The 959603-nt window shown below is 39.1% G+C and overlaps 10 protein-coding genes and 1 long non-coding RNA gene across 12 annotated transcripts in view; 5 read left to right on the top strand and 6 right to left on the bottom strand.

The window, feature by feature from the left end:
* The window catches only part of pola1 (polymerase (DNA directed), alpha 1), a 61466-nt gene extending 51450 nt beyond the window's left edge, over positions 1 to 10016 (top strand). The window contains exons 36-37 of the mRNA XM_036558754.1: positions 724 to 811; positions 9877 to 10016. Of these exons, the coding sequence (XP_036414647.1) occupies positions 724 to 811; positions 9877 to 10016 (228 nt within the window). The remainder of the gene's footprint in view (positions 1 to 723; positions 812 to 9876) is intronic.
* Positions 10017 to 15067: 5051 nt separating this feature from the next.
* arxa (aristaless related homeobox a) lies at positions 15068 to 23675 on the bottom strand. The gene is made up of 5 exons (XM_036558440.1): positions 23397 to 23675; positions 21025 to 21598; positions 19514 to 19559; positions 17434 to 17759; positions 15068 to 16287 (listed from the first exon to the last, which is right to left on the bottom strand). The coding sequence occupies exons 1-5, from the start codon at positions 23572 to 23574 to the stop codon at positions 16011 to 16013; spliced, it is 1401 nt and encodes a 466-aa protein (XP_036414333.1). The 5' UTR covers positions 23575 to 23675; the 3' UTR covers positions 15068 to 16010.
* A 19788-nt stretch (positions 23676 to 43463) lies between these two features.
* On the top strand, positions 43464 to 54988 carry hgd (homogentisate 1,2-dioxygenase). The gene is made up of 14 exons (XM_036557946.1): positions 43464 to 43680; positions 45642 to 45713; positions 45806 to 45894; positions 47004 to 47109; positions 47380 to 47439; positions 47546 to 47637; positions 48404 to 48438; positions 48798 to 48877; positions 48963 to 49062; positions 49226 to 49350; positions 51416 to 51520; positions 52932 to 53058; positions 53160 to 53341; positions 54551 to 54988. Exons 1-14 carry the CDS (start codon positions 43657 to 43659, stop codon positions 54692 to 54694), a joined length of 1341 nt encoding a protein of 446 aa, XP_036413839.1. The 5' UTR covers positions 43464 to 43656; the 3' UTR covers positions 54695 to 54988.
* Positions 54977 to 60173, bottom strand: ndufb4 (NADH:ubiquinone oxidoreductase subunit B4). The gene is made up of 3 exons (XM_036557947.1): positions 59946 to 60173; positions 58737 to 58883; positions 54977 to 55123 (listed from the first exon to the last, which is right to left on the bottom strand). Exons 1-3 carry the CDS (start codon positions 60120 to 60122, stop codon positions 55061 to 55063), a joined length of 387 nt encoding a protein of 128 aa, XP_036413840.1. The 5' UTR covers positions 60123 to 60173; the 3' UTR covers positions 54977 to 55060.
* A 581-nt stretch (positions 60174 to 60754) lies between these two features.
* On the top strand, positions 60755 to 74628 carry ropn1l (rhophilin associated tail protein 1-like). Its single transcript, XM_036558585.1, has 6 exons — positions 60755 to 60898; positions 62289 to 62429; positions 63485 to 63608; positions 63705 to 63866; positions 65430 to 65605; positions 74413 to 74628. Exons 2-6 carry the CDS (start codon positions 62299 to 62301, stop codon positions 74468 to 74470), a joined length of 651 nt encoding a protein of 216 aa, XP_036414478.1. The 5' UTR covers positions 60755 to 60898; positions 62289 to 62298; the 3' UTR covers positions 74471 to 74628.
* Positions 74629 to 85382: 10754 nt separating this feature from the next.
* Positions 85383 to 112415, top strand: ankrd33ba (ankyrin repeat domain 33ba). The gene is made up of 4 exons (XM_036558385.1): positions 85383 to 85935; positions 103724 to 103853; positions 109631 to 109771; positions 111004 to 112415. The coding sequence occupies exons 1-4, from the start codon at positions 85510 to 85512 to the stop codon at positions 111849 to 111851; spliced, it is 1545 nt and encodes a 514-aa protein (XP_036414278.1). The 5' UTR covers positions 85383 to 85509; the 3' UTR covers positions 111852 to 112415.
* A 4917-nt stretch (positions 112416 to 117332) lies between these two features.
* On the bottom strand, positions 117333 to 148106 carry LOC118798494 (death-associated protein). Its single transcript, XM_036557872.1, has 4 exons — positions 147892 to 148106; positions 146999 to 147101; positions 125120 to 125162; positions 117333 to 117906 (listed from the first exon to the last, which is right to left on the bottom strand). The coding sequence occupies exons 1-4, from the start codon at positions 147944 to 147946 to the stop codon at positions 117787 to 117789; spliced, it is 321 nt and encodes a 106-aa protein (XP_036413765.1). The 5' UTR covers positions 147947 to 148106; the 3' UTR covers positions 117333 to 117786.
* On the bottom strand, positions 141581 to 146991 carry LOC118798496. The gene is made up of 2 exons (XR_005006067.1): positions 142526 to 146991; positions 141581 to 142289 (listed from the first exon to the last, which is right to left on the bottom strand). It is a non-coding gene; the product is annotated as an uncharacterized LOC118798496 (long non-coding RNA).
* A 30311-nt stretch (positions 148107 to 178417) lies between the features above and the next one.
* On the bottom strand, positions 178418 to 725428 carry ctnnd2a (catenin (cadherin-associated protein), delta 2a). The gene is made up of 22 exons (XM_036558377.1): positions 725268 to 725428; positions 671799 to 671935; positions 563452 to 563567; positions 469176 to 469210; positions 463361 to 463477; positions 450609 to 450805; positions 446185 to 446704; positions 433882 to 434073; positions 399923 to 400163; positions 344347 to 344479; positions 326641 to 326854; positions 300358 to 300541; positions 268681 to 268798; positions 260509 to 260694; positions 253132 to 253305; positions 246103 to 246253; positions 222057 to 222288; positions 215953 to 216037; positions 202536 to 202662; positions 191042 to 191173; positions 187819 to 187895; positions 178418 to 179514 (listed from the first exon to the last, which is right to left on the bottom strand). Exons 2-22 carry the CDS (start codon positions 671925 to 671927, stop codon positions 179254 to 179256), a joined length of 3621 nt encoding a protein of 1206 aa, XP_036414270.1. The 5' UTR covers positions 671928 to 671935; positions 725268 to 725428; the 3' UTR covers positions 178418 to 179253.
* A 46668-nt stretch (positions 725429 to 772096) lies between these two features.
* On the bottom strand, positions 772097 to 786029 carry zc2hc1a (zinc finger, C2HC-type containing 1A). 2 transcript variants are annotated; one of them, XM_036558236.1, is made up of 10 exons: positions 785922 to 786029; positions 783861 to 783931; positions 783357 to 783473; positions 781130 to 781165; positions 778515 to 778656; positions 778272 to 778420; positions 776207 to 776303; positions 774783 to 774885; positions 774582 to 774689; positions 772097 to 773225 (listed from the first exon to the last, which is right to left on the bottom strand). In XM_036558236.1, the coding sequence occupies exons 1-10, from the start codon at positions 785935 to 785937 to the stop codon at positions 773090 to 773092; spliced, it is 975 nt and encodes a 324-aa protein (XP_036414129.1). In that variant the 5' UTR covers positions 785938 to 786029; the 3' UTR covers positions 772097 to 773089. The 2 variants fall into 2 exon arrangements, with proteins under 2 accessions (XP_036414129.1, XP_036414130.1); XM_036558237.1 differs by lacking the exon at positions 781130 to 781165.
* Positions 786030 to 789958: 3929 nt separating this feature from the next.
* On the top strand, positions 789959 to 807794 carry pkia (cAMP-dependent protein kinase inhibitor alpha). Its single transcript, XM_036558444.1, has 3 exons — positions 789959 to 790076; positions 801935 to 802112; positions 806785 to 807794. Exons 2-3 carry the CDS (start codon positions 801962 to 801964, stop codon positions 806865 to 806867), a joined length of 234 nt encoding a protein of 77 aa, XP_036414337.1. The 5' UTR covers positions 789959 to 790076; positions 801935 to 801961; the 3' UTR covers positions 806868 to 807794.
* The last annotated feature ends 151809 nt before the right edge of the window (positions 807795 to 959603 follow it).

Here is a 959603-nt window from a genome sequence, read left to right as displayed (position 1 = left end):
GTGGCGCTGGAGGGGAGGGGGCGATGCGGTGCCTAGTTTTGGCCAATCAGACAGATTTTGCAGCTTATATGACTCTAAACTTGGGGCTTGCCTGAGCGACTGTGTTTGCCTCTGTCTGTGACAGTGGAGAATATATGACAAACACTACCTGTCTCTCCAGCTGTAATTAACGCAGGTGATTCTCCAGCTTTCCCTGATTGAATTGCACCAATCTCATTACGCTCCAGCCTTTCATTTTCCCCAGAGAGAGGGGAAAAAAACAGTACTAACCGATGTGAGGTAAACATCAGTGTGATTATAGCTAATTGTTTTCCTTTCAATGTGAATGAGCGATTGAATAATCGACCACCACAGCGTCACTAAACAGTTTGAAGAGGATTTGCGAGAGTGAATTTGAGCTTGTATTGACTATGCAACACTTACCATATTGGCGGTATGGCTGTCACTGCACTTAAACACTATGTTCCAGGCTAAAGTGCGACCGGTATTTTTCCGGCGAGCGTCTTTTGTCAAAAGACTTTTGACACTTTGTTAGAATCTGTGAAAAAAGCAGCCATGCATAGCAATTTCTTTCCTGCTGCATGCATTGTGGTGCGTTGCCTTTTTTGTGTTGGAAGTTTTGGCTTTGCCACATCCGTGATGCAGCAGTTCTGTCACATTTGTGTGATTTGCTCCTTGAATAATGCGTTTTGTGCTTTGTGTTTTTTTTTCTCTTTTTCGCAGTATTCTGAGAAGGCCCTGTACAACCAGCTGAGCTTCTACAGGTTCATCTTTGATTGGGACTACGCCGTGACCAAGGGAGACGACAAACGTAAGAGAACATGGCACCTGCATTTCTTACACCAGACATACATCCATTTTTAACTCCCGACTAGAAGCATGCACGTTTGGGTGCATCGCACAGGTGCGCGCACACACACACACACACACACACACACACACACACACACACCCCTCACATGGCTCACACAGGCTGGAGGCGGTCAAGGGGTTGGGGGGGGTTGGGTTAAGGATGTGCAGCTCCTCGAGTCGACAGCCCTAATTCAAGCGACGGATTCAATCACGGAGCGGTGCGGAATGCAAAGCGCTCCAATCAGTTTGAGGGAGAGGGAGAGAGAGAAAAAGCCTCCTCTCAGGGCCGGCAGGCACTCAGTAATAGCGTTGGCTGTGTTGATTGAAAACAGTTTTTAGATTTTGGAAAATGATAGGGAGAGTAATTGGCGAGAAGGCAAAAGGATAGGCCTTCATAAATAATGGGACATGGAGCATATATTTCCAGCGGCCCAGTGGAGGATCCAACCCCGGCGCGACCGGAGCTAGCCGAGCCGCGGCTACTTAGCCGCCAGCCTCTGTGATTGATGTCACTTGATTAAAAAGGACCTCTTGGAACAGACTTGTATATTTATTTATTTATTTCTACATGTGCCAATGAGGTCCGGAGCGAGAGCGAGAAGCGTAGATAAATATAATGTGTAATCAATAGATGACCACTCAGAACATGAAGCAAGCCGAGTGGGTCTGGAAGGGGGGGGGCGTTGGGGGGCTAACATGATTATAGACTTGGCTTCTCTCTGGAATTTTTATTTCTCTACTTTTCGCTACTGTTGTTTCTTTGAGTAATTGTGGCCAATCTTCAGAGTTCTGACAACTACTCTGCCCGTCACTGCCACCTTGCCTCTAATTCCTCAAGGAGTGATTTTTTGCTTATTTCTCTATCCCTGATTTTCTCTTGTTGAGATTAGACGTAAACATTCACAGGTTAGATTGTTGGGGCTGATGTCCGGACATTTTTGCTGCGCTTGCTTCCCATCGCCCTTCCTGGGTATATCTCACTTATAACCTGCTGTTCACTATCGCTCGAATGTTGTAAAATGAAGTTTTTATTAATAGAAATATATTAATAATTGCAGATATATGTAGAAAATGATTCAAACTTGATGGTGACCTTCAAATCCTTAGCCTTTCTATCATTTGTAGGAAGCTATATAAAACTTGACATAGTAATTAAAAAGTATGTAAACATATTGTTTGTGCCTCGCTAATATGACTTAAATCTGCACTCTATATTCTGATGTGTATGTCTGATTCTTCCGTTGCTCGTCCAATGCAGTGTTATCACACCAGGGCTTTTCTTGGTGTTGGCCTGGTAGGGATTAGAGGACTCCTGGATGTACATCTTACACGAAGCTCTAAAGTATAGCCTTTGTCATCACCCCCACTCCACCCCCCCAACCCTGGCCCATCACTGTAATACCGTGCATTACTGTATTACAGACTGCAGGGCTTAGTGGGGTCTAGGGGTGAAATTACAGGGCTGGATGCCTGGTACTGTCTTTACCTGGTATAGGTTCTGATTAAGACCCCAGGTGTGCCTCTGCCACGTTGGGGGCATTAAGTCTTGGCATTTATGTAGGATATATTTGGCCGCACTATGCCATATCCCTGGTATCCGTGCAAGATGATCACTTTTTTAGCCCTTGGAGCTCTGCTTTAGGTCATGGCCCACAGTCTACAGTCGTTTTTGCATTGGGTTTAGGTGGAGCACTTTCAGTATACGTTGGGTACTAGATTGTGGGTCCTTCACCAGTACCTTTGCCAGTTTTAGTATTGAGGAGTGGCGTAGAACCTCCCAGTCTCCCAGTCTGGGATTTCATGCATGCATGATCCATCAGCCTTTTGGTCTAGTGTAGATCTGTCTGACTTTAGAGAGCCTACAGGTAGAGGATTTTAGTGAAGATAACAGTTTAGATCATTTGGGAAAGGCAGTTTGGCAAAATAGTATTCATAGTACTAAGATGTTTTAACAGTTAACAATATTTGTGTCTGAGATTTGATTGGAACACATAAAATGCACCAGCAAAAAAGATGAAATTCTTCTTGAAGATGTTTCTGAGTTTTGTCCTAAATGGGGGTGTTTTGTCCATTATGCACACTGAGGGACCACCCTACCGGTTACCACAAGCAAAACAAAAGAAATAACCATATTGAAGTTGTCAGTTATGGTCTCTGTGCGTCTTTCACAGTGCCGTTTAAATTCCCAGTTTTCCATCAGATTTAGTACACTACCTTTGGCTCCTCTGCACAGGAGAAAACACCCTTGACCAATCCAGTGGTCATTGATATGCAAAATTAACACATTGCTTTAAAACAATTGGCCGTGTTTGTTCTCCAATTAAAACCTTGAAACCTTAGTTTTAGCAAATGTGGCCAACATAGCCTGCTAACACAGTTAAGGAGCTAATTTTAAATCCATTAATGTTTAAATAAAACATGAATTTTGGTGAATGTCCAACAAGGGACTTTATAATTCTATGCTACAGTTTTTTTCACATTATTTGGTTTGTTACTTTTTGACTATTCTTCTTGTTGTGACCCTTCAGCTCAGTAGCTAAAGATCTGTATATTATGTCGTGTCATTTTACTAGATTTCTGTTGTTTATTTTAGAGATTTTATACATCTAATGGATTTATCGAGTGCTGTACTGGTTGTCTTTCAAACAAGCTGGTTGTGATAAGATTCAGGGCCTGTTTATCTCTAGGTTGATTTGCTTCATGCTGGTAATATGCACTGTCCAGTTGTAAATATAGTAGTTAAGTTTTAGCTTTTTGCTTAAATTTGCAGAACGATGCTTCATCACTGGTCATAACCTTTATACCGGTATGACACAAACAAGCACCAGCATGCATATAATGCATAATATGCAATGGTTATCCCCTTTAGCTGATTGGCTATAATAAATAAATAAATAAAACAGTATGTTGTCAAGGGGGGGGAATCAGGAAATAATGATTTTGTATTCCCAAAAACTTTAGGTATGATTTGTCATTAACTGATGATATCTGTTAAACCCAGTCTGTGCTCACAAAAGGCAGCATCACCTAAATTATGGACAGTCAACAATATCTCTTCCAAATACGTCCAACTTGATGTATTGTGCTATCGAGCCAAATATGTTTGCTAGTATTGAGAGGAGAGGTTTGAATAACTGCCAACGGATCAAGGTTTAAACGTAGTCAGCCGAGCATTTTTGAGAAACAAATCATTTTTGAATATTAAACCTTTCCACTGCATTTTGTTCCTAGGCGAGAGTTCAAAATGGACATGGTTTGCTAAACTACATGCTTTTGCATTGCGTTTAGAGTGTTTTTCCTGTGCGTCAAACTGGAACACCTAAACAGGTATAGGAATTTATTTCATGTTGAAACTTTCCCTCTCTCTCTGTTCCTGGGGTCTGATAGGGCCCCATTTTTTTCATCTTCCCTCTGCAGAGTCTGAGGGTGAAGATTCTTTTTGAGGCTTATGGTTTATTCTGCTGTTCAGTTGGCAGTGATGTATCCTTTGCTCCAGTCCATTTACTCCAACCACCGGTGCACAATGGGAAGTAGCGCGGGGTTGAGCTCCGGGCTGGAGCGCGCTGAGAGAAAGGCGCCAGCGTGGTAGGCATGATGGAATAAAGTGCAGTTCAAGAAACTTTTAGCTGCCCCCTTGCAGTACACACGCAAACACGCGTGTGCGCGCACACCCGGCCAACTGTAATTTTACTGAATTCGCGCAAACCCCCCACCCCCACCCCCCCCAACCTGGGACGTTTAGTGTCGTATCTGGCAGATTTTCTGTCTGTCTCTGATGAGCGAGGAATTGCTTTTAAAGTGGGCATTATGCCAGCTCGGCGGCACAATAGAAAAACCAATCTTCCCCCTATTCTGTCGGCTCTGCTGTTATTGTGGCGCTTTAGATAACTGCGGCCGTACAGTGCTGGGAGGTGGAGCGAGACAGGGAAGGGGGCGGCTGGACGCAGGGGCCGGAGGTGAGGGAGGCGATCCTCGAGGCCGCCTCAAGCCTCCGGACTCTGGCCAGCCGCGCGAACAATAAGGCTGGATAAATGGGCCCATTGGTCAGTCTTGGGGAGTTAAGTCCAGAGAGACATTAAACTTACTCACCGGCTGATAGAGTCTCCGGCCTGATCGACCGAGGCACGTTCTCTTTTTCTCTTATTCTCTCCGGCCAGGGGTGGCGCTGCGGTTCGGCAAACAGCCGCTCCAGCTGTTGCTTGATGATGAAATTGCGGCCCGACGCTTCGCCCATTTGCCGTATTTTCCTCTCTAGATTATCTGATTCCTCCTGCGAGGAAAAACTGATGGAAATTGCCTCTTTATTCTCGGACAAGGAAGGAAAAAAAGTGGGAAAAAAACGTTCACCAGCAGTATATGCTGCCCAGAGATTTAGCAGAGCAAAGTAAGAGTTAGATTGTCCTCCTTCTCCTTCCCTCCCCCCACACAACCTCTTTTTTCTCTCCGTGGTTTGATTCAAATTACTGCGGCTGATCGTCTCTTACCATGCGCTCGGTATGGAGGAATCACAGTAAATCACACTATTCATCAGGTTATCGTCTTAGCCGTTAGCGGCCCGTGCTTATTTCGGAGTGGGCCTGCAAGAACCCCCGTCCAGGCCTGTGATTGGTCTCCGGACCTGCCTGGACAGGAAGCATCCCGACTGCTTAAATGCCTATCTGAGCTGCTGCTTCATACTAGCTGACTTCATCAATGTTCTCAGCTGGGTTTTAAAAGCGATAGAGTTGCACGCGACGTATAATGTGTGCCCACAGTGGAAGTGGGGTTCTTTTTTAGCCATGTGTGCGAACGGAACGCGAGACATTTTCGATGCAGACTCAGAATCTGATCTACATGTAGACCACAGTCGTCCGCCTGATTGCAGCAACTGAGGTAAATGTGGAGGCAATTTCAGACACGGCAGGAGTCCTTCCATAATAAAACATTTTCTCTCCATTTTTTGAAATATTAGATATCCTGTATCAATGACTTCCAAATCATGTTGAACTCTGATTTCATTCTTTTCATGAAGAGCAATTTATTTCCTCTTTTAGTCATCCCTTTGCTTCTCATACCCACCCCCCTCACCCTTCTTTCTTTTATTGCGCACTCTCTTTCTCTGCCTCTCTCTTTCCCTTGTCTCTTCTTAAGTGTGGGCAGTGTGATTATGCTCACGCCGTAATGTAATTTCGCCGCATTGATAAAATAAAAATTGTCCTTTATCAGTGTGCAGCTAATGCTCAATTTGCAGGCTATCTCCTCTGCAACCTCTTCAGGGCGCACAGCACTCGCCCTCCCCGCCCCTCCTCCCCCGCGCTCTGCCAGCCTTGAGCTGCTGGAAATCCGCGGGTGCGATTGTCAAATCAATTATTCATTCTGTGCAATTACACTCGCACAAAGAACTTTTCCCTGCTCGCAGTGATGATTAAATTAACAGCTATTCCAGCTGCCTGATAACATCTAATAGAATATTCATAAGCAGCCCAAATGGAATGTATGATCTCCATTAACTTCATCATGCTCACTTAATTACATGCTTGTTATTGTATTTACACCTAGTTAGAGCGCATGGAAGCTGATACACTCTCCCTGGACTAGCTTACCCCTTCCTCTGTCACGAGGCAGCCTGCGCCAACCCCTGCCTCCTGTCTTCTCTCTCTCTCTCTCTCTCTCTCTCTCTCTCTCTCTCTCTCTCTCTCTCTCTCGCTGTCTCTCTCTCTCTCGTTCTCCTTATCACCCCCCCCCTCCGCTGCCTTGCCTCGCTCTGCTTTCTCAGTTTCCCCCTCTCGCTTCTTTTCCTCTCTTTTGCTCATGTCTCCTGTCTCTTTCCCCTTCTCTCTGGCTCTCCTCGTCTCTCTCTCTCTCTCTCTCTCTCTCTCTCTCCCTTTTTTCGAAATGCTATTTATTTTAAATACGACCCCTGCCGGGCCGAGAGGGAAAGCGGGGGTCTCTGACAACCTTTGTGGCTTTTAAGTTGCTCTTTTTTATCCATTCCCCACACAATGATTGAGGGGAAGAATGAAGAAGAGGAGGAGGAGGAGAAGAGAAAGAAAGAAGGGGGTGAAAAAGAGAGAAGGAGAAAAAAAAAGAATTATTTTCTCCCACCTTTCAAAAATGATGACATGATTGCTTTCGCTTGATCATGCATCATCTTTCTTCTCCCTCCTCTCTCTTTCTTTTCTCAGGTAAATAGTATTCTCCCCCTCGCTTTGGTTCATGTGCCAGCCTGCTTGTGTCTCTCTCTCTCTTGTTCTCTCTGTGGAGGTAAAATGTATGTGTGATAATGGTAGCTGGTGCTGCTGATATGTGTATACATACATACTATATATATATTTGTGCGGTATTCCAGTTTCTCTCTCCGTCTCTCTAGAAGGTTGGACTTGGCCACTCTCTTGTGTGTGTGTTTAACCTTTATTCCCCACAGGGAGTTCAGCTTGTGTTTGTGCTACACCTGCTAATAGAGTCAGACTGTGATTGAAATCTGGACCCCAGAGAGGGTGACAAAACAATCGGCCAGCAGTGGGGATTGTATCATCTGGCATGTGTAAATGTTGTCCTCTCGTGGTTCAGCAGTGTGAACTGTCGTTTAATTGTTATTGCGACATTGGACTTATACATAACGCTGCAATGTGCAAAACAAACAGGTTGTTTTTGCTGGGTGTTATGAGTATATTGACCAGAATTTCCCTTCAGCATAGGAAAGGGGCAAAAGGGGCCAATTTTGCCCTCAATTATGACCTAATTGGTGTCATAATCGCAATATGTGCTAAAATTCAAATAATAAATTCAACAATTGTGTTTTTTAAGCAAAAATCAGCTGATTCCAGTTTTGTCAGTTCAGATTGTGCATCCATAAAAGTTGCCTAATCATAATACTGGCTGCTTCTGGATAGATTCAGTGACGTTTTCATAGGTAGAGAAAATAGTGCTATTAGTAGGGGTATAAACATTTCTGATGAAGATGCTGATGGTGGGGCTTCAAAACATGGCATCTCCAAGGCACTTATTGTTGAATTTTAAAAATCTTTATTATGACATGACACATATTATAAGAATGTTATAAGAAAAGAATTTAGTCCAGTAAGGAGTGGCATAGAGATTCACTTGTATTGGTGCTATTTTTGCTGTTTTTATTTTTTTTTTTTTGTTTTGTTTTGTTTTTTTTGGTCAAGCTAATGAAGACCAGTCTTTAACCTTGTCACATTATTGATTCACCAGTGTTTTTAGTGTGTGTATGTATATATATATATATATATATATATATATAATATATATATATATATATATATATATATATAATATATCAAAGCATATCACAGTCACATTATGTAGCAATATAATCACAATACTAGGCTTTTGTCTACATCATGCCCTAGTATAAGCAAAAAGAGCTGAGCTTATGTAGTGACATGAGCACAAACCCTTTAAAAGACAGACACTACACGTATGGCAGCTGGATCGCCTTTGCATCAACTGCGGCTTTTTCCACGCTGCCCCACTTTGGCTGGAGGACTAATTGCAGCTTCCAGCCGGAGGATTCCATGCTGCAGCTATCGAGCATGCTTATAGACATGCAGATTTGTTTTCCTGTACAAAATTTAGACTTACTTGGAGGTGTAGAAACCTCTGGCTCGCTCTGCTGTAGGGTGCAAGCCTTTTGCAAAGACTTGGCTTTACAAAAGACTTTGGTTAAAGGCTTTGACTCTCTCTGTAATTCCAGTTCAGTCCTGCTAGCCTGCCGATGGCTCCTCCATCATCTCCTCTCTGTTATTGAAGGCCCTCCTGTTGGGATAAATGACCTAGGATATCGACCCGATTGCCTGACCCCATGGCTCCCTGGCAGTGCAGTCTATTTAGCCTCCAGACTTCTGTAGACGCCTAGCCCCTCAAACCACCGTACTACCCACACAACGCCGGATTACTGCAGCCTTATCGATTCTTTGGGACTTTCATTTGAAATGATACTTGATAAACCTCTCCAAGCTTCTGTCCAAGAGCAGAGTTCGATATTATAACTGATGGTTTTTTGCCTCTGCCTCAAGTCCATAGAGATCATTTCTCCAGCCCTGCCTGCAAACGGACCATTTGCTTGTAGATGTGGTGCCTTATTTTATTCAGATTTTCTAGCAGAAATTCTCTTCTTTGGGTTTGGGAACTGTGCCACCTATTTCTTATGCTAATGTGTGTTTTTAAACCAGGGGTTATATTTCTAAAATATATTTGAATTTAATTCTAAATTTCTTCTCAAGTTAACTTTTCAGTGTTTACCTTTGAATTATTGAAAGGACAGTTTTTCACTTACCTCAAATGTCAGTCAGTCAAAACATGTTTGGTACCCAAATTTTGCTTCTTTAGTTTAGTTCCGAAACTACAAGGCCAACTTCGCTAAGGAATACTAGTCAGTAGTCACCCAAATCTTTTCCATAAACGTCTTCCCAAAACTTCTTTCAGCCCACTCAGACCAGAACCAGGCCTTTATTGAAGTTTAGGACAGTGTAAATATAAAAAATGCATAAAATTGTTTTGAATAGCCAATTTAGGCAACATCTGTTGCAATTCAAATGCCCGTTGTTGCACGCGGCAAACAAGCATGCAAAATACATTGACAGTTGTTTGTAATAAATAACTTAATGAAGGAGTCAGATTCATTATCTGAACACCGTTGTCTAAAATGGCTGCCTGCAGTGTTTGGTAATGCAATATTTTATGCATCTTTATAGTCAACAGTAATGCTGTATCTTAAACTACATCGACAAGTCTGTGCAAGCATAATGAAGACCTGGACGTGGTTTGAGCAGATTGAGATGTTTTAGGGATGTATTTATGGTAAAGATTTGGGTTACTGTTGACTCCTAGTGTTTATTAACAATGTTAGTGTCGTAGCTACAGTGCTAAACTAAAGTAGCAAAATTTAGACACCAAACATGCCTTGGCTGATCAACTATTACCGGGCTAAGTGAACAATTGTGTACATTTGATTTTTCACCAGATGTTTTTATCTTCAACGTTACTGGCATTAATGTATTGTATTCTGTCTCTCCACAGAGAAGTTTAAGAGTGGCTGGAACAAGGAGAGAGAGGTGTACAAGAAGCTGAAGGGGGTAGTGGACCGTGTCCTGGTGTCCAGCAGCTACTCCGAAGTCAACCTGTCTAAGCTCTTCCAGGCCTTTACAACACTGAAGTAAAAACCATCAGTTCCTTCAGTAAAGACAAGTTCAGACAGCGGAGTCAGTCGGCTTTCCCCGTAGATAAATCTCTTAACAGCCAGAGACCTCAAGTGTTTGAGCTTTTTTGCTGTTGAGTGGACCAATAATTTTTCTAATAGTGATTATTTTTGTAATCTATCGTGTATATAATGGTTTTGTAATGTATTGAATGTTATTTGCAGTTATTACATGCCCCCCGCTTGAATTTCTAAGAAATCTGTGCCTGTATCCCCCCACATCTATATCGCCCTCCAACACACTGCTCTTGTGCGCTGATGGTGTGGTGTGAATTAAGGTCAGAGGTGAGGAGAGATGATGGCAGAATTGTGTGTAACCATCAAGCGCTGGCTTGATTGACCGACCTTCCGTCACTCACTCTGACCCAAGTCTCTCATCACAGCCATTTAGCCCCGCATCCAGGTCTTTAATCGATCCCGATTCGGTGGCAAAATGGGCAAGAAGAGGGCCTAAAGACCTTTAGAGACACCACCACCCTCAGCCTCTCCTCCCAATTCCACTACAACACAGAGGAAAAAATTTGGAGGTAACCGTCAGGGGTATTAACTTCTCTCTACCACCACTGGTCCTTGACAGCGTGGCGATTAGCCAATGATACAGACTAGGCCAGTGATTTCTGGAGTTGGAAGCGACTGGACGTTCATTTGAACTGTGCCTCGTTCTTAATGCTTGGTGCACTTGTTCAACAGGCAGTTTGACTCGGACCCAACCAGGGGAAGGTTAGCCTGTGCCTTAGAACCAATGTTATCGGTTAACTTCTATACGTGTGGTCTTTCTTTTCTGTCTTCTTTCCCTCCACATCTTGCGCCATATACTGATTGTAGCTGGGCTGAAGTGCCTGAATGGCCAAGTCTTGGTTATTAAGTGTTTTATTCTGAAAGTAAAATAAAGCGATACAAAAGAGTTACAGGTTTCCTGCTGTTTTTTTGTGTGTTTAACCATTTCACCTAGACGTTGGCCGAAAGAAATGGTGACTGTTCTACCAAGACATGGAAAGAAGGGGGGGAAAGTCTGAAGGCTGCAGCATTGGAGCCTGTGAAAAACGGTGCTCGCCTCACTCTGCTTGTTCTATGTGTTTATAATGACAGGTGAACGATGATTTTTTTTTTTTTTCTCTTTTTCCATCTCTCCCTCTCTCTCTCTCCCTCTCCTTATACCATTTCATCACTGCAAATGCCAATTTCCATAAATACCGTGCTTGAAAAATCACTTTAGACGACAGCCACTAATGGCACCGACCTAAGAGACTGTACACTTTAAAGAGTGGCTTTATGCCCCGGGTTTAGCCCGGACTATGATCGACAGCGTTTGTGTGGAGGCCTGCGTTGCCAATGAAGTAAATTTATATATTTATTATATCACATCTGCTGCGCGCCGAGTAAAATACTTTAACTGAGGGAACGGTTAGCTCTGACTGAATGGCTCCCTCCTTTTTTTTTTATATCGCACTTTACAAGATTAAGTCATCAATGCATGGTCTCAGGTTTCAATGAGGCATTCCTCAGACTCGGGCTGAGGCATTATCGTGCCAGCAGAGGCTTGTTTTCAAACTGGGCCGCTCAATGGCGGCGAGGCTTTGCATTCATTCCGCCTGCTAAGCTAATAAGAACGATTCGTTTTTGTTAGGCTATGCTAAGCTTTATTGCCTCTCTCTCACTTTCTTCTCCTTTTTTTCCACTCCTTAAAAACCAGAATAGTGGTGTTGAGCAAAGCGGTGGACAAGGTTCCCTTTGATGAGGGGAATTAGTGCTCCATTCTCTCGCCATTATTCATGGCGCTGCGGAATATGTAAGTGGCCGTGGGTGTCAAAAGGAAAGCGGCTCCCATTGCAGAGCGCCCCCCCTCTCCTTGTTTGCGTGAATGGCGGGCTATGAGATGATAAACCGCTTAATACACCAGGCTAATTGGATGAGGGGTAAAAGAGACGGGGGGAATTAAGGCGCGGCGAAAAGGGGCCGGAGTGCCAGTGAGCAGCCATTCAGACCCCTTTTTCCCCGAGGTTTTCAACTCCTACAACTCCGAAAAAAGGGGAGAGAGACTCATCAGAGCTGCTGCTGACCCCGCAGTCTGGACGGACTGAACAGCAACTCGGCGACACTTTACAATCAGGCATCAATAACAGCCGTGAGGGGTTTGGGTTTTTTTAGTCATACATGCACTGTTAGACGCACTTTGGGCTGTTTAGTTAAACTGCACTTTGCGTTTAAAGATTTTTTTCCAAAATTTCTCAACAATTCAGTTGTTCAGAACGTGAAATTATACATTGTAGAGAAACTTGGAGACTCTTCACAGTGGTGGTGAAGGGAACCAGAGTGGCTCCAACACAAATATAGCCATTTTATATTTACTACTCAAACCACCTGTGAACCTACACGTGTCTTCTGAGGTTTTATATGTGATGTTAATGATGGTAAAATAGTGGAGAATCTGTGTAAATACGTCTTCTTTGGGGACTATTTAGCCTCACAACGCCCTGATGTACCCCTCCGCCACGAAAGGGTTAAAATAAATGGATTTAAATATATTTTAAGCCAAAACATTGTTACAAAACTATGTCTCAGAAATCAGACAGTGTATTTATAACCATTTGATGTAATAATTTCTGTGAGGGAGCTTTTAGAGGTGGACGTCTGGTTCCTATCACCACCACCGTGACCAGTTCTGACTCGCAGGTTTACCTAGAACAGAGTATTTCACACCAAGCCACTCTGACTTTGTTTACATCTCAACATTTTAACTATGTAGTTTTTTTTAATATAAAAATATTGTCCATATGTGAAATGTTAATGTTCTGAGTACAGATGCTTTCCACGTTGATCAAAAAATGTCACCAGAAATTACTTGATTTATCATATTAAATTGACTCATTTAACTGCTGATTGTGAATAAACGGAAATGTGTGTGATCAGATTCACTTTGGTAGTGTTTGGCGTTAATTCAAGGCACGAATATACAAAATGTCGTCGCTTTAGACCAATTAGAAGCGGCTCTATGGCCTTTTTTGCTTATTATACCAAATATAAATCAGTTTTATTATTTGCTGCCATCAACAGTTGAGATCTCTGCCCATTCCGGTAAGAGGGGACCCGTCATAGACCCCGAATGGCAAAGCCATATTTATTACATTTCCCACTAAAAATACAATTGTATTCGAATTTGGTGTATTTATGATATTATAATATCATAATGTTGCTCATTTGGAACGAATACGTACCTTTGAGTATTGAAATATCACCTGGGGGCCTAAAATATCTGAAAACCACAAATGTTAGACAGTTTGCAGAACTTGCGGTTGTTCTTATTGTCAGTTCGCGTTTAACACGAACTATTTTTAGAATTTATTGATATAAACTAAATAATTCTGGCGCGCTGCCAATAAAAAAATACAAACTTTTCTCTTATCCTGTATCGGCCTGTGCTGTTGAATTATGCGATAGAGGAGGCAGGGAGGGGGGTGGGTGGGTGGGTGGAGGTGTGTGTGTGTGGGGGGGGGGTTGACCCAAAGCACTTGAGAAGAATTCCCCCAGATATTAGAAGTAAATTGGGTTGCCATTCATTAATAATGTTCACAATAAGATTAGGGAATTGTGGAAAATCTCCTCTAAAAGCCCCCCAGAAGTGGTGTGGGCTCTGCTCCAGGTGCCTCTCTGGAAATAAACTCGTCACCGAGGGAGAAAATGGGTTTCTCTTTTTTTTTCTTTCTTTCTTTCTTTGCTTAATGCTCCTTTGAACATGTTCTTGTCATGCGCGACGTGGAACATGTTAAATATGGGACTTGGCACAAGTCTGGAGGGGGGTCCTTAGTGCACGATATTGGTGAGAATAAATTATGTGAAGAGTTAGAACTGCTCCAGCTGGAGAGAGAGAGAGAGAGAGACTCCCTCCCCTCCTAACCCATCTTCATCTCGCTTTATTTCCATTTTCACTGATCCTGCTTGTTTGTGGCGTCGAAATGAGTGGGATTAGCCGGGTGTAAAACAAGGAAAGAGAAAATCTTTTCACCGGCGCTAAGCAATAAAAGAGGGAAAATTAATCCCAGAGGTAATTTCACGCGATTTGCCTCGGCACCATGGACGGGTCAAACGGGGGAAAATGACTGGGACTGAAAGGAGCATTGAGTGCAGTAATGGCACCGCGGCTCGGGAGATCCAGCCGAGAGGATTTAAGGGGGGAGTGTTAGAGGAGGAGGAGGAGGAGGAGGAGGAGGAATTAAACCAGGACTTGGAGAGAAAGACATTCTGATCAACTGGTTGTTACTTCATTAATGAGAAAGGCCTCTGCCTCGACTTAGCCGGCATTACAGATGTTAAGTTGAGTTCAGCTGTGAAGCTCCTCCGCCGTGTTTTGTTAGCGGCGCCGTTTTGTTAGAGGCCGCACAGCTAATGGAGCTAACAGCGGCTCCTTTCAGGCCTTTTCCTCTCAGAAAGGCGATGTTTCACAAAGCAAACAGACCCCAGAACGACCACGACCGCTTTCTAATGGCTAAATTTATCAGTTTCACCGAGGGGCATAAAATCCTTCTCAGTTAAAGCAAGACGAAGGGAAGCTAAAGATGTAGCTTCTTGTATCTAAGCTAATGAATGTTAGCGGGTAGCTGTCAGTGTTTCGGAATTTACGTTAAAATCCGTATGTTTGCAAATGAGTGAAAAAACCCTTATGTTGATGTACAAAAATAGGTAAACAACTGCTCATCATAAAGGTATTTTAGAGGTATATTAAAGGTATATAAAAGTAAAAGCATATATAAATAATATATATAAATGTATATAAATAATAGCTGTTTTAACAGGATGCTAATATACTGGAAAATTGCTGTTTTATTTTTTGTGCATGCTGTACGCTCTATGCATATTCATTAAAAAATATTTGTGTATAATTAAAAAAAACACACCATATATATATATATATATATATATATATATATATATATATATATATATAAATACACACTTTTTTTGGGATTTTTTCCACCCCCATGCACCGTTTCAAAATAAAAGCTGGAGTGTACAGACTTTTTCCACCAGATTCATTTATTCATCTTTCATCTGGCCATGCCAAAAAGCCAGGCAGCTCTCTCACTGAACAGTGAAGTGTCTCTCACTGTCCACAGCGGAGACATAAATAATCATCTAAAAACCTAAGATTTCATAAAATCAACGTAGGTTGAGTTCTACTTGAAAACATTCATACAATACTACATCAAGAGAATCTTTTCAAAACGTTGTCAAATGTACACAGCTTTTCAGAAGGTTTTTTTCCCCTCCCTCACCCCACATCTTCATTTTTACAGTGCTATATATATATACAAATAGGCTACTCTTAACAGATCAGCGAACAAGCTATGGTTCCATTCTGAACTCTTCACTGTCAGTCTTTTGAAGAAACAAAAGAACCTGTTTGTTAATTTTCCCCTAAACAGCATAATCAACAGAAGGGGTGAAGGAACTGGAAGTGAACACCAAGGAGTGATCTTCAGACAGGATGGGTGGAATTGAGAGGGGTGGGGGTCGGTAACAGTGGGAGTCGGCAGGTTTATGGCAGTTCCCTTTGGCATATTGACCTCTCCTCTGGTGCAACACTGGAACCAGGTCAGGAAGAGCTGATGTGCTCTGAATGTCTTGTAGAAATTGTTGTAGAAATTTCGTGTGATCGCTTCACCAGGGCTTCTTTCTGGCTGGAGAACGTGAAAGCAGACTTGGGTAGATTTGCTAGAGTACAATCTCACTGGCATGCCCTTTGGCAGTGTAGCTACATTGCAGACTATGGAGTTCGTGGTTTTATGAGCATGCCAGGTGGATGGAGACCAAGAGAGGATGTCCAGTGGAGGAAGGGGGCACTGCTGTGACAGCTCAACGTCGCGACTCCAGCGCTGGGGCAGCTGGCCAGGGTGCCACTTGCTGCATGGATTTGGTCGTGCTTTTTCGGTAAGGGCTTCGTGATTCGGGAGTGGAGGCTTCAGCACACCTCCTTCCCCGTGGCACTGGCGGGCAGGATGTTCAGCTGGGTCAGCTGAGCCGAGTGTTCTTTCGCTTTGAGACGAAGGGCAGCGATGCTGGAGGCCCGGCGGTCGGCGGCCGTGGAAGGGGAGGAGGAGGAATTGGAGGATGAAGAGGAGGAAGGGTCTGGCAGGCCTGCTGGGGGCTGCACTGGACCTTCCACCGTGGGAGCGGTTTGGCGCAAGAGAGCAGCAGCCGTGGAAGCACTGGTCAAGGGGCCCATGCTGGAGAAGAGTCTGAGCAAAGATGGACAAGGGGACGCGATTAGGTTACGGTTGGAATTCCACTCCGAAAGTAATCTTTCAGGATTGGCAGCAAAAATCAGATGGTTAAGTCTGGTCCTAGAGACCCATCAGCCCCAAGAGTTTAGTTCCAGCTATAATATATTACAACTTATCCAGCTTATCAGGGCCTCCAGGAGCACACTCTTAAAAAATTAGGGTTCCTAAATGGTTCTTGGCTTGGATGTATGGTTCTAGGAAAAACTTTAAAATAGTAAACAACATTTACTTTGTGTGTGGGTTTAAAAAGGTTCTTCACACTTCAACAACTCATTTATAAAAGTGTTGTAGCAAAAAAGTCCTTTAAGTGACCAAAAGTGGTCCTTCTAAGGCCTGGAGGCTGGTGTCCAGCACAGTTTGGTCATCAGAAACCACCTACTAAACCTGGCAATTAACAGATGAGTTGAATCAGGTGTGTCTGACCAAAAATCACCAAGCTGTGCTGGACACAGATCCTCCAGCTGTTGGGGCAGCTGGCCAGGGTGCTACTTGCTGCATGAATTTGGATGTGCTTTTTTGGTAGGGGTTTTGTGATTCAGGCATGTTCCTACATCACCATCACCTGCCCTGTTCTAAGGCCTGTTCTATTGCTCTACTGCAATGGTTCTTAACCCAGTCCTCAGGGCTGCCCAGCCTGTCCACCTTTTTGTTCTAACCCAGCTTCCCACACCTGAACCAGTGCTCTTAATGGCTTCAGGTGTTTTGAGAGCTGTGACAGAGCACAATATGGGCCATCTGGGGACTGAAAAACAAATAACTGCTCTATAGAACCACATATGGAAACTTTCCTCTTAAAAAAAAACCTTAAAATATTTTCAATCTAAATATTAGAGCCAGGTGGGAACAAGACTGTTCAGGGAAGTAGATCTCCAGGACTGGAGTTAGGCACTGCTGGGATACTTTTTTTCACAAGTGCTTGCACTTGTTGTTTGGCATAGATAACTTAACAGTAACTTCATTACTCTGTCTTAGCTATGTTAACAAATTTTACAAAACAGGTTCTACTCAGGATTAGTAGCTATGACCGTAAGCAAGAACCTTTGAATGGTTGTTAGCCCAGTTGTTTGGTACTGATAATGATAAGGTTAAGTCTTGTCCTACCTGCCAAAAGTGGGCCCGATGAAGGCTGGATGTCTGAACATGGCAGTGCCCAGGAAAGTACCCAAGCCCAGGGGCGTAGCTGGAGGGAGGGCAGAACTGTTGTGCGGAGGCGCCAGGCCTGGAAAAGCTGCGGCCGCAGCAGCTGCCGCCGTCCAGGCTGACTCCAGGGCGGGGTGAGGGTGCGGTGGGAACGGGCCTCCCTCTAGATAGTGGCTAAGGGGGTGCGCGGCGGCCAGGGGTCCGGGGAACGGTAGACCCGGAGGGTGAGTCTGAACTCCTGCCTTCTCCCGCTTCCTCCATTTCGCCCTGCGGTTCTGGAACCACACCTGGAGACAGAGCGTAAGATTCATTTAAAAAGTGCACCCAACAGGAGAAAATGAAAACTTCATTTCCTGGAATCACCAAGACGTCGCTCAGTCATGTTGGATGCATCTTAAAGGACAATTTGAAGACATAAGAATTTAGCATTGTATTGTTTGCGATGTAACTGGGTCTCGTGGTATCCTTGATGGTTCAATTTGTATTCTGCATGACACTCCGCATGCTTGTCTGAGCATTGACACTTCAGTCCATGTGCAATATTTGGCTCTCTTTAATGAGGTGACAAATAGGCGGAAAGTCAAGGGTAATTACATGACCCCTAGGCCCACTCCCTCATGGTCCGTTGGCCTAACTTTTGCTAATTAAAATCTGGTTTGGGCCGCCTAAAAACAGGGTGGAGCGTGGTAATTAAGAGCCTCGTTAACAAAGGATTTCGGAAGAACAGCTCAACGGAGTCCAATAACAATTAATGCGCTTTAAATGAAATTCCTTCAAATGCAAGTGACTCTGAAAGGGACTATTTAACTTTCCCACGGCTGCCACCGCCACCACCTATGCACCCTTGCGCTCAGGTTGGCCGGGGTCTGCACACACAGCGAGGACAGTGTCAACAGCGGAACAGTGACCCTAGTGCCACCCCCCCCTACCAAGACACTGTTGGCTGTTTTGCATCACAGGGCCTCTGGGGAATTTATGAGTTTTTATCACCTCCTGATCGAGCCCATTAAGTGATTTGTTCCTTCCCAGTCCCAAACAGACATCTGTTGTTTTATGTTGGCAATAACCCCCGGAGCTGCCATGTGTTTGTACTGTCTCTTTGGTTATGGGAGCTGGGCTTGATCATGCAGGCCATGCTTTGAATAGAGGAGAGGAGGAGGAGGAGGAGGGTGGTTTGGGGGGGGTGGCAAACACCTTTAATAGTCTCTCACTCCGTTCCAAGTGCAAAGCATCGGATCAATGCTGGTCTATTGCAATCACAAAATGGGAAATCAAATAGCATTATCCTCACCCTCCCTCGCCCCCACCTCCTCTCCCTCAGCCACCCCCCCCCCTCCACCCCCACCCGCTCAGGCGATGAGAATTCAAACAGCATTTTCTCCGCGCTGTGAGCCTGTTTGCTCTCCGCTAAGTGCGCTTTTATGAAGCGCGCCCGCGCGCGTAATTGCCGTTAAAATGTCCGCTCGATTGGACGCAATAACTTTCGATAACGGGAAAAGATCTGGCCGTGACGTGCGGCATCGTTTAACAAAGTTAAAGACCCCGAGACTGCCGCTCTCTAAATGAAATTAAAACACACAGCCATCAGAGAACGCGCACGTGCGTCCTCACGTTCTCACATCCTGCAGTTCAGCTCTGAATTGGTTTCTCACCGAGATGTAGAACCGTTTGCATGCTTACATGGTTCTTTGCATGGTGAAATGGTCCTTCAGATTGATGGAGAGTGTGTTGTATATGGCAATAAAAAGGGTTCTGCTATTGTTACGATGTCAGGCATTTTGGTGTTGTATAGAACCCTTTCCAAAAAGGTTCCATATAGAGCCATATACAGCACGTTCTCCATCAACCTGAAGAACGATTTCACCATGCAAATATCCATTTAATCATGCAGAGGGTTCTTTGGGTGTTCATGGTTCTAAACAGAACCACCTTTTGACTAAAGAACCCTTGAAGAACCATCTTTTTTAGAGAGTACAGCTATGCGCTCTCAGTGAAGCCTCTGCTCGTTATTATGCAGTAAACCATAAACAGCAGCTCTCACCTGCACGCGCGCTTCTGTCAGGTCCAGCCGCATCGCGAGCTCCTCTCTGCAACAACAGCAGCACGCGACACCGGGTTACACACTTACTTACACACACACACACACACACACACTGCAAGATCCCTGCTGTTCTGTCGTAACGGAACCCAACTGAAATCGGTTTAATACAGTAGAGATTAAACCGGATCACACAGCCCTTTATATTACTGATAGATCATAAACAAGTATTTTAAAATACCGGTTTGATTCTGTAGTCTGAATATGTCCCGTTATGATGTCAGTAACGTCGAGCATTTGTTACTAGTGCACGTGCACGAATTAATGTCTGTTATTTACCGCAGAAATTAGCGTTAAAAATCGGGATGAAATACGCACCAATTTTAGGCGAAACAAACAGGGTTGTGATAAAAGCAGCGCTCTGGAAAATCCAGCTCATATTATATTTAATCACGGCGTATTTTACTATGTTTATGAATGAGATGAACCTGTAAGAAAGGATTTTTAAAAATATAACTGAATGAATTTTGAAGGAAAAATAAAATCTAATTTGGATAATGTAGCCAAAATAAATCTCATATTATACGTTTGAAAACTACATGGTATGAAAAGTGTTATATTGTCATATATATATATATATATATAAATACAGTGGTTATTATTGTAACATACAGTTGTTGTTATTATTAGTACAGTACAAATACTGTACTAATACAGTTATAATTATTAGTAGTAATAGTTATATCTAACTACGTATTATTATTATTACATTTCTCTTGATATTATTGTTATTATTATTTATATATATATATATATATATATATATATATATATATATATATATGTGTATATATATATATATATATATAAGAATAGGAAGAAGTATTTTCTGTGATAAACGCTGTTGAATAGATGGACGCGGGGTGTTTAATCTAAAGTAAACTGTTGCTTCATGCAGCCATAAAGCACTATACATATATACTATACATATTAATAATAACTATAATAATAACAATCCCTGACGTTTTTGTTTTGTTTTGTTTTTTTACAAAAAAAATCATATCGTTTTGTATATCATTTTAAAGGTCTGAGAAAATGTAGACAGATATTACAATGAATATGTTTATTATTATAGTTCCATATAAATTCATGTATTAATTTTGTTATCATTATTGCTATTATTGGCACTGTTATTGTTATTAATGTTATTATTTTGTTATTATCATTAATCTGTGTGGTTAATCACTAGGTTATTTTTAAAAATCAACATTCAGTTCTATCAATTGTAGTAGGAATATTTATGATGCTATCGTTGGTATGATTTGTTATTATTGATATTATTTCATCTGCTCTGTTTCTGAATTCTTGAATAATGATTTTGATCGTTTTTGCTTCGTTTTTTTTCTTCTAAAAATCCTATGAATTAAATAACCCCCCCCAGTGCCCCTCACCTCCCTTTACAGCCCCCCCCCTCCCTCCCTCCCCCAATGCCCCTCCACCCCCTGCGCGTGTACCTGGTGAACACGTCCGGGTAGTGGGTCTTCTGGAAGGCCCTCTCGAGCTCCTCGAGCTGGTAGCTCGTGAAGGTGGTCCTGTATCTCCTCTGCTTGCGCTTCAGCACGCCCTCCTCCGAGTCGCTCCCGGCGGACAGGCACGCGCTGTCCTCGCCGTCTTTGGCGTCTCCGTCTCCGTGGCTGCTCTCCTCGTCCTTTGGCGAGGGCAGCAGGCCGGACTCCGCGTTGACCGCCGCCACCGCCGCTGCAGCCGCCCCGGCCGCCTCCTCCCTCGCGCTCTCTTCCTCTTCCTCTTCCTCGAACTTGAGCGCGCTCAGCTCGCCCAGCTCGTGCGCCTCCTCCGCGGGCCCGAACGAGAGCGCGTGCTCCCGGTACGACTTACTGCGGCTGATGCTGACCGGCGGCGCGTGGCTGATCTTCATGCCCTCGCAGCTTTGCTCCAGCAGCCGCTCGCGCTCGCCCTTCTCGCTGGGCTCGAGGAAGCCCCGGCCTGGCTCCACGTATTTGCCCCCGGGGCCGTAGAGGCGCCGCAGTTTGGGGGGCAGATGCACGTCGGAGTTCTCTTTAGCGCACACTGAAGAGAAGGAAGGGAAAAAAGAGGAACAGAGTCAGAAAAGAGAGGAACAGTTAACAGACACAGAGGAAAAAATCCAGCATGAACACCTCCAGTGGTCATTTAAGTTCAGCTGGACGTTTCGACACTACAAGACTGAATTTAAACCTGTGCATAAGAATGAATAAACTCTGTAAGAAAGAATGAAACACCTTAAGAGTGGATTCACCTACATAAGAATGAATTCAGCACTATAAAACTGAATAAATACTGTAAAAATAAAGGAAATTCTGTAGAAGTAAATTCAGTGTCATAAGAGTGAATAAACACTAAGAATGTATTAAACACTGTGACTGAATATACACTGTAAAATTTAATTCTACACAGTGAATTAAATACTATACGGGTGAATAAATACTGTATGAAACACTAAGATTATTAAATGAATATTGTAAGAATGAAACACTAAGTGTGAATAAATACTGTAAAAAATAACCATACACTGTAAAAGTGAATAAAACACTACAGCAGTGAATAAACACTAAGAATGTATGAAAAAAATAGTGAATGAAAGACTATAGGAGGAATTTCAATACTGTAACAGTGAATATACACTGTAAAATTTAATTCTACACTGTAAGGGTGGATTCATCTATATAAGATTAAATGCAGCACTATAGGTCTGAATAAATACTGTAAGGATGTATGAAATACTGTGAGAGAATAAAAGACTATAGGAGTGAATTCAATACTGTAACAGTGGATAAACACAGAGTGAATAAACACTAGGAGTGAATATACACTGTGAGAATGTATAGAATACTGTGAGTGAATAAAAGACTATAAGAATGATTTCAATACTATAACAGTGAATAAACACTAAAATTGAATGCTACACTGTAAGAGTGGATACAACTATATAAGATTAATTGCAGCACCACAGGACTGAATAAATACTGTAAGAATGTATGAAATACTGTGAGTGAAAGAAAGACTATCAGAGTGAATTCAGGACTGTAACAGTGAATAAACACTCAGAGTGAATAAACACTGTAAAATTAAATTCTACACTGTAAGAGTGGATTTAACTATGTAAGGAAAAATTCAATACTGTAAGAGTGAATAAACACTATAAAAGTGAATGAAACACTGTAGGAGTGAATTCAATACTACAACAGTGAATAAACATTGTCAGATTGAATTCATCATTAATAGAGTATTTTAACGCCGTTAGTGTGGATTCAGTTGAAATCAACACTAATAGTGAAAATTACTGTATCATTTAATTCTACACTGTATATTTTGCTGTGCGTGTTTTTAAACAGCTGCACTCTAATCTCCAGTATGTCGGTCTTACATGGTGATAAAAACTGATTTACAGTCCTCACGAGCTCACAGTGCTTTCAGCAGGTCCTACAGTGAGTCCTGAGCTCCTCAGTGTTGACCCGTTTTTACAGGCCTCTCAAAGAGTCTCTGAAGAACAACCTGGTAAACGATGGAAACGATAGACTGATGGAAAACTTTTGCAAGTGCACAAAAAATCCGAGTGTGGACACACACAGTGTCCAGTCTGGACCCGAATGGACACTGTAAGAGTTCAGGAGCTCGGCGCTGGAGTTTGCTTGTTTGTTTGTTTTTTGGGGAAAACTTTTTTTCAGGTTCGCGTACAAAAAAGTCCCCAGTGCTGACCGAGACGCAGTGTGAGGACACTAAGTGACTTTTAACTACTTTCGCGCGTGCAGCTAAATCCGCGTGCGTGTCAGTCAGTTCTATATCGTGTGTTCAGCTGTGTCGTGCATGTGGCGCTCGTGCTGCTTACCGTCCGCGGCGTGCTCGTGCTCGGTCGCTCTGGGGAAACTCTGCGCGCCCAGCAGTCTCACTTTGCACGGGCTCCTTCTGCCGAGTATGCTGTCGATGCAGTAGGAGGAGAGCACGGGGGGAGACTTACTCTTACAGTCGCCGCGCTCGCGCACCTCGTCCTCCAGCTGACTGCTCATTTTTTAAGCTCTTCACTTTTTTAATAAATAAAGTTTTTTTTTTCTCTTCCCCCTCTCTCTTTCTCCTCTCTCTCTCTCCCTCTCTCTCTTCTCCCGAGGAAAGCGAGCGTTCTTCCTCTCTCTCCTCTTTCTCTCTCTCGCTCTCTCCCTCTCCCTCTCTCTCTTTCGCTCGTCTCTGCTCCCTTTTTCCCGGCGCGCGCTCTACTGTCACACTCCGCTCTCTGCGCTCTGCTGCATTGACGTGCAGCGCCAATCTGATTGGCTCCCGGAGGAGGGGGGGGGAGAAAGAGGGGGGATCTTTATTTTTCCATTAAAGTTGAGCGCGCGCAGTGTGGACGGATTAATGAAGCAAAAGAGCCAAGAGCTGCAAGTGCAGATTACAGATAAAGATAAAGATAAAGAGCAGCGTTTAGGATAAATAAAGGAAAACACGCGCAACACGCTACACACCTCATATACACAATTAAACTAGGGCTACTTTATAGTCGCCAACATTAGTGGAGCACTGATAAAATAAAATCAAATATTAAACAATGAAATGACTTACAACAACAACAATAATAATAATAATAATAATAATAATAATAATAATATAATAATAATAAACAAGAAAGAGATAAAGGAATGATTGAGGTGGAGGAGGAGGATAAAATGAAATTAAATAAAATAAAAAATCAAGAATATGAAAAAAATAAACGATTATAAAAAAATTATAATTTTGAAATTATTATAATGCAAGGCACAACAACAACAAATATATAATAATAATAATAATAATAATAATAATAATAATTAACAAGAAGAAGGAAATGCAGGACAAAAAACAAACATTAACAAATGAACTCATGAACATAACCAAAAAATAAAAATAAGTATATAATAATAACATCAGGGGAAACAACAATTATAATCAAGAAGAAAAAGAAGGAGGAGAAGAAGAAGAAGAAGAGGAAGAAGGAGAAGAAGAAAAAGAAGAAGAAGAATTAGAAGAAGAAGGTGTAGAGAAGGATAAAATAAAATAAAGTAAACACTCTGAACACTGCATAACCTATAATTTAGAACTGATAACTGATCAATTTCAGTATTTATATATTTGTCACTGCGCATATTTATCTATCTATCTATCTATCTATCTATCGATCTATCTATCTATATCTTTATATATCTATCTATCTATATATATATATATATATATATATATATATATATATATATATATGAACAGCGCAGTTCCGTTCAGTCCAATCAGTGTTGCGCTGAAACTGCGCCAGTTAGATGCAGCATGAAGCCGCACACTGTTATTTCAGAATCAGTGTCATAGCACAGCCTGTGGACGAGGCCTGAGTGGGAGAAGCCTTCAGTCGAGCGCGTGCAGGTACACACACACACACACACACACACACACACACACACACATACACACACATACACTCACGCACGGACGCGCGAGCTCGAGCTCGAGCGCGCTCTAATTGGCCGTCCTCTCAGAAACAGCCGGAGCGATCAGACAGGCCTGATAATGCTGCTGCTGCAGGTGAGCCGGACTCCGCGGCCTGGAGAGGCGGACTGAGAATGTAATTTTAAACGAAAGTGTATTTAAGCCGCGCGCGGATGGCCTGACCCCGCTCACCGCCATCACCGCTAAAAGGATCATTTTCAGAATTCAATCCCAAAAAACCTCAACAAGCTACAATTTACTCTCTCTCTGCTCTCAACGGGCCGCGCGGACCCGCTCAACTCCGTTACCGTGTCAGAAGAGGCGCGTAAAAAAATAATTACGCCAGATGACCCACCTGAGGGAAAAACGTGCGGTTTGACCTTAATTTGGCTCCGACTCTCCGCAGATGGAGGTCACTTTCTTATAATAATGAAAAAAGGCCCTTATTACCAAAACGAACTCTAGAGTAAACACCGCAGGTCTATTTTCTGGCGGAGAGTTACAGCTTATTCCGTTTACAATATCATTCCCATCGTGCCATTTACAATTATCCACCAGCCCGGTGCGGTGCATTGTTATTAATAACGAGAAAAAAAAAACTGCGCGCGTGTTGCCACAAATATTCCATTGGCTGAAACTTCTGCGCCATTTGTGAGGAGATCAACACACTAATGACAATAATAACAATATAAACCGTTTTTCCCTCTCTCTCCACACTCCCAAACAGGCGCGCGATGCAGACCCGTGTTTAAAGTCGCTATGTAATTTGGGGGCCACAATTTGATTCATTTGTACGCACTCTGTTATTAACCCAAGAAAAGAAAATGTCAGGCACTATTACCGCCAGCAGGATATCCGCGCTTTGTTTAAATGCACTAATTACAAGCGCCACACTTTCGCAAAAAAAAAAGGAAAAATGCAATTTTCACATAGTCAGTTTTTCCCCCAGTAGTTTCGTGCTCTTCTTGTTACCCGATGCTACCTAATGTCATATTTTCACAACAAGCCTAACTTGATAATTTCCACAGTCGTCTGGTGTGTTTTGTGGAATGCGTGAACACAAATCACAGGGGGTTCGGATCGTTTATGCGAGGAGTGGTATCGGTTTAGCGGCGGCTTCGTTTATTTATTTTTATTTTTTTACACGGAGACTGAGAGCTTATCGAAAGACTCGATCAGCCTGGTAGTCGTTGTTTTTATTTCCACCTGTTTTAACACTAGCCCCGCTAAGATTGGCTGGACTGCTTGTGAGTGAGAAATACTAGCCAATCCTAGCGCAGAAGCTGAGCTGCTAGCCAATCGCAGCCCAGGAGAGGCGGGGCTGGGCGGAAAGCGGGCGGGAAAAAAGAACGCGCTCGAGCTCTTCCCGCCTTTTCTAGAGGCGCCATCTTCTGGCAGTTCTCGCTAAAAACTTTGACTGAAAAGGCTCTCAGTGCTGACAGAAACCTGCCAGTCGTTAGGTCCAGAGCTTCAACTTAAACTTATTAAAAATGTCTGCATAATTAAATGGTTTACATGTAAACAAAGTCATTCAGGGTGGTTTGGTGTGAAATGCTCCGTTCTAGAAACTTACGGAGTCAGAATTGGTCACAGTGGCGGTGATACGAACCAGCTCTAAAAGCTCCCTCACAGAAAGTTACTACATACAGTGCTTATGAATACACCGCCTGGTGCCTTATGGTAGTTTTGTGATAAAGTTTTGGCCTAAAATGTCTTGTTAATCCATTTATTTTAATCCATTCATGGTGAAGGGATACATGGAGTGTATGCTAAGGAAAAATAGTTCCCAAAGAAAACTGATTTTTTCAGATTGAACACTATTTTAATATCACTATAGCACATATGAAACTCAGAAGGCGTGTATAGGTTCACTAGTGGTTTTGGGTAGTAAATATAATGGCTACATTTGCATTGTAGACATCTGACTCCTGGCTCCCATCACCACCACTGTAAAGAAATCAGAGTCTCTACAATCAGAATCAGAATCAGAATCGGAATCAAGCTTTATTGGCCAGGTATGCTTACGCATACAAGGTATTTGGTTTTGGTTACAGGAGCACACAGTGCACAGTACCAGACCCACAAATACATGTAGTGAATAAAATAAAATAAATATAAAATATAAAATATAACAAAATAAAATATAAATAATTAATATAAATAATAATATATAAATAATATATAATAAAAATAAAACATGCATTCCTACCATCACTCACTCAAACACACACTCACACACACAGTCATACCTGTAAACCTTACATTGTGCAAAGTATGGGTCTAACGTTAAAGTGCTGAGTGCAGCAGCAGTTAAAGGGTGTGTAGTGGCAGAGAAAGCGATCAGTGGGGTAACAGTCCGATAAGTGGGGTAATAAGGCAGGTAAGTAAGATTCTAGAATAAACACTGGTTTGAGGCGGCAGTTCCAGAGGATGGAGTTGAATTAGATACTATATACCAGTATTTATGAAGTGCAGAAGCTGGAAACCAATTCACGCCAAACCACTCCGAATCACTTGTAGTACATCTGTTTCTCTGCATACTTTGTTAGCCCCCTTTTACCCTGTTCTTCAGTGGTCAGGACTCCCATGGACCCCCACAGAGCAGGTATTATTTGGGTGGTGGATCATTCTCAGCACTGTGGTAACACTGACGAGGTGGTGGTGTGTTAGTGTGTGTTGCACTGGTACGAGTGGATCAGACACAGCAGTGCTGCTGGGGTTTTTAAACACCACGTCCACTCACTGTCCACTCTATTAGACACTCCTAAATTGTCAGTCCACCTTGTAGATGTAAAGTGAATAATGCAGAAATTCTGAAATATCAGTGTAATTCCCCTTAAACTTATGTGGACGTTTCTGATGACCTACTATCTTTTTGTATTTTTCAGATATGAGCACTAACTGATTATTTCACATCTCACATAAAACTGTATGCTATGCTATGATGCTATTATTGACTCTGTTAGTGGTAAAATACACTCTTAAAAATGATGGTTCTTCCAGGGTGCTTTAGTAAACAAAATGGTTCTATATAGATCCATTAACACCGAAAGAACCCTTTGCTTGATTAAAGAGTCCTTTGCATTGTTGAAGCATTCTTCAGATTGATGGAGAATGTGTTGTGGATGGTTCTATATAGATCCTTTTTGAAAAGGGTTCTATATAGCACCAAAAGGGCTCTTCTATTGTTACAGTGTCAAGCCTATAACAATAGAAGAACCCTTTTTGGTGCTATATAGAACCCTTTTCAAAAAGGTTTTACATATAACCACACACACATTCTCCATCGGTCTGAAGAACTGTTTCATTATGCAAAGAACCACTTAAATATAAAGCTGTTCTATATACATTCTTAAAAGAAGATGGTTCTTCAAGGGTTCTTTAATAAAGACAATGGTCCTACATAGAACCATGAACACTCAAAGAACCATTTGCATGCTTAAATGCTTTTTTGCATGGTGAAATATTCATCAGATTGATGGAGAATGTGTTGTGTATGGTTCTACATAGAACCTTTTTTGTATATGGTTCTATATATCACCAAAAAAGGTTCTTCTATTGTTATGATGTCAAGCTGGTAACAATAGAAGAACTCTTTTTGGTGCTGTATAGAACCATATACAACACATTCTCCATCAATCTGAAGAACAATATCACCATGCAAAGAAGCATTTAAGTGTGAAATGGTTCTATATAGAACTCCTGGTTCCAAATAGAACCATTGCTGTTACTAAAGAACCCTCGAAGAACCATCTTTTTAAAGAGTATAGTGTTGAAACTTTTGTATATATACATTTTGAAATGAAACTCTTTATACGTAACAAGCAAGTAACAGTTTTCCCAAAACTGAGTTAATTTACACTCAAATAGTAAATTAACAACAACAGAAGTGTATTATTATGTTATCTGAACAACACTGGGGTCTCTAAGTTGATGAAAAAGCAAAAAAGGTAGATTCAGAGTGATTGGATCAGTGGCATATCAACTGAGGTGGGAGGGGAGGTAATGTCACTGAGGCCCACTTAAGACCCTTCTGAGCCCCTCATATAGATACTGACATAATTGTACACCCATGAACAGCATACATCACCAGTTCACTTCCTTCAACACAGCCATGCCGTCTATCTATCTCCCCTTAATCATATTGCATCTCATCCATTAGCATCCTTCACAACCTGCAACACGATGTGTTCATACTCTAATATCTTAAATAGGCAGTCTAAATGTTCTGCTAGTGGGTGGAGTTTTTGAAGGTTCTAGTTACACACCCTGTGGGTAATTCACCTCATCCTGGTTAAACCCCAGAAAACAACACTAGGCATCCTTATTCAACTAAAACAGACCTATTGTCAGAATTAGGGCTTGGCAATATGGCACTATAAATCGTTATCGTGATAAATTATATCACACTACAATACAATATGCTGCTCTGAACATACCGTGGATTGTAGAACACAGACCAACTGCATGCTTCATTGTAAAGAGAGCAAAGAATTGTTCCCATTTAACTGGATTTAGTGGAACACAATATGCCAAGCATTGAATAAAAACCTTTGTGTTCACAGTTTTTGATAGTATTTTTTAAAACGAGGCCCTACTATTTTTTTTTTCTCTGTTCCAACTGATCGTTAATTCATTCATCTTCTAAGCCACTTATCCTCCTGGGTCGCAAGGGGGGTTTCGAGGCATATCCCAGCAGAAGGCAGGAAACACCCTGGACAGGCTGCCAGTGCATCACAGGGCAAACACATAGACATACACATTCACACCTACGGGCAAATAAGCCTATCCAATTGGTTTGATCGTCTTTGGACTGAACCTACCCGGACATGGGGAGAACATGCAAACTCCACACAGAACGGACCCCAGTTGCCCGGCTGGGGAATCGAACCCAGACCAGATGCCACCGTGCCGCCCTCTCCAACTGATCAAATATCTGAACAAATAAATATATATGTTGTATCTAAAGCATTGCAATATTATATTTTTGCCACATCGCCCACCTCTAGTCTAAACCAAGCAAGCCAGTGCTGAGTCTGATTGGACAACAGCGCTACTTCTATATGATGCACATCAGTGAGGCAGCATGCTATCTGCACGAATGAGGGGAACACATACTGGACAGCTCACTGGGAGGGTATTAGCAGAATCTTTTCCAAAGGCCTGGCCAATAGCTCCGTGTCTCCTCTGGACGCGCGGGCGCATTGAGGAGTCACGCTGCTGACAGTTGTGCTCCGGTGGCGCCGCGTCTTCATTCCAGTCGCAGGGACTTAATTGGATGCTGCTCTGCTTTAAAAGGGCGAACAAAAAAGACGAGCAACGTTAATTAGTGGTTATTAACACCCCGCATAATGAGAGTGCGAGGGAGTCAATTTAATGACTTTGTTAGCCCAAGTTTAGAATGACAGGCGATGATCGCAACAGCAATAGCAATCCTGAACGCAGTGATCATCCGTAATTTTCAACAGCAATAGGCTCTAATAAAAACAAAAGGACTCTAATTTCGCTCAGCTGACTCGATCATTTGAATTTAGCAAAAAAAAGACGACTCAAACATTTAAACTCAAGATTACCCTTTCCTCAAAGACAAACAGTCCCGCACAGCCAGGCTCCACGTGTGCCAGCAAAGCTCATTTATTTATTTACTCTTCACATTTGATGACACATGTAACGTGCTGCTCTATTAGCACAGTCTCCCTGTAGGGTTCACCACAGCGCTGCTCTCTCTCCATCACTCTCTGGATTTGTATCTTCTGTTTGGGTTGGACATCTCCAAGTCAGAGCCTGCGTTCATACAGGGGCCGCCTTTGGACTAGGCAAAGGTAGGAAGCTGCCTGGGGCCCCCAGGAGCCAAGGGCCAAGTCAATGTAAGCAAACTTTTTTACGAATAATTTTGGGCTGTTTCTTTTGGTCCATTCATCATGAAATTTACACACAACGTAAAAGGCCACAGGCATTTTAGAACTATGTAAAAAACTGAAATATGACAAAAATAGAGACACAAGGTTTTGTTCTGACAGCATTAAGTTAAATAACATTCTACATATATTATAAAAATAGCTGTTATTTCTGACTGTAATGATTCTTTTCAGTAATTTCAATGCAGCTCCACAGGCTCAGCAGTACATAATGCTAACAATAATGTTGTAGACAGCACCAGTGTTGGGCTAATTACTCAAAAGAGTCATTCATTACAAGTTACTAATTGCTTCTCTCAAAATGTAATGGGATTATATTACGTATTACTTCCTGGATTACTGGAGTGAGTAATCTCACTGCTCACCAAATTATCTCATTATACTGGCAGATAATTTTGCTTGTTTCAACCATTATGTCTTAAAACAAGCAAAATTATGTGTCAATGTAGTGAGAAAATTTCACTTTTACCCGTAAAAAAATATTAAGTAATGTTTTTCTTAAATTAATCTCAAAATTAGAAATATTAGATGTAGATTAAAGATAGTTTCACGTGTCAAGATTTATTTTGCTTTTTTTAATCTTTTTTTTTGTATTCAGACAGTTGTGCCACTTGGGAGCCAAGAACCTCAAATAATTTAACAATGTGCATCCAGGGGGCCCCATTCCTGGCTTTTGTCTAGAGCAGGGGTGTCCAAACCTTTTTTCAAAGAGGGCCAGATTGCGCTGTGTTAAATACCTGAGGGCCGACATATTATTTACAAATGATTCAAAATATATACGTTTTCAAAATATCAGTGCATGGAATCTGAGCTTTCTGTGAGTTACCATGTTTCCTATCACTGTATAAAAGATGCACAAGGTTTTTTTATTGTTGGATTGCTCATTCAGAACAGTTTGGATCGATAAGCGCTTATAATAAATAATTCAATTGTTTGAGAGTAACAATACAACATGTCTAATGCGTTAATCGTGTTCCTATTCGAGTGCTTACTTGTTGAAAAATATAAGAAGAACTGCAACGTACTGGCTGGCGGGCCACTTATAATACACTGTAAAACAGAATCTGGGGGCCAATTAACATCTGTCCGTGGGCCTCATTTGGCCCTGGGGTCAGACTTTGGACACCCCTGGTCTAGAGCCCTAGAAGAACCCCAGAATCACAAACTCCATCCTCTTGCATTCATATATCTTTTGGTCACCCATTGATGACCATGAAAATAGCAGATGTTAAAAAGGTGAGTTTGTAGGACGAACGCTTAGATTGGCATAGAACCTTTACATTGTCTGAACATTCTTTAAACCTTCAAAAGATACTTTACACTCGCAAATTTTTCCAGCATGGTTCTCTAGGGAACCAAAAGTGACTCTAATTGCATCGTTATGACACCTTTTTTGTGTCTGCTGAATTTATATCCACCCACAGTCTTCTAAACATTATCTAAATTATCCTGACAGTTTCTTATCACACAGCACAGTTTTTACTTTGAATTTTCGACACAACTCACCTGGCTTGGCTCCATCAAAAATAAAGGTCTACAAAAGTGTTCTTTGGAGTGATGCCACTGAAGAACCACATTTGTTTCCCTAAAGAAGCATTTTCTGAATGGTTATTAAAAAAAACACATAAGGTAAAGGTATCATACCAACCTAAGACTTTTCCCAGAGTTGTATGTCCAAGCCAAGAACCATTTAGGAACCTTTATCCTTTAGATATTTAGGAGTGCAGCCAAGACAGAGAACTGCTGAGATAATCAGTTCATTCAAAAGACTTGACAAGCTGTATGTGGTGTGTTAAATGTGGTTTGGAGCTGAACTGTCAAAGTTAGGTCCAACCCCGGAAGCACAGTTTCTTGCAACATCCCCTGCCCCAACACACCTTACCCAGCTCATGAGCGTCGTAATGAACTAATGAGTTAGATGAGGGGTGTTGGGACTGAGAATACATTAAACTATGAAGGCCTTTGGGGTTACCAGAACTTGGAGCTGAGCAGTTGCCGTTGGTACAGTGTAGAGCAGTCATCACTAACCCTGGTCCTGGAGATCTACCTTCTTGTGAACTGCAGTTCCAACCATCTGCTCCAGCTAATTTACCTTGATTGGCCGGATCAGGTGCATTAGTGTAGGTTGGGGGAGGGCAGCATGTTACATCTGCAGGAATGTAGATCTCCAGAAGGAGGCTTGGTGACCACTGTGCTGATGCTACCTCTGTGACATGATTAAACAATAAGTCCTTCTGTGATGTAAATGTCCAATGTGACTCCAGACTGACACACAAACCAAAGTGTATTTCCAGATCCTCACAATAATAAAGCCATACCAGTGTCATACCTGCTGCCCCACAGGAGGTAGGAGGCAGTTCTCCCACTCCATGGGAGGGCATGTGGTGATCAGCCTCCCTCTTGTAATATCCCTTTCACCTCACCCAGTGCTTAAGAGCTGCATCTGTAGACTATTTGTACTGACAGTCTGTGGGACAAGTTTGGGTTATAGCCGCTACATGGTTTTAGTTCCTGCTGCTATGAGACCAGTTGCTGGTAATTATTTCACTCTAGTTTGTTGTAATGTGAAAACTCCTTAAATGGGCCAAATATATTTTTCTTTTGTTTTATTTTTCCCTGGTGTCATGACGTTTATGGTTTTTTTTTGTGCCAAACGCATCATAATTTATTTTCACATGACCATTTTTCAACCTCTCTTTATCCCCTGAAGGTAAGAATACTATTTCTGTTATTGTGTCTTTAGGACTCATATACGTAAATGATCTCTATTTTGATTTGCTACCCGGGATTGTGCCTCATTCAAAGCAATCCAGGCTGAAACACTTCTTATAACTTTAGTGCAAATGGGCGGGGCTAAACTGCATTCAGCTGAATAGGTGATATATGTAAATATGTTGGTTTTTGTGACATAACGAAGACAGTGAATTCCAAACAGGCTGTTTTTGCAGCTTAGTTTCCATTCAATATATGAGTGGAACTGAATTGTTTTATTACTTGGTACATTCTACATCAGACTCTTAGTAATATGGACCCTTCAAAATCTATTCATCTACAGTGTAAAGGTTGCTGCAGTCACACCATGACTAAATCTAAAACAATTCCTTGTCCTTTGTTGCAATTCTGTATATTTTTTGTACATTGAATTTTAACCAGCAATCAGTCTGATGACTTATAAAATCCATATTATGAATGAAAAGAGCCACAGTAGGTTACAGCTCTTGGTAAGTGACTCTTACACAGCAAAATCACCAGTCTTACAGTGTTTAATTCCCACTTGTAGTGTTCATTCGGGTCCAGCTGGACTCAAATGACCACTGTAGGGGTTAATGGATTGTATTCTCATGTTATCTACTCTTTTAAAATGGCACAGATTAGCTACTGCAGGTCAATTATCCAGTTAATCAACGTCTTTTAAATGGTAGGTTAGGCTGCATGTAAACAACACATGGACATAACTATCCGCAGTATTGGCTGAGTGGACTTAAGCTCAGAAAAATGTCAGATATATTCTGCTGTGTTCGGACATTCTGCTCAGTGACACCGGAGAAAGGACACTACTTATGCCAGTGGCCTTTATTGATTAGTGATGATAACAGGCCTCGAACGGCCACATTTCAAAGATCACAATTCTTTATTAAGTTAATCAAAATAATACATGCAAATTATTCTTCTTCTAGCATGAGCTTATCAAACCCCTCCTTACCCACCAACACCTCTTGGATTTGAAGAAGTCCGTCTATTAGCGTCAATATCGCGCACAAATATCGCAATGCAAATGAAAGCTGATTAGAGCAAATGAGGGACTTTAGCTGCTGTTTGACCTTGTCTGAGTTTTATGTAAATTTCTGAAAACGACACAATGAAGCAAATGGCATTTAAAAGATATTCATATTGAAAAAAAAGATTAATCAACGCATTTTCCTAACGAAGGGAAAGACTGCAGTCAGATTTTTAAAAAGTAGTTTTTAAAGCCGCCCTAGTGTCTGTGGTCTGTATATTGCTAGACATAATACCGTTATAGATATATTTCACAAAAACATACTAGGCTGTATAGTTTGGAAAAAAACTGCTTTTTAGTTCATAAATGTAGGCCTGTAAATAAACATTTAACAGTGGTAATCAGTACATATAATCAACATAATGTAATCATGTAATATAAATAATGAATATAATGTTATGATGAGTGATACCCAGATAACACAAATAGAGCTCCTGCACCCAAGAGTCAAATTTGACTCATTTGAACCCATTAATTTTTTATCCATCCTTTCTAGTTAACAAAGAAGGAGGCCATAGCCGACAAATGAATGAGATCAAATGCACCAATCTATTTTTACAGAGGCTTTACTGACATCTAGTGGATTAAAAGAGTGATATAGATGCTGGAGCACCTCATGTTTTGTAATCAGGCCTTTTAGCAAACAAATAAAGATCACCTTTTAAGCGCCTAACTCAATGAGGCCCGGGAGATGTTGGTAAATTGTTGAAATGGGCGCCTTGGGGTGTTCTTTTATGAAACCCACGGATACTTATCAGGGATAATGTACCCAGCGGTTCATCAGGGACTTCATCTCAAATAAAATTAGCTTCCTGCGTGTGAGCAAGATAGCTGTTCTAGGGTTCAGCTGTGACAGTAATGGCTGCTGTGTTGGTGGCTCTATCTCTTGGGTTAGTCCAGCACTGCCCCTGCCTCTGAGATCACCCTCCACATGAAGCCATTTATTCTATTCTTTCTCTCTGTCTCTCTCTCGCCCTCTCTCTCTCCATCAAGACACTGTCCCATCGTTATCATATTTATTTTGTCTTTTCTGCAGCTGGCAAGGAGTTGGGGGCCATTCGAAGTGAATGGAAGAGGTAAATATGGACATTTCGGTTTGTTTCTCTTTGTGATGGGCAGAAGAGGTACAAATTTCACATCTGTTTGCTGGACCAGCACAGTGGAGAGTCCGATGGGCATCCAGAGAGGGCCGGACATGGCTGGGTATTTTATGGGAATAAAGCGGAGGGCATCATTAGGTCCGTAGCGACCCTGCGTGGAGGCGGACAACTCCACCTGCCTCTGATGCTCTCCGGACCAATTTACGGAGAGAAAAACGTTTAGATCCTCGGCCGCAGGTCTGAGTGACCCAGTGGGGGTGTAGATGGGGAGGTATAGTTGAAACTGTGCAATCTATATTGGATTTATTCCTGTTCTGACTCCAGGTGTTCAGTGTCCCTGTGGTGAGGAAGTCATAACAGTAAATTCTGTGTATCTGCGGGAGTCATGCCACAGTCACACGCCAGCCCCCTGACAGAGGAGATTTAGGAGCCATCCTCCAGCTCGCCTCTTCCTCTCTTATTGCCTCTGTCTTGTCTCAATCTCACCCGTTTTTCTCTCCCTCAGTCCCCCTACATTTTCTCCCCATTACATGCCAATAAAACCATAGGATCACAGCTCTAGATGCTCATGCAGCCTATGAATATGACCCGAGGTCTTTCCGTACAAGCCCTGGGAGTGAATCACAAAATCATCTTTGCATCCCTGCTGTTCCCTGATATTACCTTTGACCAGAGCTTTGTGGCTACATCACACATGAGCCACAGAGGCCCTCTGACTGGAACTTAGCCTGATAATGCTGCTTTGTATTTGGAGGATTGGGTTGGACATTGGAAAGTAAAGCCCAGAGCACTACAAATCTCACATTCTCCAACACCAACAAACACAAATGTTGGACAATAGCCTCAACAAACACTAACTCTCTAAAAGCCAGAGCCCACTGACCCAAGAAACACCAACATTCTGAAGGCCAGACCCCAATGACCCAACAAACACCAACATTCTGAAGGCCAAACTCAGATGACCCAACAAACACCAACATGCTGAAGGCCAGAACCCAATGACCCAACAAACACCAACATTCTGAAGGCCAAACTCAGATGACCCAACAAGCACCGACATTCTAAAGGCCAGAGCCCAATGACCCCACAAACACCAGCATTCTAAAGGCCAGAGCCTACTGATCCAGCAGACACCAACATTCTAAAGGCCAGAGTCCACCGACCCAACAAACACCAGCATTCTAAAGGCCAGAGCCTACTGATCCAGCAGACACCAGCATTCTAAAGGCCAGAGCCCACCGACCCAACAAACACCAACATTCTAAAGGCCAGAGCCCAATGACCCCACAAACACCAGCATTCTAAAGGCCAGAGCCTACTGATCCAGCAGACACCAACATTCTAAAGGCCAGAGCCCAATGACCTAGTAAACATCAACATTCTAAAGGCCAGAGCCCAATGACCTAGTAAACACCAACATTCTAAAGGCCAGAGCCCAATGACCCCACAAACACCAGCATTCTAAAGGCCAGAGCCTTCTGACCTAGCAAACACCAACATTCTAAAGGCCAGAGCCCACTGACCCAACAAACACCAACATTCTAAAGGCCAGAGCCCAATGACCCAGCAAACACCAACATTCTAAAGGCCAGAGCCCAATGACCCACAAAACACCAATATTCTAAAGAGCAGAGCCCACTGATCCAGCAGACACCAACATTCTAAAGGCCAGAGCCTACTGACCCTATAAGCACCAACATTCTAAAGGCCAGAGCCTTCTGACCCAGCAAACACCAACATTCTGAAGGCCAGAGCCCACTGACCCACAAAACACCAAAATTCTAAAGGCCAGAGAATACTGACCCTATAAGCACCAACATTCTAAAGGCCAGACTCTACTGACACAGCAAACACCAACATTCTAAAGGCAAGAGCCCACTGACCCTACAAACATCTGGCAAAGTTATGTGCCAAGATTTTTTCTTATCTCAAACAATTTATTGTGACTTAATTTGTCAAAGTAAGTATTTATTTTCTCAAAATATTGAATTAGTATTCCTGACATAATTACTTATGTTCTTGAAATTATAAACTCATTTCAAAATACTGGAATATAAGTTTAGAGAAAAAAATAATAACTTTAAATAATTTTTTGCTCTCTAATTTTGAGTCTCTAGAATGATCTTCCACGTTCAGACTGGTTCATTTGGCTTGTCAGTTCTAAAGCTTGGTGGCTACATCACCACACCTGAGCACAGAGATGTTCTGTTAAAAACTCCTGATGCTGGTGTGTTTTTGGTGTGTGGGCATGGTACATGGGAAAATCAAGCAAGAAACACTAACAAATCCAAGTCTCCAATTTTCTCACTACTCTCAAAGTTCTTGAATGTTCCTATTCACGTTGTTCTAGATTATTATCCTGCATTCATACTGGTTCATTTGGCTTGTCGTTTATGATAGTGGAACAGTATAAAGCCGACTGCTAACATTAAAATGTTGGAGTTGTTGGAGAATGATGTTACCTCTGACCTTGGCTGCAACATCATACTTGAGCCACAGAGGCCTTCTAGTTGGAGCTTAGTGCCTAAGCATAATAATGCTGCTTTGTATTTGGTGTATGGTGATATAAGATCACAGCATAACAAATGAAAATCTTCTCTACTGTTCACAATGTTCTAGAACGTTCTCTCCCATTCATGGTGTTTTAGGAGGTTCCCCATTCATATTCGGTCTGTCATTTGCTATCTGGAATGGAATAAACTCAACTGCCAACATTAAAACACTGTAGGTTGTTGATGGAATGGAGGAGAATGATATTACATCTGGCCATCTTGGCTAAATCATCACACTTGAGCCCTGGAGGCCTTCAGGTTAGAACTTAGTGCACCTACACACAGTAATACCGCTTTGTATTTGGTATATTGGGACAGATATTGGAAGCTATAGGAAAGATATAGGAAGATATAGAAAAATATAGGAAAATGTTCTGGGCTTAATCATTCACTCTCTTTAGCCATAAGTATACTGACATACAGATACACATGCACACACATTCTTATGAACTCCTCTGGAGCAACTGATAAATCTTCTGAGCAGGCAGCAGCAACAGCTGGTCAATGAGATTTCCATCACAAGTAATTATGTTTATGTGTGTGTTTATGTGCACATGTCTGCAGATGTGTATTTATTCCTTGCTTTTACCAAAAAAAAACCCTCAAAAAAACCCACATCTTTATAACCAAACGATTCCACAGCAATTTTCTCTGTGGGAAGAGAGTGTAATTTTCTATTTTGTGACATTCTGATGTGTAAGAAACCAGGAGCTGGTGATAAGAGGCAGCTCGAAAGAGTGTGTGTGCATGTAGAGTGTGTGTACAGTGCTTTAATGGCCAGAGTGGGCGACGGAGGGGGGCGATGTCAGCGAGGGCGCCGTTTAATGACTCCAGAATAATGCCTTCCTCATTAGTGCAAGCTCGGAGGATCTGCTAGGGCTTGAACCACTAGAGCATAGCATGCAGCAACAGTCTTTATCTCCATATTATTGCATTTGCATAACATTATGGCCGCTGCGGGAGAGACTCCACTCCGGAGGCTGTCTGCACTTCAGTTTAAAAGGGTATAGTGGACGTCTCTGCAAATCTAATCAGAAGTAAGTGGACATAGCGGCTGGCTGGTGTAGTAGGAGGTGAGTAGAGATTAGGCCACAATATGACATGCGGAGGAAGAATCTTGCGGAGTTATTACAGTAATTGCACCATTTAAGTTGGATCTCGAAGTATCTCTGTATCTCAGTAAGCTTCATACACTGTTATAAGTATCACTTTACCTCAGTAGGCTTCATACATTATTGCAAGTATCTCCATATCTCAGTAGCTTTCATACGATATCACAGGGATCTCCATATCTCAGTAGCTTTCATACGATATCACAGGGATCTCCATATCTCAGTAGGCATCATACACTTTTGCAAGTATCCCCACATCTCAGTGGGCTTAATATATTATCGCAAGTACACTATATGGACAAAAGTATTGGAACACCTCTCCTAACTATTGAGTTCAGGTGTTTCAGCCACACCCATTGCTAACAGGTGGATAAAATTGTAAATAAAACATAGCCTTGCATTCTCGATAGATAAACACTGGCAGTAGAGGGTCGCACTGATGAGCTCAGTGACTTTAAACATGGCACTGTCACAAGATGCCACCTTTGCCACAAGTCAGTTTGTGAAATTTCTGTCATGCTAGATCTGCCCCTGTCAACTGTAAGCGCTATTATTGTGAAATGGGAGCAACAAAATAACTTGTACCAGCTGTAAAGTTTGGTGGAGGAGGAATAATGATATGGGGTTGTTTTTAAGGGGTTGGTCTAGGTCCCTTAGTTCCAGTGAAGGGAAATCTTAATGCTTCAGCATAACAAGACATTTTGGACAATTGTACGTTTCCAACTTTGGGGAAACAGATTGGGTGAAGAACCTTTTCTGTACCAGCATGACTGAGCCCCAGTGCACAAAGCAAGGTCCACAAGGCATGACTGGGTGATTTTGGTGTGGAAGAACTTGACTGGCCCACACAGAGTCCTGACCTCAACCCTATCGAACACGTTTGGGATGAACAAGGATGGAGATGGTGAGCCAGGACCCTCTCATCCAACATCAGTGTCTGACCTCATAAATGTGCTTCTGGATGAATGGGCAAAAATTTCAACAGACATTCCAAAATCTTGTGGACAGCTTCTCAGAAGAGTGGAAGCTGTTATAGCTGCAAAGGGCTTTTGTCCATATATTTTCTCCATATCTCAATATCTCAGTAGGCTTTATACACTGTTGCAAGTATTTCCATATCTCAGTGGACTTCATACATTATCACAATCATCATATATCCCAGCAGCCTTCACATGATATTGCAGGGATCCCCATATCTCAGTAGGCTTTCAACAAAAAGCTGCCTGGATACCATTACCATTTCTTTCACTTTGTCTTTGCTGTTTCACCTGTGGTACTGACTTCAAATTCTTTTTTCATAGTGAGGCCACAATCCAAGCGCAGGCCATTATCTTGATCTGATGGCCTTGGCTATTGAGGCCCCATGATAGAGAAGCGAGCTATTTGAAACAACATCTTCGGAGACTTATTTCAAAGCTATTTATCAAAATGTAGTTTTGCCCAAATGAGGCAGAACCGCCAAGGTGTGTGTGTATATATGAGCTGCTCTGGCCTATCGTTGGGCCTATCTTGAGGCATTTTGCTTCCCCACACTATGAACAGCTCAGCGTAGCCTGTATATATTTAAAAAGGAAAGGCGGTGACGGAATTAAAATCAAGTCATTTTTTTCCCCCCGAGAAGCAGATCGATTTCCGCAGACTGGGTCGAGATATTTTCCGGCATTAGGCTTTCTCGTCTTGAGCACAGCACCTAAACTGGGTGCCAGCGGGTGGTTCGGCACAGCTGCACGCTTCACTGGAGAGCAGCTAGTGCAGTTTATCTGCCATCATTTACCTCCCAAAACAACGAGACAAGGGGGACAGTGTGTGGAATGAGAGAGGCAAATTGATTCTGCATGATCTTCTGTCTGCTTCTTTTTTTTTTTTTAAGATATTAGCTTAGGGAAAAAATGAAATTGCATAAACAGAGCATTTCCAGGAGACACAGGAGAATTCAGTTCATAGCCTGACCCATAACACAAATGCTACACATGCAGCATTAAAATCAATTCCAAATAAAGCAATTCCACAATATTAAGTTTATGCATATGCGCTAAATGACACTGTAGCCATTTCACCACAGGTGGGCAGAGTAAGCTAAACCAAGTTAAGCCAAGTAAAAGTGATTACTTTCAGTGTTACTTCAATGAAATAATAGCTACGTAAAAATAAACTTTAGAAAAAACAGCCTAAATTCAGTAAAGTTTCAGATCACAAAACCTCTTAAGAATGTAGCTGCTTATAAAACTGCAGTGGAATTACTTCCAGCACATATCAGTATAGAAACTGAAGTGTACTTGGCTTAATTAAATAAATGAAAGAAAAAGCTAACGTGCCAAAGTGTGAGATGTGACTGAAACAGTGCAGGAGCTAAATAACAGATTTAAAAGACTAAAATAGATCTAAAAGGAAAAGTGAGAAAAGTGAGATTATTTTTTTTCTACCAATATACAGGAAAAATAAATACACTGTTGACCTATTTTCAATTCATGAGTATTTGCATTTGGAAATACTTAGAAGTGAAATACTGATTAAGGTAAACAGTGAAGGGGGTATACAAATATTGTAGGCAACATATAGCATGTAACATATACTGCCCTAAGTTTATAGACAAGCAGGATATTAAAAGCATAAATATCTAAAGCACGTTTACTTCAAAGCAATCCAAAGTTTTAAGTGTCTAGATGTCTTTTCCCATAAGTTTAGTTTTATTTGGAGTCAGAATGTAAAACTGACCCCTTTGGAGAGATGAGTCTCTGGTTTTTACCTTCTTTTCTTGCTCTGAGGTGTTATATGGTTGCTGGTTGTGATGATGGTCAGTTTGCAGTTTAAAGAAGTAAATGTAGTGAAGAATCCAGGGAGTGAAGGCGGTGTATGTTGAAAGCCTCAGAACATACCTTGCTATATATACTCTTTATGCTGTATTCCATCATCTTTATGATCAGTATGGAGTGCTCCAGAATTATTGGTATTCTTCAAAAAGATAAAAACAAAGGTAAAAAATGGCACTGAAAACTGTCTCTGTAGTTTACCTATTATGCCGTTCAGCCTAACCTTTCAGTGAGGAAAAGAAAATAACTAAGGAAATCAAGATTTTTTTTTCTTAAAAAATATATGCCAACCATATCTATCTATCTATCTATCTATCTATCTATCTATCTACAGTCTTATGCAAAGGTTTAGGCGCCCTACAGAGAACACACTTCTGCACATTTTGATGCATAATTACTGTTTATTTGCTGATTTTAACAAATTGGGAAATGTATTTTTTTTATATATCTATAGTTTTGTTTTCCAATATGTTAAACTCATCTATCTGAACAAATATATACATGCAACACTTTTGGTTTTGCTCCCATTTTGCTGCAGTTTGATAAAAAAAAACGAAAAAAAACGGATTATTTCCTTGAAATGTGTTACGCTGCTACAGGCAAATAGTGTTCACACCAGAAATGAATACAGGAAAATTAAAATAAAATCTTAAAATTGCAGTACAGGCTGCTAAAATGGGGTGTGAATGTTGTTGGAAAGCTACTTTCAACATTGGGACCCATATAGAAAAAAAAAATACTTGGGCAAGTATTTTTTATATGTGAGAGACATTTCAAATACATTGTTTCATTCCAGAATGTATTCCAAACACTGAAACACATTACATTAAAAAATCTTTTTTGGCCATTTTCATATATATTTGATAAATACACTTATATATTTACATATATTTCTTTTCTGTATGGGGCCAATGAAGAGGCAGAGAGACAGTGAGGTAATAGAGAGACTGACATCTATCTACATTCTGGTTCTATGATAACTGCTAAACCATTTTTCCTGCAGCTCCACTCCAGCAGCCTGTATCGTTGAGGTCAGCATGAGACGTGACTTTAATCAAGCACTGTCTGTTAGAAACTTTCATCAGAGTTTGTTCTGGGTGACCGATTGTTTGCACACTTGTGCACAGGCCATCTCTCCTCCCACTCCACACAGAGCTCAGACAGCTGGTGACGTCACGAGCTCGCTCTCAGTTAATTAAACCCAGATTGAGAAAAGGATAAATTCAGCCCGAGTCTCTATTTCTCTCTCTCTCTCTCTCTCTCTCTCTCCCTCTTGCCCTCACTCACTCTCTGATCACAGTGACTCGCTGGACTCCTGGGAAAAGTTAACTCCACCTTGGAAAAGTTAAAAGACAACTAACTTGCATCAGTTCTATGCACAGAATGGCTGGTCTGAAGGTGAGTGGAGCTAAACATGCTTTTACCTGATCACTAAATGTGCTCTTATAATGCAGCAGCATAAGCTGAATTTATAATGTTGTAAGGCAATGCACTCACAGCGTGCGTCCATATGTCATTATATGTGATACTGCATGTCAAAATAGTTCACAACAGCTGTTGTTCTCATTAAAAAAGCCATTTGATACAGTTTGCATGTTAATATGTACCTGAACTATGTAATGGTTGAGTGACACTGGAGGTGGGTTATTAAATTCGACTGCGTTATAACAGCAGTAGACACTGCTGTTTCCTGCATGAAGGATCTTGGGGGTGTTCCTACCCTGACCAATCAGATCGCTGCAAACAGCAGCTACCCAGATGTTTCCTGCTGCTGCTCTGCAAAGCACCGCAAGAATGTCTGTTTAGGTTTATTTCAAATTTGCGTATTATTTAACTGAACTGATGCTGTTTCTAATGAGTTAATACAAGTGAAAGAAGACAGTCATGGTCATACTCAAGTATAAAAAACTGACCACAATGTTTGGAAAGCCTCGTCTCTTCGTGTGAAGCCCTTGTGTGCATCAGTGCATTCAGCAGTCTTACTCTACACACTTAAAATATGGTTCTTCAAGGGTTTTTTTAGTAAGGAAAATGGTTTTATATAGAACTATGAACACTCAAAGAACCCTTTGCATGATTAAAGGGTTCTTTGCATTGTTAAATGGTTCTTCCGATTGATGGAGAATGTGTTTCATAAGGTTCTATATAGAACCTTTTTGAAAATTGTTCTATATAGCACCAAAAAAGGGTTCTTCTGTTGCTACATGCTTGACATCATCACAATAGAAGAACCCTTTTTGGTGCTATATAGAACCCTTTTCAAAAAGGTTCTATATAAAACCATATAAAACACGCTATCTATCAATCTGAAGAACTGTTTCACCATGCAAAGAACCCTTTATTTATGCAAAGGGTTCTTTGAGTTTTCATGGTTCTATACTGAACCATTTTCTTTACTAAAGAACCATTGAAAAAACAGAATTTTTAAGAGTGTAGTGGTCATTTTTCGTGCCGTCTGTCCTCAAAGTTCACTGGTTTACTGAAAACAGCTTGGTGCAACTGCAGAGGCAGGATGACTCAGCGCAAAGCTAGACTACAGCCTAATTTGGACCTCTCCACCCCCTCCCCACCCTCCAGAGAAATGTCGCTATTGGTGTAATTTCATATTCAATTCTAAATGAATCGAAGCCTGCAAGCTCTTGTGGATGTAGCATATACGTATATAAAATAATAAAGAATGTTAATATGGCAAGTTATTCTAAACTTTTGAACAGTGCACCCTTAAAAAAGATGGTACTTCGAGGGTTATTTAGTAAAGGCAATGGTTCTATTTAGAATGGTTAAATGGTTCTTCGGATTGATGGAGAATGTGTTATTATGGTTCTATATAGACCCTTTTTGAAAATGGTTCTACATAGCACCAAAAAGAGTTACAATGTCAAGCTGGTAAGAACAGAAGAACTTTTTTTGGTGCTATAAAGAACCATACACAACATGTTCTCCATCAATCTGAAGAACGATTTCACCATGCAAAGAGCATTTAAGCATGAAATGGTTCTCATGGTTCTAAACAACAACCATTGCCTTTACTAAAGAACCCTTGAAGAACCATCTTTTTTAAGTGTGTAGTGTACAGATAAAATGCCAAGTCAGTGTATGGTCAGCTAACCGCTGGGCCAACTTTCAGAATGGACCCCCTTTCCCACCCTCCAGAAATGTAGTTATTGTATGCAATTTCATATTAAATTCAAAATTAATCTCAGCCTGCAGGCCCTAGTGTAGGTAACATATATGTAGTGTGTGTATATATAGTGTATATATGTTCTTCAAACTGAAGTTCTTAAATTACATTGCACAATGATAGAAACTAGATTATTATTATTATTATTATTATTATTATTATTCATTTCTGCTTTTAGTATCTGAGTGGCTTTGGCAATGAGTTTGCCTCTGAGGATCCTCGCTGTCCTGGCTCACTGCCTGAAGGACAGGTAATGCTAAGGCCTTTTACAATCTTACACATACAGTCCTAGGTTCAGCATCGTTATACATCCTGCACTCATTCAACACTGTTTTATTTCAGAACAGTCCTCAACTGTGTCCATATGGACTGTACGCCGAGCAACTCTCTGGCTCCGCCTTCACTTGCCCACGGGCAACCAATAAGAGAAGGTATACCTGCCCTATATGGCCACCACATATGCACCATATACTCTACCATTCAGAAGTTTGGAATCAATGTTCTCAATAATAGAAAAGCAGTTTGAAGGCAAATGTTTAAAATGATTTTAATATGTCAATCTTCAGCAACTTCACAGGACACTAAGAAGCTGTAAATACATTTAGAAATGTAATGTTCAGAGATCTATAATTATATTACATTATAGCTATAATTTATTATATTATACATATATGTGTATTATTATTACACTTAAAATGATTGTTCTTCAGGGTTCTTTGGTGAAGAAAATGGTTCTATATAGAAACATGAACACTCAAAGAATCCTTTGCATGATTAAATGGTTCTTTGCATTGTGAAAGGGTTCCTCAGATTGTGCTGTATATGGTTCTTTATAACACCTTTTTGAAAAAGGTTCTATCTACAGCACATTCTCCATCAATCTGAAGAACATTTTCACAATGCAAAGAACCTTTCAAGCAAAGGGTTCTTTTAGTGTTCATGGCTCTATATAGAACAATTTTCTTTACTAAAGAACCCTTAAAAAAATGTCATTTTTAAGTGTGTATGTAGCACCAAAAAGGGTTCTTCAACTATTAACATGTCAAGCCTGTAACAACAGAAGAGCTCTTCTTGGTGCTACATAGAACGCTTTTGAAAGGTTGACAAGGTTCTGTAAAGAACCATGTAAGATACATTTTCCATCAATCTGAATAAACCTTTCACAATGGAAAGAACCCTTTAATCATGCAAAAAGATAGAGAACCCCTGAGAGAAACAGTTAATATCCAGAGTTGGAGATCAAATCTCTTGGCAAAAAATGAATATCAATAGCGGTGTATTATTTACTATTAATAACTTCCTGTTAGCAGAATCCTTGAAATATTTATTAAAATATCTAAAAATTTCTTTTGGTGAACAATTTGCAATATTTAAATCCACACTGTAAGCTATTATTGTTTATAAAATAATAAAGATTTTAATACGGCAAGTGATTCCAAACTTTTGAACAGCAGTGTACAGAGAAAATACCAAGTCAGTGTTCAGTCAACTAATCACTGGGCCAACTGTCAGAGTGGATAAGGTATTTCTGTGCTTTCAGCTGGCTGTACCGCATACTGCCCTCTGTACGGCACAAACCCTTCACTCCGGTGAACTGTGGAAACCTCTCAGAGAACTGGAATGAAGTAGAGCCTGACCCCAACCAGGTACTTATAAGAACTTAACGACGTACTCTTATAATTAGCCAAAAACTTCAGTGGTTCAATAATTCTGTAGCATATTTGCATTTTTCTCTTAGAATTAGAATGAAATGGATCTTGACCCCAAACATGTACTTATACAGTGTAATGTATTCAGGTACTTATGTAAAAATTCTAATAATTAACCAAAAATTTCAGTAGTTTAGAAAATGTGGTAATGTGTGTATGAATTTCTTTTTTCAATAATCAATAATCAATTAATCATTCCTCGTTGAGCTCCGATGGATGCCATTCACTGTCACCAAAGTCTCTGAGAAGAAAGTGGATTTTGTATCGGTGAGTTTCAGCCAAACACTTCCCTCTTGTGGTCTAGTCACACAGCAGTCTGTCTTAACTTTGTAAAGGCCAGTGGTCTCCAACTGTCAGCTGTCTGGTGTTTCAGGGTCTGCACACAATCTGCGGGGCTGGAGATTCGAAGTCTCGCAGTGGGATCGCTGTCCACATATACACCTGCAACACTTCTATGATCGATAGGTCAGTGTTTACTGCATCAGGAGCAGTTTGACCGATGATATTATCGTTACGCAATGTACAATATGCTACAATCACTGGTGCAAATTCAGGGGGGTTAGGGGGGTCATGTTCCTTCCACTTTTAGAAATTATGCAAGAAAATTTTGTGGGTTGTAGGAAAAAGATGCATACATGGCTGAGTTGTAAAAAAGCTGTCAGAAACCAATTATAGAGGTGTCAATTATATTATATTACGATTATATAATCACAATAACTATATACACACACACACACACACACATCCACACACACACACATCCACACACACACACACACACACACACATACACACACACACACACACATATATATATATATATATATATATATAGATATATATATATATATATATATGTAGTGTTTGTTTAGTTATGGTCAGTAATGGTTTGTTGACTTATGCCATAACAGTTATTAGTAGTCCTTCATTATTTGTCTTAATTATTATCATATTCATTTTTGGGGCATATAGAAAAACGTCATTGTATTAGGCAACAAAACTGAATCTCTATACTGAATATGTACAATATAATTATTCCTGTTAATATTATTTGTTTTTGTGTTTTAGTATTGACATACAAAGCATGAGATATTAATGGTAATCGTAATTGTATACATACTTTGTTTATACAACTTTATGTTTGAATTACTATACATAAGCTTTAGCCACTGGACCCCTCACACTAAAATAAATATATGATAAAAATCATATGAATTTTATCATATTCTAGGTGCTTCCAGAACTCAGATGGTGATTTCCTCATTGGTAAGTCCCCACAGCCATACTGTGTTGCAGTTTTATTTTGTTTTGTTAAAGCTAGTCTTTTGCAAGAGCCTGATAAAAGACTTCTTCTTCATTACTAAATACTGTTAGCATGTTTTAAAGTATGGCTGATATCCTATTGGCTTATTCCACCCTAGCTTACCAAGGACCTGGCAGATCATGTCAAAAAAACACACAAAAAGTCTTCTGAGAAATTCAATTCATGCAACCATGCAAAATTTAATCTGTGCTCCAAATATTTTTTTAGATATGATTTTTTAAAGTTTGTCAAATCATCTTCTAAATCACATATTAAGTTCAACTGCTAATGGACCAGTATAAATGCCATCTGTATGTTTTAGTGCCCCAAAAAGGTGAAATCCTGATCACCACAGAATTTGGAAAGATGATGGTGGAGCCAAATGAGATCTGTGTCATTCAGGTGAGTTTACCACATATTCTTTCACTTATTAGCCACTAATCTATTTTCATTACTTAATTGTTATATCTTCTGTGAAATGTTTCAGCAAGGGATGCGCTTCAGTGTGGATGTGTTTGGTGAGACCAGAGGTTACATCCTAGAGGTGTATGGAGCTCACTTTGAGCTCCCTGACCTGGGGCCCATAGGTACGACTTGGTCTACACTGTATTTGTGACTGCACTTCTTTTAATAGACACAGATTTTAAAGCTCTGTTCTTCTATGATTGTTTCCTATTGTGTGTATTTTCTATTTAAGCCACTGAAGCATTGCATTATCTGCTAATTATGATGTCTTGTGTTTTATGTAAGGGGCTAATGGACTAGCGAATCCCCGGGACTTCCAGATACCTGTGGCTTGGTTTGAAGACCGCACAGTGGCCAGTGGTTACACCGTCATCAACAAGTACCAAGGGAAGCTCTTCTCATGTCAACAGGTACACTATGCTAATAATGCTCCAGTTGTTATATGTCCTGTATGAGACTACATGGTAGAGCTTGACCACATCTAGGAGAGTTTGTTAACATTTATTTATGTACTGTAAGGCCATGAGGCATAGGAAAAGGGCCTTGTACATGGACCGTGGTGGAGATGCAGTTTGTTACTCACTATTAGTGAGCTAATGTGCACTTGAGCAAAGAACTTGACCCCAAGTTGCTCACAGTCCCTTTTGCCCCCTTCTTCTTTCTCCCCCTACACTACTGAATATAAAGGTTCCTTAATGGTTCTTGGCTTGGACATTCAGTACTGTGCAAAATCAGAGACCATCCTTCATTTATATGATGTCCAGTCGAAACAGCCATTATGTTCGAGTTGTGCAACCAACTTCTAAGACTGAACTGTGGAGGTTCCCTGCAGATTTCTCGAAAAAGCTGAAAGCAAGTCTCCCAAAAAGAGTGGAAAGGCAAAAGGTGGACACACTTAACATTGAAATAAATGATATTATTTTTACTTTTTGCAGCTTTGTGTAATTTTCTGTTACATAATGGCAATTTTGACTGGACATTAAATCAATAAAGGGTGGTCCCTGACTTTTGCACATTGATGTGTAGTTCTAAACATATTAACTTGATGTATGGAGGTTCATTAACCTTCAGAAAGCTCTCATTTACAAAAAAATGTTTTTTTGTAAAGATCCATCCTTTGTAAGGTTCTTCAGGAAACCAAAAGTGGTTCTTCTATGATGTCACCCTAAAGAACCATCAAACCCCCTTCTCTTTTTAAATAAGGCTTTACTTCCCATCCACATAACCCTCATGTCTGCTTCTTTGTCATGTTTCCTGTGAGTTCTCCAACAATAAAGCCACAACCTGCCTTGATAAGGGATCCGCAAGCTTCCGTCCCTGCCAATCTTTAGGTCATAATTGGGTTTAATTAGTTAACATCCTCTGCATTTTCACTGCACAAATCTTTTCACCTGGAACAGATTTCCTGAGTTACGCATTAATTTCGACACATTTTGCTCCGCAATGATTTTCCTGAGTGCCCTGTTGCGTGTCTAATTGGACTGACTTGCGATGGCTTGCAGGAGAAATTTACCATCAGAAAACTGCCACATCAGAGCAAACACACCATGAGGGTGGTATCATTCTTCATTATAATACATCAGATATGTAGGGAGCACTCTTTTTTGCCCGCTCCTGGGCAGAGCTAGCCCACTATCTCTCCTCTCTTAAAATGTAAGAGGTTGTCAGACCCCCATCTCGAGGGAGAGGCTGCTGCTTGTCCTGCTGTTCTGATCTCCTGCTGAGTGCTGAAATTGCTCAAATTAACTTATTATTTGCTTGACTGGGCCAATCTGTTTGTATTTTGTGTGTACGGGTGTTTTCTTTTCTATTTTAATCAAGTCTGGTGGAGTTATCCTGCGAGCAGTAATGTCTGTGAGATTACAAACCTTGGGGTCCAGGAGGCCCCCAGGGTGCATAGAGTATGTCTTTGTGAGAACGTATGTAACTGTATAAAAAACACGCTGTTGTGCGTCTGAGTTTGTGTTTGTGTCTGTTTGTGCTTTAAGTTGTGACTTGGGATGTGTCTCACAGTATGAGCTTTGTCTGTCTAGTGAAGCAGCGGGGGGAGTATGAGGGTCAGGACTGCAGGCAGTCTCGACTGTAATGAATTATATTGATTTTACAGCCACCATTCAATGTCTCTTCACTGCAACATTATCAACAGAGGGCTATATAAAATTGCTGTGTTTTTAACGATCAAAATAAAGAAATTTCTCCACTCTATAACCACTTCACAATTTTGTTCTCTGAGTCTGGGAGGAAAAATGGAAAAAGTTTGAGAAGTTTTATCGAGGGCATTAATTGGACACATTGAAAACATTGTGAGGAATAAATAGGCAGAGCAAATTAAAAATCAAATTCAGGTCATTGTAATGTTCATACTCAATATTCCTCTCCCTTTGCTGTTAAACACGGGGCAATTTGCAGTGATCATTCCAGGCCAATCCAAAATGTGTTACAATGCATCCTTTTTTCCTTTTTTGGCTTTTACAGGACTTTTCTCCATTTAACGTGGTGGCGTGGCATGGAAACTACACACCTTACAAATACAACCTGGAGAACTTCATGGTGATCAACTGTGTGGCATTCGATCATGCAGTGAGTATTGCTGCGTCTACGTCTCCCTACTACAGATGTTGTCTGGCTGGAATCAGATTCATTCCATGGATTAAAGGGCAACTCACATCTGCATAATTCAATTGATGAGATGTAAACAGTGTCGGTAACACTTTATTTGGATGGTCCACCGTAGATGCTTTGTAGATGCTTAGTTTATCTTTAACTAACACTCAACTAAATATCTATTACATGCAAATGAACTTGAAGTTGCATGTGAAAGAGTCTATTAAATCAGTCCCCAACCCTAACCCTAAACCTAACCACAAGGCAAAACCTACACCTACTCCTAAACCTAACCCTGACTTCAAAGTTGTTGATAACCAGCTGAGTATCACCAGAATGTTTGTAAATAATATACGTATTCGTAGATCATCTATAGGGGACCATCCAAGTAAAGTAGGGTTGCGACGTCTGCCTTGCAAACATAGCCATTTCATTTACTATCCCAAACAATCAGAGAACCTACAGGAGTCTTTTGAGTTTTTATATGAAATGTTGATGATAGTCATAAAGCTGAAAAAATACAATTTTCTTTGGGGACTATTTCGCCTCAAAACACATTGCATGTATCCCTCCACCATGAATAAATTTGAAAAAATACAGTCCTATGCAAAATTTTTAACACCTCTGATCAAAACACATGCTTTGTTGATTTTCTAAGTGAAAATACGTTAACACATCTTCTATGAGGAGGAAATTTAAATATATTTTATTTTTATTAAATGTATTTTTTTCTGTAAAGTTTAGTGAACAATTTCTGTTTATTTGCTTAGTTTAACACATCGGGGAAAAATAAAGCATACAAATATTAAAGGTGCCCTAACTTTTGCACAGGCCACATTTTATGTTTTTGTTTTTGACACCAGCATGTTGAATTAAGCAAACACACAGTAATCATTCTCTAAAATGTTTCCATTATTTTCACTTAGAAAATCTACAAAACTTCTTTGACCAGGGCAGGGGTGCCCAAACTTTTGCATACACCTGTACATTTTAGGCCAAAACATGATCTCAAAATGATCGTGAGACAAAGTCTCAGGCATCAGGCAGTGGACTCGCAAGACTTTCATGCAATAACTTGCCTTTGTATGTGGTGTACTAAAGTTCACTACCCATGGTTTTATACAGAACCATTCCCTGCTGAAATGGTTCTTTTCATGGTGAAATGGTTCTTCAGATTGATGGAGAAGTTTATGGTTCTATACAGAACCTTTTTGAAAATGGCTCTATATAGCACCAAAAAGGGTTGCGAGAAGAACACTAGAAGAACACTTTTGGTGCTATATAGAACCATACTCAACATGTTCTCCATTAATCCATTAAACCACCGTTTGGGTGGAATTCCCCTTCAATGCTGCAAATTCAGAAGGTGTGTGTAAACCTGTTTCAGGATCCCTCCATTTTCACTGTGCTGACCGCCAAGTCCACCCGGCCAGGTGTGGCTATTGCCGACTTTGTGATCTTCCCTCCTCGCTGGGGGGTCGCAGACCACACCTTCCGGCCCCCTTACTACCACAGTAAGTCTGGAGGTTTGATTGACACACATAACCAAAAAATAATTCACCATCCTCCCTACAGATAGACTGTTGTCTTAGAGCTCCCCCTGTCTGTGTTTCAGGGAACTGCATGAGCGAGTTCATGGGCTTGATCAAGGGTCACTATGAGGCGAAGGAGGAGGGCTTCCAGCCTGGAGGAGCGAGTCTCCACAGCATTATGACCCCGCACGGGCCTGACTTTGACTGCTTTGAAAAGAACAGCACAGCCGAGCTCAAACCAGAGAGAGTTGCTGAAGGAACCATGGTACACATTCTATCTATCTATCTATCTATCTGTTGATAAGTAAGCTTATCCACATATAGATAGATAGATTGGTGGAGTATAATAAGCTTATACTCCACCAATTAGCATCATGCAATCTGCATGCCTAAAACACACACTTGTGTTTTCTGACACTGTGACACACTCTTATGTATAAAATATTACAAATGTATATTGCATAACTGAAAACAGTAGCAGACGCCATATTTAAGCCTGTATTCTGTTCATTTTTATACATAGCAGAGTGTCATAAATGACAGTGACAGGAACCACATAAGCAAGTTTATTTGGTGCTTACTTAAAGGGCCCATATCAATATTCCTCTTTCCTGATATAAATTAGCCGGAGGTTATATGTAAATATTATTTAAATTCCAAAACATAAGATTCATTCCTAAAGTCCATGCAAACCCTGCAAAAGCAGCCTTTTGTAATTTCTTTGTGAGATCACAAAAACTATTTACATATCCCTCTCTAATGAGCCTACAGCAGTTTAGCCTTGCGCATTCATTAAGATTAATGAACCCTTATTAATCCCCCAACGGGGAAATTTCACCTCCGGATTATCCCATCCACGCAGTGAAACTCCACATACACACTAGTGAACAAACACACTAGGGAGCAGTGAGCACTCATGCCTGGAGCAGTAGGCAACCCTATCCGCATCCGGGAGCAGTTGGGGATTAGGTGCCTTGCTCAAAGGCATTTCAGTCACATATTGTCAGCTCAGGGGATCAAACAGGCAACCTTCCGGTCACAGGGCTGGTTCCCTAACCTCCAGCCCATCATGCTGAAGTTACAAGGAATGTTGCAACCCTGACTGCTTTTTGAAGGAGGCACAATACAGAACATCAATCAGAACAGCAGTCTTTTACATACAGCAGTCTTAAAGGCTCAATCTGTTCAAACACAAGAAACACAACAAAAATATATGTAGAATATGAGCCTTTTATCTTGACACGGGTTCAGGCAAGTGTGGGGTGATTTAGGCATGCAGTTTTCATAGTGCTAACTGGTGGCTTCCATCTTTTTGTCTTAGTCTTTTATGTCCAGTGCAAGAAACTTCAGACACTCTTCTTGGGTGCATCTGTGTTAAAGGAAACATCGTATGAATTTGATCTTTCATCAAACTAACGCTTTACTGTGAAACATTCATCCTGGGTATAACCTATTCTTCTTCTGGTTGTCATAGGCCTTCATGTTTGAATCATCCTTCAGCATGGCTGTCACCAAGTGGGGACTTGAGACGTGTCAGCGTCTGGACAAGAGCTATTACAAATGCTGGGAGCCTCTCAAGAGTCACTTCAATCCAAACTGGAGACCCAGCAGCAAGTAGAACCAGCCATGGTGTATGTGGTTACACTTTGCAATACTGTTTCTCAGATAGCAGGTGTGGAATGGGTCTTCCCTTACATTCGATTATCCTCTCAGCAAATATGTACTGAAACTGAAAGCATTAAATAATATTATAGCTTTTATTTCTCAAGAGGTAAATCTGACCCACAGTAAATGGGGAACTATATTAGGAATGGAAAGATTACAACATGCTATTGGAACTTAAACTCTAATAAAAATGTACACCGAAGAACTTGTTCAATAAACCTCTCTCTCCTGCACACACTTTCAACAATAGAGGATGTTTATTTATAATTACAGGTACTATTTGACACAAAGATTTAAAGTGAAATACAACTGTCAGCCATCAGTATGAGAGCCTGAAGGGGCGGACGTAAGTTCCATCCTTCATCTGCTGCTCCTTGTTGTCCTGAAAATACATAAACATACAAGAACATCAGGCATTTTAACATCAACCAGCCAAGAGTTTGTGTAAAATACACCACAGTATGAACAATCATGAAAATCTTACTTCATGTGTACAGGTAAACTTACCGGATTTATGTTAAAGGTGCAGTGTGTAATATTTAGTGGCACTGCAACCCAATGAATACCCCTCCCTCACCCCTCCCTTTCCAAGTGTGTAGTAGAACCTATAGTGGCCATCATGTTTTCGCTTCTTTGATGACGAGGATTCACCCTCCTTTGCCTTTTCTTGTGCTAAATAATAAGTATGATCCTCCATTTGTCCAAATTTGGGTTCTTAAACTTCTCACAACACAAAATGGTTAGCAAGCACCGGCAGCAACCACTGATTCTTTTATCTACGTCTTTCAAGCAGTGCTATAGTGCCTGATTCAAGCTGTCACATCAATGTAAAAAATGCGAAAGCCACTCTCTAGAACCAGTGTTTGGTTCATCAGTTCTGGGCTACTGTAGAGGCAGTGCAACATGGTGGCCTTTGTTAGAAGAGGACCTCCCACCTACGTAGATATGATGGATGCATTCTAAACTAAAGAAAACACGATTCGTAGTTACACATGATTATACACTGTTAGAAATAAAGGCAATTTAGAGGTCCAACTGTGTAAGTTTTCCCTGTTGAAAAGTACATGTTTGTACCTTTTCATAACCGAATGTTTTAAAACAGAACAATAAAATAAAAAGCCTGGAGACGAGACGGGGTGTGTGGAGTCAGTACAACTTAGAAAATATCATTTCAATGGATTATGGTACAATTATGTTCCCTAACTAAAGGTACTGAGAGGGTACCACCCCAGTGACAAGAGGGGTGCCAGTGACAGTTTCGTATCTATTTTTCTGAGTGTACACTAATAAACAATGCTTTGTATACTGTATTCCATTTATGCTTATCTAAAGCATAAATCTTACACAATGCACCTTTAAACTGGCATACATCAAGTACATAAGAAACTTCTTAATCCACATAAAATAAGTTACTATTGTTACAATTGTACAGTTGTGACATCCACCAGGCAGAAGATCAAAAACTGATTCAAAGAACTCTGGCAAATTTAGAGCTGACTATGAGATTAAAACTCAGTTTAGAGTTTCAAATGAAGCCCAAGGGTTTAACTAGGGCCAAGTTTCAGCCCAGACTTAGATACTCAAGCTGTGATTAATTCTCACATGAAAGTTTGACGTTTATGAAAAGCAGCCAGTGAAGTGACGCATGAGGAAGAATCGAGCAGCTTATTTTAATTACTGAATGAAAAACTCATACTATATAAAGAAAATATGAAGTAAAGCATGTATAACAAAAAAGTAATGCAGTCGCCACTGCCACCACGCTGGTGCTTATTGAAGTAATAACTGCTTTTTTATTCTTGATAACATTTCCTCGGCTAAAAGGTGATATTTTTCATGTGACTGACACCACAAATGGAAAAGAAACAGGAAAGTGGAACAGAAAAGTGATCTGAAAAGGACGAGAGGGGTCCACCTCCCTCAAAAGGCTGTTCCTAATTGGTCGAAGAGGTTTTTAATGAGCCAAATCCAGAACTAACCTGCCCTACAGCAGACATGTAAGTTGCCATGGTGATGTTGCCTTGTAAAAAGTGATCCACCATCATAAGGAGATTGAGCGTTAGATCGAACTAAGATTAAAGTTAGCTGGCTCAGCCATAAACCCTGCCAGGCCCCTGGGCACAAACTCTCCTCTCATTATCTGGGTTTAAAGGCTCCAAAGCTGCTAAAGCTGCTACAGAACCTTCAAACATGATCCACAAGAGACCTCATATCATCAGTTCTTTAACTGCTAAGTCGTCTGAGACCATGCCTTAGGACTGGGGTATTCAACAGTACCTTGATGACTACATTCAAATTTATATATATATGCCAGTGGTTTGTTCTCAGGAGTGAGAACATTTAGGCTTGACATTAATTTTATAAAACACTCATTCAACTCATTCAATGAATCTTCGATATAAAACCATTTTTCCTGCACTGCCACGAATTGAGACAAAACTGTTGCAATATCAGGTTCAGCTCAGCTTTTTCATTATTTCAGTGCTTGCCAGATTAATCTAAATGTCATTTTGTTCCACCTGGTCTGTAAATCATTTTCATCTTTTCCGCTGAATTGTATTCATTTCTGGCTTATTCCTGTTTGTTCTGCTGTCACACCTGAAAGCTTAGGGGCAATGATAGGTCTGGAACTTAATCCATGTTAGTCCTGTTGTCGTACTCTTCTTCAGAATCTGACCAAACAGGGCGCAGGTAAAACACTACCTTACTGAAATGACCTATTGTATTTATTTTCTATGTTTGTTGTGTGGTAAAACAGAAACATACTGTTAGTCACAAAGCAGTCATTACTTAGCAACCAGTGCCCAACAGAATTATACAGCTGTTGTGAAAAAACATGCTGTAATCAAACAACAGCGCAGATAAAACACTTAACAAGCAATCAGATGTGCCACCGGAACTTACTGTCGCAGAAATAAAAGGTGTCAGATATCGGCATCCGACCAGAATTACCATACTGGTGAATCACTAATGCAGATCTTGTGCAAAATATGTGGTCTATAGTAAATACATCTCCAGTGTAACAGCAGTACACAGATCCTCCTAAAACAGACATTACTTTCCCACAGGCTCTGGTGACTAGAACTTGCAAACCACTGGCTAAGAATACATGTACTCATTAATACATGAGTGTATTTGGAGTGCACAGTGACTACATTACAGTCTGCCTGCTACACTGCTTATGCTTCTATTGTGTAAACCAAGCCAACAGATCCATAAAAACAGTAGTTTCTCAAGTGTACCATAAAAGCTAGAGGACCTATGTTTTGTTTGACTCTTTTAGATTCTCATATCGCTGTTGTCGGAAGAAAACCTTGTATCTCCATTTTTGTCGTTTTTCAGTTTTGGACATAATTTGAAAAAACCTGTTGCCGTTTACAAAGTGTGTAAATTTCATGATGATGGACCAAAAGAAACCGCTCAAAATGACTTGGAAAAAAGTCTGCTTCCATTGACTTACATTAAAAATAAAGTAGGTTTTTTTCCTTCTCCTGTAAAGTTATCAGTCTGGAGATACAAGGTTTTCTTCCGACAACAGTGATATACACAAATACAGCAATAAGAAATACAAAAAGGTATAGGAATGACTGAATGTGTCTAAACTGAAAAAGTCATATCTTTTCCAGGTCCTTAGCCCAAAGTCACCAAGTCGTGACATTTATTTTGTCTGGGTAAACAAATAATTCAACCAAACATGCTAACATGGTTAGCAACAAATGAAAGGTGGTAGTTCTGTTGTTCTGTTGAGGCAGATTTTGGAAGCATTAAACTCTTCAGACGTCTGGTTTCTATCACAACTGCTACGAGCAATTCTGACCCTGTATGTTTCTCTAGAACAGAGCATTTCACAAAGCCATTCTGAATTACTTTTTTTCCATCTAACAATTTACTTATGCACAAATTTTGAAAAACAGACAGAAATCCCCTTTAACCCCTCAAGGCAGTGGTGCACAACAAGCACACCACTGATATACTGAATTATCAGAACAGCTTACCCTGTTAGTCTTCAGTACACAGAACAAGATGAACATTGGTACGACTCCAAACAAGCCACCGAGCAATGAAGTTTTTGCTGTTGGTCTGAAGTTGGGGTAGATGTTGTTGGTGCGAGCAAATGTCCAGCGTGTAAGAGCAGGATCCTCCTACAAGAACAAAAAAATAAACATACTGAACATTAATGCCTGCCAGCTGACTACAATTAGCCATAATATTAAAATCACCTCTTGTTTCTACACTTCCTGTCCATTTTATCAGCTCCACTTACCATATAAGAGCACTCTGTAGTTCTACAGTTACAGACTGTAGTTCATCTGTTACTCTGCATACTCTTTTAGCCCCCTTTTACATGGTGACGTTGTGGTGGTGTGTTAGTCTGTGTTGTGCTGGTACGAGTGGATCAGACACTTGCACTGATGGAGTTTCTAAACACCTCAGTGTGGATGCCACCAAAAATACCCAGCCAACATCATCCTGTGACCACTGATGAAGGACTAGAGGATGACCAACACAAACTGTGCAACAAAAGATGAGTTACTGTCTCTGACTTTACATCTAGAAGCTGCACCAACAAGGTAGGAGTGTCTAATAGAATGGACAGTGAATGGACACTCTATTAGTGTGTTTAAAAGCTCCAGCAGCACTGCTGTGTCTGATCCACTCGTTTCAGCGCAACACACACTAACACACCACCACCACCACCACCACCACCACGTCAGTGTCACTTCAGTGCAGTTACTTTCTAGCTGTCAAACTGTAGACAGACATTCTGCTTGTTTACATGAGGCTGAAGCTGCTTCCTTATCGACAGTTTCTTCTTTGAATTTTCCCGTTCCACCTTAAACGATATAGCAGTTACATTCTGGCTCCGTTAAGGTGGAATGGGGAAATGTGAACAAGAAATTAGAGACTAAGAAGCGGACTTCAGCTTCGTCTAGCTTACTCCACCAGCTAGCTAGCTAACGTTAGCATTAGCTAGTCTTCCAGCTATCAAGGTCACTCACTGATTAAACAGCCTGGTTGTTTTACCGCCCGATTGACAAATATCAGAAGTCATCATTCATAACAGCAACGTACAGTTTTGTGTTAGAATGACTGAGAACTATAACGCCACTCATTTTAGATTAGAAGAGCGGTCATTCCGCGTCAGCTGTGCTGTGCTAGCTAACCTAGCTCACCCACAGCGATTCGTCAGTAACGTTACTCACAATCAGCTCCTTCCTGTGGGGACTGTTGAGCTGCAGCTGGTACTGCCTCTTCAGCTGAGCTTTAAGTGCAGCTCGCTGCTCTTCGGCCCGTCGATGATCAGGTGAGATGTTAAAATACTCCGCAGGGTCTAATGTTTTTGGCCGAGTGGCCAAAGGCGCCTCTTTGTACTCCGCCATGTCTGCGGGCGACCAGAGAGCAGACACGGAATGATTTAACTGCTGCACACGGACAGCCGTCAACACAATAAAAGCCCTTTTTGTTTTCTGTCTGTAAAACTGTAACAGCTTTCTTTGTTTACAGAATTATTTACGTTAGAATCTAATGCGTATATTATTACACATCACTGTCCATTATTCTGTTAATATATAGTGAGAAAGACAAAAGGAAGAAAAATGTGTATATATATTTGCCAATTTAAAAATATATGTGCAGTGTATATGCATTGTTTTTAACTTTTCTTAATTTTAAAATCTATCTATCTATCTATCTATCTATCTATCTATCTATATATATATACATATGTACAAAATATATTGATTTGTGCATTTTTCAAATGCTGATGTTGAAATGCTTATACATATATAGATTAATTTTATCTAACAGTGATGTTTTTTTATTTATGTATGTCAAAAATATATTATAAAATGTATCACAAACTTGACTCACATTTTGGAAAATATATGTATATATATATATAACAATGATAAATAGCACGCGAAGCACAAATCTCTGTTAGTATGCTGTTATGAGCGATGAGGGACCCTCTCGCGGGAGCCTAATGACGTAATCACCTGTTTCTAGGTGACCGTACACAAACACTGCGCTGCTGTGAAATCGGGGGACTGAAGATAAAGACAGCCATTTAACTTATTATCTATCTTTGTTTTAATGGTTGTTTAATATTAGCTAGATTATCTCCTGCAGCCTCCGTCTCCGAGCTGCTGTAAGTCCGGTAAGTTTTTCAGAAGTTGTTAAATTCTGCCTTTATCGCGATATATCTGTCTTAACGGCGACTGCCAGTGAGTTTATTTGATACTCAGGTTTTATTGCAGAAAGCTGGATTCATAGAACCAAACAGTCACAGTTAAACTTAATCGATACTATTAAAGCGAGTTAAATGAACTCAAGGAGCTGCTGAGCCGGTGGATAAATAACGGTGCTGCGCATGCGCACAGCGAACTGGTGTTTCCACAAGTTTATTCAGTGTAAAAAAAAAGGGAAAGTTTCTGACTGATTCAGTCCGATAATGTAAACAGGGTCATTCGCAGTGGTTTGGTGTTAAATTGTAGAGAAACCTACAGATGTAGTCATTTATTTACTATCCAGTGAACCTACACGTGCCTTCTGAGTTTTTATATTTGGTTAAATATTCATAAACCTGATAAAATAAGTCTTCTTTTGGGACTATTTTTCTCTACAACACCCTGTATGTATCCCTCCACCATTAATGGATTAAAATAAATTAACTTAAGTATAAAAGTTTATCATAAAACCTTCATTAATCAGTGTCTCAGGCATCAGACAGCATATTTATAATAACTTTCACTGAGGGAGCTTGCAGAGGCGTTAAACTTTTCAGACGTCTGGTTCTTATCACCACCACTGTGAACAATTCTGACTTGGCCAGTTTCTCTAGAGTGGAGTTTTTTGCATGAAACCACTCTAAATGATCCTGTTGATATCTCAACCATTTAATTATGTAGATGGTGGAAAAATGGTGGAGTTCTCCTTTAACCAAATCCAAGCCACTATGCTTTTGTGGAATTTGCTATCAATTCAACTGTTGAGAGATTCTGAGAAGAAAAGGATCAATAAAAACAAAGGTGGCAGTAGATCAGTCTCAGACAACAAATAACGATTCTTCTTCTGTTTAAAGAACACACTGAAGTGAGCCGATCAATTTACTATTCAAATGTATGCATCGTTTCCACACCACATGCAAAAATTTGTGTTGATGTATATATTTTATATGTGGGAATTGTATACACTTTTTAATCAAGTAAATTCAATCCATTACATTTTCCTTGAAGGCGAGAACTAAAGACTTCACATAGTCCACATTCGGTCCATTTATGCTACACTCATTACAGCTATGACTCATAAAAAGTCATCTATAACTTTAGCATCATTATATTGAATTCAGTATAGCAAGATGAAATGAAGTATTATTGATCAGAAGTCATATATATATATATATATATATATATATATATATATATATATATATATATATATATATATGTTTTTAATGATGTTTTTGCCTGACAAAATGAGCTGAGAGTTTATATTTATCACACATCTCTACTGTATGACTCTTTACCTTTCTCATTGTTTCACTTCAGTACAAAAGACATGCCTCCTCCAGATACCATGTACTGCTCCCAGCAGATCAACATTCCCCCAGAACTGCCTGATATCCTCAAACAGTTCACTAAAGCTGCTATTAGAACACAGCCGCATGATGTGCTGCAGTGGGCTGCTGCGTAAGTTATATTCAGTGTTGTGTATTTGGTGTACTCTCTCATTCACTCTGGAGTCAATTGTGGCCACACAACTTTGCAATGAATACAGAAGCATAACCTCCCCAGATTAGTCTAGTCTAGGCCAGTTTTTCTTCTGATAATGTGATTTCATATGGCCTTCATGAAAAGTGTCATCGGTGTCTCTCCTACCTGAAAAGGGCATGAGGAAGTTCAGTCATTTTGGACAGGGCCAGATAAAGATCCTGTGGTACCCCTGGGCATTACAGCTATAGTCATTATTATAATATTATATTACATTTATATTTGCAACATCTATATTTTTACCACTCTACCATCCTTATTTGGACATATTGTAACTGTCGATTGGTTAGATGCTAACTGCATTTCATTGGCTCTGTACCTGTACTCTGCACAATGATAATAAAGTTGAATCAAATCTAGTCTAATCTATAGCGCCATATCGCTACAAACCTTCTGATAATAACATAAGATCATTTGCTGAAAAGGTATTAGTTTTACTGAAGACTCGTTCTATTAATTCTTCATGGTTAATAGAGTTAATAGAGGTAACTCTGTTCCATCTAAGACCTTGTCAAGATTGGTCAGGTAACACTATAAAGTGCCAAAATGATCCCGTCTATGTTTTACCCACATAGATGCCACTATGCTTTTTTGGATATTCACGGCTGGATTATGAGGCTGACTCTTGTGGTGTGTGAGTGGATTTGAAGTAGATTGACTGTTTCAAAAAGTGTTATTTTAACAGATTATAGTAATTTAAAGCCATGCACTTTTTTGGAGTAACCTTTTGGTGCCCCTTGGCATCATGTGCCTCTAAGCAGTCTAGTATGTAAGGGTGCAGGATTAGCATATTTAAAGGATGCTTATTAGGTAAATTATAACAAATCAATAGAAATGATCACCTGTGTATCCCTTATGTTTCTCACCGAAGCTCTGTGAGAAATGACTGTCGCACAAGACAACGTGGATTTAGTTTAAATGGATTTGTGCCAGTTGTTTGTTGTTTGTCTTTGAAACATATCCCCCTCTTTCAGCTATTTCTCAGCACTGTCAAAAGGTGAAACTCTTCCGGTCAAGGACAGGCTAGAAATGCCAGTAGCAACACAAAAGACAGACACTGGACTGACTCCAGGCCTTCTCAAGGTCCTTCATAAACAGGTTTGTGTCAGCCAGTTTAGCATAGCTACAAGGCTATGCAGCTATTATTATCTGTATTTACAGATAAACACCGGTGTCATTTGTTTTTCACTGTAGCTTTCACCTAAAGAAACCGTAACGAAAGAAGAGTTGCTGAAGAAGTGGAAAGGTTTGTGCTTGCCAGTTGAACAGCTTGATACTCTCCTTGTGCTCGGTAATTTTGAAGCACAAATCAACTGGATGCAGTTCTTTACTCTGGGCTGCAGTGCGTTGGGTGGGGTGAGTAGCCAACTAAAGCAGAAATTAACAAGCTAATTTTGTCAGTGTAGATGTTTTAAAGTCTTCCCCCTTATACACTGTAAAAAAGTGGCTCGTCAGATCTACTTAAAAATTTACTTCATGTAGTAACAAGCAACTGAACCAGTTTTATTCAATTTAAAATACTACACTGATTAAAAGAATCGTTCATTCAAAGTATTTATTCATGTTAAGTAAAACTAGTTAATTTACTTGTTACCACATGAAGTAATTTTTTAGTAGATCTGACGAGCCACTTTGTACAGTGTAGGAGAATTACGCTGATGATGACGTTAATATGTGAAAAGCTCTGTTCTAGAGAAACTTGCAGAATTGTTCACGGTGGTGATGATAGGAACCAGACGTCTGAAGGGTTTAATGCCTCCCTCACAGCAAGTTATTACATGAAATGGTTAAGAACATGCCGCCTGATTTTCACCTAAGCTTATTTCAAAAATACAGAATTCATATTGTTACATAAGGTGTGTTGTGAGGTGACTAGTCCTTAAAGAAATGTATTTATTTATTTATTTTAATTCACCTTTATTTTACCATTAACATACATTTACATATGAAAACACAGAAAATACATGTAGGCTCACTGGTGCTTTTGGATAGTAAATACAATAGCTATATTTGCCTTGTAAACATTGCGATGCCTGGTTCCTATCACCACCGTTGTAAAGAAATCGGTAAGAAATAGTTGGTATGTTTCTCTAGAACAGAGCATTTTACACCAAACCACTTGGAAAGACTTTTTTTTTTTACATCCCAGCCAATGAATTATGAAGGACTTTTGATAAATCAGTGGAGGTCCCCTTTAAATAACAGTTGTAGACTTCTTGTGCATCATTTAAACCAGATGAACTGCATTTGATGCACAGTGTAATACCTATGAGGCCCTCATGGGGTCAGTGTTGGACAATAAATCCCATTGAGGGCAATCAGATTAAAACACAGTAATTTGGATTTGTTTATTAATGTTATTGTAATTGTAGTGAAGTCTTATTCTTAAAACAGTAAATACATGAGAGTTCTTCCAAATATTCCTGCCCTCAAAATGAAACGTGTAAGAATGCTGAGAGACTTGTGATGTGTTTTCTAAATTGTGGCTGTTTTGAAGACATCTAGCTATAGAGACTTTTGTAGTCCAAGTTAATTAGTTAATTAATTAATTTATTGATTTATTTATTATTATTATTATTATTATTATTATTATTATTATTATTATTGTGTTGCTTGATACTGCTGAGTACTGGCTATTTATGCTTGTATGATGCCTTCGTGTTTTAAAAAGGTTGAAAAGTTAATGGTACTTACATAAAAGCGGTTTTATATACTCAGTAGTTACCGAATCAGTTTGAATGAACAAACAAGTACAGTTTTGGTTGATGACAGTTAAAGCCAGTTTATTATTACTTGCACTATGGGGGGAGCTGAAAACAGTAACTATAGGGTTACATTATGGCAGATATGTAGCTAAGTTTGGAGTAAGGTAAAAACCAAAAGCTAGAAAGAGCCTAATTTTCAGCGTTGTGTTCACAGACTATTATCAGTGCGCTGAAACACGCATGTGAAATCCTGACTGAGGACCCAGAGGGCGCGGCCGCTCGGATCCCTTTCGACACATTTGTGACTCTCTACACATACCTGGCACAACTAGATGGAGACATTCCTCAAGATCAGATAGACAGTTTCCTGCTCAGTCTACAAGAGCCTGTGTGAGTAAACAAGCTCTCCATCTATCTTACACACACACACACACACACACACACACACACACACACACACATACACACACACACCTCACAAATCATGGTCTGACTCAGAGGTTCTCATTCTTGGTCCTTAGAGCCTGTGCTGTCCACTATTTTTAGCTTAAAGGGAAATTCCACTAATTTTTCAATTTACCCGCATTTTCAATCTTTTTTTGTAAAATTCAATCTTTAAGATGTAAACAAAGTCATTCAGAGTGGTTTGATGTGAAATGTTTAATTTTAGACAAACGTACTGCGTCTGATTTATTTATACTGGTGCTGATAGTAACCGGGGTTTGCAATATCTATAATGCAAATATACTTTCTGCTAATTGTTTTGCCTTATAATCCTGTGCATGTACCTCTCTCCTCTACCTGTAATGGATTCTTTAAAAGACATTTTAGTCCATAATTGTTTATATAAACTATTGTAAAACAGTGTCTCAGTCATCAGGCAATGTTTTCATTGACATATTGTGACCTTTTAGAAACATTAAACTCATCAGACGTCTGGTTCCCATCACCCAAGTTTCTCTAGAACGAAGCATTTCATATAAAACCAATTTGAATTGACTGTTTACATCTTAACCATTTAATTATGGTTAGCTAATGTAATATGTCAGATTTAGTTTAGCTAATAATTAAGCACATCATGAAATGGGTCTAAAGTCTAAACACTACTCTACTATCTAGAGCCTGGGTCTTTGTAGGGTAGTATTATCTCAAATCAAACATTTTGCACCACATGAAAATAATGAATTATCACACAGTACCTCACATTACTGAATCATTCATAGATTTAAAGTTAGCTGTAATATAGCACGCCCAGTGAGCATCAAACATTTTGAAATCATTAGATGAGTATGGCAATTAGCCTGACTTAAAATAGGCAGAGTGGGGCACTATATAATTAGGGCTAAACTGTAATCAGGATTTTTTTTATGTTGGATGCTTTTTGCCATTTTCTCAACACCACCTGTGAATTATCATGTCAATTGGTCAGATATTTTCTGCAGACTTTCAGCAACTGTTATATAGTTATATAGTTATAACATTTGCTGTCACATCACGTTAGGCTGAATTGTTCATAAACAGTAGGTGTTGGAAACAAAGTTTATGTCTTTATTTGTAGCAGAGATGTGCACCCATATGGAAAACAAATATATGGACATATATATATTTATACATTCATACATTAATACATTGCAATTCATGCTAAAATGCATTTCAGAATATATTCCCATATTAACCAAATATATTTCAACATACATTTTTAAAAAAACCAATGGGGAAATATTACATATAGAAATGTACTTTACAAAATAAGTGTATGTAAGTGTATTTATCAAGTACATTTTAAAAACAGCCAAAATACTGTCTAACACACTTTACTGTTTGGATACCTTCTGATATGAATTTGTGTTCCAGTATCTTAATTTTTTTTGCAGGTATTAGCAAATGAATCTTTAACAAGGCAAAAGCAAGTGTTGTAGGTATTGATACTCTGTGAAAATGCAGTTATGATTTAATATCTTGTTTATTTGAAATACATTTTGTGTGAGCGCTGTCTTACTGCATACATACATGGCTATTTATGTATATTTAGTTGTAGCTGCAACCTTTATTAAAACTACATAAAAAAATATAATAACAAATACAAATAAATGCATTTAATAAATGCATTTTTGGCCATTTTCATACATTGCAAAAAATATATTTGATAAATACATTTGGAATATATATTTTTTCCACATGGGTAGGTTGCTTGGGTACAAAGTTCATTAATCTTGACTTAATTTTCAAGTGATTTAGCAAAAAACATGATAGGATGTGCCTCATGCTCCACTTATTCACTTATCAGAGGACCAAAGCAAATGACTCACATTTGAAAATTGCCCAACGGTGTACAACACAGCTCTAGTTCATCATTTGGTTCTTAACGGTAAACTATATTATGCTTCATTTACTTGTGTAAACATCCTGTTTGCACTAAAAGTCTGTAGTACACTGCAGAAGTACTCAGTCTGAGACAAATGTGCTGATGTGTCTCTGACTGGAATTGGAAACTGCTGGTATGACTGCTGTCTACTGTAAATGCTATTACAGTAGTACATTTTGGTACAGTATTAAAGAAGACTTCTACTGACTTTTGAAAACTGCTGCATAATTCAAGCAATGAGATGTAAACAAAGGCATTCAGTCTGGTCTAATGTGAAATGGTTAACTGAAGAGAAACTTGCAGACTCAGATTTCTTTACAATGGTAGTGATAGGAACAAAATATAGTCATTTTATTTACTATCCAATACCACTAGTGAACCTTCGTGTGTCTTCACTAATTAATAGTGATAAATCTGAAATAGAGAAGTTTTCTTTTTGTTCTGTTTAGCCTTACATGAACCTCCATGTACCTCTCCGCCATCTCTGGATTTAAAAAAAATACATTTCAGGTCACAGACATCAGGCAATGTATTCAAAACTATTTAATGTAATAACTTTCTGTGAAGGAGCTTTTAGAAGCATTAAACTCCTCAGACCTCTGCTTCCTATCACCACCACTCATTACCACCACAATTCTGACTCATACGTTTATCTAGACGTTTTTGTAGCATTTCGTATCAAACCACTCTGAATGACTTTGTTTACTTCTTAGTTCTGCAGAAATGTTTAAAAAAATCAGCAGAATTCCCCTTTGAGGCTCTAATCAGGATGTTTTCAGGGATGAAATAATACTTCATTTTGAATTATGGTTCATTTAATTCTTATGCACTCTCCATAAACTAAGCCAAGCCTTAAAAAGCAGGATCATAATAAAATCCTGCTCATGCTGAATTCTGCTCCAAAGAACCAAATCAATAATGTCCAAGCTTTGGCTCCCAGTCACACAATGAGAAGCATGATCATTTCCCATCATCCTTGTTGAAGCTTTCACCAAAAATGTAAATTACACCTGAGTGAGTGAGACATTCTCTGCATATGGGGATGAATATCTTACTAATCTTAAGAAGTAATCATTCATCACGTTGGCTGTGCTCCTGTGAATCTGTCAGCTCAATTTAAAACTATTACGTTCACTTACATCTTAGAAGTGAGGTAGATACTTACCCTTACCCTGTCATTATTCCAGTCTCCTGACTGGGTGATTAATGTGCTGTTTCTGAGCCATCAGAACCTGCTGGGAATGCTAATTTCTCTTCCACATAAATTCAGTCAGAGATGAAAAATCTGAATTAATTCGTAAAGCGTTATTTGTCACTTCATTTCAGTGTACTTTGGAAAGTATTCATATATACTCCATTTGGAAAAGCTTGCTGGACATAAGGTTTTAAACCATTTAATTTTTTTTATTGTTTCGTGTGACCCCCAGGGCCAAACAGAGTGGCATGATACAAGCGGCCAATTTCTACAGTCGTAAAAAATAGGCAGAGACCGACTCCACAAACTTTTGGAAGAAATGAAAGGGAGAGAAAACTACAGGATACATAAAATGAATTGAAATTAAACATTTTGCTTTGGAGATGTTCCTTTTTATTCCTTTCACTGGAGGCAAAATTGAGCTCTCTCAATTTTAACCTTGAACATGGCTCTATGTAAAAACCTGGAACGCTGTAAATAATAGATAATCTTTACCACAGAGGGAACAAAATCTCAAACCCATTTGTTACGAATTACATGCAAAATGTTCAATATCTTAATAAAGTCAGAGACCACCTTTCTTTTATTTAATTTCCAGTCAAAACAGCCATTAAATACAAGTTGTTCATTTTTCAGGAGATATTTCTGAAGAGATCAGAAATAGATAACTGGAGTTCAAAAAACGATTAACATGGGAGAAAATGGGACTCCTAACAACCACCTGCAAGACCTGGTAGACCACCAAAACTGCCCCCATCAAATAAACAGCAGCTTTCATCTTTGAGAGAGAGGAGAAAATCAAGCTGCTTCAGATCTGAAAATATCCTCAGGTGTTTCTGTCCATCCTTCCACTGTGAGAAGACAACTCAGTGCTGTGGGTCTGAAAGGATGTGTAGCTGTTGTGAAGCCTCACTGAGAAAAGGAAATGTTTTAAAAAACTGAACAAAACCTCCTGAAAAAATAGAAGCTGTAATGAAGTCAAAGACATGAAATACTGAAAAATCTGGCATTTTGTTTTTTGAGGCTTCTGTATATTTTTCTGTCATATATGTTTTCTGATTTTTCCCAACACTGAAAAATGAAATACCTGACCTTAATTTTGGCTGGAGGGTCTCTGACTGTTACACAGTGCTGTATGTAACATAACATACATCATCTTCAGTGCCACAAATCTGTTAAATCTATGTCAGGTAGCCCAGTAAAACAATTAGTATTGCCTTTGGTAATACTTTATTTTGAGTGGACCTTTGTAGATGATTAATAAACTCTTAACAGATTATCAGTAACACATCAACAACCTATCAGGGAAGTAGCAGTAGTGAAGCATCTGAATACATTGGAGTAAATATCTTGTAGACGTTCTGTTGATACATTACTTACATTAGTAGATGTGTTGTTAATATGTTACTTCCATTACACAAAACCTAACCTTACTCAACCTGACCCAAAACCTAACCCTCACCCTGGCCCTAATCCTAACCCTAACCTTAACCTCAACCCAAAACCTAATCCAGTTAAGATCCAGTTACAGAGTGGTCAGCAGTGCTACGTTCACATTACAAGCCTCATCCGATTTTTGCTCAAATCCGTTAATGTGAACAATGTCCTGAAATGAACCACATGCGCACATCCTGCTCAGTAAGTGATTCATTCAGTCACGTGAATGAATCACGTGCATCATCATCAAACAAACTAACGAGCAGAACGAGCTTCGCTGAGAAGATAATTAGCTCTGATCAGCTCTCAGCTTCATTATCAGAGTGAGACGAAGGTGAAAAGGTAAGATGTGTTGCTTTTCCACCGTTTACAGCCTTTAACTACTGTTCGGCGCTGCTGCCATGGTAATGCTAAACGATGGCACACACGCAGTGGAAAAAAAGCACATGAATTCCGATCTGAACATTCACATTAAGGTTGCATGGCCACAAATCACATACGTATCCGATCTAGAACCACATATAAAAGTGGCTCAGGTCGGATTTGAAAAGATCAGATTTGTGTGTCGCATTAGGGCAAAAAATCTGATTTGTGCCAATTCAACCTGGTAATGTGAGCGCATAACAGCTTGTTGAGGATGTTGAGATGGTCTGTATTAGACCTGTTACATGTTCAGTGACCTCTCAGGTTTACATCTACAGATATGAATTTGGACCCTCCAAACAAAGTGATAAACAACTGAATTCAGCAGATTATAAACAAATCTTATTTATGCAGTGAATTAAAAGTCTCAGGAGATCAGTTGATAATCTACTGAATCTACTGCTGCTATATCATTGATATGTTGTTGATATGCTACTGAGAGTCTGTTTAGTGTTTATTTCATCTAAAAAGGACCACTCAAAATAAAGCGTGACCTTGCCTTTTAACAGCTACAGCATGATTTGTTGAAGCATGGGCCGGTTTTTCACCTTCTTCGGCTTGGTGGCTGGAGCCCGGTTGTTTTATGGCTCTCTGCATTTTTTAAAAACAAAAAACAGATGTGGACATCTCTGTGTTGCTTAAAAGGACCTCACATCATGGCATGTTTGTTCTGTATTTTCTTCCAAAAGCCCACACCCACCATTGTTTTCACTCTTGGCAGCGCCCATCACTCAAATACTGCCAGCATGCAGCTCAACCTCGAAGATATTGAGGAGCAAAAGAGAGAAACTCTGTTCAAAAGATTTATCAGTCTGTAGCTTTCATTTTGTCGCCTTCAAAGATACTTTATAAGATGCTGTCTTGTGTCAGAGGGTCTGTTGCTGGTTGGTTTCGTCAAACAGCTCCTTCTGGTGGTAATATTTAGCCATAGCAGTGGTATCGGCAGCAGTGCGGTAGGTGTTAAGGAAGGAGAACCTGAAGTAAACTGTAAATCCTTCCCTCAATCCCATTATTCTTATCTGATCCACTTCACTCACACCCAAACAAACCACAACCTTTTTGAGATTTTCCCCATTATAAATAATAATTAAGCAACAGAACAGTAAAGCAAAGACGGCCCAGACATTGTTCTGAAATATATGGTCTTATATTGGCTGATTCTTCCACCAAAAAAAGTAGTTCCACAAAGATTAAAGTGAAAATTGTTGTTACTTGTTAAAAAAAACTGATAACAGAAAAAACAACATATGTAGGTTAAAAATATCATAATATGCAGTACTTGCAAAAGTCAAAGACCACCCTTTCATTAATGTAATTTCCAGGCAAAGCAGCCAATAAGTACATGATATTTATTTTTTAGCATCAAGAAAAAAGTGGAAAATATATTTAACAGAAAACTACCCAGAAGCCTCAACAATTAAGTAAATTTACTTTTTTTTCAGTGTTTAGCGTGACCTTTGCATTCTTTTTAGAAAACTTGCTTTCAGTTTTGCATGGATATTTTTCCACACCTCCAAAGTTCAGTCTTAGAAGTTGGTTTACATTTTTTCAGTCATTGCAATCACAAATTCAGACTCATCAGTTCATAAAACCTGGCCAGTAAAAGTGACACCAGGGTGCAGAAAAATGAAGAGCGAACAAACTGAGTATGGATAGATTTGATATTATACTTACACTGTTAGAAATGAAGGTTCTGTGCAGGTACATTCTTCGTTCACTGAGGTACAAACAATGTAAAAGTACCTTCAAAGGTACAACAGCGGTTTTAAGGCCCAACTGTGAACCTTAAATAAGTACATACCTGTACCTTTTCATAACGTACTGTTTTAAAACTGAACAATAAAATAAAAAGCCTGGAGACGAGACGGGGTGTGTGGAGTCAGTACAACTTAGAAAATATAATTTCAATAGATTACAGTACAGTTATGTTCCCTGACTAAAGGTACTGAGATGTACCCTTGAGGGTACCACCCCAGTGACAAGAGGGGTACTGCCCCAGTGACAGTTTAGCACCTTTTCTTCTGAGAGTGTAGTGTTAAATATAAGTGTTTTGTATTTTTTATCACACTGGTAAAATAATACCTGTACTTGATGGCTGTTTTCACTAGAAATGAAATAAACAAAGGGTCTCTGGCTGTATGAAGCACAAATAAATGAATGATAAATATTGTTGAATTTTAGTTTCTAAGGTAAGCTTGAATGCTCTGAATCCTTCAGTGTAGTCTGAATGTTTTAACGTGCAAAGCATCTTTTCAACCTCCTGAACTTGTAGTTTCTGGACTTAGAAAACAGGAAATGAGGTTGCTCTGTGAGTGTGTGTGTGGGTCGTGTTGTAAGACGTGCCAAGCCGACACCATCAAACTGTCATCAGCTCCTTAGGAAAAAAAGAACAGTGTGCAGAAACACAAATTGCGTTACGGTTCAAAATGATTTGTGTTATCTGGAATTCACCGCTGTATTCTCTACATTTGTTTCGTTCCACATGACCGTGAGTGTTCTGAGTAGACGTTTTCCCAGAAATGGGGATTCTAGTAAGGCTGAGAGTGTGGAGCGTAAGCTTGGAGAGAGTGTGAGTGAGATAATGCCGCAGGGAGAGGTGAGGAGAGAGAGCCAGTGACAGGCTAAAGAAGGAGAGAGCACTCAGGGCAAGGATGGCTCAGACGTAGGTATGCAAATTACACAAGGTATGCAAATTAGGATGCTAATGAACACAAATAGGTATGCTGCTGAGAGCACCAAAGATTCACAATTGAAGAAATGGTAGGCCAAATTCAGTTCACACTGTTTTTAATCCCCGAATGTTGATCAGCCAAGACATGTTTGGTGTTCTGTGTTGTTCTGTGCCTCATAGCAGAAATGGCAGTACACAGCCAACCTGCGGCATGAAGACATGTAAATGCTGCCGTGCTGATAGCATTACTGCTGTTTCTGCCCATGTGTGGGGTGATGGCCACTATTTTATCCTAAAAATATTTTGATCACTCTGATGTTTCTGACAGTATGAACAGGTACACCTGGACTTCGAGTACGAACATTTAGCAACCGTGTTTCCAAAAACCCAACATCTGGTTTATTTCACTGCTGCAGTTGATGGCTAAAGTTGGGAGAATTTAACTTGTGATGGAGTGTTCTGCTTGCTGCAGTCAGTCACCTCTGCTCCATTAAAAACAATGAAAGATCACGTTTGTCGTCATTGTTATAAACTATGATTTTGCTCAAATGCTCCATATTAACCTTTTCATTTTGGACTCACTCAGGAGCGCCCTCTAGCGTTTGAGAAACCTGGAAGACCTTACAGAGCGGTAATTCTCCTCTCTACAAGTTCTCTGGTTGTGTCATCTTGCATGTTGCTCCTTTAAGGCAAGAACAAATTCCATGCTGGTCTAAGCTTACTCGTGCTGGTTTATGCTGGTCTGGTGCTGGTTTACAGGCATCCAAAACACAACATATGCTGGAATATGCTGGTTTTACTAGCAGGGTGTGATAATATAGGCAAGCAGTTTGCACTATGCTAGCCTGACAACTATATGTTTCCATTACCTTTTAGCTACAATAGCCTTGTAGCTCCAGTGCAAAATTAAAGAAGTAGACTTCAGACACCAAATGTGTCTTGGCTGGTGGATGTTTGGAGAAAGGGGATAATTGTATTTTTATTTTTTTTATTTTTTTGGCTAAACCATGGCGCTTAGCACACATGGTGCTGCACTTTGTTTCAATTTTGTACTCATGTGACATCTCACGAAATCCTAACTAGTGACATTATTTTCCTTGTTTTAGGGAACGCCAAGGAGGCATGGTGCAGCCAGCTAATTTCATCGGCCTCAGCAGTGCATAGAGGACCGTGTAGAAGAGAGGACAGATGGCCCTCAGATGTGCTCTTTCTACTGGGCTGTATTGGCTTTATATAACTGAGCTACCAAGCACAAAAAGAATGCCTTATGTTCATCATGTTTCCTCTACAGAATGTACACTTAGGTTTCTAGTGTGTTGGATATTTTGTTTTATTTAAATAAAGGTTATCAGTGTTGATGGTGGTTGTGAATTACTTTCTGTCGCCACAAACAGTTAAAAGTATTGCTCAGTGCTTTTTAGTTACCCCGGTAGCTTACTAAAGAGAAGCTGCTTTCAGGTTTCAGTTTGTGTGTGCTCCCTGAGAATGTCATCAGTCATGCAGTGAATCATCACTGCTAGTAAATGCAGTAAATGCTTGACTGTATTGGAGGGGGAGGTATACAGATATAAAAGTGACTATTATTATGATGTTCTCACATGATATTAACCACAAACAGCACCACCCCCAGAACAAATCAGACCTGAGCACTAAACTTAGCAAGCCTGGAATAGTGAGCTGCCTATGTTAGATACAGCAAACAGTGAAATGTTTTGTTAGACATCAACTATAAGGTGCAAAATAGAATTGAGGATCAGTGAAGAGATAAAAACAAACATCAGGCGAGGCTGTAGGACAGAACCACTTAAAACTGGTTCCATACAAGGAAACTGAAGAGAATAGTACAGGGCATATATTTATATGTGTATATATGTACATTGTGATACTGTAATTGTCGGAATGTGTGTGTATACATATATATATATATATATATATGACTATGGCATTGATGTTGTCCGTATGGCTGGAGGACGTCATATTGAGCACTTGTAAAATGGAAAAATGTTATGCTCGCTTCAACCATTTACAATTTACTGCATTGTTCTATAATGATTTACAAGTGCAATAAATCATTTTGAATCACCCTGTACATATATATATATATATATATATATATATATATATATATATACTTATTTATTTATTTATTTATTTATTTATCGGTGCTCCAATTTTTGTCATTTTTCAGTTTTTGACATAATTTGTAAGTTCCTGTTGCTCTTTACGTTGTGTGTAAATTTCATGAGGAATGGTTCAAAAGAAACGGCCAAATCAGTTGGAAAAAAGTCTGGTTTCATTGAAGGTAAAGTATGTTTTTTCCTTCTCCTGTAAAGTTATGTGTGCTGACAGCAGTGCTATATATATATATATATATATATATATATATATATATATATATATATATATATACATACATACACACACTCAACCAAACCACTATCCGCAGTGTCTATAATCAGTAGCATGTATTTGATTATCATGGAATCATTTTCAATCATTTTGTTTTCTTTCATTGCATTTAGAAAAGAACATAAAACCCGTTGACCTCAATGGACAGTTGCTTCTAATGTGCTGTAGTGGTTTTTTGGGTCAACAGATATTATGTGTTTGTAAGAAGTACAGAGAAACATCAAAATGAATTTCTGTGTTGATCGACTATGCAGCAGATGTGGCAGAGATTTGGCTGAAAAACTTCCATTTACATGGACAGTCACTCGTTTTACATTCTGTTTAGCTCATCATTTGTTTGCTATGATTTGCAGTTGGAGGTAAACCTTGCCTGCAGCACATAATACAGCCATTTACTCTTTCATTAGCTCCTAATTGCAATTCAGAGGGATGAACAGCAGCTAGTGACTAATTGTGACTGAATAAGAGGTACTCAGGCCCTGTTAGGAAGGTCATTCGCAGAGCTACAAGTGATTGTTAATTAACTGATTGACCTACTGTGCTGAATGAATAAGTTAATTATTAGCCTATTTTTATAAAGCAGTTAGTCCATTTTTGGAAAAAAAAATGAAAAAAAAAATTTGTTGTGATTTATACCAATATCAACTCCAAAAGCATGTTGATAGTTTAATAAAATTAAACATAAAATTAACAAAATCCTTCATTTATTTTGCAGCCATTCTGACTTTTAAGGTGTCCTACAATCCAAATAAGATTGCTTAAAGTTATCAAAAGTTAAAATGTATGACCAGTTCACTCACGCCTGCAACAAAATGTTGTCTCAACTGTTTTGTAAAGTGTAGAAAACAATAAAGCAAAGAAGCCTTGAATATTGCTTCTAATATGTATTGTAATACTGGCAATTTATTCCACCAAAAACATAGTTCCAGTCATCAAGACCAAAGCAAACATTGTTCATACTTTCTCCTAGAAAATAATAAGTAAAAGAGACTTTTGCTTAAGTCTCCTTAAATGTTTCTCCTGAGCAAAAAAACCTCTTGAGTTTTAGTGGAGATCTCAATAAAATCACACATTGTGCTCTTGTTTCCAAGACAAATGAGGAGATGTGCAGGATCTCAATTAATGTATGGAAGACTGCATCGCTAAACATTTCCATAAGGAGAATCAGCCAGCATCAGCTCCACTATAGCGAGTAAGTCAACAGCCAGCCAACACTGGATTAGCCAGCCAAATACAAGGGGGTATTTCGTACACTGATAGCAATAATATTGCTTAACTATTTACTTATTTACAAATGCTCACTAAGAAATGGTTTACTCCAGTATCACATGAACTGCACCACATGATGTAATTTCCCTAAAAAAAACATACTTGAATGACTTTTTTTTCCCAAATATTGGTTAAGAAAAGCGTCTGAATCAATGGAGCGTTCACTGATGGGAAACAGTGATACTGTAGTAGCTTATCTAATAATCTTACCTTAAATCTTACAGCCACGATTTAATATAAAAAATATTTGAGTAAAAATGATGTAATGTTTTTGGAAATGCAATTACAAAAATAGCATGTTCTAGCTCTTACCAGTGAAAAATAAGCATAGGCAGAAGAGTATTTTTGGCCAGGCCTGTGAAAAAGTTCATAGTCCAACTTGGTAGATACAATTTCCAAGCATGCTGTATCTTGCAATGTCATAGTATCAGGATATCTACGCTTCTGCCCTATGGTGATACAAAACAGTAGCAAGACTGTGCACACATCAACCAGAATTCTGGAATATTAAAACATATATGCTTTACAAAATTTTAGATTTTGCTATTTTTTCTTATTTTACCATTTAGAGTTCCCACTGATCTACTAAGTCACAAGAATTTGTTCATCTGTATTATGGTTGTTGACCTAGTCTGAGGCTGTTTCAAGAGAATGACCAGGCTACACCCCTTAGTAAAGGTAAAGTAGTGGACTTAAGGTGTGTCCTCTCTTTTCTTTGCCTCTATCTGCTACTCTATATCATCCATCCATCTTCTAAGCTGCTTATCCTTCAGGGTCGTAGGGGGGTGCTGGAGCCTATCCCAGCGTTCATTGAGCAGAAGGCAGGAAACACCCTGGACAGGTTGCCGGTCCATTGCAGGGCAGGCAGACAGACATATACATTCACACACACACCTAGGGGCAATTTAGTGTGTCCAATTGGCCTGACTGCATGTCTTTGGATTGCAGGAGGACACCAGAGCACCCAAAGGAAACCCACGCAGACACGGGGAGAACATGCAAACTCCACAGAGAAAGGCCTCTGGTCGCCCAGCTGGGGAATCGAACCAAGGCCCTTCTTGCTGTGAGGCAATAGCGCCACCATTTTCATTTAATAAAATAAAATGATATGATAAAGTAATTGTTGATAAAAATGCACTAAGGATACACTGTGTCCAAAATATCTTAACCCCTGAGGTAATTAGTGAATGTAGCTACTGTAAGGTGAACGTGTTACTAACACAGGTGTTCGACTGCACACACAGGTAGTATAATCTCCACAGAAAATCATTGCCAATTGAGCCTAAAGTCACCATGCCAAGTGGCACGTGCTGGCTCCCCCAGCATTGGGCTGTGGAGGTGTGGAACTGCATTCTCTGGAGTGGTGAAGCTCCCAACATCAGTACCTGACCTCACTGATGCTCTTGTGGCTGAATGAAATCCTCACAGCAATGTTCCAACACTCTTCTGGGAAGAGTAGAGACTGTAACTGCAGCAAGGGGTGCAAACTCCCAATGTGTGAGCTGGTGTCTACAAACTTTTGGACATATAGTGTATATTCCATAGACATGAAATGAAACCTCAATTGTAGAATGACTGACTGAATATTTTTTGAGAACTCTTCTTTTGCTCTATAGCAACATTTCACTCCTAGACAACATAAATCCAGGTGGCAGTATTTAAGTGGCTCACGCTGTAAGCCCAACCCAGAGGAACTTTTGCTTGAGAGGGATTTCTTTTCACCTGATTGGCTGTCTGAGGGATTTATTGAGCTGGGCAGCTCAGAGTGCTTAGTTAATGTAATTGTCTAAGCCAAAGTGGCAGGGGAGTAGAAAAGCTCTGGCAGTGTTTAAAAGTCTCTACACGGCCGTTTGCTCCCCGCCCATCCCACAGTCACATACGCCTTAATGAAGTTAGTTCTCACAGGACTGCACTTCCTCTGAACAGCCCTCAAAGTCCATTCTGTCTAGAAAGCCACTACTCCAGTACTGAGGCCCTTCTGGGCCATCGCAAAAAGCTCTCTTTTAGTTTTAGCACAGCATATGATCCACATTAATTAGTATGACTGATTATGAATATGGTCGGCCACTTTATTAGAAACCCCTTGTAGTTCCACCTTACTAGTGTACAGTTAAAGACTGTAGTCCATCCGTTTGCCTTGGAGTTTATATTAGCCCTCCTCTATCCGTTCATCAACGGCCAGTTTCTGACCACAAAGCTGATCTTGACTGAATGTTTTCAGATCACTCTAAACTGGTGGTCTCCAGTTCTGGTCCTGGAAACCTACACTATATGGAAAAAGTATTGGGACACCCCTCCTGATTATTTAGGTCTGGTGTTTCAGCCACACTCATTGCTAACAGGTGGATAAAATTAAACACATAGCCTTGCAGTCATGATAGACAAACACTGGCAGTAGAATGGGTCGTACTGATGAGCTCAGTGACTTTAAACGTGGCACTGTCACAGGATGCCACCTCTGCCACAAGTCAGTTTGTGAAATTTCTGTCCTGCTAGATCTGCCCCGGTCAACTGTAAGTCTTATTATTGTGAAATGGAAGCGTCTAGGTGCAACAACAGCTTAGCCACAAAGCGGTAGACCACACAAACTCACAGAGTGGGGCCGCCGAGTGCTGAAGCGCACAGTGCCTATCCTCTGTTGAATCACTCACTAAGTTCCAAATTGTGTAGCTTCCCAGAAGAGTGGAAACTGTTATAGCTGTAAAGGGGGACCAACTCCATATTAATGCCTATGGATTTAGAATGGGATGTCATAAAAGCTCCTGTAGGTGTGATGTGTAGGAGTCCATATACTTTTGTCAATGTAGTGTACATTCCTGCAGAGCCTAGTTTTAAATGCAATTTGCCAAACCTGTTCAAGCAAATCAACCTGTTCCCAAGTGCCTGATGTGTTAAAGAAAGCTTATTAGATACAGGTTGGGACTAAACTCTGCAGGGAGGTAGCACTTCAGGATTAGGGTTGGAGATAAGAGTGTGTATAAACTGTATATAAACTGCTGTGCCCGATATACTCATTCCAGCATTATGCATACTATCATGTCAGTGTCACTGATGTGCTGAGAATAGACCACCACCCAAATAACATTTGGTCAACAGCAGTCCTGTGGTCAGAAACTGACCAATGATGAATGAATAGAGGGCAGATGACAAATTTTGCTGAAACAGTTACACTGTGTAATACTGCAGAAGTCAAAGATAACATTTAATTTATTTCATTTTCAGTCAAAACAGCCATTAAATACATATAATTCATTCTCAGCTCTAGTAAAAAAACAGAAAACATACCGTTGCTGTCTAAAAAAAACCCAGTATATTCATTTGCGATTTTTGGTTTTCTGGTTTTCAGCTCAGCAGCTGTCCTTTACATTGTGTGAAAACTCATAATGATTGGAGCAACAGAAATGCTTAAAAATTGCTTGGAATAAAATCTCTTTACATTAACTTGCATTGAAAGTAAAGAATGGTTTTGCTTTCTCCTGTGAAGTTACCATTTTAGAGATACTTGTTTTTCTTTGGACAGTGATGATATATTTAACAGAAAACTATGCATAAGCCTCAACAACTAAACATAATCTAAAATTTTTCAGTATTTAATGTGCCTACCATTTGCTTTGATTATAGCTTCTGCAGGAATATATCTCCACACCTTCAAAGTTCAGTCTGAGACGTTAAGTGCATTTCCTGCTTTTTACGATCCAAGTAATCTCCATTACAAACTTTGACTCATCAGTCCATAAAAGCTGACGCTACATCTCAGAAGAGGACACAGCTGTAATTGATTAGTTTCAAGATTGGAAGGAAGGAAGAGCTAAAGTGGCAGTTGGTGCACAGAAGTTAAGAGGACTTTAAATTTAATTTGAACCTATGAAAATTTCAAATTTGAACTTTAATTTTGAAATTTATTTATTATTTATTAAATTTGAAATTTAAACTGAACCTAACAAACCTCCACTATTGTATTGCAATATAAAGCCTTCTGCAGCATAATGCTTATTTGCACAATGGTACAAATGTTAAATTATTGCAGATGTTCATATGGTTCTATAATATTGTACCAATATTCACACATCTCTTTAGCTTCTTTCACATTGGCCATTTATTATTATTCTATTTATTGTATTTTTTTGTCCGTTAATTAAATGAAGGGTGGTCTCTGATTTTGGACAGTACTGTTTATAGTGGGCCTATAAGTTAATTGGACCTCATGAAGTAGCCAGTTAGTGGAAGTTCTAATAAACTAGACAGTAAGCACTCTGACTTTCGTTGTCATCACCATCATCATTACTTCATGATATTGCTTATATAATTCATAAAATAATTATTTAAGTCTCTTATTCATAAGACAATCTCATATCTCTGGAATGATAACTTTATATGAGAGCAAAATTGTTCTTAACTTTAATGTATGCTAATGCAAGATTATATTCCAAGTAATTTGGATCATTTTTATTGCTCCATTCATCATGTAATGTTCACACAATGTAAAGAGCTGGTATTTTCAAATACTGTTAAAAAGTAGAGGTTTGCCCATGACAGCGGTACATAACTATTAGAACAGGGTGATACTCCAAAAGTATGCTACAGTAGGTCTCTTTCATGGCTTTTCCTGCCTTTCAATTTCTATTATAATTTAATTTGGCAACACAGATGCTCTGTTTATAGATACTGAGCTATCTTTGATACTTTGTCACTTGAAGACGACGCAGTATGTGCCATGCAGGAGTGATAAACTTCAGCTGTAGACTGGAGGGAGCCTGTCCGAGCTCCAGCTGTTCAGAGCAAAATGCCTCACTAATTACACACAGCAATTACAGCTTTTACCTCTGAGCTGTGAGGAAATTGAAGTGTGTGCACGCTGTGTGAGGAACCAGCATTTACAGGAACAGGAGACACCAGCTGATTTAAGAAAAATATATGAAAGATATAAATATATATTGAACTTATTATTCTGATTGCAAAGACAAGCAACGAGAGGTACTGTAGGTTAATATACATCTGTTTAAATGAAAATTCTCAAATAAATAAATAAGTAAATAGACACATTAATAGAGCACATACACCTTGTTACAGTTGTTGTTAGCTTTTACAGGGAGATTTAACACATTTATTTTCTTTCTTCTTTGCACTACTTATTTCCTCTTCAGCACATGCCATCTTGTGTCAGGAAAATATGGGCTGTATAATTACATAACTGCATTAAACTATGGGCATATAATTAGACATAATTACATTCTACTGAAACCTCAAGCACTGATCCACTTAAGCTAACGTAATGAATACTGCTGACACAAACAGAGCAGCAAAAGACATGTAGCCTAACTGTTTAACATTTACTTACTATTGTGTCTACAGTGTGTGTCTTTGGCAGTTGGGAGTAATTTGAATTTGTGTCTTGCTTTGAATAGCACTATTTCAATTTCACTAATCCAAATGGCTTTGGCACTTTCATGACAGTGTACATGAAACCATTCATACAGGTTTCCTGAAGGACTAAATGGTGCACTCTTAAAATCACCACACCCTCGTACCATGACAGACGCTGACTTTTGAACTTTATGCTGGTAACAATTTGGATGGTCCTTTTCTTCTTTGGCCCAGAGAACACAACATCAGTTATTTCCATAAACAGACCACTATACTTCAGATTACTTCAGATACTTCGGATTATCTCAAGCCCAGAGAAGTTGGTAGTGTTTTTGGATGTTGTTGGATGGCGGACTATGTAGAACCCTTGAAGAGCCATCTTTTTTATGAGTGTCAATTAGACCGCTTGCATTGGTCATTATTATTAGATTCTATTTTCTAATACATCAGCTAGCAAGATGGAGGCCCTCAGAAATCCTGCTTAGGGCCCCTAAAAGGCTGGGGTCAGCCCTGAGAATAATAATAGAGCAAATCTCAGCTTGGTTGTTAGTGAACGTTCCCACACTGATTGTGTCATTATGCTATGGCATCCATCTGAAGGTAAATCCATATTTTGCTGCCTGTGTCCTGTGTTCCAGCTCAGTGATCTTCTCTGGAGATCTACCAGCACAGTTCTGCTCCATCCAGGTCTTTTAAAGGGATTAATTAGTTGGAACAGATTAAAGTTGAGCTCCTCCACTTTAAAATGCCCAGATAATTAATTGGTTAAGATGTAAACAAAGTCAGTCAGAGTGGTTTGGTGTGAAATCTTCTGTTCTAGAGAGACTTACAGTCAGGATTGTTCACATTGTTATGTAAAAAAGTTACTTAAAGATACCACAAGTAATGTATTTAATGTCAACACATTTTCAGTTTGTAAGTCCAACAAATGTGTTGGCTATTTGAGTGTAAATAATGCTTTGTGGACACTGTGACCCCTGGTTCCTTTCACCACCTCTGTAAAGAAATCCAGGTGTTTCTCTACAATAAACCATTTCACACCAAACCACTCTGAATGAATATGTTTGCAACTTAACAACTGAATTATGTAGATATGTTAGATAATCAGTGGAATGCCCCTTTTACTAAAAACATTCACGCTAGAACGCTGCTTATTATACAACTTAAAGGGGAATTCCACCTATTTTTCAAAATTTCTGAATAATTCATTCTTTAGGATGTAAACAGACATTCAGCGTGGTTCAATGTGAAATGTTTCACTGTAGAGAAACTTACAGACTCTGATTTCTTTACAGTGGTGGTGATAGTAACCAGGGGTCGCCATGTCTACAACACAAATATAGCCATTTTATTTACTACCCAAAACAGTGAACCTACAAATGTCTTTTAAATTTTAAGTTTTTAAATGTAATGTCGATGCCAGTAAAAAAAGTCATAAATCTGAAAAAACAAGTACTATTTTGCCTCACAAAGCCCTGCATGCATTAATATAACATCACAAAACTGTCATAAAACTATGTGTCAGACATTATTACCATTTCATGGAATAACTTTCTGCGAGAGAGCTCATTAAACTCTTCAGACGTCTGGTTCCTATCACCACCACTGGATTTCACACCAAACCGCTCTGGATGACTTTGTTCAACCATCTGATCATGTAGAATTTAAAAAAAAGTTGGTGGAGTTCTCCTTTGAGCATTATGGATGCTTATGAACAGTCGTACATGAGCAGCTACAATTAATCTTCACGCGAAGGGTGAAGAAAAGTTAATAACCACTCAGAGATGCCTAAAGGGGATCTCCACCAATTTTTCAAAAAAAAAAAGTGTGAAGAGTGAAGTTTACTCATGTTGGTTTTGGAACGTCAGATCTACTCTGAGGGGTGTGGCGCGGGGGGATTCCCGCTCGTGAGGGGTATACCCAGCCCTGATCGGCTCAAGAGAAGACAAAAAACCCAAAAAGATAAAAACGAAACTGAAATCGCGCTCAGAGAGCAGCGCGGTACAGTTGACTGACTTCGTGCTGACGGTTTTGCTCAGAAACTGCGCTCATTTCAGAGGAATTACGGAGAAAACAGAGGCGATCGCTGCTGTTCTGGACAACTACGACAACCAGCTGTTGAACGTGGACATGCCCTGGACGCTCTAATCCCAGAGAGACATGAAAACAGAGCGACTGAACGAGGGAGGGAGTCGGACAGCGGGAGGTGGAGGAGGAGGAGGAGGAGGAGAGAGCATCTAATCGGATTATGGAGCTTCAGCACAGTGGCCCAAACTGCTGTTTCTAGCTACAGTGGAGCAGCAGCAGCACTTTTGCTTTCAGTCCTGCTGGTGGACGATTATTTTTACTCTGGAACTGCTCGCCAGTCACTTTTTGGGGGATTTCTCTTTCTGTTTTCGTGTCTCATTCGCGCATGGTACTTCCTACAGCACTGCCAAGAAGAGATCACACCACATGGAGATGTGAGAAGATCGACAGGATGGAGATAACCAGCGATCTCGGCTTAGACGGTTCATATTTATTGGGAGATATTCAAAATGTTACTAATTAATGGGCAGAGGTGGGTAACTAGTTCCATTTCCTCCGTTATATAAGTCAGATTTTGATTTGTGCTTTCCTTTCAAGTGCTAATACTCATCACTCCTACTCAGTCTACTTCTTACTCATTACCCTGTTACACTGGTGACAGCACCTGTATTGCTTTGCAGTTGGTCACACCACTGACTTTTAAGGTTTATCCCTTTTTTTAGACCCCAAAAACAACAGAACATCTCCAAATTTTAGTTCTCCTAATACATTTTAGATGTTCTAAGAAGCTCCACTCCAGTTCTTCTCACTACTAGTGTTTTTTGACCTGCTACTTTTGCACTGCTACAACTTCTACGCTGGAAACTTCTGACTAAATCATTATTTTACCAAATTATCAACACTTTTGCTTGAGTGTTGATTCACTCTACCCACCTCTGTTCATGGGACATTAATCCTTACCAAGCACCCATCAGAGTTCTGAGCAAAGAAGCAGCCTTTTCTGCTCACTTATCTTCTCCACCTTCTCTATCTGTATGACTTTAACGGTTCTTAACGTTATTAAAGGCGTCCGAGTCATCGTGCAGCCTCATGAGTCGCAATCCTTCCCTGAAGATTTTGACCTAGGGGGTTAAATGTTGGTGACACCGGATAGTAGGAATGGTGGAGGCTCCTCTATGGCCAAAGCTCAGCTCGTCCACCGCGCTGGAGCTGCTTCAGCCCGCGTGCAGCCCTCCATACCTGAAGAGCCGGCCGATAGCACCGATGACAATCACGATGAATACCTCGGTTCTTGCAATATCGAGGATGATGAAGAGGGGGACTATGAAGAGTACGACGAGTTCTCCCAGCTGCCCGACACCAGGAGCATCACCTCAGATGACTCCTTTTATCCGCCGGAAGACTTTGACGACTCGGAGAGGAGCCCGTCTGTGGAAAGCGAGACGGCGCCGCTGAGCTTCTTCCAGGCATGCTGCAGCAACCAGGCGCTCACGGTGAAGTTCATGATACGGCGGGGCGTCACGGAGGACGAGGTCAGGGAGACGGACAAGAACAACAGGGTGAGTGGTCAGGGTGTGTGGGACGGGGAGGGGGGTTTTGGGGCTGCTGATATTGCTAAAATTCAATATTGTGATATAAAACCAACTTGTCTTTTCATCTTTTTACACTTCTCACTTTAAAGTGCTTTATAAAAAACTCCAAAATGGTAAATTTACAGGAGAAGGAAAAAAACTACTTTACTTTTAATGTAAGTCAATGGAACCAGACTTTTTTCCAAGTAATTGTGGGCCATTTCCTTCGGTTCATTCATCATGAAAATTACACACAATATAAAGGGCAGCAGGCAATTATAACAGTTCTGTTGTTTTATGTACCAATTTACATTATTTACATTTACATGATCGTTTACCAACATCTCTTTCTCTCCATAGAATTAAACAGACCATTTTTGTTACTGTGCCTTTAAGACTGATATGTACATGAGAAAAAATGGAAGGAAGTTCATTTTTGCACGTTATGGGCCGTTAATGTTGCTCATGGGAGGTTACAGATATACCACATAGGAAGTGATGTAATAACTGTAGCTCTTCTGCAAGGCTGGATCCACGTGGTTGTTATTTTAGTCGACTCTGTTTACACATCAACACAGTTATTACCAAATGTAAGGAAACTGAAAGAAAATTTGTGTTGGATGTAATCAAAAATTGTGTTTATGTAATCATTTATTTGGAAACACTATCAGTGGTGTAAATTCAATGGATATCTTGCATGATGCCAAAAGCAAAGAGATCTCAGGGCAATACCATCTGAAAACCATCCAGGTTTGGGACCTGCTTTATGAGTGAATTAACCCCTTGTGGGAGGTTTTTATTACGCAATCCTGTAACCATAACTCAGTGACTAAGCATTGTTTTCAATATAGTCACTCAGTAACAGGCCTTAGGATGTGGATTAATGGGTTAAACAAGTCTCACTGGCCTTTACTCTTTGCATATTCAACGAGCACTTTAGCTCAAGAAGAAATGGTGTTTTGTAGATGTAATAGGTTGTCCAGCAACTTTGTTGAACATTGTGCCTGTTTACTTAAAAGAGCCTCAGTAGCCCAGACATACCTGCTGATGCAAAAGCAATTAGTGACCAATGTCTATGACTTTTTACTTCATGTATAATCTAACTCAGGGCTCCCAATAAAGGGCAGGTACTTGCACAACAGAGTGGCCTAAATACTCCACTTATTTGGTGATTCACTGCAAAAGAAATGTCATAGTGGCACAGAAGAGCATCCATAACATGAGGTGAATGTATGGCAGGAACAGTGCAGTCCAAAGTGACCACAGAAGACTTGTGATGGATTTTATTAACCCCTTAAACTGCCAGGACCTCAATTCCTCACTCTGGTAACTACATGACCTACATATTAGTTATATAGAGGTAAATAAAGTTGGTTAATGTATAATTCATAGAGGTTTATGAATAACAAGTCTTAAGATTTACAACTGAATAAATCTGCAGTGCAAAACTGCAGAGGTCCTTACAAAACTAAGCTGAGCAAGCAGAAAATAGGAAGCTGCACTCGTCCAGTGGAGCGCACAGACTTTGACAAAGGCCAGAGCTGAAGTGTTTCAAAGAGGCGTTTTGTGGGGGAAGATTTAGCATGATTCCAGGATTTTTTAAGCATTAGACAAAGTTATTCTAATATTGTGTGATGCTGTACGCTGATTTTAATTACACAAAGGAAATTTATATTGAGGCTATTTTTGTTGCAAGACACAAGACTAGACCTAATCCTTATAAATGTCTTATTATGTAATTACAGTGACAGTGTAATATTATTTAAATTCTTTATACAACAAATCATACTTCAGTAAAATGGGCTTTTATGATTATTATTATTATTCAGACAGAGAAAACTCTGCACTCTACCTTCATCTTTTCCATCTGCTTTTTGCAGCCAGCTTGTAGATGGGGCTCTCAACTCAACTGTAAATATTAAAACATTCTCAATAATCGGAAAGATACGTGACTTGATCACTAACCAGATTTGAAAAAATTTCAAATGGAGATAAAAGCCATTAAAACTGCACTCCTCTGCCTGATCAGTGTGCATTTCAGACTGCAACTATGGCAGCGTAAACAACCTGCTACAACAGGCCGTTTTCCTTTATTTCCATTTCTTTTCAAGCTTTTATTTTCTGGCAGGAGTCAGAATTCGAATTGATGTAAGACAGCAGATTAAGGAGGTAATTTGTTTGACTGAGAGTGTCTGTGATAACTTCGACCAATCTCAAAATAGCTTCTTCTTTGCCAGTTTTTTATTCCAATTTTCCACTCCAACTAAAATGCTGTACCAGTTACATTCTCGTGTACAGGTGTCACACACAAGCGTTCGCCAAAGTATAGCACGCTGGCTAGGTGGCTGAGATCTTGTTTCGCTCCCTTTTTGGTATGCTGGGAAAAACATATACATACTGCAAAGACACACACTAAAAGCCAGCCCATGCATAAACACTGTGTGATGATAGCAGGTAGCTTGCCAGGAACGTTTTGGCCCAACTTGGATATAAGATTACTTTAAAACTTGGTTTTCAATAAACCAAGACTATCAAAGCATATTGTCTTGATATTAGTATCAAGCTACATTGCTTCTATAATGCATACGTTTCGTTATGACTTAAATTTATTGCATAGCAAATACATAATGATAGCGACGTACCTTACAGCAGTGTTCCTCAATCCTGCTCCTGAAGGCCCCCTGCCCTGCACATTTTAGTGTTTTTTTCTGCTCCCAACACACCTAATCCAACAAATCAGCTCATTAACAACCCCTTACTGAGATGAAACAAGGAAAATACTAAAGTGTGCAGGGAAGTGGGCTTCCTGGACCAGGAATGAGAAACACTACCTTAAAGCATTACACACTATGACATTTAAGCTAACATAACTGGGTGTTGTGAAGTCGGACTGATCTGCTGGCACTGCTGTCTGACCTAAACTAAAAGGGGCGAGGAAATAGAAGTTATTTTATGATCAGGCTGGTGTTTTAAATCCCTTTATAAATGTATATAACTTTTACACAAGTGCACTGTGGCATATTAAGCATTAAGAGCTCATCAAAAAGCTGCCAATGCACTAATCTAAACATCCATTTTAAACAAACATTGAGTTCAGATGTGAAATTCATCACAATTTAACATGTACAGTCGTATGCAGAAGTTTGGGCGCCCCTGGTCAAATTACGTTTTGTTGATTTTCTAAGTAAAAGTAAGTGAACACAACCTCTACAGAGAACACACTTCTGCACTTCTGTATTTTAATACACAATTATTGTTTATTTGCAGAATTTAACATGTTGTGAAAAAATGATACATAAAATGTGGTCTGTACAAAGATTTTAGCACATTTTATATTTTATGTTTTATTTTTTTTTCAATATGTGATAGAACCTGTGCGCTATAATTTGTAGAAATATGTCAGAGAGCAGGGGTCAACAACCCAAACGTTGAGAAGAGCCATTTTGTCCTTTCAACAAAAATCAAAGCACCTTGGGAGCCACAACACTTTATGTCCATTTTGTTGAAGTAACGTTTTACCATTTTGGCTGAAAATATGTCTTAATATGTTCTAGCTAATGTCCTAGTATAGACTAAATATAAACGAAAACAGACTCACTTTGCTCTGCTTTAAGCTTTAACTCAGATATAGTTGCTTAGCTTCTTGCCCCTCAACGTTCAACTTTTTCGAGGCTGAAGTCGCTTCTCATTCGCCAGCTTCTCTTTCGAATTTTCTCATTCCACCTTAAATGGCGCCTGAGGCACCAGAATGTAACTGCTGCACCATTTAAGGTGAAACGGGAAAATTCGAAAGAGAAGCTGGTGAATGAGAAGCAACTTCAACTTGGTGACTTTTTAGTGTTTGACAGTCTCGATGCAGAGTAAACGTATCAGGAAGCCAATTGAGTGATTATAAATGCAAATAAGTCCATTCGTATCCAAATTATCGATGTTCGTCTTAAATCTTTATCTTTACCTTTTCGTTAGCTACTAGCTCTGCGAGACTGTTGTCTTTGTTGCTATGGTGACCTGTAGTCGGTATGCCAACCTTCAGGGTTAAAGGGTGAATTAGCAGTTCTACATTAAGTCCAGTGTTAACTCCATTTATTGTAAAAACTGTGTTGAACGACCAGCAGAGCTTTATTTTACCGCAAAGGAGGATTATTTTATTTTTACCTTAAAATCTAATTCTGCTGTGGAGCCACAACAGGACAGTAAAATAGCTGCATGTTGCTGACCCCTGTCATAGAGGATGTGTTAACTTATTTTCACTTAGAAAATCAACAAAACATTAATTTGACCAGGAGTTTTCATACTTTTGCATATGACTGTATGGATTTAAGTTGTGTTAACAGCCTGTGCAACACTTACAAGACATTTGTGTCTGACTACAACTGCAGCGAGAGAAGCTGCTGTCTCGCTGTCCACTTATGATAAGATCATTCAAAACAGATGTTAATACCAAGTGTGAACAGGGCCTCAGAATCAAGAATGAGGCCTGCGGGATAAAGTCTAGGCCTGCATTCCATTCTACAGGGTCCCCAGGCAGTACTTCCCAAATTAATCAGCTGGAATTCACCGATCACACGATGCCAGTTAAGTTAACTTCAGCTGATTAAATCCCTTCATTCAGAAGGTCCTACAGTGTCATTTTCAAACAGGCATGCAGGACTGACGGCTCATTTCTGAGAAATGATAACCTGTAGCTCGGTTTTTCTCTTTGCAGTTTGAGGTTTCTTTGGAACAGAACATTTACACTCCCTGTGGTTTGGAATCTCCCTTAAAATATGAATTTCCCGGTGTATTCCTCTTTGCAGGGAACTATTAGTGTGTTTGGAATACACCCTGGCTCCTTCTGCTCCTCAGGGCATTCCATTCAGAAGAAATAATGCTTACTGTATGCACTCCTCCTTAAGAGAGCTGCACCCTACACAGTGCGTAGGGCTTGGAAATAAACTGCATTTTTAATGCACTTCAGTGTAATGTTTTCATTTTTTGAAACCAAAGGCTCTTTAAGTGTTTACAGGTTTTACCATTAGTGGCTGTATTCTAGTTTGAGTTTTAGTTATGATTAGTTCATTCCACCACACCAACTTTCAATTTAGGCTAAAATATTTAGTCTATAATATTAATTGGTTAATATTAATATAATTCAGACTTGCCCAACAAAAAAAAAACTGCTGTTGTCTAAATCTTTTAGTTCAGAGTAAAACCAACCTCAGAAAAAAAGTCCCTTCAATGATCCTTTCAAGCAGCTGCCACATACAAAGGCTTCATTTATGTCATTTAGACTGCATTGTGATACTGTATGTTTACTTCCTACACTGAACCATCAAAAACGGTCACTGAGCTCAGTTTTGTGGTTTGGTCTTAGAAGGAAAATACTGAAGCTTTTACTGTCTCAGTAAGAAGAAGTACTGAAATAACCAAATCATGACTCATATGATTCAAATTCAGTATTAAGACTAATCTTAGGAACAAGAGAAGAAAAATACAATTCTCAGAAATGAGTTTGGTGACTGGATGAATATTATTAGGCCTTAGAAACTGCTGGCGTAGGGCCACATTAGTAAAACTCCCATGCAACTTTTGTTGCTTGAAACTTACATGAAACTAAATTGAACTTCAGTTGCATAATGTAAATCGTCCTGCAACTCACTTGAAACTTAGCTGTGACAGATGCACTCGTTTCAAATTCATGGAACAAGTTTCATGAAACAGCCAATCAAAATGCTGGTAGCACATCACATGATCATATCAAACATTTTATTTTTACTGATCAACGGACAAGAAAATGAAACAGAACATGGGCTATTGGACGACTGAAAATGATGTCCTACTTGATCTTGATCTGATCTGATGTAAGATTGGTAGTTTTGTGTTTGGCAGATTCCTGAGCCACAATGACAAACCTGACTTTATCGGGGCTAATGTTTTGGTAAACAGCTGCATTATCTATCTTGCTAAAGCTAACAGCTGTTTAAATGGCTGCTACTACCATTTATTCTTCTTCGTTAGCCTGCTTTTATAATGATCTATGAAGCCAGATTCATTTCACCTCTTTTGACGCCCCCTAATTTTATACAGAGCTTAGATTCTGTTGAGATACAAATGATAAAAATATCATAGAGAAGGAGAACAATGAACTTGATGTGCTTCTAGGACAGGATTAGTGAGGCATCAGTACGATTGTAACGGCTACTTAAACATCACTTTTCAAAGGTTCAACATACACAGATCAGATTAAACACTCAAATATGTACTAAAGAACATTAGATCAATAAATATATATACGGAAAAGAACAGCAGTGACAGTTCGACAAATTAGAATATATGAAGGCTATAAAAATGCTGCAATGTAAAAATTACATCTTATGGCTGAAGTTATTTAGCGAAAGCGATACTGTGTAACAACAGACACAAGCTGCTAATTTAGCCAACTAGTGGAGTAGTCAAATGTGTTGCATGCAACTTTGTTTTTGAATTGGTTTGGTTGACTATCAAGTTGCACAGAAATTAAGTTGCATGCAACTCACAACATGCAATTAGTTGCATGAAAGTTTCATCAGGTAAAGCCAATCATAGGCTCTTTTTCCACCTAGTTTATTTGCTCATGTTTGCCAGTTGGTAAGGAATTTCTCTGACTATTGCATAAAATCTATGATTCTTGATATATATGTAGTATCTTTAACATTAAAAATGTTAAAGAAAAATAATTTACAATGACATAGAATTTAACCAATCAGGTTGCTGGTGCCTGTCCTGCCTAGAAAAAAATCCATTCTGCAGTCGCGTTCTCATCTGTTTTTTGTTTTCATTCCTAGGACCAGTTTTGAGCTTGTATCATCATACAATAATATTGAGCCACGGCCCCCAGCATGCCCCAAGTTTTACTACACACTTCTATAACCTAAGAATAACTCAGCTAGTTTGCATGTAGTCTGTGTATCGACTGAATAATAAGCCCTGGTATGTAATAAGCCTGGGATTTTAAGGGGTTTATTTGTTCCCAAAGTGAGACTACAGCTCATTCTAGACAGATGGCCCGTTTTAGAACTCTACAACTGAGACTGTATGAATGGTTGAGGCTTTATTAGTAGTATTTTTGGTGCTACACCTCTACCTCTGCTAGTGTCATGTAACTGTGCAGGCCAAAAGGCTCTTTATTTAAAAGCAATCAGATGTTGCTCGGCACACACTAAGTGAATTACTTGCTGATATAGCTGATCTAAGATCGTTCCATAGCTAATTCAATCCTATTAGCATGTTATTAGCGATAAGGCAGTGTCCCAGGAAGAGGAGTAAGAAGATTGCATCACAGCATTGCATCTGGCATCAATGTGGAAGCACAGCGGTACGGCTTCACAATATGGACATACAGTTCAAAGTCTGGCGTAGTTCTTGGATTTCACAATAATGACATGAGAAGTGATTAATTCCCTTAAGGAAAAGTCACATTTTTCACAGGTGAAGAGTGCAGAAGCCACATGTTTATAAGTAATCAAATATTTTTTTGAAGTGAACACATTTTTCCTTGTGATCACATGAAGGCGTTTTTCAGGGGGTTATGATTGGGTGTGCGTTTTTCAGGGGGTGAGGGTTATGATTGGGTGTGCAAGTACAGACTTTTTTTGGTGTGTAAACAACAGCTACTCATATCAGAACTGTATGCACATTTCATGTGCATTGTATGTAAGGCATCATAATAGGCTTAGAAACGCATTGAACAAATGAAAATATATTAATATCCTTCTAAAGCTTATAAAACAGGAGAACCGCAAATCCAGCGCAGGAAAGCACTTTTCTTGGCTGGCTTTACACTCTGAACCCCTTTTTTTTTTTCCCTGAGCTGAGTGGCTGCCTGTCTTAAGAGGGTCTGACGTGACTGATACTGTTTTTGTGTCTGTGCTGTTATCCGGTGTCAACCAGAGGAGGATGGGTTCCCCTTTTGAGTCTGGTTCCTCTCAAGGTTTCTTCCTCCTGTTGAGGGAGTTTTTCCTTGCCACTGTCACCAAGGCTTGCTCACTGGGGGCATGGACCCGGATTCTCTGTAAAGCTGCTTTGTGACAACATCTGTTGTAAAAGGCGTTATATAAATAAATTTGACTTGACTTGACTCATGCATCTCGTTGCATATTGTGAGCTGCATAAAGCATAATTTCAGTAAAACTTGACAGTTACATGAAGCAGTTCAAAAACAACCAAAGTTAAACACAGCACATTCCCTTACTCCACTAGTTAGCCATATTAGCAGCTCAAATTAGTTTATGACATCAAATCGTTTACTATGGCAGTAATAAAGGTGTCAGGCAGGGAGTGTTAGCTCACATGTGCTTCTTCAGCATGAAAATGCTGCAAAAAGTGATGCAATGAAATTACTAGATTCATGTGTATCACAGTTTCGCATTAAATGTATTAGCACAGCACATTTTTTTCAGTTTACTTACGTTCAGCAATTAATTTTTTATTCAGGTGGAAATGATGCACAGTTGAGTCCAGTAAATTCAGCATTACTTTTTTCAGTGAGAATTTTCTCCTTAATCAGTCCAGCATGTGCTCCGCTCATCTGAGGCTTACATATCCCACTCTGCATTGTGTAATGCTGTAAAAAAAGTTTCTTAGTGCCAAAGCCAAGCTATATTACACCCTTTCCTGTGGTGTAACGCCATAACACGGACTGCAAAACAGCATGAAGGAAGAAAGAAAGAAGCAATGTGTTTCGAGCTTGTTTTCAAAGCTTTACTTCAGTTCAGTATTCATTAGTGAACGTTAGAGGTGGATGATATGGCAAAAATATATTGTGATACTTCAAGATATTTTCACTATATTTTCAATACTCGATATGTCACGATATTTCTTTTTTTGGCCATCTGATCAGTTGAAACAGAGAAAAAAGAACCAGTAATTCTGCATTTGAAAAAATACTATCAAAAATGGATGATTTTTATTCAATATTTAGCACTAAATCCAGTTAAATGGGTTAATTTTGATCTCTCTATAATGAGAGATGCAGTTGGTCAGTGTTGTGCAAGTACTGATGATATCCACGATATGCTCAGAAAAGCATACTGTATTGTACTGCGACATTTATCATGATAACGATATATACTGTCATATTGCCCAGCCCTAGTTCACACTAGAGCCCATGTGTCAAACACAATCCTGTCTGGCCCACAAACATATTTTAATTTTCTATTAATATTAGCCTGTTTCACAATGCACTGCACTACAGTCCCCAGCATACACTGCAATGTAATGCGCTCTGACTATCCTACCCCAACAATAGTCTGTGGGACAGCAGTTACACCTCAATTCTACACAATTCCACACCAGTCATATCACCAAACATCTAACTGCAGTTCAGCCAATATAAACACTTAATGTCAGCTCAGCAGCTCAGAAATTGAGCCCAAGTATTAATAAACTTGCAGCAAAGAAAGGATGTCAGGTGTCTAGTTCAAGCAAATAGGTAGATTTAAAAGACCAACATCCTGGGGACATTTACATTTTAAGTATTTTAAGTATTCATGTAATATTTCAAGGTCTACTACAAATGCCTTCATTTTACTGATGAAGTTTTTGCGTGTTTTGAATAAACAATAGTCAGTTCAATTTACAGCAAAATGTTAAATAAAAATAAAATAAAACACAGGTGTTCTCTGGCCCACGGCTTTGTTGACATTTTTTAATGTGGCCCTTTTAGTGGTTAAGTTGACACCCCTGCTCTAGAGCTTTTATTGGAAATCAGGTCTCATCTACTGTATCTGGGCTTCTTTTACTAGACAGGCTTTTACCAGCATGTACAAACTGCTGTGTAAGCAGGACCTTTTTGCCTGATGAGTGCGTCTGGGTAAGGTTGTGTAAGTCCAGTCATAGCAAGAAGAACTAAATTGTGTCCCACTGAGCTGCTTTCAGTGTCCTGCTTCACAAGCAGACAGACACGTTATTACAAAACCCAGGTCAGTTATTCCCTTAAATAAGACAGACTCTGATGACTCATATCTACTCTATCAGTCTCAATCACACAAAGTAACAAAGACATGCATATTTCCTGTTCATTTCCAGAATGTGCGTATTTGTAGTGAATATTAGGCCCTAACCGATATGAATATTTTGTGACAGATACTGATTTTGATTTTAAGGAGCTAAACATACACATAAAATGAATTTAACCCCTTATTACATACTAAATATTACCCCTTATTACATACTAGGGCTTATTATTCAGTAACTACAGGCATTTCAGTGCAAACTGGCTGAACTATTCTTAGGTTATTGAAGTGTGTAATGGACTTTGGGCCTGCTGGTGGGCCCTGGCCTTTTAAGGGGTTTATATGGCCAAAAATGATGCAATCTTTAATAGATTTAGATAAACAGCGGTCAAATATGATTCAGGTCTGAGTTATCATATTCGTACAACTCGCAGCAGAAACTCAGTCTTATATAGACTATTCTGCTAAATTAGTTAATGTTATGATAAATTTAAACCTAAGGCATAAACTGAGATAGAAACAAGCTAAATTGATACAAAATCATCATCAGTAAGTTTCTCTGAAATACATCCTCATATGAAACCTCTCTGAATGACTTTGTTTACATACAAGTCATTTAACTATGCAGAAATTAAGAAGAAAAAAGTGGAATTCCTCTTTAAGAAAATTGACTATCCACTAACGTGGATGATGTCATGTTCAGACAGATGCCAGTGTTTGTATGTTCAGAAGGCTTTTGCCCTTTAGACTGGGAGAATTTCATCTATTCAACCAACAAAGCTAACTAACCTGCCCCCATTGACTTGTTTTCCATTTAAGATCAAACAAGTATGAGAAGAGGAGGAAGTACTGCAGTAATATATAACCACCAACCCGCAAACCACTCTACCCACATCACACCGTTCAGTTTTAGCTCAGAAAACACTGCAGCGGTACAGTAGCCTGTACCTCTACCACATACCACCATACTACTGAACATTTCTTTCTTAATATTTTTTCACGTGAGGTGCATTTTCAAATAACACTAGACATCCCATGACATTTTCAGGATAATTGATCCACTATACATTTTGCATTTAATAATAGAAAGTAATTCGATGGCTGCTATATGTAAGTTTTGGGGATTTAGAGACCTCTGTGGTGGAAATGTGTAATTGCATGCAATGTGTGGAAGAACAGTTTGTAACGTGGGTTGTGCTTCGGACCCCTTCCCCACGCAGAAGAATCTGATGATTGTGAGTGTGTTGAAAGAGTATTCAAAGAGAACTTGAGGATGTGACTGAATTATCTACTGTTGTCATCACATCTGTATCCGTATAATGTTGATTTTAAATTAGAGTCTGTGCGTGTGGCGCTAAAACGTATGATGTATAACGCGGTCCAAAAAAGTCCTGCGAAATCTGACCTGATAGTGACTTGCAGCAGTGCACGCACAGCATATTTTATTGCATGTATCAATACTCTTTGTATCTGTTTTTTTCACTCAGAAGTACGGGTGGGCAATATGATTATGATAAATTATGTCACAACACGCTTTTCTGAGCATATTGTGGATATTGCCAGTGCTTAAAGAACACTGACTAGTTGCATGTTTCGTTACAAAGTGAGCATAATTAGGCCTGTTTAATTGAATTTAGTGCAGTTTGTAAAACACTGAATATAATTCATTGTAGTTATAGGTTTATTATTATTATAGTATTTATTTAGTCTGTTTGGTCTGTTCCAACATATTAAATCTCAGAAAAACTAAATATTGTGATGCATATCATGCACCGTGAAAATGTATCGTGATATTTTGGTCATATCGCCCACCCCTACCCTGATCACCATATGTTGTATCAGTTTTTTTCTCCTACCCCAATGACCAATCAGAATAATATTAATTTTAACATCAATATAAAGAACGCTTTTAATAATGTGGTGTCAAATATGTAATTCAATAGGGACTGCATCCTCTGAACTAGAAAGCAAGTGCAACAACTCAATGGCTCAGTCAATGGCTCGCAAGGCTAATCCTTTCTATTTTAAGAGCTGACTAGGCCACAGATTACTCCAGCATGAGACACATATCTCTGTCCAAGCTGAGAGGGGGGAATAAAGGTCCTGCTGCTGGAGAGACACTCAGCAGCTGATGCCCCAAATCACACCAGCCTACACAGGGAAGGGCAGTATGACTATGTTTATCATTATCATGATAACTTACACCATAATAAGCTTTTCAGGTATAACATGGGTAACAACTAAGTCTATAACACAGCATGCATAGATCATAAAAAGGCTTTAGACCAATTATAGGGAGCCTGGAAACATCAAATGTATAGTAACTGCATAGTAACAAGTAGTTGATTGGATGTCAGTCCATTATGACATCATCTTATTTCATTGATTTACTTTTACCAGTTGTCAGATTTTGTCAGAATTGTCAGATTCCCCCATTTCTTCTCTATTTATCTATATTTGCAAATATTCAATATAAAACAATTATGGTTCTGCTGGTCCATTTTTACTGTTCCAACTTGTGCATATTGTTCATTGTGATAATATCCTGTTATGTTTTTGCTATATTGCACACCCTTAAGCATTCATGCCTTAAAGGGGAATTCCACCAATGTTTGTGAAATTTCTGCATAATTCAGTAGTTGAGATGTAAACAAAGTCATTCAGAGTGGTTTGAAGTGAAACGGTTCATTGTAGAGAAGCTTAGCAACTCTGATTTCTTTACAGTGGCGGTGATAGGAACCAGGGGTCACAATGTCTACAACACAAATATAGACATTTTATTTACTATTCAAAATCACTAGTGAATCTGCATGTGTAATGTTCATTATGGTCAATGATGGTGGTCAATCTGAAAAATAAGTTTTGTCTGGGGACTATTTTGCCTCACAGTGGCCTACATGTACCTCTTCGCTGTTAATAGATTTTAAAAAGTACATTTTAGGACAAAATCTTCTCTCAAAACTGCTGTGCAGTGCATTCATAACCACTTTGCGTACTAACTTTCTGTGTGAGAAACTTTAGAGGTGTTAAACTCTTCAGACGTCTGGTTCCTATCACCACCACTGTGAACAATTCTGACTCATCAAGTTTCTCTAGAGCAGTACAATTTTACACTCAACCACTCTGGACAACTTTGTTTACAAGTTACCAGTGTTCTCAAACATGCAAGGAATTTTGAAAAACTAGTGGAATTCCTCTTTAATGTGCTTAATTGTATTTTATTTAAAAACAGTACTTTTTCTTGAGAATAGGTTTAAGTCTGCCTGTGTTTAAGACCCTCATGATCACAGATGTATTGATCTACACATGCATTTTATTCAAATGCATCAATCAGCCGTCAACCAGTTCTGACACCTGTGTGACAGGAGTCAGTCTCAGACACACTGGAGACTTGCTGACAGCATTGCAGAGCGCAGAAAGCGCCTCATGCGCTGATCGTCTTGGCCATGTAAATCGCGATCGTCTGGGGTTATTTTTAGGCAGCTGCCTACAGCTGTGTGTCGGTGATGAGAGGCTGCTGACATGCCGCTCCACAATACACACTGTTCACGCTTAACTAGGACAGACTGGCTGGAAAGACAGCAAGAGACATGCCAGCGGGCTCAACAAACACACACAGTGGTGAGCACAGATTGATAAGGGTATATTGCTCGTCCCTGCTGTATATACACTGTTCCACTTAAAATTGTACAGGACTTCTCCAGATCCTCACGCAGGCTTATGAGGACTGTCCGTCTTATTCAACTTCTACAAAATGAACATAAACTGTCCAATATTAGATACACTTTCAAGGAACGCTTTATTGTAGTCAGATTTACACAATTTTCCTTAATGTAGTTCAGAGCGTACCCAGAATGCTAACAATGGGGTCAAAGGGGTGGCCAGGAAAGACTCACTATTTTTAGTAGGGTGGCAAAACAAAATGAAACAGCAGTTAATAACATTCTTCTGTGCTTGTATTAGGCCTACATTACTAACATGCCTTTTCATTAACTGGTTAATCACATTTTTAAAATAATGGAAATTTATTTTTTCCTGTATTGATATGGTTCAGAGAAAAATATTGTTTGTTTTGTTCCTTGCGTCATTTCTACAGCTGAATACTGTGTCATTGGAATTTAAAATCATCATTAAAGTCATGTGATCCACAGCATGATGATCTGCTATATTGATATAGAAATTTATTTAGGTGACTTTATGATGTTTCTCTAAGGCTAACGTTAAGGTTCTGACCAGCAGTCCGTTTTCTCAGCCAAGTAGCCTATCAGCGCAATGACCAGATTATTACTACAATATCATCGGCCTCATAACATGTCAGTAACATTTCCCTGGTAACTGCTTTATTGATGATGGCTGACTGTCTGTGTGCAGAAATTCCCACAGACACACTTCAAAATCTTGTAGAAAGCTTCCCAGAAGAGTGGAGGCAGTTACAGCAACAAAGGGGGACCAACTCCATATCAATGCCTATGGATTTAGAATGGGATGGCATAAATGTGTAATGTGTAGGTGTCCCAATACTTTTGTCCATATAGTATATGTATGTCCAAGGTGTTAAAAACAAGGAGTTCTGGGACCCCCTGTAAGTCTCAAAGTTAAAATTTAGGTCCCTGGAAATAAACTGAGTATGATGTTGTGGTGTCCATTAGGAAAAATACAATACAAACAAGGGAAAGGTCATTGTTTGGTCTCATACGCAAAACAGCCAGCTTCAGTCTTCAGTGTTCTTAACTTTCTAAAGATGAAGCACTGGTGATCTGCCTCACTGGTTCACCCAGCTGGTCCATCATAGCTTAGGAACTGTAACTCTGCCCAGGACACCTCTGAAAAAAAGCCTTGTGTGAGGGGACTTTGTGAATCTAAAAACTAGCCTGATTTACTAAGAGTTTAGTGGAAACAGTGAACTGTTACCCAACTGTCACACACCAAAGACAGAAGGGAAGATCTGTAAACTCTCAGTGAATGTGCGGGGGACCACATTACCAAACTAGAAAAGAGCTTTTTAAAAATAAGAATTGTAAACCAAAACATTTTGCTGTCTATAGAGTTATCATCAGCAGCGTTATGGTGCTAGACAACATGGGACTTCCCGATTACCAGAGGGTATTTCTCACACTGAAGGTGTCATACAGTGTCAGAAACCACAGAAGCAAGACTACAACTCAATGCAGTTTGCAGGAAGGTGTGATGACTTAGGCGCTCAATTCTAACCTAATGGCTATAAGCGGGAATGTCCCTGTGTTTCCAGGGTTTTACATTCCAATGGCCCTGTATTCCCTGATACATTAACCCTTGAGTGGTGTTGGGGTCTGTGGGACCCATTTTCAACGTTTACCAAAAGAAGAAATGATGTGATTTATTATTATTTCAACCTCAGATTCCTTGGCCTTTGCTCATTTTCAGTGACTTCACACTGCTCACCCCCTACACATTTATATTACACATGTGGTGTTGGGTGAACCTGTGGGGAGTAACAGTGTGGAGGTGCTGTGTCCTTCACTCTGTTCTCCTCCTACATGGCCTGCTGTTAGTGTGTGTGTGTGTGTGTGTCTGTGTGTGTATGTGTTTGTATATGCGCGTGTGTGTGACACAAGGGTTAAGATGAAAGCGTTCCTAAGGTCATGGTTTGGGTCCTGGTCTCCCTTAAGGTCACACAGGGGACATTGAAGTGAATGTTTCCTTAGGAATGCACTTACCCTCTGCTAAGCTGGCCTCAGTGAGCTAATTAGCTGGGTTTTTTAGAAGACAGATATAAGCCAGATGGATTAGTTTACTACATAAAGCCTAATTTTAACATAACAAATTGAATGTTATAGTCTTGAAATATTGATTAATGGATGAAGTGGACGATACGTCAATGGCAGCTATTTCTGGGCAAGTTCTGCTCCTGAAGTCTATATATTTATATTTACTTGATCTGTCACTGCTCTAAGAGATCACTTGAACTGATACAGTAATGGAGCCTCCCATAAGATGGCATCAGAGATTCCCGAAGGGGAAACGGTGAGGGCAAGCTGATGATGTTAAAAACTGTACTGAAATGGAGGGTAGATGTTCTCACTAAAGAGGAACTAAAGGGGAACAAACTTTTTCAAAATTTCTCAATAATTCAGCCCTTGAGATGTAAACAAAGTCTTTCCGTGTGTTTTGATGTAAAATGGTTCAAGATTTCTTTACAGTGGTGGTGATAGGAACCAGGGGTCGCCCACACCTCTTTTATAGAGAATGTTGATGATGGTGAAATAGTGGAAAATCTAGAAAGATTAAGTATTCTTGGGGACTATTTAGCCTCAGAATGCTCTGCATGTACCCATCTATCATGACTGGATTAAAATAAATGGATTTAAATACGTTTTAAACCAAAACGTTATCACATCGTAAAACAATGTCTCAGACATCAGACAGTATATTCATAACCATTTCATGTAATAACTTTCTGTGAGGGAGCTTTTTAGTGGTTCTTATCACCACCACTGTGAACAATTCTGACTTGGTAAGTTTCCCTAAAATGGAGCATTTCACACCAAACCACACTGACTGACTTTGTTTACATGTAAACCACTTAGTAGAATTATTAAAAAATCAGTGGAGTTCCCCTTTAAATGCCAACTTTATGGTTTGTGATGATGCTAATGTAATGTAATGTTAAAGTAAGCCATAAAAAGTTTTTTGTTTTTTTTTCTGAAAATGTATCTGAATAAGAGTAAACATTCAATTTCAATAACACTTAAGTATAAAACTTGTGAAAATTGTACAGAAATATAGTAACAAAGTACAATCACTCAAGTGTTTTCCATCCATGTTGATGATAAGTGGAGGTGGTGGAATCAAGAGTTGAAATATCATAATGTAGTTATGTTATAACTGAAGTTTGGGGGGGAGAAACCTGCCTGAAACCCCTCCTTCTTCCAATCTAACACCCAGTAAATTCCCATCCTTACCTTCCGTTCCGCTGCTTAGCATTAACCATTCGAAAATAGAAAAAAACGATGAATACTTTGGTCAGATTTGAAAGAGGCGTTTGACATTAGCAGGTCAAATCCTGAATCTGTCGTTGCCCCATTCTACTACTTCTACTTCTACTTCTCTAGTGGAAGAAAGTGACAATTTCAAAAATATTTGGAACATTGGGCCTCATTCGCCAATATCCTCCTAGGTTTTTTCTTAAACTTGTTCTTGTGAAAGGTCCTGAGAAAAAGTCTGCGTCAGAGTCATGACGTGTTCTGAAAGCGCAGAACTGTCCTCACCTTTGTGCTCTTGAGTGTGTGTAGATTCTGTTCTTACCTAAGAACAAATCCCAAATAAGAAAACACTGGTGATGTCAGAATCTTCATGAAAACTGTAAAAGTGGGTTCTAAGAAGAAATTGGTGAATGAGGCCCAATATTGAGGCCTTAGTTGCTCTACTTTTTTCTTTTTGCAAAACTGTCGTACAAAATCAATAGAATATTTGAAGTTGCATGTTATTATAAATAGCAGTGATACGAGCCACACTCTCCTGCTTATTCAATGAGCGACAAGTGACATCAGCCCAGAGGATCTGCAAGCATTTTACCACAAATTATCAGATAAGACATTTCTGCAAACATATACGATCATGTTGGCTCTGCCATATTTAGTTACATGATCCATAAAGATACATGAAGCAGGTCCAGACACGGCCATGCAAGCCCAAGGATGACATAACCTCTGACAGACAACTGTTTAAACACCCTGCTTTATAATATACATAATAAGGAGGTAATCAGTCTGATCCGTCATTCTCTCAACATAGTAAAGCCTTGATTGTGTGTGTTGGCTCCGCAGACTGGTTTGATAGTGGCCTGTTATCAGGGGTACGTGGACGTGGTCATCGCACTCTCTGCGTGTCCTCATTTGGATGTAAACTGGCAGGACAACGAGGGCAACACAGCCCTCATCACAGCTGCCCAGGCAGGTAAGCACCACCCTGCTCTCTCCGACAGGACCACAGTGCCCGTATTTCATCAGTGTGTGATAAATGATTATGAATAAAAATAATAAAACACTTTGCTCTATTTCACTGACATGATATTTTTGCATACTATCAGTTTGTTTTTGAAAAATAAAAGTTATTTAAAAATAAACAAAAATATGTTGAGAAATATTCTTGATTTTCATGGTGAATAATTCACATAGACATATATCACATAGACATATAAGACAAATCAAAAATGTTGAATGATTAATAAGATAAAGTTTTGAATGCGACTTTTTCTGGGTGTTTCATTTGGGATTTAACACTAAGTGCTTGGACCCCTAATAAAAATATTTGGTTACAGTCGTATGCCCAAGTTTAAACACGTCAAAGAATGTTTTGCTGATTTTCTAAGTGAAAATAAGTGAACTTATCCTGTACAGAGAGCACACCTGGTATTTTTCTGCTCATCTTTGTGCATAATTTCTATTTATTTGCTGAGTTTCACAAATTGGAAAAAGACATAAAATATTAAAAATATCATTTTTGCACAGGCCATTTATTATCCAAAATGTCAAATTCAGCAAAGAAACTGAAGTTGTGCATTCAAATGTGCTCTCTGTGGAGGATGTGTTCACTTATTTTCACTTAGAAAATCAACAAAATATATTTTGACCAGGGGTTTCAAAACTTTTGCAAACAATTGTGTAAACTGCGCTGACCCACTATAAGAAAATCCTTCATTTGCTTGAAATTGTATTGCTTTTGAGATGTTTCTGACTTCGGCCTCCATTGCAGCAAAGTAAAATATGTGCTTCCTTAGAAACAAACTGACAAATCAACTTGGGCAGTTCAGAACTTTACACAACCAAGAAACTCCCCTGGTGAATTCCTCTGTTACCTTGTTGCCGTGTTGCAGGTCATTATCTTGCTATATAGTGACATCAGCCCAGAGGGCCTGGAAACATTTTTCTATGAATTATTGGATGAGACGTTTCTGTAAACATGTAGGATCGCTTTGGATCTGCCATATTTAGTTACATGATCAGTAAAGCTACATGAAGCAGGTCCAGACACAGCCATGCAAGCCCAAGCTATGACATTATCCCTAATGGGTATCAGATACGATGTAGTACGCTCTGAATTGAGCATGGTTGGTTTGGTTTATCAACACTTAAAGTTACCATCATTCTAGTAGAAGGTTTACCATTAATAAATGCAACACTCAACCAGCTGAACACAGATTTGCATCTAGTGGTGCAGCTTTCATAATTCTGCTGTTTAAACATGCTGTTGTCTCTGAGCTCTGGTGGTTGTTACTGATTTTAGTATCAGTGTTCTCAGTTTGTGTAAAAAGCTGCTATAAGCTGCCACTTTTCCTCAGACAATCTAGTCAACCTAGTATCTCAGCAGTTTCTTCACTTTTCAAGGCATTTCTTAATCTGCTGGAATTCAACATGCATTTAAAGGGCCCATATCCTACTCTTTCAGTTATTTAATTTTTTCCCCTGTGGTCCAATTCTAATATTTTATGTACCAAAAACAGCTACAATTAATTTTCACATGACCTTTTTCCAACCATCTCTTCATCTCTTAGAATTAAACAGGCTTTTTTGCTACTGCACTTTTAAGTCAAAAAGTAGTCCAGACTGAAAAACATTCCTCATAACTTCAGCATGAAGGGGCAGAGCTAAAGTGCTGCAGGGTAAATAGGCAGATATATGTAAACACATTGGTTTTCATGGCATCGCAAAAACAGTGATTGCAACAGTGATTACTTTCCTTATATGGACTGTTGACACTTTGAAACTTTGAAATGTTAACAGTTTGGACAGACTACATCAGAAAAATAAAAGTTATTTAAAAATAAACAAAAATATGTTGAGAAATATTCTTGATTTTCATGGTGAATAAACATTAAGTCTACCTGTGTTTTCATATTTTAATGGCAAAATAGTAAAAATATAAATAGGTTTGCTGTATGTCACTCGCTAGATTGGATGCTAAAACAATAATTCACATAGACATATAAGACAAATCAAAAATGTTGAATGATTAATAAGATAAAGTTTTGAATGCAACTTTTTCTGGGTGTTTCATTTGGGATTTAACACTAAGTGCTTGGACCCCTAATAAAAATATTTGGTTACAGTCGTATGCCCAAGTTTAAACACGTCCCGGTCAAAGAATGTTTTGCTGATTTTCTAAGTGAAAATAAGTGAACTTATCCTGTACAGAGAGCACACCTGGTATTTTTCTGCTCATCTTTGTGCATAATTTCTATTTATTTGCTGAGTTTCACAAATTGGAAAAAGACATAAAATATTAAAAATATCATTTTTGCACAGGTAGTCCAGACTGAAAAACATTCCTCATAACTTCAGCATGAAGGGGCAGAGCTAAAGTGCTGCAGGCTAAATAGGCAGATATATGTAGACACATTGGTTTTCATGGCATCGCAAAAACAGTGATTGCAACAGTGATTACTTTCCTTATATGGACTGTGGACACTTTGAAACTTTGAAATGTTAACAGTTTGGACAGACTACATCAGACTTATTTATTTAAAAAAAAGCAAGTCATATTGACGTCAGGGTTGTCTTCGAAAACCAGGCCCATGGGACTGCATGATTATGTTGACCAGAAAAAGATGCGTTGAAAATAGTTTGCCAGAAAGTGGAAATGTATTAAACACTCAGGGATTCAAGCAAGGCTAACAGCGCCCAGTAGTCACTGAAATGATCCAGAAATTATTCCAAAAACCTGCCCATTTTACCTCCTCAGAAAGTTTGCCACTGTTCTCACTGTCGTGGTGTACATTCCACCCAGCGCCAGCATGGGGGATGCAATGAACGAACTCTATGGCCAGTAACCTACTGACTGCGCACCCTGACACATTTTTCATCTGCACTGGGGACTTTAATCATGGAAATTTTAAGTCAATGTTATCTTAAGTCTACCAGCACATTGATTTTGTAACTCGGCACACAGACTGGAACGTGTTCAGGGAGGCTGCTAAGATTAAGAGACCCTTATTAGTCCCACAACAGGGGAAATTTCACCTCCGCATTTAACTCATCCATGCAATGAAAAAACACATACACACTAGTGATCACTCACACAAGGGGCAATGAGCACACTTGCCCTATCCGCAATGCCCAGGGAGCAGTTGGGTTTAGGTGCCTTGCTCAAGGGAACTTCAGTCACGTACTGCCGGCTCAGGGGATCGAACCAGGGACCTTCCGGTCACAGGGCTGGTTCCCTAACCTCCAACCCATGACTGCCCACATTGCTACATATAATGATTCACCTTTAAACCAGTCTACCAAGGATGCCATATCCTGTGCCATTCACCTCTCATTGACCCACCTGTACAGAAGGCAATTATGTGATACTGCTATTCATAAACTTTAGTAAAGCATTCAACACAGTCATACCACAACAACCTATTGGAAAGCTAAGCTTGCTGGGCCTGAACATCTCCCTCTGCAACTGGATCAAGGACTTCCTGACTGGGAGACCTCTGTCTGTCAGGATTGGGAGACCACCTCCAGCACCACCACCCTGAATACTTTTGCTCCCCAGGGCTGTGTTCTCAATCCCCTGCTATCACGCTATCACACTGCTGACTCATGACTGTGCTGCAGAGTGTACCTCAAATTACATCCTCAAGTCTTCTGATGACACTACAGTGGTGGATCTTATCAGCAACAATGATGGGTAAGCATACAGAAAGGAGGTGGAGCTTCTTGTAGACTCATGCAAAGACAACAATCTGTGTCCTGATGTTGTTAAGACAAAAGAGATGATTGTTGACTTCAGGAGGCCTCACAGTGATCACTACCCACTGCATCAATGGTTCAACTGTGGAAAGTGTCAAAAGCTCCAAGTTCCTTGTGTGCACATCAGAGATGACCTCACCTGGACTCTCAACACCACACGCCTAGCCAAGAAAGCCCAGCAGTGACTTCACTTCCTAATAGGGGTGCGGGAAAACCTTGATTCTTAGATGCATCGCGATGCGGACGTGAACGATTCTGAATCAATTCACAAATTCCAAAAAATGATTTTCTCAATGTTTAATATATACCGTAATGTTGACGGAATGCAAAAGGCAGAACTGGAAGTGCGGAAGTGCAGCGCCCGGACAGTCTGTGGCGGCACATAACAAAGACACAACTGGATGAGTGAGAAATCCGACCGGCACCCTCTGCATTAAAGCCAGGTTAGATCAGGAGTCACAACACGAATGTTAAGAAGAGACATTTTGCCTTTCAACAAAGTCAAACCACCTCGGGAGCCGCAACATTTAATGTCCAGTATGTGTTAATGTCGTAGTATGGGCTAAAATATAAACGAGAGCGCAGATTTACTTCGCTCTGCTTTAAGCTTCAGCTTTAGCCGCTTTCCTCCCATCTCCGCCAGAAAACTTTTCTTCAAAACTAGAAGAGTTTCTTGTAAAATGTCTGAGCATCCGGCTGTTTTACGAGGCTGAAGTCGCTTCTCATTCGCCAACTTCTGCATCCGCAAGATCACCAGCATTGTGGACGACCCCTTCCACCCCACTCTTGGACTTTTCTGCCATCTGGCAGAAGGTACTAGAGCATCCGTTCCACCTCCTCCAGACTCTGCAACATCTTTCACATTGCTGAATGCACCTGGACTAATCTAGAATCTTTCCAATATCTCCACTATAAACTGAGCGCACACTCCTTTAACACCACCATTGATCTAGATAAATATTAAGTCCAAAAAATAAAGGTAATAAAAATAGTTCAGAAATACCACTTTTGGTTCCCCAAACAACCTTTTAGTTGATGTTCCTTAAGAATCTTTAAAGATCTAAAAGTGAATCTTCTATGGCACTGCTCCAAAGAACCCTTTTAGGCACCTTGATTTTTAAGAGTGTAGACCCTGTGGATTCTAATGATAGACATTAAGTGAAGAGAGGCCTGACCACGAGCACAGTCTACTTACCTTTACTTTAGATTAAATAAATTTACAGTAAAAAAAACAAACAAAAACACCAAGTACTAGAACACCAAGCTACAAAATGCTAGAACCATACTATAACCAGAGGCAACAAGCTAACAAAGCTAAGCTATGAATTAACTTGATGTACTTAATAGCTAATCCATGTATTTTGATTAGTGCTGACCACGAAGACTGAATGCACTTAAATTTCTTTGTGTTCTACTGCACCTGTTAAGTCTGTGGGTTGGTTTGTGCTTAAAAGGAATCTTTCAAGACATAAGCAAAGGCTAAAAAAACAGTGCTAGCTAATTCCCATGACAACTACAGATGCAGCGGTGAATCCAGAACATTTTGGCTGGGGTGGCAAAGGTGGGACACTAAGTTAGTTTGGGGTGGCCTTAAAATAATAACACTTAACGAAAGCCCAGCGATCAAACATGCATAATTCAATAAATTGACACATTTCATGGTTCAGCCAAAACCCAAATAAATTATAAATTCATTCCAATACTTAAACCAGAGTAATTTGTGCCTGGTCTGGTTTGTTTGTAGTGTTTTTTTAATTATTTAAATAAATAAGTAATACAGATCAGTCTGGAGAGTAAGAAATAACTGATCACGCTTCCTTTCAGAAATACTACAGAAGAAAACAATACACACACAGAATATTGGAAGTTTCTGAAATGACAAGAAAATGTGCACCTTCTAAAGCCTAGCTTATGTAAGCTATTGTATTAAACTCCAAATGCTGCCTCTTTACTGTGACTTGTAACTTTGTGCATGATTCTCCTTGATGATTGCAGGGCACATCACAATCACAAACTACCTACTCAACTACTTCCCTGGCCTTGACATTGATAGGAGGAACTGCCTTGGTTTCACTGCTCTGATGAAAGCTGCTATGCAGGGCAGAGTGGACTGCGTCCGGGCTCTGATGATGGCAGGTACTCCAGCCTCCTGCACACTATAATTTCTCCTCGCCTGATCCTTGCTTCTTTCATGATACATTTCAACTGAAGCTGCTGTGTGCCTTTCTTAAACACCAAGAAAGGCAGAGTCTTGTTCACTCCATTTCACCTACGAGCCTAATGCTACTACTGAACGCCAGTTTTTCATTCAGAAGTTTGGAATCATTGTTTTCAATTATATAAAACCCATTTGATTGCAGGTAAATCTGTCCCTGCAGGAATTTGCAATTCTAAATTTATGCAAATTCAGTCAACCCTCACAATATTTGCAATAGCTTGCATTATTTCCACATTAAGTGTATAAATTGTGTGCTCTCACAGGCTCAGTCACACTTGCATTTGGCAGCTTACTTTTGTGAGTGTAATTACATAAATTTCATTGTTATTTGCCATGATGAGAGATTTCGTGTCATGGATTTCTGCATTGAGCTCAACGTTGGTGAACTTTGATATGCAAATTTGCATCGCCTATCAATAGCACTACTACCGATTTGACTTTGTTGACGGCCCTTCTTAGCACTGAACCTCAAAAAGAGGAAACTCTCATTTAAAAAGAGTCATAGCTCAAACCTTTTACCATTTCTTCCCCACTTGCATAAAGTAAATGCAAGATAGAGAGACTATCATATGCAATCAGCAGGGAGATTGCATTATTATCTTTACTTTGGTAATTTTATAGTTCTTTCATGAGTTATGATCCACTCTTATCGGCACAACACACACTAACACACCACCACCACATCAGTGGTACTGCAGCGCTGAGAATGATCCACCACCCAAGTAGTACCTGTTCTGTGAGGGGCCATGGGGGTCCTGACCACTGAAGAACAGGGTAAAAGGGGGCTAACAAATTATGCAGAGAAACAGATGGACTACAGTCTGTAACTGTAGAACTACAAAGTGCACCTATATAGTAAGTGGAGCTGATAAAATGGACAATGAGTGTAGAAACAAGGAGGTGGTCATAATGTTGTGCCTGATCAGTGTATATATTTATTATTAATATGTTATCTTTCCCAAAATACTTGAACTTTTGAATAAAACATCTAAAAATACGTTTGTTGTCTTCAATACAATTTAGATTTCATATTTAAAACCTAAACTGTTCGTATGACAAGTGACTACAAAGTTTTAGTTGTAGTATAATACCTGCAGGTAAATTAATTTGTCTCTGAAGAGAGCTTGTCTACTTTTTATTCTTCTGCTAGGAGCTGATCTGGAGGCTCGAGATCACGGCCGTAAGTTGACCCCTCGCGAGTGGGCCTTGTACACTGGCCGCAAAGAGACAGCCTTCGTCATGCTGCGCTTGATGCAGCGTCCTTGTCCAGAGCAGTGTTCCGAAGCCTACAGGCCTGAGTGGCCCTTGCTGCCTGCACTGGTATCCAAAGCCCAGCAGCCCAAAGGCTGCATCCAGAAGATCTCAGAGGCGATCCGGGAAGCCCTTGACATCAGCAACGTGACGGAAGCCACAGAGGAGGGGGTTCTAGATCACATGGTGCGCATGACCACATCTCTGGGCAGCCCCTTTATCGCTGTGACCTGCCGAACAGTGTGTCCCGGTAGCCCCCCTTGCGTGGGCAAACGGCAGTACTCTGTCCAAGAGATTCTAAAGAAGCAGCGGATACAACAGCTAAAGGGTCTCGGGCCGGTACATCTGGAGAGCTACAAGCATCTCTTCCAGAACTCTCAGGTCACGCTGGTGCCTAAGCCCAAGGACCGGCGGGCCAGCCTGCAGTCTCAGGGTCTCAGGGACTCCTCGGACTCATCAGCTGCAGCGGCACGGAGAGCCAGCCTCCTGCCGCTCCACCTGGTCAAGAGGAGCAGTGTGAGGCCTGGCCTGGTGGTGCCCAAACTCCGCATCACCAAGGCCCCCCCGTCCACATACGAGCCTGAGAAAGAGCGGAGGAAGAGTAGCAACAGCAGCGGGCAATTCCTGCAGATCCCTAAGTGGAGGTACAAAGAACTGAAAGAGGAGAAGAAGAAAGCAGAAGAGGCTGAGAGGAAAAAGCAAGAGGCCCTCACCAAGAGAAAAGCCTCCAAAGGCAAACGGAAGTAATTGGGTGTGATGAGAATAACTGACGCTGCGATTTATGCAGGATGTGTAAAACTGTCCATGTTAAAAGTTGACGGTTCACAATGATGGTTGCATCTTCCAGAATTTACCTTAGCTTGCTAGTAGGGATGTAAATGATTAATTGTTAACCAACAAAGAGTTTGATCAACGCTATTGGTCAGTTACTGGTCAAAGAATTTACATCCCTACTTAATAGCAACCCATTGAGGATTCAAGTCATTGATCCTTTCAGTGATCTACAAAATATATTATATGAACTGTATCATTGGACACTGGCTTGTGCACACTTCTGCATACATATTAATCAGTCAACTTTTAACAGCGTCAGTTGTTCTCTTTGCACAGGAATTGTACACACTACTCATCTGAGGCTGGGCCGAGCCACAGATGGCACTCAATACTTGAAATGTATTGTGCTTATTTATTTTCATATTTATCATTTTGAAAGCACATAATAGTGTTTTTTAATAATACTTTAAGCTGTGGCATGAAGGGTCAAACAGAATTCAAACACATTTCATTCATTTGTCGAGGTTTGGGTACTAGAATCTTGTTTATATGTACACTACCACAAACAGAATTGAATGTCCTTGATATCCCAGAAAATGTGTTCAGTGAACAGCTTTTAACAGGGTTCTCCAAAGACAGAGCTCATCTTAGATTTAAAAAGCGTTCTCAGATGAATGTATGGAAGTATGGAAGCCCATTCCTGGCAGGTAGAGGAGAAAAACAATAAAAAAAATCTTCCCCACAATCTTATTCTGACTGCAGCATGTACATTTTCTGACATATTTTCTCCAAACACTCACTTACTATGCCAAAATAATGACTTCTTTTCTTGAATTTTTGATTGTTTCTCAAAAATAAATATTATCCCAAAATAATTACTTACCTTTATAAAAAAGTATCAAGCGATTATTTTCACACAGTTTGTCATTTTGTCTTAATTCAAAATCTTATTTATTTTGAGAAATTAAGTCAAAATATGACAAAATAAGTCATTGTTTTATGATTCTAAGTCACTAACTTGGCAGAATAGGTTTAAAGACTTCCACAGGAAAGGTAGAATGCTCTGTACCTCATGAAAACATTTTTTTTTTTTTATTATTCCATTTTAATGTTTTTTGCAAGAGTGCTACTGTTTGGCCAGGTGTTTTTTGTAATACAAATATTTTTCTAAACTCATACACATCTCAGAAACACTGGTTTAGTAGAAAAGCTGCAATAAATCATTTATCATATCTACGGGTGTCACAGCAGGTGCTCATGCGACACAGAATTTGGGAGGGTATTGCAAAATCCATGAATTTACATTATAGACAAATATCCTTTTTAAAACCTGCAAGGACAGTTAAGCAAGCACGGTGAACCTAACAGTAAAGGAGATGCTTTAGAACCGCCTTAAAACTAGATATTAAAAAACTGATAGATACAACACTTGGGTTACTGAACAAACAAACTATTCTCTAGCTTGAAAGATGTGTTTGAATTGAATTGAAAATGAACTGTTAATAAGCAAGTGAATGATGATAAAGAGCAAGCAATATGTGAGAATTTAATCAAATACTGTGATATCTAGGGGTCGGCGATATGGGCAAAAATTTCTCGATACACAAAATGCATCCTAATATTTAGTTATAATGAGGTTTGAGAGGTTGGAACAGACAAAATGAATCAGTGGAGGCACGTTAAAAAAAAAAACAGTCATAAAGCGAATTAATACAATTTTTGTTCAACATTTTACACAGTGTGCTGCTCAAAATGCAATTTAACAGGCCTAAGTGCTCCACAATATGCTCAGAAAAGCATACTGTAACATAACATCATGTAATTTATCACAATAAAGATAAATATCATCATATTGCCCACCCTTAGAAACCTCCCTAAATATATCTTAACCAGTACTGTCATCTCAGGTCTTAATAGATCATACAGTATGCAGGGTGTTTTATGAGAAGTGCAAGACACCCATTACTAATTTGAACTACAGAAGGTACATTTGGAATGTGCCCCTTTCTTATCATCATCATCATCATCATCATCATCATCCTCACCACAGAACCACAGTGCCTCTCTACCTTCACATACACTTACATACATAAGAACATAGACACACCTGCACCAAGGCTGGGCCAACTTGGCCTGAGGTGCGATCATCTCAGACTTATCAATCTGTGTTTACACAACTTAAACCAAATTTGATGACCGACAATGCTTCGGAAAAAAATAAGTGAAATAAAGTTTGCAGCACTGCACTGGAAAAATTGTTGCGGGCTCCTTGCTTTCTTTTCTTTTATAGAAGAACAAATACCAGCAGTATAAAGAAAGAAGCACAGCTTTTATTAAGCCCTCAGGTATATTGGGGTCACTGGTGTGGGTCGACAGCTGCTCAGGGACTTAGCTTTGCTGCAGGGTCAGCATTTCTCCTCTGCAAATCTCTAGCAGGCACGGGGTACACAGCACCTTCTAGTGGACACTCTGGGCACTGACTTGGTCACAGTGGACTATGTGGTATCAAAGACAAACAGACAAACAGGCTTTAGGTCAGGTAGTCCTGAGGCTATAGCAACCCTGGACCTACTTCAAACCCGGTGCAGGTAAACACCAGATAACGTGCAGTGGAACAGCAAGACCTTGACCTGAATAAAAGTGGCTTTGGTAAGACTTTGCTCAGGTATGAGCTGGTCTGAGGCCTGCAGCTGAAAGCAGCTGGAGAGAACACCTGAGTCTTGTTCCGTGAGGATGACGCATGACAAAGGGAGGGAACGAGGGAAGAAGTGAGACAGAAAGAGCATAACAGCATGAGTGGGGTGGAACACTTTTGAGAAAAGTAGGCCAGAGGCTTACCTGTAAACTTCTGCTGAGCCGAGAGTGTAGCAGCCTGTGCACAGCGCTTAACCTCTGTTCTACTAGCCCAGCACAACTGGCCAGGTGGACTAAACCATTCAGCGTAGGGTTGAGTGATATGGACAAAGTATCAAACTCTATTTCCACTATGCACTGTTGTACATTGACCAGCCACTTCATTAGATACACCTCCTTGTATCTCCACTCATTGTCCATTTTATCAGGTCCACTTCGTTAGCCCACTTAACTCTGTTCTTCTGTGGTCAGGACCCCTACAGGACCCTGACAGAGCAGGCACTATTTGGGTGGTGGATCATTCTCAGCACTGCAGTAACACTGATGTGGTGGTGGTGTGTTAGTGTGTGTTGTGCTGGTATGAGTGGATCAGACACAGCAGTGCTGCTGGAGTTTTTAAACACCTCATTGCCACTGCTGGACTGAGAATAGTCCACCAACCAAAAATACCCAGCCAACAGCGTCCTGTGGGCAGTGTCCTGTGACCACTGATGAAGGACTAGAGGGTGACTAACAAACTGCAGCAACAGATGAGCTGTCGTCTCAGACTTTACATCTACCAGGCTAACCAACAAGGAGTGTCTACTAGAGTGGACAGTGAGTGGACAGTATTTAAAAACTCCAGCACCAACTGTTATGTCTGATCCACTGTACCAGCACAACACACACTAACACACCACCACCACATCAGTGTCACTGCTGAGAATGATCCACCACCCAAATAATATCTGCTCTGACCATTGAAAATATAAAAAATATACAAAGAAACAGATAGACTACAGCCTGTAATTATAGACCTGGCCTGTTTTATTCTGACCAAAATAATTTATGTTAGATCACTTTGTTTGTCCATGATTGATCAGGATGCTCACAGCCATGGGTGCTGGAAACTTTCTATGTTTTAATGGTTCTTCAGTCTGGATGCCATGAGCTTCAAATCTCTTTAGACTCCAGAAATTATTGCTCCATGTTTCACACATTCTACCTCTGCATGGTGTGAGTTTTCTTCACTGCACTCATAGTAACAGGTTTGGGTGTTCACACTGCCTGTGCAAAAAATAAATAAATCAATAAATAACAATAATAATAATCATCAAACTGGATAATTCATGGCTGTTATTAGTTCAGTGCTACAAACACATTTTCAGGTAGGTGTAAAAGTTTGATACAGCTGCCCAATTACAAGCCTGCGGGTAAATATACGCAACATGCTCTTTTATTACTAACTGATTTGGGTATTTGTCTATTTGGGAAAAAGTCTCTAGAACTTAAAAGTGACCCACTGTACTGTTAGCCAGTGCAAACACTAAGCTAGGAGTGCCAAGGAGTGCAAGCTATTATTTCTTTTTTTTTTTACTGTACATTATAGTGTGTTTATTTATTTAAGCAGCTGCCTAATTTGCCACATGAGAGAAAAGCCCTGTTCCTCTTATTAAATTAGTGCTGTGATTAAAGCACAGAATACATTTCAAACATGTGTCACAGTTCACTCCCACTCAGTTTCCAAATTACTCCTACGCCCTTGCTCAAAGCAATTTTGTGTTTAGAGAACTCATTTGTATATTGCATCCTAATTAAGGTGCAAAATACAGGGGGTCCTGGGGGTGCAGGACTCCCTAATTAACCTCTTAGACCCCCTAAATGTCTCAAAATCAAAATTCTGGGGGGTCCCTGAGAATAAACTTATGACGTTATGCTGTCGGTTAAAGAAAAACAGACATGTAACTACAAATTCAGGGAAAGCTCATTGTTTAGCTGCTTCTCTCACAATCAGCGAGCTTCTGTCTTTGGTATTCTTAACTAGAGACGCAGCACTGGTCGGCCTCAGGGTGGCGCTGTAGCAACTTGGTTCACTCAGTTGGTCCTTCATAGCCTAGCAATTATAACTATGCCGAAGACACCTCTGAAAAAATTTACAATATGCTGTAGTACAATATAAATTTGAAAACCTGCCCAACTTCCCAAGAGTTTGGTGGAAAGACTGAATTGTTACTCATTTCTTAAACTAAAGACAAACGAGGAGATGTGCAGGATCTTTTGAAGTCTGTGACATTTGCAAACTAGAAAAGAACACTTCCAGAAGAACTCAAACATTTTGTTACCATTGAAGCCAGCATCAGCACCCCTATGGCGAGTGAGTCAGCAGCCAGCCAACATGGGACCTCCCAGATGGGCGAGTTTAATTTTTTGCACACTGAGTCTTCTACGATATCAGTACTTCAAAGACTAATACCACAATAAGATTTAATGAAAGAACCCTAATTCAGCACTTGAAGAAACTGCAGTAAGTCAAAATACTGACTTAGTATTTTGAAACAATTATTTACCTTCTTAAAATAATGTCTTATTTTCTCAGAATATTCACTTATCCCAACTTTTTTTCTTGAAATACTAACACTAACATTTTCTTGCGACTTTGAGGTACTAAAATAAATTTTAAGAAAGTGTGTATATTTCAGGAAAATAAGTAATTATTTCAGGAATTTAAGTCAATATTTTGACAAACTGCTGCCAGAAACAGAAACTTCAATACAAAATGAGTTGGTGGAGTCAAATAGTCAAATATGAAAGAATAAAAATACTGCAAGCTCAACACAAAGAGGATTTTATATTAACTCTTTATTCAGACAGCCACACCTAGTGCCTAATGCCTAATATCAATATATCTTCCACTGATGTCACAAAAGACATTTATACAATTTACATAATTCCAGAAACGATTGGTCTAAAACAGAAAAAATAAAGCTCAATTGAACCTCTCGTTAAATACACCCACAGAATTAACTAGGCAAATCTGCGTTTGGTGATGAAGCCCTCAAAATTTAGTGTCGTAAGGATCTATGAAAGGGAACAGAATAGGGCGATATAGTAGAGCAGTTTGTCATGATATTGGTCAAGGCAGGATGCTTGCAGGCACGAACATATGGGGTCTTGGGAATGCTTGAAGCCAGGAGGTCCCTGGTAACCTGAGCGCTGGGTTGGGGAGGGTTGGCAGGTGTGGTCCTGGACGCGGCCGGTGCGCTAGAGCCGGTGCGAGAAGAGGGGGGCTGCGGCCTCACTTGCGGGGCTGGTGAATGTGCTGGTTGATGTGGTGGGCCGGGGGGAGCTTCTGCACCGCTGGCACAGGTTTTGTATGGGCCACCTGAGCAGCAGCCGGGGTGAAGTCCTTATCCCCCTGAGGAGCATAACACCAAGCAGTTTGGGTTAAAGCAACAATACAAAAAAATGGGAAAATGTTCACAATTTCAGACTTCAAGATTGTTAGGCCACTGATTATGTGCCCCTCCAATTAACTGGTTTACCTGAGCTTCCACTGCTTATTTGCTACATTAGCCTTGTAGCTCCAATGCAAAAACTAAAGACTTTGGACACTAATCATCTTGGCTCATCACCAACATCTGGGGAGAAAATTGAGTACATCTGATTTTTTTGCACAGAGAATCTATGAAGTGTGTGAATGTCCCTGTTCCAAGAAACTGACCAGGACAGGCTAAACTGATTTACAAGCATACCTACAGAATGAGATTAACCTGAAATTGACCTATTTTTAAATAATGTTACGTCAGAACTCTAATGCTAATTTGTTCTGATGAGAAAAACAGCAAAGGAAGACTCTTCCTTTATTAACCCCAACAGGAAGAAAGAAGGCTTTTGTAGTGTGAAGATATTAAGGTAGACTTTCAGGTGGCTCATGATACAGATGGTGAAAGTGTTCTGAGCAGAGATTAGACCTGAGCTCAGCTGTATCTGTTAGTAATACCAAGGTTACATTTTCACTAAGCAGCTAAATCTGCCCACAAGACAAATATGAAACAGTAGAAATGGATGCATTTTCAATATATTGAACACAGGTGCCTAACAGAGACAATACAATAAGGGGGATAATATTATATGCACGTTCTGTTAGTTCTTAATACTTATAGTGATGTTCTAAGATAAGCTAACTTTCATTAATCAGATTTACTGACCATTTCAATGACAGTTTTAACAACCCCTTCATCAGCGATGACATGAGGGATCAAGTGATCCCTTGCTAATTAGCTGAATCACGTGTGTTCAATGAGGCAGTGTCCTGAAGTCTGCAGTGTTTTGGCCTGCAAGGACAGGAGCCTGACACATATGGACCTTTGTGAGAAAATGGATGCGAGGAAAAGGACACAGCAAATCAATTCAAGACAGTACATTCTGGTGCAGCCAAAAGGATGTCTAATTTGTATGAAAAGTGTTTTGATATTGTATGTTTAATATGTTATATGTAATATTCTATGTACATATAAGAGCTCAGTGTGGACAGGTTATCAAGACTAAAAATGTTTTTCCAAAAGCACTGTTGGATTAAAAAGAAATTTCAAAGCAGGATTTAAATTCAATTTTGTACAGCCTATTAATTTATCACATTATTTCACATTTAATTTGTGAGTTAATGAAAGCTGTTGCTGTTCCTACATGGTAATTTACCAGCACTATAATTGGAAAGCTGAGGCTTTATTTGCATGTTTGATGATGGGCTGTTTTGGGCAAGTTTCAGACAGAATTTTGCTATAGGGTCAGTTTCTGATGCAAAACTTGACAAAGTGGTTCATGTTGGGTTTGGATATAATTTTCTTGGGCTCAGGTCAGGTTCGGACCGTCTTTCGGGTCAAGTCAAAATCAGACAAAAAACTATTGGGCTGTATTCAGTTTTGGACCAAAACTTCAGGCCTGAATTAAGCTCTACTCAGTCATGAGAATTCGGTGAGAAATGCAGGGCAATGTATGGGGATACAAATACATTAAGTGACTCAGGAAGGCCATCATGCAAGATGTTCCATGAGACAGAAGCGAGTCAAAATCTGCGAGTGCATTCTGATCATGCTTGTGTGGTGTAATTGCAGATCAAGACACTTCAATACAAGTGCGGATTTAGATCTCCTCTAAAGCAAAAGGTGCTGATGGCCCAGAGCAAGGCCACGGCTCATAAATGTTCCCCAAGCAAGCAAACAAACACACATACACACACGCACACACTCTGGTGGAGCCCGATTAGCCTCAGCCTAATTAATACCAGCACTCTGCTGGGCGGGAGTCACAGGTCCTCAGATAAATAAAACATGAAAACCCTCTGAAACACAGCAGGAATACACAATGCAACCTGAGCGCTCACACACAGGCGCAGCACAAGAGGAGGACAATCGCAGCACGACTCAGACAGCTTTATTTCACTATCTGAGTGTGCAAGTTAGTGCATGTACGTGAAAGCGTGTCAGACAGAGTTTAACAAAGGTTATAACGCCTCTTCAGGACATTCAGCTATTCATATGTTGCCAATATTTGCTAAAACATCATTTTACTTACGATCAAAAGTATTGATTCATTAAAAATACAGTAAAAATAACCATTATTGTCCAGTGTTCATAAGAAGAAATGATACATGACAAAATATTGCTATATAAGTGCTTACATGGTAAACATCCTTAAGGTGCATTCTGGTCCAAAACAAAAGTTTAATAGGTTATTTGTTGTGCTACACCAGGGGTCACAAACCAAATGCTAAGAAGAGCCATTTAGTCCTTACGACAAAAATCAAACCACCTTGAGAGCCACAAAACATTATGTCCGTTTTACCATTGTGGCTGTAAATGTGTCTCAGTATGTGCTAATGTCCTAGTCTAGGGTAAAAACATTATATAAAGAAAACCGCAGACTTACTTTGCTCTGCTTTAAGCTTTAGGTCAGCTAACTCATAACGCTTTTCTCGAGGTGAATTAGCAGTTCTAGGCTACATTAACTCCAGCGACCATTTACTGTTAAAACTGAACCATCAGCAGAGCTTTATTTTACTGTAAAGGAGGATTATTTTATTTTTACCTAAAAAACTAATTCTGCTGTTCAGCCACAACAGGGCAGTTAAAAAGAGCCGCATGCAGCTCCGGAGCCGACCCCTGTATTATGGAGTATTCTGTAGCACAGCACCGTATGCCTCAGCCTCTGCTGTGGTTTTGGCAGAGTTCAGTGTTTTATATAATTTTCATGCTTTTGTTTATCGGTGTTCCACCACTTGGAATACCTGTGGTGTCAACCTGGCATGACTGCTAACCATTGATCTACAGGCTCATAAACAGAGCTAACAATAGTGCAACTCTTACTTCAGTCGTCAAACAAAACTCCGATTCTATCTTTCAACACAAAATGCAAGAGTTAAGTTTTTTACTCATACAGCACAGGAAAAGAAGTCAAACTGAGGTGAGGTATTTAGATAACCAGTCTCAGGAGCTTTAGCTTTTAGCTTGTCCTCCTAAGTCATTTGCCTTTTTAGTGATCCATTCTCTCCACTGTAGTGAAGATTTAAAGGCAGTACCTGCAGATAGTCGTACGCAATTCTTGAACAACCCTGTTCAAATTACATGTTTTGTTGATTGAAAACAACACATCCTCCACAGAGAACACACTTAAATATGGCATTTCTGCATATTTTAGTGCATAATTTCTATTTGTTGAGTTTAACATATTGAAAAAACATAAAATATGAAATGTAACAACGTTTTCCCCAATATGATAAATTCAGCAAATAGTCAAAGTCAAGTCAAAGTTTATTTATATAGCGCTTTTAACAACAGGTATTAACAAATAAACAGTAATTGTGCATCAAAATGTGCAGAAGCAAGTTCTCTGTGGAGGACAATTAATTATCCTATCATCCTATTATTCATTTTCACAACAGAACACAGAGTTTGACTGAGGTGCCTAAACTTTTGCATATGAGTGTACAGGGTTGCAATAAGATTATCATAGCATACTAATCTTTCTATCGTTAATGTTTGTTATCTATCTTCCTTCTGCATTCACCAGCTAATTAAAAAAGCCTCCAAAACTTCACCTCAAAAAAGTGGTTATTTTTCAAAAGAAGGGGGTTTCCGAGTCTTTAAAGCTGAAAACCTCACTCTAGAGACTAATGTAGCACTGCTGTAGGATGAGAGTGAGCATGTTTACAACAGAAATAAACGTTTTATTTTGGCTGGAGGGATATGCGACTAGCCTAGTACTACCCTACATATTTGAATATATATTTGAGTACATACCACACATATTTAAATCTCTTCTAGTTTTGCCATTTCTCTTAATGACGATTTTGAAAAAGGCCTTTTTGGGTTTAACAGCTACATCTGATTTTTTTTCCACAGTACTGTTGTTGATCACCGACCCTCTTATTATAAAATTGGGGCCTATTTTAAACTGAGTGGTACACTGTAATTTTCTACAACAACAAGTCTGCCTAGCAGCCCTGCAGTGGAGGGACATCCTCTGAGGTTATGGTCTAGTTATGAGACGGTGGTTCAAAATGAAAGTGAGTGAGTTCTACACAAAATCTGGCACATCATGCGCCAGACAATACTGACATTATTAATAGATGGGGTGGAACAAAGTGTGTACGTGCCAAAACATACACCCTCACTCCTCAGCCTCAGGCTCAGGCTTGTACTGTTGGTATGGGGATATAAGGCTATTTGACAGGAATCTGTTGATGCTCTTAACTATCTATTAGAGAAAATACTTGCTTTAAAAATAAATAAGTAAAAGACAGTACAGAAGCCTACAGAACAGGAAGAGATCTGATATTGATCAGGCTACAAGGCAAATAAGGAAATAACCTAACCTCCCTTACATCACTGTTCTTTGTGATCCTATGCAGTAAAACCTTTTTTTTTGCAGCTATGGTTTGCACTAGATACTCATCTAAAGCAGTTCTGAATTGCTTCATTTTACAATATAGCTTGTCTGGAGTGCAACACAGTGAGAATTCACAAAGCAAATCTACTGTTAACTCCTGTATTGACATAATACAAGCAGTAATGCAGTTGTTTTATTTTTTTTGATCTATTACAATCGTTATTTCTTAATCTTAATTTTTGCTGTCAATTTAGTTTTGCTCATTTTTCCTTTCTTTATTTCTGCTTTGTTTGTGTTTGATCCCTGTCTACATGCTGCATTGTATGTCTGCACGTTACATTGTTAAACAATAAAACAATATTATTAAAAGAAGTTTAAAGAACGTCCGTATAATGCAAAGGTTCTATATTATTTAAAGTTTCTGTTCAAGAATTTTTTGTTCAAGCCAAGAACTATTTAGGAAGCTTTATTTTTATGAACGCAGCTCAGAATTAAAAATCTTATCCAATTCTAGTGAACCGCAGAAGTGTCAGACACTAGGGCTGCATGATATGTCATGTTTTTATCATTATTGCGATGTGAGTTTCCATGATAAACACCCTGTTAAGGGCTGCGATGACAGAATGGATCACATTACTTCACACCTGCAGTGGCAAAGTGTTGTAATTCGATTGGCAAGAACGTACCAGTAGAAGCCCAACAAGTGGTTCCCTGTGCTGAACCCTGCCCTCCCATTTGGAGGAGTAACTGAATCATGCAGCTAAACGCCCCATTACACATGCACTGCTCAAAACTACTCTATCCTGAACTACTAGTCTGTAAAAATGCTTAAAAATATGATGACTGTTCTGACTATCAGTATTGTGTGTAAAATTCACAGACTGGAGGGTAAAATGTACAAAGCATTAATAGCTACTGTCACAACAAACCTGCATCACCATAAAGAGCTCTTACCATTTGTGTAGGTCTATATTGAAAATAAAAATGCACACATTCATTCAGGCTACAAACACGAATAAAACCTGTTCAATGAATCTTGACTGTTTTTAGACTGATAAATCTCAGCACAGAGCCGTGCAATATCTGTAGAATAACTGTGGCATACTGAGTCATACTGGAGAGCTCAGTGACTTTAAACATGGCATTGTCATTTGACGCCACCTCAACCACAAGCCAGTCTGAGATGAAAGTGTCTGGGTTTCCATGGCTGAGCAGCTGCACAAAAGCCCAAGATCACTACGCGCAACACCAAGTGTCTGCTGGAGTGGTATAAAGCACGCGGCCACTGGACTCTGCAGTGGAAAGGCGTCCTCTGATGAACCACGCTTCACTATCTGGCGGTCTGATGGATAAATCTGGGTTTGGCGAATGCCAGGAGAACGTTACCTACTGGAATGCATAGTGCCAACAGTAAAGTTTGGTGGAGGAGGGATAATGGTCCGAGGCTGTTTTTCAGGGCTTAGTTCCAGTAAAGGGTTAATGGTGCAGCATACAAAGAAACTTTAGACAATTACACACTTTGTAACAACAGTTTGGGGAAGACCCTTTCCTGTCCCAGCATGACTGAGCCTCTGTGTACAAAGTAAGGTAGATAAAGAAATGGTTTCACAAGCTTGGTGTGGAGGAACTCCAGTGGCCGGCACAGAGCCCTGACCTCAACCTTACTGAACACCTTTTGGATGAACTGGAATGTTGATTGTGAGTGAGCCAGGCCCTCTCATCCAAAATCCACACCTGACCTCGCTTATGTTCTTTTGACTGAATGGGCATGGATTCCCATAGACACAGCCCAAAATCTTGTGTAAAGTCTTCCAAGGAGATTGGAGGCTGCTGTCACTGCAAAGGGGAAAAATGTATGCCCAGGGTTTTGTAATGGGACATCCAAGAACCTCATATAGTTTATGATAATCATGTGTCAACATACTTTTGGCCATACAGTATGAGTAGCTATTATTATTTTCTTATTTTATTTTGCACAAATATTGAATGGTAATTTTGTATTTTTTGCCATTTTCTTACGCTAGAGGTTAGTTAGATGTCCGTTTACATAATCAAAAAAGACTTTTTTGTCTGTTTACACAACAAAGAAGTTATTTTGATGTCTAACAGCTTTATCGAACATCTCATTGTATGTCTGTATTATGCAGCCCTTTTAGAAACCTAAGCAACTTGCATAGGTTTTTTAATTAACTTAAAGTTTGCTCTCTTGTCATTTGGATATATTTCAGAATCAGCAGTGTGGGTTAGCTGACTACACCCTTGCACACCACTTCTCCAGAAAAGCTGAATGAGGGTCTTCACTGAAGCAAAAAACAACTAGAGCTTTGCAATGCGGCCCTGACACTGAGTATGTGTTTCCGAAGCCTTCCATGGGCTTTCTTTGATCCTCCAAGAGAAGCACAGCCTCTCTTCTCTGTTCTTTCATGTGAGCATCTGGACTCTCCAGAGAGACGAGGTGAAACACGGTACCTTACCTGTACATACGCACACACACACTCTCACGCAGAGCTAAGACATTTACAGAGACTGGCAGAAACCCAGAGGGCACGTCACACAGCATGTGAATTATACATTATGTGCAGTTTCTGAGCATATGTCTAAGGACATTCTGAAGAAAGTGCAAAGCCTGGTAAAGCTGGACCACCTGCAGAAATCCAAACCTTCTAATCACATCAGACATTCGATTATACTGGTGTGCAGTAGATGATTTATATCACTGTGAAGGGATAAAGGTGGCCTACCTTAGTCACCACTCCAGAGACCACAACCACTGGCTTTGGTGGGCTGGAAAGAGAAAAACATTGCATATGAAAAACAGACATCACAACACTGCAAATGAACACATACAAACAAACAAACTTAAATAATCTGAAGACTTCACAAACTACTATAAATTATTTAGTAAACACTATGAAACTAATATATGCATATATAGGCATATATTTAAGCCTGTCACTACTGATCATATTAGCAATCGAGTAAGCTACTGATTGACAATTATCAGTAATCAATGTTGAAGAAATAGTCAATTAATACAAACAGACCATAACAAACCATGTACAGCTTTTCAAAGTTTTCAACATATTTTGCAGGGAAAAAAAAAAACTTGACAACGATGCACATAACGGGTCAGTTTCTGCCTCCCTGCTGTAGGGGAGACCAGTAAGACAATTTAGAGACCTATAGGACAAGTATTACTATGCAGGCATGAGGCATGAGGCAGCCGGCTAGTGAGAACATTATTGCATGATTTCAAACAGCATAAAATGTCACATTATGAAATCGGGCTGGGTGAATTTCCAGTCTTTTCAGGGGGAGGAATCTAATGTAGAACACAATAAAAAACAACAGAACAGAAGCTGGTCAGCTCGTGTGAGGACAGCGATTTTGTCAGAAAATTTAAATTTATTCAAGGAAATAACAAATAACACAGGACCCCTTCTAGTTCAATTTTGTCTCTCTTATGGGGGTCCCTTTATATTTATTGGAAGTCCAGAAACCTCCTCTCCATCAATTTGAACCCTGTGCACAAACATACACACACACACACAGAAACAAAGACACACACACAAACACACACACACACACACACACACAGAAACAAAGACACACACACACACACACACACACACACACACACACCTGCCTTCTCTAAAAAAAATAAATAAATAAATGCACAAAAAAGAAGAAAAAGGAAGAAAAGCTGACAAATGTGAACATTTGAACAGATTAACCTCTACCCACTTTACTACACTCATGAACTGACCAATTACAAATCAGTAAGGGGCTGCACCACTTGAGGAGGGGACCGATGATGTACACCCTCAATTACTATCAATGTAGGCTTAGTTGTAATGTTTACAGATTGGCCATACGTTCACGTGTTTCTATGTGCAGTTTTTATACATTAGCCCGTAGTAACAAGCCCATAATGTTACCGGCACTCCAGGAATTATCCCAGGAATCTTCCTATTACTCATTAACATCATGCCAACTGCCAATTAATTCAAGCTGATTCACTGAGAATTGATTGAGACCATTAATTTTGTTTTTAAATGATTGCTTGAATTTAATCAAGCAATCAATGCAGCCTTAATGTAGTTACAACAGTGAAAACTGAGACGTAGGCCCACCTACAGGCTTTGGCTTAAGGGCCTAAATAAAATTAACCAACACATATTAAAAATACAAAAATAAATGCACAATAAACACTGTTTATCTCAATTAGCTACTGATTTCACAAATGTAATGGCAAAGGATGTGCAAAACTGCACTCTCTTCTTGGCTTTAAACCAAACTGAAATGGCTGCTTCAGCACGGTCAAACCTGAGATTTCATTATTTCCATCCACACGATGTAGACAGAGGCAGAGCCACAGCCAATCACACAGATACACTTGCTGATTACGTCAAGGTCAACAAGCACTGCCATCCTGGCTGCTAGGTTTGTCTTGTGAGCGCTCAATTAGGGCCTTCTCCCATTCCCCTGCAGAACAAGCTCCCCGCCTAGCTCCGCTATCAGCAGCAGGAACGGCCATTTGCACGCTCAAGTGTAAATAATGGGCCATGTGGACAGGATGCTAACGCAAGGCTAGCGTTAGTGTGACCATTACCAGATCAGGCTAATCTCAGATTCAGCCCATGAGCAAGGAAGCATATTCATTCCACCAAAGCTAATGGTCGGATTATTATCAGCGTAATTACAGCTACACCTAAAAATAGCCTGAGAGGGTGTACAGTCCTATTTGAAAGCTAAGCAAGGTAGTGTGGAGTTTTGCCAGGGCATGCGTGAGGATCCAGTGATATGAAAGGCAATTACAGATAGTAGAAAATAGCACTGAGTCAGTTCCTCAGCATTTAGGTGAAATGCTGTAGTATGGTGGGGGGCCTGCATGGGCCAGGATACAGAGAAGGATGGCTTTATGTTAAAAATGCAACGATCATTCAAGGGTCCATATTCTACATTTTTCTTGTATTTTATTTTTTCCCTGGCATCTACTTATGACGCGTGCTCTTGGTAGAGCAGCACAGTCATAATTCATAATAACTTCAATGAAAGCACATGTACAAAATAGCGCTGCACCACAATAAAAATTTCTGTCTGGAACCAAAACCGAAACCGAAAGAACTTTATTTACGCTTTTGATTAAATGTCATAAGCATTAGATTAAATCTGCTTTCAACAGGATAAATCTGAGCTGGGAATAAATAAACATTTTACATAAAATAAACTTGCTAGAACCATTACAGTGTTTAGGCTATAGTATGTGCCTATGAAATCCAGCATCCTGGACAACAGAGAACAACGGTTCAAAAACAGTTAGTTTAAAAACTGTGCCTACAAATGCTGCTGTCATGCTAGCAGAGGTTTCCTTTCTGCTTCTGCTGTATTCTGCATGTTGAGCAGGATGTCATGTTTTCAAGTTGTACCACACCTTAAGCGGAGGCGTTCTTGGGCGCTGTACCTCTCTTGATACAGCATTAACATAGATTACAGTGTCCCTCGTAGAAACCATGAAAGTTTTCCACACGGTTGCCTTTTTCCCCCCCTACTGTTGATCAGCTGCGCTGACTGGCACAATGACAGCAACTCATTTTCATTACCATTCAAATTATTTATCGAGAGTTAAACTTTGACCTACTTAGTTGTAGACCTACAAAAGTTTACCGTAGACTTTTTTTCGGCCAAACGTTTTTTACATTTTTCTCATTTGGATGAGAACCAAAAATGCCACCTTTGAACATTTTCAGCTTAAATGTTTTGGACAAACTTTTAGTGCATTCCTAGTCCGCAAGTATAGCAACAGCAGCATATGTCTGCTTAGCTGACTCACAATATTTATGTCATAAAATTGCCACAATGTCCGTCCAAAACAACAGAACGCTAAAGTTGTGACGTCATTCTGTGGTTGCAGTCATTCTCATACTAGAGAATCCAGGTCTAAGCTGGTTCTCTTTATGAGAAAAATGAATGGCGTTTTTCGAAAATTGTTGCTCATGGATAAATAAAAATTTTCCAAACCCAGTATTACAATATAACCCAATTTTTTGCCATACAGACATTTTCCTCTCATGTCACTGGATCCTCTAAGTTATGAGGTCATTAAGGAGCTGAAATACAAGTGCTGCTACATGAAATAACAATAGCCATAGACAGGCAAACAAATGCCAGTTAGCTTTGTCAAATGTGGTAGTTAAGCTGCTTAGGCAGTAGCAGCCTACAGTCTCATGTAGAAAAAGATATATGGACATATATTTTTGTATATATGAAATACAATTTATTTATACACAATAAAATTGTCAAATACATTGCAATTCTTGCCAAAATACATTTCAAGCACTAAAATGTTTATTTTACTAAAATATATTTTAAAATACATCAGTTTTAAAATGCATGGGGAAATATTACACCCAGAAAAAAAGAAATGTATGTAAATCAAATGTATCAAATACATTTAAAAATTTTAAATACTGTCTAATGCACTTTACTGTTTGGATACCTTTTGAGATGAATTTGTATTCCAGTATCTTAATTTTAAATAGCAGCTAATGAACCTTTAATATGGCAAAAGCAAGTGCTGTAAATACTGATACACTGTGAAAATGCAGTCAGATGATTTGATATCCTGTTTATTTGAAATACATTTATACATACATCTTACTGTATAGGTACAGTGGTTTATGCAAATTACAATGCAATACACAGAAGTCAGTATCATTTATTTATACATGTAGACTCTGCTGAAACCACATACCATTGAAAAAATATAATAACAAATACAAATAAAGGCATTTTAAAAATATATTTAACAAATGCATTTTTTGGCAATTTTCATACATTACAAAATTACATTTGATAAATTTGGGGTATTTTTTTTTCCACACATTGGGTTTGAGAACCTGGTGTTATATAACTGCTAAAGTTTAACAGTAGACCTAATTTCATGTGACATTTCAATGCAAAGGAGAGCTGTCTTATTTGTAGTGTGCATGTAACGTTATTTATGTGTTAGTGTTTTGACTCCTTAAAAAACCTGTAATTCAGAGGATCACTTGAAGGAAATGTACACATGAAAAACATACCAATTTTTGGAAAACAGCATTCATTTAAACAGCAACTACACAATGACGTATGCCTTCAGAGATCTGTAACAAATTGAATGCAGATCACATGTTAGACGTGAATACTGGCCAATTCACCACTGACCGATTCAGATCGTGCACCCCTGTATGTATATGTGTGGGGTGATGTTAAACCAGGTGTGTCAAGCTGCAGCCAAGGAACACAATGACCTATAAAAATTCCTGCGGGACGAAAAGTAGCCTACCTCCAACCTGAGCGCTGTGCCGAACCATGCCTCTGGGTCTAAGCAGCCGTCAGCTCCTGAAATTACTCTCATTTGTTTTCCAAGAGGAAACATTCCCCTCAAAGCAGCGGCCACAGGAGAGGGTCAAGAGTGATAATTGACCTTGACGTGAAAAATGATCCTTGTCTCAGTCCAAAATGAAATTATTATGTCTGTCAAAAGGCAGAACATCTCAAATCTCCTATTTTTCAGGGAGGCTGTTGGGGCCACCTGCTCAGTCAGCCGTCCACTCTTTTGGAGGAAAACAGTGAGTCTGCAAATGTCCACGTTACACTGAAAAACACTCCACTCCAGGTCCAGCACAGTGTAGTGATTTCTGAACAAATACATGACACCTATTATTCCTATTAAGGGAAGAGTTTGGCAAAAAAAAAAAAAAGCATATCTACACAGGTTTCCCCCTTAAACCAAATGTATTCAATCAGCCAAGACAATTTGGTGTATGAAGTTTGGTTCCAACAAGTGATGGAAGATTATATCCCACCAATTAGCACTGTGCAAACTGCATGCATAAATCATCACATACTTACTTCAAATCATGTTGAATTAAGTACTTTCAAATTTAGTACAAAAAATATGTATAAATTAATCAATATAATATACAATATACAGCTAACCAGACACTTTATTAGGTAAACCTACCTTGTATCTTCACTCACTGCCCATTTTATCAGCACCGTGGAGCACTTTGTAGTTCTACAATTACAGACTGTGGTCCATCTGTTTCTCTGCATACTTTGTTAGCCCTCTTTTAACCTGTTCTTCAGTGGTCAGGACCCCCACAGGACCATCAGAGTGCAGGTATTATTTGGGTGGTGGGTCATTCTCAGCACAGCAATGCCACTCACGTGAGTGGTGTGTTAGTGTGTGTTGTGCTGGTACAAGTGTATCAGACACAGCAGTGCTGCTGGAGTTTTTAAACACTGTGTCCACTCACTGTCCACTCTATTAGACAATCCTACCTTGTTGGTCCACCTTGCCAGAGATGATAGCTCATCTGTTGCTGCACAGTTTGTGTTGGTCATCCTCTAGTCTTTCATCAGTGGTCTTAGAACGCTGCACACAAGACGCTGTTGGCTGGATATTTTAAGTTGGCGGACCATTCTCAGTCCAGCTGTGACACGCCACCACCATGTCAGTGTCAAAACACCACCAAATCATACCTGCTCTGTGGTGGTCCTGACTTTTGAAGAACAGGGTGAAAGGGGGCTAACAAAGCATGCAGAGAAACAGATGGACTACAGCCTGTAATTGTAGAACTACAAAGTGCACCTATATAGTAAGTGGAGCTGATAAAATGGACAATGAGAGTAGATATAAGGAGGTGCACATTAGTGGCCAGTCAGGGCATATTTACAGTCTACTATACTAAACATAACGTGTGCCCTCAGCATGCACTATGAGTGCAAATCAAAATACTGTGAAATAGCAGCTAAAGGGAGATAAACAGAGATAAACAGAAACTGAATACTTGGTGAAGGATATGTATTCGGAGAATGTGTGTAAATTATCTACTATTCTATCATCACATCTTCATCAGCATAATGTTGATTTTGCATTAGAGACCTGAACATTTAGCCAGATCTTCTTGAGTGTGTGCGTGTGACGTTAATACTTCAAAATCCATGACGTGGACTGAAAAATCCGACCCAACGCATCTAAATTGTTATTTCAGGCTTTACAGGGTGACTCACAGCAGTGCATGCACACCATATTTTACCTTGTTTTTCCATCTGACTCAATAATGCTACTTCTTTTAATTTTAACAAAACAACAACACCACACTATTCCCTAAATTAAGGAGTAGGCATGTGGCGATATAAAAATGAATATCATAATCACTCATTCTTTAGTGGTTTTATCATGATATTGTATTAAGAAAAAAAAAACAACAACACAAAAACCCTTTTGCATACAGTTATATTCAAAAGTCTGGAAACTTCTGAATGGTCAAATAACTTGCTGAGTTAATAAGTTACCACATCCTCTACAGAGAACACACTTCTGCACATTTTAATACACAATTACTGTATATTTACTGAATAACATATTGGGGACAATTAATCCATAAAATGTGGCATGCGCAAACGTTATGGCACTTCAGCAAATTCAGCAAATGAATAGAAATTGTGCGTGAAAACTGTGCCATTTTTAAGTGTGTTCTCTTCTCACAAAACACAATTCATATTTGTGTTTAATGTAGGAAAATATAAAACCTAAAATTTGTCCAAACCTTTGCATATGACTGTACATGTAGTGTTTTAAATAGCAGTGATGCATTGGTTGGTACACGTTTTGGAGATTTGTCTTTGAAAAAAAGACAATATTTCTTGGAACACTTTTTTATTGACAGTGTTAATGGCTTCAGGTCTTTGGTTTTTCTTCGCTTGAAGAAAGAATAGCACTTTATCTTCAGTCTTTATTGTGAGCTGTGAAGGTGCCCAGCCCAATAACACTAAAACAGCTGTACAAACAGTAAACAAAGCATGATATCAATGTGACAGCCCAGTGGGAGCCTGTGCAACAAGAGCTACTCTGATGCTCACATTCAGTATTATTACCAAATATCAGCATATCAACTAGGGGCTTGACCAGGTGTGTTTGAACAGAGAAATCTCCAAACTGTGCTGGAATCCGCCCACTGGGACGAGAGTGAGGCTCCTCTACTGCACTATTTCAGCACTTTCAACTGTCAGTGTAAGGCTAGTGTTATGTGAAAGGAAAATGAAATGGCTACTACCGCGAAGCACATCTTAATATCTCAATGCACTCCAAAAAAGTGCATAAACATGAATGTATCAATGTGACAAGCAGAGTCTGTTACTGTGACACTGTGAAATCCGGCTTGTGTCAGGGGTTTTGGGTCTTACTTTTGTGTGACGGGGTAAGAAGGCTCCAAAGACAGCCGAGAGCGAAAGCGAGAGAGCCAGAGAGAGTGAGAGAAAGAGAGAGTTGCCAAAGGGATAATCCCCTGCAGAAGCATCAGAGGGCTGCTCGGCTGACAGAACCTGTCTCAGCATCGTAGCTTTTTAATGAGTGGGCTGTGTAATCTCAGATTAAGCTGCCACTTTTTCTGCTTGTGTGGGAAATCTTAAAAAGACCCTCACGTCACATTCTTTACAATCATTTCAACACTTAAAAGTGCCATCTTGATCTCCAGATCAAAGACCATGCCACTGAACCATATAGCCGCAAAAATGGTCAAGATTAAGATACAAACCCAGATTTTTTAGTAGCTAATTGGTGGATTTATTTCTATATGGCCATTATTTGAGGGAGATGGAGGAAGAGGCTGAGGTAAGCGTGGTAATATAACCTCTTACGCAGTTCAGACTGTAATCTATGTCTGATATCTTCAGGTATGTATAACATTATTTCTTTACACTGATGTCCCAAAATACGGAATAACGCTTGAATTATATTACCCCATATGAAAAATGCCATTTCATGTCTGAGGGGGGCAGCAGTGTGCTAGCTGTTTGCTGAAATATACAGGCCACCCCCTGCTCCACAGCAGAGCACAAACCCTCTTCACTAATTTTGGCAAATTCAGTGGAGAAAAGAAAAACACTGAAATAATGTTAATGTCAAGGTTAATAACAAGGACGGTTACCTCAGGGCTCCATGTGAATTCTCTTCTTGGAAAAAGAAAAGAAACGGGCCGAGGAGCAGGCCGACTGAGCTGCCGTTCTCAAAGAACAGCATTTGGAGCTGTGAGACACGAGAGATGGGACTGAATGACTGGGGAGAGCAGAGCCTGTCTACAGAAAGCTAATTAGAAAGATTCCTGCACAGAGATGATATATTTGCATATTTTTGCTCTTTCACCGTGAGGGAAAAGGGCAAACACGCAGAGAGGGAGGCCGAAAAAAGTGAAACCAACTAAAAGAGGGAAAGAGAGAGGGACAGAAATTTATAGCTATAGCTTTTAAACAGCATTCGGAATCACTTGTCATATCAATAATTGTTATTCGATAATAATTTATACAATGTATATGGAAATATTAAAACTTGTAATTAATTCGCATTTTAAACCACTTTGGAAACAATAAGAAGTTATGACATAGTAAAAAATAGACAATGTCATTAAATAATTTATTGTAATTATCGTTTTATAGGCTAAGATGATTCTTGTCATAGAATTATTATGAATAGCTAACTGATCAGTGAGATTTGGGCATGGTTTTTCAAATATAAGGCTTTTGGGAGATTCATTTTATTATAATCACCATATTAAAAACTTTTTTTATGCATGTGCAGTAGTGTGCAAAAGTCACGGACCACCCGTCATTTTTATACTTCCAGTCAAAACAGCTATTAAGTATGACCTATTCATTTTTCAGTGTGGGGGGAAAAAAGAAATCATATTTAACAGACAATTACACAGAAGCCTCAACAACTAAATATTAAGTTTTCAGTATTTACTTGCGTTCTTTTCACAAGACTTGCTTTCAGTTTTTCAAAGAAATCCACAGGGATTTTTTTCCACACCTTTCAAAGTTCAGTCTTAGAAGTTGGTTGCATGTTCTGCTACATTAAATGATGTTGAGGTCTGGACTCAGGGGTGGCCAGTCCATTGTTCTGAGAACACCAGCAGCTTCTTTGTCTAAGCTTCTTGACAGCTACACGTCCTTTCAGACCCACAGCGCTGAGTTGTCTTCTCACAGTGGAAGGATGGACAGAAACACCTGTGGATGTTTTCAGATCTGAAGCAGCTTGATTTTCTCCTCTCTCTCAAAGATGAAAGCTTTAAGTGCTGTTTATCTGACCATAACAGTTTTGGGGGGCTACCAGGTGGTGGGAGCCACTGAAAAATCTTCTGAAAAATAATAACTTATGTTTAATGGCTATTTTGACTGGAAATTCAGCAAATGAAGGGTCTCTAAAGGGTGGGTCTCTCTACATACATATGAACGAGAATGTGATAGAGGCTACAGAGAAACTGCTAGAGAAATATATGATCTACATACATAGATACAGCGAGAGAGAGAGAGAGAAAGAGAAACAGGGAGAGATGGATAGAGAGAGAGGCTAGGCTGCTTCTGGGTCCAGCTTTAGGGAATGAGATGATTAGCAATTAACAAGCGAAGCGCTGACCCTAGCAACCTGGCAACACCATAGCAACCGTTGGCTCGGTCTTTATTTACGATCCGCATTGCTGCTTAGAGCTTATTGGTGGAGAAATCAAAACAAGCCGTATGTGGGATTGGTGGGAGTTTGTAGAGCTAACAAAGCTAACAAAGTTAAATTGGACTGAACCCGCGCACCCGCAGTCGTCTCCTACTGCTACTGAATGAGTTTCACCTTCCTCTGGACTACGCTGAGCCTCCCACTCACAACGGACAGCACAGCCCTCAATAAGGTGTGACAGCATCAAGGCTGGACCTGTTGTGGTTGTTTAGCTGTAGGGAACTTGACTCTTAACTGCTTATTTGGCTCAGCAACGCATCGCATTTGATTGACAGGCAAACCCTGCAAACGCTTCTGCTGCAGTAATGAGAAAGTTACTCAGGAAGGGGATTCGTCCTACACAGCACCAATGCAAATGTGAGCAGATTAGCCATACCACCATGCAATTACTCCAGCGGCATGAACACACTTCACCACACAGCTCATTGGGGGGAAACTGGCATGGAAATAATGGTCATCAAACTGTCAGTTAGCGTTTCTCTCCTTCGCCCCTTATCGCACTTATTCCATCCCCTCGAGAACCTAAACACTTCTGAGTTGAATTCACAAATAGAACAAGGCACGGCTGCACAATTCATTGCGTATGAATCAAAAGCAGGGCTCTGACCTCCACAATTAGCAAAAGGCTGAATTAATTCATTTCATTTATCATCATGCCCGATGCATCATAATTAGGATTTATTAGTAACGTCACAGACTGGCCAGGTTTAAAAATGCATGCTCGTAATCACAGACATTGTCACAGGCATGAACTTCAAAACTATGTAGTTTTGATTTGAAGTTAAAACATTAACCCATTCATGCTCAACAATTAAACTGCATAGGATTGGTCTAAAGTGATTACATTTTCCAGAAATACACCAGAAGACATCCGGCTGTTGAATTAATGATGAAATCACATACGTTTAATCTATGCTTTATCAACTGAAGTGTAGTAATAGTAGTATTAGTATACAAGTTTAAGTGAAAAGCTACATGCTAAGTAGATTTGTACTTTATTGGTCCTACAAGGAAAATCTGTTATTTTGCTGCTCAGCTCCGCTCAGTCTAAGAGCGCCACAGTATTGCTGGCAGAGCGGTGCTGCCTTGGGCAGTGGTGGGGGGGTGGGGGGTTAAGTGGTTCAGCACTGACTCACCTCTCCTATGACGTCGCTACCAGCCATGCCATATATACACAAAAATGTATCTTGACAAAGTATTAGGTTCTCAAAATCAAAACATTGGAACGACAAACTGACAAACACATTTTGGTCGCACATCGATGTTAGTAATAAGTCACCAATGAACCAACTTTTTAAAACAGTCCATTGATGTTATAACTAGATCTCCAACAAGCAAAACTGTTCAATGCATTTTGATGTCTGCTGACGTGATCAAATGTGTCGCCAGCACTGTTTAAAATGGATTTTGGAAGTACATTAACATTCACAATCTGTCTACTATAGTTAATGTCTAACTAATTTTTTATTTTTGAATTTTCTTCCAAAGTTAGATGTACCCAAATCCACTTACTAGTTACAACACCCCCAATCACACGATACCACCCGCGCTAGGAGGGCTAACGCTAGCACAGGCTTCCTCCGAGACCTGTGAAGCGAGGCACTGCATCTTTTCAGACTGCTGCTAACGCAACATCATTGCAGAGTTTGTGAATTGGGATCTGGAATGAACCTCTAAAGGCAGTTACACACACAACACAAATAAACGACATGAAAATGCAGCGTTTTCTGACACGATTTTTTTCAAATCAAAACTAAATATATTGGATCCAATGCCTGCAAGAGTAAATATCAGTGTTTATAGGCTTTAAAAATACCCACTTGACAAAACACATGGAGTAAATGAAATACAAATTTTCAGTGTTTATATATCTGACATAAACACAATACTGGTAAGCAGTCTGCTTACAGTCTGCTTCAGAACTTTCCCAGCTTGTGCTTTTCTTTGATACACATTGTGGATTCAAGTCTGCAACTCCTGAGCTTGCTGTAAAGCTTAGAAATCATTTTGGTAGACCCACCTGAATCACAGGCACCACAGAATAATTATATAAAACTGTTCCTATGTGGCTCGACTCTGATATTTGCTTTAATTTGTAGATTGAAATTGTAGAAATGATTTGTTTTCTTTCAAGCTTTGGGAGTCTTGACATTTGTCTTTAGCAGCCCACATTTTAGAGAAAAGTGAGGCTTTTAAAGGCAGCGATATAGAGTTTTATAAGAGAGCAAAAGCGCTATAAAGAAGGCTACAGGATACAGGAATGTTAAGCTTATACAAGATTTGTACAAAGACAAGCTCAGATGTTTCAACCTCTTCTTTTGTCATTAGGCAAAATCTTTGTTCTTTAGACAGAAATGTATTTTCCTGTATGTGCAGTTATTCTGAGCTGGTCTTTTAAGTCAATGTAAAGTGATGGCATGGTTTATATCTCACATTAATGTCGGTGTACCATTGACATCCAAGGTAAACTGCCTGTTTGCAGGCCAGTGGCATTTACGTCTAGTATGAATGATTCTGAAAGGGTTTTCAAAGGCTGGTCTTACTCTGAGTCAGTGCTAGTTAAATAATTGCTCACCAGCCTTTCAAAATGCGCTTACTGGGCCAACAGATCTGTGGACGATGACGTATCTCTCTGCTTACACTCAATGATGCAACACCTCAAGGGCACAAGCACCTATATCTGCGCACTACAGGTTACAGCCTCACCTTCAATGCTATCTTGCCACTGAGAGTTCATGATAAGATGAGCGGGCTTAAAGCTGAGCAGTCTGTTTGCCTCTGGACTTTAGACGTTTTAACCAAGAGGAACCGGCACCACTGACTGTGCGAAAAATTATGCTTTTGCTGATCATAAAATAGCACTACAGTGATGACTCAGTATACAGAAGTGAGGTGGTGCACTGCAAACAAATAGAACTTCAATGAAAAGCAGAGAAATTGTAGTAAGCTCTAAAAGACGAAAGGCACAAAAGGATTCTTTGGGAAAAATATCCATCCATTGAAACGTTCTTCAGGGAACTGAAAGTGGTTCTTCTGTGGCAGCACTCCAAGAAAGACTTTAAAGCACAATTAGTGTTTGCTGAATTTAACATACTGGAAAAAAGTCAACCATAAAATATGGCATGTGAAAAGGTTATGGGACGTTTTATATTTTGTTTCCACAGTTGTTAACAAGAAGTAGAACCTAGTAACCACCAATTAGCATGACTGCATTTGCATAATTCTAACTAGTTAATTAACCGTTAGCAACATTAGTTGTGCTGACTGAACTGATCCCTAAATACTGTAAAATTATGTGGACTGGGTCTTGATCGTGTACTGATTAAGCAATAAAATACTGAACCTGCACTAAAATTCACAGTCTGCAGGTTCTGTGCACTAAAACAATGTAGGAAGCTGTGCTAAGGACGAGTACCTGCAGTGAATAATCTCAGCTCAAAATAATCATAATAATCATTTCTGGCGAAGAAAAGCGCAATGAGAATGCATTTCATTTCTGCAGAATGGGCGCAGTGGGAGCAGTTGTGGATTGCCTTCAGGTGGCCAAATTGAGAGAACTGTGTAGAGCGGATTTCTCTGCAGTGGTAGATGAAGCTTGTTGAACAGAGCCAGTGAAGCAGCCCTGGAGCCGTGCACTCACTCACTCACCACTGCTGCAGGGTTCAGCTAATGACGCTACCCCGACAGCCACTCACCCTGCACACTGCAGGGGGTGTTTACTCTCACACACCCCAAACACTCCATTTCTGAGACGTATTTGATTGAATTAAACTTCTATGTGTGAGTTTGTATCATGTGCAAATAAAAGAATAATATTATGCCAACACTGTATATTAGTAACATTGAGAAACAGCTTTCCACCATGGCAGTTTTTATTTTTATTCTATGCTGTACTTTTTATTGACCCAGCCAGCTAGTGTACTCTAACCCTGTGTGCACACCGCCAGCGACAAAAGCGCCAAGGCAGCCATAAGTCATTCATTTTGAATGAGAGCCAGCGACACTCAGCAGAGGCATGACCACAAGCAACGCGAAGAAGTTCAGCACTGCTCAACTTTATCAGAAATCATGTTCTCACGTCCTGTGGAAAACACCACACTGACCTTGGTTCCAGCTGAACATTTGTTCAGTTGCGGCAATGTGACAATGTAGGGAAAGCAGCTTGCAGTGGAGTGTGATTTACTGTGCTATATGAGGGCGGTTTCGATCTAAGAACTCAAAATAAGAAAATAAAAAAAAAGAGGTGTGGTGGAAGGAAGTGTCTTCCGATTTTGTAATGATTACCATGACAAACTTCAGAAAAGTGATAGCATAGAGTCTTGGTGAACTGAGCTTACATCACACATACATACATACATATATACACACACACACACACACACACAAAAAGATTCAAAAAGATCCAAAAGATTCAAAGTGCCATATTTTTACAACTGTGAGGCGCCTAGTAACCAATCACATACCTGTTGAAAAGGGGGTCATAGAGTTTCTGACCGTCAGTATGGCAGTGAACCTCCAACAGCTCAGAGCATTCATCGTTGGTACCAACAGTTCCAAGAAAAAGGTCACCAGTATCACCAGATCCCACGTCGTGTGACCTTTTTTGTGGGGGTACGTTAAGGATTCTGTTTATGTGCCACTTCCAACAACGTTGGATGATCTCCGAAATCGCAATGAAAGAGCATGGGATGGGACTATCAGGTTGATGTTGTGGTTCATATTGAGCACTTGTAAAATTACATAAACTTTATGCTGACTTTAACCATTTACAATTTACTGCATTGTTCTGTAATGATTTACAAGTGAAATAAATCATTTTGAAATTGGATGAATCTTTTTCAATCACCCTGTACGTACACACACACAGACACATATACATATATATACTGATCAGGCATAACATTATGACATTATCCTTGTTTCTACGCTCATTGTCCATTTTATCAGCTCCACTTACTATATAGGTGCACTTTGTAGTTCTTCAATTACAGACTGTAGTCCATCTGTTTCTCTGCGTACTTTGTTAGCCCCCTTTTACCGTGTTCTTCAGTGGTCAGGACCCCCACGGACCCTCACAGAGCAGGTACTACTTGGGTGGTGGATCATCACTGCAGTAACACTGATGTGGTGGTGGTGTGTTAGTGTGTGTTGTGCTGGTATGAGTGGATCAGACACAGCAGTGCTGCTGGAGTTTTTAAACACCTCAGTGTCACTGCTGGACTGAGAATAGTCCTTACTCCTAATTACTGCAGCGCTGAGAATGATCCACCACCCAAATAGTACCTGCTCTGTGAGGGTCCATGAGGGTCCTGACCACTGAAGAACAGGGTAAAAGGGGGCTAACAAAGTATGCAGAGAAACAGATGGACTACAGTCTGTTTCATTATGTTGATAATGGTAAAATAGTGGTAAATTCTGGGTATTATTTTGACTTAAAACAAACAATCTGAATTACTGAATGTAACTTTCCAACATGAATGAGTGACTTTATTGTGAGGGAGCTTTTAGAAGCATGTTATCCTGGTTAAGTCCTAAAATTTGTTCAAATGGTCAAATAACTTTTTATTCATATGACTTTTGTTTACATATTTTGATTCAATGTCAAATATGTGAGTGTGAATGCTGAGAACTAAAATTCAAAAATGTATCATTTTGTGCTTCGGTGAACCGAACTACAAATATAAATGCACCCTCAGGCTATTTGACTGATCTGTCACTTGCCAGTACTGCCTTGTACTAGTCACTAGTTACATGCTGAAACATCTCTGAAAGATTCAGCGTTTGCCTCTGCTCTGCCACTGGATACTGCAGCTGTCGTTACAGTTAAAGGCCAGAGAGAAAGTGGTGGGTGTTTCAAGACAACAAAGCTAAGCAAAAGTTAAGCAAAAAGCAACTTTCCAAGTGTTTTCCAAGTGAAACAATTTCCATGAGTGCAAAAACATGAGAGTAAGTCACTCATGTTCTGTACCATATGTTGTCGCTTTCCAGCACAAGCCTCTCCCGGGATTACAACTGCAATCACAGGCCCTTGATGCTTACAACCAAAGCTGGAACATGTTGTCTGCGTTCTTGATAAAAAAGGCTGAAACTCCTCAGCCAGACCGTTTAACATAATAGCATTACAACTACAGTAATGAACTGAACTGAATGTGTAATTATAACAGTCATTTCAATGTTTGTAAAGAAAGTGCAAGATACATACGAAGTGTTTTTTCTATATATATTCTCTATATCTCTGTGTATACACCACTGTGCATAAACCATTAATCATGGCAATATGCGTGATTCTGCTTATAAAAAAAGACATAACAATGGAATTAACGTAAACAAACAGCTATTGCACAGTTTTGTTCAAATCCACCTCCAGCACTTCCGACTGAACATAATGAAAGATTGTATAGCCAAACCAGTTATTGGTTGACAAAGAGTACTGGGCTTCCTAAAGGAGAGGTTTGGAAATTATTTAACAAAAACATTGACATGCATAAAATTACTACTAATTCTGTTGTAATCTCGTTTGTATTCCTTCTAATATTAGTGTTTTTTTGAGCAAATAAATGCTTATTACCCAAATGAATAGCTTTTTAAGTATAATTTTCTTAGGTGTCAAACTATTTTACAATATTGTCATTGAGTTAAGAAAACCTCTTAACAGCATTTTTTATTGTTTATTTTTATATACCACTGCAAATTATGAGCTCCTCTATGGCCCAGGATTTCTTGGAATAAAATGTTCTTACATTAACTTTAACTGAAAGGTTGTTCTCCCTTCTATAAAAGTTACCTTTTCAAAAGTTTATGAGAGTGATGATATGTATATAACATCACTTTTCAGTTTCATTCATTCCCAGTGAAAATGGTACAGACACAAACAAAAACAGGCATTGACATTTTCACGACACATGATACGTATCACAATGTTGTGACACAAACATACAATACCTAGTAGGGCCCCATTTAAAAACTACCAGTAGGGCTCCTGAGTGGCATAACCGTCTAAGCGCTGACCCTATCATCAGGATCCCTGTAATGCTACAGACATCCGTGGCTGGGAGTCCAAGAGAGAACAACTGGCCTCACTCTTGGGTGGTGGGTCGGACAGATCCCCTGTCCCCTCCCATCACACACCGCAACGCTAGCCAGCGCACACATCTGTTAGCTGATATAACAGAACTAGCAGTTGGCGCTTTCCTCAGAATGCAGTCAGCTGTCCAATGACACTGTGTTAGCGGCAGTTCGAAAAGATGTGGTGGCTTCTTCATCTCACAGAAAGCCTGCGCAGGCTTTCGCCCTCCTAGCGCTGGTGGTATCGTGTGATTAGAGGAGTTCTGACTAGTGGGTGGCACTGGATATGTCTAAATTGGGCAGAAAATTGGGGAAAATGTTTTAAAAACTACCAGTACAATGATTATTATTCAATATTTAACATTTTGTATTGAACATATTTTGTAGAGAAATAATTCTTTGCCCTGCTTAATGACACATGCAGCTGTTTAGTGTTAAGTACTAACAATATCCATGATATTCTCAGAAAAGCACACTATCACAAGAATAAAATTCATTACAATAATGATGCTGTCATATTACCCACCTAAAAATCTTTATTGTTAACCCAAACCACGAGAGCCAGGCCAGTCCACCACCGAGCAAGAGCATGCTGCCATCAGACAAGTCAGTGAACCTGAAACCGGATTAAACGCTCCGGCCTGTTTCCGAACAGCATGGAGTCTTCTAACAAATCACTCTCTGTTACAGGGTCCGTTTCTAGGAACAGGCCAACACGACTGGCTGAGGTACTGGGGTATGGAATGAAGGGTGGGTGGGGGTCCCTGCACTGCGGGCAGATGTCAGCGGCACGGCATGAGCCTGGCCTGATGGCACATCACATCAGCGTCTCTGAGCAATTCCATTTCGGCCTTCCATCCACCTGAAGAGCCCAAATTGCATCCGGCAGGTAGTCCCCAGACTATCCTGTTTGACGTGCTGCAACAAATGCGCAATTTTTCCACTAGAAGCCACCTGCTTACCACTCCCACACTGGGCATGCTCTGCGTGAGCAGAGATGGGTGGGGGGTGGTTGGGTGCTGAGCATGTGTGGGTATGAGTATGCATGTGTGTGAGGGGGGCAGGTGGTTAGGCATATGAAGCACGCTCTGGCACCCACAGGTTCTTACCCAAGAGAAAACAAAGACTGATGCATGACAAGCCCTACAAATGACATGGAACACTTGCTGAGACAAAGCTGGCCCCCTTGCTGAGACGTCTGATGTGTCTATCCTTATTTGACACATGAGTCAGCAACTGGATTTCCCTGCATTCCTCTACATTACCAAAACTATTTTCTCCCTCCTGCACTGCCCATTACAACAGCATGCTACCATTTCAAATTAAACCACAGGGTTGGTTAAGTTTCCATGGTAATCTTGGGCTACTATATTTAGAGCAGAACTGTTGGATGTATGAAGGAAAATGCTGAAGCAAGGTTTCAGATGCCAAAGAAAGCACAACTGTACGCATGTGGTACGGAAGCAGGCTGGACGGATCCTGTTACAGTAAAAACCACGTTCACCACCCTAAACCCCTATGCATTTCCTGATTCAAACCAAGCTTATAGAGTCACGTACATAGCGCCAACACAGGAAAACTTCCAGTTTCCACTCTGTTTGCCAATAATCTCAGGCAATGCCAAAAGCAGGGGCATTCAGGGGGCCATGTACCAAAATTTAAGGTGCTCTTCTGTTTTTTTGGCCTTTCCTATAACCCCTGTTGCGTCTTCCTTGTTTTCTTTTTTATTTAAGCTTTGTTAATAAACTGAATATACTACCATTATACTAGGTAATCTAGGTGAACTAGAAAAACATCACTAATAAACAATTACTGTCTTAGCAAGTAGCATAACATGTTAATCCAGGGGATTAAGACTGACATTAAAACCTAAAATTAGAGCTCCAACACATACAGTTAGGAACTTGTACCTCTGACTATTGCAGAGATATCAACATGGCAGGAAACAACTTGCTTTGACAAGAAAGGACCATTTGACTCACGTGGAAAAAGGCCCTCCATAAACCCGTTTTGTATGACGTGATTCTCTCGTTCTCTTTAAATACATTGCTATATGGGCTACTAGTGACTGGCTGGAGTTTAGCTTGATAAACTGAAGTTTGTTTCCCATCACACTAACAAAAACAGGTGCACGGAGAAGAGTGGTGTCTTAAAAATGGGTAAAAGTTACTCTGGTTATTCAAATGGCATCCCCCCTTTTTTGAATTTGTAATGATCATGTTCATCAAATTTTATAGAATATTCATTACAGCCCAACTCAGTATCAATCAAAGTGACAGAGCAAGGCTGTGCAACATGGTTACTAAACAACTCATGTGACATGCTTTGCAATATACAAACTGATGAATCTATAATGCAACATGGTTTAGCCAAAATGAGATTAAGTCCAAAATAACCTCCACTACAATAAAATACTATCACTATCAGTATTGCAAAGGCTAATATCATGATAACGGTTAACCAATCAGACATTGTGCAGCCCTGTGAGAGTTGTCAGGGCTTCCAGAAGGCTGGAAGGCAGCTATCTTGGGCACTGATAAGGCCTCACCTGCAAGCTTCACTAGACTGCAGATGTGGATCAGTAATCAGGCAATGAGCCAAAGGGGCAGGCAGACACAGCCTGGTCTACAGCCACCCTGCTCTAATACTGACTTGCAGCCTCAACTCAATTTTATGGAAAAAGAGAGAACCTGCTAAAAATAGTACTGCCAGATTTCAAAGTGCCTGAGACGAACATAGAGATCTAAACGGTAACATGTGACTTTCTTTTGAAAGTGCAGCCATGTTCCACCTTGAAAAAAAGAGAATCAATACAGAAAAGGCCTTAGACCACAAAAAAAATAAAAATAGGAAGATGTGGTCATATCCGGCAGTCGGGTGGGGAGGACACACCCTGTTCTGCGCCAGCGTTTCCTTCACCGTCACCAAACGAAAAAAAAAGAAAAAACTAAACGCCAGTCTAGTACCAACAGCAGAGCAAATAGAAATCAGTCTTCATTTCATGGTCCCGAGACGGCCTGAAATATTCATTAAGCTGAATGGCAGCAGCTGGACAGCACGAATGTAGCTGTGGCGGGAAATGTTCTGGTCGTTTTGGTGTGTCAGTGAGGAAACGCTCTCCGTCGAATGCAAAATGAGCAAGATGGGGTTTATTTTTGGAGCTGTGCCACTCAGACACATGCACACTAACACCTGCCTACACTTCTACAATCCGATGAGAACTGCACACCTGTGGCTGGGAAATTGCACAATGAGGACTCATATTCCACATGTGGAGCAAAGAGTTTTGTTAAGTTGAAACTTTCACATTCGCAGCCCACTTTATAAGGTACACCTAACTGGTATTAACTCCTTAAATAATCTTTTTTTCGGTTTATTAAATGTGCTTTTTTCATATCTAAAAAAGTTGGTACCATTAAAAAAGGTAGATGTTATTAAGCATTATCAAAATGTATCACGGGCCAGTAGTCACCAACTCTCCTCTTGGAGATCTACTTTCCAGAGTTTAGTTCCCATGTGTATAATAAGCTGTACCCCAGAAAAACTCGCAAAAAACTCCTTGTGCAAGTTAGTGGAACGTTTTAAGCACTTACATGTTCAGATTTGTCACAAATAGCCTGGCCAGTACCAGCCTGGACCGCATGTTTTAATTGGACTAAGCTCAGGTCAACAAAGACCTCAGTTGGACTACAACAATCAAACCACACTGTTTGCACAATCATAGCTCAGTTAGACTATCACTTTCAGCTAATATCGAACCATCTGTGTGCACCAAAACGTAGTTGTTGTTCATTTTATCAGGTCTACTTACCATATATGTGCATGTTGCAGTTCTGCAATTAATTTCTTTCCATAATTTGTTAGCCCCATTACTCCTTTCATCAAGGGTCACAACGCCCACAGGACCACCACAGAGGAGGTATTATTTGGGCGGATGATCATTCTGAATAACACTGATACGGTAGTGATGTTAATAAGTGTTAAGTGAATAAGTGAATAAGCTTTCAAACACTGTGACCACTTACTGCCCACTTTATTAGACACACAACTTTTGCTGCACCTTGAAGATGTAAAATTAAAGAAGACCGCTCATCTGGTGCTACACAGTTGGTGTTAGTTATCCTCTAGTCTTTCATCAATGATCAGTTTCTGGCCATAAGATGCTATTGGCTTTATATTTTTGGTTGGTGGACTATTCTCAGTCCAGCTATCAAAAAAATCCAGTAACACTGCTGTGTATGATGCACTTTTATTACCATGTCACTACCCTGTCAGTGTCACTGCAGTGCTGAGCATGATTCACCACTCAAATAATACTCTGCAATAGTCATGTGGCGGTCTCGACCATTGATGTATAGGCTACCAAACAGACCTTTCAATTTGTGCATCGTTCTGGAGATGGCATCATGCCCATATGAGGAGTTGGATTCTCTATAACAAAACTGAACGTGATTTTTGAAAATCACTGCGATCGTCCTATGTACATATGTCCACTGAATGTTAAACAAGCCTCTGAACTACAAAGGAGCCATTAAGAAGCCAAAATATGATTTTGCCACATGTGAGCGAACACTGCCATACAATAACCTGACATTATGAGACTGATAACCTCACCGAATTACCCTAAATAAACGAGCAGGTTTTGTGGTAGTAATGTTGCTTTGGCAGGAGCAGAGTACATTTGGAGTAACTAGTGTTATTACATAACAGTGTTAATGTTTAGTAGTCGACTTCCTTTATGTGAAAAAAGTAGTCGACTTCCTTTATGTGAAAAAAGTAGCTAGAGTGCACCTGACCACACTCAGTGTGACAGCTGCACAAACACGCTGAAATAAATCATATACAACTGGCTTTGATAATAAATCTGCATGAATTCCAAGATTCTTTACCACACCGACAAAGCTGACACTGATAAAGAGATAGAAAGAGAGAGCGTAAGAGAGAGAGAGCGCTTCACTGCTGTGTGCAGTGAGAAAAGGTCAAAGTCAAACTTTCTTACCTGCAACTCTCGAACTCTTTACTGTCCTTGTCTTCTTTCCTGTCCGCTGCTGAATCGCCAGCAGACTGGTGTTTCTGGACTATCCTCATGCCTCCTGCTTTGACTGTTCCAACACAATAATGAGATAATGCAACAGATAAGAGCTGAGCAGGCAATGATTTCTAAATTATCTCTAGTAATATCTAATAAGCAATCTAAATCACACTAGAGTCCAAAATATCATATTATATCTATTACACCAACAACTTTTAAGCTATAAACATGTTTTTGATTTCCACCAAGGAAGCCCGTGCCCTACTTATGAGCCCACATATTCAGTATATCATCAGTTGTGCATTTCACACAGGACAGGCTGACAGGTTGGCAGTGCAGGTTTATGAGTAAAAAACTGCAGCACCTTGTTCGAATCTGCCCGTTCCACCTTAAAACGGTGCAGCAGTTACATTGGGCGCCTAAGGCTGGCCTGGGCGCCAGAATGCAACTGCTGCACCATTTAAGGTGGAACGGGAAAATGCGAATACAGCCTCGAAGCACCAGCTAAATCTTATTCTGCAGGCACAATCTGATTACTGACTTACTGACTCATCGCATGAACTCGAAGACAAAAAACTAGCTGACCTAATGCTGTGAAAACAAATGAAAACAAATGAAAACAAATGGCTACGTTAACGTTAGCTAGCCAGCTCCTTCGAGCCTTTGGGCTATTTCACAAAGCAGAATCTCTCATTAAGTCTGACTTCAGCCAAAAGCGAGTATGACCCGGTACGAATGTTCCTTAGCTCGTCTTCTTCTGGAAACGCTTAGGTTTTATGGTTAACTGAGGAATCCTGTCTTCTGCCATCTTAACTGCAACTTACAGGAGAAAAACAACAACAGCAGCATTGTGTTAATACCTGCAGGGGGGTGTCCAGCTCGAGTTTCGTGTTTCTCTTTCGGCGGCGATGACATGGCTAACGTATCGCGTCTCTAACGAAAAGGCCAAAGAGCTGCGCGCTGCAGAAGATAAACACTTGTTTTCGCGAAGAAAAAATCAGGCAGACTTCAACCGAGTTCGTCAACGTGGCTTTTTCCTGCCCATTGTTTGGCATCGGTACGTCATGACGTCCGCACGCGGCTCCGACAAATAGGAGCGGACCGAGAGCCGTGACGTCCCTCCGCTTCAGTATGGAAAGTCGCACAGACCAAGAACTGGAGTTCGGAAACGGCTCCCGGTCTGCGGTGGGCAGGTCAGCGGCTCACTGGCTCACTGGCTCACTGTGGGCTGCAGTGATTTCAGTGAGTTTGAGTCACTTTATTAAACAGCGGCTCACTGCAGCCCAGACACTGCACAGTACACAGTACACAGTACAACAGACGGTTCTACAGGGGCTCTTCATTAAAGGCAATGGTTCTATTAGAACCATGGGTTCTACACACTTAAACAGACGGTTCTACAAGGATTCTTTAGTAAAGGAAGGGGTTCTATTTAGAACCATGAGTTCTACACACTTAAACAGACGGTTCTACAAGGATTCTTTAGTAGAGGAAGGGGTTCTATTTAGAACCATGAGTTCTACACACTTAAATAGATGGTTCTAAAAGGGTTCTTTAGTAAAGGCAATGGTTCTATTTAGAACCATGAGTTCTACACACTTAAACAGACGGTTCTACAAGGATTCTTTAGTAAAGGAAGGGGTTCTATTTAGAACCATGAGTTCTACACACTTAAACAGACGGTTCTACAAGGATTCTTTAGTAGAGGAAGGGGTTCTATTTAGAACCATGAGTTCTACACACTTAAACAGACAGTTCTAAAAGAGTTCTTTAGTAAAGGCAATGGTTCTATTTAGAACCATGGGTTCTACACACTTAAACAGACAGTTCTACAGGGGTTCATTAGTAAAGGAAATGGTTTGATTTAGAATCATGAGTTCTACACTCTTCAAAAAAAGATGGTTCTTCAGGGTTCTTTGGTAAAGGCAATTGTTCTATTTCAAATAATGAGTTCTACACTCTTATACAGTTCTTCAAGAGTTGTTTACTAGAGGCAATGTTTCTTTTTAGAACCATGAGTTCTACACTCTTAAAACAGATGTTTTTTTTTTCATAACAATAGAATAACCCTTTTTTGGTGCTAAATAGAACCATTTTAAAAACATAGATGAAAAAGAAAAAAATTCTTCATCAATCTGAGGAGCCAGTTCACCATGCGAAGAACCATTTAAGCATGAGATGGTTCTATTTAGAACTCATGGCTCTAAATAGAACCATTGTCTTTACTAAAGAACCCTTGAAGAACCATCTTTTCCAAGTCTGTACTATTAAACAAGTTTCATTTTTAATCTGAGAATGAAAAAAAACCCAGATAATTGAAGAATGAGAGGAGGCAGGTTGAGAGGTCAGTGTGAAAGGGGGATTATTCTACACTCGACCTCTTAGGGAAACTGAAAATAAACAATAAACCTTAATCTGTCCGTGCTGCACTGGGTGACTGTCACTGTGTGGTGAATAAACTAAATACACTGTGTTCAGTCTGGCATAGTTTACCTTCTCCTTTTTCATAACAAGGCTCTATTATAGCGCCCCCTGCAGGATGAGCTGTCAATAACATGCACACTTTTTACCAAAGAAAGAAAAAAACCCGTCATAAACACGTGACAGGGCGTGGCATATCGATTACATTACAGTGACGCAATGTCGTCTCGGTGGGCGTGGCCTGGCTGTGACGTCATAATGGGTGAAGTTCTCCCAGTAGTATATATTCTCCTGCACAGCTACACAGTTTATCAGTCTCAGAGTTCCATGATAGAGGAAAGGTGCTCCGTTTGGACTGTACTAGTAGGGTAAGTCTATTGCACTGTTCTTTTTACAATAAAGTTTAAAAAAATTATAAAAAAATTACTTTATCTTCTAAATGTTTATAACGCTGTCATAATAAACGACCTTAACCTTTGGAGTTAAAGTATAACTGCTAATTCACCCTTTAACCCTCAAAGGTTAAAGGCTGTGTGCAGACTGCAGGTCACCATAGAAACGCAGACAACAGTCTTGCCCAGCTAGTAGCTAATGAAAAGGCAACGAGAGAGAGATTTAAGACAAACATTGACAGTTTGGAGACAAACGGACTTATTTGCTTTTATAATCACTCCAGCTGATTTCCTGATACATTTAATCGGCATCGAGGAACTGTCAAACAGTAAAAAGTTGTGAAGCTGAAATCAGATTCTCGTATAAATTTCCCCTTTCCACCTTAAATGGTGCAGCAGTTACATTCTGGCGCCTCAGGCACCATTTAAGGTGGAACCGGGGAATACGAACAAGAAGCTGGCGAATGAGAAGCGACTTCAGCCTCGTAAAAAGTCGGACATTAAGAGACATTTTACAAGAAACTATTCTACTTTTGTGTAAAAGCGGCTACAGCTGAGCTAAAGCTTAAAGCACAGTAAGTCTGTGTTTTGTGTATTTGTTTATTTGGTTTTTAGCCCATACTAGGACATTAGCACATACTGAGACATATTTATAGCCATGATGGTAAAACGGGCATAAAATGTTGTGGTTTGATTTTTGTTGAAAGGACAAAATGGCTCTTCTTAACATTTGGGTAGCGACCCCTGCCTTATAGTTTCAACAACATTCCCAACAGCCCGATCTCCATAGCCCCGTTGTTTAGGCTAGCATTTGTGTTGTGGTTCATTTTTCCATATTGTTTGTAATTGTGCTATTATTTCATTTAGACCATGTGGTTTTCTTAGATTCCAGTGTGAAAAAAAAATATTATTCCATTTTCATAGCCCCACATTCTTCACAGCCCCCTCCCTGTAGCCCTGTATCTATTCTGCCCATATATCTCCAAACTTGCTACTTCCTGAAGTTTGCCTCTTCACTTCTTGGTCTAAATGGTTCCTTACTTTACAAGACTGCAGTGCTTTCTTTTGTGCCCACCCTTGCAACCACTCCAATCTCTTCTTTCCTGTTTGCTTTCCTTGTATTCCCCCTGTAGAGAGGTGGGATCTTCAGCAACACAACCCCAATATCTCTGATTTAACCCTGACCCCCCACTGTCGCTTTATAAACTCCCTGCCTCTCCATTAACCGTTCCTGTGCCATTTCTAAACTAGTGTTCTCTTGTCTGTCTGCCATATAGATTTCAGTGTTAAGGATCGAGGACTACGATAAACATTGACAGAAATGATGCCTCAAAACAGTGAAGACAGAGACCTTCTGTCAAGAAGAGGCAGGATGCAGAGCACTGGGAGAAAAGTAGGTCTATTTCACCTTTTGTCAAATGAAAGCATGCGTTACTTTCTTGCTCATGATTCTGGATGTGATGACCTTCTGATTTTGTTGCCTTCTTTTTTTCCCTGAATCGTCCCTTAATTTAACCCCACTTGCTCTCTATGCTCTGATATTGAACTTTCTTGCCATGTTTGCTAACCTGTACTTGTGTATTAATTGGTAATTCAGTGTGTTAACAGGTTATTAACATGTTAACTTTGACAGCCCTTATACTGCATTTTCCAACAAACAATGACAAAATCATTGATAATTGACCTGTGTTGTTGTTGTATTACAGAAGGACACAGTGACAAAATTTCCCCTGATTGATTGCCGAGGCATGACTGCCAGTAACGTAACACCCGCTGACAGAAAAGCGAATTTACAGAAGACTGGATTTCAAAAGCAGACAGAGGCCAGGTAAGTTCAAGTTGAAGAGGCTTTATTGTCATTTCAGCTATTTACAAATACACAGTGAAACAAAACAGCATTCAAAACAATACAATATACACAGTGCAGACAATACAGTGCAATAAATACAAAACAGAACACAGGCAGTTCACGGTACTGAAGAATATGTGGAGCTGTGCAAAGGAGGATGTAACATACTATGACATATTAGCAGATTAGTAGATAGCCTAGCACATACAAGCATAGCAGTGACTGAGGTTGCAGCCAGAACAGCAAAGGAATAGAGTACTTTGTTAATACAGTATTCTAGCAGCCAATATTGGTAAAATAAACTAGAATTACTATGATGATTATGTTTAAGTCAACCACAGTAGAAAGGCCTACAAATAATTTTCTCAAAGCCACATTTTTAAAAAACAAGGTGCTTCGAGGGTTCTTTGCATCATGAAAGGGTTCTTCAGATTGATGGAGAATGTGCTGTAAATGCTTCGATATAGAACCTTTTTGAAAATGTTTCTATATAGCACGCAAAACGGTTCTTCAGTTGTTACTGTAACACCGTAAATAGAAGAACCCTTTTCAACAAGGTTCTATATAGAACTGTCTATAGCACATTCATGCACATTTTCCATCAATCCAAAGAACCCTTTCATGATGCAAGGAACCCGTTAATCATGCAAAGAGCTCCTTGAGTGTTCATGCTGCTATATAGATCCATTTTCTTCACTAAAAACCCTTGAAGCACCAACTTTTTTAAGAGTGCAGTTAACATTGTTGTCATACTTTGACTTTCTGACAGGCTGATTTTGTACATTTGACAAAAATAATCAATTAGTAGAATTAGAATCTATTTTTTTAAAGCCTTATTTAAAGTCTGCCTAAATATCTGTCTGACTAAACAAGTCTTTGTGTTGTTTGTTGTGAAGATCATGGGGCAGAGGAGTCGGCCAGATACAATTCCCAGACCTGTATAACAGAACTAGACAGCAGGACTTAAACATCTACCCTGGGTACCAACTAAAGGTAGGACCTTAACATGCACCACAGACAGGTTACTGTAGACGATGTTCAATTTGGTCTATCTGAGTCTGATCTCATAAATGGGCATTTGGTCTATCATAGAATGATGATTGTAATTTCCCTTTTAAGGTGTCTCCCATTAAATGTAACCCTTTGGATTTGGTGAAACGAAAGGGAACCTTGCCAGCCCTCGGCACAGTGAAACAAGAAAGCGCAGACTTTGCGCTTTTAATGCAAGTAATTCCAGCACAAGATAGAGGTAAGAATTGAGAATGAGCTGTACATTCTATAAGTTAAATTATTATATACAGATCACTGTCACTGTACCAAAAGACATATAAGTCTACATGCGTCACTTGTTGTTTATTGCAGCAATAAAACCTGCAGAGAGGAAACCTGCAATATTACCACCTATAGAGAAGACGCCTACAGTGAAGAAGCCTGCAGAACGAAAATGTAGAGTGCTGCCACCTGCTGAGAGGAAGCCTGCAGTATTAAATCTTACGGAGATAAAACCTTCAGTGAAGACGTCTGCAGTGAAGAAGCCTGCAGTATTAACGCCTATAGAGAAGACGTATGCAGTGAAGAAGCCTGCTGAGAAGAAGCCAGTAGTATTAACAGTTACAGTTACAAAGCAGAACTCTGCAGTGAAGAAGACTGTAATGTTAAATGTGTCAAAACCTGCACAGAAGAACTCTTCAGTGATGAAACTTGCAGAGGTGAAACCTGCAGAGGTGAATGCTGGGAATCTAGGAATCCTCCCAAGAAGACCCACAATGGATCAGCTTTGTCTTCTACCCACCAACATCAATACATCTAAGGAAAAGGCAAACTATCAGGTGGGGCAAATATCCAGTGAACACATTCCCCAACTTAGGATCTTCCAAAGTCTACATCCCAGCACTAAGCCTGTCTGGAAACTGCTTAATGGACACAAAGATTCTCTACAGTCTGACATTCAGACAGACACATCGTCACATGTGCTGGAAGATATCAGTGAGCTTCAGTTCAGGGACCGTTTGACATCTTTGACTAACAAAGTCCTAAAGGAGTCCAGGTCTGAAGTGATGGCTGAATTCAGAAAGCAGTTTCCTGGACCATGAAGGAGAGCAAAACAGCTTTAGAATTAATTGACAGCATCTTTGAAGATGCTCCCTATTTTAACTGTCCCTGAGCCAAAGATCATCTAAAATTTAAGAAGTGCTCCCCAAAAGCAGAATGACATCACCTGCCCCAAAATCTCCTCTATAGTGGACAATATACCTGACCAGTTTAACACATCATTCTTTAACACTGATGTGTGAAAGACACTGTCAGAAAACAATCTGATAGTTGTTGACAAACGTCTCCCAAAGGCTGAAACTTCTGGTACTGAGGAGAGACTTGGTTTCTCTGCCTCACACATAAGAAGCTTGCACCAGAAATGAGATGCAAGCATCTTCATCAGAGGAGGACGTATTAGTTGAGCACATGAATGCAGTGCTCAAACCGTTCATTACAGCAGCTCTTGATCAAGTTTAAGTAAAAATAATGTCCACGAAGGATCAACCAAGTGGGTTATTTCACCGAAGGCAGGCTTGACTGCTGTCAGTCAAAAGCATGCATGATAAACATGGAGTCTTTTGTTAGGACCAGCGTTGTTTACTTTGCTGCTCCAGTGACTGAACCATTCCCAAGGAAAGACGTCAGTGCTGTTCAGATTGCGCAAAGTGTCGCATGCAAAGTAATGAAGGAACATCCGAGGATGTGAATGATATCTACTTCAAACCTCCTTCACGTTAGCGCGACCACCAATGACTGTACTAGATTCAAACGTTTCTGGACAATTCACGTGGAACTCTACCATGTTTGAATATTTACACTTCGGTCTGTACCTGTCAAACACAATCACTGTTCCACCAGAGCTTTTCTGACTCTGATTGAGCTGATTGGCTCTCGAGTCTTGTCCTCTTTCTATTTCATGTCACTATCCGGTGTCAACCAGCAGAGGATGGGTTCCCCTTTTGAGTCTTGGTTCCTCTCAAGGTTTCTTCCTAATGGTCTTAGACTGTCTTTACATGATGCCATTTTCATGCAACTAGTTGCATGTAGTGAGTTGTCTGCAACATCATATGTGTGCAACTTGACCCACAAAGCAGTTTGAAAACAAAGTTGCACTGAACGCATTCCATTAGTCCACTAGGTAGCCAAACTAGCAGCTCATAATTTTTCAGGATTTTGATAAACTGCATCATTACTGTTATAAAGTCATCAGGCAGGTATAGTTTACACATTTGCAGCATTTTTATCACCGTCATATGTTTTTTCCAGTATCTTTCAATGTCTATACCTGTCTTTTCTCTATCTATTTGGGTTTTTTATATTCCAGTTTTATCTGTTGTGTTTAAAGAGGAAAAAATTAATCTCACTTTGTAGATCAGTTTAACAGCAGGATAAAGAAGAATAAATGGTGGCACAAGTAGTCATTTAAACAACAGTTAGCATTATGGCTTGAGAAACTGACAAATAAAAAACTACAAATCTTGAGTCAGTAGTGGGGGGGGGGACTTCTTTTAAACCACTCAATAAACCATCTTCTGTTTTATTTTCTAGTCCATTGAATCAGCAATATTATTGGTTTTAAAGTACATCATTTGATGTGATCACGTTGTGTTATTGCCACTTTGATTCTCTGTTTCATGAAACTTGTTTCACGAAGTTGACATGAGGTTTAAGTGAGTGAATTCAAGTGATCTGCTGGATGATTTACATTATGCAACTCAAGTGCTATTTAGTTTCATGTAGGTTTCAAGCAACTAAAGTTGCATGAAAGTTTCACCATGTAAAGCCAGCCTTAGGGAGTTTTTCCTTGCCACAGGCTTGCTCACTAGGGGTCTGGACTCGGATTTCTGTCCACCTTCTTTGTGACAATGACTGTCGTTATTTAAGTTAATTTATGAATAAACTGAAGTTAAAATTGAGGTGAATTTCTCCCGTGTTTTCTTGAGGTCCTTAAGTTTTGGCTTGAGAACATCTTTAAAGTGAATAAGCACTCTCATTCTCCTTCTAGCTTGTCTGAAATACGTTCTGAAAAGCTGCTTTAGAAATCAAAGTTGCCACCCTCATTATTTTCATAATTCCCCTTTAAAATTGTAGATATTTTGTAAAATCCAGTTTTTTTCATCTTGTACTGGGACACAAGCTGGTCAAAAGCAGTCTCCACTGAAACTGTCCTCAATTTACACAACTCCTGGCCTGACCCAATCTGCTCAATTTGAAGTTATGCCTAACAGAGGGCTTTCTAGTGACGTTAAAATTCAAGACTGTTATCTGATGAGCAGCACTCCAGTTTCCTTGGCAAATGCTATTACTGGATATTTTAAGGTTATCCCACCACCTGTCTATGTAGTAAAGGCCTGACTCGGGAATGTTTCTTCTCATTTAAGACTCATGATGTGGCCAGATCTATCTAGTACCACAAAATATTCTAAAAGATGGTGTCACTGAGAAAGCATACTGATGCCAGTCTACTCTCACAAGACCATAGTTTCACACAGCCAGAGGATGTCTATGGACAACTATAAGACATTCTGGAATAAGTGTAGGTGGGATGTGGGCTTATTATGGTGGGAACAAAATAAGTGTGAAATTTCTAAACTTATCCAATGCCTTGTGAAGGGAGAACCAATAACCCTGTCGTTAGCCCATGCATGTGACATATGTTAGCAGGCTAAAAAGTCCCGCCAAAAACTCCATTTAAGCATGTAGATGTGTGCTGCATGTACGGAGAACATACTGCATGGTGTAAAATCAACCTCAGCTACTTTAAGGGAAAAACATTTTTTGTTGCTACAAAAAACTTTTTTTGTTTTTGTTATTAATTATAGTCCAGATCTGGGGTGTTGGCTGGGCGTGTAAAGATCCAAGGGTCTGCCCAGGTCACTGTAGCATTGTTTCGGGATGTCATCTTCCCAGAATTTTTATAAATTAACCTGTTTATAGTTGCTACTTTTTTTTTAACTATGTGTATGTTTTACACATCAATAAAATGTGCATTGATTCAGCAGCGTTGAATGGAGTGTCTTATACACAAAACCATATAAAATGCAGAAGAAAAGAAGAGTGAAAACATTATTTGTAACAGAAAATTAAAAAAACACAAAAAAACTGATTTCCCCAATAATGACATTATTAAAGTCCTCCGCACATTTCCTCTCTCTTAACATCTATCTCTTCTACATAACTCTTAAATGACTTACAAACACAGAAAAGACATTTTTATCTGTAGTTTTTGTATATTTTCAAAGCTAAACAGTCATTTAGTGAAACTTTTTTTGGTTTGGTTTTTTTCCTAAAACCAAATAAGAAACAATATTTTAAATATAAAAGTTTTGGTTTTGGTCATTTTCGTGTTTATTGTTTATTGTACTATATTTTGTATTTTCTGGTATATTTTTTCACAGACACATCTCAGCCTTAAATTTAGTGATTTGTTTTTCTAAACTGAGAGAGTAAGAAATTATTATGAGATATTAAGTCATAATTATGAGTTACTAAGTCATAGCCTAATTATGGAAAACCCTCATTATCACGACTTACTAAATGGCTTTATATTTTTCTCCAGTGGGGAAACACACTTCTATTGTCTAGCATGTGCTCTCTGTCTTTCTCTTTTCGTTTCTCTTTCTCTTTCTTCTGAGGAGTGGGTCAAAGTTTGGTGCTGGAAGCCCAGGCCAGGCGATGCCCCTGGTATGGACCTTAAAAGAGCACAGACAAGAGGAATCTGGGGGTGAGTTTTAGAGGGGGCTCATCCTTGTCCTTTTTCAAAAGTTTAACAAGTTGTCCCCAAATGTGTTTTCTCATTTCGAGCTCACTCTTGCAGGATCAAGACTGGATTAAATTTGCTCAACATGATTTTGAGAGAAGTCAGTGTTGGCGCAGTTTGATTGATTTGCTCAAGTAGGATCATTTTTATTAAGATTTTTATTAAGATTTATTTTATTAATGTTTCCAGTGTATGAGTTTTAATCAGTTTAGCAGATCAGCATCAGAGGAGATTTGTCTTTGTTAACAAGACCTGTAGTATGTTTGACTTGATCGTGGAAAACTGTCTTCACTTTTTATTAAATAAAAAGAGTTTAATATAGTGTGTAAACATTGAAGTTTCATAACATATTATTCACCATCCACATATGAAACTTAGATACCAAAACAACCTATTTTGAATTTGTTGTTTATGTGGTGGCACAGAAACCAGTAGGTTTGTGTATATCTACCCACAGCAACAAAATAGTAGAATAAGGTCCCATTAATCTCTGCAGTATTATCATTCTGCCTAATTGTCATCGCCAGGGGATCCAGAGCAAAGTGAAAATGAGAAGGGAAAAGAGACAACCCCATCTTGTCCCTCTCTAAAGAGGAAATAATAAAAATCCCTCACATTATTCATCTCTGAAGCCTTGGGGTCAGTATAAAGCAATTTAACATATAATGAATGAGTTTCTGAGTTCAAACCTTTTTCTAGTTTGAGAGAATAATCCAATTTGATCCTGTTGAATGCAGCCTCTGCGTCAAGAGAGAATGCCAGTATACAACACGTATATTACTTTTTTTAGTCTGTCACATTAATTCAAGTGATGTGTTCATTATCAGCTGAAGTTCTATGTTTAATAAAGCCCACCAGATCAGGGTGGATGAGCTTTTGTGTGCATTTCTCAAGCCACAGTCATCCCACCAGAGCTCTATCATTTTTTTATTTATTTTTTTTTACATGCTCTTTTTTTCAACTTCTCTAAATTTAGTTCAAAGTAACTTAAATAATAGAAGTAATGCTTAATTTGAGGGAGGTATGTTTTGAGAAATTTGATGTATCTGGATCCTCCCAAATGTTAGTTGAATACCCTGCTGTAGACTATGCTGTACACTTATATGAGGGATGGCTTGCTGAATGTACCAGATATACATTTATACATCTAGTATTATGTCTAATACTTAACGCCTGATCTAAATTTTAAAGTACTCATTAACTTATATATTTTTCAAAATAGAGCGATGGTGGGAGGTGATGAGGCAGGATGCAGGTGCACATTAACTTAGATCAGAATTTAGTAAGTCAGATCAGAGTTTACATCATCCAAAAGCTGACTGGAAGAAACTAACAAAGCAGATACATCCGTGAAGACAAGAAATAAATCAAACAAGAACAAAAGAAAGCTAAAACCTCAGTCATATCACCAAACACACTAGTTGCATTTTAGCTGCTGTTCATCCAATTTAAACACTTAACACCTCAGAAATTGATCCCAGGAAATAATGAGCTTGCAGCAAAGAAAAGATGCCAGGTGTCTGTTTTAAGGAAGTAGGTAGGTTTAAGCTTTCATGTAATATTTTAAGGTCTACTACAAGTGCCTATATTTGTGGCTGATGTTTTGGCGTATTTTGAATAAACAACGGCCAGTTCAGGTGATAGCTACGTTATTTAAAATTTATACTAAAACAGGTGTTCTCTTGCCCACTGATTTGTTGAGATTTTTTAATTTGGCCCTTTCAACAGCTGAGTTTGACACCCCTGTTTCAGATGCATTAAACTCTTCAGACGTCTGGTTCCTATCACCACCATTGTGAGCAATTTCTGGTTCTGCAATTTTCTCTGCGTTTCACTTTGTTTACATCTCTAACATCTAATTACGCAGAATTTTGGAAAATCAATAGAGTTCCCCTTCAAGGCGTTACCTGCCTTCAGCACAGAGACAAACTGATCTGAAAAACATTACTTGACGTCACTCAGTTTGAGCGGGAGATTCGACGCTCAGCGGCGGACGGTGGAAAAGGTAAGTCCGAAAGTGTAGTTAATAGTGACCTTTCTTCAGGTACTTTAAGCATTTCCTGTCCACCTCGAAAGCCACATTTCAGAACTGATCAGAAAACAGTTTCTCAGTGGGTGAGAGTCCCATAGTTTAACATAAGCTAGCCAGCGCTGGGCCAGCGTTAACTGATTCGGTTAAAAACTAGCCCTGGCCAGCTAACCTGACCAAGTCATCATTAGCCAAACTTCATTCTTCACAGGATTTCTTCACTATCAGTCCATTTGTGCTCAGGTTTAAGCGACAAATCTGTCCTGCTTCATCTTTTGAGAAACGGAAAACTTATGAAATTCACCAAAAAAATTAAACAAAGCCAATGCTAATACGAGCTAGCGTTAGCTAAGACGCAGTCAGGCTCAGGCCTGAATTCCCGCCTCACAAACGGTACCGTTAGCGTTCGTTAGGTAGCGGTGGCATGGAAAAAGATGTGTTTCTACTTTTAAAGTATGTAAGTTTATTTAAAAATATACTTTAGATTTTTAAAATGAGTTTAAGCCGGGTTGCTAACACAGCAGGGTAAAAAAACGTAGTGAACCAGACTCCCCAAGTCACCGCTACACCGTGCTTAATGTTTGCTTAACGCGCTGCAAAAAGTAGTACGTTATCTGCTTATTCGAGTTTTCCGTTCCACCTGTAATGGTGCAGCGGTTACATGTGGGCTCATGTAGACACCACAATGAACCGGCTGCGCCATTTAAGGTGGAAATTCAAAAAGGAGGCGAAGAAAAGTAGCTAGTTAGCTAGGTAGTTAGCTAGCAAACTTCAGCCAACTGCCCATCAGGAGTGCTGGGGAATGTTCAGGGTGGCCTGGTCTGATGCTGCTGCTCAGAAGTTCCTTGATCTGTGTTCAAGTGGTTTTGGTTGGAAATACGATAGATACCCTGAAACAAAGTTTTTGGTTTACTTTTCATTTCTGCCATTAAAGAAAGTGTGTATTTTGCGTTACCGCAACGAAGTGAAGAGCAGAAGATGCTTATGAGATGAGTAGTGTTTTTATGCTGTTAGATGCATCACATAACGTGCTTATATCTGTATTTCCATGAGTGGATGGTTCTAGTCTGCAGTCCTGTGATTGGTGAATAACTGAAATACAGCCAGCTCGTCGGGGGCTAACATTGCTTTTTTTTTGTTGGCACGCCCCAAATCCGAAATTAGGGCCTCATTGAAAAATCCGAGTTTCCCATTAGTAAATACGACACAGTGGTGGCGTTCCTGTGCATTCATCTCGTAAATCCGATATTTCCGACAGGACTTTGAAGGCAGCGTGAGAGCTGGCGTCTGCCAAATAGTTCATTACGCGATTGGTCTAAAAACGACATCTTAAAGCGTCATCAGACCAGAGAGGCTGGGAGCTTACTTGATTAACGAGGTGTTCACAACAAAGCGGAAGAGAAGAGTATATTGGGGCTAAGAGCGAAAAAGGACGTGTGTAAACTGTGCAGTAAGGGAGGAACAGGTCAGTCACAAAGAAACATAACATTAACCAGCTGTACCCACATAACCACTCTGACATACAGCTAATCTAGCTACTCAGCTACTGCTGTACCAAAAGCTTAAGGTCAAACAGCAGATTATCTTACTGGCATACTTCATGGATGGGCATTATTGCTAGGTGCGATATTTGATATTGCAAAATATGCTGTTTAAAACGTTAACATTTTCAACTTCTTGAGACCACCGGTGGTTCCAAAACGCACTTCGTCATATTCTTCATAACATTCATATTTCATAAGCTACATTCAAAAGGTGGGGGTCATATGAGAGCTGTAACTGTCTTTCTTCCAGTCAAATAGATGGGTGATGTAATTTTAAAACTATAATAAAAAACTATAATAAAAGAAGCTAAACTCACATTTTTTATCTACTGAAAGTCGACCCATTTTTCCACAAATCTGGGCTATAAACTATAAACATTTTGGCTTTCAGCAGTAAATTGTAAGCATATAGCAATGTGAGTATTATCATAAAACACTGGTCCTGTTAATTTGAGGGGAGCTTTTACAAAAAAAAAAATAAAATAAAATAAAAATGTACATTTACTGAATATTTTGCCTTACAACTTGGTCATGTAAATTCAGATAAAAAAACCAAAATATACCCAGGTGAATAAGAGGTTAAAATCCTTTCTCATAGTAGTTTTATTAATTTATTTGATAACTTATGGAGTGTGGATTTAAACACTTTCAAGTACAAACAAAAGAGTGTTTCTAGACGTTTTATTAAGTCATTTTGGCACAACAAAAACAAATCGTCTACACCTCCATTCATCATTCTGGACACATTTCTTGATATTTTTACTACTACATGCTAGTTATTTGAAACCTATGAAATAGAATCGGTTTATACATACTATGTATGTACTATATGTATTTTTTTCCAAAAATAGTTATTTTATTGAAAATAATAAACATTAAACAAAAATTGTTTTAATACTATTACATATAAGACTAATGATTACATTTGCAGCTCTTTCACCAGGTGCAGTTTGCACAAGATAAATACATTTATACACACTCACCGAGCACTTTATTATGAAGACCTGTACACCTATTTATTCATGCAGTTATCTACTCAGCCAGTCGTGTGGCAGTAGTGCAGTGTATATAATCATGCAGATACTTATTCATCTGTTCTGATGGTTCACATCAACTATCAGAATGGAGAAAACGTGTGATCTCAGTGATTTTGACCATGGCACCATGGTTGGTGTCAGACAGGGCTGGTTTGAGTATTTCTGTAAACTGCTGTTCTCCGTGTGATTTTTGTGCACAACAGTTTCTAGAGTTACTCAGAATGGTGCAATATTGAAAAAACATCCAGTGAGCGGCAGGTTCCATGTCGTGTTCCTCTTCTGTCAACCAAGAACAGAAAGCTGAGGCTGCAGTGGGCACAGGCCCACCAAAACTGGACAGCTGTAGACTGGAAAAACTTTAATACTTTTTAATAAATCTCGTTTTCTGCTGAGGCACACAGATATATATGGGTCAGAATCTGGCGCCAACAGCATAAATCCATGGACCCAACTTGCCTTGTGTCAACAGTCCAGGCTGGTGGAGGTGGTGTAATGGTGTGGGGAGTTTTCTTGGCGCACCTTCACCATCAATCAATCATCGTTTGGATGCCACAACCTGTTTGAGATTGTTGCTGACCATGTTGCATGCCTTCTTGGCCACAACTTATTGTCTACATATATATAGAGAGAGAGTGAGCTTGATTTTTTTTTCTGTCCTTTGTCACAGATTGGTGACACAGTGGAAGTTCTCCAGCCCAGACCTTTGCAAAGGGGACTGCTTCTTTGCTAAGAGGTAAGTCGAAGATAAATTTTCTTGCATGCTGCTTAAAATGTTTTTTCAGGACCACCAAGTGGGCTGGCCTAGAAGAGACATTTTCATTTACTGACTGACTGATGAAATTTGTTACAAAAAAGCGCATGTGTGAGGAGTTGTAGCCAGTAGGTGGTGGTAATGCACCCTGAATTAGCCTGCTAACTGCCATTTGTCCAATGGAAGAATACTTGGACACCTCATGCTACACAGTGTTAGGTAAGCTTGCTTGCTGCGTGCAAACTGAGGGAGCTCTAAAGGCTCCTTGTCAGCTCTTGTTTTACTGATTGAGCATATTAAATTGCCATCAGCCGAGAGCGAGCTGCAGGAAACGAAAGAAAAAAAGAACATATAGTGTAGCCAACTTGAAACAGCGCTAAGCGAGAATTGGCATTTTTTTGCTCTTGGGGTCCCCCTATAGGTGCAGTATGCATTTCACATTTACAATACTGTCATAAATACAAATCATGCTGTGAGCCCCTCTCATGTACTTGTGCATTTGTTGATGAGCAGAAAGATGAATTCTGACTCGTGCGTCACGCAGGGGTATAAAATTGTGCCGGGGAGTTGGAATTCGACACAACTTAGGCAAAGACAACATCAGAGAGAGAACCATGTTGACTTTCAAGGTAGAGCAATATTACAGCATTTTATTACAGGAAGTTGCAAACTTTCAAAGCTTATTTGGCGTGAGATTGACAAAGACTGACCAAACATTTTGGCGTGAGATGAATTTATTTCTTTGGATGCCAACCTGAAACAGGACTGAGGTTAGATGAATTTTGACATCTGAAAAAATTACAAAACTCTGAGACAGGGATGACACAGATAAGGTTACATCCTACCTTGCAATCTTTTGTAAGTAACATTGGCAGTTATGTACACTCTGCTGTCTGATTTTCGTTGTTTTCTCGTTAGCCGTGAGACTGTCTTGCATCCTCTTTTTTAGCTCTCACCAACGAGTAAAAGTCAGTCTGAGATTTACTCTTGTTTGGTCTCTTGCTTGGTCATTCTCTTTTTCTATTCCTTGCTTCCTTCTTTGGTCTCTTTGCAGCTTCTGCCAAGATGTCCATGCTGGGAATACCTAGCTAGCTTCTTCTTATACATAGCTGAATACCTGTAGTTGTTGATGTGTGAAGCGGTGCCGTAAAGTGTTACGTAGTTTGTGCCGCTCCTCTAAAGTTACATTGCGCTATAACAGGTGTTCCAGGCCTGAAGTGAAGACAAAGATGCTGTTCTCTCTATTATAAGTCAGTGTACAATGAAAACAGCAGTTATTTTAAGGTAAAATTGTTACATAATGTTGCTTTAAGTTTTATCAGTAGCGACAGGCAAATGTAACAATTGCAGCGGCTGAAATGGTCCCCTAGTCACTATACCCTACATTTCAAAATCTGGATCACTATATAGTACACTGTTACAGGGAACAGAATTTGTGATGATAGTAAACGATGTCGGACGCTACGTTGTACGGGTTTGCTCATTACTGTGATTCTGTCGTATAAACCCTATGCACGTCATTCCACCAGTCCACTGTAACCCCTGAATCTGACTGCACACGTCAGAAGAGTTATGAGATTTATGAGTAATTATGAACTAAAAACAGTTGGTATTAATATTTTAATACTTAATACTTGACCTAAGCCAATGGCTGCTCAATATTTATTAAATAATAACAATTCGTTCAAAATAGAACAAATGATCAAAAAGTATTTGATAGGTAACTGCGTATTTAAAGGTAACTGCTGTCGCCATACCCTTATGTTATAAGGGTTATGATTGACATGCAGAATATACAGGACATACTGGTAAATCAGGGCCATTTGTAAAGGTTTAAGAGCCCTCAACCAGCCCAGTGATGTTTTGTTTCATAAATTAATACTTGATTGGTTTTTACTATAAAAAAGATGATTAAATGCTAAGTTAAAGACAATATAATGTTAACATGATGCAGGAGGCATTGAGGCAACATGCTTGTGAGAGTTAACATAGATCAAAGTTTAGTGTGGCGGCTTATTTCTCAAAGAAGGAAGAAACACATTGCATAATAAATATGTGGAAAATAAATCATTACTAATTAAAAAGCAACACTATCTTGACTCATTGGAGTAATAATTGTTTATATATGTATGTATATGTATGTGTATATGTATGTATATTATAAATATCTCCTAGAAACAAAAGCTATGTTCCGTAACTGATTGTCAAGAAGGTCACAAAGCAAAAAAGTGACTGGAGGGGTCCACCACTGTCCCTAATTGGTCAGAAACTTGTCTGATTGGTCCAAGAGCTGTTATTGATCAGAAATCCTAAACTTAACCTTCAGTGGAGCAGATCTGATGTGTAGCACAAGTTTCCACAGTGATGTAGCCCAGTAGAAAGTGATCCACCCTCATGAGACAGAAAATCCAGGGTTGGATCGAACTAACCTTAGTTAGCTGGATAAGCAATAAATCCTGCTGTGTGAGACAGGCCCCAGAACTGGCAATAGAAAAACAAGTGCAGACACAGACAAAGACAGAGCTAAAACAGGGGAATACATTACAGATAATTAACTATAGGGGAAGTATAACATTTCATTTCCTAAATAAAAGAAAAAAGGAAATACAATTAAATTAATTAATACAATAAAATTATAGCGCATGTGCCTCAGTTCATGTTTCTTGATTTTTTTTTTATTATGCAAGCAGAATTATCAGCAATGTCTTCATTTTTCTGTCAATATCATGATTAGCATAAAACATATAACAAAAGAAAAGTGACATGCTTGCAGGGGCCCTAAGTGACTGCTGGTAGTGTTAATAGTGATAAATGCCCCTGTAGTAAAGTATGCAATGTACAGTACCCAGTGTGGTACTTGGAACACAGTTACTATCTCTGTAAATCTGAATAAGTTTTAAATTTTAATTGTAATTTTGGGTAAAAAAAAAGAAAAATACTTTTGATTGCTGTAGTAAACATCACTGTGAGTTTGAGTAAACACTCTTGTTGTTCCTGCCTTTGTGGTGTCAGTTAAGTTAGGCATAAAAAGTCAGATAGTGGTAATTTGTGACTTCCTATGCAGTTCTTTCTCTTTAACTCTGACTGAGTGGTCATGTATGTGATCAAGCATGGCCACCAGAGGGGATACAGTTGCTTATTAAAATCCATAAGTACACCAGATAGTCTTGCTTTTGCTGGATTAGACATGTATGCCTTCCAGACTGCGCAGCGCTATAGCACACATACACAGGCTAAAACGTCTAGCTGAATATACACATCCTACAGATGAGTTTCAGTGGAACCTATTATCCTCAGTTTATTGACTCTTGGGCTTGTAGCCTTTATAGTGACGTCAGCATCCATTCTGATTTACACTCTGGAGATGGGACTGCAGGGTGTTCCCACTGCGAGAGAGACTTGCTGATGGATGCGCTGCTGTGGTATTGTCATCACTGGGGAGTCTACAGTAGCTGACAGCCAGACTGAAGTGTTGCCTCTTGTGGGTGCCTAGATGCGCATTCTTGGATGTGGCTGCACCACAGATATATAAATAATCACCTGCTGAATATCGACAGATCCAGATTGTTTAATAGTTTAGCTGGGGAACATGCAAAGGCAGTAATTCCCACTGCTTATGCCTATGTATGAGTGTAGTGTTTCAGCAATATAGGAGATATTTATCTCTTCAATCTTTTTTTTAGATTTAGATATTTTAGGGATTGTTCAGTTTTACTTCAGAAAAGTAATGCAGTGCTCTCCTTCTGGGTTTGATGAACATTTTATAATTTCATATTATCATAAAAATTAGTTTGTCAGTTGGAATGTTTGAAATTTAAGCATGTCTGTTTACTGAATAACACTGGCATAGAGTACTGCCAGATTCACACTCAGGTGAGGGAAGTATCAGGCAAATATTACCATTTATCATCTGTCTATTGGTTACGGGTTCGATGGATAAAAAATCTTATAGTTTATTCCAATACAGTGGAATAATAACAATGTTGATTCAATATATTTTTTAATGCAGCAAAAATTAGTACCTGAAAATGTGCCTTATTTTAATATGAGCCAGTCATACTGGTTTCTGTGCAACTCATGTAAATACTAAGCCAAAAATATGTAAGGGCCCGTATTTTACATTTTTTATTATCAAAGACAGTCAGAAATTATTTTTATGTGTTCATTTTCCAGCCCATGTTTATCCCTTAGAATTAAACAGGCTGTTTTTGCCACTGTCCCTTCAAGACCTATGTATGTAAATTACCTCTTTTTCTGATTGGCTGTGCTGTAATGTGCCTTAATCAAAAAGTAGTCCAGGTTATAACATTCATTATAACTTTAGAGTGAATGGGTGGAGCTAAGCTACTGATCCCAGCTGGTGACATCCCTTCTTAATAAAAAAAAAAAAGTTACTTAGTAAGCCATGGGAATGGGATCCTAATGCGTGGCCACAACAGTTAAGTCGTGGTCATGACTTAGTAAGGCATGGGAACGAGATAATGGTCATTCCCACAATTAAGTCGTGGCCACAACTTCGCTGTCTTGTTCCCATGCCTTATTAACATGTGGCTATGACATAGGTATTTCATTCTTACTTCTTACTAAGTAGGGCCATTTCTTAACTATCTTGTTATTTTAATAAGGAAGGGATGTCGCACTGAACTGGGGCTCCATACTAAACTGCTGTAAGCTGAATAGACGGATATGTAAATGGATTGTTCATCGCAAAATGTTTTTGCAGCTTAGTTTCCTTTAATGGGCTGTATGAAGTGGAGAGGGATTTTTAAACTTCAGTAATATCTCTGTCGACATATTTCACATAGTTAGGAAAAATTCAGTTTTCCATGTAATGGGCATTTTAATACTTTCCTCAGGGTTCCTTCCTCTTAAGGTTTCTTCCTCTTGCTCTTAGGGAGTTTTTCCCTTGACACTGTCCCGTTGCTCACTGGGGCTTGGACCGGGATTTTTTGTAAAGCTGCTTTGTGACAACACCTGTTGTAAAAAGCACTATATAAATAAACATGACTAATACGTTAACACTGATCTGACATTTTAGCCACAAGTTGAAATATTATATTATTATTATATTATAATATTAGGAGTGTGCCATCTTTCCCATTGTTATAGGCTTTGTTTTCTTCATATTGAGCTGACTTGCTATAACTTTTCTTATAAGTGCCTTGAGGTCTTCCACTTGTGTCATGTGCATATCGAAAGCTGTTTCGTCTCCCTTATCTCCCTGTCTATCTATCTATCTATCTATCTATGGTAAATAATTCTGGTTCGGCTGCTGTCGCAAGAACATTCACCTTTTTTTATTCACAAACTGCCTTTGTGCCAAACCCCTTAAGCCTAGAATGTCAAAGGAAGGAAAAGAGAGGAGTTTCACTTCCGAGCTGTATTTGTACGGCAGTGAAAAGAATTGCAGAGTTAAAGCGAATACCTATTTTCATGCCACGTTAGATTATGCTCCCACAGTGTGTGGCGGCACAGACAGAACTTTGGAACACAGTGCGAGCAGAGTCATTGTCAGCGTGTGAAGGAAATGGAGTTATTAGGTGCATATTCTAAATTTAATTTCACAGGCAGGGTGCCAGGAGGAAGAAATGTTGAGAAGGTCTAATGTCGACACCTGAGGCTTCACCTGTGTTTTGTGGAGGCTTTAGGTAGAAGTACCTTTTCCCCAAGGATACCAAGATTTAGACTTAATAGTAATGAGAGACATGTTGATTTCCAGGTTTTACATTGCTTAACATGAGAATGATACAGATGTACTTACGCAACACAGCTAATATGGGTTTTTTTTGTAGTGCAATATGTAAGTAATTGGACAGTGACACAGTGTTTGTTGTATTGACTGTACGAAGATACTTGTCAATTCAATTGTCCACCCTTCATTTATTTGATTTCCAGTCAAAACAGCCGTTAAGGACAAGTTATTTAGTTTTCAGGAAATATAATATTATATATATATATATATATATATATATATAATAGAATAGATATACGGTCATCCTCTTGCACAAAGAAGAAGAATGTCAAAAGACAAAAAGTAAAAAGGCAAGAGTTTCCTAAATTGGAGTTCAAAAGTGATTTAAAGATACAGAGAAAATGGGACCCCTTACAACCAGTCAAGGTCTGGTAGACCATCAAAACTGTCCACATCAGATAAACAGTACTTAAAGCTTACATCTTGGCGAGAGAGGAGAAAATCAATCAAACCGTTCTTGCTTCAAACCTGTAAAAATACACAAGTGTTTCTGTTCATCCTTCGACTCAGAGAATAAACTCAACGCTGTGGGTCAGAGAGGATATGCAGCTGTTAAGAGGCTCTTACTGAGAAAAGAAAATAGACAAAAAACCACAAACTACAACTACTAAAGAACCTTTGCAGTTTAAACAAAGAGGCTGCTGGTGTTCTTAGAACAATGGACTGACCACCCCAGAGTCCAGACCTCAACGTCATTTAATGTGTTTGTGAGTACTTGGATGGTAAGAAGCAAAAAATGCAACCAACTTCTAAGACTGAACTTTACAGGTGTGGCAAAATATTTCTGCAGATTTCTTTGAAAAACTGAAAGCATGTCTGCTGAAAACACTGACAAAAATGATATTTATATTTAATTGTTGAGGCTTCTGTGTAATTTTCTGTTAAATATTTTTCTGCTTTTTTCGCTGAAAAATGAATAAGTAGTACGTAATAGTCGTTTTGATCAAGTTAATTAAATGAAGGGTAGTTTTTGACTTTTGTGCAGTGATGTATATCTACATTGGTTTAACTATGTATGAATCACAGCCTTTTGTGTACAGAGTCAGTGAACCCTATGCAATTTGACAAGTTAGGGATTTTAAATTTAAATTTAAATTTAAATTTTTTTCTCTTTGGTACTTGATCGGTTACGTGGAGTGCGGCCCATAGACGTCACCACGTGCCTGGTATTTTGCGGGCATTTTCAATTCCTGCTTTGTTCCTGCAGTTTCAGAACTCAAATACCGGTGAGCCATACATGCCTATGCTTTAGGTCATAAGATTTTCACATTATATCACTCAGGTACAGGTTAATTTTTGTCTCTGTCCATAAGTCTTTGCCCTAGAAATGTAAAGGCTTTTTAAGAAAACTGGCCTGTATGTTCATCAGCCTTACCTTTGTGCATTTGGTGGTCAAATCTCTGAGGTCACGCTGGTGCGTTCTTCTTTTTATGTAGAGAATCCTAGATAGGATTCTTGATCTGTTCAATGGTTCTTCTTACTAATTTAAAGCATTTCCTCCTTGGTTGAAAGCATTCCTTGGCAGTGTCCTTCTCTGGTCTTCTGTTGTCTGTCTGGCTGTTTGCTAATGTTGCTAATCCCACTGATGGATTCTGAGGACTTAGCAATGTATCAAACATTAGATTTTGACATGCCTAATGCTTTAGCTCTGTGTCTGGCATTGACATTTCCTTAGTCCTCATATTGAGAGGCAACAGATGCAAATGCCGCATCTACAGTCAGCTGTGGACCTTTGTTAGCTCACTTGCACTAGAAATAATAATGCACAGCTGGTCAAAAAACAGATAAGCTGCCAATTTTCAAGTTATGCAAATAACCTCAGATTAAACCTGGCATGCTGTACTTTAACTTCATATTAATTGTTTCTCTGCTTTGTACTAGTAGTACTCTGCTTTGGACATTGTAACTTTGTGTATTGGTAACAATGCAAAACGTATCACATAAACCAATTACTGTTACTAATTTATAATTGTGCAGTATGCGTGAATGTGAACAGACTAAAGAGAACACTGTAGATTGCTGATGTGTGATGCCTAGTGTTAATCAGTACTGAATTACGTGTAATCTAGATGAAATCTAGAAATGCCACAGAGAGTGCAGAGCTTGTGTGCCATGGGAATACAAAACTGCCTTCTGTAATTTGAAATTCTTGTCTATCCACTGCATGGTTAAACTGAGAATACTTATAGGACTCAGATATCAGATGTCCAGATGTCTGTGGCAAAGCTAATGGATGTCACATTATTGTTGTGTAACTCTGGTGTGGCTACTTCGGGAAAAATAACTACGACTGGGTATGGTGTAACGCGGCTTAGGATATTCAAGCAGCCGTTGAAAGCCAACATCCTCCACAACAGAGAACGGCTGATCATCCAGAGCAATACATTCCATTTCTTTTGCTGTAATAGTTGTACCTTTTGGGCTGTTTTTCTTGTTTTTTTTTTGGGTTTCTGAAGGAACTAATCCATTGGCTGAGCAGTTGCAGGTTTTGCTGGTGTGCACGGTGCTGTGGGAGTCTCCTGTATATTTGTCAGGGTCTTATGCCTTCAGAATGTGTAGTATTGAAATTTCGTACTCTGCTCCCTCCGTATATAACGTTTGTTGAGCAAGTGTTGCAAACTTAATGCTTTATGCCATGCTCACTCACTTCATTCAAAAAGCACTTCTCACCCGATGCCGATATGATTCCGATATGATTGTGCCTCCCAAATAAGATTAGTTACTTTCCTAAGTGTAATCAGGCTACATTTACTTGCTTATGCAGGTTACAATTAATTTCTTACATGTAATAACAGTACAATAATTTTCCTGTGTGGAGATTTACTGTAACTTATGAAGTGTAAAAAGGTTACACTTACTTTCCAAAGTGTAATCAAGCTGATAATTGTAATCTCCTTATGCCTAGGAAAGTAAGGTTACAGTGACTTTTCTAAGTCCTGCATGTCATAAGATTAGTTGCTTTTCTGTGCATAATCAGTTTAGTTGCTTTGCTACACATAATCAGTTACTTTCTTAAGCGTAAACAGGTTACAGTTACTTTGCTACACATAATCAGTTACTTTCTTAAGTGTAAACAGGTTACAGTTACTTTGCTACACATAATCGGATAATTTCCCTGTGCATACTCTATTACAGTTACATTCCTTTATGTAATCAAGTTACAGCTCCTTTCCTACATGTAATTTATAGAAGTGTAACGATTCTCCAAATCCATGGTTTGGTCCAAAAAATTCTGAGTTTATTAAATAAACAATTTGGAGCACTAAGAGAAGAGCACTAAAAACATGGTATACAGCTTGCCCTAATTTTAAATATAATAATAATTTTGTGATTCATCTGTGTTATTGTAACTGTCCTATGCATACTCTTATTACAGTTACATTCCTATCAAGTTACAGCTCCTTTCTTACATGTAATCAGGTAACTTACTTTCCTGAGCATAGTCAGGTTTGTTACTTTATGTACACAATCAGGTTACCGACATAATCGGGTATTTCGACAACCTTGATAAATTCCTAATAGCATAGTCCCTATGGGCCTGTTTACACTTTGCATCAGCATGCATTTTCGGTGATCAGATCATATTCAGATTTCACTTAACTGCTGGATGCATTGTGATTGAATTACGATCAGATCACTCAAACCACATTTGGAGGTGTTCAAAGAGGATTCTTCACCACACTTAACACGTGTAAACAGAATGCACTTTTGATATCTATATAAAATTATTTGAACAAAAATGCATCTGCTGAATGCTTGCTAACGAGTGAGAAAATAAACAAGGAAACAAAGGTTGGAGTAATTTCACACTCTGGGCCAATGAAAGTGTCCAAGCCAAGCTTGTCGACATGTATCATAACGGGGAAAAGTAAACCAAAGTAAAACGGAAACGACATTTGAGATGATGTGCTTTTTACGTGGGAAAGCGAATTCGGATCTTATGAACAAACTAGGGACTAGAGATGAAACGATATAAAACTTTCATATCACGATTATTATGACCAAAATTATCACGATTATCGATATTATCATTATATTGTTCAAAAGCGTTGAAAAATAAAATAAATAAATACTGATACACAAACTGAAATTCGTTTCACCAACTTTTATATTAACACAAATAGAATTGGCAGCAATATGCACTTTTTGTTTGCATAAACATTAAAAAATTATAGTCAGTACATTTGTAGTATTACTTTTGTATTACTTACAATACTTTGTAAACAAAAGAATAGCAAATGTATTATTATTATTGTTATTACAATTATTATTATTACTGTTGTAAATTATTATTATTATTATTATTATTACTGTTATAATTATTATTATTACTATTATTATTATTATTGTTATTATTATTAATTACAATAATTAGGGATTTCCCTGCATAGAGAATTAAATCTCGACCAACTCTGAGGTGGGTCTTAATGGAAAATTACTACTTCTAAGAAGTGCTGTACTCGGGGGATTTCTGTCCGAACTGCAACTGCAGCATTATTGTGCCGTTGTGGCGCTGTACATTGCGTGACCGTGCTGGGAGCTGCAGACAGTGTAGAACTCACACAGCGTGTCTTCACCTGTGGAGCTGCTTCTCTAAAAGCATTTTAAAACTAAAACATAACTTAAAATTAATGCGCATCTGAGCTGCGGCAGAAACACTCCTGAAGTTTAATCTCTGAAACTCTGCTTTTCCTAAAAGCAGCACACAGCGTTTACTTGCGCGAGGTCCCGTCTCAAAGCACACTATCTTCCCTATGTAGTGCACTTCGTGGATCATGAAATAGCAAATCCTTCACCCAAAGGGTTCCTGAAACGTTCGACTAAGTCGTCTATAATCAACATTAACAATAGATTACTAATTCCCTATTTAAAGCTGCTTGTTAATGATGATTGTGTTTGTTTGAAAAATAGCGCACTATGTAGGGGACATTGAGTGATTTGAGACGGTGTTGTTCGCTTCTCAGACAGTAAACACTGCAAGCGAGACGAGAAAGGGGAGCTGCGCATATTGAACTGCAGCGTCTCGTTCCGGAGCTCGTGTGACTGTTAACTCAGAGCTCATTTTGGAGACTCTGCTCCACAGAAATGTGTTAAAAGCTTTAGTTTCGATTCACAGCTGATTCACCGATTGTTTTTTCTTTGTTGTTTTTTTTGACGCTAAAAGCTTCATTTTATATATTAACGAACCATAAGCATAAGTAAAACCACACAAACCATGACATTTCTTCTATTTCGAAGTACCCGCAGACTTCTACGTTAAAGTTAACCTCGCGTTCTCTATAAAGTAGTGGGTGGTGGTCGGGAAGATGACTCGTAAGGTTTGATGTGTTGCCCCCTTTCGCGCTATTTTCTTTCGGCCTGTTCTGCAGACAGGGTGGTCATCTGCAGACAGGGTGGTCAATTCAATTAACTTTCCTTCTGCATTCTTATAAAACCCAAAATATGACCAAACGTCAGACTTGGTCTTCTTAGAAGACTGAAATATCTCCGAATCTCTGTCACTACATTCCGCAATGTTCTCCCTTCTTTCCCTCTCCCTCTCTCTCCCCCTCCCCTCTACACACACACACACACACACACACACAGAGCTGCATCTGAGAGATGATTCTGCCTTTGTTTGACTCTGTACAGCGAGTTTTTCACACCGCGGTAATCGACTGTGGTTTTAACGATACTTTAAAGTTCAAACGGTACTACTAACCGTCATTAATTTTACCGTGGTTTACCATGAAACCGGTAACCGTTTCATCTCTACTAGGGACACATTTTAGAAACCGGCCAAAGTTGCTTCTAATGCGATGTGGACATAAAAACCATGTAAAGGCAAGTGGTAAAAATGCTCTGTGACTGAGTAGTTGTGTATGGTTTAGGGAGAAAAAAGAAAGGTTACAGCTTCAAACAGGCAAAATGAAGTGGTCAGTATTTGACCACTGGCTGCTTTGAAACAACTCAGGGGAAGAATGTAAGATTAGTAGCCTGAAAGTGAAAGATTCTTACTTTTAACATATTTAATCATGTAATTTGCAATCTGTACTGGATTACTTGTCATAAGTAATCTGGTAATGTTTACACAGAGTTTGTATACAACATTGCATCATAGCATCTCTGCTTCCACTGTGCGGGTCTTTCATTTCCTGTTTTAGAAAAGGCGCGGTGGAGGAGCCACGGTTCTGAAAGGGAAAAACTAGGCCTAATAATAATATCCTGACTGACAGGAAATGAGCAGATAGAGCTTCTCAAAGGGGCAGAATTTAAGGGCCCTGTAAACTTAATCCCCAAAAAACGCTTCCCCAGGAGGCCATGGTGAGAGAGGAAAATTCGCCGCTTGGGATTATTTGTGGAGAACTGTGCGGTCTTCTGCAAATGCATTGTGTGCTGATATAAAAACTCCAGATCCTTTGCTACGAGTACTCTGAGTAATAGGTTTCTCCTTTGTGCCTGCTTGGCCATGTGTGGATTGTGAGCCGCCTCAAACAGCATGGAAAAAACCTTGTCGTACATCATGCCGAGTCTACTGGAGACAAAATATTTAATGCCCTGACACTGGGCTCTCTGCTGAGCTGTGGATTACAGGAGGTGCGAGGCTGCCCTCCGCTGGCTCTGGTCCTTCGTTTAGCAGAAGACTCTGTGTGATTGGTGATGCGGGGTGTATGAACACCTGTGGAGCTGCTGCCAGCGAACACAGCAGGACAAGTAAGAGTGAGGTTAAAGAACAAAGGGTTGTGGCTACCAGTCGATAAAGACATCCCTGCAATGTAATTAACTTGTAGAACAGTTAATGTGATAGTCTAGTGACCGCTGCCCCTTACTTTAACTGTAGTTTATTACCAAATAAAGGTTTGGTGTCTGGAGCTATCAAGGCTAATGTAGCTACCAAGTAATGAAAGCTTATACTCAACCAGTTAGCACTGTGCAAACAGCTTTCAGTGGGCGTTTCAGATAGAATAGTGTAATAGTAATGTAAACAGCTTCATGGGAGAAAGCGGTAGATACTTTTTACTTTTTAAGCTTTTATTATATGTCAGAAATTGGACTTGTGAGATCAGTCCTCTGCCATCATCTCTGCACTTATATTTTGCGCAGTATTTGAAGTGTTCTTCTTGAGGTGTTTAACATCAAAAGTTATGATGTATTTTCGCCCCCTATTGGATCGTCATGCTGATGTGAGCGTTTTTAAATTTTTTTTTCGTGAAAATGCTCTTAGTGTGGATGAACAAAAGCGCATATATCCAAAACCTTGTATCTCCATTTTTGATTTTTTCAGTTTTTGACATAATTTAAAATGCCTGTTGCTCTTGACATTGTATGTAAGTTTGATGATGAATGGACCAAAACAAATGGCCCAAAATTATTTGGACAAAAAGCTTAAAAAATAAGATAAAAGTAAATCGTTTTTTTTTCTTTATCATTTTGGAGATACAAGGTTTTGTTCTGACAGCAGCGATATAGGGCTTCTAGCTAGAGCTAATAAAATTCATTTTTGTTTTGGTCAATGTATTTTAATCTCAAACCCAAACTTAAGAGGTGATGTACATCTGCATCTGTCCATTGGCCAACAGGGCTGCCAAAAATTTACATTTACATCCAATTAAGAAAAAGCTTGTATGCATGGTTAAAGCCCTAGTATGTTTCAAACTAAATAATTACTAACATTATAGATGACAACTACAAAATGTAGGAAAGAACATATCATAGTTGACCATAAACAGTGGCAGTTCTAGAAAATTTTACCAGGGGTGGCAAAGGAATGGCACAGAGTTTAGACTGGGTGGGAGTACAAAAGTGCGAGCAAGAGAGGTGGCAGTGAGCTTGAACAGTTATTCCACAGATCACCAGTTCGCCTCTCCTCTGAAAGGTGCAAACACCTGCACCACAGCGAGGTGCAAGTCAGTGAATTGCCAGAAATTCTGGGGTGGCATCTCGGGTGGCCAACCAGCCCTGGCCACATCGGCCACCCCATTGAAACAGCGCATGACCATAAACAAAACAGCAGTGATTTATTTTGGCTTGAATTGTTTTGGTTTAGGTATATTTGCAAATATTCAACAGCTTTTTAGCAACTCATTGTGAACAAAAAGTTCTGACACACTGACACTGCAAATGGGGAAGCTTTATAGCACAGTGCCCACGTTTTCAGCACAGGCATCGTCCTTAGCTTATAATACAGCAATATAAGTAATTCTTAAATATAGAGTAAACCTGTGTACCTTTATTTGACAACCATATCACGAGTCATGACCTTTAGAGATAGAATCACTTGATTAAACGCCATGTGCTTTTGGGGATGCTTCATTGTGGTGAGTGCCCCCTGGTGGATGTAAGCTACATAACGTTTACCACCCGTGCAAGAACAACATACTACACACATAAAAATCCTTGGGCAAGACCCCTAACGCTACATTCACCTACCTTTGTAACATGATTAAAATTGCAATTTGCTCTGGATTAAGAGCATCTGTCACGTATATAAGTGTAAATAGCACATTTGGTGTTTATGGCAATTATGTATGCTGCTTATTGTCTTTGCAAAATAATGTATTGATGTTTTTAGAAAAAAAAGGTTTATATTCCAATATTGACAAACAGAGAAGGGGAAAATTCAAATTTGATATCTGATCCCGTCTGACAGCCCTGCTGGCCAAAGCCAGAGATACAGTGTACAACAGAATAAATAGAAAAGAAAGCCAGAGGATGGATCTGAACATTAACAGTTGTATTCAGACACATCTCTGGTGTTATGTCGTGTGATGGTAATAGTCAAACAGCGCTAAAGATTGCAAACAGTAATTTATTGTCCTGGCACCAGAACATCATCAAAATCCAGCCTGATTATCTATGTAACTCGGTAACAACACAACTGAGACCGGGGGTCAACATTGCCAGTGTTTTTTTTTGTTTGTTTGTTTTGTAACATTTTCTCAGAACATTTAGGTGAACAGAATCCTTTTATACAAGTCTTTTCTTGCAAGTTTGTTGCTTTTAGTGACACCGACATCTGCACATAAAAATGATATAGATTTATATTTATATGTATATTTATATATTCATCATTCTCTATGAACATTTCAGTCTAGTAGTTTTACGGTGTTTTGCCAAGTCAAACAGTAGAAGCCACCTGTTAGAAACAAACATCGCCTCTCGTTTCAAACATCAATCAACATACAGCACGCACTCAGCTAACATAGAGAGAGATTTTGTACATCTTTGGAGGGAATTAAGCTCACAAAGATTTTGCCCTCCTGGTAGTATTCCAGTGTTGCCTAGATTAGTAGCTTAATTCCAGAAAAGAAATCAAATCAAATAGAACACATTTATGAACAAAAGAAAGCAGTTACAGATAGTACTAGTAGTAAAAACTCATTAAACTCAAGGTTAAAACATCTCCAGTGCTAGTTTAAGTTTGGCACAATGTCTGTTATCTCTTCATGTTAGCACAGAGAACCGAGATACACATGGAACAAACATGTTTTCTGCAGTTATGGATGACAAAACAGTTTAATATTACCTCCCCCGTTCCCCAAAAAGAAAAGAGAGAAAGAAAGAAAAAGGAAATCTAGTTTAATTCAAACCCAAAGAAATCTATTTCAAATATCTACATCTATTTTTTTTTAGGCAGTGAGAAAGCACTTTATCGACAAGTAGTGTGGAATGATGTTCTCATAACTGCTTTTAAAACGTTGCTTTAGATGTCACGAACATACTCACATTATCGGAACGAACAATACTGCTAGATACGTCCTCCTTGCTCTTGAAACATATTCTGTTCTGAAAATGGGACACTGATAGCTGTTACATCTCTCTAAAGTGGTCTATTTTGTCTTTTTAAGTACCGTAAAACAAAACCCGAAGCCACTGGAGGCTCCGAGTGGCAGCAGTGTAATGTACACAATGTACTCGTATCTCTGTAATGTACACCAAATACTTTACATTGACAAATAAAAAAAGTACAAAAAGAAAAGGAAAAAAAAATAGATAAAAAGGCTGGAAAAATCTAATATGCAATGACATTCGGCAAAAATCAAGATGAGTCACAATGAAGTGATGGAAGAAAACAGAAACAAAAAGTGGAAAGCTGTTCCCAAATCTCTTTCCAAACTCATTTTCCTTTACTTATCCTTCCTCTTATCAACTGTACTTTTTAGTTTCCTACCTACGACTTTGCAAAACCCTTTCAGTAAAGCTTCTCCCTGTTCTAAAGGCCAAACTTCTGCCTTCCCCTTCAACTGCCCTTGTCATCTTTTTTGGATTCTTTCTTTCACCTTTCTCACTCTAAGCCAGTGGTAATAACCCTGCTCCTGGAGATCTACCTTCCTGAAGACTTCATGTCCAACCCTGATTGAACACATCTGATCCAGACAATCAGTCTTCTTAATTAGTTAGGTCAGATGTGTTAGATTTGGGCTGGAGCCGAGTTTTACAGGAAGGTAGATCTCCAGGAGCAGCGTTAGTGACCACTGCTCTAAACATTCTTTTCTTTTGCCTCCCTGCCACTGTGCCTGTCACTTCCTCAATCCCACGCTCTCCTGCAGAACCAGCTTTTTTTGGACAAGTAAAAAAACTCGCTGAAGAAATGTTTAGTGGTATTCATGCACATGCACAGTTTTCCAGCCTTTCCGCAAGTGCCCCCCCCATCCGTCAGGGGGTCACCGAGTCCTACACCCAGGAGTCGGGTGAGGCCGGGTAATGACTCGTCTCATAGTTGAGTTCACTATAGGGACGGGCAGCGGAGTAGAAGTCCACGTAATTGCCGGTGGACTTAAGTCCCAGATGCATACTGAGATCGGTGGTGGGAGCGGGGCGATGGACGGCGTCCTCGAAAAAGGGCTCCTCAAAGTTCCTTGTTGAATTCTGAAAGGGAGGAAGTGCCTCATAGTCCTTGCGCACACTCTCCTGTGCAGCTGGATTCACTGGGACCTAAGGACAACATAAAGGTTGAAGAACTCATATCCTACATTTACCTGTTATTTTTTCTCCCTGAAATTCACTAACAAGGTTTATGTACCAAAACAGTTCATTTTTTACAACCGTTTTACAACCTCTCGCTTTCTTTCTTTTACAGTTAAAATGGATGTTTTAGTTACTTTAAGACTGATATACAATTGTATACAAAAGTTTGAACACCCCTGGTCAAATGATGTTTTGTCTTTCAGTGAAAATAAGCCGACACATCTTCTGCAGGGAACTTGAATATGGCATTTTTCTGCAAATAGTGAAAGTTTAGCGCACAATTTCTATTTTTTTTGCTGAATTTAATATATTGGAAAATAATAAAACATAAATTACATAATGTGCCATAACTTGCACATGCCGCATTTTGCTGAATTTTTTTCAACATGTTAAATTCAGCAAATAAACAGTAATGGTGCATTAAAACAACAACTAAATATGTAACTTGACCATGGTGAGCTAAAGTATTGTAAATGACTATGTAGAGCAGGGCACCAGATTTTCAGCTGAAAATGGTAAAAATAAAAAGTCACTTTCAGTTTTTGGCCAAAAGGCTAAAAAATGTTTTGATTAAATAAAATAAATAAATAAATAAGCCTACAATGAAGTCAGCGCAGATGCATTCAAACAGTTTGAGCAGCAGCAGATGAACAGTGAAAAATGGCAGGACTATTTTAGGGTTTATATGAGAGGCATTGAACAAGTCATCTATTCTCACTGTTCATGCGAAGCATCAAGAGAAGGTACAATGCCCAAAAACATATCCACTATAGGTTTGATACAATTTGAAAACACAATATCTTACTCCATATGCAGAATACAGCGAAACAAAAGAAGCAGAAGGGAAAGTCCCTGTGAGAACAACAACAGTGCAAAGTATAACTAAGAAATTAGGAATTAAATGCCTTGGATGACTGTTTTCTGTTGTTAATGTTGGATTTCATGGCCCATACTGTGATCCACATACTGTAATAAGTTTAGTAAGTTTATTCTATGTGTACTGTTTTTATTTATTGTCCGCTTTTTTCACTTTCCACTTTCATTTTTCAATCGACTGTCCTGAACATTGGTATTAATTTCGGCCAAGAATTTTCACTTTGCTGCAACACGAGGTTACAAAGTACATTAAATGCGTTTATTTAAAAAAAGCAAGGAAAGTGTACTTTTCCATGATATTGACTCTTTTAACGAATCCCCAGCTAATGGCTACTGCATATTCTCATACCATTCATTCATGTCAGTCTTCCTCACTGATGTACATAGATAACCAGTGTGTTATCAATCTATATCTTATCCTCCGTTCCTTCTGCTGCTCTCAGAATGTGCTGGCCTTAGAAGACTGTTAGCTTTGGTGCCTTGAACTTTCTTGATGAAATCTCATGAATTTTGAATAAGGAAGTGTATTGGAATAAAAAAAATTAGATGTGACTAATTGGAAAAGATGTAGAGCGTCATCCTCTGTGGGAAGAGAAGCAGACATGCGAAAGCCAGGCATGCGTGCGAAAGCCAGGCTTATCAGAGGCCCGAGTGGCTGCAGCTGCCAGTCTGGGTAGCCATCCCTGTCATATATACTAACATACAGCCTCATGAACAGGGCCAGAGAAATGTGATAAATTCAGTACTACGCAAAATAAAGCTAAAGAGCAAAGCGGTCTTCACAGAGCAGCAACAGATATTCTACACTATTAAAAATGAAGGTTCCTAAATGGTCCTTGGCTTGGATATATGGTTCTAGAAAAGAAATTAATTGATAAAGAACACCTTTACTAGGGATGTCTTGATTCATTTTTGTGCCCTGAGATCTGCCCTGATACTGCTGTTTTTGTTGTGTTTTTAATGACCATTTCATGGCATGTTTAATACTGGCTTATGATCATATTTGATTGATCTCCCAGATGACTTGGCTACCAGTTACTTCAACCACATTGACCCATTGGGCCCGATGCTGGACCCACAAAAAAAATCAGCAAAGCTGCTTGCTTAAATCTGATGCCAGAGGAGTTACACTGGATGCGTGTAGCCACTGGCAACAGCACAATAATTTTATCAATTTTTGTGCTCCTTCCTTTTGGGTTTGAACACCAGCATGAACCAATGTTAGCAGAAACAATGAAGCAGCACAGCCGGTATAGCAGAATTGTTCCGCGATAGTTAGTTGTGAGCGAAATACGTGGAGTTACCCCATGTTCACACTGGCAGCGACTTTTCGTCTCTTGATGCCCAAATCGCTGATCGCTCATCTCGCTGTGGGCGTTTCTGAACTCCAACTGCCTGTTAATTGCCATGGTTTCACTGACGCTAAACACAAATCAGATGCGTTCCCTGCTTAAATAAAAAATCCTGGTGAGAAATCGGTTGTGTGCTTCTTTTTATTTAGTCTTTGTGTCTGTGCAGTCAGTACTGTTTGGTCTTTGCAATTACAGTCTATTTGTGGTGAAAGCACCGCCACCATTATTCCTTCTCTAGTAGGAACAATTATCTAGGAACTAAATACGGAGTGAACTGTTTCACAGTGGTGGAGATAAAGCGTGTACTACACTGCTGACTGCTCAATTCCTATGGGTAATTGCCACGTCACTTCACTCCTTATTTGCATAAAGTTGAACTCCGCTCAACTTTGTTGAGTCGCTGACTCCGCCCGCTTCACGTCGCTAATGTTCGTGCTGCCTTCTGTCGCCGGAAATTGCCAGCTCTCATTGAAAAAAATTACCTCGGGCACCTTGTCCTGTTGTGTCGCTGCTGGTGTGAGCGCAGGGTTAGTGTAGCTGTACATGCTTCTTGTGGCATGCTGATAGAAAGTAGGCTCAAAGTGCAAAAGCCCACTTGCTCACATTTTTCATGCTGGTGTTTAGACAAAATGTTGCTCAAATACAGTGGAAACATCTCTGCAGTTATTACAAGTTTTCATATTCCATGGTAAAATAGCTTGACACTGCAGACATTTATATCTGTTATCAGAAAATGTGTCTCATTGCTGCACGTAGTGAATAATGCTCCTTTACATCTCTACAGTGCGTAAGGAGCATAAGTAAAACTAAGGATCAGAACTGGATCGGATTTAATACAACCAATACCCCATCCGTTAAAATATGCCTGCTTTGTCTCCAATCCTAATCCTTTACATTATCTAGAGGTTTTTTAAACTTCAAAAATGTTCTTTACATGGTACCTCTCATTTACAAAAATATTCTTTGAAGGACCATCCATTGAAAGGTTCTTTAGGTAACAAAGTGATTCTTCTGTGATTCTTCTTCTTTTTTGTGGAACCCTAATTTTTAAGAGTTTGCCCCTAGAACTGAATAAAAGCCACTGTAAGAGGCATCTAAAAGCATGTGGCTGATGTTCATTATCACCAGTTCACAGCCTGCAGACTTAACAACAACATCTGACTGGCTTTAGCAAGGATAATCAGTTTGCAGCCTTGTTTTTGACAGCAAGTTAATACGCAGCAAGATGGACAGCTGTCTCTCTTCCCAACAACATGCATTAATTATGTTCATTTGCAACAGTTGGCTACGCTGTGCCAGCTTCATTAACTTTAAGGAAACGGGACCTTGGCGATTGTTTTGCGTCTTATTCCACCACTTTCACATTGTGTGGGGACTGTGTGGGTGTGAGATTAAATATTCACAAGATCGCGAGGCATGAAGCCATATGATACGAGACCTTGGGCTGCCTGTTCATGAAAACAAGCAGAGAACCACGAAGACAGTTAGCCAGTTAGAATCACAGGGTGCCTCAATATGAGACACAATTGGTTGGATGTGAAAACATCACCACTGAACCAGGACATATTAGCATGCTTGAGTTTGATATTTTGGACTAACTAGATAAATCACTGAAATTGGGATAGCAATTTTGGTAAAGTGGTAATTTGCGGCACACATATTGATACATGATTGTTGTGTTGATTTTTATGAATTTTACAACACTTTTACAACAGGGGAAGTATATGTGGGAGTGAAAGTTACACTGTGATATTTCTAACATCCAGTACGTGGAAGTGTGCTGTAATCATTAGGAGTTTTTTCCTGTTGTCTGCATGGGTTTTCTCCGCGTGCTTCAGTTTCCTCCCACAGTCCAAAAACATGCAGTCAGGCCAACTGGCAATACTAAATTGCCCCTAGGGGGTGTGTGTGTGTGTGTGTGTGTGTGTGTGTGTGTGTGTGTGTGTGTGTGAATGTGTATGTTTGTGTGTCTGCCCTATGATAGACTGGTGGCCTGTCCAGGGTGTTTCCTGCCTTCCACCCAATAAGGATAGGCTCCTGGGACAGGCTGCCGTGACCCAGGAGGATAAGCGGCTTACATGATGAATGCATTAATGTGTGCTGCTGTGTGTGTGTTTGTGAGAGAATGAAGTGAATATCCTTTCCGAGCACTTACGGTCCTTGTTAGTTGTACTCAAGTTAGTCTCACTTTCACTGGTCTGGTTTAGTACACGTCTGTAGACACATAGACCCTAGTTATTAATTTGTAGCCTGTCACGATTAGCTGTTTACACTGGTCATGTGTTCATAGAGCTGTTACATGGTAAGTGGATGATGTTACTGTGATGTATCTGATCTGTGGCTCTCTCATATACTAGATGCCCGTATACTGCCTGTTCTGCTGCCTGTGTTGACAAATGAAGAAAGTTCTTTTGTCTGTCTCATCCCTGCATTCTGGCCAGCACCTCATTTTCAACTAACTCCCCATAATTCTTTTAGTAGTTCCCATATCTCTTTACTGTTTGTTTGAAATCTTAGAGTTAGGGGTGGGAATCTGTAGGCATCTCACGATTCGATTCGATTACGATTCGATACGAGAGCTGCGATGCGATTATAAAACGATTATTGATGCATTTCGATGCATCTTTTTTTCTATACAGGACTTCTTTTTTTTCTCACTGTGTGAGGACTTTTAGGATATTATTTTAATATCTTGTATTAATAAAAACAAATGGAAGTGATGTGGCAAGTGAGCTAGAAGGCTCTCATTCACTGCTCTTGTTTGGAGCACATGAGCACATCACTCATCTGTGATAAAATGCGCTGTTACGGTGAAATAAGATTCTGTGGCAATGTGTGTCCATGCAGCACGTTACAGCTGTCCTACCTGTTTTCTTCAGTGATTCTATAACTTTGGTTTTGGTCTTGTTGGAGAGAGTGTGTGTGGGGGGGGTGGCCGCTGTGTCAGTAAAATATCTTTGAGACGAGACGCTGTATCTCATCAACATAGCGTGAAAGCCCAGGTTCTCAACGGCTGAGTACGGACGCAAATCCTTGGCAATAAAAGTTGCGATAGAGTTTGTAATTCGCTTCGAGTTGGGTGGAAGATTTGACATCGCTTGCTCGATGATCCTCTGGTTGGCAGTGAGTACACCCGGATGGAAACGGGTGTAAACATGTAATGTGGTTTCTCATATTGTTTCCAAAATATTTTAGTTTAGCGTGACACAAATTGCATACAGTGTGGTTCTTATCCAGGTCCTTTATAATAAACAGCTTTATTTTACTGCAGTTATCCTCCTTTGCAGTAAAATAAAGCTCTGCTGATCGTTCTAACACTGTTTTAACAATAGATGGTCTTAAACGCTGCTAATTCACCACCCTATAACCCTGAAGGCTGGCGTGCAGACTGCAGGTCACATAGCAACGCAGTCTCGCCTAGCTAGTAACGTTAGCTAATGAAACAGAACAGAGACGCGTTTAAGACGACATTTGGAGATGGACTTATTTGCATTTACTAGCACTGCAGTTGGTTTCCTGGTACGTTAAACCTGCAATGAGAGACTGTCAAACACTAAAAAGTTGTGAAGATGACGTCAGTTTCTCTTACTAATTTTCCCGTTCCACTTTAAATGGTGCTGCATTTACATTCTGGCGCCTCAGGCAGAATTTAAGGTGGAACGGGAAAATTCGAAACAAGAAGCTGGAGAATGAGAAGCTGAATTCATCCTTGTAAAACAGTCGAACCTTGAGAGACATTTTACAAGAAACTATTCCACTTTTGAGGAAAAGTTTCCTGGCGGAGATGGGAGGAAAGCGGCTAATGTATAGCTAAAGCTTAAAGCAGAGCGAAAGTAAATCTGCGTTGTTGTTTATATTTTTTAGCCTATACTAGGACATCAGCACATACTGAGACATAGTGGACATTAAATGTTGTGGCTCCCAAAGGTGGTTTGATTTTTGTTGAAACAACAAAATGTCTCTTCTTATCATTTGTGTTGTGACTCCTGACCTAACCTAGCTTTTAATGCAGAGGGAGCCGGTCGGATTTCTCGCTCATCCAGTTGTGTCTTTGTTATGTGCCGCCACAGACTGTCCGGGTGCTGCACTTCCAAGTTCTGCCTTTTGCGTTTCGTCAACATTACGTTATAAATGAAATATTTAGAAAATACATTTTTGACATTTGTGAATCGATTCAGAATCGTCCATGTCTGCACTGTGATGCATCTAGGAATCGATTTCCACCCCCCACCCCTACTTAGAATAGTGTTTGCTTCCTCGCTCATCTTTGATACCTATATTAATGTGACACTCCCTGCCTCAGACTCTTCGAGACTGTATTCTTGCCTCCTCTTTCCTGCCTTTATTCTTAGAAGTTCTCCCAATATTATTTTTGTATTTATTATTACTGTATTTTTAAACTAACTTCAGGGATAACATGAACAAGGTTAGAGTTTTCCCAAACTTCATTTATTAATTATTAATGTCTATCATACATTTGATGTACTGTCATCATACTGTTTTGTCAAGTTTGTACTGAGATCATACCATTGTATCATATCGTAAAGTTGCTGCCAATATGCAGTCCTGTATTCAACACTGTTTGGCTGAAATAGCTCAGCAGCAGTAATATACACAGATATTTTGCACTTGTCTTTAGGAATCAGCTGAAGTACAGATATGTTGTGTCGACTGTACTCCATTATTGTTTTGTGACCTCAAAAAAGACATTGTTGTCATTCTTGTCTGAAACTAAAATCAGGATTAAGCAGGCACTAAGGATGGGAATCGCCAGACAGGCACCACTGTACAATATTTTTTAAACGCATTGCAATTTATTACCTTTTTTTCAACTGCAGACACAACCACCAGCTTTTTGTCTGCCATCTCCCTGTCTTGTGCTACATTGTGTAGGAAGCAATATTTGCCCTGGTGTAACTTTTGTGTACTGCTCTAGTTTGGAGAATGTGAGATAGCAATCACCAGCCCTCTGTGAGATAATGCTCTGTTAGTCACCCAGAAATCCACTGCCCTCCACGCATCACATGTTAATACAGTCCTTTCTGCTGTACTCAAGAATTCCTCAAGTTTAAGCTTCACTTCTCTGGCTCGAGTACGGCTGTGTAGGCAAAGAAACGTAGCCACATACTTGGCACCTGAGACACCAGAATGTAACTGCTGCACCTTATAAGGTGGAACGGGAAAACTCGAACAAGTTGAGCCTTGTTCGCCGTCATTGCTGTCTCTGGATGGTGCCGTGTGAGGTGAACCCCCGTGTTTGTAGTATTCCCAGAGTATTTAATTTTCTTTTCTTTAGATAGTCTTTTACTATCTAATAGACTGAAAAAGTGATTGATTCTATTATTCTAGTACCAAAAAATTCATTTGTATTTATATAATAAAATATACTTTGTGTCTGTGTGGCAGTATCGATATTTTGCCCCACCCCTAGCACTAGCCTGAAAGTGGCTTTTTTTGCCTTATTATGCTTTTGAGTGAGAACTAAAATTCTGTTTCTAATTTCTATTTATTTGTTTGAGTTTAACATATTGGAAAAAACAAAATGTAAAATGTGCCATAACTTGCACACAACTTATTTTAATTTTATTTCCAATATGTTAAGTTAAAATGTGCAGATATTTGTTCTCTGTAGAGGATGTGTTAACTTGTTTTCACTTAAAAAATTAACAAAACATGTAATTTGACCAGTGGTGTTTTACATTTTGCATGTGACTGTATGTATACATAATAATGAGTCATTCCTTTTCATAGGATGGAAACAGTGTAAGTGATCTCCGTCATAGTTTTGTGCAATTTTCCCCCAAAAACAAATTTTTTTTTGGCCAAAAACTTTCAGTGGCTGAATTGCAGATGCCCTACCACAGTAATCACTCAAAACAACAATGATATGCTAAACTAAATAATAAAGCACTGTTATTTGCTGATTATCAGTCAACATCAATTGCTGTACTTTTCTTAACATTTCAAGTACATTCTCTATAAACATGCGTCTGATTGTTACATTTAACACTGTAGATGACTGTTCAGCTGCTGTCATTTTTACCTGGTTGTGTTTGATCTCTTCATTTGGAGTCACATACGAGTTGCGGAACAGAGTGGAGGTTCCACAGGAGACTTGCACTGTGGGAAGATTTGGGGGGGGTAGGTAGAGAGTGGGTGGACTTTTTTGGCAAAGGAAACAACAAAACTACAAAAAAAGAGGCATTTCCTAGCTTTGACTCATGCAGGAATGAAATAAAAACCTGTTGGAGTTGCACAGAGGAGGTTGATGAGAGAAAAAAAAACCTTCTGATTATTTGACAGTGTAGAGCATGTTCAGGGTGGCTGGAACATAATTAGCATCACACTGAGTTTAACACTATGTAGAAGAGTTCAAAGGGACAACTAGATCACTGAAAATACCTGCTGTGCACTTCAAGCTAACATCTATAGAGCCAGCAGCTATTGTACCACAGATCAAACATGTAGGAAATGATGACATCGTACACACTACGATCTTAAACCGTTTAAGCCCAGTGGAAGGTGATGCTGCTACAGTTAAGCCCCTCTTTTCCTTTTTATTAAAACCCAGCAGTGCAGCTACAGATTCACACATAAAAGATGATAGACTCTGGGAAAATAAACGTGGTACCTGTCTCACCTTTAAAAGTGTTAATCACCAACCTTAAAATTTATATAATTTACTTATTTATCAATTGTAGCTTGAAACAAGCAGAGAAATTCTGTAAATTGTTAACTTTCCATCCATCCCACATTTGTGTTCAGAGAAGAAAACATTTTACTGTGATTCGAGTTTGAAGTTATTGTTGTGTATACAATCTTGTTACACAAATAAAACTATCCATTAACTATATTTTGGCTAGATTGTACATCAAATGTGAGTGTAATTTACTACACTAAACTATGTAAAGCCGGCAACATCCTTCAAAGGAAACTTCAAACCAACTTCAAAGCAAAATTTTATCTTTCTAGTCAAAACAACACAGATTGAGCTTCCTTGGTGCAGTGTGCGCTGGCTGCTAAACAAAACTTTTAATCGCTATGTCGTCTGTCTTAAAGTACAACTATGACTGCATGTTTGGCAATAGATTGATTTCATTTTAGTTCTTTCATTATTTGAGGTACACTGCCAGCTTACCTATGTAATGATTATGTAAATACAATATAATTACATTTGGCCTAGAAAATAGCATAGAAAATAAAGTTCATAACACGATTTCTATGGGTTTAAATTGTTCACTGGTAGAAACGTGCATAAAATCAAAGGGGGAAAAATGGTACAAATTGGTTAACAGCAGTGGGGATCCTTTCTAGGCCTTCATAGAAGGTCTTTTTTATTTAACAGAATTATAATGCTTGTTGTATTTAACTAGTATCATAGTAATACATTTTTTGCTTGAAAACAAAAGGGTTAAAATATTTAAGTGCCCAGTGGAAAATCAATCCAAATCCAATCAGGATATTTTTTCCAGTGGTGGTAGATACCAAGTGAACTTTGTCATTGGTTAGATTTTCAGAAGCTGAACTAAAAGCCTTGCTTGTTAGATTACGTAGTACTTTCGTCAGGCACTCCACTCCAAAACATCCATGGGCCGTAGAACCATGGATGACCAGACATTATTTAGGTGGTGGATGATTCTCAGCACAGCAGTGACACTGACATGATTGTTTTTTAGACTTTATTGTTCAAAAAATGAACAAAAATAATGTTGAATAGCTTAACACGTTTACAAATTAAATGATAGATACATAAGAACTATAAAAAGCAACTTTATGCCAATGTTTGATGCTGAAATGTAAACTGATTTTCTTGTTGGCCTGTCACATTTTGTATTTTTGTATTTCATTATAATTTTTTATTATCACAAAATATATTAAATTATCATTTTAAGAACTTAATTTAGAACATTTAATTAAGATTTTTTTTATTATTATTATTATTTTTAAATTACAGTTGTTTCAAGGACAGTGCAGGCTGGTTCTTAGAAGGAATTAAGACCTGTTAATGTATGAAGTGTATAATCCAAAAAGCTTTAATGATCAGAAAACGGTGTCTAGTACAAAATCATTATTATATTAACGATGATATTTTTAAGTTGGTTTCCATCTATGGCAGTAATATGTTTAAGGCCCTATATTTAGCCCATGGACAAAGATATTGGCGTTATCTTTTCTTTAGGACACAGAGTATGTGTTTGTGCACAGTCAGTCTAAAGTTGACTACGTTCTGTATTTTATTTTCTGAAATATAAGGGAAATGTAAACTATGTAAAGCTGGCAACATCCTTCAAATGAAACTTCAAACCAACTTCAAAGCAAAATTTGAAGTATTTTTTTCAAGTTTTGAAGTATTTTTTTTTACATAATTTACATTTCCCTTATATTTCAGAAAATAAGTTTTATTTTCTGAAATATAAGGGAAATGCAGACACTCTCCCTTTAAGCCAGGCCTGAATTTGCACATTTTCTGGTTTTGGGGAGCGTCCTAAATATGAATTAATTACACAAATTTTGCAGTAAAATATTTTTATACAACCACCCATTTCACAAACTGGAGTTATCAAAGCTATATAAAAACGTACTTGTGCTTTGTTCTATCTCGGGTGGGGGTAAAAAGCTAAGGCCTTTCGGGGAATTTGTTCCTTTACTACTAGGAGTTCTGGAAACTGCAACATACAAAGTAAAATATAGACTAATCTCTGTTACACACTTCAGATAAAACATGGAATTTTGCAAGCTTGAAATGTCTAGGTTTAATCTAGTCTGTTTCCCCAGCTTAGCTCTAACATGCTATTTGAAATACCGTAAGGTGCTAATAGAAATTAGAAATACTGTAGATGTGGGTTTTTTGACATTTATAACCCAAACTGATGGCTTTGCTCTTACAGTCAGAGATTCCCCACTGATTATCAGTTCTCATGTTGTAGATGAGGAGTGTTGCAGTGAACTTTCGTAATCCAAAAGTGCATCATTTCCACGTGAATAATTACAGCAACACAGTTACTGCCAACTGTAAGTAAACTGAAAGACAAATGGAAGATGTGTTTTATTCATGTGAACAGACTGCACGCGTTTGAATCAAGTGAATTCAGTGCATCACTTTTTTTCAGTGCTCATGCTGCGACCAAAAAGCAAAGCCTTGGTCTAATGAGGTAAAAGAATTATTAGGTTAGAGGAGTCAGGTCCTCAGGGCTGTGGCTGATGCTCAGTCTCCCCCATCCTCCCCTCTTTTTCCTCCTCCCACCTCCTTCCCTGAGCAGCCCTACCTGCCATGGCGTCTTTCCTGGATGTGTGCTCGCCTTTGTTTCCATGGAAACTAGCATTGGTTCCAGTGGACTCATAGTCTGTCTTCCTCTCCTTGAGGCTGATCATCTCTCTGGGTGAGGCGGGGGCGCTCGCTGCAAATCAGCACATCACACACACACACACACACACACACACACACACACACCATTCTCCATGAGCATCTGGACTCACACCACTCTGTATTCTCACTCTAGCCTGTTCTCTGTGCTTTAATCTCTCTCTCTCTCTCTCTCTCTCTCTCTCTCTCTCTCTCTCTCTCTCCATCCCTCTGTGCATCTTCCTTCATCTTTCTTCCTTGTCACTAAGTTAGATTAAAGACATCAAGAGGTGTGCATCATTATTCTTCATTAGTGCTGCTGTTTAGCACGGCAGCGTGAACGTGATTTCCAAGAGGTCAATGGAAAAAGTCAGCTACAGCCTCTATAATTCCTACAAAAGATGCATACACTGATAATATATTTTAAGGTTAAATGCAGCCCTTGGCGTGCTGTCAGATTTTAAAAATGCACACAGATGGCCAAATCTCAGTGCATTTTTGACTGTGCTAACTTGTGCTAGTTTGATTCAAAGGTTTAGAATCAGTGTTTTCAGCCATTTAGTTGCAGATAAATGTTTAAAATTATTACAGAATGGTAGTCCTGCGCAACCTCACAGCTTTCAAATAATTAGTAGGTTTTAAAATAACCGAGAAAGCTGTTCAACACTGAAAATGAATTCTGGATGTTAATTTTATTATATCATATGTTAAGTGATCAACTTGCAATGCAGAGCAAGAAGTCTGTATAACCAGATAATTACAGTACAGCCGTAAGCAAAAGTTCGAACACCCCTGGTCAAATGATGTTTTGCTGATTTAAGTGACATTAAGTTGAACTTAAATATGGCATTTTTCTGCCAATTTTTATAGCACAATTTCTATTCATTTGCTTGAGTTTGACATATTAGAAAAAATAAAACATACATAAAGCGTTGTGCATTAAAATGTGCAGAAGTTCTGATGTGTACTTCTTTGAATTTGACCAGGGAGGCTTAAACGTTTGCATACAATTGTTATATATAATTTTATAACTTCTTGTACACATAATTCTTGAAATTAACATAAAAAAATACATTTTGGTGAATAATAATTAAAACATATAAGTTATTATTGTACATGCAATAACAAAAGTGTTGATGTTTTGAACAGTAGTGTAACAAGAACTAAGCATCACTGATGCACAGCACTACTCTTGTGAAGCATCTAAAGCTATTTGATTACTAATGGCAAAAGTTTTGGCCTGCTAAACATGAGTGAATGAGTTACAAGCCAGTTTCAAGAGGTTCTTTGCATCTAAAAATCACCAATACATTAAAAAAATTTGAATGAAAGTAGAGAGTTTTAAACTGCATGAAACTATATCATCCATAATTTTCAGCTATCAAATTTCTTAGCTTCTTAAAATCGATATGTATGATAATTTTCATATCAGATTGGTGCTACTGTCTAGCCAGTGCCATTGGTATGAACTGGGTCAGAAGTCCCCTTTTGGCTGTCAAACCTCCACTATCCTCAGTGCTAACCGGATCAGCAGCGGTCACCCTGCAGCTATCTACCCGAGAGTCCACATGGACATGCTATCTCTAGTGCTCACAGGTGCTCCAGGGCTCATCGACTCCATAAAAGACCTTTGAGCCCAGCTGAGTGGGACTTAGCACAAAAATCTCCACTGCACACCTGTATTGCAGATCGCTCTGTGAGCAGGGCCCAGCTGTGACACACACACACAGACAGTATGCCCAGCAATTATAATTATGATTTCTGAGGGTTGTGGGGTATAATCACAGTATAGTGTATTTAGGTATTATTCTCCTGAAATAAAACCATTTTGGATGCTTCAGGCATGAAGTTTTGGTGATTTGGAGACCTTTCTCGTGGAAATGTGTACACAACATGCGGAAGAACATTTCATAATGTGGGCTGTGCTTTGGACCCCTTCCCTGATCGGATGAATCTGATGATTGTGAGCGCATTGAAAGAGTATTCAAATGGAATCAAAACTCTGTGAAAGACATGTCGCCCGAGGATGTGAGTGAATTATCTACTACTGTCATCAAATCTTCATCACTATAGTGGTGATGTTGCATTTGTGACCTAAACATCAAGCTGGACATTCTTTGCTTGTGACATTAGTTTGTAAAGACATCTGAGTCCGAAAAACTCCCACAAAATCCGACCCCACGCCTCTGACTTTTAAATTACTATTTCGGGCTTTGCAGGTTGACCAGCAGGAGCCCACCATCTTTAAGCATATTTTTTTTTCATGACTCAGTAATACTACTACTTTCACTTTTAACAAAAAAATAAACGGTAACACTTTATTGTGACTGTCCTCTGTAGATGCTTAAATGCACATTCAGCTAAATGTCCATTAAATGCAACAGAACTTAAAGTTGAGTGTGGCAGATTCTATTAAATCTGACCCTAAACTGCACCCTATCCTTCACTTCATCCCAAAACCTACACCTACTCCTGAACCTAACTCTCACTACAATTGTGTTGCTAATCAGCTGTCGAATTAAATAATTTAAGCACCTATAGATCATTTACAGGGGACCATCAAAATAAACTGTGACCAAAAATCTTACATAGCGCAGCTTTGACTAAACCTTTTTTTCTACATCATTTCACTTTCAATAGGGAGTTGTTAATATTTAATGACTGAAGATCTAAAACATTTTAATTATGCAAAATAGTAAAGACATAACTAAACAATATTCTGGGGGCTTCTCAGGTCATTTGTTTTGTACATGCATTTCTTACTTGCAAGCCTTCGGCTGTGACTGCCAGACACTGCTGGAATTTGGTAAATATTATAATCATTCATGCTATCAGTTTTAGCTGAGAAGCTGCGGTGAGGACCGAGACTGCACCATCTGAAGCATCTGGCTGAGCTTGGTTTCCATACTAGGCCAAAGGCTAACAGCTGACCCCATAAAAACCAGGTATTCCTTCTACCCTCTGTTCCCTCTTTAACTCATTGCATTCTGATGTCTGCTCCTTCAACAACACACTGGACTAACTTCCCTCAGACTGCAACTCTACACAAATAGTGAGAAACTTAGTTTTGTACTGTATGTAAGTTGCGTTATGTGCACTTAATTGTGGCGTAGTATTGATGAAACTCATGCCTTAAGGAAAATTGCTATCAGTGTAATGAATAATTGACACTGTCAAATGTTGATGCAAGATTCTGGCTGAGTCAGCTTTTCACATGTAGAACTGTAAATGTTAAAAGTCAAACTAGTAGGAAAAGTTGACACTGTACAAAAGTTTGTTGCACATTACTATAGTTATGTCTCAGCGTTTCGCCTAACAACCTACTAGGTATTTTAGTCAGCGGCAAGTAGGTGTACTAAATAAAACGGCCAATAATTGTAAGTACAAGATAGACAGTATCTAATATACTGGCAACTCACTCAGTGTAGTGTCTTACTAACTTTTAAATAAAAACATAACTACTTAATTCACTTAGCAAAAGAAAGTGTACAGCCCTGTTGGTCCCTTATTTAGATAGATGACCAACTAGAAAGTGAAACTAATAAATTATTCTTATTCACAATGTAAACAGTATCCAAAATAATTATTCCAGAAGTCTTTTGTTCCATGCCCACTAACTAAATTCTTTCCAAATGGTCACGTCTTGCTATTCAGTCTAACTAGACACAGTATGTTTGGGCATACTGCTCTACAGACGAGCATCAACTTTTTATGCAAGGTTAGTCTTATGTACAGTGCGCTTGCAAGTTTGAGCTTAATTTGTCAACTTTTAGCGGCGTCAATGATTTTTTTGTTACACCAGTATAACAGATGAACGAGTACATCTCCAACTACTACAGATACCGTTTCCTTTTTTCCATAAAACTGTTTTTGTGCATCAAGATCACAACTAGGAGGCTCTTCTTTAGCAAAACATTAGCATGCTAATTACATGCTTGTTTTAAGTATCTAATCAGATAAACTATTAAGTGCCTCCTCTGGGCTCTCTTGTGCATATATATATATATATATATGTGTGTGTTATATGTAAAATATAAATATTGTAAATCTAAAATATACATCAACAAGCACAATCTTGCATAAATATGCATATAAATGATTGTCTTCATTAAGGAGAAGTTCAGAGCACTCTTTCCCCTTGAGTTAAAACAATGAGCTTAGAAAACATTCTTCTGACGGATTTCATATTTACTGTTGCGTCCCAAGAGTGATTCCACTCAGGACCAAAGAGAACCACATTTCAGAGAAACGCCAATCTAAACACATTTACTCCATCTGTGGCCTGCACTGTAATTCAGTTGTCTTCATTTGAAGTCACAAAACGGCCCGATGGATGTTGAAAATGAAAGCACTATGTTTCTCCAGACATGCTAGCGTTCGCACTTTATCCAAGCGAGGAATGTTACTTGTCTGTGACCAATGTATGTTCCTGCCTCAGACGCTGTTGAGTGTAAGAAAGTGTTGCTTTGTCTTCCACAGCGATCTGGAGAGTGTAACTCTACAGATGCAATATTAATGTACCTCTCCACGCCTGCAATGCAGACCGGGGACTAATCAGTAATTAATGGCCTTCAATGGTGTGATGTATTAAACAAATACCACCAGAGATACTTGCTGCGGTGCAGCCATGGATTCTTCTTTAACTTTTCATGCCTCGTCTTGGCATATTTTCAAAATCTTTCAACTACAGGACTCAAAGAGTGTTCACACACAGCTTTTAAGCTGTCAAAACTTCCAATGGGAATCTGTAATGAGAGTAATTAAAGCTTTTGCTGTCCTTAGAAAATAATGCTAGCACCAGAAATTTGTGGTGCATTCATCAAGAATGGATAGATAGTAAAATACTGTACACAGTATTTAAAAACCTCAGCAACACTGCTGTACCAGTGCAACACTCGCTACATGCCACTGCTGTGTTGGTGTCACTGCTATACTGAGAATGGTCCCTCATGGTAAACCCCACCCATAAAGGCAGGGGTTCCCAACCTTTTGGAACTCATGGCCCACACAACCAACCACCAAAGTCCCCATGGCACACAATATTTAACCGATCTGATTGTCTTTTCTGAGTCACCTAATGAGACCGTGGATGTTGTTTAGCAAGTGCTACATGTCAGACTGAAGAGAGCGAAGTTGCAAATGAAGGTCAGGCTCATTTGCCTTAGATGCATATTCATTATGTTTAGGCTTTAAGTAACGGAATAAAATTTTCAGCTTTAAAGCTTCATTTGACAAGATCTCTGAGCTTACAACGCAGTGGTACTTGCTTGTTTTCAGTCCCTGCACACATGAAGCCTAGCGCCAATTATTGTCATATCTAATCATCAGCCTGATGCAGATAATGTTTAAAAAAGCAAATATCGGCCGATACTGATATGATTCCGATATCATCATGCATCCCTAGTATCACTAACTTTGAGCAAGACACAGCCAATTATGCTTGATTAAGATTTTGAATGGCTGATGCTATTTAAAACCTAAAAACTCAGTTATTTTGCACCATCAGTAATTTTTATGGACTGTGCACTCCAGCAACAGTAAAAATTTCGGTGCTTTTTTCCCCCCTTAATTTTCTCCCCAATTTAGACATATCCAATTCCTCCCACTAATTAGCACTCCCCCAATCACACAATACCACCAGTGCTAGGAGGGCAAAGGCTAGCACAGGCTTTCTCCGAGACCTGTGAAGTGCCACAGCATCTTTTTGCACTGCTGCTAACGCACAGCCGTCTGCGCTCAGAGGAAAGCATCAGCCGCCAGTTCTGTTACATCAGCTAACAGACGCGCCTATGCTGGTTAGCATCGTGCTGAGTGATGGGGGCCATCAGTAACTGGAATATAATCACAAGAATTTATACTGTACCACGTAAAACTACTTCTTTACAGGAAAAAATAATCATATAACTAGCACTTTATACCCAACACTGCTGGCTAAACAATGGTGCAACAACTGTTAGGCTACAGTCAGTAACCATACATCTACAAAGTACACCTATACACAAAAAAAAAAAAAAAATAATGAACTTCCCCTGTTTTTATAATGTGGGTGTTATTTAAACCTTAAAAAATTTAAAAAGTCCACTTTGGATGTAAACTTTGTAAAATTAAAAGATGCCAAATGGGTTCTTTGGAGCAATGCCATAGAAGAAGCTGTTTTGGTTCCCTAAAAAGCTTTCAATGGATGGTTCTTCAAAAATAAAGAGGTTCTTAATCAAAGCCAGTCATGTTTCTAGCAAGGATTGGTTTTATCTGGTCTAAGGGGAGGTTTAACTATTATTCTCTATTCTGAATCACATTAAATAAACTAATGTGAAAATAATGCATCAAATTAATTAAAAAATCTTGACCAAGGTAAGAATGCAGTGAAATTTTTTTCTTTAAGGAGATTTACTGAAATTGAAGGTGGTGTCGTGGATTTTTTTTCTAATATAGAACAATCTAATTCCAAAGACTTGTATTTAACTGATTGACATCTCTCTTCTAAGATGTTGCAGATGTTGCAGATGTTGCATGCCTCTTTAAGTTCTTTATAATCCCTGACTTTATGAAGCTCAGTGGTAAAATAACTGGAGTGAACAAACAGTGTCTGGCTCTGTTTAACTACTCACTTTAGATGGCACTGTTTCACTGACAAGGCTCGAGAGCCTCGTAGCACAACCTCATCACTCTTGCTCTCTGTCTCTCTCTCTCTCTCTCTCTCTCTCTCTCTCTTTCTGCTAGCATCCTGACTGTCTGTGTTAGTGGTTCGGTATAACTCTTCGGGGAGCACATTTTTTGAGGGAAGAAGCTTCAGGGGAAAGGTCTGTCCTGTCCTAATGGTACATGGCCCTTTTCTCGAATGGAACTTTTCCTTCCTTCTACCTCTGGCATCCATTAATGGACAGCTTCCATCTTCTGTGCAGAGTAAGGGATAGTTAGACATGTGGGCCACAGTCTTGTCCCATCACAGCAATGCTTGGATATCAAGGCAACGTTGTTATGAGTGTCTAGGTACCCCACAAAGGGATATCTGGTTAAATTTGGAGACATCTCCTGCTTATTCTGCTGTTCTCTGGGGGGGCTAAGAGGCAAACTATTTAGGCTCCCTGATAACAGCTCTATTGCACCCCTCTGCTAAGGTTTGTGTGCTCAGCAGTTTGGCTGTTTACTTCTATCACTGTTTGCTGGTATCTTGACTGGTACTGGAGTTATGTGGAGAGAGTGCTCATGTCCCATATACTGCTCAATTGCAAGCCCTGATTCTTCTCATGTTCTACCATGTTCTTAACTTTGTGTTAGACACGGTCAGGCCTTAGAAGTTGCAGTTGTAATTTTTTAACTAATTTCTTTTTACTCATAGCTCACTTATCCCTTAAAGGATAAACGCTGTCCTGGCAACACGTTGTGTTTAAACTTAAATAACTTTAACTTTAACTGTATAATACAAGAACAAACTTTGAATTCCATGGTAGAGAAGTAGAGCTTTCTGATAATACACCGATCAGGCATAACATTATGACCACCTCCTTGTTTCTACACTCATTGTCCATTTTATCAGCTCCACTTACTATATAGGTGCACTTTGTAGTTCTACAGGTACAGACTGTAGTTCATTTGTTTCTCTGCATACTTTGTTAGCCCCCTTTTACCCTGTTCTTCAGTGGTCAGGACCCCCGTGGACCCTCACAGAGCAGGTACTATTTGGGTGGTGGATCATTCTCAGCACTGCTCCACACTTTTGAGGATTTTGTTCTTGAGGCTACCATCGCGCTGTTGTTAAGTCTCCAGTAAGCGGTAATGTCAAAACGTTTCTAGTGAGCACGAGAAAGACATGTAATGTCTGTGACACTGCCTGGTATAGCTCTTACTTAACTGACAGAAAGCACTTTATTTATAAAGGCCGACACAAATAACATACTATTATGCTCTCTCAAGGTGTTCCACAGGGATCTGTCTTGGATCCTCTTCGGCATATTAATTAAATTCTCCCCCTCTATTAATCGTCACCATGGTCTGCAGTTTCACCTCTGATCACACCCAGATTTACTTTAACACTCAACCAGCAACTTTTCTCATATCCTTATCATTCATAAAATGTGCGCAAGACATCAAGAATTGGATGGCAACTAAGTTCTTTATGTGGGAAGACAGAACTCAAGATAGTACAAGCTGCTCTTAGACAGGTTGTTGATCTCCGATTTGCCATAGATGGAATTATAATCATTCCTCCTGATACAGTTGGTGTTATTCTTGTGTTATTTTGTCACGTCTTCATTTTTGGCTGGTCTTCCTACCAAAATTCTTAACACTATGAAAAACATCCTTTACATTATTGCCACATTTTGTCATTTCTTGACTTCGATTTCTAAGGTTTATACTGCATTTATGTTAAATATAAATGTGTATACAACACTTAGAAACAGCTGACGTCTTTTCAATTTAAGTTCATAGACTGGTAATGCACCGAGAAAACATGAGCATCTCTGAAGCTCGGCATGAAAGACATGCATTTAATATTCATCTCTGCTTTCATAATCAGCAGTCAATTAGCTTAGTACTAAATTGTGAGGACAACACAACTCTTCTTCATTCAAGTGCTGCTCTCATCTTTCTGTATTTAGCATCTTATTATCAGTGAGATGTGGGAGGGGCAAAGCTCATGATAAGATCACTGGAGAACCGCATGTCACTCGCATTCTCAATTACAAATTAATAGCTATTACATACGTTTCTACTGTGGCAAGGTCAAGACATCATGAAATAATTGCAGTGCTGTGGCATGTAATTAATTTAAATGCGCACGTTGATTTTGAAAAGGCCCTTTTGGGTCTAGGCTCTTGTGTGTCTTATCAAATGTTAAATAGGCAGTGTGGATGCTGCCTCTGATGATGTATAAAGAGCAGCTTTGTATCACTGCTGATGTTTTTGCTTCTCCACCTGCACATTTCTGTCAACTTTAAAGATTCTATGAAAAATAGCTCAGCAGGGAGTAAAACTGAGAAACAGACACTGCGTCTAATATCAGCAGCTTCATACAATAAACATTTTAAAAGATTTGCGATTCTGAAAGGACTTTGAAAAATATTTTTAAAGCAGCTATTAAAAATCATTTTATACTAACAATAACCAAAGCATTTAAGATTTTTTTTTATTAATTATTTATCACTCATAGCTTCTTGAAAATCTGTGGAAAGTGGATAGTAAACTTTTTTCTGGCAAGAAAAACAATTCTTTCTTTATTTTATTTATTTTTGCTGGACATTGAACCAAATGTAAAAGAGCTGAGAATGCAGACTTGAACATACTGATAGTTTACAAACTGATAACTTAAAAAAAATGTTCATTGTTAAGTAATATGTAATTTCTGAAATTCAAGATAAAAAAATCTTTATTTTTAAGTAGTATTTGTTAGAAATTAGTTATTAATATTATTATTAGTAGTAGTTCTTTTCGGAAAACTTTAATTATTTGAGTGAATTATAACTTTAAAGTAAGAATTAGAAAAAGACAGCTGCAGATGGTATTGCAGAATTCAAATAATTTTCCAATTTCAAAAATGTAAAATTATTCTAAAACACAGTTATGAAAAAAACACACCAAATTCTTTTTAATCATGTCCCAGACCACCCTGCACACACTACATAATCAATAAATCATCAAACAGAAAGAGAAGGCGTTCTAAACATAAAGGTAGAAAGAGAATCCAATGATTAAGCTGTGATGGGCCCACCTTTAAAATCAATGTCAATGGTCCCATATACAACTATTCCAGATAACTAGGGGTGCACAAAATATCGGTAGCCGATTATATTAATTTCAGATAAAAGAAAAATTTGATTATTATTATTATTATTATCGGTCTGATGATGGAAATACAGTTGACTGCTTCAAGTGTGCTCATGCATGCATCGTCACTAATAGTTCGCATTTCCTTCCTTTTCAGCTCGCTGAAATGGCGCATAATGGATAACAACCCCCCCCCCATACCAATACAAGTGAGACTTAACACTTCTAACACTACATTTATCTACCACTGAGTATACCAGTGATTTTCAATAAGTATATCTGCTAAACACCATTTACAATAAGCGTCATGTCTGATTTAGATAAGTAGTGAATAAATTAATCAGTGCACCTTGATTAGCATTTTAACCAGCATTACCTTGCTGTTACTGAAAGTTTGGTGGCCCTAAGTGACATCCTGTTTTGTATGCAGGAATGGAAAGGAATTAATTCTTCAGTGATTTTAGTCAGTAAAAAAGACTTACATTGGTCACTGTGTTTTAAAAGACCGGAAAAAGCTCACGGTGTGTGTGTCAGAGCATGCACAGGCACTAGGGAAATTTAAAAAACTAAACAGTGTATGTAAATAAAATAAATATAGCATAGGTGACGGCTTATACTGCTTATAGCAAAAATAACCCTGCCTTCCCTGTACATCTGTTATTGATTTGACTGTCTAAGTTGTTTGACTAAGTTCTTTGACTGACTGGTTGTTGCTGGCTCAGAATTTAGTGCAATCCTACAGATAACCCAGTGGCTGCCTCACCCACCAATATACAACTGAGGTCTACAGCATCATTCAGAGTCTGTGCTTCAGCCATTTAAACTCCCATTAGCTCCCAGTCTCTCTGCTCCACAGCCCAGCCTGATCCTCCAGCATCACTTCCAAAAGCCAACTGCAGCAAAAAAAAAATCACTTTTCTGCTTCATCAGGATGCTAAGCCCACCGGAAAAGGCATTACAGGCATTGACCTGACAATGAATCCCACCCCTATAGCAGTGAGGGTCATTAACCTGCTGTGCTAGGTTCACAGAGGCACCTTGGACTTTCCATCTAATCACCACAGCCCTTAAAGAAACTCTCAATAGGAAGCAAAGCCAAAGATATGAATGAATGTCATTCATTCTTGACCGACTAAGATCCTTTTCTAAGGCTTCAGCACCACGGACAGCGGCACAATAGTATCCTTATTAGTAACAGCTTGACCAAACATGCTACCATGAGTACCAATGAAAAGCTAATAGCTGTTATTTTCATGAGGCCTGTTGTAAAATGGCAGTTGATGGCTATTCAATTGATCTGATGGTCAGACACATTCGCATTAACTCCTATATGTCTAAAGTTATTACTATCCTTTTACTATACAAAAACAAAGTTAATTACAAATTACATTTGAATCTACACTTTTTCCTGTTTGTCTCTATGTGAATAAATGATAAATATGACAAAGTTGTTTTCAAACTACAAATCAAGACTACGCACAACAATAACTTCATCAAATTTGAGTCATAATATTCCTCTTCCACTTACAAATGTAAATGTGGTATTAATTAAAAAATTAATTAAAAGTTTAGAATCTACACTTTCAAGATGTTTTAATTAATTAACCATTTCCTCTACATTTGGAGACTTTGAGGAGAAGGAACAAACTCACCTGATCGATTGTTGGGGGAGGTCCGAACCGGAGAGATGGAGGGTGTGCGGGAGGAAGAATAAGGTCTTTGTCTGTCCCTCTCTATTGTTGAGGCAGAGCCAACAAAGTGATACTGTGAGTAGCCATCCTGGAAAGGAAGAGATATGCGGAAGAAAAGTACTTCAGAATAAAGAGACACTATAAAAAGCTCTGGTTACGACAGTACAATACGCTGCATTCACAAGCATATACCATAAGGACAAAAGACCAGCCAAAATAGTTAAAAAGAACTGCTTTTGAAAGGTACAACAAACACAGAAACCCACTTGAACACAGGTTCCAGCACTCAAGAATACACTGTAGAAGTAGGTTAAATTGCATCTTGCATCTTGTGGGGTCACGTTGGACACATATACTATACTTTTCTATGACATTTGAGTGGATTCCAAACACAGTCGCAATTCATTTTTACGCAAAAAGTTTCAAATCACTTTTTATTCCTTAGAATCAAACAGACTTTTGTGTTACTGTTCCTGCAAGACATATATCGCTGTTGTCGGAAGAAAACCTTGCATGTCCAAAATGGTAACTTTACAGGAGAAGGAAAAAACATACTTTACTTTTAATGTAGGTCAATGGAACCAGACTTTTTTCCAAGTCATTTTGGGCCGTTTCTTTTAGTCCATTCATCATGAAATTTACACACAATGTAAAGGTCAACAGGCATTTTCAGATTGTCAAAAACTGAAAAATGACAACAGTGGAGATACGAGGTTTTCTTCTGATAGCAGCTGTATGTAAAAGACCTGTAATCTGATTGGCTGCCCTGTATTGCACTTCACTCAAAAAGCAGTTTTACTCCTCATCAGTTTGGTGTGAATGGGCAGGGCTAAACTGCTGTAGGCTAAATAAGCCCATATTAGGAATTCCGGGTCTAAGCTGGTTTTATCAATGCAAGAAATAAATGCTATTTTTGAAAATAGATGATGAATTTGCCCTGTGACAAAAAAGTACTCCAGAGCTGACACACTTTGCTGTATGGACATTTTTCCAGATTCCCTGATTATCAGGTCATTAAGGAGCTAAAATACGAATACTGCTACATGCAAGCTAACACTGCAGATTGAGTAGCTGGTTTTAATACATAAGTGTTGACATTCAGCAGAATATTTACTTCCATGTGATGTCAGTTCAGTGCGCTGTTACTGTTAGCTTGCTTGTCTGTAGCACTGCTCATATTTTGTCATGTTTACCCACTACATTCAACTCTTATTTCAAACAAGTGAAGAAAATCCATTTTCCAATGAGATGGGCCTTTTAATGTTTAATAACTGCTAAGAACTGCTGCCTGTGCAAAACAAATTCTTTAAAAATACAAAGTGGGCTCATGCAGGAAAAAGCTCTGTTAGTACAGCACACACAAGATGCTCACTATTAAAGCACTCAGCCTGTCTAGATAATTTAAAACATCTAGTATGGAGTCACTGCAGAAATCAATGGATGCATGGTGGAAATGGCTTCAGACCAGCAGACTGGGAGCCTGGCTGGCCAACTGAAAGCTGATAGGCTACTGCAGGAGATTTCAGAATTTGGCCATTGGCCACTGGCCTTGCCCATGTGGCCCACCCCATGAATCAATGGCACCGTTCTACTGAGTGATGACATAGCTCAAGTCTGCACAGTAGATAGAATGAAGGATCGTATTGCATGATGTCCTGCACAATAACATGCTGCATCATCATAGGCCACAAGGTCCTCTACTGAATGTTTAGAGAATATTCAGACTAGAAAACAACTGTATTGTTTAGATTCACTCTGCCAGACTCAAATCTGAACATTCAGGGAATTCAAATGATTTTAGGCCCAATCCACATGTATCTGTATATTTTTGAAAATGTATTTTTTATCTCTGAATTTTCTCAAGAAAACAGGCTTTTTAGTCACTGAAAACAAAGTTATTGAAAGTCTTATCCAGATGGAAGTTATATGGATATGTTTTGAAAACTGCTGCTGTTTTCATAAACTGGGCATGCAGGACTCTTTAACTCTTTAATTAAACTGTAGTATGGAGGTATCAGAACATACTGTGCTCAGTTCTTTTAAACTTGACGGCAAACGTAAAAATACTTCAGTAATTCTAAAGATATGATCAATAACCAAAGGCAGACTGAAAGGGAATCATAACTCCATAATTTAAATGGAGTGAAAAGTTAGAACAACAGCATCTCTTCATTACGCTTTTAAAAATAAAGGTTCCTAACTGGTTCTTGCCTTTTGATGTATTTTGATTTGATTTATTTTGTATACACCTTTTACATTTTGTGAGGGTTCTTTAAGCTTAAAAAGTCTTCAAATTTATACACCTGATTTACCAACATGACATCAACTAAAAGGCTCTTAAAGGGGGACCAAAAGTAGTTCTTCTATGCCGAGTACCCAATCCTGTTCCTCAAGATCTACCACCCGAGAAGCGCAGATTCAACACACTTGACTCTAATATTCAGATGCCCCTGAAGGCCTTCATTACCTGGATTAGTTGTGTTTGATAAGGGCTGGAGCTGAAGGGTATAGGGTGGTAGATCTCCAGGACCAGGATTGGGCACAAATGTTCTATGATGTTGCTCCACATGAGCCTTTTTGATGCTCTCATATTACATTTATATTTAAAGGGATATTCCAGCAATTTCCAGAGTGGTTAAACGTGAAATGCTCCATTCTAGAGAAACGTATTGAGTCAGAACTATTCACAGCGGTGGTGACAGAGTTTACTATTATCAACATTAAAAAGAAAAATTCAGAAGATGTGTAGGTTCGCTGGTCATACTGGATAGTACATAAAATGGTTATATTTCTGTTGTAGATATTAGAACTCCTGCTTCTTATCACCATGTTATGTCATGTTTCTCTACGATGCACCATTTCACATTAAACCAATTTGAATGACTGCTTACATCTCAACCATTAAATTATGCAAAGATTTTGAGAAATCTGTGGATTTCACTTTTAAGAGTGCAACACATGGCAGAGAATTCATTTATTACATTTGCATAGACTCCAATTAAAATAACTGCTCTCTTTTCCCTGTTTTAATTCCTAGACATCAACATTCCTCTGATTATTTCCTTTAATGATGTAAAGGCTGCGAGCATTTATTCCACGGAATTATGCAGAGTGGAAATGGATGCTGAAATGACTGGAATGTTGGAGAGGCTTATCACAATTGTTTGGCCGTATGCTAAGAGCAACAACTGTGACCATCAATCTCTTCGGTCATAGAATCTTAAAAGAAGTGATGTGGATGACCAAACCCAACAGAGTAGACCTCTGAGGACATGTCATCAATTTTTAGGTCACCAGAAGAGCCCTGAATCTAAGCCATTATTTTCTATGGATAACATTGGTATTTTTGAAACAAAAACATATATCTCATATTTGATTTTTTTCTGTCATTTGAACACACCAGTTTTCCTTTACATTGTGTGACAATTTCATGATGATTGGTCCAACAGAAATGCCCCCAAATCAATTAGAACAAAATCTCTTTACATTAACTTACATTATAAGTTAAGGGCGTTTTTGCCCTCTCCTGTAAAGTTACCATTTTAAAGATACTTGTTTTGCTTTGGACAGCGACAGTATATATGCAGGCTAACATTCCTGCACATTTAATTTGTGCTGATTGTCATCTGTGGTAATAGGGTATGGTTATAATAGTAGCCTTATTTTCACTTAGCTTAGTGATGACAAATGCGTATGTAGCATTATTTGTATTTTCACTACTTATTTAGTAAACCTTGAAATTCACGGGACTTTATTTGTGGGAGGGGCAGCTGTTGTAAATATAACCAAAATGTATTGGCTTTGGCTCTAGAATTAAAACTTTTACATTTTTGAACAGTCCTAAAAGTGTAAAAACTGAACACTAAATCACTGTTTTTGATAAACATAACTGTAACTCTCTAATATTATACAGTCTCACATGTAAGAATCATGAAGTACCCCACCAGAGGGCACTGTAGAGCCATACACTTATAGATTTAATAGAATACAACTACAAAACTTATCCGTAAACTAGGAAACGTGTCACGTTTGGTATTGTCTTCACTAATTTGCTGTTTTCAAGCTAAAAGATAAAAGACACCATATGGCCAAACATGTGGACGCCCCACCTAGTTCCTGAGTTCAGGTGTTTTGGCCACACCCATTGCTAACAACTGTATAAACTCAAGCACATAGCCATGGGTCATTCTGAAGAGCTCAGTGACTTTAAATGTGGCACTGTCATTAAAATGCCACCTTTGCCAAAAATGTCTGCCCTGCTAGATCTGCTGTGGTCTGTAAGTGCTATTATTGTGAAACAGAAGTGTCTAGGAGCAACAGCAGCTCAGCCACAAAGCACTAGACCATGAAAACTCACAGAGTGGGGCCATCAAGTGCTGGAGCACGTAAAAATCGCCTGTCTGCTGTTGTATGTCTTATTACAGAGTTCCAAACCTCCTCTGGAAGCAACATTGGCACAAGAACTGTGCGTCGGGAGCTTCATGAAATGGGTTCCCATGGCTGAGCAGCTGCACGCAAGCCTATGATCACTATGCACAATGCAGAATGTTGGCGGGAGTGGTGTAAAGCACGGCACCGCTGCACTCTGGAGCAGTGAAAATGTCTTTTCTGTTACCATTACATATTAATTCCTAGCGTTTTGCAATGTCCAACATGCTCATGTAGGTGTGATGGTCAAGTTTTGGTGAAAAAAAGTTATGCGGTGAGTAGGCAAGTAACATTAGCTGAGGTAACAGATAATTAGCATTTGCTTTAGCCTGACTATAAATTTTAAGCTACATGCCAGTATGGGTTTTAGTGTTCTAGTTCTGGATTTATTAAATGCTAGAAATTGCTGGCTGGCGATGCTACATCTTCAGCAATGCCAGCGAAACACCTTGACTATACCCTACAGTCTGGAATGAATAAAATCGCATGCTTTTTTTCCACAATTATAAAACTACCCAAAGCAAGTAGAGCTGATTAGAACAGATACTGTATAGGAATCAGAGAAGCGCCTGGCAGTCTGTTCATAAATAAAGCTATAGGAAAAATGTAAAAACGCTTCATCTTCTAAAATCAGATAAATCAGCTAAAAACTTGGCCCTGAGCCGTGGGTTAAGGGCTAGTGGAGAAAGAGTGAGTAAGTCTTCACACAGTACTTTGGCATCGGGATTCCTCTGACAGCCACCAGGAACATTCCCCTTGACATTCGCTTGCCCCTTCTGTGACGGGCCTGTGTCTGAAAGGGGTTTAGGGGCGAGATCAAAGGGTGGGTGCTTTCTGACGCCAAGCAGTTCAAAGCTGCCCCACTTTCCACACACAGTCCCTCCACTGCCGACACATACACACCTCGGCCGCGCGGCCCTGTTGGCAAGGAGACGCAGCTGTTGCTACGCGACTATTGTGCTTGTTGCAATAACGATGTCGGACAGGCAGCTGAAGGCCACGCGAGCCGAGTAGAAAAGGCACAAAGCGCTGAATAAACGGCATTTGTCGCCTGCTTCCTGCAGGCCTGGCCCACGGAGGAATCTGTTTTTAGTTGTGCCATTTTAGGCATCCCTAGTTCCTCTTTCTTCAACTTCAGACTTGAAAAGAACGAGGGCGGTATCTCTGCTACTTTATGGGAACAAGACAGCAGGCCTGTCACCCAGTAAAAAGGAACCGGTAAAGGATGGATGCTTTTCTTGATGTTGCTCATTCTCCTGAGGAACCAGCCACTTGAAAAAAAATAAGTTTAAGGAAGAGTGGGTTTCAATGCAATTAAAGGCTTGCGATTGCAATTATTCCACAATCTCATAACTCTTTGCAACCTCTTCATTAGCAGTGTCAGGCTAATGTGCCAGTGATTGATGGACTTTGAAGGACGTATTAAAGCAAGAGTTTCAGCTCTACATGGGATGAATAGTTAGTGCGGGCATGATTAAACGCTGTATCTTAATCCATTATTCAGAGATCAGCTCATGGCCCAAAAAGCTCATTTTTAACGTGTTACTTCCACCCTAATGCGTGGCATGCCTCCTAATTCTCATTTGTAGATAAGACCATGGACACCAAGCTAACAGTGCAGAGTCAATTGGGGAAGCTCCCTAGGCACTATTCGCTAACAATAGCAGTTAACACATACATGGCAAAAATTTTCAGAAATATGTGATTCGGCGAGCCGAGGGTAGTGTTCATTACTGAGTCCCCAAAGGCACCATGGCAGATGCTCAGCCTACGCAGCCATAATCCCTCAGGTATGCTAGGAGATTGACAGTCCTAGAACCCTTTGGAATGATCTAAGTTTCTGGATCAACGCCTCCTGAAAAGTAATCTAATCTATAAGCCACAACCCGAAAGTTTTTCTCGGCTTTTCAAAATTCATCACTGTACTTGTTAAGTCTGTCTTTATTTATTGCAATGATTTTAAGTAAAATCAGATTACACTTTAGTGAAATTTTGGAAAATCAAGATAATTCCATGAGTTCTGCAAACTTTTTCCTCACAGCACCAGCAAGAAAGGAGATATTTTTGAGGGTTTCTGGGCCTGCATCTAATCAGACAGCCTGGTACTGTATGTGCTAGTTTACCCAGAGGTTATGCTACTCGGTAGGGGACCATAAACATCTGTGTTATCATCGAATCTGGTCTGTTCTGGTATTATTTTTAATTAGTTGTTGTAGAACATGGCTGTCCAACCTTTGTCCTTTAGATCACCCTGAAAGTTTAGTTCCAGTCCTGATCTAACACACCTGATCCAATTGGTCATTGAGGTCAGGAACAATGAATGCCAGAGCATGCACTCCAAGTATTCTATATCAAACACCAATATTCTAATATATGCGGTTGTCTTTAGGATGTCCAGAAAACGGTTGTTCTAGAACTTTTAGCCTCTGTTGTAGAGGCTTCTTTTGCCATCCAGTTGTTCTGTCTCTGCTCCAGCTGTTCTAGACCTGTGTCTGGTTTTGATGTCTGTAAGCTGTCCCTGTTGCCTTGGTGTTCCCATAGATTTCTGGACTTTTTCTTTTTTTTTTATTTTACAGAATCATCATGCAATGGCTAAAAGAAAATGGCCCAATCAGGACTTTCTTTGTCTGTTGCATCATGTTAGATACAGCCAAGCTAGCTCTCCCACTGGTCAGGACATAAGAGCTGGACTGAGGGCCTTGCATGTTAGATTAATAACCGACATAATTAGAAAGTAACAGTGGAACTGTACAATCACGGTTTGATTTACAGTGGGTGGGACTAATTTTATGAGGAAAAATCACTCTAGGTCTTCTGGAAGTCCAAGATATGTCACTGACAGAATCCGAGTGATAACCTAACCAGGTTTCAGTTAGTTATTAGAAATTAAAAACAGCCGCATCCCTATGCCGGGGCTCATTACTGAAGGAGCCACTGTAAATCTGCAATATGGAATGTAACTGTATGATATCTGTTCCAAACATTTAATAAAGCATGAATGAAACGTCTTTACTGTGTTTTTATCTAGAATAGCCAAAAAAAGTTCATGTGCATGCAGTTGTTTAAGTTTAGGCGAGATCTAACAGTCATAGTTCACCACTGCTATATATTGTAGTTTACCCAGGTTAGAATTGCCGCGATTGTAAATTATCCTGTGATTGCTGTGTCTGCCTCTGTCATGATGCTTGTACCTCTTTCTGAAAATGATGACTAGAAATTCATTCACACTTACATCCAACCATCTCAGAGTCTCTTTTGTTACAAACATATACATTTGTATTAAAAGCATATGCCAACATTTCAGGACAATGTACATTTTATACTCGTGTTGAGATTCATTGGCACAGTGCACTCCCTCAGTTCCTCCTCTAGAGCATAGCACCCCATTTTTCACATCTGCTCTCCATTTTCCTCTCTTCTTCTTGGCTCACCAGCACCCACAACAGGAGCATCGCACCTCAGGTGGCATGGCTGTCTAATCGACACCTCCTGAATGAGGCATGAGGGGGGGAAGAAAGCCACGGCCACACAGAATAACTGTCATTACGCTGCAACGAGATGAGACGCAGGGGCTCTGCAAATGTTAATAATAGCAATCTGTATGGTAGCGCCCTTTCTTTAATGTCATCCCTAGTGACATTTCCACAGCTCAGACGGGCCGGTGCAGAGAGAAGACCAACTAGAGGAGTACTCAGAGGAGAAAAAGACCTGCAGGCCGTAGGAGAGAGTGGAGAGAATAGGAAGTGAGAGAATGAGAGAGAGAAGGTAACACAGGGAGGGTGAGAAAGCGAGAGAAGAATAGATGGAGACGAAGAAGAGAGTGAGAGAGTGAAGGAGAGGAATACATTTTGACACGGAGAGAAAGCGGGAGTAAGATCTAAAGAGGGAGAGAGTGAAAGAGAAGAGCGGAATAGATGGTGACGTAGAAGGCGAGACAAAAAGGAAGAGAAACAGGAAATGTGAGAAGGAGAGAAAGAGAAAAACAGATAGTGACACTACAGAAGGAGAGAAAGACAGTAAGTGAAAAAGGAAGAGAAGAGGGGGAGAGTCTGCTTGAATGGGACCTTCAAAAATCAATGTGAGTTCTGCTGGTAATAAACATGGGCTGAGATGTAATAACTCTGCCTCCTGTGTGTGGTGCGGTGATGGTTTGTTATGTCCTTCATGCCCTTGACCTGCTGGGTGACGTCAGCATGCCGTTCCCCCAGCCTCCTGTCCACATCACTTACAGATGATGAGCAGCAGTTCAATACTCAGCCTGAGGGGGCATTGTAACAGAACACTCTCTGCTCTGCTATCCACACTGGTGGCCATGCAAAATATAGAAAATGGATGTGTTCCAGTCTTCTTTTGTGCACCTAGAGCTAATATAACAAAACAAGGCTAAGTATGAAGAACTGAGCCAGCTGTTCTGGGCAACTTTGCAAAGGCAGAAAGAGTAATTGGTCTACATGGCATGTAAATAACCTCATATAAAGTCAATGTCATCAGTAAGATGAAGCGCCATTGCTAATTAATTTATGGAAACGCCACACTTCTCCACACAGGCTCAGCTACACTTCCTTCACAACTTATACTGTCATTTCCTCGGGAATGGAGAACTAAATAAGTCTGAACTAAGTCTAAATGTTACTAAATATTCTGATTAGTATATAAAGGTGATATTAGTGTAGTATACTTTAATATACTTTAGCATAAAGTATATGAAAATTTTGTTTGGAGTCTTCACTGTAGATGCTTTGCAGATGCTCACTTTGTCTTTACTAACATTAAACTAAATATTGATTAAACAACTAAAAGTTAAAGGGGAATACCACTGACTTCTCTAAATTTCTGCAAAATTCCATGGTTATGATGTAAACAAAATCATTCGAAGTTGTTTGATCTAAAATGCTTCATTGTAGAGAAACTTACAGACTTAGATTTCTTTAGATTGATGGTTATAAGAACCAGGGATTGCGATGTCTACAATGCAAACACAGCCATTTTATTTACTATCTATTTATTTACTAAAAGGAACAGTGAATCTACCTGTCTTCTTGGTTTTAAATGTAGTAATGATAATGATAAAATAGTGGAAAATCTGGAAAAAAAAATCTTTTCTCTCCTGACTACTGTGCCTACAACACCCTGCATGTACCTCTTCACTGTGAATGTGTTTAAAAATATTTTTGGCCAAAACATTTTATCTCAAAACTACTGTAAAACATTGTCTCAGGCATCAGGCAACTTATTTATCACCATTTTATGTAGTACCTTTCTGTGAAGGAGCTTTTAGAGGCATTAAACTCTTCAGACATCTGGTTTCTATCACCACCACTGTGAACAATTCTCACTCAGAAAGTTTCTCTAGAATAGAGCATTTCACACCAAACCATTCTGAATGACTTTGTTTACTTCACTCTTAATGACTGAAGTTTGCAGAAAGTATAAGCTGAATGTAAAAGATTCTATTAAATCTAATTCTAAACCTAATCTTAAATTCAACTAAAACCCAACTAATCTTAAACCTGACTAGATAGTTTGTTTACAGTTGAAGCATCTGTAGATAATCTATATGGGGCTATCAAAACAAACTGTGATCAAATTACCTTCACACAATTTAATTTTCTATTTACCCTAAATATAGTCGGTCAGCCAAAACACGTTTGGTGTGTGAAATTTACTTGTTTAGTTTTGCGCTGGAGCTATGAGGCTAATATAGCTAACAATAAGCTGAGGAAAGTGAACTTGCAGGCTTTTTGTGCATAGGACTGACACAAAAGGCCTGTGATCCAGGTGGTCATTCGGAGAATGTAGGGCAGTCATCCCTTGTATGGGACCAAAACCTGTGTATATGAACAGACAAAAGTCGTTTCTGAGACGAGCTGACTTATGGCCTTTTCTGGGCTCTAAAGGTCAGGAAATGTGGTGTCCCCTGTCTGGAGCACCCAGGCCCCACTGGACTGGAGTCTGAACAGAGGTGTCAGCAGTGATTCACATGACCTCTTCAGATGAGAATCTGGGACTACCGCAGGTCTCCCACCTCAGAGCTGGCCTGCAACTATCAGACTGCTGCTTGCTACTGAGTTGTCAGGGCCTGGGGGCTTTTTTTAAGCCCCAGCAGGGGGACACTGGCCTGTCACATACACTCGATGCACATACAACCTGATTAATCGCGCGCTCTCTACTTTTGTTTATGCTTGCTGTCCACTTCAGACTTCTATACTTGTTTTTTGTTTATTTGTTTGTCTTCAGATCCTCAAACTGTAAGATTTTTATTCTGTCACTAATCTTAAGGCTTAAGAAACTAATGTATAGGTTATGTGATTATGAGCATGAGGAATTTAAGTGTTAAGCCTTTTACCCCTAAAGTTATCATTGTCTTTTTGCTTTGATTTATATTGCATAATTACAAAAGTGAGTAGTGAATGACAGACATATTACTTACATACATATTAAAGCTTAAAAAAAATCCCAATCGTAAGGAGCCGAGGCTTCACTAGGATTTGAGCTCATGATCTCCTGAATATCAGGAAGGTAAACAGATGCGCCACTACAGATGTTTCTGTACTCTGTCTGAGCATAAGGAACTGTTTGACACTGCTCTGAGTAAATGCTTTTACAGCTCTAGGATGGTGCAACTCTCTAACTGCCTCATTATCAAAGGGTTCAGAGTCTGAATCCCAGTGACACCATAGCACTCCATAGTCAGGAGTCTCCATAGTGAGAGCAAGAAGTGCTTTCCCCCCTCCAGCTTAAGAGCCTAGGGGAAGCATGAATCTGCACTGTAAAACGTTTTGCTGACTGCTGGAGCATTTTTTTTGTTACCTGAACAAAAAATTTTAAACATTACTGGACTGGATTAAAATATAAATTTTAATTCGTCCAAAACATTTGCTTAGTCTGTATGCCTTAGTACTAGCAACACATAAAATAGTTATAAAAACGTAAATATCCAAGTTTTGCGATTGAATTTATTTGTGCCTGAACTAAAATTTAATATCACATAGTAAATTAACAAAACATGTCCTACGTTCTGTTATGTAAGTTTACTATCTGATAATATGATGTATTCTATAATTTCACTAAAGATACTATCTGATCTTTAATAAATGATGTATAATTTTACATCAGCCATGTTACTTTTTTAAAGTTAAAACAACATTACTTTTTTTTCTTTCTTTTTAACGGTGTATCAAACATTTTTCAGAACACATGGTTGGAAACTGTCGTTGCTTGCACATATTTAATAAGTGTGACGCTCGTGCATTAAAGCGATGTGTTTGGAAAATCAGAAAAGCAGTTATTCCTCGTGAGTGAGAAAGTCAATGCAGGATGTGTTCAGACTGTCAGCAACAACAGTCCATCCACAACTACCCAGAGGGGGAATAAAAGTGCAGTGCATAAACCCCTCGTGCACATTTAAGAGGTCTACAGAGATGTGGAAATAGCGATCTGGTCAGATTAGTGATCTTTTACCATATTCTACAAGTGGGCTAGTGCATGTGAAGTGTACACCACGAGAACAGTACAGACCTGAATGCCCTCACTGTTCAGAGATTCACAAATCAGATTAATCAAATTCAGATTATGTTTAGTTTTTTTTGGAATAACTCCTTACATTTTTATATATTATTACTGGAATGTTGCTGCTCTTCAGAATCAGCATGTATTGTGTTGACCATCAGAAGTAACTGGGAACCAGTAATTATAAACAGTTATTAACATTAAATGATCATGTCTGGCTGCCTTCAGAATCAGCACAGAGCAAGATTATCTATTCAGTGGGTTGAATGCTTGGGTGGAAATTATGTTTGTAGTAGAAATTTGATGAAAAAATGCTACATGATACAAAATTAAAACGCTTAAAACATTAAAAAAACAATAAAAACACTTTCTGGATTAAACATTGTTACATTTAGAATGAGAGTGGGCAGATCGTCCTAATTCAATTACTATGTTCTGCAGACTTTGTGTTTAGTTTTTGCACCCAGTCGTCCCTGAAGTATACCCGGATTTTTCCTTTCACTGTATGCATGATACATTTTTAATCATTTTAAAATCATCATAAAATTCTCCTCTTGTATTTGCACGTGGTATCGGTTGGTATTTATTGATCGTTCAATCAATATCAATCTGAATTCTGACATAAATTATCCACTTGTTAAAATGAGCTATGAGAATTTTTATAAAATTTAAAAAACATTTTTTTTTTGTTGTAACTGACTTCCAACCTTTCACTTGCCTGATTTTGCAAAAAAAATCTGACTCCTGAAACACTACACTTTCATTTGGATGCTGCAGCACATATGAAAAATTCTGTCATTCAATCGCTGATGTTTCAACATCTTACCGCAGTTCAAGTACAACAATCAAATGCTTTTCAATGCCAGTATGTGCTTATGTTCTCACCTTGCCTTTCAGCGCACACATTGTTCCTAACGAAGTTCGGACAGCACAGTTATGCATCTGCGAAGGCCAACCTTTCATTAGAGAGAGATGGTCTACATAATTCACGCAAAAGATTAGGTTTATGTGCTGAATGGAGCTGCACAACGGTGAACACATGAGGCACAACAAGCATTTATTGATTGGACATTTTCGGTAAATATCTCTGAGACTTGGCCATGTTATTTCTCAATAGGCCTTTCTTTCCTGGTGTCTGCGCTATGTCATGCTGAATAAAGGCTGAATTACACATCTCTTAGCCTTCTGAGCATTCAGACGTATATTTATGGCTTTCTCAGCACGAAGGCTATTTCTCAGCTTGAACGAATCACTGCAGGTGAAGCTGAAATGTTTTTTTTCTTGTTCCTGACAGCAGAAGTTCTCAGAACTAAAACATTTTCCCAGCAAGATTAATCACATACAAGTGGTCACGGGTGAATATTCACTAATTCAAACACTGCTATACAATGGGGTCATGCCAGACTAACAACAGTGTCACTGTTGGGAGACGATTATTTACCTTCTTGTAAAGGCTGCGCAGATCCCTGTACTGCCACATGCTGCTGAGGACCTGAGATGCTGCTTTCACCACCTTTGGTGAATGTCTGAAAGGCAGAGAGAAGAATAACTTTTAGAAAACAGGTCTGGTACTGACATCTGAAGTCAAGTGTGAAACCTTTATAATACTCTATATACACAGATCAGCCATACGATTAAAACCACCACCCATTGTCCATTTTATCAGCTCCACTTACTATATAGGTGCACTTTGTAGTTCTACAGTTACAGACTGTAGTCCATCTGTTTCTCTGCATACTTTGTTAGCCCCCTTTCATCCTGTTCTTCAGTGGTCAGGACCCCTATGGACCCTCACAGAGCAGGTATTATTCGGGTGGTGGATCATTCTCAGCACTGCAGTGACACTGACGTGGTGGTGGTGTGTTAGTGTGTGTTGTGCTGGTCTGAGTGGATCAGACACAGCAGTGCTGCTGGAGTTTTTAAACACCTTAGTTTCATTGCTGGACTGAGAATAGTCCACCAACCAAAAATATCCAGCAAACAGTGTCCTGTGACCACTGATGAAGGACTGAAAGATAACCAACTGTGCAACAACAGACAAGCTACTGTTTCTGACTTTACATCTACATGCAAGGTAGGTATGCTTAATAGAGTGGACAGTGAGTGGACACAGTGTTTAAAAACTCCAGCAGCACTGCTGTGTCTGATCCACTCAGACTAGCATGACACACACTAACACACCACCAGCACGTCAGTGTTACTGCAGTGCTAAGAATGATCCACCACCCAAATAATTAGTGGTGGTCCTGTGGGGGTCCTGACCGTTGAAGAACAGGGTGACAAAGCATGCAGAGAAACAGATGGTCTACAGTCTGTTATTGTAGAACTACATTGTGCTCCTATATGGTGAGTGGAGCTGGTTAAAATAGACGATGAGTGTAGAAACAAAGACGTGGTTTTGGATGTTATCAGTGTACACACATGACCAGATACATCAATAAAATAATTCCATCAAGTCATTCAGTCTGAAGTACTGAGGTTCTAGAGAAACTTGTGGTGGCGACAGGAACCAGACGTCTGAGGAGTTTAGCACCTCTAAAAGCTCCGTCACTGAAAGTTCTTTAATGAAATAGTTATGAATTCGCTGCCTGATGCCTGAGACGTTATCTTGCGTTAGTTTTCAGAGAAAGGCAAAACAGCACCCAAAGATTTTTTTTCCTCAGGTTTAGCATTTTACCATTATCAACATCACATATAAACCCAGAAGACACATGTACAGGGTGTCCCAAAAAAATTTACATCATTTCGTAGTCTAATAACAAACAATTCTCTCTTAAATGATCTCAAATTTCAACAAAATGTGTAAAAACTAACCAAGTTTAATTTTTTTTTTCAGGTTGAAGAACCTGAAGAAGGCGTTCACTAGAAACAAAAAGGCATATGTGTGTTATAAAATCTACATCCCTCTGAATTTCTTGTTTGAATTTTGATAAATAAATCTTGTATTGTTCAACATGAAGCCTATTTAATTTCGTTTGCCTAGGACATGTAGCTGTTAGCTATAAGATACTCACATCTCAAATGATGTCAATTTTTTTTGGGACACCCTGTATTTTCACTGGTGATTCTGGATAGATTTTTTTGTACTTGCATTTTAGACATTATAATCTCTGGTTCATATCACCACCACTGTATAGAAAACAGAGTCAGTGAGTTTCTTTACAATTAACCATTATATGAACACTCTAAATTGCATCTCAACAACTGAATTATCAGTGGAATTCCCCTTTAAATTCTGTATTAAAGTATATTATCGCCAACAGAATAAATTATGCCAAGATCAGAAAACATTTTAAACAAATCAAAACTATCTTCTGTTTCTGTTTCTTCATTGATGCAGCTTTACAGGCTCTTGCTTTTCTTACAAGCAACTTCATCAGGAGCCCCCTGAGATGCATTTTCATCAGGACTGAAAAAAACTCCACATATGCTGCGTCCTTGTTGGCTTCTGAACACTACAGTTTGTTTTAGAAATGAACATACATAACAATGTACATTCATAATAAACAATACATGGGCATCAACTTCACTATTTATATATTTTCAGAAACATATTTTACACAAATTGTCTAAGATTATAAACTGTGCAGTTCCTTTTTTAATTTGGCAGCCAAGTTCAGTAGACATTTTTAAGAAACATGAAACCATATCTTTTTAATTTAGCTTTCATTTCCATTTCCACATGCAAATCATTTTTTTCCATTATATTTATTCTCATAGTAAAAAGACACACTTGTGGGTTAAATAAATTTGTGTTTATTAAACATATTTCTAATGTAACTCATTTTATCTTTACATTTTATTTTTTGTTCATTTTTTTATTATTTTGTATTTTCTTGTTTTATTTGTGTTTTTATCTGTATTTATCGTTAAAGCACTTTTAGCTACTAAGAATATGATGTATTCTCTTAAGTATCATTGAACATAAATTTAATCGTGTGTTCAAACTACCGACTGGTCCTGTGAAACGCTCTTAAACAATATAATACAAAGTTGTGAAGAGACTAAATGAAAAAATGTGCCACATGATTTTAGTGTTTGAAAAGACAGTTCTACACATGACTGCTTTGCCTCTTCTGTAGTGAACAGAAAGAAATCTCATTATTGATGTGAATTAAACCCATTCAAAGCAAATGTAGAACAATATACAACAGTGACATTACAAGCTGGTGATATATTAAAGAGAAAAAATCTGAATTTACATTCTTCACATACTTTCAATCTCAGTAAGTCATAACAGTGGGTAGTGAAAATGCTCTCTCTCATCATTCCCAGATAAATGTTCCTCTGTATGCATTTGTGATGTTATGAAAATGTTTGCTTTGCATTCACTGAATACGATTCAGACAAACAGCAACCTTTTATTAGGACCAACAATGGGCCACAAACAAAAGAAGCAATCTCCCGCCTTTCGCTGATGACATGAATTGTGTGAGTTCAGCTAATGTGAGGGAGCATCTGTGTCTTTGTGTGAACCACAGTGAAGCTAATCCATTTCAATTTGGAAAAAACAGCAGCAGCAGAATCAATTTCAAGTTTGTAATGAGCGCAAAAGGTTCCCATCTCTTATCACCTCTGTCCACCCCTAAAAAAAGACGCAGTGGGACATTTATACTTTTAAATATAAGAAGATATAGAACAACTACTTCAGGTTACCTTTCAATGGTTCCTTTCAACTGAAATCACTCACCAAAAGGTTTTTTAGGTGCTCCAAAGAACTCTTTTTGGTGTGTTTATATTTAAGGGTTTACAGAAGGTTTATTATAGTAAATGTAGATATGAGCAATGTTAATGTGGCACCGGTACCAATAATGTATCTGCATCAGTGCCGATATTAGCATTTAAATGCAGTAGCAGTATCGATGAAGGGGAAACCAATACCTATGACTGACACCTCGAAGTAATTTCTAAGGTGCTGACTTGTGCAAGTGCACCAGTAGTCTAACATGTCGGCACTGTGGGTTGACAAGCAGCAGTAAAAATGTTCATGGCAAAATATGTAACTCCAGTATTTCGTGGGAAAAACACACTAATGGGAGCCCCTTACCTGAATGGCTGAGCCAGGCTTCTTTCAGTGGTCACTCATCTGCCACTGTGTAGTCGTTTACAGTCTGAGTTAAAGTTAGTCCAGGTTCTTATTGAAGGAGCAGAAGGAACCGCCGGACTCTCAGCATAATAATAGCCTTTAGTTGTGATTTAGTCTTTAGCATAGCAGCCTGCTAGCTGGGCAGGTGTATCCACTAGCCCTACCTGCAGTGCACCTCCTCAGCTGTTTCATTAAGCAGCGGGGTCTCGCGGCCCTATACTTAAACCCAGCCAGAAAAAACACTGAAGGTTGCTGCTACTGACCCCGTGAACAATGGTTATATTTACTAAACTCCGGCAGTCTGACGCTCAGAGAGGTGAGCACGAGTGAATGAGTATGTTTTAGTTGTGACACAGAACATAGATTTTACCAAAATAAAATACTTAAAAAATGTAATTGTATAAATATTAGGACTTACAGGTCAGTTAGGTTAGACAGAGTCAGTATCAGTACTGGGACTCTGTATCAGCATATATTTAAGGAGTAGGCATCCGAAGTGGTATCGGTGCATCTCTAGGCGATAAGATATCAGCACAATAAATTATGTGAGCATACTGTGTCATCAGTACTTGCACAACACTGATCAACTGCATATTTCATGAGAAAAATAGCTCTAGCAGAGCCTCTCAAGTGGCATAGCTCTCACAGGTTTCTGCAGAGATATATGAATCAAGAGAGCATAATTAGTTCTGCTTAATTGGATGTAACATTGAAAAACATGGATCCTTTTAAAAGCAATTTTTATGAAAGCAATTTATGCTTGGCACTACTGGTTCATTGCCTATTAAAATTTTCCAAACCTCAGAAACACAAAATATCATCATAAATATTGTACCATGAAAATCTTACGTTATCATGAAGAACTACACTTTTCAAAAACATGAAGGATGGTGTAGAAGTGGAGTCTTTCTGTGTCAAACCTGAAATACTCAGGGGATGATAATGACTTTGTTCAGTTTAGCTAGTCTAGTCTACTGTATTAGCATAGCGCTAATTTATCATTGCAAAACTCAACAGAAGGAAACAAAGGATTTAACTCGAACCAATTGGGTAGAATGGCCTTATAACCATTCCCTTTTTTAAAGACCCCTAAAGGAACCCTTTTCTAAAGAATGTACTCCAACATCCAAATGATTAAATGGGGTTGATGCTTTTGGCGCACCGCCCAGTCATCTGTTCTCAGTCATGCTGGTGAAGAAAAAGAACATGCACCTGTTCCTCAGATAACCTCACAGCAACATGGCTGAGCGATAAGAGGGAGATGTAAAGCAGCTGTGTGCCAGCGTCACTTTATGACAGGCATGCTAACGGGCTCGGCCGCGTGCATCACGGCCCACGTGAACGACAGAGCTGACTTATCATTCACTGTCATGTTAGCTAAGCAGGCATCTCCACAGCGGTTTATCAAAGGGACCAGAGTAAGAAACTTCTCAGCACAGAAAGCCTTGATATCTACGGGTGCCTCAACGTGAGTGGACCAAAATTTTATGAAATGCGAGTATGCTTGGAATATGTCGTTGAAAGCAGATGTATTCTCGTTTCATCTTTTCTCCTTATTCCACTTCAGGGAGCTTTCACAGAGCTATGCTCTGCTGAGTGCAATCCGCTCCCTGGTGTATCGAGGCAGAAGGCACAACTCTCCCATGTGGCCACTTTGAAGCATTTGTATTTGAAGCTAACAAAGCTCAATGCTAAAAGATGCCAGAATGCAAGATATACTGTAGAAGTAAAAGGCAAATACGGCTGAGTTCACTGTCCAAATCTTACAGTCATAGTCTGAACTACAGCTGGGTGGGAGTTTGAAGGGTTGTCCTTCAAGGGGCATTCTGGCCTTATCTGTTGTGTTATGCAGTGTTCTCTAGCACAGCATCGTATCCTTCAGCCTCATCGATTTGACAGAATTCATGATTTCACAATGTTTCATCATACAACCACTGGGAATCCCCGTGGTGTCAAACAGTGTATGCTGTCATAAAGATATATTTCAGTTTTTAAAATTTGGACAGCCAAAATGGTCAGAAGTTGCAGAAACACCTTTGTACTTCTGTCCATTTTTACTGACAGCAGTATGTCATACAGTGCCAGAAACATAAGCATGTTTATTTGAGGTTACTTAACAACTTGGCCCTGTTTAAAGTGATCGCTTAGGGATGTAGTTTGCAAAGTGCTAACAGAGTATAAGCTTCTCTTACTTAGCTATGTTAGCCTTGAAGCCCAAGTGCAAATCCAAAGAAGCAAACTTGAGACACCAAACACGTCCTTGTTGATTGACTATATTTGAGATGAGGGATAATTGAGCAAATGAGATTCACTCGGCCTGTGAGATGATTAAAATGACCTGTAGAAGCAAGAACCTTAAGGACTCTTGTAGATACACGTTCTCTCTCCGACTCTCGCCCTCCCGGTCTCCTCCTCACACATGTACAATACAGCAGATAACCTTGCTGACAGGAACTCACTTATCTCCTTTGCTCCTGGCGATACCGATGAGCTTCTCGATCCCGCCGGCATCTCGCAGGGCCTTGGCATTCTCCATGTTCTTGGTGATGACCTCGTGCAGGGCGCAGCAGATAGCAGTCACCGTGTCATCTGACATGGTTTTGCTCGCGGTGCTGTTGGCAGTACCACCACTGCTGCTAGCGTTGTTGCCACCCGGCAGGCGATGGACCAAATCCCGCATTGCATACTTTCCTACGAATTTGGAGAAGAAAAAATGTGAGATATGAAAACAGAACTTGAGCTGTACCAGAGTACAAGTGCAACAAGCAAAACATACTTACAGTAGTAAAAAAATCTCTTATATCTCCTTGAAATGTTAACTCAGAGGTGTCAAACTCGGTTCCTTCCAGGCCACAGTTCTGCAGAGTGTAGCGGTCTGCCTCATTCAGTTTCTCATTCTGCCTTGATTGAACTCATCAGCTAATTAGCAAAGGCTTTCATGAGACCTTGAAGTGTTAGAAGAGGGAAAACGCTGATCTCCACATAGCTGTGGCAAGAAAGGAACCCAGTTTGACAACTCAGTGAATTTGTTAACATGTTCCTGTAGGACAGTGTTCAATAGGCTACAGAACACCTACATAAGCCCTTCTTGACAACTGACACAGACTTACATAAACACACGTCTTTCATCATAAAGACTGCATTTGCCAGGTGACATTGATTTTTTTCTGTTTGTAAGCTGTTATGACAATTCCTAGGGTGAAATGACAGACTTCGTAGCTCAGTTTATGTCACAGTGACACAATGCTGATACGACACAGCTTGCCAAGACAGACTGGCTGAACAAAAGTTAGCGTTACTGTACCATTTATAAGATATAAGCTATGTCACATCATCAGCATTATGTCACTGTGATATAACAACTGATGTAGCATGTGCTGTCAGTTCACTAAAAAACTGACAGAACCCAGTATCAGAAAAAAAATGATGTCAACTGACAGATGTTCTTGACATAAAAAAACAACCTTTATAAATATTATATAGTTTTGGCAGTTGTCACGACAACTTGCATAGTTGATCATGTAGCCATGTAGCCTAAAATTTATAGAAGGAAAGCATGATCTTTACTTAATGAGTAACTTCAAAACCTCTAGTTTAACTTTGAAAAATGCTAAAAATTGTGAGAGACACTTTGGACCATTTAGGAGGGAAAGAGGGGGGCACTACACCACAAAAAGGAAACAGATATGTAATGCATCACTGTCTCTGTCGCCTTAATTTAACCGTGACCCAAACATAGTCTGGTAACATGATTACAATAATTCCAATGAAACACGTTTTTTTACAAAATGCTACAAAAGATGTAAACCTTTCTTATAGTCTCAGCACCACAAACACAAACAGAACATTACACTGAAAACCCCAGCTAGCAAAAATTAGCATTGTTACAGTAGTGGTCATTTCTTGTATAAACAGTCACAAAAAGGTGAAAAAACATGTAACCATGCCTCAGTATTTTTCCAGACCGTTTGTGTGATTTTCTGTGGCAGTTTCTCAACTAAGGTGGGAACCTTGATTAAATTACGATCCTGTGTTCTCATATTACAAACTCATTTGTTTAGGGCAGTTTCAAAAGAAGTGTTAAAACTTTCAAAAGTCTGATGTCATTTATAATTACAAAGGAGTATATTTCAGTTTTCAAAGAAAAAATATCAGCGTCATGGTGTAATGATTCTTTAACATCTGCTGGAACTGAAACTTGAATGCTTTGGTTTTTTCTAAATTTTTTTAAAAATTCTATTGTCCATTTGTACCATGAGGTGTGTCCCACTTTGGACTGGTACACGTAGACTATGTTCTCTGGAGTGATGGAGCTTTATAACGTTGAGATGAGTTGGAGTGCCATTTGAGATCCAGAACAAAGCATCCAACATCAGTACCTGACCTCAATAGAGCTCTTTTAGCTGAATGCAATCAGATCCTCACAGCAACGTTCCAACATTTAGTGTAAAACATTCTCAGAGGAGTAGTGGCTGTTACTGCAGCCAAAGAGGACAAACTTCGATTAATGCCTGTAATTTCAAGAGAAACGCTGGATGAGGCGTCTACAAACTTTTGGACATATAGTGTATAGATACCAATTTGTATTCTGTATGCTTGGAATCAAGTGTATAACATTACAGAAGACAGAAGTTTTGTGAAAAATAAAGTATTTTAGTACACGTAAGACAGGGCATGTGCTCTACTGTGAAGAGGTACTTGATCATTAGCTGCTATTCTAAACATAATGCACCCAGTATGCTGGGCTTTAAGAGAGTAACCTTCTGTAGAGAGCGGATAAGCTTCAGGAGTGTCAGGCTCAGTGTTTTGGGATGATGTTTGGAGGAGCATTGTGCTGAATGCAATAAAATGACTCGCATGGTATTTGAGAAAAGAACATGTTGTGAGAAGAAAGCAAGCAGAATCTGACATTTAAGGAACAGAGGAGGAAGTGTAATTAAAAATGACTTGGTGAGAGACAGACCTGATAAAGTAGTTAATACCCCCAGTGTTGAGCTAGGATATGATTTTCATTACAGTCAAACTTGTATTAAAACACTTTCATTAGAACTTCACAAATCTGGCCCTTAAAAACACTGCAGCATAATAACAATAACGGGTAATGGGTTACTTGCAGGCTACCAACATAGGGACTTTCTGAATATTTATGAATATTGCGTCAGTATTCGCAAGACGACATAAGATCTTTTATGCAGTAAAGCTATGACAGTCATGAGGGGGGCATTAGAATCCTCCATAGACCTCATGGGATTCTTAAATAGGCTTCTGCCTTTTAAATCCAGTTACAGGGGAATGATGCTTCATATCAGTGCTATAAATGGAACAAATGTCTGTCATTTTAGTTTAAGGCCCCTTCAGTTAAGTTAATGCAATGTCATTTACTTCAAAAACATCTGATGACTTGTGAATACCGACATAAGATGTTTGTGCTCAAGTATTTTTAAATACACTGTTCAATGCTTATAGACGCATTATGAAGTCCATATGTAGGCAGCCAAAGAAAGTGTTATCCAACAATGTTTAAATATCTGTGCCAATATTAGTGCCATTAAGAAAGTCCACTTAGCATAAGAGAAAGATAGGACAACGTACCACACATTCACTGGCCACTTTATTAGAAACACCTACATCATAGCTCCATTTTGCTGGCGCTCAGACTCTAGCCCATCTGTTGATGCCCAATTTATAGTTGTCATCTTCTAGACTTTCAGTTTCTGACCACAGAGCAGCTCTTGGCTGGATATTTTCGGGTGATAAGGAACTGTTAAGCAGAGTGTAAAAACCCCAGCAACCACACTGTGCCTGATATAGTTGTACCAGCACTGCACACACTACCATGTCAGTGTTACTGGACCTGTGGTCAGAAACTGACCAGTGATGAATAAGGTAGAGGATGGCTGACAAACAGTGCAGAAACAAATGCACTGCAGTGTGTAAATATACACCCATAAAGTGGACCTATACTGTATGTAAAGTGCTAGAAAGATAGGGGTTTCTAATAAAGTGGACAGTGTGTATATTTGCTCTACTGTCTGTACAGATCAGCATATTGTCACAATCCAGAGAAAATATCTCCAAAACAGCAACTTCACAAGAGAAGGCAAAATCGTTCTTAATTTTTAATACAAGTTAATGCAACAAGATTTTATTCCAAGCAATTTTGGAGCATTTCTATTGGTCCATGCGCTATAAAATTTTCACAGAATGTAAAACACAGCCGCCACGTCAAATTATATTGACAAAAAAGTATTTTGTGGACAGTGGCGATATAATTCAATATTCAGTCAAACATATGGGCAACTGATATAACTGCCTTTATCCTGCTCCCACCCATAATCCCCCTTCGTAAGCTCATGACACAACTGCAAACTAAGGGCGTTTAGAATTGTGTAGTGTACAAAAATAAAAAAAAAGTCTTCAATTAGGGTGCTGCAAAAGGCATACTTTTGTATAAATAAATAAAATTGAATATACAATTTTCAGTTCATCCATATAAATTCATTTTAGTTTCTTTTCACCTCAAAGTGTAAAAATGTCGGGTGGTGCAACCGTCCAACCATGTATGTCGATTTAGTAATATAACTATCAAAAAAGGTAATTTAGTTTTGTAAAATTCTAAATAAAATAGTTTGGCATGATTTTATGTTGAAAACTTTAAACAAAAAAACCATGTTGCAAAATAAGACAACTCACTGAACTTCCACAATAACTTTTATTTTGACATGCTTTTATGAAAGATGGGCCAGGTTACTGCATCATAAAGAAGACCCTAAGAGACTTTTGACATATTTTGGAAAAAGTCATTTTGATTCATGGTTAGAACGGTTCAGTTTTCCATGTTTGGTGGTTTGACCTCTGGAGAGCCAAGAACATGTGTAATTATTATAATAATGTTTATTTATTTTGAAAAAAAGTATAAATATAAGTGAGTTATATGAGTATAAACTCAGCTTTAAGGACAAAGGTTTCTACGGGTGTCTAAGCAGATGCCTGTTTAATTTGAAATTAGTCTGAAAAGTCAGGTGGCACAACTAGATAGATCAAAGACCAGTACAGTTTTAATAAGAGAAATAGGCAATTAAAGCTTTGATAACAATAAATATATTGAAAGAATTTATTGTGAAATGTGCTGTGTTGTGTATGTATGTGCAGAATTTGTATTTTAGCTGCCTATTTTTGTGTTTCTCCTTATATGGTCATGTTGTCACACCTGTTACTTGTCCTGTATAAGCTGGGTCTAATCTTGGCATCAGTCCAGCTATAAAACTGTGACAGCCCAGTGTCTTACGGGCTGGCTGGGTGTCTGAAACTTGCGCACACAACCAATAACCTTCACTTTGTCCAGACAACAGATCGAGTCTCCAGGGTTTGGATTCTATTAATATTTACACTGCATTATAACACTATATATAAAATGCACAAATATAAATCCAAATAAATATGCTGATATAAAAATGCACATCACGTCTTTAATTTTTCTCTCTGAAAAGCACTTTATGAAGATGTGTTAAACATGTGCTATATTTCTTTATTATTACTATAATTAAGAAATGTTTGTGGTGCTTTTTAATCATCCTGACATTCATATACTGACCACTGAGACTTACTGGCCTCTGTTCTTCTGTCCACCTCATATTGAAGGGCACAGCTAATGAAATTAATCTAAGATGGTTACATACTCACTCCTAATTCCAAATGGGCTCTGGAGGAGAAACACAGACATCATTTTCAGCACATGGCATACTAAACGGAGAATTTTTAAAAAACGGCCTCAATTTATCATCAGTGAGCTCCCAGTTAATTGGTGTCTGCTTATCTTGTTCCTGCAGGCAAAATGGTCTTTCTTGCCTAAGAGGACAATATGGAGGCACTCATCCACCGAGACATGATATTTCTCCCTGACTGAAGCTTGGTGGGGGAAATAAAACATGGTATTTAAGGAAATAAATGTCTAGAAAAATTGATCTGAGAAACATCCATACAATCATACAATGGTCTTTGCCGCTCTACATTGTTAGTGTACTCCGCACAGAGACCCTGACTAACTTACACTGCCTTTAATCCATTATTTCAAGTGTTTCCACTTAGATCAAAGAAACATCTGACCACTAAGGTTCTTTATGCAAAAGAATTTAAGGTTGTATTTTAACAACAGAGGAGGTAAAAGCAATTACCGCTCCAGCTTTGTATCCAAGAGGGAGCTATACCTAATAAGGCCAGACTGACATGAAAATTGTCACATTTACCAATAACCTTTGATATAATTTATATATGACAGTCACTGGAGAGTTTCTTAGTCTTAAATAACAAATTCTGATTAGTTTGGTGGTGTTGTTTTTTTAGTGCGTGAAAGTCAGCTGTAACCCTTTATTAATTTTTTTATGAGCAAAGAACAGTTTTTAGTCCAAGCTGTTTATTTTCCGGAGATATTTCTGAGGACACCGTGCAAGACCTGGTAGACCAACAAAAATGTCCCCGTCAGATAAACAGCACTTAAAGCTTTCATTTTTGAGAGAGAGGAGAAAATCAAGCTGCCTCAGATCTGAAAACATCCACAGGTGTTTCTGTCCATCCTTCCACTGTGAGAAGACAACTCAGCGCTATGAGTCTGAAAGGATGTGTAGCTGTCAAGAAGCCCTTACTGAGAAAAGAAAATAGACAAAAAATTGCAAATCAAACAAAAAAATTGCTGGTCCAGACCTCAACATCACTGAATGTGTTTGAGATTACTGGGATTGTGAGAAGCAGAGAATGCAACCCACTTCTAAGACTGAACTTTGGAGGTGGAAAAACATCCTAATTAATTAATATCTTTTGAAAAACTGAAATCTAGCTACCTGAAAAAAATGGAAGCTGCAATAAAAGCAAGGACTGGACACAAAATCTTGAAAGATGTGGTATTATATTTAGTTGTTGATGCTTCTGTGTAAACTTCTGTTAAACATATATTTCCTGTTTTTTCCTGATGCTGAAAAACTTAATTTACTTAATGCCTGTTTTGACAGGAAATTAAATACATGAAGGGCAGCTAAGCACTGTATATAATTTTTTAATCATAATTATACACACACACACACACACACACACGCACGCACGCACACACACGTCATAACATAATAGTTCTAACTAATAGTTTTCTTATGTTTCCATCAGTTTGTTTTTTTTTTTTCCAAATAAAGTCTTCTTTCTTTTACATGCGCTTCAGTTTTGTTTGGTAAGAAAAATCTGTCATTTCTTTCTCTGTAACTTAGAAACCTGGAAAACACTGCATCACTATAGCAACATTTTATGAAGTATTTAACACAGTGCATCCTGTAGAGGCTCGGCCTGCTCTGCTCCAGCCTCATTTAAAAATGTAAATACGGTGCAGAGAGATGAGATGCGATCAATATCTGGATGGAAAAGCTACACTGAAAAGGGCAAGTGTGTCTTGACTGTTGATGATCTGGTCATTACGATCAAATCACAGTGATCAGATATTAATATCAAGTGTACACGGGGCCTTATGCAGCCTTCTATTGGCAGGGGTGGATTTAGTGATTCTGGGGCTCTGGGCAAAAGGCAGTAATGAGGCCCCCTGGATGCACATTTTTAGTTAGTTGAGGGTCTGTGTACACAGCGAAAACGAGTATCCTGGCAAGAGAAATCACCATAGATCTAGTCAGTATGTTCAACATTTCTTGATTCAAGATTGTTACTAAATATTATATGACTATTTAACTTCTGGACATTTTTACTTATGAAATTTTGTGAGTGAAATTCTCTCAGTAGCTCATAATTCTGCTAGTTTTGAGAAATATGCTTGAAATGGGCAAAATGATATACCAGTATAGTGAGATAATTTGTTACAGAGTAACACAGAAGTAATGAGCAGTGAGATAATTATTTCCAGGAAGTAATACGTAATGTAATCCCATTGCATTTTGAGAGAAATGATTATAACTTTTATGGATTCACTTTTTGAGTAGCTACTCCAACACTGGAGCTGTCTACACTTACATTAGCACTAGCAATATTTAGGGTCTTCTGAACCTGTGCAGCACTCTGTTCTGACGGAAAAATAAGTTAGCCTTGGGGGTGAAGCTCTTATTGCATTACTGTGCTGTACTTGAATAATTTTAGATTTTCTCTCTCCCAGAAAACACCCAGAAAATCACAATCAAGACCTCCTCTTCAATATAGATTATCAGTCAAGCATCTTGTTATAACCAGTTGGTTTTAAGAAATTACTGAAAATAATAACTGCAATTGCGAATATTAGCTATTTTTAAAATGTATAGATACTTAGCAATAAGCCATTTAACATCTACATGTACAGTACATCTAATTTGTTTTTCATGGGTCCCTGGATCATGGGTGTCCCTAGGCGACTTCCTACATCTACCTAGTGCAAAGATCACCCCTTTTAGAGCTCAGATCCTTTGCAAGACAGTCTAAGAAAAACTACAAGACAATTCAATAAGCTTTAAGTTTCAGCATTCTGGGAAATTTGAGAAGTATGCTATGCCAAAATGCTTTCAACTCTTGCCCAATCATCAGAACCCCTACCTATCTTTAGCGCCAGATGGGGTGAGCAGATTTCACTTTAGTTCTACTGTTACTATTAACAGATATATAGATGACATTCACATCTATACAGTGTGACAGAATGGTGCTTGAGCTAGAAAAAAAGGCATCAGAAGTGCTTTTAAAATGTCTCTAAAAGGCACACAGGATTCATATCCCAGTCATAGCTCATAATTATCAGTGATCACATGACTCTTCCGCACTAAAGCTGTTTCTCAAAGACAGGAAATGCTTCACACTTCAGAATTATCTGCCATTTCGGAAAATCACCTTGAAACATCTATACACGCATCCAAGTGAACGCAAGTGTCAAATATAGAAACAATATTGGAGCTTGAGAAGGCTGGAGTGCTGTGGATGACCCATTTGCCCTCATCGTGATTGATGTGGAGGGTCTCTTTATGGGCCAAGCCTGATGGCTGCAGTGCATGATTATGCAGGCTGGGTGTTGGATGTGACTCTTTGGCCAACCTTGACTTTTTTGGAGTGCCTCATCTAGGGTCTCTCAGAGATATGATGGCTGTGTGGTAATCAGAGGTGAGTGCTAACCCTCCAGTGTATAAAAGCCCATCCTACCACAAAACAGACAATCAGAGTACGCGTCCCCGGGTCATCATGGACAACAGTACAGAGAGCTCCCGAAATACACTTACGCCCATCAGAGAGAGGGAGGAACAGACTGTGACATACACGACAGACTAAAAGTATGGAAGCAGATATTTCTTCCCAATTATCCAACAGTTCTACCCATAGTTATGTTGAGAACTAGACTGATGATGATGACGCAATGTACACAGTGAAGTAAAGCCATTTGGCCGCCATATTGGTACTCCCCCTCTGCTCTGTAAAATGAATGCTTGTCTATGGAAAAAATGTCCCCAAAAATTGAAATAAAACAAAAATGTTGAGGTATTTTTGCTTTTTCCTGCAACAATATCCAATTGATGGGCTGTGGTAAGATATCTAAATCATTATTTCATAGGAATGTGCACAGCTATTTGAATACCTGGATACCCACACTCATTTTAGTATTCGTATAGCTTACTTAAGGTATCTGAGGCATGTGTAGTAAGTAAGTAAATAAGTAAATAAATAAATACTGCACTAATTGCTAAACAGGTATCGGACAGTGCTTGCAAACTAGATTTGCAGCAAATGCAAAAATGCACAGAAATTACATATCTGCAGTCACAAACTACAAGTAAATGAAGTAAAATGACTAAAAAAATATACTAAACATATTCTGTGTAACAATGTAGTTAAGGTCTTGGCTGACTAGCTTGACAGAACTGAGAGCAAGGTTTTAAGTTGAAGTATTTCCTGAAAAATTCACTAAAATAACAACATCACAGCTGTGCCAATCTACTCTATTTGCCTTGAGCTCGTGCCTGTGGCTGAATCACAGACTTGTTATCTGTGAAAGCACACTTTCACGCTTTTTCCTTCAAAAACATTTTACAATTAAATCTATTTGCCAATGACCAATATGCAACAAAATTACATTTTGTTTAACCTTTAGAAGTTGAAGTTATTTCTGGCGATAATCAAAGCATTTCAACAATGCACTTGAACTCTCCTACATAACACTGACGTAATCATGGCATAAACATGTCATGACATGGCAGATGTCATATGCTGTTTGATGTGATCAAAGCTAACTAGGGTACCCAGCACCATTTTTCATGTGACGCAGGCTGTCATGACATCAAACATTACGGCATCTGTCAGGACAATTAATGGTTAAGGTAACAACACTCTTTATAGCTTCAGTGTGAATGGGAGGCTAAACTGCTGTAGGCTGAGAAGGTGGATATTTGTAAATATGTTGGTTTTTGTGACATCACTAACAAAAATTGGCTGTTTTTGCAGCCTAGTGTCTATATATGGGCTGTATAGACTGAGAAGTGAATTAAACTCTAACAGCGTTTGCATATGAGAAACAGTGTGAAACATTCAGTTTTCCTTCTTTTCCATAAATGTAATGGACATTACATTTACATGACATTTGCTGCTTGCTCAGTGACGAATTGTAGATGACCAGGTCAGTGTGGGCAGATAGAAAAAGGCACTGAAAATACGGCTTACATGCTTTCCTCGGATGGTAAACCAAGACCAGGTGTCTAGTTGGGCCTATAATGTCTTCAAAATGGTGGTTTATACAGTATATTACATTGAATCCCAGCAAAATAGACTACATTAATATTCTCAGCAAGACTTCAAAGAGAGTTAGCAAAATGTTCCGTGAAGGCCTAGGGGTCCGCAGCTGGGTATGAAATGTCACTCAGCGGTAAACGCCTTGGGGCAACTCCGATGCAGGCCTTCACTCTACAGTTGCATTTAAATGGATACTTTCTGAAAGCTAATGCTGGACTCAGAGCCGGTCAATATGGAGCTGTCTGCTTGCGCTTAGGTATAAAGCACAAGAGGTATAAACACAACACTTGATTTGGTGACGGACCTTAAAACAAATCTATTAATAAAGGTTAGGCGGTGAGTTAAATTGAAAATCGACTGCTGCTGGCCCCGTCTGAAAAGGGAAGGTAAGGCAATGTGGATTTCACACCTGTAATATCTCTTTCCATTACCGCCTTTGATGTCCGTCACACAGGATCAAAAGAATAAGTTTGATAAGCCGGCGTAGAGAAAAACTCATCCTCTGAAGACCTCTGAAGCTTCAATTAAATTGGAGCCACCTGGTGGAGGCTGTGAAAGAGAGAGTGGCGACTGGCAGACAGAGGAGAGATGGAAGAGGCTGATAATGAGTGAGGGAATATTGCTTTAATAAGGCTGGGTTTAGCCACGCTGGAGATAAAGTGGTATTTCCCTAAATGTCATTATTATGACACATTGCTTTTGCTCTGACATACCTCTGGCTACGCTCTGATAACACTGAGAAAAGGGGGAAAAAAAAAGAGGAGGGACAGCAAAATGATGGCTGACTTGCTAAACGGATGGACACACACACACACACATGCCTACATCTGTACACACTCACAGGACTAATGATGCTATCATACGCTGCTATCTATCTTTAGCACTGCACTAGCACTGTAATCTCATCTGTCCACTAGGCCTCGATTACCAATCAATGTGTCCACTGACTGATTGAGCAATCAGAGATTTTTAAAAAGGCCAAACAATAAAAATGGGTTTGAAGTGAGCAACAGAAACCAATTTAAAAATATAGCAGACAATACCATCATGTTTGACTAAAAGCTGTTGATTAATCAAAAAGTGCATCGTTATTGATGATTAAAAACCATCTATCAATCAAATAATTAAGAGTTTTAATAACTGAATAATAACAAAACAATTTAACATATGCAGAAAACAGGAAATACTATCATGTAAACCGCTGTCTAAATCACTGTCAATCAAAAAGTGCATGTAATCAATTATTAAACATGTAATTAAGTAATCATTTAAAAAAAATCATATATAAAAACATCAAAATCATCATATAATCTGCTGACTAATCAAAAAAATTTTAATCTAAGATTAATCAATTAATCAAAAAATCATTTTTAAAAGGCCGAACAATAAAAAGGATAACAAAACGATAACAAAACGATTTTAAGACAATTGAAAACATGCAATATCATGCAAATTCCTGTCTAACCACTGTTATTCCATAGAGTTAACATCTGAATCAATGTCAAAAAGCAAGCAATTAATCAAATGATTCTCTTTTTTTTTTTAAAAGGCCAAAATAAACGTATTTATCTGGACAATAATGAAACAATTTAAAATATGCAATATTGTCATGCAAACTGCTGACTAATCACTGTTGTTTAATCAAGAAAGCAAGGTTTAATCAATGATAAAGTAACAGGTTAACTGATGAATTGTGACGGCCCTACAGTGAAGTACAAATATTGAGTCATATTTTTCAGTAATCATTGGGAAGGTCAAGCATAATCAATATTTATTTAATTAGAGTCATCGAGTTTAATCCGGTAATCAGGACAGTGCTACTGAAGGTTAACCTCACTTAAAATTTTCTTCACCTCCATCTCTCCAGGCCTAAATGGCTGCCAAATATGAACTTTTGCTTACTGCAGCCAGTATTATGCTTTCAATGATGGATCATATCACAAATTCCTCTATATCAGCTCAAATTCCGGCCATTGAAGACAAGCAGGCCAAATCCAGCAGCTAACAGGACCACAAACTTCAAACATTCCTCCAAATCCTCCAAACTCTGCTGCCAAGACTTCAGTACGTGCCTCTGCATGGTCAATTTCTTCTCACCAGTACTCACCCTGTTTGAAAGCAATACCTGAGAAAGTTCTGCTGAAAAGTTTGAGATGCTTTTACGTTGCAAAATGAGCTCCAGTTGGCTGTGGGTGTTTTGATTTGCCTGAACTTGCTGAAGTTCCATCTCTAACTCCTTTTAGCTCGCTCTAAAGTCTGTGCTGGTTCATATTCTCTGTGTTAAATCAAGCAAGCTGGGGGATTAAAAAATATTAAAGTGAGCAGAGAAACAAGCCAGAAACTATTTAAGAACTTGCATGCCTAAGGACTTGTACATATACTCCAAATAGCACTCAAATACATACTCATCCAAAGATATCCCATTTTTCTCAACTTCCCCGACATAATGACTGGAACAAATCTGTTGGTTAATTTTAAAAAGGGGCTGTCAACGTATTTCCTAATCCATTTCGCTGTTAGCAATGGTGTCCTATATGCATGTTTTACATCTGAGCCCCTTGCCGTCCCCCCGGCCCTTACAAAAGCAAAGACTTTTGACCAGCCACCACTAGCTAGCATTTCAAGCATTTTACAGGCTATACCTTTTACAATATAATTTGATTTCAGCACCCTTTCCTTTATTCTTCTTTTATCATACCATTGCTGTTTGGGTCCCTGGATGTTAATGTTGCTTGAATAATCTACTACCTATAATAACCACTTAGATACAGTATTATAATTTAGCAAATTGTTGTCAGATCGAAACCTCATAACTGTAATTTTCCTTTATAATTTGAAAATGCCAGGTTCCCAGCTGAATAAACCAACAGACATGAATGGTTTGAAATGGTATTAAAATACCACATATTACAGCTATAAAAACAACAATTGGGTCCTTCTGAGAGGTGCAACCATCTAAGTGTTGGCCTGATCATCAGGAGACTGCAGAACAGTTCAAGGCCATCTGTGCTCAAGAGTCCAGAGGAGCATAATTGGCCTTCCCTCTCACCAATCATGTGTGATACTAGCAAACATGGCCGTCTGTTAGTTGACACAACAGAACTGGCGGTTATCATTCTCTTACAAGCATGTTGAGCTGTCCAGAGATGCTGCCTGTGGACTCGGAGGGAGCGTGTGCTAGCCTTCGACGTCCCAGCTTGGGAGCATCTAGGTTACACGTGATCTTGTAATGAGAACATCTGGGAATGTCTATGAGAAATGATGGTGGCTACATGTAGGTGGGAATGTTGACCTAACAGGGTGGGAACAAAACCAGTCTAAACCAACAGTTAACAATGACTGTCACACATCTTTAGGGTCACTGAGACATTTTGTAGTATTTGCAGTCGGGTTGGCAGCCCCTTTAGGGGCTAAGTAACTCAGACACACAATGCAGCGGTTTGTAGCACAGACGATCTAAGTCACCCTGTCCTTCAGCAATTCGGACAGTCAATATGGCAGCTTTCTCTCCCTTTTTTCTGCCCTTTGCTCTCTTCCACTCTCCACACTGGTGCATTTCACCTTCCTGCTGCACTCTCTCCTCATCCCCAAGGAGAATCAGATGCTGTATTGCTTTATGTACTCTGGAACCCCAAATTAACAGAGCCCTCAAGCACTTCTCTCACTTCCTCTCTTCTCTCCCCTAAAAGCTGATGTCATCATCTGCAAACCCTGAGAGAGCGTGCAGCTGGGAGGTAAAATGCAGAAATGAAGAAGAGAGCAGGTCAGAGAGAGTCAGAGAAAGAGACAGAGAGACAGACGTGCTATTAATACATTTAAACCTAAAAGCATCATATTTACCAACATCTCCTAATTTGTTTAAACCCTTAAAAATCACAATTACTTGTAAAAGTAACACTTGAATTGGCTTTGTGAAGTTAAAAACCTTCATAGACTTTCCATGTGGTTGTGGAAGTAGCAAGATGCTTAAGAGAAGCTAAATGAGATAAAATAACTACAGGTAGTTAATTTAACTGACAGTAAAAATCTATAGTCTTCACTGGAAACAACTTTTTACAAGGTGAGGAAAAGTGAGCTGATAAAGTCTCGCTCCTGAAACAGTCAACAAACATTAATCCATTCCATGTAAAAAGCAGCTGATTCTCCTGTGAACAGAACTTATTTCTCACAGGAACTTTGCAGACCTTTGCCCAATGACCAACAGGGGAGTCTGAACTGTAATAGCTGCACAGCTTAGATTAAGAAGACTCTGAGCTCATAACATTAAAATACATTCTGAATATTTTAATGGGTTTTCTCACTAATGGCTGTAACGGACCAACTATAGTAATGTGCAAAAGTCAGCATACAGGCTTTCATTTGTTTCATTTCCAGTCAAAAGGCCTGTTAAACAGAAATTCACACAGAAGCCTCAACAACTAAATATAATTTAAGGGTTTTTTTCAGTGTTTAGTGTGTCCTCCAGTTTTTTCAGGAGACTTGCTTTCAGTTCCTCAAAGAAATCAGAATGGATATTTTTTCTCACCTCTAAAGTTCGATCTCAGAAGTTGGTTGCATTTTCTGCTTCTGACAATCCAAGTAATCCCAATTACATAATTAGATTTGTCAGTTCATAAAACATGACTCCACATCCCCGATGCCCAGTTTTGGTGTTCTACAGCTGGTTTTCTCAGTGAGGGCTTCTTGACAGCTGCACATCCTTTCAGATCCATAGCACTGAATTGTCTCCTCCCATTTGAAGCAAGAGTTGAGCTTGATTGTCTATTTGAGTTTCCTTCATATAAAACAAGTTTGCATTGTGCAAGTTTTCATTTACAACACTACAACACAACAAAGGCCCAAAGCAAACCATATAAACATATAGACATTAAATACACTGACCAAAGATGAGGATTGCTGTCCTATACAAATATGCTGATGATAAATGAATACAGCCTTCACTGTAGTATCTGGCGGTCATGTGAAGTAGCACTGTCAACAGAATTACTTAGATGATTATTTATTTCAGTCTAGTCCAGTACGTTGTTATTGTAACGTTATTTAATCTCATTCATATGGTTTCCTTTTAATTACATGGTGGCTAAATAGCAGTGGGCCTGTCTCACAAAGCTTAACTTTAAGTTTAGTGTGATGTAACCCTGGATTTTCTGTCTTGCAACGGTGGATCACTTTTTACTGAGCTGCCATGGCAACTCTATTCATAAACAGCTCATGGCTGGGCTCCTGACCAATCAGGGAAAGCCTTTTGAGAGGCTTTGCTATGTTTGGGCTGTCAGTCATGTTAAAAATATCACTATCGGCAACAGATATCAAGAAGTACAGTTAGTAAAATTAAAAAGGATTACTCCAATAAGCAAAATGATTTTTATTATTGGTTTATTTTCTACATACTTGTCCTCCTCATGTTTCATAATAACAGGTCTTGAATAAAATCTTACATATAACTGCAATGAAATAAAAAAAACACAAAACAAAAACAAACAAAAATGTAATCCGTGCTAGACAATATCTTTAAAAACGAATTTCTATCTAATGGCATCCAAGGCCAATTGTGAACATTCGGGGGCCTTAAGTGACAGACTTGGAGGGTCCTCCTACCCACCACCATTTTCTTTTGTATTCAGAAATAGAAAAAAGATGAATTTTAACTAATTTTTATCAGGGAAAAAAAAGAAAATCTCTGAATTCACTGTGCTTTTTCTACAAACAATCTTAAATATAAAATTTAAAGGGGAATTCCTCTGACCTTTTCTAGTTTTCCAAAATTCAATGACTAAAATGTAAACAAAGTCATTCAGAGTGGTATAATGAGAAATGGATCACAGACTCATTTCTTGAACCAGGGGTCACAATGTCTTTGAAACAGTAAAATAGTAGTAAATCCAAGAGCTATTTTGCCTCACAGCGTCCAGTATGTACTTTTCCAACATGATTAAATTTTAGTTTTGAGATAAGATCAAAACCTTATAACCTTATTGTGGCATGAGCCCATCCCCAAACTCCGAACGCTGCAAAGAAAGTGAGGAGAGGATGAAATCTGCGAATGAGTGTGGGACGGCGCGCAAGACCCGAGCCCACCTCCTGGGTACCGCCTCCGGTTCTGCAGTGAGGTCACTTTAATTTGCCTCACGTTCGATCCCAGGGGTGAGCCAGAACGCGGGGGTGGCGAAGGAGGCGGTGCAACGAGTTCTCTTTCCCTCTCGGCTCAGGTGCTCACGCTGCTCTTAATGAGAGCCAGCGGATGTGGGCACCTTTTAAAAACAAAACTGAACAGAGGGGGAGAGCAAGAGCAGCAGCAGAAGAAAAAAGATTAAGGAGCTGAAAAGCTTGGTTTTCAAGGACTAAGAAGTTTAGTTTTGAAGCCACTCAAAAGTGGCCAGCTTTGGTTGTGGTTTTGTTTTGGTTGTTTGGAGTAAAAATGAAGTGAAATCGCAGCTGCAAACATTTCTCCTGTCTCCAGTGTCCTTCCTGAGCCGAGGGTAGCAGAGGGCATGCTACATTTAACTTAAAACTATTATAAAACAGTGTCTCAGACATCAGGCAGCGCATGTATTCATAACCATTTCATGTAACAACTTTGTGTGAGGGAGCTTTCAGAGTCAACTTTTCAGACGTCTGGTTCCTATCACCACCATTGTGAACAATTCTGACTCCGTAAGCTTCTCTAGAACAGAGCATTTCACACCAAACCACTCTCAATGACTTTGTTTAGATCTTTACAGTTGAATTATGCATATGTGTGACTGCTAAGCAGCTGCTAAAATGGGTTATAGCCAGAACTGGCTCTAATGGTATCACCTAAACATCACCAGACACAATACAGACAAATGATCAAATATAGTTATGTGACCAGAGAAGAGCCACCAGTTGTTTCAGGCAACTTGTAATTTTTAAAACATGAGGGTCAGCGATGCCCCACGGCAACTCAGAGACAGCTCACTCTACGCAAAGCATGCAAAACTGAAAAAAGTTTGACCAATCATTTTTATACACAAGTCAGTAGACAGGTCATCTGCCTGTGAGGCATGGCTCACTGCCAATTAGAGAAAAAGAAGCTCCAAATTATTGTGGGTAGAAGAAGAGCCAAAGCAGTTTTTTGCCCTAAGGATGGAGTAAACAGGCCAGACAATAAACTGTTAACATGGAGAGTCAAACTCATCTGCATATAAAAGTATGACTAAATTCTGACCTTTAGATCTACAAAGAACACTCTTTAACATAAAAGTTGCTATATAGTCGGGCAAACATTTCTAAGAAAAACCTTCAATTGGTATAAACCCATTTTATATTATGTGGATATTCTGTAAACTGTCAACAGAAACAAAAATGTTTCTGTAACCCATTTATGTCTGTCTTTTTGAATTTCCTGTACTACAGAGTTCTTTTAGAGCTCCACTGAACACAGATCTGAAAATGAAATCAAAACTGGTCAAACAGTTATAGCATCTAACTTTCTTACTGTACTTTGTTTTTATTATTATCAGAGTCAGATTCATAAATGTGTTAAAGAAACATTCAGCTGAAGGTTCTGTAGAACCAAAAGTGGCTCTTCTATAACAAAGAACCTTTTCTGGCACTTTCGATACTGTGTAAAAGTCAGAGAACACCCTTCTTTTATTTAATTTTTCAGTCAATATGGCCATTATGTACATGCTTTTCAGGAGGTATTTCTGTGGATATTATATATAAGGTAACCCACCTGCATAAGGAAGGGAAAAATCAAAGGAAAATAAATGAAATATAGACATTTCTACATTAGTGAAGTTAAAAAAGCTTATTAAAAGAAAATTGAGAAACTGGGACTCATAACAACCGTGCAAGACCTGGTAGACCACCAAAACTGTCCACATCAGATAAACAGCACTTAATGCTTTTACCTTTGAGAGGGAGGAGAAAATCAAGCTCCACTTTTAATTCCTATCTGAAAAAATCTGATTGTAGCAGAAAATGCAACCAATTTCTAAAACTGAACTTTAGAGGTGTGAAAAAAATATCCCTGCAGATTTCTTTGAAATGCTGAAAGCAAGTATCCGGAGTAAAGCGTAAACTGTAATAAAGGTGAAGTGGGACACACTAAACACTGAAAAATCTTTTATTATATTTAGACTATATATTCATCTCTGACTTTTCAACAGTTTGTGTATATGGTATCTGGTTGTACTATATACTTTTTCCATACCAAGAAGTAACAGAGAGCCTCCATCTTTCTTAGTAGTGTAAATCTCGTCCTTACGTAAACCCCCTTGCTGTATTGTAAAAAAAGACTTCAAGGCCTTCCGCCCAGCTCAGGTAGATCAGAACACACTCCCCCCTGGTGTTAACTCACTCAAACAAATCCTGCTAGCATCCTTCCTGCAGAGAAATATTCAGCTGTGTTGATGTATAGACAGATAGACTGATAAACAGATGGAGAGGGGCCTTATGAAGTAGTTTACAGCTGAATTTATAACAGAGCTCAGTGAATGGAATAAATATAGTCAAAGATGATCAAAACAGCATTTGTTCTTTATTTTAAACTTTCTTTACAATGTCACACCAAGCCTTTGAAAGCACAGCACATCCATTTCAAGGCAGGGGCTGTAGGTCTTATAGACTGCATTGCTGCACATGAGTTGAATGTATAAAGCATGACACGTTCACTGTTCAAAGGCTTTTTCATCAAAGGATCTGTACTGAACACAGTACTTACATACTATATGCTTACGTACACACATACTTTCATTCCCACACTTTCATTTTGAACTCGAGATGACTGACAGACAACAACAAATTCAATCAAGGATGTGGATTTGAGGAACAAAAGGGACTTTGCTGTGGTTTCATAACATCAACATCAAATAACATCACATAATCCAAATTCTGACATAATTTTGAGTTTATTACAGTAGCAAGATTTTTATATGCTTTTTTGAGGCTCTTGGTTAAGTTAAGCATAATCACTGCCTTACTTCTGTAAGAATGTTATACAAAAAAATTCAATGTATTTATACATTTTTTAACAGCTTAGTAATAGTTTTATGTTGTGAAATCGTTCAACTGGCAGATAATTTAGTTTGTAACACTCACATAAATGGTTTAAATCTTGTAATATAGTTCAGTAATCAAACACTGCATTCAACTAATGTTCTAAACTTGTAGTTTCTGACCTTGGGGGCTGGGGGGCTGGTGAGGTCTCAGACCTCCCGTAGGAATAAAGAGACCCCCTAAGAGAGAACTTTTGGGGGTTTCGCCTTCGCGCTCAACATTAGATTCTTCTCTCTGGATAAACTGAAAACTCACTCACTCCAGTTCAAAACAGGAGAATATTAAAGCTTGAGCGCTTTTCCAGCTTTAGATACTTTTGACTTTAATTCAGCAATAGACATGAACATGGAAAAAAATGATAGCACCCATGTCCTAAGCTAACAAATATGTTTCTGTTGGCAAAAGGTTACCATTTTCGGCTGTTCGAGAACATGTGATGGGTAACACTAGCCTATCATGTCAAGTGAAAATATGCGTTTGTGTGTAAAAACCAATATATGACCATAATTAGACCCATCTGTATGGCAAACTGAGTTTGGTTTTACTTCTTACGGGACCCATCAGACCTGCCTGCTAATGACTAAAGCAGTTTTTACTACCTAAATAAAATATTTTAATAATTTAAGAAACCTGACTAGTAATACTAGTGAAAATATATTGTGAAACATAATATATATTATTATATTATTACACAATATATAAAGTTAATACTTGTTTTTTTCAATTACTTACATTTTTTGTATATAGCTATAGACAAAAGTTCGAAAACCTCCATCAGTGTATATGTTTTGCTGATTTGAAAGTAAGTTAACACATCCTTTACAGAGAACAAACTCAAATATAGCATTTTTCTGCAAACTGTACACAACTTGACAACTTCAAATTATTTGCATTTGTGTATTTATTGCGTTTGAGTTTAACAAATAAAACAATGTGTTAAATTCAGCCAGTACACAGTAACTGTGCATTAACGTACAGACGTGCGTTCTCTGTAGAGGATATGTTTAACTTATTTTCACTTAAAAAAAAACAAAAAAACAATCTCACTGTTTACCCAAAAGCAAGGAGAGACTGCAGCGCTGCACAGGGAGAATGGGCAACTCTCAGCACAGTCCATGACAGCTTTAGACAATGTGCAAATTTAGTTGGACTCCAGGTGGTAATTATTAGCCAACTGATTCAGGAGCTAAAAAGCTCCAACCATGAGCGCTCGCAGCCATCGCCCAGAGGGCCCTGAAACCAACAGCCCGAAACCAGAGAGCCGTCGCCATGGAGACGGCGAGGCCCACCAGGAAACCAAGTTTATTATGGAGAGATCAATAGTCTGTTAGTGATGTCACTGGGAGAATTTCAAGCAGAGAGAATCTCAGGGAGGAGGAAACGAGAAAGCCAAGAAGAAAAGAGATACAGTCTGAGATCAGTGCAGCGAAGTGAACGTGTATAAAATGACAGAGTCTGCTGGCACTACAGATACATATTACTGTAAATGTCCATTTTCATGGGCCTTATATACAGCATTTAACCAACCAAGCTGATTTATAGAGGAATCGTGATTCTCAAATCAACAGTGTGGCTTATATATAGAACTTATATGTTCTTATAATCTTTAATATATTTAATACATCTGTCTCTGGGTGTCTGTTATGTAAATAATCTTGATCCTGGAAGTCTGATTCTATCATTTCTGTCATGTGACAGATGGCACACGGTTTGCTTATGTGATATAACACAGTTAGAGGCCATACATTTTCATGTATTCTATCTTTATAACATTTGTGTGCGTTTATGTATCAAAAAAGGTTTGAATTCATTTTACATGAACTGTATCATTTACAATTAATGTTTTTGATACTTACATAGGTAAATGAGCTCTGTTCTGATTGGCTTTGTATTGTACCTCATTTAAAAAGCAGCAGTGCCGAAACACTCCTTATAACTTCAGTGTGAATGGGTGGGGCTAAACTTCTGCCGGCCGAACAGGTGGATGTACCTAAATGGGCTGGGTTTTGTGACATCACAAAAACAATGTGTTCAAAGGTGGCTGTTTTGCAGCCCAGAGTGAGTATAGAGAGTGAACAGTATCTTTTGAAACTTCAAACATCTGAAGTGCACTTCACCACTACATTCAGTCATTCGCAAAATTTAAACACTCTTGGTCAAATTACATGTTTTCTCAATTTCCTAAGTGAAAATAAGTTTACACATCTTTTACAGAGAACGTACTTTTGCATATTTTCATGCACAATTACTGCTCATTTGCTAAATGTAACATAGTGGAATTTTACATTTTATGTTTCATGGAAAAATGTCAGATTTAAGTATGCGCCCTGTAGATAATGTGTTAACTTATTTTCACTTATAAAATCAACAATATGTCATTTGACCAGGGGCACCCAAACTCTTCCATATGACTGTATAGTTCAGTGGGCTACAACAATTATTTAAGGTTATGTTTCAATTTCACAGTGTCTATCCCACTTCTGATACCAAAACTATGCTCTTAACTAGAACCTTCAGCACTTTAGTCACATAATGAATGATATTTAAACAATTGGAAAAGCTCCTCTTTTTTCTTTCATTTTTACATTTTTACATTTGTTATAAGCTGGATGCATGTTGATTGGTCAGGCAAAGAAGTTATATAAGTAACTTTCTAAAACTGGGGATTAAAACAATGTTCAGCTCCAACTGTCGGTGTCCAATGTTCTAAAACTAGACAGTTCACATTGATCAAACTGTCTTTTAAAACATTTTAAAAGCATTTCATCTTGTGGGATGAGCATAAACTGGGCTTTAGGAAACCTGAGGCTCTTTCAAGCTCTTCTCTGTAGCCATGGTTTCTGTCTATTCCTTTATTGCCATGTGTCTTTCTGATGGTGCAGTCAGAGAAAGAGAAAGTCTGAGGGGCTCTTTTAGGTCTGATCTTAACAGACTTGGAGAAATTTTAGTACCGTCTCAGACAGGTTTTAACAGTGCTTTAGAACCTTCTAATCTCCTCTAGATAATGTGTGTTAATTTCACTTCGGGCCAAAGCTAATCATATTTATATACAGTCATATCCAAAAGTTTGAACACCCTGGTCAAATTACAAACTCAATTCCAAAAAAGTTGGGACAGTATATGAAATGCAAATAAACACAGAAAGCAGGGATCTGTAAATCCACTGACCTATATTCAAACAAAATAAGTACAACAATGAGATGTTTAATGTTTTATCTTATAAACTTTGTAAATATATTCTCGTTCTGAAATCAATGCCTGCAACATGTCCAAAAAAAGTTAAGACAGGCAATTTAAGACTGGAAATGTTGTTAAACGTTTAGAAAACATTTTAGAAGATGTGATATATTCATGCTTGGGCATAAAAGAAGCATCCAGGCAAGGCCTAGTCCTTTACGAGCAAAGATGGGTCGAGGCTCGCCTTTTTATCAAAATAATGCACTGCATTAAAACTATGATGGATATCATGGGCTCAGGAGTACGTAGACAAACCACTGTCAATAAACATTGTTTACTACTGCATTGAAAAATAAAAGCTGACTATACTATACAGAGTGAAAGTCATACCAACAGCGTACATATTTGGGGTAAGTGTATATTTACAAAAAAAAAAAGGTAATTATAAGGTAAAACATCAAATATTGTGTTTTTTGTACTGTTTTCAGGTTAATACAGGTCAAACAGAATTTACTCACTGCTTTCTGTTTTTTTTTGGCATTTCACACTGTTCCAACTGTTTTGTAGATTTTCTATGTCAAAAAAGGGCACATTCTCTGACAGAGTAAACTTTAATATTTTGCTACAAATTTTAATGCACAATTTCTATTTGCTGAGGTTAACATATTGGAAAAATATAAAACATAAAATAGAAAATCTACCATAACTTTTGGAAAAAGATGTATCTTGTTATTAGAAAATCAACAAAATTTGCATATGACTGTATTTAATACATACAGAAATACAGATAGAAATATAGACATAAAAACCTGAATGTCTGAATGCAGAGCTCAACAGCAGCCCTTAACTTGGTTAACTAGAGGTGGCAATTATATTTTCACACCTGATGATGGCTGCATGGTTTAATTAGCCCACAAAGAAATGACTTTTTGTCTTTTTCCGCGTTTAATCCTCTTTACCTCTACATTTTTCCAAGAAGAAAATTCAAATATGAGAAGCGTAATGTGAGACATGCAAATGTGAGAAATTCAAAACTGGTCAGTTGGTCAGTTCAGAACAGCTCAGTGTTCTTTTGTAGCAACTGGTGCTAGGTTGGACAAGTATTACAGAACATTATCAAAATCCTATTCTACTTAATGAGAAACTGATGTGCCAACCCAGTTTCTATCAAAATATGTAAATTATTCACACTGGACCGCTGTGATGTTTGCTGCTACATAACATTGAATTTCCAGTTTAAAATGCTACACTACTTAGCTGGACTGTGCTGTTTTAGGTAATTAAAACTAGGCAGGTTGGAAACCACAGCAACGCAAGATTTGCCACCAGGCTAACCTGAAACTAACAGCATACTCAGAATTTATTTTTCCGTTGTACTCTACAATTTCCAACAGATACTCTGAAGCAACGCGTCTGTGGGTGGAGCATGGAGAGGTAATATGTTGTGTAGTTCTGATGCACTCAATGGTCTCTCTGATTTAAATATAGGATATTGTGCGGCACTGAATCAAATCAACAGAAAAAGAAAATGATGAGCCACACAGTAAATCAATCAAATGAATCAGGAGAACTGGAGTTACTTACCAATTAACTCTTTATTTCTCACATCTAAGGCCATGTTTCGTAATGCTGTAGCCACTGCACACACCACCCGGTCGTTGTCTATCCTCAAGAGCTCGACAAGAATGGGGAGACCCTTCTCTTTCCTCACCGCTGCACGGATATAGACTGACCACTGAGGGGTAAACAAACACACACAGAGACAACACACTTTTTACACAATGTCAAGACATGGAGTCATACATACCTTCCATATATGTAAGGTGAACATGTCTAAGCTGGGCATTCTCTGCGGTGTACCACAAGGCTCTGCTCTTGGCCCACTGTTATTTTCTTTTCATATGCTGTTGCTTGCTCAGACTTGTAAAAAGCATGGAACCAGTTTTCACTGTTATGCTGATTATACACAGGTATACATATTTGTAGCGCCTGATGGTATCGCTACTGTAGATAAGCGTGCAAACTGGTAATATGCACTATATGTATTACATATATCCATGTACAACAAGAACAATAATAGTAGTTGTAATAAAAATATAATAATGTGCTACATTTATATTGTTTATTTAGGTGCCTATATATAATACATCCCATACTTCCATTCAAAATAAAGGAACAAGATACAACATGCAACTTTAACACACTGCAAAGGGCAGCTGGCATGTAACACAAAGAAAAATAAAAAAATAAAAATATATAGATAAATGGTTTTATTACAACAGCACTAATATATATAGTCACTGTTATCAGAAATCTTATGTTTATCTCAAAATTGATCTCAATTCTATGTAAAACATGCAACTTTGGTTAAAATGTACTTCACCTAGTCAGGACTGTTATTGTTTTTATCTGTGAAATCAGGACATTCTTTTCTTGAAAATGTACAAAAACAGACAGACGCAGAACATATGAAATATTCGACATAAATGCATTATATGCAGTGAACATACAAGCAAGTGGCCTAAACACATCAATGGGGTTTTTAAGTGTTCTATTTTAAACAGAGCACAAAGGCTGCATGTTCATGTTCAGTGACAGAAGGGCAGTGCAGTGAGAACCTGCACTGATCTGACACTCAAACAGTGTGCATATGTGTCAGCTCTGATCAGATACCCCCCTATAAAACACTCACGTGACAGGAGAGCCGACCAAAAACACGCACACACAGAGAGAGAGAGAGAGAGAGAGAGAGAGAAAGAGAGAAAGAGAGAAAGAGAGATGGGGACTGCTTGGCGGTGCTACTGTTCTGTGTTTTATGATACCATACATGTCAACTTGTACACCAAAAGACATAAAATCAACTGTTTACAAAAAAAAACACTGTTTGAAATAACTTTCTCAATTTATTTGTTCAATGAAATTCATTCCATGTACATGCACTTTTTACCACATTTTAATGGTAACGTTACTGAAGAGCAGCATTTATAATGCTACACGACACCTACACAAGCCTTTCACGACAACTGACATAAACCTATACAGATATTTACAACTGCTTACAAGTGTTACTGAGATGAAATGACACCAAAGGTGACAAAAGCAGCCTTTATGACACAAGGCACTTGTTGGCATAATCCTTTATAAATGTTTATGTAGGCTTATGTCAGTTGTGAAGAATGGCTTGTATAGGTGCCGTATAGCTTTACAAATTGTAAAGTGTCACCATTTCTTTTAAGGCCTAGTTTATAATTTTTCTTATGAAAGTATTGGAATCTAGTTGCGGCTTGTTGTTGTTCAACAAAAACCCATTTTATTGTTCAGGCTTTTTTTAAAATAACTCTGATTACTAATATAATCCAGTGTACTTTTTAGGGTTAAAAAGCAAAGCCTTAGACTCCATCTGCAAATACAATATGCGTTTGTGAAAACACAATACGGTAAGTAATCCTTGTCTTGATCAAGATGGACTCCAATCCAATGTGAATGGTGGGCTTACTCGAAAGCTGGTTGGGTGGGTCTGAATGGCTGCTTTGCAGATGAACGAACACAGGAGCCGATTACAGCAGCTGGACAAAACAGGCAGAGTTTAATTGGGGGAGTGCACTCGCTTGCCATTTCTGTTTTCACACACTCACTCACATCACCAATGGTGTGGACGTGGAGGAGGGATTGCCGCAAGGCCTTTTTCATTTAACCTCAACCATCAGGCCTACACAAAAGCGTGAGCAAAGGCAGTCGCAGTTATGGGACTTTTAAAGCCCCATTCCATTCGAAAGCTTCTATCTCCAGGCCTCACAGTATTGATTTAGCTGCTTTTTGGATGGATTATTGCTTTGATAATGGAGAGCAAGCTATTTTCCAGTACTGGGCAATGCTGATGAATTCAATATCTCATTAAGTATAAAACATGAGAATATTATGGTATTATAATGTAAGATGATATTTACATTTGCATTAATAAAGTTGATGAATGTTTCCTGAGTGCTGCTACTCTTATAGTAAAATAATGCCAACCATGACATACAGTACTGTGAAAAGGCAAAGACCACCCTTCATTTCTTTTATTTCCAGTTAAAATGACCATTATTACAAGATGTTTTTTGTTTTAAAGATAAGTTTTTGAGGAGTTTAGGAAAAAAAAGGCAAAGGAAAACAGAAATTTCCAAAACGGGAGCACAAAAATTGATCAAAAGATACTGAAAAGATGTGACTCCCAACAACTGATCAGATGAACAGATAAATAGTATTTAAGCAATACTTAAACAGTAATAGTACTTACATTATTACATCAGATAAACAGCACTAAAAGCTCTCATCTTTGAGAGATTAACTCTTGCTTCAGATTAAAAAAAAATATGTTTCTGTCCATCCTTTCAAAAAGCCATTACTAAGAAAAGGAAAAGTACAAAAAGGAAGTCTGAAAAGTCTGAAAAACCTCAACATCGTTGAATGTGTTTGGGATTACTCTGATCACAAGAAGCAGAAGGTGTAAATCTGGTAAATGGTAAATCTGAACAATTAAGAGCACTTTTGCCCTACAACACTGTTCTCACATATCTCACCACTATTAACTGATGTAAAAGTATGCTGTACGCAAAAAACGAATCTAAAAAAATCTACTGTAAACCAAAATCTCAGACGTCGGACAGCGAATTCGTAACCATTTCATGAAACAACTTTCTGTGATGGTATTTCATGCATTAAACTCTTTGGATGTCTGGTTCCTTTCACCACCACTATGAACAATTCTGATTCAGTAAGTATCTCCAAAAAACTTACTGGTTCACATTAAAACACGGTGAATGACATTGCTTCACAAATTTTCCAAGTTTGGTATTAACTTTGCACCAAACTACAGCTACATTTGGCATCCTTAGTAATTTGTAGACTATTTGTATATTTTAGTGTTTTGTTTTTTTCCAGCATATTAAACTTTGTTATGACAGGACTGACACGCTGTTTAGTTCTTATGTAAGTTAAACTGTTCTTTCGAAACAACCTTAACCACCCAGTAAATGACATACACTGCAGTTAAAAAAGCTTTTGTAGCCTATCAGTATGTCCAAAACTAGAAATCAATAGAAATCAATAGAGACAGAGAGAGAGAGAGAGAGAGAGAGAGAGAGAAAGAGGGTCAATCATTTAGATTCTACTGGTTGGACTGGTACATCTATGAAGAGCGAGCGATTCCTGGCCAGGAAAAATGTGATTTCACACTTCCTCCTCCAAACCCGTGCCTAACAGATAGCAAACACACTCTATTTCTCCCTTGACAGCAGAAAACACGGGCCACACTTGCTTTGAGTGCGTAGAGCAAACACAAATGCTGAAAACAGCCTTCAAAGAGTTATTTTAAGCCCTTCTACCTGCCTGTGATCAGTCTGCTTAAATCTGCAGACACGTATGAAGGATTAGCTTGGATTTGGGCCTATAGATAAGGCTTAAAGGACGGGTGACAATAGAATCAGGCTACACATACGCTCCCTAATAGCACTGATGTGACAGATAAGAGCAGGCTGGCTGACAATAATGTGCCTGGCAGATATTCTTTCATCCTTTTAATTCACTCTTTTTATAACCAGACACAAGGAGTTTATTTGGGAGAAGAAAATGCCAGTTGAAAACGCACACACAGATAAACACACAAACCAGCACAGGCCTGGCCAATATGAACACACTCTCACACACACACACACACACACACACACACAAAACACAAAGACACAAACACAAAGATACATGCAGTGGCTCGATCTTACACACTAGAGGTACCAGTCAAAAGTTTAGATACACCTGTTTTTCAGAACTGAAGACTTTTTTTGATTGTAATGTTTGTGTTAAAATGCTTGAAACCTGTTTCTAATGCTGTGGTATGTGACAGACGGCGACATGAAGCCAAGCAAACGCTAGCATGATGACAGCATTACAAGCAAAAATGGATAATTATCAGAGGAGAGCTTTAGCAGTGCAGTTCACATATTTAAGGTGGATAAAGGCAGGAGAACGCTGTGGGACTATTTTATTATTTGTTGTAAAATACTGGGTTTGTCTGGAATTTAACAACAAGACCACACAGCATGGCATCCACAGCTCCCCAAAAAATATCAACATGGCGTTTATTTCCTCGCCGCAGTCTGTGGCAAAACCAGGGAAAATTAAACTCTTGACGGAACGTTCCACTTAAGGCTGTGGTCTGCATAATGTCATCCAATTTGGCGTGATATGTCTACTGCCAACATGTAATCGCAGCATAAGATACAGCATAAGCTACAGTCATACGTAAAAGTGGTGCAACCATCTAAGCATTGGCCCAATCATCAGGAGATCTTGTGTTCGATCCCTGGTGATGCTACAGCCAGCCATGGCTGGGAGCCCAGGAGAGCACACCTTCGCTCTCTCTAGGTGGGTAGGATGGGCCCCCTTTCCCCCCATCATTTAGCACGATGCTAGCAAGCGCAGGCACCTGTCAACTGATGTAACAGGACTGGCGGTTAGTGTTCTCCTCCAAAAGCGTTCAGTTGTCCAAGGATGCTGAATTAGCAGCAGTTCGAAAAGCCAGCAGTGGCTGGTTTCACATGACTCGGAGAAAAACTGTGCTAGCCTTCACCCTTCTAGAAGTGGTTGGGGGAGTCCTTATTCATGGTTGGAATTGGACATAATCAAATCAGGGAGAAAATAAAATATATATATATATAATAAAAATATTTATTAAATAAATATTAAATATTTATTAAATAAAAAAAAAAAGGAAAAATAAACAATGTTTCATAACTTTTGCACAGGACATCACAGTTTACATGTTTTCCAATATGTTAAATCACCAAATAAACAGTAACCGTGCATTAAAATGTACAGAACGGTGTTCTTTGTAGTGTTACTTTCATCAGCAAAATGACATTTGACCAGGGACACTAAAGTTTTTGCAGTTTCAATATTAATAATGAAGTTGATGAATTTATTTCCAAAACAAAAACTCTAAATTTAGTTTTTGAATTGCACCTCAAAATGCAGTCCAGTGATAAATTATAGCCATTATACATACATACCTACATCATCTAAACCACTTATCCTTCTGGGTCGCGGTATAGCCATTATATCATCCTAAATATGTTGTGCGTCTCGTTCTGTCAGATGTGCTGTGACACGGGTCCTATTTGTCAGAAGGCCAATATTTCTGGTTGTGATAATCAGAGATGGGGACCTGAGCCAGCTCCTCAGACTCACCCTTAAAAGAGAATTCCACCGATTTTCAAAATTTCTACTCAGTTCAATCACTAAGATGTAAGATGTGAACAAAGTCATTAAGAGTGGCGTGAAATGCTCTGTTCTAGATAAACTTGGTCAGAGTTGTTCACAGTGGTGGTGATAGGAGCCAGACATCTGAAGCATTTAATGCTTCTAAAAGTCACAACACAGAAAGCTATTAAATGAAATGGTTCTGAATACACCACCTAATGTGCATTACCTTAACATATTGTTTTACAAAGATTTTAGCTTTAAGTCCATTTATAGCACGGAGGCAAAATAGTCCTCAGAGAAAACTTATTTTTTAGGTTTATCATTATTTTACCATTATTAACATTACATATAAAACTCAGAAAACAGGTTAAGGTTTACTAGTGGTACTAGAGTCTCCACACTGAACCATTTCAAATCCAACCACTCTGAGTAACTTTGTTTACATCTCAATGATGGAATTATGGAAGATCAGTGGAATTCCCTTTTAAAAGACGTGTGACTCAACTTAAGACTTATGACTTAAGACATTTCTGAAAAAACACAAACTATTGCAGTAAACAACAAAAAACCCTTTAATTTCCAAGCTTACTTATGTGACTTTGTCTGTCAGTTTTGCTACAGTTGTGAGCACTCCTTACTGCAATGCTGCTCTCCTGCAGTGGTATCAGGTTTGATGCAGCTGCAAGTAATAAGCCATAAATTATGAAAAAAAACCATCAGTTTGATGGACAGAATGAAGCACTACACAAAGTAAATGTGCTATTTAATGGACAAAAACAATATGAAATGGTTGGCTAGCATGTAGTTTGGATAGCAAGCATGTTAGCTAGAGCAATGGCTTATTTAGCTGAAGATGTCAGCTCATCTAGCCTAGGTTTTAGTAAGCTGCAGAGAATGCACATTTTTTTTTGCCCCCATGCAGAGGAGGATGGTTATAGAAGTAAAAATTCCTGTGAGGATCATGGTTGGAGATTTGCAGAAAATTAAGGCATTTTGGAGTCACCAAGTCTCCAAAACTACAACCAGACACTGCCTCCATGTCACCAATTGAAAGGTGTCCCAGAGGAAAACTTTTTCCTTCATCTAACCACAAATGTAAGCAACTGGAATTCTAAAGATGTTACTAGAACTTTGACTGGAAACAGTTTCTATGATCGGATAAGACTAAAAAAAAGAGTTTTGGACCACAAATATATCTATATCTATATATATATATCAATCTTTATGTGTTTTTTCTGTATATACTTGAATTACTTGCTACCATTTGTATTCAGTAATGCCTATTCACGTTTGCACCAATTCCACCAAGACAAACCTCTCAGACACGAAAGAGTACTCGACATATACAGCGATTATGCTTTGCATTTTCATTACCTTCCAGCTCCCGGCAGCCAGGTTCTGCAATGCCCCAGCTGCTCCCTCCAGCGTGTCCGGGTTGGAGCATTCAGACAGCAGGGTGAGGTAGGGCTTCACTATGGAGGGGTGCCATAACATCTGGATCCCTTTGGGGGGCTCTGACGTGTCCGGGAGAGGGCCAACACCATCCCACTGCAGGAAAAAAGGAGGGGGGTGGTGGGAGAGAGAGAGCGAGAGAGAGCCGTCAAGTCAAGAAGGCAGAACGCAAGAGAAAAAGTGTTTGAGAAATATAAAGGAAGTCAGAGAATAAAAGAGAGAAAAGAGACAAAAGGCACAGCTTTCAGTATGAAAATACAACCACGGTTAACATTGAAACATGTATGCAAACTCAAGACAGGCTGCTGTACAATAAACTAATACTGAGTTTTCTTTTAATGGCTGTCTGTCATTCATTGTGTAACAACTCAGAGAGGATGAGGAGAGAGAGAGAGAGAGATGAAGAGGCACCAGAGCACACCAGGGAGCCTGTAGGCTCCATGCTGACTTTCTGACAGGAATTACAATCTCCACAACACAGGAAATGCTAACATCGCTAGTAAATCCACATCTGTCTTCACTAGAACCATCTATAACCCTCCAAAAACACTACTGCAATACCCAGCAGCTGTACTCGCATATACATGATACTCGAGCTAGCTGTCCAAACGATCCTGAATCAGACAGGAATGGTGAGAAATAACTGCAAATTTTGGCCTAGACAGACGAGGGAATCGGTTTAAAATAAATAAATAAATAAAAAAAGAGCTGGGCTCACAGGCTGACCTACTTTCTGCCAGAGCAACTCATGAAACACCTAAGCATCATGGAAAAAAAAAAACTCTCCCTCCATTATTAATGAGTGTGCGTTCACCACCACCCCCCGTTCCTTGCTCCAAGGACCAGCTCTGTCGTTCAGTTGACTGCTGGAGGGAGGCGGAACACCCAAGAGGCCACGCTCGCTTTCTGTACTTGAGGTGTGATAGAGAGAAAAAGAGTGAAAAAGTGAGAGAGCTGGGCAATGTCAGCCCCTTCGCTAAGTTCTGTACCACTGGAATGCAAGGAGTTTAACATTTAGCATTCATTCAGCTGCTGTTGGTGCTCAATCAATCAGACACCTGTGCTGAAAAGCTGATTTGTGTGGTATTAGGAAATCCATTTTTCATTAAATCTGATGGACGCACGGCTTCAGGCCCAGCAGCCACACAAAGCGTTATTTTTACAAGGCCTCATCTCTTGTAGCGGAAAACCGTTGCTAGGCACTTTCCTGGTCCGACTATTATCTGCTTGCTAGCAGTGTTTATGTTTCATATATTAAACATCCAATATCTTGTTCATATTTGATTATGATATAGAATGTTATTTTCCCCCAGTCCACCGCTGTCTCATTCAGGATTCGTCCTCAGGGGAAAAATGCAGAGCTAGCAAATGCTCAGCTAGTTTGAAATACTTTGAAATACATCGAGTGGTCTGGAGAAAAAGCAGAAGGACGTGTTGGTCTGCAGTTCTCTTGTACAGCAACTACTAAAAAAGTGCTTAGGTTTGAAAATCACTTTCTTTTGACATAGGGTGCTAAAGTTTACTGCTTCATAACAGCCCAATTGTGTAACTACACTTTAGTACATGTGTAAACACTATTCTGTGCTTTATATACATTGTTAAGGCAAAGGTTCACCAAGGTATTCTAAACAGCCACAGTCTGGATGCCCTAAGGAAAGTGCGGCATGCGTTACTGAAAGCCAGGAAAGATGATTTGGCAGTAGTAGCCTTATGTAAAGTAAGCTATCAAAGCTAATTGAGAGTATACTGTTGAGAAGAGGTTTGTTTAGCCCTGAAAGCAAAGCTAATTATCTGATCACTGAATGACATCTGCTGTCATGTTGCTATAATTATAGAAGTGCTGAGTAACTAGCATCTCATGGTGCGTGTTGCGGATGAAAAAGTGAGAAGTGCTGACAAGCACAGAGGAGAGGAGGGATACTTGGACAGGCTAGCTAACGCTCCTTTTATATAAAGTCACAAGTGCTACTAATCATTTCATTATCGTAGGGGGATCGCTTTGATAGGAAAAAATCATGACTTTGTGTGCTAAATCTGACAGTATCTGCTCTGTACTACTAAGGCCTGAATCATGTGAAAATTTTGTCACTGTTACTGATTTCAAGAAGCTACGGATTGTTTGTAAGTTTAGGCCATGACTTCAACATGGTGGTAGTATGAGGGAAGACTGATAGAGGGAGGGGTAGAACTCTAAGAACTTGGGCTGGAGTTCTGGGCAGCTTCTACCTGTAGCTAGAAGACCAGACCCCCCCTTCAGAGCTGTAGCAGGACTGATGTAGGACTGAGGCACAGGGAGGAGAAGGGGTGGTGGTGGGGGTTGCGAACGTTTTGTCACAGGGAGGGAAGATGAGAATGTGAATTTATAGGGCGTTAGACTGGAAGACGGAGGGGTTTCAGGCATGTTCCTCCCCCCAAACTTCAGTTATAACATAACTACATGAATAATATAGTACAGGAAAACTTTGCTAAAGTGAATGAATGAGTACTTTTTCAAAATCAAACACAGTTAAAAGTGGAAATATGGAGGCAAAAATATCAACATTTAAACATAATAAGATGGTAACACCACTAGAACACTATTAAAACTGTACTTCATAACATTGACATAACCGTGCCATGAACATTTCAGACGTCACTTGCCATCATGAGTTGTCATTACAGATTTTGTTCAGTAATATAACAGTGTCATGAAACCATTTCCAGTAATTGTCATGACAAATGCTATGATGTTTGATATGACTGCTTATGTTGCATGCTAATTTCTTGAGTATACTCTAGTTAGCCCAGTTAGTCATGACATCAAACATTACGGCATATGTCATGAAAGTTAAAAGTTAACAGTAATGGTAACATGACACTGTTAAATTTCTGGACAAAATCATGACAAATTATTACATCATATGACATCTGCAATGGCATGGTTATGTTAATGTTATGTAGCAAGTAAAATGTTACTGGAAAAAGTATATAATAGTTAAAAGTGAATGTTTTAACAAATAAATGTAAGATTTCCTTGTGTTGTGGTGATGTGTGTTGTGGTGTTTGATGGGTCGACAGTGGCTATGCACAAACACAAATGAGCAGTTTTGGGTGGTTCTGTTTTACACTGATATGAATCTGCCTGGATATTTTAATAAAAACTTAAAAAAATAAAACACAACTGTATGAGAATCCAACTAATGAGCAAGAGAAAAAGTGAAAATCTGGTCTTTGAGTTCTGCTGAAGGTCAAAATAAAAATGTAAGAAGGAATTTTTTTTTTTTTTCTGGGAAACATAATTGACTAAAAGTATATAAATAAAATGGTGCTATACAAACTGACAGAACTGTCGGTTGTGAAATACAATTGTCAGTTCACGACTGTCAAACTTCTTGACTTCATGGTCTGTGAGATGAACTTTGCTCTGAGAATTTTGTTTTTAATTCAAATGAAGATGCAGCCAAAAACGTAACTTTTATGCAACTTTAGTTACTTGAACATAAATTTCATTAAATATAACGTTCATCACATACAGTGTATTGATAGAGACTCATACACTTAACAGATAAAAACACAGGTTATGATAGCTGTAAAAAAAAAAAAATAAAAAGATGCTAAAAATGCTGCAAATAACACCTTGTGGTGATTGTAGCACTTGGTGCATCAAAAAATACAAGCTGCTAATCTAGTACAGTGATTAAATGTGTTGCATGCAACTTTGTTTTTTTAATTGTTTTTGTGTGTTGTGGTTACAAATTAGTGTGTAAAGCCAGCCTTAAGGTGGCTTTACTTGAAAGTGAAGCTGAGTGCAATGTATGCTGAGGACATTCTCTAGCCTCTGCTATCTTTTGGCTGGGGTAAAGTACGAACTGAAACCAAAATATGTCCATTATTCTATAACTAAATTTCATGATCTATAGGTGGATAAGCGAGTACGCTTGAGGGCTCTGAATGCTGTATCTGTCCTGTACTGTTCAGTTCATTATATACAGTGTATAGACAGGCACTCGTGACCTACTCATAGTCTGCTGTTCACAGTTTGCTGCATGCTGAAGATGACAGCAGTTGGAATTATGGAGCTATAAATAAAGATTAAGGTTATGAAAGTTATGGCACGTTTTAAATTTGAGAGATTCCACTAGAGTAAATGAAGTAAGGCAAGGAAATATTGCAGTGTTGGGGCAGAGCTCTGGTTTCTGCTAATTAGCTCATATTGCTGTTATTTATGATAAACTCTTTTCACATGAAGATTTTTTATTACATGTTAGGCTCATGCTAAAGGTTCGGATAAGATTCATTTTACGTTTAAATTGATTTTACTTTATGTGTTTACTTGAACCATGTACTGCAGAATCCTCAGAAGTATCTGTTCAACATAATATAAAATATATCATTAAAATGTCAATGTTTTTCTGATACCGATAAATCCTCCTCACATTGATGTTCCTTCAGATTTTAGAGCCTCCTTTGACTACAAACGTCGGCATCCACTTTGCATTACTCCTCCGCTCTTAAAAAACGTATTTAAGACCTTTTGGTCTTCAGCAGCTATTCACATTTTGACAAAATGCTTGGCACTGAGCTCTTTGAAAAACACCTTTTTTTTCCTGAGAGGAGAGAACATCCCGCTGGCTACAGAAATGCAGCGCTAGCCCAAGGCCGTAGCCAAACAATGCAGGAATGGTTCCAATGAAAAGAGATAAATGTACTGCAAATAAAGAAAAAATTAACTTTCCACAAGTTTGACGTGTCAGAAACACACTTCAGATGAGCTGTGCATGTGTGTGCATGAGCGTGTTTATTCCCCAATGCTAAATCAGACGAGGATTAGAGGCTGCTGGGTAGCAAACATTCTTGTTTACACACACTACTCTCTCAGTCAATTAGCCACGCTAAACGCTAGCAGCACTGACCTGGAGCTTGCCCGGCATTCGCCAAACTAGCTAGCTGCCACTCAGCGATAAATGATTTAACGGAGTGCATTAGGCTTCTCTTGCCTGCAGGCCCCGGTGTCCTCTTTCAAAGTGGCTTCTTGCGGACAGAGGAGAATGTCCAGCCACACAGACGAGGGCACCCTCAGTAATGTGGGCTAACAGCCCTTGACTACATGTCTTAGAAACACAGCCATCTGACCAACTTTAGCTAACTGCTGCAAACAGAGGGGACTCTAGAAAGAGACTGGAAGAGGTACAGATCAAGTGAATACTTAAATACAGCCCACTAACTAATACATGAACTGGCAAAATATTCATAATGTCTAGTCATACAAAGGAGGAAAAAAAACACAGGCATTGTTTAATAAAGGAGGCCTGGCTTAGTGCCCTCAGTGGAGCAATCGCTCTGATGTATTATTTGAACCGAGGGATTTTACCATCGTGACAGCATGCCCTCTGTGAACACTGTAGGCGTAGCTACAGGAAGCCTTTGTGAAGGATGGACATCTGCCTTTGAGTTTAATTTAATTTGGGCTAATTTAGTTAGCATTACAGCTACAACGGTGCCCACATCTATCACTTTTCATTAGGTGTACTGAATTCGTTCCAGATTGTGAACAGCACCTGTGAGAAATGAATGAACCTGTGCTATGCAGGGGCAGACTATGAAAACAGATGCAGGGTTCTTTCTCAGCCAAAGTTGTTCAAAAACATTGTGATTATCACGTCTGGGATGCCACAAAAAAAACATCCATTATCTCAGCTCTCATATTTCCTTTCTTAATCCACAACCAGTTGACTGCAGATTCAAATTCCAGATTCAATTTGATGCCTGACGCAGCAAATAAATAAGACTGACTTGTGGAGACCTGCAGGTTCAAATATTCTCAGCGCTCCACTGCTACTCTACCACTGCACTGTTAAATAGGTTGGCAAACAGAGCTCTTTATGCCAGACAGAACTATAGTTTTTTTTTTTCCACAGTATATCATCATAGAATAAACAGTTTTGGTTCCTTAAAGAAACAAAATGCTCTTTGGATGCTTGTTTAAAGAACCATTGTTTGTATATAAGATGTGCGAGTATTGGGAACCTTCACAAAGATGCACATAATGTAAAGGTTCTGGGAAGAACAGGTACATTATGTAAATTGTCCTAAAACCTTTAAAAGGTTCTAAAAACTCACACATCTTTTTCCAACAGAGAACCAAATGTCATTCTTCTGTGAACACTTTGTGGCACCTTTATTTTTAGAAGTATAACACACTCTTACAATAAGTGTTTCTAAAGGTTAGTGGCTTGGACATATGGTTCAACACTCTTAACGGTAAAAGTTCCTAAATGGGTCTTGGCTTGGATGTACAGTTCTAGAACAAACCTGTAATTGGTATAGAACCTTTACGTTATGTGGAGGTTCTTTAGATGTTAGACCCTTACAGCGTGATGCAAGTAGGTATTTCTGCTGTTTTGTCTACTTTGATAAAAAAAAAAAACATCCAGTAAAGGGTTCTTTAGGGAATCAAAAATTATTCTTCTAAGTCATCACACTGAAGAATTCCTGTAGCATTCTTGTACTTCAATTTTGTCATATCACCCAGCTCTAGCTACACAGTTTGAGAACCCCTGACCCTCACTGACCCTAACTGTTGAAACATACAGTAGTATCAAGGCAAATCACACAGAATAGGGGTGCCATTTAAGGGCCCAGAAATACCAACAAAGTGGACAACAGTGAAGGCACTAATAAAGGACTTACTGCCATAAAGAGGGAACATTTTCACCTGCTAATCACTTCATCCTAAATTGATACAAACAGATCCAAAACGTATGACACTAGCAAGGTAGCTAACACCTGTTTTTGGGCAAAGGACATTACCCTGAAATTGTCCTAGATTTCACCTTGAATTATGAGAAACTTTCAAATCTACAACAAGAGGTCTATTTATGTACAGAAAGTCAGGGCCCAGTGGTTTCCATTCCTGACCGACAATGTTCCCAATAGCCTATGTTTCCAGTCCTAGCTTGCCTAGTCTTGTTAAAGAGCCAATAGCAAATATATCTGAATAATCATCACTAAATGCAGACTAAGTGCATCATCGTGCAAAGAAAACTTTCAAAACTTGAAAAAGAGGTTCCTCTTGAAGTTGCCTGAATTCAACAAACGCAATAGACCAAATGATAAAAATCAACATTAACAACTAAGTAAGGTTAAAAAATAGCTTTTCACAGAACAGAGCTCTCCTTAAAGCAGCCAGTCTACTTCTTCCATAATTACCTACCTACATCTGAGCTCTCTCTCATCTCTGTGTGAAATAAGTGGACTGTGGGAGCACAGTGTGCTTATAATGACAATAATTGCCATTAAGCTGCTGCAAAGATGGCCCACCTGATCCTGGGACTTCTTTTTCTTCTTCTTCTTTCCCCAGCAGCCCGAACTCTCTCCATCTTTGCCGTTGGCATCACTGCATAGCAGGCCGTCTAACTCATCTGTGCCCATCTGCTGTCCCTGAGAAGTTTCTGCTGCGAGTCGATATGAGAGGTTCCTCAAGATACACACACAGTTTTCTATGGTCTGAGGAGAGAGAGAGAGAAAATGGGAGCAAGACAGAGAGAGACAGAGACAGAGAGAGAGAGAGAGAGAGAGAGAGAGAAAGAGAGAGAGAGAGAGAAAGAAAGAAAGAGTTTTAGACAATGGTTCACAAACTGTGGTATATGGTCTATGTGTGGTACCTGAGGTGTCCCATGCTAGTATGCGAGATTGTCGTGACCACAATTTTCATGTTTTCTGTCTTTTTGGGGGATTTTTTTCCCAAAATTGCCCCTAAATTAGTCATATCCAGTTCTAATCCTGTCACACAAGGTGGGAGTGTGAAGGCTAGCACGTTGTTCCTCCGAGACATGTAAAGCTCCACTGCTAATGCAACATCATCGGGCAGCTCAACATGCTTGGAAGAGAACACTAACTGCCAATTCTGCTATGGCATTTAACAGATGTCTGTGTTGGCTAGCATTACTTTGAGAGACAGGAATGAAGCAGGGCCAGTCTACCCACTCATTTGCAAATATTTGACCATTCATATTACTCCTTCAGAGATTAAGTGCTTCAAAATGGTAAGTCTGATGTCTAGCTCCTATTAAATCACTAGTATATGGTACTCGGATGTTTTCCTTTGATGGTGATGATGCTTGGTTGTTCTAAAAAGATTGAGAACTACTGGTTTAAAACTTTGCAAGGCCCATACCCTACATTTTTCTTCCTGAGGTCCACTTATTATTGATGCACTAAAAAAGTCACAATTCATTTTTACCAACCTCGCTTTATTCCTTAAAATTAAACAGGCTGTTTGTCACTGTAATATCTAAATGAGCTCTGTTGTGATTGGCCACTCTGAGCCGAGTTTTCCCTCATTCAAAAAGATGTCAGGGCTGAAACACTTCTTATAACTTCAGCGTGAATGGGCGGGGCTAAACTGCTGTAGGCTGAATAGGTGGATATCCACTGATAAGCCAAAATATTATGATCAATATGCCTAATATGCTGTTGGTTCCCCCGCATGCTGCCAAAACAACTCCGTCTCGTTGAGCCATGGACTCTACAAGGAGCCCTGTGGTATCTTGCACCAAGACGTTAGAAGCAGATCCTTTAAGCCCTGTACGCTGTGAGGTAGAGCCGTTGCATATCGGACTTTTACAACACACCCCAGAGATGTTTGACTGGATTGACATCTGGGAAATTCGGATGCCAGGGCAACACCTCAAACTCTTCATCATGTTCCTCAAACTATGTCAAACTAAATCACTGTGCATTACCCTGCTGAAAGAGGCATCTGGAATACCACTGCCATGAACAGACATATATGGTCTGTAACAACGTTTAAGTAGGTGCTGAATATCAAATTGACATCCACATGAATGCCTGGTTTTCCAAAAGAACACTGACCAGAGAAACACTCCCTCCACCAGCTTGTCTTCTTTGCACACTGCATGCTGGTGCCATCACCTCCTCAGGTAAACAGTGTGCACGTACACGGCTGTCCACGTGATGTGAAAGATAATGGGAATCACTGGACCAGGTGACCTTCTTCCATTGCTCCAAGGTCTTCGATGAGCCTAGGGGCGCCCAACACCCTGTGGTTGGTTTGTGGCTTGTACCTCCTCAGATCACTGTCGGGAGGTACTCACCATTGCTGACCAGGAGCACCCCAGAAGCCAGGCCAGTTCAGAGTTGCTCCTACCCAGACGTCTGACCATAACGATTTGGCCCTTGTCGAAGTTACTCAGGTCTTCAAGCCTGACCATCTTTTCCAAATCTAACATGTTGATAATGAGAACTGACTGTTTGCTCTCCATTTAATATATCCCAGACCTTGAAATGTGACGTGTCACTAGATAATCAACATTATTCACTTCACTGTGGTCATAATGTTTTGGCTCGTCTGTGTATGTAAATGTGTTATTTTTTGTGTCATCAAAATGGGCTGTTCCTAGAACTTAGTTTCCATATATGAACTGAGGAATGAATGTATGTTTTGATACTTTAACAATGTTCTCATACCACTTCAAACTCAAAAGTGAGGAAGAGTTGTTTTTCCATTATATGAGCCCTTTAAGGAAACATTTAGTAAGAAACAGAGAAAAGTATTGGTTATATGTTCGCACCAATTAGTCCATCTGGCTAAAGTGGGGAGCTATCCACTCCCCCACTGTGGGTCTAGAGGTCAGAGCTTTTCACAGACTTAAAAACTCGGCCGATGACCTGTCGTAGTTTAATTTGTTGCTGCCAGTGAGCCAAATACTCATCAAAAGCATTGAGAAACAAAGGCAGCTATTACAGAAACCATTGACTTGTCCACTGCCCATCAAACAAGATAAGGTTATGTCCTGTGTAATACCACAGCTTAGACTCTATCTCTCTCAGTCTGTCTTTCCCTCCCTCCCTCTCTCCTCCGCTGTCGACTGAGAGTGACAGAGAGGGGTGGATGGGTGCTATTACGCATCCAAAAGTGCTTAATTATATCTCTGCCATGGTCTCCCATTTAAATGAGATTAAAAGAAAATCTGTCCGATGAGAGAAAAACAACAAGCCAGATCCACTCCATTTAACAAGGTATTAAAGGGAGACACAACAGCGGAGGAAGAGGAATGCCTGCCAGAGGAGAAGGGGGAATAAATGCGGGGAAATTACAATGAAAAATGAGTGACTTGCTGCGGCTCCTTGTTTTTGCCGTTGTGGAGCGTGGAGGACTATCCTTTCTGCAAACAAAAATAATGACTGTAATCAAAGAAACGCTCTCGGAATTATGCGCTGGCATTTCAGATGTAATGAAACATATTGACTTACAACGGGCGCTCGACGTGCCAGGCATGGCTGACCTTGCTTCCACAAAAGCGTGAAGGGAAGGGGAAAGGGGAGAAAGAAAGTTCAGCCCAACAATTACAGCCTGGAAGTTTTGTACTAGTCTAGAAGCTGAATTCACAAACGTATATTACAAAATAAGAAAAACATGTTTTTTGTCTTAAGAGTTAAAGAGTCCATATCACAGAAAAACAAATTTACCTCACATTTTGAAATAAGAGAGTTTAATGTAGTATGTTGTTCATCTTTCACAACAGCGTTCACTCTGCAGTCTATATATGAAAAATAAGCTGCCAAAACAGCCTGTTTAAGTGTTTTCATGATTGACAAAAGCAGCTGAATGTTACATACTTACATATTTTTTATGTTAAAAAAATCTGCAAATTCAGTAAATAAACAGAAATTGTGCCTTAAAATTTGCAGAAAAATTAGATTTTTGAGTTTGTTCTCTGTAAAGGATGTGTATTTATTTTCATTTAGAAAATCAACAAAACATGTAACTTGACTGAAGGTGTTTGCAAACCTTTGTGTTACACAAACTTTTGCATACAATTGTAAAATTAATTGTAAGTGCTGTTGTCAGATAAAAAGGAAGGAAAGGAAAAAGAAAAAAAGTAAAAGGACACAACCCTTCTAAAATGTTATTCTTCAAACCACATTTTTAATTTTTAAAACATTTCTTTCTACTCTTGAATATATACATAAACTTTTTTTTTTATAAACTTTATACGAGACACTGCTGTTGATAATGTACCTAACACAGCTGACTTGTACACGGATAAAGCAGGCAGTTAGCAAGATGGCTAACAAAGTTTCCCAAATTCTACAGTCTCATAACATGCATTACTACTCTACTCTCACTTTACCAGCTCTTCTTTACAAAGGATTTTTGAATGTTTGGTTGTTCTTCCCTCCACTTCGATCATCAGGCATTAAGCTGAGCCTGATTAGTAATATGTGCAAAGGTTAAAGCCTGTTCAGAATGTATTTTGCACTGTCCATGATAGACTGCAATTGACAGGCTACATGACAAACAGCCTACAGCCTTCAAAGAAGAAAATAATAAAGACTTCTTAAAAAGTTGAGAGCATTTTGCCCCCTTTGTTGTCTCTTCGAATTAAACAGAATGTTTGTGGTACTTTACCTTTAAGACTGGCCTGTTCTGACTGGCTGCTCTGTATTGTAACTTATTCAAAAAGCAGTCCAGGCTGAAACACCCCTTAAAACTTCAGAGCAAATGGGTGGGGCTAACCTACTGTTGGCTGAATAGGTGGATATATAATGCACTGCAAAAAAAAATAATAATAATAAATAATGAACACAAAGCAGTCTGTTTTTGGAATTTCCTTCTATGAACTGGGCAGGGAACCTGTGGCCTACGTTTTGAAACTTTTAACTTCGTTTAAATACTATATCAAACAGAGTTAATACAAAAAAGTGATGTAAATTCAGTTTTCCTGACATGGGTCCTTTAAGAACATGAACTTCTCAGTGAAAAAGTTTTGCAAACGTAATTTCAACGTCATGATCAGTGACTGCAGGACATGTCTCATCAGTGTCCAATCACGCTCACCCATTTTCCTTTTTCCTCTTTGATCTGAGCTCCAGTTCCTCAGATCAGTGGCCTGCAGCATTTTAAAGTGAGCCATTCAACAGGTACTGTGCTGACAGCTTGGAAAGTGCGCTGCACGTTAAGAGAGCTGATTTGCTAGCAGCTGCAGGGGGCACGCTTGCAGCAATTATAACTCCGCAGGACAGCCCTAAAACGGCCCGCACACTGGCGGTTAGAGCCCGGAGCAAACGGTTGACTGATTAGGCCGACTGCTCTTTCTAAAAGGCCAGCAGTGGACTTGCTGTTACGTTATTAAGAGCCTTTTATGTATTAACAATGCATACCACAGGTTGCTAGCAATCATGTCCTCATTTGCCTCCTCTAATTTTTCAGCAAAATGACAAAACTAAATATCAAAGTATGTCTCTTTTATAGTTGTTTTTGACAGTTTTACGCTATTGTGTCAGCTCTTGGATCATTTCAACATTGGAAGACATTCTGACTTTGAACATTTGTCAAAAGAAAGAAGTTTTAGTTTTTGTTATTCTTGCCACTACACTGAAAAAGAGACATTAAACTATGAGAAAAACCTACCAGCTATTTCATACACAAATAAATTTCAATTTCTGTATGCTTTCTTTGTTTACATGTCAACCATGTAAGGACATAAGATTATATGAAAGGACTACAATCCAAAGAATTGGTAATATAGTAGTAATAGAATCATTAGAATAAAAAAAAAAACACTTTTATAAGTAAAAAAATAAGTGATTTTGCAAGAAATAAATGTATAAACTATTTTTCACATAGCCTCTAGTTGCACTTAAAAAAGTATACTTTTATATTTTGTCAGTGTATTCATTGCCTCACAGCAAGAAGGGCCTGGGTTCAATTCCAGGCCGGGCGATCAGGGTCCTTTCTGTATGGAGTTTGCATGTTCTCCCCATGTCTGCATGGGTTTCCTCCAGGTTCTTCAGTTTCCTCCCACAGTCCAAAGACATGCAGTCAGGCCAAGTGGACATGATACATTGCCCCTTGGTGTGAATGTGTGTGTAAAATGTGTATGTCTGTCTGTCTGTCTGCTCTGCGATGGACTGGCGACCTGTCCAGGGTGTATCCAGCCTTCTTCCCAATGACAGCTGGGATAGGCTCCAGCATCCCACAGTGACCCAGAAGGATAAGCGGTTTAGATGGTGTGTGTGTTTTCATTGACAAGGAATCTGCAGAAATAACTTATGTGGCTTTTCTATGTATATTTTATTCCATTAAAATGTCAAAGGCACAGAAAATGTCCTCAAATGCTTAAATGACCCTCCTGCAAATCAATCACTTGTTATTTTAAGCTCAAACAGCATAGCTATAATAATTTTGCGTTGCATTTTCTACCTTGAGATTACCAGCTTTTCTGGATGTTAAAAGGTTCTGCGTGATTAAATAGTTAGATCAGAGTGGTTTGATGTGAAATTCTTGTTCTAGAGAAGTTTAAGAAGTCTTAAATAGAGTGCAAGTGTAGTGAGGTGTAGAAAGCATATCAGTTTGCTTGGCTCTGCCTGACCAGACAGAGTTTTAGGCACCAGCAACTTTTCGTTATTGTTTTAATAGGAGAGAAAAAAAGTTGGCGCATCCACTAAACCGTAACACCTCATGTCCACTTTTTGCCTGTAGAGTGTTCATTCTTTCTGAGCCCAATAGGCTCTGCTGAGCCTTGGGTAAACAGGGCGTTGGGTCTGGTGCCAGTGTGAGGAATCATGACGCGGCGCTGGCCGCAGTAAAGATGAGATAGAGGGGGCAGTGGGAGTCTGTAATGAGCTGGAGTTTGAAAATGACCAGAGGCAGAGAGCTGGGCCACGTCTGTAGCATCAACACTGGCCCGCCACTCAATTCTCATTACTGTGAACGCATCCCCAACCCTGCCATTACTGGGCTGAGCCGGCCGAGGAGGATAGCAGTTAAATCATGATTAAAGAATGCCATTTAGGAGATAGAGGCCCAGCAACTTGAGAGAGCAGCCAAGCACAAAACTGTTTATTTATTATGGAGCATCACACACACAGACAAGCTGTTTTCTAGCAAAGAAGGGGAGAGGGAGAGAGAGGGGGAGGAAGATAAAAGAAGAGTGAGAGAGTGATCGTGAAGGGGGGTGGAAATGAAAGAGTGAGCAGGAGTAGGAGAGAGAGAGAGAGAGAGAAAGATCGCACCAAAGCAGGAGGTGGTAAAAAGAGAGAGAATGAGAGAGTGATTGAGAGGAAAAAAGAGAGACAGTAACAAGAGGAAAGAGTAAGAGAGAAAAACAGAAAAGAAGGAGAGGAGGCGAGAAAGGTAAGGTAAGGAGAGAGAAAGAGGGGGAAAAGAAAAGGAGAGTGAGCGTGAGAGAGTGAATAAGTGAAGAAGAGTAGGTGTAGGAGCAACAGTGAAAGATAGTAAGAGTGAACAAGAGTAGGAGAGGAGGGCAAGGAGAAAGAAAAAAAAAAAGGACAGGGAGAAAGGGAGAGAAAGAAAAGTCAGAGCAAGCAAGGGGGGGTAGGGGAAGAGAGAGAGAGGAAGAGTGAACAGGAGTAGCCAGAGGAGTAGGAAAGGAGTAAAGGGGGAGAACGAGAGACTGACAGAGAAAATAAAGAGAAAGCAAGAAAGAGAAATAGAACACGGAAAGGGAGAGAGATGTTGAGTCAGAAAGAGAGAGAGAGAGAGAAAGAAGAGGAGATAGAGCTATGTGTAATAAATGAAATATACCTGATTGGCTTGGCAATTATTATTATAACAATCATCATTATAATTAAGGTTATCATTATCATTACTGCTATTATTGCTGTTATTGTTTTTAATATTGTTGGCTCACAGCATAAATAACCCAGTACCTTTAACCAATCTTCACTCTACAGAGCCCATTAAATTAATAGCTGCTCTGTATGCCCAAAAAGTTTGTAGACACCTGCTTATCCAGCGTTTCTTCTGAAATAAAGCGTATTAATAGGGAGTTTGTCGCCCCTTTACTGTAGTAACATCCTCTACACTTCTGGAAAGGCTTTACACTAGATGCTGGAACATTGCTGTGAGGATGTGATTGCATTCCTCCACAAGAATGTTAGTGAGGTGAACGAATGTTCTGCTGTGTTATGCTTTTACTTATGATGCTATATGCTACTATATTCAGTATTGTGCCTGTAGTATATTCTTTTTCTGACATTCTGTTCAGCCTGTTTCTGTCTGTCTCAATATGGTCACGTCTGTCACTTGTCATGTATAGACTGGTGCCTAATCTTGGCATCAATCCAGCCTGAATAAATGTGACCGTCCAATGTCTGAATGTCTGGTATCTGCACACAAGAAATAAAGAGCGATTCTCCTGATTTGAAGAGGGTTTGGATTCTGCAGTGGTCAGGTACTAATGTTGGATGGTCAGTTCTGGATCACTCCAGCTCATCCCAAAGTGTTGGACGGAGCTCCATCACTCCAGAGAATGCAGTTTCACTGTTCCACAGCCCAGTGCTTGGGGGCTTTTCACCCCTCTAACTAACGAGACCTTGGGCTCAAGTGCGGCTGCTCGTTAACTTGTATTTGATACAGTCACGCCAAAGAAGCTATCCTGAACTGAACCGAGAGAGAGAGACAGAGAGAGAGAGAGAGAGAGAAAATAATAGATAAAGTCAAACCTTGCTATCAATCTCAGTGCTCCCCAGTGCAGTCTGGATGACAAAAAGTAGAGCGTCAGTCAGCCCCTCACACTCTCTCATCCGCCTCCGCGCCTCCTCCCCTGCCGAGCTCACGTTTCTGAGAGAGAGAGAAACATGTAAAATAAATAAATAAATAGAAAAACAAATATATTTTGAAAAAAGTAAGATGATCTTGGGATACACACACACACACACACACACACACACACACACACACACATATATATATATATATATATATGGTGAAAATTAGGTTTTGGGTTGAGGTTAAGGATTAGGGCCAGGGTTAGGGTTAGGTTGTGGGTTAGGTTGGGTAAGGTTAGGTTTTGTGTAATGGAAGTAACTTATTAACAATACATCGACTTAATGTAAGAACATCTACAAGATATTTACTTCAACGTATTCAGATGCTTCACTGATATGTTGTTGATGTGTTACTGATAATCTGATAAGAGTTTATTATTGATTTTAATAAATAGCCTCTTTCTTCTTTTTGCACTGTGTATTATAACTTTAAATTGATGATATATGTCTGACTAATTGAATTAACATGGCTCAAAGTTTAAACAGTCAGAATTTCACCATGTTCAGGGTTTCCATAGACCATCACATGTGTACATTTACTGTGAATTACTGGCAATAATGTAACACACAAACAAGTTAAGAAAATGAGAAAGAAAAGGAGAGAGAGAGAGGAGAGTACAGGGCAGGAATGAGTGTGTTAACTAAAGGCCCTATGCTCGTCACACAGGTGTGGGTAAACCATCGGGACTTGTCTGCTTCCTCCAATCCAACAGTGACAAACATTAATCTGCATATCATATGCTCCTCTATAATTCAGGTGACTCACTGTGAATCTCCCAGCCTTAGAAACATATAAATATTTAGCCATTCCAGGAAGAATGTTTGAGTTTTACACAGGTTTTAAATATTAAGCATTTAGAGCTCATCAAAAAGGACACTATTAATTTTGAGGCGAAAGGAGCAGAGATGCGTACGCCAGTGATGACATAAGATGTTTTATGAAGTAAATTATGTAAATGTTCATCACTTTAGTTGAAGACCTCTTATATCAGTACCATGTCATTTACCTTATAAAACACATTGCAATTAATGACATAAGCTGTTCAGAATTATTCGAGTATTGCTTCACATATACACATCATTCAAAGATGTGTATATGTGAATGTACATGCATGTGTTATGAAGTCCCCATGCAGGTGTGAAGCGTTATTCTTATCTGAACGTCAAGCTTTTGCAGGAGGTGGCGTACTGTTAGTTAGAAGTCCTCTGACAGTGACATTTGTTTCTGGCTATTAGTTGCTGCGGAACAGCTGCATCCACTGTCAACGGGGCGCTGAAGAGACGTCGGGCCAGTCCTCCAGCTATCATAGCTTAAAATACTATCACAAGCTCTACTCTGTATGTGACCAGAGTGATCTTTATCTGATCTAATGACCAGGACTTAATGTTTCCACAATGAAGACGACTCATTGGAATTTTAAACAGTTCCTCTTTAGTAAGCTTTCTTTTTATTTCGCCCATGGCAAACTTTGTTGTACACATACAAGACAATACTAGAGAGAAAATGCGTGAGCAAACCTTACCTAGGCATATTCCTACAAATTAATACATTAAAAAAAAAAATTAAATCAGTCATTGTAAATAAAATTTTTAAAAAGTTTTATAAAGATCATAACAAACCCTCATATCTCCAATAACAGCACCAGGAAAAATATTCATAAAGTGTAATTCCACTGATCTTTCAAAATTCTTGCATAATTCAAACCTTTAGAGGTAAACAAAGTCATATAGAGTGATTTAATGTGAAATGCACCATTCTAGAGTGAGAACCATTCACAGTGGTGGTGATAGGAACCAGACATCTCAAGAGTTTAATGCCTCTAAAAGCTCCCTCACAGAAGGATATTGCATGAAATGGTTATGAGTGCACTGCCTGAATCTTGAGATATCACTTTATGATAGTTCTGCAATAAACGTCTGGCTTAAAATGTCATTTTTTTTTTTACAACATTTGCAAGGTAGAGAGGAACATGCCGGGCATTATAAGACAAAACAGTCCCCAGGCAAATTCTTTTTTCTCTTGATTTTCAATTATTTTATTTATGTGAATTTAGTCATTCTGGGGCTCTGGGCAAAAGAAAGAAATGGGGCCTCCTGGATGTACATTTTTAAAATAGTTGAAGCTTTGGGCTCCTGAGTGGTGTAACCATCCTGAGTGGTGTAACCATCTACACTGCAAAAGATGATATCTTAGCAAATGAAATCGTCGCAGTTGATAAATCTAACTCAGTTGATCTAATTGGTAAATCTATAACTACTCATTTTGTGATTATAAGAACATTCTATTTTATATAACATTATATTTTATATAACATTATACGATTATTATGTATTATGTAGGGTCTACAAAACCTACATTTTTCTTGTATTTGATTTCTGTCCCTGAGGTCCACTTATAATGCTTGTATGGGTTTATATACCAAAAACAGTCATAATTTAAGTTTACATGACCATTTTCCAACCTCTCTTTATCCCTTAGAATTAAACAGGCTGTTTTTGTTGCTGTGCCTTTAAGACTAATAAATGTAAATGAGCTCTGTCCTGATTGGCTGCCCTGTATTGTGCCTCAAAGCTGTTCAAGGTGAAACACTCCTTATAACCTCTGTCATAACCAACCAAACTGTTGACTGGCACTATATTGATCATTCTACTGAACTGGTTCAAAGTCAGAGCTAAAAACACATTTCAGATGTTTAACTGATTAAAACTTTATACTTTTTTTTTTGCTTTGAGTGGCCCTGTGACTTAATTATGTTTATTTTATTGAAACAAATGACTGAGCATTCCATTTTATCACTACTACAATAACAATACTGAAACTTCAAGAGTTTCAGTAAAGACTGTTTCAGTAGTGACAATTTTAGCTCATTTTGAGCAGAACTCAAAAACGCTAGTCAGAACATGACTAGCAAACACAGCTTTGAATAGCTGTACACACACAAAAAGCACAAAAGGGTTTAATTAATTGCAAAAAAAAAATGTGTTTCAGTAGTGACCATTCCTACGGTCACACTCAGACTTTGGGACACTTTTACTTCAAAACAATAGGATCTAACTGCTCATCATGTGGCCATGAGGGACAAGGATACAGTCTCACTTCCTGCTCTAAAATGCAGGGGTGGGGCTAAAATAATGTTCCACCTACAGACTAAAACTCAGTATGTTTCGGTAGTGACATGAAAATGTGGAACAGCATTTTTTTAATAAAGTTTTTTATATAAAAATTAAACTCATAAAACAAATCATAAATCTACCTTCTCTATTTTTTGATGTTTTCCAATTTTCTCTTCAATTTGGTCAGGTCCAATTGCAGTCCAAGTCCACTCCCCCCAATCACAAGATACTACCAGCCCTTAAGAGGGTGAAGGCTATATGCTTCCTCAGAGTCATGCGAAACCAGCCAGCACATCTTTATGAATTGCCACTAATGCAATGTCATTGGAACACACTTGGAGTAGAATGCCAGTTGTCACATCAGCAAAGAGACGTCTGCATCGAGTCATAGTATTAATTTAAAATCATATAAGACAATGACACTGATCAAAATAAAGATAATGCAGTAGAATGGTCCCTATATCAGATACAATAAAAGGCACAAAAAAAAAGCTAAAAACTAAACGCAGTACAAATCAGTGCTGCTGTACATGCATAAGCACCAAGCTCCTTTTAAGAAAACAACAAAAGATGTCTTTGTAAAATTAATAGCTTGAGAACGTCAGTCTCTTTCAGTATGAATGCACCACATCACACTGTGCAACACTGTACAACGTCCTTGTAGGAACTGAATAGCGCAGCAGAGAGGCAGCGTCACGACATCATTCAAAGCTACTGCTTATCTGTGTCCACTGAACTTAACAGCAAATCAAAGTCATATTCGAGATTCCATTACGATTCATTAGGTAACGTGTCACTGCAGTCTGATCTAGGCTAAAGCCCCCCGGGTCCACGGCCCAGACAAATGACACACATACGTCTATGCCACAGCACTGTGAATCACCCCAGGGGACTCATACAAGCCCTTCTAAACAAAATGCAATTTCACACACACGGCTTGGAATGGGAGACGAGACGTTCTTGGCTAATTTGCTCTCGCTTCATTCAGTCCCACCTCAATCGATGGCTACATTTCATTTTGTGCAATTGGTAGATGAGTGGGAAACGAAATGATGACATTTGCGCTCAGAAAACGCTTCCCTTTCAAACGCATTAACTTGGCAAAGGCATTAGAGATATATCATTTAGCTTGTGCTGATAATACGGGGCATTAGCAGCATAAACTCCACGACTTCATTTCTTTCATAGCCTCGCCTTATTAGGTTATTAAATATTCAACGTGGCTGGCAGTGCCGTCTTCTAATTCACAAACTTACTTTAAATATATGTGCTGCATCTGATTTGGTGTATGCTAATGCTCATCAGCAAAAAGTCTGGCTGCCAGGACCTCTTTCTAATGACTAAAGTAAATATGGATGGGACAACAATGCTGTCGATTATTCTTGACCTGCAGTGCCATATATGTCATCAGTGCCCAGTGTTGTGTGTTAGCAGGAAGCTGAATAAATGCTCACTGAGTTAACTTGAACCTTATCAACTCCAGGAGCAATTCAGGGACTGGATTCACAAAAGCTTTCCAAAGAAAAATATGAAGGACATTTGAACAAGCACTGCAGGAATGAGGAATTTGTGATAATGTTCATCCCAAAAATCTTTTCAAATATTCTCTTATGAAAGTTGTAATGATTTTCTTGCGTTCACCGTTGTAAATCTTTATCCATGCCAAAGATAAGAGTCAGGAGGACACAGAAATAAGCACTCCAATCAATAACTGTTTTGAATTTGGAGCTAGACGAGAGTCAATATCTGCACTGAAGATTAAAGGAAAATGGAGACACAACATTGGCACTCAGACTAGTCACATGATCAGACATGAGTGAGCTTTGCAACTTCAGAATAAAAAGAAAAAATAAACATTTTCCACAACACTGTTGCATACATAATGTAACATAAACCATTACAATTCACAGCATGTCACAGTGCGGAACGTGGAATTATCTTTAGTGCCAGGTTTCAGAAACATTTCAGAACATATTTCCAAAAACAGTACTTTGTCAATGTTGTATGTGCCTCATATCCAACTTGTACTATATGGCTGAAAGTTTGTAGACACCTGCTCAGCTAACATTTCTTCGGAAATCAACAGTATTAATCGGGAGTTTGCCCCTCTCTGCTGAAGTAACAGTTTCTACTCTTCTCGAAAGACTGTACACCAGGTGTTGAAACATTGCTGTGCTGTGTTTTAAATAAATTGCTGTACAAAATGGTAACTTTACACGAGAAAGAAAAAACAGTTTTAACCTGTAATGGAAGTTAATGTAAATTTTTTTTCCATGTAATTATGGAACATTTCTGTTGGTCCATTCATCACAAAGTGTGTAATGGGCTCAAATTACACAAAAAAGTAAAAGAAAATCACAAAAAAATGGAGATATAAGGTTTTTGGTGACAGAGATGAAATATACAGTAAAAACAGACAAGAAACAGTTTTTATTTTTTTTTTTAAGAAGTTCACTTTAACTTTATAACTTGGAAGTTAATAAAATCAGCACTTTTTTATTGTTGGTTCTGAAGACTCCACGATGCGAGGCGTTTTTCTGAAATACTTTGATTCTTCATTTAGCAGTAAACGACAGACACCTCTCTCCTTTAAATGATAAATAACACCCACCTTTTTCACACAGAAAGATCCTCTGAAACAGTCTTTCACATTAAAAGTTCTATCAGTGATTTGTGAAAAGTTGATGTGCTGAAGTGTCTGCTGCCGGCACACCATTAACAGCGTTATTGATGCTCGGCTGTTCATATCGGTGCAGTGGCTTCATGTGGCCTAATAGTGATTGTCCATCTCTCCTTGATGGGGCTTTGCTAGAGCTGGGGGCTTATTGATATCCATTTCTGCTTTTGTGTTTGTGTACTGCACTCTGGGCAGTTTGTAATGAGTCTCTAAACAAAGGCACTGATCAATCTACATCACTTCGTCTCTTATGGGAAGTTCAACTGCACGCGCATGTTTTATACAGTGGTGAGAAAAAGTGTTTGTCCCCTTCCTGATTTCTTATTCTTTTGCATGTTTGTCACACATAAATGTTTCAGATCAGCAAACAAATTTAAATAAGACAAAGATAACACAAGTAAACAAACACAAAATGCAGTTCATAAATGAAGATCTTTATTATTAAGGGAAAAAGAAATCCAAACCTACAGGGCCCTGTGTGAAAAAGTGATTGCCCCCACCCATTAAGACATAAATTAACTGTGGTTTATCACATCTTTGGAAAGCTGAGTTCAATTTCCCTAGCCACACCCAGGCCTAATTACTGCCACACCTGTTCTCAATCAAGAAATCACTTAAATAGGACCTGCCTGACAAAGTGAAGTAGATCAAAAGATCCTCAAAAGCTAGACATCATTGCTGCTATCCAAAGAAATTCAGGAACAAATGAGAAGCAAAGTAATTGAGATCTATCAGTCTGGAAAAGGTTATAAAGCCATTTCTAAAGCTTTGGGGCTCCAGCGAACCACAGTGAGAGCCATTATCCACAAATGGTGAAAACATGGAACAGTGGTGAACCTTCCCAAGAGTGGCCGGCCAACCAAAATTACCCCAAGAGCACAGTGACGACTCATCCAAGAGGTCACAAAGACCCCACAACAACATCCAAAGAACTGCAGGCCTCACTTGCCTCAGTTAAGGGTCAGTGTTCATGACTCCACCATAAGAAAGAGACTGGGCAAAAATGCCCTGCATGGCAGAGTTCCAAGACGAAAACCACTGCTGAGCAAAAAGAACATAAAGGCTCGTCTCAGTTTTGCCAGAAAACATCTTGATGATCCCCAAGACTTTTGGGAGAATGCTCTGTGGACTGACGAGACAAAAGTTGAACTTTTTGGAAGGTGTATGTCCCATTACATCTGGCGTAGAAGTAACACAGCATTTCAGAAAAGGAACATCATACCAACAGGAAAATATGGTGGTGGTAGTGTGATGGTCTGGGGCTGTTTTGCTGCTTCAGGACCTGGAAGACTTGCTGTGGTAAATGGAACCATGAATTCTGCTGTCTACCAAAAATTCCTGAAGGAGAATGTCCGGCCATCTGTTTGCAACCTCAAGCTGAAGCGCACTTGGGTTCTGCAGCAGGACAATGATCCAAAACACACCAGCAAGTCACACACCAACTGCCCAGACTTTGGAGTGGCCTAGTCAAAGTCCTGACCTGAATCCGACTGAGATGCTGTGGCATGACCTTAAAAAGGCGGTTCATGCTTGGAAACCCTCCAATGTGGCAGAATTAGAACAATTCTGCAAAGATGAGTGGCCAAAATTCCTCCACAGCACTGTAAAAGACGGATTGCCAGTTGTTGCTGCTAAGGGTGGCCCAACCAGTTATCAGGTTTAGGGTGCAATCACTTTTTCACACAGGGCCCTGTAGGTTTGGATTTCTTTTTCCCTTAATAATAAAGACCTTCATTTATAAACTGCATTTTGTGTTCACTTGTATTATCTTTGTCTAATATTTAAATTTGTTTGGTGATCTGAAACATTTAAGTGTGACAAACATGCAGAAGAATAAGAAATCAGGAAGGGGGCAAACACTTTTTCACACCACTGTATATGTTAAACAGTGCAGGAAAAGAGTGCAAGTTTACAAGTGAGACAGTGGATACAGAGGAGGCGGTAGGGTGGGGTGCCACAGTAAACACAAGGGAAAGATGGACTGCCCATCAAAAGTTTGGAGACACCTGTATTTGCTATAAATGAGCATATCACATATGTAAACATTTGTGACAGTATTAGTAACCGTGCTACCTTGGGAATAAAGCCCACATGTTTAATCGCCTTGTTGTGATGTCAGCACATAACCACCTTTGGACCAATATGTGCTTTAAAAAAAACAAAAACCTGTCAAATAATTATTTAGGCAAAAACATATTCTCCAAACCAAGGAAGACACTTTGATGGACATGAAGTGTTTGAGCAAAACATACCCAAAGTATTAGCAAATGGTTGTTTTAAGTTAACAAAACCTTTGCAGGGTAGCATTCGTAAGTTTACATGACTATCAACACAAGTTAAATAAATAGATAAAGCTAAATAGATAAATAAAGCTAGACAAAATAAAGATAAATAGATAATAAAACAACTGATCACCTTTATTTCACAGATATTTGACATATGATAAAATACTCTAAGCCAGAGCCATCTGTAAGTAGGTAACCAAACGGACAAAATGTCTGATGGGACTGCGTCAGGTGAGCCCCAGCGAGTGGGGAAATGTATTTACCTAACTGAGAGGGAGAGCAAAAACATTAAGAAAAGTTTTGACTCAACTAAGTTTGATCTGGGTGAACTCTGGTGTCCCCAGGTTGAGTTAACTTAAAAGCAGTGTAACAAGTTACTGTGTGATTTTAAATTGGGTTGATTTTCATTTTTAACAGTGTAGCTGAACTACTGTAACTGCTGAATGACCGTAAAATATATTTCTAAGAAATTAAATAACTAATTTTGCAGATATGTACCAACACTGAGAACGCCTATTTTTACTGTTAATTAACCAGTTTTGTCTGGCATCCCTGCTGTAAGACCCTTTACCGTTGTTTACAGAATTTTTCTGTTATAAAGGCCAACAAATATTCCAACAAATGCCTGTTGCCAAAAAAAGGATGCTATTGTCAATATTAATGTCATTTCACTTCATAAAGTGTTATGACAACTGATGCTTGTTGGAATAAGCTGTTATAAATGTATATATAGGTTTGTCATGGAAGTCTCATTTAGCCTCACTGTTACTGAAAATATCAAGATAACTCATATTTAAAAAAAAAGTTAGGTGTCCTTAAAGTTCTGCTATGCGGTGTACGTAGGAAGTTAGACATGTTTTTTCTTCCAAACTTCAGTTAATTCAAAACTCCATTATGTATGGATGAAAGGGAGAGTAAAGCTTGCAGCATGTTGCTTGCAGAGACAATTTTTCACCCAGCTCGAATGAAGAATCAGGGAGAATAATAATTTAAAGAAGCTTTCAAACTTTGCTCTGGCACTGCCAGAGAGAGTGGCAGTTCCAGTGGTGTAACTACAGGCAGAGCAATCACTGGGGCTTGGAGCGCAGCGGGTGTTGAGCGAAGAAACAAATTTAAAATTAAATGGTTAAGATGTTAACGACATCATTCACAGTAGTTTGATGAGAAATGCTTGGTGGTGACAGGAACCAGACATCTGAAGAGTTTAATGTCTCCCTCACAGAACGTTATTACATGAAATGGTTTCGAATACACTGCCTGATGTCTGAGACATTGTTTTATCATAGTTTTGAGATCAGGTTTATCTATTCATGGCAGAGAGGTACATGTAGAGTGCTTATATGTGCATATGTATATCGCTGTTGTCAGAAGAAAACCTCGTATCTCCACTTTTGATGTTTTTCAGTTTTTGACATAACTTGAAAGTACCTGTGACCCTTTACATTTTGTGAAAATTTCATAATGAATGGACCAAAAGAAACGGCCCAAAATGAGTTCTTTTTAAGTCTGGCTCCATTGACTTACATTAAAAGTAAAGTAGGTTTTTTCCTTCTCCTATAAAGTTACCATTTTGGAGATACGAGGTTTTCTTCCAACAACAGCGATATATGTGTGTGTGTATGTGTGTGTGTATGTATATATATATATATAAAAACACACATACACCCACACCCACACACAGATTTGCTTACTCAGGGATGGACAATACTGTTTGTTAACCATTTTCGTGATACTGGCATTTGCAATTCTGATATAGCAGCTGATATCACACATTTTACTGTGTGCTGTTAGCATCCTTACCAATTCCCAGATGTTTTTGTGAGTATTTTTAATGAATCAAGACACCCACATGATCAATTAATGTGTTGCAATGTAGAGTAATAAAAGTAATGTAGGTCAAATTAATCCATGTTATATCAAGAGTTCACTAATATACTGTAAAGTATATCGCAGTATCAAGCAAAAAATTGCAGTTATGGAATTCTGTATATATATATATATATATATATATATATATATATATATATATAATGCTTTTTTTGGTGAATAATTGGTGCTGACCGTGATAAAAAAGGAAGAAAAGGGATAGGAATTTGGCAGAAATGCCAGCATGGAGACACTGGCTGGCAACAAGCACAAAGAACAGTACAGAGAATGTGAAAACGTGCTTGTAACGCTGTAACCGAGCACCCATGAACACCGGTGGCAAAAAGGTGAGAGACAGCGTATGCGAGAGCAGACAAGATCTAAAGAAAACGATAATTTGTATTAGTAACAATTAATCATCATCAACAGTTTTAATCATGAAAGTGTTTAAAAGTTAATGAGTGAAAAAGTGAGTGAGATACAGAGTGTGACTTCACAACATCTTAGCTCAGTGACACAACAAATCTAACAAATTTTTAAAACCTGTCTTAAACCTGCTGTTAAACTGTTTTATTAGAAAAGAAAAAAGCTGATAATTCTGCTGGAATAAAATATGTACAGTAATTTCACTGATCTGATTTTATTTATTTATACATAAACGAGTAAAGTTATATTTCATTGTTTATTCTTTTTTGTACTAACAACTGTTATTCGTTCTTCTTTTCCATGCTTGCATTATAATGGAAACAGGGCCCTTGGTTCCTCTCAGCCTTTCTTCATTATGTTCTTCCAGAGTGACTATTAAACTCATTCGGGGGCTGGATCCACATTTCCGGAAAGCTGATTTGGGATAACATCTGTTGTAAAAAGTTGCTTCATAAACAAAACTGAACCGAATCTTTCCAGTTGCTTGTAATTACAAGCACTGTGACACATTCTGATGTCATACTAATGGCCTGTTTTTTCACCTTCCCTCTAGACAACTCGAAATGTGCTGACAGAATGCTAAAGGACTTTCCATCCATGACATTTGTAACCAGTTATGCAAAAGCCAACAAGGTGAATTTTCACTCTCAGGAATCTTACCTTACTTAACCTTCAGAAGCAAGCAATGACAGATTTTTAAACTGAATACTAATAATTTCTCAACCATAGCTCATTGAAATTAGCCAAGAAATTCTGTCACAAATGTGGATTCTAGGCTTTGATGCCACCTTTGTGTTAGTAGGTATTATGATGTTATTAAGTTGGCTTGAAAAAGCCAATTTACTGTTCTTTATAATCATCTTCTTCTTTTTATTCTATGCTTAAAATACATTGTATTTTTCTTGCCCTGCTGTTTTCGAGCTAGAGGCACCAAACTTTGCAGGACTGCAGGACCTATACCTGATTAGGTTGCTTGTGCTTTTCTAAGCAATCCGAGGTACGGTTTTCATAAAAAAATCGTTCAAAGACGATATATTTTTTCCCTATAGGAAGTCTAACTGCCAAAAGTGATGTCACAGTGCACATTTCTCACACAGACACTCATACACAGTACACACAGACTCACACTCGTATAGCCTTATGCACATATATATTAGCAGAAATATTGGATTTAAGGTGGCACTGCATTTAAGGTAGCACTGAATTTAGGGTTGCGGTGAATTTAAGGATTTAAGTTAGCAGTTTAAGGTAGCACCCAGCAACACATTATCATCCACCTTGGATGGTATCACCTAGCAACATTTAAGCAACACTTTAGCAACAATCATCCACTATTTTAACTCAAAGTAATTAGCTGGCTTTTTACAGCCAACTTAAAGTTCGTTCACAGACTTTACCTTTCTAGTTATGATTTGAATTTGATGGAAAGTTTTTGTTGTCTTTATAGTCAGAAACATCCTTCACATTTTTGCCATCAAAACAAAGAGAACGGTTGCAGACTCGATACAGACTGTAAATAGAATGCAAATATAATTCACTATGTACTCAATCAAATATGTAATTATGTCAATTTGATTAGATAACAAAATAAAAGTAAATACTATTAACAGAAGAGCATTCCTTCACATAGTAATATCCATAATGTTCTATCACAACAACTGCAGGATATAACTCATCAGGTCCAAAATGAGTATTCTGTGCTTGCAGGCTCTGGCATAAGTAAAGAATGTGCACCCAGCTCCCCTAATGGAACTTTCACTGCAGCCCTTTGTGTGGGAAATTAAACACCAAGCTCTGCTGGTGCCATATGGGAAAACAGTTAATCAGAGGTTATGCTAATGTACGTCAGGGTGTGGTGCAGAGCTCTGGGCACGGCAGGCCTGGATTCACTTCATATAATACAGCAAACATCTCCAGCAGCCTAATGGCAAATGAAGAAAGCAAGAGGCCAGCTAAGAGCAGATGTAAAAGGCTAGTAGTATAGGTTTGACACTAATCATCTCTGATATGCCCTCATGCCATGTCCTGTTACAGTCATTTTCATGTGAATTGAATGGAATATACTCTGCTGTTCTTGAAGGAAAATCTGTCCTGGCCGAATGCAAGACCAAACACAGTCAGACAAATGTGCACGTATTAACATATAGGTACAAACATCAACCCAATCAGAAATGCAGAGCCATATATGCATGCACTGCTCATCATGTAGTCACTTCTAAAGTTTAAGAAAGTTCAAACAGCAGACCAATATTGAAAAAAAAATAATAATAATTAAAAAAAAACCATTGAAAAACACATTGAAAAAACAATTTAATATTCAGACATTTGGATTATGTTATGGTCTATTTAAACTAAAGACATTAATTAACATAGTAAAAATCGAAATATACACAAAATTATCATTTATAGGGTACAGTGGGCAGTGGCTGTCCTAAACCATAACCCCTAAATGTACACTTGTGAACATAAAACGTTTTGTTTTTCTTTTCAGTGTTTTTTTTAAATACTTTTTATTTCTTTTAAAGTGAAAAATAAAGATTTAGATTTATTATGAGTTTCTTTTTTTTAAATTATATTTTATTCAAAAAATGTTGTCCCATGTTTTCATGTCATTACCTAAACACAGTATTTGTCTGTAGGCGGAGCCTTATTTTAGCCAAATCCCTGTACTTCAGAGCAGGAAGTGAGACTGTATCCCTGTCCCTCATGGCCACATAGTGAGCAGTTAGATCCCATTTTTGTAAATGTGTTCCGAAGTCTGAAAATCAGTGAAGATTCATCACTACTGAAACACATTTTCTGTAATTAAGTAAATTTTGCACTTTCATGAAAGGTATTATGTTTTTATGTGCATAAACTGTTCAAAGCTGTTTTTGCTGGTCATATACGAGCCAGCGTTTTTAAGTTCTGCACAAAATTTGCTAGAATTGTCACTACTAAAATGTCTTCAACTCTGACTTTCAACTACTGAACTTTGAATTCAGTAGAATGATCCATATACGCATAAAAGTAATCACTCTAAACTGATTCTCTCTCTCTCTCTCTCTCTCTCTCTATATATATACATATACATATATGTATTGCCTTTATAAATAACTTTTATAATATTGTAAATATACTATGATCTCATATTACTCTAACGGTGCTGCACACTGTCAGAAAAATGCTGCTGTGCAGGTACACATTTGTTTAGGAAGGTACAATGTAAAATACAATGTAAATTTAATCTCAAAGGTACAAAAGCACAGACTGTTCTCTGTGTTGGCACCCAGGTGGTGGAACGAACTCCCACTGGCTGTCCGTACAGCAGAGTCTCTCGCTGTCTTCAAACGCAGACTGAAGACACACCTGTTTATTCAGCACTTAAATGAGCACTGAATTAAGTATTGATTGTCATGTATTGTAAAGCACTTATGTATTGTATTGTATTGCACTGTTCTGTATTTAACTCTGTTCCTTTTTCACTAGGTGTCAATGACTTTCTCATTCTAGCAGTATCTGAGCTCAGGACTGGCTTTCTCTCTAACCTATCGTTAACTAGCGAAGATACTTTCTCTGGATAGACAAAGCACTTTTTGTAAGTCTGCTAAATGATGTAAATGTAAACATTGGTTTTAAGGCCCAACTGCATACCTTTTTCCCCAGGAGAGACATATTTGTACATTTTCATAATCTAAATTTTTAAAAGCCTGGAATCAAGACAGGGTGTGTGGAGTCAATATAACTGAAAAACCAGAACTGCAGAAGGATATGATACAATTATGTTTCCTAACTAAAGTTACTGAAGACGTGCCCTTAAAGGCACCAACCCAATGACAGCTAGGTACCCTTTTCCTGAGAGTGCAGCTGGTCTTTTCTCTCAATTTTGAACATGCCCTTTCTGCTAGCTCTCATTTATAACCAGCAGTGAGGCTAACAGAGGAGAATCTCTCCATAATAGTTTTGTTTTCAACCGGTTGCAACATACAAGTGAAAGACATGGTTCAGACAAAATGTAACACAAACAGTGGAAACACTGGTGCTGCAGATATTACACGTTTTCCCTTTCCACCGTAAAACAGCTCCACACTGCAGACATTTACATCTCTTTGTTTACCACTGCTGCACGTTGTGAATGATGGCCGTTCACATCACCTCTACAACAGTGGTGTAAGTAAAACACAAAACACAAGAAAGGAAGAATCAAAAAAGGATAAAATACTGGGTATATTGCTCATTCTTAGTTCACAGAGTAGGATGTATCACTCTAAATCAGTATTAGGTTTGAGAAGTTACAATCCTAACGTATTAGGAGGTAAACTAGACACTCCAAAAATCACATCTTAACGTGCTTCCGACAAGCAAATTGTGCTCATCCATCACGGCCTCAGCCTGAGTGAAACGGCCTGCTCTGCCAAAAGCAGGCCTGCACATGTGGTGCCGTGGTTAAATGAAAGATCTCTAGCCATTAAATAATCAAATAAGGCCTCCAACAGCACGGGCAGGAATTTAAAGAGGACAGAAGAGACCTGTGGGTTTGAGCCCCCCTCATCAACACTCCACATAACTCGCTCCATCCACTTACTGCAAGCTGCAAGGGACTTTACAAGCACCAATTAAAGCTTTTATTTTCCCATAAGCCTAGCTCTCCTCCTGATTAGGGCTAATGTTCTACAACTGGCATGTAAAAAGTAGTATGCTTAAAGGAGAAGTCTGCCAATTTACAAATTTTCTACATAATTAAATTGTTCAGATATAAACAAAGCCATTCAGAGTACTATTATGTTAAATACTCTGTTCTAGAGAAGTCAGAATTATTCTCAGTGGTGGTGATAGGAACCAGATGTTTGAAGCCTCTAAAAGCTACCACACAGGAAGTTATTATAAAAAGTGTTTATTAATATGTTGCCTGACACCTGAGACATTGTTTTGTGATAGACTAAAAATAGCAGGCGCTATCGAGGGCACCAAACCAGTGACAGGTACCTTTTTTCCCTGAGAGTGTAGCTGGCCTGAGAAGCTTTTGACGGCAGAGCAATACATGGAGGGTGCTGTAAGGCAAAACAGTACCTAAAGAAAACTTTGTTCCAGATGTACCACCATTTTACAATCATCATCATTAAACTCAGAAGGTACTTAGGTTTAGTTGTGGTTTTTGATAGTAAATAAAATGGTTGTTCTTGTGTTGCAGACACTATGACACTTGGTTCCTGGAATAGCACAGCAAAAAACCTAGCAACACCTTAGCCTTAGCATCCACCTGGAACACCATTTCATTGACCTAGCAACACTTTAACAACCACCTGGAATACTATAGTAAAGGCTTAACAACACCTTAACAAACACCAGGGATATCGCAACAGTAGCCTAGCAAAACCTTAGCCACCACCTAACAACCATCAAGCTTCACTCTAACAAGCTGGAATACCATAGCAACCTCATAGCAACACCATAGTAACCACCTTGTATCACTATACAACTCAATTATCAAAAACAACTAGTGTTTTGCAACTTCTTCAACTGTTAAAGCAATATCATCTGACTTTGTCAAGGCAACCTAAAGTTACTTACTCGTTCTACTAACTTATATAAATACTACAACAAAATGACAATGATAAACTGATCCAGACCTCTAAGCGTTAATAACAGCAGAGTGATTATTCGCAGCTAATCATGTGTGTGAGGATTGATGGAGGACAGCTCCTCTCCCACAGCTTGGCAGGAACACCAGGCAAAAGAAAAAAAACACAGAGTGCAGCCAGATTTAGTGAAAAAGAGCAATGCATTACTGGGACGTTTCATTATTTTCCACTCTTCTGGAGCTCACTGTGCTAGACTACTATCAGAGGCAGGAGGAGAGGGCGGCAATTAGACTACAGCAGGCGCTTGATATATCAGGCCATCATTATGATGGAGTGCCAATCTTTTGACAGGGTCTACCCAATAAGCAGGAGCCCTCTGTCAATATTCCAAAACGATAAAATTATTTAATAAATGTGCAGAGGAGAGCTGGGAGGTAGTCCTGTGCTGACAAAGCGGAATAGCAAGCCAGTCGCCTGTAATAAAGCACTTGGGTGTGAATATGAGGCCTGTGGAGAGCAGATATTTGCTGCTTGCACTCTTAAATATAAAGGTTCATAGGAAGTTTTGGAAAGTACAGTTCTTGGAAAAACTCTGAAAGTCTTTTAAACTTTAACAAGGCCGCAGTGTCACTGATGTGAAGCACATCTTTTATGAATCATCAAAAACTATTTTACAGCTAATGGTGCCCCCTTCAGGACAATCTTCAGCCTGCTAAACATGATTGAGTGCACATTTCTTCTGCACATTTTAATGTACTATTACTGTTAAGTTACCGAATTTAACATAATGGGTTAAAAAAAACAAACATAAAATATGGCCTGTGAAAAAGTTTTGGCACGTTTTATGTTTTATTTTTTCTCAGCACATGAGGTTTGTTCTCTGAAACATTCATTATGAAGAGTGTGAATAAGCAGGCCAAAACTTCTATAGGCTGAATATGTGTAAAAATGTTGGATTTTGTGACATCACAAAAACAATGGATTAAAAAGAGCTGTCTCCCAAGTTCTTGGTAACAACAAGGTAAGTGTGAGTTACAAACTCCAAATTCTAAGTAATTATTCTGGGGAATATATCAGTTAGTTAATATATCATCAAAGAAGGCGTTCAAGGGTAAGTGTAGTTGGAGGCCTCAAAATCTCAACTATGCATCAAATGAATCTGCGGAGCTGTGCATCCAGCGAATGCTGATTGTCTCTTCAGTAACGCTGGGGCCAAGATGAGATCCACACTTTGCTTGACACAAACCAGCGCTAGTGTGAAATCAAATAGAGCAGTTTGAGGACTGACTGGAAGAACAGATGTAAAATTGCGAACATTTATACGTCACATCTACAAAATATTATAAAAACAGTGAAGTGAATATTAATTTTTTTATGCTATTGTCAGGAATTCCACAAAAAATACTGATAATAATATTGTTTGCATATTACACGTGCAAAGTACCAGTTTATTTCAGCATAATATTTTTTGTTGCTCAACTCAAGTGTTTAGTAACAAAGCAAAGCACTGTACAACCATGCATGTAATAACCCTTCAGACCCCAACAGAAACTGAGAACACTCTTGTGGATTCTTGACAATTGTCAGAGATTTCATGCTTATTTATTACTGCTTAAATATTTTGCTTGATTATAAATCATTTAAAATTACAATTACAAGTTGAGTTCATTTTAAAAGTGAGTCCCACCTCTTTAATATGGAAACTAAACCAAGGATAGAAACCAACAAAGAGCCGCCAGTTCAGGCCTGAAGGGGAAATGAGCACTGCAGAAACTGTAGTACTAATAATGTATAATAAAATTTAGAATATTGAGAAATAAAAAACAGTGATATGAAAAGAGCTGACTAAAACAGCCAGTGAAGTTCTTTATCATTTCATAACGATGAGCATGATTTAATCACATCATATCACATAGCTCAAAGCTGCAGAATTAGTCTAAGAACTCTCTCCAGCTACAGTATCACAAAGCAGTCCTGTGTCTTTGAACTGAATGGAACTGAGGACTGCAGTAACAGATATTAAGTAGTAAGTAGAAGTTAACCAGCATTTACACCAAGGGAAATAATCAAATATAAGTTCATTTGATATTCATTAAGCTAACTGTTTGCTCTAGCTTTCTCTGCTGTACAAAGATGATTGTATCTTCAGTCTTTCGTTTGGTCAGTGTAGCTGACAGACTGAGACTCACTGGGAAGTGGAAAACACAAAAGGCCAGCTAACCAGTTTAGCTGATTCGTAAAGGCTATGAACCGTCCCTATAAATGAAATATGTAACTACTTTGAAATCTCTAGACTCTGTATATCATGCTGCCTTAAGATTCATTACTGGTGACCCCTACACTACACTTCACTGTATACTATATGAAAAGGTTGGCTGGTCATCTCTGTCTGTGCGTCGGGAGACACATTGGCTTCTTTTTATCTATAAAGCTCTTACTGGCCATCGTACATCACAGAAATGCTCAGTGTAAATAATGCAGTTTATCAGACTTGTTCTAGTGATTGGATCACCCTTCAGGTGCTGAGAGCTTTTACTGAGCTGGGAAAATCTGCTTTTAGCTACAGCACCAGTGAGCTGGAATTTATTACAGGAAGCTCTAAAGCTTTGCTCTCTGGTGTCACATGAACATTTTAAACTTTTAGTCTCTAACCACCTCCAATCAACCTGCAACTGCTTGATTTTACTTCACTTTTAATATGATTTTTGGTAAGTTTTAGCTACGTGTCAGCTATTGTTTTACTTTTTACTTTTTTACCTTTACTTTTTTTTTACTTTTTATTATTCTTTTTATTCCTTTTATTAATTAGTATTCTTTTTATTTTATTCTTTTTATTTATTTTGTCAATTTATTGTCTTACATCTATTTCTTACTTAATTAACTTATGTTTTTTATTATTTCATTATTATCTGATCTGTTATTTGTTAAGTTACTATATTGTACAATATAGTACTATATTATTTTAATGGTTTATTGATTTAACGGTTTATTGGTACTTTCTTATTAGTAAGTTTTACTATTATGATTTTTATTATTTTATTATAACATTTGATTTATTTTTGCTACTTAACTTCTCAATCCCTGTTTTCTGCATTGCTCAGCTACATTGTAATGAGAGTCTCCCTCAATGTATTCACAGTTTAAATAAAGATAATTAAATAAATAATTGACTGATTATCAAACATGGAAATAATGTGTGTCATCGCACTGGACAAGATTTACGTTTGCCTACTGAGGTTTTCTCACTCGTGTTGGAGCATGAGCTTGGCTACATGTTCAGTAAAGCAGCTAAAATAACTGAAAACTTTTCACAGATTTTGAATCACTAAACAAAGATTTGCATCTAGCAGAGCCAAAATCTTGTCATAGTCTTCTGTCTGTGAATCTGATAAACAGAACACTTTTGCTTTGAGTCTTATTGTAGGGGGATGACATTGTAAAAAGCGATGTATAAATTTGGAAAAAACTTTACAAATTAAAAACGGATATCATCAAAAAATAAAATATCTAACAATCATGTAATGTAATGTAATTTGTGTTGAAGATCCCTGTAACTGTTGTGATTTCTGTCAGAATTCACTTTATTAAATCACAGCTATCCACGGCCTTTACAGTAAAAAGCAGAGCAGTCAGCAGAAGCCGCTGAGGGGTCCAAAGGGGTAAAGTGCGTGTGAGTGGGTTTGGGTCGGGTTTCGAACTCACGGGTACAGGTCAGGTTTGAGCTTCAATTTCATACCTGTGTAGACCTCTTTTGTGTGTGTACACTTACACAAAACTCACATGTCACATAAGAAGTGCGCAAAAAACACGTTTACAAGTAACCACATGCTTTTTCACGTGTGAAGACATTTTATCACATGTAAACACGTTTCTTCACATGCGATAATACATTTTATCACGTGAAGTTTGCAAAAAACATTGTTCACGTGAAATTGATGTGACTTTTTTGGTAAGGGTAGGTGTGCATTCATGTTCAGAGTGGCAGATGTTGTGTGACAAAGTCAATACTGATCAATATCCAGCTGAAGGGTGATCCACTGACATCATGATTAACTCAGTGAGTGAGGTTGAAGTCTAACAAAAGCAGCTCCTGTTTGAGGTTCAAGTCAGGCTAATGCTAATTTTCCACGGTTAATGAGGCCCATCGCGTTTATTGCTTATTCATGTCATTTATTTTCTGTCACTCTCGATAAACTCCATCTAATCAATAAACATCCTTTGTTTGCTAATTACTTATTGAACACAATTAGCGTTGTATTTCGAGCACACCTTAAAACCTTTTTACAAGGGAACTGCCTTGTTCTTTCAGTTTTTAATAGTCATGGTTAAATAATTCCTCAAACTGGTACAACGCTGGCTTATAAAATCTGATCTTGAAACATGAGGAACACTCAATGTCGCGCACCCAAGCAGACAAGTAAGCATTTCATGGTGGTTAATGGAGAATTGAGAGCGGGCCCAACTTAACGGGGTAAACTGAAACAAGGACATTTTGAGCAAATAAACAGGTTCCAGTAGAGCATGCTTTTGGTCATCTTCTCATACTACCATAGCAACTTCATCTGCCAATTTTAACAGCAAACTGACAGACACTTACTGAGATTCAACCTGAAGACTGTTCTGTACCATAAAACAACTTTCTTCATCATAAATATTTTTTGATTACTGAACTGTGTATAAGTCACAGAATTAACACCAATATTAATGTAACTACTCTCTTGGTAGCTTTAACACAGCCCCCTTTTAAAGCATGTACACAACTCACAGTGAGTGCCAGCATGACTGTCCATTAGCCTCCACATGGCAGAGTTAGTTTTAACACAGTGTTGCTCACTAAGCTTCCCTAAATAAACAATGAGAGAAGTCCACACATCTCCATACAAATTCCAAGTTACACTGTCAGACGTTTTTATCTGCAAATTAATTAAAAACATACTACAACACTTAATTTGCCACATCTGACACAGACTCTTTTCGTTGCACATATTTATTTTGATGCATATCCCCCTATGGCACTCATTAGGAGAACAATGTGTAAAAAATGTTTGAGTCACTTTTCTTGAATAAAATGGGTCTGATAAATCAAAAACATTGTTGTTATACATGTGGGTGGTGTTTTGCGGTATGTTGCCTTGAGGCAACACTGTGCAACAATGGAAAGAAATGACACAGACCTTAAGATAGGAAACTGGATTTTTCATGTAAATATTTGTAATAAAACTGAGTAACTATATTTTTTGGATGATTTTTTTTTAACAGTACAAATTATATTTAATGCTATTTTCAAAGGAACCATGTTTACACAACAAAAGCGTTTATTTTATAGTGGTTTCGTTCATAACATCATAAACAATTATGAAAGTTTACAAAATAAAATATGGAATCGAACTAGAACTGCGTGTCTGTTACAGTTAACCTTGCCTATGGGGTAAGTTGTAACATTTGCACTTCCAGCTGAATTGTCCATAAACCATACATACTAGAAACAAAGTTTACACTGCTATTTGTTGCACAGATGTGTAGGTTGCTTTTACAAAAAAAAAGAAAGCTTCCTCAAATGTTCAAAAAACTCTGCTATTCCTAGTAATTTTTTGTACATAAACACTTTTTCTGCAGCCAAGTCCTTATAGGTAAGTCTGTCGACTCAACATCCATCTTGGCAACGCCCCCAGGCAGTTATTTCCAGTCATACAATATAAACCCAAAACTAAAATCCTTATCAATGTTTCAAAACATACCTGAAATCACTGATAAAAGCTGACAAAAACAGCATAAACAGTGTTTGGTTCTAACAATGCACAAAAACATATTTTTTGGGTTGTTCGGGCTGCTGTGCATGTGCATATCTCCACACTAAGGGGGGAGCTTTTCTCACCTGTGGCTTTACCAGCAAGCCAATCTTTTTGAAGAGCAGGACTTTCCTTGTTCCAATTCATATTCCGCCTCCTCCTTTATAACTTCTTTATTTCAACTGCTGTCCAGTTTTAACTCATTAAATCCAGTTCAACAGTTTTCATCTAGCTGAAATTGCCACCAGTTGCACTGACTTGTTGGCAGATGGTCAATTTGGAGTGAAGTCTGTTCTGGAGTGAAGCACGCTTAGTGAAAGATCCAACAGCCCACAGGCTCTGGACCTTCATAAAGGGCAGAAAGTGACATCCAAGCAGGACTACCTGCCCAGCATGGAGATAATTCAGCTCCGTGAGTGCTTCCGTGTTAGGAATGCCAATAAGCCTGTGAGCTTAACACAAGGATCTGGAGATTTCAGCATGGTTACTAGGGGCCACTTGGGAAGTACCTGGGAATCTGGGGAACATGCAGAGTTTCTCCCACTATCTCCAGCATGGACCTCCACAGCTGTTATCCCACCATCAGCAACTTGCTTTTAATGAACGCAATTACCTGCTCTCAGTGAGGAGTTGCTCCCATGTCGTCTAAGGCAGATGGGCCCATAATTCAGATTATAACCACCATCTCACATTTGCATTTAGACTGAACCCTGCCATCGGTTCTTCTGAATTTGCATTTCATCCATGTCAGCAATAGTTCATGAGGCTGATGAGCATTCCCTCAAACACAGGGAACATGCAAGGCCTTACAGGTAGAAGGCAATTCAACTTTCATAATAAAATTCTGAAAACATTCAAAATTGTATTATGTTTGAGAGAAAAAATCAATACAGCAATTCATCATGATAGCTTCTCTTGTGAGACATCATCGAAAACCCAAACTCCAAGTACTGACATTTTTATTAAAGTGTTCTAAACAGATTTCTTCACACTGTACCTGTTGCCACTTTGATTTACCAGAATATCATTACTGCCTAACTCCGCAAGGGGGCGCTAATCTAATTGCAGTAAAAGCAGGGTGAACAAAAATTAACTTGTGGTGAAGAAGAAAAACCAGCAGTAAAGATAGCAGATCTGAAGGAGAAGCAAACAAGAGGCACCAGCATCCTTTAAATCAGAAGTCTGCGCCCACTTAGGATTTTAAATACTGATAAAACTAACAAACTTGCAATCTGAAAAAATGAATAATTTGGGGTAAATACCTAACTGCAATTTTTCTGACCATTATTATGACTGTAATTTAAATTGCTATTATATTTCTATAAATTGAGGTCCATGCTTGTTACTTTGGCCATGAAGACCAGAACATCCACTTTTCCTAGCTTGAAGCTATCATCCATAGGTGGTTCACAAGCTCTGTGTTATTAGGTCAAATTTAAGACAACAGTGTTGTTAATATAGACTATAATTAAAATGTCAGAAAATAGAAAACCCTTGATAGAAAACCCTTTCATCTTTCAGCCTTAGTACTCTGCAGTAACCATCACTTAGACAATGAATATGTAAAGCCACCTGTTTCATCATCGTGATCTTATGGACAGACAGCTAATTCCATAACTCTTAGAATTGGTTTTCCCAGACAGGGATTAAGCCTAGCCCTGGTCCAAGCAGCATTCTGAATAGAGATTCTCCACTGAAAGAAACATGTAGGCTTAATCTCTGTCTGGGAAACCGACATTTACCGTGCATTCACATCAGCAGGTGAGAGAGTGACAGGCGAACAGTAATTTCCTGTGGAAGCAGGCCATTTGTAGCTGCAAATTAGCAACAAGCAACAAGTGATGCAGCGTCATGGCAACAAGCACCAAGTCATGTTCAGATTTTCAAAACTTTATGCAAATTAATTATCAAAACGACTGGCTCCAACAAGTTCCACGGACCAATAGTAGACACCGGCAAGGGCATCGCCTGGCCTGGGCTTCTGGGACCAAAGCCCTGAATATTTTTTAACTAGCCCCGAACCTTATAACATTGACACATCATATTTCACCCCAGCTCGTTTACATACATCATTCTCATCATCCATGGCTTTATTCAGGGCATATTCACCCACCTCTCAGCGTGAGAGAGAGAGAGAGAGCAAGAGAAAGAGAGGCACAGCAGAGAGAGAGAGAGTGTGGGAGTGAAAAGGAGAAAAAGCATGTGTGCCTGAAATGTCTGTAAAAAGGAAAGTCTACTACAGTAAAAAACAGTAATTAATTTAACTTAGAAAAGTAAGTAAACTTGCTGTTATCTAAGTTCAGTGACATCAAACAGTAGGTTAAGAAAACAATGTATGTTATATTCTGTTTCTGTTCAAATTTGAAGGCAGCAAGATTACTTACTCACTTTTTTAGCTTCCAAAATATGCAAAAACTATAGATGAAATGTTTGTGTTAGCAGGACATTTGAGAGAAGACGTGTAGAAGAAATAAGCAGACTTTTTACTCTTCCTTCGTTTTCTTTAAATGTTTTGTTAATAAGACCAATTAACACTGCTAAGTTGCTGCATGTTTTGTTGATGTGTTAATCCTCATATTAGATAAAAAGTAGCAGCTACACATTTTGCAGGTTAATTTAAAAAAGTCTGGGGGGACAACATTCCAAAACAATTCTACTATGAACCGGGCTGAGACCCGTCATCTTTACAGGCCTGGCCAACGCCACTGGACAGAGGTCCCCAGCCCCTACTCTCTGAACTTTTTATTTTTACCAACGTTTCTTCCCTATTCACAACAGTCTCATACAAAAATGGATGAGAAACGTATAAACGTGTAAACTTACCGCAGTGGTTCACATATTGTGCAAAGCAGAAATACATAGACAGTAGACAGTTTTTACATTTTCTTGCCAGAAGCTGGACAGTGTAGATGCCCACAGGCAACAACAAGAACAGCCTCAACCACACCCACAAGAGACAAACTTAGTACAATGTTAGCAACTTGTTGCCTCCTAATGTGAATGTTTGGTCAGTTACAATGGATTAGGGCTTGGACAAAGAACTGTATTGGAATATGTTGTGTATCATCAAAAATACTGGTATCGCAGAATGTGATCATTATTGTGAGCGATGTTTATCATGAAGGTAGTGTATAGCAATTCACTAGATTTCCACCTTTATAGTGTAAACTGTAACTGTATGAGGCGTAGAACAAAAAAAACTGCACAGCAAGAGTTGACCTACAGTCGAAAACCTTCAAAAGGTGCATGTATTTGGTGGGCGTTTCTGATTAAATGGCCAGTGAATGTCCCTGCAAGGTAGATGTACCTAGTAACCTGGCAACCACTGTGTCTTAGCAGACTGTCATGGAATTCAGTTTGGCTGTTATGATTAAATTAATTCATTACAAAATCAATATTCTTCCAAGAAACAGTCCTGAAAAGACTGTGGTGTTTTGGTAACATCCAGCAGTGCTCATCCAGTAACCAGTAGCTCAGCGGGACCTCTTTCCCCAACACGACTGACAGACCCTGCACGTCTTTGCAAAGGTTGTTCCAGTTGGGCCGCACCACTGACAGAGTCATTCATCAAAGGCCTCGGCTCCCCATGCCTATCTCCCTCTGCTTATCACTGGCTGATTGTGTACTCTCTGCTCCTATCAAAGGAGACATGGCGCCTCCCCTCCAAAAAAACAACCCCCCTAATCAAGCAGCCCTTGGGCTAAAGGCCAACTCGTAGACAAACGAGAAGGAAGGATCCCCAAGATGGCCTCTGATAGAGGCCGGCAGCTCCGTGCCTGATTGGTTGTGAAGCCCTCCGCCATCATGATGTGCTTTCTTATCATCTATAGCACTTGCTGAGATATTTAACAAAAACAGACGTTTTTCCCCCTGCACTAAGCTTGATGGCTGGTGCTTGAGCTTGAAAGAAAATGAAGAAAGAGCCTAACTCTATGATGCCTATTTTTTGGGGGGATGCCATGAGGGATTCTGCTTTGTGGCTGTGAAAACCTGTTTCTATTAGAGAGCTTTTTTCTTGCCTAGGAGACCTAGGAGGTTTTAGAAATTTGATTTCTGCTGGTGGAAGTGATTTACAGAGAAAAGTGTGTCAAACTCCCAGTGGGGCGGGGCTCAATTCCAAAAACACTGCTTCACTGCTTTTCAATGGCTCGCCAGAGTGTTCCCCGGCACCAAGAGCGACTGAGAGGCACTCTGACAGATATTCAGCGTCTGAATTGAGATATTTGGTGCCTGAGCCACATCTTGCTGGCTGCGAATTATGACAGAAAATTACACATTCACAGTGCCAGAAAATAAAGTAAGAAATAGCACAACAGTGTCAGGCACTTGCTTCAAACTGTAACCTCTGTGATCCTCAACAATTCCGTACAATTTCCTCAGCTTGTACAGTCTCAATAGAAAGGCACTACCAATAGAGTGAGATGCTCTGCACCTGCCGAATATGACATGCCCACTTCCAAACATCAACTAGAGGGGTATAAAGCCCCCCAGCACTGGGCTGTGGAAAAGTGGAACTGTGTTATCTGGAGTGTTGGAGCTCCATCCAATACCTTTGGGAGGAGTTGGATTGGATCCACAACTAAACATCCAACATCAGTACCTGACCTCACTAATGCTCTTCTTATTGAATGCAATCAAATCCTCAAAGCCATTTCCAACATTATGTAAAGCCTTTCCAGAAGAGTAGAGGCTGTTACTGCAGCAAATTAAGACTCTTGATTCCAAGAGAAATGCTGGATGAGCTGGATGTCTACAAACTGTGACATACAGCACACTACTCCTACCACATGTTTTGTTGTGGTATCATTAAAGTGCAGGCACACTAGAAATTTACAGTTTATATGCAACTATAATTATTCACAGTTTATCATCATTTATCGTTAGTAAAGGTCTTACGGTCCCCAAAACATAACATTGAATAGAACATCTAAAACGCCTTCTGCTCTTCACAATATTTAAATCTACCCATATAAGTTATTACTGAACAACTGAGCCGATTTATGAGTACACAGATGGGTGTAGAGGTGGGTGTGGGCGTATGAGGTTTATTCATATGGATGCACACATGACTCACAAGTCAGTACAGGAACATTCAAGAACATTCATCCTGATGAGCAGCGTGCCAGTGCACTGAACACTCTGTGGATCAGGGGGTGATTAGAAAGAAAAGGGCATTTTGGGAAATGTAGTGTCTATAACTGTCACTCCGATAATTAGCATCATACAAACTGCATGCTAAATCATCACATGCATGCTTCAAACTGCATCAAAGTATTAAAGTGGAAGTCCAGCCAGCATGAAAAATGTGACCATGGTCATTTTAACCTGCTCTCTCGAATCCTACAGTGGGGCCACAGTAGTCTCTGGAGCGAGACTTTCAAGTTTAACCACTAGGAAAACCCCCTCCTGATGATGTATATGGAAGGTGGGAGGAACTTTAGGAAAACAACTGTTTGAGGTGGAGTTTTGGACGCAGGCTGATTTAAAATGTTTTTTTTTTTGTTAGCTGGTGAACGCAGGAGGAGGGCAGACGGCTAACATTACTGCTAGGTAACCGAATACATTGTTGCAGTCACATAACTGCAGTAACTGTCTTTAAATCATTATTACAATGAAGAGAATGGATTACTCCAATGGAGGACAACAAGCTAAACGTTAGCAAGTTAGCTACCTAACTATTTAGATACCTCAGTTTTGCTTTGTTTTTTTCTAGCTGAAAAGGTAAAAACTTGTCTCTGGCATCCATTTTGAGTTGAGTAAAGATAGGATCACTGTTTTGTTATGGTTTTGTTTCCTTTATGACGGCTTATTTATTTATTACAGTAATGCTAGCTTGGTTGTATTTATTATCCTATAGATACATCAGTGAACAGACTAGTAGTCAATACAGGTGGACACCACAGGGATTCAAAAGCTTTTTGCACAGCTAAAGCGCAAAAGCTGTACCAAGCTTGGAGTTTTCGACATTTCCAGACTGCACCCCAATACAGGCAGGGAAAAGAGAAAAAAAACTGTTCAAGCTTCTTAAAAAATTCATAACTCATTAATTATAATTCATTAATTATGTGCTCTCCTAAAACTACCAGTTATGGTGCATTTGCAAGCATATGAGGCATTAAAGAGCCACAGCAGATTTATCTGAGGGCTGCATCCTATTTTGTTGTCATGTTTTCGAATGCTTTTTGTTTTTTAATTAACATACACTGAGCAGTCCTCAATCATCGAATTAGAATTAGAGGCCCCTTTCAGTCGCGGTTGTTCTGCAGCTGACATCACAAGAAGCTGTACAAAGAAGGCGGTAATTACCTGCACGCAGTGCACCTTCCGAGAAGCCTTTGTTTGGATACAAGACAATGTGTCATTTACTCTAAAGGGTAATTTACAGGAGGAACTGAGGGGAAGCTTTGCGTTTCGAGAAAATGAAAGCTAGGAAGTGTGCACGTGTGCGTGCGTCTCCTGGCAAAGGCGTTCTTCTGAATGGGAATTTGCCAAAGGGTTCAAAAAGGAAGAAGAGAAAGTATAATTTACACAGGCAAATTTAAAACAAATTTGTAAAATCCCCTAATTACAGGTGGCAAAAGACGGATCATTTCTTTGGCAAACCTCAGAAGAAGTTATAAGGCCAAACAAAGGTGTGCGAGAAGCTGCGCGGAACCCAGTTTAGTATCAGTTGCTATGGATACAGGACAGAATAAAGTCTTAAGTTGGAGTAATATCGAGCCCTAGAGAATCATCACATTCTTTGTGTTATTTTTCATCCAGGGGCAGGAAAAGGGCTCATGCATAAATCATAATATTTTAGAAATGTACCTTATGAACACTGCTACGCACTGTTGTACTGTACAAATCACAAGCGCCTGATTACAAGTGAAAGTAGGGGAGCAATGTGTGGGGTGGTGCCTTGGGGCAGGCTACCTGTTTGAACTGTAGTTCAGTTCAAAATTAGTTGCAGACATAGTAATTAGTGGCATAGCTGAGTATAACACAAGCCACTATGTGTAGCTTCTAAAATTAGAAGCTATAAAATTCAATTTAATATCTCAGGTGGTTGCTAGGGTGTTGCAAGGTTGCTGCTATGGTATCCCAGGTGGTTGCTAAAGTACTGTCAGGCCATTGTGATCCCAGATGGTGGCTAAGGTGCTGCTAGGCCATTGCTATGTCATCCCAGGTGATTGCTAAAGTGTTGCTAGGAGATTGCCATGTTATCCCAGGTGGTTTCTAAGGTGTTGCTAGGGTATTCCAAGTGGCTTCCAAGGTAGAATAAGGCAGAAGGTAATAATAATAATAATAATAATAATAATAATTGGGCTAGGGTAGCATAATAATAAAACAAAAAAGATAAAGAAAAACAGTATGTTAGCTTTGTCAAGCCAACCTAATTAATAGAATCACACTTCCATTACCGACTTAATAAAATGTTTACCTGCGCTACTCATATGTTTCTAGCTATACTAATTATGCACAATGCATTTAATACATTTGTGTACTGTGCCAGCTGACTGTGTTGCTTCAACTGTGAGCAGTGAAGAGCAGGCATAGGAAGCATCATGAACTCTGTAAGCAATATATCAGAAGCATCTAATCATGGTAACATGAAAACTGATTGATAAACAACCATCTTGCTGTAAAAGAGAGAGCTCTAACCTCACTCGACTTGATTTTCATTCAGAAATAGCTCTGTAAATGTTACAATTTATTCTAAAAGATGTCAAGGCAACGGTTTGTGAATTTTCCAGTAGCTACTTTCCTAGGTTTTCAAATTGCTTTAGCCATTCCTAACTTTCATAAAGCATAACTAGCTGAACTGAAAATGACTAATGGATTTTCCCTTTTATTTTCCAAATTGTACCTTAGAAGTAAAATACTGAGTAGTGAGATTACTTTTTTCCAGGACTTGCAATAAGTAATCTCATTACAGACTGACAAAAGTAACTGGTAATTTGTAATGGACTGCTGTTTTTGAGTAACTACCCTAACACTGATGCTGGTTGTGCGTGAGCACTGTTTAGGTGCTAATGTTTATAAATACGCCTGTTGTTCTCCTCCTGTGTTACGAAATAGGCTTCCAACATCTATCATTTGTCCTCCAGCATCTATCATCTATCTTTTCTTTACTTCATTGTAGGAAGGCAAACACGCAGAAAAGATCAACTATCTCACATTCTCTGGGCTGAAAACAGTGGGGACCCCAGCTGCTGATTTTAGAACAGGTGCAGCAGCGGAGAGTAGCCAAACCCAGCCAGGTAAATTGGCCCCTCATTTTGTCTTTTTCACCTTTATCAAAGGACTGATCTTTCTCATGCTGCTCTGCCAGACTGCGCTCCAGAGATAAAATGCAGCCATTCTGTCTCTGCAGAAGTGGGCTGCTTTAGAAAAGACAGGGAAAGCACATAACTGCATGGCTTTGACTTGGTATTAGTGTTTTTCATCATAAAATGACAGGTGTTCAGTAAAACAGAGTCTGATCATGCTGAGGGGGTGAAATTGACATTCATTGTATGCGTTTACAATGTTATAAAAAGATGACAAATTTTAGGTGCCAGATTATGCATGTCCAACAGGGACTGATCTTGAATCAAGTCATGATGTGTTGCGATGTCCACACCAAATCAAAAGCATAAAAACATGTTCTAGCACAAAGATAATGATACAGACATGTCAGGGCAGGGTACTGCCAAGTAGTTCATGATACATGATACTGTGAGATACAGAGTACTGTGCAAAATTCACAGACCACCCTTCATTTATTTAGTAACAATGGCAAATAGGTACACAGAACTCTAAACGACTAAATACAATATCAAGATATTAAGAGTGTCCAATCTCTACCTTTATTACAGCCTCCATTCTTTTCAGAAGACTTGCTTTCAGTTTTTTCAAAGAGGTATTTTTCCACACCTCCAAAGTTCAGCCTTAGAAGTTGGTTGCACTTTTTTCTACTTCTCACATTCCAAGTAATCCCAAATTCGATGATGTTGAGGTCTGAACTGTTCTGAGGACACCATCAGCTTCTTTGTTTGGTTTGGAATTTTCCTCTTTTTCACTCAGTAATGTCTTCTTAACAGCTACCCATCTTTTCAGACCCATAGCGCTGAGTTGTCTTCTCGCAATGAAAGGATGGACACAAACACTTGTGGATTTTTCAGGTCTGAAACAAGAGAGGAGCTTGATTTTCTCCTCTCTCTCAAAGATGAAAGCTTTAAGTACTGTTTATCTGAAGGGGACAGTTTTGGTGGTCTACCAGGTCTTGCACAGTTGTTAGGAGCCTCATTTTCTCTATTTCTCTCTCTCTCGCTTTGGAAACCTTTTTCATTAATTCTCCCTTGTCTTTCCTCTTCATGCAAGTGGATTATCTTATATCTCATCTCCTTAGTAATATCTTCTGAAAAATAGCTATTTTGACTGGAAATAAATAAAGGGTGGTGTTTGACTTTTGAACAGTACTAAATGTTAAATTGTCATAAAATGCATCTTAGTATCGCATTTGCTTACGAGGGATAACACTTGTATCTCCATCCTGGCAAATGTGTAGCAAATATCAAGCTAAAGATGTACAGGCCTTTCGTTGCTACTGCCTCTATAGGTCATAAGGAGGTACTACTATCCACAATGACTGAGCTGTAGTATTGGATATAAATACATGAATAAATTATAAAAATGAATGATATTAATACTGCTATGAATTAAAAAATGAATAGTGAATTAAAAGTGAGTGTTTAAAGTATGAATGTAAAATGAATGAACGTAAAGTCTCATCTAATCTCACACAAAAGAAAGGATAAAACATTTTCTAATTATCCAACAGAAAAAATCCAAAAAACAAACAAAAAAACACTTCACATAAGCACACTTACCTCAGGCAACCAGTGGCATTACGGAGGACCTGGGATGTGTGCATCTGCAGCTTGCGATCTTCCTGGTGAGGAGAGACATCCCAGGCAGACAGAGGGATGATGACCGTGTTGGTCAGAACGGCCAGAGCATCCTGAATGATGGGCATCTTCAAAGCGTCACACGAGGACAGGTTCCACAGCACCCCTGCACAGAGAGAAACACGGAGCTAGCATCAGGCTAGACTGACCAAGACAGTGCTGTTATATGAAGCTCTGCCCATTCAGAAGTCCGAGTAGTTGTGCTATAGGTCGACGAGAGGAATGTGCATCAAGTTCATCAACGTAACGAATCGCAAAATGTGTTTGTTCTGAAAGTGTGCAAAGCGAAACTGTTCACTGCACTGTTCACAACTGTATATTAAAAAGAATAGAATTACACTAGCAAAATTTGACAAAAAGCTAGCATGACTAGGCCTTCACCATTCTTCAAAGTAAAGAAAAAATACAATATCCAAGTTCGAGGTCTCTCAGTTGAACTATGCTTTTTTTTTTTAATAACGTGGATCTGGAGGTCAGATGTGTTTATACGCTATTTTTATTGTGCTGGCTATAAAAGATTTTTTGTAGTGGCTAATAATATTTTTCATTACAACACAAAAACCTTTACTTAATTGCAGAAAATGCGATTCCATAGTAACAATTCTTAATGTTCCACACTGACTTTCTGATTTTTGGACATAGCAATGGCCTATTAAAATAATAACAAAAATTAACAATGACAATAATTAAAACAACTGCATCGAACTGCTCACCATGTGGCCATGAGGGACAGATATATAGTCTCACTTCATGCACTAAAATGCAGGGATGGGGCTAAAATAAGGCTCTGCCTATGGTCTTTTCAGTAATGACAAGAAAACATTTTTACTTAAAAATGTAACTCATAATAATCTTTCAACTTCACTTTAAAAGAAATAAAAAAAGATAGATTAAAAAGAAACACTGAAAAATGTTAAGTATTATTTTCACAAGTGTAAATTTAGGGGTTAGAGTTTGTGACACTTTCGGTAGAAGGTACCCTATAAAAAATGATGATTTTGTATAGATTTAGCTTAATACTATCTTAGTTTACACATTGGGTTAAAATAGATCATAATCTTGGTAAATTTCAAACATTTGGATACTTAATTGTTTTTTTCATTTCCATTTGTGTTTCCATTTCCAGGTGCTTGCTGGGAATCTCAACTTATGTAAGGCTTGTTACTGAGCTGATTGGTCAGGTGCAACAGATCAGGGAACAGAGAAAATGCCAAAAGATGCAGGGCCAAGGGTACTTTAGGACTAGGCTTCTAATTACTGCTCTACTGCATGTAACTACCAGACATTTTTACAAAAAGGAGTCCAACTTTTGGGGAGTAAACATGAATGGTGCAATCATGGCAACACAACATAAACAGTTCAGAATTCACTGGTCCGGCTGATGGTGATGAAGCATTAGAGAGAAGCATTAGACAGGCCCTGCTTTTACAAGCGCTGAACTTGAGAGTTTAGGGATGAAATCCAGCTGTCTGAGTGATGACTCTATGAGAGCTGTTGACTCAAGGCAGGTTGTTATCATTTTAATTAAACTCCAACCACACACAGATCCACGACTGAAGCCCCACATCAATGTCAGAGTGATAGAGAGAGTGAGAATGACTCATTACTTCACAGCTCTGTGTTACTCCATCCTGGCAACGCAGTGCTGATGAAACAGAGTGAAGAGCATCAGAAACGCACTGTGTAAGCAGCACTAAACCCTGTTTATTAAAGGAATAGTTCAGCAAATGTGTTTGATCATCTCAGACATATTTGGTGTCTTAGGTTTGCTTCTGAAGTTTTGCACTGGAGCTATGAGGCTAATGCAGATGAGAAACAGAAGCTTACGTGGTTACTGACACTTCATGATATGAACAAAAGTAACTAAAGAATTTTGAATTTTGGATGCACTTTTGTCTATTTTTATACACAACAGATAAGATGATTTTAAAATGATGCCATTTACTCAAAATACTGACTTCCTGTGTCGCATGACTTAGTATTAGCGATGCACCGATATCACTTTTTCCTATCTGACACCAATACCCGATCCTTAAGTATTTTCAGCTTTTAAATGTTTTTTTTTTTTCATCAAGTTTCACAATTTCTCAAGTAATATGTCTCATGCATGTGTCCCGTTCCCACAGCAAAGAGCGTTTTTTACAGCTTGGTTGATGCATAGGGCCATGAGACCCCGCTGCTGCGTGATACAGCTGACTGATAAAGGCTCACTGCAGGTGGGGCTTTTGGACAGGCTGCTATGCTAAAGGCTAAGTCAAGGTTAAAGACCATCATAACGCCAAGATAGTCCAGTGATTCCTCCCATACTGTCTCTCTCTAACTTTCACTCCCTCAATAAGAACCTGGACTAACATTAACTCAGACTGTAAATGACTACACAGTGGCAGATGAGTGACCACTGAAAGAACCTTGGCTCAGTCATTCAGGTGGCTCCCGTTAGTGTGTTTTACCCACAAAATACAGGCGTAACATATTTTGCCATGAAAATTTTTACTGCTACTTGTCAACCCACAGTGCTAATGTGTTGTTAAGCTCCCTCTACTGGTACGCATGCACGCATCACCATATGTGTGCATCACAAATTGCTTTGCTGGTGTCAGTCATAGGTACCGGAATCCGTCACAGGTATTGGTCCCCAAATCGCCAATACCAATACTGTGTTTAAGTGCATTTATCTGTGCAACACTATTTAGTATCTCGTAATAATGACTTGCTATCCTGAAATAATTACTTGCATCTTAAAAATTTAAAAACATATTTGAACATAGTATCTCCAAATCTTGAGAAAATAAAGAATTATTTCCAGATATTAAATCAGTATTTCAAGAAAGCTAGTCATTGTTTGAGATATTTAGTCAATATTTTGACAAAATAAGTAATTTCTCTGAGATACTAAATCAATATTTTGAGACAATAAGTCATTATTTCAAAGTATTTGAGCCACGTTAAGCCTTGTGAGGCCCCCGGCAGTCAGAGGCCCCAGGGCAATGGCCCCATTGGCCCGGTCAGTAATCAATCTCTGGTGTAATCATTCCAGCATGCTTTTTGCACAGTGCTAATAGGCTGTGTATGAGCATCCAATAGTTGTTAGCATTAAGGTATAGATCTAGAGAAAAACTAAAGTAGTAAACATGACACATCAAACATGTCTTGGGTTACTGATATTTAGGATAAGGGGAAATTGTGTAAATTAGATTTTTTGCTAAATGATTTCTTTAAACAAATATCTACAGTAAAAAAAATATATACTGTTTCAGGCGTAAGAGACTCAAACATTGCTAGCAATGAATGTATATTTAGTATGTTAGTCCCGGTAAAAATGCACAAGTGCTAAACTGGGGTTATAAAAGGACAATGTAAGACAACCGTGCTTCAATACTGATATTTTCTCCAAATATGATAATACATTCAGCACATTCTCTCTAATAGTGACTGCTTCTTAGGGAGACAACTCTTTCTCATTAAGAACATAAACTGTGATGGGAAAATACATTTCACTCCAGGCTAAAAATAGAGCTGTCTGTTACTTTGCCACTTGCTCTGAAAAACAAACAGGAGTGCAGATTTAATTAGAAGTCAGCTTCTCTGTCTCAACACTGCTTGCTTCCAACATGTCTGTCAGTGGTCAGATCAGAGATGTGAAAATACAGTTTATCAAACCGTAGTGCACATGATGAAATTATCTACTCAGTGGCCATTTTATTAGCACCATGTTGGGTAGGTGCACACTGCTAGTGTACAGTTTATGCTAATCATCACCTAGCCCTTTGTAGTCTGAACACAAAGCCACAACGGTGATAGACCACTATCAAACTAGCAGCAAAACCAGGAACACTCACACAAAGTCTGTCTCACACACTCGCACTGACAGTGTTAATGGTGACTAAGCCTGACACACTACCATGTCGGTGACACTGCTGCGTTGGGAATGGTTGACCACCAATGTAATATGTGGTCAACACTGGCCCTGTAATCAGAACCTGATCAATGATTAATGTGGCTAACAAATAAAGTGGCCAGTAAGTGGAAGCACAAGGTAGGTGTTTCTAATAAAGTGGCCAGTTAGTGGAAATACAAGGTAGGTCAGGAGTGTCCAATCTTATCCACAAAGAGCTGTTGTGGCTGCAGGTTTTCAATGGAGCACAATGGATTCTAACTGTTTAATCAGTTGGTCCCAGTCTTTAAACAACTGATCATTTGAGATCCTGCTTTGTTGGAACGAAAATATACAAGGCTGGAAATACAAGTTTGGAGTTTTTAAATAAAATCATGCTATCTGGACTCAGCTAACCTTCTCTAATCACCCAAATCTGTCAGCTGCTTCTATCGCTTTCAACAACATTCATTAACATCAAAAACATTAAAGAGGTTGGTAGATCAGTAAGAGGAGCAGAATTTAGGGTTAGTGTCTGTGGGTGGAACAGAGCTATGTGAACTCCTGCTTTAATGACTTTTTCATGACCAGTGCGTGAACCCCTGCATTAGCAAAAGGCCTGGCATCGTGGTCAGATGGTTGAGCAGCTGTCTTCTCTCAGAACGGTGAGAAAAGTCGCAGCTTATCTGCAGACCGGCTTTGACAGCCAGCATTCCAAACACGCTAATTACTGCGCCTCTTTCTCCAGGCCCCAAAACACAACTTATTTCACAAAATTCAAAGAGAGTGCGAAAAAAACAAAACAAAAAGAGAATCGTGAGCTCAGGACAGCTGGGGTGCTGGATTGTCAGAGATGTTGGTAAGTTATTTTCATCACTCCCAAAGCCAGAGATGGGAAGTTCGACTTTTGTTTTTGTGTTTTTCTGTAACAGCACTGTTAAAGTGTAATGTCTAATGACAAAACAACAGCAGAGAGATCAGCAGCTTGAGGGACTTTATTATAGCCACAATGCATCAACTTCAGGGCCATAGGACCTTTATCAGGTGAGTTTAGAGAACGTGTCACAACGAGCCTTTGCATAATGTTTTGTCTATACATTTACATAATGTCTATGTGCCAAAGGAAAGCATTATGTTTGGCACAAGAACTAAACATAAGGAGATGTAAGGAATTGCGAGTACAAACAATATAAATGTACCCTCAAAGGTACAACGTGGCAAATCCCTGTGGCCTAGTCAAACTCCACCATCATGATGTGAAGCCTGTAGCTCATGCCCTTGTCAAACTATGCCTTTCGCAGTGCAAAGTCCCTGCAGCCTGGTCAAACTCCACTGTCACTGTCAGCAGCTCACTGCCTAGTCAGACTCTGCTACTGCAGTGTGAAGTCCCAGTCGTCTAGTCAAACTCCACTGTCACAGTGTGAACTCGCTAGCTTGCAGCCCAGTCAAACTCCACTGTCAAGCTGCAAAAAGGCCCCAGCTTACGACCTAGCCAATCTCCGCTGTTGTGGTGAAAAGTGTCCCAGCTTGTGTCCTAGACAAACTCTGCTACACTGCTAATGCAAAGTCTCTCAGTCAGTTCTCAACTGGCGATGGGAAACACTCTTGGAACAGAGGGGAAAGCTGGAACAAACCACAAACATAACAGAAACAATACAAAATAAACAGAAACCGTCTGTAAAGCAGCAGCCAAAAGGGACACACACACACACTCTTACAACACACACACACACACACACACACACACACACACACACACACACACACTTTCTCTCAATTATGTTTCTTAACTAAATGTACTGAAAACACACCCTTGAGGGTATGGTCAAACCAGAAACAGGCAGGGTACAGACAGTAGGCTCAGACATGAGAGACTCAGAGGCTTAATAAACTTTAGTCAAGTTTAACCATATGATGATACATCTAGGTGGTCTTCAAAGTTGTCAAACTGTCATGCCATCAAATCCTAACCTCAGCAATTGATAAATGCATCATGTGAACAGTAGATCTGAATCAATGACGGCTTTCTCTACAGTGATTTAAAGTGTCAGAGAATGTACTGGCTGGTGATACAGAGGTAAAATGATATAATTCTTGTCTGGTGCAAAAAATAGTATCTTTATCCATATATTTCCATTACATATTTTTTCCAACATTTAAATCTCTATTTCTTTATATTACTTTACTTGTACTCTACAAGTATCTGATAATCAAGTATCTAATAATCTTTGCTCTACTATGTTTTTGGTGGAGATGGCACAATACCACTCAATTTCTGACACTGATATTGAAAACTTGAGTATTGGCTGATCTGATATTTCTTTTTTAAAAACAACTAAGCCTTACAAAGATTAAATTTATATTATTTTAGATTTTTATATTTAAATTTATAATTTAAGACTTCACTTAAGATGATCTAAAAGTAGGCCTGGGCACAACAATTAACCTCCTTGTCCTCCACCTGTTTCCAAGAGCACAAGAATACCTTTCAGTTGCTGGTTCTCCTCTCATACCACTAGTATATCAGCCACTCTAACTTTATGCTTTTTTGAGTTACTTAAAGCTTTAAAAAGCAGTTCATTTTGTCCTTGTCTCTTGGCTTTTATAATCATTGCTAATGCAGAAGCACACGGCATGGTTCTTGTGCCTAGGTTTGGCTGGTGCCACGACCACAGAGCTGATGATGCTGCTTCCAGACAACATAGTCAGTCCTGTGAAATTTCTGTTACTGACTGAAATTTTAGTGGCAGAAAAAAGTCTACATGAAGCAAAGATGGTGGCGTCCAAGATGCATTCAGTACTTCTGAGGTGAGTAAATCTCACTAAAATTAACAGGCTGCAACTTCCATGTTTAAGAGCACCTATAATATTTACAATAAATTCCAACAATAACACTTCCAAGAAATCTTGTGTGATGAAGGGATGGTACAAGGTCAGAGTCTGTGGTCAATAGGCTGACCTAGCTGAGCACCTGTAGTCTGGGAGTAGGTACAGTTGACCGTGGAACTAGCGTGTTGATATCTTGTCCACTGACAACTACTAAATGCAAGGCAAGGCAGTGTTGGTGGTGGCTGTGAATAAGTAAGGACTCACTGTCTTGCTGCTACTGTGCCCCTCAGCCAGCAATATGCTGTTCCCAAGCCCTGAACTTTTTTCCACTGTGAAAGCAAAATCTGCACAATTCCACAACATGAACTGCTTACTTCATTGTTTTTGACTGGACAATAGCTTGTGCAAAAAGTGCTTTGTTCCAGATTAGTTACCTAAGCAGAATGAAGATCAATAAGCCTCTCCAACTTAGAAACTATATATAATTGTACATGCAGTAAACCCCTTCTAACATGTTTTTGGGAATATCACAAAAAAGCCAATAAACTGTCATCTAGCAATGTTCAGCAGTGCTGACAAGGCTGTCCTGTTATACTAACAGTTACGGGTCTAGAGTGGGTCAAACTTGTCTGGAAACAGGTTCTGAAAATGAGAAAATATCCAATTTAGCCATGCCAGTGTAGCAGCTTAATATGCTAACCCAGACTCATCAATATCTCACCTGAGAGCTCCCTGTCTGGGAGGCTAATTTACTCCGACAGATGTTACATCACAGTGGAAATGTCCAGTCTTTCCGCTCGTAAACACACTGCAGTTTGATACTGGCTGCAGGAAACAGAGGCAGCATTTTTTGTGTCTCTTGAACACTGAGCAATTTCTATCACATCGTACAGAATCAATGTTTCTCTTACAACTCAAAAACACTGGGCCAGGCTAAGAAGAAGGCTTGCTACTCGCAACAAGCAAGTGAATGAAAATACATCATTTAGAAATCTGACATGAAGAGAGAGAGGGGGACAGATGACAGCATAAACTGCAGAAAGAGAGAGAGAAAGAGAGAGAGAGAGAGAGAGAGAGAGAGAGAGAGAGGAAGGAAGAAAAAAGAAAGGGAAGACAGAAAGAAAAAGTAAAAGAGACAGAAAGAGAGAGAATGTTGGCAAGAAAGAAAGGAAGAAAAAAGATAAAGAGACAGAGTAAAAGCTAGCAAGAGAAATAAACAGTGAAAGAGAGGAGGAGAGAAACGGAGTTAGAAAAGAGAAAGAGAAAGGAAAAGAAAGAATAAAAAAACTAAGAAATAAAGAAAGACAAGAAAAGAGAGAGAGAACAAATGAAAAAGTAAAAGAGAGAAGGAAAAAAGGAAGAAGGAAAATGTAAAAGATAGTGGGTGAGAAAAAGAGAGAAAAAAGTAAAAGAAAGAAAAAAGAAAATAATTGAAACGAAGGCAGCGAGAGAGCAAGGAAGACAAAGAGAAAATGGAAGATGAGCGAGCAAGAGGAGACAAAAAGAAGGAAGATCTAGAGTGACTGAGTGAGACAAAGAGAAAGTGAGAGAGAGAGAGAGAGAGAGAGAGAGAGAGAGATAAAATGTAATAATGACAGTGTGAAATAATAGTTAAGAAAAGTATTCAGTGCATTTGCACTTTTCTCCTTTGTTGGAATAAAAGGCCAAACAATGGCAGCTGCAGAGAGAGAAAGGTGCTTCCAACCACTGTGAACAGCATGCTGATAAAAACCTGTTCCACAAGCTCCGATTAGCTAAAGCTGCACAAAACCCGCCATACGGACGGATCAGAATTCAGAACGTACTTCTCCACAATCACAATAAAGCATGTCAATTTTTTCAGATATTTCACTGTAAACAAAACACACAACAGAAGCCAGATTTGTCCCTCTGACTGAGGCTCGGGAGGCCTCGATCTGATCTGAACGATCAATATCAGAGCCCTTCCAGACATATTCTTAACGCAGCGATATTAGCCATATTGAGCCTCAACCAATTCATTCTTTTGTTAGGGCTATTTTATCCCATTATACTCTACTAAATGCCTGTGGAACTAAGTTTAAAATGGAAACAGTTTGTCAGAACACAGTTAAAGTAGCTGCACATACAATGAAATTCTGCAGCTCTTAATGGAGTTACGAAATCAGTGAAGTTACTAATTGCTAAATTACTAATGCAGCACTGCTGTTTTGGATGGGCACAACAAATTTGCAGGTGGACTTAACCTTGAATTTTACCTGCGCAGCCGAGGCAAACAGAAAAATGAACCTGACGTACACTAAACTCTAACATTACTTTACAGAAACAAGCTATGATGTCCCATAACATCAATATGCTTGTGATTTGTCCCTATTATTTTGTCATTCATGTCTTCAGATTTAATAGACCATGTTGGATGGGTCTGTAATTATTGTATTAATGTAATGTTACATGACCTTATCATACAATCTCCTTGATACATGATGTGCTTGGTTACTTTTGGGCTTTGAATGCAGCAGTGATGATTTTGGAAGAGTTTTGAAGAGGGCCATGCTCCTTCTAACCTAACGAAATCTAGTGAAAAGCATGCCAACACATGCATTGTTTTACTTTTGTATTCTCTTGTCCCCATTACAATATGAGTGACAGATCCATCTCTGACCACCAACAAATGCTGTCTGATTGATCCGATCGGAACCTGCTCGCTATGAGTACTAGGGGTGTTTACACCTGGCCTCATGTGGTCAAGCTAAATCCGATACCGTGATCTGATCACCGAAAACACGTGTTAATGCAAGATGTAAACAAGCCTATAAAATTTCAGCTCCTGCATGAAGTGACACAATACTACACACTACTTTCACTAGCCTACCTATGCCTATGCTACCTACTGTTTGCCGTTTGTTCTGTGAGATGCACCGGATGCTTTTTCACACTTTAAAATATTATGCCTGTTTGTTGTAGTTGCCAAATTCCCAAAAAGGCATGTTGTGTCTTTTGAGTATAGAGAAAAGTAGTACTATCAGAGAACTTGTAGAGAGGAGAATTACTACTCTTATATCTTCCACGTTTCTCAAACACTAGATGGTGCTCCTGAGCGAGTCCAAAATGAATGGGTTAATATGGAGCATTTGAGTAAAATCATAGTTTATAAATGCTTAAACATTTTTAAGATAAAAGAATGCGTTCATATCCTGAACAGACAACAGCATAAAACATTTTAGCACTACTGTTATATTTTTAAACACTTTCGAACTCAAGTTATAGGAGTATTAAACGGCGCATCATTCACGTCCATGACGTCAGTAAGCGCGAACGGCCAATGTAGCGGCTCAGGTTGCCAACCAATCAGCACTCAGTAGCAGTAATGCAAGCACTGTACTGCCAAAAACCCGTTTGCTGTAGAAAAAAGGAAACATACAGGTGAGTTTTCTTTGCATTTTTAGTGAAATAATTTACTTTCTAAAATTGAATACAGGTTCTGGGCGAGGGATTAGAGACTATTTTAACTTTTTTTTTAACTCCTTTCTCTCCCATTCATCAGGGACTCACTCATGGGCACCCTATGGCGTTTTGCAGTCCTGTTTTTAATATAACGGGGGAAATAGGAAGCAGCGAGGCTCCTCATAAACCAGCTCTGGTACTTCTTTGTGTGCATAGATCAACTTGAAACCCAAGTAGACATAAGTAGCGTATTCAAAGTTTTGTTAAATGGTCATTTCAAAAAGGTTGTACCGAAAGCAAAACAGTTCAGAGTGTCATACTATGCGAATACTAAAACTGAAGCAATTTTGCTGTAGTATTTTGTATTATTTGCAAAAATAGTATCTACATTCATACTAATATTGGATCAGACTCCATATGGGTGAAAATACTATTCACTACTGCAGTATTTTCTATATTATATATTTTTCTATATTTATTGCACAGATATATTAGATCATTCAAGTTTGCATTAATAATAAAGTTAATCCATTTTTTCAGAGTGCTGCTACTCTATGCTAAAAAAATGTCTTCAAAAACTTGCCTGTTTTGATTGCACTGTGTTCTTTTTTTGTTTCTCTTAAAATTCCACAAAAGGAAACCTTACACAGTGCTATAAACGTTAAAGAGGAATCCCACCAATTTTTCAAAACTTATTTCTGATTAAATCATTAATGTGTAAACAAAGTCATTCAGAGTGGTCTGATGTTAAATGCTCCATTCTAGAGAAGCTTATCACGTTGGAATTGTCCACAGTGGTGGTGATAGGAACCAGACATCTGAAAAGTTTAATGCCTATAAAAGCTGGCCTATAAAACTGACTACACAGAAAGCTATTACACAAAGTGATTATTAACATGCTGCCTAAGGCCTGAAACATTGTTTTACGGTAGTTTTGGCCTAAAACATTTTAAAAATACATTCATGGTAGAGAGGTACATGCAGGGCCTGTAGGGCAAGCGGTCAGATTTCAGATTTACCATTATTTTACCATCAACATTACAGATATAAAACACATATGTTCTAACTTGGTTGTTGCGCAGTTTTTTTCTTTGCAAAACAATCTGACGCACTTATCACATACGCTGCAGTTAACTACATTTTAGACCTCAATATCGCTAAAACTAAAAATCAGTATTATTGCTTCACACTAATACTGATATAAACAATATATCGGCCAACACTGGGCTTCTGTTGTATCTGCATTTTAAATCCTTTCTTTCTCCTCCTCTCTCCCTCTATCTTGCTGTCCTCTTGCTCTGCACCTGATTCTCACGCATGAGTCACTGTGGAGAGGACAAGGAGGCTTTAGAACTGATGAAGATGCCATTCTCTTTCTCTCTCTCTCTCTCTCTCTCTCTCTCTCATGAACACATACTCATCAGCTGTTAGACGTTAATTCCGCCAGCCTGGAAAATCGTCCCTGGCTGACTGTAATCGCTTGTAAAAGGTGTTTGGTCCTGATGAGCTCGCTTCTGCTCCTCTGCTGCTTCCGAATGAGCAACGTTTGTCACCCAACAGTGCTGTTAACATAGACATCATGCTCCGCAGAGATTAATGACAAATAAACAGATTCCTTTTCATTCTCTTTTCATTTTCTACTGATCCTATGACAGTAAGAAAGGCAATGGCGTTCCAAAATACTTATGCAATGTTTACTCTGTACACACACAAAGACTCATGAGCAAGTTCATGTGTTCTATTGACTTCAATAGGTGCATAATGCTTGGACCCCGATGGTTGCCACTTGCAATACAGACAGTTGTTCACAGAAATAAATGTGTTTATTTATGTCTCAGTTTTAGATGCAAAATAAATGGAAGCTGATTATCTTGGTTGCGAACAATGACCATTTACACATTAACCTTTTTATAGGTCACCATTTGAAAGCTACTGAAAAAAAAAAACGAAAATGAACCAGAGTATATTCTGGTTTTGGTTGGCCAATAAAAACCTAAATACTGTATCTGTGGACTGGCTAAATAATGGCCATGAATTGCTGCTGTGCTGTGTTTGGGAGGGGGGGGGATTCTCTTTCACAGATCTCTGTTGGCAGTAGTCCCCACTTGATGGCCAGTAATTCGCTAATTCCACAACAGTATCATGTCCTTGTTTTCAGTTATTCAAAAGTTTAATTGTTTGTTTTTTTAAAAAGCATACAAATACAAAAATGATCGCATGTCATTTTTAAACAAAATAAAGTATGCAAAGAGAGACACCAACACATGAACGCTGAACCGAAGGCCATCTAATCAGCAGAGAGAGTGAAAGAGAGAGAGTGAGATTGAGGGGCAGGCAATAAGCTGTCCCCTACACAAACTATTGCTTTTTTGTTGATAATGATTTTGTAAAAAACATATTCTGTTATTTCTATTTTCTTGAATTTTTCTCTTCCCCTTATGTTTAGGCTGACTGTTAATTGTTTATTACGAGAGAGAGAGAGAAAGAGAGGGGAGGATTTAGTGAGTGAGTGAGTGAAAGAGAAAAAATAGGAGTGACTGAGTGTGAACGAGAGGGAGAAAAAGAAAGCTTAGGCAAGAGCGAGAGGAGACTGAGAAAAAGAGAGACAGAAAAAGAGACAGAGTGACAGAGCGAGACGACAGTGAGAAGACAGAGTTAGCAAGAGAGAGAGGAAGAGGAAAAGACAGAGGAAAGAGAGTGAGAGAGAGAAATAGGTGGTCACACTACAAAAAACAGTAAGAGGGAGAGAGTGACACAGAATAACAGAGACAGTGATGGAGAGAATAAGAGAGAGTGACAGAGAATGAGTGACAGACAGTAGCAGAGAGTGATAGAGAGTGACAGAAATGGAGTGATAGTGTGACAGCGACACAGTGACAGAGAGAGAGTGATATAGAGTAACAGAGTGATAGAGTGACAGTGATAGAGTGACAGTGATAGAGAGTGACAGAAAGGGGAGAGTGATAGAGAAGGCGTTATAGAGAGTGACAGAGATATAGAAAAAGAGTGAGTGAGAGTGAGTCAGAGCAAGAGAAAGAGAGTGTTAGAGAGTGACAGAGTGATAGAAAGAGACAGAGAGAGAGAGAGACTGTAGGGAGACTGTGTGAGTGAGAGGAGACTGAGTAAGTGAGAGGGAGAGAGACAAAGAGTTTAAGAGAGTGAGAGAGTGAGCCACTGAGAGAGTAATAGAGACAGCACTTGAGATTGAGAGGTTGAGTATGAGAGAGACAGATTGTGGGGGTGTCGGAGAGAGAGAGAGAAAGAGAGAGAAAATGGGTGACAGGAGATTGAGTGAGAAAGTGTGAAAGAGTGAGAAAAGAAAGTGAGAGTGTGATAGAGAGAGAGAGAGTGAATGAGGGATTAAGGAACCAAGATGGAGAGCATGACAGAGTGAGTGAGGAGACTGTGAGCAAGAGAGAGACAGACAGAGAAAGAGAGCCAGAGAGAGGGATAGTAGCGCAATGGCTGTCAGCAGTGACAGTGGTCATAATCATAGCTCATGGCTGTAAAGGCCGTATAGAGCCCTGTGACAAACATTGGGTCAAATGAGGATGTCTCACATTCTGCAGCTGTAACTTTACAGCCCCTCTGACAGCTCTTAATACATCAGCATTAAAACGACTGAAACAGGCGCATTAATCCGGCGCTAATGGCCACTTTCAGGTGGCCGTGTTTTACTAAGCAAACATTCATACGTTGATCCTGCTGCAAAACATTTTGCCGTTGACATTTATTGCCTTATTCATGAACCGGACGGCAGGAGAGGCAAATGAAAATGTATATTTCCAGTGACGTTTATAGTGCAGACTTTATAATCAATTCTATAATGTATTTTGTCAGACTAAAGACAAAACAGTACGAATCAAGATAGTCCAATTGATTCATTTAAGGTAAAGGGGTTATACTCTGGGCGGATGGATGCGTGTATGTGGGTGAGTTAGGACGATGCAGCATCATCACAGTTAGCTTCAAGTCCTCTCACTTTCTGGAAGCTGCTGTTGCAGGTCCTGGACTTGATGGCCAGTAATTCACTACTGGCCATCACTTCAAGCTGTAAATGTAGCGGTCTCTTGCCTCATCCAAATATATCTACATTTCCAGCCTCAATATATGAAAATATCACAGATGACATGCTTGTCACACCACCTGACAACAAATAATAGAGTGTATGTAACTTAAACGCTGTGGATTTCGTTTGTGTAATGCAGAGTTGCATCAGAGTACTACAGGACTATGGTCCAGTTCTTGTCCAGATGGCTTGTGGAGCACTCTATTCTTGGACAGTTTAGTTACTTTGTTTTTTTTGCAGCTACCCAAGTAGATATGTGTCCAGAACAAACTGGGCATCCACTACACTTTGACTTACAACGGCACTATGACAATGATATAAATTGTACTCAGTAGTGCAGCAGTGTCATGTTTCCATTACTCTTAATTATCATAACAGATGCCATAATGAAGTTAAACACTGTGGCATCTGTCATAACAATAAACAGTAACGGTAACAAGGCATTTATATTTCTGGACATTGGCCATGCTATGTTTATGGCGCGCTTATGTCAGTGTTATGTAGCAGAGCTCAAGAAGAGTTTGATTTATTTGGTCCACACCAATGCAGAAAATAATGCTTAGTTGCATTTTAGTTGTGTCGCAACATATTTGACGTCAAATCAAAAGATGTAAACAAAAGTTATATGTGTAAAAACAACACTGAGCAGATTTGATGATCTAAATTGGTGCTAATAACTGCTCTGGAACACTAACTCCAGTCATGCTGTGCTCTAGTTTAGCCGAGCTTGAAGGTTTTATTGGCATCTTGTTTTCTGTATGTTTTGTGATATTCTAAATCAATAAGCCAGGAGAGGCCACACATTACCATAGTTTTTCCTGGCCATGAAGTGAGGTGAAACCTGTCCAGCAGGAGCAACCTCCTCCTCTCTTTTCATGCATTTCAGCTTTCAATAAACCTAAAGTCAGCTTCTTTTTCACCATCTTCTTGTTCGAATTTTCCCATTCCACCTCAAAAGGTGCAGCAGCTGGACTACATTCCAGTGCCTCAGCTTCTTGTCTGAATTTTCCTGTTCCACCTTAAAAGATGCAGCGATATGCAAGTTGTGTGGGCAGTTTCTGTCTAGGGAGGGCAAAACAAAACATGGGGAGGGCTGACATTTTCACAGGGTGGGATTAACAAGCATGTGTGGCTGGACCAGCTATGAAAACAAAAAACAGAGAAACTCAAATTACACACACACAGAGGTGGCGTGACTTAATTCTCTGCACAGGATTCCATTACACCACTACGTCTTTACATAGAAAATACTTGATTGCTACTATATTAATGTTTAAAATGTCGTATAAATATCATTTTGAAGCACTTTAAAAAGAAATAATACATAAAACTAAATGCAGCAACAACAAAAAGGGTTGTCAAATGCTTAAAATAAGTAATTGTGATTAACCACATTTGTCTTGTTTGCTTAAATGTAACCCTAAAGAAATTTACATTTTTGAATGAGACACAGTCATTCATTTATATATCAGTGTTAAAGGTTCAGTAACCAAAACAGCCTGATTCATTCTAAGAGATAAAGAAAGGGTGGAAAATGGTCATGCAAAAAATTAATAATGACTCTTTTTGGGACAAAAAAAACACACAAATATTATAATTGGACCTTGAAGAAAAATAAATAAAAGGAGAACACAATGAAAATGTAGGACATGGGCCCTTTAAGCTGTTTAAAGCACTGAGTTTAAACATTAAATACACACTAACTCCTTAAATTGCATGGTCCATTTGTCCCACTTCCTCATTCTCATAACTTCTATATATGTTTCAGAATAAATCATCGTAGTTATTGAGTAGTATGTCTTATGATTAATATCTAAATAATTAGCCTGTTTAAGGGGGTAAACACAAAAAATACAAATAAAACAGCATATAATACTGTAAATATGAAAGTAATAAACTGATAAGCCAAATTGAAAAGTCTGTTTAAAGCTTCTTTTTAAAATTGCTAACTGAGGATGCTTGAAGCAGCAAAATCACTACAAGTTAAAAGGATGCCAGCATGTATTTCTGTTGAAATTATATGCGGTGTAAGAGAAGCGTGCGCACAGTCTACACACACATACACAAGTACAAACACAAACACAATGTCTCTGCATTCTTTAGAGATAGCGATTTTCAGCTATCAGTCAACACAGCTGCACCGCATTCACCAAAAGATGGGAATAACCTCAGATGCTCCAGTAAGCATTTGCAATTTTGACAGGAATCCATTTCTCAAGATTCAAAGCTTACTGCAGTGTATATTAAACAGGAGGACACACGCAGAAATAAAGGTCAATACACGTAGCTGCGGGCTAGAATAGTGGAACTGCATTCATGCAACTCATTCCACTCTCCCCACTGACAACAACAAATCGAATTAGCTACAGCAGGCTTGGGTGCTTTTCTAGCCAGAGTGTACACTGGAACACAGCATTGATCGTAAAATGTTATTTTCACTACCACATTATTATCACAAACATGCAGTAATGTTCTCACAATAGCAACGTTTATCATCAGTGTCATAAAAAACCCTGGGAACACTTTACTGTAATGCAGTATACACAAGGGTATATGACACCTGCATATCGCTGCTGTCGGGACAAAACCTCATATCTCCAAAATTATAACTTTACAGGAGAAGGAAAAAACCTACTTTACATTTAATGTAAGTCAATGGAACCAGAATTTTTTCCAAGTAATTCTGGGCCCGTTCTTTTTGTCCATTCATCATGAAATTCACACACAAGGTAAAGGCCAACAGGCCTTTTCAAATTATGTCAAAAACTGAAAAACGTCAAAAACGGAGAGGTTTTGTTCCGACAGCAGCGATATGCTCTTCAACTGATATATACCAATGCTTTAGAAATTATAGGGTGTCATATGACTTACACAATACCTTATAATGCCTAGCGTAAGCTTGTATAATTGCTTATAAGTTGTAATAGTTACATGCATATCACTTTCAACAAGAGTATATAGCTATAATGTCAGGTTTCATAATGCATTATAATCTGTGTATAAGAAAATTGAGTAAGAGCATAAGGATCAATTTTTGGTGCTGATGAGATAAAGGTGTGTTAAATACTGATCATCAGTTATATATGTATGTTGCTCTGCTAATCTGCTAATTTAGGACTGCAGATGACTGCAGTTAGCACAGCTAGCTAAAAGTTATCACCAATGCTAGCTATCTTTGAACTGTATTATTCCTACCAAAATGAAGCAGAATTAAGCCCAACTTTTATATGTAGTGTGAATTTGTTTACTTACTTTAACTAATGGAAAACTGTAATGCTAGGCTAGCTGGCTACAAGCACTAGACTGTTAGCAATTAGCAAACAAAGCTAAACTGTTAGCAGCACAGGAAGCCACTTTATGTTAGCCAGCAGACAAAAATATAGATGACAGCTGCCTTGTTTGGGAAAATGGTTAACTTTAGCAATTGCTTTAAGCTAACTTTGCTAATTCAAGCCTCAAACAAGAGCAATTATATAAACTTATGCCCAATAATACATGTTATTCATGGTACCTTATAACACCTTATAAATACATTTATAATGCATTTGTACTCATTTTGTACTCATTTTCATGCCAATAAAGCAACATATCGGTCAGACTTTATCAGATGGTCCCCTATAATCTACAGATACTTTCATTTTTACTTTTATTGTTAACAAAATTCCAACATTATGTTTAGGGTTAGGTTGGGGAGGAGGTGCTGATTGTGTGCTGAAGTTAAGGTTAGGTTTAGGACTTGATTTAATAAAATCTTTCATGTTTAACTTGCATTTAATAGATAGAAAAAAAAAAAAAAAAACATACCACAAAAACATGAGGTTACAAGGTTTTCCACTAGTGATGTTATGTAAGTCTCCTTCATTTTCTGTCGCAATTAAAGCTGAGTTTTTTCTGTTCCTCATTCACTCTTTCTTCACTCAATAGCAGAATTTATGTAAATGTCTTTCATCCATCTTCCTTTATAACAGTAATGTGGTAATATTATTGAGCAAGCTGCAGTAAAAGTTAAATGTCTGGAGATGTTTTGTGCTTGAAATTGGTTTCTAAACTTGAAATAAGTTCCTAAGACAAATATAAATGTGAAGTTGAAGTATGAACTTTTAAGGTCAAACATTTAAACAAACGTGAGGTCTGTCACAATCATGAAATTTTAGCTGATGATTAACTGACATATAAATAATTGCCATTAACAAAACAATAGTCTCTCTTATTTATTGTATGCACCCATTAAAGTCCAAGCTTAAAGCAGTCACATTAGCTGCTTAGCTATCTTGCTTGCAAGCTGTTGATAATTAGTAGCTCCCAAGTAATGACAGAAACAGCTGAAGCTCAAACAAAGACCTCTTTTCCACTGTCGTGCCAAATGGTTCTCAAGACCAAACCGTGATGTTCTGTGTTGGCCCAGACTCATGGGAACAGTTATGTTTTTTTCCCATCTGTTGTGTCGCTAAACTACACAAATGAGTGGCTACCAGCAGTGGGCAGTACCTATTGCAGTGGGTTTCACCTGTAGCTGGTTAACTACACTAGCATTAGCGTAGTCTAGAAGGGTACAGCTCAAAGCACCACAGAACAAGCCTATTTTTTTATCTTTCTGTCACTTTAACAGCAGACATTCAAATTGATGATCTCAGATACGAGTCTTTACCTTTTAAATGGGTGTTTTAAATCATTGGTTTGCTGGAATCGAGCCTGCACTGCAGAGGGTACACTCGTGTTAGCTTAGCCAAGCAGACTACAGCTTAAAACACTACAGAACAGGCTTTCTGTCACTCCAACACCAAGTAAGTCAACTTTGTTCACACTGTTATAAGTTTTTCTCATCTATACTTGTAATAGCAGAGCACCAGTTGGTTGAATCGACCCTGCACTGGGGTGTTTGGATTCTTTAAGTTAAGTTAGCTAGGAGAGAGGAGCTGGCTAGCATTCCCTTGCTAAAAGGCTCCATCTCCAGACACCACAGAACAGGTTTAATTTCTGCTTCCTGTCCCTCTAACATCAGCAGCTCAGCTTTGCTTCCCCAGACTTGAGTCATTATCATCTACATTTGTGTCAGAAAAGCTCTTGTTAGTCAGGATCAAACCTGCTCAATGGTGAGCACAGCCGGCAGCATGATAGCTAAGTTAATGCTAACCAACTACTTTCTCCTGGTTAGTAGCACCAATTAACATTTAGAAATTGGTGTTAGATTGAAGCTTTGATGTTTATTGAATGGTTGATTAAATCTTGCACTGCTTTCATTTATTTGGTGCCCGTGTGAGCGAACTGAACCTATTTAACTGTTACAGGTTTGAAATAATGCAGCAGGATGTGGTGCCACAATACTGACATTCAACATAGAATCAATCACTGAATAGCTACATTGTTATGTCATCCCACTGAAGAGTTCTGAGTACAGTTAGCTAAGCATGCCTAAAAAAAGGTGCTGAGCCCGGTTTTTAAGTGTTCCATGTTGAACCGTGTCTGTGTGGAAAAGCCACTAGAATGGTTACCCTCAGTGCTCAGAACCATTCAGCCCTGCAGTGGATAAGAGGCCTTCTACTCTCTTTACTCACTGCTGTCCTATAATGGTGTTAAAGCACCAGTCAGATGTCAGAACTTTACATGCTTTCATGAGACTGAAGACGCGTTATGCTGTGACATAAATATATCGTTGCTGTTGCAACAAAATCTTGTATCTTCAAAATGGTAACTTTTCAGTAGAAGAAAAAAACGTTATTAACTTTGAATGGAAGTTAATAAAACAATATTTTCCAAGTACCTCTGGAGCATTTTCATTGCTTCACTAATCCTGGAATTTTATATAATTTCTAAAGGACAAATGGCATTTTCAAATTCTGTAAAAACAGCAAAAATGGAAAAACAAAGTTTTGTTCTGACAGCAACAATATAAATGTGAAAGCTAACAACTGTGGAAAATAACTGTAATCAGCTCAAATAACTGCGGTCAACTCAAATAAGTGTGATCAGGCAATTTTGTAATAACTGTGACAGGCTTAACACAAATGCTTCTTCAACAAGTAGTTTTCAGCAGCCAACAAGGTCTCTTATATGTGAACTCAATCCTGTCTCAATAGCATCTCAGGTGGCTCCTCATGAAGCATTTGTAATTTGTTTGTTTTTTGGTCACTGCATAATCCCATATGTGTCATTATACAGTTCTGATATCGTTGCTATTATTTTGGTGAAAATGAGTAAAAAAAAGTAATAAAGAAAGAAGAAAAAAAACAATGTTTGGTGTGTCCACTTTTGACTGGTAATGTATGCCACTGCAAACACCAGGCTTAATAGCACCACATACTGTAGTGCTGAATTAGGTTTGTACTTGGCTCATGTACTTCATATAATCCTCAAATGTTAATTTATAGAGTCACCATGAGTTTTATAACAAAATAACAATCAGTAATGAAAGCCAAACACTTCTTTCTGCCAACGCGTTCGGCAGCTTCTCCAGGGACTCGTCTGACTATTTTTTCTTCACTTCCTTCCTGAGCGTGGACCGCCATTCCATCTGCTCAGCACGGCCACCGTATATCAATTAATGTGTGATTCATGTGAACACCTACAAACACACACCCGTACTAGGTTGGCCCCTGAGGACCTGCGGCACTTCCTTTAAAAGCAACAGTATATGTGTCAAAATGTGCTTTGTCCTCACTGCAGCAAAGGCCTCATTCTTTCAGTGCATCCCTAAAGGAGTAGGTCAAGGTTTTTAAACCTCACAAAACCGCTTTCATAGAGGACCAAGGACTACAGTTCAATAGAAATCAAGAGCAGTCTAACTCTGAGATCCAAAAATGAGAAAAAACAAAACAAAACAAAAAAAACAAGATAGTCAGTAGACACTTTGCTAAACCATTTCCCTAAATACTGACTTTAATTTAGTCAATACTGACTAAATACTGACTGTACCTGTAACTAGACCCAGGAACTATTACTGAATACCAAATATGAGTTGTAATATTGTAAGTAATGTTATATGAAAATGTGATGTATTGAGATTTGTGGCGTTTGACATCTCCAAGCTTACTCTGTTCATCTCAATTTCATCTTTTTAATTACTGCAAACGAGATATACCCTCTATTAATCTGGATGACTTAAAGAAAAGTAACATTCAAAACTTTAAACTTTACATAGTTAACAAAATATTTTATTATTTATTTTTTTATTGTCTATTCATTTTATTTTTCAACTCTATGCTCTACTTTTTTTTTCACCAAAAACTGCAAGACAAGACAGTTAGTCTCCTGCTGTATTATGTAAAGGTCTCTCTCTCTCTCTCTCTCTCTCTCTTCCACACTCTTCATGATGCATTGTTTAGCCATGAATGCTGACTCAGCTCAGCCTGAACAATGACTCAGCTTAAACAGAATAATGAATAGTGACATATAGGGCTGTACCTAGATCTATGCCTCTGCACCTTTCATGCACAGAGATGGAGTGAAAAGCAAAAGCGTTTCTCTCATTTACACCTCGCTGTGCTGCTCTATGATGCTCTCCCGCCGTCTCCACCAGGTGGGCTCCGCTCCTCTCCGGAACAAGCGCTCCGTAGACCCATTTTGCTCCCCAGCAGGGCTACAGCCAGCAGCATCCTGCAGCCAGCGTGTAAACAGGCAGTAAATTCACACGGCTCTATAGAGGCAGGCAGAATGTGACTCTGATTCACTGCCTTATTAGAGGCAGAGGGGCTGAGAGTCTTCAGGGCCGAGATACAGCCATTAGCAGAGACGCACCACCATATGTTACCACAACTCTAGGCCATTGCTTTTTAGCCAGCAGTTTCAAGAGCGATGTGTATATTCTACAAAGCTAACGCTATAGGTAGTGGCGTAATAACTAGTTATATTAATTTGCCCACTTTTCCATTTTTTAGCTTCTCTTTCATTGTGTTTCAAAACATTTCAAAACAAATATAAATGTTCTAAAATTTATTTTATGTTTTATTCTTCCTCTGTGTATATATATATATATCACTCTGTCCTGTTGGTGCAGCTCCCAGCCTACTTTACAATTGCTCACACCTTTCATTTTGGAGCTTTGCGGCACATTTACCAAATGAGGCGCTAAATACCAGCAGCTGACCAACACTTTCTGCTGCTCGGGTGGCCAATATAGTGGCTTAACTAGAAAGAACATTCAGGCAAATGAACACAGGCACAACTTTGAAATTAATACATAACTATCAGAGTTTATATTAAGCTGATTTATATTAAGTCCTTAATATGTCAAAACAATAACCAAAGAGAAAAAAAAATGTATTATTTTTGAGAAAATAAGATAATATTTCAACTTACTAGCTCAGAAAAAAATGAAACAGATGCTCATTTTCAGCTGGTGGGATGAGCTAAATTTCCATGCCAAGCACATGAAACCGTGTGATACTGTAAAATGCCTATTTATTTTCAAAGTGCACGTCCTGGTTGTTCGTGAACTCTGTTTTTGAACTTGTGGTGAGCATAAGCTCCACGCAGTGCCTCAAAGTCTGTAACATTTCTGCAACAGAAGCCCCAGAAATGAGTAGCTTTAGCACGACAGGTAATACACAGCCTAAAGAGTTCCAATACGTACTTTTATCAACTTTTTGGAAAAGAATCAATACTTAAGCAAAACCTGCTCTTAAGACACTTTGATCGTGTAAAATATACCCAAAGTGTTAGGAAATAGCAGTTTACAACAGTGTTTTACTAAAACTTGGCTTTTTTATTTCTTTCATCAAATTAAGAATATTGTTATATGACATTTTCTCTGTCTCTGAGCACAAACAACAGCAACCATGGTGTCAACAATAAGAAGTGCTTTTCACAGGCATTAAACAGCACACAGTCAGTATTTACTATTAGCCTAAGTAAATCACAGTAGGTGCCTCACTATAATAATCTCCTCCTAGTATTTTGCACTTTAAGGGAAAACTCTTTTTTTCAGAAAGGATTTGTGATGGTGCAAAATGTTAGTAAAGCTGCCCCTTTTTATTTCAGACTAAAAAGAGCAGGCTAGGGCCTAACATCATCTCCAATGCTGACAGATGCTGGATACACTTAGAAGTTCCACTGCAGTTTAATAGTTTTTGTTCTGGGCCTGCTGATTAATTACTGACAGCGGCCACTCTTAAGTACCCAGTGCTACGTGGTGTTCTAATTTATATGGTAATCTTTGTTCAGCTGGCGAACAGTAGGCTTCTCCAGTACGGCTGTGTCTTTAAGCCTTCGCATCCAATGACACCCATGTACTGTCATACCAGAGTGGTAATAAGTAGAAAGATTAATAAAGGAAAACTCAGAAATATGGTATATTGTATTATAGAGTATAGTGCACCATGAGTTAATTAGTTACTGTAAACTATTAAACTTGTGGGGTTCTGCATTATTTCCTTGAACAAAATTAGAAGTTTCTGACAATATGAAAGCCTTCTCAAAAGGTGGTTGTCTTCTTTTCCAAGTTTTTATTGTGTTCAACGTTAGATTCCTCCCCTGAACAAACTGTAAACTCATTCAACGCAAATTCATAATTTCATCATGTGATCTACTGCACTGAGCCGGGGTGGGAATCTCTAGGCACCTCACGATTCAATTCGATTAATAAATTAAATGGAAGTGATGTGGCAAGTCAATTGGAAGGCTCTCATTCACTGCTCTTGTTGGGAGCACATGAGACGCAGGCTGACACTCATCTGCGATAAAATGCGCAGTTACAGTGAAATAAGATCCTGTGGCAAAGGATGTCCATGCATCACGTTACAGCTATTCTACCCGTTTTCTTTAGTGATTTTAGAACTTCGGTTTCGGTCTCGTTGTAAGGAGTGGGGATCGCTGTCAGTAAAATATCTTCGAGACGGGACGCTGGATCTCGGCTCCAAAGTGTGCAACACAGCGTGAAAGCCCTGGTTCTCAACAACTGAGAACTGGCATGCAGACTGCAGGTCACATAGCAATACAGACAGTCTCGCCTAGCTAGTAGCTAACGAAAAGGCAAAGAGAGAGATTTAAGACGAACATTTGGAGACGGAAGGACTTATTCACATTTATAAGCACTGCAGTTGGTTTCCTGGTACATTAAATCTGCAACGAGAGACTGTCAAACACTAAAAAGTTGTGAAGATGAAGTCAGCTTCTCTTTCGAATTTTCCCATTCTACCTTAAATGGTGCTGTATTTACATTCTGTCACCAGGCAGAATTTAAGGTGGAACGGGAAAAATCAAACAAGAAGCTGGAGAATGAGAAGCGAATTCAGCCTCGTAAAACAGTCGAACGTTGAGAGACATTTTACAAGAAACTATTCAAAGGAAAAGGTTTTCTGGTGGAGATGGGAGGAAAGCGGCTATAGCTAAGCTAAAGCTTAAAGCAGAGCAAAGTAAGCGCGTTTTCGTTTATATTTTTTAGCCTGTACTAGGAAATTAGCATACTGAGACAGATTGGATATAAAATGTTGTGGCTCCCAAGGTGGTTTGATTTTTGTTGAAAGGACAAAATGTCTCTTCTTAATATTTGTGTTGTGACTCCTGACCTAACCTAGCTTTTAATGCAGAGGGTGCCGGTAGGATTTCTCGCTCATCCAGTTGTGTCTTTGTTATGTGCCGCCACAGACTGTCCGGGCGCTGCACATCCGCACTTCCAAGTTCCGCCTTTTGCGTTTCGTCAACATTATGTTATAAATTAAAATTTAGAAAATCGATTTTTGACATACATGAATCGATTCAGAATCTTTCACGTCTGCATTGCGATACATCTAAGAATCGATTTTTCCCCCCCACACCTAACGTTATAGCTTGAGTACATCTTAAACTACCGAGAACTTTAGATATTTTTGACGTAAAGTCAGCACCAGCAATGATCATAGGTTTCTATCATTTGTTAGCTACATTAGCATTGTTCCTCTAGCGCAAAACTAAAAAAGTAACCTTCAAACACCAAACAAGTCTTGGCTGAACGAGAGCCTTCAAGAGGCTGTTAGACACCAGAGTAATTCATGGAAGAAGAAGCGAAAGCAGTAGAGATCGCCATGCATGAGATCAAGATGGGCCTCCATTGTGGAAATATCACATAGCTCCAGTAATAATTCCCAGCAGTCTCTGTTGTGTGCTCACAGCACTGGTGACCTACAAAGGACAGGTTTCAAACCAGTAGGCCCAAACAGCAAGCAATCACTGTCTATCACTGCAAGTTACTCCTGAATAGAGTGAGGCCTTTACTGGCAATATAATGAGATCACTAAATCCAAGAAGACAAAGAATATAACTGAAGCACATTAGCTAGACTCCAGCCAATCACCAGTCCACTAGTAGACAAATTATGCAGTAATGAAGTTGAACTGCCCTCAAGCAGGAGACTCAGACTCAGACAGTGTCCTTGGAAATGTGTCATTAGACAAGCACGTTTAACGCTCATTAAAAGACAATGGCATGTCCACTGCCATGATTAAAGTCTCCAACTTCCAACAGTCCAGGGACACATTTGCCGTGTCAGAAACTGAGTACTGCACACTAGGAAGTTACTGTCAGAAGATATGTAAACTTCTGATGATGAATAACTCGGCTCTACATAATTTAGAATATATTTCACAAACTACAGACAGTATGAGTGTGTAGTTTGACTGGATCTATAAGGAGTTTATGCTTTGCTCAGACTTGACATGTAAAAAAAACGCAACAGGTTGGAAGCGCAGATACTTTGACGGATGTAAGACGTTGGATGTTGGCCTTAACAAGAAGGGGTCATTTGACTGGCATGCAAAATAACCACCCACACCTTTAAAACTTTGACTTTTCAATGGGATGCTATGACCTAACTAATATTTTCAATCTAGTGGATGTATTTTGCTTAACGGATAAAAATGGTGCAAAGTACAAACACAGAAGTGTGGATAGCCAGTAACAGTGTAACTGGCACAATTCTGATATCTGTGGCCATCTTTACATACAATACACATCAGATGGGTCAGTATAAAAACAGCCATGCACTGGGATTCTAAAGTAATGGGTAACATTTAACATTCAGCCATATACCGCATCTTACCTGTGACAAGCTCTCTGATGTCCACGTCTGAGGTCTTGCGCAGCAGGCGGACCAGTGCAGGGATGCCTCCACAGTTCTTCAGGGCAATCTTGTTATCATCGTTAGCCTTGCCGTAGACCAAGTTCCTCAGAGCTCCACAAGCGCTCCGGTGCACCTCGGCCATCCTGTGGTCCAACAGGTCCACCAGCAACGGGATACCCCCCTGCCTTCGGATCTGAAAAGGGGAGGAATTGTGGATTTAACACATTTCACATTTTTGGCAGTGAGAAGAAAAACAGATGTGTGCAAGAGAGAAATATGTATGAACTGAAATGTACAAATTTGAATTGAAAATTAAAAATTTCAAATTTTGACCTTTAAAAAAAAAGAGACAACATTGATTTTGACCGTGCTTCCTTTCCCTCGTCAAGCATGTAATGCAGCTGTAATTCCACAAAAAAAAACAAAAGAAGCAACAAATGCTATTTGCAGTTCAAAACAGATGGACTATAGGGTACATTACTTCAGTAGGCATACCATCTTCTGTTGTCTACAATGTGTGCAGGAGAGTTGGATATGACTGTGTAGTCATTCAAGGTATAGATTATTAGTGTCTACAATAGTGCTTCTCAATCCTGGTCCTTCAGTATTACTGCTTTTAAGAGTTTCCCTTGCTCTCAACACATATGACAAATTAACTAATTAATTCCACCATTTTTTCAAGATTTCTGCATAAATCAATTGCTAAGGTGCAGACAAATGAGGTCAGAATGATTTCATGTGAAATGCTACATTCCAGCAAAACGCACAGAGTCAGAATTATTTACAGTGGTGGTGACAGGAATCAGATGTCTGGAGAGTTCAATGCCTCTAAAAGCTAACTCACAGAAAGTTATTACACAAAATGATTACAAATATCTTGCAATTTTGAGTTTTAAACAAAACTTTTGGCCTTAACATGTTTTTAGAATATTTATGGTGTAGTAGTACATGCAGGGTGTTAAAAGGCAAAATAGAAAAAAGCCCAAAGAAAACTTTTTTTTTTTACAATTACCACTATTTTACCATCATGAACATTACCTATACAAACTTAAAAACCTGTAGGTTCATTGGTCATTTGGGTAGCAAATAAAATGGTTTTATTTGTGTTGTAGAGGTCGCAACCCCTGGTTCCTAAAACCACCACTGTAAAGAAGTTTCTCTCTAATAAACCATTTCACATTAAGCCACTCTGAATCGCTGTTTATATCGCAACCACTGAATTATGCAATAATTTTGAAAAACGGCTGGAACTGTTCTTTAACAAGCACTTCCTGATGTGCACTGGGTGTAGAACAGTGGTAATCCAGGACCAGGACTGGTAAAGAAAAAGTAAAATCAATCCAAATAATGACATTACCTCTTAATCCATTTTTATATGAGCTTTTTCCAAATCCTCTTTATCCCTTTATGCTCTAGTTACAGTGACTTTAAGACTGGTATGTAAATGAAACGAGCAATCAGGATATTCCTAGAGGCTAAATGGGCAAATATATGTAAATTATTTGTTTTTTCATGACATTACAAAAACAACAAATTCAAAAAGGGCTGCGGTCGCAGCTTGCGCTCTATATTTGGACTGTATGGACTGTGGGGACATTTCTGGACATTTTGAATAAAAATTACACACTACATCACATTATTACTTAAAAAAGCAAGGAAAAGGTCTTTTTCCATGATATGGGCCCTTTAACTGAAGAATCTATGGAAGCTTAAGAAAAGAGAAGAAAAAAAGAACTAAGACTAAAGAGGCATCAATTAGTTAACAATTCATTCAGCATCCATGAAATGATGTCAAAACTAAACAATTGTGGAAAAGTTCAGTTAAACTACACTGAAGTTAACTACTTCATTTAAGCTCTACACTGAAGCAGTAATTACTGTGATCTTTAGAGAAACTGAATGACAGTTAATCACCACTGCAGTTTCAATGATAAATTAACTAAACAGAACTGTTACATCGATCAGAAACATAGCAGAACTCCTTAAAGAAGAACCTTCCTGTATTTGAATGTTTCTTAGGCCAGCATTTTCAAAAACCCAGTGCTAAAACAAAACGTGCCAGAGTATGAATCATCCTTTTGAAAGCTACTGAGAATGAAAAGCATGACTAAGTCTCTGTCAACAGTGCCTTTATGTTCTGCACCAGTCAATTAAAGGCGGCCAAGTTCATTAAAAGGCCCTGGTACAGAGCATAATTTGCCAAGTGTGCCCAAGAGAGAGAGTGTGCTGCTCTAAATCAAAGTGATTGACACCAACGCTCACTCCTCATGTACTTACTCACTCCAGGCCCTCACGCCTTCATAAGGAAAATAAAGTCAGACGGCGGGATACTTTCCCCTAATGGTCACAGCACTTCAGCTTTCTCTTATCACTGGTGTTGATACACTCCACAACACTCAGGCTAATACACTCACAAAACAAGAGGCTGTGCTTAATAGAGGCATGCCTGTGTTTATATGCACATTCATAAAGCGCTGATTTCTCTCAGGATCGGCTTTGTTGCTGTTATGCTCCTCATAAGCACACATAATGGAGAGCCGCATTAGAACAGGCCAGATGAGCCAGAGCTGGATAGCAGGAGGCAGCAGATGTCCCTTACCATACAGTCAGTCTGTTTTGCTGTTGGTCAGTCCTGCTGCATTCATCCATTAAGCAAATGGCCCTTATAATATGTCCACTCATAATATGTCCAATTTGTTGGTGAAAAACTAAACTTGCAGCCATTAAGGATGCACAGGTATGGAATTTCTAGGTCAGTGATGATCACCTATCCATGCTCCGTGCTTGAGCTAACATTAGCATATCATTGTCATTCCCAGCATGCTTAGCTTCAGTTAGCTGCAACAACAGAGTCCAGCTTAGTAGTTCAACATGATCAACTGTATACTCAATGATGTGTATCAACTCTAAACAAATGTTGTAGTGATGTAATTTGAATAACTTACATATTCTGACAAAAACTAATCAACAGATATCTAGTTGTGGCCAATACTAATGCCAATAACTAATAATTGGTCACAGTTAACAGGAGGGCAGCATTCGTAAGGCTACAAGGTAAATCTACATAAACTTTTATAAAGGTTATATATATGTAACATCTATCTATCCATTCATCCATCCATGGATGGTGGATCATTCTCAGCACTGCAGTAACACACTGATGTGGTGGTGGCGTGCTGGTGTGTGTTGCGCTGGTACGAGTGGATCAGACACAGCTTGTTTTATCTGAAGTTTGCAACAGACATTAACATGTATTTTACATTGTATGTATTGGTTTTACAGACTCTTTTAGTAAAGAGTACTTATGGCTGATAATACAAATTATGCTGGTTGTTAATCTGTCTAGCTCCTGAAGGCCTAACCATTGGGAGAGCTTGTTTGGCTGAAACTACACAGATAACACTGGATAATTTTTTCTTAAGCATTTCAAGATTTAATCCCTTTTGTTTTTCAACTAATCCATAACAGTGAAATGCATATTACTACAATACTTGCAGTGTTTAAATACAACAAGCTTGATGATACTATTAAATAAAAAGGAACTCATAATTCGACATGAATTTCCCAGAAATTATCAGGCCCTCTCTGAATGTAGGTCCTGTGTTTCATAGTGTGTGTGCAAGCAATGGGTGAAACGTCAACGGTTGTAATTCCAATACTGAGCCTGAAATGATAATTAAATTTCTCTGCAACAATATATCAATTGGTAACATATTATGCACCTTTAGGTACCATTAGTGTGATCGAGGAGTTTACAGATGAGACAGAATGACACATCATTTACATGAAATGGGAAAGGAGCAGAATCTAATGGCCTGGCTCTGCAGAGTGATGGGCATTTTCCTTGGGGGGAAAAAGCTACCCTGGCTTTGTCAGTGTCTCCTGAGGGCCTTGTATAAATGCAGTCTTCCAATCTATGGCTGGCGGGGAGACAAAACCTCAGCCTGTCCTGAGGAGCAGAAGTAATCTGATTTTCCGATTGGTGTGCATCAATAGACAAAAGGCTGTCTGGCTCCGAAAGCCAGCCATGCATTGAGAGCACCACTTTTGAGAAAACTCCCTCCCTGAACGCAATGCGTCAGCAAGACACATCGTAGCAGCAGCGGCACGATTAATTATGGTGATCGGCAACTGCTGGGGCGCAACAGATGTTTTTGAAGTGTGCAAATAACAAAGCGAAAATAAAGACCCCCGACCGACAGATTGGGAATGAGACTCCAACAGGGGATTCTTCCGGTATGTTCTGCTGAAGGGCCTGGAACACTTATTAGCGACAGCACGGGCGAACTAAAGCGGGCACTCTGTCTAGTTCTGTGAAGACGAATGTAAATATGTGGTTCCCAGTCCTGGTCCTGGAGCACCCCTGTCTTGTTTTTCTTTGCTCCCAAAAGACCCACTTCAGCTCAGAAAAGGCTTGTTAACAAGCTGATTAGCTGAATCAGGTGTGTTGTAGTAGGATGATACAAAGATATATAGGCTAATGCTGCATTTCCATTGGTTTGGCACAGCAATAGACTGCAGTGAATCCCATTACTTTTTAATTGGAAAGTTTGTGTCTGTCTGATGTGACCACGAAATGCATGTTGGGACCAGTGCGAATTTGCAGGATGCAGTGCATCCGAAAGTTGGGCAGAGCTGAATGGTATGCAAATGAATCTGGCCAACATGACGCACTTGCCCAATCAGAAGGCAGGTGGTGTTTAGGTGATTAGTGTACACATCACAGTTTATTCTGATTACCAAACATTCCTGTGTGATTCGCAAGAAGAGCAGCAAAAAACTAAATATCAATATAAATATAAATAAAAAAATCATATAGTCAGATTTTTTTTGCCTCTCAATTAACGTAACACAGATGTTCATAATCCAGGGGTGTACACCACCAGAGACATTATAAACTAGGAAACGACAGTTCATTTGTTGAAAAACGAACGGTAGTTCTTAACGCTCAACATGGTGTTGAAAACAGAAAAAATCTAACTGATTTTTGTCAGATTTCACCAGTGACTTCAAATACGTTTTTGAAACGTGGCTTTTAGTTTCAGGTTTGTCTCTCCTCATTCAAAGAGACAAGAGCCTCGCCTTATATGACTGGAAATACAGGTACAAAAGTTTGGACACCCCAGTTAAATTACATATTTTGTTGATTTTGACAGATCCTCTACAGGAAACAAACTTCTACAACCCCGTTTCCAAAACAGTTGGAATGCTGTGCAAAATGTAAATAAAAACAGAATGCAATGATGTGCAAATCATTTAAACCCTATATTTAATTGAAAATAGTACAAAGACAACATAAATTTTGAAACTGGGAAATTTTATTGTTTCTTGAAAAATACAAGCCCATTTTGAATTTGATGCCAGCAACATGTTTCAAAAAAGACATGTTTACCACTGTGTTTCATCACCTCTTCTTTTAACAACACTCTGTAACCTTTTCGGGAACTGAGGAGACCAATTGCTGTGGTTTTGAAAGTGAAATGTTTGCTACAGTTCAGGGTCTCCTTTGTCAGATTTGTCATTTCGTAATGTGTCAAATGTTTTCAATGGGTGAGGGGTCTGGACGCCAGGCAGGCCAGTTTGGCACCTGGGGCCATATTACAGCAACTTTTTGTTGAAGTCTGAAATCTTATCTTTTCTTCTTAGTCACCATGACAACTTTAGTTAGGACTGAATTTAGGACTGAAGCTATTACAGAACAACAGTTCTTAAGTTCGTAATCTGATCCGTTAACTCCACATAAGAAAATAGTATTAGAGAATTTAGTATTAGAGAACTATTGTTTTGTGCAGTGACAGGAAGCATAGTTCACTATAACTAGCATAGTGATGCTACATTTATCTACACTGAAAACTGTGCTTTGACTTGTGAGTTTGACCGTTTTTAAAAACCCCAGACGCTGCAGACACGATCTCCACCGTCCCCTCTTATTACCTTTGTGCGTTAAAGTTGATGAAAACTCATCAGATAAAATATTACAGTGATGGTGGTGAATAATGAGATAGAGCATGTGCCTGAACGGTGTCTGTTTATGAGGAGGAATAACATTGGTGCGCTCGGCCAAAATGTTTGGGAAATGAAACTGAATTTGTTGAGCGGTGATGCGCTGATAAACAGCACGAAGCGCTGTAACAATATTCTTAACTTTCAGTTTATGACGCTTTGGTTTTGTTTGACCAACAGCAGCTAGCTCTCTGGCTAACTAGCTTGATTACGTTTTTACATTTTAGCTGCGCGCATATGGTCGGTTGCTAGGTAACAGACATGACAACTCATTGTCGAGTTCGACTGAGTAAGTTAAGATTTCTTAACTTGAGATGAGACAAGATGCTGCTAGATAAGATTCTTAAATTAAGGTAAGATTTGCTTCTGTAATACGAATTTGTGAAAAATCTTATCTTGACCTGTCAGATCTTAGGTTAAGACAAAAAGATAGGAAGTTCCTGTAATACGGCCCCTGGACTTTTTTTACAACGAAGGCATGCTGTTGCATGATAATGTGTTTTGGCATTGTATTGCTGAAATAAGCAAGGCCTCCCTTAAAAAGATGTTGCCTGGATGGCAGTATATGTCACTCCTGAACATGTATATATCGTTCAGCATTACTGGTGCTTTCACAGATGTGCAAGTCACACATGCCATGTACACTAAATGCACCCCATACCATCAAGGATAATGGGTTTTAAACTGTGCACTGATAACAAGCCAAACGATCCCTCTCCTCTTTAGCCTGGAGGATGCAGCATCTATAATTTATAAGAAAAGGTTTATACACACACACACACATACAGGACACTTTTCCACTTCGCCTCAATCCATCTTGAGCTTGGGCCCAGAGAAGGCGGCAGCGTTTCTGGATCCTGTTTATATATGGTTTGTTCTTTGCATAGCAGAATTTTAACTTGTGGATGCAGCAACAAGCTGTGTTTAGCTTCTCTGGGATGCTCTTTTTATACCCAATCATGTTACTGACCAGTTGCCAATTAATTAACTAATTAACTGTAAGATGTTCCACCAAGTGTTTTTTGCTTACAAACATCAACATTTGATATGTTGTCACTGAACTATTTTCAATTAATTATAGGATTTAAATTATTTGTGCATCATTGCATCCCATTTTTATTTACATTTTGCACACGGGGAACAGGGTTGTAAAAACGTACACAATTTATTTGCTATGTTTAACACTGGAAAAAAACTGGAAAAAAAACTAAATAGAAAATGTGCTGTAACCTTTGCACTTTAAATTTAATATTTTATATTCAGCAAATAGACAGTAATTGTGCTCTAAAATGTTGTCTAAAATCGACAACACGTCATATGACCAGGGCGCCAAACTTCTGCATACAACTGTAACTGTCCAGCGGTGTTGCCAAGATAGCTGTCAAGTGACAAACATTCCTGTCATGCTGGTCAGCCACTTAATCTGGACAGATCAATGAAAACTGAGAGAAGTGACTAAAGCAAGTAAATAGAGAAAAGCAGTAACACAGGTATTCACATGTGGGTTTTTTAAGTAAGTGAGTTTATGCGACAAGCATTACTGCCTGTACAATGTAAACACTATAGACTACCTGTCTCACATATACAATCTCGCACAATGTGTTCTACCTGTTTTTTCATCTCAAACACGGGCAAAAACAGCAAGTAGCAATAGCAAACTGTTATACTCCCATTTCAATTTTGCTAAAATTCTGCAAAACCCAGTTAATGTCAGGTCACCAGTTTTATTATTATCATTAGGATTTGTCTTGCAGTCAATCCAAAGCTTAAGACGTGCCTTCATTTTCAACGACGTTTTGCAGTGCAATGTAACACATACCCAAATAGTCAAATGTAGGCACCTGGAGCCGTCAACTGAGTATTTGATTACTTGTGCACGCCCCTATTGGGAAGCACTGAAAAGAGTGGTGACTCCAGGATCTGGATGGACCGGAGACATAAGGTGTTCAATTAGAGGCGCAGGCAGAGCACTTCCGCCCCAGTTCATCCTCTCAGCGTTATAGCACCCACACAAATGGAAATCGACAGATTAGATTTCCCGACAAAAACGGCTGATGAGGCTGAACTTAAGCCAGATGCAGACTGCTGCCGGAGACAGAGTAGGGGAGATGAGGAGGGGGCTGGGACCACCTGCTATAAATAGCGACTGGCTGCAGACTTTCCTCAGAAGAGCTTCCTCGGTTACTGATTGTGTATCCAAGGATGAAGGCTACAAACATCAGCACAAGGTTCCTCCAGTTAATATGCTGCCCTAATCACTATTCTGCTCACTTCCTCAAGCCATGGGCTGCAGCTCTGTCGAATGATGGCCTTCAGCTGAATGCTGGGTCATCTTTTTCACCTTTCTCTCCAGTTCTCTCTGTCTGAAGACCCTCTGGCTCAATGGTTCCCAATGTGGATCCTGGAGCTTTTCTGTCTTGCATATTTGGTCTTTTATTACCCTACTACCCCTATCAGAAGTAAGTATTTTTGATTATTAAACACATCATATGATTTCTTATCTCACACTTAACTGGCTATCTTTATTTACCATAACAACTGACAGCATATCATGAAGTTGAAGTTGACGTCTTCTTTTTTTCCCCATTCCACATTAAATGGTATAGCAGTTAATTGTTGCACCACTTAAGTGCTGCACCATTTAAGGTGGAATAGAAAATTTAAAACAACTTCAGCCTATAGAGCGAATGGTTGAAGACTGACACCTTTTCACAGTACTGAACTTTTTCTTTACTATGGTCAACTACTGCTAGTCACTAGGTAGGTATGTAGCCTAAAGGAACTAGTACAACTCAGCCAGGATCTCATCATCAGGAGAAACAGTGGAACAAGCTAATGCTATGTTTACAGGTTTAAAAAAAAAAACGCATTTTTACAAGAATCGCATTTTTCTGTGCCCAGTGCAAGCTTAACAACAGCCTGCAGCTGTGTTAACACTGCTATGGTGATAGTGTTTCTATAGCTAATTACAGCTATACTACAACCTACGCTAGGGACTAGCACAGCTTAGCTAAATAGCTACCTTATTATAGCTATACTACAGCCTACACTATGAACTACAGCAGCTTTAGTTACCTAGCTTATTATAGCTATACAATAGCCTACGCTAGGGACTAGCATAGCGTAGCTACCTAGTTCATTATAGCTATACTACAGCTTACGCTAGGGACTAGCACAGCTTAGCTAAGTACCTAGGTTATTCTAGCTACACTACAGCCTATGCTAGGAACTAGCACAGCTTAGCTAAATATCTGTATTATTACTGCTATACTACAGCCTAGACTAAGAACTAACACAGCTTAAAGCTAAGTTTCCACAATGTGCAGAAACTGTCTAGCACTGTAATGTTATATTCAGAGACATAGAAAAACATTATATTTTCATTGGCATCTGCAGTAGGCTTCCAAATGAGAGTGCCTAGGCCCCTTCAGGCCACACTGTAGCTACACCCCTGACTACAGTAAGATAATTCTACCATTGCAGTGGCAAATGGAGTATGAATGTTATGTAATTCAAATGTAAAACGTAGTATGTTATATTGAACATTAGTAAAGCACCACTGACAAAACTACTCAAACCTTGCTTTTCTGAAATACAGTCCACTACCAATTTGGTTTCAAAGTTACATTTATATAGACAATAACAAACATTGTATTTTGTTTCAATTTTTAAGCTTCATGAGTGACACCACCGACACAGTCTTTCTTTCTTTACATTTTATGTTTCTGTAACACCACTGAGCAAAACAATATAGACAGAAACAATACTTTTAATACATCTTTACATTTAAACATCAAAATGGTAGTTTCACATAAAAACAGTACTCCAGCATCTGTGTCATGCTGTTTTCAACTATACCATGACTAAAAATAAAAAAAATAAATAAATAGAAAGAAGCATTTATGGTTTTTCATTGACTAATTTAACAAAGAACAAATGATACATGTAAATTAACAATGCAAATGTACATTTTCTGTATTTTATACTTATTTTGCTCTTTATTTACTTATTATTTTACTTATTTATATTTATCAATGGTAGAATGACCCAGCACACAGTGCATGAACTGAGGAACAGGAACCTCTAGAAACAGGAAACTAATCTAGACTTTGCATGTATACCCCAAGTTCTTTTCACCTATTTCTAGCAAAAGGGATGGTCAAAGCTTTTGTCTTGAACACGCTGAACTGCAGGAGGCACCAAAACCCCGGGGCTATAATGTAGTCCAGTGAGTACAACAAGCAAGGTGTTGAAAACAGCATTTCTGAAATGCCTCTCAATGGCCCTCAGTGGGGTGATGCGGACTGGTGTCATTTTTCACCATCCGTTGGCGTAATGTGAAAGGGCCTGTGTATTCATGCATTCTGGGAATGAATGGCAGTTGTGAAATAACTTGTCCAGGGCTCCTCAACCATCTGCCACAGCACTGTCACAAATAATTAACTCTTCCATTTCACCACCTGGCCACAAATTCACACACACACACACACACACACACACACACACACACACACACATCGCACCATGGCAAATGTCCCTCCCTGTTCCCTATAACAAACTGACATTTATAGGATGGAGATGATGTCACTGGCGTCACCGTTGACCCGTCAACGTTTTTCCCCATTGCCTCCCTTTCTCCTATTATAGGGCAGATCTGCTGCACGGTAAATGCGAGGGAAACCTTGATAAAGGGCAGTGTGGGATTGAATCATTCCATTCACCAAAAGCAAAGAGCAAAATTATTAGGTAAGTTCAGCTCTGGTCCATGTCAGTTTGAATAGGCAATCACTCACTGCAAGAATGGTTTGCCTTGGCTTTTGTAATAAAGTAGACTTCATGGTCACACTGTACTCAAAAGCAAATACTCAACACACAGTTATGAATGAGACAGCGCTTCCTTTTGTCATTGAATCATCATACAGTCTGAAATATAATGTACTTGGAAAATCTGTTTCTGAAAGAAATAAAGTTTAAAGTAATAAAGTTTTTTAGCCACTAAAACTCAAGGTAAGGATGTATTGTACAAAAGATTCCATTTTGTCCCTAAATGCATCCTCAGCGTATTGTGTGTGAAAGTTTTATACTTTCAAATAAGAGTGAATGAAGCCCTGAATCTACTTTCATACCATTTACCAAGACACATCAAGAGTAAAGATGCAGCAATCAAGAATTTTTATGGCCTATTCCAATTCTGATATCAGCCAAATTGGCCAATATTCATAAGCCTTTTTAATAAGAAGCTCACACTGTGTTGGCTAACTGAATACATAAAACACACTAGCACCTTTCCAGTACTTCTATTGGCCAAAGTTGCAATATACAGAACATTATTTGCTCTTTAATGGGCCAAACTGATATTTTTAAATTTGTTAATGTTTAGCACAGTAAGTTGTGCTCAGTTAGGTTATGGAATTTCGGCACAGGTGTAGCAGAAGCACTCAAACACAGCACAAGTGCACTTACTTGGCTCACGTTACTTACAGTGCTGTGCAAAATTCAGAGACGACCCTTCATTTTTTATATATTTCTATTCAAAAAAGCAGAAAACATCACGACCAGCCTCAACAACTAAAACTGAATTACATTGTTCATTATTTAGTGTGCCCACTCTTTGCCTTTATTACAGCTTTCATTCTTTTCAGAAATCTGCAGATATTTTTCTCCACATATCCAGAAGTTCAGTCTTAGAAGTTGGTTGCATTTTCTGCTTCTCACAATCCACGTAAATTCCAAACACATTCCATGATGTTGAGCTCTTATTTTCTTTTCTCAATAATGGCTTTTTGACAGCTATGCGTCCTTTTAGTAGCATTGAGTTGTCTTCTCACAGTGGAAGGATGGAAAGAGTGGAGCTTGATTTTCTCCTCTCTCAAAAATGAAAGTTTTAATTACTGTTTGTCTGATGGTGACAGTTTCAGTGGTCTACCAGGTCTCGCATGGTTGTTAGGAGTCCCATTTTTTTAACTTCGGTTTGAAAACTTCTTATCATTTGACTTTCCTCTTCCTTATGCAAGTGGATTTTACTAATCTCCACAGAAATCTCCTCCTGATTTTTTTTTTCCATTTTGAAAATAAAATAAATGAAGGGTGATCTCTGACTCTTGCAGTATTGTGCACTATAAAACTGCAGCATAGATCGGCCAAAATCAGCTAATCCTTTTCTTGGCGCGCTTTTTTTTAACTAAGGGGGACCTAACTAAACACATTCAGCGTGCATCACACGTTATATAAATGTTAAAGCAGCAATCAATATGTTTCAGCGCAACACAACTTCACACCAGAAAAGCATGTCACTGCAAAATAGTTTAAATGCAACTAAAACTATAATGTGTGCCTAAGAAGATTCTGCTACGTTTGACCAACAAGTGTAATGCTCAAAACTTCTTTTGTAAGCCTTGCACAACACTTCACCCTTAAAAATAAAGATGCTGAAAGGGTTCTTTGGAGCGAAGATATAGAAAACCCACTTTTGATTAAATAAAAACCCTTTAAACAGTTGTTGGCTCAAAGCAAGCTTATAATAGAAACCAATGGTCGGTGTTTTTGGGTCAAATTTGTCCACAGAGAGAGATCGACCTTATGCTACAGATGTGACAGACAGAAATTAGGCTGAAAAATGCTGAAGTATTTGTTTAAAGAACGATCCACTAAAAGGTTCCTAAGGGAACCAAAAGCAGTTCCTCTATAACATTGCTGCAAAGAACCCTTTTGGAGCTTTTTATTTTACTGTAAGACAACAAAGGACTGTGATAGGCCACATAAATATATCAAGCAATCCTGGAGGACAAGCTTGCCCCATACATCAGCTTTTCAGAATGGAGGTGAGCATGAGCTTAATTTGCTGAAGGTGAATTATAAGCAGGCCATGATGAGAGCATTGTGAGAAATGAGGTGATGACACCAGGGTCAGCATCTCCACTCTGGGCGATATTCCCTGGGATTTTTAATGACTACGGGGTTTTGGATCTCAGTTTTATGTCCCTTATGAAAGACGGCTTCTTTTTTTTTTGCAGCAAGGCACCAATCACTGCACTGGGCTGTGGGGACTAAACAGTCTGCAGGGTGGCCCAACTACCAAAATGTTCCGGCAGTAATGTAAAATTTCCCCAAGAGATCTCTCAGCTCAGGTCCAAACCAGTTTAGCTTCAGTGAAGAGCCAGAAAAGAAATGCAGTGAGGCATAGCAGAGAAAATGATTTGCTTGTGACCAGTGGTTCTCAAACCAGTCCATAGGGGCCCACAGACAGTCCAGAATTTGGCTCTTAGCCAGCTCACAGGACACCTGTACTAGGTATTCAGTGTTGACCAGTGATTTGTCTGCATATTTCCATTGTTAAGATATAAACAAAGTGAGTGGTTCAAATGCAGATGTGAAATGATTCATTGTAGAGAAATCAGCCAGGAGGAAGCAGAAGTCACAATGTCAACAATGCAAATGTATATAAAAATATTTAATTTGCTATTCAAAACCACCACTGAACCTACATGTGTACCTTCTGAGTTCTTATATGTAATGTAATAGGCATGGTACAATAGTTGTAAATCTAAAAAAATAAATTTTCTTTGGGTAATATTTTGCCACATCAGGCTACATATTCGAAATAACTTTGTGATGTAGCTTAAACAGGCATTAAATGCTCCAGGAGACTGGTTCCTCTGATCACCACTGTGAACAACTCTGATTAGGCCATTTTCTTTATAATGTCTCTACAGCATTTCACTTCAAAACATTCTGAATGACTCTGTTTATATCTTAACCACTGAATTATACAAAAAATGTAAAATCTTCCCAAAGGAGTCACTGACAATGTTCCCCTTCAAAGAGACATTCACACAAGCAAATACCCAAATACACCTTAGCTGCTTTACAAACATTTAAAATGGCTAAATAAGGAGAGATTTCTGAGGAGATCAGACATAAGATAATTCACTTGCATAAGGAAGGAGAAATGAAAATAAATGAAAACACGGGAGTTTTCTGAAACTGGAGTTAAAAAAAAAAATCATTGAAAGATGCAAAGAAATTTGAACTGCAACCAACTGGTCAAGACCTGGTAGACCATCAAAACTGTCACTATCAGAGAAACAGCACTACCAGAGGAGAAAATCAAGCTCCAGTTTTGCTTTAGATCTCAAAAAAAAAAATCTGTGTTTTTGTCCATCCTTCCACTGTGGGAAGACAACTCAACACTATGGGCTGGAAAGTCATTAATGAGAAAAGGAAATAAAAAAGAACAAAATTTGCACAAGAAACTGAACATCTGAAAATCTGATCATGAGAAGAAAATGCAACCAACTTCTAAGACTGAACTTTGGACCTGTGGAAATATCTTACTGCAGATTTCTCTGAAAATCTGAAGGTGAGTCTCCTGAAAAGAATGGAAGCTGTAATAAAGGTAAAGAGTGGACACACTAAATACAGAAAAACTGGTACTTAGTTGTCAAGGCTCTGCTAAATATATACTTTATGCTTTTATTCTGATGCCGAAAAATAAACAGCTTGTTTACAGCCATTTTGACTAGGCTTTAAACAAATGAAAGGGTGGTCTCTGACTTTTGCACAGTTGCACATCTAAATTATCCTTAAAAAAACCTTTCTGTAATGTAACCTGTTTACATTTCTTTTTATTCTTTTTTTGTCTTTGTTATGGTTTCTACTGCATGTTAAACAGGGCAAAACAGAAGAGTGTTGTGTTTACTGCTTCATGATTAGACCTGACCTTCAATAATGAAAAGGAATTCATTTCTATTCTAGTGCTTAATAAAAACAAACACAATCTCATTTCTAGTCTAGTGCTTAATAAAACCAAACACAGTTCATTTATGCATTTTGTAAAACTGCAAAAAAGTCTGAAAAACAGAAGATGAAGATTATTTCTGAAGCTTGGCTTAATAAATATGACAGTTTATGAATGCTGAGGAATGATGGTCCGATTGGCTCTGGTAAACTAAACTAATTTAAGCTGAGCTGTTTATTTTTTTCCCCCCATTAAATAACATTTAAAAGTTTGTCTCACTCTTCTTAGCTAGCTTTGTTCTTTCAGATTTATTCCCCCAAATTTAATTTTCTCTTCCTCCCAGCCTCGCTTAAGCCTCTGGGACACAATTATGGGGCCGCTTCGAGCGGAATGGCTGTCAATACATCGCTTTCCTCTTATTGTTTGTCTGCGCGTGGTATAATTACTGTGGCTATGCAAAGGCCCTCTTTACAATTCTACAAACTTACTGCTGGGAAATCCAGAGGCAGAGATCCAGCATCAAATTTCAATAAAGGCTTGAATTATGAATTATGACGACGTGTACAAGAATTAATTTCATAGAACAAAACACATTAATAAACTGGCTTCGGTAAGTACTTTGAAAGAAGGGTTCCCACAGGACGCCGCAGTCACTGAGAACAGCCGTCATGTCTCAGCATGCTGATGTTGAGCATTAGTTTGATTGCCAGTTACAGTCTTTAGGTAGCAGTAAGTGTCTGTGTCAATTACATTACACAAGGACATTCTGACCTAAATGTTTATGCTTAAATGATTAAAGTTAGTGTGTGTATGTGTATGTGTGTATGTGTATAGTAGGGCTGGGCTCTCACACCAGACAAACAGAATCCTCCTTTTTGGTACGTTTAAACTGAAATCGGTGCTTTTTGGTCTTGTTTGATCTACAGTAACATCAATTCAACGGGCTGTGTGAGTGACGGAGCGCTGCTTCAAGTTAGCCAGCTGCTAAAACAACTAGCCTGGAAAGCTAACATTCTCCCACTCTCCAATGCCTCACACAGCATCTTCGGTTTACTTCGTTTAAATCAGTGCAGTGCTCTTTCTTTCACTTTTGCTGCTTCGGAATGCAGTAATATTAAAATATGACTGTCTGAGCGCTGTAACAGCGCTGTAGTTGTGTGGAGAAGATGTGATTTAACGCTGCTGAAGCTTGTTAGGATATTAGGAAAGAGGTGAGTTCACTGTAGGACAGTAAAGTTACGCCACTTATTTCGTCACTCACACTTGGTCACAGGAGAACAGCTCGCCGTTTGCTCCACTCAAACAGGGTATATATAACTCCGCGTTTCAGACATTGCTAAAGTATATTTCCCTCTCCCTCTGTAATCATGTCGAAAAACCCGGAAGTACGCCCTCTTGTGGCGACAGCAGAGTAGTGTCGCTTTCCTTGCAGTAGAAAATGCCACCAGGACTGTCGCTAGAACATGGAAGTGTGAGAATGTTCTATTATATCGAGCATTCATTGAACATTTCTTATATTCCCATTGAGAAAATTTAGATCGCGATAATTATCATTATCGTTTTATTGCCCAGCTCCAATATATAGTAATGTTAATGCTTGTTTATGAACCTATTGCTAAAATGCTGAAAATGTACACGTGTACATGTACAAGGCTAAGGAGCCCACATCCTCCATTTTTCCTGCACTTTGATCGGTCAAACTGTATTGTGCCTCACTCACAAGCAGTCTTAGCTTAAAAAAAAAACCTTAATTAATGGGCAGAGTTACACTGAACTATGCTGCATAGATACATTAGTTCATAAGAGGATGTTTATGCAGCTTAGTTCAACACATGCTTTGTTGATTTTTTAAATGTAAAAGTTAAAACATCCTCTACAGGCAACAAACTTAAACAAGGCAATTCTGCATATTGGTGTACAAATTCTATCTAAAGCTCAGTTTAGCATATTGGAAAAAACAAAACAAAACATTTGAAATGTGCCATAATTTTTCACTGTGTCGTTACTTTCGGGGCAGCACGGTTGCCTCACAGCAAGAATGGCCTGGGTTCGGTTCCCGGCTGGGCGACTAGGGTCATTTCTGTGTGGAGTTTGCATGTTCTCCCCGTGTCTGCGTGGGTTTCCTCCGGGTACTCCGGTTTCCTCCCACAGTCCAAAAACATGCAGTCAGGCTGACTGGACATGCTGAATTGCCCCTAGGTGTGAGTGAGTGTGTGATTGTGTATGTCTGTCTGTCTGCCCTGCGATGGACTGGTGACCTGTCCAGGGTGTATCCTGCCTTCCGCCCAATGACAGCTGGGATAGGCTCCAGCACCCCACCGCGACCCAGAAGGATAAGCGGTTAAGATGATGTATGTATGTATGTATGTACAATAAAATGTGCAGAGGATTACAGGATGTCTTATATTCACTTAGAAAATCAAAAAAATACGTAATTTGACCAGTGGTGGCAACATTGTGCATACAACTATATATATATATATATATATATATATATATATATATATATATATATATATATATTCTATATTCTGGGGAGTGAATGGTACATTTAGAAACATTGACAATACTGACAATTATACTCATATTGAAAACTGACAAAAAAATCTTTTTTCTATTAATCTTTAACAGTTACATCCCTGCATCCCTGTACTATTTCACAGTTTTGATTTCTTCATATTTAAAAAAAAAAAAAAATGAAATAAAGAAAAAATAACTGTTGTTGTGTCCAAACTACTGTCTTGTACTGGTACTGTACTTGATATACTTGTAGAACTTTTGTTTTGTTCTGACCTTGCCAAAAGCAGGGCAGGGAATATCAGAGAGAAAAGGTTTCACTGAAAAAGTCTGAGCACAGTTTAGTGTGTTCCCTTGCACAGAGGACAGTGCTTATGCTAGCAGAAAGAAGCCGTTGTCTTGGGCGGGCCGTAGAAAGGGGGGCTTACCTCCGCTTTAATCTTGTTGTCTCCGAAGCACAGGTGCTGGAGGTACGCAGCAGCATTGGATTGAACCGAGGGGAACTGATGCTGCAGCATCTGAATAACTTCAGGCAGCTCAGGATCTCTCCAACCAAACTCCCTACAGACACACGGACAGAGACAGAGAGAGAGAGAGAGAGAGAGAGAGAGAGAGAGAGAGAGAGAGAGAGAGAGAGAGGTTAGTAGGTTTCATACATTTGTGTCAAGTGGGAGAAGGAACAAAACATACATAACCATTCAAACGCTCAGAATCAATGTTTTCAATAATATAAAAGCAATTTGGTTGCAGATAAATGTATAAAGTGAACATTCAAATCTTATAGGTTTTAAATAATTAGGCTGGGGGTCCCTTGTCAGAAGCTGGGAAATTTTTATGCAGAAATAGGTTATGACTGTTTTTGATACATAAATCCATACATGTGTCATGAGTGGACCTCAAGGCTAAAATACAATGCAAGGAAAATGTACAATATGGGTTCTTTCATTGAAAAGGCCTTTTAAATTACCTACTTAAAATACTGAATAAAACAACATGACAAAGCCTTCTGGCATCTTCTTTATAATGTATAATAAGTTCCTCATGTATATACTCCATCAAAATGTAATCTATGTAGAATAATGAATTGTTTAATATGTATATATTATTTTCATGCTCATGAAACTACTAGAAATGGCACAGAAGCTTCCCTAAACCTTAACGCTCATTAAAAATGCACAGGTTTATGAATATGCACAATTAAGCATATTGCAAATGCCACCTTGCCTTTCAGTTTCCAAACCCCACCCCTTCCCCCTCTACCCTCCACCCTGACGAATGAGGTATACAGCTCTGTATGTTTGGACATGCTGAGCAGATGAGATGGGGCAAAGAAGAAACAAAAAACAGCTCCTGCTGTTATGTTATTAATTAGAAAATACATCAGAGATTCCCAGCTTAGCACCCTATAAATGTTAAACCTTAAGTTGAACAAGAATCACTGTAAGAAAGTGAGGGGAGGTGCTAAAGAGAGCACAGTGAAACTGAATATGTTTGTGCTAGCTGAGCAGGTTAATAACACGCCATAGATACTGTCTTTCTGTCTTTCCAAAAGAGTCAGTCGACTTCACCTCAGTTTTGTGTCTTTATCTTCTGAACTTGCTATGGCAACACATTTGACTCAATACCAATTTCATATAATCATGCAGCACTGAAAAGGAGTTAACCAACTAAAAAAAATCATGAAAGTCATTCCATGTTTATACTGTATGTCCTCAAATGTCTGGAAGATACACTTTCTCAGTTTCTTAGCATCGTTAAAAGTCGCCGGGCAGTGAGAAATAAAAGTTTTCACTGACATTGTTACAGAGGAAATGTTTCCCTTTATTGTATTACTGTTCTGAAACAGAGAAAATGGAAAGATGGTGGAAGTAGGAATTGTGTGTGTATGTGTGTTGTGTTGCTACAGCAATTCTCTTCTGTGCCGTGGCTTGACCCAGACTGGATTTGTTCATTTTCACTGATGCTGGGTCATTTGAAATAGATGAGAGAAAATGGGTGCAGTTGGAAGACTGATTGTATACAGTGGAGCCTTCAATAACAATGCAACTACACTTATAACTTTGGAACAGGATGGTAATGGCAGTAAAAAATACAGGATTCTACTGTTACTGGCAAAAAACCTGAGCAGAATACAATATCACAATCCACACAACTCGTTTCTACCTCAATCCCCCAGAGCTCAGTTAAGAAAGAGATGGAATTCTCAATGTGACTAGCGGAGTTCAAAAAGGATGAGTAAACAGATATATAAAGGAGCCAACCTATGTGCTTTCATAAAGCTGCATACTCACCCCTTGTCTACACTCATGCAGAATGTATGGCATGGGATATTCAAACTGATCTCTTTCAACTCCTCTACTGCCTTATGCAGGATTCTCTCCTTACGTAGGATTCCCATCAAGTCCAGTCAAATCTTTTCTTCAAAGCATTGGATGATTGCTGCAATACACAGATTTACAGAGACCATCGCAGAGCATGGCTGCCAGTGCTTCAAAATGAATGCTTTTATCAGCAAGAGATACCTGTCTGATAACGATCAAGGGAACCAGAGGCTGGACGCAGAACGGTCAGAGGCTTAAAGGAATAGTTTGACCAAAAGTCAAATTCACACTATTTTCCCATTACCCCAAATGCAGCAGATCATCAAAGCATGTTTGTTGTGTAAAAGTTAACTTCTTTAGTTTTAAACTGAATAATGGAAGCTCAACACCATATAAATCGCTTGCCAGATTATCATACATTTGCCTCAGACCGTATTCAGTGGTTAAGTAGGGATGTATATTTGTGGCTAATTTTTATATTCAAATAAAAGTTCATGAGCAGATATCTGGTTAAACACAGTGAAACCAGTGGCAAAAAAAAACCCAAAACAAAAACTTTGACTTTGGCTGAAAATTATTTTTTATTCATCAAGGTACAAACAATGTAAATGTACCCTCAAAGATACAACAGTGGTTTTAAGGTCCAGTTGTGAACCTTAAATAAGTTTTTCCAGTTGAAAAGAACGTATTTGTACCTTTTCATAACCCAATGTTTTAAAACAGAACAATAAAATAAAAAGCCTGGAGACGGGACGGGGTGTGTGGAGTCAGTACAACTTAGAAAATATCATTTCAATGGATTATGGTACAGTTATGTTCCCTGACTAAAGGTACTGAGATGTACCCTTGACAAGAGGGGTATTACCCCACTGACTGTTTTGTATCTTCTTTTTTTCTGAGAGTGTAGGTGACAGCACTATTGTTTCACAAAAATACAGCAGCACACAGAGGAACATATATGGGGGTGACTTCTTCAGATGACCTAATGATCTAACAGAGCTAACAAGTGTCATGTTGGAGGCTGATGAGGACTCGTCTTGTACATAAGGTATTCTCTCCTCAGTGGACGACGTGCCAACAAGTTGTCAAAGAAACATATTGTAGTTCATTCAAGAAATGTCTGGTATGTTAGTTTTGATTTATGTGTTTTTTAGCATTTACTGCACTTGGTTTGTTTGTAGAGGGCAGAGCTAGAAAACCTTGGGGGAGTGTGTATATGTGTGTGTAGGGAGAGGTAGTGACAGAGTGAGAGATGTGAGCTGAGTCAGAAAGCGAACTGTTAGAGAAAAACTCAGCTTATGTTCACCATGGCTGTGGCCGACAACAGCTGAAAAATAAAGCACCATGACTTTATTTACACCATGAAAGCAGTGTCTCTTTTAATAGCGAGCGTTATGATATTTTCACTGTTTCCAGACCTAGCTAACATCACCTAGAGTAGCTAACCTAGTTAGCAATACAGCCACACTGTTTGCCTTTCAGCCACATCCTTAACAACACATCCCTGGTAACACGCTCACGATCAGGCACTCTTGTTTCAGAGCAGCAAAGTATTACATAACTACTCGCAAATGCGAGAGAAACTACTGTGTTTCACTGAAACGTTAATCTGTAAACACCCAAGTAGTGATTATAGTATTCCAATACTAGCACCTCAAACAGTTAACGAGTACCTGAGCACATACCTACTGTTAAGTAGTTTCAAACAGACTTGCTTATGTGGTTTATGACATTGTAAATGATACTTGTCTATATTAATGGACAGATGTACGCTACATAGCTAAAACTGTAACAGAATCTTGAAGCTGGATTTTTCACACTTTTGTCCACTTTCAGAAACCAGCAAGGCTTTGAGATTACTTAAACACTGATACAGAACCAAACACAACAGTGTGAGTGGAGAGAAATAAGTGAAACTAGCTCTACATATGCAGATGGTGTTGTAGACCCCGCTGTGCCCACTCACTGAAAAATGTATCCAGCTTTTATGTGGTGATGTCTTAAAGAAAGTAAGGTTCTTCAAGATTCAATTTACTGCTGAATGTGCATCCAGTAAATGTACACGCATGGAACGCTGTCATGCCACTTGAACAAACGGATGAATGAATGAACAGAAGACAAGCAGATGAACATATGAGCTCACTTGATAGCTCACAGTTATGAGTGCTAGGTTAGGTTTCACTTGGTACTTTTCTCTGATTCGAACGGAGACTGTGGGCCATCCCAATAAGAATCTCCAAAACTCTTATCAGATTAACTAGGACACTGTTGGCTCTCTGTGTGTGAAATGTTGTGACTGTGTTAAGCAGCTAGTGAGCAATGAGGGGTGAAAGGGGAGGGGTGAGTCGTTAAACTGTAAATGCTAATATGCTTGCTTACCTACAATGAAGAAAATACAGCTTGCTTCTGTTTTTTAAATCTCTTTTGTAAATTTCAATTGAAATATAATATATTAATGTTATTGAGGCAAATATGCATAGTTAAACTAAGGGACCTCCAAAAAATCCACAAACTGCATTTTTTAGCTTCTGTGAAAAAGGCTTTACCCACGACTCTTGGTGTCATTTAGTGGACACTGGAACACTTTTCATAGGGCATACTTTGTACATGCATAATGTTTGGCCACAGGAGCAAGATTAACCTAATTAGGAAGAAAACATGGATTTAGGTTCCCTGAGGCTTTAACAACTCGACACTGTTTCAGGCAAGTGTGTGATTATTTAGACATGCTGTTTGTGTGATGCTAATTGCTATGATCTGAGCTTTCATTGCTTGTTAGCTACATTAGCCTCATACATGCAGTGCAAAACTAAATAAGCAAACTTCAGAAACCAAATATGTTTCAAGTGACTGATTTTGCATTTGGATTTCTGGACAATCACCTAAGGCCCTAAGTGAAGGCCTAAAGATGAAGACAACCCCTTATAGAAGGTTCTGGCTGGGTAGATAAACATCAGCTCTAGTGCAGGCCTCTTGCTGTCGGGGATCAGCCTCAAGGCCCACCGAAATGAAAACGATCGGCTGACAAGATAAGCGCTATGCTTTTTTCGATTAATTAAAAGGTAGCAGGGAAGGAGGAAGGCTTTCAAATTGAACGTCAATCATGCCAACATGGGAAGTGAATGATGCGGAGATTGGAGAATGGTTTCTGTGCTAAGTTGTGTAAAATATAGTTAAATGACGCAATTAAAACCCTTTTTTTTACCTCATCACATCACCACAATGCCCAGGACCATCACTGGCAACCTGACAGAACTGGGACGCCACATTCCAGTGCTGTTTAGAGAACAAAGCGCTCACGCACATACGCACAGGAGCACTGTAACTTCTCCATGTCCCCTCTTAGGATCACACATTTTCACACACTGCAAAACACACCTATGCTTTCTTCCTGCACACCCAGCAGGAGAAGTGCGAGAAGTAGACCCCAGCGGAGGTGACGAACTCAAACCTGAGCACTCATTCCGTCAACTCCTCTATCTTCATCTCAAGCATACCACACTCCCATGTTAGGCATGCAACGGGACAAAAAAAATCTGAAAAATGAAAAGAAAAATTTGCGGCACGAAAGCTGTGTGTGTGTGGGCCGTGACGTATTGCATGGCAGATCAGCGCAACAGAAATAAAGCTACACAGGACGAGTCAAGAGACACAAACGAGTAAGCAATTCACTGTCTATCCCATCTTGTCCATCAAGACAGTAGCATCCCAGCATGGGGGCGTGGTCAGTCAGGAAAAGGTTAAATGGAGATTTAGGAGGTGGGGGAGTCCATCTTCTGTACGTGCCATAAAAAACTGACTGCACAACAATTTGATTGAAATGTAATTGTAAAGAAACTATTAAAAGCATCATAATATCTCAGTATCTCATGATTCACCACAATTAAGTTTGATTTTTTGGTATGATCCAGAAGTAGTTTTTAAAAATACACTGAACACACAAATAGGGTTGCCAGGTGTGTGTGGTTTTGAGGTTCTTTGTCCAGTTGGGTTTCAACCTAAATGCATCATATTACGTTATGTACTTTATAGATCTTACGAGCGAAATTGTCATTTTGCTGGCTAACAATGCCCAGAGAGCAGGTACATACAGTTAGACATGGGATGTGAACGCATGACCTTCTGGTTGCTGGCTAACCTCTCCTACCACTAGGATTCTGCATAGCTTCGGTGTAAAAAACATAAAATCATATGAAACAAACCACACAGTTTTTAAACTGCTCTAAAACATGCAAAACAAAGAAAAGAAAAAAAAAAAAAAGAAAAAAGGGACGTTTTTTTAACAGACTCATCCTCAACAAGGGCTGTCCACTTTTGACACAGCTGAAATCTGGCAGTACAGAAACCTAAACACTAATGTAACTGAAGAAAATGTATTTATACAGTAGCGGAATACAGACAATAAAAAGGACAGCGGTTTCCATCCACCTCTTTTATGAGAATTTTGAAAATGTAAAACTGGATGGAAAGTAGTGGTTTCACGATACGCATGTTAATATTATTATTTTTTTTGATGGGGGGGTCACAACACAACGCATGCTATAAATCAGATACAGCTGGATTTCACGTTATGAAATATATCAGGACATCAGGAATGGACTTCGATCCATTTCTATTCCATTTACACAATCTTTTTATTCCTAAAAAGTTTAACCATGAACACAATAAAACTTTTCTTGGAACTAGAAATACTTGTTTGGTAAGGCTGCCTTGGAGGAAACTGAAATTAGCTTCTAATTCGCCAGCTTTAAATTTCCATTCCAACTTAAATGATGCAGCAATTTCATTTCACCGTCTGAGAAAAAATTCAGATTTCTACCTTGGATGGTTGATTAGCTGATCTGTTTGAAATGGTGAGCGGAGAGCTCTCCAGTTGTGGGAACACTTTGGTTTTAACATTGCCAAAATGAGAAGCAGACAGAACAGTGACCATGTGTCGAGTACTGGTGCTAATACCTGGAATATATTAACTCATTTGTGGACACTGAGTTACCGGAGCCAGGAGAAAACGTGAGTCGCAGCAGCTACTCCTCCACACAGGATTCAAACTGCTGGCAAGTGCCGATTCCGGAATAATTAACTCGGACAGGGATGTTTATAGCATCTGAGAGCTATTCAGTTGTAGAGTACTGGATTCTACCGTTTGCTAGGAGTGACTGAGCCATATTAGAAAATCCCCCTCACTCACTTCAGCCAAAAGCTAAGAGCCACACTTTATATATAAACACAAGATCTGACTGCAGATTAACTTGTAAAAACTGCCAAACACAACATAATATACATCTTGCACTTTTGTTTATATACTTTATGAATAAATACGTAAATGCCCAAGTTATGGTAGCATTTCTTTTCTGATTCTGTATTGAAAACATATTGTATTATAATACATATTGCATAGTAAACGTTGTACATTTGTTGTACCTCTAATGGATACAAAAAACATCACAAAAGATATTTTCACATTTGGATGAGGAATAATTTTGGGTCATCGATAAAGAATAAATGTGAAAAGCGTGATGGAAACAGATTTTTCAAAAAAGGGACGACATACTGTGGAATTACAGTAGATGATGGAAACGCTGATTAATTAGCGTAAAGTTTGTGAAATGTTTAAATGGAACCCCCACAACCAGTAACATTACATTTCACCTTCCACCATCCCCACATATCATCAAGTGAAAAACGCTCAGCTAGCTCAGAGACCCTCCCTAATACCATGTTACACGCAAAAATACGTCACAGTACGAAAGGAAAATGTGTCATGATTTACAAATAACGCTAATCAAGTGCAACAATTTAGCAACAGCCAGCTGGCAAAGGTAAATATTACAGTTACAAATTCACTAAAAAATTTCAGAAAAATCTGTTCACATAAAATAGGTCTACTGTATGAAGACCTGTTTGATTTGGTTACCTCAGTGGTGAGAGTTTTATCTGGATATGCAATCTAGGCTAGCAAATGAGGAAGATGTGCAACTTTTCATAATGTTTAATGTTAAGTATGTCATAACGTTTTATGTCATGATAGCTAACTAAACTACATAGCAAAATTAGCATTTGACATAGGCTGTCATGGCATCAAACATTATGACATTTACTGGAACAATTACCAGTAATGGTAACATGACACTGTTATACTGATGGACATCATCTTCCATGACAACTCATGACAGACCTGTTTGTGCCATGATTATGTCACTGTTATATAGCAATATGAAGTACTACCCAAAACAGTTCAATGCAATATTAAAATTTCAGATTCCGAATTATTATAGTAGAAGAAATAACAGACCTTTTTTTTTTGGATTTTGGAAAAAAAAATAGCACATATTTTATTGAATATTACTTTAACTGATTCTAACATTGCACAATCAATGTGGTTTAATCACCACCTTCAAAACAATGCATTAAGATGCATTAGTGCATTTTTTACATCTGTAATTAGAAATGATTTACATTTATATCAAATTATAGTGCAAGATCTGCTATTTGTTCACAAAAACCAAAGTGGCCAAAGCTGTGGTCCAGTGTGCTTCAGCCCAGGAGGCTGTGGCCAGGGCAACATGCAGCAGCTCAGTGGATAAGTGCCATCCCAGCCATTGTCCAGCAGGCTTCTGCCTCCCCTCTGCTGCACAGGGTGTTATTTATAGCAGATGTTAATTATGGCTCTTCAGTCATGATCAATTTGTCCGTGTGTGGCCATTTAAGTGCAGGCCAGCGTAAACCGAAGCTGTCTGCACAATCTCACTAATAGCCATTAACTCAAGCAGCAGCCACATGGCAATGCTGCCAGGCCACTGCGATATACATTTAAAAGCCATTAATACGAATGCCATGGTACATAAAGCTCAAGCTAGTTTGTGGTTTTACTCTATGGCCACTGACGGAGCTAAATTATCCAGCTTCGATCAATATTTCCAGGCTTACTGTCTTACAGTTGCAGGAGCCGGTAAGCAAGTGGACACAAAAGAAGTAAATAACCCAAGCTTGTTAAAAAGGAGCCTTATTTAAAGCTGAATCACAATTAGGACTTGCAAAAACAAGCACTGTGTTGATGGCCATGCTGGCAATGGGGCTTGCCAGAAGGCCAGAGGGAGAAAAACAGTCTGTTTAAAGGTGAGAACAGGGCAAGTGAGGGTAAATTCTTGAGGGACAGCAGGTAGAGTGATGGAGACATAAACTGAGATGTGTGTGTGGTGATGTGGACACCAGAGCCCTGGGGCTACAGACTGCCCCGCTATCAGCCCCTGTCCTTCTCTATTCTCCTGCCTCATATGAAGAAGCAACAGCAGGAGCGCAAGCCACAGATTCACAGCAAGACCTGACCAGAGTTATTATTCTCTGAAATAGACAAGTTTTAAATTTTTATTTACTTTTAGTTTTAATTTCGTTTTTTAGTATCATGGTGAATAATTTGTCAGACACGAGGGCTCAAAGTATTTCCAAATTGCTAAATTAGCACAACAGCAGACTGAGCCTGCAAGCTTGACTCAAAAGCATCTCCATCTCTTGCACATTTAAATTGGCATTCTGGCCTAAAAGTAGAGACTAATGCATCATTTGTCATGTTATACAGGATTCTGTAGTTCAGCCTCATCAGTTTTACAGATTCCACTAGATTCATGTATTCCTTCATCAGTGTTTTCTCACTACATTACCCAGGATGCATTACACAAATACATCACACAACCACTGGGAATCCCTGTGGCGCCAACCACTCCTGAGTGCTGAGTACTGATCCTTAGGCTAACAAATAAGCTAGTTTTAGTCTAACTCTGACCTCAGTTGTGGAACAAAACAGTACAGAAAACAGCAATTCTATCTTTATTCAGCACAAAATTAATGCCAGGTAATAAACACATTTTTACTCTTTTACCCAAAAGGAATCAAACTGAGGCACAGTATCTAGACAGCCCGATAGCTACCTCACTTACATTAGTTTTTAGCTTCTTGTCCTCCTCACCCGACGGGTTATTTCTGTCATTTCAGCCATCAGTTATCTCCACTGTAGTGATGATTTGAAGACAGTTAATGGCTTCCTAACAACTATGTTAGATATAGTTTTTCTGCACCTGCCAAAACCCACACAAAACAGCCCACCACCAAAAATCCACCCAAAGCAGTGTTTTTCAAAGGTTTCAAGATACATCATTAGAAGGGGGGTTTCTAGTCTTCAACCCAGAAAATCTCACTATAGAGACCAATGCTTACAACAGATGTAGCGATGGTTACATTTGCTTCTCACAAAATGGGCAAACTACAACATTGTGCAGGACACTTTTCATTTTGGAAACGCAAAAGGACAAAGAAGAGTTTCTCTGCCTTGTTTGGGAGCTCAAGTTTTATGAGCTCTTTCACTCACAGCCCAGATCTCTGTAACTCAGTTTTAGCTGATTTTGGAGAGGCATAAAGCAAATGGGCAAAACATCTAAGAGCAAACACGATCTTCTTCGCTCTTCACAGAAAAGGGAAACAGTGACACTGGGCTACTGTCTGTTTTGTTAAAGTGAAAGTAGCGTGGAGAACGCTTCATTCAGAAGCTGAAACTCCGAGTGCTTCCACATACAACTCAATGTTTGTAGCCCAGTCTGAGACCCATTTGAGCTGCTTTTGGAGATTCTAATCCTTTTAGCACTTGGAAGAAGTTTGCTGGGACACAGCCAATTTGTTATGATTGCTGTTGTAATGCCAACACCAGAGACAACTGTGACTGGTTAGAGAGTTAATGTCACTGACGGCAGTTTACAAAAACCAAACAGAGGAGGAATTAAATAATGATGCATTTGCATCATATGAAAAATTGCGTTTGGTGTACAAGAAATTGTCACTTACACACCTGACTAAATCTATTTGTTGTTGTCCAAATAAATAGCATGAATGTGATGTGTTTGGTGTGTAAAGGCCTTAAGACTGAACTTTGGAGATGTGGAGGTGCAGATTTTTTTTAGAAAAACTGAAGGCAAGTGTCTCGATCGAAGCTGTAATAAAGGCAAAGAATGAACTGAAATTTTCTTAGTTGTTAATCAGCTTCTGCATAATTTTCTGTTAAATATGCATCTTCTGCTGAAAATGTATGTCCTGAAAAATGAATGGCCATTTTGGCTGGAAATAAACGAATAAAGGGTGGTCTCTGACTTTTGCACAGCACTGTAAACTCCATGCACTTAATCATTTTTAATCATGGAGTTCTACAAGGAAGTGGTTGGGTTCTCCTTCATAACGCTCTGAAAACCGGTTAGATAGTCATAATGCTATTGACCTCAATTCACTCAGTCACTCGCACTAATCTGTCAAGAACACAGCTGGAAATGAATTCTAGTTCCAGAATCCACTGCAAACACAGTCATAACTAAAATCTTTATCAATGGGTTTTTAATGAGATGAGAGCCCAGCACTCCTCCTCAGGCTCCGCGCTTTATTGATAAGCCAAAGAGTGCTTAAGAAATAAGATAGCAATCAATCGTTACTCTCAGTGCCCTTACGAACATGAGGCTGTTCTCCTGAGGAATGATTGTTTTTTTTCTTAAGAGCTGGAATGATGTAATTAACAGGGCAGAGGATCCTCACAGAATTAGTCTTTCAATTGTACTAAAGGTAAATAACATTGAAATGTGGGCTTTCAAAGAAGGAAGAGTTGCTGGTAGCAAGTTTTGGCTCTGCTATTATCAGAGACTGTTTCAGTACAGCGTTTATACGAGGTCACAGTGCATACTGTGCTGAATAATATATTAAAAGCAACTTGTAGCTGTAAGCTATGCTAAAACTTTAAAGGGGATATTTTGTACATTTTTCTTCCATTTTATTGTTCCCCGAGGTCCACTTCTAACGTTTGTGGGTTTAAGAAGAAAAGTCAGTCATGGTTCATTTTTACATTACCTCTTTTATCCCCTAGAATCAAGCAGGCTGTTTCTGTTACTGCGCCTTTTAGACTGATATGAAGTACTGTGCAAAAGTTAGAGACCACCCTTTCTTTAATTTGCAGTCAAAACGACTGCTAAGTCAATCTATTCATTTTCCTGATGAGATTAGATGTAAGACAGTCCACTTGCATAAGCAAGGGTAAAGTTAAAGGAAAATAAGTAAAAAGAAAAAAAAAACAGGAGTTAGGAGAAAATCAAGCTCTGCTCTTCTTGCTCCAGATACGAAAATATCCACAGGTGTTCCTGTCCATCCTTCCATTGTGAGAAGCTGTTACTGTGAAAAGGAAATAGACCAAAAAGAAGAAACCCAGAATTGTTGCAAATCCAACAAAGAAGATGCCAGTGTTCTCAGAACAATGAACTGACCACCCCATTTAGCTGTACTGAAGGCGAAGAGTAGACATGCTAAATGCTGAGTCAAGTCAAAGTTTATTTATATAGCGCTTTTTACAACAGAAGTTGTCACAAGGCAGCTTCACAGAAAAAAAAATCCAGGTCCAAGCCCCCAAGAGCGTCACCAATCGTGACAATCTCAAGGAAAAACTCCCTAAGAGCAAAAGGAAAAAACCTTGAGAAAGACTCAAAAGGGGGACCCATCCTCTTCTGAAAACAGGATAGCAACAATAACAGCAGAGAATGAGGTTTGACCACCAGTATAAGATATATAAAAGGGGAAAAACAGGAGAAGCAATATCTATGATTAAAAAATGCAGCAGTATCATCAGGAGGGTCAGTGATGTGCAGGTGAGGTTTGCACAGCGTTCTAAGCAGAAAGCTCCATGGTGGCCAAACTGGTCCAGAGGGCTGGCGAGCAGTTGGCACCCAATCAGGGCAGATAAAGCAACATCTGATATTAAATAAATCATTTTTTGAGGCTTTTGGGAAACTTTGAGCCTGACTTTTGCACAGCACTGTATGCAAATGATCTCTGTTCTAACTGGCTGCCCCATTTTGTGTCTCAAACAAAAAGTTACACTTTGATCGTGAATGGGTGAGGCTAAATTGCTGTAGGCTGTAGAGGCAGATACATGTAAATGTGTTGAGTTTTGTGATATCACAAACAATAGAATTCAAAACACTGTTTTGCAGCTTGGTTTACATGTATGTACTGTACGGATTGAGGAGTGTGAGGTACGTTTAACAGTGTTTACTTACTACATCTCAGCTTTTATTTCAAAGCACCAAAGAAATTTAGGCTTTCCATGTTACAAGCCTGCTGAAATGTTCATGCAGACATACTGAATGGATGGGTGGGAGAAAAAGTAGCTTCTCTCTCTGAGAGTGATGAGAGCAGGGAGCGTGTGTGTGTGTGTGTGTGTGCGTGTGTGTGCATGTCCTCTTTACAGTAAATGACTGAGGAGCAGAGTGTAATTAGCTGAATCAACAGAAAGAAGCCCGGAGATGAGCAACTGCATCATGGCAGTGAAACAGGTGTTTGTCACTCACTAAGAAACACTCCCACCGCAACAAAAGTGCTGTGGCACTCGGTGCACGCAAACATTCCTCCCCGTCCAACTCAGCAATTACCGCTTCTTCACAAACTCTGTCGTTTGCTGAGCTAATCCAGCACTCAAACAGCAATTAAACAAGGTAAACATGACCACAACACAGGACGTCTTGGCAATCTCGCTTAATTTTGTGCAACAGCAATTAGGCTGCTGAAACTAATGAGGTCAGACATGAAAGGATTACTGAAACTGTTGCTATAGGTGGTGCTGTATAGGCAATGGTAACCAGCCTGCATTGGGGAACGCTCAGGTCCTTTTGTTTCTGGCAACTAAAAAAATATGTCTGTATTTTTTTAGCTCACAGAATCATCATGCACGGTGTATTTAAACTCTGCAAGTTTTGTAGTAATACTCTTATTTCATGTTCAAGGTTTTGTTAGAACTAAAGAGTTAAGATCTTGAAATGTCCAACAGACAATTGTCAATATTTTTTTTCTGTGGTGTCTAGGTAGATACAGCCAAGGAAGCTCTCCCATTGGTTCGGCCTTCAGGAGCTAGATTAAAGGCTTTACATGTTAAAGGCTGTGTAAAGCAGAAATAAATAAGTGTTCTGAGTTTGTCACACCCTAAAAATGTGTTTTTAACCACCCAGCCAAATTTGAATGAACAAAAAAATAAATAAATAAATAGCTGAGTACATAAATAAGGTATCAAAATCATGAAAACATAAGCAGCATTCTCCACTCTGAAACGCTGGGGGCGTGTCCACTGAAGGTGCTGAAGCCACATCCAATCGCAGGGAAAGGTGTCTCTCTTCAGCTTCGTGTTCACCAGAATGTAACTGCTGCGCCATTTAAGGTGGAACGGAAAATTCTGATCAAGAAGCTCACCTCAGCTTCATATTCACCAGAATGTAACTGCTGCACCATCTAAGACAGAATGGGAAAAATCAGAACAAGAAGCTGGCGAATAGGAAGCCAACTTTAGCTTTATGCTAATGTTCGCATATCCATTAGCTCGCTAGGTTAGGCAGCAGAGAATGAAACTTCAACTTTAGCTGACACAAACACAGAGAATTTTCTCCATCTAGCAGCTTTGCTGGATCTGTACAGCCATACTTGTTAGAGCCACCAGAGCCAGAATCCAACTCGGAGCCAGAGAACACTGACCTACCTGAGAATCTTATTCCTCTCAGTCTGCAACAGAATGCTAATTTTTTTTCTCCCATTTATGCAAGTTAATGACTAACATAACCTAGCCAAATAAAGTTAGGCTGAGAGAACCACTGATGCTAATGTGCTCTAGTTTTTATAATGTTTTAGTGCTGAAGGAGGGTTCGTTCTAAGTATGGCTCCAGTGCATCATCAAGAAATGATTTCAGGCCCACCCAAAACATCCTGAACACAAAAAAATGATGAAAAAAAGTTTAACTGCACAGTTTAGTTCTACACAGTTCACGTTTTCAGCAATTATTTTCTAACATGTATAGTGTTTAGAAACAAAATCTCTGAATTTACTTTACACAGACTTTACCTATGAACATAATTAAGAGCTGACAGAAGAAATCAACCAATCACCTTTTGATTTCCAATTGGTAGGACCAATGTCATGAGAAGAAGCGCCACTCTAGGCCTTCTGGACGTCTTGGATATGTCTCTAACCATGAATATAAGCAGTAGTCTAACTAGGTTTCAGTTAGTTGGAAAACAGTAGCAGCAGCTCTGACAGGAATCTTTACTGAAAGACTCACTGTAAAACTGTGTCTTAACAACTGATAAATGTCCTCAATACAGATAAATCACATATCTCCAAAAGCCTGTAATTGAATCATCAGCATTCGTGGCATGCGATAGCAAAACTGTGGCAAGTTCATTAGGCTATGATCTTGAATTAACCTAGAGGCACCCAGCACTTTCTTATTCAAATCATGGTTGATAGTGACACAATTACAGAGGCAAACCCCTTGTCGGTAATTTAATTAATCTGGGTGTCGAGCTGTGTTGCATGTTAAGTGCGGCCAGCTAGGTGATGTGACTTAAATGAATGTGTGCATGGCTGACGGTTGATTGAAGGAGTGAATCCCCAAAGACAAACAAGCCTAAGCCTGCTTGCCTGCGACAAGCGAGGAAAGCGCTGACCGGGTGGGTCTAAAAACCACCTCATAGTGTCAAAATGGAAATAATTACTCTTCCATCAATAAACCACAATACTTCCAAAACTCAGCAAAATTCAGCAGCTCGACTACGTACATGGTAATTTACATTAGTCTGCCAATGGATGTGATCTCAGCCCTTCATCCTCATGAATGATAGCTCCATGAGTGTTACAGAGACATCCCCTCTGAAATCCAACTGAAATTAAGTCCTGCAAAATCAGCTTCATGTACAATGTGCTTTTAGTCATGCTCTCGTATTTCAATAGCTACATCACCTGTGAATTTTAAAAGCAACTGGACAGATATTTCTGAATCCTGTTTCCGTAACTTTTTTATTGTAATTTTTTTTTTTGATTACTGAGTCGTGTGTTTAAGTCAGAGACATCATCACACCTATGTTAATTACTCTCTTGGTGATTGTGATGTAGCACCTTTCTGAAGCATATAAACTTCTCAAAGTGAGAGTTAGCAAGACTGTAATACAGCATGGGGAGTTTTAACACAGTGCTACAACAAAGCCTCCCAAATAAATAATGAAGTCCTTAAGTCCACATATAAGGTCAAAACAGTCAATTTTCTGGACATTTTTATGAACAGATTCATAAAAACATTCTGTAGATTTTATGTAAATAAAATGTACTTCTACTTTGTCATCAGAAATCAGTCTTGTTCTGATACAGATTTCTTTTGTATTACGATTGGAAAGCTTGTCAGGTTCAAACAACGTATAATTATTTTGAAATATTTGTGTTTTGCATCAATTTACCCCCTTTTAGCGACTGTTAAACCTGCTCTGCCATAAGTTACAATTATCCTCGCCTTTGGGGTAAGTTGTAACATTTGTACTCTTTTGGCTGAATTGTTCATAAATGTTAGGCTCTGAAAACAAAGCTTAGATTTTCATTTGTAGCAGAGATATGTAGGAAATGTAGGCATTTAAAAAATGATTAATTTATCCTGGTAAGACCAAAATGTGTTAGGTTGTACCCTACTCTCCCCTACGTAGCATTAAATGAATATTTCCTGAATGTTGATTTGAAGCCCAAAAATAATAATAATAATAATAGTGCATGAGAATTATCAGTTGCACTTTAATCAAATTGTTCTGATGTTGCATAACAGTTTCATGAATCAAATGTGAAGTAGCTTGTACATCATAGGCCATTAGAAATTTTGGATTTCTTAGCAGAACCTGTCACATAATTAAAATGTTCCCACATATCATAACCCCTCTCTTTATTTTGTTACAGCTCCACAATTCCGGCTCATACTCAGCATGCAACAGGCTGTGGATATGAATAAAAAGCATGACTGCATAACAATACTGTACATGACTTCAAAAGTACAGATTGGCTGTCAAAGCAAAACACTACAATAATAACTGTTTTAGGACAAATACATTATTCAACGTCCACTAACGTCTCCACAAACACTGTCCAGCTACAGATTATGAAACTCAGTGGTGTAATAATGGAGATATTCATACACACAAAGAGAGGGTAAACTACTGATTTATGAGGGGAAATTTGCAGTAAGACATGAGGTTTAGTTTGGACAGCTCTGTCACACCATTTCCATTTGAACAACTGTAGTTTCTACAGCATAAGCCTTCTACGAACAGCTCCAGTGTATCTTCATAACCCACATTCACTTGTAAAAAACTGGGTGGAACATGACCTTCTCAGTTTTTCCAGTTCTTATTTTTTAATTCTTCCCGTGTTTTTGAAGGACTGATTTGTGTTTTTTGCGGCATCTTCGTTTGAATTAAAAACTAAATTATTGTTTTTCGTATAGACCATAGACCATGATGGGGCTAAAACAATGACCGCTGACATGCATAGGTCCACTGGAGGGGTGACAGAATGCAAGATGCATTGCTGCTGGCACTGTAACAAAAACTAGTCCTGAATTACTATTTAATGAATGAAGTGTTTCAGTCAGAATCTCTCATTAAGCCTAAAAATTACACAAAAAAGTACATTTTTGTGAGTCCCTGTTTCTTCACGATTAGGGATTATCCTCATCTTCCACCATGTTTTGGAGCCTCTGGTCACAGGTGCTCCAATCTGCACTCATTACTACAAAACCTTAATGTTTAAGGGCCATAAATGGTAGGAATCTATATAAATTGTGGCTCCACTTGCTTTTTTAACTCACCTCACCTCCCAAATTCAATTCACCACCTCCATTATGCATTTCAAGGCCGCTCATGGTGGAACCACTGTTTCCCATAGATAATGAATGGGATCTGTTATGGCACATTACCAGATCAATGTAAATGCCCTATTATAATCTTGCACATATTACCACCTGGAAACTTCCGTAAAGTCAGTAAAAGAAAATGCAAATTAAGCATTGTTTCCATTAACTATTGTTATGCTCAATTCCTGAAGATGACATGACACACCTGTGACATATGGCGCAAGACAATGTGTTCGCTCCATTTACCTGTGCTGGCTCACTGCATTTAATTGGAGTGTCACTGGCACTTAAACTAGGTTTTAGGTAAATTGTTGTGTAGTATATCTACAATTAAAATAAAACCATCACTAGAAACTGTTGCAGCTTGAGTGTTAGTAGATTCTGTTCTTACTTAAGAACAAGTCCCAAATGTGACTGCGCATGGCCAGTAGCGGGATGCTACAGTACTATTACTCTTGGTAAAGAGAATAAAACTGAGGGATTATCAAAGAATGGCTGCTCTTTATTGTATGTTTTCTTACAATGTTCCATCAACAGTGCAGTAAGAAAGCGCAGGATGAAGTTTGCTTCTTAATGAGCACAATTCAGTACGGAGATAAGTGGGTGGCATTTCAGCAGCGCCAAAACATATTACCTTGATGAAGCTTCATTTTAGTAAGTGAATGGTATCGCTAGAAGGTCAACTCGGACATTACGGAATGCATTATAGGAGGCTCGAGTCACATTTGTTCTTTTCATCTGCACAGAAAGAACAATCAGCACAACTGAGGACTAGAGAGGGCACTGACTCGATACCAGGTATTGGTATTGGTCTGATATCAGCAGAAAAAAACAAAAATGAACGAATCCAACCTTGTAACAAATCTATCCTGAAATAGCCACAATCACATTGAGTGATGTTGTTAGCTGCATATTTCCTCCTGTTGGAGTGTCCGACTCATTTGAGCATGATTACTTTTAGCTTACTTTTAGATGCTCATCTAAAGCTACACAACATAAGTTTGGGGGATTTGGAGACCCCTCTGGTAGAAACGTGTAGTTGCAAGCGAACTGTGGAGGAACATTTTGTAATGCTGGTTGATCTGATGATTGTGATAGCACTGAAAGAGTATTCAAAGAGAATTCAGTCAAAACTGAAGGACATGTATTGTGAGGATCTAAGTGAATGTTGGTTGATGTTGGTATAGAAAAAGAAAAAGTGGTAATATGCCATCTTTACTGAGGACATATAAAGATCAAACATGTCTGGGCGATGTCAACAAACATATATCACTCAATATAGATCATTACCTAATGCTCAATTTTTCAGTCTAGATAGTATTTTGTCCTTGAAGCTAGGTCTAATATACAATAACAGTTTGCTTTATGTGAAAAAATATAAGCTGTGTTGAACATATCTGTTAATATAACTTTGTAAGTAACATTTTTAATATAATAGATAAAACTTAGCTTTAACTAGCTTTCCTCACTGTTCCAAGCGAATGGCTAGACTTCACTTTCCCTGTTTAGCAAGTAAAAACGGGATATTGAATTCTGGTATATTAAGGTAGGAACTGTTTAAACCTGTGCTGCTAATACTGGATTGACGAAGATAATAACAATGGTTTTCTGACAATACCTCAAGCATGAATGATGAATAATAATTATAATTTTGCAAAAAAAAGGCTTAATTATGATAATTATCAGTATCATTTTATCAACCAGGCCTACAGTCAAGACATCTCTGGCATCCCATATTGGCTGAATGGTTCAGAAAGCCTGGTATAGACCTTCTCTGGGGAAGTCAGAACATCAGCTCTGCTTAATCAGCCCAAGGTTGACGAAATCAAGCCAGTGACATCACTGCAGGCCCATCGGATGGTCATGTAAGCTAGACCACCATCAAAGCGGACAAGCAGAGTGGTCAGCTGCACGTGGCGGTCAGCCTGTACCTCTCAGTAACTCAAGAAGATTTGAAATGACAGCCATATGCAAGACTGCTGTGTGATTTGCGCTGAGGTGAGAGACCATCTGGGTCCAGATGTGTCAATTAGAAGTGGAGGAGTATAGGGATAAGCAAGCCTGCGGTTGAGGCAGAAGAGCCATCAACACCAAGGGAGATGCAGAAAAGACAGGATGGAGAAAAGCACGCAGGTATGACATGAAGTGTGGGCGATATGGCAAAAATATAATATTACAATACTTGAAGACACGATGTGTAACACAACATTTTGCTTTTCAGAGGTGAACAAGTCAGGTGACAAAATCACCAGCAAAACACAAGAGTCACATTAAAAAAGGGCTGAAAAAATACAACTACACTGACTTTTTATACAATATTTATTTTTTAATTTGAATAAGAGCAAAAAAATTAATGTAGGCTAAACTGTACACTGGATTCAAAGTATACTGGTTGTTATTGTTTACTGATACTCTCTATAATTGGTCAAATTATAGCACTTTTTAAAATTCCCCATGCACTTGTTCAGTGCTCAGTAAGGTGTTTAGTGATGTAATTTATCACAGTAATTATAACATGTTGTCAAAGAGTGGGGAACTCTCAGGATCTCTTCAGCCTTAAGAGAAGACCTAATGATTTATGTGAGAAAAAAAATAGCGTCTGTAATATTTAGTTCATTATTATTTGATATAATTATTCTTGCAGTATTAAACTCTGCAATTATTGTAGTATAAAACAAAATGGTTAAATTCTTTAAAATGTTCAACAGATATATTTTTTTTTCAATCAAAATTTTTCTGTCATGATATCTATATACAACTATGTGAGCTCCCCCACTGGTTAGGAGCAGAATGCTTTATTTGCAGCTGAGAGTTGCAGCTAATTGGGGTGGATTTACAGCAGTGAGTACAGAAGCTTCAGTAGTACATAAAGGAGCATGCTGGGTGGATTAATTAACATGTACATATACACACACAGGGACACATGCTAATTGCTAGTTCCCACAGTCCGTTATCCATGATTCTTAGCCGTTATGCACAGAATAACAGAAAAATGCATGATAGAAAAATGTCATGCGTATCTAATTATTACAATAAGCTCTATGTGAGGCTCTCCAGCCTTTAAAAAATGTGAAGCAGACCATTTTAGAACACTTACAAAAATGTAACCTACATCTCTTCTTGCAGCATGCAAGATATTCAGTGACGTCTATAAATAACCTCCCTCTTCACTATAGATATGAAAAAACACAGTGGAAGAGGGTGGATTCTGTAACCACTATGAGAAAATCCAAGATAAACAAAAGCTATGGCTATTTCCAATTGAGCCCCTTTTCAGGAATAAGCTGAAAATAGTACTGGCTGATATATTTCTATTACTAGAGGAACCTGCAACAGGCTCTCATGGGCAATGCATCCAAATTAGATGAGAACAAAGTCATATCCTTTGTGACTATTTCCGGCTTCATATAAAGCCTGTACGACATGCAGGGAAAGCATGTGTGGCCATGTCCAAACTAGGGATGTGTTTGGTTATTCAAATATATGGATATCAAAACTCATGTTCACATTTGTTTACTTAATTTGGTATTTGAATAAAGCATGTGTAATGTGCAATTTTAAAAATGAAATCAATTGTGAATTATCTTTATCGTATGCATCTAGCTCAAAAACGTTTGTAAAAAGCAGCGAATATGATGCAAAAAAAAATTATCGAAAAAATCTGTTTAAATAGGACTACAATGAAGGGTCACAATCTAAGACCTGAATAAGTTAAGTGGTAATGAAAACGAGAAAGTGATTAAAAATATTTTTTCCTTCGCTCTTCCTCTCTGTGGAATTATTTCTCGATTTCTATGAGGGACATCTGACAATTAATTATTATTATTATATTTATAATCACTGTTTTTTTTGTTTTTTTTTTGAGTATCAAGACTTCAAAACACTACAGGTTTGATCCCACTTTAAAACACAATATCCAATAATGAGGCTGAAGATGACTTCCTATCTGCCAGCTTCCTGCTTTAACTTTCCATTTCACCCTAAACGGTGAAGCAGTTTAAAAAACTGGACTTTGTTGTGTTGGATGACCAAACATCCTCGGCTGTCAAAGATTCCATAGCACGTACTGTAGCCCAGATACTGTAATAAAATCATTAAGTTTATTTTATGTACTGTACATTTTTATTGATCATCAGCTGTTGTAGATTTTTGTTTTTGGTTTTCGAGCCAAGTTCGTTCTGAATTTTGATTACAGGTGAAAACACATAATTCACAGTCTTTTTGTTGCCATGTCAACTGTGGAAAATAATTAGGACCAGCTTAAGTAATGGCGCACAGCTCAAATAATTACTAACAGGCGATTATGTAATAAATGTGACAGGCCTACACACAAGCAGATGCGCTTGCTGAAAAGGTCTTTTATTTTGCAGAGTGTTTGTAAAATGCAGTGCCCATGTTGTCATTTTGATGAGAGTTTTCTGCGTTTGCAGCTTGTTTTTTATTTCGCAGTTGGGTCTTCTAAGCCGCCATAAGCAGCTGATATTGCGTCAAGGCAAGGTTATTTGTATAGCACCTTTAATACAGAGTGGCAATTCAAAGTGCTTTACACAAACTCATAATGAAATTATGAGATAATAATACAGCTTATAACATTCCTGAGACCTTGCACCTCAGAAGGGCTTTTGCAAAGATACAAAGACATAAGAAGTAAGAAACGCAACTCTGATCATACTAGAGTCATTTCCAGCACCCTAGGTGAGGATGTACTCTTCAGTCGCCATTTCACTTGAGATTAAAGGGAAATGGCGACATCGAAGGAGCACTGGAAATTTCTGATACAAAAAAGTCAAGTCAACCAAGTGATCAGGTGCAGATGACCTTTTACGATAATTACACATAATGTATAATAAACAATATAAAACATTAAATTACTTGACTTTTTTGTGCTTTGCTATAATTTTAACTGTTAATTGGTTTTAAATGACTGGTGTGCAAGAAATAAAAACATTATTTCACAGCGTTTTATTGTGGTAAAACAACTTTTATTTTTTTAAATGACCTTAAATTAAGTTGGTGTCTCGACTGCCTTGGTCTTTCACTCACTGACTGAACGACTGACTGATGCACTTTGTTGATCTTGCCACAAAGCTACCAAAGATATCTGCTGCAGAGACAAGAGGTAATCTTAGGTTAACTAAAGTTGTGTCGTTTCATGGGGGTGTGTGTCCTGTGAAATATTACTGTAGAGGTGTGAAGACATACTGTGGCATGAATGAGTCTGTCAAACACTGCTGTCTTAGTGCAAAATCCCTGGCTTGTGCCTTTGTCAAACTCTGCTACCGTGGAGAAAGCATCCCAACTCGCACCCTAGTCATACCTCGCTAAAAGTTAGCATTTAAAAATCAACAAATTATGTAATTATGTTATTTTTTCACATCGCACTCTGTATCCTGTCTCACAATGATGCCTCAAATAAAACGTACCCCAAAGGGATCCCAAAACACAATTTTTTTTAAAGACGGTTTTTGATTTTAATAATTAGGTCCATTCTATGCAACAAAAGTGAATCAAACATTTTCTTTAACACTGTTCTCATAATGTGTGCAATAGAAGGCAAACAGTGTAGATATTAGAGTGAGGAACTGAAGTGTGGGCCAACATACAAGCCCTTCAATGGGGTTTCAAGAGGTTAAACCTGTTGCCCAGTCATCTTCCATTGGAGACTGGGTGCAGGGGTCTAGCCAGCACCTCTCACTGCTCTGTGTTTGGCTGCGCTTGTTTGTAACCCATAACAATACGCGCCTCCTTGCCGGAAGGGAAGAAGCCGTGGGTCGACAGTGTCACGCCGTGTAAACACTGGTGATTTGTGAAGCTGTCGGCTGAAACATCTCTCTCTCTTTCTCTTCATCCCTCTCGCTCTCAGTCTCAGTAAGTGCACTCTTAGGCTTATTCGCTGCAGTACAAAAGAATCGAAACAGATGGTCCCTCACTTTGACAAAGAGAAAGCTTGAGGAAAGGAGAAAAAGAGGCACTGGCCGAGGTGACAACGACGCTCTTGGGAGCTCTAAATGGAAATAATGGAGGGGTAATGGGTGGAGGACAAAAAGAAGAGGCATACGTGGAGATACCCCCGTTGAGATCTTTAGTGGAGACGATTCAAGCGAAATTCTTGCACTTACACAAACAGATAGCTACAAAATTGAACCTGCAGGGGATCCCCGGCATCCCCAGAAAGCACAACAAGGATACAGCTCCTCCGTAGCATCCTGCAGAGATATTATGGGACGCCCACAGTGAGGTGGGTACAGACTTACAGGCAACGGATTTAAGCTCCATTCATACGCTAAGACCAAGCAGAATGTGCCTTTCCATTTGACTTTTGTTTTGGCCTCCTCTATAACGCTACATTACGCCACTCTGAGATTCTGAAAAGATTGCAAAGACAGAAGAAAGAAAAGGGTATGTAAGAGATGAAATAGAGATAAGTTAGACTAAAAAAGGGAGACTTAAGTCAAAAGAATGATATATAATTCATAATACCAAATCATTTCGATGCCAGAATACTTACAGTGAGCATCTAAGACAGAGCTACAAATGAATGCTCAAAAATTCTCCAAACAGGGCCTGACATTCTTTACTGTGAGAAAGCCAAAATCAAAGCTAACAGCTTTTCAATTATAGAAAATAAACTATGGCTCACAAAGCCACAACTGAAACAAATTATGCTGGTCATTTATGACACCATAAAAGTACTGTAAAATTGATTACATATAAATGTTATGCTACTTGTGGAAAGAGCAGCATAAATCGAGTAAAGACACGCTCAAGTCCAAGTAATGTTTGGGCAGAAAGGCCAACTGACCTCGTCCATAGCAGAGCACTGGTGTGAAAATAGCTCGCTTTCAGTGCCAGCCATTGCGAACACGTTTAAGAATTCAGTCCAGCATAAAATGAAACCATAAAGGCAGAAATTGTTGTGAAAAGAAGCAGTGCATTAAAGTTTAACAGCAGGTCCATTTGGGGTTCAAAATGTCATGGCTAACAACCCACCCCTTCTCTTTTTTTAGTTTTTGGAGCCAAACAACAGCAGAACCCAACAAATGTCCACAATATGCAAGTACACGCTTCAAAATAAAGCTGTCAAAAAGGGCTTAAGTGGGTTGAAGAACCATTTCCCTGAAAAGTCTTTCAATGGATGTTTTTTTGGAGAAATCTCCTTATGAATGAACGGTTCTCCAAAAAAGAGTGAAGGAATTTTTTTAAGGTTTAAAGAACCTCCACTTAATGTAAAGGTTTTAGAAAGAACTGTAGAACCTTTACATTAGTTACCAGGATTAGTGGGCATGTTTGAGCGAAGAAATCACCAAACCGGGCTGGACTTTGGACCTCTAGGATCAGAACTGAAAACACCTGATACAAAATATATGCATAGTCAAAGCAGAGGATCAAAATCCAAAAATATAATATGATAATTACACAAAACAGGACAGTTTTGCAGTGCTATCGCATTTTAGAGCTCTAGTTTTCTAGCTAAGATCTACAATCAGCAATGAAGTTGCTTCTAAATCTCCTCCACCCAAAAATATGACGGCTCTGTTTACCTCACAGATTGAGGCAGCAACCACTAGCATGGGTAGTACAGAGGCTGTTGTAGGGTAAAACGACTCCCATAGGCCAAAACCACTACAATCACGTTCATGAATCCCAGAGAAGCCATGGCTTAAACGTCACCTCGACAGCCGTTCAAATTTTGCTGCGACTGACATAATAAGGCTAAACAAAGGCTTCACACAGAACCATTCCATTCTGCATTCATGCCATCTGTATCAAATGGTGACTGTGATTCCTCCTCGGTGTTAAATATGTGATGAACTGGTTAAGAGTAGAGAATCTAGGACCCTATGGAGAACAGTAGAAGGAGTAAGCTCAAGAAGATCAAAACGAATATCTTAATTCTGGAGAGGCAGTGTGTATAGTGGTGAAACTCCAGTGTCTGGAGAGCTACAGAATCAGTCACAACTGAGGCCTGAGTAGTTCTCCAGCAAACATCAAATAACAAGGACACACAGTGTCACTGACGTAAAGCACCACTCTTTAATTGCACCCTTGCTGCATGTCTTGTCTGTGACCATCCACACAACCTAGCTGAATGTGAAGCTTCAGCAAACCAAATTTGGGTGAATAAGTGCATTATAATCAGGTCCGTTCCTGTGTTTCAATTCTGGAAAAGAAAGGCACCCCCTGAACATGTCCTTGGGCAACTTAGGGGGAACTGTACTTGTTCTTTGGGGATTTTAAAAGGCATTCCAATTCTTGAAAGGGTTAAAGGAAGTGTGTACTGGCAGCACCTTGAATCCTTAATTTCACTGAAAGGATGGGACTGTACTTGTCCTTGGAGGACCTTGAAGGCCATTTGCATTTTTGAAAGAGTCCAATGAAGTAGTCTGCAGTCCCTTTGAATCCTTGATTCAACTCAAAGGGGGAACTGTCCTTGTCCTCAAGAGACCTTGAAGTGCATTTCAATTCTCTAACGGGTCTAAAGAAGTTTCTACCTGCAGCCACATGAACTGACTCAAAGGAGACAGTCTAGGAAACTTTAGACTTCAGACAGTGTTATGTCCCGAGAAACATGTACCATGGCAACCCCCTTCAATCACCAAAGACAAAGTTTCAGCTAATGTTATCTAGCCATGTTGACGTGTGGTCTTCATAGCATTTCTACTAAAATACATGTCAGATATCCATAAATAATGACAATGAGCGGTACACTCTGCTATCAGGGTAACTTCTAGTTAGCAAAGCACAGCTTGAATAGCTGTTATCAAGGTTAGTTAAGTTTGCAACTTATTGTACAATCCTGGAGTCAATTTGTCAAGTGTTTCCAACTGTTTAAGGGGTCAGTCATTTCCCAATTAAAAATTTACAGCACCATATGCTTCCTTCAAGTTTGTGGTCCTGTAAGTTTTGAAGTGTGCAAATGTGTATTTATGCTACATTTGCAAGATGAAGATACACAATTCAGGACAGTGGAGGGCAAGTCAATGAAAAATGAAACAGTGTTGAGGGCAAGAAGTGCTTTGCATCTAAAAACAGAGCGAGAAAGGATGGATGGATTTGAGCAAAGGAGCGCACAGTGCGTTTGAAGCGTCGGGTCACGCTAGTACAAGTACTTCCCACAGCTTCACTTACAAGCACCGCTGTGGTGCTCTCACGTGGCTGAAGTTCTGTTATTTGATGTTTAACGAGACGGAAATGTGGAGCACGTTTGAAGTTCGTCTCACATTGACTCGGCCGCCGCAAGAGCTGGGGTGGAACCAGAAAGAAGAGATGGGAAACGCTGCACTGGGGGACGCTCCATCACTGTCTCACAAACAGGCAGGGAAAAAAAAGCCCTCCCTCCTCTGCCTTTGCATATTCCGCAGAGTGCGATGCCTCACTAGCCCGCTGTACCCGGCAGCTCCCAATTATATTTTCATGGCTCTCCTAATGTTCCCCAGGGACGCCTCACAGCTCTTCTCGTCACACTCGCCTTGTCCTCTCCCCAAGACATTTCACACTCCACTCCTCGGCATTAACACCTGTGTGTTTGGTGTGTAAGGTCTTCCTGTTTCTCTGATTCTGTTCCATCAAAACCTTTTCTGTATTTCAGTTTGTTTTAAATAAAACCATCATTAGTTAGCATGCTTAAAAGTATACTGCCTTTGTCACAACAAACAGTTTATATGTTCTTGACGTTAACCTCTTTCTGCAGGTCCCCTAGTGGCCATTATGCAGAATGCACATAAACTCTGATATTTTTAATCAAATTAAATATTTTTTCCCTGTAACTCTGTCAGGTTAACTAGGACACTGTTGGCTCTCTGTGTGTGAAATGTTGTGACTCTGGGTTGAGCTGCTAGTGAGCAATGAGCAATGAGAACCTCTTGCTATGAAAACTGTTCACACCTCTCCACAAAGATAGCCATGCCGAGGCCAAACTGACAGCACAACCTTTTCATATCAAAGAATTTACAACTGCCACAAAACAACAAAAGTACTTTTATAAATGCTGACTTGCTAGCTAAACTACAAAGACAAAACCCAGTTTGCTTCAGTTTTGTAAATCATACACATTTCACAGAAATTTATTCCACTAATATTACTGCAGAAAAAATGCACAGTGCAAAAACTGACCTCCAAAGCAAGTGAAAATCACGGCTACTGTGAAAAGAGGTTCATGTACGTTAATGTAATGGATGATTTTATTGGTCAAATAATTTCTGGTTAAAATCCAGAAATGTTCACACAATAGAAAAGATGGCTGGCATTTTAAAGCTGTGTAAGAAAAAATTAAAACAGAATAACAGTCATATGCAAATAATAAAAAACATTTATTTGATTTGATATTATTTGAGATGTGGCTCGGACAGAGCTACAATACCTCTTTATCCGGTTAAAAACTTTGCATGTGAGATTTACCTTAGCTGCTCTGAGAAATAGCAGCAGAGAAATGTCTGTGAATACAACAAAATAAACATTTTTGATGCCAGCAAAACGATTAGCTCATCTAACCTCCAAATACACCCCCAAGAACATCAAAGTCACCTAACCCTCCAATAAAAATAGTAATATGCATTCTGGGTTCTGTTTTTGCTATACATTATAAATAGGCTACCTGTTGCCACTAATGGTAACTGTCCAGCAGAAAAATGTTATGAATCAGTGCTATTGACAGTGCATAAGAGATTGTACTGGCTGGTTGTTTTCTGTGGGAGAGACGCATTTGCTTGCTGTTTCTGTACACCTCTCCTTTTCAGCCTTGTCTGCTCTTGTAACTGCACAGAAAATGGCTATATTATTTTATTATATAGTGCTAGAGGTGGGCAATATAACAATATTTTAATAATAACGCGATAAACGTGATATGGTTTTCGTGATACGGTTTTCTAAGCATGCTGTGGAAAAAACACTGACTAAGTGCACGTTTAATTACAAAAAGCATAATTAATCCTGATTAATTGGATATACTGGAGCAAACTCAAACAAACAATTGTACCAAGATAGCAGTTTTTTAGAATCTGGCACTACTAGTACATTATGATATATATTGTGTATTGTGAAAATGTATGTTTGTGATTGATTTATTTTTATTATTTTGCCATACTGCCTGCCCCATACACAGATATTTGGGAAAAAAAAAGATGTGAATTAGTTTTAGTCAACATTCCTAACAGCAGAGACAGTTATCTTGTTTCAGAGGAACCTACTGTTAAAAGTTCTTAACAAGGCAGCCTAAAATAACAGCATTACTGCCAAAGCAGAATTCGAACCCCAATCTCCTGAAAACTAGGCTGTAACATTACACAATATGCTCTCTCATTAGTATAAACTGGTGAGTGATAGCTCTATTTAAAAGCTCCACAGTGCCTGACATACAGCTGCGTTTTTCTTTTTTTTTAACAGAAACGTCTGTAAAAAATAACATTATGCAACGTGATGCTATCTTAAAGAGATTATCAGTGCTTTCCAGCACTGTGGTGATGCACATCCGTGTCAGGTTTGAGTTCTTGAGGTAAATCTCTTGGTACTGCACCAGAGGGGGTGCCCAGGAGTGATAAAGCTTTAGGAACCTCTTTAGGTGCCCTATTCCTGTGTCTTGAAGTATGGCCATTTAAACCTAATTATCATATATGCTGATGTTTAGGGAAGTTTAACAGTGCGAGGGTAAAAGAGCAGGGATTCACCCCCCTCTGGGGTCTATCACATCCCTGCAAAGTCCTATGCCTGTTTGTGTTGTAGGCAAAATTACATGTAAACACTACTGTAGTTGGTTCCTATAAGGAAGCCCCTTTAAGCCCCTCTGCACAAAAGTGAATACTTGTTCAGCTTGGGTTCAAAACTAAAGTGTAAAAAGAAAGAAAGCTAGATATCATATAATAACATGGTTTGAGCTGCATAGCTAACATTTAGAATTTTTCTCCTCGTTGACCATAAATGTAAATTCAATACAAATCAATTCACGCTGAATATTTCCATGAGCTCCTGCACAAATCATCTCATCTGCGGCGATGTGAGCTCTTACTGTAATTTCCTTTTAGTTCGAGACCTAAAGAGGGGGAGGCTCGACTCCAGCTGTGAGGCATTTTTGCATTTAAACCATCTTTTTAAAGTCATTTGTTTTCTGCAGTTTTTAGAGGGAAAAAAGTGAAGCAAGCGAATCGGTTAAAGAAGCAAACAAATTTTCATCGCCTTGGAGTGTGTGAGAGTGTGAGTGTGTGAGTGTGTGAGATAGTGTCCTGTCATTAATCTCGACAGATGCAGTGCGTGTGTGCAGAGGGATTTGCTTAGTAACAGAGCAGCCTCTGATGAGGCACACTGCCAGAGACACAGACAGTATTTCAGATGCAACCATATGGACGGCTGTCAATATTGGAGTGTCTGTCTCGCGTCTCCCTGCAGCACAAAACAGACACTGTCATCAACTGACCCATTCCACAGACTCACGATTTGCAATAGAAATGACATTTTCTGTCCACATTACTACAGACCTACGCATTTCAGGACTGGACGAGCTGACCGAAGGTACGGTAAATAATGAGGAAAATGCATGGCGAAGGATTTTTGTTTGGAAATTGAAATTAATATATTGCACAGTGGCAATAAAAAGCAACTTCTGTCTGTTTCCCACAACTGAACTGTGCCTTTTTGTCTTCAATAACTCTGATGATGGAAATGTGTATGATTTACAAATCAAGAAGTAACTTGAGTTTTCATCTTCATAGGTGAGTAAGCAAGTCAGCTGTCTTTATTACGTTTGAATGCTATTTTTATTGCGGCAGTTGTGACGTTTTTGATATCAAAAAAGCTGCAGAAAGTCTTTGAGGAGAGGCATGAATTGTTTTCATAATAGGGGGTTATGACTCGTCCCCTTTTACCCCTCATTGCTAACTATCAGCTCAATACAGAGAGCCAACAGTGTCCTAGTTAATCTGACATTTACAGTCTGGGTTTTGGGGAGTTACGTGGAAAAATATCTTATTTGATTCTATTTCCATTCCGCCAGCAGAATGGCAACTAGGGGGCCTGGAAAAAAGGCTATAATTAATAAAATAAAGAAAAAGAAAAAAAATCTTTTTACATATTATTATTAATGGTTATTATTTTTTGTAATGACACGTAATAACCATACGTGTCATTACAACCATAACCATAAGCCATCTTTATAACATGATCTATTTGACATTAAATGTCACTCCTCACTGGCACTCTCACTTAGAGGAAGAAAAAAAGCTTTGACACACAGCAATACCAAAATGAGAGGGCGAAGGCTAGCATGTCCTTTCTGTGTGACATACAATGCACCATCACATCTTCTGCTTAAGCAATGTCAGCTCAACACGCTTTTTTAGGGGAGTGCTAACTGCTAATTGCTAACTACATATCAACAGATAAGTACAAGCACACCAAGCACTCTGGGGGCAGATTTTTATCAGTTAAAAGAGACAAAGACAAAGCCTCTGAATGTATCGCTGATTATATGTTAAGCATGATAGGATTAACACACTTTAAGTACACTGAAACACATTTTGTCCTACAATTTTTGTCCATAAATCTACCAAAACCCACAACATTCTTCTGCAGCTTTTAAGTCTAACAGCAAAGTTACGTGATCAAAGCATTGCATTTAATTCCCGGCAAGGGGCCTGTGCATTAACAGAGTGAGTGCAGGGAAAGCCGTCTCTGAATGAAGGACTTATAACTGTAGGGAAACCTGGGCTTGTGCAAATATGGCTTTGAGGAGGATAAGCGGAGGCTAAAGCAGCCGTGTCCTTCTGACGGAAGGAAACGTCACTGTATTCTCTTACCACAGGGAATACACCAGTTAAGAAGTTTGAATACCTTAGAAAACAATTAGCATCCCTCTCATTTCAGTTGGACATCCTTTAAATGAAAATTTAATTAACATCATTCATGTGAAAACGTTGTTTAAAAGTTTACGAGCATTGTTACTTGTTCCACTGATACTTAAGGCAAACTTAAATCAGTCAGACCAGCCGTCCAAGCACTGGAACGAAATTCCACACTGTATTGAAAACTTAATTAGTGAGAGAAATGCTGTTTCCTGTAAAATGTGAGATACAGGGCTTACTAGAAAGCTCTGGTTTTACCAATTCCAGACCATTTCTTTCCAATCATAAAAAATGCAGTGAAAAATGAACAGTCTGTACTGCTGCCTGCACTGATTTGTGTACAGATGAGTTTTGATCCCATCTTTGCTGGTGACATTTCAGTGTTTATTTTTAATCTTAATATTATTATTTTATTATTATATATTATGTGCCATTATAGTGATGTCATTTAAGTTACGACTTAAAACACACATACACACACACACACACACACACACACACACACACACACACACACACACATTATCTAAGCCGCTTATCATTCTGGGTCGTGGGGGGTGCTGGAGCATATCCCAGTGTTCATAAGGCAGAAGGAAGGGAACACCCTGGACAGGTTGCCAGTCCATTACACGGCAGACACAGATCTATAATTACACACACATTCACACCTAGGGACAATTTAGCATGTCCAATTGGCCTGACTGCATGTCTTTGGACTGTAGGAGGAAACCGAAGCACCCAGAGGAAACCCACACAGACACGGGGAGAACATGCAAACTCCACATAGAAAGTATCCTGGTCATCCAGCCGGGGAATCAAACCCAGGCATGACTTAAAACATGTAGCATTTAGCAGAATCCTAACTACTTTCTTATTACTTTTGGGTTATTTCTGCTTATTTCGTGTCATACTGTATACTGTAGGTATGCTAAAACATTTTGTTTTAGAAAATATTAAACCTGTAAATAAAAAAAAAACATTGTTGTTCAGCTATTTAACAGTATAACATTTATTATTGGTTCATTGCTTTCACTTCAAAATAGGCCAGACACAGCCCCAACATCCCATCCCCTTTCTTTCTATATTGTAAGTATTATTATTCGTTATGAGAGAACTATTACGCAGTTTATGGCCACATTGAGAAAATTAGGTATTAAATGAATTTGTTGAAGTCAAAAACCTAATCAGAAATGTAATCCTTAACTAGAGAAACAATCAGAAAGTAGCTGTAATCTGACATTTTCAAAGATAACTCCAAAAATTCATTCACATTCATTATTATTTAAATGTATCACAAAAAAAAAAAAATCTAAAAGCAATATCACGATATATCAATATAAACAATATATCAGTAAAGCATTAATTGGAAGCAGTTTTTAGAGAATCTCAGTCACTCAGTCAAGGCCAAGGCTCGTCTTCTGTCTGGACAAAAGGTCCCTATGAGTATACCAATGACTGCACTACCACACAGCCTGAGCTTATGGTTAGCTTCTCCAGTTTCTGCCGAATGCCACTTACCGCCAATTCCATGAATACCATTTTAGAGTGTAGGGCCTGTTTCTGCACTTCACTGGGCAGCAATCTAACCCTCACACGCTGTTATTGATGACCCGGGACTGAATTAAAGGGTGTTATTTGAGGTGGTGTTGTAAAGTAATACCCCAAAGTGAGGGGCGAGACGGCCTTCGGGTCTGAAACACACACTAAGTCAATAACCATCAGGCCTAAATGCATTATGGATCAGCTTCTGTGATGTAGCAAGGACCTGCCTGAAGTCAAATCGTGTTAGCGTATGCCGTGCGTGTGTATATATGGGTACACCACTGCAGCGCTTCTGTCCTGCAGTAATATGTGCCTCGTAGAATCACCTCAGTTAGCATTAGCTTCTTGCTCAGTGCTGCAAAGACGTGAATGCCCTTGTATGACTTACACACAGCTTATTCTAATGCCTCGTACAGTAGCCGGGAGGAGAGTTCTGTAGGTGGAATAATTACAGCCGCAGGACTACAGCACTCTGGGCTTATGCACACGTCCCTGCCAGCATTCACATCCTGTCCGCTCTGCTAAGCCATGCTGCAACATCACCTACAATCCCAGCACACACAAACACGCTACAAATGCATGATATGGATGGATTGATGATGTGTAATAAAGTATACAATTTCATCTATTTCTAAAAATGAACAGTTTGTTTTTACTTTGTAACCATTTTGTAACCAAATTTACTCAACAGTAGATAGTAATAATGGCAGTATGTTGTAAACTGCAATGAAAAAGTATTTGCCCCCTGCTGACTTCTTCTATTCTTGCATATTTGTCACACTTAACTGTTTCAGAACTTTAAACAAATTTAACAGAAGGCGAAGACTAAGTTATCCAAGACAATTTGGCCTAGTGAAAAAGTACTATTGCCCTCTTACTAAAACAACCAACTAACCAATTTAAGTTGATAACTGGGATTGATTAAACTAAACACACCCAGGCTTGAACAAGCAATCCTGCTGAATTTAAACATCACTTAAATAGTACATTTCCAGAAGCACTCTATGCACACTACGCCATGACCAAGATTCTGGAAAAGATGACAAAGAAAGTTATTGAAATATATCAGTCGGGAAAGGGTTACAAAGCCATTTCACTGAGTAAGAGCCATTATCTCCAAACAGAGAAAACTTGAAGCAGTGGTGAATCTTCCCTGAAGTGGCTGGCCTATCAAAATTCAAAATATCAAAAGAGCACACTGACAACTCACCCAGGAAGTCAAAAAAGAACATCTAAGGAACTGCAGCCCTCACTCGCCTCAGATAAGGTTTAAACATTTTGTTTAATGTCTCGTCATGTTCTTCTTATATTACATTTTGCATGAGGATCTGAAACCATTTAGTGTGACAAATATGCAGAAAGATAAGAACTCTGTATATTATTCATGTAGCCGAAGAGTCATATCAAATCTCACAGGTCCAGTTTTTATGCCATTTGAAAACTCCAGCTGCCCTTTACATTGTGTAACACTTCACAAAGTGCAGAATGACTTGAAATAAATCCTTACATTAACATACAAAGCTAATCTAGATCGAGTATTTGTGGAAATGACAGTGAATATGCAGCAATCTGATCCAAGATCAGTCATGTTTTGTGAATCCTGTCTGAAATGGCATTTTTTGTAGCTCACAGTAAGTCACACTGTGATGTAAACCACATTGCAAGTTTGTGCGACCTAACGAAGACCTGGATTCAGTTTGAGAAAAGTTTTAGGGATGTATTTTTATAAGAAAGTGATTTGGGTTATTTGGGTGACTACTGAGTTCTCGTGTTTGTTAGCAGCTTAGACTCATAGCTCCAGGTCTAAATTAGAGAAGCAAAATTTGGGCTCCAATCATGTCTTGGCTAATCGTCAGGTAAGTACTCACATTTAGTCCCTGAAAGATTTCAATCCAGTGCTATCTGTGGCTAAGCTAATTTGAGTAGTACTGTTGTTTTCAACTTTCAGACTTTATCAATTTCCGTCATTCCATTATCACAGCCCTTTAGCGTGTTACGTACGTAAACAATGTAAACTCATTCTGTGATTGGCAGTGAAAATAACGACACATACATCCACAAACATATGCATACGTAGCCACCCTCATCACAAACATTTGAGTAGAGCGAAACAAAAGGCGAGAGCAAGATGATTCATGTCTGAGTACGGAGCATCCTCCCAGCAAACACTTACTTTTCATTTCAAAGCGGGTCAGAGCGCTGTCGAGCACTGATAGAGAAGAAGCCTTTGAAGATATTAAAGCAGGACGGGTACGGCGCACTAGCGCTCAGTAAACAGCCCCACCTGAGTTTAAAAATGGATCCTCACGCTCTCCCCAGATGAGGCTTTGCTTTTTCTTTCTCCACCACCAAGGGAAATGGCCAATTTGAGCAAGCACTTGGAACTAAATAAAGTGGTGGCACAAATAAGAGCCGGTCTGTGTGCGGTCAGCTTGCAGAACAAAAAGAGAAGGCTGACTTGATGGAGAGTGAGCAAAGCTTTTGGGGAAAGAGGAAAAAAAAACAAAAAAAACAAATCCTGAGATGCACACTGGGTGGGGGAGAGTTGGGTGTTACTCTATCCAGCTGGAGAAATCAGCCTGCAGTCTCCAGCACCCAGATTAATCCCATTAGATGTTGGTAAACACCAGCACGCGTTCAACTCCCTCAAAACGAGCTGCTGGCAATCAAGCCTAAACTGTCCCATTTGCATGTTCAAGGCGCAATCAGCACCCATGCATTCCTCTGTTGTACCTTGTGATTAGGGGCATGGCAACAAATATAAAGAAGAAAATCTGACAACAAAAAACGCCGTCTCAATCTCCAGATGGTTCTGCCTCTTTGGACTGTATGCTGCATTCAAGTGGTCCTCAAAAACTCAGTCTTTTTTATTTGCCAAAATCTCAGAAACAGAGTTATGTGCATGTTTTAGGCCCTACCCTCCATCAGTTTTGCCCAAATTTATCGCTACAAGGCTTACAAGTTTGGGCCTTGATTGGAATGCAATTCGGTAAATCAGCTCTAAAAAACAGCTCTATTAAAAAAGAGAGGTCTGATTTCTTTGGCCGAGCCACTGAAAAGTACAAGACAGCGGACGCAAACGTTTTTTTTTTTGGCTAAAACATTTTTTTTAAAGTATTTGAAGAAGATTAAAATAGGTTATGTAGTAAACATAAACTTTCCTACACTTACCATGAACAATTAAGTGAATGTATGTATGTATGTATGTATGTATGTATGTATGTATCTATCTATCTATCTATCTATCTATCTATTACTAACCCTTGCTTTGTTAATGCATGGCTTTTTGTGTATTTTACATTAAAAACATCAAAACTTGGAAAACAATATTTTCTCAACCAGAAATTCAGAAGCTGAATGCACCTTCCAGGATGTCTTGGAAAATTCCAGCATGCCTTGAAGCTTCACCACTCCAGATCAAAATGTTCATTCTACTGTATACTTGTATACGGAATAACAAATTTCTTTCTGATCTTCATGAGAACACAGATTTAGCATGTTTACCCCTTTTACCCAGCAAACATTTAGAGTTGCTTTTGAGGCCTTTTTAACCAGCAAACCTTGTACAATACCAAGACGCTAAAAGACCAACAGAGGAGACCTACTCTCACACATACATTTGGTAGAACAACATATATTTTCAAGATGTCCTCTAACAACCAATGCCATTTTCAATTGAGGTTAACAGGAGTTTGAGTTAGGGAGAACACAAACTAAATGGCTTAGAAGCTCTTCACTGAAGCAGAATAAATGCCCACTACCGTTTTTCCTTTTTTCTAACCATCTATTTTTTTTCTACCGTGCTATTCTCAGGCCACTCCCAAGCCCCACTGAGTCAAGTAATTGATTGTGAATGCTTGATTTGGTCCACGTCATTGGTAAAGGTCAAAATCAAGACGTGAATGCAGATATGCAGAGGCTCATCTCTCTCTTAAGCAATTCTGACCACAATGTCCTTTCACATGGCGGCTCTGACGGATCAAACTCTGCTTTCTCATCGCAAAAGCGCCACGTCAGAGAGAATGGAGGCTATAAGGAGCCGACAATGGGGCAAAAGGGCTACGAACATTAAAAGATATGATTTTGCTTAGGCGGCATGTTCCAGTAATCCGTCTTGGGAGCTTTGAAATGAGCCTAAAGAAGCTGACACATGCAGCTATGCATTAACCTTGAGTACCACACACACTCCTTCTCCTTCATTGATTCGGTGATTCAGTGCTAAGGGGGCTGTGCTTGCCTCCGGCATCCATACCGTCTTCACTTCACTCACTTAACCAAGATATTCAACCAGTCCAGCCGTCAGCACATCAAGTATGACTATATGAACCAATGTGAAGGTATACTTTCCGTAGATTAAAGCACATCTTATTTTGAGCTGGAGCTACAATGCTAGCGTAGCTAACAAGTTATGGAAGCTTCTGCAAAACATGGCAAACTGTGATTATTAGAGCTAGACCTACAGATCGGGCCATAAATGTCAAAACTCAACCAGAAACAAGGAAAAAACACAAGTCTACGATAATGTTAGTTTCTGCTAAAGCATGTCCCAATGAGATTCTAGTAGTATGTTAGCGCTAAGCAAACAGCAATTCATATGAACACTGGCCGCTCTAGACTAATTTGAAGCATGTAAATGACATTCTATGCTTTATTTAACAGACCAGAAGACCCAGAGTGCCCTATTTTCACACAAAACTGGTCCCACCCATTAAAAATCAAAACATGATTGGGTGATTTCTATGGAGTTTATTTTGTGCCAAAATGTTTGAGAGAAGATCCTGATGTTTGAGAGAGGAATGTTCCGGTTTGAGAGGACAGTGGTGCGCATTCAGACATTTTACAGCGAGCAGATGTGAAACTTGGAGCGCTGTGGAGCTGAGAGCAGAAATTATTTGTGCGCACATGTGAGTTTTGAAGGTGAAGAGCACCACTGAGCAAGTTTTCCAGTTTTGAGTGAAAACCGGAGTGTTTTGCACGTGCGAGTTCTGAAAGGGAAATGTACTGTTGTGCAGATTTTCAAGTTTTGAATGAAACCAGAGTGTTTTGTTGAGCAAATCCGAGATGTTTACCTGCTGCACTTCGTGCTGACAAGTGCGTTCAAGTTTAGTAACTGCGCGCTCAGAGCGCCGCTGTCCTCTCAAACCGGAACATTCCTCTCTCAAACATCAGAATCTTCTCTCAAACATTTTGGCACAAAATAAACTCCATAGATTTCTCTCTCAGTTATTAACTATGTTAGTGGTTAATCTGACAAAGTAGACAATTAGTTCAGCTCCTGAAGTCTTAACCAATGGGAAAGCTCGCTTGGCTCTATCAATGTTTATCTATCTAGGGGGTTCCCACAATGAACTCTTTTGTTTCCAGGCAGATCTTAAAAAAAGAAATAAGAGAATTACTACAGTATTTCTCAGTACAGCAGAGGTTAAATGCAACAAACATAAAGTCTCTATCGAATAACAATAAACTAAAAATTACCGACTTTTCCTTTTTCCTTTTTTTTTATTCATCGAAATCATTCGGCATTCTCAATATACCTTCTAGGCCCTGAGGGTCCGCTACTGTATTTTCATTGCTTCTGATAAATTAAATATCTCTCTTTTTTGCAACTCTGAGCACTACCATTCTTAAATTACCGAATAATTATGTCACAACTGAACTGTCATGACTAGGATCATTCATTAATTTCATACAGAACACAAATATTGCACATAATCTAATACTTCTGTCATACACAAATGAGTGCATTCTTACACGCATATTCAATATTCTAAACTAATTCACTTTTTTCAGGATATTACAAACTACATTTAAATGAAAATACATGCAAGTAACCTCCAAATTGTTGGGTTTTAGCTGTTTTAGGTGTTTCACAGTGCATTTACCAGCAGATGTTTCAAACAAGGAATCATTTTCTGAAGGTACTGGTTCAGTTGGTTCAGCTTCAAAAAGTGCAGTTTCTTCCACCACTACAGCCAAACACAAAGAACACAGGGGGATCCATAACAAAAAAAGGACAAACGAAGAGAATGCAAAACACGAAGCTAGAAAAGACAACAAGAGCTTACTTACAGAACAGAAAGAAAGACCAGCTGGCTAACAGAATTGTAAGACAACAATATAAGACCAACAATGCACAGTGGAGAACAAAAGCAAGCAAAGAGGTATGAATACACAGAAAAATGAGGAGACATGGCTGGAAACCAATGGGCAGAATTGCAAACAGAACACAGGTGGGTACAGTAACAAGGGGGTGGAGCTAGGGAGAAACAAGGAGGATGAGACAGGGTGAGATAAGCCCTGGGTACATTACACAACCTTTGAAGTCATAACCGATTAGAAAAAGACTGGGCACCTCACACTATATGACTGGTTTTTGCAGATCTATAAACAAACACAAATAAATAAACGTGGAGCTGCTGCTGTTTTCCATGCCGTTTGCACTGACACAGTAAAGAATCAGCAAGTAAACATGTTTAAGTGAGGATCATGCATTTTAAAATGAGATCAGTGTGGTAGTTTTAGAGTTTTAAATGTACATAAATTCGATTGTGCTTGTGCTTTAAACTCAGCTCATTAAAAAGCTTTGCTTCACACGTGAGGGACTTTTGTTTACTTGCTGTATTTTCTTCTTTCGCGCTCTCAGGCTGTTGCAGGAGTCCGCTCAGACTGAGTTGTTGACCAGATCACGCTCAGAGTTGGGTCAAAAAAATCAAACGTTTGATAAACTCTGACTGGTTTGAAAGGCCAAAAATCTGAGTCTGCGCCCCTCACACACGACTCGATTCTCTCTCCAACTGTCGACTCTGACTGACTCAAAAATCTGCAGACTAGAGCCGACCAGCACAGACTCAGCCAGACTGAGAACCGGGGCTAAAATCAGGGTGAAAGTTGTGTAGTGTAACCCAGCCTATTGGGAAAGGGGCGGAATCTGACCAGGGGATCCGTAATATCCGGTTCAAAACCAAAAAAAGCAAACTGGCTGTGAGGGGAAAATTTAGTAAATTTTTTTTTTGCTTAATTATTCCTTTAAGCTGAATTTCCATGTGGGGGTTTCCACTCTGCAATCTCTCAATAGCTCAGGCCAGTGTGGTAGATGATAAGGGCAACAATCCTTAATTGCAAAAAGAAAATACACTAGGAATTTGCGCCATCATTGACTAACGGCAACCACAGCAGGCTTGATAACTGTTAACAAAACTCCTGACAGCGACTGTAATTACCGTAAAGACCAAAAGCAGAATTGGTCATACAACTCAATGGCATGACAACTCAATCTCCCATTCAGAGACTATATACATGGTGGCAGCCGTTATCTCGTCAATATAAACAAACTGGTGACAGAAGCTCCCTTTCACAATAGATGCACCAATTACTTGGCTTGTCTTGCTTAGCAAAATATCCCCCCCTCCCTCAAACACCCAACTTCCATCATAAAGCACTTGGCAGCAAATCTCACAAAGTCATGTGTACAAAATGCTTCTCATTATACCAGAGACAAAAGACCAACAATGGAACCGCAAACATAATAATTCAGGATCAGTCTCTTGTGCATGATGCACGCTTTATAGATCAAAGTCAAATATGTTTGTCCACGGCCACGTCTCAGACCTTTTATTTAAAAGGCCACAGATAACAGTCAAATGTTGAGCTGTGTTTTATCCACTCTGCCTGTTTTTAAAGGAGTTCTACCATTAAACGGTCACTGACAATAGAGGGAAATAAGCTAGGGGTAATTTGCCAAGAACAGGCAACCCTCCTGGCCAAAGATGCTCAAGAGCTATGTGTCATTAATTACTCTGCACTTGGGACTTATAAGGTAGCACAATAAAGCAAGTACTCTACAACAGTGGCCTCAATTATATTTTTGCAACCTCAACCTCATTCTCGTCTTGAGGGCAAAAGGGTTTTTTTATCATTAATTAATATTTCCTTTAATAGCCTATAATCTATTAGTTTATTTCACATTGCATAAATATGGTTTATTTAACATGTCATGAGTATTTGCCATGTGTTTTCAGACTAAATTATTGAACACAGCATTTTTAAGAGCCTACATTTCTAATGTTCGTAAGTTTACGTCATTAACAGTATTTGTTCAATTCGACTGAAAATGTACTTGTATGATTTTTACAGTGGTCGTTGTCACAAATCTTCTTTACAGAAATCCACATACAAGCCCCAAGTGAGCAAGCCAAGTGCAACAGTGGCAATGAAAAACTCCCACAGAGAAGGACCCTCGAGAGCAACCAAGACTCAATAGGGGAACCCGTCCTGCTCTGGATAGTAAATAATAACACAAGCAATAAGAGTTTAACCAATAAAATCCAATGACTAACGTTAGAAGCCTATCTGAGATTATTTATAACAGAATTCTGATGAGAATCAGTTCACTACATTCTCCATGACATTCACCCAAAGCTTTCAATTATATCCAAGGCTGAATCAATGCCGTGGGTATTCAGGAGAGTCAGGAGAATTCCTGTTGGGCTGGTAGCGTTTTGGGCCAGTTTTTTGTGAGCTAATGTACAAACTCCTGCATATAAGCAAAAGAACGCTGAGACAAACTAAATGTTACATCTAAGTATATATCTGCTGCAATTTGGGTTTAAACCAGCAGCCCCCATCTCAAGTGGTACAGCCCAGGTTTGCTGATTTGTTTGACTGACGATCATACAGTGGATAGAGATTAGATGAAGCTAAAGCTAGCTTCTTATTCTCATTTTCCATTCCACCTTAAATGATGTAGAAGTTACATTCAGATGCTTGGACGTTCATTAGCATGTATCTGTGGCACCAATTAAGATGGAACGGAAACTCGAATTAGAAAATTCACCGCAACGGTGCGAGTCTTACACAGCAAGCAGTGCTTCGCAGCGCTTATTACTTATTTCCGCAATTTTCGTACATGAATCATGAAAAGAGCAGCAAGAACTCCACAAAACAAAGTGCCACCAAGAACACAAAAAGAACAAGGATGAGGATCCGAGCATTGGGCTGTGAGAAATGTCGTTGAGAACTTCATTTACTAAGGTAGTTTGTTTGACAGTCACGATTATGTCACATTTAAGAGAAAAGTGTTCGCCAGTTTTCATTTCATACAACTACCCACATTAATTTTTAAGAGTATCAAAATGAGATTTTAGAAACAGTTATTTTGGATGAAGGCAATGGTGTGTGTGTGTGTGTATGTGTGTGAGTTGGGGTGGACTGGTCCACTCTCGATATGAAAATAAGTCCCACTCCAGCTCTGGGTGGGTGGACGGTGTACGCTTTCTGTGTTAGCAAATTATGGAACCAATAGCTTTGCCACAACAAGGTAATGCGTCCCTTTAGATATGGTGCTGGTTCTAGCTTAGCATTAGCTAAAAAACAAACTAACCTAATTACTAACCTAGTTATTGTAACCTTAACCTGCAGTTAAGTAAATGCAACATTTATCTGCTCTAGACAAAAAGGTTACAGTACAAAATAATTTTACCATTGTGGCGGCCGAATGGAATATTGCATCTACATTGTAAACAACTAGATTTTAAATCTAGATGATATAACTAACTTTTCTCATTCTGAGATTGTTGATTGTTGTATTATAGCATCATTCAACTTATTTCTAGATGTTTTATTCTTAAGTAATTTTATCTAGAGAAATAGTTATTTTATTCTAATTATTCTATTGGCAGATGATCTTGCTTATTTCATTAAATAATTCTTAAATTAAACAGATATAATATATAATTTATATAATCTTAATTTTTTTTACCTGATAAAATACTAAAAATAAGTAAAATTGACTAGAAAGACATTAAATAATCTATTTACTAAAATACTCAAAGATGAAAATGAGAAAAATTAGATACAGGTGTATGCAAAAGTTTGTACGCCCCTGATCAAATTAAATATTTTGTTGATTTTCGGTGAAAATAAGTTACAAACCCTCTACAGAGAACACAATTCTGCACATTTTAATGCACAAATACTGTTTATTTGCTGGGGAAAAATAAAACATAAAATGTGGCCTGTGCAAAAGTTACAGCACATTTAATACTGCATAATAAACATAAAGTCAGCAAATAAATAGAAATTGTGCACTAAAAATCACAGAAAAATGCCAAGTGTGTTGTGTTGAGTGTGTTGCGGATGTGTTAACGTTTTTCACATAGAAAATCAATAAAACATGGTATTTAACCCAGGAAGTTCAAACTGTATATCACTGTACATAAACAACTGTATATCAACTAGATATGACATGATTTCACTTTGCAAAATACCATTTTTGCAGTGTATTTAGCACAATCATCTATCAGATAAGGCTATCATAACTAACTACAGCAGTTCAGTGACCTTTAGAGTTAATGCTAAAGCTTCAGCCTCGAGACTAAGAAGTACGATGTATATAAAGAGATGCATTACCTTGTTTTGGGCTCCATTATTTATGTTACTTAAAACATGAATTAAATATATTTTATAAAAAATTCACTTTTATAAAAAGGTGATTGAATAAAAATAGCAAAATTCATTTTTAACCAGATCCCGTATTTATACATATATCTTGCAGAACGATCAGCAGGCAACCTTTCACATCTCTAGGCAGCTCCTAGCCTTGTTCATGCAGCAAAGCTTAGCAAGTCCCCATTTATGAAACACAATGGTTAAAATAAGGCACAATATAATGAGCACTGTCTGGGTAAATACGCACTGATTATAGGATTGCGAGTGCTATACTGGGACTCCACTGTAGCCTGTGTGTGTTACAGCAAGAGGAATTCCAGATCAGCAGTGATAACGGCGTAGAGCACCACGACAAGCCTGATTCCCACTCATAGAAAAAATAGGAGAAGATCCCGACATCAATAAAACATCAGAACACCTTCAGCTACAGACCAAAGACAGCACACTCTGTATAATCATGGCCTGATATGCTACTGACACACTAGCAGGGCAAAGGTCCAGCTCCTGTTCTTCTTCTTCTGTGCTCTGCCTGGCTCTTTCTCAATCCCTTGAGAAATCATTTTAGGTCTTTCATGTACAGCTCTGGTCAGGGAAGTCCCACAAAACTAAAGATACGCCATTGATGGAAATGCTCTACAATAACGACCACCGAAGAACCAACATGTCGATGATGGAAACAGACTCTCTACGGTAGAAAGCCACAATATGGTAATGCTGTGGCAATTTAGAGATGAGCATTTGCTCAGTATCTGGAGGGTTCATGACAGGAGTCTTGTGTGGAGCACTGAATAGCTCTGATTGATGCACAGATTCTATTGGCCATGATGTAATTCTAATGATTCAATGTAGATCCACATTGTGAAGCTACATAGTACAACACAGAAGCTGAACGTTGCAAGATGTTACCCAGCTCATGTCTACCATCAATCTGACATTAGTGGAGTGTACTGCGAACTGTAAAATTGTAAAAGAAATTAAAATTAATTTGACAGATATAATAGGGAATTGGAAAACCATTCTTTACATTTTTGCAATGTTTTTGATATTTTTTGACATGGAAACAAAAGGAAAAACGTCAACATGAACTGTCAATACATTGAATGTACAGCAATGTACTGTGGAAAAGTTTTTGGATGCCAGAAAATTATTTCCTATGGCAGTATACATGTTTTCGCCGGTAAAAACACTGCATAACATTAAATACATAAATATAAATATACATAAATATAATAAAACGTAACATGAATTTTATGTTTTAAGAAAAAAATTAAATGAAGGTTAGAAGAACACCGGTTTGGTTCCTGACTTCTTGCTCCACTCCAGCCATTACATGGATTTGTTAAATGACATCAGCAGCAAATCTGATTTAATTTAATGAAGCACTGATTAGGTAAACCAGGCGCCGGATAGTAACTGGAAATACTTGGCTTCCTTGAGGGGAGCTTTGGAAATGGTAAAGCTAACACACTTATACACTTAAAATCACAATGTATTTATACTTATTCTAACATTACTACTCAGATAAACTTTATATACAATTTTCACAGATTCCTAAGCTTGTTGCACAGCACTGTAGACATAATTCATTATATAACTATGTAAATTATGTGATAATGTAATAGCTGAAAAAGTAAATTAAATGCATAGAAAAACAACAATAACTCTACACATACTGCCCTGCCTTGCCCATGTCTTTGCCTGTTTACCTTCCCTCATGTTTCTAGCCACACTCTTTTGTTTGTAGCTCCGCCCCTTTTATCATGCCCCTCACCTATGTCTTGTCTGTAGCCCTGTAATTGTTCCCAGGTGTTTCAGGTTTGGTTTCACCAGTTCAGTGGTCACAGGCCACTGTGTGTAGACTGTAAACACTGGTGTTTGGATTATGAATGTGTCACGTTCTATGGTTTTACAGTGTGGGCATTTAAGGGTTAAAAGCAGCTACAGCATTTCACTCTTTTTGCTCAGCTCTAGCGAACTGTCTCTGGCAGCGGTGCGAGAGGCAGGTATGTATTTCCGTGTTTAGGATATGGAGCCGACGTTAAGGTACTCTGGAGCCAAAGTGATAATGACTGTGTTTAAAAGCAACTCCCAGCCCAAGCTCTGAATCGATAAGACTGAAAAGGCGAAGGGCTTGGCGCCTGTGTTTGCAGAAAGTGCACCCCCTTCCCCACCCTTTCCCCCACACCCCCCAATCTTCCGCCCCCCCCAGCTCTGCAGGTTTAGAGGAGCAGATCAATAAGCTCCACTCAATCACATTCATTTGTCTTCATTGACTCCCCTTCCTGACGCTCCAGGCCTCATGTACACGCTCTCTGGAGCGCACCGTGCGGCTCTCGCGCCTCATAATTCTGTTTATGCCCCACACCGGCGTCCGTAATGCGCTAATACCCGATGATGGCTTTCCCTCAAAGCAAAAGCTTTTTCAACACACACCACAAAGGCCGGGACACCACCGCAGCTCAGAGACCAGCAGACCTGGCTGTGGAGGAGGGAGTTTTATAGCTCACAGTGAACATTAGTTTCAATTTTTTAACGGTGCAATAATCATTAACAAGGCTAACAAAGCTTGCTAATGTGTTTTAATGTGTTTTAATCACAGCAGACTGCAGACAGGGGTCCTCAATGGAAATTTTCATTCATGTCTACTGTTCTTAGAGGCTGAAACGCAGTGTTTCTTGAAACAAGTAAAGTTATTTGAATGTGGAATTAGATATTTTTACAACAAACAAGCTTACAAATATAAAACATACAAACATAAAATCATGAATGTCTAGCTGTGTGCTTGGAACTCCATAATCAGTAATAAAAGTGGTGTCTTGTTTTCTAATTTCCCACAAACACTGGCAGATTCGTTTGGATATGTATTCTACTCAATGTAATTAATAGTATTTCATGGTTTATGTCAGTGGTTAAAATGTCCACCGTAAACTCAAATATAAGGTTGTGTAATGACTGATACCCACCTAGCTAGCCTGCTAATGTCAGTCACTCTTTGTAAGCAAGGTATCTAAACATTAATATGGGCCTCATTCACCAATATCTTCCTAAGTTTTTTCTTAAATTTGTTCTTGAGAAAGGTCCTAAGAAAAAGTTTGTCAGATTCATGTGTTCTTAAACCGCAGAGTTGTTCACACGTTTGTGCTCTTGAGTGTGTGTAGATTCTGTTCTTACCTAAGAACAAATCCCAAATAAGAAAATACTGGTGAATGTCAGTGGGTTTTAAGAAGAAATTTCTTCGTAGGAATGGTCGGTGAATGAGGCCCAATGTATTTAATGTCGAAGTCACTGCACAATGAACATTTCTGACAGTCTAGATCACAAAATGAAAAAAAATAGTTTAGTATTTCTGGTTCAGTAGTGGTTGTTTTGACAAGCATTTGATCGACAAGCTTGTTTTGATTCCTGCATATTATGTTGCAAGTTAACAACAGTTTGAATGAAAGCATCATTCACGTTTAGGAAGTGTGTTTCTATGGTGGTGTTAGTTTACTTTATGAAAACGTCTATATGTGTTACCTTATGAACAAATTCAGTGATGTTAATAAACAAAGAGCCAGATTACGAAATAGCAATGGTATCATGTGTATTTAGGAAAAAGAATGTTAAATAGGTGGTTTAAGCTGCAAATAAACTGTGGGGGTAGGGGCATTTCCACCCCTGGCTACCATCACCAGACAGAAAAAATCACTGAAAATGTACACGTAACACGTGACTGCTAACCTCACATTTAAATTGCCCAGTTACTATAGCAACTGACATCACATCATGGTGGGTAAAGTCTAAGTAACCACACGCCTACGTTTTACATCACTAGCATAAATGTCTGGTGCAAAGAACTGGAGACTGCAATTTACTTATAATTTTTATCACAGTATTGAACTTTGTTTACTTTACCATGGTCAACTACTCCACCTGCTAACTAGGTACATAGGAACTACCACAGCTCAGCAGAAAGAACTGAGCAGGGTAAAGGGACCACTGGGCAAAAATGTAATATTGCTATATGTAACACTTCAAGAAATTTTAACAAAGCATGATATGTCCTGATATTTATTTTTTTCAGACATCTGATCATTTGGAACAGAAAAAAGAACCAGTAGTGCTATATTAAAAAAAACCCTGCCAAAAATTGTGAATATATCATTTTTATTCAATATTTTGCATTCTGTGTTGCACTATATCCAGTTAAATGGGACTAAATTTGCTCTCTTTATAATGAAACATGCAGTTGGTCACTGTTCTACAAATACTGATATGTTCAGAAAAGCATAATGCATTGAATTGTGGCAAAATTTATCACGATAATGATAAATGTTTTCATACTGCCCAGCCCTATGCCAAGGCATCATGTTTTGCCAAGTAGCAAAATATTGTGTATCTGAAATGGTAGCTTTATAAGGAACATTAACCCCTTAAAATCCCAGGCTTATTACATACTAAGGATACTAAGACTACGTAAGTGTGTAATAAAATCTGGCGCGCGCCGGTGGGCCCCGCTCATTTAAGGAGTTAATTCATGTTAATGTAACACAATTTTGGACCATTTATGTTGGTCGATCCCTCATTAAACTTTCAGACAATGTAAACGATATTTGTTGTTTTCAAATGGAAAAAAGGAGTTTAGATATGATAGTGACAATATTCTATACAGTATATTGCCTACACTGCCCTACACTATTACTAGACTACACTAAAAAGAGTTATACAGAAATACAAACACAGAGAGTTACATCAACTCTATTGTATGCTTCTCTCACCAACTTCCCCACTTTGTCAGTACACCTCCTGTGCTTTGCTCAGAGGAAAAGGTCAGAAAATGTCATGCTTTATCAGTCCACAACGCTAAACGGCTCACCTGAAGGCTCTTGCTGGCCTAACAAACCTTCATGTGAAAAGTCAACACTTTCACAAGTGCTGCAGTGCTAAACATGTGCCACGAGCTGAAAGAGCCTCAAAGTAAACACAAAACTGCTACTGACAACATACTGCCAGCAAACGCTTGTTTACTTTGTTCTTCTCAGGCCAGGAGAAGCTAGAACTTTAGGTCACAAACCGATGGGTGTATATTTTCGTTTAGGATTTTCTGAGAGCAGAAATCATGGTTCCATCAGTTACAAAGTCATACACAGGCAAAGCAGACCCCAGACTATCACACTACCACCAACATGTTTGACTGTTGGCATGATGTTCTTAGGGAGGTTATAGTGTTAAGCTTTACGCCAGATGTAATGGGACCCATATCTTCCAAAAATTTCCACTTTTAAGTCTTCAGTCCACAGAAAATTATTCCACACGTCTCAAAACATCTAGATGTTTCTTGGAAAATGCAAGACAAGCCTTTGTGTTCTTTTTGGTCAGCCGTGGTTCGCACCTTGCAACTCTCCCATGGATGCCATTTTTGCCCCGTGTCTTTCTTATTGTGGAATTGTGTCCATTGATCTTAACTGAGGCAAGTGAGGCCTGCAGTTCTTTAGATGTTCATCTGGGTTCTCTTGTTGCCTCCTGGATGAGTCGTTGACGCGCTCTTGGTGAAATTTTGGTAGGCTGACCACTCCTGGGAAGGTTTACCATTGTTACAAGTTTTCTCCATTTGTGGATAATGGCTCTTGCTGGAGTCCCAGAGCCTTATCAACCTTTTCAGACTGGTAGATTTCAAAGACTTTGCTGCATCTGTGTTTGAATCTCTTCTGAGACCTTCTAGTCGCTTCACATTGCCAGACAGGTTCTATTTAAGTGAAGTTTGGATTCAACAGGTCTGGCAGTGATCATGCCTGGGTGTGGCCAGTGAAATCGAACCCAAGAGTCAACTGACTTTGGTTAACTGGTTAATTTAATAGCTAAGGGGGCACTTCCTTCTTTCCTACTTCACGTGCCAGGTAGAGCAGAACAGCATTTTTCCTTCAATAAATGAAATCATTATTTAAAAACAGCATTTTGTGTTTACTTGGGTTATCTTTGTCTAATATTAACAGTAGTCTGATGATCCGAAACAATCATATATTTATTCAATATTTTTATCAATATATCAATCAATACATTTTATTTATATGGATCATTCTACCGAACTGGTTCAAAGTCAGAGCTCAAAGCACATTTTGAAATTTTAGCAGACCTGCAAGTTCAATTTGCTTTGAGTGACCCTATACCTTAATTATGTTTATTTTAGCCACCTTCCAATAGAAAGTACCCTATAAATCATGGTTGTGTGTATATTTCGTTTATTACTATCTCTATTAATGCCTTGGGTTTAAATAGATCATAACATAAGGCTTGTAAATATGTAAGATCTGACTTCTTAATTGTTTTGCTTTTCTTTAGCCACTCATGATGGTTCCCGTCATACCGAGTGCTGCCATGGGTGCAGCGTTGTACTGGTATACCCTAAATCATGAGCAACGTTTGTCTTATTCCTTTTAAATTATTAATGTTACACATGTTTAGGTTCCTGTGTCGAATGATATAACTGTTGTTGTGGGAAGAACATAAACTTAGTCGTTAAACAAGGCTGCACCATCTTTCGAGTTTGCAGATGCTAGCTTTAACTAGCCTAGAAGTGTCTAAAGGGATAACTAGGCTAGCCATACTGGTAATGGAAATAAATTGCTTAAATATCTAATGTTAATTAGTAATGTAACTGTACTATTGTGAAGACAGTGATTTAGACCAGCACATTCTGTAAACGGGCTTGCTAAAATAGATAGCCCACTGCAGTGACTGACACCGAGGGATTCTGTGGGTAGAAACAAGAAAAGGCGGACATAACAGCCCTCATAACCACCAGAACGCAACATCCATCCACGACATGTCAACTTTCCCACTGTTTACTATGCTTATGCCAGTGCTATGTTATTTTCCTCAACCCACAGCACTGCAGATCCAACGATTTCCTGCCCCACCAAACCTGATCCAGCTCATGAAGGGCTCAGTAATCAGTTAATGAGCTGCATCAAGTGTTTTAAGGTAAGGAACAGTTGAAACCTTGCACAGATGCAGTTCATCAGAAGCAGTGTTGAGAAACACTGATTTAAACATTTGCAAAGCTTGCTTAGTTAGGCCTTTAGCAGACACTGCTAAGCTACTTTGCGCTATCATCTGCAAACCCAAGAAGTGGTACAGCTTTTACCTAATACACCTTTTACCTAATGTATTGTATTACAATAATAAATATGACTAACATTGATCATAATGTTGGGCATACTAGCATAATCCTCTCTACACTTAGTACAATGTGCTTTACCATGTTCTAGGCAGATCACTGCTCTCGGAGTGGGCATGGCTATGAGTTCAGAAGGCCTGTAACTCCAAATCAGTTGACCAATAGACTTCAGAGTACATTAAACAGCAAAAATAGGTGTCTTTTTTAGCTTGGGATTTAAGGGTTAAATAAATAAAGAAAGAAATAGCACAAAGATGAGCATGGAGAATGTCATTTTCTGAAGAGGCCAAGCCTGAACTAGAATTGTGTAACATATGGAAACAAGTGGCACTCGAAGTTGGTGGCGCTAGTTCGCTCCCAGATCCATTACAGGCTAAATGACTACCATCATCACCTTTCTGTAGCCCTCGTACTTTAATATAGCAGAGAGCTCTTGCCTTTACTCCACTTTGAACCCAGTGCTTTACACATTTCCCACTCTTCAGCATCAAGAAGAAAGAGAAGGAGACCCAACAGAGCAGAGACAGGCTGGATGATCAAGAACAATCAGTGCTAGCTATCAATGCTAATTGTTTCTACAGCATTATCATACTTTTCCTCAATTTCTAGCATATAATTGATATAAATCAAACTGCAAAGTTAATGAAAGAAAAGGCAGACAGTCATTAATGGCTAAGCTAATTATAGGTAAACAACCGATTAGGTGTAAACAAAACGGCTATGCTGTTTGCTAGCGGAGCAGGAAAACATGTCAGTAGGCAAACAGAGCTCCACAGAGACTAGCATTAGAAGACTGGCTACTGAGAACAGACATCATTACGCTGGCTCTCGGCTCCAGCCTTCATCAGACGAGTCGTCCTCAGCTTTCACCACCACCTGCACCGAGCATGACCTATCAGCGCTAATTAGCTACAGCGTTTCAGAAGGCCTTAGAAGCATCCTCCAGTGTGGCATGCTTCAGATGGGGGGGATCATGGTTCTGTCTGACCCTGATGTGGAAACACTGCACTCCAATTAAAAACCAACTGCAGCTGCAGATACCGTGGAGTATGATTTAATTAACGATCTTGTGACAAAATGACAAAATACACTAATGTATAAAGAGTACAACTAGAACTGAGTGGGTACAGAAGAACTCAAAAGAACTCACTGCATGTGCTCACGGAGCACCAGAGTCATCAGTGCCTGCTTGCATAAAACACCTTCAGTTGGATTTTCCCTTAAGATCACCCATAAGTGTTTCCTAAGGTTACGTGTGCTGCACAAAAAACCTTTAGAGTATTACTTAAGGGTCTCCATAAATGAAATCATTATACACTCTTACATTTTTCCTTAACGTTTGACTTTAAATAATCCCTCAAGCACTGCATAAAGTTCCTAAACTATTAGTTGCTTTAGTATAATTTAAGGTAAGGAAAATGATCCCTTGAAGTTCTTAGTCAACATAAGAAGCTAAAGAATTGGCTTTGTTGTGTAATCAAAACTGTTGTAGGAGAATCAGTTTTAGTTTTTAGCTGCAAAAATGATGGTTCTTCAAGAGTTCTTTAGTACAGAAAATGGTTATATATATATATATATATATATAGACTGCATGATTAAAGGGTTCTTTGTATCATGGAATGGTTCTTTGGATTGATGGAGAACGTGCTATAAATGGTTCTATATTGAAGCTTTCAGAAAATAGTTATATATAGCACCGAAAATGGTTCTTCTATTGTTACAAGCTGATGTCACAAAAATAGCGGAACCCTTTTCAAAAAGGTCCTATGTAGAACCATCAACAGTACATTCTCCATCAATCTGAAGAACCATTTCATGATGCAAAGAACCCTTTAATCATGCAAACCATTCTTTGATTGTTCATGGTTCTATACAGAAATCACTTTCTTTACTAAAGAACCGCTGAAGAAGCATCTTCTTTGAGTGTATAAGCTAGGTAACCTGCTAATCGTCAGTTCCGTTAATGAGAGAATGCGGTCATGGATAATATGGAACTTCACTACAACCAAACGTCACTCACGTTATAAACCCCTCAGTGCTTCCCATTGCTAAAAGAAACATCTGAAGAATTTTACGCAACACTCATAAGGAATTCCCTAAAGGGAAAACTGACCCTTAACTTTCAAACTTATGGGAAACACTTGAGATGTTTCATGCAACCGGGTAATGAAGATTGATTTGTTTAGTATATAGAATAATCATAACTGTGAAGTCCATTAAAGGTCTTATACCCAATATTTTTAGTGTATTTTATTTCATGCCCCTGAGAATGCCCTTATAACATCTGTGTGGTTGTCATAATTAATTTTCACGTGACCATTTTTTAGCTTCTATTTATTCCTCAGAATTAAACAGGCTGAGCCTTTGAACTGATATATGTGAATAAGCTCTGGTCTGACTGGATGTCCTGATTGTGCCTTGTTTAAAAGGCTGTCCAGGCTGAAACACTGATGACACTTATGACTTCAGTGTGAACGGACGGGGCTAAACTGCTGGCTGAAAACACGGACATATGTAAATGTGTTGGGTTTTGTGACATCACAAAAACAATGAACACAAAATAGAGTGTGTTTTTGCAGCTTAGTTTTTATATGTGGACTGTACAGACATGTAACGTCTGTCATTATTAATGTTTTTTACTACATCAAACTTGGTTTTGTCTGTGTTATGGGCCCTTCAAAAACAAATATGCACAGGCAGCCTGTATAATGGAAAACCACATTCCCTCAAAGCTTTGAAATAAGAGTTTGATGAAGTGTGTAAACACTTAACATTTGCAGACAGCCTGTTTTGAATTTATTTTTTGTGATGTCACAAAAATCTGTATACACACACTGTATATCTGCATATTCAGCCTAAAGCAGTTTAGCCCCACCCATTAATGTTGAAGTTATAAGGAGCGTTTCATCCTGGACTGGGCAACCAATCAGAAACATTTACATATATCAGTCTTAAAGGCACAGTAACCAAAACAAATGATCATGAAAAAATGAACTATGACATAAAACTACACCAACTTCATGAGCGGACTATGAGAACAATGTAGCATATGAGCTCTTTAAATATCCCTTTGTAAATCTAACCTATCAAGTTGAACATATAGATTTCAGATGTTTATTTCTAAGTTTCTGGCATCCAAACATGTACAAGAACCCCTTTTCTAAGCGAGTGCTGTTTACTTATCCTGATCTAAGTTCAGTCATGTAAAAAACTTTTGGGGAAAAAAAATCAAAGAGGCAGCTGCTTTTATCTTTGCCCTCAAAACCAATCTCTAGTTTTTCTGCATCGTCATGTCCGCACAAGTTCACTGCTGTAGCGAGACAGATGGATAATTAACACAGAGCCAGTTTTCTCACTAATATTGATCTAGAAAGAGAAATATTGAGAAAGATTGCAATCCCCCTCCCTCCATGGTAATCACACATGAAATTGCTTATAGATCAGCAACTACATTGCATAAAGATTAAGCAGACACGGCACTCTTCATCAAAACATGAAAAAAATCTATGTTCCTGGAACTCTGGTAGGACCCAGTGATTTTCACCACATGTCTACAGTTCAAAATGGCTGTAGTTTGTTTATGGTCCAGCACAAAAGATACAGAAAACACTCTCAAGCTTACAGAACATAGACTGCGCTATTGACATCTCACAACAAAACCGAAAGACGAGCAATCTGACAGGACGTCCCCTCCACCATCAACAACCAACCACAGGTACACAACTGGGACGCATCCTCAAAAGCCACTTTGACCATCTAGGCCATGCCACATCCTGCTGAGAAGAGATCAATATGTGCACAGTTAGTCTTCAACAACAGCACAGGCCAGCAGGGAAGTACAGAGCGAATGATGCCTTGAGCCCCTTTTTTAATGTAGGGTCAAATGGGTCTGACCATGGAGAGTAATCATTCTAGTGGCATTTCCACTAGAACATTTGCCTTTATTCAGTTTTTTTGGAGAAAACATCTCTAAAGTTCAGTCTTAGAAGTTGGTTGTCATTTTTTGTTTCTCATGATACCAAATGCAAATTTAGACTCACCAGTCCAGGGAACCTTCCTCCTGTTTCAGTGTTCTATTGCAAATTTTTTTCTTTTTGATTATTTCCTTTTCTCAGTTACAGCTTCTTGACAGCGACACATCCTTTCAGACCCATGTCACTGAGTTGTCTTCTCACAGCGGAAGGATGGACAGAAACACCTGTAGATATTTTCAGATCTGTAGCAAAAGCAGATCTTGATTTTCTCCTCTCTCTCAAAGATGAAAGCTTTAAATAATGTTTATCTGATGGGCACAGTTTTGGTGGTCCACCAGGTCCTGCACAGTTGTTGGGACACCCATTTTCTTTTCATCTTATAAACGGCCCACTGCATCGCTTCCTGTTGTAACTAGTTTTCTTAAGTACTTTCTCGTTCTGATTTAGCAGCAACATAAGATGGGAATAGTAACCATTCACACAGTGCTGCTGTGGTAACCGTTTGGCCCTACAATCTCACATGTAACATTTGTGGCTAGAGAGCGAAGGTTTTGTTGCTCAACATTGACAAAAATCACATACTTTGGAAGCAAGTGACCATTTCACTGGCAAGAGAACTGACCGACCAGATTGTTTTAGCATGTTGTCAAAATGGAGTTAAATCAAAAACAGAACAATCAGAACTCATGTACTTTATAACTACTTTAAAGACGTTTTAAAGGCAGAATGCTGGGAAAAGTAACTTTTTTCAATTCCCCAAAAAGCTCAGTGCTGTTACGACAGACAAGGCAACTGCTTACAACTAGTTATTAGCTAGCATTCCATTTCCTACTGGACTGAAAACAACCAGTGCACAGAAATGAGTACCCATGGCAGATATCCAGTCACTGTCAACGTAATTGACAAGATTCTGACAGATGTGGCCGCTTCAGTGTACCTCATAAGCGTGGGGGTGGAGTTTCTGTGGCTGAGACTCCTACAGCGGAAAAGCAACTGTAACTGCAGACTCACCTGGGGTCCTTCTGGATGCTGTCAATGGAGGGAGAACGGGCCAGGTTGCCCTCTGGAGGCAGGGCAGGGCCGGACTTGCTGTAGGGAGACTCCACGGAAGAGCAGTACTGCAGGGTCCGGTAGGGGTCAGCGTAGTTGGCGGCTGGGCCGGACGTGTAGCCGCCCCGCGGGTACGTCCCAGTGGCATTCTGACTTCCTGTTCGCTGCAAGGGTACGGAGTCAACACCGGGGGAGGACGGGGCTACGGCAGGAGAGTAGGGACAAAGCAAAAAATTCAGGACCTGCTCACAGAACTGGTTGACTAGTTCTAAGCAGAGGATGCAATGGCAAGACAATGAATGAGAACAAAATAGACAGACAATGATGGAGCGAGGAGAATGAAAGCGAAGGACAGAGGGGTAAGAGGGAGGCAGGGCAAAGTCAGAACAGATCAACGGTTATGCAAGGACAGAATTTTGGCATAACAAGGCTATTATAACCAGAGTGTTTTTCCCCCCACTGCACATTCAAAAACTGACCCGAAAAGGAACCAACAGGAATACAGTTCTAGTTAATTTTTCACCTGCTTGAAAACTGTCATAATAACTGAATAACTGGACAATTCAATTGTCTTTTTGGTCAAATACACACACACACACACACACACACACACACACACACATACATATACATATATATATATCTATATATATATATATATATATATATATATATATATATATATATAAACACAAAATCATGTGTAAAAATCTTAAATTTACCCGTTTGTGTGCGAAAATATGAGCACAGAACAAATGGTAGCACTTCTTAATGCACAAGTAACAATTACACACTTATTATCATTAACAAACTGTTAGATAATGATTAAGTTGCTCTTTATGGCGACCTGTTATAAAATGTTACCACTCATTTTGTGGAGGCTAGCATAAATGCTAATAATGTCAGTGCCAGCTTGCTATCTAGCCCATGTCACCTTAGTGAACTCTTTATAAAGTAATAATTTTAACAAAAGCCACATAACATACCACTCTAGTTCAAGTTACAGTTTCCATTCTACTGGTCATGTAACAGTGCTTGGTGACTTCATCCTCACCTGGGAGAGAAAAGAATTTGCTAAGTTGTGATTATCCTCAGCTGAAAGACCTAAAGACTTCAGTCTATAAATTTTTAGAATACAAATATAAATAATGACAATGCCCATGTATGAGTTTATATCCAAGATATATTTTAAGAAAAGCATCTCAGGGGGTCTTTATGAAGCTTTTTGAGAGAATGGCAATAATGTCATCAAGGCCAGGTGGGGAATGGGGTGGGGATCTATACGTTTTTCTAAACTTTTGACTGGTACCGTACATGCAAATTAGGTTTAGCTGTAACAATAATCATTACCAAAGCTATTCAAGAGGAGTTCTGAATATTTATTTTCTCAAAAAAGGCATAGAAAAAAACAAAACAGCCTAAAAATAGAATATGACAAAGCGAAGAACTTCAGTAAATGGGCCAAAATGAAAGGAGATGACTCTGCCTAGTCACAGTCATGTGTGACATTAATTCAGCTTACTGCTAACTCATCAGTAACTGCCAGCAGGAGCACAAAACAGCACTATTTTTAGATTTTAGTGTAGCTAAGTTTAGTGTAGCTGTAGTTTCATTCCATCTTATTTATGTTCTCAGTGTTGCCGTTATCAGTGATAAATTAGTGCTAATATCTGAAGGCAGGCCAATTGAATATGGATGACCCAACAATCTAAGGAGTAAACTCACACAGATACTATCATAGATCATCCCTCTGCAACTTTAGGTCCTGTACAAGACAAACTCCTTATAGACCTACGTCTGAAATGAGAATGATTCCCATGAGGGTTTGACGCCTTTCAAAGAAAACCATGGAGGCCTGAGATATTGGACAGTATTCATTTCCCTGTTATGGTAATGGGGCAGTCATTGTCTGGCCCGCGCAGACAGCCACAGTGCTAGAGCCCATAAATCTGAATGCTGAAGCGATCGATAGGAGGAAGCTGCTGTCTTCACCACAACACACCCTGCAGAGTGGCTGCACTGAATAAAGTGATGCATTGAATATACTGGATTCAAACATCATTTCCACATAGCAACATTATTATTGCCAAAAGTAGCCTGAAAAAAAGAAAATGATAAGGATTAATCATGATTTATCGCATTTGCCTTTTGTTTGCTGAAATCTGACCTTAAAGAAAGATTTCTTTCCTTTAAAAAGCAGAGCATGTCATTATTGCAAAATGAGTTGATAAAGTAAGCTTCATCAGAATGTATGTTCCACCAAGTGACTGTATACATTATTTATTTCAGACATACAGCCAATGGTTCCAACTTGCTCTCGTTAGTACATCTTATGGTTTCTTGTTACAGAGGAGGCTCTTCAGGAAAACTGGAGCTTTCCCCTTTGTTAGTTTGCTGCTTGTTGATTTATCTACAAGTCTCCTGTAGGCACTGTCCAATGTAGGCCAGATACTCTTTAAAATAAAGAATCCTAAACAGTTCTTGGCTTGGATGCACAGTTCTAAGAAGAACACTTTACATTATGTGGAAGTTTCTTAAACTTTAAAAAAGAGATCTTCACACTTACACATCTTATTAGTTATACAAAACGTAAGAATCATCTACTGAAGGTTCTTTAGGGAACCAAAAGTGTTTTTTCTATATAATTGCTCCAAAACACCCTTTTTGACCCTGAAATCCCAGTGTTGGTCCTAGCGTCGGTGTGACTGCTGGTGACGCAGCCATCGACAGCTGGAAGCCCAGGGCAGCATAATTATCCTCGCTCTCTCTGGGCAGGCATGATGCACGCCGCTAGTCAACGTGGGCGTCTATTAGCTGGCAAAATAGAACTGGCAGTTAATGATCCCCTCCAAGCGTGCTGAGCTGTTTGATGACGTTGCATTAGCAGCAGTTTGAAAAGATGTGGTGGCGCTTCATGTGACAAAGAGGGAGCATGTGCTAGCCGTCACCCTCCCAGCTTGGTAGCACTGTGCAATAGGGAAAATCTGAGGTAGCAGGCGAAAGTGAAGATGACTAAATTGGGGATGAAAATTAAGTAAAAATTTAAAAAGAGCACCTGCATTTTTTAAGAGTGCAGAATGGAGTAAGGGGACAGAAGATATCCAGCAGACCATCCATACATTTTCAGCTTGTATAAGGCCACAAATGCCCAGTCTAGGCTAATGCTAATTGGGCTAGAGTGTAGCTGTGGAGAGTTGGATGCAAACATTTTTTCTATTCAAATGACATGTTTTGTTGGCTGTGAAAATAAATGAAATAAATAAAACATGGCTTTTTTTATTTTAGTGCACAATTTCTATTTTCGTTTCACAAATCAGAAAGAAATAAAATATAAAATATAAAATCTGTCACAAATTTGCACAGGCCACATTTTATGTTTTATTTTTTCCCATTATGTTAAATTTAGCACAGGACATGTTCACTTATTTTCAGTTAAAAAATCAACAAAACATGTAATTTGATCAGGGGTGAACTTTTGCATACGACTGTATATTAACAGCCCTAGAGAGCTCAACTATTCAGATGGCATAAATTAAAGATTGCAGAGAGTGTACTTTTAGCACTTTGAAGTCTTGATTCATGAATGTCTTTAGAGCACGTAGCTGATTTTAGCTGAGGTAGTGCATTAATATGTGTGACACACAAAAATGAATTCCACCTGTAAAATATGATGCCAAATGGGGTAATAACAATTAGCTAACACATTTACAATGCAAATATAAAAGAGGAAGGATGTTCAAGGCTTGCAATTCTGACAGGCCCGTCACTGATTGTGTTGACGCTTACACTTTAAGAAAATTAGATATGCAAGCAAATTAGAGCGAATAAAAGTGAATTAACACAATTTGAAAACTATTAACAAAATATGAATATCACTGGTGAATAATAAACTGATGTATCAGTGAAATGCTCCTCGGATAATCACATAACATTTCAGATGACAGTTCAAATATGAATCTGCCTCTGCTTAATGGGTTTTTACCTGCCTAATCAGCCTAATAAAAATCCCGCCTCATTCCGAAGTCTACAACTGTTTGTGTGAAGCCCCACTACACCCCTTAGGATTACTACAGTGTTGTCTCTGTGACTACTTTGCAAGAGACTGGACTTTCTGTCACCTTCAGAGACCATTATCTTATCTGATGAAGTCAACACAGCATGACCTAACCTTGGGAAGACGTACGAGCATGGTTCTCGACACAACAGTACTCATACACAGATAAGCATATCATGCTGCATATAATCCTGTATGCTAACTTTACCTGCTGCTGGATATCAGTTAATGCACATGCAGTGACGATCTGATCTCTATGCCATAACCATCCAAACATACATTTTATGTCATTACTATAAATTGATGGTGTGCCCTGACCTATATGAAGATCTGCTAAACCACTACACACTGCACTTTTACTTTTCTGCCAATTTATTGTAAGTATAGTACTGTGCGTAAGTCAGAGACCACCCTTCATTTGTTTAATTTCCAGTCAAAACGGACATTAAATACAAGTTTTATTACATTTTCAGCATCAATAGAAAAAACAAAAACATATATTCAATAGAAAATTACTCAGAAGACTGCACAACTAAATACAACAGAACAACAAAAGCAGTGTGTCCACTCTTTGTCTTAACTAGTGATTGCACATTGCAAAGCATTGTACAACACGACTGTTATCCGATTTATCTTCTTCTTCTTTTTCTGTCAAATTTTTGTCTGTTAAATCGTCCTGCAGTTTCCGATATATCGACACAGTTCCAATTCCAGAATGTTCGGTCTGATTGGAAATGGTGTGCTTGTATACAGCTTTTTGATATGACGAACGGTTTCCGTACAATCTTCGTTAAATTACGATTTTTTTTCCCATAGGAATTAATGGGGTGAAAAACTGCATGTCCATCTACTGTACTTCTGCTCGACCGAAAGACACCGTTTTGCATACACAATCTTAGGGCAGGCCACCGAGCACGAATTCAATGTTGTTCTGACCTGCACTCATCTGTTTGTCTATTTTTTCTCATCCCTCGTTTGTCCCATAAACTCCTATTCATTTCTGCCCCCACATAAGCCCAATTATTTCTTTGCCCGACAGCCACCAAACTGCATGTGCTCACTCAGGGCAGGTCCGCAAACTTTACTGCACAGCCATACTGACCCGCACTCCTCTATGCGTCATTTTCTTATCCCTCGTTCCTCCCATACAGTCCCATTCGTTTTGGCCCCCAAACAAGCTCAATTATTTCTTTGCTCGAAAGCCAGGAAATTGCATGTACACACTCAGGGCAGATCCCCAAGCTCTAATTCACAGCCATACTGAACCGCACTCCTCTATGTGTTGTTTTTTCATCCCCTCTTACTCCCAAAGACTTCCATTCATGTTTAACAACAACTACCAAGCACTTGGCAACCCTCTAACAACTCAGTTTACACCCCTCATGTCATAACAACTGCCTAGAAAAACCTTACCAACTGCCTAGCAACAAGTTTCCACTCTGCATTTTCTTCAGGAAATGCACTATTCTAGTTACAACTTCCATTCTTTTCAGAAGGCTTGCTTTCAATTTTCAAAGAAATCTACAGGGTTATCTTTCTATATTTCCAGAGTTCAGTCTCAGAAGTTTGCTGCATTTTCTGCTTCTCTTCATGTTAAAACTCATCAGTCTATAAAGCCTTACTCCACATCTCAGATAGCCCGTTTCAGGGTTCTTTTCTCAGTAAGGGCTCCTTGACAAGTACACACCCTTTCAGACTCATAGTGTTGAGTTGTCTTCCCACAGTGGAAGGATGGACAGAAACACCTTGATTTTTTTTTTAGATCTGAAGCAAGAGTAGAACATTTTTGCTGTTTATCTGATGGGGACAGTTTTGGTGGTCTACCAGGTCTTACATGCTTGTTAGGGATCCTACTTTCTATATTTTTAAATAATTTTGGGGACGCTTTTGAAAACTGTTTTTTCATCTATTTTCTTTTGATGCTCTCTATCCTTACCACGAATTATCTTATATCTAATCTCATCAAAATTATCTTCTGAAATTAACCTGTACTTAATGGCTGTTTTGACTGGAAGTTAAATAAATGAAGGATGTTCTGTAACTTTTGCATAACTGTATAACTCTCACATGCCAGGCTCTGCCTCCTCCCACTCTCCAGTAATCGACTTTGCTGGCCTACCGATCACCGGCTCTCCCAACCCTCCAGCTCATTCCCTTTCACACCTGAAGTTCATTTCACTCTCCCCTTTAAAAACTCTCATTAAGCTTTCCCAGGATGTGAAGTCTCTCGCTTCCCAGCTGAATTTCTAAACTGACTGAATCTATTTACCTTTTCTCCCTGACTTTCCTGTTTTTTTTCACCCTGGACTGTGTTTCTTGTTATATTGCACCTCTCTGCCCATTGTTTCAGTACTGTTTGCTGGCTTTAATTATACGCTTTAGAATTCGCCTTTTGTCATTAAAGTCTTTGTGCATTTGCATCCAGTCTCCATCTCATCCCTGACAACACCTAACTGTATATTCATTTACCACTTTACCAGAAACACCTACCATATAGGTGCGCCACATAGGTAGCCCATCTGCTGCTGCACAGTTTATCACACTCTACTCTGTTTGTCATTGAGGAGGGACCAACATAAGACCACTACTGATCAGATATTATTTGAGTGGTGGTCCATTCTCAGCACAGCAGTGATGGCACAATGGTAGCAGCATGTTAGGGACAGTCACTGCTGGGTTGCAAAGCATCCACCAACCAAAAATATCCAGCCAGCAGTGGCCCAGTGCTCCGAAACTGACCACTGGTGAAGGGAAAGACAACTAATACAATCTCTGCATGGAAAAAGGTTTTACGTGTGCACTGATAAGGTGGACAACCAAGGTAGGTTTCCAATAAAAGTAGTGAGTGTAAACAGTGTTTAAACATTCCACCAGTGCACCAACCAACACAAGCTAACACATGACTACCAGTCACATCCAAGAATGGTTCTCTACCCAATTTGAGTGGACAGGATACCTACAAAGTACATCTATGTGAAACCTGAAAGGCCTGTGAGTGTAGGTACCTAATAAACCAGCAAACAGGAAACCTCCAGTTTAAGTTTCAACTAAACCTCTCTGGCATGAACTTCCAGCACAGTCTAATGACTCTAAAGTTTTAAGGGGAGTTCCACCAAGTTTTCAATCTTTCTCTATAATTAAATAGTTGTAATGTAAACAAAGTCATTCTGAGGGGTTTGGTGTGAAACGCCCTGTTCTAGAGAAACTTACTGGTGATAAGAACCAGATGATTAAAAAAACTCCCTCACAGAAAGTTATTACACGAACTGGCTTTGAATATGCTGCTTGAAGCCTGAGACATTGTTTTATGGTAGGTTTGAGATCAGTTTCAGTCAAACTGTTTATTGACTTCAGCTCTGCATTCAAAACCATCATCCTGTCCAGACTGGTGTCCAAACTAAACACTCTTGGAATAAGTCACACATTGGGCAACTGCATTATGGACTTCTCCACCTGCAGACCACAGTCTGTTAGAATGGGTGACCACACCTCCCCCTCCCTCGCACTCAGCACAGGATGCACATAAGAGTGCATCCTCTCACCCATGCTCTACACACTATGACCGCAAAACCTAGAGGTTGATGGTTGACTTCAGGAGGGGGAGCAGAGTGTACACATCACTGAGCATCGAGGGGATGATGGTGGAAAAGGTGATCAACTTCAAGGTCTTTGGTGTCCACACAGCCGAGGATCTCAACTGGTCACTCAACACATCACACATTGTCAAAAAGGCTGAAGAGTGTCCACCTGTTACAACAGCTCCTCTGCAACTTCCACCGTGGAGAGCATCCTGACAACCTACATCACGGTCTGGTATGGCAGCGCTACTGCTGCTGAACATAAGGTCCTGCAGAGGGTGGTGAAAACTGCCCAGCACATCACCGCAGCTGCCTTCCTACCCATACAGGACATCTACAACAAGACGTGTCAGAGGCAAGCCATCAGCATCTCCTCTGACCCCACAAACCCCAGCTACTCCCTGTTTCAGGCTCTGCCATTCAGAAAGAGGTACCGGAACATCTGAGCAAGAAACACCAGATTCAAGAACAGTTTTATCTGCGAGCTGTTAAACTGGTCACACCAACACCACCAACCAGAACATGATCACACACACCACAGACTGTTACTGATCTAAACCTTAATCATCCCAGTTTACTCAGCATATCTACACACCAAGCTCCACTAGCTCCTGGGACTGTATGTACATGCACTTTAACTAGAACTCACTATACCTGAACATCTAACCTGTATACTCACTATACTGAATATTTATGCAGTAAGCTGCATACTTGACCATTAAGCTGCTAATGCTCATTTACCTGCACTGTACACTCTGTGATTATAACATCTGTGATGTTGTTTACAAACACATAATTTGCACACCAGACCTGGTTTGCCTCAGTATACTGTACACTTCTAATTAAAAACACTATAAACACCAAAGCTGTAAATCACTCAAGACTGTATATGTATTATAGTTTATTTATTATAGTATAGTACCTACAGCTTGAACTTTAAACTCTACCTATCTTTTTACCTACAGTTACTGTTCATGCACATATCTGTATTTACTGTTTATGCACCTACTGTCTTTGTACTACTGTCTCTTATCTATTTTTATCACTGCACTAGAGAAGTAGCCTGACAGTGTTTCATTATAAGGTATGACCCTGTATTGGTATAATGACAAAGTTAAATTGAACAGAGCTGAATTTAACTGAATCAGGTTTTGGCCTAAAATGATTATTTAAATGTATTCATGGTGGAAGACTACATGCAGGGCCTTGTAAGGCAATATAGTCCCCAATGAAACATTTTTTTTTCACATTTGTAACTATTTTACCATCATCTACATTACATAAACTCAAAAGACACTGTAGGTTTGCTAGTCATTTTGGATAATAAATAAAATATTTGCATTGTAGACACTGTAACCCCTGTTTCCTATCACTGTCACGTTTCTCTAAAATGATCCATTTCACATAAAGGCAATCTAAATGAGTTTTTTACATCCCAACAATCAAATTATGCAGGTATTTTTTAAAAATTTCACTTTAAGAAACAACAGACTTTCATGTTGCTCCAATATAAGTGCACTTTGTCTGAGTAAATGAGGCCGCAGGCAGCATTGTGTGTCTGACACTGTTAGTTAGCGCTCTCTCCGTTCTCGCTGACAAGTCGACAGACACCGCTTATTAATTTCATACAGAGGCTCTTAAGCATGCTAGCTTGCCGATAATGCGGCACGGTGCAGCCTGCTCATAACAGACAAGGGGGTTTATTCTGACCTTGTAATTCTTTAATTAGCACCCATTCTAAGCCTTTTTACTGGGTGTGAGCTCCCTTCGGAAAGTCCCGCCAGCCTCTGCTGTCGTCAGCTTGAAGGACACTCGCGGATAACTGGCTACTTTCAATTACTGTAAAATCTCCCTTCCCTACTTTCTTAATCGTGTCTTCTCCTCTCAGCCCTAATCGGTCCGCTGGGCTACAGATAAATGCTGGAGATGTCAGGTAGAGGATGAGATTGATCCTATTTTGTATACTGTGATTGTACTGCTTAAACAACTACAGAGAGTCTGTGATTTACTGTCTCTCTGATGGCTGTGTGCGATCTGCACTAACTGAACATTTATCTTTGGTCCAGACCAGAAATATAGATGGCACCACTTTTTATTTTCCATTTCTATGTTAAAATCTTGAGTACTGATATTAGTACTACTTTGATACTTTTGTACGCTTTTCTTCTATTTGATTTTTCCACTGAGGTCCCCTTATGAGGTTTGTATGGGCGTATGTGCTAAAAACATAAATATATGTAAATGACCTCTGTTCTGACGGGCTATTTTATACAGCGCTTTATTACAGTCAACTTTATTGATTTTTTATAAGTCTATGCTAATTATAAATTTGGTGCCTCCAACATACCCCAATGATCAATAAAACCTGTTTTGGAACTTTCCACAGGTAAATATAGGTAACAGGTGATTCCATCATGAGGACAAACAGACTCTGTTGCCACTTAGTCCAACAGTTTAAGAACCACGTTTCTCAACATACAACTACAAGAAATTTTACATTATAGAATACTATTAAAAGATTCAGAGAATCTGTCGTTCATTGCTGCATCTACAAACGCACATCAAGACTCGACTACACAAAGTGGAAGCCATACATCAACAAACACCGCCAGCGCCTCTGAGCTAAAGCTTATCCAGACTGACACAAAGTACAAACATGCTGTGGTCTGTCAAGTCCACCTTTCAATGTTTTTTTTGTTGAAATAATGGTCATTGTGTTCTCTAGGCCAAAAAGGACCAACCGAATTGTTACCAACACAATGTTCAACAGCCAGTGTCTGTCATGGTATCGAGACGTGTACCTGCACGTTACAACAGCTACAACAATTGGTGTCCTCAGTTCCCAAACAATTAGTGGATGCTGCTAAACGGAAAGGTGATGGAACACAGTTGAAAACATACCTCTGTCATAACTTTTTTGGAACATGCCACAGGCATCAAATTTAGAATAAGTGTATAAATACAAAAAATGTTTAAAGTCACTTTAATGAAACATTAAATATCTTGTCTTTATACTGTCATCAATGGGACACAGACCAAAACTGCAAATCATTGCTGTCTGTTCTATTGTCCCAGCTTTCTTCTTTTTTTGGACTGGGTTTGTATGTAAATCTGTTGTTTTTTGCGACATCACAAAAACACTTAATTAAAAACCATTTTTTTTGGCTTCCATATATGGACTGGGGACTATATATGAAAAAATCTGAGTGTTGCTTGTGCAAGTGTTTCATTAAGTCTTTCACACTAAACATGTCCTTTACATGCATGCTACGCTGCTGCTTTACTTTTCTCCTGCTTTGTTGCAAATTATTTCCACAGACCCAACATAATAGCAACTCCAAAATGTGTGCTTTGCTGAATAGCCACTTGTTGCTACTTATGTTAACAATAGGCTACATGTGGCCGCTGTTATCGTCATATTACATTATGTTATGCTGCACTACAAGCAATTATGAGACATTTCAGGCTAGATTTTTGGCAGAGCAGGATCAGATTTGTTCTCTTATATCTCCTTTATTCAAACCAGTAACATCACAAAATTTAACCCTTTTACACAGTAACCATAGAATACAATTTAGACTTGTTTTGGAGGATGAATTACGCCTTTTTTTGGCTTCATTACACTGATGGAACACATTCCAATGGAGATGTGTATAATTTACAAAATGAGAAGCAAACTGTATTTCTGTTCAAGTCAACATTTATGAAAGTGTTTTTATTGTGTTTAATGTGACATTTTTATTGTGGCAGTACATGATCTGTGCTTTCCACTTTATCTTGGCATGGCTGTCTTTTCACAGCAGGAGGTTCTCAACCCTCCTCTTTCACCCAGCACTGTTCGTTAGCAGCTCCACACAGACACAGAGAGCCAACACTACCCTTAATAAGAGAGTTATGGGGAACAAATATGTTATTTGATTGTATTGATTAATAATATCCCAGTTGTTTTCCATTCTGTGGGTGGAATGGCCACTAGGTGGCCTGCAGTAAGTGGCTACACTGCATTCTGAATCAATGCCATTTCTAGCCAGAGATATTACTTATCAGAAATCATAAGTTTGACAAAACATCAGCAGTGCATTTTGGACATGATGTTTGTCTGAATTTTGCATCGTATAAAGCTGAGCATATTGTTCTGACAATCAATGCAGATTTCTGCACGGGGTCTACAGAAAGCATACAGGGAGCACTGATTCACATGCATGCTTGATGGAGGTAAATATTAGCCAGCGTCCTCCATCGTCTGTTTTGTCTGACCTAACTCCACCCCCCACCCTGCCCCCCCCAGGTCTGCCTCACGCTTTCTGCATCATTTCTAATTCTAATCTCTTGTCGCATTGAGGCCCTCGACTGAAGCTGAATATTCTATTTGCTCTGATAATGGGATGCTCTTTCAAATTACTTGACCTTTCAGATACAAATCAGTGGACGCCGCGTCTCTCGGCTGTACCAGGAATGTGTAATGCTATCATAAACAAACAAGGCCTTCTCTATCCCTGTTGCTTTCGTACAATTATCTGCTGGGAAATCAGATCTGTCTAAGGACATCTTTCAATTGAAGGCTAAAGAAAATGGTTCTATCTATTGCAGCCATGTAGAACATATCATATAATCATCAGATGTCCAAGCTTTGTGCTTATTAGCCTCCGTCAAATGGAAATGCCATTTCGGAAATCTCACCTTACCTTACCTAATGTCTTGTCAGAGATATATTCAGAAATCTTAGGGCAGATTTATTAAAAGAGGCGCTAATTACAGAAGGCGTACCAATACTTTGCACTGGAGGAGGTGGCCAATTTAGCCAGTTATCTACTAAGAACCTTATTGTACCCATTGAACCCATATGTTTTTTGAATGTATGCTATACAAGATAATATATACATACACACACACACACACACCGATCAGGCATAACATTATGACCACCTCCTTGTTTTTACTCTCATTGTCCATTTTATCAGCTCCACTTACTAAAACTCCAGCAGCACTGCTGTGTCTGATTCACTCGTAGCAGCACAACATACACTAACACACCACCACCACATCAGTGTTACTGCAGCGCTGAGAATGATCCACCAGCCAAATAGTACCTGCTCTGTGAGGGTCCATGGGGTCCTGACCACTGAAGAACAGGGTAAAAGGAGGCTAACAAAAAAAGTATGCAGAGAAACAGATGGACTACAGTCTGTAACTGTAGAACTACAAGGTGCACCTATATAGTAAGCGGAGCTGATAAAATGGACAATGAGCATAGAAACAAGGTGGTGGTCGTAATGTTATGCCTGATCAGTGTGTCACTCTATAAAAGAAGCTCCATACTGCCTTTACTTTCTACACGATGCACTGTGATAGTTTCTAGTGAGCGTTTTTAGAGCACAAATTCAGAATGCAATTCACAGGACAATGGAAAAACCCACAGCTGATTTGCTTCATCACTGTAGCAATAAAGGATAACAATATGAAATGAAAGAACAAAAGCTTACAATGTGAAGTATGCACTAATGCCTTCGCACATTTCTGGCTTTGTTAGAAACAATCACTTTATACATCAAAAAAATGCAACAACTGCACTTAGAAATCAAGTTAAACATGAAGAGTATCTTAAAAGGCTGAAATAGTGGCTTTTTTGCCCGGATTAAACTCGTGCTTGAAACGTCTGAAATGTTATAAATCCTCCTGTGCCAAGTCATTTCAAGGCCATATTTAGCAATATAAAAGCTGTGCGTGTTTGTCCAGTGAAGCAGAAATGAATTTTCCCTCAGAGCAATAACAGAGGAAACATTTACATGAGTTCAGAGAGTGAGCCTTAATAGCCATATTGCCTTGTAATGGTCCTGTATTGTGCGGTATGAAGTTGAAGATCTATTTTCCATCAAGGCTCTTTTGGGCCCAGAGGCGTTCTGGCATGTTAAACCTGCAGACATGCATCGATTAAGCAAAACATCCAGCCAGGGCAGTGCTGATCTCCGCGGAAGTCAATTTAAATGACTCCTGAAAAAAAACATTTCATTCTTCTGTAATTATGTCTCCATCCTGGCCGCTGTTACACTGCTTTTGATGTCTGTGCACACGCTTTTGTATCTCTGCAGAGCAGAGGTGGGCAGAGGAGCCAAACACCACCCTCAAGTAAAAGCGCTGTTACTTCAATGACTCAAGCAGAGGTCAAGAGGCTACCAAAAAAACAACCTGAGTAATAGTATGAGTCAAAGATCTTACGAACTGAGTTCCTTACAGAACTGCAGTGGGACTTCTTAGTATATCCAGCATCTATCGGCATAAGAAGTGTGTCAGGATCACATTTTCATTTATCTCCTGTTTGAGACAGTAGGAGCCTTCACAATAACTGCAATTAACACTTTAATTGTCTTTGTGGCCATTTTAATGCCACTTTAAATTGTCCAATCTGGTTAACTGGCTACCTTGCTTGCTAGTTTGCTTAACTTATTAGCAGATATTAAATAATATACTGTACTGTTCTGTGCGTACACACTTACAAAGTGCATCTACACGTGCATTGAAGAATGTGTAGAATCAAGCAAAGCTCGAGTGTGTTAAAATGAGCAAAAATAAAGGTGCTGCGGAGTTTAGCATAAATGCTAACAGCATCGTTGTTAGCTTCATAACTTCTAAGAATGGCAATCAAGACATCAACATACCATTCTAGTGCACCTTCGGCCCGAATACTGTAACTGTGCTTTTTCCATTGGTCATTGGTCCTTTACTACAGGTTCCGGTCTTACAGGTTTGGGTAAAACAAGACTGGCACCAACAGAACCTAATGGTACTCTTTGTCTTTGGTAACACTTATAGCGGAAGTCAAGTGAAAATAAAGCAAAATTTTTACTTTTCCCGGCAAAGATAAAGTCATTCAACAGGGAGGGTGACATGGCAAAAATATGATACTGCGATACTTCAAGAAAATTTCATGATACACAATCTATCACAGTATTTATTTTTTCAGCCATCTGATCAATTGGAACTTACAAAAAAGAACCAGAAGTGCTATATTTTGAAAAATACTGTCAAAAACTGTGAACACAATGATTGTTACTTAATATTTGTTATACTGTGTTGCACTAAATCCAGTCAATTGGGACTTTTTTTTGCTCATTATAATGAAACATGCAGTTGGTCAGTGTTCTACAAGTACTGATGATAAGCACAATATATTCAGAAAAGCACACTGTATTGTGCCATAATTCATCACAATAACAATAAATATTGTCATATTCTCCAGCCCTATCATCAATCACTGCAACATGGCCAATAACTACATCAAAATGAAATCTAGAATGGTAAACTGCTGCATTGTTATTTTTAGAATAATTACTTTGTAAAGAGTGTGTTAATGTGAAATAAACTAGTTAGGACGCTAATGCCATTAGCATTTACTACTATTAGAATTAGTACTTTATAAACCGTTTGCTAAGGTGAAATGAGCTAGTAAGGCGCTAACAGGATTAGCATTTATGCTAGCCTCCACAGAACGTGTTTTTCTCATTTCATCAGAGAAAATTATAATCTTTACTTCTTCACAAGATTCTGTAGACATTATAGACATCTGTGTGAATGTGGGAGCACAGAAAAGTGCACTATATTATTTATATACTTATATTTCTCTGTACAACTAGAGTTAAGCTACAGTAAATAAGACAGTTACTGGTTCAGGTCACACTCTCAAGAGAAAAAAAACAATGAAAGCTCTAATTGACTCATCTAAGCCTGTATACGTGTATATATTTTTGTGTACGTGTGCAAAGAACAGTGTAGTATATTGTTTCACATCAGCTAATAAGTTAAGCTAGCAATAACTAGCAAGCAAAGTAGCTAATTAGCCAAATTAGACACTTTAGAATGGCACAAATTGGACAATTAAACTGTTAAGTGTGATTATAAGACAGTTCCATCTGTTTTAGGCAGGTGGAAAATGAAAACCTTCTAGAGTCCTATATATTGGATGATGGCCAATGAGACAAACACAGCTCCAGTTTTCTGGAGCCAAAGGTTCAGACAGTTTGTGCGGTGAAAACACGCCCTTGGTTTAAAATGAAATGCTGACGCTTCAAAAGTGAGAGGTATAAACAGCAAAGCAGTCCAAGAGCTGAAACAACAGAACAAGATGGAATTAAACAAAATAAATTGTAATCAGACTTCAACAGAACTGAGAAAGTAAAAAGATTTCTCATAAATATACTTGACTAGAAGTAAAACGACTATCTGGAACTACTCAGAAAGGTACATATCCATAAAAATTGTACTTAAGTACACGGAACTGAGTAAATGGAACTTGTTACTAGCCACTGCTGCTCCAGAGACAGCAGTTAAACGCCTGCAGTTCAAAAACAATGTTGTGTCAAAGACGCAGTCACTGCACGCTAACTAACAAACAGCATCAATGACACTCTTGACATTTACTGAAAGGTGGTTTGTCAAGGGATCTTTTTGCGCCCAAGTGCCACCGCATTCGTTCAATTAAGGAGCATTAACCAGACATGCACAGCATGCCGCTTCAAGCACGTCACGATAAACACTCTTAGCACCTTCTACCACAACATTGGACACATCTAGGTCACTGAGATGCACGCTAGCTGCTAACTGTCTCTAGAGAAAGAGGCCTGAAGAAAAGACACAAGGTGAGAATCTACTTCAATCAAAAGCTATAAAATGTGTAAAAATGCATCTGAAGGTAGGAATACAAATGATTTAGAAATGTTAGGATATAACTAATTATTATAATATGTACTATTCGCATTTACTTTATTTTCTGAGCAAAATAAAATAATTTCAAACAAAAAATGCCAGAAAAAAACGGTATGTACTGTTCCTTATTGTCTATATTCTATGGCTATGGGAATAGCTCCTTGAGTCATATTTGTTTACTCAGTACACTTTCAAAACAATTATGAACTGTAAATAATAATCAGTTGCAAATACAATAATCAAATAGAAACATGTGCAGGTCTGAATGAAAAGATGCACTGAATTGTTTTAGTTAGAATCATAACTGAACTGTGAAATTTGAGATTTCATGAATCATGATCAAACTGAAATGTGGTAAACTAAGGTGTCGTGATGCACTGAACTGCTTCCTAAAGAATAACAAGCAAATAAAATTATTAAAAATGTACACCTTGTAAATGCTACATTTCTTTTTCGGTTACGCCACTCAGGGACGTGGTAAGTGGTGGTGCTGAGGGGACTGCATCACCCCCGATTAAAAATTGTTCAATTGCAACTGCTAATAAATAAAAAAAAAGAACATTCATGAATACTCAAATAATACGAGCATATTAAAGGCGTGTTATTGTTTTAGGTTGGAGTTTGCATTTTTATTTTATGTTTAATGCATATATTTTCAAAATCTGCAGTAGCCATGCACTATTACTGTATCCTGTGAGCTGAATTACATCTTCCCTTGCCAACTGTTGGCTGCTTTGCTTCAAACACAAGCAAATTCAGGAGTCCAGAGTAAAGTATATGTGCAATTGTAGGCTATTTGTGAGCACTGAAATTATCTATTATTACTTTTTAAAATGAAAAAAGTATCTAACTTTTAAATGCACCACGTTTGGAATACATTCTTTGTTTTTCATCCACTATGTCTTCTGATCTGTGTACATTTGAGTACTGAATCACAGTGTGTAGCTTAATTGTGGGCGTACTACAATGGGTCACCACGCTGCACACCAACAATCTGATTGGTTGCTGCTCTGCCTGTTTTGCATCCTCAAACTTTTGATTTGTGGTTTGACGTGTTAGTTATATAAATGTTGTGCTTGATGTAAATTATCAATCAAATTACTCACTCAAATTAGTCACTGTGTATGCCACCTATCTTCAGCCTAAACATCTTCCCATGTCCCTGATGGCATTTTTGCCCCCTCAGCCTCATTGGCTTGACAGAATTCACAATTCTGTATCAGTTTAATGTTTTCCTTCATCAATGTTCTCTCACTACAATACCCAGCATGGATTACGCAATACATCAAATAATTATAAGGAATTCCTGTGGTGCCAACCAATTCTGACGGCTAGCTAGAGTCCGTACAGTTACAAGAGTTATCCATCATCATGAAGTGAGTATGTACTGCAGGAATATGTAATTGGTCATTAGTCATGCTACAAAAGAGCTGTGTTCATGTTCGAGACTAGCCACCCCCCCCCCAACCCCCACCTGGCCTGCATCTGCCTTTTTATTGGGTGCCCTCAGAACGGTGATTTACAGAGAGGACGTGCACTCTAAAGGCCAGCAGCCAGAGCAGCCCAAATCCCTCCTAATGGAGGAGAAGCAGAGGCTCTGGATCACTGGCTTTATGTCGGCCTGTGCTTTATGGTGTGGACTTTTAGTACTCGTTTATTGCACTACTCCACTTTTATAAGGTGGTTTTTGCTGCCCGTTCCTCTGCCCTTACACAGTTCTCTTCTGCAGTTTCTTTTCTGATTCATTTACGAGATGGGGAATTACACATATATAAAGGGTAAATGACATTGTTCTCATGTGATTTGATATGCTAGGGTTTCGATTAGCTTAGACTGTGGGATTTCACTGCTTCACACTGGTGTTTTCTCGGTTCTTTTCAGTCCAATACATTTACAAGACAAGAAATTATACATATATAAATGGCGAATGGTATTGTTCTCCTATGATTTGATATGCCAGTCTTTTCATTAGCTATTTCACTGCCTCACAGTGGCGTTCAAACAAAAGCTCTTGTCACTGACGACCTAAAACTAACCTCTTCTTTTATACGAAGAATACATTTGCTCATTTGTTCTTCGCCTGTCTTTTATGCCATCTTTAACTCTGTACAGCAATGAGTGAGACACATTGAGGCAGAAGGGTCTACACAGGTGAAACCTGTTGAATAATGTATTACAGCTCCAGTCTGTCTGAATAATGTGAATGCTAAAGTTATATGTTAATGTCCCAGCCTTTGCCTCAGCTGAACCAAACATCAAGAAACTCTTCGGGCTTGGACTAAGCCTGACTCAGAGCTTTACAGCCTCCTGTGGGGTTTGCTAGGGAATTCCAACCCACTTCCAGGCAAATAACCTCATATTTATCACTGAAGAGTTTAATCCAAGAGCAAGCACCTGACGGGCAAACAATAGCAGCTTCTCCCACACATCATCCAAGCTGCCAATGAATGCCACAGGGACCTAAGCATAGGGAAAGTGCTGATTTTCTCCTAGGTTTCTCTTACTAAGGAAGAGGGGAAAGCTCTCGGTGGAGAATTCAGGCCCCACTCCCTGCTGTGCTTAGCTCTGAATGAGCTGAAAGAGTTCTGTTATGAGGACGGTGAAGGGAAACAGCTGGAACAGGGCACGCTAATCAGGTAAGGAGTTAAACATGGCAGCCCAGGCCTTCTCGCTAGGGACATTTCTGCTGATTCCTGGGGACATTCTGGGTGGTGAGAGTAATTAATGTATCCTGAAGGCTCAGCACAATAATGTCTTTATTACAAATGGGCTCACATTACATACCGTAGCTGCCATGAGAAAACCCTTTTTTTTTTTTTACATTATTTGAAAATACTGGCTGCCCATTCTATTGCATTAACGTTTTATGATGAATGGACCAACAGAAATGGTCCAAATGTACTTGGAATAAAACCGCTTTACATTAACATAACTGTCGTGTTATGCAGCTTTCTGTAGTGCAGCACTGCATCCCTCAGCATCATCAAATATGTTTTCAAAAACGTTCTGCACAAATTGCAAGCTATAAAATTAAAAGGCATTTAAAAAAACTCAGTTGTTCCTGCCCAGCAGCTTGTTTCAGTAATACATGCTTGTTGTGTGACGAAAATGTAATAATGCCATTTCCTGCAAAAACTGTTGTCGCATAATGTTTTATTTATCAAAAAAAGTTGTATTCAACGTTTCCATTGCTAATGTTGTATGTTGCTAATGTTGTATTAAATCTATGCATAAACGCATACTTTTTCTCAAAAAGAAAAAACAAAAACAAAAAAACACTTCCAGTGAGGTTTCTGTGACATTTAAACAATTTTTCCACTAAAGCTGAAAGGAAAATGTTTTGTCGGCATTCACAAAACACTGCACGATGTCTGTTTTCATAGCTTACACCTTCGAAGCATTACAGCATTTTTCACAAAAAAATCCTTTGGATGGACACATAGCTAGTTTAACTAAACTCATGATTTTATATTGTTTTCATGTTTACATTTCTATATCACTGCTGGCGGAACAAAACCTTGCATCTCCAAAACGATAACTTTACAGGAAAATGAAAAACATACTTCACTATTCATGCAAGTCAATGTAACCAGATCTTTTTGCAGATAATTCTGGGCCATTTCTTTTGGTCCATTCATCATGAAATTTACAAGTAACATAAAGGAGAACAGGCATTTTCAAATTATGTCAAACACTGAAAAATGACAAAAACTGAGATACTGGGTTTAATTCAAATTAGCACTGGAAGAGGTTCTAAACAGGGCTGCTCAATGAGTGCATTGTTATTTGCACTCACCATGGAACCACTTGCCGCAAATATAAGGGAGAATAAGGACATTAGAGGTATAACTCTGGGGCTCGTCAGCACAAGATTTCATTGTATGCTGACAATGTTTTGATTTATTTAGATTCTCCAAAGTGTTTGATTCCTATATTAATAGGGCTAATTAATGAAAACGATATATTCTCTGGATATAAAAAGTGGAAAAAGTCCTAGTGGAATTTCTATTTTCAGCATGCGTTTTTCATTTGAATATTGGCCCCCAAGATCATGTTTGATGGTAAATTGTTTATCTGTATGTGTGTTCAACTGTATCGTTGCATAGGATGTCCATGAAGCTCCCACTGTCTTTTCTATTTATCTATTTAAGTATTATTAAGGTTTTTTTTGTCTGTCTTGTGTTACTCATAATGGTTTTGTTGAGAAAACAGTGATTCTACCTTCAACAAACACACAACAGAGAATGAAGTTTTAACTCTTTGGCCAAAAATAGAAAGTGAGAAATCTGCATAACTTATTAACTCTACTAACTTTAGCTGTGAGCTTGTTGTCCTCTTCATCTGACAAGTCATTTCTGTTATGTGAGAAACACATTCTCTCTATGGTAATGATGACTTGAAGACAAAGTTACTACAGTGATACAGCTGTAATGAAATATCCTAGCAGTAATGTTAGCTATCGGCCTTCCTCCTGAATTCACCAGCTAACAAAAAAAAACCCCAAAAAAAACAAAAAAAAACAGCCTGTCCTCAAAGAGGTTGTAGTTTTCCAAAGGTGCCTCCCACCTTCAAGATACATCATTAGAAGAGGGTTTTGCTAGTCTTTAAACCAGAATATTTTGTTTTGCATCACTGTAAGAGGTGAGTAAGTATATTTAAAGCAGATGCAGTGTTGGTTACATTTTTTATTTTTGCCAGAGTATCCCTTTAACAGCATATGCTTGTACATAGCTACCAAGATTTTGTTAAAATGGCAATGATATGTCATGTAAAGCATGTATTTTCATTTCACAAAAATACTGTGTGCACATCTATAGCTTTGTAACAAATTCAAGTTCAGAATCTGCACTTTCAACAACATATCTCTACTTGTTTTAATGGGCCTTGAGTGAGAAATAGTCAGCGATAACAGTGATTTCTAAAGGTTAAGCTGTGCTTCTTGTTGGTTTCATAACATAGAGTTAAGCAACACTGTTACAAGCTCTTTACTTCTTCGTCCTTCATCTTCAAGAGCCAGACTCTTGAACTGAACTTGGCTGATGGGGTAAAATCAAGTCCCCCCCGTCGCCAACCCGTTCTTTCTCCTCCTTTCTGAAGCAGCCAAGCCCTTATTCGAGTGTCAGACTCTATTATTTAGCATATATAACAGATTCAGGGAGAGAGGAGAAAAAAAAGTGAATTGGCTTAATAGGTTTATGCAAAACAGCCTCCTTTTGAAACGAGTCGTGTGTCATATTAGTCGTCTTTGATGAAACAGTCGTATAAAGAGAAAAAAAAATGGCAAACATACCGGCTTGGCACTCTCCTTCTCACTTTGGAAGGTGCTAGTGTTTGAATGGGAGATGGGGGGAATCGGATGGTGGATGGGGGGGTGGCTTTAAGACAGCTCTTCCTCCAGGGCTGGGTTAATCCCTCTTTCATTTTCAAAATGAGACTTTCCAGCACGTTCTCAGCCTCATGTGCCAGTGTCCTTGTGCCTCACACATCAAAGCCTAATTGACTTGATTGAGTTTGAATTTCAGAGACGTGAAAAGTGCAAGTCCTCCTCACAATGACGCAGGCAGAATGAAGGGGAGCCACATGAAAGGTGCTATTAGTTTAGCGCGCAACTGAAGCTTTAGTGCAAACCTGTCATTAATCTGCAAAGCGGCTAACCATGACAAACGACACTCGAAGAATAACGTAATAATGGAATTCTATAAGGTGCTAACATCATATGGTGCTGTGATTGAAAAATACAGTGTTCAGTAATGAAGAAGTGCGTACGACTGCAGCTCAGGCTGAAAATCAGCTGCAGTGATGAAATCTTCATAACCAGACAGAAATACACAAGATTTACAGTTCAGTACACAACTGACTGTAGAGGTGGGCTTGTTTAGGATTTTTATGTTTCAGAAAAGCCAGAAATTTGTATTGTATACATACTTCACTACTTAATTTTGGCCAAAAAAATTAATACATACTTTATTATGTCCTATCATTCCAAAACTGAACACTGAACCATTAGATTTTTATACTCTTTATATATATAATTATACACAGCATATTGTCAATGTTAAAAAAAACAACAAAATGGTAACTTTAAGTTTAATATAACACCGCTGTCCAACCAAATCTTGTACATACTTGAACACACTTTACTTTTAATGTAAGGCCCAATCCCATTTCACCCCTTGCCCCTACCACTTAGTCCTTAGCCCTCTGTTTTGCGCGTTCACGTCTAGGGGCAGGGTGTCCCAATTTTTGTTGAGCTGGAAGGGCAGGGCGAAGTGTTAGGGCTACATCGCCCTCCAAATGGAAGATTTTGAGAGGCTCATTCCAAATGGAGTGTTATGAGGAAAAAAAAGAAACAGCAAGATGGCTGCGCGAGCGAACAAAAAAAAACACACAAATGTAAGAATTTTCTCCGTTAAAAAATTAAGATAACTATTGTATTACTGTAGCATCTGTATTACTGTAGCTAGCTAAATTTCCCGTTCCACCTTAAACAGTCCAGCAGTATTGACACCTGAAGCACCAGAATGTAACTGCTGCATCATTTAAGGTGGAACGGAAAAAAACCTGGTGAATATCTGACTTCAGGTTCGTATCACCAAAGAATTAGCAGTGGGCGATAATAAATAATTGCCCCCTCTTTGAAGGCATATGATGCCCTAAATGTAACTAAAGCCCAGCAGTGAGATTGCTGCACCTTTCCCTTCTCTGCTATCACTGCAAACTGGCAGGGTCGCCTACAGAGCACCGCTAGTAGCCTGTTAATGAAGTAATGTTTTGTTTTATTTGAGGGTCCCATTTCATAGGGCAAGATTTCAACCATGACCCCTTGTAACAGAGTTACAAAGGGTTAAGTTGACACTCGAAAACAAGGGGTGGGGTAAAAAGAAGAAATGGGATTGGGCCTCAATGGAACCAGAATTTTATCCAAGTCATTCTGGTTTGCTTTTTTTGGGTCCATTCATCATGAAATCTATACATAAATATAAAACTTTATATAACGTTAATGTAATGAGATTTTGTTCCAAGGTGCACTTTTGGAGCACTTCTATTGATCTACTCATCATGAATTTTTACAGAATGTAAAGGACAGCTGCTGCGCTCAAATGATGCAGAAAAATAAAAAAAGAATGAAGATTTTTTTTTTGGATGTTACATCTCTGCACAGTACTGAGAAAGTACCTCAGAAAATTATATTAAAACGCTACTTAACCAGGCAGTAAGCATTTATTTGCACAAAGCACTAATATTAGAATAAATATGAATAACATTATTACAATAAGTATTGAATTTATGCATGTTAATGTGTTATCTTAGTCTTTTCCAAACCTCTCCTCGCGCCAGTCCAGTAATGTTTGTAGATACTATCCAACACTTGGTTTATCTAATCAATCCTTCATTATTTTTTTCCTGTTACAGGTTAGAGGATTCTATTTTCAGATGCTCATCTATAACAAACACTTGAAGGGGGGGACACATACATGCAGTGATCTATAAAAGAAATGCATTTTTCTTTTTTCTTTGGCTCCTGACTCTAGCCATTCAGGTTTAAAATGAGATAACACTGTTATTTTATGCATTCATTCTCAAGTTTTTAAGGTACCCATCACAGAAATAATTGGGTGAACATGAACGCAGGCACGCATGCAAGCTCAAGAAGGAAACGGTTCAAAACCATAAAAACTAGCTTTATCATGGCATAGTCCTAATTTAACGAAAATAATAACAATATAAACATTTGCATACAAATCCCAATCCAAAAACATTGGGACAGAAGGTAAAATGCAAATAAAAACAGGAAAAGGTGACTTATAAATCTACTTTGACCTGTATTTGAACAAAAACGCACAGCTAAAGATTTGTACAACTGAAGAAATTCAAAAAATGTTGCTTTCAAAACTGGATCAGTTTGTGTTTTCAGTCCCCAAATGGTTATTAAACTTTGTTGAAAGGAAAGATGATAAAACACAGTGGTAAACATGCTCCTGTCTCAACTCTTTTGGGATGTGCTGGAGGCTTCAAGGTTAGAATAAGCATATATTTACAAACAACAATGAAGTTCATAAGGTAAAACATCAAATGTTGTGTTTTTGTATCGCTTTCAATGTAATACAGGTCAAACAGAATTTACTAATCACTGCTTTCTGTTTTTAGTAGCATTTCACATACAGTCCAAATTTTTTGAAAGCTTTTTTTTGAAAGCTGGCCTTCCTTATTCTTCAGTGAAATCATTCACATTCATTTTGCAGCACATTATTGGACAATCTTCACTCCATCCAAAAAACAATCTATTAGTTTTAGTTTGGTCCCAGACATGGTACCATGCTCACCAGCATGTTTTCATGTTCAAGGCCAGATAAAACATGCAATTTTACTAACAGATGAGAAGATTATGATTCCTTGCCCAATCACTTTCTGTATTACTAGATTTGTGCAAGCAAAGTCATTCTGCACATACTAATGGTTTTTGTAAATCAGTCCCTGGAGGCCCAGAGGAGTCAGAAGTCGATTAAGGGCAATGTTGCTGCAGAAATCACAGCGGTTAAGATGGAGACTAGCCACCCTGCTATCACATACATGGAGCTACTGCCCTGCACTGTCCTGATTGCCTGTCCATTTCCTCCAGGGGAGAAAAAACTGGCCAGCTTTTCAGAAATAGCATCTATCCCACAGAACATGGAGCCATGGTTATCTCTTTGTGTATCTGCTTCGATCCAGAGTATCAGTGTATACTGATTTAAAACAGGCACTGCAGCCTTGTGTTCAATCTGTGAATCCATTGTCTTCCTGCTTTATCTAACAGCTTAAACAATGGCTGTGCAATAATCGCATTTTTACTGTCATCATGATACGAGTTTCTATAACACAACATTAAGGGCTATGAAAGAGTAACAAAATTCACATCTAATATCAGATCCAGTTACATAGGACATGCATGTCCACAACTCAAAATCAAAAACAGTTATGGTTACTGTCACAACAAACTTGCATCACCAAGAAAAGCATATTAAGGATTTAAATAAATGTAATGTAAATAAAAAAATACACAAATTTCACTGGCAGCTTTGTTATTCATCACTTTCATCTCTGGCGCATCTGTGCATTCATACTCACTTGTAGGAGTGTAAATTTGAGCACAGTAGTTAAACTACATGAAAAATGCTTGATTAGTGGTTAACTGACTAAAAAATATTATGAATATCATCTGTAATGCCAATAATATGAATGCAAATAGAAAATAACAACAATACTAAGAGTTTGTGTGCATGGCGATCCAGTACAAAAGTGGATATATGTATTTTACAAGCACATTGGTATAAACTAGGGGTGCGGGAAAAACTCGATTCTTAGATGCATCGCGATGCCGATGTGAACGATTCTGAATCGATTCATAAATGTCAAAAATCGATTTTCTAAATATTTAATTTATAACACAATGTTGACGGAACGCAAAAGGCGGAACTGGAAGTGGGAAAGTGCAGCGCCCGGACAGTCTGTGGCGGCACATAACAAAAACACAAAAGGATGAGTGAGAAATCCGACCAGATCCCTCTGCATTAAAAGCCAGGTTAGGTCAGGAGTCACAACCCAAATGATAAGAAGAGCCATTATGTCCTTTCAACAAAGTCCAACCACTTTCGCGCTATGCTGCACACTTTGGAGCCGAGATTCAGCATCCAGTCCAATCCCCCCCTAGTGTCTCATATACTGCAAAACTACAGCGTTTAAATACATTGTTTTAGACATCACACTGCTCAATCACACATCAACACATCACTCTAGCATCTTACAAAAAGGAAGATGTTTTGTTTATTTCACATTTTACTCTTTCCAGTCATTTTAATTTTAACACTATAAAGTTTGGTCAGAGGGGTGAGCAGGACACTCACTGCTCAACATCAAACTCCACCTCCAACCACAGCCATTGGCTCACAAGCCACTGAATGCTGTCGTTTCATTGTTCCCTGCAGAAAGTTTTGGATGAACTAGGGCCTCATGTAAATGATATGTAAATGTCACCCTGATAGGCTGGCGCTTGACTTCACGCACTGATTTATCATTTGCACTCAAATCCATGTTTCGTCGTATGAAAGTCTGATCAATCAGCCACAGAGTAGTAGTTTCAGCGTAGCAGATGGTAAAATCTGCACTCTTTTTTACAAAATTTTGGTAAATAAGAGTCATTGTCATTTGTCACTCACAAAAAAACAAGTAAACTAAAACCACAGAATCCCTCCCAAACCACATCACATAAGTACTGATGTTTAAAAATGGTTTGGTGTGACTACAGCTTAATATCTGCAGTTAAATTACTGAAATTCATTAATTCAAACAAAACATATTAGTGCCTTTAAAATGTATAGTATATTTAACAATAACATGATAATAGTGAAAATCAATGCTAGTTAAGCGCACTGAAATTTGCATACAAAACCATCCCTAGTTGGCATGTTACACCTGCACCAAACTGCGCAACATTTGATTTGCTTATAACTTCTTTAAATGCTTTATATTTCTGTCCTGCACTCAGGAGTTCTATATAAAAGGCCGTGAGTAACAACAGAAAACTGGAAGATTTCAACAATAAACAAGCTGTAATTTAAACATGATTACACTGCCTGGTCTTGTCTGAGTCCAAAAAATTTACTCCAGCTTTTAGCTTCAGTTTAAATTAGGAGGTTGAAAATTTTATTCTAATCCATTTATTGTGATCACACTCTTAAATTAATTTGATCATTGATGGACCAGACTGGACATATCTGACAGCGTGCGATGGTGCGGCCAGGTTATCATGGTAGATTAATTTTCAACAAAGTGGGGAAAATAACCTGCAGTTCATGTGTAGTGTGTGAGTGTGTGTGTAACTAATCCTGATCCAGAATTCTGGCAGTGCTTCAGTCAGCGCGTTGTCTAAACTAGGCCAGAGGAAGTCACTCACCTTACTCCTCACCTGCTCTGTCTCTTGTGCAACACACTGGCCCTGCCAGCCCTGTCAGCCTCCATGTGGGTTTTTAGGTTAAAGAAGAGATGCAATGGTCAGGTAGAGTAGACCAGAGACAAGGGCCACACCATATGGACAAAATACACCTGGAGTACCTGGGATCATATAGGTCATCATACAAAAATTAAGTTCAATTAATTAAAACAACTAACAATGTAATTTGCGTGTTTACTCACTATATCTAAGTGTCAGCCACATTAGTGCTTTGTTTAGGCTAATAGCTGAAGAAGCTATCTATGACTCATGAGTGTAGCAATAGAAAGGGTTCCAATTAAGACATTGGAGACCCAGCTGCCCTACGCCCTGACCCGCACCACAGGCCCCTGTGTGATTGCCCCACCTACAAAGCGAGTAGATACAGCACTGACAAATATATTATTATATACTGTGTGATGTTACTTGCTGTATAATAAAACACACTAATAAACCCGTAGTGTGTGACGTAGTTAATAGTTGGCCTGCATTATTTTGACCAAAGCTATTTACAGTTGTTGGAATCCCTTGTATTCATCAAAACACCCACAGAAACACATCTGGAATGTCTGAGATTTGGTCAAGATGTTCATAATATGCCTAATATAAAATGTGATCGGTTAGAGGCCTTCTGTGACAGTATCACAAAGTCCAAAAAGTAACAGATGACATGAGACTGCTTCTGTTATACTGTGGAATTAGCAGAACTGGTGTGTTCAACGGCTCGCGGCCATTGCAGGCATGCAGACATGTACAGCACTGTGCAAAATTCAGTGACCACTGTTAATTTATTTCATTTCCAGTTTCCAGTACAGGCAATAATTATTTTTTAGCAACAGAAAAAAAAACACAAATAGAAAAATACAAAGACGCCTCAACAACTGTATATAAATATAAAATCAAATGTGTCATTACTTAATTACAGCTTCCATTAGTTTCAGGACACTTGCTTTCAGTTCTTTGAAGAAATCTGAAGGATTTTTCTACACCTCCAAAGTTCAGTCCTAGAGGTTGGTTTCATTTTCTGCCTGTCACAATCCAAGTAACAAGTTCAATCATGTTGAGGTCTGGACTCTAGGTTGGTCAGTCCATTGTTCTGAGAGATTTTTTTTGCTGATTTTTGTCTTTTTTGTCTATTTCCTTTTCTCAGTAAATGCTTCTTGATAAAAATTAAATAAATGAAATGTGGTTTCTGACTTTTGCAGAGTACTGCAGATGTTGTTTTGAGCACATGCTAATGTTTTTTTATATTGATGATTGGCTTTTAATGTAAACAAATGGTAACATCTATGAGCATTCAACAGACATGTTTCCAAAAAAAGCAATTCAATATTAGATTTATTTAATGTAAATTTAGCATCATGTCAGTTGGGAGGGCAATGAAGGAGCCTTGTTTCTATGCACACATTAGGGCTGTACAATACTGAAATTATACAGTATTGTGATTATACAGCTACAGCAATATGTCTTACGTAATCTACTGAAAACATCACTAGCAGAACAATGACTGATGGTTTTGAGGCTCATTTGCATGATGCAGTCTTCTGCAGTATCAGTACTGCACATGCTTATTGCAGCAACAAACAAACCTAGCAAGTATTTTATGCATACAAACTTGTTTCTGTACTATACGTCCTCTGTGAAGGCACAATAAAGGTTCAAGCATAAGCTCTGTCCTAGCCAGCGCTCACTTACATCAGCCCTGAGAATAAAATCTCATGTATTTGCCTAGAATGGCCTTCCCTGCCTTGGGATGGCTCTCATGTGCTGTTACTCACTGAACTGCATAGGGAGCCTTCATTAGAAACATAATAGAGCTCCAGAAATTCCACAAGTGACTTATAACTTTAATCAGACTAAAAACGAACCATCATAATGGAAATAATGGAGGCATAATGAGTACCAAGCCCAGATGAAAAAATTCAACATCACTTATGACAAATAATCTCCATGTCAGTAGCACTCCAATCTATTCACCAAATGCTAGCAGGAAACTTATGCATTATAAATTTCCATCCATAATGCAGGCACTCGTGTAGCACAGCACGAGGCGTAGAAATTCCAAATCTTACATTCCCAGCCTTTATTTTGTTTAACAAAACAATGAGTCATGCACCAATGACCATCTACTTATCTCAGAAAGCCTTCAGCTTCAGCATGCAAGTCTTCTGCAGAGCGATTTATTTGTAAAAATGTTTTCATTTTAGACAATTACAAAAATTGCGCACTCTGTTTTATGCAGACCGCCTGTTTTAACTCAATCAGTCAAGCTGGTCAAATGATCTGAAGGAAGTGTGAAAGAGAATCTGAAGGGAAAGGGAGGGAAAAAAAGAATCGTCTCCCAGTCCTTGCCACCCGGGGAGGAGAAAACAATGTGAAGAAAGTCATTTTGAACAATTTTTTTCCGATGCTACCAAGCCATTAAGCAAAGGCAACAGTTTTGAAAGAGAATCAAATCTCAACGGCACATCATAAGCTCTACTTCACAAAGGTCACAGAAAGACACTTGGCCATATCAAGAGAGGAAAATTACTACTGCGGACCCCTATTAAAACTGGCTATATGGATTTTTATCTGCACAATTGAGCTAGGTGAGGGAGAGTTTGACATTTCGTCTCTGGGAGTGCTGTGAGATTCCATCACACTGCCTGTGTGCCTCAACCTCCCGACACTGAGAGATACATGAAGAGAATGAGATGTGCCAGTCTGATGTGTTCTTCATATACTGAGTTAGACTGTGCATACCCACGGGAACTGAAGCCACGCTCTATTTCTGCTGCGCCATCTCTTCTGTTGTAACCTTGACCCAGTTTGCTAATTTGTTTTATTGCTAGATTAGCACACATCTGTGTGTCTAATACAATTAGTAGGGTAGTTGTGGTTTCATACACCTACTGACCTATGGTCAAATGTGTTCTATTGTAGTAACTATTATGAGAAAGTTTTACTGAACTTTGATAAATATTCCATTCAACCTAATATATTTAGGTCCAATTTTAAATTCACTGCATAGCATTAAGTTTCCTGTTCAAAATGCTTTGTTAGCAAGCTGGACAAGAGCAAGTTTAGGAGGAGCCTGGCCACTTCCTATTTCTCCCATTATACCAAAAAAGACTGCAAAACACTACAACGCACCCGTAAGCGAGTCCTCAATGAATGGGGGGTGAACGGAACTTAACAGCTAATAATGAAAAATAAAAAATGTTATCAATTTATGTGGGAACTTCCTTTAATTTTAGGAAGTAGAAGAATGTATTCCACTAAAATATCAAAGAAACTCACCAGTAGCTTTCCACTTTTCTACAGCAAAAGAGTTTTTTTCAGTAGCATTACCGCTTCAGAGCGCTGACTGGTCGGTCAACTGATCAGCTCGTTAGCTGAGTGAAGCTGTTTGTGCTCATTAATGTCATGAATGTACATGAGGCGAGGTTAGAAAGTCTTGTAACTGGTGTTCAAAAGTGGTAAAAAATATCACATCAGTGTTGAAATATTCTGTGCTGAGAAAATTAGCATAAAAATCATTAAGCATTTATAGCTATGATGTTGCACAAAAACTCCATGTGAAACCATTAATTTCTGGAACGAAGGCTGGACAAGGACATTTGCCATTATGCTAACGTTAGCTCGATTCAACGAAAAACACTACACCAAATACTACCTACATGACCTTTCACACACATAGAAAATAACCTTCATTTGACATCAATGGCTTTATACGGATTGAATTAGTTTATCAGGGTGACATCTTTGATACCGCAACCTGGATAGCATTAAGATTACCACTAGCGAGTTTCTAGTGGGTTGTATTTTCTACAAACCCAGATGCAGAAAACCCACATACGGTCATATACGCATAGAAAACTACATGTTGATGATACTGTGAAAATAAAGTAATGCTTTATACCTGCAGCTGGGATCTTTCCTGATTAATTTGTTTTCTTTCTCCCCTAGCTAATGCTCTCCCAGCGTAGAGAAGATGGGGACCAAGTTATACCAACCAGGCCAAGAAAACAGTTGAATGATTCTTCAGAAGCATCCATCATTTCACTATTTGGGAAAAGATTAATATGGATACATGTGCAAGGAGACCAGATATGGTGAGTAGCAGCGGCCTTTTTTCCAACATAAGGTGACATGAGCAGTTGGGAAATTATGAAGATGTGTTTTTAGGCCGGACTAAAATAATCAGACCACCGCTGCTAAGAACACGGACATGGCTGATCTGGACAGAATCAACAAGTGGCCCTTGTAAAAGAGGAAATTATCGCAGGATATGATGTCTAATAATGCCCTTAGTTTCCATAGTTTGAGTCATGAGCTACAGTTTCTCATTAGGTTCATTAGGATGTTTGCTAACGTTCTGTAAAGCTTGTCCAATCTTCTAACAGTTGCTATAAGAATGCATTTGTAGGCAAAGTATGGATAGATCAACTGAAGTGAACAAAGTGGGGATTACAATGACTTCAAATGAAAGTTCTGTGCAGCGTGTTCTATAAGACTTAACAACCCCAGTTTATTTCCACAATAAATAAGTGGCTGAAATGCAGCAGTTGCGTAACAGATGCTAATGTTAGCACGAAGACAAGTTCAGAGACTTAAGCTCCCAAAAGGGCCCTAAAAACACTGGGAAAAACACATAACGTAAAGATGATTTTAATGTTTCTCACTCACAGGAAAGCTATATCATTTCAATTCTCCTAACTAATACCTTTGAGGAAAATGCATAATGTGGCATGACTGAATTACCAAAAATAATAAATAAAAACATAAATAATTAGCATCTAATCGGATTAGCATGCTTTACCTGACCTGAAATCAAGATAAGCCAAACGGGGTGCTAATATGAAAGCACTGAGGCGGTTATTGTGAAGTGATACAATGAGGTGAATGCTTCTCACAGCAGGCGTACACACACACACATAAATACACACGCACACACATTTTAATCCAGCCTAGCTCTAATGAGGTCACCACTCAGCTGTGGGCTAGCGTCATGGCAGATTGGCTTGCCAAGGATTTGATGCTGTTGCAGAAATCCTAAAGGTTGGTCTGGTGGGGATTAAAACACACAATATGCACACATCCACCCAAATTTGTATTCCCATCTTTGTGGGGTATTTCTATTGACGTCTGTAAGATTGTAGCTAAATGCTGCTGCGCTAAAAGCAGAGCGACTTGGACTAGAGTCACACCTACATAAAATCAAAAGAATGAGATTGAACAACTTGAAACTGTTGGCTAGCACATAGCTTGCATAGCAAGTACACTCATTTTAGCTAGCGCACCAGCTATTATAGCTGCAGCTGTCAGCTAATCTAGCTAAAGTTTGACCAAGTTACAGATCGCATTAAGTCTTGAAAACGTACTTAAATTTCATCTAGATTAGTTATTATGCTAGCTAGCTAGTTTACATGCTGTAAATAAACAGACTAATCAAATGTTTCAAGCTGTTTCCTTCAAACATTGCATTTGCTGCATGTAGTGCTTCAGTTCTGTCCTTCAGAATGATGGCTTTTCTATAATGAAAGACTTGTTGTTTGAAACTGTCCATTCTAAAAGATTATCTAGTAGACGTTTGCTTTTGTACAATGCAATACCTGCAGCTAATAAAGACTCAAGACTCAACTTGCACTCATACCCAGAGGCTTGAGGCTCAGCCTTGCATGATAAATACTCAAGAATCACGACAAACTCAGACCCTAGGAAATCTTTACACAAACTGACTTGAAGCTACAAGTAACCCAACCCTAACTTACATTTACACAAAAAAACATTACTCCATCACAAGTCTGTATTTCTGTATTTCTATCTTTATGGGATTTTCCACTGACTACTGCATTGCTGTAGCTAAATGCTGGTAACCCTGATGTTCTCTTTAGCTCAGTAACCACAAGGAAACCTTTAAGCTCATTTTCTTTTTTTAGATACAACCTACATCTTTGTATAAAAAAGAGAAAAGACCCATGTGACTAGTGGGGACTAGTCAGGTGGGGCCGACGTGATACGTGTACATGCACAAGCGAACGCTGTAATGTCCAGAGTAACATTACAATCATTTAGCTCAAATACAAATCTGATAGCTTGTCTTTTTCCAAACGTAGCTGCCAATTCTTACCACATACATGTACCCTGGTTGTATTGTCACAACTGTGAATGACAGAAGTCACATACAAGCATTAGTAACTCATTGTCAACCAGCCCAAATCTTCTAAAGTTGAAGTATAGTCTGGTTTAATGGAAGTGTTTTCCCTTGCAAAAGGTAATGTCATTTTAACCTCGTGTAATGTGTTCTTTTGAGGGGGAGGGTGCCATGCTAACTTACGTTACATCCTTTGGGTAATGACAGGCTTATCGTTCATTGGACAGCACTGATGAGCACCACTTACTTTAAGCTCCGCTTTTATGAGGCATTGGATTGGTTTAGAAATTTCACTTAGTTTGTTTCCATCCTAGTAAGTCTATATTCCCACTCAAATGTAGTGCAGAATTTCCACAGATCTTACGAGATTACAAGATTACAGCTGGGGACCAGCCAAATGTCTCCAAAATGACAAAACATGTCATGTTTTCACATGCACACACACACACACACACATCAGTCTGCATCTGTGGACCTTACCTGTGTTGGTACGGTATGTCCCAGTGTGCCCTGGGGGAAGGGGTTCCCCCTGACTCTGACTCAGGCTTCTCATCTGTGCTTTCTGGTAGACCCTGTCCTCATAGATGGGCTCAATGTGGTGCTCGGGGGACTGCAGGGGCCTCAGCTCAGGGCCCAGGTGGCTGTGCTGGCTGCTGTACGAGCCCCGAGATCCTGCCAGGGGAAAGGAATGTGTCAGTAACTAGAACAGACCGACACTGCTGCAGTCTCAGTTGCAGCAGAATGGGTTACTGTGGCCTATTTTGCAAACAGCATGCGATCAGGCCAATATGTATGAGGCGTCTAAGTGAACTAGGGTCACCTCCTCTGGAATATATCTGAATATGACATTTCAGTAACAATATCCATTAGAATAGAACGAACAAGCACTGCTACAAAATCCTTCGCTGAGAACTTTTATATATGAAGCAGTAAAATCAAATAAGAGATAAGAACAACGGCCAACATCAAAGACTGGTCAGTGATCTTATCTCCTATTTGGCCTTGTTGATTTATACAGTTCTATTTATTTTTATACCGTATCTGGTACTGTGAGTTTTCCAGATGATGTCACCAGTCAGAGTGCTCGAAAGGGGTGGAAATGATCAGCAGCTAATATCTCTTTTCACTCTGCCTCTCAATAAAGTGAGCATGGAAGGGTTCTCTGGAGAGCAGTGAGCAGATGAGAGTGAGGTGAAGCGCTTGAACCCCACACACTGAGAAAGGTAGAGGGAATGGCATTACCATTCAACTCACACAACCACAAACTGCTCATCTCAGGCCTGCAAAAACCACACACACACAAACCCACACACGTACAAACACATATGCAAATTAGGGCCGTCCCTGACTCAGGGTCTTAATACCAAAGACTAAGAGGTGATAACTCTTAGCATTTTGGTTTATTAGGAAATTATAGCTTACATCTTGTATCATACTGGTTAACCATGATGTTATAACTTATGGCATCTTAATTAATTAAAAGACTACAACTTACAACTTATAGCATATGGATCAATCAAGAAGCTATAACTGACAGCTTATAGCATACCGCTTAATTAAAAGAATATAACATATAGCTTATGATATATCTGTTAATAGAGAGGTTATAACTTATCGTACTGATTCATTAAGAGTTCAGAGCATATTGCTAACAGTATATAGGTTTATTAAGAGGTTCTAACTTATACTGATTAACTGAGCGTATTAATTAAGAGCATGTAGCTCGTAACTTATAGCATATTGGTTAATTAAAAGGCTATAACTCATAGCATATTGGTTAATTATGAGGTTATAAGTTATAGCTTGTGGAATTCTGGTTAATTAAGAGGGTTTACCTTATAGCTTATATTTGTTAATTAAGTGGTTATTTCATAACTTTTAGCATATTGACTAATCAAAAGGCTGCAGTGTATAGCTTAAAGTATATTGGTTAATTAAGAGGTTATATAACATATCATACTGATTAATTGAGAGACTTTAGCTTACAGCATATGTGTTAAGTAAGAGACTTGAGCTTATAGAATACTGGTTAATTAAGAGGCTACAGCATGTAGCTCATAAAAACCCTTAGCATAATCAAGTACTAAGTTTAAAAAAGCTAACAAATGGTTTTATACTAGGTATTGTCCAAGCCAAGAACCACTGAGGAACCTTTATTGTTAACAGTACATGCACAGTACACAACATTTTGATATGTGCAGCTGCTCGGTAGTGAGTCTAGGACTGCAAATGAACGAAGAAAACAACTTTCTGAAACAGATGCAGGTGTAACTTCAAGTGTCGACAGTGAGATTCTCAGCGCAGTGACAATACAAAACAGGACCAACCATACACAGCCTAAAATCCACCCCACCTGCCAGGCTATGATGTGTATTGTGTGCATATTATAATGCGAATAACTTGCAGCAAGAAACTGAGGCTGTGTTTGGCTCTCTGCTCTGCAGAAGGCTCCATCAGCGCAGCTGCCGCTTTCCTGGCATAATGCAATTGTATAAATGTTCAGACAATGAGAAGCCGCAGTTAGAGTGGGCTCTCCCTGTAATCACCTTATCAGTGTCAGCCAGGCGACTGCATTCACTCCTTAACCCCATCCATTCCTCCAGGGCTGAGGGAGAGATCCTCAGGGATACGTGCAAAACTCACAGAAAAACACCTCTCATCCTCCGCTCTCCTGCCTAAAAGGTTCCACTCTGTGCATGCTGCTGCTTTTGAACTGCGAAAGAGCCTCAGCGAGTGTGCCAGTCAGCCAGTCAAAGAAATGCTCAAAGCATGTTGGGAAGCCCTCCTGAGCTGCTGACATGAATGCTTAACACGGACAAAAGAGTCGGGATAGTGATACGGTGGCACATGCGCTGAAAACAAATCAGGCAAAAGGAAGACTCCAAGACAGACACACAGACAGAAAGGGAGACAGAGAAGCAGACAGACATGCACTAGCTTTCAAAAATTTGGAATCACTTGTCATATAAACAGTTGTTATTTTATTCAATGATAAAGTTGTAGATAAAATATTATAAATTAGACGCAAGAAGGCGTTTGGTAACATTTCATTTGAAAGCTACCTACATAGAGACTTCACAACTCATGCTTAAGCACTGAATAATGTTTTTAAAAAGCAATACTTTTGTATTTAAGAACAGTTTGTCAGTACAAGATGACATAAGATGCTTTATTAAGTAAATGGCATTATGTATGTAATGTAATGATCCACAAACTTTGTGATACGATACATATGGTCATTTCTGCATCACAGCGCATTTTCGATACAGAATCAGAAAAGAAATGCTAACATTAAATTTAATTTTTTTGTATTTCTTCATTTTGGTAATTTTTGGTAATTTTGTTTTTTGTTTTTTTTTACAGTAGCTCAATCACTTCCAGCAAAAATCAGAATCCACAACCGAATAGAGTTGGACTCTGAAACCGAATAAAGGTGGACTCTTTAACCGAGTAGAGGTGGACTCTATAAATTAATAGAGGTGGTATTAGAATGGGTATCTGATCCTCTCATTAAGCAACATCAGCACTCTGTCACCATTCATTCTAGCAGTCTTTGTCTATCAACATTGTACTCGATTGAGTAACATTTACATTTCAAAAAGCCTGGCTAATCAACATCCAAGGGAAGCTAACCAAACCAGTTCCAGTTCCAAGAGCTGCACAATACAGTTTTTTTTATGTTTGTGGTTTATAACTTATAGGAATATACAAACATGGTATGTAAAATGGATATAATCTGATAGCTCATCACATCATGTGACATCTGCCATGATATGTTTATAGAATGGTTATGCCAATGTTATGTAGCAGAGTTCAAGTAAAGTGTTGTTTAATAATCTTTGACCATTATGTTGCTTGGCAACCACAGCCAGTTAATAAGCTACTTTTGCTGGTTGGAAAATTTGTTCACTGGGGAGAAGAGTAAATACTGAAAACTAAAAAAACTAAAATATATTGCTTTGTAATAATAAATGACATCCGTCTTCTTTTCACATTTCTGTAAAAACAGCATGATTATTCACAGTATTCAAGTACATCATTAAGAAAAACCTGTCACAATTTTGATAGGCAAGTTTTTACTCAGACTGTGCTCTGATAGAGCCGGTCTCATCACTGTTGCTGCAGCTACAACCCTGCAGGTGGATGAAGACCCAAAGCAAAATAGACCAGAATGACCATGAAAAACATGTGGACACTTTAGATAAAAGTCTCCAGAAAGCACTATGGGAAGAAGATAGATTGGTGGGCTGCGTTCATATAGTCTGCATATCTCCAGAGTTCAGAAAATGTGTGAGATTTTACAAAAAACTAATAAAAGTGGCTACCAAAATTGCTAAATCTCTTAAATAATAAACTCATACATATATATGAAGCTGAAGAAAGCTTCTTATTTAAACTTTCCAGTCCACCTTAAATGGTGCTGCAGTTACATAGAGGAGACGTAAAACGAATTTCAAACAAGAAGCTGGTGGATACAAAGCTAACACCAGCTTATCTCAATGAATGTGTCCTTAATCAACAAATACCTTAAACTTTGGCTTGGAAATGTTTAATGAGCAGCTAACGAGCAGCAGAGAGAGCTGTAATCAGACACTGGATCTGCTGAACTGCTGAATGCATCTCACCAGCTGATCTAATGCTGCGTCCTAAACAACACACTTCTGTACTTTGTGTACTCTACTAATAAGTGCACTTCTAATGGTATATGCAATAAATCAAATCAAATACATCAATTAAATATATGGGTCATTCTACAGAAACATCCACTTTTCTATCTCTTGATAAGTGTCACTGGTGTTACACATAAGAAAGGTAACACCAGTGACATTTTTAATGAAAAATGCATTTTACAAAACGGCTGCTCCACAGCATCCGACCACGTTATCAATCATGGAATAACCACTAAAATATGTAATATAATCCATCTGTATTCTATTTTTTCACAATTATCTAAGAATAAAGTCGGTCACACAGGTGACTTCAACTAAAAGCTTCATATGAAATCAGAAAAATGAGAAAATTTCTGATAACTGAAAAGACACAGTGGACTTGTGCTTTTCTTCATAGATCTTCAGAAAAAAGGTAAAAGGAAGTCAAGTGATGTCATCAGTGTGATTTTAATTTCAAAATTAAGAGATTGTTTTTTCCTTTATGTCATTTAATTCATATATTCCATAGTCATGTATAGATCATTGTAGTTAAAATGTGTTTTGTCTTTAAAATATGGCCTTACCCTTTACACATGACTGTGGGGACAAGCACTTTTGTGGTGCTTGGAATTCTAGATAACTGATTTTAAAACCAATACTGCTACATTGATGGCTCAAGAAGGTGCAATTGTTAAAATAACATTGTTTTATTTTAAAATATAAATAAATTGTAACCCTAACATGTTTCTGAAGTGTAACATATCTGTAAATGCTAGGGACACAAAAATGGATGATTCTGTAGAATGACCCATATAACACTCAAATATATTTTGGATAATATATATCAAAATAGATTTTAAACAGAGATTTCCAGGAAAAAACAAAGACGTCTTTTACTGCATTTGCTAGATTGGTAAATTACTTTATTGCCACTGCACTGCTGAATGAACTTGAGCAGTGCAACTGTGAAACGTCAGTGAAGTGAACTGTGGTCCTTTGCAGTGACCGTTTTGTTTATTTCTGCTATCAGTGTGCATGACGTACATCAGTGCTAGAGTACGAATCTAAGACACCTTATGCAAATCAGTCCAACAGTGTTATCGCATCCTGATGATGACAAAATATGAATATGATATATAAAACGTAAACTACAAGAACACAGTCGTCAGTTCAGCAAGTTGTCATCCTTCTCCTATATAACATAGTTAGGGTTATCTGTGTGGCCAACCAGCACAGCAAATCACGAGCAATTTGGAAAAAAGGAGGCAACAGAATATATCTTTTTCCCCTTTTTCGCCATTTCAAACCAGTAATTACCACCTCTGATACTGTCTGCTAGCTCATGTACAAGGTTTTATCGTTATATTAGTGCAATGGTGAATGGTGAATGTTGAGGCGGCTGAAACTAGGGGTTGTTTTTGTACTCTTTAATAACAAACGTAATTATATATGGAACATTGGGGAATTTTGTCACATTGTATTTTGTTGATGTTTATTATTTAACAATAAGAAACTGGAAGCTGTGCGATGCTTAAACATGGTAAAATCACTGTAACACATGGCTTCTTGTGGCTTTGTGGTTTACTGTAATTATCTAGTTAAATAAATGTCGTATCAAGTTATCTTCCTTGAGATTTTATCAGCACTATTCAAATATAACTCATTTTGGATTTTAATTTTATTCTCAATGTTGTATGGAATCATTTAAATGTTCCCACAAATAATTTGAAATCAGTAAACTTGTCAGGGTACGTATTAGAGCCATTTTATATAGGAATCTGCAACAAAAAGGGTATTATATTACTGAAAAAAGTGAATCCAAACTTTTGAAGAGTGTTGAAACTTTTGAATAGTAGAAATAAACAAATTTTACAGAAATGACTAAGAAAACTCTTCTTAGCACATTCTTGGAGTGGAGCTCTGCCTAGCAGCTTTTTCTTTTTTCTTTTTTTATATGTCTATTTGGAAGCTAAGCACTTTTGTCCAGGTGGAGGATTTGGGCTGACAGGCTGCTGTTTCCCATGCAGTTACCTGCGTTTGCTAACACAACTTTCCCTGAAGGCAGATTCCCTCAGAGGCCGTGGGAGGCATGCACAATGCCAGCGCAGCCTCACGCTACTATTCACATCATGATGAAACACCAAGATGTGAAAAAGCAATTCACAATGCTCTCACAAGTGTGGGGATACAGGCTGTATAAATGCTCCATATTCATGAGAACATACATGGGTATGCTTAAAGCAGTCCTGTACTTACTTACTTGCCACTGGCCTGCACAATATTTATATCTGATACTGAGAAAACTTTATGGTGAAAAATAAAACTTCACTGCGGTTGGCCTAATGGCACGTTGCATTTGTTTAGCAATTTTAGCCTCTTTCTGCAGGCCTTCTAGTTGCCATTCCACTAGCTGAGTGGAAATGTGATATTTTCACTTAATATTATCAAATTCTACATTTTTCCCATAACTCTGTTGTGACAGCACTGGCTCTGAGTGTGCGTGACTCTGCGTTGAGCAGCTAGTGAGCAATGAGGGTAAAAGTGGAGGGGTAACAGGGAACCCCCTGCTGTAAAAACAGCTCACACCTCTCCACAAAGACAAACAAGCTGAGGAGAAAAACAAACATCAAAATCAAAGTTTTCTTGATATCAAAAAAAGTGTACAACTGCAACAACAAAAACAGTATTAAACACAAAACAAACAACTCCAACTGCATCCACGGCTAATGTGAAAATAGGTTAAATATTGGTTCAAGTTATTATAACTTACTAGGCTAACTTAAAAACTATTTTATAGCTAACGCTAAAGCCACAGTCTTGAGACTCTCAGGGACATGCATTACATTTTCATGGCAATTTTAGATTCTATCATTTGCTTGTGTTTAAAATGTTACATTAATTTGAACCTGATTCTTGGTGATCACTGACGTAGCACATTAAGACAGTAAACCAAGGCTGAAGTGTGAGCTGTTTACTTTTCTTAAACTAAAATAAGGACTCTCCACTTTTGCTCTATTCTGAACTGCTATTACTATCATCACTGACCGTACATTCCAAATAATCTTGCGGAGTCTGTAATGCAGGGTTTTGTGGTGTTATTCGTTAGCCCACACCTAAGCATCCCTAGGACATAGAGTTCCCTAATGATCTATCAGGGCATAAATTACTTTAATGTGAAGAAAGTACACAGATCTATTCCAGCTCTATAAATGTAACCATTTTCAGGGGAAAAAAATCCCTTCATTTGAAATGTAAATTGTTTGCAACCCAGATTTAGCAAGTAAGCCTCTCACTCGAGGCAGACCATGTATTTCCACTGTATGTTTGTGTTGATGTCCACGTGAAGAGAAAAGCTATTTCAGGGCTCTGTTTAACATGCTAATCTCAGTGGGCCATACTGTCTTACATCAGCAGGAAAAAATTAATGCGATGCGTTCCTGGGCTTCTGCTGGCTCCCTCCTGGCACCTTGCCCAAAAGTGCTAAGCGTTTTCAACATTCAAAGTGGTGCAACCTCCACCACAGGACAGCAGCTTTACATCTTTGTTGCTTTCCCTCATTGTATTTGTAATGTCAGAGGAAATCTGAGGAATACTTCAGGAAACCTTACACAGGTACCAAGTAAAGCCAGCTACTGACCTCTTGCACAACTCACTTCATCCTCTTTGGTAAAACATCACTTGGCATTCATCCAGGCAGCCTCCCGGCACTACATGACCAACTCAACTCCTCTCAATTTTATTTACATCGAGCAGCCAGTTTGTTCCATACACTGGACATTTTTATCAGAAATATCTACCATGTTGTCACTTTGTAGGCTGATTGTAGCTCATCTGTTGCTGCACAATTTATCAGCTACTCTCTAATCTGTCCACAAATGGAATAAGTGCCACCACAGGACGACTGCTTACCAGATGGTGGACCATTCTCAGTATATAATGTATAACCTACAAGAAATCTGTTTAACTATTCAATGTGATAAACCGCCCAGACAGATCTCTAAATAGCCACATATTCTTGTTTTCCAGAGTTTGTTATGGTATTCTTTTGCCACTGCATGTCTTCATGTCATTCTACCAGTTTTCAATTTTCATGAGTTTCCCAATTATGTAGTGTACAAGCCAGAGACCACCCTTGAACTATTTACATTAAAAACAGCCAATAAGTACAAGTTTTTTTTTACAGGACATAATTCTGAGACGATTAGATATAAGATAAGTGCATAACGAAGAGGAAAGTCAAAGAAAAATAAGCGAAAAACCAGCAGTCAAAACTCATTAAAATGTATAGAGAAATGAGGCTTCTAACAACCGTACAAGACCTGGCAGACTGTCCCTACTAGATAATCAAGCTCCACTCGTTTCAGGTCTGAAAAAATCCACAGGTGTTTCTGTCCATCCTTCCACCGTGAGAAGAAAACTCAACACCATGGGTCTGAAAAGATGTGTGGCTATCAAGAAGCTCTTACTGAGACAACAACATGTTGCAAATCAAACAAAGAAGCTGGTGGTGTTCTCAGAACGATGGACTGACCACCCCAGAGTCCAGACCTCAACAGTACTGAATGTGTTTGGGATAACTTGGATCATGAGAAGCAGAAAATGAAACTAACTTCTAAGACTGAACTAGAATGTTATTATATTTAGTTATACAGGCTTCTGTGTAATTTTCTGTTAATTTATATGTCTACTGCTTTTTTTTCTTGATGCTGAAAAATGAATAAAATGAACAACTTGTGGACATTTTGACTAGAAATTAAATAAATGAAGGGTGGTCTCTTTCGGCTGTAAGTGCAGTATAGTAAGTATAGAATCTTTGAATACTGGCCCTACATTGTTGACAACTACTGAAAAAATAGGGCAACCCACCTTAAGTTTACCCTCTGCTGACATGGTAGTGGCATATGTTTGTGACACTTGTAGGCCTTCGTTTATTTAATTTCTAGTCAAAATGTCCACAAGTTATTAATTTTATTAATTTTTCAGCATCAGGGAAAAAAGCGAATGACTTATGTATTTACCAAAAAACTACAGAGAAACCTCAATAATTAAATATAATATCATTTTAAAATTCAGTCTTAAATTTTATTTTAGTCTTCTCACGATCCAAGTAATCCAAAACAATAAAAAAAATCTCCAGTTAGAAGGTCCCATGGTCAGAAATTAACCACTGATAAAGGGTCAAAAAATCACCAACATAAAATCTGCATAGAAAAATATAAGCTATAATCTACAATGTAGATGTGACTAATAAAGTAACCACATGGTGGGTGGGTTCAGACAGAACTTTCTCCGGTTTTATGTCAGGTCAGATTCAAAACTTGTCACTGTGGGTTGAGTTGGATCGTGTCTTTAGCAAAAAATGTTATCAGGCTGCATTCAGGTCTGATTAAAACTCTATGCAGCTTGTGCCCTGAAAGGAGTCGAGCAAGTCTCAAGCTTTGCACAAGTTTCTCCCTCACTTCACTCTGTTTTGCCTTTGAGCATGACTGGGCTTGGTTCCCTGCACTTGAGCCCTGATCTGGGCCCTAGGGCCCTGGGCCAAACTCTGATGAGTGGGGATTAGTGGGCTAGGCTCCCGCTGGAGGCACAGCTGGGCGCTCTGGTGGAGGGAAGCATGAAGACACTGCAGGACACAGTGCTTTAATCAAAGTGACATGCAGGAGTGCTGCTGATGGCTGGGAGGAGGCCTGGCTCAGGCAGACCACTTCTCTGCTTTCGCGTCCCAGGTGTCGGCTTGTGGGTTTGATGGAAAGCTGACTGTGTGGCAGGTAATACAAGGCTGTAATCAATAGCACTGAGATCAATAGCACCTGCTCCGAATCAGCGTGTTCAGCTGCGGATTTAGATACGATGCTTCACATCTGAGTGAAGCCCTGCTTTGCTTGCTGGCTCTGTAGAATATAACCTGCTTAACATTTGTTAACATCAGGATGAGATTCTTCATTATTTCAGGGACACTGTTTGAAGACAACACATCAATCACAGACATCACTAACTGATGTACGTCATACAGCACTGGCCTGAATAATGTGAATGTTTGTTTACATATGTATTTGACTGTACAGTTAGAATCTGCCTTTTTTCAAACTGCAAAAATTATAGCCTAAACTACAACACATTTCATCAGCAAAGCAAGCTGAAAGAGTAAAGATGCCTGAGAAATGTGGGAATATCAGACAATAAGAAATTCATTCAGTGCAAAATTTAAAGAAAGGTTGGCACCTTTTTTAAAAGTGTTTTGAAGTACAGTGACCCTTATCCAAGTACCACTAGTCTCTGGTGAGAGCAATGCAAAACCGTGGACCTTAGAGCTTCAAACTTGTTTTTCGGGCTGAATTCTGGCAGTGGATGAGGAGGGGAATGGAGGTGCTGCTGCCGCTGCTTCCGTTTTCAGGGTGGCCATCCTTACATTCATATGGGCCTGTGGCAACCAAAGCTCCTCAATCCTCCACTCCACTCTCTGTAGCTAGGCCATGATTGAGTGGCTTTCCATCATTAAAAATGGGGAACTAGCCAAATAAAATAGCTTAATACATTTTATTTATTTATATTTAGCAACAAACTAAAACAAAAAATGAATATCATGATGACGATAAATAATATATAAAAAGTTCTAATTCCTTACAGCCTTAGTGTCTACGCAGCTCATAAAAGCCGTATTTGAAAGTGAGGGCTAAAGTCGTGGCATTTATAGAAACATATAGAATGTATTTATAGAAACATAGAAATGAACAGCTGGGCTTCAGCCTAATACATTGTTACCAGGTGCTGTATATTTTTTGAACCTGAAATAATGGTTAACTATGAAAGGTAAATATTATTGTTTTTAGGATGATTTTGAGAACGAATACTTCAGTACTCATTCTGAAATACCCTGTAAAATTCTGCTAGGGCCGGCCCTAATGCCATATAAACTTGTCTGTCATGTAAATCTAATAAACAACTTGTCATCCCATAGTACTCCAACCTTGTCACCTTCAATGTGCTACAGTATATGCACTTTTATTAGCTCTAATCTCCTTTCCTCTTATCCCACTGTGATGCGGCATGACTGAAGACGATAAACGTGTAGGGAGTTTTATTGGAGAAATAGTGGAACTAACTGCAGCAAGGGACAAATATCTCCATCTGAGCAAACTCACAGCTACACTCTTTGATATCCATCTGAATATCACAAAGACAAAATCAGACTTCGTATCAAAGCACTGAACTCTTTCAAAGGGTCTGATCTTGTCTCTAGACTTAAGGATTGCAAAGAAGGATGGGCCTCCCATGACACATAATACACTGAGGCAGAAAGCAGAGAAATGTTAATAAAAAGCGACTCAGATCCCTTGCTGCCTCTGTCCTGTTATAACTTCCTCTGCTAAAAATGGAGAGAATGTGCTCAGCGCTATGAAAACTCTGCGCAGAAGTGAAATGTGTTTATTTACCAGGTTCCCATGGGTATTTACCTAATTCAACGGAGAAGCCATTGATGTTTTCACTTTGAAGCTGACTAGTTAGCTTGTTTTCAATGTCAGAGCCAATCAAACTTCATCTACGAGCAAACACTGTGTATTTGTAGAAGTGGATAAAGAAACCACTCTTCGAAGACAGGTCTATGAGTGGAGGACGAGTGTATGATGAGAAGAGGTAAGGAGACTGGGGGCAGAGGTGAATGCAATTCCCAAAAGCCCTGACAAGCACAATCAGAAGTGAATCAATCCTCTAAAGTCTTGACTGCGCAATCAAACTGGTGTCAGCTCTAACCCTTTGGGGAAATGAGAGAATATTCTGCCAATTCACTCGTATGGCCATCACCAGCATGATTGAGTAGCTCATCACTGTACAAGTCTTGATGGCTGGGACTGACATTAACAACATCGAAAGTGGTCCCACAACTGGCCCTTGAGGTACTCCTTATAAACTACCATTCTACTGTAAAAGCCTGTTTCTCTAGTTCAAGTCAAATTAAAATTTTTGCTCAGACTGATTTGTCATTTGTGTGTTCTAAAAGGAACTTTTTAGGTGCACAAAAATCATGTCTGCATCACGTTTAAAAAAAATTCCACCCCTTTAATGTGAATGTGGCAAAAAGTACATCCACCCAGTGTATTTAATAACGGAGTTTCAATATATGGTTGTCACTCACCGGCAAGGCTGCCAGGTCTCTGCAGAGTAGCGGTAGCGTACAGGTCGTGGGAAATCTTGTACTGCTCGGAGGAGTGCACTAGTCGCTTGGTGGGTGAGAGAGTGGCATAGCTGCCCACACTAAGCTGGTGATGGAGAGGGGAGGCGTTGTTGGGCGGGGATGCCAGACGCAGGGGCGAGCCAGAGGCTGAGCCCCCAGTGCCCGCTGCGTTGATGGGCGAGCTGCTGCTGTAGGATTTGGCGAGCCGGCCAGGAGAAGGCTTGGGTGAGGCAGAGGAGGAAGAGGACGGCAGGCGCTGGTGCTTGGTGGGCGAGCCTGCACTGGCTGCGGCAGACTGCATGGAGCTCAGGGGAGAGCTGACACGCGGGCCAGGCAGCGTGGAGCTGGGGTAATAGAGGCCCGGGCCCGGGGCTGGACACGGCTGCTGTTGAGGTTCGGACAGATGCTGCAGGACGCTGCCATGGCTCTGCGGCTGAGCCGGGTCCCCCACGGCCAGCAGCGCAGCGCGGCTGGACGTCACCTGCAAAAAACTAGGTTGGTTAGTGGTAGGGCCTGGAATTGACCCAAGTGCTCCCAGCATTCAGTGTAAAACTGGCCTTAAACCCTAACGCTAAGTCGGTTATTCAGTTATTAACTTATAATCCAGTAACAACTACAAATTATTCTACACATACTGCATAAGAAATAAGTACATTATTTAGTCATTAAAGTTAGGAATTGAAACATGCACCCACATACAGGCCCCTAGCATTTCAAAGGAATATCAAAGTACAGGACTAGAGTACAGTATTTTAGACTATGCTAGACTACAGTACATTTTTAAAAAAAAATATGGGGAAATATGGGGAAATTAGAGAATATTTCTGCCAATTCACTCGAATGCCCATCCATCAGTATGAAGAGGTGAGCAGCTAATCACTGTACAAGTCTTGATGGCTGGGACAACATCGAAATTTGCCCCACAAATGGCCCTTAAGTTACTCCTTAGAAACTACTGTTCTACTGAGCAAGCCTGTTCCTCCAATTCCTCCAAGGAGAAAATTGTTTTAGAATGCAAACAGTAAATTTAAGGTGTCGTGAAACTATCCAACAGCAAAATATTTCATTACCCCTGAGCATTAATAAACACAGAAAGGTCATATTTTGCTTAAAAATACTTAGGAACAAAGAAGATTTCAGCCCACCTTTCTTTAAGCTGGAGTAGTACATATTTAGAGGACCATATGCTGCAATTCCTTATGGGATAGCACACCTTATGTCACTGACAGTAGTAACGCATATTTTTCAACAGGGCAACCATGCACAGATACACTCAGACATGTTAATGCTGGCCCCTTGCCAGCAGTTTAGCATAGTGCTTTGGCATATGAATAAATATCCTCCTTTTCTCCTACAAGATTTTTCATAATAAGCAGAGTGATTCTGGGTGATTACAATAAAGCATTGGTTCCACTATTACTCATTTAGGGGGGAGCCATGAAACATGATTAATCTTATTCTGAATGGATTAAGTTATTTTTAAAAAACGACATCTATTATTTTAAGGGCAAAAAGGAAAAGTTCTCTGGGGTTTGTGTGTTAACGCATGAACACAGGAAGCTTGCTTCATGGCATCGCGGCAAGGAGAGTTCGGGAGGACACTCAAATAGTTCCTGACAGGCGGGGAAATATGAATTGGAGGCGCTTGAAGACGAGGAGAGGGTGACTGTGCAGAGACAGAACTGGTGATGCAGAAAGACACAGGGCCAAATCCTGCGCTTTGTGGTTCTAACATTGCTCCCCCTCAGGCTGCAATGAGTGCGAGAATTGGCCACTCTAGAAAAACGCCTGAGTCAGAGTCGCTAACTCAGTCTATAAAGAAACATCACATAAGCAAATAGGAGAAGAACACAGGTGCTGGAAGTATTGATGCTACGCAAATGTGAACCATCGCTGTATGTATGCTGTATGCAAATGGGAAACAAACTCTCTCTTTTTCATGCTCTCTACCTCTCTCGCTCGCACTATTTTCCTTGCTCTCAGCTGAATCCCAATGTGGAGTAGAAAAAGAAGAAGCTACTTGAAGGAATTGTTACAGGTGCCAGATGTAGATGAATTATTTAAGGAACAAGAGGTTCGCAGCGTTATAAATATCCAAGCAGAAAGAGCACCTAACTGATGCATTGTGTTACATAAAGCTATCCTGAAGTAGCCTAGTCCTCTTCAGGCTGTTTCCCACAGAATCGACCTGACAGGCTAAAACACGACGCCAGTGAGCCTGATAAAACTTGCACAATGCAGAGACAGAGAGAGAGACAAAGGGAGACTGACAAAAAAGTATTCAAGGGCCCATCTAAAAAATGATGACAAATAAATGTAAAATAGTAATTTTCAGATAAAAGACTTTGATGTAGTATGTGAGCATTCTTAAAAGTTTCAAGTTTCATTCACACTCTTATCCATTTATGGAAATTACGCTGTAAAAAAGGTCTGTTTTGAATTCACTGCTTTTGTGATGTCACTAAAATGCATTTACATACATTCCGTCCATCTACTGCAGTTTAGCCCCACCTATTTACATTCAGATTATAAAGTGTGTTCCAGCCTGTACCATTTTTAAAACCAGAATCAAATGTGCAGCCAATCAGAACATAGCTCATTTACATATCATTTCTAAAGGGTCCATAACCTACATTTTTCTTGCATTTTCTTTCTGCATTTCTTCCCTGAATCCCACTTATGATATTTTTGGAGAAAAAACAACTGTTATCCATTTTTATGTGAGCATCTTCCTTCCTCATCCCATACAATTACACGTGTTGCTTATTGTGCCTTTAAGACTGACATATGTGAAAGTGCTGTGCTCTGTTTGGCTGTCTTATTCAAAAAGCAGTACAGACAGAAACACAATTTATAATTTCAGCATACATGGGTGGGGCTCAACTGCTGTAGGCTGAAGTGGTGTGCATATGTAAATGTGTTGGTTTCCATGACATCATGAAAACAGTGAATTCCATATAGGCTGTTTCTGCAGCTTGATTTCTATATACAGACTACTGGGATTGGGGAACGCTTTGAAACGTTAATCATGCTTATGTAAAACAAAAAACATGTAACATTCAGTATTCCTTGATATGGGCCCTTTAAAGGCACAATAACAAAAAAAAAACTCAAAAAGAGGTTGGAGAATGGTCATGTAAAAATGAATGATGTCTGTTCTTAATACATAAGATCGCAAACACATAAGAGGACCACAAGGAAAGAAATAAAGTAAAAAGAAAAATACAGAATATGAGCCCTTTACTACTGGACAGTAGTAATATTAGCCAACATGCGGAGAAGAAAAATCAGTTTAGCTCAGAAAAGTTTCTCTTTGATCTTATTTTCCCCCCATTATTACTGAGAAATTCGATCTGTTTAGAATGCGAGTGGTGCCACAGGAAATGAACGTCTTTTTCGAGCAATATCACCCCCTTGACTCTCACACAAACAAGACAAGAGGAGAAAGGACGCCAGGCATCTTTCATTAAAAGCACCACTCTGAGACGCCACAGAGAAAGAAGTGCATTCATTCAAACGCTGAAAGAGAGAGCAAGGGAGGCAGAGTGAGCGAGTGAGTGAGAGAGAAAGAGAGAGCAAGAGTGAGAGTGGGGCTGCGTGTCAAGCTCCACCTCTACTAATCGACCAGCACCTCTGTCAATTGCATGCCACGAATAAGGAACAAAAAAAAAGGAGCATTTCACTTAATTAGCAGCAAACGTGGAAAAATTTCCATTACAAAATGAAATGTTTGCCCCTAAACAGGAACAGTATCTTTTAATGAATGTTTCTAGCTGGTAGCAGGTATGCTAGACATGAGCTCGTTTAAAGGAATTGAAACTTGAGCGAGGAACGGCCCTGCAGGGCTCCTCATAATTGGAGTCTCATCAGCGGGGCAGGAATTAACTCCCCAGTCACTGCATGACAAAGTTTGAAGCCGTACATCTATCCCATGGCCAGGAAAAAAAGAGCTCCCACTGAAAATAGCAAGACCTCGACTACAAAAGCTCTCTTCTAGTCATAATGCATATCAATTGCACTGGTGCTGTAGCCTGGTTGCAGTACAGCAGTTGTTAAAGCTGCAGTCTATGAGCGGAGTGCAGCAGAAAGTGAAGGGAGAGTTATAGAAGCTTGCATTAGTGCAGTCTACCACTAGCGCTTAAGGATGTGGCGGCAAGAAGAGAGAAAGCGAGAACGGAGGTGAGTGAGAGAGAGAGAAAATCACGCTAGTACAAATAAGGTATAGCACTGGTTACCGTAAGAAAAGTCTACAGAGTTGTATATAAATTCATCAATCATGGCATCTATATAAAGATCACTTTACTGTAGTCTGTAAGGTTTTCCTGGACACAGAAAAAGAGACAGAGAGCGAAAGAGGAGGACGGAAGATGTAGTGCGGGACTGACCTGGTTGTAGGTGTGGACGGCTCCTCCTGGCTGACCGCTGGACCGCACTGGAGGCTGCGGAGGCTGGTTCTGGGGAGAGGCCGATGAAGAAGAGCCGTCGTTCAAGGCCAGGGGCTGGTTGCTATGGTAGCCAGCGGAGTACTGAAGGGAGCCCTCCGGGTTGGAGCCGAGCTGCAGCGAGCTCTGAGAGAGCAGTCCTGTGCGCAGGGCGAGAGAGGGAGGGAGAGAGAAGGAGAAAGGGAGAGAGAAGGAGAAAGAGAGAGAGAGAGAGAGAGAGAGAGAGAGAGAGAGAGAGAGAGCACTTTCAGCAAAGCAGAGCGATGCAAAGCCTCAGCCAGGCAGAACCAGCATACATAATTTATTAGTATGGGAGGAGTGAAATAGTGAGAGACGAGGTGGAGGGGGGGGAGAGCAAAAAGACAGAGTGAGAGCAGTGGGAAAAGGGAGGGGTGAAGTGGAAAAAAAAGATAAGTGAATAGAAAAAAAATCTAAATTGAGAACACAAGGAAAAAGTACTTGCATCATCATCATCACTGTGCAAAGGACCACAGCACAGCATACCACGCTGTATATCATACAGCAGTCGTACCAAAGCTATTCTCAAATGTTGTTGATTTGAGTGAAAATGCAGTGTACAGTCAAAAGTATGCATACACCTCTCCTAATTATTGAGTTTCAGGTGTTTCAGCCACAGCCACTGCGAACAGTTGTCTAAAATCAAACACTCCGCCATACAATCTCCATAGACAAACACTGCCAGTAGAATGGGTTGCACTGAAGAGCACAGTGACTTTAAATGTGGCGCTGTAATAACATGCCACCTTTGTCACAAATCAGTTTGTGAAATATCTGACTGTAAGTGCTATTGTTGTGAAATAGAAGCATCCAGGAGCAACAACAGCTCAGCCATGAAGTGGCAGACCATGCAAACTCAGAGAGCGGGGCTGGAGAGTGCAAAAGCATCACTACAGTTCCAAACTGCCTCTGGAAGGAACATCAGCAACAGAACTGAGCGTTAGGAGCTTCATGAAATGGGTTTCAGTGTCTGAGCAGCTGCACGCAAGTCTAAGACCACTATGCGCAATGCCAAACCTCGGTTGGAGTGGTGTAAAGCTGACTGATGGACAAATGTGTGCTTAGCGGATGCCAGGAGAACGCTTCTTACCAGAATGCACAGTACCAACAGTTAGGTTTGCTAGAGGAGGGATATTGGTCTTGGACTGTTTTAGGGCCTCTAGTTCCACTGAAGGGTAATTTTACTGTGACAGCAAACAAAGACATTTTAGACAATTAAATGCTTCCAATTTTGTGGGAACACTTTGGGGAAGGCCCTTTTTTGTTCCAGCATGACTGTTCCTCTGTGCAACAAGCAAATCTCCATAAGTACATGGTTTGACAAGTTTGGTGTGGAGGAACTCCAGTGGCCTGCAGAGCCCTGACGTCAAACCCAATGAACACCTCTGGCATGAACTGGAACACTGATTGTGAGCCATGCCTTCTCGTCTAACATCAGTGTCAGACCTTACAAATTCTTTTTTCTACAGACTTACTCCAAAATCTTGTGGAAAGTCTTCCCAGAAGGGTGGAAAGTGTTTTATTTTTTTCCTAAAATGTTAAGGAAAGGCCAGCTACACCCTTAAAAAAGGAGTTACCTTTAGTAAAGGTAATGGCTATATAAACAACCATGACAACTCATGCTTAAATGCTTAAATGGTTCTTTGCCTGGTTAAATGGTTCTTCTCAATGATGGAGAACCTCTTGTATATGGTTCTTCTTTCATCTTTGTTAAGTATGTAGCTGTGGTTGTCTGGGCGCTTGGTGTTTTAGCTTTGCCAATATCTCCAGTTTGCAATAATACAGTCAGGTAATACAACTGAAATAGAGGTCCCAGCGGTATCTGATGGCATTTATCCTATTGCTTCTATAATGGGAGTGTTTTCTCTTCATTTGTAACATCCATAGGTTTCGCTCCTGCAAACAGCATCATGCATTCCTGCACGGTTCCATAGTAACCACTACACCCATTAACACCGATTTAGAATCAGCTTAATTTTACTATGTGATTTAGATCTGATTTAATCAGCGTGTGACACTCAATCTGCAGGTGACACAAACAAATGATTTTTGTGGGTGGGTATTTAGAAGCTGAAGACTTTATGGCTGTGTCAACAAGGCCAGCCATAAAGGTAGAGCACTGGCAGCTTGTATGCCTGCTCCGAGCACGCCCGCTAGATCGCATCAGCACTTCTTAATTTGTCAAGAGCCCCGTCAAAATTGATGGAGCTTTCAGTGCGAACATGTTTGGACCATCAGTCTCAATCAGGCAGATTAGCCTCAGACTGAAACACGATGTGAAAGCAATGATTGGTGCTTCTCTCATACTTTCTGCTGTGCCATGGACGACGCTTCTGTAAGGTGCCTTGAGCTTAGACACCCGCGTTTGTCTCGGAAAGAAAAAGGCAGCGTGGGTTCCTCGCCCATCACATTAATCCATGGACCCTCTATCAGCTGGATGCATCAAGCTGCTCTAGGGAGATAATAAAACGAGCTCATTGTTATGGCCAGAAATGGCCCTGCTCTCTGCATCTCCTCTTCCACTGATCTACAATGGACGGGTCGACAAATGAAACACAAGCTCCCTCCCCAGGATTCCGGGCTTTTTTCCTAGAAGCCAGCAAGATCAGAATCCTAATCAAAGCTTTTTAGGGGTCCTAGTTATCTTTGAATGCACTGCAGAAATCACTATTGTCATAACATCAACTTGGTCACCAAGTCTCAGAACTGCCTACTATAATGGCTGATTTTCAAGGTCCACATCTGGGGTCATAGTCATGAATGTAATACATCAAACATGACATTCCCATAAAGATCACTTTGCTTCAACCAAGAATCCATTTGTCAATGGTGCAGTGAGGTTCTTCTCCAAGCAATCTGATCCCATGAAATTGGCAGGATTTATAAATTTACATAAGGCTATGTGACCGGACTGCTAGGCAGGTGACGCTCTGAGGTACAGGACAGTCAACCCTGGAAGGCAGAAGATGAGATCAAATGAAATGCAGGAAGAGATGTGGCATACTAATGCTGTGGTTCCTCAAGTGCTCATGGCTAACATCGGCCAGACAAGAGTGACCATTTGTGTCATATAGTACTGCGCCAAAGTCAGAGGTCACTCCTCACTTATTTCATTTCAAAACATTAAGTACAGGTTATACATTTTTATAGGAAATATTTGCATACGGAAAGAGAAAGTCAAAAGAGTGGCAAAACTGGGTTAAAATATTGCAACATATAAAGAAAATAAGGCTTTTAACATCTGTGAAAGACCTGGTAGAGCACCAAAACTGTCATCATCAGACAAACAGTACTTAAAGCTTTCATCTTTAAGAGATGTTTGGAATTACTGGGGTTGTGAGAAAACGCAACCAACTTCTAAGACTGAACTTTGGAGGTGTGGGAAAATATATCTGAATTCTATGAAAAACAAAAAGCATCCCAAGTATGCTAAAATGTATGCAGGCAGTAATAATGGAAAAGTGTAAAAAGAGTAAATACCGAAAAAATGGCTATATTTATATATTTATATTTATATATATATTTATATTTATTTTTGTTAAATGCATTTTACGTTTTTTTTCTCTGATGCTAAAAATTTAACTGTACTCAATGGCCATCTTCACTGGAAATTAGATAAATGAAGTGTGTATAGTATTGCATGACATGAGGAATATCCATTAATCAATAACAAAAAGATCTGAGTGTGTGTGTATACACACACACACACACACACACACACACACACACACACACACACACATATATATACACACACACACTCCCTGGGTTATATTACGATATGCCTCCTCAGTGAGAATGATGAATAGCTTCTTATCGCCTCACGTTCCTACAAAGTAAGTTCCAGAATTGCACAGAAATGCAAAGACACCCTATCTAATTAGCGGTTCTCAAACTGGTCATCAGGACCCAACAGATGGTCCACACTTTTTGCTCAATTCCAACTCCAAACACATAAGCAAAGAGCAAAAATGTGGACCATCGAGGGGCTCTGAAGACCAGCTTGAGAACCACTGCTCAAGTGATGATACACTATCCAAAGCCTTTCAGACAAGTTGAAGAAATAAAGCTCCACTGAACACTTTTGGGCTGTGCTGAGGCGATGAAGTATCGTTCAAATGGAGGTGGACCTCCATTTGTGAATCAGACCTAATCTACCAATGTCACTAACCTTAGAAATGCTCTCGTGCCTGGTGGAGCTGGGATTTATTGGTAATTATCGATAATGTTCATGAAATTGATAAGTAATCTTTTTGTTGTTGAACTTTTTGGCACTGGGAGACTGCCTGAATGGAGCTGTAGCTCTGCAGCAATACTGTGTTGGTATGTGTGTGGAGAGTTATAGGTTCTGCTTCAGCTCAGAGCTCTAGGCAACAAAACGGGGGAACAAAATACAAGAGCAACCATGATAAAAAAATGACATTAGTCAGTGTTTATGATTTCTTTATGCTTGCGTTTTTTTTTTTGTAAAACTATCTGAGACACTGTCCTCCAATATGCAACTGCAAAAGACTGATGGTTTTAAATAATGAAAAAAATCTATAGTTATCAATATTTATTGATAATTTTGTCCTGATTTATCAATTTTTCAAAGCTGCGTATAGTTCCATGCCTACTGAATGGCATCAGATCCCAGCAGCAATGTTCCAACATTTCCAGAAGAGCAGTTGCTTTTACTGCAGCAAAGGAAAAGTATGTTAGCTCCTCGTTACCACCTTTGATTTCTGAAAAGTAGGTGTCTGGATACTTTCAGACATATAGTGTATCTCACCGGTCTGATTTTCTTCAACCTATACAAAACCTGCCCTCAAGACGCGGGGTGTCATTTGCATGATTCGAAAATGTAGGACAGATTAGCCTAAGGAAGGATGATATCTCCATACAGGTAATGGACTGTAGCGGACATCAAAGGATACTGATGCATGATGTAGAATCAAGGAACTTGTCCCGTAACATCCAGCAAGTCGGAGATACTTCAAATACCCACTACGATTATAAAAAATTACAGTCAAGCTCATATAGCAGACCTCATATCCTCTAGTATTCTTATGATGCTAACTTGCTTAGTGGTGATGGTAATGAATGGCCACCATCATTCACATGTAACCACTTCTGTTTGAACTAGATGGTAGTAACTACGCATGTTGGAGGAAAACCCACTCATAGTGAATAGAGATCCTACAATTATGTAGTGGAATTGGTTCCAATGAGTTTTTGGTTATCGTGGTGATTTACAGCTGAACAAAACGTGGGATCAACTTGTCCAGAGTAGATATCCCAAAGCACCAGGTTTCACCTCATGTGGAAAAAGTCAGTAGGAGTTGCTTCTGCTTTCTGCTGGTTAGGTCGAAGATCCATGTAGCTTGTCATCCAGTAAGCTTGCATATTTCATGAAGGAGCCATTTTTTACAAGGCTTTTGGTAAACAGTGCCACGGTGCTGCCTCTGCACTAGTATTGTAGCACCAAAACATTGAGCTTTTAGCTACAGAGAACTTGACATGTTGCTCTGCTGTCTTACAGAGATTCGCATCCTTGACTTTCCAAAAATTCTCATGATATCATCCTCTTCCTTCCCCATGTGCAGGCCACTAATGCATTTTTAGGAGATATGTTGAGTAATTACTTAGAGAATAAAACCTTAAGAAAGCATTCGCCAGGTTGTCAGCAGAGGTACAAAAGCGCTGCTCCCATTAGATACTTCCACAAAAGCAGCAGCTATTTCATCTTGATTCCCTCCAACGGATGAATTATTGAGAGCCACTCTGCCCTGAGCAGAAAAGCACAAACGTCAGAGTTCCCTGCATTTCAGGCCCATCACAGCAAACATATTTACTCTCCTAGAAATGATTCATAGTCCTTTTGGAACGTTCTAGAGCTGTAGAGCCGCTATGATTTAGATCCCCTGAAAAACGTTAGTACTCTGGGATGTAAAATAGGTAAATCTTATCTATTTTTTAATCATTTTGAAATTGATTTAGAAAAAAAAATGCATTTATTTCATTCTTTTCAAGAGCCTTGACAGATTATACAAGGTCAACAGCTTAATTTAAAGTCCTGAATACTATATGCTGGAAAAACGATATGAACTCTTCTCATGGTGCTACCCAGTGAACTCAAGCACAGATGGCAGTGATTTGCCAATATTTCTCTAGTTTATGAGAGCTGATCAGTGACATAAAATATATGAGTCATATTTTGCAAGTTTATAAGCCGCATTTGTGTGAGGCCCCTTGGCCACAGGATCCTGCAGTTCCTTGTTCACGCACTAGATGAAAATACAGACCTTTTGACTACAGGACTAAAGGCCTATTCACACTGAAAACAATTTTTGCGGATGAAAAAAAACACATCAAGTTTTGAAAATGAACACACATATATTAATGCCGTTTTTCACACAGATTCCGAACTGCGGTGCTGCATACATTTTTAAGTGAAGCTGCTCTTTGTTCTGCACTGTATGGATTCAAAATCAGAGTGACCAATCAGAGCTTCACTGTCATGGCTGCAGCCCAAACATATGTGCATCAGGATGGTATCAGAACTTTTGCTTGTAGCAGAGCACAAAAGCTGACATGACAAGCAAACACTGACTAAGAAAACGCGGAGGTTAAGGACAATTTACGGTGGATGAGAGCTGAAATCTATGAACGACAGTGAGTACATTACAGCAACCGTATCACCACAGTTCATTTGCTCTTTTTGAGTGAGAGGAGCAACAAGCAGAAGGAGAGCCCTGAATTCCCTCATTGACCTATGGAATACCTGCAGAATGCAGCTTTAGCTAGGTCTAGTAAGAGGCGGTGGGACTCCCTGTGTTGTCGTCTTTTTTGTAGAATGGGATGTACCCAGTCTATGCACCATACAGCCGCAGTGCTTAAAGGAAAAAATGTTTTCAGAGTGTTTAAAAAGAAATACATCTCGGACTTTGTGTGAAGGTCCCACTACGTTAAAATCTCAAAAACCTGGTAGACCACCAAAACTGTAACCATCAGACAAACAGCCATTTCATCTTTGAGAGAGAGAAGAAAATCAACTCCACTCTTGCTTCAGATCTGAAAAAATCCACAAGTGTTTCTATCCATCCTTCCACTGTGAGAAGACAACTCAACGCTATGAGTCTGAAAAGATGTGCAGCCATCAGAAAGCCATTACTGAGAAAAAGAAGCAGACAAAAAACTACTTTACAAAAACTGGAAAACAACAATACTGAAACCAGACATGTAGAGTATAATTGGGATTACTTGGATCGTAAGAATAAAATGCAACCAACTTCTAAGACTGAACTTTGGGAGGAGGAAAAATATCACTGTAAGCAATGTAAGCAAGTAATCTTAATGTAAAGAGATTTTATTCCAAGAATTTTTGGAGCACCTCTCTTGATCCATTTATCATAAAATGCACAAGTGATGTAGTAGTTTGAAATTTTCAGGTCCCAAGTTTCAAGTATGAACATTTCAAGTCCCATAATGACTTTATAAAGTGTGAAGTAGGCTAAGCTTATAAATCCTTTATGATTTGAAGACTTTAACAGTTACTGCAACACCAATCTAAGACCTGAAAAAGTTTACTTGAGAAAAAGTCACCTGTTTGCATAGTAAGTGATTATTGTGGGAAACGTTTCACTACTTTTCCACTGCAAGTAACTAATGTAGAACTGCTGCAAGCATTCACAGCTCTTTTTAGAATACTGTTTGGCTCAGTGTTTCAAAATGTGATAAGAGACTGAACACGCTCTCTGGGCTGGACTATTACTGCCATGCGGACATTTTCAGAAACATCTCTAGATATAGACAGCACTTTCACAAGTACCAGCAAGTAATGGCAAAACCTCGAACAGCATGTATGCATTATGAATCAAGACAATTTTCCAAATATAATTAAATTACTCCCTCTTGACTTTTTCCAGACTAGAAAATGTGCGCTCAATGGGCCCATTTCATGCTCACAGCATTGTGGGTAATAGCACAGAACCCCCACTGACTTCCACTGAAACTCAAACAGACTTAAAATGGCATTAAAGTACTTTTTGGAGAAGATTATCTTTCTGTACCAATATGACAACCTCAAATAAGCTCCTCTTGCGCCATCAGAATTCACGGTCACATCCATTAATCAGAAGAAAAGTTCAATTATCACAGGTCCTGGATCAGTATGCACTTAAAACTCCATCTGTCTATGCTAAGCTTTTTCTCACAGTTTCTAAGAAAAACTGTCCAGATTGGGTACTTTGAGTACATTGGGTCCTGCTGTGAACTGAACTAGAGAAGATGAACAAGGAAGAGCGGGTCTCAACCTATTGTGGTGTAAAATGTAACATGGATTTTTTATGTAGTCAAACAGGTTCAAGCAGAACATGCTTGTGGTCATTTCGTCATATGAGAATTATCAGTAATGGGATAGATTTTTTTTTTTTAAATTCACCCTGAAGACCGTCTTTGTACTATGAAAATGATTTTTTTCCTCACAAGTGTTTATGTGAGCAATTACTGATCAATTACAAATACTAATACAAATTCTGTGTCTATAAGTCGCAAAATTCACACCTATATTATGGTGATCACTCTCTTGGTGGCTGTAACATAGCTAAATTCTCAAGCATGTAAATCCATTATATGGCCAAATGTATGTGGACACCTAAACCACACACCTAAATGAGCTACTGGGCAACCCATTTTAAAACCATGAGCATTAATATAGAGTTGGTTCCCCTTTCCACAAGATTGTGGAGTGTGTTTGTAGGAATTTCTGCCCATTCAGTCAAAAGAGAATTTGTAAGGTCAGACACTGATATTGGACGAGAACGTCTGGCTCACAATCAGTAATAGCTCTAATAGCTCAATTGGAATAGAGTATGTCCATGTAAACACCTCAATCAGAATAGACTAGTCCGATTGAGGCCATTTAGAATACAATTTCTATCCAACTGATAGAAGAAACAGAAGAGTAATAATCCTGTAAGTGCCTCTATCCGATTACATTCCCAATCAGAACGTTTAAGCACGTTCTATGCATGTGCGTTAGCTTCATAGTGAAAGTTTATAATGTTCAACATTATATATGCGGGAGCAGAAACTGGTCTGTAGAGGAGACAAAGTTTATGCTCTGATCTTTAAAAGACGGCGGTGGGACGGGCGTCCAGCTTATGTGTCTCAGAACACGACGTCTTCCTCTCGCCCTTCTTTAATAAGGACATGTGAAGCACGTTTTCCTGAGTCTGACATCATTTTAAAGTAATTAAAAACACAAGCACTGCTCACTGCTGCTTGTCTCACTCTGACTGGACTCATCTGATGCTTGTTGTCATGGTAACGTCTACACTAAGTGGTTTTCCATGCATGCACGTAATTTTGGGTCGGATTACTTGTAGTGTGCACGTAAACTGAGATTAGTTGATCAGATTGTTGAGCAAAGTGAGCATATAAGCAAAATCTTTGCATGTAAACACAGCCAGTCAGGGCTCTGTGCAGGCCATCGAAGTTCCTCCACACCAGACTTGCCAAACCATGTTTTTATGGACGTTGCTTCGTGCACAGGAGCACAATCATGCTGGAACAGAAAAGGGTCTGCCCCTGTTTCACGACGTTAGAAGCATATGACTAAATTGTCTAAAAATATGTCTAAAATGTCTTTTTTTGCTGTAGCATTAACATTAACCTTCACTGGAACTATGGGCATAGTGGTCTTAGACTTGTGTGCAGTTGCTCAGACAAGGAAACCCATTTCCTGAAGCTCCCGAGACACTGTCATTGTGCTGATGGTCACTCCAGCGGCAGTTTTGAACTCTGTAGAGAAGGTGCAATGGAAGATGAGGATTTTTACGTGCTACAGCACTTGTTGGTTTAGCTCTTTGAGTTTGCATGGTCTACCGTTTTGTAGCTGAGCTGTTGTTGCTCCTGGATGCTACTTCACAATAAAAACATTCACAAGGCAGGGCAGAAATTTCACAAACTGACTTGTGGAAAAGGTGCCATCCTGTGACAGTGTCACATTTAAAGTCCATTACAGTCCATTTGAAAAGCCAGTGTTGTCTCTAGAGATTGCATGGCTATGTACTTGATTTCATGAACAAGTTAGCAATGAGTGTACCTGAATCACCTTAACTAAAATTAGGAGGGCTGTCCACATACTTCTGGCCACACTGTTTAAGTCACAGTGAGAGCTAGCCTCCAGTGTTACAACTCCCTCCCAAAGTAAACAATGAGAGAAATCTTCATTTCTACAAACATTATTCAACACAGCTCAGTAAGTTTTTTTAATGCACAGATTATTTAAAAACATACTATAGACATCATGCATATAAAAAAGCAAACAAAATTATGGTAAAAAATAAAATGGAAAGCTATGTGGTAAAAATTAAAACGGAAGCTCACCTAGTTCAAACAAGAAGCTTGTCTGGTGTCTATTACAATTAACCACTCAGTAACCATTAGCTCCTCTTAGGGGATAAGCTGTAACCTTTGCACTCATGCTACTTTTGGCTGAATTGTTTGCAAACGTTAGGTGCTCACAACAAAGTTTACATTTTCATTTGTAGCAGAGATGGGTAGGTTGTCTGTATAGAATTAATAACTATCAATGTTGCTCAAACACTTTGTTTAGCTAGAGCCAAAATGTGTTGGACTGTGCTCTGCTCTCCCCTAGTCCTTGTGTAATAATTTCCATGGGATCACGCTCTGCCCAGCTGATTGGCACTGCACTAATAATGTAATATGGTGAGCACAGGCATTTGTTTACATGAATATAAAATAAAAATAATCAGCACCCAGCATAGTACAATGTCACTTCTGGAAACTGCATAGCTTTTAACTTTTATGTCTGAAATTGTAAATAACATATTTTGTCTGACAAGTGGGGTGGGCCAACATCAGGAGGCTACAGTTTACACTAATTTGCAGTTAATACATGAAACTAGGGGAACAAAGTACACCTACACATAGATTATCATACTGTCATTATATCTAAGGCTTTATGCATCAATATTAAACCACAGTAACAAACAATAATATTAACAGGAATAATTATGCCATATATTTTTGACACATTCAGTATAGAGATTTAGATAGTTTCATTGCCTATTGCAATGCTGTTTTTCTCTCTCTAGAGTGTCACAGACATTCTTAGTCTGATCTGCATTCTGTAATAATTATTTTAGCAAAATATCTCAATAATTATAGATGTGATAATAATTAAGCAGAGGGGAAAAAGGGACAGACAATAATAACAGGTTTCATGTGTCTTTCTTTTTGTAACTAAATGAAATAACTTTTCTAACTAACTGAAACAACGATCTATTTTGCGCTTAATTAGTGTTGACAGTGTAGTATCACTAATATGGGAAAATCATTTTCAAAACCATCCAATCTGTTATATGAGCTATGTACTTTTTGCGGGATCCATCCTGTGACCACCCAAAATTTCAAAAAGTAGGAGGTATTAGCAAGTGATTAGGAGATGCAGTTGCAGTGAACAACTTGGTTGTAGCTTCAGTGGCTCCCAGACTTTGATGGTTCTGCCTTTGTGCTTCACAGCACTCTCAGTGAGTGTCTGGTTGGAATTCTTCACCACACAAAGAATCAACCATTGATGTGCTAAAAGTGTTTTCCTCTGAAACAAATATTTTCTTTAACATTTTATGAAGTAACCAAAGATATTTAAAGCTCACACTAAAGTTCACCAATGAATAAATGGTAAAAGTGTCTCAATACTTTCTGAGGCCACTGTAGATTTAATTTCCAAATATTTAAAGACAACAAACTGAATGTGTGCTCTCCACACAAGACATGTTAAAAGTAACCCTCTCTTTGTCGTTACCAACTTTTTTCCAGGCCCTAAAAGTGGAAAAAATGGCAATAAAGCAATAAAACACAAGAGGCTGTGTGTAACAACAATAGCCTCAACAGACTGTGTGTTACACTGATAAGCAATGAGAGGCAGTGTGATACTAGGATAAGCCACAAGAGGCTATTTTACGAAAAGCCACAAGAGGCTATGTGATACAAGGACAAGGCACGAGAGACTGTGTGGTACAATGACAAGCTATAGGGGCTGTGTGTTACAACGAAAAGCCACGAGAGACTGTGTATAAAAAGAATATGCCATGAGAGACTGTGTTACATTAATAAGCTACGAGAGGCTGTGTGATACAATGATAAGCCACAAAAGGCTATATGTTACAATGATAAGCTACTATATGTTACAATGATAAGCTACTACAGGCTGTGTGTTACCCTGACAAGCAATGAGAGGCTGTGTTTTACAACGCAAAACCATAATAGGTTGTGTGTTACTATGATAAGCCACGAGAGGCTGTGTGTTACAATGATAAGCCGTGTGAGACTGTGTGTTACATTGATAAGCCATGAGAGGCTGTGCGTTACAGCAATAAGCTACGAGATGCTGTGTGTTACACTTCTCAGCAATATGAGGCTGTGTTACATTAATAAGCCACGAGAGGCTGTGTCTCACAATGAGGCTGTAAGTTACAGTGATTTACAGTGATTTTCCCTGAACAGCACAATAGTCTTTAATAACTTAATGCATATATATAGCATACTATTGCTGTATATATATATATATATATATATATGTAGCAAAGCTACTGTTAGCTTAACATTCATTACGATTTACAGCACAAAAAACAAAAGCACAATGTATAGGTAAAGTCTAAATCACTCACGGTCAGTTGTGGTGTATTCTTGGTGGTCCAGTATACCAGATTCCTGCAAGGATCTGATGCACGAGTCCACAAGCTCCAGCCCAGTGTTCAGTTCATCCTCTATGTCTTTCTGTCCATCTGTGGGGCAAGCAGAGATGAGGGAGGGAGGATCAGCCAATCTCGCTAAACAAACAGGTCAGACTGAGACGCTGGACAACACCTCACCAAACAGTGTTTGTTGACCTAGAGTCCACGCTGGCCTGAATAGACAGTTGTGTCAGCTAGGGGTAGGTGATGTGATGATATATGATTATCTGAGCATAAACAAAGTCACTCAGAGGGATTTGATGCAAAATGGAAACTTAAGATTTATTTATTTTTTTTTTTACAACGGTGATGGAAACTGGGGCTGTGATATGACCAGTGAACCTACACATGTCGTCTGAGATTTTATATGTAATGTTGATAATAATAGTGTTAAATCTGAAAAAAAAAGAAATCCACTGCCAAAATGAAAAGCATTTCTTAAAAAAAGGCCAAAACTCGATCCTAAAACTATCTTAAAACAATGTCTCAGTGGTCAGGTTCATAATCATTTAATGGAAAAGCTTTCTGTAATGTGGCTTTTAGAGAAATGAAACTCTTTGGTTCCTATCAACACCACAGTGTCCAATTTGTCAGTCTCTAGAACGGCGCACTTCAAATCACACTTTTTGGAATGATGATGTTCACATCTCACCATTTAATTATGCAGAAACACTGGAAGAAATTCCCCTTTAAAGAAAATTGTGTTGACTGCATTTTTCATTAAAAAGAGATTTTGATAGGCTTTTAGATGCTGTAGTTGTCTCAACCTTCACCTTATGGTCAGGATATCAAATTTGAATCCAGTCAATACCAGGAGTTCAAAAGAACTGACCTTGTTTACCTGCATGCAGCGCTGTGGAGTACATTAAATATTCAATAAAAAGCTGCCGTACTCACTAGGGGATGGGGGGGAAAAATTGATTCACAAATGTAAAAAATCGATTTTCTAAATTTTAAAGTTAATTTTAACGTAATGTTGACAGAACGCAAAAGGCGGAACTTAGAAGTGCGGAAGTGCAGCGCCCGGACAGTCTGTGGCGGCACATAAAGACACAACTGGATGAGCGAGAAATCCGACCGGCACCCTCTACTTTAAAAGCAAGGTTAGGTCAGGAGTCACAGGACAAATATTAAGAAGAACAATTTTGTCCTTTCAACAAAAATCAAACCACCTTGAGAGCGATAACATTTTATGTCCAATATGTCTCAGTATGTGCTGATGTCCTAGTACAGGCTAAAAAATATAAACAAAAACGCAGATTTACTTTGCTCTGCTTTAAGCTTTGGCTATAAGTTCAACTTCAGAAAACTTCTCCTCAAAAGTAGATCAGTTTCTTGTAAAATATCTCTCAACATTTAACTGTTTTACGAAGCTAAGGTCGCTTCTTACTCTCCAGTTTCTTGTTTGAATTTTCCCGTTCCACCTTAAATTCTGCCTGAGGTGCCAGAATGTAAGTGCGGAACCATTTAAGGTGGAATGAAAAATTTGGAAGAGAAGCTGACTTCATCTTCACAACTATTAAGTGTTTGACAGTCTCCCATTGCAGATTTAACGTTCCAGGAAACCAACTGTGGTGCTTATAAATGCAAATAAGTCCATTCGTCTCCAAATGTTCGTCTTAAATCTCTCTCTTTGCCTTTCCGTTAGCTACTAGCTAGGCAAGACTGGCAGTCTGCATGCCAGTTCTCAGTCATTGAGAACATGGGCTTTCGCGCAATGTCACACACTTTGGAGCCGAGATCCAGTGTCTCGTCTTGAAGATATTTTACTGACACAGCGATGCCCCCCACCCCCCCACATCAAGACCAAAACCAAAGTTACGAAATAAAAAAAAATATAAAAGAAAACAGGTAGGACAGCTGTAACGTGCTGCGTGGACAGCTATTGCCACTGGATCTTATTTCACCGGAATAGCGCATTTTATCACAGATGAATGGCAGGCTGTGTTTCATGTGCTCCAAACAAGAGCAGTGAATGAGAGCCTTCCAGTTCACTTGCCACATCTCTTCCATTTGATTTATTAACAAGAGATATTGAAAGTAAATTCATTACGGATCATTACAAATACTTTGCTTTAAAAGTACCAAGTCCTCAAACTGAGAAAACAGAAATCCTGTATAGAAAACAAAGATCATCAAGATGCATCGATAATCGTTTCGTAATCGCATTGCAGCCTCCGAATCGTAATCGAATCGAATCATGAGGTGCCTAAAGATTCCCACTCCCTAGTACTCACTAATTTCTTAAATGTGACACTTCTGCTGCATCGTGTCTGTTCCAATTCATTAAACCTTAGAAAAATGTATCACTATATGCATAAAGTATCATGATATTGTTACAATATCACTGACCCTATTAGCATAGCATTAGCATAAATGTCTAAAAAATAACAGTGCCAAAAAGGGTTCTTTAAAGCCACAGAAGAACCACTTTTGATTTACTAAAGAACCTTTCAATGGTTGGCTCTTTTCGTAAATGTGACGTGTGAGAGAGAAGAAATCTTTCTAGAGGTTTTATGAGGGCTCTGAACAAATTCAACAGTACATTCAAGCAAAAAATTATTAAGAATCCTTTGTCTTTAAAGGGACATTTTGGCCAATATGGAAAATTTTATCATCATCAATTCGCCAGTTGTATCACGTCTACTCGCTTCTTACAGCAGTGCCGCAGTGGTCTTGTCGGGCCTAAAAGCCTCTCTTCTGAGCCCAAGGCCTGTGGACAGAGATGGATTCATCTAGCGTGTTCTAATACTGTTACCTTAAGACCTAACTGCAGTATAGCTTCTTCTAACAAAATAAGAAAAATGTCTAAGTATAAAAGAGCAAAGTAAAATAAAAAACTTCAGTCGCTGAGTTCTTGTGGAAGGAAGGAAAAGGCCTTCTTCTTTATTGAGCTTGAATGGCAAGATGGTTCCCGGACAACCACAATGCAAAGAACATCTCAAAAACACCCATTTTCATATCCTGTTTGGGGTGATGAAGTAATTGCCCCTCCTTTTCTATAAAATTCTATACCATCTTCGTTCCCATCATTTCCAAACCTTACATTTCCTTGGGAACAGTTACACTTTCACTTGGGAACCCTTATTTCCAAAAAAACACAAGATATGTTTCTTAAAAATATCTCATTTTAGCTGTACCAGGATGTTCCACTCTCCCAATGACATTAGTTTTGACTGGTCGCATTGTAAATTCACCTGTTCTTATCTCAAGGACGGCTCCTCTTGCTCACACAGCAAATTCTCACAAGCTTCTGGAGGCCCCCTTTACTAAAAGGGGCACGCTGTGTCCAAGTTCTCATGCAAGTTAAGGCCTTACAGTGTGAAGATTACTGTTCTTTGGTTAATAACCACTACTTGTTAGATCTATCAAAGATAAAGATTATTTATTCAAAACATCCGTCATTTCCCTCCTTTCATGGTTTAGGAAACCATGACCCCATATTCAACTCACTTTCCATAAATAATGTTGGATATAATGCTGTAAATATTATTAGTAGAGTTGATACATAAACAGGAACTAATTGTACTTATAGGTCAAACTAAACTTAAAGTCATTCTTATGGGATAAACTTAGACCATAAAGATTAGTGTCTGATATTCACTACAAGCCCAAATCAGAATTAAATTGAATCTACATACAATTGTCAAAATTCAGTTCTCATGACGTTATGCAATGAATAACCCAGTTGAACGACTCAATTAAATGATTAGCACCAGCATATGCAATGAATAACTTGATTAAATGATTAGTAATATCTACTACTCATACCTATGAATGATTAACGAATGATTACGAATGTGTACAATTACTATGATTAATAAATGAGTACAATTAAATGTAAATGATTAAATGTCCACAAGTGATTAAATGTGGATAATTAAATGTTTACCCATCATATAATTAAATGTTTACCCATCAGTCTCCAGAGAGATTTTCTGGCTTAAAGAACAGAAAAAAATACTCATCTGATGAGGCATATTGAAGGTGGCAGTAAATTCTGAAAGCGCTTTGGGGTGGAAACTTAGGGGTGGGATGTTTGAAATTAGGCGGCTAAATATTCCTACAATCTCAAAAAAAAAAATGGTTCTCAAGGGTGTAAAAATGGTTACATATGAAACCATAAACACTCAAAGAACCTTTCGCTTGAATAAAGGGTTCTTCGCATCATAAAAGGGTTCTTCAGATATATGGAGAATGTGCTGTAGATGGTTCTATATAAACCTTTTTGAAAAGCGTTCTATATAGCACAAAAAAGGGATCTTCTATTGTTACAAGCTTGTATAATAACAAAAGCAGAACCCTTTTTGGAGGTATACAGAACCCTTTTCAAAAGGGTTTATATAGAACCATCTACAGCACATTCTCCATTAATCTGAAGAACCCTTTTATGATGCAAAGAAAGCTTTAATCAAGCAAAGGGTTTATAGAACCAAGAGTGTTCAAAGTTCTATATAGATCCATTTTCTTTACTAAGGAACCCTTAAAGAACTTTTTTAAAGTGTATAACAAAAAAAATCATGACAGCCAACTGAGGTTAGTGCTGTATCACTAATGCTTGCTAGCAGCACAGATGTATATTATTAGCTTATAGGTCAGTGGCTAGCAGTCATGCTTTGTTGAGAGTCACTGGGATTCCTAATGACTGTGTAGTGCACGCTGGGTACTGTAGTGAGAGGGCACTGGATAAAAACATGAAAATGACACAAAAACCGCAAATGCTGAGGGATTCAATATAGCACTACAGCACGCTGCATAACACCACAAATATGATTAAATGCTAGTTCCAGGCCGGCATGTGCCTTTAAGAATGTAGCTGCCCATGTTATGGCTGAGCGCTGACCCCTGACACCTTGTGGGGAGTGTGGTTTAAGTAGAGCAGGGGATAAAACCCTAACCAAGCTCTTTAAGACAACAAGATTATCTTCTTAACTGGAACGTCAACTAGAGCTAAATACTGGCATCAAGCTACAGCTGGCACAGACAGTACCAAGGCCCTGAAAGAATGACTACGAAGCAAAGAACACTCGGTACTAGACGTGAAGGTGGAGAGAGAGAGAGAGAGAGAGAGAGAGAGAGAGAGAGAGAGAGTTTGAAGAGCGAGAGTTTAGAGTAGTGGGCTAAACTACACTGAAATCTAAAGTTAAAATGTAATTAAAAACTTTAGAAACTGTTCACCTTCACTATTTTCAGCAGGTATTTTTTAAATCCTATTCTGTTGTATCCAGCCAGTGGGATTTCAGACACTAAAACATTTTTTGCCTTTTATGTCTCCACTTTTTTCCACAGGCATAATTACTCTTAATTGCTGTTGATTACTACTTTGTATAGAACGTTTCTTAAGGTTAAGGGCGTTTTAATGGCTTGAAGGTTGCCCGAAAGTTTCATAAGTCTGGAATTTTTTTATTTGCTGCTGCGCTGCCCTGTTAATATTCACCTGTCAGACCCCTGAAATGTCACATTATCAATCATAAGCAGCGTTTAATATGTTTCAAATTAAACCCACTCACTTCCTGAAGGGGAAGCCGCCCCCCACCCCGCAGGATGAGAGAGGCTTTACTCGCATTACAAATAATTTTTATGATATAATTACTGTGTGATGTGCCTGCTATCATAGCTGATAGGTGAAGGCGTTTGATGCATTTAGGAGAAAAGTAGTTTGTAATGTCTAAGTGAAAAAGGTGACGCAGCTTGAAGGATATGAATGAAGAGTGAAAGAATGGATTAAAAAAGTGACTAAAAAAATTACCTTCAGTGTTCCAGCGAAGATGTTCATCTGCTGAACTGTAAGAAACAAAAAGAGAATTGATAGGTAAGTAATAATAATAATAATAATAATAATAATAAACTACCATTTAGAAGTTTGAAATTACTTGTCATTCATTTTCCATTTTTATTAAAATGTATTCAACACAAACTAGACACCAAATGTATTTAATATTTCAAGAACAACAAGAAGTTTTTTCCATTATAAATAACACAATAATCAACAATCTAAAACACCCTTGGCAAAATACAGGTTTTGTTGATTTTCAAAGTGAAAATAATTAACACGTCTTCTACAGAGAGCACACTTAATTGTGGCATTTCTCTGCATTCTTCAGTCACAATTTTTATTTATTTGCAAAAAATAATTAGAAAATAATAACTAAAATAATAATTTCTTGATACATTATCTGCCTCCAAATTCGATCACCATTTTTCAAACATGAATAACTCTGGATGCTGATTTTATTATCATTTAATTCTCAGTGCTGTAGACTGAGATGTCTAAACTTTTTGTCTAATCATAATAATTATCTTAAAATTGTGTGTGGTGGGAATAAGGGTAAAAAATAATAAATGAAGCACTACACATATAAAGAAGGTAGGTAGGATTCAATGAATTTATGAGTGCATAAAATTTACTGGTAGTTTTTCCTGTAATGAATGTTAGGCCTATATTTCCTTGTTAAAACTATTTTAAAACATTAACAAATATATTAATAACATTTCTATCCAAAAAACAAAATTTTCATTATAATACATTTAGTATCTCGAAAATTACCTTTACAGGAGAAAGGAAAACCATTCTCATTTTTTTATGTTAATTAATGTAATGAAAATTTTTCCAAGTGTGTTTGGAACATTTCAATTAGTCCAGTCATCATGAAATTATTACAAAATGTATAGGACGGCTGCTGTGTTCAAATGATGCAGAAAAAATAAAAAAATAGGGAAAGAAAAGATCACTGTGGGCATATGTAACATTTGTTATTTTTTGCAGCTTTCTATAAATTATTTACAATTTATGGAGTTGCATAGTGGTTTCTATCATGGTAGTATCATTATATGCAGGTATATGCAACAAATTTGCCTTTATGTGACTGAAAACTGTGATTCCAAACTTTTGCATGGGAGTATATGCACCGTTGTATGCAAAACTTTGTGCACCCCTGGTCAAATGATTTTCTAAGTGTAAATAAGTTATCACACCCCCTACAGAGACACTTCTGCACATTTTAACACACAACTGCACTTTATTTGCTGTATTAAACACATTGGGAAACATAAAATGTGGCATGTTTTATATACATATTTTTCCCAACCTGTTAAACTCAGCGAACAAATATAAATTGTGAACTAAAATGATCAGAAAAATGCCATATTTAAGTGTGTCCTCTATAGATAATGTGTACACTAACTTTCACTCACAAAATCAACAAAACCTGTCATTTGACAAGGGTGCTTTTGTGTATGACTGTATGTTGGTTAGCTTTGAGGTTCTATAACCCTGAACCCTGATTTGGGCTGATTTGCTTTCACAGTGCACAAATTACTCAAGCCACAAAAAATATGATTTCACTTGAAACGCTGAATGGTCCATGTGTGAAAACACCCACAGTCTCTTACTGTACATATTCTACTACAGTGCCTCTGTGTAAAGGGCAATACAAAGCTGGAGTTCAGAGAGAAATCAATGTCACGGCCCAGGTTAGCTAAACAGAAGAAAGTGTATCACACTGGAGGGGCTTCACTCTCCGCTTTACAGCTCCGTTCTATAACACACCACAAACAATGCAGGAAAGCTTACAGCAGGGTTGCAAAATTGAGCACACCCCTACCGGCCATGCTGTGTGTCCACAGACAGGCCGCGTGTATGGTATAGATGAGAGCGCAGGTAGGGTGTGTAAACACAGCTTAACCAAAGGAGAACAAATGGCCCCGCTGGCCGCTGCAGAGTATTGGATTTCCAGGGTCATGATCAATGGTGGTGGAGCGGGACAGGGGCCATGGATCATGCCGATGGAGAGCTTTCGGGATAGCCTGAGGGGGTCAACAAAATCACATGAGCCGCTGCACGGAGGCTGCAGGCTCAGTGTGCTATCACATGTAGCGTGAGTCAGTCTGCAGGCTTGCTCAGCTTGACAAACGGCGGATGGAAAATTGCAGAGTCGTAGCATGTGTTAGCGGGCTGAGCTGTTACCCCTCCTTACAAAAGCCTATTTATCACCTGTGAGCTCAGGAGAGCCGTGCTGCTGCTGCGTCACTGAAGAACTGACTGTGTGTTTGTGTTTGTATTAATGCACTTTCAGGACAAAAATGTTAAGACTTCTGGAGTATAAAATGCATTGATCAGTTTTGGAACGTTAGAATTGATTATAATCAATTATATTAATCTTAAATAAAGTATATGCCTGTCAGGGATGTGACTGTACCAACATCAGGGGCTCATGGCCCATTTTACATGGTCACACTGTTGCACAGCCTGTCTTCTAGATTCCACTATAGACTGAAAAAACCATCTGCCAGTTCAAACAAAAAAAATTAAAATTACATCATGCTGTCTTCCTCTGTCCCTCATTGCCATCTCTCACCTTCTCTGCTGTCTCTGTTGCTTGTATGGTCAGTTCCTGTCCTCTCTCAGCTGCTTTCGTGTCAAGCTCTTCTCCAACCTCTCCTACCCTCCGATAATGCAACATTTAGTTAAAGGGGAATTCCACCGATTTTCACAGATTCTGCATAATTAAATGGTTAAGATGTAAACAACTGACAGTAACTGACTCAGAACTGTGAACAGCGGTGGTGATAGGAACCAGACGTCTGAAGAGTTTAACTCCTCTAAAAGCTTTGTAATTGAAGGTTATTACATGAAATGGTTATGAATACACTGCCTTTGTTCACGTCTCAACAACTGAATTATGCAGAAATGTTGAAAATTCAGTGGAATTACAATTTAATCTCTTTAATACTTAAAATACCATTAGCCAGAAATTCACTGTACGTGTAATCACCACCTGGTCACAAATACCTATATCTGTATGAACCGGTAACTGTTATCTCATTAGAACCCAAAAAAAAACATCTATTAATTTGTTCTGTTTTAGTTCTTAACATATAGTACAGTGGAAATAAATAATGATCTCTTTCCTGTATTTGCCTTTCGCTCGGTAAAAAATGTCTAATGTCTGTATTAAAAAATAAACTAACCCAAAACTGAAGAAGAATGCATACAGTAGTAGAATAACATTTAGCTAGCCCGCCTTACAGATGACAAAATACAATATAACTGAAGAATTTCATATAGAATTTTCCGTTCCACCTTAAGTAGCGCCGCAGTCACAGCAGGTACATTCAGGCGCCGGCGTTCTGCAGCACCATTTAAGGTCGAACGGAAAGTTCAGCTTAGACGCCAACTTAATAAGTTAACCTAGCTAACAAACGGTCAACAGGTAATTAGCTCACGTTACAACAGTGTATTAACCTTAGCGTATGGCGACGTTATGAGTTAAATAATGAATAAATACGTGAATGTGGGTTTTTTTCTAGCATAAACAAACGTTCACCTTCGGTTAGCCAGATTTACGTTAACAACCAAGTGAACAAATTAGCCTGTTTAACGTTACCGTTAGTGCTGCTACCAATATCGAGCTAACACTCTAATTTAATTAATGTTAGTCTACACTATTAACTCGACTAAGATGATGTTGAGCTGTAAAATAACATAAAACAGCCAAGGAGAACATACGGCTTACTTTTTTCGTTTCTTTTCAAAATTTCCTCTTCGCGGCGACGCTGTCTTGCTAAATTACCTGTTCACGCTACGTTCATCTCCCAGCTAGTAATGGAGAGTCGAATCCGAAAGAGTCGACTCTTCGACTCTAATACTTCTGAGAGTAGGAGTCGACTCTTGGCCAACGACTCTGATGCTTGGAGTTGACTCTTTTAGTAAATGCCTTTAAGTGATTCTTATTTTAATCGTTAAAGGATCTGGTGCTATATAATATATAGCTCGATATCCCACACCTAGTCACGCCCCAGTGCTCATTTTATGGTCAAATTAAAAATGTTAGGCCATTTTCAAATGTACAAAAATGACATATATAAAGAAATGAATAAATAAATGAAATAAATGAATAAATAAATAAATAAACAAACAAACAAAACCTGTTTTATTGTTTAGAAAAAATCTAAGACCGGGAAAAATGTAACATAACATACTTTAATTTCAAGTGATTTTGGAATATATTTCTATTGGTCCATTTATCATGTAATGTTCACACAGTGTAAAGGGAAATAAAAATAGTGAAACACCAGTCGCCATTTTTAAACTGAAAGAGCAAAACCATTTCTCTTGGTTACTAAAGCTAAAGTTAGGGGTGGGTTTAGACTGTTCTGATAACATATTGGCAAATACTTATGTATAATTTATATGGGGCATGTTGTTAATCCATATGGACACTTACATACAAAGCACTGTGCAAAAGTCAGAGACTATTTAATTTCGACTTAAAACAGTCATTACATACAAGCTATTCATTTTCAGTGTTTAATATGAAATTACATGACAATCTCCATGTATAGTATCAGATTGATCAGTATTTAATTGGTCCATTCTTTACTTTTATGCGCCAACTGCCACTTTAACTCGCCCTCCTGCGAATCTTAAACCAACCAGTGACAGCTGTGTACTCCCAACAAACGCTGTTCCCAAAGGAGTCACTGACATTATATTCCCCTCCAACATTCACACAAACAACCACCCAAACTCATCTCAGATGCCTTGCAAACATCTTTCTCATGTGAAACAGCTAAAGGAGATGTTTCTGATGAGATTACTTGTTAGATAATCCACTTGCATAAGGCAGGGAAAAGTCAAGAGAGTCCAGAGTTTGCAAATGAACTATTAAATCACACACACAGAGAAAACAGGACTCCAAACAACCGTGCAAGATCTAGTAGACCACCAAACCTGTAACCATCAGTTAAAATGCACTTAAACTTCCATCTTTAATCCACAGGTGTTTCTGTCCATCAGCGCTGTGAGTCTGAAAGGATGTGTAGCTGTCAAGAAGCTCTTACTGAGAACAGAAAAAAGAAAATTTGCACTAAAACACCAAAACTGGTCATCTGAGTCTTGATGAGTCTAAATGTGTAATTGGGATTACTTGGACTGTGAGTAGCAATAAATCCAAGCAACTTCTAAGACTGAAGTTTGGAGGTGTGGAAAAAAAAATCCCTGCTGATTTCTTTAAAAACTGAAAGCAAGTCTCCTGAAAAGAATGGAGGCTACAAATGGAGTGAACACAATAAATACTGAAAATTCAGATATATTGAGTTGTTGAGGCTTCATATCTATTAAATATCTTTTTCTTTATAGATTTTTTAATATATTTTTTTCTTGCCACTGAGAAAGGAATAACCTGTGGCCATTAATGGCTGTTAAATACATAAATGAATGGTTAGTGTCCTTTTGTACAGTACTGAATGACACATTGGGACATATTATTATTAAAGGTATTACTTATATAATTTATAGGACATATGTATGAACACATGTCCTTGCAAGTGTACAAAACACTGTGTGTGTTTGGGTATGTGTACAATGATTAATCAACATATCCCGCATCGTGCGGTGGGGGGGGCATCCACACTCCCTCTCGTCTCCCTGCCCTCCAATTTCCTTGCCACCGTCAGGTAATCACAATCATTTATTCATTGGCTCCGTCCTGAGGGCTGCATTAAACTCCCAGCCTCAGGGAGAAAAAGCAGTGGGGAAAGAGAGAGGAAAGGAAGTGACATTGGAGTGACAGCCCATATTTACAGCGCACCGACTGCGCTCAAGGACCGGTGGGTTTGAGCCATAAAAACGACAAGCAAGCAGACAAATCCGTTTACTTCCAGGTGAACCTGAGCAGACGGACACGAACAAGGTCAGAAACAAGGTGAAGGCCCGTCATTAGAGTATATACATATCCGACCGTGTTACATCGCTGCCCTCAATGTAGCCCCAGACTTATATAACCAAAGACAGACAAGATACACTCAGGCTGACCTATTTCATGTTTCTGTAAACATCTGTGAGCAAGAATGAGCAAATCCCCGCCAGGCCTCTCAAACAGTGCATGTCTGTCAGATATAAAGACATATCTGGACACGCTACCTTGTTGTATCTTGAATAAAACATGACAGCAACATAAATCAAATGTGTTGTTCAAGCCTAATCCTTAAACTCACAATTACAAGTCTAGAGTTATTACTGTTGTTTTGCTACCCTATTCAAATGTGATTACATAATTATTATATAGTTACTACATTATGAATTGCATTTTCTTATGATTAAAAGTCTGTATCTACTTTTTTCCCATTTATTAATGTCATGCTATAAGAAAAACATGTCATAAATGTATGTCCCATACTTACAAATTAAGGGCTTTGTGACATTTTAGGCAAAATAGTGATACATATCAAATTGAAGCTGTTAATGCCAAAAACATTTGTGATTTATATATAAATGCAGTTTTAATATGACTGAAGAATAGTAGAAATTAGTATTTGCTCTCAAATTTTGTATGAATTGTCAAATGTCATTTCCAAGCCCTCTAACTACAATAAGTAGTGAATGAAAGTTTAGAATTTTGACAAAATATTTTCCATGTTTCAATGAGCTTCTTAAAACTTAACTATTTGTAAGCAACTGATAATGCCCTAATAATGATAAACATATCATTTCTAAGCACACTTGAAAATGTTGTATAAATGTATTTACATGATGTGTTAATAATATCTTTATAAAGTAGTTATTAACTTTTTGTTGACTGAGTTAAACATTAATAAGTCACAAACTTAATGAATTATGTTAGTAAATGCTATTAAATGGTTTCAGTGGTGCTCAAGCGTACTCATACTTTTGATATGTTTAGAATATGTCTGTATGTTCCGTTAATTAAAACTCACTTAAATGACTAACAACTCATTTTACAACTATGTTTGAAAGTGTAATAATAAATTGCTGGTGCTTATAACACGGCACGGTTTAGTGAGCTGAAGACTGAAAAGTACCTGAAGAAAGCATCCATATAACTCATTTAGTAGAAATCGCCTGAAGTCATCTGTATGATCCCTGTAACTGTCAATGGAAGAGCTTACAAATATTTACAAATTATTTTTACAAAGTGTAGAAATGATCTTTATTAATTAATTTACAAGACCAAAACTAAAGTGTGTCCTAATCTTTCATGATCAATACTTTACTAAGTATAAATGCTTACAAATGACCTGGAAATAGCTTCCAAAGAACTAGTTACATTTGAAAATTTGCAAGACTGAAATAGAACTAAAGTAGAGCATGTTTATTCTTAATAACCACTGTCCTACCCTTGGGAAGTGCTTACAAATAATATACCCAGGCCATAAAAAGTTAAAAATAGGTATTAACTCCCAGACTTTACAGCGAAATATGATAAAATACTGCAATTTAAGAAAACAGTATGTTCCTGTGAACTGTATTGTAAATTACCGTAAAATTACAGTGTAAAATGTAAATCATATAGATGCAATTATAGCGCATTTCTAAATAGTATGTTTATATTTATATAATGTAAAACATCATATAAATACAATTACAGCATTTCTAAATTGTAAGTTTGTATTTATTAGGTCATTATTAACTGCTTGCTATAGTGAATTAACTGCCAAGAGGCAGGTAAAATGTTACCGGAATAATTCCTATAAAACTCCTGCTTAAATGGCAACACAGGAACTGTGGCTAAGGCACTAAGGGCTAAACTGTCCATACTGTCTTAACATGGCAATGCTTCAGACGAACAAGCTCTAGGAGATTGGAACGACTGTGGCTTAGCGCCGCAGAGGAAAAACAACGCTTATTTCATCACATTACTCTGTGGCACAGAAAGAGAAAAGGTCTTGACAAAATAGATTTTCTCAACGGCTTGTTTACACAAATGAATTTCCTTGCCTTAAATAATGCATGGGCCTTGCGTCTGAACAACGAAAAAAGAGCCAATGAGTTGTTTATGTGTAAAATGGCACAAATAATCAAAAGCCCTAATGGCAGAGTTGGGGAATCATGGGTAATCTATACATATACAGGTTAGACAGGACACAGTAGCTGCCGCACTGACAGTATACTGTGCAATTCAGGATGTCTGCTAGCAGAGGTTCCTGATTCTTGGGGTCCAGAGGTCTAGGTATATTTTGGCTCCCTTCCAGTTTCCAACACACCTGAGCCAAGTAATTATAATCTGACAGCCCTTGATTATCTGTCCCAGGATTGGAGCTGGAACAGAAAGAAAATGTGGTCTGGTAGGGGGTAGGGATGCCTAGACCTGCCTACAGATTTTGTGCTATGGAGTGGTACATCATCAAGACACTGCAGATAAGCAGCAAGTTTGAAAAACCATCCACCAGACACAGAGTTATGCAATACTGTGTCTAAATTTCAAACAAAGCCAGATTCTGGCCCTGGTTGTCCTTTGGTAAGGATGAAAGAAAACATGGAGATTAAAAGCCTGGATGCTTAAAAATTTACTCTCTTGCCATCTAACAGCAACATGAACCTCATCAGAGAGCTACACAAACACAATCAGCAATGTGAGACATATTTTAGGTTAGACTGTGGGGTACTGCACTGCAAAATAAAAAGGAATTAGTATCTTGCCATTTACAAAGTGAGCTGCTTCATGTGGTACAACTTTCCTTGAACCATGCTATAACTTTGACATAACCATGCCATAAACACGTCACGTCATGGTCATTTGCTGTCAGCAGTTTCCATGACAGATTATGTTCAGTAATATTACAGTGTCCTCTTCCCATTAGGGTTAAATTGTCATTGGGCTTCATTCACCAAACGTTCTTAAGAAGAAATTTCTTCTTAAAACCCACTTATGCAGTTTCTACAAAGATTCTGATATTCACCACTGTTTTCTTATTTGGGATTTGCTCTTAGGTGAGAACAATCAATGCCTTCGTGCTATTGAGGTTTAAGATCATGTCATGAATCTGACATAGACTTATTCTTGGGACCTTTCTCAAAAACAAATTTAAGAAAAAAACTTAGTAAGATATTGCTGAATGTGTTATGTTTGCTCTGCTCTGTCAATGGCCTCACTGAGGCAATGCCACTTATCTTCAAGCCCGACTTGGAACCTTTGCCTTAAGCAAGGTCTCCAAACCAACCCTCAGATGGCCCACATTTGTGCTCTACCTCTAAGCATAAAAGAGGAGTTAACACCGTGAGAGTTATCTATACAGTTATCTATAGTATGAGGTCAAAGTGTCTGGATCTGTGGTACAATCTTCACAACTTCTTTGAAACCTCAGGCTTAATTGTCAGAGAAAGTTCCCAATATTAATTTGAAATGATTGCCATGAAGGAGAGGCACTGAGGCAGGATGTATGTTCCAAAAATGTGTCAAAAACACAGAGCAAAAGAAAAACTTCAAAGAACAAAGAAACAAGGAACACAATGCCACTTGAGAAACACAGGACAAATGACGCAAGACCAGACAAAGAATCACTGAACATAAGGGGCTACTTGCACAAGAGACGAGACTAGAAACAATGGAAGGGAAAGAAACTAGACAGGTGGAACCAGGGAGGAGCCAAGAGAGGGAAACCATAGGCGGGTCTCAATGTAAATGCTGCAGCCATGGTAGGAGAGACCGTGCTAGCACTGGTACATGAATGCTCCTCTTCAGTGATCACTCATGCACATGGCCTGAGCAGGACGTACTGACACATCATGAGTCACTGAGGTAAACAATGCAACACATATGCATTGTTTGTCTACCAAATCTGGTAAGCTGCTATGAATTAAACTGAATTAAATCGATCAAATAAATCTTACATTTAAAAATGTTAAATTAAATCTTACATTTTATTACAAACTCTGGTATAACAGCAACTCAGCACTTGCAACTGTTTCCATCATTTTTGTCAAATGGTTTTTTGCTGCATGTGGAGAACTGTGGGACACTGGTGGTCTCAAAAGACACACCAGTTGACTTTTTTATTACTCAGAAATGAAGGATGCATTTCTCAGCCACATTCGGTGATGTAACAGCCAAGAAATGCAGCCTTCCTTGGCTGCATCTTTGGCTTTGAGACGATGCACCTTGGATAAATGGTGAAACATCTTCAAAATTGTACCACAAGTTGGGTTATTTTGATCTACTACCAGCATTTTAAATGAGTGGACAGCTAAAACCACCTTGGTTCAGGGGCACTGGGAACTGGAAAAGAGTAAATATGTGGTCCTTGAAAGGTTTGGAAACATTGCCTCAAGTTATTTCTAGAATATTGCAACACAACGTGGAATACACTTTTGCCTCTGACTCAGGATTCTATTTCAGACCTGTGTTTTTCGGTCCTTGTCCTGAAGTATCCCTGTTCTGGACATGTTAGTGTTTTTCCCTGGACCCAATACTCTCAGTTCAACTCATCAGCTAAATTAACAAGCCTCTCCTGAGTTGAACTGGGTGTGTGCGCTAAACTATGTAAGGCAAGTGGACTCCGTAACCCGCTGATTTAGCCAGCAGCTTTCTGGGAGGACAAATTAGACAAATTAGTTTTAAGCATCCTCGGCTTTGTCAGCCTAAGAATCCGGCCACTCTCCACGGCAGCCATGGAATCCGGCAGATGTGCATCGCGACGCTGAATAATCCCATGCCACACAAATTACAGCCATTGCACTTTCCCCCAAGCAACAATGCATGAAATAACCTGTCTCTCACACACTCGCTGCAGCAAGCATGCCATTTACTTTTTGCTCCTTCTAACACTCAGGCTCATTGTTTCACTTTTCAAGAGCTTTGCCATGTGCCCGGCTCATCGGCCGCTTGAAGTGTTTGTTTGAAACGCTGTCACACCTTCTGTTCCCCGAGAGACAGGTGCACTGGAGCCAAACACTAGCGCACGAGGGGCCAGGACAGGCAAGGCCCACAGACATGCAAAGGTTTTTAATTGCAACCTGTTGGCTTATGTAGAACAGCACATGTAGGAAAGCATGAATATTATGCTAATTATAATACTGAGATTTGGATGTGTTTTTGCATTTATCTTAGTATAAAAAAAAGATTTCATGAAACAATCAACATTTGCACAGTTTTCCCCTCACCCTACATAGAGTTGACCACCCAAGATGTGTTTGGTGCCCAACGTTTACTTCTTAGTCTTAGTTTTGCACCACAGCTATGAGGTTACTCAAGCTTATATACCACCAATTGGCATCATGTAAGCAACAAGCCTAGATCACCACAGACTTGTCTCAATTCATGGCGAGTTGAAGAATGCGTCAAAATTGCCGTATGAGTCAATTAGTGAGATGTAAACAAAGTTATCCAATGTGGTCAGATGTGAAATGGTTGATTGTAAAGACTCACCAACTCTTTCTTTACAGTGGTGGTGATAGGACCCAGGGGTCACAATGTCTATAATGCAAATATATCCATTTTATTTCCTACCCAAAATGAGCAGTGAACTTACATATGTTTTCTGAGTTTGATATGCAGTGTTGATGATGGTAAAATGTGGTAAATCTGAAAAAAGTTTCCTTTCAGGGAATATTTTGCCTTACAATGGCCTGCATGTACCTGTCTGCTATAAAAGAATTTAAAAAGTAAGTTTTAGGCTTCTAGTCTTCTCTCAAAACCATCGCAAAACAATGTCTCAGGCATCAGGCAGCATTTAGGCAGGAGCATTAAACGCTCCGGACGTCTGGTTCCTATCACCACCACTGTGAACATTTCTGAAATTTCTCAAGAACAGCACATTTCACATCAAACTTCCCTGAATGACTTTGTTCATATCTTAATGATTTAATTATGCAGAAACTTTAAAACATTGTTGAAACTTAAGTGCTTTCTGACCCCGGATGACATATTGTTAATGTATAATAAATGGACAAGAACTTTGCCGCATAGGACCAAATTCAGGCTTACAATATAGTGCAGACATGAAAAGTATAATTAATTATATATCTCACTTTTTCAGTGACATCACAGATTTAGGGCCACTCCTCCACTCGAATGGAGGCCTATTCTAGCTCTCTGTTCATTCTTTTCCCCATTAACACTGTTACATCCATAAATCACCACACAAAAACTAATCCAACATCCGCAGCCAAACAGATGAGATCAAATTAATTATGAGCGAACACAATCGCATCAAGACGGGTAACATTGTGCGCCATAATCGATAATAATTAGTGGAAAGAGGAGTAAGCCTTTGCAGTTCATACCATGCCATGCTACATTAAATTAGCAGTAAATAATTGCTCATTGAAGCTGAACAATATTTGGGGAAAAACTCAAATTGTGATATTTTATGTTTTTGCAAAGAAAGAAAAAACACACCTAAACTATCCACAAACGGAGAGAAAAGAAATATTTATAGGGTTAATTAAAGGGCCCATATCATGGAAAAACAACTTCCCTTTTTTCCCTAAATAAAAACGTTTGATGTTGTATGTAAACATTGTTAAAGTTTCAAAATGTACCACTCACTCCATAGTCCATACAGTCCATATATGGAAGCTGTTTTGAAATCATTGTTGTGATGTCATAAAAACCAATGCATTTACACTTACGCCCCATTCAGTCTACAGCAGTTTAATCCCTCCCACTGAAGTAATTTCAGCCCAAACTACTTTTACTACCGTAGGTTTAAACAGGTGGATAAACAAGCTGTTTTTGCTGCTTAGTTTTATGTATGTACTGTATAGACTTTGAAGTGGGTTTTTAAACTCAGCAAATAAATGCAGTCAGTGATTGGCTAGAGGCTCATTTGCATATTGCCCACTTCTGCAATATCAGTATTTCAAATGCCAAACGTTCACGAAACTACAGTGCCATCAACAATAGTGACAGTGGAAAAGTGGTTCTTTTATGGCATCACTCCAGAGAACTCATTTTGCCTTTTTTTTAAACTGTGCAATATTCACGCTGGAGAAGTACGTCCTGACGGCTTTGGGACGCTAGTCGATAAAGCAGAAGGGCATTACTTCTGGTTGGCAGCTTCTAATGACTTTCCAGCCACCAGTGCCTTGGCAGAGAGAAGGCGCTCACAGAGCGTCACAGATAACTCATTCTGAAGGTATGAATGAGATAACAAACGCTGTCATTCACTCCTTTGTGGGAATTAGCTCCGGTGGAGCGGGTCCAGGATGGCTGATTAGAGCGGGCTTCACCTTAAATATGGAGGCACGGGGCTTTAATTGCTCTCCTTTGCCAGTTCTGGTCATGGCGAGCGGGATTGCTGGGACGTTGCCTCATGTTGGCTTGCTCACAGGTCTTGAAGGCTGGCTAGAGTGCCAGCAGGGAGGGGGTTCCCATGGCTCTCAGACCCACTGACCCTCTTTCGAGATAAGGGAGCACAGACTGCCTCAGTGGGGGGCTTCTGCGGGATATACTGGGTTCAGTGCCAAGGAGCACACTTCAGATGGCCTAGCTAAACATCCAGAACTTCAACGTGTTATGAGCATTTTGAAGTCTGAGCTGTCAGAAAACACATTAAAGATGCAAAAAAGTGTGTTTGACTCATTTTTCAGTTAGAAGAACTTTTTTGTCCTCTGGGTCATTGAATTCTTAAAGGTTACCTTTAACTTTGCATTGTTCCTCATTTATGTTTGGGACAAAAGCATATATTTTTATTTGCCTCTGTACTATCGTACTCTGTACGATTCATGTGTTTAAAGTGCACATTCTCAAATTTTAATAAAGGGTATCACAACACTTTCTATACATGGCACCCCCCACCACCCACCCATCTGCACCATAACACTGGGGACATAGCAGTGGTAAGTACAGTAAATTAGTCATGATTAGTAATTTATTTCACATCCTTTGCAATGACTGCTTGAAGTGTCCCACCCACCAGGTATTGAATATCTTCTCTGGTGATTCTCTCTTGTCCTGCAGCCATTTTCAGCTCCTGCTTGTCTTGGGGGCTACTCCCCTTAAGTTTTTCTTCAGCATATCAAAGTCATGCTCAATAGATCAGTTGACTGACTTGGACGGTTAAGAATGTTCCAATTTTTAGATTACAAACTCTTTTTTGTTGCTTTGGCAGTATGTTTGAAATCACTGTCTTGCTTTGGGAAGAAGCGCCGTCCAGTGAGTTTGGAGGAACCTGAGCTGATAAGATGTTTCCATTCAGCTCAGAATTCATTTCGCATCAGCAGTTGCATCATCAATGAAGATGAATGAGTCAGTTTCCGTGATAGCAATACAGGCCCAGGCCATAATACACCCACCTCCATGTTTTATAGATGTGGTGGTATGTTTTGGATTTTGGGCAGTTCCTTTTCACCACCACACTTTGCTCTTGCCATCACTCTGATAGAAGTTAATCTCGATCTCCTCCGTGTGCAAGACCTTTATCGAGAACTCTGCAGGCTCCTTCAAGGACGTTTGTAGCAAAGTGTAACGTGGCCATCCTTGCTAACTAATGGTTTACATCTTGCAGTATAGTCTCCGTATCTCTGTTCATAAAGTCTTTTTTTGCGGACAGCAGTCACTGTAAAACCCACACTTACCTTCTGCACAGTGTTGATCTGAGGAACAGGAATATAAAAGAATATTTTTCTTCATTATGCTGAGCTGTCATCAGCTCTGAGTGATCTTCTTCGGCCTACCAGTCCTTTTACAGGTACTCAGCTCACCAGTTCTCTCTTTCCTCTTAATAAAGTTCCAAACAGTTGATTTGGCCTAAGGTTTGGCCGATGTCTCGTAAGGTTTTATTCGTGTTTCTCAGCCATATAATAGTTTCCTTGACTTTTATTGCCACAACTCTTTGTTGTCCTTGTTGTCCTTATGGCAAACAGTAAAAGCAGACTCCAAAGGGGATCAAAATCCTACAATCAAGACTAGATGCTGAAAGCACTCTTATACCTGCACTAATGAAGCAATTAAACATACTTTAGTAATCAAACACCTGCAAAGCCCTCTGTCCTAAACATTATGGTGTCTTGAAATGGGAGACTATGTACATAAAGTGCAGTAATTTCTACATGGTACAACTAAAATGTACAAAAATAGCCTTTATTAAAATCTGAGAATGTGCACTTTAACCACAGGTGAATTGTATAAGTACAAATTTAAAACTGTGGAGTACAGTGTAACGTCACAGACCCAGTCAGACGCTTGCGGTAAAAAAAAACAAGAAATAAGGCTTTAATTGAGAAGGGCTCGACAAGAATCGTAGTCAGTGAACATGCCGGGGTCAAATCTAAAAGAACAAAAAGACAAAAAAGTACAAACATAACCAAAACAAACAAAGGACAAAGCCAGTAAATCCAGAATCAGAGTCCAACACACGAAATGATAACAATAACAGACAGGAAACAGTCAGTAGCTCTACAAAGAGAAGAACCTCACAACTAGGCTAAGCTAAAACTCGGGGTTTAAACTCAACCAAACAGGTCATATGACATAGAAAACAGGGGCTACATATCAGTAATCCGGTGATTGTGAACGGTGATAGGAGGACTGAGGGGCGTATATGAGTCATGTGATCTCCAGTGGGATTCTGGGAAATGGAGTCCGAGTGCGAGTCTGACCTGGAGGGTTATGTGACTTTCAGAAGCTTTCCCCCAACATGATGGAGGGCTCTGTATTTAAGCTAAAAAGTAAAGCTTCTCAGAGCTTCACTATTTCAGACTCCCAGATTAGTTACTTCTAAAAAGTGTTAAATTCATGAAAATCTTGCTTTTTATTTTTCTGATCATAATAATAATAATAATAATAATAATAACAATAATAATTCTGAATTAAATGTAAATAAATATTCAAGCATGTGCAATCTGTTTGGTTTCCCAAAAACAGCACAAAGGTGATTCTCAAACGGTCGAGCCAGCATCAAAATGAACACTCTCTCTACCAGTGAATATGATCTTAACACTAAGAATCCAATTAACAGGCCCAAGATTCAGCCAACAGTCTCAGAAAAGTGAGAACTGTCATTGCCATTACATGCCATGACAATCACACGACTGGACACACACAAGATCAGACAACTGGTAATGAAAGAAAGAACAATGGAAAGCAAAGGCAATGACAACAGATAAGATGATGATGTGATCTTGATTTTGCAAACTCATCAGATTTTGGTACTGGGTAACATACCTGAACATGCCTAGAATTATTACAGAATTACAGTGTCTTACATTGATTGAGGCTGCCCATACAACACCTGTTAGGGTGTATTTCAAGCTTTGAGTAAAAAGGTAAATAAATAATGTTATTTCTTTTTAAAATTGGCCCAATTTGTCACTAAAGAAATCAAAATTGGAATCAGTCATTGAAATCAATGATTCCTGCACCCCTAAATAAACTGTAAAATGTAAGTTTCAATGTAGATAAAACAGTGTCTGAAGATGTTTCAGGTTTAAAAACTTCCCCACGTTATAAGCAACAAGTCTCCAAACAGCTTCAGTCTCCAAACCCACACTGAGAGTCTAAATTACACTGTCACATGCTCCATTATCCAACGTGTGCTGGTGGTACAGAGCAGCTTAACAGTAGATGAAAAATTAGACGCACAGTTTCTTGGTTAACAGTCTGAATGAAAGAGGCCTTACATCCACATGATGCTGACTAAAAACGGATGCTTCTGATGCTCATCACATGTACCATCTCACCATCCTGCAAATGAACCTGAATCATCCGTAGCTAACCCCAATCTGTCTGGCACGGTAAAGCAGTGGCGGTGAGCCTGATGTGTGTACAGTATTTACCAGCAATTAAAGTCACTCCTGTTGGGCTTTTTCAACAGCGGTGCAGAGAGCTGCACTGTTTCTAAACGCCGACTCTGTCCGATATTTCTACGCACCCATTATATAAGAGCCTCAATAATTCATAACAGCACTTCTGAGGAGTGAGGATACACACATACGCAGGCACATACACACACACAGACTACACATGCAGTACTGAGCAAAAGTCAGAGACCAAAATGTCAGAGTTTCCAAAACTGGAGTTCAAAAGAAAATAGGACTCCTAACAACCGTACAAGACCTGGCAGACCATCTGAAACCTTCTGTAAGAAGACAACTCAACGTTTTGAGTCTGAAAGGATGTGTAGCTGTCGAGAAGCTGTTCCTGAGAAAAAGAAAGATGATAATTTGGAAATCAAACAAAGAAGCTGCTGATGATCCCAAAAAAATGGAGTGAGTGAGAGAGAGAGAGAGAGAAAGACCAAGAGAAAGATGGTGGGGAAAGATAGAGTAAGGGAGAGAGAAAGAGAACTGGAGAAAGACAAAGAAAGAGAGAGATACATTTGTAATCGGATCGTGGGAAGCAGAAAACAACCAACTTCTAAGACGTCACAAAGCAAAAATGCTGCAAGGATCACGGAGTTGAAGCGGAGTTGATTTTGTGCTGGGAGTGATGAAAGCAGTGCAATCCATTCACATCCACAAGAAATATACATAATAAATCCCAGAGAAAAAAATATTAAATATTAAAAATATTAAAAGCCTTTATTAACACATGCGGCCCACATCAGGACACACACTGACTCACCGGAAGAGCACTAGGAGAATTTAAAACATGTATGTATCAGGGTATCTGCAGGTATCAGCAAAATAAATGTACTGCTTTTAAGTCATTTTTAAAACCACTTTGAGCAATTTTGAGAAATATTCAACGACCTGTCTGCACACACCTTTATACAACAGTTTAAAATGCAGAAATCTTCACTATAATTACTGCTAAGACACTGATCATTTTCACTTACGCTTCTCAAGGGAATTTCAGTGTAGCATGAAGCTGGTGTTGGTGTACCTGGGGTTTAATACTACTTAGGCCAGCTCTACTTAATTTTAAAGCTTGTGACAGATTCTTTGTAGAATTCAGTTAATTTAGCCTATTTAGCCTAAATATTATTGGAGGAGCCTGTTTACCTGTTGGCTGTCTTTATGTACGTATATATTTGTGTGTGTGTGTGTGTGTGTGTGTGTGTGTGTTGGGGGGGGGTTAGGTGTACATGAAATATGTAACTGCAAACATATTTGTGCACAGCCGAGATACACCCCCCCTCCAACGTCGGACCATAGAGAATTTGCTAATCACAAAGCCAATTTAATATTAATGTCAATTAATATTAAATCAATTTTAAACAATTCATTTTTTAATGGAGAAATTGATTTTAATCAATTGTGAAAGACACACACACACACACACACACAGAGTACTGGAGACTTGTTGTATTCTGGAAAAGCATACTGAAAAATAATAAACATTTCTAATACGCACTAATAAACCAAATCAGAATGTTTGTAAACATAAAGGGTTGCTACACTTCTGAGTGGATAATGCATCCAGTCAGCAGTAGAAGCAACTCGTTTTAAGTAGCAGTAAATACAAAGAGAACAGACTGAACCAAAATATGATCAATAATGGCAAAATAGTGTTGTGTTTGAGGCTGTAATGTCAAATGTTTTGGGGGAAACAGGGTCCATATGCTTTTAAGCAGTGTGATGGTGCCCCATTTTTTCCTACTACTGCCGAGAGAGAGAGAGAGAGAGAGAGAGAGAGAGAGAGTGAGAGAGTCTGTTGTGAAAACTACCTGCTTTCTGCTTTATCCACCCCACAGCTCCCCAAATCTCCTTATTTGATGTAAAGTTTAATTTCAGTACATGAAACTGCAAATAAACGCTGCCGTGCTCTGGAACTCCACTGTGCTTCAGAGTGATTTTGCTGCAGTGAAAAAACACGCTAAAGAGCCTATCACCTCAGAGCAGCTAGCTCTGGAGACTTTTTAGAGTACAAAAGTTCCCCTCATCACCATCTACAGCCAGGAAACAGGATCAGCTAACCAGCTAATGTGTATACCCAAAAACATACTGCTTCAGGTTTAAAGGGGAACTCCACCAATTTTTCATATTACTTAATCATTCAATGGTTTAGATGTAAACAAAATCATTCAGAGTATTTTGGTGAGAAATCCGCCAGTTTAGAGAAATTCACCGACTCAAAATTGTTCACCATTGTTGCTCTAGGAACAAGATTTTAACTGCTATTCAAATAGTAAATTAAAAAAAAAAAATGTGTTATAAGTTTGTATATCTCACACTGATAATGGTAAAAGAGCACTAAATTTGAAAAAAAATATGTTTTAACTTATTTTCAGTTGCTCACTATATTTCATTAATTTATTAATAATTTGGTTTATCAGGCAGCACATAACTTCTGTGTGTCACCGGTGTTATGTGCTTTAATGGCTGGGTAATTACATTTTTGTCAAAATAATGCCAAACATCATGTTTATTAATGATTTTAAATAGTTGCACAAGGTCACCTGACACCAATGAGTCAGCTGATTAACAAAATCCCCAGTTTTAACCAGAATGTCACCAGAGTCACAGTCACTGATGTTACACCACATTCATATAACACCAGTGACTGTAACATATGTTTGGGATTAAGCTCTCCTTTTTGCATACAGGATAACAGGAGATGTTAATGGAAATATTCAAATTATTTAGTTTTGGGATGAAAGAAATTGCTTTTTTAAAAATGTATCAATCTGAATTCCCACTCCAACCGGAGAATGAAAGTTCTTTGCTGCCGTGACGTGACGCTGATTTGTCTTATAGCTTAGCTACTGATTTCTCTGTGTGGATTTAACTGATGTGTTTATATATGACCTCTTCCGTGAAGCTTATAAGATTCCCAACACAACTCATTAACCTGTAACCGAGGTGATGCTGCTAAAATGTCACAAATGTTTCCATAACAACAGATTATGGAACATATTTCCATAACAACACACGCACACATTAATTCTCTGCAAATTTAACTACAGCCAGTTTCTTATTCTGCACAGCAGCTGCTCTTTCTGCACTGATAAAAGTAGTCAAAGCTCCGTCTGCCACTCTGCCTGTCATTACGCCGCGCGAGAGTGTATGAACGCAGAACGTGCGAGAGCCTCACGCTGAGATGAAAAATGAAATTTTAACTTTAGGACTGATCAGACAGAGGCGGATAGTGTAGATAGTGTACAGTGATGCATAGTGTATGTCACACATAAAAGAGGCCTATCTGGAAGACTCTCTCTCTCTCAGTTCTCTTTGAGACTAGCGGGAGTCATTACAGTGCTGACGAGATCACACTCCACACTGACTCACACTCCACACTGACTCTCTCTCTCACTGACTCTCTCTCTCTTACACATAAACAAACACAATCACAAACAACAGGGCAGATCTGAAGCTCAGCTGGTACAGCACGGCACCGGCAACATCAACATCAAGCTCACAGGTCAATTCCCAAAAGGGATGCGCACTGATAATAACATGAATTAAACTGTTTACCTTCCCTGCAATCTTAATATTTCAGATCTGTAAATTTTCAATATGCAGATTATTTTATATATGATTATATCGCAGTAATACTTGAGATGGTACAATCCTGTCCAATATGGAGTGAAAGAGACAGGGGGTGGAGGGGGGAGAGAGAGAGAGAGAGGGAGAGAGAGAGAGAGAGAGAGAGAGAGAGAGGGAGAGACAGACAGAGAGACAGAGAGAGAGGGAGAGAGAAGGAGACAAAGACATGAGAGATGAGAGAAAGATTAAAGAGAGACAGATGGACAAAGAGTGAAACTCTGAAGAAATTGAGAGCAAGAGACAGAAAAAAGAGAAAGAGAGGAGAGAGAGACAATGAAAAAGAGAAAGAGACTGAGAGTAAAGGAGAAAGAGAAAACTAGACAAAAAAGGGGTAGGAGTGAGAGAGAAAGAAAGAAACAGAGAGACAGATAAAGAAACAGACAGAGAGAGAGAGAAAGAGAGAAAGAAAGAAAGAAATATAAACAGTGAAAAAGGAGAGACAAAAAGAAAGAGAGAAAAGAGAAGAGAGAATGAGAGAGGGCAAGAGAGAGCATGGCAGAGAGACAGGGAGAGAAATGAAGAAAAATAGAAAGAAAGAAAGAAATAAAGAAAGAAAGAGAAATAAGTGGACAGAGAAAGACAGGGGAAAGAAACAGAGTGAGAGAAAGACAGATAGAGAGGAGAGAGAGAGAGGAGAAAGGGAGAGAGAGAGGGAGAGAGAGAGCTCTGCAGTCTGCAGTCATGAACAAAGCACTCATGTATCACTCAAAGAGTTGTGTTATGAGACTGACACGCGTATACTGACATCAGATACAGTCACGCGCTCGCTCTGCTCTGAGACACACACACACACACACACACACACACACACACACACACACACACACACGCACAGAAATATTTCTGCAAGCCCAACAGGACACACCTGCTCATTTTGGGTTCAGATGTCATTTTCCAAGGACCCTCTCTCTCAGCTGCACACACTTACATCAGATACAGTCATTCTTTCTATCTTACACAAACACAGAACACCCCCTCCACACACACCCACACACACACTTTGCGTTTGGAGCCCCTCAGCATGAGTGTGGATCTAGTTTTGTCCTCCACAGAGCACCAGGCCTTAATGAGTCTCTGGGGTCAGACACAGTCTAATGCAGGACCGTCCAGACAGTGTCCAGGGAGAGGCCGCATGGTAATTACCCGGACTAGATAACATGCGTACAACACAACTGTAGTAAAAAGAGTACAGAATGGGTGGAGATGTAAGACACAAGGCATGAGAGTCTCTGTGTTTGTGTGTCTCCTCTTTGTAACAGTGTTGTGTTCAGAAGTGTAGGGGTCTCTTTTTCCTCATGTGGGCCGAGAGAGCAGGCAGAGAGAGAGAGGGATGCAGCCTGAGCCTTATCTGAAGTGACTGGGGCAGCGGATGGAAATAAGCCACAGTGCTGGTTTCTCTCAGCCAGTGTATCAGCACACCCTCCAACTAGTCCTACCAGGTTTACGTAAAACTTAAAGGGCAAAAGCTACATTTTCTTTTTCTTAAAGGCCAACATACTGTTCTTCATTTCATAATTCTGCTTTTTTTTGCTGTTTTCATGGGTCGCCGTTTTCGATCTAGAACCACAAAACCTACATACGTTCATTCTAACATGATTTATTTTTCTATTTGTGGAAATTAGTGTCCACAAATGATGTCACAAAGGACACTGATCCTCATAGACGTTACATACAGAGTCACATACATACTAGCAAGCACCTGGGATACTATAGCAATGGCCTAACAACATCTTGGCACCCGCCTGGGATTGCATAGCAATGCCCTAGCAACACCTTAGCAACCACCTGGCCTGGCAACACCTTAGCAAAGGTGATACGCACAAATCAAAAATAAAATAAAGACTGTAAGATATTCCATCTGAACTATATTTCGAAAACTAGATATTCAGAATTTCATAGCTGAAAGCTGTGGGGCGATCCAAAGTTGCAAGACAATTTTCTTGGTAGCTGTAAAACCTGCCATCAGCATTCTTCACTGTATCGAAGAAAACTGAAGGGTTGAGCCTCGATTTAACAGACATAAATGTGACGACAGTGGATCACTGAAATCAAGTACTTTAGATAACATGTCTACTGTAGAGGTCCATACATCTGCTACTTTATAACAGTCCCAGAACATATGCATAAATGTCTCTCTATCTCCTGTAAGGCGTTACTCATGTGCCAAATTCTTAGAGGATAACTTAAATTAGCCCATATAGTGTTCCAATCCAAGGAAGGACCAGTACAGGAAAGCTCTCATTCCCAGAGTTGTTCAACTGCTTTATATAATAGTCTACCAAAGTATTAAAAATAAGCGATTCTCTGCCCTGTAGGTTGTCCAAAGGCCTTATCCAGTCTAGCAAGGGGTGAGAGTGCCAAAGGGAACTCCACAGGCTCGAAGTGCAGAACAGAGTTGTAAATAAACAAAGTATGAAGAAGCTGGAAGGTTAAAAAGCATCTGAAGCTCCTGAAATGACAGCAATTTATAACCATTTTATGCAATAACTTCATGTGGTGTAGCTGTTAGAGACTCTTCAGACGTCTGGTTTCTATCACCACCAACGTGAACAGTTCTGACTTCAGAATGGTGCATTTCACATCAAATCACTCTGAATGACTTTAAAATGACTTTGCATTTTAACAATTCAGAAAAATAGTATATAGTATTTGGTATATAGTATATAGTATTAGGGGTAGTATGGACAAGGGATGAATGTACTTAATGATCAAGACCACAAGAGTTCTTTCTTCATTTATAATAAAGTTAACCACAAATGTCTCTGTCAGTGTTTTATACTACCTCTTTTTTTCAAAAAGTGACTCAACCAATCACCAAAGATTTACACTGGCATTAAACAGAGAAGATCTATCAAACAAAAATCACCCACTTTAAAGTGCAGCTACTAAAGTGAATGACTAACGAGCAAAACAAATCATGCTGTCCCGAATCATTGTTCTACTCTTAAATCATTCGTAACGCAAAAAATGTTCAAATGCACAGTACTGTAAATTCTGCGCTCCACAGTAAAGACAGAACATCAAGGTCTTCAACTACAATCTCTGGAAAACAGGACATGCAAGATTAGGATTAAATATTAAAGAACAGCACCAAAATGTCTGAAACATAAATGGTCAGGACTGTACCACTGCCCATCCACTGTCTTGTCGCACTCAGCTAGGACAACGTTTAAGCAGATTTGCCGGCTGCCGCTCTCCCAGAGCCTCGTTAAGCGACACTTCCCTCTTACTCATCTCTCAGCTAAATGAACAGCACAGTTAAGATGGTAACTGTGCCCACCTAGGCCTTCCAAGTAAACATGACCACTGCATTATGTGAAATATAAGGCGAGCAGGCAGGCAGTAATGATGTTTACCAAGAGGCTTTGGGTCCTCTGCGGGAGCACGCAGTGAGGCTCATCGCTGTCAGCTCACTCCTAATAAAGCTCTAAAGGCACGAAGGCTAACACAATTTTACGTTTCGATAAATACAACAAAACTCATATTTTATCCAAGCTAGAGCTCAAAGTATTTTTCTGGACCCGACGGTACACGACCATTCATGTTCAGACTGTTCAGATATTGGTTAGGCTTGTGCTGGGTTCAAACTATGCGTAGAAGTTTCTCAAGAGTCCGTGTCCCGCCTTCTAATGGATTTTGGTCTGCATTTTTTGCTTTTCTTGCTTTTAGTTACAGTTGGGTTTGGATAGAATTTTCTCAGACTACAGACGGGTTCAGACAGAACTGTTTTGGATCCATCGGTTCAGACAGAATTTTCTCAGGCAACATCCAGGTTGAGCGAAAGTCGGGTCCAGACAGAACTGTGTTGGGTTGCATTCTGGTTTATTTGGCTTGAGACTTAACTTTGTTGGGCTACAGTGAACAGTAATTGTACAGAATGTTTTTGGGATCCAGTTGAATTTAGACTGATTTTTGTCAAGCTACAGGGTTGAGACAAAGATTTGTCCGGCTACACTCGATTTCAGAAAGAATTTTGCCCGGCCACAATTGGACTGGAACAGAATTGTGTCCGGCTGCGTTTGGGTTTGAACAGAACTTTGTCAGGATACACTGCTAGAAATAAAGGTTCTGTGCAGGTACATTTTTCATTCATGAAGGTACAAACAATGTAAATGTTCCCTCAAAGGTACCACAGTGGTTTTAACGTCCGATTTTGTACCTTGAAAGTTTTTTCCTAGTCGAGAAGTACATATTTGTACGTTTTTCATAACCCAGTGTTTTAGAACAGGACAACAAAATAAAAAGCCTGGAGACGAGACGGGGTGTGTGAAGTCAATACAACTTATGGATTATGGTACAATTATGTTCCCTGACTAAAGGTACTGAGATGTACCCTTGAGGGTACCATCCCAGTGACAGTTTTATACATGTTCATGTCAGTTTGGGAAAGAACTTGGACAGAATTTTGTTGGACTACAGTTGGGGTTGGATTCTAAACTTGCAATTCTGCAATACTACTACTGATTCATCTAGAATGTTTTTGAGCAAATGAGTTTAGATGAAATCTAGATCCTGACTAAAGCTCTAATACACACAGACACAAAGTATTTCATGGCTAACAGGACGCCTTCATTAAGTTAACAGCCTTTAGATCTAAATGTCTTCAATTATAGGAAAAACTACTGTAAACATGTCTGGAAAGCAGGCTAGCTAAGGTTTATCTGGGCGGAGCTGGCACGGTTCACAGTAGAGGAGAGGCTGATTTACTAGCAGGCTTGAGGATTAGGCTAGCTAGCAGGTTCAGAGAGAAATCAATGGACGTTTTACATTGCTCAGAGACCCAATCAAAGGAAAGTCTTTCCTCGCCTGGTCAGGGCATTGACAGAGAGATTAGCGAATTAGCGTGTCAATACAGTTTCACGGCAGAACCAGACAGGAGGAAAGACTGAAGTTGGGAATGAAAGATGAAAGAAGAAGAAATTAGAATTAGATGAGGTTAGAAAAACAACAGCAAAATAACGGGGGATGAAAAACAAATACAATCGAATAGTTGCATGCTGCACAAACTGAAACACTGCCCCTACATTTAAGACATGGAACTGCGGTCTATCTACATCTTTTGTTCAGCCTGACCAACAGGTTTTGAAATGTGTTTTAACTGGGTTTATAGAAAATACATAAATGGGATCAGCCTTTAATTCTCTAAGTTAATTTGTTGAGTACTGTTTGACATCAAAGGGTCACTTGCCTATTAATTCTAATGAAGAAAAGGATTAAATAAAACAAGATGCTATTTAAAATTGCCAAATTAAGCCTCTTTCCATTAAAACAAAAAAAAAAGGTTCACGACAGGTGAATGTCTTAAAGCGATATGCGTGAAAAAAAAGTGACCAATGGCTCCCGCATGCATAAAATACAAAATCCCCTTTTGTCATTGAGCCGTGGTGCATTTTAGCCAGCAAGTTTACACTGGTTACATATCACTGCATTTTTATCATTTTTCAGTTTTTGGCACAATTTGAAAATGCCTGCTGCCCTTTACATTGTGTGTACATTTGATGATGAATGGACCAAAAGAAACAGCCCAAAATTACTTGGTCTAATTAAAAGTCTGGTTCCACTGACTGACTGGTCTATAATTTTGGTCTATTAATCATGAAATGATTTGAACAGATAAAAAGTGAAAAAAGTGAGGTTTTAATATGACAGTAACGCTGATTTTCAGGTGAGGAAATCTTACTGCCTTCATTCTTTTGCAGAGAAATGAGATGATGATATATGTAATAAAGATGGGGCATTTTGTTCTATAAAAACACATCACTGCAGAGGCATGATCTAAAGCTGACGGATAGACATTACTGCCTTCACTCCAGTCCTTTTCAGTCAAGAGTGTGTCCTGATTGCACTCTATACAAATCCAAAGTGACAGTGCATGCTTCACAGAGATTGGGCCAGAAGTCATGTCAGCTGCAATGGAGACTACTGCACCGCCATTCTGCAAGAAGTGATATCTTGGTCAGAGAAATCAACTCAAATCTCATCAATATATTCCTCACTGTGATACTGTTCTAAGAATATCATAAAATTGTGTAACTTGTTTATAGACATTGTGTTTGATTTCAGTTGGGCTGGTGAATGATTAAAATAATCACAAATAATCTCATAAATTCGTGCAGTTAATGTGCATTTTTCTAGTTTGACCCTTCAAACCATCTATAATAGTCTGGGGTGAAGTCCAGCTGCAGAGCGCTATATGTTGAAATGAGCCTATGACTGTAGTTCTCTCATTCAAATACAGCTTTAAAGTGATACCTTCAGTGGGAGACCTATGGTTAAATCAATGAGCAGCAAACTAACAAAAGTGGAAAGCTACAGTCACCCTCGAGAGCCTCCATCAATACAAGAATAATTAAAAAGATTATTATTATTATTATTATTATTATTATTATTAGTCATTTGCAAATCCTGGCGACCATATGCATAGTGTTTCTCCAGAATATCCTGTCTTCAGTTTGGGTCTTCAGGTTTTTGAATAGCTGGTTCATGAGTCCTCTGATTGTATCCAACTATGTTGTTGCTGGTTGTCCTCTTCTCCTTTTACCTTCAACTCTTCCAAGCATAATGGTCTTTTCCAATGAAGTGGTTCTTTTCAGAACATGTTCAAAATGAAAGAGCTTCAGTTTGGTTATCTAAGCTTTGAGTGTGAGGTGAAAATTGATTGGGTGAGGTTCCATTCATTTGATTTCTCTGCTGTCCAACAAACTCTCAAAGGTCTTCGCCAACACTAAAGTTCAAGGCCATTAACATTTTTCCTGTCTCACTTGTTTATTATCCAACTTTCACGTCCATAAAGAACCACACAGAAGACCACAGCCTGGACAATTCTGATCTTTGTTTGTAGAGACAAATGGTTGCATTTGAAGATCTTTTCAAGCTCTTTCATCCTTGTTCTGCTGAGTGCCAATCTGTGTCATATGTCTTGAGTGCTGTACCCTCTGTTGTTAATAATTGATCTGAGCTTTCAACCATTTCTACATCTTCTCCATCAATGGTAAAGTTAGTGGCCTTTCCTGTCGTAATAACCTCAGTCTTCTTCATACTGAGCTGAAGGTCCATCTTTTTCCTCTGTTCTTTAACCTTCCTTACAAGGGACTTCAGGTCTTCAAGATTTTCCGCTGTGAGTGTTGTATCATCCACATATAAAAGGTTATTGATGTTTCTTCCACCAATCCTGAGTCCTTGATCATCTTCCTCCAGTCCTGCTTCTCTCATTATATGTTCTGCATACAGGTTGAACAGGTATGGTGATAGTATGCAGCCTTGTCTAACTCCTTTGCCAATGTGGAACTAGTCTGTTTGTCCATTTTCTGTCCTGACTAAGGCTTATTGATCAGTGTAGAGATTCCTCATTAGTACGAAGAGATGGTCTGGTATTCCCATTTTCCTGTGGACATTCCATAATTTTATGTAGTCGACACAGTCAAAAGCCTTGCTGTAGTCCATGAAACACATGTTGACTTCCTTCTTGAACTCCTTGGCTTTTTCAATGATCCAGTGTACATTCATAATAGCCATTGGTCATGCATGTCTGGCAGTTCTCTTTCAATGAAAGACTCTAGTCTGTGTTGAATGATCTTAAGCCTAATACTATTGTCATGTGACACAATAGTTTGCACACTTTTTCTTGTCTCCTTTAATGCATTGTTAAGTTTATCCTTATAAATGTAAATAGGTAAATGCTATTAATTATATTTTGCACAATGATGTAATTACATTGGCATTTCATTTTACTTAGAAGTAACAGAACAATAAAGAAAAACATCTGCCAGTGAAATGAGACAATTTCACTACATAACCTTTGTAAAACAGATAAAATGTCTAGAAATAGCCTGAATAATTTTATAATATTCTTACAAGAATCTCACTGTGAGAAATATTATATATTTTGGCTAAATTTAAGATGCTTTTCCTTGCCAAAATAATTTTATGCAGTTTTCTATCACCTAAAGCACATTTTTTGGACTATATCCTCTACTGAATATTAGTGTTATACTCGCTATTCACCAAAGCAATGACAGCTTGTCTTCATAATGCTACCCTGTCACTCAACAAGCAGAAGTCAGCCTTTGTTCCCTGTATGGGCCACAGAAAGAATATGCAAATGAAGTGATCCAACTCTCTCCAGTCGTGACTGCTGCTGCTTTTCTGTGTCCTCGGCCAGCATGCCCATATTTGGCTGCGAATGCAAATTCGAACACAACCCAATAGGCAGACAATCAGCAAGCTGTTCAGCGCACACTCCGCAACTTATCTACATTCAGAATTACCAGTGTTCTTGTAGAAACTTTTACTAATTGCTTTGCGCGTACTCAGTGCTAACCCTGAGTTTAGCACAGGATATGCTCTCTCTGCTAACAAACCATGCACAGATGGTCATTAGAGAAACACAGAAAAAATGCTTCAAAATCATTCTAAATATGGCTATGAGCATGACTGTTTGCATCAGCATATGAAATGTACAAAGTGTCCTTGAATGTTCTTAATAATGAGGCCTTAACTAAGTTTATCTATGACTAGATTGGCTTTAGATGCGGTTTAATTGGGGTTATACAGTTGTATGCAAAAGTGTGTGCGGCCCTGGTCAGATTACGTCGCATTTTCCTGTTTTTCTTGTTTTTCTAAATGACAGTAAGTTAACACATCTTCTGCAGAGAACACACTTCTGCACAATTTTATTTGCTGAATTTAATATATTGGAAAAACAATAAAACCTTCATATTTTAGGTTTTATCTTTTTCCAGTATGTTAAACTCCAAAATTGTGTACTACTATTTGAACAACATATTATATTTACATTGATTCCCTGTAGAGCAGGGGTGTAAAACTCAACCACTAAAAGGGTCATGTTAAAAAAATCTCGACACATCCACGGGCCAGAGAACGTCTATATTTTAATTTATTTTTAATTAACATTTTGCTACAAACCGAACTGACCATTGTTTATTCAAAATACACAAACACTTTAACAGTAAAATATAGGCACTTGTAATAGACCTTGAAAAATTACATGAATACTTGCAATATTTAAAATGTAAATGTCCCCAGGAGCTCAATTCTTTTAAACCCACCTATTTGCTTGAACTACTCACCTGGCATATTTTCTTAAGTTTATTAATACTTGGGCTCAATTTCTGAGCTGTTGAGCTCACATTAAGTGTTTATATTGGCTGAACTGCAGTTAGTTGTTTGGTGATATGACTGGTGTGGAACTGTGTAGGAACAGTCTATGGGACACTGTTACTGGGGTCACAGACTGTTGTTGAGGTAGGAGAGTCAGAGGGCACATTATGTTGTAGTGCATGCTGGGGACTGTAGTAAAGTGCATTGTGAAACAGGCTAATACTAATAGAAAATTAAATTGTTTTGCGGGCCGGATATGCTTGTGTCGTGGGCCAGATCAGCCTTGTGTTTGACACGTGAGCTGTAGAGGACGCGTTATTTTCACTAAGAAAAGCAACAACATATGTAATTTCACCATGGGGTGCTAAAACTTTTGCACACAACTGGATATGCCAGGAGGGCACCATTTTCTGATGATCTCTTTTTTACTTTATGTAATTGTTTTTGCTTTTGGAAAGTTGGGGAAAGCGGCAAATCAAATTGCACCAGGTATCTCCACAACCACACCATGAATACATCTACCAATTTCTAGCACTTTATATGATGGGATAAAGACCTTAAAGAAGTTAAACTGTATTTAGTGCATATACAGATTTCCATGTATTGAACTAGAGTGTAGTTTCATTTACATTCATCCAACTGTACAGATGAACAATTTTATAAGTTGTTCTTTATTTTGCTACAAATACTGCCAGGTATGTTGTATCTGTGACAAATTCATGCAAAATATTAGAGATAGTTGTGAAGTACAAATGAAACAGTAATAGAAACAGTGACCATTTGTTTTTTTCATCTTCAGAAACAGAAACCCTATAAACATGACGTGTTTCTTCCAAACCTGTACCCAGAAAGACACAGCAATTCAAACAGGAAAGGTTTTCATGTAAGCATGTCTGTTACACAAATGAAGCAGAATCCATTCATATATTTCACCATTCATACATTCACATATAAAATCGGACTTGTTATTGAGACTGAATGTCACACAAGGTTAACCAGATATAATGCCTTTGAAGGCTTCCCTGGGTGTTTATCAAGTATGCAAAGGTAAAATATACATATCAATTAAACAAGTGACCTTTCAGTGACTACTCTTACCTAATTCAAGCTTTGTATGGCAGAAAGATTTACAGGAAATGCCTGGAGATCTGCAGGAATCCTCAAATATGCAGATGTACCGTAAGTAGTAACGTAGGACGCCCCCTGGAAGTTCAAGGTTAGCTAAAAGTGGCAGTTTGTTGTTCTACAATTACAGACTGTAGTCCATCTGTTTCTCTGCATACTTTGCTCTTCTTTGTTCTGTTTTCCAATGTTCAGGACCCCCACAGGACCACCACAGAGCAGGTATTATTTGGGTGTTGGATCCCCAAATAACCACTGACATGGTGGTATGTTAGTGTGTGTTGTGCTGGTCTGAGTGGATCAAACACAGCAGTGCTGCTGGAGTTTTTAAACACCTCAGTGTCACTGCTGGACTGAGAATAGTCCACCAACCAAAAATATCCAGTCAACAGAATCCTGTGGGCAGCGTCCTGTGACCACTGATGAAGGACTAGAGGATGACCATCACAAACTGTGCAGCAGCAGATGAGCTATCGTCTCTGACTTTACATCTACAAGGTGGACCGACAAGGTAGGAGTGCCTAATAGAGTGGACAGTGAGTGGACACAGTGTCCACTCACACAACTCCAGCAGCACTGCTGTGTCTGATCCACTCGTACCAGCGCAACACACACCACCACCAGTCAGTGTCACTGCAGTGCTGAGAATGACTCACCATCCAGACAATGCCTTCTCTGTGGTAGTTCTATGGGGGTCATGACGATTGAAGAACAGGGTAAAAGGGGGCTGACAAAGTATGCAGAGAAACAGATGAACTACAGTCTGTAATTGTAGAACTACAAAGTGCACCTATATGGTAAGCGGAGCTGATAAAATGGAGAAACAAGGAGCTGATTAAATGGATAAAGAGTGTAAATGCAAGCAGGTGTACTTAATGAAGTGGTCACTTGGTGTATATCTGCCATCAGTCTGGACAGAGCACACTACTGAATTGACTCAAATGTGCAAAACAACTCCAAACCCATCTGGCATGGTCACCCAAAAACACAGCTGTCGTCCATGTTTCTTTAAGATTAACAGACTCCTTTCACGTGATGGGGTGGTGATGAGATGCAACGTTTTCATCACAGGAAACTAAAGGGAGAGGGGAGAATTTATAATGCATAGAATGCAGAGGGTAAGGAGTTTTATGCATGGTCCTTTTCCCAAAATTTACAGTTATTTCTTAACTCCATGTATCGGATTTCCATACCATATTTGAAAACGGCCCACATCAGAAACTGAGAACGTTAGATTCAATGTTTTGTTGCGGTTCACACCGTCGCACAAAAAAACAAATTTGTTGCACCAAAAAAAAATGGATTAGGGCTGATTTTCCTGCAGTATGAATGAAGCCCAAGAGAGCATAATTGGCTTCCCTCTCTTTCGGTGGCCCTTTCTCCCCCCATCACTCAGTGTGGTGCAAGCCAACATGGGCATCTGTTAGCTGAAGTGAATGAATTGGCAGTTAGCTTTCTCCTCCAAGCGTGTTCAGGTGTGTCAGCAGCAGTTTGAAAAGATGTGGTGGAGCCTCGTGTATCTCAGAGGAAGCATGTGTGAGCCTTCCACTTTGGCAGCTTTGCATGATAGAGGGAGACCTGGCTAGCTGGTAGAACTGGACATGACAAATTGGAGAGAAACACCCCCACCCCCACCCCCACCACACATCCCCCCCAAAATAGGGAGGCTGTGTTAGCACAGCGTGGCAGAAAATAAAATAATCATTCTGCTCACTTATTTGCTAACTGATGATTACACACTGCTTGCTTTGTATGCTGCTTCTTTTGAAAATGAACATGACTCCTTGATTGTGATTTAAACCTCTACAGTGGAAAAAAGCATGTATGAGTGAAGCATTTGCAAGCTTATTTCCAACCAATCTTCATCTATGTCCTATAAAGGCATGGAACATTCAATATTTTTGTGGTCATTTATGCAAGCCAACCTCTTCTTGCCTTTAACATGGCAATATATGCTGGCCTTGAATATCACGCTAACTCTGATAGTGTGGCAAACAGCCTAAGGGATGATATAAAGATATAGATCTCAAATGTCATTACTTGATTTTGGAATAAATGCACTGTCTGATCTTTTTTTTTTTGAAAACGCATGAATGCTGGGTTAAATTGTTGACATAGGGTGATTCACACTTGAGTGTTTTTTCCAGATTCAAGGCCGTTTGTCCTAAGAGTTTGGTACATTTGGTCAAGTGTGAGAGCTGTGTTTGTGCATGGATGCATTCAGCACTGTATTTAAAGGGCCAACATCCTACATTTTTGTATTTAATTTTTTCTTATACTTACAATAGAGAGAGTGGCATCTCTGACATTGCCACTCCAGGCCCAGAATACACGTTATAGCGCTATGTAACTTTGGAGGAGCGGGCATGAGACCTTTCGCAAGAACTTTACGACATCACACATCAACAACTATGGGTCTTCAGCTAGCTTTAAGAAGAAGCTCTCTTGTTTTCCCATTAAGGACATCATGGCAGAGGCTATGAAGAGACTGAAGAAGACGTTAGTGGCAGTGAGGAAGAGGAAAAGAGAGAGACTGAGCAAGAGACCAAACAAGAGTAAATCCTGGACTGGCTTTTACTCATCGGCAAGAGATAAAATGATGCGAGAAAACAATGACAACAATGGCTAAAGAGAAAACAACGAAAATCTAACAGCAGAGTGTAAATACCTTCCAATGTTATTTATGAATGACAGGCTATAACCTTATCTGTATCATCCCTGTATCACAGAGGTTTGTAGTTTTTCTGGATGTCAAACATCATCTAACCTCAGTCCCATTTCAGCTTAGTATGCAAAGAAATAAATTCACCTCACGCCAAAAAGTCTGGTCAGTCTTTGTCAATCTCACGGCAAAAAAGCCTTAAAAGGTTTGCAACCTCCTGTAATAAAATCCAGTAATATTGCTGTACCTTGTAAATCAACATGGTTCTTTCTCTTCTGATATTGTCTTTGCCAGTGTTGTGCTGAACTTCCCAGTAGAATCCGACTCCCCTTCAAGCACATGCATATAATGCAGGCATATGGACGCATGAGGTGTGCAATTGTAATTATGACAGTGGTATAAAGGTGAAACACACTTTGCAACAGTAGGGGGAACCCAAGAGCGAAAAATACCAGTTCTTACATATTGCTGCTTTAAACAGGCTGGTTTTGACACTATGTCTTTAAGATTGAAATATGTATATGAGCTCAGTTTTGATTGGATGCCCTGGATTGTGCCTCACTCAAAAAGCAGTTTGGCTAAATCATTTTTTATAACTTCAGTGTGAATGGGCTAAATTGAAATGGACTGAATAGGCAGATGTATGACATCACAAAAACAGGAAAACAAAGAATTGGGATGGCAATACTAGCTGATAATATCACCTAATCAACATATCAGTTGGGCACTTGTGGTATGTGGCATATAGAAAAGCTCAATTGTTCCATGGTTTGGAGGAAATTCTTCTAGCATGTCAGTCATGGTCCTCCCCCCTTCTAGCCCACTGAGCCCCAAATTGATCCTTATTGTGGGCTCAAATGTTCAAGCCTAGCACAAAAACTCCCTTAGAGAAAAAATACCACATAAAATACCACACATATACAAACACAGTTGTATGCAGCCTTAGCATGTTAGCTTCTAGCGTCACTTTCAAATCTAGCACTGCAGGCCATGAGAAGACCACGCCTGTGCTTTTCTCACAGTGCTCCAGTGCTCTCCTCTCACACATACACACTCATGATTTCCTCCTGCTGGGAGCCCTCTCGGGGCTCATTGCTAATCCCCTCAGCCATGGGCCTGCTGAGTGCTTGTGGGGAATATGGATTCACGCACATGCCATCTCTCTCTGATTCATAGCTCTCCAGCCTCTGCCCAGGCCAGAGCCATCACACACAATCAGTGGACTCATTTGAGCGCTGATATGCAGCTGTCAGGCATATGTGTATGTGTGTTTATGGGTATGACACAGATGGAGTCTTTGGACATCTTCAAATGGGTACCATGGTGATCTATCCTTCGCAAAATTACATTCTTTTCAATGGAAATCACCGCAGTCAAGTTTTTTGCAGGGCAGACTTTCAGAGTGACAAAATTCTGTGTGCAAAACTGGTTTGAGTAGAACTTTGACACATAAATTCACATCGCTGACTGTTATGACCCAGTCTAGGGTCAAGCCGTAACAGAAAAATGAGACTGGGCTCTCTCCCGAGACCTGTTGCCAGACCACACATTGGACACTATTTTCACAAGAAACCCAGCTCATGCTTATTTTTATCCTCCTAAAAGTTCTCAAATCTTTGAATTGTATTGTTCCACACTGTACGTTGAAAGAGCATGGACTAGAGAAATCTGGGGGCGGGTGTACCATTGTTAGTGATGGACTTTGTTGCAATCCAGCACCAAAAGCTGCACCCAGATATGTATCCTTGTTACAAGATCTCGTCTGGCTGTGTGAGACTAATGATTGGCAAGCCAGCTTAACTCAGACAGTTTCTTCATTCTCACTTCAACATTGTCAGCCACAGTTGAAATCAGTGCTGGGCGATAAGGCCAAAATTTTTTATATCATTCCATTTCAGAATTTCACATCATTTGATATTAATGTGTTTTTCTTTTGGTGTAAGTTTGACAAAACATGATATTGGTGTGACTTATACAAGTGTTGTGCAAAGTTTAATACCCTAAGCTTATCAAACACAGTGAGACAGTATTATCACCCAACACTAGCTAGAATGCTACAGTGCTGTGAAATCAGTGCTGCTTGATTTCTTTTTTTGCTATTTGCATTCTATTTTTTGCATTTTGACAAACTTACTTGTTCTGGATATTCAAACTAAATTTAATAGAAACCTTAGTAAACTCAAAAACTGTTTTTAAATGATTGTTTCATTCATTGAAGGAAAAAAAAGCTATCCAACACCAAATGGCCATGTGTTAAAAACTAACTACCCCCTTAGAAACACCATCAACCAACTATCAAATTTCAAATTTAGTTGATAATGGATCAGTTAAACTAGATGCACCCAGGCTTGGTTAATGCCAGCCTTACTGAATCTAAACATCACATAAATAGAACCTTTCTAGCAATGTGAAGTAGGCCAAAAGGTCTCAACAAGCATCTCACAATCAAAAGACAGGAAGAAACTGCAGACCTCCCTCGTCTCAGGTAAAGTCAGAATTCATGATTTGACCACTAGAAAGACACTAGGCAAAAATGATATCCACGGAAGACCGCTGCTAACCAAGAGGAGCATACAGGCTCATCTCACATTTTCCAAAAAACACCCTGATGACCCCCAAACCTTACAGAATGATGAGTCGAAAGTGGAACTTTTTGGAAAACAGTGGTCCTTTTACATCAGGTTTAAAGCTAACGCAGCATTCCACAATAAGACCATCATACCAACAGTTAAACATGGTGGTGGTAGTGTGAGGGTGTGAGAATGAAGCAAGTCAACAATCAGAAACACAAGAGCAACTTCACCTGAATGGCTCAAAAGAAACTAAATTTAGAAGTGGCCTTGTCAAAGTCTTGACTTGAACCCCATTGGGAACTTCACATGCTCGAAAGCCGCTCAGTGTGGCTGAATTAAAGCAATGCTGCACCAAAATTCCTCCACAGCGATGTGGAAGGCAGATCTCCAAGTATAGAAAGCAGTTGCAGCTGTTGCTGCTAAAAGTGGCACAACTAGCAAAGTTGTCAACCCAAAAAGTTTAGCTATTACTATTTCACATGGCTGATATAGGTGTTAAAGAACTTTTTCTTTCAATAAATGAAATTATGTTTTGTGTTTTCTCATGTTTTCCTTGTCTTATATTACATTTTGTAGGTACTGGAACCTCTTAGAAGAAAAATAGAGGGAATAAGGAGGGGGCGAACCCTTTTTAAAGCACCGTACATCACTGCTAAATTACTGCACTAAAATGTGCGAAATCTACTTCACAACGATAAACAATATCAAATGTCCGTTTGACTGTGGCTTAATTCATGCATGTAAATACAGCACATCAGGACACAAGTGGAGGAATGCTAAACCCCCCGTGGCCTTTTAAGTATTTACACAACAGCCAGATTAATAGAGATTACTTAGCACTTTGGAATCACCAGCATTACATTCCATTCTGTTAAGAAGAAGAATAGATTATAGTGGATTATGGTTGGGGCATCTGGCTGCTTTCTGTATGAGTGTTTGTGTGTGTACCAACATCTGTGAGACTGGCCCTCATGCTGACCCTAGCACTGCTCTACTGTCCAGATGGTGTCACTCGTCAATCTCTTTCCTTTATCTTTACTCCTTCTACCCATTCCTCCATCCCAGCATGTGGGCGTATGGTAATCTCAGCCCAGCCTTTCTAATGGGACACGCCTCTAATATTTAATATCAGACATGATTAATCCTGGTGCGATCACTGCTAATGTGCCTCCGCTATTACTCACTCCAGACACTCATCCCTCAAAGTCATCATCAAATCCAATAGCATCAATTGAGGCCGGGCTCACAGGGGAGCAGGGACTGTATTTAAAGTTTTAAAGTAGAAAGGAGCAAAAAGCAATTTGTCTACCTTCTTTCAAGGTTGGTAATGCATTTGCACAAGTAACGTAGAGCTTGAAATGTTTGTCTGGCTCAAACAGCATCTGACCTGTTGGACCATCTATTTGTCGGACACCATTTCTCTGATGTTTGTCAGGCTTGGTTCAGGTTCTAATTTTGAACTTTTCACAGCCTGTCACTCACAATTTGCAAATGTTTGCCTGCTTTCACCTTAAAATTGAGTTTTTCTAACTTGAACAGATTTTTAAATGCCCCATAACTTTCATGTATGTTATTTAATTATTTATTTTACTTGAGGTCTGTTTATAAAGTTTGCCTAGTTTTATGCACCAAAAACAGTCATAGTTCATTTTTACATGACCTCTTTTTATCCTTCGGAATTAAACAGCCTGATTTTGTTACTGTGCCTTTAAGACATATACAGTCGTAAGCAATATCTGGTTACCCCAGGTCAAATGACATGTTTTGTTGATTTTCTAAGTGAAAATACATGTAATTTGAACAAGCGTGTTCAAACCTTTTCATATGACCGTATGTAAATGGCCTCTGTTCTGATTGGCTGTCCTGCATTGTGCTTCAAAAAGCAGTCCAAACCGACCACGTCTTATAACTTCAGTGTCAATGGGCATTGACACTGAAGTTGACAACTGCTGTTGGCTGAATAGGCGGCTATATGTAAAAATGTAAATGTGTAGATTTTCATAGCATCACAAACACAGTTTTCTGCATGGACTGTATGGGCTGGAAATGAATGGCATGTTTTGAAACAAACCTTATTTTTATACCACATAAAACTAAAAAAAATGTTTTTCCATGATATGACTTTCATTACTTTTCCATGAGGCCAGTATAAGAACAGTGCATTATGTAGTTTAAAAACTTTTTTATGTCATTTAAAGGCACTGATTGATGAATGAATTCATTAAAGTGGAATTTAAACCTAATTTTGGATAGATGATAATCAGGCTACTCATTTTTTAATTTCGATGATGGTGGCTGTTATTGTTGCTGTGCTACAAGTTAACTTAACAGGTGCTAATATGAGGAACGTCAATCAGAATGTCTCCGGCTGGTGATAGACAAGTTTGGACCAAAATTTCAGGCCTAAAGCAGACAGGAGAGATGATGAGCTGGAGTCTGGGGGGTTGAGGCAGACTGAGTGTGTAATAGTTAGTGCTTTATCAAGTATGCAGGAGTAAAAATTCATATCAGTCAAACAAAAGGGGCTTCAGTGACTTTCTTCAGACAAACAGTACTAGGGGATCAAGCCTACTATACTCAGAAAGAAAGCTCAAAAGGGCAGATGTACTATTGGTACTAATCAAGTGTAACAAAGGGGGCTTACATTAGTGTGGTAAGAAAGAATAATGTTTGGCTACACTGTAGTGTTTCTCACTTCATTTGCTAATTTATTACTAAACTAATTGCTCTGCTTGCCACTTCAGTTAAATACAGCTGTGATTCACTTCTTGATTTGGGCTCCACTTACAGCCCCTGCAGGGGCTAAGAAAGCATGAATGAATTAGACTAAATATGCAGTATTGTACCATTTTGCATTATTTATCAAAGGTGTGGACTCAAATCATAAGACTTGGACTTGAGTCTGACTTGAGTTACGAATATGATGATTTGAGACTCAACTCGACAAAAAGACTTGTGACTCAGCTTTTACTTGAACACCAATGACCTGGACTTTCACTCAGACTTAAGCCTCATGACTTAGAAAGACTTAAGACCCAAAGTAAGAGAAATGTGGAGAGGCATCTAACCACAAACAGGACTCCACACATCCGCTTTCTTTTCATGTGAATGGATTCGTTTCCTGACATAAATCTGATATACAGCAGTATATCGACTTTTTATTCGCCAGCTTCATATTCAAATATTCTGTTCCGCCTTAAATGGTGCAGCAGTTTGGCGCTGAAAAGTAACTGCTGCACCATTTAAGGAGGTGCGGAAAATTTGAATTAGAAGCTGGTAAATAAAAAGTCAGCTTCAACTTCATACATTCACTACAATTTTGTGTTTTCTGTAAATTTGTTCAGCTCTGTTGTTTTGGTTTGACCTCAAATTAGCTGAAAAATTCACACTGACTTGGAACTCAACTTAAGACTTGCCTGTTCTGACTTAAGACTTGAAATGAAACTCGACTGCCTTGACTTGGGACTTGAGTGTCGAGATTTGAGACTTGAGTCTTGTTCCCATCTCTGATAAAAATAATATGATATCATAAAAAAGTCGAAAATGTACCCAGACAAACTATTTGCAAAAGGAGCAAATGATCATTCTAGTAACGGAAAGGTCACGTTTAGAGGAAGAATTAAGGCAGCAGTTCAAGACTCTCATTATTACGCACAATATGGATAAAATACCATTTTACAATTATGGTTGTACATAATGTGACTCCAATATGCTGTCAAATACAGTAAACACAGTATTTATCTATACACCCACTGAAAATCCGTCATTGGTCCGAATGCTCACAACACATAGCAAAACCAACTGTGATTGGTTAGAGGCCTCATTTGCAAAGGTGAATGTCACAATAACAAATTACAGATCATTTATTGTGCATCTCTGTTGAGTAACAGCTTGATTAGGACATTGCTGCCAGTCTACAGCCATATCCTAAAAAGGCATGGAGCGTTCAGGCAGCATTCAGGGAGTGTTAGGAAGGGATACAGGGTTTAAACTCAGTGGAGGTTTGTGGGGCAGGGCAGCAGCTGGTGGTCCACAGTCCTGGCTTATCCAGGGTATTTGGCCATATCTGTATATGTCGCTCTCCTGTGTCCATTTTATTACACACACACACACACACACACACACACACATATATAGCTGTAAAAAGGCTGAAAGGTAGATAAATGTGCAGAAGAACAGTGTTTCTCAGCCCTGGTCCTGGAGGCCCACTGCCCTGCAATTTTTAGTGTTTTCCCTGCTCCCAACACACCTGATCCAACGAATCGGCTCATTAAGAGCCCATTATTGAGTTAAAGTGGGTGTGTTAAAGCAGGAAAAGCAATAAAATGTGCAGGTCAGTGAGCTCCAGGACCACAGCCGGCAACACTGCAGTAGAAGATACTCAGCCAATCAGCTCTAAGGCCGTTATGACATTATCAATGCTGCAGTTGTCACAAGATTCTACAATACAAGTCTATGAAACAATTAACAACTTTTAACTAAAATATTTTAAAAAGTATAAAAGTCATGGATATGAAAACGCACACCTCACAATGAGACGATCTAATAAACTACAAAACTAACTTCAAAAAGAGTCTATAGTTAAGCATTTCGGCATGGATAAATTGAGTTAGGAGAAGAAAAAGAAAAAGAAATACACACACATATATATATATATATATATATATATATATATATATATATCGCTATTGTCAGAACAAAACCTCAAATCTCCAAAATGGTAACTTTACAGGAGAAGGAAAAAACCCACTTTACTTTTAATGTAGGTCAATGGAACCAGATGTTTTTCCAAGTCATTTTGGGTCGTTTCTTTTGGTCCTTTCATCATGAAATTTAAACACAATGTAAAGGGCAACAGGTACTTTCGAATTACGCCAAAAACTGAAAAACGACAAAAATCGTGATGCAAGGTTTTGTTCTGACATCAGTGATACATACATACATAACGAATAAGAAATAATATAAATAACAGGTGTGTGTTGTCTTGTGCTTGTGGCACTGGCTATTCAACAAATTTAGCTTTCATCGTGAGCAACTATACAATTTAGAAGGTTTATATTCTCAAACCTGTTTCAACTCCACAATGCCTGGACTCTCTCACCATCCCGAGTGCGACTGTGACACAATATTCTGAAAAGATATGAGCCTTTTGCTTTAATATCGATAGTAAAATGTAGTTAAAATGGTCCACTCATGCGTATACAGTCCCCATGCAGCTGTATTTCATATACTGTAAAAATGGAGCTTGTCTCAGAGTCAGAGGCTTAGGGGGGTTAAGTGGGACAATGTGTGCACATGCACTGTAATGCTAGATATAAAAATCACCACAGGCCTGAAACCCAATGTTTACAATGCCCGCTCTCCCCGGAACCAAGAAGCGGCAGAGCAATAACAAACATAAACAGGGAGAGACGGTGGAATAAGTGAACCATTTTCCCCAATGCAGAGGGCAAGGCATGGCAGAATATGAAAAATATTATGCCCCGTGGGTTCCACAGTGGAAGGCTTACTTTTTTTATTTGGAACGAGTATTTGTGGGTTGTCTCATATAAACGCATTTACGGTCCACATGACTTATTGTCTCGGAGTACAGTACAGTGGGCGTCCATTACCAAAAAGGCAGCTATCGCACTTTCCGCTCGGCTAGGCCGCCTGAAAACACTCCAAACTGGGAGTAATTGATAGCTGTTACAAGGGGTGGCTTATTTTTTGACTTATGTTGTAAGGTGGGAAAGGGACGCCGCCCCCAAGTCCCAAGGTGCTGCAGCGTTTTATTGTTGCATACACTTGAGAGGAAATTCAAGCGAGCACAGCCAGTCCATTTGAGTCGTTTTCAATCATGGGGCCCAAGCACCACTGCAATTTAGCAATCAATATTACTACACACCTATCATAAACTCTTCAGGCTACAAACAAATAAATTATAGGAAAAGACATCCCATTTCCAATCAAAGACCCCCTCACCAACAGTCACACACACTCATAACTGATTATGTTTTTGCAGGCTGGCTCAGAAGGATGAGCTTTTGATTTAGATGGACAGGGTACAGTGGTGCTGTTGCCAGCGAGCTTTTAATTAACTCATGCACACCGCGGGCCACAGTCACCACCATTAATCACTTTCCCTTTCATGTCCGTGCCACTTGCATGTTAGCGAGCGGGACCTAGCATATGTTTCTGATTGTGCGCGTGGGCCCCCGCAAACCCCCACTTATTAGCCGGGTCTCATTCACCAGTCCCTCCCCCAAGTCTTCGGATCTACCTTTGAGGTCATTTCCACCTTCCCACTCCCATTCGCATGCGTTCTCATGAGGGACGCCCATTAGCGCAAACAAGCCAGCCGTGCGGCTTGATGTTAGCGCAAACAAGTTATGTCCGGCTCCCATTAATCCTTCATAATGACGACAATGGCGGAGTTGACTCGCCACGTGGAATACAATTATCTTGTGGACTTCGAGTGTAGTCTTTTCAATGTCTGATGCAACGTAGGACCTTTTATTGCGATAAAAAGGAAACAGCTGCGAAAAACAGAAGGGGCACGAGCAGCAAGCGGCTTCTTGTTTCACATGAAAAAGAGGTGAGGTCACGGAATGTCTAAATAATGCAAATGAGACGTTCCTTCAGCCTCGCTTTAGAGAGGCTGTATGTGGTATGTCATGCATCCGTTTGCAGCTAAAAAAGGGTGGCATTTTACAGGGCAGTCGGGGATGTAGCGGAGAGTTATCTAAGGCTTCATCTTCCTAACAATTCCCCACAGAAAGCTCCAGAAGTGCCACACTTCAGGCTATTCCTTGCTATCTGCACAGGCAGAAGTGTAAGAGCAGTCGCCCCATCAGATCATACACTGCCTATCAAAACGTTGGTGACACTCTGCCATTTCAAATGATTATTCCCAAGGCAGTACCATCAAAAACATTAATACAAAGATTCATGTGTGGCATTGTTTTCTGCAAAATAAACCCGGATAGTCTTTGACACATTAAGTTATTGCAAACTGACGAAGATATTACACTCATTTGTGTTAAAACGCTTAGAAAAGCTAATTATGCACTTTACAAGGCGGTCAGGGATGTAGTGGCCAGTTTTCTAAGGCTACTGTCCAACTCCTTAACAGTTCCCTACAGTAAGGCCCAGCACTGCCACACTCCTGGCTCTTTTTACTAACAGCACAGGCAGGAGTAACGTCACATCATTCATCCAAGAAGGTTACGCCATAAGACATGACTAGAGAAGGGTTGCAGTATAAGGCTTGACAGCAGAAGGGTTACACTATAGGACATGACTGGAAGAGGGTTACACTACAGGACATGCCTCCTGGAGGGTTACACTATAGGACATGACTATAAAAAGCTTATTTGTGCTGCACCCATAAAGTGTCATGGAGTGTTACACTACAGGACATGACTGGAAGAGGGTTACAGTACAGAACGTGACTGCAGAAGGGTTGCAGTACAAGACATGACCGCTGTCAGGTTACACTACACTACATGACTGCAGTTTGGTTACACTACAGGACATGACTGGAAGAGGGGTACACTACAGGACATGATTATAAAAAGCTGGTATGTGCTATAGCCACAAAGTCTCTTTGAGTGTTACACTACAGAATATGACTGCAGTTGGGTTGCACTACAGGACATGACTATAAAAAGCTTGTATGGGGTACATCCACAGTCTCCCCAAAGCGATTTCACAACCAACACAGAATGTTCACCTAAAGCTACGTATTCTAGCTGTTGGTGCATTAAGACATCTCCAGCAATGCTAAGGAAAGTTTGACCACGCACACTCAAACCCTGACCCCTGTGTGACACCTTCAGCCAACAGTGCAGTCAGTGGGCCGTGCACAAAATCAGCGCAGCGTGTGGTAAAGTGGTCATTCCCTAGAGTGGGAGTGTACAGCTCTGAGTAAAGACAGCAGCGGACGTGAGGTCTTCCTTACAGAGAGAGAGAGAGCAAGAGAGAGAAAAAGAGAGAAAAAAAGTCTTTGATTGCTTTCTTCTCTACAGGCCTGTCCTCGCATAGATAGGCTTGAGGAGCTAGAGGGTGAAGCTGCACCTGGATCAGGGGCAAGGAGAGGGAGGGAGAGGGAGGGAGAGGGAGGAGAAAAAGGGATGGTAGCATGAAAGAGAGAGGAGAGAAACAGGACAAGAAAGACGGCCGGAATAAAGAAGGGAGCGTATCGGTGCGGCCATGAGGGAACAAACGGTAGCTGTTTCAGAGAGCCTTGAGTAAATCCTCCATTTCCCCCCATTGAGATCAATGTGGAAAGATCCTGAATGGAACTCGGAAAATAGGCAAAGACAGGTTCCCTACAGAAAGTAAAGACAGTTCAGAGAGAGAAAGAGAACACTAGAGTTTTCCACTGTAAGTCACCAGTCAACTAATCAGTCAGCTAACTGGAAAGCTCTCCATGATCCTAAAGATTTGAGACTTGATGGTCTTTAACTGAAGTCAGATTTGAAAAGAATAGAATGAGTGAACAAATGGAGCGAGAAACATTTTAGACCACGGAGCAACTGACAATTAACCCAACGACAGTACACATTTTAAATTTTATTTCCTTGTAACTTTTATTTGCTGGCAATTGCTAATGCAAGTAGGAATTTAGACAATCCTCCAAATATCATTAGCATTTGCTCCTTCATTTAAGATAGGAAACAAATCATTTAAGCAACATTTGTGGTCTCAGTTTAGCCACTAGAAAGACCTTACTTTCTAACCCTTAGAGCCCCATTCCTCTCTAAGGGATATTTTGCCACCTCTATAATTGACTTCATGGTGGGTCCATTTCTGACTGAAGTATAATCTGAACTAGATGTATGGATCATTTATATATCTTTGGGAGGCAGTATAACACACTGAACGGAAACAATTTAAAAAATTTAAAAAATATATTTCTTTAAATACAAAAACAGCGAAGAGTGAAATCTCCTGAAACGCAACATGCCAGGTCAACATTCCAAGTGCCAGGTCCTATGAACCTCCTGATAAAAGAACTGGAGCGTACAAATCCTTTTTCCATGTTCTTTATAGGGGTCTACTGGCGCTAGAAGCTTTGTTAGGATCAGGCAGTTTGAAAATGAAGATGTACTGTTTTTCATTCTCACTGGCTTCTTGAACCAAAGCAATGACAACAATAAAGTGAAAAGCAAGACCTCATTAGCTCATGTAATGTATGTACGTGAAGAGCCTGTGCTGTCTAGTTTTGCCTGGACCACTGAAAGCCAGCCATGAGTTCAAGAGAAATCATTCAGCACTCATCTTTTCCACTGAAGTCTCACACATTTTACCAAATCTCTTCAAACCAGAGAGTCCCTGCAGCGTTCTAAGGGTTAACACCCTGCCCAGCGGCTCAAACATCCAATGACTGTAGGCATATAGAGCTGCTCTCCAAAGCCCACTTTCACTTGTGTGACATAGAAGAACCAATCGTTTGTGAGGCAGCACTGCAGACCTGTTTCTGTTACAGTTACCATGGTTAAGGGGTGTTTTTGAAATGCTAGCTAGATCGTTCGCTCACTGGTCGTCAGCCAAGCGATTCTTTGGTTTGTGTGGGTTGATCAGGAGCTGCTGGTGATAAATCTGCCCTATTTCTGATTCCAGGGACCACGTGAGGTCAGCATCTTCCACTCAGGTCCCACCCAATTCAAATTCAACCAAAGAAACAACAAAAAGGCAGACATCTCAAACTGAAATGACCAATACTGGTCTTTATTTGGCAGTCAGCTGGAAGTTCATGGAGGAGCCTATAGCATAAAGCATAAACAGATTAAAAAAGAAGTTGACGTCCCCTCTAAATTTAATGTTAATGTACCGTCAATCTTTTATTATAATTATTATAATAACATCTTGTCATTGCATACATTTAGACATATCTATTTCTATCATTTGTATTGGTCCATTTATTATGAAATGTTCAGACAAAGTAAGGTGCAGCTGTCGCTTTCAAATGGTGATGAAGTAGAAGTTTGGACCGAGTGAGCGTCCATATATATTTAAATATTGTTCTTTTTTACTGAGCTTATTGTTCATGTGCATCAGTCATGTAATATACTGAGTACCGAAGTGTGAGGTGTCCTTTAGAGTGATGACTCCAAAAAGGTAGAAAATATTTTGTACAACTTTGAATATGACAAACCCCTTAAAATATAGCTGGACATGCTTCATGTTTTCAGACACCATGTTAAGGCCTTTCTAGGGGGTAATTAGTCAACCTTTAGTCAAAACCTGGCCTATTGGTCGACTTAGAGAACACAGACCATATCATTTACCATCCTTAATGTGCTTCTATGGCACTTCTACATACCTTACGATTCCTCTATGAGCACCGAGATGCAGGACAACACTTGCTATATGAAAAGGGGGAAGTGGAGAAGAGGGTCTCAGATGGTTAGTGAAAGTTCAAGTGACTCTTTCATGTTGGTAAAGGACACAGAAACTATCATCTTACATCTTTCACCCACATAACCCTGCTGCCATAGAAAACCAATGCCAGTGCATTAGGAGAAAATGGAAGAGGGTCTTGATGGTAATGATAAGCAGAGTGCGCGCGCACACACACACACACACACACACACACACACACACACACACACAGTCTACTCAAGGCTGTGGGTTATAAAACCGTCATGCAGGTGATCAGACTGGTGCATGAAGGAGACCATTTTCAGTTTGAGACAACTGAAGCGCACATCAATCACACAACAGTGAGAATGGCTATTAAAGCCAGCGCTAATTACTGAATGGCTTCAAAAACAAATGACAGTGAGGGCTAAATCCCTGCTGTAATTAATGACTTTTTAATATTCACACTGTGTACTGTCCCTAAACACATTTTAGCCAATTAAAGAGAAGTGTGATTGTTTTGGTGGACGTGATTGTCTTGCCTCATTAAAGACCCGAACAAGATCACTTCTAAATACCTGACCAACTGCACTTCTGAATACTTGAACAAGTGCACTTCTGAATACCTGAACAAAAGTGTGTCTGAATACTTGATCATGTACACTTCTTAATACCTGAACAAGTATGCTTCTAAATATCTGTACAAGAACACTTCTTAATGCTTGACCAAATACTGAAGTACTTAAGTGTACTTCTTCAGCATACTGAATACCTCATAAAGTATACTTCTGAATACCTAAATGATGATACTTCTGAGTACTTGAATAAGTACAGTTCTGAATATCTGAAGAAGAAGTGTACTTCTGAATACCTAAACAATGACACTTCTGAGTACTTGAATATGTACACTTCTAAATACCTAAATAAGTACACTTCTGAATACCCAAACAAGTATACTTCTGAATACCTGAACAAACACTTTTGAATACCTAAACAAGTACACTTCTGTATACCTGACCAACCACACGTCTGACTACACAAAAAAGCTTGACCTGAATACTGAAAAAGTACACTTAAGATTACCTGAACAAGTAAAATTCTGAACACCTGAAGAAACATTTTTGATCTCATAAGAGGTGACACCACAGCCATTTTTGTGTGTGTGTGTGTGTGTGAGAGAGAGAGAGAGAGAGAGAGAGAGAGAGAGAGAGAGAGACAGACAGAAAGAAAGAATCAAATAAGTACTAAGAAGGTAAGAAAGAAAAAATTAACAAGCAAGCAGAAAAGAAAGAAAGCTCAAAAACAAAAAAAGAAAAAAGAAAGACAGAAAGCAAACAAATTGAAAATTTAGCTAGAAAGAAAGAATGACAAATTGAAAGAAAGCTAAACAAACAAACACAAAAAATGAAACTTAGAATTAAGTTCAGAAAGCAAGAAAGAAAGAAAAAAGGAAAGCACACTAGAATAAAGCTAGAAAGGAAGAAACAGAAGCTGAAATAAAGGGCTAATAATGGTGACCTCAGCAGTGCTGTTTCCAGCCTGAGAGGAGAACTGACCAGCTGTGTCCCTCTGCCTCACTGTCATTATACACTGTTCATATGCACTCTCTCTCTCTCTCTTTTCTCACTCTGTCTGTCTCTCTCTCTCTCTCTCTCTCTCTCTGTCTGTCTGTCTGTCTGTCTCTCTCTGTCAGTGTGATGTTGTGTACAGCGCTCGTGCACTCAGCGGCGTATCCTGCGTGTTATTGCTGCATCAGTCACACTTATCAGCGCGTCACTCAGCCCTGTCAGACCAGCAGACTGAGCTGTTGTTAAGACGAGAGGATACTTACGGCAGCAGAATGCTGAGTAATACTCCATCGCCAGCATTTCATCTATGTCAACGTGAAGATTAACAGCAAGCGGAGTGAACTGAATGTCTACTGGATGCCTACTCAAAGAGGAGCAAGGAGGTTGATTAGCATTTCTTCAGTACATTCTATGTTTTACTGTATTTATTTCCCATGTTACCTCTTTTTATCCCTAAGAATTAAACAGGCAGGTTTTTATTTCTGTGCCTTTAAGACTGATATAACTAAATTACATTTGCTCTGATTGGCTGTCCTCATCCAAAACTCCTTCAACATAACTTCAAAGTGAACAGACGGATTAAACTGCAGCACAGTGAACAGGGCGGAGTATGTAAATGTTGTTTTTGTGGCATCACAAAAACAATGAATTCAAAATGGGCTTAGTTTCTGTATATGGACTGTACAGACTTAGGAGTGGACAGAGTATTTTGAAATTGAAATAATATTGACGTATTACATTCATCACTTATTTCTAAAGAGTGAGGAAAATGTGTTTTTCCAGAATGTGGGCCCTATAAAGGTAGAGAGAGATGGAGGCAAACAGAGATGTAGAGAGTTGTTGGACTGTATGGTTACTGTGTGTCCAGTCAGCAGTGAGGCCTGCAGTGAGCTTCAGCTCCGAACAGTGGGAGATGTGGGAAATACGCTGAGTCATAACCCAGACCAATCCAACTGCAGCCAAAACATCCCTCGCTCCCTTATTTCTTATTTATTTATTTTTAACCCCTTATAATCCCAGGCTTTTACATACCAAGGCTTATTATTCAGTAACTACAGGGAATTCAATGCAAACAGGAGTTCTAGAAGTGTGTAATAATCTTTGGGAACGCCAGTGGGCCTTGGCCATTTAAGGGGTTAAATGTTGGTTAAAGGATGGAAACTACAACAGAAACAGAGAGAAACCAACAATTATAACAATCTTTGCAAAAAATACAGACTGGTGTGTGCTGACAATGAGTGATAGAATATTTTTTTGTTGTAAACAATTTCTGTTATGGTGCAATAGCACAATAGAAGCTGCCTATGTAATTGTACATTTAAATGTAACTTTACGGTTACACAGTAAGGTGTCAGTTACTGTGAGATACTGTGTTAGACAAAATCCTTACATGTGCAAATATACTACTACAATCACATAGAGGTGCTAGCAGAAAAAAGAATTATTGAAGAACTCTATTTTTTTACAATCCCATTTCTAAAAAAGTTGGGACGCTGTGCAGAATGTGAATAAAAATAGAATGCAATGATATGCAAATCATGTAAACCGTAATTTTCAAGGAAAATACTACAAAGACAACATATCAAATGTTGAAACTGAGAAATTTTACTGTTTTTTGAAAAATATATGCCCTTTTTGAATTTGATGCCAACAACATGTTCAAGTCCAGTCTTAGAAGTTGGTTAAATTTTCTGCTTCTCACGATCGAAGTAATCTCAAACACATTCAGTGATGCCGAGGTCTGGACTCTGGGTTGGTCAGTCCATTGTTCCGAGAACACCAGCAGCTTCTTTGTTTGATGTGTCCGTCTCCTTTTCTCAGTGAGGCTTCTTGACAGCTACACATCCTTTCAGACTCATAGCACTGAGTCGTCTTCTCACAGTGGAAGGATGGACAGAAACACCTGTGGATGTTTTCAGATCTGAAGCAGATTTTCTCCTCTCTCTCAAAGATGAAAGCTTTAAGTGCTGTTTTTCTGATGCTGACAGTTTTGGTGTCGACCAGGTCTTGCACTGTTGTTAGGAGTCCCAATTTCTCTGTATTATTTAATCCTTTTTTAAACTCCAGTTTTGGAAACTCCTGTTTTTCCTCTTTTTTCCTCGTCCTTATGCAGCTGTTTTATGTCTAATCTCCTCAGAAATATCTCCTGAAGAATGTGTAACTTAATGGTCATTTTGGCAGGAAACTGAATAAATGAAGGGACTTTTCTGTATTGTCAAATGAAAGTTTGGGAAAATGTGTACACAAGGTACATGTTTGTGGAGCGGTTATTTATCCTTATTTGTCCTTCAGTGTGCGCCAGTGTGCAGTCCAGCGGCTGACCAGCTGCAGGCTTCACCTGGGCAGCGGGCCAGAGGGATGGGAGAACTATTCCCTCTCAGCGACTCAGACACACATACACAGATATTTGCTTTCTTCCTGGCAGTGGGGATGGCCTTATCAGGACTCAGCCACTATCTACTGTTTGGACAAGATAAGCATGCATTTGCATGTCTAATGAGATTGTGTGAGTGTGGACGGATGCTCCGTTGTCCACATCACGTGGGCTCAGGGGGTGCAGGAGAGAAAAAGGGGCTCACTGCTGTTTGGGGACCCTGCTGCACTCTTCCTACACATACACAAGCTTTTTTCACCAGGCTTTGGCAAAGCAAAGCAAAGCTGGAGCAGCCCAAAACAAGCCTCTGTTTCCAGGAGGATGAACTGCATCTCTGTCATCATTCACTGCACCAATTTCAGCAACAGACAGACAAGAGTCTGTTTGATTGATTAAAACTGTAAAAGATGCAAAGACGGCAATGTTTGATCATGAGCGGCTCAGAAAATGTGAAAATAATGCAGATGAGTGAGGTAGGGGAGAGCAGGGCTCAACCTAACATATTTTGGTTTTGGCTTAATATTTTACGAAGTATTTGAACAAGATTAATCACTTTTTTATACAAGCAAGCTACACATCTCTGCTACAAATGAAAATGTAAACTTTGTTTCCAGCACCTACCGTTTTTGAACAGCTCAGCCGAAAGTCCAGGGAGTGCAAACGTTACAATTAACCCCATAGGGGTTTCCAGCCTAAATACACAACACATATATTCATTAAACTAAATACAGTTAGTGAAAAAGGCTGCGTCAAACCTGCCATGAGGAAATGTCACTACAATAAAACAGAAATATATTTTATTGATGTGACATATAGTACGTTTTTGATGAATCTGTGCATGAAAACATCTGACTTGATAATGGACTATTTTGAATTGATATGGGACAGTATGGACTGTTCTCAGTTCAGTGTTTACTTTGGGAGGCTTAGTTATAACATTACGTTAAAGCTAACCCCCTCATGTGGAGGCTGTACTTTAGTCTGGCTAACTTGTACTGTAAGCTGCTTATATGCTTCAAAATGGTGCTACATTACAGCCACCAAGAGGGTGATTAAATATTATAATCAGTGGTGGACGAAGTACACAAATCATTTACTTGAGTTAAAGTAGAGATACCCAAGGTAAAATATGACTCCAGTAAAAGCAGAAGTTTCTCCCTTTAGATCTCTACTTGAGTAAAAGTAAAAATTAATTATGACTCTACTGTCCTATTACCACTTTTGTAACAAGACTCTTGCTTCATTAACTCATTTTAGGTGAAAATACTCTAATGTCACTCTTGGTAAACCAATATTTTAATAGAATGTCATTAATTAGTGACGCTGATGTCTATTAAAATTATCATAAGCACAAAACACTGAAGGCAAACAATTTCCATTAGGTAGAACTGAGTGGCTCTGAAATAAACAAGCAAAGTTTCAGTTTAAGATTTATTTGCAACTGCTTTAAACTCAGGTTCACAAATGAGTTTTCCTTTACTAAACTGCATCTGTAGGTCTCTGTTCATAAACATAAACTAGCCAAGATTATAAAATGAAATAATGTTTGTATAAATTCAGAAAAAAGACACGTCAGTCACAACTGCATATGTGTACATATTTCTATATTGTGGTCTATTTACACAAAGTTAGGTTAGCTCCATCATTTATGTTGAATAGACACTCCCAAAATTTTACGCTGCTGCACATTGAACCATATGCTTGCACTGGGTCGGTATGACCAACAGGTCAAAACAAGCTCAAAACAAAGTGCGCACTGTGCCCTGATTGGTGTACTTGATTCATGCTTCTTTCATTTTGACATTACGTTTTTATGCACACATAAGACAAAAGGAACGACAGATTTTGCATAATGTAGTGGAGTAAAAACTCAGATATTTGACTTTGAAATGTAGTGGAGTGAAAGTAAAAAATCACCCCAAATGGAAATACTTCAGTACAGATCCATGAAAAAAATAACTTAAAATAACTTACTTAAAAAAATAAAGTACAATAACAAATTACATTTACTTAGTTACTGTCCACCACTGATTATAATTAATAATATATCAGTGAATTCTGTGACTTATACACTCAAATCAAAACACACAATGAAAAAAGTTAATAAACAGTAATGTCGTCCCAACAGCTGTGAAAATTTGCAGAAGACATTGCTCTATAGGAGGAATAGGAGTTCTACTTTCATCTGTTTAACTACACTGAAAAATCTGTGTTACATTTTACCCCATGCTACTTTCTGCCCCACTCTCACCTCTAGCCAAGAATATACTGCCAGAATGATGGCGAATTAAAGCAGGGTGACTGTGGTTAACTTAAATGTGACCAGTTATCTACCATAAGCTAAAAAGAATCAGTTAATGCTGATGGTAGCATCGTTAAAAGGAAAGCTAGAGTGCTGAAACCTAAAGTTGCACTAGCATTACAGGAACTTAATGTCAGTGTAATGATTATACACTCTCAGGAAAAAAGCACCCAACTCTCACTGGGGTGCTTCCCCTCTCGTCACTGGGTTGGTACCCTTAAGGGTACGTCTTCACACCTTTAGTTAGGGAACATAATTGTGCCATAATCCATTGTAATTATATTTTGTAAATTGTACTGACTCTAAACAGTTTCTCTGGTCTCCAGTCTTTTTATTTTCTCGTACTGTTTTAAAATATTAGGTCATGAAAAAGGTACAAATACATGCCTTTCCTCTAATGATTTAAGGTACACAGCTGGACCTTAAAACTATTGTTGGTGTTTGAGGGACCATTTACATTGTTTGCACCTTGATAAATGAAAAACGTACCTGCACAGTAGATTTTTTTTTTCTCACAGTATAGAGTCTGAACAATTAACAAAGGAAATGTGAATGTAACACAGCTGCTGTGCAAATTCAGTCTGATGTCTAGTTAAATTTTTCATCATAGATTCTTTCATGACATAACAGCACCTTCAGAAAGGTAACACTTGAACAAAACAACTTTCTAGACACTGTGTCTATTTATTATTATTACTAGTGGCACGAGGGATATAACAATACACAGATTTTCAAGTCTGATATCATTTTAGTTTCTGAAATGAACATTTTATTCATTTCTCAGAGTTTTATATGTTAAAAATGTCTTGATTCTACAAACAGCTTTACAGATTGATTTGGCATCAAAAATGTAACATTCGTTTCAGCATGAAAGCAGCAAAGCAGCATGTCCTTGCCCAAAACAGTGACATTATAAAACATTGTGACTGAACTATAACTAATACAAAAATAGATAGGATGCATAGGACGCATATCGGTGATACAGTGTAAAAATGGAACAATATAATTTGTTTTTAATTTTTTGATATTGTATTGAAACTTTTATACCCTTAATAATAATTATTATTAGTATTCTGGTCTTAAAGAAAACATATTTATGGCTAAAAAAGTGGTAAAAAAGTCTAACAGGCTCTCAGTAACATGTCAGAAACATATGAGGGTTAGGATTAGGTTTTAGATTGAGGTTAGGGTTAGGATTAGGGCCAGGGTTAGAGTTAAATTTTGGGTAAGGTTGGTAAGGTTAGGTTTTGCGTAATGGAAGTAACATATTAACAACACATCTACTTAATGTAAATAATGTATCAACAGAACATCTACAAGATATTTACCTCAATGTATTCAGATGCTTCACTACTGCTGCTTCACTGATACGTTGTTGATGTGTTACTGATAATCTGTTAAGAGTGTTACCGTAAAATTTGTTGTGAGTAGACTAAAAAAGTTAATTTGCCGTCCTAGGCAGAACGCTTAAAGCTTCGAAGCCCTTTCAATGTCAAGGTTAAAATGAGAAAGAAAGAAAAAGCAGTTATTGCAGTGCCACCTCCCAGCCCCCCCAAGGTGATGCATCATTAGGTACATGAGGACCTCCTGCACATCACAATTCACTCTATTACCACCCCGTAGAGAGTGAGAGAGAAGGAGAAAACGAGAGAGAGAACGTTCTGCAACATTATAGCTGCAGGCAGGGACTTTCAAGCTTATTTTAAGCCATCAAACAGCATCACGTAATGAGAGTCCACAGTTACAGATTGGTGCTACAATCACCTCCGTAATAGTCCATTGAAAAAGTGCATTCGGAAAAAGGCACTCTGTCCTGAACTCGAAAAGCGCCGGCTCCTAAAATACTGTCAAGCTAATGTTGTAATGGGTGCAGCTATTGTCACGGAGGAGCGAAAAGCAGCAAAGCGGAGTTTCATTTTCATGGTAATGTTTGTCTACCTCCCTCAAATGCACATTTATGGAAACTTATTTCTGACTGTATCCATCATTTGCGGAGGGCAAGGTGGCAGGGTGATGTGCTTTCACATTGAAGTGTACATATATTGACATATCAAATGTAGATACACACACACACACACAGCTACATGCAATGCTATCAAGCACACACACATTTGTACTACTCTATTCATATTACTCTGTATTAATATGACTGTATCTGAGTAAGGAAAGAACTAGGGGGCAGGTTAATGCAACTGATTAAAACAGCAATTTGAGAAAGTGTTAAAGACAGATACGATCAATAACCATTTCAAAACTGAAAGAGATTTAAAGGAGTATTCCACATATTTTTCAATAATTATGCATAATTAAATGGTTAAGATGCAAATAAAGTCATTCAGAGTGGTTTGATGTGAAATTGAGTCAGAGTTGTTCACAGTGGTGGTGATAGGAACCAGACACCTGAAATGCCTCTAAAAGATCCCTCACAAAAAGTTACTACATTAAATATGAATATGTTGCCTGATGCCTGAAACATTGTTTTCTGATAGTTTTGAGAAAAGATTTCAGTATAAAATGTCTTTTTTTTACAGAGCCCCACTGGTGACATCCTGTATAAATAAAAATAATGCCTGGCCACAACCTAGTAAGGCATGGGAACAAGATCCTAATGCGTGGCCATGACTTAGTAAGGCATGGGAACAAGATCCTAATGCGTGACCATGACTTAGTAAGGCATGGGAACAAGATCCTAATGTGTGGCCACAACTTGGTAAGACATGATCTTGCTCCCATGCCTTACTGAGTTGTGGCCATCTCATTAGGATCTCGATTCCACACGTCGTGGCCACGCATTATTTTCATTTATATGGGGTGTCACCAGCAGGGCTCCGTACTTTTTTAATTGGTGGATGCAGGGTGTTAAAGGCCAAAACACTCAGAATAAAGGCAGTAAAACTGTCACTGGGGTGGTCCCCTCAATTGTACCGTAATCCACCGAAATTATATTTTCTAAGTTGTACTGACTCCACACACCTCGTCTCGTCTCCAGGCTTTTTATTTTCAGTGAGTCAGTGAGTTTCTCTATAATGAACCACTTCACATTAAACCACTCAGAATGACACAGTTTAGGTTGCAACAATTGAAGTACATATTGGGGAATTCCTTTTTGGGAAGAGGACAAGGCCTGAAGCTCCTCTTTCCAATCTAATGCCCCCCATCTTCATTTCCTGTTTTCTTTAAGGAGGGTCAGCCTTCTAGCTTTAAGCAAAACAAAACAATAAACAGAAAATAAAAAAGATTATTGTAATCTTAGTATGGTGTGCTGTTGTACAACTTGGTGTGTTTGAAAACAACCAAAACTAGCCTCCCCTCTATGTTGAATGAGTGACTGAGTGAAGGTATCCGTCACATTGATTGGTCAGTTACAGATGATGTAGGACACTCCTTCATAGATACTCAGCAAAACAGTTTGACAGTTTAAAAACATGAAGCATGCTGTGCATTCCAGAGAAGTGCTTTTCAACTGCAATGTGCTGCTCCACAGACAACAATGAAAGAGGGGCGCTTGAGAGAGTTTGAAAAGGTGTTATCTGAATGCCCCCCAATGTTTGGCTCTATTAGTTTATCCTAAAAAAAGGTGCACTTGTGGTGAAAGCAGCAGTTGCAGTAATTGCTACAGATTTTTAATTCTTTTCAATCATTATGAGCACATTTGGTCCTCACAACAGGGTAAATACACACAAACTCTGCTGCATGCAGTTCTATCAAATCCCCACACAAACTGTATTTTTGTTTTGTATTGCTATGTTTGTGAGGACCTCCACTGATTTCTGTAGTATTTTAGCTGAGAAATGATAACCTTACCCTGACGTAAACCTCAGTATCTGCAAGGCTATGTTTTAGCTATTTTAGCTTTTCCAAAAAAGTTGCATTTGTGGTGAAAAATGTATGTGAGTGTGCATATTTCTCCAATTTCTTCATGCTGTTTTATCATTATGAGCCCTTAGGTCCTCACATAGACCTAAATACAGGAACATACACACACTCTGCTATAGTGCAATGCTATCAAACACACACACACATGGCTGACAGGTGCTGAACAGGCTGCTATGATATCAGTCTATCAGCTCTCTCACAGCAGCCAAACTCTCATTCGTACATCATCATCAGAACTGATGAATCTGAATCTGATCAACAAATGTTTCTACATCTGTCTTCATCAGAAAAGCTAATTACGCACAGTGACCACAATGAGATAAGTAATGAGTGAGTGACTGTGTAAATGCAGGTGTGTAAAGTGCAGACAGGATGATCTGAGGCGTTACAGCGCTAACTGGAGTCCTTCAGCCAGTCACACAGAAAACGAAGGCCAAATTCACTCTAACTTCAGTCATGCATCAGTTTACAGGACTGAGCATGTGCCTCTGTGTGTGCGTACAGTAGAGTACATGTTTCTAACGCACTGTGCAAAAGTCAGAGACCACCCTTCATTCAATTTCCAGTCAAAATGATCAGTGCAAGTCATTCATTTCTCAGGAGATATTTCTGAGAAGATAAAATAATCAACCCACTTTATTAAGGGGAAAATCAAAACAAAATACGAGAAAAAAAACAGGAGTTTCAAAAAACTGGAGTTGAAAAATTACAATTAAATGAAATACAGCATTCACATCCCATCACCACCCCGTGAAAGGAATCTGTTAGTCTTAAGGAAACATGGAGGACAGCTGTGTTTGTAGGGTGGGCATGCCATGTGGATCGGAGTTGTTTTGAACATTCGGGTCAGTTCAGTAGCGTCCTTTTTTCAGACTGATGACAGATATACACCAAGTGACCACTTCATTAAGTACACCTGCTTGTATTTACACTCATTTTATCAGCTCCTCTTACCATATAGGTGCACTTTGTAGTTCTACAGTTACAGAGTGTAGTCCATCTGTTTCTCTGCATACTTTGTTAGCCCCCTTTTACCCTGTTCTTCAATGGCCATGACCACCATAGGACTACCACAGAGCAGGTATTATTTGTGTGGTGGGTCATTCTCAGCACCACCCCAGAGTCCAGACTTACACATGTGGATCATGAAAAGCAGAAAATACAATTAACTTCTAAGACTGAACTTTGGAGGTGTGGAAAAATATCCCTCCAGATTTCTTTGAAAAACTGAAAGCAAGTCTCCCGAAAAGAATGGAAGCTGTAATAAAGACAAAGTGTGGACAATAAATTCAGAGAAAAAATATAGTATTTTTAGCTGCTGAGGTTTTTGTGTAATTTTCTGGTAATGATTATGGTAATTTTTGGTAATTATGGTAGTTTTCTGCTTTTTTCTGAGTCTAAAAAATAAGTAACCTGTATTTAATGGCTGCTTTGACTTGAAATGAAATAAACAAATGGTGGTCACTGACTTCTACACAGTACTGTCTGTGTTGTGTGGATTTGTGTGTGTACTGTACATGTGAGCAGTGATTTCTGTACATTAATATTCGTGTCTGTTTGTGAAGAAGTCGTACAGAGCGCAGTGAGTCCGGGCTGGAAGGAAGTCTTTAGGATTTGAATTGTGTGTTTGCCCACTATAGCAGAAGGCCCAGAGCGACGGATCATTTTCTTCATCCTAAGCCTAGTGGGGCAAGAGTAAAATGTCACAGCCTAATTTGAATGTAAAGTCCAGTGGCAGCCCTGAGCATTCCCTCTCTCTCTCTCACTCTCTCACTCCCTCCCTCTCCCTCTCTGATTTGCTCTGTGGCGCTACGGCCTGTCTATATTCTGAACCACGGTAGGAGTCTCCAATACAGTTCATATATATATATATATAAGACATTTGGCAGTTGCTAGGTGACAGTGTATTTAAGTGCTGTTTAAAATACTTTTCCATACTTTTTTCATACATAGTTACATTTTTTGAGGATCAAAATTAAGATCTAAACAAAGTCATATGAAGTGGTTTCATAGAGAAACTTACAGACGTACAGAGTCAGAACTGTTCACAACAGTGGTGATAGGAACCAGATGTCTGAGGCTTTTACTGCCTTACATTACATCACTGAAAGTTACGTGAAATGGTTACGAATATACTGCCAGATGCCAGAGACGTTGTTTCTCATTAGTTTTAAGTAAACATTTTGGCCTAAATCACATTTTTAAAAATCTATTGGTGGAGAAAGTTACATGTAGGGTGTTCTAAGGAAAAATAGTACCCAAAGGTATCAAACATTTTAGGTTCAACACTATTTTACCATTAACATTACGCCTAAAAAAAACCCAAAACAAAAAAAAATATATCATTTTTTCTGATTTTTATGTTTATGTTTTCACTGCAGAAGTTGCTGCAGTGGCCAGTGCCTTTTCTTCCTTTTCTGACTGGCCAACCCATATGCCACCCTAAAACTGCCACCACGACATTGAGTCACTGGCTTCCACCTTGCTGTGGGGCCAGTGTTTGTGCCTCTAAGGGGAGAGCCGTTTTGCTGTCAGCGGAACAACTCTCCAACAACTCCCTTAACGCTACTCTTTAATATTGATATTAAACAAAATCTTCATATCTGTCAGGTCCTAGACTCCAGCAGGGCCTCTGAAAGCCCGTCAGTGTGCTGGCACCGCCTCTGGAGCTGACATTTTCTCTTCTCCTGTTGTAAAGGCAGCACTCCTCACGCACACGTCCTGTAACACTTTTCTCCTTTCTCACCTTGCCCACCCTTAGAGTGAGGACAGCCAATTAACGCTGCTAGCAGCACAACTCTGTGGCTACATTGATCGCAGCATTGACTGCCTGACACAGTAAAGGGTTGGACTCTCTTTACTGACTCCATCCCATAAGCTAATCAGAAGGAGATCGGTCAGGACCGCCCAGGACACACAGGACAACATGATGATGGTGCACTTCTCACAGAATCAAAGACGTGGATAGTATAGAGACTTCAGTACTGACACAACATGAGAACCAGACGTTTAATTTTCACTATTAGAAAATTAACAAATATTCTGTTAAATTGTATATTAAATAATTTATGGAACCCAATTTGAATTAGTTTTTCCAAGGTGACACACACTTTTATGTATGGTGTCCTTAAGGACCTCAATGCTGAAACTTTAGCATTAGCTGGAAAACAGTTGCTAATGTTGTAGCATTGTGCCACACAGAACGTGAGCCAAAAAAGTGCCTATAAGCTCAAACCCATTTTACACCTTATTCTTATAGATTTAATAAACATTTGGTGAATTTATCAGGATTGGAATCATGAAACTCTTCATAACTCTCTGGTTTCCAGCTAAAAATGTGTTAAGATGCATCTGGGCTCGTAGCTGAGGTGACTCTGACAGGCTATTAAAGACAAATTCAACTGCATAATTAATTTATAAAGAAGTAAACAAAATCGTTCAGAGCAGTCTGAAGTGAGATGGTTCATTGTAGAGAAACATACCAACTTGGATTTTCTTTACAGTGATGGTGATAAGAACCAGGGGAGCTGGATTTTAGCTCAGTAATCAGATTTCTCAGTGCATGTAAACTCTTACTCTTTCGGATTTCTCAGTCTGCGCATGTGCGAAAACATATTGCAGTACTGCAAATAAGCAGGTTGTGTTGCCGTGAGACGGCAGCGAAACACTTTTGAAGCGACGCTGAAACCATATTCTCGACCAAATGAAGGATTTAAATATTCTTCATCTTCTAAATGACGTATGTTCATAGTTTCAGGTAAAGCGGCACGATGTTTATTAAAGAACGCTGCGGCATGAAGTTTGAGTTTTACATTATGTTTACATCATGTATTCTTCTGTGAATGTATTGGCTGGTTGCAGAAGCAGAAATCCAATTCTGCCTGACTCATGTAGACACGGAGTTATTCCCATTATCTGATTACTCAAGTGCATATAAACGCGTTGATCGGATTACTGACAAAATTATTATTAAATTATTAAGTGCAGGTAAACACACTCAGTGTCTCAGGCGTCAGGCAGTGTATTCACAGTCGTTTCATCTAATAACTTTCCTTAGCAGCTTTTAGAGGCATTAAATATTTTCAGACGTCTGGTTCCAATCAACACCACTTTGAAAAAGTTCTGACTTGATAAGTTTCTCAGTAATGGAGTATTTCACATTAAACCACTATTAAATGACTTTGTTTACATCTTAACCACTTAATTATACAGCTATTTTGAAAAAAAATCAGTGGAATTCCCCTTTAAAGATGATCGAATTCAAGATGATAAAAAATAATAATTAAAATCTTCCTCGTCAGGCAAGGTCTAGGTTAAGGTTGTACCTGTTATAAAAATACATCATGTAACGCAGCTTTAAACCCAGTAAACCCAAATGTATCTTAATACACTAAACCCTGGCACCTGCTTTGCAACTAGATGCCAAGCACCTGCTTTCTCTGAGAAGGAATCACTCTGCAGCGGCTGGGCTGGTGCAGACTGCAGCCAAGCCACTATTTAATCTCAGCTTCTTCTACAAATACAGGCCCACTATAACAAATTAGTGATGAGTGACATTTATGAAGTTAGCAGCAGAATGTCCTTGACCCAGTGAAGCTAGTGACCTTTCTCCAGTGTGTGTTTCTTACTGCACAGGTGTCCCACTGTCGGCCACTAATAGGTCATTTTAATTGCTATGCTGGAGGTAATAAGATGGAGATGACCTTATGCTTATTGATTGGTTGAACTAATCTTTTGGCAGGGCACCCACACAATATGCCCAATATATTCTCTCTCACTCTCTATTACTCTCTCTAAATCTCTCTCCCATTCTGTATACCCTCTCTGGCATGCACTTTCTTTCAGATTTTCACATATTAGTACGACTATAAAAGATAACCAAAAAGTTTGCAAGGCTTTTGTAACTAAAACCTTGATATTTACAAGTCTGAGCTGACCAAAACTCGAAGCTTACTATAATACTACAACTACTACTACTACTAATAATAATAATAATAATGATAAAGTAATTGGACGCTCAACATGCTTGGAGGAGAACACTAACTGCCAATTCTGTTAGGTTCACTAACAGATGTCATGTGATGGGGGAGTGTGAAGTCCAACCTACCCACTCAGAGAGAGCCAAACCAATTAAGGCACTGCTGAAAAATCTCCCAAAAATAGGACCAATGTCAGATGGTTATGTTGCTGGTTGCGTTCCTGAAGCGTTTTTAAGCTGGCAGTTTACTTCTAATGAGCAAAGAACTAAACAAAATCTAACTACCGCTGAACGCAATGTTGTTGCTATATTAACCCATTTTCACAGCAGACATTACATGCAATTTCCATCAGTTTTGGAGGACCCTCAATTTTTGTACTAAGCATTTTTTCTTTAATAACACTGATGGAATATATTTCGATGGCATGTGATTTACAAAACTGGGAGCGAGCTAGACTTTCGTGTTTGTGGGTACGTAAGCATGTAAGCATTTATAAAAGTGCTTTCATTGTGTTAAATTGCTTTTTCTTATTGTTGTACACAATTATTTGATATGAAGAAAGTTGCAGTTGTTTCTGTCCATTTTATGTCAGCACAGCCGTCTTTGGCTGCAAATGCCTATACAAAGAGGGCAGCAAGAACTCTGTGGATGTCTCAGCACCACTAGAAAGTTCCTCCACGCAGAGAACCAATCACAGTGAGGGGGTAGTCTCAGAACAAATGACATAGTGATTAGAGCCAATCACGGTCAGGGGATGTCTCAGAAAAGATGATGTGGTAATCTGGGCCAATCACAGTCAGGAAGAGGTCTCAGAAAAGATGACTTGGTAATTAGAGCCAATCACAGTCAGGGGGAGGTCTCAGAAAAGATGACAGGGTAATTAGAGCCAATCACAGTCAGGGGGAGGTCTCAGAAAAGATGACATAGGAACAATCACAGTCAGGGGGAGGTCTCAGAAAAGATAACATAGGAACAATCACATGATGCGGAAATTAGAGCCAATCACAGTCAGGGGAGGTCTCAGAAAAGATGATGCAGAAATTAGAGCCAATCACAGTCAGGGGGAGGTCTCACAAAAAATGACGTGGTAATGCCTTGGTTTTAATCATTGTTTTAATTCACAGTAGATACGGCCAGCTGGACACGTGCTGTTTTAACCCGCTATAAAACTATTTCATTAGTAAAGAAAGCAATAGAAAAGCGCCCCGCCAGCTAATGTTACGGAGTTGAGCTGAAGGCAGTGTGCAGCGGACGCACAGTCACTTGCGCTTCACCTAAGTGAGGCTGACATGTCGTGTCTGGAGTGAATTCAGGGTTAGTGTCAGAGAAATGACCCTAAGTATTACTGTAACCCAATGGTAACCATGATCCTGACCATATCTAAATCCACCCCTTTTATTTTCTGCTTTTCTTCTCTTTTATTTTAAGAGTAGATTGTATAGTTTCTTTTAAATAACTGCTAAAAAGTTTCTTAAAGGCCATTAAATGCCTATTAAAGCCCTATTTTTAACATATTCCTTGGTGAGAGCCTACAAAAAATATTTATGGGAAATTTAGAGCTAGTCCTGCTATTCTGAGGCCTTTCTCACAGGCAGAGTAAAAAGGGCACACACAGTCTCTAACACGCACATATACCCTGCAGAGGTGATCTCTCACTCAGTGTCAGTCAGAGGCAGGCTGGTTTATAGGCTGTGGGCACAGCCAGAGCTGTACGGGGGCACAAACAGACATCTATCACCACACACATAGAATAGGGTGTCTACGCGCATGTGTGCGTGTGCGTGTGTGTGTGTGTGTCTGTGTGTGTGCGCATGTGTGTGTGTTTTTCTACTGCTTTACTGAACAGGTACAGGCTGATGAGTCAGGCTGAAAGCTGTAGCCAGTACACAGTGACTCAGTGATTCAGTATTAATGAGACACGACCTGCAGGAGCAAGTTTGTACAACAATAATGATAACAGGAGCTTTCATTTAATGATCCAACCTTAAGAGTTCAGGAGGACAGTGGTCATAAAAAGCTTACTAACCATGCATACATATTCAGTCTGAACAGGAGTTTGCTCATGGCTGTACTGGGCAGATACACAACATCTGCCCAATGCTGAAAGGCACTCATTATATTTCTCTGTTAATCCTGGGACAACTGATGCCCAAGTGTTTAACCCTTTGATGAGCAGTAGTACATCCATCTACTTAGAGCCATACATGTGTGAAAGCCCAAACAATGGCAATTACAGGACTACAGTTTCTGTCTTCTGCATTCAGTTAGAATCCCAAGATTCAAACACAGACAGACAGACAGACAGACAGACAGATAGATAGATAGATAGATAGATAGATAGATAGATAGATAGATAGAGTAGCAGCAAAGCTAAAAAGAAAAACAAAGATAGATAGATGGTAGATATAGATGCAGACAGACAGACAGATAGACAGACAGATAAATAGACAGATAGATGGAAAGCTGAAAAGAAAAAAAAGAAATAAAAAGATAGCTAGATGGATAGACATACACACAGACATACAGACATACAGACAGACAGACAGACAGATAGATAGATAGATAGATAGATAGATAGATAGATAGATAGATAGATAGGAAAGCTAAAAAGAAAAACAAAGATAGATAGATGATAGATAGATAGATAGATAGATAGATAGATGACAGACAGACAGATAGATAGAAGCAAAGCTAAAAAGATGGACTTATGCATTCAATTAATTTTGCACAATCCAGAGATGGAGAGAGAGAGAGAGACAGAGAGAGAGAGAGAAATAAAAAAGAAAGTATGAAATGTTCCAATATTTCAAAAATATATTCCAATTGATTTATAAATTAAGTTCTAGTCACACAGCCTAAAAAGAAAAACTAGAAACACTCAATGATTAAATTGACACCAGTTTTAGTTTTCTGCGTTCATTTAGAATAACACAATCCAGAAAAAAAGAAAGAGGGAATGGAGAGACCCAAAGGGTCTTCAAAGGGTTAAAAGGCAGTTTTCATTAATCCTGCTGTCGCAGTGGGCCCACAGGCACTGATCACAGTTCACTGGCCATTATCGACCAGAGTGATTTACTCTGTTACTCTGAAAGACCTGGATTTGCTCCCACTATACCACAGTTTAAAGCAGCACACAGGAGCCCGAAAGCTTCACAATGACACAGTTCACCCAGCCGCTGAGCCTGATGCTCCCTGTACACTGCTGCATACACATACAACAACAGCCTGTATGTGCCGTGTGTGTGTCCTACACAGTAATTACTAAAACCAAAAATTCGCTGGTTAGCAACGTTACCTTCATATCTTCGAATGTGGGGTAAAAAGAAAAGTTTAGTAACATCTAACATTTGCTTCTTTAATTTTGCACTGGAGTTATGAGGCTAATGTAGCTAACCAGCATCATGCCCAACACACCAGCCTCAAACCATGCTGAGATGTTAAACATCTCAAATAGACTAGCTTATGTGGTTTCTGACACTGTGTGATATATTTATCTCTAGAAATGAACAAAAGCACATAGCGCACCTAAAAACACTGAAGATTGAAAATATTCAGTGTACTTTTGACCATTTATATAAATAACAGTATGTCATACACATGGATGAGTGAACTATGGAGAACTACTTACATGTAGCGAGCGAGCATATCATTTCATCCCTTCAATCACTACTGTCTAACTATTTCATGTGAGCTGCACTGCACCGTTTCCTTTACTGCATATGCAGGGTTGGACAGAATACTTTGAAAAAGTAGTGAATGCTGAATATTGAGTACACTGCCCTAATGTATTCCATCACAATACATAAAATGTAACGTATTCAGAACACATTTGGAATACGTTCAGAATACATGTTAATAAGGCACATGGGGAAAACTCTGCTGCTGTGGTTTTTATTGAATTCATTCTGCTCCTTTCTGTTACAGGTTGGCTGTTTTTTTATCATGTAATTCTTCTAATAATGTGTTTTATAAAAAATTCACTACTTTAAATTAAGTTACAAAATTCTCTACATTATTTTGGCTCTTATTGTTTTCTTCAGTCCACTTCTGCTCCCACAATTTCACTGCTGCCTCATGAACTAAGCACACAAGTCACCACAACCCTGATAACAAAATCTTGCAAATTTGACTATAAAGTGGGTAGATAGATGATTTACAGTTAATGACATGGATGTAACAAAATGCATGTATGAGTCCAGTGCAACACCTGAGGTTATCAACCAAACATGTCAGTTGTGAACATTTTGACTACTGAGGAGACTGTTCATGTAAACATGTAAACACACTCATTGATGGTGTTTCTTTTAAGGGTAGGACATACAGGGAGATTCACTCGAAAGAGGCCCTGAATATTCTGTTGTAATTCCCATTAAGATAAAGCAATCTGAATGCGCAATGTGATGATCTCCGTTTTCTGCCAGACACATGAAAGGGTACGGGGGTATGCACCTGGAAGTTGCAAACAGAGGTTAAATGTGACGACGGCTGTCCAGCGCCTACCCCATTGCTCCAAAGCAGGGGCATCCTGGCTTGTCTGAAGCTCCATATACTAAGAAGAACATTGCACATTGTGTCGTTCAGATTGCTTCGTCCTAGCGAGACTTATTACAGAATATTCTGGGCCTCTTTCCAGTGAATCTCCCCGTAGCTTTTACATTTAAAAAACTAGCTTTTAAAAAACGAATGAGGCAAACTTACGAAACCTATTGGCCAACTACATTTTAGCTAAAAAAGTGGAAATTCTCCTAAAATTAAAAAAAATAACTGTATTCTGAATATTGCGTTTACAAAATGTGACTTGGACTAAATACAGATATTTCATTTCTGTATTCTGAATATGTGATCCCAATACTTTTACTCCATTACATCCCAACCTTGTGCATATGCTAGTCATTTCTGTAAAGCAAAGGTTTCAATATTTGACAACATCAAGTTATTATCTCAGTTTTTGTTTTCCAAGAAGAAACTGCCACTGACAGCATAACTGATAAAGCAATGGTCTCTTTGGCACTTTTAACATGTAGTGAATGGAACTGGGTTACTGGAACAGAACTGACCAGCAGCCAGTGAAAAAAAGACAGAAGCAGCAGTACTAGATAAGAAATTGCGGTAAGTTAGTAAATCCAAAAGTTAAAGAGAGTAAACTACATTTCCAATTAAAGAATGTAAGGAAATGACATGTATGCATGTGAACCCTGCACTATATTCCTGGTCATACGGTGTCAGAAACCACATAAGCAAGTCTATTTGACATTACTTAACAACATACACTGTTAAAGGAAAGTGCAGGATGACTTCGTTGTGCAGTCTGCACAATCCCCCGGTGGCTCTATAGTTCTATAGTCAGCATAATGACCAACATAGCAAGTCCAGGCCCAAGCTAGATTTCTCTATAGCTAAAATGTCACCTAAAATTGCCACTATTGCCACTATTTACTTCACTATTGCACTCTGTGGTTCACAAAAATGTTCCAAAATTTTTCCACTGAATGTCACTGGGTTCTCTAAATTACGAGGTCGTTAAGGAGTTGAAATATGAACATTGCTACATCTGTGCTAATAGTCAGCTAACACTCCTGAACTGACGTCACAAACTTCAACACCATTATATGACATTGCTATAAACTTCAGCATTGTTATATAATAACACCAGCTACTCCAAACATACTCTACTATTGTCAAAGCCTTTTAACTACCACATTAGACAAGGCTTGCTGGGTTGTTTGGGGTATTTTTGCACACTTGCCTTTATCATGATGTCAATTCAGTGCACAGCAGTGTTTGCTTACACATAGCAACATTCATATTTGGGCTCCTTAAAAATGTTTAATATTTCTTCATAATAAATTTGTTAAGATGTCATTCAGAGTGGTTTGATGTGAAATGCTCCGTTCTAGGGAAAGAGTCAGAATTGTTAACAGTGGTGGTGATAGGAACCAGACACCTGAAGAGTTTAATGCCTCTAAAAGCTCCGTCACACAAATAATTGCATGAAATGGTTAAACAGTTTAACACTATTTTATCATTCTCAACATTATATATAAAAAAGACACGTGTAGGTTCACTGCTCATTTTGGATAGTAAATAAAATGGCTATGTTTGTGTTGTAGACATGGTGACATCTGGTTCCTATCACCACCACTGTAAAGAAATCTGAGTCAGTAAGTTTCTCTATAATGAACCATTTCACATTAAACCACTCTGAACGACTTTGTTGACATTTCAATGATTAAATTATGCAGAAATATTGAAAAATCGGTAGAATTCCTTGTTAACAAAATCCTAATTCAGAGAATCCAGTGACATTCAGTGGAAAAACGGAGTGTGGAACAGTTTGTTTTGTCGAAAATCCCATTCATTTCTGCCATAGTGAGATCCAGCTCAGGCCTGGAGTTTCTAATATGGGCGTGGTGGTGACTACAGAATGACAACACAGATTCAACAGTTTATAAGCTTCTATTACTTGTTAGCGACATTAGCATCATAATTTCAGTGCAAAACTAATGAGGCAAACTCAGGAAACCACGTCTTGGCCGACTACATTTTAGCTAAAAAAGGGGGAAATTGTATAAATTGGATTTTCCCCAGAGGTTTTGGAGAGTCATGCTGGCTGGCGCAGCGTGTGTATGTGTGTAAACACTGGCTGGGATGAAGAGGAGTTAGGCTATGAGACATAAGCCAGCGTCATGGCTCATCCCACCCTATTCATCTGCCTTTCATCTATCTCACCGTGACAGACATGCTGCCAAATCTATATGTCCTGTTTTCTCTCTCACTCCCAAACACACTTCCGCTGCAGGCGAGCGTGTCTACAGCTAACTGCTACAGCCTCCAGACGCTAACACCCTGCAACCTGGGACAGCAGCCTCTTTCTTAAATGAGGATTCTTTTAAAAAGCTCCATTTGAAGAGGCTGATCTAAAGTAATAGTTCTGACAAAAAAAGCTAACGTTGCTAGGATACAAAAACAAGCTGCCACCAAATGACATCATGTTAACTCAGTGAACATTCAGCCTTTGAATAATGCTGAAATCATGTCCATGCCGGTCATTTAATCTGCACCTCATTATGGTTGAAAATGAAAGATGAAAAGATGTCTAAATGTGGTTGTTGAAAAGATGACTAACAAAGTCTAATGACGTAGATTTTTTTGGTTAAAAAGGAACTGAAAAAAAAAGTCAATTTAAGTCATTTTAACCGGTAAATCAGAGAATGTACCAGATTTCTTCAACATATTCTTCATTTGGACCAACAGTCTGTGAGTGTCAGTCAAACAGCCCTTTCCTGTCAAAGTAGGTGGTTCTTGTTAAGGATCTAAACATACCAGTCTTTCTAACGATACATGGAGGTCTTGTTTGCAAGACTACCTATGGACATTTTGGATGTCAACTGACGTTATTATAGGTCCATAATATAGGTCCAAGGACGTTTTTTGACCACTGATACCTGACCTATCCATGACCAAGCATATACCACTGTTGTTGTATAAAAATTACCTCCACTTTTTACTTTTTGCATAAATTGAAAACTCCAGTTACCCTTTGTACATTGTGTCAAAATTTCGTGATGAGTGGAGGAACAGAAATTTCCTGAAATAACAATTTTTTTGTTACATTAACTGCAAAAAATCCCATTGAACCTAATGAGAAAGTGTAGTGCAAATCAGACAGATACATTGTTAATGCTGGTACATAACATTAAATTTCTAATTTAAGATGCTAAATGCAAAAAATGAAAAAAACTTTTCACATTTTAAAATGGTTTGACACTTATTATAAGATTATCTAGCTTGTTTGAATTGTTTACTTGTTTTAGGTTGTTTTACTAGATAAAATTATCTCACTGTGCTGGCAGATAATTTTGCTACTTTCCAGCCAATTTATGAAAACAGGCAAAATTAACTGCCACTATAGTGAGATAATTTTACTTGATAAAATTTCATAAAATGAGTAAAAAATGTCTAGAAATAAGTTAAATAATCTTAAATTAAGCTTACAACAATCTCAACAGGATAAATATTAGATTTCTAGGCTATAATTAAGATAATTTTACTTGACAAGATACCATTTTTTACCTAGCTAGACTAAGTTGTTGTATCTGAAACCAGGTAGGTTGTTAACAGCAACAACAAATCGGCCACTATTCTAACAGCAGATCAATTTCCCCAACAAAAAACACTTGATTTTTCCTAACAGTAGTGAAAAAAACTTGAATATGGTTGAATAGGATCTTTGCCAAAGTCCAGGCTTGTCCAAATAAAGGCCTTCGTGAGCAGAGCATGGATAGGTCAACTGATGGCTGTTCGGTGCAAATAACTGTTTGCAGACATTAGCATGTTTCCTCAAGCTATTCCTTTAACGTGCTTCTGAAGGCCACAGGGACATTTTGGCATTGAGCTCCTGACCACATAATGGTCATTCTGGCCAAGCAGGGTGTAGATTAAATGACAATCATGCAGGGCCTCTCTCGTTGCTTCTACAGCCTGGTGAGAATGGAAGGACAAAACGCTGACCACTCTGGGCTTCGCTCGTGCTGACATTTGCCCTAGTGATTGACCCCATAGAACACTGTGTGTATTGTGTATATGGGTCTCTTTTTTCTTTCGGTCTGCCCCACCCTCCTTTTCTTCTGACCAGTGCACTCCATGAGTCCCACAAAAAAGGAAAGAACAAAGAAATCGATGCCCTGTTTTAAAGGCCAGCGCCAGGTAATGAAAGCCATTCGTTAGAGCTGCTGGTTCCAGCCACAACGCTTCACGTTAGAGCTCTAAACGAGTCATTAAAGCTTGGACCTCTTCCTTCATCCCATGCAAATGATTGTTTTAAATACAATAAAGCTCTAATTGAGAGGTCAGGTTCACTCCTCTGCCTGCATTCCGCTTACTTTTCTTTTGATTTACATGCTAATTGAGGTCTTGCATGTTTGGGAGCTCTTGTCGACACTGCCTCAGCAAAATTGTCTTGACTCGTCCCGCATTAACCCTGCACACACGGTCAGCTTTTTTTTCAACCTGCTGTTTTTATGCATTCACAGTGTAGGGCTGTTTTTTTTTAGGTATAATCACAACAGGAGCACTGTGGCACTCCTGTACTTGGAAATGCATAATCAGAGTGAGCTATGATCTGAATACGCCAGGATCGTAATAATATTTGCTCGTAACGTGCTTGTCAGAATTACATTTATTTTGTCTAATCAGTTTTGACGATTTAATTCGCAGTGAACAAGTTAAGTACACGTGTTCTGGGTTTGAATGGTGTTGCTATACTTAATGGTGCTGAAATGTCAGCTAATTGGAAATATTTCAGAATTTGTACAGAGGATGTCAAGACTGCAGTCAGTTATGTCTACAATTTTAAAAAGTTGTTTTGAGGAACTACAGCAAAGACTTTCGGTACAAGCTTCAGGTAAAGAGCAAATCAACATTTGTTGCCTTTTGCTTTCAAGAAATCGGAATCAAAATCAGCCATAAAAATGAATGATCATTGCCTGATAGAAAAACCAGCATAGACTAGCACAGCTGGTCACCAGCTGCATGTCTGCAGCAACGGAAGTTAATATGCTAATTAGTGGTAAAATTAAACACCAAAACCAGCACCAGATCAGTGACCAGCTAAACTACCGCCTGACCAAGACGAGACCAGCATAAACCAGCATAAACCATACATACTGATCTGTGCTTTTATTCAGAAGGGGGCATCCCTATTTGCCAAAATTTTAGAATAGCTGCTTCCAAAAATGCTGACACTATGCATTTTTAACTTCACTGATGCTGATGAAATATGCATTTTTATTATTCTCTATTCAAAGCAGAACTTACTCAAATGCTGCAATAAGCTAAATGCTAGGCTGCAGCTAGTTTTTTAAGCTAGTAGCTGAATTACATAGCAACACCGAATTACCTAAATCCTAGATTAATGCCAATGCATGCAAGATAACAGCCTATATGCTGTGTTCAAATGAAGTGAATGACTCAGAATTTCCACTTCTGACTAGGAAATACCAAAGAAAACACTGTCTCAACTGGGAATTCCTATTCGGAAAGTTGGGATGCTGAGCGAAACTCTGAGCTCGGTGTATGATGTCAAGTAAACATGGCTGCTCACACTGTCAACAGTAATAAAGAACCACTTCTCTACTTTTAAATGATATTTGCTTTACATCAGTCAATGTACAGACACAGCAGTAAGAAAGTGAGGTAAATACCTCATGAACATCTCATAAAGTCATCACTAACATTAGATGTCTAGCTTACTGCTAACAGTACTCACTTTTATGGAGGCGTCTACATGCTTGTAAGATAATAATCACAGCATCACCTAAATGCTAGGCTTATGCTGGTGCTTAACAATCATACAATTACCTAAATGCTAGGCTAACGCTAGCTTCAGTGTGAGATCAGCATTGTTGGTTACCAGCATGGCTGGTCACCAGCAAGACCAGCATATGTTGTGTTTTGGATGCTGGTATACTGGTCATCGTCAATGCAAGTGAATATGCTTATTACCAGCAAAACAAGCATATGGTGTTTTTTGGATGCTGGTATGCTGGTCAACCAGCATGGACTTGTTGGGTGACCAGCATCAGACCAGCACTAGACCAGCATAAACCAAATTAAACCTGCATGGAATGCATGGTGGACTGTGCTGTTTTTTTCAGTAGGGTTGTAAGTTATCAGTCTTAGAATTACAGCTGCGCTCAAAATTATTCAATCCCCTCAAAGTGCAAGGCAGTTTGGCCATATGAAAAAATAATGAAAACATATCAAACAAGGCTTTAGTAAACAGTCAAAGAAGGTTTATTACTACATGCTCAAGCAATTTTGAGAACATCAAGTTGAGTTTACTGCTAACAGTTTAAAAACATCATTCTCTCCACAAATGCCCATGTGCAAAATTATTCAACCCCTGAAGTCAATAATCCGTGGGGCATCCATTACACTTTATAACCTCCAATGAATGTTCCCGGAATGTGCTCACAAGCTTCTGACATCTCTCTATTGAAATCTTCGCCCATTCCTCATGTGCAAAAGCTTCCAACTCATTAATGTTCCTTGGTTTCTGTGCCGCCACAGCTTTCTTTAAATCCCACCAAAGATTTTCAATGGGATTTAAATCCGGGACTGAGATGGCCACTCAAGGACATTCCAGGACCAATCCCTGAGCCAAGCTTTGGTCGACTTGGATGTATGCATGGGATCAGTGTCTTCCTGGAAAGTCCAATGATAACAAAGCTTCAATTTAAGCACTGAACACATCACATTCATCTCCAAAATGGCCTGGTATTTCAAAAAAATCTATCATGCCAGTCACATGGTCAAGATTGCCAGTTCTTGCAGCAGCAAAATACCCTCATAACAGGACTGACCCACCTCCAAGCCTGACTGTGAGGATGGTGTCCTTTTTATCATAAGCCTTGCCTTTCTTACCAGACATACTGCTGATCCAAATAGCTCCAATTTAGTTTCATCATTCCACAAAACTGTCTCCCAGGACTCCACAGGCCTGTCCAAATCTCTTCTTGCACATTCAAGTTGACTTTGTAAGTGCTTTTTTGGTCAAGAGTGGAGTGCAGTGAGGTGCATGTTTGTGTAGTGTCCTTCTTATCATGTTTACAGATGCTTTTGTTCCTGTTTTCATCAAGTCATACAGCAAGTCTTTGTAACAGTAACTTTGTGACAACAATACAGGGGATTTTCTCAACTCTTTTACTCAAATGTCTGATTCCTCTTGGTGAAATTTTGCTCTTTTTCCACAGGTAGGTTTGCTGCTGTAACATGAGTTTTAAACCTATGTATGATACTGGAACTTTAAAGGTCTCAGCGTACTTGCGAAACTAAATTCTTGAGGGTTACAAGCTCACCTACTTTCTGAGGCTTCGTTTTGCCGGTCGCGGATGGTCCACTAATGCAGGAGACACTATGACATTTTATGCTAAGTTCCATGACTACTGGAAAACTCTGCTATCACAGTTCTCACAATGGCGACATGCGTTTCCTGAACACTGCAAGTAAACAAGTAACTTGGAACAAGAAGCTGGCAAATAGGAAGCCAACTTCAGCCTCGTCAACTTGTGAACCAAACTATAAAACATAAAATAACCTATATGTTTTGGTGCTCACTACTAGTTAGTAATACTGAATAACAGACTTTACATCTTACATTTAGGAAGTATTCATTATTTGCTTAACAGAAAAATATTTGTGTCTCTGCCAAAGCACTCATCGTACTTCTTCCAAAACTAAGCTCCTCAAAGTCGTCCATCTTTGTTTTATGGCACGCCTCTTTTTTACTGACCAATCACAGGCTTTGTCACATAGTGTTTCCGCCCAAAGAGTTCGCCCAGCTGCCATGTGTGCAACACACAAAGCCTCAGCGTGACGTCTGCAGGTGTTCGTTTTCTTCATATTGTTCTCTGAAGCCAGGCGAACATCGTCTCCGCAAGTATGCTGAGGCCTTAAGTGTCTGGGATATCTTCTCGTAGCCAATGCCTTTTTGGTGCAATGAAATAATTTCTTCTCTTAGTTTTTGAAAAACTGCTTTTATCCAGAAATATGACATCATATATTTTAACTATCAATTAGGTCACTCAACTGATACACAGGTAATTAAAAAAAATCTGGGTCTTCTTTAAAGCTTGAATTTGTAAATCCTTACAGTCTCATCAGGTGTTGAATAATTTTGAGTGCAACTCTACCTAAATGCTTGGCTAATGCTAGTGCTTGTACGCTAACATCAACTTGGACTGGAAGTGAGTCTGCATATATCAAATCAGCAGCTGTGCATTATGTCAGCGATGAGTCATAGCATGTGCTGCAATCATGTGAAAATCCATAGCATAGCTAGCGCTCAAGATGGCTCGTGGCAGAAATTGCTGGACTGGGAAATAATGTGGGGAATCAGTCCTTGCACACAAAGACATGTTGCATGATCTTTTCATTACTCAATCCTTATTCTGCACTTTAACTGTTTGCCCTCTGCCCACACATAATTGAGTGTGCATTTGCGCCTAGCAAAACTGAAATAGCTTTGACAATATAATTTGGCCTGTAATGCCATTCTTTAAGCAGTGGTAATACCGTTCTAAGTCATTCCCTACTCCCACATGCGCCGCATCTCTAAGAGGCTTATTACCCCACCATAAAAAGAGAGATCCAAATGGCCCTCCATTTGGCTTTTTTCAGCCATGGCCTGTCGTAGATATGGACGTGAATGGTTGCATGCAGGAAGCTCATGGAATAACAGGAGAGGACAAAGCAAGCGTAAATAATTGTGAATTGCGGAGACAGACTGGGCAAACTTAAGTGCCCACTCGCAGTACATCAGCAAAGACCGAAGAATGAACTGCTATTGAAAACGAGGGTTGATATTTACAGCAGAATTTTGACTTGGTAGTGATTGGTACTGAATCGTTAGCGATACCAAATGTAGATCTGCAGTGCTCACTATAAAAATAATACTGTGGCAAGATATGCAGTTATAATGTCCGGGGAGGTCCATGTCCTGTGCCACTACACAAGGAAAAAAAAGTTTTTAGCTCATTGTAGAAAGTGAGATGCTTGATAGATGGTATTGCGTCTTGTTTTGTTGCTTGTTGGCTGTTTTCATCAGCAAGGTAAAAGTCAAAATATTCCCAAAATATTCCCACATCAGCCTGGGACATGAAAGGACTTTTCTTATCCATAGCTATGTAAAGAAAACACTCTGCATTTGAGCTTTAAAAGTGGCATGTGTGAACTGCTTTCTCAACTCCCATCCGAGCCAAGTTAGCTGTTTCTATTAAGGTATAGATACAATACGATGTTAAAGCAGAGCTATCCTTGGTAAGAAGGTGGTAAGATCAGTACTGATCAGTTGCAGGATGGCACAGCTGTGAGATCAGTCAGCTGGTTTTGTGGACAATACAGGGCGGAGAGCAAAGGGTTAATAATATTATGATTTAATAACAGACAATATGTGCAGCACAACATTTTAATTTACTTTCAATGATGATTAAAATCAATTTAGGTCTATAGGAGAGTCAGTCTCTGGGGAGTCAGTCTCTGGGGAGACTGACTTGGACTCTCCCTGGCTCCGCCCACTCTCCTTCTCTTCCACACACCTGCAGATCATTCTAAGGACGTTAAGGCTGCTACATGTACCCCTGTGTTTTCATTGTGTGTTTGCGAAGTATCTGTGTTCAATACCTGAGTTCTGAGCCTTTTTTGTGTTTGGTTTTCCTGGTTTTGACCCCTGCTACTCTTTTTGTTTTGTCTGATTATAGATCTGCACACTTTCTTCCCTGCGTGTGTGTTGACTCCTGCCTGCAACGACAATGAGTAGAATGCCCCTAATAAAGTCACTTCACACTTGTAACCTGGCTCAGCTCCTACGTTACATAGTGTAGTCTCTTTCTGTGGACCCTCTACTGGTCATTCTGCTGGTGGATTGCAGATTAACTCAGATATATTTGATCAGTACAATTAAAAACAATATTTTTCCCTTTAACTCTGTTATCAGGTTAACTGGGACATTGTTGGCTCTTTGAGTGTTAAATGTTGTGACTATGTGTTGAGCTGCTAGTGAGCAACAAGGGACGAAGGAGTTGTTTCACTGGTGTGAAAACAATTTACACCTCTCCACAAAGACGTCTGTGATAAAACAGACAGCACAAACAGCAGTTTTATCGTGTACACAACAAGAAATAACATTTAAACGCAATAAAAGAAGGTTTGGAAGTGCTGACTTGCTTGCTGACCTACAAAGATAAAAATCCAGTTTGCTTCAGGTGTAGATCATAAACATTTCAATAGAAATGTATTTCATCAACAATACTGAATAAGATAACTTTTAAGTGGATTATAAGGGATAACTTATAAGGGATTTCCAAAACCATGGAAAATAAATTCATGGCTACTGTGAAAAAGGGTTAAATAAAGTAGTCAGAGTACTGAATAGTTTATTACACTGTAGTATTGAAATAGCACTGAACTTCCCATACTTCCCACAGCCTTGTTCCAGCGAAGTATTGTACTGGATACTCACAATCGCAGGTATTAAAGTAGGTATTTCCCACAAATCCCGAGTCTACTGGAACTCTCCATCCAAGAAATGAATCACTCTCTAAGGGATGTCCTCCTCTTCACTGTAGGTCTACTCCCATTCAGATGCAGCGGCCGCACTCGTTTCGGACAGCGATGTTTTCAGCTTTGTGCGCCAAGGCAGCCCAAGCTTTACCGTTTAACAGATATATGTAGAATTTGGGCAGGTGCACAATAGGCAGTCATGCTTTCAGGCGAGGCAATTCGATACAGCACATTACTGCACAGGAGCATTCACCGCTAACCCATTATCCAATTTGAATAATAATGTATAGCTCTTGCCTGAGAGCAACTGAACGACGGGGAGCTAAAAATACAGAAGCGGCGGCAAGGGGAGAGGAAGCGCTGGCAGGAGAAGAGAAGAGCGAGACAGCTTTGCCTTAATGTCCTCTCACCAGGCTCCACAGTCAGCGTTTAGAGAAGGAGAGCAGCACTGAAGAGGCCGACCGCACGCGGCCCACTGCGAGAGCAGATGTTCTAGGGAAACACCCCGGGCAGAGCAGAGCACGCGTTCATGCACTCACACACACACACACACACACACACACACACACACACACACACACACGCACACACACACACACAAACACACACACACACACACACACTCCTCAGGTTAGGTTAATTGTCTTATACACTGTCTGGGGCAGGGGCATGCAGGGTAAAGACCACCTCAGAGAAGGGCCTACAGTATACATTATCATTACATTAGTGTATATTACAGTGCAGTATATTTTTATTATACTAGAGAGATTCGTTTGTGGTATAATGAGTGCCAAAACTTTTGAATGTTAAATTACATATGTTTTACATATTACATTATTTAATATTACTTTTATATTAAAGTATATTACATTTAAATATAATAAGCATTTATTTCTTTTAAGTCTATATATATATATATATATATTATATATATATATATATATATATATATATAGCAGTAGGGAATGGAAAATAATATTTTATTTACTATTACTTTGATATTAAAATATATTACATTTAAATATAATATTCATATTAAAAAATGTAATTAATATTTAAAAATTATAATAAATCTAATTTATATGTGTATATTATTATTATTATTATTAGCAGTAGTAGCAGTATAGTTAATAATATTTAAAAATTCACATTATTACATAACTACTGTTGTGTTTAACATCAGACATAAAATACATTCTAAATTCTCTTAATATTAATCAAACATTAATTATCAAATAATATTACAATTTTGCTTACTGCAGTTAAGATCAATAAAACAAAAAAAGTAACTTATTAAATCCTAAATTAAGGAAGTTATTCTGAGAGATGATCATGCGGTCATTCACTCTCAGCACAGCTGTGACTCTCCACACAGGCCTGAGTGACTCCCATTATAACAGCTAAAGTACAGTAAGGAAACACCAAACGTGTGTTAGTTGGTGAAGAGCCATTTTTGCCTGCAGTGGACAGATTGGCCGTCACAGCCACCTCCCAGACCCAAACTGCTACATGCTAAGCAGTCAGACATGTCACGGGCAGCCAGCCAGCAAAATAGCCCTACTGGACACGTTACACTTGCTGTACCAAACCAGCTCAGCTCAAGCATCAGCTCTCATATACAAAGAATGTGAGATATCAAGATGTCACTGGCATATGTTTTATTCGCTGGTAGCAATTTAGTTATTCAATGTTGGACAGAAATGAAAGAAATCCAAAGATATTAATAATGAACAAAATCAAGACATTTTTAAAGTACTATGCAAAAGTCATACAGACTGCTCTTCATTTATTTACATTCCAGTAAAATGGCCATTTTGATAGTGTTTGGAAAGCCTCAGCGACTAATTATAATATCAATTTTCTTCAGTATTTGTCTTCAAAATTCAGTCTTAGAAGTTGGTTGCAATGATGCTGAGGTCTGGACTCTGGGTTGGTCAGTCCATTGTTCTGAGAATGCCAGTGGCTTCTGCGTTTGATTTGCATTTTCTGAGTAAGAGCTTCTTGACAGCTACACATCCATTAAGACTCATAGTGTTGAGCTGTCTTCTCACAGTGGAAGGATGGACAGAAACAACTGTGGATGTTTTCAGATCTGAAGCAGCTTGATTTTCTCCTCTCTCTCACAGATAAAAGCTTTAAGTGCTGTTTTTCTAATGGGGGCAGCTTTGGTGTCTGAAGGTTTCGCACGGTTGTTAATAGTCCTGTTTTCTCTGTATCTTTCAAATCTTATTTAAACTTCAGTTTTGAAAACTACTGTTTTCCTTTGATGCCCCCCTTCCTTACACAAGTGGATTGTTTTATATCTAATATCCTCAATAACATCTGAAAATGAATGGTAACACTTTATTTGGATAGTCCACTTTACTTTCAAGTTACATTTAACTGAGTATCTACTAAACTGACCATAATTTAACTTTAACTCTAAACCTGACTCTAATCCTAACCCTAACCTTAATCTCAACCCAAAACCTAAACCCAACCCTCACCCTGGTCCTAGCCCTAACCCTGGTCCAAATCCTAACCCTAAACCCACCACTATTTAGAGTTTCAACAGATCCAAATAAAGTGAGATCAAATTAATAACTACTAGTAATGGCCATTTTGACTGGAAATTGAATAAATGAAGGGTGGTCTCCAAACTGACTTTTGCATAGCACTCTGAATGTATACAGCATGTGAAAGCCTGGATATTGGTTCTGTTATAAACAACGCAGCCACAGTCGCCCTATGAATTATTGCTGTTGACATTTTGTAGAGGTACATTAAGGTAATGACAGTGAAGAAGCTAAATATACTGGAAAACACTAAGTAACTGTAATCAAACAGGGAAACAACACAGAAACACAACAGCTGTTAAGCGATTGCAGTGGTCTAGATGAAGTATTTGGCACCAGTATCAGCCTTCAAAATGAAGCTGCACCCTCGTATAGGTCTAGCTTGAGTGGGTGCTTTTATCGTATCACACCCAACAATCGATTTCAATTGAAATGAAAAGTGCTCTGTTACATCTAAACCCAGTGGAATCCACTGGATGTCTTTTAGCCTGAATTGCTTTGGGATGAAGGTGAAGGTGGTACCGGTTAGTAAGTGAAGGCAACTGCAGCACAGCTTTGGATTCACATTATCACATGAAAGTGACAATTTTAACTCCTCCCTAGCACATATGGACACTCGCCAGTCCTCTCTCTGTCACACAAACGCACACACACGCAGAGCTATATGCCCTCAGAGCTGTGTTCTGAGGGGGATTGAGCGTGACGAACACATATGGCTCTGTGTGTTACTCAGAGATGACCTTTACTATAGCAAGCCTGCTTTCAGCCTTTCCCTAGGAGGAAGAAAGGAAGAGATAGAGACAGAGAGCGAGAGAGAGAGAGAGAGAGAGAGAGAGAGTTCCCAAAGTACACACCTGCCAGTACATGCTTTCCCCAGGTTTATAGAGAACAACTACAGTGTTTACTTTGAGAGCAGAAGGTCAGGGTATATAGTACTGTACAAAAGTCAGAGACCACTCTAGACCACTCAACACTATGGGTCTGAAAGGATGTGTAACTGTCAAGAAGCTGTTACCGAAAAAAGGAAACACTGAAAACAGACATCTGAGAGATTAATGAGTCAAAATTTGTCATGTTCACGTTTACATGGAGTCTAATAGTCCGTTAATAATCGGACTAATAGCTCAATCCGAATAGAATACGTCCAACACACTAGACTAGTCCGATTGAAGCCAATAGGGATGCAGTTTCTATCTGATTGAACGAGGTGGGTAATCCTGTTAATAATTATCCGTTAAATAGAAGAATAATACCCATGTAAACGCCTGTACCTGATTACATTCCCAATAGGAAAGTTTAAGCACGTTCTGATCATGTGTGTCACGTCATAGCGAAGGTTTATAACGTTCAACGGGAGCAGAAACTGGTCTGTAGAGGAGACGAAGTTTGTGCTCTGAGCTTTAAAAGATGGCGGTGGGACAGACATCCAGCTTATGTGTCTCAGAACACAATGTCTTCCTCTCGGCCTTCTTTAATAAGGACATGTGAAGGACGTTTTCCTGAGTCGGACATCATTTTAAAGTAATTAGAAACACAAGCACTGCTCACTGCTGCTCGTCTCACCTGATGCTCATTGTCATGGTAACGTCTACACTGAGCAGTACTCTACGCATGCGTGTAATTTTGAATCGGATTAGTGTAGTGAGCATGTAAACGAAGATTTTCCATCAGATTGTTGAGTAGAGTGAGCATAAACACCTCAGTCTTAATCTATAATCGAAATGTGTTTAATTGGATTGGCAAAAATCTTTGCATGTAAACACAGCCAACGAAACTGCAACCAACTTCTAAGACTGAACTTTGGGGGTGTGGAAAAATATCCCTGCAGATTTCTTCAAAAAACTGAAAGCAAGTCTCCTGAAAAGAAGCCATAATAAAAGGCAAAAATGGACAAAACTAAATACTGAGAAATTAATATTTTTTATTTTATATGTTAAAATTTTTCCTGATCTTGAAAAACAAAAAACTTGTATTTAATGGTCATTTTGACTGGAAATTAAATAAATGAAGGGTGATGTCTGACTTTGCACAGTACTGTACATTTCCAACAAATTATAGTATCGTTCAAAGTTCAGTTTTTCTGTTCAGGAGAACCAAAGTGGCTGGAGCTCTGCTGTGGTGGGCTATGGCCCAATTCAATCCCTGGCTAAACCTATAGGGCCTTTGAGGAATACTACATTCTCCTGCCATTCCAGCTTGCCTAGTTTGAATTAGCTATAACATAGGCCAGCTTAATAGTGTGGCATTTTAAACTGCAAACTCAACATCATTAACTCCGCCCCAAATTCATTAAACTGAATGAGATTTTCTAAAGTTTGTCGAACTTTAGAAAAAAAAGTAAAAACCCTAGCAAAAGATACTACAAAAAAAACACACTGGTGGACAAAGCATGGATCAAATGTCATGTCTGATTTAGCTCTGTCATGGCTATGTAAAATTAAGCAATGATCCATCTTTTAACCTGTTCAACTAATCTCTGTTCCCTGCATGTCATATATTGATACTGGTGTGAAATATTTGATATATTTTTAAAATGCACATTAAAAATGAGAGGTCTGCTCAACAAAAAATCATATAGTAACTGATAACATGGCTTTTCTTGATTTGGCTCAACTTGAGGACTCGAGTTCACACAAGTGAAACTTCTTAGTTGAGTCAAAAGTTCTCAATTTTTTAGTTCTGCATCTCAGTGGGCAAATAAAATGAACTCAATTTTTCACTTCCCCCACTAGCCAGGACTTTTTCCATCACACAGCCCTGCAAGACATTTTTCCTCTTGGATACGCACTTAAGGATGGCTGTGGTATTGCTGAGGCTCAAACTCATCTCCTGTTGGGGTGACAGCTTAGTCCACTGCACCACTCAGAAACACATGAAGCAACTCAGATTTTGTGTCTACAAATGTTTAATACACTGAAGAAAATATTTATTGCCTTTACCTTAAAGCATAGTATAGTCTCATGTGGCGCAACTGTCTAATAATTCATCCCAACATTAGGAGATTGTGAGTTTGAATCCCCGGAATACCACTGCTGTCCATATCTGAAAGCCAAAGCAGAAAATATGCCAGATGGGGCTGTGTGACAGAAGGAGCGCCAGCTAGTGGGGAAATTGAGTTAAAAAAAAACAAAAAAAACGCAAACTCAGTTTTGTTTATCTAACTGAGATGCAGACTTAGAAACAGTAGCTGGGAGAATTTTTGAGTTAACTAAGAGGTTTGAGTTGTGTGAACTCTGGTGTCCTCAAATTGAGTCAACTCAAGAAAAGCCATGTAATCAGTTACTACATCATTTTCAGCTGAGCAGACTTCTCAGTTTTTACAGGGCAAAAAAGTCCAATCAGTTATCAATATCAGTATCAGACACAACAAAGTATTAATTATCAATTATCATTATCAGCCTAGATCGGCCAGATCTGTGCTTCCCTGGTTATTGGACATCAGAGCCGTTCATAAAAACAGAGTTTGGGCTAATTACCTACTTCCCACCATAAGACAGTCTCCGCTAGCCCAGATTTCAAAGAAGGCACTTCTGCTCCCAGATTAATAGGAGGAAGCACCACATGTCTATGAATGCCGTATGCCTCATAGCTATTTTTAAACTCTTGGCATCAATGGGTAGCGGATCAAAGGAAATGACGTCTCCTGACAGAATAAAGACTCATAAAGGCTACTCAGCCGCTCAATATTTCACCAGTCAGCCTTGGAGAGGACGGCAGACGAATCGAAGGGGACAGAAGGACTTAGTGTTTACGTGCGAGTCCAGCAAAGGCTGCCACCAGCTCAGAAAATAGGCAACATCACAGCATAAAGAGAGCTGCCAAAGTGAATCTGGGAAAAAACGGTGCTGATACGTCAAATCACAGTGGAGAAACTGAAAGCAGTGGCAGTGTGGTTGTGTACGGCGTGTGGAGTGTAATCACATTATTAAGCAGGCAGAAGCAGCTTGGTCTGCTATGAGAGAGAGACCAGGCACCATATCCTTGACAGACAGACACCTTGTTCCTGTTTTGTTTGTGCCTCTGTATGTTCTGTTTTCCCAGCCTGGGACATTTTGTTGCAGTCATTCCATGATCCAGTCTGTCTTCTGCTCATCCCCAGATCATTTCAATCCAGACTCCAGTCCTCATCTTTAAGCTGCAGTACTTGTTTCTACATCACCTGGCGGGAAAAACAAAAAAGGCCTCCTCGGCTCCACAAACAGCTTCAGTTCACATGTGTTGATTTGTTCATTTTCCAATTAACTGATCTGTGACTGTTTGGCCTTTTGACTCTGCTTTGATTTGACACTGATTTAGCCCATTTAAACCTGTTCAGCTGCCATTTTGTTTTGGCTTTGGGTTTTGTTTGGGTTTTATTTTAATGTATAATAAAAGTTCTGAATTGGTCCTAATATGTTGCCTGGCTTAACAACATTTTTCCACACTTTTTTCCACACCTGTTGTTGTGCTTGTTTAACTGATAAAGCTGTGCAGCAGGGCTCCGTGCATGGAATGGCTTCCCTCACAAAACATGAACTGGCCTAAAAGATTTTTATGTTCTGAATAAATCAGTTATAAAAACTAAAAAAGCCAATGTTCTCCTACAGTAAGTTAGCTCCTGGCAAAGAACAAAGTTCCTGACCGGAAAGCATGTTTATATTGCACGAAATATTACAAGCCTAGCATAAAAGTAAATGTTTCAAATCATTTGTAGGAATCTGTAATAAATTAAACATTTTTGTGCCTAAGTGAACTGTAGATGGTTCCATCACAACTGAGAAACTCTACAACATGGAGAAAGAAGTTATAATAAAATGAATATCCAGCATGGCTTATACGAAAAAGGGTGATCAAATCTCAAGGTGGGATAACTTGACAAAAAATGACCATAAATAGATAATGACAGTGTGGGAGGGTGCAGCGAGCTGAGCCCATTTTTGTGACAAGTAAAATGACCATTTCTACTATTAAAACTAAAATTTCTCAATTTCAAGATGCCTCATATAAAATGACAAATTATATGAATAAAAATGCATATATAATAAAGGGCTATAAAAAAATGATGTGTGTTCAAAAGTTCTTGTGTTTGAATTTGCCCCAGGTTAAGGGGTAAGTTCATCCTATCATCAGTTAAACTGAGCCACTGTCCTGAACATAATTAATTCTATATAAAATATGATTTAATAATGCATTATACCATTCTAAATAGTTATTAAGTTTTGAGTTAATGTTTAATTTTTGTAATGATTTGGCAATGTTTTTTCACATTTCAGTTTCATTTGAAGACTAACGACTAAACGACTTGGACACTGATGGGTGATTGTCTGTCGAGCTCTCCTGCTACCCGCTTCAGACCAGTCACCGCCACTTGCCCAGCTACCCCCATTTGCCTTGGACTAGCTGCCCACCCTACATTGAAGTTTTCATGGACTCCTAACTGTTACTCCTACTACTACTATTAATATTAGTGGTATAATAATTTTGTAGGTAGTTTGACCAGAGGAGGATGGGTCCCCCCTTGTGAGCCTTGGTTCCTCCCAAGGTTTCTTCCCCAGCTCTGAGGGAGTTTTTCCTTGCCACTGTCACCCCTGGCTTGCTCACCTGGAAGATTTACATTTCATGTCAAAACTTTGTCTTTAATGCATTTCTGTGAAGCTGCTTTGTGACAACATCAGTTGTAAAAAGCGCTATACAAATAAATTTGACTTGACTTGACTAAAGCTTAAATTATATATAAGAAAATATAAAAAGCTTTCAAATAGTGTAAAACATCACATCTAATCATATAATTTGCTGATTTTCAGTTGATTAACAAAAAAAAACAAAAAACATTAAATTCTTTGTAAACAAAGAAAGGCTTTATTACTTCCTTTGTTTAATTATTCCTTCAGTTTTTTTGGTCATTTGGGAAAAAATTGCACAGATCCTTAGATACAGGGGGTCACCCACTGTGTCATCTTACCACACTCTCCCCCACAGTATTCACCATTTAATAAAATACCTATTGCTGTTTAGCTTATGACATTTTACAATATATCTAAACCATATCAGCTATAATTAAATAAAATAACAAATATTATTAATGCAACAAATGATTTTAAACTTCCAATCCTACTGCATATCTCTGTGAAAGGCTTCATAGTCAAAAGTCTACTCAAAGTAGGATACAGACCAAAAACAGAGCTCAGATTTCAGCCAACTGCTATACATAAAGCACCGTATGCTATCTGCCCGAAGGACTTTGTCAAATCTATGTCAGAAATCGGAGTGTCTCACTCGCATTTTTTCATGTGCAAAAAGCCCCTGCTCAGAATAGTAATCCTCTCTGCCACGTATAGCGAAGGCTACAGACGCCAGCTTATTTCACGCTCTGCAAATAACGCTCTTACAGGCCATACTCCAGCACAAGAGCTTAAGACTTTCAACTTAAGCACAACTTATAGAACAAGAACTTTTCCTTCACCAGGGTGAGTCTGTCTCTCAGCCACTCAGACGGAGGGGTCCGGTGAGGACTGAGAGAGCTTTCTCTGTATGTCTAACCCCAGCTCCCCAGAGACTCATTTGGCAATCAAAGCTAGTCTGCTGGAGCAGTATCTCCAGCCTGGAGAGGTCAGTAACACTTTATTTTCAGAGGGGAGCCCTCAGGGCCTTCTAGGCCTTCCGAGAAGGCCTAATGATTTCTACGACATAAAAAAAATGTCTGTGATTTTTATTTCATTTTATATTTTTATATTTTAATAGAATCACCACTGTTGTATTGAAACTCTGAAAGTATTTCTGTAATACTCTAACTTCAATGTGAAGTTTTAGCTGGAAACGAAAGGGTTAAATTCTCACCAGCCAAAGGAAAATGATCCAATTAGGTTTCTTTTCTCTGTTGTAGCTATGCAGATGCAGCCACGTGAGCTCTCCTACTGATTAGGCCTTCAGGAGCTGAACCGAAGGCTTGTTTCATTAACCTCTGACAACTAATATGTTTAGGAACTGAACGAAGGATCACACAATCACGTTTTGATTTCCAATGAATGGGATGAATTTTTCAAGAATCAAGGTCACTTTTTGAAGTCCTAGACATGTCGCTGACTTTGAGTATGAGGACTCTTTACTAAAGGAATCACCATAAAACTGCAACAAGGTCAAATGTATGTTAACATGTCTATTATGAACTTCAAATAAAACATATGGAATGTAATTTACAAGCTTAAATATTAATGTTTAATGTACAAGGGTCAAAACAAGAGTGAACTGGTGTCAACTCAGTGCCAACATACTAATAGAATCCCATAGGTGAGCTAGCAGAAATTAGCATTATCTTAGAGGTGTTTTTTATTGTTTTTAATCGAGTTTTGATGTTTATGGCCTGAACCGATGGCGCAGCTCTAATAGTCAGAGTTAAAAACAGTAGAAATAGCCATCTTTAAGGCTGAATTTTGTCCACACATTTGTCTAGTTTCAAAGACTACACAATATAATCATATAGATTAAAGCTTCAATGCAAAATTAAAGAAGCAAGTTGCAGATGTGAAACATATCTTGGCTGACTGACCGCAATTGGGGCAAGAAAAAAATGTTTTATTTTATTTAAAATTTTATTTTAAACCACCAGTTTAAACTAGTGATGCACAATGAAATCAGGTTATCTGTAATTGCTTATAAGTGTTCTATTTCTTTGTACTCCTAATCCTGTATGTAGTCCCCATTATATAAATTGAATTTTTTTAATGTTTAAATGTATCAGCACACGTATTGGCAGATATCTACATGAAAAATCGGATATCAGCATCAGCAGATATGTACATGAAAGATATTGGATAACAGCATCTGCCAACAATTCCCACATGAGTGCATTCCGAGTGTAACCCAATACAAAACCTAAACCTAACAGTAACTCTGAACCTAATCTTTGTATCATCCTAACACTAAAGCTTTTTCTGTTTTACTGACAGATTATATCAATCAATCAATCAATCAAAGATCAAAGTAGAAAATGATACATTGTTGCATTTTAGTTCTTTAACATCAAACCAAAAGATCTAAACAAAAGTCAAACAAGTAAAAGGTCACAACTGATCGGGCAGATATTATACAGGTACAAAAGCAGAGATAATGTCCACCGAACTTTCTGAATCATGCTGTTCTCTGTTCTCTCTGGGCTCGTTGGTTTTATTTATCTCTTGTTTTACCTGTCTTGTGATATTAGCGCAATAAGCCCTGAGACTCCCTGCGCTACTGTGGTTTTGCACAACACAAGGCAGGATGAAAATCCCTGTAACGGCCTTGAGTGGCTTACTGCTTTTACAAAACGGAGAAACCTTGGTGCCTTAATACATAATTTATGAGTGCAGTCAAATGTGTACATGAAGTAACCTCAAACATGCCTCAGTCTCGTTTTAAAATGGGACCCATCCATGCTATAATTGCCAATTCAGAGCTTATGAAGACATGATAAAACACAGGCATGTGTCAAAGCTCGTCTTTTCCATGTACCAAAGGAGTTTAACAGAGAGAAGTCGACCGTTTCTTCTGTCTTTGGTCCGTTTAGACGTCATTGGTGTGTATTGCATATGTACTTCAAACGAACCGTTTGTGCTGAAGCAAACCGAGAGCGACCCGCTCAGGGGGTCTTGGTCCGCTTATTTGGTGCACATTGAGTTCACATGACAGTGTTCTCACTTGCTTTAACAAACTAACAGAGCCATTGCATCAGGGTTCATTTTAAGCGAACCACATCTGCCAGGTATGGATGTCTAAGTTGGTTTAAGAAAATTGGTGCTATGGTATCCCAGGTGGTTGCTAAAGTGTTGTTAGGCCACTGCTATAGTATCCCAGGTGGTTACTAAGGTGTTGCTAGGCTGTTGCTGTGCTATCTCAGGTGGTTGCTAAGGCGTTGTTAGGCCTTTGCTACGTTATCTCAGGTGGTGGCTAAGGTGTTGCTAGGCTGTTGCTGTGCTATCTCAGGTGGTTGCTAAGGTGTTGTTAGGCCTTTGCTATGTTATCTCAGGTGGTGGCTAAGGTGTTGTTAGGCCACTGCTTTAGTATCCCAGGTGGTTGCTAAAGTGTTGTAAGGCCACTGCTATGGTATCCCAGGTGGTTGCTAAAGTATTGTTAGGCCATTGCTATGGTATCCCAGGTGATTGCTAAGGTGATGTTAGGCCATTGCTTTGCTATCTTAGGCGGTTGCTAAAGTGTTGTTAGCCCACTGCGATAGTATCCCAGGTGGTTGCTAAGATGTTGCTAGGCCATTGATATGCTATTTCAGGTGGTTGCTGAAGTATTGTTAGGCCACTGCTATGGTATCCCAGGTGGTTGCTAAAGTATTGTTAGGCCATTGCTATGGTATCCCAGGGGGTTGCTAAGGTGTTGTTAGGCCATTGCTTTGCTATCTCAGGCAGTTGCTAAAGTGTTGTTAGCCCACTGCTATAGTATCCCAGGTGGTTGCTAAAGTGTTGCTAGGCCATTGCTATGCTATCCCAGGTGGTTGCTAAAGTGTTGTTAGGCCACTGCTATAGTATCCCAGGTGGTTACTAAGGTGTTGCTAGGCTGTTGCTGTGCTATCTCAGGTGGTTGCTAAGGCGTTGTTAGGCCTTTGCTACGTTATCTCAGGTGGTGGCTAAGGTGTTGCTAGGCTGTTGCTGTGCTATCTCAGGTGGTTGCTAAGGTGTTGTTAGGCCTTTGCTATGTTATCTCAGGTGGTGGCTAAGGTGTTGTTAGGCCACTGCTTTAGTATCCCAGGTGGTTGCTAAAGTGTTGTAAGGCCACTGCTATGGTATCCCAGGTGGTTGCTAAAGTATTGTTAGGCCATTGCTATGGTATCCCAGGTGATTGCTAAGGTGATGTTAGGCCATTGCTTTGCTATCTTAGGCGGTTGCTAAAGTGTTGTTAGCCCACTGCGATAGTATCCCAGGTGGTTGCTAAGATGTTGCTAGGCCATTGATATGCTATTTCAGGTGGTTGCTGAAGTATTGTTAGGCCACTGCTATGGTATCCCAGGTGGTTGCTAAAGTATTGTTAGGCCATTGCTATGGTATCCCAGGGGGTTGCTAAGGTGTTGTTAGGCCATTGCTTTGCTATCTCAGGCAGTTGCTAAAGTGTTGTTAGCCCACTGCTATAGTATCCCAGGTGGTTGCTAAAGTGTTGCTAGGCCATTGCTATGCTATCCCAGGTGGTTGCTAAAGTGTTGTTTGGCTTTTGACACAGGATCCCAGGTGGTTGCTAAGGTGTTGCTAGTGTACTTGTATGATGGTGACATTAAAGAAGTGTGAAAAAACATTTGGCTGACTGTATATTGACTGTGGTTGAAAAAGAGATAGAGGTATCAGCATAATATATTATATAAGTGAAATGTTAAGCATTCCCTCATTCATTCATATGGAAAATATCATGCTTGAACACTGTATGAACACCGTAAGTCCAACTGGTTATAAAAGCCCAAGCAACCTATTCAGATACAAGCTCTACGATCCTGCAAAGTTTTGTTGTTCGAGCTTGAAAGCAGCTGAAGGAGTAGCTTTGAAAACTTTTGACCAAATAATAAGAAAACGAAGAACAGTAAGTTGGCTTTTTCTTAATAAAAGCACACAGAAATCCCATTAGAAACACAGAACACTATGACACAATACAACAATGGTCCAAAACTAGTCAAAGAAACACAAATACACACAACAACACAAAGGCAACATTCTTCTTCCTAAAGACTAAATATTAGATCTGTTATGGAGAGCTGTACAAGCCTGATCCCAAACCCCACAGTGGAGGAGTCGGACTAATACGAGCGGAGCATGAGCCGGCACTTTTCATTGAAGCTGCCGCACCTGGAGGTTGAATTTGATTTTGCTGTTGTAGCCCAGTCCAGTTACAGTAAATTAAAAAGGTGAATCAATATTACGGAACAGCGCAACATTACAGTTTCCTCTCCTCGCGAACTGTTGACAGCAGCCTTGAGGCACTGGGGCTTTTTTCCTGCTAGCGGAGAACGACTTATCACATCAGTCCCTCTAGATTTTACCCACAGTTTTTCATTAGAAGGCTGCAAGAATAATCTTTTCTTTAGGGCAGCTGTGGCTCATGAGTCAAGAGGAGCAAAGACGTAGGGCAGGACAACATCCTCAGCATTTCTGCACAGTTAGTCTAACAAACACACACTGACTCACATATGCGCACAGAGCCTCAAGTGTCACTGCACTGCAGAGCTTCTTAATAATTGAACGCCATTATTCTGCTTGTTTAAGAAGCTCGAGATGCCACCCGAACCTGTCAGTCCCCCGCCTGGGCAGGAATACAAATATGAATATGAATGTGAGTTTGCGTGTGAGTTTATATGCGTGTGTGCAGCTCGAGTTCAAAGCCGTCAGCACTCCTGCAAACTAATTAATCGACCTTTGAAAGACAGGATCCCCCCCTTCTCTCTCTCACTTCACTAAAAGGCCTCTCGCTCACAAAGAAAACCATTTGCACACACACATACTTAAGCAGTAGCAAGGGCAAGGTGCTAATAGCTAAACCTAATTAACAACTGAGGACAATGTGGACAACAGTTAAATGCTCTTAATTACTGTCTCATTTCGGGGACCTTAAAGAACATTTACTCACAAAGGGAATCCCACACTCCTAATCTCTGGGACATGCTCTTATACATAAAGGAATCATTCTGCAAAAAATAAAATGTGCCCATGTTTCTCCTTAATGCAAATATATTCTCTTTTCCACTGGTGCCACAAGGCGAACGTAGCTAAAGAGTAATGTATATTATATTGGCTATAAACATGAATTTGCTTTTCCTACTTTTAAAAAAAATCGTACTTTTTAAAGCTAAAAACAGCAGCAGCCTGAATTTTGTCCACACTTTTGTTAATGTTTTCTAAACAATATAACAAATTACAGATATAAGCCGTGTCCCAATTCAGAGGCTGCATTTGAAGGCCGACTGCGTCACAGCAGTGTGACTAGGCTGTCCCATTTCGAAGTCTCTTTCATGTGTGGCAGAGAAATGTGTCCTTCTTTTCCATGGTAACAAGGAATCCAACAGGTGCATCCTTCGCTAGCCAACATATCTCGAAGTTCATTGCGTGCCGGCGAGGATTCGAGAACATGGTGGTGTCAGCAGAGGAGCAAACGGTGGCTGAGGAGCTCACTCTTAAATATAAGTGTCAGGTTTAAACTGACTGCTAACGATACAAATGTTAAAAAAGCCAAAGTGGTCTGAAGCAAAACTTACGCTAACGTGCCGTTCTGTTTTAGGGAGCAAGGAGCCGACAGAGAGAAGCAGCTCCCGCTCTAATAAATGAAAAAATAAAAAAACTAAGATCAAAGTTTCTGGCTCTTTAAAGAACTTTAAAAGAACTTGACAGGAGTGGTGTTTCGTGACGCGACAGTAAGGGTGGAAATAAGGTGTTGTGACGCAAACAGGAAATCCGCCGTAGAGCAGACCGTCTCATTTCGGTTCAGCCTTCGCAGGTCTATGTAGCCTTCAAAAGACACGCTTTCGTAGGTTGCGTCCTTCGGAGATTGCAGCCCCTGAATTGGGACACAATTACAGGCTTCCATCACTAAGCTTGGCTACATTAGCATTGTAGTTCCAGTCTGAAATTAAAGAAGCAAACTCCACCAATCATATCTTGGCTTCCCTGCTGAAAAACATCTTGTCCAGCTTAAGCTAGTTCAGCTAGGTAACCTGGTTGACCAGCATAGGGTTTGTTTTCATTCAAGTTTCATGGTTCAGCTCATCAATCAGCATGACCAAGCCGTTGACCAACATGACCAAGCAGGTCAACCACCACAGCCAGCATGCCCAAGCTAGTCAACTAGCATGCCCAAGCTTGTTGACCAGCTTGCTCAATTTGGTTATGCTGGCAGACCAGCTGAATCATTAAACTCAAACGAAAACATACCCTCCAACTTAACCAGCATAGAGTAAGTTTTGCTTAGTCCAGCTAGATGTCCAGCTTCACAACCACCTGGACCATTAAGGACCCAGCTAGACCATCTGAAACCAGCCACCAACAAAAGCTGGACTTTTCATCAGGGGTCTGACACTGTATACACTGTTATCTATGCAAATGGACAAAAGAACATGCAGAATTTAGGCTTTAGGTGGCTAAACTACCGTTTTAGCTAGTTAGTCATTTTATAGTCAGAAATCACACACTCGACATCACTTAACATCTTGTGGTAAGTGTGTGAAGGTGTAGGCGTGCAGACTGCACAATGCTAACTAACAGGAAATGAGCTTCTATCACTTGTTAGCTACATTATCATTGTAAATCCACTGCAAAGAACTACATTTAAAGTATGGAGGTAAATTGTCTAAAAGACTAAAGGTCTTTTCTTGAAATAAGTTTTTTCTTTTTTTCCCACTCTGCAAGTCACAGATCCGCTGCACTGCAATTTTTGCATTTGCCTGATTCAGGTTTTGTAATTAGCAGAGCAGTAACAATGTGAGTGTGTGCCATGCAGGGGATCCCAAGGACACAAGCGGAGTTCAAAACCCTTCTGACATAATGCTGAGCTACACCTACACTTGCTAGGATTCCAGCAATGCAGAAGGCTCACAAACCCAGATACTATGTATGTGTGTGTGTGTGTGTGTGTGTGTGCGCACAAGGACCCAGCTGCTGCTCCTTCATGCAGAAAATGTGTGTGTGACTCGGGGAGGCAGGCAGAACCGAGACCTGCTCCTCTCATGTGGAAACAACGCTGCCCTAACTCAGGTGCACCCTCACACCTTCACACTGTCATAGCTGCCAACTCCCCACACACACACAACCCAGAAAAACGTGCTTTAAAAGCCCAAAGGCACCACTGCTCACCAGCACCACAAACCATCTCTAACAGAAACTTACTTCAACACTTGAACTTCAACACTTACTGTTGGTGTACATTTAGACACCACAGCTCATCTTTTCCATTCACTGTTTTTTGTTAGTCATCCTCTAGCCCTTCATCAGTGGTCAGTTTCTGGCCAGAGGACTACTGTTGGCTGGATACATAACACAGCAGTGACACTAAGTTGTGTAGAAATCCCAGCAAAATATCCCAGCAAAGCATTTCTTCCACCAGACAGTGTGGTATGGTTACTAAACCAAACCCAGAACTATCCATATGCTAGCTAAGTACCAGTGTCAGTTTCCCACCGCATTGTCTTGCACGCCAGACAGTCAGATGCATTTCATCTATTTAACATGGGCAGGAACCGCCTACTATGACAAAAAAGGGCCTTTTGACTGACATGCAAAATAACCAGCCAGAGACTGTTGTTGTAGTGTGACCTGTGGGGGCAGATGATTTTAAAAACAGGGCACAGGAAAAACCTGTGGGAAACACATCAGTATGTATCGGTAAACATATCTTGCTTAAAAGCTACTAAATGCTTCAAAGAAAGATCTTCAATAGCTTTCGGAAGGCAGGATGCTATAAACTTCACAGATGCTTTTTTTTTAATCCAGCAACTATATCTTGCTCTGAAAGGCTCAGTCAGAGAATGCAGAGTGGGTTGCAAAGTTATTTTCCCATCAGACAGACAAAACCTGCTGCACATAAGTTTGGGTAGCAAATAAGAATGAAACAGACAAAATCCAGTTAGTTGTGGCCCATAAAAGGTATCAGATATCTAAGGCTGAGCCCACCCATCGCATAACAGATGTGCAAGTAGGTGGCATTCTCTGGAGGTTGTGCAGTGGTCACAGTTTCTCAGGCTATGGTAAAGTTAACAGCAACGACAAACAACTGTAGCAACTATGGAGGAGATCCAGGTTCTGATTTATCTTTTCCTCAGCATTTGGTTTTATGAGTAGAGTCACAGCGATTCAGGCTAATGCCTTTGAGAAATGGTTGTTCTTTGAGTCAAGTGACAATCCCTGATGGTTCTATGACGCTTGCATTTGACCAATTAATGCTGTGCAATACTTCTGGTTCCACCTATATATTCTGGTTTTGTATGCTTGGTACCACAACAAGAAGGGTAACCATACTCAGCACAGGTACTCGGGAACACTGGGCAGTGGAAATAACAACAATCACAGATTTGTAACTGTACCATACTGTGCTATAAAATGCCACAACAAGCCACTATCATGTCAGTATCACTGCCGTTTTGAGAATGAATATATATAATCTATCAACATCTAGTAGGTGATGGTCTTACTGTGGTGCCTTTAATTCATGGAGACGTAGATGGGGACTAATAAATTGTGCCGCAAGCACATATATATTGTAGGTGTTTCTGGTTAAATGGCTAATGAGTGTACCTAACAAACTCAGTGTATATTGGAAAAGGAAAAATACTATGAAAATGTTAAGAAGTCTTGCACTCACAAACATGCATACTCAGATCCTCGACTCCTTACCTTATGCTGCTCATGCTGCCGCCAGTCTCAGATCCCAGTTTGCATCGCTCTAGCTGGGTGGCAACTATTTGACGCTCAGCCTCCAGCTCTCGAGTCAGTCTTTCAAACTGCAACTCCTGAGAGAGGGAGAGAGAGAGAGAGAGAGATGCTTAGAGGTATCAACATGCAAACTAGTGACAGTGAGGAACATTAGAAAAGCATCAAAGAGCTCTGGGATCAGCTTCTCCGCACAGCATTAGACAACAGTATGCTATTTAAATGCGACTGTGATTCGCAAATGGTTGGAAAAAAATTGGACATGACTGAATTTCTTATTGAATGGCGGCATATCATCATTAATGCATAAATCCTTAGAACATATAGAACTACAGATAACCACAAACTCATATATAAGCCGGCCACAAGCGGCCATTTCAGCCCGCTTTAAAGCAGCTATTGTTTTCTGCATTGCCATTAAAATGACTTATATGCGGATGTGTTATTTTGATTTGATAAGTGTCCTGCTCCGGTGAGAGGGGTCCTCAGCGTTTGCCCGAGTGAAACCGCACATGCGTCTGTCGTAAATCAGACAGGCGGATCTCTGAGCAGCCCTCAGCGGTGATAATCACCGTAGATGTCCCTGCTGGGACCAAAAGTGCATCATCAGCACCAGTAATAGCCCATTCTGCGACAGGATGGCAGAGATGATCGCTCAGCCTCCTGCTTCCAACCTGCCTCCTCCAGGCACTCAGCCACAAGCGCCCGTCCCCAGCTGAGCCCTGCCCCAAGTCATGCACGGTGTTAGGAGAGCACCCCCTGCTGACATGCTCCAAGCTTTCGAGGAACTTTTCATCAAACCGCCAGAGTCTGTCAGTGTGAAAATGGGTGTTTTGTGGGCTCACTCTTTCACTCACTCACTCACTCACTTTAGCAGTCTGAAGACTCTCCACAAGGGGGAGGTATTAGCACTAAAACAGCTTTTGGTTGCATCATTAAAAGGGCAATATCCTGGACAGCCAGCAACAATTCTAGACCCTGACTTCATTATATATGGCATTTAAACCCTTGTAGAAAAATATATGACATTACATTCAAAGGAATGAAATTAGAATAACTCAGCTGTGTAAATCTTATGTAGAGGTTGACCACAATGCTAGTTATGTGAATGATATACTAATAAAAGATGGAGGGTGCAAGTATATATGAAGTAAAACGTACCCAATGTAAGTACCCTATCTAAGCAAGCAAGCAAAGTTTATTTATATAGCACTTTTTATAACAGGTGTTGTCACAAAGCAGCTTTACAGAAAAATCAGCATTACAGAAAGAAATGCAGGTCCAAACCCCCATGAGCGTCGCCAGTGGCAACAGTGGCAAGGAAAAACTCCCTAAGAGCAGGAGGAAGAAACCTTGAGAGGAAGCAAGACTCAGAAGGGGAACCCATTCTCCTCTGGTTGACACCGGATAGCAAAACATTGTTAGTATAAGGTATTGTAAGAATGTATACCCTAAAAATAATTTAAGGTTCACAACTAGACCCTAAGACCATTGTTGTATCTTCGAAGGTACATTTACAATGATTGTACCTTGATGAACAAAGATGTACCTCTACAGTACCCTTTTTTCTGATAATGCAGGCACCATGGGTGCTGTGGAACAGCGGTGTTTTGCATCAATGACATTACATGTCCTTGCTTCAAAGTAAGGCGAAGCCTCTGCGGGACATCCCAGAGTGGCCACTTCAGCTCCTTTATCTCTGTTTCTCTCAAACACAGGCCCAATGCAGCCAAAATGAGAGAATCAGAGTTTCAATCAAAGGCTCCTCTGCTGTTCGTTAGGCTCGTACCTGCTTTAATTACCGCCAGACTGAGAGGGATCGATGGCAGCCCGATCCACCCGGCCACGCTCAGGATGGCACAATGGGAGGGTTTATTGATCCAGCCTTCGAAGCCATTTGAGCTTCGAATGAGCTGATGGTATCTTCCCTCCAAAACACCTCGCTATCTGCCATTCAATCCCAAATTCCCACCTGCCTCAGTTGCTGCCCACAAACTGGGCACCACCAAATGCACTGGTGAGCTACAAACCCCCTCTATCCCCTCTCACTCTCTCTCTCTACTCCTCCTCCCCTCTCTCTCGCCCCCTTCCTCATGGATTTGCTTACATGTGTGTGGTTCCCAACTTTCAGTGAGGAAACAGATCAATCCCCGCTTTGTACTTACATGATGGTGAAAGACATATTGCCTTCAGTGGTCGTATTATGTCTTGCTAGGCCTCCAAGTGAAAATCGATGAGGAACAAAACAGCTCCAAACAGACGGGAGGAGAAAAAAAAAACACCTCTGTTCTTTCACTATACACAAACCTCCTGTCAGAGCAACCCGAAAAAAGTTGGACGTCTGAACAAGGCGCACTTCACTTCTTCCAAAAACAAAAGTCATTCAAAGCTTCACAGAGTGCTCCGCTCATATACAACACACGTACGAGTGCATGAGGGAATAGACTAAAGTTGGCTGACTGGAAACCTGCCACACTCTCAGAGTCCAGCTAGAGAATAGAGAGAGACACCTGTCCCCTTCCGCTGGCCCGGTAGAGAAAGATGAAAGCGGCTTTACCTGCGCATGGACCATGCTCCAGCTGAGCCCCACGGATGGAGAAGTCCAGCTCCAGCTGCTCTGCTAGCCCGCTGCCTATTAGACGAATTCCAGCACTCGTTAGAGCCGGAGCCAGTCACTGCCTCTCAGCCACACACACAAGAGCCGCTCAGCCAGGCACAAAGGTCGCCATGGCAACAGAGAATCCAGCCCCCGAACCCCCCCCCCATCCTGGGGCACTGAGCATGCAACGTTTCATCACAAAAGTGGCTCCTCCCACCTGTCCTGCAGACACAAAACCCACCCATAGAAAATTGCTCTAGTACTGTTGCTAGGTGACTAGCCTAATTAAGTCCCTCCCGCTTCCTACTTGACATGGGCAGATTCAAGCAATTAACACACCTGTATTCAGCCGACTCTCTTCAACAGTTTGCTTGGTTTTCTGGGTCAGTTGGTGGGACTTCTTTTGGTGATGGCTTTCTGACTACTTTACTTAAGAATGAGTTTGTGAATTATTGCAGACTGTTTGCTTAGTTGAGTTTGTCAGCTTGTCAGTTTTCATTGTTTGGATTTATTTGGAAATATTCATACAGAGATTTAATTCAATAGTTAAAATGTACAACCTGTTTGCATCTGCCTTTGTTTCCATTCCATTTAAAAGTAGGCTGTGCATAGACATTTTGGGGGCTCAAGGGAAAAAGGGCAACACGAACATGAAATAAACATATATATATATATATATATATATATATATATACTGTATATTACAATCACTCTTACCAAGAGAGACACTGTCATCATGCTGCAGATAAAATTAAATGTACTGTTAAGAGTTTTTTTATCCAAAGGCAGCCAAATACATTCCTATCTATTAGGGGATTTACCCCCAGCTGTCAAAATGTAAAGCCATGGCCTTACTCACCGCATGATTTCATCACTGTAGAACTTAGTTCAAACTTATGTAAGACGTCCATCTCTGTTTTTTATAATAATGAAAACTTGGTGTAGCTTTTAACACTCATTACTGCCATCATTATATTTGGTGGAATGTGCCATTTTCTTAAAGAGATGATCAGTGTTTTATTGGTGGGATTGCGGGTTGTAGTGATGCGCTGCAGTTCGGTAATACTGAGCAGAATCTTGCCAGGTCGGTACTGTGCCAGAGGGGGAGCTCAGGAGCGTAGAACTAAGCCAGCCCATGATCTCCTTTCCCGTTGGGCTGAGCTGAGCTAAAGCAGATCTTGAAGAATGGCAGAGGTGATATAAAATAGAAGCTTTTATACACACCAACCAAAATAGCAATTGTACATGCTGAGGGAAAAGGACCAGGGTCTCAACCCCCCCACGAGGTCTATCTGTGCCATTTGAGAGCCTAGAACTTCACCAGTGTTAGTATCCTTTGGAACTAAGACTGGGCATTATGATGACCAACAGCCTGAAATAGGGTCAGATTTAGACCAGTAATATATATCAGTGGATAGTGACTAAATAAACTGCCATTATCTTCTTTTATTTATTTATCGGTGCCACTTATTTTATTTTTATTTTTATTCTCTTCTTTTCTTCTTCTTAAAATTATTTTTCCAAGCATTGAATTCAATTTTCTATGACGCAATACTGCTTTGCCTGTTCCAACAATAGAAACCTGAATATTGTAATATTGAAATTTTGGTCTGAACCTGAATACAGTCCGAGAAATTTCTGATAGAGTCCAAACCAACCAGAGGCTGGAAAATGTGGTCCAAACCCGTCCTGATGCAAACAACTTTATGAAGATTTTGGACAGAAAATGACCCAAACACATCAAACTTCTGTCTAAAACTGACCCAAACTGGCCCATCATCACTTTAAATAAAAGTCCTTAATAAAAGCTGACATTTCTAATGATAGCCTAGTTAAATCAGTATGTTGAAACAATAACAGCCATCATTAGATCATGGATAAATAAAGTTAAAAATGATATAAAATTCACCCGAGCCCCAAATATATGTGGGAAATGACATACAAGTACAACCAAACCCATCAGGTTCAGATATCTGCAGCTTTACTCATTGTGATACGTTTTGTGATACAGTCTTCAAGCATTGTTCTGTTAAATCTTGGCCATATTATGCACACTTATTGGAAACCCTACGTTGTACACTGCCTCTCTTCCTCTCCAACTCTTCTCCTGCATGTTCCCATGATCCTATTGGCCAACGCTTTCGTGCCTCCTGCCCAAAAGAGCCTGATAGGAGAGGGGGCGGGGGAAAGTAGGCGGCCCCTCATTGAAAACGGCACAGAATGGTTGTCAATCGCAAACGCAGTCGGGGGCGAAACAGCAAATGTGTTGCTATCTCTCTGTCTTCCCTCTCTCTCACTCTCTTTCTCTCACCTCCTGTCTCAGCCAGACTGAAATCTCCATCTTGGAGGAACTTTTGCTGCCTGCTCGGCCCGCCTCCAAGCCTATGAGGCAGCATGCGCACACAAACACACACACAAACACACACACAAACACAAAAAGGCTGCAGAAAAACATTTATCTAATGAATATTTTTAAAAAATGCAGACAGAATGTGTCTCCATATTCGGGGGAGGGTAATAATGCTTGGTGCCAAATGTGCTCTCTCCTGACTCAGCCTTGTCGCTAGCTCCAGCCATGCATTATTCACAGCCTGGACACGGCTACATCGCTCAGCGCTAAACGTCCCGTCTGATCCGACTCACGCTAAATTAGAGCAGAGTCTGAGCCAGGAGCTCCAGCAGAGGAGGTGCTGTTTTGTGCAGCCAGTCTGGGAGTCGTATATAAACACTAGTTTTGGACGCTTTGCTAGTTGCAGCAGTGGGACGTGCATGCAAAAAAAAAGAAATGGCTTACAGACTGAAACAATGTCCACGTTAAATGCCACTGACCTATCCAGGTTATGCTAACAGATGCGTTCTTTTGTAACAGCGAAAAATCTCATTCAACCCAATGATGAATACTGCAGTGCTTTAAACTCTAATTTTGCGCGTTATTCATTTCATATGATATTTATTATGTAACTTATCATAACTTTGTTTCTTTCTTCTTTCTGCAAGCCCCCTAGTGGCAAACTGGGTCAGATACTTTAAATCTGTAAAAAGGGGGCATGGATTTTTTTTTGTTTGTTTGTTTTTACAATATGTAGACATTCAACTAATGTTATTTTAAATATGACTAATTATTTGCAAAAATAGAACCTCATATTTATGTCAACCTCTTTATTAGTCTGGCAAAATGCTAGCTATGTTCACATTTTTAGTGCAAGTCAAAGTAAACGGTTTCTCTTTTTATTCATACGTAATTCATCCATCACAGATGAAAGGTCACAAACAGGGTCTTTCAAAAGTAAAGATCCTACGGCTGGACCACAAGTGAAATGGTCATCAAATCTCAGACTGAGAAAACAAAAAAAGCATAAACTGAAACTAAGAAAAATATAGTATTGAGCCTGATTGTGTTGCGACAAAAACAAATGGGCAGAATGTCTCCAGGTGACAAGGATCTCTGTTGCTCCTCACAAAATGGGCAAACTTTTCCATTCTGTAAAAAGTAAAAGGAGCACAGAGAGTTTCGTCACCTTAGGAGCTGGAACTTTCTGATAACTTTCGGTCACCGCTCGGATGTCTGTAACACAGTTTGAGCCCCGTTTGAGCTGATTTTTGAGATGTTAGCACCATCCACAAGAAAGCAAAACAAAACAAATCATGTTGCTGGTGAAACCTGTCAAATATCAAGCAGACAGCGAATAAAATAATGTCGCTTTTCTGGCATTCAAAAAATAATTTGGTATCAGTTGTACACAATTAATTTGCTGGTGTCCAGAAATACTGCACAAAAAATCGCATTCGGAGTGTAAAGTCTGTTAGGCTTTATGTGCCTCAGACCAGACAAAACGAGTAACTACCCTTCTGTGCTGTACACTCTTTTTCACATGAGAAAAAAACAGGTCTTTTTCAAAGTAAAGCTTTGAAGACAAATTACCAATAAATAGAGGCGAAAAAACATGCATCTAGATCTATTGAACTGAGTCAGACCTCTTACTGCTACTTTCCTTTCTTCAGCATGTCATCCAGCACTTGGTAGCTGCCAAACACCAGCTAACTCATTATGTGAGTTAGAAAATGTACTTTTTCGTGTTTAATGTGTTGCTTTCTATTACAAAATCAAGCAAAATAGAGAGGCTACACTGAATATTTGTATTATGCAAGGCAAGTTTGTTTAAATAGCACCTTTCATACACTGTGGTTATTCAAAGTGCTTTACAAACGAGAAAATACAAAGATAATTCAAATTAAAATCGAAAAGGTTTATGTTCATATTTGTCTGCACTTATAATGATCCGGTCAGTAAATCTTGGGGGCTGTTGAAGCTTCTGAGGTCAGCTGTGTGGATCCTCTGTTTTAATCAATGAAATCATAATTGTAAGTGTAATAAAATATTTTCCCTGTTGGCTCTCTGTGGAATTTTTTGAGACTTTGTGTTGGGCTGCTAGTGAGCAATGGGGTGAAGGGAAAGGGGTGAGAATCCCCTGCTGCGACCACAACTCACTCCTCTCTACAAAGAAGCAGTGGTGGCTAAGTGGTTAGACCCCTGTGCAATTGATTACAGGGTTGTGGATTCAATACCCGGGTCCACAGAGTTGCCACTGTTGGGTCCTTGAACAAGGTACTTAACCCTCTCTGGCTTTCAAAGCTGTGAAGGAAAGAATGTCCTTATGTTGTGCAAAAGTGTATAAATATAATGACAGTAAAGGTACTTAACTTAAAGACTACTGTGCTGTGATGAAACAGACAATTGCTTGTTCAAAAATCACATAAAACTGCCACAAAATGGCTTTTAAACACAATAAAAACAGGTTAATAGATGTTGACTTGCTTGCTCACTTTAGAAGATGAAAATCCAGATCACTTCTTGTTTTGTACATCCTTTTCACAAAAATATATTCCATTCAGGTTATTAAAAAATCCATAGTTCAACAGAGGGGCCTCCAAAACAGGTGAAAATTGCATTTTATGGCTACAGTGAAAAGGGTTAAACTGCTAAATCAATAAGGAAGCGATTCGAAGTTTAGTTTGAATAGGATATTTGCTAACATTTTAAACACAAGGCAGTTGTGGATGGAGCATGGATCTTAGGTCACAAAGTCTGTGTATGCTGACCCACTCCATTAGAATGGATGGAAGCGTGTAGCATAATTAAAATACACTCATTAAATGATTTATTATTGTGTTGGTGAAAGCAGAATGAAGGAAGAAAGAGAATCTTGCTTTTCTGTTTCACGCCATTGCAGCTAGCATGGCCAGTAGCTAATGAATGGCGACTGACAAGCGGATAAGTGTGGTCACTCTTGTGCATACCAAACATGCTGCCTAGTACACTCCCTGGCAGTCATCTCCTCTTCCTCTGCCCACAGTCTGACTCTTCTATCAGCCTGGGAGATGAGAGGAGGATGAGGAAGGGAGAAACGATCCAGTCACTCATTACTAGATGAAGAGAGAATGAAAGGAAAACTGCCGCTCGTTACTGTTGGTCTGAAACATGAAACTAAGTTTATCAGCCATGAAACCAAATGCATGTGTGAGGGAGAGAGTTTCAGAGTGGACAGTACAGTGCAAAAGTCTTACGCCAGACAAAAAGAGTTGAATTATCTTGGCAGTGAGTCCTTTATAACATTGGAATAAGTACACATAAATACTGACTGAAGGTTAGAAAGCGTTTGGTTATGTATGGTGACAGGGTGAAACAGTATTAGGACCCAAGTCAGCTGAGCATTTTCTACCGTATTTGGGGGTTTGTCAGAGGGTAAGATATTATTGGTTAGTATGATTTTTACTCACTGGTACACGGTGGTGCAATCAAAATGATGATGTTTTCGAGGTGGGAAAAATACTTAATATGATTATTTTGTTGTAGTTTTGTCTTTTAAATGATGTGCTATAATGACTCAAGCTAAAAATGGCCAGTGATGTAAATGAACAAGGTAAAAATGTAATTTTAAAGTTCAGGTGGACTTTTAACACAGTAAAGTAACAATTTTTTTGCTTTCATAAAAGCTATTAATATCTATAAAGGCAACTTGAGTCATTGCATGGATATGTTTAATTCCTCCACCAGGGGGATGTGTCAGTGTGAAGAATATAAAGGTTAAATAACCTCTACATAATGTTTCACACTAATTAAAGGGCCACTCCAGCCAAAATGAAAAATATTACCGTCACTACATCTGCTGTAAACATGTCTACTTGCCTCCTACTCCAATGCAGATGAAGCCAGATAGCTAACACTAATGCTAAGAGGCCAAATATCACTCCTGTATTTATTCACCTCTGTTGTACATCAGGGGATTTCCACTGGGGGATTCCCAATAGTTAGATGATGTATTTCCTCAGTGCATGCAGAGTTTTGCAGTGAGAGAACACTGACGGACAAAAACACAAAACCAAGACAAAAACCATTTAGGAATTTTTATTTTTAGAGCAGAATATTAGCTGTAAATACTGGCCTTCCGGAAGAAAAGGTTTAGGAATGGTTGGGCTAACACACACCCACTCATATCAAATCCGAATATACTGTATTACTGTTGACTGACATTTATTCCAGTGTTAATGTTTTCCCAGGTAAATAGATTTAGATATAAATTTTCTCAAGGCTTTTGCACAGCACTGTATGTAACCAACCACCTACACACAGTAAGAGCAATGACATACTGTCATAAAAGATGCAGCAGCTGATATAAAAAGTTGATGTTGCCAATTACAGAAGCATTATTAGACAAAAAGCTGAATGGTTTCTACAACTGGCGTCATCATTTATGTTCCGCTCAATAAGAGAGTGACATGTAAATGTTCTTCAAACACCCACACATGCAGAAACTCTCTGTGTAGGAGCGTGCTATTGTGAAGCCTGTCACTGTGTGAAGGATGGAGTCTCTGAGCTGGAGTCATTCAGGCCTGCACTGAAGTGTCCTGTTACACTCCCTGGAGGTGAAGGGTGCCAGCGTCAGCTGACCAACTCCCCCACAGACACTACAGGACAATCGGCCATGTAATCAGCATGCCTGAATAAACCCCTGCATGCTTCAGGTGACACTCTCTCTCCCTCCCTCCCTCTCTTTTCCTCTCTCTGAAGGAAAATAGGTTCTGTTTGAATCTCTGGATTTAGAATCAAAATCACAAGTTCATCTCTCTTCCACTGAAAGCTGAGTTTATGGTCCATAAAACCCTTTCTTTAGCAGAATACCAGTCAATGTTTGGTATAATGTTAAGCAATGCTGCGTGACTACCAGCCCACAACTAACTAAGAGCCTGAAATCCAGATTATTTAAGATATTTCAGAGGGAGGAGTGGGAGTGGTGTGTGTGGGGGGGGGACTGGTGGTAGCATCTATCTAATTGTCCATCATGAGGAAATTAGGTTGGCAGACAAAATAGCATTGCTACACAACATTTAACGCAACAACAGCAGCACATGTAACATAACACATCACAAGACAAATATAACTTCACCCCTATCCCCACCTACAAACAAACAAACAAACAAACAAATAAATAAAACAAATAAAAAACTTAACTCTGTAACGTTTTGGGCTGCAGAGACGATAAATGTCTTATTACACTTGGTTCTTCCAGCAGGTACTCTTAAATGCTGATCTGAAGGACCTAATTTGAACTCTGGTAGCAAGGAGTGATCTAGACAGCACAGGGTGGCACTAGCTTTCCTTAGAACCCGCTTGTTTTATACACAGGGTAATTCAAAAAGATTAATTCGATTTCAAAGCGCCACATTTTTACAACCATGAGGTGCCTAGGAACCAATCACATACCAAATGAAAGAGGGGGTCATAGAGTTTGTGACTGTCACCGGAAGATGGCTCCCTTCAACCTGTGAGGAAATGGAGACCCCTGAGCAGAAAGCGTTCTGCGTTCTCCACTTCAATAAGAGTGAATCAGTCATAACTATGCAGCGTGTTCTTCATCGGCAGTGAAGCTCCAACAGCTCAGAGCATTCGTCGTTGGTTCCACAACACTAGATGATCTCCGAAATCGCAGTGAAAGAGCCGTGAGTGCAGCGACACCCGACATGCTCAATCGAGTATGGGATGAATATGACTATGGTGTTGATGTCTGTACAGCTGGAGGAGGTTCATACTGAGCACTTGTAAAATTACATAATAAACTTCATGTTCACTTAAACCATTTACAGTTTACTGCATTGTTCTGTAATGATTTACAAGTGAAATAAATCATTTTGATATTGGATGAATCATTTTGAATCACACCGTATATATGTATCAGGAAGCTGGACCTGCCGTACCCCCTATGATTTTACCTGCTACCTCTACAAGGCTGTTAAGTCTATTCTTGGTAGTCATGTTAAGGTTGCCATACCAAGCCACACAGTAATACAGATTCAATAAAACTTTGCTAAAGAAGTGTCAAAATGTATATACAAACATTAAAAGAATTCGCTTTCCTAATGAAGAAAAATTGCTACTGTGCTTTCTTGCTAATAAAATTTTAATTCAATTCAAATAAACCAGATATCCCACACTCAAACAATATGGCTGTCGTGGCAGTGATTCTCCTAAGTGGGCTACAACAAAAACACACTCATGGGAAACTCTAGAATAACTTTCAAAGGTCAGTGTGAGACCCCTCATCAGCATTAATTAGTCCATTCTAAAATCCCGGGCACATGGTCTGGCCATCGTTTGAGTTCTATCTACTAAAAGGCCTATATTGGCTTATAAAGTGGTGTTTGGACTCTGAGCCTTACCTTTTAGTAGTTTTGGCATCTCCCAGAAATCAATATGTCCTATAAGTTTTAAAAGGCATTCATTTCGAACAAAAACTAAGTGGGAGCAGATTGATTTAGTTAATGATAATGATAATTCACGTTTCAACATCTCAAAAATTACTGAAGAAAAGTCATTTATGCTATAATAAAAGCCAACTTTGCTCTTTCGTCTTCTCTTCTCATTTTGATGAAAGGCAATGAGTTTGCATGTATATAGTTGAATGTAGTCTTGCTGGTAGTCATCCTCTCTTTATAATGCACCTGTATGTTTCTGTAACAGTCACCTTTTTTGTAACCTGTTTACAAAATGCTGTTACATGTATTCCGTTACTGCCCAGCCCTGTCACTTTGCCATATGCTAGGTTTTTGTGAAACAGCACCACTGTGGTCAAACTCTTGTCAAACTCCTGGATGTCCTCACCCCTGCAGAGATGAGTGCTCTCTCTCTCTCTTCTCTCTCTCTTGAGCCAGGTCTATCATCCAGGGCTTGAGTCCAGCACCTCTGCTCTGTACACTGAGCCAGTCTTAGTTAACAGATATTTATGGCCATCTGGAAAAGACTATACTTCTTTTACCACGCCTGCAGTACTGCAGCTTTCCCTGTGACCACTGGTTTCAGTTCAGAGGTTTACGGAGAAAGGCCAGGGGCTAGGGAACTGCATCGTACTCCAGGGAACACTTGCTTTGATTTTATTGCTTAGGATTTTATTTTCCGGTCCCTTTTGAACTAGCCAGCTAATAAATAGCACAAAGGCTAAGGGTTACGAGCCGGCCAGTGCAGGAGTGGCTGGAAGTGAAATACCAAATCGTATAGCGTCTATGAGGAAATTTAGTCCATTTATTTGAAATTGGGGCAGCATGTGAAAATGTGTAGCACTGCAGCCAATGCATTACACTTTAATGTCAAAACAAAAAGGGTCAAACACCACTGTTTCCTGGGGGTAGCCACTGCTGGCCAGCACAAACGTGGGCAGTTTTACTGCAGAATATATCGTTTTTTAATTTGTTGCAACACTGTCCTACACAATGCCTTTATTGCCAATGGCTGCAATATGCAAACAAGCACTGATCAGAATATTGTTTATTGTCACATTTCTTGATGTGGGGGTTTTGACACCTTGTTATAACAGCAAGCAAGCATTCAAGTGCCGTATTGCATCACGCTGGAAATGTCAAACCTGCGCATCAAGTCAAAACGTAAACAACGTACAGACTAGAAGACAGCAACATGACAGTATTTCATCATTATCATAATACATTTCATCATTATGTGCTCTTCTGAATATACTATGAATGCTGTAAGTAGTTAACACTGAAAAAACTGTATATTTCTTTTCAGAGCACGATTAGGCCTGTTTAATTGGATTAAGTTCAGTACAGTTTGTGAACGTTGAATAAAAATCATTGTACATTTTTGGTTTTTGCTAGAAGGTTTAAAATGTGGCACTACTGGTTCATTAAGTTGAGACCAATTTATCACCCCTCAGAAAAACTTAACATTGTGATACTTATCACGTATCCTGAAAACGTCTTCAACCATCCTGATGTTATATTTTTGCCATATCGCCCACCGTACTACAGAACTTTCACATAGTAGATTAAGACATCAACTGCAAATTGGGGGCGTGTTCTGGCTACATTACTCATCTTCAATGGAAAATCAATTTAGATTAAAATATTTTTCGCTATCTTACCTGCTGAAGGTGAAGACTAGACGTGGAGAAGGAGCGTTTAGCTAATATGGTGCTCTTAAATGGAATCAGTTGACAGACAGCATTAGAAAAGCAAAACTGGACACTTTAAAATTCAGGCTCAAAACGTTCCTATCTGAGCTGCTTTCAGCTCAGTTTAAAACACTGTTAGCATTTCTAGCCCCTTTTCATTTTAATTTTTCACTTTTAATTTTTAATTTGATTTAAAATGAATGATTTTCTCTTTTAAATCTATTGTTTATTCTGATAAATAAATATTCTGAACTAGGCATGCACTGAAATTTAAGCCACCAAAATGTTTTCAGCCGAATGTGGTAAAAATTACATTTGTTTTTTGGCCACAAGAGAAAAAAAACTAAAAAGCATTTAAAAAGCATACCATGAACATTTTACAAAAGATTTTAATGGTAATGAAAACAGTTTAAGGCCTATATGCCTTAATGAAAATGAGAAACTACAACTAAAAATGCTGTTTTTTTTTCTTTGCTTTCCTGTGCTGGTCAGCACAGACACATTCAAACAGTATGAGCAGCAGCGGATCAACAGCAAAAAACGTCAGCACCAAAGTGAATTCATTGCCTTGGATGGGAACTGTTCTCTCCTGCCAATGACGTTGGATTTGGTAGACAAATACTGTAGCCTACACACTGTAAAACTGTTATTGCGCACTTTTTTTTGGTTTCGGTTTTCAGCTCACTGTGTCCTGAATTTTGTTTTCCGTTTCAGCCAAGAATTTTGATTTTAGTGCATCACTATAGTTAAACATACATTCTTATCCATTTATAACAAGAGTCATAGCTTATTTTCTCTACATGATGGATTAGTTTCACTTTGTGCATTTTTGTTTAAGTGGAACATCAACATTACATGACATCAAAAATAGAAACAGTGTCTGTTAAACATGGTGAGATGCATTGCAGTGCATTGCTCACTAAAGCTTTCGGCTAGTCTAATAACTATAAAGAGAACGTTTTGGTTCACTCACTCTACATGCTGTTAAAACAAGGTGTTACAAATCAAGTAAATGTAAATAGTTTTGGTCAAAATACTGCAGGCGAGTCTGTAAGTGCAGGATATGAAGTGTTCATAGTTTCAGTACATCACAAGGCTATTCATAATCACAACACGCAGCGCCATAATCTCAGTGTGACATTTTGTCAGTGAGCTGGTCAGAATGTTCATCTGCAGAGCTAAATAAGTCAATAAAGAAAGAACTCCTTCAGCTAGAGTTTGCATTCTGGTTGGGGGAACACTCATTACTCTGAGGTTATTAGCATATCTTTGGCTGACAGGTTACGTAATGAAATCGGCGCGGCGGGAAGGCACGGCGCATGTGTGCATCACAAACGCAGGTCCATGGGGTAAAGCTACGCTACACAGCAACGTTATGTAACCAGCAAAAAGGGGGTTACCGTCAAGCAGGTCTGCCAAACTGTATTCAACTGCAGTGCAGGAAAATCTGTCACGGCAATACTCATGGCTATACTTATGAGACACTCTGAATATTATGTATGAATTTTCATGGGATGCTCGCGGGAAACACAACGCATCCCCCAGAATGCTAAGATCACAACCAAAAAACAAAAACGCTACAATATTCTTCAGATGGAAAATAGGCTGCATAGTGTAAATCAAATGCCAGAGCAGTTCAGAAACAGTATTCTTTGGACATTCACCATCTGCAGGTACATGATGATCATCACCATCTTCCTATACTGGCTTAGATATTTGAACATGCAGGTTTGACTGGTTAAATCATAACATGGCCATGACTCTAGACTTGTATAATGAATTGTATATGAATTAAATACTAATAAATACAATAAAATATTATCAGCATTATGATTACTCTTATTATATTGCCCTCATTATATACTCATTTTTCATGCTTAAAACTTAAAACTTCAAGCAAGATCCAAAAACCGAAGCAGTTTGTGAATAAGAAAAGTATTTTTTGTTCATAATTTACAAATTGTTTAAGGAAACAACTCATTAATTCACAAACTTTCTTAAGATCAAGTTACAAAGTCTTCAAAAACGCACCCCTGTGCAATATCAAGTAAAGATGCACCTTTTGAATAAAAAAATGTATAAATTACAAATGCCTCTATGTAGTAAACCTAACAAGCATACTAGTTGGGTAGGTAGCTAACAACAGTTAAAAGAACTTTCTTAAGATCAAGTTACAAAACGTTTGGGAAACACACCCTTGTTCAAAACCACAGACATAGCTTTTGGATAAAAATATAGTTCATAAATCACAAACGCTTTTACGTAGTAAACCCAAAAAGCTTACTAATTACATTGTTAGTTAACAAGGGTTTAAAGAATATCTTTTAGATCAAGTTACAAAACTTTTGGGAATACCAGATAAACATGCACATTTTGGATAAAAAAATAGTTCGTAAATTACAAATGCCTCTGTAGAAAACTGAACAAGCTTACTAGTTGGGTAGGTAAATAAAAACAGGGGTTAAAAGAACTTCCTTAAGATCGAGTTACAAAACTTTTGCGAAACACATCCCTTGTGCAACACCAAATAAAGATGTACTTTGTAAATAACACATTTATTTTATATTTGTAATTTACACATGAACTTGCGTAGCATTTTAGCCAAGAAAAGTTTCAAGAAATATTCATTATCGAACTTCCTAAAGATCAAGTTATGCAGTTTTTTGAGACATATGCCCCAGTGCAATTCCAAATACAGACTCACCTCATGAATATCGAATTTATTTTTAGTTTGTAATTTAAGAATGACTATACATAGTACGTAGGCACATTTTATGTTATGTTTTACTTCTTTTAAAAATAAATAGTAATTGTGCAGTTAAATTTTCAGAAAAATGCCATGTTTGAATTCCCTGTAGATGATGTGTTAACTTACTTTCACTTAGAAAATCAACAAAACATGATATATCACCAGAGGTGCCCAAGCTTTTGCATACGACTGTATATAGAGCTGTTATACTGCAAAAATACAATACACTATATCAAAAGATAGTGTCACTATTTCAAGACTGACAGTCTGTGGAATGTATCATCTTTTCTAAGTCTTTGGCACGTACAGGAAGGCTATTACCAAACTGCATGAAAAAAACATTTTCTGAGTCTGCTGTTGTGAACTCCTCCTTTATTCTGCGATGACTGGCCTAATTAAATCAGTTCAAAGGCAAGGCCGTACCTCTGGACTTCATTCAAGATTTCACTGGACGTAATAGCAAGTAACCATCCAATAACACAGAGCAGGTAGTCTTTAGTCTTGCAAAGAAAGAGAATCTCTCTCTCTCTCTCTCTCTCTCTCTCTCTCTCCCTCCCTCCCTCCCTCTGCAGAACGTGGATCTCACTTAACCTTTTCATAGTGTAATAAAGGCAGAGGGAATGGATTGGCCTCACTCAAGCTTTCAAGAAGGGATTTATCTATTGAAAATATCATCTTAGTAATTTATGGTTAATGTGGCATGGGCGAACAAATGAACTCAATTAGACATGCTGTCCTTCAGTACAGTAAGAGTGACTGGAGTCTACTATATTACCATACCATTAGGTCCACTGTTTCAGAAAGCACCATCAAACAATGCTGGGGGTTTCACCACCGATTGAACCCTTAAAAGTCACAACTACCACCAGCCACGGCTAAAGAATGGTGTAATTCAGTATTAATTATTTCTAACACAAAGCTTTTTCAAACAGTTTGACAGCACTATGGGTTTGAATAATTTGAATCTTAAGTTGCTGTATACATACAAAATATACTACTGATACACAGAGGGCCAAGTATCAATACTGCATCAATACTGTATTATTTAATTAATGAATATTAATATACATTCTTAGTTAATTCATATAATAATATATGTATTAAAGTCATTGTGAGACTAAAAGATGACCAAAATGCTGTGTTAATCCATGTGCTCCTGTTGTAATCCAGGTACTGTTTCCTCCCAGGGTTCCGTAGTGAATAGTGTAGTGGATTTCACTGATTTAAATGGTCCATAAAACCCAAATCTTCATGCTTCTTTGGATAAAAGAGTGTGACGTAATATGTAAACACTGGTTAATGTACCATATAGTCCATATACAGAAATGAAGCTGCAAAACAGCCTGTTTTGAATTCACTGTTTTTGTGATGTCACAAAAACCAACATATTAACATATATTCACTGCAGTCTGTTTAGCTCCGCCCATTCATACAAAATTTCTAAAATTTCAAAATTTTCTTTTTGAATGAGGTACAATACAGGGCAGCCAATCAGAACAGAGATAATTTACATTATAGCAGTTTCAAAGGCACTTTAACTAAAGACAGGGGTGTCAAACTCAACCACTTAAAGGGCCATATTAAAAAATCTAAACAAATCTGTGGACCTGCTGTGTTTATATTTTTTTTTTACTTAGAATTTTGCCAGGACCCCAACTGGCCATTGTTTATTCAAAATATGCCAAAACTACAACAGCAAAAAATAGACACTGAATCCTTGAACGTTTAAAAAATAATTTTAAAGAAAAACTAATTGTTTTATATAAGACAATAGCGGCAAAGAACTGATAACCTCTTTAAATGTCCCCAAAAATACAGTAGGTTTTTTTTTTAAACTGTCCATTTGTTTAAAGTAGACACCTGGCACCACGCAGTGCATGCTGGGAACTGTAGTGCAGTTCATGGTGAAATGGGCTAATATTAAAAGCAAATTAAAAATAATTTTGTGGGCCGAATAGGATTGTGCTATGGGCCTTATGTTTGACACACGGGTCCTGAGGATAAAGAGAGGTTGGAAATTGATCATGTGAAAATTAAGTATGATTGTTTTGGCACATAAAACCACACAAATGTTATAACTGGACCTTGAAGGAAATAGAAAAGAAAAGAAAAATATAGGATATGGGTGGTTTACATGTTGTTTGCCTACTTCACATATAAAAACGTCTGCTAAATAAGTAATTTTCCACCCCTGAGTTCAATGTAAACATAATTTATTACAAAACTCACTGCAATTAAATATCGTCGCTATCAGATCAAAATCTCATATCATGAGGAAATATCTTTATTAATACACCAATAGAAATGTTCCAAGATTACTTGGATAAGAAATCTTACTACGTTAACTGAAATTAAAAGTTAAGAACGTTTCTCGTACTGCTGTGGAGATTTTGTTGGTTCAGGGACTTCTAAAAGTTAAACAAACTATATATATATATATATAGATAGATAGATAGATAGATAGATATGCTTCCTAAATGCTCGCTAGAATGTATAGAAACGCAGCAAGATTTGAACAACCCTGGTCAAATTACGTTTTTTTTTCTATTATTTCTAACAAAACAGTAACTGTGCCTTAAAATGTGCTGAATTGTGTTCTCTGACTACATGTTCTAGGCCTAAGACATCTTCAAAAGTGGAAACAAAACATGAATGCAGCAAGACATTGCTCGGCAACGTTATCTATGGTTCCCCAAAGTCCCCGATAACAACTTTCCTCAACAATGGTCATTCAACCGCCTGCTCCTCCGGTGAGGTTTAAACTCCCAGCACCACTGCATGAGGTAGGCACAACAAAAAATGAGTTCGTGGCCTTACAAGCTTAGATTGGGAGCTCAGCGAAATATCACCTTGAAATGTCACTGGCTAAATGCCAACTCCACTCGGAGCTGTTTGTCACAGGCGCGAGTCGGCGAGCGGCTAACTTTTAAACATGTGCCCGGTCCGCTCTGCTTTTTCGGCTTGCTAGCTTGACCGCGGTGTTCGTCCCGTCTCTCTAGGATCCATAAATTCACTGACGTTCAGAAGCATTTGTTTTGATGGATCAAAGGGCTGGAGAGCGGAGCTACTGCCTGCCTATCCCACCACTATCGTGGGGGTGTGTGAAGAATATGACTCTACGGATGGTGTGAGGACAGCCCAGTCGAATGAGAGATTCAGAGGCTGATTATATTTCTGATTCTGCAAATCTGCAAACATGTACTGTGTTCAAATGTTCACACAATTGCCTGCCAGCATAGTTGTATGTGAAGATAAAGTGTGTACTATACATATACTACACTACACTATAGTTTACCACACTAAAATGTTACATTTTCCACGCCACAGTGGAAACAGATAATGAAAACAATAAATAGAAATGGAAATTTGTTTCCAAATGTGGTACAGAAGACTACAAAGAATTTTGGTTAGGTTGTATTTGAGGATCATTTCAGTCTGTTCCACATATATATCTATATATGAAGAGTTTGCCAAAACACTAACGCCATCCTTTAAAACACGAGCTGAATATCGTGAGTTATTCTTAACACAGTGCATTCTGAACCCTAAATACATTTTGTCACAAAAGCCGTAACTGTCCATTGTCAAGGCTTTGCAAGTTCACGGTTTACAGCAGAAACAGTCAAGTACCAGCGCTGTTCTCCAGCAGAACCTGATAAATCTGCTCAACAAATCAGTGTGCAGTATTCAGGTCAGGTGGCTCAACACTGCCACAAACTATTTTAGGCAGAATCCTAAATGGCTCCCTTCTCCCTACAAAGTGCATTATGTAGGTCTTAAAATAATGACTACTGCATCTAAACAGAGCATAGTGTGTCTGACAAATAACCACTGTAATTCATACTGGACATAAAGTGCAATATTTGGGTGTAAAAGCCAAAATTTCATAACTCACATAGTGCACTAAATAGGGAGCAGTGAGCCATTTGAGATTCAGCCTTAGGATTTTCCGAGGTAATATTTTATAGATGTTCAATATTGCCCATTAATGGGCTGGTTTTCAGCACTTTGCTTACTTGTTTTATGTTAAAGAATGTTAAATAGTGCACTTAGAAGAATCTTTTATCCAGTACATGGCTAGGTTTAACTCCGAAACATGGAATGACCATTGGAGTTATCTGCTTTTGTCAAAAACAAAATTTAAATAAAAACAACTTTTCAATAAAGTTACCTGTATTTTGTTGAGTTATTTGTACTGAATCAAAACAAGCCGACAGCAGTTTGATTGATATTACCTGGAACACACAATAAGAAAAACATGATTTATGAAAAATGTATTAAAGTGATAAAATGATGAAATGAGATATGTGTTTTTACAAATGAACTAATCAGCATTAGTTTGACACAATACCACGAATCAGCATCCCGGAACAAAATTTCTCTCAGAAATCTCACTAACACTAAAATGTGCAGGGGGTTCTCCCGGACCAGGGCTGGAAACCTGTCCTCTTCAGAGAACACACCTAAATGTGGCATTTTCTGCACATTAGTAACCAATTTCTATTTAACATATTGGACAAAGTAAACTATAAAATGTGCCATAACTTTTGCACAGGCTACATTTTATCTTTTCTTACATTTCCATGATTTTATCTTTTCTGCTATGTTAAATTCAGCAAATAAACAGTAATTGTGCATTATCATGTGCAGAAGTGTGTTCTCTGTAGAGGATGTGTAACTTTTTTCACTCAACAACAGCATATGGCTCTATTTGAGCATTTAAAATGTTATAATGTTGATTAGGATAAAATTATTTCATGATTTATTCTTCCACTCAGCTTGGCTTTCTTCATCTTCACAGTGTTTCACCTGAGAGAATCGCCCCCGCCCACCTTATCTCCCCCCAACTACGGGAAACTGAGTCATATATACTGAATATGTTTAACATTTATGATTTGAAATCAGTGCAGCCAGGACTGGACTGTGATCAGATTGGAGAGATTTAGATGAAATTAAACGCACCCCACACCACAGGATAATCTGGAAACCTCCCAGAAATCAGGGTACCTTTGGCAATGGTTGGGCCCGATAATCGGCCCAAATATCCTGTATTGTCAGGCAGGAATAAACAACTTCTCTGTGTCTCTATCATGTGGGAAGTAGGGGTGCTGAGTGTGCTGCAGCAGCACCACATTTCAGGACTGTAACTGCTAAAGATATTAATAATAGAGAAATCTGAACTTTACAATAATTTGACCATAATAAAGACCCATGTGAGCTTGTTTTAGAGTGGATTTAAACTTTTATATTTTACTTATACACCAATTAACCATTACATTTAAGCCACCTCCTTGTATCTGAACTCAATGTCCATTTAATCATCACCACTTACCATTCAGACTGTTTCTCTGCATACTTTGTTAGCCCCCTTTCACCCTGTTCTTCAATGCCCAGGACCCCCACAGGACCACCACAGAGCAGATATTATTTGGGTGGTGGATCATTTACAGCACTGCAGTCAATCTGACTGTTCGCCGCTCAGTTCACTGCAAAAAGTTTGTCCAGAGTGAGAGAGCAGAGTGAGGATGTGCATTTGATGTTTCATGTTATATATATATGTATATATTGTAGCCTCTCGCCACATTAAAAATTCAAATGGGAAAAAAAAAATCATTTTGTGTGACGTCATCATTCACGTCATGTATATATGCTGCTTAAAATTTCAGCACCCAACTTACAACACCTTCCCACATCCCTGGTCTCAATACGTTGAAGTGCATCTTCACAAAATTATAAATAATTATATCAGCCCCTTCGAATCTGCAGACATGTGTGGGTGTTGTGTGCAGATGTTCTCATGAGTATCTTCGTAACATGCACGCAGTAGGGCTGCATGAAATGGAAATAAAAAGCAATGTTCAATAAAGCTGTTGGATAATGTGATGACAGCAGGAGAAGTGATAAATTATGTAGAAAATCTAGTCTCTGACTGGGTACGCAGCTCATACAGATCCTGATTTATGTATGTATTTTTGCAGTATAATTAAAGAGAAATGTAACTCTAATCAAATATCAAATAATACAACGTTACAAAAGCCTCATTCATTATTGTGAGTAAAAATTAAAATACTAATAACTACTAATAACTACACAACTGCAAGCATTTTTGAGCATTGTAAGGCTGAATTCCCTAAACAGCTTTTTCATTATTGGTCTACAGACATGAATACACATATATTGAGTTCTGATAAAAAGTTTCTTACAGTCATGAAGGTTTGTTGTGACAGTAGCCATTACTGTTTATTTTACACACGACTCTGGAAGTGAGATTAATCATGTTTAAAGCACTTTTACAGGTTAGTAACTAAAGCCAAAGTAGCATTTGATGAAGTCCACAAAAACATGAATGGATTCAGTCGGTTAAACTAAAAACAAATAAAATTACTATGCAAAAAATTAAAGAGATTCAACAAACAATATGAAGGCATTTCCTATAATCTTTAAAAAGGATGGTTCATCAAGGGTTCTTCAGTAAAGAAAATGGTTCTATAAAAAACCATGAACATTCAAAGAACGCTTTGCATGATTTAAGCATTCTTTGTACCATTAAAGGGAATGTGCTGTAGATGGTTCTATGTAGATCCTTTTTGAAAAGGGTTCTTCTATTGTTACAATGTCAAGCTTCTAACAATAGGATACTCTATTTGGGTGCTATATAGAACCATTTTCAAAAAGCTTCTGTATAGAACCATCTACAGCACATTCTGAAGAACCCTTTCATGGTGCAAAGAACGCTTTAATCAAACAAAGAGTTCTTTGAGTGTTCACGGTTCTTTAGAGAACCATTTTCTTTACCTAAGAACCCTATAAGAACCATCTTTTTTAAGGGTGTATATAATACACTAAAGTTTACACCACTGCAAACCAATGGGATGTTTTGAAAAACTATAGTCATCTCCATATCATCAGTGTAATGAGTTTGCATTTGAGACGTAAACATCAAGCCTGACTTTTGAGCAGCACACCTTTTCTAGCGTGTTTTTCTTTTCCAAATCAGTAATGCTGCTTCTTTCAATCTTAACAAAAAGAAAAAAAAACTTACATAGTGCAGCTTTAAACTTGACGTCAACAAACACGTTGTGTTGGTTGTTGGCATATTCACTCAAAATACTTCTGAAACTCTAAAAAAGCCCTGCTGGCTTGTATACTTTTGGCCTGCAGAGTATGTGAAGCACATGTACAAGGCTTTGAAGCTGGCGCGGCTGGGCGGAGGAGGCAGGATCAAAAAAGCCTCCTGCAGCCCACCTGCTGACTGATGCCAGGGGATAGAAAGGAGGGATGGGAAGGTGCCACTTTAACTCGTTTGACACAAGTGGCATGAAAGACACGGGGAAGGAAGCTCACATCAAGTGCCTTGTTTAATAAGGAGCGGTTGTGTGACGTGGCGTGTGGATAGCTACTATTGTCAAGGTGCTTAAGTCATTGCTATTTAGTACAGAGAAGCTGCCTCTCTTCTTTTCTAACAGCCTAGACAAACAGGCTCAATTTCAGTGCTTATACTTAACACTTTGAATTGACATCCACTGGACTCACCAGTGAGCCCAGGCTTCTCACACGCCTAGCTTAGGAATAACTTGGTCAGTTTGCATTAATTTACATGTAATTACTGAATAACAAGCCTTAGGATGTATTCATTCTGGGAAGCCTCCCCACCACACACACCCCTAACATGATTTACCCTGAAAACGCAGTTCTGCTGTCCTAAGACTGCACATCATACTCCTCAATCTCCTCTATTCCAGCTGAGCACAATCAACTCATTTTAGCCCAACCAGGATTTTGAAAGAATACTTTTGGTGAATATTGCATTCTTTATTTTGCTCCGCACTGACAGTATATGGCAGCTCCTTTCAGCGCATTAAAAAGCATAGGGCTGTTAGGAGAACGTGCCATGCTCCTTCCTTTCACGCCGTGACAAACCTTTCATCGCCGGGGGCCAGGATTGAATCAGTTCCACCACAGTCCCCTCAACATAACTCACACAAACACACAGAGTCTGACACAAATGTGCTAATCTGACGTCTTAAACGCATTGTCGCTAATTCATTAAGACCAGCTTTTGAAGGGCCGTTGTTGTGGCGGAACAGGGACGTCAGGAATTAGGCAGAAGAACGACACGTACGAGAAACGAAGCCACTCGTGAAAGACGCATGTGACTATACTCTTAAAAATAAGGAGCCAAAAGTGTTCTTTTGAAGTGACGAACAATTCAGACACTTTGCTCTCTCAAGTGTGCTTCTTTTCATTGTTGCCTGTGGAACAACGTGCACCACAACTGAAAAGCACTTTTCTAGCCTGCACAATGTAGACCTGTACATTTAGAACATAACCGGCTGATCGCAGTTATTCAAGATGACCGCAATTATTTAAGCTAGCTGCAAAAGATCCACTGAGAATGAGTCACCACCCAAATAACATGCAGAGAAACAGATGGACAACAGTCTGTAACTGTAGAACAACAAAGTGCATCTATATGGTAAGTGGAGCTGATAAAATAAACAATGCGCAGAGTAGATAAAAGGAGGTGTTCTTAACGAAGTGGCCGGTCGGTGTATATATCAGTTTTGAAAAGTTTATCGCTCACATCTATTTTTTGCTTTCATGTTTACCTAATTGTCAATCATATGCCCCCCAGAGAAGCACAACCTGCTTTTTTAGCATGAGATTCTGCACATTTCATGTTTAAGATGGTGTTGTCAGAACATCAGCTAAGAGAACAGAAAAGCAAGTGACTTGAAATCACTTACAACAGAAGTCAGCAGGCAGAGGATTCAATTATAGGTGCGATATGAGTCGACTGCTTCTCTGTTCTTTTCTAGGTGCAGGGAGCAACGTTTAATTTGTTGTCCATAGTAAATGGCCATATGGTAAAGATTATTATTATTATTATTATAGACAGTATAGAAATTAGGCTAAAAACTGCCGTAGACTTTCTTTAAAGGGCCCATATCACTGAAAACTAAATTTTACTAACATTTCATCAAGTATGTAAACATTGTTTCAAAATGTACCATTCACCCTCCCAGTCCATACGGCCTTTATACAGAAATTAATCTGCAAAAACAGCCTGTTTTGAAATCACTGTTTTTGTGAAGTCACAAAAACGATATATTTAAGCAATAGAACACAAGAGGGAGTGTCTTATCATGAAGTAACATCACAGCTGTGATTTGGTCGCCGTAGATCACCAAGCTGTGATATTATAGCGATAACACGCAACCTCGAGTGTTGTACTGCTTTTATACAACAGTTAAATAAATAAAGTAAGAAATTAATAAACTGGGCCGTGAACGCAGCGTTTAATATATTTTAATGTTAGCAATTCCTTCCACCAAATTATATTTCCTTAACAAGCAGCTTGCTGCTACGTCAGAGTAACAAGCTCCGCTCACTCGCTGCACAGCCGGCAGTTCGTTCTCCAGCTCCACACAGACCAACTGACAGTTTGGGAATTTAGTGTAGTCTCATCTTCAGAGTCTGACCAAATCGGCCGTCGGTCAAATAAAATCTTCAATTTTTCTGTTTCTTCTGTGCAAAGTAAGAAGTAAAAACATTCAAATAGCTTGAGCATCTCCTACCAAAGTCGTTGCTCAGCAACAGCGTCTCAGTGTTTGTGAAAAACCTGTGATGTTACGGCGAAATAACAGCACGGTTAGAACGCTTCTCAACCAATCAGCTTGCGCAGCCGGAACTAACTGTGTGTATAAATTTACATATCCATCAGTTCTGCCTGCAGCAGTTTAGCCCCGCCCATTCAGGGTGAAGTTATAAGGAGGGTTTCAACCCCGATTGCTTTTTAAATGAGGTGCAATTAAAGGGCAGCCAATCAGAACAGAGAATTCACATCCACTCATATGCAAAAGTTTGGGCACCCCTGGTCAAATGACATTATATTGATTTTCTAAGTGAAAACATGTTAACACATCCTCTAAAGGTGGACGTGTTACATATGTCCTCCTCTGCATATATTAATGCACAATTACTGTTCATTTTCTGAACTGCTGAACATAAAGGGGAAACGTAGCCTGTGCAAAAGTTATAGCACATTTTACATACTATGTTTTTTTTTCCAATATGTTAAACTTAAATAAACTGTATTTGTACATTAAAATTGGCTGAAAATGGCACATTTAAGTAATGTTAATTCATTTTCACTTAGAACATCAACAAAACATGTCATTTGACTGAAGTTGTTAATACTTATGCATACAACTGTATAGCATTCATAAAGGCACAGTAACAAAATCAGCTTGTTTAATGCGAACAGATGAGAACGGATGAAGAGTGATTATAAAATGATATTGTTACATAAAAAACAAAATGCAAGGAAAATGTAGAATATGGGCCCTTTAAAGGATCCAATGTGCTTCTTCTATGGCATCACTTCCAGAGCCCTTTTAGCACCTTTATTTTCAAAAGGGCTCTCCTGAAAAAGTCTACTGAATGCATGGCTTCAAATGCATCATGTTCCATCACTTCATCTCCCAAATCATAAAATAACAAGCCTGTTCTGCTACGTAGAGACTGGGCATAAATTACCAACCAGGAGCACATTCATTCCAGACCAGAGTGGTCCACCTGCAAGGGAGGGCTGATTGAGTGGCAGAAAGGAAAGTGTGGTCCACTCAGTAAAATATGGAGCGCTGGTGTGTAGTGAACCAGGATTTTTCACTTTATAGCACCGGAGATCCATTCATCACTGAACAACGTTGTCATAAATGTTACAAGCTGAAGTGGTGTTGTTTTATGCTGCCTATTAAAGTGTTTAGCATGTTCAAAGGGAATATTCATCATCATAAACGTTTCAGTGATTTAATGTAGCAGGCCACAGATTTCATTTGTTAATTTGTTATTTCCACCAATGTGATTAAACGGAAATAAAGCATGTTTTTGTTTGTGTGAATATAGAAAATGTAGCAATAAGACCACCAGAGGTTTCTGCTTTTTGTATGTTGTTTGGAGAGGCCCCACTTGTAAAATGACTATATGGTACAGTACTCTGCAAAAGTCAGAACCATCCTGGTTGTTTAATTTTCAGTCAAAACAGATGTTAAGTATTGACTTTTCAATGTCAGAAAAACCAAAAAACATTCCAGCAGGGTTTTATTCCAAAATGCTGTATTTCCATTTGTAACAATTCAGATGTAAAACGTTTTTAAAAAAGATAAAAAGCTGATATATGTTGAAACACATTTTTATTTCTCTAATAAAGGTGGTATTAAAATGAACCTAACATTGATATTTATTGTATGTGTAAAACCCAACAACATATATCATGAGAAATAAGACAAGTCTTGTGGTCTATAATGCGCCTTGGAATGAACCCCTCATATATTTCACTGAAAATGATACATAAGCCTCAGAGTATAATACAAAATCTATCACTCTTGCTTCAGATCTCAAAATATCTGCTGGTGTTTCTGTCCATCCTTCCACTGGGAGAAGACAGGATGAAAGGAATGTGTAGCTGTCAAGAAGCTGAGAAAGTGAAATAAACCATGAAATAAGGTTTTATAGACAGATAAGTCTACATTTGTAATTGGGATGACTTTGATCGTGAGAAGCAGAAAATGCAACCAACTTCTAAGACTGAACTTTGGAGGTGCATTATTAAAAATAATAATATTTGTGATTTTGTAATTGTAATGTTTATTATTATCATTAGTAGTAGTAGTATTAGTAGTAGTAACAATAATTTGAATCAATTTCCACAGATATTTTTGATTCTATAAAACTGTTAATGTTCCACTGGGACTACATCTTTATTTATGTCTGTCTATGAAGATTCTTTAAGACACTTTGCATCAGCAGAATCTCTGACATACAAATGTTCTGAATTTATCATGAAAATTTGAAATTTTAACAGGCTGCAAATGTAAAGGTTACAGGTATGACTGTGTGTGTGTGTGTGTAGTGAGTGATGATAGGAATGCATGTTTTATTTTTATTTTTTTGTATTGTATTTTATTTTATTTTATACTTATTTTATTTTATTCACTACATGTACATGTCTGTCTGATACTGTGCACTGTGAGCTCCTGTAACCAAAACCAAACTCCTTGTATGTGTAAGCATACCTGGCCAATAAAGCTTGATTCTGATTCTGATTTAAATGAAGCTTAATTAATCTACAATAAGGCCACAATGCCACTTACTGTATTTCAAAAAGGAAAAAAAACGTCATGTTCTTTATCATTACAAAAATTACAGCTTTTGTCTACGCTAATGGTATCAGTGAAATCAGTGGTCATGGAGATCTCTAATTTTGGCAAAGCTCATCTCATTAGATGCTGCTATGGTGCATCGCTTCCTGAAGCACCCCCTCCCAACGCTGAGAATTGAAGAATTCATGATTAAATCTTCAAAAGATACAATACGGAACTAACAAGAAGAGCACATTCAGCTGGGGAGACAATATTGGCTTCCAACTGTTCAGACTCATTTGAGCCCAACCTAACACAACACATAGCAAATTACTGCCATGCACTGTGGCATTGCTAATCAGGGCCCCGCAGAAGGCTTATGGGAGAACGTCAGCGCAATCATTCGTCAGAAACAGACGTGCGTTCTCCTCGGCTAATTTCCATTAATGCTCAATCCATGCAGGGCGTCCATTCATTTACACAAAAACAACCGCCGATGAAAAGTTACAGCAGCTCAAGGGCAAAACTAGTCCAATGAAGTGTGATATGAATACATTCATCAAAATAAAAAAGAAATTATGGTATGACTATATAAATGGCAGGTATATACGTCCTGGCTAAATATTCTTTAACATGTACTGTGGATGAAATGTTTCAATGCAGAAAAGGATATTTAACAGCATGCGGCAGCTACGATATTCCTCCCATGTGTTTATTAAGAGAATATAATCTTTTCTATGTGTAAACAGGTTAAAGGGGCATTCTGGCTTCAAGCTAGCATTTTACATGTTATTTATCATGTTAAGAAATATTTGGTAGCATAGCGTTGCATTTCTCAGCCTCATTGGTTTGACATCCCTTTTTTTGTCCATCAATTTTTTTCTCACTACAATACCCAGCATGCATTACACACGTCATACACCCATTGGGAATCCTCCCACAGCAATAAAAAAAGCACTGATGTTGAAGCTAATTTTTTTTTTCAAACAATCCACTAATGTATGTTCTTGTACTTTACCAAAAGTTCCAAGATGCATCAACAGTAGGGGGTGTTCTTAATCTTTACACCAGAAAATCTTACGAAAACTATTGTGCATCATAAGAGGAGGTGGGTAGGCATGTTCACAACAGATGTAGCGATGGATAAACATTTGGTTTTGATTGGACTGGCCCTTCAAAACTGATACTGCAAACCTCAATCTGTGAAAAAAAGATTAGACTAAAAGCCCTGGAGTAGCTTAATGGCAGGACAATCACGTTTTGGTAAACTGCCTAAAAATTAACATGTAAATTAACTTGTAATTTCTTCCCCATCCTGCAATTTGCTCAACTGTCCAATCTAATGAGGACCACCAAGAATCAGCACACTGTACGTTTTACAGAGATGTCAATGTGTGTCTGAATGAGGATAAAAATAGCACAAGCAAATCAAACTCTAAACATAATTTGCAACCCACAGCAATTACAGTGTAGCCCGTAAGAAATTGGACAATGGCAATTTTCACTGTTTCAGTTCTGCACTCTGGCTTGTTAGATATGATTAGAAACAATAACTATTATGCAGAAGTACAGCTTTAATATGAAAGTATTTACACTTATATTGGACAAATCACATGGGAGCCCTTTTAAATAGCCCCACCACTTCAATAGACCATATGTAATTGGACAGTTGACTGTTGAGTTGGGTTTTTTGACAGCTGTCGGTATGTGCAGTATTAGTTCAGGCACAAGGGAGCTAACAAAAGGTCTGGAGTTGACTAGAGATGAGGCACTTCCATTTAGAGACTCCTCAGAATTAATCAACAGGAGAGACCGTCAAACCACTTTAAGTATATATACTGGTAATTGTAGCAAATTAGTAAACAACCTGGCTGATAATGGAAGTTCACATGTTATGCATGAATAAGAAATTTTTTAAATTAAGAATTAAAATTGAACTTGCCTTATAATTGCCAAGTTGGGAAAGATAACTGATAGAGAACTACAAAAGACTAGTTTATTTTTTAAACAGCTCGCTAAATGATATGAAATAATGCACACGTGATGCCCATTCCGTTTACTTTAAAATAAAATCTTCTGGGGGGTTAGTAAGCTGTTAGGCCACAGTGATATAAATTCATTGTCTCTGCTGTGGTTTCTCAGGAAAACTGTAAGCATTTTCTGTACAGCATAAGTGTCCCAGTAGTTCAGATGAGTTGTACACTTACTAAAAATATAATAATGTTTCCCACAGGCCTCCATAGGTGGATTCCAGAGTTCCTACGCAAGAATGGAAAAAACTGTTTTTTTAAATATATAAAGCATGTGAATGTGGCTTTGGAACTCACTCATGCATATTTAGCAGTCTGTAGTGTCTCCACAAGGGGGAGCCATTAGCATGCAAGTCATCTTTGTGTGCGTAACATAAAGAGAAGAGTCAGCCATGACCCCACACCAGTCACAGTTTTCAACAGTGTCACGCCTCCCACTGAGGACGCCTCCTTTGCCTGTTCTCTTTCTCCTGCAGAATCACTCCAACTCCCATGAGCCATTGGAAAATCATGTGACTCCCCACACATCACCATCCACCAATGAACGTCCTACACTGCTCCTCATAAGAATTCTGAACTCACACATCTGTTTCTCATCTCTAGTCATTAGCTAGTCAGTTTTTAAGCCTGGGCTTTGCATACTGACTTTGTTAAGCCTTTTCGTGTATGACCTTTGTCCTTATTGGTTTGTTTGCTGCGATTATTCCGATCTCTAGGTTTTTGAACTTGGACTGGTAACTGGTTTTACTCTCTCGATGTCCCTTCAGTTATGGTTATTAAGCTCTCTGGTTTTGACCTTGGACTGTTATGACTGCCCTCCTTGTGATTCTCCTAAACTTCTAAGTAAACTACCACCTCGTTTTTTAATCTGCGAGCATCTGACCTGTTTCAATTTCCTAACAAGCAGTCACAGCTTTCAAAATGGATAGTTTATTACTGAAAGATTTTGAGTTACTGTAAGCCAGACACTGTTAATTAGCCTGTTAAAGATACTTTAGTGTGTGTATATATACATAAGATAATAGGAGAGACATAAAAACACTCCTCTGAATCTTGACATTAGCATTACAGCCATAGTTCCAAACTTTTCCCTAAAAAAATAGGTAATACTACTATTCTACCCCTCCTTATTTAACATTCCTCTACAGTGCTAAGAGCAATAAATCTCAACTTGACATCAAAACTTTGTTCTTTTTCTGTTGCTTCTGCTTTTCCATATACATTTTTTCACAGCACTGTTCATTGTCATAAAACGAACAGCAAATGCATTCTTGAATGTTCTTCCGCCCATTTCGGGCTGGCCTCTATAGTTTGTTTGGGTTAGAAGGAACCCAGCATTGGCTCTTTCATCTGCAGGTGAAGGAGATTATGGCTTTCAAAGTGAAGCCAGGCACTAGCAAATGACAGGCTCTAGAGTCCGTGTCTGAAGGAGGAGAGAGTAAGAATGGATGAGACTGAAACACGGTCGTTATCAATGGAGCCTGATCTAAGAAGCTGCACACGTACACTGTGAATGAGAGCAACGCTGACATGAGGCCACAATTAACTTTAGAGGAGTGCTGCATGAGATACAGATCACCAGCTTTCACGCACAGATACACTCACATACAAACATGTGATGACTCCAGCCAGCTGTGGTGATCGTGGTGAATGTATGAACACTCAGCAGGAGACGAGGAACACTGACATGTTTTATTCAAACCTGAAATGCATGTAACACACGGTACATACGTGTTTACGTACTCAGTCTTTATGTGTGTCTTTGTCTGTGGGGACTGTGCATATCTGTATGCATTGTATGTGTGTGTGTTTCTGTGTATTTAGTGCGTGTGTTTGTGTGTGTGTACTCAGTGTATGTATGTGTGTGTTCAGTGTGTGTATGTGTTGGTATTCAGTGTTTGTGTATTGAGTGTGTGTATGAGTGTGTGTATTTAGTGTGTGTGTGTTTGTGTACTGGGACTGTGTATGAGCGTGCGTATTCAGTGTGTGTGAGTGTATCCAGTGTGTGTGTGTGTGTGTGTGTGTGCACATATGTACAGCTACTTTATGCTTGTCTTTGAAGGAATAGTGAGGATCATGAGCGTGCAACGATAAGCGTGCAACGATACACTCCGCCCACCATGCACTTTGATACACGCAATACTGGGTTTACAATTCAATATTTCCACAACATTTTGAATGAACTTTGATTTTAAAAAATAATCAGAACTGTATCTACACTGGAGTGGAGTTTATTAACCCTTTAAGGCCAATGCAAAAAAGTGGCTATTTCTGCTTTTCATCTGCTCTTCTCCATTAGCAACGCTATTACCGAATGCTGTTGTTACAAATATTTGATATGTAAGGAACTGGACCTAACAAAGCTGAAAATTCACGATTCAAAACTATCATTTTCAACAGGACAACACACGAACAGAAACAATAGTCACACATCAGCCACATTGTGTCATTAATTCATACTCTTGTTTAAGCAAATCAAAAATAAGCGCTTACCAATCCAAATTCTGTTTCAATGAGTACAATGATCATGCTAGGAAAAACAACAGATCACATCGAACAAGAAAGGAAGCACTGTGCTTCTTACCGTGACAGAAAACAGCATAATACAGACGGCTCCAGTTCTACACATTAAAAAAGATAAAAATGATTTTAGCAGTGGCGTGTGTGTTATAACTTCTAATAGCAACAAAATGAGCAGCTTTCCTTTTTTTGGTTCTGGTACTGGCAGGGCTGGACAGTATGATAATATATATATATATAGATATATATATATAGATATATATATCATTTGTGTGTGTGTGTGTGTGTGTGTGTATTGTTATCGTGATAAATTACAAAGAAATACAATACAATATGCTTTTCTGAACATGTTGTGCATATTGTCAGCACTTGTAGAACAATGACCAACTGCATGTTTCATTATAAAGAGAGCAAATTTAGTCTTGTTTAACTGGATTTAGTGCAGATATTGAATAAAAATCACTGCATTCACATTTTTGATAGTATTTTTTTTTTTATGTAGCACTACTAGTTCTTCTTTCTCCATTTCTCCAATATTATTTTTGCCATATCTCCCACCTAGGTACCGCACCCTTTGGGTAAATGGAATGCCTACACTCCACAATGCACATCATTTCTACACTGTGATATCACAATGTCACAGTGCATCGTTACACCCCAACCATGAGTGTATGCAGTGTGTACATGTGTGTATATGCATATGCGCATGTACAGCTACTTTACGAGTGTCTTTGGGGTACGAGTGGGGACAAGTGGGAGTGTTCAGTATGCATGTGTGTATGCAGCTAAACAAGACGTGAGGTTATCTATGGCACAGAACACTGTTGATAATCTCTTGTGGCAATGCTGATTCAGGTTCATTACCTTGATGTGTAGGTTTCAATAACTTCTATCCTCTCTCTCAGTCCGGACCGAGTCAGGGGACATGAATATGAAGGAGTGCTGTTTAAGATGCAGTTTGTACAACACATTTGTCGACTGACGGAGACAGGAAAGGAACAGTCAGCACCCTGCTGAGAGATAGCACTTAAGGAGATGTCCACAGAGGTCAGTAAGTCCCCCATACACACAGTTCTACACTTCAGCACCATGGACAGCTGCTGGCAGCTATCAGGCTCTGACAGGAACTCTCCATCTCTTTGACACTAGGAGACCCACACCCTTCACCATGAAGGGTATTGCATCAAGTGGACGTGGGTCATTAGTCCCAGCCCCGGACAAGTCTGCCTGCCAATGCTGGACCCAAATCAAACACATGGACTGGGATAACGTAAGCAGAATATTCGAAATTCCACCAGAGCTCCTGCTATATCAGTCACTGTGTTCATGAGTTTCTTCCAGCAAAAGATGGGATTTCATAACATCATTCACTGGTGATTAAACGATCGTTAAACTGAACGCGTTCCTCAAACACGCTGTTGAACAGATGTCTTGGATTGTATGACATGATTGCACATTTTGTAGCCTAGATCCAATCAGAGCGGCAGAGCTTTAAGAGCCTGGCGGGTGGTCGAGCCTGATGGGACTGTTTCATTGGATCCCCTACTCATTAAGCGACGCAGCTTGAGAACATACCCCATAAACTGCACCATCAGGGGAAAAGCCCACCCCGCACCTCTCTCCACAACAAACCAATACTGTCTATTAAACAGTGCCACTTGATGGATGTTTTAATCCTTATTTCCTTATTGGTGTCATTTTCCTTCAATATTTACATGTACAGGATTATGCAAAAAGTCAGAGACCACCTTTCATTTGTTTAATTTACACTCTAAACAGCCAATAAGTACAATGTATTGACTTTACAGCATCAGGAAAAAAAGAAGAATGCATATATTTAACATAAAATGACACAAAAACTAAATCTAATACCATTTTTTTATATTGTGTTCATTCTTTGTCTTCATTACAGCTTTCATTCTTTTAAGGAGATGTATGTTCAGATGTTTAAATAAACAGAGATAGTCTTCCACATCTCCAAAGTTCAGAGAAGTTGGTTACATTTGCAAAGTTCTTAGAAGTTAGGTGCATTTGCAGTTGGTTGAAGTTGCACATCTTTTTTTTTGACATTTTTTAATGCCCGTCTTTTACATTGCATAAACATTTCAACTTTTTCCCCATTTCTTCTAAAGTTCCTGTTATGGAGATACAAAAATTTGTTCCAGCAGCCACAGTATATTATGCAACTATCCAACATTATCTTACCTACTGAACAAAAACCAAAGCAAGTATCGGGTATTAGGTATACAGTACTATGCAAAATTACTTTCTAGTACTGTGCCATTAAGTTCAGTTATTAATGTGAGGGACAAAGTAGAAAACATATACAATCAGACAAACACAAAAATCCTCAGCAGTGTTTACTGTGTCCATCCTTTGTCTTCATTATAGCTTCCATTCTTTTTAGGAGACTTGTTTGTTTCAAAGAAATCTGTAGGGATACTTTTCCACACCTCCAAAGTTCAGTCTTAGAAGTTGGTTGCATTTTCTGCTTCTCACTATCTAAGTATCCCAAACACATTCAATGAATGTAGCTTCTTGACAGCTAGACATCCTTTCAGACTCATAGCGCTGAGTTGTCTTCTCACAGTGGAAGAATGGACAGAAACACCTGTGGATTTTTGCAGATCTGAAGCAAAAGTGGAGCTTGATCTCTTCAGAAATATCCCCTGAAAAATGAATAACTTGTGCTTAATGGCTTTTTCAATTGGAAATGTAATAAATTAAGAGTGGCCTCTGACTTTTGCACAGTCCTGTAATAATGAAACGACATATATAATGACATAGTTGGTTATCACAGGCTAAATTAAATTTGCATCCTGTATTAACGTGATTGAGTCTTTCTGTCTATCCCAAAATAAAAAGCTGTAAAACATGTTCATCTTTCATCAAAATAAGACTGCATGGAAATCACTTTTCCTCAAATCCAGATAAAATCTCTTCTTCTTACAAACAGAAGTGTGTCACTGATCAAAAGTTTAGAACGCATGCATCTCGCAGAATTTTAGCTTGTTTAAGTGAAACTTCAAGTGAGAAATTATTCATATCAAATATCAACATGCTTTTAAGGCTTTTAACTTCCAAAGGTTAATCACCAATGGCTCAGTTTTAAAGACAGCTCAGGGAATTCACCGGCAGATCAACAGCACTGCCAGTGTCTCAGGGAGATCATATCAGGAACCTCAGTGAATAGAACTTGAGAGCTGTGCTTTGAAGCAGGTGCAGAAGCTCGGAGAGGAACTCTCGAAGGGCCACGAAGGAAGTGGGAAGCTGCTCGAAACACATGGTTTATGGGGCCACGTTCATCTTAGCTTTATCTTTCCCCTTGCAAAGGCTCAGGTAGTAGATCCCAAGACAGAAGCCTTCAGAGAGCTGTTCTCCTGGGGGGCTTCAGGAGGGCTATTCTTTTTAAGTCGAGAGGGATCGCTTATTTCTGATGCAGCGCATGACTAGCCCGTTCCCTCATCACGCAAAGAGAATTGATGGGGGTCTGCCTAAGCTTGGGCCGGCTCCCCAAAATGAGTGGCAAGTTTCTCTTTAGCTCACAATGATGAAACATCAACGCCAGGCGAAGTCTCAAGCTCGATATTAAGGGAGTTCAATCAGTGCCGGCGCAGGAGAAAATTCTCTCAAAATGAAGTCTCAAGCCCGCCACAGGAATCTCTTCTACTTGCTCAATATTACTCTGTTAGTGTGTTTATCTCCAATCTGATTAATTTCATCTTCAGGGAGATCTTAAGGATTTCTCTGTAATCAGTTGCATCAACAGTTTCTCGAATAAGCAAGAAACGACCTTTAGAAAAAATCCCCACCAAATTAAAAATGGAAATGTGCAGGCATGTGTTAACATAAACTCCAAATCCACTACTCCACTTCATTAGTATATAAGGTCATGCTGAAAGCCATGAGCACGGTCAGTGTAACCCTTAAACTGCAGGCTAATTATACAGCTTTTAATCTTAAGACTTATTATTCAACAGCTAGTATAAAATATTCAGTAATGCACCGTTGGCAAAATGTTTCGATGGTATCAAAACAGAGGTTCAAGGACTTTTAAATAGATTGGAACTCTTTTTGGTTATTTAAAGGACACTATATACAACAGGTTCTCTGTCATAGAGGAATAACCATTTAACCACATAAAGAACAATTTAAGCATTCTATTGGTCTATATATAAACACTTTACTAAAGAACCCTTAAAGAGCCCTTTTTAAGGGTATATAAAGCAAATATGTTCTGTAGGTATACTATATAACATTAGTTATGTATATTAATACTGATACATATTCAAATATGCACTGTATGTACGAATATTAAGTTACAGATACTAATACCTAAGTAAGTTACAGGTAATAATATTAATAAGTTAGGAATACTAACACAAATAAGTCATGTATACTAACACTGATGAAATACAGGTAATACTGCTAATAAATTACGTATATTACCAATATCAATATGTTATTTAATTTATAGTTAAAACAGGCAATAGGTACAAGTAATTAATTTTTCGGCATCAGAAAAAAATCAGAAAACTTATATTTAATAGGAAATGTTACAGAAGGCTCAACAACTAAATATAATATCCACTCTTTGCCCTCCATTATTTTCAGGAGACTTGCTTTCAGTTTTCAGTAAAATATGCAGGGATACTTTTCCACACCTCGAAAGTTCAGTCTTAGAAGTTGGTTGCATTTTCTGGTTCTCATGATTCAAATAATCCCAAACACATTCAGCGGTGTTAAGGTCTGGACTCTGGGGTGGTCAGTCCATTTTTCTGAGAGCACCAGCAGCTTCTTTGTCTGATTTGCAAATGTTCTTCTTTTTTTTGTCTGTTTCCTTTTCTCACTGAGCTTTGTTGACAGCTACGCATCCTTTCAGACCCATAGCGCTGAGTTGTCTTCTCACAGTGGAAGGATAGACAGAAACATCTATAAATTTTTCAGATCTGAAGCAAAAGTGGAGCTTGATTTTCTCCTCTGTTTATCTGATGGTGACAGTTCTGGTGGTTTATCAGGTCTTGCACTTGCCCCATTTTGACTGTAAAATGACTGAATGATGGAAATGACTGTATGGAAGGAAAATATGTTATGATTTCCAATTAAAGTTGTCAGTAACTACTATGAAACTATCTTAAGTTATGTAGCTATGAGAATGAAAAACTGATCTGTAGACCATTAACAGATCCGTTAGAGTTTAAGGTGGTAATACACAGTGCTCTTCCTTAGGATGCTACATACACATGACATGTAGTTAAGCACATATACACAAAATGAACCAAGAAAGACTGGACAAATCTCTTGACAAGTGCTAATCTCCAACTCTAAATACATCCATCCAGCCTGACAAATCACCGCAGGCGGAATTATTTACCAAAAAAAAGCCTCCTCAAATCAACTTCTGCAGCTCTTGCATTAAAACCTACCCCGGCTGATTCCTGCTGAAGCCTGCAAGACACTTGTGTGTTATCAAACGCAGGCAAAAATAGACTGAAAAAAGGAGTGGCTTGTTTTGCTTGAAGGACTTTGAGGATGTGCGTCTTTTTAAAAGTGTAAAGGTGGGGATCTATTGATAGCACATCTTTTAACCACAGTGTGTCATGTCTGTTAAATGGCCCGCTTCTCTCGCTAAAGTTAGCCTGGTGTTGGCAGACGGCAGTTTTGTTGTTAAGCCACAATGACAAGACGAGGTTATTCAGACGCTAGCGGGAAATGTAACAGCTACTGTTGTACTCAACACTGCAAGAGCGGAGTCCGACCGAGACGCATCAAGTACAAGACTTGAGTCAAGTCAAAGTCAAGACAAAGACTAGGAGTGGCTGAGGCTGAGAAAAGATTGACACCAGATTAAGATTCTTTTCAGAATATTAAAATGAAAAGATAGTATATACTATCTAAAACATTATTCATTACTATTAAATCATAGTTTCCAGCAAACTTTGCACCTGGAAACAGTGGTAAGGTTATTCTTTGTTGCTTTCTTCTCTAAAACTTAGTCAGAATCACAACGTAAAGTCAAAAAACATGAACTAAACTACATCCACTTTAATTATTAAATGAAAACACACTAATAATAACATTCCAATCTGCTGTCAGGGGATGTCTGAATATTGGAACCAATGAATATCAACAAACAAATAATACTCAGATAAGCCATCCTGAAAAAGATCAATTAAATCCTCAACCAACAGATTTTTCAACAGGTTTTCAACTTGTGGGCTGCAGCTCCCCCATTTTGCTTTAAACACAAAAATTAATTACAACACAAACAATTAAACAAACCTCATTTCAAATAGCCTGGGTTCGATTCCCCGGCCAGGCAACCAGCATCCTTTCTATGTGGAGTCTGCATGTTCTCCCAGTGTCTGTGTGGGTTTCTTCTGGGTGCTCCAGTTTCCTCCCACAGTCCAAAGACATGCAGTCAGGCCAGTTGGAGATACTAAACTGCTCCTAGGTGTGAGTGTGTGTGTGACTGTGTATGTCTTCGTGTCTGCCCTGTGATGGACTGGCGACCTGTCCAGGGTGTTTGCTGCCTTCTGCCCAGTGAGCGCTGGGATGGGCTCCAGCTCCCCTCGTGACCCAGGAGGATAAGCAGCTTAGATGATGAGTGAATGAATCATTTTAAATAAGGCAAATATTGTTGATGATTTGCAAAATTAAAACATAATATTTATACCGAGCTCATTCTGGCAAAATGTTAGCTAGTCATGTTTAGATTTTCAGTGCAAGTATAACCAAAACGAAAGAACTACAGCAGTGAAAATGTAGAGCTGTGTGTAAGAACTGAAAAGAGTTGTTTGCTCAGAGGTCTTTTCAAATGAAGTTATGAAATCCAACAATTTACACCAATTTGCACTAAAGACTAAACATACTGAATAGATATAAACATCGGCCGAATTGAGCCAGAACCCCTCAGCTTTCTTCTCTTCAGCCTGACATCCAGAACATGGTAGCTGCTAAATCAGCCTTCAGGCCACAATTTGCAAAAGTTTGGGAACCCCTGATGCAGAGAAAGGACTGTTTTATTCTGGTTTTGTTGATATGCAATAATAATTCAGCTTCCAGTTACGTCAGACAAAGGCATCACACTCAGCTGGTCTCGACAACAATTTCCAAGTCCACCTCCCCCCAAACCAAGACAAGACCGAGTCCAAATGATGTTGAGACCGAGACGAGACTGAGACTGCTCGTTTATGGTCTCAAGACTGGTCCTGAGTACTACAACACTAGTACCAGCTTCTCCAGGGCCCAATCAATCTGCCCTGATGTTCATTAATCAATGGCACATTATATTTACAATAGCCACACACCAGGAGACACCACCAGCCCTGCAAGAAATCAAAGAGGTTTCTAACAATGACAATGTGCTGCCATATCAAATAACGCCATGAATAGATCCACAATTTATCACTTCTTTGGATGAAAGGCTTCATTCTACGACAAAGTGAGTTACTTGATTAGCCTGATTGGTCAAAAGCAAAGAAATAAACAAAGTGCCTAGACAGAAACAAGCCTGTTGACTGCATTGTGGTAGGAAGACAAAAAGAAAGCAATCTCTAAAGGTCAGAATGCTTTAAGAACAGGTTCATTTTTAGACTTTAATGGTTGCAATCGGCATGACATTTTATATTTCTCAAACACAGCAAATGCCGCAGCATACTGAACCTGGTTGATGTTAACAGCCCTCAGAATTCATCCATTAGACTATGTTTAGACAACGAGGTGTTATGCTCAAATCAGATTTGCTTTTCTTCTTTAGTTGATGGGATTTGAGGGTTTAGACACCCTATCAGCATGGGATTATCTGCTGAAATGATTGTGCTGGTACAGTAGATGAATGTCATCAAAAGATCTGGTTCAGTGTGTTTGCAGTTTAGATTCCACCGAGATGAGATAAGTACCAAATATAGGACGAAAATCATATTTGCACATAGGCTTATAATAACAAGCTTCCCATATATACTTATACTTAATGTACCTATTTCATATCATTGCTGCCAGAGGATGTAGAAACAAGTTACAGTTGCTCAGTTACAGCACTTAGTAAGTCGGTCACAATCATGAGATTTTAGCTGATGATTAACTGTCATATAAATAATAGCGATTAATAATTTTATTGTTTTTTTGGCCATTTTTTGAAGCCATTAAAGTACAATGTAATTTGATTCTCTGGGTCGTCTTTGTTGTACGTGGTTTTATTATTTTTATTATTTTATTTTATGTATGTATGTATGTATGTATGTGCTAGCCTCGTGGTGCAGTGGGTAGCGCTGTTGCCTCACAGCGAGAATGGCCTGGGTTCGATTCCCGGCCGGGCGACCGGGGTCATTTCTGTGTGGAGTTTGCCTGTTCTCCCCGTGTCTGCGTGGGTTTCCTCCGGGTACTCTGGTTTCCTCCCACAGTCCAAAAACATGCAGTTAAGCTAATTGGACATGCTAAATTGCCCCTAGGTGTGAGTGAGTGTGTGATTGTGTATGTCTGTCTGTCTGCCCTGCGATGGACTGGCGACCTGTCCAGGGTGTATCCTGCCTTCCGCCCAATGACAGCTGGGATAGGCTCCAGCACCCCACCGTGACCCAGAAGGATAAGCGGTTTAGATGATGTATGTATGTATCTATGTGCTAGCCTACCTGCCTCCAATTACTCTTCAAGGACAATTACATTTCTATGGACTTGAACAAGTCTAAGACTGCAAGTCTGGCTGATTAGCTTGATCATGCTTCCTAGCTATCTTCTCTTAACATCTACCACCAGGTTGTACTGATGTGAAATAATATACTGCACTGTTGTGTGCAGGCAAGTATCTACAGTTAAGCAAAATCATGTGTAAAGACAACCCAAACTTACATTTGTGAAAAGGTGAGTGAAAATCTCATGCTCTGCAGGTGGGCAGCCACCTAGCAAACAAATAAACAAACAAACATCCCCCTAAACATGTCAAAGCGCCCAGATATAACCTTGTTTTCATAACTTGTCCCAGGGAATGTGTTTCCTCCTTTCTGCTCTGCTCTTTCTTTCACTCAGGTCCATTTCAGTCATCATTGTTCAGTTACTAATTCCTTTATTGTGTTTAATTTCATTCTGGCACTTTGATAACAGCTCCAGCACTGCTTTGTGATTGGTAACTGACTTGATTCAGACTTTTTGAGGTTTTATTAGTTACTTTAGACTAAAAGAAATAAAAAAGAGAAGAACAGGGCCAAACAAACTTAAGTTCCTATGCTTCCTCGTTTCTGTTCTTCATTTCAAGCCAATTGATGAGCAAATGCATCCGTTTCACATACTGCTTGTTGTGATACTATATGATTTTGAAAGGTAGCAACTGAGGAGAAGAACTGCGGTCAGCTTAAATAATTGCAGTCATCTCAAATAACTGTGACAGGCTTAGCACCTAGTAAGGATAAAAGTTTTACTTCTACTCAAGTATATGTGTCTGCAGAGACCCGATGGATTTAAGTGTTTCACAAAATCTAAATAAAAAAAATCTGGCTTTGACACAATTAGCAACCTTTTAGCCTTTTAGCATCCTTGTTCAGTGTTTCCCACACACAGGTTATACTTTGGGGGTTTGCCAGGCAAATGGACAATTGCACAAGTGTATTTCGACCAAAAAAGTAAAAAAGTGTTGAGAATGGTCTAAATTTGACCGCTATATGAAGCTCAGGTCAGGAGACAGGGAAAGCGAGAGAACGTGAAAGAGAGTGAGCAGCATAACGTTAGCTAGTTTTTAGCTTTCTCTTAGTTCGAAAGAATGTCTAGCTGCAGTAACACCAGTGTTTCATCTAATAATATTTACGTTGTGCTGGTATCTAACAAAAACATCATGATATTTACCTAATCTTTTATCACAGTTTATAATATTATCACAATTTTGTATTATAAAAATAAAATATAAATAAGTTTTTACTGTTATAAAAATACACTGACTGGCCACTTCATTAATGACACCTCCTTGTATCTACCCTCTTTATTTATTTTATCAGTTACCATATAGGAGCACTTTCTAGTTCTACAATTACAGTCTGTAGTCCATCTGTTTCTCTGCATACTTTGTTAGCCCCCTTTTACCCTGTTCTTCAGTGGTCAGGACTCCCACAGGACCACCACAGAGTAGGTATTATTTGGGTGGTGGATCATTCTCAGCACTGCAGTAACACTGATGTGGTGGTGGTGTGTTAGTGTGTGTTGTGCTAGTCTGAGTGGATCAGACACAGCAGGGCTGCTGGAGTTTTTAAACACCTCAGTGTCGCTGCTGGACTGAGAATAGTCCACTAACCAAAACATCCAGCCAACAGCATCCTGTGACCACTGATGAAGGACTAAAGGATGACTAACACAAACTGTGCAGTAACACATATGTCATATTTCCGTCTTTACATCTACAAGATGACTAGTTTGCTTTAGAGTGTGTATTTCCGCTCCTGCTCAGCACCAATATATATTTCAGATCTGTGGGAAACACTGCATGTTATTATGACCAAAAAGAAGAAGGAAAAAGACCACCAGGTTATCACTTAAATAAATCCATGTTCAAGGGTAACTACCTAAATATGTACGAGTAAGAGGCGGCCACTGTGTGTGTGTCACCCCATCATCAGCTGACGTGCCTCACAGCTTTCGAAACCAGCGCAAACACTGCCAGATATTTGAACAACCTCACTCATGTTTAACATGAACAACGCTGCCAGCATAAACAAACTAACATAACTGACAAGTGAATATCTTACAACTGGTCCAAAAAACCAAAAAGGTAGTGTGTTTGGGATTGTTAGAACAGGGCCTGTGAAGAAAGAAGGGGGTCTACAGCAGACTAACAAAGGGTGTTTTCACATTTGTCTCGAATACCTGAGTTCACACAGAGGACCGATTCAGGGCTTGTTTTTGGGAGGGGCTCATTAGTGCTGGTTTTATTTCACACTCAAGAATTCCATCTGAATCATAAATCGATTGTGTAATTCTATACATCACTTTTCTGCATGCATGTCTGCAAAATGGTAGGCACTCGCCTCATCCGTTTGCTCCTTTTTATTATTTTCCTTAATCGGCAAAGAACAGCACTTTTTGTCCAAAACAATCCTTTCCTGACATCACAAAACTTGAAAAGGGAAATATCATGATAAGTCAAAGCAGTCACGTTACTAAATGAACCAATCACGCGGCCCCACGGGAGTGGATAGTTACCACACTCACAGAGGACCGCTCCTGAGTTTGCTGGAAGCTGGGGGACCATCAATTTCAGGGGTACCGAAGATTAGTTCTTTGGACCGTTCCTAGGCTCAAAAACACCTGTCACACTTAACCAAATGTACCAAACTCACAAAGCAAAGGGTTTAAAAAAAGCCTCTAGTGTGAAAACACCTACATTTTTGTATGGTTTATGTATGAGTAACGATGGAATTTAGGTGGGGAAATGTCTATATGTGTTAAAAAAGGTTCATAAATACAATAACATTGTTTTAAATATCTTAAATCAGGGTTTTTCGAATGAAGCACCCTTTATAAACCTTGGGCCACTGGCAATTCTGGGATTTTTTTAGGTGGTACTGTAATGGGGCCACGGTTCCTGTTCAGGGGCCAAATGAATGCCTTCAAATTCTAATATATATCTATATATTTATATGTATTATTCACATACAGACATATGCTATTCAGTGTGTTTTACCTTTGGCAGCAGACATGGTAAAATTTAATCATGAGGCTAATAATTTCACAACTACCAAATACAGACATGCCAACTTGTAAGCAGTGAAAAATGGGACAAGTTCAGCAAGCAACCCCTTTCTACAGGGTCCAGAGGCTTGGAACATTTAGCTTAGAAAAAAGTACGTACTTTAAAAGAAAATGAAGCGTTCACATAGGCAAACAGGTAATTGCTATGGAACAGAGGGGAGCAATCCTGGTCCTGGAGATCCACCACCCTAGAGAATTCAGATCCAATACCTGTGTCTAATATTCAGATGCCTCTAAAGGCATCTATTAATTGGATCAGGTGTGTAATATTAGGCCTGGAGCTAACGACTGCAGGCTGTTTTAAGCAAAAAAGTTTTATTTTCCTTTGGCGCTTCATAATAAATAGATGGGCCTTGAGGTGGAAAAGTTTGAGAATCCCTGTCTAAAACTGTGCGTTCCTGCCTGCTGATAAAACAGAACCTTGATGGAATGCAGTCAAATCTCTAAAAGCTTTGAATTTTCAGTGGTGGTAGACTTTTTTTTCTGATCATAAAATTTCAACAAGTTCATTTTTAAAGTAACACAAAAAGCCAAAAAAGTCAAACTGTAACTATGTGAAAGTTTTCTGCCACACATATTTGTGAAGACAGTAATTTGCTTTTCACTCAGGTCCATTTCAGTCATCAGTGTTTGGTTACTAATTGCTTTTTTGTATTTAATTCCAACTTTGGTAGCACCTCCAGTACTGCCATCTGATTAGTCACTGACGACGCAGATGTGAGTGCAGATTTTATTTTTTTTTTTAGTTATTTCAGACTGAAAGGATCCCAAAAACATGTTCCACTGCAGTTCTATGTTACTCAGTACAGTAAAACCTGCTGCTCTTGCACTTCTACCCAAGTTGATTTCTAGAAAAAGTACTTTTCTACTCCAGTCAATAATTCACAGAAGTAGCAATACTTTTGCTTGATTATGAGTTAAGCTACTTTGCACACCACTGTCATATCAACGCTTTATCAAAGCCTCCTCACTCTATATTAATTAAAAATGCCAGCTGTATTTTCTTTACACATGGAAATGATCCAAAGTCTATTCAAATACACTACAGGGCCAAAGGTATGTGGATATCCCTTATAATTTTTGAGGTCAGGTATCTCAGCCACACCCATTGCCAACAGGTATATAAAATCAAGCGCATAGCTATACAGTCTCCATACTTTGGTGGTAGAATGGGTCTTACTGAAGAGCTAAGTGACTTTAAATATGCCACCTTTGTCAGAAGTCTGTTTGTGAAATTTCTACCCAGTTAGATCTGCCCTGGTCAACTATAAGTGCCACTACTACGAAATGGCAAGAACAGCTCAGTCATAGAGCAGTTTGCCTCGTAAACTCACAGAGTGAAGCTGCTGAGCGCTGAACCACGTTGATTTCCTCTGTTGCATGACTCACTACAGAGTTTCAAACTGCCTCTGGAAGCAACATCAGCACAAAAATTGTGTCAGGAGTTTTGTGAAATTGGTTTCCATTTCCAAGCAGCTGCACACAAGCCTAAAAATCACTATACGCTATGCCAAGTGTCAGCTAGAGTGGTGTAAAGCCCTCTGCTATTGGACTCAGCAGTGGCAGGAGCAGTGGAAATGTGTTCTCTAGCGTGATTAACCACGCTTCACTATCTGCCAGTCTGATGGGTGAATCTGGGTTCTGTGTATGCTAGGAGAACGCTTCCTACCAGAATGCATGGTGCCAACAGTAAAGTTTGGTGGCTAATGGTAATGTTAATGCAACAGCATACATAGACAATTATGCTTCCAACTTTGTGGCAACAGTTTGGGAAAAGGCCCTTTCTTGTTCCAGCATGACTGTACCTGAAACTGCACTTCTACTTGTTTCAATATGTGGTTAATTTGTATGTAGTTTATCTCCAAAACGCTGACTCTACCTTTTAAAATAAAAGGCAAACCAGGACAAATCCTGCAGGCTGGTTGCTGACATTAGTTGCTCCAGTGAGTCAGTGCAATTCCAGAGTGTGTAAAGATTTGCTGAAACACCGTGTGAGATTCCAGCGCAGCTCAGAGCAGCAGGCAAAGCTCAAAGCTGCTGCTGCCAAGATGGGCCAGACAGCACTGGAGTAATGTCAAGCAGTCAATTTGGCAGGAACAAATCAGGGCTGTGCACATTCTAATGCTCAGACTGGACTGGGAGGATATGAATCCCGACTGTAGTTCCACAGCTCACTCACACTGACACGCAAATGTGGAGAGAGTACTGCAAGGTGAGAAGGTAACTTCAGTCCTGAGGACATCTGTTTTCAGGGACTGCTTGCCGCTGCTGCTGCTGTTGTTGTAGAAAATACAAGCCAAACTTGTTGTATGAATGTATGAGCAGGTTTGTTCATCTATTGCCATCTGGTCAGCGAACCGGCAGAGTTTGTAACAAAACACATGAGCACATTTTGTAGTATTTTTTATGAATTCGCTAAGAGCCAAATCAGGACTAAATGCAATAAACACTGGTGAGTCACTTTCACAATTTAAACTATGCTAATATATTCATCAAGTTATTGCTATGCAGACTGCACACACAGTGCCAGGCAAAAGTTTGGACATACAGTGGCGAACTTCAGTTCAGGCCAGAAAAATCAAATCTCAAAAAATGAGGAAAAAAAAAACAGCTCTATGATAATGCTCATTTCTGCTAGCACTCCTATGAGATTTCTAATAGTATGTTAGCTCTGCTAATGCTACTGCACGTCAACTTTTTTGGCCATTCTACATTTAACTCAGACATTTGAAGATTATAAAAAGAAATGCCATGTTTTGTTTAAAGCCTGGCTTTATGTAAGCAGCTAGCACAGTGAAAAAAGTCTCTGATTTTAACCTTTTTGTTTTCATCCAAATGTTAAGAATGAAATAAGAATATTACTAATATAACAACAAGCATGAAAATACCTTTAAATTAAAAATTATTAAAATTTAAAGAGGTGTAATTTACTATAAATATATAATTGAAGCTTTTAATCCCTGGAAATCATTATGCCTTCTCTGAAGACCTAAAAGGCTCTCCCACCTAAAAGGTTACCCACTGTAGACAACTTATTAAAGGGCTTTTCTTATTTTTATTCTTTTTCACATTTTAATGACAGCAAAGACATCCACACTAAGTAAAAACTTAAATGTGTCACTGCACATGAAACTGAACGGTTTAGGGAAAATATCTATTTCTGAGCAACACTGCGATTGAGACTGCAATTAAAATGTGATTATTTTCTGTAAATTAAACTCCATGCCTTTTTTTTCACAAAGTAGATCAACACATCCATTTTTTGGACTTCTGAACACAAAACATAGTGAGCCACACTGCCAGTTCATAAACTCTGCATTATTAGGTTAAATTTCCCAACTTAAAACTTGTTGACTCTTGAAGGATATAAGTAAAATTGCACTCTTTCAGTTTTAAAAAACTATTAATCATGCGCTAGCAGTGACCAAAATAAAAAGGTTAAAGAAATTAAAGCTATCTTCTACTTTAGCTTCTTCACCCTGGAGGGAATCTTAAAGCAACTTCATGCAGAGCCACCTGGTCTGCTTTTTCAAGAGGCTATATTGTCTATATAGAGTTAATATGTCAAACATTAGTTTAAAAACTGTCATTTTTAACATTTTTAAATACATGCATATACAACAGTATATTGAAATATGTGCACATGTATATATTGTATATATGACATTTTCAATATTTACATACATGACATTAAAATCTATGAAAAAATATTTCAAAAACGGCATTTAAATATATTCAAAAATGGCATTTATTTATATTTATAAATATATTTCCTTTGCATATGGGACATTTCAAGCAATTCAGCATAAGCCTCAATGTCCTTAACATTATCATAAACATACACTCACTCAAGTGTGTCCAAATATTTGATTTGTAACATATAAACCCTTTGTTTTTATATGGAACTTTACAGTTTGTGTAGGCCTGGCTAGAGCCATGAGAATTCTCTGAGCTGCTATCTATGCAAATTTCACTGGATATCTCACCTTTTCACTTTACTGTATATAAAGCAGCTAAACGGTGAGATATGCCTTGTCAGCCGAGATAGAAGGTGAAAGGTTTGTTGTAAACGGGCATATCTCTCATTTTCCGCCCCTCAGCTCCTCAGAGAGAGCAGATATTCAGCTGCTGAGCTCCAGCAGCCCTCAGCAGCTGATGAATGAGCAGTTTTCTGTGCAGTTGGACTGGCCTCTGCTTAGCATGCGATTGATTGCGGTGGATCTTTAATCTAGCATAATTGTCCAGTTAAACACGTGAATGGTCCTGTTCATCGCAGAATGGAGTTAATAATCATTGTCCGGTCAGCGGCGAGTGCCATCGTTGATTGAGTTATCATTACAACGTTTCCTGAGTGCAAGAAGGAAATGATGAAGAACAACGTATGGATATCTTGTACTGGTCAGAGTGGATCAGACACAGCAGTGCTGCTGGGGTTTTTGCAAACACACTTACTGTCCACTCTATTAGACACATCTACCTTGTTGGTCCAAGACGTAAAGAGACAGTAGCTCATCTGTTGCTGTGCAGTTTGTGTTGGTCATCCTCTAGTCCTGCATCAGTGGTCACAGGTGACTATTAGGATATTTTTGGTTGGTGGACTATTCTTAGTCCAGCAGTGACACTGAGGTGTTTAAAAACTACAGCAGCACGTCAGTGTCACTGCAGTGCAGAGAATGACACCTGCACTATGGTGGTCCTGTGGGGGTCCTGACCACTGAAGAACAGGGTAAAAGGGGGCTAACAAATTATGCAGAGATAAAGAAGGACTACAGTCTGTAATTGTAGAACTACAAAGTGCTTCTACATGGTAAGCGAGTGAGCGAGAGTGGTGTCTTGTTTGCAATATATATTAATAGAGTTCATTTTGATTAAACCCTTATTAAAAAACCATGTAAACTATGAAAAATAGCCTGTTTTGAATTCATTGTTGTTGTGATGTCACAGAAACCAACATATTTACATATATCCACCATTTCAGTCTGTAGCAGTTTAGCCTCACCCATTCATGTTGAAGTCATAAGGAGTGTCTAAGCTTAGGCACCATATACTACTGACGCCAATCAGAACAGAGGTCATTTACATACAGTCATATGGAAAAGTTTGGGCACCCCTGGTCAAATTACATGTTTTATTAATTTTCTAAGTGAAAGTAAGTGAACACATCCTCTAAAGAGAACACACTTCTGCACATTTTAATGAGCAATTTCTGTTCATTTACTGAATTTTTCTGGGAAAAATAAAACATAAAATGTTTTTTTTCCCCCAATATTTTAAATTCAGCACATAGACAGAAATTGTGCACTAAAATATGCATAAAAATGTTATATTTTAATTATGTTGTCTATAGAACATGAATGTGTTTATTTATTTTCACTTGGAAAATCAACAAAATATGTCATCTGATCATGTGTTCAAACTTTTTCACACAAACATATATTAGTCTCAAAGATGCAGTAACAAAACCAGCCTGTTTAATTTTAAGGGATAAAGAGATGTTGGAAAATGATAACATAAAAGTGACTGATGTGGAGGGTCGACAGGATTTTAGTAACACGATTAGTATGTCTGTTTACTTCAGGAGGAAATTTTAAAACAAGACTAAGAAAGTTCTCCAGCCGCTGTAAGACCTACTTTACACCTGGTTCAAAGATAAGCTTTGCATTTTCAACCCCCTGCTATGCTTGGCTTGCTTCCCCAAAAAGCATCCTACTCACTGTAGATCTACTGCCACGACGCTGGCCAAGCTCTGCATGAATCTTTAATCCTGAGTGTTCAAGTTTATGTCCAGTGTGGCGGAAGGGCACCGGGGCCAATTCCACACAGGCAGTAGGTTAAATACATTCAGTAGCTGTGTAAAGCCAAAGCTGAGAAATTGCAGTCCTGAACCCTGTGACTACATTATGAATGAACTGTCCATAATGTCTCATTAAGTTTGGGTAGAGGGGATCAAGTGGCACTGAAGTGGAAAATATCAGCTGCCATGAGGGGCGCTAAAACGCTAATGAGGAATCACAGCAGCTGGCAAGCTGGTTTTCAGTGTAGCAAACAACAGAAGTATCTGCATAACAACGTCATACCCACTAAAACATGATAACTTCGTGCTGCTTCAGCAAGTTGCTCTAAGTAAATGAAGTACTGATGTGTGCGAGCGCAATTCATATATACTGTGCAAAAGTCAGAGACCACACTTCACTGATTTAGTCAAATTCATTTTCATTTTAATTAATTTCCAGTCAAAACAGTCCATTATGTTATTCACTTTTCAGTGTCAAGAAAACAAGCAGAAAACATATTCAACAGAAAATTGCACAGAAATCTCAATTTTTCAGTATTTAGTTTCAGTTTTTCAAAGAAATCTGCAGGGATATTTTTCCACACCTGCAAAGCTCAGTCTTAGAAGTTGGTCGCATTTTCTGCTTATCACAGTCCAAGTAATCCCAAACACATTCAGTGATGTTGAGGTCTGGACTCTGGGTGGTCAGTCCATTGTTCAGCTTCTTTTTTCCTTTTCACAGTAAGGGCTTCTTGACAGCTACACATCCTCTCAGACTCATAGAGTTAAACTGTCTTCTCACAGTGGAAGGATGGACAGAAACACCAGTGGATTTCCTCAGATCTGAAGCAGCTTGATTTTCTCCTCTCTCTCGATAAAAGCTTTGAGTGGTGGTGACCGTTTAAGTGGTCTACCAGGTCTTGCACAGTCATTATGAGTCTCATTTTCTCATATTAAAACAATAAATTAAAATAAATCCAGTTTAGGACTCTTTAACCATTTTGACTGGAAATTACACAAATAAATGGTGTTTTTGACTTTTGTACAGTACTGTATAGGCAGCACATTATATATATATATATATATATATATATATACATGAAAGAGTACAAAATCAACTGTATTCACTTTGCGACCCTGAGATGTTCCAAATGAACGGTTATGAAAGCATGGCTCCTTGAAGCCCTGAAATCGAATAAATCACCTTCTGTTTGTTTACATGCTTGATTTTGATAATGAATAGCACTGCAGCATAATGATTGGTGCATTTGTAAAGTAAATTACCAGGGCAACAACAACAGGGCCATTAGTGCAGGCTGGCTGGCTCTCTCCGAGTGAAGCAGTGCACTCTGGGAGAACGGAAAAAGATGAATGCGATGCACTTGATGATAAATGGGTTGGAACAGCAGGCCAGGAGTAGAGATTTCCTGATTTGAGGAGGCCTGTCAATCAGCATTCATCACTGGCAGCACTTATTTTTTTTTATCTGGTCAGCAAAATAGGGGTCTGTTCACCCAGCACTTGAGAAGAGAGGCAGATACGAGAGTAAGAGGAGTGCAAGAAGAGAGTATAGGAGATACATTCTAATGGAGAGGCGGCAATAGTGCAAAACCTCTGGCAGTGAGTAGGTGAAAGAGTGGGCAGCGTTATTCTAGAATGGAGCTGTGACTTCAGAGTAAGGAGAGAGGGAGTGAGAGAGAGAGAGAGAGGGTGAATGCACCTTTGGCAAGTACTTCACATTATTACATACGTATATACACTTTTCCACGATATCCATGTCAAGCCTTCCTTTCTGTTAGCAATTCTGTTAGCGACCATCAGATCAAGGGCAACAGGTTTCTCCTTGATATTAAAGTAATAGTTCAGTGAAAAACTAATCTGCACAATCTTCTCCTTTGCCTAAATGCAGTCAATCAATAAGGACATTTGGTGTCTGCTAAATGGAGCTACGAGGCTGATGTAGCTAGAAACTTGTTCATGCATTTGTTACAAGCAGAATTGATCACTGTAATGCTCTTCTTACTGGACTTACTAAGAAAACAATACATCCTTTACAACTTAAAAAACTGCACTGGCTACCTGGATCATTCAGGATAGATTTTAAAGTCCTGCTACTAGTTTTTAAGGCTCTAAATGACCTTAAAGCACCACTTACATCACAGAGTGTCTGTCTATGTTCCAGCACATGATCTTAGATCTGGAGATAGTGACCTTCTGCAAATACCTTCTGTAAAATACAGAAAACATGGAGAGACTCGTTCAGTTATTCTGCTTCTGAACTGTGGAACTCAATTCCACCTGTTAGAAAGTCAAGCTCAGTGCTCACTTTTAGGAAGCATCTAAAAACATTTCTCTTAAACTCAGCATTTAATTAAAACTCTACAGCTTGTGGTATTCATCTTTTAATTTGATCTGTGTCATTGTCTTATATGGTTCTAAATTAATACTTATAATTTCTTGTATTACTGTTGAGCTTTATCACTTGCCTGTAAAGCACTTTGAGCTGCCACTGGCATGAGAAGTGCTATATAAATAAAAGTTGTTGTTATTATTATTATTATTATTATTATTATTATTATTATGTAGCTAGTAATGGCAGGTTATGAGTATGGATTAGCATCATGCAGACTGCATACCTAAATCAACACATAATTGAACCAAATGAGCTAGTTTTTCTCAGTTTGATGAGAAACAAACTTTGGCAAATACTGCCATGACTGAGCCTTTCAGAGCGAGATATGGGGCAGATTTACTAACGTTTGCACTTTTGCATTATCGCATTTGCATTTATAGGAGTAACAATAAAGCACTTATTTATTGATTTACTAAAGCAGTTGATAAATACTGACTGTTGTTATTATTTTTTAAAGTGTCTTATTTTCGGCGCTAACATGGCTGCTATTGTTTGTGGTCTAGAGAAAAAAAAAAGTTTTTCAAACACATTTGTTTTCGATGAAAAAAAAAAAAACACTTGTAAATGTCTGTCATGTCACATTATTCTGAATGTGATGAAAGTAATGACAAACCTACAACCAACAGTCATTTCCCAATACAAAAGAGTCTTAACAACAGGTTTTTACATAAATAATGCTTTGACATTTTTTCTTTTCCAAACTGTTGTTAAAAGCACATAATTCAACTGTTAGCCTGTGTAATCCCTGCTTTATTCAAGCTACAGGTTACTTCACTACTGCGTGTGCGCTGTGACTTCTGTGCACTGTGGCAGAAATGTCAGTCTTCCTTTGACGCGCTGCACTGAGCTAAGAGGTTACACTCACCACAAGTTCAAAATAATACAGTTCCCAAATGAGCAGGATGCACGCAGTGAAATGAAACAGGGATTTTACAAATTCACACAGTTTCCAAGCGCACTGGGAAACTTCAACTCACTCCTCCAGCCGAAAATGAACGTGTTTCTAAATAGAAAGCAAAAAATAACTTATTTTCTTGACTTTCTAATGTACTATGTCAACGTAAAGTTATATTTTGTCAAAATAATTACTTACTTCAAAGTAATTACTCAATTCTTGGTGAGACTTTTTCTTTATTCTGATTTACTCAGTCAGAATCTTGTAAAAATAAATCTTACTGACCAAACGAGTTAAAATTTTAACCAGATTCAGAGAAAGATATCAAGTTAAATATATGACTGTACTGCGATGGTTATATGGTAATGACAAAAATTAATTTGCTGGGAAGTTCTAAGAAAATAAGCCACTAAATTGGTCACCCCCACCAGCGCAAAGTGTTAGTAGACTGTAGATAATTAGTGGGTTTGAGATTTACTCCAGAGAACACGTTTCCACTGCTCCAGAGTCCAGTGGCAGTGTGCTTTACACCTCTCCAGCCGGCACTTGGCATTGCGCATAGTGATCTTGGGCTTGTGTGCGGTCATGCTGGAACAGGAAAGGGCCTTCCCCAAACAGATGCCACAAAGTTTGAAGCATATGACTGTCTAAAACGTCTTTGTATGTGGTAGCATTAATGGAACTAAGGGGTTAAGCCCAAACCCTTAAAACAGCCCTGGACCATTATCCCTTCTCTAAACTTTACTGTTGCCACCAAGCATTCTGGTAGGTAGCGTTCTCCTGGCATCTGCCAGACCCTAATGTTTTTAGCATTCTTTTTACTGGTGTTTACAAAAGACATTTCACTAGCAGCGGAAATTACTATACATACATGTTTTTAAATGTCTTTTGTAAATACAAAATTCATATATTCACTAATTAATGGATCTGTATTTCTGATTTGTTCATCCCTTAATTATACACATATGAACATAAAGTAATAATTATTAAGTTCCTGGTTAGCACATGATTTATTAATTATGAATTATTTCATTGTTAAGTAATAGATTATATGTCAATTATAAAATAATGTTTATGTACTGATTAATGATCAATGAGTTCATGACTAGCTAACAATGACGTAAGAGCTAACGGATGTCTTAGAAACTACTGTTAACACTAAAACAAAAAATCTCTCTGGTTATCCAGCAAAGCCAAACCTGCTTATTCACATCCAAAAATAATGCATTAAACCTCAAAAGCCACCTTAATAACTGTGCTTCTGTGTCCTCTTTGCTTATTAATTTTCATGCTTTTAATGTACAGCCTTTGCTTGGGGAGAGTGGATAAACTCATTTGAAAATAATATGAGCGTGCCTCCATCTGTCCAAATTGATTTATTACCTTCGGGATTCGCTAGCATATTGCCTGTGTATGAACCATTTGATGCTAAGAAGGGCAATTAGTGGCATTTTCTTCAGAGGGCTGGAATTCTCCAGTCAATCAAGAGCTGGAGGAGCTAATGAGTGAGCGGGGAAGGAGGAGAAAACAGAGGTCACAATATGGCGGGGAGAGGAGGGGTAGTGCTTCTCTATAGAGGAGAGTGCGCGAGATGCTTATTGTGAAGGAATCCATGCTCTCAGATCAGTGAGGTGAGGGACTGTAGAGTGAGCAGTTTTCAGTCAGGCTCTACCATTTCACATGAGCTCAGCACCTGCCTCAGGCACTCCTAACAGCTGAGATCCACTCCAGTTTGAGTCCACTATGTCACAAGACTGCATCTGCGGTAGATCACGTCACCTGGCGAGAAGACTGTGAGAGAATTTGTGACAGGTGAAAAGTAACAGGTGACAAGCTCCCTTAGCTGATGAGAAATAATCTGTCAAAAAAGTTTCACTGGACAGAAATTTTCTTTCATACACAATTTAGGGCCGTTCTGATTACATGGTTCAGCTCGTTCACTCAATAAAAAAAATCTTGATTAAAATGTACCTTCTTGATGACCTGACTATGATTAACTGCCAGTTATTATGATGATAATGCATACGTTCTCCTTCTGTTCTCTCAGCAGGCAACAGAGGATGACAACATGGGCGCTGGAATCACAGGAGCAAGCAGGCATTTGATTCCCCACTTTACAAAGTACTGGGGCAATGCCCTGTGGCTTGTAGCTTCACCAACAAGCCGACTGACTCTTTTTGTTAAAAAAAAAACTTTTCCCATAAACAAATGTGAAGTTGAGCATTACAAGCTATTTCTTTCATTGACACAGTGAACTGTGTTCTCCTCCTTTATAAAGTAAAGACTTCATATCATACACTAATAACGTTTATGAGTAGGTTTTTTGGACATGGCGTTATATTATATGCTATAATCAGTAGCTTAATAATATCGTATGCACGCATGATTTCCATAAAGTGAACGCAGTTTCTAATTTTCAACACTGAAATCTAGCGAGAGCAACAGTGGCTGCATGTTCCAACTATATATCGTATATATCATATACATTGTTACAGTCGAGGGGAACTGGAGATTTCCACATCGCTGCTGCTTTTGTTAGTTTGCAGCTCATTGATTTATCTATAGGTCTCATGTGAGCGCTCTAGGTCTCCAGCCTAGCCTGCTGAAAGTGTGGAAAGTATCACTTCAAAAGTCATTTAAAAGCTGTATTTGAAAGAGAGGGTGACAATCATGAATATCATACATGATAGAATGCTGGGCTTCAGCCTACACCACTGTGGGTGGTTCGGAGGGTCAAGATGACACGACCTGTCGAATTCATACTCTACAACATATCACCAGAAAGATGTGGTGTCCACCCCCTCGTAAGAAACAAGGAAATGAACAGTTCCTCCTCTTCACTCCTCGCTAAATCGACATCGCTAAATAGCCAATGTTAGCATCAACAGCTGTTTACTTACCAGTCTAGAAGAAAGCAAGTGTTGCAAGTTTATCATCAAACTTTATCCCAATACTCACCAATAGCTGACTCCAGTGGTGGAAAGCAACACAAACGTAAACTCTTGTTTTGCTTTTTTTTTTGTCACTTCATTTGCAGCTGTATGTGGTTTCTTTTCGGCTGGTGGTGATAATGGTCGCATGCCAAGAGCTTCAGCCATCATTGCGTTTACTTGAGGTATAAGGTGATATTATGAGACATCTCTTGAGGTATAAGGTGATATTATGAGACAGGATATGCTGAGGCTAGCTGGTTAGGTGGACTTCAGTGGGATACATGTGCAACCCGATACACAATACAATGTCCAAACTTTTCTTTTTCACATTATGTTGATAATTTTAGCTTATTTTGGAATAGTTTTAAACTAAAAATCTTACATATTGCCCCTTTAAAAACGAATGCCTTTAATAATTATAATGTGCATGTTAATTTTGACAGCACTAAATTGGTTTAAAAGGCTTCCTTGTCGATTGTTTGTCCAGTTAAGTATTTTGGAATATTTGAAAGGCTTCGGTTTACTGTTGTCCATTTTTGCTGTTTGGCTGTCTAACTGATTAATTGTAAAAATAATCAAAAGCTTACTTTGTTACTAAGGCAATGGATAGTAACACCCATAATGCACTTACAGCACACGCTTTGTCATTATACACCTCATTATATTTCATAACTCATTACACTTCATTCTTATCCATTATAACACTGAAACCAATACTATAGATTTAATGTGTAGTTATTCATCATTTACTATTAGATCCATTTGTCTAAAATTGCACCACTACTCGCTCGATTTACTTCATGAACATTACAACTGAGCTACAGCCCTAGCTGTATTTCTATTGTATCACTATGAGTACGAGGGTACTTCTATGCATATCTGATCACAGAGTGTAATATTCACAGGGTTATGCATGTGGCTAAATTAGAACTGTACATTATTCACTGCCACTGGCTATTTCAGCACCAGTGCATTTTCTCAGCCAAAAGATGTCGACCCTGCTACCAAAAAGCATTTGGGAAGCATATCAAGCCACTCCAAAGACTCAGCGCCGGACAACGAGCGAATAAATATTAGAGTGACACAGATCTGCCATAAAACTTTGGTTATAAAGCTCAATGCAAAATAATTAATTCAAGAGGGAATAATGAAACGCTCCCACAAACTCTTCTATCAAAAAAATTAACAAGGAATAGCTGCCACTTTTTTCTCATTCATCTTTTGAACCTCGGCTTTCATCTGTGACTGCACAGTCCGACGCCAGTCATAAGGGACTTCTGAGCATGCTAACAAGCCCGAACAGCACATCTCAGCTTGGTTGAACGCGCTCTCTGTGCACGTAGGGTCTTGCTGTTGTTCTATAGGCTTACTTAGAAGAATGGTTCACTAAAAATATGGTTTTCCAAATTTTACACAATTTTCCCCACTACTCCAAATCTAACTGACCTAGACATGTTTGGTGTCCAAAGCTTTGCGTTGCTCATCAGAAATGTTAACAAGTTGACTCATGAAACAGAGAAAACAGAGAATTTTAGTTTAGTCTCCTTCTTAGCTGTAGGCATTGTAGTTTACAATGTAAACCTCTACTAGAAAACCTGTCAGGATTGATAAGGCTTCAAATAACAAGCCTTTTATTACAGAAAAACCTTCAGTCTGAACAGAACTGAAGCAGTATATGCAGTAAATGCAGTATTTAAAGGAAAGAGGCAAAACAGCTTGGAACACACAAGGCTGAAATTGTCTTTTTATTCGAATTTTCTGTCCCACGTTAAATGCTGAAGCAGTTACGTTCTGAAGTGTGTATCGCCAGAACGTAACTTTTGTACTGTTTAAGGTGGAATGGAAAAAATAGAAAAAGAAGCTGGTGAATAAGAAGCCAACTGAAGTTTTAAAGCAGTGGTAACCAATCCTGGTCCTGGAGATCTACCTTCCTGCAGAGTCTGGTTCCAACCACAATTTGCTACACCTGCTTCCAGTGTTCTTCCTTGGCTGGATCAGACGCATTGGTGTTGGAACTAAACTCTGTAGCAAAGTAGATCTCCTGGAGGAAGGTTGGTGACCACTGTTTTAAAGGATTAGCTGACAACTTTAGCTATAATAGCTAGTGCACTAACAAGCACACATGCTATCCAAAACCAGTTTGAGGATGTGCCATAAAAATGTCTTGACAACCACTGGCCAAGAGCAGTGGTTTTCAAACTGTAGATCGTGACCCACAGGTGGGTCGCAGTACAGGGACAAGTGGGTCGCTAGAAAGCTGCATCAATGCATTTTTATTTTTGTTCTAAAGAGCAAAGCTAAACGAAGCGTGCTTCAAATCTATAGTGCCGCACAGCATTGCTGATGCTCTCAAAGCACTTCCATGTTATCAGTGTAACACGCACAGTCATGCGCTTTTGATATGTTGTTATCGAGTTTTGTGCAAACAACAATGGTCGGAACGCATGACTGCTCAAGGCAGAGCTTTTCTTCACTAGCGGAGAGCCACCTGCCTTTAGAAAAATGATCAGAATACTGTAAATGCAATCTGCTTTCCTGCCATGCTGCTTCAAAAAAAACTTGTTTTCGCCTAATTTAGGGGAGCATATTTCTGCTTCTGGAGGTCTACCATCCTTCAGTTTAGCTCCAACTCCAATCCACCACACCTGATTCAGGTAATGAAGGCCTTCGGGGCATCTGAATATTACAGCCAGGTGCGTTGGATCTGAACTCTCCAGGGTGGTAGATCTCCAAAACCATGAGTGGGCACCCCTGGCCTAATTAATCAACAATGATCACAGAACACAGAGCTGGCTAGACTTCTAAACTGGCTGACAACATGGATCAGAACTAATTTAAATAAGAAATATATTGTCTAACTAAATATTAATGAGCTGAATGGATTACATCTAAATACAGAACAAAGTAAAAACGAAGTAAATATTCTTTTGTAGGTTAAAAGTGGCTCATAATCCTGGAGGTACCGTTACTTCTTTGACAAGACCCATTTTTAACAACCAGAGTAAATCTGAAATATTTTTACTGTGCAAAAACACTAAAAACAAAACTGAAAAATGTATAGAAACCCTATGCTTTCTAACACTACCTCCACGGGCCCGGCAACAGTGGTGCTGAATATTAACTTCTACAAGGATAAATTATTTGGCAGCTTTTTGTTCCAAATTTTCCATTCCACCTTAAATGGAGCAGCAGTTACATTCTGGTGCCTGAAAGTAACTGTTGCACGATTTAAGGTGGAACGAGAATTCCAAATAAGAAGCCAACTTCAGCTTTATCAAATTTCTCGAGTCACTTGTCTCATGCCTCTGAAAGTCAGACACTGCTGTAAATTGGAAAATATTACAGTTATTCATGCTTTAGTAAAAGTTGGTCCACAGCTTGTTTCACTCACAAGGTTCCGCTGTCATCTGACACAGCTGATCGAGTTAGATGGCTTCTCTGGTGGTATGAGAGGAAGCTCAACAATCAACCTGGTGTCTGCGTTAGGCTAAGGATAACCCCTAAAGACTGGCCATTACTTTATGGAGATTTCTGGGAGCTGAGGGTCTGTCGTGGTTTCATTTTCATTTGAAACGTGACTGAAACATCCCTGACTCAGCCATTCAGCTAAATGGACTAACATGACGTGATGAACACTGTTTGTATGTTGCATTATTTGCACTTATTTGTAGCACAACAGTGTAACAGTTATGACAAAACTCATTCCTGAGGAACAATTTCAACTGGTATACTGGTCACTACTACCCACAACCTCACCAATGCAGGCCTATGCATGTTTCGTCCTTTTACCATAGTATGCTATTGCATCTGTTTATTGAAAGAACAGAGTAGTAAGTGAAAGTGGGCTGAAAGGTTAGCACGTCTTTGGTGCGGTTATGTCTTATTTCACTTCACCAAATATTTGATGGGTTGCAGGGCAAACGTTACCGGGACACCTACTGGCATGAAACAGTTTGAGAACCCTTAAGCTAGAGCATGGCTAACAAACTTTGTGCATGGCAATAGATACTACAGCATCAGCAAGGTCGACCTACAAGGTAGGTGTTTCTAATAAAGTAACCAGGGAGTATAAAACTAAAAGTGTCCCTACTGACTCCTGCTAAAGCAGTTAAGGAATACATGGTTAAGCCAGTCAATTTGGGGTGCTTGCAAACTTCTCCTCCACACTCCCACACTCCTTGACAGCAAGAGGGAAAAAAGAGCAGTAGAAAGCAACGGATGATGTCCTGAGAAAACCTGCGGGTGCATTTGTGTTGGAGACAACTCTCCGTGGGCCGTGGACAGCCCACATAGCCTGGCTTTCGACCCATGCGTACACGCTCACCTGTAAACAGCACTCTCAGACCAGCACGGCCAATTAATCAATGCTGCCCCCGTGTCGGACGGAGACGGTTGCCATGGCAGAGCCAGAGTGCGCTCCATCATCGCTATTCAACGCACACCTGCTGATTATTGAACCCCAACCTCAACGTCTCCTGTCGATACTTCCAAACGCCACCTCGGATGAGCCGTCTCTCACTCGGGCCCGCCATTGCTATGCTCGGCCTGCAGCAGAGCACCTAGACAATCAAGAGTCAGCCAGAGGCCCTGTCTCCTCCATTAGCAGGTGAGCCTCACCCACTTTGGATGCAGGAACACGTCCCGTGGTCTGTCGGCCCGCAAACATAATGAAACATCATGAGAACGAGAGCTGATGAAGGATGAGGCTTCTGTCATGCCGCAATTAGAAAGTCCTGATCCCTCATCCAAAGATCATATCACCCCCCTTTAATACTGCAGCAGAGCAAAACGCAATGCTTGAACCCTCCTCTCCTTCTGCCAGCTTAAAGGTGCTTTTTTATAAGAGTACACTTAAAGTAAAGTCCAGAACATACAGGAAACACCAGCTGATTTTTACTCACAGGGGTACCAGAAACTACAGAAAAGTAAATAAGGAAAGATCAACCATGGAACTAAGGGTGTAGCAATTCCAATATGTACTGAAAATCTAATTTGAAACAGCTTATCGAAATTTAAAACGCTGAGCCGTCTGATGGTAGACACTGAAAAAGTTCTACTGGAGAAGTTTTATTTATCTGAGCCAAACCCATCTGTGTGGCATATAATTACAGCTCTGTAGATTCATTTTTAACATACAAAATATCAAAAACTAAATCTTGAGCTCAGAATTGAAAATTGTATCAACCTCGTATCAACATCTTTCCATTGTTCTGCCCGTAGTCTGCAAGAGTGTAAGCTGTGCATGTGGTGTAAACATTAACATATGAACATTAAAGACCCTGAACATGGAAAATCTGCAATTACCTCACTTTTTTAAATTTTAAAATTACTACTAGGGATGCATCAATACTGATACTGGTATCAGTTATATTGTGCTAATTTACACATACTTGAGCTTACAAAAATGCACCAATACAAACATCTGATTCCCGCCGATACCATGTGATGTCAGTCTAGTGTAAGCTCCACACTAATGAACAAATGACTCAAGGTGGCAGACAAGGGTCTGCTCACACAGCTGAGTGTTGCTGACAAGTTGACAATCTGACGCAAACTCATTGGTCACTTTAACATTCTGCCTTGGCATTATATTCCCGCCAGGAATACACTTTGTGAACTAGCCTGTTTTTAAAAACACACACACAGAGAATCACAACCACTTCCTGAATATAGGTGGACACATGTAGGCTAGCAGAACAGAGACAAGAAAGTTGACGTTTGCAGTACCAAAGTCCATATATGTGACTGTACTGATTGACTGAATAGAATTGGCTGGTATAAACAGTAATATGTTGGTTTTTTTAAATTGTCTTTGTAAAGCAGGCCGTATCGTCCATCCTGTGTACGTCACCACATGTTTTTAGTTTCAGCGCACAGTGTGGAAAGCTGGAGCACTGTTTCTCAGCATGTTTGCTCAGTACTTGAGTGCACAGCATGGTATTTCAAATTAACCAGCTTTCTATGGAAATTATTCAGACAGAGCTATCTGTGGAGGCTGTGAATGTTTTCTTGCAGCGTGAGTATATAAAGCTTAGGCTTTGTCCGTACAAGACAGTCAATTCAAACGTACAGTATGAGTCACCAAAGAACAAAATGGCACACTGTATGTCTGGCTTTAGAGTACATTCAACAACAACTGGACCCGCCAATCAAGACTCTAACAAGACATAAAACTCAATACGTGATTGCTGCTGTCACTGTGCTACAAAAACTGTTGTTGTTGAAAGCGACAGATGAAGAGCATGGGAGCAAAACTATGAAACACACTTTACTTTTTTCTAATAAACATGTACTTATTCTCACTCTGAAAAAAAATGTATTTATGCATCCCTAGTTATGGAAACTAAGCTGCAAACACACACACTCTAAGCCGGTTATCATTCTGGGTCACCTGGGGAGCTGGAGCCTATCCCAGCGGTAACTGGGCAGATTTCAGGATACACCCTGGACAGGTCACCAGGCCATTGCAGGGCAGACATACACATTGTCCAATGTCCAATTCACCTGACTGCATGTCTTTGGACTGTGGGAGGAAACCCACACAGACACGGGGAGAACATGCAAACTCCACACAGAAATGACCCTGGTCGCCTGGCCGGGTAATCAAACCCAGGCCCTTCTTGCTGTGAGACAACAGCGCTACCCACTGCGCCACTATGCCATGCCACCAGCTGCAAAAAAAGCTTTTTTTTTAAATCATTGTTTCTCTGATGTCATGTGAACTAATTAATTTACCTATATCCACCTACTCAGCATTAAGCAGTTTAGCCCCACCCATTCATACTGAAGTTATAAGGAGTGTTTTAGCTCTGAGTGCTTTTTAAACAAAGCTCATACAGGACATCCAGATCAGCAAAGAGATCTCTTACACATATCAGTCTTAAAGACACAGTAACAAAACCAACCTGTTTAACTGTAAGGGATAAAAAGAGGTACAAAATAATTGCCATTTTTGGTACATAAATCCACACAAATTTACCTCAGGGTAAAAAATAAAATGCAATACATATCCTAATTGTAGTATATGGGCCCTTTAAAGCTTCGCTATGTAAGTTTTGGGGATTTGGAGACTGGTGGAAATTTGTAATTACATGCAACATGTGGAACCTTACATTGGTGCCATATACAATGAACGTGATTCCATTTTATTTATTTTTTTATAATGCTAATTCGTCTAAAAAATTTGGGATGAATGAACAAATGAAAACAGTCCAAAATTATTTGAAAGAAAATGCTTTTTCCACCAACAAAAAAATCACTACTACAGGATTGTGCATTGAAATCTCCAGAAACTGGGAAATTGTGTATTCAGGGGTAGTCAGAACTTTTACAGTAGGATGGCACCCGGTTAAATCCATTGTGTCAGAGTCATGAAATTTGGCAGTGACTGTGCTACACCACACAAAATGTGCAGCACAGTAATGAAGTCATATTTATAAAGCCACCATGGTGGTGATCAGCATACAGGTCTCTCCTTATTATTGCAGTATTTTACAAGTGTCTTTGGTAAGAACTCATCAAAATCGACATGTTAATGAGCTAATGCATATTCATGATCAAAGCTCACTACCAGTGAACCTAAACGTGTCTTGTAAGTTTTTTATATAATGTTGATGATAGTAAAATAGTGGTAAACCTTAAAAAAAGCATGTTGCCCTACAAGACAATGAATGAATCCATGAATGGACGAATATTTTTTATCTAAGATCTAATGCTTTAGAGCATTTGCACGCATTTCATGAAATAATTTTCTATGAGGTGCTTTTAGAAGTTTTATATGCTTGGGACGTCCGGTTCCTATCACCACCAGCATGAACAATTCTGACTCATTATGTTTCTCTAGCATGTATTTCACACTAAACCACTCTGAATTTTCATTTTGAATTACCCTTTAATGTCATGGTAAATCTGGTGGTGCATTTCATGAATCTGGCCCAATGAGTTTTAGGGACATATTCTTAAATAATATATCTGTTTTTATGTATGCCATAATATTTCTGTTTTCTTAAACCTTTTCAGTGTAACCGATGAATTCTGTGATTTTAATTACACAGTGTTTAAATGCTGTACTATTAATCAATGAATAAACAGGTAGCAGGAATGGCCAGAAGGGTGACCGTGCTTCAGGTCACTGAACTCTCACAGGACATACAACTCCAGAGGCATCAATCACACAGACTGACAGGTCTTTGTTTGTCTGTTAAGCTCTCTGGAGTCGGAGGAAAGGAACACTCAGAACTCAGTTGTTTAGAGCAGGAGCAAGTTTCAAGGTCCGAATGATTAAATCTGCAGCGAACGCCTCCCGACACACTATTAGCCTCAGTGTCTGTAGTGATGCAGAGCCTTCTGAAGACTGTACACATTGATTTCACACCTCATTACACTTCCTGTTTAATGATGCTGTTCTGCCCCCAATACGACTGGACTCACAAGTGACCGCCTTTAACCCTTACAAGTCTACAGTTATTATTGTCATGTTGCTATACATTTGATTACATTGCATTGCATTATAGGGAATTACATAATTACCTAATTAACTGCATAGTTAGTTAAATAAGTAATTACAAATATATATATATATATATATATATATATATATTATATATATATATATATATATTCTGTATTGAGAAGCCTGGGTGAAGAGTCACTGGTGAGCTATCAGTTAGCTAAGATTTCAGATGAATACAGTGAGTGCGTTTACAGACACTCAATAATCTGATCATAATCAAATTTCTGCAGTTGTCTGATTATTCAAATGGTCATGTAAACAGCATACTCCAACTTCTTAGACTGAAGTAAGGTCTAGAAATCTGATTAAGAAATCGACAAAGAGCTGGATTATAGCTCAGGAATCAGATTTCTCAGTGCATGTAAACTCTTACCCTGGTTTCTTTCGGATTTCTCAGCTTGTGCATGTGCGAAAACAGGCCGCGGTACCGGAAATAAGTAAGCAGCACTGTCGCAAGATGGCAGCAAAACAATTCTGGAGCGACGCTGAAACCAACTACATGCTTGACGAAATGAAGGACTTAAATATTCTTCATCTTCTAGATGATGTATGTTCATATTTTCAGGTAAAGTGGCGCAATGTTTTTAAAAAACAGCCGTGGCATGAAGTTTGAGATTTATGTTACGTTTGCGTCGCGTCTTTTTCTGTGAGTTTACTGCCTGGTTGCAAAGCAGAAATCCGATTACTGCCTGACTCATGTAAACTTGGAATCTTCCCATTATCTGATTACTCAAGAGCATGTAAACACGTTGATCGGATTACTGACAAAATCTGATTTTCTGCAGTTATTGGATTATTAAGTGCATGTAGACAGACTCAGCGTTAACTGTTTCATGTTAATTATATAGCTAGCTGTTAATGATCTGAATTACCTTAATTGATTGCTTCTACAGATTTTTTGAACTCCAAGAATCTCATGTTGAAGCATTTCACACAGCATCACAGCATTTCATTCATTCTACAAGAATCCCCATTCATTCCAACAAACTGAAGAAACAGCTATGGACGATGACATTCTAGTAGATGCTGGTGAACTATAAGTTGTGGGGAGCCCTCAGGGCCGTCTAGGCCTTCAAAGAAGGCCTAACGATTTCCAAAAAACAAAAAAATACGGTAATTTTTACTTCAATTGTATTCATTAGAATCATCATAGCCTGCTGTCAACATTGCAGTTATTGTAGCAATACTCTTATTTCTTTGTTTTAGTTGGAAAGAAAAAGGTTAAAATCTTAACAGAAATTTGTCCATTCAGAAAGTCTTTCTCCTTGGTATCTGGTTAGACACAGCCAAGCGAGCTCTCCCATTGCTTAGAACTTCAGGAGCTGGACAGAAAACCTTAAACATAGAAACTAGAATGTGACACTGGAATCAACCCAATCACGTTGCAATGGGTGGGATCAATTTTGTGGGGGGAAAAGGTCACTCTAGACCTTCTGGAAGTTCTAGATACATCGCTGACGGTAAATATAAGTGGTAGTCTAACTAGGTTTCACATGCTGATCTGTTTTACTATGACCAACATCAACACATCAACGACTCCGGGGCAGATTTCAACGAGTTAAGGGGACAAATACAAAGACTCTGAATGTATCGCTGATATATTGAGGGTTGAGAGGGTTAAAAAAGAAACACAATTAAATACGACATTCTGGAGGAATTCCACGTCAATCAGGCCTCGTCAGCAGGTTAAACTAGGCTGTGGAAAAGGCATCATTTCCCTGCAGGTGGTGCTGAGTGACAGGGCAGTTCCGCTTGTTGTTCGAGGTGAAGAGGATGACTGATGAAGACCGCCAAACATCTCTGGGGGTCTGATGGGTCTCAGCTCACAGCATCTCTGTCTACTCTCTCTCTATGACAATCCCCCCAGCTTTTCTTCTCTCTCTCTCTCTCTCTTTCTGTCTCTCCCTCTCCCTCTCCTCCGTAAGTATAATAATGAATCACCCATATCTATCTCTCTCTCTGTCTCTCTCACCCCAAATATCATAATGAATCACCCCATCTTTCTCTTTTTATCCCACTCTCTCTCCTTTCTCTCTCTCTGTCTCTCTCTCCCCAAATATCATAATGAATCACCCCATCTTTCTCTTTTTATCCCACTCTCTCTCCTTTCTCTCTCTCTCTGTCTCTCTCTCCCCAAATATCATAATGAATCACCCCATCTTTCTCTTTTTATCCCACTCTCTCTCCTTTCTCTCTCTCTTTTTCTTTCTCCTCTTTCCTCTCTCTATTTCTGTCTCGCTGTCTCTCTCCTCTTTCTCTCTATCTGTTTCTCTCTCTCCTTTCTGTATCTCTGTCTTCTCTTTTTCCTCCCTCTTCTCTTTCGTCTCTCTCTTCTCTCTTTCCTCCTCTTCTCGTTCTCTCTCTTCTTTCTGTGTCTGTCTTCTCTCTTTCCTCCTCTTCTTTTTCTCTCTCTTTTCTCTTTTTGTGTCTGTCTTCTCTCTTTCCTCCTCTTCTTTTTCTCTCTCTTCTTTCTGTGTCTGTCTTCTCTCTTTCCTCCCTCTTCTATTTCTCTGTCTCCTTTTCTTCCCATACTGTTCTTTCTCTTTTCCGTCTCTCTCCCTCTTCCCCCTCTCCCCCTCATCCCCCATCCCTCCCCCCGTCAGAACTTATTTCTCCCCTGAGCACTGCAGATGTGCATGCACATCGCCAGCTGACAGCAAGAAGGTGGAGGAGAAAGACGAGAACTGAAAAGGGAGCTGAAATTCCACCGTCCGCAGCACAAAATACCCACAAACTCCTCCTAAGCCGCTTAAGAGAAGATCCAGGGTTAGCTAGTTAAAGAAACTTTTTGACTTTGCTATGCCAATAATGCAAAAAATAAGCAAAGAAAGCACACAACAGCAGTATATTCTATTGCCATGCAATTCTGCACCATAAGCACTGGCTTCTGTAATTCTATTGTTTTGCGGTTGTTGGTCTCCCTCGACCATTTCATTCAGCACATGCTGTCAAACTGTGCAGCAAGCAAACTCCTCACTGAGTGATTAAAAGCGAATAATGGAATCACTTAAAAGAATTAATGGACTGGTTCTTCGTGAGCAGTGGGCTGCCCAGGCTCCAGAGTGAGAAAAAGGGGGTGGGGGGGTTAATCCAACATGCATGTCCTGACCACATGCTGGGTCTGTTTACAGTTTGGCTGGAGATTTTGCCGTGACCTCCCAAACGGAGCAGAACTGGCAAATACAGTAGATATAATAGAATGACGATTTGTAGTGCAACAACAAGACTGACATTTTGTAGCTGAAAATAGCTAGGAATCACTGTCAGTGAACGCCAAAGCCAAAGAGAATATAAGGGGAGACAAAGAGTGAGCTGTTCAGCTCTCTGGACAGACATCTGTAGTTTTAATCTGAAAATTCTGTAATCAAGACAGATACATATTTTAAGGAGCTAATAAAAATCAATTATACATAATTTGGCCAATACCAATGTAATCAATAAAAATTAATCCAATAGTTTTAGCAAAACAGTTCAAAATTATGACTGGCATGCCTCTCAGCCAATCACAATCGTCTCAAAATGTTCCTTCCTGGCAGTAAATCAGTCAGAAATCAAAAAATTCACATGAGCCAAAGGTCATCCTGCCCAATGTCAACTGTCAGCTAGAGGGTTATAAAGCCCCCCAGCATTAGGCTGTGGAGCAGTGGAAGTGTTCCCTGAAGTGATGGAGCTCCATCTACTACCTTTGGAATGAGCTGGAGTGACCTAGAAATAATCACCCGACGTCAGTATTTGACCTCTGTAACGCTCTTATTGCTGAATGCAATAAAATCCTCACAGCAATGGTCCAACATCTAGTGTAAAGTCTTTCTAGAAGAGTAGAGGCTGTTACTGCAGCAAAGAGTGACAAACTCCCTTTTAATTCCCTTTATTTCAAGAGAAGTGCTGGATAAGTAGGTGTCTACAAACTTTTGGACATGCAGTACAGCCTTATAAATGCAGTCACATTAAACACGCTCACATTAGTGATTAAAATACTTTGTAAAGGTAATTATTAATGCACTCATATACATGCCATGTTTTGTACTGTTTGCTAAATCAGCTAGAGTAAAAGATGACGTGTTCTTGTCAGCTGAAGGAGCTTCCATCACTAAAATCCCCTCCTGATTAGACAGGAAAACCTGCTGCTTTAACATCAAGTGGCTAAAAGACTTCCCTGCTTTGATTAAAGTAAACATGATTTCCAGACCCACGTTTTGTTCACTTCAAATTAGCTTACATTTAAATTTTGTCAGTTCTCAGAAAAGTATGTCTGCACCGAACAGTTCAGTTCAGTTCCTTTAGACTTGTTTTACAGCCAGGTTTACTAAACATATAACACAAGAATTAAAACACAAAACATCAGCAACATCAACAAAAACACAAAATATAACTCTCATATTAAATCTAATAAGATCAAAAATACATATCACAAATTTAATAGCTATATATCCTTGTATATGAAAGAATTCCATCTCCAGTCCTTATTTACATTAAAGGTTAGCTGATCATCAGTATATGTCACTGTCAATATTTGTAACTGTCAACAAATCCAATTGCTGTACTGTTAATCAATGAAGGTGATGGAGACTGGGGCACTTTACAGAGGTCAATGGTCAAATCAATTTCAAATTCTTCTGAATTCTTCAAATTCAATTCTTATCTATACATCATTGAACAAAGTCCTCAACCACTGGGCCATGTTGAGTCTCTTCATCTTGTAGCAGGCTAACAATCACTGTATCATCAGCAAATTTAAGAATATGTCTGTCTTGGCATTGACGTCTACAGTCATTTGTGTAAAGAATATACAAGGAAGGAGACAAAACACAACCCTGTGATAAGCCAATGAAAGAGAGAAGAGTTTGAGATAAAAAGCCACTGACCTGAACTTGCTGTGGTCCATACATTAAAAATATCCATAATCCACGCTGCTAGGCTAGAACCAATATTAACCCCTTAACAGGCCATAAGCCTGCCAGTGGGCCTGAAGTTTAATTACACACTTCTAGAACCTAAGAATAGCTCAGCCAGTTTGCATTGAAGTCCCTGCAGTTACTGGATAATAAGCCTTTGTATGTAATAAGCCTGAGATTTTAAGGGGTTAAATTGCGCTAAAGGTTTGTTGACTAAGATTTTGAGGTTTTATTGTGTTAAAGGCGGATGAGAAACCCACAAACAAGAGTCTTGCGTGAGTCTTTGGACCTTCAAGATGTCTATAAAGAAGATTAAGTAGAGTAACATTAGCATCATCTACCCCATACCGGTTCTATATGCAAACTGCATGGAGTCCAAATGCTCCTCAACTAGACCCAACAGTTCCTTTATAATGAGTTTCTCAAATGTCTTCATCACTAATGATGTGAGGGCTACAGGGTGAAAATCATTCAGCTCCTTAGGTGATTTACATTTAGTCACTGGAAACGATAATAGACCTTTTCCACAGAGCAAGGACTTTTCCCTGCTCCACAGACTATTTAAAAATCTGATTACGACGCTTAGCTGCTCTGCACATGCATTCAGAAGTTTACCTGAAACATTACCTGGTCCAGGACTCTTATTTACTTTGTTTTTTAAGCATATTTTTCACTCTAAGTAGATAAAAAAAATGTAAACTAGTTCTTTTCTTTCTAAAAACACAAACTACAAAACATCTAATAAAGCTGGTATCTTTCAAATGAAAAGTGTTTCAAATACGCTCCTCTGTGTGCTTCTAGATTTTTCTTTGTGTTACGGTGAAACAGATGCTACTTGATAGCCTGAGCTAATAGTTTGACAGACGTAGCAACAATAACTAAGCGAGGCGGGACTTTCTCAGCATTTTGCAACCAGTCGATTAAACTGTAAATTGTTCAGTTTGATTTGTCAAAATTCTAAAAATAATACAGTGACATAATATAAATTTTATAGTGCAGCTTTAGCAGAGTTTGCTCAGATTAATTAATTAAACTAATTAAGAGACCCTTATTAGTCCCACAGTGGGGAAATTTCACCTCCGCATTTAACCCATCTGTGCAGTGAAACACCACATACACACTAATGAGCACACACACCCCCAACCACCCACAACAGAAGGATCTGTTTGTTACCGTATGAAATAAGCCACTATATATTGGCGTTTTATAGTGAGAATTTTAACAGATACAATAAATCTACCTAAATCCGCAGGGCCTCGATATCGGCTGATATTATCAGACAATCGCTTTTTTGTCAAGCCCAAATTTTAATGATTTAGACTAGTACTGGCACATATTTACTTCACTAGCTGATAATCAGGCCTTTAAAGAGTGAATTGACAAGGGAAATATTAAACTGAAATAAAATCAATCATAACTTGAAGGGTCCTGTTGGAATGGACTGTTGTATTCCAAAAAACCCTCTGAAAAAATTATTGCCAGATTGCCAGTTAGCATATCCTGCTAGCAGTCTAAGTGAGTCAGCAGTGAAAGTTCTCCTTCAATCTTAGAAATCTAGAGATACTGTTGTTTTGCTTGCTTCAATTTACATTACAAATCCATTTATATGTAATTACATAATTGCCTCACAAGACTGTATGCAAAACAATAACTTTACATCAAATTCAAATGATAATTTATCCTCTCCTACTTAGGCACACAAATGTGGTGTGGATTGCACTTACTTTGGATAGAATCTGAATAGGTGTTTCAATACAGATACACCATGGGGAACTAGGAGGGTCCATCAGTGGCTGGAGCCAAGCAGGACAGCTGTGCCGGGAGAGGATCTAAGTTGTGATCAGAACAGAAGGCTTAGTGGACACTGGTTTTTCAGGAGGAGAGCCCGAGGGAACTTCAAAAGGAACTCGCAGTTACAGCACTCATTGTCCAACTCAAAGCCTTTCTGCAGCAGACAATGGAAAGCCAGCTGAGCTCAGGTGCTGGTCAGCTTGTAGAAGGTTTTATACAATGCCATTATAATGTAATTCAGTGCCAGAGTGACAAGACTAATGATGAGAGCTGGACTTCACTCACGGCTTCATTCTCTCTTTCACCTAAGCAACAGATGGACATTCAGAAACTTCCAGAAAATGAGCACTATATGTTCAACTTTTAGTCTCGTTTTGTATTATAAGTTTTGTAACTGGGCTGTTAATACTGACATATTACTACTTAAAAATTTGATGATTTATAAACAATCAGGCCAAACAAAAAAGACTCTTAAAAGCCTTTAAAAAATTCAAAATACTACAGAGCCCCACTGGTGACATCCTGTATAAATAAAAATAATGTGTGACTTAGTAAGGTGTGGGAATGAGATGATTAAGTCGTGGCCACGACTTAGTAAAGCATGGGAACGAGATCACGGCTTACCAAGTCGTGGCCACGCATTAGGATCTTGTTCCCACGCTTTGCTAAGTCGTGGCCACAACTTAATCATCTCATTCCCAGCCTCATTCATGCCTTATTAATCACGCCTCATTCCCAGTCGTGGCCACGCATTATTTTTATTTATACAGGATGTCACCAGTGGGGCTCCGTAAAATACTGAAAAAATGTTTAGTTAAGACAATTGTGTGGTTTTATTAACCAAAAAAATGATCAGAATTAATTTTTACATGACCATATTCCAGCCTTTATCCCTGAAGACTGATACACAACCCCTGTTCTGATTGGCTGCCCTGTATTGTGCCTAATTCAAAAAGCGGTCAGCAGGAACGGGTGGAGCTAAACTGCCATAGACTGAACAGGTGAATGAATATATGTAAATGTGTTGATTTTTGTCACATCATAAAAACAACGAATTCCAAAAATGCTGTTTTTGCATGTTTTCATATATGGATTCTATGAAATGGTGAGTGAATGGTGCATTTTGAAACTGCAACAATGTTTACACACTACCTCAAACTCACTTACTTAAAAAAGTGAAGAATATTTGGTTTTCCAAGACATGGGCCTTTTAATCACGACAGCCGCATTGTATCTGTTATCCCTGACCCCTGATTGAACAGAGAAAATCCACCAGTGTATGCTGGCATGTTATAATGAAGTACGAACAGCAAAGTTTAGTTCTGACTTGACAACTCAGCTCTCAGTTGCTAATGACTGCAAAAAAAGTTCATATTTTGAGGGCTTTGACAGGAGCTTTTTAATTTGACCCTTTGTGGCCAACGACGCTGAGAAGCAGAATTCATTTGCGCTTCTCACGAATCACTGTTGTCAAGTTGGCTATTACTGTAATATGGCAGATTACCAATACTGCTGTCATAATAAAAAATCAGAAGGCGTGGTTCAGAATTAATCTGACCAGATCAAATATAGAATACTGAACAACTTCATGTAACAAAAAAGAGACATATTTCTGGAATAATTTTAGAGAGCTTGTAAATAACAACCAGTGTACAGTAACTGTATTCAGTGTATTATTACTGGGGCCTGGCCTATGTTTAAAATTTGTGGTCAATACTAAAATTGGGGTCTATAATTTAAGATGATACACACATATATATATATATATATATATATATATATATATATATATATATACACGTATATATAGTATTTGATCATTATTTAACGTTATGATCAAATACTTTTAGTTAAATAGTACTGACAGATTAAAATGAAAAAGTCGCTAATTATCAGCATAATATCGCTAATATTTCCACCAATAACAATAAACCGCAGATTGTCAGATTATCAGTTGTCAGATTATCTGTAGTAAGGAATTGTGTTATGTTCATTAGTATTCTCTTATTTTATTAATTATTTTTCCCAATTATACATTTATTTTCCTTTTCCTTCTTATAGAGTCCATTTCCAAACACTTATTAAAAATGTATTAATAGCTTTTAGGGTTGGCCCAAAAATCAACTTCTAGGCTTTGAGAACTGGTTGATATTTTGAAATGAGTACTCCAATACTCATTCTCAAAATCACCCTAAAAACAATAATATTCACATTTACTAATTAATTTTTAGTGTCTGTTACTGCAGTTTGAAATATTTCTAGTAGGTGGCAACAGTATTAATAGTCAGACTGAAGACCAGCTGCTAATGCCCCATATTTTGCTATAATACAATCCACAATTGTAGCCCTCTCTTTTTAAATATAGCTTTTACAAACCAGTTTTTCTGCTATATATATTTTGCAGCAGCAGCCGACTGCTTCAGATATGAATGAAATGTCATGAAGTTGCAATTACAAAACTTTGCAGAGGGCTTTCAATTTGAAACAACAGTTACAGGAAGTGAACGAACACTGGCGATCAGAGCCGAGTTGAGCCAGGTTGAGTTTTGACCCGGTCCTGGCCTGTCACTGCTGCTGAAAAAAAATCCTAGAAGAAACACTGCAAACTACTTCTATCACTTATATAGGGTTTATGAGTTACTAAGGGTGTAGTGAATTAGAATTATGGTTTGATTTATAGCTATCATGGTTTCAGTTTTACTTTGTTTTAACTGAGTTACTTTATTTGGCTAGTTGGTCTTTTTTAACACAGAAAGCAGCAGCAAGGATGGCATGCAGGCCTAGTTTTTCATGGATTTTATTAACACCCTTACCTGAAGACATCATTTCTTTTACAAGTAGCCTCTGACTATTTACACAGGTAAAAAAACAGTGCTTAAAAACAGTATCAACACAACAATCCTAAAACCTAAGAACCAATTATTCAAAGGTTTAGAGCTCTTCTGTCTACATTATTGGTTCCTTAACAGTGCCAGTGTTTTAATTTAAAAATATTATTCAACTGTGAACACTGCAAGTCAAAGACAAACAGTGTAAAACCACTTGAAGACAGGTTGAGGATGAGTGAAATATACCTGCATATTAAATCATAGCCAAGCCGTAGGATGCCTCTGCATTTGCCGAAGCTGAAGTATCAATATGACATCCAAGAATAAGTATATGCTCTGTTTACATCAGCTGCAGCCACCCAGTGAATAATCCACTGCTCATCTGAACATCCATATGCATGCATCAGTGCGCATATGTGCATGTTTAAAGATGAGACGTTTATGACAGTAACTAAGAATAGAATGCTCTTGGGTATTGATATGAATAATGAACAGGACGTGGCCAATAAGCACCGACCAGCCTTGCGGATGGCAGCGGGTATCTTTGCTTTAGCTGTATTTCCAACTTGCCTCACGGCTCTTCGGTTCACAATGAGATAGGCCTACTGATGAACGTTGACGCAGTATATTTACGTTTGATGGCTGATTGTTTTTAGCCATAGGAAGTTAATAAAATCAGCAAACAAACATTCAGTGAAATGAAAGGGAAAAAGGCCTGGAGCTGTGCTTTCTACTGATCCCGAATTCACACCAAGCACAACATGTAAGCGACACGCAATCATAGCGCATACATCCATGAGTCCAGTCCACACTGCTTCCAGCTCCATCAAGCAACTGCTCAAGGTGTCAACAGTAGCTCTATTTTCACAATCTTGATTTTCCTACCCCTTTGGTGTTAGTTATACTGATGTGCACAGGAATCTTAGTGAACCATCGAGGTGCCATTATCCAAATACTGAAATCCTAACTACTTTAGTTGATGGTCCAGAAAAAATGAAAGTTGATTTCTCCAACTAACATTTTGGCTCATCGTCCACTGAGGAGAAAAGACATTGTGTAGAAGACGCTGAGCTCTCACTAACATCTAACACTTTACTCAAGAATAGCTCATCAGCTCAACTGAAAGGATCATCCTTATGTTCCTAAGATCCTATGTGAGGCCTTTCCTTGCTTATTGAAATTAGGAAACTGCCCAATGTTCCTCAGGTCCTTTTATATGTACGTGATGCACTGACTTCTCAAGAAACGGTTTGCTCCTTGTTATCCCCTGTACAACCTCTGGTGACCCGAGGATCCTAATCAAGACCCTTTTCACAGGTCTCCTTGATGTATCATATTGAAGTTTGATGTTTTGTGTAAAAACCTAAGGGGATGTACAGTGTTGGGAACAAAGGATCCTGGAAATATTTGTATATTCCCCATCTGAGGAGGCAACCACCATCAGTCCTCAGACACAAAAACCTACTAAATGTTTGTTCTACAGTTTTTGTTAGCCTCCTAACGGCACTGTTATCACCCAAAAGTTATTCCTTCAGCCTTTTGTTAATTTCAGCCGAAGTTTGTTTTTTTTTGGTTGTTTTTTTTGTTCCCTGCGGTTAACTAATTGTCCGCTCATTAACTCTCACAGATACTTGAATGTTAAAATTAGTCAAATAAAAGTCCCATTGTCATAACAATAACTTCCAGACACTGTTATAGTATTGGGGTGGGGAACATCATGATATTTTTTCGTTATTGTGATAAATTATGTCACAATATGTTTTTCGGAGCATATTACAGATATCATCAGTACTTATCATTACATAGTGAGCATAATTAGTCCTGTTCAACTGGATTTAGTGCAGTGCAGTTTATGAAAGACTGAATTAAATCACTGTAGTTTTGTAGGGTGTACAAAAAAATATAGAATTCTTATTGTTTTGTATTGTATTTTTAATAGTATTTACACTATGCGGCACTACAGGTTCTATTTTGTCTGTTCCAACTTCTTAAATCATAATTCATATCATGTATTGTGAAGATGTCTTAATCTATTGTAATATAATATTTTTGCCATATCACTCACCCCTGGTTAGTATATTATAATAATACAGAAAGTTAGAAGGGGCTCCTGAGTGTATCACTGGAAGATCGTGAACTTGATCCCTGGTGATGCCATAGCCACCCGGGAGTGGAACAGCATAACTGGGCTTGTTCTCTCTAGGTAGGTAGGATGGTCCTCCCTTTCTCCCTTATACCCAGCAGAAGTAGCAGTTTTTGTTCTCCTCCACTGTGTTAAGCTGTCGAATTATGCTGCATTATTGGCAGTCTGAAAAGATGAGGTGGCACCTCATGTGTCTCAGAGGGAGCATATACTAGCCTTCACCCTTCCAGCCTGATAGCATCGTGTGATGGGGGAGACCTAGCAAGTAAGCTGAATTGGCCATGACTGAAGACTAAAAGGAGGAAAATTGGATCGAAAATTAACAAATAAAAAAGAAGGTAGGAGTGTGTGATTTTAATGGATTTCAATGTTTACGTTTCACTCCCACACAATTTTTAATTTAGACTCGACACACAAAAACGTAGCATGGAATAGAATAGCATAGAATGGAAGGTCTCACATTTTGACGGACTTGTGTCTAGCAAAGCTGGTCTCGACTGAAACATTGATTAAGACGGAGGTGTATCTGTTCTAATGCTTCAGAAACACTTTCAGTGTAAATTGGCCTCAACACAATGTGGAGGAGTTGGAGGGTTTCTGTTCTTCTGTCTGGATCCGGTACTCAGCCAGATCCCCACAGGGTTCTGCTAAGAATTGGTGAATTGGGCTGTACTGTTTTAGTGAAGCAGCCGTGACACTGACAAATAACTCATGGCACATCCCATTTGGCAAGCAGATATGTGGGGGCGATCATGTGCCTGGCTTATTTAAAAAGTAGACACAACACTAATGCCTCTTTTCAAAATGCATGACAAAAGCAGAGAAAACCCCAAGCTGCAAACTCCATTACTCTCCTCCATCTTATGCTGGGACACTTTCTAAAGCAGTTACCGGCAATGTTAGCATCACCCGCTCTGAGTGGAATTGACTAAAACATCCCATTCCAGGCCCGTGGCATCAAGGCCAATGAGACTGGACAGTTTCATTCTAAAAAACCTTGCCTTTCTCAATGTACCAAGGAACTAGAGGAGGGGGCTGAGGCCACGATTCGCTTTGACAATATTCAGTCTTCTGTATTTTATGTGCTAAAAATGTCTTGATTCTATAGCAGTGGTGACCTGTGACTATTAGAGCTTGGCCTTCAATTTGGGACATAAATGTCAAAACTCAGTCAAAACAATGAAAAAAACACCTCTACTATAATGCTAACTTCTGCTAGTGTCCCTATGAAAATCCGGTAGTTTGTTAGTGCTATGCTAACAGCAACTCGCATGAACATTTTTTGGCAGTTCTAGAAACAGACTTTTGAATCTTGTACAAGATACTTTATGTTTACTTGAAACTCATGACAGACACAAGCTTGTATTTCAGCATATCACTGTTGTCGGAAGAAAACCTCATATCTCCAAAATGATAACTTTTCAGGAGAAGGAAAAAACATACTTTACTTTTAATGTAAGTCAGTGGAACCAGAATTTTTTCCAAGTCAGTTTAGGTCATTTCTTTTGGTCCATTCTTCATGAAATTTACACACAATATAAAGGGCAACAGGTATTTTCAGATTATGTCAAAAACTGAAAAACAGAGATATGGATATACAATGTTTTCTTCCAACAGCAGCATATATATATATATATATATATTTATTTATCTTGTCGCAGTTTGACTCTTTTGGCAGAGAGCCCTGGTGTATAACTGCTCATGCTCACAGTCAGAGATGTATCTAAGACTTCCAAAACACCTAGAGAGACATTTTTCTCATGAAACTTTTCTCCCGCCTCGTGGAAATCAAAACAAGACTGGTTGATTCCTCTGTTTACTTTTTAATTATGCTAATGGTTCATCCAAAGCGCTATGATTTCAGCTCCTGAAGTCCTAACCCAGGTGTTGGCAACTCAAATGTTAAGAAGAGCTATTTTGTTCCATTTTAACAAAAATTAAACCACCTTGGGAGCCACAACACTTTTTGTCCATTTTATTGAAGTGACATTTTAACATCTCAGCTGTAGAAATGACCTAGTATGTGGTACTGTGCTAGTATAGGCTAAAAAATATAACATAATATAGTAGCATCCTGCTACTGGCTTGTTCTGCCGTGGAAGCGCGGGAGGCATGGCCATGAGGAGAGGTGAGCGCAGAGCACCACAGGTACAGCCGTGGCAGCAGTGAGAGAGACTTAAATCATGTAAATAGGGGGGCATGTTGCCGACCCCTGTCCTAGCCAATAGGAGAGCTCGCTTAGCTACATCTACCTAGATATCAAAGAAAAAAGCAATACCTGATTGGCCAATTTTTTCACTTGGCATTTCAAGAATTTAACCTTTTTGTTTCCATCCAAAACTTAACAATGAAATGAGTTGTTCTGTAATACTTGCAGAGTTTAAATATTAGCTTGACTCTACGGAATAAAAATGAATAAACAAAATTACAGACCTGTATGCTCTTGTTACAGAACACTTCCAATGCCTGCTGCACCAGATCTCTAACAACATAAGCCCCTTAAAAATAGAGATGATTTCTTAGTTAACAAAAATCATATACTCTATAATTCATATGCGACTTCTGAAAAAAAGCCTAGTCGTTTTAGGGTCATTTTGCACATAAGCCCCACCCCCTCTCCACCCACTTTACTCTGATAAGAAGCACCCAAATGCCTGTCAGTGGTTTCCATGGCAAATGAGAGACCCTAATAAGAGGATGCAGGGCGTGCAATTTAAAATGTTCATGCACTTTTAACTGTCAAATTTTTGGTTGGTACCGTATTGAAATCATAACACCTAGGAAGGCCAAGTATTGATATCTGAATATTTGTTACTATTTTTAATGTGTATTAAGCCCATTGGTAGACTGAGAATATGCTGAAATCTATTGTGATGTAGTTCTAACTGTATAAAGTGGTTGGATAGTATAATGGAAAAAGTCTGCTGGCATTACATTCACCTGCCACTGTAAACTGCTCTAGATAAGAGAATGTCAAACCTGTAAATGTAGATAGAAATTTTTCTGAAATGTTACTCACTTAACAGTTTCTTTACACTTCAGTAAAAAAGACTCCAAGAGTAAGACAAAGTATAAGCTCCATTATATAAAACTGTTTTCTTCTAGAGGCATAATTTGTATCATTTAATAAATCACAATATGCCGCAATATCACAGATCTTCCAAAGCGATCACACTGTGGCCCTGGTCCCACTCCTACAGCGGCCGCAGTTATAGCAGCGGCTGCTGTTAACTGACCCTTGTGCAACCTCCATGTTAACAGTAAAAGGGCCATGTGACGTAGTTCATGATACCTTGCTTATCATTTAATAATGACCCCCTCTCCATGTAGTATTCATTATTGTAGGCTGTTCTGCAGCTTGGTGCTGATTGTGCCCTGTGGCTCAAGCCTGCAGCCGACACAGGCCAATCCCAGGAGACATGTGTGGAGTGGCCGACTCAAATGGATTCGCAGCACAAATGTGTCTGAAATGCGCCGGCCAGATGCTGTTCATTCGCAACAAGATGGAAAAAGCTCTTACCGCTGCCGTCTCTGCCTGAGAGACAGAAAAAAACACTAAGCCATGTGTCATTTTCAGCTCTAAGTTCAATTCTAAAATCTGATTGGCTGAACCTTGATTCTGTATTAACACAGCAAGTTATTAAAAAAAAAACATTTTGCCATTCATAGAATAATTTTTGATCATTTTGTTGCTTAGCAACCACCAGCCTACTGTTAATGAACTACACTGCTTGGCAAAAAAAAGGTTTATTATGATTACTGTCAATATTCCTGCATTTTATCATATTGCATTTTGATACAGTTTAATTGAAGTCATGTACCAACGGCAATGTGAATGGTCCAAACAGAATTCAGAGGTTTTCTGACATCACATTTCACTGTGCGTGTGCATATCACTGCGGTCATCATGCAGTAAGCACTCAAGTCTCCTTACAAAGTGGTCAGGGATGCAAATGACCTGTTAACATCTGTAACGTAAATGCTTAAGCATCCTGAATAGGGGTGTGAATCTTTGAGTTGATAGCAAATTGATTCAATTCACGATTTATGGGTTTCCAATCTGATTTAAAAGTGCGTTTTGTAAATTAAGGACAGTTTGATTCAATACTATAAAATGTGATTGGATTTGTGATTCAAGAGTCTTTAAAAATATTCTAATACCTTAACAGGATTATAAATATCAGTTGATCAGAATACTATGGCCACAGAATGGTTCTAACAGAGGAAACATTTGCATTGTCTACACTATGGCTCACAAGTTTGGGGGGGGTGTGTGACCATAAAAAAAAGCTTAGGATAAATTTTTCATAAAGTCTTTCCAATAACTCACAGTATTGATACTGTCCCCTTCTGACACTTGGTGCATGAGGAGAGGATGGTGCTCAGCTGCTGTGTTTTCTGATGTTCGAGTTAAGTCTAGCTTGTGTGGCATGTATTTTTCTAAATAAAGAGCTTTGGTAGATTCATTTCAACATCTCCTGCCTCAGTCTTCGCAGCCATCGCTCAATGTCATGCCAGCTAAGCGAAATCAAAGAATGGCAAATCAAAGAGTGGGTGAGTTCAGGCACAAGAGCACTGTCACAGCAAAAACTTCTAACTGGCGCAGCTGAGCAGATGTACTTTTAGCTAACTTCACTAACTTCTCTGTGTATTTGTGCTATGTACAATGCAGCGACACATGAAGTACCCCCAGGTATCAAGACTGTTTAACCGCAACTGCTAAAATACTAAAAAGACGCATGTGTGCTTGTTTTAAAGTAGTTTTTTTGTATTTTTATGTTTTTTTCATATATTTTCTAAATCTACAGTAGCCTTGCGCTGTTTAAGTTAACAGTGTTTTTTCATTAAAGCGAGCCTAATGGCTTCCTTCACCAACTGTTTGATGCTTTGGGCTCAAGCCACTAAAACACATGCAGGTCGAGACACAAAGAGGGAATGTGTGTTAAGAGCTGTAGGTCATTTCTGTGCCTCAAAGCTCTCATATATATATTTTTAAATGTAGTATGTCTAGTATAATGACCCGCACCTCAAATACATTTGTTCATCAACTGTTATATCTGTGTGCATTCGGGAGTTAAATCTCAGCGCGTGACTGTGGGCATCACACAACTGGTTGCCGTGCACACATCAACAATCTGATTGGACGCCACTCAACAAATTTGCATCATATTCATGTGAAAGGAGAGAGAAAAGATAAATCAGGGTGTGATGTGTCAGTCATGTGTGTTTGATGTGTCAGTCAGCAGTTTGATATGTCAGTCATGTCTGTATGCTGTTGTCTCTCACCACATTATAGTGTGTTATGATGTTCTGTTTGATGCAAATTATTTTAAAAAATCAAGTAAAAACAGCAAATCATTTTGCATGATGTCACCATTCACATTATGTACATGTTAAAATTTTGGCACACCTTCCCGGATCCCTGGTACAGTGTATCCACATATGCTGGCTTGTGGAAGTCTGATAAAATGAAATCAAAACCAAAAAAGATTGCTGTTGTTTGATTTATGACCAGCAGCGTCCGAGCAAAGGTTGTAAAAATCTTGTTTTGTGTTTCCTTAGTCATTCAAATCCATGGCTAGCCTGCTTGCTGCCCAAGCTTCTCTCACAATCATATGTGGTCACTGGAAACACATTTGAGACCCAAGGAAATGGCATGCGCAATCGGCTATTAACTCGCTATCAGATCACTCAAGACGGATGCCATTACCAGGTACGATTTGGGCCTTGCAAACAAGAATGTGAACTGCCAAGGATGATTGGATCACAGCAAATATATGAGAATTGAGTAATAATTATTGTATGTGAACGCCAGAGAGAGAAAAACGAGAAAAACTTGACGTCACTCAAAGCTCTAACAGCTCAGCCGGTAAACTCCCAGATAAGTAACCTCTCCATGCTCCAAGCTATTTCACACTTCCATTCTAATGCCATTAAAGGTGATGTTCTGCCACAGGGAGAAGAAAACACAGAATCATTCTTCCTGCTCTTTCAAGCCTAATGAACCCAATTAGTGCTGAAACAAGGCCAGTGGAGTCTTCTCGGCGCAGGCCTGTCATCTCAGTCGTGGGGGAAACATGCGGGGGAATTTTAAAACGTCAGTGGTGGAGGAGCCAGGCGAAAAAAAAAGCCTACACCCTGTCGATAAAAAGGAAACCTGTGGTTAGGACTAAAGGAAGGCTATCTGGCCTCTCCCGGGATTCACAGACCCGCATTCATTATCACGCCCGGCTGGATTGAAGGCTGAGTCACAAGAGCTTTTATCAAAGCTTAGAGGTGAGGTATTTAGAAGGGGGAAGCTGTCTGCTCACCTACTGGTTATAGGAAGGTGGAAAACCACTGGAGATCTACTGGAGAAATGACAAAGAACAAAATAAATGGCTGGCAGAGGGTTGAGGGTGAATGATAAGGACATAGTCCAGTATCGCAATTATTTTAATATATCATGCAATATATTTTGCAGTGTGTTAAAACACATGAGCCCTTGATATGATGTGGTTAAAGGGCTGACATCCTACATTTTTCTTGTATTTTATCTTTTCCCTTGAGGTCCCCTTAAAACATTTGTGTGGTTTTATCTACCAAAACCGACCATAATTTATTTGATGATAATTCATTTTTACATCACCATTTTCCAACCTCTCTTTATCCCTTAGAAATAAACAGGCTGCATTTGTTACTGTGCCTTTAAGACTAATATACATGAAAATGAGCTCTGCCCTGATTGGCAGCCCTGCATTTTGCTTCTTTCAAAAAGCAAAACACTTCTTATAACTTCAGTGTGAATAGGTGAATAGGTATATATATATATATATATATATATATATATATACATATATATATATATATATATAGTAATATTATGTAATGCTATTATCAATATAATAATATAATAAGTATTAACAAATGATATTTGGTGACTACAGAAAGAGAAAGTGCTGGTGTGTCTTTTCATGCACCTCTATAAGAAACGAGTGACTTTTACACACACACACACATACGGACAGTGTGGACAGCTCTGGGAGGCCACTCTGATCGATACGTTAGCTATTACAGTGCACTCTATAAGCCAGCTAAGGGAAGAGGAGAAATGGAGGATGATGGGGTTGTTTCTGAGAGGAAAATGGGACAATTTGTCCTCCTTTAAACAGCCATGGAGGCAGACTGGCTGATTATAAGGCTATTCACTCTTTTAAGTTGCTCAAATGTAGGTCACTACAACACAGAGGCAGGCTAGTGCTGCTACTGCTGAGTATGGTGGGGAGATCAAAGGTGAAACGACCAACAAGAACACACGCCTCCACCACACTACCATGCTAGTTACATCTTAATTTAAACGTTTGAGTCAAAAAATGTGCTAATTGGCATTGTAGATTCACACAATGCCTTTTATTTATGAAGTAGGACTAGACATTTCAGACATTTCCAAGGTCAAATACCCATATTTTAAACAAATTCCTGAATAGAGCTAACAAGAGGCAATTCACTGGCTAGAAGCTCCATCATCAACAACATAGACATGAATTTTACTCTTTGTAAGAAATGTTATATCTGACAGGTGAACACTGTGAGAGCTGCTGTCTCTAGTGGGTAGTTGCAGGTAAAACTGTCCGGCTAGATGTGATGACAGCAGTTACTGTATTACTGTGATGATAAATTTTGCTATCCCTATGAAAACTGACCCGGCTCGCGGCCTAGTCATACTCCCCTGTAAAGGTATGAAGTCCTTGGTCTAGTCCAACTCTGCTACCACGGTGAAAAGCCAGCCGGTTTACAGCCTAGTCAAACTTCGTTGCCACAGTGTGAAGCCCCCAGCTCCTGGCCTAGTCAAACTCTGCTACCGCAGTGCAAAGCAACCCTGCTCGTGGCCTAGTCAAACTCCGCTACTGCAGTAAGAAGTGTCCTGTTTCGTGGCCTAGTCAAATTTGGCTGTTACGGTACAAAGTCCCAGGCTTGTAGCCTAGACAAAACTCTCTTACCATGGTGAAAAGCAACCCAGCTCGTGGCCTAGTCAAACTCTGCTAACACGGTGAAAACAGACCCAGCTCGCAGCCTAATCAAACTCTACAGTACGAAGTGTTGTGGTTCATGGCTCTGCTACCTCAGTTAGAGCTGTCCCGGCTCATGAACTTGTAAAACTTTGTTACCACAGTAAAAAGTGTCCTGATCAAGTCTTTTAAATCAACAATGGAAAATTTCAGAGCAGTGGGAAAATTTCAAAACAAAACATATCACAAACAACACAAAACAAACAAACAAAAGTCGATGTAAAGCGGCAGCTTAAGTGTGCACAGCATTCTTACACTGGACACACACACCTATTAGTATCAAGCTACTTTTAATGTTGACGTTTCGTTATGATGTCTGTGTGATCAAAAAGTTTTTAGGAGATACAAGCTTTTGTTCCAACAGCGACAATATGACTCTGATGCTTTAGAGTTTATTCCAAACCAATTTGCATACCCAATTAAGTAAATAAACAAATATTTGAGTTCAGATATCCATATAATTTAAATATCCAAGCCCATCCCTAGTATGAGGTTTGATATACACAGATATGTGTAGACAAGTAGCCATGCAAATCAGAAGAAAGCAAGGCAGAGTCACAAAAAAGCTCTTGTCTTCATCTGTGGGCAGAACACACAAAGTAAAGACAGTGTTTTCATCTCTCAATAGACACAACAACTCAAACGCAGACATAAATATTCAATGTGTGGGGAAACAATCTCACAGCAGCATGGGGGCTCTGCCTGACCACAGCTGACTCATTTCTGAAGCTGTTAGTTAATGGGGAAAGAGGTCTTCGGAAGTCCATGTCAAATATGAATGAGGGAACTATCGACTGAATTTTCAACAGCAGGCCAACATTCTGTGAATGGGCTATTTTGCATGTTGTCCATCTTTGAGCTCGGGATCATTTTCTAAACTCATCTCTGAAAAGTGCATTAAAGGATTATGAAATAACAATTATGAAATATGACTTTGTATGCTTCCATTCTTCATATTAGTTAATGTACCGCCAAGAGGGCCTTGTATGTCTGATTTGGATCACAGCCCATTTATTTGAACCAGAATTAATGCGGCCTAAAAGAGACAGCCAGATTACTAATTTGTCACTCTGAAAGCTGCCTATTTAAGACATAAGACTCATTTAAATAGCAGTTTTCAATTTGTATCAAGGAGTTCTACTTTCAGTAGGGCTCATGACAGAAGACAATATCTTGCTCCATATTTAAATTAAAGGGCTCATTTTTTTTACGTACAGTTTGATGTAGCATGTAAACAAATGTAAAGTGTAAGAATGTATAATTTGATTTCATAGATGTAAACTAAGCTGCAGAAACAGTCTGTTTTGAATTCACTGTTTTTGTAATGTTATGAAAAGAAACACATTTACTTGTATTTGCTTCTTCAGCCCATTCAGGTTGAAGTTTTAAGAAGTGTTTTTGACTGAGGCACGATACAGGGCAACTAATGAGACCAGAGAACATATATATATATATATATATATATATATATATACACACACACACACACATCAGTCTTAAAGGCACAGTAACAAAAACATCCTGTTTAACTCTTGAGGATAAAACAAAGGCTGTAAAATCGTGATGTAAAAATTAATTATGATCATTTTTGACACATAAATCCTCACAAACGTCATTAATTGACTTAAAAAGTTAAATATAAAAACAATGTAATATATTGACCCTTCAATATATAGGAGAGAGCTCCAGGACAAACAAAGAATCAGCTTTTCAGACCAATCAATATCAAAATACCACAAGTTTGTCTAATCAATAGCAAAGATCTGCTACCATTCAGCAACTATCTAAAAACGTCTAAACAATCTCACACACAGTAACTGCTGTAATACTAAGTGTGAATACATCAGTATCACCGGCTTTAAAGCCTCTCACAGTACACTCCATTCTATTCCCTTCACAGGAGATTCAACTTTCAAGGCTGATAAGCACAATGTGAATAGCTCTTGCACAAAAGCACCAATACAACAGTTACCATCTGTGACATGTACATCAGTGACAGGAATGAGTATGAGCAAAAGATGCCTGGTGCCAGTGCAACGGAAAATCATAATCTAATGATGAATGATTAACTGTATCATGCTTATGGATTTATTTCGCTTGGCGACTTCTCACGTCAGTTGAAAGTGCTAAAGATGAGCTGTAACGAGTCAGTTGTACCACGTGCAGGCATGTAGCACAACATTAGTGTCAGAGTACACATGGCTCTGGTGCTGGAAAACTGCAGACTGGCTAATAACAAGCTGCCTGTAATTAGATGGATGACTAGAACACACAGCTGCTCTCTTCTGCTGCCACAAAGTGATGAAGCAGAGAGAGATACAAAAATTGGTTTACATACACCGACCAGCCATTTCATTAAGTACATCTCTTTAGCAAGATGCTTAGGATATCTTGTACATGACAAAATAGATAGATTATTAAATAGATTATTTCACTTTTAATGCACTATATCAAAATTCCAAAGGGTCAGAAGTTTACATACACCAAGTTAACTGTGCCTTTAAATAGCTTGGAAAATTCCAGAAAACGGTATCATGGCTTTAGAAGCTTCTGATAAGCTAATTGACATGAAATTGAGTTAATTGGAGGTGTACTTGTGGCAGTATTTTAAGGCTTACCTTCAAGGCCTACTTGCCTCTTCACTTGACATCATGGGAAAATCAAAAATCAGCCAAGATGCTGGAAAAAGAACTGTGGACCTGCACAAATCTGGTACATCCCGGAGAGCAATTTCCAAATGCCTGAAGGCACCACGTTGATCTGTTCAAACGATATTATGTAAGTTTAAACACCATGGGACCACGCAGCCATCATTCCACTCAGAAAGGAGATGCGTTCTGTCTCCTAGAGCTGAACATACTTTGGTGCAGAGAATACAAATCAATCCAAGAATAACAGGAAACGATCTTGTAAAGATGCTGGAGGAAACAGGTACAAAAGTATCTATATGAACAGTACAACGTGTCCTATATCAACATTACCTGAAACGCTGTTCAGCAACGCAGAAGCAACTGCTCCAAAACAGCAATAAAAAGCCAAGTTACACATGGGGACAAAGTTATGTTTTGAAGAAATTTTCTCTGGTCTGATAAAACTGAAATTGAACTGTTTGGAAAAAGGGGGAAGCTTGCAAGCCAAAGAACATCCCAACCATGAAGCACGGGGGTGGCAGCATCATGCTGTAGGAGTGCTTTGCTGCAGGAAGGACAGGTGCACTTCACAATATAGATGGAATTATGAGGAAGGAAAATTATGTGAAGATATTGAAGCAACATCAGCCAAGAAGTTCAAGCTTGGTCACAAATGGGTTTTCCAAATGGACAATGACCCCAAGCATACTTCCAAAGTTGTTGCAAATGGCTTAAGGACAACAAAGTGAAGGTAATGGAGTGGCCTTCACAAAGCCCTTACCTCAAACCCATAGAAAATTTATAGGCAGAACTGAAAAGGTGTGTGCGAGCAAGGAGGCCTACAAACTTACACCAGGTCTGTCAGGAGGAATTGGCCAAAATTCCAGCAAACTTGTGGAAGGCCACCCAAAACGTTTGACCCACGTTAAACAATTTAAAGTGTATGTATGTGAGCCACTGGGAATGTGATAAAAGAAATAAAAGCTAAAATAAATCACTGTCTCTAGGATTATTCTGATATTTCACATTGTTAAAATACAGTAGTGACCCTAACTGACCTATAAGCGGGAACGTGTATTGGGATTAAATATCAGGAATTGTGAAAAACTGAGTTCAAATGAATGTGGCTAAGGTGTATGTCAACTTATGACTTCAACTGTACATGGTAAATGGAACTGATAACATGGACAAAGGGTGTAGATACAAGGAGGTGTACTTAATGAAGCGGCCGGTTGCTGTACATGTAGTGAAATTCCTTGTTTATACTTGCCACTGGGAAAACAAGACTTGATGTCCCACAAGGCAGAGTGTATATGTGTATTAGAAATGTGTGTAAGTGTGTGGGTGTGAACACACTGGAGCACTGTCAGTGTTTCCATTAAAACTCACTATCCTGCAGACAGATGGGTGACTCTGTCACACACTGCTCTCTGTACACACACACACACACACACACACACACACACACACACACACACATCTATATATACCAGATGCCTGTTGACATTTACAACTCTGATTGATATCATAATACATTAACCTCCTGGCCATGAGATGTCAAAGGATGCTGGGACAGGGAAGGAGGAGCGCGTAGGCTGTAGCTGGCATAAACAACTTGCCATCATGGCTGGATTCCCCAGCATCACCCCCCCACCCCCCCAGGTCTCCTGTCCCCTCATCTCTGTCATTTTCTTACACCAAAATAATCTCTCATCTTCCCCGAGGATTCGCTATTGCAGCTTGCTGACTAATTTCTGCTTCCTAGCAGGAACTGCCCACAGGGAGTGTGTGCGCAGGGTTACCGGAGCCTCATTAGAGTCCGAAAGGATGCACAGGTTAGTGACACCTGGACAGTACAGCTCTCTCTCCTTCCATCATGTTCTGCCGCTCTGTGGTGCGTGTATGTGATGCATTTACCTTCAGAAACCCTGTGCGCAGAGAGTGAGAGGCTCTGTGCAGTGAGAGAGTGGACAGTGCTTTCCTTTTAATCTGACTAGCTGAGGCAGCTGAGAGGACTACAGTACTCTACCGTGAAGTGCTGCATAGTGGTCAGAGAGTGTCAAAGGCTCTTCTCTTTGAGAGCCATATTTATGGAGGACTTTGTTTCAAATCCACCCCTGCCTGGTTGGAGTCTCCAAAGTCACATTTCCCATTTTGAATTCATCATGGTTGTGACATCACTAACATTAACAAAATAACAGGGCAATTTGTGTTATGCAGACACTGTCAAAGTTTAAAAATGTACCGTAAACTCCACAGACCACACAGTCCATACATGAAAACTAATGCTGCTTATCAGAAGGGTGTATATACCAGACAGTGACGGAGATTTTGAATAAATGTTCCCTTAATCAGTAATCAAATACATCAGATGTTGTAATCAATAACCAAATAGGAAGTATTGCCTAACAGAGAATATTAATTCTCTCGTAAAGGGTCGGCCTTAGACTGTCTGCATAGGAGATTCTAGACACTGGAAAGCAGCTGGGTTCACAGAGAGGCCTGTGTGTACCTACTGACCCAGTCAAGAGAGGGGCAAGTTGACCTTGAAAGGTAGAGCAGGCTGGTAAAAACCTGTTGAAGCCAGTTTTGAGGATTGAGCTCATCATGTGATGGCCAAATTGATGGACGAAGAGATGCACCTGTTAGAGAATGAGCTAAAATAAAAATTTGACAAGTAAGGTGGGGAATTATCACATTACCCCAGATAAATGGTATATAAACTGTTGTTTGGAACACTGTATTTTGCGCAGTTGGGTCTCTCGAGACCCTTTGCCACCTGATGCTGAAATAAAGAAGCCTTTTTCTCCCTTCCACAAGAACTCAGCGGCTGAAGTCTTTTATTCTACATTCATTTATTTTTGATTGAACACCCTTTCTATTTTTGTTTATTTTATTTGTTGTTTATTTTTGTGATTAAGACAATAATTAGAACAAAACCACAGCACAGAATAGTTTAGATTCTAAAAAACATCATATGTCGGGGCTTTGGGCAAGGAAGCGAATAGCTCTTGGTCCTGACAACAATTAAGTAGTAAACACGCTTTTGCTCATTTAGGGTGCTCATAGGAAGACATGCCCACCACACAGAGAAATAAAGCATGGAAGTCTGAAAAATACCAGGTCCTGTGCAGAAAAAAGTTGAAGGTCTTGGTAAGTTTTAGTCCCCCAAGTAGTAGAGGGCAGTATACCAGCTGAAATTATTCCTCAGGAATCAGTTGTGTTATAATGGTTACACCACTATGCCATAAATAAGCGAAGATAATGCAAAGTGCAAACAGTGCAAATCACTTTAGCATCGTCCCATTTAGCTGAATGGCAGAGTCAGGGATGTTTCAGTCACGTTTCAAATGAAAATAAAAAAGTGCCGGCCTCTCGATCATCTCCCGCTGTCTAGTCCACTGCATCTAAAGTATTCTGCTTTATTTTTGGGGCTTCGGACATAAAGGAATGGTCAATCATGTGGGGTTAGCCATAGCCTAGCCAGAGCCAGACTGACTCTCTTCCTCTTGTACTGCCTGGACATCTGATAAGTTAAAACTGACAAAGTAATGGCACATTTTAAAAATACTATAAATAACCATGAATCCAGTTCCTTGGATTCAACATTTCACACACTGTGCTACACGAAATACAGGACTACTTATGCTCTCTCTTTTAATCAAGTATGTAGTTGGGAAGTGTTTTTAAGTGCTGACAATGACCATGATATGCTCTGAAAAGCATATTGTGACACAATATGATGTAATTTATCACGATAACGATACATTTTATCATATTGCCCAGCTCTATTTTCAACACCACTCAAATGCAGCATAAACTGCAAAAGGAACCGGCTTTAAATTCATCATGGCTGTGACGTCACAGGCAGACTATAGTCATTAGAGTGGAAGTTTGGTTCAGAGTTGAAGTTTGTTTTTTCAACATCCTTTACAAAAACCTCACAGCCTTCTCCACACATTTCAGTCTGAACAAGGAACAAAACAGAGATCATTTACATATACCAGTCTAAAAGAAACAGTAACAAAAATTACCTGTTTAATTCTAAAATATAAAGAGAGATTAAGATAGGTTGGAAAGTGGCCATGCAAAAAAAGTTATGACCATTTTTGGCACATAAAACCACACAAATGTCATGAGTGGACTTCAAGGTAATAATATCACCCCTTTTACTGACAGCCTGCAATTTTCTAACTACTGACAAGCAGAGAATCAGACAAATCAAAGATCAAATTTCATGAGCCTGGGGAACATATTGCAGACAACATAAGTGGATAACAGAAAAAAATCTACAAACAAAAATAATATCAAACATGTATCTGCAAGAATATACAAAATACAAATGACAGACAGAAACACAGGACAGCCAATGCAGTTCCCCTCTGTTTCCACACATACTGGTGGCTTTCACACATTTCCCACACAGAACACAAGGAAAGCTTGATTTCCATCTCTCGGATTCCCTCTAGAGCTGCCTGCTGCGCTGCCAGAGTCAGAGGTCCACTTTAATATGTTTGCCATCTAGTGGCAAGATTCCTATTTGCAAAGAAAAAGTTTTGCATGGTTAGTTTCTTAATGAGAAACTATAGTGTTGAACAGTGTTACTCTGATTTAAACTCTGAATACATAAAGAATAATATCTATAAAACCATCTTTACAACACCCGGTGTTCTGTGTAAATGAGCGCAAAATTATATTAGTGTTCCAGTTGGGTGGCAGAATTTTATTCCAGTATATACATCATTAAAACTGAATGATATTGATGAAAAGTCAATAAAACAATTTATCAGTGGTGCTTCTGGTTCTGCTCCTTTGTCATAAAATATAATAGATGTTAAACTTCAGTAAATTCAGCCAGAGTCCTCCTTCAGGCAGAATGCGTAAAGACATGAAAACATACTGAGCTGCAACCATCTGGCCTTAAATTCTTCCTCAAGAGCACAAACATGCAAAGTGTGCAAAATAAATACCATCACTGTTTCCTCCCATATTTCATTCATGCAAATGTAAGGGCTTGTATTCTTGCTCTTGGTCTGTTTGAAAATACCCTTTTGGGGTGTAAAAATTTCATGACAAATCACAATGAGTCAAATACAAGGTACAAGACTTTCAATACACTTCATTTTTGGCCAAAATAAAACTCCCAGTCTATTTTGAGGCATAAAAGTTCCAAAAGGCTTGCTGTATTGTTTTGATTAACTATATTCCACTACAGTGATAGCTCCTACAATTACAATTACGTATTCAGTGTGTCGTTAAAAATAATTTGCAAAATAATTTAATCAAATCAGAGTGAAACCTGACATTTCATAATTCATCATTTCCTAAAGAATCAAATTGTGGTGAAACTGCAGGTGTTATAATCCATCAATCCAGGCTCATATTTGAACTGAATTTCCGTGAAATATTAGATTTCATAATTAACTGGATCAATTCCTTAAAAATCATAGTGAAATTAAATTATGATGCATTTTGGGATGTCATAATGATCTAACAATTTCCTAAAGAATCGCTGTTAAACTGAATCCTTGTGAAATTTGAGGTTTCCTAATTCACTGAGTCAATTTCTGAACAATTGTACTTGAATTAAATTGTGGTGAAATTAAAGCTTTCATAATTTATTTAATCATTTCCTAAAGAATCATAACCGAAAACCAACTGCAGTAAGATTTTCATTTATACAATGCACTAAATCGTTTCCTAGGAAATCATAACTGAATCTAATTGTAGTGAAGTCTGAGATTTCATAATGCAATTAATAATTTCCTCAAAAATCATCATTGAACTAAAATGCAGTGAAATTTGAGAATATGAGAATCCATTAAATCACTTCCTAAAGATTTGCTAGTGGACTGAATTGTGGTAAAATTTGAGATTTCATAAGTCACTGAATCATTTCCTAAAGAATCATAATTGAACCGAATCACTGAGAAATGTGAGACTGTGGTCAGGCTGGTGATGAAGTGCGAATGCTGCTGGGATCGGCTCTCCAGCTGGAGGAAAAGAGGAGCTGGCTCACCAGTAGTTTGAGTTCTCCACTCCACTCTGCTGACTTTAACACTGGCCGCTTCTCTCAGGCCGGCCATTTCAGGCAGGTCTCATGAGCCCACTAACACACTCGGGACCACTCCATGTGCAACGCTGTCATTCCTCCACACGGAGCCTGACAAGTAGTTTCTCTCTCTCTCTCTCTCTCTCTCTCTTTCTCTCTCTATCTATCAGACTCTGACTTTCTCACTTTTTCCTCTCTCTCTCACATAAACTCTATTTCTCATACACAATATCTCACACAAAAACACTGTCTTTCTCTTCATCTCTCTATTGTCTGTGTGAGTGTGTGTGTGTGTGTGTAAGGGCTGGTATGATGCAGCTGGTGTGCAATATTGAGGCTCCTATGCCCTTCATTAAAAAAAGAAAAAAAATAACACTCAAAACTCCACGCAGAAAGCTGCAATGTACACAGCATGTTGTACTTTAGATGTTTAACACATCTTTCTAAAGCACTGAAAAATGCTGACATCATCAGAGCAGCAGTCAACAAGGAGCTAATTAAAAACCGTGCATTTGAAAAAAAAGCTGACTGGAGTTCATAAGAACTTATAAAACTTTTAAATCAGCACAAATGTATGTCAACAAGAGTGGTGTGCTTCACAGCGCAACGGGAGGCAAAAATAATGTGTCATAATTCTCAGTCACTTTGTCTGCAAACATTTAAAGGAGTAGTTCAGTGAAAAATCACATTTACACAATGCTCTACTTACCCTAGATGTAGTCGATCTGCCAAGACATGTTTGGAGTCCAATTTTTGCTCGTTTAGTTTTAGAACTGGAGCTACAAGGCCAATGTTGCTAACAAACACTAGAAGTCAACAGTCCCCCATAAATACATCATCAAAACAGCTCTCAGTCCACTCAAACAGACTCGCCGATATAGTTTAGGACAGCAGTCCTCAGAGTTTTTTAGTCTAAATGTAAATAAAAAAAGAATACAATGATATGCAAATCATGTAAACTATAAACTTTAAATTAAAATACTACAAAGACAACGTATGAAATGTTAAAAGTGAAACAAAACAAAATGCAATGATATGCTAATCATTTAAACCCTACATTTCATTGAAAATAGTACAAAGACAACAAATCAAATGTTGAAACTGAGCAAACTTATTGTTTTTTGAAAAATATAAGCCCATTTTAAATTTGATGCCAACAACACGTTCCAAAAAAGTTGGGACAGGGGCATGTTTACCACTGTGTTTCATCACTTCTTCTTATAACAACACTCTGAAAGCTTTTGGGAACTGAGGAGACACTGCTGTAGTTTTGAAAATGAAATGTTTTTCTGTTCTTGTTTGATATAGGATTACAGCGGCTCAACAGTTCGGAGTCTTTTTTGTCATATTTTTCATTTCATAATGCACCAAATGTTATCAGTGGGTGACAGGTCTGGACTGCAGGCAGGCCAATTTAGCACCCAGACTCTTTTTATATGAAGCCATGGTGCTGTAATACATACAGAATGAGGTTTGGCATCGTCTTGCTGAAATAACCAAGACCTTCCCTGAAAAAGACGTCGTCTGGATGGCAGCATATGTTGCCAAAACAGTTATATATCATTCAGCATTAGTGGTGCCTTCACAGATGTGCACGTCACCCATGCCATGCACACTAATGCCCCTCTATACCGTCATGATTACTAGCTTTTGAACTGTGCACTGATAACAAACTGAGTGGTCTTTAGCCTGGAGGACACAGCGTCCATGATTTCCAAAAAGAATTTCAAATGTTCATTCGACAGACCACGGGACACTTTTCCACCTCCGCTCAGTCCATTTTAAATGAGCTCAGACCCAGAGAAGGTGGCAGCATTTCTGGATCCTGTTTATATACTGTTTCTTCTTCACGTTTAAGAGTTTTAACTTGCATTTGTGGATGCAGCGCCAAACTGTTTTCACAGACAGTGGTTTTCAGAAGTGTTTCTGAGCCCATGCAGTGCCACCTGAGGGCCCAAAGATCATGGCCAGCCAATACTGGTTTTTGCCTTGTCCCTTGCATACAGAGATTTCTCCAGGTTCTCTGAATCTTTTAATGATATTATATACCGTAGACGATGAAATCCACAATTTCTTTGATTTTTTACATTGAGAAACGTTATTCTTAAATTTTTGCACTATGTGATCATGCAGTCTTTCACAGAGTGGTGAACCCCTCCTCATCTTTACTTCTGAAAGCATTACACAACTTTACCAGCCTTTTGTTGCCCTTGTCCCAGCTTTTTTGGAACGTGTTGTTAGCATCAAATTCAAAATGGCCATATATTTTTCAAAAAACAATAAGTTTGCTCAGTTTCAACATTCGATTTGTTGTCTTTGTACTATTTTCAATGAAATATAGGGTTTAAATGATTAGCATATCATTGCATTTTGTTTTGTGTCCCAACTTTTTTGGATATGGGGTTGTAAATACCACTGACCAGGCCAGTATGGCCAGTGACCAGGGGCCTTGGCCTTTCATCCCACAGCCTTAATTTAAATTGAATAACACCCAAAATGAGCAGAAATATAACTCTGCTGGAAATAGCAAGCCCATTAATTGAGAATGAATCATTTTGTTTGTTTACATGACTTTTAGCAGCAGAAATAAACAAACATGAGCTGTTTACTGACATTTACTAAAGTCATTTTTAGGTCTATTTATGGGTTAGGTTATTTATTTATTTATTTTTTAATTTTTACCCAATTTTCTCCCCAATTTAGTCGTCTCCAATTCTACCCGCTAGTTAGGACTCCCCCAATCACACGATGCTATCAACACTAGGAGGGTGAAGGCTAGCACAGGCTTCCTCTGAGACCTGTGAAGCCAACCACCGCTTCTTTTCGAGCTGCCGCTCATGCAACGTCATTGGACAGCTGAACGCACTCAGAGGAAAGCGCCAACCGCCAGATCTGTTACGTCAGCTAACAGACGCCTGCGCTGACTAGCATCGCGCTGAGTGATGGGGGGAGAAGAAGGGGCCATCCCACCCACCCAGAGAGAGCGAGGCCAATTGTGCTCTCTTGGACTCCCGGCTACGGATGGCTGTAGCATCACCAGGGACCGAACTCGCGATCTCCTGATGATACGGCCAACGCTTAGATGGTTGCACCACTCGGGAGCCCCCATTTTGTGTCATAACTGTCAGGGTGTTGGGGTCAGGGCCCTCCAAAGATGCCCAGGGGTCTCTTAGACCAGGATCCACCCCCATAGGACTGTTGGTCTAGAATTTTATGACAATGACCACCATATATATGGAGGAATCTGATCCAGGATCAGCCCTTTAATCTACAATAGCCTTGGTGTTGTCTGAAAAGGCTGCCTGCAGTGTTGAAGTCATTCAGTTCATTTTCATAGCTCACAGTGAGTCATACTGTATCCTAAAACATATTAACAAGTCTGTTTGATCTTGACCTGAATGTGGTTTGATCAGGTTGATAGACGTTTTGTTGATGCATTTAGAGAAAATATTTGGGTGACTATTGACTAGCAACATTAGCTTTGTAGCTCTAGCGCTAAACTAAAGAAGGAAAGTCTGGACTCCAAACATGTCTTAGATGGTTGACCACACCTAGGGTAAGTGGAAAACTGTGCACATTTTATATTTTGCCAAACTATTCACTTAAACACCACAGCAATCAATTTAGCATGAAAGAATGACAGAAAGGCCACAGAATGGATCCACTGAAAAGCCTGAAAATGTCCAATTCCTAAACTCTAACCTGAGGTTTTAAATCAGTAAACTCTATTGACCCTAATCTAAGACTCTTGCCTTTATTGATTCTGAACCCAGCAGTTTCCTTCTACCTAAAAGCTTGTAGGCCAGAGGAGAATCTATCACAAGAAAAGAAAAGGCGAAAGACTGTCAGAAAAGATTTACGTCTGTGTGTATCCTTGGCCTTTCTCAAAAGGAGCTGATAGCAACAGCAGAATGAAAGAGTTGCCAAAGAAGAGCCAGATGTGACAGAGTGGCTGTATCTCACTCTCAAAGAAGACACAGCTGGTCGGACTTAAAAAGACTCTGTCTGATGAGAACTGTACCAATCGAGGCTGGGAAGCAGAATGTATGTGCTAGTGCTGGGTGATAGCACGAAATTTCATCAATGATAATTCAATGTTTAAAGCTTCCTCTGCAGAGGTTCCTGGCATCTTTCAGGCCAGTTAGTCACACGATGGCTACCAAATGCACAGAAAAACATATATTTAGGTTTTAAATAGGTGTTTGAATGTATTTAAATTTGCATGCAACTTGCAAACACCTGACAGATGTTCACGAATTCAGCCACTCTGAACCAAGCAATGTATCTACTTTTAAGATTGTGAGGCAGAAATACATTCTCTGTTACTCGGTACAGCCTGTTTCAAAGAGCAGACCTTTTCTGACACGCCAAGGCTCCAAATGCAGGCGCTCTGTAGCATACTAAGCTAACAATCATGTAATGTTTATAGACCATTCTACAAAATTAATTCAAATTGCAGTTTCACAAAAAAAAAAAAACTATTTAGAAAAACAAATATTCAGCCTTTAGGTATTTACAAAAAATGTTATGACCTATTTAAGCCCAAAGCAGAATTTGAGACTGAAATAAGCTAAAGATACACAAAAAGGGTACTTTCTACTGAGAGGTGGCTGTACTAAACCCTAATCTCTAAATTGACACTGGTAAAAATTACATTTTTTAAATCTTTTTTTTTTTAATTTTTTAAACATCGTTATGATTTCTAATACAGTGAAGTTGAAATATTTACACTCATGAGTTTAACTTTTAATTAAAATAACTTTAAAAATTACTGTCCCGCATTTTCATGCGACTACCAAACCAAAAAGCGTTTTAGCCTATAGGTAAAGCCTTGTTTTAGCCACAGCTCCGCTTTTTAGAGCTAAAAGTCAGACTGCATCCCTGTCCCTGATGGCCACATGGCAAGCAGTTAAGATTCCATTATTTTGATGTAAATGTGTGCCAAAGTCTGAAAATCAGTGTGGGACAGTACGAACTGTCTATGCCAAAACACGTATTTTCTGCAGTGAAACTGCATTAAACTTTTTATGTGCTTTAATGAAAACATTTTATGATTTCATGTGTGTACAACTCTTCAAAGCTGTATATGCTAGTCATGTACTGGCTAGTGTTTTTAAATTGTGCTTAAAATTATCAAAAGTTATTAATGAAACAATCACTACACACTGATACACTTTAATATTTGACAAACAAAAGAAAATTAAAATTTCATTAGTGAAACTGCTGTGTAGTGAGTGATGTCAACGGTATTCATCACATAAAAAATCTACTTGATGCCCATGATAATCCAAATGCAAACAACTGGTACTTACAATTTGCTGACATGACAACCTTCTGACTTCACAAGTTGACAAGCAACACCAAACACAGCATAAGATTTCCAGGAAGTCCGGGATAATGCAGGAAACTCGGCTCAGGAGGGTAGGCATACACCAATAGCCTTTATGAGGGAGAAACAAAACCTAGGGCTATTCATACAAAACACAAGAATAATAAGTCACAGGAGGAGAAAAGGCCACAAACATGAAATGGGTGGAGACAGAAGGCACTGGAACAGATAGGGTGGAGTTGTAAAGTTCCATGACAGCATCCTCGTCAGAATCCCTGTCTTGGGGACTCTGTGACAAGAACACTATCAAGAGCTTTACCATGTAGGTGGAAAGCGTGAGTAAATGAATGATGGGCTTGGGTACTGCGGCGCAAATCTCCGAGCACATTTCTTTTGAAGCGGCTTCTGTTGATTCAGACTGTTCTACCAGCAAACACTTGAATTATTCACCGCTGACTGAGGCCTGATTGTGAGTCAGATGTTCTGGGCTTTGATTTGTCACCTACACAACTTATTTGCACTGTGCCATATTGGATTCTGTGAGTACACTGAGTAATACAATCTGTAGCAGCTGGACAGTCTAGTAGCCATACGACTGGCTTCCGTGCACATACAATTGCATCTACGATGTTTCATAAGTTAAACATGTGGCACTGATTATGCAGATAAAAGATATATGTCCTTGTCTTTCGTGTGGATTAAAGCTAACTCTAATCCCTGGGCTAAGGTTCAGAAGATCAGTCATTTGCATTGGCTTTATATCGCAGGCAAAGGCTTCCTGATAGTGCCTTTGCGTATCCTAAATGAGACGGCTTCATTTGTCAGCCTGGATAACAGGGGAGTCGTGAGTAGGGTACGCTAACGCAGCCTCCAGAACACATCGCAAAAAAGAACACTTCAAAGAACACACGCATCCAGCTCAAGAAAGTTGGGCCTGGCATTTGCATCCCATCAATATGTATGCCTTTTCTGCCTCTGTCTTTATTCGCACACAAATCCACCCTACCTCACGGTCGATGAATGCGGTGGCAGGCACAACTGAGACTCTTTACTGAAAGATGTGGGTAGCGCGTAGCGACCGCAGAACACAAACAACTCCAATCCGGTCATACACCGTAGCTTTCATATTCAAACAAACGCTTGAAGGGTTTTTGTGCTCGAACAGGCAGAATCAGCTCTATGTAGCCAAAGCCCATTACCATTTTGATGGCGGAGATGATGAGGACGGTGATTACGACGATGCCGTCGCTTAGGGTGATCGCTCTTGTGCATTACCCCACAGCCGTTTATTACCTCCTTGAGTGACAGTCTGGGTGGCCACGTAGGTGAACACTTGGCACTCCAGAGGCTCAGTTGAGGCCATGTGGAGGTCAAAGCCGAAGTGCCTCAGGCCTAATCAACGTCCTGTACCTGTCAAGCCTCCTAGAGTACTCCATCATGGCAGGATCTCCATCCCCAATGTAGTGCAGTACACCTGAGGGACTCCTTGTTGGTTTGTCCAGTGAGCCATGCAACACACTCAAAGAATTCTAACCACTAGATTCAGTTATCAAGTGACAGAACAGCTTGGACAGGCGACCTAATATACTGTTTTGCATTTTTAAATTTTCTTGCTCTTACTTTTCAATTGCTCAAGAAAGGCTGCAGAGCTCCCCTGGTCAAATTGCAAATTTCTAAATGAAAATAAATAAACACAGATTTAAAAATCAAATTTGGTCAGTAATCCAATTAACATGTTTACATGCACTTGGGTAATCAAATAATGGGGTAACTCCGCCTCTATATGAGTCAGGAAGTAATGAGATTTCTGCTTTGCAACCAACCAATAAACTCACAGAAGAAGATGCGACGTAAACGTAATGTAAAACTCAAAACTCAGGCCGTGGTTTTGTGACTGCACCACTTTAAGTAAAACTATGAACATACATCATCTAGAAGATCAAGAATATTTAAATCCTTTATTTCGTCAAGCATGTACTCGGTTTCAGTGTCGCTCCAAAAGTGCTTTGGTGCCATCTTGCGACAGCACTGCTTGCTTATTTTCGGTTCCACAGTCTGTTTCGCACACGCGCAGACTGAGAAATCCGAAAGAAATCAGAGTAAGATTACTGAGTGCTTGAAAATGCACTCATTTACTGTTTGTTTGCTAAATTTAACATTCTAGAAAAAAAAAAATTCTAGAAAAAAAAATAAAATGTGGCCTGTGCAAAAGTTTTTTCCAATATGTCAAACTCAGCAAAAAAATAAAAATTGTGGACAAAATGTCATATTTAAGTTTGTTCCCTGCAGAGCATGTTAACTTATTTTTACTTAGAAAATCAACAAAACATGTAATTTGACCTGGGGTGTTTAAACTTTTGCATACAACTGTATTTGCTGACACTCAACTTCATCTTCCTCAAAGTGTCATCCTTGGTCTTACGAGCAAATTTGCCTAAACAATGATTTGGCAGGATTTTTTCCAAACTATCGTTAAAAGCACACTCTGAAATTCTTTGGTACTAAAGGTGGTCTAAAAATGTCTGAGTGCTTACATCACAACAAGGGCATTAAACGAGTGAGCTGTGCATGGCTGCCAGAACCACAGAGCTGGATAGGCATTTGAAAAACACCCTCCTTAAACGCAGAGAACACTGACTTATTAGCACAATCAGAAAGACAGTAAACTCATCTGCAGAATGAATTAAAGTCTGAATTTCAGCTGCTTGGGGACATTTGCCAAAAAAGTAATATCTGCATGTTCATTGATAGGACTGTGACACGCAAGCTTAGGCATACGAGCACTTGTTATCACTTGTGAAACTAAATGTCAGTTGTGATATTTTTACCGCTGCCTTGCTAAGCTAGAGCTTGATGTTCTCTTGAGCAAGCAAAGCTATCTGAGTAGAGCCCAACGACCTTTGCAGGGTCACAATAAAATACAGTGACACTGTTCATTAAAACTCTTATTGGGACATGTTGTTATATTACATTGACATAAGCTCATCCTATCAGGTAAGGATTACACCAGTCTCTTCTGATAGTTCCTGTCCATTCCAGCCTGCTCTTCCATGAACTGGACACATATTTCAGGTGTGCATATTTCAGCATTTCACCTGTTGTTTCAGACTGAGAATTGGGATTGAGGTCAGTTGCTGTTCAGTGCTCATCATGTTGGTTAAACGAGTCACATACAGACACCCTCCAGCTGGATCCTGTAATGTAAGAGTGTCAATGTTGTGTTTTGCTTGAACATAAAGCACAAGTTACTGGAAAATGGGTTAAAATGAATAGGGTCTGTCTCAAGAGACAGGTGTAATCCTTACCTGATAGGATTGGTGCTAAATAGATGCTTAACCCAGAATTAGAGAAGAAATGATGCATGCAACTAATTTTTTGTCCTGGGAGCTTACGTCAGTGGCCCAGTTGTCTTCTGTTAGTGAGTCGGCCGCTGTCCCACTGGTGCTTCTTAGTTCGTTTGGCTTTTTCTCTCTTCTTCTTTTTTCACTTTGCCCCACCACCTTTGAGACCACCCCCAGGGCTTTGGCATTATTTCTAAAGTAACACTGTCATTAATGTTGTCACAAATATTTACTCATGATATTTGCCTCAAAATAAACTAGTCTTTAACCACTTTGTATGTAATTTTTTGCCCTCCAACAATTCGTCCAGATATTAAGCATTTTAAAATAAAGCCATCTGTGGGTTTAGACATCTTTGTTTACACGGATGTGAATCTGCATTCTGGACATTGTGACAAAAATGTTATGCTGAGATTACAAGGTAAGATGGTTAAAACTGTGGTTATGTTTAGAAACTTCAACAATGCTTTTACAACTACATCAAACACTTTTATTTAAAAAAAAAGAAGGAAAGTTCAGTTTTCAGTGATATGGGTCCTCTAACGTAACTTACACATTGCAAGGCTAAGTGAGTTGGCAGATCTCGTGACCATTTGCATTAGGTTAGTTAAACTAGTTAGCCTACTGCACTCTGTAAATCTGACACACACCAAGCTTGTTTTAAACCAGAATACTCCAGCATGGCTAATTGTTTTGGCTGCGTTTAGGGATGCACTGTATGTTATGATGAGATGTATAAGCAGACATATTTGATCAACGAGTAGAACTAAAGCTAACTTGTGTTGACCTTTGAAACTGAACACTCTAGTGCAGTGTTCAAATCCCACCAGTGGGACAGTAATATCTAGGGAAAAGCCATGGCAAATCCCACTGATGAGACTGTACTTGGAACAGGATTAATATGTAAAGTTACTTCAAAATGACAAAGAAAACATGCTTGTATGTATGTATTTGTATTAAAACATTTCAAAAGCTAAAAACCCAATGCTTTGACAGTGCAAGTCAAGTAATCACCCTCCAAGCCTGTGGTACCAGATTTCTCCTCCATACGAAATGGTGAATAATCAAGGTGTATTTGTTACTGTTCTCTATTTTTTACCTTTGAATAAGACGCTTAATATTTCCAGTCTCACTCAAATAAGTGATTTTAGGGTCAAAATTGGTCATGATTCCTATGACCAGGCTGGTTCTTTGATTGCAGGTTTGGACAACAGGTACACTAAGAATGAGCGGCTATTCTGAGTGTAATAGACATGATAAAAGACTTTACAAAAGAACGACTGTCCTACTGGCTGATTTTTTCTCCAGCAGATATGAAAGGATTTTGCTATAATGAAGCTTGAATACAGTGTGAGAGTTAGAAAAATAGCCTTTCATCCTTGCAACGGAAAACAAGGTTACAATAATAATGAGTTGGCTCACGTGATCAAAGGGGGAGTCTTATTTGCAGCAGAATGCTAAAAATGAATCAAATTGTACCTGGAATCCATTTTACAAGGCCAGAACGTGTTATTATCAATCCACTGTGAGGTCACAATTCATTGCTTTTGTGTTGCGCATGATGAAAAAAACAGTTTGATTTACAAATGTCTGATGCCAACAGTCTGCATTCTCCCAACCGGTTTGACAAAAAGTCTAAAACAGAGAGATCCACTGCATCATGTTTTTCCCTATGGTCAGGCCATGCACTGTGCTACTACAGCCGAACGAAGATGAAATAAAGTGTAGAACACTGTCTAACATACCAAGGAGTAGACGGAGTCAATTAGATACAGGATTCAAACTGTAAAGGTCGTCTCTACGCACTGAAGACGCAGAACTTTATTACTTCAATAAGTTTACGTCTTCCTTACTGATGCTAATATGTGCGCAGAAGCTTAAATGTCAGTCTAAATCAAGTATGAGAGCCACATACATCCATCTGCATTAAGGAACGCAGAGTGTTAAATATTAAATATGCTTCTTAACTGTGCGGAACTGTGATCACAGTAATTTTCATTTATTTTAGGTTTCAGAAAAGAAAGCTCCAACAACGTAGGAGCAATCACTCATTAACTTTTCCACATATCAGCAATAGCTGCTAATAAATGTCAAGCTGTTTATTAGAACAAATAACATAGGATCGATATCAATATAAAACTAGATTTTAATATGTTATTTACTGTGTTCTATAGTGCTACATTGCATCTCTCAACCTCATCGATTTAACAGGATTCATAAGATATTGTTTTCATGGTTTCCTTCATCAATTTTGTCTCACTACAATACCCAGCATGCATTATGCAAATACATGCTACCATTAGGAATCCCTGTGGTGTCAACCAATCCTGAATGCTAGTCACTGATCTACAGGCTAATAAATACAACCAAGCTAGTATTAGTGTAGGTTTTACTTCATTCATCAAACGAAATCATAAAGAAAAGAGCGATTCTATCCCTATTCAGAAGAAAAAGGACACCAGAGAGATGTTTCACCCTTTCAGCCAGAGAAAAGAAGTCACACTGACTTAGTATATTTAGTCAGGTAGCTACTTTAGCTTCCTAACTTTAGCTTTTAGCTTGGTGTCGTCCAGACAAGTCATTTCTGTCATTTGAGTTATTAATTCTCAACACAGTAATGATGATGTAAAGGCAGTTACTACAATTATACAGCAGCAATAAGATAAGCTTCTTAGCAGTAATGCTACCTATCTGAAATCTTTCTTCATTCATCAGCTGGAAAAAAAATCAAAAGAAGCTCATCCCCAAAAATCCGCCAGAAGCAGTTTGTAGTTTTTCAAAAGTTCCTCCCACCTTCAAGATACATCATCAGAAGAGGGAGGGGGGTTACTAGTCTTTAAACTAGAAAAATCTCACTCTAGAGACTACTGCAGAACTAGGATGTGAGTAAGCTTGCTTACAACAGATGCAGTGGTGTAATGGTTATTTTTTATTGTGGCTGGAACGTCCTAAAAATTATATCAGTCGATAAATTTAATCTGGCCAGAAATTAAATGGTCTTCAAAATTTTTAGCTACACAGACTGATATGACTGTCAAATCTCAACAGTCAAATGTCTTAAACCCAAAGTGCAGAAACTAAAGCTTAGAGATTAATTGTTTTATATCTAAATTGTGATTTAAAAGAGAGCATTTTTTTCAAATCGCAGGAGCTGAAACTTGAATTAGATTGCAAACAGATACAAGTTTCAGTTTCAGCACTTACGTTTTTGACAATTGCAAAGTTAACATTTAAGATTTAAAACTTTATATTGACCCCTTAAGCATTTAACTTAACATCAATACTTTTGTAATGCAATTTATGAATGCAATTTAAATCGCAGTCACAACATTGATCAGAAAAAATACAATTAGATATTCTCCCCAAATTGTTCAGCTTTAAATTATATAAATATTATAGGGGGGCAAAGTTTATCAGGAGTCTTAGCAGTTTCATGGCTGTCTGTAAATCAGCTTTTATTTTTCTGTGGTGTGTTATGGCATTTCCATGCTAAAGTTTGGGTTTGGATCCATTTGGCATGTTTTTTTTTTATTTCTACTATGATTGTGTTTATCTGAATGGAGGAAGTGACTGTCAGTTAAGCAGTCTATAAAATGTGAATGGCTCTTATTACATTAAAGGCATGTATCATCCGATATAATTGGCCAACCAACATATCGGTCGGCTCCTAATACAAAGCCATCTGAACCATAGAGCTGGTGTTGCTTTCAAATGCCTCTTCACTGGGAGGTTTAGGCAGACGTGCACAGGCACATTAATCAAATCCGGAGAGAAGCCACAGCACCAGTTTTATACAGAGGCTGCAGCATCAGCTGTCTGTGTTTTTAATGCTCTTCCCCTTATTAAAGCTGCACACTCAGCCGTCAACACTCTGAAAGCGCCTAATATATATCGCTGGGAGAGCCGTACCTGGCGAGGCAGTGCAGGGAGCCCTTTGTGTCTTAATAAAACTAACGGCCAGTGTTGTGATGGATGTGAGGAGTCAGCCGCACGCACACGTAAGCTCTTTTAGAAGGGGAGGTGGTAATGGGTAGTATTTAATAACTGCGCATAAAAGTCATCATTTGGTAAAATACAGGTTGCTCGTAATCAGGCAGAAATGAAAAACTGACAATGTATCAGCACAATAGCTTATTGTAGTCACCTCATATTTAATGGTTCATTAGCCGTATCAGCACTGGAGCCTTTATCTTTGTCTCCATCGCAATATGAACTTCGCACACCGTGCTCCGAAAACAAACCTTGCAGATTCATTTGTGCACCTCAAACAACCCACAGCAGTAATTTAACTCTTTCTCCTTTTTTGATATCCGTCCTATTTTTCTCAATTTTAATGCAATTTAACACTTGAGAACACACTGTTAGTTTTACCCCAGTTCAGTCAAGATTAATATTTATCTTCATGCTGATATGGCACCGACGGTATGCTTAGTATTCGGGCTGGGATTAGCAGTGGGCAGAATTGTCGAAAATGTATTTCGTAGTATAATTAAAATTTCTGACAGTTTCTGTATATTTCAAAACATAAATGGTGCAATAACTGTACAAAAACTGTTTCACGTCAGAATTTCTACAAGGTTGAAGTAGACTTCGCATCGAGCAGCTTTTTGTTCTAATCTTCTGTTCCACCTTAAATGGAACAGCAGTTATAACTGCAGCACCATCTAAGGTGGAACTGGAATTCTGAATAAGAAGGCAACTTTAGCTTCACTGAATTTCTCAAGTCATTCGTCTTGTACATGCATCACAAATACTTGTGCCTCTGACTGTCAGACACTCCTGGAATTTGGAATACTGCACTTATCAGTACCAGCCAGTTCACAGCTTCTTTCGTGCATAAAGCCTTGAGACTTCGGCCTCATCTGATGCAGGTGAAATCTCAGGCCACATGAGAGAAAGCATGTTTGAGGCTAAGGCTAACCCTAAAAGACTGGCTATACCTTTATGTCTGCTGCAACAAAAACAAAGGTGGTTTGTACTGTTTGTATGTCGCATTATCCGCGCACGTTGGTGGCATACCAATATAATGGTTATGACTAAGCTCCACTGGAAGAGGAATTTCAACCAGTATACTGGATGAACAAGAAAATTCGCCAAGTACTAGCTGGTATGATAAGCAACTTTTGAAAGTTGCTAAATTGAAATACAATTCATACAACTCATAAAATTATTTGATAAGTGCCATAGTATACTCATTAAATATGAAGGGTATTTCACAGTAATACATTCAGTATGTCTGGGACAGTTTCCATTTCTGACAGAGGGGGTGACAAACCAAAGACCCTCTTAATTAACTTATTTAGCAGAACAAGCTCTTAAACAGTGTCTGTGGCTTTGAGTCACAATAGCTAAAAGAAAAATTATAATTTTGTCACCATTACTACTACATTACTACTTCTTTAAGTGTTTAATACAAGAGCACATCAGAGAGAAACTTTCGGTGCAGTAAAATTTGTAACCTCACAACTACTGAATGTTAATAATTAAGAATGAAGAAAACCAGGGCTGGAGTTTTGGATCAGAAAGCAGTGCACTGCACACTCATTCACACTTAATGGAAAGAAAAAATACAAATTCAACCAACTGATATCATTATCAGTAATTATTCATAAATTGATAAGCAGTCTGAGCTGTAATCAGTATTGGGTCAATACCCAGAAGAAAATTCTGGATTGAATATAGGAGAAAAATATATATATCCAAGCAAATTCTGTACCAAATCTCACCTGAAATATCACAGAATTGCTTGTAGCATAATACAACCTAAAGGAAAGTAAAGTTGGTCACGTGATAACAGCCACATGTAGCCCAACATTTACATAAGAAGAAGCTTTTCATTTTTTAGACAAGAATTACAGTTTTTTCATTTTACAGCTGTGGTTAAGTCACATCATGCTACTTAGTTGTAGGTACAGCAGAGTGTCTGAGCAGTCTGAGCATACTTTCAGATGAATATCTTGAATGAAGTGCTCCAATTAAAAACAGCTCATATTAAAGTTTATTTTTTTAATGAAAAAATACTGTCTAAAATCGGTATCAAACGATCCTTTTATATTGATATTGGAAAAGAAAAATCGCAATCGTGCCGTGTCTATCTTTATGAAAAAGAAATCTGCTGAAACCTGAGCACACTTTTTTCTTTCGAGCTTCCTTTATTACACCTCCTAATTAAAAAAAACTGGAGCAATATGTTGAAAAAAACTAATAAGTTCTTAACAACATCAGTGCTTTAGCGCAGAGCTTGGAGAATTGTCTTTTGGCTCTCCTCATTTCCCTTTTAATCTCCCACTCTCAGCAGCCGGTAAACCCTGACACTAATATTAAAATGACAAATGCACTCAGATCGCCTGTGTGACCTGAGAGCCCACTCGAACTCACAGCCGACGGCACTAACAATTCAGCTCCGAGCACAGGTAAAGCCCAGCCATGCGGCTCAATGTCGAACGCGCTCTGTGTGTCGAGTGGGAGACAATAGAGCTGTATAGAGAGGGTCTTACCTGCTCTTTAACTGAGGCCAGGATGGCAGAGGTGGTCTCTGTTTCTGCTTTGTCCCCGTTGGAGGCGTTCAGCCCTGGGCTCAGCATGGCAGGATTCTCAGCTTCGGCTGGCTGGTCTGGAACTGGCATGTCTCAACCTGGCAATGACAAACGGCTCCATCAGCTCCAAAAGATATATTATATCAAAAGAGTCTTAGAGCAATTATCCCAAATGCATTTCATCAGCCAAGATGTGTTTGGCGTCGGAAGTTAGATTTTTTAGCTTTGCACTGTAGCTGTGAGGCTAACAGCTAATATGTAATGGTTGTTTATAGCGACTTGTTAGCACTGAGTAAACTACACGCCAAAATCATTATAAATTTGCTTCAAACAGTGCTGAGGCATTGAGTCATTGAGTACATTTACATGCACTTAAAAATCCAATTGTTTTTGGATTCCGGCAGTTTTCTGATCTTTCAAGTGGGCACGTATACAGCGCACTCCGATTTCTTAGATCAAATTAAGGCCTAGAAAACTAATTTAAAAATCCGATAAAGAGAGCTCGATTTTAGCTCAGTGATCAGGTTCTTCACTGCATGTACACTCTTACTACTCTTTCTTTTGGTTTTCTCAGTCTGCGCATGTGTGAAAAGACCGCTGTCCCAGAAATGGCAAGCAGCGTTTAACACAGCACACACAAAATGGCAACAAAACACTTTTGGTTGCAACCAACTACATGCTTGCTGAAATGAAGAATTTAAAAATGTGGCTTACTGACAAAATCAGATTTTTTTGCAAGTGCATGTAAATGCACTCAATGATCACAAATCTTTGGCAGATGCTATCACAATGGCAACGTTTACAACGTTTGGTCATGCAAAATGGCGCTGAAAAACAATGCTTTATTCCAACAGCCACACCCTGCTTCACTTTTTCCCCCGTAATGGTGTGAACATAGCTGAGCTATGCTAGTTCCTATTGGCTACTTACTCACTTAGCAAGTAGTAGTAGTTGATTGTAGTAAACACAACCAACTACAGCATACAGTACAGCATACTGACATCATACACATTAGTGTTAAAAATTCAAAAATGTTTTTTCCCTCTGACTGTGGTAATGAGTGGGTAATATAACTACTATGAAATTGGCTAGTTAGTGGTTGTCATCCTCACTATAACAATATCTCTGGGTCATAATGTATGCTAGCTAGCCCCCTCAACATGTATTCATGCCACGCACCCCCAAATGACATTCGGACACTGTATGTTATTGTTATCTAAAACAGATTTGCGCGATTGTAAGTGGTGGGATAAAAGTTTTCATTACTCATTAGCAACATTGGCCTTTTAGCTCCAGGACGAAGCCACAGAAGCAAACCTCAGACACAAAGCATTGGGGAATTAGGGTAACTATCGTGTTAACTGGGTGACAGTGGGCGAAGTATAGTGTGCATGCAGGTCTTGATGACCACTGTATGGGGTGAGTATGACTATAGGTGTCTCACAGTAACTTGCCCTTTTCATAGGTTTAGAATGGAGAAATGAAGACATTAACACTGAAGGTGACAATCAAGCTCTACTCACAGTCACATGACCACTGAATTACGACTGCCTCATTTTCCAGATTGCATAGTGACGGTTGGCTAAATTTCTCCAAACTGTCATGGTTAAAAAAATCACATTAACTATGGATTTGCACGGAAAGCTTCTGTAATGCGGCTTATTTTATTCCAACTACCACCAACACACATTTGTTTAGAAGAGCATGAAAATAGGTCTCAAAAGAATTTGTGGCAACCATAATGAAACTGGGCCATTTCGCTACATGTCATCATAAGAAAAGCTATGGCAGCTACTGAGTTGGATACCCCAGCTCTCCAAGAACTAATTTCTACTCAGATAGCCACAATATGCAACAAAGCCTTTATCTAGGGGTCTCCATCCTTTTGTTGAATGACCTCTCACTCCACCCATCACAAACCTAATGCTAGGTGATACTAATAAACTTCAATTCATCACAGCATCATAGAATTAGATGTTAATAATAAAGTTAGAGAACCTAGGAAATGTCCTGCAAACCTGACATACAGTCTTAATATGAAGGTTCCTAAATTGTTCTTGGATTAGAAGTAGGGTTCTAGGGAAACAGAAAGCACAGTTCTGGGGAACACTTTTAAACGGTGTAGAATGGCGTACATCATGCGTAGGTTCTTCATGCTCGCCCATGTCATTTACAAAAATGGTCGAGCCACTGAAAGGTTCTTCAGGAAACCAAAATTGGTTCTCTTACAGCACTTCAAAGAACCCTCTTTGGCACTTTAGTCGTTTAGAGTGTAGCTTGTCTTGATTAGACTGCTTTGTCTTTGATGCTTTCTTTAACTATCTTTAAACAATTCTCCTAAAAGTGCACAAAGGGAACCTTATAAAGTGTTTTTCTATTGCCGTGGCAACAGAGACATTGCTGTATGGACCAGCATGTTATTGTGGACATAATGCGCGCCATCTGTCATTAGTAGGGCTGCAACAACTAATTGATTAAAGCGATAAAGTTGATAATAAAAAAAGTATTTGCCAATAAATCCTGTTATTGAACTAAAATACTAAAAAAATTTCCAAAGGAAAAAAAGCATGTCCTTGCTTTTCAGTTAGCTCTGTTTTAACTCAGTCAACAGAAAAAACAGCATACCACAGTTATGTCATGACAATGTTTTGTCTCTACAAAAACATTTTTAATTCACTTAAAGTTTAGGTTTTGGATGACGCTCTCTAGGGTGGAGATTTTTAAGCCTCTGTTTTCCATGTTTGAAAAAGTAAAATATAACTTTTTGAAAAATATCACTCACATGCTCAACGCTGTTTTGCCATGTCGAGCTTCAGGACTCACAAGTCTGACATGGTTAATGACTGGGCTGTTTCTGTGTGGTAATATCAGGTTTAATTATGGTGTTACCAACCACATGGAAATGAATTTTGCTTTGGTTTATTATTAGAGAGGAAATGATTTGGTTATTTATTGTTTTTGAACTTTTCACACTGATTAAAACAGCATTTTCATGAACATCTATTTTTACCTATTTGTATTTTTGCAAATATGATTTAGAAGATACAGAAGGTGTTCAATGTGTGAAAGAGCATTTGTATAAAAGGAGAATATGTATCTTTCATCATTTTAAATAAAACATTATGTATAATGTTAAATATCTGAAGGGGAACTTCACCAATTTTTAAAAAGTTCCACATAATTAAATGGCCCGGATGTAGACAAAGTCCTTCAGAGTGGTTTGGTGTGAAACACTCCGTTCTAGAGCAACTTACAGAGTTAGAATAGTTAACAGTGGTGGCGATAGAGACTGGACATATGAAGGGTTTAATGCCTCTAAAAGGTCCTTCACAGAAAGTTATTACACAAAGTGGTTATGACTATGCTGCCTGGTGCCTGAGACATTGTTTTACCATAGTTTTGGGATAAGACTTTGGTCTAAAATGCATTTTTTAAAACCCATTCATGGCGGAGAGGAACATGCAGGGTGTTGTAAGTCAATGTAGTACCTAAACGAAACTTTCCATTTACAACACCACATATATAAACATATACAGGCTCAGTGGCTGTTTTGGGAAAAAAAAAGAATAAAATTGCTGGTTGTTTTGGAAAAAAATATTTGGAAACAATTAATTAAATAGCTATATTTGCACTGCAAACATTGTGACCCCTCATTACTACCTCCACCACGACTGTAAAGAAATCTGAGTCGGCAAGTTTCTCTACTATGAGCCACTCTGATTCCCTTTGTTTACATCTCAACCACTGAATTATGCAGACATTTTGAAAAATCAGTGGAATTCCCCTTTAAGGTGTCTGCACCTTTTCTTTTCCCAATTAATCAAAAAGGACTGATTCATTGATCATGGAAATAACTGTCCGTTGCAGCCCCAGTGAGTATATTTACAGAGATGACAACAGCAGAGAATCAGTATGAATAAACAGACGAATACTGCAGTGACAAATGTTGTAACCACATAACAGCAATAATGCTAATGTTCACCATTTCAACGACAATGTAATGACCTACCAAGCCCTCTCTCTGCCTCTCTGATGACACGCTGTAGCCCACGCTGGCCTGATTACACCAGCGGCAGCAGATGAGCATGTGTCATGTGGAGGAAAACTCATGATTGATAAAACCTTCAGAGCATCTGTATCGATTAGAGACAAACTCCGAATAATAACCAAGGCATTAGCGGCGCTCCCTCGATGAAAACACACAGACCGTGACAAATGGTCATGCAGGACGTTGCCGTTGCATTCTGTCACACTTGTCGGCTGAAGCAGCCCAGCCTGCCAACTTAGTGCCTCCCTTAATAAAGATGACTTGCCTCATCTCGCAAGACGGCAAGCCTCCACCGAGCTTTCAGAAAATCTAATTATACCTACTTACAGTGCAATTTCCAGAGTGTTTATCTAGCTCCATCTTCCCTTCACACATTAGTATGCCTGGTTATATAAGTCACCCAGCAGCCTTTCAACACGTCTGAAGAAAAGGCGAATTTACCAGGATAATTCCACAGCATGAGCTCCTCAGCTCTAACATCAGCCCAGCCTCACTTTCCGAGAATTATGACAAATCATTTAAAGGGCCCATATGTCTGACAACTGAATTTTCCTCACTTTTTTTAAATAAGAGTTTGATGTAGTATGGCAACTTTGTGTGCATTCACTTTCCAATCCATACAGAAACTAAGCTACAAAAACAGTATGTTGTACATTCACTGATTTTGTGATGTCACAAAAACCAGCCCATCTCCATTTTTGTTGGTTTTTATTTTTTGACATGAATTGAATGACAACTGACTTTTACATTGTGTGAACATTTCATGATGCATAGACCTATCTATTCCAAGCTATTCATATATATATATATATATATATATATATATATATATATACACCTGGGAATATAACCTTTTTGCATACATTTACATGAAAAGCAAGGAATATTGGTAACACTTTCTATGAATGTCACCTTTGTAAGCATCTATAAACACATTTATAACATGTTATAATGTATTCATAAGGCATTATAAACATGGTTATAAATATTTATAAAAAAAAAGAATTACACTGAATTACACTTTATAGCCATGTTTATTATACATTATGAATTGTTACTATAATGCATTATAAATAGTGTTAATAACGTGTTATAATGTCAGTGCCAAAGAAGTCAGTCCCAGCTTGGAGAGCGTAAAGACAAATACCAAGCTAACGGTGGTGTACATTACCTTTCCCACATTGGGTAAAACACTGATGGCAGCACTAGTTTAAACTCTGACATTTGAAGCCTGTAATGAGCTTTATTGTGAATGTTTTAGTGTTTCAGTAAATCCTTCAGTAAATACTTCAACTTGAAGCCTCACTCTTAACACTGGAGGAGGCTTTAGTACAGTACGCTTCACTTTACTTAGAGCGGACAAATACGACTTATGAGCTCTTATAATTTGTTATGATCAGTACTTATAATGTATTATATTAACAATTCATACTGCATAATAAACATGATTATAATGTATAATTTTGTATGTTGTAATTTTAATGTATAACATTTTTATAAATATTTATAGCTATGTTTATAATGTCTTATGAATGCATTATAACATGTTATGAATGTGTTTATAGATGCTTACAAAGGTGACATTCATAGAAAGTGTTACCGGAATATTTGTGCCTTCTCTTGTAAAGATACCATTTTGGAGATACATGTTTTTCTTTGTATAATTTCAATGTACAGATACATGCAAAAGGTTAGGGGCCCTGGTCAAATGACATCTTTTGTTGATTTTCCAAGTGAAACTACGTTAACACATCCTCTACAGAGAACACACTTCTGCACATTTTAATGCACAATTACTGTGTATTTGCTGAATTTCATTTATTAAAAAAATGTAAGTGTTGCTCGTTCAAAAGAGCTCGTGCACATTTTATATTTTATGATGTTTTAATTAGTTTAATATGTTAAACTCAGCAAATAAATAGAGATTGTACACAAACATTTGCATAAAAATGCCATATTTAAGTTTGTTTCCTGTAGAGGATGTGCTAACTTATTTTCCCTCAACAAAAGATGTAATTTGAGCTGTGGTGTTCAAGCTTTTGCATACAACTGTATAATTTACATGTATCAGTCTTTAAGGCTTAGTAACAAAATCAGTCGGGTTAAATCTAAGAGATAATAAACCTTTAGAAAACGGTGTAGAAATTATTAATGACCATTTTTGGCAGAATGAAATACAGGAACAATGTTGGATAAGGGCCCTTTAAACCAAGTGCTATGCCATCACTGCGATCTGAGTTTACATTGAGGGCGATTTTCTATCACACACAGGCCGGACCATGAGAAATAATAGCAGACGAGGTTGGACGTGATTGGGAGATCAAGCCAACGGTCACTTCCTCTGCCTGTCAGTGCTCTTCCGCTGGCTGCCCTTCACTGTGTGACCTTCAAAAGCAAGTTTGGTTCATTGGACATGGTCAAATGATCGCCTCAGTAGGCTGCCTGTCGTCAGGCTAAAGCCAAACGTGACCTGATAACAGTCATGACCAAAACAAAGAAGCAATGAAATGTCACCAGACGGGTCTTCTGCATTAAGACAGAGGATGATGCATCTTCAGAATGTATAGATTTCAAAAAACACCATCTATTACCTGCTCTGTTGCAATACTTCATGTACTACTCTAGAATGTATTTATTTAGGAGATGCTCGACATCATGGACTCTTCATTTGGGACAGAAGATGTTTTAACAGATCATTTAAAGTGATTTTAATAAATAATGCACCTGTTAAGTAAACGTGTTTAGAATTACTTGAATTGAATGGTGTTGCTATACTGTGCCAAAAACATCAGCTGTACGGAAATATTTCAAAGGTTGTGAAAAGCCTACGTGTCATTTACATATACATTTCTTTAGCTGAAAAAAGGTAAGTTACAGTAAATAAACAATGTTATTGTCATTTTTTTGGAAAAAAAGGATTAATACACTACAGTACTGAGAAAAAGTCAGAGATCATGCTTCATTTGTTTTATTTCCAGTCAAAAGGCCATTAAGAACAAGTTCTTCAGTTTTCAGGAGATATTTCTGAAGTGACGATAATCTACTAGCATAAGGTGAGAAAAAGTCAAAGGAAATTAGTAAAACAGCAGTTTCCAACACTGGAGTAAAAAAATACTGAAAGATACAGAGAAAATGTGGCGACTGTGCAAGACCTGGAAAACCACCAAAACTGTCCTCATCACATAAACAGCACTTAAAGCTTTTATCTTTGAGAGAGAGGAGAAAATCAAGCTGCTTCAGATCTGAAAACATCCACTGGTGTTTCTGTCCATCCTTCCACTGTGAGAAGACAACTCAGCGCTATGGGTCTGAAAGGATGTGTAGCTGTCAAGAAGCCTCACTGAGAGCGAAATAGATAGAAAAGAAGAAAATTTGCAAATCAAACAAAGAAGCTGCTGGTGTTCTCAGAGCCATGAACTGGCCAAACCAGGGACCAGACTTCAATATCACTAAATGTGTTTGGAATTACTTGGATTGTGCAAAGCAGAACATTCAACCAGCTTCTAAGACTGAACTTAGGTAACTGAAAGCAAGTCTCCTGAAAAGAATGGAAGCTGTGATAAAGGCAAATATTTCTGCTTGTTTTCCTGACATGGAAAAATGTATAACTTGTACTTACATTTAAAAAATATAAATTAAAGAGAAGGGTGGTCTCTGACTTTTGTACTGTACTGGATAGGCTCAACAGTAACCAGACACCCCTTCTTATGAGTAAATTCAGCTACTTTAAGGTGACCAATTGATTATACTGGTGTTCAATTGCACTTTCACAGCCTGCAGAATCTCCAAAGCTTGTATGATCTCCAAGCATTGCAAACACAATGGAAGGGGTATAAAGCTCCCCAGCACTGGACTGTAGAGCAGCGGAACCATGTTCGGTGGAGTGCTGGAGCTCCATCCAATACCTTTGGAATGAGTTGGAGCAGCATTTGTGATCCAGAACTAATCATCCAACATCATTACCAGACCTTACCGATGGTCTTGTGGCTGAATGCAATCAAATCTTCACAGCAATGTTCCAACATCTACTGAAAAGTCTTCCTAGAAGAGTAGAGGCTAATGCTGCAGCAAAGAGGGGACAAACTCCCTATTGATACTCTTGATATCAGGAGAAACATTGAACACGTGTCTACAAACAACTCCTCCTATATCTTACAGCAATAGTAATCCTGAACAAGGTTGCCAGTAAGTCCTGTATACTTTCGCATTTCATACAAACGCATTACTGCGAATATCCTTGTACCACATTACATTATCTTACCTGTGAATTCTAGGATGACAGCACAATTAATTTCTCTCTCAGTGACTTGTACTTGTACTTGTAAAGGTAAAATGGCTTTTGGGAAGTTCAAACGTACAAGGCAGCGAAATAGTGCATTCATATCTCACAGGCCTTCTGGAACAGATCCGTCTGTTTAAACCCCAGGCTTGAAAAGCAATCATCAGAAAAGCTGCCTTCCCACCTCGGGCTCGGAGATGTGGTTTAAGCAAGAGGACTGTGGGCTGGTCAGGGCATTCACAAGGACTTGTGAGGAGTCAACATCAGAACAATGGTTATAAATAATCTTCAAAAACTTATTCAGCCCACATGGCCTTTTCATGCCTTATTTACCAGGATATGATCCCACAATAATGCCTTTCTGTAAGCATAGGACATTTTAAAACAGGAGTTAAAAACTAGAAGAATTACACTTCAACTTCATTTAGGGCCAGTCCGAGGTCAATGCTGCAATTAAGCAGACATTTTGCCTTAATTGATGTGTCTCAAACATGCTGTGTTGCCCCTCGGCTAGAAACACTGGTCTCTACAGTTTGTTTTCCCACTGAATGGCTTTTGATAAAGGAACAGGTGAACTCCTTGTTCAAATGCAAAAAAACTGCTTAATAAAGGACATGAAATGGTGTTTGTAGTTACATTAATTAAAAATTCAGAAGCGTTCATGTTAAATTACAGCATCATTTTGTTACGTAACCGGAAAAGAACACAAGACAGAAAAACACATTCGTTGAAGCAACAGAAAACATGTCGCGAGCTAAACACATTACTGCAAAAGTACTCTCAGAGTTAAACCTTTCAACATGTCAGTATGCAAACGAGGGTCCCTTGTAGTCTCATTAAAATGTAATGCACTGTTTATCACGTTGGCTTATTATCCACGATGTAATGCACACAATGCCTTGCGCTTCACAGCCTGAGCTGCATCTCCAAATACTAATCGAGCTCTGGCTGCTGGAGAGATCGGCGAGTCTCGCAACAAGTGATTTGTTGTGGGTTTAAAATCTCTCAAGTGGTTTATGGAGTGGCATCATCTGATGGCTGGGTATGAAAGAGTCAAAGGTAAATTGCCATCAAAAGGCAAATCGCAGTCAAACGCAGACTGTTTGCTCAGTGTGGGCTGTGTGTTTGGACCATTAGCATCAAAGTCTCCCCCTCTCCACTTTAACAAATGACCATCGCCGCTTTGATACGATGATTTCCGATCGCCTACATCACAGATATTATGAAGTCATTATGGCTTCCACAATCAAGTCACTCCTCACAAAGCGAGATTCTTTGTGGCTGCTTCAAAGCTAAAGCCTCTTAGCGCAGTCTCGCTCCTTTAACTGGCTAAAAGAGCCTCGCTAATGCAGTCAGCAACAGAGGCGATAATTTATACTCTGTTTAATATTGGCCTGATCTGAGAACGGCAAACACAGCACCAGAAATAGCCTGGGGTGAAGAGGGCAAAAATGCCCCATATTCAACATTTTTGCTACATAAAACACAAGTATGGGGCTAAAAATGGAACCCAAAATAACTGTATAAGTGAAATATTTCCAAAAGCGTTCAATTGTGCTTGCACCTCTTATATAATCTCCATAGAAAAGCACTGCCAATAGAGCAGTGTTATTAAGGTTCATATTTTATAGTTTTTATTTTAATTAGTTTTTAATTTAGTTCTTTATTTTGGTTTCTGATATCAGTTTCAGTTAGTATTTAGGGTGTATTTTCTAGTAGTGGTGTCAAAGTTTTTGTGTTAATAATGAGTTAATGCGATAATTAATGCCAGCACTAAGTTTTTTCCTAATTTGACCCTTTAAAACATCCATACTTCCAGGTTGAAGCCCAGCTGCTCGTGTGCTGTTGCTAAGACTCCATAACTGTAGTTCAATTGACGATGATAAAACCAGACTTATTTCCAACTATTGACATAGTGAATTTGTTTATTACTGAAGATCACTGAGTCTTAAGGGGGAATTCCAATGATTTTCACATAATTAAATGGTTAAGATGCACAGAGTAATTCAGCATGGTTTGATGAGAAATGCTCTCTTTCAAAGAAATTTACCAGCACATTGTTGACTGAATTGCTCACAGTGGTGGTGATGGGAAACAGATGTCTAAAGTATTTAATGTCTCTAAAAACTCATTCACAGAAACTTATAACATGACATTCACTGCCAGATGTCTGAAATGTTGATCTGGGAGAGTTCTGAGAAGAGATTTTACTTAAAAAAAGTATGGTGGAGTGATACGTGCAGGGTGTTATAGGACATTTACCATTAATTACCATCATCAACACTACAAAAAAAAAATCACTTGAATAAAAAATCACTTGTGTTTTCAAATCACTCTGAATGACGGTTAAATTACACTGAAATTCCCCCTTAAGTAAACAAAACTTTTCACTGATGCAGCAATATCAGAAATATCAGTAGCGTTAGCACTGATATCTTCACATTATGAAAAATAATGCTACTGAATAGGGCATATGCGCATCCCAACTATTATTGTTATTCAAGTGTCCATAAGAGTTCATGAACAGATACCCGGTTAATCCGATTTTGTGATGAAAGCCGCACTATCTCTGCCTTCTTAGTGACGTCCATAACAAATCCTTGGCTTTTATTTAAGGTAGGAAAGTATAACAGAACACACTTATTTATAAAATAAAATTGTGTTTCACTGAATTGTTAGTCTCTATATTTTCTGTCTTCTTTTGATGAAACAAAACAAATATCAAATACTGACCTCAGTATTCGAATACTTGCTCCTCAAATGGTTAACAAGGTACCTGAGTACCTGCACACACTGCTATTGCTGAATAAGTGAAATTAATAAATATATTCTGCTGAAGCTTCTTTTGTCCTATCTTTTAGTTAGAAGAGAATGCACTGCTTTTTAAATGGACAAAAGTCTTTCTTTAGGGCCAAATTTGAGCAAATAAGATAAATGCGACTGATTGTGTTTACCTACACAATATTATGCAAATAATCACAATTAATTAATCACTTAAACAGCCATAATGATCAGACTCAGTTTTGTTTTAAATTTCTGAAAAGCATGAGTTTTAGAGTTTAGTTCCAGTTTTCAATACAACCCCATTTCCAAAAAAGTTGTGATGCTGTGCAAAATGTAAATAAAAACTGAATGCATTGATGTGCAAATCATTTAAACCCTATATTTAATTGAAAATAGTACAAACACAACATATCACATGTTGAAACTGAGAAATTTCAAAATATATGCCCATTTTGAATTTGATGCCAACAACACGTTTCAAAAAAGTTGGGACGGGGGGCAACAAAGTGCTGGTAAAGTTTTGTAATGCTAAAAAAAAACACCTGGTGGCTGATTGACAACAGGTCAGTAACATGATTGGGTATAAAAAAAGCATCCCAGAGAGGCTGAGTCTTTCAGAAGTAAAGATGAGGAGGGGTTCACCACTCTGTGAAAGACTGGGTGGGCAAATAGTGCAACAATTAAAGAATAACGTTTCTAAACATAAAATAGCAAAGAACTTTTGCTTTTCATCATCTACGGTACCATGTAGGGACAGTGTCAGGGTGATTTGCATTATTACTTTTTAGCATTGCTCCATTGTCTTATATCATCGCTGTTTTGCTCAGAAGAAGTTCTCTCTTTTTGCATTTTAAATTAGCACAATAGTAGACTATGGTCTGCAGAGGAAATTACAGTTTTATACTGTTTTTAACTGTTGTTTGTTGTTGTAACATTTACTGCATGCATTTTTTACTGCTACTTTTTGTTTTCTTTATTGTTTTCATTAATGAAAATTACCCTGCAATGGAGTGGGATGCTCTGAGGAGTATAGAGCCCCCCAGCATCAGGCTGTGGAGCAGAGCAACTGCACTCTCTGGAGTGATGCAGCTCCATCCAAGACTTTTGGGATGGGTTGAAGTGGAGTTTGTGATCCAGAACTAATCAACCAACATCAGTAGCTAGCCTCACTAATGCTCTTGTGGCTGAATGCAATCACATCCTCACAACAATGTTTTTACATCTAGTGAAAGGCCTTCCCAGAAGAGTAGAGGATGTTACTGCAGCAAAGAGGGGATTAAGCCTATTAATACCTTGATTTCGTCAAAAAGAAATGGACGTAGTGTGTAATACGTGTAGATTTTAAAATTCTTTAGCTGACATTGTTATATATCGTCACTGTCCAGCAAAAACAGAACTCAAATTTTTCTGCATAATTTGAACACTGTCCTTGTACATTATGTAAACATAATGCACAGAAACTGCCCCTAAATTTCCATCAGTGAAGGAAAAACTGCCACCTAGAAATGATTTCCTAGCCAGCACCAAACTGCCACAGTGAACCGCAGCAAATGAACAATTTGTATCTATAAGGATGGAACACCATTCAACAGCAGGTCGCGCCCCCTCCCTCAGCAGGAATGCATGAAGACAGGAGTCAGACAAGCCACAGACATGTTCAGTGAGTCTAGCTGCAAGTTTTCAAAATGACCCATGTAGACATTTCAGACTCATCAACGTGTGGTCAGACTTTCAGAGACCTCAAACCTTCAAAAGTGTCTGGGGTTAGCCCTAGCCATTGCAGGACATAATCTAAATTGCATTGTTAGATTCCTATCAACCACAAAACGTGATGTGAATGTTGAAAGAGGAAAAAACCCTCAATTCTTGGTGGAAAAGAACAGGGAGCAAGGCCAAGGCGTTTGTCAGGCAGTGCAGACGGGGCAGACAGACCTGTCTGTACCCTCTATAAATAAGGCTGTCTGGTAGTAAATGCCTGTGTGCATCTGACTCATCAGTGCTTGGCTTTTAACAGCAAACACGCCTCTCGGTAGCTCCAGCCCGGGTGGACAGCGGCTTGGCAGGCCTGCAAAAGAGGAACTGATTGAGCCTGGGCACTTTTCTCCATATTCCTGCTGATAGACCGCCTTTGCTATTAGAAGTCAACATCATCCATCTGCAGACTCAGAGAGCCAGCAGCAATTCTAGGCTTGCAGTTTTGGCTTTAGGTTTGTGCCCCCTAGTTTATAGGGTTACTTGGGCTACCTGTTTGTAGCTAAAGTTATCTGACAGATTGATATGTCAATGTAGCTAACTTTATCATTAACCATTATTAACATGAATTATGTAGGGCTGAATTATCTATTAGCAAGCTAGCGACTGTTCAATAGGTGTGTACATTAGCGTCTGTTTTGTACTGTAATAGGGACTAACAGGATTATTTACAGTATGCATTATGAGGGTGTGCGCAGGCATCACATAATGATGGAATTCAATTTAAAGCATTATCATTTTGAGAAATCTTCAATGCTGCTTTGTATTTACTGCCAACATCTTTGTTTTCTAAATAGGTTGAGTACCATCACTGTATCATCCCTAAACCTTCTCTACATGCATTCATTATATCCTACTGGTGTGGGTTTCCTCTCTTCAGTGATGGTCACAAAAGCAAATTGAGTGTTTTGATGTGTTTTGGGGAAATCACTGTCAACTTGGGGAAATCACTGGGGAACTTATTTACCAGAGCCAAACCAATCTATGTGGTACATAGTTACAGCTCCATAGAATGAAGACATTTCAGCACATAAAATCTTGAAAAGCAAATCTTGAACTTTGAAAATATGCATTTCCACAACCATACAATATATGACAAAAAATATGAACTAATTACTAAGATTTATTTTAGTCATGAATGCATTTCTTCAATTCATTTTTAAAATTGAATTCATTTTTTAAAATCAGGTACACCATTTTAATTGGGAAATCATGACTGCTCTCAAATCATGACACAAATACACAGCAGTAGACTCTAAAATGAAGTCAGAATTATTCAGTTGTGACAACTGTCCTAAGTAGAGGTTGACAGGAAAGCTGAAAGTTATGCTCACTAGCTATGCACAACTTGAAAGAACTACCCTTAAATTCAAAGGAGTAGACACCTCATATGCAAATGTTTGGGCGCCCCAGTCAAACTATGTTTTGCTCGTTTTTGAAGTCGAAAAACGTACACATCTTGTACAACAAAAAATAGTTATGTATGTATGCATTAAAACTGCTGGATCTACAGGTCTAGAACAAAAGCTGGGTCTCCAGATCTCATCTGATGCATCTCTTAGAGGTACTAAGTAGTAAAAAATGCCTGCGCCGAGGCTTGTAAGAGAAGTATTGTTCTGTCGGACATCTCCCACAGCGTGAAAGACCACTGCAGGGCTCTGGCCACCTTCACTACCTGCCAGGGCTGTTACTCACCAGCCACCTTTGGGAACTGTAGCAGGGTTAGAACTGCAAGGAGAGATTGAAATCTTGCAGGCCTAGAGCTGTACAGGCTTTTACTGGTGACTTGGGCCTTTGGGGATTGTGCAGCCCTACGCTACGACTACTCATACAATAGTTTTTTTTTTCTTTCGGTGGCAATGGTACATCAGGGCTGAAACTTTACAAGGCTAAAGCTGTGTGGTCTTTGCAGCTACACAAGTAGTTTACCAACTTTGTGAACAGCCTTTCTTGCGCACCGAATAGAACTCCCTGTCTTGTTCGCCGCAGCCCTGCCCTCCTCGTCTATGCCATGGAAAAGCCCAAAGGAACAGGCTTAGCGAATCAGAGGGAAAAACTCAGCCCGTGCCACCTCTCCCTCCCTTTCTCCAAGCACGTCGATGGAGTGATTTCCCCACAGATTGCGCATGTCGGAGCGGCGGTTTCGGAGAAGGAGGTCTGGCAGGCTCACCACTCTCCTTCCCACGCTGAATGTCAGTTCCACCCCTGAGTTAATGTGGCAGGAAGCCAGCCAAAGCGCCTGCACACAACAATGCTGAAATAAAATAAACAAAGCAGGCCAAGCCGAACGAGGGGACCAAGCGCTGGAGAGTAGCGCTTAAGGCCCGGCTCTGTGAAGAGTCTGATAAAGCAGAAAAAGAGAGGGACAGTAGATACAGTCGGCCTTCAGATTAAATGACCAATAGTGGAGCAGAGCCACTTTATTGCCTCTCAAAACCAAACGGCAGGGCCTGGGGACACCAAGCGTCATTGGACGACATGTTTCAGCGCGGACGCCTTTTGTTCAGAACCGGGGTCCAACGTGTAATTGCTGCACTTTTCCAAACGCTCCGTATCTGGCTGCTGGCTGCCGACAGCGCCTCGTCCTCAGTGGGGGAGGCCTGACATTTCATTCCTCCAGCACAGATAAGACATGAAAGCTCTGACAAAGCTCGGCGGCCTGTCTGGAGAGCGCAGCCAGGCATTTGGAGAGTTATGCCATTGAACGCAGAGTAAACAAAAAATGGTCCTTTCCAAAAGTTCCTCTCAGTTTCTCGCCTGTCTCTCCACTTTATTAAAGTTGTGTACTACATTACTGTAATGGGCACAACCTCACAGTCATCCTCATCTGGCAGGCAAAAGGGCTTTTTATCTGACTGGTTTCAGAGTCAAACTTTGTAAAAAGTTTACCCTGTTCTTCAGTGGTCAGGACCCCCATGGACCCTCACAGAGCAGGTACTATTTGGGTGGTGGATCATTCTCAGCACTGCAGTAACACTGATGTGGTGGTGTTAGTGTGTGTTGCACTGGTCTGAGTGGATCAGACACAGCAGTGCTGCTGGAGTTTTAAACACTGTGTCCACTCACTGTCCACTCTATTAGACACTCCTACCTTGTCAGTCCACCTTGTAGATGTAAAGTCACAGATGACAGCTCATCTGCTGCTGCACAGTTTGTGTTGGTCATCCTCTAGTCCTTCATCAGTGGTCACAGGACGCTGCCCACAGGATTCTGTTGGCTGGATATTTGTGGTTGGTGGACTATTCTCAGTCCAGCAGTGACACTGAGGTGTTTAAAAACTCCAGCAGCACTGCTGTGTCTGATCCACTCAGACACAGCACTAACACACCACCACCACTTTGGTGTTACTGCAGTGCTGAGAATGATCCACCACCCAAATAGTACCTGCTCTGTGAGGGTCCATGGGGGTCCTGACCACTGCCAACAAAAGTTAGCAATAGTGTAGCAGGGTTATTTGAATAAAAAGCCTCTCATAAAGTAGACTTTCCTGCATTAAACATTGCTGTGGTTATGATTATATGACAAAAAATTTAAAGCTTATGAAATTTCCGGAATTCCATGCTTTATGTTTCATCATTGGTTTTGATGTTTTTTCACTTGTATTTTACTTTAAGCCTATTAGATGGTGAAAAGGCCTTTAGACTTAAAAGAGAGCAAGCTGTGTAGATTACATCACATTCAAGTAAGCTAACACTACTTGTTACTGACAAATACAGGAACAAATCATAATGTAGGCTAAAGAAACCAAAACTCAAGATGCACTGAAAATAGTTTTGTAATCGTATCACAGCACCCTGAATCAAAATCGAATAAAACTGTGAGATGCAGAGAAACGCTTTACCTTTGAGCCTCTTGAATGCTGTAAAGGATCTTTTTACCTTGTCATGGTTTTGGCTTCTATAATTTATGGATAACTCAATGTTAAATGAATAGTTCTCAATGTTTATATGTATTTCTCAATGTTAAAAATGTAGCACGTGCACACTGCTGCAGACCACTGCCCTGAATAAATGATAGCATGTGACAGAGACTTTAACAGAGTCTGTGAAAGGATAAGGGGAAAAAAAATTTGGTGTGTTTTTTGATAATTGGTTAAAAAACTCCTGCCTGCGAAATGACCTAAGACATAAATAATAACCTTCAATTAATTACGTTTTCCCTATATATCTCAGGATAAATTATCTCAGGATAACTTTCGCAGGATAATTATCTTAAAAACTTAAAGCATATTACCCAGTCTGCCCTGTAGAGGACATCAATATGCCATTCAGACAGCTTTCACAATTCACCACTTACTATTATCTCCCCAAGCTCATTGTCCATTTTTAGGGTCGCTGGATGTTGTGTATCGATGATTGGAATTATTCTAATGAAAAACTGACCACTGTATAGCACTTTATTTTGAACTCTCAACTACAAAGACCTTGTTTCAGCACTCACCAACAGACATTGTTACATGTTTTAAAATACAGACTATTTTGGAGGAAGGGTTACACAAATATATCCAAGGTATTGTTTTTTATTCAAGAGCAGCTACAGCTTTCTGGATAACATAATGGGTACAGGTGGATACATGCAAAGTGTTTAGAGAACCTGCATGTGAAAAAATTATCCCAAGACAAATTATCTGGAGATGATTAATTTGAGAAAAAAAAATCTCATTTTGCAGGCAGGATTTTTTTTTTTACCCATTATAAAAAAATCATAATCTTTTTTTTTGTCCTTTCAGAGGCTCTGTAGACTTTTCACTACTCCAAAAAAAACCCCCAACAAACTGAGAGGGAATATGCTGACTACCCTCAGCAGCAAAAATCCTGATTACTGCAGTTTTCAATTCTGCTTGCACTCTTCCTTCCAACTGTTGGCCAAATCTGAGGACTATGACTAAACTGAAGCGGTTGGCTGCAGTCTAGCAAGCTTGTCAAAGCAGCTTGTCTACCTGGCCTCTGCAGTGTGCTAGCGGTCACGCTAGGCTCTGTTCAGCCTGTCAGTGGGCTATATCTCCATAAAAGTGACATCGGGCTGTGCTCTGTGCCCTTCTTTCTCCTCCTCCTGGGCAGTGGGAAGGGCAGCTCTGCACTCTGATGCATGTCTGCCGTCCCTCCTCAGGTGCACTGGAGCTTCACCTCCTTTTACTTCCCCAGCATTTTCTGCTTTCAGAGCAGCTCTGCACAACTATCCCCAACACACAGCTGTCAGACAACTCTCTCTTTATACAAGAGATACCACCTTCTCCTTTTGCAACAGTAATACTTTATCGGCTGATAATGAATCTATTCAATACTGAAGAGGCACAAAATGCCAAAATGAAAAACCTTTGCTGCATCTGTTGTAAACATGCCTACTCACCTGCAGTGGTGCCTGGTGTCAAGAGCTAGATTTCCTAGTCTAAAGACTAGGAAAACTCCCTTCTGACGTATCTTAAATGTGAATAGAAATTATGAAAAGCCTACAACTGCTTTTGGGGTGTTTTTTTTTTTCCATCACATTACTCAATGAGCTGTTCTGCTTTTCCTTCTTTTCACTAGCTGGCAAATGCGGAAGGAAGGCAGACAGCTAGCTTTAAGGCTAAAAAGCTTCTCAAATAGAGCAAGCTAAACTTAACTTTGACTGTTACAAGCTGTATAACTGTGGTAAACAGCTTAAAATCATTCTTACAACGTAGAGAGCAAACAACAGAAATGACAACAAGCTAAAAGCTACCGTTAGCGTAGTTAGCTACTAAGCTATTTAGCTACTGTTAAACAGCCAAGTAGCTAGCTAGCCTTGTTAACTGTAGCTAGATATCTTACCTCAGTTTTGCTTTTCTCTGGTTGAAGGGGTAAAAACTTGTCTCTGTTGCCCATTTTTTGCTGAATAAAGGTAGAAACGATGTTTTCCTTATTATTTTGTTTCTATAGACTCATGTAAAAGTTACACTAATGTTGTATTTATTAGCCTATAGCTCAGTGGCTAGGCTAGCAGACAGGAGTGGTTGACACTACAGGGATTTACAACAGCTGTGTTATGATGTATTTGTGTCTTGCATGCTGGGTATTGCTGTAAAAGAATATCAATTAAGAAAACTTTTGAAATTAATCTTTAAAATTGGCCATTTTCAACTGAAGCACTTCACTTAATGTGGCCATTAACAGTCCCACGCTCAAACTGTGCAAACACTACTTTCTTACAGGTAAAAATACGTAACCAACAATATGATTTATATAAAACTTCAGCTTTTTCTTTCACAAGAAACAGAACAACCAAAAAACAACAATAGAAATATCCCTTACAGTGGACATGTGTGCACAATTGTACTATTTACACTATTTGTTCTTATTTTAACATTAGACTACTTGGCTACTGTTATCACAAGACCCCCATTACTTTACTAGGAAATTTCAGGATAGATTTGTTGGAGAATCAAGTCAGGTTTGTTCTTCTGGATACTGGATATGGGCCATCAAATCAGTGCCATCTCTTCTTCAAACCTGTCATTTTTTCTTTTTTGGTTACTCCTCCCGTCCAAGCCTGTATGTATCTCTCTCACTTTCACCAGTCCAGTCTCTTTTATCCACAACTCACTTGTGCTCAATCCAATTTCATAATTAGCTTATTCATATCAAATATTTGTGATCAATACTTGAACATGCAGGTATTTCTTTTGAAGGTAACTTAAAAAATATGTTCAGATATGCTTATAAGATTTTCAAGTGGTAGCTCTGCCAGTTTATTTGAGATACAGCTGAAAGAATTTTCTTTAGATGCTTTCCAAGTGAAGCAGACAGAGCAGTAGGGCCAAGACGAACCTGCTATGCTCCAAAATGTGTTTAATTCTCGAAATGCTTTGTTTGAACCATCACTGGCTGATGAACATAATCAAAAAACTTCATAAACTGGCTCAGGAAGAATTAACAAAGTGTTTCTGAGGCCTTGAGGCACTTGAAGAACACACCTGAGCAGCAATTATTTATGTGCACCAAAATCACTTTAGGAGTCATAATAAAGTACAATATGTTTGCTTATATAAGCATCACAATTGTAAAATGCTTATAAAATGCATTGATGATGTCTTTTTTTCTTTTACAAGTTCTTAAGTTCTCACATATTAACCAAGTTAGAACCTCACTCAGTCAAAGTGACTAAGTGACAAAGTAACTACAGCTCCGCCTGTTTTAAACCTCATGACTATTAAATAACAGTGGATATTCGCATTTTCAGGCCTGTAGATATGGTTGTGGCTATAGCCATTGCCTGATTTATGAAGATTAGAACAATTTTCTCTCATTTTATTTTGTGTATTACTAAGGGAATTTGAATTCACTTGGATGTCACTTCATATTTATAGCCCAGTGAAACAGGAAGTCATGAATGGCTGCTCACTCAGTTGGACTTAAGAAAGTGAAAAATAAATGGGTCTATATTTCAGTTACATTTTCTTCATAAGAACTTATAGGGGTGCCAATAATTTAATTAAATTGTCTTGGAACTCACCATCACATTGCTCAATATAATGTGACACTCTTCTTGTTAAGAGTAACAGTTTTATGAGACTACATTAAATTAAAGGTTGGATTAATCTCATGTTTTCAAAGAACAACAAAATAAGCTTTTTTACCCATTTTTACCAAGGGTACCAATAGTGATGGAGCTGTAGCTAATTGCAGTGGCTTAATACTCAGTGAATACTCAGAATGTAAAGGGGAATTACACCATTTTTCAAAATTTCTGGTTAATTCAGTTGTTAAGATGTAAACAAATTCAGTTCAAGTGATTTGATGTGAAATGGCTTGCTGTAGAGAAACACACTGGTGGTGATAGGAACCAGGAGTCATGATGTCTACAATGCAAATATAGACAATTTATTTACTATCCAAAACAAACAGTGAAACATTTTTTATATGGAATGTTGGAAATCGTAAAATATAGGTACATTTTTTGGGTTATTTTGGCTTCATGTACCTTCATGGCCCTTAAAAATGCATTTCAGACCAAAATCTTCTCACAAAAGTATCGAAAAACAATGTTTCAGACCTCAACTCCGCTTTCAAAATCACTTCAGACGTCTGGTTCCTGACACCACTGTAAACAATTCTGACTCCATAGGTTTCTCTACAACTTCACATCAAACCACTCTGAATGACTTTGTTTACACCTTAAACATTTAATTATGCAGGAATTTTGAAAAAAAAAAAATGAAATTGGAGATAGTAACTGAATGGACAGTTACTGACTTTTTTCCTAATATACAGTATTTTAACTGAATCAGTATAGGCTGCTTAAATTATATATTCAGAAAGTGCAGAGTGTACAGAGACCTCAACTTCTTGCACTGCCGCTTAAAAGAATACATACTGATTTACCACCAGCTGGGAGAGCTTGTACCTCTTTCGTTACTCCACGAAATGCAAATGAGACCCCAACTGTGAATTTATGCTGGAAGTCCAGCAGACGGCTGCTGCTTCAGTGATCAGTAACATTGCTTGATGTATCACTTGGCTTACCACTGCAGATGCAGGACAAAATGAATGTGTGGTTTGTTTGGTCTGCTGTGTCTACTTCTTTCTTTTCCTGAAGACAATTATACAAAAAAAAGTGTCAAGAGTTCATTTGTAATAAGTAAAGGTAGTTTACAAGAGTTTACAAGAGTTCCTCAAACAACCCCGACAATACGCAAGCAGTATACTATAATTTGACATTCTCTCTCTAGACATGCATACAATATACTCGAGGCACTGTGTATTACATTCACAAGAGGTGAAGCCAACATAATGTGCTGCATTTTATTATGGAATTATACATATTTTATGCATTTTCCAAGATTCTACAGTTGGTGCTGGAAGATGTAAATGCCTTTTGCAATCAGATCAGCGTATACACTGTATAATGACACCGCTTTTTATAGAACAGTAGCTATTATCCACAGAGTCTGTGTTATTTGATTCCATCCAAGTTGTGCAGTTCTAATAGGCACTGAACTTTTACTTATTCTTAGGTAGCTGCATGGTCCAAAGTTTAGCCTATTCTTGTTTACATGTCTTCAGTTTATCTTGTAGTCCTCTCTACCACAACTGAAAGTCTCGCTGCAAATTTGTATTTGCTGCTCTAATGAAAGAGTATGCAGCAGGCCAAGGCTGGTGGTAAATGAAAAGAGAACGAAGGGCCCATATTTGAATGATTAGAAAGTCCAGATCTGATGAACAAGATTTGGAAGGCACCTCAACTTCAGTGCACCATCTGTTGTTGATTAAAAAGCAAACGCCTCCACCTTTGATCGTGCCAGTTCATGCAGGAGTCCTGTCCTCGTGATAGACTGAGAATCTCTCGGCTGGGATAGCTCTGTCTGGGGGCATGGGTGGTCCAAATTTCCATGAAAGCAACATATTGCTGCTTTCTTAAGAATACCTTGCATCTCTGAAATTGTAACTTTATAGGAAAAGGGAAAATGTTGTTGATATGTTAAGAAGGCTAAGTTAACCAACATTAAAGGTAAATTCCACCTTTTCCACATTTGTTTGAAATTTCTGCATAATTCATTTGTTAAGATGTAAACAAAGTGAGATCAGAATGGTTTAATGTGAAATGCTCTGGTGGTGATAGGAACCAGACGTCTGAAGAGTTTCACGCCTGTAAATGCTCCCTCACAGTAAGTTATTACATGAAATGGTTTTGAATATGTTAAATGCACATTAAAAGTACATTCATGGCAGGACATGCAGGAAAACAGATCCCAAAGAAAACATATTTTTTCAGATTTACCACCATTTTACCATCATCAACATTACATATGAAAAGTCAGAAGACACATGTAGGTTCACCGGTCAGGCTGGACAGTAAATAAAATGGCTATATGTGTTGTAGACATCACAACCCCTGGTTCCTATCACCACCACTGTAAAGAATCCTGACTTTCTAAGTTTCTCTAGAATGGAGCACTTCAAATCAGACTACTCTGAATGACAGTGAGTGCGTTTACATGCACTCAATCATCCAATCATAATCAGATTTCTGAAGTTACCTGATTATTCAAATGGTCATGTATACAGCATACTCTGATTTAGATTGGAGTAAGGTCTAGAAATCTGATTAAGAACTCAGATAAAGAGAGCTGGATTTTAGCTCAGTAATTCAGATTTCTCAGTGCATGTAAACTCTTACTCTGATTTCTTTCAGATTTCTCAGTCAGGCATGTGCAAAAACAGTGGTACCGAAATTAAGCAAGCAGCATTACCGCAAGATGGCATCAAAACACTTTTGGAGCAACGCTGAAACAAATTACATGCTTGACGAAATGAAGGATGTTGATGTATGTTCATATTCTCAGGTAAATTGGCGGGATGTTATAATAAAAGCTGCAGGATGAAGTTTGTAGTCGCGTCTTCTTCTGTTAATTGAGTTTATTTGCTGGTTGCAAAGAAATCCCATTACTGCCTGACTCATGTACACCTGGAGCTTCCCCATTATCTGATTACTCAAATGCATGTAAACGTGTTGATTGGATTACTGACAAAATCAGATTTTCTGCAGTTATCGGATTATTGAATGCATGTAATTGCGGTCACTGTTAACATTTCAATGATTAAAATATGCAGATAGTTTTAAAAATCTGTGGAATTTTTCCTTAAATAACACAATATAAAACAAGCATCATCTGTGCTTTTTTAGGATTTACATGGATGCTGATAAATCTGTAGGACCTTAATATTGGACAACTTTACCAGCTACACAATAGGTGTTTTGTATGCAAACATTAAAGTACAAGTCTAAAGGGGCCAAGTTGCTTGATTATCTAGTTTGAAAGTAGCTTCCAATTGATGAGTTAAAACAAATAAGCATTACTCACTGCTGCCCCTAAAGGTGTTACAGCACCAGGTCAGAAGTTAGAACTTTTGTTGTTTTCGTAAGACTCATGATGTGTCTCAAAAAATGTTTTCTTTTATTTACATGCACTTGCCTCAACCTAGTGGATGAAAACTTGAAACAATTCAAACTGCTGTAACGTAAACATATGACTGCGAAAGCTAAGAACTGTGTAATATAATTACGGTTAGCCTGAAACAATTGCAATCAGGTGATTATGTAATCATTGTGACAGGCCTAGACAAAATATTTCTGGCAGGCCCTGTAATCAATGAATGTCTAACCCTGGGTTAGTTAAAAGAAATAGTTAATTGCCAAGTGGGAGAGGGGGAAATCAATCTTACACACCCCTCCCTGTGATGTGCTCTGCATATGAGATGAACTGTATGTGTCCTACATACATAATCGGTTCCCTTTTATCTACGTAATTAAATCTGATCAACAACATGAGATGATATTGGATGTGTAAAACAAGCTTCCTTATCTGACACATGACTTTCTAGACATCTAGAACAGAAATGGAAATTCAGCTGGTAGGTGTGGGCTCAAACCATTCAACCTAAAAGATTTTAAAGTGAAGCGTTCTGACTTTTTACATTACAGATACAGTAAGTGAGAGACGTTAAGACAGGGTATGTTGGCTATAGTCTAGTCTACAGCCCTAAATATGAACATTTTAATTAGGAAGTGCAAAGAATGTTGGTGAAGGAGAATAAAAACTCTGATTATCCAGGAAAGCGTTGTGTAGAACCTCAGAGCCGAAGAAAAATGTGCTTTGTGCTATTTGTGTGGTGTGGAAAAAAGAGCTGTCCTTGAAGCGAACAGAATCATACTACTCCGTGTTCATGCTTTAAGTTAATAAGTGTGGCCTTGCCGTTTTTAATGAGAGCATGTGCAAAGGTGAACTGAAGAAGCATTTAATGAGTGTCTGAAATAAGTGTTTTTCAGTATGAAAGTGTTAGTGAGTCTCTATTGAAATATCTCACAATGTGTATGTTTCAGTTCTGACGGTGTTAAAATATTTTGCTTACTGACTGAATACCATTTAACATTCATTATAAGCTAACTTTATATGCATGATTTGGTAAAAGTGTGAGGTACACTCCTTAAAATGAAGGTTCTTAGCTTGGATGTATTGGTATAGAACCTTAACGTTAGACATGTGTCTGCATTCGGTAATTCTGTATACCCAGCACTGTCAACCATGCTGGGTGACCAGCTAACACTGCTGGAAAACCCAGCCTAGACCAGCATGACCAACCAGCCTGGTTACCAACAAAAACAGCATATGTTGTGTTTTGGATGCTGGTATGCTGGTCAACCAGCACGACTATGTTGGGTGACCAGCTAAACCAGCACCAGACCAGCATAAACTGGGTTAGACTGGCATGAACCAGCCTAGACCAGCATGGAACGAATGGCTGGTTTGCTCAACAGGGTCACAAGCTTCCGCTACACTTCCACACTCTACACTTCCACATAGCATGATACAGTCCCTCCTCTGAGAAGAGCTTGTAAACAATAACTGTGAATGCAGCTACAGCACAGCAGAAGGAGGAGCAGACAGAGAACATGTTCCTCCCTCAAAAAGTTGAAAGCTCATGTCTCACCTATCATGGAGATGGAAATAAAGGTTCAGTCTAACGAGTACATGCATGTTTGCAGTCACAAACCTTTAGTGTATGAAGTAAAAGGCAGGAAAGCATACAGAACTTAATCTTACTACAGAACCTGGTTTTGTTTAACAAGCAGCTCAGGAGACTGCTAATGGGCTAACAGGTGAATCCAGTAATATTCAGAATTAGGTTTTAAGCTGAAATATTTACTGAAGGATTCACTATAAAACTGCAACATACAAAGTAAAAAGTTACCTGAAGGTGCATGATTAGACTCAAGCTGTGTAGTGCTGAACCCAGAATCGACTGCTGTCAGCTAGATGCTAACATATAATGGAAAACTCATATTCCTACTAGTAGAAATTAGCATTATTGTCGAGGGTGTTTTTTGGATGGAAATAAAATCATGGTTTCCACTGTTCTATAATAATGTGTGGCATGTTCATGATGATTATATGATAAATATGATAATTTTAGGCCATTTTTATGTTGGTACAAAATAATTATTGGTATGTTTCATGCTGTATTTTATGTTGGAGCAGCTTCACAGCTCTTGGTAAAAGCCTTGTCTTGCCTGCAAGCAGTCCAATATGATGATGATACATATTATGCATCACTATGTGGACAGTTTTTTTTAATAATGATTATTTTATTACAAATATTGCACACACATCATATTATTTAAAAAGATGACATTCAGAACATATATGTGGTTTCCTTATGGTATCCAAAGAAATCCTTTTCGGCACCTTTATTTTTTAAAATGATGGATTTTCAAACTCCAAGCCTGGAAGTCATCAGTTTATTGTTTTCTCTTTCTCCAGTACACTCAAATTATCAGTGATTTATCAAGCCAAATCTGATGTGCACCAAACTGTGCAGTGCCCTCCATAATTTGAAATTATGAATCCTGTGACATACAGCAAATATTACTAAAGTAATATAAAAATAAAACATGACAACAAACTTTCATCCAGGCTTCTGGATGAGTCAGATTTCTGCAGCTTGACGCTAATGCAATATCCTTCAAATAAGTATCCATTTGGTCATCATTGCAATATGTATTAATAACATGATTAAACAGAATTTAGCTGTTTTATGCAGAACGTTCCTCAAACCATCCATTAGACTGGTAATATTACTGCTATTCAGAAGAAATGATCCTGTTATTTTGTTATTCTGCTATTCTGTTATTCAAAAGTCAGCACCAACACTGTTTTTCAACATGGATCTTTTTCAGTAATTTCGTACTTGTGACTTTTATCATTTCCATCATATTTTTGACAAAGGTAATTTAGAAAACGAGCTAAAGGTCATCCGCTGATATGAAACCTCAAGCAACTGTTACAGAGGTAACAGAAAAACATTTTCTTTAATTAAAATCAAAAAAATTATTACTGTCATTTATAAAAACCATCAAGCCGCTAATTTGCTGCTTAGGTCCTGCCTGACTGCTTGCTTGTTAAAATTCAGCCATAAAGTCCAGCAAATATGACTGCCTTGGGTGATTGATGGCTCCAATTTACTCCCACCTAATGTCAGATATTAAATTCTGAATAATGCATATAATTCACTTTCCAGTAATATACAGGCGAAGGCTACAGAGAAAAGAATCCCGGTAGACAATAGAAAGGTAGCTAGCTCTATAAATGTTCTTCTGAGAATAGACCTGAATAACACCCACATCCTTTCATTTAACAAACAATCCTGGACTTGACTGGATGCTGCTGCCCCATCACAAAGGCATGAAAATGACCACAGACCGAAGTAAAGTAATATACATGATCTACAAATCATTTGTTTGACCTTAACGTCAAACTCAATGTAATTTACTCGACTTGTGTTGTAATTGCCAGCAGTGAGAATATAAAGCAAGACACTACTCATGTTTTTTCTACACAGACGCTTGCAGAGGGCGACCTAGATTACACTGCTGGTGAATATTAAGATATTCTAGGGAATAATAAGGTATTCTGTTTTTTGTTGTGTAGTGTTGTATCTGATCAGTGTTAGGTGAGAGTATGGGTTCACTGCTGTAACCTCAGGTCTTCACACTACAATAAATATTGATTATGTGGCCTGTTGGGATAGATATAGGCAGTACAGCTGTAATCTGGCCTAAAACTTTGGGCAAAACTTGAATACAGCTCAAGGTCTTTCTGTCCGAATGTGACCCGACCCTAACCACATCAACATCCACAGCCAAACCAAGCCTGAACCATAACATTAAGGCTGAAACTGAAACTGGGCCCAACAAATTCTGTCCAAAACTGACCCAAACTGGCTCACCACCACCCAAACTGCCAAAGAAAACCTGACAGCTGTGAAGACAGCCCCTACATTTCCATGTACACTCTCAGAAAAAAAGGTACCATACTGTGACTGAGGTGGGACCCTCAAGGGTACATCTCAGTACCTTCAGTCAGGGAAACATAACTGTACCATATTCCATTGAAAGGATATTGTTGTTGTACTGACTCTACAAAGCTTGTCTTAACTCTAAGCTTTTTATTTCATTGTTCTGTTTTGAAACATTAGGTCATAGGTACACAGTTGAGCCTTAAAACCACTGCTGTACCTTTGAGGGAACATTTGCATTGTTTGCAGCTTGACGAATGAAAATTGTACCAGCACAGAACCTTTTTCTAACTACACTCATGATTAGATTACAGATAAAGTAAGTTAAAATTCAAATTTAACAAATGTATTCATGCAATGTTTTTGACAGCATCCCAAACGTTTTCAGTCTGGATAAACTTTCCACACTGTGCTGTTCTCACACTGTGCAGTGCTGATATAACAAACCGTTAGTCTTCATCTGTTCAATCCAAAAAATACATATCGGCGCTGTTGTGCAAAAACTTATACTGACATTTTTTGTCATTTATTACTTTTTTGCATGTAAAATTTCCTGATAGACTGACTTACAGAAATGGTCCAAAATAATTTGGAAAACATCTTGTTACATAAATGTTTTTTTCCTTCTCCTCTGAAGGGACTGTTTTGGAGATGCAAGGCTATGTTCTGACAGCAACAATACAACATACAGAACATATAAAATAAATAGCCAAACTCCAGTTTGGCTGCCCTTAACTGCACTCCTGAATGAATTGCTGTTTTATTATCTGTTTATCTATTGTTTGAGTCCAAAATGCCAGATTCAAAAAAATGTTCAGGGTAACAGAAATGGGGAGAGAGTAAAACTAAAGTAATGAGAATTGTCGGATGAAATCTGTTGCCTGTAAGAACCCAAAACTGATATAGGAACCTGACCCGAGCCCAACAAATATTTGGAAGATGATGTCTGAACTCGAGATGAACAGTCAGGTCCCACGTGTGCGAACAAATATTTCAAGCTCTAATAGTTAGCATTAATTAGCATGCACCGAAATGGGGCCAGTGCCAATAGCTGATACTTAAACGTTTACAAGATATAGGAATTAAGACTACATCCGCCTGGATTAGTGGGAGCCAGTAACTCTGCTAGAGACACCAGACTACTGAAGTGATATATTTTGCATAAGTTGGTAAAAAAACATCCATTTAAATAAATACAACAATTGCTGTCCTCACTGCCCAAACCATTACTGAACATTGTTAAAATTAAAGGTGACGCAACTCTTTGCGATAAAACTGTCACTGTGCCAACTTTTTTCAAACTGGGTTTGTACATAGGCTTTAGAAATTCCAATGGGATGAGTGAACATTGACTGGTAGATCTTCTATCAAATCTCCTCAGAAATATCTCCCGAAAAATGAACATCTTCATTGTTGAATTTCCATTGGTTGTCTTGAGTGGAAATTCAATAAATGAAGGATGGTGTCCGACTTTTGCACAACACCGTCCTTCGGCCTTTATTAAAAATCCTGATGACTATTAATTAATCGTCAAAATAATTATTCATCACTCGATTTCAAATCTAATTGATAGTTACGACAAAATTCAACGTCCGTGGAGATAAATTTGAGCAATACGTCACTCCAAACACCAACCCACGTCTGCCTGGAGGCCCGTGTGGCTTACGCAAAACAGGACAATTCAATTGAAGTTATCACATTTTAGCTTGTCAATTGACAACTCAGCGTTGCTTTTATCAGCTGCGGCTCAGCTTTTCTTGAGCTCATCTTTTCCTCATTTCATTCTGAATGGCTACATGTAGAGATTGCAATCATCCATGCTTTATGAAACAAACAAATCAGCAGAGGCAGCAGCAGGCCCACGGGACCGTTCGGCTGAGCGCGCTCTCCCTGCCTGCCAGGCGGCTCGTAATTTCATTACCTGGTCACTATGCAAGACAGCGCTGTGGAATGCCTCTCCAAAAGCCTATTATCTCTGTGGTTACTGCTCAAAAGTCTGTAGACACACTGCAGCACTTGGATGTCTCCAGTCGTTTGCGAGGTGCACCATCTCGCAGTCAAATGATAATGCGTCCAACTAAAAATGCATCTAATAACGATAATCAGACAGCAGACATCAGGTAACAGTCTAACACTCCACACTGCATAGAAGACAATGAAACAGGTACATCTGGCAGAAATCTGAAAACTTTTCAACAGTTAAGCCAAGGCTGCAATTGATCGATTCTCCTCCCATAAATGCAATCTTTTATAGCCACTGCTGAAAGATTGACAAGCTTTGTAAAATGCTGACAAAAACTCCATTCAATGCGATGAGCACACAGCTCATTGCTGGGTAGCTAAGTTAACGCCATACCCTACAGCGGGCGTGTCCAATCTTATCTGCAATGGACCGCTGTGGCTGCAGGTTTTCATTCTAACAAAGCAAGAGCACACGTGATCCGTTGTTTGAAGACCAAGCAACTGATTAAACAAGCATAATCAAGTGTGTTCCTGCTCGTTAGGCATGAAAACCTGGAGCCTCATCAGCCCTTGGCTGATTAGACTGGACACCACTAGACAAGTTACTCCAAATGTACATTCACTTTAGGAGGCGACGAAGCTAATGCCACCTCAAATTTGTCTCCTCCTTTCACTCAAAGAACCCTTTGCATGATTAAAGGAGTCTTCGCACCATGAAATAGTTCTTCAGATTGATGGAGAATGCGCTGTAGATGGTTCTATATAGAACGTTTCTGAAAAGGGTTCTATGTAGCACCAAAAAGGGATCTTCTATCGTTACAATGTCAAGCTTGATACAATGGAAAAAACCCTTTTTAGTGCTATATAGAACCCTTATCACAAATGTTCTATATAGAACCACCTACAGCGCAGTCTCTATCAATCTGAAGAACCATTTTATGATGCAAAGAACCCTTTAATCCTGCAAAGGGTTTACTGAGTTGTCATGGTTTTATATGGAACCATTTTCATTACTAAAGAACCATCTTTAAGCATGTACACTGAAAACATATGCCACACTAGATTTCTACAAAGATGATTTTATCACAAATTCTGTAGGATACACTGTACACTGCAAAAAATGGTATCTTGGCAATTGAATTTATCTTTAATCTTGTCGCTATATCTAATATTTCTCAAGTTCAGATTGTTGTAAGTTCATTATGAGATTATTATACTTATTTTCAGACATTTTTACTTGTTTTAAGTAATTTTATTAAGCAAAATTATCTCACTGTGCTGCCAGATCATTTTTCTTATTTGATTCTCGGGGTTTGATTCTCAATAATGGACAGCGACAACTGAGCGTACGTGCAGAATCCTAACTGGTCAAGGACAAGCTCTGGACCCTGAAGGTCTAGGCACTGCTGTGGCTCACCTGAACCCCTCAGAGGTTCTAAATTTGGCCTCTCTGGCCTGCTTGCATCATTCACTCAGTGGTTAGCTTGCTAAACTAGGCCATGCTCCTGAGCCCGTGTGATTGAAGCTAGCGGGGGAGAACGACGCTTTGACTGACACCAAAGGAAGATGGGAGTTAGTAACAGTAGGACATGGAGACACCCTGCTGCAGTCTGCCACTCCTTACACTAATTGGTCAAGTCGCTGAAGCGTTTCATTTTCCATGTGCGTGGGCCGGATTACTAATGCTAGCTAGGTGCCACAATCAGCATGTAGCACTCTTCATACGTCTTACACAGGATGTACGATAGAAAAATTCCTAGAAATATATTTCTCATAGCTCCTCATACAAAAGACAAGCTACCACAAAGGCCGTGGGGTGACTATACAAAAGGCATAAAATACATAATGACATTATATGCAATTGCTAAAATTGTTGTCTATTATCCCAGATTGTGTTAATGTATTGATTATTAACACAGTGCAATCCTATGCTGAGCACATGAAAGAGGCTCTTCTGAGACAAAGCAATAAGCCATTCCTTATAATGAACCGCGGGTTCTCATCAGCAACGCTATCTTAAGCAGCAGTAATTAGCCGACGAGAGACGGCAAATCTCCACATTAATTCCCTTGATTGTCACATTGATTATTTTATTCCTCCGGAGCAAAGCACCATCAGAAAGCCCTTCAGTATAACAGGCCTGTGCTGTGAAAGCTGTGGAGTAAAAGTCATTGTCGTGCAGAGAGAAACCGCTCCACTTCTTACTCTCCGGAAGACAGACGTGAGCATGCATTCTGAATTCTCTTGGATTTTCCCTTAAAAAATCTACAAGAGGTGGTGAAAGTAACATCTAGGGGAGTGGGTAACACCCTCGGGCAGTTATATTGAAGTGAGCAAGACCAGACTCCTAACTGTTTGAACGTGGAATTATTTATGTCTGAGATCTGTTGATAGATCAAAAATTGCAAGAGCTTAAAGTAGTAACTTAAATTCCTCCCCACACAAAAAGAGCAGCGAGTTTATGATAATCCATGCATTGTAACAATAAACACTGTTATTTATCAACTGTAGCTAACACCAGATGGCCCGTTCTCAGTAAGGAAGCAGACTGGGGAAAATTTACTATGATATGAGACAATTATTGGCCCCGTATTCAAACTAGGCATGAGGCTTTGTTAGGGTGTTAGGGTGGGGAGAAGTGTTAGTTAACCCCTTAAAAGCCCAGGCTTATTGCATACTAAGACTTACTATTCAGTCACTTCATGGACTACAATGATGAGTTATTCTTGGGTGATAGTGTGGACCTGCCAGTGAGTCCTGGCCATTTAAGGGGTCAATTAAAAGGGGGTTTTATTATTGCTATCATCCTGAAAACTGGCAATAGGCCCATTCAAAACTTCTGTCACAGCTCAATTTGAACTTTCCTTACTTTGAACATTGATGCAAACATTGCAGGCTTCAAAACGCGCCTCCTTCACTCCTCAGTCCATACAGTCGATATAAGGGAACTGAACTGCAAACAGCCCCTATTTGAATTCATTGTTTATATAATGATGCAAAGAGGCAAAGCATTTATATATATCTGCCTATTCAGCCTACAGGAGTCTAGCTTGACCCATTTGTGCTTAAGTTATAAGGAGTGTTTCAATCTTAAATGGCACAATACAGAGCAGCCAATCAGGACAGAGGTAATTTACATATATGTACCACACATTATTCAGGACATAATCCACAGGAGAGCCACATTTGCGGCAACTCACCAAACATCAACTCTTTTAGGAAATTTGCTGTCTGCCCACAACATACAGCCCACAGCAAACAAAGCCTATAATGCAGCACAGAGAGATGCATTCAAGCCCTGCTATGTTAATCGATGAAGCCTTTGTACTGGCTGTACACAACAAGCAGAGGCAGCACACACAATGTTTAGCTTCACTTAGATTGTTTTGCTGCCTACCACTATAGATGCATGTACAGAAAGTAGTGGGTTTAGTGGGGCATGATGATTGGCTAGTGGAGCATTGCCCCACTAAATGACCCCCTGATGCCAGGCCTGGTGCATTGTCATGCTGAAACAGGAAAGAGCCATCCCCAGACTGTTGCCACAAAGTTGGATGTAGTGATGTAGCTGGATGTGGTCATTTTTGTAACTTTAATAAAAACTGCTATGGGCTGGATGCTGCTGGGCCAAATTAAACTTTCTCCTTGGCCAACTTTGGCCCATGGGCCCCACTTTGACCAACCTCCATATTCAGATTATTATAAAGCAAGTATGGTTATAATCAATTAGAACAATCTCACTAACCCTTCAAATGGCCATGGACCCACCGGCAGGCCCAAAGTTTTATTACACACTTCCAAGAATAGCTCAGCCAGTTTGAAGTCCCTGTAGATACTGAATAACAAGCCTTAATATGTAATAAACCTGGGATTTTAAGGGGTTAAAATAAACATGTACTGCAATCTTACATTAGAGTAACAGAACAGGAAACCTTTAACTGCACTACTCTTTAGTAAAGTGGTTATATATAAACCATGACAACTTGTGGTTCTATGTATGAATGATTAAATGTTTTTGCATGGTTTAATTTGTTTTTCTCCATGATGGTTAACATGTATTTGGTTCTTTAAATAACCTTTTGAAAAAATGGTTCTATAAAGCACTAAAAAGGGTTCTGCTATTATTACAAGTCATAGACCCATTTATTGGTAGAACCCAAGGATGTATATTTTCCAAATCTGTGCATGTCGTACATGACATCTTGAGGCATAACTAGGTACTATAAGGGATAAATAGATTTAAAAAATAACCCATAAAAAGAAAATGTATAGCCTACTGTAGTGAGAACCTTTCAATAGCCTGATCAGCACCCAGAACAATATCCAATGTGGCAAAAGTTATGTTGCAGGATGCAAAATGGATTGCCTGGATTCCTGGGCAAACTGCCACATTTCCATTGATTTTTGCTTTAAGGTCTTTAGATAAATTCTAACGTAGATTAAAGTAGTGAGGAAACTACTACTTTTGTCGAAGCATAGACTGCTTAATCAAACTACTCTGTTATCTCTGCACTGACAGTGGATTCATTATTCAGTGCATGCAAAAATGGGAATTGGCCTTTTTCAGAAAGGTTGCACAAGGCAAGGGTACCATGGAGCAGCAGTCTTGCTTTGCTCAAAGGGAACTGCAGTGATATTATCGTAGTTCTAAATCAACATTCCCTGGTTCCCTGCCTGAGGTCTGAATGAGAAACATTTTGGTTCCTGATGTGGAGCCACTGCTGCCTTGAGAAATGGCCTTGGGTGAAAGTATGAAAGAGCAACTTGCAGTCTTCCAGCACCACGTGATCAGACTGTCAGCAGGAACATTTTACATAAAGTGGGATATTATAGCAGAGTTGCAGTGTATAAACCCCTCATTACAAAGACAAATGCACATTTGAGAGTTCAGTGTTGCAGAATTCATCAGAGACATGGAAAAATGTGATATGGTCAGATAAGTCATCCACCATATTCTAAGTGGGAGAGTGCATGCGCACTGTACACCAAGAGAACAGTGCAGACCTGAATGCCTGACCTTTAAAGTGAGGGGGCCTGTAGGTTCTGTTATGCTGTGAGAGGTGTTTTGCTGGCATAGTTTGGGAGAGAGGGAAGGGTCATGCAAATCAACACAATGTTATTCTGACTGAACATCTTTATCCCATGATCAAACATTTCTTTTCTGATGGGAGGGCCCTCCACTGACATCATCAAAGCACCGATTGAGGGAATATCATTTGGTAGAATGGTGTTTTCTCTCTCTATTGCAGTTCCAAAGTCTGTACTCTTTGTATACAAATGCATTGGTTTTCATTTCACATGGAATGGTATGTTTTTCTCTCTGTGGTACACTTACAAGGTTCATACGTGGTTTTACATACCACACACATTATCTAAGCCGCTTATCCTTCTGGGTCACAGGGGGTCATTGGGCAGAAGGCAGAAAAGACCCTGGACAGGTTACCAGTCCATCACAGGGCCAACATACAGACCTATACATTCACACTTAGTGGCAATTTAGCATGTCCAATTGGCCTGACATGTCTTTAGACCAGGAGTAAACCCCTGTAGACATGGGGAGAACATGAGAACTCCACACAGAAATGATCCTGATCACACGGCTGGTGAATCAAACCTCTTTCATCATGAACAGGCAGGACTAAACTGCTGTAGGCTGAACAGGCAGTTATATGGAAATGACTGAGTAAGGTCTAAATGTTTTGGCTGCCGTGCCTTTGAGACTGATATATGTAAATGTACACTGTACTGACTGGCTGCCCTATGTTGTGCCTCACTGAAAAGGCAGTCCATACTAAAACATAAATGCACTGTTTTTGTGACATCATGAAAACAGTGAATTCAAAACAGGCCGTTTTCGTATACTGGGGAGTGGATGGTAAAATTTTCCATTGGTTTTCCATGATACTGGCCCTTTAAAAGCAACGCTTATATACTACATTAAACTCTTATTTAAAAAAGGGAGGATAGTATGGCTTTCTATGAAATGAGCTTCTTAACTTAGGGGTGCAACTGCTCCTAAAAAACTCCTAAAAAAAAAAGCCCTGAGCCCAAGTCTTAGCAGCATTAGCATACAGTGTCATTTCCATCACAGTCCAGGACAGGAGCAGAGAAATCACACCTTCGTCTCCTGCTGCCCTCTGGGGGACTCAGAATGACAGACTCACCATAAAATGTCACTTTTCAAATCCATCTCTCCACAATATCCAACCAAAATATGGCGAGAAAACCTTTAAATAACCCTCTGGCAACAAGATCTTAGAATATCTGTGAATTTGGCAAGACTAGTTAGGCCATTTTCAGTGCTAAAAAGACAAGAGCGCACTGAGTGAAGAATTTGATGGTGCAGTGGGTGAGGGGATTACAGCCCCAATATTCAGCCAGGCCTCTGGAGAATATAATCTGTTTGTCCTCGGATGTGACAAACAGGGAAAAGGCCCCGTATTATCTCCAAGGTCGACCTGATTTCAGGGCTGAAAAGAAGTGTCTAACCAAAAGGATCCTGAGTCACCACTACAACCCTTTCTCTGGCTTATCGCTGTCAAAACACGCTCATTTAAACAAAGAGCAGAAGAACGGACCCAAATTCCTTCTCTCTGTTCACTACACTGGTGCCGCAGCAGAGATAAATTCAATAATCACGCCACACAATATCGCCTCTACGACAACAATAGCACTTTCTTTGTCATATTCTCAGAAATGGAGGAGCGCTGGACAGCTTGGGAGAATGTAAAAGGCATTTTTTGTAATTTTATCGCACTGCGAAGTTAAGGGCCAAAGGTTAAACGCATTTTCTCCCGTGGAAATATCTTCATTCCACTGCTAAAAAGGGTTTCCTTTTCGCATAGAAGCTTATACATACTAAAAGCATTCACCAACTAATTACTGAAACCCATGGCAGTTCACCTATTTTCCCATCTAAGTCCTATCAAAGACTGGCCATTGGTTATTTTAGGCTGTTTTTCATTCCGTGGCTGTCAAATATGATGTTATAGACGAATCTAATCTGGTCCAACTGGCCAGAGTTCGGCACTCACTGCGCTAAGACACTCAATAAACCTGGTAATAAAATGTGTCTTCAAAATCTTTTCATGGGTCAGATTAAGCAAATTAATGCACATCAGTACATTATTCCAATGTGGAAATGTTACAAAATAGAGCCATTAATCACTCTGAAAGGGACACTTTGGACAAAATGAAAAACCTGTTGTAAACATGCTCACTCGCATCCTACAGTGGTGCTGCAGTAGTCTCTAGAGTGAGATTTTCTGGCTTAAAGAGTAGAAAAACACCTTTCTGATGACATATCTTGAGCGTGGGAAAAACTTCAGAAAAACTACAACTGCTTTGGGGTGGATTTTGGGAGTGGGCTGTTTTTCCTGTTAGCTGGTGAAGGCAGTGAAGAAGCCAGCTAGCAAACTTTACTCCTAGGAAGCTGAATCTCTTATTTCAGCTGTATAACTGCAGTAACTGGCTTCAAATCATCTTTACAATGGAGAGAACTGATTACCCAAAACAACGAAAAATTACCTGTCAGATGAGGAGTACAAGAAGCTAGCTCCATGCTTATCTAGATACCTTACTTGAGTTATACCTTACTCATGTTTTTGTGGTAGAAACAGTAAAACAACTTGTCTCGATTGTCCATTTTGAGCTGAATAAGGACAGAAATGCTGATTTCTTTATAGTTTTGCTCAACAAAACACTAATGTTAGCTTGGCTGTATGTATTAGCCTATAGATCAATGGCAAAGCTAGCAGTCTGTATTAGTTGACACCACAGGGATTCCCAATAGTCATATGACGTATCTGCGTAATGCATGCTGCACTTGACTCAAAGCACACTTACAATAGAAGCCAATGTGCAAGTGCTTCAGCACCTGCCCACAGACGTCTATTATAAGTGTGCTTTAAGTCAATTTTTGGTTTTCTGTTCTCTTCTCAGTCCAGGGAGATGTCTCAAAATGATGGTTAATGCTAATTAACTGTACTGTACAGATGTGGCAGATATAGAAGAGGTGGAAAAACACCTAAGTATTCCCTTAAAACTGCTTGTCATGAACTTCTCTGTGCATATATTGCAGTAACCGATGTGATGGTCAAGGTAACTCAGGAACAAGGTAAACAGTTCATCTTCGAGATCATCATCTAGCTTTTGTTCTGCTTTGATTCATTACGAGACCGAATGGTGGAGGCTGCCTCTTCTAGACGTATTCCTTTAACCCTGCTGCACGGTCACAGCCTGTTCACGGACACAACTCAACAAAGTAGGTCATAAAAAATATGCGCTGTACTCCCCTGTCAGTAAAGCATGGATCCAAGACAGCTGTGTGCAACCTATCGGCCTGTGACTCGCATTCTCCACTCTCCCAGCGAAAGAATTGATCGGGCTGTGCTGTGGCGAAGCCTTAATCTTGTGAGAAAGCAACAGGAATTATGAGATCATATCAGTTAAGGATCTGTGGAGGAAATCCACATGTTAATATCTGAATAAAATGACAAGATTAGAGGGAAGACATCTGGTTCAATAACACTTTATTTGAAGGCTGCCTTCATAGGGACTTCATAACACATGCACAAGCATTAAATAAAGCAATACTTTAGAATTTCTAAACAACGTAAGCCAGTAATCACAAGTTGACAAAGGTTTTATGATGGTAAATGGCTAGATACTGGCCTTGGATTGGAGCATCTTAGGCAAAAGTCTAGGACACCATATTGGTATTATGGATTTTGATAGCCTTGAGTGATCACCATACATATACTATATGGCTAAGAGTATGCGGACACCTGAAATGAGCTCAGTGGACATCCCCATTGCAAAACCATGTGCACTAATATGGACTTGGCCCCCCTTTGCTGCTGTAACAGTCTGAACTCTTCTGCAAAGGCTTTCCACAAGATTTTTAAGTGTGAAAATTTTTTGAAATTTTGTGCCCATTCAATCAAAGGAGCATTTGTGAGGTCAGGCACTGATGTTGGATGAGGGCCTGACTCACAATCCACATTCTAATTCATCCCAAAGGTGTTCAGTGGGGTTAAGGTCAGGGCTCTGTGTTGGCTACTGGAGTTCCTCCACACCAAACTCATCAAACTTTGTCTTTATGGACCTTGCTTTGTGCACAGAGGCACAGTCACACTGGAACAGGAAAGGGTCTTCCCCAAACTGTTACCACAAATTTGAAAGCATATAATTATGTAAAATGTATTTGTATGCTGTAGCATTAAAACTACCCTTCACTGGAACTAACGGGCTCAAACCCTGAAAAACAGGCCCAGATCATTATCCCTCCTCCACCAAACCTTACTGTTGGCACTGTGCATTCCAGTAGGTAGTGTTCTCCTGGCATCCGCCAAACTCATTTTGATTCATCAGTCCTAAGAACACATTTCCATTGCTCCAGAGTGCAGTGGTGGTGTGCTTTACACCACTCTAGCCAACGCTTGGCACTGTGCATAGTGATTTTAGGTTTGTGTGCAGCAGCTTGGCCATGGAAGCCCATTTCTTGAAGTTCCTGATGCACAGTTCTTGTGTTGATGTTGATTCCAGAAGCAGTCTGGAGCGGGTTTTTACTTCAGTATTCGACAGTCCTGGTCTATGAGTTTGTGTTTTCTACTGCTTTGTGGCAGAGCTGTTGTTACTCCTAGACTCTTCCATTTTACAATAATAGCACTTACAGGTGACTGGGGCAGATCTAGCGGGGCAGAAATTTCACAGACTGACTTGTAGCAAAGGTGGCATTCTATGACAGTGCCATGTTTAAAGTCTTCGTCTTTGTTTATGGAGATTGCATGGCTGTGTGCTTGAGTTTATACCTCTGTTAGCAATGCATGTGGCTGAAACACCTGACCTCAATATTTAGGAGGGGTGTCCACATACTTCTGCCTATATAGTGTATTTCTTATATGTATGGTGTTCTTAATCAGGCATATGCCTTATTATAGCATTACTTGAGTATGATGCTTCATAACAGTGTTACAAATTGAATAAATGTCAGTCATTTATGGGGCCCTTATGTACATGTTATTCACATTATAAAACATCTTATGTCATCTTGTGAATACTGGCAAAATTTGTTAATAAATACTTAAGTATGGCTTCATGGATGCATTATTCAAATCAATTTTGAAAGCTGTAGGAAGTTCCTATGAAGGTAGCCTTCAAATAAAATGTAATCCAAAGTTTTTAAACCTCTGCTGTGTGCATACATCAACGAATCCAAGACAAATCTACAACCTTTTCACTCCACAGCATGGACAAAATTGCACTGCTGGCACAACTGATAATGTCAGTAATTGAATAATCACCAATTATTTTGAAGACTGATTACTCAGTCTTTTTAATAAAGGCCAAACAATAAAAATGTATTTAACTGAACAACAGCAAACCATGCATATTATCCAAAACACTTCATGGAACTATATTATAATTAAGATTTGCCTTGCAGTATTGCAATATTAAATACATATTGGCAAATCCTTTATGAGAGATGATTAAAGATTGGCCTGGAGAGAATCCTTTCATGTTGACCAAGATGATTTACATTCATTGGATCACTTGTTGTAAACACCGTAATTCACCTAAACACTAAACATTTGAGATTGGTCATGATGCTAGCAGCAAAAATACAAAACTTTATGATTATGCAGGCAGCTCATTTGCATATTGCAGCTTTCTACTATATCAGTACTGCAAAAGCTGATAAGTGCAATATGAATGAGCAAACAATACACAGTGCAGTTCTACTGGCTAGCACCAGTTCATCCTCATCCCTGTCACTACGACAACGCCCACCGCCGTCTCCCAGTGGAGCAGTGGGGAGCCTTGTCTCGCTGGTGGAGTGATGTCATGGTAACCGCGCTGCTAATGGTTGCCACAGTTTCGCACTGACTGCTCCTGTGACACTCTCACAGTGACCAGCGCTCTGCCTCAAGCACTCTGCCCTGCAAAATAGCCCCAGGGTGAAAATCTCTGACCTCACCACAATTCGGTGTGATTCTGATTCTTTAGGAAATGATTAAATGCAGCATGAAATCTTAAATCGGCCTAAAATCATAAACACGACCCAACAAAACACCAGTTACAAAATGGATACTTCCGGTTCTGAAATCTGATTGGCTGACCCTCCTACAAAGCCATTCTAAAATACTTTGTATACGCACACTTATGAGTGCACACATCAGCTGAACTCTGTATTAATGCACTGAGATGATGAGAAGTATTCTATCTAGCACTGATAGGTGGGGCCAGGCATAATCATATCCTATATAAGAACCTGGCTTTGTTTAAACTGAGGAGCTGACAGCTATAATATATACAGTCTCAGAAATAAAGGTACTAAACTGTCACTGGGGCTGTACCCCTCTTGTCACTGGGCTGGGTTCAAGGGTTCATCTCAGTACCTTTAGTCAGGGAACATAACTGTACCATAATCCACTGAAATTATATTTTCTAAGTTGTACTGACTCCACACACCCCGTCTCGTCTCCAGGCTTTTTATTTTATTGTTCTGTTTTAAAATGTTAGGTTACGAAAAGGTACTAATATGTACTTTTCCACTAGGAAAAAACTTGTTTAAGGTACAAAATTGGACCTTAAAACCACTGTTGTACCTTTGAGGGTACATTAACGTTGCTTGTACCTTTTGATGAACAAAAAAGGTACCTGCACAGAACCTTTATTTCTGACAGTGTACATGATTATTTGACCAACAAATAAATGAAATACACTACAGCTACAGCTGGGCTACTGAAACATAAAACTAGCTCAAGTCTCTCAGAGAACAGGGACGAATTCTGTCTTGTTGCCTTTGATATGGTACGTTATTGTAGTTGTTCTACTGTCCTCTCGAAAAGTGGTCCTGAACACCACTATTTTTAGCTGTGCGCTTCTTTTTTCAGCAGGCCTATCCAGCAGAACCAACTGCCTGTTGCGCTGCTATGTGTTCAAGTCAAGAACATTCCTCAGCTCGATAAAACCACCTATTCACATAGAGGCTGTTGTTCAAAGCCACTGTTGTTTCTATGTGAATGTACATCATTAAACTAAAGACAGTATAGGTCAAACAATTGTTTTTGTCACTTACTGGTTAATGGGTTGGCCATTTACATCCCTAATTTTTTAGTTTGAAAATAGCCCTGAGAATTTTATTTAGGCCAAATACTGAGCAGTTTTATCGAATATTATTATAATAGATTATATATATCAACTCAAAAACGAGGCATTTGAGTCACCACCAATTAAGGCTGAATGAATTAGGAAAAATAACTAACTGTGTTTTTTCTGACCAACATTCTGACTACAATTATTTTCTAGAAATTAAGGTCCAGCCCTGTTTTCTGGACACGATGACCAACATATCCACTTCTTCTGGCTCGAAGCTTGAATAGTGAACATGGTGATCCAAATCGCCACTTAGTTGTGGTTGTGTTGTCATGAAAATTAAAAACTCTGCTTTTTCAAATTGTGATTTCGATGCAAGAACAATTAATCTAAGGCCGACCACCAACCTTGTGTAACTGTAATTAGGAAACTGGCCTTTGCAAGTCGTGATGCAGAAGGGGGAAATATGCATTGCTTCAATATGCAATATCCTGACCAATCACAGCTTCAGATCATTGTGTGTTTTATTATAATCTCATGATTGAAAGTATTCATTTAAACTATATTAACCATGTCATATTATTAATTCACAATGACGTTTTAATATACTGCCATGCATATTACAATTGCAATACAAAGCAATATAATCGCAGTACTAGAGTTCTGTATATCCCTAGTGCATATCTGTCAACCCAAGCCTTTCCTCTATTGTTTCCATTCATCGCTGCTCAGAACACTTAGTGGCTTTGGGGTCAGAATGTCCCGCCTGGAGAGAGCGCCTGCACTTCTCTCTCTGCTGTGATGGGAGAGCACACAGGGATAGAAAAGGGTGTGGTGAAGGCAAATGGTTGGAAAATGGCTCCATCTATGATAATTACAGGCGCTGAAGTGTGGCTGTGCAGGTTGCCCCCTTGAGAAAGAGGGGGTAATCAGTCAGCCGGAGGGGCACAGAGTGCCCCCTGCTGGCCACTGTAGGAGACCATAGGGTAGGATGAGAGAGATCTGCTGCTTCTTCTTCTATTTCGGGCCTCCTGCCACGAAGTGTTGACTCAACTGATTGTCATTACTTAGGGTGTTATGATACACACATTAATATTAATTTTTTTTGACAGGGGGTTGCAAGACAATGCTCACAATCAAACATGGTTGGATTTTGTGCTCTAAAAAAACTCTGCTTGCACTGCACCCGAAACCATTTACACTTTGTGTGATCTCTGCAGTTAAAGGGCCCATATCTTGAAAATGTTAAAATATTTTGAAATACATGAATGTAGTAGGTAAACATTTTAAAACTCTCAAAACAGACCATACATGGAAACTGAGTGGCAAAAATGGTTTTGAATTCACTGTTTTTGTGATGTCACAAAAACCAACACATTTACATATATACACCAATTCAGCTTACAGCAGTTTAGCTCCACCTATTCACATCTAAGTAAAACTGATTCAGCTTGGAGTGCTTTTTGAATGAGCCAATCAGAGCAGAGGTAATTCACAATTATCAGCCTCTGAAGCACGGTAACAAAAATAAAGATAAAGAAAGGTTAAAAAAATGGTCATTTAAAATGAATTATGATTATTCTTGATGCATAATCCCACAGAAATGCTGTAAGGGGACCCTAGTAAAATAGACATGGTCAACAAAAATGTAGAATATGGGCTCTTTAATCATGCCTCCACCTGCAGTCTTGTTCTGGCAATTAACCTTTGACCAAAAACTCCAGCCAAATAAATGATGGCTTCTCTTTTGACTTCTGTATAGGAGCCCAGCAAATCATAACTGCAGCCACACTAACCAGAGCTCTCACAGGCAGCATGCAAATGCTAATTAATAATGTTATTCAGGGCCCATATTGATGCCTCACTATCACCCACATAACAACAAGGTTGCCAGTGTAATTCTTGCATCATCAAGATCAAAGAAGCTAATGAAGTCGATGGTACTCCATTTATAGCCTAACCTATAAACCGTCAACTTAGCTTGCATCTTGCTGTTTAAATAGCCGTAAACAAAGGCGCTCTGTTCCTCATCTCTCCCCCACAGAGCAGAACTCAACTGCCAATCAGTGACCTCACGGGGAGGCGTCTCCTGAGGCATCAAATTTTCTGTGTAGCTTAAAATAAGAGCCTAAAAATAGAAGGCTTGATAAACACTTTCCAGTGTGGGTGTGAGAAGAATTGCTATATTATGTACCAGGACTTTCTTATTCAGACAAAAGGCCAAAGGTTCACTTATGTTATTTAATACTTGGTGGCAATAAACCTTTTGTGTGTGAGGAGATTTGAAATGACCAAGTTCACCTAACTGTGTACCAGTATATAGGAGTGGATAGCATTTAAAGTGGATTTCCACAGACTTTTTTATTTCTGCATAATTCAGGCACTGAGATGTAAACAAAGTGATTCAGAGTGGTTAGATGTGAAATGGTGCATCATAGAGAAAATTACAGATTTCTTTACAGTGGTGCTGATAGGAACCAGGGGTTGCAGTGTCTACAATGCAAATATAGACGTTTTCTTTCTATCCAGAATGACTAGTGAACCTACACAGGTCTTCTGAGTTTTTATTTGTAATGTTGAGGATGGTAAAATAGTAAATCTTTAAAAAATAAGTTTTAGGGTACTAGTTTGCCTTACATTGCCCTGCATGTACCCCTCTGCCATTAATGTATGTTTAAGGCCAAAATCTTCTCTCAAATATGTAGTAAAACGTCTTTAAGGCATTAGTATGCACATTCTTAACCATTTGGTATAAAACTGTGTGATGTTGCTTAGAGGCATTAAACTCTTCAGACATCCGGTTCCTGTCACCACCATTTTCTTTAAAATGGTGCATTTCATGTCAAACCACTCTGAATGATTTTGTTTGCATCTTTATGATTGAATTATGTACATTTTTTGCAAAAAGAAAATGGTGGAATTCCTCTTTGACAGCCAAAATAACAAAAAGCCATGCTAACAATATACAGGGTGATTCAAAAAGATTAATCTGATTTCAAAGCACTATATTTTAGGAACCAATCACATACCAATTGAAAGAGGGGGTCATAGAGTTTCTGACTGTCAGTGGAAGATAGCTCCCTTCAGTCTGCGAGGAGATGGGACCCCTGAGCAGAAAGTGTTTTATGTACTCCACTTCAATAAGAGTGAATCCGTCATAACTATACAACATGATTTTGAGTGCAGTGACACTGACATGCTCAATCGAGTATGGGATGAATTTGACTATGGCGTTGATGTCTGTACAGCTGGAGGAGGTTCATATTGAGCACTTGTAAAATTACATAATAAACTTTATGTTCACTTAAACCATTTACAGTTTACTGCATTGTTCTGTAATGATTTACAAGTGAAATAAATCATTTTGAAATCGGATGAATCTTTTTGAATCCTGTGTTGCTCTGGCCAAAGTCTATGGCCATAAACTAGTCTCGATTTTAACACAGGACAGATTTATTAGGACTCGACCACTATCATGAAATCAGTACTTGTAAGTAGCTTGTTTTACACTGTAATTAATAGACATTTAGCCATATATGTTTTGCTTGTTTTACAACAATTAGACTGACTTTAAAGCAAGGAGAATCACTCATTTATGAAGATTATATTGGTTTGATGCTCAGACAGCAACACAGGCTAATCTGGTAAACCTGAACACAATATTAAGTGTACAAAAGCAAAAAAATGTACAAAAAAAATTTGTGTGAAGAAAACTGATGAAATTATTCAAGACTGATTAACAGAAACCAACAAAAACATTAAGAATGCTATGAAGCCTGATCTCTGAGAGCTGACAATCATAACTGACAACTGACCATCATATCAGCCAGTAAAACACTGTTTAACTAAAACGACTGGAGTATGTTTAGGTTTTGACCACATTTAAGTAAACTGCCCGAGAGGCCCAGCGTTCATTTCATCAGATTTCTTAAATGGGCAGGTCTTCGATGATTTGCTAAAGGTTGCTCTCCTGCTGATTCTCTCCTGAATGTGCGGCTACAGTAGATTTCCTGTAATTTTCGTAGCTGTTTGTTTATTTATGCTTCATAAATGTGTTGCACTCCCCCAAAATGCCTCTCATGATTTCATTCTGGTGCTGAGATTACTGCCTGATATTATTGTTTTCTGGAATTTCTTGCTCCTTAACATCATAATGTTAACATCTTTACCATTAATATCAGTGACATTCATATTAGTCAGGCCCTTGTATATTTCTATGAGATATTTGACAGTTTACCTATATAACAGTATTAAGGTAAGAGAGTAGTGATGCTAAGAGAAAAGACAGAAGATAGTTTTCACAATTTACAATATGTATAATGACATTACGTTTTTGTTGAAATTCTTGAAAGTTGAAATGAACAAAATGCTCCAGCTAAACAGTTAAAAAAGTAATGAAAAACTATAAATGTATAAAAAACAAAAAAAATAAGAAGGCACAGGAGGAAAAACCAAACAACACTGCAAAAATTAGATAAGGCTTCCAATCAGATACTTGTTACTATGCAGGTATCTAACAAAGGTTGTTTCTGTTTACAGGCTTTCTATAATTGGTATAACCATTTACTTCACAAAAGCATACAGTGAAGTAATTTGATAGCAATGATAAGAACAATAAGAAGCTCCGCCCTCAGAACTGACCATCATATCGAAAAATTCACAGCTGAAAACTGACCATCATATCAGTCAATAAAGCACTGTTTAACTAAATCTATTACAGTCTGTTTAATTTTTGACCACATTAAATTACACTGCCCAGCAGTCCTGGCGCTAGCCGTTCATTTAGTGGAGTAAGGCCAAACCAACAAATCATCATGCCCCACTAACCCCACTATTTTGTATTCAGTCAGCTACTCAATATGCAGTTTATGCAGTTACTATTCACTTGGTGATGTTATTGTTTACAGGCTCTCTATCTTTCCTCTGAAGACGCAGTTGTTCAGCATTCTAGAAGTACTGGCCATACTAACCATACACTCAGTGATGTAACAGTAATGTTAACGTATTGTCGAATTGCCCACCCGTACTGAGGGGTTTGTTCACTGATGAAAACCACTTGAAGCGTATGAAGCACGTCCAATGTGAAGAGTTCACCTATAATCAGTCTCCGAACTGCATCACTGCTGGCACAGCGCACAGCGCACTGTTTGTTCTTTAATTCTTACATCCTCTCATCCTCCTATCTAAAAGTCAATACACACACACACACACACACACACACACACACACACACACACACACACATAGCCAAAAGTGACTCAGCAAAAGAGGATTAGTTGGTCAGTGTGTCTTCCATCTCGCTCCACTGTGTGAAAATGAGACTGAAAGAGAAGCAGTGCATCAGAAAAGCATTTGATCACCCTTACAAAACTTCAGCTGCACGTCTCTATGGGCCAGTATGACAGCATTTGTCCCAATTAAAACGCAAAGCACGTCCAATCTTTTACAGAACAAACATAAACAATATGCAAATGCACTGCCATAATACATAAGGACACATAAACAGCACATGGCACCTCTCTGAAGTCATGCAAATGCTTCCATAAACGGTTCCATAAACAAAGGAGTAGAGCAACACAGTGTAAGGTTCCTTAAAGAGCCCATATCATGGAAAAATGAACATTCCTTATGTTTTTGAAATAAAAGACTTTTAAGCTCTATATAAACGTGGAAGTTTGAAGACAAAAACTATGGTTTGTTTTGAATTCATTTTTCTGACACAAAAAACAACTCATTTACATATATCCACCAGGTTAGCCCCGCCCATTCACACTGAACTTATTAGGGGTTTTTCAGCCAGGACTGCTTTCTGAATGAGGGCAGCCAATCAGAACAGAGCTCAATTACATATATCAGTCTTAAAGGCACAGTAACAAAAATAGGAGAGGTTGGAAAATGGTCATGTAAAAACTGAATCATTTTTGGTCGATGAAACCAAACAATTTAATAACACTTGCAGAAAAAAGTACAAGAAATATGTAAAAGTATATGGGCTCCTGAATATGTATTACATCAACAACATGTTTAAAAGGTAAATTATGTTTATATATGGGAATACTTGAGCCTTCTATGGTTTGCATGAAATAAAAAATGAACAGCGGTGAATGAATTTTTAACGTGACTGAGGGATGTTACCACGGCAACCTGGTTGGTTAACCATCACCAGGTGCATGTCTACACAAATGTGGGTGAAAACGTAAAATACTAGAAAACTATACGATGGGTCCTTTAGTTGTTATCATGACATTGAATTTTGCAATACTGATATCGCAAACGTGTGCAATATGCAAATAAAGCATTTCCCAATATTGTTTATTCCTAGACCTCAGATATGAGCCCATCTCGCAGTGAGCTGAGGCACAGACTCCATCCTTTCACTTCTCTCAGATACTTAATTTCACACACAGGTGGCATCCACACTTTATGAAACAATGCTGAGAAATGGCCCCTAAAATGTGAGGGAATCCAGCGTTTGAAGTAGATTTTGTGATTGAAAACCAAAGGTAAAGTTTGATTACTGTGCTGTTCACTGAATCGTATGGAAGCCGTATCTCACAGTAAAGTTAATTCTACACTGAACACTTTCTGTCAAACTTCAGAGACGTATGTATCAGTATGGAGGTCCTTCCGTCCATCTCTGCTGGGCTCTGAAAGCAAAACATCATGCAGTGGTCATAGCATGACAATGGCTGTGAGAGACGAAAGCAGACCCAGATGCCTACACAGTGGTCTGCTCTCTCCATCCTGGAAAAGCAACATGAAGATACTGGGTTAAAACCTGAGATAACAGAAAAATTGAACATTTTCAAAGCCATGTGCTACCCATATTATTTCCATATCAAAGGCCCCTTTACGCTAATATCACAATGCTATCTCCGGTAAACACTGCCTCTCTTCTCAGAGCATATAAGTTATAATTACGTTCTTCAGTGAGACAATTTTCTTCAAAAGAGCTTTCCTCCCTGTTAAAGAATGTGGGGAAACTCATGCATATTACACATCTGATTAGGCTACTGGAGTACATTATATAGTCTGCACTCTCCATACAGCCTGTAAGTCAGTTATTGCTGGTAATTTAATGGCCCATCCATGAGAAAATCAAGGTCTTCATCTCGTTAACTCTTTGGCTACCTAAGTAACTGTGCATTAGATTAGACTCGTCTCTCATGGTCGCAATGATCTTCCTTCAGACTTAATGAGATAGCAAAAGAAGACACTCTCGTTAAGCTCGTCAGTGGATGAAGCCTGTTAACAAGATATACGGAGCTTGACCTGGCCATAATGCCATTTATAACCTCTACCTGTCATATATCATCTCTGTACAAATTTCGAGACATAATATATATGCAGCTGGTCTCAAATTAAAATCAAACTGTCACTGCAGAATAGAAACCAGGACTGGAGATATGTCCGGTGGTTAAAAACATCACTCAGCGCCTGGGGCTGGAGGAAATGAATAAGAGGTTTAACTATATAAAGGTGAATGTGAGTATAACATTACAGGTACATGATACAGATTTCCCTGTTATTGTAATAGGGCCCATCTGAACATCTAAATTGAACAGTCCATGACAGATTGATAGGATGGTCAGTTGTTTAAGTGTGAATTGTCAAGTATGATTGACATGCAACTTCAAATAAGCAGCAGAAATGATATAATAGGTCTTTAATCATATGAATATTCAAGTGTGGCAACTCACCAAATATAGGCCTTTTATTAGACCTTTTCACCTAACCATAAATCCACATAACCTCAATATATAATATAGCTGGTTGTTATCAGCCAAACAGCCAAGCTCTAATCACTAAAGCTGTCACCAACAGCCTTTTTACCACCTCACAACGACAAAATCTTGAACACACATTCCAAGTAATCCCAAAAACATTCAATGATGTTGTGGTCTGGACCCTGGGATGGTCAGTTCATTGATCTGAGAACACCAGCAGCTCCTTTGTTTGACTTGCCAGTGTTTTTTGGCTTTACCTTTTCTCAGTGAGGCTTCTTAACAGCTGCACGTCCTTTTAGACTCATAGCGCTGAGTTGTCTTCTCACAGTGGAAGGATGGACAGAAACACCCACGAATGTTTTCAGATCTGAAGCAGCTTGACTTTCTCCTCTCGCTCAAAGATGAAAGTTTTAAGTGCTGTTCATCTGATGGGGACGGTATTGGTGGCCTAACACATTTTGCATGGTTATTAGGAGTCACATTTTTCTAAATCATTTAATAATTTTTTGCACTTTGGAAACTCTTATTTTACTCATTTTCTGTTGATTTCTGTATGCAAGTACATCATCTTATATCTAATCCCCTCAGACATAATGCCTGAAAAATGAATAACCTGATCTTATTGACTGGGTTGACTGATAATATAATGTAGTTATGTTATAACTGAAGTTTGGGGGCAGGAACATGCCTGAAACCCCTCCTTCTTCCAATCTAACACCCTATAAATTCACATCTGCGCTTATGTTACCATGACAAAGTGATTGCAATCCCTGTTGCCACCCCATCTCCTCCCTGTTCCTCAGTCTGCATCAGTCCTGCTACAGCTATGAGGGGGGTCTGGCCTTCTAGCCACAGGCAGAAGCTGCCCAGAACTCCAGCACAAGTTCTCAGAGTTCTCCCCCTCCCTCTATCAGTCTTCTCTCATGCTACCATCATGATAAAGGCTACATCTATATGTGTATACACACACACACATATATATATATATATATATATATATATATATATATATATATATATATATATATATATATACACATACATGGAGTCTTTCCGTTCACATCGCCCACCTCAGATACCACCTCATGCCATGGGGAAAATATGATGACAGGCTGTTAAGCAGCAGGTCTCCCTCTTGGATGCACAACTAGCTTTTAGAATTTGATAACTAAACTTAACTAAACTATCATTTAGTACATCGATAAGCAACTGGAATACTATTTCATCATCAGGCAGGGATGCAAACTGCTGGATAAAAATAATTTTATTAATTATAAAAATTCTATATTAATTATCATAAGAAACTCAGATGGTTCAATCAACAACTCAGTTGGTTGTAATGTAACCAGTGATGTACATCAGTAATAAACATGTCTACTCACCTCCTACAGTGATGCCACAATAGCCCTGAGAGTAAACTTCCTTCCTATTTAAATTTTGGGAAAATTTTGGAATTTTTTTTCAGTTTAAAGACTGGGAAAATCTCCTTCTGATGACATATCTTGTAAGTGGGAGGAACCTTTGAAAAACTAAGAGCAGATACATGAAGATTGTTGAAATGTTTTGGCTTTTCCTTCCTACCAGCTAGGTATTGCAGAACGAAGCCAGACAGCTAGGAAGCTCAATATCACATCTGAATATGTCAGCCTCTACATCGGTGCATTTCTATAATGGGTGTGGGGGTGGGGGGAGTGGGGGGTCGAATAAACCATCTGAGTTACTGATGATAATTACATCACAGCACAACATGTTGTGAATTTGTCATTTTTATCCAGCAGCTTGCATCCCTGCCTGATGACCTGGCCACAAGTTGATTATTCCCCATCAACCGGGGCCTGAGGGACGAGCACGAAATCCATCTGTTAATCTAGCGCTGCACCGCAGAAAAAAAGCAGCCTCTCTGATATTCGTCTTCGAACACATGGTGATTTTCTAGCATGCTGCCTCGTCGTGAAAACCTTGGAGTGAAGGCGAATCCGATGGTGTGGAAGACAATCAAGAGAAATGCCTTTTGGCAGCTTGCTCCCTATACCAGAAGCTACAATGACAATTACCCAAAACACAATATGACCAAGTCATCTGGCAGAGTGGATGACGAAGGAGAAAGAGAACAGCAAGACATTCTAGGGCCAGACCGATTAATCAGTTGACCGCTAATATCGGCCTACGCTGAGGTTGTGTGGATTTGTTAGTACTGAAAAAATATCAGGCTGATGAAGGACTGATATTTGTTGGACTGCTGCGCTAGAACTTTTATATTATTTAAGATTTTGTGTGTTGATGCTGTTTATTTGAAAGAGAAATTTGACAACCGAGAGCTGACAATCAAATCTGACAATTCCCACCTAACAACTGATCATCATATCAGAACCGAATTCTGTTGAAATGGATACTCTGGCCAAAAAGAAAAATTAACCGTTGTTACATCTGCTATAAACATGCCGCAGTAAGTGGTTTGAGGTATTTGTGTAATGCATGCTGGGAATTGTAGTGAGGATATAAAATTGTGAATCCTATCAAAACGACAAGGCTGAACGATGCAATGCTACAGAATACTAGCATATTGGAGTTTTAATTTTGGACCATGATATGTTAAATTGACCAATGTTATCAGTTATCGAAATTTTTAGCTCCTTAAAACTGGTCACAAAACTTTCCTATCAGTTGGACCCTATTAAGCTCATATGCTCACTAACCTTTGCAATACTTTCACTGCCTTTGAATTAGGGGCTGAAAAAGCAGGGCCGATTTTACGGCCAGCCTCACTGAGCTAGTACTTGTAGTTGTCCATCAAACTGGCATGCACTGCACGTTTCATTCGAATACAGAAATCATGCATGTCGTGTTGTTCCATGCCCTTTGACCGGCTCCATCATCCTTCATGCACACATAATCACATAGTTGAACTCCCTCAGACGTGACTCAGTAAATGGACTCAACCAGCCAACCTCCTCACCATATCAATAGCGGTATCAGCTATCACTAACACCACCTCTGCTCACTACCACTACCAATTAGGGTCTTTTCCGACATAGAGCTGCTGGGCAAATATCACCCGTTCAGTGCATAACCCGCATAAGTAAAGGGCAACCCTTCTGAATATTAATGCACCAGCATAAAGGGCTTTTGACTTAATGGAGATGTGAGTGAGCCACTGCTCCAAATCACCAGCATGCACAGATATCATTAAACTGGAGCAAACAGCCTATGGGCATGATGTGACATGGTGTTAAGGGAGCACCGAAATGGGGCAACCTGCCTGGCTGACAGTTCAAACCTGCTGTCCACAGTGATTTTTCCATTCTTTACCTGGCACGAACATCTGGAGCATCTGGATTAGCGTGCACTATGCAATGCACAGTGAAATTAAGTAGGTAGACTAAGTAGGCAGATCTCTAATACATTATATTGTTTCTTATTTCTTAAGCTGAACAATACTTTTTGCGTATTGAGCCATGATTGACCTGTACCATGACCACAATGCAACTTTAATGGTCTCTTGGGACAATAAAAGCCCTCTGCAGCCATGGGTGCCACATCATGTGCAGATCATTTTGGCAAAAAGTCCCAAAGAGCTGTTTGTGCTGTCTGATGTACAATACATTCACATTCATCTTAGCTTCACAGCTTTGTGTCCATATTTGTCTCAGATATGTTGTACTTGTAAGGCAAAGCTACGTCTGCATGTTCACACCTGAACCCACGCATTCAGATTTGACCAGATAGACAGAAAATTGGCCAAAATGCTTTGAAGTGCGCCGTTTAGTTGGAGCCTCCACGTCTATGAGGCTCCTCGGCACCAACGCCTGCTTCATGTGCACAATGCCGACCCCAAAACGCGCGAGACTTTCTCCCATCCCAACAAGGCGAAAGGGAATCCGCTGTCCAGTACTGGGGCTTTACCCCTGGTACGCACGTTAGCCAAGAAGAGCACGAGCTGGGAAACAAACGGCATCACATACTCACCAAACGAGGTCCAGAGGAATGGCGCGGTCTTTCTCTTCTCTCCTTTTCTCCCTCTCTCTCTTCTTTTTCACCTCCGCCTTCAGTCCGTGATGGAGCTCCGGAGGCTCCGTGCTTTCATGCCCTGCCGGGTGCAGGGACGGGAACGCGCGCGGTAACGGAGGAACAGCGGCGGAGCTCAGGCTGCATTGCCCAGCCAGGCTCTGTCATCCACAGGCGCGCGCGCACACACAGACATGCGCACGTCAAACAGCGGCGCTAAACAGCGACATCTGCTGGAGGCTTTGGGTATGTATCTATGTATCTATGTATCTATGTATCTATCTATCTATCTATCTATCTATCTATCTATCTGTCTGTCTGTCTGTCTGTCTATCTATCTATTTATTTATCTGTCAGTCTGACTATCTATCCATCGATCTATCTATCTATCTATCTATCTATCTATCTAGTCTATCTATTTATTTATCTGTCAGTCTATCTATCTATCTATCTATCTATCTATCTATCTATCTATCTATCTATCTATCTATCTATCTATCTACCTGTTCATCTATCTATCTATCTATCTATCTATCTATCTATCTATCTGTCTGTCTGTCTGTCTGTCTGTCTGTCTGTCTTTCTATCTATCAATCTATCTGTCTGCCTATCTGTCTGTCTATCTATCTATCTATCTATCTATCTATCTATCTATCTACCTGTTCATCTATCTATCTATGGAGATATATTGAAATATACATGCTGTATGTCCAAAAGTTTGTAGACGCCTGCTCATCCAATATGTCTTCTGAAATAAAGGGTATTAATGGGGAGTTTGTCCCCCTTTGATGTAATAACAGCCACTACTCTTCTGTGAAGGCTTTAAACTAGATGTTGGAACATTGCTGTGAGGATCTGATTACATTCAGCCACAAGAGCATTAGTGAGGTCAGGTACTAATGTTGGATGGTCAGTTCAGGAGCACTTCAACTCATCCAAGAGGTACTGGATGAGTTGAAGTCCAATTTTGGGGGCTTTATTACCCCTCAATATTGTATTCTATGGCAAATACACAAGGTACACAATTACACATGGTAACCTTACTTGAAACCGTACCTTATATACATTTTACACACACACACACACACACACACACACACACACACACACATATATATATATATATGAGGCAATCGGTTTCATGTGCTCTACGGCAGCGCGTGCTCTCTTGAGTTTTGGTGACGTCACTCTCGATAGCCCACCTCAGTGAATTGAAAAATGCGCTGCTGCTGATTGTCTTTTGTGCCACAGCTCACAATTTCAATTAAGTCATTTGTGATGTGGCGGCTGGCGCGTGTGTAGCCTGCGTGTTATTTCAGATATCTTCATGTTTGCTCCGTGTTGTAATGCTGAAATCGTTGCCCATCATTTTCTCCGCGTTCCTTCACGCTGTTGCGTTTATGGACCGGGTCTGTCTGAAAGATGGAGTGCATGGAAGAAAGAACAGCAGGTGGGCTGGGAATTTCTGCATATCATCCATTGTTCTCTGCTCTCGAAGTTCCACATGCATTACTTCATGCTCTTACCTCATACGCTCCTGGCGCGTTTTTAATGGAGACGCGCCCTCTGCTGGCCGGTATGAAGCGGTGCCGATAGAGGCCCTGAGCTGCACGGCGGATTAATGGGCTGCTGTTGGTCTGCTCAGCTGTGGAACATGGAAAACTAAGGCTGCTCTTTATATGGTACAGGGTTTGGTTATTGACTGCTTATTGACACCCGAGCTGCCCTTGGTTAGCAGCACATTTTGTGCTATTGGAGGAGTCGTAGGACTGGAGGAGGGGTCATCAAATGGATCTGACCCCTGTAGCTTAAGTACTGGAAGTGCAGGCGGGGTAATCGCACTGGGGTCACCACTGCAACAAGGCTCCCTAACATCTTTATTGGACCCCCTGCATCTCTATTTAAGCAGTTTTATGCCCATGACTCCTGGGAAGCTAAACTAACTTCATAATATACCTAATCCATTAGCCTACACACTTAAAAAAGATGGTTCTTCAAGGGTTCTTTAGTAAAGGCAACGGATCTATTTAGAACCATGAGTTCTACATAGCCCTGCGATGGACTGGTGACCTGTCCAGGGTGTATCCTGCCTTCCGCCCAATGATAGCTGGGATAGGCTCCAGCACCCCACCGCGAATGTGTTGCATATGGTTCTATATTGAACCTTCTACATACAAGGGTTCTTCTATTGTTAAAATGTCAAGCTTGTAACAACAAAAGAACCCTTTTTGGTGCTATATAGAACCCTTTCTGAAAACATTCTATATAGAACCATATACAACACGTTCTTCATCAATCTGAACAACCATTTCACCATGCAAAGCCCTTTAATCATGCAAAAGGGTCTTTGAGTGTTCCTGGTTCTGTATAGAACCATTTTCTTTTCTGAAGAACCCTTGAGAAAACATCTTTTTTAAGAGTGTAGAATTTAGCATTTTTAAGCTACACTCTTAAAATTGCTGGTTCTTCAAGGGTTCTTTAGTAAGACAAATGGTGCTATAAAGAACCATGAACACTCAAAGAGCCCTTTGCATGATTAAAGGGTTCTTTGCATTGTTACATGTTTCTTCAGATTGATGGAGAATGTGTTGCATATGGTTCTATCTAGAACCTTCAATATAGAAGGGTTTTCTTGTGACAATAGAAGAACCCTTTTTGGTGCTATATAGAACCCTTTTCAAAAAAGGTTCTACGTAGATCCATATACAACACTTTTTAGCCTTTTCACGATGCAAAGAACCCTTTAATCACGCAAATGGTTCTTTGAGTGTTCATGGTTCTGTATAGAACCATTGTCTTTACTGGAGAACCCTTGAAAAAACATTTTTTTGAGAGTAGAATGGAGCTTTTCTAAACTACTTCTTCAACAGTTCTTGATGGTTCTATATAGAGCCATGAACACTCAAAGACCCTTTTGCATGAATAAAGGGTTCCCTGCATTGTTAAATGATTCTTCAGACTGATGGAGAATGCACTGTAGATGATTCCATATTGAATCTTTTTCAAAAGGGTTCTACATAGCACCAAAAAGGGTTCCTGTATTGTTGTGATGTCAAGCCTGTAACAATAGAAGAACGCTTTTTAGTGCTATACAGAACCCTTTTCAAAAAGGTTCTATTTAGAACCGTATAAAACACATACTCCATCAATCTGAAGAACTGCTTAACAATGCAAAGAACCTTTTAATTATGCAAAAGGTCCTTTGAGTGTTCATGGTTCTATATAGAACAGTTTTCTTTACTAAAGAACACTTGAAGAACCATCATTTTTAAGTGTGTAAACTAATAAAGTTTCATAGGATGGACTGGGACCAGAGAAAACAGAACACATCTGGCCTGCAGAATACTAATCGATGGGTCTAGAGGATTTTCCACAGAGTTGGACTGAAGCCAGTGTCCCCTACCTCTTCTCATATTGGACACACTCACCTTTTGGCTTCAGTTATTTGGCTTTCTGAGAAACCCTGCTTAGTGAAAACCTGAGATGAGTTGTGATCAGGGATAAACACAAACTCCTGGTGGGCCAGTGTCAAACTTGATAAAGGCCTTTGTGTGCTTGCTTGATGTTGAAACCTCTTCTGCTTCGTTCACATCTGAGCTTGCAGTGTCTACTGGATAAGGAAGAGGAACAGATCACATTCACTCTCATCCACAACATATTTTACACCTATGATTATAACCATGTGCGTAAAGAGTACTAAGTCATACACAGTATTTGTGCTTATATCACAAGTAAGAACTCTGTCTCTTTAAATTTAGCTTGAAACGTAAATAAAAGTGCATCTCATCTGGACAAAAATGATACATTTGTTTAATGTTAAAGGCCCCATAGCCTACATTCCAAACATACATGCCAAAAACATTCATGTCATTTTTATATGACCATCTTCTGACCTCTCTCTTAGAATTAAACAGGCTGCTTTTGTTACTGTGCCTTTAAGATTGGTATATGTAAATGAGCTCTGTTCTGATTGGCTGCCTTGTATTGTCCCTCATTCGAAAGCAGTTCAGGCTGAAACGCTCTTTATACCTTCAGTGTGAATGGACAGGCTAAACTGCTGTAGGTTGAATAGGCAGATATATCGTCCCCTTGGAATTATGAGGTTCTATCTGACATTTTTGTCAAAATTGAGTCATTCACTTATATTCATATTCACTTCATATTCGGTGACAGCTTCAGCATTATGTGAGGTGTTTTCTTCAGTTATGTGCATTTTTGGACTCTAGAAAACAAAAAGGTTCTCCAACGTCAAACTCCGACTTAGTGTTTTATTTGAGTCAATCAGCAATTCGAATACACACAAGAGGACCAATCAGGTTCTGCTTCTTTGTCATGTCGCCGCTCTCAGTGACTGTGGAAAAGTTTAGAAAACATGAAAAAATGTTCTGAAACTCTGCCTGTCTTCCTGTAGTCCTTTAAAAAGTCTTACTGTCTTAAATGTTATACATATTAAGCCTCAAAAGTAATTAAATAGGGTACATTTGAATTGATGGGCTCTTTATTACAACATCAACATTAATTTCATTCATTCATCCATCTTTTCTTTTTCCTCTTTCTCCCAAAATAAGACATGTTGGTGCATCAAAGTCAAGATTTCTGCTATAAAACAAAACCTCACTCGGTCTTTAGACTGACCTGCTACACTTACTTGCTGGGACAGTTTGTTACAGTAGCTGGTTGCTGTCTGACCTAAAGGACACTTAAACTTATGGTTCCTACCTAAAACTGACCTCTGCACTGGACAAAATATTTAGTACTGAACTTTATACTTCATCTGCAATGGTTTTCTGAATAAGAAAAAGATGATTTGGCCTAAAACAAGAAATGTGTCATAAAAAATAAATACATAATACAAATAAAGGTCATAAAAGCATTAAATCAAACTTTCTGATAATGTAGACACTGTTAGAAAGCTACATTTATGCTTTAAAACAATATTACGAGTATAAACTTTGTGATCCTTGAAAATCATTGTTTCTTTTCATGTTTTGCCAGATAGAACCTTATAATTCCAAGCAGAAAGTGAGTTCTAAGGATTACAAGGTTCTATCTGCATTTGACCAGTTCCAAAAAAAAATCATTTACAAATGTGATAGGATTCTGATATTGTACATTTAGAACACATTTAGGGTGTCTGTCATTTTCATGTATGACACAGACGTGTTCCACATTACCGTTTTGCTATTTAGAATGCACAATTTTGAAGCTCAATATCTCAATACTGTTCAGAACGTCGATAGAACCTAATAATTCCAAGGGGACGATATGCAAATTAGTTTGTGTTGACTGCAGTGGTGGACGAAGTACACAAATCATGTACTTGATTTAAAGTTGGGGATACCCAAGGTAAAATATGACTCCAGTAAAAGTAGACGTCCTCCCTTTGGACCTCCACTTGTGACTCTAATGTCCTATTATTGTTTTTGTAATAAGACTCTTGCTTCATTAACTCATTTTAGGTGAAAATACTCTAATGTCACTTTGGTAAACCAATCTTTTAATAGAATGTCATTAATTAGTGACGCTGATGTCTATTAAAATTATCATAAGCACAAAACACTGAAGGCAAACAGTTTCCATCAGGTAGAACTGAGTGGCTCTGAAATAACTTTTTGCAAACAAGCAAAGTTTCAGTTTAGGATTTATTTGCAACTTAGTTACAAGTTTAAGTTTAATAAAAACCTGCTTTAAACACAGATTCACAAATGAGTTTCCTTTACTAAACTGCATCTGTAGGTCTCTGTTCATAAACATAAACTAGCCAAAACTAATTTACTATAAAATGAAATAGTGTTTGTATAAATTCAGAAAAAAGACACGTCAGTCACAACTGCATATGTGTACATATTTCTATATTGTGGTCTATTTACACAAAGTTAGGTTAGTTCTATCATTTATGTTGGCATAGGCACTCAAATTTTACGCTGCTGCACTGACGTTGAACCGTATGCTTGCACTGGGTCAGTATATCCAACAGGTCAAAACAAGCTCAAAACAAAGTCCGCGCTGTGCCCTGATTGGTGTTCTTGATTCATGCTTCTTTCGTTTTGACATGTTACGTTTTTATGCACCCAAAAAGAACGACAGATTTCGCAAAATGTAGTGGAGTAAAAAGTAAGATATTTGACTTTGAAATGTAGTGGAGTGAAAGTGAAAAGTCACCGAAAATGGAGATACTTCAGTAAAGTACAGATACACAAAAAAACTACTTAAGTACTGTGACGAATTACATTTACTTCATTACTGTCCACCACTGATTTACTGTTATGACATCACAAAAACAGTGAATTCAAAAAGGGGTGTTTTTGCAGCTGTATTTGGACTGGGGTGGAAAGGTTATGCTTTGAAACCTTATTGATGTTTACACACTACATCAAACTCTTATTTTTAAAAAAAGGAGGAAAATTTGGTTTTCCGTGATGCGGACCCTTTAAATCCTTTGTGGACCCCCCCCCCCAAGGGCCTATTTATGATGACTTACAGATCAAGATTGACAGGACCAAATTTATTTGGACCCCTCTGAGGACAGCATCTCACAGATGACCCCAATGACTGTTTGTTTTGTTGTTTGTTTGCTTACAATCAATAAGCTCTTTTATCCTGCTTGTTTAGTGAGATACAGTTCTTACTGGTGTAAATCAGGCAGGCCGTCAGTTCCTGTTCCTTCTCGCTGTGTAATCGGTAATGAGGCTCCTAACAGTATTGGCAGTAATCTGTCAATAATGTGACTTTGGCTTTGAAGTGGTAGCTGCTGAATCTGAACAAAGTGGGATTTGTGTTTTCCTTCCTGCTGGAAACACCTGGCCATAAAGAGACGGCAGAGGCCAAGCTTTACTTCCTGTTCAACTGAGAACTTCAGAAAGCTTTAGCAGTGACTGTTTCTGTTTATTAGCCTTTTTTTTAAGTCTGGAAGAAATGTATAACAGATTATATGTGGGTCTTTTTCCTGTGGTGTAGCCTGTACAGATGTCATGTAGGTTTGGTCATATTCTTACAGCAAATATCAGAATTTTATAGTGGAATTATTCAAGGATTAAAGGGTCCATATTCCACTTTTTTGTCTTTTTATTTATTTATTTTTTCCTGAGGTCCACATACAATGCTGGGACATACTGCGATGCTATGGCATACAGTACTGTGCTAAAGTTTTAGGTAGCTGAGAAAATTTACAAAGCTATTTATCTGGAGAGTACCAGCTTATTTACACAGGAAAAAACACGGTACATAAACACAAACAACATTAAAGGTGCAGTATAGGATTTCAATCCAAGAGACTTTGTCAAATTCAGCGAATATTTTCTCACGGTCCACTAGGTCACTGTTCTGTGTATGCTGGAAAAAATCTGATGTTCGTACACAGCCCAGGCTCTGTAAATGGGAAGTAAACAAAGTATCTCGGGCTGAGTCGCACAACACTATTGCAGCCAGTCAGCAACAGGGAGCATTTGTGCCTGTTCCCAGGATGGACGGAAGGAGAGGGGCTACATTTGGAACTCCAGACATTGTCAAGAAGGAGAAATGGCCCAGAAACAGCCAAAGAGGAGACAAACAAAGATTAGACAAAGTTATTAGATCGGGTAAGGGTGGTGGAGAGACAAAGAGTTGATTTTGAGGCATTTGAACAGTGGAGAGATCTCCGAATGCTGACGAGGCTGAAGTCGGCTTCCTATTTGCATTTTCCAGTTCCACCCTAAATCATGCAGCAATTCAATTCTGGCACCTGAGTCAAAGGATTTCATGGCCACAAAGATCTAAAAAAACAAGTTTGCCAGCCCAGTGTTTTCCACCTTGGCAATGCAGGTCCCTGAATTTGGGTGGGGCGGGGCTTCTGAAGGAACACTGAAGGGAGGGGTGTAATTGTTTTGCTGTTGAGTTAAATATCAACAGTCATTCTCCAGAATCATATACTGCGCCTTAAACACAATAAGCAGTGATTTTACACAAGTCAGTGTGTTTGTTTAACCATTTCCGAACCTCTACTCATGGCAGGCTAGTATTTTTTTATAGTTATCATTCAACACCTGGTTTTGACTAATCAATACTTTATTCTGTTAAATCAGGTGTGCAGGTGGTGGAATTAAACAAAATCTATGTGATGGCTGATAAACTACTTTTATCAAAATTTTAAATTCTTGTTACCTTTTACTGTATTTATTTGAATTCTAATGTTATATGGTGTTATCACTGGTCAAAATACACTTATTGCCCAAATAAATGGTTTTAAACAATGTGCTTAGGTGCTAAAACCTTTGCACAGTACCGCATGTGTGGATTTATGCACTTCTGTCTTTATCCATAGAATTAATCAGGCTGTTTTTGTTACTGTACCTTTCAGACTGATATATTTAAATGAGCTCTGTTCTGACTGGCAGCCCTGTATTGTGCCTCATTCTAACAGCAGTCCAGGCTGAAACACTCCTTATAACTTCAGTGTGAATGGGCTTAGCTAAACGGTAGCAGGCTGAACAGGTGGATATATGTAAACGGTTTTTATGACATCACAGAAACAATGAGTTGTGCTGTTTTTGCAGATTCATCTCCATATATGTGCTGTATGGACTGTGAATGAACACTAACAGTGTTTACATACCACATCAAACTCTTTTATCTCGGTAAGTGGCTGAAATCCATTTTTTTCCATGATATGGATCCTTTAAATCAAGAAATGTTTATAAGCTGCAGATTTGCTTGTTTTCAGGCAGACAGATGAAATAAAAATGTCTGCATGACAGTTTTGTCGATCATCCTTTCTTAAATCAAACAGTGACCGATCTGACAGCAACCATGAGAGCTTTAAAACAGCCTGAAATCAAGAAGTTGCAGTGGACGCACGTCTGCTGCGGTGACAGCAGCGCTAATCAGACAAATGACAAGATCAAAAACAAGCAGTTATATAAGAAAAAATCAAGGAGCATTCTTGACTTTCTTGAGCCTTAGCTTCTTTTGAGGCTCATCAGAGCGCAGTGAGTGTTGTACAGAGAGCTGGAGAGAGCTCTATTACTCATGCTGACACTGGAGCTGAGGCTGATCGTGTAGCTGCACCGCTTACAGAGAGGAAGACTATCACAGAGCATTCAGAGCTCCACACTGACTGAAGCTGAAAGGCAGTCTTCATTCTGATACGGTTTGTTCAGATATACATGACGATATTCAGAACATACTTCAAATGAAAAACAAAGAAACAGTTTGAGAGAAGCTTCAAAACTCTTCTGAACACTTCTCCTCCCGCTACACAAGTTCATTTTTGTTTATTTATTTATTTGCTTGTTTTTGGGATGGAGCTGGCTATTGTAAAATATACCTTGTGTTTTTGAAAGGCCCCTTTTCAAAAAGCATATTATTGTTATTATTATTATTATTATTATTATTATTGCTGATGCACTAATCCAGTTTCTCTTTGTTACTGATTTCGATACCTGCTCTCAGCTGATACGCTGATAAGCTGATACTGATCTGATATCAGTGCTTTGTTAGGGCACTTGTTTTTCATAGCAGTAAAATAACATCATATATAGTAAATTTGATGATTTTTATAACTCTTATTCACCAATATTCTTTTAGGATTGTGACTTCTTTTACTTTACATTGTTATAGAAAGTGTATACAGTTGAACTCCTTAAACTGCAGGCTTATTATTCAGTCATTAATCTCAGGCAGAGGCGTCGTAAGGAGGTAAGACTTTAGGTAGAAGGCCCACAGAGACAGGGGTCCACACAGACTGTACGAAGAAAGACATTTTTTTAATGTGACTTTTAGGCTTACTGAAGGACTCTCAGCTGAAACACTTCAGTCATTAGACACATGTAAATGGGCAGTAGTTTAGCCCGGTCATGGTCTGTAATGGGTGTTGTTTTAATTTAAATGAAGATTTCAGCAAAAACTCAAGTCAGGCTTTCAAAAAGAAGAACAAATACAGGGAATACAGTATTTTATGCAGTTTTGCAGAGGTAAAGGTGGGCCTGGACGATATTGAGGGAGAATTTTAGATAAAATGAAGGATTTTTTTACGCTAATTAAAAGTAATAAATGATTTCAATCATAACTAATATTATATTACAGTGTATGGCTCGTTTTCTCTGCAGCATTTCTGTGCAGCTTTCTATCAGTGTGTATGTCAGTGGGTGACCCTGAGAGTGTTGCAAATTGCAGTGGTGTGCGCCAAGCAGGCCTCATCTCAGAGAAGCAGACAGCAGAGAAGAACCTGTTTCCTTGTAAGTATTAAAATGTCTTTTAAGGAGAAAAGCACATGGAGAGACTTAGTTGTAACCATTTTGAATTAAAGTAATACATAAAGTGAATAAAGTTTAAAGGCCTAGGCCTGATTGTGGCCTTGGTCTGTGATTATTTAAAAAGAGAGTTACTTCTTGGTTTGGAGATAATGGTGGAGTTCTTGATGAGAAAAAATGATGATGTTAGTGATGACGTGAATAATGACGGGTAAAGATAACTACAGAAAAATGTAAAGTTTGGAAATAATGGTGCAAAAATCAAAAGATATATAATATTTGGGGGGAGGGGCAAGAAGGAGTCAGGTGATGACCCCTCCTTGCCCAGAAAAGAGTATAAAAATTATGGGTTTTTGTGGGTTGACCCGTTTTTGCCTGGGCCAACTCAGTTTGACGCTTTGTTGAAAAGCCTTAATCTTAATATAACAAATTGTGCCTTTTCCTGACAATCCTGGTGTTTTTGAGCTTTTTGAGGTTTTAAGCAAAGCTGTCCACTTTACTGTGACAATAAACCGGAGCTGTTGTTAGAAAGCTTATGCTATAGTAACTGCAGTTATTCAAAAAGAAGTGGTGTGATGTAGCTGTCTAAACCAAACCCCATGTTCTATCTGCAGCGTTTTTGAGTTTTTCATTCATAAATCAACAGAGCAGCATAGCTTCAGTTTTGTGTTAAAATGTCATGAAATGTAAAAGTTTAGCTCGAAAGTAAAGGTGTAGTAGAAAATGGTCCAGCATCTACTGTGTATGCTATGGACAGAAAAGTTCATTAGAGTTCTGCTATGATAGCCAAGATGCTGTGTTTTGACAAGCATTTCAAAATTTTCAGTCAGCTGACTATACTGATATGCAGTCATGTTGCTTATATTCAGGATCACAGCTTACTGAGTAAGAATTGGAATTATGGTGCTGTAACAAAATAAAGAGTAGTGTTATGAAAAGTTTGGCTTGTTAATGACAGATTCTGCTAATGGAAATGAGTTGAGGCCAGGGGGTCCAAGCGCAAAGTTTTCAGGGGGGCCAAAATTCCAACCAGCACCGCTGATCTCTGGATTTACTGTACAGTAGTTAAGGCTGCACAATATTTTGTTGGTTAATAGTTATCGCATTATTGGCAATATGCAAATGAGCCCTCAAATCAATCCCACTGTGCTGTGAGCATCCTGACCAATCACAGTGCACTGTTTATACTGTCCCTTAATGAATGGTGGACTTTTTTTTAAATATATTTGGCTGTAGTTTGCTCTCTGTCTTCTGAGAAGTGAGAAATTTAATCTCAGGATGTTTATTTAATGAGAAATCAAGGAGAGAAACTTGAATATCCAGTGAACGTCCAATATAAACCAACTTTTCCACACTACTTTTTTGGTGGAAGGAATTGAAGCACATTTGATACAATATTCGGGTCTTCTTTGCTTTACTTTTTATTCAATTTGCAGAACTGTTGCATAAAAGCAATATGAACACTTAAATTCGTGTGTTAACAGAAATACTATCCTGGCTGTGATGACCTACTGTACTCACCTTGGGCTCGTGCCTGCGACCGAATCACAACCGTGATGCTGTTTGTGGTAACAAACTACCTCTCGTGTTCTATTGCTTAATCAGAACAGACCCAAAATTAGGCCTTATTCTTGATAAGGAAAAAGAAGTTGTATTTGCTTGTATTTGGTTGTATTTACAGGCAAAGTTAGCTGACATGAACTTACCTTTGAAGGAACTGAATCACTGAACCACTAGTTTGCAGTCTAATTTCTCTAGATTGGATTTTACACACTAAATTGAGCATCATGCACCAAATCCTCATGAAACAATGACCTGCTCTTCAGAGTTACTTCAGCACAGAAGCTGAGGATGCATCCGGCCTGTCCAATCACTCACATCTCCTCACAAGCATTTGTAAACAAAACATAGGCTGCACTTTAAGAACTGAGCTGTCACTCCAGCTTCAAAACAGAATGCAGAATCATTGAGGTGTATTGTTTACTATCCAAAGAAATGAGGGTGTTTGACACTTCATACAGCTCAGTCGGAAAGCAATAGACTCAAATACTTTATGCGGTGTGGCAGTGAATGTAGGAAGAGAGATAGTAGACTGACTAGTTTTTCGACAGTTTGGTGAGAAACCCAGAGGATTATGTGTTCTGCCAAAGTAAACAGGCATTGACTCATTAGGTATTGAGGCATTAAGCCAGTTCATTAAGGAACTTGTCATCATTTAGTTTTTGGCATCATTGGCATCACACCTGGAGTCTTCCTAGACATTGTCACTCAGGTTGTCCTAGTTTTGCTAAACTGCCCTACAATTTTGACCCATTTTGCTGTATGGAAGTATTTGTGGTTGTTGTAGTTTGTTGTACTTCGTAGATTGTCGTCACTGCTGCCAAAACAAAACCTCGGAAGTAGATTTTATACCATTTGGAAAAGCCAGCTGTCCTTTACTTACGTTGCAGGAACATTTTGTGAAGAATGGACCAAAAGACATGGCAAAACATGCTTGAAATAACATCTTGTTACTTTGGTTTTGCTATGACAGCGACAGTTTTAGATGACGCACTTTCTCAGGGGCCAGATATGATCTTGTAACGAGAGTATGTGTCTGGGAACAACTTGTTAAACTTTTGGTGATTAATTGTGGGAAAATCCGCTGCAAACAGGGTAACGCCCCCTCTAAAACCCATCCCCCTATTCATTTGATCCTTCCTCTTTTAGCTTCCAGGATCCATAACAGAAGCAAACGAGTCAGCTAGCAAAATACTATTGTAAGCTAATGGGATTCTCTAGAAAAAGGTCATTTTTTCCACACATGCACCCCACGTCTACATCTACAGTCTTAATTCAAGTTTTCTTCCCCCAGATATGCTAACTTACATTATATACATGAGCTAACGACAGTCTTGTTATCCACTGGCTTTGACAATATATTTGCGGTGCATTCCAAACTCACATATCTGAGACACTTTTCATAACTGCAGATTATCATTACACACGCATCAATATTTGGTTCGAATTTGAATTTCCCACAAGTCATTAATGACACCTTTGGCATTCATGAGATGAATTTCTACAGCATTTACTTTAGCAAATTTTCCTATGTACTCTAATCTGCCACAAGATACTGCACCTCTTCTCCACCGGTATAGTGAAAATAGTTGGCGCTGTCGAAAGCTGACGCATTAACTTGCTCGCACAGTGTATGTTACGTCATACAAACTTGCCTAAAAAGGTGATGCTCGCCTGCAGAGCAGTACAGCCAAACAAGCTGTATTTAATTATCCTATGGAAAGAATTTAGCTAGACAAAATGGAACCAAAACCAACTCGATTAAATTCTTTAGGTACTGTTTACATTCTGAATGGTGATCATTCAACACTGATCTATTATCATACACTTTTTATTTTAATGTTCAGTTATAAAACATTAAGATTAAGTGACCCTTATTAGTCTCACAATTGGGAAATTTCACCTCCGCAATCTAACCCATCCGTGCAGTAAAACACCACATACACACTAGTGAAGACACACAATAGGGGGCAGTGAGCACACTTGCCCGGAGCGGTGGGCAGCCCTATCCACAGCGCCTGGGGAGCAGTTGGGGGTTAGGCGCCTTGCTCAAGGGCACCTCAGTGATGTACTGTCAGCACAGAGGATTAAGCCAGCAACCTTCCGGTCGCAAGGCTGGTTCCCCAACCTCCAACCCACAACAGCCTGCTGGGCCCTACAGATAGGGATGCCCACCGCTCCGGGCAATTAGATTCTGAAAAGGCACAAATATGTACTTAAACTTATTTAAGGTTCACAATTGGACTTTAAAACCACTGATGTGCCTTTGAGAAAACATTTGCATTGTTTGTACCTCGATGAATGAAAACTGCACAGAACCTTTATTTCTAACAGTGTATGTATTCAGAATACAGGGCATTCTAGAGCAGCATGCTCCTACATACAAAAATATAAGGATAAACAGAAGTACACAGGTGGCAATAGGAGGAAGGTACTGCATATGTTACACATACTAGACAATTATGCCAGACAACAACAAATAAGACAGCACTGTATTGAATAACACAGTGTAATGTTGAAGTATATACAATTCACCTGAATATTGTACAATATTTACATAATATACATGAGATGTGATACACATACCTGGGGGGCAGAAGCTGTTTCTGAGGTGGGTGGCCGTGATGCTTTGGAAGTGTTTGCCTGAAGTTGTGGGAGGTCATTGCTTTTGGAAGCAGTTCCTCATTGGAGTCTGAGATCCTGGACAGTAAGGTGGACAAGCCACACCAAGACACAACCAGTCAGGACACTCTCTATGGTGCATTGGTAAAGTTTGACCATAACAGATGAGCTCATCCCAAAGCTTTTAAGTCTCATCAGGAAGAACAGTCGCTGCTGTGCCTGTCTGAGGACACAGCTGGTGTTCAGGGACCAAGAGAGTGAGTCAGATAAACAGGTGAGCCATTGATGCTGATGGGAGCACAATGTCCACAGTGAGCTTCTTGGTTTTGGCTACATTCAGGGCCTGATTACTGTTTTGACACCAAACAGGCAGCTCTTTTATCTCCCTCTTGTAGGCAGACTGATCATTATTGCTTATAAGTCCAATCACAGTGGTGTCATCTGCAGACTGAATAATTTTGTTGTTGTTGTGTTTGACTACACAGTCTTGGGTTAACCAACTGTATAACAGCTGAGGCAACACCCACTGTGGAGTTCACATGGTCAGCATGGACGAGTACAGGCTTCCAGTTCTCACTGTGTGCTGTCCGTTGGTCAGAAAGTCCAATACCCAGTAGCAGATGGAGCTGCACAGAACCAGGACCATCAGCTTTAACACCAGTTTACAAGGAACAACTGTGTTAAATACAGAGTTGTAGTCCATCCATCCATCATCTAAACCGCTTATCCTTCTGGGTCGCGGTGAGGTGCTGGAGCCTATCCCAGCTGTCATTGGGCGGAAGGCAGGATAGAGTTGTAGTCAGTTAACAGAATTCTGACTTATATGATATATTATTTTAGATATGAGAACTGATATGATGATATGATATGTGATGGGATATAAGGGATATAAGATATGTGGTGTTTATGAATAAAATTATTGATTTTTGCAGACACTTCATCAACACAGATGTCAGTGCAATGGATCCTTGGTCATTTAAGCCCAGTCAGCCCTGTCAAAGGCTGACGCAAGATTCTTGGAGCGTCAACTTCTCACATGAAAAACCGTAAATGTTAAAGTTTATGCTGAAAAAGGCTAAACTGTACAAACGTTTCTTCCACCGTCTCAGCATTTAGTCTGCATTTACTATCTTAAATGGCCAATGAGAGGTCCCTTAATTGTTTTACTCTGCCAGTGCTACTATGAAACACAAGTGCCTTAACATGACACAGATATGACTGAGAAGTCTCAATGGGTGTGGCTGTAAAGCCTGAAATAATCATTTCAAAGCCAAAGGTACCGGGACGGATTTGGCGGGAGTTTTTCCGACCATGACATTCGTCTTTACGTGTTGTCAAATGCACGTCAAATGCACAGGCTTAAAAAGAAGGTCAGAATCAATGTTTACGTCTCAAATGTAAAATCAACATTATACTGATGAAGATATGATGACAATTGTGAATACTAAAGTGATGAATACTAATAGTGAAACTAAAGTGATTCTCAGTGTTCGTCATTCTGAATGTAAACATTACCTGATGATCTGAATCGAGTGGTCTACTTTCTTCTATGTCAGCTGGCTAAATTCTTTCAATAAAGTAACCTCTACATCTCCAGCCATATCATGTTTAGCTGTACTGCTACGCTGAGTGTCATGCAAGTTTAGTTTTATGTACACTGTGTATGTGCAAACTTTTATGCATGTGAGTTTAAGATTATTAGGATTATTTATCATCAAGCCATCTTTCAGCTGCTCAGGTGAGTCAGGGCTTGATGATGACAGAGCTTAATCCTCACTAGAAGCTCAGTTGACAACACTGTGGACACAAGATGTGGACACAGCCTATTAAAGTGTGTAGTGTTTGTGTTTCTTATTTTTATATGTGAAGTTCAAAATTTATCCTCCTTATCCATTATTCCAATTGTCCAATATATGAAAGCAAGTATGTCACCACACTCAATTTTATATATTTCTACAGAACTCAGTTGGTCATTTAACAGAATGTTTTCTTTTTTTATCTTGTCATAAACAAAAACAGATATGGTGTTGAGATGGACATTCACCACCTCCAAAACCAAATGAAACTCCTATATATATATATATATATAATATATATATATATATATATATATATATATATATATATATGTATGTATGTATATACTCATTTAATTTATATCATTGGATTTTACTGTCCAGTATACTGACCACTGGAATTAGGCACATATGACAGCAAAAAGGGTTCTTCTATGGTTACAAACTTGACATTGTAACAATATAAGAACCCTTTTTGATACTATATAGAACGACATACAACACATTCCCCATCAATCTGTACCATTCCATCATGCAAAGAACCAATTAAGTTTGCAAAGGGTTCTTTGAGTGTTCATGGCTCTATTTAGATACCACATTTTTAGTCTTTACTAAAGAACCCTTGAAGAATCATCTTTTTTAAGAGTGTATAACTTTACTTCATCATTCATCTATTAAACAGGGCTGTAGTACAAATTCAGTAGCACAAATTAAGCAGACAAACGTGGCCCACGGAGAGATTTTAATTGGCCGAGGGCTTCTGTTTTAGAATGTGTTGTAGTGGCCAGCTAGCCAGTGTGTTGCAGTTTCTCCTTTCACCTATTGGTGGTAGCAGTAGCGTAAATTTACAGTGTAATTGCACCGCACTGTGGTAATAAAGTTAGCTAAAGTTTACAGGGAAATTCCACTAATTTTTCAAAATTTCAGAATAATTCAGTCACTGAGATGTAAACAGAGTCATTCAGAGTGGTTTGATGTGAAATGGTTCACTTATAGACTCTAATTTCTTTACACTGGTGGTGATGGGAACCAGGGGTCAACCCTGTTTACAACACAAATATAGCCATTTTATTTAGGATCCATAAGTGAAACTACACGTGTCTTCTGAGTTTGTATATGGTAATGCTGATAATGGTAAAATAGCCATAAATCGGAAAAAAAATTCTTTGGGGACTATTTAGCCTTACAACATGCAATCCTCCACCATGATTGGATTAAAATAAATGGATTAAAAGACATTTTAAGACAAAACTTTTTCACAAAACTAACAGGAAGTGTTAGGGATCAGGCAGTGCATTAATAAACATTTTACACAATAACTTTCTGTTAGGGTGCTTTCAGAGGTGGACGTCTCACTCCTATCACCACCACTGTGAACAATTCTGACTTGGTAGGTTTCTCTAGAATGGAACGTTTTACATCCAACCAGTCTAAATGACTTTATTTACATCTTAACCACTTCATTATGTAGAATGTATGTAGAGTATGAATTATGTAATCTTATGTAGAGTTCCCCTTTAGTAGCCTTATTCTATAATTAGACATGCAGCTTAATTTACCAAAGCACATTTGATTAAGACCACAGTCATAAAGCACAACCTCACCAATGTTAATAATCAATTTTAGAGAGATGGAAATTTGAACACGTTTTCTATTGAGAGCCACAGCAAACTTGTGTGCCTCATATGTCAAAAACTGTAATGAATTAAATATAAAGAGACATGAAACAAACACAAACATTACAATCACTTCAAGAGAGGGCAGAGAAACTATGGCAGCTGCAAACTACCTGAGTGTCACAGCACCAACTTCTTATCAGAGCAGTTTCAATAGTTCAGTAAATAATAATAACGCTTTCAAACAAAAATGTGGCTATTATATTTTGATCAAATAATCACTTTAGTTGAAATATACATACTACATCATACATATTTTAAACAATTCAATGATTTGTTATAAGCACTTATTGTATTTCCAAATTGCTCTGAGCAATCCAACAATAAAAGAAGCCTTATGCATCTTTTATTCAGTGATAGGAAACACGGTAGCTCACAGAAAGCACTGATTCTAATGCACTGATATTTTAAAAACCTAATATTTTGAATAATTTGTGAATAAAATATTGACCTTCAGGTATTTAGACTCGGCCCTCTTTGATAAAAGTTTGGACACCCCTGATTTAAACATTTATTTTCTGCTCAGTGAATTGTGTGAAAATGTTGACTTTTAATAGCTTTTAATAGCGGAAGTTTTTTCTAACTTCAGCTATTAGTCTAGCCGCTAAGTTACCTCAGACTTCTTAGTCATGTCTGTGGTATGTTAAGGCACTTATGTCAGAGAACTGGGAGAGAGGAGAATTACTGCTCTGTAATGTCTTCCGGGTTTCTCAAACGCTAGAGGGCGCTCCCGAGCTGGTCCAAATGAATGTGTTCATATGCAGCAGTTGAGTAAAATCATAGTTTATAAATGCTTAAACATTTTTAAGATAAAATAATGCATTCATATCCTGAACACAGAACAGCATAAAACATTTTAACACTGCTGTTATATTTTTAAACACTTTTAATTTCAAGTTATAGGAGTTTAAACCGGCACCTCATTTACGTCCATGACGTCAGTGAGCACGTACAGCCAATGAGCAGTTCCTCTTCACCAACCAATCAGCACTCAGTAGCAGTAATGGTAGCGTCGTGATGCCAAAACCTGTTTGCTGTAGAAAAAAGGAAACATACAGTTAAGTAGGTTCTGGGCGAGTGATTAGAAACTATTTCAACTTTTCTATTTTAGCCATTTAGCTCTATTTACTGCCATTCATTGAGGACTCACTCGTGGGCGCCCTCTGCTGTTTTGCAGTCATGTCTTTGATATAACAGGAGAAATATGAAGTAGCCAGGCTCCTCATGAATCGGCTTTGCTTCTGTTTTGTAATAGCAATGCAAAGCAATATTCAACATTAAGACACCACACTGAGTGAGGCAAGTTGCCAGTTTATTACCTGCCTTGTAAGCAGTTCAAAGGAACAATATGTTAGATGACACAACCTGTCGAATTTATACTCCACACTTCAGACAAATAGGGGGCAATATGTCACCAGTAAGCTGTGGTGTCTATGAGCAAACTAGTGGGCTAACATTAGCTGATGTTATAGGTCTAGTAGTGAACTAAATTCCATCAATTTGGGAATCCCATTATCCCTTTTTCACCAAAGTAAATGAGATTAAGTGATTTTATTAGCATATTTCCTTCCCCTGGAGTTATCTAATGTGCTAGATCAGTGTTCTACACAAGAGACTCGCAATGTACTTAGGTATCCGGTTCATACAGTGATCTACAACAGTCACTAGAGATTATGAGTGCATCATGGGAGATTGCAGTGGCCTAAAAGTAACTCCGGAATTCTATTTACAAAACGGAATTCCGTGGAAATTCCTTGGAAAGTCGTAGGCGTTGCTGAGAGACAAGCACCCAAAGCAAGGCATGCCGGATTAAAAACGTAACGTGAGTCTTTTCCAACCAAGCAGCAATGAATGTGTTTCCTTGAAGCAATCTCCTGCTGATCTAAAAGGTGATATGCTCTTGTGGAGCTTCAGCAGAAGCTTTTATTCCCGGATCATGTTTCATTGGCAGTGAAAGGGAGACTGATACGATCACTGATCACTTTAGATTTAGTCTAGCAAGCTAAATAATGAATGACTTTAGAGTTTTCATTCTTCCTCGCTGATGGCCTCTTCGCATATACTGTCAAAATGTGGGTGTGTGCTGTCCGTCTGCTTTCTGGAGGCTAATAATGCTAGATGACTTGTTTTCCACTTTGAATTGACCTTTGAATACCTGTAATCATGTGTGTTGGCAAGAATGTGACAGGGGCCTACCTGTAATCTTGGCCTACTACAACACTGTGCATGCCACACGATAATCATATGACTTAATAGTTTGATATGATGAGAGTTTTTCCCTCATAGCATCGAAGGCCTAATATGGTAAAGGATATAAGACAGCACCGCCATATCTGAGGTTTATATGAATGTCCACCACTGGAACACCTATCGCACATCATCATCTTTGACTATTACACAACTTATAAAGAAGGAAACAGTCAGTTATGCAGCATTTCCTAGATTTGATCAAACTAGAGGTTATCAGGTTTATATCTGGAGCAACAAGCAACAACAAGTAGTGATGATGACCATACAATTTCACTTACAATGAAAAACACCTGTAGAACCTTCTTGTGTTTTATTTAATCACCTATAAAAATGAACAATGTTCTTCTTTATTTACATACCAATAATACTAATAAAAATAACATGGTCACTGTTTTAAAAAAAGCCTTTCCAACACAGTAACCTTACCGAAGAAGGTAAAAATATTATTTTAATGTAAGTTAATGTAAAGAGATTTTATTCCAAGTAGTTTTGGAGTCTCTTTTGCTGTTTTATCCTATTGCCTCCATCTTGAAATTTTCACCCAATACAAAGGACAGCGGCTCAAACAATGTACAAAAATAATAATTAGGTTTACTCACATTATGTTTCTTTTCTCTTCTTGTTTCTTCACCTGGCAGGCCTGATTTTGAATCAACAACGCCTACTACTTTCCAAGGAACTTCCAAGGAATTCCACTTCTGCTCGGATTCTTTCCTCATGTGCTTGACATTTGTTTATTTTTGCGTTCCTGGTTGTCAGTGAAGCTTTAGAAACAATTGACCAAACATCAAAATATGATATGAAATGTGCAACTGAATGGATAATATGTAGTGGTGGGCGGATTGACGCGGCAGCGTAGATGTGACCAACACTGATGCGTCTTTGCAAGTGATTTGGAGTGTTCTACTGCTTTTTTAATTGCATGGCATTCCTCTTGATGTTTACACAATGTAAAATGTTTTCAAAAAATAAAAATCACACGAAAAAAAACAAAAAAATGGAGATATACTTTTTTTTTTGTTTTGGATACCAATGATATGTTAACTAAACAATGAAAACATTTTTTTTATCATAGTGATAATAATTGTTATTAAACAAGCTTGTATTAAAACAGCCTGTATAATTTAACTGTTGAGAAGTAAACAGAGTCATTTAGAGTGGTTTGGTGTAAAATGGTTCACTGTTGAGAAACTGATTATTTACAGTGGTGATGACTACAATACGGGTATAGCCAATTTATTTACTATCCAAAACCACCAATAAAACTACACAGTTTTTTATAAGGAATGTTGATGATGGTAAAATATTCATAAATCTGAAAATCTATCACTTTCTTTGAGAACATGCTGCGTGTGCCTTTCCACCATAAACTGATTTAAATTAAATGTCTTAGGCCAAAACCTCCTTAAAACTCTGATAAAAAGTGTCTCAGGAGTCAGGCAGCGTATTTATAGCCATTTTAAGTAATAACTTAATGAGGGAGCTTTTAGAGGCAATAACACTTCAGACATCTGGTTCCTATCACCACCACTGTAAACAGTTCACCAAGTTTCTGTAGAGGAGCATTTCACAATAAACCACTCTGAAAGATCTTAACCACTTAAATATGCAGAAATGTTGGAAAGTTGATGGAGCTGCCCCTTAATCAAGTGTTTACATTTTAGATGTTTACAGCCAGGCCTGCTACAGCTCTAGAGTAAATATACACATTTAAAAAAGATGATGGGTCTATTTCAAACCATGAGTTCTATATAGAACCATTCATGCTAAATGGTTCTTTGCATGGTGGAATTGTTCATCAGATTGATGGAGAACATGTTGTTTATGGTTCTATATAGGACCTTTTTTGAAAACGGTTCTATGTAGCACCAAAATGGGTTCTGTCATTGTTATGATGTCAGGCTTGTAACAATAGAACCTTGCAAAGAACCATTTAGCATGCAAATGGTTCTATATAGAACACAAGGTTCAAAATAGAATCATTGCCTTTACTAAAGAACCCTTGAAGAACCATCTTTTTTAAGAGTGTTGAAATTTGGCATCTTTGAAATCACCTGATTTTACACATTTCAGAGACATTGCAAGTTAGATAATTACAAAAAAACACTTTTTAATTTTTTCAATCTTTTAATTTGCATTTTTATTCATCTCTATTGGTGGAAGACATTCATTTGGTCACAGAAATTGCACTAAACAAATAGTATACGGTAGTAATAATACAACAAAACATTTATCAACATAAGAAAAAAAGAATGCATACAGAAATCATTTATGCACCAGCAGTGTACAGAGGGATGGTCATTGGCTAGCCACCACAAGATGGTGTAGTAAGGCCCTTCATTTGAAGCCATAGGCGTAGCCCTGTCCACACGGGCCTACTCTCATGGCACATTTTTACGGTAACACTCTTCCAGTTTCTGTTTTACTCTCCGCATATGTACGGAAAAGCATTCTTTCTCGATCATGGTAGATTAGAATTACACATATGGCCACCACTTTTGCTTTCATGGCTACATGGGTGCTTGGCTGTAGGAATTCAATCCTGTGAACTTTGGCAGTGATTCAAAAGGCCGGTAAAGGGGTTCTTATTGCTCAGCATAAGCAGGATATGAAGGCAAACTCTCACTTTCTGTGTTTGTACAGGACGTATCGTGTTCTTGGGAAAAACAGTGGCAGTCAAGGAAGCAGTGACATAATACCAGACCAATTATCTCATGTATGTCTTATATAAGGACATAATACCTCATATGACAAAGACCTGGTGTAAGATATATGACATGTTCATGTTTCAGAGGTAAACCATCAGAAAACAAACAACAGTATCAATCTGTAGTCAACACTACAGGCTGTAAATTATACCAATAAACGAGAGGAGTTAATTCATAGTAGCACTGTAAGCTTGAGGTCACATAAGCTAATTCCTAATGTGTGTGCGTATGTTTTATTTGAGGGTGGGGAGCCACTTCCTTTATGTCTTCCTACGGCTAAATAGGGAAGCAGAGGACCATTACACCACCCTTTCACTTAGTCACTAAGTGTTTGGGGGCCAAGGGGTTGCTTTTACTTTTACGACCGAGGGCCAGTGCTCAGGAGGGGCTCGGACCACAAGGCCCGAGGTGGTTCAAATACTTGGGACAATCCACTGTGGGTAAAAGATGAACAAATACCCACGAAATATGTACTAAATAAACAAAGTAAATGAAGAAATCTTATCTGTTTCCAGGTCCTGCCAATTTTGTATTATTATTGACTCATGGTGTTATTGTAATGGGATGTTTTAGATGGCGTGTTTGGGCTCCTTCTGTTTTTGCATTACCAGTCGCTTCTGTAAAAGAAAATGATAGAAAAAAGTACAACACTGTACAAACTGTCACGATGTAGACACAACAGACTCTTATGCATGATTATGTTTAATATTATTTATTTTCAAGACAAAAAACAAATTTGTGTTGCAGAAAGTGAACATCAACACGAACTTCAACTATTGTTTAATTTCATTTAACAGATCTTTATTTATTTATAAATAAATAAATAAATAAATAAATAAATAAATGATTTTCTTTATTGATTGATAGATTTGATTGATTGTCAGACTTAAGGCATCCTCCAAAGACCCTTTTACCAAGGGGCTTCAAAAGACCATGATCTGTCCTTACAAGCAACATTACTCTGTGATTATTTTTCATTTGGAATCTGTAATAGGTTAGCGCTCAAGTTTGGAATCACTACTTTTGTTTATTTATTATGACTTTTGTTGCAGGTATAAAAGGATTCTATTAAGATGCTAGCACTAGTATACCATGATTCACCAAAATCAAACCTCATATGGCCAGATCTACCATTAAAACAACTTGGATGAGCAGTCTGAGGTCCTGCATGCCAGGCCTTTAGTGAACACCACTGGTCAAGTTACATGTTTTGTTGATTTTCTAAGCAGAAATAAGTCAACACATCCTCTACAGAGAACACACTTGTGTCATTTTTCTGCAGATTTTAACACACAAATTCTATTTATTTGCTGTGTTTAACATGGAAAAACTAAAACACAAAACACAAAGTGTGCCATAACATTTGCACCAGCCAGGCTGTGATGTTTTATTTTCTCCCCAATATGTTAAATTTAGCAAATAAACTGTGCATTGAAATGTGCAGATGTATACATAGAGGATGAGTCAACTTATGTTGACTGAAAATAGTGGATGAACCTTTGCCCAGATTAATCACAGCCCCTCCAAATGAAATGAAGAACAGTATTTTAAGCTGCATTTTTAAGAAAATGAAATTCTTTTTTTGTGAATTCTGTCATTGTCTTGTGGCCAGTCAAAATCTTGAGGCTCTCTGCATCATTGCAGGGTAAACAAGCTTTATTTTCTTTTCTGAGCTGTCCAGTCACTGCTTAACGCCCGTTACTATCTGGCTTACCTCAGTGAAACAGTGTTGTTTTCTAGTCTCTTCCAAAGGCAAAAACATCAGCTTATGCACAAATTGCTGAATTATTTTCCTCAGTGGTTTGAAATCTTGGTACTTCGGTGCTCTTTTACTAAAATAACTCAATGCACCATTTGTTGTGATGTTAGCTGCCCAATCAGAGCAAAGATTTGTCAGTTAGATTACATTCATTGTAATTCATGAATGAAAAGGGTTGTTAGACCAAAATGTCAACTTGACCTGATGTTTTAGTAAATATTTTGCTCACTTTATCCCTTAATTTGCTTCAATACCTTGTTTATTATGACATACTTGTTGCGTTGGATGGTCATAACGTGTGGTGACCATAGTGCAGATGTCTAGTCCCCCACAAAGGGCCACTGTGGCTGCATGTTTTCACTTCAGACAAGCAGGAGCCAACCTGATCAATGGTTTGAAGGGTCTTGTTTGGAATGAAAACCTGCAGCCACCCCACAGACTGTGGATAAGACTGGAGAGCCATGCCCTGGTAGGAGCATGCTATACTACATGGTAATTTGTCATTTTGCTGCCTAACTACGTCCAGTCTGGGGGCAGCAAGGCTTACCCAGTCTGTTCTGGGACTAAATTAAACTAAACCATCATGGTGAGAGTCTTTGTTTGGCTTTAGATCATGTTGTGTTGTTCGCTGTGGAGGAAAATGAAAGATAAAGCGTTATTTACACAGAAATAACCTGAGAAATCCTGAGTGCAGTCCGTAATGTCCACATGTTTACGTGAAGCGCATGCACGCGAGGGGGAGTCGGATTCTGCCGGGGAGTCGAAATTCGGCACAACACCGGAACCCACACCCTTCTGGTTGCTGGTTCATCTCTACTACCACAAGACTATCATTCAGAGAGCTTCACCACCCAGAAATCTCAATCTGGCCTTGCATGTGACAGATGTCATTTAGTTCCTGCTACCTTCTATCACATGTTTTGGATATGTCTTGCCCTTGTGACTCACTGGCAACCAGTGTTTGTTTTTTTCTCTGTTGTTCTGGATGCATGTCTTAAACCCTGCCCTCTAATCGCTTTAATTTGTTTATCCTGGAAGGACGCTTCACTGTCTACCAATCTCAGTTTGATGCTATAGCCCCTTTTTGCACACTTCACATAACAAGAAGTCATCATATGTGAAAAAAAGTGTGCTCACATGTATAAACATATATGAACACATGTAAAATGTGGTTTTTGCACATGTGAAATATATGTGACTTTTATGTAAGGCACCTCCTGTACACTGTCACACTGATGTCAGATGTCTTAGCATGCCCCATCTTATGACCTATATATGACCTATATGTGCATGCATATATATATATATATATATATAATATATTTATATGTGTGCATATATATATATATATATATATATATACACACACATATACATATATATACATACACACACACACACACACACACACATACATATATATATATATATATATATATATATATATATATATATATATATATATATATGTATGTATGTATAAAAATAAACCTACTTTGGTCATTATATATACACACTCTTTTATTCACTTCTCTCTTGTTGAGTGGGCTTGGGGTGAGTTGTTAGGCCTGTGGGTCTAAATGCTCTGTTTTTTGTCTATACGTTGTCATTTCAAATGGGTAAACCCAATAAGAAGATTATAAATAAATAAAAAGATGCTAGAGCTCTACAACTTTATAGCATTTAACTTAATTGCAGGAGGCGGCAAAGAATGAAGAAGTGTTAAATGTGTCCAGAATGCTGAATAGAGCAGCAGATGATTATTGCACATGACTTTTTTATGGTTTGAAATTTCACAGTTTCTTTAGCTGTGTAGTTTCATTGAGTAAATTCCAATGTCTGGTCTACATTTCTTGTGAAGAATTGGAAATATGTTTAATTAAAAAATGTTAATGTGTTAAATGCATATTTTGCCCACTGTAACACAATTGTCTTCTTTTTGTCATTTGTTTTTTAGTTTGTTCATGTGGTTTGAAAATGCCAGCTGCTGTTTATATTGTGTCAGCATTTCATGATGAATAGAAAGAAATGACCAGCAATGACTTGCATTAAAAGTTAAGAATATTTTTCGTCTTCTGTAACGTCGGCACTTTGAAAATACAAGATTTTGTTCAGAGAGCCACAATAGAGCATGTCGTATTAATTCATCAACGTCGGCAATTCAAATTCCACACAGTGAAAGAGAAAAATACCAGCGGTTGGCATTTTGTACAACAGTGACCTTGAAGTGGGAGGACTGTTTCTCATGCTGTGCTTTCTTCCAAGTTTTGAGCACTGACATTTCCAATTCGGCAGACTGACACGGCAAGAAACCACACTCATATAAAATGACATTTTACTACAATGGTTAAGTGCTAATGTGCTGCTTTTTAAGTATCCGAAGGTCAGTCAGTATTGTTTGGTCCACTTCATTGGCATGGCAAACAAAAAACCTACAACAGTTCTTATCCTGTTAAAAAACACATCTGTTTAGTTTCACATTTTTAGATTAACCAACATCCAGTTAAAACTATTCTTGAATTTCAGTGAAAACAGAAAAAGGGAAGTTTGACAGGTTCTTAAAAGAAAGTGAGTACTATGAATCGCACAAACCTCAACCCATTAAGAAATGTGATTTTTGGGAAATATATGATGTAACATGAGAAATATGTGATGAAATAAGAAATATGACCATAGGCCTAGATCGACGGAGGGTGGGGTTGGGGTGGGAATGAAATGGCCACCCATGCCCCCCACCCAGTAATTCACTGTGAACACATCAGGGCTTTGCTCTTTAACAATGTATTGGTTGCTAAATTTACCAAAAAATGGATTTTTAAAATCATATCAGTTTTAAACAACTACAGCTTTAACAGAATCGATTTTGTTTAAATCCAGATCTTACATCACGTCTTTATGTCCTTGCGCACAGACTTATGGGAAATGTAGTCCATATACAGTCAGGATGTGTCATGTTCCTGTACTGTAGCATTAGCAGACTGAGCCAGCTCAACATGTCTAATGTTCAAGACTCCTGAGGACAGTTAAAAGTGAGGTAAACTGAGCAGGCTACCTTTAATAACGTTAGATGCGGTCAGCCAGGCTGTAGCCCTCTCCTGGATTAAAAAAGAACAGTGCAGTACATTAGCTAGCATGGTAGGTCTAACAGATTTATTTACGTTGTCAAACCTAGAAAAAGCTTCTACACCCACAGGTGTCTGTGTGACACCTACATATGACTAATTAAGGTTGCCAAATGTCCAGTTTTGAACCTGGCAGTCTGGTTTTGAGCTCCTTTGGCCACTTGGTACTGATTTACTGAAGGTGAAGTGCTGTTCTAGCTCTGTCATTGCGCTTGTCTCTCTCAGCCATCTGCTTGTCTCTCTCAGCCAACTGTCATCATGGACGATGACATTCCTTTGTTCCACTCCATTGTTTTCAATGAAACTGCTGTTGATTTTTAGATGGACGATGACATTCCATTCTTTCACCTCATTGTTTTCAACACAAATGCTGTTGATTTTTTGCAGATCATGGACACCAAACAAGTTCGACACTGCTAAAGCTCTCTTTGGATAATCACCCATTTTTGCCAGCAACTCTGTCACCATGTCAACGTTTGCATGGCTTCATGCAAAGTCCATATAGGAAAGTCGGCCGCCATCTTTATAACATCGTATAAGACCAGGCTCCCGACTCTCTGAATGGGGAGAGATCCCAAACATGTTTTCAAAGCTGCTTGTCCTCCTGGGTCGTGGGGGGAGCTGGAGCCTATTCCAGTGGTCACTGGGCGGAAAGCAGGAAACACACTGGACAGGTCGCCAGTCTATCGCAGGGCAGACAGACCTGCACACACACAATCACACCTAGGGGCAATTTGGCCTTACTGCATGTCTTCACCCACAGGAAACCCATGCAGACACGGGGAGAACATGCAAACTCCTCACAGAAAGGATCCTGGTCACTGTTTTTTTCAGGTTGTTCGAACTACTGCACTAGCACAGATCCCGACAACAAGGGAGTGGGGGGGTGGCCGGACTTTCTCTGCAAAATGACGCCATGTTGAGCATTATGAGTTTTCCCATTCTTTTTTCAACCAGTGACTTCCTCTTATAAAAGGTATAACGTCTCTGCTTCATGCTGCTGTACCTCTATGAAGTGTGGAGTGACGGGTTTTTCAACGCAAACATGAGAATGCAGCATTAGAGGGATTAGAGATCTGTATGCGTTAATGGTAATGAAAAAAGAAAGCTTGATATTAGAACTTGTCTGAACATTACATTTTCAAGTACATTTTCAAAGCATACAGCAGATTGTGCTCTACATCTGCATATTGCATGTTTCAAGAGTATAAGAAGACTTAGTAATTTGTGGGTGGTATGGTCAAAAACATCAATCACTATGTTATGAAAATTTCTGAAGGTTTCGGTATATATCACGCTTTACCTTTTTTTTTTTAATAAAACCATATCAGACGATATGATATAAACCATATCAGCTTAGGTAAGCCTGTTTTTGTCTCTTATTATTAGCAGATGTCCCTTCACTTTTTTAAAGAGAACCATTTTTAACAGCTCAAGTAAATCTGACATATAAAAATAAAACTCAACAATGTACGGATAACCCTATGTCAGTATTGCTTCCTAACTCTAGCCCTCACATGCCTGGTAAAATGGGGCTAATTGTTGTTTCATGTCTTCATTTCTTTGAGGCTTATGCAGCAGCTTAATTCAAATCTTAACTCCACCTTAAATGGAACAGCAGTTCCTTTCTGCCTTCTGTACAGGTGCCTCAATGCAACTGCTGCACCATTTAAGATGGAGCGATAAAAGTAAAAAAGAAGCCACTTTTAGCTCAACATTTCTTACGCCATTCGCCTCAGGTGTGCATCCCATATACTTGCACTACTTGCATGAGTCACTGCTGGAGTTTGAACAATATTACGGCCCTTCACCCTTCAGTAGCAGCTGGTCCATGCCTTCCTGTGTGGACAAAGCTAAGAGACAGCAATGTTAAGGTCAAGCCATTGCTTCACATCTGCTGCCTGGAAAAAAAAGGGGACTACTTCAGACGCAACGGTCTAGCCAGTGGGAGGTGATTGAGGGACTGCTGTGTTTGCATTTTCATTTGAAATGTGGCTGAAACATCCCTGACTCAGCCATTCAGCTAAACGGACTGACCACGATGTGGTCTGTACTATTTGTATACTGTATTATTTGCACTTGTTTGTGGCATTCCAGTGTAACGGTTATAACAAAACTCATTCTTGAGGAAGGATTTCAAACGGTACACTGGATATACTGGTATAAACCAGTATACCACCCACTACTTATAAGTCTCTCATATATTGGTTCTAGATAGATCAATTATTATTTTTTACATTGCGATGCTTGCATCTCTCTTTTATTCTATAAGGGAAAAAAGTCTTGTTGGTTAGAAATATATTTTTTTTAATCAATTCAGTGATAAATGATTTATCAATGTGCATTTAAATGTATTTAAGAAGCTTTGCGTACTGAATCACCGTTTAATGACACATTCCTTATGTAACGTATCGCATATCGTCGGAAGAGAACCTTGTATTCTTGATGTTTTTCAGTTTTTAACATAATTTGAAAATGCCTGTTGCCCTTTACATTGTGTCTAAATTTCATGATGAATAGACCAAAAGAAACGACCCAAAATGACTTAGAAAAAAGTCTGGTTCTATTGACTTACATTAATATAAATTACATGTTTTCCTTCTCCTGTAAACTTAACATTTTGGAGATACAAGGTTTTCTTCCAGCAACAGCGTTATGCTGGATGCTAATAATTAATATAAAACACGTATCGTGGGTCAGGTGGTATGAGCAGTGCGTACCCCTATAAGTTGAAATGAAACCTATGCCACTGTATATGATGTAAATTTAAAATCTATTGGCCAGTATTTTTGTGCACACAGATATTTCTAAATCAGTTTGAAAATGTATGAAACTGTCACTGGGGTGGTTCCCTCAAGGGTACATCTCAGTACCTTTAGTCAGAGAACATAACTGTACCATAATCCACTGAAATTATATTCTCTAAACTGTACTGACTCCACACACCCCGTCTCGTCTCCAGGCTTTTTATTTTATTGTTCTGTTTTAAAACATTGGGTTATGAAAAGGTACAAATGTGTACTTTTAACCTGGAAAAACTTATTTAAGGTTCACAACTGGACCTTAAAACCACTGTTGTACCTTTGAGGGAACACTTACATTGTTTGTACCTTGATGAATGAAAAATGTACCTGAACAGAACCTTTATTTCTAACAGTGTAAGGAGAAACTTATGACTTGAACAGTAAAGCGTTTATAAAAGTTTGGAACTATTGTTCATAAGTTAATATAAAACCAGTTTTGTTTCAAAAACACATAAAATTATTCTGTTATGATGCTAATAATTTATATTTTTCAAATCATTTATAGGCTGTAAAAGTAAAAATTTCCTCAGATAGCCATAACTGATTCCCTAATAATTAAGGTTTTATTGTAATTAAATAATTAATAGCAACAAGAATTAATTACACTAAAATTTAAATCCAGAATGCCTCATTTTCGAAAAGTGGTGATCAAATCTTACTGATCAAACAGCCGCTCATAGTAATTTTGTGACAACAAATTACTGTAAATATAATTACTAATTATTATTTAAGATTCGCTATTTTTTTACCATGTCATAACTTCTTGTTTTTTTCCAAAAATACTTTAAATTGGTGTCGACTATTTTAATCTGACTTGCTCAAGTTATTATTTAATAATAATCAATTTGATGTGTGATTCCAAACATTTGAACTGTAGTTTATACACATAAAACAAAACAAAAAACTGGCTTTTATCTACAAATCTTGTTTTCATTTCTATTTTACATCACAATAAAAATATAAACATACACAATTGGACTGTTATAGTTTTGTAGCATGTAACGTCCGATACATGCAAATTCAGTTTTAAAAACAACACAGTGAGGCCACAGAGTGATCAACACTGTGAAGAAACAGCCACTTTCATATGATCTGGATGACGAGTTGATGGTATGAGGAAATCTAAATGTACTAATGTAGCCACATTCAAAGCCACGTCAGCAAAATTCATTAACATTCCTGTAACCTGTACTGAAATAATGTCTTATTGGAAAAGCTTTTCTCTGTATTTACTAACTAAATGTCTGCTTATTTGATTGTTTCCCTCTTTCAGCACTTTTCACATTAAAGCCTCACTACACAGTGTACGAAGTTGAGTAGTTCTCTTAAGTAAAGAATGAGAGATCATGTATTTGTTAAAGGAAGACAGTAAGGTGTGCACTCTGTTTAAACGGGTCCTGTCATTTCTGTACAGACTAATACAATGAACTCTCTGTTCAGAAGATAACTAGCTAGGCAACAGAATCAAATCAGGAATGTATCTCAAACTTTGCCATAAATTTTCCACCTGTTCAAAACACTCTGCATCAGTTCGTATACAATTAGTGATCTGTGGGCTTGTTTTATCTTTGTAAGAGTCAGACAAAGAGCGCAATTAATACTCAGTGTTAAAGTCAAACCCAAATGCTTCATTTTCCAGGGAGTGTATATCATAAGAGGTGACAGCTGACTGCCAACGCAAACCACGGTTTTCTTTTTTTCCCTGTATGCACTCCAGTTTGGCTGGTGATAACCTTATGCAATCAGTCCCAGCACACAGTCAGTGGAAGCTAGCATAAAATATGCTGGTATGCATTTTAAATCTGATCAATTCTGTGAGTAAATCTATATGTCTACAGTGAAATGCAGGCATACGTTTATACCTACTTTTATTATATTATTTCCATTTTATATACACTGACTGGCCACATCATTAAGTACACCTGCTAGTATCTATACTCAATGTCCCATTTTATCAGCTCCACTTACTATACAGGTGCACTTAGTAGTTCTACAGTTACAGACTGTAGTCCATCTGTTTCTCTGCATACTTTGTTAGCCCCCTTTCACCTTGTTTCAATGGTCAGAACCCCCACAGGACCACCACAGAGCAGGTATTATTTGAGTGGTGGATTCTCAGCATTGCAGTGACACTGATGTGGTGGCATGTTAATTTGTGTTGTGATGGTTCCTGTGTCATTCCACTGCTGGACTGAGAATAGTCCACCAACCAAAAATATCCAGCCAACAGCGTCCTGTGTTGGTCATCCTGTGACCACTAATTAAGGACCAACACAAACTGTGCAGCAGCAGATGAGCTACTGTCTCTGACTTTACATCTACAAGGTGGACCAACAAGGTAGGAGTGTCAAATACAGTGGACAGTAAGTGGACATAGTATTAAAAAGTCCAGCAGCACTGCTGTATCTGATCCACTCGTACCAGCGCAACACACACTAACACACCACCACCATGTCAGTGTTACGGCAGTGCTAAGAATGATCCACCACCCAAATAATACCTGCTCTGTGAGGGTCCATGGGGGTCCTGACCACTGAAGAACAGGGTAAAAGAGGGCTAACAAAGTACGCAGAGAAACAGATGGACTACAGTCTGTAATTGTAGAACTACAAAGTGCACCTATATAGTAAGTGGAGCTGATAAAATGGACAATGAGTGTAGAAACTAGGTAGGTTTATTTAATGAAGTGGCAGGTTGGTGTATATAGTCAGAGAAGATTACACAGTATTTCAAGGTTACTATTCAAATTGTAGCAAAATATGTGACGTGTTACCATCTTTGTACAAAACGTTGTTTTAGTCTTATCCCTTCCATTGAAGCTCATGTTCAGATGACTTTTAGGTGGATTTGATCTACTCATTAAAGGCCTTTCCACAAACTTGCGGAATCCATTCCAGCTCGAGAGCACACTGCCATTAAAATAAATTCTGAAATCCCTGTAAAAATTTCAACTTTTCACTCAAATTGTCATGCTGATAATATCATTTGTAAAAGTAAGACTTAAGTGTTTATTTTCAAACATGTATTTTTACTAATGATCTCAGAAATAATTCAATAACTGTCACAAATTCCATTCAGAGGGTGCAGCATACATAAAGCCTTGTTATTTTCCCACTATTGATCTGCCCATCCCTACATCACCCGTCATAATGGATCTTAATGGGCTTCCATGTTCTGTTGTCTCTCATTACTGGTTTCTGTCTTATGCAGAGTCCTGATTTACATCTCACGGGTGGTGAAACTTTTAACTCAATAACACTTATAGTTGATCGACTGAATGTAGCAGTCAGTCAAGGCGCCATCAGATAGCAGTTCATTCTTCTGCCTTATTTTATCTGGATACACCAGCCAGGCACTGAAGTATTTCAACAACCCAGAAGCAGACAGGCTCAGAATGTGGACGGTGCCACAGTGCATAGCAATGAACCTTTGATATCTAGCCTGAATGACAGCTGCACAAATGCCTAAAGTGCCAAAAATGATTCTGAAACCAAAAGAAAAGAAAAAAAAAACAGGTGCAAATGAGCGCAGACAGAGTGTACGAGGATTACGTGCACCTTTGCCAAAGAAAATGGAGCGTCATTTTGACCATCTTGTGGGGCGTATGAGGAATCAGGTCAGTAATGCGTGCACTGTGGGTCAGTAATGGGTGCACTTCAGTGAACCCCACTAAACCTGACAGCCAAAATAACCCCTCAGAACACAGCAAGTTTGGCGCTGTTCAAAAAAATGCATGTAAAAAAACTCAAACCCACTTTAACTTGAATATGTTACTGATAAGGCTCATACTGGGAGACTGCATCTGGGCCTGTATTTACATACCTTTTCAAAATCATGTTTAATCAATAAATGACTGAGTTTAGGGAACAAACTGGGCAAGAAAGTGAGAATTAAGGGTGGGCAAAAATATAATCAAGATGCTTTGAAGCAATTTCACAATGTATGTTAAGCTTCACGAAATTTCATTTTTCTAGACTTTGACAGGAAACAAAAAAGAACCAGTAGCACCACACTTAATAAGTACTATCATAAACTATGAATACAGTGATTTTATTCAAAATAACAAGATATTTCATACAAAACAATGTATCAAATCCAATTACCCAGGTCTAATTATGCACTCTGAGTAATGAAACATGCACACGTTCAGTCTTTGTATGATGTGTTTTACCTTGTCATTTACTCCTCTATGAAAAAAATGTAATTTTCTGGGTGTTGATTTTGTATGCCAATCACCACAGCTCTCATTAGCTGTGTCAGTGGAGGGGCAGGGTAAAACTATGAAACTACAGCTGCGACGGTGAAAGTATGAAGGCTGGGTGAGTGCGAGTGTTTGTTTGAGTGGAGTGTAACATTTGTGATGCAGAATCAAGCAGAAAATCCTGTTTCTGTAAGAGGAGAACACAGCAAAACTTTTCAGAGTTTCTCTGATGGAAGATACAACATCAAGAGGGGTGGAAATGGGCCGGAATACGTTCTGAAAGTAAAAGTCAAGATGGAATACGTTCTGGCGCAGATCTTGAAAACCTAGGTAACTACTTTTAGAAGGAAACCGCATATAGTTGTTCTAAAGTGTGTGCATGAAACAAAGTGTCTGCTGAACACACCTCAAGTTCAGCCTACAGCCCATTCAGCCAATGGAAGGTCATGGTGCTGAAGCAGGGTCTGGCCACTCAGTCCCCATGGTAACAACTGTCAGTACATTGTGTGTTTGGAACGGAGAGGCAACCAAGTATCTCCATAATTGGAAACAAAAGTGGTGTTTTCTTTCTAATTTTCTTCAAACATTGGTGGCGTCCTTTTGGTTATGTCGTCTAATCAGTGTAATTCATATTTCAGGATTTGTGTATTTACTGCTGAAAATTTCAGTCAAGTTTAAAATGTGTACTATAATTTAGCATGTTAGTTAATGTGACTTGAACATAAGCCAGCGTAATGACTGAAAGTCATCATATTAGCCTGCTAATGTCAGCCATTCATTACAAACTAGGAATTTTATCTAATGTAGAGACGTTTCTGGACACTGAGCATTTCTGACAGTGTAGATCATACGTGTCAAACACAAGGCTTGCGGGCCAAGTCTCGCCCATTTCACCATGAGCTGCACTACAGTTCCCAGCATGCACTGCAATGGAATGCATGCTCCCCCTCACCAACAACAATTTATGGGACAGCACCACTAAAACAAAGAAAAAAAAAACAGAAAAAAGCCATGTGTCTAGTTCAAATTGTTATATTATTTTATACAAAAAATTGTTTTTATTTAAAATTATTTTTGAATTGTTCAAGTATTCAGTGCCTGTTTTTTGTCATTGCAGTTTTGGCACATTTTGTATAAACGATGGTCAGTTGGGGTCATGGCAAAATGTTAAGTAAAAATAAAATAAAAACACAGCTGGCCCACAGATTTGTTAATTTTTAATATGGCCCTTTTAGCAGTTGGGTTTCACACCCCTGGTCCAGATCACATAATGAAAGAGGCAGTTTAGCAATTCTGATGCAATAGTGGTTGTTTTGACAAGCGTTTGATGTTTTGCCTTGTGGTCTCTGACTCGTTGCAAAGCTTCTTTGGATTCCTGCACGGTATGTCTTTAATGGTTAATGGCAGTTTCAAGCTAAGCACATTTATTTTTGGGAAGTGTTTTTTTTACGGTGGTGTTAGTTTACTTTACGAAAATGTCTGTATCTCTTACTTCATGAACAAATTCAGTGATGTTTTTAAACATTCAAAGAGCCAGATTATTTCCATTTCCTGACTGATCTTAATAAATGTTCTTGCTCTCCACAGAAATGATATAATCTGTTTCTAAGAGAAAGAATGTTAAATAGGTTTAGGAGGTTTAAGCAGCCAATAAACTGTGACAGTATGAGGGGGGAGCCCTGGTGTTTAATTAAAGCATTAATGATTATATAGTCTGTAATGAAAATGCCTAGGCTGGATAGAGACCTAGATTATTTGCAACAATCAGCTAAATAAACATGCAGAAATTGACTGTTTTTATTTTTTTCAGTCGAGGCTGGAGACCCCTGAAGTAAGGCATTCTTCTAAGAAAAAACACTCAAGCTTTTAGCTCTTGATGCCCTGTCATTGTTAATGCAGGAAACAGGATTTCGCTGCTGTGGGAACAAGACCTTATATCTCCATTTTTTATCGTTTTTCAGTTTTTGACATCATTTAAAAATGCCTGTTGACTTTTACATTGTATGTAAATTTCATGACGAACGGACCAACAGATATGGCCAAAATGACTTAGAAAAATGTCTGGTTCCATTGACTTACATTAAAAAGAAAGTATATTTTGTCCTTCTTTTGTAAAGTTAGGTTTTGTTCCCACAGCAGTGATTTAGTAGTTGATTATATAAATCAAGGTATTCAAAGTAAAAAAAAAAAATTATTTTGGCAAAATAAATAAATAAATAAATAAATATACAAACAAGAGTTTCCCCAGTCAAACCTTGCCATTTGCAAGTGATATACACGTATACTATAAGTAACCTATATAGCTCACTGTCTCCTTCAAATACTGATGATTCATGATATGCTCAGCAGAGCACACTGTGACGTAATCATCATGATAAACTGATAAACTGATATACTGCCCACTCCTACTGAGAATACAACTTTTATTACGCTTTTTTTTTATGAATATCTATTCCTACTCCGGGGGAGGAATGAAATAGGACTTAAGGGAAATTATGAGACAAATGATGAATTCTTGGCCCAATTATGTAACACGTAATGTTTACACACTTTGGCATATTCATAAACAATTCATCTCAAATAATGTGGCGAAACAATAAGCAGAAACCACAGGACTTTTCAAACATTTACGGAAACTGATGCATCATCTGCCCAGGGACAGTTTATAGTGATTTTGAAGATTCTCACGCTTGCTGATGCACTGTTGTGATATCTTAAAGATGACTAGTGCTTACAACCTCTGCCCTAAAAGAGAGCTGTGCTCCATTTCTATTGGGGTTTATATCTCAGCTATAAAACATGCCCTTCAGGAAATAAAGGTGCCTCGTTGGAACTCTGAAGATATGCAGTCATGGTTAATATGAAGTGCGGCCCAAATATATTGTGTGCATATTGGGACAATTCAATATAAAATGACTGACTAACCACTTGAATAATCAAAGCAAAATGAGAAAATCATCACATGCATAGAAGGAAGTGTGTGTGACCTTCGCCCTCACCTATCGTAGCTTCTCACGTGCGTAACCATGTGATTTTTTTCTAACGAAGCCACAAAGTGTCCCAAACAGGTCTCACAACGCATGTAAGAAAATGCCATTGTGTCTGTAAATGTGGGAAAATAGTTAGCCAGTGAATCATAATCAAACTTTAAAACAAGTGTAGTCCTGTTTGGTGAGTCATCTTAGAGACATTTCGTATTTTCCTTACACTAAAATCCCACAGAAGTAATGGCCCCCTGCCATATTGGTTTCCCTCTGTGCGAACAGCAGTCAGGCCGTGATAGATATGTTTAATTACTCCATATATTCTGGAGGTACACTACTTCCTTGTAGGCTTCACTTTTGCTTTTAGGTAGCGCGGCTTGCACTGGAGTCGTTTTGCTTTTGCAAGTGCTGTGGATACGGTAATTCATGTTTGGTTTAATCTGGTCAGATAAACCAGTGGTTGACAATCCCAATGGCTGCATGAATTATATATCCAAAATAATCATGACAAACGCCACAATCTGAAGAAGACACACAATGAGTCCCTCTGTCCAGTTCCAGAAGGACAAAAGGACAAAATCATGAATGAAATTTGATACGTCAGCACAAATGCTCTCACACACAAGCAGTGCTGTGCAAAAGTGCCCCTTTCATTTATTTAATTTCTGTCCAAAACAGCCAAGTTATTCATTTTCCAGCATTATGGCAAAAAAGCAGAAAAAATATTTAACAGAAAATTACACAGAAGCCTCAACAACTAAATATCCCATTTTTGAACATATAGTGTGTCACTCTTTGCCTTTATTTCAGCTTACATTCTTTTCAGCAGGCTTGCTTTCAGTTTAAAGATAACTTTAAAAAATGTTTATCAAAAAAAGGATATTTTCCAAATCTTCAAACTTCAGTCTTGGAAGTTGGTTGCATTTTATGCTTCTCACAAGCCAAGTAATACCACATTCATTGATATTGAGGTCTGGACTCTGGGATGGTCAGTCCATTGTTCTAAGCACACCAGCAGCTTCTTTCTTTGATCTGCAAATTTTCTGTGCTGTTTATCTGATGGTGACAGTGCTGGTTTTCTACTCAGTCTTGCACGATTTTTAGGAGTCCCCTTCTCTCTGCGTCTTTTAGTCAGCTTCAGAATTTCAATTCCATTTTTGGGAACACCAGTTTTTATTCCGCCTATTTTCCTTTAACTTTCCCTTTCTTATCTAAGTGTGTGATTTTGCATGTTCACACAGGACCAAAAACTGCCTTACACACTCACTCCTGTCCCAAAACTCCACCACACCAAAACACAAGCCAGCATAGATCGATTGATCGATCGATCGATAGATAGACAGATAGATAGATTGATAGAACAATTATGAAATACATTACATAATAAGACTGCATCAATACAGACTTTACAAACACCAAAAACCTGTCGAAAAAAAAAGGCTTTGTTCTATTGTGGTCTTCTTCGATGGAGTCAATGCCTACAGGTGTGAGACTGACCCATAATAACAAACCCAATGCTGCATGCAAAAGTTTGGCTGCCCATCATCAAAAACGTGTTTTGCTGATTGTGTGAAAATGTGTGAAAAAAAGTGAACACATCCTCCACATGGAACACACTTCTGCACATTTTAATGCACAATTACTGTTTATCTGCTGAATGTAACATATTAGAAAAAAATAAAACATGAAACGCAGAAAAAGCTGAGGCACATTTTATATTTCTTCTAATATGTTTAACTCAGCAAATAAACAGAAATTGTGCACTAGAATATTTAGGCTTGTTCCCTATAGAGGATGTGTAAACTTAATTTCACTTTGACAAAACATATATTTTGACTCTATTTAGGTTGTATATAATTATATTAAAATAGAAAATAGAAACAACACAATTCTAACCTGTTTCATTTATTTTCTTTTATTGAATTCCAAATAAACAGAACTTTGAAGCGAGGGGTTAACTGTATTAACATGTTTGCTACTGCATTTGTAATACTACAGAAATAAAGGTTTTATGTCTGTGCAATGTAACTGAGGTAAATCAGATTCACTTTCAATATGAATCGGCATCGGAAGATACTGGCCCACATTGATGCATCACTAATAATAACACAAACTATTTCTATTTCATATATTCAAGTCAAACTGAAGACGTGGCTTTGTGTGCATGACTACATATTAATTTAAAAGCAAAATTAAGCTAAACCATATCTTATTACTCCAGTTAAAAATAACTTTGTGTGTGTGTGTATATATATATATATATATATATATATATATATATATATATATATATATATATATATATATATATGTGTGTGTGTGGGTGTGTGTGTGTGGGTGTGTGTGTATATATATATATATATATACATATATATATATATATACACACACACACACACACACACACACACACACACACACACACACACACACCCCAGCATATCCACACAATTAATGCAGGCCTACAATCATGTAAAACACGCTAGTTTACTAACGACAGAGTAGGTATACAGAAAATACATTTTCTTTTATGAAAAACTGGTAGGTTACATTTTGTATACTTTCGTTTTATGACTAAAAGACTTCAAGCAGGAAATCTATTCTTGGAAATCTGAGTGATGAAATCCTGACATGTGAAATCCCGGAGCTGACAATTTCCTGGTCGGGTTAAACTGGGTGAGCTAGAATAGAGGTTTAAACTCGATTAAAAAGTCAGTAATCCTCTTTCACCTCAATTCACATTAACTAATTCCTTAAATCACAGTAAAAATGTATGCTATTTTGAGGGTTATGAAGACACTGCGCTGACTATGACTGTTTCTCAATATTTGTTATTGAAAAAAAAATGTATTTGTCTAGGCTTCAGTTAAACCAGTGCTGTTTTCCTGAGAACTCTATATATTAAGCTGATTTTCTGCAACTCCTCCAAAATCTAGCGCTGGTCTCTGTGTGTTTGTTTCTTTTGCTCCATGGTAATGCGTGTACTTCCCTCCTCTATCTTGCTCCGAGGTTCCTCTCATATTCTTAGGAAGCTGGAGTTAGCTTCGGACTCGAACTCTCCGTTCCACCTTAAGCGGTGCAGCAGTTCCAGTCTGACGCCTCCCGCGCCAGAATGCAACTGCAGCGGCGTTTAAGGTGGACCGGCGGATTCCAACAAGTAGCTGACGAATGAGAGGAAGCGAACAGCCTCGTCACATTCTTGGCATGTTTGCAGGGTTTGACAGGGCACTCACTGACTGACTCAGTCCATGCAGGGAGAAAGCGAAAGCAATGTGATACAGCGGCGGAAGCCTATATTCCCCCCGAATATGAGAAACGGAGCACATCCTCGAAACTAAAGAATCGAGAAACATCACCCCACAGAATGAGACAAAGCAGGCAGATGATGCTAAAAGCATGTAGTCCTACGCGCGCGGATCTGTTCGCCCACTTCTGAGAGGATTTAAGCGACGACTCATTCGGGCGTGTGAACATGGATCAAAAATGACCAATGGTAAGTGAAGTCTAAGGTTAATTTGTGCGGTGAGGTCGGTCTCCGGGGGGTTTTTGGCTCTCCTGTGGGCTACAACTCAAACTCCTAAGAAGTTTAGTCTCGTACAGTAGCAGTACCAGCCTGCCTTACCTTCGCAGTCGAAGCGCTGAGGAGAAACGCTAGCTCGGATGTGCCGCTGAGGGTTGGGAACAGGTTGCATTTATAACGTCGCCGGGGGAAATTCCCGGCAATTTATCACCAATTATTCCAGTCAAAAGGAAACCTAAAGAGGGTTTACAAGAAGGGAAGGTCATTTCGAAAGCGAATGTTGTCTTACCGGTGGTTTTTAGCACCCCTGGAAAATTTCTGGAGGTGCAAGTTCAAGGTCGACGAGCAGAGACTGTGGATGCCCTCAGCTAGCACTGTGCAGGAAAGTTAGCGAACTTCAGTTCACAGAGACGCTGATGGGTGGTGTACAAATCACAGTTAGTATAAAACAACAGCACTTTTTGATCACATTTGAGTAAATCTGCAGCCTGAATGCGTTTCTTTAGGTTAAAATAGTCTACTGCCACAGGTGGGTGGAATAATCTGAACTTGCACTCCACTAAAAGCAGTTAGTAAAAGAAAAAAAGACTTCCAAAAATAATTCAGAGAAAAAAAAATAAGTTAGGTAATTTAGTAAACAAAAAGTACACACTCAATTCTTATCCTTGTCCATATCCTTATTATACAAAAAGCTTCATAAATATATATATATATATGTATATATATATATATATATAAATAAAATGTTTTTATTGAGCTTTTTGTATACACACACTCGTGTGTGTGTGTGTGTGCATATATATGCACACACAAGAATAAGAATTACGTGTGTCCTTAATGTGTGTGTATCTACACACATATATGTTTGCATGGTGAAAAAGTTCTTCAGATTGATGGAGAATGCGTCGTGTATGGTTCTATATAGCATCAACAAGGGTTCTTCTATTGTTACAAGCTTGACATCATAATGGTAGAAGAACCCTTTTTGGTGCTATACAAAACTATTTTCAAAAAAGTTCTATATGGAACCATATACAACACATTCTCCACCAAGCTGAAGAAGTATTTTACCACAAAGAGCCATTAAAGCCTGAAACGTTTTATATAGAACTCAGGGCACTAATTAGATCCATTTCCTCTACTAAAGTCCCCTTGAAGAACCATCTTTTTTAGAAGTGTAAGCAAGTAATTATGTACTGAGTTCCCCAAAGAACTGCAGTAAGACTTTTGAGTGCATCCAGCATCTCTGTTAGTGTATGTGTACTGAAGTTTATTAGGTGCTGTTCTTCTCATTGCAATGGAATCTTTGTCTAAAACAAACAGTAAAAACTCGAAACTGACCAATCACAAAGCAGGACAGCTACTGTCACCAACTGTTAAATTAAAAAAGACAACAAGGGACTTAATGACTAAAGGCTAAAGACCGCAACTGTAACATGAGTGAAAACTATTCACAAATAAATTTGAGTAGAAGAAGTATTATCATTTAAAAAAGGGGGTGGGCAGTAAGACGACAGTCATCATAGTCATGATAAATTGCATTATATTTAGTCACAGTAGGCTTCATGGATATCGTCAGTACCTGCTGCATGTTTCATTACAAGAAGACAATAATTAGCTTTTAAAAATATTAATTTGAAACTGCTGTTTTTTTTTTTGTCATGTCCAACTAATCAAACCTCTGAAAAACTGAATATCTTGAGTACAGTAAAAATGTCTTGAAGTACCGTGATGATTTGAAGGGGATGTACTGTCTCAGGACGGTATAACCCCATCAGATGTGCATTTACTAAGTGTAACCAGTTACTACCTGTCTGTCTCTCTCTCATTCCTAGCATCTTCTTGGTACTTCTGTTGTGGCATTTATCCTACTACCTCTTGCCTTCTCCTGTGAAAGCACTAAGCCTAAAGAACAGATTTCTCTAGACTACCAGCATGTCATTAGTAAACATCTGGAGGACACTGTAAGTCTGGCACGAATAACAGAAACCAACATGCATTTAGATATGATTGCCATGGTATGTTTTGCATGTACACCTAAAAAATGTTGATATTTTCTCTTTACAGAAGATCAGCATTGAAAAGCAGCTGAATAGGTCCTGCAGGGAAAAAAACATTACAAAGCTTCCAATGGACAGTGTAAGTGTTTTAGTGTCAGGAAGGCTGTGGACTCTTCGTGCTCACTGCTGACTCAAAACACATAACACAGCACCTGACAGTAATAGGTATTTATTAATGACCGTAGGGGTTAGATTGACCAACAATGACAAACACAACAATTATCTGACTATTGGGAAAGCCAGACTAATCCAAAGATCTACCCCGTCTCCCTAGCAGATGAAAGGAGTTAAGTTAGAAAACCACTTTGCCAGTATCACTGTTACTGTAATATGTAACATTATGAAACACCAGCGATGACTAATAATAAAGGCAACTCGGGATTTAACCTAGACCACAGCCAGAACATGAGATTTCTGCTGCCTCCTAGTGTCTGAAAAGGTAGTTGCACTTGTTGACTTGACTCACCCATTGATGTTTTAATCCTCACAGGCAACACAATACATCCACACCGAGTCCTGTAAACGCTCACCGAAGGATTTAGACAAAGACCTGGCTGACAAACTGACGAGGCTTGTGGGAGCTATAAATGCATCTCTAGGATGTCAATGCTCCACCCAGCAGGTAAGGCAGTTATTGAAATGAAGTTAGGCAGATGCATTGGCATCCACACATTTCTCAAATCGGATTGGCTAAGCCTTTGCTAAATACACTTTAAACACACATATGACTGCACACATCAGTTAAATTCTGTATAAATGTGCCAGGTTATTACAAAACCTAGCACCAACTAACCACATTGCATTTATTTTGGACGTGGCACCAAGCCGGTACCAGGTACTGGACTGATATAAGCAGAAAATGCTGGATCAGATATCAGAAGCGTAATATAATACAACCACCAGACTGTAACGTTTATGGCCAGTTCACTCAGGCAAAAAAAAAATCGGTATAAATAGCAGAGATGGGAGTTGCTACTCCATTTACGCATTGCTGCCACACCAAGAAGTTCCTAAAGTTCCAAATATTTGTCTGCTCACAATCAGAAAACGTGTCCAAACACTTAACTGTAATTTCATTTAGCCTAACCAGGTCATAAGCAAATAAAGTGTGTGCGCACTCACAGCCAACAGTAAACGTCACCACTTTCTTCCTGTCATTTTACATATTTTAATGTTCTGAATTATACGCTTGAGGTAAGACGATGTATCTCTGCTCAGTTTGGGCTGCAGAGAACACAAGAGTGCCTTCATACTGATAAAAAACCATGCTTCCATAGGATATGGTGGTATATTTACCGACTTGTCAGTTCACTTGTACATGTACAGTTGTATACCAAAGTTTGGGTTGCCACATTTTGTTGATTCTCTAAGTGAAAATAATGCAACACATCCTCTACAGTGCATTTCTACACATTTAATGCACAATTACTGTTTAGTCGCTGAATTAACATAATTAACATATTGAAAAAAAAAATAGTAAAACTTAAACAGCTTCAGTTGATTCAAAGTGCAGCTGCCAGAGTTATCAGTATGAGTAAAAGGAGGGAACATCACCCCCATTCTGAAAGCTACCAGTAAGTTACAGAACAGAGATTAAGGTACTACTACTGGTCTATAAATTGCTTAATAGTGTAGGACCAGCATAACGCTGCTGTTGGACAAAAACCTTGTATCTCCATTTTTCAGTTTTTGACATCAGTTTGAAAATGCCTGTTGCTCTTTATATCGTGTGCAAATTTCATGATGAATGGCCCAAAATGACTTGGGGAAATAAGTCTGGCTCCATTGACTTACATTAAAAGTAAAGTAGGTTTTTCCTTCTCCAAGTTACCAATTTGGAGATACAAGGTTTTCTTCCGACAACAGCGATATGTATCTGTACCGCTGAGGTGATGCGAGCAAAGCAGAACTCTCAGATCATTAAGGACTGGTCAGTTAGTCCCGTCGAAGGTGAAGACTAAACATGGAGAAGCAGCGTGTACCTACTATGCTGCTCTTAAATGGAACCAGTTGACAGAAAGCATTAGAAGAGCCTCGACACTAGACGCTTAAATCCAGGCTGAAAACATTCTTATTCGAGCAGCTCAGTTTAAAATACTGTTAGCTCCACTGCACTTCTCACTTTTGTTTTTAATTTCTATTCACCTTTGTTACTTTTTAAATTAACTTGAATTGTCTGTTACATCATTTGTAAAGCACTCTAAATGGCTGCAGTGTTTGAAATGTGGCATATAAATAAACGTGCCTTGCCAAAATGTGAAGCATGCAAAAGATATGACACATTCAATATGTTTGATTTTTTCCAATAGGTCAAAATTTAGCAAATGAAAATGTACACTACAATTTGCAGATAAATGTCATAGTTAAGTGTGTTCCCTGTAGAGGATGCGTTACCTTATTTTCACAAAAAAAAATCATTGACCAGGGTTGTTTAAACTTATGCATACGACTGTAACCCAAATTTATTTCTATGTAGATAAAAAGCCGTCAAAGTCTTTACTGGCACAATAGTAAAAATTGTAAAAATTACATTAAAATTTGTAAAAATGATTGGCATGGTGGATTTAGAGGGGACTAAAAATTGCTTCAAACACTAGTAACAATTACACTACTCCTCAGGAAATCATGTCTGAATAGTACTTTAGGCAGTCTTCCAACACCACGCCTCACTGTAATGCACATCCTCTCACGGCTTAATGCATTATTAACTACCATGTAAAATTAACATGTCATTTACTGCTTTTGTCATTTAAGGGGGAGCTGTCAAAAGGTCCTTTACACAGGAAGCTTTGCAGACTGAAAAACGGCCTTTTGAAAATACAGAAAGCCTACGAACAGTACAACTCCGCTCCTTAAGTGCGGGCCCTGTGAGAGACATTCAGAAAACAATGAAGCTCGGCTTCGCTCCAAACCAGGGCACTGCATTCCTGCATTATCTATTTGAGAGGATACAAACATATGATGAAGGGACTGGTGAACAACATCCACTGCCAGGAAAGGAAGCAAAATCAGGTGCATACCTGATTGACCACACCCCTGCCAGTGATGATACTCTGAGATGCTTTCATGGACAAAGTGCATGTTTTCACCCATAGGACTAACTGCTGTGAATCAAGCAGACCTTTCTGAAGCCATGTGCTTCACCAGCATCCCATGTTTGTAACTATTTAGAAACCATGGATATCCACTTTGTTTTCCTGCACTGCTTGGCATGTTGTGTCATGTCACTGTACACAAGTTCTACAATCATTTGCGCATGTTATACATAGACACAATGTACATTCTTTCTCTATAGGTTTGTGGTAATGCACACAAATCTGGTTTAATGCTTAACATTCTCTATGATCCTAATACTCTTCTCTATGAATAAATATATTTTTATATGAAGATCCTATATTCTTTTTTCACTTCATTTTTACACTGACCATGCCTAGTTTAACCATTAGCAAACCAAATGAGTCAAGAAAAGACATCAAACTCAGTAACCACAAGAACACAAGCCTTTCACTCGCATTAATGTTTATTTAAGGAGGATATAAAATGCATTTGACATTCTGTTCATAGAATGACAAATCTATTGTCAATATCCAGCCTGTATTCTTTCTGCCACACAAAAATGTTAAATACATCGGACGGAGGGCAGACGCCACAAGCTCATTAGAATTGCACTGCCTTTGTAACAGCTGAGTGAGATGCTAACCAGAGCTTTGACTCTGAGGCCTTTTAGCTTACGTAAACTAACATGGTAAAGACCTCGGCTGAGCTGCAGTGATAACAGCTTTTAAAAGGCCCTGGGGCAATGGACCAGACTATAAAGCTACTCTTTGCATACAGTTTGAAGTGGTCAAATAGTATAGCAATGTCGTGTTTGACATTTCAGTCGTCTTTGAGCTGAGGTTTTGTGGGGTCGTTTGAATATGTTTGCGGACCAAGCACATTCAAGCTTGAGGGGAGGACTGTGATGGATTGTTGCTACGTGTAGTGAATGTACCTTTCATACATTTCACATTCAATACAGATAAAAATACTAGGAACATAATTTTTAAGCATTAAGAAATACAAAACACAAAGGTGATACAAAACTGAATTGCATGGTGTAAGCGTCACTTCTAAACGTGTATCAATTATATGGTAATAAATAACATAAATTAAGTAAAAATACTTCCATTCCTTGTTTAATTCCCTTATCGAGATGCAATGTTGGGATATTGACTTCAGTAATCAATTGCAAGCTCTGATAGGCTCCACTTTTAGAAGTCTCTTAATTCTAAATATGGTTCTACCCATGTAGATCCTGATTAAAAAAATTGTCTTCCTTTTTAAATCAGTAGTTCATCATATTGCACTTCAATAATAAACACAAGAAAATTGAGGGTTTAAAAAAAAAATAGAAAAGGGCTGTAAATCGTGAACAGGGTATGCAACCAGGGCACTAGCGTGATGGAAGGAAAAGCTCAGCACTGAAACATTTACCAAACCCTTTCTCTTTCACTCTCTAAATGCACATCCTTCTCACCCCACACTCACAGCAAAACTTGGCCCAGTCCACAGGGTATTTGGTCCCACACTCATGGCAGAACTTGGTCCCCTGTATGGAGTAATCCACCTCATTCTCATTTTTCACATCGTTCCTAAGAAGTGAGAAAATATTGTAACAAAAGGCTGAAAGGACAACAGGGGCCTGTTTGACACAGAAAACAAAGAGCAGCACTCCCACCATGCTATTGACATTCACTGCCACAATTCTCTGGGCATCCTGTAAATCATCCTTTCTTGCTCAATGTGTCGAGGCATCGCTTGCCTGAAATGGACTGTCTTGTGGACTTTATTCTGCACCACTGAAAGAATTATACTTGGATTTGCAGATGGCACAGATCAGATACCCAACAGAAAATGCTGGACCAAACATCAGATAGAAAAAACAAATGAAGGGTTTAATGCAAAATATAGAAAAGTAGGTCATACAACAACATGCAGCCTAACATTAACCCATCGATCAGCTATTATACAAGTGCTATATTTAAAGTCCTATTCTAATTTTGGACACATTCACACTAACAATGATTTATCTGGGTTTTTGTGTCAAAGAGGTGAACTGAATTAAAAACTGTGATTTTGTATGCAGTATTATGGTATTATGCGAAAGTCATGAGACCACTCAGTCAGAGACCACCCAGAGTCCAACCACAATGTACAAGTTATACATCATGCAGCACCAGGAGAAAAACAGATAGCATATTTAACAAAAATGTATAAAGACATATATCAAAAACTAAACATAATTTCTGGTTTTTCAGTATTTTGTGTGTCCATCATTTTTTCCTTCTACAGCTTCTATTCTGTTTTAGCGACTTGCTTTCAGTTTCTCAATGAAATCTGCAGGGATATTTTTCCACACTTGCAAAGTTCAGTCTTAGTTTAAAGATATCATTAATGAAAATTGGTTTATCAAAGAAATGACCAGGGATATTTTTGCAAACCTTTAAAGTCCATCTTAGAAGTTAGTTGTACTTTCTGTTTCTCACAATTCAATTAGTTCCAAACACATTCAATGTTGTTGAGGTCTGTACTCTAGGGTAGCACGTCCATTGTTCTGAGAACACCAACAGCTTCTTTGTTTGAGTACAAATATTCAGCTATTTGTTGTCCTTTTCTCAGTAAGGGCTTCTTGACAGCTACAACTTCTTGACCAGTAGCGTTTAGTTGTATTCACGCAGTGGAAAGATGGACAGAAAAATCTGATTTTTTTCAAAAGTTTTGGTGGTCTTGCACAGTTGTTCGTCCCATTTTCTATTTATCATTTAATCATTTTGTGAACTTTTTTTGTAGCTGTTCTGACTTTTGCACATTACTGTAAATCATGTTGTTGGCCATGTATTCCTTTTTGTAGGGCAGAAGTGTGTTTGAGCAGCTTGAGGATGTCAAAGAGTTTGGGAACCACTGCTCTAGGTACCAGAAAATATAAAGTGGTATTGTGCTGTATGTACCTTGAATTGTAGTTGTCTGCATTGTAAACCTTCTTCTTGTTCACTCCTATTCCAGAGGTGTTCTTCAGACTACTCTGAGTAACTACGCCTTTGGGCTTCATACTAACACTGTGAACACATCACATGGAAAAAATGAATAGAAAAAACTAGCTCATAAAAAAATCTTAGTCATCACGGACTTCAGCTTGAAGCATGTCTTACCCAGATGGAGGACTGGTCAGGCCGCTGGAGTTGGTGCGAGATGGAGAGTAGCCAGAAGACATGCTCCTCACTGTGCCAGCCGAGGTTTTACTGCTGGGAATCCCTGATGAGGTAAAGAGCTCTTAGAAGTGTAGCGTGCTTTGATGTCCTATACTGGTACTGATTTAGGACTGATTTAAAAAAAAAAAAAACCTATAGCAATCACTGGCCAAAGTGGATATATTATCAGGACCCTCATAAATTCTACATTATTCTGAGATCAAGTCTGTTTTTGTAGAATGGTAAATGTCCCACTCTCTTCTCTGAAACTCTTCACTTTCCATTTAGTACGAACATTGGTTTAAGCCAATGCAAGTGTACAAAATTTTCCTCTTACCCCAGATGGAATCAAAGAGCCTAACAATGTTTGATGATGTCTAAAGTCTGTTTATTGGGCTCCCGAGTGGCGCAACCGTCTAAGCGTTGGCCCCATCATCAGGAGATCGCGAGTTCGATCCCTGGTGATGTTACAGCCATCCGTAGCCGGGAGTCCAAGAGAGCACAATTGGCCTCACTCTCTCTGGGTGGGTAAGATGGCTGCCTTTCTCCCCCCATCACCCAGCGCAATGCTAGTCAGCGCAGGCGTCTGTTAGCTGACGTAACAGATCTGGCGGTTGGCGCTTTCCTCCGAGCGCGTTCAGCTGTCCAAAGACGTTGCGTGAGCGGCAGTTCGAAAAGATGCGGTGGCTGGTTTCACAGGTTTCGGAGGAAGCCTGTGTTAGCCTCGTCCTCCTAGCGTTGATAGCGTCGTGTGTGATTGGGGGAGTCCTAACTAGCAGGTGGAATTGGCAAAGACTAAATTGGGGAGAAAACCGGGTAAAAATTTAAAATAAAAAATAAAAAATAAAGTCTGTTTATTTAATCTTACGCTGGATCTACCAAGCTAATGTAGCTAACAAGCTATGGAAGCTAATTAACACCTTTTAATATCGTGCAAATAGCAACTGCATAATACACTTCCCTTAAACTGCTGATCTCAAATAGCAGCTTATGTGGTTTCTGAGCCTGTATGACACACTTATCTATCTGCCTTGGCTGATCGACTACATTTGGGGTACATTTGATTTAGTGTGAACAAGAGGGAAAACGCTCACTCTGCAAATTTCTACAAAGCTGAGACCCGCCAGGACCTTTAGACCAAGGAGTTTAAATTCCACAGTCTTAAGTTATACTTGCTCAGCAAGATACTGATGATTGTTATGCCTCAAACATTTCCTGCATCACCAAGTTCATGTTGGTGCTTGCCCTCACACAGTTATACGTCTAAATCATCAACACTATTTTGGGGGGGGGGGTCCACATGCCCACGTTTTTAAGCAACTGCTGTCAAACTGTACATGTTTTCACAGAGTCTGATACTGATACCGCTGTCAATCAGTCAATACCTGTTCCTCCACCTTGTCCATAGGCTGAACGCTGCGGAAGGCGAGAGGAAGACACTGAAGATACTGAATTTGCCTTCTTCACTGGAGGAGGCTTGTACTGCAAAAACAGAGAAGTTTGCCTCTTTCACATCAATGTTTTCTCGTTCTTAACAATAGAGCTCAGTGTACAACCCCGTTGCCAAAAAACTTGGGACGCTGTGCAAAATGTAAATAAAAACAGAATGCAATGATGTGCAGATAATTTAAACCATAATTTTAATTGAAAATAGTACAAAAACAAAACATCTCAAATGTTGAAGCTTAAAATTTGTTTTTTTGAAAAATATTTGCCCATTTTGAATTTCATGCCAGCAACACGTTTCAAAGAAGTGAGGAGACAGACTGCTATAGTTTTCAAAGTGAAATGTTTTCTCATTCTTGCTTGATATAGGATTTTAGTTGGTCAAGAGTTCGGGGTCTCCTATATTGTATTTTTTGTTTCATAATGAGGCAAATGTTTTCAGTGGGTGACAGGTCTGGACTGCAGGCAGGCCAGTTTAGACTCTTTTACTATGGAGCCATGCTGTTGTAATATGTGAAGAATGTGGTTTGATATTATCTTGCTGAAATAAGCAAGACCTTCCTTGAAAAAGATGCTGTGTGGATGGCAGCATATGTTGCTCCAAAACCTGTATATATCATTCAGTTTTCATGGTGCCTTCACAGATGTACAAATCACCCATACCATGTGCGCTAATGCACCCCCACATCATTATGGATGCTAGCTTTTGAATTGTGCGCTATTAACGAGCCGGATGGTCCCTCTCCTCTTTAGCTCAGAGGACACAACGTCATTGAGTCCAAAAAGAATTTCAAATTTTGATTTTCGTTGGACTTCAGGACACTTTGATTAAGTCCATCTTAAATCAATTTGGGCCCAGAGAAAGAGGTGGTGTTTCTGGATCCTGTTTATGTATGGTTTCCTTTTTAAATGTTGGTTTTCGGCCTTGTCCCTTGCACAGAGAAATTTCTCTGGATTCGCTGAATGAATTTCAATGATATTACATTCCGTAGATGATGAAATCCCCAAGTGCTTTGCTATTTTACATTGAGAAACTTTATTTCTGAATTGTTGCACTTTCTACAGAGTGGTGAACCTCTCCCTACCTTTACTTCTGAAAGACTAATAAAGGTTAACTTTATTAGCTGTGAGATGTTCCACCAGGTGTTTTTTTAGCATGACACAACTTCACCAGTCTTTTGTTGCCCCGTCACAGCTTTTTTTGAAACGTGTTGCTGGAATAAAATTAAAAATGAGCATATATTTGTCAAAAAACAATAAAATTTCAGTTACAACATTTCATATGTTGTCTTTGTACTATTTTCAATTAAATACAGGGTTTAATTGATTTGTACGTCATGTTCTTACGTACATTTTGCACAGCATCCCAACTTCTTTGGAAACAGGCTTGTAGATTACATTACTGATCAAGCACTTACTCATTATTTTGATGATGAATCAAGTAGTCAGGGTTGTTTGTAGAAGATCAAATCACATAAATAGGCTTAGCTGAACAATAACAAAACATGTACAGCCTTTCAAAGATTGAGAAATACTTCATTGGAAAAGGATAAACTAGAAAGCCATGAAAACACTTCATAATTAAAATATAAAAACACTACAGGCCTGTTTCCCAGACATGGATTTAGCCTTATCTTGGACTAAACTGTGGCATCAATGGTGAATCAACATTGGACATTCATTTTAATCTACGTTTAGGCTTAATCTAGCCTTTTGGGTAGTCTGGCCTTTTGTGGCAAGAAATGCTTATAAATAAGTGTGTCCAGGCACTGCTTACTGTAAGCAAGACCAGTAAAAGAATTTAAAATATGTATCATATGCATATCAACTGGCAATCACTAATGATTCATCAAAAACACGTTTTTCTTTTTTTTCCTATTCTGACTGTGTACTCAAGTTTTTTCTAGCAACTGGAAACTCTGAGAACCCTGCTTTCCAACCACTCTAAAGTAATAACAGACGTGGGATTCGTGTCCTCATTATGAACTGCTGTGAGTGACTAACCTGGGTCCTTGGTGGAGGCTTGGTTTTGTCACTTCCAGGGAACTTGCCCTTATTAGAAATGCGGGCCGCCTGTTCCTTACAGAATTTAATGTGGCGATCCGCTGCATTCTCACTGAACCGTCTCTGGCAATACGGGCACTGGATGTAATCTGGAACAAACGGTTCCTGTTATGCTATGGCTCCGGAACTGTGTTACAGTGTTCCTTTATGCCGTAACTCAATGTGCAGAGTGTTTTTTTTTACCTGGGTCATAGGATGGGGGTGGGGGCGGGGGGAGGGGACCTCCGTCTTTCACTACTTGATTTATTTGTTTGGCAGCACGAATGGTAGCGATGAATTCCTCATGCTTTCTGCGCCAGTTGGACTGTTTCTTGGGTGGTTCAGGCTGTTGACACAAACACACCATTTACAGACAGGGCTAGTTGAGTAGGGCCCAGTGCGAGCAAAACTATTAAACACAGTCTGGCGCAAAATTCAGCGCACAAGCAAGAATAAACAAACAGTTCGAAAGATCCAAAAAGTCCAGCAATAAGGTTGGACAATAACTGCAAAAATGACTCCGTAATCTCCCTGTAACCGCAAATTATGATTTCTTTTGTTTACAGTACTAAGAACAAGCAAAATATGTAAGATACACATTCATATGTCTTAACCCTGATATCTATTTTGAAAAATAGGGATTCAGGCACTCCGGAAAAGCATCAGCATTGAGGCAGAAATGCAACAGTATTTCTCCAAGTGAAGAGGTTTGATGATGATAGAAACTGGCAGTAGTAGTTCATGATCAGAAATGGACATAAATATATAATCCTACACACTTTTCAACCTCATGATGAGAACAGGGCTGCCTCTATCAATTGTAACAGTAATCGAGCAAACTATTGATTAACCTGACAATTAATGTGTAATTATTTTTTTAAAAGACCAACCACTGTTAATTATGGATGCACCCATCAAGATTTTTACATACAATTCCCATTCCTTTTTGCAGCCAAATTGTTTTTACTAGACTTTTTTTTTATAGCCCAAAGCTCAAGTATACTGATAGGAACCCAAGTATATTCAGAAAGAGCATAGAGAAAATGATTTATATTGTTATCAATAAAATAAGACACACAGTATTTCTGAAGCTAAGCATCTTTCTTTTTCCCTGTAGTCATTTCTCAGGGGCTGACAGGCTTCTGTTATGATATCCCACATGGTTGCTAAGGTGTTGCGAGGCTGCTGCTATGGGGTCCCAGGTTGTTGCTAAGGTGTTGCTAGGCCATATCATGGTATCCCAGGCGATTGCTAAGGTGCTGCCAGGCCACATCATGGTATCCCAGGTGATTGCTAAGGTGTTGCTAGGCCACATCATGGTATCCCAGGAGATTGCTAAGTTGCTGCAAGGCCAATTGCTATAGTATCCCAGGTGATTGCTAAGTTGCTGCAAGGCCAATTGCTATAGTATCCCAGGTGATTGCTAAGGTGTTGCTAGGCCATTGCTATGGTGTCCTAGGAGATTGCTAAGGTGTTGCTAGGCCATTGCTATGGTGTCCCAGGTGGTTGCTAATATAAGAAAGTAAGCTGGCTTTGTCAAACCAATAACAATAATAAACTGCTGATTGCCAGTTCACTGAGAAGTCACGAACCATACCACTGTTCTTCTAACTGTATTCTTCAAACCAACTAACCAATTATTGTATTTTTAATCAGAAAAACTTTATTTTTACTGGATGTATTTTTATTGGCATTTATTCTAATGATATATAGTGTTTTTTTAACTGACAAAAAGACACAATAGTTTTAGCTGCCTAAGAGTTTTGCACAGTACTGTATCATTTTAAATAATAATGGCTACTTTTTTTTTCTTTCCAATGCAAAACTATTGAAGTTCTATTGTAGTGATAAGGAGCTGCTAAAAACTTCAGTTTAAGGAGCAGTTTCAACTACTAAAAGCAGTTAGTCTATAAGCATGTTAGCAAACTGTGTTCAGGTACAATGCAAATAAGCAACACAGATTAGTGCTTACTCCTAAAACTACATATTAGACAGCCTTCTACTGAATGTAACAGCAGCTACAGAGCGTTTGTGGCAAGCTTCCAAAATTACCTGCTCAGAATAAGAAAGAGTGCTAAAAATTCACTACAATCTGTTAAAAAAGAAATGCAACAAGAAGCTATTAGTGCGGCCTCTCTGAGGGCCAATCAATGGGTCAGTGGCCATGCTCATTGATTAAGGGTTTTATCAGGAGCCTTGTGCACAGTCCTAGAAAGCATGTGATAGGTACTCACAAACTCTAATAAATGCATCATGAAGACTGTCAATAGTTCTATAACAAACAAAAGGAAGTTATCACAATCAAAACATAGTAGTGACTATATTGTTAGTGATATAATGAAGCTGAAGAGCACAGATAAGCACAAACTCAATTAAATGGAGTCATAAGTTTGTATGCCCCTGGTCAAATGATGTTTTGTTGATTTTAAGTGAAAAATAGTTTTCTTCTATAGAGAACAAATGTCAATTTAATGCACAATTATGGCTTTTTTGCTGAATATAACATTTTAGGGACAAATAAAACATAAAATGTGGCTTTTAATATGGCATAATTTACAAATTGAGTTTGTTTTTAAGTTTCAAGTATGTCCAATAGAAAAAAAAAATGTCCATTTTAATTGTCCATTATGATTTGCAGAAAATGCCATATTTAAGTGTTTTCTCTATAGAGAATGTTTTAACTTTTCACTTTGAAAACCAACTAAACATTAACTGGGGATGTTCAAACTTACAACTTTTCTTCTAAATACTTTTAAAACAAACACATTTGAAATTGGAATTAAAAAATTAAAACAAATAAAAATTAAAAAACAACTTACTTTATCAGATTTTGAGCTGCCTGTAGAACTTTGTAACTGAAATGCAATCAAAATGTTTTTCAGAGTATTTAAGAGCATGGGAGAATAATATGAGGTTTGGGTAGGTAAAAAGAACACTGTTTACACCTGGACTGGGTTGCACTGGTTGTACGTAAGTTTTTACATAGGTTTGTGCTAAACCTCTTTACTAAGTCCTTCACACTATGGCATAATCCCATTTCACCCCTCGCCCCTACCACTTAGCCCTTAGCCCTCCGTTTTGCGTGTTCACGGCTAGAGGTAGAGTGTCCCGATTTTTGTTAAGATAGAGGGGTGGGGTGAAGTGTTAGGGCTGCATGGCCCTCAGACAAAGGGTTTTCAGAGGCACACTCCAAATGGGGTGAAAAACTGGCAAGATGGCTGCGTAAGTGACAAAACAAACACACAGATGTGCGTATTTTCTCCATTAACAAATTCCAATAACTATTGTATTTTCTTAATTTAATGTTCTTTCAATGTGTTATGGTCCTTTTCTTCATAAAAAGCATAAAAAAAAATCACTAATAGTATGCTAATGTCTCAGTAGCTAGCTAGCTAAATTTCCCTGTCCACTTTAAACAGTCCAGCATTACTGACACCTGAATGTAACTGCAGCTCCATTTAAGGTGGAACTTGAAAATTCAAACAAGAAGCTGGTGAATATCTGACTTCAGCTTCATATCACCGAAGAATTAGGGGTGGACGATAATAAATAATTGCCCCGCCCCCCTTAGATTCCCTAAATGTAACTAAAGCCCAGCAGCGAGTTTGCTGAGCTTTACCCTCATCTGTTATCACTGCAGACTGGCAGTGTCACCTACAGAGCACCACTAGTAGCCTGTTAATGAAGTAATGTTCTTTTTTATTTAAGGGTCCCATTTTGTAGTTGAAGACTTCAACCACTACCCGTGGTAACACAGTTCCAAGGAGCAAGGTGACACTCAAAAACAAGGGGTAGGCATAAAAATTAGAAATGGGGCTGGGCCTACATCATTTCAAACTATCCTTTTACTAAATTCAGTTGGACCACAGATCTTTAGGTCACAACTTCACTAGTAGATAAACCCCCATGAAAATATCCGGTATAGAAAAGTTTCAAAGCTCACTTTTACAACTGAACTGAATAAAACTTTAAAACTTATTGCCACTGTTTGTTTGACTATTCTTTAATATTTGATTGTGGCACATTAAGCAAGTTTTCTGTCCAGCTGGGATAACAGCAGCAATTTGAAAGCTTTGGCCACTGCTGAGTCTCACTGACCTGAGCTATGGACGTTAGCTTCACGCTTGGAGCTGAAAGTTAAAACCTGGCTGGCAATTAGATCTTCGAGTAAAATCACAGCACAGCGCATTCAGTGTTTTTAGCTTAGTCATCTTAACCAAAAGAAGTTTTGTCATGTTGTTGGAATTCTTTTGCTATGTATGTGGTTTCCTTAACACCTACACCCGCTTAGAGGGAAGTAAAAAGCTAGTTTGTGTGGTACAACCCATTTTGATTTAGTAAAGCATAAATCTGAACTTTGTAACTAGCCTACTTTTGAACTTATGTACAGCTGGTGCAACGGCCAACTCTCAGTCATTCCATGTGACTTGTATGAGGACTGTATCCTGATAGGACTTTAACTACATTTGGTATTGAAATGAGTCTCCAGTTGAAGTCAGATTGAAATCAGACTGCCATCTGGTGTGTACTACGCAAATCAGCTCATAGCATGACAACCCATCTGCAGTGTTGTTTCTCGTTTCCGTTTTTTTCCTGTTCTATACTGAAGTTGATTAAATTCTCTACAATTTTGCATGGTGTTGTTCATGACCTAAAACTCTGAAGACAGTACTAACTTCGGCAGGTGATGTTAAAAGTCGGTTATTTTAGCCAATGTGGCCACAGACTGCATTATGACATAACATACTGGCAGAAGTTTTGTTTTTTGGTGGTGAAATGTGGTTTGGCAAGACAGGTATATCTGCACTTGTATAAATTTATGTGCGCGTGAATTATTTAAAACTGTTTTAACAGCTTTTCGGCCAGTATATTTTTTTGTCAAAATTTCCTATCTGCATGTAATCCTCATATTCAAGAAGCACGAAATGACCAGGCGTAAACAGGGCAAAGGATTCTAACAAAAGGCTTCTTTGTTTTCCTCCAGAAATGAGTGATGAGTGTTAAGGCTGTGAAACGTCAACCCTAAACCCAGGGCTCCATTCTTACCTTTGGTTTGAGGGGTTTCACAGTGGAAATGTCCGTGCCCTCTGCCCTCTGCCTGCTGGAGTCAAAAACTTTCCTTTTCTTTGCTGCTGATTTCTGGCAGATGGACACATGCTTCTTCTACACAACATAACAGGGTGGAAGTGGAAAATCTCTTTAGGCTATATAACAATCTACAAAAAAAAACACAGCTTAAGAGTAATTACGTTTGGTGGGAAAATGTACTTTATGACTCATAAGGCAATTCTTGTCGCCATGCCTGATATCGGCGGTGTCTGCTCAGGGACTCCTTTGTGTGAGCACCTAACAAAGCATGTGCTCATTTGTTTTGATAAGGGATTTAAAAGATCAATAAGATAGCAACTATGGGCTCAAAGACTGCATGTGTAAGTCTTTTGATTTTATCTTGGCTTATTCAAAATGGTGATTTGCCTCTGTTGGAACTGTGATTTGCCATACTTAATGCCATAACTTGTCAGCATACACAAGAAAAAAAAAGGAACTTACAAGCACTCGTGAAAAAAAACTTCGTCCACATATTTTGCAAGGCACCAAATCCTCAGTTACAGGTGGAGGTTCTAGACAAGAAAAAAGAACGTTATAAGCATTTGGGCCACAGTGGAAAAACATTAGAGAACCCCCCTATACAAAAAATGCTTTACATTAATATGTGGCTTTGTATTTTGCATGCATGCCATGTATTAAAGTTGGTGCTCAAGAGAGCCCATTCCATCCGCTAACATCTATTAACCTAAATGTTCATGTTAGACTAATTCCTTAAGATCTTACAATTTTTAATAATGAATATCATGTCGCATGTTGTGAAGGATCAGTTTGAAAATGGTTTCCATGGATGAGCTGCATTATGAATATGAAGGAGATAAACAGACATGAGGGTGGGTGCACAGCATTGTTGGAAGCCGACTGGTTTGGTATGTCATTAAGAAACTGGATCTTTCTGCGAGTCAATAGTGCACAATTGAGTCAGTATTTGTAAGAGGGGGCCAACAAAGATTCTAGGACTGGGCACCTTGCGCCATGGGCCCCAGTGCAACTGCCCCCACAGCCGTTTTGCCCCTGAGTGTGAATATACAAATTGGACATGTCATTTCAATGACCTCAACTAAGGAATGGTCGCTTGACTAAATCCAGTGAATGAACGAAAAACTGCTGGATACATCGTAGCAACTACAACATCAAAAGCAAACATCTGCCTAACCTTATGTGTGTTAGGTAAGACTGTCCTACATTTACTGTGTGTAATTAATCAAATCTAATACACAGGGTGTGTCAACATTAACATCACTCAATAAAAGAACTAAGGGGTTTTTAATAGCTATGCTAGCTCAAAGGGGAAGTCCACCAATTTTTCAAAAAAAAAAATCTACATAATGAAATGGCTGAAATGTAAACAAAACCATGCAGAGTGGTTTGGAGCGAAATGCTCTGTGGTAGAGAAACTTGCCGAGTTGTTCATTGTGGTGTTGACAGGAGCCAAAGGTCTGAGGAGTATAATACCTCTGAAAGCTCACTCACAGAAAGTTATTCTATGAAATGGTTAAATACATGCTGATGTATTTTAATCCATTTATTTTAATCTATTCATAGGGGAGGGTACATGCAGGGTGTTGTAAGGCAAAACAGTCCCCGCAAAAAAACATTTTTCAGATCTATGCCTATTTTATCATCATCAACATTACACATAAAAGCTCAGAAAACGTGTAGGTTCACTGGTGGTTTTGGACAGTAAAACAAAGGGCTGAATTGTGTTGTAAGGTACCTATTATCACCACTGTAAAGAAATCTGGGTCTGTAAGCTTTTCTACAATGAGCCACCTCACACCAAACCACTCTTAATGACTGTTTACATCTTAGAAATCAGATTATTCAGAAATTTTTAAAAAATTGGTGGAATTCCCCTTAAATGAGAGCAAGCCAAGCAGTGACGCTCGCTTCGCCATTTCAATGAAGAGTCAGGGATAGATTTACTTAATAAAATACTTTAAAAAGACAAGGCAGCGAAACATCTTAACAAAACATAATGGCAGATTTCCCTACAAGACCTCCAAAACACACAGTCAGCTAATGTTTAATCACTGCTAACGGTAGCTAGCGGCTAAATCTATGGCTGTATCTGGGCTCCTGCACAGCTAGCTAGCCAAGGTGCAGCCCTTGACCCTTTAGCTGGCAAATATCAAAACAAAGGCCAGCCTGCCAAACATTAAAACGTTATCTAGAGAAAAACAAAGCTATAAGCTGGCTGATAATGGATTTCGAGCACCTGGCTGGCTGAAGAAGGAAACTGAAAAGGGCTTTAGGCGACCCAACCCACCCAGACGAGCAGCCTCACGGCTCAAACAGAGCCAAGAAATCTGGGATCATCACACATCATTAAAAGGGGAACAACCGCTTAGGTTAACGTTAACCTAGCTTGCTGGCCAACAAAAGACAGACAGCATTGTTCACACCTGTTAAACCGCGTCATTCCAACACTATAAGGTCCAGTTTGAAGACAAACTAAGACATAAAGGGACAAGGAACGCGTCTGTTATTTATTTACGTGCTTACCTTCAAATTCCTCCATCTTTCTTGATAACGTTCCTCCTTGGAGATGCTGCTGTAGCAACGGAAAGCGATCAGCCTCGCAAACAGCACCCCCACGTGCCAACGTCCGCACGTTTCATTGGTTATTCCTCGAACGAGGACCACGTATGCCGCTTGATTCGCCCGACTGTGTCCTACGATCCAGTATCCATCGATTTCATTGGTCGTTCCCTGGGAGAAGGAGGACGTGCACCGTTTTGTTGTGAACGGCAGATGGGGCGTGGGAGACGGCCCAGGAATCCTCATGGATTCATTGTTGGATTTTTTTTTGTTTATTCATTTATTATTTTTTTTAGACATCACAGTACAGCGATGACGTAAAATTGACTCTGTAGCAGCATTAAGCATCTCTATGTATCAAATGTGCAATATAGTAAAATTCTTTGATTAAAATAAACCACACAGGAATTATATTGCAGTCAATATGCAATAGTTTAGACACTGTAACTGTATTATAGTTGCATATAACTGGAAAAGACAGTATTGCAGAAATTTGTAATATTTTAGAGTAACTGTACTGAAAGTGCATAATACATCTTTAATCCCCAACTGACTCCTATATTTAGTGCACTTGTGCTAGAAACAAGACTCCCAGATAAAGTAATATTCCCACACACCAACTTCACCACTTCTCATCTGTATTGAGTTGTTTTACAGGGATAAGCTACACTTAAAAAATGTTCTTCAAGGGATATTTAGAAAAGGGAATGGTTTTATATAGAACCATTTCATGCTTGAATGGTTCTTTGCACGTTAAAATGACTCTTTAGGTTGTTAGAGAACATGTTGTATATGGTTCTATATAGAACCTTTGTGAAAATGGTTCCATATAGCACAAAAAAAGGTTCTTGCCAAGCTTGTAATAATAGAAGATCTCTTTTCAGTGCTATATAGAACCACATAATACACATTCTCCATCAATCTGAAGAACAATTTCACCATGCAAAGAACTAATAAAACATGAAATGGCTCTGTATCGAAATCACGGTTCTAAATAGAACCATCCTCTTTACTAAAGAACCATCTTTTTTAAGATTAAACACATCTTACTGCTACTGTTAAACCAGCTGTGGAAGTCACAGCTGTAGGATCTGAACTGCCCAGTCAATATTATGAAGAGAGGTCAAAGACTCTCTTCCATATTGTACAAGTCTGCTCTCTTAGTCCCTCATAAAATAGCCCAGAGAAGAAACACTCGACTGACAAAAACAAGACTTCCGGCTGAACAAGTGAGCCACTATCTCATGGAACGGCACCACAGTGGGCTTCTTCAGGCACCATGGTGGGAAAATGCAGGGTGCAAGATGGAACAAAAGTTTAACTGTCTCTCAGTGAAGACGGATTGTTGAAATGTCCGAGAACGCATATAAAGTGGACAGATGTGCCATCTGTTCATCTTACTGAAAGAAAGGCCGATGTAAAGTCTCAGTAGCGTTTTCACTTAAAAATGAATGTTTTACATAGTTTAAGCAAATTATCTTTATTTTTAGTGTACTACTAAACTAGATTTAATGATTTTCCAAGCATGAGAATGAGAAGAAATGAACGAAAGGGGAAAAAACAGAACATGTTAGTAAAAAGAAAAGTGGAATATCTCATGTCCTAAAAATGAACAAAACCTCACTGCTATGGACAGTCATTTCAGACAACACCAGGGCCAGTACTCACAAAGTGGGGCTGATCTTGGATCAAGTTCCTCTGTATTTATAAGGGTCATTGTCAGAAATGCTACTTTTAGATCAGCAGCCCTGCTCCTGAAGTGGTTTGTGAATACAGACTCTGTTGTCTAAAGCCTGCAGTTTTATTCAGTTTTATAGTTCACAGCAAGTCATGCTGCGTCCTAAACCACACAAACAAGTCTGACATTAACGGAAACCTGGACGTGGTTTGTGTGGGTTGGTGTTGCTATTTGAATGACTATAGAGTTCTGTTGTTGTTAGCAATGTTAGCCTCACCGCTCCAGTTCCAAATTAAAGAGGTAAAATTTGGACTCTTTGTTGATCAACTACATCAGGCATGTCAAATTGAGGACATTCCATGTTTACCCTCATCTAGTGCTCTGAATTCAGTTCATAAAGGCCTTGCTAATTACTGAATCAGGTGTGTTTAATTAGGCAGCGTGCTGAAGTCTGCAGAGTTTTGGCCTGCGAGGACCGGAACCTGACATATGTGAACTACATCTTGGGTAAATGGAAAATGGTGTAACTTCCTGGAATCAGTGTTTGCGCACTTTGGACAAACTGGAAAATGTGTCACATTAGTGATATAGACTTGCGCGCTGTGAGAGAAATGGAACACATTTGGACAAATAGGGGAATGACCACAATTGCGCAGGGAGAGCCATGTATGCTGCCCTCAAAAATTGGTCAGATGGAGGCACCTCAGCAGACAGGATGTTACCACAAACATTACATTGGGACATGGCTTGAAGCCCCGTCTCCAGGCAATGCCTGAGTAGACAGCATTATCTGGTTTCAAACATACAGCCAGGCCAGGGAGCCTGAGCAGCAACATCCAGCCCGACTGGTGAACTTGACTGGCTAAATATTCAAAACTGAACTGAAATGACCAGCCTAACCACTTGAGGCTGAATACCAGCCAGAACCAGTTTGGTGGGCAAGGCTTTTTTTCAGCATGACAGAGAGTCAATTATAGTATTAGGAATTCAACATCCACAGGGTTGGTATGGAACAGAATACAAGTATTGGGAATATGTAATCAGAATACAGAAACTGAGTATCTTTATTCAGTCCAAGTTACATTTTATAAAGCCAGTATTTAGAATGGATTTAATTTTTAAATTTTTTAGGAGAGAACTCTTTCAAAGAAACACAGTCAATGCTTGTTTAAAATCAATGCACAGTGTGTGAGGTTTCTGCTAAAGCCTGATAAACTGATAAACTGATACACCAATGTGATGATCAGCTATTAATCTCAGCATTGCTACACGACAGAACTTCACAAGTAATAAGCTTAGCATTCAGTGTTGTACTGGACTCATTTGTGGCAAGATACATATATTATTAACTGAAAATCATAGCTACCCACTTTATAGTTACGTTTTTGTTACTAGGATATGGCAAATCGTTTGCTTAATTAATGAGAGGTGGGAACAGCAGTGAACCAAAGCAGGCGATGAGAACCAAAATAATGAATTTTAAATAAGTGGATTTTTCATTAAACATATTAACAGAAGGATTACATGAAGAAAATGAAACAACAGAAATCAACAGTGTGAATTAAATAAACATTATAATAGCAGAGTTTTCCCAGTGTGTTTTATCAATATGCATTCTAAATACGTAATTGTTTATGAATCGTAATGGAATATGTTACTATGGAAGTCCGGAGAAGCCATGAGCTGTTGCTATAATTTTCTGGATTGTTATCTTGAGAGAACAAGATAAGTAACTCGTTATTTCAAGATAACAATTTTGTTATCTTGTCATAACAAGATAAGTAACTTGTTATTTCAAGATAACAATTTTGTTATCTTGAGATAACAAGATATATAACTCATTATCTCAAGATAACTGTTATTTTGAGATCACAAGATAATTAACTTGTTATCTCAAGATAACTTTTGTTATTTCAAGATAACAAGTAACTTGTTATTTCAAGATAACAATTTGTTATCTTGAGGTGACAAGATAATTAACTCGTTATCTGAAAATAACAGTCCAAAAAATTAAAACTACCTCATGGCCTCTCTGGACTTGTCTGAACTCGTTACTGAATACAGTGTATTTGGTATTCAGCCCAGTCCTGGATCTCCACTACAACATGACTGACACACTACATAGTGGACTATTTATCTAAGAGGGAGCGGTTCAGAACACAGCCGTGATAGAAGACATGGTCACGTGACATCATCGGCTTTGGTGAGTTGACAAGCGCAGCCTAAAGCACAATAAGAACGACCAGCCAATCGTAGCGCGGGAGTCCGACCCGCAAACCAATCGCAGTGCGTTCTTCGTAAAACGGGTGGAAGTCGCAATACGGGTGGGAAAAGAAAACAACGCATCAGCAGCGGCTGTGCCAGCGTGCGTCCCGTTTGTATTACGCACGACAAGGCTGCGAACCCCCTGCAAGCTCGGGACATCGTAAAGCCTAAAACAGGTAGGACTGACCGGAACACGCGTTAAACAGTGACACTTGCGCGTCTGTTTCTTTATTAGGACGCCAACGCGTCCTCGTTAATGCGCCTGCGCCCTTTTACTCTCCTCTCTGGTTATTGTAAGCCCCCGGCGCGAGCATTATCTCATCTCTCTGCTCGGTAGGTAGGTCTGTCCACAATGCGTGTCATAAATAAAATGCCAAGGACAGGGACAGGGCTAGCACAGGCATTTCAAAGCGGAGGACAGAGATATGGACAGGACTGGGCCTGTGCCTGGGCCAGTCTACAGATGTGTATTGATCTGAAATTGGACTGAAGGCCGTTGCTGTTAGAAATAAAAGCTGGCCTATTGTTTTGGACCTCACGTAAAAAGGTCCTGGTTCTTATATATGCTTTCAAACCGCGTTTGTGGCCAGACAGAGAAAGTATGGCAGTCAGTAATCCTAGTAAAGTCATCTGGATATGTATCACTCTTACCAAGATGGTTCTTCAAGGGTTCTTTAGTAAAGACAGTGGTTCTCTATAGGACCATGAACACTCGAACAACCATTTGCATGCTTAAATGGTTCTTCAAATTGGTAAAGAATGTGTTGTATATGATTCTGAATAGAACCTTTTTGACAATGGTTCTATATAGCACCAATAATGGTTCTTCTCTTATGATGTCAAGCTTGTAATGGTAGAAGAACCCTTTTTGGTGCTATACAGAACCATATTCAACAAGGTTCTATTAAGCCAGTCTTCCGAGTGATAAAGAATGTGTTGCATATGATTCTGCATATAACCTTTTTTGACAATCGGTTCTATATAGCACCAAACATGGTTCTTCTCCTACGATGTCAAGCTTGTAACAATAGCAGAACCCCTTTTGGTGCTATATAGAACCATTTTCAAAAAGGTTCTACGCGGAATCTATATAGAACTATACATAAAATTAAGCTGCATGCTTAAATAGTTCTTTGCATGGTGAAATGGTTGTTCAGATTGTTGGAGATTGTGTCATATATGGTTCTGTACAGCACCAAAAGGGTTCTTCTTTGACATTGTAACAATAACAGAACATTTTTTGGTGCTGCATAGAGCCATTTTTAAAAGGGTCCCATATAGAACCATATACAATACATAACCTGTCATTCTAAACAACCATTTCACCATGCAAAAAACCCTTTAAGCATGAACTCATGGTTCTAAATAGAACCATTAACTTTACAAAAGAACAATCTTTCTTAAGAGTGCAGTCTTGCTCTAAGCAGGGAACGACCCTTCGCTTCTAGTGTTATAATTACCCTGCGGGTTTGCACTGAATAGCTGATTGTCGGCTTCTCCATGCATGTTTGCATCAATATCACTGTTGATGTCTTGTCATTACATTAGGCTTATTACACTGCATGTCATTACATTATTGCACTGAATTTTGATTTCGCCTGCAGATGCACACCAGGGAAGCCATTACTGTAATGCACAGCCTAATCACTTTGGATTTGAGATGTTAGATGTTAGCACTGAGTAGCCTCTTATTTTGAGTTCCTGAATGTATTTCCCAGAGCCACTTAAAAGCCACACAAAGTTAAAGCTTAGCTGTCCCATTAGGGATAATGTAACAGAGCCAGGCTTTACTGAAAGAGGAATTCCACCAATGTTTTCATATTTTCTGCATATTTCAATCATTGTGATGTAAACAGTCAAAATATTTACAACAAAAATATAGCCATTTTATTTACCATCCAAAAAGACTGAGTTTCTGTAAATAATACTGATGATGGTAAAATAATTGTAAATCTGAAAAACATTGTTTTCTTTGAAGTTTGAGTTTTACGTTACGTTTACATCACATCTTCTGTGAGTTTATTGGCCGGTTGCAAAGCAGAAATCCGATTACCAATGACCCAGAGTTTTCCCATTATCTGATTACCCAAGCGCATGTGAACGTGTTGACGCATTGGATTACTAAAAAAATTAGATTTTCTACAGTTATAGGATTATTGAGTGCATGTAAACACACTCATTGTTTTAGAATCACCAGGACTAAAATTCATTTTTGATCAAATAATAATTATTATTCTAATTATTATTATTTAACTGAGTGCAATTGTCAAATTGCAGGGGCTGCTATTTTAATTATAGCCTACATTACCAACAGTGCTGTCCTAGCAAGTTTTAAATGGGGAAATTCAAACTAATAACATGTAGCTTGTGAACTACCTGTAGATGAGTTAGACCAATCAGAAGCAACCAAACACCCGTGTGCTGTGACATCACAACCACAACTAACAGGCAGGCTGATGCACTACGTTCAGCATCCAAGCCTTGACCCAGAACACTTGGCTGGTGTTTATGGCCTGGACCTGAATTTGTAGAAAATAATCACAGTTTAAATCGCAGTCACACTATTGGCCAGCAAAATAGATATGTTCTCCAAGTTGTTCAGCCCTAAGCGTCAGGCAGTGTGTGCCTAGACATTTTATTTAAGAACTTTCTGTGAGCTTTTAGAAGCATGAAATTCTGGAGTTGTCTGGTTACTATCACCATCTATTATCCTCTGTCACCTGCTATCACCATCATTGCTGTGAACAATTTTGATTCTGTAAGTTGGCACATTTCACATCAAACCACACCGAATGACTTGGTTTATATCGTACATCACTGCTAACTTAGGCAGGAATTTCCCTTTAAAGCAGCACTATGTAATATTTTTTGTTAAAATTGAAAGAAGTAGTATTTCTTATATATGGAGACAAAATAACACAGTAAAATAACTAAAATTATTTTTAATTAAATAATCATTTAAAAGTCAGAGGTCCCAGGACGGATTTGGCGAGTTTTTTTGGACCACATGGTACGTCTTATTAACGTCAAATGCACAGGCTTAAAAAGGTCTGACTCAATGTTTAGGTCTTAAATCAACATCATACTAATGATATTATGACAATAGTAGATGATTCACTCATATCTTCAGAAGACATGTCCTTCACCAATCCCCACTTTTGCACTACTTTACACTGACTTACTGCCACGTCGTTCTCACTGCAGGTTTGTTCCGATGAGCTTTGTATGACTAGCAAGTAGCAAGTAGCACTCAGACAGCTATATTTGGCTGACCGGAAGACACGTCCTTCAACAAGTTTTCACCGAGTTCTCAGAGAGGTCTCCACAGTGTTGCTTTAAAGCTAGTGTAATTGTTGTGCTAGCTATATGGGTGGTGTCTCAATAGCAAGAAAGATAAGCATAAGACAGCTCCTATGAAAATGAACTGAAATAAAACTACAGGAATTTCTATAGGATTCCTACAATAATCTCACTACGAGATGGGACTACAGGAATATTTCACAGAGGTGAAAGTATTATAGCATACTGTAGTATCCTACAGCACTATAGAAATCTTGAAGCCAAATATCCAAGTGTGGAACCGCCGTACTTGTTCAATGGTACAGTCCGTCAATCCATTCAGGGATGTTTTTGTTAAAACTGTTGCACAAGCCATCTGTGTGGGTGGGTTGGCTGATGCCACCGAGGCAAGCTTTGGCACACTCAGAGTGAGCATGTGCATGGAGCCTTCTGTACAGTTGTCACTTTTGCCTAAAGGAACTGTCTGCCCACCCACAGAGCGTATTGATTTTTTGGACTTGAACTTGGGTGCCAAGGGGCTTGGAGAGCGAGAGAGCAAGTGAGAGACAGCGAGAGAGAGAGAGAGAGAGAAAGAGAGGAACCATGCTCGGCCTGGTTTGACTCACTTCTGGACAGGTGCTAGCTGTAGCAGAGGGAATTATTAATGTTGACATTTCATTGGCTAGGCTTTCTGAGACAGTTTCATGAGAAGAGAGTCAGCTCAGGGTTTCGGTTTTTTCCTTTTCACTCTAACAACATTTGGGAAACAACACAGCTGAGAGGTGAGCCTGCTGTGCTAAATGTAAACGAACAAGTTCTGTTCATATAGTTGTATACAGAAGTTTGAACAGTGCCAGTCAAATTATTTGTCAATTTTCTAAGTGAAAATAAGTTAAAGAGCCAGTTAGTGTTGTCGTATTGAAGTCCAGTCTTGAGACCATAAATTAATGGTCTTGTCTTGATCTCTACATTATTTTGACTCGATCTTGTCTCGGTTTTAGGGTGCGGTGGGCTTGTTCTGGAGAGCGGCTTAGTACAATGTCTCCAACTGAGGTAACGGGAAACAGAACGTTTTACTATCGTTATTGAATATTTACAAACCCTTCAAACAGAACAAAACAGTTAAAAAATCTGTTCGCTGCCAGTTGAGGATCTAACTGATACTTTCCATGATGGCTTAACTGAGTATTATTTGTTTGTTGTTCATTGGCTCCAAAATTCAAACTCTATCTGCCCTCTGAGGGCAGATTAGAATGTTATTATTACTATTTTCAATTACAACTCCAAACCAGAAAAGGTGGCACGGTATGTTAAAGCCCAGCACCCATACCCTTACGTCCTTCCAAAAAGACCTGAAATATTGATTCATCTGACCACAGTTCACTTTTCCACGGTGTGTAGGTCCATCCCAGATGCTTCCAAGCCCAGAGAAGTCGACGGCGTTTCTGGACACGGTTAACATAAGGGTTCCTTTTGGTACAGTAAATTTTTAACTGCCATTTGTGGCTGTAACTATGTATTGTAGTGTTTGATGAAGGTGAACCCTGAGCCCATGTGGTTATATTGCTTATAGATTAATGACGGTTCTTGATGCAGTGCTGTCTGAGGGATCGGAGAGCACAGTTATTCAGCTAAGGCTTGCACCCTTGCCCTTTACACGCTGGAATTCCCCCAGGTTCCTTAAATCTTTTAATTATGTTATACATCGTAGAGGGTGAAATACCCAAATCCCTTCCTTTGAAACATTTCAATAAGTTTCTCACGCATTTCAGGGCAAACTGACGATCCTCAGCCCATTTTTGCTCCTAAAGGACTAGGCTTTCCCTGGATGCCGCTTTTGTACCAAATCTTGATTATAATCACCTGCTGGCATCGCCTGTTTCAAATCACATCATCGTTTAATTATTTCACCTAATTACTAGCCCTAAATTGCCCCCCGTCTCAACTTTTTTTGGAATGACAGAAATAAATGTACATTTACAAATGAAATGAAGTTGACCAAACAAAACATGAAATATCTTGTGTTCATACTGTCTGCAATGAAATACAGGTCAAAGTACATTTTAGAAATCACTGCTTTCTTTTTAACTTCTGTACCGTCCCAACTTTCTCTGATTTGGGGTAATAATAAACATTGATGTATGTTGTTTGACTCATATTCAGTTGATCTTAGGTGGTGGCTTTAAGTTTTAGAGAAGAAGGGACAGAATGAACTTTTTCCCCTTCTTTTTATTTTTATATTCTGAAAAAATCTTAATTTGTTCTCGGTCTTGTTTGGTCTAAGAGACATCTGGTCTCGGTCTTGACTCAGACTCACCTACTACCAAGTTTTGCTCTTGACTCAGAATTGATGTGTCCAGGCCTTGTTCTTGATTTGACTCAATGTGTCCAGGCTTTGTTCTTGACTCGACCTTGATTTGTCCAGGCTTTGTTCTTGACTAAGACTTGATGTGTCCAGGGTTTGTTCTTGACTAAGACTCCATGTGTCCAGGCTTTGTTCTTGACTAAGACTCGATGTGTTCAGGCTTTGTTCTTGACTAAGACTCGATGTGTTCAGGCTTTGTTCTTGACTAAGACTCGATGTGTTCAGGCTTTGTTCTTGACTAAGACTCGATGTGTTCAGGCTTTGTTCTTGACTCAGAATTGATGTGTTCAGGCTTTGTTCTTGACTTGACCTTGATTTGTCCAGGCTTTGTTCTTGACTCGACCTTGATTTGTCCAGGCTTTGTTCTTGACTCGACCTTGATTTGTCCAGGCTTTGTTCTTGACTAAGACTCCATGTGTCCAGGCTTTGTTCTTGTCTAAGACTCCATGTGTCCAGGCTTTGTTCTTGACTAAGACTCCATGTGTCCAGGCTTTGTTCTTGACTAAGACTCAATGTGTCCAGGCTTTGTTCTTGACTAAGACTCCATGTGCCCAGGCTTTGTTCTTGACTCAGTCTACAACAAACATAAATCTGGCTCTTTTTCTGAGAATTTTAGTGCACGATTTCTATTTAAGTTTTTTTTTTTGTGTAATATAGTCTTTTATATATTATTTCATTAATTTAAATTAAAAATCAAAAATACAAAACTTTTGCAAATTACAGCATATTCCAGTATAGACAGAACAATATATTGCAATTATTTTGCTACAGATTATGTGTCTTGCAATGTATTCAAAGCACACTGATGATCTTACTTTATCTTACTTACTTTGTATCCACTTATATATATATATATATGTATGTGTGTGTGTGTGTGTGTGTGTGTGTGTGTGTGTGTGTGTGTGTCCCTGTATCTTGGAACAGGTCCTGTTCAGGTCCATTAATGCCATGCTACAAAAAAGCCTTATGAAAAGAAATAGGGTGGGCTTTCGCATCACATCGAATGTGTTATGTGGGGTAAATAATCAAACGGGGTAATCAATCAAACGAGCTTTCCTTGAGCACGCCAACTGCTCCGTAATGGTGACCTCCTTACGATGGTTTATCCACCCTGTGACACCATTTTGAAAGCAACAGCTGAGAACAACTGAGCCGCAATGATGACATGAACTAAATATAGCTGCAGAGCTTCTCGGGGCGCAGCAGGGACATAGTCCTAATGTCTAATGACCAGTATTTAGTCAGATAGAACCAGAAAATTCTGCGGACGTGCAAACTGTTTCAGCGCCTTGTTGCATGCTTTACTGTCCCTGGAGTGAAATCGCTCCTGCAGACGGTATCAGTTTTTCACCGCTGATACGTCTTCAATACACCGAATCTCCAGTATCTGCCATTGCTGAATACTAGAGCTGCAGAATATGATCTTTGTTAAAGGAATGGTTAACCTTTCGGTTTCCCCCTTACCACAAGTGTAATCATTTAGCCAGGACTTGGTGTCCGCAGTTCGCTTCTTTAGTTGCACTGGAGCTACAAGGCTAATATAATAGAAGCAAAATGATGTTGGGTAACATAAATGTCCATTACATTTAGCTACATTAGCTTCATAGTGGATGTAGGCAAATCTGATGGTTTTTGTGACATCATAAAAACAGTACACTCAAAAAAGGCCTTTTTTGCCACTTTGTTTCCATATATGGACAAAGGAGAGAACGGTCAATTTTGAAGTTCCTGTAAAGGAACTACTGTATAGCTTTGGAATATTATCACCAAATATAGAGGTACTATAGAGCTTTTGTTCTTGTGATATCACTAAATAAATAGATACTATAAAGCTTTAGTCTTTAGGATAATATCACTAAATAAAGAGATACTACATATAGAAATACTACAGAGCTTATAATATAATATCTCTAAATATAGAGGTACTGTAGAGCTTTAGTCTTTAGGATAATATCACTAAATGTAGAGATACTGTAAAGCTATAATCTTTATTATAGTATCATTACATTTAGAGATACGAAATACAGAAATAGTATAGGTTTTTAGGATAATATCTCTAAATATAGAGGTACTGTAGAGCTTTAGTCTTTAGGATTGTATCACTAAATACATAAATACTATGCAGCTTTAATCTTTAGGATGACATCGCTACACAGATACTATAGAGCTGTAATCTTTATTACAGTATTGCTAAATTTAGAGATACCAAATACAGAAATATTATAGGGTTTTAAGGATAATATCACTAAAATAGAGATACAGTACAGCTTTAGTCTTTATGATAAACTCACTAAATCACTAATATCACTTAATATAGAGATACTGTAGACTTTTAGTTTTTAGAATAAATATGACAATGTAGAGATACCACAGAGCTTTCATTGTTAGGATAATATCATTAAATACAGAGAGACTATAGAGCTTTAGTCTTAAGGATAATATCACAAAATATAAAGACACTATAGAGCTTTAGGGGAATATTACTAAATATAGACACAATAGAGCTTTCATTTTTAGGATAATATCAGTAAATATAGAGACACTAAAGAGCTTTGGTCTTTAGGAGAATATCACTAAATATAGAGACACTATAGAGCTTTAGTCTTTAGATAGAGACACTATAGAGCTTTAGTCTTTAGGAGAATATCAGTAAATATAGAGACACTATAGAGCTTTGGTCTGTAGGATAATACCAGTAAATATGGAGACACTATAGAGCTTTCATTTTTAGGATAATATCAGTAAATATAGAGGCACTATAGAGCTTTAGTCTTTAGGAGAATATCAGTAAATATAGAGGCACTATAGAGCTTTAGTCTTTAGGAGAATATCAGTAAATATAGAGACTATAGAGCTTTAGTCCTTAGGAGAATATCAGTAAATATAGAGACACTATAGAGCTTTAGTCTTTAGATAGAGACGCTATAGAGCTTTAGTCTTTAGGAGAATATCAGTAAATATAGAGACACTATAGAGCTTTAGTCTTTAGGAGAATATCAGTAAATATAGAGGCACTATAGAGCTTTAGTCTTTAGGAGAATATCAGTAAATATGAGCACTATAGAGCTTTAGTCTTTAGGAGAATATCAGTAAATATAAAGGCACTATAGAACTTTAGTCTTTAGATAGAGACACTATAGAGCTTTAGTCTTTAGGAGAATATCAGTAAATATAGAGACACTATAGAGCTTTAGTCTTTAGGAGAATATCAGTAAATATAGAGGCACTATAGAGCTTTAGTCTTTAGGGAATACAGTAAATATAGAGGCACTATAGAGCTTTAGTCTTTAGGAGAATATCAGTAAATATAGAGACTACTATAGAGCTTTAGTCTTTAGGAGAATATCAGTAAATATAGAGGCACTATAGAGCTTTAGTCTTTAGGAGAATATCAGTAAATATAGAGGCACTATAGAGCTTTAGTCTTTAGGAGAATATCAGTAAATATAGACACTATAGAGCTTTAGTCTTTAGATAGAGACGCTATAGAACTTTAGTCTTTAGATAGAGACACTATAGAGCTTTAGTCTTTAGGAGAATATCAGTAAATATAGAGACACTATAGAGCTTTAGTCTTTAGGAGAATATCAGTAAATATAGAGACACTATAGAGCTTTAGTCTTTAGATAGAGACACTATAGAGCTTTAGTCTTTAGGAGAATATCAGTAAATATAGAGGCACTATAGAGCTTTAGTCTTTAGGAGAATATCAGTAAATATAGAGACACTATAGAGCTTTAGTCTTTAGGAGAATATCAGTAAATATAGAGGCACTATAGAGCTTTAGTCTTTAGATAGAGACGCTATAGAGCTTTAGTCTTTAGGAGAATATCAGTAAATATAGAGACACTATAGAGCTTTAGTCTTTAGGAGAATATCAGTAAATATAGACGCTATAGAGCTTTAGTCTTTAGATAGAGACACTATAGAGCTTTAGTCTTTAGGAGAATATCAGTAAATATAGAGACACTATAGAGCTTTAGTCTTTAGGAGAATATCAGTAAATATAGAGACACTATAGAGCTTTAGTCTTTAGGAGAATATCAGTAAATATAGACGCTATAGAGCTTTAGTCTTTAGATAGAGGCACTATAGAGCTTTAGTCTTTAGGAGAATATCAGTAAATATAGAGACACTATAGAGCTTTAGTCTTTAGGATAATATCAGTAAATATAGAGACACTATAGAGCTTTAGTCTTTAGGAGAATATCAGTAAATATAGACGCTATAGAGCTTTAGTCTTTAGATAGAGACGCTATAGAGCTTTAGTCTTTAGGAGAATATCAGTAAATATAGAGACACTATAGAGCTTTAGTCTTTAGGTGAATATCAGTAAAGATAGAGACACTATAGAGCTTTAGTCTTTAGGTGAATATCAGTAAAGATAGAGACACTATAGAGCTTTAGTCTTTAGGAGAATATCAGTAAATATAGAGGCACTATAGAGCTTTAGTCTTTAGGTGAATATCAGTAAAGATAGAGACACTATAGAGCTTTAGTCTTTAGGAGAATATCAGTAAATATAGAGGCACTATAGAGCTTTAGTCTTTAGGTGAATATCAGTAAAGATAGAGACACTATAGAGCTTTAGTCTTTAGGAGAATATCAGTAAATATAGAGGCACTATAGAGCTTTAGTCTTTAGGAGAATATCAGTAAATATAGAGACACTATAGAGCTTTAGTCTTTAGGAGAATATCAGTAAATATAGAGGCACTATAGAGCTTTAGTCTTTAGATAGAGACGCTATAGAGCTTTAGTCTTTAGGAGAATATCAGTAAATATAGAGACACTATAGAGCTTTAGTCTTTAGGAGAATATCAGTAAATATAGAGACACTATAGAGCTTTAGTCTTTAGGAGAATATCAGTAAATATAGAGGCACTATAGAGCTTTAGTCTTTAGGAGAATATCAGTAAATATAGAGGCACTATAGAGCTTTAGTCTTTAGGAGAATATCAATAAATATAGAGGCGCTATAGAGCTTTAGTCTTTAGATAGAGACACTATAGAGCTTTAGTCTTTAGGAGAATATCAGTAAATATAGAGACACTATAGAGCTTTAGTCTTTAGGAGAATATCAGTAAATATAGAGACACTATAGAGCTTTAGTCTTTAGGAGAATATCAGTAAATATAGAGGCACTATAGAGCTTTAGTCTTTAGGAGAATATCAGTAAATATAGACGCTATAGAGCTTTAGTCTTTAGATAGAGGCACTATAGAGCTTTAGTCTTTAGGAGAATATCAGTAAATATAGAGACACTATAGAGCTTTAGTCTTTAGGATAATATCAGTAATATAGAGACACTATAGAGCTTTAGTCTTTAGGAGAATATCAGTAAATATAGACGCTATAGAGCTTTAGTCTTTAGATAGAGACGCTATAGAGCTTTAGTCTTTAGGAGAATATCAGTAAATATAGAGACACTATAGAGCTTTAGTCTTTAGGTGAATATCAGTAAAGATAGAGACACTATAGAGCTTTAGTCTTTAGGTGAATATCAGTAAAGATAGAGACACTATAGAGCTTTAGTCTTTAGGAGAATATCAGTAAATATAGAGGCACTATAGAGCTTTAGTCTTTAGGTGAATATCAGTAAAGATAGAGACACTATAGAGCTTTAGTCTTTAGGAGAATATCAGTAAATATAGAGGCACTATAGAGCTTTAGTCTTTAGGTGAATATCAGTAAAGATAGAGACACTATAGAGCTTTAGTCTTTAGGAGAATATCAGTAAATATAGAGGCACTATAGAGCTTTAGTCTTTAGGTGAATATCAGTAAAGATAGAGACACTATAGAGCTTTAGTCTTTAGGAGAATATCAGTAAATATAGAGATACTATAGAGCTTTAGTCTTAAGGATAATATCACTTTAATTTCCTTTATTCACTTTGCTGTCCTGCCTATACTTCACGATGGCACTAATCTTCAGCGACAAGTTTTGGGGCACTGTGATGACACTGAGGATGATGCTGGCACTTTCCACCAGGGCATTTCTTTGATGTCCTAAATAGAGAGTATGTCATAGAAACTCTGTGTTCTTTTTCCTTTTTTAAATCAATGTACACCATGAACTCAGTCATTATTCAGATCCACATAAATAAGTCAGAACTTACGTGAGAATTTGCTAAGTTCTCATGCTGTACTGGCCAAGGAGAAGCTGCCTTTGTTCCATTTGGTGTTTAGGAACCTGCTGGAGCAACAGAATGTCATCAGGACAATGTTTTATTTAGTGTTTAGGACCGTTTCTTCTGCTGCTCTTTGGTCTCTGGATGTGGAGGTTTGCTAGATGTGAGTCAGTGTGACTAGATAAGTTGCTTTACTTTGGGACAGGGGTTTAAAAATCATCCTGCTTAAAACTGTCCTCTCTGCCTCTTTTTCTCCCAGACACTGCTATGTTGAAGTGAGTTAGATATGACTGATGTGGAGGCGACGTATGAAGACTTCATAGCCTCTGGAAGGACAGGCAGGAGGAATGCAGTGCATGACATTCTGGGGGACTCCGGTGGGCTGGATGCGAGTCAGCTCTCCCAGACTCTCTCTGAGCTCAACATCAACAAAACAGGCAAGTGAGGTCACCTCATCTTTACTTTCTTCCATGTCGGACTGCCACAAACATCCAATCAAACTTTTTAAATATTCACAAACTACAGCTGATGCTTTTACGAGACGACGCACTTCCATGTGTGACCCTTCTATCGGGTGTTCGTCCGCCCTGGCCTATAATGGACACCGGACTGGGATGATGCAGTTTTATTTGCCTCCTGTAATGAGTACGGCAACCAGTGTGAGTCTTTGTACGTGCCTCGGCCAGCATACAACACGGCAGCATGCAAACACTCTGCTGCCTGAAACAATACATTGGTCTAAATATATTTCCAGAACAAACTGATGACATGAGATACATAAATTCATGAAAATAATACAACCTTTTATAAATGACTATCATATGACTATCACGATCATATAGTGGTGAAAGTGCTTGTGTTTTCATATCATGTTCAGTTTTCTAAATGTTTACATTTTGCATCAGGGTCAATTCTGTTAGTGTCAATATGAATTATATTTTACAACCACATCATCCTTTTTAATAACTAGAACATAAACCACAAGTAAAATGGCATCCAGACCACATGGTGCAGCTAAGGATAAACTAGCTAAACCAGCTAGCATTGCTGTGCTCATTAATACTGTTCTTTATACACAATAAACATGGATGGAACATAACTGAAATGAGTATGGCAACCTGTTCGTGCCTCGGCCAGCATACAACTTAAGGTTTAGGTCAGGTTTAGCTTCGGATTCTTAACTCTTTAAATAGCGTGTTTTGAAAAAGCCCAACTGGGTATACTGGTCTCTGTTACATGTATTTCAAGACTATTACATAATAAAAGTATTATCACTTTACAGAGTTATTTGCAGTTTTACTGAGCTGAACATATGAAGCTGTACTCACTATGGCAGCATGCAAACACTTTACTGCTGGGGCTGCCCCGAATCACATACATGTATGGGAGTTGTAATATGCTGTAATATGCCAAACCCATTTAGCAGAATTTCACCACGTAACATTAATACAACTATTGTACAACACTATACATGTACCCATTTTTATTTGCAGCAAGCAGTTCTTGTGCACCCCGTGACAAAAATAGGCCTGTCCCACATGCGACCCTAAAGGCCTCAGTATACTTTGAGCAAAACAAAACTCATAAGCTTACAAACATGCATAGTCTGTGCTTTTGTTTTGCCTGTTGAGTTTGAACCACCTAATCACAGGCTTTGTTGCGTAGTTTGCCCAGATGCCATGAGTGTGAGCAAAGCCTTCTCACGACGTCTGCGGTTGTTTGCTTTGTCCACAATTTCGTCACAGTGTTTACCAGAGAAAAAGTATACAGAGGCCTTAAGCCAGTGGTGTCCAACCCTGATCCGGGAGAGCTACGTTCCTGCAGAGCCTAGATCCAGTTTGCCACACCTGCTTCAGCTAATCAACCTCTTCCCAAAACCCTGATTGGCTGGATCAGATGTATTAGAGGTAAGTAAGGGGCGGGGCAGTTTATTGGATGGAAGTTGGAACTAAACTCTGCAGGAACGTAAGTCTCCATGACCAAGTTGGAGACCACTGCTTTAAGCCATATGGTCCACATTTTGGTGATGTCTACAATGTGCAGTCATCGAGAGCAAGTGACCTCGGGGGCACCAGTTTTAAAAATGGGCATTTAGGACAGAGCCGTGTGATGTGCAGGGTCTGCGTGTGCTGTAACGTGGCGAGTTTGTTATTGGTTATATTAGTTTCTTTTGAATGGGCTAATCTTGCTTATCTACAGTATAACAACAACAACAACAACAACAACAACAACAACAATATGGATTACAAACTGGTCAATGGCACATTAAATAAAAAGAAATGCTGACTCTTTCCTGCCATGTTGGTCAGACAGCTGTAAACAAACCCCTCCACTTTGATTGGCTGTTGCCTTTATCTCAAGGATATGAATTTTGGGAAGGAGGCCGCAGCTGAGTCCACTCCAGCGTGATCCGCAACAAAGGTCACACCAAGGGCGCATAGAACGTGAAAAATGCCTTGCTGTCCTTGCAGATCTGAGGACTGCAGGACCACAAGTGCACCAATTTAAGCAGCACTAATGAGCTTTTCAAAGGAACACCAGGTGAAAACAAAATAAGGTTGTTACTGCTGTAGATAAGTAGCTAGTGTGCTCTCATTTAATAGGACTGGCTAAGCTCACTTTGTAATGAAACTTGCAGTTAGTCAGTGTTCTGTAAGTACAGACAATATCCACGATATACTCAGAAAAGCATATTGTGGCATCATGTATCATGATGACAGTAAAATATTGTCACATCGCCCACCCCTAGTATCAATCGTAAGTAAGAGAGGTGGGACTTGTCAGAATTTTGCAAATGTCAGTTGTTATGTAGATATGAAAGAATCGTTATTTTGATTTTCAGAGGAACTGCATATTGTGGTTTTTATAAATAATAAATAAACTTTGTATTTTTTAAGTGTTGGTGGATTTTTTTTCATATCTCCATTTAATAAAAGCAATAAGCCACTTTTAGCTGTGTGTTACTATGATTATGCTACTAACTTGACCTTTCCAACCTACAGAGAGCGAGCCTAGAGCACAGGATGTGTATTAGCATTAAAACTGAACCCCTGCTTTTGACGCTGTTTATGTAATACTCTATTACTGTCCGCTAACATCCCCACAAAAGCCATTACATTTGAAACTTGAGCTCGACTGAGCTCAGCTGAATTGATGGCACTGAAGCCAATCATAACGATTATCTCAGTGTTCAAGCCGATCACTAGTGGTCATTTGTAGGTAGTGGAGCGAGCAGGGCAGGCCTACAGAAGGTTTCGTGTCATGGAACTGCTTCTGTAATCTAATCTGGCACTGAAAGGCAGGGCAGCCATGAATTATGGAGCAGATAACTGAGCTTCAGGCAAAGCAGGGAGGTTTGGGAGCTTGTTAGTGGCTCTCTGCATGAGGCTTTAGTTTAAAAATTTGCTTTATGTGAGCTCCTGTTAACAAACAGCTGCCCATGTAGAACGCAGCAGTGACTACACAGAAGCTCACCATGCCCTGCGGCCTTTCTGCTCTCAAGGGACGGTGGATCTCTCCAGCTTTCTTGCAATAGTGTATTTTGTTTCGTTCTCTTGTAATGCATTTTAGGGCACTGTAACCACTTTCACTATTCAGATATGCACATTTTTAAAAGAACAGTTTTTGAATATCCTAGCAAGACTTTTTATATTGTTATAAATGCAGAAGGTTTAAACTAGGAGTACCCAATCCTGGTCCTGGAGATCTACCACCATGCAGAGTTTCGTTCTACCCCTACTCTAATACACCTGATCTAGGTACTGAAGTTAATGAAGGACTTTAGGAGCATCTGAATATTAGAACTAGGTTTGTTGGATCTGAACTCTTCAGGGTGGTAAATCTTCAGGACCAGGATTGAGCACCCCTGGTTTAACCTGTTCTTGTGTGTTCATGGGCAAAATTATTTTTAAAAATACAGTAAGCACAATATAGATGTAAATACACCAAGTTTGTCTCCATGTTTAAAGCTACACTATGTAAGATTTGGGGATTTGGAGACCTCTCTGGTGGAAGTGTGTAACTGCACCCATTGCATGGAAGAACATTTTGTAACATCAGTTGTGCTGCAGACCTTTTCCCTGAGTGGATGAATCTACCTATAGTGTACATTAAAGCACTTCTTAAAACTGCACTATATATGTTTAGTTAAAATTTAAATCGGTTGTATTACTGAGTCAGGAGAAAATAAACAATAAAATATGGTGCATGTCAGTCTATAAAGCCTGAAATAATTTAAAAGTCAGAGGTGTCGGGACGGATTTTGCGGGATTTTTCCAGATCATCTTTGTTTTTACGTATTAATGTCACATGCACAGGCTCAAATAGAACTTGATGTTTACGCCTCAAATGCAAAATATACTAATAATGTACTAATGAAGATATGATGACAATAGTAAATCATCCACTCACATCCTCAGAAGACATGACCTTCACCAAGTTCTCTATGATTACTCTTTTAGTGCGCTCTCAATCAGTGGACTCATCCTCTCAGGGAAGGGGTCCAAAGCACAACCCACGATACAAAGTGTTCTTTTGCATGTTGTGTGCAATTACACATTTCCACCAGAGAGGTCTCTAAATCCCCAAATCTTACATAGTGTAATTTTAAATCTACTGCTGTAGAACTTGAGTACCTTTTTATGTTGCCTATAACTTGTCTTACGCCCAGTGGTATTTGTTCTCTGACTTGTCTTAGTCTCGGCCATTTGTCTTGTTAAACTTACAAAACCTCTTAAACATGGTTCTTCAAGGGTTTTTTAGTAAAGGGAGTAGTTCTATTTCGAATGATGAGTTCTATATAGAGCCATTTCATGCATAAATGGTTCTTTGCATGGTGAAATGGTTCTTCAGATTGATGGAGAATGTGTTGTATATGATTCTATACCAATGCCAAGCTTGTACCAATAGCAGAACCCTTTTGGGTGCCATATAGAACCATATACAACACATTCTCCATCATTCTGAAGAACTATTTCCCATGCAAAGAACCATTTAAGCATGATATGGATCTGTGTACAACTCATAGTTGAGTTGCAATGGTAGTGTGAAAGTCCACGTAAACGTATTTGTATTGCAGTCTAAACATGTCTTTCCTTTTACTTCCTTTAGAAGAGGGGAACGATGGAGAGAAAAGCCAAGGTTCCTCAGACTCCGATCCCAAACCAGAGGAAAGTAAAGAGGACGGAACATAACAGACTCCTGTAAAAGAAGGAGGAAAGGTGGAAATATCCCATCAGTTCCCTCTAGTGGCTGATTCGAGGACTGAGCATGGAAGAGCTGCGGTTCACACAGTGGAGGTGGCGCCCTCTGCTGGACTGTTCTCTGAGCAGCTTGGCCTTAAAGGTGCAGCTCCTACACCCTGCTGTACGGGGCTGGGCCTGCAGCTTCAGTAACGGATGAGGCTTTATGCTGTAGCGTCGCTGCGGATGTGGGCAGTGACCCGGTCAGTCACCTCAATACCATAGCTGATGTAGAAATCACCTTCCCCTAGCTGATCACCGTAGCTGTTAGCTATTCATCTGGAGCTAAACCTGTGAGACCTCCAGCCAGGGCTGCTGATGCGTAGATACAGGCAGCTGGAGACGTAGGATTTTTAGGGTTGCTGTGCTTTTGATGGCGGAAAACGTTGACTTTCCAAAGAAAACAGAAGAAAGACATCGGTCATCTTTTGAGTCTGGACAAAGGCACTTAATTTCAGATCAACTGCCAAAGTAGCCGTGCTAAAATACTGATCTCTGAGTGGTTTTTATATATATATGCGGTGTTGTCGTTGTAATACATATGAATTATTTTTTGAGTTGCGATTTGAGTTGGTTTGGTTTTCTTCGATGATTGCAGCAGGTGTGTTTTTTTCCCTTCTTTGGTTATTACTGAATACACACAAGACATTAACCTTCACGTAACACAGATGCTGCACTCTGAATGTTGACAAGTCTCATCAGAACTGAGAAATTTAAAAAGAAGCCGTCTAAAAAGATCATGCATGACACAATGATATATTCATAATATACTGAGAGAATATATGTGTAAAGATGTTCACATCATGCAGCCGTGTAACAGTGAGCTAAACGTTTCCAGTATGTTGTGATTTCTTGATTGTGTGATTTTTTTTCTATTACGAAAAAGGAAAAAACATTTAATTAAAAAAAAATTCTCCTGATCAGCACTGCCTAGTTTCCTGAGATTGTGCGCAAAATGGCCAGTTTTTTAAAGCGCTCACATACACTTTTCATATTTATGTCTTCCGTATTTGTTAAATTGCTTTATGTCACAGATTTGGTAATAAACAATAAGGGATGATGACTGTCATCATTAATGTTTTTTTTTTCACATGTGAATAATTAAAGCAGTGTTTGACAATTTATACATACTTTTTTGGGGGATTTTGGATTTTTTATTACATACACATAGTGGTGGTGTGTTAGTGTATGTTGCGCTGGTCTGAGTGGATCAGACACAGCAGTGCTGCTGGATTTTTTTAAACACTGGTGCCAACGCTGGACTGAGAATAGTCCACCAACCAAAAATTTCCAGCCAACAGCGCCCTGTGGGCAGCACCCTTTGCCCACTGACGGGCTAGAGGGACTAGAGATGACCAACACAAACTATGCAGTAACAGATGAGCTACTATCTCTGACTTTACATCTACAAGGTGGACCAACAAGGTAGGAGTGTCTAGAGTGGACAGTGAGTGGACCAGCACAACACACACTAACAGCCCACCACCATGCCAGTGTCACTGCAGTGCCAAAAATAATCCACCACCCATAATACCTGCTCTGTGGGGGTCCTGACCATTGAGGAACAGGGTGAAAGGGGTCCAACATGCAGAGAAACAGATGGATTACAGTCTGTTATCGCAGAACTACAAAATGCACCTCTATGGTGAGTGGAGCTGATAAAATGGACAATGAGTGTAGATATGAGGGGGTGTATTAAATGACTAGGCTGGTTGATGTATTTTATGCAACCTGCTGACGTCTCTAATCTACTGAACATAAACTATAACCAGTAAACCGCTGGCACTGACTGTACTTTCTAGATGAATGTAAAGTAATAAAGAGTTTAGCAATGAAATCGCCACTTACCACAGTTTGTACTACACCAAGCAAGCAATTTTGTAGCCAATTACAATTTCTTTACAGCCAAATTGGCTGGTGGCCATTTTTTTTTGCCATTTTTTATTACATTTTTGTGTAAACCAGAAACACATTAGCACGTTTACAGTATTGGCCAAAGCCACAATCTATATAAAATGTCTTGCTCTTTAATGGGCTAAGCTGGCATTTTACATTGTCAAATGAAAAAATAGCCTATTTAAATAACAAGAATCAAGTAAAGTGCTACTTTGAAAGTTAGGAGACAACTGGCTATTTAGCCCAGTCACGTATTACTACGCTATGACATTTTGATACAGGTGTAACAGCGTTCAATGCTGCAAGTGCACATTATTTACAGCAAAAAAAAAGGAACCCAAAATGAAAATAATAAAATAAATAATAAAATTTTTATTATAAAATAATAAAAATTAATTAATAAAATATCAATTCTGATATTCATGCAAGTTGTAGAACCTGTTTAAATGGGTTGCCAGTGGTACATCAGGGTGATCACAGCGAACTATCTGAGCACACGTGGGTTAAATACAAATTTTCTCTCCACAGTAATGAATAAATGCCTGTATCGTCCACTTACTTTGGATATTTTAAATGTGTTTTGACTGTATCAGTTTCAAGCACACAGACCTAACAAACATACCCAAACTTCACTCTGGTTCTAGAATGTTCTCCTTCTATTCACACTACTCTAGAATGCTCTCCCACATTCACACTGTCCTAGAAAGTCCTCTTCTAGAAGGTTCTTCCCATCCACACTGTTCTAGAAGGTACTCCTTCATGCACACTGTTGTAAAATATTCTCCCACATTCATACTGTTCCTGAAAGTTCTCTTTCACGTTGTTTTAGAGCAGGGGGTGTACAGGACTCCACTACCAGAGGGCTGATGTCCAGCACAGTTTGGAGACTTTCCTGCTCAAACACAGCTGTTTCAACTCATCTGTTAATTGCCAGGTTCAGTGAGGACTACCAAACTGTGCTGGACACCGGCCCTCGAGGACCAGAGCTGTTTACCCCTGTTCTAGAAAGTTCTCCCTACAATTCACAGTTCTAGATAGTTCTTCCTCATTTCGTTGAAGACTTCCCTCATGCACACTGTTCTAGAAACCCCCCCCTTCCTGCCATTTATACTGTTTTACACTGTCTTTCCTTGTTCATATTGTTCTACAACATTCTAGAAGGTTCTTCCCCCAACTGCACACTTTTCTAGAATGTTCTCCTCAGTCCACAGTGGTTATTTGGTTCATCAGTCTATAGCCTAAACTGCAAAGCTGCATTAGTTTATTTATACAGCGCTTTTTTACAACAGGCGTTGTCACAAAGTAGCTTTACAGAAAAATCCGGGTCCGAGCCCCCAGTGAGCGTCGCCAATGGCAACAGTGGCAAAGAAAAACTCCCTAAGAGCAAAAGGAAGAAACCTTGAGAGGAACCAAGTCTCAAAAGGGAAACCCATCCTCCTTCGGTCAACACCGGATAGCAAAACAATAACACGAGGAATATGACCAGAGAAAAAGGTTTGACCATTACTATAAGATACGGAAAAGGGGAAAAGCAGGAGAAGCATTAGGAGTGTTTGTTGGGTCGGTGTGCTCTGGTCTTCAAGGAACCCAGAAGTGAACGATCCCATTGTGCACTGCAATTGCTACGACACCACACACAGTCATACTGATGTAATTTATCAAAAAACCTAAGATAATGGCAGCTGTGGGGTGGAATTACCGTGTCGACATGTTGCAACCAAAAAGTAAAACTTACACAAATCGATCCTCTGCTACACTTACTGCAAAAAGCATGATTGTTTAGTATTATTATGGGGACACAATTTATAGTTTTGCTTGCAAAGGAACCTTTCAAAAGTCAAATGGCCCTCTCCGCATGCTCATCGTAACATCCACTGGTTTATGGTACTCATAAAACTCTCCTTGGTTACTCCCCATGTAGAATCTGTGGTCAAGTATAATACACGGCCCTCCCATTGCATCAGAGTAAGGACCCCAAAAGTTAACACATCCTCTGGTCCAATGTCAGTCCAGTCTGTTGCTGCCAATGACTGGGATTTGTTACAGAAAACATTAAAAGTGGATACATTCATTTCAGTCACTGCGTTTCAGGGCCTACTTTATAGCACTTTCAATGACCGTTGTAACTGTTTTACTTCTTGATTTTAATCTTTATATGGTTTAACTGACATCTGTAAATAATTTCTCTTCTGGCACCTGCCAGGCTGATATTGTAAATGAGAATTCTGTTCTTAATATCTCACCTCGTAAATAACGGTTAAACAAACAAATTAAAAATTATAACTCTACTGATGCATTATGCTTGACATACTAGACAGAACAGTATATACTCATACTATAGCCACACCCATATTCCCTCTGTAAGGACTCAATAGAGTGCTGGGTCTTAACTCCAGTATTGATATTGCAGACTGTGTTTTCCTACTTTAACTCGCCTGACTCAGCTCATGTTGAGCTTCATAATTATCTGATAAATCTAATCCTGCTAGTGCAGAGAAAACAAATATTGCAATGAATGAGGTCACCAGGATTTCTCCAACTTTCACCATTCACCGGCTCTCTCACTCTGATCATGTTTAGATGGCTCCCTCTTGTGGTCAATCTGAGTAACTGCACACACACACACCCCTTTTCGGAGTTCCAATTTGATGAGGACAGAGTAAAAGAGGAGCTTCAGACAGTTAAACTCAAGTGGCTATTTTAAAGTGCACTTAACAGCTTGCGGTCACAACCAGTTGTCTGGAATCGTAATCGTAATAACATAATAAATGTAGTGAATGTGATTAATCCCAGCATATTCGGGTAACTTTCTTAAAGAGAAATTCCAAACTTCCTGCGTAATTCAGCCCCTGAGAAGTCTTTCTGATTGTTTCAATGAACAACATGACAATAAAGCTGACTTGACCTGAAATCTCAGTCAATAAACTTCTCCATAATCAATCATTTTTTGTCAAAGATCCAATTATGCTGGAAAAAAATCTGTGTGTGTGTGTATATATATATATAAAATATGGTAGAATTTCTCTAACTAACTGTAAAATAGCTTCCTGAAATTTCTCTGCAAACTGCAAGAGAGGACATGTTGGGGAAGAAATCTCTTGCCTGCCAAAAGACAATGTCTTGAGAGTTTTTATTGCAATAATTATATTGAAATAATTATCTCAGCATCTGAAGTTCCTGCCAACGCCTTTCAATTCATACGGTATATTGCAGTAATATACTATGTGGAGTTCAGTCTACAATAAAGCCTCCTGACAACGCACCTCCTATCTAATGCACTTTAAATCTTGATCTGATATAACAATGTGCCTCATTCACCAGTTTTTTTTTTTATTATTTCTTGATAAAGCTCCTAAGCAAAAGCCTGTCAGATTCATGACGTGTTCTCAAACCGCAGAACTGTTCTCACCTTTGTGTTCTTGAGTGTGTGTAGATTCTGTTCTTACCTAAAAACAAATCCCAAGTAAGAAAACACTGGTCACTGTCAGAATCTTTGTGAAAACTGTGTAAGTGGGTTTTAAGAAGAAATTTCTTCTTAAGAATGGTTGGTGAATGAGGCCCTGTGTCTGTTAGTGAGCACCAGCATTTGCCAAATGTTTTCAATGGGCGACAAGTCTGAACTGTAGGCAGGCCAGTTTAGCACCAGGACTAAGCCGGATGCTGGCTTTTGAACCGTGTGCTGACAACAAGCTGGATGGTCCCTCTCCTCTTTAGCCTGGAGGACACGGTGTCCATGATTGGAGGACATGGTCTTAAATGAGCTCGGGCCCAGAGAAGGCAGCGGTGTTTCTGGATCCTGTTTATATATAGTTTTTCTTTGTATAGTAGAGTTTTAACTTGCCTTTTTGTGGATGCAGCGATGAACTGTGTTCATAGCCAGTGGTTTTTGGAAGTATTCCTGTGCCCATGTAGCGATTTTCAGAATCGTATCTGCTTTTAATGCAGTGCTGCTTTTTTTCAAAAAGAATTTCAAATTTTAATTTGTCGGTCCACAGGACACTTTTCCACTTCGCCTCAGTCTTAATGGCATGGAGATTTTAGCCAAGCTAATTCTAGTTAAAGCAAAAACCAAGATAAATCTATCTTGCTGGTTTCGATGCAGCCCCTAATCAGGGAAAGCAGTCAAGGTGTTTTTTTTGTTATACTTACACGAACAAAGATAACTCAAGACAGTAACCAATACTAAAGTTACCGGCTTAGTCAGAGAGCCATGCCCATAGCAGCATGAACTCACAACTAAGCAATAAGCTGCGGAAGAGCTCTGCTTAAGTAAAGCGCCTACAGCTGCACCCAATCAACCCTAATTAACTCCTCCTGGTTCTCTGACTCCTCCTAGTGGTTGGGGGTGGCCTAGCAGGAACATTACAACAGGCCTGGACATTACAACAATGAATTTAAAACAGGCTGTTTTTGAGGAATAGTTCCCTTATATGGACTGGATAATGAATGGTCCATTTTAAAAGCTTTAACAATGTTTACATGTTACTTCAGACGCCTTTTGATATGGGCTCTTTAGTGAAAAGCATTACGTAGTACTGAGTTTCCATCAGAATGATTCTGCAGAATAGTTATGATCACAGAAGTGCACCTTCTAGCTCTAATGACTCTGATAATGATGTTAATGGGAGAGAGGTACAGTAAATTTACAGTACAGTAAATTACTGGCGCCCTTGGTAAAGAACAGAAATGCTATCTTGTGGTATTAACAGCCGACAAGGTTTCTACCTCGCTGAAAAGTTGCTTTCCACTTTAAGATTAAGCTCATAAACACAAAAGTCATTTTATAATCCTTTTTCTTCGGCTTTACCAAGGGGGCCCAAAATTCTGGAGAGCACTGTTTGGCAAATGGAACATTACTTGGTGTAATGCTACCATCTACAGTGCATAGTTGGATATAATTTCTTTTTTTATATAGTTGCCATCACTGACTCTTTTACTTTTTACTCTTCAAACTGTCCTTAAGTACTAAATACTAAAATAAGCAGTTTCTGAGCCTTTTCTCATGCTTTTTGAGAAGCCTTGTGCAAGTATCAGGTACAAAAATACTGCTTAAAGGGCTCATATCCTAAATTTTTCATGACTTTTATTATTTTTAGGTCAACTTATTATACATTTGTGCGGCTTTATTTAACAAAACCAGCCATAATTCATTTCTACATGACCATTTTCCAAACCTCTCTTTATCCTTTAAAATTAAACAGGCTGTTTTTGTTACTGTACCTTTAAGACTGATATATTGTCACTGTCTTAACAAAATTTTGTATATCTATTTTTATTGTTTTTCTTTCCAGAAGTGCAGTTTACACTGTGCCAAAACTTTTTGATAAATGGACAAACTGAAAGGGTCCAAAATGACATTACAAACCTTAATCTTGTTCCACTAACTTCCATTGAAAGTTAAGAATGTTTTCCTTCTGCTGTAAAATTAGGATTTTTGAGATATTAGGTTTTGTTCCGACAGCGTCAAATTATAAATCATCTCTGTTCTGATTGGCTGCCCTGTACTGTGCCTCCTTATAACTTCAATGTGAATGGGTGGGGCTAAACTGTAGGCTGAATAGCAGATATATGTAAATGCATTGTTCTTTGTGACATCAGAAAAACAAATTCAAAATGGGCTGTTTTTTGCAGCTTAGTTCCCATATATTGACCATATGGACCAGAATGAATGGTATACTTTGAACAATGTACTACATCAAACTCTTTTATTCAAAAAGTTGTCCAAGATATGGACCCTATAATATAAAACCACTTAAGTTCCACACACATCTACCCAGTTCATAGCAATACATTGACATGCTATACAACATATCTCTGTAAAATACATTAACCTGTGGTAATTCGGTCTATAAATATCAATATTTTACTGTTATTTTACTGCTAGAATGGGAGTGGCTTGTGTTGGATGCGCTTATGAAGTCATCACAAGCTTTCCTCTGGGTGACATTTGCCGTTGCGTTTTACTGTAACTATTCTGAGATCAGTGGAGAGCAGAAGCGTCCTTTAGAACTGCTGACCTTTCCAGCCTTTTAGGCCGCCTGAGCAGCGCATTAATCATTCATCGGCATACGGCACACAGCGCAGCTCACACTCCTCTGATGATTATTTCAGGCAATGAATAAAAGTGCTTCTCTTTCAAAGATCATTCATCCGCACGCTTTTGACCCCCCGCTGTATGAGCAATATCAAAATGAGACGCATGTACTGTATAAGTGGGCCGACAGTTTAATAACTCCACTCACACTGTTGGATTATATTTATACTTGCCAATGTAAGAGCCTTTTTAATGGGATCTCTGCTATACCTGAAAGCCTGTTAACGACTATTACCGTCTGTTTCCTAGAGTACTAAACCAGGAGAAAACGAGGTATCAGCAAACTCAGTTTAATTAATTTTTTAATGCAGCTTTGAGAAATTGATATTTCTAATGATGATTTCAGCCATCATTTCATGAACTTGTCACTGCCACACATTTCCACATCTCATCAATGGCAATGCTTAATCTAGAAACCCTCACCACTGCTGCGATAAAGCTATTTTCTGCTTGCATCCCTGAGGGATTTTCAGTGTTATGCTAGCATCAAGCCAATGGTGTTGTATATTCACTTCACACACTGGGTTTAATACTACTTACTTTGGATGGTGCAGTTTTAGAGCGAATCCTTCAGTGAGTATTTCAAAATAAGGCCTAAGTTTTATTACAGCAGCCTTTTGCCTTTTAGCTGCTTGTTCTGAGGCATGCTGAGAAATGCAAAGCAGGCCCATCTGACCTTAATTTTGAATCAAGAAAGCAAGAACAAAACGACTCAACTGACTTGTGATTCAGTACGACTAGCCTGTGACTAGAATAACATCAGCATTTAGATCTATGTGAAAGACATCGGTATATAGGGTTGGAAACGGTAGTTGAAAGTGCATATTCAATGACCGTGATGCTCACGCATTAGTGCAATATATAAGAAACAGAACTGTCCCTCAGGCAATGCCAGAGTGGGTAATCGAGAGAGTCAACAGATTTCCCAGAGGGCTAGTAGCATTTTGGGCCTGTTATTGTGAGCTAATGTATAAGCTCCTTCAACAAATGGACAAAAACAAACTATAAATATTACATCCAAGTGTGTATCTGTAGTGATTTAGGGATTGAACCAGTGGCCCCAACTCGTGTTTACACTGCCCATTTGCCGATTGTAGCCGTTTCCCGTACAGCGGATAGAGAGTAGATAAGGCTGAAGTTAACGTCTTATGCTCATTTCCTGTTCCAACTTAAATGATGTAGCAGTTACATTCTGATGCCTGTACAGTGGTCAGGACCCCCCAAAACTCCAGCAGCACTGCTGTGTCTGATCCACTCAGACCAGTGCAACACACACTAACACACCACCACCACATCATTGTTAGTGCAGTGCTGAGAATGATCCACTACCCAAATAGTACCTGCTCTGTGAGGGTCCATGGGGGTCCTGACCACTGAAGAACAGGGTAAAAGGGGGCTAACAAAGTATGCAGAGAAACAGATGGACTATGGTCTGTAATTGTAGAACTACAAAGTGCACCTATATAGTAAGTGGAGCTGATAAAATGGACAGTGAGCGTAGAAACAAGGAGGTGGTCATAATGTTATGCCTGATCTGTGTATATAGATACACACAAATAAAAGGAGTCATGGTAGAAAAAGAGCCAAAAACAGATAAATATGGCAATATGAATATGTGATAGGACCAGCGTTATTTATAGTACATTACAGAGTGATGCACAGTGATATGTTGTATCTACAGATAAATGTGTTATATGGTAGAGTTAACTTGCTAAAAAATAACACATAGTCCTTCAGTAGTCCTTCAAGAAGCCAATTCTCAATTCGAGGCAAGGAACAGAGGACCCTAATTTAGAGGGCACGTTGCCACCAGTGTAAAAACTGACCCCTCTGCTGAGAGTTCTGTGCAGTGAGGCAGTGAAGGGAATGGCCTGATGGAAGCCATTCAAAGAATGGGTGCAAGGCATGAGAAGAATCTTCCAGAATAGCATTCGCTTTGTTAACAATCTGTTCATGACAATCTGACATCAGGGAACTGAACTATGATGCACATACTTTCAGTCAGTGCTGGAGAATGTTCTTGACCCTTAGGCCTGGTCCACACTAACCCTCTGGGGTCTGATTTTTGCATATCTTCTTAAATTCACTTTTAAAGCCACTTGCATATAACATGATACCCATATGTTTCATATCAAAATACTCCGTTATCTTCACTGCTACTTTCCAAATCGCTCTGGATGTGAGTCACGTACGATCTTGCGATAAATTGGATTTGAAAGGGCGACTCTACAGATTCAGGAAATGTTTGAACTGTATTTCTGCACTGTATTATCGCAAAGATAGAGAAACATATACAGAAACATTGAGGAAAATCAAATTTGACATGCAGGCGCATTTGCCAACCCCAGAGGGTTAATACAGACGCACTTAAAAATGCATGTGTTTTTCTCCATTTTGGCCTTACGTCCACACTGAAAAGCGTTTTTGGCCACTAAAAGTGCATCTTTTTGAAATTCTTCAGTCGCTGTGGTGTGGAAGGGGAAACTAGAATTTTTTTTCGATAATGCTGGTTTCTATAAGCCTGTAATACAATCCTGTAGTACTTCCATTTGATCTCAGCTCCAATAACTCTAAACGTCAATGTTGGTGCTATCTAAACATAGTTGTGTACAACATACACACAGCATTCCTGCATACAAATCAAAGCACTTTACATTCACTGCTGTACAACAGACCTCTACATGCTCAGTGCCATTACAGACTTGGCTCTGTTGCTAAGCTTAGCCATCTTTGCTGATGTGCACCACAACAAAACTGCTTGGTGGAAATTAAGGGAACTAAAATACTTCTGCAGGACTGCAGTGGACAGTGGTTATATGGTAACATTTTACCATTTTGGCTGTAAATATGTCTCAGTATGTGCTAATGTACTAGTATAGACTAAAAAACATTACATAAGCAAAAACTTACTTTGCTCAGCTATAGATACTTTTCTCACATCTCCGGCAGGAAACTTTTTCTCAAAAGTAGAATAGTCTTTTGTAAAATGTCTCTTAACGTTTGACTTTTTACGAGGCTGAAGTCACTTCTCATTCGTCAGCTTCTTGTTCATATTTTCCGGTTCCACCTTAAATGGTGCCTGAGGCGCCAGAATGTAACTGCTGCACCATTTAAGGTGGAACGGGACAATTCGAACAAGAAACTTCAGCTTCACGACTTTTTAGTGTTTGACAGTTTCTTGCTGCAGATTAGACATATCAGGAAACCAGCTGGAGTGATTATAAACACAAGTAAGTCAATTCATCTCCAAATTATCGATGTTCATCTCAAATCTTTCTCTTTACCTTTTGTTTGCTACTAGTGAGGAGAGATTGTTGTCTGTGTGACCAGTAGTCTGCAAGCCTACCTTCAGGATTAAAGCGTAAATTAGCAGACATACATTAACTCCAGCGTTTAAGGCCGTTTATTATTAAAACTGTGTAAGAATGATCAGTACAGTAAAAGAGCTGCATGTTGCCGACCCTTGCCCTAGAAGGTGGAAGGAACTACTTTAGGTTTTATTTAATGTAACGTTGAGCACAAGAAGAGCTCATTATTCAGAATTTCTGACCTCAACTAGGAAAAATAAAATGCCCTTCCAACTGGGAATTCCTACTTGGAAAGTCCAGGCTCAATGTATGACATCATGAATGTTAAAGTTATCACACATTTAATTAATACTGGCTGACTCGGTGACAATACTCAGTTTTATGAAAGTGTCCAAAGTGTTATTTTATAACTTGAAAATGACATGAAAATGATACTGCACTCTGACCTCACACTACAAAGGTTTATTTGTTTGACCAACTTGGATTTGTTTCTTCATTCCGTGTTAGACTGTCAATAAACAATTATTTTTTTAAAAGGAGGAAAACTTATCCTACATTAGATTTATGCCATTTGGCAGACACTCTTATCCATCCCTGACATTTGCAAGTGAACTGGATTTTGTCTTCATAGGTAAGCAGCAACATTTGTTTGTTTTTTTTTAATTGAGCTTAAATGCTTTTTTAGTGTGGTAGTTGTACACAGTTTGTATACCAATAAAGCTGCTGTCCTTTTTATCTCATTACAGCCATCCTTGTGGGGAGGAGTGAACTATTTTTACAGCAGGGGGTTCTCACTCCTCCCCTTTCACCCCTCATTGCTCAATAGCAGCTCAACACAGAGTCTCAACATTTCACACACAGAGAAACAACAATGTCCCAGTTAACCTGATAACAGAGTTATGAGGAGAACAGGTCTATTTGTTTATATTAATTAAAAATATCAAAGTCGATTTTCATTCTGCTGGTGGAATGACCACTAGGGGGCCTGATAAAAAAGCTAATATAAAAAACACTCCTGCAGGACTGGAGTGGACAGTGGTCAGGCTCTAGAGTATGGAGTGAAATTGGTGGAGTGAAGGTTGTGCTGTTATTCAAGAAGAAGGCGTCTGTGTGTGCGTGTGCGTGTGTAGACTGTGGAGGAAGTGAGGTGAGTGAAATGGAGTGAAATGGAGTGAAATGGAGCTCCACTAAGACTCTACTCCACCTCCTCACTGACACTGATGGATTCTGTCCTGATGGGACAGTGTCGTGCCATCATTTCTAATCTCTCTCTCTCTCCTCCCTTCCATATGCAGGCACACACTTGCGCACCATATCATCATTTCTAATTTTTCTTCCTCTCAGTCTCTCACTGTCTGTCTCTAACTGAGCCTATGTGTAAGTTAACCACATTTTCCAAGAATATCATCTATAATAACTCTATTATAACTTATATCCAGGGCTTTTTTTCTAGCTGTAAGCACTATATGCAGTCGCTTAGGACCCCCTGAGCTGCGAGAGGCCTCGGGTATGTAGTTTGGTTTTTGTTAATAAGTTTAAGTTATTGTTTAATTTTTTTTATTTCCCCTGTAGTTATTTTTTCTTTACTGTGTTTACTCTGGCATTTATTTTCATTTATGTGTTTGAATTCATTTTTCTAAATTCATCCTTACATACAAAATAATATAGCTGTGGTGGGTGGGGTGGGGGACCCCAGTGAAAGTAAATTTTCAGTTTGATGTTATTTTTCAGTGTTTTGTAATTTTCCTATGTTCAATCCAATAAGCATTGGTTGAAGTGTTACAATATTCATATTAATATTCATTTTTTGTTCTGTATGTGGGTTGCAAGAAAATATTTGCCTGTGAATCAAACAGTTAGATATTATACAATAGAAAAAAACTTGTGATATCTGACATACTGACCTGAATAGGAATGATTTCCATTCTAACAACCATTCATAACATTTCTAAAAGTCTATGATGACCATGACAATAAGGATGAACACTTTGTGTTCCAAACAAAAGCATTTACACTTTGTGTGTATTTAAATTTATTCTGAGAATAATAATTGTAATAATTATGATATTTACCAGGTCTTGTTTTGGAACACTGCATTTTTACTCAGTTCCTCCTCCAGTTCAGTCACTACCAATTCCCACCCAAAGGCTACAACTTCCACTCTCACACAGCACCCCTAGCCTGGGGGTGGGTTATGAGGGTCTCCTCCTCAGCCTCCTAACTGAGGATGAGGTGTCATCGGGATTTGAACTCATGAGCTCCTGACAACCAGGCAGTTAGACAGTCATACCACTCTGCGGCCATAAATTTACAAAAAGTAACAATGTCCAAATATTCAATGACGCAAAAAAAATAAAAAATTGACACTTTGCTGTATTTAAAGTGTACATCTGTGCAGGTAGCTCTTCTTTGTCCAAGCACAGAAGTTGCTCTCTGTCTGAGTGTGAGGAACTGATTGAGCAGCTCACACTGCTCTGGCTTAATTCACTTTTCATTCTTTGTTGGACGCAGAAATGTAAGCAGCACTTTGGCTCCTGAGTGATGCAGCTCGTCCTCTTGCAATTATAAGGTTCTATCTACGTTCTGAGCTGTTCCGAGATTTTGGTCTTCAAAGATTTTGCAAGACGCGATGAGTTTAGCAGTTTAAAACATAAGTTAATGCTGTAGCAGTGTCTACATGTGTCAGAAAGTTAGATTTAATGCTTTCTATGACAATTTTAGCACAATTTTTATTACTTATTTATTTTTTAATTACATTTATTTCTTGTTTTAGGAAAAATCATCTTTTACTTATTCAAAAAAACATTGCAGATGAAGTATAAAGGTCTGTGGTAACTATTTTGTCCAGTGCAGAGGTCAGTTTTAGGAATGAAGCGGGAGCTTAAGTTTCCTTTCGGTCAGACAGCAACCAGCTACTGTAATAAATAGTCCAGCAAGTAAGTGTAGCAGGTCAGTCTAAAGGCAGTGTGAGGTTTTGTTTTATATCAGAAATGTGACTCTTATGCATCAAAATGTCTTTTACTGGGAGAAAGAAGAAAAAGAAAAGATGGATGGAGGAATTAAATTAATGTTGATGTTGTAATAATGAGCACATCAATTCAAACTATTTGATTGCCTTTGAGGCTTAATATTTATACAATTTAAGACAATGGGATGTTTTAAAGAGCTGTAAGAACACAGGCGGAGTTTCAGCAACATGTTTTCATGTTTCATAAGGTTTCAAAAACTTTTCCACAGTCACTGAGCAGTGTAGTGACATGACAAAGAAGCAGAGCCTGATTGGTCCTCTTGTGTGAATTCGAAGTGCTGACTGGCTCTCAGAACCTTATAGAACTAAGTTAGAGTTTGACTTTGCAGATAGAACCTTTTTGTTTTCTAGATAAAGAGCCTAAATATGCACACAACTTAAAAAACACCTCACATAATGTTAAGAAGTTTCAGAGTATGAATATGTGAATAACTCAATTCTGACAAAAATGTCAGATAGAACCTCATAATTCCAAGGGGCCAATCTGTCCAACTGCCTTATCAGCAAACTTGCTTGTTGCTCAAACGGTTTGGTTGGGCTAACTCAGATTAGATGAGTTTTTTTTTTTTTTAGCATTTTGGTATCAATCATTGTGACTGCATATTAAGACTCTGTTACCACGACAACCCTATCTGTAAGTTAATCCCACCTCTCTACCTCCTAGGCGGTCGTCACCTCCACCTTCTCGTCAGTCAGAGAGGAAGTGGTATTGGCTCTCCTGTCGCTGCTCATTAACAGCTGGCTAAATAATGACCTGGCGGCTGGACGGCCGCGCTGAAGCTGGAGGTGTGAGTGCTCTCGTTGGCCTGCAGGTATAAACCCTCAGCTCCAGCGCAGACGAACTCAGCAGTGAATAGACAATGGCATTAGGTGAGGATGAGAAATGTAATGAAGGCCTGCGAGTGGTCCTGCTCAGAGACGGTGAATAAAGAGCAGATATCATACAGCTCAACTGGACAGCACTCATAACACAAAGGTCAGATACACACTCAGCAGGACTGAGGAGAGGAGCACAAACTAAAGCACACAGAGAGAGAGAGAGAGAGAGAGAGAGAGAGAAAGAGAGGAAAAAGAGAGAGTGGGGAGAGAAAAAAGGGGGGACCAAGACAGAGATAGATAAAGAGGAAGTAAACGAGAAGGGAGACAGAGAAGAAGAAAGAGACCAAGAGAAAGGGCTAGAAAGAGAAAGAGAGCGAGAGAGAGAGAGAGAGACAGAGAAGGGAGAAGGGAGAAAGAGAGAAAAAGGGAAGAAGGCAGAGAAAGAAATGGAGAGGGGAGAGAAAGACAGAAAGAGATTGGGAGAGAGATTGGGAGAGAGAGTGACAGAGAGAAAAGAAAGAGGAGAAAGAGAAAAGGGAAAAGAGGGCAGGAGAGAGAGAGAAAGAAAAAGAGAAAACAGAAAGAAAGAAAGAGTGAAGCAAGAGGAAAAAAGAGGAAGGAGAAAGAGAGAGAAAGCGATGGGAAGAGGGAGAGAGAGAGAGAGAGAGATAGAGAGAGAGAGAAAGAGGGAAAAAGAAAAAGGAGAAAGATAAAGAAAAATTGAAGGAGAAAAAAGAGAAAGAAACAAAGAGCAGAGAGAAAGAAAAAGGGGAGAGAAAGAAAAAGAAATAGATGGGTGAGAGACAGTAATATACAGCGAAAGAGAGAAAGAGAGAAAAGGGAGAGGGAGGGGAAAGGGAAAGAAGCAGAGAGGGGAGAGAAAGAAAAAAAAAGAGATAGTGAAGAGAGAGTGAGAGAGCGGGAGAGAGAGAAAAGGGTACAGGCGAGAGAGAGAGAGAGTAAAAGAGAAGGGAAAGAAAGAGGAGAGAGCGAGGTTGTTCTGCAGACTGTAAACTGAATTCCATATGTTCAGATGATTTGTGCACTGAAACACTGAATGACACGCAGATCAGTTTGGAGTGAACAGACACTCGTTGGTGTTCCAAACACAGCAGGCCTGACTGAGTGGATGTAGAGAGGATGCAGCCCTGATTCTTTACCTAGTTTCAGATCCATCTCTACTTCAGATTTAAATGAATCACTTACATTTTAACAAATGAGTCCAATCATTTCTAGAAAGCGGTTGCCTTGATTTGTCTGAGGTGTCCTTATCTCATTTGATTATGGAACATTTAATCAACATATAATATCAAGGCAATTCAAATGAGTCAGTAATTCCCCTGCAATGTTGTTATAGTAATAACTATTTACTATAAGGTAATATACATTTATATCGTATAGTCTGGAGATATTCTACAAAATACATATGTTTTTCAGAATATATACTATTTTATTTATATATTTTAAAGGTTACTCTAGCTATATGTGTATCCTACCTTGTCAGTCCACCTTGTAGATGTAAAGTCAGAGATGAAAGCTCATCTGCTGCTGCACAGTTTGTGTTGGTCATCATCTGGTCCTTCATCAGCTGTCACAGGACGCTGCCGGCTGGATATTTTTGGTTGGTGGACTATTCTCAGTCCAGCAGTGATGCTGAGGTGTTTAAAAACTCCAGCAGCACTGCTGTGTCTGATCCACTCAGACCAGCGCAACACACACTAACACACCACCAGTGTTACTGCAGTGCTGAGAATGATCCATCACCCAAATAGTACCTGCTCTGTGAGGGTCCATGGGGATCCTGACCACTGAAGAACAGGGTAAAAGGGGGCTAACAAAGTATGCAGAGAAACAGATGGACTCTAGTCTGTAAACTACAAACTGCACCTATATAGTAAGTGGAGCTGATAAAATGGACAATGAGTGTAGAAACAAGGAGATGGTCATAATGTTATGCCTGATCGGTGTATATTGCTGTTGTCCGAAATTTTTCCAAGTCAATCTGGATCGTTTCTTTTGGTCCATTCATCATAAAATGTACACACAATGTAAAGGGCAACAGGCATTTTCAAATAATGTCAAAAACTGAAAAATGACACAAATGGAGATACGAGGTTTTGTTCCAACAGCAGCGATTTTTTGTCTATGTAGGGACCCAACTACAAAACATACCTTATTTACAATAATTCAAGCTGTCTAATCCAGCACTTTTGACCCTCAAGACAAAAAAACAGTGAAATAAATAAATAAAGGCATGTTGAGCAGGAGAGGCTGAGAGCAGGTGCATGGCTGGGCTGAAACGGCCAGGCTTTGATCAACAGCTCCTTCAAAATGCTCCATACTCTACTATCCTTCCTGAAATACAGCCACTGGTTCAGTCCGCCACCTCGCAGATTACAATATTATTTCCCAGCAGATTGCAAAATAATTCATATTTATTACTGCTTAATACTGCGGTTTTTCTTATTTATCTGTCAGCCAAAGCAAAAATACATAAATCAAAAATATGTGGATGCAGACTGTAACTATATGTAATTACCATAGTGTCTGGCTCCGCTCACAATAAATGCAATTACCATGAAGCATATTGCTCATATTAGGTCACAGTTTACAGGAGCAGAAGGGTTTCACCATTTTCACAGCCACAGTGTGTCCAGATAAAGGCCAAACCCCTTCAGCAACGCTGGACTTAGCTGCTTAGCCTTTTAGCATAGTAGCCACTGCGGGAAGGCTTTCATATGGCCAGTGTTGGACAGTATCATCGTAGCGAGTAGAAAGCTACTAGTTTTTGACACTTCTCAGTTTCGCAGCAATAGCTAGAGTATTTTCTAAATCAAGAAGCTTTACAGTAGTGAAGCCAGCATATCGATCAAGTAGCGGATAGCATTGACAAGTGCTACATCATTTAGCTTCCCTAGGCTATATATAAAGTTTTAATAATAGATGTGTAATGCTTCACTTTTAATTCTATATAATATGGTGGTGTCTCGATTCAATACATCTTTTCATACAGCAAACTACACAAAATCTGTGCTTTACAGCAGCCTAATCTAACATGATAACCACAAGCTAATACGTGTGCTCTGAGCTAATGCACTAGCCATGAGCTAACAACCTGGTCACAATACAATGACACACTGATACAATGCAATATGTTATGACACAATAAGCTACGATACAAACCACTGTATTATTACACTCTTAATAAATATACATTATACAGATACAGAGAAAAAAACATATTTGCAATATTTTGTTTTTTTTATTTAATAGAATTATCAAGTTTTGTTTGGAAACAAAATAGTGAAATTCTAGAAACACCCAGCAGAAAACTGTCCAGTCAGGATTTTCTTCTCTGAGGTATCTGGGTAGATACAGCCAAGCAAGCTCTCTCATTGGTTAGGATTTCAGGAGCTGGACTGAAGGCCTAATGCATCACATTAACCCAATTTTGTGAGAAAAATATGTCACACTAAGCCTTCTGGAAGTCCTAGATTCACCTCAACTGTGATACATGCGGTAGTCTGACCAGTCTTCAGTCAGTTATTAAAAATGAAAAACAGTGGCAGCTCTGTGCCAGGACACTTTATTGAAAGAATCAATGTAAAACCGCAACTAATGTAACAAGCTTAGATTCAGAATGTCTTTCAAGTTTCAAATGTCCATGTTTAATGTAGAACTATTGGAAATAGTCAGGCTAGCAGAAATTAGCATTATTGTAAATGTACTTTGGTTTTGATATTTATTTTTGACATTTATGTAAATTTACGCAAATTGAAGGCCTACCTACAGTCATGGTTTACAACTGCTGTTTTACAGTGCACTGATCTAATCACTGGCCATGTGCTAATATGTTAGTCCCATGCTAAACCTCACAGAAAAGTCACATGTATTTCACATGTGAACTGTGCAAAAACCATGTTCAAAAGTCACCACAAGTGAACAAATTTTATATGCGACCACAGTTTTTCACGTGATCACACATTTTTGCACGTTAAGTGTGCAAAAGCCAGATGTGTTGTTACTCACATACTGCAATAGCCACAAGCAACAAGCTGGCCACAGTATAATGACACTAGATACAACTGGATACAATATGACATGTTGTACTGCTACATCCCTAATAAATATAAATTTTAGTCAAGCCGTGTATTCCAACTCCTCTTTACGTCTCACACCCTTGAATACTGTTGCTATGTATGACAAGATTTTGAGCCTAGCACGTCAACTATGAACTGAAATTTGAAACTGAAAGACAATTTTCTATTTACAATGAGAAAGACACAGACTCCAGTTTGCATTTGAAGACATATATAACATCAGGATCTTTTAACTGCCTAATAATGCTAAAGGGATAGAGACAGAGGCTAAGCCTACTTAGTGAGATGTGAGAAGCCTCACAGCGAATCTCTCATATTAGGGTGGTTCATGCTGGTTTAGCTGGTCGCCCAGCACAGTCATGCTGGCTGACCAGCTTCCCAGCATCCAAAACACAACATATGCTGGTTTTCCTGGTGACCAGCGTAGTAACTTCCATCGCTGCTGACCAGCACACCAGCATCCGAAACCCAACAAATGCTGTTTTGGTGAGCAGCCATGCTGATTTATGCTGTTTTTTTCTACCAGAGTTATCTTAGCTTGCTTAGTACCTTACCTAACACTGCAAATGCTACTGTGCTTTCATTACAGCCCGTTTTTATCATCATCTGCATCTTTACTGCTTGGTTTTGTTTGTGTTTATGGCACCATTTAATCTCTAAGGCTACGCCGTGTTTGGACTAGCGCAATAAAATCTTACAGCAGAATTCAGAGACTTATCAGTACAAACATGTCATGCTCCACCTCATTATCCCTATGCACTGTGACTAATAACACGTCCACTCATAAACAAGGCCATACTGAGAAAGATAACGACAAAAAGATGTCCATCTCTGCTGCGGCTTAGCAGAAAAATATACAGAGAAACGGCGAGGTCCTGCCGCCGCATTATAACCAATATGTTCCCATACTGAATTATGAGCAGCCTGCTTGGATAATATAAGGCAGCTGGTGACTTATGAAACAGATATATTGCCATAGTGGCGGCTCTCTCTTTCAGGAGTCTGAAGGGCATTTCATGCTATTAACCTCTGCTCTGGGAGAAAATTCAGCTTGGAGCATGATTGAAATGCTTCTCATGGCGAAAGGCCTCATATCAAGGTCCCTGCTTGTTTGCCTTGATCATTTCTGTAATTCTCTTCATCGCAGGGCTTATGGAGAATCTATTAAAAGCACATGGCTATACGTTTAAAGGTTAAGCTTGCTTTTTTGGGCTCAACCAATCAAGCCAGATGAATTCTAGATGAATAGCAGCACACAGATTAACTTCTCAGTGATGCTTTCCCCTCAAGATTTTCGTGTGTTGTTTCAAGCCATGGGAAAAACTGTACTGTATAGAGAGCGCATTTAGAGAAGGCTACTGTGCTTAAGGTACATTCTCATATAACTTGGACTATTTTCTGCATGGTAAATGTTTACTTTTGCTAATTCTTCACATGGTAAAGTACTGATATGAAACAGAAGTGCTGTTAGGATCCTATTATTGGCAAATGCATTACAATGGTTGAGAACTTGCAGTGCACAATCTGTCCACTAGGGTGCAATGTTGTACAAGAAAACCCCCTTTATACGCTTTGTTGAAGCCTGGTTGGGCCTACAGTCATGATCAGAGTCTAATATTATACAGTTTTAGTAGTTGAAGTATGAATATAACACAATGAAACCCACTACTGATCTACTGATCAACTGATCAGATTGATATCTGATACAGCAGGCTGCTATATTGAGTATTGCTGCACAATGCTAAAACTCATAACAAAGAGCCAGAATGATGTGATTTACAGGTAGATTTCTGCGTGATTTCGATGCTTTGTCTATGTATCAGTCCATTAATCGATTCTCTTATAAATCTTTATGAATTTATTCAAAGCATAATGAAATGAAATGACAATTATTTTGGGTACAATTTTATAGTAATATTTAAAAATACATTGATTAAACCAATGTGAGTGAAGAAACTATTTACACAGTAGCACATTAAAATCAATAAGCCTATTTATTTTTAGGTAAACAATGACTGCATTGACTGCATTTAGTGGATTTATTCTAATCTATTATGATGGATTCTGACACTCTAAAATCAAAGCAGTTGCATCACCATCTTGATCGATACATCATAAAGAATCCATGCATCTTTACACCCCTAATAACTATTGATGTACACTCTTCAAAATAAAAGTTCCTAAATGGTTTTTGGCTTAGACTTGACAGTTCATGCTATAATGGGCACAGAACCTTTTCAGCGTGAGGAGGTTCTTAAATGTTCTTCACACTTGTACATCTCATTTACCACAAACAGACTCTTTAGGGAACCAAAAGTGTTCTATGGCAAGAACCCCTTCTGATTGTATCTGGTTCCATCTTTATTGTTAAGAGTGTAGGTGACTTGTGAGGCGTGATTCCGCAGGCAGACCCACTGACCATGACTGCGTCTAAAGACTGGACTCCAGCTCCAGCTACTACTCTGCTTAGATGGGGTCAGTGGGAATTCAATGAAGCGTGTCAGAGAATGCTTTCTTTAACTTTCTCTACCTGTTAAATGCTTTTTTTAAAGGGATGTGCCAATATGGGGACTGTGGGCCAATGTTTTTCATGTACATACAGGACTGTGAAAAAGTCAAAGATCATCATTTATTTATTTCATTTCCAGTTAAAATGGCCATTCAGTGCAAAGTCCAAAACAAACGTGATAGAAATTTCAACAAAAGTCTCAACAATGAAATATAATATGAAGATGTTCAGTATTTAGTATGTCCACTCTTCAGCTTTTTTTTTTTTACAGCTTCCGTTCTTTTCAGGTGACTCAAAGAAACCTGCAGGGATATTTTTCCACACCTTCAAAGTTCAGTCTTAGAAGCTGGTTGTATTTCCTGCTTCCCATGATCCAACTAATCCCAAACACACTCAGTGATGCTGAGGTCTGGACTTTGGTGTGGTCGGTCCATTGTTCCAAGAACAGCAGCAGCTTCTTTGTTGGATTTGATGTCTATTTTTTTCTCAGTAACAGGGTCTTTATAGCTACATATCCTTTCTGACCCATAGCCTTGAGCTGTCTTCTCACTAGGTCTGAAAGATTTGGGGAAAACATGTAATTGAGATTTTTCTGGCCAATTTTGCAATTGCGATTTAACTTGCAATTCTTTTCTATCAATTAAGGCCCAGGCCTGTGGTCTGAAATGAGCCTTAAACAATGAACATACTGTGCCAGACTGCAAGTCATAGCACATAGGTTGTTTAGTTGCTTCTGATTGGTCTAACTCGTCTACAGGCAATGTGATGTCACAGCACATGGGTGTTTAGTTGCTTCTGATTGGTCTAACTTGGCTACAGGAAGTATGATGTCAGGGCCCATGGTTGTTTAGTTGCTTCTGATTGGTCTAACTTGTCTACAGGAAGTATGATGTCAGGGCCTATGGTTGTTTAGTTGCTTCTGATTGGTCTAACTTGTCTACAAGCAGTGTGATGTCACGGCACATGGGTGTTTAGTTGCTTCTGATTGGTCTAACTTGGCTACAGGAAGTATGATGTCAGGGCCCATGGTTGTTTAGTTGCTTCTGATTGGTCTAACTTGTCTACAAGCAGTGTGATGTCACGGCACATGGGTGTTTAGTTGCTTCGGATTGGTCTAACTCATCTACAGGCAGTGTGATGACGTCTAACTCGTCTACAAGCAGTGTGATGTCACGGCACATGGGTGTTTAGTTGCTTCGGATAGGTCTAACTCATCTACAGGCAATGTGATGACGTCTAACTCGTCTACAGGCAGTGTGATGACGTCTAACTCGTCTACAGGCAGTGTGATGACGTCTAACTCGTCTACAGGCAGTGTGATGTCGTCTAACTCGTCTACAGGCAGTGTGATGTCGTCTAACTCGTCTACAGGCAGTGTGATGACGTCTAACTCGTCTACAGGCAGTGTGATGACGTCTAACTCGTCTACAGGCAGTGTGATGTCGTCTAACTCGTCTACAGGCAGTGTGATGTCGTCTAACTCGTCTACAGGCAGTGTGATGTCGTCTAACTCGTCTACAGGCAGCGTGATGACGTCTAACTCGTCTACAGGCAGCGTGATGACGTCTAACTCTTCTACAGGCAGCGTGATGTCGTCTAACTCGTCTACAGGCAGCGTGATGACGTCTAACTCGTCTACAGGCAGCGTGATGTCGTCTAACTCGTCTACAGGCAGCGTGATGACGTCTAACTCGTCTACAGGCAACGTGATGTCGTCTAACTCGTCTACAGGCAGCGTGATGACGTCTAACTCGTCTACAGGCAGCGTGATGTCGTCTAACTCGTCTAAAGGCAGCGTGATGACGTCTAACTCGTCTACAGGCAGTGTGATGTCGTCTAACTCGTCTACAGGCAGTGTGATGTCGTCTAACTCGTCTACAGGCAGTGTGATGACGTCTAACTCGTCTACAGGCAGCGTGATGACATCTAACTCGTCTACAGGCAGCGTGATGACGTCTAACTCGTCTACAGGCAGCGTGATGTCGTCTAACTCGTCTACAGGCAGTGTGATGACGTCTAACTCGTCTATAGGCAGTGTGATGACGTCTAACTCGTCTACAGGCAGTGTGATGTCGTCTAACTCGTCTACAGGCAGCGTGATGTCACAGCACACGGGTGTTTAGTTGCTTCTGATTAGTCTAACTCGTCTATAGGCAGTGTGATGTCACAGCACACGGGTGTTTAGTTGCTTCTGATTGGTCTAACTCGTCTATAGGTAGTGTGATGTCACAGCACATGGGTGTTTAGTTGCTTCTGATTAGTCTAACTCTTCTACAGCCAGTGTGATGTCACGGCACATGAATGAATGAATTGGTGTAACTCGTCTACAGGCAGTGTGATGTCGTCTAACTTGTCTATAGGCAGTGTGATGTCGTCTAACTCATCTACAGGCAGTGTGATGTCACAGCACATGGGTGTTTAGTTACTTCTGATTGGTCTAACTCATCTAAAGGCAGTTCACAAATTCTTGAACCTAAATGTTATTAGGTTAAATTTTAAAACGTAAAACTTAATAATGTAGGCTGCACTATTTTAAATATTACCCTCTTTCAAATTGCGATTTTGATATAAAAATCATTCATCTTTCAGCCCTACACTCCTAAAAAGATGCTTCTTTAAAGAGTTCTTTAGTACAGGCAATGGTTCTATGTAGAACCATAGAGACTCAAAGAACCATTTGCATGCTTAAAGGGTTGCACGGTGAAATCATTCTTCAAATTTATGTAGAAAGTGTTGTATATGGTTCTATATAGCACCAAAAGGGTTCTGCTATTGTTACAAGCTTGACATCATAGCAAGAACCCCTCTTGGTGCTATATAGAACCATTTTCAAAAAGTTTTTTTTTTAATAGAACTATACACAACACATTCTCCATCAATCTGAAGAACGATTTCACCATGCAAACAACCAATTAAGCATGCAAATGGTTGTTCGAGTGTTCATAGTTCTATACCGAACCATCGCTTTTACTAAAGAACCCTTGAAGAACCATCATTTTTAGAGTGTACTTCTCACAAAGTATAAAACACAGATATTATAGCAAAGTTTCATTTTTAAATATTGGTCAAATCTAAATATCTATCCAGTGACAATATTTGTTTTTAAGCAATTATCTGCTGATACCACTATGACTCTGATATCATCGAGCATTACTGCTTTTTCACTCTAAATGCTCATTTCTGAGGAATCTGTGGTCACTGGGTCAGCATTACTGGTCTAATTAATGACAAAATAACCACTGCATGGCATGTCCCCTTGAATAATATGAGTTCTGAATAATACATGGTCAAGTGTTCGACTGTCATATCTTCAAGGCTTTTTGGTAAAAACACCAGTAAAAGTTTTACAGTGTCTAATTTTGAACATTTAAACATACATATATTACATTACTCAATTAAACCTCTGACATGCCTGTAATTCTAATATTTTTACATGGCCAGAGCTGACTAGGCTTTCCAATAATACACTGGCGCGAGTCTTGATGGCCGCTGGTTAAAGTGTTTGTGTTTATAAGGAAAATCCATCTCTTCTGGGGATTTTGTTTTCAACCACACGCATTATGATAATTGGTTGCTTTTTAAAGCGAAACTCGATCCAGTGCATGTAGATAATTACACAGAGTTTGGTTTCCAAGAAGAATTTCCTCTCTTTCTTTTTTGCCTTTTTCATTTTCTTCCATCCTCTTCTCTCAACGTCTCCCCCTTTTTTCACGTATGCCTATACATAAATAGAGAGAGAGAGAGCGAGAGAGAGAGATAAAGACAGAGACAGAAAGAGTGTGAAAGACAGATGTAAAGAAAGAGAAAGAGAAAAGAAGAAAGAAATAAGGAAGAATGAAAAAAGAAAAGTGAGAAGGGATATATAAAGGCACCAAAGAAAGAAAGAAAAGATCAATAAATAGAAAAAGAGAGAAAAAAGAAGAGAGAGAAACACAAGAGAGGTAAAGATGCCAAGAAAGAACATAAGGACAGAGAAGAGGGAGGGAGAAAAACAAAGAAAAGAAGAAACAGGAGTGAAAGTAGAGAAATAAGAGAGAAAGAAAAAAGAGAAAGGGAAAGAGAAGAAAAGAAGGAGAGATTAGAAAGAAAGAGGGAGGGAAAGAGGAGAAAAGGAGAGGGAGAGAAAAGAAATAAAGTGAATATGAGAGGATAGAGAAAGAAAGAGAAAGATAAAGACAAAGAGAAAAACAAAGTGAGAAAACAGAAAGAAAGAACGAAAGAACGAACGAAAGAAGAAAGAAAGAAAGAAAGAAAGAAAGAAAAAGAGGTGTAAGATGAGGAATAGAGAGAGAAAATAGAAAAAGAGAAAGAGAGAGATCAAGAGAAAGAGAGAGAGACAGAAAGAGAAAGATGCAAAGAAACAGAGAGAGAGAGAGGGGAGAGAGAGAAGCAGATGGGGAAGAAAGAGAGGGAGACAGAGAGCGAGAAAGAAAAAGAGGTAGGGAAAGAGAGAGAGACAAAGGGAGAGAGGGAGAAAGAGAAAGAAGAAGAGGGAGAAAGAGAGCGACAGAGAAAGAGAAAGAGAAAGAAAGAAAGAGAGAGAGAAATAGAGACAGAGAAAGAGAGAGGGAGAGGGAGAAAGAGAAAGAGAAAGAGAGAGAGAGAGAAAGAGAGCGACAGAGAAAGAGAAAGAGAAAGAGAAAGAAAGAAAGAGAGCGACAGAGAAAGAGAAAGAGAAAGAGAGAGAGAAATAGAGACAGAGAAAGGGAGAGGGAGAAAGAGAAAGAGAGAGAGAGAGAGAGATGTGAGGAGAGAGAGAAAGAGGAAGCGAGAGAGAAGCAGGCCAGACTGCTGTATGTGTATAAAATATGTGAGCTAACTGACAGACAGACAGACAGACAGACAGACAGCTGAGTGGACCTCAGTAAATTGATTGGTTAGAGACTCACATTAACAGCCCAACTTCAACACATCTGAACACGTTTTACTGGCCAACAGTGTTTAGCTTGTTTGGATAGCTAGCAGTCTCGGCTAACCGCCACTAATTAGTTCCCATAAAGCTGTAGCTGCAAACACCCCACAGAAGCCGAGCCTTAAATTAACACTCGCAGCGCGCTGAGGAGAACATAAATTACATTTTAATTGCTCCCTCTAATTCCAGGAGATGCATGTTTGCTGAGATCAAAACTATCATAATTAAAAATGTTCCATTTCATTTCACTTTTCCCCCTCTCTCTCCTCACGTGGGGTAAATGAGAAAAGCTCAAACATCCCCCTCATTTATCCCTCTGCTCCTTTACACACCTTGATTAAGTTGAAGCTATGATTAAATTGCTCTCTAGAAACTGTTAAATAAATTTGTCCTGAGTTTACCCCAGAAAAAGGATGATTTGGTCCAGTCTGGGACATCTGGCGTGAGGTCAGTACACAGGTCAGAACAGCACAGGGTACAGAGAGTGAAAAACACAGTTGTAAGAGGGCTGGAGCAGCCAGCGTTTTCAATAAAGCTGCAATACATGCGTTAAAATTTGTGTAAAAAAAACAAACAAACAAAAAAAAAAACATTATTTTTGGATGTTTTTGCAGTGTGGAATAAGCCTACACTCTTCAAGTGTTCTTTAATAACTGGTTCTATATAGAACCATGAGCACTCAAAGAACCACTTGCATGTATAAACGGTTCTTTGCATGGAGAAATGGTTCTTCAGATGGAGAATGTGTTGAAAATGTTTCTATATAGCACCAAAAAATGTGTCCTGCTATTGTTACAACCTTGACATTGTAAAAATAGCTCTCTTTTTACAGCTTTGCAACTTTTTAGTGTTTGACAGTTTCTTGATGCAGCTTAAATGAATCAGGAAACCAGCTGGAGTGATTATCAATGCAAATAAGTTCATGTCCAAATGATCAATGTTCGTCTTAAATCTCTCTCTTTGCCTTTTCGTTACCTACTAGCTAGGCAAGACTGTTGCCTGCGTTGCTATGGTGACCTGCATTCTGTGCGCCAGCCGTCAGGGTTAAAGGGTGAATTAGCAGTTCTACATTAACTCCAGTGTTTAAGACCATTTATTGTAAAAACTGTCTTGAACGATCAGCAGAGCTTTATTTTACTGTAAAGGAGGATTATTTTATTTTTACCTAAAGATCTAATTCTGCTGTGGAGCCACAACAGGGCAGTAAAAGAGCCTCATGTTCCTGACCCCTGGCTTAGACTAAACTGCAATGCCAACGGAGAATCACCATTAGACATTTTCTTTAATCTGTTTTAGGCTTAATCTAGGTCTTGGAGCCAGTTAACTGGTTCTTAGAGTTCAGTGCTTAAGATTTTTTACTCATTAACATGAAACTAATATGTACAGTTTTATTTTTTGCAATATGTTCAATTCAGCAAGTGAACAGTAAACCTGCATTAAAGTGTGCAGAAGTAACTTATTTTCATTTAGAAAATTAACAACGTCAATTGTACACAACTTATCAACTATTTATTAATCAGTAGCTACTATAAATACACATGTAACTAGTCTGTAAGCTATGTAAGTTATGCAATAACATTGTTTATATTGTTATTAACCCATTAGAGGTCATATCTGACATCATTTGGAAATTTGGTATGTGTGTTCTCTGAGCTTGCTTGGGCACAAATCTGAAGAATTTTAAAAATTAATCACATTCAACAGCTAAAAAAGTGAGTTTTATCACTTACTTTATTAAATGCACTTTATTACTACTTTCTATCTTACTTTATTACATACTGATTTTGTAACAAAATATCCATCTGATTATGAATAACAGTACTAAAATCACGCAATAAACATCAAACTGTAACTATACTATATCTGTGAAAATTATTAGTTAGTAGTTATTGAACTGCAGGCCCACATATGTTGTCTTTATTATCATTAAATACCTATTATCAGTAATAACTACAAATTATTCTGTAACTGCTGATTATTTGGTAATGTGCAAAAATAAGTTATTTAACTGAGGAATTGTTTGTATTATCATCAATTACTTATACATTTTGGATTAATCAGTACTACAAATGATTTAGTAACTATAATCAAACTAATATCTAAGTCGCATGCAAAAGTTTTGCAAAATTTCTGTTGATTTTCTGAGGATGTATTATCTACAGATGTCTGCACATCTGTTTTTTTGTTTCATGTATCTGGCCTGTGCAAATGTTATGGCACATTATCTATCTATCTATCTATCTATCTATCTATCTATCTATCTATATATAAGTATATATATATATATATATATATATATATATATGGATATACATGTATACATAATTTTTTCTATATATTATTTGCAAATAAATAGAAACTGTGCATGAAAATGTACATATAAAATGCCATATTTAATGTTGTAAAGATAAAAAAATGTATTTAATCTAAGTTGTAAAGAATAAGTTTATTTATATTCACTTAGAAAACCAAAACATGTAATTTGACCAGATGTGTTCCAACTTTTGCATATGACTGTATGTAAACAGAGAGAGCAACTGTTTTCATTATTATAATTACTTATCACTTTCTTACTTGCCAGTAACTACTACAAATTACTTCAAAACTAGTATAAAAGTAATATAATTATAAGAGACATTATTATTATCGATTTATAATGAATTAAGTACTTAATTATTTATTACTCAGTAATTACTTTGAAGTTAATAAGTCAGTTATGCAGTTAAAAGAGAGAGGAGCTAAGATTGTAGCCCCACATAAAGTTGCTTGAGAATTTAAATGTTAAAAATCTGTAAGTGATGTGAAAAAGCAGAGCACTGAAGGGCAAAGTCCACAAAAGCAGTCGGGACTAACATGGCGGGCTTTGTTTCGAAGGTAAAAGGCATGCTCGGAGGACAGAAGCTTGGGGTTGGAAACTCTGATAAACAGTTGAGGCATTCCAGAAACGCTGAATATCTAAGCTGAGAGAGGCAATTACAGAGCTCAGCCTCAAACCACAGGCAACCGCGAGGAGCAGGCTGGAGCCAGTTCAGTCTGAACTCACAGAGCCTAGCCCAGCGTCCGTGAGCCACCCATTCACTGATCGGCCTTCAGCGGACGCACGTACACACCTTCAGCAGGACTCGTATGCACACCCGTGCACGTTTTTTGTTGCATGGCATGATTCCTATGAATAATATCAGTTATTGCTAAATAACACAAGGTCAAGTGTTCAGCTGTTGTCTCTTCAAAGCATCTGGTAAAAACTCCAGAGTTTTATAGCGTCTAAGTCGGAACATTTAATACATAATATCATCACTGTCATAACAAAAACCTGGGATGTAACAGAACTCGAGCATTAGGAACGTGTATTGAAACAGAAATAAAGGTCTATGGTACATTTTAACATTTTTAGATGACACTTTTGAAATACGTGCACTCTAAATGTATATATATATATATATATATATATATATATATTTATATATATGTTGTCGGAACAAAACCTTGTATCTCCATTTTGACGTTTTTCAGTTTTTGATATTCTGGTTCCATCGACTTACATTAAAAGTAAAGTAGGTTTTTTCCTTCTCCTGTAAAGTTACCATTTTATATATATATATATCACTCAATATATAATTATTGAGTGCAAGTGTTTTAGCCACACCCATTGCTAACAGTTAGATAAAATCAAGCACACAGCCTTGCAGTCTTGATAGACGAACACTGGCAGTAGAATGGGACGCTCAGTGATTTTAAATGTGGCACTGTCATAGGAGGTCATCTTTAACATAAGTCAATTCACAGAATTTCTGACCTGTAGATCCACCCTAGTCAACTGCAAATGCTATTATTGTGAAATAGAAGCGTCTAGGAGCAACAACAGCTCAGCCGTGAAGCAGTCGACCACACAAACTCACAGAGCAGGGCAGCCAAGCGCTGAAGAACCCATCCTATGTTGCATCACTCACAAGAGTTCCAAACTGCCTCTGTAAGCAAGAACTGTGCATCAGGAGCTGCATGAAATGGGTTTCCATGGCCAGGCAGCTATACACAAGCCTAAGATCAAAATGCACAATGCCAAGCATCAGCTGGAGTGGTGTAAAGCACAGCGTCACTGGACTCTGGAGAAGTGGAAACATGTTCTTAGGAGTGATGAATCACACATTATCTGGCAATATGATGCACAAATCTGGGTTTGGCAAATGCCAGAGGAACATCTACGAGAATGCATACTGCCAAGAGTAAAGTTTGGTGGAAGAGGGATAATTTTCTGGGCCTGTCTTTTAGGGTTTGAGCCTCTTAGTTCCAGTGAAGTGTAATATTAATGCTACAACATACAAAGACATTTATATGACATTTTATGCTTCCAACTTTGTGGTAACTGTTTGGGGAAGGCCCTTTCCTGGTCCAGCATGACTGTGCATATGTGCACAAACTGAGCTCCATAAAGACAAGATTTGATGAGTTTGGCGTGGAGAAACTCCAGTGGCCTGCACAGAACGCTGACCTCAATCCCACTAAACACTTTTGGGATTAATGGGAACACTGATCACGAGCCAGGCCTTCAGTGCCTGACCTCACTAATGCTCTTTTGACTAAATGGATGCAAATTCCAACAGATACACTCCAAAATCTTATGGAAAGCCTTCAGAGAAGAGTGGAGGCTGTTAGAGCTGCAAAGGGGCACGGGGGACAACTCCATAATAATGTCCATGGTTTTGGAATTAGATGTACAACAAGCTCATATGGGTGTGATGTTTACCTGTCCACATACGTCTGGCCAAGTAATGTATCTTCACAGTGTTGACCATATATGTAACCATATGTGAGAGATGTGTTGGACTATTTGTGTTTAGAAGATGGCACAGAAGTGCACGAGCAAAGCCAGAGTCAGAAGGTATAATAAAAAAGAAGAGAGAGAGAGAGAGAGAGAAATGAAGAGAGGGGCTCAGCTGTGAGAGCTCTGCTCAGATGATGTTAAATTGAAGATAGCAGAATAGCAGAATTTAAAGAGGTTTGAAGGCTCTTGAGTGACATGGCTATGTGAGCTGGCTCAGAAGCTATCATGCTTCTACATTTCCCCTGACCATCAGGATGTAATGATGGACATCAGCATGTATGAAATCTGTTCTTTTCGTTTCTGTGGATGGACAAGCTTTACAGAATGCTGGCCAAAATCCCCCAAAAAGTTAAAATAAACCCAAATATTGAGACACAAGGCTTTGTTCCAACAAGGACAACATATAGTTGGAGTCATACACAGATCTTTGTTCCATAAATATCTAGTTTAGATGTTTGTGAAACACGTCTGGTTTTGCAGTATCTGCAGACGGTACATCTAATGGTGCTACATACCCTAAGCAACCTGTAAAAAGTCTGAAAGCTGGGTTTTTCATTTGGGTCAAACAGTTGACGAGAGACGAGAGCCTTTACACACAGTTAATTAATGCAGAACGCAGATGCCATTAATAGACTGTATTGGAAATGAGGAAAAAGTTCAAGTTTGGGTCTTGTGTTTTGCTAATTCCCTCTTGACAGCGCTGCCACGCTCATCCCTAGAAACTTGGAGAAGATTACGGGCTTGCTCTTAATTATGGCAGCTCGTTTGCATATCTTTATAAATCATAATATATGGTAATGTGCATTTCCATAGCATTGTACAAGCCAGGCAGCTAATGTGGCCTAAAAATGTCGGCAAATATTAGTTTTTCTGTCACGTCGCGGGAGGGCTCCCCTTAAAATGTTTCTAAATAGCACTGCTCTTCATTATTTATTTACATTCAATGCATTTTCAATGCACTGCAATTACGAGAAGCGCTAATTAAGTGTCTTTTTACAGCCGAGATCATAATTCAAAGTGATGCTAATGCTTTCCATACGGTTTAAGTCTAAAATGAAACATTCTTAGAACGGAACTTTAGCATAACTTCGGTTTTGAAATGAGACCACGACCATTTCCAGGTACAATAACAATGGCCTACAGTACATTAATGAAGAATGGCTGTCTTATCAGCCGGGAATGTGCTCCGTGTTGGAGGTGAATCGAACGAAAGGAAGACTTTCATCAGCTGGTTCTCCTTTTGTGCATGAGAAACGTCTTCTAACGTGGCCACTGGAAGTCTCTGTCACTTTCAAAGCGGAGCACCGAGACGAACAAAAAAAGCTCTTAAGCTAAACAGCCGCCTTGAGTCTATCTGAAAATATGGGTCGGATATTGACATTACTTTAGCCTTCCCATTGACAGAACCGAGTTAGCCCGCCGCTCTTCTCAGGCCTTTGATCCTTTCCACTCTCACTGCATTATAGAACATATTCATGTCCTCATAAATGATTTCGTTCTGTAAAGGGTCTCAGAGTGGAAAAAGCTTCAGATGAAAATGCGTTAAAAGAAGCTCGCGGCCCTCCGGATGGCTCTCCTCATTATGCATATCAAGTGTATCAGTCTCAGAAAGGTGCTCTTCAGAGGGGAGATGGTGGAGAGGCCGCTCTGATGGCGAGGCCTGTACACCGGGCTGACTCACAAACAAAGGCAGTGACCAGGCCAGGGCACTCACCCTGAGATACTGAGGGGGAGAGAGAAAGAGAGAGAGAAAAAGAGAGAGAATTTACGCTCAAAATTCTCAATTTTTTGTAAGGTGATGTGTCTTGCAAAGTTGAGAAAAAAGGTGAGAAAAAGATAGAGAGAGACAGACGAGGGAGAAAAAGACGAAAGAGTTTCAGGTGGAGAGAGGGAAAGAGAGAAACGAGAGAAAGAGAGAGAGATGAAAGAAAGTGAAGAGAGAGCAAAAGAGAGAAATAAGGGAGTTGGAAAGAGATAGACAGTGGGACAGATAAAGAGAAAGAGAGGGATAAGGAAAAGAGAGAGAGAAAAAGGGAGAAAGAGAAATATTAGATGGGAGAGATAGGGATGAAAGGGAGTGTGAGAAAGAGAGAGAGAAATGACAGAGATGAGGGGGACAGTAAGACAGAAAGAGAAGGAGAGAGAAAGAGATTAGGGCAAGAAAGTGAGAGCGAGAGAGAGAGAGATGAGGTAGAAAGAGAGAGAGAGAAAGGAGAGAGAAAGAGATGAGGGAGGAAGAGAATGAGGGAGAGAAAATGTGAGAGAAAGAGACAAAGTAGAGAGAGCCAGATGAGGGAGAAAAAGATGAAAGTTTGAGGCGGAGGAATAAGGGAGAGAGCTAAAAAGAGATAGCGATAGAGACAGAGAAAGAGAAAGAGAGGGATGAGGGAGAGAGAGAGAAAAGAGAGAGAGACAGAAATATGAGATGAGGGAGATGAGGAAGAAAGGGAGTGTGAGAAAGAGAGAGAGAAATGACAGAGATGAGGGAGAGTAACAGAACGAGAGAGGAAGAGATGGGGAAAGAAAGTGAGCGAGAGAGAGATGAAGAGGATGGGTGAAGTGGGGGCACATGGCAGAATGTGATTTTATACTCAAGTACATACACCGTGTTTTGTTTTTTTTTTGTTTTTTCGGACCCTCTTGTTGTTTCCAGCGTGGTCCGCCTCGCCCATCTGCTCTGCTGTTGTAAGTAAATGCGCGGCAGGATCTGGAGTGGCCTGGTTTATTTTCTCCGCTGTCAGCAAAGGCCGCGCTCAAAAACAATACCGCTAATAGAGACGGGCCGCACACTGCCAAAGGACCCCCTCGAGTGCAGGATAAGTGGGTTTCCATACAGATCTGCTCCGACTGAAAGGATATGTTCTTTACTTATCATTCCTTTTCATCTGCAAACTACAAAGCACCTTGGGTTTAATGATCGTGTTGCTTTGACTCCAGGCCTCCTGCAAATGCTCCATAATTGATTGCAAATTTCGGTTGCTACTTCAAGATGATTTCCAAAGCCAGCGCTGTATGGCTGAACATATACATCTGTGACTCCATAAGCCAGACAACACTTCACTGAATATGAACTGAAATATTGACTGATGGGTTATTAAAATCAGTCCTGTAATGTGTAGATGTACAAATATCTGTGAACCATTTCAGCAGCTGCTCCTGTGAACAAAACAGGAAGTTTGGAATCACTTGTCAGAACATTAATGGCTGTTCTTTTATTCAAAAAATAACTTACACGGTATAACATACATACATACAATAAGATATTTCTAGACATTTTATTTTGTTTATTTGGGAACAGCATGAAGCTATTGAATGATGAACAATATTTAAGTTAAATATTCAAGTTATCTGACAAGATTCTTTAGCCATGAATGTGGTACTCTGGATTTGCATTTCTTAGAACTCCATTCTTAATATTATACAGGCTTCTGAGCCATTTTAGAATCATATTAGGGTTGTTTTATACATGACTCTGCAGCTACTAACAAAAGTAATTCCAAACTTTTAAATAATGACTCTAAAGTGTTGTGTCCAGTACTCAAAATGGTGAAGAGCTAAAGGCCACAGTTATACCACAGTTTTGACCTCTCAATATGATTGGCTGAGAGGCATTCTCTACGCACCGGTATCTCCTGATGAGGGAACTCCGGCCAAATCTCTTTCAATATCACTCCACCTTATTCACCTGTGATGTAGCATCAACAAATGTTAAAAAAGTAACAGCCACAACTTTACCTGGAACAAGCTTTTTTAGGTAAAAATCTGGTGCACACCACATACTATGTGGTGAGCACTAGATACTAATAGACGCACACCAGATACTATTAGGTGCGCACTAGATACCATGGCGAGCATCTGACACTACCAGGTATGCACCACACCTGATAGTATCAGGTGCACACCACATAGTATCTTGTGCTCACCTGATAGTATCAGGTGTGCACCAGATATCATGTGGTTAGCACCAGATAATGTTAGGTGAGCACCTGATAATATGTGGTGCACACAGGATAGTATCTTGTGCAAACAACATAATATCTTGTAGCTTGCCTGATAGTATCTAGTGCGCACCACATAGTATCTGGTGCTCACCAGATAATATCTTGTGCACACTTGAATATATCTGGTGCACACCGGATAGTATCTTGTGCTCACCAGATAGTATCTTGTGCTCACCAGATAGTATCTGGTGCTCACCTGATAGTATTTAGTGAGCACCACATAGTATCTGGTGTACACCACATGGTATCTGGTGCTCACCACATAGTATCTGGTGCTTACCTGATAGTATCTTGTGCACACTTGAATATATCTCATGCACACAGGATTTTAACAAAAAAAATACATCACATCCCTTCAGGGGCTCTGTGAGTAGTGTAAGTGAGTGACCTGTATGACGCTGTCATTTTTACAAGGACGCTGCGAGCCTGCTGAAGTTTCAGTTAGTATAAAGTTTTTAATCTGCTGTGAGCTGCTGATACTGCTTTTATCTATCTATCGGCTGAAAAAATTGAAGTTTGTTTACACTTCATATTGATGAGAAGACTTGACCAGTGAGGACATCTTGATGGCTTTACATTGCGATTTGTGCTCTTACTGAGACACACTGTATCTGGTAGAGCTGCGCTTTTTTGCTATGTGTCTGGTGGCCTTGACGCTATCTCTCTTTCGCCTGCTTCTAAAGTGGATAATATGAACAGTCTGCAGGACACAGCATGCAGTGCAGACTAGTCAGGGCTAGCATGGCCATACAAGAAGTTCAGGTGAGAGCGAGAGCGAGAGAGAGAGAGAGAGAGAGAGAGAGAGAGAGAGAGAGAGAGAGAGAAAGAGAGAGAGGGCCACAGTGGCCTGCTACCTCCCTCAACTCTCTGGAGGCCAGCAGTACAGTCGTGGACCTAGCGCAGCTATCGATCGCACTGTCAGGGCAAAGCACACGCTTCCAGCAGCGCCCACACTGATAAAGCCAGCGGAGACAGCAGTGTTATCTGTGGCACGGACAGTGGCCCGGAGCAGGCCTGGACGCTGCCAGACAGGTCCCTGAAAAATCCCCAGCATGCAGAGCACGAGAGCTAGCAGAGCTACCAGAGCTAGCAAGCTAGCACACAGACGAAACACTGCATGGTAGGGCTGTAACAATGCACAGATCTGAAGGTGGTGATTCAACTGCACTGATTTTAGAATAACTGATTATAATCAATAAGAATAATATTCAACAAAGTTTGTATGGAGTATTGTCTTATTGCCATTTTACTGATATTTATGTATTCATTGTATTTTAAATAATTCTGAAACCAATTACTCAGTTTCTAAACTGTCTCTAAGTGGTACTTTCTTCAACAAAGGGACTCAAACAGAACTCTTCAGAACAAACCTGCTGTGAGAATGATTTAGACTGATCACTGTAAAGGTTTTGTTGTTTTTATTTCTTTCTTGAATCTGAAAAGGTTTCGGATTTGAAAACTGACCTCTGGAGATGTGCGTCATTCTGGAGTCAAAGTCAGGCCCATATTAGCAGCTCTAAGTCAAAGCTGGATTTTTCTATTACTAAAATGAAAGGGATTTTCAGAAATCGGCACTATAGCGCAAAAAGATTTGAAACTCAATGCTTAATTTTTTTTGGTTGTTAAGAAGTGTAAATATAAACATGGCTAAATCCATGCTAATAGCAAGCTAACACCCCTGCATGTTGAAAAGACATCATAAGGTACTATTACATTTTAATGCTATTATATAATAACACCAGCAACTCCAAAAGTACTCTACTACTGCCAAAGCAACTTCCACACTGCACAAAGCTTGCTGGGTTGTTTGGGGTATTTTTGTGTACCTGCCATTTGCATTGCCTATTTTATGACGTCAATTCATTACACAGCACTGTTAGCTTGTATATCGCTGTTGTCAAAAGAAAACCTTGTATCTCCAAAATGGTAACTTTACAGGAGAAGGAAAAAACTACTTGGCTTTTACTGTAAGTCAATGGAACCAGAATTTTGGTCTATTCATCATGAAATTAACAAACAATGTAAAGAGCAACAGGCATTTTCAATTATTTTCATTATGTCAAAAACTGAAAAAGATTTTTGGTTCCTCCTGACAGCAGCGATATATATATATATATATATATATATATATATATATATATATATATATATATATATGTATAGATAGACAGATAGATAGATAGCAATTTTCAAGAATCCCTTTCATTGTTGTCATAGAGAAACCCAACTTAGACCAAGATTTTTTAATTAGGGCACAATGCTGACTACAGTAAGACGCACAAATTCAGTGGTCTATTAACAGGCATACCTGTTTCTTCCAAGGTAATATAAATTTAGCTAGTATTGTTTCACTAACGTTTGCTAAAATGTTGCAAGTGTTGCATTCAGTGTTAGCTTCAGCATTAGCTAATCTACAGGGGTAGTTTCCTCAGTGACTAAACCAGTTCCTTGGTTTGATTAATGTAAAAATAGTTTACAGAATGCTTTTTCCCCAACATTACAAGATAAAATTGATGAAGAAAATAAACTGTGAAATTTGTGTGTGCTCATTTTACAATCATATTCTACCATACACAACTTTAATGAACAAATGTTTTTGCAGACGTTTGACAAATAGGAGGGGTGGCAGAGAGAGGGAGAGAGTGCATGTGTACATTATGTGTTTTGGATATGTGAGTGAATAAGAATAGTGAGATTATGAGAGAGAGAAAGAGAGAGAGAGCCAGAAAGAGACTAAGAGAGAGAGAGTCATGGCCAAGCTCATTAGTGGGCTGCAGCGGTGTGTGTTCTGAGCGGTAAGTCACAGTTCGGGCCGCGGTGGCAGTGCTGATTATCCACACACAGGGCCGCGGGGTGGACAGCGCTGTTTTAAAGCGGCTCTCTTAATAAGCCGAGCGCCTCATCAGCCCAGCCAAGGGTCTAATGGCGTCCCACCGCTGCTGCGCTTTCATACCGGCTTTTCATCACGCGCACTTTTCTTCATCTTCCTCTCGTCCTCCTCCTCCCACTCCTCCTTTTTCCATTCCAAACGGCCTGATAAACAAATCGTGAGACCTTTCTCGCTGACGCTCCGTTTCGCTACCGGCATCATTATAAAGCTTCTAAAACCTCGCTTCTGCTGCTTACCTCGGCCTCCGGCTGAACAACAGCCAAATTCTTAACTGACCACGGGGTTAATTGCATGTCCGCCGAAAATGCTTTTCACACGCGCAGTAAATGGAATATTTTTCCTTAACTGAATACAAATTCAAGTCTTTACTGGGTACAGATGAAAAGAACGTCTGGAGGAACGCATGAATGGGCTGGAGAGCATGAGGCCCAAGATGGTCTTCTCTCAATTTTTGGGGTCAAACTTGCACTAGTACACTAGTTCAATCATCATCCCCCTCTAAATAAAAACTTACACCCCACCCCACCCCTGAAGAGCCACCAGCAATGCCACCCAAACCCAATGGGAGCGATGCTGGGACCCAACCTCATTGTGTTCCCATAATTGCACAGTTATTCTCGAAAAAACCAAAACCAAACTCTGCAACAAGCCACCAAAGGCGCTGTCACGCCCGTAGATTTCTAAAGGCTCTCTCTTCACCCCTGCAATTAAGGTGACAAAGCAGAAATGCCGCCATGTATCAGGCGCAGAGCGCACAGCACAATCATCCTTATCCTGAACGGCGCAACAAAACACAAAGCAATTAGGTGGTAAGAAAAGCCATTCTGTGCCTTTTTATATTTGCAGCCAAATTCATGATGAAAGCATGGGCAGAGCAGTGCAACAGCCAGAAGCATTACAGATAATTGTATATTTTTTCCCGGCACAGAGATCAACACCAGCAAGGACAGTCCTGAAAATTACATGTGCGCACAGTACACCGGCAACTGATATATTATTTGCCAATAAGCTGTCAATTTTTGCTATTATTATTAGTCCAATACTGGACTTGAAATAAGTAATGACAAGTTCTCCTCAGTCAAACGGCTACTATAGTGGATAACACCAGAGCCCCCTACAGAGGAGAGCAGAGGTTCAATTTCCTGTCTAGGCAGAAATGCCAGTAAGCATTGTTGAACAAAATCTAAGCCCAATTTCACCCCTTGCCCCTACCACTTAGCCCTACTCCTCTGTTTTGCATGTTCACGCCTAGGGGTAGGGTGTCTCGATTTTTGTTGAGATTGAGGGGCAGGGTGAAGTGTTAGGGCTACATGGCCCTCCAAACAGAGGTTTGTCAGAGGCTCACACCAAAAAATTACGATAACCATTGTTTTATCTTAGTTTAATGTTGTAGTATTTTGGTCATTTTCTTCATAACAAGAATAAAAAATTGCTAGTAGTAGTGCTGATGTCTCAGTAGCTAGTGAGCTAAATTTCCCGTTCCACCTTAAATCCCATTATTATTGCCCACTCCTAATTCTTCAGTGATATGAAGCTGAAGTCAGATATTCACCAGCTTTTTGTTCGAATTTTCCCGTTCCACCTTAAATGGTGCGGCATTTACATTCTGGCACCTCTGGCTTCAGAACTGCTGCACCATTTAAGTTGGAACAGGAAAATTGAAACAAAAAGCTGGTGAATATCTGACTTCAGCTTCATATCACTGAAGAATTAGGAGTGGGTGATAATAAATAATTGTCCCTCTTTGAAGGCATATGATGCCCTAAATTTAACTAAAGCCCAGCAGTGAAGTTGCTGAACTTTATCCTCCTCTGCTATCACTGCAGACTGGCAGGGTCGCCTACAGACCAGCACTCTCATGTTCTTTTTTATTTGAAAGTTGTCCCATTTCACAGGGGAAGATTTCAACCACTACCCCTTGTAACTCCAAGGGGCAAGGTGACGCTCAAAAACAAGGAGCAGGGGTAAAAATAAGAAATGGGATTGGGCCTTATTGTTACATTCACCTTCCACTATGGACAAAAGCATATGTTAAATATGTAAATGTTTACAATAAATCGTTGTGTTTGATTTAATGCTTTAGGGTTTTAACCTGCCTTAAAGTTTAATTATCACTTATCAGTATTAGTACTGGCTACGATAAGGTGCTGGATTATACTGTTATATTAATTGAACTCTTCAGACAGGACACTAGAACACTTATCTCTTTGTGAGTGAAATATTGAGCTGCTAGAGAGCAATGAAGGGTGAAAGGGAAGAGGTGAGGACCCCCTGCTCCAAAAACAATTCACATTTCTCCACAAAGAAGGCCGTGCTGAGGTAAAACTGACAGATTTCTTAATGTCAAACAAAACATGTATAGTGCAAAAACTGAGGGAGCTCAAAAACAGGCAGAAACAGCATTGTATGAGGGGTTAAACTTGGGGGCTATTCACTTTTATTCAGTGTTAGCAGCACTTGTGTTAGTATTTTGAGCAAACTTTGGATACTTTGTATATTAGAGGTCGGAAATTATAACAAAGATAGATTCTCAGACAGGCTTTTATAGTGCTGTGATTTATTACTAAGCTCTTTATTTGATTGACAGAAAATGTCACGCTTGAATAAACTGCTACTTTACACATCTCTAACACACTAACAGTATTTATTATGACATGAACCTGACGGTGTACATGGAAAATTCTGAAATCTGCCTGAAATCTGATGTTATGGGTTTGGGTTGGATAGCAGACCGATACAGTATTCACAAAGTAGTTATGACTGTAGGGATACCTCTGACAATAAAGAACAATCTGCATTCATAGACAACATATTGATGTTTTATAGTTAGAGTTATTAAACTACACAGACACAGATGGCATAGCGACAACATGGAGGTCATAACATTTTTGAACATTTCCACAGTCTTGCAGTTCATAATAACGCAGATAAAAGGGAAAGACCAGATAAGGACAGCAAAGCCATATGTGAAACAAGCAAAAAGCAAAAGCACAAGCCTCTATGGAACATTATCCTGACCTACAATTGCAAATGGCAATGAACGGCAATAAACAACATGGGCTACACATAAAGACAGGCCATAATTAAGGCATAATTTGAACCTCCTCCAGTTTGCTGAATGTTTTGAGTGGGATTGTAAAGAGTGATGATAATGTGTACTCTGGACAAGACTTCTCCGCTTCCTACACACCACGCTGCATAAATCAATGCTGCGTTTTTATTTATTCGCAATTATGTATGCAATTATGGCCTGTCATCACTGCGCCCTTATCGAGCCCAACTCCGCTGCCTCTCTGCTAAATGGCAGTAAAACGTTAACGCAAGATGACTGTTTCCTTATTAAATTCATCTTTGCCATTTTAGAAAGCGGCTTTTGATGATTTGCCACAATGAGCGGAGTGGGCGAAAGAGTCAAATTCATGTCCGCTAGTAATTAGCCTGTGTAATTAAGTCTAATTCATACTTTCCATTAAAAAGGCAATAGAGATGTTCTAGCTAATTAACATGTGTCTGTGTATGCGCTACTCTCTAACACAGTCATTTAATCCTTCTTAGAAACAGATCTATTGGCAATAACATCATACGCTCTCTTTTCGCGGCCTGTCTGGGCAGCCATGTTGAGCCAAATGGCACATGACAACAGTAACCAAGAGCAGAGGAGTGTGCTATCTCATGTCACTTGCACACATAAGCATGCAGTCCAGTTATCTCAGTCCTAGCATTAATTATTCTGACACAGTGCTATAGTGTGTAATAACAGAGCCGGTGGGCCAGAAGGCTTCTAGGCCCCTTATCACTCTCCATATCGACTTAATCATTTAAAAACGCCATATAAGTGCAACAATTAAAATGATGTGGGCTCTGAATCGGCCGGCCAGGCTGGCAGACATAATGAAAGCCTTGCGCTCGGGGGAGGAGTGGGGGGGTCTAGAATGGATGGGCAAGCACTATTCCAGGAGACAAGAGAATCCTCTAATGAAAAAGTGAATTGCTAAAGCTCATTAATTGTGCCTCAGTATTCTATTTAATTGAGAACAAGGCAGGCTCAGGCACAAATGGCATGATGAAGATTTTATGAAATGGGAGAATTATTGAAATCTACAACATCGTTTTGACACTTCATTTTGAAAGTCTGTGTGGTCAAAACAAAGGACAAGGAGTCTCCTTTTTTCAGAGTAATTAATGTGGCTGTGAATTAATATTGCAGCATGTTGAACTACGTTCATACTTTGCTATGAAGAAGCGACAGCTCTATGCTGGCAGTGTTAAAAATTGAGTTCAGACAGATTAACTTGAGGCATAACTAGTGAAATATCTTAAAGGAATGGGTCGGTGAAAAAGCAAATTGACACAATTTTTCACTTACCCCAGACGTAGGTGACCATCCAAGACATGTATGGCAGGGACATAGACACAAGTAGGCCCAGGCGTACTCGGACTGATCACAGGCCTACCCAATCGAATGGGGAAAGAACATTTATTGCTCTACCCACTGGAGTACACTATGTCATTTTCTATCCAATTCTAAACCCAAAAACAAACTGAAAACACATTGTTGTAGTCAGTAGTCTGTACAGTGCTCATTTACTACAAAAACTAGTATGGGCTGTATCAAAATTTCAAAACAAATGTCTAACACATTGTGTCATTAAAGGCAAGACAAAAATGGTCCATAAACAGTTTCCAGTCCCGGCGTGGCAGTACGCTTTAGCCAACTATAATTGGGTTGAAGTTCAGGTTTGCTGTGCTGTTCTTCCTCATCATCTCCACTGTCCAATTTTAACTCTGTCTTCATCGGGCAGAAACGTTGTAAGGCGTATTCTGTCCTTTACAACATCGACATGTCTGGGAGACCTTAATAAAGACTTGGAAGTAGGTTGAGAGAATTTTTGATGATGTATTTACAGAAAAGATGTAAGTAGCTATTGACTTTGTGTTTATTAGCAATGTTAGCTTCGTAGCTCAAGTGCTAAACTAAAGAAGTACAATTTAGACACCAAACATGTGTTGCTATATTGATTACAATTGGAGTAAACAGAAAATTGTGTACATCATCCCAGAAGAAGCAGATGCTATGAACATCAGTGGGATATATTTACAAAGTCAAGAATGACAGACAGATTTACTACTAATAGCTGATTGGCGAAGCCTTGTTTGAAACCATATGCTTACATATTTCTGAGCACAAACTGAACTCTATATTAATACACAAAGTTACTAAAAACTCTTGTGCTGTTTATGGAAAAAGTTTTGAGTGTTATGTTGCTTGGCAATGACAGCCTACTGTTAACAAGCTATGTTATCAAATGAATTGACTGTAATTATTATTAATAGCAAATTAAATTATTTCTTGAACATTGGTGCATTTTATCCTATTATATTCTGCTGACATTTTATAAAAGCAATAATCCACTCAAGGATGTGTGCTACAAAGTTTAAGAGGGTTTAATGCCCAACACAAAAAACAACACTTAACTATGGTAATCAGTGTCTCTTATGGAATTTATATGAGATAACAATGAGAAATAACAAATTGAATTTCACATAAATGATGTCATTAGAGAAGCCCACCAAACCCTTTACCAGCCATGTTTTAACTGCTAACAACACTTAGCAGGAATTAGCTTGCTCAAACCGCTCTGTTGCCCGCTCACTACTCTTTGAATGACGTTGAGCAGAAAGATGTTTCCTTCTAAATTAGCAAAACTGCAAGAGTCTCATCAGTCCTCTGTTTGCATGACGTTTTTCACCAGTCACCGTTTTGCGACAGATTAATGCACTTAGCTTACCGATTAGCAAGAAGCTGTGCTACCCCCTCAAAAACTGCTGAAGCTTTGCATTCTATTTCAGATGGAGAAGAGGGATTTAAAACTGTCTCAGTTGAAGAAAATCAAGATCAAGGACTTTATAGTCAAGGAGCTTAGAGAAAAACCCCTGAGTGCTTTATAAGCCACAGACAACTTCTGCCTGTACAGAGGGCTCTGTTAAGCCCAAATTTAAGAGCAATATTAAGAGGCAAAAGCAGATTTCGTCTTGTTAGAGGGCACCTGCCTAGTCTAAGCATATTGAAAGCTCACTGTATCAGGATGTGGTAGGCCAAGTAAAATTAAATACTAAGATGGTGAAGTTTTTTATTATTGTGATTTTGAGATGAAAACAGCTAAATAAGTGCTTATCATAAGTAGAGATTCATTAAAATGTACTATACCGATAAACACGATTTAGCAAAAGCCACGAGCTGTTTGTATTTCCACGATGGGCACAAAATGACTAGCCTTGCATCTCTTTAGCCTGCTCTGACCTTATATTTGAAGTGAGTTCACTAAATAAGCAATCAAATTTACATGACCTAGCTTACTCACAGCATCTTTGAGCAAACACAAATGAGACATTGGAAATGAAAAAGGTGTTTTCCTGCCACGCGCATGTGAATTCATCTGTGCAAGCTAATCTGTTCATTAGCATGGTATGCAAGGCCCAAAAGAGAATGGATTTGTTATTGAGCTAATAGGTGTAGATAGAGCACGAGGTCAGTGTGAGTTTAAGTGTGTCGTGCTCTCCAGAGTGCTAGGCTAGCCTCTGAGAGCCGTGAGTAAGCCCAGCATCGACTGAGGGAGCTCCCTGGGGGGGAACGGGGTCAGCCGTAAGCACCGGCACACGGCTACCTGCTCTAAGCCAATAACAGCCACAGTTAAGAAGCTCTGAGAGCTGGTTTCATTACAGCTTGACTCGGCCCTGTGTTTAAACGCCTCCTGCTCTTTGTCAGGTATTATTGGAGAAGGCAGGCCACACTGCGCAGGAGACACTCAATGAATAGATCATTATTGATTTCACCTAAAAGGCGCGTTGAGTGAAATCATCCTCTCTCCAGCACCCCCCGCCCCCTTAGCCCCCCAGCCTAGGGCCCAAGAGCAGCCGGTCTCTTTTCACGCCGGCCTGTGAACATGCCAAATACCCTCATATTGATCAACTCCAAAGGTCAACTATTGAACGTCGGCCATGAAAGCTCCCACAATCCAGTTAGCCGTGCACTCCCTCTGTTGTTCAGCCTGGCCATTGAAAGGGGCCATTTTGTTCAAGTGGTCACACACACGGACTGTGGAGTGCATTTTTGATACACTTTTAAACATAAGCATGCCAAAGGTTCTTTGGAACAAGAATCACTTCTGGTTCCCTATGGAAACTTTTAAAGCATGGTTCTTTGAAGCAGTAGTCCTCAAATCAGTCCTCAGGGACCCCCAGATGGTCTACATTTTGGTTCAATCCTAAATCTCAACACATAGACTGTCTGGGGGTCCCAGAGGCCCTGTTTGAGAACCACTGCTTTAAAGAACCATATCTGTAAATGAGAAAAGTGCAGAAGTGTGAAAAACCTTCCATATAATGTCAAGGTTCTATACTAGTTCAGCGTTTTGTTTTACATGTGCAAGCCAAGAAGCATTTAAAAACTTTGTTTTTAGGGGTATATGTGGGGTCAGGCATGTCCCCTGATTAGATCTGTAGAGATTGGAGCACTGTTTTGGCTTAATTACTCATTGCAAAATACCTGGAATTAAATCAATACATTTTGCACGAGTTCACTTGTCATTTTACCGTAATGTGTTAACTTAAGAAAATCACTTAACATGTAATTTTGTTATAAAGTCAGGACCTTCAGAAGTCCTGAAAACGTAGGAAAACAAACGTGCACATACACAGACAGACCCACAAACACATATGCACACTGTAAATGGTGGTGCGTGTAAGGTTTGAAGGCTCTCTCATTTCCCCTGCCTCACTTTTTTCAACTGGTCCATCTTTGTCCTCTCACCAAGGGGCCTGCTTTTGCCATATTTCGTATTGCTGTGCACTTTTTCCGGACTACAAAGAGTGAATTTTGATGGGGGAGGCACAGCTGGAGAATAGCAATCTAAAAATCACAGTCGGCTCACAGCGGGGTAGCGCCCATCCCTGCGTCCCTCATATATTTACAGTACGCTAGCGGCTAAAAGGGACCGGAGATTCGGCCTAGCACTCAGAGGAACACAAGCCAAGCTACATTTGAAGGCAAAAAACAGTAATGAGGTTCCCCCGTGCAAATGTAAACAAACTCGCACGGCACACGCTCGCCGAGGAGGTGGTGAAGAAAACACACGAGGGGGACGTTGTCAGTTTCCATGTGGGCATTTTTTTCTATTTGTATGAACATGACTGAAATCATCAAAGCAATAAAGGTGACCATATGTCTTCAGTTCTGTACTGCTGAGACAGTGACAAGGAAATGGAAGTGGCACTCCAAGAAAAAAAAAAATGCACAAAGAATACGTCTGATTCTCTGTTCTCTCATCACACTGCTGCTCCGTCTGGTTGTTTGTTAAGATTTGTGTCCACTAGCGCTACCCTGCTGCTAGCGGCTAGGCGGGCCTAGCGTTTCTCTTTGTAGCGCTAGCCCGCACTCTTTAAATAAACCGGCTGTGTTATTTGTCGCCGTTTTCCCAGCCCAGCCTCTCTCTCTGCATCATGCTGTGGTTTGGAGGAAAAAAAAGAGAAAACAAGCAGTCTAATTTATGCTAATACGCTGCCTATATAAGCGGTAGCGGCTGGCAGCCAGAGCAGTCGGGGGAGAGAGAGCTTTGACTGCAGTTTAGCATGATCAAAGCGTGGATGGGGCCAGCCGCAGCCCAGCCACAACCACATGGAGCGCTGTGCTGTTTGTGCCACTGTTGATGCAGCACTGCTGTGTGGTCCTGCTTGTGTAACAGGCCTGGAGCTCCGCCGAGTTCAAGCTGCTGCCTACAGTAGAGAACAAACAGGGTAATGGCTAGTTCTACACAATGCAGCACACCCTGCTAAGCAAAGTTCTAGACCAGTAATTCCCAACAGTGGTTCTGGAATAACCTCGCCCTGCATTCGTTCTTAAAAATCAAGCTCCCTCAGTGGTTCTTGGGCTTGGATATACGGTTGTAGGTGAAACCTTTAAGTGGTATAGAATCTTTATATTATGTGGACGTTCTTTAAACTTTAAAAAGGTTCTACACACTCATACACCCCATTTACAAGAGTAGTTCCCCAAAGAAAGATCCACTAATGGTTCCTTATGGACCCAAAAGTGGTTCTTCTATGTCATCGCTACAAAGAACACTTTTCAAAATATCAAGGCCTTGCAGTGAATTTTTAGTATTATTTACTAAAATGTGAAGAATAATCCTTAGCTTATATTAGTGTGTTAAAGCATATTAAATGCTAAAACATACTCCAGAACCACTACTATAGAATGCCTCTATACCTACCAGGGCAGCTTGTGGGCTCTAAGCATCATTCTGCTGGAAATATGCAAGAATAAGAAAAAATTCTTGGATTTTTACTCAATTTATGCAGATCCAGTTCTAACCACTAGCTAGGTCTCCCCCTGTCACATGATGGTATCAAGCTGGCAGGGTGAAGGCTAGTGTGATTTCCTCCATTTTTGCACATTTGTCACACAAATGGTTTCAGAACCTCCTACAATATGTAATATAAGACAATGAGAACATGGCAAAACATAAAACATGAAGGCTTCCAAGATCTATATCACCTGTGTAACTGCCCCACCAAAATTAGTAACTGGTTGTGCCACCATCAGCAGCAACAACTGCAAGCAAACGCTTCGTTTTACATCACTGTGGAGGAATTCTGGCCTGCTCTTCTTTCCCGAATTGCTTTAATTCAGCCACATTGGAGGGCTTTTGAGCATGAACTGTCTGTTTAAAGCCCTACCACAGCATTTCAATGTTATTGGACAGTTTGACTCATCAGTCCACAAACCATTATTCCAAAAGGCTTATGAGTTATTAGGGTATTTTTTGGTGAGAGAAGCCTTTGTGCTCTTCCTGGTTAGCACTGGTTTTCATCTTACGTAACTAACTCTCCCATGTTTACCATATTGGCCCAGCCTCTTTCTAATGGTCGAAGCAAAAATGCTGACCTTATCCGAGGCAAGCGAGACCTGCAGTTCCTTAGATGTTGGCCCGAGTATTTCCCTGACTTTCAGGATGAGTCACTGCCGTGCTCTTGGAGGAATTTCGGTGGGCCCGGCACTTCAGGGAAGATTCACCACTGCTCCAAGTTTTCTTCATTTGGAGATAACAGCTCTCATTGTGGTTTGCTGGAGGCTCAGACTCTTAGAAATGGCTTTGTAAACCTTTCCAGACTGACATATTTCTTTTGATTGTGGCAAAGTGTTTGGGTTATTGAGAACTTTTAGCCTTTTTCACATTTCTGGAAAGGTTCTATTTAAGTGGTTTAGATTCAACAGGGCTGGCAGGAATCGAGGTATGTCTAGTTTCACTGATCCCAGTTAAATATGGTTAACTGGTTGATAGACTAGTTACTTTTTCACACAGGGCCAGTTTGCATTGGGTAACTTGTTCTTTCGATAAATGAAATGATCATATAAACCTGTGTTTTCCTCTTCTGTTTTTTTGTGTTTATTATATTTTGCATAAAATTGAAAAGAAATGTGACAAATGTGCAACAGTAGAAGAAATCAGGAAGGGCAAATACTTTTTCCTGGCACTGTACATGCTTCCTCCAAGGTACATGAAGCCAGCCACCATGTCTTTTTAAACTGCTGCTAATGCAGTGTTATTGAACAGCTTAAGGAGAAGTAAAAGAATGCCACATTAATACTTAATTTTGCTCAGGACTAAATTTAATAAATACTAAAGTAAGCACAGTAAAACAATAATATACAGGGATGACAGAATCTAAGTTGTCTATATAAAATAAAACGAATAAATAAAATTGAATCCAGACAAAATAAACTTATTTCTCGTTTTTCTGGAAGTAATCAACAATGTCTCCATAAGAGATACATACTCGTGGTGGCCCTTGCGGCACGGGGGCCCTGATACCTGTCTATACAATGTATTTACATACAATCTGATGCAAAGTGTCACCATCAGCAAAGACAATGAGTAAAGCACAGCTGAAAGTTAGGTGACACTTGGAGCACTGAGGTCACAACGCTCTCTATCAAAGCATTTAATATCTGCTGAACTGACATTCCAGAAGTTCACCTCACATTTATCTGGAGTCTGGCCAATCTCTCAAAGCCAGACTCTACATATGAGAATGGCAGGCAATCAGGCCGATATTTGTTTAAAGCCTTGAGCTGAGCCATTTGGAATCACTGGCTCTAAATATGGAGGTAATATAAGGAAGAAGGCATATGCTCCCCCTCCTGACATTTCTCACAGAGATCACATCGGGGCGGAATCTTTATAGGCGTCGACATGTTCAGAATCACACAGCTCCCGCTTGCTGAAGGCCCGCTGACATTTCCGTGCAACCCCTGCCATTTTAAAACTGGACGCCGTTTGGCCTTATTTCATTCTGCTGCTCGAAAAAAGACAAAAAACCCCACAAATGTATGCCGGTTTTCTCCAGCTATCCATGGACCAGAAAACAAAGACCTGCACGGCCCTAAATGACCCTCCTCACACCACACACAGGAAGTGAAATGCAGGCAGGGGAATTTATAGAGTCAGCAAAAATCCATCCCATCACCTCAGCTGCGCTTGGACGGCGGGGATTTTCCAGCGGACAGCGTGGGTTAGCGCTGTAAAACCACATCTTAGGCATTGTATTAGTGAGCTTCACAGCAAAAGGGCAAATTCTCGCAAGGCTTTACATTCAAGACGGTTAGAGCAAGTCCATTAAATAAGGAGCCGCTTCTCCAATCCGCTTTGGCGTCGAGTCACTTCGCCGCATGCTTTTAAGCCTTGTACACACACATTCAGTGGCGGGTCAGGTCAGAGCCCAGCCTGTAAGCGAGAGTGTATTGATTCTCCATTCTTCCAGCGGTGCGCGAATGGCATTAGTCTGGTTCTGCTTGACTGTGTCTGGGAGAGGGGGCCAGGCACTCATGCTCTCCTTTCCAGCCAGAGGCTAGCTGAGGTGGGCTCCAGTAGGGGAGGAGGTGCTAATGAGGCCAGACTGAAATACTAGAGGATGGCCCACATCTTAGCTGGTCTTTCTCGCTTCATCTTTAAGGTAGTACTTACCATGGGCCATAATTTTCACTCTTTTCCATGTGCTAAGAATAGAACCCAATGGCTAGAAACTTATGGGAGCCACTGGGCAGTTGCTGAATTCTGTGAACAAACATCAAAATTCCATGACTGTCTAACACGAATTTGAAACTATAACTAGAAGGGGGAAAGTCTGTGAACATTAAGTTGGCCTGACAAAACCACTGCTACAAAATTTTAAGTGGTTGAAAATTCACGGTGGTAAATTCAGGTCCATAAAGTAAAAATCCACCCCAGGATTTTGTTCCAACTGTCTGGACGCCTCTGCTGGTTTCAGCTAATTAGAGAACCCAGGCGACTGGAACAAAATTCTGAAAAGGATTTTTACTTTCTGGAACTGAACTTACCACCTCTATTGTGTTGCTTTGGTATCGCAGGTGGTTGTTAAAGTGTTGCTAGGTCGTTGCTATGGTATCCCAGGTGGTTGCTAATGTGTTGCTAGGACACCGCAATGGTGCCCCAAATGGTAGTTAAGGTGTTACTAGGGCATTGCTAAGATATCCCAGATGGTTGCTAAGGTGTTGCTAGGCCGTTGCTATGTTTCACATAGCTTTTACTATGTTTAATTGTTTTGAAGTCACCTGCTCAGCACTGATGCCCCCTTGTAAGAAAATGGGACATAAACAGTGAATCGACTCAGGAAAGTATGTTTTAGACATTTGATTTGTTTGGTCCAAAATATTGTTATATGTTCAATATGTTGTACGTGACATGTATTAGGAGCAAAAATAGGATTACACAGACTATTATATCAGCACAGCGTGAGAACTGCACTTTGGAGACTCAACAACGTTTGAGATGCAGTTCAAAAGTATTATTTGATGAATGAATTTGTTAAACTAGAATGTAAACTTAATTTTGGACAGCTGATTATTGGATTATGTTATATTATCTTATACTGTTTTATATTTGATTTATATATGAAGTCTGTTATCATCACTACATGGCAGTCAGTGCTGTCAGGTTTTATTCTGCATCTTGAGGGATGATAGACTGGTTCAGGTCAGTTTTGGACAGAATTTTGTTGTACTTGGCTCAGGTTTGGTCTTATAATGATGTGGTTCTGGTCGGGTTTGGAGAGAATTCTGTCAAGCTCGGTTCAGGTTTGGACAGATACTGTGAGCAGATTTGGACAAAAAATTCTCGGGCTGTATTTGGATTCTGACCAAAATTTCAGGCCTGATTAAATCCCCACCCTCATTAATTCATGGTAATTAATTACAACAAATTCTTCCGTCTAAAAAACTAGTCCCATCCCTAAAAGAGTGAATTATACAGATTATTATATAGCTTAAACTACATTACAGCACATTTGGTTGAAGAATTACTGAAGGTGTCCTACAAAAACACAAACTAGCATCCTGTTACATCAGCGCAGCATGAGAACAGTGCAGTATGGGAAGTTTATCCAGACTCAAAAACATTTGAGATGCATATGAAAAGCATTATTTTTTAAATAAATGTGTTAAAGTAGAATTTAAACTACATTTTGGACAGCTGATTGCCGTCTTACACAAGTTTATACAGTTGATGACTGTCTTTTAATTTAGTTTAACAAGTTTAATGCTATGGTATCGCAGGTGGTTGCTAAGGTGTTCGTAGTAAACAGCAAAATTCTGTTTACTAGAATTCTGCAGCTGCCCATTGTAAGTGAGTTTACAGTGAACAGGTTTCTTGTTCTTTTCGAAATAGTGGGATGCATAAAATTATTGTGCATGGTAATCCACCATGTGTTACAGATGGAGCAGATAAAGATTAGTCAGAAAAACACTGAGTATTGCTTTAATACTATAGATTTCAAAATGTATTATTATTATTATTATTAGCTGAGTTGATCTGTTTTGCAAGGCATGTTAGATCATAGCTCTGCATATACAAAACCAATGTAACCACTCAGATCATCACTCTCTGGCCTTTTTAAAGCCTCCATTCTGACCTCAGTAAAGCATGAGCTGCAGTATTGATCAAACCTGCAAGTCACAAACAGACAAGAGAGACACTTTTCTCAACACAGAAAGATACTTTTGGCCAAGGAACAAAGCACTCTATGGATTCACACGTCACCGTTTGGGTGCCACCCTGGTTAATTATACGTCTGCACTACAGCAGCTCACAGTTTTAAATGTCATGACGTTGTTAATGAGTAGAGGTTTTACAAAACCTGCAGGGTGTGGCTTCACTCACTTCAATCCAGAAAACAGGCCACAGAAAACAGGCCCGAACAAACCTGCCAATCATCACGCCTGCCCCAAACCTGGACAAACACCATAATTTCAGGCACTCTTAATCCGTTCATTGCCACACTGGTTTAGAAGAAGCAGAGTAAGCTGTAATTAATAACAACAGGCGTCATCAGATGTCTTCATGGAAATCTCAACTCTATTAAAGCAGCACTAACCGCTAAAACAAACATTTCCCCTGAAACGTGAGAGGCCGAGGCAAGCTGTAATGAAACAGAGTTCTTACGCCTTGTAGCTCCACCAGCAAGACAGCGATTAAATCTACAGGTAATAAAAAGCCCCTTTCCTTAATGTTCTTATGTCAACGCAAGCGTAATCCATGTCTCAACATGAAACGTAATCTATTTATCGCACGCAGGCAAACAATAGTCGGCTGCTCGGAAAAATACAGCAAAAGCCCCCAAAAAACGTCAACATACAAGTTTATCTTCTTCACCAAAAGCTTTAAATGAACATTTACAGATTCGTGGCCCATTCTGCCGATTGACTTATTAATTCAAATCTGACTCTGAATGCCTGCATGTAGCCGGGATAATTATTAGCGGGGGGAGATCAAAGGCTCCACATTATGGTCCCATTCCATTTTCTGCTGATGTGTGTGATCTGCCTCCTCTTTGATGTTGTAAGCTTTTTCAGTTAATGTACAGAGGATAAAAATACTACACCATGTAATCTGGCATTTATCCCACGGGAGCAGAATTCCAAAATGTGACACATGTCAAGAAGCAAAGAGAGAGAGAGAGAGAGAGTGAGAGAGAGAGAGAGAGAGAGAGTGTGAGAGAAAGAGAGTGAGAGAGAGAGAGAGAGAGAGATGGAGAAAAAAAAACTTGAAAGAAAGGCAGTGTTTCTTCCTCAAGCTCGCGCTCCCCCATCTCGTCGTAGATCATCAAAAAGCCAGAGGTTTTAAATGTGGGGGAAATTCAGGCTTTTCATTAAAAATGATAAATACGCGAATGCTGCCGGAGTGGAGATGATAATTAGAGCGGCGTGATGAGCGACACACAGCACAGCTACCTGAGGCCTTTGTGACTCGCCCACTTTTACAGCTTTATACCCCTAAATGATGTTCTGCCTTTCAGAGCGATGATCCTCCACTACTGCAGAACTCTATATATATGTGTCAGAGAGTGTGAGAGAGAGAGAGAGAGAGAGAGAGAGAGAGAGAGAGAGAGAGAAAGAAACAGATAAAGGAAAAAGATAGATAGAGAATGAGAGATGATGATGAGACATGTCTTTCTCAGTCTTTTTCTCTCATTTTCTATTTCTCTTTCTCTCTATCCGTCTCATATCTGTCTCTATCTATTTCTCTCTTCTTTCTCTATTTCTCTTGTATCTCTCCGTCTATTTCTCTTTCTCTGGTATCTATATCTATTTCTCTTTCTCTCTTCTGTCTCTATTTCTCTCATATCTCTCTATATCCATCTATTTCTTTTTCTCTTCTTTCTCTATTTATTTCTCTTGTATCGCTATCTCTTTTTCTCTATTTCTCTCGTATCTCTCAATCTATTTCACTCATTTTTTTCTTTCTCTTTCACTCATCTTTCTTTCTAAATATTTCTCTCTCTCTCTCTCTCTCTGTGTATAATGTACCAGAATGAGACCAAAAGTGTTGAATGAGACAAAACTGATCATTTATGAGTGTGTAAACAACACATTTGTTGAGATGTGGAGGAAACGTGTGTGTGTGTGTGTGTGTGTGTGTGTGTGTAGGTCTGCTCTCAATATGGGAGAAGAACAGACAGTGTGTGTGTGTGTCTGTGTGTGTGTGTGAGAGAGAGAGAGAGAGAGGGAGAGAGAGAGAGAGTGTGTTAATGATATATCTTCCTACATTGGGCCTGTGATTCCAATTTGGAAGCTGTCAGTGGAGGGTGATCGAGTGTCGGAGCTGGAGGCTTGATGTGTGTGTGTGTGTTTGTGTGTGTGTGTGAAAAGGGCAGCTTCTATAGGAGCTCAGAAATACCTCTGTCATCACACATACACACATACACACACACACACACACACACACACACACACACACACACACACACAAAATGTCACAAACATGCACTGAAGCCCCCCCACATCCATGGCAGGCACAGATGCACAGGCCCACACACAAACACATAGACCCCAACTTCACCCCCTTTCACTCATTTCATACACGTCCGACCACAGAAATGAAGGAGAAAAAAAGAGAAAGAAGGGAAAGAAAAAGAGAAAGAAAGAAAAGAATGATAGACAGAGAAAGATAGAATGACAAAGAGAGAGAAAAAAAAGGGCAGGAGAAAGAGAGAGTGAGAGAGAGAGAGAGACAGAAAGTGAGAGAAAGAGAGGGAGAGAGAAAGAGGGGGAGAAAGAGAGAGAGAGAGAAAGAGAGAGAGAGAGAAAGGGAGAGAGCAGAAGAGAAAGTGACAGAAAGAGGGAAGGAGAGGGGGGAGAGAAAGAGAAAGTGAGAGAGAGGGAGGGAGAGAGAGAGAGAGGGAGAGAGAGAGTGAGAATGAGAGATTTCATACATGTCCAACAGAAAAATGAAGGGAAAGGAGGAAAAAAAGGGAAGTGAAAAATGTGCCGAACATTTGACTCCCAAAAATCAAAAAGGCCGCATTACGGCTGTGGGGAAAAGCTGAATTCAGCAGCAGGAACAGCTAAAAAAATTCATTCAGCCATCTTGAGTATTCATAGCGAACGGCGTGCATGCTGAATTAATTCCCGGTGAAGAGATGAGCCCAGCTGTCAGTGTAGATGGGGGCTTTAATTGCACTTGTCTGGGCTTTTTGCTGGGGGAGTATGGGGAGGTTACTGAAATGCGGGGATGTGGCATTCACTAATTGAAAGATTTCTCCTCACATCGCAGGTTAGAACGCAGCACATGCCTGAGGAGCCATTGAGGAGCTGTCTCTTCATTGTGAAGGCAGATGAAAGGCAAAGACCTTGGCCTTCCCCAACACCTCATTCTGCCACGGCTCTGAGAAGCTAATACAGCGGCTTACATCTGGACACACGCATGCGACAGCCCGTCAAACAACAGCCGATCCGATGTACGGGTCAAATTGCACGCACATGCTAACTGCAGGGCTAGCACAGGATAGTGTTTTGTGCGCACACACGATTGGATATGATCCAGAAGCTTCAAAGGCTGCTGGAATCCAGTATCACACCACAACCGCTCTGTAATGTGCACACTATAATCTGAGTTAAAGCAATAGTTGGGGTAAAAAGTCCTTATTTTCCTCTATTCCCAAGTGTAACTGAACAGGCAAGACTTGTTCAGTGTTTAGTAGAGTTTGTTTCATGTACTGCAGCTATGAGGCTAAAATAGCTAAGAAATATTGGTAGTTTAGCTAAGAAATATTGGTAGTTTATGGCCACATATTACTGCTCAAATCATCACATACTTGCTTTAAACTGGGACACGTTTCTGGACTGGATTGTACAGAGCAACTCATTTTCACAATATAGTCCAAATATTTGGGCTCCCTGAAACCAAACCATACAAAAATGGTTCAAATTGCTCCACCACAGCCCAAGATATTCACATATTTATTCTCTGAGGTCTGCATTAGCTTTAGAGAACAACAACTTCCGCAATGCACTCACTGCAAAAAATGATATCGTCATGTAAAATGATCGCTGTTGTCGGAAGAAAACCTCTTATCTCTAAAATGATAACTTTACAGGAGAAGGAAAAAACATATTTTACTTTTAATGTAAGTCAATGGAACCAGACTTTTTTCCAAGTCATTTTGAGCGGTTTCTTTTGGTTCATTCATCATGAAATTTACACACAATGTAATGGGTAACAGGTATTTTCAAATTATGACAAAAACTGAAAAATGCAGAAAATGCAACCAACTTCTAAGACTGAACTTTGGAGGTGTGGAAAACGTCCCTGCAGATCTCTTTGTAAAACTGAAAGTGAGTCTCCTGAAAAGAATAAGAGCTGTAATAAAGATAAAGAGTGACACACTAAATACTGAAAAATCTGATATAATAAATATTATATTTAGTTGTTGAGGCTTCTGTGTAATTTTCTGTTAAATATTCTGTTAATGACAAAAATGGAAATATGAGGTTTTGTTCCCGACAGTGGCGTTATCTTAAATATAGTCAAGAAATCTAATATTTCTTATATTGAGATTGTTGCAAGCGTAATTCAAGATTATTTAACTTATTTCTAGACATTTTTTACTTGTTTAAGTAATTTTATTAAGTAAAATATCTCACCTTATTAGCAGATAATTTTGCTTGTTTTAAGAAATGTGCTTGAAACCAGCAAAATTATCTGCCGGTGTAGTGAGAAAATTTTACTTAATAAACTAAATAATCTTATAATAACTGCACAACCATCTCAAAATGGAAAATGTTAGATATATCGACTAGATTTAGGATCATTTCACTTTTGCAGTGCTGGAGCAGCCAGTTTTCTTACCACCTCTCTTAATCCTGTTTTTTAACAAACCCTAGTCCGCTTGACCCCCTACACATCCCTGATGCCATTGCATAAGCCGTGAAGGGTTTTACATGAGCCCTTGGAGGGCCGAGGCAGAAAGAGAACAGCAGAACTTGCCCAGAAGTCACAGAAGAAGTTATAAGCCTAGCTATAGCTAAGGCTAACCTGCTGTGGACGGGTAGCAAAAAACACCAAAAGCACATTGTTACTACTTTCCTGCCAGCTGGCCTCTTCAGAGGAAAACAGTTGGCTTATATTTCTGTTGCTAATGTCACACAAATTGAGAATAAAGCAGTGTTAGTTTCCCATGTAGCCCAAGGCCAAAACCCCAAAAAAGAATCCATTCCACCATCTCTTTGAACGCGGCTAGTGCTAACGTTCAAGGGACAGGCACAATGCTAACTAGTGTTTTGTACATGTCACGGAATTCAAAGCTTGCCGTAATGAAAGAAAATGAGCGTCATGATCTCCAATGAATATTAACATCAATTATGCTCTCTCCATAACACACATTCCCCTTGTTTTGCAATTAGCTTTATCTAGCTAATTAGCCTTTAAAGTTTGTAGGAGACGTAAAGGGGCAAGAATGAGCCGGGTGGGGAAGAACAGATGAGGGCGAGGAGAGGAAAGGAAAGAGAAGAGGCAGAAGAGTTGGTGGAGAAGAGAAGGGAGACTGGAGCTGGTCTTGCTGGCTGTTGGGCCTCAGTGGTGCCCCGAGGCAGTAGAGACAATAACTGACACATTTTCTAACCTGGCGTAGTGATGCCCCTCTGCAGCCCGGGCCAGGCTTCCTCCCCCAGCACCCAGCACACTCCTTTTATCCCCTATCCATCAGAGAAAGCTGACAGCCCGGCCCAGAGGGGCCCACACCACACATATACACCCACTCACCCTACCAACCCACCCACACATACACACTCGCATATCTCTGGGAACACAACCCAAATACCTCTGTGACTCACACTAGGTGCCCCTGACATCTTTATGATAAACACAATATGCAGAAAAACTGCATATTAAAGCATACAAATGATTATTATGTCCACGGGGCACTGGTACAACACTAACCAATATGATAGATGATTTGCGCTGCAAGGTTTTATGGGTGCCTGCCTGGGAAAACGCACAGAAACAAAAGGAGATGAAATTGCAAAGCCAGGGAAAGAAGGGGGGGAAATCACTTTTGGGTTATGAAAATCATTTGGTGCTCGGCGGAGAGAGGAGAGGAAAGGAAATAAGAATGGTAATAGCATTGCCTGCAATTATTTAATTGAAAAACGTGGGACAACCTGATAAATTCGCACACATCATCCATATATCAAATAACAGTAATATGCTGAAATGCCGCAGACATCTCTGCTTAAAATGCAACACATTGTGTCTTTCTTTTAAGGGGGGAAGGGGAGAGTAGGGGGCCACATAAATGACCAGTGACATCATGCTGTGCCACATGCTAGCAAAGCTATGTCGTCAGGAAATAATTTTTGTCATTACAGCCAGGTGTTGCGTGAACGTTCCCCAGAATTACTGTGCAACATTTAAAGGAGTACATGCTCAGTGCTAACAGGATGCCCTGATCTATTCCCTCTCCAGACACCAATTCCGATATCTGTGGGACGACACAGAGTACCAATCCAAAGCCAGTGCTCTGTCTGCAAATACTGGCAATTTTATAAACATCGTATTTTATTAACATCGTATTTGTTTGGTAAGATTCTGAAGAGTGTGACAGCAAGGCTACAGCAAATTCCGAACCTGCTGTTGCTCCTAAGCAAACTTTTTGGTCAACAAATAAACACACTGGAATTAGCCAGAAATAAACAGAATACAATTTGGCAAACAAGATGAGCTGTGAATTCTTTACAGACTAACTGGAACAAAATGACATTCAGGTTAATCTACTTATGTAGAATTGCCATAATTAAAGCACTTCTGTTATAATATTTGGGGCTTTTGTGTTTCACCTTTTCCTTTATTTGCACAACTGTTGTATAAAAGCAATGGAGCACTCAAGGCCATGTGTTACCACGAACAACATCATGACTATGCTGATCTACAGATCTACAACAGTGATGTTATACATGATAACATGTGCCACCTATTGTGCCAATTAACGGATGTTTCCTGAGCTGTTCGCTGTGAGTTTTGTGTTAGCTGACTTTCAAAGTGAAATATAAACCTAAAATTAAACAAAATAGCAACAAGGAGATGCTCAATATGAAAGACATGATGTTGTATGGTATAATGTAGTGGGTAACACCTTTGCCTTCTACACGGTACACTGGGGTTCAATCCCTTGCCTGGGCAAACACCATACACTGTACCAGTAAGAGTCCTTGGGCAAGACTCCTAACACTACCTTCACCCATCTGTGTAGAAATGATCAAATTGTAAGTTGCTCTGGGTAAGAGCGTCTGCCAAATGCTGTAAATGGAGATGAAGACTATGATGTTTTAGCAGACGTGATGGAGCTGATGGAAACGCAGCCTTATTTGCACTTTTTTTGCAACGTTTCAGTTATCTGCTTGACCGACAGCTGGATGGAAACCTGGCTATTGTTAGCTGCGTTAGCATTTTTTTGTTGGGCTCCTCCTTTTGCAAGGAACAGTAGTAGACAAGAGGATATGATGACAACAGCACAAAAGTCAATAAACACAATACATAGTCATACTTGTCAGTACACTACACAATAAGCTATGCAAACATTAAGTACGGGACAATAGACAATAAATGGACCGTTGATGGAGCAGTAAAGCACAGACTGAGACAGAGGCTGTCATTGGATCAAACGTCACTCCTTGCAGGCCAGCAGTGTCACCTTTAACTGCATTAATATCTCTCCCCTGACAGGTGCCTTTTCTTTAAAACCCCTTTATGGCCATCACCACTGTAGCCGGCAGGACAGTGAAAAAAGAGCCGGTGAGCATTAACGGGGACAATTTACTAACAAAGCCATAAATTCTGTACATTCAGCTCTTGCTTATTGCCAGGCTTAACAATGTCAGCGGGGTCAGAGCCGGAGCACACAGAAGCATCCAAAGCCCTTATTTACCACCCAGTGCTCCGCTGCAGCATCGTTAGCTTGAATATTTAGACAGCCACATAGCCCCCCGCTCTCTTCAACAGAGCTCCCCCCATTAATGATCTTAATGATGAGGAAGGTGAACATCCTCGCAAAGTCGGGCCTCCGAGGCCTGGGCCGCCACACTTTATGATGATGTTCCGTGCAATTAATCAAAGTGGCATTTATTGCTTATGCCAGACATATTAAATTGTTCCCTTGTCCTTTGGACTCAGGGGCTGCCGGGTGTCATTATGGCTGCACAATCGCTAAAACTCATTTCCTGTTTGTGCTACAGGTCACAAATAATCTAAAAAGGTGCTTGGGCCCCTCTCTCTGATTATAACATAAACGTATATTGGGAAGCAGGAGGGTGTTATTGAAATCCAGGGTCCAGAATGCTTTTTTTTTTTCATACTCATAACATAAAGGATCTTCCCCCACCTCAAAACACACACTCTGATTGTAGATAGATACAGCTAGGATAATATGGACATGCGGAGAATATGAAAACGATAGCGGCATATTATGTTTGCTTCACGCCAGCCGGAGAAATCTGCTTCTCTGCTACTGAATAAAAAACATGTTGTTTTTTTCAGAGGCTCGTAAGCTGGCGACATCCCTGCCATGCCCGCAACACACAGCTCATTACAGGGAGGAAGGCTGCTCCAATGTGGCATGTGGTAAAACAAGCCGTTAGCATATAAACACTAACGTAATATAGCTCACTCGCAAACATGCAAACAAATGCAGAGAACTGTGTTAAAGCAATATGGCACGGTGGAAAATCAAAATTTAAAATTTTACCCCTAACTCAATGTGAAATCAGTCAGCTAGGACATATTTGCTGTTCTAAGTTTGCCTGTAGCTTTGCACTGGAGCTACAAAGCTAATGTAGCTAATAGGCAATGGAAGCTAACCCCACAAACTAGCAACAACCTGCTTAAATCATCATACACTCAACTTGTAACAAACTGTGTCAACTTGTTCAGTAATCTCAAACAGATGTGGTTATGTGGTTTCTGACACTGTGTGACATACTGTTGTCCTTAAAAGTGCACAAAAATTAAACAGGACCAAATTAGCATAGCTAAAAACAGTAGCAGCAGCCTGAATTTTGTCTGTACGTCTGTCAGTTTTTTAGATAACACTTTCTTAGGATCATAAACCACAAGTCTGTTTAAGGTAAAACTGACACAAAAATGGCTATTTCTGTCATTTATCTAATCTTTTCCATTAATAACTACTATTGATGAGTTTACTTGCTGCACAAAGAATGTGATCTAACAAAACCTGCAGAGAGTTCTATTCAGTTTGTATCACAAGCTACTATTTTGTACAAGATATCACATGAAAATTGTTGCACATCAGTTGCGTTTTTATTTTTACTGTGATTGAAGCTGCACTATGTAAGATTTTTGTTAAAAGAGAAAGATGTAATGTTACTGAATCAGGAGGAAAAAAACATGCTAGAATATGGTGAGCATGCGCTGCTCGGAGTCACCCTGTAAAGCCTGAAACAATAATTTTGCATGAGTTTTTCAGACAGCATCATGCATTAATGCACACACAGCACTCAAAAAGAAGGTCTGGCGCAATGTTTAGGTCTCAAATGCAAAATCAACATTATACTAATAACTATACTAATGATGGTCATCAGATACATCCACTTGGCGAAGGGATGCGAAGCACAACAGATGTTACAAAATGTTCTTCCGCACATTGCATGCAATTACACATTTCCACCAGAGAGGTCTCCAAATCCTAAAATCTTACACAGTGCGGCTGTAAACAAAACAATAATAAGCTCTTACTGATCCAACCTACAATCTGAATGAGCTTGTGTGTTCGCTTGTAAGTAAACACAATGCATCTCAGCGGTTTAAATCTAGCATGTAATGATTTAAGCAACAGTCTGTGTTAATATTAATTGGTGTAGTATGAATTTTAATGACTTGTTAGCTACATTAGCTTTGTAGCTCCAGTGTAAAAAAAAAGAAAGAAGCAAACTTCAGACACCAAACATGTCTTGGCTGGTTGACTACACTTGGGGTAAAGGCAAAACTGAGTAAATTGAATTTTTATTGAACAGTTGCTTTATAATGTTAATCCTGCCTCCCATTCATTTTGATGACCCCACACATACTCAATGGCCCATGTTCATGAAAGTTGCTACGTTTAAATCTGTTCTAAATCTAAGCGCATGCAAATTTCTTCACCAATTTTGTTATTCATCAATTTCATCTGTATAACCAAACTCACGTCTGACAGGAGGCTCAAACGCAACCTGAAAAAAATTGCGGTAAACTAACCAAAACTATACCAATATCATTTATAATGCCGACAATAAGAATAAAAATAGAAAATTACAATAATACTAATAATTAACATGGCAATCCAGTACAAATGTGGATGTACTTATTTTACATGCACACTGGTATAAATAAATACTGCAAACTCCTGCTGCAACTAAAAACTAAGATGGTTTGTTTATTTCACATTTTTTCTTTCCAGTTGTCATAATTTTAACACTATTTAATATTTAAACTATTTAAAGTTTAATCAGTAGGGGGAGCAGTGAGTGCACTTCATACTCCACCTACCTGCTATTGGCTCATGAACCACTGAATGCTTTCATTTTATTGGCTCCTTCCATAAACATCTGCATAAAGTAGGGTGTGTTTTATGTGAACAATATGTAAATTAGGCACTGCTATGCTGGTGCTTGTTTTCACGCACTGAAGCTGATTCATCATTTGCGCTCATAGTTCATATGTCATTAAATGTGATTGTTCTCTTCTTTACTTGGATGATTAAAAGCCAGCGTGTGCGTATACCAGCAGGATCATGCATCCTAGAACTTTTCTCTTCTGTTTGGCAGAGACTGGGGTGACTGTTGCAGCAGCAGCGGTCACTATGAGATAACTTGCAGCTGCAGGCTTTTGTGGGGTGGTGGTGGTGGTGGTGGGGTGGGGTGAGACAATTATTTCAGTGGGACAGGCAGTTAGTTAGCCCAGCCATCAGGGTGGCATCTGCCGTCCTGCCGCGCTGCCGATTGTGTCTTATGATGGATGTCACAATCTGGACCATCAAAATGGGGACCCCTGCTGCTTTTAATTGCCAAAGCCGAGCACTGGCCCATTTGTTATTACGCCGAGGTTATTACCTCACACCAAGTGTATTAACAGGTGAAGATAATTGATGAGACGCAGGGCCCCCGGCCCCGCAGAGCCTTCAAAGGGGCCAGTGTAATTATGACATAATAAATGTTCTGTAAGGCAGCAGTGGGGGGCAGCATTAGACAAGCAAAAAAGACCCAGCGTCAGCCCTCAAAGATAAATGCACCACTGCCAGGAATAATATGCACTCATCAGCTGTCTGATAGGGGCCCACATAATTAGAACTACAATGCGTGTAATTAAAAAAAATGCATTTCTTTTTTTTTATTCATATATATTCATTGATTGCCTGTTTTCTCTGTATTGCTTTAATTAAGATAATTGTAACTTGGGTAGGCTGAGGGTGCAGAAAGCCGCAGGAGGTGCTGTGGGTCACTTCAACATGGAGGATATATGGGGAGATCCCCTCTGATATGCTTAATATGCTTATGCTCATATGGGGAGAGAATAATATGATTTGAAACTGGGTGGTCTATTAGCAGCCGGCTCAAACAAATGGGCTCAAATCAACGCCAAGCAATGCTCCTGCAACCCTTCTGCTCAGCCAAACAACTTAAAAGGGACAGAAATACATTTAACTCGCAAAATTCCAAGAGTCAAGGCCGTCCAGCTAGGCTAACAGCCTATGATGGGTGGATATAAATAAGCTAAAAACGTCTAAAGCAAACAGAAGCGATTCTAAATGATTTAGTAAGCCCAGATAATAATTACTAGTGGTGAGACGCGAGGGCCATGTGCGGGGGCTGGAGTGGGCCCAAGCACAACACAACTCCAGGAGGATGTGGCTGCAAGTCCGCCGCCGCCTCCGCACAAAAGCTCATAATTACTAGCGCACATCTCTTTCTCCTTCGCTTTTCACCTTTCATTTTGCAGTCATTTGGGAGAGCCAAGGTAAACCAGAGAGCTAATTGGCTGTGTACTGCGCCGCTTTCCACCATACCAAAGCGTAATAATGCATTAAAGATGTGCGGCCGCCGCTTGGAGCCAAGCGTGGCATGAGCAGTCACTCAGCGCAGTCAAATAAATACAGTCATTAGCCCTTAGCCGTGCAGCTAACCTGGAGTAGCCTCTCTATGTGTCCTTCTTTCTCTCTCTCTCATCTGACAAGGCAGAAGTGAGTGACTTGCTGTGTGTAGCCGCATCTCCAGGATGAAGTCTGAAGCCTCGCGTACCCACAACCAGACGCCTAGCTGTCAAAACACAGAGGGGTCTGTGTGTGTATCTGTGTGCTACACGCTAATGAAAGGACACCTTTTGTGAAGAAGCAGCAGAAGGCAGGAAGGCCATGCTAGTCAGCACAGCCGTGTGCAATGGACTGGAAATCATGGCAGTGATTTCTATCCTGTATTCTGTTCTGCACATGGCACTTCTATTACTTACACGCCTACAAAAAGGGTTCTTAGCAAAGGCAATGGCTTATATAGAACCACGAGAACCATTTGAAACGGTTCTTTTCATGTGTGCCATTCTAATTATGCACAAGCTTATGATTGCTAGTTATTAAATTATTATATAATAAATGCATCAGTAATTATTATTATTAGGAGTAGCAGTATTAGCATTTGTGTTACTAGTATTATTATTGCTAGGCCTTTTATTATTTGGTGTGATGTCCATGATGGAAAGCCTGCTGTATCTTCAAAGAACCTTAAAAAAAAGGGTTCTATGTAGCGTTGAAAGGGTTCTAAGACATACAACTTTGGTACTACATAGAACCCTTTTGGATAAGAGTAGTATATCCTACCCTGAAATAAACGTTCCTACCCAGCTGGAAAGTTTTGATTCTAAAAATGTTCTGAGAATGTTCACACATTCTTTTAATGTTTTCAGTTGGAAGTTTTTTTTTGTTCCCAGGAGGTTTTTCTGGGAACGTTCTCTAAAAACATCATCATGCAACAATCTGTCATAACATACTCTAAACATCCTCTGAATGTTGCTGTTAAAACGTAACGTCTTAGGTAACATGTAACCTTATAGGAACATTATTTGAAATGCTGAACATCCTTAAAACGTTCTTTCGTGATTAAAATAGCACCCAAAGAAAACATATTATTTCAGATTTACAAAATATTTTACCATCATCAACATAACATAAAAATCAGAAGGCCCACGCAGGATCACTGGTAATTTCAGAAGGTAAATAAAATGGCTATATAGTGTTGTAGACATTGAGACCCCTGGTTCCTATCACCACTAGTGTAAAGAAATCTGACTTCTATATAATGCACCATTCCACATTAAACCACTCTTAATGACTTTGTTTACACCTCAACAATTGATTTCATACAGAATTTTTGAAAATTTGGTGAAATTTCTCTAGTATAGAACTAGTATAGAACCTCTACATGAAGTGGACATTATTTGCAAACATACTATTTGCAAAACATACTATATACTTCTCAATACATATAGTCCACCAATGGAAACTACGCTGCAAAGACAGCTTGTTTTGATTCACTGTGGCTGTGATGTCATGAAAATCAACATATTTGCATTTTATCACTGTTAGGCAAAAACCTTGCATCTCCATTTTTGTTGTTTTCCATTTTTTGCATAATTTTCCATAATTTAAAACCTCATTTACCCTTTGCCTTGTGGTAAACTTTTATGATAAACAGACCAAAAGAATGCTCCAAAATTAGTTGGGAAAAAATCTGGTTACATTAACTTCCATTACAAGTTAAGAGTGTTTTTCCCTTCTTCTGTTAAGTTACCATTTGGAGACACATGGTTTTGTCCTGACAATGACAATATATACACCTATACAGTCTACAGCAGTTAAGCCCCACCCACTTATGCTGACGTTATAAGGAGTGTTTCAGCTGGACTGCTTTTTGAACGAACAGTAGATCATTTACATATATCTGTCTTACAGGCACAGTAATAATAACATCCTCTTTAATTCTAAAGGATAAAGAGAATTTTTAAAAATTTACAAGTGATGTAAAAATGAATTATGTTTTTGGTACACAAACTTGAATTTATGTCATAAGGAAAACTCAGAGAAAAAAATGAAAGAAAAATGTGGGATATGGGCCCAATGTGAAACTATCTCTGCCAGTCTGCTTTAAGTCACTGCCGGGATTATTTCTGGCCCATTATTATATGTTCCACTAAGGCAGCCATACCTACTGCACATCCATGTGTAAAGTTAGCCAGCCATTTATGAAAAATGGGTTAGCGTGATGAGCCTAATCCAATGCTATTCTATACCGCTTCATGATAGATGGACTCTGCATTTAAATTCCACTTCCTGGGCCTTCCTACGACGAACTCCATTGCCCTCAAGTGAGATTGTGACACAGACAATGTCACAAGCCCCATGGCACAGATAATCGTGATCCATCTGCCACGTGGATATTTAAATATTTCGGATAGTTCTCAACAGGACGGAGCCTCCAGGAAGAATGGCTTTAATAAGAATCCCTGCGTATACGGTTCACCAAGAGTTTCAGCGTTTACAAATTCATGATCCGGCTTTGTTTTGTGACAAGGCACATGTAATTATGAGCCATATGCGCATTTGCATATTCACACAAATGACAGGTTACATCTTATTTCAAGTGAGCAGATGTGCCTCAGAGTGCTATCCGAGAGGAATCCATGAATATGTCCTGCTAATTATACCAATCTTGCAAATGATCTGCTTAAATATTAATCCACATCACTTTACATAGATTGCTGCAAGTCATTCTGTCATGGAGAACAATATATTTGCATTTGGACACGTTACATAAGCTTGAGAAGGATTCTCTCCTCCTTAACAAAGCTGCACAGGAGCAAGTTAAGTTCACCGCTAACAAGTGGACACAGCTGCTTCATTACCTCTTGCTTATGAAGGCCTGCAATGTGAAGACACTAAAGATGCTGGAGTTTAGATAGACTGTTAAAAATAAAGGTGCCAAAAAGAGCTCTTTGAAGCGATGCTATAGAAGAACCACTTCTAGTTCCCTCAATAACCTTCCAGTGGATGTGTGAACCAGATGTGCGAGTGCATAAAACACCTTGTTAAAGTTTAAAAAAGCTCATTTTTCTTGCTTTGTTCAAACAAAAGAGGTCACTGCAGTATGTAAACACTTAAGTCTATATAGTTCATATATGGAAACTAAACTGCAAATTCATTGTTTCTGTGATGTCAGAAAAACCGACATGTTACATATATCCGCATGTTCAGCCTACAGCATTTTAGCCACACTACAGGGCAGCCAATCAGAAAAGAGCTCATTTACATATCAGTCTTAAAGGTCCAGAAACAAAAACAGCCCGGTGAAGTAAAGAAGATACAAGAAAAATGAAGGATATGGACTTTTTAAAAGAACCTCCTATACCAATCAAATGCTTTTCCTAGAACCATACATCCAAGCCAAGAACCATTAAGGAACCTTTATTTTAAGAGCATATGGATTTTAGCTGTAATATCAGATTCATATGGTAGTGAATGAGCTGGTGATATGAAATCTGTGTTTTGAAAGAAGTATTTTATGTATTCAAACAGAGCAAGGGGCTGAATGGAAATGGTTCTGCCTGTCATCCTGCTCATGACCGGTAAACTCTGTTGTGCAATGAATAGAGACAATTCCAAAAGGTTTGTTTATGCTTCTGTGGATACAGAGTGGACATGGAATCTGTGTGGCCTTTACTACACTCTTAGCTAAAAGGGTTCTATAGTACCAAAAATAAAAAAGGTTTCTATGAGTTGTAAAAATAGAGAACTCTTATTAGTGCTGTCTATCGCTGCCGTCGTAACGAAACCTTGCATCTCCGTTTTTTTCATTTTTCAGTTTTTGTCATAATTTGAAAATGCCTGTTGTCGTTTATATTGTGTGTTAATTTCATGATGAATGGACCAAAAGAAACAGCCCAAAATTACTTGGGAAGACATCTGGTTCCATTGAATTACATTACAAGTAAAGTATGTTTTTTCTTTCTCCTGTAAAGTTACCATTTCGGAGGTATCTTTGTTCCGACAGCAACCATATACAGTATTGTCAAAGTTGGAAACTACCCTTCATTTATATATTTTCTAGTCAAAAAGGTCGTTTAGTACAAGTCCTTCATTTTTCAGTAGAGAACATATATTTAACAGAATACTACATAGAAGCTTCAACAACACTTCCAAAGTTCAGTCTTAAAAGTTGGTTGCACTTTCTGCTTCTCAGCTTCTTCTTTGTTTGATTTCAAAATGTTCTTTCTTGTCTAGAGTAAGGGCTTCTTGACAGCTACACGTCCTTTAGGATCCATAGTGCTCAGTTCTCTTCTCACAGTGGAAGGATGGACAGAAACACCTGTGGATGTTTTCAGATCTGGAGTAAGAGTGGAGCTTGATTTAATCTTAAAGATGAAAGCTTTAAGTGCTGTTTATCTGACGGGGACAGTTTTGATGACGCAATACGTTGGTGCATTGGTAGATCGTGTTTCATTCAAACAGGCTGTCAAATTTCAACAATTTCTTACCGTGTCTGGTGGCGGTGGTCAGATCAACGAGCTTGATGTGAAATGTGGCCACTGTCTTTTTAATTTGCAGCCTGTTACCGTAGCTACACCACAGCCCGCCTAAAGCACTGCTGTGAGTTTGCCTCTCTAGTAATCTAGAAAGTTTTCATTTATCGGTAACCAGTTCGTGTAGCGCCATTTTTGCATTTTCCTTTTGTAACCTACACTGACTCTTTCAGAAGATGAGTGTGAGACCTAGACCGAAAAAAACAAAAATTTACCTATTTTTTCACAATGTCAAACTCTAAATGCATCTGCTTGATTTGCCAAGAAGCCACCACACTTCCAAAGAAGGGGAACGTCAGGAGGCATTTTCGAACTATACACAGAAACTATGACAACAAATTTCAACAATTTTTTTTCTTAAAGGTAGATCACGACAACCTGTCCACTGCAAAAAGTAGATCTCAAGCCACAAAAGTATGGGCACTCCTGGTCAACTAGATCTTGCATGCCTGTTCCGAGTCCCATTTTGCACTCCAATTTTGGAAATCCCTGGAAATCTTTCACTTATTTTCCCTCAACTTTCTTTATGCAAGGGGATTACTGTAACGTAATCTCCTCGGAAATCTCTCCTGAAAAATAAATAATAATAGCTGGTTTGACTGGAAATGTAATAAACGAAGGGTGGTCGCTGACTTTTGCACAGCACTGTAGAAACATTTGCTTCTTTAAAGAACCATAGACATCAGTATGTAATACATAACATGCATACATACATATGTATTTCCATGTTGTGCTAAAATGAAGCTTATTAAATAAGCACAATGGTCAGCTGCATTTTTGCATACATCTAAACATCAAAACATGGGGTGAGTAATGGCTTCATTATAATTAGCCCAAGTTCTGCATGTCAACAAGACAAGCCACTTCCAACACAGTGATGCGTACAATATGTAAGTAATCCAACCATATGTGGTTGGGGGGTTGGGGGGTGTAGAGTATTGAGTGTTCATGGCAGATCATATTTGCGGTTGATCCCTTTCATACTTACAGGACAATGCATCAAAAAAAAATTAAAATATTCCACATCAAAAAGGCAACAAGTTCAGGGCAGATGCCTTTTCTCCATCTTAAGTGTCCAATATTTTTGATGTCAGGCAATTATAGTACCTTCAAAGTGATGTGGATTGATTTGTTTCATCAGTGGTGAAGTGTGCGCGAGTGGCGCGCTGGTGTGCTTATTGAAACGAGGCCGTCTTAGTTGCCTTAGCTGCTTTTCAAAAGCAAAAGAGAAATGCAAATGCGGTCACACATGAGTGGCTGAGACATCAGCGGGTTAATGGAGGTCTGAATATGGCTGTCCAGAGCGATGTTATCCCTGAAAGACGAAATCAATCATAAACAACGAGTGAAGGCAAAGCGCTGCCTTTAGAGCCAATTAAAAAGCAGGGTGACATAACACAAAAAGTACTTCTTTCCATAAATTAAGTGGCCCGCCATTATTGTTTTCTTGTTTACTACGTTGGCGAAGGCGGGTGTTTGATGTATGCGCGGGGCACTGTGGGCGATGTTTTATGATCATTATTATTCAAATGAGCTATGGTGTTTTTGAAGGTCTCAAATCACTGCACATGAACGGCCAAGTCCAGAATTACAAATGGCTTTCCATGCAAATGAAGCGCGCGGCTCACTTGACTGACTTCATTTGGCAATAGCAGCGTGAGCACAGATTCAACGTTCGACTGTTTGGAATAACATTAACGAGACAAAGTTTCATGTTTACGCCCAAACTGCTTCGGAAAAGTAGACTTTGCTCTGGTCCTGCGGTCTGCGGCTTGAGAAAATGATGATGACTTGTTGCTGCCGTAATGAGGCCCGGATCTGAACCCCTGCGACGCCACAGCCGAGCACAGCGCAAACAAGCAAGTGGTGGGAAGACTAAGGCCTAAACTCATATGCAAGTAAAAGAATCGTTGCTTAATTGAAGTAATGACTCAAGTGCAAGTGAAGGATCTTAGGAAAAAACAACTTTTCAAGTCCTCAAAACCTCCGCAAGTACTGGGTTCCCTATACAACTACAGTGGAACTTGGAACTAAATACATCCAGCATTTACGGCTCAGGAACTGAAGGCACCACTCTTCTCTTTCTGGGATCCTTTTGGCCTAAAATGAGATGCCAAAGCTTGAAAACAGAAGGAGTGAGCAACAGCAAATCAGTCCAGAAGCTGAACTAACAGACCAGAATGAATTTCAAGCCACAAAGGGAGTTAATAACTCAATGTGCATGGCTAAAATGGAACTGAGGAAAAAATAAATAATAAAAAAGATTCCTTTCCTTACAGATATACCTGTCATACCAAAACCTCTTAACTAGGATGTCCCAATCCAGCTTTCGTACCCTCTAATCCAATCTAAGTAACTGACATTTCACATCAAGTAAAAAATATTTAATTTTTATGTGTATAATGTGACAAAATACTTCATTTGTATGTGTATAATGTGACGAAATACTTCATTTGTATGTGTATAATGTGAGATACTGGACTGATGTTTTGTTTTGATCTAATTATTTTTTTATATCCATTTTATTAGTTTATTATCAGATCTGATAGAACTACCTGATGATTTGGCTTCCAGTTAATTTAATATTCTGCTGTGAATCCACCTCAATTTTGATATGTATGTTGCCAATAACTTTACACAAAAGTGTTCTTAATATTTAATGGAAGTCAATGCAAAACATTTTTATTCCAAGTTATTTTGAGTCATTTCTGTTGGTGCATTCAGCATAAACTTTTCAGTGCATTTTAAAAGGTAGCTGGTATTTTCAAATTGTGTGAAAAAATAAAGAACAACAAAAATGGAGAAGGTTTTGTTCCGACAGCGGCAACATAGTAGCATAGACTCTGATTTCTTTTTTATTGTGGACTATTTATGTGAAATATCAATTTTATAGTGTCAAATTGATATTGTTCTAATGCGCGTTACAGCAATATGAAATGCTACTTTCAGTTTTGGATGAGATTTTTCGTGCTTATGCTGCTAGCACATCAACGTAAACTGTCGCCATGTGACACATCATCAGTCAGTTGAAAGCAAAACAAAACTGTTGCAGATGCTGAACAGTAAAACAGAGCGTTTTCACAACAGGTTTGTTTTTCTTTTGACTGGTCACAGTTTATATTCCACATGCTTCTGGTAGCGTGCTGCTCACTGTAATTGGTGGAGGTAGACTCAAAACATAACAGTGGCATAAGTAGAATAAAAAACACAAGAAACTGAATAAGACTCAATACAGCCAATACCTGATTCACTGTAATTTGCCTGGATCAGCTTTGATCCTGATCCTTTAGACCAGATCGGGATATCACTTTAACTCCATTTGTTTTTGGCTTACATACATATATATTCCTTGCGATTAACTTGCAGAATCACTCAAAGTTACCATTTAGGAGACAGGACTATTTGTTGCGATAGCAATGATCTGTAGAAGTATCATCACTAGAAAATACTCCAAAAAGTACAAATCCTTAACATAATACAGTTGATGAGACATACAGAAAGTCAGAGTGGTTTGATGTGATGCATCATTGTAGAGAAACTTACTGACTACAGGAACCAGGGGTCACAATGTCTACAACACAAATATAGCCATTTTATTTACTATTCAAAACCACCAGTCAACCTACACGTCTTCTAAGTTTTATACTGTACAGCTGAAAATAACAAAATAGTGATAGATCTGAAAAAAAAAAGTTTTCTTTGGGTGCTTCGTTGCCATAGAACGCCCTGTTTTAGAGACATTAAACTGTTTGGCTGTCTGGTTCCCATCACCACCACTGTGAACAATCTTGACTTAGTATGCTTCTCTAGAACAGAGCATTTCACACCAAACCACTCTGAATGATGTTGTTTATATCTTAACCATTTAATTATGCAGATGTTCTGTTTTAATTGGTGGAATTCTCCTTTAAATACATTTAACTATGCAAATTAGTTATCAATAGTTACCTTATAATTAACTCTGCAACTTACTGCAACAGAGTTGGAGCAGCCAGGCACTGACACTACCTCTGCTACTCAGAGCCACTCTGCACATGACACTGGCTCAAAGGCACCATACACTTCAGTATAAATAGCCCGTTGCAGTGGTGTCTCCATGAGTGAGAGCTGGTCCCATCATCTCCTAAAGGCCTGAACCCTCTGGAATCACAGCTGAGTGACAAAGACACTTCAAAGTACAGTACACGGTGAGATAAAAGAGCTCCACTTTAATTGAACAATAATCACTTAAAAATCAAGTAGTGAAAAAATAGTGGGGGGAAAAAAACCTCTTGACATTAGCGACGGTGAGAACGAGTGGATTAAACAGCTCAACTCATCTGGTGCTTCAGTCCAGGCAGGAGCTCCACATGCTCTCTTTCAGTGGCAGGCCTGGCTGACTTCTCATTTCGAGTGTGTGTCTCATATGGCAGCAAATAATGTTTATTTCTATGATGAGTTAATTGATTGGCTATTACTAAACTGACTAATCGAACCATTTCCTCTGCTGTTTCCTCTGACTTTGCCCTCTTTACAGAAGCCAGGTTTCAGTCCAGCTGTCGAATTAAATTCATCGGAATAACTAAAATGAATTAGCCTGCGTTATGAGCTTTTTATGAGAGAATAAAACTCTCTCACATCCATAAAAACACTTCAGAGAAACATGAACCAATTCTACAAACAAATCTTTAAAGTTGATTTAAAGTTTAAAGTTTTGTTTAATTGACGGCTATATTTTACACTGTAAGAGCACAAAGATAAATGGCTCTTATAAATATGTCCATTAATCAACACAGGTATCTTATGTCTGTTTAACAGTTTAATATGGCTGTTTTTTCTTTAATAAGGTATATTTTAACTGCTACATTAACAGTGTTGGGGCTAAACTACTAACTCACCCTTTAACCCTGAAGGTTGGCGCACAGACTGCTGATCACTAAAGCAACGCAGACAACAGTCTCGCCAATCTAGAAGCTAACGAAAAGGCAAAGTGAGAGATTTAAGACAAACATCGATAATTTGGAGACAAATTACCTTATTTGCATTTATAAACACTCAACTGGTTTCCTGATACTTTTCATCTGCATCAAGAAACTGTCAAACATTTAAAAGTCGTGAAGTCCCATTTAAGGTGGAACCGGAAAATACGAACAAGAAGCCGGTGAATGTGAAGCGACTTCAGCTTCATAAAAATCGAACGCTGAGAGACACAAGAAACTATTCTACTTTTGCAGAAAAGTTTCCTGCGAGAAAAGTGGCTACAGCTAAGTTAAAGCTTCTAGCAAAACAAAGTAAGTCTGCGTCTATCAGTTGAAATTGGATAGCAGTTCAAATCATGAAATCGGTCAAGTCGCTTAATTTCACAACTTCAAAACACAACTAAATCACTGTTAAGACTGGAATAGAGGAAACTGATCAAAACCACCAACAGAGCAATTACATTTTGAGTGTAGTTCCTAGAAAGAGGTGTTTGCCTGTGTGAAATCCAATCGAGTGCATATTTATGAATATCTGGACTACTGCTGGTGTCATTATCCTCTGCTCTGCAGCCATATTGACTCTACTACTTTGCTTTGTACAAGCCGATTAACATGGCACTGTCTAAAACTCAGTGGCCCGGCGCACCTTTCCGAATTTAATGCCTCTCTTATACTTTCTTTCTGTCCGCAGCTCATTTGCTAGCTAACGCCTGTGCGATCAGAAGAAGGGGGATGAGCGATAGACTGGGAGGCCCACGTGTTTGCATATGTAAAGTAGTAATTACTGGGCCACGAGGATTTCCACCGTCCAGGTAAACGAGGAATCATTCACGCGCCGGGAGATTTACCCAGTGGACATCTCATTCCATCACACATATGTGCTCATGCGCAAGGCATACACGAAGCAAACTAATTCAGGACATATCTTGATTGCTTTCTCATTGCGTGTCCTGGAAATCCTCTTTGTACGGCAGCGCTTTAATTGAGTCGGACGGCATCTGCTTCCGAATCCTATGGCCTATGTTAAACGGCCAATTTACATCTTAATTTAAAATTCTACATGGATAAAAAGAAATTAATTACATTATGCGGGGAATGAAATCCAAGTGGTGTTTTTTTTTTCCCCTCCCTCGTCCTTATTTTAATTTTATCTGGAGGGCATACAACAAAGAACGGTGTTTATCAGCGCACTGAGAAAGCGTCCAGCACATTAACCACGCATTCTCCACAGACCACACACACGTCTACTCCTCTATCCTTTACAACTGTGAGATTGGAGATGCTGCATTTGCACTGCTTAATGCTGCAAATTTGCAAAAGCATCCCTGTGCGCGGAAAAATTTGGTGAAATGATATGAAAAAGAAGGCAAGGGGGGCTGAGAAAAGAAAAAGAGTTAAAAAATACATGTAAAAGAAAACACCCTCGCCTTGTTTTTGTTTGCTCTACTACTTTTTGGACTAAGCGCCTCGTGAAAGGTGCATCATCGTAGCTTCAAAGCACGCTTTTAGCTAGCTGGGAGCCCGCTTTCTGATGGCACCCACAACAAAAGAATATCAGTCAACATACATCCCAGTTTTGACACATGAACAAACAAGGCGGTGTTTGTCATTGAGATTAAGGCGATCAAAGACAACAGTGACCATAAAACTGCATCACCGTATGAACTTTACAAAGTAAAAGCAGAAAGAGGAGAGGGGAAAAAAAGAACCCCTTCAAAATAAGGCAAAAAATGCGAATGCTATCTTCGGAGATGGTGGAAAAATACAATATCGTGTGATAAAAAAGTAAGAGGGAACTACTGCGTCGTAGACTGCTCTTTCAATGAGAAATCTAAAAGGTAATTTCACGGATAAAAGGGACTCTAATGCATGGTAGTAATGTAGCGGGGGATGGAACAAAGGCAAACTTTCATCTCTTTAAGCTTGGATGGAGAAAACCTTTGATGCTTTGAAAATGATAATAAAAATCTCAGCCTCCGCCACTGAATACAATGCGGCCCCCCAGCACTTAATACAGCCGCATGGGCCATCTGAGGGGGAGAAAAAAGACGACAAATTGTGACACTTAGGGTGCCCAAATTATACCCCGAACAAACACAAAAGTGCGGGGCATAAAGAATCTCATTATATCTGAGATTAGCTGAAATCTAGGGACGCTAAGAGACGGAATTTTATGTCCAAATGACACTCGGTATTTCATATTGCGATATTAAAATATAACTGTAATATACTGTATATAAAAATGAGGAGAAAGTAAAGATTTAAAGATTGCTCTAAGTGCAATAAGGGAAAATGGATTGAGGTATGACTGATTTGATTGCAGAAGTGTATCATTTCCTGCTCACAGCTGTAGCAGGTTCAGGTGAGAGACGCTACGCCTATGGGCAGCCTCTTTAAAAAGGGAAATTAGCCGCAATCATAGTGATAGGCAATATAGTGTATATATTAAAGGGCCCGTATCCTACATTCGTCTTGTTTTCTAGTTTTTTTCCCCCCGAGGTCCACTTATGACGACTTCATCACTCGGAATTATGCATTTTTGGTTTCTGTGCCTTTAAGGCTGATATATATATGTAAATGACCTCTGTTCTGATCGTCTGTCCTGAACTGGGCCTCATTCAAAATAGTCAAGGCTGAACAGTTAAAAAATAATGCAAAAAAAAACAGCAGACCAGCCCAAATTTTGTTCACCTGCCAAAGCACTTTTTCCCCTGCCAAAACCCACCCAATTTGGTGGGTGGACAAAATTTGGGTTTGTCATTATTTTTCCAGGGTTTTAAAAAATGTATAGAAAATCAATACACTGTATTATAAACTGCTTAATAATGCTGATGATATTTGAATGGGCCCAATTTCTCCCCACATCTGATCAGTTAGCACAACTTTGACTGAAACACATTTTAGCCATTCCAGTTCAGCGCAAGGATTGGTCGAAGAGCTGTTTATGATGCATAATCCTGGACCTAAACTGCCCTAGAGCAGTGCAGCATAAGTTGCCATGGCAACGAATCCCAGTAAAAAGTGATCCACCGTCAGACAGAAAATTCAGGGTTACATCAAACTAAATTTAAAGCTGTCTATGCAAGAACCCTGACAGAACCCTGATTAAGGTTTACAATACTGTACTTAAGAAACCAGAACAAAACAGTCCAATCAAAACAGGCCATGTGGGTTTGGAAGCTCATCTCATACCATGACCCCATGATATCTTTGGAAAATACTGTGATACTGAATTTAATCAGTATCACCCAGCACTATGCGATTGTGTGGTCAGAACCACCCCCCAACCATAAGGGACAGTCTCGGGGCCCCCTGCCTGGATGTGCATGATTCTGACAGGACAGATGGTCTGCAAAGTCTAAGTGCATTCCCTCGTGAACCCCTGACCCTCGTGTGCATTGAAATAACCCATTAGCTGCGTAATGTGTTTAGCCAGTGTGGCGGCCCAGTGCCTTTTTTTCCTTCATACTCCACCTCCTCCTTCTCAGAAACACAATCTAACTCCCCATTTCCAATTATTCAAACCATTTCCTCCAACTGCCCATGTCCCTCTGGTGCTGGATCTTCATCATCAGAGCTAGAGGCCAGGGCTAGAGTTGTTAGCACTCGTAGCTAACAAGAGAGACGCTAAAAAAAAGGATAACGGCGCAGGTAAAGACCAATCAGCACAAGACTGATTTATTATTAGGGGCTTGCCGAAAGGAAAAGAACATGTATGGTAGTTTCTAAAGAACACAAAAGTGCTCTAAGTGCTAATAAAATGGAGCACACACTGGTGCTCCAGAGCTAGCGCTGCTATTCAGACTGAAACTAATTGCTAATGGTTGACTTTGGAATTTGAGTGAGACAGCATGTCTTTATCAAGAAGATAAATGAATTAATATTCGACATTTCAGCTGAAACTGCTGGAGGAGATTTCCAGTTAAAAAGTCAAGTAAAAAAGCTCTGAGCTTTTTAATGTTATTCAAATGTAGTGACCCGTGCGCGAAAAAAGAATGGATCTCCAGTCAAGGACATTATCATGTCCTGCATTTATATATTCAATGCAATTTTGAGGTTGAGTGATACTTTGCATGGGTATTGTGGACACACTTAGGAAAGACATTACAGTTAAGTGCTATTGGAGTCAGACAGAAAGAGAATGGTCCAAGTAAGGCGAGGCAAAGGGCTTTGGCAGACAGGCATATTTCAAAACGCCCTGTGATTTGTTCCTAATATCCGGCAGATAAGATCAGATTTTGGTTAGAGGTGAATGTTTACTGCAATCTAGACCAACAGAAAACAAGAATGGCACAGCATATGAATAATAACAGTGTAACATTTTTATCAATATCAATACAATCAGCAATATACCAATGCTGAATTACATGGAGGTTTAAGGGTCTGGGCCCCATAATTAAGACTTTAATTCACCCAAATGAAGTGAAGAATAAGGTGTCAGGATATATATATATATATATTGATTGTTGCTGTTGGAACAAAACCTTATATCTCCAAAATGACAACTTTACAGGAGAAGGAAAAAACCTACTTTAATTTTAATGTAAGTCAATGGAACCAGACTTTTTTTCCCCCAAGTCATTTTGGGACATTTCTTTTAGTCCATTCATCATAAATATATATATATATATATATATATATATATATATATATATATATATATATATATATATATACACACACACATTAAACGCTTTAGACATCTGGTTCCTATCACCACCACTGTGAACAATTCTGTCTTTGTTTGCTTCGCTAGAACAGAGCATTTCACACCAAACCACTCTGAATGACTTTGTTTACATCTCAACTATTTAATTATGTACAATTTTGAAAAATCAGTTGAGTTTACCTTTAAGTACACAGTATACTGGAAGTATACAGAGAATACTAAAAGTAATTTTTTAATGTAAAGTATTTCATGAAAATACAAGTAAAATATACTTTTCTCTATTTATCAAAATGTAGATTTTTAAAATAACATCATTTAAAATAACATTTCATTTTAGGAAGTATATTTTAAAGCAATGACTTTTAAAGCATGCTTTACAACTTATTTAGAACAGAAAAGCACCTGTAGGCATAGAAGATATATTTATTTCAAAATAATGTAAGGATATAAGTTGTCTTTGTGTTACCAAAATGAAATATTTAAGTGCATACATAATTATGTTCTAGAAGAGTATGCTTAAATACGTTATATTTGTTGAATATATTTCAGTTTATTTAGTGAAACTGAAATGTAATACAAAATGCATTGAAGTACATTTTAGTATGACTCAGTGAGTAGCACTGGTGTATCAGCACATCCAGCAGTGTATTTATAATGTATTCCAAGTGTAATAACACTTATGTGTAGAAATTACACACTTATATTGTTCAAAATAACACTCAAAACAACAACTAAATGCATTAAATATATTTGTAACTGTTACTAAATTAGAATTTAAATGCACTTAAGTTGTTTCAAAATAGTACATTTAGTATTAAAGTACATTTAAAAAGTGTAAACATCAAAAATATGAACTTTTCATATTAAATACACTTTTTAAAAGTACACTTAAATGCATATTTCTTTCACAAGGGTAATGTTACTATCAGCCTGGAACATACTAATAAATGGACATTTTCTGGAAAGTAATGCATATTTTTTTCATCTGATTCAATGAATATTCCAATGTTAAATTTTATTTTGACAACCTAAATGTGGGGTTAAAGTTCAGAAAACAGCACCTCATAAATCAGATCAGAATCAGGAGAAAGGCTTATATTCTGGATGAAAGGCACATCTGTGATTTAAAACATCACAGATCCTTCTCGGCTGTATGATTAGCTTATGCTAAGGAGGGTCCTAACAGGCCCATGAAACCGCAGAGAAGCGTCAATTCTCAAACATGACTGCGAATTAAAATAGGCCATTTTCTCCTAATGAATGCTGGAGTCTTTTGAAAGAAGGAAAAAGTAAGTTACTCAGCAGACTTCGGCACGTTCAGAAGGAACGGGGAAATGTTATTGCTCGTCTTTTGGTTTTGGTTGAGAATATGAAACTCTCCAGACGTGCGAGCGGCCCCCTTGATAACCAGGTATGAGGCCTCCACTTCACAGAGTAATTGCAGCTTTGAGGAAGGGAGTGTGTGAGAACGTGCCGCTAACACCGCACCAACTTCTTGTTTCTTTCCTCAACTTTTTTCCAGCGCTACAAGCTCTGTTGCTCTCTCTTATGGGGGAAGAGAGCTAAGCTTTAATTATTGAGGAGCTAAGCTTCAGGTTCTGACTTGCCTTTAGTCAACAGGGTTTTTACTGACACACGACTGCGCGCGGACCAGACACATTTTATTTAGCTAAAAAGAAACTGACTTTTCTTTTTTTTCCTTTTGAAACGAGGATCAGAGGAGCTGAGGCAGTTTGAAGCAGACAAAATGCAAAGTTGAAGTACATCATTAACTCAAATCTGATGGTGTTAAAATACAGATGATTAACTGATCATGCATTTCTTCAACAGATTCAGTCATATTATTAGGTGGAGCTCTTGACTAGCCTAGCTAGCAGAAAGCAGCATAATTAAAACACTCGCACAGCCGTCACTCATTAATGTGTTCATTTTACTTGAAATGTTTGATGAATGTTGTATTGATGAGTCAGGAGTGGTATTTCATTGATTATATTGTATATTTTTATATTCCTCTACTTGGCTGATGCTTGATGGACACCCCCACTGCCAGAGATGTGCACTCGAGTCATATGACTTGGACTTGAGTCACGAGCTTGATGACTTGTGACTCGAAAAAGACTTGCGACTCGACTTTGACTTGAACACCAATGAATCGGACTCTGACTCGGACTTGAGCCTCATGACTCGGAAAGACTCAAGACCCAAAGTGGAAGAAACAAGGCATCTGACTGCAGATGGGACTCGACACAGCTGCTTACTTTTCATGTAAATGGATTTGTTTCCTGCCATAAATCTGACACACAGTAACATCGTCAAATGTCTTTAAAACATTAGAGCTCAAGTTTGCCTCCATTAACTGGAAACAAGGAAAGCATGAACAGCATCAATAAGCCCAGCTCAGCTCTCAAACTCTTACTGGAGAAACTTACCAGGCGAACTGACCTTTTTCCACATGGTAGCAAAAACAAAAGAAACAAGTCTCTCTCCATCTGACCGATTTTAACAGCTTCTGCAGGTGAAACACAGCATTTACTACGAGGCTGAAGTTGACTGTTTATCTGCCAGCTTCATATTTGAATTTGCCGTTCCGCCTTAAATAGCGCAGCGCCAGAACGTAACTGCTGCACCATGTAAGGAGGTATAGAAAATTCTAATAAAAAGCTGACAAAAAAGTCAACTTTAGCTTCATCCATTCACCATAAATTTGCTGTCCTTTCTGTAAATTTTGTTCCACTCATGTTGGTCGTTTTGGTTTCTGTTGTCGTCTAAATTCAATTCAAACTAGCGGCTGTTTTCAGTTGCTGAGCCAGTTTTTAGTGCTGAGCTAGGTGCACCAAATATTCCCAAAAATCATCAAAAAATTAGTATATTCAATTTTTTTAAACTAAGTTCAATGGTACTTTGAGTGTTATTTTCAGGTGTAGTTGCACTACTTTTTGTGTATGTGTCATGGTTATCTGTGTACCATGAATTCTGTATTTTATTTGGAAGGGTAAAAACAAACAAACAAACAAACAAACACACTCATGCCACATGCTACTAACATACTGTCAATTAAATGCTGTATTACTGTTAACATAATTTTGGGTGTTCCATGTTGAAATGGCCTTCAAACTGGCTGAACAATGCACACTGACTTGTTTAGGACTTGAAGATTAGGACTAGGGACTAGACTTGAGACTCACCTGTTCTGACTTGGGACTTAAATTGAGACTCGACTGTCTCGACTTGGGACTTGACTCAGGGACTCTGTAGTGTCATGATTTGAGACTTTGCAACTTAGTGTCTTGTTCCCACCTCCAATCATTGCGATGCATTTTTGCCACATAATACCTTTATATTTTTTTTGTAACAAAGTCTTATATTCTTTCAATGAAAAGTTTTGGAATTTTTTAAAGGCTGTACATTGTTTGTTATTGTCATGACCTTTTTTTCTGTTTGGCCTTTTAAAAAATCTAAATAATGAGTAGATTACTTAATTACTAATACAGTCGATAGTTACAGCCCTAAAGCGGCCAAAAGCCCTCTTTTCACCTCTCTCCTCCTGCTTCAGCCTGACACAGGGCAGAAACGCAGACGCTCTGCATTACCATGCAGCTCCTCTCTATGGCATCGGGGGGCCCTCCGAGTGAGCTCCCACCAGGATAAACAAGTCTTTAGGCCAAATCGGAGGCAGCCGGCACACGCCTCTGCTTCTGTTATTAATAAGGTCTTAGTGGAGTTAAGCATACCCACTATCACTCGCACACATCCTCCTCGTGCCACGGCCGCCCACCTGACACGTCCTAACCCCTTTTAATTGCCCCAGAGGTGCTCGAGCTACAGAGGGCCCAGCCCGGTGAAAATAATGCATTATTTATTCCAATCTGCCGGGTCCACTCCAAGTCTGCTGCCCGGGCTAATAGATTAATGAGGTCATATTAACATTCTCCTCACAGCCCGGAACAGGCTGACTGTTGATCAAAATTAGATTAGGCCTTCCTAGATTAAGCACATTTACTCCAATCCTTGCTCAGGTACTTTCTCCTAGCGCCAGCGCAAATGGCATTGCACAATGCATAATGCATCTCCCATTACAAGCTGCATTTAAAAAATCAAATAAAACCATGTAATTTTTGTACCAAAAAGTAAGAAACACTCACCAAATGCATCATTATGGCCCCAAACGTCCGCCGTTTAAGGCATTAAGGTAATTTAACAATGTCAAGCGGAAAGTGTAATGGCTTTGATGGATTTTTGTTGCGCTCGCGCTCCATGGCTGATAATATTTTTATAGTCTTTTCTTGCGTACTTAAGCCATTAAAGAGTTGAAATGTAAGAAAATTGTCTGTCAATTTGTCAGTTATTTGCTCACTAAATGTTGTAGCACTTACTGTCATTTGCGGTGATCAATACTTAATAAATTAGGATTTTCACCTCAGTTTAAGGCATGGATGTTCAGCACCTTTCCCGTTCCCCAAGGAGCACGGGCTGATGGAGGCACAGCTCTAATTCGGCTAAAGTGAAGAGCTAAAGCTGCCCCGCAAGTCCACCAGAGCCGGCTTTCTACAAATTGCTTTTTGTAAATTCACTTGGGCTGAAAGAGAACTCAGCGCCAACTTTCATTAAAAACCCAAAGCTTCGAGCCTAAGAGGCCGAGAAAGGCCGAAGGAGCGGGCCGGGCCAGACTGCGGGCATTGTTTACGCGCCCCCATCGAGCATCGTAATGCAGCGATGACTGCACCGTGTCTAAAACGATCCCATTTGCAATATTGAATTATCAGGCATAACGTCAATGCGCTTGCCATCTCCTCCTCACCGAGAAACACTGGCTCTCTCTGTCCAATCCAATTAAATACATTAGTTAAACAATTTAATGATTGCTTAACCATACTTTCGCTCAGAATCCATTCATTACAAACACTAAAAATGCCATTGTACAGTACTTGGGGAAAAGGTTATGTAGATTGATGGAATTAATTGTCCTGCTGGAGAAAAATGTCACGAGAACAATTAGATTTTCATGATGACTTTTTCCCTCCCTGCTCTGTTAGTGCTATAGCATTTTAATTTGTAACCAGACATGATAATATGCTGGAAGTGGCCAAAGAGCAGCAAATACATTCCACATTGATTAAATGATCTGCACCAACTTTTCTCTGTGACACAGAGGCTCTTTATGCCAGTGTACTGTACGCTGCTCCTTCAGTCTAATTACACTAGGCCCCTGCCACTGAGCAAGCATGACCGCTCTGAAAGGCCAGTGTAGCTCAGGTTAACAGGAAAAGGATGGTTTAACAGCACAAAAAGGTCTGGACCAGATCAGAATAGAGAAGAATGGAGTAGGTTTAGTTGTATCAGGACTGCCAACGTTGGCATTTTTGTTTGAGTGAGATTTATTTGGGCTGGGGTCGAAGGCTTTGGGGCTTGGGGGGGTGGCAGCACAGTGTTAGGCTGGATGGGTGCTGGTCCACAACATTAGATTTTTTTTAGGAATACAGCTATTTTTAAATGTCTATATAATAAGCCAATTAAATTTAATCTCAAATATTACTAAAAAAGGTGCATTTCAGATCCGTTTTCACATCAACACTACAGATATTAATTTGATATAGAACCAATTGTTTTAGTATATTTTAATATATGAGATCCTATTTAACCCTTTACACAGCCAAAGTTTTATTACACACTTCTATAACCTAACAATAGCTCAGCCAGTTTGTATTGAAGTCCATGTAGTTACTGAATAATAAGCCTTAGCATGTAATACGCCTGGGATTTTAAGGGGTTAATATTTAATAAAATTAGGTTTTGCTTAACTTACCCATAAAAAAATGTTCTCTCACATTAAGTGACTTGATGAGGAGTGACAAGATTTTAACTATTTGAGGAGCAAATACTGGACTGGTCAGCCTGCTATAATGAGAGCAAAACACACTCCAAGTTCAGAGAATGTAGAATATAAACCATTTGAAAAACGAGTTAAACAAACACAGTAACCACAGCAATTATCCAACATAGCGATTATAAGCTATAAATGCTAGAACTCACAAGCATATTAAAGTTATGTTGGTTGTTATTGCTCCTGTGTGCAAAGCAAGAGATACAAGTTTATAAACGTTTATATAAGTAGACACAAGTTTATTCCTTTTTCATTACGAGATTCAATTTTTTTGAGCTTTGGGCGACTAGCAAGCCAGTTTATTTCCTACTGCAGTGTTTCAATGACACTTAGCAAACACCTCAGTTAACATATCGATATATTCTGTATCTATGAAGTGCCTAATATGACAAAGGATGTGAAAGAAAACGTGAAGCTGAATGAATGTTTCAATATGCGAAAGGTCGAGAATCCATGTGCAAAAGAGACTGAATGTGTGTGCGAGAGAGATGGTGAAGGTTTGTCCGCAAGACCGAGGTACGGCCCACCCTATTTGGCACCTGGTCCTGGTGCCACTACTGGGTGTAGCACTTCAACTGGCAGCACTTGACAGGGGTTGTCTGGGGACAACCATGAGAAATTTTGGGCTATATATAGGTGGGGTTGTAGACGTATTATGGTGGGAACAAACTGGGAAATTCTATCATGTGTGAACATATTACATGGGGTAAAAATGAGCATTAGCACTAGACAGTGTTGTGCTAGCAAGCTTGTTTTGCTTGTATTATTGACTGTACTCCAGATGTTAAAAGAGCATAGACTAAAGGAAATTGGGGATGGGACTGAGGGGGCACAGCACTGTTTTGTGACATATTTTATCGCAATCTAGCACTGAAAGTTTAAACTGTCCCCAGACGTGAATTCTCGTTATGAGATCAGGTTTGGCCCCGCAAGACTATCCACATAAATGAATCCCCATTTCTTGCCATTTTTAATTTTTTTAAATGTTATTCAGACATTCTGCTGTCTTGCCAATGCTATGTGTGGATGAGCGCTGAGATTAGTGTTTAATTGATCTCACACAAGTCTTTGCTGTAATCTTGGTGTTCACTTAACACAGGTGACTTTAACAGTGCACTGACAGATTTACTTCTAAGGCACGAGTCTCAACAAGTCCCAGCTATGATGTGATGAGTTCTGCAGTGACATCTCGACGGCATCAGTGTGGAGGTGAGGAGAGCCAATTCTATTGGTCGCCAGCACCATGACACTGTCGCCTGGAAACTGAAGCCACTAGTTTACCTGCTGTAGACCCATCATCCAGTTCAGTGGGGGCAGGGGGGGTTACTTCTGGTGGTCTGAATGACAGGGTGTTGTCAATACGCATGAGGGGGACTGAATAAAGTCAGTCCAGGTACTTCTGTCACCTGCATAGTGGCAAATGTGCAAAATGACTTTACGGCTCGCCATCACAGACTGACCAGATCTGTGGAAATAAGAAGAAGAAGAGCATGGAAACATGTATGAACTTGTTACAATGGATTCTATATCACACAACCTGCACTTTTTGTTATCTAACTAAACTGCTATGCGCTAACGTCACAGTGTCCTGCTGGCAGCTATTGCAGAACACAACAGAGAAGACACTGTTAAAAACAAAGTAATTAACAGTGTAGCACCACAGATTTCCCATTCATTTTCAATGTTAACACCTCCAGACGGCGGAAAAACATAATGACAAGTGTACTCACACAGCTGAAATTGGCTGCCAAATCAGAATAATTAGACTAAAGTGTATGGCCATATGTCAGAAACTGCGATTCCCAAGAGGTGCCAACTGTCAGTTGACAATTAAATCCCCATTAGTAAAATGTGTCCCATCACACAGCCAATCATCTACCTATTTCTCTCATTGTTGGGATTTACAAAGTGTGACTTCATTTGCGTTCCTACCATTTGGACACATTCTAGGTGCGCTTGTTAAAGAACGGAGGACCGCAAGGTGTTAAAATGGAAATTAAATCAACTCTCTAATGATAGCAGAGTGACGAAACAGGCCGAGCGATGAAAAAACTTTAACACAACAGTCAATCATAACTTCTAGCACGGGTCAAGGTTCAAGATTTTCAGAGTAACACCATTTGGAAGTAATCAGAAACCCGCGCCACGGCAAGGCTGTGCAAATAACGCGCCTGTGAGCTCCTATCAAAAAGCCGTTGTTCAGAGGGCTAAAAAAGTGTTCGGATTACAAAAAGAGGGAGGGAGAAATAACTGCAATTTACACTCATTTTCACCTTTTTGTTGCGAGTGTTGCTCTGTCCTGGGATTGGCGCGGTCGGGGAGAGGGGGGCTATTCTCTGAGGACGGGGCATGTGCTGCAGGACAATGGGTCGAAGGCTCGCACCGGGCCCAGCGCATCACACCTGCTGAGAGAACAAATGACACACTTCATTCTGCTCTGCTGTCTGCCTGGCATTTCACACACGCTCCAAATTCATCACCTTTGTCTCCAAAACAAAGGCGCGAGGGGGGGAGAAATAGAAATTGCTCGCTCTGAGGTGAGCGAGAGGAAATATTTCCAGCACTGGAGAGGGACAATAACCTTTTGTGCGCTCTGTGCCCGTACACAGACAAAGACTGCAGCACACACTCACTGTACCTCACTCTGTATGAGAGAGAGAGACAGAGAGAGAGTGAGAGAGAGAGAGAGAGAGAGAGAGAGAGAGAGAGAGAGAGAGAAATAAAGACCAAAAGAAAGAGAGACACAGAGAAAAAGTGTATGTGAGAAAGGGGATAAATAAAGAGCAAAAGAAAGAGAGAGAGAGAGAGAGAGAGAGAGAGAGAGAGAGAGAGAGAGATAAATAAAGAGCAAAAGAAAGAGAGACAGAGAGAAAAAGTGTGTGTGAGAGAGAGAAAGAGAGGGGGATAAATAAAGAGCAAAAGAAAGATACAGAGATTGAGAGAAAGAGATAAATAAAGAGCAAAAGAAAGAGAGAGAGAGAGAGAGGTATACAGAAAAGGTTACAAGAGATAAAGCAAGAGAGAATGAGATGGAAAGAGAAAATAAGAGAATGAGAAAGAAAGAGAAAGAAAGAGTGTGGGAGAGAGAGAAAGATGAGGGAGAGAAAGAAAGAGAGATATAGAGAAAAAGTGACAGAGAGAGAAAGCAAGAGAGAGAATGAGAGATAGAAAGAGAAAATAAGAGAGAAAGAGAACACAAATTAGAACAAAATATTGCATAGGCAAAAAAGAACAGAGAAGAGAGAAAAGGATAAAGAGAGATAAAAAAGAAAAAGCAAGAGAGAACAATGAAGGAGAAGATGAAAGAGAAAGAGGAGTGAGAGAGAATGAAAGAGAGAAAGATGAAGAAAGAATGAAAGAGAGAACAATGAGGGAGAGGATGAAAGAGAGAAAGATGAGGAAGAGAGAATGAAAGAGAAAGTGAGTGAGAGAGAATATAGAGATAAACGAAAGAAAGTGCAAATAAAAGAGTGAGAAAGATGAAGGAGAGAGAGAAAGCAAGAAAGAGAAAGAGAGATTGGAAGAGAAAATAAGAGAGAAGGTGAGAAAGTCAGAGAGAAAAAAGAGAAAGAGAGAGATGTAAAGACAGAGAAAGAAAGTGTGGGAGAGAAAGATAAAGGAAAGAGAGAAAGAAAGATATAGAGAAAAAGTGACAGAGGGAGAAAGAAAGGGAGAGATTGAGAGACGGAAAGAGAAAATAAGGGAGAAAGAGAACAGAAACGAGAGAGAAAGAGAGAGCACAGGAAAAAAAAACAAGGAAGAGAGGAAAAGATAGAGAGAAAGCAAGAGAGAACGATGAGGGAGAGAGAATGAAAGAGAGAAAGAGGAGGGAGAGATAGAGAAACAGAAAGAAAGGGAGAAAAAGTGAGTGAGTGAGAAAGCAAACAGAATAAAATGGAATATAAAGAGAGATAAAGGAATGAAAGTGCAAATGAAAGAAAGAGATAGCACAAAAGAGAGAAGGCAAGAAAGATAAAGACAAAAGTAAGAGAGACAGAGTGAGCGAGGGAGAGACAGTGAGTGAGAGAAGAAAGAGAGAACACAAAAAAGAGACGGACTTACATAAACAGGTGAAGCGAGAGAGAGAGAGAGAGAGAGAGAGAGAGAGAGAGAGAGAGATTATAAAGAAAGAGAAAGATAGAGAAGAATAAGACTGAGAAAGAATGAGAGAGAAATGAAGAGACACGATGTAAGAAAGAAATAAAGGGAAAAAGTGAGAGAGCCCACTGTTGTAAATGTGTTATTCGGTTGCATTAGAAGCGTTTTTTCTTTCTTTTTCCGAGCGCGTGGCCGCGACACACTTCCTGCTGATATGTCCATAAATGTGCTTTAAAGTTGTGATTGAAAATTAAGTCGGAGCGGCGCTTCCCAGAGGTCTTGTAGGCTGATTGAAAACGAAGATAGGATCTCATGAATTCATGTACGAATCCATCAACTGCAATAATCAGAGAGTGGAGGAGTGGGGATTTTATGTGTGGGAGACAGTCAATTAAAACGTGAAGCCAGGGCTAAAGAGGAGCGATTATGGCCTGACCTTTCGCAGTGCATTAAAACAGCCGAGCGGCTCTGAGCTTCTCCTCCTCTCCGCGGAGCCGTAAGATGCTGGCGATACGTCCCGGCAGCCGAATGAATTCCGAACGAGTGTGGGGTGATCTGGCATTAATATCCAAACACACGCCACCTGGATTTATGTACAAACAAGCTAAATGAGTGACCCCAGGCAAAAGAGCACAGCAAATGTCAGCATTAAACAGGGCCCATATTTACAGCATGTCATGAATCATATGAACACAGAGGTAAAGGAAAAAAAACATGTTAAAGACAGTGGTTCATTCCACGCCAAGCCCTTTTTTATCAGATTAAAACCATATAGGCTGCTTCTTTTCTTCAGGCCGGGCCTTCAGATTAGCATGAATCTCCTATGATAGGTCATTGTTCCCAAAATGCTTTTCCCCCCTGAATTTTTCCCCCCAAATCAGCATCAGGCAGGGTAAACCAGTGCTAAAGCCAAACGTAAAACCATGCTAGCTTATTGGCCTTCTAGCCCGTTACATCTGCTAAATGCCTTATTTGACTTCAGCGCTTAGGAACAAAGATAATGTTAAGGACCAAAGGTCTGTTGCAACACTTAAACGTTTAGAGAGAGAGAAAATGAGCTGGATATCAGGTTTTATTTACTTCTAATCACCTACAAAAAGGCTAAAACATAAAGGAAGCACTGTCTAGCTAATAATGCTACGCTAGTTTATTACAATGACTTCCCTCTTGTTTACGAGCTTCAAGTTTAGATTAGATTTGAGCCTGATTTGCACTGCGGTGCCTTTTCAGTGCTCAAATGCACAGCAACTTTGTTTTTTACACATTTGCTGTACGAAGTTTGCTTTAGCTTTGTGCTGGAGCTACAAGACTAATGCGGGTCTTTTCTCAACCTCTTACGCTGCGCAAATAAAAGTCACAGCAGGAAATGGCCAACCAACACCTTCTGAACAAACATGCAGGCCATTATTTGTATTATTTCTGCATGGGGACATCTCTGATTGGGTCATATAGCCTATAGATAGACTGATATCACACTTGCTGCTGCCACTCATAGAGCCACCGTTTGTACACCATTAGTTAATAAAGCTATATATACACTATATATATACTCTACATGGAAAAGTATTGGGACACTTACACATTACACCCACAGGACCTTTTATGACATCCCATTCTAAATCCAGAAGAGCATTAATATGGAGTTGGTCCCTGATGTTTGATAAGAGGACCTGACTCGCAATCTCTGTTCTAGTTTATCCCAAAGGTGTTTGATGGGGTTGAGGTCAAGGCTCTGTGAGGGCCAGTTAAGTTCTTCCACACCAAACTCACCCAGCCATGACTTTATGGACCTTGCTTTGTGCACTGGGTCACAGTCATGCTGGGACAGAAAGGGGCCTCTCTCAAACTGTTCCCACAAAGCTGGAAGCATACAATTGTCCAAAATTAAGATTTCGAGGGGTCTAGGCCAACCCCTGAAAAACAACCCCATATCATTATCCCTCCTCCACCAAACTTTACAGTTGGCACAATGCAGTCAGGCAGGTAAGGTTCTCCTGGCATTCACCAAACCCAGACTCATCCATCAGACTGACAGATAGAGAAGTGTGATTCATCACTCCATAGAATATGTTTCCACTGCTCCAGAGTCCAGTGGTGGCGTGCTTTACAGATTTCACAAACTGACTTGTGGCAGAGGTGGCATCCTATGACAGTGCCACGTCACAGTGTCACAGCTTATCAGTACAACCCATTCTACTGCCAATGCTTGTCTATTGAGAATGCAAGATTATATGCTTAATTTTATCCAACTGTCAGCAATGGGTGTGGCTGAAACACCTGAACTCAATAATTAAGAGGCGTGTCCCAATACAGCAACAAAAACAAGATAGAGTAAGTGTTTATAGCATCCCGGCTGTCTGACATAATGAGAGGAAAGAGGCTGAGGACACCAAATGTGACTTGCCTAATCAGTTGCATTCACAATAAGGTGAAAATTGTGTACATTTGCCAAACTATCAATTTAAATTGTTCAAAATTGCCTGATTCTCCTGGCAGGGACTCCCAAACGTCTGCAGCATCCTCACCCACTGTCTACTCCAGGGGCCAGTTTAACACCAGCCCTCTTCTAATCCTCCAAAATGATGCTCTAATTTCATAATCTCCTCCTTTAAATGGAAAAGCAATTTAGACTTGTCTCGCCCATGTTGAAGGCCTAAAAAGAAATATTTAAAAATAAAGATGTGGAATTAAATCTTCATGGCAAGGATGTTTTTTTCCTTTCTTTTTTTTTGGGTAGGAGGAATGAAGTTGTAGCAAAAAAGCCTATCAACCTCCTGGGACATCCTACTCTTCTCTCTAAAAGAGCTGATTAGCACAATATTGTTATGCAGATAACGGCTGACTCCCATCTCCACTCTGGTATTAAGCTGCAGTGTGAGAACGCTTGTCTGCGAGGGTCCCCGGTGTACGCAGGCGCTCAGGATTTCATCTGATCCAAGAGCGTTCCACTTAACAGGCAGAGAGGTGGTGGTTAGTGGTTAGGCATTTCAGTTTGTGAGGTGGCTAGTGAGGGGTCTCTGTTTAGGGATGGGCATGGTTATTCATATATATGGATATCTGTACTCAGTATTTTTGTAACACTGAACTGCAAAGAATGAAACAAGAAGCTGATACTGCATCTCATGTTAAGTGAAACTTTATAAGTGGAGCTGTATAATAATTTTATCTTTCTACAGATTATGCTAGCTTATGCTATCTTACGCTAACTGCCTGCAATCCACAAACGTTAAAGAGGAATTCCACTGATGTTTCAAATTTTCTGCATAATTAAGTGGTTAATATGTAAATAAAGTCATACATAGTGGTTTGGTGTGAAATGCTTTGTTGTAGAGAAACCTGCTGAGTCAGTGTTGTTCACAGTGGTGGTGATAGGAACCAGACGTCTGAAGAGTTTAACACCTCTAAAAGCTCCCTCACAGAATGTTACTGAATGAAATGGTTGTGAAGACACTGCCTGATGCCTGAGACATTGATTTACGATAATGCTGAGATCAGGTTTCGGCTTAAAACATGTTTTTAAAATCCATTTGTGGTGGAGGGGTACATGCAGGGCACTGTGAGGCAAAATAATCCCTCAAAAAATATTTTTCATTTTTACCATTATTAGCATTACATATAAAACTTCAGAAAAAAACATTTTAGCATGTTCACTAAATGTTGTTAACATGTTAATTCTAAGTTAACCATTCTACAGCATTTATTCATGGGTTATTCTATAAGGACTCTTATGGTAAAAGCAGGGCTAGCCCACTGGCAGTGTTTATCTGTAGATCAGGAAAAACTGAGAATCAGTCTAGCACTGATGGCTGAGAGAGTACGACGTAGCGAGGCTAGAGCGAACTAGTAGGGAAAATTATATGTATATACAGCGTGGCTGTGACCAACAACAGTGCGTTAAAAAGCACCATGACTTGTGCCAAAGCTGTGTCTCCTTTAATAGTGGTGAACACTATAATATGTATGTTCACTGGTGGTTTTGGATATAAATAAAATGGCTGTATTTGTGTGGTTCCTATCACCACCACTGTAAATACATTCAAGTCAGCAAGTTTAAGTGAACCATTTCACATCATTTCACATCAGGCTTTGAATGACTTTGTTTATTTTTCAACCATTGAATTATGCAGACATTCTGTTTTAAACTTGTATTTTTTAAATTCATAATCTTTTTTTCATTATGAAATCTGACTGCTATATATTTATTTTGTGGATATTTGAATGGCTAAAATGGCTAAACTGCTGATTCCCACTGTGTAGTCTCTGAAGTTAGCGATAGCAGTGATAAAAACTGGACAGTGGGTCAATCTCTGAACGCTCATTTTCACTGTGGCTGGCCACTCAAGAACAAGATGACAAGACGCCAGTGACAAGAAGCCAAGATGGAGGTGCTAGGTGCTAGTATCAGACTCATTGTATGCTAGCCGGGGGAAGAAAAAAAAAACGTAGAAGCCCTGACCATTTTGACAAATTTCTCCCCACTTCACTGTCATTTCCAATGACAGGTAATTCATTACACGGCTCTTCGCTGCCGGTATGGGCGGGCCCCTGTCCTCCAGGCCTCCTTGTCTTGGGTGGAGCTGCCTGGCTAACGTGTTTTGGAGCCGTCCATGTCTGTATAGAGGTATGGAGGATGTAATCAGCGACGTAGTCGGTGGGCTTATTACTGGCTGAGCACATAATGGGCCTAAACGTCTATATTAACACATCATATCTCTCCCCATCACGCCAGTAAATGATATATAAAAACCATGCATAATTATCCTCCCTGCAATGAACTGTCATCAGTACGTTTCAGACGGAGGAGAAATCTCATTTTCCCCTCAAATCACATTCATAGGCTGGGACCGGCGGGTACCTGAAGAGCGGCCTCCACAGCCAGGGGAGAAGGCTAAGGTCCAGGAGACCCCGCTACGAGAAGATAGCAAAAAATATTATGCTAATGCTACCGTCCTTCCACTGTGGGCTAATCAGCACGACCCTGAATTAAAGCGACCAGATAATTAATTCCGGAGTACTAGGTTATCGACTTTGGCTATTGTCTCCACCAGAGAAAAGAGAGAAAAGGATTCGTCCCTTTGTCGGTGTTTAACAAGACAGATAAGACAGGCCTCGGCTTGCCTGCCAAGGGCAGCTGGAAATTAGAGCACTGATGTGCAAAAAAGAACTCGCAAAGGTGAAAAAAGGCTAGCATGCTGGAAAGTGTCCTTACAGTGTCCTTCCATTTCGAGAGAAGGAACTGTGGCTGACTTGTTTGGGCAGGCAAAGATAGAGAAGATTCTTTTGGTGGACTTGAAAAATGCATTATGTTTCTTTATGCTTTGGAGGAAATGAAACTGGACAGAAACATCAGAGACTGTGCGGCAGGAGATTTTTCCATGAAATTGCCAGTGTACTGGATTTTATAGGACATTTGTCTAGTAAGGAATGTTTACTATCACACTGTCTTTCACTGCCTTTTCATGATCACAATATTGACTTGATCTAGGCTACATCCACAAATGCATACTTTAGTCTTCAAGCTTTACAGAATGTTAGCAAATTCACATTCATTGTAAGGAAAAACTGCAGTGAAATATTTTAAAGGTCCATATCTTCCACTTTACTTGTATTTTGTCTCCCCCTCATAAGGTTTGACAGATGTATGGATGTATAAACAAAGTGGCAGTGCGATATGCAATATGTATGGATGTATAAACAAAGTGGCAGTGCGATATGCAATATGTATGGATGTATAAACAAAGTGGCAGTGCAATATGTAATCTTTACGGATCAGATCAGATGTAGATTATTTGTTGTTTAATTATTACAGCACGTTTTACGCTGCGTCTTCTCACACATACGTGAGATCCTGAGAGCTAAAATAATGTTATTCTGTTGGAAAATATTCTTTCAGTACTTTTTTGAGGCTCCATTTCGCCACTGCTAAATCTTTATATCTGCTGCCATTGTGAAAGGAAGTCTCCTAACAGCATGTCTTTGAGACATTATCACAAATTTATGCCTGGTTTTAAAAAGTGGAGATAAACACTCGGAACATTGGACGCTACTAGTTGCTCAATCTTTAGTAATTTGAGGCCCTCAGTAGCCACGTTTACATGCAGCCTAATAATCCATTAACAATCCGACTAATAGTTCAGTCTGAACAGAATACGTCCATGTATACACCTCAATTGGAAGAGACTAGTCTGATTGAGGCCATTCAGATTACAATTACTATCCGATTGAACGAAGTGGGTAATCCTGTAAATAATCCGTTAAATAGAAGTATCTGATTACATTCCCAATCGGAAAGTTTAAGTACGTTCTGATCATGTGCGTCACGTCAGTTTATAAACTTTATAATGTTCAACATGGCGGGAGCACAAACTGGTCTTCAGAGGAGACGAAGTTTATGCTCTGATCTTTAAAAGACGGCGGTGGGACGGACGTCCAACTCAGACGTCGTGTCTCAGAACACGACGTCTTCCTCTCGGCCTTCTTCAATAAGGACGTGTGAAGTATGTTTTCCTGAGTCGGACATCATTTTAAAGTAATTAAAAACACAAGCACTGCTCACTGCTGCTCGTCTCACTCTGACTGGACTCATCTGATGATTGTTGTTATGGTAATGTCTACACTAAGTGGTTCTCTATGTATGCACGTAATTTTGGATCGGATTACTTGTAGTGAGCATGTAAACAGAGGTTTTCCATCACATTGTTGAGTAGAGTGAGTATATAAACATCTCAGTCTTAATCTATAATCGGATCGGCAAAAACTGTTGCATGTAAACACAGCCAGTGTTACATAGTGACACAAATGTGAATGTTTGAACACGGTAGTTAGTCTTATTAAGCTGAATAGGGGTTTTGCCAGTGCTCTGAAAAGCTTTTCCAACCTAGTAACAGTTACTACAGTAGAATGTATTCGTGGGCAGAGCATGGGTAGGTCAATTGCAAAGCAACACTATGGGCTTGCATCACCGTACCACCATGTGTTTCTGGATCATTCCAAATCTCCATCTGGCTGAAATGACCTTAGCCAGACATGCACTTCTGTATGAAACGAGTTGGATGTTATTAAATTTCACCAGGCATGGTACGTTTGGTGCACTTTCTCTGATTGCACGCCTGTTTGCCAGGCGGACATGAAGAGACGGTGCAGGCAGTAGCCATAAGACCTGGAGCATTGTGTGCGTCTGCCATGAAGCTTCAAAAGGCTCCTCACAGTTTTGATGTCTCCTCTCTCTCTCTTTCTTTCTCTCTTTCTCTCTCTCTCTGCGATGATGTGGGAGGAGAGCACCTCCACGCAATCCCATAATCCACTGTCCACGCTCTGTCAAATGCAAAAAACCTGCCCGCGCCCCTTCCCAGCTGTGCAGCCGGCACGCCACGCCTGAATTATTCATCTGTGCCACGGGGTGAGAAGTCAAATAAGCCCGTTTTGTCAGCAGTGGGCAGCAGGGGCTGCTGGGAAATAGGGCAGCCGCCGCTGCCCGAGCTGTCGCTAGTTGGACAAGGACAGAGAGAGAGAGTGAGAGAGAGAGAGAGAGGGAGGGAGGGAAGAAAGGGGAGAGATATAGAAAGATAGAGAAAGAAAAAGAAAAAGGAAGGGAGAGGGAAGGAAAAAGAAAAGAGAAGGGAAGAGAGAGACAGAGGTGGACAACAGCAAGAGCGAGAGAGAGAATGAAGTGAGAGAAAAAGGGAAGGAGAGAGAAAGAAAGAAAGAAAGAAAGAAAGAAAAAAGAAAGAAAGAAAGAGACAGAGGATGTGAGGGGGGGAGAGATATAGAAAAATAGAGAAAGAAAAAGCAAAAGAAAGGGAGAGTGAAAAAGAAGGAAAGAGAGAGACAGATGTGAAAAAGAGAAAATGAAGTGAAAGGAAGAAAGAGACTGAGAGGATGAGAGAGAGAGAGAGGGAAAAAGGGGAGAGATATAGAAAGATAGAGAAAGAAAAAGCAAGCAAGAAAGAAAAAAGTAAAGAAAGAAAAGGAAAAACAGGAAAGAAAGAAAGAAAGAAAGAAAGAAAGAAAAAAGAAAGAAAAAGACAGAGATGAAGAGAGAAAAAGGAAGGTAGAAAGAGCAAGAGAGAGAGGGAGAGGAGAGAGGTAAAAAGAGATAGAGACAGAAAGGGAGAGTGAGAGAGAGAGAGAGAGAGAGAAAGGGAAGGAGAGAAAAGAAAGGAGGAGAAAAAGAAAGAGAAGAAGAAAGAGACGAAGAGAGAGACAAGAAGAGAGGAAAAGAAAGGGAGGGAGAAGAGAGAGAGGTAGAGAGAGACCCAAAGGGAGAGCAAAAGAGAGAGAGAAAGAGGCGCACAAAAATAGAGAGAGAGAGAGAGAGAGAATGAAAGAGAGAGAGAAAGAGAGAATAAGTTGAGAGTTGAGAGAGAGGAAGGGGAAGGAGAGAGAAAAGAAAGAAGGAGAAAAAAGGGAGAAGGAGAAAGAAAGGGAGGAAGAGAAAGAAAGGAAAACAGAAAGAGAGAGAGAAGACAGAGGTAAAGAGAGAGAGAGAGGGAGGGGGGGAGAGAGAGAGAGAGAGAGAGAGGGAGAGAGAAATGTAATGAGAGCGGCTCTCATGCATTATTCAGGCGGGGGAGGACATCTCACAAAGAAATATAGAAACACTGGGCAGATTTTTGACAAGCCAGGCCCGCAATCATGCACACCGTTCTCCCTGAGGAGCGCTGAAGAATTCCGGAGGAAAAGAGGAGACAGGGATACGGATGCCGGCCCCAAACTAAAGCTGATGGCTTCTCAAACGAAACGGAATTTACCTGAGCGCTCGTGCCCAGCTTAGCCACAGCAAACTCTCTGTTTACACCTGTTAATGTTGCTTAGCGAGGTATTTACTTTGAAGTATCAGGGCGGCTGTGTGGCAGCTGGGAGAATATCCCAGCTCAGAGTGTTTTTAACTGCTATACAGACGCATTATGTCGAGGAAGATGCGTATTACCTGAGAAATTTACATATGTTAAGTGCGGAGAACGTAGGCCGTTACATCTGACCAAACGAAAGAGGATTAGAGGCTGATGTGTTTGGCACCATAAACGCTCGCCTAAACGCAATTTGCACAAAAACATAATGTGCTCATTGTAAAGGTTGATTGACTAAGAGAGGAAAACTAGGAAACCATAAGGGGGAAGAAAAATGACACATGAAAAAAAGTAGTGGCGGACGGAAATAACAGAGCGACTAAAAGCAGAGGAGAGATGAAAGGAACAACTTTCAGGCCCTTGATATCGTATAAATAGAAGAGAGTTTTAGAACATTAAACAAAGCCGGCTCACAGACATCGAGTGATCATGTTCACAATCCTACTGTCTGTAATTTGCTTAGAAATACCTGTTTAGTGCAGAATCTCAATGCCTGATGACTTTGCTATCATAGAGATTCATGTCTAAACCTTTCAAGAACGGTCTGCGGTATGCCAGCACATCGATAGAGACTCATTTCATTTCAAGGGTTCTTCTCTATATGAGCGCAGATTCCTTCCCTTCAGACTTATTGTCTTTCACCCTCAGTGAAGAAGAGAAAACATGCTTCATTAACAGCAGTTCAGATTCCCGGCTATTAAAGACGTCCTTATGTGAACGAACGCTTATGCTGTTTTAATGAAAACAGCAACATTTTGTTCATTTTTTCCCTGCAATTGAGACAAGATAGGAACATCACCTGTTCATCTAATGGGAAAGAGAAGCAACTGGAATGTATCAAAATGTTTAGGGTGTTGAGTCTGTCTTGGGTGGTTATTTAATGCAGGGTGCAGTGTGCACAGCGCTCACCTTCACTGCAGTATGAAATATACCTAGTGTGTGACAGATCTGCTTGTGTATCTGGCTTACTCACCTGCACTGATGAAGCCTCGCTCTTTCTCTCCCTCCAGTAAAGTACATGTAGAGACGGAGCTTCCAGCTTCCTACAGAATGACACAGACAAATTTGTACCCCATAGGTATTTTATATATATAAGTGTGTGTGTGCGTGTGTCTGTAAGTAACTATATATAATTGTGTATGCATTATATACATTAAAGTACCTGTATGTAATATGTATTATTATATGTATTACATATGCTGTTGCTATATATATATATATATATATATATATATATATATATATATATATATATATATAAACTTACATTAAAAGTAAACTATGTTTTTCCTTCTCCTTTACAGTTACCATTTTGGAGATATGAGGTTTTGCTCCAACAGCAGTGATATGAAATGGAGCTACTGTAAAAAGCACTTTACAAAGCCAGGACCTTTCCTCTGCTTTTCTTAGTAAGTCCGGAGATTTTTGAAAATGTATGAAAGCACCGCCTCCACACACACACATACACTTATGCAATGAGTGAGGACACAGTTCTCAGATGAGTGAGGAAAAGTAAACACCAATGCAATTATTCCTAGCGAGTGTCCTATAGATATGTAGGCCGCTCTAATCGTCTCTGTGTTAAATCCCATTATAAAGCCAGGAAATTAGAAAGGTAATGTAATGAAATGTATGAGACACAGTCTCCTCTGGCTCTTTACTCCGTCTCCTCTTGTCCTTCACCTAATGTCTTTAAGTCATTAATAGAAGAACAGAACACACCATGTACATCTATTACACATTATAGAGACAATCCATTCAGTCTATCATAGCAATCATCACAGATGACAGAAAGGCTAGTGTGAAAGCTAGACCATCCTCAGATTATACAGTATTTGTGAGTACTTCCTCTGTACTGTAGCAGAGAAATGCTACACCTAAAACTAACCCAAACTTTAGTAACCACACCCCACACACACATTTTATATATATACATATATATATATATATATATATATATACACACACACACACACACACATATATACATAGATATACTATCTATAATACTGCATAGTTGTACAGTATTGCAGCATGATAATAGCAAATAGCAATATTTGTTACAAAAATAGTATATATAATTTTTTTCCCATCATGATTTAAATGCCCACATTTAACAAAAGCCCCCAACCGCTATTTTGCTTTTGTGTGTCTATATTCACTAGACAAGAGAACGTCCATCAACACACCATGTGCACAAGCAAAGAATCCAAGCATAATATTACACTATAAACAGAAATAAACATAAATGTGTCATATAATATTTAAATTATAATGTTTTTAACTCTCGTCTTTGCTGAAACGGCTACAATGTCTACATCTACAAAACTGACATGCTTTCCTACCATCATGAAGACATTTGGTCCTCACAACCTGCTAAAAACAAATGCACTTCCACAGGGGAAGGGGTGGGGGGGGCGAGAGATATATTTATAGAGAGGGAGAAAGAGAGAGAGAGAGAGAGACAGAGAGAAGCAGAGATAGAGAGAGAGCACTTTTCTCATAGATAGCAGAGACGATATGGCTAACATGAAACAGATTTCTGCTGGATCTCATTTAGCGGATACAAAAATCAGACTGAAGAATGTCTACATTTCACAAATATTATCGAAGTGCAGAAAAACTGGGGCAGGACAAAAGCCAAAAGCAGAGGGCCCTGCTCGAAAACCCCTTTCAGTTCATAATTAGCAATCATAACATTGTACGTAAGATAGTGCTTTCAGCCCGCAGGGTCAGTAGATTTCAGTACTTCAGTTCCAGGACGCTACTTAGCAGTGAGAGTAAGAAGCTAAGAAGCTAATTAGCCCAGATTGAATAAATGATGAGTTAAAAGTGGGTCAAGTCAACCCTTGACAAACAAAAACTTTATTGAAGATTGAAGTTACGCACGAAAGTGCTTGGCCCCCTATATATCTATCCCCCCATCCATCCATCTCCACATGCTCGTACGGGAAGAAGGCCCCTGAGGAGATGAAATCACAGGCAGGTCAGACTCTCATGTTATGTGTACATGTTTATCCAGGAGATGACAAAAGACGCATTCATAACACACGCCTGCTTTCAAAGAGGCCTAGCTCTGCCTGGTGAGAACGACAACTTCACCAGTAAGAGAAACAATTAAATATTAAAAAAAAGTTCACCAGTTAAAACTTTCTTCTTCTTCTTCTTCGAGTTCTCTCTCTCTTCTTCTCGTGCTTTTGAGTGAAGGCAGTGTAGTCTTAATGAAATGACCCTTTAAAGTGAAAGCGTGCCCTCACCTGATAAGTTATTCTTGACTCGCTTTAAGGCTGCTGTCAAACAATTTCCCTTGAAACCGCGCTTTGTTTTCTAGGGGGGGAATCGAGTTGAGGGGGGCTGAGGGGGAATTTTTGAGTGAACTCCCACCGGGGGAGGAGAGGAGCATGCCTGCGAAAGAACAGGAGGTGCAGGAGACGTCAGAAAAGCTGACAGTGCTCTAATTGAAATGACAGATTATTTTAATGTGCGGGAAAGTCATTAAAACTCAGCGCGCCACCACAGCATCTATTATCCATGCTGAAAATAGCTCGGTGTCTCAAACGAATATGCTAAAAGACACCGTTCCTTCACTCGCACGCTCCTTCCCTCACTCTCAGGTGTCTTTGGGAATTTGTGAGGGAGGGGGGAGGTCCGATATGTCCAAATCCACCAAAGCCTGTGGACCAGAAAAGAGCAGGCCGGACCCTGAAATGATTCACGAAGAAATCATTCTTTTGAACTGGATTTTTATAATCTGTCCAGCTGATTCTGACCTTTTTCTAGTATGTAGATACTATGTTTATGTCTATGTGTATTAGAATTGCGCTAAACACAAATGCAAGTTATCATTATTGATTCATAAGAAAAAAAGAATGAGAACATAGAATTGATTCAACTTCACTTATCATTGTTCATTAATAACTGAATCTCATTCATTGAACCAAACAATTCAGAAGAGTCGGTTTGGTTAACTGAGTCATCACTGAGTCATCACATGCTGGAAATTACACTGACCCCTCCATGCTACATCCGCAAATGCATTCTTTCGTAGCTACTGTTGCAAGTTTGGCTTTACAGAATCCTTTTCAACCCCATAAGAAATTGTAGTACTCATTGAGTTTCCAGTTAAAAACGCTATGCTACTGAGATGGACTATGTTAAAGCTAATCAAAACTAGACAGGCTGGAAACACCAGCAATGAATTTGCCTCCTTGCTAACGCTAGCTCAATCATATGCCCAAAAAAACACACCTGATCTATCCTAAAAATGAGATCTTACACATGAATACAAAATAATAACATTTGAAATTCAGAACGTACTTTAAGACACTGTTCATACCCTATTAGCATCCATATCACGTGATCTGATCACAACTGGACAGCGAGAGGTATCGTGGTTTATGCCTGGCATTCAATGTCTGCAGGACCCACCACAATATTTTGCTGAGTGGGTAGTTAACCAGCACAGAGCAGGCAGGAGCGAGACAACACGCGTTGAGAAATCCCTCAAATGAATGTAAAGCCTAAATAAAGTGACTACAGTCGCTTAATAATTGGCATATTTAAACAAAATCTAACAGCAAAATAACAAAAAGAAATAAACTGAATCTAAATAGAAGCCCAAAGTACTCAAAATATGTGAACTGCTTTCTTGTAGGCTAAAGAAACAGCAGAGCCTTCAGACAGTCAGCTGTAGAAAATGCTCTTAACTCCTGAAAATCCCAGGCTTATTACATACTAAGGCGTATTATTATAATATCTACATAATAACATAATAACAACTAAAGGGACTTCAATGCAAAGTTGCTGAGTTATTCTTAGGTTATTTAAGTGTGTAATAAAACTTTGGGGGATTAATAAAGGCAAATACACAACAAACCAGCTATACAGGTCTCTGGGTGGGACCGGGACAAAACATTCAGGCTTCAGGCAGGAGTAGGACAAACGCTACAAATTTTGTGGTCAGATGTCCCTGACCCCCTCTGATGGTGGTTTGAGTGATTAAATACAAGATACATTGGATCTCATTCACACCTGCATTGTCCACAATGTCCACAATCATCAGATCAATGTGAACAGGACCTAAATGATGATAAGTGACTTAAACAGTACAATTCCTCATTAGTTAGAATGGGATGTCAACACTGGGTAAAGCTTGTCCAACCTGGCAACAGTTGCTACAAAAGAAAACATCTGTGGGTGGAGCATGGCGAAGTCAGTTCTGGTAAATGCACTGGAAGTGGGTTGCGTATCTGAGAAGTAAGAGCCCAAGGCTCTAACAGAGCAGAATTAGGGGGCTGTTAAACACCATATGGTCTTGTGCAACTGGGAAAAAAAACAATGGAAAGCAGACCTCTGCTGGCCATGGAATCATATTTGTCTGCTTGCCATGTGAAAAGTGCTCCTGAAAGATGTCCAAATAATGCATTTAGAGATCTTTCAAATATGAACTGACTGCTACTGATTGCTTTAATATGGCGCTAATCGTGGCGACCGTGCACGAATCAAACTTTAGAAGCGCAATCGGAGGCCATTAGACGAGTGGCGGATAACGCGGCGTGTGTTTACCGCCTAACTTGATGATAAATGAAAGGTACATTAGAATTCACCGGAGGCCTCCAAAGCCTTGACGCATTTAAATGACCTACTGGGACACATTAAGTGCGATGATTGGGACAACAATGGATCTAACGAGCAAGGAAATGTGTTCGATTCATTTCAGTCATTAGGGTATTATTGGCGCTGGGACTCTAATTTTTGTTTATTTGTTCCACATGCGTCTCGTGGAGAGCTGTGCGCTTTGTGAAGAGTTGTTGATTTGTCTTTCATTATCTGACCCCTGCCACACCAAATCTCACGCCATGACAATTGACCCACCATGACCAGCTGCACTTTCATGATGGACGTTCAGGCTTGATTTTTGACGGCGCAATAGCTTTTCTGGCCGCCTCTCGGCCTCTTAATTTGAAATCCCTTAAACAATCCCACAGCGCGGCCGCAGAATTATAGACACCAGCACGTCGGCATTTTGATCAGCCGATAGGAAATTCCATTTTCAGGCCGCTAAGCCGGCCACATGGCCGCTCGTGACTGTAAGCGGCGGTGAGGGAGTCGCCGTTTGGACTTATTTTCCACAGCTCTTATTGTCATTCAGCAGAGGTAAATATTTAAAGACGGTATTGAGCGGCACACTCCTGCTCTCTGGGACATGGCAGAAATGTATATTGAGGAGGGCATTTTATTAAGAGCAGCGGCAGCCGTATTAAAGCAAAGTAGCCCCCGCGTCTGACACGGCCAGGAAATTGCAAGTATATGACACAATCCCTCAATATATATGGCCGTCAAGCGTACTGTAATTTTCCAGGACGGATGACAGTGGGAGAAAGATCTATCTAAAACATGGCTGATTATAGTCTGCTAGCACACTCAGCTTCATAATTACGCCTGCCTCATGGGCCTCCGTCAGGGAGAGGAATGTACATTTGGAATCCCAAATTGGCGAATATTTGGAGAAAACTTTAGAGTAAACTCTGGAAAATAGTCCTATAATTTAAAGCTGCCACTGAAAAAGGTACAATTGCAAAGGTGCCGGTCTTAGAAGTCATAGTTATTGCTGGCGTTAAGGAAAGTGTGGTATAATTTGATGTTATTTTTCACTCACAGCTCATTAAAACAAGTGAAATTCTGTCAAAAGTGCAGATTCTAAACTTTCAATCCAAACCACATCTGGGTTCATAAGTAGGAGATTTTATTGTGATGGAGTTGTTTTGGGTGGTCTGTTTCTCTTTAAGAAAAAACAACTCTTTTTTTTTCCTGTCATGTTTTGACATAAAAAAAAGAAAGATTTCAGGTAACACTTTACTGAAGGGCAGCGTTCACAAAGCTACACAACTCCAACACAGGCTTCATGACAACTGACATAAACTTATATTTAACAATTCTACTAAATTAGTTCAAACTGCGGCCTCACAGTTAAAAAAAATACATTAAAACAATACAAATTTCAGACTTGAAATACAAAAAATATGTCCTTTATATTTTTTTTTAACTCAAGACCCTAATTTAGATAGCAATATGCTAAATATAGTCAAAATCATCATTTATAGGGAATTTTCTTTTGGGAGGTGTCTGTCCCAAACCACAACCCCTGAATTTACACATATGAAAAAAATGCTTAGTTTTTTATGCATTTTTTCCCACTTTTGAACCATTTTTCATCACTACCGAAACAAAGAGTTTTAGTCTGCAGGCGGAGCCTTATTTTAGCCACGCCCCTGCATTTTAGAGCAGGAAGTGAAACTGCATCCCTGTCCCTCATGGCCACATAGTGAGCAGTTAGATCCCATTGTTTTGAAGTAAGTTTCCCAGAGTCTGAAAATCAGTGTGGAACATTAAGAATTGTCACTACCGAAACACTTCAGTTTGTTTAATTGAAAAATTCTTATGATTTTACGTGTGTAAAACTGTTCAAAGCTGTGTTTGCTAGTGTTTTTGAGTTCTGCTCAAAATTAGCTAAAACAGTCGCTACTGAAACAGTCATTACCGAAACATTTGGTAACATTTTAGAGGTAAAGGTATTGGTTGTGACAAAATAAAAGGTTTAATCATTTATCTTAATAAAATAAACCATTAAAGCCGAAGTCATTCAATGCAAAAGGATGTTGCTGCTTTCAGAACAAAACCTTGTAAAGTTCAAGAGAGTTAAAAGTCTGAAATGTGTTTCAACTCTGACTTCCAGCTAAATTGGTAGAATGATCCATACAGACATATATATAAAGGTTTATTCCAAAAGGCGTCATTAATCATAACACTTTCTAAGATGAAATCACATCAAAATTGATCAAAGCAGCTTTTATGAGAATGGACGCTTGTTGGAATAAGACTTTATAAATGCTATATAGGTTTATGTGGTTGTCATAAAAGGCTTATGTAACTGTTGTGAAGCTTTATGAAAGCTGCCCTTCAGTAAAGTGTTAACAAAATTCATAAGTTCCAACATAAACCTGTCAATACAGAATATACATGCACTTCATTACGTGACTAACTACTGAACATTTCAGTAGTACAGCAAAACTACAACAGCTCTAGACTTCTAAAGGTTAAAGGTTAAGCCACGGCCAGTGTACGCAGGCTTGTGTTAGTGCTAACTCCACTAGCCTTGTTTGGGAAGTGTATTTGAAGCATCAGTCCAATCAACACGTCACTTTTTTTCTCTCTTCCGCAGTGGAGGCAGTGCTATTGGTGGTATGAGTCACATCTTTGCGAGATAGATCATTACTGCTAAGCTCTTATTCTCTTCCTCCGCTCCCTCCCTCGTTCTCTTCCTCTCACTCATCCCCTGCTGCTCTTTGACTTCTCTGACAGTGCCCCTGACAGTGCTACCATTAATACCTCATCCCATCGCGGCAGCTAAACTACACTGTTTCTGCTAATGAACACTGGAACTTTTTACCCATTGCTTATTTTCAGCTCCGCTTGCCGGGTAGGGATTACTACAATGCAGGATCCTGGCGAAAACAACAGTGCATAAAATGTTTTAAGCTACTCGGGTCGGCCTTTGTCACATGATTTCACTCTGGTCTGTAATGTTTGCAGACCCATTCCTGTCAAGCTGACGAGAAAAACAAAACGGTGGATTTATTTTTCTCCTTCTCTGCTTCTGGCAGCAGTATGTCAACATTTTGACTTGGTATTTCAAAACAATGACTTATTGTCTCAAAAGTTTGACTTATTTTGTCAAAATCATTACTTATTTCTTAAAATTTTTGACTTATCTCAAGATTTTGAGGACCTATGTTAACATTTTGTCGTATTATATCGAAATCAAGGAATTATTTTTTTGACGTTATTATCTCATGACACTAAGTCAAAAGTTTGAGAAAATAAGTAATTATTTCAATTTAGTAAGTCAATGCTTTGAGAAAATAGGTCAATGTTTCAAGAACATAAGTCATTATTTCAACACAGTCAAAATTTTGGCAAAATAAGTCATTTCGACACAGTAAGTCAAAATCTAAGCAAAATAAGTCATTATTTTAACATCGTAAGTCACAATTTTGGCAAAATAAGTCATTTATACACAGTAAGTCAAAATGTCATCAAAATAAGTTATTATTTCAACACAAGTCAAAAAGAGTGAAAAATTTTTCCTCCCTATCCTGGGAATGATCTTCTATAGAAATGCCCTGTAAACACTGACCATATTTAAAGATTTCTTAAAAAAACACTGACTTTGACTGTCATTCGCCTTGTTATGGTTATATTTCTGTTTCAGACATGATACTGAGCTGAGATTACAGCTCAACTCTGTTCATGAAACAATTTCTGTGCACACAGTATAATTTTTACTGACTACATTTAACACATTTCCACACTCAGGACCCAATTTGGTGAAATTAAACCCTGATAAAAAATGTGTAATTGAAGAATAAGAGTTATTTTCCTGTCTAAATTAATTAAGTGATGAGGCCCAGCGTGCGCGCCAGCAGATTCGCAGTGTGTCGTTCTACTCTATTAGCGATAAAAAGTAGCAGAATGCAAAGTCTTTAATTAACGTAAGTGCCTAGATAAACACATGGCTATGAAGTCTAAATGACCATAACCATAATGTTCTCTGAAACAGAGATACAATTACAAGCACTTCAGCTTTACGGAGGACTCAAAAGCCTCTGAATGAGGCCTGGAACTTGAACATGATGAATATTCCAGCTTCGTGTGAATGTCGTTATTGTGTATGATTTATGACGGAGCGCTAAATACCAGCACGTATTAGATTTCATGAATAAACCATGTCGATTTAAAAGGGAATGCCGAACTGTTTGAGTGAATATTAGTTAAAGGTGTGTACTTCTGAGAGAGAAAGGAGAGGGAGGAAAAAAACAAGCTCGACATTGACTCTTATTATCCTCCATTATCCGCCTCTAATATGATGGCTGTCAAACCTTTCATCAAGATCTGCTGTATAAACGGCGTCTCTCAGCAACATAATCCATTTACAGTAATGTGCTTTTTATCTGCATGTTTAATGTTTACGATTTCTTTGGCTCCATTCGATCTAGAAGGTAATAAAGAAAACAAAGCTTTCAATCTAAGAGATGAGATGTGCTTAATTCAGATGCTAAAATGGCTGTGTGGAAGCTCTCGAGTTCAATGGAGTGAAGGCCGCTGAGTTTAAATGAACAGATGCCCTCTTTAGTGACCAACAGAGGGCAGCAGATGAGTGAAAGTGAAGAAAGGAGGGAGTAGGGGTGAGGGAGAGGGGAGAGAGGGAGGGAGAGGGAGAGAGAGAGAGAGAGAGAGAGAGAGAGAGAGAGAGAGAGAGAGATGATGCACTATGACAGCTGACAGAGAAATGTGTTCTTCACATTTGGGGCTTGACATGAAACGAGCCATTGTTAGAATGAGATTATACATCCCAACATGCAAATCCTTTATATTAAACAGCAATAAAAAACGTCAGATTGGGATATTCTTGCAGCAAATCTGCAGCGCCGTGCCTGCTCTTCGTGTCTTCACCTCGGCAAACCTGTCACAATGTTTATCTTCAGTGAAGCCAATAGCCAAAGATGCGTCACCTTTCTTTTGAGCAAGTGAGTCAGGTGAGGGCGGGACTTCAGGGCCAAATTTGAATAAAACAACATAAATGTAAATGTGCTACACTCTTTAAAATAAAGGTGCCAAAAAGGGTTCACTGGCGCAATCCCATAGAAGAACCTCTTTTGGTGGCCTTAAAAACCGATGCCTGTAAATATTGGGGCCCATTTTTTAAACATCAGAAAAACAGTCCATCATAGTTTTTAGTCCATCAAACTTCATTTTCAGGAAGGACACACAGTGTTATTGACGTGACGCACCACTAGAGAATTTCTGGTCAGGGGAACTGCCACTTTTTGCGCTGAACTGCGCTCTCGAGTGAGTCCAAAATGTATTGATTCCTATGGAGCTTGTGCAAAATCGTAGTTTCTGTTTTATATTAAAAATGCACTAATTTTTATAACTGTTGTATTTTTGATCTCTAGTTATACACAGTCATGTACGTTGATGATCTCAGTGAGCACGGACCGCTTAACTCAGCCAATTACTCAGCTGATCGGCTCAACAAACACTCAGTAGCAGTAATGCTAGCGTCCTATTGCCCCAAACCTTTTTGCTGTAGAAAAATGTAAAGATATTGTTATATTTTCTTATATTTTTTAAACGGAATACATCCTTCTTCTTTCCGAATTTAAAGGAGTGAAATAAATGGCTACAAACATTTTTTATATTTCAGTTTTCAGCTCCGTTTACCCCACTCATTGAGGACTTGCTCGCAGGTGCCCTCTAGCCTTCTGCAGTCATGTTTTTGGTAGAACAGAAGAAATATGAAGTGTCCAAACTCCTCTTAAACTGGCTCCAGCACCCCTCTTATGAAGCACCAAAAAATACTTGAGTGCTAATGGTGCCCCCTTTTGGAGAATTTTCATCCTGCTAAATGTGAGCGAGTGAGCTACAAGCCAGGTCCATGAGGTCCTCTGCATCTAAAAACGGAGAGTTTTGGTTTCCCATGGTATGGGCAAACTTTATACCAAGCAAACGCTTTACCAAGAATTGTACATCCAACCCAAAAACCATTTAGAACCCTTATTTTAAGAGTTCAGACTTGAAAACTCAAACCTTTCCTCATGCGCTGTCAACAAATAGAGATGGCCCCTGCTGCCATTTGTCAAGAGGAAGTGCCAAGTCCATGCTAGATTGATGTGAACCAAACAGGCTCCTCCATGGCCGTCTCTGAGCGTTAGGGATTCAGACCTAATCTTTGATCTGCAGCTTGCAGAGAAATGATAAAAACAAACAGGAAATTACATGCTGTGACTATTTTGGCTGAAGAGCAGAACTGAAGGTTGATAGTCATCACACATTTAATGTTAAGCCAACCACTTCTCTGGCATGAGAAGCAGGAACATCTACACTTTTAAGAATAAAGGTTCCTGAATGGTTCTTGTCTTTTGTCTTGGATGTTGTTTGGGACAAACCTTTAATTGCTATCTTTATGTTATATCAGGTTAATATGAGGTTATATGAGGTCTTCACTCTCACATCTCTCATTTACATATGTGGTTCTTCTATGGCATCACTCAAAGAACCCTTTTTGGAACCTTTATTTTAAAGAATGTAGACTCTACATGTTGAAGTCAAAGGGGGTTCGATCTGAAAACTGGCAATCCTTCAGAAACCCAGCAGACAAGTATAGCTGGAAGTCTTTTTCCACCACATTTGCATAATTTCATGCATATTTTATACCCTTGCATTACATCTTTTAGTAGTGGTCACATTTAATTTGAGGACTTTGTAAAAACGTAGCATTTGTTTTAATAAATTATTCCGTTGCTACACAACTGCAGAGAGGTTTCGAGTGCATATTAAGCAAATGCTATACCCAAGAATTATTTAAAAAAAAATAGTGTGCACATCATGTTCTTGATTAAAAATTCAGTATTACACGCATGTGTTGCCATTATCATAATTACTATTTCATAAAGCGCAGTAATTAAGCAGAGTCTATCAGGCTGAGGCCTTGTGGAGATACGGCTGCTGCTGCACGGTTAGCTCTACCTGCAGCTCCTCAGGCGTAAAGCTCTGTACCTGCCGTCAGGATCTATAGAACACACACCGTGCAGAAGCAGGCGCCACGCAAGCACACGCCAGAAAACAGCCTGCGCTAATCCCCAACGGAAAATGAAAACGACTCCTGCCGAGCCAATCAAAATTAGCAAAACGCCGCGCACGCCTCGGAAATTAGCCGGATCTGCAGGCGCACTTTCTGCAAGTTTTTGGGGAAAAAACAAAAAAGGAAGAGAAAGAAAAACACTCCAAAATGATATTAAAAAAGAAGAAGCGACGGCCTGGGGCTAGCGAAGTTTGTGTTAGCCCCCCACTTTCAGCGCTCATGCGTTCTACTTTGTTTGGAACAGTCTTTCCCAGGCAATCTACATTTGAGCTTAAAGGAATATTCCAGTGTTTTCAACATAATCTCCATCTGCTGCATCGGTAACGCACTGTCGGTTACCAAAGACAATCATTCTGATGTGTTTTTTTCGGTACTACACTGTTAGAAATAAAGGTTCTGTTCAGGTACATTTTTCATTCATCAAGGTACAAACAATGTAAATGTTCCCTCAAAGATACAACAGTGGCTTTAAGGTCCAGTTGTGAACCTTAATTAAGTTTTTTCCAGGTGAAAAGTACATATTTGTACCTTTTCATAACCCAATGTTTTAAAAAAGAACAATACAATAAAAAGCCTGGAGACGAGACGGGGTGTGTGGAGTCAGTACAACTTAGAAAATATCATTTCAATGGATTATGGTACAGTTATGTTCCCTGACTAAAGGTACCGAGAGGAACCCTTGAGGGAACCACCCCAGTGACAAGAGGGGTACTGCCCCAGTGACAGTTTAGTACCTTCATTTCTGAGAGTGTAGGTAAAAGAACGGAACACATTTATAACGGGATTCAATGGGCAGATGCTGAAGAGCTGAAGGGGATTCCTTTAATGTGCCGTCTATGAAAGAAACAGTCAACAATAACAATAATTGTGGCACATTTTTATGTACTTAGCAAAAGAACAAAAGACATGATGACTGATACACTATTAAAAAAGATGGTTCTTCAAGGATTCTTTAGTAAAGACAATGGTTCTATATAGAACCATGAACACTCAAAGAACCCTTAGCATAAAAAAAGGTTTTTTGCATGGTGAAAACGTTTTTCAGATTGATGGAAAATGTACTGTATATGGTTCTATATAGAACCTTTTTGAAAAGGTTCTTTTATTGTTACAAGCTTGACATTTTCACAAGAGAAGAACCCTTTTTTGGTGCTATATAGGACCCTTTTCAACTACACATTCTCCATCAATCTGAACAACCCTTTCATAATGTAAAGAACCCTTTAATTATGCAAAGGGTTCTTCGAGTGTTAATGATTGTATATAGAACCATTTACTTTACTTTACCCTTGAAGAACCTATCTTTTTTAAGCGTGTAAAACGTTCTTCAGATTGATAGAGAATGTGTTGTAAATGGTTCTATATAGCACCAAAAAAGTTCTTCTATTGTTACAATGTCAAGCCTGTAACAACATAAGAACCCTTTTTGGTGCTATAAAGAACCACTGTTACAAGCTTGACATCATCACAATAGAACCCTTTGGGTACTATATAGAACATAGAAGAACCCTTTGGGTGCTATGTAGAACGCTTTTCAAAAAGGTTCTATATAGAAGCATATAAAACACATTCTCCATCAATCTGAAGAAACCTTTCATCATGCAAAGAACCCTTTATTTATGCAAAGGGTTTTTGAGTGTTCATGGTTCTATATAGAACCATTTTCTTTACTAAAGAACCATTGAAGAACCATTTTTAAGTGTGTATAGAACCATGAACACTCTTTTGCATGCTTAAAGGGTTCTCTGCATGGTAAAAACATTCTTCAGACTGATGGACGTTTCGTATATGGTTCTTTATAGAGCTTTTCTGAAAATGGTTCCATATAGCTCCAAAAAGGGTTCTTCTGTTGTTACGATGCCAAGCTTCTATAAATAGATGAACCCTTTTTAGTGCTATATAGAACCATATACCATACATTCTCCAACAATCGGAAGAACGATTTTACCATGCAAAGAACCCTTTAAGCACGCAAATGGTTCTTTGAGGGTTCATGGCTCTATATGGAACCACTGTCTTTACTAAGAGAAGTAAGAACCACCTGTTTTAAAAGTGTAACAAACTTATAACAGAAGCCAATGTGCAGATGCTGAAGAGGTGAAAACTGATTGCTGTGTCTTAGACGAAAGAAACTATAGTTCTGGCTCATTTTTCTGTAGTTTCCTGTAACAGTACAGAAAATACAACATGGAACACATTTATAATAGAAGCCAGTGGGCAGATGCCGAAGATGCTGGAGGATTCCTTTAAAGCGGAATAGTCGATAGTTTACAACAGTTTTGATGTGTTCTCCTGTACTCAGTGAAAGAACAGACAACACAATGTGGAACACATCTACAATAGAAGCCAGTGGGCAGATGCTGAAGTGCTGAAAAGTGGATTATTGCTTTATAGTGCCTCGTATGAAAGGAACAGTGGATAATTTACAACAGTTCTGATGCATTTTCCTGTACTTAGTAAATAAACAGAAGACATGTTGACTCACTTTTTATAGAAGCCAGTGGGCAGAAGCTGAAGAGCTGAATGATGGAGTATTCCTTTAATGTGCCTCATGTAAAAGAAAGTCAGCAATGCACAATAATTTTAAAGCATTGTCCTGCACTTATTAAAAGAATGGAACAGAAGACAAACTGACTCATGACAAACCCACAATAACAGCCAGTTGGCAGATGCTGAACAACTGAAAAGCAGAGTATTTGTTTAGCAGGCCTCATATGAAAGGAAGAGCCAATAATGTACAATAATTTTGTCACATAACAGTAAACCTGTTTACTTTTAAACACGGTTATAATTAGAGGCAATGGGCAGATGCTACAGAGCAGGGGTGCACAACTCCGGTCCTAGAGGGCCGGTGTCCAGCACAGTTTGGTAGTTTTTCCTGCTCCAACAAACCCACTAAACCTGGTGATTAACAGATGAGTTGACTCAGGTGTGTTTGAGCAGGTAAATCATCAAAGTGTGCTGGACATCGGCCCTCTTGGACAGGAGCCCCCCCCCCTTATTAATTATGAATGGAACAGTCGATAATTCACAAGAGTTTCAGCGAATTGTCCTGTGCTCACTAAAAGAACAGAAGACATGTTGACTTCTTTTTTATAGAAGCCACTGGGCAGATGCTGTGGTGATGAGGAGTATTCCTTTAATATGCCTTATGTGAAAGAAATAGCCAACAGCTGGAAAACGAGGTATTCCTTTAGCACGCCTCACATGACAGGAAAAGGAAAGGAACAGTTGATAATTTAATAGTTTCGGCACACAGTCCTGAACTCACTAATAGAACAATAAACCTGTTGGCTGAAAGCACATCCGAATAGACGTCAATGGGCAGATGCTGAAGAGCTGAAGAGCAGTCCTTTAATGTGCCTCTTGTGAAAGGAATAGTCATGGAACTGAAGGGAAAGAGGGGGGTAGAGAAGAGTGTGTGCCTCCGTGGGGTGCGGAGGTCTGGCGGTCGAGAGGGGGAGACAGTCGCAGCGTCTGTGGTCAGGGCGTCCTGCCAGCGTTGACCGCGATCCCCCCCCGCTCTCCTGGCGGCGCAAGTGCACCTTATTCATAACCTACATATCCCTAGCTATTAAGGCCTGGGCCCCTGCCAAGCCAAACTCCTCAAGCGTGCCAGAATCTAATGCCCTTTTTGATATGTGGTGGAGAAACCACCGAGGGCTTTGCAGGGTCCACTAAACTCCTATCATTCACCCGGCTATCTGCAGCCCAGTGCCCCTCCTGCCCTCATTCATATGGAGATGTCTACACCGCTGCACCCACGCTATACCTCCACCAAACCTTAAACATGCAGAGAGATACACCATCAAAGAAAAAGGCCAAAAGAGCACAAGGGAAGGAGCCGGGCTGGAGCGGCCGGGGCGAAAATTGGGAATGGATGAGGGATCTGATTGGGACGCTGATAACTTTCTCTGGGCCACTGATGGAGTTCTCAGTTAGGGTCTGTCATTTCTCCTGGCCGAGAGCAACGGGCAAACGCTCTTGCGCTGTTTTGATGGAGCTGTCCAAATGAACTTGCGATCATTTATTTTTTCTGCTCGACGCCGCCGAGGAGCCTTCGGAGAGGTCATAGTCAATTTCACCGCAGACCGCTCTAATAGTCCGTACCACTGAAGTTAACCATCTTTAAAGGTGGGCCCTTCTGTGCATGTAAGCGCACTGGGGGAAAAGTCCATTTGCTATTCGCTTAGGCTCAGACCAAAAGGCCTCAAAGCGCTGGCTATCATCGCTCGAGAGCACCAGATACAGAGATGGTCGAGATGAGATAGTTATCGCTCTGTTTTCCCCCCCGAACCCCCCCCTTTCTGAGCCAAACACTGCTGGTTCGCGGCCAATTCTGGACAAGATTAGCTGAGACAGGATATAGCGAAACTGCTTCAACGGCATCGCAAGCAAACGGTGAATTAATTTGTTTAATACTAAAGTACATTTACTAAATGCATGCATAATTAATGAGATTATTTATAAATAATGAAAACGCGCCGGGATCACGGACGCAGCACTTTTCGGAATATGATAAAGAGGCCCCGCCAGCTAGCATGAATTAATATACAGCTTTTCTGAGACAATATAAAAGTGGCAGCAAAATGAAAAAGGTAGAGTCTTAGCAAAAGGATTTGTGGACATGGTTAGTTTCTTTTCATAATCTGCCTATTAGCACTAAACTATTTGCAATTCACAAACCCATGACAGGGACACTATTAGTGGCAAACTCACAGAGCTGTGGCTTACTTCCCTGGAGACTTCTCTTCTTTCCTCTCTCTCTCTCTCTTTCTCTCTCACTATAAATCCATTTGAACACCCCCAGGCACATCACAAAGACAGAGGGACTGTAAGCACAGATACTGCGTTAATAGGTGTGAAATTCTCATCTCCAGTCAAGGCAAAGCTTTATTGGTGCAAACTTTCAAAGATACACATTTCATTTGAATTCTGCACACTGTCATACTGGATTGCTTTGATTGTCACTTAATGAAGTGGAGAAGTGAGGGCCGTAATTGCATTTGTAAATACAAGGCACCTTTTCGGCGACAGCTTTCGCGAGTTTACCATTCTAATTTGGACGAGGCTTTATTTTTAGACCTTCATCTCGCTCGATCATCAGAACCAACAAAGCGAGATTGGCTTAACACAATCAGAAGCAATGCTGCTGGATGATGGAACAAGCCTCAGACTCTAATGACAATGTAAAGACTCCACCTTCTCCCATTCGCTGTAATAATGGTTCTGAAATGGTTCTTGGGAAGACAACTCAGCGCTATGGGTCTGAAAGGATGTGTAACTGTTAAGAAGCTCTTACTGAGAAAAGCAATTTGTATTTGGGATTACCTGGATGGTAAGAAGCAGAAAATGCAACCAACTTCTAAGACTGAACTTTAAAGGTGTGTAAAAATGTCCCCGCAGATTTCTTTGAAAGCCTCCTGAAAAGAATGAACTCTGTAAAGATGAAAAAGGTGGACACACAATCAGTGGTCAGCATCATGAGGCTCTTCTACTGCCCTGTTGCCGCTCCACGGCAGAACTAGATTTTAAGGTAAAAATGATCCTCTTTTGCAGTAAAATAAAGCTCTGCTGATCGTTCAACACAGTTTTAACAATAAATGGTCTTAAACGCTGGAGTTGATGTTTAACTGCTAATTCACCTTTTAACCCTGAAGGTTGGCGTGCAGACTGCTGGTCACTATAACAACACAGACATCTCGCCTAGCTAGCAGCTAACGAAAAGACAAAGAGACAGATTTAAGACGAACATCGATCATTTGGAGATGAATGGACTTACTTGTGTCATCAGCACTCAGCTGGTTTGCAACGAGAACCTGTCAAACACGAAAAAGTTGTGAAGCTGAAGTCAGTTTCTAATTCTTCAGCTTCCTGTTAGAACGTCATGTTCCACCTTAAATGGTGCAGCAGTTACATTCTGGGTGGAACAGGAAAATTCTAACAGGAAGCTGGCGAATGAGAAGCTGACTTCAGCCTTGGGAAAAGTCAAACATGGAGAGACATTTTACAAGAAACTAATCTACTTTTGAGCAAAAGTTTCCTGCCGGAGATGCGAGAAAAGTGGCTATAGCTGAGCTAAAGCTTAAAGCAGAGCAAAGCAAGTCTGCGTTTTAGTTCATATTATGTTTTTTAGCCTATACTAGCACATTAGCACATACTGAGTCATATTTACAGCCAAGATGGTAAAATGGACATTAAATGTTGTGGCTCCCAAGGTGGTTGGATTTTTGTTGAAAAGACAAAATGGCTCTTCCTAACATTTGGGTTGCCGACACCTGAACTAAACACTGAAAAAAATATATTTTAAAAATACATTTTATATTTAATTGTTAAGGCTTCTGTGTCATTGTTAAATATATGTTTTCTGCTTTTTTCCCCCCAAAATGTTTTGACTGGAAATTGAATTAATAAAAGGGTGGTCTCTGCTTTTGCACAACACTGTATAGCAAAAGCAAAAAAAGCTGCTATTTTGTTTTTCAACTGCTATTTTTATCCAACCACAATTTAGATTGTCAGCTGAGCAATCATGAATAATTTTGCCTCTGGCCTGAAGAACGGACCATTCTATAGTAATCAAGATATAATATTATTGCAGACAAATAACCTATACATTTAGGATCTGTACAGTCTTTAATGAGTTGAGACACCTGCCAAACCCTTTTTACATTTCAGTGTCTTGTTGTTATTGTGAGCCTGTCAAAAGGCGTTTTAGTGTTCTACTTGGATGTGTCATCCCCCATTACGAATCTGCTGTATTCACTATATGCCAAATACGCCAAATACGCCTATATGCCAGAGCTCCTCTCAGCGTCATCAAATCCTGACATCAGAGGCATCAGCCAGCCATCAGCAGCTTCTGACCTCGCGTGACACCTTTATTTTGTCATTCGGCGCGTGGAGATTACACTGCGGGCGATTTTGCACACTATGTATGCTAATGAAGGCAGTGGTTTCACAGAGAGAATGGCTGAAACAATGGCTCTAGATAGCTACATGTGCAGCAGCAGATGCAGTCTGAAAAGTGAGGTATGGAAAAGAGGGAGGTGATGGGGAACCATTTTAAAGAGGACCTGCACCATTTTACATTTCAAATGAGGGCCCAAATGCACTCACAAAAACAGTCAGAGGCAGATAACTATGGCGTTTACACCAGGTTTCAGGGGCAAATAAGACACATTCTGAACAAAAAGCATCTATGAAACATGCGTACAAGCCTCAACATGCTGTTCATGCACCACGTACATGAAAAAACACACAAAATACGTTTCTCTTCCATATATACATGGAGGTATCACACAGCTGTATACAAAAGTCTGGGCACCCCTGGTCATATTAGATGTTTGAGTGAAAAGACAACATTTATATAGAAAAAACATATTTCTACAAATGTTAATGCACGATTATCATCTATTTGAATGCAATATACTGGAAATGCACTGGTCCACTGTACAGTGTTGCTGGACACACATTATCTACATGGAAGGGTCATCAGAAGGTAACCTTAACCGTGATTTCATCACAAAGGTCAACAATTAAAGTATGCAATACAACATCTATATAAGCCAGAGGCATTCTGGAAACGAGTACTGAGGACTGATTAAGGAAAAACAGAACTCTTCCACAACCACCAGAGGTATAATTGGTAAACAAACAAAGCAGCATTTGATGAAAAGAACACCTTGTCAACTGTTAAGTATGGGGGTAGATCTATTATGCTTTGGTGCTGTGTGGCCACCAGTGGCACAGGAAATGCTGTGTTGCTAGAAGAATTCTACTAAATATCAGCAAATTCTGGAAGCTAATGTTCCACAGCCCATGAAGAAACTGAAGTTAAAAAGATTCTACAACAACACAATCATCTATAACACACCAAAAAAAAACAACTAATGACTTCAAGAAATAAAAGAGGTTTTGAAATGGCCTTCCCCGTCCCAAGACTTGAATATTATGGCTACAAGAGACATTCGGAAGCTATGACCAGCCAAAGGGGGTCTTAGTAAGCACTGACTGAAATGGTGCCCAAACTTATGCACATGCCGCATTTCATGTTGCATTTTTAATATGTTAAATTCAGCAAATAAAAATAATTGTGCAGTACAATTTGCAGAAATTGATATTTACATATTGAGACTTCTGCATTATCCAATCCAATCCTAATTGCTTTTTTGCAGGTTTAATTAAAAATTACAAATTTTCAATGTGGTCTCAGACTTTTGGACTCTGTATTTGGCTGTATTTATTTGAGGGAAGACTGTGGAAAAATCAGAGGTATTGGAAGTACATATGCCGGTTAATTTACTAGTTTTAGTAAATAGTGGCAGACAGCTTTGCGTACATTTTCTCTGCCTCTTAAAACAGGAACCAACAGCAGTGTCTTTGTTGTTGGCCAATTTCCCTTCACAATGGCAGCTATCTTAGCGGCTAGACTGAGGCACAAGCCTTGAAGATGTGCTGAAAGAACATTTAAAAAGAGAACATCACCACAGTTCATCTACTGTCTCCTGGGCATTACGTTTTCCAAATTCTGTTATTTTCTAAATTGCACTAGAATCACTTCCCTATATAATGTTTTGGTGTAAAATAATCTTTATTTTTAAAGGGCCGATACCATGAAAAACTGAATTTCTCTCACCAATTTGAAATAATAAAGACCAAAACATCGTCAAAATTTCAATACATAACACTCTTCAAACTTCCTAGTCCATACAATCCAATGTGGAAACTAAGCTGCAAAAACAGGAATTCATGGTTTTTGTGATGTCACAAAACCAGAGCATTTACATATATCCACCTATTCAGCCTACAGCAGTTAAGCTCCACCTATTGACACTGAAGTTATATGTGTTTCAGCATGGACTGCTTTTTGAATAAGGCGCAATATAGAGTAGCCAATCAGAACAGAGCTCATTTACATATAGCAGCCTTAAAGGCACAAGTATCAAAAACAGCGTGTTTGATTCAAAGGTAGCCTGTCAAATTCTAGCGCGTGTTGACCGTGGTCCCCCCATATTTTTTTCTGACCTCCTCCAGGCTCGGACTTCCTATCAGAAGCAGCGTGATACTGTCCGAATAAGACGGATAAGATCAGAAGTTAGAGGGAAAGAAATGTGCGCTCAGAATTCAGTAACAAAGCAACAGGCCAGTCTTTGGCCCCCTCATCTCACCATCTCACTACTACTGTATGTTGTATGCCTCAGTCAGGAAATATCAGACTCACCCACCACTGATTGAGATGGTCCCCACTGTCGGTTTTGTCATGCTGTTAGAAAAATATACGTAAAAAAGCATATTGAATCATGTAGCCCTTTGTACATGCACACTTACATTTGTAGTTTCTGCTCAGGGTGATTAAAGGTTCACGCGTCCAAGTATTTAAAATATCGTATGAGAGGAGCATTATTTACACTGTAATGTTTAAGTGAGTGAGCTGATTATGATCCTATAGTAATGTAAGGATGGGTATTGTGCTAAGGTGGGCTATTTGGTATCACATAATACATAGAGACAGTTTAAAAGTTTGGAATCATTTCTTATAGTAAATAAACAACAGTATTGTAATATATACAGCAGTGTGAAGAAAAAAAAAACACTCAACCAGCCAAGCCCCACCCTCAACGCTGAACATACAGTGGGCTCCAAAAGTCTGAGACCAACAGTAAAAATGCTTCTATTTTGCATTCTTTTCTAATTTAAAACAAAGGTTAATAACAAATTCATTTATAAGCATAATAGTTTGAGTGACAAGTAGAATCTCTAGAATTCCGTAGTATTTGGCGTGTCTCCCTTTTGCTCTAATGACAGCGTCCAGCTGAGCTACTTTATTTCACTTCTCATAACTTTAACAAGAAGTTTCCAAAACTGCCGCAGGCATCTAAGAAAATGCTATGTAAGCTATTTATCTGTGCATTTCTTATCCATCGAAAGCAATTTTTCATATGGGGCCCATAAGGTCCTACTTATACCACTGTTATATAGGAATAAAAGAGGTTGGGAAATGGTCATGTAAAAAAAAAGACAAAATAAAACCATAAACACGTTATACATGAACCTCAATGACAAAAAATAAAATGACAGAAATATAGGATATCTCTGCTGTCAGAACAACACCTTGCATCACCATTGTTGTCATTTTTCTGTTTTCGAAATTATCTGAAAATGTTGTCCTTTACATTGTGTATAAATTTCATGATGAATAGACCAACAGAAATGGCTCAAAATTACTTGGAATAAAGGTCCATTTTGGAGATTCCAGGTTTTGTTCTGACAGCAGTGATATGGGCCCCAGCACTGTTACAGCTTTGTTAGTTGCACTGTGTCTTTTGTCCAGAGCTTGTTGACGGCTCCACTGTTTCACTTCACAGTTAGTACATGCTCCAATGCGTAGCTTGCGTGATTAGCTACAGCTTTAGTAAATGAATTCATTTCAGAAACATTGCAAACACATATTGCGGCCATATCCAGCCACATTTAGCACTGCACCTTCTAATGTCCGCACATCTGGCCCACAGTAGCCATGTTTACATGCATCCTAATAATCCATTAATAATCTGACAAATAGCTCAATCAGAATCGAATACGTCCATGTATACACCACAGTCAGAATAGACCAGCCCGATTGAGGCCTTTCAGAATACAATTCCTATCCAATTGAACGAGGTGGGTAATCCTGTAAATAATCCGTTAAATAGAAGGATAATAACCAAGTAAACGCCTGAATCTGTTTACATTCCCAATCAGAAAGTTTAAGTCCGTTCTGATCATGTGCGTCGCATCATAGCGAAAGTTTATAACGTTCAACATGGCGGAGCAGAAACTGGTCTGCAGAGGAGACAAAGCTTTAAAAGACGGCGGTGGGACGGTCCGGCTGATGTGTCTCAGAACACGACGTCTTCCTCTCGGCCTTCTTTAATAAGTACATGTGAAGTAAGTTTTCCTGAGTCGGACATCATTTTAAAGCAATTAAAAACACTCTGACCGGACTCACGTGATGCTCGTTGTCATGGTAACATCTACACTAAGTGGTTCTCTACGCATGTGCATCATTTTGGATCTGATCAATTGTAGTGTGCATGTAATCAGAGGTTTTCCATCAGGCTGATGAGTAGAGTGAGAATATAAACCCCTCAGTCTTAATCTATAATCGGAATTCAGTTGGATTGGCAATAATTTCTGCAAGCACAGCCAGTGTTCTCTTCCTGGCTACCCACAATTAGGCAAATGGACCACAGAGAGCATGCAGACATGAGGCCTAGATATATTTCTCCACATCGATAACAAACCAATCCTATTCTATGACGTCATTAGCGCCAAAATTGAATTTTGTGATTTTTCCCTAATGCGGAGAAGGAAGCGCTCGGCCTGGGCCCGTCTGCTCTGAATGGGCTCGCGGGAGATTTCTTTATTCAGAGCGAATCTTTCAAGGTTGAATAAAAGAAATGGCGGTGTGGTCCCCGAGCGGAGGGAAGTGATCATCGCGTTCACCTTCAACTCCTCTTTGATGTGGCAGAGTCAATTTTTAATCAGCCGCCATCAGGCCGGGGCTTCATTTCTCCTTACAAAGTCCTATTACTCGGCCACTTTCTGCAAGGAGGTGATAAGGACAATGCGCTCCTTTCCCTGTTCATAGAGCCCCACGTATGATGAGTCCCTTTGGAGAGGCTTGATAAAAAAAAAGGAGGTGGGAGTGAGCAGGGAAGAAGAAAGGTCACCTCTCCTTCAGGATTAACCCCTTCTGTCCAGTTCAGACTGCTTTCCTTATGGGAGTCTGTGCAGAAAGCAAGGCCGGGAAGGGGTTAACTGAGGCTTAATGGACAGCACCTGCTTGTGTTTCGCCGTGTCTTGATCAAACATGCTGATTTCCAGCCGCGCTCTCAAAATGAACTTGATCTTGGCATGTGATCACGTTAAAGGCTCAAGTTCAACAGCAAGTTCGGTGGGGGGGGTATGGGGGAGGCAGCCCATCCTCCACTTCAGAAAGGGCAGCTTTGACCTGGGCTGGCCTTTGCTTGGGCTACTCATCCTTTCCCCCCCAGAGTCGTCTTCTACTAATCAGCACCAGGCGGTCTCTCCTTGCTTGAGCCTTTGACTTAACCCTTTAGTGGCCTCTCAAAGAAGTGCTTTCTTTGTAGTTCTTAGCTCATCATGGTTATAATAATCATAACTATAACCTCAATCAAACAGCTGACATTAATGGTAGAAGTGCAGTTTACATAGATTTGTATCATGCACACTAGAATAAAACTTTTTTTTATTACATATCTATTTTAATAAACAAGGACAATGTGTAAAACGTGACTTTTTTAAATTACTGCAGAAAAAAATTATAAAAACAAACTCTTTGTAAAAGACATCAGACTGGCTAATGTGAAATGCAAAACTGTATCGCTGATACGCCTCATGGCCTCTTTTGAGTGTCTCTCATTTGCTGTCCGTAATGGAAATCACTGTCAATAAACAAAATAGCCAACTGGGTGCATCCTATCAGAATAAAGTGGGAGTGGAGGTGGTGGGGCTTTTGTTTTGGATCCACCCATGCTCAAATGAATGGGCTTTTTTCTGAAGTCACTTTATAAACTCATAAATCATACATTCATAAATCCTATGATTTATATCAGATCTGAAGCAAGAATGGAGCTTAATTTTCTCCTCTCTCTCAAACAATGGAGCTTTAGCCCTTAGAACCTGAAGCAAGCAATTTGCTGGCAAAAATATAGGTCACTTCTGGCCTTCAAAACTTCAGAACAGTTTAAGCTACTGACAAGATACACATATTAGACCATTCCGTAGACCCGGCCCAAACTAGGTAGCACATTATTGAGCTGCGATGTCAGCTCCAGTGAGTAATTCGGCTTGGAAAATCACCTAAAATCCTGATGTTATTGCTTTGCTTTTTGGCCTTCTTATTCCAACAAAGGGTTAAAACAGTGACATGATTCACAAATCAGATCACTCATCAGACTCTGCCCTCACCATCCAGAGTGATCTGATTCACCTGTGACCATCTGTCAGCTAGCAATCTAGCTCCAAAATCACCCAAAACCCACTTGCTACTGTTACATTACATCTCTGCTTTTAGCCTTCATATTATAAACAAAGGGTTAAAATAGTGACATGATTTACACACCAGAACACTCAGAGGAACCATCACTAGCCAGAGTGAGAGAAACCAGCTCTAACATCCCACAACCCAGAAATACAGCACAAACACAGCCAGATCACTGTAAAACCTGCTATTAGCTCTCTGCTATAGCCTCCATATGGCAACAAAAGGGTTAAAACAACGACGCAATTCACACATCACAGCTGAGCAGGACTTGTGTATCCAGAGTGACTCTGTGAAGATTTCAGCCATGATTTAGTCAGTAATCCAGTTCAGAAAATCACCATTCAGATCCCTGCACTTACGTCCATTTAAGCGCCCATTTAAATCCCCACAGCAACGTGTTTGTTTTAAAACTTCCCTTTGTGTCTCAAACAGTCCTCAGATTGACTCAGACTCTGAGTTTAGTGCTGATAATCAGAAATTTACAGCTAAATACACATAAAAAATGACTCAAAATGCAGACACACTTCTAAAACTGAGGCTAAACACTAGACAGCCATGTGGTGAGTACACGTTGCCGAGCTGAGAGAGTGGGGAGGGGCGGAAAGATGCGAAAAAGGGGACAAATGGCCTTGTCCCAATTCAACACACTGAGTGCACTTTTACCTCAAAATCACACAAACAGGCCCTAAAACACATTTTAACAGATAAATGACAAACATGACAAATATTATTATAAATTAATATTTAGCTCTGTCTTTCAGTTTGCATTGATTTTGAGTATTAAATATATATGATATTAAATATGCAACTCAATTTGCAATTAAAAATAAAGCCTGACTTGCTGTGTGCGAGTTTGAGCACTGAGCAAGAATCCAAGGACACAAAATCAATAAATAACATGGCCACCTTATGCTAATTGTTTATTTTTACTCATAATAACGATTAGAATGAATCACCATCAAAATTCTTGCAGTTTCAGCTCACAGACACTCCAGACTAACGATTTCTGAAAATGTATCTGAGGTGCCACTTGTTTTCAGGATCTCTATAAGCAAACAATTACAAGATTTTGCAGGAGGTAAATACTTCATAATTGCAATTGTAATTGACCCAAAATACCAAAGAAAAATTCCCCCAAATTGTAGGGTTCTAAGGGGTGAGTGCTTTTCAGCCTATGGGGTGTCACTGTTGGGGTTTATTTTGTTAGAGTGTCGTGTGGCAGGCTTCCAAAAGGATCTGTTTGGGAACTTTATTGGTCTGAGCCAAACCAACCTGTGTTTTCTGTAGAAGACATTTTTACACAATCAGTATCAAGACCTCAACTACTAACATCAAAGCTTAAAAATCTGCTTTACCTCCTAAATAGATCCAATAAGGGAAAAGAAAGTCAGTGATCTGGCTGTGTGTGAGCTGACTCATCTCTCAGTTCTTCTGGACCTGGAGGTTGAGTTTACCAAGACCCAGTCCTTTAGGCACCCTCTTAAGAATAAAGGTTCCTAAATGGTACTTAGCTTCAATATACAGTGCTACAAAACAGTATTCAATTAGTATAGAGCCTTTACATGTTAACTTTAAAAGAGTTTCTCAAACTCACACATTTCATATGCAAAATGTTTTTCTACAAAGAACCATCCATTGAAAGAACTGGCACTCTCAGCATATAAGCAAATGAAGGTTCTTTGACAGCAGAACCCTTGTTAGTGCTATATAGAACCCTTTTTAGAAAGTTCTTCAAAGTATTGGTCCTCAAAATGCTTCTTAGGGAGGTCCACTTTTTTGTCCTACGTATTATGAGTTGGGTTGGGTTCAGAGAAAGGTGGTGATGTTGAATTTTCACCTCACCTCATAAAATTCAGATTAGAATCTTTTTCTCATGTATTACATGTTAAGATAAGTCTCTATTGGAAATTTAAACTGTCTGAATCACATTTAATACACTGACACTTTCAAGTTTTTATGTGGTGCCTTTCACGAATAAAACACAAATACATATAAAACCAGTTGAAATGAACATCCTAATTCATAAACATTCACTCTTAAAAAAGGTTTCTTCAAAAGTTACTTAGGAAAGACAACAGTTCTGTTTAGAACCATGAACAGTAAAAGAACCTTTGCATGTTTAAACGGTTCTTTGCATGGTGAAATTATTCTTCAGATTGAAAGAGAATGTGTTATATATGGTTCTGTATAGACCCTTTCTGAAAATGGTTCTACATAGCAACACAAATGATTCTGCTATTGTTACAAGCATGACATCATAACACCAGCATTAGCCTTTTTGGTGTTTGAGTTGTTACACAGCTGGCCTCACATGCGCTCTGTGTAATCGCGAGAAAGGCGACATGCGCCTCCATCACCATTTTTATAAATGATCCCCATATTTACTGCCTTGATTTTTTTCACAGGCATCCTCCACATGTATTCTGTGCTATACTGCTTGCACATCTGCTTTATATGAAGGACGTCTGATTCTGTCATCTTCTCATATTTTATCATTTTGCATCCCATATGCTTTTTGACTGCTTAAAATAGTAATGGGTCTTTCTCCATTTGGAGGGGAAACCATGTCACAAAGGTTGCAGGGCTTAAAAAGATGCTTAAAATATGAGGCACAGCTCCAAAAGTCAGTACGTACATTTACACAGTTGACCTAAGATTAAATAATATTTTTCCCTTATGATTTCACAGATTTTTCTTTTTTTATCCTGTTTCATAGTCGCTCTGCATCTGTGAAACAGCTCATCACAAAACTAATTTTCAACATTAGAGAAACCATTTTTAATATAAAACAATATTTTTAAGACATTTAATTTAGGAATTTGTATAATGTATAATTTGTATAAATAATTTTATTTAAAAAATTCATTTGTCACAGAGATAACAGATCACTGGTGTTATCAGGACTCATATATTACATTTAAACACAGTATTTTGAGCTCTATTAAACTGCTTCTTTGGATCGAGGCCCATCAGAGAGGAAGCATCTCAAGGCATGAGATGGCGAGTCACACTCGTTCACTATATTTCATTAATTTATTAATAATTTTGTTTGTCAGGCAGCACATAACTTCTATGTGTCACTGGTTTTATGTGCTTTAATGGCTGGGTAATTAAAATTTAGTCAAAATAATGTCAAATATCATTTTTTATTACTGATTTTAAATAGTTGCACAAGGTGACCTGACCTCCAATGAGTCAGCCAATTTACAAAATCCTCAGTTTAAACCAGAATGTCACTGGAGTCACAGTCACTGGTGTTACACCACATTCATATAACACCAGTGACTGTAACATATGTTTGGAATTAAGCTCTCCTGTTTGCATACAGGATAACAGGAGATGTTAATGGACATTAAGATTATTTAGTTTTGGGCAAAAGAAATAGATTTTTCAAAAATGTATCCACCTGAATTCCCACTCCAACTACAGAATGACCCTAATATTCTGGACACTGTAAAATCCGTTGCCTTGCAAGATACTTACATTTTTAGCAAGGAGTCAGATTCCACATGAAGCCATGAAGCAATGTTATTTTGCAAAATATGGACTGTCTGAGGGTCCCTAAGAACTGATTTGAGGAACACTGCTTTAAAGAACCATACAACAGGTTCTCCATTATGGAGAAGAACCATTTCACCATGCATAGAAACATTTAAGCATTCAAATGGTTCTTTACATTGTTATGGTATACATCCACTGCCTTTACTACAGAACCCCTGTACGGCACTGCTCTAAAGTACCCTTTGAGGCACCTTTATATTTAAGAGTGCAGCACATTTCTCAACAAGATATCACAAAATTGTGCTCCAAATGGTTGAGCAGACTATTAAAGAGTTAAAACTGAGCAGTGTCCATGCCCACAGAGGTCACCTCAAACAGCTGTGGAGATGTGGGCAGTAATCATGGTAGGGGGGGCAGGCTGGCCCCGGCCCAGGCACGCATCCCCCTGTCCTCATTTACAGTCCAATCAGGTGCATATGCTTCCCATCTATATCCCCCCTCCGAACCCCCCTTTTCAATCTTAAAAAGCCAATTTAAGGAGTGTACTGATGGATTACGAGGAATGCATTGCAGTGCCGGCTCGCCAGTGGCTAATGCTCATAATGTTCCTTTAAAAAAGGACAGGACTTTTATTAACATTCATTTTCGTTTCCCTGACAATTTAACACGAGATATTATGTATTCAAATAACGAGGAATATCTGCAATGAGGCTTATTGCCTCCAGTTCTTCCACTATAATATTTAAATGCACGCCATGAAGCGAAATTTACATTTCCTTTCTCCAAAAGAGCCTCGGAATTCTGAAAGCGCTTCGAGGTTCTCCCACCGAGGAAATAATCCCAAAGTACCTTTTTTTTATAACAATATCCATTAACAAAGACCAATTACAGTTTTGATTAAAGTTTACAGCACTATGGAACTGCATGTCATTATGAGAGAGAGGGAGAGAAAGAGAAGGAGAGAGAGAGAGAGAGAGAGAGAGAGAGAGAGAGAGAGAGGGAGAGAGGGAGAGAGAGATGTAAGAGAAGTCAAACTGCATGCTAACCAACACTGTTCCCTCAAACGCAGCAAAAGTCACTGGTTTGCTGAACAGTTTTATGGAAAGTATCTCCATGTTTGGTTTGATAACCTTCCACAATTTGTATCAGCGGCTTCGAGCAGCACAACGACCTTACTTTTTAATAAATGAAGGTGCTGAAAAGGTTATTTGGAGCAATTCCATTGAGGAACCATTTATAGTTCCCTAAAGAACCTCTCAATGGATGGTCTTCTACAAAATCTACTGAAACTGCTCAGTTCTTGGTGGAAACAACAGTGGACGTTCCATAGCTCTGCTCCAAATCATCTTTCAAAGCTCGGCTCCAAATCATCAAATCATTTGAACTGAAAGAGTTTAAGCCAGTAATTAACAAATATATTAGTAATCGAGTAATTTACAGATTATTCTGATAACAGAGTTGTTAAAAAGGTCAAATAATAAAAACATACTCAACTAAACAATAACAAATCATACGCAGCATTTCAAAGATTCCAGAACACTATTTAGGACCCATGTGTCAAACACAAGACCAGGCCCACAGCACAATCCTATCCGGCCTGCAAAGTATTTGAATTGTGTATTAATATTAGCCAGTTTCACAATGCGCTGCACTACAGTCCCCCGCATGCACTACAGTCCCCAGCATGCACTGCAGCGTAATGTGTGCTCTGACTCTCCAACCCCAACAACAGTCTATAGGACAGCGGTTACACCTCAGTTCTACACAATTCTACACAGTTCCACACCAGTCATCACCAAACAACTAACTGCACTTCAGCTGCAGTTCAACCAGTATAAACACCAAACATCAGCTCAGCAGTTCAGAAATTGAGCCCAAGTCTAAATGAACTTGCAGCAAAGAAACGATGCCAGGAGTCTAGTTCAAGCAAATAGTTAAGTTTTAAAGACTGAGCTCCTGGGGACATTTACATTTTGAATATTTCAAGTATCCATGTAATATTTTAAGGTCTACCACAAGTGTCTACATTTGACTTGTTTGCATATTTTGAATAAACAGGGGCCAGTTTGGGTTATGGCACAACATTAATTAGAAATGAAATAAAAACATTTTTTTTTTCTGGCCCACAGATTTGATGAGATTTTTAAATATGGCCATTTTACTGGTTGAGTTTGACACTCCTGATTTAAGAGAAAGATAAATTAGAATGAATTTACAAACACATACTCAAACACTCATTAACAAAAAAAAAAAACACTTCAGCATAGCAGCATATGAGAATGCCCTTGTAATGATCTTAATAAGACAATTAAGCCAGTAGCTGGTTATAAAGCATAGTTCACCACTACTTTATTAAGGGAATAGTTTGGCAAAAAATCTAATTTACACAATTTTACCCATACCCCAAATGTAGTCAATCAGTCAAGACATGTTTTGTGTCCAAATGCTGCGTCTTTTAGTTACAAGGCTAATGCTGCTAACAAACACTACAAGTCAATAGTCACACAAACCTTTTCATAAATATATCCCCAAAACTTCTCTCAACCCATTCCAACCACATCCAGACCCTCATCAAGGTTGCACAAGCTTGTCGGTGTGGTTTAGGACATGGTATGATTTACTATGAACTATAAAAATAAATAAAACTTCACCGTGCAGTCGAGTGCAGGGAGTGGCTGTTTTAGACAAGTGTTCTGACTCCCCCGTCGGAACCGTCTTGCAGGCATAGGGACGCGAGAGTACATTCACAATTTCTGTTGCAATGTTCGAAAGGAACATTATTACAGAAAAGATCTGGGTGACCACTGACTAACTTAGTGTTTCTTAGCAATGTTAGCCTACTGTGCTAAACTAAAGAAGCAAAATTTTTGCCAAATCATTCCTTTAAGCCATAAGTTTGAACATTCCACAGCATTTTTGTGATATTAATATACAATTAAATTTGAATTGTATATCAATAATAATCTTTTGCACATTTAGCACAGTTTATTGATATGAAGTTTGCACTTTGACACTTTTACGAGATGCAGTCTCATAGGTTAGGTACTGTCTAGATGCAATGTTAATAAGCAGAGTTTATGTAGACCACATGCTCAAATGAGTTGTTAATACCTTTTTAGTACTTGTGCAAACTTCAGAAAAGAGGTTTTGTCTTTGCTTAGAGCTGATTGGTTACCACGGATTTACTATTAAGGTATTAATATGATTCAAATGAATATAAGAACACTTTCTATAGACCCAATGCGCAGGTAAAGCCTGTGCGCAAGATTATGATGTATAAACACAAATAAATGCTCTCCAGAAAAGGTGCAGTTCAGTCTAGCTGCTGTGTTATTCTCAAATAATAAGCAGCCAGTTATTTAGCAGCTATTTGTCTTTGTAAGGCTTAAAAAGTGGTATAATAATGGAAGCCTGAAATGTGCAAAAGACAATGACGTGCAATACATAAAATAAAGTGCTGAATTCACAGTATTTATTTCTTACTTATTTAAATAGGAATCAGCCAGTTAATCATCAGCTGTCTTTATAAGGCTGATTAAAGGCACTTCAAGAGCATTATAATGCCCCTCTACACTAAAGAGCCACCTAAGCTATATAAAAACATTATGTGGTAAAGAATGCACAAAAACTGGCATGTTCATCAGGAGAGCAGCAGGATAATGGAAAACGTTCACTATCATAATGCAAATTCCCAACTTGTATCAATTTGCCAACAGGGTAAATTTTAATCTGCAGGATTTCTCTGCAACATTCCCATCAGCACTGTAATGTTCCACCAGCTGAACTATTCTACACTCCAGAACTTGCACTCTATCCCACTCTAGAACCTACACATTCACACCACAGGCATGATGAACACACACATAAGATTGTATTGCACCTTGCATGTTTCTTCTTCTGTAATTACGCTGAATCTTACTGTACTTGCACAATGACAATAAAGGTATTCATATTCATAATCGATAATGTTCTGCAACCAAGTTTAATCGAATAATCGCAACAGCCCTAAAACGGACTGGACTGAAAGGAATCCATGCACTGTTCCTGTGTTAATCTCATTAGAAACAGCCCCACTCAAGTTGAGAACAGCGCCACACAGAACGCGTTCTGTTCTAGTGTAAGTGCCCCGGAGTTATTTTCATTTCTCAACATGAAAATAAACTAATGCAGCATAATCACCGGGGTAATTGTCAAGCCTGGCTGGTGAAGGGCCTCCGCGGTTCGTGCACAGCCCGAGCTTATTTTGAAAGAACCAAAAGGTCGCAATATTTTCAGGGTACCATCATTTTCTGGGAGAAGACCACACACACACCCCAAAACCACACGTTCATTAACTCAAATTACGGCAGGAAGCCGGGCAGGAGAAGAGTCGCAGTCTGGGTTTCGTTTGTATGAAAAGTGCTCACCGCGCTGAAAATTAGAATTTGTGCTTGAGAAAGGGGTGGGGTGGAAGGGGGGTCTCGAATTAATCCCTGTACCGAGCTAAAACGAGTTAAAAACACATCAAAAGCCAGCTTAACCTCTGCAAACCTCCACCGGGTTTTCAACAACAACAAATGATGATGATTCCTCATCATTGTTTCCAAGGGGAGCCTTTCTTCGCGATGCTTCTGGCTTTGGGCTCGGAGTCTTAAAAGCCTGTGGTTTTATTTTTAATGACTACGCTATGGATGTGAGGGCTAAGATGTGTGCGTGCGTACATGTGCGCATTAAAAAGGGAGTATTTTTAACTGTGACAGTGCAAATGACTAATACCACTAACAAGCCCTGCCTTCCCTCATTAAAATGTATAATCCTGGGATAAAGAAAAAACGTCAGTTGCTTCATGTTGCTGGGCGTATTGCGGATAAGAGAGAACGCCGCGCTTTTTGACTCGCCGCATCTACTAACAGTCTCTCATTAACACACCGAAACAGAGCCTCTTTCTCCAGAGAAGAGTCGTTTCAAAGAGCGGCCTTAGAGGTCCCCTTGTTTAGCCAACACAGCCTGGTCTCTCTGTTTGTAAATTAAAGAAATTCAAGGCCCCCCTCGCCGGCATCTCACACACACACACGTCTGCATTGTGTAAAAGTGTGTGTGTGTGTGTGTGTGTGTGTGTGTGTGTGGTAGTAAGGGGGGAGGAAGAAGTTCATTGCAAGATCACATGGCAAGCAAGAGCAATCACTTGTTTTCATGAGGCAGAAAAAGCTCATTATGTCAGAGACACGCCACGTCTGATTATTCATGCCTGCTGTAAATCCAGCACATTCCTAAATAACAACTCACACTCATCCACCCTCCCTCCGCTGTTTACTCATTCTCCCTTTCACTTTCACAATGAAAAGGTGCAGGAGAGAGGAGACACCTACAAACACGGACGCCCAAGGACACGCCAAACACAGGGAGAGAGAGAGAGAGAGAGAGAGAGGGTAGAGAGAGAGAGAGAGAGAGAGAGGGTAGAGAGAGAGAGAGGGTAGAGAGAGAGGGAGAGAGAGTAAAGAGAGAAAGAGGCAGAAAGAGAGAAAAAGAGAGTAAAGAGAGAAAGAGGCAGAAAGAGAGAAAAAGAGACACGGTAGAGAGGGAGAGGGAGATAAGGGTTGAGAGTGAGAGAGAGATGGAGAGGGCAAAGAGAGAGAGGGAGAGAGAAGGAGAGAGAATGAATGGAAGAGGAACAGAGAGATAGAGAGAGAAGGTAGAGACAGAGAAGAGGGACAGAGAAAGAAAAGGGGGGGAAAGGGGGGAGAGGGAGAAAGACACACAAGAACCTGTCCAAACTCCATGCAGACAAGAAGAAAGGAGAAAGTGGGGGGATTGGGATGAAGACAGAGAAAGAGAGAGAGAGAGAGAGAGAGAGAGAGAGAGAGAGAGAGAGAGAGAGAGAGAGAGAAACTCAACATGTCCAAATTTTATGACTTCTAAGAAAAAGATTAAGATACATACACAGACAGACAGATAGATAGATAGATAGATAGATAGATAGATAGATAGATAGATAGATAGAACTGAATAGATAGACTGATAAATATATAGAAGAAGAACGAGAGAGAAACAGGAAGGCAGACAATGAAGTGAGAAAATAAGCCTGCTCAAGTTCTATAAAGACATGAAGACAGAATGAGAGAGCAAAACAGAGAGAGAGAGAAAGAGGGAGAGGGAGGGGAGACGGGAGAGGGGAGAGAGAGAGAGAGATTGAGAGAGAGAGAGAGAGAGAGAGAGAGAGAGAGAGAGAGTGAACTTCACCTCTCTGAATTCTATTACAGACTGAATTCTCTTCACAAATAGGACACAGGTGACTAAAAATACAGCGTGTGGATTTTAAAGACACGAGGAAAAATGATCACATCCGCAAACATCAACAACTCCCATCAGAGGGATTCATTAGAGAGCAGAGAGTGCTTTAAGTGAAGTCTGAGGGACAGAGCGCCGTGGCAGCTCCGTACAAATGGACCCAAAATAACAATGTATTATCAACATGCGCAGCACAGACAGCAGGTGATTCATCCCCTCACTTATTTATGAGCACAATCACTGGGCACAGATGAGAGCTCATTTTCTGTGTAAAATATATGGCCCCAGGCCCCTCACTGCGCTCTCCGTCGCTCTCACTCACACACACACTAATAAACACACAAACACGGCTGGAAAACACACTTTACTGACCACTAACAACTAATAAATTCAAATTGCCTTTGTGTCTCTGCTCAGGTTTGTAGTGTACAAAATGCAACACGGCACACCTGCACAAACATGGTGATGACAAACAACATGAAGGCATAAATCAAAGACACCACTGAACACACTAAGTGTTCAAGGACATTCCTCTATTTGTACATTCTCACCACCTACCATAACATTTTTGCCATTGTTGAAAATGTACCGATCCATTTTCTCCACGGAGATCACAAACAGGAGCACTGACGGCTCTAACGATTCAACTGAAGCTGAAGCAGGGAGAGCGTTGAAGTGCAATGCCACTGATTTTTCTAAATTTCTGCACAATTCACTCTCTGAGTTGTAGGAATTCAGAATGGTTTGATGTGTAACGAAGCACTGCAGAGAAACGTATCAACTCTGATTTCTTTACAGTGGTGGTGATAGGAACCAGGGGTCATCATTTACTGTGCGAAAAGATCAGTGAACCTACATGTGTTTTCATATATATATATATATTGATAAAGACATAAACACAGTGGCAGACATCTGACAACTTTGCTGTATATCAGATTTACAGCAGGAAACAAATCCATTCCAGTCCCGTCTGTAGTCAGACTCGCTCCAGGGTTCTTTCACTTTGGCACTTGAGTCTTTCCGAGTCATGAGGCTCAAGTCCAAGTCAAAGTCTAAGTCATTGGTGTTCAAGTCAAAGTCGGGTTGCAAACCTTTCTCGATTTTCTCGACTCGAGGCCACATGATGATGCATAATTGTATGTTCATCATGTGTTTGGTTACGTTCCATGTAAAATATTCTGGATTTTCATTTCTTGTTATCCGTTTCCGATCCCTGCCTTCAGGAGTGGCTGTGACACCCGATTTTTGGATTTTGGACAATTTTGGATTTGTGCGGTTTGTGGTCTGATGGAGAAAATCACGATCAAGGTCACTTTAGTGGTGACTTTGGTCTGTTCTCACTGCTTGAAACAATTCCAGATCCAGTAGGCCTTGTCCAGCTTTATGTTCCTCATCTTTCTAGTCTGAGTGGAGCAGGTCCAAGTCCAGCAGTATTTTGATATGTTATTGTTATTATGATAAATGACATCATGACACACTTTTCTAATCAGATGATGTGTAACATCAAACTTCTACAATGCTGGGTAACTACATGTATAACAGAAAAGACCAGCTGTGGTAACACTTTATTTAGAGTGGTCCTCTGTAGAACATTACTAAACTCTTAACAGATTATCAGTAACACATTAACATATCAGTGAAGTAGCAGTAGTGAAGCATCTGAACACACTGAGGTAAACTTCTTGAAGATGTTGATAGATTATTTACATTAAGTAGATTTTAGTATTGTTAATATGTTAATTTCATTACACAAAACCTAACCTTATCAACCTCAACCCAAAACCTAACCCTAACCCCGGCCCTAATCCTAACCCTCATACGACATGTTACTGAGAGTCTGTTGAGTGTTTGTTTCATCTAAAAGGACCACTCAAAATAAAGTGTCACCAAATGAAATACTGTAATTGTGCAAATGTTATATTTTTTGCCCACCCTTACTGCCATGGCTCCGGCGGGAGAGAACCCATGGGGTCTTGAGTGGCGCTCTGGCCCAGCATTTCTAGCCATTTCTGCCTTTTCCGCTCATTCTCCAGCAGGTTCCTGTTCCTTTTGCTCTACGCTCAAGCTGCTCAGCTGTGGGAACACACACACAAACACACACATAAACACTCTGGCCCCTCGTTAATAACACCCTGCGCAATTAAGCCACATTTGGCCTAATTAAGCAGCCTGTGTTTGCGTGTACTGAGCCAGCCTGAGTCCTCTGAGGGGAAGCAAAGCAATATTTACACAGGCCTCGGTCCGCTCGGAGTACAGTAACTCCGCCTGTGGACATGTCGGGCACGTGTGGATCATGTTACACTGAATTGCATGGGGCACTTAATGAAGATTGCAACAGTGTTGCTTCGCCTCATCGGTTTGTTGATCAACTTCTGACAACATTCACCATCCACAAAGCTTTCGCACTGGGGTTAGGGGCTGTGGGGTGTGTGTTGGGGGACCTGCTCAAAACATGTCTAAGTAAACACGCACGACATTTAAGAAGCATTAATCGCCAGCCCTGCTCTACAGAAGGCTTTGTCGCATATGAGTTCATGCTTATGGCTTTGGAAATGCAAATGGATCTCTTTTCTCCTTAAAAATGAAGCTCCCAAGTGGCACAACCATCTAATTGTTGGCCCTATTGCCAGAAACCACGAGTTCAATCCCCTGCGATACCACAGCTGTCCATGGCCAAGAGTTCAAGACAACATAATTGGCCTCGCTCTCTCTGAGTGGGGAGATGAGCCCCCTTGCTCCCCCGTCACTCAACACAACACTGGACAACACAGGCGTCTGTCATCTTACGTAACAGAATTGGCTGTTCAGTGACGTTGTGTTAGCAGGAGTGTCATGTGTCTCATAGGAAGCATGTGCTAGCCTTTAGCCCCCCAGCTTTGTGGCAAGGAGGGGGGGGTCAAGCTAACATGTGGAATAGGCCACAACTCAATGGGTGGGAAAAATAAAATACTGTTTTTTAAATGGTTTATAGTTTGAACATTAAGTTCAAACAAAAACGGTAACCTGAAATTCTTCAGAATTTTCAAAGTTTTATACATTAGACCATCAGACTGGATACCTTCCGGGCCAAAGTGCTGTGGATATTAGCGTTTACCCTAATCTATTGTTCTGAATTCAGATAATGAAGGCCTTGGTGATTAGCTGATGAGCTGAATCAGGCGTTTAATGAGGCAGTGTGCTGAAGTCTGCAGTGTTTTGGCCTGTGAGGACTGGAGCCTGACACCTGCATTAGACATTACATAAGTTTTCTTATAAACATATCTGGAAAAAATCTTGAAAATCTTAAAAGAAAAACAAGTTATTTAAAAAATGTCTTCTCATGAAGGAGTGGAAAAGTTGAGGTAACAATCAAAAGGTTCTTTAGGGACAAGTGGTTCTTCTATGGCAGGGCTGCCTAAAGTGAGGCCCTCAGAGCTACAAGGACATTTGATTTGGCCACTAGAAGGTTGCCATAACTCCTTCACTAATCTTATAGAATAAAATTTTCAAAAATCTATGACACCACACAGTCATCACAAACCACAACACAGCTATGCAACCAGAACTGATGACGTCAACAGAAAATGGTTCTAGCTGGCAGTGCCGGCACATGGACAAGAGGAGATTTAAGGACCACTGGATTTGAGAGACCTTAAAGACATTAGTCTTCTTTATATGTATCGAAGCTGATGCTTAAAGAATACAACATCCATCAACATTATAAAAGCTCCAGAGATTTACGCAAATACTGACAATATTCAAACATATAAGGCTAACTAGCAAGCTAGCTAGCTAGCCAAGCACAAACATTACAAGACACAAGAGTTCCCTGTTCTATGGCATCAATGCAAAGAACCCTTTTTAGAACCTTTATTTTCAGAGTGTGGTTGCATGCTCGGTGCAGGATCTACCCCAGAAAGATGATATAACAGCACCGCAGGCACATGAAAACGACCAGTTTGAGGGATTAGAGCAGTTCATTTAGCATCAATTTCCACAGTTAACCATGAAACAAAACAACAGCTTCACAATGTGATTAGAAACTGAGGATAATCACTTCAGAGAACACTCTGATGAGACTTCGACATGCTAATTTTTGCGTATCATTGTGTATTATTGCCATTCCAATAGTACAAGTTAACAATTTCCAAAAACTAGGCGGTTTGTCTGGGCTTGGAACGGCTACTGAGAATGCTAACATACTACTTTAGTCTGTCTGAAGGCTTTAGGTTTGGGGTCAATGATGCAAGCTTAATGTGAACAGCTGACACAGTGAGCATGCAGTAAACATTCTCGCCAACCTGAAGTCTTACAGAACGCTGAGTGAGTGAATACGTGTGAATTAGTGAGCACAGAGCAGTTACTGGGGAGAAAGGTAATACATTTCATTTAAACGTTTGATCAGTTTGGGAACAAATGAACAAAATTAGGCTCATGCTAGTTTGATGTGGCTTGGGCCATATTTAAAAGGCTGTGGGGTGAAAAGGTTGGGAGGGGGTGTGTGAATGTCTGAGACTCCCAGAATCTCCCAGTCGCGGTGACCGTCTGCACCGTGAGAAGCACTCAGGCTGGGACCAGCCAAAACCCCTTTAAAAAACCCCACCAAACACTCACACCCACCTCTGTGCAGCACAGAGGAAATCTCCTCCCCCAACTTGTGCTCCTCAGCTTTCTGGAAGCCACACTTCACAAAGAGCCATGTCTGGGTGAAGAAGATGAGGTTAGCGTAGCGTACAGCGAGGGGACGTGGAACACAGTGGAGGGAGGAGGAGCAGAGTGGTCACCCAAACCCAGGTCATAGCAAGTTTACTGAGATCAAAACAGCTCCAAGCAATTATCTACTGTTTCTGGAGTATTATAGCACACTGGATTGCCTTAACCCTTAGATCGGATTAGAGCACCGGTGTTATTTCTTTATATTTCTATAATATAAATTATTTCTATAATATCTTGTATTATATTTTTATTTATGAAGTTTGTATGTTTATATGTATCAAAAACAGCCATAATTTACTTTTACATGACCATTTTCAACCTTTTTTATCCCTTAGAATTAGTGGTAACACTCCTTCTAACGTCAGTGTGAATGGGTGGGGCTAAATTGCTGTAGGCTGAACAGACAGATATGCAAATATGCTAGTTTTTGTGACATCACAAAAGCGCTTAATTCAAACTGGGCTGTTTCTGCAGCTTAGTTTCCATTTCCGGACTGGATAGCGAACATTTTGAAACTTTAACAATGTTTACATGCTACATCAAACTCTTTTATTAAAAAAAGCAAGGAAAATTTAGTTTTCCATGATATGGGCACTTTAACTGTAATAATGTAATTCCTAGCGCTGTCACATTATGCAAAATAATCATAAATCATGATTAATCACATTAATCTGTGTCTTATTTGCAGATCTTTTACCTTGGCTCATACTGTAAATGTCTTAGTATGATTTTTTCCATTTAAAAAGTAGTGCATTTTGTTATAACTGTATGAGTGGAATGCATTTAATACTGTCAATACATGTTATGTCTTGTTTTGAGGGGAACTGGATGTTTCCATTCTGCTACTGCTTTTTGCTGCTTCTTGATTTATCCACAGTTCTCTCATAAGGAATGTCCAGCGCAGTCTGCCAAACATGTCCTTCAGTGCTAGCGTTTCTGATATTACTGATGTTGCCAGCATCAGCAGGGAGTTTTGCTTACATAAGATTCAAAGTCCTTTGGTGATTAACAAATTCATGGCATTGCAGTAGCTGGAAAAAACACAATGGAACCTGCAATTTAAAAGTTGTGTTTGTATGAAAGGACTACAGTCACAAAGTCTTAGAAATAGCATGCAATCTCTTGGACTTCAGGCTGGAGGAATAGATGAAAAATGTGTTAATGGCATTAAAATTAGTGGCATAGTTAGTACCATTAATAATCCGTCACATTAAATATTTAATTAAAGAGTAAGTTATGTAATGAATTACACTTACATTCAATTCACATTCTGTATAAACAGGAACAAAGAGTTTTTCTTTTTGTTTCAATGTCAAGAAATGCCAAAACGTGGTAGAAGTGCAAAGAATGCGAAGACTATACAAACAAGAATAAATCATAAAATTCATATTATAGAAAATCTCCTCTTGTACTTATAAACATTATAGCACTTAAAAACCTACAATCCCCATGTTCAAATTTCTTGTTTCAATGAACCACAAGTGAGAAACAATTAAGCAAGGGACGCTATGTTAAAGCATATTTATCATGTAGGGGGTGAATGTTAGGAAGTGTGTTTGGGGATCACTGCTACCTCTTTCCTATGCATCTCTACCAACACCTCCATAGCTTCAATATGATGCTGAATAAAAGGGGCGAATCATACTAAAACTATAGTTTAATATGTTATTAATCATGTTATGCAGTATTCTGTAGTGCAGCATTGCATTCCTCAGCTTCACTGATTTGACAGAATTCACAAATTTATATTAATACTAGTTTAATTGTTACTATCCATAGTGCATTACGCAAATACATCATACAATCACTGGGAAACCCTGTAATGCCAACCAATCCTGAGTGCTAGCCACTGACCATCACTACTCTTCATACAACCAAGCTAGCATTAGCGTAACTCTTATTTCAGTCGTCAAACATCATCATAAAGAAACCAGCGATTCTACCTGTATTCAAATGGATAACAGAGACGAGTTTTTTGGTGTTAACTTTTAGCTTGTAGTCGTTCTCTTCATGTGACGAGTCTCTCCACTGTAATAATGATTTGGAGACAGTTAAACAGCTGTAATAAGATATAGAGCTTCCTAGCAGTGATTAGCTAACTGCCTTATGTCCTCAAACAGCTAATAGAAAAAAATTACTATGAAGCAAAAAAGTTTCAAAATGCCCAACTTTAAGGTACATCATCATCAGGTGTTTTTTCTAGTCTTTAAAATGGAAAAATCTCACTGTAGAGGCTAAAGTGACAACACTGGGATGCCAGCAGGCATGTCTGCAACAGCTGGTCACATTTTTCCTGGCTACAGGCCTAGCGAGTAGTAAGTAAAAAAGTGGATAGCACTAAATTAAGGCTAACTGACTAGTACACACGTGTAAAATGGACATACTGTGGGTTCATTCTGATCTGGTTCCCATACTAAATGGTTCATTTTTAAGCACAAAAAAAGCTTCTTTACATTTTCCCTCAATCTTACTGACCAAGGTATTACTTCAAATATTTGCAATTTGCTTTATGCCAGCCCATCTGAGATCTCTGCTGTTTTACAAGAACTCTTGTCTCATGAAATTTCTAATTAACTTTGCATTCTGGAGGACACTTTAATGTTCCTCAGCTTAAGAGGGATCATGGCCATCATTTAATTATGAAGAGGCTAATGACATTCTCAAATATTAACCCGGCTCTTTAAAAAGCCTCTGACTAACTAACCTCAGCCAGCATATTTCTCCTTGAATCTCTCTGAAATATGAGTGGATCGGTCCCAAAATATGTAAAAAATATATTGCAGCTCAAAATGAGAACAGGCTTGTGTAGCGCAAACTATAACTTGACCCGCAAAGACATTTACCTGCGAAACAGCAAAGCATTCAGGCACTTTGAGTACTTGCAAGGTTCAACATTCAATTCTGAGATTTAATGAGGTTTAAATATTTAGATATTTCTTTTTAATATCGAAAAAGTCAGTTCTGTATTTGCCATACATTCCTGCCATACCTCAACCAGGGTTTCAAATTGAATTCCAGCCTTAATGGAGGCAGAACCAACATATAATAACAAAAATCTCAACCAATGGATCGAGGCAAAGCAACAGTGTGATATTGTTAGTGCTAAGTGCGTTCAATCGAGCTCACTTCATTCACAAAAGGACGTGAATTATAGCCTTTTATGAATAGTGAGTGCAGAAATTAGAAATCAAATCCTGTCTGACTTTATTCTAGCCCAGCAATCTATGCAGATTAGACAGGGGCAATTTAGCCTATGCTGCCATGCTCATTTTCTCACCATTATGCTGAAATGAAGTAAGACATTCCATTATTATTTAGACCGGGAATGATGGTGGGGGGAAGTTGCTGAAAATTACCTTGAGATTTTCACCCCCCCCTCTTTTTTTCCCTTCCTGCCTGACTCGGTGCAGTCATTATTTCAAACATCTTAGTTTGAATCAATATCAGTAATGATTCATTCGTTTGATTAAGAGGGGACTCCATCTGTAGGTGTCAGGTAATTATCGTCATGACCCATAATGAGAATATTTCGCAAGTCTCTGGCTGCTACTTTCTCTCTCTCTGTGCTGTAATCATCTCTGGCCGCCTCCATCAGTCATGTGTGCGGGGCGCTGCACTCGTTTGCCGTGGCAGGTCGAGTCCACTCCGTCCCACATGACCCCGCGCCACCTGATTCACCCCATCAGCTCGCTCCAGGCCAGACCTCATTTGATACATCAAACCAATGGTCAGAGGCTGATTAAAGACATCTCACACAGGTTTTTCAATCTTTTGTAACAGTTTAGCAATAGCCTGATGACATACATATTCAGCAGTGTGAAACAGGGCTGCATATGCAGAATGGCATATTGCGATTATGTTGCTTCATACTGCAAGTGCGATATGTCTCACTATATATATAAAACACGTTAGTGAGCCATTAACGTGACATAATTAACCTTATTAAACCTACCATTTCACCAGTGATGCATTTAGAGCTTGATTACACCTTGCATTGATGTGTTTCATGCCTGGATTGTATCTGGATAGACATTATATGGCCAAAAGTATGTGGACACCTCACTATCACACCTATATAAGCTTGTAGGACCAGTCCTTCCACAACCACGGACATTACTATGGAGACACATTTCCACTGCTCCAGCAGTGGTGTGCTTCACACCACTCGATTAGTGATCTTGCGTGCAGCTGCTTGGCCATGGAAACCCATTTCAAGAAGCTAGCGACTTTCTTCTGCTGATGTGGCTATAACAGCCTCCGTATTTCTGGGAAGTGAAAATTTTGGAGTGAGTCTGTGGAAATTTGCACCCATTCAGTTCAAAAAAGCATTTGCGAGGTCAGACGCTGATGTTGAATAAGAAGGCCTGGCTTGCAATCAACGTTCCAATTAATCCCAAAGGTGTTCAGTGAGAATGAGGTCAGGTAAACCCTGACAAACAGCCCCTGACCATTATTCCTCCTCCACCAAATTTTACTGTTGGCATTCCGGCAGGTAGCATTCTACTGGCATTGAATGACAGATAATGAAGCATGATTTGTTACTCCAGAGAACATGTGTGCAGCTGCTTGTCCATGGAAGCGCATTTAATGAAGCCCCCCTGATGCACAGTTCTTGTGCTGATGTTGCTTCCAGATGCAGTTTGGAACTCTGGTGAGTGATGCAACAGAAAACAGATGATTTTTATGTGCTTTGCACTTCAGTCCTTGGCAGCTCCGCTCTGAGTTTGCATGGTCTACCACTGTGGCTGAGCTTTGTTGCTTCTATATGCTTCCATTTTACAAAAAGCACTTAGTCGTTAACCAGATCTAACAAGACAAAAACTTGGTGTTTGTGCAAAAGGTAGCATCCTGTGATCATGTGCCATGTTTGAAGTCACTGGGCTCTTTGGTGCGGCCCATTCTACTGCTGATGTTTGTCTATCGAGACTGCAAGGCTATGTGCTCGATTTTATACACCTGTAAGTGATGAGCGAGGCTGAAACACCTGAATGATTAGGAGGTACTTTTGGCCAAATAGTGTACTTTTGTCCGATTCTATTTACACATTCCACTGCTTTTCAGGGATGCAGGAACCTTCAGCCATGCCCTCAGAATTGCTAAACGGCAACTACTAAAAATAATAAAAAAAGATCAGAATTGCAAAATAATTGGAAAGTATTAGAAACATATAATTGTGTGTCACCAGCATAACTATGATAATTTATATTATGCTTCCTAATAACATTACCTAGAGGTAACACGTACAAAGAGAAGAGCAAGGGCCCTAAAACTTAACCCTGTGGACCCCCCCCATCTCTTCAATGAATGATTTCCTAGTGAAAGCGAGAATTGTCTATGCATTGAATATGATTTAAACTATTCTAAAACTGTACCTGAGAGGCCTATCCCATATTTAAGGCGGTGTATTAAACTCTTGTGGTCAAGTCGTGGGCTGGAGGTTAGGGAACCAGCCTTGTGACCGGAAGGTAGCCGGTTCGATCCCCTGAGCCGACAGTACGTGACTGAGGTGCCCTTGAGCAAGGCACCTAACCCCTAACTGCTCCCCGGGCGCCGTGGATAGGGCTGCCCACCGCTCCGGGCAAGTGTGCTCACTGCCCCCTAGTGTGTGTGTGTTCACTAGTGTGTATGTGGTGTTTCACTGCACGGATGGGTTAAATGCGGAGGTCTAATTCCGATGTGTTCAGACACAGTTGGCTAAAAGGTTCATTTCATTTCATGGTATCAAAAGCTGCCCTAAGATCCAATAAGACCAAAACAGAAGGATTTTGTGCATCAGTACAGAGCATGAGGTCATTCACAACACAAACCAATGGAACGAAATCCTGACTGAATCTTCCGATATAACTTGTTTGACATTAGACACACATTTAATTGTTTGAAGATAACCTTTTCTAAGGCTTTACTTAAACAAGAAATATTAGAAATTGGTCTAACATTATTTATCATGTAAGGACCCATGCATCTTTTTCAACAGGGGCTTCACATGGGCAGAGAGCAGTTTACAGTAGTTAAGATCATTTTGAACACAAAACCATCTTAAGGAGAGAAGTAGGAACAGGGTCAAGATCACATGTGGATGTACTTAATTTGTTTATAACATTTGTAAGCCCCTGGTGATTGATAACAGAAAGATGTCCTCACTGATGTAGGTGGCTCATCAGAAAGGTTACAGGAACTAGTTTCTGTCGGCTGAGTTATGCCATCTTATTAGGTCCATTTTATTTTGAAAATGAACTGCAAACATTAAGGTCAATAAGTCGGTCTATGGTGGAAAAAAGGAATTAGGCAGGCTGGTTTTGCAGAATGGTTTCGGTATATTTACTGTTTAGACAGTGTAGTAACTGGTATTGTTTAAATACCATTATTTTGCATATTACTTCTAACTAATTTGTTTTAAAAAGGGAGGGAAATTCAGTTTTTCATGATATGGGCCCTATGAAGTAAGTTAAATCACTTCCCTTTCCAACTATTGGTGTGGTGTGGAAAATATCCCTGCAGATTTCTTTAAAAAACGGAATCTAAATCTCTTGAAAAGAATGAAAGCTGTAGACTGTAGAGTGACACACTAAATACTGAAAAAATATGATCATATAATTTGTTGTTGAGGCTTCTGTGTAATTTTCTACACTTCCTTACGCAAGAGGATGATCTATATCAAATCCCCTGAGTAAAATCTCCTGGTACCTCCTTCCTGTAACCTACCCTGGCCTACCATGACAGACACACAGTCTTTGTTTTTGTAGTTTTGATTTGCTGTTTTATCTTAGATGTCATTTCTCTGTTCTGTCACACACAAATGCTCAACACAGTATTGATATGCTTGATATCAATTTTGCAAAAGAAAAAAATAATTGAAAGAAATATCACTTTTTGTTTCTCCTGATAGCATTTTTTTCATTTTTGCTTTTATCTAGGGACGTGAACTACTCTTTTTTGCAATCTCTTTAAAGTTTTAAGTCTTGAAGCCTTCCATATGGTTTTCAAACTAGACAGCAGCCGGATCATCAGAGAGGGGTGCTCTGGAAGGCTGGACGGGGAGATGGCCTCTTGGAGAGTCAGGTGAGTTTACCTGCTGCTTGAGACAGATGCCTCATGTGAGCGCTGTCAGAAACAAAGAGGAAGGTTCTTTATAAGAAAGACGAATCTTTTTGTTTCCTCTTTTGAAGAGGCCCAGGCATTTTTCTGACTGGCACTGCAAGATTAAAGGGCCCATATCATGGACAACTGAACTTACCTCAACTTTTTGAAGTACGAGTTTGATGTAGTCTGTTAAATTTTTTAAATACACCATTCAACCCCCAGTCCATACAGTCTATATTACACCTACATGACTTTTTATGACATCCCATTTTAAATCCACAGGCATTAATATGGAATTGGTCCCCCCGTGCAGCTATAACAGTTTCCACTTTTCTAGGAAGCTTTCAACAAGATTTGGAGTCTGGATGAGTCTGGGTTTGGCGAATCCCAGGAGAACGTTACCTGTCTGACTGCATTGTGCCAAGTATAAAGTTTGGTGAGGAGGGATAATGCTATGGGGTTGTTTTTCAGGGGTTGGCCTAGAACCCTTAGTTCCAGTGAAGGGAAATCTTAATGCTCCAACAAACCAAGACAATTTGGGACAATTCTTTGCTCCCAACTTTGTGGGAACAGTTTGGGGAAGACCCTTTTCTGTCCCAGCATGACTGAGCTCCAGTGCACAAAACAAGGTCCATAAAGTCATGGCTGGGTGAGCTTGGTGTGGAAGAACTTAACTGGCCTGCACAGAGCCCTGACCTCAACCCCACTGAACACCTTTGGGATGAACTAGAACGGAGACTGTGAGCCAGGCCTCCTCATTCAATATCAGTGTCTGACCTCATAAATGCTCTTCTGGATGAATGGGCAAAAGTGGAAGTGGAAGCTGCAATTGCAGCAATAAGGGGACCAACTTCATATTAATGCCTATGGATTTCATGGATGTCATGTATGTATGACCTTTTACAGCCCCCCAAATGTTTGATGGTTGAAATTTCGGTGCATTCCTCTCATGTAAATTTTTTTTTTTTACTGTTTCGACCAACACAACTGTCATAAGAAGAATGCAGGTAAAAATATTCAAATAATATTACTACACTTGGAAGATGAACCCAGCTAAAATTCAACATCTTGCCATATTTAGATCTTACAGTAAGGTGGTGAGTCATACAGATTGGCCCGTGTCTTACCTGTTGATTTAGTAGCTTGATGGCCTCCAAGTTAGATTTCAACCTTGACTGCATTTCTTCAATTCTGCTCAGCTTCTCATGCACATTTCTGCACATAAAAGACAGAGGCGAGGAAAAGGAAGCGCTAAGAGGAGTGAAACATAAGTCGCTTTGATGACCGCTTTCAAACAGCGGAGCGACGATTCATCGTCTTCTGAAAGGGATGCTGCTCTGCATTATGGCATGACCTCGTTTATGAAAAAAAAAATATTCAGTGGAGTTAAACTGGCATTTTTTTTTGCTTTAATTCAAAGGGCAGCAAGGTTATTAACAAACGTGGATGAGGCAAGACTTCAATATCTCAAATAACATTAACATAGGAAAAGACACAAAAAATAAGAAAGAATATAACAAGGAGAAGACCAAGAATGTACTATCTATTAAAGGCGCTTTGCAAACGATGTTCTGCTCTCCAAAAGATCTCTTATAAAGAGATGGCCATCTAATTAATGATCTACAGTGCACACCGCATAACGTAGGCTTTTCTTCCAGTTCTCCAAACAGCCTATTTTATGCCCAGATGAACTCGCCAGTTAAAAGCTGCATTCTCGTGCAACTTTCTAAGTACTCTGCTCTTTTATGAGAGACATCATCAACTCCAGACTTTATCGCTTATTAAACTATTTCTAATGCTAATTTGCCTGTAAAGAAAAACTCAAGTCTTTCCTAAAAATTTATATAAAAAGCAACGGATGGGAAGAGGCCCATCATGCTTGAGCTGCATATTCATCTTTAATGAATTCTAGTCCCCACCAAATCACCCCCACCCCCTCCATCATTCAAACTTTGTACCCTATTAGTGATGACGACTTACAAAAAGAAAAGGAGAAAATGAAACTAAACCAAGATGCTACTAGATCATTATGAAGATTTACATATAAAAGATCCTGCCTGACAAGTCATAACAGTCCTCTTCTGGAATAATGATGCTTATACACTAATTTTTGTCCTGAGAGCTTCTTATCAATCAATATTAAAGAGCGCAGTCCGGTGGAGGAAAGTGGCTGCAAACCAGATGCCATAATATATATATATATATATATATATATATCAGCGCAAGATCAACAAAAGCTTTTCTTAATAAAGAAAGCTAGACTGACCCAGGTCTATACAACCCAGTAATCCACAGCACACAGTAATGAGGCCCCATTTGCCAGCATACAAATTGTATGTCCAGAGTACAAGGGCTCAGAATTAAAAGAAAAGAAAGGGGGGTGGGGGGTGTGGGGGGTCTTTTGGTACTTGAATTTCAGACGAGATTTAGATCAGAAACAGCACGCTCTGTTCCAAGTCCTCATCAGCCAAATATTTAATATCTGCAGCATTTGTGCCAGACATAATTTTAAAAATATGAACTTGCGGCATATACTGTATACTAATTGCACATTCTCTGCTTTCCCTCTGTCTGGCTCTGAAGCCCAAGGAGGCCTGTGTCGATTCTAACATGTATTACAGCTGGACCCTTCATCCATCTATTAGGATAGCAAAACATCCTGCCAGCCAAGTTATTCATTTTTCTCCTTTCTTAGCCTGCCAGGCATTAATGAAACAGGCCAAACACAATAGAACTGCTATCATTGCAAGCAGCTTTTTAATTGAAACCATTTTCCCCATTTATGAAAGCTAAGCGTAAACGTAAAAATAAAATGTACAGAAAACAAACAGATATAAACAAGGAACATGTATAAACATGTACATGTACTAACAACAACTGTATGCCTCTCAATACATGAGCATGACATGCTTGTTATGACAGAAGTCTCTAAGTGGTTGTCAGTTTGATTGCAAATATTAAATATAACTCACTGATACTTAAAATATGTGAATTCAAGATTGTTAAAGTTAGATTTGAGAGAAATGACCCAAGTTATCTTTTTAAAATGAGCACAGTTGATATGAGCTGTCTTCCTAACTTCCACCATGATTCACTAAAAACCAGGTGGTAGAAATAAATATTAGCATTGTTTTCATTACTAGATGTACCTCCATGGATGCTGTAAAAAGGTAAGTGCAACACAAAATTAATGAAAGGGGTAAATAAAGTAAAACTAGAAATGGCATAGCCTTTACAACACACAAAACGCTAGCTAGCTCGCTCACTCACTGGTAGGCTAGTCGCTAGCCATAGATGCCACAAAAAGAGGTTATTGTATGACGAAATAAAGGCTAAATAATTAATAAAGCTATTAATAAAGTTATTCATGGATGCTGCAAAAAGGTAACTGCATTAAAAATTAACAAATAAAGTAAAACTAGAAATGACATAGCCTAGTAAAGTAGTGAACTAGTAAAGCCTAAAAAATGCTACCTAGCTAACCCACTCATTGCTATGCTAGTTAATCAGGCTTAACTAAAAAGTCTAAATGACCAGCATTGCTTTTTATTTGACAGTCAATAGTAGACAGCAGGATCCTAAAACAAAGAGCTTTCGCAGCTCAACTTATACATTCATAACTCAAAATGCTCAGAGTTGAGAACTGGGAAAGCAGTGAGCTGAGGCAGCTAATGTTTATTCAAGATGTGATTCAGTGAAAACATACAGCGCGGCGAGATCACTTACAAGGCCGCCGGAATGCGGCTGCATGCCTCTCAGTCTCAAAATTCCAATCAGCAGCCCTGTAATTTCGCTAATTAGCTGGGGATTTGATGACAACTTGACTGGATTATGGGGCGGCTGATGCCTTCTGGTGTCTGAGCGCCTCTTGCCTCGTGTTTACAGTAATCCTCAGTTGTAATCGCTTGCCGTTCGCTAATTAAGAGCAGATAATTGTGGCTTGATTTAACGACCTTATGGTGACTGCTGACAAATTGTTGCAGGCGGAGCAGCTGTTGAGAGCAGAGACAGAGAGAGTGAGGCAGGGGAGTGCTGCTCTGAAGTGCAGGGATGAGCAGCAGACAGCTTTTACATGGCCTTTTCTTGCTCAGCTCCGACTCCAAGCCAATTACGCTTGCTAACATAAAAACAAAGGCACATGGACTAGCATTTGGCCCATAATAACACATGTAATGCAGACACAATAAAGCTTTATGGTTGACTTTTATGCAGAGGTGTTAAACCCATACTTGAGTAAAAGCATTGTTACTGCAATCACATAATGACTCAAGTAGAAGTAAATGTAGCCTAGCAAATAACAACTAGAGCAGAAGTAAAAACTATTGGGAAAAAATCTTAAGTGCTGAGTGCACTACTGAACTGCAGCGGAACTTCTTAGTGCATCCAGCAGGATTTCTGTTAGATGATCAACACCGCTATTTGACCGGTAAGACCACTGCAAGTGTCAATTTAAAATCCCACTGGAGAAAAATATGGTAAAATATTCACCCAAAGTATTAATGTAAAATATAAGTACATAAAATCCTTCTTTCTGTTCTAAATATAGGTAAGAGACTGCTGCCATTTAACAAAGACTTACACTTACTGCTAATATACATTTTTCACATTCTATCAAAAGAAAATAATGTTGCGGTTTAAATGGAGCCAGTAATTAGGCTAGACTATAATAACAGCCAGGGCAAGTTATATGCCCTCATTCAAACAGTGAGTAGCTTTGCTCAAATGTTGTTTGCGTAAATGTTATTTGGTCATTTTTGAGTGGTGAAGCATGTTTTTACTGATCTGGTGGTCAATAAAGACATTTAGACATTATTTATTGCAAGGAAACGAAGATGTGCACCGCTTCTTCTCTGCGACGCTCTGGGAGCAGTTCAGGTTTGCCGTTAATGCTGCGTCACTCCAGTTTAAAACTAGAGCTGAAGGTTAAAGCTTGAGACATTTCAAGCTGCTAAGAAATATTTGAAAAGCTTGCAATGCAAGTCTATTTCATAATACACGATAGGTGACATGAACTAGCCTATCGCCTGACAACATGAATAACAACCAATATATGAACAGATTTTTAACCTGCTTGTTCAGCAAACTGAATCATTCCCAAACACTGTGACTGTGCACAAGCATCTATCACCATATGAACTGAAGTTTGTTTGGGCCTTATTTTTCCTCTTTTGTGACCCCTTTGGTCTGAAATAAAACGCTAAAGCTACAAAGTACAAGATTTGAAGATGATCAAAGCAGTTCAGGTGCTGAACTGAATATTATCATCATTATTAAGTCAATTCCGACTCATGGCGACCATCTGGATAGTGTTTCTCCAGAATGTTTTCTTTTTCTCCAGAATGTTTTCTTTTTTGGCCTTTAGGTTTCTGAATGACTTGTTCATGATTCCTCTGATTGTATCCACTCATCATGTTGCCGGTCATCCTCTTCTACCTTCAACTGTTCCAAGCATATGGTCTCTTCCAATGAACTGCTTCTTCTCACAATATGTCTAAAATAATACAGCTTCATTTTGGCCATCTGTGCTGCGAGTGAGAGGTGATCCTTGATTTCCAAGACCAAAGTTCAAAGCCTTTAATTTCTCGCTCATTTATTGTCCAGCTTTTACATACATACATACAGAACCACAGAGAAGACCACAGCCTGGACAATTCTGATCTTTGTTTGTAGGTACACATCTTTAGCCTTTGAAGATCTTTTCAGTACTGTGTCGTATTTCTTGACTGCTGGATCCTTTGTTGTTAATAAAGGATCCTAATAGGCAAAAGCTGTCCACCATTTCCATATTTTATCCATCAATGGTAAAGTTAGCAATCTTTCTTGATGTCATTAGAAACTCAATGTCTTCATACTGAACTGAAGTCCCATCTTTTCACTCTGTAACCTCACCAGAGTTTCTGAGTGGTGTATCATCTACATATCGAAGGTTACTGATGTTTCTTCCACCAATCCTGAATCTTTGATCATCTTCCTCCAGTCCTGCTTCTCTCATTAGATGCTCTGCATGTAGGTTGAGCATGTATGGTGATAATGTGCAGCCTTGCTCTTTTGCCGATGAGTAACCAGTCTGTTGTCCATTTTCTGTCATGAATGTGGCTTGCTTATCAGTGTAGAGGTCACTCATATGATAACAGAATGAAATCCAACCCAAAAATAGGAATTAGCAATTATAAAATGAGCAACTGAGTGGCTAATAAAATTAGTACTTCCTTCACAAACACAATTAGAATGAATTATCATTTGAAAATACTCAGAGAAGTAGAAATACATCACATGTAACTGCAACTTCTGTAAATGTAAATATTACTAGTTACAACCCATCTCAGCTTTTCCTGAAGTGAAAAGAGTGGTCCAGAGATTTGGGTGACCACATAAGGACGGGATGTCCCAAAGTCTTTCATTTATTATGCAATAATTTCCAATAAACGTTCGATTAGGAGCTAATTTTAGCATCTAATTCAGGGTATTCTCAAATATAGCGGCTCTCATTTGCATAGATATATGAAATATGAATGAATACCTGAATGTATAGTCTGACAACAGGCCCCTTATAGAACCAGCTCATAAGGACATCTAATAACGTTTTCTCATCATGCTGATTGCCGTCACATCGCTCTCCTGGAAGGGACTGAATTGAGATTTTAAAATTGCATAATGATATTATGCTGATATATGAGCCACAAACTGACAGCCATGCAAATAATATAACTTATCTGCCTATATACAAACCACAGGGCAAAAAAAGCTATGAAAATGAGACATAATTATAATAAGCAAAAGGATCATACATTTCAAAATGGAAGGTGCAGCGCTGAAATAAGCGCAGGCAGCTTCCTCTACCTTCCTTATCAGCTCAATTTAGATGATTATATTCGCTTCTATCAAAATCTAATCGACAGATCTATATGAATAGCATTTTCTCAATTATTAAAATAGACAAAGAGAGCAATTCATCTTGCTGTCAGCCCTCTAATGCTATCATTAAAATGATTGACAGGCTGGGAGCAGCATTTGAAACCAATAGGAGTCAAAACAAATGAGCAGGGTATGAACACAAACCCTGGTATGTCATTAAGAATGCACAGAGGCCGGCATACAGCACTTAATGAGGGCTAGGTACGAGGAGGGTCAGCGATAGAGGCAGGTACTCTACTCAGTCCCATCCGCTCTTTAATCTCTTATTCTTCTAATGAAACTAATAGAGAGCTTGAGGCTGATCATTATCATTTAGCATTGGCTGGATAGTATTAGTTTGGAGCATTTCCTCGGTAATGTGGCATTCATTAATTATAGCTGTGACGTCACCTAAGACAGACAGATGGATGGGTGGTCTGGCTTTTTTTGATCTGTTTTCATTAAGGCCCATGATATCATTCACTGTTTTAGAAGGAGGGGGGTTCATCATTAAACTACACACAAGGCCCACAGATGTACATTCAGTTTGTGTGCTAATGATCACATGATTACAGTACCGTGCAAAAGTCAGAGTCAAAACGACCTTTAAGTAGAAGTTATTCGTTTTTCAGCATCAGGGAAAAAAATAACAGAAAACATACATTTAACAGAAAATTACACTAAAAATATTCAGCAACTAAATATAACGTCACATATTTTCAGTGTCTGCCTTCATTATAGCTTCCATTCTTTTCAGGAGACTTGCTTTCCGTTTTTTCAAAGAAATCTGCAGGGATATTTTTCACATGTGCAAAGTTCAGTTTTAGAAGTTGGTTGCATTTTCTGCTTATCGTGATCCGGGTAATCCCACACACATTCAATTAGGTAGAGGTCTGGACTCTGGGGTGGTCAGTCCATTTTTCTCAGCACATCAGCAGACTCTGTGACTTGCAAATTTCTTCTTTCATTTGTATTTCATCACTGTCCAAAGAAAACCATGTATCTTCATTTTTGTCAATTTTTATTTTTCTACCGCAGCTGTCCTTAACGTTGTGAAAATTTCATGATGAATGGGCCAATAGAAATGCTCTAAAACCACTTAAAAATAAAACCTCTTCATATTAACTTACATTTAAAGGTAAGCGTATTTTTGCCCTCTCCGGTAAAGTTACTATTTTGGAGATTCTTTTTCTTTGGACAGTGAC

Source organism: Colossoma macropomum, unplaced genomic scaffold (assembly GCF_904425465.1).
Source record: "Colossoma macropomum unplaced genomic scaffold, Colossoma_macropomum, whole genome shotgun sequence".
NCBI lineage: Eukaryota > Metazoa > Chordata > Actinopteri > Characiformes > Serrasalmidae > Colossoma > Colossoma macropomum.
This window is presented reverse-complemented; position numbering and strand designations above follow the sequence as displayed.

Coding starts and splice junctions, on each gene's coding strand:
- arxa (XM_036558440.1), bottom strand. CDS start 23,574: ATGAGCAGTCAGCTGGAGGACGAGGTGCGCGAGCGCGGCGACTGTAAG. Junction 21,599..23,396: donor GCACGAGCACGCCGCGGACG/GTAAGCAGCACG, acceptor CCTTCTCTTCAG/TGTGCGCTAAAGAGAACTCC. Junction 17,760..19,513: donor TGACAGAAGCGCGCGTGCAG/GTGAGAGCTGCT, acceptor CTCTGTCTCCAG/GTGTGGTTCCAGAACCGCAG.
- hgd (XM_036557946.1), top strand. CDS start 43,657: ATGCACAGAATGGCTGGTCTGAAG. Junction 47,110..47,379: donor TAGAGCCTGACCCCAACCAG/GTACTTATAAGA, acceptor TTCCTCGTTGAG/CTCCGATGGATGCCATTCAC. Junction 51,521..52,931: donor GTGTGGCATTCGATCATGCA/GTGAGTATTGCT, acceptor AACCTGTTTCAG/GATCCCTCCATTTTCACTGT.
- ndufb4 (XM_036557947.1), bottom strand. CDS start 60,122: ATGGCGGAGTACAAAGAGGCGCCTTTGGCCACTCGGCCAAAAACATTA. Junction 58,884..59,945: donor CCCACAGGAAGGAGCTGATT/GTGAGTAACGTT, acceptor TTGTTCTTGTAG/GAGGATCCTGCTCTTACACG. Junction 55,124..58,736: donor GTGTACTGAAGACTAACAGG/GTAAGCTGTTCT, acceptor ATGTATTTTCAG/GACAACAAGGAGCAGCAGAT.
- ropn1l (XM_036558585.1), top strand. CDS start 62,299: ATGCCTCCTCCAGATACCATGTACTGCTCCCAGCAGATCAACATTCCC. Junction 62,430..63,484: donor GTGCTGCAGTGGGCTGCTGC/GTAAGTTATATT, acceptor CCCCTCTTTCAG/CTATTTCTCAGCACTGTCAA. Junction 63,867..65,429: donor GCTGCAGTGCGTTGGGTGGG/GTGAGTAGCCAA, acceptor TTGTGTTCACAG/ACTATTATCAGTGCGCTGAA.
- ankrd33ba (XM_036558385.1), top strand. CDS start 85,510: ATGTTGGTGACACCGGATAGTAGGAATGGTGGAGGCTCCTCTATGGCC. Junction 85,936..103,723: donor AGACGGACAAGAACAACAGG/GTGAGTGGTCAG, acceptor TTGGCTCCGCAG/ACTGGTTTGATAGTGGCCTG. Junction 109,772..111,003: donor CCGGGCTCTGATGATGGCAG/GTACTCCAGCCT, acceptor TTCTTCTGCTAG/GAGCTGATCTGGAGGCTCGA.
- LOC118798494 (XM_036557872.1), bottom strand. CDS start 147,946: ATGTCATCGCCGCCGAAAGAGAAACACGAAACTCGAGCTGGACACCCC. Junction 147,102..147,891: donor AGCTGGACACCCCCCTGCAG/GTATTAACACAA, acceptor GTGTTGGAACAG/TCAAAGCAGGAGGCATGAGG. Junction 125,163..146,998: donor AAAGAGTTCGAGAGTTGCAG/GTAAGAAAGTTT, acceptor TTCTCTTTCCAG/CCCACCAAAGCCAGTGGTTG.
- ctnnd2a (XM_036558377.1), bottom strand. CDS start 671,927: ATGCCAGTTCCAGACCAGCCAGCCGAAGCTGAGAATCCTGCCATGCTG. Junction 463,478..469,175: donor TCTTCGCTGGAACACTGAAG/GTAATTTTTTTA, acceptor CTTGCCCCACAG/ATGGACAGAAAGACATAGAG. Junction 450,806..463,360: donor AGAATACACCACAACTGACC/GTGAGTGATTTA, acceptor CCCTGCGCACAG/GACTGCTCTCTCAGAGCTCG.
- zc2hc1a (XM_036558236.1), bottom strand. Junction 774,886..776,206: donor TGGACAAGGTGGAGGAACAG/GTATTGACTGAT, acceptor TTACCTCATCAG/GGATTCCCAGCAGTAAAACC. Junction 773,226..774,581: donor GCAGACAACTACAATTCAAG/GTACATACAGCA, acceptor CTCACTTCTTAG/GAACGATGTGAAAAATGAGA.
- pkia (XM_036558444.1), top strand. CDS start 801,962: ATGACTGATGTGGAGGCGACGTATGAAGACTTCATAGCCTCTGGAAGG. Junction 802,113..806,784: donor GCTCAACATCAACAAAACAG/GCAAGTGAGGTC, acceptor TACTTCCTTTAG/AAGAGGGGAACGATGGAGAG.